The 982,876-nt window shown below is 43.1% G+C and overlaps 2 protein-coding genes, 1 long non-coding RNA gene, 1 other non-coding gene and 1 pseudogene across 20 annotated transcripts; 3 read left to right on the top strand and 2 right to left on the bottom strand.

Annotated features, from left to right (window-relative positions):
• The first annotated feature begins 28,754 nt into the window (after positions 1 to 28,754).
• Positions 28,755 to 549,956, top strand: ULK4 (unc-51 like kinase 4). Of its 12 annotated transcripts, XM_010817577.4 has the most exons (38): positions 28,755 to 28,809; positions 34,455 to 34,648; positions 38,300 to 38,399; positions 40,014 to 40,153; positions 43,447 to 43,609; positions 46,544 to 46,645; positions 47,209 to 47,292; positions 48,919 to 48,994; positions 59,120 to 59,212; positions 61,465 to 61,580; positions 61,733 to 61,802; positions 63,430 to 63,526; positions 70,593 to 70,697; positions 72,465 to 72,525; positions 73,867 to 74,048; positions 74,919 to 74,965; positions 75,315 to 75,362; positions 84,292 to 84,370; positions 122,265 to 122,372; positions 130,879 to 130,962; positions 142,483 to 142,644; positions 151,883 to 152,065; positions 163,841 to 163,968; positions 187,926 to 188,059; positions 189,444 to 189,565; positions 189,685 to 189,741; positions 195,142 to 195,193; positions 195,295 to 195,389; positions 205,186 to 205,237; positions 205,335 to 205,479; positions 225,047 to 225,139; positions 262,293 to 262,341; positions 318,079 to 318,184; positions 386,511 to 386,677; positions 397,324 to 397,422; positions 430,401 to 430,586; positions 548,324 to 548,409; positions 549,783 to 549,956. In XM_010817577.4, exons 2-38 carry the CDS (start codon positions 34,511 to 34,513, stop codon positions 549,844 to 549,846), a joined length of 3,873 nt encoding a protein of 1,290 aa, XP_010815879.1. In that variant the 5' UTR covers positions 28,755 to 28,809; positions 34,455 to 34,510; the 3' UTR covers positions 549,847 to 549,956. The 12 variants fall into 12 exon arrangements, 10 of the variants coding, with proteins under 10 accessions (XP_010815879.1, XP_005222653.1, XP_059735976.1 ...); XM_005222596.5 differs by lacking the exon at positions 75,315 to 75,362; XM_059879993.1 differs by lacking the exon at positions 430,401 to 430,586.
• Positions 549,957 to 553,237: 3,281 nt separating this feature from the next.
• Positions 553,238 to 601,996, bottom strand: CTNNB1 (catenin beta 1). 6 transcript variants are annotated; one of them, XM_005222525.5, is made up of 16 exons: positions 601,831 to 601,996; positions 568,666 to 568,726; positions 567,990 to 568,217; positions 567,543 to 567,796; positions 567,173 to 567,411; positions 566,882 to 567,083; positions 565,611 to 565,755; positions 562,549 to 562,652; positions 562,131 to 562,469; positions 561,715 to 561,873; positions 559,358 to 559,477; positions 558,611 to 558,761; positions 558,402 to 558,523; positions 557,378 to 557,438; positions 556,281 to 556,501; positions 553,238 to 554,694 (listed from the first exon to the last, which is right to left on the bottom strand). In XM_005222525.5, the coding sequence occupies exons 2-15, from the start codon at positions 568,676 to 568,678 to the stop codon at positions 556,293 to 556,295; spliced, it is 2,346 nt and encodes a 781-aa protein (XP_005222582.1). In that variant the 5' UTR covers positions 568,679 to 568,726; positions 601,831 to 601,996; the 3' UTR covers positions 553,238 to 554,694; positions 556,281 to 556,292. The 6 variants fall into 6 exon arrangements, with proteins under 6 accessions (XP_005222582.1, XP_005222581.1, NP_001069609.1 ...); XM_005222524.5 differs by lacking the exon at positions 553,238 to 554,694 and adding an exon at positions 555,217 to 555,819; NM_001076141.1 differs by lacking the exon at positions 553,238 to 554,694 and adding an exon at positions 555,217 to 555,978 and having other exon boundaries at positions 601,831 to 601,979.
• Positions 601,997 to 619,685: 17,689 nt separating this feature from the next.
• Positions 619,686 to 628,323, bottom strand: LOC132343484 (uncharacterized). Its single transcript, XR_009492336.1, has 3 exons — positions 628,095 to 628,323; positions 620,510 to 620,626; positions 619,686 to 620,339 (listed from the first exon to the last, which is right to left on the bottom strand). It is a non-coding gene; the product is annotated as an uncharacterized lncRNA (long non-coding RNA).
• Positions 628,324 to 652,902: 24,579 nt separating this feature from the next.
• Positions 652,903 to 653,009, top strand: LOC112443542 (U6 spliceosomal RNA). Its single transcript, XR_003031954.1, has one exon. It is a non-coding gene; the product is annotated as a U6 spliceosomal RNA (small nuclear RNA).
• A 109,623-nt stretch (positions 653,010 to 762,632) lies between these two features.
• LOC100299770 (60 kDa heat shock protein, mitochondrial pseudogene) lies at positions 762,633 to 765,764 on the top strand (annotated as a pseudogene).
• The last annotated feature ends 217,112 nt before the right edge of the window (positions 765,765 to 982,876 follow it).

The following is a 982,876-nucleotide window of genomic DNA, read 5'->3' as shown; positions in this document are numbered from 1 at the left end:
TTTATTGTGGGGCAGATATTTGCCTGGGTTAGTGTGTCTCTCCAATAGGTGGTTTAGGCTTATTAGTAGCAAGAGAAAAGTATTCAGTATACAAAGGAGCAGGGAGACAGCACCTTTACCAGGATCAAAACTGACATCACCGATGAAAGCAGACGGATAACATGTCTTCAGAACACATCACCTAGACAGTATTTCCAGGGAAAATTCAGAACCTAAATCTAATGATAATGAAACCCCAGACAAACCAAAATGAGGAATATCTATTTTAAAAGGAGGCAGGGACTGTATTCTTCAAACATGTCAATGTCGCAAAAGAAAGCTTGGGAAATGTTCTAGATTAAAGAGTGCTAAAAAGTCTTGACAACTAAATGTGATACCTGGTCCTAGACTGGATGTTTGGGGAGGGGAGATGCTATAAAGAACATTCCAATGGACAAAATTGGAATCCTGATAGTAAAGTATTGGCTCAATGTTAAATGTGCTGCTGTTGATACTTGTATTATGGTCGTGTACAAGGATATCCCTCTTCTTAGAAATACACTCTGAAGTATTTCGTAGGGAAGGCAATGGCACCCCACTCCAGTACTCTTGCCTGGAAAATCCCATGGATGGTGGAGCCTGGTGGGCTGCAGCCCATGGGGTTGCACAGAGTCTGACACGACTAAGCGACTTCACTTTCACTTTTCACTTTCATGCATTGGAGAAGGAAATGGCAACCCACTCCAGTGTTCTTGCCTGGAGAATCCCAGGGACGCGGAAGCCTGGTGGGCTGCTGTCTATGGGGTTGCACAGAGTCGGACACGACTGAAGTGACTTAGCAGCAGCAGCAGCAGTGGCCTTCAGAGAGTAACGAGTGATTCAAATGTTGTGCTCATGGAAGCATTGAGAACAATTTGTGCTGCTGTTGATTCTCACTTATTTTGCATTTTTCTTTAATAATGTGCAGTTAATCTGTATTTCTTATGACTGAATGTGAATCTACAATTATCTCATTAAAAATTTCAGTTACAAGGAGTTCCCTGTTGGCCTCATGCTTAGGATTCCAGGCTTTCATTGCCTGGAACTTGGTTCAGTCACTGGTTGGGGAACTGAGATCCCCACAAGCCACCCAGTGCAGTCGAAAAAAGAATTTTTTTCGGTTCCAAAAAAATAGAGATCATGTATGTGCCAGGTTATGGCTGCCTGGGAGTTCAAAGAGCAAACGTGCGGAGCTCCTAGTGGGTTTAGAGCCGACATGGAGCTGTTACCAATAGCGAGGGTTTTTTTTAAGGACAAAAAGACTATGTGAAGTATAACTGACAGATCAGGTTCCTTCCAGTTCTGTAATTTAAGAATCCAAGAGCTGGGGGATCTTTGAGATCATCTAGTCCAACCTTCTCATTTTCAGGAAACTGCGGGCAGAAAAGTGGTACATGACCAGAGGAGCATCAAATTAGTGGTAGACCCGTAACTACAACTCTTGTCTGCTGAAATATGTCCAGTGCTCTTTGCACCTTTACCAGCTGCCTGTCACTCTCCATATCCATGAGATAGAGTCAAGGTTGGTACAGAATTTTGAAGTCATTCATTCAGCCATTTTGAGCCCTTGCCTGTGGCCTTGTGGGAGCAGGGTCCTGACGGTTGGTTCCCAGCACCAGATGACAGACGTGTGGATTCCGCTCCTGAGGAGGAGGGGCCAGTCTCTCTCTTACACTCACAGCTTGGAGGAAGCAGGTGGCAGACGGAACCCCTGGAGAGAGTCAGCCCCTCCAACCCCAGCTAAGGGCCATGAGCTACTTGAAGCTGCTGGTAGCCTGCTGCTGCTACAAGTCAAGAGTGCAGGGCCCTGGGAAGGATGCAGAATGGATACATGGAAGAGAAAATAGTCATTGCCCTGGCAGGTCCCAGCCTCAATATCAGGCAGAGGTTCTGCACCAGAAGTGACTCTGGCCTCCCTTGGGTCATGGAAAGTCACTATTCTTTCCTTTTGTCAAATCAAATCAAAATCAACACATGGTTACAGATATTTGTCAGGCTCTGAATTAGTTACTGTAGGAAAATTCATACAAACAAACAAACAAACAAAAAATATCTGATCCTTGGCCTTCAAGAACCCAAAATATAGCAAGGGACCCAGGATGGAAATGTAGGAAATGACCCGACCAAAGAATTAAGATGCTAGCTTTGTTGGGTCAGGTTCCCCTCAAAAGCAGTGTTAGAGAAGGGCTTGAGGGGAGAGATCCCATGGAATAGAGGTGGGAAAAGCAATCAGGACCACACAGAAGAGGGAAGGAGAGAAAGCCCATCCAAGAGTGCTTGGTCTAGCTGGTAACCACTATGATCAACTGAGCTCAGTCCCACTGTGGTGGCCCTCTGAGGAACTGCAAAGAATGCAAGACAAAAGGAGGGCACATCTATCCACCAGTTCCTGCCTCCCATTGGTCAAGTGGATGCTGAGCAAAAAAGTAAACCAAGCAGGTATGACACAGGACATACATACGTAAAATGATGCCTGACGTACCAGCAAAAAAGCAGCCTGAGGGCAGGGATTTTTGTCTGCTTTTATCACAGTGTTGCTTTCCCAGCACCAAAACCAGTGCCTAATTCATAATAGATGTCTAATCAATAGATACAGAATGGATCTAGCTTAGGTTGAGGATAGAAAAATTATAGAAAATAGATGCATAGTCATTTTCCAGCAATTTGTATATGTATGTGCCTATTTGTGCCAGGTATTGGATGGATAGTCCAGGTATTGGATATGGTGACAGTATAGTGAATAAAACAGGTATCAGCTCAGTTCAGTTCAGTCACTCAATCTTGTCTGACTCTTTGCGACCCCATGAATCACAGCACGCCAGGCCTCCCCGTCCATCACCAACTCCCGGAGTTCACTCAGACTCACGTCCATCGAGTCGGTGATGCCATCCAGCCATCTCATCCTCTGTCGTCCCCTTCTCCTCCTGCCCCCAATCCCTCCCAGCATCAGAGTCTTTTCCAAAGAGTCAACTCTTCAGATGAGGTGGCCAAAGTATTGGAGTTTCAGCTTCAGCATCAGTCCTTCCAATGATCCTGGCCTTATTGGACATTGCAGTCTAGGAGATGAATCAGGTAATATGATAAGTGAACACATATTCAACTAGCCTGTGACAAATGCTTTGAAGAAAAGGATGCAGGCACTAGAAGTAGGTAATATGCATATTTATGATAGTTGGTCTGGGAGGGCCTGTCTAAGGAGGTGACCCTTGAGGTGACCCTTAAGGTGAGATCCAGAGGAAGAACAGGAGCCAACCAAGCAAAGGGGAAGGGGACAGCATGAGATAAACAGAGGCAACAAAGACCCTCTATGGCTGGAGTCGTGGGGAAGAGCCAGACCATGGGTTTGTGATGGTTTTGGTAAGAAGAAAAGAGTTTTAGGTAAGAGAGTGATGTCATCAAGTATAGATTTTTAAAAAGTTCCCCACCCCACCCCCGCCCAGCTGCTGTGTGGAAGATGGACTCAAGTAGACAGCCATGAAGATCTCATGGCTTTGGAAGGTATAAAGAGGACGAGACCACTTCAGGGCCAGCCAGGGAGGCATGGCTTCCATGGCATCTGTCTCCACCACTTCTACTGCCCACCAGTCATACTTCAGTGATGCACTGACACCCCACTGTAACATATGTGCCCCCCCACAAATTGAACCAGTAGAGTGTAGGTTTGCATAACTGAAGGTTCATTATGGAAGCAACCTAGATGTCCATCAGCAGATGAATGGATAAGAAAGCTATGGTACATATACACAATGGAGTATTACTCAGCCATTAAAAATAATACATTTGAATCAGTTCTAATGAGGTGGATGAAACTGGAGCCTATTATACAGACTGAAGTAAGCCAGAAAGAAAAACACCAATACAGTATACTAACGCATATATATGGAATTTAGAAAGATGGTAACAATAACCCTGTATATGAGACAGCAAAAGAGACACTGATGTATAGAACAGTCTTTTGGACTCCGTGGGGGAGGGAGAGGGTGGGATTATTTGGGAGAATGGCATTGAAATATGTATAACATCATATATGAAACGAGTCACCAGTCCAGGTTCGATGCACGATACTGGATGCTTGGGGCTGGTGCACTGGGACAACCCAGCGGGATGGTATAGGGAGGGAGGAGGGAGGAGGGTTCAGGATGGGGAATGCATGTATACCTGTGGCAGATTCATTTTGATATATGGCAAAAGCAATACAATATTGTAAAGTTAAATAAAATAAAGTTTAAAAAATAAATAAAATTTAAAAAAAAGAAATAACAAAGTTTTGTTCCAAAATAAATAAATAAATAAATAAATAAAACTGATCCTCCAGCAAAAAAAAAAAAAAAATCAGTATTTCTCAGACAATCTTACAGTTACTATTTTTTTTAAAAAAGGAAAAAATGTTTTCTATTCATTTTGTAGATATATAGGAAATAGGTCAATTATTACAAATAAAGCTTAAACTGACATGGAGCACCCTAAATGATTGTGGGGGTACTCGTCTATAACCACCTCCCACACATACATCTTCCAAGAAAAGAACTTGAACCTGCCACCATTCTAGACCAAGAGCAAAAGTCCAACTACATTATACCCACTCTCACGTTATCACTGAATGTCTTATCCTAGGGCTTTAATCTAACATTTATCGAGCACATATATGTGCCAAGCATAGTACTAAGCGCTTTAATTATAACAGCTCAGTGAATCCTCCCAGCAACTCTGTGGGATAGCTATTAACATCTATAGTTTATAGATAAGAAAACTGAGCCTCAGAGAAGTTAATTAACTTACCCAAAGTCACATACTATGGACAAGGTCAGAATCCAATCCAGGCTTCTAGCCTCATATGACTAACTAAATACATTGCTTTGGTTCTCCTGCAAATAAAGTAAAATCACTCAGTCTTGGAACATGGGAAGGATAGAGAGGTGAGGATTGGGGTGGGAAAGTAATCTTATAATTAAGACATGTAGCCTTTATAATGCTGACCCATTGCTCCCAGATTCCTCAGAAGGGAAAAAACATGGATTAATACCAATAATCTCTTTGTTGCATCTGATATTAATCTTGAGATTTTAAACACCATTTTTGCATGGATAACTTCCAAATTTATACTTTTGGTCTTGACTTTCCCTCCTGAACTCCAGACTCATCAACAAACTTCCTGCTTGATGCTGCCATTTGGGTGTCTAATAGATATTTCAACCTTCTATGTCCTAACCTGAACTGCTGGTCTTTCCCCAGTTTCTACTCTTCCAGGCACTCAGATTTCAGAGGCTCAGGCCAAAAACCTTATAATTGTTTTTATCTTTTCTCCATTTTTTGCAATGATGGTATTTATATTTTTAATTAATTTTTATCAGAGTACACTTGCTTTATAATGTTGTGTTAGTTTCTACCACACAGCAAAGTGAATCAGCTATATGTATACATATATCCCCTCATTTTGGGATTTCCTTCCCATTTAGGCTACCACAGAGCACTGAGTCGAGTCTCCTGTGCTATACACTAGGTTCTAGTTAGTTATCTATTTTATCCATAGGATCAATAACGTATATAGCCAATCCCAATCTCCCAGTTCAGCAACCCTCCCCTGTCCCCTTTGGTGTCCACATGTTTGCTCTCTTTGTCTGTGTCTTTATATCTGTTTTGCAAATAACATCATCTATACCACTTTTCTAAATGCCACATATGAACATTGATATATGACATTTATTTTTCTCTTTCTGATTTACTTCACTGTGTGAAAATCTATAGGTCCATCCATGCTTCTACAAATGTCCGCATGCGTTCCTTTTTATGACTGAGTAATATTCTATCATGGGCTTCCCACGTAGTTCAGTGGTAAAGAATCTGCCTACCAGTGCAGGAGATTCGGGTTCAGTCCCTGGGTCGGGAAAATTCCCTGGAGAAGGAAATGGCAATTGACTCCAATATTCTTGTCTGTGAAATCCCATGGACAGAGGATCCTGGTGGGCTACAGTCCATGGGATTTCAAAAGAGTTAGACACGACTTAGAGACTAAATAACAACAACAATATTCCATTATATATATGTACCATATCTTCTTTATTCCTTCTTCTGTTGATGGACATTTAGGTGTTTTCATGTCTTGGCTATTGTAAATAGTGCTGCAATGAACACTGGGGTGCATGTGTCTTTCTGAATTATGGTTTTCTCTGGGTATATGCCCAAGAGTGGAATTTTTTTCAACCCCACATACAATCTGTCAGCAAGTCTTTGCTTCTACCTTCAAAATATAAGCCAGAATCTACTTACCACTGTCACTATCTACAACTTACTCCAAACCACCATCATTTCTTCCAGATTCCTAAAGAACCTCCTAGTTTTCTGACGGCTCCCCTGGCCCCCACCTCCCCTATAGTCCATTGTCAAGTCCAGGAGCCAATGTTCTGGAAAATGTGAGTCATATCATGGCCTTCCTCTGTTAAAGCTCTCTAATGTCTCCCCAGTTCTCCCAGAATATAAGCAAAAGTCTTCCCAGTGGCCCATTAGACCTACACTATCTGCCCCCGACCTTATTTTCCTCTTTTCTCCAACTCCCTCACTCACCGCAGAGGCACTACGGTCTCCTCGCTGGTCCTTGAACATGCCAGGGACACTCACCTCAACACGTGTGCTCTGTTCCCTTTGCCTGGAATGCCCTTCCCCTCACCTTCTCAGTGAGACCTCCTTGAACCATCTCATTTAATAATGCCACTTCTTTCCCCCTGGCATCCCAATCTCCTTGCCTGCTCTATTTTTCCCTTATATAGCACATTTAAAAATATTACAAAGTGTATTTATTATTGTTGATTTTCATTTCCTCTTTCTGGACTTATGAGAGAGACATGCCCAGATGTATGTTCAGCACAATGTCCAGAACATAATAATTGCTTGATAAATATTTGTTGAATGATCAAGCCTTCAGAATCTAACCAATTATCAACATTTTATTGTTTAGGGTCTAAAAAAGGTAGTAATTATTGTTTTTTATAGCAAAGCTAAAAGATCTTGAGAATATGTCCTAAACATTCTAATCTGCCTTTTCACAGCCCATTGTGAAGTGAACATCTATCAAAAACCTGCTAGATCCTGTTTGTTTTCACAATCTTTATTATCCTTGGGGTAATGAAAGTCCCGTATTACTTTCTGAATATGGTATAAAAAGACTTCTTATCTCCAAGTTCTAGGACTTGGATGACTCTAAAGTGGACGCCAGCTAAACCTCAGGCATGGACTTTGAGCTCATCTAATCCTCTTTCTCGGAGAAGGTAATGGCACCTCACTCCAATACTCTTGCCTGGAAAAATCCCATGGATGGAGGAGCCTGGTGGGCTGCAGTCCATGGGGTCGATAAGAGTCAGACACGACTGAGCGACTTCACTTTCACGTTCATGCATTGGAGAAGGAAATGGCAACCCACTCCAGTGTTCTTGCCTGGAGAATCCCAGGGACAGGGGAGCCTGGTGGGCTGCCATCTCTGCGGTCGCACAGAGTTGGACATGAATGAAGCGACTTAGCAGCAGCTGCAGCAGCAATCCTCTTTCTAAGCTAAAGATTCCTTATTGCAGTTTAGCCTAATAGAGAACTACCTTTGCTATTTTAATTCTCTAGTTGCTCCTATCTAAATCTTTTCAAATTTATATGCCTTTCTGAGTTTCGGGTGCATATTTTAAGTGTGGTTAATACTATCCTGGGCTTCCCTGGTGGCTCAGAGGTTAAAGCGTCTGCCTGCAATGCAGGAGACCCGGGGTTCGAATCCTGGGTCGGGAAGATCCCCTGGAGAAGGAAATGGCAACCCGCTCCAGTATTCTTGCCTGGAGAATCCCATGGAGGGAGGAGCCTGGTGGGCTGCAGTCCATGGGGTCGCAAAGAGCCGGACACGACTGAGCGACTTCACAATATTATCCTGGAGAAGAAAATGACAACCCACTCCAGTACTCTTGCCTAGGAAATCCCATGGACAGAGGAACCTGGAGGGCTACAGTCCCTGGGTGGCAAGAGTCGGACACGACTGAGTGACTGTCACAATATCGTCCTAGCTGCCTGTTTCCTAGTGTTGTCTGTATATGTTTTTTGTTTTTTTTTTACTTTCCCCTGAGCAAGGGATTCTTCATCCAGGGTCCATGGGAATCCCAGGATAGGTGTTGGGGTTTATTAATGAGAGTGGACTAAAGTGATGTAAGGGCTACCCTGGTGGCTTACGTGGTAATGCAGGAGACCTGAGTTCGATCCCTGGGTCAGAAAGATCCCCTGGAGGAGGAAATGGAAATCTCACTCCAGTATTCTTGCCTGGAGAATCCCTTGGACAGAGGAGCCTGGCAGTCCATGAGGTCGCAAGAGTTGGACAGGACTTAATGACTAAACCACCACCAACAAAGTGATGTAATCAGCAACTCTAAGATATAATGGCTGAATACAATGGCTTATTGTTTGCTCAAGTAACAGCCTAGAGTAATTCCAAATTGTTTCACCCACTTACAAAAGAACTTCGGCTAATTTTGACTCTGCCATCTTAGGTCACTTTCATCAAGAGGCTTTTTAGTTCCTCTTCACTTTCTGCCATAAGGGTGGTGTCATCTGCATATCTGAGGTTATTGATATTTCTCCCGGCAATCTTGATTCCAGCTTGTGCTTCTTCCAGCCCAGCGCTTCTTATGATGTACTCTGCACATAAGTTGAATAAACAGGGTGACAATATACAGCCTTGATGTACTCCTTTTCCTATTTGGAACCAGTCTGTTGTTCCATGTCCAGTTCTAACTGTTGCTTCCTGACCTGCATACAGATTTCTCAAGAGGCAGATCCGGTGGTCTGGTATTCCCATCTCTTTCAGAATTTTCCACAGTTTATTGCGATCCACACAGTCAAAGGCTTTGGCATAGTCAATAAAGCAGAAATAGATGTTTTTCTGGAACTCTCTTGCTTTTTCCATGATCCAGCAGATGTTGGCAATTTGATCTCTGGTTCCTCTGCCTTTTCTAAAACCAGCTTGAACATCAGGAAGTTCACGGTTCACATATTGCTGAAGCCTGGCTTGGAGAATTTTGAGCATTACTTTACTAGCGTGTGAGATGAGTGCAATTGTGTGGTAGTTTGAGCATTCTTTGGCATTGCCTTTCTTTGGGATTGGAATAAAAAGCCTCTTGATGAAAGTGAAAGTGGAGAGTGAACAAGTTGGCTTAAAGCTCAACATTCAGAAAACGAAGATCATGGCATCCGGTCCCACCACTTCATGGGAAATAGATGGGGAAATGGTGGAAACAGTGTCAGACTTTATTTTTTTGGGCTCCAAAATCACTGCAGATGGTGACTGCAGCCATGAAATTAAAAGACCTTACTCCTTGGAAGGAAAGTTATGACTAACCTAGATAGCATATTCAAAAGCAGAGACATTACTTTGCCAAGAAAGGTTCGTCTAGTCAAGGCTGTGGTTTTTCCTGTGGTCATATATGGATGTGAGAGTTGGACTGTGAAGAAGGCTGAGTGCCGAAGAATTGATGCTTTTGAACTGTGGTGTTGGAGAAGACGCTTGAGAGTCCCTTGGACTGCAAGGAGATCCAACCAGTCCATTTTGAAGGAGATCAGCCCTGGGATTTCTTTGGAAGGAATGATGCTAAAGTTGAAACTCCAGTACTTTGGCCACCTCATGTGAAGAGTTGACTCATTAGAAAAGACTCTGATGCTGGGAGGGATTGGGGGCAGGAGGAGAAGGGGACGACAGAGGATGAGATGGCTGGATGGCATCACCGACTCGATGGACGTGAGTCTCAGTGAACTCCGGGAGTTGGTGATGGACAGGGAAGCCTGGCGTGCTTCGATTCATGGGGTCGCAGAGAGTCAGACACGACTGAGCGACTGATCTGATCTGATCTGATTTGATCTTAGGTCACACTGGGCCTGGCCATCTCAATTAGGGGCTGCGGTAAACAGCACGGAGGAGGTTTTATGAGTCAGGCCTGGCAGGGACACACGTATCACTTCCGCTCAAATTTTACTGACCAGAGGTCCTAGTGACATGGCCACACTTAACTGCAAGGGAGGCTGGGAAATATAGGCTAGCTGGACAACCAAGAACGGGAAAACAGATTTTCATGCTCAGGTAGCATTTTCTGCCTAAAGGGATCTGGGAAACAGACACATACAGACCATGCTCTTTTGCTCCATTTATTTTGTGTTATTTTGAAAATTATCAAGATAATGTGCTTTATCAGTAAAAACTATAAGCTTACAGCTTTACTATCTTTGCTTTATTGTTCGCCAGCATGTATGACGTTATATGATTGGCTCAGTTGGGTCACATGACTGTAAGGACTTAGGGTTACAGTCTATTACTAATGAAAGATACCAGTACATATGCTCTGGTAAGGTGCAAGCCATTATCATGCCATCATACCAGGTTCTGACATGTGTTAATAAGCATTGAGCAAAACCTATTGTGAGGGGTACTCCATCGACATCTCCCATGGCCCTGTAGTTGTGTGCAGCCGTGCCAGCTGCCAGCCCTGCATCTCTCTCACTGACAGCCTCTTCTGGTCACTGAAGGCTGCTCTGCTTAGTGCAGTGGCCTGAAATTTCTGGGGAATCGATGACTTTGTACCAGAAGTTCCTCTGTCCCTTAGGGCCATGTATGTTTTATGCTGGCTGCCAGACTCCCTTCATGTGATTGTGAAAGTGAAAGTCGTTCAGTTGTGTCCAACTCTTTGTGACTCCATGGATTATACAGTCCATGGAATTCTCTAGGCCAGAATACTAGAATGGGTAGCCTTTCCCTTCTCCCGGGTATCTTCCCAACCCAGGGATCAAACCCAGGTCTCCTGCATTGCAGGCAGATTCTTTACCAGCTGAGCCACAAGGGAAGACCTTGTGATTAAGTTCCAGTTATTTCTGCTTGATTAAACATTCTTCATTGGCCATCTTCCTTCCTGTCTCACTTCTCTGCTCTCCTGCCTGAGTTTCCTTGTTGTTGTTTAGTCACTAAGTCGTGTCCATCTCTTTGCGACCCCATGGACTATAGCCTGCCAAGCTCCTTTGTCCATAGGCTTTTCCCAGGTAAGAATACCAGAGTGGGTTGCCATTTCCCACTCCAGGGGATCTTCCTGCTCAGGGATCGAACCTGAGTCTTCTGCATTGCAGGTGGATTCTTTACCGCTGAGCCACCAGGGAAGCCCTCTGTTTCCTGGGATCACCAAATAAATTGCTTGCATAGTTATGGTCTTCTTTTGGAGGACTCCAAACAAAGACACCTATCCTACCATGAGTATTACACATATTAGTCAGTGTTTATGCTCAGTACAGACTCTACTGGAAGCCATCAAGGCAAAGAGCCTCAGAGAAAATTCTCTAGACATGCTGTGATTATGTCACAATAGAAGAGCGGCAAGGAGAGATAGGGTCAGCTGTTTCTGAACTACAAGGACTCTGAGAACAAAAGTAACTATCTGGCCCTGCTCAGCTCCAGCAAGTAGAACATTCTTCTCCTGGTGTTACTAAATTTATCGCCTTTAGCAGAATAAAGCAGTTGACCAGTATGAATAGATTCCTGTTTCTTTGACTGGGCCCCAGGGATAAAAAAACCAATAAGAAACAAACTCCATGTAGGGTATAATAACTTGGCAAACACGAAGCTGTTTTAGCTGATGGAATAAGGTGAGGAGGCAGAGCGTACGTATTCCTCCCAAGCCCACCCCACATGAACCAATTAAATGGAGGATGCACCAGTGGCCTCTCAAAGGGAGATGCTAGGCCTATCTGTTAGCTGAGTAGACAAAGAAGGACTTTCAGGAATGGGAACAAAGTGCTCATTCCTTTCCTTTTACTTGAATCACCCCATGGGACAGGACACAAAAGCCACCTCATCCCACGTGAGATGACCGTATTGCCAACAAAATCACAAAGCACAGGGCAACGTGCCAGAGCACCTATGTCTGACCATCTTGGGCATTCTGAAAAAAGGGTGGATCTTCTTCCTGGAAAGAATTCCAATGTGAGTCAGCTGCCACTCAGAAGCCTTATTTGAAGCAGCCTTCAAGGTCATACATTCCAGTGCCAAGCAGGAAAAAAAAGGACACACACGAAAAGAAATGTAAGACATTGTTTTCCTTTTCCCCTCCATTTCAAAAGCTTGTTGAGCAGAACACATCGTATTGATTCTTTTCCTCCCCATCTCAATTAATTTGAAAGATTGGCACACTGTTTCTGTTTCTTTAATATTTACCCTTAAATTTTTAACAAATTTCTATTTCTTTAAGGAAAAGATATTGATCTTACTTGAGGATGTACTCTAGGAAAACAAGAATAAACTCAAATAAAGAACACAGTCCTTCACATGCAAAACACAATGGTAAAATACAATACGTGCCTGGAGCATCTGGGAGTACTAGGCAGTAAGAAGTGCTCAAAACACAAAAGCAAACCCAACCCAGAATGATGGGTATGTCATAGGGCACAGGAAAGAGTTTCCAACTGCCAAAGCTGAGAGAGCTTCCAATGGCTAAAGAGGTTCCAATGATCGAAACTCAAATAATTTGAACAACAAAATAAAGCAGTAGTGGATTTTAACGCCAAATACAAAATAAATAGCCATGGATCCACACTGATATGAATAACTGATTGAATGAATAAATACATGGTGGACTTCCCTGATGGTCCAGTGGCTAAGACTCCACTGTCTCAATACAGGAGACCTCGGTTCAATCTCTGGAGAAGGCGATGGCACCCCACTCCAGTACTCTTGCCTGGAAAACCCCATGGACGGAGGAGCCTGGTAGGCTGCAGTCCATGGGGTCTCGAAGAGTCGGACACAACTGAGCGACTTCACTTTCACTTTTCACTTTCATGCATTGGAGAAGGAAATGGCAACCCACTCCAGTGTTCTTGCCTGGAGAATCCCAGGGACGGGGGAGCCTGGTGGGCTGCTGTCTGTGGGGCTGCACAGAGTCGGACATGACTGAAGCGACTTAGCAGCAGCAGCAGGGTTCAATCTCTGGTCGGGGAACTAGATTCCAAATACCACAACTAGAAGATCATGCAAGCAGCAACTAAGACCCAGTACAGCCAAAGAGATAAATAAAATACGGGCTTCCTTGGTGGTTCAGTGGCTAGGAATCCATCTGCCAATGCAGGGGACGTGGTTCGATCCTTGTTTGGCGAAGATCCCACATGCCACAGAGCATCTAAGCCCATGCACTGCAACTACTGAAGTCCATGCGCCTAGACCTCATGGTCCGCAACAAGAGAAGACTGCAGTGAGAAGCCCGCACACCGCAGCTTGGACCCCGCTTGCCACAACTAGAGAAAGCCCGTGCAGAGCAAAGAAGACCCAGTACTGTCAAAAATAAATAAAGAAATATAAAAGTCACAATTTAAATAAATGAATATATGGGGAGGCAGAGACAAATCTCTCACATAGAGGAATTTCAATTAAACTGTGTAGATCTCTACTCTCAAGTGGGTAGAGAATAACTCCGTATTCCACAAGTGTAGACTGCACATAGTAACTTTCTTCCAAACAGTATGGTATAGAAAGGGAGAAGAAATCACTTGACAGTGGAGAAATGTGATAAACACCAGTTCAGCAAGGCAATCAAGGCTTTCAGTAGGGATAAGTCAGGTTGATGGTATGTACTTTTGAAATTATATGATGAGGATAGCAGTTTGCCACTGTGGGCAACCTCTCCCAAACCCACGACTCCAGTCTCATCATGAGAAATAGATCAGGAAAATCTCAGTTGAGGGACATTCTAAAAATATCTGACCAGTACTCTTCAAAACTATCATGTTCATCAAAAACAAGGAAAATCTGAGAAACTATCACAGCCAAGAGGAGCCTTAAGGAGACACACTAAGTGTCATGTGGTATTTATTCTGGATGAGATTCTGGAACCAAAAAAGAGCATTCAGTAGAAACTTAGGATATCCGAATGAAATATGGACTTTAGTTAATAAGGTATCAATATTTTTTCATCATCAATATTTGCAACAAATGTACCACATTAATGTAAGATATTAATAATAGAGGAAATTGAGCGTAGGGCATATGAGAACTCTTCTACTATCTTTGCAATTTCTCAATAAATCTAAAACTATTCTAAAAAAGTTTATTTCAAAAATAGTGGTGAACATTGAAATTGGTATAATTTAAGGTCTAAATACGGAGAAGGCAATGGCAACCCACTCCAGTACTCTTGCCTGGAAAATCCCATGGATGGAGGAGCCTGGTAGGCTGCAGTCCATGGGGTCGCTAAGAGTCGGACACGACTGGGCGACTTCACTTTCACTTTTCACTTTCATGCATTGGAGGAGGAAATGGCAAGCCACTCCAGTGTTCTTGCCTGGAGAATCCCGGGGACAGTGGGGCCTGGTGGGCTGCCATCTATGGGGTCGTACAGAGTCGGACACGACTGAAGCGACTTAGCAGCAGCAGCAGCAAGGTATAAATAACTTTCAATAATATGATAAGAATGTTCAATGCATTGGTTATTAAAGAAAGTGAAAGTGTTAGTCAAGCTCCTCTGTCCATGAAATTCTCCAGGCAACAATACTGGGGTGGGTTGCCATTCCCTTCTCCAAGGGATCTTCCCAACCGAGGGATCAAACCCAGGTCTCCTGCATTTCAGGTAGCTTCTTTACCGTCTGAGCCACCAGGAAAGCCCTACTAAAGTAAAGTATTATTTAAATGTTAACAAAATGAATGACAAATTAAAGTATAATTTCTACTAAATCTGGACTGTTAAGGGAGAGGGAAGAAGATGGAGAAAGGAGATCAGTCTAATGGCTTCATCCTGTGTAGTGTATGGTGTTGATGAAGAAATATGTTTTTTGTGTTTTTTTTAGATATCAGGGGTTATTGCTAGAGAAACTGAATAAGCTGTTGAACATCCAAATCAATGGAGGGGAACACTGATAAAGTATAATAAAGTCAAAACAAAATATGGTAAGAATAAGGGTCAGAGGAAACACTGAGAGGTAAATTTTCCTTTAGAAAGAAAAGACTCTCAGAGTGAAAAAACAAAGTCTAGCTTTCTGGTGTTTGCAAAAGACAATGATTTCTTTTTAAAAGTTGGAAGTAATGGGAAGAGCAAGAATACAACAAAACAATGGACAATAAGTTCAAAGAAAAAATAAAAAGAAAGCATAATATGGGAGCAGTGTCCTCAACTTCTGTACACCTGCCTTGCCTCAGTCAGCTCACATACAGCCTGAGTCCATAACACGCAGAACTACAGGGAGTTCTGCCCTTTTCCCCAGTAAACCTGAGGATCTGAAGAAACATTTACATGTTACGAAAATTCCTCCTGTTATTCTTGTCACTTCTTGTGCTTGCCTCCAAATGAGTGTTGCAGACCCCTCACCTCTGCAGAGCTCATCAGCCAATACCACTCAGAGGTCCTCCAGCTGTCCGCCTGAGCACAGCTAATACAAGACTGTCATGTTTAATTAGATTTGGCTAAAACCTATGGATAGTAAGTACACGTTAGCACAGTTAATCAGATGGAAAGACTCGATGTTGTGATATGTCATTTATCCCCAAATGAATCTGTGAATTTTATGTAATTCCAATCAAATACCAAAGACATATATATGACAATATATCCTAAAGTTCACATGGGAGAAAAATACATAAGAAAATATAAGACAATTAAAAAAACAATCAAGGGGTATTAATTTTGACCACAGGCGACATATAACATAAAGTGACAGTAATTAAGGGGTTATTTCTGTCATAGGAATTGCACAGAACTGAGAGTTGAAAAGCAGAATTATGTATCTGTGAGATTTTAATTTCATGGCTAACAACCCACTATTTTCCCCTTGTTATAATAATCTAGATTCTTCCCTTGGGCTTCCCTTGTGGCTCAGCTGGTAAAGAATCGGCCTGCAATGCGGGAGACCTAGGTTCGATCCCTGGGTTGGGAAGTTCCCCTGGAGAAGGGAAAGGCTACCCACTCCAGTATTCTGGTCTGGAGAATTCCATGGACTACACAGTCCATGGGGTTGCAAAGAGTCGGACACAACTGAGCGACTTTCACATTTCAGATTCTTCATTGTTGTTCAGTCACTAAGCCACGTCCGACTTGGCAAGCCCGTGGACTGTAGTATGTCAGGCTTCCTTGTCCTTCACTGTCTCCTGAAGTTTGCTCAAACTCATGTCCATTGATTCAGTGATGCCACCCAACCATCTTATCCTCTCTTGGCCTCTTCTCTTCCTGTCTTCAATCTTTCCTAGCATCAGGGTCCTTTTCAGTGAGTCGGCTCTTCTCATCATGTGGCCACAGTATTGGATCCTCGGCTTCAGCATCAGTCTTTCCAATGGATATCCAGGGTTGATTTCCTTTGGGATTGACTGGTTTGATCTCCTTGCTGTTCAAGAGACTCTCAAGAGTCTTTTCCAGCACCACAGTTCGAAAGCTTCAGTTCTTCAGCACTCTGCTTTCTTTATGGTCCATCTCTCACATACATGTATGATTACTGAAAAAACCATAGGTTGACTACTGGAAAAACCATAGGTTTGACTATATAGACCTTTGTTAGCAAAGTGATGTCTCTGCTTTCAAATACGGTGTTTAAGTTTGTCGTAGCTTTCCTTCCAAGGAGCAAGTGTCTTTTAATTTCATGGCTGCAGTCACTATCTGCAGTGATTTTGGAGCCCAAGAAAATAAAATCTGCCACTGTTTCCACTTTTTCTCCATCTATTTGCCATGAAGTGATGGGACCAGATGCCATGATCTTAGTTTTTGAATGTTGAGTTTTAAGCCAGCTTTTCACTCTCCTCTTTTCATCCTGGATAATCAAATAGAAATTGGGTTAGTGGAAGAAAACTGTAATAAGTTTAATTAACTCTATGGTGCCCATTGTGACACGGGTTTTAGGCAAAATCCTGCGACAAATCAGAGAAAGCACTTTTCAAAAAAATCACTTTTCTCTGAGTGTTCCAGTCAGTCTTCTCTAATTTCTTTTTAGTTTTTCTCCATTTTAAAAGAGATGGTTCTGGTAATATCTCCCTATGGGCCTTCCCTCATCCTTAGAAATTTCAAAATTAACAGCTACCACCAAAACATTCAGCAGTTTTTTTTTTTAAGTTATGAAAAATCTAAAATGTAAAAATAGAATTGTATAGTGAGCTCTATGCATTCACTGCCAGCTTCAACAGTTATCAATGCAGAACCAATCCATCTCTAGCCTCACCCAATCCCCTCATCTCTTGAATTACTTTGAAGCAAATCCCAATGTCAGACATCACATGATTTCCCTCATAAACATCAGGGTTACAACTGGGGCTAAGATTAGAGTCAGGGCTAAGGTTAGGTCTAGGGTTGCAACAGAGTGAGTTTTAGGGTTATGGCTTGGGCTTGGTTCAGGGCATTTGTTAACCTTAGGACAGAGAGAGCCCTAGGGCAGAGGTAGGCTACATCCACATCCAGGGTTATAATTACGATTAGGGTTAAGGCCAGTGGAATCCTCATATGATGAATGTAGCACCTGTTCTTGATTTCACATTCAGGTTTTCTTTACCTGGCTGTGGCTCATCCTCCATTCACTTCCCTCTCCTGAAATTTACTCTTAACTGCTATAACCCTAGTGCTGGAAATCAGGCTGCCCATCTCTTGTAGCCTGCAGTCACAGTTTGACTGCTGTAGGCATTCTCAAGTGACACCTTGCCTCGAAGTGGGACCAAAATCTGTGTGCAAGTTACGGTTCCAGCTCCCAGCAGGTACAGGCCAAATATAGTCTCCACTGCCTTGCTCTTCCAGTGCCCTGTGCTGTTGCCTTCACTGCCCTTGCCTACGGGCACTTTCCCAGTAAATCACATGCACAGAAATCCCCTTCTCAGCTTCATTTTCTGGGCAACTCAACCTAAGACAGTGATCAACAACCCAAACATAGGAAGAAAGGAGATGAATGTTCTGAGCTGTCAAAAATTGACAATCGCCTGCTTATCTTAATAAAAGGAAACAAGATGCATAACTTCCATTGACTACATTTTCCTACTCCAGGGACAATCTTTTTTTCTCTCTTCTTCTAGTAAGCTCAAGAAGTCAGAATCCTATTTTTTTGTTCACTGCTTTAGCCTCAGGAGCTAATGTAGCGCCTGACATATGGGGGCTCTCAATATACATCTGTTGATGTACGGACAGATGATAAGCATGACTCTTGTGATCTTGCTCATAGATTACTGCCCACTCCAGACAGATGCCAGACTTTTTTCTCGTCATTTGAGGTTCTACAGTGCAGAGAGTTGGACACGACTTAGTGAACAACAGCAGCCACAAGCCGCAGCCAGACCATGAGAGAATTCAGTACCTTGACTCTGAGTGACTCTCAGTAACACACTGTCCTGTCTTAACCATTTCCCCTATCTTTTCATTGTCATCCCTGCCCCTTCATTCTTGGCCTATAATTTTTCTTTCTTCTGTATTAGAAAAATTTAATACCCAAATGATTAAGAACCATCTTTAACTTGTTCAAAACATGGAGAACTCAATGGAGCAACATTAATAAGCTAGCAACAAACCTCTATGTGCATATTAAAAAACTGGTCTGTATTGAAGGAGGCATCTCAAATTCATGAGGAAATGGAGAATTTTAGTGCTAGGATAATTGGTTAATTATTCTGAAGAGTAAGCAAATTATAACCTAGTTTATCAATATTCAGCAAAACAGATTACTGATGGACTAAGTAATCTGATACTGAAAACTGGGACAACTAGAAAGATAGGTAAATAGCTAATCTCTCTGTGGGAAAGGCTTAAGATTGAAAATAATTTTTTTTTAAATCACAAAGGAAGTGTTAAGCCTTTGACACTACCCTAAGAATAAAGGGAAAAAAATCAGAGATACTCATTGTTAACTGTATCAGGAAAGAGGAAAAGAAGGACTTCCCTGGTGGTCCAGTGGTTAAGACTCAGTTCTCCCAATGCAGGGGGCATGGGTTTGATACTGGGTCAGGGAACTAAGATCCAGCGTGGTGTAGTGGGAAAAAAAATAAGAGGAAAAGAAATTGACTTTTACTCTGGACAAGGACAGTTTTCCTCTCCTCTCCCCTGTCACAGACTCTTAGGGAGGCTGACCTAATAATCTGAGAAAATCTGAATAAGTGAAATATCTGAATTCAAATAATCTGAAGATTCTTTGCACTGCTAAAGGTAAAACTCAGGAGTGGGTGATATTTGTCTAGGCAAACTCCTCGATGAATTTTCTGATGATGAAAGGTTAGATAAGATCAGTTCTGTCTAGAGGGAGGTGAGTAATGGCTACAGAGTTCAGATGCTCCATCAGATCACATGCTAAGACTTACAGTTTTCCCCAGAGAACAAGGAAGAAAGGAGGGTAAAGAGGCAATAAGAGAAAACAGGCAGAGTCCAGGGAGGAGGGTGGTGCATGGTGTGTGGTTACTGGTGGGAGGACTTTCAGGCTATCACTGGGCCACATTCCATTTTGTCCACTTAAATTATAGACATATAAATAAAGTATACATGTATATAAAATATAAACGTATTCATTTAAATTACATGATGTACAGATAGAATACGTAGGACAGTTATGTGCTTCCACATTTGAACTGTACAAAATGCACCTCTCATACTCAGTCCTGCACCCACCTACCCACTTCCCCTCCACCCGGTCAGTACTTACCCGTTTCCTGTCCATCATTCAGCAGATGCTGAATCTATTTTTTTTTTTTTTAACATATGAGCAAATAGTGACATATATTCTTGCCCCTCTTTTTTCTCTCCACAAATGGTAGTCTACTACGCTCAGTGTTATGCACCTTGCTTTTTCCCTTTATTCATTAATCTTGGAGACATTTTCATATCCATACACAAAGAGCAGATTCATTTCTAATTTAATCAGTCTTCTGTTGATAGAAATTTGAGTTGATATCAATTTAAAAAAAATTACAAAGGAGGCTGTAACGAACACTTTTGTGCATATGTCATCTTGCAAATGTAAAGAATATATCTACTAGATAAATTTTTAGAATTAGAATTTCTGGGTCAATGGGGATGTGCATTTATTATTTTGACAGTTATTGACAAATTGCTCACCCATCATCAATGCGAAAGTGCCTGCTTTCTAACACTCTTACCAGCATTACATCTAACACTCACTTAAAATTTTTTTTATTAAAATTAGTTGTTTTACAATGTTAGTATTAATTTCAGGTGTACAGCAAAGTGATTCAGTGATTCACACATATATTGTTTTTTAGGTTCTTTTCCATTATAGTTTGTTTCAAGGTATTGAGTGTAGTTACCTGTGCTATTATAGTAGGTCCTTGTTGGTTTTCTCTTTTATTTATACTGCTGCTGCTGCTTCGTCGCCTCAGTCCTGTCCGACTCTGTGCGACCCCATAGTCTTACCAGGCTCCCCCGTCCCTGGGATTCTCCAGGCAAGAACACTGAAGTGGGTTGCCATTTCCTTCTCCAATGCATGAAAGTGAAAAGTGAAAGTGAAGTCTCTCAGTCCTGTCCGACTCTTAGTGACCCCTTGGACTGCAGCCCACCAGGCTCCTCCGTCCATGGGATTTCCCAGGCAAGAGCACTGGAGTGGGTGCCATCGCCTTCTCGGTTATTTATACTAGTGTACATCTCACACGCTAGTAAAGTCATGCTCAAAATTCTCCAAGCCAGGCTTCAGCAATATGTGAACTGTGAACTTCCTGATGTTCAAGCTGGTTTTAGAAAAGGCAGAGGAACCAGAGATCAAATTGCCAACATCCGCTGGATCATGGAAAAAGCAAGAGAGTTCCAGAAAAACATCTATTTCTGCTTTATTGACTATGCCAAAGCCTTTGACTGTGTGGATCACAATAAAATGCGGAAAATTCTGAAAGAGATGGGAATACCAGACCACCTGATCTGCCTCTTGAGAAATCTGTATGCAGGTCAGGAAGCAACAGTTAGAACTGGACATAGAACAACAGACTGGTTCCAAATAGGAAAAGGAGTACATCAAGGCTGTATATTGTCACCCTGTTTATTCAACTAATATGCAGAGTACATCATGAGAAACACTGGACTGGAAGAAACACAAGCTGGAATCAAGATTGCCGAGAGAAATATCAATAACCTCAGATATGCAGATGACACCACCCTTATGGCAGAAAGTGAAGAGGAACTCAAAAGCCTCTTGATGAAAGTGAAAGTGGAGAGTGAACAAGTTGGCTTAAAGCTCAACATTCAGAAAACGAAGATCATGGCATCCGGTCCCATCACTTCATGGGAAATAGATGGGGAAACAGTGGAAACAGTGTCAGACTTTAGTTTTCTGGGCTCCAAAATCACTGCAGATGGTGACTGCAGCCATGAAATTAAAAGACGCTTACTCCTTGGAAGGAAAGTTATGACCAACCTAGATAGCATATTCAAAAGCAGAGACATTACTTTGCCAACAAATGTTCGTCTAGTCAAGGCTATGGTTTTTCCTGTGGTCATGTATGGATGTGAGAGTTGGACTGTGAAGAAGGCTGAGTGCCGAAGAATTGATGCTTTTGAACTGTGGTGTTGGAGAAGACTCTTGAGAGTCCCTTGGACTGCAAGGAGATCCAACCAGTCCGTTCTGAAGGAGATCAGCCCTGGGATTTCTTTGGAAGGAATGATGCTAAAGCTGCAACTCCAGTACTTTGGCCACCTCATGTGAAGAGTTGACTCATTGGAAAAGACTCTGATGCTGGGAGGGATTGGGGCAGGAGAGAAGGGGACAACAGAGGATGAGATGGCTGGATGGCATCACTGACTCGATGGACGTGAGTCTGAGTGAACTCCGGGAGTTGGTGATGGACAGGGAGGCCTGGCATGCTGCGATTCATGGGGTCTCAAAGAGTCGGACATGACTGAGCAACTGATCTGCTCTGATCTGATATATATATTAATATCAAACTCCTAACTTATCCGTCTCACACTCTCCCCTTTGGTTATCAGAAGTTTGTTTTCTATATCTGTATCCATTTCTAACACTCAGTTTTCAGTTGTGTTGTAACCCTTCTCTGCTATTGCCACACCTTCAGTAAATTTTGTTTCACACAGTAATAGGAGCTTTGAGGAAGGAAGAAGAAGGAAGCAGCGTCAGGTAAAGGGGAGTCAGGGCCAGAAGTAAAGAGGATCTGGAAAGGGACCATTAAGAAATTTGTCACACGAAGTGGCCAAAAAATATACATATTTTCACTGGAAATCTAGTTCATCCTGGAGTTGCCACAGTACGTGTGATGCATGTTAGAATAAATAATTTTGTTATTAAAGGAGAAAGGGCATTTTACGGGCTATGAGTTATTAATAATATTATAAGGTGGGAAATCCCCCATCTAAGAGGGAGATGGTGTCCGGTTCTTCATTAAGAAGTTGATGCTGGAAGAACGATCATGCTTTCTCCCAGGCCTTCCAGAGTGACGAGGCGCAGCAATCCTGGACTCCAGCCTCCAGCTTGCGTCCCCAGCAGGGTCTGTTCCCTGAGCTGGCCACCTGAGAGCAAAGCGTGTCGCATCTTAGGGAGGGCTAGAGACCCCGTGACACCATGGCCAACCTCTTTGTCCAGTTCTCTGGGGAAATGACAACCCGGAAGAACGTCATGGAAACCATCTCCTGCCCTCTCAAGTTTACACCCCTGTTGAGTGGATTCCTACCCACTCTCCCTTCTGTTTCATTCATTTCTGTGTTTATCTTTACGGAGGCCTTTCGTTTCCATCAGCACAGTTTGTTGTTATTTTTCTAAGCTTGAACTAAATCTAATGACAAAGTATTGGCAAATCCATAACTGTAATGAGTAACTTCCAAAAATGGTTCTTAGGAACTGGCAGAGCAAGCAGGATAAAGCATCAGAAAAAGAGGATTTAAAAGATTTGAACATGTCAGTTACTAAGCTTGCAAGTAGGCATACGAAATTTTGAACCCAACAAATAAAAATATATCTTCTTTCCAAATGCCCGTGGAACATTTAACATTAATCACTTATTAGAGCACAGAGGAAATTTCAAAAAATCCCTCAAATCAAGTAGCATACAGGCCAACAACAACAGCAAAAATCTATCCAGTTGTTAATTAAAAATGAACAGAACCTAGTTCTTAAATATCTCTTAAAGCGAAAATAAAGTGGAAACTATGGATGCTATAAAACTTTTATAGAACTTTATAGCATTTATAAAGATACTAATTATAGTTTTGAAATTTCAGTTTTATGCAGTCTTTGTTTCCTTTGTTACTTTTATTCATTTGCTTATTTAAATCTTTGTCTTTAATGTTAGAGTCTTTTCTTATTTATCTTGATATTTCTATGTGTTCACATACAAGTGAAGTGAAAGTTGCTCAGCCGTGTCCAACTTTTTGTGACCCCATGGACTATACAGTCCATGGAATTCTCCAGGCCAGAATACTGGAGTGGGTAGCCTTTCCCTTCTCCAGGGGATCTTCCCAACCCAGGGATTGAACCCAGGTCTCCCACATTGCAGGCAGATTCTTTACCAGCTGAGCCACCAGGGAAGCCCTCACATGCACGAGTAAGACACTAAAAGGCTCATTCAGTGTTTATTGCATATTTTGAAGGTTTATTGATTAATAAACTTCATTTTGGGTCAAGGCACTGAGATAGGCTCTTTCACTGGGAGACCTTCACTAAGCTAGATGTCAATATTTTCTCTTGGGCAAATTCTTTCCCCAACAAGGAAACTTCCAATCTTTGCATCAAATATAAAAACACTAGCCATGCTATCTTTCTGGGCAGGAAGGGCCACAAGGTTCAGAAGGCATTCCCCATCCTCCGGTGCTCTAGGTCCTTTGCTCACGTCACTAACAAAGTGATTTGAAGTTTTCATCTTGAAAGCAAAAGCCAGGGCCGACAGATGCTGCCCAGAGTGTCAAGCCAGCTGGTAGGGGAGGTGGAGTTCCTTTCATCTATTACCAAGATGAGGATTATATGCCTGGAGACTCAAATGTTAGTGGCTGAGTTGGGGCTACTTCTGCTATAGATGCTCTGCTTTTCCAAGTGTTTTCTGTGTTCCAGATGGAAAGGCCTTAGATTTTCCATCTGATGATGATTTCCTTCCTTGTTCTTTTAAAATTAATTTTTATTGGAGTATAGCTGCTTTACAATGTTTTGTTACTTTCTGCTGTACACCAAAAACGGAATCAACCACACGTACACATATATCTTCTCTTTTTTGGGTTTCCTTCCCATTTAAATCACAGAGCATTGTGGAGAGTTTCCTGTGCTATGCAGTAGGTTATCACTAGTTATCTATTTTATATACAGTAGTGTATCTATGGAGAAGACAATGGCACCCCACTCCAGTACTCTTGCCTGGAAAATCCCATGGACGGAGGAGCCTGGTAGGCTACAGTCCATGGGGTCGTCAAGAGTCAGATGACTGAGAAGCAACTTCATTTTCGCTTTTCACTTTCATGCATTGGAAAAGGAAATGGCAACTCCCTCCAGTATTCTTGCCTGGAGAATCCCAGGGATAGAGGAGCCTGGTGGTCTGCCGTCTCTGGGGTCGCACAGAGTCAGACACGTCGAAACTTAGCAGTGGCAGCAGCAGTGTATCTATGTTAGTCCCAATCTCCCACTTCACATCACCCTCCCCTTTCCCTCTTGGTATCCTTAAGTTTGATCTTTATATCTGTGTCTTGATTTCTGTTTTGCAAATATTTTTTTGGGCTCCAAAATCACTGCAGATGGTGATTGCAGCCATGAAATTAAAAGACTCTTACTCCTTGGAAGGAAAGTTATGACCAACCTAGACAGCATATTCAAAAGCAGAGACATTACTTTGCCAACAAAGGTTTTGTCTAGTCAAGGCTATGGTTTTTCCTGTGGTCATGTATGGATGTGAGAGTTGGACTGTGAAGAAGGCTGAGCACCGAAGAATTGATGCTTTTGAACTGTGGTGTTGGAGAAGACTCTTGAGAGTCCCTTGGACTGCAAGGAGAGCCAACCAGTCCGTTCTGAAGGAGATAAGCCCTGGGATTTCTTTGGAAGGAATGATGCTAAAGCTGCAACTCCAGTACTTTGGCCACCTCATGTGAAAAGTTGACTCATTGGAAAAGACTCTGATGCTGGGAGGGATTGGGGGCAAGAGAAGGGGACGACAGAGGATGAGATGGCTGGATGGCATCACTGACTCGATGGACGTGAGTCTGGGTGAACTCTGGGAGTTGGTGATGGACAGGGAGGCCTGGGTGCTGCAATTCATGGGGTCACAAAGAGTCGGACACGACTGAGTGACTGAACTGAACTGTACTACTTTTTCAGGCTTCCCTGATAGCTCAGTTGGTAATGAATCCACCTGCAATGTAGGAGACTCCAGTTTGATTCCTGGTCGGGAAGATCTGCTGGAGAAGGGATAGGCTACCCACTCCAGAATTTTTGGGCTTCCCTTGTGGCTCAGATGGTAAAGACTCTGCCTTCAATGTGACAGACCTGAGTTTGATCCCTGGGTTGGGAAGATCCCCTGGAGAAGGGAAAGGCTACCCACTCCAGTATTCTGGCCTAGAGAATTCCATGGACTATATAGTCCATGGGGTCAGAAAGAGTTAGACATGACCCAGCGACTTTCACTTTTCACTATTTTTTCTAGATTCCACATATAAGAGATGTTATATGATATTTTCTCCTTCTGACTTCACTGTATATGACAATCTCTAGATCTATCCACATCTCAGCAAATGAACTATTTTCTTTCCTTTTATGACTAATAGTCCATTGTACATACGTACCACATCTTTATCCATTCCTCTGTTGACGGACATTTAGGTTGTTCCCCATATCCTGGCTATTGTAAATAGTGCTGCAATAAACACTGGGTTGCATGTATCTTTTAAAATTACTATGGTTTTCTCTGGCTATATTATGCCCAGGAGTGGGATTGCTAGGTCATATGGCATTTTTAGTTTTTTGAGGATTCTCCATACTGTTCTTCACAGTGGGTGTACCAATTTACATTCCCACCAACAGTGTAGGAGGGTTCCCTTTTCTGCATATATCCTAGCCAGGATTTATTGTTTGTAGATATTTTGATGATGGCCATTCTGACTGGTGTGAGGTGATAACTCACTGAAGGTTTGATTTACATTTCTCTATAAGTAGTGATGTTGAGTAGCTTTTCATGTGCTTTTTGGCCATCTTTATGTCTTCTTTGGAGAAATGTCTACTTAGATCTTTAGCTCATGTTTTGATTTGTTTGATAGTGAGCTGCATGAGCTGTTTATATATTTTGGAGATTAATCCCTTGTTGGTTGCTTCATTTGCAAATATTTTCTCCCATTCCGAGGGTTATCTTTTCATTTTGTTTATGGTTTACTTTGCTATGCAAAAGTTTTTAAGGTTAGTTGGGTCCCATTTATTTTTGTTTTTATTTTCATTACTCTAGGTCGTGGGTCAAAAAAGATCTTGCTGAGATTTATGTCAAAGAATGTTCTGCCTATGTTTTCCTCTCAGGGTTTTATAGTGTCTAGCTTTACATTTGGAGAAGGCGACGGCACCCCACTCCAGTACTCTTGCCTGGAAAATCCCATGGATGGAGGAGCCTGGTAGGCTGCAGTCCACGGGGTCGCTAAGGGTCAGACACGACTGAGCGACTTCACTTTCACTTTTCATGCATTGGAGAAGGAAATGGCAACCCACTCTAGTGTTCTTGCCTGGAGAATCCCAGGGGTGGTGGAGCCTGGTGGGCTGCCGTCTATGGGGTCGCACAGAGTCGGACATGACTGAAGCGACTTAGCAGCAGCAGCAGCTTTACATTTAGGTCTTCAATCCATTTTATTTTTTTGTGTATGGAATTAGGGTGGAGAAGGAAATGGCAACCTACTCCAGTATCCTTGCCTGGAGAATCCCCATGGACAGGGGAACCTTGGGGCTACAGTCCATGGGTTGCAAGAGAGTTGGACAGGACTGAGTGACTCAACAACAACAAATGGTATTAGGGAGTGCTCTAATTTCATTCTTCCTTCCTTGTTAAGTGCCATTAGGGTTTAAGTCTTAGAATTTGGGAGGCTTTGTGGTAAATTGATGTGTTCAGTTCCTCGAATCATGAATCCAAATTATTTTGTGAGGACAGTTATAGCCTTTCCCAAATGACCTGGTTTGGCTCCTAAGTAGAAGTGGAACATCTTTTTGAGCTTCCCTAGTTGTTTCAAGAATATGGGAACTTCTTCAACACAGGTGATGTGTATTTAACCAGTTTTAAGGAAGAACTATATTCCAGATACTTATTTCTAACACTAAGGACGAGGCTGTCAAAACTCAGAATAAACTAGCTGATATTTCATTGTATGTCTTGATTAATTAGGAAGTGAGTACTTTGGCCACCTCGTGCGAAGAGCTGACTCATTGGAAAAGACTCTGATGCTGGGAGGGATTGGGGGCAGGAGGAGAAGGGGACGACAGAGGATGAGATGGCTGGATGGCATCACTGACTCGATGGACTTGAGTCTGAGTGAACTCTGGGAGTTTGTGATGGACAGGGAGGCCTGGCGTGCTGCGATTCATGGGGTCACAAAGAGTCGGACACGACTGAGCGACTGAACTGAACTGAACTGATATATAAGGCAATTTTTTTCCACATCAAATCTCCTAAATACAAAAAAACTGACAATCAAGGCCAATTTAAAACTCTTGGGAAGGCAAGAAGGGTTAGAAGTCAAAGAACAGGAGACATGATTAAACCTGAGATGAGAGACAGACACAGTTCCTACCCGTAAAGGTTTGCAGAGCGTGGTCCGTTATCCGCAACATTCACATCACCTTAATAGATATGAGAACTTTGGGGGCTCATCAGATTTACAGAACCAGAAGTTCTGTGGGTGGGTGGGCCCTGTTTTAACCAGAGCTTCAGATAATTCTGATGCCAAAGGTGATTATCTGTGAGCTAAGTCCGTGTGGAAGAGAGGAGCTTGTGCTAACTTTTCTAGTAGTTGGAATTTGAGAGTTTGGAGCTTCGAAAGTCATAATCAACCAACTCGAGATCAGGTTTCTGGTCTTTTCTCATGTACAAGAAGGGAGATAATCCGTAACCTTCTCTTTTCTAAAGGAGTAGGAACCTGAGGAGCGATTGTTACAGACTAAGTTGCCCCTTCCACCTAAAAGGATGGAAGAAAACTGAAGACAGTGGAGAAAGGAAGAAATGATGAGGGCACAAGACTGCACTGCCACCAACTATGCAACTGCTACCCAGGAAGGGCCCCAACGACCAGCCCAAAGCCCCGATTCCCCCACCCACTGTCCGGATGGATCAACGCTGTAATACGGGCACCCCATTTCCAGACCCCAGCCAATAGCAACACAAACTTCTCAGCCAATCAGAGCCCTGCGCTTTTTCGGGCGTTCTGCGTGCTGCCCTGGAGACGGGTTGGACCGATCCAAACACGGAGCGGTGCGGAACGCGCAAGGCCGGTCACCGACGCTCTGAGCCTTGCCTTCCCAAGCACGTTCTACCCTGGTTTGGGGTCGATCGGTGGACTCGTCCTAATGGTAGGTGCGGGGCCATTGAAGTTGACGCGGGGCCATTGAAGTTGACCCTAGCAGCTCCATTTCCCGGCCCCAGCCAATGGGAACCGAAAGTGCTCAGCCAATCAGCGCTGGGCGCTCAAAGCGGCGTTCTGCGTGCTGCCTTGGAGACGGGCTGGCCGAATCCAAACCCGGAGGGGTGCTTCACCTACACGGTTTCACGGATTCCTTTTGCGTCCCGCCTTGCTCCATTGCTTCGCCCCTGGCCTTTGGCCAGTGGACTCGTCTTCAGGCGTGGGGGCCGAGACGCTAGCACTCACGCTAGGTATCCCATGGACCTGCGGATTCTCACCAGCGAGCGAGCAGGTGAGCGGCAGTGGCGGTTTTAGGGGCCACGAATTTGTGTCCCTGTCTGTCTCAGCGTTCGCCCGTCTGGAGGGGTTCCGCCCACCACTCTCTCTCCCTCCCTGGACCCTTTGCCCCCAGCGCCCCCTCTCTGTTCTGGCTCCGCTTTTTTTGTGCTTGTGTTGAACTCTACAAAACTTTCGATTTAGGGTACGCGGAACACGTCTTCTAGGACCTGGGTTCTGGAGATGCGCTTTATAGACACCTCATATTCGGAGTTTTATCTCTTAAAACTCTGGTTTAGCTTTTCCTGGGTTCTAAGCTGGCCTCGCTGACTGATGTCGTTGGACGTGGGGAGGCAGTGAAAGCCTCCAGTTTGAGGGGGCGGGTGCGGGAAGAGAGGGTGTTAACGTAGCGACCTAGAGCCTACGCTTTCGAGGTCAGTCGAAGCTCAAAGCCTACAATTGATTTGGTCCGAAAAGTACTGCGAGGAGGAGCACCAGTTTAGGGCTCAGTGTAGTGCCCGACTTCTCTTCTGCTCTCGGGAAAGGTTGACTTGGGTTTCTAAGGTAGCGTGCAACCGCAGGGCTAGTTAAAACGCAAATTGCTGGATCCCGCTTCCAGAGTTTTTGATTCAGTAAGGTCTGGGCCCCATGGTGGGGAATTTGCACTTCTCAGTTCCTGGGTGTTGCTAATGCTGCTAGAGAGCGAGTTTAAAGATTTGAAGGTGTGGATGATTAAGAGGAGGTTCTTGTCTTCACCTGCGTGCCCCTGCTGCCTGCTCTTGTTTCAGAGTTTGAGTATAGGCCCAGCCCGCTGAAATCATAAGTGCTTCAACTGCTCATAGGTGTGAGTTGCTCTGATGATACCTGGGTGAACTTGCAGATTAAAAGAGACTTAAAAGACGCACAATGCTTTTTAGAAAATGTGCAAGACTAAACTGAGGTGTCTGGGAATGCTCACTTGAATGAGGAAACTATAAAGAAACGCATGGAAGTCAGGAGAGTGATTACTTTTGGGGGGAGTATTGAGGAGTTGTGATTGTTGGAGGCTCAGGGAAGGACTTCTTGGCAAAGTGCTGTGGCTGGTCTGGGTGGTGATTACAAGGATGGCCTTCTTGTAATAATTCTTTATATGTTTATTTTGTGGGTTTTTCTGTATTTGTGTTTTGTTTTACAATTTAAGAAATTACAACATTTTTAAAATGTGCATTAGGAAGTCTGAGGTGAGGAACATCCTTGGACTGAGTAAAAAAAATCTTAGAGACAATGGTTTTCAAATCTGAAAGATAACTTATAAAATAGTCTGATTGAAAGGAAGTTGAGCCCATAGAGAGAGGAAATACTGCAGGTAATAAACCACCCTTGTCTAAACCTACTCTGTAATTGGTATGTTTTGTTAATTTCAGGCGGTGCCCTGCTCAGATGCCTCTATTCAGTGAAAGATTGAGGAAATGAACTTGGCCCGACTCAAATTCAAAATTTTAAGATTTTTTTTTCTTGTGGCCTAAAAACTTGTTCTGAAGGAATCACTCATCTTATATAAGAACTTATTTTAACATCTTGTGCTGATGTATCATAATATAACCAGTTTGTGAACATTTAAGATCTCAGGTTATTTTTCTTTGACACATAATTTCTCCTGTTAAGGCTGCATTTTGGTGGCTCAGGAACCAAAAGACTGCCAGATATTTCTCCAGGAAAAATGGCCTTATTTGGCATCAGCAGGGAATTCCAATTCGGCGTGTGTAACCATGACAAGACATGGTGCAGTTCCGCAGCTTGGCAGGGGAGGAAAAAGATTTTATAAAGGGGAAGAGTAAGTTGGGAAGGCTGTAGTAAACAAAGACTCCATTGACGGAGTCCTTGGTAGGAAAGAAGAGGATTCATTCTTCTTCCAGTTGAGCTCGGCTATCGTCACAGGGTATGAGAGCGCCCCACTTCTTGTCTCCCAACTTTATTTAATCGAGATTTTTGTTTAATATGTATATACATATTTTCCATTTCTCTCTTTTGATCAGGATCTTCCTCTGAAAGCATCGCTGATCAAGAGTCAGGTTTTGTAGTTGCAGAGGCTTTTTGTCCCTCTATGTCAGAAAGTATCTTTCCTGGGTGTAGTGTCTCAGGTGGAGGGGAAAGTGCAGAGTGGAAACCTATTAAGATAACAGTTACCAAGGAGGGGTAGGAGAGAGATCTACCAGGCTCTTTTAATCTAAAATCTATATGTTATCAAGATCACAGACATTGGTGATCATCTGAAGTCTTATTCCATAATCTAGGGTTTGGCGTTGGCGACCGAATGGTTAGCCCATTCAAGATGGCTGTTCTCTTGGTTTCTGTACATGCCTTGCTCAACCACACCCTACTTCACTCACAGGACTATCCAATCCTCTCCATTAGTCTCTGGTACCTGATGAGCCCACCTGGCATCAGTTGCCTTGTAAATGGTAGACTCCTCCTCCCTCAAGTAGTGAAGATTGCTGCCGTGTCCTGTTCTGCCTGCTGTCTGCCACACACAGTGGATTGTCTCTCCAGCACCTTGCTTCAGGCATTTAAGACCCCGTGTCCAATAAGTCATTTATGTCTGTTGCTGACTCCAGGCTCTCTGTCTGAGACTGAGCAGTTACAAGGCTCGTGGGCCTTCAGGGTGCAGCCCCGCAGTGACAAACTTCCGCAGGCCAGATCTGCATACCTTGGGAAAGCTGTCTCATTGGATGTTGTCTGCTTTAATTCCACAGAATCTTTACTTTCAGATCCAGTCAGAAGGTAAAGTCAGGTCCAGCAGAGTTCTGCACTTTCTTTAGATGTGTCACATGAATCCAAAAGTTGTGTTCCTTGGAGTTCGGTGGCACAAGGGTTGGTTAGTAATACTCAGTAGGGACCTTTCTAGTGATGCTGAAGATGGTTCTTCCAGAGTGTCTTTTCCAGTAAATGAACTCTCCAGGTTGCAAGGTGTGATGCTGGAGGTCTTTGTTTCCTGAGGGTGCCCTATAAAAAGACTGCCCTGCCAAAACATGGTTATTTTTCGTAGAAGCAATTAGGCCTTTCAGTGTTGGAGTAACTCTCCGTTTATTAGTTGTGGATTGTAAGAAGCAGGAGCCCAGTGCATTGGATGTCCTGTGACTGTCTCAAGAGGTTGAGAGTTTCTGAATTACAGAAGGGGTGGATCTGAGATTTAGAAGGACCAACAGCCATGCTTTTGGTCGAGATATTTGGAGGGCCTCTGTATTTTGCCAGTTGAGTCTTAAAAATGCTGGTCCTTTAGCCCCATAAGAGGCAGTAGACTGTCTGCAAGCAAAGGATTCAGTCCAGTGTGACAACACACAGATCATGACTAAATCATACTTTGTCTGTTAGATGATGCAGTATGTAATCCATTTGCCACTAGTTGATGTTTCCCCAGTGGTATTGATTCATGAAGGCCGTATTTTGTTAGTAGACTGACAAAATGCATGTACAGGGATAAGGAGTGGGGATTTTAGTCTCTCATAGGGCAGGGCTGTTCCTTAGTCCAAACCAAAGCTTTTTCTCTTACCAAACCAACAGTTGTTGAATTTCTAGTCTTGTTTTTCCTTTTCTGAGGCCAACTGTTGGCCCTTTGTGCCAGTTTTTCTAGATTACCATTTTGGGAAATATCTCTTTGGACCATGACAGAGGTTTGGTTGCTGTTGGTCCCTTTAAGGGCAGCATTTCTTGCAGCAATATTAATAGCAGCCAGGTGATTTTGTTCTGCTTCTGGAATGTCAAGCTTAGAATGCCTCAGAATCTTAATAATAGTTCACCTGGCAGGTGAAAGTACTGCTTTTAATCATTTCTGAACATAGGAGCACTTAAAATTTTATTTCTCCTGGAAGTAAGGAAACCATGTTACTTTTTAGCATTCCAAGATTTTGAGCTACTCTGAAAGCACATCATGAGAAACGCTGGGCTGGAGGAAGCACAAGCTGGAATCAAGATTGCCGGGAGAAATATCACTAACCTCAGATATGCAGATGTCACCACCCTTATGACAGAAAGTGAAGAAGAACTAAAGAGCCTCTTGAAAGTGAAAGAGAAGAGTGAAAAAGTTGACTTAAAGTTCAGCATTCAGAAAACTAAGACCATGGCATCCGCTCCTATTGCTTCATGGCAGATAGATGGGGAAACAGTGGAAACAGTGTCAGACTTTATTTTTTTGGGCTCCAAAATCACTGCAGATGGTGATTGCGGCCATGAAATTAAAAGACGCTTACTCCTTGGAAGGAAAGTTATGACCAACCTAGACAGCATATTCAAAAGCCGAAACATTACTTTGCCAACAAAGGTCCGTCTAGTCAAGGCTATGGTTTTTCCAGTGGTCATGTATGGATGTGAGAGTTGGACTGTAAAGAAAGGTGAGCACCGAAGAATTGATGCTTTTGAACTATGGTGTTGGAAAAGGGTCTTTGGAGTCCCTTGGACTGCAAGGAAATCCAACCAGTCCATCCTAAAGGAGATCAGTTCTGGGTGTTCATTGGAAGGACTGATGTTGAAGCTGAAACTCCAATACTTTGACCACCTGATGCAAAGACCTGAGTCATTGGAAAAGACCCTGATGCTGGGAAAGATTGAGGGCAGGAAGAGAAGGGACGACAGAGGATGAGATGGTTGGATCGAATCATCGACTTGATGGACATGGGTTTGGGTGGACTCCGGGAGTTGGTGATGGACAGGGAGGCCTGGTGTGCTGTGGTTCATGGGGTCGCAAAGAGTCGGACACGACTGAGCAACTGAACTGAAAGCATATCTACTATCAGTATAAGTATTGACACTTCTGTTCTTGGCTGAAGTATAAGCCCCTGTTGTTTAGTTGCTAAGTTATGTCTGACTCTTTGCAACTGCATGGCCTCGTAAAAGACTACATCAGATTGTTATTCACTCATGAATATAAGGTGATTTTGTTGGCCAAGAAAATGAAGTTGTTTTAGTGGGTGGTTTAAAAAAAAATAATTTGAAAGAGTTGGCAAACTTTCTTCAGTAAAGGGCCAGGTAGTAAATATTTTAGAGGGTGTGCAGGTCATAGGGTCACTCTTACTACTACTCAACATTGCTGCCCATATAAATGACTGGACATGGCTGTGTTCCACTTATTTACAAAGGACTCAGCAGGCTGGATATGGCCCAGGAACCAGTAGTTTGCTGACCACTGACTTCGAATAATATTTGAATTGACTCTTAAAATCTCTGTGGGTTAGATAGAAATACTATCATTTCATATTTATTTATATAGTGTTTTCACATGCATTGTCTCATTTCTCATAATTTATGGTTAGATGGAGCTTACTACCCCATTCATTACACAGTTACTGACACAAAGTGCTTTCCAGTGTAACAGAGTAAGAGCTGTATCAAGATACATTGACTGAAATCTCATTCATTCCCTGGTTTTGTTCCATGTGTTCAAAATAGCTGTCATTTTCATTATTTTTGTTACGGTCTTGTCACTAGGGAGTTGAATATTGGTTTTTGAATTTTTTTTTCTTAGTTTTTTTTCATTTTACAAAAACAAAGATACTTGTATCAACATTTGTAGGTGGATTTTTGAATTGATAGAATTACTAGATTTATTGATTACATATTAAATAGCTTAGGCTAATCAATCATGCAGCTAGTTTGGGTTTTGAAGTGTCATATTTGTTTACTTTTTAGGAGTTAGAGATGCTATTAGGCTGTCATTTTACCGAAGGTGAGAAGTCAACCCAGAGATGGAAAACTTCATCCTGTATGAGGAGATTGGCCGAGGAAGCAAGACTGTGGTCTACAAGGGACGACGGAAGGGGACCATCAATTTTGTAGCTATTCTTTGTACTGATAAGTGCAGGAGGCCTGAAATAACCAACTGGGTAAGTCAAGTATGTTTCTCTCCCTTTGGGAAGAGATGATCAGATGGAGTAAGTAGTATGTAAACAGAAGTCCCTGAACTCACTGTAGCAGACGGTCCATTTTCAGTCTGGAATGGGTGACCTTCTCTCTTTAGTGCCAGTAGTTCTGAATAATGGCTCCTAAACATACTCAAGTATCAATAATTAGCAACTTAGATTTCTGGTTTTTGTTTTTTTTATGAGTCAGGGAAAATACAGTCTGTATCAGATCACTTAAGAATAAATTTATTTGAATGTGACAGGACTTAGCTGTGGCAGTTGGGATCTAGTTCCTTGACCAGGGATCAAACCCTGGCTCCTTGCATTGGGAGCTAGGAGTCTTAGCTACTGGAACATCAGGGAAGTCCCTAGATCATTTACTTTTAAATTTAGTACATGATTATGAAGCTTTCCAAAGGAAGGACATTAGGTGAGAGTAACTTGGGTTTAAAATAGTTGTACCACTTTACATCCCAGACTCCTTGGACCAAACCTAGCTATTTTTTTTAATTGTGGAAAAAAACAATGGAGAAGGCAATGGCGCCCCACTTCAGTACTCTTGCCTGGAAAATCCCATGGACAGAGGAGCCTGGTGGGCTGCAGTCCATGGGGTCGCTAAGAGTCGGACACGACTGAGCAACTTCACTTTGACTTTTCATTTTCATGCATTGGAGAAGGAAATGGCAACCCACTCCAGTGTTCTTGCTTGGAGAATCCCAGGGACAGTGGAGCCTGGTTGGCTGCCATCTATGGGGTCGCACAGAGTGGGACAGGACTGAAGTAACTTAGCAGCAGCACACATAACGAAGTTTATCATCTTAACCATTTTCAGTATGTAGTTTAATATTGTCAGTAAGTATATGCCTGTTACTGTGCAGCCATCACCATCTTATATGAGGTACCTTTCAGAAACAAAGTACAATACAGTGGTGATTGCCAGGGAAAGGGGAAATGGGGAGTTATTATTTAATGTGTAGAAATTTTCATTTTTGCAAGATGAAAAGAGTTCTGAATGAATAAGTACCACACTCTTGGTACTTAGCCAAAAGAGTTGAAAACTTAGGTCCACACAAAAACCTGCACACAGATGTTTACAGCAGCTTTATTTGTAATCAATAAACAAACTGGAACATATATACACTGGAATACTGTTCATTAATAAAAGGAAATGGGCAGTCAAGCCACAAGTAGACACAGAGGAACCTTAAATGGACATGGTTTGGTAAGAGAAGCCAGTCTGGAAAGGCTGCATAGTGTATGATTCCAACCATGTGACATTCTGGAAAAGGCAAAACTATGGAAACAGTAAAATGATCAGTAGTTGCCAGAGTTTGGGGGGTCGGGGAGAGTGGGAGGGATGAATAGGCGGAGCACAGAGGATTTTAGGGCAGTGAAACTCTTCTATATGATAGATGCTATAATAATACAAGTCATTACCGATTTTTCCAAACCCATGAAATACTCGGTTTTCCCCAGAGGCCCTACCATTATACGTTCCCACAGCAGTGTGCGAGGGATCTCATTTCTCCACACTGTGGCCAACACTTGTTATTTTTGTCATTATTGTTATTTATTATTATTTTAAACAGCCATCCTCACCTGTGTGAGGAGGTGCTGGCTTTTGAAAGGCATGTGGACAGTTGAGGGAAGACAGCTGTATGGGACAAGATGCTCTCTAGTTGGTTGATTTGGAACAGGAGGAATTTCTCTTCTGATTACGTTTTCACTGAGGTGAGAATCTTAAGTCTTCACTTAGGGGAAACGGGCAGGCAGTGTTCCAGAGAAAAGGAAAGAAAAGATGTGAATAGGTTTACCTGGAGGGCAGACTGGCTGGGGCCCTTTAGAGTGGGGACCATCAGAGGAAGGCAGAGCAATCAGCATGGTTTGTGTCTGCTTCAGTGCCTTAGGTGTATGCAGACTGTGGGGAGGGTTGGATTGAACCAGAATTGCAGTCCTGGAGCGAGTGAGCTGGAAAGTGAGTGAGTGGTGGTCATGGATTAGGATGTGTGGAAGAGATTTTGGAGAGAATAATGTTACCAGTTAAAAAAAAAAATCTAGCAATGCTGTCCAATAGATATATAATGGGGGTTATAAATCTAACTGTAAAGTACATAGTATCTACATTGAAAAAGGATAATAAATAGGTGAAATTCATCTTATTAGTATATATTAATCTCATGAGATTAATAATACCATGTATTATTTTTTCAGCGTGTAACCATTGAGAGATTTTTCTAATTCTGATGTTGGTTGTTGGGTGTCTGGTGTGTATTTTACACTTGAAGCTCATCCCGGCTGCTGCTCCAGAGCACAGTGGCCCTCTGTGGCAAGTGCTGGCCACACTGCCTCCTGCACTGGCCAGTGGCGGCTGCACATGGGTGATCGAGGTCCGGGTGGAGGGTGAGATAGGCAGAGCGGTGTCTGGAAGAGTAGGTACTTGGCAAATATTGAGTGATGGGCAGGGTCAGGAGGAGTGTGCTGTGGCCTGAATTCTTTTGGGGTTTCTGTATCTCCTTTATTTTTTCGCTAGGACCTCCCCTTCCCGAGCCAGAATTAGCAAGGATCCCTTTAAACTTATTTACCCAGGGTTCTCCCCGTTCTCTAGTGGCCTTATATTGGGGATTTATTACAAGATGCTCCTCAAATTCTCCCTTGGTCACTCTGTTTGGTTTTCTCCTCATCTGTCTTCTAAGTCATGTAGATTAGTTTTCCTTTATTTTTGTTACAATATGAGCCCACCAAGTTGTTACTGGAGCATGCCAAATTCCATTTCTTAAACAGGGAGCTCTGTATTTCTACAAATTATGGGCTCATTAGCCTGTGTTGAGTGACAGTAGAATTTCTTTTTTTTTTTTTTTTTATTAAGAAAATCAGAAAGCAAGGATCCAGTGCACTTTGATAGTCATCAGCAATTGAGTCTTGATGTTCTATACACATTTTTGTAGTCTTAGTTCCTATATTTAATGGGATTTTTAAATGGGGAAAGCCAAAAATCCCCAAAGCTACTTAATATTTTTTTTAATTAATTTTATTTTATTTTTAAACCTTACATAATTGTATTAGTTTTGCCAAATATCAAAATGAATCCGCCACAGGTATACATGTGTTCCCCATCCTGAACCCTCCTCCCTCCTCCCTCAATGGACACGCTTTTGCATCTTTATTACTGAGTTTTTGAATTCACACTTTTTTTTGGTATACAATTATTCTTATAATCCATTGGAAATGTACATTTTAAGATCAGTATGTTCACATTAGGGCTTCCCTGAAGGCTCAGATGATAAAGAATCCACCTGCAATGCAGAAGATATGAGTTTGATCCCTGGGTCAGGAAGATCCCCTGGGGAAGGAAATGGCAACCCACTCTAGTATTCTTGTCTGGAGAATTCCATGGACAGAGAAGCCTGACAGGCTGTACAGTCCATGGGGTTGCAGAGTCAGACACGACTGAGCGAGTAAGCACATAACCATCATTCTTAATGTCTATATTTTAAATTATTTATTATTTTATTCCACTGAATAAGTTCCATTGTTTTCTTATGTATTTCCCAGGTGTGATATTTAGGTGTTTCTTAATAGATTCAAAGGTTTTAAGAATTTTTTTCTCAGTGTGAATGCTGTGTGTTTTTATAGGTCCGTCTCACCCATGAAATTAAACACAAGAACATTGTAACTTTTCATGAATGGTATGAAACCAGCAATCATCTCTGGCTAGTTGTGGAACTCTGCACAGGTAGGAGCCAAGAAGTGCTACGATTATAGTCACCGTGTATTGCTTTGAAAAAATATGTGATGTAGGTTTTGTTATTTTTCACTTTTCCTTCTATTATGAATAGAAGCATACTATTGACTACATTAACTTGAACATCTGTTGTTTGATATATTAGGGACAGGAAAAAAGCAAAGGTGTTTGGTAAGAGGAAGAGATGCAGTTTAGGGTTAACTTTATTTTGGTATAAAATAATACTAAATCATCTTCATAAAATTTAGACATAATTTTTAGTGATTGATCAAGTTTTTCCATTCAAGAAAAATAAAAGATTTGAAGTAAACTATCTATTGCCTAATTAGTTCTTATTTTTTTATTCTTATGCGAAGGATACTTGCATTAGTAAAACTTAAGCAATATAGAAAAATAAATGGATCAACAAATTCTACCACCTGGAAATAATTAGAGATAACATAGCTCTTGCTTGATAAAATTTTCCAAGACTGTATACAGAGAGAAAGGTGACTAAATACATAGGTATTGTCTGGACTTTTAGTTTCAGTGTGTTTAGGAAAAAATGTAAGAAGTACCACAGTTATACATTGAGTAATAATAAAGAATCATTAAATATTAAGATAAAATGTAATAACTTCTAGCTTTATGAGTCTCTTACCTATTGGCCCTTAGAATTTATAAAGCAATTATGAAAGAGCTTATCTGGAATTGTAAATTATTTGCATTTTGCATTTTATTTTTTGAATCAACGGGAGGAGACAGTGGTTTAATTTCTTTCATAAGATGTATACACTGTTGAGGTGATCAGGGGACTCCACCTGTGTTACTTTTTGTTTCAGCAGTTATTTCTGACCCCTGGCTGTTGTAACAACCTAACTCATTTATACCTGTGTTTGGAATGGTTCCTCACTCACCAAACAAAATGAACAGAACTCAGAATGCCTCCTACCTTCATCACAGGAATTCTGATTGAACTTTCAGCTGCCAGCTAAGACTTCCTTTTCTGTGAACTTGACTTCTGATTATAATCTTGATCCTAAAAAAAAAAAAAAAAGTTTGTTTCTGCCACTTAGGTGGTAGAGTTATGACAGGGACCTTGGAAGGATATAGACGTGGAATTCACAGTATGTCTGCCACTGACCTATTATTACATCAGAGTTTGTAATTTCCTAACACTTAAGGAAGAGCACTTTTTTGTGTCAGGCAGTACTTGCGGAATGTGACCTAGCTTTGCATGGGGGTAAACATGACTGTCCTTTGCACAGTGTGATTAAAGTGTACCGTTTACAGTAGCACTTAACACTAATTTCTGTAGCTGTTTCTTTCCCAAGGGGTCTGGAGTGAGAGATCACAGTGCCAGAGTGATTCTTCCTTCACTCCACTGGCATATTTATTGACTGTCCTTCCAGGCCAAGCAGCCACTCGCCCTTAGCTGGCTCTGGACTCTGGAGCTTCCTGTTAGGGTTCCTGGACCAGTGTTCATTCACGAGTATGTTTCCCCGTCAGATTGTCCAGATGGACTGATTTGATCATGTTTTAATGCTCAGGTCCCAGCATGGAACCTTTCTAGAGGCACTGTGTAATGCTGGTGGGTTAAAGTGGGTGATTTTAATCAACTTGCAGGTGGTTCTTTAGAAATGGTTATTGCTCAAGATGAAAACCTCCCAGAAGATGTAGTGAGAGAATTTGGGATTGACCTGCTGACTGGATTACACCATCTTCATCAACTTGGCATTCTCTTTTGTGACATTTCTCCCAGGAAGGTAATTCATAAACGTTTTGATTCCCTGACTGTTTGTGTCTCGATTTATAATGCTTCCTCAAAGATATTTTTATTTTTAGATACAACTTTGATCTATTTAGAGCATCTTGAAATTTTTTAGTCAACATTTTTTTTTTTTTAACAAAAGGAAGTACATAGTATTATATTTTAGGTTCCTATTTAGCTGCCTATTGAAGTACCTTTTAGAAAGTGAAATCTCCCCTCCTTTCAGGATTCTCGGAGTGAGTATCATTGCTCTTGAGGTATGTTGTGGTTGATGAGCTCAAGAGACCTATAGAATAAGACTCTTCGTTCTTATAGTTCACACTTATGAGCCATTATTTTAGTTTGATAATGACATTCTTGACAATGTGTGTTTGATTCCTGCTATTTTATATCAAACGTTTTTCTTTTCTGGTAGAAATAATTACCCATCGCTAGATGTGTTTCCGGAGAAGGCAATGGCACCCCACTCTAGTACTCTTGCCTGGAAAATCCCATGGATGGAGGAGCCTGGTAGGCAGCAGTCCATGGGGTCGCACAGAGTCGAACACGACTGAGCGACTGCACTTTCACTTTTCACTTTCATGCGTTGGAGAAGGACATGGCAACCCACTCCAGTGTTCTTGCCTGGAGAATCCCAGGGATGGGGGAGCCTGGTGGACTGCTGTCTATGGGGTCACACACAGTCGGACACGACTGAAGTGACTTAGCAGCAGCAGCAGATGTGTTTCAGTGTTGTAGAGTCACAGACCTCCTTAGTGTCTGAGTCACATCAACACTGACACTGAGATGCTGTGTGTCCTGGACCCGTTACCCTTTCTGTCTCTTTGTACCCTAGGTTTCTTGCCTGTGATGTGGCGGGGGTGGGGGGGGGTAGATATTTCAAGGAGATAGTGAGAATTACATATTATGTTTAGGTGAAATTCGCAGTCAGTGGCACCTGTTACCTTTACAAGTTCATACTCTGAGGGATTGTATGTGTTACTGGTCTTAATTGCTACTACTTTTCCTTTGTTAATGGAATGAAAAGTTGAGTATGTTCTTGTTAAATGTTACTTTAGGCCATCTGTAGAAGAATGTAATGAAATCTACAAAAGAAAAACTCCATAAAAACTCTGTGTTAACAGACATTCTTATTTGAAATATTCATTTACTTGTATGAAGACTATAACCACTTAATTGTGTTACAGCCCTGAAAGTAGCTGTGGACAATGTGTAAATGGATGGGTGCAACTTTGTTTCAAAAAAACCTCTATTTGTGGACATGGAAATGTCAGTTTCATGTAATTTTTACCTGTCAAGAAGTATTATTTTCATTTTTTTCAACCACTTAGAACCAGGCAATGGCACCCCACTCCAGTACTCTTGCCTGGAAAATCCCATGGACAGAGGAACCTGGTGGGCTGCAGTCCATGGGGTCGCTAAGAGTCTGACACAACTGAGCGACTTCACTTTGACTTTTCACTTTCATGCATTGGAGAAGGAAATGGCAACCCACTCCAGTGTTCTTGCCTGGAGAATCCCAGGGACAGGGGAGCCTGGTGGGCTGCCGTCTATGGGGTCGCACAGAGTTGGACACGACTGAAGTGACTTAGTAGTAGTTAGTAGAACCATAAAAACCATGTTTAGCTCATGCTTGTACGAACATAGGCAGTAGCAGTATATGGCCCAGAGGCTATAATGTGCCAGCTCCTACATGTGAGCTCTTTAATGAGGTCTCATATCAGCTGTTCATAATCTTGGAGCTTCAGGCTGATTTATAAGGTAACTTTTACTCTAGAACTAGGTTTGGAGGAGTTCCAGCAGGATGCTTATTTTTGTGAATGGAGTTCTGTTGGAACAGCCACGCCCTTTGATTTATGTATTGTCAGGGGTTGCAGACTTGAGAAGTCAGGGCAGAAACCGTATGGCTTGCAAAGTCCAAAATATTTACTAACTTAAAAAAAATTATCTGCCACTTACTGGTGGTTCTACAAGTGTGTTCCCTGGACCAGCAGCATCAACATTACCTGGAACTTGTTAGAAATGCAGGTTGTTGGGCCTCACCCCAGACCGGTTGAATCAGAAACTCAGGGTAGGGACTAGTTATTGTCAGTTATTGTCTTCACCTGAACAAGGCCTTCAGGTGCTCAAAAAAACCACAAAGTTTAAAAGTCATGGGGAGGGAGGAGGGTTCAGGATGGGGAACACATGTATACCTGTGGCGGATTCATTTTGATATTTGGCAAAACTAATACAATTATGTAAAGTTTTAAAATAAAATTAAAAAAAAAGAAAAAAAAAGTCACTGTGGTAGACTTAACTGACATCCTTAATATTTGTGACTAGAAGTAAAGAGTAAACTTTAAATTGCTTTTGAGATCAAAAAGCCCCTTGCAAGGAAGGGAAAAGGTAAAGGTAAGAGAACACTGGTTCCTGGTATAGTTTCAATAATCAACAGATAACTTCTCATCACAAATTATATTAGCAGACTTGAGCACTTTCCATATGCCAGTCACGGTCAGAAGCCCTTTGCATCATGTGTAACCTCAATCCTTTAAAACTATCTGAAGTATCACTTTCCCCATTTTATAGGTGAAGAGACTGAGATTTACAAAGGGTAAGTAATTTCTGCAGGTTAGACTGCCAGTAAGTGGTGAACCTAGGGGTCAAATCTAGGTCTGTAACTTCAGAACCCTTAGTCTGAACCCTAAATCACACTTCATCATTTAAATAAACAACGCCTAGGACTGGTGGGTTTCCAAATCCTCTTTCAGCTGTTACTGAGGGTTCGTGAGTAGATTGTTTCGTGTACATTCTTCATCTTTCCCAAAAGACTGCTGTTTCCCTCTGTGGTTTTATGACACATTTTTCATCTGCATCTGAGAAGGGAGAATTTAATATTTGATTCTGGTAGTGTTGGATTTAAATTTCCTAAGCTGCTTTTTGGGGCTTCCCTGGTGGCTCAGTGGTAAAGAATCCTGCAGTGCAGAAGACCCAGGTTCAATCCGTGAGTTGGGAAGATCCCTTGGAGGAGGGCATGGCAACCCACTCCAGTATTCTTGCCTGGAGAATCCCATGAACAGAGGAGCCTGGTGGGCTCCAGTCCATAGGATTGCAAAGAGTTGGACATGACTGAAGTGATTGAGCATAGCATCTTCTTTTAAAAAAAATTGTGTTTAATTTTCTGAGTTGTGATGAAGCAAGAAAGCCAATAGTCAGGGTTCTGTAGTGAGATTATAAGAGGTACGGATGGAAATGCAAATTACTTTGAATTTGTGTTTGAACACATTTGTTTCTTCACCTTTATAGATACTCTTGGAAGGGCCTGGAACACTGAAGTTTAGTAATTTTTCCTTGGCCAAAGTGGAAGGTGAAAATTTGGAAGAGTTCTTCACCTTGGTGGCAGCAGAAGAAGGAGGAGGTGACAGCGGGGAGAATGTAGTGAAGAAAAGCATGAAAAGTAGAGTGAAAGGTATGAGGCGAGCTTCAAGGTCCGAAGTCCAGTGGTGGGCCGCCCAAGTCCTGTGTTTTGGAGAAAGTGTCCACCTTTCATGTTGCCAGCCAAATGATGTATTGAAAATAAATAATAAGGACCAGGAGAAGCCTGGATTTATGGATGGCTTTGTCTAGGACCTAAGGGTTTCCATGTGGATCTAATGCCGTTTAAAGCACAGGGAACCTCTGACAAAGCCTTCTCATTCACTTCATCACTGACCGCTCGTTAGAACGTAAGGAAGGGGATTTTGTCTCCCTTCCTGCTGTATCCTCAGCACTTAACACTGGTGTCTGGCACACACCAGCAGCTCGGTACATATTCAGCATTGTTAAGGAGCTAATATTCTGCAAGTATGGAAGATTTTTAGGGGTGCATCCTTGGGAGGTGGTTTTGACAGATGGGGCCTAGGCTGTTACCTCGCTGTGCTTGAGGGGAGAGTGTGAAGTCAAATTTCTTTTTTTTTTTCCTACTTTTTTTTTCTTTTGACCATGCCATGTGACATGTGGGATCCTAGTTCCTTGACCAGGAAGTCATATTTCTTATATGAGAACTTTGGATAGAAGTGATAAAGATCTTTTTTCCTAAGTTCCTGGTGCAGTACTTGAGACTTTGGACCAGTGAGACTCACCAGGAAGCAAAAGGCACTGGGAGAGAGGGCGGCATCCCTGGGCCTGGTGGTCACATGGCCTTGATGACAAGAATGAGATAACGTGATAGGGAGCAGCAGGTTAACCAGAGGCCCATAAATATGAGGAAAGAAATGTAACTTTCAGGGTTAGTGTTGAAGTAAAATTTCATGCCTAGGAAGAAGGCTCTTTAAATCCCCAAGTATTGCATGGGTGAAAATGAGTATTGTAGACTATGCTTTTATTATAGAAAATGAGGGTGGTATGTTTCAGGAATGTACCTTTTGAAATAGTCCCTTCAAAAGGGGAAGAGGGCTGTGTTATAGAGAAATGTCAGTTTTTAGCAGTGATGCTTGGTCACTTCTGAGCTGAATCCAAGAACAGTCCCCATGATGGGGGCATGTTAACCTCTTTTCTAGTGACTGGTGATTACTCACTTCATGGGAAGGACATTCTCATTGGAAGATAGGAAACCCTGAGTTTTGGCAGATGTTCTGTAACTGCCCAACTCTGTGGCTTAGAGCATGTGAGGGTACTTTCCAGGCCTCAGCTGTTCATGTCAGTAAGCAGGGGTGCTTTCTAACTCTGGAATTTGGTATTTCTGGGTAATACTGAATTCTATCCAGTGTACGTGGTAAACACTAGTACTGTTAACCAATGGCTGCCTGTTCCTCTTCTGGATACATGGTAGGTTTGCATCGTCCCTGCCACAGCTCACCAGGTATGCACAGAAGTCTTTTCGAGTTGGGAGTTTTAAGAGCCCGTATTAAGTTAACCACATTCTTTGCCCCCACCTTGCTGACTTAGGAAGCATGTACTGAAATGTAGCCTGGGTCTTGGATGGACTGACTGTGAGGATCGAAGCCTGTTGGCTGACCTGTGGGCGATGTGTAGTTTCATGATGAAGAAACTTGTGCAGTTAAGCCAGTGAGAATTTGGAGTGCTGACTTCTATATAACTTAATCTGTCCTAATCAAGATATTGTTGATAACAATCAAAGGTTCTTTTCTTACAACTATTTGAATTGTTAATTTAAAAGAATGCACTTCAGTGTGCCACACCTCTTACTCAGGTGATTATTCAAAAGGTTTATATTTCAATACATTCTCACATATGCAGATAATACCACTTTAATGGTAGAAAGTGAAGAGAAACTAAAGAGCCTCTTAATGAGGTGAAAGAGGAGAGTGAAAAAGCTGGCATAAAACTCAGCATTCAAAAAACTAAGATCATGGCATCCAGTCCCATCAATTCATGGCAAATAGAAGAGGAAAGAATGGAAGCAGGGACAGATTTTATTTTCTTGGGCTCCAAAATCATGGCGGATGATGACTGCAGCCATGGAATTAAAGGATGCTTGCTTCTTGGAAGGAAGGCTATGATAAACCTAGACAACATATTAAAAAGCAGAGACATCACTTTGCCTATAAAGGTCTGTCTAGTCAAAGCTGTGGTTTTTCCAGTAGTTGTGTATGGATGTGAGAGTTGGACCATAAAGAAGGCTGAGCACCAAAGAATTGATGCTTTTGAACTGTAGTGCTGGAGAAGACTCTTGAGAGTCCCTTGGACAGCAAGGAGATCCAACCAGTCAATCCTAAAGGAAATCAGTTCTGAATATTCATTGGAAGGACTGTTGCTGAAGCTGAAACTCTAATACTTTGGACCCTGATGTAAAGAGCCGATTTGTTGGAAAAAACCCTAATGCTGGGAAAGATTGAAGGTGAAAGAAGAGGGCAGCAGAGGATGAGATGGTTGGGTAGTATCACTGACTCAGTGGACTTGAATTTGAGCAAACCCTGGGAGATGATGGAGGACAGTGGAGCCTGTTGGGCTGCAGTCTGAGGGGTTGCAGAATCTGACATGACTTCGGGACTGAAAGCAAGTGCTTTCTTAGCAAGTGCTGTACTTAGTCGCTCAGTTATGTCTGCCTTTTTGCAATCCTGTGGACTGCAGCCCACTAGGCTCCTCTGTCTATGGAGATTTTCCAGGCAAGAATACTGGGGTGGGTTGCCAAGATCTCCTCCAAGGGGTCTTCCCAACCCAGGGATGGAACCCAGGTCTCCTGTGTTGCAGGTGAATTCTTTACTGACTGAGCCAAGGGAAGCCCTCTTGGCAAGTGGGACCTTAAAATTAGAAAACATATAAAAATGTGAAATATGCATGAAGATCTATTCATGTGCATGTTCTCCGATCTTTTTTCACTTCACCTAGTCTTTCCGAGGTGTATTTGTGTTGGCAGCAGTATGAATGTCTAACAAAACTGTCCTTTCACCTTTATTTTTAGGATCTCTTATCTATACAGCTCCAGAAATTGTGAGGGGTACCGACTTCTCCATCACCAGTGACCTCTGGTCCTTGGGCTGCCTGCTCTATGAAATGTTTTCAGGTGATTACATTCTGGTTCAGTTTAAAATCAGAGCTGGACACACATACATAATGGTTACATATGTAGTTTGCAACGAGTTTACCTGTAAGAGGTGAAAAAGCGGATTTTTCTAAGTTTTTCTATATACTAGTTTTTGCTGACTTGCTTGGTTGTCTCAGCATGTGCAGGTTTTTAGGAACTTTTGACAAGGATATTTTTCATGGTAATCAGTTGGAATGTTGAAATATGCCTAACTGTTGAAAACTGATTATTCGTAGAACATCTTGTAAAGGTACCTTTGACTATGAATTTTCAGATGTGTCCAGTGGCCCATGCAACTCTTGGAGTATGGTTATCCATAAGTGAATTTTGTATTTTTAGGATGATAAATTTTCAATTGTAGAAATATAAAAATATATAGACAGTGTGCCTGGTATATACCCAGCGTTCAGTAATTAATTATGCTATATATGTATATATTTCCTATAAATTATGTAGTCTTGAACTGTCTGTAGTTGAGATTCATTAAGAATTATTGGTGGTAGCAAACTTGTTTAATTTTGCAAGCTTTCGTTTGATTTAAGGAAAGCCTCCATTCTTCTCAGAATGTGTCTCAGAACTAATTGAAAAGATTTGTTATGAAGATCCTTTGCCACCTATTCCAAAAGGTAGGATTTCTTTTTTATTATAAATGTAGTCGATTTACTACACGGACCAACGGTGCACTTTTATCCCAAAGTGTTTCTGTCAATTCATAACCCCTCAAATTTGTGTTTTCTGAATAGTCACACATTGATATTTTTAGAAATGTTAGTATTCCCTTTGCCATTTTTAAAAAGATGCTGAAACGGAAAGCAGAGTACTATTAAGTTCCCTCATTTAAAAATACAAATTATTTTGTCCTCCTATCAAAAGAAGTCTGGTTTAAAGATTTAAAACTCAAACTTTTATGTCATTTTGGTGTGTTCATATGTCTATACCATTTACTTAATATGTACTCATGTCCCATGTAGTGTTTGAATAGGAACAAATCAAGCATTTCTCAGTCTTGTATCTTGAGAAATCAGAATGCTACTCTGATAAGCTCAAGCGTTTAAGCTCGATTTGGTTGCAGTGTTTTAAAAGTATTGAAAATTTACAAATTGTAATTAATGTGTTTACCATTAACAATTTTAAGGAAAGAAAAAGAAGGTACTAACATAATAAAACACTTTGCTACATACCTCAAAAGATGTGGATCTTAAGACCACATATGTGACTTTATATTCATTTTGAATATTCATTTTGAATTTGAAAAATAAGGTTGTGAGTTTTAAAAGAAAAAGAATCCTCAATAATTGATGGAAGAAATAGGAATGCAGAATATTTTCAGTATTTTAAGACTCATCCTAGGTGAAAAAAAACAAAAAATCTTGATATTTTGAAAGGGGTCTGTATTTCTTAAAAAGTATTTCTTTCTTTCTTTTTTTTAACTTCCGTTTTCATACAAATCAGTCATTCCTATTTCTTATAATGATGACTTCTGATTTTTAACTTGTATAAGCACTCATAAGTATTGTATAAACACTCATTAAGTATTGTTTTCTTGTATAAGTTAAAGATGTTTATGCAGCGTAAAGAAATCTGAAAATGAAGGTATCAAAGGTCTGGTCAAGAAAACCACTGGCGGCCCAAGGGTGATTATTTCACAGGGATCTTGTTCAGACTGTGCCCACAGTGCCTAATAGCACCATCTGTTTTGATGGCTTTGGCCATCATTTTCTGGGCCACTTCTTTTAATTATAGACTGATAATTTGACCAGGGTATACATCTGTCCAGTATAAAAAGACAGAACACTTGGAGATGAATGGAATTTGACAGTATCATAATATTGTGATGTTTATTCTTTTCCTATTAAAAATCTTTGAAATAAAGTGGGATTACAAGTACTGTAGTCACAGTATATTATCAAGCAAAGCTGGTTAAGTTAAGAATGCCTCAGAAAATGAAACATAATTAATAGTTGAAGACAATGGTGTGAGCTCATGATCCTTACTGGGTTGTAAAGAGAAAGTTTAGAGGTTAGTCAGAACTTAGTGTTTGAGATACATGTTTTATTGTGGTCCAGGGACAAAGTTTAAAATTTTTGTTCCCTTCCTCCATTAAGTGGAGGCTTTATTGTTACTCATGTATTCTGTGTTCTCTTAAAAATAATTGATGTGCTTAAAATGCTGCTGTTATAATGTTGATGCAGGGTGTGTTTTCGTTACTTAACCACTTTCCTTTCTTTTCTGGGTTATTATTTTGTATCTAGATTCTTCTTGTCCTAAAGCTTCTTCAGATTTTATTAATCTGCTTGATGGTTTGCTTCAAAAAGACCCTCAGAAAAGGTATGTATGGGTAATATTTTAACATGAATGAGCAGTGGAATCTTTTTTTTTTCCTTTAGTGTACTTCTAAAATTGTACTGTTCTTATTTTAGAAAGAACTGTTCAAATGATCTCTCTTTTTTGGGGGGGAAAAAAAGAAATCTGAGTCTACATTGAGTGGCTGCTGTTTGCAGGTGTATTTAATCAGGAGACATTTTAAAAGTCAGTTTTTCTTCTAATGTAGCACGTAGTTGCCTCATAGGTTGACAGATTTCCTTGTAATTCCCCAAATCCAAGGAGTACACTTTTTTGTTTCCATTGTGGATTTCAGGCTAAAACTGTCTTAGACTACCCCACTGTGTATGTGCTGTCAAGATACTTAATGTAATAATGACTAACAGGGCCCTATTTTATTTTATTTTATTTTTTTCTAATTTTATTTTATTTTTAAACTTTACATAATTGTATTAGTTTTGCCAAATATCAAAATGAATCCGCCACAGGTATACATGTGTTCCCCATCCCGAACCCTCCTCCCTCCTCCCTCCCCATACCATCCCCCTGGGCCGTCCCAGTGCACCAGCCCAAAGCATCCAGCATCGTGCATCGAACCTGGACTGGCAACTCGTTTCCCACACGATATTTTACATGTTTCATTGCCATTCTTCCAAATCTTCCCACCCTCTCCCTCTCCCACAGAGTCCATAAGACTGTTCTATACATCACTGTCTCTTTTGCTGTCTTGTACACTGGGTTATTGTTACCATCTTTCTAAATTCCATATATATGCGTTAGTATACTGTATTTATGTTTTTCCTTCTGGCTTACTTCACTCTGTATAATAGGCTCCAGTTTCATCCACCTCATTAGAACTGATTCCAATGTATTCTTTTTAATGGCTGAGTAATACTCCATTGTGTATATGTACCACAGCTTTCTTATCCATTCATCTGCTGATGGACATCTAGGTTGCTTCCATGTCTTGGCTATTATAAACAGTGCTGCGATGAACATTGGGGTACACGTGTCTCTTTCCCTTCTGATTTCCTCAGTGTGTATGCCCAGCAGTGGGATTGCTGGATCATAAGGCAGTTCTATTTCCAGTTTTTTAAGGAATCTCCACACTGTTCTCCATAGTGGCTGTACTAGTTTGCATTCCCACCAACAGTGTAAGAGGGTTCCCTTTTCTCCACACCCTCTGCAGCATTTATTATTTGTAGACTTTTGGATCGCAGCCATTCTGACTGGTGTGAAATGGTACCTCATAGTGGTTTTGATTTGCATTTCTCTGATAATGAGTGATGTTGAGCATCTTTTCATGTGTTTGTTAGCCATCTGTATGTCTTCTTTGGAGAAATGTCTATTTAGTTCTTTGGCCCATTTTTTGATTGGGTCGTTTATTTTTCTGGAGTTGAGCTGGAGGAGTTGCTTGTATATTTTTGAGATGAGTTGTTTGTCAGTTGCTTCATTTGCTATTATTTTCTCCCATTCTGAAGGCTGTCTTTTCACCTTGCTAATAGTTTCCTTTGATGTGCAGAAGCTTTTAAGGTTAATTAGGTCCCATTTGTTTATTTTTGCTTTTATTTCCAATATTCTGGGAGGTGGGTCATAGAGGATCCTGCTGTGATGTATGTCGGAGAGTGTTTTGCCTATGTTCTCCTCTAGGAGTTTTATAGTTTCTGGTCTTACGTTGAGATCTTTAATCCATTTTGAGTTTATTTTTGTGTGTGGTGTTAGAAAGTGTTCTAGTTTCATTCTTTTACAAGTGGTTGACCAGATTTCCCAGCACCACTTGTTAAAGAGATTGTCTTTAATCCATTGTATATTCTTGCCTCCTTTGTCAAAGATAAGGTGTCCATATGTGCGTGGATTTATCTCTGGGCTTTCTATTTTATTCCATTGATCAATATTTCTGTCTTTGTGCCAGTACCATACTGTCTTGATAACTGTGGCTTTGTAGTAGAGCCTGAAGTCAGGTAGGTTGATTCCTCCAGTTCCATTCTTCTTTCTCAAGATCGCTTTGGCTATTCGAGGTTTTTTGTATTTCCATACAAATTGTGAAATTATTTGTTCTAGCTCTGTGAAGAATACTGTTGGTAGCTTGATAGGGATTGCGTTGAATCTATAAATTGCTTTGGGTAGTATACTCATTTTCACTATGTTGATTCTTCCAATCCATGAACATGGTATATTTCTCCATCTATTAGTGTCCTCTTTGATTTCTTTCACCAGTGTTTTATAGTTTTCTATATATAGGTCTTTAGTTTCTTTAGGTAGATATATTCCTAAGTATTTTATTCTTTCCGTTGCAATGGTGAATGGAATTGTTTCCTTAATTTCTCTTTCTGTTTTCTCATTATTAGTGTATAGGAATGCAAGGGATTTCTGTGTGTTGATTTTATATCCTGCAACTTTACTATAGTCATTGATTATTTCTAGTAATTTTCTGGTGGAATCTTTAGGGTTTTCTATGTAGAGGATCATGTCATCTGCAAATAGTGAGAGTTTTACTTCTTCTTTTCCAATTTGGATTCCTTTTATTTCTTTTTCTGCTCTGATTGCTGTGGCCAAAACTTCCAAAACTATGTTGAATAGTAATGGTGAAAGTGGGCACCCTTGTCTTGTTCCTGACTTGAGAGGAAATGCTTTCAATTTTTCACCATTGAGGATAATGTTTGCTGTGGGTTTGTCATATATAGCTTTTATTATGTTGAGGTATGTTCCTTCTTTTCCTGCTTTCTGGAGAGTTTTTATCATAAATGGATGTTGAATTTTGTCAAAGGCTTTCTCTGCATCTATTGAGATAATCATATGGTTTTTATTTTTCAATTTGTTAATGTGGTGTATTACATTGATTGATTTGCGGATATTGAAGAATCCTTGCATCCCTGGGATAAAGCCCACTTGATCATGGTGTATGATCTTTTTAATGTGTTGTTGGATTCTGATTGCTAGAATTTTGTTAAGGATTTTTGCATCTATGTTCATCAGTGATATTGGCCTGTAGTTTTCTTTTTTTGTGGCATCTTTGTCAGGTTTTGGTATTAGGGTGATGGTGGCCTCATAGAATGAGTTTGGAAGTTTACCTTCCTCTGCAATTTTCTGGAAGAGTTTGAGCAGGATAGGTGTTAGCTCTTCTCTAAATTTTTGGTAGAATTCAGCTGTGAAGCCGTCTGGACTGGGGCTTTTGTTTGCTGGAAGATTTTTGATTACAGTTTCAATTTCCATGCTTGTGATGGGTCTGTTAAGATTTTCTATTTCTTCCTGGTCCAGTTTTGGAAAGTTGTACTTTTCCAAGAATTTGTCCATTTCTTCCACGTTGTCCATTTTATTGGCATATAATTGTTGATAGTAGTCTCTTATGATTCTTTGTATTTCTGTGTTGTCTGTTGTGATCTCTCCATTTTCGTTTCTAATTTTGTTGATTTGATTTTTCTCCCTTTGTTTCTTGATGAGTCTGGCTAATGGTTTGTCAATTTTATTTATCCTTTCAAAGAACCAGCTTTTGGTTTTGTTGATTTTTGCTATGGTCTCTTTTGTTTCTTTTGCATTTATTTCTGCTCTAATTTTTAAGATTTCTTTCCTTCTACTAACCCTGGGGTTCTTCATTTCTTCCTTTTCTAGTTGCTTTAGGTGTAGATTTAGGTTATTTATTTGACTTTTTTCTTGTTTCTTGAGATGTGCCTGTATTGATATGAACTTTCCCCTTAGGACTGCTTTTACCGTGTCCCACAGGTTTTGGGTTGTTGTGTTTTCATTTTCATTCGTTTCTATGCAAATTTTGATTTCTTTTTTGATTTCTTCTGTGATTTGTTGGTTATTCAGCAGTGTGTTGTTCAGCCTCCATATGTTGGAATTTTTAATAGTTTTTCTCCTGTAATTGAGATCTAATCTTACTGCATTGTGGTCAGAAAAAATGCTTGGAATGATTTCTATTTTTTTGAACTTACCAAGGCTAGCTTTATGGCCCAGGGTGTGATCTATCCTGGAGAAGGTTCCATGTGTGCTTGAGAAAAAGGTGAAATTCATTGTTTTGGGATGAAATGTCCTATAGATATCAATTAGGTCTAACTGGTCTATTGTATTGTTTAACGTTTGTGTTTCCTTGTTAATTTTCTGTTTAGTTGATCTATCCATAGGTGTAAGTGGGGTATTAAAGTCTCCCACTATTATTGTGTTATTGTTAATTTCTCCTTTCATACTTGTTAGCATTTGTCTTAGGTACTGTGGTGCTCCCGTGTTGGGTGCATATATATTTATAATTGTTATATCTTCTTCTTGGATTGATCCTTTGATCATTATGTAGTGACCTTCTTTGTCTCTTTTCACAGCCTTTGTTTTAAAGTCTATTTCATCTGATATGAGTATTGCTACTCCTGCTTTCTTTTGGTCCCTATTTGCATGGAAAATCTTTTTCCAGCCCTTCACTTTCAGTCCGTATGTGTCCCCTGTTTTGAGGTGGGTCTCTTGTAGACAACATATGTAGGGGTCTTGTTTTTGTATCCATTCAGCCAGTCTTTGTCTTTTGGTTGGGGCATTCAACCCATTTACGTTTAAGGTAATTACTGATAAGTATGATCCCGTTGCCATTTACTTTATTGTTTTGGGTTCGAGTTTATACACCGTTTTTGTGTTTCCTGTCTAGAGAATATCCTTTAGTATTCGTTGGAGAGCTGGTTTGGTGGTGCAGAATTCTCTCAGCTTTTGCTTGTCTGAAAAGCTTTTGATTTCTCCTTCATACTTGAATGAGATCCTTGCTGGGTACAATAATCTGGGCTGTAGGTTATTTTCTTTCATCACTTTAAGTATGTCTTGCCATTCCTTCCTGGCTTGAAGAGTTTCTATTGAAAGATCAGCTGTTATCCTTATGGGAATTCCCTTGTGTGTTATTTGTTGTTTTTCCCTTGCTGCTTTTAATATTTGTTCTTTGTGTTTGATCTTTGTTAATTTGATTAATATGTGTCTTGGAGTGTTTCTCCTTGGGTTTATCCTGTTTGGGACTCTCTGGGTTTCTTGTACTTGGGTGATTATTTCCTTCCCCATTTTAGGGAAGTTTTCCACTATTATCTCCTCAAGTATTTTCTCATGGTCTTTCTTTTTGTCTTCTTCTTCTGGAACCCCTATGATTCGAATGTTGTAGCGTTTAATATTGTCCTGGAGGTCTCTGAGATTGTCCTCATTTCTTTTAATTTGTTTTTCTTTTATCCTCTCTGATTCATTTATTTCTACCATTCTATCTTCTAATTCACTAATCCTGTCTTCTGCCTCTGTTATCCTACTATTTGTTGCCTCCAGAGTGTTTTTAATATCACTTATTGCATTATTCATTATATATTGACTCTTTTTTATTTCTTCTAGGTCCTTGTTAAACCTTTCTTGCATCTTCTCAATCCTTGTCTCCAGGCTATTTATCTGTGATTCCATTTTGATTTCAAGATTTTGGATCAATTTCACTATCATTATTCGGAATTCTTTATCAGGTAGATTCCCTATCTCTTCCTCTTTTGTTTGGTTTGGTGGGCATTTATCCTGTTCCTTTATCTGCTGAGTATTCCTCTGTCTCTTCATCTTGTTTAAATTGCTGAGTTTGGGGTGTCCTTTCTGTATTCTGGCAGTTTGTGGAGTTCTCTTTATTGTGGCGTTTCCTCACTGTGTGTGGGTTTGTACAGGTGGCTTGTCAAGGTTTCCTGGTTAGGGAAGCTTGTGTCGGTGTTCTGGTGGGTGGAGCTGTATATCTTCTCTCTGGAGTGCAATGAAATGTCCAGTAATGAGTTATGAGATGTCTATAGTTTTGGGGTGACTTTGGGCAGCCTGTATCTTGAAGCTCAGGGCTGTGTTCCTTTGTTGCTGGAGAATTTGCTTGTTATGTCTTGCCCTGGAACTTATTGGCCCTTGTGTGGTGCTTGGTTTCAGTGTTGGTATGGAGGCGTTTGATGAGCTCCTGTCAATTAATGTTCCTTGGAGTCAGGAGTTCCCTGGAGTCAGGGTTTGGACTTAAGTCTCCTGCTTCCGGTTATCGGTCTTATTTTTACAGTAGTTTCAAAACTTCTCCTTCTATACAGCACCATTGATAAAACATCTACATTAAAGATGAAAAGTTTCTCTACAGTGAGGGTCACTCAGAGAGGTTCACAGGGTTACATGGAGAAGAGAAGAGGGAGGAGGGAGTTAGAGGTGACCCAAATGAGATGAGGTGAATCAATAGTGGAGAGAGTGGGCTAGCCAGTAGTCACTTCCTTATGTGCACTCCACAACTGGACCACTCAGAGATGTTCATGGGGTTATACAGAGAAGAGAAGAAGGAGGAAGGTAACAGAGGTGGCCAGAAGGATAAAAGGGGGGAATGAAAAGGAGGGAGACAGATCCAGCCAGTAATCAGTTCCCTAAGTGTTCTCCACCGTCTGGAACACACAGAAATTCACAGAGTTGGGTAGAGTAGAGAGGGGTTAGGGAGGAGACACAGGCGACCTGGTGGAGAAAAGGGAGAGTCCAAAGGGAGAGAGAGCAGTCAAGCCAGTAATCTCACTCCCTAGTGACAAATGGGTCCTGAAGATTGGGTCCTTAAAGGTACAAAATTGGTAACAAATACATAAAAGCAAAAATTAAAAATCTAGAGTAGAGTTTGGAATTTCAAAAATACGATGTTAAAGAAAAGAAGAAGGAAAAGAAAGAGAGAAAAAAACGAACAAACAAAAACAAACAAGGTCGCGAAAATTATAAAGAAAGTACAGGTACAAAATTGATAACTAATACCAGAGAGCAAAAATTAAAAATCTAGAGTAGAGTTTGGAATTACAAAAATACAATGTTAAAAAAAAAAAAAAAGAAAAATAGAGAGAAAACAAACAAATACGAACAATGTCACAAAAATTATAAAGAAAATAAAGGTACAAAATTGATATCAAATACCAAAAAGCATAAATTAAAAATCTAGAGTAAAGTTTGGAATTTCAGATATACAATGTTATATAAAAGAAGAGAAAGAAACAGAGAAGAAGAAAAAAAAAAAGTCACAGAAATTATATAAAAAAAAACTATAGGTACAAAATTGATAACATATACCAAAAAGCGAAAATTAAAAATCTAGAGTAGAGTTTGGAATTTCAGAAATACAATGTTAAAGAAAAGAAGAAAAAAACAAAAACAAAAACAAAAAAGGTCAAAAAATTATAAAATATATATATATGAAGTTTGCTGAAGAAGAAAAAAATAGGGTCTTTTTTTTTTTTGCAAAGTAATAGGTTATAAAAGTGAAAATTAAAGGAACAATAGAGGACTTAAAAATTTTTTTTTTAATTAAAAAAGAAAGAATGATCGTAAAAATAATAAAAATATATCTAGGACTTTTTTTTTTTTTTGTGGGTGTTGTGGGTTCAGTTCATTTTTGGCTAGTTCCTTGGTCAGATTTATATTTCTCAAGATCTATAGGCCCCTTCCTATGTAGTCCGTAGTAACCACAGGGTTTTGATCTATTGCCTGTAGCTTCCAAGGCGTTTCCCTCTGTTATATCTTCTTCTGTTTGCTAGTCTCTTCAGTATCTGGTTTCCGCCCTGACACAAAGGGCACGGTGGAGGACACTTTTTTTTTTTTTTTTAGGCTTACTTGTTCAGTCGCGCTGTGGGGAGGGAGGGAGGGATGCTGCAAACAAATAACACTGGCGTGGGCTCGCAGTGCCTCAGCCACCCTGGGTCTGCCCCCGCTCACGGCGCGTGTAGCCTCCCTGTCCACACTACTCGGACTCTAGGTTGTTCCGCCGGGAACAATCCGAGGCTGGCCCTGGGCTGCCTGCACCTCCCAGGTCCAAGCCGCTCAGGTTCAGGCACTCGGGTAGTCCTCAGAGGCGCAGACTCAGTTGGGCCTGAGTTTTGTGCTCTTCCCAGGTCCGAGCAGCTCAGGTGATGAGGTGTTTGGCGAGCGCCAATGCTGCGACTTATCGCCTCCCCGCCACTCGGTTATCTGGGTGTAAAACCGGCGCACCTTCTCAGGCAGATGTTGACCGTCCAGACCCCCAATAAGTTTTAGTTAGCAAAGAAGCCTGCTTACAGTTTTATAGATAATGTCTCTCTGGGGCTGCGATTGCCCCCTTCCGGCTCTGGCTGCCTGTCACCGGAGGGGGAAGATCTGCAGCCGGCTATCTCTGTTCAGTCCTTTGTTCCGTGCGCGGGCCTGGCGGTCTTAGGTTAGGGCTGGCTTTTCGCGTGGTAGATATCCCACAGTCTGGTTTGCTAGCCCACATTATTTCGCTCAGATAGCGCTCAGGGTATTCAGGCCAGATTCTTACTCTCAGTGATGCAGCCCACGCCGCGCCTCCCTGCCCAGTCAGGGCCCTATTTTAATGTGAAGTGATTTATCAATATGATATTCCTGTCATACTGGGAATGTCAAGTGACGATCACAGGCACAGTGTGAATGCTCTGTGTAGCAGGGATGGCAGAAAGTTAGAAATCCTTACGATACAGAGTAGGGGAGGGCAGAGGGGAGTAGGGAATGAAGGTGGGGGTCTCCCTGGCGTGAAGACAAGAGAAACTAGTTTCTGGTTCTCCCACTAGTTATCTTGAGATTTTCGACAAATGTTTGGGGTCTCTACTTCAGGGTGTAAAATGAATAAATTTAGTATAGCATGTAATGTTCAGCATTAAATATGAGAGAAACTATACAGAAGAAAATGTTTATACTTGAATAAATTGTAAGACACTGCTGTACTTGCAATAGCATGCTTTTAGGATAAGTGTTACTTTGGTGGATAATCTCCCAGATTTTTTTGGATAAGATATAAATATGCTTAATTTAGCTAATTTAGGACCTTATTTAGGGTATATTTTTATGTATTTATATTCCATATGAAATACTTTTTTGCATAAATGGGACCACCCCACAACCTAGTTTCTTTACTCTATATATCTGCTTGGTCATTTTATTTTTTCACTTGGTCATTTTAAGTGGCTGCTGAATGTACATGCAATAATGTATGATAACAGTATTCAGAGTGCTTTTTTTTTTTGAGAGTTCTTCTTGATTTAGAATATCGTATATACTGACTGCTATAGTAAATGTGTTTTTGTCTCTCTTTGTTTTTGTTCACTTAAGAAGTTATCTCCTTTGAATAAGTTTCTCAAGATGGGATTGCTGGCCAAAGATTAGTAAGAACATTAAAAATGTGGACACATTTGCTGATCCCAGGAACATGGGAAGGTTTATACTTCCAGCAATTTTAGAAAGCTCCTTCCCTCCAATTGTTAAATACAGTGGGCTTTGTTGATCTTATACATTTTTTGCTACTTTGGTAGATGAAAAAGAAATTCCATTTTATTGGCAATTTTAATTGTTAGTGAATTTAAGGAGCCATTTGTATAAAAGGGACATATACTTGTGGCTGCCAGATCTTTATCACTTGTATTTTAATTTCAACCAAGATAGTTTGAATTTCATTTCCTAAATTTTGAATAATTAGATATAAATTACTATCTTTTTTGAATTTTAGGGTTAATCATTTTGAATCTGAGTATACCTCAGGTATAATTGATAAGTAGTAAAACTTAATACTTTGAAAGTGAGTCTAGTTTTCAGATACGGCCTGAAGTCATCTTAATGTGGGTGATCTGATTAAATAATGTTTTGACTCCTAAACAGAGGTGTGACTGTGTATAGTCATGAGGTTGATAAGCTTGTTTATTTCTGAATGAACTTCTAAAAGTGAAGTTACAAAATTGGCAGGGCAGGAATAGAGATGCAGATACAGAGAACAGACTTTGGACCCAGCTAGGGAAGGAGAGGGTGGATGAATTGAGAGAGTAGCGCTGAAACATGTGCGTTACCATGTGTAAAATAGATAGCTAGTGGGAAGCTGCTGTATGACACAGGGAGTTCAGTGCTGTACTCTCTGACAACCCATAGGGGTGGGTTAGGGGATAAGGGATTTCAGGAGGGAGGGGACATGTGTACTTATGACTGATTCACATTGTTATATGGCAGAAGCCATCACAATATTATAAAGCAGTTATCCTCCAGTTAAGAAAAGAATTTAAAAAATAGATAATAAAAAGGAATATGTGAAACGGATCTGATATGTATAACTAGGACATGTCCTGGGAATTCTCCATGGTAAATCATATTAAAATAGATTTTAAACATTTCTGTTTTATAAAGACTGACTTGGGCAGACCTGCTGCAGCATTCATTTTGGAAGGATGCTTTTGCTAGAAATGATCAGGACTCAAGCACTGAGGATTCCAACGTCAGGTAGTACAAGCTGATCTTTGTGTGGGGGGCATGGTTATTAAGCACTTGGCCCATTGCTATGATTGCAGCCTCAGTGATGTGGATTTCTGTGCTTTTCATAATAGAAAATCGGGCATTTGTTTAATTAAGGGTTGCTTAAAGAGTTTAGTCACGACATTTTGTGTGCTTGACTTTGCTCATTCTCTGTTCAGTTGTTTATTCTCCAGGCAGGGTTTTAGTCCTGTGGTCATTAGTCCTGTTCACCTGGACTCCCGCCTTGTCAGCACATGGTAGGATCTCATTTCCCTCTTTGAAATTAGGTGCAGTCCTGTGACTTGCTGTGGCTGATGAAATGTGAGCAGAAGTGATGTGTTATTTCTGTGTAGAAACTCAAAGAGCCAGGGTGTGATTTGCTACCTTTCTTTCTCCCGATGAGGTGATCAGGAAGAAAATGTCCAGATGGAGTTGCCTTCAGGCTGGGTCTTTAGTGACCACGATGAGCACAGCATTCCTGCCTGCCTGTGGTGGCTGTGTGCACGAGTGAGACATAAAGCTAGGAGAGTCTAAGTCACTAGTATTTTTGGATCATGTTAGCACAGCATAACCTAGCTCATCCTGACTAATATACTTCATTTTATTATTAAGTCTTCTTAGCCTGGGACACTTACAAAAGTGATGGTGTTTTGAAAAGAACAAGGTGAAAAGTAGATGAGCCAAAGTCCAGATAATCGACTCCTCCTCTCTCCACTTCATTCAGTGATAATGGTTGTTTGATTCTTAATTTTAATCTTGTCAATTCAGTGTACTGGATAGAGAAATCTGAATTCTATATAAGGTCTCTCTCAAACTTTGGTTTCTGCGACCCACTGAGCTCAGCTGTTTCCACACTTCAGGCTCTATGAAGAGTACAGAAACTGGGCGTGGGTCCTTGTCTATCAGTGTCAGCAAGTCCTCGGCCACCTTGCACCTTAGTATGCCATCTTCCTTCTGATCTGTATGCCTTTTCTTTCTTACTGGCCTTGCAAGGACTTTTTTTTTAGCATGGTAATGAATGAGGTAATGAAGGAGTGGGGCACGACTGAGCAACTGAACTCAGTGTATGAGGGGTGATGACAATGAACACTATTGCCTGGTTTCTGATTTTAGGATGCATTCAGCCTTCCTGCATTAAGTACAATGGGCTTCCCTGATGGTGCTAGTGGTAAAGAACCTGCCTGCCAGTGCAGGAGATGCAAGAGCCATGGGTTCAATCTCTGGATCAGGAAGATCCCTTGGAGAAGGAAAATGGCAACCCTCTCCAGTATTCTTGGCTGGAGAATCCCCATGGACAGGGGAGCCTGGTGGGCTACAGACCTCAGGGTCTCAAGAGTTGGGTACAACAGAGCATGCTCACATGTGCGAGTGTGTGTGCACACACACACGTACACACGATGAGCTGGAGGGTTTTGTAACTTCCCTTTTTCAGTTGGAAACGAATGTTATTAATAAACGTCAAATGCCTTTTTGTATCAATAGATAGGATCATGTGGTTTCTCTCCTTTAGAGTCTCTTTATGGACTCTTACGTAAATTTGTTTTCAACCTTGCCTTCCCACTGTGAGCCACACTTCCTCATGGTGTATGCTTTTATGTCTTGATGGATGTCTTTGGGACCAAGTGACAGGAGGATGATGAGAGAGGAAAAGTAAGAGAACAGAGAGATTTGCCTCACCTTCTTGGGATCATAGCTCTCTGTTTAGAAAAGAGGATGTTTCTCCCACAGGATTTTAGGCGTGGGCCAGAAGTGTGTGCTGCAAGATTACCTGGAGGCTGGGGCAGGACAAAAGGGAATAAGAAAAACCAAAAACCAAACAAAAAACTAGGGTATTTCCCCTGCTCTGACCCTTAGGGTTTCCCTTTCCTGTTCCTTGGAACAGAAATAGAGGATTTCTTGTGGAGCTCCTTTGAGCCCAGGGCTGGTGACACTGGAAGGGCAAAAATGAAAGGGAAGCTCATTGCTGGCTCACTGATGCTTCGAGTACTGGTTTACTTCTCCTGTTGGCCCGCTGCTATTTATTTTTCAGTGATAAATTTTATAGGCGTCTTAGTACAGTGCCTCGCACACAGTGAGAGCTCATTTCAGTTACTCAATGAAAAATACTACCTTTCTAATTCCATAGTTTGGCCAAATGTCCTGTGCAACTTAAGTATCTTTGCCAGCCTCTTGTTCAACACAGAAAACTACAGAAAGCTCAGTAGTAAGCTTGATTGAGTTGAGTTTCTCTTGTTAAACAGCAGAAACATGGAATATTCTGGGTCCCAAGATGCCACGGAACTTCTGAAGAGCCCTCAAGGTGGACAAGCAAAGGGGGAGAAAAGTGGGCAGCGACTCAGTCACTCCTTCAGGCTGGGTGAGCTTGCGTTTGACCATGGTCCTGCTGCTCCGAACACTGTTTCTGACAGTCCCTAATCTGTGTTATCTGTCTCTTCACATCTCTGTCTACATCATGCCCTGCTCATATTTTTGTTCACTTATGGATATTGTTTTACCTTCCTGCCACAGAAAATCCATCTGACTTGCGGCCTAAGAGTACCCTTGGGGGTCAATTGAATGAGTCCATGTTTCTTCTCAGGTATGTAGAATAACAGAGTGGTAAGGAGTCTTTGGGGGATGAAAGCTAAATCTTCTTAAAGTGTCTTGTCCTGGTGGCGAACCATGTTGCACAGAAGTAAAGGCCAGGGATAAACACCACATTCCCATTTTGCTCTCCTAGTAAGTTACTGTTCGGTGCTGGCCAGTGGAATGTAGACTTCCCTTTGTATTTTTAAAATTTCTAACCAAGCCACCTTATCTTTTCTATTTATAAGGGTTAAAACTTCTTTATTTTGTACTTCTACTACAAGTAAAATTGAATTTAAAATTTCAGAAATCTGGCTCCTTTATTTGGATAAAGACTTATAGGAAAAAACAGGTTGTGTTTTTCTTTAAATGTAGTTTTATCTGGGAGGGAGGCTTAAACAATATTTGCAATCATTGAAATAATAAAATCAGAATGGTATTTAAAGTGATTAGGCCAGTGTATTTAAAATTTTGATAAAATGTAAATATTAAGTGTTATAGTTTATTTATAGGTTCAGCCTCATAGTTTAATTTCATGACATAGGAGTTATAATAATAAACTAAAATTTTCTGATTTGTTTTACCCATATTTAAATATAAAGGATATTAAATTTGTCTGTACATCTTAGGCATTTTAAGTTCAGTTAAAAAAAAATTTGTACAGTCTCTGGTAAATTTTGTGACCTAAGTAAGTACTTGTTTAATGAATGAATACAAAGGCAGGTAAGTGGAGGAGAGGTGGTATTTGGAAATTTGAAGGAATTCATCACCAAAAGACCATAATGATTTAAATGGAAGAATTTCTTAAAATGCCAAAAACTCAAACTCAGAGACCTGGACGAAGTGGAGTGGCCCCCAGAGTATGGCATCCATTGATACGGGTGGGAGAAATCATTAAAAACAGATGAGGTTTATAACTTGTTGCTTAAGTAGGTACCAAAGTAATTTACCAGTTCAAACATTTTATGAAATAAAGTTATAAACGTTTTCCATGCTTTGTAGAATATCTTGGAGAAGGCAATGGCACCCCACTCCAGTACTCTTGCCTGGAAAATGCCATGGGCAGAGGAACCTGGTAGGCTACAGTCCATGGGGTCGTGAAGAGTCGGACACGACTGAGCGACTTCACTTTCACTTCTCACTTTCATGCATTGGAGAAGGAAATGACAACCCACTCCAGTGTTCTTGCCTGGAGAATCCCGGGGACGGTGGAGCCTGGTGGGCTGCCATCCATGGGGTCACACAGAGTCGGACATGACTGAAGTGACTTAGCAGTAGAATATCTGAGCTATTTTATTAATGTAAATCCTGCCTAGATTAGCACACATTAAAAAAATAATATTTTTTAAGCTTCTAGTTAAAACAAAATACTGTATATAGCGTGCCATGCCCTGCCCAGTTGATCAGCTGTGTCCAGCTCTTTGTGTCCCCATGAACTATAGCCCACCAGGCTCCTCTGTCCTTGGGATTTCCCAGGCAAGAATACTGGAGCAGGTTGCCATTTCCTACTCCAGAGGATCTTCCCAACCCAGGGATCGAACCAGGGTCTCTTGTGTCTCCTGCATTGGCAGGCGGACTCTTTACTGCTAGTGCTTCCTGGGAAGCCCCTTGAGTAATGTTAACTGGTGTGCATTTTTCAGTTCTCGTCCTACTCCAAGAACCAGCACTGCAGTGGCATTAAGTCCTGGTGATGCTGTGACTCAGAGTTCACCACAGAAGACTTCTCCCTTGACCAAAGTAAGCAAAGATAGAATTTTTAATTTTTTTTCATATGCAAGATAACAGACTCACAAGAATAATTGCAAGTTAATCTGTGAACTATGTTTGTAATTGCAAGATTTACAATTAAGTCATCTTCCTTGATTATCACTGGTTTTTCTAGTAAGTATTCTTAAGAGAGAGGTGCTTCATAGGTGTTTTCTTGATAGCAGCTTTATTGAGATGTAATTGACACACCATGCAATTCACCCATTTAAAGTGTATAATTCAGAGGCTTTTAGCATACTCACAGAGTTATGCAGTCATCACCACAGTTAATCTCATCATCCCACAGAGAAGCCCTGTGTACCCATTAGCAGTCACTCCTGTTTTCTTCCAGTTTCTCTAACATTTTGCTGTAGGCAACCACTAATCTGCTTTCTGTCTTTATAAATATGCCTTTAAATGGATCATACAATATGGGATCCTTTGTGACTGTCTTTTTTTACTTAATGTAATGTTTTTTAAGATTCATCCAAGTTGCAGCATGTATCAATACTGCATTCCTTGTTATTGCCTGATAATATTCTGTTGTGTATACCACATTTTATGTTTCCATTCATCAGTCTGTGGACATTTGGGTGGTTTTCTTTTGGCTCTTGTGAGTGATGCTGCTATGAACGGTTGTGTACATTTCTGTGTGGGTACGTATTCTATGCTACATCATATGGTAACTCTTTTTAACCTTGAAGAACTGCCGAATCGTTTTCCAAAGCAGCTGCACCATTTTACATTCTCAGCACCAGTGTGTGAGGGTTCCAGTTTTCCCATACTTACCAAAACTTGTTACTGCCTGCCAGTCAGTAGATTTTAAAATTGTGGTAAAATATACATTACATAAAATTGACCATTTTAACCATTTTATAGTGTGAGTTCAGTGGCGTGTAGTGTTGATACAGTCACATTGTTTTGTAACCGTCAGTACTACGCATTCCCCATATTCCCCCAGACCCTGACAACAACTCTTATACTTTCTGCTTCTGTGAATTTGCCTAGTAAACTTACATAAGTGAATCACACAATATTTAGTGTCTGGACTCTTTCATTTAGCATAATGTCTTCCTGGTCCATGTATCTTCTAGCATGTATCAGAATTTCATTCCTTTTTCAGGCAGAGAAATATTCCATTGTGTGTTTGTACCAATTTATTCACTCATCTTTCGATAGACACTTGGGTTGCTTCAACCTTTTGGCTATTGTAAACAGTGCTACAGTTGTGTCTCTTATTATAGCCACTCTCAGTTCAGTTCAGTCGCTCAGTCGTGTCTGACTCTTTGCGACCCCATGAATCGCAGCACGCCAGGCCTCCCTGTCCATCACCAACTCCCAGAGTTCACTCAAACTCACGTGCATCCAGACGGTGATGCCATCCAGCCATCTCTTCCTCTGTTGTCCCCTTCTCCTCCTGCCCCCAATCCCTCCCAGCATCAGAGTCTTTTCCAGTGAGTCAACTCTTCACATGAGGTGGCCCAAGTACTGGAGTTGCAGCTTTAGCATCATTCCTTCCAAAGAAATCCCAGGGCTGATCTCCTTCAGAATGGACTGGCTGGATCTCCTTGCAGTCCAAGGGACTCTCAAGAGTCTTCTCCAACACTACAGTTCAAAAGCATCAATTCTTCGGCACTCAGCTTTCTTCACAGTCCAACTCTCACATCCATACAAGACCACTGGAAAAACCATAGCCTTGACTAGATGGACCTTTGTTGGCAAAGTAATGTCTCTGCTTTTGAATATGCTGTCTAGGTTGGTCATAACTTTCCTTCCAAGGAGTAAGCATCTTTTAATTTCATGGCTGCAGTCACCATTTGCAGTGATTTTGGAGCCCTCCAAAATAAAGTCCCTCACTGTTTCCATTGTTTCCCCATCTATTTGCCATGAGGTGATGGGACCGGATGCCATGATCTTCGTTTTCTGAATGTTGAGCTTTAAGCCAACTTTTTCACTCTCCTCTTTCACTTTCATCAAGAGGCTTTTGAGTTCCTTTTCACTTTCTGCCATAAGGGTGGTGTCATCTGCATATCTGAGGTTATTGATATTTCTCCGGGCAATCTTGATTCCAGCTTGTGTTTCTTCCAGTCCAGCGTTTCTCGTGATGTACTCTGCATAGAAGTTAAATAAGCAGGGTAACAATATACAGCCTTGACGTACTCTTTTTCCTATTTGGAACAAGTCTGTTGTTCCATGTCCAGTTCTAACTGTTGCTTCCTGACTTGCATACAGATTTCTCAAGAGGCAGGTCAGGTGGTCTGGTATTCCCATCTCTTTCAGAATTTTCCACAGTTTATTGTGATCCACAGAGTCAAAGGCATTGGCATAGTCAATAAAGCAGAAATAGATGTTTTTCTGGAACTCTCTTGCTTTTTCGATGATCCAGTGGCTGTTGGCGATTTGATCTCTGGTTTCTCTGCCTTTTCTAAAACCAGCTTGAACATCAGGAAGTTCACGGTTCACATATTACTGAAGCCTGGCTTGGAGAATTTTGAGCATTACTTTACTAGCATGTGAGATGAGTGCAATTGTGCGGTAATTTGAGCATTCTTTGGCATTGCCTTTCTTTGGGATTGGAATGAAAACTGACCTTTTCCAGTCCTGTGGCCACTGCTGAGTTTTCCAAATCTGCTGGCATGTTGAGTGCAGCACTTTCACAGCATCATCTTTCACGATTTGAAATAGCTCCACTGGAATTCCATCACCTCCACTAGCTTTGTTCGTAGTGATGCTTTCTAAGGCCCACTTGACTTCACATTCCAGGATGTCTGGCTCTAGGTCAGTGATCACACCATCGTGATTATCTGGGTCGTGAAGATCTTTTTTGTACAGTTCTTCTGTGTATTCTTGCCACCTCTTCTTAATATCTTGTGCTTCTGTTAGGTCCATACCATTTCTGTCCTTTATCGAGCCCATCTTTGCGTGAAATGTTCCCTTGGTGTCTCTGATTTTCTTGAAGAGATCTCTAGTCTTTCCCATTCTGTTGTTTTCCTCTATTTCTTTGCATTGATCGCTGAAGAAGGCTTTCTTATCTCTTCTTGCTATTCTTTGGAACTCTGCATTCAGATGCTTATATCTTTCCTTTGCTCCTTTGCTTTTCGCTTCTCTTCTTTCACAGCTATTTGTAAGGCCTCCCCAGACAGCCATTTTGCTTTTTTGCATTTCTTTTCCATGGGGATGGTCTTGATCCCTGTCTCCTGTACAGTGTCACGAACTTCATTCCATAGTTCATCAGGCACTCTATCTATCAGATCTAGTCCCTTAAATCTATTTCTCACTTCCACTGTATAATCATAAGGGATTTGATTTAGGTCATACCTGAATGGTCTAGTGGTTTTCCCTACTTTCTTCAATTTCAATCTGAGTTTGGCAATAAGGAGTTCATGATGTGAGCCACAGTCAGCTCCTAGTCTATAGCCACTCTGCTGCTGCTGCGTCGCTTCAGTCGTGTCCGACCCTTCGAGACCCCGTAGACGGCAGCCCACCAGGCTCCCCCGTCCCTGGGATTCTCCAGGCAAGAACACTGGAGTGGGTTGCCATTTCCTTCTCCAGTGCATGAAAGTGAAAAGTGAAAGTGAAGGCGCTCAGTCATGTCTGACTCTTCGCGACCCCGTGGACTGCAGCCCACCAAGCTCCTCCATCCATGGGATTTTCCAGGCAAGAGTACTGGAGTGGGGTGCCATTGCCTTCTCCGATAGCCACTCTAGTGGGTGTCAAATTAGATCTCACTGTAGTTTTGATTTCATTTCTTCGTTGGCTAATAATAGTGAGCATCTGTTTAAGTGCTGATTGGAAATTTATGTTTTCTTTGGAAGAATGTTTATGTAATCCTTTTGCCCATTATTGAGTTGTAGGAATTCTTTATATGTTTTAGATATATGATCATAAACGTTTTCTTCCATTCTGTGAACTGTTCTTTCCCTTTCTTGATGGTGTCCTTTGAACCACAAATGTTTTTAATTTTGCAGTAGACCAGACTATCTTTTTTGTGTTTGTTGTTGCCTGTACCCTTGGTGTCATAACTAAGAAACAGTTGCCAGCTCTCAGGTCGTGAAGGTTTATGTCTGTGTCAGTCTGCAATCCATTTTGAGTTAGTTTTTGTATATGGCATGAGGTAAGGAGGTCCATCCAAGTTCTTTGGTTTACATGTGGACATCCAGTTGCCTCAGCACCATTTGTTTAGAAGGCTTTTCCTTCCCCATTTAAATGTCTTGGAATTCTTGTTGAATATTGTGCTTAGTCACTCAGTCGTATCTGACTCTTTCCAACCCCATGGATTGCAGCCCACCCTGTTCTTCTGTCCATGGAAGTCTCCAGGCAAGAATACTGGAGTGGGTAGCCATTCCCTTCTCCAGGGGAACTTCCTAACCCAGAAATAGAACCAGGATCTTGTGAATTGCAGGCAGATTCTTTACCAGCTGAGCTAACAGGAAAGCCCAAGAATACTGGAGTGGGTAACCTATCCCTTCTCCAGGGGACCTTCCTGACCCAGGAATTGAACCGGAGTCTCCTGCATTGCAGGAGGATTTTTTCCCAGCTGACCTATCAGGGAAGCCCTGTTGAATATTAACTTTAATCAAAGGTTTGTTTCTGGACTCTCAGTTCTATTCCACTGACTGATTCTTTCCTCACGCTAGTAGCACCGGGTCTTGGGTGCTGTGACTTTTTAGTAAGTTTTGAAATTAGGAAGTATGATTCTTGACTTTGTTCTTTTTCAAGGTTTTTTTTTTTTTCTTGGTCTATTCTGGGTCTCTTAAATTTCCATTGGAATTTTAGGATCAGTTCACCAGGTTTTGAAAAGAAAAGAAGCCATCTGGGATTGTGAGAACAATTATGTTGAATATCTAGGTCAATTTGGGGAGTATTGCCATGTTAGCAGTATAAAGTTTGCTTCCACGGATATGGGATCTCTTTCTACCTATTTAGGGCTTCTTTAGTTTATTTCAATCATAGTTGTTTTGAATGCAGAAATATTTTGAATTAAATATTTTTCCATGTTATCTTTTATTGTACTTTTTGCTTGGTAGATATAATTGCTTTTAATTCTTACTGTAATTTTTATGTAATGGGAAATGCATTTGAACTATGTGAAACTTAATTTTGCATTGAAATGAAATGGTAAAAGGTTATAATAAAATCTTCCTGTGCTAATACATGTTTTGTTAAATGTGAGATATGGAATCAGTGTAAAAGTAAAAAGATGCATTCTGAAATGGGATAAATGTTGAATTTCTCTTGCCAGATGTTTATTGTAGAGGAGTGTATGTAATCTTCTTATTGAGAATAGTCAAGCACTAATTATAGAATTACTATAAGGGAGCTTAGATTTTATAATTCTTTAAATGATACCTGATGCTTTTTATTCAATTACAAAAATTTTAGAAAACTTGAAAAATGTAGAAGAGGACAAAGAGAATAAAAAACTGCTTGTTATTTAATTACCACCTAGAGTAACCACTTGGAGGAGGAAATGGCAACCCACTCCAGTGTTCTTGCCTGGAGAATCCCATGGACAGAGAAGCCTGGTGGGCTTCAGTCCATGGGGTCGCACAGAGTCGGACACGACTGAAGCGACTTAGCAGCAGCAGCAGCAGAGTAACCACTGATTACATTTTGCTATAACTACTTTTGGTTCTATACATGTATGTTCATTTTTAAACAAAGGGACATAATTTTATATAAGTTTTTTTCATGTAATAAGTAGACCTGATTGCACCTTTTGATTAATTTATTCCTGAGCATTTTATTTGAGTTTATTTTTTGCTACTGTCATTGATATATGGTATTTTTATAACCTGTTTTTGTGCATACGTTCACTGTATATGTATGAAATTAATTTTTACATATATAGTTTTCTAATTGGTCTACTTTACTAATTCTTAGATTATTTTAAAAGTTTTTCAGTTGACTTCATCTTGGCTTTTCTTTTGAGTTTTTCTGTTTTGAAAGTCTGTGTTCTTAAATTTTTTTTTAAACATTTTCTACAAAAGTTCCTCCTAATTCTTCATGAGTCTCTAATATTCTGTCTTCTAAGTTGCAAAGTGATTGTGGTTTCCAGGAACTTTATTAGCTAATTATTCTGTCCTTTACCTTAGTTTTGAATTGTTTATTTTTCTATATATTTTTCACTTTACTGATTTGATTTTCTGGTTATCAGTTTGTTGGTCAGAGTTTCAGTGGACATTCTTGATGCATAAATCCAATTTTTTTTTTTTTCTGATGTGAAATACTTGAGGCAACAGCACTAGGAATAAAAATTGAATTTAAGAAGAGCACAAAGAAGCATCTCGAATAACTGAAGGGGAACATCTAGTTATTTGTTTTCATTATGTATCAATTCCACTTTGGGATTTATAAAGATATAGGCGTTTAATACCTACTTCAGCCTGGAATTTTTTTATACTGTAATTTAAGCTTTATATTGACTATTTGGTAAGGCAGAAATAGATTAATTTTTGGTGAATGAAAGATAAAAAACGTGCTGATAATTGTAACATCTTCATAGTTCTTCATAGATAATTGCCTCTTCATAGTTGAGCACATCAGACTATCGAAGATCTGTTTCGTAGTCCTAACCAACCTTTGTGGTGAACACAAGCAAGTCAGCTACTTGCTCTGAGCTTTGTTTTTTTCACCTGTAAAAACAGGAATAATAATGCAGTAGATATAGGGTTTTTGTGAAGATCAGATGAGACTGTCTGTGGAAGTGTTTTGAAGAGCAGTGGAGGTCCATCAATACAAGTGACCTTTTTCAGTGGAGTCTATTTAGCATGTTACTGACTCCGCCTCTTAAAACATGGGCTTCCCAGGTGGCACTAGTGGGAAAGAATCTGCTTGCCAGTGCAGGAGATGCAAGAGAGGAGGGTTCAATCCTTGGGTTGGGAAGATTGCTTGGAGAGGAGGAAACAGCAACCCACTCCAGTTTTCTTGTCTGGGAAATCCCATGGACAGAGGAACCTGGCAGGCTACAGTGCAAGGGTTGCAAAGAGTCAGACACGGCTGAAGCGACTGAGCACATGCAGTCACAGAAACTGTCTAATTCTTGTTACTGTTCCAGATTGCAAGTGGCCACATGAGTCAGCAGGATCTGGAGTCCCGGATGAGAGAGCTTATCTACACAGACTCAGATCTCGTCATCACCCCAATCATTGACAATCCGAAGGTGCGGAAAGACCCCAAAGACACCCTGGGGCTGGAATCTGGGTGACGTTTTCATTCCCCAGTCTTATCTTCTCCCCCGATTCTTGTGGTTGTCTGCTTTTCTTTCTTTCCTGCCACGTGCCCATACTTACTTAGATGAATGATTGCAGACACGCTCCCTGATGGTGTGTGGTGAAGGCACATGTCAATGAGCAGCGCTCCTCGGCTGGGGTGAGGGGCTAATCACAGAGAGACCATAGCTCTCATAGGTGGTCAGGATTGCAGGGCAGGTGATGGCGAGAGACGGGGAGCTTGTGTGCAGCTTCTCTGAGTGTTAATATTGTACAGGACCACGGCATGGTTAGTAGAGCTAGGGGACTGGCATTGGTACAGTGCGAGTAACCGCTGAACTTACTCGAATTTTATCACTTGGGCCACCGGTGTCCCTTTTCTGTGCCAGGATCCCATGTTGCAGTTGGGATCTTTTGCCTCCAATTGGTCCTTGTACTCCATGGTCTTGTGGTAATTTCTTACTGTTTCCTTGTCTCTTATGAGCTTGGGCTTCTCCGGTGGCTCAGACGGTAAAGCGTGCCTGTAGTGTGGGAAATCTGGGTTTGATCCCTGGGTCAGGAAGATCCCCTGGAGGAGGAAATAGCAACCCACTCCAGTCCTCTTGCCTGGAAAATTCCATAGATGGAGGAGCCTGGTGGGCTACAGTCCATGGGGCCTCAAAGAGTTGGATACGACCGAGCGACTTCACTTATGATCTTGATACTTTGAAGAGTACAGTACTGGGTAGGTATTTTGTAGAATGTCCCTCCGTTTGGGTTTGCCTAAGCATTTCTCATGATTACAAATGATGTTATGCATTTTTTGGCGAGAATACTACCAGCAAAAGTTTTAAAAATGCTCCCTAGGGAGTTTTTGGAAACGTTAGATATAGAAATGAGGGTTGAATTTTTAAATTAAAAGTGTCACAATGAAGTCCCCCAGCTAACCCAAACTCATGGATCCAACTGCTACGTGTAGTCTTCATTTTGCTTGAGAAAACCATATGGGTCTTCTGTTCAAGACCTCAGCCCACCTTCCAGCTCTTCCGTAAATCCTGACCGCATCAAACCTAAAGTCCTTATTGATTCTCTAGTTTCTTAGAAACATTTCTCTGAAGTCTGTAATTATGTCCTGCCAGTTTTTCATCCTAATATAAATATTTCATGTTTTTTCTGCTGTTTAACAGATGTTTGTCGTATCTTTCCAACCAGATTGTCAGCTCTCTGGCAGTTGGATCATGTCTTTGATGTGTTTCTCTCCCCCTTCCCACTTAGCACAGTGCTTTGCCTTGACAGGCAGCCAGTAAAGATTTATTGAATAACTAAATTTCTAACCTAGAAGTAAATTAGCTTAAGAGTAAGCCAAGATAGGGTGGACTGACTCTTTTCCATGAAGTTTTATTTTTTTGCAGACGTGAATTGAAATGATTTTATTTTATGCCTTATCACTCATATTTGTGTATTAGTCTGAAAGGGTTCTGTTGAATGCTTGTTTTTTTTTGTGTTACATTTTATGTTGTTCTTCTCTGTCCTTATTGATTTGTAATGGCATCACTGACTCGATGGACATGAGTCTGAGTGAACTCCGGGAGTCGGTGATGGACAGGGAAGCCTGGCATGCTGCAGTCCCTGGGGTCGCAAAAGGGTGGACACCACCGAGCGACTGAATGGAACTGAATAGGAGATACATCGGGAGACAGATACCCATCTCAAAAGTTTTTTTTTTTTTTTAACCACAGATTATGAAACAACCACCAATTAAATATGATCCAAAAATATTGCATCTACCAGCACATTCAGGTAGGATCCTAAAGGGCTTATCAAATACATAGATTCATGGCAGCCGGATACAAATATAAAATTTAATTGTAAATGGAATATTTTATTTATGAATAGCTAAATTTTTATTTTCCTGCCAACTGGCTATTTTCCCGAGGCATTAAGAAACCAGCTATAATCCTCTTGTGCCAGCATTTGCCTTACTCAGCTGGGTCCAGGCTGCCATGGACTCTTCAGGGCAGGAAAGTTTCTGTGAAGCTGGGTGGGTTTTCCTGTTGTGTGTGTGGGCCCTTCTCCCGCCCTGGACCTTAAAAGCCAGTTGAATTTCCAACATTAATCGTGCTGTTGTGGGTACAGAGAGTTGGAAACCATAAGGAAGAATCGAGATTTCTACCTGAGGGAGTGGGGCAGTTGAGATTGGAGTCAGATGGCTCATTTTTGGGGGGATAATGTAGGCCTGGAGAGACTTGAAGCATGATTGTTACTTTTCTTTTTTTCCTAATGGAAAGTCTTATTTAGGGTGAGTGTAAGAATTTTTTTAATACCTTGAATTTTGATGTATTTTGTTTGATAAATTATGTTTTAAACTAGACCTGGAAAGATTCTTCATCATAGTTGGAGTAGAATCTAAAAATTGAAATCAAAGTAAATGTAAAATAAAACATGTTCATGTTTTAAGTATTCCAAGTAGAGGCACAATTTATGAAAACTTAGAGGGGTTTATCTCGAAATATTCCTTCCCTTTTCCACTTTAGTTTGAATTATTTTAAGAAATTATTGTTAAAGCTTATTTTGTTTAAATATAGAGATTAGGTGAAATTATGTTAATTTTAGCTGGCAGTTCATTTCCCAGTTTCTGCCTTTTGTTTGTAGGCATTTGGAGGTGGTACTCCCAGATGGTTTCAGCTCTGTATTAACCTAGTTATATTTACTAGTCATTTCAGTGGGACTTCATAATAACTATAAAAATTTTGGCTTTTCCAATATCTTAAGGCTAGGTTGCATTATTTATGCAAAGGCCATCTTGTTTTTTTCAGAGTACAGTTTTATTTAACTTTGTACTTTGTTATGCTCTTGGTTGCAAGAAAATTCTACTAAATTTAGGCATCTGCCATGTTTTTTAAGCATAGTTTTCCATTGACATAGTTTACAACATCTCCATGGGTAGAAAAGTAGAAGAATATAGAAGAGTGACTAAAAGTGGTGGCATCTTTGGAGTGTTTTGGTTTTGATGGTGTAAAGTTAGGGTTTTCTTTGCCCTCACTTTAGCTATTGAAATTCTGTGTTCTTCTTTCTCTTGCAACATTTGTAGCAATCTCTTTTCACATAATCCCCACTTTTACTATTTTCTTTCTTCTGCAGTGGATAAATTAGTATTTCTAGAAGACCAGGATTGGAATGATTTTCTGCAACAAGTGTGCTCGCAGATCGACTCCACTGAGAAGAGTACGGGGGCCTCGCGAGCCAAGCTGAATCTCCTCTGCTACCTGTGCGTGGTAGCTGGGCACAGGGAGGTGGCCACCAGGCTCCTCCACTCCCCCCTGGTGGGTTCCTAAATATTGGGAAGCAAATAACTCCTTTCACGTCCTTGCAGTCTGCCTTCTGCACTTAACTTTTTAATTTCTATAGAGAGAAAAGCAAGCACTAAAATACTAATTCAGTTTAATTAAAATGAAAAAAGTGATTTATCAGGATGACAGGTTTGCCAGTATTGTCCTGTGTTTAATGCTTGTATCTAAAAGCATTTGAATCGACATTGACTTTGAAGAGCTTCTTTTTATGTTATGTTACGCTTGCATTTTATGTTAACTTGTAGTAATTGTAAGATTTATTTCATCCATGAAATCATAAGAGAGCAATCTTTTCATCAGCTGCTGGAGTGAGCTGCCCATGTGGAATAGGGGCTCTTTTCCTGGGTCTTCCTGGTGAATTCCAAGGTTTCTCATGTGACACTGAATGGGGAATTGAGTCTCTAAGCATTTTTCCTTCTTCCTCTGATAATATTATTTCTTGGGCTGTCTTGGCTCATCAATGAAACCATGGGAATTTGGCAGAGCTTTTGAAGTCATCCTCAGAAAGGAGCATTTTCCTTTCTGGGCCTTCATTGGGGAACTACCTTGAAAAAATTTAAGTTCATTTTCTTGCAGAGTAGTGTTACAGTTCCTTATTTGGTACTTATGTTTGTGGGGTGAGGGGCAGTGGCATGTTTAGAGAATAGAATTGAGTTGGAGAAACTGGACGTACTTGTTTCTTAGTTTTTATCCAGTATATTCAGTGCTTTTGCATCTTTGTAAATAATTACTTCCTTGGTGCGGAATTTGCATTTCATTTGTATATAGGTTTGATTTGTTAATTTAGTGGTCAATTGCTGTCTCATTTCATGATTTAAATACATTTTAATTTTTATATTCTAGTTCCAGTTGCTAATCCAGCATTTGCGAATAGCTCCAAACTGGGATATGTAAGTAACATTTATATTTTAATAAATTATTCTTATTTTATTAAGTAGTTAAAACATGCATATTTATTAAAAGCACATACTCTTAAATACTTATTACGAACTATTCTAAAGTAATGATAACTCTGAATCATAGTCCTTTCTGTACCATTCCAATTGTCAATTTAAAAATGAAAGTGAAATTGAAAGTCGTTTGGTCATGTCTGACACTTTGAGACCCCATGGACTATGCAATCCATGGAATTCTCCAGGCCAGAATATTGGAGTGGGTAGCCTTTCCCTTCTCCAGGGGATCTTCCAAACCCAGGGATCTTCCAACCCAGGGATCAAACCCAGGTTTCCTGCATTACAGGCGGATGCTTTATCAGCTGAGCCACAAGGGAAGCCCAAGAATACTGGAGTGAGTAGCCTATCCCTTCTTCAGTGGATCTTCCCTGACCCAGGAATCGGACCAGGGTTTCCTGCATTACAGCTGGATTCTTTACCAACTGAGCTATCCTTATCCTAATATTATAAATTCAATTCTAAGGTTATATAAACTACTTTAAAACTTTATTCATGGTTACTCTTTAGAATATTCTTTTTAAAATAATTTTAATTGGTTTATTTATTTTTGGCTGTGCTGGATCTCAATTGTGGCAGGCGGGCTTCTCATTGCAGTGGCTTCTCTTGCTGCAGAGCCTGGGCTCCAGGCATGTGGGCTTCAGGAGTTGCCCACATGGGCTGAGGAGTTGAGGTTCTCAGGTTTTAGAGCACAGGCCCAACAGTTGTGGAGCACAGGCTTAGTTGCTCCAAAGTATGTGGGATCTTCCCTGATCAGGGATCAAACCTGTGTCTCCTGGATTCTTTACCACTGAGCCACCAGGGAAGCCCTTGAATATTCTGAGTCAAATACTTTACACTTATCCCTGTGTTTTAATTTAGTTACACTAAGGTGTTCTCCTTTGCCACTATATCTTGCCTTAAGGTGGTAGATAAGAGTGCCTGATGAACTATGGACTGAGGTTTGTGACATTGTACAGGAGACAGGGATCAAGACCATCCCCATGGAAAAGAAATGCAAAAAAGCAAAATGGCTGTCTGGGGAGGCCTTACAAATAGCTGTGAAAAGAAGAGAAGCGAAAAGCAAAGGAGCAAAGGAAAGATATAAGCATCTGAATGCAGAGTTCCAAAGAATAGCAAGAAGAGATAAGAAAGCCTTCTTCAGCGATCAACGCAAAGAAATAGAGGAAAACAACAGAATGGGAAAGACTAGAGATCTCTTCAAGAAAATTAGAGATACCAAGGGAACATTTCACGCAAAGATGGGCACAATAAAGGACAGAAATGGTATGGATCTAACAGAAGCACAAGATATTAAGAAGAGATGGCAAGAATACACAGAAGAACTGTACAAAAAAGATCTTCACGACCCAGATAATCATGATGGTGTGATCACTGACCTAGAGCCAGACATCCTGGAATGTGAAGTCAAGTGGGCCTTAGAAAACATCACTACGAACAAAGCTAGTGGAGGTGATGGAATTCCAGTTGAGCGATTCCAAATCCTGAAAGATGCTGCTGTGAAAGTGCTGCACTCAATATGCCAGCAAATTTGGAAAACTCAGCAGTGGCCACAGGACTGGAAAAGGTCAGTTTTCATTCCAATCCCAAAGAAAGGCAATGCCAAAGAATGCTCAAACTACCGCACAGTTGTACTCATCTCACACGCTAGTAAAGTAATACTCAAAATTCTCCAAGCCAGGCTTCAGCAACATGTGAACCGTGAACTTCCTGATGTTCAAGCTGGTTTTAGAAAAGGCAGAGGAACCAGAGATCAAATTGCCAACATCTGGATCATGGAAAAAGCAAGAGAGTTCCAGAAAAACATCTATTTCTGCTTTATTGACTATGCCAAAGCCTTTGACTGTGTGGATTACAATAAATTGTGGAAAATTCTGAAGGGAATACCAGACCACCTGATCTGCCTCTTGAGAAATTTGTATGCAGGTCAGGAAGCAACAGTTAGAACTGGACATGGAACAACGGACTGGTTCCAAATAGGAAAAGGAGTATGTCAAAGCTGTATATTGTCACCCTGCTTATTTAACTTATATGCAGAGCACATCATGAGAAATGCTGGACTGGAAGAAACACAAGCTGGAATCAAGATTGCCCGGAGAAATATCAATAACCTCAGATATGCAGATGACACCACCCTTATGGCAGAAAGTGAAGAGGAACTCAAAAGCCTCTTGATGAAAGTGAAAGTAGAGAGTGAAAAAGTGGGCTTAAAGCTCAACATTCAGAAAACGAAGATCATGGCATCTGGTCCCATCACTTCATGGGAAATGGGGAAACAGTGGAAACAGTGTCAGACTTTATTTTTCTGGGCTCCAAAATCACTGCAGATGGTGACTGCAGCCATGAAATTAAAAGACGCTTACTTCTTGGAAGGAAAGTTATGACCAACCTAGATAGCATATTCAAAAGCAGAGACATTACTTTGCCAAGAAAGGTTCGTCTAGTCAAGGCTATGGTTTTTCCTGTGGTCATGTATGGATGTGAGAGTTGGACTGTGAAGAAGGCTGAGTGCCGAAGAATTGATGCTTTTGAACTGTGGTGTTGGAGAAGACTCTTGAGAGTCCCTTGGACTGCAAGGAGATCCAACCAGTCCGTTCTGAAGGAGATCAGCCCTGGGATTTCTTTGGAAGGAATGATGCTGAAGTTGAAACTCCAGTACTTTGGTCACCTCATGCGAAGAGTTGACTCATTGGAAAAGACTCTGATGCTGGGAGGGATTGGGGGCAGGAGGAGAAGGGGACGACAGAGGATGAGATGGTTGGATGGCATCACTGACTCGATGGACGTGAGTCTGAGTGAACTCCGGGAATTGGTGATGGACAGGGAGGCCTGGCATGCTGCGATTCATGGGGTCGCAAAGAGTCGGACACAACTGAGTGACTGAACTGAACTGAAGGTGGTTCACAAAAAATAATGAGATTATGGTCTGTAAACTCGTGATGGAAGGATGTGTACCTGCTTATATGGAGGCAGCATACTTGGTGAAAAGCACATTAGATGAAGTGTTAGCAGGCTTTGTGCTCTGGTCACCAGTGAGCCTCGATCAGATGATTGATTATTTCTTTCAGAGACTCTCAGCTTCTGAGGGAATCTCTGTGGGGTGATGAAAGTACTTTGGATTCAGACAGATGTTGGAGTGGATCACAGGTCTGCCCCTTGGGAAATTATTACAACAGCTGAATGTCAGTTTCCTTATCTGTAAAATGAGGATAGTGTACCAAGCTCATAGATTTTTGGTAACAATTACAATAAAAAAAAAATTGAAATATAGTTGATTTGCAATGTTGTGTTAGTTTCAGCTGTACAGCAAAGTCATTCAGTTATACATGTATAAATTCTTTACATTAAATATTGAATGAAGTAGGTGTATGAAATACCTGTATGGTGCCTGGTTCTTAGTGGGTGCTTAGTATATTTTGGGGGTGTGGGAGCTGTAGTTGGTGCTGTCAAGCTTAGTTTACCGTTGAGAAGCACATGAAAACACAAAGGTGAAGGTGTTTTGTAAAATGGGCCAGTGGTAGGAGAGGAATTCTTCCCTGCTGGTGAAATATGGGGGAAGCAACAGGTGTCCACAGAATGCTTTCTTGAATAATTACTCTTACACATCTTCTAATATTACTCTCCCAAGGTAAATTCTGGCATTACAAAATAGGATTTTTACATCATTTTTGAGCCTAGTAAACTTTGAGAAGAGTTGTGGTATGCTCAGTGAAAAGAAAATGACATCTAACCCTTCGGTGAGCCTCAAATTACAGCTTTGAATGGGGTGCCCCCTGCTGACTTTTAAAAACAGACACTCTTAATCTTTTCCAGGTACTACTGTTACTTGTGAAACGGGCTTCCCTGATAGCTCAGTTGGTAAAGAATCTGCCTGCAATGTAGCAGACCCCAGTTTGATCTCTGGGTTGGGAAGATCTGCTGGAAAAGGGAAAGGCTACCCACTCCAGTATTCTTGGGCTTCCCCTGTGGCTCAGCTGGTAAAGCATCCACCTATAATGTGGGAGACCTGGGTTTGATCCGTTGGTTGGGAAGATCTCCTGGAGAAGGGAAAGGCTACCCACTCCAGTGTTCTGGCCTAGAGAATTCCATGGACTGTATAGTCCATGGGGTCGCTAAGAGCCGGACACAACTGAGCGACTTTCAGTTACTTGTAAAACAGTTTTAATTTGAGGAAAATGATGGCTAGTTGAGCCCTCTGCTCGGAGTCTTATTTTACTCTCATTGTCCATTCAAATACTACTTCTTCCAGTGAGGCTTTTTCTGATCCAGGTCTTATCACCTTGACAGCATATGATTAGGGTCTTTAACTCAGCTAGGGGATAATCACTGTGGAAGTAGGTATGCTCACTCCTTGGTGGTATTCTGTATATAGGAAAATGAAATGAAAAATAATGTGGTGTAATTTTGTAAGTTTCTCTTCCCTTTATATAACGTATTATATATTTTTCATGTCATTAATTTTTTTGCCCAGGATTTTTTTGTGTGGTATGCCTCTTTTTATAGGCTATGAATATTTGATCATTTTATTTACCCTGCCCCTATTTTTGGATAGTATTATAATATTGTAAATAATACACTGGTGAACATTTTTGTGCTTAAATCTTTGTGCCTATCTGTTTTTTCTTTTTCCTCTCAGGGCAGATTCGTAGAATTAGAATGAACAGGTAGAGAGCAATAGATAATTTTTGTGACTTCTGATAAATTGCTGAAATTCTCTGTAGAAACATATCAGCCTGCCTTCCCAGTCACTTTGTATAAAAATGCCCTTTTGTTAGAACTCGTAATAGTGAACATTTATAAAATCTTACTGTTTGTTGTTCAGTTGCTAAGTCATGTTCTACTCTTTATGACCAGATGAACTGCAGCATGCCAGGCTTCCTTGTCTCTCACTGTCTCCCTGGGTTTGTTCAGACTCTTTGTCTATTGAGTCGATAATGCCATCCAGTCATCGCATCCTCTCTTGCCCCCTTCTCCTCCTGCTCTCAGTCTTTCCCAGCATAACCTTTGTCAATCAACTTTACGGAGGTATACTTCACAGATAGTGCATAATATTGTAATTTAAGAAATTTTATTTATAAAATATACATAACAAAATTTATCATTTAGCCATTTAAAGTGTATAACTCAATGGCATTATGTATATTGTAGTACTGATGCTGTGCAACCATGATCATTGTCAATTTCCAGAACTTTTTCAGTTCTAAACAGAAGCTCTTATCCAGTAATCATTAAATCCTGATCCCTCCTCTTCCAAGACCCTGATAATCTCAGTTCTTTTGTTTCTATGAATTTCCATCTTCTTGGTACTTAATAGAAGTGAGCGTATACATTTGTGCTTTCGTGTCTGCATTATTTCACTTACCTTAATGCTTTCAAGGTTCATCTGTCTTGCAGCATGGATTAGAAAGTCTTCCTTTTTAAGGGCTGAATAATATTCCGCATATGTGTATGCCACAGTTTGTCTTTTCATCTGTTGATGGACACTGGGGTTGCTTCTAATTCTGACTATTGCAGATAGTGTGGTTGTGAGCACTGGTGTGCAAATACCTGTCTGAGTCCCTGCTTTCAGTTCTTTTGGGTAATATGCCTGGGAGTGGAATTGCTGGATTATTTGATAATGTTTTGTTCAGTTTCTTGAGAATACCGTCAAACTCTTTTACACAGCGTCTGCACTATTTTGCATTCCCACCACCAATGCGTGAGGGTTCTAGTTTGTCCTCATCCTCTTCAACCCTTAGTTTTTTCCATTTCTCTTTTCTTTTCGGTAGTAGCTCTTCTAATGGGTATGAAGTTATATACAGTGTGGTTTTGATTTGCATTTCACTAATGACTGGTAATGTCAAGCATCTTTTCATGTCCGTATTGGTCATTTGTTTGTCTTCTTTGGAGAGATGTCTTTTCAGGTCCTTTGCCCACTTTTGGTTGCCTTAGTTTATTTATAGGAGTTCTGTGTGTATTCTGGATATTAACCCTGTGTTGGGTACATGACTTATCTCCCATTCTGTGAGTTGCCTTTTTGTTCTGTTGATAGTCTTCTTTGATGCCTACGTTTAAAAATTTTGATGCAACCAGGTTTTTCATTTTTTTCTTTTGTTGTCTGTGATTTTAGTGTCATAGTCAAGAAATCATTGCCACATCCAATGCATAAAGCTTTTACATTCATGTTTTTTTCTACTCTGCACTCTTTACTGGAATGTTTGTAAGTCTGAACAGGACTACCAGCCTCCATGTTTGGTGGGAAACCCAATTTCAGATTCCTCTGACCTCGGGGGTCACCACTGCCCGAAGTCACCCCTTGTTTCAGAGACAAGCCCCAGGACTCTGGTCTTCTCCAGGACAGACTTCTGTTCTGCCTGTACAGTGTCCATCAGTAGTGTGAGTGTTTCTACACTTCCTTATATAAAAGATTTTTATATGAAAGGTCCGTACACAGACACAAACTCATTTGCAAATGTACCAGAACCTCTATTCCACTCCAGTCAAATTGTCTTCATTTGCTAAGAAAAATATGATGCCGGGCTTGAAAATCATGACCATAAAGATTGGGGGCAGGAGGAGAAGGGGGTGACAGAGGACGAGATGGTTGGATGGCATTGACCGACTGAATGGACTTGAGTTTGAGCGAACTCCGGGAGATGGTGAAGGACAGGGAAGCCTGGCGTGCTCTAGTCCATGGGGTCACAAAGAGTTGGACATGACTGAGTGACTGAACTGAATTACGTTTTATAGTTTTAGCTCTTACATTTAGGTGTTTGATCTATTTTGAGTTTTTTGTTTTTTAATATAGTATTAGGTAAGAGTCCAGGTTTCTTTTTTTTTTTTTAATTATTTATTTTTGGCTGTTGCCACCTGGGCTTTTCTCTGGTTGCAGCAAGCAGGGGCTCCTGTCTAGTTGCGCACAAGCTTCTCACTGCGGTGGCTTCTCTCGTAGCAGAGCATAGGCTCCAGGGGTTGAGGGCTTCCGTAGTTGCAGCTGGTGGGTTTGAGAGCTCAGGCTCGGTAGCTGTGGTGCACAGGCGTAGGTGCCCTGAGGCATGTGGGATCTTCCCGAAAGCAGGGATCAAACTCCTGTGATCTGCATTGGCAGGTGGGTTCTTTACCAGCGAGCCACCAGGAAAGCCCCAGGTTCGTTCTTTTGTGTATGTATCTCCAGTTTCCAGCACTGTTTTTTGAAAGGACTGTCCTCTCCCCATTAAATGCTGTTGGCAGCCTCGCTGATAGTCATGTTGACCACGTATGGTGAGGGTTTGTTTCCGGGCTCTCTGTTGTTTCATGGATCTATAAATCTGTCTTTCTGTGAGTACCGCAGCGTCTCAATCACCATAGTTTTGTAGTAAGTTTTGAAATCAGAAAATGTGACTTCAACTTTGTTCTCGTTTTTCAAGATTGTTTTCGGTTCCCTGGATGTTCTAGGAAGGAGTTTTCTAGTTTTTGGTACAGTTTGATACTTTAATAAAGTAAATGCTCATTGTCAGTTTTTTTTTTTAAATACAGTTTCTCCATTTGTGAGTTACTTCACTTCTTGATGGATTGGATTTCATTTGGTCGGTTTCTTTCAGAATTAAAAAAAAAAACTTCTTTTAAGAAGACTGTCTCTCAGAGGCTGTGCTTCTGGAGTTGCTCCTTCCTTTGAAACTTTCTGGCTGTGGTTCTGGGGCTCAGGCCCAGCGGGCTGAATGAGGCCTCCCAGGACCTTCAGACCACACCCATCCTTGAGCCCCGGCTTGTGCGTGCTCATTCGCTCGTGTGCTGACTGCAGTTTTGGAAGACTCAGGGCAGCCCACCTCTTTCTTCTTCCTCTTATATGTGACCAGCTTGATTCTGTTTTTCAGTGAAAAAAGAATTTTTCTTTATATTGCAGGCCTGCAACTTTTTACTAGGATGTATCTTTTTACAAATTTTCCTTGCCAGTTGGTCTCTTAAAGGCTTTAGCCTTTCTTTTACTTTTCTCTGTCCTTATGATTTCTTCATCTCTATTTCATCCTTTTTCTGCTCCTGAAACTCCTGTAGGATGGATGTGGGATTTTGTATCTCTTGACTGCATTTTCTTATGCTTTCTTACTTGCTTATTGAGATAAAATCCACCCTTTCTTGGTTTTTATTGAATTTATTTTTTAGAGCTGTCTTAGGCTTACTGCAAATTGAGGGCACGGTAAAGAGATTTCCCACGTGCCTCTCCTTCCCATGCGTGTTGCCTCTCCAGGTATCAGTATCTCCCACCTGAACGGCACATTTGTTACAAATGAGGCTCCTAAAGGGACATGTCAAAATCATCCGAACTCTGTACTTTACAGTACAGTTCATTCTTAGTGTGTACAGTCTGTGGGTTTGGACACTGTTGAATGATGTGTCGCCATCATTATGGTATCATGCAGTATTTATTGGATAAGAAGCAAATTTGGGTTCTGCCTGTTCATACCTCTGACTTCTTTTAGCCACTGAACTTTTTATTGCCTCCATAGTTTTGCCTTTTCCAGAGTGTCATGTAGTTGGGATCATAAAGTATGTAGTTTTTTCCGATTGGCTTTTTTTCCTTAGTAACACACATTTAAGGTTCTTCCATGTCTTTTCATGGCTTGATAGCTCATTCTTTTTATTCCATTGTCAGATATTCCAGATATTCCATTGTCTGTATGTACCACGGTTTATTTAACCATTCACATACTGAAAGGGGTAATTACTATTTCTTTCCTCTCTTTGGCAAAGACCTTTGAAGAATTTTTACTTTCCATTGCAGTTATAAAGCACAACTTCAGTTTTTGTCACCATTACAAATGGACTTTCCAGGTAGCTCAGTGGTAAAGAATCCACTTGCCAGTGCTGCTGCTGCTAAGCCACTTCAGTCGTGTCCGACTCTGTGCGACCCCATAGAGCAGGAGACGCCAGATATGCAGGTTTGATCTGTGCATCGGGAAGGTCCCCTGGAGGTGGAAACGGCAACCCACTCCAGTATTCTTGCCTGGAGAATCCCATGGACAGAGGAGCCTGGTGGGCTACAGTCCATGGGGTCACAAAGAGTCGGACACGGCTGAGCGACTGAGCACGCATGCACACAGATGGTGCTGCAGAGGGCGTTGTGTTCATGTCTCCCTGTGTACACAAGGGAACGTTCCTCTGGGCCATACATGTGGGGGAATGTATGCTCACCCCATCCCATCCCACTTTTCTCCCATGTTGATGCTTACAGTTGTATAATGTAACTAAATGGGGTTGATTTCCTTGGTCCTAACTCTCCACTTCAGAACCCATTTTCTCTCTGTTTACAGAAGGGCCAAGATCGCTCGGATGATTGGTTTACTGGCCTCACACACATCTGAGCTCCAGGAAAATGCACCTGTTATTGAGGTAATTTGTTTTATTACTGAAATGCTATGAATGGAGAGAATGTTCTCAATTTTAGAACATACAGCTCTCGTGGGTGTTCACTTAAGTGTTTTTCGTGGAATGTGGCAGCCGCTATAAAGTAACCTCAGTAGACCGTCACACTTCAGCGCTGCCTCTCATTTTCAACACTGGCAGTTATTGAGGGTGGTGTGGTGGAGTTACATGGCTTCAGGGCTCTATTCATCGTGATTTTAACAATTTTTGGATAAAGCTTGTTTCATTAACTAGATTTCTTGGATGTCTGCCGCTGTTAATTTTAAAAAGTAATAGTGTGTATTTAGCTATCTAGGAAACTTTTGAATTAACATATACTATATTGTGAATTGTTTCTGTTGGATAAGGAGGGATTTTCAAAGTAACTTGAAATTGTGTCAGGTACTCCTTTCTAATGCCATCTGTTTAAAAATTTGTTACTGCTTACAAAATTTTTGTGTTGTGTTGTTCAGTCACTGAGTTGTGTCTGACTCTTTGAAATCCCGTGGACTGCAGCTCGCCAAGCGCCTCTGCCTCTCACTATCTCCTGAAATTTGCCCAAGTTCATGTCTATTGAATCCAACAAATTTTTTAGTTCTGTAACAATCGAAACAACCACTAGATGGCACTCAAACACAGGAAACAAAGTTTACAAGGTAGCCACCATTAAGACCAATTGACTGTAGCAATTGAGACAACCACTAGGGGACGCTCAAACACTGGAAACAAAGTTTTTACAAGTTAGAACTTGAGGAAGAAATAAGCTTGGCAGGTATAGGTCACTTTGTTTGTCGTTTCCCTGTTTTTTTTGGTTTATGCTGCATGAGATGTGATTCCGGTCCCATTTTAGATTAAGGAAAGTCATGACAGCCTCTTGAGAACAGTGCAGTCATTTCAGGAGATGAGGATTCCTGTGAGGCCCATCTATGACCTTAGGTTCAGAACTCTTGAGACGAGGTTTCTGTAGCACAATTGTGTGTTCATATGTAGTTTTCTCCAGTATGTTTCAATAAAACTCGTGGTTGAAGATCCTGTAGGCATTTTAAAGGCATAGACCTCATTTTATTTTATTAATTTTTAAAATTTTATTTTTTTATTGAAGTATAATTGGTTTACAGTGCGTCACTTTCAGGTGTCCAGCAAAGTGATTCAGTTCTACGTGTATCTGTCTATATCTCTTCTTTTTTCAGATCCTTTCCCCTTATAAGTTACTACAAAATACTAAGTATGGTTTTCTGTGCTACACAAGTAGGCCCTTGTTTGTTATCTATTTTATATGTATTAGTGTGTGTATGTTAATCCCAAACTCTTAATTTATCCTCCTCCCCTTTCCCCTTTGGTAGCTATAAGTTTTTTTTCCCCTTTGTCTGTGGGTCTATTTCTGTTTTGTACATAGGTTGATGTGTATTATCTTTCTTTTGAAAAGATTCCATGTATAAGTGATATCATATGATACTTGTCTTTCTCTGTCTTAACCTCACTTAGTATCATAATCTCTGTCTACCCCTGTTGCTGCAAATGGCACTGTTTCATTCTCTTTTTATAGAACCTCATTATTCATCACTGTAATCCATGGTGCCTAGCCAGCCAAGTAACGTGTGTACATCTGGTATTCAGTCCCTGTTAAAAGATTTAATAAATGATTACAAGAATGGTAGGAAAGTGTGGCAGTATAATTTGTTATCAGGAGACAGAAGAGATGGATGGAGAAAAATCTATTTTACTTTTCTTATGATACAGTTTAAGTCCCTTCCATCTTATTCTGCCATCACTGGCTACAGAAAAGAGCTAGTTGTGGTCTCTTGTATATATTTAGAAGCATTTATTAACTTCTTCCTTATGTTTTCTACAGAAAAATATAGCCAGCTTCTTATACTTTTCCTCCTAGGCAACACATTTATCGCCCTGAGTTTGTTGTGGTTCTTATGTGTAATAATTTAAAATAAATATTATGATATTATGTTACGTATATTTAAATCTTAAACATGCAGTGGATATATTTTAGGAAATTAAATATAAAACCTTAAGATTCAGAACTGGAAAGAATATTAACAGATACTCTAGTCTGATCCCTTCATTAAACATTTTCATTATGGAAAATCTCAATATACATAAAAGTAGAGAGGCTGAAATACTGAGCTCACTTCCAGCAGTTACTGACATTTTACGAATATTGTCTGTCTGTCGTCTTACCCTCTCACTCCCCTCCCTGTCTCCTCCCTATGTCTCCCCTTCTCCCGTTACAGTTTTATTTTTGTTTGTTTTTTGGTGGTGCTGTGTGGCCTGCTTGTTGGATTTAGTTTCCTGATCAGGGATTGAACTCCAGCCCCCAGCAGAAAGTGTGGAATCCTAACCACTGGACTGCCAGGGAAATTCCCACCCCCCAACCCCTGGTATAGTATTAAAAAAAAAATCTTAGACCTCATACTGTGCTCATAAATGCTCTAGTATATATATCTAACAGAAAAGGCTTTAAAAAAATACAGCCACCACGCTGTTACCACGGCTAACGCCATCGCCAGTGGTTGCCTAATACTGAATACCAGTCAGTGTTCCGATTTCCCTGATGTCTCACACATGTCATTGTGTATTTTTTCATTGAACCAGGACTGAAACAAGGTCCGGTACTGCATTTAGAGAACATCGACTATTAAGTCCCTGAATTTCAAACATTTTCCTGTTTTTTTTTAGTGCCATTCATTTATCAAAGACAAATTGGCACTTGTTTTGACCGGAGCTGAATTCCATTAAGTTTTATTCTCTCCTTGGTGGTCTTCTCTCACCTGTGTTTCCCATGAACTGCTTAGATATGGAGACTTGCTTAGATTCAAGTTGTTTTATGGAGAAAGGGTAGGAATTCTTCCTAGTTGGTGCTCTGTGTTTCCTATTGACTCACAGGAAGATGCATATAATAGTGTCTGGCTAGTGATAGTGTGATTGGTCACTAGCTTCAAGTGTTGTCAACACTATGATTTTGAACTTTTCCATCACTCTTCAAAGTTCTAGCCTCTATCGATGATCAGTGCCTAGTGGCATTAGTCCTTCAGGGTTCCCAAAATGATAATTTTTTTCTTTCTATAATTCCTTTCTCATTTACAGCTGGTATTAGAACTTTCCCATCTCGGCTAATTGGTTATCCAAAAATACAGTGTGTTTAGCAAAGGCAGGATGAATGATTGTCTACCTTTGTAGACCAATATTCAGAATAATACGTTGTGCATTAGTAGTCTTAATTCTGTCCAGTCAGGTTTTTTTTTTTTTTGTATGAAATTATGGATTTACATATATATGTTTGTATATTCAGTCTGCTGTAGGCATTAGTCTTGTGGACTGAGTTCCGTCTCAGTCCAACAGGAGCCCGTTCGAGTTTGCTCCTTTCTCCTTTCTGCGTGAGCTGATCATTGTCTCTGATAACTTAGTTGCTTTCTGTCAAGAAGATTTCACTATTCTTGGGAATAGTCAGCCTTAGTTCCGAAGTCAGTTCTACAGGAAACCTTATTTAATTCTGGCTGACAGTGGTGCTTAGAGAACACAGTCTGGGTCTGGGTGTTACTGATGCTGGGATTGTCGTTTCTTCTAGCTAGGAAATGTTCCAAAAGAGAAAAATCACAAGTTCACTCGTACCCGTACTTTCAGTTCACAACTTTTCTATTTAAAAATTCAAGCGCTCTTGTTAGAGGCTGAAAACCTTCGTTGGTCATGATATCAATACACTTACCTTCTTTAACCGATAGTTAATAAGTGGTTTAAAAGTAATAACCATATTATTAGTAATAATAAAATTACAAAGTGCTGTTTAAGTTACTATTATTACTTTTTGGTCCTGGGGATACAATCTACTGTGTTTTCAGATCAATTCAAATAATCTTGTCACCAATTTGATATATAATTATATATATATTTCCTTTTGTGTTACATATTTTGGGATTATAGACTCAGGGATTGCTTTGTGTGTGCTTTTTGGATTAAAGATGGTAATACTCTTTTTACTGAAGTGTTACAAACATACAGAAATGTGCACTAAACATAAACTTCATGCTCAGTGAATTGTTGCAAAGTGGAAGCCCAGGAAACTGCTCCTGGTTCAAGAAACAGAGCATTGCCAGCTTGCCAGGACACCCTTCGGGCCTGATCATGATCACTGATCTCTCCCTCTGCCGTACCTTCTGATGCCACAATTACTTTGCCTGTCACTGAGTTATATTTAAATGGAATCACATGGCACGTGGTCTCTGGCTTCTTCTGTTGCATGTCATGTGTGTGAAATCCACGCTCATCTTAGGTGTCTCATTCCCTTTCGTTACACCATCACATTGCTGGTGATGGACATTCGGGTTGTTTGCCATGTTTGGCTATTACAGGTAAATCTTTTAAAAACAGTTTGATGCACTTATGTGAGCCTTCTATTGGATAGACCTAGGAGTTAGCGTTGCTAGGTCATAGGATATGTGTATGTTCAACTTCACAGGGTCATCTAATCTGTTTTCTGAAACAGTTGCATAGCCTTAAACTCCTTTCACCAATGAAAGAGAGTTTTCAGTGCTCTGTGTTTTCATTAATTCTTGGCCTTGGTATAAAATCATGTTAAATTAGCATTTACCAAGTTCTTTATTTTTAGCCTATTTTTTTTAACATGAATGAGTGTTGAATTTGATTCTGTGACATCTGTAGAGGTGATTGTATGGGTTTTATTCCTATCTCTATTAATAGGTAGGTTATATCAATGGCAGTCCTAAAATTAAACCACCCTTGCATTTTTAGAAGGCCTTCCACTTGTGATGTATTAACATCTTTATAATGCTCTGTTGGATTCTCTTTGCTCGTATTCTGGATTTCTCCCCCCTGGTTTCCCCCCGACACTAAGTTCTTGAAAAGCCCACGTGAGTTGCCTTGGGCGGTGTTGATAGTTGTCTGTTTGCTTTCTCTTGGTATCATTAAATTTGATTCTCTAGTCCCAACGTTTCCTATAAATTTTAAGTTAGGTCTAGAGACTTGATGGATTCAAGTTAAATTCTTTTTAGAAAAACTATCATAGATGATGCTGGGTCCTTCGTATTTCATCGTGTCAGGAAACATATGGAGTTGGAACGTACTTGGATCCTTCGATTAAAGAGGTGATGCCAGATATCTCCTTGGCAGTGTCACTGTCACTGCCAAGTTGGGGGTACAGTAAGAAAATAACTTGAAGAGTTACATGAATTGTAACTGTCCTGTTTTAACCTTTTAGTTCATGACACGCTAATCAATGTATTAACTGTCACTAATTCCCACTGTGTTTTCCTCTTATTTTCAGCAGACTGATTCACTTAGTCCATTGTGTATGCAACTGTTTTATTGCTGTTACTGTTTGAAAATTCATCTAGTTTTCACATTTATTTTCCTTTTTATGTCCTAATTTTTTTTGGTAGGATAATCAGTATCTTATGAAATCATAACTTACGGGTATTGACTCTCTGTTATTCAGCGTTCTACTGAATTGGTTTTAGACTTCTTTTTTAAAGCTTTTTGTTTTGTATTGGAGTATAGCTAATTAACAATGTTGTGATAGCTTGAGGTGGACAGCAGAGGGACTCAGCCAGACATATACATGTATCCATTCTCCCCCAAACTCCACTCCCATCCAGGCTGCCATATAACATAGAGCCGAATTCCCTATGGTTTTAGATTTGAATTTTATGTTAAGCGGTAGATACATGGTGTTTTGAAGCATTATTCAGCTTAGGTCTCTCTGAACATTGTGTGCCTGTGGAACTCTAAACGCAGGACATGATGAACTGTATTTACAGACAATTGACTGTTCTGGCATGTATTTGAAAGGTTGTGGTATAGCGTGTCCACTTTGGGCTCTTGTTCTCTGTTATGCTGCACACTTGCACCGCTCCCCCGGTGCCTTGCATGCTGCAGCTTTTCATTACTGAAACAGCTGCACACAGCGAGCTCTGCCATGGTCCTTATTTCCCACAATCCTCATTTCCAACATATCACTTTTTGGAAGAACAAATGATACTTGTTCCACTTTGTGGGATGTACATGTTTCATGTACATAAATGAAATTATTTTTACCTAGAGTTTTCCCCATGTACTGTCTATTATACTTTTTTTTCCCTACTTATAAAATAGCATATGTTTTTTGAACTATGACAACTTAGCTACTTAGATTACTTGGAAATCCTCCCGAAGCAGCAAAAACAAAAAAAATCTAGAAATACAGGATAAAATGTAACAAAGACTTTTAAAAGACTTAGTTGGATGTCCAGGAAAGTAAGGGAGATTCACACAAGTCAGAAACAGGGAGCTGAAATGTGAAATGGTAAGACTTTGAGGCTATCTGAGGCAGGGTAGGGTGGCGGTTATTGTCATTGAGTTTTGTGATCTGGTGGAACTTGAGAACAGAAGCTGAGGCCTTAGGTTGCCCAGCAGCAGTTAGTTGGAACTAAGGCTCTTGAAGAGCTACACCTTTAGTTAAGAACGGGAATTTGCAGGAAGCATAAGAAAAGGAGCAGTCCACTTATCTACACTGGGAGGTATCAAGGAAGCTTGTTGATTTTATCTTTAGCTCTAGAAAAGTTTAAAGTTTTTCATGGAAATTTGTAACCAGACTTTTTTGGGTTTTATTACTGTTTGGAGTGTGCGTTTACACTTCTTTCCAGGTGAGAAACTGACATAAAAATCAAACCTGGGTTGGAATTGTGGTTCTGGTAATGGATGAGAAGCTTCTGCCAATAATGATAAGGAATCTAGACAGAGTATAAAACAGAAGTAGGTAGAAGGTGGAGGGGATGCCCAACTTGGAAGAAAGGAAGCTGACTGTGTGAGCTGTGTTTTCAGCTGGCTTATCCTCCGGCTGTTGCTCCAAGTAGAACCCAGCAGTCTTCCCAGGTTAAGGGACTGAGTCCCATTTCCTAACTTGGTGGGACTTGACTTCCAAACTCTTAGATCCCCAGCTCTGGGCAATTGTTGAAATTTCTGCTCCTCTTTGACCTCTCACCCTACTGCTTTCTGCGGGGCTCCAGGGAGTGTCACTCAACACAAACACACAAACACACAGCCTCCAAGTTAGCCGGAGACTTCAGAACACTTTGGAAAATTTCCAACAATTATCTCATCAAACATTTTTTTCTAGCTCATTCTATAGTTTATGTGTATATTATGTTGTATGTACACATTGTATGTGTTTTTGCATTGTATGTGAAATAAGGTAATGCTGATGTAAGGTGAAATGTGATTGCTTAACAGATGGTATCATAATCTCAAGAGTGTCCAGTAAAAAAGTAAGCAAACAGCTATAGCTAATTTGGTCAGTAGAAGAAATGCAATGCAATTCTGAACTCAATCAAAAGTAAGTTGGGAAAGGAGGATTAAAGGGAGAAAGATCAAATGGGGCAAATAGAAAGTGAATAATAGCAAGATGATAGACTTAAACCACGTCACGTTAATAATTACATTAAAGTTCAGTGGCCTAGATACTTCATTTAAAAGGCACAGGTTGTCATACTGGATTAAAAAGAGAAACCTAGCTATATGAAGTTTACATAAGACATATTTAAATATGAAGATAGACTAAAAACACGGAGAAAGATATACCATAGCAACACTATTAATAAGAAAGCTGCATGGCTATGTTAATAAAAAGATAGATACTGAGGGAGTAACACTAGAGATAGAGATAGGTGTTTCATAATAGAAGTTTCTATGAATTTTGTTGTTTAGTCCAAAGTCATGTCCCACTCTTTTGAGACCCCATGGACTGTAGCCTGCCAGGCTCCTCTGTTCATGGCATTTTCCTGGCAAAAATACTGGAGTGGGTTGCCAGTTCCTTTTCCAGAGGGTCTTCCTGACTCAGGGATTGAACCTGTGTCTCCTGCATTGGCAGGCAGATTCTTTTTTAAAATAATTTTAAAAAATTTTGAATTGGAGGACAGTTACTTTACAATATTGTGATGGTTTCTGCCATACATCAGCATGAATCAGCCATAGGTATGCATATGTCCCCTCTCTCTTAAACCTCTTTCCCCATCCCACCCCTCTTGGTTGTCACAGAGCACTAACTTTGGGTTCCCTATGTCATACAGAAAATTCCCACTGTCTGTGTACTTTACATATGGTAATGTGGATGTTTCAGGGCTGCTCTCTCAAATCATCCCACCTTCTCTCTCCCTCACTGTGCCCATAAGTCTGTTCTCTTTGTCTGCATCTCCACTGCTGCCCTGTAGATGGGTTCATCAATACTATCTTTCTAGACTCCATATATAAGTGTTAATATACAATATTTGTTTTTCTGACTTACTGCACTTTGTATAATAGGCTCTAGGTTTGTCCACCTCATTAGAACCGACTCAAATGCATTCCTTTTTATACCTGAGTAATATTCCATTGTGTATATGTACTACAACTTCTTTATCCGTTCATCTGTTGATGGATGTCTAGGTTGCTTCTGTGTCCTAGCTTACCGGGGTCCAGCCCCGGTTGGATCAGGGATTCCCTCAGGAGGACGGCGCTGGCGAAAGAATAGATAAAGAGAAAAAGAGAGAATTTTGCAGTTAAGAAAATAGAGGAGAGAAAAGAGGCTGATATTCCTTGGTTTACGCAGAAAGCCAATAAAGCCCCAGCACAGGACTTGCTCTGTTCACGTAGGCCGCAGGCACCCTCTCGAATCGTGGAAGGTGCCCCACCTTAGGCACCTTCTCAAGTGGGTCTTAGAAGCCCAGGCAGGAAAGTGAATGCAGAGAGCCCCTGCGCTCCAGGGGGTCACCCTGAAAAGGAAAAGGAAGGAGAAAGAATGACATGGGGAGAACAAGCTTCTGTGAGCAAGGCCCGCACTTTATTTTCCAAAGTAGTTTTTATACCTTAAGTTGTGCATAGAGGATAATGGGGGAAGGGGTAGAGTCATGCAAGGACAGCAGTCCTTGATCCCTATTGAAGCCAGGCTTTCAAACTTATCATATGCAAAAGCTTTAGGTGATTTACATCATTTTCTGGCCAGGAAGCCTGTTAACATTTTATGACCCTTTTCCTCAGAAAACTTATTTTTCTCTAAAGGTGATTATTCTAAAGTCAGGCGCCACCCTCCAAAAGCATTAGATAAAGTTGCATACCTATAGGGCAAAAAGTGGTGGGATATAACAAGAAAAGAATTAACTCAGGGGTCCAAGGTTGCAAACATTAAAGCTACTACTTACATTTCTATACACCAACTATATCAATACACTCCCAGGGACACAGTAGGTAAGGGATATGGAAACTTGGCAGCAAGCATTAGCTCAACAAAGAAATCCTTTACTAGTTCTATTCTCTGAGAAGCTCTGCATTGTTAGAATATCTTAAGCTTCTCATGCCTCTTGTGGTTGGGAGGCTGTGAATCTGAACAAACTTGTCAGGCAAGCTAGAAAGTCATCAGAGGGGTTTGAATTGAAACATTCCTATTATGTCCAGGAGACTTATTAACTAGAGTTTTAAATTGATTTTCTTACCGGGGATAGCCCCCCGTTAATGTCAGAGGAGTTGGTGAAAGTCGTGAAATAGTAAAACAGACAGATTTTGGTTTGGGGGTAGACGCTCAGGCGGGTCCAGAGGGGCACCCCTCGAGTTCTGGCTCGCCTTGCCCACCAGAACTCTCCCACATGACCTTGTCATGGGTGGGGTCTCCCGTGCTGGCTCCTGGCACTAGCTATTGTAAATAGTGCTGCAGTGAACACTGGAGTACGTTTCTTTTTCAGTTATGATTTCCTCAGGGTGTATGCCTAGTAGTGGGATTGCTGAGTCATATGGTAAGTTTTCTTCCTAGTTTTTTAAGGAACCTCCATACTGTTCTCCATAATGGCTGTATCAATTTATATTCCCACCAACAGTGTAAGAGGGTTCCGTCTTCTCCACCTCCTCTCCAACATTTATTGTTTGTAGATTTTTTGATGATGGCCATTCTGACCCATGTGAGGTGATATCTCATTGTCATTTTGATTTGTACTTCTCTAATAACACGACAAAGTATGAGATGGCTGGATGGCATCACCGACTCGATGGACATGAGTCTGAACTCCGGCAGTTGGTGATGGACAGGGAGGCCTGGCATGCTGTGATTCATGGGGTCGCAAAGAGTCCGACATGACTGAGCAACTGAACTGAATAACAAGTGACGCTGGGCATCTTTTCATGTGTTTATTAGCCATCCATATGTCTGCTTTGGAGACATGTCTGTTTAGGTCTTCTGCCCATTTTCTGATTGGGTTGTTTTTTTTTCTGGTATTGAGCTTGTGTATTTTGGAGATTAGTTCTTTGTCAGTTGTTTCATTTGCTATTTTTGCCTCTCATTCTGAGAGTTGTCTTTTCACTTTGCTTATGGTTTCCTTAGTTGTGCAAAAGCTTTTAAGTTAAATTAGGTCCCATTTGTTTTTGTTTTTATTTCCATCACTCTAGGAGGTGGGTCACAGAGGATCTTGCTGTGGTTTATGACAGAGAGTGTTGTGCCTATGTTTTCTCCTAAGTTTGATAGTTTCTGGTCTTACCTTCAGGTCTTTAGTCCGTTTTGAGTTTACTGTTTTTGTGTGTGGTGTTAGGACGTGCTCTAATTTTATTCTTTTACACGTAGTTGCCCTGTTATCCCAGAATCACTCATTGAAGGATGGTCTTTTCTCTGCTGTGTATCTTTGCCTCCTTTGTCAAAGGTAAGGTGACCGTAAGTGCGAGGATTTATCTCCAGGCTTTCTCTCTTGTTCCATTGGTCTATATTTCTGATTTCGTGCAAGTACCATACTGTCTTAATAACTGTAGCTTTGTAGTAAAGTCTGAAGTCAGAAAGATTGATTCTTCCAGCTCCATTCTTTCTCAGAATTGCTTTGGCTATTTGGGGTCTTTTGTGTTTCTATACAAATTGTGAAATTATTTGTTCTAGTTCTGTGAAAAATACCATTGGTAGTTTGATGGGGATTGCATTGAATCTACTGATTGCTTTGGATAGTGTAGTCATTTTCATAGTATTCATTCTTCCAATCCAAGAACATGGTATATCTTTTCATGTATTTGTGTCATCTCTAATTTCTTTCATCAGTGTCTTATAAAAATCCTCAACAAAATCTAGCAAACAGAATCCAACAACACATTAAAAAGATCATACATCATGATCAAATGGGCTTTATCTCAGGGATGCAAGGATTCGTCAATATAGGCAAATCAGTCAGTGTAACATACCGTATCAACAAACTGAAAAATAAAAACCGTACGGTCACCTCAATAGATGCAGATAAAGATTTTGGCAAAATGTAACACCCATTTATAATAAAAAGTTTCTCCAGAAAGTAGGCATAGAAGGAACATGTGTCAACACAATAAAGGCCATATATGACAAACCCATTTCAAACATTATTCTTAATTGTGAAAAATTGAAAGCCTTTCCTCTAAAATCAGGACCAAGACAAGGGTGCCTACTTTCGCCACTGTTATTTAGCATAGTTTTCGAAGTTCTAGCCACAGCAATTGGATAAGAAAAAGAAGTAAAAGGAATCCAGTTTGGAAAAGAAGTAAAACTCTCACAGTTTGCAGATGACATGATTCTTTACATAGAAAACCCTAAAGATGCCACCAGAAGATTATTAGTGCTAATCAATGAATATAGTAAAATTGCAGGATATAAAATTTAATACACAGAAATCCCATGCATTCCTATACATTAGCAGTGAAAAGTCAGAGAAACCAAGGAAACAATTCCTTTCACCATTGCAACAAAATTAAATACTCAGGAATGAACTAACCTATGGAGACAAAGGACCTCTGTGGGAGGTGCATTCTTTACCATTGAGCCACCAGGGAGGCTCCTTCAGTGCATTAGGAAGTATTAACAACCCTGAATTTATATGTACCAACTATAAGCACTTTAAAATAAAGGGAAAATTGACAGAACTAAAAGAAGTAGACAAATATGTTACTAAATATGTTAAAAATTGAATATTTTTTAAACAGGCAAGAAAAAAAGAACATATTGATAGAAGATTTGAATGATATGAATGAAATTGAATTAATTGACATTTACAGAATACTAATTCAAACAACTGTAATTTACATTTATTTAAAATGCACACTGAATATTCACTAAGACCTTATTGTCAGCCATAAAACTTATCTTAACAAAGGATTAAAATCACTTAGGATATGTTCTCTTACGATGATGGGATGAAATTAGAAGTTAATAAGAGGAAACCTAGAAAATTTCTCAAATGTTTAGAAATTAAGCAAATTACTTTTAAGTACTTGATGTTTGTTTTCTTTATTCATCAGTTTCATGATTTATTTAATTGAAGTATAGTCGGCCTAAAACGCTGTGCTAGTTTCAGATGTACAGGGCGGTGATTTAATTACACATGATACAGATCTATTCTTTGTCACACTCTTTTCTCTTATACAAGATACTGAGTATAGCTTCCTGTGCTGTATACTAGGGCTTTGTTGCTTATCTGTTTTTATAGGAGTGTATATATGCTAGTCCCAGATTCCTAAATTATCCCCTGCTCCTTTCCCCTTTGGTAACCATAAGTTTGTTTTCTATTTCTATGGATCTGTTTCTATTTTGTAAGTAAGTTCATTTGTATCTTTTTTTTTTAAAAGTTCTACACAGAAGTGGTATCCTATTTGTCTTTGGCTTACTTCATGTAGTATGATATTCTCTAGGTTCATCCATGTTGCTGCAAATGTCATTATTTCATTCTTTTTTTTATGGCTGAGCAGATTCCATTGCGTATATATTTAATCTACTGCATCTTCTTTATCCATTCATCTGTCGATGGGCATTTAGGTTGTCTTCATGTCTTGACTATTGTAAATAGTGCTGCAGTGAACACTGTGTATGTCTTCTCAAATTAGACTTTTCTCCAGATACGTGCCCAGGAGTGGATCTTACTGGTAACTCTAATTTTAGTTTTTTAACGAACCTTCATACTGTTCTTCTTAGTGCCTGTACCAATTTACATTCCCACCAACAGTAACTCATGTGTTAATGAAGATCTCCCAAGAGGATTTATGTAACATTTAAACTTAATGATGAAGGACACCTGACATATCAAGGTTTTTGTGATTCTGTTAAAATGGTACTAAGAGGGGAATAATCCACAGCTTTAAGTGCTTGTATGGTGAACATTAGCTGTGAAAAGCCTCATGCACATCAGAATTACTGGGAAGGTTTGTTACAATGTGGATTGTTGGACCTCACTTCCAGCGTTTCTCATCGAGTAGGTCTGGAGGAGAGCATAAGTATTTGCATCTCAGTAAGTTCCCAGATGACTTTTTAATGTTGCTGGTTCCAGGACTATAGTTTGAAAACCACTATATTGTAAATCAAAAATGTTTTAAGTTCCATTTTAAGAAACTTAGAAAAAAGAGCAAATTCAACCCAACTCTATTAAAATAAAGGAAATAATAAAAAATAAGAGCTGATATCAACGAACTGGAAAAGTAACTATATAAAAACCCAATAAAACCAATTGTTCATATTTTGTTAACTTAAAATTATTAAAACTTATAGTCAAAAGAAAATAAAGAGAAAATGCAAATAAACAATATCAGGACTGGAAGGAAGACAGCAGGGAGAAAACCAAATGTTCAAGGGACTGAGTAGTTTCATGCCTACTGACTTGATGACTTAAATGGTCAAGTTGCCCAAATAACACAACTTTCTGGAACTGATGGAAGAAGACACAAATTTGGAGAACCCTGTGTCTGTGAATACCTTAGTAAAAAACCTTCCACCCAAAACAGCTCAGGGCTTGTATGAGTTCACTGGTATTCAACTCCCACCACCACCCCCCTCCATATAGTGTAATGTACACACACACATTTGTATATAAGAGTACATACATTGATACATGTTTATTTATATTTACACAACATCAGGTTTATTTAGCTTTATGAGAAGGTGCAGGGCAGGCAATATAGTGTGAATGATATCAGGCTGATTGCCTTAAAGCTGAGAATGGATACAATTCACTGTCACAGGAAGAAAGGATTAATCAATGTAGATGGAGTGGGGGTAAGATTTGGTGGTGGAGAATGAGGGATCTTGTATCTAATGGCTTCTGATGATGGAGTACATCAAGGTCACCACCACAGAAAGGCAGAGAAGATATGGAGCTGTCATCTCAGAATGTTAAGAAAAGAGGGCTCCATAGAAACCAAGTTTGATTTATTTCACCTTAAATTCTTCATCGCAGTCTGCTTAGTGGTTGTGTGATGTTCTGTGGAAGACAGTTGGGTTTTAATCAAGGGAAGGGTTGAGTCTATTGAGGGGAGGGAGTGGTCACTCCCAAGCCCTCTTGCCTGAGGCCTTACTGTTTTAAGTCTTTCTCCCCAGAACCCCATCTGTAAAGCATGTAAAGACAGTGAGAAGGTGGTGGGCTCATGGGCTTGGATGTTTAAAGAAATATTGCTGAAGGGCTTTGGATAAAGAAGCTTGAGAGAAGCTCTGAGTGGCGGTGAGGGAGTGTTTGAATTGGAGAAGTATTGGGGATACCGTGAGGGGTCCGGGTGTGAGGGTGGGTCAGCAGCTGATTCAGGATAGAGGAACAGGAAAGTGAGTGATGAGCTCAAGGGACTGTTGTGTGGTCAGGGTTCTTGTGTGTCCTTCACGGAGACGGCCACTTGGCTGAAGATGGGGGCAGGAGTACCTGTGGAGAGGACGGTGGTGAGCCAGGAGCCCGTGGCCTCAGTGGACAAGAAGTGTGAGCCGGGGGTCAGTAGCTGAGGGTGCTGAGCTCATGTCGTCATCATGACAGTGTGATGTCATGATGCAAGACTCAGAACCACAGGTCCTTGGTCAAGCTGGAGTGAGGAAGACACCAGCCTCACCTCGCCTCAAAGTACACACTTTGATTCCGGCTCAAGATGCTTGCTGCTCGGCAGGGCAACGTGAAGCACAGAGAGACATCGATTTTCCACCGAAATCTCAGGGAGAATGATCTCTGTCTCCTTTGGATAAAGTGCTATTGAAATCTGTCCCACGGTAAGGACTCCCTTAAGATCGGTGCTGTGTACATGAGGGTTTGTGTTGGAGCCCAGGATAGAGCCCTCAACAATGTATTGCTGGTGGGAAGAACTCTTGATACATTAACCATGTTTTTGTGAACTTTTTTCTAAAACCTGCCTTTGAGCAGGATTTTCTTGTTGATGGCAATCTGTAGAGATGGTGCTGTGTGTTTCCCTGAGAAACTACCCCTGCCTTGTGGAGTGTCTGTTCCCCTTCTTGTCAGAGTTATTCAGTGGCCCCGCAGGTGCTGTGTCCCTCACTTCAGCCTCCTCGGTAGTTCCTGTGTCGTAGGGCTGGAGGACACCATCTTTCACACCGGACACTGTGTGACCATTTCTGGCTTGTGCGAGGCCCCTAGCTGGGACTGGTATCATGTGTAGCCCTTCCCCATTGTTAGTTTCAGTGAATTTGCCCTTGTACCTCCCTGCTAAACAAACTTCTTCTCTTACCTTTCAGACATCATGAGAGATAAAATGTGTTGAAATTAACAAAGCAGGAGTTGAATCATGTTCATGCCTTTGTGTAGAATGATGTGAAATGTTCTGGGTTTGTTCTGTTAAGCCATGATGTTGAAGTTCCTATCATTTGGGGAATTGGCATATTTGAATCAACTTCTGCATACAAATTAAACATCTCACATCAAAGCATATTTAAAAGGTGTGTTTCCTAATTTCTTATAATGATAGAATTCATTTAATTTCTTACCTGACATCTTGTAGAATGATTTTTAGCTTCTATGTTTTCTGTCTGACTAATTTTTATGCTCATTTTACCTGGGCTTTATATTTTTAGAGCGGCCATTGTGAAGCTTATATATTTGAATATGATGTAATTTAGTAATCCTTGGGAACTAGCAAACCATCACATTTAATTTTCTGTTAGATGAAAGAAACATGGGAAGAGAATTGGTGATGGAAAGAATTGCCGAGAATACAACTCATCAGAGCTGATCCCTGAAGCAGAAAAATGCAATTTAAAAATGAGCTTCCGTTGTATTTCTATCTGAGGAGTGTTGAAAAGATGATATTAAGAATATAGTAACAAGTAAATAATACTGGTTATATATATATTTATATATATATATGTAGATGTGAACTTTATATATATATATATATATAGCCAGCTCCAAACTACAGTATTGGAGCTATGTCTCTGTGCCATAGCTTTTAAATTATTATATATCAAAAAGATTCAATTTTATTATCAGATAATGGTAACTTGAGTTCTTAGGAAAACATTTATATAGTGAGCATGCACAATGTGTTCTGCTGTTTCCCAGAAAAAAAAGCCATTTAACCCTCAACAAATGTATATCTGCCAGTTGCACCACAGGAGATGCTTGCATCAGATACAGAGGAGGGGACCTGCCACCGTGTGGCTGTGCCTGTGACAGACATCTGGCTTGGTTTCCTCTGCCTGGAGTGGCCTCTTCCCCCATCTGTGTCAGGATTAGTTTGTGGTCACCAGAGGAAAGTGAAGAGTGGAAAAGAAGGAGTATGCATCTTTTTCTGTTGTGGTTGCTAGGAGTCATGACAGTACCCCACGCTGGTAAAAAGATGTATTAGGACAGCACTCCTGTTCTCGTCATGGTGGGTAGATTCTTGGTGTTGACTTGGCCTTGCCCCCCTTAGCTGGTACCACATCGTTGCCATCCGTGTACATTGTTGCTTGACCGAGAAAGTGGGCTTCAGGGCCTCATTCTCTGATGCTGAGATGACATATGGATCCAGTGTCCCTGGTGACTCGAATAGTTTTTTCTTTTTTTTTTTAAAATGAGTAAAACTAACTGAAAACTATAAAACCAATAGTTTGTGAAGGCCTAAGAGGCTCAAAGTGAAACCTGACAATGTATTCATTGGTCTAAGTGTACAACATTGGTGTTCTGGTATTCTTTTCCAAGGAGGAGAGGATGAATCCAGCTATTGGGGTGGACCGGTCACTTTTTTTTTTTCTTTCTTTTCAGTCTTTACTTCATAATGACCGTTAATAGGAGAATAGATAAACTATGGTATATTCATACAATGGAGTAGTATTCAGCAATAAAAAAGAATGAGTTACTGATATACACAACTATATGGGTGAATCTCAAAAACATTATGTTAAGCAAAAGAAGTCAGACAGAAAAGAATACATATTGTATGAAGTCCAAGAACAGATACTACTGATGTATGTTGACAGAAATAAAGTAGTAGTTGCCTTGGAGGAGGGGCAGTGCAGTTCAGTTCAGTTGTTCAGTTGCATCCAACTCTTTGTGACCCCATGGACCGCACCATACCAGGCTTCAACGTCCATCACCAACTCCTAGAGTTTACTCAAACTCATGTCCATCGAGTTGGTGATGCCATCAAACCATCTCATCCTCTGTTGTCCTCTTCTGTTTCTGCCATCAGTCATTCACAGTATCAGGGTCTTTTCCAATGAATCAGTTCTTCACATCAGGGGGCCAAAGTATTAGAGTTTCAGCTTCAACATCAGTCCTTCCAATGAACACCCAGGACTGATCTCCTTTAGGATGGACTGGTTGGATCTCCTTGCAGTCCAAGGGACTCTCAAGAGTCTTCTCCAACATCACAGTTCAAAAGCATCAATTCTTTGGTGCTCAGCTTTCTTTATGGTCCAACTCTCACATCCGTACATGACTACTGGAAAAACCATAGTGTTGACTTAGATGGACCTTTGTTGGCAAAGTAATGTCTCTCCTTTTTAATATGCTGTCTAGGTTGGTTATAGCTTTTCTTCCAAGGAGCAAGCATCTTTTAATTTCATGGCTATAGTCACCATCTGCAGTGATTTTGAAGCCCCCCAATCATCTCACTCTCTAGCAAAGTAAGGCTCAAAATTCTCCAAGCCATGCTTCAACAGTGCATGAACCGTGAACTTCCAGATGTTCAAGCTGGATTTAGAAAAGGCAGAGGAAGCAGAGATCAAATTGCCAACATCCATTGGATCATCAAAAAAGCTACAGTGTTCCAGAAAACCACCTACTTCTGCTTATTGACTATGCCAAAGCCTTTGGCTGTGTGGATCACAATAAACTGTGGAAAATTCTTCAAGACATGGGGGTATACCAGACAACCTTACCTGCCTCCTGAGAAATCTGTATGCAGGTCAAGAAGCAACAATTAGAACTGGACATGGAACAACAGACTGGTTCCAAATCAGGAAAAGAGTACATCAAGGCTGTATAATGTCACCCTGCTTATTTAACTTATATGCAGAGCACATGATGCGAAATGCTGGGCTGGATGAAGCACAAACTGGAATCAAGATTGTTGGGAGAAATATCAATAACCTCAGATATGCAGATGACACCACCCTTATGGCAGTAAATGAAGAACAACTAAAGAGCCTCTTGATGAAAGTGAAAGAGGAGAGTGAAAAAGGTGGCTTAAAACTCAACATTTAGAAAACTAAGATCATAGCATCCGGTCCCATCACTTCATGGCAAATAGATGGTGAAACAATGGAAACAGTGAGAGACTTTATTTTGGGGACCTGTCACTTTTTAAAAAATTTTTTATCTGGCTTCACCGGGTCTTGGTTGTGGCCTGTGGGATCTACTTCCCTGACCAGAGCTCAAGCCCAGGGCCCCTGCTTCGGGAGCATGGAGTCTTGGCTGCTGGATACCAGGGAAGTGCCTGACGTTTCCTATATTAATTGGTTTCACAAAGCAGTATAAAAAACTAGAAAGCAAAGATTTTCAAAGGTAATTGTCACTCACTCTTTTAACTGGTGGCTCACTCAAATTGGAATAATTCAATCATGGTTTATTTACAAAAGGATGGTGAGTACAATGGATGACACCATTTCCAGGGTTGGTAATAGAATTGTTCTCAACTTTTGGCCCTGATGCTGGATTTAGAAAAGGCAGATGAACCAGAGATGAAATTGCCAACATCCATTGGATCATCAAAAAAGCAAGAGAGTTCCAGAAAAACATCAACTTCTGCTTTATTGACTATGCCAAAGCCTTTGACTGTGTGGATCACAATAAACTGTGGAAAATTCTTAAAGAGATGGGAATACCAGACCACCTGACCTGCCTCTTGAGAAACCTATATGCAGGTCAGGAAACAACAGTTAGAACTGGACATGGAACAACAGACTGGTTCCAAAAAGGAAAAGGAGTACGTCAAGGCTGTATATTGTCACCCTGTTTATTTAACTTATATGCAGAGTACATCATGTGAAATGCTGGGTTGGATGAAACACAAGCTGGAATCAAGATTGCCAGGAGAGATATCAATAACCTCAGATATGCAGATGACACCACCCTTATGGCAGAAAGTGAAGAACTAAAGAGCCTCTTGATGAAAGTGAAAGAGGAGAGTGAAAAAGTTGGCTTAAAGCTCAACATTCAGAAAACTAAGATCATGACATCTGATCCCATCACTTCATGGCAAATAGATGGAGAAACAGTGAAAACAGTGTCAGACTTTATTTTTTTGGGCTCCAGAATCACTGCAGATGGTGACTCCAGCCATGAAATTAAAAGACACTTGCTTCTTGGAAGAAAAGCTATGCCCAAACTGGACAGCATATTAAAAAGCAGAGATGTTACTTTGCCAACAAAGGTCTATCTAGTCAAGGCTATGGTTTTTCCAGTAGTCATGTATGGATGTGAGAGTTGGACCATAAAGGTAGCTGAGCGCTGAAGAATTGATGCTTTTGAACTGTGGTGTTGGAGAAGACTTGAGAGTGCCTTGGACTGCAAGGAGATCCAACCAGTCCATTCTAAAGGAAATCAGTCCTGAATATTCATTGGAAGGATTGATGCTGAAGCTGAAGCTGAAATTCCGATACTTTGGCCACCTGATACGAAGAACTGACTCACTGGGAAAGACCCTGATGCTGGGAAAGATCGAAAGGCGGGAGGAGAAGGGGACAACAGAGGATGAGATGGTTGGATGACATCACTGACTCAATGGACATGAGTTTGAGTAAGAGCTGGGAGCTGGTGCTGTACAGGGAAGCCTGGTGTGCTGCTGTCCATGGGTCGCAAAGACTCGGACACGACTGAGCAACTGAACTGAACTTTGGCCCCCAGAATAAAAAAAAAATGGAGTAAGTGGGTTGGGATGGATGTGGTTCCTGGAACCCAGAAGGAGGTGCGACTGGCAGACTGGTGGAAAGGGTCAAGACCATGGATAGTGGAGTGGGCGCAAGTGCTGGGGTGGGAAAGACTGACCCCTCCCTGCAAGGGCCTCTCTCCCAGGAGGGCACAGTGTGGTCCCCTCCATGATCAGAGGCTCCCAGCGTAATCAGTCTGCTGCTGGCTTGCAGGCTGGGCCCTCCAGGGACCACAGCTCTTTCCTGGCTCCGTGTTGGCCTCTGTTCATGGCAGGTGACCCCTCAACCGTGGCAGTAGTCAAGTTAGCCTTGGTGAGCAAAAGCCCATGTTGTTGAGCCCCTGTACTGCCTCCATCCTTGCCTTCGTGTTCTTTGTACACAGCCTTGTTGAGTGAGGACCCGTGCTGGCGAATGACGCTGCCTGGTGTCCCCAGGATGGGTCTGATCCTCCAGCTGTTGGGTAAGGCCCTCTTGCGGCCATTTATGTGAATGGGTCATGAATGTCTCCACTCTGTTCCCATTCCAGGAGCCTGTCTGTACCTGTTTCCTCCACACTTTTTTAAAAAATTTATTTTTAGTACAGTGGTTTTCTTTTCAAGTTTTTGACCCCCTGGCAAGCCTATTGAAAGTCACTCAGTTGTGCCCAACTCTTTGAGACCCCATAAACCATACAGTCCATGGAATTCTCCAGGCCAGAATACTGGAGTGGGTAGCCTTTCCCTTCTCCAGGGGATCTTCCCAACCCAGGGATCAAACCCAGGTCTCCCACATTGCGGGTGGATTCTTTACTTGCTGAGCCACAAGGGAAGCCCAAGAATACTGGAGTGGGTAGCCTGTCCCTTCTCCAGTGAATCTTTCTGACCCAGGGATCGAACCAGGGTCTCCTGCATTGCAGGTGAATTTGTTACCACCTGAGCTATCAGGTAAGTCCTGATAGCTCAGCTCCTTCTGGGTTGGTGTCGATCTGTGTCTGTCTGTCTCCAGGCCGTGCGTGTGCATTTACCATAAACAAAGCCCTGCCCACTGTGGATGGGGTTGCAGTGAAGTGGCCTTCTCTCTGCTGGTGCTGACGGGCTGTGGAGACCATGTGTGCACCAGGTCTGTCTATGCTTTTCCTCCTGGAAAGAAGGAAACATAAAACTTTATTGGAAGTCACGGGCGCGGGCTGAGGAAGGGAGAGGCGGCTGAGTGGTGACAGCAGATACCAGGGAGTCTGAGCCGCCTGCCTATCCAATGTGAGTAAGGGAATCTGTGTGGCTTGGACTCATGCACACCATTTCAATTTTAAAATGCTGTTGTGCATAACCAGTTTTATGGTGGCCTCTGATTCATGATGGCCAGATCAGGTACCATAGTCTTCTGGAGATGGGCGTTAAGTCTCAGCCAGGGCCCAGTAAGGAGCCAGGTGTTGCTTTTCAAATGGAGGTTGGCAGAGGGTAGGGTAAGACCTTATTCCAAAATCTGAGGGGTCTGGGTTCTGACTCTGCCACAGGCTTTTTGTAGTGTTCCTTTCTGCCACAGACTGTTCTGACAGCCTGTGCTGCATCTGGCAGACCAGCTTGGACCTGCTGCAGAATTCTTTCTTGGGCCCCTCTCAAAACTGGCAGCCTTGTCAGTGATCACTAAATGGATTGGCATCCCTAAATCCAGATAGGCCCACTAGTCGTGGGACCTCCTAATCTTGGTGGGTAGTGCCAGGGACAGCAGATTCCCTCTCACTCTAGAAGGAACGTGATCATATGCTCCAAGAGGGCTCCTGGGAACTTCAGCAGTATTAATAGACCGTGAACTTTTTGAAGGCTTTATCTCCTACCCTTTGGCATGCAAATTCAGAGTGCTGCTCACCAGATCCAGTTAGCATCACGTCCTCAGTGTAACAGGCAGCATGGCGTCCTGCAGGGTATCAAAATGGTCAGAGTCTGTTTTGTGACAGAATGGGTGACTTGACTTATACAGGGGCAATTCAGCAAGTAGAAACTACTTCAGGTTTTTTTTTTTTTTTTTTTTTACTGATTGGAATAAAAAAGAGAGCCGTACCAGGTGCCAGGAACTGTGTTGATTTGCTTCTGTTGTTAGAAATCCCTGCCTTGACTCCTTCCTTGTCTTCTGTGGCAGTGATCCCTAATCGTTGATCTCCATGGACATGATTTGCTTTGGGTTTACTGTGATTGAGTGGACAGGTGGCATAGGTATTTTTCCACTTTGGGCCTTCCTGCTCTAAATAGGGATCTGCTGTGAGCATTCTACTAATTACTTGGTATCTGTGGTCACTCTGTGTTCCCGGGCTGGGAAGGTAACCAGAGCTGGGTGCCTGGGATCACGGGACAGATGTAAGGTGGATTTGGCTAAGACTCCATGTTAGCCCCCAACCCTTGACTCCTGGACTGTAGTGGCAGCTTAGGTCTCCAGAGATCAGCCCTCATTCAGAAACAGTACCTAATATGGTCAGAGTCTGGGTGTTTTCCTTTCCCCAGTGCTCAGTCACATGGTCAATGGCTGTGGACCCTCTGGGGAACAGATTGACATCATTTACCTGTGGCCAGTTTGTAGGGGTCTCTTTCAAGGGGATCTTCAGCTTAGTCAAGGAGCTCTGGGTCTGTGACCCAGCTTGGCTGTGGGATCTGGATAAGAGGCTGTGAGTCCTTGATGCAGGGACTTCTGTTAGGTCTCCGCCCAATAGGCCTAGAAATGCTCTTATTCTAGGTCAAGCATCAGTTTTTGTTGTTCAGTTGCTAAGTTGTGCCTGACTCTTTTGCAGCCCCATGGACGGTAGCCCACCAGGGATTTCCCAGGCAAGAAAACTGGAGGAGGTTGCCATTGCCTCCTCAAGGGGATCTTGCTGACTCGGGGACTGAACCTGTGTCTCCTGCATTGACAGGCAGCTTTTTTTTTTTTTTTTAACTGCTGGGCCACCTGGGAAGCCCAAGCTTAGTAGGCTGATTTGATGGTCAGTTTACCATTGTCTTAGACTCTAGTGGGTCAGAATAGTCCGATCACCAAAATGCCCCATGACTCACTGGTATTTGTGTAGTTAAGAGCTGTCATTGGTCTTTGCTGTCCCTTAATTCCGTTGTTCCCTCTGTGATCAGAGAACTGAGCTCCATGGTCAGTGTTTCTCACTGTTGGCTCTGAGATGTCAAGAGTTCCACTGCAAGGCTGCTCAGGGGTGCTGGTGCCCGCCTCACAAGGCTTGTTTCCCAGATCCTCCCTGGAGGGGTGGTTTAGCGGGGTGGCTGGGCAGGTTAAGTTGCCCTTTGCAGAACCACTCCAGCATTTCCAGTTCCCTGAGCTTTTCCTGACTCTGTCCTCTGCAGCAGGGGTTCTCAACTTGGGTAGCACATTAGAATTCCAAGGGGCTTTAAAAATTCTGATGTCCAGGCCATACCCCAGACCAGTTAAACCAGAATCTCTGGAGTTGGATGCAGAAAGCTGTAGTTTTTAAAGCTTCACAGGTGATTTCAGTGTGCAGGCACTAGAGTTCCACAGTAGTAATTCTCAAAGCATGAAGCCATCAGCATCGCTTGGCAACTTGTTGGAGCTGCAAATTCTTAGGGCATGGCCCAACATTCTGTGTTTTTACAGATTCTTCAGTGATTCTGATGCATACTCAAATTTGAGAGCCACTACTCTGCTGTATGGGCTTCCCTGGTAGCTTAGCTGTTTAAGAAAACGCCTGTGTTGCAGGAGGCCTGGGTTTGATTCCTGGGTCAGGAAAATCCCCTGGAGAAGGGTTAGGCTACTCACTCCAGTATTCTTAGGCTTCCCTGATGATTCAGAAGGTAAAGAATCTACCTGCAGTGTGGGAGACCTGGGTTGGGAAGATCCCCTGGAGAAGGGCATGGCAACCCACTCCTGTCTTCTTGCCCGCAGAATTCCATGGACAGAGGAGCCTGGTGGGCTATAGTCCATGGGGTTGCAAAGGGTCAGACGCGACTGAGCAAATTTCACTTGCTGTATGCTGGCAAAATCCTAGTATTTTGACCTCATTAATTATAGGCCATCATTAAGGCCATGTTTTAATTGTCAGGCTAGCAAACTCCCAAGTGTTTGAATCTCTGGACTCCCTGGCAAGAAGCATTGTCAATGTGACCTGGATACCTGCTTTTGAGCCCTGGTTTGATTCTCAGGGAAGATTATTTTTTTCCTTTGCTTCATTCAGTGCAAGGTCTCAAGATTCCTTACTGCCTTCTCTTGCAGTTTGGTTCATTTCTTACTCATATATCACTGGGGTCCCAACTTAATGTGAATGATCTCCTAAGTGATACCGCACTCTGGGCAAGCCCTGGAGTTTGTCACTTGTTCCGTTTCAGAAGGTCATTTCAAGGTCATAAAGATTGATCACATGCCTGCCTGCAGGGTTAAAAGTATCTTGAATGCTTACCTATTTTCTTATTTTCCTGTGTTCTCTCTGCTGGCATATTTTCCAAGTTTCAGTCTTTGAGATTGCCGTAACTGCCAGTTCAGCTGTGCAGTTTATAAAGACATTAAAAAATATTTTATCTAGCATTTTAAAATTATTTTCAGTGGGAGGAATATTTAGGACATCTTGTCTGCCATCTGCCAGAGACGGGCAAAAGAATTTTAATGATTAATCTGGTTTCAAACTGCAGATTTATTACAGATTTATGGCAATTTGACACCCAATTTCCTAACCTGCAGAGCAGGATTTATCAGTATACTTCTCATTCACAGCTTTTCTGGCTATTGGTGCTTCACAACTCTGGTGTCAGATCCATGATACAAGTGTTGATGGCAGATCTTAGCTGCGACACAAATGATCTTCTTCTCCCCTAAGATATGGGTGCAGTCGTTTACTGACTGTCTTGTTTTGTCAGTAATTATTTTAAGGTACAAAAACTTTGTCATTACTATGTATGACTAAAGTGGTCTGTCTGAATTGGATGGTTAGAATTCTGTCTTAGTTGGGGTATGACTAGCTGATACTGTGGTAATGGCAACCATCAGAACCTCAGAGGCTTTAGAACTCTCTTGCTCTTGGCCTGGGTGCTCTGAGGGCAGCTGACGTCATCTCCATCCACCAGGTGTGCTCACGTTTCCTGGGACACGGGGATAGAGTAGAGAAAATTGCCTATGGATTCCTGGGTCGGAAAGATCCCCTGGAGGACGGCATGGCAACCCGCTCCAATAGTTTTGCCTAGAGAATTACATGGACAGAGAGGATCCTGGCAGGCTACAGTCTATAGGGTCGAAGAGAGTCGGACACAACTGAAAAGATTTAGCACGCACACATGTACACGCATCATTTCTACTTTCAGCCAGTTGGTTAGAGTTATTAGCATGGTCCCATTCAACTTCAGGGGAGCTGGGAAATATTTTCATGTGTCCAGGAAGGGAGAGGAACTGCACAGCACAAGTACTGTTCACCGCTTCTGCAGGTTGACTGCCTAACTTGATCATAGAGGGTGTTGATTAGGGGAAATGAGCAAGGTCAGAGACCCCAAGAGAAGGATGAGAGCAGTCAGGGCCTGGCGGCTCCAGAGGGCCTTTGGAGCAGGGCCCTCTTGGAGTCTGTCTTGGAGCCACTGCTAGTAAACTTCAGCTCTTTGTTGATTCTGTGCCACTCCACTCCAGGTTCAGGTTTCTGAGCAGGAGCCTTGCTGGATGTTTAGGTTGTGACCTCGTCTTTTTTTTTTTTTTTAATTTTGAATAAAACTCTGATTTATTATTTTATTTTTAAAGACCTCTGATTTTGAGGTAATTAACACAAAATTTTATTCTCTGATAAGATATAAAGAACAAAGAAAAATCCTCCAGTGATGTAGTTTATTTTTTAAACATTTTTATTGAAGTATAGTTGACTTACAACGTTGTGTTAGTTTTCAGGTGTATAGCAAAGTGAATCAGTTGTACACATACGTATATCTACTTTTTTAAAGGTTCTTTTTCTATACGGGTCATTACAGAGTATTGAGTAGAGTTTCTTGTGCTGTATAAGAGTTTCTTATTAGTTATCTGTTTTATATGTAGTAGTGTGTATATGTCAATCCCAGTCTCCCAATTTATAACTTTCCCTACCCCAGATCCCCTGGTAACCATAAGCTTGTTTTCTACATCTGTGTCTGTATTTCTGATTTAACTTTAATTGAACCAGACTAGGAGGGAAGATGGAGAAGGCAATGGCAACCCACTCCAGTACTCTTGCCTGGAAAATCCCATGGATGGAGGAGCCTGGTAGGCTGTAGCCCATGGGGTCGCTAAGAGTTGGACACGACTGAAGCAACTTAGCAGCAGCAGCAGGAGGGAAGATGTTTCTGGAGGGAAGATGTTTCTGAAGGGAGCCAGGACCCTTACAGTTTCCATGTTTGGAGGGCCTGCTTTGTCATCTCACAGACAAGCACGGTACAGGAGAGGTTTTTCTTCAAAAGGAACTTGAGTGGTGTTAGGAAGAGGGATTGGGTGATTGGTGGCCAAAAAGCGACACATTCTTTGGCAGTTTTGAAGTTTGTTGACATCTAATTAAAAAAAAAATCAGGGAACTTGATAAAATTTGTGTACCAAGCGCTTCTAAACTGTTTTGATGGCTGTTAAAAGAAATCTACTTATGCATTTATTTGCTTTTCCTGACAGTGCGTAATCTTTAAGAGAAAAAATTCCACCAGTTCCAGGTGGTTTGTTTACATTGAGGCCTCCGCAGGGTAGTGGCAACATAGCAGTACTGACTTTTTCTCCCTGATTATTTACTTTTAGGGGTTAGATGCCAATTTGAATGCAGTAACCCAGTTATCAATAATATGCAGAGCATTAGAGATGAAAGATTATATCCACTTTGATATCCAGAAGTCACTGAGGACAACTTCTTACAGCGTTGCAACATTGCAGTAATATTTCCAGTTATTAGATACAGCACAGATTTGTTTTCTCTTCAGATAAGTTTACCATCTTTCTGTTTCTGCCTTCTCTTATCTGTTTCTAGTGTGTTTTCTTTCTCTCACACTGTTTAAACCAACACTTTTGAAAATGAGAACTTGAAGTTTCAAGTCTACGGATCTGAAATGCAGTTCCCAGCGGAGTCTGAGATTTAATACAAATAAAATTAAAGCCAGGATTATGAAGTTCATGTTTTATGTGAGCAAGCTGTGTTTGGGACATTGAAAATGGTGTTCTAAGAAAGAAAAAGGTTGGGCTGAGTGGTATCCGTTGGAATTCTCTGTTCCTTTGAGATCGTGAAATGCTCCTGCTTGAGGGGTTGGGACTGCACAGGGAAGAATACTGAACAGTATCTAATTTAAAAGCTTATGTTGTTGTGATGTCTGCTGCTGTATTTCCCATTGGAAACAGTTATATGGGGCTTAAAAAATGTCCCTTTGGCCTAATAAAACACTCTAGTCTCTTTGGTCTGGAGTTTATTTCAATTTCTATTTGTAGCTGTTAATTGTATACCTGTTAACATGGACATTTAAAAACTATATTTTAGAGTCAGGAGCCAGCAAACTCTGTGCGAGTTCAGAATATGAGTTTTATAATTGCAGAACTTCTTCACCTTCTGTCTCTCTGCCTAAGAGACTCAGTTCGGGTATGTGAAATTGAAGCACATCCGACCTGATGTCAATCTGATAGTTTCAGATGAAGCTGAGAGAGGCCTGGCTTTCCCTTGTCACAGTTGTAAAAAGAGTTTAAGACCTCAGAGTAGTTTAAGATATAGGATTTTGTTGTTGTTCGGTCGCTCAGTTGTATCCTACTCTTTGCAACCCCATGGACCGCAGCATGCAAGGCTTCCCTGTCGTTCACCATCTCCTGGAGCTTGTCAAACTCATGTCCACTGAGTCAGTGATGCCATCCAACCCCCTCATCCTCTGTCTTCTCTTTCTCCTCCTGCTGTCAATCTTACCCAACATTTCCAATGAATTGGCTTTTCTCATCAGGTGGCCAAAGTATTGGAACTTCAGCTTCAGCATCGGTCCTTCCAATGAATATTCAGGACTGATTTCCTTTAGGATGGACTGGTTGGATCTCCTTGAAGTCCAAGGTACTCTCAAGAGTCTTCTCCAGCACCATAGTTCAACAATTCTTCGGCGCTTAGCCTTTTTATATTGTCCAGCTCTTACATTTATACAATTTCATCACCACATACATGACTACTGGAAAACCCATAGCTTTGACTATACGGGCCTAAGAAATAGGTTTACAATCCTATTATTGTATCTGGTTGTTATTATAATAATTATTATTATTTATAATTATAAATAATAATTGTTATTTGAAGTAATCAAGCAACCAGTCATGGCTATAGTTACAGAAGCATAGTTTCTTTTAGGGTAATAGAATCAGTGATTGTGTAGATATGCCTTAAAGCATAATAATCCTAGAAGTAAGACACCCTCCATTCTCCTCATTTTCCTTAGATTTTCCAAAAAATACATAAAATAGTAGCATAATACATGAATATCCATCCCATTAAAAAAATCTATTTTAGCTTCATTGTTAAAAGGCCAGATAAATTTTTATACACTATAGGAGAAACATGCCTAAGAACAATATCCACCTATTACTTGGATTTCTGAGTTGGAAGAACTAAACAATCTTGTTTACGGTTTTTGTTCTGTTTAGTATTGGCATATTTTAGTGTCATGCTTACATCAATAAAGTTATTTTTCCTGCTTGATGTTAGTCATTTATGTGTTTATTCTTATAGTTTTCCTTTTTAATATTAATGTTTCTTGAAATTTTTACGGAATGAGTTGAAAATCTATACAGTAATATCGCAGGGAAACTTATTTGTTGTGCATTGTAAAATGGTGTCCAAGGTTAAGTTTTGCAAGTGAGATGTTGGGCTGCTGTGACTTTTCTAGCATAGGTCATATGTTTGTCTGTCTATAAGGCACTCAGTTTCAAAGCAGTTTCTGTTATGCTGGAGGCAGTTCAGACAGTTTTATATCTTTAAGGGTCTGTAGCATTAAAATGTTTTAATTTCCTGTGATGTTTACTGATACCAAATGGCCAGTGGATGATAAAATGGAACAGAGCTATATGTCCCTGCTATGAATATTATGAAACACAAAGTTGGATCTGGGTTTTGAATTTAGAATGAGGTTAACTTGAAAAAATTAAAATTTTATTTTGGGGTAATTGTAGATTCACATTCAGTTGTAATAAATAGTGCAGAGAGATGCTGGGTATATATGATACTTGATCTAATTTTCCCTGATGGTGACATCTTGGAGAACTGTCAGGCAGTATCACAGTCAGAATGTCGATGTTGAGATAGTTAATGAACAGAACAGTGTCATCACCGCAAGGATCACCCTTATTGCCCTTTATAGCCATACCCACTTCCCTCTATCTCATGCTCTTCCTTCCCGCCCCTGGTGACTGACTAATCCGTTCTCCATTTCTGTACTTCTTTCATTTTGAAGATGTATATAACCTTTCAGAGCTGGCTTTTTCGTTTAACCTAATTCTCTGACTCTTCATTCTGGTTGTTGCCTGTGTTCACATTTTGTTACTTTTTATTGCTTATTAGTTCCAAAGAATAGCAAGAAGAGATAAGAAAGCCTTCTTCAGCGATCAATGCAAAGAAATAGAGGAAAACAACAGAATGGGAAAGACTAGGGATCTCTTCAAGAAAATCAGAGATACCAAAGGAACATTTCATGCAAAGATGGGCTCGATAAAGGACAGAAATGGTATGGTCCTAACAGAAGCAGAAGATATTAAGAAGAGATGGCAAGAATACACAGAAGAACTGTACAAAAAAGATCTTCACGACCCAGATAATCACGATGGTGTGATCACTGACCTAGAGCCAGACATCCTGGAATGTGAAGTCAAGTGGGCCTTAGAAAGCATCACTACAAACAAAGCTAGTGGAGGTGATGGAATTCCAGTTGAGCTATTCCAAATCCTAAAAGATGCTGCTGTGAAAGTGCTGCACTCAATATGCCAGCAAATTTGGAAAACTCAGCAGTGGCCACAGGACTGGAAAAGGTCAGTTTGCATTCCAATCCCAAAGAAAGGCAATGCTCAAACTACCACACAATTGCGCTCATCTCACACGCTAGTAAAGTAATGCTCAAAATTCTCCAAGCCAGGCTTCAGCAATATGTGAACCGTGAACTTCCTGATGTTCAAGCTGGTTTTAGAAAAGGCAGAGGAACCAGAAATCAAATTGCCAACATACGCTGGATCATGGAAAAAGCAAGAGAGTTCCGGAAAAGCATCTATTTCTGCTTTATTGACTATGCCAAAGCCTTTGACTGTGTGGATCACAATAAACTGTGGAAAATTCTGAAAGAGAAGGGAATACCAGACCACCTGACGTGCCTCTTGAGAAACTTGTATGCAGGTCAGGAAGCAACAATTAGAACTGGACATGGAACAACAGACTGGTTCCAAATAGGAAAAGGAGTATGTCAAGGCTGTATATTGTCATCCTGTTTATTTAACTTCTATGCAGAGTACATCATGAGAAACACTGGACTTGAAGAAGCACAAGCTGGAATCAAGATTGCTGGCAGAAATATCAATAACCTCAGATATGCAGATGACACCACCCTTATGGCAGAAAGTGAAGAGGAACTTAAAAGCCTCTTGATGAAAGTGAAAGTGGAGAGTGAAAAAGTTGGGTTAAAGCTCAACTTTCAGAAAACGAAGATCATGGCATCTGGTCCCATCACTTCATGGGAAATAGATGGGGAAACAGTGGAAACAGTGGCAGACTTTATTTTGGGGGGCTCCAAAGTCACTGCAGATGGTGACTGCAGCCATGAAATTAAAAGACGCTTACTTCTTGGAAGGAAAGTTATGACCAACCTAGATAGCATATTCAAAAGCAGAGACGTTACTTTGCCAACAAAGGTCCGTCTAGTCAAGGCTATGGTTTTTCCTGTGGTCATGTATGGATGTGAGAGTTGGACTGGGAAGAAAACTGAGCACCGAAGAATTGATGCTTTTGAACTGTGGTGTTGGAGAACTCTTGAGAGTGCCTTGGACTGCAAGGAGATCCAACCAGTCCATTCTGAAGGAGATCAGCCCTGGGATTTCTTTGGAGGGAATGATGCTGAAGCTGAAACTCCAGTACTTTGACTACCTCATGCGAAGAGTTGACTCATTGGAAAAGACTCTGATGCTGGGAGGGATAGGGGGCAAGAGGAGAAGGGGACGACAGAGGATGAGATGGCTGGATGGCATCACTGACTTGATGGACCTGAGTCTGAGTGAACTCCGGGAGTTGGTGATGGACAGGGAGGCCTGGCGTGCTGGGATTCATGGGGTCGCAAAGAGTCGGACACGACTGAGCGACTGATCTGATCTGATCTGAATAGTATTCTGTGTTCATTTACCTGTTGAAAGATAACCTGGATCATTTTCAGTTTTGACCGTTACAAATAAAGCTCCTATAAAATTGAACAACAGGTTTTGTGTGGATGGAAGTACTGATTTCTCTGGGATAAATGCTGATGAGTGCAGTTTCTAGGTCCTGTGGCAGCTGCATGTTTAGTGGTTCCTTTGTTGTGTTTTTATTGAGAAAGTGCCAAACTATTTTCCAGCATGGCTGTACCATTTTACATTCCCACTAGAGATGGTGTGAGCCATCCAGTTTCTCTCCATCCTTAGCAGCAATTGCTATTGTCACTCTGTTTTTGATGGCGGTGTAGTGATAGCTCATTGTGGTTTTAATTTGCATTTCCCTAACCATCAGTACTGTTGAACGTCTTTTCATATGCTTATTTTCGAGTTGTATGGCTTCTTTGGTACAATGTCTCTGTGCTTTTGGTATCAGATCTACTCTTTACCTAGTTTCTGAAGACTTTAATATATATCTGTATTTTGTTTTTTACTTCTATTTTTCTGTTTTACATTTAAGTCTGTGATCGATTTTGAGTTAATACTTCGTATAAAGTGTCAGACTTAGGCTGAGATTTACTTGTTTTTCCAGTGGAAAGCCTGTTGCTCCAGCAACATTTGTTGAAAGATGGACTTTCCTCCATTATACTGCCTTTGCACATTTGTCAAAAATCTACTAGTGTGGAGCTAGTTCTGAATTCTGTGTTCTGGTTCATTGATCTGAGAGCCTGTCTCTCTGACACTGCCTCACAGTCTTGATTACTGTAACTATATACTGTCTTGAAACCAGATAGAACAGTTTTCAACCACTTTATTCTCCTTTTTCAAAATTGTTTTGGCGATTCTGATACTTCTGTTTTTCTGCATAAATTGGATAATCTTGTCAGTATCTACAAAAAAATCTTGGTAGGATTTTGATAGGAATTTCGATAAACCAGGCTATCAATTTTGGGGAAATTGACATCTTTACTGTGAGTCTTACTATCTATGAACCTAGTATATCTCCTTTTTGTATTGATTTATGAGATGGTCAGTCAGGATTGGCCACACGAGGAGAAAGAGCAGAGGCTCAGGAAAATAGAGTTGATTATGCTTAGTGCTCCTCGAGACAGGTGGCATACAGAGCCATGTGGAAAAACACCAAGGTGGTCAGGAGGCAGAAGACAGAAGTGCTTAGGCTTTGGCCTTTGTTGGGGTTTCCACGGGAAAGGCAGCGCAGGATAAATAGCTTAGAATTGGTTGGTCTGAATACTTTCAGCAGCCTGTGGGAATAATGACAGTCTCTAGTTGCCTGGTACCTGGCCTAGGATGATGAAGACGGAAGAGTATTGCCTTCTGAGGTATAAGGACCAGATAGAGGAGATATGGTTCTGGATTTGCTGGTTAGCATATTGAAGACTTGCTTTCCTGGGACTTCCCTGGTGGCTCACACTATAAAGTATCTGCCTGCAATGTGGGAGACCCATGTTCGATCCCTGGGTCAAGAAGGTCCCCTGGAAAAGGGAATGGCTACCCACTCCAGTATTCTTGTCTGGAGAATTGCACAGACAGAGGAGCCTAGTGGACTATAATCCACGCGGTTGCAAAGAGTCGGACATGACAGAGTGACTAACACTCAGTTTTCCTGGGCCTTAGCTACCTCTAAGAATTGGCTGGCCCTAGGAAGGTCATTCTCTCCCCAGCCAGAATGGTTTGTTTAAGATGTCAAAACATCATATTGTATAGAAAATAGAATACACACACATACATAAAAATATACCTCTTCTTTTATTTAGATCATCTTTGGGTTTTTTTTAAACATTGTTTATATTTGTAGTATATATAATTTAATCACAGTCTAGTGGTATCATCATTTCACCCGTTCAAGTGAAGTATAGAAAACCTCCTTTTTCAACCATTTAACCTCCTTCAGTTTTATATAGTTAGCATATTATTGACCAGATATGTATTGATATGTCTTTTATTACCTTAATGTTATTGACCAGAGATGTTTCAGTGTTCACTTACATAGCACATTGCTGGCCATAGGAGTTAGTTTATGCAGAAATCCCCTGGTCAGTAATGAGTAAAATATATCCTCTAAATACATTTAGAACCAAATCAAGCATTTTTATAATGTTTGCTTCAAACATCAAAGATAATTTAGAAAGCTTAATAGGAGAAGGAAAGACTATTGAATTTACCTGTATTTTTGCCTATTATGTTCTTGTTTCTTTCCTCATATTCCTAGGTTTCTTTAAAAAAATCGTTTCCTTTCTTTTTAGAAAACTTGCCTTTATCCACTCTTTTATGGTAAGTTTGTGGTTTTCATAGGGTAAAAAATGGCTGAGCATTGTTAATTTCAGATGGTTCAATGTAATATTAATGAATGATCAGTGGATGATTAATCCAGGATAAAGGAAAAGACATGCTGTGTGTGGAAATGACCTGCAAAGGCTAATGTGTTGTATATGATGGCTTTTTCCCCCTCAACCATTTTATATAGGGAGGAAGGCAGTAAGTGGTGGGGTTACATAAGATGTTATGTCTATATGGAGGAAGAGTACTCAGCAATAAAAAAGAATGCATTATATATAAATAAAATAGCATGCTTTAATCTCAGATGCATTATGCTAAGTGAAAGAAGCCAGACAAATAAGGATACATGATATGTGATCCAACTGATATAAACTGTAGAAAATGCAAACTAACGACAGAAAGTAAACTGGTGGAAGAGAAAGGTAGTGGGATGGGGGTTACCAAGGGAACTTGGGGAAACACTTGAGGCTGTTGCTGTCTTGATTGTGGTGGTGGTTTCACATGGGATGTGTGTATGTCAAATGTATCTAATTATACACTGTAAACACGTACAACTGGGGGAATGCCATGGCGGTCCAGTGGTTACAGCTCGGAGCTTTCACTGCGGTGGCCCCAGGATCAATCCCTATTTGGATTGATCAACACGGCACGGCAGAAAAACAAGAAAATGTAGCTCATTGTAGGTCAGTTATAAATCAAAACTGTCCCCACCGCAAGTGTTCCTCCCGTGCATGACTATCGTGCAGCGGCTTGATGTCCAGCTCCAGCTTGTCCACACTCTTGTTTACAAAGTGGAACCAGTGATCATGTGCTGGGATGTTGTATTATAACACTGTGAAATTGTTCTGAATTTTAAATTGCTCACTTTCAGTTTTTAAACTTTTAAATGAGTAAAGCGAGATATAATTGACATACAACATTGTGTTAGTTTTAGGTGTGCAACATAGTGTTTTGATATATGTTCAGTTTAAAAACCTCGGTCTTAATCACCATGAGAAATAGTCTTGTTTGTACACCATGTTTTGAGTTGCACTGTTTCAGAGCAATGTTTCCATACTACTTACATACATTTCCCTCCCATTTCATTCTATATGTATCATTCTGAAACCATTCAACCCTAGTTTATGGTCCCAGTGTGATTTGATTAACCTTGTGTTTTGTGGTATAAATTCTGGCATGGAGCATGGGATTTTCTCTGCATGAGTCCCAGGAAATTAACTAGATCTGATAAAAATATGCTGCAGAATTTCAAAGTGAATTATACTGAAATGTTGTTATAATATTGCCCCTCTCATATTTTTGAAGGAATCACTTAAAAGTTTAATGCGGTATAAGAATTGCATGCAATATTTAATGCAGTATAAGCCTCCAAGTGGCATGGATGGTGTGTGGGGCAAGTTGTTTCCACTCTCTCAGCCTAGGTTTTCTGGCTTTAAAGACAGAGCCACAGTTGACTGGCAGATTATCGATATAGTGAAAGTGCTTGGTAACTGATAAATGCTGTAAGTGTTGTTTCTGTTCAGTCGCTTAGCTATGTCTGACTCTTTATAACCCCGTGGACTACAGCATGGCCAGGCTTCTCTGTCCTTCACCATCTCCTGGAGCTTGCTCAAACTAATGTCCATTGAATCAGTGATTCCATCCAACCATCTCGGCCTCTCTCATCCCCTTCTCTTCCTGCCTTCAGTCTTTCAAAGCATCAGGATCTATTCCAATGAGTCAGTTCTTTGCATCAGGTGGCCAAAGTATTAGAGCTTCAGCATTAGCATCAGTCCTTCCAATGAATGTTCAGGGTTGATTTCCATTAGGATTGACTGGTTTGATATCCTTGGTGTCCAAGGGACTGTCAAGGGTCTTCTCCACCACAGTTTGAAGGTATCAGTTCTTCCACACTCAGCCTTTTTTGTCCAGCTCTCACATCCATACATGACTACTGGAAAAATCAGACCTTTGACTGTATGGACCTTTGAAGACAAAGTAATATCTCTGCTTTTTAATACGCTGTCTAGGTTGGGCATAGCTTTTCTTTCAAGCAGCAAGCATCTTTTAATTTCATGGCTGCAGTCACCATCTGCAGTGATTTTAGAGCCTCCCAAAATAAAGTCTGTGACTGTTTCCATTGTTTCCCCATCTATTTCCCATGAAGTGATGGGACTGGATGCCATGATCTTTGTTTTTTGAATATTGAATTTTAAACCAGCTTTTTCACTCTCCTCTTTCATCTTCATCAAATGGTCCCTTAGTTTTTCTTCAGTTTCTGCCATAAGGGCAGTGTCATCTGCATACCTGAGGTTATTGATATTTCTCCTGGCAATCTTGATTCCAGCTTGTGCTTCATCCAGCCTGACATTTCGCATGATGTACTCTGCATATAAGTTAAACAAGCAGGGTGACAATATACAGCCCTGACGTACTCCTTTCCCAATTTGGGACCAGTCTGTTGTTTCATGTCCAGTTCTCACTGTTGCTTCTTGACCTGCAAACAGTTTTCTTAGGAAGCAGGTAAGGTGGTCTGGTATTCCCGTCTCTTTAAGAATTTTCCACAGTTTGTTGTGATCCACACAGTCAAAGGTTTTAGCATAGTCAGTGAAGCAGAAGTAGATGTTTTTCTGGAATTCTCCTGCTTTTGCTATGGTCCAACGGATGTTGGCAGTTTGATCTCTGGTTCCTCTGCCTTTTGTAAATCCAGCTTGTACATCTGGAAGTTCTCAGATAACATACTGCTGAAGCCTAGCTTGAAGGATTTTGAGCATTACTTTGCTAGCGTGTGAGATGAGGGCAATCGTGTGGTAGTTTGAACATTCTTTGGCATCGCCCATCTTTGGGATTGAAATGAAAACTGACCTTTTCCAGTCCTGTGGCCACCGCTGAGTTTTCCAAATTTGCTGACATATTGAATGTAGCACTTGCACAGCATCATCATTTAGGATTTGAAATAGCTCAGCTGAAATTCTATCACCTCCACTGGCTTTGTTCTTAGTGATGCTTTCTAAGGCCCACTTGATTTCACATTCCAGGATGTCTGGCTCTAGGTGAGTGATCACACTGTCATGGATATCTGGGTCGTTCAGATCTTTTTTTGTATAGTTCTTCTGTGTCTTCTTGCCAACTCTTCTTAATATTTTCTGCTTCTGTTAGGCCCATCCCATTTCTGTCCTTTATTCTGCCCATCTTTGCGTGAAATGTTGCCTTGATATCTCTAATTTTCTTGAAGACATCTCTAGTCTTTCCCATTCTATTTTTTTCCTCTATTTCTTTGCATTGATCACTGAGAAAGGCTTTCTTATCTCTCCTTGCTATTCTTTGGAACTCTGCATTCAAATGGATATATCTTTCCTTTTCTCCTTTGCCTTTCACTTCTCTTTTTCTCAGTGATTTATAAGCCTTCTCAGACAGCCATTTTGCCTTTTTGCATTTCTTTTTCTTGGGGATGGTCTTGATCCCTGCCTCCTGTACAGTGTCATAAACCTCTGTTCATAGTTCTTCAGGCACTCTGTCTATCAGATCTAATCCCTTGAAACTATTTGTTACTTCCACTGTATAATCATAAGAGATTTGATTCACGTCATACCTGAATGGCCTCCTAGTTTTCCCTATGTTCTTCAGTTTAAGTCTGAATTTGGCAATAAGGAGTTCATGATCTGAGCCACAGTTAGCTCCCAGTCTTGTTTTTGCTGACTGTGTAGAGCTTTTCCATCTTTGGCTGCAAAGAATATAATCAGTCTGATTTCGGTATTGACCAGCTGGTGACATCTGTGTTTAGGGTTGTCTCTTGTGTTGTTGGAAGAGGGTGTTTGCTGTGACTAGTGCATTCTCTTTGCAAAACTCTGTGAGCCTTTGCCCTGCTTCATTTTGTACACCAAGGCCAAACTTGGTGCTATAAGTAGGTAAGTTATGTCACTGGGTATGTTTGTATCTGCTTTGGCAAACTCCAGGAGATGGTGAGGGACAGGGAAGCTGGCATGCTACAGTCCATGGGGTTGTGAAGAGTCGAATGTGACTTGGTGCCTGAACAACAACAAATTTACATCATCGTCTAGGAGAGTTCCTATTTTTACTTCAGGAATAAGGTCCATATATTGACAATCATTTGTAGACCAGTTAAAAATATCAGATGGATTTTGTGGAATGTCTTTCGTGTTACATATAGGGTAAAGAACTGAGAGATATGCATGAAATAATATACATTTTTCCCCTTCTTTTCAGGCAATCACTCTTTTAACTGAATTAATCAGGGAAAATTTCAGGAACAGCAAATTAAAACAATGCCTTTTACCAACCCTGGGAGAGCTGATCTATCTTATAGCCACCGAGGTAAGACTGTCTGGTTAACTCTCTTGCTCTCTGATGTGTTCAGACATTTCCTGGCTGATAAGTGTTAATATCAGAGTGTTTTGATTTTGCCTCTTTGGGCATATGTAAGGAAACAGTGAAAATTTTGCCTGTGGAGGGGAGAGGCTCTTGGTGTCTTTCTGACTCTTCTCTCTCTCCTGGTCAGTCTTCCCTCTTTCCCAGTGCCTCTTTCTGTTTAAAGTGTAGGAGAGTCTCAAGCTGTATTTTAAAGCCAATGGACCAGATCCCCTCCCGCACCCCTCCCCACGACACTGTCCCCAGGTTGCTGCCATCTTTGACTCCTTTAGGCAAGAAGATTTCATTGGTTCTTCCAGTATAAAAACACCATTGATATTTAACACACTGTTTACACACAGTGGGGTGTGTGTATAGCATGCCAGGCTTCCCTGTCCCTCACCATCTCCTGAAGTTTGCCAAAGCAGATACAAACACACCCAGTGACATAAACTTACCTACTTATAGCACCAAGTTTGGCCGTGGAGTACAAAATGAAGCAGGGCAAAGGCTCACAGAGATTTGCAAAGAGAACACACTGGTCATAGCAAGCACTCTCTTCCAACAACACAAGAGACGACCTTTTAACATGTGAGTGTGTGCGTGCTAAGTTGCTTCAGTCGTGTCTGACTCTCTACCATCCTATGGACTGTAGTCCACCAGGGTCCTCTGTCCAGGGGATTCTCCAGGCAAGAATACTGGAGTGGGTTGCCATATTCCCCTCCAGGGAATCTTCCTGACCCAGAGATTAAACCTGAGCCTCTTACTTTCACCTGCATTGACAGGCGAGTTCTTTACCACTAGTGCCACCTGGAAGCCTCCTTTATGGCTCAGATGGTAAAGAATCTGAAATGCAGGAGACCCGGGTTCAGTCCTTGGGTCAGGAAGATCCCCTGGAGAAGGAAATGGCAAGCCACCCCAGACTTCTTGCCTGGAGGATACCATGGACAGAGGAGCCATGGAGTCGCAAAGAGTTGGACACGACTGAGTCACTAATACACATGCTGTTATTAATAACATGGTGGTGAGAGTTTGTGGCTGCAGATTTTGACCTCTTTTTGGGGGAATATCTTAAATAGATATAGATACATTATGAGTCATTCATTTCATGTGATGCTCTGTTTTAAATGAGTGCCAGTACGTTATAAATTAATCAAATGTTCTTTGTTTCCACTTGTTTTGGTTCTAGAACTTGCTTAAATGTTATATAATCTCAGTATCCTTAGTATCTAAGTTGACTCTCTGGATAATCATCATTTTAAGGCAATTAAAGTAATTGTTAGAAAACATCAGTATTTAAAATCACTTAGTTCCATATTTAGTATTGATAGCTGGTACAGCAAATCTCTCCTCCTTATTCTTCCTTTTCATAAATGTCTTGGCTCTTCTTGGTCATTTGCATGTCAGAAAAAATTTTAGAATCAGATTGTCCAATTATGAAATCATCTTTTGAAAACAGCATCGACTATGCAGAAGTCCTGATATCTTTATGATTTTGAGTCTTCTAATACATGTTTGGAATTGTGCTGAGTCTATTAGAGTATTAGTACATTTATGTACTATTACATAGTATTAGTACATTTAATGCACAAAAACTGATGTTTCTGTGTATTTATATTACAAGTTTTTTGTTCATGTAAGTGATTTAACTCATAAAGCTTTTTGTGTATTTCACTTAGTTGAGTTTATTCTCAGATAATTTTATATTTTGAAGAGACACATTCATGAAACTACAGACCTTGGAAGTATAGAAAGGTACGCAGCCTATGGTCCCTTTTCTTTTTCTGTCCCCGTCTGTGTAGTTTCCCAGTAAATAACCATCGCAGTTGCTTTCTTACTTATCCTTACAGAGTTATTTTTGCCTGTAATGAGAAATGAGAAAGTAGAAATGTAGATTCTCACTTTGTCTCATTTTATATAGCGGGTAGAACAACGTTTTTCACTTAATAGTTACACAGTATTAAAAAGTATATGGAGGTATATACACTGGAGCTAATTCTTAATAATTAATATGGATGTCTTCTTCAATTAGTATTTAGTGCTCCCTCCCTTCCTCCTCTTGCACTGGAACGTTCTCTTGTGTGCTAAGTTTTGTGAAAGACAGCTTTCCTTGTGGTTCCTTGAGGGTGCAGCTGGAGAGTTTGTATCAACTTTACTCTTGCCTTGGGCCCTTGAGGCCTTGACATCAAAGCTCAAAGTTACCAAGTTCTGCAGGCTCAGAGAATGAAAGCAAACTTCAGTGCTCTGTTTATCCCTTCATCTTGCAGCTGATTTTTGGCTTGATTATTCTTTGTTTTTTTTTTTGTCAGCTCTCTGAGGCATTTTAAGGATGTAGAGTAAAACTGCTTTCCTTAGAAGAGTGATCAGGTATCTTGTCTGCCATCTTATCAGGGATGGGAGTCTGTCTAGTCCAGTTCTTTTGGTGAGTGTGTCTTTTTTTTTTTTTTTAACCTTTTCTGTCAGCTTAATTGAGGTATAGTTGGCATACCATAAACTGCACATGTTAAAAAATTGCAATTTGGTCAGTACTAATGGAAGATATTAAGAAGAGGTGGCAAGAATACACAGAAGAACTGTACAAAAAAGATCTTCACAAAGCAGATAATCACGATGGTGTGACCACTCACACTCAACTAGAGCCAGACATCCTGGAATGTGAAGTCAAGTGGGCTTTAGGAAGCATCACTACGAACAAAGCTGGTGGAGGTGATGGAATTCCAGTTGAGCTATTTCAAATCCTGAAAGATGATGCTGTGAAAGTGTTGCACTCAATACATCAGCAAATTTGGAAAACTCAGCAGTGGCCACAGGACTGGAAAAGGTCAGTTTTCATTCCAATCCCAAAGAAAGGCAGTGCCAAAGAATGCTCAAACTACCGCACAGTTGCACTCATCTCACACGCTAGTAAGTAATGTTCAAAATTCTCCAAGCCAGGCTTCAGCAACACGTGAACCATGAACTTCCAAATGTTCAAGTTGGTTTTAGAAAAGGCAGAGGAACCAGAGATCAAATTGCAGACATCTGCTGGATCATGGAAAAAGCAAGAGGGTTCCAGAAAAGCATCTATTTCTGTTTTATTGACTATGCCAAAGCCTTTGACTGTGTGGATCACAATAAACTGTAGAAAATTCTGAAAGAGATGGGAATACCAGACCACCTGATCTGCCTCTTGAGAAACCTCTATGCAGATCAGGAAGCAACAGTTAGAACTGGATATGGAACAACAGACTGGTTCCAAATAGGAAAAGGAGTATGTCAAGGCTTTATATTGTCACCCTGCTTATTTAACTTATATTCAGAGTACATCATGAGAAATGCTGGGCTGGAGGAAGCACAAGCTGGAATCAAGATTGCCGGGAGAAATACCAGTAACCTCAGGTATGCAGATGACATCACCCTATGGCAGAAAGTGAAGAAGAACTAAAGAGTCTCTGATGAAAGTGAAAGAAGAGAGTAAAAAAGTTGGCTTAAAGCTCAACATGATCTTAGAAAACAAAGATCATGGCATCCGGTCCCATCACTTCATGGCAAACAGATGGGGAAACAGTGGCTGACTTTATTTTTCTGGGCTCCAAAATCACTGCAGATGGTTACTGCAGCCATGAAATTAAAAGACGCTTACTCCTTGGAAGGAAAGGTATGACCAACCTAGACAGCATATTCAAAAGCACAGACATTACTTTGCCAACAAAGGTCCGTCTAGTCAAGGCTATGGTTTTTCCTGTAGTCATGTATGGATGTGAGAGTTGGACTATAAAGAAAGCTGAGCACTGAAGAATTGATGCTTTTGAACTGTGGTGTTGGAGAAGACTCTTGAGAGTCCCTTGGACTGCAAGGAGATCCAACCAGTTCATCCTAGAGGAGATTAGTCCTAGGTGTTCATTGGAAGGACTGATGTTGAAGCTGAAACTCTAATACTTTGGCCACCTGATGCAAAGAGCTGATTCATTTGAAGAGACCCTGATATTGGGAAAGATTGAGGGCACGAGGGGAATGGATGACAGGATGAGATGGTTGGATGGCATCACCGACTCAATGGACATGGGTTTGGGTGGACTCTGGGAGTTGATGGACAGGGAGGCCTGGCGTGCTGCGGTTCATGGGGTCGCAAAGAATCGGACATGACTGACCAATTGAACTGAATATATGTATACATCTGTGTAACCATCACCACAGTCAAGATAATGAAAATCTCCATCACCTCCAAAAGGTTTCCTTAGCACCCTCGGTAATTCCTTCATCCTTCCTCTGTCCCTGTCCCCAGGCAACCACTTACTTGCCTTTTGTCACATAGACTAGTTTGCATTTTTTAGTCTTCTATAAAGGGAATGTTACAGAATCACATTTATTTCTGAAAGTAGATCTGAAGAATCATTTCTCTTGCTACTTACTTTAATTGGATATAAGCTAGGCTGTTTTAGTATAGGGATGATTCTGTGGCCATGACATTTGACCACATCTTAATGATATGGCAGAAAGTGAAGAAGAACTAAAGAGCCTCTTGATGAAAGTGAGAGAGGAGGGTCAAAAAGTTGGCTTAAAATTCAGCATTCAGAAAACTAAGATCATGGCATCCGGTCCCATCACTTCATGGCAAATAGATGGGGAAACAGTGAAAACAGTGACAGACTTTATTTTTTTGGGCTCTAAAATCACTGCAGATGGTGACTGCAGCCATGAAATTAAAAGACATTTGCTCCTTGGAAGCAAAGCTATGATCAACCAAGCAGAGACATTACTTTGCCAACAAAGTTCCATCTAGTCAAAGCTATGGTTTTTCCAGAAGTCATGTATGGATATGAGAGTTGGACCATAAAGAAAGCTGAGCACCGAAGAACTGATGCTTTTAAACTGTGGTATTGGAGAAGACTCTTGAGAGTGCCTTGGACTGCAAGGAGATTATACCAGTCCATCCTAAAAGAAATCAGTCTTGAATATTCATTGCAGGGACTGATGCTGAAGCTGAAACTCCAATACTTTGACCACCTGATGCGAAGAACTAACTCATTGGAAAAGACCCTGATGCTGGGAAATATTGAAGGTGGGAGGAGAAGGGGACAACAGAGGTTGAGTTGGTTGGATGGCATCACTGACTCAGTGGACATGAATTTGAGTAAGCTCCGGGAATTGGTGATGGACAGGGAAGCCTGGCAGCCCATGGGGTTGCAAAGAGTCGGATATGACTGAGCGACTGAACTGAACTAATGACAGGAAGTTATATCCACAAAAATCACTAATGTTTCATGCAATGAGGGTGTTTTGTGGCGTTGTAACTTTGAATGTAGGTAAACCTTAACATCTCAGGGCAGCGCTGAACTGGGACTGACCTGAAGTTATCCATACCTACACACACCCACACACACCCACACACACCCACACACCCACACCCCCACACCCCCACACACCCCCCCCCCCCACACACACACACCCGCCCCCCCAATGTATAACAAAGAGACTGACGTCCTGACCTTTTGGCTCTCTGGCAACACTCCAAGGTTACAAGCTTGAGGACTGCAGTCCGGACTGTGATTCTATAGAGGAATGTGTGAGACAGCACATTTTAGTTTATGTATCTTTTTCTTCCTTTTGTCAAGGATGCATAATGAGCTAGAGTCAGGTGTTCCCATGTGTTGTCTCTCTTGGTGCAGCACGTCACCGTCTGTCACCTGGCCTGCTGAAAGAACTCCCAGGTGGTCTCGTTGCGTCACTCTGTGTGCACTGCAGTTCCCAGACCTAAGCTGGAGAGAGCCTGTGGAGGCAAGGCCCCTCCACCGTTGTCACTCCTAGGGCTCCCCCTGCTCCCTGTCTTCCTTGTTGTCACCTCTGGGCCTTGGGGGCTGCTCCTCAGTTCCCATATGACCTTTGTCCTCTCTACCCTCTTAACCGCTTCCTCCTTCCAGCCTCGCTGGCCTCCCCATGGGACCTCGAAGCCCCCACACCCTGATCGTGCTGCCACACTTGTGCATTCGCTGTTCTTCCTGCTCACAGTGTTTACCTGCAGACATCTGCTGTTCATCTTCTCTTGCATGGATTTCTGCAGAGAGCCTCCTCCTGAGCCTGAGAACTGTGAGATGAAGCCCTTTGCATACAGACTTCCTCTAACCCCTTGGCCAGCTGTGCTTTTCTTTATAGCTTGCATGACTGTCTTGCCTTGTTTATTTTGTTTAAGTAAAAAAAAATTTTTTTGTGCCCACCACTCCCTCCCCACCACCGCCCCACTGAACACCATTAAGACAGAACATTTGTCTGTCTTGTTCATAGCTGCATGACTGTTGTTTAGAAGAGTTCTTGGCACACAGTAGGTGCTTGTTTTCAGTCATGAGCTGCAGCGTGGCCAGTGGGACAGGAGGGAAGTGAGCAAGAGGCAGGGCTGCAGGAGACAGGGATGCGATCGCGGAAGGCTCCTCAGCCAAGTCGGGGGCCTTGGTTTTGATCCTAAGAGCAAGAGGAAGCTGGTTAAGAGTTATAAGAAAGGTATGGATGTCATCTGACTTAAGTGCCGCAAGGGTGACTCTGGTTTCAATGTGGAGAATAGATGGGAGGATTGTAAGAGAAGCTTCTGGTCCGTAACTGCGAGTAAGTGAAGTAGGAGCAAAATCAGGAGAGGAGTGGGTATTTCAGAAAAGAGTTTACAGGGCTGAATGTGGAAGTTACGGTCCAAGAAAAAGGACTACAAAGAGTCTCCTGGGTTGAGTGGATACAAAAGTCAACCAGGAACCCAACAAGAGCTGTTTTATGTATGTATTTAACATGGAGTGGGAGGAAGAAGTCAGACTGCTGTGTGTTGAGGATTTAGAGGGACGTGGGATCCTGAGGAAGTCAGTATGAGGTGAGCATCACCATAGGAAGGAGCAGAGGGGTGTGGGGTGGAGGGCTGTTTTGAAAATGGGAGATGACAGTGAGTCTGGTGGAAATAGGAAGGATCCCACGGAGACACGATGTTGAACACTTAGGAGCAGTAAGGGATAGTCCAGAAGCTGGTGACCCTGAAGGAAGAAGGGTGGGAGGGGACTTGTGAGCCTGCATGGAAGGGGTGGAGGAACCTGTCTTACGATGACCCAGGGTATGAGCAGCAGCCAGCTGCAGGTGGAGGTGAGCGCGTGGTTCCTCTCTTGTGACTTTCATGATCTTTGTGAAGAATAAAAGCGAAGTTTTGGGAGGGCAGTGGGTTGAAATGCTGTAGTTTTTCAGGAGAGGGAATCTGTCAGAGAGAGAAGCAGGCCTGGTGAGTGACCTGGAAGGTCCCTGGGCTTCCCCATCCTACGTCACTCTGTAGTCTGTGTTTTTGGTGTCCCCCCTCCCAGAGCCCAGCTGTCTGACCACAGGCCTAGAGAGAGCAAGCCACTGCCTTTGGGTAAGGCTGAGTTTCCCCAGACCTGAGACAGTGGAACTCCAAAGAATGAGCTCCTTCAGGCCTTTGTCAGGAGTGATTAAATTATAGGCCAGGAATCTCAGTGGCAGCCAAGGTGGGTAGGGGATAGACGGGGGTAAAGAAAAAGGGCGAGGAACATGGGGAGTAGGGTCCAGGGATGTTAAGGAAAGCCTGTGGTGAATGTTGTGAATAAATGAGCTGGAAGGGAGGCACATTGTGTTTGAAAGTTAAATTGGGTGCTGAAATAGTGATTTTTGAGCTGGAGCAGCTCCGGTCGATAATGGCTAGATTATGACCATGTGTGGCAGTTCATGATTAAGGGTACAGTGTTAACGAGTCACAATTCCCATCATTGGTATTAAGTACTTTTGGATCAGTAAGGTACCACTTCTGACATTTGGACAGTCTTCTAACAGAAATATTCTGTCTAAGCAGAACCTACTTTCTTCTGCTATAACCAGAGTGTTTTATTTTTTTTTTCTCATCTTTCTCTGTGGCCCCTGATTGATTTTGTGACTTTATTTGTTAGATTCCAGGAGAGTTCTTGTGGTTATTTTTCTAACTTAGTTCTTTGTGAAAGAATTATTCCTGATATCCTTCCAAGCAGTTTACTCACTGATCCTAGGTACTTGCTTTTGTCGAGCTTCATCTTGCTAGGTAGCATACTGTGTTTTCCTTGTTCCTATGGATTATCCAGAGATGCTACTCCAAACTGCATGTTCTGTGCTTCCACGTCATTCCAGATAATGTCATACCTTTAGGTAGAAGTGTGTGTATCGTAATCTGTGGTTATCAGTGGCATGGTTTCTCTATCAGCCAGGTCATGCTGTCATCCCTTGGTTCTTTCCATCGAGCTATTGCTGAGGGGAGCTTATCAACATCGTATATGACATCCTGGGAGACAGAAGAAGTGCTTTGTATGTACACTGCAGTGAAGGACCCCTCATCAGGTCATGATTGGCAGGTTGTAAGCAGTACTTGCAGTAGAAAGTTAAGAAGTTCGACGTCATTTGTGTATGTGAAACTTAGCCTTTTTTCTTGAAAGGGTTAACACCTTCTGTGCCGTTAGCCTCACTGCCTTTCCTTCTACTTCATTTTTAGGAAGAAAAAAAAAAGCACCCCCGAGAATGCTGGGCTGTTCCCTTGGCTGCATACACGGTGCTAATGAGGTGCCTTCGGGAAGGGGTAAGGCTGCTTTGTTGTCCTCTGTAGACGCCTGCAATTGTAATAACCCTTCAGGCACTGTGTGAGGATTGTAGCCTGCAGCGGTGCTCGAGCCTGTCAGCCAAGTACTGTACCGCTCCTGAATTTAAATAATCCCGACAAGCCACTGTGAGCCCGTGGCCTACAGGGGAGCAAGTGAAAAAACCAACTCACATTCACTTGTTTAAACGTCTTGCTTTTTAAGAGACGATAGCAAATATAAACAACCTAAGTAGCTCTCAATGACATATCCTTAATCCCCCGCTTCCAGTTACCAGTAACTCAGTTTAGTAAGCCAGGTGTATGCAGGGAATTTTCTGCCAGCCTCGATAGCCCAGTGATTATCTTGTCATATTGCCATTTTGTGGTTCAGAAACAAGGAAGCTGCCACCAGCATCCATTGATTTTAAGTAGTCGTTATTATGTGATGTGGTTTCTTCAGTTTATGCACATCCCTTCTCTTGCTATTCATGGCTGAAAACCAGCCGGCTGGCCAACCAGTCAACTTGCATAAGTAGCTCCTGTGTGTGACCGTGAGGAGGATTTATAACTGACCTCAAAGGCTGGCATTTTTGTTTGCTTTAAACCTTGACATTGTCTCACCCAAGGCAAAGCCATAGGCTAAAAGCATTCCTTAAGGAATGAAAAAAAAATGTCAAAACAAACATCTTCCTTTTGAGTTCATTACTTCATGCATGTTATGGTAATGGCATGATGTTCCAAGTACAGAAAAATCTCTGCAGTTTTCCCCTAGTGATCCAGAAAGGCATCGAGAGCACGTCCCAGCCTGTAGGGTGAATGTGTAGTCAGTTGTCCCTGTGGGGTGTGCATGAAGCCAGTGAACTGCGCTGTATCAACAATATGAGAATTAAGCTATCTTTATCTGTAGTCAAAAGACATGTTGGGGTTTATCATTCAGGGCCTCAAGCTAGGCATGCCCAGGGGGCACACGGATGAAGAAGGTGGACTCTATGTTCGTGCACACATCTACCTGTTGTGGGAGATGAGATAAACTATAAAGTGGAATCTGTCAAGTGCATTCACGCCGAAGAACAAAATACAGGAGCTCAAAGGAGAAAGGAGTCTTCCAGGGATTTTTTAAATGGTGTAAAGAAAGTTTTAGAACTTTGTATCTTTAATTTATAAAACTTAGATTAATGCTGAGTAAAAGATGGTCAGTTCTAACCCATGAGGTTGTGTCCTTTATTAGATATGTCCTCCCCAACCGCTCCTGTAGTTGTCATCGAGTACATACTATGAAGAATGTTTGCTATGCATGTGCATTGTGAATTGTAACCTAATGATACAGCTAATGATAGAATGATAGAGTTAACTGTGAGTATACACACTTGTCTTTTATTCTCTCTTCGTATGTGTGTCAGGTCTTGTATATTTTTCATGAAGAGGGAAGACAGTCTAGAACTCTCTAATTTGTGAAAATTTTATACATTTGGAAGACGTTTTAGTGTATGCTTTGGCAGCATGTACACTAACACTGTCCCTACAAAATGACAAATTCAGAGGTGAACATTCCCCTGAAAAAAGGATTTGTCTTTTCAAAAATAATTTAATTGTAGCAGTTCTTGAGGCAATTTGTCTATTGTATTCAGGACATAGTTGAAGGTAAAATAATTTTTAAGTCACTTGTCTTCGATGATTTGATTTTTTTAATGTAGAAAACTGTTTTCCCAGCTCCTCCTGGTATTTCTGAATGTAGGTTCTTTCTTACAGAAGAGTATATGAATTGTATGGATATGGTTAAAAGCGCATACTCTGACTCACTCTGTTAAAAAGCAAAAGGCTGGTTGCTTAGAGAATTCTCTGTCTCTTTTGGATTGAAATTTGTACTTTCTTTCAAGGAGTAACCGCTATTCTGACTTTGGTGATAAACTTCACCAAGGTTTTCTTGTTTTTCTTAAATTTTTTTTTTCTTTTTACAAATGTTTTTTTATTTTATTTCCCTTTTTGAGTGTATTGCTAAATACTAGATTGATTGATTCTGAATGGATTGGCATCATGTTCTTTTGAGACTTAATTTTTTTTTCTTTTGCTTAAAGCTAGGTTGAGGTTGATACACGTTGATTGTGTAAAGTGCAGCTCATCGGTCCCACTGAATAGTGTGTTGGTGTGCCTCAATGCAGGAACACAGGCACACATGTGTATCAGTTTATATAGGAGTATCCATTAACCCACATCTTCTTGAACGTTTGATAGAGTCCCAGTTTAAATTTTTGACAATCTCATGACCATTAAATTGTTTCCTCAGTGTCGTTTTAATATGTATTTTCTTGAGTACTAATGAGGATGACCATCTTTTTCTGTTTATCTTGGTTTTTGGAATTTCCTGTTTTGAAAATGATTATCAAGTCTTAAGCCAGTTTCTTCTCTTGCTTTGTAGGAATTCTGCATACCATCATCCTCCACCAGCTATTGCTATAAAATGTTTCAAGTATTAGAAAAGGAAAGAAAACTAATGGCCTTTATTTCCGTCAGCTGTTAATATATTTGCCTTCTTTGCTTTGTTGTAATATGTGTGTATGTATATATATCCATATATGTGTATTTATTATTTATTCATTTGTTTATTTTCTGAGATGTTTGAAAAAATTCAGATGTCATGGTACTCTACCCACAGGAATTTCTTTTATGTATTCTGGATATTAATCTTTTCTTGTTTACACGGGTCCCAGATACTTTTCTATTTTGTGTTTGATCTTTTCGTTTCCTTTACAGTGTCTGTTGCTAAGCAGAAGTTCTTAATTTTAATAGATATTTATCAATCCATAAGATGTTTGGTCTTTTCATTTTCTTTATACTATCTGTGGCTAAGCAGAAGTTCTTAATTTTAATAGAAATTTATCAATCCATGAGATGTTAATCTAACACTAAGATGTGCTATTACATATTCCTTTTTGTGTGTATCAGTTCAGTTCAGTTGCTCATTCGTGTCCGACTCTTTGCAACCCCATGAACCTCCCTGTCCATCACCAACTCCCAGAGTCCACCCAAACCCATGTCCGTTGAGTCAGTGATGCTATCAGGGAAGCCCAAAACTAAATAAAAGTTTTTGTGTATACTTTTATTTATTTTTGGGCTTCTCTTACAGCTCAGTTGGTAAAGAATCTGCCTGCAATGCAGGAGACCCCGGTTTGATTCCTGGGTCAGGAAGATCTGCTGGAGAAGGGATAGGCTACCCGCTCTAGTATTCTTGGGCTTCCCTTGTGGCTCAGCTGGTGAAGAATCCGCCTGCAATGCGGGGGACCTGGGTTTGATCCCTGGGTTGGGAAGATCCGCTGGAGAAGGGGAAAGGCTAGCCACTGTAGTATTCTGGCCTGGAAAATTTGCAGAGTTGGACACGACTGAGTGACTTTCACTTTCACGTCATTTATTTTTGGCTGACTGGCTCCTCGCTGCTGCACAGGCTTTCTCTAGCTGTAGTGAGTGGGGCCTACTCTCTGGGTGCCGTGTGCAGGCTTCTCACTGTGGCGGCTTCTCTTGTGGAGCACGGGCTCTCGAGCGTGCGGGCTCGGTTGCTGCGGCTCTGGGGCTCTAGAGCGCAGGCTCGGTGGTTGTGGCACTTGGTCTCAGTTGCTCTGAGGCATGTGGGGTCTTCCCGGGTCCGGGATCCAACCTGTGTCTCCTGCACTGGCAGACGGATTCTTTACCATTCAGCCACGAGGGCTGCCCATGTTATTCTTCTAAAAGTTATTTTTTATTTTTTCCTTTTTTCTGTTTAGAAGTTTATTTGTAATTGTTTTGTGTGTCTGTGTGTGGCGATACGTGTGGGTCCAGTTCTGTTTTTAAAATAAATGTAATCAGTTATCCCAGCATCATCTAATGAAAAGTCTTCTCCCCACGACTCTGGTGTCACCTCGGTCATGTCTGTGTGCATGTCTCTTCCTGGGCTCTAATTAGTTCTGTTGGGCTGTTATCTGTGCCATGCTGTTTAAATTAATAGTCTTTACTTTTTAATAATTTTGAAAATATACACTGACATTTTTCGTTACCCTTGTAATCTTTTTCATGAGTTTCTGAGCTCCTTTTTAATTTTCTTTTTACTTGAAAAGTTGATTCTAAAAATTACATGTTCACCTGTTGGTACATTGATAGTATATGTCTATGAATAAATTTAAGGAGGACTGATAGTAGTGAAAATGGAAGGCATATTCAATGAGAAGACTAACAAGAGAATGTCATATTTGGCTTAAAAAACACTGAAATAAGATGATTGTAGTTCCTTTGAATTCTCCATGACATTCCGCTAATGTATTTAATTCACTGCTTAGATACAGCTCCCATTCTTTAATTCACTGCTTAGATACAGCTCCCATTCTTTAGAGGTAGCGTTTATGAAACATATTATGTACTGGCTGGATACAGGAGAGGCAAAGATGATTAAGATACTGCCCTATCTTCATTTATTAGGAAAGTGATTTTTTTTTTAGTCTCTGGTTTAGTGTGCCGTTTCTTGCTGTTTTGTAACTACCTTTGCATTTTCTTCCCTTCTCTTAGGTAGTGACTAAGACCCTTAAGACTATCAACTTTCGTCTCAACCTAGTGTTAGCTGTGTCCCATTATTTTGACATGTAGTGTTTCCATTATTGTTATTTTATAGATAATCCCTGCTGCTGCTGCTGCTGCTGCTAAGTCGCTTCAGTCGTGTCCGACTCTGTGCGACCCCACAGACGGCAGCCCACCAGGCTCCTCTGTCTCTGGGATTCTCCAGGCAAGAACACTGGAGTGGGTTGCCATTTCCTTCTCCAGTGCATGAAAGTGAAAAGTGAAAGTGAAGTCGCTCAGTCGTGCCCACTCTTAGCGACCCCATGGACTGCAGCCTAGCAGGCTCCTCTGTCCGTGGGATTTTCCAGGCAAGAGTACTGGAGTGGGTTGCAATTGCCTTCTCCACAGATAACCCCTAGTTAAATTTTTTTCCGGGTCCAGGCTTTTTTATGGGATGGTTTAAACTTTTTCAGGGGGGTGGAATTTTATTGCCTCTTTTTTCTTTTGTTACAATAACAAAGTTGTATTACTGTATAGATTAAGAATGTCTATTCTATTTCTCTTGTATGTTTTTAAATTGTAAAATATATATACTATTTGCCGTCTTAGCTATTAAGCATATAGTTCAGTAGCATTAAGAACATTTACATTGTTGTGCTGTTTCTGTTGTTCTTAAATATATTGATGTTTTCTGCCTAACTTATTGACCTTTTTATACTTTCAAAACTTAGTAATGTGCCTTATTGAACTTGGGCCATTGATTCTGATTTATACCCCTTATCCTTCTAATCTGTGCATTGAGAAAAATGTGGTATGGGAATTGTACTTTTTTGTTTTAATTCATATGTAAATTTCTTAGAAGACAATTTTAGTTTTAAATTATAAATTTTGTTCATGTTTCTGGTGCACAGATAACTAACTTTGCCAAGAGATTTTCCTATGTGTTCTATGATAAGGGTTTTCTAGTCAAATACCTTGGGACATATCGGGTTAAACAAAGTTGAATGGTTTTGTTTATATTTAGTACTTTTCAGAACTTTTAATTATGAATCCACATGGGAGCGTATTATATATGATGTTTTCAAATTTATTTGCCCACAGACATATCTTATCCTGTGGCACATTGTAGGATGCACTTTGGGAGAGAAAGGTGGTCTTATTCTGGGACTGTTATGAGTTTATTTAAATTGTGTTCGGGAAACTTTCTCTTTTTCAAAAGATTACCTAAGAGATTATGACCTTGTTTTCGAAACAGGTCAACCTGTTATGATTTCTGTAATTTTAACAATGATAGTAGGAATGTGAGTCAAGTGATTTTGATCTTGTTACAGATGTAAATGCTCAGGTGGAAAGAGGGAAATATTTAGAGTGAGAGACTTCGGGTGGAACATGCCAAAAAAAAAATCTGGTATAACATTTTATGTTTGAAAATTTTATTTGTTTTTATTTTGGCCGTGCTGGGCCTAGGTTGTGGCACTTGGACCTAGTTGCCCCATGGGATGTGAGATCGTAGTTCCATAGCCATGGATCGAATCCTTGTCCCCTGTATTGGAAGGCGGATTGTTTGTTAAGAATCCTGGACCACCAAGGAAGTCTCTGTGGTATAACTGTTTTAAAGAGAGTGTGGCAGTATAGAAGAAAAGGTGTAAGCAATAAATGCTGGAGAGGGTGTGGAGAAAAGGGAACCCTCTTACACTGTTGGTGGGAATGCAAACTAGTATAGCCACTATGGAGAATAGTGTGGAGATTCCTTAAAAAACTGGAAATAGAACTGCCTTATGATCCAGCAATCCCACTGCTGGGCATACACACTGAGGAAACCAGAAGGGAAAGAGACACATGTACCCTAGTGTTCATCGCAGCACTGTTTATAATAGCCAGGACATGGAAGCAACCTAGATGTCCATCATCAGATGAATGGGTAAGAAAGCTGTGGTACATATACACAATGGAGTATTACTCAGCCATTAAAAAGAATACATTTGAATCAGTTCTAATGAGATGGGTGAAACTGGAACCTATTATACAGAGTGAAGTAAGCCAGAAAGAAAAACACCAATACAGTATACTAACGCATATATATGGAATTTAGAAAGATGGTAACAATAACCCTGTGTACGAGACAGCAAAAGAGACACTGATGTATAGATCAGTCTTACGGACTCTGTGGGAGAGGGAGAGGGTGGGGAGATTTGGGAGAATAGCATTGAAACATGTATAATATCATGTATGAAACGAGTCGCCAGTCCAGGTTCTGGCACGATACTGGATGCTTGGGGCTGGTGCACTGGGACGACCCAGAGGGAGGGTATGGGGAGGGAGGAGGGAGGAGGGTTCAGGATGGGGAACACATGTATACCTGTGGCGGATTCATTTCAATATTTGGCAAAACTAATACAATATTGTAAAGTTTAAAAATAAAATAAAATTAAAAAAAAAAAAGAAAAGGTATCCATGATGACACTGAGTCATTGTTTCGACTTGGCGTTGGCATTTAGGAGACTTAGAGCTGGGAGTCAGAGGATGTGGATTTGAGTCCCAGGTGTGCCACCCTGGAGTAGTTTGATAGTTGGAGCCCCACCTGATGTTTTGTATGAAAAAAGGTACCTTGCTGGCTGATCTTCCACGTGCTTCTGACTTGGGCTCTCTTTGACAGCTTTCCATTCCATTGCTTTGACCCTCATGTTTGTTTTTCAGTCGCTAAGTTGTGTCCAACTCTTTGCAACCCCATGAACTGCAGCCTGCCAGGCTTCCCTATCCTTCACTATCTCCCTGAGTTTGCTCAAACTCATATCCATTGAATCCGTGATGCCATCCAACCATCTCATCCCCTTCTCCTCTTGCAGTCAGTCTTTCCCAGCATCAGGGTCTTTTCCAGTGAAGGCCACCAGCTCTTCATATCAGGTGGCCAAATATTGGAGCTTCAGCATCAGTCCTTCCAATGATTATACTAGCAAAGACAGATTATGTACTTGGTATCATCACTGTATTGATCCTGGGAACATTTGGCATTGAACTTACATGGCATATGTTCAGTATGTGCATGAAGTAGGGAGGCCGAGGAAGCTGACTTTCCTTGAAAGTAGTTATTTTCATCTGGGTAGGTAGCAACCTACTCTACAGTGCGCACAGAAGCTGAAAATAGCACCTAGAATGTTTCCACATGTTTAGAGGAGATTCATTGTATGCATTTCTAATCAACCTCATCTTTTTTAAATAACTTGCATAATAGTCTGTTTATAATTATGGGTGCTGAACTGACACCTGGCATATGTTAAAATGTGAGGCTCAAATAATAAATCGTTGGCCTAATTATTCATTTCTGAACAAAAGCTTATTAGACAATTTTGATGTAACAAATTTCTTTTAAGAGGAAATTGAATTTTCAGTTTTTAATTAGTGCTTTTAAAAAAGAAAGCTAGTGGTAAATTGCTTATGTATTTAATTAGAAAAAGACAGGACTTGAATTAGAAAGTATAGAGATATTAGTCATTATGTGTATTATCTTTGAAGTGTTTTTGGACACTAGTTATCTAAAATGAGGACGGAGAAGTTAAATTCTCTTGATATTGGATAAAAGTGAAAATGTACAGCTACATTTTCTGTTTTTGTTACTGTCACAGTTTTAAGTTTAATTTTCCTAATGAAGAACGTGTGTGCCATCAACTTCGGGTTCTCTATAGGTACGCACCTTTCTCCTTGCCTTTATATAGTGAAAGTGGGCAATGTGTATGGGGAATAGGAACGATGCAGGCTTTTTTGTGTGTGTGTTTTTCTCTTTAATATCACTATTCATAATATTTGGAATGCTAATATTAGTAGAATGCAGCAGGGCTTACCAAGTATGGAGTTGCCTAATGTGTCTTAAAGCAAACCTTTGAGAATGGCATAAAGAAGCAATCCTGAGTTTTTTTCTGAGTTCAGGGAGTAGATCAGTTTCCTGACTCTTGGTGAGGTCAGAGGCACAAAGTGTGGTGTGCTCGCTGCCAGAGTGAGGTCTGCACCTCCTCTTCTCCTGTGGCAGATAATCTTAGGGGGGAAGCTCCACAGGGCTGTACAGTTTACACTGGTTGGACTTCTGTGTAAATTTCCATGTTCCTTTAACTGTTTTATCCCATTGTATGCTTTGTAGACTTAACAAATTCTATAGCTCTTCTGCGTCTTTCTCATTTAATACCTATCTTTTTTTTTTTTTTTAAATCTTTTTATTATTATGTTTAACTTCATGGTATTGTGGATAGAGGGAATGGTGTATGTATGATTTTAAGTCTTTGGAATTTGTTGAGACTTCTCCCATGACTCAGTATGTATGTATAATTAGGGGAAAAAAGTTCAGTTCTGCCATTGTTGAGTGATGTACTTTTTTTCTCAAAGTAGGTCAAGCTTGTTAATCTGATCGATACATACGGATATAAATCTATGTTCATGCTGATTGTTTTTTGTCTCTTTTATCAGAGATAGATATTTAAATTGTTTTCAGTTTTATTGCGGTATAATTGACATGAAATTGTAAGATATTTAAAGTGTACAAAGTGATGATTTGATACATGCAATCATTGTGATAGATGCATACATTCCCCTATTGAGTCAACACATAAATCATCTCATATTTTATCCTGTTACCTTTTTTGGGTGGTAGGAGTGAGAACATTTAAATTCTCCTCTTTTAGCAAATTTCAATTATACAATATAGTGTTATCAACTAGAGTCACATCGTTTTACATTAGACCTCCAGACCTTATTCATCTTATAGGTGAAAATTTGTACCTTTTACCAACCTGTTTTGAAAGATGTTATTGTTGGGTATACATTTATAGGTTGACAGTTCTTTTTCTTTTGGTACTTCAATGATATTGTTCCTCTGTGTTCTGGTTTGCATTATTTCTCATGAGAAGTCTCCCATCATCCTTATCTTTGTTAGGTAATGTGTTAGATAGTCTCTATATGTCCTTTTACTGTCACTGTTTCTACAAGTTTCTCTTTATTATTGCCTTTTAGCAGTCCGGTTATGATGTTCAGTTCAGTCACTCAGTCGTATTGGACTCTCTGACCCTGTGGACTGCACACCAGGCTTCCCTGTCCATCACCAACTCCCAGAGCTTACTCAAACTCATGTCCATCGAGTTGGTGATGCCTTCCAACCATCTCATCCTCTGTTGTCCCCTTCTCCTCCTGCCTTCTGTCTTACCCAGCATCAGGGTCTTTTCCAGTGAGTCAGTTCTTCAGATCAGGTGGCCAAAGTATCAGAGCTTCAGCATCAGTCCTTCCAATGAATATTCAGGACTGATTTCCTTTAGGATTGACTGGTTTGATCTCCTTGCAGTCCAAGGGACTCTCAAATCTTCTCCAACACCACAGTTTAAAAGCATCAGTTCTTCGGCATACAGCTTTCTTATTATGATGTACCTTGATGTTATTTTTCTTTCTTCCTCTTGAGGTTCATTGAGTTTTTTAGATTGGGCTTCCTAGGTGGCACCAAGGGGTAAAGCACCCATTTGCCAGCCATAAGAGACGTGGTTTTGATCTTCGGGTTGGGAAGATAGGCTGGAGGCGGGCGTGGCAACCCGCTCCAGTATTCTAGCTTTTTGTTTGTTTTTGCTAATTGCTATGTCTTCACTAATCTTCTCTAGTCATTGAGTGTGCAGAGTCTGATGATATTCCAATTCAGCGTATTTTTCATATTAAACATTGTAGTCTTCTGACTTGGGTCATTTTTTAATCTATTTCTTTCATTCTTAACATGCTTCTTTCTTCTTCAGTATATGGACTGTATTTATAATAGCCATTTAAATGCTTTTTTCTTATTCTATCACTGAATTTTCTCTTATGAGTCATATTTTCCTGTTCTGTGTGTGTGAATTTAATCAGATGTCAAATATTGTGATTTTTGTGTTGTTGGGCATTTTGTTTTTAAGTCTTTTAAGAAGGCAGTGGCACCCCACTCTAGTACTCTTGCCTGGAAAACCCCATGGACAGAGGAGCCTGGTAGGCTGCAGTCCATGGGGTCGCTAAGAGTCTGACACGACTGAGCAACTTCACTTTCACTTTTCACTTTCATGCATTGGAGAAGGAAATGGCAACCCACTCCAGTGTTCTTGCCTGGAGAATCCAAGGGACGAGGGAACCTGGTGGGCTGCCATCTGTGGGATCACACAGAGTCGGACACGACTGAAGTGACTTAGCAGCAGCAGCAAGTACTTTTGTGCCTTTTTTTTTTAAAGTCTTTTAAGTGCTTTTGTGCTTTTTCTTGGACTCATTTAAGTTACCTGGAAATAGCTTGATCCTTTTTGAGACTTTTAAGCATTATCAGGACAATATAGTACAGCCTTTAGTTGAGGTTAATTTGGTCACACCACTGGAGCAGTTTCTTTCTTAGGACTTTCCTTGATGCCCTGTATTTAGGTGGTCTTTAGCTAATTATTTCCAGCCCAGAGTAACTTCTGATGATTTTTCTGCATACTCTTTATGGTTTTAAAATCATCGTCAAGTTTTTGTTATACTATAAGTTATGTGTATTTTCTAGATTATTTCAACCTTTTTATGGAAATATGTGGAAAATTAGGGGCTTCCCTAGTGGGTCAGCAGTAAAGAATCTACCTGCAATGTAGGAGGTGTGGGATCTATCCCTGGGTCAGGAATATCCCCTGGGGACGAAAATGGCAACCCACTCCAGTATTCTTGCCTGGCAAGCTACAGTCCGTGGGGTCACAAAAGAGTCAGACACAACTTAGCAACTAAATAACAGCAACAACAACAATATATGGAGAATTATGTTAAACTATGTTTAACGATCAACCAAATGTAATGGTTCTATAGAAGCCTGAGAAAATGGCCACACCTCCAGAAACACCCGATGCATCCAGGGGCAGGTGATGGTCTTGGTGTCACGTCTTTATTTATGAAGCAATGGTTGTGAAGAAATGACGTGTATATATTTGCCATCCTAAATATTAATAATACCTATTTAATTTTCTCCTTGTGTTCTTCTCTCTCTCTCTGTAGGAGGAACGTGTTGTGAATCACATGGCAGCAAAGATTATTGAAAATGTCTGCACTACGTTTTCTGCTCAGGCCCAGGGCTTTATAACTGGGGAAATTGGGCCTGTTTTATGGTACCTATTCAAACATTCCACAGTTGATTCTCTTAGGATAACAGCAATATCGGTAAGATGGAGCGTCTTTGGGGGATATATTTGCATGTATTTAAATACCGAGTTTGAAGAACTGTGCTAGACATAGAGTGAATTTCATTCAATAGGTGGAAATCTCAAGAGTAGCAGTTGGTGAGAACAGTAATTTGATTTTTCTCCTGAGGCAAGAGGACCGTCGAGACATTCCAAAAGGATCTTGTGTGACCCTGACATTAGGATTCCAAGAACTATTTGGAGGTGGTAGTGGAAAACTGCAGTAGTGGATAGGGTATAGCATTTGGTCGGGTATATTTTTAGTGCTCCTTGACTTTTCTTGTTAGCTCCGTCTTTCAGATTTTATGTTCATTGCGTTTGTCATATGGTTCAAATGAATTCATGTTAAAGTTCAGGCATCTATGATTTTGTAGTTTTTTTATCCCAGTTGTCTACTGCTTCACTTCCATGGTTATAATGACTTGGTGTAAAAGATAATTATGTATGCAGGTGTGTTAACCTGGTTGTATCAATATAAGCGTCAGTGAAAATGATTCAGGCCTTTCTTGTGATTTATTTAGATGCTCTTTTTGATCACCAGTCTTATTTGGGCTCTCAGTGTTATCTGGTAGCCTCTCTGTATTTCTCGAGCTGACTCATCCTTGTGCTTCTTGCTGTGCCAAGTTTCAGACTTATTTTTATTCCTTAAGCCTCCATTGCCACACTTTTCCCTTATTCATTCTCAGTAAGTGACTTCCTCCATCCTTCCCAGATAACAATGGAGACATCCAATGGGAGTTATCCCTGTGTATGTCTTCCGCATCTGTGGACCTGTTTGCCTCCATACCTGTCCTGCCTCAGTTCTTCCCTTCCTCCTACAACTGATGAGCTGCCCCTTCTCCTCTCAGAGAAACTTCTCCATTGTTCTTCTATCTGTTCTTGAGAATCTTCAGTCAAATGTTATTTTTGCTCTTTCCTAAATCTTTAACCTCTCCTTGTCTACTAAATCTTTCTAATTAGTGCTCATGTATTCTTTACTCCAATAAAAAAAAAATCTCATATAAAAACATATCCAAAGTTTTCTAGGGTGTACATCCATTTGTTCCCCCATTACCCCAGCCATACCTCTTGAAAGGGTTTTTGCCACAAATTCTCCTTTTTGGCCTGTTTTCAGTTATCTGTCCTAAACATGTGAATGAATCTAGTCTTGCTGAAATCGCTAATGACTTGCATATTGCTAAATTGGGTATTGATGGACATATATATTTTTATAGTGTTATTTATTGATTTTGGGCTGTTGTCCAGGCCTGCTTTCTCTCACTGCAGCGAGCAGGGCTCCTCTCTAGTTGTGGTGCACAGGCTTCTCATTGCCGCAGTTTCTCTTGTTGTGCGGCACGGGCTCTACGGCGTGGGCTTCAGTAGCTGCAGTTCCTGGGCTCAATAGCTGCGGCACACGGGCTTAGTTGCTCCATGGGATGTGGCATCGTCCTGGATCAGGGATCGTACCTGTGTCTCCTGCATGGGCAAGCGGACTCTTTACCACTGAGCCGTCAGCAGAGCCCCTGATGGATATTTTTGAGTTCTTTTATTTACCGTGTTATTTTGAAGATCAAGGGCTAACAATCCTGCTCACTGAATATCTTTAAACAAAGGACATCTGCTTCATGAGCTTCACATTGTTAGAATCCCTTCCCCAAGTTGTGATATTAGTAATTAGGAAGAAACTGTCAGAAAGAGTTACAGAGTATACCAGTGAACTTTCTCAAGGCATCTTTGAGTCATATCTTACTTAAGGCATTCATTTTAATCCTGGACTTAAAAAAAAAAAAACAAACCTGTCTTGCTTTAATTGGGTTTATGTTATCATTTTTATCTTTATGCTCAGTATGGTTTCTTTTCTTGGCAAAGTTCTTTCTAGTTGTTTCCACCAAAGTCTCACACCTTCTAGCACTTTCTTCGTCTGACATGGTAAGCTTCACTCTTTCATCTTGGGCTTCTTATATTTTGTTCTCAGCCTTCATCTACATTATTAATTTTTCACTGAAATTTTGCCAGTTACCCCCGAAATGTCTCTTTCTTCTTTTATGCCCCAGGATTATATTCAGTAATGTGTTAATATATTGTTTTCATATTTCTTTGGTCTCCTTCAGTTTGAGACATTTTCTCAGCCTTTCTGGGAACTTCATGTCATTTATGAGTTTAAAGGTTGTGGGGCTTGTAATTTTTAGGGTAAGGCTCAACCTGGGTCTGTCTAGTGTTTTCCCACTGAACCTCCTTAGCACCATCGAGGATCCTGCCTGGGCCAGATGCCTCTGTGATGGTTGCTGTATGATGGTTATCCAGTTGCTTCATCCCTTTTATATTAGAAGTTGGCGAATATTTTCTATAAAGGGCCAGATAGTATGTACCTTGGGTTTTGGTGGCCACATACAGTCTCTGTTCCATATTCTTTTTTTTTTTTAAAGCTGTATGTTGTTACTGGAGTATAATTGCTTTATAATGTTGTGTTAATTTCTGATGTATGACAAATTGAGCTGTATGTATACATATATCGTCTCCCTCCTGGGCTTCCTTTCTACCCTACCCGATCCCACCTCCCTAGGTCCCATATTCTTTTTGTTTTATTTTTCTTTTTGTTTCTATAACCCGTTAAACATGTAAAAACTGTTGCACATTGTACTTAAGAGCAGTGCAGAAATAGGCCTTTGGTATTGGTTGGAATTCTATCATAAGGATGCGCTGTCCCTTCTCTCTCATATGTGTGTGTATTTGTTTCATTATGATCAGGGATGCCCGTTTTATTTGATGAAGTGCAATGTCATATTACTGTTACCACTGTTGTTATGCATTGTTTGGATGCTCAGATCATACTAGAAGCCCTCCAAGCTGGCTTTTGTGTCCTGTTGATCTATTTCTGTCATTGTTTGATCACTTGATACCTTTCTGAAACCATGCAGTTTTTGGACTGCTTTTGTATTTTCACTCTGCCAACCCTGGAACCAATCATTTCTCCAAGGAAGCTTTGATGTTTAGAACCCACAGTCTGGGTGATGTGCTTACTGCTTTGGGGTTTTATTGTTTGCAGGCCTTCTAAGTATTCAGAGATAGAAAAAAAGTGTATGTACCCGTATATACATATGGAGCTTGCCAGGTGGCGCAGTAGTAAAGAATCTGCCTGCCAATGCAGGAGACGTGGGCTTGATCCCTGGGTCAGGAAGATCCCCTGGAGAAGGGTATGGCTACCCACTTCAGTATTCTAGCCTGGAAAATTCCATGGACAGAGGAGACTGGTGGACTACAATCCATGGGATCTCCAAGAGTCAGATACAACTGAGCGACTAAGCACACACGCATGCACATATTCACACATACATAGAATTATTCTTACATCTGTCATTGTAGGTATTTGGAACAAAACTCATGCATTCATACTGATACTTCCAATTTTAATCCAGTATATTAGAATTCTTTCTAGACCTCCCATTTTCTATATGTGTACATCCCTTCTCGGACAGAAACCTGGTTCCCACTATTCTCAGTACATTTATTGACCTGTTCAGCTCGTTTATTCAGCGTAGCAGACTCCGACCCCTCTGGCCTCCTCCTCTGTGTCATCATCCTCCTGTCTTGCCACCGCCGCTCTACTTCCTGGGCCCCGTGAGTGGAGGCCCGCATTCCCGTGTCTGCCCCCTTTTCCTCAGAATCTGATGTATTGTCTTTGGGAAGGGAAGGAAAGGGAAGATAGATGAAGGAAAACAAAGGCTAGATGTCATTTTGTTGCTTCATCTTCTGTATTTCCTTCCCCTTTACTGTTTGCATCCAGCTAATCAACCTGTCCTTTGACTGTGATTCACAAATACAGCCCAGGACTGTGTGCCTCTCTCTGCAGCTCTGTTACCCCTGAAATCCAGGCCACCACCACTTCTCACCCAGACTGGCCTAGTCATCTCTTGGCCCCATAGAGTCCCCTATACCAGTGTGGGCCTAAGATGAGCAGCATTAAATAACCTAGGAGTTTGTAAGAAACATGGGATTTTGGACCCTGACCCAGAGCTACTGTCTCAGAGCCTCTGAAGGGAGAGGCCCAGTAATCTGCATTCTAACAAGCACTTCTAATGCCTACTGAAGTTTGAGAACCACTGCCCTAGGCCTTGAAGCTCTTGGAAAACACTGCCCTGGGTGTAGAGGGAAAGATGGCTAATTGTCCTCCCCCCTCAGGAGTGGCATCCATTGCTTAGGATGGACCTGAAGGGAGTGGACCTGACTTGGGAAATGTGTTGAATGGATAAGAGGATTTCTGGATTTATTAGGTTTGAAGGGAATCTCTATATGAACCACAGTGGTATCCAGAGAAACCGTTAGAGTTAGATTGAACAGAATGGCTCCAGTGAGGGAGGTGACTGGGCGGGCCATTTATGATCTCTGGAGGGCCGTGAGGAAGAGTGTGACAAAGTGATGAGTGCTCCAGGGTGGTGGTTCACCCCGGCGTTGTAGGAGAGCTCTTCAACAACACTGACTACTTCTCCTCTCTCTCCACCCGCTGCCCCTTTCCCATGTAGCTTAAGGTCTCAAAGGTCAGATGAGAGTGTGTAGAGTTTGAAGAAGTCCCCAAGGTAATTTTGATATAACATAAATCATTCAAGAGACAGAAAAGAAATGGTTCTTAAACTTATTCCACGGTGATTCTGTTCATGTCTAATAGGTATGCGGCCTTCACTTCCGAATTAAGTCTCTTTCTTAGACATTGCTTTAATAAATAGATGGTTAAAAATTCTGGAAAACATGGGTAAATCTATGGCTGATTCATGTTGATGTTTGGTAGAAACCAATGCAATACTGTAAAGCAATTATCCTTAAAAAAAAGTTTATGAAAAAACTAGAGATAACACAGTGTCCTTTTTAGGTAAATTTTGTAGTGAATTTTGAACTGAAAATGTTCTTTCCAGCTATAAAATGTAATTTCAAACTCTGTTTCAATAAGCAAATATTTTAAACACCAGATCACTGAAAATCATTCTTGAGATTTGATTTTTTTAAATTTGGGGACTACAAGTACTCATATGCTCTTAAGCCTCTGTGAACTCTCAACTGTGTTTTATATCCAGAGTGACGAATTAAAGGTTATTTCTTCCATGACTTTTTCCAAATGGAAGGTAAGTTAGGCATTTGAACGCCTTTCTGAAGACTGGACCTTACAGTTGCCCTCATATTGCTTTGAATACACTTAGAAGTAATCTGGACAAATCTTGCATCAAGAAATAACCCATATGGTTGGGTAGATATTTTATATCAATAGCAAGTCAGTATTATTTTGAAAGCCTCTCCCAAGAATTGTTACAGTGCTGATGATAATTACTGTTCACTGTCTTTAAGTCACTTTAAGGGAGATCTCTAAATTTCCTTAAAAAATTCAAATTGTAGCATGATCTTTAGGGACTCCATTTAGAATGCTTTTTTTTTTTTTTAATCCAGAATTGAATAATATTTGAGATGATACTGAAATAGTGGAACAATTCTGTTTTCTTAATTGAAGTATATTACAATGTTTTATCAGTTTTAGGCATACAGCATAGTGGGGCTTCCCAAGTGGTGCTAGTGGTTAAGAATCTGCCTGTCAGTGCAGGAAGCGTAAGAGATACGAGTTCTATCCCTGGGTTGGGAAGGTTCCCTGGAGGAGGGCATGGCAACCCACTCCAGTATTCTTGCCTGGAGAATCACATGGACGAAAGAACCTGGCAAAGAGTTGGATACAACTGAAGCGACTTACCATGCAGACATGCACGTACAGCATAGTGATTCAGTATTTTTACACATTATACTTCATTAAATGCTATTGCAAGATAATGGCTATAATTTCCTGTGCTCTACAGTGTGTCTTTATTGCTTATCTGTTTTATACATGACTTTGTGTCTCTTAATGTCATACCCCTAACTTACCCCTCATTTCTCTCTCCTCTCTGGCAACCAGTAGTTTGTTTTCAATATCTGTGAGTCTGTTTCTATTTTCCTGTACACAGTTGTTTGTATTACTCTAAAAAATTCTACATATAAGTGATACTGTACAGTATTTGTCAAATATATTTCACTAGAAAATCCCATGGACGGAGGAGCCTGGCGGGCTGCAGTCGGACACGACTGAGCGACTTCACTTTCACTTTCCACTTTCATGCATTGGAGAAGGAAATGGCAACCCACTCCGGTGTTCTTGCCTGGAGAATCCCAGGGACGGGGGAGCCTGGTGGGCTGCCGTCTATGGGGTCGCACAGAGTTGGACACGACTGACGCGACTTAGCAGCAGCAGCAGCAGCAGCAGCAATATTCTCTAGATCCATCTACATTGCTGCAAATAGCAGAATTTCCTTCTTTTTTATGGCTGAGTAATACTCCATCGTGTGTGAGTGTGTGTGTGTGTGTGTGTACACTACATCTTCTTTATCCACTTATCTTTTTGGGGGGGTTGCTTGCATATCTTGGGTGTTTTAAATAGTGCTGTTACAAACACTGGGGCTCATCTGTCTTTTCAAATTAATGTACTCATTTTTTTCAGATATATACCCAGGAGTGGAATTGCAGGGCCAAATAGTAATTCTATTTTTAGAATTTTGAGGAACTTCCATACTGTTTTCCACAGTGAATGCCCCAATTTACGTTTCTACTACCAGTGTACAAGGGTTCCTTTTTCGCTGCATTTTCTCCAACATTTGTTATTTGCAGACTTTTTGATGATAGACATTCTGATAGGTGTGAGGTGATACCTCATTCTACAAGTCCACTTTAGCCTGATTCCAAAACCAGTCAAAAACACTACAGAAATAAAAATACCAGGCCAATACCTTTGATGAACCACTGATGCAGAAATTTTCAACAAAATATTTGCAAAACAAATCTAACAATATATAAAAAGGATCATACACCATAATCAAGTTAGATTTATTCTAGGGATCCAAGGATGGTTCAACATTTGCAAATCAGTCAGTCAGGTACATCATATTAACAAAAGGAATAATAAAAATCACATGATTATCTCAATAGATGCAGAAAAAGCACTTGACAAAATTCAGCAACCATTCATGCTAAAAGCTTTCATGAAAGTGGGTATAGGGCATACATATCTCAACATTATAAAGGCTATTTTTCACATATCCACACTAGCATCATCCTCAGTGGTGAAAAGCTGAAAGGTTTTCCTTTAAAAAACCTGGTTCCTTTCAGAAACCAGACAAGGATGCTCACTCTCATCACTTCTGTTTAACATTATATTGGCAGTCCTACTCTCAGCTGTCAGATAAGGAAAATAAAAGGCATCCAAATTGGAAAGGAAAAGGTAAATCGTCACTATTTGCAGATGACACGATGCTTCATATAGAAAAACCTAAAGTCTCCACAAAAAACACCATTAGAACTGATAAATGAATTCAGCAAAGATGCAGGATACAAGATTAATAGGCAGAACTTTGTTGCATTTCTATACACTAATGGCGAACTATCAGAAACAGAAATTTTAAAAAATCCTGTTTTAAATCACATCAAAAAGACTAAAATACCTTGGAATAAACTTAACTACAGAGGTGAAAAACCTCCACTCTGAAAACTATAAAACACTGATGAAGGAAATTGAAGAGGATTGGAAGACATGGAAAAGATATCCCATACTCTTGGATTAGAAGAATTAATATTATTCAAATGGCCATACTACTCAAAGCAATCCATAGATCTAATGTAATTCCTTTCAAAATACCCATGACATTTTTCAAAGAAGTTGAACAAATAATCCCAAAATTTGTGTGGAACTACAAAAGACTCCTCATTGCCAAAGCAATCTTGAGAAAAAAATAATGAAGCTGGAGGTATCACCCTCCTAGGCTTCAGACTATATTATAAAGCTACATTAATCAAAAAAGTGTGTTATTGGCAAAAAAACAAGACATACAAATCAGTGGAACACAGAGCCTGAAAGTAAACCTGTGCATCTGTGGTCAGTTAATCTTCAGCAAAGGAGGCAAGAATGGGAAAAGATAATCTCTTCAGCAGCTGAGTCATCATTTTCCCCTCTTTCCTACTCTCTCTGTCTCTTCTTTACCTGAGAGTTGCATCAGACAACCTGCCCTTCCTAGAACCTGCTCTGCATCTTCATGTCTCCACGTGAATACTTGTTCTCTTCTCTCTGGCTAGAATTTTCTTATCTACTTTCCCGCCTGTCCATTTCCCACTCACCTTCAAAAACTGACTCAGTTATCATTCTCCTTCTGTAGCTTCTGTTGACTTAACTTTTTGTGCTTTTCCAAGCATAATTGAGCCCACTTCCATTACAGTATTTATTAAATTCTACTAGTTTGTTAATTGTAAATTTCATCTTTAATAGTCTGTGAGAACTTGAGAACTAGCTCAGGGGTCTTGATTACTTTCGTTTGACTTCTATCTTTGCCACTTGCTAGCAAATTATGCCTTTGAGCAAATTACTTAAATATGCTGTCCCTTAGTTTTATGATCTATAAAATGGGGCTAATAATAATACCTTTCAAATGTTATTTGGGAGAATTAAGTGAGATAGGCTTTAGATATTCTCAGATCGTGTTCTTCACATACTAAACAATAAATATTAAATATTTACTTTTATGACAATTTCTTCAGCCTTTAACTTAGTGTCTACGTATAGAAGGCTTATCTTAATGTTTTCATTGCTTAAAATAATTGATGAGTCTATACAGAAAAACTTTTATCATTTCAGTTAACTCATAATGTACATAGGAGAAGGAAATGGCAACCCACTCCAGTATTCTTGCCTGGAGAATCCCAGGGACAGAGGAGCCTGGTGGGCTGCCGTCTGTGGGGTTGCACAGAGTCAGACACGACTGAAGTGACTTAGCAGCAGCAGCATAACGTACATGATACTTGTAGGATTTTCTAATGTTTTATGACTTAAATTTTTAAAATTTATTAATTTTCTATTTTAATTGAAGGATAAGTACCTTTCAATATTGTGATGGTTTTTGCCATGCATCGGTATGAATCAGCCATAGGTATACACATGTCCTCTCCATCCTAAACCCCCTTCCCACTTCCCTCTCTGCCCTGTGTTTCCCAACTTAAATTTTTATTGGAAGTTGGATTATTGTTTTAAATGTGTCTAAATTGTTCAAATTACTTATGCCAAGATAAGTGATGGAGGAGCAAGTTAAGCACCTTTTTCTCCTTTTCACAGAAGTATTTGCTCTCTTTCTGGGGGTTGGCTTGTGCCATTGCAGTCTTCTAACGTGTCTGTTTTCTTCTCGCTGCAGGCCTTGTGTAGAATCACCCGCCATTCACCTACTGCCTTCCAGAATGTTATTGAGAAGGTGGGACTGACCTCAGTAATAAACTCCCTGGCCTCTGCCATCTGCAAAGTCCAGCAGTACATGTTGACCTTATTCAGTGCAATGCTGTCCTGTGGGATTCATCTTCAGAGGCTAATCCAAGAAAAGGTTTGACCTATGATTCCACTTTAAAAATGGTTGTTTTCTCCTGCAATTTTAGTGGCTCCATAAGCAATATATCTCTGTGGAATTATTTATCATCTCAAGGGGACCCTTTTGAATTTTCCAAACCTCTGTACCACAGGCCATTCATCTGAAGATGTTATAAGAGTGTTTCAGTGATTAGAATAGAAATCCGGTAAATGGCTCTGCCGACTTGTCCCATTTTAGTAATGAAAAGTTAGAAAATTTATGAATCCTTCCCCCATGCTAATATTTCTCATGGCTCTTTGTCCTCAGCCCCCATCTCTCTTCCCATGTCCTTTGCCTGCCTTTTGGAGGGGTCCCTTTATAGTCTCTGCTCACTCTGACTCATTTTTATTCCTTTCCTTGTCTTAATACTCCGCCAGCACACTGAACCTTCAGAGCACCCTTTCTCTTGTTTTTAACTTCGTCTCCTTCTAATCCTTTGATATACCTGTATTTTATGTACTGTAGAGTCTGTAAGTGTTCAGTTCCTATCACCAAACCACACAGCTGCAAAGAACTCTCTGCTGTAACTGTCCTCAGTATCTTCTCTAGCCGCCTACTGAGGAGCGATTCCTGAGCCAGAAACGTGGGCATCACCTGTGAGCGTTTCGGAAGTGCAGACCCTCAGGCCGAATCACAGCCGAATCAGGACGAATCAGACCCTGACCTGCCGAATCAGAGCTGACATTTTAATGAGGTCTCTAGAGGATTGGTTGGAAGGTTATGGTTGGAGAAGTCCTGCCCTTGAACATTAGTGTCCAGTGAGGTGTTAGCAGATGAAAATAGTGGACCTTGGCTACATACACACATTTGGAAAGCAGTGAGGCAGAGAGAGATTTTCAGTTGTACAGCCTTCCCCAGTTTTTCAGTCGCTCATGTGTATTATGAATCTTCCTGAGGGTGATGTAGTATGCAGTGTTCTTTACACTTACTGGACCAATTATCTAACTTTTTCTGAGGGATAATAGCTGTCAAATTAGAGTGTTCTGAAACATTCTCAGCAGGTAACACTGCTAAGAAGCGTGGAATGGGGCCACTTAAATATAGTGCTTGTCGTGGTTCTTATCCATGAAATGCAGTGTGTTAAATTTGATTTTTTATAAAGCTGAAAATTTCTATGGTTAATAATTGTTATGTTTACATAGTAAACTTGATCTTAAAAATCAAAATAGAGAGTAAACCAGTTCTTGGCTTTTATTAGTCTGATTTCGATTCTGCTAAGAAATTTGAGCCTCACGGAACGTATAGTTTGTGTATCTAATTTTTGATATTTAATTTACCAAGTCACTGAAGGTTGTTATCATTGTATTAGAAAGAGTACCATTTGAGTAGTTTTGCTGTGTAAATTGTGGTAAGAGAGGCTGAGAGTTTCGCAGTTTATTTTTCTTCACACAGGTATGGATTGATTGAGTTTAAAACATGGTATTTCACAAAGGTAGTAAAATAATATGCATTAATTAAATGATTTTATATTTATTTTATGTTTAACTAATATTTCATATATCTTAATGATTGAATAATTACCTGTTAATTGAGAAATAATCTTTTGCATTTAATTAGTATTGTTAAAATTTTAAAATTGTGGTAAAAAACATAAAATTTATTCTTAACCATTCTTACGTGTAGTTAGTAGTGTTAAGTATATTTGCATTGTTGTGAAACAGAGCTCCAGAACTCTGTCATCTTGTTAAATGGAAGCTCTGTATCAACCGTATATTTTGGGTGTTATGTTTTAAGACTCTGGGTTTAATTGAAATCTCCCGTTTTGGCGGGTCTCCTCTGACACTGAACTGGCAGAGGAAGGATGGCGTTGCTTTGTTCCTCCCCTGTTGGTGTGGAAACCCAGATTGCCCTGTGGGCTTCTGCTGACACCCCAGGGACGCGGCAGAGCTCCTCCTTCCTGCTGGGCAGGGGTGGGAAGCCAGGCTTCCACCACCTTCTCTGATGCCTTCCTGGCTGGTGGGGGGAAGAGCTCCTCGTTGCTCTTCCACTGACACTGGTTGGGTACAGGTGGGTGCCCCATTCCTTGCAGAAGGTGGCAAAGGTGGAGGCCTCTCACTAGCCTCTCATGATGCCATCTCAGCAGGAATGGGGAGAGGAACATCACTGCTGCGAATATGGGTAGAGGTCTGGGCATCCCATCAGTATCTCTGCTGATACCATGGTTGGGGCCAGGGGGGCTTGTTGTTGCTGGGTTGGGATGAAAGTCGCAGCTCTCCTTGTGGTCCTTTCTGTCTCCCTGGCAGGGAGGGGTGTTGGATGCCTTGTTACAGTCATGTGAGGGTGGGAGTCTAGGCTCCCCTCTTGCCCTTTGCTGAAGGGGCCACGGTTTTTTCATGATGCTTGGCTGAAGTAAAGTAGCTATTGTCTGAATGTTTTTGGGCTTTCCAGGCTGTCCCTTTCCTGATCTTCTGGCTTGAGAGAGCCGATGTTTCCTTTGTATTTGTGTGTGTGTGTGTGTGTGTGTGTGTGTGTGTGTGTGTATCTGTCTGTCTGTCTGGTTGAGAGAGCTGATGTTTCCCCTGTATTTGTGTGTGTGTGGGGGTGTGTGTGTGTGTGCGTGCATGCGTGCGTGCACACCACATGCGCTATTGGTGTTTCTGGACTGCTGCATTATCCAGCACCCAGTACGGTATGTATGAGGTGGAGTAAAACCCCAGCAAACTCATTGACATACTGATCTTCAGGTGCCGAGGCCTCTAACCATTGTACATCTTTTCTGTCCTGTCCTGTAGTCTTTAAAATGTATCTCTGTCCATTTAAATATGGTGAATTGTCATTTAAAAGATAAGGTTCTATTTTTCATTAATTAAAACAATCTACCATCATATTGAACATTTATCATAGACTAGACACTTAATGACTTGTAACCCTGGGTTATTCTCAAATGAGACTTAGTGCCTTGAGTGATTTTGTCAAGGTTGATGGAGGTTATAAATGTTAAAAGCTGATGCTTAGGCCAGAGAGTAAACCAAGAAACAGAATAATTTCTGATAGTGTTAGTGCTCTTAAGAACATTGAACAGGATGATGTTGATAAGATGTCTTGCAGGGGGATGTGTGCAGGGGGTGGAGCCAGACACCATTTGCTGGGGGAGGGCAGGAGGAAGTCATGGAGAACCTCTCTGAGGAGGTGATGTTCCAGCTGAGCCCTCAATGACAAGAAAGAGTGCGCTGTGTGAACATGTGCAGGAAGGACTCTGTACTTAGTTCAGCGTCCCTGAAATGTGAGAATTCTTGGCGAGACCCTGGAAGAGAAGGAAGAACAGCAGTGCTATCCACAGTGAGCAGTGGGGAAGGGATGCAGAAAGAGGCAGGGAAGTAGGAAGAAGATCCAGCTCATGGTAGGGCTGTGATACTGGCTTTCCTTAGGGGTTTTGACACAGTGGCCATAGTTTTATTTTTACTTAAAGAAAAATACAAATATTTGCATGTAGGTGTGTGTTTTAGGGTTTATTATTGGTAATTGTATTTTTTCCAGGCGTTTGTTGTTAATAGGCTAGAATGAGTGGAAGAGGAAGAGGCCTAGGAACAGATACCAGGCTTACCACTTCCAGCTGGATATGGGAAGAAAGAACCACACCTGTCTATTTGGGGGACTGGTGCCTATGTATTGTGGTAGATTTTTGTGTTGAAATTCAGCCCCCAAAGAGGCCCCTGTCATTCCTTTTAAGTGAGAGAAATTACTGTTTACTGCAGAAAATTTAGAAGAACCTAAAGAAGAAAACAAAATAGACTATAATCTCACTGCCCAGAGCTAATTACTGTTGCCATGTAGGTTTATCTCTTTTAGTCTTTGGTTCATATGTCTGTGTATTTTATGCACACATTTATAAACTTATGATTGAAATGTGTTGATTTATTATAGTTAGGCATATGTCTTTAAATATACCCCTAAGAACATTTTAAAAATAAGTTTTCATTTTGTGGCGTATGGTAATTGAACCCTTCTCCCACTGTAGAGCTATTTGCCTCTGACTTTGTGGTTTGTACTCAGCCTGGTGCAGTGAGCATCCTATTTCCATGCGTCTTTGTGTCCACTGCTAATCAGTCACCACAGGTGTTATGCATACTTCGAAGCCTGTGCATAAATAATGCTAAATTATTCTCTAGAAAGGTAGACAATGAGAGTACTGTTTACTTGTAATTTAACCAGCAGTCATTAAGACACGTGCTATATTTATCATACAATAAAACCTAGAATTTAGGATTACTTGATTAGCAGCATACTTTATGATTTATAGTTACTTGCAGTTTGTAGGGATTCCCGGGTGGCTCAGTGGTAAAGAATCTGCCTGCCAATGCAGGAGATGCAGGTTTGATCCCTGGGTTGGGAAGATCCCCTGAAGGAGGAAATGGCTACCCACTCCAGTATTCTTGCCTGGAAAGAAGGAGGAGCCTGGCAGGCTACAGTCCATGGGGTTACAGAGTCGGACATGACCGAACACGCACGTGTGTGGTTTGTAATTAATCTCTCTGATTCTCCATTTGAAATATGTAATTGTAGCCATGTTTTCATGTTACAGTAGATTCATTAGGTCGTATTGTTATTACCTTCTGAATAATGTTTATGTTCTTGAATGGACATTGGTGTGTTCAAAGAATTTAACTTCACGTACCACCTGCATTAGCTACATGGATATCATTGTCCTTGCTGCTGCTGCTGCTGCTAAGTCGCTTCAGTCGTGTCCGACTCTGTTTGACCCCATTGACTGCAGCCTACCAGGCTTCTCCGTCCATGGATTCTCCAGGCAAGAACACTGGAGTGGGTTGCCATTAGACGATCGTTATTCAGCAGCCATGTACATCACAGTGCTTGATTTATTTTGTCATCATCTTCAAAAGGATCTGCTTGCCCATAATGTCTAAATGCAGAAGATTCCTTTATTGAAATGAGTGTTAGTTCTAGACTCTGTGATGTGAAAGTGAGTGTTCACAGCCATGGTACAAGGGGACTGTCTTTGTTACAAATCATGTATTCCACATATTCTAGTAATTAGAAAAATTGGGCAAAACAAAGAAAATGACAAACTGTTTTTCTACCCTGTTTTCAAAAAAGAAAAAGGACAACGAAACTCTTCATAGGATACTTTCAGAATCCTTGGTAGACAGTATTTTATATGTAATTCTTGCATCATCACTAGATGTAAGGAATTGATAACCTTTTCACAGTTCAGATGCTTGAGTGACTCTGGATGAGTAGCTTCCAGAAGGCATGACCAGGCATAAGAGAAAACCTTGTAAGTTATGTGTGAGCTTGTTTACCAGTCTTGTGCCATATAAACTGATTTTTAAAATACCTGGTATATTTTCTGGTTTTATTTTTCGGTCTCTTCCAAGCTCTTACGGCGTATAAATGTTTGATCTTAAAGATCTGGGGCTGGAGGAGTTTGAGGGTGCTGTAAACATGTTTCCTGATGTTTTACAAGGGAGAGAGATACTGGATGAGGGCATTGCAATTCTCCTTAATTATAGTATCTAGAAACTAAAAGTGGCTAATGTCACTTATATTTATTTGTATTAGGTTATGTTTATAACTCATGAATTTTAGGAGTTAGTATTGAAAATCCAGAATATATGGAACATAGAGTACAGAAGAGTAAAGTGCTTAATGTTTCCAAAATAATCTCCTCAAAATTTTTGTATATACTTTTCAAATGGATATTTATTGTGTGTTTGTATGTGTGTTAACACGTTGACATATTTCCTTTTTCCTGCTGCCACATGCACGTGCTATTTTAGAATCTTTTTACAGAAATTAGATCGATTGTTCATACTTTTCCTCTTTAGTGATGTTAGGAATGTGTGTGTAACTCAGTATAACTCTTCAGTATTGTTTCCAAAGGGTTATGGTGGTCCATGATGTGAAGGTACCCCAGTGCTTTCCAGCAGTTCACTGCTGCACATTTTAGAATCCCTCCCCCTTTTTTTTTGGCAAGAGAGAGCATTCTTATGGCTAAATTCTTTTGTGTGGACTTCTTTAATTATTCCTTTAGGAGAAACTCTTAAGTAAAATTATGCACTGTCTTAGCTGCTCCCCTGAGAGGCTGTCACTGTGGATTTTATATTCAGTATCTCGGGTGTTCTGTTACAGGGACCACAGGTAGAGGTATGAGCATGGATGAGGTCAATTTCCATGAGCTCTTCCTGAAGAATCTGTCAGAGAATGAGCTTCAGACAACTGAGCAATGTTTGAATCAGCTAAGAAGACCAAGAAATGTGAATCAGGATGATTGTTGGATACTAGATGTCATTGGGGTCGCACAGAGTTAGACACGACTGAAGCGACTTAGCAGCAGCAGCAGATGTCATTACGGGTTTAGAATGGCAGACTGCTTTCTTTCCCTTCTTTCTTCCTTCCTTCTTCTCTCCTTCCCCCTCTCCTTTCATGTACTTACCTATCTATATGCACACATATGCGTACATACATACATACGCATGCCTATAAATGCATACAGGGAGAAAGGGGAAAGCATATGAAAATTGTAGTAAACTGGTGTACTGTTTTGTAAAAAACAAAGTCACCCATGTGACTTAAAAAAATAAAAGCAGACATTAAAAATCTAGTGCCTCGTTCTTGATATTAGAAAACTGAAAGTATATAAAACTCTGGGAACCCTACTCTGCTCTATTTCAATTAATTGAGCTTAGTACACTCACATCAACTTGTTTACAAGTTACGCGGATTCAAACATCTGCCTCAGCGATGTATTTTTTCCCGTGAGGTGTGTGACCTTGAATGTGCCTCTTAGCTGCCCAATCAGTGATGCATACATTGGCACTTCATATGCTTTAGGGTCACTTAACAATTTAAACATTACTTTTTAAGAGTCATACCGTGTTTCAAGGTGCATTTGCTCATGCTCGTTGGTAAGATGATTTCCTTCTGGGTGTTACTGCCTATGGATACCTTTGTAATTTGTGCCTGATTTGTTAATTTTAGCAGGAGCTGCTGTCCATTTTTATTTCAGCAATCTAGTTTGACTGAAGCTGTTTCAGGTTTCATATTTTGATGAAGTAGCACAACAGTGATTAATAATAAACCAGAAGGTGCTTATGATGTTTGGATGTACTATGGAAGATCACTATGAAATTTCATGCATATAAAACTTTGAAAAATCTGAAAGCCAGTCAGCTCAGGGTTTGTTTGTTTGTTTGTTTCTCACAAAGACACTAAGCATTCTGACTTAAAGGTTGCTCATTTAAAATATGGTAATTAGTTAATGCATATTAATAACATGAGTTTGTAGTCACATTTTTCATCAGTCTACATTAATAAATGTGTTGTATAAGAGACATTTTACTTAGATACTTGGCTAAACTTCTTTAAGGAAAGTGTAATCCAAAAACAATTTTAGTACATTTTTCACTTCCATCAACATTAAATGGGAAAACTATGTCAGTGTAGTTATTCACACACATGATTTCTCTCTCTCTCTCTCTTTTTTTTTTTTTTTGAGGCTACTGTCATTTAATGGCCAGGCTGTACTAAATGATTTTTACCTACGACAGTTGATTGAAACAAATCGATTTTACCTTTGGAGATTTGCAGGAAATAAATAACTTTGACGTTCTCTACATCACTGTTTTTTTTAATTCATCTCATAATTTTGTCTTTATGATATGTACTGAAGGAATTTTTATCCTTTTGCTTAATTTCGATCAAGATACCACTTTGTGATGTAAGCTTCATATCTTTCAACCAATTCCTCACATGGTGAACATTTCATAACATCATCTTTATGTTATGTAGATATGTCTGTTCTGCAATCACTGCCAAGAACCATTTGACTGTTGGACAGAAGCTCTTCAATCTGTGGTTTGGGCTATAGATCTCAACAGCTTCTGCTTTTTTTCTTCCATGTGTAAAATTTAGTTGTGTTGAGCCAAATGGTGAGATGAATTTAAATCAAAGATGAATACATAGTGGATGGCAACCTACAGTGACCCGGGGTTATTTTGACTCTCTGAAGGTGGTTTTGATTATTCATCCTTGGCACTGGTCTTTGCCTGCAGCCTGTAATCTTGTTGTAAGATTAATACTGTTCTAGAAGTCTGGTGCACGTTGCTTAAGATTAACTATGGTGCCCTGGGCAGTTAGTTTTAGGGAGTCAGTCAGTACTGTTCATTTACTTTTTCTGAAATGACAAGATGAGAATTTATTTGGGGCATAAGGTGCTTTTAGGTGTAGATCCAAAATTAGAGTCTGTAATATATTGCATCTTGTAAGGGACTGGGAATTATGGTGTTACAAACAAATCTTGTATGCAGTTTTTTATCTTTGTTATTTGCCATAGTTTTTCTAGTTTGTTTCACTCAAAATCATAAGCATTATTTTAGTTTTTCAAGATTGTTAGTAATGGCTGCATAACAATATCAATAAGGCATAGAGTAGACCTCATCATGACTTCTTAGTGACATTTCTGTGTTTTAAAATTATAACTGTTGCTGTACAAAACTTTCATTGCACCTGGTAAAATTTCCTCTTTCACTGTATACTTAAGCTATATTTCACTTATCTCTTGCTGTGTAACTACTCAAAATGTAGTGGCTTAAACAAGACCAGTAATTTACTTATTTCACTAATTGGTAATTTAGGCAAAGCTGGGAAAGACTGAGAAGAAACTTTCCAGAAGGCTCACTCAGATGACTGGCAAGCTGGTGCTTGCCATTCCCTGGGAACCCAACTGGGCTGTGGCTTGGGATCCTCAGTCGCATTCCGTGTAGGGTCCCCGAGGGCTAGTAGGGCTTCCTCACAGCATAGCAGCTGGGTTCCAAGAGAGAGAGTGTCTCAATAGAACCAGACAGGAGCCGCATGGCCTTTGCAAACCTGGCTTTGGAAATCATGCAGTGTCACTTCTGTGATGTCTCTTTCCTACTCCACCTGCCCTCCTCACATGCATCATTACTGGATATAATGTTGCTGTTCAGTCGGTCAGTATGTTGCTGTTCAGTCGGTCAGTCGTGTCAGACTCTTTGTGACCCCATGGACGGCAGCACGCCAAGTTTCCGTATCCTTCACTATCTCCTGGAGTTTGTTCAAATTCATGTCCAGTGAGCTGGTGATGCTATCCATCCATCTCATCTTCTGCTGCCCTCTTCTCCTTTTGCCTTCCATCTTTCCCAGAATCTTATGATTTAACAAATTCCCTACTTTGGGATGTTAAGTTTGTTTACTGTTTTTGTCTATCTTGTGAACAGTACTGCCATGAGCATTCTTGTACTTAAAGCTCTTTTGATCATCACTTTGTTACACTAAAATTCTTGAGATACAACAACTGGGTCAGAAGAAAATAACATTTTTTTAAGGCTTTGGAGAAATGACAGCTCACTTTCCTACCAGTTAGAGGAAAGATTAAACACTTAAACTTTCATTTTTTTCTTGACTATGTATTAATTTGTCAGTCTGTCTAACTGTTCACCTGCCTGCCTGCCTGTGCCGGGTCTTACTTGTGGCATGTGGGATCTTCACTTGTGGCATGTGGACTTCTTAGCTGGGGCATGTGGAAGCTACTTCCCTGACCAGGGATTGAACCCAGACCCCCTGCATTGGGAGCATGCAGTCCTAGCCGCAGAACCACCAGGGAAGTCCCACAAAGCTGACATTTATTTAACATAGCTAATTTAGACCTTTTCAGATTTTGCAGTTGTCCCTGTAATGTTCTTTGATGTGAAACAGAACTTCCAGATACTGAATTGGCAGTCGGGTATCATGTCTCTCTAGTCTGCAGTAATCTGAAACCGTTTTTCAGTACATGGCTAGTGGATATTTTCATGCTTTTGCAGTTATGCACGCGTATGTGTGAGAGTGGTGTCAGTGTGGGAAACAGTTTGTTGTTTTGATCTATGGGCTTCACTGTATAAATTAGAACTGAGAGTTGACTGTGGGAAATGGGCTTTCTATTGTCAACTGGAAAGGTGAAAACAGGTCCATTACTCAAGGCCACCTTGGTGTTGATTCTGTTTTTCACGACCCAGTTGATGAATTAGTTTGATTATTCAGTTCAGGATCTAGGTGAGACTGGTGGATTTGTTCAGTCGCTCAGTTGCGTCTGACTATTTGCAGCCCCATGGCAGCATACCAGGTTTCCCTGTTCTTCACCATCTTGAGTTTGAGCAAGCTCAAACTCGTGTCTGTTGTCAGTGATGCCATCCAGTCATCTCACCCTCTGTCACCCCCTTTTCCTCCTGCCTTCAGTCTTTCCCAGAATGGGGGTCTTTTCCAATGAGTCAGCTCTTTGTGTCAGGTGGCCAAAGTATTGGAGCATCAGCATCAGTCCTCCTAATGAGTATTCAGGGTTGATTTCCTTTAGAATTGACTGGTGTGATCTCCTTGCGGTTCAAGGGACCGCCATGCCCTGTAGGCGTGCCATGTAGGGCCACGCAAGATGGATGGGTCTTGGTGGAGAGTTCTGACAAAATGTGGTCCACTGGAGAAGGGGATGGCAAACTGCTTCAGCATTCTTGCCTTCAGAACCCCATGAACAGTATGAAAAGGCAAAAAGACTGATGCATAGATATAGATATATCTCCACTTTAAAATAGAAGCCTGTACATGGCTGTGTAAGCGCTTCCTGCCCTCCAGTATAGCACCCAATGTAAAAGCACTTTGGCAAAAAATATAATAATAATAAAAAAATTTGAACTGCTTACATCTCCTTGGACACACAATGTCACTCCTAGGTGCTTGCCTCTGCCAAGGACTCTCAGGAACTTAAAGTCCTGCCCTCTGTAATCATCTTTATAATAATCCCATTCCATATTTCTGCCTACTTATATCTGTTAACCCTCTGTGTATGTATATTCCATTTTTTGCATATCCATAGGCTCCTGGAATGATGCAGTCTTTTTGTTACAAGAGAACATGACACTAACATTTGTCAACACTTATTCCTCTATGTCGTGTTAAACCTTTAAGTAAAGAATGTTATAGAAATAGTAGAGTAGGGAATGGCAACCCACTCCAGTATTCTTGCCTGGGAAATCCCATGGACAGAAGAGCCTGATGAACTACAGTCCATGGGGTTGCAGAGTCAGACGTGACTGAGCATGCGTACATCAGATCAGATGAGTCGTTCAGTCGTGTCTGACTCTTTGCGACCCCATGAATCGCAGCACACCAGGCCTCCCTGTCCATCACCAACTCCCGGAGTTCACTGAGACTCACGCCCATCGAGTCAGTGATGCCATCCAGCCATCTCATCCTCTGTCGTCCCCTTCTCCTCCTGCCCCCAATCCCTCCCAGCATAGAAATTGAGGTTTTTTCCCGTGTCCCGTATTGGCTGTTGTTTTTACTTTATGTCTCTAGGACTTTAGTTGTATGGACTAGAGGTGTGATCTTTGTGTGTGAAGGTTTGCTCAAAAGTTCATGCAGACATGCAGTCGTGACTTTGAGTTCTGGTTATTGCCACACTTCCAGTCATGTGATGGGTGGTTAAGAACCAGGCTTTATTGTCTGTCTGACCTGGATTTGAATCCAGTTTTGTGATTTGGGGCAAAGTGCTTAACTTTTCGAGATTTCCTTTTTTAAAACAGAGATAATATTGTTACCTTTTCCAGCTACTTTTCAGGTTTAAATGAGATCATACATTTTAATAACTTGGTATAGAGTATAGCACTACAAAAGAGTTTCAAAACTGACAGGTGATGTTATTTTATTTTCTATTTGGTTATTATAATCTATTGACCTTCAGAGTTGACTCTTCTATTTATTTGTTTCATGCTTTCTCAAAAAATATTCTCATGTCTCCCACAGGACTTTGTATCTACAATTATCCGTTTACTGGACAGCCCTTCCACTTCCATTAGAGCCAAAGCCTTTCTGGTTCTTTTATATATTTTGATTCATAACCACGAGATGCTGCTGCTCAGCTGCCAAGCAAGGTAAGATTTTCTCTGATTTTGCCAATGACTTCAGTTTGGTGCCTGTTTCATTAGTAGTGTTTCTTGGCCCCTATGTACCTGGTTATTGAAAATTATTTTCCTAGATTTTTCCAAGGGTTTAATTTTTCACTTGTCACCTCTGCTTGGAAACACTGATGTCGGCTGGTGATTAAGTATTAGGAATTTCCTAGGTCTGAGTACAGTGTGTTAAAGGTGTTAAAGGTGGTTCTGGTTTGCATCTTTGTAAGGCATTATTGACGGGTGGTTTGGTCATAGTTCTCATTAGTATGAGGTTCTGGACCGAGTGGCTGAAAGCCCAGGGGAACCAGTGTACTGCAGCAGAGGAGGAGGCAGGATGGGGATCTGGTGTATGTGGACTGGTCCTCGACTGGGCAGATCTCTCATGGTTACTGAGTCTCGCCTCTTCTCTCCAAAAAGAGAAGCGCCTGATGTACCTCAGGTTCCCTCCAGCCTCTGATGCTTCTCAGTTAATGTCTTTGAAACTGTCTGGCCAGTGGTTACATCCCAGAGGAACCTTGAGCACAGGGTTTACTGTCTATTTCTTGACCTGGTTTTTTACTTAAGGTAGAATACTGGGAAGATTCTAGAATTGCTGAGATGGATCTTGATTAGGGATTGGAAAATTTTATCCTGCAAACAGAGAGTTCATGTTTTAGGATTTACAAATCAAGAAGCAAAATTGTGAATATTATGTATGTACTTCTATTACAAGAGAGAAGACAAATTTTCACAAATTTTTTGTTGACGTAATTAAAAGTACATTACTCGCAATCTATCCCTGGGATGGATTGGCAGATGCAAACTATGATATATAGAACGGATAAACAAGGTCCTCCTCTATAGCACAGAGAACCATATTCAGTAACCTGTGATAAATTGCAATGGAAAGAATATGAAAAATAATGTATGAATCACTTTGCTGTACAGCACAAATTAACACAATATTGTAAATCAACTACTTCACTCAAGTTAAAGAAAAAATATATACTGCTAATAATTGAGTATATCCTATTTGTAACATAGGTCTAATAATGGGAAAGATAGAATTCTTTTGGGGAGAAGAGTTAACATTTTGCTTAATTAGGGGTCAAAGTGAGAGTCCTTATTATCAAATCTGATTGCAAATGTTCCTGTTGGTGTTGACCCCTAATGCAGTTTTATGTTTCTTATCTTTGAAAATGTCTTTTCACACAGATGGGTTCTACCACATGTCAATATCAGTTCATGGGCACATGACTTTCATTGAGCATGTTCATCACTTCGAAGGTATTTGTAGTTTTCTGTTTGATTCTTCCTTATATCTGTCTTTAGCCTGTCATCACATCGCAGGTGAACCACTTCTTGGTGTGGGTCATGTGCAGGATCCTAAGAAATTTCCATTGATTCTCATCTCTCAGGGATCAACCCTTTGTTGTCTTATGTCCAGTTGAGAACTGATATCTCATATGTTTTGTCTATTTGTTAGTGGTTATAGATGAGAGGGTGTGCCCTGATCCTGTGAGCCCATCATGGCTGGAAGCAGTAGTTGCTCTTACCTATCAGTAAAGACCTCATCACTGTCTTTGCTGCCTCTCATCTCTCCTTGTATCTACCATCATTTTCCTCCAGAACAAGTAATATAGTTTCTCAACAGGTGTTCTTCCATCATTTCTTAGACTCATAGTCTGGTCTGTTTAGCAGCAAGAGTGTCTCTTACACAGTGTGAATCAGCTTTTGTTTCTTGCCTGTTCGCATTCTCCTCATAGCATCCTGTTGGGCTGAAATAATACCCCCCACTCTGACTGTGGGCTGATTTCATCTCATGCCTGCCCGCCTCTCAGCCCTTGTGTTCCGCAGCTCCTCCTGCGCCCCCTCCAGCCAGCCAGCTGCACAGTTCTTGCTACTTCCTGCGCACGCTTGCTCATTACACTCCCCTCCGGTGTTCCCTGTGCCCACCGTGCTCTCCCCGCAGCCGCGTGCTTGGCTGATTTCCTCAGCTCATTCAGCTTTCTGTTCAGTCTAGTGGTTACTGCTTCTGAGAGCCACTCTAATCATCCTATCTCAAATTCCGCTCCTCACCCCAACTCAGAGACTCTCTAATAGGAAAGAACTGTGAGAGCCTGAGTGGGACAGGCTTGGTCCTCCTAGGAAGTGACTGTGATTTCTGTGTCCCTGAGTGAATATTTAGAAACTTTGGCCATGGTGGACAGATGGTGGCCTGAATGCACACCCTAACCCTGACCCCTACTCTGCCGTCTCTGGAGGGTGAGGCTTAGCCTTGTGGGAGAGGTAAGCGTGAGCCCCATTCTTCCTGTGCTGTGGGTAGAGATGTGAACACTCTGTGCTCTAAGCCTGGGGGAATAGCAGACCTCAGGTCTTCTGTTGGGTGCAGAATGCAGGTGCTTTTGGTGTGGTTTTTGGGCCAGTAGTCCTGTCCCCAGGGCATCCACAGTGGAGCTGCCTTGGGGGCCAGTCTGCCCCTGACTGAGGCTGCAGGGGGGTGATCTCATTTTCCAGCACTTGGAGAGAACACGTCCCCTCCCCACCTGTATCTTTGCCACAACCTGGTCTGATCAGGTGCCGAGCTGGGGGAGGAAGTCTTGAGCAAGCAGAGCTTGGTCACAGTCCACTGACAGAGATGCTGGAAGTAATTGAAGGAGGACGAACAAGGGCAGGCAGCCCTCACGGAGGCAGAACTAATGGAATAGACAGAAAATGTTAACAAACAAGGAATGAAAACTCCATGGAGAAGCAGTTTTCTGAAATTCAGCAGAAGAACCAAAAGCAAATGGCCTCTGCTGGGGACGGCATTAGTGCTTTGAAAGGACACATTGACCCACGCAGAGCCAATGACAAAGACGTGGAGATTCATGTGGAGACAGTAGGAAAGTCGGAGTGTTGGTCCAGGAGACCTCACATGCAGAGCATGGGGAATGCCAGGAAGAGGAAAGGAACAGATGGAGGAGGGTTTCTAATGGAAACAATCTCGTAGTCATCTTCTGCTCAAACATGCTCTCTCCTGGTGCCGTATTAAACTGAGGGTAAAGGAATCAAAAAGTCACAAAACCGCAAAGGGAAAGGTGACTGAGGCAGAGGAATGCTGTCACCTGTCCTGGTGTTTTGGAAGCTGGAAGGGTGAGAGATGAATGTTCACTGAGGTCCATTAATGTCTGCAGAGGGAGAAGCTGGGAGGAGACCTGGTCACCTCCTGGCAAAACTCAGGACAGGTTGAGAAAGGCAGGTGTAAAGGTACCTTTGAAGTCAGTGGTGAGAGGGAGGTGAGACTCAACATAGGAAGACTGATGGCAATTTGCATGCGGACTTGATTGCCAGGCCTGAGCATCTGGGACGCTCTGCCTCTTCTGCTGCACCGGGAGACTTGAGGTATATTCTGGATGGTTTGAACCGGTGAGGCTTCAGATGTGGGGTTTGAGACGTATCAGAGGGAGATGAGGTGCTTTGTGAGACCCTATAATGAGGATCGTAGAACAGCTGCTTAGTCTCGAGGGTGAGGACATCTGCCGTCTACCCCTCCTTGACTTGCAGTCTGTTGGCAGCCTGATTTCCATGCTCTTGACCAGAGTTTGGAGGTTAACCTCAGGGAAGCTGATCCTGTCTCCACAGGGGCTGGCCATTTGCCTGTCCCTCTACTGTAGCTCAAGAAACCTTGCCCCATGTTCCTGTATTGGAGCCCATCCATCGTGAGCCCCACTCCTGCATGCAGACCTTCCAACAACGCTTCAGTGCATCCTCTTAAAATATAAATGGACAACCAAGAATCACGAGATACGTAAGGAAACATGGAACTCAGATGTCAAGACTCGCCAAGAGATGCTCAGCAGAAACAGACTTAATTAGAAACAGTTCATGGAAAAAAGAGTGAGGATGACTCCTCAACCTGTGAGTAAATGCTGAATCTTCCTTATTATTAGAGGAGAGCACCTCATACTCCTCGTTACAAGAGAAACTACACTGAGTGTTCTTTCTCACTCAGCACACTGATAGCGTCTGAAACATGTTCTGTGGGTGAGGCTGTGGGGCAGCTGGCACTGTCCTCTGCTGCTGGTGGGAATGGCAGAATACTGTGACTACTGTGAAGAAGAATTTGTCTGTATCTAGAGAAATTCCATGTTTTTACCCTTTGTCCCAGCCATCTCACTTCTCGGATACACTGTCCAAAGATCTGTTATTGGCAAGGACGTGAGATGACACATGCATGAGGCATCATTTGTTAACGGTAAACTATATACAGCAGACTAGCTGGAGAATTGTGGTCACCCTTGTGTTAGTTTCTTCTTCCTGCCGTCACATTACAGAAAACTCAGTGGTTTAGGACAACACGCATGTATTCATCTGACAGTTCATGTGGGTCGGGAGGTCAGGCTCTTTGTAGCTGGACCCCCTGCTCATGTCTCACAGGGTCGAAGTACAGTTATTGGCTGGTGCTGCAGTCCTTGTCTGAGGCTGAGGTCTTCTCCAAGAGCACTGATTGTTGGTAGAGTTCATTTCCTTGCAGCTGTAAGACCGAGGTCCCCACTTTGTTGCTGGTTTATGGCTGGGGCTTGCTTTTGGCTTCTAGGGGCCGTCCTTCCTCTCCATTGGCATTTCACAGCAGAGCCATTTGCTTTTTTCCTGGACCCAGGTAGTTGCCCTTTTTATTTTTTTATTTTTTTTTTTTTAAGGAGTTTTTTTTATTTTATTTTATTTTTTTTAATTTTATTTTATTTTTAAACTTTACAAAATTGTATTAGTTTTGCCAAACATCAAAATGAATCCACCACAGGTATACATGTGTTCCCCATCCTGAACCCTCCTCCCTCCTCCCTCCCCATACCATCCCTCTGGGTCGTCCCAGTGGGAAGATTTGGGAAAATGACATTGTAACATGTAAAATATCATGTAAGAAACGAGTTGCCAGTCCAGGTTCGATGCACGATACTGGATGCTTGGGGCTAGTGCACTGGGTAGTTGCCCTTTTTAAACCTTGAATCCCCTCCACCGACTCAAATGTCTTTCCTCACTCTTCTGCCACCAGGAGTAGAAAGCCCCATTTTTAAAGGTTTCAGCTGATTGGGTTGGGCTCATGCAGATAACCTACGTAATTTGAGGATAATCAAATTGGGACTTTATTTTTAAAAATTTTTAATTGAAGTATAGTTGCTTTACAATCATTGTGTTGGTTTCTGCTGTACAGCAAAATGAATCAGCCATACGTATACATATATGCCTCCTTTTTGGATTTCCTTCCCATTTAGATCACCTTAGAGCACTGAGTAGAGTTCCCTGTGCTATACAGTAGGTTCTCATTAGTTACCTGTTTTACTCGTGGCGGCGGATATGTGTCAACCCCTGTCTCCCAATTTGTTCCCACTCCTTTCCCCCCTTAGTGTTTATATGTTTGTTCTCTACATCTGTGTCTCTTTCTGCTTTGCAAATAGGTTCACCTCTATTATCTTTCTAGATTTCACATATGCATGCTAATATATGATCCTTGTTTTTCTCTTTCTGACTTGCTTCATTCTGTCTTGCAGTCTCTAAGCTCATCCATGTCTCTGCAAATGAAATAATTTTGTTCCTTTTTATCTTTAAAATTCCTTCACTGTTGTACTCAGATTAGTGTTTTGAATAGTCAAGGGGTAGGAATCGTGGGAGAGACGTTTTTAGAATTCTTGTAGCCACAGTACCCATGATGGAGGACTCTGCAGCTGTGAGAATGGACAAGTAGGATCTCTATACACAGCCATGGACTGATCACCAGGACATATTATCCTGCTAGAAGCAAGGTGCAGAAGGGTACTTATTACATACTAACTTCTGTGTAAGAACGAGGGAGAAAACAGGAAAGACATATGCACTTATTAGTATTTCAAAAAGAACAGAAGGATAAATTAAGAATGAACAAAGTGGCATTTTATATGGAGTGAAAGACAGCCGGGGACAGGGGTAGGGGTGGCAGCTCTGCTTTGCATATAGCTGCTTTATGACTTGGATTTAAGTGTCAGGTGAATGTTTAATGAAAAATAAAATTAAATACAGCAGTCTCTAAAGCTTGAAAAATAATTTGGTAGTGTGTGATGTAACTCCAAAGAAGAGATATTGAGGTGTATAAAGAACACTAATCGTTTGGCAGCGCAGTTGATTCTTGAACAACACGGGATCGACCTTTGCAGGTTTACGTTCACGCAGGTATTTTCCCAATAAATCTAGACGGAACTACAGTCTATGGTCGGTTGAGTCCTCAGATGCGAAACTGTGCGAACATTGAGAGCAGACTTGAGCGTCCACGGATTTTGGCATCAGCAGTGGGTCCTGGAACCAAACTGGTAGCTGCATACGAGACATCTTTCATTTCAGTTGCTGTTCCTCCAGTAGCCATGGATCATTTTTCTCTGCTGTCTTAAAGGCATTTTCTTTGTCTTTAGGATTTAAAAAAGTTTAATTGTTATATATCTTTAGTGTGAGTTTCTTTGGGTTTCTCCTGTTTTGAGTTTGTTCCTTTAAGTCTTCTGCTAAATTTGGGTATTTTTCAGGCATTATTTCTTCAGATACTTTTTCAGTCCCATTGTTTCTCTCCTCCCTTTCTGGATCCCGATGATACAAATAGAAGGCATTTTGTTATTGTCTGGTAGGTCCCTGAGACGCTTTCTTTAATAAGCCTCTTTGTATCTACTTTTCAGATATTGTAAATTCAGCTAATCTGTCCTTAAGTTTACTGATCACGTTTTCTATTACCTGTGCTCTATTCTTGAACCGGTCCATTGACTTTTCAGTTTTGGTTAATGTAGTTTTCAAAAGTTCTGTAGCTTACATTGGTTATTTTAAAAACTTTTTTCTCCTGAAATTTTCAGTTCTTTCATTGGTCTTTCAGATCATTTGAAACATTTTTATGACGCCTGCTTAGAAATTGTTATTAGATCCTTCTAGCACCTGGTTCATATTGGTGTTAGCATGTGTTGATTGTGTTTTTTGATTCATGTTGTGATTTGCCTGGTTCTTGCTGTGGTTAGTGATTTTTAAGATTATATCCCTGACATTTTGCCTGTTACCTTGTGTAATAGGATGTGTCTTCATCTCGCTTGGTGTTAAGTCTTGTCACTGCTAGGGGAGGGGTGAAGGTCCGGCTTGTCACTGGGCCCCATTGATAACTAACCTGCCGGGGAAATCAGATTGCTGTTTGCTTCTCCTTGGCCGTAGAATGGAAGATCAGCTTCTTGCTCAGACATGCTGTCACTGCCCCTGCAGGGGGACTGGAGAGTGGCTTGCTTGGCTGGGCAGGGAATGGAGGGCCCACTGCCTGCTGTCTGTTGGGTATTATGCCTGACAGGAGAATCAGGTCACTGTTGCCTGCTTCCACCAGGCAGAGGATGGAAGGTTAGCACCCTATTTGGCCTTGCCCACACCTCCCAGCTGGGAGGTTGGTATGTGTTCCTTCTTGCTTTGATGCCCAGGTATTACACCAGTGTGCATATGAAATGCAACGTTGAATATAAATGTTTGCAAAAGGGAGGCAGACTTCAGGTTAGAGAGATGTTAAAATTCTCTGTGATGAGTTCATAGAGAAAATTGTTCTCTCTTCCATACCTGTGCCTTGGAACTCTGTTAGCAGCTGGATGTTTGAGCTAACGGCAATGCTACCCGTCTGCCTGAGAACTGAAACTTCACATCAAGAGCCCACGATAACCTTTGCTATTTTATGTAGATATTTTTTCCTGCTTACCATCATCACCATCAGCCTTTTATGGATTAAATTTCAGTACATTTTCTATGATGTCAAGCTCTCAAATCTATCTTGCATGACAGGCAGTGAAATTGAGCTGTCAGGATTAAATAAAAAGGATATGATAGCCCCCAAATGTCCACCTATTTCTCCAAATGGCTTCATACTCATATTGAAAATGACGGGAGATAAAATAGGGTCTTATGTTTCTCTAGAAATGATAACCCTTTTAGGGGATGAAGAGCCTTGTAAGTTCATTGTGTAGTTTGTTGTGAGCCTGAAATGTCAGTGCCTCCTGATGGATCAGGTTCTCCTAGACTTTTTTTTTCCCCTTCCCCATAGCATTGCTATTAATATGGTAATCAGCGGGGGGGGGGGGGGGCGGGGAAATCTGCTTTGATCTTAAAAGGAAGATTTAAAAAAATTTTACTCTGTATAATTGGTTAACTGTGTGGGAAAAATTATTTTCTGAGCTTACACCATACAAAAGTCAATTCCAGATGGATTAAAGAATTATATATGAGAAAGAAACTCTAAACAGTTGGAAGAAAATATGTTTAAATATGGGCAAGGAAAGCTTTTCTGAGCAGAAAAGCAATGAAATAAACCATAAAAGGAAATAATGATAGTTTGGCTATATATAGTTTAGAAACTTTTATATGCCCCACAAATCAGAAGTAAAATTTCATACTAAGAAATTCTGTAAAGTTTTGCATTGTATGTAATAGAGTTAATCTATGTAAAGAGATTCATAGTCAGTCTCAAGAGTAATCAGAGAAGTGCAAATTAAAATGATAATGTCAAATTAAGGAAAAAAACACCAACCACTATCTTATATCCTAAGTACAGTTAGAAGGGCAACATTTGACTAGTTGGTGAGATTACCTTTTGAGGGCATCTGAGCACGATGACAAATGTGTATCATGAATCCTGATGATTCAGAAGTTCCATCGTTATAAATAAACTTGAATCACAGAATTGTACTTTTGTCAAGTACTTGAAGGATATGACCCAGGTTTTTGTTGGTTGCTTAGCGTTTCCTTAACTTTAGCTATTAGATACAGAAAAGTATCTGTGCTTCCCAAGCAGTGCTAGTGGTAGACAATCTACCTGCCAATGCAGGAAGAGACAGAGATGTGAATTTGATCCTTGGGTTAGGAGGATCACCTGGAGAAGGAAATGGTGACCCACACCAGTATTCTTGCCTTGGGAAATCCCGTGGACAGAGGAGCTTGGGGGGCTATGGTCTGTGGAGGCTCAAAGAGTCGGACACGACTGAGCGACTGTGCATGTGGAAATCCTGCAGGCTCTTCAGAGACTCTCCAAGGTCCTTGTTGACCCTGTCCACACTGTTTGGCAGCAACGTAATATTTCTTTGGTGATTGTGATCACTCACTCTTCATCAGTAGAGTGATCCTCTCCATCCCCAGATGGAATTATTTTGTCCTCTGGTGGAAACCATTCTTGCTTGGAACCATTCCAGCAGAGCTCAGGGTCGTGGAAACTGTAGGTAAAAAAGCAGTGAGTGAGAGGTAGTCCTCCCACTTCTGCCTCTCAGTTACCACCAGACCTGTGTGTTTTGATGAATGGGAATGCTAAAGCCTATGTTTTGTTTGTTGATTCAAAACATTACACCTCATTGTTATAAGGCCCGGTGTTGTGTTGTTTCCCAGCTGGCAGCACCACTGAGCTTGCAGTTGGCCATTCTTCCTCTCAGTTACCCAGAAGTCTCTGGGTGATGGCTACTTGCTGAATAGTGAATTCAGTGGACCTGAGCATATTACCACACTTCTTTTGCTGTTAATAAGTTCCTTGATCAGATAGAGTGTTACTTTGATTATCATGGTGATAAAGAAGGCGTTTCTTTGTCTTTACTTAAAGGAGAGTTTACTGCCCCTTTCATGCACCAGTCTGTTGCTAGCTGACTGGCAGGTCTCCCCAGGTTATGGGCTAGACTGGGGGCACAGTGTTGGTTTCTCGTGTTGGCTGGATGGGCAGGATCTCGGTCATAATTGAAGAGGAGCGTTCTTTTTGCTGAGCACATACATATCCTCTAATACTGCCACCAAGGCCCCTCTGGATGAGGGCCCATGAGCAAGCCCTGGGGTGACTGGAGAAATTGTGTTGACTGACATTTGCAGAAAGTGTCATCTTCTCTACCTGAGTGTAGAGAGGCTTCTGTAAAGTAGTTGTCCTTTAGTGGGCATCCACGTGGTACACAAATGTCATCATGCTTTGTACCCACTCTGAGATGTCCACTCACATAGACTTTTCCCAGAACTTCTGGTCACCAGTTTTTAACTCTTTTTTTTTCATAGTCCCTGGCCATTAATAGAAGATTCAAGCTGATAGCCAGTGCCCACGAATCAGCAGGCATCAGTACCTTTAGCCATGTCTCAGTTTGAACATTAAGTAAAACAAAATGTGTTGGGTTTCCTTTTCAGGGACTCATTTGATTTCTTTTGTCATGCTGGCAGCAGTCTACTTTGATTTGCTGCCAGCGTATTGTAGTGAACCATTCACTAACCAGGCTCAGTGATTTTCTTGTTGGGTCAACTGCTTATAAATAATTCTTTATCAGGATCGAGAGAGGAGAGACAGTGCTAGAGGGACTGTGTCAAAGGACTCTGCACCACCTGCTCATTCAGCTTAGTAGTTCTTACTGGACCTGTTCAAGCTTCGCTCTTACACTTACCAGTGCACTTGATGATGGGTTACTGCTGTGTGTGCCCAGCCTGGTGGCTTGGTGTGGCAGGTTAATGATACAGTTACTGATGGGTTACTCATATCATGTGATCATTTGATGTCACTCGTCACGTTCATCCTCTGTCAGGGGCTGTTTCTCAAAAGAACAGTGATCTGCAGAATATGACTTAACTCTAAAACTTGGCAGCTAAAACTGTTAGCTGCTCTAACAAAATATCAAAGATTGGTGGCTTATAAAGGGGCTTCCTTTGTGGCTCAGGTGGGTGGCTTATAAATGACATGTATATTTCTCATAGTTCTGGAGGCTGGAAGTCTGAGATCAGGATGCCGTTGTGGATTGGATGAAGGCCCTCCTCTAGGTTGCAGGCTTATCCTTGTGTCCACACATGGAGGAAGGGACTAGGGCCCTCTGAGGGCTCTCTTTTATGAAGGCAATGATTCCTTCATGAGCGCTCTACCCCCATGACCTAATCACCTCCTAACATCATAACACTGGGTGTTAGGATTCTAGTTAAATTTGGGGATGAACACAAACCTTCAGACGACAGCAACCCAAAGACCTGTGTTGTGATTCATTTATTGGTGTTTTCCTGGGGACCCGTGTAAATATCACGTAAATATTCCCATAAGATAACCCACAAGATACTGAGAGTACCAGTAGATGTGCTGGGGTTATATGGCCCACGTGGAAGAACTGCTTACACTGCAGATGGGAATTACAACAGAGCCTTCATTCATTCCAGCTCCATTAAAAACTAGTAGGTGTATGGGTCTCTCAGAAAATGAGTCAGAGGGACACAGTCTAATGTGGTATATATTGCCGCCTAGGTTCACAAAGCCCACCTTTTGGTCATAATCAGTAGAAGATGCGATAACTTGTCTTTGCTCTGGAGGGATAGCTCAACGTGTTCTAGATTGTTGAGCCCTAGAAACTTCACTGGGGCCTAGTGGACAATGGATTTTTATGGAGTTTATCTGTCTCTTAAATGTCTTACTAAGCCAACTGAAGCTCCTCAGGTCCAATAGCCTAATGTCTCACGTCATCAAAGTGCTAGTGTACAAGTACAAGTGTGATGCTGGTGGGACGTCAAGACAATGCAGATCTTTGCTGACTGATAACCAAGAGCGGGTTTGTTGGCAGAGCTCAAAGGCAAGGCCCTGAACATTTGCTGTTTGCCGTGATGAGTAAAAAGCAAACATGTGCTGATGGTTCTTCCATATTTACATGTAGAAAAAAGCCTTTGCCAGGTCAATAACAACTATAAGATCCCGGGGCAGTGCTAATTTGCTGCAGTAGAGGTACCAAGCTGAAATCACAGCTGCAGTTGCAGTCACAACCTGTTTCTGTTTTGGGTAATCCACAAAGTCCATCACAGTCATTTTTCTGAAATTCTGCACAGACCAAATAGACAAATGGACATATAATAGATTTTTATCATCCCTATGCCTCTCAGTTTTTTTTTTTTTCCGATATTGCTATCAATTTCTGTGATTTGGTTTTCTATGAATATGAGTTAATATCTTTTTAGAGATGGGACATGTCAGGAACTGCTGTTTGTCCCTTTTTTTTTTTTCAAATCATAATGACCCTTGCTGCAGAGATGATGTAGCTAGTGTGTGGATTCTGCTGATTACTAAGTATGTCTATTCCTAAATATCTATTACATTTTGAAACTGAAGAAATAAACCCAGAATAGATCTGTACGTGTGGTGTGTCCATGTAATTTAAATTCAGATCAAAACTATCACCTGAGCATCATAACCCAAGAGAGAACCGCTTCAATTACAAAGAAAAGTATTGGATGATGAGCTTGCTGAAGATCCTTTATTCTTTTTAATATATATATTTTATTGAAGTATGGCTGACTTATTATAGTGTTTCAGGTGTGCAGCAATGTGATTCAGTTCTACATATAAATGTATATTATTTTTGCAATTATTTTCCATTATAGGCTATTACAAGACGTTGACTGTAGTTCCCTGTGCTGTTCCTTTGTTGCTTACTGCATATCTTTTTTAATAATTAGAAATCTAGCATTTTATTCATACTAAGTCAAACAAGTGGAATCAAAACGTCATAAATTTTTTAATTAGGCAAAAATTCATAAGTTTTCTAAAAGGATCCCTTATTTATGTATTGAAGTATAGCTGATTTACAATGTTTCAGGTGTACAACAAGTAATTCAGGGATATATATATATATATATATATCTATCTATCTATCTATCTATCTCCCTGATTGGGGATTGGAGGCAGGAGGAGAAGGGGACGACAGAGGATGAGATGGCTGGATGGCATCACTGACTCGATGGACGTGAGTCTGAGTGAACTCCGGAGTTGGTGATGGACAGGGAGGCCTGGCGTGCTGCGATTCATGGGGTCGCAAAGAGTCAGACAAGACTGAGCGACTGAACTGAACTGATATATACACACATACACATATATGTCTTTTTTTCAGACTCTTTTCCATTATAGGTTTTTATAAGATATTGAATATACTCATGTGCTATATAGTAGGTCCTTATTGTTTATTTTATACATAGTAATCTGTATCTATTAATTTTAAATTCCAAATTTTTCCTCCCCCCAAAATTCCGTATTTAAAATACACATTTTCTCTGAAGGCAGAAAAGTTAGTTATAAAAAATGTACAGTAGATAGATACCAGTGGGTTTAGATTGAAGTGAAGCAAGGAAAAGTGTGGTGTTTTGATTTTCTGGAATAGTATATGGTCTCAACAAGGACCCATTTGTGAGGTGGTCCAAGGCGAATCCAAATGGGATGGATTAGCCACAGTTTGCATCGTATGCAGCATCCAACGACACATGGTAAGGTCTGCAGCAGAAGTCGACAAGGGAGTGGTCCGTTGGTGGGCACAGTGAGTCCAGTAGGACCGGAACGGGAGGGAGGGGTTTCAGGGGGTAGGAATGGGGGTGGGGCAGGGGTGATGGCATCCTGGAGGATCCCGGACTAAGTTAAAGGAGCATGACTTCTCTGTTTAAAAAATCCGTATGATTGATTTCTCACAACGTGGATGTGCCCTTGTCTCTGAAAAAGACTACTGGAGTCTTATCTCCTATTCACACCATTTCCAGGCAGTTTATTCTTGTCTCTCAAGTTCCTTTCTGTTTCTCCTCTTTACCTGCACACTCATAACTGCTAATGGCCTATCTGGCTTCCTTCCTCTCTCATCATTTGTCTGTGCCATACCAGATTCATGTTCTTCAAATGCTACTTTCATCAAGTCATTCCTTTGCTTTAAAAGTTTTCCTTCCTGCAGTCTTCCTGGGATCCCTCTCCTTGTAGTCACCATGGTCTTTGTGCCGGATTTGCTGGTTCTAGTTTCTTCAAAAACTGTCCTTAGGTGTGAGGAACTCGCCTCTTCTTATCAGTTCCAGTGCCTAAATATGTCTCCCTGCTGTTTGGAGCTGAGGGTGCTGCTGGGGTTCTCCTTGCTTCCCTGGCAGGTTTCTCCTTCATGGGCGCTTGCCTCTCTCCCCTTCCATCTGCACCGTCATCTTGACAAAATTCTTGGAAGGTTCTAGCTGTGAATGGTACAGCTTCCTCTTTTTAGGGATAATGTGGATTTCCTAAGGGGATGTGGAAAAAAGAGAAGTAAAATGCTTGGGTTCAGCTGGCCAACTTGAACCAGAATCTTCCTTTGTAGTGAAAGGGCTCATGGTAAGAGTTAACATGCATTCCTTGCTTTCTTCCCACCTCAGTCTCTTCTTCATTGGTTCTCCCTCTTCTGCATCTTCCTGGGCCCTCTTTGTTTCTCTTTCACCACTGTCCTAGGGTGATTTCATCCAATCCAGTGGCTTCAAATAGGTTGGTATACATCTGTATGACCTCTCCAAACTCCAGGTTTGTATCATCTTTACATATTCAGTGGCATGCCCAAGAGGAATCTTCAAGTTGCCCCAAAGGAACCCAATCCACTCCCTATGTCTGTCTCAACTCCCAGGCTTCCCCATTTCAATAACACTTGGATTATTGTTCAGCATGTTGATCTTTTCAGCTTGATACCCTTGTAGACCACTAAGAAATAACATTTGCAGTTTGGTTGTAGAAAAATTGTAAAGTGTTTATGGATACTATACTCAAATGTCTCTACATTTTATTTCCTTCATAGAATGTGAGTTCTTTTAGTAGCTAATGTTCCCTTGTCCGTGAAGTCAGTTTATTCTCTGATAGCCTGTGTAAACACATCCTGTAATGGGAAGGCATTGGAGAGGGCATGAAGAAATGGAGCATCATTCTAGAGTGAGTTTTATATTGTTATGGATCCCATCAGTCTTTTATTTCTCCAGTGGAGGTAATGGATATTTTCTTATGTTTTAACAGTCTGTGCTAGTGGCTGAAAGTGAGTAGTTTTTGCTTTAAAGAAATGGTATGTCATACTACATTAATTAAGTAGCACAGTATTAAATTTTGTAATAGATAATTTAGATTTTAGAAAAAATTGACTCCTTAGGCACAAGTATAAATTTACTTTTTCTTTTTTTAATATAAATTTATTTATTTTAATTGGAGGTTAATTACTTTAAAATATTGTTTTGGTTTTGCCATACATCAACATGAATCCACCACAGGTTTGATGGAAGTTCTTTTGCATTCTTCTATGTCCAAAAGATAAACATTTCCATTTTCCCTGCTCTCTGTTTCTGTTATTTATCTGGAGGATTTATTTATTTGGATCCCTGTTACTTATTTGGAGGATTTCCTGGAACAGGGAAAGAAGCCCACTTTTGAATCATCATCATCTCTGGTTGGATTAAGGTGATCCAGGGTTACATGTAAATCCAGTCTGGAGGAGTTTAACCCTCGGTCTCAAAGTAATCCTTCCACTTCTCACAGACTGTATATATACAGAAAGCAATTGAGCCTGCAAGAGGATAAGATGATATGATAAAAAAAACAAGTGAGATAAATTACAATATCCACAGAGGTTACAGAGAATGGAATTAATCACAAAGCTACCTTAAAATAACTATGATCAGTGTATTCAGGAATTTGGAAAATGGAGAATTTCGGTAGAGAACTAGAACTGTAAGAACAGAGTGGGTATTCTATGACTGAGATGCAGAGCTCGGGGGATTGGGCTAACTGCATATTAGAGCTGAATAATTAATATACTGTTATATTAATACCAGTATTAATGATAATATTAATAATGACAGTATTAATAACAGAATTAATATACGGTTCTGAATTCATCTGGGACCATTGAGGAGAGACAGAAGGATGGAAAATATGGAGAAGAGCAGAAGAGACATAGGATAAAACAGTGAGGAAGTGATGGTTTTTACAGCAAGTGGAAAATGGGTCATTTTGATATCAGTACAAGGAAAAAAAGCTCTAAATTACTCTGTGCATAGAAGTTAATTCATGTCGATTTAATTCATGTAAAAAGAGAAAACAAGTTTGCAGTAGCTAACACCTGAAAATTTCTTTATTACCTTGGAATAGACCAGGATTTTTTTTTTTTTAAGCAGGATACAAGAGCACTGTCATAAAATATTGATAAATTGGGTTACCTTAAAACTAAGATCTTCGATTCACCACAAAGGATCACTGAGAAAGTAACAAGTCCATAGCGTAGTGGAAAGTATTTGCTACACATATAATTGATGTGGGCCCTTAGCTAAAATGTATAAAGCACTGAAGAGCAGACAATACAAGAGAAAAATGAGCATAGACTTGAACAGGAACTTTATAAAACTGGTTATCTTCAAATGGCCAATTAACACATGAAAAAAATTGTGGCAAGAATATAGAGCAAATGGAATTCTTACACCTACCTGTTGCAATGTAAATTGACTTCATCACTTTGGAAAACTGAATATCAGCAGTGCCTATTAATCTGAAGCCAGGCATACCTTATGATCCAGTGGTCTCACTTCCAAGTATATATCCAGCAGAAATGTTTCCATGGATCCAGCCTAAGTTATGCTTGGTAGTATGCATGAGTTGAAACAGCCTCAATGTCCATCAACACTGAAATAAATTGTGGTATATTTACACCCTCGAATACTACTCAACATGGGGCATTTTTGACATGAACTTTAGCATCAGTATCTCTAGGATGTTTCTCTTGAGCCAGTTAGTTTCACCAAAGAGCATTTTTGCTGTCAGCCTGGGACGCAGGGACCTGGCTGCCTGGGTGTGGGGAGCCCCCTGGGGAAGGGGGCTAGAAGTCCTGGTATTTGTTCAGAAATTCACCGAGACTCCCAGTTTTGTTTGTTGGCCCCTTCTTTGACTTGGTTTGCTTTCTCTTAGTCTACAACCTTTCTGCTTTACTTTCTATAGAGAATAAATCTTCAAACTTCTGCCTGTGTACAACTCTGATAGCCATCACTTAGATTCATTGGGTAGAAAAGCTAATTTACAAATGAAACTGCTTTTTAGTCAGACTTTGCCAAAAATTTGTGCTTTTGCTCCTTTTCTTCCACCCTTAGTTTTAGAAGTACCTTTTCAATGCATAGTACCAGGGTAAGTGTGTCTGCCTGGAAAAGCAATGGGATTAGATTCCTTTTAAAATCCTTATGATAAAGCAGTTTCCAGTGGATTGAAGACTTCATTGTGAAAGACAAAAGGAGAAGACAGAAGAAGAGGGACAGTTCTAGACCATATAAATAATGCCTTCAAATCAATAACAAAAGACTAGTAACCCATGGGTGAATCAGCAGAAGATCTGAACAGGTATTGCACAAATGAGAAAATACAAACAACAGAGAAATATCAGAATATGCCTACCATAATAATTACTAAAGTTTGCATTAACACCACAAGATCACTTCAGTTCAGTCATTCATGTCTGACTCTTTGTGACCCCATGAACCGCAGCTTTCCAGGCCTCCCTGTGCATCACCAACTCCTGGAGTTTACCCAAACTCATGTCCATTGAGTCGGTGATGCCATCCAACCATCTCATCCTCTGTCGTCCCCTTCTCCTCCTGCCTTCAATCTCTCCCAACATCAGGGTCTTTTCAAATGAGTCAGCTCTTTGCATCAGGTGGCCAAAATATTGGAGTTTCAGCTTCAACTTCAGTCCTTCCAATGAACACCCAGGACTGATTTCCTTTAGGATGGACTGGTTGGATCTCCTTGCAGTCCAAGGGACTCTCAAGAGTCTTCTCCAACACCACAGGTCAAAGGCATCAGTTCTTCTGTGCTCAGCTTTCTTTATAGTCCAACTCTCAGGTCCGTACATGACTACTAGAAAAACCACGGCCTTGATTAGGTGGATCTTTGTTGGTAAAGTAATGTCTCTGCTTTTGAATATGCTGTCTAGGTTGGTCAGAACTTGCCTTCCAAGGAGTAAGCGTCTTTTAATTTCATGGCTGCCATCACCATCTGCAGTGATTTTGGAGCCCAGAAAAATAAAGTCTGACACTGTTTCCACTGTTTCCCCATCTATTTGCCATGAAGTGATGGGACTGGATGCCATGATCTTAGTTTTATGAATGTTGAGTTTTAAGCCAGCTTTTTTACTGTCCTCTTTCACTTTCATCAAGAGGCTCTTTAGTTCCTCTTCACTTTCTGCAAGGGTGGTGTCATCTGCATATCTGAGGTTATTGATATTTCTCCCGGCAATCTTGATTCCAGCTTGTGCTTCCTCCAGCCCAGCATTTCTCATGATGTGCTTTGCATATAAGTTAAATAAGCAGGGTGACAATATATAGCCTTGACATACTCCTTTTCCTATTTGGAACCAGTCTGTTGTTCCATGTCCAGCTCTAACTATTGCTTCCTGACCTGCATACAGGTTTCTCAAGAGGCAGGTCAGGTGGTCTGGTATTCCCATCTCTTTCAGAATTTTCCACAGTTTATTGTGATCCACACAGTCAAGGCTTTGGCATAGTCAATAAAGCAGAAATAGATGTTTTTCTGGAAGTCTCTCGCTTTTTCGATGATCCAGTGAATGTGGCAATTTGATCTCTGGTTCCTCTGCCTTTTCTAAAACCAGCTTGAACATCTGGAAGTTCACAGTTCACGTGTTGCTGAAGCCTGGCTTGGAGAATTTTGAGCATTACTTTACTAGCATGTGAGATAAGTGCAATTGTGCAGTAGTTTGAGCATTCTTTGGCATTGCCTTTCTTTGGGATTGGAATGAAAACTGACCTTTCCATTCCTGTGGCCACTACTGAGTTTCCAAATTTGCTGACATATTGAGTGCAGCACTTTCATAGCATCATCTTTTAGGATTTGAAATAGCTCAACTGGAATTCCATCACTAGCTTTGTTCATAGTTATCCTTTCTAACGCCCACTTGGCTTCACATTCCAGATGTCTGGCTCTAGGTGAGTGATCACACCATCATGATTATCTGGAGATGTCTGACAGAATGTAGTCCACTGGAGAAGGGAATGGCAAACCACTTCAGTATTCTTGTCTTGAGAACCCCATGAACAGGATGAAAAGGCAAAAAGATAGGACACTGAAAGATGAACTCCCCAGGTCGGTAGGTGCCCAGTGTGCTACTGGAGATCAGTGGAGAAATAACTCTAGAAAGAATGAAGGGATGGAGCCAAAGCAAAAACACCACCCAGCTGTGGATGTGACTGGTGGTAGAAGCAAGGTCCGATGCTGTAAAGAGCAGTATTGCATAGGAACCTGGAATGTTAGGTCCATGAATCAAGGCAAATTGGAAGTGGTCAAACAGGAGATGGCAAGAGTGAATGTTGACATTCTAGGAATCAGCAAACTAAGATGGACTGGAATGGGTGAATTAAACTCTGATGACCATTATATCTACTACTATGGGCAGGAATCCCTTAGAAGAAATGGAGTAGCCATCATAGTCAACAAAAGCGTCCAAAATGCAGTACTTGGATGCAGTCTCAAAAACAACAGAATGATCTCTGTTCGTTTCCAAGGCAAACCATTCAGTATCACAGTAATCCAAGTCTATGCCCTGACCAGTAATGCTGAAGAAGCTGAAGTTGAACAGTTCTATGAAGATCTACAAGACCTTTTAGAACTAACACCCCAAAAAGATGTCCTTTTCATTATAGGGGACTGGAATGCAAAAGTAGGAAGTCAAGAAATACCTGGAGTAACAGGCAAATTTGGCCTTGGAGTACAGAATGAAGTAGGGCAAAGGCTAATAGGGTTTTGCCAAGAGAACACCACAAGATAGAAATGAGCAAAAATTTGATACTACTAAATACTGGTGAGGTGTAACTCAGGGGGAACTTGTATGCCACTGGGACAACCATTTTGGGAAACCATTTGGCAGTGCTGTGAAGTGAAACATTTGAGGTTCCATTTCTTTGTTTTATTTTTTAAAAACTGAACTATAGTTGATTTACAATATTATGTTTTCATGTGTACAGCAAAGTGACTTGATTATATATATAGGTATATATATCTATGTTTTCTAATTCTTTTCCATTATAGATTGTTGTAAGATACTGAGTTATGTTTCCTTCTTGTGCTATATGGTAAAATCCTTGTTGTCTATCTATTTTTTATATAGTAGTGTGTATACCCCACTCCAGTACTCTTGCCTGGAAAATCCCATGGATGGAGGAGCCTGGTAGGCTGCAGTCCATGGGGTCGTGAAGAGTCGGATATGACTGAGCGACTTCACTTTCACTTTTCACTTTCATGCATTGGAGAAGGAAATGGCGACCCACTCCAGTGTTCTTGCCTGGAAAATCCCAGGGACGGTGGAGCCTGATGGGCTGCTGTCTATGGGGTCACACAGAGTCGGACAGGACTGAAGCGACTTAGCAGCAGCAGCAGCAGTGTGTATCTGTTAATCCTTTACTCCCAGTTTATCCCTTCCTACCCTTCTGCCTTTGGTAACTGTAAGTTTATTTTGTAAATAAGTTCATGTGTGCTTTTTAGATTCCATATATAAGTGATACTGTATTTGTCTCTCTTTGTGTGACTCTGTGAGTTAGAGAATAGGATGAACAGCAGAGGTGGCCTTCCATGGGAGTGTTCTCTTAAGATCTGTTCACTCCAGAAAACAGTGTCTTCATTTTGGTGGTGGTCTAATAATTCATAGAAGCAACTATTATTAGTAATAAAAGCAGCTACCATTTCTTGAGTATGTACCTTGTGTTAGACCCCAGACGATTTTCTCATTCCGTCTTCACAGCAGTCCTGCAAGGTAGGAATTGTTATCCCATTTATAATGAGAAAACTGAAGGTATAAAGAGCTTCAGAAATTTGTCCAAGATCATGCTGTTAGAAGGTGGTAGGGCTCTGAGTTAGAGCCAAAGATTTATTGAAATCTTTGTCAGTATTGTCAAGTTGAAAAAGTGACCCTACTGAAAGAAAGGAGAAAAATAATTTAGAAATCATAATGGGCCACAGGTCGTAATAAAGTTTTGGGATACTCCTGTGATGTTGCCGTCGATTTACCGCTTGTTTAAAGTCACCGTGACTTGGCATAGTCAGAAATTGGAGGTCTACAGATCTTACGAAAAGGAGGTAATATTTTTGCGAAGACTCACCGTTTATCATCTGGTAGGGCATGTTGTATAATTGAGTGTTACATCACCTAAAGTTTTTTTTTTTTTTAATTGGCTGTGTAGAGCAATGATACTACTTCATGTTTTCAAAACACTTAAGTTTTGAATAGATGACTCCTACTCATGGTTCATAAACCAGAAAAATTCAAAAAGTAAGGAGGTTGTCATGTATGGATGTGATGGTTGGACCATAAAGAAGGCTGAGTGCCGGAAGACTGATGCTTTTGAACTGTGGTGTTGGGAAAGATTCTTGAGAGTCCCTTGGACTGCAAGGAGATCAAACCAGTCAATCCTAAAGGAAGTGAGTCCTGAATATTCATTGAAAGGACTGATGATGAAACTGAAGCTCCAGTACTTTGACCATCTGATGCAAAGAGCTGACTCATTACAAAAGTGATGGGAATGAGAGCAGATTGTGGTGGGTGGAAGAAGTTAAGAGGAACAAAGGAGATATTGGATATAGATTGATTTCTTAAGAGGTTTGACTGAGGAAGGGAGGAGAGAGGCAATGGGGCAGTTGCTAGAAGGACAGGAAAAGCATTTTGTTAAATGGGAGAGAGTGAGTATACAAAATGAAAAAGAAGGAATTGGCTGTTTCAAGATTCTGAGAAAAGGGAAGGGAATGTGATCTAGACAGAGTTGCAAGGAGAGAGAGGTCAGTGGTTGTGATGGGAGGAAAGGAGGCCAGGGTAGGATACACACTAAGTTTAGATTTAGGAAGAATTTCTTCATGATGCTTTATGTTTTCTCTGTATAGTAGGAGGCAGAATCACTGAGAATCTCATAAGAGGATGGAAATTTCAGGGTTTAAAGAGAAGAACGTTTTGGAGATAGGGTCGGTGCTGGTGCTGTTCTGTGCCCTTGAGTATTGGTGTCACCCTTTTACAGTGGGGCGACTCTGCTCCATGTTTGACTTCAGCAGCCTCTCTGCAGATGTACAGGAAGCGTATAGATCACTAGATTCATCTGGATCATTTGACTATGTGGATGTGGAAAAAAAAAGAGCACAAGGAAATGATAGATGGTGGGAAGCAATCGAAGCAGGAAGTAAGTGAGGAAAGTGAGTGAGTGAGTGAAGTTGCTCAGTCGTGTCCAACTCTTTGCGACCCCGTAGACTGTAGCCCCTCAGGCTCCTCTGTCCATGGGATTCTCCAGGCAGGAATACTGGAGTGGGTTGCCATTTCCTTCTCCAAGTGAGAAAAAGGGAGTGCTTTTTGGGAGATGTCATGGATTGGGAGACGGTGTCATGGATTTTGAAAGATGATGTCATGGGTTGGGAGGCAATGTCATAGATTCAATCAGTGGAAGTTCCTTGGAGGCTGAGGAACTGTCACAGTGGAAGAGTGTGCAAGCAGGAATAAGAGCAGATTATAGTCAGTATAGTCAGAGGGTATATTTGAAATACTTAGCTTGGAGGGGCTACAGTTAAATGCTGGAATCTTCAATGTTGGATAAAGCTTTTCAGCAGATGGTGAGACTGGGCAGGAGATACCAGACAATGCATCTTGGGGAACCAAAAACGAAGATGGTGTTTTCTGGTCCTGCTCCTTAGTTGGGCTGATGGAGTAGGTGTCAGCTGAGCAAGAGGTTCCTGGAGTGGCTGCTATTCGCTTGGAAGCTCCAGGCCACAGCGATAGTGTGTCCTGCTGTGGATTCCCTGGAGCTCCAGGCTGACTGGCTCCCCAGGCTGATCTCATTCATTTTATCACATCTTCTATCACACCCCATTTTATGGGAAGCTTTTGGATTCCACTTACCATGAAATAATTACTGTCTCATTTCTTTGGTTTACCTATCATCATGGGGCTCTGTGCTCTCTGTTTTTTAAGTCATAGTGATATATTTCTATGGATTCATCAGGATTTACTCTACATTTTGAGCAGTGTCTTGTATTTGTTAGAGTGTGACTAGGGCTGTAATCAGCAACTGAAACAGAGATGCCAGCTGGCTTATATGGATCTTGAACTTTTGATTTGGTTTCATTCCCAGGTCTTTACTAATAGAGCTACAAATAATGACCAGTAAGAAGGCAAAAGGATGCACAAATCTACTAAGAGAACCACATAAATGCTGAGTGTTAAGATTTCAGTGTATGTTATGTATGTGTATTGTGTCCAGAGCCACCCTTTTCTGGTTTACAGTGGGAGTTTTGGAAAGCAGAATTTGGGTGGAATGATGATTGCAACAGAGCTGGAGAGACGGTTGATGATGGCAAGGGGAGTCCAGCAAGGGGGATTGCAGTCAAGGGGCCTTTGAAGTCAGGGAACTCATTGCCCTTTAGAGTTGCAGGGACTGGGAACTTGGGTAGTGGGTCTAGCAAAGGGAAGGAAGTATGGGCCTAAGAGTTTTCAACAATACCCTTGGTACCCAGAGTGATGGTTCAACAAGTCCCCTGGTTCTGGGTTGGAGGCTATTGGTTCAGAGACGAATGATAACAAATGCCACTGGTTTGAAGAAGAAATAAGTTTATTAAGAGGCAGATATCATTAAACCAGAGGACAAAAGGGCATGTGAAATCCAGATGTTCAGATGGTATCTGCTCTCTGTATTATATCCAGTGCTGAAATGAATCATTTTTTTTGGATTTATATACACAGTTTAGTGAAAGAACTGGAATTTTTATGACTTGCCTGGGATTCAGAGCAAGTTTAAGACTAATGTCCAACGAAGGTGCAGACAACTGGTGGTTCTACTTTGACTCTTCAAAATGCCAAAGCCCTCTCCTTTCCAGAGGCTTTTGTTTGCCTTTCATCTGTCATCTGAAGAACGCAGGGTTTCTTTTAATGGGCCAAAGGCAAATGAAGTCAGGGCGTCGTTTTGTAATAACACTGGCAGAGATATTCAGAGTTGCCTTATTTTCTCTCTGCATAAATGTCTCCATTTTTCTAAGGCAGCAATAGCCTGTGCCCGACAAGTTGCTCCGTATCTAAATGTCAACATGATGGGGACGGTGCCCCCTGGAAACACTTGCCATGGTGGTGTTTTCGGGCAGATGCTATCAACTGTTTTATCATGAGAGGTAATCTTTGGCACTTCTCTGTGTGTAGGCTGGTGATGTACATCGAGAGAGACAGCAGAAAGACCACTCCAGGCAAGGAGCAGCAAAGTGGCAATGAATACCTGTCCCGATGCCTTGACCTACTCATCCGTCACATGGTGCAGGAGCTGCCACGTATCCTGGGTAAATTGGAGTCTCGTCCATCCTTAGGCCCCTTCCTGCTTATCTTTTTGTGACTTGGCTTTTGGGCATCTCTTTTTGTTCTTGATGGTCTGTTTTTTACAGGCGAGCACAGTGACACTTCTTGAATGTGTAGTTTCAAAATTTCAATGTTCCCTAACTGTTATCATAAATATTTCGTATCAGTGACATGATTGAGGCTAAAGGGCTAAATTAGGCTATATTGAGGTGTCATCTTGCAGTCCTGGAAAAGAAAAGGAAAGCATTTTAATTGGTTAAAATTGGACTTAGGCTATCATTTTAGGAACTTTTCTCAAAATTTCTCTTTGCATAATTCAGAAGAAAAACATTTTTCCTTCAGGTTGTAACCACAAATTTATTTTTTCTTACAATAATTTAAAAATACATAGGCACCAAAATTTAATATTAAAGAATTTTGATATTAAAGTTTGAAAATTTCATTGGTTTGAAAAATTTAAGATGAAAGTAATAATGATCTCAAAGGATGTTTATTACAGCTAACAAAATCTATTATTTCACTGTTATTTACAGATGCAAAAATTATCTAAGGAATGTGTATATTTAGTTTAAAATCGCATTCCATGCTTTCCCAGCAGATGTGGCTATAAACCAGAAATGTTTAAAATGTTAAATTTGATCCAGCCTGTTACTGTAAAAGATATTTAGACTCAGAAATTCAGAATATTAAAGTAATGAAAATATCTTCATGGCTGATTCACAGTAACCTTTTGCTCCTTACTAATAATGTGGGAGATTTTTGCCTGTTCATGACTGAAAATAGAGCTTTTCAAATTTATCTGGATTGTAACCCTTTTAAAATCTCCAGACCGAAGGCCACAATCTGGTCAATTGGTAGCTGACTTTCTTTTTACATGACCCATCTTGTCTTAGGAGATGATGATGAGATTCGTGTGTCTAGCAAGGCAAGGTTTATTTATTGTTGGACTTGGCTATCCAAGGAGAAGTTTTGGGAATTGATCTCTTACTTCTACCATCCTATTCCACTACCAGAGAAATCTAATCTATGACCTGTTAGCTTATAAATCTTAAAATAACTTTTTCCTGTTTACAAAAGTAATGGATACTCATGGTTGATATTTGTAAAGTACAAAAAAAGAAAAATCATTTTTATATTCTATTTTAAATTTCCAGATGAGAGATAAGTCTTATGTCCATCTTGTCCCCAGAGGCCACAGCTTCCTGTTGTAATGTCAAGAGTTGGGAATAAAACAATGCATCTACTACCCACTTCTTTTATTTGGAGATTATTTCCCTTAGCAATCCCATTAATATTCAGCCCACAGCTAGTGGTCCCTAAGCATTTGTGGTCTCTAACCTCACGTGTGCTCTGGGATGTGCTTTGCAGGTGACATTCTTAACGCCCTGGCTAACGTTTCTGGCCGTAAACACCCATCCACAGTTCAAGCAAAGCAGCTGAAGATGTGTCTCCCCCTCATGCCTGTAGTGCTTCACCTGGTAACGTCTCAGGTATCATCTTTTTTGGGGAAAAAAGTGGAGCTGAGAAATGTCAACTCAGACGAAACATTATCATTTCTTTCTTACGTATGGCTTTCAGGATTTAATCTATGCAAACTCTCATCACACAGGTATTTCGACCTCAAGTTGTAACAGAAGAGTTCCTTTTCAGTTATGGAACTATTCTTGTGAGTAATGCTGAATTTTTCATGTTCCTAATAAAAATGTGGTTGTCCCTACTGTTTGTGGGATTTGGTGTCAGAATGAAGTAATTTAAAAATCTTAGTGGTATTTATTTGTCTCTAGGGAAGTGACCTTTTTGTATTTTTATCTGTTGACTGTAATAAAATTTGACATTTGGGGAAAAATACATTCTCTCCTGATAATGCATTTTGTTTCGAGACAGACCAGGTAGGGTAAATAAGTCCATTGAAAAGATTTTCATAGTGTTTGGTATTAAACATCATGAAAAAATTTAAAATAATGAAATTGGTAAAAATGGAATTCTGGAAACACAGTATTATAATTTCCTTTGGCTAACATTGTCCAGCTATGTGCCGTCTCTTTCTGTGATGACATTTCTCTAAGTGGAGCTCAATTTAACCTTATCTTTAATTTTAATGAGATGAGTAGCAGTGAAAAACAAATCACTGTATTATCTTTCACTTCGATTTTTGCTCACACACACAAAATAGTCTTTTTGTTAAGGTTGTGGCTCGTGAATTATGTTATCTTCTCCCCTTGCCTGGAACACTTACAGTATATACTGTTGATAAAACAGCGAGGTGTATAAAGGGAAAACGAAAACATTTGTCACGCAGCCTATTCTGTCTTCCTTTGATGTTAATAATAAATGCTGAGCTGAGATTTAAAAAATGCCATATCAGATAGGTGTCTCGTTAAAATGAAGTAAATATCTCAATTTTATTGCTGGTTTGGAGTAAACAAAAAAAGAAAAAATGATTACCATCCACAAATGAGGATGTAGTTTTCTAGAATGTTGATCATACAGTAACATACGATGTTTTGAAGTATGACTGTTGAGTAGAGAGGTCACTGACTTTTATAAGCAGCGTGTTTAGTCAATGCAGTATAGGTTCTTTTGTACTTAACTTCAGATCATTATCATCCTCAAATCTTGAATTCTACAAAGCATATAATTTTTGTAGCACATTCATGAATTTGCAAATTGTGAGCATTTTGTCTGCCACCTTCCTTAATATGCTTTCTGATCTTTTTAAGGACAATATGGGTATCATTTTGAGCAGCACTGTAGTTCTGTGCTTATACCTCCACTGCGCTGACATGTTGAGCCTGATCATAGTAATTTTGCCCTTGCAGCCCTCCTTGGAATACTTTGGCCCAGTGTTTGTTTGTTGGGCTAGGTAGAATTGTCCTGTGTTCATTCTGTTTTTTCCTCATGTGTAGTACTTTGGTGTGCTTACATTAACTGAGTACAGTTTAGATTTTCAAGGAACTATTAAGCAACTCCAATATAAAAGTCTTTGTGGACTTCCATCTGTGTCTTTCAGGGAGACCTCCTCTGCTTCATGTAACCCATCTGCTCCCCCCGAGGAAGGGCCTCCTCACCTTCTCCCAGGAGGGAGTGCACCCTTTGAGGGGTGGGGGTGTTCAATAGGGCTCTCTATGGGTTTGCTTCACATAGGCACTTTCAGGGAATGGGAGATAACTTGCTTGGTTCAAAGGTAACTGTGATACTGAAAATTCTTTAGCAGTCTTTCCCTTGATAGTGTTGCTCAAGTAATAGGAGTTTACACACACAGTGGAAGAGGTCTCTTGGCTCTGTTTGGGCCATTTTCCTAGTTTGAGTTGCAACCAGTTCCAGAGTTTTTCTGTTACTTTTCTTACCACATCTGTTACTTGGCCTTAGCTGTGCGTCCATCTTTCTTGATTTAGTGTTGGCCGCACTGATGAAACACTAGTCCAGGGAGAGGAAGCGTTGACTGAAGTCATGGGCCTGGTTGTAGTTATCCACCCAATTCTGGTGTGTGTTTCTGTGAGCTGTTGCGAGTTGGCTGTTGCTTCTGCGAGTTGATCCACAGTCTGTCCAGAAGATGCCACGAATACCATTGTTAGTTACAGTGCCCTCCAGTGCCAGAGGCATGGTCTACTCCTCCCTTGGAAGGAGTAGAAGCCTCTGGGAAGTTCACGGTGCAGAATCTGCACGTTGAAGTCCTTGAGTTTTCTGCTTGAGAACAATTACTTTAAATTTTGTCTAGGCAAAGCTTCCCTGGAGTTAAGAGGGTTGGTTTGGTTATTTGTGGGGGTTGTTTTCTTTTGGGCAGAAGGTGGGGTATGGGCCCTTCTCCAGCAGATCTTCCTGACCTGGGAATCGAACTGGAGACTCCTGCATTGCAGGCGGATTCTTACCTACTGAGCTATCAGGGAAGCCCTTTATATTTTAAAAGTGCACACTGATTTGAGGTATTCAGACTTTGGGTCCACCATTAGTAGCTGTATCTAAGAACTTCTTGGGCTTCTGCTAAAGGAGCTCTCCAGGGGCTGCTGACTTGCCTCATGTGGGTGGAGACAACAGCCATACTTGGTGTGATCTTTGCTCATTAGAAGGGTCCTGAAGGCGCAGGCTGGAGGGGCTGTTGGAATTTTGCTTCCCATTGGTTTCTGTTTTCATACTGGTACCAGGCATGGTTTGCCTTTTGACCTATAGGTATCATTTTTTAAAAATTTATTTTGGTAGAAAAGTTCAGGATACTTTTTATATTTGGAGGCCTTGGCTTTAGCTTCCCGCCCAAGCAAAAGGAAGTTTTGGGGTCTTTATGATTTAAAGAGGCACATGTTTGGAAGCAATTTAGTAGGACACTTTTAAACCATTATTAATCTTTCGAAGGGCCCAGGCCAAAGAGGACTACACAGCTGTTGATTGCTGTTTTTACTTCTTATTGGCAGAAGCAATGTGTCATTGTACCTGCCTCCATCTCCAGTAAGAGGGGGAAAAAAGGTACCCAGGGACACTTACGCAGCAAGGCATCTGGGGGAAGTTCCAAGGTGAACTTCACCTTAGTTCCTTTGTACCTTCACTGAATTAGGCTGGGAAACAGGAAGCAATGATATTAAGGAAATCTGTTTGAAAACTCGTGATGTTCACTGTGATTCTTATGTCCTTCTGAAAATGCTCTTGACTAATGGGCTGAGGAAGAGGACTTAGTTGTGTTTATTCTCAAGTTCTGGCCTCATTAGTTTATGAAAGTTCAGTGATTATGTGGTGGTTATAGTTTTTTTACAAAAAGAAAAATTCAGATTTTCAAATGAAAGAAATGATGAAATGATTCTGGTTTTCACACAAGAATGTGATTATAATATCCACCAGCAATAAATCAATAAATCTTTGCTAATCCTGGGCTTTGAGATAGTCAGAAAAGACTCTCTCCAGATTTTTATTTTAAGTGAGTGTTGGTCTGTTGATAGATTTTGACTTCAGCTGTAGAAGATAAAGCAGAGAGAGGGTACTCTTATATTTTTATTTATTATTTTTTGGCTGTCACACAGCTTGTGGGATCTTAGCTTCTGGCAATGAAAGTGCCAATTCTTAACCACTGGACTGCCAAAGAATTCCCTTATATTTAAAAAATATGATATTATATATTTATTCATTGCCACATGAGTGTTCTTGTTAGGAAGATTTTTCCTTTTCTTAAAAATTGTTTGTTTAAAAAAAATTTAATACACCCTGAAGTAATATACCCACCCACCTTGCTTAGAGAATGTACTCTCAGCTTCTCAGAAGGACTGAACAGTAATGAGGGGCACTGGTCTACCCTGGAGTCGTAGCTTGCTTTGCTTTTTCCCCCTAGATGGGGCCGTACTTTTGCCCCACAGTCCTCCATCTAACGAGCCTAGTTGTGGAGTAGGTGCCCACCCTTTTTGCTCCCCTGCTGTACTCCCAGCTTGGAAGCTCACAGCCTCAGAAGATGCCCGGTGTAGTGTGGTCATCTACAGATTTTTCTGGGTCATTCCCCCTCACTCCCATGTTCTCTCAGCACCGGATTCGCGGTCATTGTTAGAGAATCAGGTATTTCTGCGGAGGTTCCTTCTAGCCCCTCATCCTCTCAGCTCCTCGACCACCTCTCTTCCCACGGGTGTGTCTTGCCCTCCCTCAGCTGCCTCCACCCATAGCCTTATTTTCAGCATCATACTATCTGGCTATGACACCTAATTTTCAGCTCACTACCCCTGCTCCTCATCTCCAACAGTCCTTTAATTCCTCTGGGACTTAAATTGGCCTCACCACTTTGCACTCACCACCCTGCCCTCCCTGGGCCCAGTGACTTGACGATTCTCTTTCTTGAGCTTTGAGTCCCTGGTTCAACCCCTATCCCTACCTAGCGTATACCCGTGATCCCTTTCCTGTCCCTTCCTCCATCGTCCTCCTCTGGCAAACCCAAGTGCTGGTTCACTTTAATTCTCTACCTCCCTCACCCCTGCTTTGAGTGACTAAGTGTGGCTCGAGAAAAACATGAGGAAAGCAGCTGGTCTCACTTTAAATTCATGACTGCTCACTTCAAGCGAGTCCTCTCTGCAGACTGGGGCATCAGGTTCCTCTTCCTAATTTATATACCTTCACGCTCACCTGGATGATTGTTCATACTTTCCCTCCTCTCCCTGAATCTCCAGGGTCTCCTGCTCTGTCCTCACTCTCACCTGATTAATTCCTGTTACACTGAGAATGAAGAGAAAGAAATCGACCCAGAGAGATTTAAATTGGCAAATCAATGAAACATTCAGTAGGGATTTTTAAAAAATTAAACAGGGGAAGCATAAGGAAGAAAATAAAAGAACCCTATAGTTTCACCATCTAGAAAACCCTTGTTGCTGTTAAACAAAGGAAAAAAAAAATTAATACATGTGTATAGTTAGAAAATTCTAACAGTGCAGAAAGTGAATAGTGAACGTCTACCTCCTGATCCAGTGTTCTTCCTCACAGGGAGCCTCTGTGAGTGGTTCCTGTGATTTCTCCCTCAAAAAGTTTTGTCTCCATCTATGTTCATGTGTTATCTACATATTCTTTAAAAGTTATACAGAAAAATTGTAGTATAAACACTGTTTTGTCTCTTCTTAAGCTGTAGACATTTAAGTAGATTTATTGAAATCAAAAGATACTTTCTTTGAATTTTTTTACATCAAATTGTGAAATTATTTCAGTCAAATTGTTGTTAAAATGCCTCTTTTTCTTATTTATTACGTATATAATTTGGCTGAAATAAATTCACCTGATTTCAAAATAGGGACATGATTTCTGCTGAATAAATAGAGATTTGATGTTGAAAAAAATTTCTAATGACTTGTGTGTGTTAACTCAATCAGAGACTTTCTAAGAATGTTATCTTTCGCCTTCTGGATAAAGAGATTAGTGCCTACTTATCACATGAAATTTAGAAAGTGTATAAAAATGTAAAAAGAATATAAAAATCACTTGATTCCTACCACTGGAAGTAAATCATGATGAACACATAGGATCATATGTTCAGTTTTTTTTTTTCCCCTCTGCATAGTGTTTACATCAGTTATTTTAAAATCTCCATTTATTAACATTTTTATATTTTTTTCAGAGTCATATTAAATCAATAGACTCAGGAGAAACTAACATAGATGGAGCTGTAGGTGAGTAGACCATGGGACATTTTACATCTTTGCTTGAAGATTTTGATCCTATGATTTTGGACATGTAAATAAACATCTATAATAATTAACTGTATTTCTAGGACTGATGGCATCAGAAGAATTTATCAAGATCACACTCTCGGCTTTTGAAGCAGTGATACAGTATCCTATTTTATTGAAAGACTATTGCTCTACGGTCAGTTCTGGCTGCTTTTGAAAAAGATATTTTTTGGCTTACGTGGTAACTCTGTCTATAAAGAGATTAGTTTACATATACTTGGTCATACATGTTCCTCACATGAAATAACTGTTAAGAAAAGCTGCCCCCCAGACAGGATGAACCTGAGAAATCTCTCCCTACCTTGTTGACTTGTTTTGGGGTTTTTCTTTGCTTATTATTTTCTTTCCCTTCTGGTCCACACCTAACTCACAGTGTGCCCCTTGTTATTCCTGGCCTAGAGTTTCTCAGCCTTGGCACTGGGCTTCCATGGTGGCTCAGATGGGAGAGTCTGCCTGTAATGCAGGAGACCCAGGTTTGATCCCTGGATTGGGAAGATCCCCTGGAGAAGTGAATGGCTACCCACTCCAGTATTCTTGCCTGGAGAACTCCATGGACAGAGGAGCCTGGTGGGCTACAGTCCATGGGGATCACAAACATGACCAAGCGACTAACAGTCTCACTTTCAACCCTGCCACTCTGGATGTTTGGAGATGGGCAGTTCCTTGTTGTGGAGGCTGTCCTGGGCATTGAGAGATGTTTAGCAGCATCACTGGCCTCTTCATAGTAGATTTGGAGGCTCCCCTCAGTTGCAGCAATCAAAAAGGTCTCTACATATTGCCAGATGCTTTCTGGGCATGGGTTTCCACTGTTGGTAGTAGTCCATCTGCCATTGACACATCTGCCGTATGTATCTGTTTGTAGGCTCTCTGTTCTGTTTCATGAATCTCTTTGTCTAGCCCTTTGCTTGTACCAGCTTATTTCTTCCTATCATAGTAAACCTGGAAACCTTGAGTGCTTCATGCTTTTTGACGTTTTTCCATTACTATTCTTTCCAAATACTTTATAGATCAGTGTGAGAAATTCACACAACCTCGTTGAAATATTTATGTGTTTTATATAGGAATTATAGATTAATTTTGCAATGAGGAGTTCATGATCTGAGCCACAGTTAGCTCCTGGTCTTGTTTTTGCTGACTGTATAGAGCTTCTCCATCTTCAGCTGCAAAGAATATAAACAGTCTGACTTCGGTATTGACCATCTGGTGATGTCCGTGTGTAGAGTCTTCTCTTGTGTTGTTGGAAGAGGGTGTTTGCTATGACCACTGTGTTATCTTGGCCAAACTCTGTTAGCCTTTGCCCTGCTTCATTCTGTACTCCAAGGCCAAATTTGCCTATTACTTCAGGTATCTCTTGACTTCCTACTTTTGCATTCCAGTCACCTGTGATGAAAAGGACATCTTTTTTGGCTGTTAGTTCTAGAAGGTCTTGTAGGTTCGTAGAACCGTTCAGCTTCTTCAGCATTACTGGTCAGGGCATAGACTTGAATTATTGTGATATTGAATGGTTTGCCTTGGAAACGAATAGAGATCATTCTGTCATTTTTGAGGCTGCATCCAAGTACTGCATTTCGGACTCTTGTTGACTATGATGGCTACTCCATTTTTTCTAAGGTATTCCTGCCCACAGTAGTAGGTATAATGGTCATTTGAGTTAAATTCACCCATTCCAGTCCATTTTAGTTCACTGATTCCTAAAATGTCAATGTTTACTCTTGCCATCTCCTGTTTGACCACTTCCAATTGCCCTGATTCGTGGTCCTAACATTCCAGGTTCCTATGCAGTATTGTTCTTTATAGCATTGGACTTCCATCACCAGTCACATCCACAACTGTGTGTTGTTCGGTGGCTCAGACGGTAAAGCGTCTGCCTACAATGCGGGAGACCTGGGTTCAATCCCTGGGTCAGGAAGATCTCCTGGAGAAGGAAATGGCAACCCACTCCAGTATTCTTGCCTGGAAAATCCCATGGATGGAGGAGCCTGGTGGGCTACAGTCCATGGGGTCGCAAAGAGTCGGACATGACTGATTGACTTCACTTTCATTTTCTTTGTTCTTTCTGGAGTTATTTCTCCACTGATCTCCAGTAGCATATTGGGCACCTACCTACCTGGGGAGTTCATCTTTCAGTGTCCTATCCTTTTGCCTTTTCATACTGCTCATGGGGTTCTCAAGGCAAGAATACTGAAGTGGTTTGCCATTCCCTTCTCCAGTGGACCACATTTTGTCAAAACTCTCCACCATGACCTGTCTGTCTTGGGTAGCCCAAAACGGCATGGCTCATAGTTTCATTGAGTTAGACAAGCTCTATACAGTCAGCAAAAACAAGACCGGGAGCTGACTGTGGCTCATATCCTGAACTCCTTATTGCAAAATTCAGGCTTAAATTGAAGAAAGAAAGGAAAAGCACTAGACCATTCAGGTATGATCTAAATGAAATCCCTTACAATTATACAGTGGAAGTGACACATAGATTCAAGGGATTAGATCTGATAGAGTGCCTGAAGAGCTATGGACAGAGGTTCGTGATATTGTACAGGAGGCATGGATCAAGACCATCTCCAAGAAAAAGAAATGCAAAAAGGCAAAGTGGTTGTCTGAGGAGGCCTTAGCTGAGAAAAGAAGAGATGCTGAAAGCAAAGGAGAAAAGGAAAAATATACCCATTTGAATGCAGAGTTCCAAAGAATAGCAAAGAGAGATAGGAAAACCCTCCTCAGTGATCAATGCAAAGAAATAGAGGAAAACAATAGAATGGGAAAGACTAGAGATCTCTTCAAGAAATTTAGAGATACCAAGGGAAGATTTCACGCAAAGATGGGCACAATAAATGACAGAAATGAGATGGACCTAACAGAAGCAGGAGATATTAAGAAGAGGTGGCAAGAATACACAGAAGAAATATACAGAAAAGATCTTCATGGCCCAGATAACCACAATGATGTGATCACCTAGAGCCAGACATCCTGGAATGAGAAGGCAAGTGGACCTTAGGAAGCATTACTATGAACAAAACTAGTGGAGGTGATGGAATTCCAGCTGAGCTATTTCAAATCCTAAAAGATGATGCTGTTAAAGTGCTATGCTCAATATGCTGCAAATTTGGAAAACTCAGCAGTGGCCACAGGACTGGAACAGGTCAGTTTTCATTCCAATCCCAAAGAAAGGCAATGCCAAAGAATGCTCAAACTACCACAAAATTGCACTCATCTCACACGGCAGCAGAGTAATGCTTAAAATTTTCCAAGCCAAGCTTTCAACAGTATGTGAACCGTGAACTTCCAGATATTCAAGCTGGATTTAGAAAAGACAGAGGAACCAGAAATCAAGTTGCCATTGGATCTGTTGGATCATAGAAAAAGCAAGAGAATTCCAGAAAAACATCTACTTCTGCTTTATTGACTACACCAAAGCCTTGGACTGTGTAGATCACAACAAACTGAAAAATTGTTCAAGAGATGGGAATACCAGATCATCTGACCTGCCTCCTGAGAAATCTGTTTGTGGGTCAAGAAGCAACAATTAGAACTGGACATGGAACAATAGACTGGTTCCAAATTGGGAAAGGAGTATGTCAGGGCTGTATATTGTCACTCAACTTGTTTAACTTATATGCATAGTACATCATTAGAAATGCCGTGCTGGATGAAGCACAAGCTGGAATCAAGATTGCCAGGAGAAATATCAATAACCTCCGATATGCAGATGACACCACCCTTGTGGCAGAAAGTGAAGAAGAACTAAAGAGCCTCTTGATGAAAATAGGAGAGTGAAAAAGCTGGCTTGAAACTCAACATTCAAAAAATGAAGATCATGGTATCTTGTCCCATCACTTCATGGCAAATAGTGGACAAACAATGGAAAGAGTGAGAGACTTTAGTTTTTTGGGCTCCAAAATCACTGCAGATGGTGACTGCAGCCATGAAATTAAAAGACAATTGTTCCTTGGAAGAAAAGCTATGACCAATGTATACAGCATATTAAAAAGCAGAGACATTACTTGGCCAACAAAGGTCCATCTAGTCAGAGCTATGGTTTTTCCAGTAGTCACGTATGGATGTGAGAGTTGGACCATAAAGAAAGCTGAGCACTGAAGAATTGATGCTTTTGAACTCTGGTGGTGGTGAAGACTCTCGAGAGTCCCTTGGACTGCAAAGAGATCTAACCAGTCATTCCTAAAGGAAATCAATCCTGAATGTTCATTGTAAGGACTGATGCTGAAGCTGAAACTCCAGTACTTTGGCTACCTGATGTGAAGAACTGACTCATTGGAAGAGACCCTGATGCTGGAAAAGGTTGAAGGTGGGAGGAGAAGGGGATGACGGAGGATGAGATGGTTGGATGGCATCACTGACTTGATGGACATGAGTTTGAGTAAGCTCCAGGAGTCGGTGATGGACAGGGAAGCCTGGTGTGCTACTGTCCATGGGGGCGCAAAGAATAGGACATGACTGAGCTACTGAACTGAACTGATAGATTAATTTGCACAGAGTTGACTGCTTTGAAGCTTCTCATCAATGACTATATTTTTATCTTCATTTATTTTTTTCCCTAACATATAGATCGGTGTCTGACCCATGTCATTTTCCTTTTTTCTAAGAAACTTGACATTTCTTACAAGGCAAGTCTACTGGCAAAACAATTCTTCAGTTATTGTTTGTGTGAGAAATTCTTTAGTTTTCCTTTTATTCCCGAGGGATAATTTCACTCAGAAGTCTAGGTTGGTGGTGTTTTTTCCTTCTCAACACTACAAATATTTCATTCCAGCATGATATATCAGGTAAAATGACCTGAGATCAATGAGCTAGCTAGCTATTATTATGAAGTTTTATGTTTCTTTGGCTAGGAACCGGGCTATGTTTACGTTTGCTGTAAACAGGTTTCAGAGGCTAAAATTACCTGTAATGTCCTTGTCTCGTTTATCCTGTCATCTTCGGGTTTCCCTAGCAGCGCCTCTGGAATAAAGCCTGTGCAGCTCTCTCGGTTGTAACCCCAGTTATTACACAGGAGCCCTGTTGGTGTGGTGAGGTGTGGTGGAGCGGGTAGAGATCCACAGCTGCTAGGTTTAGGGCACGCTCCTTTTCTGGGCCTGTGCGCCTGGGCTGTGACCCTCACACATACTTCTCAGCACCCCCACCCCCTGCCCCAGTTGGTGAGATGGGAAGGCTTACAGGGTGTTGGAATTGGATATTTTCCCCCCTAGCTCAGGTTTTGGTAAAACCCGAGTAGGTTCAGCTTTTGGTAGAATAGTGTCTCTTGAGTCCAGCCTATGTTAAGGAGAAAAGAATGCTCTAAACATATTTCAGAATGGTTAGTTTTTCCTTTCCTCTGCCAGAAACGTGAGACTTTTCTCTGATCTTCAGTCTGAGAATCTGGTGGGGCTCTGGGAGGTAAAACTTTTGGGAGGTGGGTAGCTGCACTAAGGCTGGGCCTCCAGGAGGTTTTATCATCTCAGACTCTAACTCTAGTCAAGTGCTGTTTAAGTTTTTGTGCCAGTTGCTGGCTCCACTGGCAGTTTCTGCTCCTGTTAAGCTGTGATTTTCTGTCTTGGCCTTTGTCTTCAGTTCTAGTGGACAGTTGGTTTTCTTTGTGACCTTAATTCTCTGATTTATCTGAGATGAGTTGATTTTCAGTTTGTTTAGCTGTTTTCTTCTTGTGAGCATGATTATGATAGCTTTCCAGCTTTTTTTTAACCAGTTATCAATGGTTATTATATTTATAAATATTTTATATATATGTGTGTATTTATATTTTGTAAAAGTCATGATATCATAGACCCTTAGAATTTTATCACTGTTGTAAACGGTGTCTTTTTAAAATTATGTTGTTTGATTGGTTGTTGTAGAAACATTGGGAAGAGTATTGATTTTTGGATATTCATCTTCTGATAGTCTTGCTTTTTGGACCATGCTTAATTGTCAAACTTATAGAGTTGGACATGTAGATAATTTTATTTTAGTCCCACTCCTCTCTTAATATGCTCTCTTAAACCTTCAAGATGGGTGTTGAGCATGTTGATAAGGGTTGATGGTGAGATGTATTTCTCTTGTTTGCATAGTTTTTGCTTTTGACATAACTGAGAGTTTAGAGTTTTCAAAATTCCTTTGTGAAATTTGAGGTCTATTAAGTGACGTGACATCACTCAATGAATGAGGGTGAAAAAAAAAAAACAACCTAGTCCTTGTATGGGTCTTGTACAACTGTCTAGATATATTGTCATGTGTAAATTTATTTTGTGAAGTTGCGCTAGAACAGGGTGATACTGATGGGCCACTCCCCATGTGTGGAGATCCTCACCTGTGCAGGGCATTCTTTCATTGGTTTGGACAACAGGAGGGTGATGTTGGGCTGTGGCCACTTCTGCCTTTTGTCTGTGGTGAGAACGAATACGTATCTTAGGATCAGGAATCAATGCAGGTATAAACAGTAGAGTTTTATTTATTGTCACCGAAATAGTTCACCAGCTGAGACAGTTGTTTTGAGAATTAGACAGTGGGAGTGATTTGTCCTTTCTTCATCACCCGTTTTCATCCTGGGGGTAAATTGTTACTGTGGAGTCGATTTCAATCCATATTTGATGGTGCTGTGTCTGATATAACAAGAAAATCATAGAGGTGGTATGTGTAATGGATTTAGATCTTTTGAATCTGCATCTCAAAACCACCAAGATCACTTGTCATAGCTCTTTGATGTATTTGTGAAAACATAAGGATTATGTATCTCCTTTTTCCCCAACATTTTGATGATTGTTTAAACTTGATTAATGATCACCAGCTTAAATGTATATTAATTTGACAGTTCAATGTCAATGCATGCCAGGCATATTTTGTATTACATACTAACGTTCCTTTCATCAACTCTGAAGGTTTTGATAAACTACTGCCTTGATGATCACAGTGTTATTTTGCCTGAAGACTTTTCCAGGTTGAAATGAGCTTGGTTGTTTATTAAATGTCATGCAGAGTTTAGATGCTGGGTAAATTTAGCTGTTGATGTTTTTCACCCCTCTGACTAGTGATTTGTCAGTGGAAAACGGTGTGGGTAGTGGTTGATATTGTAACAGGGGCGGGGCAGGTGTGACTGACACTTAGCATGTGAGCACGTGACCCTGGGGGGTGGGTGAGGACTGTGGCTAGAGCCCCACTTTGCCTATGGTCAGCGGGGCAGTGGTCCTCGTGGCAGAAAGTGCAGTGAGAGGTGGGTTGTGGCCTTCTTTCCCAGGACCTCCAGTCCCTTAGCCTAGTGGGTGAGGTGGGGGCCCGGGGACAGGCAGGGGACTGTGCCCTGCAGGCTCCACAGCTCTTTCCAGGCCCCCCACTGGCCAGGCCCAGGCTTTGAGGAGATGCAGGCTGCCGGGGTCCAGCCCCAGTGGATCCAGGGAATTCGAAGGGGAGACGGCTTCGGCGATCAGGATACGATAGAATTAAAGATATAAAGAGTGATCAAATAAGGATAGCTCAGTGAGAAAATTCAGAGGAGAAAAGAGGCTGAATCCACTATGGAGAACAGTGTGGAGACTGCTTAAAAAACTGGAAATAGAACTGCCTTATGATCCAGCAATCCCACTGCTGGGCATACACACTGAGGAAACCAGAAGGGAAAGAGACACCTGTACCCCAGTGTTCAGCGCAGCACTGTTTATAATAGCCAGGACATGGAAGCAACCTAGATGCCCATTGGCAGATGAATGGATAAGAAAGCTGTGGTACATATACACAATGGAGTATTACTCAGCCATTAAAAAGAATACATTTGAATCAGTTCTAATGAGATGGATGAAACTGGAACCTATTATACAGAGTGAAGTAAGCCAGAAAGAAAAACACCAATACAGTATACTAACGCATATATATGGAATTTAGAAAGATGGTAACAATAACCCTGTGTATGAGACAGCAAAAGAGACACTGATGTATAGATCAGTCTTATGGACTCTGTGGGAGAGGGAGAGGGTGGGAAGATTTGGGAGAATGGCATTGAAACATGTATAATATCATGTATGAAATGAGTCGCCAGTCCAGGTTCGATGCACGATACTGGATGCTTGGGGCTGGTGCACTGGGATGACCCAGAGGGAGGGTATGGGGAGGGAGGAGGGTTCAGGATGGAGAACACAGGTATACCTGTGGCAGATTCATTTCGATATTTGGCAAAACTAATACAATATTGTAAAGTTTAAAAATAAAATTAAAAAAAAAAAAAGGAAATTTGCATCACCTACATAGGCCGCAGGCATCCTCCCATTCTCCCGAAGGAGAGGAGACACTAAGGCCTCCCCGGTCAGATCTTAGAAGCCCCAGCATAGTAGGCTTGATGAGCCTCCACGCTCCAGATGGGAATTCAGCCAGAAGGTAAGAGAAAGAACGACATGGGGAGACCAAGTTTCAGTGAACAAGGCCCGCACTTTATTTTCCAAAGTAGTTTTTATACCTTAAGTCGTGCATAGAGTATAATGGGGGAAGGGGTAGAGTCAGCAGTAAGCCAGACTTTCTTCCTGCAAATTTATCATATGCAAAATTTAGGTGATTTACATCATCTTCTGGCCAAGAGGCCTGTTAACATTTTATGACCCTTTCTTCAGAAAACTTATTTTTCTCTAAAGGTGATTATTCTAAAGTCAGGCACCACCCTCTGAAAGCATTAGATAAAGTTGCATTCCTATAGGGCAAAGGTGTGGTGGGCTATAACAAGAAAAGAATTAACTCAAGGGTCCAAGGTTACAAACACTAAAGCTACTACTTACATTCCTATACACCAATTATATTAATCAATACACTCCCAGGGACACAGTAGGTAAGGGATATGGAAACTTAGCAGCAATCATTGGCCCAACAAGTGAAAAACCCTTCACCAATACAATTTCTAATCAATCTTTTAACTGCTCAAAGGAATCTGTATTTAGACAGTTTAGAACATCTCATGCTTCTCATGGTTGGGAGGCTCTGAACAATCACATGTGGCCGGAAGAACCTTCAGAGGAGTTTGTAGGTTGAAACACTCTTGTCACTCCCAGGATCTTTATTAACTGGAGCTGTAAGTTAACTCTTTTTCAGAGAGAGGTGGTGGGGGACAGCCCCCCGTAAAGTCAGAGGTGTAGCTGAGAGCACAAAGCAGTAAAGTAGGCAGACTCTGGTTTTGGGGGTAGATGCTCGAGAATTTCCAGGGGGACTCCTGAGGCTTGATCCCGCCTTTGCGTGTGTCGAGCCTCCTTCCTCATGACCTTTGCCACGGGCGGAGCTCCTCACGCTGGCTCCCGGCAGCAGGCCTCTCCCCCACCCCCACCTTCATGACCTAAAGGTGGCGGCGGTCATCCTGGATGTTGGTCCACAAAACTGCCCCTGTTAGGGCAGCCCGAGGGCCACGGCGTGCTGGGCGCCTGGCTCCCTCAGTGATGACAGCTGGGCGGAGTCGAGACCTGGCCCTGAGGATGCTGCCAGCTGAGATTCGCCTCCTCAGCTGGGCAGGGCACTGGTGGGAGGACCAGGCTGGGGGCTGTGCCAGCCTTCAGGGCAGGGGGACTGACCTGAATGGGGCCCCTTCCTCTTAGCCAGGCCTGGGCCTTGGAGGGTGAAAGGTGAGCCTGGTGACCTTGTCCCGTCTTATCAGAACAGAGAAGAACATTTGTTTGGTGAAGGTTTATGGGAACATTGTGACCAGCTACAAGAACACAGGATCTGACACCTAGAAGTCTGCAACAACTAACCACGCCCCTCCCTCACCTTTCCGATGAAAGGCTTGAGCTGAAAGCTTTCAGGGAGTTTGGGGTTTTTTGGGCATGAACCACTCATCCCCTTGCAGGGCACCGCACTAAACCATTCTCTGCTCCAAACTCCGACCTTTGAGTGTTGTTTGACCCCGCTGTGCATTGGGCCCACAGACAGTATTCGTTTTTTGTTTGTTGGGATTTGAATGGAGTCTTTTACGTCTTGTCTTTTAGGTGGTTGATTATATCCTGCCCCCCTTGGTGTCATTGGTTCAAAGCCAGAATGGTAAGTGTGACCTCGTCAACAAGCACCAGCAGGTACACGTTCTGTTTTCCTTCTGACTCCACGTGGTCACGTTCTTGGCATCTCTCTGTCTTTCCAGTGGAGTGGAGACTCTTTAGCTTGCGGCTACTCTCAGAAACCACATCTCTGCTTGTGAACCAGGAGCCTGACGACGGCAAGGAGGTGGTGAATGTCGACTCTGACAACAATCTTCTGGCTCTAATTAGAGATGTCTTACTTCCCCAGTAAGTCCCATATGCTGCACTCAGGCAGGGAAGGGTGGGGTGCCCAGGATGCCGCCATCAAATCAGGTCCAGTAGTGGGCTTGGGGTCTCAGGGAGGGTCCTTGTATTTTCGTGTGTGTGCTCACGCACTCACTGTAGGAGGTCTAGAAAGAGAGGCAGTAACTACTACACTGCTTGGGACCAAGGAGAATCTCAGTCCATCTTCAGAAACATCTATTCAGAGCTTTATCTGTTTTTCATAAGGCACACGACTGAACTTTTGCAGATTCAAAGGTGTTTGTGGCCAGAAGGATAAGGTTTTTTATTCAAGGTCAGCATGATGAGACTTCTGAACTTGAAACTGGGACTTTTCCTGGACCTACTCAGAAATAATAGAGAAGGAAGGACATCTTCCTTCACTCCTCCCCAAACTCTTAGAGTGGAAATTGCTTAATTAAAAATAATATATTTGGGGGAGCTGAGGTGGGGAATAGTACCAGAACAGTTAATGAGTACTAATTAACAGAAGGGGTGTATTTTTTTCTTTTACTCCATTGCTTATGTAGCAGACACACAATGGGATGACTGCTGAGAGTACCCAGTGCAAATATGTTAAGCTCTAAAATGGCATGTTATAATTCAAGCAACTCTGTAAATTTTATCAAACAAGAGAAATTGAAATTAAATAAGTGCATGCCATATATCACTATTAAATAATTTTTTTTTTCCAAAATTAAACAAATGTTGGAAGGTGTGTCAGGCATTGATATACATGCCTGGTCCTGCTTCCTCAGGGCCTAGGCTGCAGTCTGAGTCAGGCCAGCAAGTTTGCAAGGATGGCCACTGTACCAACTGCTCCCTGACATTTGTTAAACCTCTCAAGATCTTTCTCATTAAAAAAAATTTTTTCCCACAATATAGAAATGAGATATAATTATATTCTGAAGAGCCCAACCACTGCTTGTTGACTCAGGAAGATATATTTTACAAAATGTGTAGCCAGTGTGTGGCAACCCTACTCCCAGCTGAGAGAGCCTGTCTTGACTCATGGGAGCTTGACCCCTGACGGCTTGATGTATAAGGCCAGCCCCTTGGTTCTTTCTGCTCCCCATGCTTCTGCAGTTAGGTTCAGGGAGAGCCTTGGTAACATACAGTAAGAATACTTTTGATACCCCCATGTAAGAAAATGATAATCTATATGAAAAAAAAATTAAACCTTGTCATTGGTGCTTTTTCAGTGATAAACTATCAATGAATATATTTTTGGTTGCATTTGTTATGTATGCATATGTGCATATATGGTTTGTACTTAATGTGGATGAATATAAGATTCAAATCTTTTTTTAAAAAAAGGACGGATTGCTTGCCATGCACTGTGTGGCACATGGGATCTTAGTTCACTGCTGCTGCTGCTACTGCTAAGTCACTTCAGTCGTGTCCAACTCTGTGCCACCCCATAGATGGCAGCCCACCAGGCTCCCCCATCCCTGGGATTCTCCAGGCAAGAACACTGGTTCCCTGAGCAGGGATCAAATCCATGACCCCCTATGTTGGAAGCGTGGAGTCTTAACCACTGGACTGCCAGGGAAGTCCAAAGATTCAGATTTGTCTCATGGAACTGATCAATACTTTCACTGCCGTCCTACATTTCCTAACTACTTACATATAACCATATGTATCTTTCTGACAAGAAAATGCTTAAGTGCAAAATACGTGTTTTTAAAAAAATGTTATGTATTTATTCATTTTTGGTTGCTTTGGGTCTTTGTGGCTGTGCATGGGCTCTCTGTAGTTGCTCCTTGCAGGCTGTAGGGCACGTGGGGTTGGTATTGTGGCACATAGGCTTTGTTGCCCCGAGGCAGGTGGGATATTCCCAGATTAGGGATTGACCCTGTGTCTACTGCAGGGGCAAGCAGATCCTTAACCACCGGACCACCACGGCAGTCCCAAGGATTTCAAAAGATATACTTTGGATATCTGTTACCTGACAACTTGTACTGAAATTGTACTGAAGCATTTTCCAGGACCTGAGATGTCCCCCAAGTATTTCCCCCAATAAAACTTTTTGACTTAACGTTAGTTTGTTAACACCTATGCACGTTTATCTAATTTCGTTTCTAAAGTCTGCCCACTTTTGGAACAGTTTTTAGTGTATAAAGTATTGATTCTATAACTCAGTGCTCCTATTTTATTCATCTGAGCTGTAATGAATAATATGTATTTCCTTTCATGGGCATCTGTACCTTTTCCAGAGGTGAGGAATTAAAGAGGAAAACACACATGTAAATCACATGGCAATTCAAGAACAAATGTAATGTAGATGAGCTCAGATCTTTGTTCAGCAATTTGAAACATACTTTGCATAATGGTATGGGATTTACTGGGATGTAGTGTAGAAGGTTTTCAAAGCTTGTGGACTGATTCTGATGTGAAGCGCAGGCCTTGGCTCTGCATTTCATTCTCTAAGCCTCAGTTTCCTCATCTATAAAAGGAGGATGCTGCTGCTGCTGCTGCTGCTAAGTCGCTTCAGTCGTGTCCGACTCTGTGTGACCCCATAGACAGCAGCCCACCAGGCTCCCCCGTCCCTGGGATTCTCCAGGCAAGAACACTGGAGTGGGTTGCTATTTCCTTCTCCAATGCATGAAAGTGAAAAGTGAAAGTGAAGTTGCTGAGTCTTGTCCGAATCTTAGTGACCCCATGGACTGCGGCCTACCAGGCTCCTCTATCCATGGGATTTTCCAGGCAATAGTACTGGAGTGGGGTGCCATTACCTTCTCCATAAAAGGAGGATAACAGTATCTAATTCAGAAGATTAAAAAATGGGGATTACATGGGATGCTTCTCTTAGAGCACCTAGTGCAGTATGTAGGACATAATACGCTCTAGACAAACATGGAGCTCCACTACTCTTTTTATTAGGAACATTATCACACTCTCTCATACTAAACTCTAAAATGAAGATTGTGCTGGTACAGTGGTGTTAGTCACTCAGTTGTGTCTGACTCTTTGTGACCACATGGACTGTAGCCCATCAGGCTCCTCTGTTCAGGGAATTCTCCAGGCAAGAATACTGGAGTGGGTTGCCATTTCCCTCTCCAGTGGTACAATAATAGTATATATTTCATAGGAGTGGCCATTAAATAGTTAATAATAATTGTGCCCACTTGTCATATATAGTAAGGGCTCAATAAGTAATCTGTACAAATTTTAAAAAATGAAATATAAGTGATGCATTCATTTAACTTATATAATGGAAAACTAGAAACCTAGACAAGGAATTTGGTTTCTGAAGATAGCTCTTGGTAATTATAAGTTTAGAAATGCTCATAATGGTATGTACCTATAATGGCTTAAGAATAATGAAGTTTCTAGAATTTATAGGAGCTATATAGCACCTGCTTCAGTGTGCAAATAGACATATTAATGTTGATCCTTTTAATTTTGTTAAAGTTTTAATTATCTTTGAATGTAAACACTACTTTAGATACAGCCACCGTGACAATCTTTTCAGTCTTTTCACCTAAAAGTGTTGTATTAGTTAGGACAGTTTTATTTGCAAACAGTAATACTTAACTCAGACTAACTTGCTAAGTAATTATTTTCTTACATAACTAAGAAGTCAGACTTGTGCTGGTGTCAAATACAGCTGAATTCGGGGGTTTGAATTATGTCCACAGTACTGTGTGGACGTGTCCTCCTCACCGTCTCTACTCTGCCTGCATCTGTGTGGCTTTGTTCTCAGGGAGGCTCTTTCTGCTCAGTTAAGTGGCCCCTGGGTGATGATCCTAGGGGAAGAGTGGATGTCTCTTCTAAGAGCTGTTGTAAAATTTTCAGGGAGCACAGTAATTTAATCTTGTTAAGTACCATGTAATACCTGTGTTCCAGGTGGTTCTCAGAACTGTGGTGTGATTTGAATGAAAACTCAGTTGTAAGAATAAATGCCATATTAAAATAAATATTAGTTATGATTCTCAGAGAAATGGAAGGAATAAGATGTATATGAGTATGTGTGTGTGTGTATGTGTGTGTATATATATAGAGAGAGAGAGAGAGAGAGAGAGAGCGAGAGAGTGCGAGAGCAGAAGAGAGATTTGTTATAAGGAATTGGCTCACGTGATTATGGAGGCCAAGAAGTCCTAAGATTGGCAGTCTGTAAACGAGGACCCAGGTGAACCAATGGTATAGTTCCAGTTTGAGTGTGAAGGCCTGAGAACCAGGAGAGCAGGCTGGAGACTCAGGAAGAGTCAGTGTCTCCATTTCAGTTCAGAAGCAGTAGAAGACGCCATGTCCCAGCTCAGGGAAGCGGGGCAGGGGGAGTTCCTTCTGATTCAGTCTTTTTGTTCTCTTTTGGCCCTCAATTGATGAGACGAGGCCCACCCACGTTAGGGAGGGTAATCTGTGTTAGTCTATTGAGTAAATCTCACCTGGAAATACTCTCACTGATGCGCTGAGAATAATGGTGAGACATCGGTAATGAACCCTTCATGGCCTGTGGCCCCGTCAAGTTGGCACATAAAGTTAGCCATCGCCCCAGCTATCATAGATACCATGGGTAAACGACTTACTATATGAGCTGTAAATATCAAAATACCGTCAGCTCTAGTTACTGTCCATGCTGTGCTTTCTAAAGGGATGAACTTTGGTTTCACGTGTTTGTTTAGTGCCTTTCGTATATGGAAGATTATATAATACGACTTATACAGAGTTGGTATTTGAGTCAGACTTTGAAACCTGAGAATGATTAGATAGAAGAGGAATGGATACCCTAGGCTGGAATGGGGTAAGCACAGGCCTGGAAGAGGCAGAGCAGTGGGCAGTAAGCAGACCAGGGATTGAACTGAGTCTCCTGTGTCTCCTGCATTGGCAGGTAGGTTGTTTACCACTGTGCTGGGAAGCCCCTCACTTAAGTATACATTAAAGAAATATGGAAGCCACCTTTCTTAAACTGTGGGTCTGTACATGTTTATAAACGTGCTTTAGAACATGTGTTCTTCCTGAAATATTCTGTGTGCTTTTGATTTTTACCCATTTAACTTTTTTAAGCTTAGGATTTCTCGACATTATATGCCACACGACAGTACTTCCTACGGCTTACCTGTTAACATGGCCCAGAACACTGGATTTCTTTGATCACAGTCTAAATAGTATTCTGTTATGGACATTTCCATGTCAGGAGCAAGAAAGGGATGTTTCCATCACAACTTTAATTTTGTATAGAAGTATTAACTAACAATACAAGAAAATTAAACTCTAAACATTCTATTAGCTTTTCTATTGATACATAACACGTTAATGGCTTCCCTCGTAGCTCAGTTGGTAAAGAATGTGCTTGCAATGCAGGAGACCTGGGTTCAATTGCTGGGTTGGGAAGATCCCAACCACTAGAATTCAGGACTTCCCTGCTGGCTCAGACAAGTAAAGAATCTGCCTGCCAATGCAGGAAACTCAGGTTCGATCCCAGGGTTGGGAAGATCGCCTGGAGAAGGAAATGGCAACCTACTCCAGTGTTCTTGCCTGGGAAATTTCATGGACAGAGGAACCTGGCGGGCTATAGTCCATGGGGTCACAAAGAGTCAGACACAGCTGAGTAACTCACAAGCACAATACGATACTGGGCTTAGTCCTTGTCTGAAGACTCCAGGAAAATTCTGCTTCTGGGCTCATTCAGGCTACTGGCAGAATTGTTTCTCGTGGTTTGTATTAGTATTTCAGGGCTGCTGTAACAAATTACCATACAGAGACCGGCTTAAAACAACAGAACTGTTTTCTTTCATGATTTAGGAGGCCAGAGGTCTGCCATCAAAGTGTCAGCAGGGTTCTTTCTTTGAGGGAGACTCTGAGGGAGAATTGAGCTATAGGCATCGTGGGTTTATGGCAGTATCCCTCCAGTTCTGTCTGCATTCATGTGGCCTCCTTGCCTCCCAGCTTCTCAGTTTCCTCTGCCTCTCTTGTAAGGACATCAGTCATTATATTTAGGGCCTACCCTCCATTCAGGCCCATCTTACCTGGAAATACTCAACTATATCTGCAAAGACCCAAATAAGGTCACATTCCCAGGGCTAGGGGTCAGGACTTGAACATGTCTTCTGGGGGCCATTATCTATACAGCTGTACACAGTTGCAGGACCAAAGCACCTATTTCTGTGCCACCTCCTGGTATTTTAGTTGCCCAGAACTCCTTTCACAGGGCCCCTCCATCTTTGAATCAGCAGCAGTTTGTCAAATCCCCTTCATGCTTGCCATTTCCCTGACTTCCTCCTTGGCCACCAGCTGGAGAAAACTGTCTACTTATTGAGCTTGGTAATGTCAGTCATTGGCAGTCTGGATCTTGTGATTAGAATATATTTGTATTCAGATCTCCGTCCTGCCATTGACTTGGTGTGTGTACCCTTACTTCCTCCTCCCTCCCCACCTCTTCTCTCCATTTTTGCCCTTTCTTCAAGACAGTTGGAATGCCAACTGTTATCTGTATGATTAATGAGAAAAAGGTTTTTTTTTTTCCTGAGAAGAAAGATAAACCACATATACTCAGAAAATTGGCATGATTTTTTTCAGCAGAGACAAGATTTAATTTTGAAGGTTGCTGCAGAAGAAAAAGAGGCAATATTTAATGGAGCTTAAGCCCAGACTGACCTCATTAATTAAAATCATTACTGCTCAGAAGTTTTATATCAAAGTTATTATCAGTGAAATCTTAACACTGAAAAGTAGTCTTCTGACTGAAAATTTTTTTCTGTCGCTTGTTACATAAGGGGAAGGCATTGCTCTTTCAGTCTTTAGCTGTAAATGGGACTACATCATCCGTTCAGGGAACACATCATTACTCTTCTTAGGGAAGAGGAAATTCTAATATTCATACAAACATAAATAATGTAATTTGAACTCCCTTGTGTGATCATTCATAGGAGGTTTAAAACCCTTCCTTCGCTTCTCTCTCTCCTTTCTTTCTTTATTCATTCAATAAATGATGTCAAGTGACTTCTGTGTCAGCCACTTAGGATACTATGGTGAGAAAGACTGAATCCCTGCCTCTTGGTGCTCTTACAGTCTAGTGGGTGAGACTAAACAAATGAACACGTAAGGTGATTTCAGTTCATTGTGAGCGCTGTGAAGAAAAACCAGAATGGTGTAAGTAGATAGAGAATGACACCTGCCGTATCCACAAGGGGTGGTGTGGCCATCAAGCTGTCCGCTGCTGCAGCCTCCCCAGACTGTGTACCCTGGGGGGATTCAGGATGGAGGAAAGAATAGGTCCTTGATAGCTAAGGTGTGTATCAAAGGAATGATTTCAGCAATCCCAGACTCTTGCATCTTCCCATACAGAGAAAAGTGCTAGATTGATTAACTTGAGATGTCTGATTTTTCTTTAATTAACAGTAATCCTTTGTTCCAACTATCTACCTATTTTTTGTTATAAAAGTGCCTATATATCCTGGCTCCTCTCTTTCCTCTTTGTGCAGTCCCTCAGAGCTATCTGAGAGGTTGCCTCTCAGGTTTAAGCCCCCAGCAAGTCTGCCAAATAAAAGGTGTCTCAAGTTTTAGTTTATGCTTTTTTCACCTCAGTTGACGTGGGGAATGGAGGGAGAGCTTATTTTATTTAGGTAGCATATCAAGGAAGGCTTTATGCCCGGTAGAAAGCCATGGGGGAAACTGTGCTATGAAATTTGCCTTTGGTAGATTGGAACCACTTTGCCAACATGTTTTTGTTCTATTTTCATATTTTCTTTTGGCTTTGAGTGTTTTGTGTTGAAAAGAGATCATGCTGATGTAAACGTGTTTACAGTGTTTTTAGGACAGTAGAGCATTCAGCATTTCTCTCCTGGGTAAAGTGAGTACTGTCTTTTTTTTTCTTTTCCTTCTGTTTTCTAATTCTCTTGTGACCTGTACAATCATCAGGACTATAATGACTTCATAAATTATTAAGACTTTGTTTTTCAGAATTTTAGAAAGGACTGTATCCTTGACAACTTAGAATTGTATTTCCTTTTAGAAATATGAATTTATAAATGGGTTTTGTTGTGGCAACACACTGTAGAGCTTGTCTCTGAAATAACATCCAGCAAAGTCTTGAGTTTTACTACCAAATTTCTATGTTAGTGGCTCAAAAGACATCCAGATGGTTCTCTGTATTGCATCTTTATCTTCCTTAACTATGTATTCTGTGTTAAAATAGGCATGAACTTGACCAACTTTGATGGGAATCAGACTATGTAGGAGTATTTCATTTTCAGCCTTTCCTTAGATAAACTTTTTTTTTTTTGCAGAGAATATTTAAATATTTTTGTACCAAATGAAAGTTCCACTTTTTTCCTTCTACTTAAATCCTTTTATGTTTCTAAGTGTTTACCTAAGTCAGTGCATTTAGGTACAGTGATTTTTTTTCCCCCCTCCCTTGGGGGAACCACCTATGAGAATCTAAATTGGGATAATTTGAGAAGTAAGGATAAATACTCTTTCATTCCTCTGAATCAGAATAATTCTAGTGCTCCAGTTTTTTTGCATAGTATTTTGTAAACCTTGAGAATTACTTTATTGAAGTCATTTTTGTGTGTGTTTTTTTTTTTTTTGGAGCCTTTTGGGCCTTTATAATTAAAATTTGTTGTTGATTTTATCCAAGAAGCCAGACATTAGGGCTTACTATCTGAAATTATATTTAATACTTATTTTGAAGTCTTACCTTTCTCTCAATTAAAAAATGTAATATATATATAATATATATGTGTGTGTGTGTGTATATATATATATATATATTCCCACCATTTGTTTATTTCTCCATCCACTTATGTGTCCAGGTTACTGCTGATATACTTGAGTATCTATGCATTCATACAAGACAAGAGAGTATTGCATAGAACTCAGGTCACGTGAAAACACAAGACTGGAAAGTCTTAGGATATAAACTTCAGTTCATAAAAGTTTTTGACTCAGTTCATAAAATTTTGGAGTTGACTCAGGATACCACCTAGTACAAAGTTTGGAAGAGCCTGTACAGAAAATGCCAAGAAGAGTTGGTTATCTACCCCTTTCTCATAGCAATCCAGAGTAAGTTCTCAGCCTTCTCTCAGGGTAGATTTCACCTCCATGTTTTGATGTTTGACAGTCCTCTCTTTATCTAATCCTACACATCTCTTTCCTTTAAGCTGTTTAAGCCTGAAATTCACGCTGCATTGTTACAAATGCATTTTAACATACTGCCTTCCTCATAGCTTTCCCTTGCTCAGAGACCTTGCAACATTCAGAATGCAGAAAAGAATATTAACAGTTCTTACCCAGCCATTCAAGATTCTCAGTGTTTTGCCTCTTGCTTCCAATTTTATGTTAACATCTGCCTCCTCTACTAATGGTTTCTTCATTCCTAATGTGATTTACTTAGTACTTTCTGAAATTTCCTCCTTGCAGCCTGTCTCTTCCTCCAGACATGAGACTATGAATATCTAAGGAGAAGGAAATGGCAACCCACTCCAGTATTCTTCCCTGGAGAATCCCACAGACAGAGGAGCCTGGCAGGCTACAGTCCATGGGGTTGCAAGAGTTGGACACAGCTTAGTACACTGTCTCTGTGTCTCTTACTTTTACTAAGTCGCTTCAGTCGTGTCCGACTCTGTGCAGCCCCATAGACGGCCTCCCACCAGGCTCCCCAGTCCCTGGGATTCTCCAGGAAAGAACATTGGAGTGGGTTGCCATTTCCTTGTGAAAAGTGAAAGTGAAGTCGCTCAGTCGTGTGGACTCTTAGCGACCTCATGGACTGCAGCCTACCAGGTTCCTCCATCCATAGGATTTTCCAGGCAAGAGTTCTGGAGTGGGGTGCCATTGCCTTCTCTGGTGTCTCAAATTTATTTAACACTAATTTATTGAATGTCTACACCCACGTTTATAAATGTTTTAAAATCATTGAACAGTTTCTGGTTAGTAAGTATCTAGGAGTTCCCCAGTTAGTTCAGTTCAGTTGTTCAGTCGTGTCTGACTCTTTGCGACCCCATGAATCGCAGCAAACTAGGCCTCCCTGTCCATCACCAACTCCTGGAGTTCACTCAGACTCACATCCATCGAGTCAGTGATGCCATCCAGCCATCTCATCCTCTGTCGTCCCCTTCTCCTCCTGCCCCCAATCCCTCCCAGCATCAGAGTCTTTTCCAATGAGTCAGCTCTTCGCATGAGGTGGCCAAAATACTGGAGTTTCAGCTTCAGCATCATTCCTTCAAAGAAATCCCAGGGCTGATCTCCTTTAGAACAGACTGGTTGGATCTCCTTGCAGTCCAAGGGACTCTCAAGAGTCTTCCCCAACACCACAGTTCAAAAGCATCAGTTCTTCGATGCTCAGCCTTCTTCACAGTCCAACTTTCACATCCATACACGACCACTGGAAAAACCATAGCCTTGACTAGACAAACCTTTGTTGGCAAAGTAATGTCTCTGCTTTTGAATATGCTATCTAGGTTGGTCATAACTTTCCTTCCAAGGAGTAAGCGTCTTTTAATTTCATGGCTACAGTCACCATCTGTAGTGATTTTGGAGCCCAGAAAAATAAAGTCTGACACTGCTTCCACTGTTTCCCCATCTATTTCCCATGAAGTAATGGGACCGGATGCCATGATCTTCGTTTTCTGAATGTTGTTGAGCTTTAAGCCAACTTTTTCAATCTCCACTTTCCTTTCATCAAGAGGCTTTTTAGTTCCTCTTCACTTTCTGCCATAAGGGTGGTGTCATCTGCATATCTGAGGTTATTGATATTTCTCCCAGCAGTCTTGATTCCAGCTTGTGCTTCTTCCAGTCCAGTGTTTCTCATGATGTACTCTGCATATAAGTTAAATAAACAGGGTGACAATATACAGCCTTGACGTACCCCTTTTTCTATTTGGAACCAGTCTGTTGTTCCATGTCCAGTTCTAACTCTTGCTTCCTGACCTGCATACAAATTTCTCAAGAGGCAGGTCAGGTGGTCTGGTATTCCCATCTCTTTCAGAATTTTCCACAGTTGATTGTGATCCACACAGTCAAAGGCTTTGGCATAGTCAATAAAGCAGAAATAGATGTTTTTCTGGAACTCTCTTGCTTTTTCCATGATCCAGTGGATGTTGGCAATTTGATCTCTGGTTCCTCTGCCTTTTCTAAAACCAACTTGAACATCAGGAAGTTCACCGTTCACATATTGCTGAAGCCTGGCTTGGAGAATTTTGAGTATTTACTAGCATATGAGATGAGTGCAATTGTGCAGTAGTTTGAGCATTCTTTGGCATTGCCTTTCTTTGGGATTGGAATGAAAACTGACCTTTTCCAGTCCTGTGGCCACTGCTGAGTTTTCCAAATTTGCTGGCATATTGAGTGCAGCACTTTCACAGCAGCATCTTTCAGGATTTGAAATAGCTCAACTGGAATTCCATCACCTCCACTAGCTTTGTTCATAGTGATGCTTTCTAAGGCCCACTTGATTTCACATTCTAGGATGTCTGGCTCTAGGTGAGTGAGCACCCCATCGTGATTATCTGGGTCATGAAGATCTTTTTTGTACAGTTCTTCTGTGTATTCTTGCCATCTCTTCTTAATATCTTCTGCTTCTGTTAGGTCCATACCATTTTCTGTCCTTTATTGAGCCCATCTTTGCATGAAATGTTCCCTTGGTATCTCTAATTTTCCTGAAGAGATCTCTAGTCTTTCCCATTCTGTTGTTTTCCTCTGTTTCTTTACACTGATCGCTGAAGAAGGCTTTCTTATCTCTTCTTGCTATTCTTTGGAATTCTGCATTCAGATGCTTATATCTTTCCTTTTCTCCTTTGCTTTTTGCTTCTCTTTTTTTCTCAGCTATTTGTAAGGCCTCCCCAGACAGCCATTTTGGTTTTTTGCATTTCTTTTCCATGGGGATGGTCTTGATCCCTGTCTCCTGTACAGTGTCACGAACCTCCGTCCATAGTTCATCAGGCACTCTATATATCAGATCTAGGCCCTTAAATCTATTTCTCATTTCTACTATATAATCATAAGGGATTTGATTTAGGTCATACCTGAATGATCTAGTGGTTTTCCCTACTTTCTTCAATTTAAGTCTGAATTTGGTAATAAGGAGTTCATGATCTAAGCCACAGTCAGCTCCTGGTCTTGTTTTTGCTGACTGTATAGAGCTTCTCCATCTTTGGCTGCAAAGAATATAATCAATCTGATTTCGGTGTTGACCATCTGGTGATGTCCATGTATAGAGTCTTCTCTTGTATTGTTGGAAGAGGGTGTTTGTTATGACCAGTGCATTTTCTTGGCAAAACTCTATTAGTCTTTGCCCTGCTTCATTCTGTACTCCAAGACCAAATTTGCCTATTACTCCAGGTGTTTCTTGACTTCCTACTTTTGCATTCCAGTCCCCTATAATGAAAAGGACATCTTTTTGGGGTGTTAGTTCTAAAAGGTCTTGTAGGTCTTCATAGAACCATTCAACTTCAGCTTCTTCAGTGTTACTGGTTGGGGCATAGACTTGGATTACTGTGATATTGAATGGTTTGCCTTGGAAACGAACAGAGATCCATTCTGTCGTTTTTGAGATTGCATCCAAGTACTGCATTTCGGACTCTTTTGTTGACCATCGTGGCCACTCCATTTCTTCTGAGGGATTCCTGCCTGCAATAGTAGACATAATGGTCATCTGAGTTAAATTCACCCATTCCAGTCCATTTCAGTTCGCTGATTCCTAGAATGTCGACATTCACTCTTGCCATCTCTTGTTTGACCACTTCCAATTTGCCTTGATTCATGGACCTGACATTCCAGGTTCCTATGCAATATTGCTCTTTACAGCATCGGACCTTGCTTCTGTCACCAGTCACATCCACAGCTGGGTATTGTTTTTGCTTTGGCTCCATCCCTTCATTCTTTCTGGAGTTATTTCTCCATTGATCTCCAGTAGCATATTGGGCACCTACTGACCTGGGGAGTTCCTCTTTCAGTATCCTATCATTTTGCCTTTTCATACTGTTCATGGGGTTCTCAAGGCAAGAACACTGAAGTGGTTTGCCATTCCCTTCTCCAGCGGACCACATTCTGTCAAATCTCTCCACCATGACCCACCCGTCTTGGGTTGCCCCATGGGCATGGCTTAGTTTCATTGAGTTAGACAAGGCTGTGGTCCTAGTGTGATTAGATTGACTAGTTTTCTGTGATTATGGTTTCGGTGTGTCTGCCCTCTGATGCCCCCTTGCAACACCTACCATCTTACTTGGGTTTCTCTTACCTTGGGCGTGGGGTATCTCTTCACGGCTGCTCCAGCAAAGCTTAGCCGCTACTCCTTACCTTGGACGAGGGGTATCTCCTCACCGCCACCCTTCCTGGCCTTCAAAGTGGGATAGCAGTGTTTCACTATTATATTTACCTGCTAGGCCATTTTCAGGGCTATATCTTTGGGGGCATGCTGATTTCTTTTTGTTGAATCTCCAGAGGTGGAACCGCTGTGTTAAAAATTACATACATTCATCATGTTTGGGCAGTTTTTTCCAAAGATAGCAAACGGTGTATATGACCAGTTTCCCTTTATGAAATTGCCTATTTTTCTGTACTCTTACTAGCTTCAGCTTGCATTCCTTCTGATACTCATGATGTTGACCATCCCCCCATGTTTGCTGGCCATTTATATTCTTCTTAGGTGGATTTTTTCCTCCCTTCCACCACTGTGGGATTGTTATTGGTTTGCAAATAGCTCTTCATATATTAAGAATATATAAAATATACAAAAATTCTGTAAATAAATTTTCCCTAATTTGTTTATGGTGATTTTGTCATTGGGAAATACTTACTACTTTAAAACTTGAAAGCTGTGAGATTTTGGGGTTCATTTCTCATTTGTTGTCATGCTGTGGAGGCCTTCTCACTCATGAATATGTGAATGTTAACTCATTTTAGTACTTCAACAAAGTTAAAAAAAATTTTTACTTGAATTTTTAATTTATTGATGATATATTTTCATAAGATGTGGCCTGACTGTTCTGTCTTCCTTTCTGTGATGACTCTTTCTTGTCCAGTGTTGCATCACCTTTCTTTCCTTTTAATTTGTGTCTATTCTTGATTCCACCCTACTAGAACTTAAGAGTACTAGTGGCTTTGTAAAGTGCTTCAGCTTTTCGTTTAGCAGGCTCTTCCTTATTGTATCCCTTAAAGTCCTTTGGATTTTCTAGAATCACTCTTTTCTCCCAGATTCTCCACTGACACGTGAAATGTGAGTTCAGGGTTTAATTCCAGCATAGTGGACTTCGTTATGACATTGTGCCTCCCCTTTGCCTCAATCAAATAGGCCCTTCTTTCCATTTGGCCAGTTCTTTGGTCACACTCCCAGAACAACTTCTCACAATAATCCATAGTTATTTAGCTAGTCTGTTTAAATGTTCTGCCAGACTGTCTCATTGGACACTGGTTTCTGCAGACACTTCACAAGGTAGGGAAGCGTCTGTCCCTTAAATCCCCAAATGTGATTTTAAAAGCTTTCTCTCCTCTCAGAGAATTTAGTATGAATGGCTTTCCTCCCTTGATTTCTAACTGTTTCGGACCTAGCAAAGACTCCTTATCTGGAGAGGATCCTAGAAGTAAAAGAGTGGGCCTGGTCTTGGGTTCCTATATGGACAGCATGCTTTTATGCTAATAACAATCTCAGTCTCTGGCTCATGGCACTCAGAGTGCTCCTTCCAGCCCCCGGCCATCCAGATGGGCCACTCCTCACTGGTCACTCTCCTTTATAGCCATTTCAGGAGTCTGGATTATCATTGTTTCTTTTGTTTGTTTGTTTTTGTTTTTTTCCGACAAGTGCCATTCAAAAGAGTGCAAAATCCATTTACTATCAGCTCGGTGGCTTTATCTCTCTTGAGAAGACAAGCTTAATATATCTCAGCATTTTGGGGGCTAATTTTTGCTGGCTATTACAGACCTATCTTTGATTAAACTAAAATATATTCAGCATATCAATATTTCTATTCTGAACAGATCCCTTATTTATTTTGCCCTTCTTTTACAAGGGGAGAAAAACAGCAACGTTCTTGGGGAAAATTGTCACGCATAGGCTGGTGCAAGCTTCGTCCTTCTCTTCTGTTTCAAGGTTAGATAACCTCAGACAGCCTCAACACATTTGTATTGTATTTCAGACACTGAAAGTTTCATCGGTGTTTTGTTTTTAAATGTAGGCTCTACATGTTCAGTCCATTTAAAAATATTTCATATTTTTCAGTCCTCTTGAGATTGTTTTCTCTATTATATTTCTAACTATTTGTCTATTTATCCTCCTGTACGTTCTGTACAAGCACATGAGTTACATCACATGGGAAGCTTTTTAAAATTCATAAGTTTGTAGTCCTTTCCTCAGTGATTCCAATAAGTCTGGGAGTGGGGATGGGGAGGCTGTCCAGAGTAGGTGAGTGACTCATAAGAAGTTTGTTACCCCCTCGTCAGTTGAAAGTCTCTGGCCGACGATTTCCAAATACTAGTAACCAGTGGAAGAGCTCATTGTTCTCTTACCTCTGACTCTACTGCCGCTCCCTAAACTCAGCAGTGCCTCTATTTCCCTGTTAAGTATATGTGCTATGAAGGCTTTGCTTAGCAGGTGGGGCATGGTTCAGATCCTGCACACGATGAAGAAACTGGCACTTGACTGCCTTGTGGAAGAGTAGTTCTGAGGCTTTGGAATATTTTTGCCAGATAAGAGAGTCTCTGTATCCCTGGGGCCTTGAGCCATGCCACATATTTCTGGATAACAGTGTGAATTACAGTGGGACATTTTGACTCTGACTCCCAAAGGGGCTGGAGACAGAGGTCAGTCACTAAGGTACTCTATGCCTAAGGAACTGACCCCTAATAAAACCCTGCATCCTGTTCTTTCCTGGCTGGGAGTTCTTTACATATGCTACCACACATTGCTGCTGGGAGGACCGAGCCCTGTCCACACAGCTGCACTGGGAGAGGACAACGAGAAGCTTGTGCCTGGTCCCCCTGGGCTCTACCCTATGTCTTTCATCTTTGCTGATTTTAACCCATTATCCTTTTTCTGTAAGAAACCATACTTAGGAATACAACAACTTTTCTGAGTTCTGTGAGCCCACCTAGCAAATCACTGAACCTAAAGGTAGGCTTGGGGTGTCACCAATTTAGGATAAGAGCTTTTTATTTCATAAAACTATGAGAGAAAGGGATAATGCTGTGTTGTTCCTGTTTTGAAAAAATTCTGAATTGTAAGCTTCACAAATACATTTTTTTCACCTCCAAAAATGTTCCTTGATTTTTGTTTTTTTTCATATGATAGAATGTCTTACTCTCATCAATTTGATTTTTTCATTCTTAAAGTTACTTATGTGTGTTTTTGCTGTATTTTTTTTTAACATTCTCTTTATTACTGTTTTATTTATAATTTTATCATGAACAATTGGTGTTTTGTCTTCTGTCTTTATCATACACGGGCAAATCTCTAATTGCTACAATTTAAAAATATTTCATAAGAAAAATTACTAAAACATGGTAGTTTCTGACTCCTTAAACAGAGCAGTCTACCCAATTTAACATTTCCTTGATTCACTGCCCCCATGTTGAACACTATGGTGCATAATGGGCTCTCAGGTTCCACTGGGGACTGAGCGCCTGCTTCCCCTGTGTTAAATGCTCCCTGAACTGCTCTCTGCTAGGAGTTCTTGGGTTTGCTTTCTTTCGTGTTTCCTATGCTTTCAAGCTGCGCTTCTTTTAATTCTTGGGTTGCCTTTCTGTAATAGTCCCTTTCCTCCCTTTACTTGGCTCTTTTTTTTAAAATCATTGTGGGCTCAGAGGCTGCATAATTAAGCTTATTATGCAATGATTTCCAAAATGAGAGTAAATAGGCTCTGAGTAAGAGCCTGGGGCCCTGTTCTCTAGATGATAAAGCTTTCGCTCCACATCATGGAATTTTAAATACACATTTTGGATTTTTGGAGATGTTTTGCTTCCTTGTTAGTTGTTTCAGAGAGTTAAGTTGTAAAGTTGATGGGTTAGTCTGTCTGTTCATTCATTCGTTCAGTGCTTATTAATTGAGCATCTGCATGGGGCTGTTTACTGCATAGCTCAACCTAAGTAGGCCAGACACAGTGTTTAGTCCAACTCTTTTTCTATTAATAGCAAATAACATGAGAGCACAGCCTGGCTTTGTTGTGAAAACTTCTGATGATGGCATTTTGAGTTTTATGATCTGTGGTCATACTTTGCACTTCAGGCTCTAGGGTATAAATAAGCATGCAGTGCAGAAAACAGTTGACATGGCAGGCCTGAGACTGCTCTTCTGAGAAAGGTCTACTTGCAAGGGTGGCCCTTGGCTGCCATCCTGGAGCCAGGCTCCCAGAGAGCCGCCCGTCAGTGTTTAGCTAATGAGGGTATGTAGTCCACTGTGTCTAAACTGTCTGTGCAGATGACATGGTTTATGCCAGATGCCTGCTTCCATTTGGAAAGTCTAGGACTTTGATACATGTTACATTGCCTATGTAATCCAAGTCTATGTCCCAACCACTAATGCTGAAGAAGCTGAAGTTGAACGGTTTTATGATGACCTGCAAGACCTTCTAGAACTAACATCCAAAAAAGATGTCCTTTTCATCATGGGGGACTGGAATGCAAAAAGGAGGAAGTCAACAGATACCTGGAGTAACAGGAAATTTGGCCTTGGAGTACAAAATGAGGCAGGGCAAAGGCTGTCAGAGTTTTGCCAAGAGAATGCACTGGTCATAGCAAATACCCTCTTTCAGCAACACAAGAGAAGACTCTACACATGGACATCACAGATGGTCAATACTGAAATCAGATTGATTATATTCTTTGCAGCCAAAGATGGAGAAGCTCTATATAGTCAGCAAAAACAAGACTGGGAGCTGACTGTGGCTCAGATCATGAACTCCTTATTGCCAAATTCAGACTTAAATTGAAAAACATAGGGAAAACCACTAGGCTATTCAGGTATGACCTAAATAAAATGCCTTATGATTATACAGTGGAATGACAGACAGATTCAAGGGATTAGATCTGATAGAGTGCCTGAAGAACTATGGATGGAGGTTCGTGACACTGTACAGGAGGCAGTGATCAAGACCATCACTTGAAACAAGGGAAACAGTGAGAGACTTTATTTTCTTGGGCTCCAAAATCACTGCAGATGGTGACTGCAGCCATGAAACTAAAAGACAGTTGTTCCTCGGAAGAAAAGCAATGACCAATGTAGACAGCATATTAAAAAGCAGAAATATTACTTTGCCAACAAAGGTCCGTCTAGTCAAAGCTATGGTTTTTCCAGTAGTTGTGTATGGATGTGGGTTTTGGACCGTAAAGAAAGCTGAGCACCGAAGAATTGATTCTTTTGAACTGTGGTGTTGGAGAAAACTCTTGAGCATGCCTTGGACTGCAAGGAGATCAAACCAGTCATCCCTAAAGAAAATCAGTCCTGAATATTCATTGGAAGGACTGATGCTGGATCTCCAATACTTTGGCCACTGGATGTGAAGAACTGATTTACTGGAAAAGACCCTGCTGCTGGGAGAGATTGAAGGCAGGAGGAGAAGGGGACAACCAAGGTTGTGATGGTTGAAAGGCATCACCGACTCGATGGACATAAATTTGACTAAGCTTCAGGAGTCGGTGATGGACAGGGAAGCCTGATGTGCTACAGTCTATGGGATTACAAAGAGTCGGACATGACTAAGCAACTAAACTGAGGTTGCCTGTGTGACCAGCCCCACGCAATAATACCTTGAGTATTGAGTATTATCGAGGTCCCATGAGTCTGTAATGGACTTCCTTGGGTGGTAACATCACACATACATGCTGCAGTTTGATGGCTGGGAGAAAGAGCATGCTGTGTGACCCCTTGTGGAAGGGACAGAGGTTGAGGAAGCTTGCACAGGGCATCTTCCAGCTCCACCCGTGTCTGTCTCCCTTATGATTCAGCTCTGTGCCTTTGTTGTACTAAGTCTGTACTATGAGTACAACCATACATGGTTCTCATGAGTCCTCTAGAATCTCTGAATGTGAGGTAGTTTTGTGACACCCAACACAAATGCTAACATTTCTGAGTCTCTTCTTATGTGGGTAGACTGTACTGATCATTTTAGCTGAATTGTCTCATTGAATCTTTCCAGCACCCATGTCGGAGAAGGTGATGGCACCCCACTCCAGTACTCTTGCCTGGAAAATCCCATGGACGGAGGAGCCTGGTAGGCCACAGTCCATGGGGTCACTAAGAGTCGGACACGACTGAGCGACTTCACTTTCACTTTTCAGTTTCACGCATTGGAGAAGGAAATGGCAGCCCACTCCAGTGTTCTTGCCTGGGGAATCCCAGGGACGGGGGAGCCTGGTGGGCTGCCGTCTGTGGGGTCGCACGGAGTCGGACACGACTGAAGCGACTTAGCAGCAGCAGCACCCGCAGCAGCGCCCATGCTCTGAGTGGTAGGTGAGTGTCATCACTGACCACCACTGGCAAGTGCAGGTGTAGCTCATACATTTATTTCAGTATCTGCTTTTTTGGGAAACATGTTAGAAACTCTTGGAATATTGTTTCTGTTGATCAGAGGAAACCTACAATGAGAAAAGCACTGAGTGCTTTTTAATCATGTTGTCCTTTCAGATATGAACACATCCTCACGCAGCCGGACCCTGTACCAGCATATGCTCTGAAGCTGCTAGTTGCCATGACTGAGCACAACCCGACTTTTACCAGGTACTGTCACTGCAGACTTTCATTTTTTGTTTCTCATCTATAAAGTGAATTTTATGTGTTCTGAAAAATGTTCAAGATGATGAGATTATACAAGAATCAAGTTTGGTTACCAAAGTGATAAATTGTCATGTTTTATGGCTTGTAATATCTGTGATCTATGGTGTTTTGGATTCTCTTCTCATATTTTTATTCTTTGCTGGGGTTTGCATATTGTGGAATCCATAATGCTCTAAGATTATAAATTCTTTGAAGAGAAAATACGAGCACATGTACTTTTTAAAAAGTGAGTTGTTAACTCATTGTACTGAATGGTTATTTATTAAGTCCCTGTCATATTTATTGACTGTAACTTTTCAACTATTTTAAGTTGACATACTTTCATTGAGTAGTTGAAAGCTTTTTGCCTTTATGGAAGACACCACCTCTGATGACACCAAATTAGTTGCTAGAGCAGCGGCAACTGCTTCAGTCTTGCAAGCAAGGACTGGTCAAAGAGCACCCAGGTCTGCAGAAGGGCAGGAGAACAGTTGTCGCTTTCAAAGAGGAACAGCGATCTTGATTGTGTGGGTTGTGTGGGTGATGTCTGACCCTGTGGGTTTGGATCCTGTACCTGTAGGTACAGTGCACCTGAAGAGCTGTCCTTCAGTCTTTCTTAAAGAACTAAACCACACAGTTGCAGCCACCTGGATTTCAGCCAGTGTGCTGTTTACCCGTCCTGCATAGTGGTGGTGGTGTTTTTGTTCAGTCACTCAGTCTTGTCTGACTCTTTGTGACCCCATGGACTGTAGCACACCAGGCTTCCCTTTTCTTTACCATCTCCCCAAATTTGCTCAAACTCATGTCCATTGAGTCAGTGGTGCCATCCAACCATTTCATCCTCTGTTGCCCCCTTCTCCTGCCCTCATTCTTTCCCAGCATCAGGGTCTTTTCCGATGAGTCAGCTCTTCTCATCAGGTGGCCAGAGTGTTGGATTTTGAGCATCTATCCTTTCAATGAATATTCAGGGTTAATTTCCTTTAGGATTGACTTGTTTGATCTCATTGTTGTCCAAGGGACTCTCAAGAGTCTTCTCCAACACCACAGTTCAAAAGCATCAGTTCTTTGGTGCTCAGGCTTCTTTATGGTCCAACTCTCACATCTGTACATAGTGATGAACGACCATTAATGCTGGACAAGAAAGGCTCTTTGTAGAGTATCTGTATTGAGTGGCAGTCTGAACTAAGACAACCTTTGCAGGGGGTGTGCCATGCCTGGCATGTACCTTGACCCAGTCACAGGTCAGCCACAGTGCTGGCGCTATTGCAGAACTCAGGCCCGTGTCCTGTGGGTGGCCATGTTCATTTCCAGAGAGTGACATGTAAATGTGACCATGTAGTCTGGCTGTCACATTGCAAAAGAACTTGGAGAACACTTAAGTAACCCTTTTATGTCCTTGGCAGTTCTTAATCCTGTGTTTCTGTCCAGTGAGTCTTCCAAAATTTCTGATTTAGAAGGCACCATTTTCTCTTCCTACAGAAGAAATTTAAGTCTGAAGAGTGAATCTGTGTTAGAAATTAAAGCCAAATTCAGGTAGTTGTTTCTTTCCTGGACTCATTATGTACTAATTTTATCCCTTCATTAGATTGAATGGATTGTATTTCTTTTTTTTTAAGTTGACTCGTGCTCTTTCATGAGACATGTTTTCGAGACTACTTCCTCTTCTTGCCAATTCTTTATTAAATACATTGGACTTTTTCATATTGAGGGGAAAAAGTATAGTGAAGTAGAAACAGATAATTGATGACCTAAAATCTTTTTATTTTAAAATGATTAGACCCTAGGTTTAGAAGTCAGTTTATTCTTTTGAAAAAAGATTTACAAGCAGAATTCAGTGGATTAATTTTTATAAACTTTTTTGTTTGTTTTCCTTGCGTAATTAATATTTGAGTATCTTATCTTTATATTAAATTCCAATAATATAACCAAGTAGTACCCTGGGCTTCCTTATTCCCCACCACTGATACACAAATCTTTGCCAAAAATTATTATTTTGGTGGGTGTCCTTCTTGAACTTTTGAGGGGCTATTTAAATTCAATGTGAATATGCTGAAATAGCTTCTCTTTGTAGTGGTCATATTTTAAACAATCATAGATAGTATCATTGGGTATGTGTTGTACTGAAATTTGCATTTTCATATATCAAAATTATTTGAAGATCTTTATCAGTATTTATTCATACTTCGGCGATCTTTGCCAACTTACAGATGGAAATGGGATTTTGTTTTATTTTGCTTTTACTTATCTACTGGTAATCTGGAACCTCTTAATATTTATTCACTATAATTAAACTGTGAAAAGTGCATAGCTTTCAGCCTTCAGTTCTACTTCTAAGTATCTATTCTAGAGAAAAATGCATATATGTGCAAAGATTTCAGCCTAAGCAAGTAAGTTTTAAAATGAGAACAATGATTTTAAAATTAAATTATGTTACAGCTGTAATAAACACAGCTGTGTAACAGTTTGACAGGGCAAGATTCATTTTGAATGTTGTTCTACAAAAATATCCTAAAAATTTTGTAAACTGAAATTATTTATCACCCCCAAACCTCGTTTAATAATCACTTTTGCCTTTTGTAGAGTCTCTTTCTATATTCACTATTCTCTTCTGTTTGCCTTTTCTCTTGAAACAGGATATAAAAATAAGAGCTGTCCCATGTTGGTTTTGACTGAGGCTCCAGAGGTCAAGAGCAAAGCATTACAGGGCTATTACCACACACCTGCTCTCTCCCTCTCCCCTCATCTTTCTAAATGGAGGTCCTAGATCCTGTGGGTCCTACCAACCTGTGTGCATCTTGCAAAAATCCATGCATACAGCTTGAAGTGGGGGTGGGGGAAAGAAAGTTTTTATTTCCCTAACTAGATTTTCTTTCTTTTTTCTTTTTTTTCCAAAAAATGATTTTTCAGTCCAACATTTTGAAATGGATAATAAATTTCTATCTGGGGAAAAGATACAACATGCTGAGAAGAGCAGTTCCTTCCTCTGTCCACCACGTCCTTTCCTCATCTTCCTATTATATTGTGTGTGGTTGACTACTTTTACTCATTTTATGTCCGAAGGCAAACTAATAGCTCTGTGTATTTTCTCATTTCTCCCTCTCACACACAAATAGCGTATTATGTATGTTTTTCTACCGTATGACTTTTTCCCCCAATTTTGTTTCTTTATGGATACATAGAGGGCTTCCACATTGAGTTTCACAGTTATAAAACCTTCCATTGTATGGATGTAGCATGCTTCATCTCGTTGATGTCTAATAGAGAGATTTGGGTTGTTCCACATTGTTTGCTCTATCAAAGGATTGATAGAATAATAATGAACAGTGAATAATCTTATCCATGCATCATTTTTTAGTATGCATGTACATCTTACAGGATAAATCTGTAGCTATGGTATTTGTGTATCAAAAAATAAATGTACTTAAATTTTTTTTTTTCTTAAGATTTGGACACATTGCCCTGTATGTGTCCTCTGCATGTACACTTAGTCATATCCAACTCTTTGCTACTCCGTGGACTGTAGCCCACCAGGCTCCTCTGTCTGTGGGATTTTGCAGGCAAGAATACTGGAGTGGGTTGTCATTTCCTCCTCCAGTGGATCTTTCTGACCCAGAGATTGAACTCGTGTCTCTTGCATCTCCTGCATTGGCAGGCGGATTCTTTACCAGCTGAGCTCCGGGAATCCCTGCCTATGTGGAGATTTTACCATTTTACATCTTCAAAGGATGCCTGGTTCCTACAACCCTGCCATCAGAATTCGTTGTTAATTTGGAATGTGCCAGTGTGATGAGATAGATTATTCTCTTTTTTTTTTTTTTTTTTTTTTATTCTTCCATTTTATTTTATTTTTAAACTTTACATATTGTATTGTTTTGCAATATCAAATGAATCCACACAGTTACATGTGTTCCCCATCCCGACCCCCCCTCCTCCCCCCATACCATCCCTCTGGCCTCCCAGTGCCCCCCAAGCATCCAGCATCGTGCATCGAACCTGACTGCACTCGTTTCCTACATGATTTTACATGTTCATTGCATTCTCCAATGCTTACACTTAGTCAATCAACTCTTTGCTACTCCGTGGACTGTAGCCCACCAGGCTCCTCTGTCTGTGGGATTTTGCAGGGTTTCCTCCTCCAGTGGATCTTTCTGACCCAGAGATTGAACTCGTGTCTCTTGCATCTCCTGCATTGGCAGGCGGATTCTTTACCAGCTGAGCCTCCGGGGAATCCCCTACCCTATGTGGAGATTTTACCATTTTACATCTTCAAAGGATGCCTGGTTCCCTACAACCCTGCCATCAGAATTCGTTGTTAAATTTTGGAATGTGCCAGTGTGATGAGATAGATTATTCTCTTGTAATTTTTATTTGCATTTTCCTTTTCATGAGTGAAGTTGAATATTTCTTTATATGGTTAAGGGCCATTTGTATTTTGCTTTTTGCTCATGCTCTTTGCCATCAGTTCTTGGTCTTGGCAATGCCACTCTTTAAAGGGAAACTTCCTGCCTGGCTGTCCATTGCACAAATACACTACAGCGTGCTAATCCAGTTTTACTTGTAACAATGTCTGCACTGTTCCTGGTTTTTTTTTTTTTTTTTGCTGTTGTGAGTAGCATGACCATGAGTATTACTTTATGTTCTCCTTAGTGGATCTGTGTATGTGTCTCCATTGAGTATTCATTCTAGAGTGGAAGTACTGGCTCACAGAACTTGTGCTTGCCCTGATCCAGTAGATACTACCAAGCAGTTTTCTTTATTGGTTGTACCAATTTACATTCCCACTAGCATTGGTCAAGAGGTCTGGTTGTCACATAAGCTTTAAAAATTTTTTTAACATCAGGTTTTATTGAAGTATAAGTCTCTATACAGTAAAATATGTGCATTTTAGGTATGCAGGTCTCTGAGTTTTGAGAAACATACTCAATTGTGGAATTATCATCATGATCAAGATAGAGTATTTCCATCATTCCAGAATTTCCCTTTATGCCCCTTGGATTGTTAGCTGATGAAGATTCTGTTTGTGTGGAGAATAATATGACCAGACTGATTTTATGTTTCATTTTAACTTTTAAAATGTATTTCAAGAGGTAATACAGAATGCATTTCAAATTTTAGTATTTGAAAGAGTTTACACAGAAAAGCACGTTTTCACCCCAGGAGACAGCCGCTTTTGGACCGGTGTGTGTGCCTTTCACGTAGATGGTGGGTGCTGACTGCACCGTTCTTCACTTCTTCCAAAAATGAGTGTAACAGCTTTGTTGAGATATAATTCTCATACCATCTGTGCTTTTTTAAAAAAACAGATACATAATATTACATTTTATGCATATTGCATATTTTGTCGTCTTTTGGTGAACATTTATGTTTTTCTAATGTGTTGGTATTATAAAACAAAGCTGCGACTGATGAAGTAGGTTATTTATCGTATTTGTGAACATACATACATAAGACAAATACTGAAAATGTAATTTTTTCACTACAGGGTACATAGTATCATCTGGGGATGTTTTAAAAAGTCTAAACCCCAGGCCTTATTCCAAGCCAATTAAATCACCATCTCTAAAACTGGACACCAGCAACAGTAGCTTTGAAGCCCACCAGGTGATTACAGTGTGCAAACCAGGAACCCAAGTCTAAGCATTTGTAATTTTAGGGGTGTTGCCAAATTACCCCCAGTCTAGGCTATACCAAATATGTGTGAGAGTGCCTATTTCTGCTAAAATTTTATTGAATTAGTGTATATAAGTGTTTGATCTTTGCCTGTCTGATACGTGAAATTTGTCCATTATTTATTTCTAGTTTGCATTGTGACCAGATTGTATGAAGTGTTCTATTTCTAATTTTTATTATTTGATTTTATTTGTGATCTAATAGGAGATTAATTTTTGTGATTGTTCTATGTTTAATTGCTTACCGTCACCAAAACAAAGTTAGGGCTGGGCCTGAAACAAGTTCGCTCACCCATAATTTGGGCAAGTGCCTAAAACAGTAACTCATTAACCTAGAAAGTGAAAGTGAAAGTGAAGTCGCTCAGTCGTGCCCGACTCTGCGACCCTGTGGACTGTAACCCACCAGGCTCCTCCATCCATGGGATTCTCCAGGCAAGAGTATTGGAGTGGGTTGCCATTTCCTCTCCAGGGGATCTTCCCAACCCAGGGATTGAACCTAGGTCTCCCACATTGTAGGCAGACGCTTTACCCTCTGAGCCACCAGGGAAGTATTAACCTATAAAATCTTCCCCAATGACTTGGCAGTAGTGGTTTTTTTAGGCAAAATGTTTCGTTTTTCAGTGATATCAAGAGTAGATGCCTTAATTTTTTTTTAATATCTGTTTTTTAAATTTATTTATTTTAATTGGAGGCTAATTACAATATTATAGTGGTTTATGTGTAAGTAGGTTTCTAGTAATATAAAAATAAGTGTGAACCATTTTTTATAAATTTATTAGATCCATTAGCATCATGTTCTTAAAAAGATAGTCAATTTAGATTGTACATATTAAGAGTTTAGAGAACCAAGCAATAAGTATTGAAACATGAAATCATTTTATGTCAAGTGCAACATTTATTTTTTAATTGTTCTTATTTTATGGTATTCTTAGCAGATGAAGGCTTCTTCAAAAGCTTAGCTGTAGTACATATTACAATTGAGAATTTATTGTTCCCCTTCAAATAAGGGCCAAGAGCATGATCAAAAAAACAACAACAACAACAACAAAAACAAACCACAGGGCCCTGGTGAATCTAGCTTATTCCTGGGTTTATAGCAGAAAGGTAAATTGTTTGCATGAGTGTTGGTTTAGTTTTCCTGTCTGATGGAAGGTGTGAACTCCCCAGAGCTCTGTCCTCTTCTCTCACCTTAATTTTACAGTAGGGTGCACCAAGCCATTGCAAGCGTGTTTCCATTAAGAGCTAATCAGCTTTCAGCAAACCTTCCATAGCAGACAAATTAAATTTTAACTTCTTGAATTCTTTTGGAGCAACATTTAACTCTTTCCCTAAATTAGAAAAAATATGCTGTATAAGAATTATCATTTTAGTTTGCTGAAAAATTGTTAGAGCCCTTTGTGTTATGGCAAGATTTTTGAAAAATGCCCTTTAGAAGAAAGGAACTTCAGTGGTCTCTTGGAGGAAGTTCTTGGTGACTTCTTACCGTATGGCACCAGTCTTCTTCTCACTTCCCTCACTGGTTTTTGGTTCTTTTGTTCGTTCATTCACTCACTCATCAAATATCTACTCAGCAACCATTGAATGATGCTAGGACAAGTGATAATTAAGGTAAAGTTCTTACCACCCTCTAGGTGCTTAGAGTTTAGTGGAGAAAACAGATTTATCAATAGATTTTCTTTTTATTTTTTAATTAAAAAATATTTTTTTAAATTGAAGGATAATTGCTTTACAGAATTTTGTGATTTTCTGTCATATATCAACAAGAATCAGCCATAGGTACACCCATATTCTTTCTTTATTAAGATTTTTTCTTTTTTTGATGTGGACCATTTTTAAAGTCTTTATTGAATTTTTACGCTACTACTTCTGCTTTGTGTTTCGAGTTTTTGACGGTGAGTCATGTGGGATCTTAGCTTCCTGACCAGGGATCACTCACTCACCCCCTTCGTTGGAAGGCAAATTCTTAACCACTAGCTGCCAGGGCGGTCCCTAGCCATAGGCTTTCATAAGACGGTGTAACAATTTCAGGGTACAGTCATATCCAGGAGGTTATGGGAGCACCTAAAGGAATTTAACCTAACTAGCTGTATAATTTTGACACAGTTTCTTAACCTGACTGAACCTAAGTTCCCTCATCTGGAAAATGGGGGTGGTGTTAGTACCTGGTCAACAGAAAATGCAACGGAAGTGTCCTTCTTCCCCTCCCCTGTCTTTAATTTTTGCCATTTTAATTATGATATGTCTTCATTTGGGTCTGTTTGGGTTCCTCTTGCTTGGGACCCTCCTTGGTTCCTGTACTTGTGTATCTCTTTCTTCTTCAAGTTTTCAGGTATAATTCCTCAAATACCTTTTTGATCACCTTTTCTCTTTGTGAGACCTCTAAATGTGAATATCAGTGTGTTTAATGTTGTTCTACAAATCTCTTCAGCTGTTCGTTTTTGGTTTTTTTTGCCTTTCTGAGGGTGATTTCCATCATTTTGTATTCCAAATTACTTTTTGCCTTCTTTTGTATCGGACTGCTATTCACTCCTGGTGTTTTTTATTTCACTTATTTAATTCTTCATTTCTGGTTGCATCCTTCTTATATTTTCTAATTCTTTATTAAAATTCTCGTTGTGTTCATCTATTCTTTTCCTTAATCTGGTTGACAGTTTTGTTATTCGTTGAAAAAAACTCATTGCTTTGAATTTTTATCTGGTAAAGTATTTTTTTCAGGGGTGTCTTTTGATCTTTCATTTGAGACTTGTTCCTTTGCCTTTTCATTTTGCTTAACTTATTCTGCCTCTATAAATTTAGGCGCAACATTTGCAAATTGCCATCTTGAAGTGCTGTCCTTATGTGGGAGCCTCCCTAGGCAGACTGTGTGTGCCCAGGGCCTTTCGTGGGAGATCTGAATTTGACATGGACAGAAATTTTGCTGTGCTCACACCTCTGTCCTTGGCAGGGGTTGGGGCTGGAGATGGAGAGGCTAGAGCTGGAGCCAGGTGTGAGGTGGGACTTCCCCGCTGCTCAATGGCCATGGCCACCCTGACAGGGCCAGGGTCTGATCCCACGTTGTAGAGCTGAAGCCCTGATGGTCAGGCCAGAACTAGCTCTTTCCCTTTAAGTGTGTGCCTTCTGGGTTCCTGGCACTGGGACCCTTGTCCCAGAGAGGGGCAGTGCTTGAAGCTGGGGGTCCTGTGGGGGCTCTTGGCTCCTGTCAGCTACGGACAGAGGTCTGACCTTGAAGCACCACCTGTGGAGACTCCAGCAGTTGTTTCTCTTGCCTCTTCTCAGAAGCAGCCTCAAGTCCAGGTCCCCTCGGTCCTTTGTCTGCTCTCTTCATGCTGCTTCTGGGGCGGGCCAGCCCGTGCTTGTGCACGCTTGGAGGCCAGGCTTCCCACAGCCCTCCTGTTCATCCCAGTGATCCTCCAACTGGCCAGAGTATTGTCTCCCCTGGGTAGGACCCCAGGGTTGGGGCACTCAGTCAGCAGCTCAGAGCCCTTCTTCCCCAGGGTGGGTCTCCACCTGTGGATCCTCCTCTTTACTCTGCATCCTCTCCCTTGGCACAGGTCCTGCCCTGATCACTTTTCTTCCGTCCCTACCCAATTACGTGTGGATCTTTATTGCAGCCTTGGTTGTACAGGAATCTTTTTGCCAGCTTCCAATTACCCTCCAGTGAGAATTGTTCCCCATGTAGATGTATTTTTGATGTGTTTGTGAGGGAAGGCGAGCACCACACTCTCCTGCTCTGCCATCTTGAGTCCATCTCCCACTGCTGTTAGCTATTTTTTGAAAGTGAAACATACCTTCCATTCTTATGAAAGATTTTACACTTGCATGTGTTCATTTTATATTGTTTGGTTCTAGAGAAATCCACAGTGTATAAGTGTATTAGAATGTCTCTCTGCTTTCCTTGTAAACGATTTTTTTATTTTGTGACCCTGTGAAGTCTGTGACTCCTGGACTTTAGCCAGGATGGTTCTTTCAACACAGGAATCTTTTATTTCAATGCAAATGTGAATTCAGGGTTACATGACTACTATTTCATGATCAGAAGTGGATGGTTTCAGCTTACTTTTTTGGTGTGACATTTACAAGTCAACCTCTTCTAAGTGGTTCTAAACTCTAGTTTATTGTACACCTTTAAAGTGTGGTTCTCCGGTTGTGTACAATATAGAGTGGTGGTAAAACTGAGTAGGGGTTCAGTAAAACTTTTTGGGTTTCACAAGACATCCTTTTCCGCAGGCTTCCCCTTGTTGTCTAAAGCAGAGACTCACAAGCTATGGCCCATGGGGCCAGAACCTGCGAAGTAAGAGTGGTGATTACATTTTTAAAGATTCGTGCAACTTACCAACACAGAAGAATAAGAGGCCCAGAGACCTCGTGTCTGGCAAAGCCTAAAATATATACTTTCTCGCCCTTTAGAGAAAATGTTTCCTGACCCCTGAACTGAGTGAATAGAACTTTTTTGTCTATATTATGTGAACCCTAACCTCTAGAAAGAAATATTAGAACATTAGTGCTGTATGGGACTTTGGGGAGAGCATCTGAATGTTTTAAAACGTATATCACATTTTTTTTTAACCTGGGAGTTTTTTTTTTTATTATTCATGATATACTTTTTGAGGTGCCTAAAATTATTCTTGATTGGTGAGATCAGCAGACGAGATGACTGCCCTCAAAAAGTTAATGTTTTATGCTCACAGATTCCAGGAGGAGGGGGTACCCCATGCCACGGGCAGCCACGTGGGGAAGCAACAGAGGCAGTCAGGAGGCAGAGAGGGGAGAGGAAAACGTGGGCAAGAGCCTGTGTTGTAGTTCACGAGGGAAGGAGTGGGTGAGGTTTGGCTGCTTGACTAGCTTCACTGGGCTCTGAGGGGAGGGGTTTGTCTCTCCTTACCTGGTACCTGGCCCTGGGATGATAAGGGCAGGGAAGTAGTGGCCTGGAGTTTAAGAGCTTTGTATGAAGGGGGCCGGTGGGGGTTTGGTTGGTTTGCATTGGAAAGGCAAGCCCCTGGAGGGCCCTTCCCTCCAGAGTTAGCGAGATCTTGGGCTTCCCGGTGGCTCAGTCGGTAAAGAATCTGCCTGCTATGCGGGAAACCTGGGTTCAATCCCTGGGTCAGGAAGATTCCCTGGAGAAGGGACTGACAGTCCACTCCAGTATTCTTGCCTGGAGAATCCCATGGACAGAGGAGCCTGGAGAGCTACAGTCCATGGGTGGCAGAGTCTCGAAAATTCAGAATAAAAAGACATGATTAGCATCCTGATGTCTTCATTTTACATATGAGGGAAGTGAGGCCCTGAGAGGGAATTTGGATGCCCCAGACCCCATAGTCAATTCAGAGATCAGATTTTGGATCTAGACCTTCTGGTCCACTGTCCTTTGTACTATCCAGCAGAACCACTTTTTAAAAGATACCCAAGTGAATACAACAGTGTACTTTGAAGTCAGGTTGTTTTAAGCTTCTCTGTGTCACATTACTGGTAAGATTGGTCCCGTTCCTCAGCATGATTGTCTTTGGTGTTGTGCAGATCTTATCGTGGCACCTGCAGGCTTTTTCTTTGTTTGCCTCTGCCATCACCACTAGGTTCTGGTTCTCCTCTCGGTCTGTTTTTATCATTGAGGCAGCTCCTGGCACAATTCTGGTTAGTAATTTCCTGATTCCTGACCTCTTCCATTCCTCTGCCTCCTGGATTGTAAACTCTCTTCTGCTTGTGACTTAAAACCACTGCTACAGGGTTAGAATCCTTCCTCATGTTAATTATGAGATAGCTGATCATCCTGTCTCCTACAGGAACTGATGCAAGTCTTTATGTAAACCCTCATGGAGTATTAAATTCTCTCTGTCCATCCCAGTATTCTGATAGAATTATGGAAGGATGTGTAAGTGTGTGTATGAGTGATAGAATTATAGAAGAATTATGATAGACTTACGGAAGGATTGTGTGTGTGTGTGTGTGCTCAGTCATGTCCAACTCTTTGTGACCCCATGGACTGCAACCCACCAGCCTCCTCTATCCATGGAATTTTCCAGGATATTGGAGCAGGTTGCCACTCTCCAGGGGATCTTCCCTACCTGGGGATTGAACCTGCCTCTCTTGCATCTCCTGCATTGGCAGGTGGGTTCTTTACCAGCTGAGCCACCAAGGAAAGATACCAGCCTAAAACTTCAGGAGTTTGATCCAAGGCCATCTATTTTCTTTAGTGATTTGTGAGGAAGATCAATCGTAATTGAAATCTGTTTTGACCTTTTAAAAACATCTTTCCTTTTCCTAGTGTAGGTAGTGGTAACACTTCTTATGTTCTTCCACTGCTCCTCATCACAGAGATTTTCCCTGAGTTCCTGCTGACTTGGTGCACATTCCATTGCCTAACTTTATTGTATGGGGGTCAGCTCGGTCCACTGAGACTGTTCATCTCTGTCCTTAGAAACAGCTTAATCTTTTGACTCCGTATTCCCATAGCAGCCCTGTGTGCTGGAGACGTGTGTTTTGTGTGCCCTCTATCGCTCGGTGGTGTTTGACTCTTTTGCAACCCCATGGAGCCCGCCAGGCTTCTCTGTCCCAAGCAGTCATACTGAAGTGGGTAGCCATTTCCTCCTCCAGGGAATCTGCCTGACCCAGGAATCGAACCTGCGTCTCCAGCATTGGCAGATGATTTTTCACCACTTGCACCACCTGGGAATCCACACTGGAGGCACACTCACTCCAGTTATCCTCCTCTGGCTTGCATGGGTTCAGTGACAGTTTTCCTTACAGAGTGGCAACTGGGTCCTGACCAAGAACCCAACAGGCCGATGTGTCTGGTCACATGGTGTCTGACTTGAACCACACTTGTCATATTGGAAGCCAGCATTTAGTTGAAGTCTCTGATCAGGGCAATGCCTGAGGTTTTGTGGTCTGCAATCAACAATAACTCACAGTTCCTTCCTTCTTTATTTAAATAGATGTTCAGAGAGCTTTAACAAAAAGCTACTTAACATTTTCTCCTGAAGTAGTTCCTTACTTGCCCACAACAAAATTCATTTGTATCTTTTCTCTTCTTCACAAAGTGTCTTGAAGTTTTGCAGTTTATTTCCATTGTAGAATTATGGAACTTCGGGGCAGAATCTGCCCTGATATTTTTCTGTGTACAGGAACAGTTAATATTTTTCACTCACTGAGTCACCCTGCAAGTGCTTGTGTTCTCTGAGTTGGGTGGAACATACATGCTTCTGATTTTCATGGAGCTTATGAATGCCTGGAGGGTAACAGAATAAACAAGGAAATCAACTTAAAAACCTCATGTACAGAATAATAAAAAGCAGGATTAGAGAGTGAGAGTGATGGGTGGGGTCAGCTGTTTTTGAGAGGGTGGTCAGGGCTTCTTGGGAAGGTGACAGCATGTAAGAGTGAGGTGAGGGAGTTGAATAGCTGTGTTGATGCTAGCGTCCTAATGAAGGAAGTGAGCCTCTGTTTTTCTCGGACTTTCAGATGAAGGGAAAAACAACAGTGTCAGTGCTGCTGCAAGTGTCAATAAGATGAGGATGAGCTGGCAGCAGGAGTAATATTGTAGGGCTTATTTTTGGTGGCGTTCAGGGGCAAAAGCCTGGCAGGGGGCGATTCACTGAGGAGGGAATGATGGTGGAAACAGGGAGCATCAGTAATTCTAAAAAGAGTTTTGCTATGAAGCAGAGCTGAAAAATGGGGAGCTGGAAGGAAATTTGGTGTCAAAGCAGTTTTTGGCTTGTTCTGAATATTTTAGTGATGTTTCTCTGTTGATGAGGATGATCTAAGTGCAGGAGTTGATAAACTACAGTTTAGGGGCCAAATCCAGCCCACCTGCTTTTGTAAATAAAATATTATTAATAAAGACCCTGACGCTGCGAAAGATTGAGGGCAGGAGGATAAGGAGGCGACAGAGGATGAGATGGTTGGATGACATCACCGACTCAATGAACATGAGGTTGAGCAGACTCCCAGAGATGGTGAAGGACAGGGAGGCCTGGCGCGCTGCAGTCCATGGGGTCGCAAAGAGTCGGACATGACGGTTCGACTGAATGACAACAACAACAATAGCAGAACACAGGCCGCACTTATCCATTTGTTTATTGTTTGTGGCTGCTTTTGTGCTACAGTGGCAGAGTTGGGAAGTTTTGAAAGTATTTGCTTGTGTCCCTTTACTAGAATAGTTTCCCAACCCTCGATCTCGTAGTAAGGATGAAGAGGGTGAAGCAACAGAGTAAGCAATGCCTTGCTGGACTGATACTTGCCTCCTAGGGGGTAGCCCCTGGAGTGCCCCCTCAGGGACAGGGGTTAGAATCTCGTGCACAGGTTAATTGAGCTGGGGAGTTGGGCAGTGATGCTCTGTCTTTGGGATGCTTAAAATGAGACTTGAAGTGGTGTAGTTATCTGTCTAGAAACTGGGTACCTGATGTGGGGAGATTAGAAAAGAGTTTGGAAGTGTTGAGATCAGTGAATTGAGAGCTGAAGGTATTGACTTCTTATTTGGATAACTGGAAACTATGTTCTGTATTCCTATTTCTAGAGTATTTATAAAAACAATAGTAACACTGTACTAAACCTCCATGCTGTTTACATATTTCTCTTTGGGGCTGTTGTCATTTGTAACTATCCCTTTTCCCCCTGATTTAAGGTAGAGAGTAAAATGGTAAATATTACTGTGATTATTACAATTTTCATTTTTATGAGTTCCTCTTTTTATACTTGCTTGATTCCCAGGGATGCACTGATAAAGAATCCACCTACTAATTCAGGAAATGCGGGTTCAGTCCTTGGGTCGGGAAGATCCCCTGCAGAAGGAAAGAGCCCTCCACTCTAGTATTCTTGCCTGGAGAATCCTCATGGACAGAGGAGCCTGGCAGATTACAGCCCACGGGGTCACAGAGAGTTGGATATGACTGAACACACACACACAAACACACTTTTCACACTTGCCTTTGAAAAATTAAGACATTATTTTCCCTATGAAAAATGTGTTACGTTCCCCATAATAGACTGTTGAAGCGTGTTCAGAATTATTTATTCTTAGCTCCTTCAGATAGAACGGAGCTCAGTCCTCTCTCAAACCCTGCTGAGAGGTGTTTTTTAGCCTGGGCCTTCTGTCTAGAACAGACATCTTCTGTCTAGAAACATATTTTACCATAGAATGTTGGTTGAATCTCAGGTGTACTGTGCCCTTGGCTATGTTTTATCACCTGCTCGTGACTTGCTCAGACTTAAGCATTTGAGACCAGTTTGGACCTGTGATTCTCCATGTCTTTTCTGGTGCAGCTTGATGCAATCCTTTAGTGGTGAACGGTGCATGCAGCCCATGGGTCGCTGGTCATCTCCGCCTCAGCTCTGCACTGTCAAGAGCCCTAGGCTTCCTCGGCCCCTGCTGCTGCTGCTAAGTCGCTTCAGTCGTGTCCAACTCTGGGTGACGCCATAGACGGCAGCCCACCAGCCTCCGCCGTCCCTGGGATTCTCCAGGCAAGAACACTGGAGTGGGCTGCCATTTCCTTCTCCAATGCATGAAAGTGAAAAGTGAAAGTGAAGTTGTTCAGTCGTGTCCGACTCTTAGCAACCCCATGGACAGCAGCCTTCCAGGCTCCTCCGTCCATGGGAGTTTCCAGGCAAGAGTACTGGAGTGGGGTGCCATTGCCTTCTCTGCCTCGGCCCCTAGACACAGCCAAAGACTGTTCTGCAGACTCTGTGGCCATTGTGGAGATGACACGACACACTGTGAAGAGAGCTCTGCTCACATACTGCAGTTCTTTTAGCACAGGAATCTAGCCTGGGCTATCAGAGTATATGCGAATTCTGTGCATTCCCAGCCTCCCGAGCAGTTCAACCTTGGTTCAGTGGCAGCCTCCTCAGGTCCGCAGTCATTATTAGGGAGTGGCTCAGCTGCACAGAGAAGCTTTTCTGTGGGGTTTGTGCAGACCCTTTTGTATGTGCGTGTCCACAGTGACCTGTTCCAGCCCGCTTTGTGAGGAGGCGGAAGCTTGAAGTGGCCTGTGTGCCAGTGAAATGAGGCCTTCCCTGTGCGTGGTTCCAGGGTGAGTGTGTCAGTGCCCGTGACTAGACGGCAGTCGTGGGTGTGGGTACGACCTACATCTCCAGTAACTTTCATGAGCCGTTGCCATCTAAACATTGATGTTCTTTGGTGGAACACTTGATTTTTCATGTATATACAGGGTGTGCTGTCAAAGCAGTCTACTATATTCTTTACCATAATCAACATTTTTCCATTTCTTTATCCAGCCACCACAGGCTGGGAATATTCTTTAAATGATTTGTTTATTTAACATCTTCATTTTAACTGGTTTGTTCAGGAATGTGTCAACATGACAGTTAAATTAGTTGCGTCAGACCAGAGTATTAATGTGTGACACATTTATTTTGACTGATGCATTTATTTATCTTAGCTTGGCGGGAGTTTCCAACTCTTCTTATTGGCATCTTGGAGTTTTGACTCAATTTAATGCCTTTTTGTCATTTTGCACTTGTAGAGCAAATTTGTCTTGCTTTGCTGCTGCTGCTGCTAAGTCGCTTCAGTCGTGTCCGACTCTGTACAACCCCATAAACAGCAGCCCATTAGGCTCCTCTGTCCCTGGGATTCTCCAGGCAAGAAACTGGAGTGGGTTGCCATTTCCTTCTCCAATGCATGAAAGTAAAAAGTGAAAGTGAAGTCACTCAGTGTGTCCGACTCTTAGCGATCCCATGGACTGCAGCTACCAGACTCCTCCATCCATGGATTTTCCAGGCAAGAGTACTGGAGTGGGTGCCATTGCCTTCTCCGCGTCTTGCTTTAGATGGTGTTAAAATGTGGGCACAGAAAATAATGCCAGAAGGAGAAGATAATGTGGTCTGGCAATGAAGCACCCTATGGTGCCCTTATATTGATATTTCATATTTATACAGTTACTCATTGTCTTTACAAATCACAGTTCATTTAGAAACCTTTACCTGGTTATTACAGCCAGCCAACCTTCATGGCATCCTAACTGTAGAAATAACAGCTAAATAAAGTCTCTTGATATGATCAGTGTACCTTCTAAAGTCTGAGAGAATCAGTCCCTTGATAATTTGGGGCAAGATTTAGCCTCACATTTCTACTGTCGCGTTTGTACTCTCTTCTGATGATTTCCCTCGTCGATGGACCATTTTAGAATTAACAGCGAACTTAGGCTGCACGCTTCTGGTTGTTGTTAATCTACTCTGGACGAAGCCAGGCGTTGTCTCTGATTCCGTCGCATACACCTGTAGCTGTCAGTCAACTCTGTAGAACAAAGTGATGCCCCTCCAAATGGAATGTAACTTGAGGCACAAAACAGACTCCTAATTCAGTTCTCTTGTCTCCGCACCAAACTCTCTCTCATGTCAAGCCTTCTGATTTTATTTGATGACAGTTATTGGTCAGAATGTATTAGAGTGTTTGCTGTACAGACGGGGCCTTTGTCGTATAATTGAAGAGCACAAGAGCTGCCAGACTAAACAGTGGTCTGGGTTTCCAATAATGTTCTGTGACTTCCTTGGCATGTTTTTATCACCATCTCAAACATGTGTTATTACTTAGCAGTCTATGCCACAGTAGATTACAGAGGAAACAAACCCATGCAGTGAAGGGGACTAACACTGGTTCTTTAAGGAGATAAATGCCTTGTACCCTCAGAGCACAGTTTCTGTGTGTGCATCTCTCTCCTCTGCTTGGACTCATAAAACCTGCTTAAGCTAGCTGTTTACAGAGTCAACATAATGGTCAGCTTTTAGGGACAGATATCATCAGGTATCTCGAAATTCTAAAGAAGGGTGGGCCCAAAGGGCAAATGGACGAAGAACTTGAAAAGGCCATTTCTAACAATAAACGTCAAAAAGAGTTGCGCTCATTAGTAATCAAAGAAAATTCCACCACAATAATAAAAACATCACGTTGATAGAGTTTTTTAAAAATGTTAATAGCCCCTGTTCACAGACTAGTGAAACATGGACTGTCAAAAACTGGGTACATCTTTTGTGGCAGGCAAACTCCCAGTATGTGTTAAACCTTAAGTATAGCCTTTGATTCCACTCCTAGGAATTCCTCCTAACAGAAAATAGTAAGAGAGACACACAAATTCTTACATATAAGAATGTCCATTAAAGCATGATTTAAAACAGCAGCAACACTAATAGTAAAGACAGTTGGTATCTATTTTGACAGAGAGCTTTCCATGTACCAGACAGTGCTGGGTGCTTCACAGGCACAGCCTTATTTGCTTCTCAGCATCAGGAAGGGAAGCAGGCGGTGGTATCACTTGGGAGAAAAGTAATGTTTGCGGTTTCACACTTTCCTGGGAGCGCAGAGCTAGGAGGATTGAATGAGAAGTTGAACTCATTTGACACAATCCCTTAACCACATTTTCCCCCCTAATGAATACTACCAAAAAGTGGAAAACAGGGGTCCATCAATAGAGGAATTCTAACAAGTAGGTTAGAAGAATATACAATAGAATATTGCTCAGCTATTAAAAAGAATGAAATAATGCCATTTGCAGTAACATGGATGGACCTAGAGATCAATATGGGGCTTCCCCGGTGGCTCAGTGGTAAAGAATCCACCTGCCAATGCAGGAGATGCAGGTTTGCTCCCTGGGTCAGGAAGATCTGCTGGAGGAGGAAATGGCAACCCACTCCAGTATTCTTGCCTGGGAAATCCCGTGGACAGAGGAACCTGGCGGGCTACAGTACATGGGATTGCGAAGAGTTGGACATGACTGAGCAACTAAACAACAGCAACAGAGAAGATCATATGCCGGGGTCCAGCCCTGGTGGATCCAGGGAATTCAAAGCGGGGACGGCGTTGGCGAGATCAGGAAACAACTGCTTAATTAAACTAAGGATATAAAGAGTGGTGAAATAAGGATAGCTCAGTGAAGAAATTCAGTGAAGAAAAGAGGCTGAATAAAATTCCAAAGCAGGGAATTTACGTCACCTACGAAGGCTGCAGGCGTCCTCCCATTCTCCCGAAGGAGAGGAGACACTAAGGCCTCCCTGGTCAGATCTTAGAAGCCCAGGCAAAATTAGTAGGCTTGACGAGCTTCCCCGCCTCAGAGGAAAAATTCAGCCAGAAGGTGAAAGAAAGAACGACATGGGGAGACCACATTTCGGTGAACAAAAGGACGTACTTCCCAAAGTAGTTTTATACCTTAAGTTGTGCATAGAGGATCATGGGGGAAGAGGTAGAGTCATGCAAGGACAGCAGTTCCTGATCCTAATCGAAGCCAGGCTTTCAAACTTATCATATGCAAAAGTTTAGGTGATTTACATCATCTTCTGGCCAGGAGGCCTGTTAACATTTTAAGAAACTTAGTTTTTTCTAAAGGTGATTATTCTAAAGTCAGGCGCCAGTCTCCAAAAAGCATTGGATAAAGTTACATTCCTATAGGGCAAAGGTGAGGTGGGCTCAATAAAGAAAAAAATTAACTCAAGGGTCCAAGGTTATAAACATTGTACATTTCTATACACCAATTATATCAATCAATACACTGCCAGGGACACAGCAGGTAAGGGATATGGAGACTTAGCAGCAAACATTGGCCCAACAAGTGAAAAACCCTTCACCAATACAATTTCTAATCAATCTTTTAACTACTCAAAGGAATTTGTATTTAGACAGTTTAGAACATCTCCTGCCTCTCACAGTTGGGAGGCTCTGAACAATCACATGTGGCCGGAAAAACCTATTCAGGCAGGCTAGAGGATTTCCAAAGGAATTTGTAGGTTGAAACACTGTCACACCCAGGAATTATTAACTGGAGCTGTAAGCTAACTCTTTTTTCAGAGAGAGGTAGTGGGGGACAGCCCCCTGTAAAGTCAGAGGTGTAGGTGAAAGCACAAAGCAGAAAGTAGGCAGACTCTGGTTTTGAGGGTAGATGCTCGAGAATTTCCAGGGAGACTCCTGAGGCTCCGGGAGTTGGTGATGAACAGGGAGTCCTGGCGTGCTGTGAATCATGGGGTTGCAAAGAGTCAGACACGACTGAGCGACTGATCTGATCTGATCCTGAGGCTCGATCCCGCCTTTGTGTATGCCGAGCCTCCTCCCTCATGACCTTTGCCACAGGTGGAGTTCCTCAGGCCAGCTCCCGGCAATCATACTAAGTAAGCCAGACAGAGAAATATTGTATGATATCACTTACATGTGAAATCTAAAAAACTGATTCAGATTAACTTACTTACGAAACAGAAAGAAACCCACAGGCATAGAAAAAACTTACGGTTACCAAAGGGGAAAGGATGAAGGATAAATTAAGAGTTTGGGATTTATAAAAACACAATTTTATGTAAAATAGATAACCAGCAAGGACCTACTGTGTAGCATAGGGAACTGTCCTCAGTATTTTGTAATAACCTGTAAGGGAAAAGAGTCTAAAAAGAATATATGTATGTATATATATGTATGTATGTATGTATATATATATAACTGAGTCATTTTGCTATACACCGGAAATTAACACAACATTGTAAATCAACTGTCAGTTCAGCTCAGTCGCTCAATCGTGTCCGACTCTTTGCAACCCCATGAATTGCAGCACGCCAGGCCTCCCTGTCCATCACTGACTCCCGGAGTTCACTCAAACTCACGTCCATCGAGTCCGTGATGCGATCCAGCCATCTCACCCTCTGTCGTCCCCTTCTCCTCCTACCCACAACCCCTCCCAGCATCAGAGTCTTTTCCAATGAGTCAACTTTTCGAGTGAGGTGGCCAAAGCACTGGAGTTTCAGCTTTAGCATCATTCCTTCCAAAGAAATCCCAGGGCTGATCTCCTTCAGGATGGACTGGTTGGATCTCCTTGCAGTCCAAGGGACTCTCAAGAGTCTTCCCCAACACCACAGTTCAAAAGCATCAATTCTTCGATGCTCAGCTTTCTTCACAGTCCAACTCTCACATCCATACATGACTATTCATAGCCTTGACCTTTGTTGGCAAAGTAACGTCTTTGCTTTTGAATATGCTATCTAGGTTGGTCATAACTTTTCTTCCAAGGAGTAAGCATCTTTTAATTTCATGGCTGCAGTCACCATCTGCTGTGATTTTGGAGCCCCCCAAAATAAAGTCTGACACTGTTTCCACTGTTTCCCCATCTATTTCCCAGGAAGTGATGGGACCGGATGCCATGATCTTCGTTTTCTGAATGTTGAGCTTTAAGCCAACTTTTTCACTCTCCACTTTCACTTTCATCAAGAGGCTTTTAAGTTCCACTTCACTTTCTGCCATAAGGGTGGTGTCATCTGCATATCTGAGGTTATTGATATTTCTCCCGGCAATCTTGATTACAGCTTGTGCTTCTTCCAGCCCAGCGTTTCTCATGATGTACTCTGCATATAAGTTAAATAAGCAGAGTGACAATATACAGCCTTGACCATATACAGCCTTTTCCTATTTGGAACCGGTCTGTTGTTCCATGTCCAGTTCTAACTGTTGCTTCCTGACCTGCATACAGATTTCTTGAGAGGCAGGTCAGGTGGTCTAGTATTCCCATCTCTTTCAGAATTTTCCAAAGTTTATTGTGATCCACACAGTCAAAGGCTTTGGCATAGTCAATAAAGAAGAAATAGATGTTTTTCTGGAACTCTCTTTTTCAATGATCCAGCAGATGTTGGCAATTTCATCTCTGGTTCCTCTGCCTTTTCTAAAACCAGCTTGAACATCTGGAAGTTCACAGTTCACGTGTTGCTGAAGCCAGGCTTGGAGAATTTTGAGCATTACTTTACTAGCATGTGAGATGAGTGCAATTGTGCAGTAGTTTGAACATTCTTTGGCATTGCCTTTCTTTGGGATCGGAATGAAAACTGACCTTTTCCAGTCCTGTGGCCACTGCTGAGTTTTCCAAATTTGCTGGCATATTGAGTGCAGCACTTTTATAGCATCATCTTTCAGGATTTTGAAATAGCTCAACTGGAATTCCATCACCTCCACTAGCTTTGCTCGTAGTGATGCTTTCTAAGGGCCACTTGACTTCACATCCCTATGGACGTGAGTTTGAGTGAACTCCTGGAGTTGGTGATGGACAGGGAGGCCTGGCGTGCTGCAATTCATGGGGTCGCAAAGATTCAGACACGACTGACGACTGAACTGAACTGAACTGAACTGACTTCACATTCCAGGATGTCTGGCTCTAGGTAAGTGATCACTCCATTGTGATTATCTTGGTCGTGAAGCTCTTTTTGGTACAGTTCTTCTGTGTATTCTTGCCACCTCTTCTTAATATCTTCTGCTTTTATTAGGTCCATATCATTTCTGTTCTTTATCGAGCCCATCTTTGCATGAAATATTCCCTTGGTATCTCTAATTTTCTTGAAGAGATCTCTAGTCTTTCCCATTCTGTTGTTTTCCTGTTTCTTTGCATTGATCGCTGAGGAAGGCTTTCTTATCTCTTCTTGCTATTCTTTGGAACTCTGCATTCAGATGCTTATATCTTTCCTTTTCTCCTTTGTTTTTGCTTGTCTTCTTTTCACAGCTATTTGTAAGGCCTCCCCAGACAGCCATTTTGCTTTTTTGCATTTCTTTTCCACTGTACTTCAATTAAAAAGGAAAAAGTTGACTCTAATAACAAACAAAAAAGAAAGGTATGTATATATGAGAACTAATATTTAATTGAACATGTGATGACATGGGAAATGTTTTTAATACTTAAAAAAACCCAATGTATGTAGTATGACTTGACTTTTTCTCTTACCCTGTATTATGATGTAATACACCTAATGGTTTGTAAGAATAGGCAGATTCCATTTCTAATCCCAGATCCATCCTTGGCTTTGTGAATGACTGTGGGCAGACTGTTTCACTAGCTTAAGTGTCAATGTTTTCTTCTGTAAAATGGAGTCAGCTATGGTTATTAGATATCAAACCAGCCATGGCTGTCCAAGCAACACAAAGAACATGCACAAGAAATGGTAACTATTATTTTAAAGATGAAGTTGGTCCCATGTCTTATATGAATCCAAAAACAAGGAAATAATACATTAAAACTTATTAATGATTTTCTTATAGTGCTAACATTAGAATATTTTATTTGTAATGCTTTGCTATTCTCCCTAGTAGAACATTCAATGAATATGTTTTATGCCTCTGTATTTATATATTTTATGGAAATAATTTAATATGAATAGCTATAATTATTAAGGCTCTTGGTCATTTTGTATAATCAAGAAAAAGCATACAGTTCGTAAGTACATAGACACAGACTGGTGGTTCTATACAATATGAGTGACAATCTATAACCCATCTTACAGTTTTTGTGGTCTTACAGTTTTTGTGGTCAGCAGGATAGCCTTTGGTTCAGTGGTTTTAAATTCTCTCTATTTTCATCTGTTAGCACCGGTATCATGGATTGATCTTCAAAGTAGCTCCTGAAATGAGCTTGGGGATCCTAAAATTACTCAGTGTAATCAAAGTACAACTTATAGGAACTGAGACTGAACTGAAAATCTGAACACCAAGAAGATGAAGCTATTCTTTTTGACTCTTTTCCATTTCACTCCCTTTGACGTCCTTACTTCCTACATCTGGTGAACTTTCAAGACTTCCAGATTTTCTTTTTTTTTGCCAGCTCTTTACTTATTGACATATTGGTGTTCCCTGGGTGTCTGTCCTCACTCTTTCCAAATTTAACTCATCTTCTTGTCCAGACTAGCCTTTCCCTGAAACATCGTCTTAATATTATATCTTAGAGCAGCTGAAAATCATGAACTCTGAAATTAATTAGCTGTGTACCTTGCATAAGGTTCAATTCTAATGTCCTCCTCTGTACGGTTACTCATGCCCATCTCAAAGTGAGGATTAAGTAAGAAGTGAAGCCCTAAGCTCAGTGAGTTGTTGTATAGGAGCTTCTGCAGATGCGATTCCTTGCTGTGATGTTTGTTGTTCTTGTGGCGGTCATGGCGGTGGCCCCCAGGACAAATGAAGTACTGGAGTCATTCTGAACTTCTTTCTTCTTCTCTCTCTCTCTCCTGCATCAGATAGATTTTCTTTTCTTTTTTTAAAAAAATATTTATTTCTGAGTCTTTATTGTGACATGGGGAGTCTCGTTTCCCGATTAGGGATCAAACCTGAACCCCCTGCATTGGGAGCATGGAGTCTTAGCCCCTGGACCACCAGGGAATCCCCTGTATTTGACAGATTTTCAGGTCATGTTGATACAGCCTTGTTAATCTTCTCCTGTTTACTCCTGCTTTGGTTCTTATCACCTCTTGCGAGTCATCACTGGCAGCTAACTGCTCTTCCTGTTCCCAGTTCTTTTTGTGCTCCGCCCATCCTCTCGCTGTAGCCTGAATGATCATTGTAAAGATGTAAAGCTGGTGATGGCATCCTGTTGCCTAGTCCTTCTCTTAGTGGCACCCAGTCACCCAGAGCAGGGACATGAGCTGACTCATCAAACTTCTGCGAAAGGCCAGATAGTAAGCATTTTAGGCATCACCCACCATGTGGTCTCTGCTGCAGCCACTCAGCTGTCACTGTAGTGTAAAGGCTGCTGCAGACAGGGTATAAAGGGATGAGCACGGCTGTGTTCCAATAAAACGTTATGGGAGTTGAAATTTGAATTTCATGCAGTTGTCATATGTCATAAAATCTTCTTCTGATTTTTTTCCACCCATTTCAAAACCTGACAAGTAATCGTAGCTCGTGGGCCACACAGATACTGGCAGGTGGCAGGGTTTGGTCTGCAGGCTGAAGTTTACCAAATAAGTTAAGCTCACCAGCACAGATAACAAGATCTGCAGTCAGCCCTGGTTTAGACCTCCAGCCTGATCTTGCGCTGCCTTCTCTTTACTTCTTCCACTTATGCGGTAAACTTGCCTTTTCTGTGTCCTTAAGGAGCCATCCTGTTTTTGCTTTCTCTCATGCTATTCCCTTTGCCCAGGGCACAGCTCATTCTTGTCTGTCCTGTCTCCCCTTCTGCTCCATCCTTCATTCACTGTTGATCAATAACCTACTCCTCTTTCAGAGTTCAGCTGAAGCAGTCCTTACTCTGTGCAGTGCGGATACTGATCTAAGCTGCCGAGGTTTGTGTCTCAGCCCCACTTCTTGTCACTTGACCATTTCTTTGTGTCTTAGTTTCTCATTTTTTTAAAAAAAGGATTTAGTCAACACCATCATCCCTATGGTTTCTCTTTGTTAGAATCCACTGAGCTAGCACATGGGCAGCACTGGATATCATAGTTATTGAGCCGTGCACAATTACTCTGCACCTTAGATAGACGAGACGATTTCTCTGATCCCTTCTGTACCCTTTATAGCCATCTCTCATAGCACTTCTAACACTTGACGTAGCTCTTAGTGTGTTGTATTCAGTAATGATAGGCACTCAGTAATGTTTGTTGAGTGAGAGCAAGAAAAGGGAGAAATCTTAGCCTGACTTCAAGTAGATTCGAAAAAGATCTCTTGTTACTGAGTAACAGGACAAAAAGGAGCCATAGAAAATAAGCAGGTTTATGAAATTGAAAATAAAATTTAAAATATCTCATCTACAATTGGTGTTTTTAAAAAAATATTCATTTATTTGACTGCACCAGGTCTTAGTTTCCACACACGGAATCTTGCATGTGGCATGAGCGGTCTAATTTCCTGACCAGGGATCAAACCCAGGTCCCCTGCGTTGGGAGCACAGAGTCTTAGCTACTGGGCCACCAGGGAAGTCCCTGCAAGTGCTACTTTTAGTGTTGAGCTCATGTCCGTAAGAGGAAAGAAATGCTGTCCACATAACATACAGTCTAGTGATTCTGTTAGGAACTTGTGTCCCAGCCTGACCTCTTACTGACTGCGTTTCTTTCTGTTCATTGTATTTGCCAGTTTGGTGCAAGGATGAACATGCTTCTTAGCCGTAGCTTCAATATATGTGGAGCTGTGGGACCAATACAGAACTGTGTCTTGAGGAGAGTGCCAAGGATGCAGTGAATTATTAGATCAAGAAGGCCAGCTGCAGAGCCACGGAGTTCAGAAAGAAAGAGGGTGAGGGCTCAAGGACCCAGCACAGGAAGCGCGGGGCTGTGTGGGGAGGCGGGGCCGAAGCCCTTGGCTGGTTAACAAGAGCATCATCGCCTGTGTAGGGACGGTTCCTGTAAGGCCACAGACGAAACGGGACTATGGCTAGAATTAGGAGAAGTTAGAGATGTCTTGTCAGTCATTCCATACACTGCATGGAGAGCCTCTGGACTGCTTTTCCTTTTCACCTTTCGTACTATCTGTTATTGAAGCGTTCTGTGCCTAGATTCATTCAACAGGTGTGGATTTTCACAGGGCTGTATTGGGCATCTATTGAGATAATAGAAAAGCATTTTGCAAACTTGCTAATGTAGTGTTCTTCTTTTTCCACCTAAAATCTCCTTTCTGTTGGAAAACATTTGCTTTTTTACATAACCAAAGTGTCTCTTAACTGAACTTTGTGTCTTTCTCATGCTATTTTAGGCAATGGGAGATTTTGATACTTCAGAGGCACATTCTGGTATGGCTCGTGTGCTCGTTTAATTCTCACACTTTCTCAGCAAATGAAGCAGTCGGCTTTATAACTTGGATTAAATTGTTTTTATATTGTATATGTTTTGGGATTGCTGGGGTGCAGATTTCTTCTGGGAAGAAGTGTGATGCCTGTTCCATGGAGGATTGTGTAGATCTTTGTAAAATGACCAAGTCTGAAATTCTCTGTTGTAAAGCTGCTAAAATCTTAACCCTGCCTTTTTGGGTTGCTGGGGAAATAAGTCTTTATATGTGTCCTTTTATTGGGAAGGCTTCTGCAGTTCTCTGTAAGGCAATTAGCAAGCATTGCAAGCAAGGGCAAACATTTCAAGGAGAAACATCATAAATTTTCTTGCTTTCAAGATAGACATAATATTATGCCATAACTAAATATTATGAAACCATTTCCTTTTGAAGGTGATTCACTGAACTGATAATTTGAAATTCAGCTAATGTTAGAGACTTTTTATTTAAAATGACTGTTGTTGGCCTACTTAGCTGGTAAATTATGTAAGCCATAAGAAACAAAAAAAGCTTTGTTTGTAGTCTCGTGCTCAGTTGTGAACAAATATGAAATCTAAAACTCGTACCCAGTGTTGTTGGAAAGCTAACCAATGTCCAGCATCTATTTTGAGGTTTGTACACAAGTTGGTCAGAAGCAGCTTATTCAAAGAACCAAATCTGAATTATATTTTTTTAAAAAAAAAGGAGGTGGGGTAAGATGGAACTGAGGTGGAGGCAAGGTCAGGTCTGTAATGGGCAGAATTCTAAGATAAGCTTCAAGGCTCCAAGCCCATCTTCTCCCAGTTATTCAGTTAAAAGACTAATTTATTGCTGCTGTGAGGGGATATTGCAGATGTCATTAAGGTCCCAAACTAGTTGACCTTAAAATACGGAGATCATTTCTGGTGGACCTGACTAATCATATGAGCCATTTAAATCTGACCTAGAGGTCAGAGACATATCAGTTACAGAAATCTGAAGCTTGAGAAGGATTTTACATGGAGGAGATTCCCCATTGCTGGTTTTAGAGATGGAAGGGGCCACATGACAAGAAATGAGAATGGCCTCAGGAACCTGAGAGGGATCCCTGGCTGATGGCCAACAAGGAAATAGGGACTTGGGTCCTACAACTGCAAGGAACTGAATTCTGTCAGTAGTAAGATTGAAATTGGACCCCTTCTACCCTCCAATTGAGAACTTAACCCAGTTGGCATCTTGATTCTAGACCTTTGATACCCTGAGTAGATAACCCAGCCATGCTGAACTAGACTTCTGACCTACAGACCTTTGAGCTAGTCAGTAGGTGTGTTTTAAGCCATGAATTTTATGGTAATATGTTATGCACCAACTGACAGCTAATCCGAGGCCTCAGTCATGTCTCCGTTGCATCACTGCAGTAGCGTATTAACTGGTCTGTTTGGTTCTGCACTGGTGTTACTCAAATTATCTGGTGAAGAAACAGGTTTTGAAATTTCAGCATGCTGCAGCCCCACACCACACCCATGGCAGACTGTGTTTTATAAAGATGGCTGCACAAGCATCTCCTGCCCCGTGCTCTTCTGTTACATGACAGTGCCTCTCCTCCTCCAGATGGCTCTAGTTCCCTCCACCTGAATCTGGGCTGGACTTTTAACCTCTTACTGTTTTCAAGTGATGCTCTATGTTCCAAGGTTCAGCTACAAAAGGTCATGCAGTTTCAGCCTGGTTCTCTCGGAAGGCTCCTGCTTGGCACTCAGCTGCCACGCTGAGAGAGGCAATGCCACGTGGACAGGGCAGTACTGGGTGATCCAGTCAACAGAATTAACAGCCTTCCTTGAGTCATCCCAGCCCAGATACCAGACATGTGAATAGAGAAGCCTTCGGATAATTACAGTCTCTAAGCTGGTCTACTCAACCCCAGCCTTTGTGTCTCCCCAGCTGAGGCCTCAAACACTGGGGACAAAGATAGGTCATCCCCAGTGTGCCCTGTCCAGATTTCACCCCCCACAGAAGCCATGGACGTGACAAAGTAGTCATTGCTTTCTGATGCTGCATTTGGGGTTGGTTTGTTCAGCAGCAGCAGATAGCTGGAATAAACATTTTTCTAAAATGCCATGAAAGTGAAATTAAAAAAAAACCAACCCAGAATATGAGCAGAAATCAAATAGTGTCAGTTCTATGCTACTCTGTTGGTCTAAGCACTTTTCAAACCTGCCAAGATGCAAAAAGAGAGGACACAGACCCCACTTTTAAGAGAGAGGAGACTCGAAGACTTCAGGAGCCATTAAAAAAGAAAAGCCTTTACATTTTGAGATAAATTTAGCCTTGTGGAAAAGTTACAAAAATGTTGCAGAAGATGTCCATATATCCTTCACCCGGCCTCCCCTAGTGGTAACATCTTATGGAGCCATAGTACAACTTTCAAGACCAGGAAATGAGCATTGATAGTCTGTTGTTCAGTTGCTCAGGCATGTCCAACTCTTTGCAACCCCATGGACTGCAGCATGCCAGGCTTCTCTGTCCTTCACCATCTCTGGAGCTTGCTCATACTTAATGTCCATTGAGTCGGTGATTAAATTGTTTTAATTTAATCCAAACATCGTGTCCTCTGTCGTCCCCTTCTCCTTCTGCCTTCAGTCTTTCCCAGCAGCAGGGTCTTTTAAATGAGTTGGCTCTTCGCATCAGGGGCCAAGTTTTGGAGCCTCAGCTTCAGTCCTTCCAGTGAATATTCAGGGTTGATTTCTTTAGGATTGACTGGTTTGATCTCCTTGTAGTCCAAGGGACTCTCAAGAGTGTTCTCCAACACCACAGCTCAAAAACATCAGTTCTTCAGTACTCAACCTTCCTTGTTGTCCAACCCTCACATCCATACATGACTATTGGAAAAGCTACTGGAAAAACCAGTAGGTTTTTTTTTTTTTTTTTTTAACTATACTTTGACTATACGGACCTTTGTTGGCAAAGTGATGTCTCTGCTTTTTAATACACTGTCTAGGTTTGTCACAGCTTTTCTTCCAAGGAGAAACATCTTTCACTGTCAGCTAATCTGCAGATTTTACTCTGGTTTTGCCAGTTTTCCCAGTACTGTCCTTTCTGTGGTCCCAGGTCCAATCTAGGACCCCACACTGCATTTAGTTTTGACTTCTTCTTAGTCTGCTGCAATCTGGGGCAGTTCTCACCCTTCTGTTGTCTTTTTAAAAAAGATTTTTTTGTTTGTTTGTTTTAATTGTAGGATAATCACAACATTCTAATGGTTTTTACCATACATCAGTATGAATCGGCCATAGGTATGCTTTTGTCCTCTCCCTCCTGAACCCCCCTCCCATCTCCCTCCCCACCCTGTCACTTCTGGTTGTCCCAGAGCACTGCCCTCCGTTATACATCAGACGTGCACTGGTTATCTGTTTTACTGTGAAGAGGAACTAAAAAGCCTCTTGATGAAAGTGAAAGAGGAGAGTGAAAAAAAATGGCTTAAAGCTCAACATTCAGAAAACGAAGATCATGGCATCTGGTCTCATCACTTCATGGGAAATAGATGGGGAAACAGTGGAAACAGTGTCAGACTTTATTTTTTGGGGCTCCAAAATCACTGCAGATGGTGACTGCAGCCATGAAATTAAAAGACGCTTACTCCTTGGAAGGAAAGTTATGACCAACCTAGATAGCATATTGAAAAGCAGAGACATTACTTTGTCAACAAAGGTCCATCTAGTCAAGGCTATGGTTTTTCCACTGGTCATGTATGGATGTGAGAGTTGGACTGTGAAGAAAGCTGAGCAACGAAGAATTGATGCTTTTGAACTGTGGTGTTGGAGAAGACTCTTGAGAGTCCCTTGGACTGTAAGGAGATCCAACCAGTCCATCCTAAAGCAGATTAGTCCTGGGTGTTCTTTGGAAGGAATGATGCTAAAGCTGAAACTCCAGTACTTGGCCACCTCATGGGAAGAGTTGACTCATTGGAAAAGACTCTGATGCTGGGAGGGGTTGGGGGTAGGAGGATAAGGGGACGATAGAGGATGAGATGGCTGGATGGCATCATGGACTTGATGGACGTGAGTTTGAGTGAACTCCGGGAGTTGGTGATGGACAGGGAGGCCTGGCTTGCTGCGATTCATGGGGTTGCAAAGAGTCGGACATGACTGAGTAACTGAACTGAACTGAGTCCATTTCTTTCAATGCTATTCTCTCAAATCATCCCATTGTCTCCTTCACACAGATGCATAGAGCAGACCTTCTGTTGTCTTTCATGACTAACACTTTCGACATATATGAGTGGTTATTTTGTAAGATGCCTCTCACATTTGCTTGAATTTTTCATGGTTAGATTAGTGTTGTGCATTTTTCACAAGCATACCCCAGAAGTGAGGCTGTGCCTTCCTTGATGCATGATACCAGGGTGTATATGACGTTGGTATGTCTGACTCCTGGTGATGTGAATGTGCTCCCTGGGGAAGGTGGTTTCTGCCAGGATGCCCCACTGTAAGCGTCTCATGGACAGGTCCTGTGATGCAGATGTTGTTTGTCATCATGTGCTGGTGGGGCCATGTTTTGAAACTGCCATAAAGTTTAAATTTATCATCAGGTCTAACATAAAAATGTAATCTTTCCAGTTTCTGTCACTATATTGTCATAGATCTGTGGCTGTTGGCAGGCTGGCTCTGGCCTGCAGACCATTCTTTGAGGAGCGATGTTCTAGCTTGCACTCCTTCACCAGTTCCTTTTTCCTGTTACTGTCAGATTGGAGTTTTAATAACAAATCCAACTGTGTCCTTCAGCTTAAAATCCGTTGGAGGCTTCCCATCCTTTCAGGGTGAAAGCCACACTTGCAAGCATGACAGTTATGTTGTTTCTTTACTGATTAGCCTTCTCTGATTCTCTTCACCACCATCTCCAGGTAAGCACACCAGTCTCCACACACTGTAACTGGCCACTCCCCTGTCTTTCAAGGCTCATGATCACCTGCTTTCAGTCGTCTGGGCTCCTCACTAAGTTCTCCCCATGTCTAGTCACCTGTACCCTGTGCATGTATCTCTGATGGAAGTTGAGTTTTGTTTTCTTGTTTGGTTATGTATCTGTCAAGCTGTTTACAATGTTTTCATCGAGATATAGTTGATTTACGATGTTGTGTTGCAGGTGTACAGCAAAGTGACTCAGTTTTACATATAGTCAATTCTTTTAAGATTCTTTTCCCACATAGGTCAGTACAGAGTACTGAGTATAGTTCCCTGTGCCGTACAGTAGTTTCTTGTTATCTATTTTATATGTAGTTGTGTGTATATGTCGATCCCAATTCCCAATTTACCCTCCCATTCCCCCCGTTAACCATAAGATTGTTTTCTACATCTGTAACTCAATTTCTGTTTTGTAAATAAGTGCATTTGTACCATTCTTGCAGATTCCACATTTAAGTGCTATTATACGATATCTGTTTGTCAGATATTTGTCAAGCCATTTGACTTGACTGAGCTTGAAGGCCTTGATTTTGAGCTGTAAGATTAGCTCATGACAAGGGTTCAAAAGTGTTAATCATAACCTGACATAGTATCCAGGAAGAAGAAACGTCCCCAGTACTAAGAGCTTTATGACTAGACAGATTCCAGAACTGCAGAGACGGCGGAGAAGCCTTTGGGGAGGACATTGTTCCTGAAGGGTGGGATTGACTGGTGAGGACTGTGGCTGTAGGCTCATGGCCCTTCTTCACGTGTGCTGTCCCCACCCTGGGAGCAAATTAAAGCCTTCAAGTGAGGAAGCGAACTCAAGACAGTGTAACTCGATGGATAGACCCCCATGCTTCTGTAGACATGTTGTATCACTTTTGGAGGCCACTTTTCTCACCTGTATAACTGAGCAAAAAGCAGGTGGAGATCCTCTGCCTGCTTTTTTTCTTTAAAAAAGAAAAAAAAAAAAGAAAAGCTTTTTTTTTTTTTTTTTAACAAAAAGCTAATAATAGTTTGAAATTCAACCCAACCTACTGCTGTATCTCTCTGAACAGAACTAGAGTGATCTCCCTGTACCAGTTTTCCCTACCTAAGTTGCCCCTAGTCTTTTGTATCTAAATATTGCTAGTTTATATTTAGCCCTCTTTTCAAAGTATATGAAAAGTAATTGTGCCAGAAAATAGAGAAAACCAAGGCCACCTTGACTCCATAGGTCACTCAATAACTTTACCTCAAAAGCCATTGTTTTTTCTTACATCAAAAGTGTTGACCTATTATTTAAAGTATGAATCCTTTTGGTTATCATTTAGCTTGGTTTGTGATAAAATTTTCTTGTAAATTTGTGCTTATGGCTTCCATAGTTAGATCTCAACCAAGTATTTTTCAGAATTTAAATATATGGTATTTTAAATGAGTCACCAAACATCAGTAAATACTTTAAAATTTTTATTGATACATAATTTATCAATTAATAAAATAATTCATTAATTAAAAATTAAAACATTTTCCCAACACCAATGGCAACATTTGCTTTAAGAACAGGGGGGAGTTAGAATTCCAAATAATATAGCCTAAAGATTTTCACAAGTTCATTTAAAATTTTCTAATGCAAACAGTACCTGTTTTGTTAATAACATGAACCACAGATATACAAAAATCCCAGTGAATCTCCTGAAACAAACTTTGTAAGGAAAATTCTTTCATCATACACACTCTTATCATTAATTACACCATTAGGGGAAAAATATCCCCTCCCCTAACCTCCCCCCTCCCCCCCCACCAAAAAAAAACAAAAAACAAAAAACCCAGCGTAAAGTAGTCCCAGGAATGGAATTTAGAAATGGCAGTATATTCAACTTAATCATCTGGAATTACTTAAACACAGTGTGCTTAGATGGCTAACATAAAGAAAGAAAAGTTTACTACAGTTAATAACTTCACAATCCTTTGAAGATGTGGGATAATTTCAAAAATATCTCTACTTTGTTTTTGGTTTAGAAAATTCAGATAAATCTTGCCCTTCCTGTCCTCAGGCTGTCCATAAGCCATAGCATTTTCATTCTTTTCAATTTTAGGAAATAACAGACTCATGTAGTAAAATGATCCTGGTCATTTAAATCATGGGGGTCAACCACAACAGAGCCCCCAAATAAAGTCGCCTTTTGCATCATGATTTTCCAAAGTCTAGTATAATGATTTAAGACTTTCTGCCTGAATAATTCCCTGAGAATCAGCCACATCCGTATTGTTCAGAGGTAAGCCTCATCCTCCCTGGTCTACAGAGGCCCGAGCCCTGGGGCTGCTCCCCGGAATACCAAGTCAGAGGAGGAGCAGTCCATTATTCAGAGCACATAAAGGGTTTGGTCATTTGAGAACTGAGCTACTAATTGGACCAGTGGTGATATGAAAGGAGATGCGTTAAGTAAGCAGACCCAGTTTTTAAAATCGAAATTTAAGAACATATTAAAAACTAAGGTCTCTGAAGCAGCCTGGAATCTGTGGATTTCAGATGTTTTTTATACAACTCACAATAAAACAAACTGTATTTTAGGTCACTACCCAGCCCACATATAAGTGAAATAAAAATGCCACAGAAACAATAGTATGTGTGATACCTTTAGGTATCTGTTTTATTATTTTAAATGTAAGAAAATGCTAGTCAGTACTCATCGCCCACTTATCGGTCCCTTCCCACAGTCTGGAAAACTGATGCATTTTAGATAGTTGTAAGTGTTTGCAGCCATCCCTGTCCCGTACCTGTTTTAGCATTCTTTTGGGATTACATGTGAGGTTAGTTCATGGGTCATAGAAAATGTCATAGAAAAAAAATCTATTTTCACTAAAAGTGATTTTTTTTTAACCTTGAGTTCGCTTTTAATTTTCCAGATGTGGCTCTAAATGATGTGTTAGTCAGATCAAAGAACAAAATTGTTCTGGTTGATTGTGTTCAGAAGAATGTAAGGATCGAACTGTTAGAACTTTAAAAGAGTCTTAAGAGGTAGTGGAGATCAGCCTGCTTGTTATGCAGAGACTTGGAGATGAACTAGTTTCAATTTTTAAGATTGAATTAAGGTCATTTGTGTAGTCATAGGACAGTAGTGGCAAAGAACCTGCCTGCTAATGCAGGAGATACAAGAGACAGGAATTTGATTGCTGGGTCTGGAAGATCCCCTGGAGGAGAGCATGGAAACCCACTCCAGTATTCTTCCCTGGCGAATACCATGGACAGAGGAGCCTGGAGGGCTACATAGGGTCTCAAAGAGTCGGACACGACTGAAGCAACGCAGCATGCACACATGTTGGTAATAGAAGGTATTTTAAAATACCATCATAAAAAGTCTGGCATTGTGAGTGTCTGCTTCTGGATCTGAATGTTAGAGTAGGGCTGTGATGCAGGGAGCTGTCCCTCCTTGGTACCACTGAGGAAGCAGTGGTACCTGTGTCCCTGTGACATTTTTGGCTTTTGGTTGCTAGGGCAACCAAACTCAGAAATGTATGTGCCTGGCTCTTTTAGGCCTGGGCCTGATAAGAGTATATATCACGAAAATTTCAGAAGACCAATTTAGGAAATGGTGAGGTTAATATCTAGGAAACAAGGAAGAGGAATAAGGATGTGTTGACCTAAAGTTGCATTTGGTCCTGAGTTTGTGCATTTCCTGTCCTACCCACTCATGGTATAAGGAGGTCCATCTTCATTCCTGAGCCTGCAGTTGCCCAGAAAAGTGAGAGAATGTCAATGAATTTAATCAGATCAGATCAGATCAGATCAGTCGCTCAGTCGTGTCCCCATGAATTTTTGTGACCCCATGAATCGCAGCACGCCAGGCCTCCCTGTCCATCACCATCTCCCGGAGTTCACCCTGACTCAACGTCCATCGAGTCAGTGATGCCATCCAGCCATCTCATCCTCTGTCGTCCCCTTCTCCTCCTACCCCCAATCCCTCCCAGCATCAGAGTCTTTTCCAATGAGTCAACTCTTCGAGTGAGGTGGCCAAAGTACTGGAGTTTCAGCTTTAGCATCATTCCTTCCAAAGAAATCCCAGGGCTGATCTCCTTCAGAATGGACTGGTTGGATCTCCTTGCAGTCCAAGGGACTCTCAAGAGTCTTCTCCAACACCACACTTCAAAAGCATCAATTCTTCGGCGCTCAGCCTTCTTTACAGTCCAACTCTCACATCCATACATGACCACTGGAAAAACCATAGCCTTGACTAGACGAACCTTTGTTGGCAAAGTAATGTCTCTGCTTTTGAATATGCTATCTAGGTTGGTCATAACTTTCCTTCCGAGGAGTAAGCGTCTTTTAATTTCATGGCTGCAGTCACCATCTGCAGTGATTTTGGAGCCCAGAAAAATAAAGTCGGACACTGTTTCCACTGTTTCCCCATCTATTTCCCATGAAGTGATGGGACCAGATGCCATGATCTTCGTTTTCTGAATGTTGAGCTTTAAGCCAACTTTTTCATTCTCCTCTTTCACTTTCATCAAGAGGCTTTTGAGTTCCTCTTCACTTTCTGCCATAAGGGTGGTGTTATCTGCATATCTGAGGTTATTGATATTTCTCCCGGCAATCTTGATTCCAGCTTGTGCTTCTTCCAGCCCAGCATTTCTCATGATGTACTCTGCATATAAGTTAAATAAGCAGGGTGACAATATACAGCCTTGACGTACTCCTTTTCCTATTTGGAACCAGTCTGTTGTTCCATGTCCAGTTCTAACTGTTGCTTCCTGACCTGCATACAAATTCTCAAGAGGCAGGTCAGGTGGTCTGGTATTCCTATCTCTTTCAGAATTTTCCATAGTTTATTGTGATCCACACAGTCAAACTTTGCCCCTCTGATCTATCGAGACTATAGAAAATAATCACGTTTATTTTTGCTAGATACTGAGCTAGAGCTTTCTAAGTGTGTCTGTCTTTGGGGATTCACCCTGTAGCTCGCTTTTCCTTAACAGATATTTGTAAAACAGTGTGATTTTTTTTTTTTTTTTTTGCTAGTCTCATAGGCTTTTCTTTTATCAATGTAGTATTATAGACAAACAAGCTCCAGGGAGGCCAGATGATAAATTCCCTTTCTATCCACCTGACATCCTCTGTGAAATAGACAAACAGCCCATACCTACAGCGAAAGGAATATGCTTGTCTTAAGCTCTGTGGTTTATCCTACAAAGTAAATTCTAGTCAAGTTAAGGAATTTTATTTTCTTTGCAAACTGAAGGAGGATCAACAAATTATAGTTTATGGGCCTAATATGGGAAACTGCCCGTTTTTGTAAATAAAATTTTATTGGAACACAGCCATGCTTATTAATTTCTAGATTATTTATACCTACCTTTATACTATTGTGACAGAGGTAATTGTTGCTATAGAGACTGTGTGGCCTGCGAAGCCTAGAATATTTACTATTTGGCCCTTTACAGAGAAAGTTCTCTGACCCTTGGACTAAAGGAATATTTAGAGATTGAAGTATTGTTCTTAAAAAACTATCCCTTTTGAATAAAGGCTATTTTCCCTTAAATTGCTTGGAGAAAGTCTTCTGTTACAAATAGATAACAGCTTATAACTAGGTTTGATGAAAGTGCCTAGAAGCTATTGTGTGATTGGTGTCTACTGTTTTTAAAGTTAAAGATCATTAAACATCACTGTACATTAAATCATTAATGTTGAGAAAACAACTAATGAGGTATATAGGAAAGATTACAGTGTGGCAAACTTATAATTTAACTACATGAAGGATAGGTTACATTATTTCAGCTGGCATTGCCTATTTTGATAGTCTTTGTAATAATTGTGAATTTTTAATACATTTTTTTACATTTATATATATATCTGTTTGAGGTTTTGCCTGCTGCAGATCAGTGAGGCAAAGCTAATAGTCATTCGAAAAGAAGCCTCACATTTCTTGCGTTTAGAGGTAATTCAGTGTATTAAAATGAGTATTTAATCATACTATTCCTCAGTCACAGAATTTCAGCAGTAAAGCATGGGGCTGCAGTGCTCCATATCAGGGCAGCAGTTTAAATAATTTTAAAAATCATTATTAATAAATTATCTTTGCATTTTTTTTTAACAGACTTGTAGAAGACAGCAAACTGATCCCACGCATTTTTGAAGTAATTCTGGTAAGAGAAGAAATGTTTGTCTGAAATTCAAGTGACAAATTTAAACATTTTTAAAGTTTTGGGCACGTTGTTTGGTTGGGTGGCCTGCACAGCAGGATTGTATTTCCATGGTGTCACTTAACCTTATTGGGCCTCAGTTTCCTTGTCTGAGCTCTTGTCTAGCTCTGAGGATTGTACAGGGATATTGTTTAATGATCTGCCATCTTTCTGGAAATCCTTTACATTTTATTTCTATTAAGTTAAAAATTACATTATCTACTATAGAAAGATATATGTAGAAGTATGCTGGGAAGGATGAAGGCAGGAGGAGAAGGGGATGACAGAGGATGAGATGGTTGGATAGCATCACTGACTCAATGAACACGAGTTTGAGCAAGCTCCAGGCAATGGTGAAGAACAGGGGAGCCTGGTGTGCTGCAGTCCGTGGGGTTGCAAAGAGTCGGACATTAGTTAGAGACTGAACAACAACAAAATATACAAAGAATACTGTATCTGAGGTTGGTTTGTGGATGAAAGGGCAGAATGATAATCACTGTGCTTCAGTCTTCATGTTCTCATGTTCAGCTTGAAGCTCTCTGACTTTGTCATCACTGAATCAGGTCAACAGTTTGATGCCTATGGGCAGGAAGTTGTCCTCTTCAGAATGTAGAGTAGCTTAGCTTCTGTACACCATTCCCCGCCCTCCCCCCACCCCCCCCTATTCATAGAACGCAGCTTAGTTGAAAACCGCCAGTTAAAGAAAACCTTTCCTCTCTGGTTATTCTGTGTAGAGAATAAAACGGGATGTAGGGCTGGCTTTTCTCCTTCTGCTAAATCTCTGTTTATACTAAGCTTAAATCTGAGAATTACACTGAAAACCGAGTTGGTACTTACAGCAAGGGAGTGCCCTTAGACAAAGAAATGTTCTCTTGTATCTGGGTGGGTTGTCCCCCTTTACCAAAACCTTTCCCTCCGTGGCTAACTGTCAGTGCAAGCAACAAAGGAGGGGACCCATCCCTAGTTAGATCAGCGGAACCTGACTCGGTCATCCATAGAGCAATAGCTTGTATTGTCAGATAACCCTACACATGGAAAATTAGCTCTCTTTAATCATCTTAAAATATTAATCTGCATGTTACTTTTGCTCTGATAGGGCTGTATGGTGAAAACATTTTTCTTGGCCACAGATCGCCCTTGGAGGAGAGCTTTGGGCTTTGCTGAACTATTTGAGTTAGGTGGGGAATAGACGTGGGCAAGGGTAGTATTCCCAAAGCATGCTCAGGTGACATCAAGATGACCCAGAGCTGCCATCCTAAGAGGATTGAACCACTTCCAGTGGTCAAAGGGGATTTTAAAGTGTCAGGAGAAGATAATGGCAACCTCCTTCAAAAGGTCCCGTGCCCGCACTGCCGCACTCTGTGCCCCTGACCCTGTAGCAAGCCACCACTGACCCACACCTCTGCTGGAGATTCCTGGACACTCACAGGCAAGTCTAGGTCAGTCTCTTGTGGGTATGCAAATTAGATGCAAAGCAGCATGCAGATGAAGGCTGTGTTTTTTGGTACTCCACTTGGGTCCTAAGCCCAGCAGAGCCATGCTCCCAATCCTCTGGCCCTGCTTCATGACGGGGCCTGAGAGCTGCACCCAGAGGGGCAGATCTGGACCATGGGAGCTACAGTTATACAAGGCAGTTCGCCAGCTGGGTCAGGCACTTGGAGGGGCCAAGGGTTGCTGGGAAAGAAGGGGCAGTGAAGGTGGTCCAGGCCCAGGGCGTCCTCCACTCCACTTCATCCCCGCATGATACCAAAGGGCCTCTGTCCTCGTTATAGCCAGCAGGGAAGGGATCAGTGTGGTGGCTCCCCTACGTTCCCCGGTTTTGTCTGCAAGGGAAACATACTTGCTCGGTGGCTTTCCTCTCTCTCCTGGTCTCAACAGAGCCCAAGAACATAGCCAGAGGAACCGTGAGAATCTGCCCCCAGTCCGCAGGCGTTGCTCTAGTGCCCACTTGTTTCGCTTCTAGCAGAGCAACCTTTGGGCATTCAGGAGAAGAAATAGAGAAAATAGAGAAACAGATGTCTAGTGGGGATTGTTAAGCTTCGCCCGGCAGTATATGCATCTCCCACCTTCCGCAGGACATACATCACTTTCTAATTTGTTGTGGAGTTGGATTTGTGTTTGCAGGGCCATGGGTGCTGTAATGATGGGTTCAGCCACATGGTTGGGCAGGGGGCAGGAGCCAAAGCTGTCCACTCTCAGGCACATCTGGCTTGTGCTTGAAAAGAGACTTGGTGTTGCAGACACAGAGAGCTGGAGCTTGATCAGACCTGAAACTCTTGGTGTTACTCACCCCCTTGCTGTGCCCAGGGGACTTCTGACCTGCTAAGATCACTATAGCTCCTTATGACTGATAGAAAGTTCTCATCCCAGCCTTTGGCACTCATCTCAAGGTCTGAAATCCCACATGTGGAAAATTCTCCCTTGTGGCTTACCAACCCCTGCCCCCTTCCCCCCAATAACATGCTGAATCTTTGTATCACAGGCAACTAGCAAGTCTTCATATTGTGCAAGTGTCAAGTGTTTAATTGATCAGTGCCACCATTTAAGCCCTTGTCATTGGGTTGTAGCTGTCCCAGGGAGTGGGTGGAGTTTACACACACTCTCCAGGTCAGCATTCCAGCTGGTCACATGCTGTGTGACTTCAGAGGCATTTTTAGGTGAGACTGTTTCTCCAGATGGAACAGCTCCATACTCGCGTTTCTTGTAGGCTCTTATTTTTTTTTAAATGTATTTTAAATGTATTTAAAAGTGTATTTAAAAAAAATGTAAAGAAAAAACAGTTGGAAATCACTTTTTTGGGGACAGGACTTTTGATGTCCTTGAAGAATATTCTCGAATCCTTGTTCTGTTTTTGTCTTTCTTAAGTTGAATAATCTGAACTTTTTTCTCTGTATAAATACATTTTTAATCGATGCAGTGTCTTTTTTAGCAGTTATCCTATGAACTACTGCCTTGTCCTTTCTAAATTTTTGTCACTGAGCTAGACATAATAGAGCGTTTTATTGATTCTGTGCTGCACTTTTTTTTTTTTTTTTAATTTTAACATTTCTGAAACTGGACTGTACTTCCCAAACCAGTGACATTTAACAGTTGCCTTCAGCCAGGTGACCTGGTTGTCCTTGCCTTATCCGATACATTTCAGTTTTTCCTTTTCTTTTTATTAGTGCCCAAGAATAATATGTTATTAAAAATATGTCTAAGTTTAAAACAACTCTTTCAATAAAAATAAAATGAAAATTCTTTAGTAGTAAGAAATGATGCCATAGTTTATTTAATTGGCAGCAATTTTCTTCTGTAGTGCTTGATAAAATAATGGTGCATCTTAGAACTGACAGATTCCTAGATTCAAGGAAACACAGTGTATACTTTAATTGGTTTGGTTTCTAAGTTCAAGGGCCTAGGTGGTGTCTGGTGTATATATAACAGCTTCTCGTGGTGGTTTGATCAGAACAAAACATAATGAAAAGATTGTACTGAGACCCCTTGGCTACTGCTTGTGTCTTCTGGCCACTCATTAAAAAATAAAGCAGCATTTGACCTGTTCGGCTGGTGGTCCACCGTGATCTCTTGATGATTTTTTTCTTTACTCTCAGCCCATAACTGTTTTCCATCTTTGGTTTGAAGTACCTAAAGCCTGATAATGGAGTTTATAGCTTCCTTCTTGAGTTTCCCATATGATGTGCCCTTTTACCCATGATGTAAGACATCCTGTCTGAGATGTTTTCCTTTAAGAAAGCAAAACGGTCTCATCTGGTGGGCAGGGATTGTAGTCGGCGTCTGTGTCTTTCCTGCAGGCCTAGAGGAAGGTGAAGATGAAGGCAGCAGAATTCTGCATGTGTTGTACTGTTTGGTAGGAGCTTTACCGAGAGAGAAAGACAGTACTGTGATTTCCAGGGAAGGGAGTGATGGGCTCTGCTCCATGTAGGGAAAGGAGTCTCACAGAAGTAACCTTTTAACGGGGTTGTTGTGAGGAGAAGGGCCTTGCAGCTAGGGTATGGTGAGTACTGAAATGTGCCTACACCAGTGCTGTGGAGAGATGGCAGGGAGTGAGTACTTTGGGACCAGATCCTGCGGGTCTTTATACTGTGGTTCTTCCTTATTTGTTGGCTTTGCAAATAATTTATACTCTTCAAAATCAAGATCCTCTAAACAAAGTAGTGGTTACCAGTGCAGAGAGGGAAGGGAGGAAGGGGCAATACAGGAGTTAGAGGACTAAGAGTATAATTATGTATAAAGTAAGCTACAAGGCTATATTGTACATGGGGAATATAGCCAGCATTTTATAATAACCATTAATGTAGTGTAATCTTTAAAAGATGTGAGTCAATATATTCTGCACCTGTAACATATATTATTGTACATAAACTATACTTCCACTTAAAAATTAAAAAGTCAGGATCCTCTACTTAAACAAAATCTTTTTGAGCCCCTTTGCAGCCGGGCAGCATGCAGTGAGGACGCGGACTGCTTGGCCAGGGGGTTCTGTTGGGAGGAGAATCAGGCTTAGGGTCATGAACTTATATTGTAAACTTGAAACAGGTCGAAAGCTGAATTTTGGGAGCTGCCTGCAGTTTCCATCAGGGAGGCTTTTGAGATCAGCCAGAGGGACTCTGGGAAGGAAGCTTAAAAGACAGAACTGGTCTCAGAGGTCTGATCTAAGGGCCCAGAAGTTGTAGCATCACATTCAGGCCAGAGAGCAGGCAGGATATTTTTAATCCTGGGTTCCACCTGCAAGTGTCCCCAGTCTTGGCAGGCCAAGTGGTAGATAGAGCCAAGTAGCTGATGGCTTACAAAAAGGAGCTGCCACAGCAGCTGGGTGCTGCTTCCCTGGCAGGGCCCACCTGCGTGAGATGCTGCATTTCCCCTGACAGCACAAGGCCAGTGCTGGACAGAGCAGAGGCTCAGGCAGCCTGCCCTGAATTAAGCCAGACTCCCATACACAGGCTGCAGGGTCTGAGCCACTTAGGCAGTCTGGATCTGCTTAATAAATGGGGACTCCTGGGGAAAGTCAGTCACAGGAGAGCCTGATGGCTTGGATTTTGAGTGTCGAGTTGCTGGATGAGCAGGATGGAAAGCCTTTTCCCTTTCTCCTTCTTTCCTCGTTTTTCTTTCCTCATTGGAAAGTGTTCCAGAGAGTAAACGTTGTGTTTAAATGAGTCTTAAGTATGAATTTGGATGGATCAGCCTTTGGATTTTGTTATAACTCTGGTCTCTCCTCATTTTATTTCAGTGGTTTTTTCTTTTGGCCTACTTCCGTAAATCATTTTAATGCCAAGTAATATGAGCAACCTGTATTTTATTGGAAAAAATCTATATTCATAGCAATTTCCAATATGTGCCAAAATATCACTGTCATGATATTTTATGTCTATTCCAGAGCAAACAATTAAAGAGCAATTTCATTGGCAAATGTTAACAATAAAAATGGGATTAGCAATACACTAGTTTGACAATTATATTGTTTTAGCAGTTCTCAATGATAGCAGTTGAAGCAAGCTTGAATAAATCTTCCAAGTCAATGGTACCTTTAGGAAAGAATCTCTTTGTGGACTTTTGGTGCTGCATTGCTTTAGTCCTGTTTAACCCCCAGTGGATGCCTGAAAACACAGGGTGCTATCAAACCCTGCATGCGTGTGTGCTAAGTCTCTTCAGTCATGTCCAACTCTTTGCGACACTATGGACCGTAGCCCACCAGGCTCCTCTATCCATATCATTCCCCAGGCAAGAATACTGGCGTAGGTTGCCGTTCCCTTCTCCAGGGGGTCTTCCCAACCCAGGGATCGGACCACATCTCTTAAGTCTCCTGCATTGGCAGGCGGGTTCTTTACCACCAGAACCACCTGGAAAGCCCTGTGGACCTTTGGAGCATAAAGGATTTAATCACTGAGATACTAAGGTAGTACACACTGGTAGCCACATCACACTTAAGAAATGTTTCTAATCCCGAGTATTCATCAGACTTTTAAAGTTACTTTGATCTGTTCTAGTTGCAGCCCATCTAATGTGAGTTGGTTCTTAGGGTTAAATGACAAGTTCCTTATAAGCTAAGACTCTGTTTGTGTTCAATATGCCATTGATAAGCTTCTGCTATGCAGTTGAGCATGAATTTCTAAAACAGGAAACATGGTTTGATTCCAATTTCAAAATGCTTGACCTAGGAAAGTACTTTAAAAGTTACACAAAGAGTACTTACTGGATGCAGGGGGTGAATCTGATTCTTCAACCTACATGGATGCCAGTTGGGGATTGTGTGGATTGTAGGATGGACTGATAACCAATTCATGTTGTATATGAAGATGAGTTTATACACCGCTAACATACTGCTGTTAAAGTGTGTACTTTGAAGTGTTTTATTTGGTGGGGATTGGGAAGGAGGTGGGTTGGCACAGATCTGTTCTTAGTAGCTTGTGTCATAAATGTATATTTGCAGGATAACTCTTTCAGGCAGAGGTGCAATGTATTGATACTGGCTTGAATGAAGTGAATTTGTTCACATAGCAACTGAACCAGTGGCTTTGATCTGATCAATACCATGTTACCTAGTTAGCTGAATAAATGGGTTGAAACTTAGTAAAATAAACCTATCAATAACTTGGGTAAAGCATGATTGGTTTCTGCATAATCAGCCCACTTGGGCTTTGAAAGAATATGGACTTTATTAAGTTAAAAGCTACAAGCTATACTCATTGAAAAAAATGCTGAAATAAGGCTTAGGATACCTTTGGCCAATCTCAGGGCACATAGTGAGAGTGTCACGTAGGGCTTCTCCCAGGCCACTGGGATCTTGAGTTTTATCATCATCCTTCTTGTTTCTCGGGCTTCCCTGGTGTCTCAGACTGTAAAGAATCTGCCTGCAATGGAGGAGACCTGGGTTCGATCCCTGGGTTGGGAAGATCCCCTGGAAGGAGGGCATGGCCACCCACTCCAGTATTCTTGCCTGGAGAATCCCCAAGGACAGAGGAGTCTGGCGGGCCACAGTCCATGGGGTCCCAAAGAGTTGGACACAGCTGAGCGACCAAGCACAAACACATTCTTGTTTCTAGTTCTGCTCCAATTCCTGGGCTTCACACTGAGGAAACATACTAATTCTTCCTTCTTTCTTCTCTACAAGGAGGTGGCCTAGTTATAAAGCATAGAAGAAGAAGGTGATAAGTACTTACTTCCGTAGAGTGTAAGTTATTGTGTTTTGGTTTTTTTAAAAATTCTTAGTTGATAGTGGAATGAGGCTTGTGAAGTAAGGGTAAAATTAGGGCACAGCAAGCAAGTGAAACCTCAAAGAGAATAAGTCACAGACAAGTGAAGAAAGGTGTGGTCCAGTAAAGTGTCACGAGAGGGAATCGAGAGGAAAGAAACACTGGATTAAATTTTGAAAAGCAGAAGCGTTAGTATAATACTGGAGGAAGAGGCAGAACTCTTGGCTGAAGGTCCGTGAATCTTAGGTACTTATGTGCGCCTCTCCCCCTGCACTCATCTCATTGCCTGTGCTGTTGATTACATGTCTCGTGTAGACCTGCGCTTTCCAGCATGGTAGCCAGCAGCCACATAGAGCGCAGCAAGCATGCGAAACGTGGCTGGTCTGAATTGAGATGCAGTCCAAGTGTCAAATACATATCAAATTTCCAAGGGAAAAATGAATGTAAAGTAGTTGAGTGATTTCCTTGTATTGATTACATGTTTAAATGGCAGCATTTGGAGCATATTGGGCTAAATGGACTATTATTAAAATTAATTTTGTTTCTTTCCCTTTTTTTTTTTACTGCAACTTTTAGAATATTAAAAATATATTGCTTGCATTCTATTTCTGTTGGATTGTGCTGCAGTAGGTGATTTTCTATCTATTTTCTCCATTGCATTGTGAATTTCCCTTCAGGAGAAAGTCACTCTGAACACAGCCACGTTTGTCTCCAGCACATTGTCCTCCCTGCTTTTTGCTTTTCAGTACTTTTATGGGATGGTTAAATAGCATCACGGACTCAGTGGACACGAGTTTGAGCAAACTCTGGGAGATAGTGAAGGATAGGGAAGCCTGGGATGCTGCAGTCCATGAGGTCACAAAGAGTCAGACAGGATTTAGCGACTGAAGAACAACAGCAATGTTTTATTTTATTAGTGAAGAAGTGAGGGAGGCAAGGTATGGTTGTTCAGTTTAGACCCTTTCCTCCTAGAGTGCAATCACAGTTGACCTTTCTCCTTTGATGGTGGATTGGGAGATGAAACAGTAGGAAGGGCCACCATTCTTTAGTATAATACATTCACAAAAGGCAGTGTGGTTGGAGCTCCCCTGAATTTTGGCCTTGACTAGTGATATCACTCACTTTTACTTCTTTCCTAATGCTGCTTTATATGAGGATGCCCAGCCATTGGCCATTGGTCAACTTTGGGTTCAGGCTTGTGTTCAAATGCCCACTGTGTTCACGAGGCCTTGCCCATTCTCATAGCTCCAAAGTCCCATGTGTCTGGGGCTCTTTGATAGATGGATCCAAGTAAAATAGCTTGTGGTAAGTATAAAGAGTTACCTAAAGAGTCAAGTTTAAAAGCGATGATCATTCTTTCTCAATATATGGCCAGCGAATGGTACATTTTCTTGGAATTCTTCGGTAATGTAGGACCCCATGAGTTTATTCATGTGCTAAACTACTGAGAATGCCAATGTAGGAATGTGGGAATACCACTAAAAAGTCACTAGATTTGAAGAAAGCAGCAAGCATCTACTAGCATTTGCTTTTCATGCTCTTTGCATTTGTTTTCTTGGATGAGTAAGAGCAGAATTTATGTGCTTATGCAGCACTGCAAAGGGTTTTCAGGCTGAGCCAGGAAATCTGATGCACTAAAGTAGTTTACAAATTTATGGGAAAAGGAGAGCTTTTTAAATAGTTATAGCAAGTGAAATTGCATTTTGGATTTATTAGAGGTACCAAATTGGAGGAGGACTGTGATGAGCCAGTGAGGACAAGTTATTACAAAGGATTTTTTGGTTTATTTTTGCTGACAACAAAAACAGTACATGCTTGTAAAATGTTCAAACAGTACAGAAATGTCAAAGATAGAATGTGAAAGTCTTCCTAATAGTTTGACGCATATTTTCTTCACTATTTTCCATGTATGTATTATATCTCTCTTTTCTTTTAAAAAAAATGGGACCTCTCTTTTCTTTTAAAAATTTTAAAAAATAATATATTTTTATCTATCTTACATTGTAATGTTCATGGCAGCAGGGTGTGTGTGTATACACCCATATGCTGTGCTGTTGCTGTGCTTAATTGCTCAGTCATATCCAACTCTTTGCAGCCCCATGGACTGCACCCACCAGGCTCCTCTGTCCATGGGGATTCTCCAAGCAAGAATACTGGAGTGGGTTGCCATGTCCTCCTCCAGGGGATCGTCCCAATCCACAGATCAAACCCAGGTTGCATTGGAGGCAAATTCTTTACCGTCTGAGCCACCAGGGAAGCCCATGAATACTGGAGTGGGCAGCCTATCCCTTCGCCAGGGAATCTTCCCAACCCAGGAATCAAACCAAGGCTCCTGCATTGCAGGCGCATTCTTTTACCAGCCGAGCTACCAGGGAAGCCCCATGTACACCTGTAGGCATTATTTATTTCTATTATGTGTTAAATGTATAATTTGATGAGTTCTCACATATGTATTCAATCGAAATAATGAACACAACCGTCATCCTCCAAAGTTTCTTTGTGCTTATTTTTAATCTATTCCCCCGGCCCCACTCCTGTCCCAGGCAACTGTTAATTCACTTACAGTTTAGATTAGGTTGCATTTCCTAGAATTTTATATACATGAGTAGTAAAGGGGTGGACTCTTTTCTTTTTTAATGACTCCCTGGCTTCTTTTATTGAACATACTTTTTCCTAGGGAGAAAGCATTAGGTCTGATGTGACCCATGGGGTTTTGTTAGAAGCCTTGAGAAGGTTGAGAAGTTCCCTTTCATTCCTAGTTTGCTGAGAGATTTCACTGTAATGGACTGTTTCTCTTCATCTATTAAAATGATCATGTAATTCTTTATTTTTTAAAAAAACATGGTGAAATTATTGATTTGTGTGTGTGTGTGTTAAACCAGTCTGGCCACCTAGAGTTAAAACACGTCATGCTGTTTTTTTTTTAATATATAACATTTGATTTGATTTAGTAGAAGTTCTAAGTATTTTTGTGACTGTGTCCATGAAGGATGTTGTTCTATAGTTTTCTTGGAGTCTTTTTCTGATTTTTGTATCAGGGGAATATTGGCCCCAGGGAATGAGTTGGAATATGTTCCCTTCACTTTAGTTTTTTGGAAAAAATTTCTTTCACAGTTGGCATTTATCTTCTCCTTTAAATGTTTAGTAAAAATAACCAGTGAAGCCACTTGGGCTTGAAGTTATCTTTGTGGGAAAGTTTTAAAGTATAAATTTATTTTTATGAATGGATATACCGTTAATTCAGTTTATTTCTTCTTGATAACTTCAAGGAATTTGTATATTTCATTTAAGTTGTCAAATTTATTGGCATGAGGTTGTTATGATACCGCCTTATTATCCTTTTAGTGTTTGAGAATCTATAGTGATGCCTCCCTTTCATTTCTCATACCGCTTATTTGAATAGTAATGAGAAATTGACTATTTGCTCTCTCTCTTTTTTTCCTCCTCTGATTTAGTTAGCTAGAGGTTTACAGCCTTTATTTGCCTTCTGAAAGAAGAACTCACTTTTGGTTTTATTGATTTTCCCCCTGATTTGTTTTTTCATTAATTTCTGCTCTTTATTATACCATTTTCTCTATTTTCTTGGGGTTAGCTTTTTGCTTTTATTCTAATTTTTTAAGAAATACTGAGGTCATGAGTTTATGACTTCTGTCTTACTAATATGATCATTTAGTACTATAAATCTCCATCTAAGCACTGTCCTAGTTCCATCCTACAAAATTTAGATGTTTCGTTTTCATTCAGTTCAGCATAATTTGTAATTTCCATTGTGATTTCTTTTTTGATTCATGGATTATTTAGAAGTCTGTTATTTAGTTTTCCCATATTTGAGGCTCACAGGTACACTTTTGTTGATTTCGGTTTAATTACACTGAGGTTAGAGAGCATACTGTGTATGTTTTCCATCCCATACAGTTTCCTCAGGCTTGTTTTGTCACCCAGTCTGTGGTCTGCTTTGGTAAGTGGTGAGTGTCTCCCCTGTACTTGTGAAGCAAGTGTAACTGCTGCTGTTGGTTGGAATGCCCCCCGAATGTCAGTGAAGTCAAGGTGGCTGTTACAGCCTGTTCAGATCTGTGTCTTTACTGGTATTGTGTCAACTTGTCTGTCACTTTTGAGAGAGGGGTAATGGTGTCTCTGACTATACTTGTGTCTTTGGCTATTTCTGTTTTGGTTATACCATTGTTGTTTTCTGCTTTGTAACTCTCTTAGTCCATGTAAAAATTAAATTTGGGATTATGTGTTATCTTGAGGAGTGGAACTGTTGATCATAATGAGATTCTCCTCTTTCTCCCTGGCCATATTTTTTGTCCTAAAATCCACTTTATCTGATGTTAGTATCACCACTGCAGCTTTCTTTGATTAGTAGACACGTATTTTCCCATCACTTAAATTTTAGCCTATCTGTGTGTTTATATTTAAAAGTGTTTTCCTGGCAATAGATGTAGTTGAGTTTTACCTTTTTATTCAGCCTTACATAATTAGTCTTCTGTCTTAGGTGCTTAGAACATTTTCATTAAATGTAAATATTGATATTAACATATTTTAATCTGTTGTACCATCTCACTACTGGTTTTATATCACTTCTCCTGTTCTTTCTCCTTTATTTCTGTCTTTTCCAGCTGTCTTTTGTTCCAGTAGAGTACTTTGCCTTTTAGTGATTGGTGGAGGGTTTACAATATGCATCTTTAATTTACCTCAGTCTGCCCAGTGTCATGTAGGTAATTGCCCTGGTCTATGATCGCACAGAGTTGGACACAACTGAAGCAACTTAGCAGCAGCATGATCACCTCCAGATAAATTACCGGACAGAGCAGCCAAGGGCTCCCTGAGCACAAAGGATCACAGATCAAAAACAAAAACTCACATCACGTGTTTTAGAATCATTTACGTATGTACAATGAGAAGCAAGGTATAGGGTAGATTAACACATTTTAAATAGGGTGCAGGCAGGGTGACGTACACTCCATCTGAATCCTGGGTAACAGTATGTTAATATCCCCCCGCCCTCGTGAACCTTCCTCTGAGTTGAGTGTGAGGAGCACGGCCCACCAGTGGAAAGTGTCTCACACCAATAACACATACTTGGAGAGACATGTGTAGTTGGCCCTGTTTGTACTTGGTGGTGAACTGGCTCACCATCCTTGGGTTTTATTTGTGTTTCTTAACCAAAGAACACACCAGACCTGAATAGATGTCACTGATGTGTGAGTTAGTTAAAACTTCATGTATACTGAATGTTTTTGGTACTTGCTGTTGTAGTATTCAGTTTAATATTTAGTGCATCTTGAGTACTTAGGGTCCAGCTGTCTTATGTATGGTTAGTGACTCATGGACACTAGGTTTCTTCTGGTCCTTTCATTTGGTTCTGTTCACGTCTAGCACACTTACACTCTGTATGTCATGTAATATAGGCATCACGCGTTCCATTTTTTCTTCCATCTCAGAATTAAATCCTCCTTGTAATATGGAAGTGTAGTTTACACCACTTCCTATTTCATGCAAGAATCTTTCAGCAGCACACTTCTATTTTTAGTGACTTCTTATCACATACATCCTGAAATCGAATTCCTGCCAAACCCCATGTGAGCCGACTGTGGCTCCTGCCGCACGTCCTCCTCACTTTTCTTTCCCAGCTGTGCTGTCACCATGTTACCAGCTCAGTTTACTGAATAGACAATGCGTAGACCTGCCTTTCTTCTTCTCAGGACCTTTGCTTCTACCAGTCCCTCTCCCCAGAATATTCTTCTCCCATCTCCTTGCATGACTGAGTGCATCTCATCCTTCAGGTTTCAGAGAGACCTCTCTACCTCATCCAAACTATGAGCATGTGGGCCTGTGTCTCTCGCCTCACCTGCCGTCTGGCACAGAGTACCATTAAGTGGCCACCGTTACATATCGAACAGTTAAGGTGTCATGCATTATTACTTCTAATGTAGTGCTGGACTTAACATGCACGCTTTTGAAAGGACTTAGTTACAAACAAGTCCTTTTACTTTTTCAACAAATCATTGGCTACAGGCTTTAGTCTCTGCAAAAACCCCTCAGTCGGTAATGTGTTAACTGTAGTACATTATCAGAAGCAGAAAATCTACATTGGTATACCTTGTCTGCATCATTCAATCTATGTATATTTTTTGAGATTTGTTTTATAGCAAAGAACATGGCCTTTTGGTGTATGTTCTATGGACGCTTGAAAGGAATGTGTATTCTGCTGTTATTGGTTGAAGTGACTGTTGGATGGTGGTGCTGTTTAGTTCTATATTGCTGATTTTCTTTCTAATTATCTTATTAGTTGGGAAAGAGGGGTGTTTAAGCCTTTAATTATAATTATGAATTTGTTTCTGTCTCTTGTTTCCCAGTTTGTAGTTCCATGTGTTTGCATCTCTATTCTCGGTTCATAGATATTTAAGATTGTTGTGTCTTCTTAGTTATTTTAAGTCATTTTATCCTTATTTTGTCATTATGTAATATCTGTGTTCCTTTTAATTTTCTTTTCTCTAGAGTGTATGTTTTCTGGTACCAATATAACCACACTTGCTTTGTTTTGACTAATGTTTGATAAGTGTGTCTCTTTCTATCCTTTTAATGTTTGGCCTCCCTTTATCGTTATCGTTTATATGAGTTTCTTGTAGGCAGCATGTAGTTGGGTCATTTTTATTTCTTAATCCATTCTTCAAATCTGTCTTTTCAGTAGTTCATTTAGACCTTTTATATTTAATGTAATTATTGATATGTTAGATGTTAAATTTGCCATATTTTTTTTCCCTTCCCCCCCCAGTTCTCTGCTTTCTTTTTCCTGTTTTCCTGTGGATTACTTCAATATTTAGTTATCATGTCTCCTTAATCTCCTCTAGGCTGTGGCATTTCTTCAGACGTTACATGTTTTGAATGACCTTGGTAGTTTTGAATATTACTGGTGTTTTGAAGAATATTACATAATTTGAATATGTCCATTTTTTCTCTCATGATAAGCTCGTTACGGGTTTGGGGGAGGAATAGCACAGGCTGAAGTACTGTTTTCATCACATCGTATCAAAGATGTCTGCAGTCGACAAGACCTGTCACCGAGTGTGTCAAACCTCGATTAAGTGGCTGGCGGTTGTCAGTTTTCTAAAGGTTACTCCTCTCCAACCCCCTCCATTTCTGTACTTTACTTTAGGAAGCAAGTCATTAGGCAAGTCTGGCACTCAAAGGGTGAGGATTATGTTCTAGCTTCTTGAGGATAGAGTATCTACACCGATTGTTTGAAATTCTCTATACAGATTTCTCTCTTTTCCCCATTTAGTTACTCTGACAACTTTAAAACTTCTCCCCTAGTTACTGACTCTTCAAGGTTTCTTTTCTTCTTTAATTTACATTGGAAATTTGAATTTTTCTAGAATATCTACTTCACTATTAAAGTACATTATGTAAATATTTATTTTCATATATGGACATTTACCCTTCTTCCTAATTTGGGGTATCTGTGACTTCTCTCATTTTGTCTGCATTAAGATAACTAGTGTTTAATGGTTCCCCCCTCCCCCTCCCCAATCTCCAGTTCTTGGATATTTACCAGTCGAACTGATTGTATTCTATTACATTAATGTAAGAAATCATTAATCGTTGCTTTTTCTCTTTTCACTAGAATTGTTTTGTTCTTTTCTTGGTCTCTTGATGAAAGTGCTTTTATCCATTTATCAGTTTTCCTTCTGAGAAATAACAGGCATCAACCAGAACAACATCCATTTTCCCAGTATGTGTCAGAGAGACAAGTGGAGAGTATTACTGTGTGGGGGTGTGGACTGTGGCCTGTGGTGATGTGATTATGGTTGTTCAGCCCATTGGCTGTCAGGCGCTTCTGGGCATAGGAAAATGGAGCACAGGTCTGGGCCTCAGTGAGCTCACGGTTCACTGTGGAGGCAGGCAGAGCTCTATAGCTGTAACATGGAACAGTGTAAATTATGACAGAGACACAGTGGGCCAACTCCCTGCTGGGGGAGATCAGCGCCCCTTCCAGGAGGGAAGCACCCTTGTGCTGGGGAGCGCGATGGACCATGTTCACCAGCAGAAGCATGTGCTTGCTCTGCTCCGCTCCTCAGAGGGTGGCTGGCAGGCCTCTCCTTCCTGTGCTTAGGTGACTTTCTGCTCACCTGTCAACATCAGCTGCAAGTGGGTCCTCGTCTGTCTTCCCAGCTGTCTCTTTCAAGGGTTACCTGAAATGTCTCTGTCCCAGGTGCTCATAGCACCCTGTCCTCCTTAATAACACGTGTCAAAGTTTGCAGTTTTAGGGTTGTTTTGGGTGATTAGTTGATTAACAAAGTCTACTGCTAGATTTCTGACTTTGTGAAGTAGGGGCGATGTCATATTTGTTTGCCATTGTTTTCCCTGCTCTTGGATAGCTGACTGGCACATAGTAGGTGCTCAGAGAGTGAGTGAGTAAGGGGATGAGTGAGTGAGTAAGGGGATGAGTGGGTGTGTAAGGGGATGAGTGGGTGTGTAAGGGGTGGTGGTTGACGATAAGGGAAGGTATTTGGGGTCCACACTGTGAAGGGTTTTATGTCCCTGCTGGGGAGTTCAGACTCTGCTTCCTGTCCTCTGTGAACCTTGGAAGAATGTTAACCAAGGGTTTGACATGGTCAGCTTTACTTTAGAAAGATCTGCCTGGGAACCATTTGTGTGGAAAGCATATTTTCAAACTGTGAGTAAAACAAGCAATATTAAGTAGATACTTTTTATTTTTTTTTGTTGTTTTTTAAAAAAAATTTTTAACTTTATAATATTGTATTGGTTTTGCCATATATCAACATGAATCCGCCACAGGTATACACGTGTTCCCCATCCTGAACCCTCCTCCCTTCTCCCTCCCCATACCATCCCTCTGGGTCGTCCCAGTGCACCAGCCCCAAGCATCCAGTATCGTGCATCGAACCTGGACTGGTGACTAGTTTCATATATGATATTATACATATTTCAATGCCATTCTCCCAAATCATCCCACCCTCTCCCTCTCCCACAGAGTCCAAAAGACTGTTCTATACATCAGTATCTCTTTTGCTGTCTCATATACAGGGTTATTGTTACCATCTTTCTAAATTCCATATATATGCATTAGTATACTGTATTGGTGTTTTTCTTTCTGGCTTACTTCACTCTGTATAATAGGCTCCAGTTTCATCCACCTCATTAGAACTGATTCAAATGTATTCTTTTTAATGGCTGAGTAATACTCTATTGTGTGTATGTACCACAGCTTTCTTATCCATTCATCTGATGACGGACATCTAGGTTGCTTCCATGTCCTGGCTATTATAAACAGTGCTGCGATGAACATTGGGGTACACGTGTCTCTCTCCCTTCTGGTTTCCTCAGTGTGTATGCCCAGCAGTGGGATTGCTGGATCATAAGGCAGTTCTATTTTTTATTTCCAGTTTTTTTAAGGAATCTCCACACTGTTCTCCATAGTGGCTGTACTAGTTTGCATTCCCACCAACAGTGTAAGAGGGTTCCCTTTTCTCCACACCCTCTCCAGCATTTATTGCTTGTAGACTTTTGGATCGCAGCCATTCTGACTGGCGTGAAATGGTACCTCATAGTGGTTTTGATTTGCATTTCTCTGATAATGAGTGATGTTGAGCATCTTTTCATGTGTTTGTTAGCCATCTGTATGTCCTCTTTGGAGAAATGTCTATTTAATTCTTTGGGCCATTTTTTGATTGGGTCATTTATTTTTCTGGAGTTGAGCTGCAGGAGTTGCTTGTATATTTTTGAGATTAGTTGTTTGTCAGTTGCTTCATTTGCTATTATTTTCTGCCATTCTGAAGGTTGTCTTTTCACCTTGCTTATAGTTTCCTTTGTTGTGCAGAAGCATTTAAGTTTAATTAGGTCCCATTTGTTTATTTTTGCTTTTATTTCCAATATTCTGGGAGGTGGGTCATAGAGGATCCTGCTGTGATGTATGTCAGAGAGTGTTTTGCCTATGTTCTCCTCTAGGAGTTTTATAGTTTCTGGTCTTACGTTGAGATCTTTAATCCATTTTGAGTTTATTTTTGTGTATGGTGTTAGAAAGTGTTCTAGTTTCATTCTTCTACAAGTGGTTGACCAGTTTTCCCAGCACCACTTGTTAAAGAGATTGTCTTTAATCCATTGTATATTCTTGCCTCCTTTGTCAAAGATAAGGTGTCCGTATGTGCGTGGATTTATCTCTGGGCTTTCTATTTTGTTCCATTGATCTATGTTTCTGTCTTTGTGCCAGTACCATACTGTCTTGATGACTGTGGCTTTGTAGTAGAGCCTGAAGTCAGATAGGTTGATTCCTCCAGTTCCATTCTTCTTTCTCAAGATCGCTTTGGCTCTTTGAGGTTTTTTGTATTTCCATACAAATTGTGAAATTATTTGTTCTAGCTCTGTGAAGAATACTGTTGGTAGCTTGATAGGGATTGCATTGAATCTATAAATTGCTTTGGGTAGTACACTCATTTTCACTATATTGATTCTTCCAATCCATGAACATGGTATATTTCTCCATTTATTAGTGTCCTCTTTGATTTCTTCCACCAGTGTTTTATAGTTTTCTATATATAGGTCTTTAGTTTCTTTAGGTAGATATATTCCTAAGTATTTTATTCTTTCCATTGCAATGGTGAATGGAATTGTTTCCTTAATTTCTCTTTCTGTTTTCTCATTATTAGTGTATAGGAATGCAAGGGATTTCTGTGTGTTGATTTTATATCCTGCAACTTTACTATAATCATTGATTAGTTCTAGTAATTTTCTGGTGGAGTCTTTAGGGTTTTCTATGTAGAGGATCATGTCATCTGCAAATAGTGAGAGTTTTACTTCTTCTTTTCCAATTTGGATTCCTTTTCTTTCTTTTTCTGCTCTGATTGCTGTGGCCAAAACTTCCAAAACTATGTTGAATAGTAATGGTGAAAGTGGGCACCCTTGTCTTGTTCCTGACTTTAGAGGAAATGCTTTCAATTTTTCACCATTGAGGATAATGTTTGCTGTGGGTTTGTCATATATAGCTTTTATTAGGTTGAGGTATGTTCCTTCTATTCCAGTTTTCTGGAGAGTTTTTATCATAAATGGGTGTTGAATTTTGTCAAAGGCTTTCTCTGCATCTATTGAGATAATCATATGGTTTTTATTTTTCAATTTGTTAATGTGGTGTATTATATTGATTGATTTGCGGATATTGAGGAATCCTTGCATCCCTGGGATAAAGGCCACTTGGTCATGGTGTATGATCTTTTTAATGTGTTGTTGGATTCTGATTGTTAGAATTTTGTTAAGGATTTTTGCATCTATGTTCATCAGTGATATTGGCCTGTAGTTTTCTTTTTTTGTGGCATCTTTGTCAGGTTTTGGTATTAGGGTGATGATGGCCTCATAGAATGAGTTTGGAAGTTTACCTTCCTCTGCAATTTTCTGGAAGAGTTTGAGCAGGATAGGTGTCAGCTCTTCTCTAAATTTTTGGTAGAATTCAGCTGTGAAGCCGTCTGGACCTGGGCTTTTGTTTGCTGGAAGATTTTTGATTACAGTTTCAATTTCCATGCTTGTGATGGGTCTGTTAAGATTTTCTATTTCTTCCTGGTCCAGTTTTGGAAAGTTGTACTTTTCTAAGAATTTGTCTTTTTCTTCCACGTTGTCCATTTTATTGGCATATAATTGTTGATAGTAGTCTCTTATGATCCTTTGTATTTCTGTGTTGTCTGTTGTGATCTCTCCTTTTTCATTTCTAATTTTATTGATTTGATTTTTCTCCCTTTGTTTCTTGATGAGTCTGGCTAATGGTCTGTCAATTTTATTTATCCTTTCAAAGAACCAGCTTTTGGCTTTGTTGATTTTTGCTATGGTCTCTTTTGTTTCTTTTGCATTTATTTCTGCCCTAATTTTTAAGATTTCTTTCCTTCTACTAACCCTGGGGTTCTTCATTTCTTCCTTTTCTAGTTGCTTTAGGTGTAGAGTTAGGTTATTTATTTGACTTTTTTCTTGTTTCTTGAGGTGTGCCTGTTTTGCTATGAGCTTTCCCCTTAGGACTGCTTTTACAGTGTCCCACAGGTTTTGGGTTGTTGTGTTTTCATTTTCATTTGTTTCTATGCAAATTTTGATTTCTTTTTTGATTTCTTCTGTGATTTGTTGGTTATTCAGCAGCATGTTGTTCAGCCTCCATATGTTGGAATTTTTAATAGTTTTTCTCCTATAATTGAGATCTAATCTTACTGCATTGTGGTCAGAAAAGATGCTTGGAATGATTTGTATTTTTTTTAAATTACCAAGGCTAGATTTATGGCCCAGGATGTGATCTGTCCTGGAGAAGGTTCCATGTGCGCTTGAGAGAAAGGTGAAATTCATTGTTTTGGGATGAAATGTCCTATAGATATCAATTAGGTCTAACTGGTCTATTGTATCGTTTAAAGTTTGTGTTTCCTTGTTAATTTTCTGTTTAGTTGATCTATCCATAGGTGTGAGTGGGGTATTAAAGTCTCCGACTATTATTGTGTTATTGTTAATTTCTCCTTTCATACTTGTTAGCATTTGTCTTACATATTGCGGTGCTCCCGTGTTGGGTGCATATATATTTATAATTGTTATATCTTCTTCTTGGATTGATCCTTTGATCATTATGTAGTGACCATCTTTGTCTCTTTTCACAGCCTTTGTTTTAAAGTCAATTTTATCTGATATGAGTATTGCTACTCCTGCTTTCTTTTGGTCTCTATTTGCATGGAAAATCTTTTTCCAGCCCTTCACTTTCAGTCTGTATGTGTCCCCTGTTTTGAGGTGGGTCTCTTGTAGACAACATATGTAGGGGTCTTGTTTTTGTATCCATTCAGCCAGTCTTTGTCTTTTGGTTGGGGCATTCAACCCATTTACATTTAAGGTAATTACTGATAAGTATGATCCCGTTGCCATTTACTTTATTGTTTTGGGTTCGAATTTATACTCCCTTTTTGTGTTTCCTGTCTAGAGAATATCTTTTAGTATTTGTTGGAGAGCTGGTTTGGTGGTGCTGAATTCTCTCAGCTTTTGCTTGTCTGAAAAGCTTTTGATTTCTCCTTCATATTTGAATGAGATCCTTGCTGGGTACAGTAATCTGGGCTGTAGGTTATTTTCTTTCATCACTTTAAGTATGTCTTGCCATTCCTTCCTGGCTTGAAGAGTTTCTATTGAAAGATCAGCTGTTATCCTTATGGGAATTTCCTTGTGTGTTATTTGTTGTTTTTCCCTTGCTGCTTTTAATATTTGTTCTTTGTGTTTGATCTTTGTTAATTTGATTAATATGTGTCTTGGGGTGTTTCGCCTTGGGTTTATCCTGTTTGGGACTCGCTGGGTTTCTTGGACTTGGGTGATTATTTCCTTCCCCATTTTAGGGAAGTTTTCAACTATTATCTCCTCAAGTATTTTCTCATGGTCTTTCTTTTTGTCTTCTTCTTCTGGGACCCCTATGATTCGAATGTTGTAGCGTTTAATATTGCCCTGGAGGTCTCTGAGATTGTCCTCATTTCTTTTAATTCGTTTTTCTTTTTTCCTCTCTGATTCATTTATTTCTACCATTCTATCTTCTAATTCACTAATCCTATCTTTTGCCTCTGTTATTCTACTATTTGTTGCCTCCAGAGTGTTTTTAATTTCATTTATTGCATTATTCATTATATATTGACTCTTTTTTATTTCTTCTAGGTCCTTGTTAAACTTTCTTGCATCTTCTCAATCCTTGTCTCCAGGCTATTTATCTGTGATTCCACTTTGATTTCAAGACTTTGGATCATTTTCACTATCATTATTCGGAATTCTTTATCAGGTAGATTCCCTATCTCTTCCTCTTTTGTTTGGTTTGGTGGGAATTTATCCTATTCCTTTATCTGCTGGGTATCCCTCTGTCTCTTCATCTTGTTTAAATTGCTGATTTTGGAGTGTCCTTTCTGTATTCTGGCAGTTTGTGGAGTTCTCTTTATTGTGGCATTTCCTCGCTGTGTGTGGGTTTGTACAGGTGGCTTGTCAAGGTTTCCTGGTTAGGGAAGCTTGTGTCGGTGTTCTAGTGAGTGGAACTGGATTTCTTCTCTCTAGAGTGCAATGAACTGTCCAGTAATGAGTTATGAGATGTCTATGGTTTGGGGGTGACTTTGGGCAGCCTGTATCTTGAAGCTCAGGGCTGTGTTCCTTTGTTGCTGGAGAATTTGCTTGGTATGTCTTGCCCTGGAACTTGTTGGCCCTTGTGTGGTGCTTGGTTTCAGTGTAGGTATGGAGGCGTTTGATGAGCTCCTGTCAATTAATGTTCCTTGGAGTCAGGAGTTCCCTGGAGTCAGGGTTTGGACTTAAGCCTCCTGCTTCCAGTTATTGGTCTTATTTTTACAGTAGTTTCAAAACTTCTCCTTCTATACAGCACCATTGATAAAACATCTACGTTAAAGATGAAAAGTTTCTCCACAGTGAGGGACACCCAGAGAGGTTCACAGCATTACATGGAGAAGAGAAGAGAAGAGGGAGGAGGAAGTTAGAGGTGGCCCGAATGAGATAAGGTGGAGTCAATAGAGGAGAGAGTGGGCTAGCCAGTAATCACTTCCTTATGTGCACTCCACAGCTGGACCGCTCAGAGATGTTCACGGAATTATACAGAGAAGAGAAGGAGGAGGAAGGAGACAGAGGTGGCCAGGAGGATAAAGAGGGGAATGAAAAGGAGGGAGACAGATCCATCCAGTAATCAGTTCCCTAAGTGTTCTCCACTGTCTGGAAGACACAGAAATTCAGAGTTGGGTAGAGTAGAGAGGGGTTAGGGAGGAGACACAGGTGACCTGGTGGAAAAAAAGGAGAGTCCAAAGGGAGAGAGAGCAGTCAAGCCAGTAATCTCGCTCCCTAGTGAAAAATGGGTACTGAAGATTGGGTTCTTAGAGGTACAAAATTGGTAACAAATACATAAAAGCAAAAATTAAAAATCTAGAGTAGAGTTTGGAATTTCAAAAATACGATGTTAAAGAAAAGAAGAAGGAAAAGAAAGAGAGAAAGAACGAACAAACAAAAACAAACAAGGTCATGAAAATTATAAAGAAAATATAGGTACAAAATTGATAATTAATACCAAAAAGCAGTAGTTAAAAATCTAGAGTAGCGTTTGGAATTTCAAAAATAAAATGTTGAAAAAAAGAAGAAAAAGAAAGAGAGAAATAACAAACAAAAACAAACAAAGTCGCAAAAATTATAAAGAAAATACAGGTACAAAATTGATATCAAATACCAAAAAGCATAAATTTAAAATCTAGAGTAGAGTTTGGAATTTCAGGTATACAATGCTATATAAATGAAGAAGAGAAAGAAACAGAGAAAAAAAAAAGTCACAGAAATGATAAAAAAAAACGATAGGTACAAAATTGATAACAAATACCAAAAAGCTAAAATTAAAAATCTAGAGTAGAGTTTGGAATTTCAAAAATCCAATGTTAAAGAAAAGAAGAAAAAAAAAAAACAAGGTCAAAAAATTATAAAAAATATATATATGAAGTTTGCTGTAAAAAAAAAATAGGGTATTTTTTTTTGCAAAGTAATAGGTTATAAAAGTGAAAATTAAAGGAATAATAGAGAACTTAAAATTTTTTTAAAAAATTTAAAGAAAAAAAGAATGATCGTAAAAATAGTAAAAATATATCTAGGACTTTCTCTGGTTTTGTTGTGAGTATTGTGGGTTCAGTTCATTTTTGGCTAGTTCCTTGGTCTGACTTATATTTCTCAAGATCTGTAGGCCCCTTCCTATGTGGTTGGTAGTAACCACAGGGTTTTAATCTATTGCCTGTAGCTTCCAAGGCGGTTCCCTCTGTTATAGCTTCTTCTGTTTGCTGGTCTCTTCAGTGTCTGGTTTCCGCCCTGACACAAAGGGGACGGTGGAGGACACTTTTTTTTTTAAGACTCACTTGTTCAGTCGTGCTGTGGGGAGGGAGGGAGGGATGCTGCAAACAAATAACACTGGCGTGCGCTCGCAGTGCCTCAGCCACACTGGGTCTGCCCCACTCACGGCGCGTGTAGCCTCCCTGCCCACACTGCTCAGGCTCTAGGTTGCTCTGCCGGGAACCATCCGTGGCCAGCCCTGGGCTGCCTGCACCTCCCAGGTCCAAGCCGCTCAGGTTCAGGCACTCGGGTAGTCCTCAGAGGCGCAGACTCGGTTGGGCCTGCGTTTTGTGCCCTTCCCAGGTCCGTGCAGCTCAGGTGACGTGTTTGGGGAGCGCAGTCAATGCGACTTCCCGCCTCCCCCGTCCCTGCCGCTCAGTTTTCTGGGTGTACAACTGGCTTACCTTCTCAGGCGGATGTTGACCATCCAGAACCCCAAGAAGTCTCAGTTAGCAAAGAAGCCTGCTTGCAGTTTTGTAGATAATGTCTCTCTGGGGCTGTGATTGCCCCCTTCTGGCTCTGGCTGCCTGTCACCAGAGGGGGATGGTCTGCAGCCGGCTATCTCTGTTCAGTCCTTTGTTCTGTGCGCAGGCCTGGCAGTGTCTAGGGCTGGCTTTTCGTGTGGTAGTTATCTCACAGTCTGGTTTGCTAGCCCAAGTTAGTTTGCTCAGATAGCGCTTGGGGCCTTCAGGGCTGATCCTTACTCTAGGCAATGCAGCCCGGGCCTCCCTGCCCAGCCCCCGCTTGCTAGTGGCAGGTGCAGGCGTCTGTGCTGCTTCTCCGCTGGGGGAGTTACCGTTGGGCTCATAATCTGTGGGTTTTAATTATTTATTTATTTTTCCTCCCTGTTATGTTGCCCTCTGTGCTTCGAAGGCTCCGCACAGACTCAGCAGTGAGAGTGTTTTGTGGTGTTTGGAAACTTCTCTTTTTTTAAGACTCCCTTCCCGGAACGGGGCTCCGTCCCTCTCTCTTTTTTTTTTTTTTTTAAATTTAATTTAATTTTATTTTTAAACTTTACATAATTGTATTAGTTTTGCCTCTTTTTTTGTCTTTTATATTTTTTCTACCTCCTTTTGAAGACAATGGGCTGCTTTTCTGGGTGCCTGATGTCCTCTGCCGTCATTTAGAAGTTGTTTTGTGGAATTTACTCAGCGTTTAAATGTTCTTTTGATGAATTTTTGGGGGAGAAAGTGGTCTCCCCGTCGTATTCCTCCGCCATCTTAGCTCCTCCTCCAATACTTTTTATTTTTGTAGGTAGTAACCAGTAGTTATTATTCATTGACATTCCCATTTAAAGAATGCCTTCTTTGAGCAAGCTTTTTATGTGTTCATGTAGATTCTCTCTTATGCTGTGGGTAGGATGGTGTTGAGAGAGTTTGCACTCATGGTGGGAAAAATATTGCCTCCCCACTGAGATGTCCACATTCTAATTCCTAAAACCTGTGCACATGCAGTGGGAATCTAAGATTGTAGATGGAATTAAAGTTGACATTTTCTTGGCTTATCCAGGTGGGCCCTGTGTAATCACGGGATTCTTATCTGTTCAAGGAGGAGGCAGGAGGAGTTTTCAGAGTAACCTGATAAGATGTGTAGGCCCTGGGTAGCCCCTGCTGGCCCAGGGGCTCCAGGCCAAGGGATGCTGCAGCCTCCCAAAACTGGAAAATGGAAGGAGACGGCTTCCAGGAAGAAATGGAGCTCTGCTGACATCTTGACGTCATTTCAGGGAGATCTGCCTTGGAGTTCCGACCTCCAGAACTGCAAAATAACACTTCTGTGTTAACCTACTAAGTGTGTGGTCCTGCTAAGGGAATACTGTTCACCATAGTTTATAATAAGCCTGCCAGGTAAATGGTCATGAGGAACACCACAGAGCAGTCTTGGTAGAAGCAGCAGATGAGACTGACTTGGACATCTGCCTGGATCTTTCCGTGTTTATGTATTTGGTAGGTGATACAGATATCCACAGATATTTGATGTTTTCTTACATTAAAATTCACATGGTGATTCTTGATCTAAATCGGTTGAAGCAGAAACTATGGTCTTGTTATCCTGATGGCTGGCCCTCATGACTCACATGTTAGTACTTCCTGTCGTGCCGTCATTACTCTGGCCATTTCTAGGTTTCATAGTAAAGATGATTCATTTTGCTCTCCATGACAGGCTTCTGTTAGAAATACATTACTCATGTGCTCCGGGAGATTGATCACATACATCTCTCTCCCCCTGTCTGGTCTCCTCAGATGCTCTGTATCTGTTGAATCACTCGGATTTTCTTTTACTTCACTATAAAATGTGTTATAGTTTTCCATAGCTCCAGTTGAGCTACAATTAATATTTTAGAGGGTTTAGTGTAGAAAGTGTGCAGTGCTGTAAAACTGTTGAGATGGATGGTGGGGGTTGCAGCTGAAGTGAAGCCAGCCCTTTCTCCCTGTGATGGAGGCAGCTCAGGGTGGGAGTGAGGTCACCTGGGACCTGGGTGAATCTTGATTGGTTTTGTATATTGAGGATTCCTGTCATGTTCAGCGGGTCCACTCAGCCCTCAGAGGCCTTGGGACTCTTAAGGTTCATTAACTTGAGTTCTTTGGGGAGTCAGGGATTGCCAGTAATGAAAATCATGCTTAGAAATGAGGGGGTTTTTTTGTTTTTTTTTTTTAAGGAAGTTGTCATTATTTTTTTAATTTAGGAGTTTACATTTCAAGAAGCATGTTTTTTTTTGTTGTTTTAATTTAAATTTATTTATTTTAATTGGAGGCTAATTACTTTACAATATTGGTTTTGCCATACATCAACATGAATCCACCACGGGTGTATACGTGTTCCCCATCCTGAATCCCCCCCCACCTCCCTCCCCATACCATCCCTCTGGGTCATCCCAGTGCACCAGCCCCAAGCATCCTGTATCCTGCATCGAACCTGGACTGATGATTCATTTCTTATATTATACATGTTTCAATGCCATTCTCCCAAATCATCCCACCCTCTTCCTCTCCCACAGAGTCCAAAAGAGTGTTCTATACATCTGTGTCTCTTTTGCTGTCTTGCATACAGGGTTATCGTTACCATCTTTCTAAATTCCATATATATGCGTTAGTATACTGTATTGGTGTTTTTCTTTCTGGCTTACTTCACTCTGTATAATCGGCTCCAGTTTCATCCACCTCATTAGAACTGATTCAAATGTATTCTTTTTAATGGCTGAGTAATATTCCATTGTATATATGTACCACAGCTTTCTTATCCATTCATCTGCTGATGGACATCTAGGTTGCTTCCAAGTCCTGGCTTTTATTTTTCCCTTTTTGCCACTCATTACATTATGAATTGCAGCCTTTACCTCTGTGGAGATCTTCCGCTCCCCTCCCCACAGATCTCTTCAGTTTGTGTTTTGAGGAGTGTGTTTCTTTTTCTGGCCCCATTTCAGTGGTCTAGTGGTAAACTGGTGATCTAGGGAAGGTCACCAGAGTGGAATGTTTGCCTGTGGGTGGTGCTGTCTTCTTACCTGCCCAGAAACCTGCCCCTCCGAACCTCAGTGTCCGTGGCCTGGGCAGTGAAGGCAGAGGACGACACAAGTTGGCCGTGCATTGCGTTCATTGGTGGGTGTCACCAGGGCTTGTCTATACGGGAGACTGGACTGTCTGTCTAAAGAACCCAGCCTGGGGTATGCTATGGAAGGAAGGGCAGGGAAAGGGAATTAAGTCTAGAAAACTACATTTTTCTTAAGCTATAAAAGATAGATGTACAATTTGCCATGTTGACTGGTACAAAGCCCTGCAGGTTTTGATCCTAAGGAAGAAAAGCCCCCCTCTGTGGTCCACATGGAGAAAAGAAGCCTTGAACACTGTTCAGTTGTCCCCAAGAGTCCTTCAGGACGGTCCAGCTACAGAAGAAGAGTGAGGTCTTGGGTTGTCGATGGATGGTGCGGGGACGTTAGTCCCTTAAGGCTTTTCCATGGTGCCCTACCACCGGGTTGGGGGAGACAGCAGAACCTCTGTGTGGGACACCCCTTCCCAGTCACCTCTCTGATGCCTGAGAACAGGGGTGCTCAGTGGATTTCACTCCCAAATCCTAATGGAGCAGTCTGCCTTTCTTAAGTCTGGCCACCAACCTGAGGGGCTGTGAGGAGGACTCGGGTGTGCAGCAGCCTCTGTCTTGAGGTGGAGTTCAGGGATGCTACTAGTAAGACGCAGGACAGGCCCCACAACATGGGGCTCCTTGGCTGCAAATGTCAGCAGTGCCCATGCTGAGCAAGCTTGCCCCGGGGTCTAGCTCACTTGCTTTCTTCCTGTGGCTACCGCCGTCACCATTGTTGGTGACTTTTGTTTTCATGTGGCTAGCCACTCAGCACCTTGGCCGTCTTAGTTCTAACATTCTGTCCATCCCTTGTGCTCCCTCATGCGCCCAGCCTGTGGGCACCTGGACCCCTTGGCTTCAGGCTTCTTTTGGGTTCTGCCAGTAGTCGGTGCTGGCCTGATCAGGGTGAAGGGGACGGGAGGAGAACAAGGTCAGGCACTCCCTTTCCTCATTGCCTCCCGCCTTAGTGGCTGTCCTGGTAGTGGCTGAATTCCATTATAACTTCAGTTCCTGTCTGGGGTCCCCTCCTCTGTGACTCCAGCTCCTCCTGGGCTGTGGCAACATGGTCCTTGCAGCTTGCCTGCACACCTGTGACGACTCCCTTCACTCGGTGTTTTCTGCTGAGTCCTTTTGAGTGTGCCCCTGTCATCTGACCTGATCAGCGTATCACGCCTCATCTGATAGCACTCTCAGTATCCGCTGCAGACTTCCAGATCTTATGTCCAACTTTCATCTTTCCTTTGGAGTCAGAGTCTGGTGTTCAGCTGCACATTGGAAATCTCCACATAGGTGCCTTAGAAGTATGTCAGACTTGATGTAGCCAAAGAGGCCTTTGGATTCTGTGCCCACTGCCCTTCTTACCCATACCCAAACTCTTGCTTCTGTAGTTTTCTCCATCTCTGTACAGTTTACCTCTCTTCATCCATGTACGACGATCCCAGATTGTATTTTATTTTATTCTTCTCCCAAACATGTCTCCATCTGCCTACTTTTTCCATCTCTGTTACCACCACTGTATCCAGGTTACTGTCCTAGCTTACCTGGATGGCCAGTGTGTCCCGACTTATTTCTCTGCTTCAACGTTTCTTTTTCTTAGCATCTGTGCTCCAAATAGCAGCCGGCTTTTACCTTCCTAGATGAAAATGATATATATCCGTCTCTAGTTTAAAACATGCCAGGGCGTCACATCCAGCTGGAAATAAAACCAGACCTCTTTATTCAGACTCACCAAGGCCACATCATCTCTTCCTTGCACCTCTCGCCACCCACCCCATCATCTACTTCAGCCACGGTGGTTGTCTTGTTTCTACATTGTCAAGCTAATACCCACTTGGGACCATTTCCCTGAAATGCTTTCCCCTCACCTTGATATGGCTGGTAAACCCATGCATCATTCAAGTTTAAATCTAATTTCGTGGGAGGTTCTTCTTCCCACCAACCTGGTATTGACTTAGTCACTGTCTCTCAGATCACATGATTTTAGTTCTTAATATAGCCCTTAACACTTTTTGAAATATTTCTTGATTCTTTATCAGTTTTGTGTCTTCACTCAGAAACATTTAAGCTCCATAAGAGTAGGAACACTCTCTCATCTTCAGCACTGAAACCCCAGCACCTGGAAGAATGGGTGACATTACTAGAAATTTTAAATATTTTTTCTATTGATTGCCTATTCATAGCCTTTGCCCATTTTTGGATATACATACTTATAATTTTCTTAGTATAAGAGCTCTTTATATGTTAATTACATTAATTTTGTCACATATGACCTAAATATTTGCTTAGTTTGTCATTTGATTTTCAGTTGTATTTGTTGATTTTTAGACAGACTTTTAAAATAATTTTGAAGTCATTTCTATATATTTCAAGAGTTTGATTTTGATTTTAGACTTTAAAATACTTTCTCACTTCTAATTTGAAAAACATTTCTCTCTCTCTGTCTTATGGTCGTGATTTTATTTTTTAACATTAGACTTTTGAATCTACTTAAAATTCGCTTAGGAGTGTGATTTGAAATAAAGATCTAAAATTGTTTTTCTTGAATATTGAATGATTTAACACATACTTAGGGTGTTTGGTATATACAAGGTACTTTATGCCTGTTGACTTCTAATCCTCCTAACAACCTGACGAAGCAGCGTTCCTCATCCCCGCTCCCTGACTGTAGCAGTGAAGATCGAGGAGACACAGAGAGGTTAAGTACTTGTCCAGGATCACAGGCTAGTAAGACTTGGTTCCCTCTTGCTGCAGAGTCTGTATTGTTCACCATTAGTCTGCTGTCTCTGTTACTATTGAATATTCATTTCTGCCCTGTTTTGTAAGTAGCCCATCCATCTCCACGGTTTGGAAGAAGCCACTTTTAACATGATGTGAAGAGATATGCATATTCAGGTCTTGTCCCAAACTTTCTCGCCCACTTAAATTTATTTAACCTCTATTTTAGTTAGTGAAAGTTCCACACTTAAAAATTTAGACTTTCACTTCATCTTTTCCTCATTCTTCCTCTTCAGATGTTTTAGTACTGTTAATATATTTTTACTAAAACTCAACTTTATAGAAAAGTAAAAACCTGGACCTTCTCTATTAACGTTGTTTAAGTTCTGTAAATTCTGGCTTTCTTAGGAAGAACAATGAATAGACTTTTAGTGGCATATGAGGAATTACTTTCTCACACTATGATGACTCAGCTCTACAGCCACTGTAGGTCAGGGCTTCCCTGGACATGAGATTATAGAATGAATATGGTTAGCACAGGAATAGCGTCTGGTGACAGAGTAGATGCTCAGTAATTATGTTATGAATGTAGAAGTGAGGATAATGTGTCAGTCTCTGTATTCTTTTTCTAATTTTCATTTGTATCCTTTCTGTCAGCCTTACGTATTTAATGAGTAATAATGGTTTTGCTCAAATGAGATGAGGCATTGAAATCTACCCTGTTGTGCCAGTTTCTTTTGGGGAGAGAAGAATGCCACATTTCCAGGATTGCCCTTTCCTCCTCCGTGATGATTATTATCACCACTGGAGTAGATTAAGAGAGGCACCAAGATGTCTGATTTCTCTGCAGGGACTTTTCAGAGATTTCCTTTTCAGAAAACTTTGCTCATTAGAGCCTAGGCAGTTGGGGTCTACAAGAAAAAGTTCAGTAACACAAGCCTGTTGTTTCTTCTAAGGGATTGTTATGTGACTCATTGTTTCTGAGAGAAATGGAAGCCTCCATTATATGAGACACTAGTTCGTGGAAATGAGGATGGGTTGGGAGACAAAAAGCATATCATTGGGGAACCTTTTGTTCTACTGAGATTGGCATTGTAAGTGGCCCCTTTCCAAAATCTATCTGTAGATAAAATTCCTTACCTTTTATTATGCCAGCATACCTTTCTTTAAGTCAGCCTAGTTGCAGAATGGTTTATGACCTAGAGATGAATGATGTCTTCCCAGGAAGAATTTAATCTGCTCAGTATCTTCATAGAATGTTCCATATGTCAGTATTTGTAACGAATTCCTTATGATGAAGCCTTGGAATTGATGTGCTACCTAGAGGACCACGTTGTTCGCTAATAGATGAGACATTAAAATCCCACTTACATGGAGTCATTGTCAGTGCTAATGGTTAATTCTTGAGAAACACCCTCCCCCCCAAAAAAATTAAAAATGTCAACTGAGTCATGCAGTTTGGCTTGTATCTTGCATGCATGACTTGGGTTAAGTTGAAGAGCAAAAACAAATTTGGACTTTAGTGGCCTGTGGCAACATTCACGTTTTGCAGTGTGGATTTACGGTTCTGTATTACTCAGTGTCAACTGAATGTCCTTTTTTGTGTGTGGCTAGTTTGTCCATCATTAATGAAATTGGTGATATTAGTTGCTTAAGAAAAATACACTCACCAAAAAACTAGGGTGGGACTGTTAATGGGTCTACCAGAAAACAATTGTGTAAGTAGTCAACTTAATGGTAATATTATTTTGTACACTGTTATTTCTGCATGTATTTCCTCTTTTACATTTCAAATTGAGGGGCCATTCTAGAGTAAAACACTTGCCATGATCTGTGGATAGAGTTTGATAAACTCCTAAGCCAAGCCAAGGGTAGTACGAGTTTCTGTTTCTTTGTGTTGCTTTGTGCCTTGACCACGTGTGTACAAAGTACGTTGCTGTGCACACGTACAAAGTACGTGCATACTTGTTGACATGCACACATCCACAGTTTTCCTTTGATATTTTCTCGGGCAAACTCACTGCACTTGTATTATTGAGCAGAAATAATTTATGTCAGATAATTTTTATGATGTAAATATGTAGAGGAATGCAATGACTTCCTCCCCCCCTCATTAAACGTTACAGTATATTTATGAAACCCATCACTGCTTTAGGAGTCAAAGAACTTGAAAGAGGAAGTAAATGTGATTGTCTGTTCACTGGAAAAGGAAATAAACTAGAACATATTTACTGGCATTAGATCAATTAGTCACTGTGACATTTAATCAGTATTTACCTAAGGAAAATCATGAAAAAAATTGTCATGTTCTGATCTCTGCTGGTTTGTAGGAGTTTAAAACTCTTGGGAGAATGGCATTGAAACATGTATAATACCATATATGAAACGAGTCACCAGTCCAGGTTCGATGCACGATACTGGATGCTTGGGGCTGGTGCACTGGGACGACCCAGAGGGATGGTACGAGGAGGGAGGAGGGAGGAGGGTTCAGGATGGGGAACACGTGTATACCTGTGGCGGATTCATGTTGATATATGGCAAAACCAATACAATATTGTAAAGTTAAAAAATAAAATAAAGAAAAACACCTTATCATATCTGAAAAAAAATAAAATAAAACTCTATGTGTTTTATACCAGAAAACGATAACATCCTAGATCACCAGTTTAAAAAACTTACTGTGTGTGCTAAGTTGCTTCGGTCATGTTCTACTCTTTGCAGCCCCATGGACTGTAGCCTGCCAGGCTCCTCTGTCCATGAAATTTTCCAGGCAAGGATACTGGAGTGGATTGCTATTCCCTTCTCCAGGGGATCTTCTCCATGCAGGAATCGAACCTGTGTCTCTTATGTCATTGGCAGGCGGGTTCTTTACCACTAACACCACTTACTGTTGTCCTTTACATAAAATAATTGATTTTCCTTTTTGTACAAGTGTTACATTTAGGTCTTCATTGTATAAAAACTAAAATACACAGAAAAGCCCAAAGAATAGAAATTAGCTATAACCGTGTACCGAGAGATAATTGGACTTAACGTTTAGTGTATTCTGTGTTTGTTTCTGGGCTTCCCTGGTGGCTCAGATGATAAAGAATCCACCTGCAATGCGGGCGACCTGAGTTCAACCCCTGAGTTGGGAAGATCCCCTGGAGAAGGTCAGGGTGTGTGTCTCTCTGTATCATTTCTGATTTAGATATGAAGTAAATTTCTTTGCATGATTCCAGTATGCATGCATTTTAATTACCAAGGTTTAGTTAAGTAACTCCAGTTTCCTAGCAACAACTGAGATTTCACTTATGGTGGTATATAAACTGTGAGCAATTGCATTAAGTACACAATTCTCTGCTGGCTCTTTAATCAACACTTCACTAAGTGAATAACAGATGCTACGTGACGATGAGTGGCCTATCACAAAGTCTGTTGGTGGTTTGTCACTGTATGTCAGTTCAGGCTTAGACGGCAAAATGTGTAGTTGTGTATCCTCATCATCGCCCAGTGATAAACCCACGGGATGTTTTATTAATACAAAAGTGGATGATCAGAAAAGAGATTGAAAAAGTTCAGCAGGGAAACACAAAGTGATAATTGTGGAAATAAAATTTTAATCAAATGTAAATAGAGTTAGAGAATAAAAGTCTGTGACTCGGTGAGGAGCACGTCTTATCAGTGCCATTTTTCCAGTAGCATTTATTTTTTCTTTTTGCTGACTTCACTGTCTTTGTGTCACATTTTGGTCATTCTCACACTATTTCAAACTGTTTTTGTTATTTTACTTGTTACAGTGATCAGTGATCTTTGCTGTTGCTGTTGTAATTGTTTTGGGATATCACCAGCCATGCAATGGAAGATCGTAAACTTGATTGATAAAATGTTGTGAGTCTTCCGACTGCTCCAGTGACCAGTGGCTCCCCCATCTTTTTCCCTCTCTTCAAGCCTCTCTGTTCCCTGAGAAAACAATATTGAAGTTAGGTCAGTTAATAATCTTACAGTGGCCTCTAAGTGTTCAGGTGGAAGGACGAGTCACACATCTCTCAACTTTAAATCAAAAGCTAGACATGACTGAGCTTGTGAGGAAAGCGTGCTGAACCTTGTGATGGGTTGAAAGTTGGGCCTCTTGTCAAACAGGTAGCCAAGTTGTGAATGCAAAGGAAATGTTCTTGAAGAATATTAGAAGTGCTACTCCACTGAACACATGAATGCTAAGAAAGTAAGCTGCTTAATTGCTGATGTGGAGAATGTGTGAATGGTTTTGATGGAAGACAAAACTAACGACAACATTCCCTTAAGCCAGAGCCTAACCCAGAGTCATACCGAATGCTCTTGAGTTCAAGGAAGGCTGAGAGAGGTGAGAAAGCTGCAAAAGAAAAATTTGAAGCTAGCAGAGGTGGTTCATGGGGTTTAACATCTTTGTAACATAGAAGTGCAAGATGAAGCAGCAAGTGCTGGTGTAGAAGCTGCAGCAAGTTACCCAGAAGAATCAATAGATTTTCAACGTAGACAGAACAGCCTTCTCCTGGAAGAAGATGTCATCTAGGACTTTCATAACTAGAGAGAAGTCAGTGCCTGACTTGAAAGCTTCAAAGGACAGACGGACTGTCTTGTTAGGAGCTGATGAAGCTGGTGACTTTAAGGCAAAGTCAGTGTTCATTACCATTTCAAAAATCCTAGGGCCCTTAAGGATTAGGCTGAGTCTTTGGCCTATGCTCTATAAATGCAACAGGAAAGCCTGGATGACAGCACATCTGTTTCCAGTGTGGTTTGCTAAATTTTTTTATGCCTACTGTTGAGACCTCAGGAAAAAGTTTTCATTTCAAAATACGTTACTGCTCATTGACAATGCACCTAGTCACCCAAGAGCTTTGATGGAGATGTACAACCAGATTAACATTGTTTTCATGCCTGTTAACACAACGTCGATTCTGCAGCCCATGGATCAAGGAGTAATTTCAACTTTTAAGTCTTTATTTATTTACTTAACTTTTTAGAAGACTATCTTTTTTTTCATAGTCAAATACAAAGAAAGCACTTGCTTTCCTTTCCTTTATGACACTTGTAGAGGGGAGGGAATGAACCTGATGAGTGGTGGGGGAATATAGATAGAGGATGGCAAACTCTGATAGTTGCTGACCCATAGCTATTCCTCCCCTTCTCCTGTGGTTGGCAGTCATATTCCCCAGCCCCAAGGCATCCGCTTCCTAATCCTCAGGACCTGGGAATATATTACCCTTTATGACAAAAGTGGGGGCTTCCCAGGTGGCTCAGTGGTGAAGAATCTGCCTGCCAGTGTAGGAGACACAGGTTGGATCCCTGGGTGGGAAAGATCCACTGGAGGAGGAAATGGCAACCCACTCCAGTATTCTTGCCTGGGAAAGCCCATGGACAGAGGAGCCTGGCGGGCTAACGTCCATGGTGTCACAAAGAGTTGGACATGACTCAGTGACTGAGCATGCGTGCGTAATAAAAAGGGACTTTGCAGATGGGGTTAAGGCTCTTGAGATGGAGAGACTATTGTGGAGTATCTGGGTGGTCCAGTGTAATCACAAAGGTTTTATAAGGGAAGAAGGGAGGCAGTAGAGTCAGAAAAGGAGGTATGATTGTGAAAGAGGTTGAAGTGATGTGAAAAAGGGAATATAAACCAAGAAATGCAGGAGGCCTTTAGAACCTGGTTGGTACAAGGAAATTTTCCTCTTGAGCATCCAGAAGGAACTTGGCCCTCTCAACACCTTGACTGTAGCCCTGCTGAGACCCCTTGTGAACATCTGTTAAGTCTTATTCTTTGTAAAAGGCATTTCATAGGGCTGTAACTGCCATAGGTAGTGATCCTTCTGAAGGGTCTGGGCAAAAGTCATTTGAAAACCTGGAAAAGATTTACCACTCTGGATGCCATTAAGATCATTCATGATTCATGGGAAGAGGTCAAAATACCAATGTGAACAGGAGTTTGAAAGAAGTTGGTTCCAACCCTCATGGATGACTAAGTTCATGACTCAGTGGGAAAAGTAACTGCTGATGTAGCATAAACAGCAAGAGAAGTAGAAGTGGAGCTTGAAGATGTGATAGAATTGCTGCAGTCTCATAATTAAACTTCCATGGCTGAGAAGTTCCTTCTTGTGGGTGAGCAGAGAAAGTGGTTTCTTGAGATGGAATCTACTCCTGGTGAAGATGCTGAGAAGACTGTTAAATGACAACAGAGGACTTAGTTGATAAAGGAGTAGCAGGGTTTGAGAAGACTGACTCCAAGTTTGAAAGAACTTCTGTGGGTAAAATGCTCTCAAAACAGAATGGCAAGCCACAGAGAAATCGTTTGTGAATGGGAGAATCCAGTGATGCTGCAGAGCTTCATTGTCATTTTAAGAAATTGTCACAGCCACCCCGACCTTCAGCAACCACAGTCATGACCAGTCAGCAGCAATCAACATCAAGGCCACGCCCTCCACCAGCAAAATGATGATGACTTGCTGAAGGTTCAGATAGTGGTTAGCATTTTTTTGGTGATAAAGTATTTTAAAATTAAGGAAATGCATTGTTTTTTTTTTTGTTTTTAGACATAATGCTTTGTACAATAGACTGTAGCATGAATGATTTCCACATGCCCTCTTACACCAAAAAAAATTGTGTGACCTTATTTATTGTGGTATTTCTATTTTTTTGTGATACAAACTGAACTTGAAATAGCTCTGAGTTATGCCTATACCACTGACTGTGGGAAATTTTGCTCAGTCTTTACAGACTTTCTGCTCAGCTTACTAGCCTTGTGCAGTTTCAGAATCCATCAGATGTCTTCTGGGGATATTGCTTTTGCATTTGAGGTCTCCCAATTTTCCCATTTGTCATTCCAGCCCTGTCAGTTCAGTTCAGTTCAGTCGCTCAGTCGTGTCCGACTCTTTGCGACCCCATGAATCGCAGCACGCCAGGCCTCCTTGTCCATCACCAACTCCCGGAGTTCACTCAGACTCACGTCCATTGAGTCAGTGATGCCATCCAGCCATCTCATCCTCTGTCATCCCCTTGTTCTCCTGCCCCCAGTCCCTCCCAGCATCAGAGTCTTTTCCAATGAGTCAACTCTTTGCATGAGGTGGCCAAAGTACTGGAGTTTCAGCTTTAGCATCATTCCTTCCAAAGAAATCCCAGGGCTGATCTCCTTCAGAATGGATTGGTTGGATCTCCTTGCAGTCCAAGGGACTCTCAAGAGTCTTCTCCAACACCACAGTTCAAAAGCATCAATTCTTCGGCACTCAGCCTTCTTCACAGTCCAACTCTCACATCCATACATGACCACAGGAAAAACCATAGCCTTGACACAACCTTTAAAATTGTTGCTGGTTTCTAATGCCTTTAGTAGGTACTGAACTAACTTTCAGCCAGCATCCAGAACCAGCAAAGCCCCTGGGAGGAAAATATTTGGAAGCATCTGTTCATCCTGGAAAAGTTTTCTGCTTTCTTGAATTTTAGTTCACTTCTTGGTGCTCTTGTAGCTCTCTGTTATCTGTTCAGATTTGATTTTGTAATTTTTCTGGAGTTTTCTAGTTGTTTTAAGGTGATATTTTTGGTCTGTGTGATGTATTATATCCTACTCGAGACAGAAGTAAATTCATTACATTAAATTCATTCATTAAATTCTTTTATCTTTTTGAATTTCATCCTTTTGCTTTGTCTTGGTAACTTCATGTTTTCCTTAGCTTTTAAAATGGAGTATGTGTGTATTTTTTTTGTTGTAGGTATCTAATGCTGCATATTTCCCTCTGATAAATTGAGCAGTATTCCATAGATACTAATATTTTATGTTTTCTTTACCATTATTTTAATAAAACTTTGCAGTTTGGGTCTATATTTCCCTCAAGGGTTTAAAAATGGCATTTAAGAAAAACTTGTTTGGTTTTGAAATTAATTAGTAGTATTGAATAATTGCACTGAAGAATTTTTATTGGGGGCAAAATTTATCGACGTTTTCTTTCTGCCTGCTATGGTGAATTTTCATGAATTCTCTTTGTATGCTTGAAAATTGTTCTCTCATTCGCTATAGAGTTTAGAATTTGACATTCAGCTCTAAGATACAGTTCATGGAGCGTGCTGTTGAGCACAGCCACACCGGTGTCCTAGCTTAGATGCAAGGAGGTGGTCTGTAGTAACATGTTATTAGTGTGTTTCCATGTGTTTGTCTTCATTTATCCTGATTTCTGGGAATTGTGGCTGTGTTATTGGGTATTTACGTATTTTTGAAAATATTTATTTTTGTGTAGTTGTTTGGCTTTGCTGGGTTTTCGTTACGGCATGTAGGAACTTTAGTTGTGGCGTGTGGGATCTAGTTCCCTGACCAGGGATCGAACCCAGCCCCCTTGCACTGGGAGTGTGGCGTCGTAGCCACTGGACCACCAGGGAAGTCCCTTGGGTGTTTGCATATTAGTAATCATTATGAACTTATTGCGTTTTATGATCTCTAGTTAAAATTGTTTCCTTGTTATCTTGTCTTTTATGTTTTTTTGTTCTTTCTCTTCAGACCTTAATACAAAGTTAGAATAGAAAACTGGTATAAATTTATGTCTGGTGATCGTATACTGTTCCCCCAACCTCTTCTTCCATGGATACCATTCTTTCTAAATAAGAAATTTTCCTCCCAAATTCTTTATTTCTTGATAGTGTCCATCAGGATTTGGCCCCGAGACTCATTTAATTAGCAAGTTGTGATTCTAGTTAAGCTTTACATCTTTTTCATCATGACACATTGTGCAAGTAAACATGCTTTGGAAAGAATATTTGAAACCCCACCTGCCTATTTGGACAGGCACTTGTGTTCTCTGCAGATTCCAGAATGAACAGCCTCTCCCGTCTTCCTCTGCAGTGTCCCATGACAGGATGCATGATTGTTGATAGTCATTTGCGTGCCCCTCAACAGATCGTGTGATTGTTCACAACTCACGCACTCAAGGACTCACAACTAGATGGCTTGCAGGAGTGTTTCGCTGGAAGCAGACAGTCCTGCACGTCTGGTCATTAATAACACAAGACTCCAAACAGGATAGCAGCATATCACAGAGCAGGAGGGGGGCAGGCGTGGGGGCTGAAGGCCTGAGAGGGGGAAGTGGCCAGTAGCGTGGGAGCCACCAGCTCCTGATGGGGGATGACTGTGGCTCCCTTTCAAGTCTGGTCTAGGAGGAGCTGCCTGGCTGAATGTTGTCTAAGCAGGTAATACATTACTGTTGAATATGACTCTAATTAGAGTATAACATTTTCCTCCCAAATAAATATAAAACAAAATATTCATCTCTCTGAATGGTTACTTCCTGATTGCTAGAATGGGTAAAATTTTAGATGATCCATCTCATCTTATTAATCCCACTGGGTTTCAGAGTAGAAAATAAACGAGACTTGTTTATGCTTGCAAATCAAATTGCTGTAAAAGGTTGTTACAATAGACAGGCGAAATCATAATAAAATAATTTGGTAAAAATGGGAGCTAAGAGTATGCTTAATGGAACATGATTAGATTTAATTTTCTTACTGTTTCCATCATTAAAGCTCCATTATCTTTTCTGAGACCTCATTTAGGCTTCCGGCCACAGTGCAACTTTGAGGCATTTCTGGGGAGCACACAGAAGCGGGCAAGTTCCATTAAAAAACAAAAATAGCTAATAATATGTTCTTTCATTTCTGCTATTTGATATCAGCATCTCACATCCAGAATATATCCTCTTTCTAACCTCATCTCTTGAAAGCCGTATGTATCATTATCTGAGAGTTTTCAGACAGAAGTTTGGTGTTATAGTTGAAAACAAAAACTCAGACATACTGATGACTGTCCCTGAAGTGCAGAGGCTCTGAGAATTCATAAGAATCCTTCTGGTTATCCCTGTACCATCAACTGTATCCACGGCTAAATCATATTTGTAGATAGTAACAGAATCAGTAGTAGTGTTAGCCTTCTGCTCATGGTAGAAGGACAGTTAGGAATCTATTTGCCTTAAAAAACCTCCAGAAGGAATTGCCCCCTCTGTTTCCTGTAACTAAAGGGTGAGAGTTGACCTTTCCAGCCAGAGAGGTAGAATGTAGTGAATTTAGACTTGGTCTGAAGTCAGGGGTCCACAGGGTGGAGGCCAGGTGATGAAGGATGATCAGAGCTGAGCTGAGCTGAGCTGACCTGACCTGACCTGACCTGACCTGACCTGGAGTGAGCCCTGTGAGCTGCCCATGAGGGTGACATGTCACCACTCCTCCCCACTGTGTGCAGAGATGATGTAACTCATATCCATGAGTCATCGTGACAGTGTATTTCTAGTTTGCTTTTAACTCCAGTGAATCCTCAAGAAATCAGTATCCTGGGCACTTCGTATAAAGCAAGATTTAGTGTGCATTGCAAAAGTCTAGGGGCTTCCCAGGTGGCTCAGTGGTAAAGAATGCGCCTGCCAACGCAGGAGACATGGAACGCAGATTCAGTCCCTGAATCAGGAAGATCACCTGGAGGAGGAAATGGCAACCCACTCCAGTGTTCTTGCCTGGAAAACTCCATGGGCAGTGGAGCCTTGTGGGCTGCAGTCCAGGGGGTTACAAAGAATCAGGCAGGACTGAGCATGAGCCCGTGTTACATGTGGCAACACTCTTAGCTGAGTGTTTAGAGTGATCGACCTCAGTGTGTGCTTGTAATATCTGATGTCTCTCAACTGCATGTTCCTAAGTCACAGGTCTCTGCTCTTCCTCAGGTTCTAGACCTTCCCAAGGCTGCTGTTTCTTCCTGCCCAGCTCCATTCTCAAATCTCCTTCCTAGGCTGGTGCACTGGGATGACCCAGAGGGATGGTATGGGGAGGGAGGTGGGAGGGGGGTTCAGGATGGGGAACACGTGTACACCCGTGGCGGATGCATGTTGATGTATGGCAAAACCAATACAATATTGTAAAGTAAAAATAATAATAATAATAATAATAATAAAAATTAAATAAAATCTCCTTCCTAAAGTCTTCTCTCATCATCTCAGTGTTTCAAGGTCTCACTTCCTAGGATGCTAAGAGCGGGACTTGCCTTCAACATGGTACACTTCCCTTTAGCCTGTTCTGTCTGCCCTGCCCACCCACTTGATGTGCAGCTACCCATTGGCAGGTGTCTTGGGGCACATTTGGGGCGCTTCATCAGGATCCAGGGCGGGCCTTGTGTATACTGGTCTTCAGTACAGATTGTTGAAGGAGTGACATTCAGTTGTGTGTGGAGGAGATTTTCCATTTTTTACCTTCTTCAAAATAATATACTCTATTTCTGTAATACAGGAGGATATCAGTTGGGCAAACTACTTAAAATGATGAATAACCAACAAATTGTTCACATAGTACTTGGTAAACATAGTTTGTGTGTGTGTCTGTGTGAGTGTATGAATTTGTATGTTTTAAAATTTATGCAGTGTCACATTAAAACCTTTTTTTCTTCAGTGTGGTATCTTAGAATCATTTGTTTATTCTCTTCAAGTCAGTTTTGTTTTCTGTGTTATAAAACCCTGTGATTAAGAGGACAGTAATTCATAAACATACTCTTTTCTCCCTCCCTTCCAACATTTATGTGTCAAAGTTGGTCTTCATAGTAACTCAGCTGGATTCTGCTCTGTGGGATCCTTTTAGGGGTCTAAAGAAAAGCAAGATTCTGAGGATTTTTCTTTTCACCTTATATCACAACTTTATGTTGTTCTTGGGTTGATCCGTGAGCATTCTGGGAATGGGTGGATGGGCGATGCCAGTCTAGCGCTAAAACTGATTGAGTGTTCTTTGCCATTTGTTGTTCAGTCACTCAGTCATGTTGACTGTTTGCGACCCCATGAACTGCAGCACGCCAGGCCTCCCTGTCCTTCACCATCTCCCAGAGCTTGCTCAGACTCGTGTCCATTGAGTTGGTGATGCCATCCAACCATCTCGTCCTCTGTTGTCCCCTTCTCCTCCTGCCGTCAGTTTTTCCCAGCCTCAAGGTCTTTTCTAATGAGTCGACTCTTCGCATCAGGTGGCCAGAGTATTGGAGCTTCAGCATCAGTCCTTCCAATGAATATTCAGGGTTGATTTCCTTTAGGATTGACTGGTTTGATCTTTGCCATAAACCACTGAGAAATATTTGAGATGGTGCAGAACGGTTTTGGATTATAATCACAAAGCTTAGAAATTGTTATCACTTGACATTGTTTAACCTCTCATTCAAACTGTAAAGACATAGCATTGGGTTTAATGTCAGAGGATGTTAGGGACCAGAAAGACCTTAGCTCGAGTCTCCACGCAGATCATTTCTTCCCGGGAATCCATTTCTGCATCCGCAAAAGGCAGTGCTTGCCCGCCTTTCCCCAGCCCCTGCTGCTGCTGGCTTGCAGTGGCGCTCACAGCCCTGCACCTGATGAGGCAGCCGCTGGGCGCTCTGCCCCTCAGAGCCGCCCTAGGGGAAAGGCTCCCTGTCATCTGTATGGCTTTAGACAGCGTGTTTCCAGCTGCCTGAGGTTTTGCCTCTTTCTCTGCCCTTGTTGGATCTGGTGACAGTGACTTGGACGACGTGGCTCAGAGTCATTCCTCTCGGCCTCTCTGGTGGAAGGCAGAGCCCTGCTGGGAGCAGGGCCCACGTTTTGTTGAACTCCAGAGCGTAGTTAATGTGAAATGTTTGAGAACTGGAGCTCCGTGAATGATTTCTCCTGCCTCCTAAACAGTTGTGTTGGGTTGTTGGTTAGCTTAACCTGCTACTTGTGCTCTGAGAGATGAGATTCTGAGTTTAGCCAGTAAGCCTGGCAAATAATGAAATCCAGGCTTCCGAGAATGGGCTCCATGTGCCTCTGAAGCCCAGGGGCATCTCCCAAAGATAAGCACCCCTTCCTTGTTCACCCACACAAGTTCATGACATGCATCCCAACAGGAGTAAAGGGTTCTTGCAGGGACCAGAGCCCTGTCTCTGTGCTCCTCTCTCTGAAACGCTGGTCAGGGTTTACTGGGAGGCACCCAGAGGCTGGACTTGTGCTGGGCCTATGACTCACTTTTCATTCCAGGTGGAGGTGAGCAGCTGCCTGGTGATGCAGAGACTTCTCGATCTGACACTTGCAGACGAGGGCTTACACCCCCAGCTCAGCCCTCCTGGGTTCACTTTTCTTCTTGGGAAAATATTTTCTGACTCTCTTTTCTTCCTCCCCATCCTCTCTCCCTCCCTGGTCTGTCTCCCTTCTATCCGCCCTCCCTCCCATCCTTCTACCCTCCCCTTGTTCTTAGGACTCATTCTGCTTTCTGTTTTTTTTTCCCTCAGACTTGCATGAGAAAAATTTAATGATGCCAATTTGACATCTAAGCCCTTCAAGCTGAAGTTCATTTATTGAGCTATAAGAGTTAAAAATACGAAAACACTATAGCTTTCCCTTTCCCCTCCTCATTTCTGAGCTCCAGGGACTTCTCCTGGACTGGTGGGACTGTTGCATTCATGCAGAAACAATGCCATGACCAAATGGGCACTCCGTGGATGAGGCTGGGATGCCTAGCATAGAGCCAGGGCTGCCAAGGGTGTTGTCACAGAATAGATAATAAAGGGGAGGGTCGGCTGATGTCTCAAGGCTCTTAGACCTCCAGTCTGGCTTGGTGTATGGAATTAATTTAAGTTCTTATTCTCTTTTCGACTTCAGAAACGGACACTGACCCGTTTACCGTCACTTTCTCCCCTGTCAAGTTGGTCAATCTCCTGACACTTCCTGTTGCCCAGCCCATGCCCTGCTTATGCTCAGGGTCTGCTGGTTTATTGATCCTTTCTCTCAAACCTTTACCCAGCAAAAGACCCTTTGATCCCCCTATGGTGGTCCAGCATGACCCACATTAACATTGCCCAGTTTATGCTCGAATCTAGGGAATCTTCCAACTCCAGTTAATTTCTTAAAATGCCAATAAGGGCACAAAATCCCATCTAGGAGGTGAAAAATTCCTGAAATGATTTTATCCCATTTCATACTGCCAATTTATTCTCCAAGATGTTATAGTTTTTATCACTGTGTGGCCCAAAATGAGCTTATCGAATTTTTCAATGTGTTTATACAAGTATTGCTGTTATTAACTAGAGTCTAAGAAAAGGAAAACTGGTTGCCCTCCATTATGGAGATTGATAACAGAAGTGTGATCATGCATAAAATACCCAGTGCAGCAAATTCTAGGGTGAGTGACAGAGATCTGGACTGCCTTATGCTGCTGATTTTTAAACATCACATATATATGTTTGCACTTTCCCTGGTGTCTGATTTGTTACATGCTCAGAATAACTTTTTGGGAAAAGGTGCTCCTTGTTGAACATTTATGCTATGTGAAGTGGCTTGGTTCTTCCATCTTCTCTTTAGAGACGGCCCTCTGCAACAAAAACTGGTTGAAAAATCCCATCAGATCAGGAAGTATTTGCTTTGGGGGCCTCGGGGTCACTAGGCATTTTGTTAAGGTTTCTCATAGCTCAGTGGTAGCCCACCTACCACTTGCTGTTCAAGGATAAGAGCTGACCTGTCAAAGAAGGTGTTAAGGGCAACTGGGTCTACAGCCCCCGGCAGCAACGCTTCAAGTATTACTTGTGCAGTGTGGACACAAATTTTATCCGTTTTAAAAGCTACCTCCTTGATTCTGCATACCCTGATGTGATCTTTATTATTTTTATTAAAGTATAGTTGATTTACAATGTTGTGCCAATTTTTTGCTGTACGACAAAGTGATTCAATTATATATACATTCTTTTTTGTATTCTTTCCCATTATGATTTATCATAATGGGACATTGTATTGAATTCAATTCAAGGACATTGAATATAGTTCCCTGTGCTGTACCTACTGTATGGGCCTTGTTGTTTCTCTAGTCTATATAAATAGTTTGCATATGCTAACCCCAAACTCTCCCTCTGTGCCTTCCCAGCCCCTGGCAGCTACAAGTCTGTCATCTGTGTCTGAGAGTCTGTTTCATAGGTAGGCTCATTTGTGTCATATTTTAGATTCTATAATTAAGTGATATATTTGTCTTTCTCTGACTTCTTCATTTAGTATGATGATCTCTGGTTGCATCCATGTTGCTGCAAATGACATGATTTCATTCTTTTCTATGGCTGAGTAGTATATGTACCACATCTTCCTCACCCGTTCCCTGGTTTGATTTTTCAAGTGGTGAGGGCAAAATGAGGTAATGGGAAAGGAGGATGCACTTGTGAGTTTAAGTTCAGGCTCTGTTCCTCTGTTCTTTTCTCAGGGCTTCTCTTTCTTTATGTTTAAAATCAAATGATTGACCTAGAAGATTCTCTAAGATTCTTCCAAAGTCTGGTAGTATGATTCTTGCTTTGTTCCAGGTTTGCCAGCTGGTGAATAATGGGGCAGCCAAGAAGCTCTTTTTTTTTTTTTTTTTTTAAGCTCAGTTTTCTTTTTGCTTATTGCATTGTTCCTTTATGTGCCTCAAAACCGTAGGTTTAAATACGCTTCCAGTCAATTCCCACTAATTTCTTTTTCCTGTAGGACTTACTGGTACTACTTTGAGACAGGATCTATGAGTACCAACACATGGAAAACTCCCACAGTCAAGAGATCTATAGTTGAAAATTGTCTTTTGATAATTCTGTGTGCTGATCTTTTCATTCATTTTTGCCTTATGTAATATTTTCTTTCTTTCGAATGGGACACTTATTTGTATTGGTGAGCAGTTACCTTTAATGGAGGGTCCTATTAAAACTGTGTCAAGGTCTTTCAAAATTTCAGAGTGTACATTTTCCATGTGGATGTGAGTGTGAGAGATTCTTATGAATTTCATTTGAAGTCAAAAGATCTGAATGTTTCCCTTATTGCAAACATTATTCAAAAGTAAAAAGATACTGATTGAAAACATTTTGAGAGAGATCATTTTTTATCCTTGTATAGTTCTGTTTCACACCATTAAATAGCAAATTTTAGGTGCTCCATAAATATGTATTGATTGTTTGATTGAAGGCGGTTTCTAGTTGCTGACAAGTTCATTTCTCGAAGGAGCATCCCACAAGCTATATATCGCTTCCCCAGCTGTGTTCATCATATAAGCAACATGGAGCATTTCCGTAATTTACCAGAGGCCTCTGCATACTAGCCACCATACCTTGGCTCTGGAAACCTGGCTAAAAGTCCCAATTCTGCCCCCAGAGGGCTCAGCGTTGATCCAGGAATGGATGAACAACAGTTAAGGGGTTGTGGCAGGTGTTGTGATGAAGGCAGGCACAGGATGGTGGTGGAAATGTCATGTGACACAAGAAAGGTGGCCTCCCCTGCCACCCCCAGCCACAGCAGACGACATCTGGCCTGAATTTTTAAGAATAAACCTGTTTGCCAAACCTTTATTATTGTTTTTTATTACCATTATTGTTGTTTTCACTTTGGACTGTGGCAGGGATGCTAGAAGAAGGCAGGAAGGGTTTTGTGTCTGGACGCACACTTGTGTTTTTTCTTTCTCATCCGTCCCCCTGCTGCCAGCCTGTAGTTAGCTCAGCGAGCATGTTGTGGGTCAGGAGGGGCCTGTCTGTCAACACTGCAGGCAGACACACACAAAGGGGACACGATCCATCCCTGGGGGCATGGTCCTGGCCGCTTGCCTTTGGCTCCGTGGCCGGGGTTCTCCTGCCTGAACAGCATCGCCCCTGGCCCACTACATCTGCCTTGAGGCCTTGGGCCCTACCAGGAGCCCAGAGGACGGAATCTTCCTGCTGGAAGCCTAAATAACATGAGAGGGCACGGCCGTGGAAACTAAGTGACGTGTTCACCTGCTGGAAGGGTGTCCGCAGCGCACTGCCAGGGGTGTTACACAGACCAGGACCCTCGAGCTGTGTGGGCACACCGATTGACAGATGGCTTCAGTTGACCCAGACCCCGTCTGCACCGGCTGGAACGCATCGCTAATAATAACTTGTATTTGCTGCTAGAGGGCCTCCACCATACCTGTCAGTCACATTTAAAATCCATCTGAAGCTCTTCTCTGTCATGTCCCTAACCAGAAAGATGGAGGGAGAGCCAACTAAAAGAAGGGAGTTAATTTTATGCCACCAGGCTCTTAGGCCGAGAGCACCATATGGTTTTGTCTACAGATGAAATAAGACCCTTTCCAGGTCTCCTCCCCCGACCCCACCGAGTCTCCTCGGAGCCTGCTAAGTCCCACGAAACCCTGACCACAGGGCAGAGGAGCTGGGTGACTGCTTCACAGCTGGCAAAGCCGAGGCTCAGCACCAGCTCCCTCACACCCCAGACAGGCCCACTTTGGACCCCCAAATCCTGTCCTTTCTTCCCAGGAAATCCCATATATATATTTATGAGGGAAAATTCCATGGACAGAGGAGCCTGGCGCAGGCTACAGTTCATGGGGTCCCAAAGAGTCAGACACAACTGAGCTACTAACACTCACACATATTTATGAGGTACATGAGAGAGTTCATTTTAAATTACTCTGTGCCCAAGGCCTTGGATCTGCCTTGCTCTGTCATCTTCTGGTTCTTGTGGTTTTCTCCCACTCTCAGGCCTTGGGATCCCGCCGGGACTTTGAACAAACTGGACTGTGGGAATCACTGGCCCTCCCTCCATCCTGGACCTACTGTAACCTCCGGCGCACTCACTCCCCAGACCCCGCGGCCCCACATGTCAGCCCTGGGAGCGGAGACGAATCTCTGCCACTTTCGAAAGCAGCAGCTGTCAGCCGTCAGGACAGTGAGGCTAGGGATAGAGACACATTAAGAGATGGCAGTGGGGATGGAAAGCAGATTGAAGAAGGGCTTGGGGAAAACCAGGGGGCTGCTGTGGCTGGTTGGATGTGGGAGACAAGAGTAGAGGCAGTCGTCTCTGGTGATTCGAAGATGCATGGCTGGGTAGCCGGGCAGATTGGAGGGTTCATTAAAATGGAAAACAGAAAAGAGGAAGAGTTAGGGCAAAGGAGCCGAGCTCGGTTTAGATTCCATCGAGTTAGCACTGCTGGTGAAACAGCCTTGTGGAAAACTCAGTAATATGAAAGTGTCCTTCTCCCCACACATGACTCAATGTTGTTTGGGTGCTCTGCAGGCCCCTTTTTCCAAAAAAAGTTTTTAAAATTTTTAATTGGAGGGCAATTACGTTACAAATATTGTGTTGGTTTCTGCCATCCCACACCATGAATCAGCCACAGGTATACATATGTCCCCTCCCTCTTGAATCTCCCCCCACCCCACCCCTCCAGCTTGTCACAGAGCTCCGGGTTTCAGCTCCCTGAGTCATACAGCGAATTCCCTCTGGCTATCTATGTTATATATGGGAGTGTATACGGTTCCATGATGCAGGCTCCTTTCTGCCGGCTCCAGATCTCTAGGAGTCTGGCCATGCAGGAGAAGGTATGAAAAGGATCGCGGGTTGATGCCACCCTGTGTCCTGTGGCAAGTGCAAGCGCCTGCACAGTCCAGGGACAAGTGGTACAGCAACATAAGCCCGCCCCCCCCCCACCCTGAAATGTTATCTGAACATGTGCGCTGAACGGGGTATGCTGTGTATTCATTTCAGAGAGATGGTGGATGTCGCGTCCGTGTCATTTGCGTGTGCTTCTACTTCTCATTCTTTCAGTGGCTCCTTCCTAACCTCGCAGGATTGGTTCTTGTCTTCTGGTATGTTGTCTTTTGAGTTGCAGCCCACACCAAGGGCAGAAGAGAGTGACCATGGTTCACTGTTACTGTTGATCGTTAGAGGTATCTCCTACCTTGACTGTTGACACCCCAGCCCAACATTTTCATCTGAAGTCTTCCAGTGCCACTTCCACCTTCATATGTTGGAATGGAGTCTAATGCTGTGTTTACAAGTGAGAGCGCTTTGGGAAGGCTGATTGCTTTCCAGCGGCATTTCCTTGCTGTGCCCTTGGTGTTGCAGAGCTGTCCTCTTTAAGCACTGAAGCAATTAGTTTCAAGAAGGCTGATTCTTCAGGGTCCAGTGCTCTCCTGCCTTTCATTTGCTGAAGCTGTACATCTTAATGAAGTTGTTTCATCTATGTTGCCAAACACTAGAATTTTGCGGCTTCAATTCTAATTATCTCTACTGGCAAACGCTATGTTTTATTAGAACTCTCAAGTGCCCTGTTGATTAAATGTCCGTACACCATGGTGTTGGGCACACAAATTAGGTCAGCTCTCCTTACTGGGTTCTGGACTGAGGGGTTGATGATTTTCATCATAATCCTCAAGTGCCGTAGGATCGTCTTGGGTGTCTTTGTGGGAGGGCAGTGCAGGCTTCTCCTTCTCCCGTGAGCGCAGCTTCCATTCTTGCCCCTCAGCCAGTGCTGACGCTGAGTGTCTCAGTCCTGTGACTGTCGACTGTGGGGCCACTGTGTAACTTCATTCTTGGGTGTGGTACGCTCATTCTTTTCTGTCCTGTAGTTGCCAAATACCTACATCTTGCTTTCCGAGTTGCATATCTCATGATAGGCTGTCCATATAAAGGGATCTTTTGAAGCCAGGAGGTCCCAGTGGTGGTAACACAGGGCTGGGCATATTGTAGCCGGAGAAGTTAGAGGGCAGTGTTAGAACAGCAGCTTCAAATCAGTCTTTCTGTCCTCTTTCCGCCCCCTGCTCCAGAGTCCTTTGCGTCCCTGGCCCTCATGTCGTGTTGGTTAACCTGGGATGGGCTGACGAGTGACCCTGAGGTCCTGCGCTCCATCAGTGTTGTCACTAGGCAGCGTTGCTTGGTGATAAAAGGTCACCTTCCATCTCCTAGATTGAATCCCAGCCTCACAATCAAGAAGCTCTGTGATCTTTGGTGAGTGACACTTCACCTCCTTAACCTCAGAGCCCTTATCTATGAGAAGGGCTCACAGATAGCCACTTTGGAGTTTTGGTGAGGATTAAATGAGATGATACAGGTAGAGGGCTTGAGGTGCGGGCTATAGCATGTAGTCCCTTATCAGTATATTTTCACTTCTGCCTTGTCCATGCTTGGGCTCATGTGGCTGCTCTGCCGCCATCAGCACAGAAGCTGCTGGTGTCCCGGGCCCTGACCCTGTGCCAGAGGCCCTGTTGTGGGTCATTAAATGTTTCTCTCTCCTCACACTGCTTTTACTGCATGTGTTGGGGCATCAGTGGTGTGGACCCCTTGTTTTGCTAGTGAGCTATGGGACTCTTTTTAGGGAGAGGGGTTGTCTTAGAGGAACATCTAATGAAGACACAGCCTTTAATCAGCGTTATCCCTCCCCTCCATCTCTGGCCTGTGGTCTTTGACTCAAACTTGTGGTTTCTTTCCTCTTTACACTAATCTTCCAGGGTCCCCACATATTTACCCTGATGTCTTCTCCCTTCATATAATTCTCTACTCTGGCTTAGAAAGAAATACAATGTTTTTCATAGCGTAACTTATCCCCTGTGGGCTATGAATGTGGTTGTGAACTGTAGTAACAAATCTTATTAAAGTTGCTAAGAGAAGTGAAATAGCTCAACTTGATAGAAATTAATAGAAGTGTGCTTAGTTGACATTCACACCTTTTCATCTGCTCTTCTCATGTCTTGAGCATTGTTTTTTGGGGAAATTAAGTTCCAGGCCACAGCAGTTACTGTCTGATTTCCCCTAGAGAACCACATCGTTGCCTTGAGCAGGCACGGTCACTATGGTCTATGGTTTCTCTCTTTCAAACTGAGCAAGAAGCATTCTTGTAGGTACAAGAAGGAAGAAGTGAATATAGTTTTAACAAAGCCCCTGTTTTATATCGAACAAAGTTCATGGTCTGTGAATGGTTTAAAAATCAATAGCAAAGAAATTAAAACAAAGTGTTTTGAATAATGCCTGAAATGGAAAAGGAGCCACGTCTCCCAGTCTGGTTATGGGTCTTTGGTCTCTATTCTCTGCATTGGATATTGTGCCCTGAACGTTTCCAGTGATAAGGTCAGTGGGGTCTCTTGGTGGGCAGAGTGCACCTTTGTGCCCTTCTGCAGATGCAGCACTGTGGGGCTGGCAGAGCCCCTCCTTCTGCAGTGACTGCAAACTCCAGGCCGGGAGTCTCAGGACTTAATTGGCTGGGGTACGGTCCTGGGCTCTTAGTATCCAGGGGTAATGGAGGTTTGAAAAGTTGGCTTTTGTACTTAAAGAAAATGCCTTTATCAACAAGTGACTCTCACTTTTGAGCACCAGGAAAAACTGAAGCATTGACTTTACAAGGAGCCAAAAATACTTCCGAGAGCATAGAAAAGTCATGTATAGTCACAAAAATATGTTTATGAAAGGAACAGTGGATTTATCTCTAGTAAAACTGACCTATGTTTTCCAACAGACTGGCCTTTGAACAAGGACTGGTATAATTTTACCAAATGGAAACAAAAGAAAAGATTTATTACTGTCTTTATTCTTCACAAGAATAAGTTTCCTTTGTATCGTTAGCTACTTTATCATGAATAACTTGTCATGTCATCTTGGTGCTTATTAATCATCCTTTCCCTCCAACCAGTTGTAAGAATAATTAGATGAAATTGGTGGTAGCCCATTGCTTCCACATTAATATTCTTAAGCTGGTGTCAGTGAAACAGTCAAACATGAACATCCACTTTAATACCTGTGTTTCTAAAGAATAGAACTTTCCAGGCATTGATATTTGGAAAGCAGACCTTTTATAGATGATTAGGCTCAAGAAATAGAGTGACTACCATTGGTGGGATGTGTATGTCTGTTGACTGCAGTTTAGAGCCCGATGCTGTGTTGATTTTTTTTAAATTTATTTATTTTAATTGGAGGCTAATTACTTTACAATATTGTATTGGTTTTGCCATACATCAACATGAATCCACCATGGGAAGCAACCTAGATGTCCATCAGCAGATGAATGGATAAGAAAGCTGTGGTACATATACACAATGGAGTATTACTCAGCCATTAAAAAGAATGCATTTGAATCAGTTCTAATGAGGTGGATGAAACTGGAGCCGATTATACAGAGTGAAGTAAGCCAGAAAGAAAAACACCAATACAGTATACTAACGCATATATATGGAATTTAGAAAGATGGTAACGATAACCCTGTATGTGAGACAGCAAAAGAGACATAGATGTATAGAACAGTCTTTTGGATTCTGTGGGAGAGGGAGAGGGTGGGATGATTTGGGAGAATGGCATTGTAACATGTATAATATCATATAAGAAACAAATCGCCAGTCCAGGTTTGATGCAGCATACAGGATGCTTGGGGCTGGTGCACTGGGATGACCCAGAGGGATGGTATGGGGAGGGAAGTGGGAGGGGGGTTCAGGATGGGGAACACGTGTTGATTTTTTGTGTGTGTGTGTGAGCTTTTTGAAGCTGTGTGTTCATCAAGGGACTCCGAACAGTTCTGCTGAGTGTCCTCATTCTGAGGCCTGGGCTATTGGCGCATCTTCCCTCCAGACTGGTCACAAGGCAGAGGAAGGATAGGACAGTGAAGCCATCTCTAGCCTTTAAAACTTCTGCCCAAATGAGTTCAATTGGCCAAAGCCAGTCTTTGGGGCAATTCTAAGTATGAGTGGGCAGGAAAGGGCCATCCTCCTATATATCTAGGCGAGGGAAGTAGGAATTGTGTGCATTTGTAGTGACCAACTCAAAGTCACAAGTGTAGATTCTTGACAAATGGAAAGCTGGCTCCCTGAAAAGACCAGTAATATAGGCAAGGCTTTGGTGAGTCTGATCAAGAAGAGGGAGGAGATAGTGTAAAAGGTGATGTCAGTCAGCTCAGAGAATATAGGTGAAGATAGGAGAGAGAGTTCTGTATGATTCTGTTACAGTATGTTTGAAAACTTGGGACAGTTTAGATGATTTTCTTAGAAAATGGACATAAATTTGGATCAGTATAGATGCTAAGATGTTTTTGAAAAAAATATTTGAAGATTTACCAGTAAAATTACACTGATCCCAGTTGCTTTTATTAAATACTAGGGAGTTCTACCATCTCACCCAGAAGTAGATATTAGATGCACAATAAATGTGGAATAAAATGAAGGGACAAAGGGTATCATCAAACTGATACTAAATTCAGATGAGGATGTCACTCATAGGCCACTAACACTGGAGACACTGATGTCAATTCAATTCAGTCGCTCAGTTGTGTCCGACTTATTGTGACTCCATGGACTGCAGCACATCAGACTTCCCTGTCCATCACCAACTCCCAGAGCCTACTCAAACTCATGTCCATCGCGTCAGTGATGCCATCCAACCATCTCATCTCCTGACTTCAATCTTTCCCAGCATAAGGATCTTTTCCAATGAGTCGGTTCTTTGCATCATGTGGTCAAAGTACTAGAGTTTCAGCTTCAGCATCAGTCCTTCCAATGAATATTCAAGACTCATTTCCTTTAGGATGGACTGGTTTGATCTCCTTGCAGTCCAAGGGACTCTCAAGAGTCTTCTCCAACACCACAGTTTAAAAGCATCAATTCTTCGGTGCTCAGCTTTCTTTATGGTCCAACTCTCACATGCATACATGACTACTGGAAAAACCATAGCTTTGACTAAACAGACCTTTGTTGGTAAAGTAATGTCTCTGCTTTCTAATATACTGTCTAGATTGGTCATAGCTTTTCTTCCAAGGAGCAAGCGTCTTTTAATTTCATGGTTGCAGTCACCATCTGCAGTGATTTTGGAGCCCTAAAATAAAGTCTCTCACTGTTTCCATTGTTTCCTCATCCATTTGCCATGAAGTGTTGGGACTGGATGCCATGATCTTAGTTTTCTGAATGTTGAGTTTTAAGCCAACACGCTCCTCTTTCACTTTCATCAAGAGGCTCTTTAGTTCTTCTTCACTTTCTGCCATAAGGATGATATCATCTGTGTATCTGAGGTTATTGATGACCTGATGGTCAAAACTGAAATCAGATTGGTTATATTCTTTGCAGCCAAAGATGGAGAAGCTCTATATAGTCAGCAAAAGCAAGACTAAGAGCTGACTGTGGCTCAGATCATGAACGCTTTATTGTCAAATTCAGACTTAAATTGAAGAAAGTAGGGAAAACTACTAAATCAAATCCCTTACAATTATACAGTGGGAGTGACAAAGAGATTCAAGGGATTAGATCTGATAGATAGTGTGCCTCAAGAACTATGGACAGAGGTTTGTGGCATTGTACAGGAGGTAATGATCAAGACCATCCCCAAGAAAAAGAAATGCAAAAAGGCAAGATGGTTTGATGAGGCTTTACAAATAGCCAAGAAGAGAAGAGAAGTTAAAGGCAAAGGAGGAAAAGAAAGGTATACCCATTTGAATACCAAATTCCAAAGAATAGCAAGGAGAGATAAGAATGCTTTCCTCAGCAATCAATGCAAAGAAATGAGGAAAACAATAGAGTGGGAAAGACTAGAGATCTCAATAAAATTAAAGATACCAAGGGAACATTTCATGCAAATATGAGTACAATAAAGGACCAAAATGGTATGGACCTAACAGAAGCAGAAGATATTAAGAAGAGGTAGCAAGAATACACAGAGGAACTATACAGAAAAGATCTTCATGACCCAGATAATCACGGGGTGATCACTCACATAGAGCCAGACATCCTGGAATGCAAAGTCAACTGGGCTTTAGGAAGCATCACTACAAACAAAGCTAGTAAAGGTGGTGGAATTCCAGTTAAGCTATTTCAGATCCTAAAGATGATGCTGTGAAAGTGCTGTACTCAATATGCCAGCAAATTTGAAAAGCCCAGAAGTGGCCACAGGATTGGAAAAGGTCAGTTTTCATTCCAATCCCAAAGAAAGGCAATGCCAGAGAATATTCAAACTACCACACAATTGCACTCATGTCACACGCTAGCAAAGTAATGCTCAAAATTCTCCAAGCCAGACTTCAACAGTACATGAACCATGAACTTCCATGTATTCAAGCTGGATTCAAGAAAGGCAGAGAAACCAGAGATCAGCTTGCCAACATCTGCTAGATCATCAAAAAAGCAAGAGAGTTCCAGAAAAACATCTACTTCTGCTTTATTGACTATGCCAAAGCCTTTGACTGTGTGGATCATAACAAACCGTGGAAAATTCTGAAAGAGATGGGAATACCAGACCACCTGACCTCCCTCCTGAGAAATCTGTATGTAGGTCAAGAAGCTACAGTTAGAATTGGACATGGAACAACAGACTGGTTCCAGATCGGAAAAGGAATATGTCAAGGCTGTATATTGTCATCCTGCTTATTTAACTTATATGCAGAGTACATCATACAGAATGCCACGCTGCATGAACATTGATGTGACTATTCTAAAACAAGCAAATAGAACCTGGCAGTATAATAAAAGTACAGTCCAGATGTCATCTTCTGAAGGAGGTGTCCCTTACTTGCTTTGTTTAAAGTTGTAACCTTCCCCTACAGCACCCCCAAACTGCTGTCCCCTGTTCTGTCTCCTCCTGCAGTGTGTTTCATCCTTTAACATAGAATGTAATTATTGTCTTCCCCCACTGCTACATGTAAATTCCACAAGGGTGGGGCTGCTTTTTTGGAAATTTTTTTAAAATTTTGGTCTGTTTTTTTCACTGATATAAGCCAAGTGCCTAGAACAGTGGGCACTTTGTAAATAAAAGTTGTAAAAAAGACTTAATTCTCAGTGCAACATGGGATCCTGGACTGGATCCTGGAACAGAAAAGGATGTTAGCAGAAAATGTGACATTTGAATAGTCTTTAGTTTTGTTATTAGCACCATACCAGTGGTACCTTAGTTTCGATCAACGTGCATTGGTTGGATTATGCTAACGGGAAATTGGGTGAAGGGTGTATGGAGACTCTGTATGCTGTCTTTACAACTCTGCTGTGACTCTAAAAGTATTTCAAAAGAAAATCTTTGGGATCCCTTAAAAAGTTAGAAAGAAGTTATCTTTTGTGTCTTCTCAATGAGAAATTGGACCAAAGTTACGTCCTGCTATGAGCTGTGAAGCGTTAGGGAAAGCGGAGTTCACTCTTTCAGGCCCCTGTATAGTTCAGTGCACTGAAGCAGTGCGGCAGTAAGTCATATTCAACATCACCAGCCATGTGTAAGAGTGAGGAAGGAAAAAGCAGTCACGGTCGACTCTCAAAACTGCAGAAATGTTTCTGTAAGAAGTTTTTCTTTTGGATCTCAAAGTCACTTTCAGGTGTAGTTTCCTAAGTTCCACGTACTAGATCTCTAGTCAGAGAAGTTGCCCATCAGAAGCCCCGAGGGCAGAGTGGTTGTCCCTCAGCGCGTGGGCAGGGGACAGCATGCAACCATGCTGGTGCCCTGAGTGGTTCACGGTGCCTCCCAGCTCACCTGACTCATCGATGGGACCTTAACACAGAGAAATTTTGCCCCATCTGAGTGGAAAAAGATTATCACCCAACTTTGTGCAAAGAATGACGGGAGGTCGGTCATGTGACCATTTGTCTGTTTTATGATGTAATGATGTTACTCTGTTTCTGTACAGTTATGATGAAAATGGTACTCTGTTGCAGGAACATCAGGAGAACATTCTGGGTAACACCATGCAGAGTGTGGTTGCATTGCTCAACAATCTGGTTGCCTGCAAAGATTCGAATATGAAGCTACTTTACGAACAAGGTAAACGCTTCTTAGAATTCATCTTTGATTATGTTGAATTTTGCCTATTTATAAGTTTCCTCATCTCACATAGTAGACAGTTAACAAGTACTACTTAGAGTTGATCAATCAAAATAGATGCTTAAAGGTCTACAAATAATGATAATATTACCAGCACAAATGGGAAGTCTGGTTGGATTGTGATAGTATCTCAGAGTTAATTCATTCTCGTTCATGGCACAAAATCAATAGGCACTCCACAGATGATAGATCCAGAAATGGAAATGTAAGCATCCTATGTAGACTTTGCTGCCAATCAAAATATAAACATATATGGTCAAAATTACCTTGGAAGATGAGACTGGATGAGTTGAGGGTGGCTTTACTTTACATCTTATGCATATCTATAATACTGAAATGAAAAACTTTTAAAAGTTTTTAAAGAGCTCAATTGAAGAGTTCATTTTTTTTGTTTGTTTGTTTTAGGTTTTGAAACCAAATTGGAAGGGCAGTACAGAAATTTCCCATATAACCCTGACCCCACACATGCAGAGCACACCCCATTATCAATATGACTCATCAAAGTGGTATTTTTTTTTTTGCCAAAGATAAATGTACACTAATATCATCATCACCCAGAGTTCATAGTTTAGATTCAGGCTCACTCTTGATATTGTACTGTCTCTGTGTTTGGACAAATGTATAATGACATTTGGGGCTTCCCCAGTGACTCAATACTAAGGTACTCACCTCTGCAGTGCAGGGGCGCAGGAGACACAGGTTCAGTCCCTTGGTCAGGAACATCTCCTGGAGGGGGCAGAGCAACCCACTCTAGTATTCTTGCCGGGAAAACCCCATGGACACAGGAGCCTAGCAGGCTACTGTCCATGGGGTCGCAAAGAATCAGATGCAGCTGAAGTGCCTGAGCATGCATGCCTAATGACATATGTCCATCGTTATTATATTGTACAGCATATTTTCATTGCCTTAACAGTCCTCTATGCTCTACCTGTTCATCCCCACTGCCTTCTACAACCACTGATCTTTTCACTGTCTACATAGTTTTGCCCCTTCCAGAACGTCATAAAGGTAGAATCATACAGTATGTCACCTTTTCAGATTGGCTTCTTTCACTTAGTAATATTTATTTAAGGTTCTTCCATGTGTTTTCATGGTTTGATGGCTCGTTTCATTTTTGTAGTGAATAAAATTCTCTATTGTCTCGAAGTACTGCAGCTTTGTTAATCCATTTACCTAATGAAGGACATCTTGGTTGCTCCCGGATTTTGGCAATTATGAATAAAGCTGCTATAAATATATGTATTATGATTTTTGTGTGGACATAAATTGTGAACTCCTTTAGGTAAATACCAAAGAGTGCACTTGCTAACAGTATGCTAACTGTTTCATTTTTTAAGGGATGCCAAACCATCTTCCAGTGTGGCTGTACCGCTGTGCATTCCCAACGTGAATGAGAGTTTCTGTTCCTCAGAACCCTTGCCAGCACTGGGTGTAGTCAGTGTTCTGGATTCTGGATGTTCTGTTAAATGTGTCATGGTAGCTCCTTGTTTTAATGTCCCTTTCCCTGATGGTATATACAATATGAAGCATTTTCTTATATTCTTGTTTCCCATTTGTGTATCTTCTCTCGTGGAGGTCTCTGCTAAGATCTTTAACTTAATTTTTAATTGGATTATTTTTTCTTCTTGCTCTTGGGTTTCAAGGGTTCTTTGCATATATTGGATAAAATTCTTTATCAGATGTGTCTTTTTCAAGTCTTTTCTCCAAATCTGTGGCTTGTGTTTTAATTCTTTTGGAAAGCCACAGTTTTAATTTTAGTTAAGTCCAGTTTGTGAATTTTTTTTGTATGAATCGTGTCCATGGTGTTATTATCTCAAAAGTCTTCACCATACCCAATGTCATCTAGGTTTTTTCCTGCATTATCCTCTAAGAGTTTTGTAGTTCTGAATTTTTACAATTAGGCCTGTGACCCATTGTGAATTAACTTTTGTGAATGGTATAAGGTAGATTTTTTTTTTTTTTTTGGTATGTTGCTGTTCCAGCACTGTTGGGGAGACTGTCTTTGCTTCATTGTGTTGCCTTTGCTCTTTTGTCAAAGGTCATTTAACTGTATTTATCCAAGTCTGTTACTGGGCTCTCTCTTCTCTTCCATTGACCTATTTGCTTTATACTTTCACCAGTACCCACTGTCTTGAAGACTGTAGCTTTAAGGTAAGTCTTGAAGTCAGGTGGCGTCAGTCCTTCACCTTGGTTCTTCTCCTGCATGTAAACTTTAGAGTCAGCTTGTTGATACTCATAAAATAACTTGCTTGGATGTTGATTGGGATTGGACACAGCAATGGCACCCCACTCCAGTACTCCTGCCTGGAAAATCCCATGGACGGAGGAGCCTGGTAGGCTGCAGTCCATGGGGTCGCTAAGAGTCGGACACGACTAAGCGACTTCACTTTCACTTTTCACTTTCATGCATTGGAGAAGGAAATGGCAAGCCTCTCCAGGAGATTCACCCCTGGAGAATCCCAGGGACGGGGGAGCCTGGTGGGCTGCTGTCTATGGGGTCGCACAGAGTCGGACATGACTGAAGCGACTTAGCGGCATTCAATCTATAGGTCAAGTTGGTAATATTTTTACATCTTAAACACAGTGTTTACTACTTTTGTATAATTAAAATGTCTCATTTGAATGTTCATGAAAATAAAATTTGAATAGGATCAGTGAATAAAAAAATGCAAGATCAGTGGATAAAATCTTTAAGGATCAGTGAATAAAAAAAAAAAATCCGAAGATCAGTGGATAAAATCTTTAAGTCTCAGTTCTGATTCCCCCCCCCCCAACATTTAGAGTTGTGTTTCTATTGGTCACTATACCTAAATGTTGGAAATGTTTTTTTTCTACCTTAAGAGGAATGTGCATTTTCAACGATAATAAATATTGCCAAGAGTTGAGGGATTTTAGTACATTGAAACATTTATCCTTTTATATAGCAGCATCCTATTCTGTTTTATGGGTTCAGTTCAGTCGCTCAGTTGTGTCTGACTCTTTGTGACACCTTGAACTGCAGTGTGCCAGGCCTCCCTGTCCATCAGCAACTCCTGGAGTTTACTCAAACTCATGTCCGTTGAGTCGGTGATGCCATCCAGCCATCTCATCCTCTGTCGTCCCCTTCTCCTCCCGCCTTCAATCTTTCCCAGCACAAGGTCTTTTCCATTGAGTAAGTTCTTCGCATCAGGTGGCCAAAGTATTGGAGTTTCAGCTTCAGCATCTGTCCTTCCAATGAACACTCAGGACTGATCTCCTTTAGGATGGACTGGTTGGATCTCCTTCCAGTCCAAGGGACTCTCAAGAGTCTTCAACACCACAGTTCAAAAGCATCAATTCTTCGGTGCTGAGCTTTCTTTATAGTTCAACTCTCACATCCATACATGACTACTGGAAAAACCATAGCCTTGACTAGACGGATCTTTGTTGACAAAGTAATGTCTCTGCTTTTTAATACGCTGTTTAGGTTGGTCATAACTTTGCTTCCAAGGAGTAAGTGTCTTTTAATTTAATGGCTGCAGTCACCATCTGCAGTGATTTTGGAGCCCAGAAAAATAAAGGCAGCCACTGTTTCCACTGTTTCTAAACCAGTAATCTAATGGATATGAGTAATTTCCAATCTTTTGCTTTTGCAGACAGTTCTGCAATGAATAACCTTAAGCACACATACCTTCGCATGGGAGCAGGACTATCTACAGAGTAAATTCCTGGGGTTAGAATAACCAGATCAAGGGGTATCTGCTGCTGCTAAGTCACTTCAGCTGTGTCTGACTCTGTGCAACCCCATAGACGACCGCCCATCAGGTGCCCCCATTCCCAGGATTCTCCAGGCAAGAACACTGGAGTGGGTTGCCATTTCCTTCTCAAAGGGTATATGCGTTTGTAATTTCCATGGGTAGTGACAGGTTGTTGTAAGCAGCCTGACAGTGTATACTTCCATCAGGGCACATGAGATTACTTGTTTCTAGATCTAAGAGCATATTATGTTTTCCCATTTGTTTGACTTACTTTCTTTATAGTTTTCTTTATTTAGGCCATATGTATTTCTTCCTGTTTATCTCTCCCCATGTATTTTATCCTTTTTTACTTGCTATTGGAAATAAGGAATTTTCTACCAGTATAGTTCTCAATTATTTTTTTAAGTATGTGTTTGAAAGTTTTTTTTATTTCTGTTTATTAACTTTGTCCCTAGGTTTATTCTCTTATTACTTTCCATAGTGATGGCTTAGATGATTCTCTTTATTTTCTGGTTATATAATAATAACGAATGCAAATAGAAGCAGTCTTTAATTTTTATAGTTCTACTTTTTCTCTCTAGTCCAATTGCAAGATTCAATGAGAATGATATAGAGGATATCTTGGTATTGCCTCAGAATCTTTTTTTCTGGTTAAGGAAGTGTTTACATTTTATCTTTTGCAATCAAGAATTAATAATAATAAATAAATAATGATGACTTTTGACCCCTCTGGAAATGATCAACTGATTTTTCCTTGGATCTATTCATGTCATGGATTATATTTAATAGAGTATCTAATATGCAACCACCCTAGTGTTTGGATCAGTAAGCAAAGTTAATTGTGATATAATATTCTTTAATTATGCTGCTTCAGGTTTTTGTTAATCTTTTATTCAGGATTTTCCATTGCTGTTCATAAGTGTGATTGATCTATAGTTTTGTTTCTTGTTTCTTTCTTTTTTGCTGGATTTTGGTGTTATTGCTGTATTGCTTCTTTTTGTAAGGAAGTTTTCTTTCTTCCTTGGGCTTTGGTACAGTTTAGATATCTTAGGTACTATCTTTTAAAAGTTTGATAGAATTCCCTTGTGAAGCCATATGGCTGGTTCTCTTTCCTGAAGGTACGGTAGCTGTGATAGCTCTTTGACACCATTCTCTATTTCTACAGTGATAATAAATCTTTTTTCATTTCCCATCTTTTATAGAGTCAGTTATAGGATATTATATTTTCCTAGAAGGTCTTCATTTCACACACACTTTCAAATCTATAGACTTGGACAGAATAGCTTCTCATAATTCTTTTATTTTCTTAGGTTTCAGAAGTTAACTTCCTGCTTCCATTTTTCATATATATTTTATATGTGTATTTAAATATATATATATATATTTACATATACATATATATATTATATATAATACATATACTCCAAAAATATATTATGTATGTATTTGCACTTTTGTAATTTTATTGATTAGTTAAGATAATGGTTTTAACTATTATGTGTGCATTTGTGTACATATAAAAATGTGCATATAATTTTTAGGCCAGTTTGGAAATTTGCATATTAGTCCTAGTTGAAAAAAAATTTTTTTTCTTTTATGTACTGATTCATTCCTTGTGAATGAAGTTGTTTTTTCATTCTTTTTCTGTCTTTTTGAATAAAATGCTTAACTCATTTATCTCCTTTTTGCTTAATCACTAAAATATTTAAAGCTATGAATCTTCTTCCAGTATTGGATTCTGATCTGTAGTGCATCCATCCTTTTTGTTTTCTACATATATTTCAGTTTTGGCTTACGTTCCTTCATTGAGCCAATAATTGTTTAACAGTGAGGGCGTATTTTGTTTTATTAATTTTGTTCTTTCTAGTTTTATTGCATTATGGTCAGCAAGTTTCAGCAGTACTATTTTATCTTTTTAGAATTTATTAAGGTTTTCTTGTAGCTAATATATGGTCAGTTTTCATGATTTAATAGGTATACTTGGGAGAGTGCATATAGGATTTCTGTCTTGACAGTAACTGATACTAACATGGCCTCCCACCCAAACAACAGGAAAGTTCAACAAAACGTGTGTTGTTTCAGTCATTGGAAAATAGGCAACATTGGGCTCTGAGCCTTGAGAAGGGAAACACGAGGTGAACCTCATAACACTCTTTGTTTTTTGTCTGTTTATGGAAGCAAGGTCCAAGAAGAATACCAAGGTCTTGCCCAGTTAGGGAGAAAGAGTTCAGTGTTCAGGGATGAGAACCAGTGAAGGTTCACAAGGCAGAGTATAAGAGAAAGATGCAGAGAGGGCTCGGGCCCAGAAGTCTACATGGAGGTTTCACACAGGTCCTTTGTGAGGGCTGGGCTGCAGTAGACATGCGCAGAACAGGATTCTGTTAGGCCTACAAAGAGGACAGAGCCGATGCCATAAGGTTGAGAGCTGGATTGATATAGCAGAGATTATGCTCATGGGGGATGTAAGAATAGCTACTGGGTGGTACCCTACTGTGGACCTAAGTAAAGTTACATCAGCCTGAAACCAGATGCTAGTCTAGACCTTCCATAGCATTTCAACCATGTCCTGTGCATGCTGTGCTAAGTCACCTCAGTTGTGTCCAGATCTTTGCAACCCCATGAACTGTGGTCTGCCATACTCCTCTGTCTATGGGATTTTTTTCAGGAGTGGGTTGCCATTTCCTGCTCCAGGGGATCTTCCTGACCCAGAGATTGAACCCATGTCTCTTATGTCTCCTGCATTGGCAGGCAGGTTCTTTGCCACTAGCACCACCTGGGAAGCTCTGGACTAATTCCTTGGGCTGTGAATTAAAAACTATAGACCTTTCCTACCAAAGAATAAGACTAAGCCCTTCAAGGTCAAAAGATTCACGAGGAAGTTTACTGCATGCTAGAACAAAATCATCAGGAGCCCAGGTGGTCTTAAGAAAGGTGGTTAGGCTGCAAGTGTGGTGGGGCGAGGAAGCAGATAAGTGTGGGATTCCAGGGGTACACTGAGGCTGGGATCACTTTGCTGGCCCTTACTAGTGGTTAGTGGGAAGGAGAGGCATGTGACTGTGAAAGTCTGTTTCCATTCTCCAGAGATACACCAGGTCTGTCTTTTCATTATACTCTGTTGCTCTACAGACTTCTTGGCTACTCAGTGTGTGGCTGCTTTTTCCAAAGCTGGGTAAGAGATCTGTTGAGTGTTTGCAAGCCCAGAGTGTGTTAAGATTCAGTGGGGTGTGGCCACATGAGGAGTCACTAATGATCTGTCACTGTATGGGCTTGAATGTTTGTGGTTGGTTTGAATAAAGTCTTCTTGTTAGTTTTTATTTTGGATCAATTCTGGCTCAGTCATCGATGTATGTATTCATTACATTTCATACAGAATTAAATTCCCTATTCCAAACATTACAGTTACTTGTAACATTAATACTTCGAAAATCATCCTGTTATAAGTGAGCTGTAGTGCAGATGAAGTGGAAATGATTATTCCTGCCTTTAAGTGCTTCAGTATGGTGCTGTGTTAGGCGAGCGTCTGACTGAATTTCATTGTCGGACCACATACTAACAGTTAGTGGAGGGATGAATTCTAAAGCGTACGTTTTCCTGCCTCACCTTTTAGTATCTCTGCAATAAGTACATCAACACTGCTATCCTGATGGCAGTCCCAGGGTAGTTTCTGCTGCTGGCATGTGTGTGTTGAGCCTTGTGGAATGAGTATGAGTGTCCTGTAAATGAACCCAGACACCTCGGAAGTGATGCGTCATAGTACTGTCCTATATCTATGTTCTGATGGAGCAAAACTTAAACAGTACTGATGTTGGACGATTCCAGGTTGACAAATAAGAGGAGTCAGTCTCCAAATGGGAAGAACTTTTAAGAAAAACTCAACCAATTAAATGTACTTAGACATCCCTTTTTGTGTGTCATAAAGGCAATGTATGAGAAAGTCCATATCACAGTATGTCTCAGAGCACTCGCATTGAGTGCAAGACGCAGTTCTAAGTGATAACGTGTGTGCCATGTAAGTGGCACCATTTTTTCTTTGTTAGTGGTACGTAAAATGATGTGGTTCCGTATGATCTCTGGCATCTTAGACTCCATGAGGTGTGGTGGGCAGTACAGGTGAGAACCCCAGCACAGCATCTGCGCACCCCACAGCACACAGACTCTGAGAGGTAGGGTCATCAACACATCACCAGTGTGCAGCTGCGTTGTATCATCCAGGTTTTTTGCTTTAACATTTTCATTTTTAAATAAAGTGTTTAGGGAAATAATTAAAAAACAAAGTAAGACCTTTTGTTTATATTTGAAAAAATGTTACTGTTATTAACATTGAAAATTGGATGCCGGCTCATTCCTGTGCAGTGACCTTTTGATAATGGATATTAATTCCAGCTTCAGTCTTACTAGCAGAGCTGTCAGCCTAATGGATTTACATGACACACTGCAGCAGCCAAAAAACTGTAGCACCTCCAAAGGACCGTGGAGGGAAATTACGTTTGTCCTCATGGGTTCATGGTGTGTCAGAAATCAAAACACTCATTTCTTGCTAGGTATATTATAAAACTGCCTAAGTTGGTGTTTCCTCAAGAGACCAGAAAATTACTGTGAGAGTTGTTTGGGCTTTGACAGTGTGCTTAATAGCTCTCTTCGATTCTTTTACGTTTAAGGATAATGTTCAGAATGATGTTAAAGAGGTGAAGTTGGCAAACTTCTTGTGTAAAGGACCAGATAGTAAATATTTTAGGCTTGTAAGGCCATGTGATCTTTGCCACTACTGCTCAATACTGCCAGTATAGCAGGCAGCAGGACAGAGAATCCAGATGGTTATGGCCCTGTGTCCATAAGTTTTCTTTACAAAATAAGGTGGCCAACCCCCTGGCCATGGTTTTCCAGCCCCTCTTGTACAGTACCTAACTCAAATTCTCCCAAAACTGCTCTCAAATCTTCACATCAACATATTTGTAAAATTTAGTTGTTAAATTATGATTCAACTCAAGAAAAACTGAAAATTAAATTTAAATGAATATATTCAGAAGAGATTACTGCCTTCATAGTAGCGTGAAGATGCATGAAGAAAAAATGGAATATTTGCCCTAAGGGCTTAATCTAAAAATCATAATAAATACATACATCTTACTTAATTCTGCTCCTATAAGCACAAAAATTGCCATAGAGAATAAATACATAAAGGGATGAGCATGACTGTGTCTCTAAGATTTTATTTGCAAAACAGATGATTTCCCACTCTTATCTAGTTCATTCAGTCTGTCAACAAATATTTATATACCAGGCCTTGTCCTTGGTGTGAGGAATGAACAATGAACAAAATGAACAAAACCAGCAAGATTTCTGCCTGCATGGTGCTTCCATTCTGATGGAAAAAAATAAACCACAAACAAAACAATGAACAAGAAAGTTTATGTTAGATAATGTTAAATGTCACATGATGATAAACACTAATTTTAAAGAAATAAGAAAAAGGGGGCTGGAGGTGTCTGCATGGAGGTGGGGTTGAAATCCTACCCTGGGGAGCCAAGGAAGGCATCACTGTGAAGGTGATGGTTAAAAGCTGGAAGGAAGTGAGGAAGCAGCCGTGCAGATACCTGGGTGAAGGTGGGTGGAGAGAACAGTAGGTGTGAATCCAGGGTGGGAGCCTGCCTGGTGGGAGAGGAGCAGCAGGGAGGCCAGTGCAGCCGCAGCAGAGGAGACACTGAGCGAGGAGAGAGGAAAAACCAGTAGAGCTGGCTGTGCATTCGGGGAGCACAGGGTCAGTGTTGTCCAGAGCGATTTGGAAACATGGCCAGACTGCAGTTCAGTTTGAACCGAAGATGAGGAGACTGGTTGGTAATTACTGACTACCTACTTACTCTGGGTCAGGAAGATGCCCCGGAGGAGGGCATGGCAACCCACTCCAGTATTCTTGTCTGGAGAATTCCATGGGCCGAGGAGCCAGGCGGGCTGCAGCCTATCGGGTCTCAAGAGTTGGACACGACTGAGTGACTAACACTTTCACTTTTTCATCACATGTTTGAACTTTTCTTATTTCTCACTACCTTGGTATCACTAAAACTTTGCACTAACAAACTGCCCCTATTAGCTTCATATCTGTGTGAAGTTTTGAATCTAAAGTAAATTCTTATGCGATGAGTAGGTTTAACCCAGCTATTACTTTTAGAAATTGTTCTCATTTTAAATGAATATAGTGGGAATATATAAGATACGAATGCCGTCAAAAATATTGAACTTTAATTGAACAGAGAATGGGCATTGCTTGAATTTGACAAGACACTGTTCAGTAAGGTGGTGATGTTCATTCGCTAAGTCCTGTCCAACTCTTTGTGACCCCAGGGACCGCAATATGCCAGGCTCCTCTGTCCTCCACTATTCTTCCAAAGTTTGCTGAAATTCTTGTCCATTGGGTCAGTGATGCCATCCAACCATCTCATCCTCTGTTGCCCCCTTCTCCTCTTGCCCTCAATCTTTCCCAGCATCAGGGTCTTTTCCAGTGAGTGGGCTCTTGGCATCAGGTGACCAAGGTATTGGAGCTTCAGTATCAGTCTTTCCAATAAATATTCAGAGTTGATTGCCTTTAGGATTGACTGATTTGATCTCCTTGCTGTCCAAAGGACTCTCAAGAGTCTTCTCCAGCACCCCAATTGGAAAGCATCAATTTTTTGGCACGAGGCCTTCTTTATGGTCCAACTCTCCTATTTGTACATGACTGCTAGAAAAACCATAGCTTTGACTGTATAGACATTTGTCAGCAAAGTGATGCCTCTGCTTTTTAATAGGCTGTCTAGGATTATCAACCCACTCCAGTGTTCTTGCCTGGAGAATCCCAGGGACCGGGGAGCCTTGTGGGCTGCCGTCTGTGGGGTCACACAGATTCGGACACGACTGAAGCGACTTAGCAGCAGCAGCAGGATTGTCAGTTTTCCTTCCAAGGAGTCTTCTAATGTCATGGCTATTGTCACTGTCTGGAGTAAATTTGCAGCCAGCCCAGGAAAATAAAATCTGTCACTACTTTCACCTTTTCCCTTTCCATTTTCCCCATCACACTGTTTTCCAGAGTGGCTACACCATTGAAAATTTCCACCAACAATGTTATGAGGATTCCAGTTTCTCCATACCCTTTCCACTCTTTTGTTATCTTGAGTCCTTTTTCATTATGGCTATCCTAATGGTGTGAAGTGATGTCTCACATGGTGTTGATTTGCAATTCCCCAAAAGTTAAGGACATTGAGCATAGGTTCATGATTTGTGTAGGACTGACCTTGGGAACAGGAGAATCTTGGAGAAGATGACAACCCTCTGATCTATTTTTCATGTAGTGACTGCCAGAATGATCATTTGAGGGGGCAAATCTTACCACATTACTCGCTCTGCTAGCTTTCTGCTGCTCCTGGGAGCAAGACTGGAATCATTACCATAACAAACAGCTCTTATTTCACCAGCTGCCTCTCGTGCCACCGCCTCCTCTTCTGTCTGCGCTGTGGCCACAGCCAACTTGTCTCTGGTTCCGTCAGGCGCCATGCTGCTCTCTGCTCTGTGCGGCCCCACCCACCGTTCCCCATCCTTCTTACTTTCTTCCTTCCATCAGTGCTCAGTTCAAACACCATTTCCTCCAGAAAACCTTGCGTGATACCCCGTATTCTCCTTTGTTGCACACATTTCACTTTTAATGAAAACATGAGCTATAGAATTAGTTGGTTAATGTCCATGCCATCTGGTAGGATGAAAGCCGCCCAGAGACCGGAACCCGCCTTTCCCACTCACAACGGTAACTCCGGCGCAGTTGCTGAGGCATGGTAGCTGTTTAGTAGATGTGCACCGACACCCAGAGAGGTGCTCATGTTCCGTGTCTGGAGAAGTGCTCTGCGTCTCTGCACCTGCTCCCGGTCTCACCCAGGAGAAGCGGGGCCGCATGTGTTGCCTGCGCTCCTCTGCAGTGCGGTTTCACAGGTCTCTTCCCTCCATGTGTGTGTGTTGAGAACCTGATATCCACAAGGAAGTATTCGCTGGATTCTTCTTAGGCCGCCAAAGTGTGTGTAATTTGAGCTGCTCACTGATTTTTTTCATCAATTCTTCTCCAGTTCTTCTCCACTTTTGGAATCCAGCTAAGTCATCTGCAAGGAGCAGATCCTGTTGCTTTGAAGCATGATAAAAGCCATTGGCAGAGACTGAGAACGTAATCTGGGCTTCTGCAGAGCCATTTTGGGAAGCTACAGACTTACAAGCAATGATTCTTTACTCATTTCTTTTTATTTTATCTTACCTTAATCTTGAAATATGAAGAATTATGTGTTGGATAGATCGAACTGTCCACTTTTCCTTCTTTAGTATTCCATTAAGACTGACTGGCCTGCATGTCTTCACTCCCCTTCGTAAGAGTCTACTGACCAGCGCTCACTTAGGCTTCTTAATCTGAAATACTTTGAGATATCCAAGCCATATGATCACTTATCAGAAAAGTTTTTCAAGGAAAGAAAAGAAAAAGACATTTAACAAGCTTTTTGCAAGGTCAGATTAAAAACATGTTAAAAATAGGAAGGAGGGACACATTATAGCGGGTGCGAATAGATAATAGTGTCGGGAAATAGCATACAATGCGTTGAGCCTCCTATGAATTCTTAGAGGGCTACTGAAAGACTTTTAAAGTTATCTTCCAAGAAAAAAGGAAGGTTATGAATCCATCATTTAGGGAGAAAGTTAAGAAGTTAGCATGTGAGTGGAAGAAAGTAACATTGTGTGGTCATTGAAGTAGCTGGGTTTGAATCCTAGGTCTACAGTTTATTTGGTGAGATCTCTTTAGGATAATGGCACCCATTTCATAGCTTTGATTTATTAAATGATAATATATGCAAGTTTGTCATGTATAATTAGTAAACTTAGCATAAGTATTTGAAAATAAGTACTAAAAATAGCTGAGCAGCCCTCTCATGGGGCCATATAAGCAGATCATTAGAGAAAGAAAAGTGAAGCCCAAGATAAGTTACTAGATTCTAAGGCAGCATCAGACATTTTAAATCATAACTTTCCCACTCCAGTAGGTTATAATACAGTGTACTGAAAAATTCACAAATATGATCTTAGAGCCCCCTTTTTAAAAAATGAAAGTATAGTTAATTTACAATGTTGTGTTAATTTCAGGTGTACAGCAAAGTGATTGTTATACACGTTGGGTTGACCAGAATGTTCATTTGGATTTTCCCATACAGCATATGGAAAGCCTGAGTGAACCTAATGGCCAATCCAATACATACACACACATGTACCTTTTCATATTCTTTTCCATTATAGTTTATTATAAGATATTGACTGTGTTCCTTGTGCCATGCAGTAGGACCTTGTTATTTGTTTTATACACAATAGCTTGCATCTTCCAATCCCAGACTCCTAATTCATCCCCTTACCCCTTTCTCCTCTGGTAACCATAAGTTTGTTTTCTATGTCTGTGAATGTTTCTATTTTGAACTTTGTTCATTTGTATCATACTTAGTTCATTTGTATACATACTTGTATACAAACTTAGTTCATTTGTATCATATTTCATATTCCACAGATAAGTGATGTGATATATTTATCTTTTGCCTGACTTAGTTTACTTAGTATGACAGTCTCTAGGTCATGTTGCTGCAAATGGCATTATTTCATTCTTTTTTTAATGACTGAGTAGTATTCGTGTGTGTGTGTGTGTACGTGTGTGTGCTGTATGTGTGTAACATACCGCTTCTTCTTTATTCATTTACATGTGGATGGTGTTTAGGTTGCTTCCACGTCTTGGCTGTTGTGAATAGTGTTGCTGTGAACTCTGGGGTGCATGTATCTGTTAAAATTAGAGTTTCCTCTGAATGTATGACTGGGCTTCTCAGATGGTGCAGTGGTGAAGAATCTGCCTGCCAGTGCGGGAGATGCTAGAAACATGGGTTCAGTCCCTGGGTCGGGAAGATCCCCTGGAGGAGGAAATGGCAACCCAGTCTAGTAATCTTGCCTGGAAAATTCTATGAACAGAGGGGCCGGTGGACTACAGTCTATGGGGTCACAGAAGAGTCAGACACGACTGAGCGACCAAGCGCACACACATGGGATACATGCCTAAGAGGGGGATTGCTGGATGATATGGCAATCCTATTTTTAGTTTTTTTAAAGAACCTCCATAATGCTTTCCATAGTAGCTGTACCAGTCTACATTGTCACCAACAGTTTAGCAGGGTTCCCTTATCTCCACACACTTTCTCTTCTTTATTATTTTATAGACTTTTTAATAATGGCCATTCTGAATGGCCATTGTTCTTTTTATTTATAAATGGATATTTATTTGTAGAATCCTTTTTTCCTTCTTTCTGTGCTCCCTCCATCCCACTCTTTCCTTTCTCTTTCTTTTTTATTGAGATATAGTTTACATATATACTATGTTGATTTGATACACAATTATATCACATGACATAATTACCATTTCCTTTTTGTGGCGAGAACATTTGACAGCAAAAAAACAAGCAGCCTAATTCAAAAGGAGGCAAAGGACTCATATAGATATTTCTAAAAACAAACAAAAAAAAACCAACCACATAGCCAATAAACACATGAAAGGATGCACAACATTATTTGTCACTGCTGCTGCTGCTGCTAAGTCGCGTCAGTCGTGTCCAACTCTGTGGGACCCCATAGACGGACCCCATAGACAGCAGCCCACCAGGCTCCCCTGTCCCTGGGATTCTCCAGGCAGGAACACTGGAGTGGGTTGCCATTGCCTTCTCCATTATGGATATACAAATCAAAACTATAGTGAGATACTTCTTCACATTTATTAGGATCACAACTTTTTTTTTTATTAAGAAAAGAAAATAATGAGTGTTGGTGAGTTGTGGAGAAATTGGAACCCTCACACATTGCTGGTGGCCACGTGAAATAGTATGACTGCTATGGAAGACAATAGTGATTCCTCAGAAGTTAAGCATAGAATTACCATATGATCTGGCAATCCCCCTCCTAGGTATATGCCCAAAAGAAGTGGAATAGAGCCTTAAACAGATAAATTACACATGAATGTTCATTGCAGCGTTACTCACAATAGCTGAAAGGCAAGCCCATCTCCAGATGAATGGATAGCAAATGTGAGATAGATGTATAGCAGAGTACTATTCAGTCATAAAAAGAAATAAAATTCTGATTCATGCTGCAATGTAGATGAACCTTGAAAATATTACACTAAATGTTAGAAGCCAGACACAAAAAGGACACATTGTGTATGATTTTACTTATGTGTGGTACCTGGAATAGACAAATTCATAGGAGCAGAGAGTGAAATAGCGGTTAGCACAGGCTGGGAGAAGCGGAAGTGAGGACTTTTATTTAATGGGTACAGGGATTCTGTTTGTGATGGTGAAGGTGGTCTGGCAATTGTGGCATTGGTTACACAACGCTATGAATGTATTTAGTGTCACTGAATTGTATGGTTATAATAGTTTTATGTTAGATATTATTTTTACCAAAATTAACAAAAAAACCCAGCTGAAAATGACACATGTCCCTCTTGCTCACATTGATCAGTGACATCTGGTTTCTGGGCTATGTGAGGATGGAGTTTTGGGCATTGGAAAGTCTGACTGGGCAGCCACTTTTCAATAAAGATGCCACAGTTTTCAACAAAGAGCATGAATATTTTGAGAGTAGCAATTATTTTGGCAGCAAAGACTAAATTTAAAAAGAGGTTTTTTTTTTTTAATGTATGTATTTCACGAGATAGCAAGTTCACTTTGGAAGTAACTTCCTTGAAGCTGTAGAATCAGAAGATCCTGAAAATTTCCTATCAAACACAAGCCAGGGAAAAGAAATTCATATTAACGTTCCCACTTTACTCATTTTAAATGTATGGAGTGTTGAAAATGAGTAGAATGTTCTCTATATTTGTGTTTGTCCTGTATCTTACTGTTGAGGTTTCCATGAATTTAGTCTGATTTTCTTGTCTCTGTTTTCCCTCTATGTTCATATGCACTTCCAAGTTCTCGACCACAGTGCTTTCCAGAGGCAGGCTACTCTCTGATGGGCCAACTCTGGGGCATTGATGTCTCCTCTGTGTAAGGAGGGATGAGTTTACTTCTGGGGGAAATTTTAAAGAAATGTTGCAGATAAAACCAGAAGCTCCTTCGCTTAAGGCATCTGAGATGGAGAGGCCGATGGAAACCCTTCCTGCTAAGGAGCCACAGAGGATGCTGGTAAGTGCGGCTTGTAAGCTAGATGGCCAAGGAGAGCTTCCAGCGCCGTCTTTGGGTGTGTCATGGGAAACAGGAGGAGATTCATGCTGTGAGCTGTTCCAGTAGGCAGGACCTTGGATCTTAGGGAAAGTTCCACGGCAGTCACTTCTTGTTCAGCATAGGACAGTTCTTTCCAACAGTTTGAAGACTTAAGTAGGGAGAGGTCAACTTCAGGACAAACTGAGTGCCATCAGTCTCCAAGGGAGACCAAACAGAGAAGTGATTCCAGTGCGGATGGGAGGTTGGCTTATGGCCTCTAGAGATCCTGACAGCCCTAGAAATTCTGTGATTCTCGTTATACTTGCCAATAGTTTGCAAATATTCCTGCAACCTCTAAGATGAACAGCAGAGGAGGAGTCGATGTAATGAAAGAAAGCTATTAAGATGTAAATTGTTTTCTCTGTTAAGTGCTTTCCCAATGTGCTGAACACACATTCACTTTTATTCCCTTCTGTCTAGGCTGCTGACACTCAGGAACTAAAGATGGAAATGTGGAATCAAGCAGGTTAGAGCCATACAAAGAGAGACAACTAACATCTGGCTCTTTCTGTTTTCTTTTAAATGATATAATCAGTGTTGCATAGTGTGTCTAACGCCTTCTCTTTTATATCCTTAGTTTTAGAGGAAAAATCTAATGCCAGGCAGCCATTATTGCAGCCCGCTGCTGGCATATTCCGCAAACAGTAGGACATTTAAAGTGAGGACAGTTATTAATGGGTTTAGAACAGTAATAAAACTTTATAGAGGAGTTTAATAAGTCATTTACAGACCATGAAACAAAGCTAATAGTCACCCTTCATGGGTGAAGTATTCTATTTGTCCTGTGGTCCACTGCTTTGACTTTTAGTCAAATGTCAAGAGATCGCTTAGATTTCAAATGTCTTTATATGCATTTTATTGTTAAAGCCTGTAGAATTTAGCACGCTTAAAAAAATGAGTCCCCAAAGAGCAATGATATGCTGTTATCATTTTCAGTAAAATGTAAACAATCAGCTCTTTCTGTCTTTCCATTTACAGATACATAAATCCACTAGTGATTGGCAGACAATATGATCTTCTGTCTATATAAACACTGAATTTTGGACTTAATCCAGTCTTTTTTTTCTAGATGTCTCTTGGATGTTAGCTGTACCTAGCTGAATAAATAACAGGGCTTTTATTTTTCATTCTGATAACATTTTCCACCACAGTTGAGTCTTTCTGGGCATTATAGTTTGCCCTTTCCTCAGAGCTCTCCTAAGAGCTCTTCCCCTGCACCATGCCCAGAAGACTTCCTTTCCTGTTGGAGACAGTTGTTCTGATTTAGGTTTAGTTTCTTTCCATGTCATTCAGTAACTTCTATATGAATCACAGAGGATTTAGAGTTGGACTGTTCCTAAAAATCATTTATTCAAACCTCTTCTATGTATGATGAAAGCAAGGCCAACAGGTGCAGAAACTTCACCTGGGCTCCCCCAGCTGGAAAACAACTGAGTGACCCTGAGATGTGAGGTTGCTAGCTGAGGCTCTCTGCTCTCTGTTCTGGCTCACTCTTGACTTCAGAGCTGCAAGTGTTTGGTCAGAGCGCTTTTGGGTGGTCTCTTCCACATCTCATTTGGAGCCAAGCTTTTGCTTAAGTTTCATTTGCTATTGATGAAATTGACTGGAACACTGTCTCTTTCTCTGAGGGTAATATTACTTACTGATGGCTCACGGTCCTCTTTTGTAAACATCAGTCAGTATCTTCTCCTTTGATGTCCTTGGTAAACAGCGGCAGGGTATTTTATTTTTGAGACATCTGGCCAGTGTTGAGGCAGAGTGTCTCTCTGCCCAGAGAATAAAGCCGTGGAGTCTTTTCTTTTTTAAAGATATAAAAAAATTTATGGCAGTGGTGAGTCTTCATTGCTACATGTGGGCATTCTCTAGTTGCAGCAGGTGTGGTGCATGGGCTTCTTATCGTGGTGGCTTCTTTCTTATTTTGGAGCACAGGCTCTATGCACACAGGCTTCAGTATAGTTGCAGCTTGCAGGCTCTAGAGCACGAACTCGGTAGTTGTGACACATGGGCTTAGTTCCTCCGCATCACGTGGGATCTTCCCAGATCAGGGATCAAACCCATGTCCCCTGCGTTGCAAGGTGGATTCTTAACTACTGGACCACCAGCCCACCCATGCATTCTTTAATCCTGGGCTTCCACCAACTGAGCCCTCCGCCTGGGGATGGCATTCACCCTAGTGCTCCGATACATAAGTGATACGGAAAACCTGATACTTACTGTAAAGATGTTTCAAATAATAAAAAGATGAGGAGTTATTTTATTTGAAATGAAGAGTAATTTGGGATAGGTCCCTGTTGCAAAATTAAAGCAGTAATCAGATTGGTGGAGTGACCATACTATGCTTAGTTGTCGTAGTCATGTCAAGGTTGACAGCATGGTCCATCCAAAAGGTTTTTACTCAGCTTGATCAGGTATTTGTTACTGAATAAAAGGATATTCATTCAGATTTTTCTAGCATGTCATCTTTACTCAATAAATATTTATTAAATGAATCAGTAAAAGAATGAATGAGCAAATGCTCTTGAAAGTTACATTAAAGATAATTGCATGTGGTGTGTGCTCGTGAGAAGATGAGGTGAGAAGAGAGAGAGTAGGTCTGAGAAATTGAGTATTTCCTGTCATATCAGTGAACAAGGAGGTCACAGTTATCAGCACTTCCAGCCCTCCACTGTGAGCTCCTGAGCCGTAATGGCACTCAGGAAGGAAAAGAATACCTGGGATCTCACAGCATCAGACTGCAGCCACTCCCTAGGGTGAGCCTCGAGGAAGCACAGGATGTGAAAAACTCAGGATACTGGCTCCAGATAGCTGAGATGCATATGAAAGGAATAATTTCAGTGAGCCCAGACTCTTGCATCTTCCCATACATAGAAAGCGCTAAATTCCTTAACTTGAAATATCTGGCTTCGTCTAATTAAGAATAATCTCTTGATATTCAGACTACTTGCCCTTTGTTGCAAAACTTCTGTATAACCTGGTTCCTCCCCTCAGGTCCTGGGAGCAGTTGTCTCAGGGTTACTTGAGATGCTGTCTCCAGGCTTGAAGTCCTGAAAATTCCCACCACATAAAACATAACCCTCAAGTTTTAAGTTGTAATTTTTTTTTCAGTCGACAGTTTCAGTAATGAAAATAATGGCATTAATTACAATAATAAGATGTGAGACCCCAAGTGGCATATTTTCTGAGAACCATGCTGTCTAGCCTTGAACAACTCTGAACCAGGGTCTCTGCCTGAAAACATGAATGTCCCTTGAGGAAAATGAGTCATCCGCATCCAGAGAGCCCATAGAGAGAGCTTTCAGAATGGCAACATGGAAGTGGAACTTGTTTTTGTTTTTTTAATTTGTTTTTTAATTGGAGTATAATTGCCTTTCAGTGCTGTGTTGGTTTCTACTGTACAACAATGTGAATCATATTTAAGTATACATATTATCCCCTCTCTCTTGAGCCTTTCTTCCCCCCACCCTCATCCCACCGCTCTAGGTCATCAGTTCAGTTCAGTCACTCAGTCATGTGCAACCCCACGGACTGCAGCACACCAGGCCTCCCTGTCTATCACCAACTGCTGGAGTTTACTGAAACTCATGTCCATCATGTTGGTGATGCCATCCAACCATCTCATCCTCTCTTGTCCCTTTCTCCTCTCACCTTCAACCTTTCCCAGCATCAGGGTCTTTTCCAATGAGTCAGTTCTTCGCATCAAGTGGCCAAAGTATTGGAGTTTCAGCTTTAGCATCAGTCCTTCCAAAGGATATTCAGAACTGATTTCCTTTAGGATGGACTGGTTGGATCTTCGTGCAGTCCAAGAGACTCTCAAGAGTCTTCTCCAAACCCACAGTTCAAAAGCATCATTTCTTCGGTCATCAGAGAGCACCAAGCTGAGCTCCCTGTGCTATACTGAAACTTCCCACTGGCTATCTATCTTACGCATGGTAGTGTATATGTGGTCAATGCTTTCCCCATTCGTCCCACCCTCTTCTCCCCCCCCCCCACCCGCCACACAAGTCCATTCTATACATCTGTCTCTATTCCTGCTCTGCAAATAGGTTCATCAGTACCATTTTTCTAGATTCTGTATACATGTGTTAATATATGGTGTTTGTTTTTCTGACTTCACTCTGTATGACAGACTGTAGGCCTGCCCACATCACTGCAAATGACCTAATTCCGTTCCCTTAAATCTTTATCCATTCATCTCTCAGTGGACATCTAGGTTGCTTCTGTGTCCCAGCTATTGTAAATAGTGCTGCAGTGAACACTGGGGTGCGTGTACCTTTTCCAATTATGGTTTTCTTAGGGTGTATGCCAAATAGTGGGATTACTGGGCCATGTGGTAGTTTTACTCCTAGTTTCTTAAGGAACCCCCATATTGTTCTCCACATTGGTAGTATTATTTACACTCACACCAACAGTGAGAGAGGGTTTCCTTTTCTCCACACTCTCCCCAGCAGTTATTGTTGTAGATTTTTTGATGATGGTCATTCTGACTGGTGTGAGGTGATACCTCTTTATAGTTTGGGTTCACATTTCTCTAATAATGAGCATTGTTGAGCGTCTTTTAATGTATTTATTAGCCATCTGTATGTCTTCTTGGAGAAATGTCTGTTTAGGTCTTCCACCCATTTTTTGATGGAATTTTTTTTTTTTTTTATACTGAGCTACATGAGCTGCTTATGTATTCTGGAGATTAATCTTTTGTCAGTTGCTTTCTTTGCAAATGTTTTCCCGCATTCTAAGGGCTGTCTTTCATTTTACATTTACATGATGCTGCCTGTCTTCCTCTGAGAGTTTTACAGTGTCTGGCCTTGCATTCAGGTCTGTCCTCCATTTTGAGTTTATTTTTGTGTATGGTGCTGGCAAGTGTTCTCATCTGCCAACTGTTCAAAGTCTAGCTCCTTTAGAGGTAGTCTCTCCCCTCACGCTTCTCCCCAAAACAGTATGGATCTACAGGGGGTGCTTGTGTGTCCTCAGGTGGGGATTGGAGAGCCTCTCCTTACAATGAGCTTCAAATGAAATAGACATTATTTTAAACTCATATTATTCATTTTAATGGTATGAAATACCTTTTAGATTTTAATCAAATGTGCTTTATTATTCTTGAAAATGTGATTTAGCCTTTTACAGTAGAGCAGTTTACAGATTGTATTGTACAATCTTATGTACTTAGTATTATACAGTTTTATGGGTTTTGCCAGGTATGTGTCACCATATGTCTACTATTACAGTGTCCTACAGAATAGTTTCACTGCTCTGAAAATCATTTGCTCCACCTGTTCATCTCCCCATCACTCCCACCCCAAGCTCTGACTTTGTAATATCTTCCAACTTTTACCTTTTCCAGAAAGAATGTCATCTATTTGGAAGAATCCAAATGCAGCCTTTATCATACTGATTTGTTTTACCTAATGATACACATTTTAAGGTTCCTCCATGTCTTTTTTTAGCTTGATATAGCTCATTCCTTTTTATTGCTGAATAACATTCCATTGTGTTTACCATATATTGCCTTTTAGTATTACACTGGACTACCACAGTTTGTTTATGCACTTAGTTATTGAAAAATATCTTTGTTTCTTCTCAGTTTTGGTTATTATGAATGAGTCTGCTACAAATATCCAGGTGCAGGTTTTTGTGTGGCCCTACGTCTTCAGTTCATTCTAGTAAATACTAAGGAGAAAAATTGGGTCATCTGGGAAGCTTGTGTTTAATTTTGTAAGAAAGTGTCAAACTGTCTTCCCCAGTGGGTGTACTACTTTACATTCCTACCAGCCACGCAGGAGAATTGGTGCTCCGTGTTCTCACCAGCGGTTGGTGTCAGTGTTTTGAATTTTCACTATTCCAGTAAGTTTTTGGTGGTGTCTTGCTGTTTTAATTTGCAGTTCCCTAATGACACATGATGTGGAGCCTCTTTTCATATGCTTATTTGGCATCTGTGTGTATTTTCTTTGATGAAGTATGCGTTCAGATCTTTTGCCTGTTTTTTAATTGGGTTGTTTGTTGTCTTATTGTTGAGCTCTAAGGAGTCTTTCTGTATTTTGGATACAAGTCTTTTCTCAGATATGTGTTTTGCAAATATTTTCTCCCGGTCTGTGGCTTATCTTTTTTTTTTTTCTGCTTCTGGTTTGATTAGTTTTGATACTTGGTTTTAATGGCTGTTACAGCTGAAAAGTAAACCTCATCACAGTGCACAGATCTGCCTGGAGAAAATGCACCATTGACTCTGCTTCCTAAATTATACTTATTTTCAGAACCATATGCCAGTTATGCAAATATTTAAAACAATAATTTGTCTAGTAAAGTTTCATTTTTCCAGACCATTGCCTATTCTTACAAACTAATTGGGACCCATCACATTATTCTATAAATTCAAGACCTGTTGAGGTTTATGTGGAAAACATTTAAGTAGGTGTGAAAATAGTCTCCATTTGGGGGTCATATTTCATTTACCTTTTACTGAGCTTTACCAGGTAGTAATAAACTATACTAATTTTTAAACATACCACTTAATGAATTTTTACATATGTATAAAGATGTAAAACCAACACAAGATCCAGATACAGAGCATTTTTACTACATCAGCAAATTCCTTCACATCCCTTCCCAGCCCGTGCCCATCCATATGCAGGGCTCATCAGCATTTTTATTCCTATCACCATTGATTAGTTTAGTCTGTAGTCTCATCAGCATTCTTATTCCTGTCACCATTGATTAGTTTAGTCTGCTCATGAACTTCATATAAAAGAAATACAGAGTATGTGCACTTCTGTGTCTGGCTACTTTCATGGCCAGATTTCAAACCAGTCAATCTTAAGGGAAATCCACCCTGAATACTCACTGGAAGGACCAATGCTGAAGCTGAAGCTCCAGTATTCTGGTCATCCAATGCGAAAAGCTGACTCATTGAAAAGTCCCTGATGCTGGGAAAGATTGAAGGCAGGAGGATAAGGGGACGACAGAGGATGAGATGGTTGGATGGCATCACTGACTCGATGGACATGAGTTTGAGCAAGCTCAGGGAGATGGACAAGGACAGGGAAGCCTGGCGTGCTGCAGTCAATGGGGTTGCAAAGAGTCGGACACGACTGGGTGACTAAACAAAAACAACTTTCATGGTATAATTTCGATGAGACTCATCTGCATTGTTTCTTTCATAAGCTTTTTTTTTTTAACTTAAAAAATTTCTACTTAGTATCCCATTGTACTAATGCATTACAGTCTTTCTGTTCCTACTGATGAACATTAGGCTTACTTTCAGTTATGTCTGTTACGAATAAAGCTGCTGTGAACATTCTTGTATGTATCTTTTTGTGGACATATCTTTTTAAAAAAATTTTTTTAATTTGATTTTATTTTTTAACTTTACAATATTGTATTGGCTGTGGACGTATCTTCTCATTTGTTTTGGATGCATACAGAGCCATGCTTGCCCACACACAGGCACACAGACATACATCCATGCGTCTAGAATCATTTTCTCAAGCGTTATGCTAATTTGTATGTTAACTGGCCATGTAAGAGAATTCCAGTTGCTCCATGTATTTGGTCTCTGTCTTTTAATTTTAGTCTTTCTGTTGGTGCGTAGTAGTATGTGTTTGATTTTGTAGTAGTGTTTGATTCTGTAATATTTTTATGTACCAATTGGCTGTTTGCATATCCACTCTTCTGTCTTGCATTGTCTTTCACTTGGTTCTAATGTTGATTTGTGTTTTTCTTATTGAATTAGAGGTTTCTTTATATATTGTAAGTAAGAGTCCTTTGTTGGATGTGTGCATTGCAAATAGTTTCTTCAGTTTTGTAGTGTACCTTTATACCCCTAGGTGATGAACTTAATGAGCAAATGTTCTTTTTTTTTTTCTAATTTATTTATTTTTTATTGAAGGATAATTGCTTTACAGAATTTTGCTGTTTTCTGTCAAACCTCAGCATGAATCAGCCATAGGTATACATATATCCCCTCCCTTTTGAAATCCCCTCCCTTTTAAAACCCCCTCCCATCTCCCTGCCCACCCCACACCTCTAGGTTGATACAGAGCCCCTGTTTGAGTTTCCTGAGCCATTCAGCAGAATACAGCTATCTATTTTACATATGGTAATGTAAGTTTCCATGTTACTCTTTCCATGCATCTCACCCTCTCCTCCCCTCTCCCCATGTCCATAAGTCTGTTCTCCATGTCTGTTTCTCCACTGTTGTCCTGTAAATAAATTCTTCAGTACCGTTTTTCTAGATTCCGTATATATGCATTAGAATATAGTATTTATCTTTCTTTTTCTGACTCACTTCACTCTGTATAATAGATTCTAGGTTCATCCACCTCATTAGAACTGACTCAAGTGTGTTCCTTTTTATGGCTGAGTAATAGTCCATTGTGTATGTGTGCCACAACTTCTTTATCCATTCATCTGTCAGTGGGCATCTGGGTTGCTTCCATGTTCTAGCTATTGTAAATAGTGCTGCCAGTGAACAATGGGATACACATGTCTCCTTCAATTTTGGTTTCCTCAGGGTATATGCCTAGGCGTGGGATTGCTGGGTCATATGGTGGTTTTATTCCTAGTTTTTTAAGAAATCTCCATACCATCTTCCTTAGTGGCTGTATCAATGTACATTCCCACCAACAGTGCAAGAGCGTTCCCTTTTCTCCACACCCTCTCTTTGTAGAATTTCTGACGATGGCCATTCTGACCAGTGTGACGTGACCTCTCATTGTAGTTTTGATTTGCATTTCTCTAATAATGAGTGATGTTGAGCATCTTTTCATGTGTTTCTGAGCCATCTGTATGTCTTCTTTGGAGAAATGTCTATTTAGGTTTTTTCCCTACTTTTTTTATGGGGTTGTTTGTTTTTCTGGCATTGAGTTGTATGAGCTGCTTGTATATTTTGGAAATTAATCCTTTGTCAGTTGTTTAATTTGCTAGTATTTTCTCCCATTCTGAGGGTAGTCTTTGCACCTTGCTCATAGTTTCTTTTGCTGTGCAAAAGCTTTTAAGTTTAACCAGGCCCCACTTGTTTTTCTTTCCCTTACTCTAGGATGTGGGCATAGAGGATCTTGCTTTGATTTATGTCATTGAGTGTTCTGTCTATGTTTTCCTCTAAGAGTTTTATAGTAAATGTTCTTAATTTAATGAAATATAGTTCATATTTTTATAGTTACTGCTTTTTGTTGAAGTTAATGCTCTTTTTTGTATAGTTAATGCCTTGTTGAAAACATTTTCACCTGTGCCATAGTCAGGAAGACTTTTTTCTGTGCTTTCTTCCAAGTTTTATTATTTTCCCTCTATATGTAGATCTCAAGTATTTATTTGTGTATAGTGTGATAAAACGGTCATGGCTTATATTTTATATTCTGCATTTTTCATTTAAAGACCTTCTTTCTTCATGTAATTTTTCTTCTGGCATAGATTTGAGCTTTTCCAGCAAATATTAGGACAAATTATGGTATAGAAAAACTCCATCAGATGATGCTGGAGACTTTCTCAAACATCCTTTTTCAAAATGCTGTCTTTATAGTAGTTAATTTTTGTGCTCAGTTTTATACCTTCTCCTTGGGGAGTTTAGGATCAACCTGTACACACTGCTGTATTTAAAACAGATAGCAAACAAGGACCATCTGTATAGCAGAAGGAACTCTGCTCAATGTTATGTGGCAGCATGGATGGGAGGGTAGTTCATGGGAGAATGGATACCTATATATGTGTGGCTGAGTCCATTGCTCTCCACCTGAAATTATCGCAACATTGTTAATCAGCTAATGTTGTTGTTCAGTCACCAAGTTGTAGCACGCCAGGCTTCCCTGTCCCTTACCATCTCCCAGAGTTTGCCCAAGTTCATGTCCATTGCATCAGTGATGCCATCCAACCATCTCATCCTCTGTTGCCCTCTTCTACTGCCTTCAATCTTTCCCAGTGTCGGGGTCTTTTCCAATGAGTCAGCTCTTCCCATGAGGTGGCCAAAGTATTGGAGCTTTAGTATCAGTCTTTCCAATGAGTATTGAGGGTTGATTTCCTTTAAGATTGACTGGTTTGATTTCCTTGCTGTCCAAGGGACTCTCGAGAGCCTTCTCCAGCACCATTGTTCGAAAGCATCAATTCTTCAGCACTCAGCCTTCCTTATGGTCCAGCTCTCACATCCGTACATGACTACTGGAAAGACCACAGTCTTGACTATATGGACCTCTGTTGGCAAAGTGGTGTCTTTGCATTTCAATACACTGTCTAGGTTTGTCATAACTTTGCTTCCTAGGAGCCATCATCTTCCAGTTTCATGGCTGTAGTTACTGTCTGCAGTGATTTTAGAGCCCAAGAAGAGGAACTGTCACTGCTGCTACCTTTTCCCTTTCTATTTGCCATGAAGTGATGGAGCTGGATGCCTAATCTTAGTTTTTTTTAGATTGAGTTTTTTTTTTTTTTATAATTTTATTTTATTTTTAAACTTTACATAATTGTATTAGTTTTGCCAAACATCAAAATGAATCTGCCACAGGTATAAGTTTTAAATCGACTTTATCACTCTCCTCTTTCATCCTCATCTTTAGTTCCTCTTCACTTTAGCTCCTCTTTACTAAAAGCTCCACTTTTAGGCTCTTTAGTTCCTCTTCAGTTTCTGCCATTAAAGTGATATTTTCTGCATATCTGAGGTTGTTGATATTTCTCCTACCAATCCTGATTCCAGCTTGTAACTCATCCATTCCAGCATTTCGCGTGATGTGCTCTGTGTATAAATTAAGTAAACAGGGTGACAATAGACAGCCTTGCCGTATTTTCTCAATTTTGAAACCAGTCATTTGTTCCATAAGGTTCTAACTGTTGCTTCTTGACCTGCATACAGGTTTCTCAGGAGAGAGGTGAGATGGTCTGGTATTCCCATCTCTTTAAGAGTTTTCCACAGTTTGTTATGATCTGCATTGTCAAAGACTTTAGCATAGTCAATGAAACAGAGGCAGTAGTTTTTCTGTAATTCCCTTGCTTTCTCTATGATCTGTGGAATGTTGGCAATTTAATCTCTGGCTCCTCTGTCTTTTCTAAACCTAGCTTGAACATCTGGAAGTTCTCAGTTCACATAATGCTGAAGCCTAGCTTGAAGGATTTTGAGCAAAAGCTTACTAGCATGGGAGATGGGTGCAATTGCCCGGTAGTTTGAACATTCTTTAGTACTGCCCTTCTTGGAAATTAGGATTAAGATTGAACTTTTCTAGTCCTGTGGCCACTGCTGACATAATTGAGTACAAATTTGCGGACATATTGGGTGCATCACTTTAATAGCATCATCTTTTAGGATTTTAAATACCTCTGCTGAAATTCCATCACCTTCACTATCTTTCATGGCAGCAGAGCTTCCTAAGGCCCACTTGATTTCACACTCCAGAATGTCTGGCTCTAGGTGAGTGATCATACCATCATGGTTATCTCGATCATTAAGGTCTCTTTTGTACAGTTCCTCTGTGTATTCTTGCCATCTCTTCTTCCCCTGTCTTCTGCTTCTATTAGGTCCATACCATTTCTATCCTTCACTGTGCCCGTCTGAATGAAATGTTCCTCTGATTTTTTCAGTTTTCTTAAAGAGATCTTTAGTCTTTCACTTTCTCTTGTTTTCCTCTATTTCTTTGCATTGTTCATTGAAGAAGGCCTTATCTTTCCTTGCTATTCTTTGGAACTCTGCATTTAGTTGGGTGTACCTTTCTCTATCTCCCTTGCTTTTTGCTTCTCTTCTTTTCTCAGCTATTGGTAAGGCCTCCTCAGACAATCACTGTGCCTTCTTGGGTTTCTTCTGCTTTGGGATGGCCTTGTTTGCTGCCTCCTGTGCAGTATTATTAACCTCTGTCCATAGTTCTTCAGGCACTCTGTTTACTAGATCTAATCCCTTGAATCTGTTTGTCTCCTCCACTGTGTATTCAGAGGGGATTTGGTTTAAGTCTTACCTTACTGGCCTAGTGGTTTTCCCTGCTTTCTTTAGTTTAAGCCTGAATTTTGCCATAAGGATCTGATGGTCTGAGCCTCAGTCAGCTCCAGGTCTTGTTTTTGCTGACTTATACAGCTTTTCCATCTTCGGCTACAAAGAATGTAATCAAAAACGTGATCCACAGGAGGAGGGAATGGCAAACCACTCCAGTATACTTGCCGTGAGAACCCCATGGACTATATGAGTAGGCAAAAAGTTCACATAACTAGGAATAAATTTAATGGATAGACTGTCTACACTGAAAGCTCTTAAGACATGACTGAGAGGCATGTACAAAGATGTTCATAGTACAATATTCATAACAAAAATGAAAAGCTACTCAAGTGCTCATCAGCTTTAGAATGCTTACATATACTTTGGCATATTCACACATTGTGATGCTGTGCAGCAGTGAGAATAATGAACTACAGCTACTATCAGTGCAGTATGAATGGGTCTCGTGTGATTCTAATTCTCTAGACTGCAAAACCAGGCAGGTAATCCTTGATTTTGGAAGTCAGCGCAGTAATGGCTTTTTGGGAGGAGGACGATGTCTGGAGGGCGAACAAGAGGATTCTGGGTGATGGTGATTCCCCATTCTCAAGCTGTTTACATGGGTATTTTCAGATTGGGAAAATTTATCTAGGTGTGCACTTATGATATTTATACACTTTTTTGTCTAAAGCAATAAAAAGGTTTTCTAAAAAACTGTTTTTGTATATGCAGATGGTAGGTTAACATTGAGTATTGAGTGCCTTAGATTCAGTAAATCAGATTGGTTTGTCATTTGATGGTACTACATATTAGCAGTGTGACCTTGAGCACTCAGCTGGGGCACATGTGTGAACTGCTCCCTTATTTGTAAAATGTGGATAATATTATCATTTAGTTGTATCAAGAATTATTATGGCACATAAGCGTCACTGAGAAAATGCTCATTTGCCTCCCGTTAAGGGCTGTGTATGTGAATGTGTGTAAAAACTATATGTGTGTATATACATATATAAATATATATATATATAAATAGGTGTACATGTACACATATATTTATAATAGCAACAACTCAGTGGATTTTATATTACAACTTGTGATTAGATTATCTTTCTACAAATGAAACAATCTCTAAATATATGTTTATAGTTTACATTTTGAGAGGAAAGTATAACTATATATTTAGCTATGTTAAAACACAGCAGAGTTCATTCAAAATTTTTACAGTAAGATTGTGGCCATATATTTTTTTCCCTCTAAAAGCTTTTATGTATAATAAAATGAATCATTAGTTACATTTAGATTGTTATAGATGATAGGTTTGGGTCTAATAATGATTTTTCTCTCTTTGTAGCTTGTCAGATTTAATCAGTGGGTAATCAGACATTGATGGAAAATGAAATTCAGGGTTATACTTTACATTTTCATATTTGCATACATCAGTCTGAAGACCCGAGCCATTTTATAGTCCAAAGTAACAGAAATGTCTTTGATATCCATCCACATAGTCATTTACACATTCATTTATTTAAATATTGTTGAGAGTGGCTATTTCCCACTATTATTTTAGGCACTGGTCACATCATTGGTTCGGAGAAGGCAATGGCACCCCACTCCAGTACTCTTGCCTGGAAAATCCCATGGACGGAGGAGCCTGGTGGGCTGCTGTCTACGGGGTCGCGAAGAGTTGGACACGACTTCACTTTCACTTTCACTTTTCACTTTCATGCATTGAAGAAGGAAATGGCAACCCACTCTAGTGTTCTTGCCTGGAGAATCCGAGGGACAGGGAGCCTGGTGGGCTGTCGTCTATGGGGTCGCACAGAGTCAGACACGACTGAAGCAACTTAGCATATCACTGGTTAAAACAAAGGCTTCTGGCTTAACAGAAGCCTTTCTAGAGGAGAGAGACAGTAAATAATTTATGTATCAAGTATATGTCAGATCATGACAGAATAAGGGGATAGTACATGGGAGATGGGGGTTCCCTACAAGATGATTGAGGAATGCTCCCCTTTTAAGATGATATTTGAGCAGAGATATTAGGGAAGGAAGAGGAGATCATATCATTGTGAAAGGGGTGAGCATTCTCTGCCTGACCAGCAGGATACCTGCTCAAATGACCCAAAATAAGAATTTTGAAAACATATCTCTACTTCAGTGGAGTGTTCTTCTTTTGTTTTGTTTGCCTTATTTTTGTCTAGTTTGACTCACCCCAAATGGCCTTTCATATTGCTGAAACCATAGCAATGATTCAAATGACTAGTTCTGAGTGTTGCGGTTCTGGATTCAGTATATCTAGTTCTAGCTCATGTTTTTGGAATCCTTGCTTTTAAAATGTATTTATATCATGAGCAAACTTCAGGTTTTTTTGCCCCAGAAGAACATAGAGCTATTGTATGTCATTTTTAGAACTTTTCAGATGTCAGCTGTTAATCATTAAGTTTCTTCTTTTCTTAACAGACCGAAAACCCCAGATGATTCATAAAGCATGTGTACTAATTACATTTATATTATATTTTTAAGGTAAATATAATGTGAAAAAGAGACATCATTATTTAGGTTAATTGTTCAGCAATTCAGAACTCAGTGTCTTTAATCTTTTTCAACATTCTAACCTAAATAGATAATTTCTTAAAAAAAAGTTATCCTGTGAGATTACCAGGAATTTTTGGAGAGAATTTTAGGGTGGACAGGACCTTTAGAGCTCTTCTAGACTGCTTCCTAAATGTTGGTGAGGACGTCTTGAGAAAGGTGGGGTGCCTTGCAAAACTAGATTGGACAACCATGAACTGCAGGTTCTGAAACCAATGCCATCTTCCCTGTTCCTCAGGCCAGCTTTAGATCATGGTGTTCCCACAGTGTAAAGAAGAGCTGAAGTCATGATTATTTGTGCAAGTAATCTCTGAAATGTTTTATACATATGGAGTTTGTTCAAACAGCTAACCAGATTTATTGAGATATAATTTGCATGGGATAAAATGTACTAATTAAGCATGCAATGTGATGAGTGTACAGTTGTGAAACTGCCACCATAATCAAGATGTGGACCATTTTCATCACCCCAGTTTTGTTGTACTCCTTTGCAGTGAATTTGCACACTCACCCTTAGCTCCAGGCAATTGCTAATTTTTTATGTGTCTGTAGTTTTCTCTTTTAAAAAATATGCTGGATCGAGGGTTCTGGGCTATCACGAGCACTTCTGGGAATTTCTCAGTTGGCCTGATCCTGGAAATTGGCTGCAGGATGCATGCAGGCTCTCGCTCTGTCTCCCTGATTTCTGAAGAAATGTTTTCTACCTTTGCTCAGCTTGCTCTCTCCTTGCCCTCTATACCCACCTCAGCCCTCCTATCACCAGAAATAGATGATAGGAACTCAAATATGGAAGCTGATACCCTGGCCCCACCTTAGACTAATGAAATTAGAGTTTTTGTATATTGGGACCCTGGCATTGATATTTTCTAGATATCAGGGTGTCAGCCAGGATTGAGAACCACTATTTTAAATGGTTTCAGTAGAGAAAAAGAGATAAGAGGAAAATTAATAAGCTAGGGTCCAACTCAAGTTATAAAAAGGAAAGAAAAAAATAACCCCAAGGGAAGGAGGTAATTAAAAGCAGCAGTTAATGAAGCCGGAAAGTTCAATAATACAGTAGAGAACATCAGCCAAACCAACACATGGATCCTTGAAACGACTGATAAGATTGATCAAACTCAGGAAAGCCTCATCAGGGAAAAGGATAGAATGTATAAATAAATAGTATTAAGAATAAAAGAGAGCAGCCACTGAAGAAACAATAAAACAATATTATGGAAATGTTATGCCAATAAGTTTGAAAACAGATGAACTCTCAGAAAAAGATAACTTACCAAACTTAATTCAAGATATGGAAAGTCTGAATTGTATTATAACTAGCCTAAATATATAATTTATCATCTAAATCTAGTACTTTTGAAAAATTTACTCAATATATGTAAATCAGTGGTGCTCCCTGTCTATAACTGTTTAAGAAATTAAAAAACCTTCCTAGAAGGGATAGGTCAAGCTCAGATGGTTTTAAATGGGAGTTCTACAGAAGTTCAAGGCCAGATAATTTCAGTCTTACACTTTTCACCATTGATAACAGTTAATTACCCCAACTCATTCTGTGAGGTCAGTATAACTTCATACTGAAACTAGCCTAGGACAGTACATTAACAAAAAAAATTACAGATCAATCTCATGTACGAATATAAATGGCAAACAGGATACAGTTCAGTTCAGTTCAGTCGCTCAGTCATGTCTGACTCTTTGCGACCCCATGAATCGCAGCACGCCAGGCCTCCCTGTCCATCACCAACTCCCAGAGTTCACTCAGACTCATGTCCATCGAGTCAGTGATGCCATCCAGCCATCTCATCCTCTGTCGTCCCCTTCTCCTCCTGCCCCCAATCCCTCCCAGCATCAGAGTCTTTTCCAATGAGTCAACTCTTCCCATGAGGTGGCCAAAGTACTGGAGTTTCAGCTTTAGCATCATTCCTTCCAAAGAAATCCCAGGGCTGATCTCCTTTAGAATGGACTGGTTGGATCTCCTTGCAGTCCAAGGGACTCTCAAGAGTCTTCTCCAACACCACAGTTCAAAAGCATCAATTCTTCGGTGCTCAGCTTTCTTCACAGTCCAACTCTCACATCCATACATGACCACAGGAAAAACCATAGCCTTGACTAGACGGACCCTTGTTGGCAAAGTAATGTCTCTGCTTTTGAATATGCTATCTAGGTCGGTCATAACTTTCCTTCCAAGGAGTAAACGTCTTTTAATTTCATGGCTGCAGTCACCATCTGCAGTGATTTTGGAGCCCCAAAAAATAAAGTCTGACACTGTTTCCACTGTTTCCCCATCTATTTCCCATGAAATGATGGGACCAGATGCCATGATCTTCATTTTCTGAATGTTGAGCTTTAAGCCCACTTTTTCACTCTCCACTTTCACTTTCATCAAGAGGCTTTTGAGTTCCTCTTCACTTTCTGCCATGAGGGTGGTGTCATCTGCGTATCTGAGGTTATTGATATTTCTCCTGGAAATCTTGATTCCAGCTTGTGTTTCTTCCAGTCCAGCGTTTCTCATGATGTACTGTGCATATAAGTTAAATAAGCAGGGTGACAATGTACAGCCTTGACGTACTCCTTTTCCTATTTGGAACCAGTCTGTTGTTCCATGTCCAGTTCTAACTGTTGCTTCCTGACCTGCATACAAATTTCTCAAGAGGCAGATCAGATGGTCTGGTATTCCCATGTCTTTCAGAATTTTCCACAGTTTATTGTGATCCACACAGTCAAAGGCTTTGGCATAGTCAGTAAAGCAGAAATAGATGTTTTTCTGGAACTCTTGCTTTTTTGATGATCCAGCAGATGTTGGCAATTTGATCTCTGGTTCCTCTGCCTTTTCTAAAACCAGCTTGAACATCAGACAGTTCACAGTTCACATATTGCTGAATCGTGGCTTGGAGAATTTTGAGTATTACTTTACTAGCGTGTGAGATGAGTGCAATTGTGCAGTAGTTTGAGTATTCTTTAGTTCAGATATGGTCAAATAAACCCATGGAACAGACAGATTGCTCAGAAATAGAGCCCTGCTTGTTCTGTGATAGAAGTGGCATTCTAAATCTTTGGAGAAATGATGTAAATATTCAATAAATGGTCGTATAATAATAGCTTTTTAAGATGAGGGATAAAAAGAAATTGGGTCTCTACTTCATACCATTCACAAAAATCAGGTCCATATGTTTTATATATTTAAATACAAAAGAGTAAACTTTAAAACTTCCAGAAGAAATGTTGAGTGCCATAAAGTTTTACAAATTTGTCCTTTGTAAGACACCATGTACGAAGTGAAAAGACAAAGCATAAACCGAGGGGAGCTGTTTCTGACACATGTAATTGACATAGGGTTAGTTTCCTGTGTATTTGAAGAACTCCCTCAGTTCAGTGGGAATCAAGAAAGACAAACAGCATACTAGGAAATTAAACAAAAGAAATGAATAAGTGTTTATTGAAGAGATAAATGGCAAATAAATGTGAAAATAGCAGTTTTTTTTTTTTAGTAATCGTTGTTGTTCAGTTGCTAAGTGATATCCAACTCTTTGCGACTCCATGGACATGCCAGTCTCCTCTGTCCTTTACTGTCTCCTAGAGTTTGCTCTAATTCATGTCCATTGAGTCGATGATGCTATCTAACCATCTCCTCCTCCTCTGTTGCCTTCTTCTCCTGCCCTCAGTCTGAAACCGTCAGTTTGAAAGCATCAGTTCTTTCGCAGTCAGCCTTCTTTAGGGTCCAGCTCTCAAATAGGTACGTGACGACTGACAAAATCATAGCTTTGACTGTATAGGGGCTTCCCAGGTGGCTCAGCTGGTAGAGAATCCGCATGCAATGCAGATGTGGGTTCGATTCCTGGGTTGGGAAGATCAGCTGGAGAAGAAAGTGGCTACCCACTTCAGTATTCTGGCCTGGAGAATTCCATGGACTGTATAGTCCATGGCATCGCAAAGAGTCGGACGTGACCGAGCAACTTTCACTCACTTGACTATATGGACCTTTGTCGACAAAGTAATGTCTCTGCTTTTTAATACGCTGTCTAGGTTTGTCATAGCTTTCCTTCTAAGGAGTGAGCAGCTTTAATTTCACCATCTGCAGTGATTTTGGAGACCAAGAAAATAAAATCTGTCACGGCTTCTACTTTTTCCTCATCTATTTGCCAAACAGTGATGGGATTGGAGGCCATGACCTTAGTTTTTTGAATGTTGAATTTTAAGCCAGCTTTTTCACTCTCCTCTTTAACCCTCATTTACTTCCTGTTCACTTTCTGCCATTAGGTCTAGTATCATCTGCATATCTGAGGTTGCTGATATTTCTCCCAGAAATCTTGATTCCAGCTTATTTAATAATAGGGAAATACAAGTTAAATTCTCAATGAGATACCATTTTTATGCTATTAGATTGACTCTAGGTTACTGCTAAAGTTATGGATCAGAATGAACACTGTGGATGACTATACACTCATAATTCCACTGTGGACAGTAGTTATACTATCTTATAAAATTGAACACTTGTATATCCTTTGAGCAGTTTCTCTTCTGCAAATATATCTTAGAGAAGTTCTTGCATATTTGAGTCAAAGGAAATGTACAGAAATATTCATAGCATGGAACAACCCAAATGAATCTCAATAGGTGAATGTGGTAAAACCATATACTGGAATATTTTCGAGCAATGAAATGAATGTCTCATAGCTATATGCACCAGCCCATATTAAATGAGAAAAAAGCAGGCTGCACAATTCTATCTGTCATATAATAACCAATTTTATAAAGCTCAAAAACAAAAATAATACATTTAGGGATATGTATGTGTAATAGGACTGTGAAAGCAGAGCCAAAGGAATAAACCATTCAAAATCCAAAATACTGGGTATATCTAGTGAGGCTTATCGAGGCAGATTAAATCGAGTTAGTAATATCCTAATTTTTTAAGTTCAATATTACATTTATGTGTATATTTTATTGTAGTATTATGCTTCATAATTTACTTATATGCCAACAATCTTTTGATTACATCAAAATACAGCAAAATTTAATAATAAAATGTTTTAACTACAGTGGCAGAGTATTTAGAAAATAATGGCTCAGGGAAAACTATATATTCACACCTTATTTTTCAGTTACTCTCTTCTCAGATTGAAGATAAGGGATTTGAACTCTTCTATTAATAAATAAGAAAAAGGAAGGTACATGGACTATGTATTCAACTCAGGGAGTTCAAATGAAAGCAGCATGGAATGGAAGAATTAATGTGTTCATAAAATTAGATGGCAGAACAAATTTCAGAGCTTAAACATTTTTGCAGAGGCAGATGGAGCTATGCAACAAGATCAGGCAACTACAAAATGTCCAGAGGATCTATGTCTGGAGGTATACTCCTGTGGGGAGCTGAATCCCCATGTAGGAAACTTCTAGGCAGAGAGATGGGTGAAACCTCTGAGACTCCGGGCCATGGCCTGTGGTCCACTGTGGTTACAGGGACTGGAGGGCTTGGTCCTTCAGCCTGAGTGTAGGTGGGTAGGATTCGGGTGGTGGGTTCCTAGGCAGGGAGTCTCTGGTCACAAACAACCTTATTCTTCATCCTTCAGTGCCGTGCACGTGTTATTTTATTCTCCCCCATGAATGTGCCTTTGTCTTCAACATAAAGCTGGCAAGATTTTGTTGAATTAGACCATTAATTAAAATGTCGGTACATTCTCTTTTATATGTGAAACTGGACAACTGAAAAGCTCAAGTTTTAACTACTTTACATAGAGGTTTAAATCTGAACTCCTACCCTTTGCGTCTTACAGTTTGTTGTATCCAGGCTATGAGCCCACTGCAAGAAAGTGAAAAGTGAAAGTGTTAGTCGCTCAGTCGTGCCTGACTCTTTGCGACCCCATGGACTGCAGCCCACCAGGCTCCTCTGTCCTTGTGATTTTCCAGGCAGGATTCTGGCGTGGGTTGCCATTTTCTTCTCCAGGGGAATCTTCCCGACCCAGGGATTGAACCCAGGTCTCCTGCACTGCAGGCAGATTCTTTACTGACTGAGCTACAAGGGAAGCACACTGCATATTCTGTTCAAATGAAGAAAAAATTGCCCAAGATGTCGTGCCTCAGCACTCTACAGACAGGAGAAAAGCTGCCGCTTGCCAGGAAATATTAGCATTCTGTTGTGATGCTTCAAAGGTTTTGCAGATATTTATTTTCTTTGGTCTTTGGTGTAGTCATCTTATGATTACCCAGACTACTGTAAGGGGAAGGTGCGTGGTTGGAAGAGGGAATTTAAGGGTAGATCATAAGCAAGACAGCTTTCTTTCTCTTCTTTCCATGGAGCACCTCTGTTCTTATCTGTTTTGTATATTGAGGTTCCTTGTGATACTTCCCAACAAAAGAGTTTTTATCAATTAAAAAAAAAATTTGAGGGAATTTCCTGGTGGCCCAGTGGTTAGGACTTTATGCTTTTATTGCCAAGGTCATGGGTTTGATCCCTGGTCAGGGAACTAAGATTCTGCAAATCATGTGGCATGGCCAAAAATCTTTTTAAAAAACCACAAAAAAACAATGTTCAATTGCACTTTACTCATATTTATTGAGTTCTAACTTAATAAAGGGCTTTCTTGGTGGCTCAGATGGTAAAGAGTCTGCCTGCAGTGTGTGACCCAGGTTCGATCCCTGGGTCAGGAAGATCCCCTGGAGAAGGAAATGGCAATCCATCCCAGTCCATGGGGTCGCAAAGAGTCAGACACGACTGAGAGACTTCATGCAAGAACACAAACTTAATAAAAGTATTGGCAAGAGAATATCAGAATGAATGAGTGAAGTGATCCCATGGTAAGAACATGTAATAGAGTCAGTTTTAATTAAGCTTGATATTTAAATTGTCATTAAATTTGATAATACAATATAATACAGAGATGTGAAATTTACGGCAAATTTTTGTTGGGCTATATTTCCCATTTGAGCTTTTGGTTTCTAGAGATTTGTTTTTTGTTTTTTTTAACATTTCACATAAATGATACCATCCAAGATAGTATAAAGTTAGTATAGAGTTCCCTAGTGGCTCCGATGGTAAAGAATCTGCAGGAGTCACAGGTTCAATCCCTAGGTCGGGAAGATCCCCGGAGAAGAGAATGACTACCCACTCCAGTATTCTTGCCTGCTGCTGCTGCTAAGTCGCTTCAGTCGTGTCCGACTCTGTGCAACCCCATAGACGGCAGCCCACCAGGCTCCCCCGTCCCTGGGATTCTCCAGACAAGAACACTGGAGTGGGTTGCCATTTCCTTCTGGACAGAAGAGCCTAGCAGGCTACAGTTCGTAGGATCACACAAAGTCAGACACAACCTGAAGCAACTTAGCACGCTCTCATACATGCCAAGATAGTATAGTTTTTTGCATCTGGCTGTTTTTTTAACTGAACACTTTTTGAGGTTTATCAGTGTTGCGTTGTATGTCAATATTGTGTTACTTCTCATTAAAGAATAGTGTTCCGTTGTGGTTTTAATTTGTGTTTTTTCTTTTCCTTCAATTTTGTTGGGTTTTTAATCAATTAACTAGTCTTTAAGAGAAGAAACTCTCTAATGTTTGTCTTTTGTTTCATTCATTTCGGCTTAATTGATGTTCCCCCCCCAAGATTCCTAAGATGGGAATTTATAGAATTGATTTTTAAAGCTTTCTTCTTTACTTGCATTTAGAGTACAGATCTTTTCTAAACACTGTTGTGTTCCTTGAATCATTTTGACATATTTTCTAATTTCCCTCATTCCCTCTTTAATCCATGGGTATTTTAGAAGTATATTGTTTAATTTCCATATATTTGGGAGTTTTCTGAATACATTATTATTACTGATTTCTAGTTTATTTCCAATTGTGTTGAAAGAACACTGTAAGATTTCAGCTTTTTGAAATTTTTGAAGATTATTATTTTGAACTGGCACATGGTCTGTCTTGAAGATTTCATGTGTATGTACTGTTAAGGAATGCATTTTCTGTGGTTGTTCAATATAGTAGTCTGTAAAAATCATTGACCTTAAGTTTAATTTTGTTTTTTTTCTTTTTTTTCAAATTGGATAATTTCTGTAGATCTGTCTTATTGCTTACTGGTTTTTTTTTGCTGCTGTTTCTGGTTTGCTTTTATGAAAGAATAGATTTATTTATTTTTGACCTTGCTATGTTTTTGTTGCTTCACGGGCTTTTCTCTGGTTGCAGTGCACAGGCTTCTCATTGTAGTGGCTTCTCCTTTTTCAGAGCATGAACGCCAGAGCACGCAGGCTTTAGTAGCTGCAGCTCCCGGGCTCTGGAGCACAGGCTCAAGAGTTGTGGTGCCTGACTTTAGTTGCTCTGCAGTATGTGGGATCTTCCTGGACCAGAGATCTTCTTGAACCCGTGTCTCCTGTTTTTGGCAGGTGGATTTGTGACCTCTGAGCCACCAGGGAAGCCCTCTAGTCTACTTTTGGTTGCACCTGATGAGTGTTTCATTTCCAATAATGTACTTTTTAATTTTAGAATTTCCATTTTGTTTTTAGGTTTTATTTCTTGAAGAATTGTGATTCTTAATTCATTATGATCATATGAATGATCTTATATGTCTTTCAATATATTTTCATTTGCTGCTTTAAAACCCTGTGTACTCTTGGTATTTCTTTTCTTGGTTATTGCTTACATTTCCATGATTTTTTGCATATATGATCATATATGCAAAAACAGCTATCATTGCCTGGTAGCTGTTCTGGAGGCTGTATCGTGAATCTGAATTTTGTTGTCTTCCTTTAGAGAATGTTGACTTCTTTATTGGCTATCATTGTATTTACTGCTGGTTCTGGTTGATTGTTTCAAGGCTTGTTTTAAATTTTTGTTACCAGAAGTTATCAGTAAGGTGTGGCTTTTCTGAGGTCTCAGTTGAATATTCACTCAGTCTGTTTGACAAGGCCTGTCTTCTCTGAATTGTCAGAATTCATGTTCTCCCAGCTCCATGCAATCTTCATACTCTCTATCAACCCCCAGCTTCCAGGGTGCTGTTCTCTATCACATTTCCTGGAATCTCGTCCAGTGAACATGTCAGTATTTGGCCAAAAACTTCAGGGTACCACGATGCAGATTCCTGAAGCTTCTTTTCTGGGCAGCTCCACCCTCTTCAGTACTCTGCCAGGCAAGCTCTGGTTGCCTCAGCAAACCCTAGCTTTATTCTCCTGCTCCTCAGCAAAGTGAGTCTGCCATGCTCTCCTGGGGCCCTACCACCCTGTGCTTAGTTTGGAAAGTTTCTCTAGGTAGAATGCCAGGTTGACTACAGAACTCATTTCATGCATTTTCCCTCTCTTCAGGAACCAGAGTCCTGTACTCCTTGTCGCACATCTGAAAAACAATTGTGTCATTCATTTTGTCTAGGCTTAACATTATTTATGGTAGAAGGACTAATTTGATACCAGTTACAGCATCATGACTGGATGTCAGAGTCCTCTCTGTTTAAATTTAGGAGTTTACTTATTACAAGTACCTCTTCCTTTATTCAAGAGTCATTTGTGTTTCTGTTTGAAAAGTGTATCTGTTTATTTCCTTTGACCGCTTTTCTTCTATGATTTTAGCATTTTCTTATTGGCTTGTCAGTGTTCTTTACAAATAAATGAAGATTGACCCAGTGATGTGTTATGCACGTATTTGCTACTTTGTTGTTTGACTTTTCTTTTAAATTTATTTATTTTAATTGGAGGTAGTTACTTTACAATATTGTATTGGTTTTGCCATGCATCAATATGAATCCGCCACGGGTGTACATGTGTTGCCCATCCTGAACCCCGCTCCCACCTCCCTCCCCATACCATCCCTCTGGGTCATCCCAGTGCACCAGCCCCGAGCATCCTGTATCATGCATCGAACCTGAACTGGTGATTTGTTTCTTATATGATATTATACATGTTTGACTTTTAATGTTGTTTGTTAATGTTATATTTTACTATGGAAATAAGAGATTTTTATATAGTTTATAGGCTTCCAAGTTTTGTGTTAAATTAAATACTTTCTCAACTCTAAACTTACAAGTTCTGTTTTATTCTGTTATTTTTATGGATTTAGTTTTGGTTATTAAGTCATTGATTCACCTGGAATTTATTTGATTTTTAAAGTTCACTTTTAGGAGAGGAGCCAAGATGGCGGAGGAGTAGGATGGGGAGAACACTTTCTCCCCCACAAATTCATCAAAAGAGCATTTAAACGTCGAGTAAATTCCACAAAACAACTTCTGAATGCCGGCAGAGGACATCAGGCACCCAGAAAAGCAATCCAACTCTTCGAAAGGAGCGCGACTGAACAAAGAGAAGAAATACAGCTCCACCCATCAGAACACCGACACAAGCTTCCCTAACCGGGAAACCTTGACAAGCCACCTGTACAAACCCACACACAGCGAGGAAAAGCCACGATAAAGAGAACTCCACAAACTGCCAGAATACAGAAAGGACACCCCAAACTCAGCAATTTAAACAAGATGAAGAGACAGAGGAATAGCCAGCAGATAAAGGAACAGGATAAATGCCCACCAAACCAAACAAAAGAGGAAGAGATAGGGAATCTACCTGATAAAGAATTCCAAATAATGATAGTGAAATTGATCCAAAATCTTGAAATTAAAATGGAATCACAGATAAATAGCTTGGAGACAAGGATTGAGAAGATGCAAGAAAGGTTTAACAAGGACCTAGAAGAAATAAAAAAGAGTCAATATATAATGAATAATGCAATAAATGAAATTAAAAACACTCTGGAGGCAACAAATAGTAGAATAACAGAGGCAGAAGATAGGATTAGTGAATTAGAAGATAGAACGGTAGAAATAAATGAATCAGAGAGAATAAAAGAAAAACGAATTAAAAGAAATGAGGACAATCTCAGAGACCTCCAGGACAATATTAAACGCTACAACATTCGAATCATAGGGGTTCCAGAAGAAGAAGACAAAAAGAAAGACCATGAGAAAATACTTGAGGAGATAATAGTTGAAAACTTCCCTAAAATGGGGAAGGAAATAATCACCCAAGTCCAAGAAACCCAGCGAGTCCCAAACAGGATAAACCCAAGGCGAAACACCCCAAGACACATATTAATCAAATTAACAAAGATCAAACACAAAGAACAAATATTAAAAGCAGCAAGGGAAAAACAACAAATAACACACAAGGGAATTCCCATAAGGATAACAGCTGATCTTTCAATAGCAACTCTTCAAGCCAGGAGGGAATGGCAAGACATACTTAAAATGATGAAAGAAAATAACCTACAGCCCAGATTATTGTACCCAGCAAGGATTTCATTCAAGTATGAAGGAGAAATCAAAAGCTTCTCAGACAAGCAAAAGCTGAGAGAATTCTGCACCACCAAACCAGCTCTCCAACAAATACTAAAGGATATTCTCTAGACAGGAAACACAAAAATGGTGTATAAATTTGAACCCCAAACAATAAAGTAAATGGCAACGGGATCATACTTATCAGTAATTACCTTAAACGTAAATGGGTTGAATGCCCCAACCAAAAGACAAAGACTGGCTGAATGGATACAAAAACAAGACCCCTACATATGTTGTCTACAGGAGACCCACCTCAAAACAGGGGACACATACAGACTGAAAGTGAAGGGCTGGAAAAAGATTTTCCATGCAAATAGGGACCAAAAGAAAGCAGGAGTAGCAATACTCATATCAGATGAAATAGACTTCAAAACAAAGGCTGTGAAAAGAGACAAAGAAGGTCACTACATAATGATCAAAGGATCAATCCAAGAAGAAGATATAACAATTATAAATATATATGCACCCAACACGGGAGCACTGCAGTATGTAAGACAAATGCTAACAAGTATGAAAGGAGAAATTAACAATAACACAATAATAGTGGGAGACTTTAATACCCCACTCACACCTATGGATAGATCAACTAAACAGAAAATTAACAAGGAAACACAAACTTTAAACGATACAATAGACCAGTTAGACCTAATTGATATCTATAGGACATTTCATCCCAAAACAGTGAATTTCACCTTTTTCTCAAGCGCACATGGAACCTTCTCCAGGATAGATCACATCCTGGGCCATAAAGCTAGCCTTGGTAAATTCAAAAAAATACAAATCATTCCAAGCATCTTTTCTGACCACAATGCAGTAAGAGTAGATCTCAATTACAGGAGAAAAACTATTAAAAATTCCAACATATGGAGGCTGAACAACACGCTGCTGAATAACCAACAAATCACAGAAGAAATCAAAATAGAAATCAAAATTTGCATAGAAACGAATGAAAATGAAAACACAACAACCCAAAACCTGTGGGACAATGTAAAAGCAGTCCTAAGGGGAAAGTTCATAGCAAAACAGGCACACCTCAAGAAACAAGAAAAAAGTCAAATAAATAACCTAACTCTACACCTAAAGCAACTAGAAAAGGAAGAAATGAAGAACCCCAGGGTTAGTAGAAGGAAAGAAATCGTAAAAATTAGAGCAGAAATAAATGCAAAAGAAACAAAAGAGACCATAGCAGAAATCAACAAAGCCAAAAGCTGATTCTTTGAAAGGATAAATAAAATTGACAAACCATTAGCCAGACTCATCAAGAAACAAAGGGAGAAAAATCAAATCAATAAAATTAGAAACGAAAATGGAGAGATCACAACAGACAACACAGAAATACAAAGGATCATAAGAGACTATTATCAACAATTATATGCCAATAAAATGGACAACGAGGAAGAAATGGACAAATTCTTAGAAAAGTACAACTTTCCAAAACTCGACCAGGAAGAAATAGAAAACCTTAACAGACCCATCACAAGCATGGAAATTGAAACTGTAATCAAAAATCTTCCAGCAAACAAAAGCCCAGGTCCAGATGGCTTCACAGCTGAATTCTACCAAAAATTTAGAGAAGAGCTAACACCTATCCTGCTCAAACTCTTCCAGAAAATTGCAGAGGAAGGTAAACTTCCAAACTCATTCTATGAGGCCACCATCACCCTAATACCAAAACCTGACAAAGATGCCACAAAAAAAGAAAACTACAGGCCAATATCACTGATGAACATAGATGCAAAAATCCTAAACAAAATTCTAGCAATCAGAATCCAACAGCACATTAAAAAGATCATACACCATGACCAAGTGGGCTTTATCCCAGGGATGCAAGGATTCTTCAATATCCGCAAATCAATCAATGTAATACACCACATTAACAAATTGAAAAACAAAAACCATATGATTATCTCAATAGATGCAGAGAAAGCCTTTGACAAAATTCAACACCCATTTATGATAAAAACTCTCCAGAAAGCAGGAATAGAAGGAACATACCTCAACCTAATAAAAGCTATATATGACAAACCCACAGCAAACATTATCCTCAATGGTGAAAAATTGAAAGCATTTCCTCTAAAGTCAGGAACAAGACAAGGGTGCCCACTTTCACCATTACTATTCAACATAGTTTTGGAAGTTTTGGCCACAGCAATCAGAGCAGAAAAAGAAAGAAAAGGAATCCAAATTGGAAAAGAAGAAGTAAAACTCTCACTATTTGCAGATGACATGATCCTCTACATAGAAAACCCTAAAGACTCCACCAGAAAATTACTAGGACTAATCAATGACTATAGTAAAGTTGCAGGATATAAAATCAACACACAGAAATCCCTTGCATTCCTATACACTAATAATGAGAAAACAGAAAGAGAAATTAAGGAAACAATTCCATTCACTATTGCAATGAAAAGAATAAAATACTTAGGCATATATCTACCTAAAGAAACTAAAGACCTATATATAGAAAACTATAAAACACTGGTGAAAGAAATCAAAGAGGACACTAATAGATGGAGAAATATACCATGTTCATGGATTGGAAGAATCAACAAAGTGAAAACGAGTATACTACCCAAAGCAATTTATAGATTCAATGCAATCCCTATCAAGCTACCAACAGTATTCTTCACAGAGCTAGAACAAATAATTTCACAATTTGTATGGAAATACAAAAAACCTCGAATAGCCAAAGCGATCTTGAGAAAGAAAAATGGAACTGGGGGAATCAACCTACCTGACTTCAGGCTCTACTACAAAGCCACAGTTATCAAGACAGTATGGTACTGGCACAAAGACAGAAATATAGATCAGTGGAGCAAAATAGAAAGCCCAGAGATAAATCCACGCACATATGGACACCTTATCTTTGACAAAGGAGGCAAGAATATACAATGGATTAAAGACAATCTCTTTAACAATGGTGCTGGGAAAACTGGTCAACCACTTGTAAAAGAATGAAACTAGAACACTTTCTAACACCATATGCAAAAATAAACTCAAAATGGATTAAAGATCTGAACGTAAGAGCAGAACCTATAAAACTCCTAGAGGAGAACATAGGCAAAACACTCTCTGACATACATCACAGCAGGATCCTCTATGACCCACCTCCCAGAATATTGGAAATAAAAGCAAAAATAAACAAATGTGACCTAATTAAACTTAAAAGCTTCTGCACATCAAAGGAAACTATTAGCAAGGTGAAAAGACAGCCTTCAGAATGGGAGAAAATAATCGCAAATGAAGCAACCGACAAACAACTAATCTCAAAAATATACACGCAACTCCTACAGCTCAACTCCAGAAAAATAAATGACCCAATCAAAAAATGGGCCAAAGATCTAAATAGACATTTCTCCAAAGAAGACATACAGATGGCTAACAAACACATGAAAAGATGCTGAACATCACTCATTATCAGAGAAATGCAAATCAAAACCACTATGAGCTACCATTTCACACCAGTCAGAATGGCTGCGATCCAAAAGTCTACAAATAATAAATGCTGGAGAGGGTGTGGAGAAAAGGGAACCCTCTTCCACTGTTGGTGGGAATGCAAACTAGTACAGCCACCATGGAGAACAGTGTGGAGATTCCTTAAAAAACTGGAAATAGAACTGCCTTATGATCCAGCAATCCCACTGCTGGGCATACACACTGAGGAAACCAGAAGGGAAAGAGACACATGTACCCCAATGTTCATCGCAGCACTGTTTATAATAGCCAGGACATGGAAGCAACCTAGCTGTCCATCATCAGATGAATGGATAAGAAAGCTGTGGTACATATACACAATGGAGTATTACTCAGCCATTAAAAAGAATACATTTGAATCAGTTCTAATGAGGTGGATGAAACTGGAGCCTATTATACAGAGTGAAGTAAGCCAGAAGGAAAAACACCAATACAGTATACTAACGCATATATATGGAATTTAGAAAGATGGTAACGATAACCCTGTATACGAGACAGCCAAAGAGACACTGATGTATAGAACAGTCTTATGGACTCTGTGGGAGAGGGAGAGGGTGGGAAGATTTGGGAAAAAAAAAAAAAAACAACACATATAACTTCCAAGCTAATGGAGAGAGATGATAAAGTAATAGAAAATAATCCAAGAAGAAGGAAAGAAGCAAATAAATAACTAAAAAAATAAAAAAATAAAGTTCACTTTTATTCTGTTACATTTATGGATTTAGATTCGATTATTAAGTCATTGATCCACCTGGAATTTATTTGATTTTTAAATGGTGAAAGTAGGATTTATGACTACTCAGTAATGCCAGTACTATTAAGTGAATATTCCATCTTTTCTCCATTGATCTGAATTGATCTGAAATGAAGTCATATTGAATTTCTGTGTATTTTTGTGTTGATTTCAGACCTCTTCATTTTTGCTTTTAGGTTTATTTACTCAAATACCAATGCCAAACTTTTAATTTTTGTAGTATTTTTATGTATTTAAATATTTGATTGGGATAATTCTTGCTTCTAGTTATTTTACCTTTTTTAAAAGGTTCCTTGCTATTTTGTTTTTTTTTTTCCCTCCATAATAACTTTGTAATTAGCCTGTCTAGTTTCAAAAAACACATTGATTGCTTATTCTTATTGCAGTTACTTTGAATTTATAGGTGAATTTAGGAAAAATCAACATTTTTATGATTTTGAGCTTTTCTGTCTAGAAACATGTTAGGACTCAGTTTGTCCATCTGTCAGATTCTGTGTCCTTTGATAGTGTATTATGAGTTTGTTCATGTAGACCTTGCAAAGTCCTTGTTATCTTTATTCCTAAGTATCTCATCTTCTTTTGTTGCTGTTGTAAGCAGAATCATGTCTTCAATTCCATCTTCTAAGTGGCTATTAGTCTCTTACACTGAACGTTTTTCTTTTCTCAACAAATTCTAATCTGTTGATTTTCGTAACCTTCACCCAAGTCTCGTTTCTTGCCTCTGTTTACTTACTTTTCTTACTGTCATTCACACAGATGTTTATTAAATGCTGGTAGGTGTTAGCCACTGAAGTGGCCTCTGGGTAAAGTGATGCAGAAGATGTAGTCCATACCCTCAAGTGCCAGTGATTTTATTGTCCTCTTATCTAAATTAATTTACATATTCATTTATCTATGCAGTTTCTGAACAAGTAAGTATTTCCTGAAAACCTGTATTTCCAATGCCCTGATAGACATTATGGGACTCACAGAAAGCACTCTGTTCTATTCGACTATATACATTCCAATATTTTAAATGTACTTTTCATTCCATTGTAAGTTCTTTCTTTGAGGAATGTGCTGTCTAGTTGGGGAGAAGCACCTTATGCAAATAGATAAGTAGTACTGCAAGATGATATTGGAAGGGTGGTTGACATAATTGGAACTCCCAAAGGAGAAGGAAGTGTGAGTGCAAATGTGCCTGCTGAGTGAAGTGGAGGCTTTAGGTAGATGAGGATGGACCACCTTGGCTTGAAAGAGCAGTAGGAACAGTGCTGAGGCAGGAGTGAAGGATGAGGGTGCCTCTGCAGTCATGGGTGGCCACGGAGGACTGGGGAAGATGTGTGTAAAGTGTATAAAATAGCACTGTGCTGAAAAATATGAAGTGTTCAAGAAAAAATTACTCTTAAATGCCTATAGTATATATACTGTTATTCTGAATTATTTATTAACTGGGTGTTCCATATAATATGCCATAGACATATTTCTATGTCAGTATACAGAATTCTACTTAATGGTTTTAAATCTCATTAGTCTCTTCCCTATGCAGGCTTTTAAAGAAGCCTGTTAACTACCAAAGTAGTTAACTATTATTATTGTTACCTTGGCTAGATTATCCAATAGAATTTTTGTTTTTTAAATTGAAGTATAGTTTGTATACAATTACACACACACACACACACACACACACACACACACAGAGAACTGAATCATTTTGCTCACACAAAATTGTATACAAACGTGAACGAACAATTTTGTGTTAGTTTCAGGTATAGAGCAAAATGATTCAGTTCTGTGTATGTGTGTGTATATTGTGTATATACATATGTATTTATTCTTTTAAAGATTCTTTTCCATTATAAGTTGTTGTAAGATATTAAATATAGTTCCCTGTGCTATACAGTAGGTCCTTGTTGTTTCCCAACAGAATTTTTAATGAAAATTGTGAGTGTAGGCATCCTCTTGTTCCTGACCTGAATCCACATATCTCTACTGCTGACTGGGCAGTGATCAGATCCTATCTGAACATAGACTTCTGACTCACAACCTCTGCACCGTCCAGTCTCAAATGCCGAACCACCACCTCCATATCCCAAATCAGTCAGGATTTAACTTCCTTAATTTTCCTCCCTGCTTCCATCTCAGGAGTAGTCATAGAAAGCCAAATATCCTCCCCCAAACAATAACAAGGGACCTTGCCACCCCCAGCCTCCCCATGCCAACAACGTCCAATCAGTGCACTCGCAAAGCCTTCCTGTCTTTTCATTATAAAGCTTTCCCTGACAAAGAGTTCATCTCAAAAATATACAAGCAGCTCCTACAGCTCAGTTCCAGAAAAATAAGCGACCCGATCAAAAAATGGGCCAAAGAACTAAGCAGACATTTCTCCAAAGAAGACATACAAATGGCTAACAAAGACATGAAAAGATGCTCAGCATCACTTATTATCAGAGAAATGCAAATTAAAACCACAATGAGGTACCATCTCACGCCAGTCAGAATGGCTGCTATCAAAAAGCCTACAAACAATAAATGCTGGAGAGGGTGTGGAAGAATTGGAACCTTCTTACACGGTGGGAATGCAGACTAGTACAGCCACTATGGAGAACCATGTAGAGATTCCTTAAAAAGCTGGAAATAGAACTGCCATACGACCCAGTAATCCCACTGCTGGATATCATATCTGGGAAACCAGAATTGAAAGAGACACGTGTACCCCAGTGTTCATCACAGCACTGTTTATAACAGCCAGGACATGGAAGCAACCTAGATGTCCATCAGCAGACGAATGGATAAGAAAGCTGTGGTACATATACACAGTGGAATATTACTCAGCCATTAAAAAGAATACATTTGAATCAGTTCTAATGAGGTGGATGAATTGGAGCCTATTATACAGAGTGAAGTAAGTCAGAAAAACATCAATACAGTATATTAATGCATATATATGGAATTTAGAAAGATGGTAACGACAACCCTATATGTGAGATAGCAAAAGAGACGTAGATGTAAAGAACAGACTGTTGGACTCTGTGGGAGAAGGTGAGGGTAGGATGATTTGAGAGAATAGCATTGAAACATGCATATTAACATATGTGAAATAGATCGCCAGTCCAGGTTTGATGCATGAGACACAGGACTCAGGGCTGGTGCACTGGCATGACCCTGAGAGATGAGATAGGGAGGGAGGTAGGAGGGAGGGTCAGGATGGGGAACACATGTACACCCATGGCTTATTCATGTGAATGTATGGCAAAACCACCACAATATTGTAAAGTAATTAGCCTCCAATTAAAATTTAAAAAAAAAAAGAAACTTTAAAAAAAAATAAGCTTTTCCTCTCCCCTGCCTGTCTTTGCGTCTTTGCCAAATGCAACTGATGGTTGCTGACTCCTTTGCTTTAGCGGGTTCTGAATAGCCTCTGCTTGTTCTCATTGGGGTGGTATTTGTTTATTCCCACACACTGCTAAGTACATCTTTTATTAATGGGTTTTCTAATGATTAATCAGCTCTGAATTTCTAGAATGAATCCTTCATCACTCGATTTTATTGTAATGTCAGTTACTCAACACATGTTTGTTGAGTGCCAAGTATGAACCAGGGACTGTGTGAGGCTTAAGTGAGAGGGGAATAGCCCAAATGGATGTCTCCTGCTCCTGGAGAATATATGGGCTAGTAGGGAAGACAGACTCCTCATCAGATAGGTACACGCCTTGATTGTGGGGAGAAGGAGAAAAACGCTTCAGGAAACTGAAAAGGAGTGGGTGGGGAGGAAACCCAGAAGAGTGGGGTGTCCTATAAACCAAGAAGAAAGCAGCTTTTTCAAAAGATCATTTGTGTCAAGAGCCATGAAGAGGTCAAGTGCAAGGGGGTAAAGAATGAGTAGTGTGTTCTATTTCTAACCAGTCTTTCTCATATATTTTTTTCCTATGGTTATTTCTTCCAGCCTCATCTTTTACATTCGTATTTGAGTCTTTACAAGTTCTCTTATATCTTGAATTGATTTCCAACATGACTTCAGATTTTTCAGAAATGTGATATATAAAAGCTGCATATCAGATTCTTCCCTAATGTTTATTTTCTCCACCAGAAAATGGAAAATGAAATGCATTCCCTACTGATTATTGTCGTTTACTTGACAGCACTGGTGCTGAATGCATAATATTGCTCTGCATCTCTGCACCGTCAGCTAGAATGGGCTGGCTCTGTGAGTGGCACCTGTTAATTAACTAATGCGGAAAGATGTCACTGATGTGGAAGACTGTCATGGGATAATAGACCTGCTATATACAGATGCTGAAATAACTTTCACAAAATAAGATTTTAATGAAGCAAATTGATTTTCAAGGCAGAGTGTCTTGGTGCCATGGCGATTTTCTCTCCCTTCTTTTTGTTTACTTATGCTATAGCCCTTTCTGTTTCTCTGTGGGAGAGATTCAACTTGGTATGTAAAACCCTCCCCATTAACTTTATCTTATATCTGTTCCTTTTGAAATAAATCTGGGTGTGTTTTTTTTTTTTGCATTCATCTATTAGACTGAATAGTTGTATTTTCCTCTTTTTCCCTTTCCAGTCATTTCAGTTATGGAATAGCATTCTTTCATAGTAGTAGTGCAGACCATGCGACCAGATGGCCTTGGCAGAGGCACCTCATCTTTCTCATCCTCAGCTTCATCATCTGTGAAATGGGGCTGTTAAGGAGCTTTTTGGTTAGATAACGTTTAAAGCACTAAGAACAGTACCTGGCACATGACTAAGAGCCATATAGGTTTTTGCTGTTTTTACTGTTTCTCTGGCTAGTTCTAATATCTAAATGTTAGTGTAGAGTTTTGATGTATTGATTTACTTACTGTACTAATAGTCACAGTTTGTTATCACGAGTCTTTACTGTAATGTATGAAAATAATTTTTCATGTAGAGTTTTAATAGGTTTAGAGAAAAACAATATTCATTTGCTACATTTGTGACTAATGATTACAAAGTATCAGAGCTAACAGAAACTTCACATGTCACCTAGTGCTCCTTCGTCATCATTTTCTAATAAGGAAATTAAGGCCCGGTGAGAAGGAGTGGGTTGAGCACAGTCACTCTGTTAAATTCTGGAGGGCTGAGACCGGGATGCACGTCTCCAGGCTTCCAGTCAGTTGTGCTTTTTCTGCTATTACTTGAATGATAAGAGTTTTGCTCTCCATTTTTGACCAACCACAAATGAACCAGTTCATGAGCTTTCCCCCACGGAACGATGTACAGAATATAGAATATCTCTAATGTTCTCAAATTGGGTTCTCTGACATTTTGGTCTGTTGATGTGAGCTCAAAAGGGCATCTCATTGGTAGGCACAGTGGCTGAGGGCCTCTTGGTAAAGATGACAGACTAGCCAAGAGAAAGGAACTTTTGTTCCCTCTGGGTATTGGTTTCTTGTTGCCATAGTAACAAAGCTGCGGATTTTATGTCCTACAACAAGACAAAAACGTATTCTCTTACAGTTCTGGAGGCCAGAAGTCTAAAGTCATCTCTTGGCAGGGCTTTCCTCCTTCTGGAGGCTTCTGTTTCCCTCCCTTGAAAACCCAAGCTGAAGAGCTGCTGGAAGCTGCTGCATTCCTTGGCTTGTGGCCGCTCCCTCGTATCACTCCAGCCTCTCACTGCTGTTGTCACGTATCCTACTACTAGCTCCCATCTCCCTCCTGCCTCTTATGAAAACCGTTATGATTATGTTGGACCTGCTTGGATAATCCAGGATAATCTCCCCATCATGAGATCCTTAACTTAATCATGTCTACATAGTCCCTTTTGCCATTATAAGGTAACATTCACAGTTTGCAGGATTAGGGCATGGGTGTCTTTGGGGAGGGGGGGTATTGTTTCTCCTACCACATTTTCAGAATACCATCAAAATAAGAGTCAAATCTGTTAATTTATTAACTCCAGGGGAAATCAGAAGTTTCCCAGAAAAGGAAAAATAATCATAGTTTTCTTTATGATTTATTTAGGAATAATGTTTACAGTCATAGCAGTGTAATCACAGAACATAATTTGATTAAAAGTAAGAGATAGGGACTTTTCTGGTGGTCCAGTGGCTAAGGCTCTGCACTCCCAATGCAGGCGGCCCAGGTTCAATCCCTGGTCAGGGAACTAGATGCCACATGCTTCAACTAAGAGATACCACATGTTGATAAATAAATAAATAATTTTTTATAAAAAAGTAAGAGATAATCATAGGGGGAATTTTGTGCCTGTGAGGTGGGGGTGGGGAAAGACAGCTGCATTTATTTCATCACTGCATGGCAGGAAGTCATCAGATAATGTCTAAATTTTAAAAAATGCAAGTGTGTTATTTAGTAAGACAGAGATAAATAATAAAATGATCAAGTAAAAACAAAGCTAGTTGCCTCTGGGGAGAGAAGGATGACCTGGGAGTACAATGAGACTCTGATGAAAATAAAACTAAATAAATTGAAAGAAAGGGAAGCAGGACAGTGATAATGCATGGAGTCAAGAAAAGATGTTTTTGAACATCAAAAACCAGAGATCAAATTGCCAACATTCATTGGTTCATAGAAAAAGCAAGAGAGTTCCAGGAAAAACATCTACTTCTGCTTTGTTGACTATGCTAAAGCCTTTGTGTGGGTCACAGTAAACTGTGGAAAATTCTGAAAGAGATGGGAATACCAGTCCACCTTACCTGCCTCCTGAGAAATCTGTATGCAGGGCAAGAAACAACAGTTAGAAATGGACATGGAACAACGGACTGTTTCCAGATTGGGAAAGGAGTATGTAAAGGCTGTATATTGTCACCCTGTTTATTTAACTCACATGCAGAGTACATCATGTGAAATGCCAGGCTGGATATAGCGCAAACTGGAATCAAGATTCCCAAGAGAAATATCAATAACCTCAGATATGCAGATGAGACCACCCTTATGGCAGAAAGTGAAGAAGAACTGAAGAGCCTCTTGATGAAAGTGAAAGAGGAGAGTGAAAAAGTTGGCTTGAAACTCAACATTCAAACAATGAAGATAATGGCATCTGGTCCTATCACTTCATGGCAAATAGGTGGAGAAACAATGGAAACAGTGACAGATTTTATTTCCTGTCTCCAGGATAAGTGCAGGTGATGACTGTAGCCATGAAATTAAAAGACGCTTGATCCTTGAAAGAAAAGCTTTGACAAACCTACAGAGCATATGAAAAAGCAGAGACATTACTTTACAGAGAAAGGTCTGTCCAGTCAAAGCTGTGGTTTTTCCCGTAGTCGTGTATGGATGTGAGAGTTGAACTACAAAGACAGCTAAGCCCTGAAGAACTGATGCTTTTGGAGTGTGATGTTGGAGGAGACTCTTGAGAGTCCCTTGGACTGCAAGAAGATCCAACCAGTCCACCCTAATGGAAATCAGTCCTGAATGTTCATTGGGAAGACTGATGCTGAAGCTGAAACTCCAATACTTTGGCCACCTGATGCGAAGAACTGACTCAGGAAAAGATCCTGATCCTGGGAAGCATTGAAGGCAGGAGGAGAAGGCGACAACAGAGGATGAGATAGTTGGATGGCATCACAGACTCGATGGACATGAGTTTTAGCAAGCTCCAGGAGTTGGTAATGGACAGGGAAGCCTGGCATGCTGCAGTTCACGGGGTCGCAAAGAGTTGGACACGACTGAGCAACTGAACTGAGTAATGTGAAGGTTGACAATTGCAAGACTTCTAATGTATCCCATTAAAAGAAGACTTAAAAAGTCCCAGTCACTGTATTGGTTAGGACTCTTAACAGAGTATCAGAAACAACTCAAACTAGCCACAGGAAGAGTGAGAGGTCTGCAGGTGCGAGGGTGAGTGATGGAACTCAAGGCAAATCGTTCCTGGGCCCCAGAAACAGCTGGAGGAACCAGGGGCCCACAGGTGGCCCCGGAAGCCGTTCTCCTCCCAGTTTCTCTTTTCTGCCCATCGTTTTCCTTTCCTTTCTTGCTGTGGCCCTGCATCCTCGGTCCCTGAGATGATCCATCACCACTGCTATTCTCCTGTTTCAGATGTTAAAGTGTGTTCCCCCGAGAGATGAAGGTCTCTCCTTCCTTGCCCTGCCTCTAGAGCTCCAGGGGAAGAACACAGCGCCGGGACACAGTCACCTTGTGCAGAGTGCACAGCAGCCAGGCGATAGCCAAACTTCTCAGCTTCTCCTGCTTGGGATTGACTTTATTATGGAATTTTATTTTAAAAATGAGATGCTGTCTGCATATTCTATTTAATAGAACAGGTTAGCACTTTGTATAATGTGGGGAGATGTCTCTGGTAGATTCTTCAGTGAAAAGCAACAGAATCTATTCCATGCATGTATGTATGTGTGTGTTTATAATTTCACATGCCTAGAAAGACTCTATAACAAGCTGTTAAGGAACATGAGTTTTGAGGAAATGGAATGTTTGGGAAGTTTTAATCATCTATGTCATACATTTTATGTACAAATACATATAGTTGTATTATTTGAATACTTACAGAGTATAAGAAAAACAAGAAAAATGTTAATTTGTCCGTAATGAGTATATATTGCTTTTATAATAACAAAACCAATGGCAGAAACCTGTGCCACTTTGGATGCCTATAGGATAAAATCTAGGGTCTCCTGCCTTGGAAATCTGACTACAGCTTCTTTTTCACAGGCTCTATATTCTAGCCTCACATAATCTCTTGACTATGGCATGTTCAAATCGCAACTGGAAATCTTTCTTGTCTTTCTTGGCTAAAACTAGTGAGGTCCTCCTCCTCCCTCCTGCCTGTCCAAACCCTGCTGTCTTCCCAAGGTCACTTCCCATCCCTCCTTCCCTATAAATGCTTGCCCCATCCTTCCATTGATCCTTGCTCTCTAACTGGTAGCTACAAGCTAGTGTTTTATTCTCTCATGTGTTTCACATGTGGTTATCTTTTTTTCCCCTGTTATAAAATGATTTTATTAAATTGAATTGGACATACTGTAGATCAAATAATATTTTCCAAAGATAACAATTATGAACTTTAAATCTCGACATAAAATTAGTAGCTTCAAAACTGTTAGTCATATTTTCCAGAAACAGCGTGATAAAATAATTCTACTCTGTAGAAATACAAAAGTCTTGGACTAGCTGTAAACTTGAAAATCACATATGGATGTCTTTTTAATGGGCCTTGAAGGGAAGGAACTTTTTTTTTTTTTTGAGTTTTTTCCCCTCATTGTCTGGCACAATGAAATTTACATCACAAGTGCTCCAAGTACTGCAAATGACCCAGTGTTTGATTGACTGATGCATGTCACTCTTACCAGCTCGGAGATGGATGGCAGGGGAAGGAATCTTCTGGGCCCTCAAGAGCATATCTCTGGCTTAGGGTCCCACTCATAAAAGCCCCTCCATAATTCTGCAAATGCTGTGTTGTTATTGGAGCCAAATTAGACAAAGCTCTCAGGCTTTGCAGGAGGACCTTAGATCTCCCCACTCCCTCCCTGCTCCTCCATCCCACTCTCTTCCAACGCTTTCCTGGGTCTTGGAGCTGAATGATCCATTGTTCTTTTCCCATTAATTTCCTGATAAAACTTGGAAACTTTCTGCCCCTCTGAGTTAATAAAAGTTACTATTAGTATTAGTCATAAATGATATTGTATGATACGTTTCAGGGATGAAGTTGGCATCCACTTCTGTATATTCTCACATTCCGAAATTGCTCCAGGTGTACTTGCTTAAATTAATCTAAGCTCTTTTAGCTGTCTCTGAGTAATCAAAATTCTCATGTGCCTCAGTGCATAAATCCCTTAAGTGTGTTAAACTTCTCCTTTCAGTAGTTTTTATAATTGAGTTCGTTCTGCCCAAAACTTTTACCTCTCAAGTATGCAACTAGACCCTCATTTTTGGCCACACAGAAAAATAGGTTTACCTGTTGCTGAAATTCAGCATCTCTGTTTAAATCAGAAAAGCACATTGTAGCCCATGAGACAGGTGGCCAGAATAAATCAGAAACTTCAGTTCAGTTCAGTCACTCAGTTGTGTCCGACTCTTTGCGACCCCATGAATTGCGTACGCCAGGCCTCCCTGTCCATCAGCATCTCCCGGAGTTCACTCAGACTCACGTCCATCGAGTCAGTGATGCCATCCCACCATCTCATCCTTTGTCATCCCCTTTTCCTCCTGCCCCCAATCCCTCCCAGCATCAGAGTCTTTTCCAAAGAGTCAACTCTTCGCATGAGGTGGCCAAAGTATTGGAGTTTCAGCTTTAACATCATTCCTTCCAAAGAACACCCAGGGCTGATCTCCTTTAGAATGGACTGGTTGGATCTCTTTGCAGTCCAAGGGACTCTCAAGAGTCTTCTCCAACACCACAGTTCAAAAGCATCAATTCTTTGGCGCTCAGCTTTCTTCACAGTCCAACTCTCGCATCCATACGTGACCACTGGAAAAACAATAGCCTTGACTAAATGGACCTTTGTTGGCAAAGTAATGTCTCTGCTTTTGAATATGCTATCTAGGTTGGTCATAACTTTCCTTCCAAGGAGTAAGCATCTTTTAATTTCATGGTTGCAGTCACCATTTGCAGTGATTTTGGAGCCCCCCAAAATAAATTCTGACACTGTTTCCACTGTTTCCCCATCTATTTCCCATGAAGTGATGAGACCACATGCCATGATCTTCGAATCAGAAACTTGGAACAGTTCAACTCAGTCTTGTTTATCTGGGGAACTAAGTGATTCTATTGCTAATCACAGGAGGATCTAGGGATCACTGTGGACTCAGGGGAACTGGAGTGAGTTTTGTTTTTAAGATAGACTCTATAATATATAGAGTTTTCATAGGAAAGTAGTTCAAAATGAATGCCCTGACTAGAGTCCCTTCAGGTTTTCAGAAGAAAAAATGTCGTTTAAACATTAGTGTCCATCACGTTTGAGAGGTCCCAGCCTGTGAGGTACTTTGCATTTCAAGTTCAGTGAGGTAGTAATTTCAGAGCACAGGATTATGAATTGGCTAGTTGTCCTCATGAAGCAAGATGTTTCAGTATCCCTTTCCTGACTGGAGAAAGCCAGACTCCCAGGGGCCTTCAGTGTTTGGAGTGACTGGTGTGGGGTGAGGGCTTAAGGTGAGAGTGGACTCCAAAGGTGAACGTGGACCAAAGCTCCTGGATGGAGGAGTCAGAATTGAGAGGGCCAACGCAGGGGGAGGATGGAGGCCGGGACCAGGCGTTGGACTGGCCCTGGGCCCAGTGTGGACCCCCAGGGCCTCTTAGGAAGCCCCTCTGCCAGCCTGTGTAGGCACATTGGACAAAGATTCACAGACTGGAATAACAGAGGCAAAGGCCAACTCTGAGATGGCTCAGCCATTCTTAACCTCAGAAAAGTTTGGACATATTTTCCTCTGGGGCTATTTCTGTGTGTGGGTGGCAGCTCCTTCACTTTGGCCTAGAACCTGCCGTTCACAGACATCTCCGTTTATCCTTCATTGTGTTCAGAACGACATCACCACTTTCACCCTCAATGTTTAAAAGAAGACTTTTAACTCAGCTGACGTGGTGTGACTCTGGTGGTTTTGGTGGTTAAGCATTGGTCAACTTGGGAAAAACGCAACCCTTTCCCCACATTGAATTGCACAGATGTTTTTATACTCCTCTTCCAGATTGTCTATTCAGGTTGACTCTGATGGACCCTAGTGGAAATGACCTCATGTTTGTTTGATGTAAATGTGGGATTATCTGCAAGGAAGCCTCTATCTGGGGAGGTTACCCTTGGATTTAGAGTGTTGTTTTCAAATCATTAATGATAGAAAGGAAAAGTACTTTCAAAAGCTTGGAATTTCAAAGTGTACTCTCACATTTGTTCTCTGCTCCAACAGATTTTGAGAAAGTAATAGTATAATAAGGACAAAATGACCTTGGCTGGAGTGACCAAAGTTGGAAGCAGCTCATGCATGTTAATATCTCTGGAACATTAAATACTTGGAAAGAACTTATGGGGATGGCTCCTTTAGAGATCTGCTTATAATTCAGTTCAGTTGCTCAGTCGTGTCCAACTCTATGACCCCATGGACTGCAGCACGCCAGGCTTTCCTGTCCATCACCAACTCCCAGAGCCTGCTCAAACTCATATCTATCGAGTTGGTGATGCCGTCCAACCATCTCATCCTCTGTCATCCCCTTCTCCTCCCACCTTCAGTCTTTCCCAGCATCAGGGTCTTTTCCAGTGAGTCAGTTCTTCGCATCAGGTGGCCAAAGTATTGGAGCTTCAGGACTGATTTCCTTTAGGATTGACTGGTTGGATCTCCTTGCAGTCCAAGGGACTCTCGAGTCTTCTCCAAAACCACAGTTTAGAAGCATCAGTTCTCCAGCACTCAGCTTTCTTTATAGTCCAGCTCTCACATCCATATATGACTACTAGAAAAACCATAGCTTTGACTAGATGGACCTTTGTTGGCAAAGTAGTGTCTCTGCTTTTTAATATGCTGTCTAGGTTGGTCATAGCTTTTCTTCCAAGGAGCAATTGTCTTTTAATTTCATGGCTGCGGTCACCATCTGCAGTGATTTTGGAGCCCAGAAAAATAAAGTCTGTCACTGTTTCCATTGTTTCCCCATCTATTTGCCATGAAGTGATGGGACCAGATGCCTTAATGCAGAATAATTCTTGGATTCTTTTTTTAAAGAGTTGGTTATGATCCATGTGAAATAGTTCTTGCATTTTTTATCTTAATTTTTATTTCTTTCAGAGATGTTGGGATGGAATATTAAGATGTCATCTGGCCAGAGGACTGGGAAATGATAGAACGCTATCCTCAGTGTCTTTGTACAGGATCTCCAAGGGAGATGATAGGCGGGCAAGGCACAGAAACCTTGCTGTTAGCCCTGCCTACACTAGGTCTACCTGCTGCTCGAGAAACAGAGCTGACTGCAAGAAACAGAGTTGTCTGTGAGAAACAGTTGACTATGGCTTTCCCTGTATATTTGCCTCTGTGTTGAAATTTCACTCTTGGATCTTAACCCCTTCATGCAGGAGTACCTTCTCTTCCTTGCACGGAGATGGAAGCCATCTAGCCTGAGGGGGATGGCAGGGGATACAGCAGGGGCCTGTGCATTTGCCCCAGGAGGTCTGAAGCAGAGCTGACCTAAGCCAGAGGTGGTGGTGGTTCTTGTTTAGTCACTAGGTCGTGTCCAACTCTTTGCAACCCCATGGACTGCAGTATGCCAGGCTTCCCTGTCCTTCTGTCTGCCAGAGTTTGTTCAGACTCATGTCCATTGAGTTAATGATGCCATCCAACCATCTCATCGTCTGCTGCCCCTTCATCCTCTTGCCCTGTCTTTCCCAGCATCAGGGTCTTTTCCAATGGGTCAGTTCTTTGCACCAGTTGGCCAGAGTGCTGAAGCTGAAGCTTCAGCATCAGTCCTTCCAATGAATTTTCAGGGTTGATTTCTTTTAGGATTGATTGGTTTAATCTTGCAGTCCAAGGGACTCTCAAGAGTTTTCTCCAGAACCACAGTTGGAAGGCATCAATTCATTGGTGCTCAGCCTTCTTTATGGTCCAACTCTCACATCCTTATATGACTACTGGAAAAATCATAGCTTTGACTATATGGACCTTTGTCAACAAAGTGATGTCTCTCATATGCTGTTTAGGTTTGTCATAAGTGTATCTCTGTCTGGGGCCTGAGTGAAAAGGAGAGGAAACCCCCTCCCAAGACAACAACAAAAGGCATGGCTAGGCCACTCCCAGGGGCTCAGGCCTCCGCCTCCACTGTATTGTCCTCAGCCTTCTTGGGAGGGAGGTAGACGAGAGAGTCAAACCCATGTGCCTGCTGATGGTGGTTCCCACCTCATTCTGGAGAACACAACTCTGGCAGTGTCCTGGGACTTCCATCTCTTTGGAGGCAGGGGATCTTTCTCTTGACTGGGGAGAAGGAAAGTGGAGACATAGGGAATGTCACTTTCCTTTCCTTTCCTTCCCTTCACCACCTCCTTAGATGTATTCCTTCACTTTAGGAACATGTGTCCTGTGTGAGGTCGTTCACAGCGCTCTGCTAACAGTCTTATCCTTGGGTCCCGTGGGTCAGGCTTGGGGACTCAGGGGCTCCCTCCTCGGCCCTCACAGTGGTTGGGCAACTGGCGTGGTCAGCTTCATGCAAATCTAAGTCTACACTCCCCTTCCTTCCAAGAAACTCTATTTCCTAACTCCCTCTATGGGGAAATTCTGGATAGAATGGAAGCAAATATGTCAAAACCTATGTGGTATGTGGGGAGATGTAACACGAAAGCTTTGGCAACTTGAAGTCTGACTTCAGGGCATGGGACCCTACGGACTTTACCAACAAGTCATCAGGGACCTGGAAATGAGCCAATCGGTGAACTTTTCTCAGGCTTCGATCTGTGTCAACTCTACAGCCTTGACACCGTTTTCCTGATTGACTCTCCTCATTCATTGATACCTGTGGCCTTACGTTATCGTGGTTCTTTTTCTGTTATGCTGGCACCTTTGCCTCATTTCTCCTATGAATCCCTTTCCTGTCTAGGGTCTTCTCACCCTTGGAAACTTCCCACCCTCTCCGGTCATCTTCCACCTCTCTTTTTCCAGTCTGACTTCTACCCAGTTTCTGTGCCCTCATTTCAACTACCTTTGGACTCTGGCATCTGGACGTTATCTCAAAATTCGAAAACTAACTTATTGTTCCTAGAAAACTCACTTGCTCACTTCTGGTGAGTCTGGTTTTTCTCTTTCCGGAGCCTTTTGGCCACACTTCACTGTTGCCACAAAGTCACAAATCACACTTGTTAACTCACGTTTCTTCCTCCTCCTTGTTTCCCAGCACACCAGCACGTGGTCATGGCCAAATTGCAAAGGCCTCCTCTTTGACTTTCTGGTCTCAGTTCCCCACTGGCTGCTCCCGGAGGCTCCGTGGTATTTATAAAAGTCCGTGGACCTCAAGAGTTAAAATATATGCAGGTCCAGATCACTTGATGACTTCTGCTTACTTGGTGACCTTGAACTGCTTACTTAAATGCCGTGAGATTTTGCTTTCCCTTATACAAAGTGGAGATAACAGCATCTGGATAAAAAGCTCTCCTGAAGCTCTTAGAGAATTCAGATGAAATGTGACATGTAAAAAGCCCGGTAAAGGCCCAGTGCCAGGCAGAGAGCTGGTGCTCAGTTAAACACTGCTCTCATCCCGGTGGGGCCACACCCGCTGCTTCCCTTGACTTCCTCCACCCTGCCCAGTTTATCCCAATCACTTTTATTTTTAGCTGTGTTAACTAGAGCCTGTTACACAGAGTGAAGCAAGTCAAAAAGAGAAAAACAGATATTGTGTATCAATGAACATATACATGTGCTTTGTCGCTCAGTCGTGTCTGACTCTTTGCAACCTAGTAGTCTGTAGCCCACCAGGCTTCCCTGTCCATGGGGATCCTTCATGCAGGAGTACTGGAGTGGGGTGCCAGGCCCTTCTCCAGGGGATCTTCCCAACCCAGGGATCAAACCCAGGTCTCCCGCATTGCAGGTGGCTTCTTTACCATCTGAGCCACCAGGGAGGGAAGCCCATGCACATATATGGATCTAGGAAAGTGGTATATTGATGAATCTTCCGTGGGATAGGAATAGAAACACAGATGCGCAGAATGGACTTGTGGACATAGCAGGGGAAAGAGAGGGTAAGAGAGTAGCTTTGATGTATACACACACCACCATGTGTAAAGGGGACAGTGAAGGGGAGCTGCTGTAGAACACAGGGAGCTCAGAACAGTGCTCTGTGATGGCCCAGAGGGGTGGGATGTGGGTGGGTAGAGGGAGGCTTAAGACAGAAGGGACACATGTATACTTAAAGCTGACTCACGTTGTTGTACAGCAGAAGCCAATACAGGCAGTTATCCTCCAATTCAAAATAGATGTTAAAAACCTTCAGGTATGGTTTATATACAGTGAAACAAACATTTATACCATATATATTATATATATCATATATATGCATTTCTAGAAATGCATACATTTCTGTAGCCAACACCTCATTAAAGTACAGAACATTACTGTCACCTTAGAAAGTTCTGTCCTGCCCCTCCCTCAGAAGCACCTGCTATTCTCTTTTCAATCAATATAGATGAGTTTTCCTTGAAACGTATTCTTACAACTGAATTTATACACCTCACTTGTTTCTGGTGTCTGTCTCTTGGCCCCATTTGTTTTTTGAGATTCAGCCATGTTGTGGGATTCAGTGGCCCATTCCTTTTTATTGCTGAGGAGTACTCCATTGTATGAATGGATCTGTTTGTTTATCTGTTCTCCTGTTGGTGGACAGCTGGGCTATTTCCATCGTGGGGCTATTTTGACTACAGGTCTAATGAGTCTTTTTGTGAATATATGTTTTCATTTTACTTGGATAAACCCCTAAGAGTAGAATTGCTAGATAATATGGTAAAAAAATAAAAAATTTGTTTTTTTAAAAAAACTGTTAACTGTTTCCCATTAGCCATGCCTGTGAGTTCTGGTCATTCTGCACTCACACCACCATTTAGTGTTGTCGGGTTTTGTTTTGTTTTGTTTTTCATTCTAATTATTTCTGTTTGTGTGGTGGTATCTCACTGTGACTTTCATTTTCATTTTCCAGATGACTAACGGTGTTGAACACTTTTCATGTGCCTTTTGACATTATCTTTTGTAAACTAAGTGTTCGAGGCTATTACCCATTTTAAAAATTGGATATTTCAGTTTTTTATTATTGAGTTTAGGAATTGTTTATATGTTCTGAATATAAGTTCTTAGATATGTAATTTATAAATTTTTCTCCTAGTCTTTGGCTTGTCTTTTTCTTAACTCTAGTGGTAAAGAATCGCCCTCCCAATTCAGAAGACAGAAAATGCAGGTTTCATCCCTGAGTTGGGAAGATCCCCTGGAGGAGGGCATGGCAACTCACTCCAGTAGTCCTGTGTAGAGGATCTCGTGGACAGAGGAGCCTGGTGGGCTAAGGTCCATAGCATTGCAAAGAGTTGGACACAACTGAAGTGACTTAGCATGCATTTCTTAATAGTGTCTCTTAATTTGCACAAGTTTTAATTTTTTATGCAGTGTAATTTATCCACTTTCAAATGATGAAAGGACTTTTTGAGTCCTAAAAAATCTTGCCTACCTCTTAGTTATGAAGATCTTCTATTTTCTTCTGAAACTTTAAAAATTTTAGCTTTTATGTTTAGATTTGAGGTTTGCCTGAGATTAATTTTTGAATGTGAAATAGTGATCAAGCACCTTTTTTTCTCTCAAACAGATCTATTCTCTTTGATTGAAAATATTTCATTTTTCTAAAGAATTCCCTTATTGAAAATCATTTAACCTCATAGATGAGGGTCCATTTCTGGAATCTGAAATTGGAAATATCTGCATGAACTCATTATTTTTTTCTCTGTCTAAAAGGTGTATATTTATCTTTGTCCACTTAATCAGTGGCCCAGTAGCAATGAGTGTTTCTCTCAGACCATGGTCTCTGAATACCCTTCTCATTAAAAGAAACCAGGATTCCTTGGAGAAGTAGCTAATGCCCAGTCTTAGGCAGTAATTCATAAGTTGAACTTGGGACATATTATCTTAGCAGAAGGTAGGACACTTTAAAGGGCTCTCAGTGACCAAAGATGGAACAAGTTTACCATAAAAGAATGATGATTGAAATCAATTAATATTCATAAGATATGTTATTTAAAAATCTATTACATTCACAGTGATGCTCCATAGTGAACTGATTAGTAACTTCAGTAATCTCTAGCCACTTTGCTCACATTTGGGACCTCCAAACACCCCAAAATAACTTCTGGAAACAGGCTGTGCTTAGTCGCTCAGTTGTGTCCGACTCTTTGCAGTCCCATGGACTGCAGCCCACCAAGTTCCTCTGTCCTTGGGGATTCTCCAGGCAAGAATACTGGAGTGGGTTGCCATTGCCTAAACAGACAGATGATAACAAAGAAACATTTATCAAACATCTACCTTGCTCTTCCTTTACAAACCACATTTTATGATATCCAAATCAGTTAATGAAGGTTCTTTACAGAAGAAAACCAGCTAAAAAAATAAAGAAGGACTGATCAGTTCAGTTCAGTTCAGTCGCTCAGTCATGTCCGACTCTTTGCGACCCCATGAATCGCAGCACGCCAGGCCTTCCTGTCCATCACCAACTCCCGGAGTTCACTCAGACTCACGTCCATCGAGTCAGTGATGCCATCCAGCCATCTCATCCTCTGTCATCCCCTTCTCCTCCTGCCCCCAATCCCTCCCAGCATCAGAGTCTTTTCCAATGAGTCAACTCTTCACATGAGGTGGCCAAAGTACTGGAGTTTCAGCTTCAGCATCATTCTGTCCAGAGAAATCCCAGGGCTGATTGCCTTCAGAATGGACTGGTTGGCTCTCCTTGCAGTCCAAGGGACTCTCAAGAGTCTTCTCCAACACCACAGTTCAAAAGCATCAATTCTTCGGCGCTCAGCCTTCTTCACAGTCCAATTCTCACATCCATACGTGACCACAGGAAAAACCATAGCCTTGACTAGACAGACCTTTGTTGGCAAACTAATGTCTCTGCTTTTGAATATGCTATTTAGGTTGGTCATAACTTTCCTTCCAAGGAGTAAGCGTCTTTTAATTTCATGGCTGTAGTCACCATCTGCAGTGATTTTGGAGCCCAGAAAAATAAAGTCTGACACTGTTTCCACTGTTTCCCCATCTATTTCCCATGAAGTGATGGGACCAGATGCCATGATCTTCGTTTTCTGAATGTTGAGCTTTAAGCCAACTTTTTCACTCTCCACTTTCACTTTCATCAAGAGGCTTTTGAGTTCCTCTTCACTTTCTGCCATAAGGGTGGTGTCATCTGCATATCTGAGGTTATTGATATTTCTCCCGGCAATCTTGATTCCAGCTTGTGTTTCTTCCAGTCCAGCATTTCTCATGATGTACTGTGCATATAAGTTAAATAAACAGGGTGACAATGTACAGCCTTGACGTACTCCTTTTCCTGTTTGGAACCAGTCTGTTCCATGTCCAGTTCTAACTGTTGCTTCCTGACCTGCATACAGATTTCTCAAGAGGCAGATCAGGTGGTCTGGTATTCCCATCTCTTTCAGAATTTTCCACAGTTTATTGTGATCCACACAGTCAAAGGTTTTGGCATAGTCAATAAAGCAGAAATAGATGTTTTTCTGGAACTCTCTTGCTTTTTTGATGATCCAGTGGATGTTGGCAATTTGATCTCTGGTTCCTCTGCCTTTTCTAAAACCAGCTTGAACATCAGGAAGTTCACGGTTCACGTATTGCTGAATCCTGGCTTGGAGAATTTTGAGCGTTACTTTACTAGTGTGTGAGATGAGTGCAATTGTGCGGTAGTTTGAGCATTCTTTGGCATTGCCTTTCTTTGGGATTGGAATGAAAACTGACCTTTTCCAGTCCTGTGGCCACTGTTGAGTTTTCCAAATTTGCTGGAATATTGAGTGCAGCACTTGAACAGCATCATCTTTCAGGACTGATAGAATTTGAAAATTCTGTATTGCCATGTCTAATGAAATAATGGGACTGGATATTGGACATTAGTAGATAATATTTGATGGGGAAGTTTATACTGCATGGCTTGGGCTAACAATCCCAGAACACCTAGGTCAATTTTAACATTATTAAGGGTGGAACAGACAGACAGTGTATCCCTCCAGATAGAATGCTACAGGGAATACAGAATGCCCAGCTCCAAGTATTATTGCCTAAATAATCAAACCTGAAGTAAGTCTAGTCTCTGGGTCTAATTACCAGTTTACAGGAAATGCACGGTTACAGGAGCAGCATTACAAGAACATCTATAGGAAAAATATCCTCATTTCTCCAACAAATAAATGGCATGAAAAATTGAAGGTGGGGAAAGGACTGTTAGAGGTTGAAGGAGACTTAAGACAATGGCAAACTGTTGATAATTATTGAAGAGCGTAATAAGCATTCATTTTTCTAAAATTTCTCATGGCTTTCTTTGTTTCCATAGTTCAAACAAGAAAAATGTGAGTTTTCATCTTCAGTGAAAGTTCTGTGAAGAGCACTGACTGAGATAGGCCTCTTACATCATATCAATGGGCTTTGCTGGCATTATCACGGTTGTGAAGAAATATTTAGGTCATACTTCATTTCTAATCTCATATGAGCACCTTCCATGACAGGAGGTGACTTCTGTGTTTGTAGTCAGAGCTTGGTGTTGTCTTTTTTCCTTCACACAATAAGCTGGAGAGTGCAGCCCAGTAGGGATTTGATTGCATTCATTGTTTGCACTCCTTCCTTGAAGATGGAATGAAACTCAGGGAGAGCACAGTTGTTCATCATCTGTTTCGTCTGAGTCAGGCAGCACGCTGATGGGTATCCGGCAGTCAGTGCCTCCTTCTGACGGGCTGTGTCCTTCTCTGCTGTTCACATCGCCGGGTTCCCTGCTCCTCTGACCATCAGCATGCTGTGTCATGGAGATTGGGAACTCCACAAAGGAAGACATCTTCTCCTGCAGCGTGTGTTTACTGAATACTGAACTGAACTCTCTTAAAAAACCTTTGTACTTTGTATTTGAGTAGTCCCGATTAACAGACAATGGTGTGATAGTTTCTGGTGAACAATGAAGGGACTCAGGCATACATATACATGTATCCATTCTCCCCCAAAACCCCGCTCCCATCCGGGCTGCCACATTACATTGAGCAGAGCTCCCTGTGCTACACTGTAGGTCCTCCTTGGTTATCCATTTTAAATATAGGAGCATGTACATATCCATCCCAAACTCCCAAACTATCCCTTCCCCCAGTCTTTCTCCTCACCCCATCCCAGCAACCTCTTTGTAAAGCCCTTCTACTCTCCCTGCAGCTCACAAACGCCAAGAGCTGATTCATAGCCTGCCCTTGAGCAATGCCTTGTAACTCACTGGAGAATGCCTGCCAGTGTGATGCACATGTCTTAACGATTGCTCTTCTTTACCATGTGTCTTTGATGAGTTGTACTATCAAACCTTGTCTTTCAGTAGAGAAATTTTGCTATTAATTCATTAGCAGATTCCTTTCCCTTCAAATATATTTATTTTCAACTTTGTGACTGTGCCAGTTTTCACCACAAGGAGTACAACCTTGATTGATGCCCTGTAATTTTGGTTTCTCTCTGCCTTTAGTGACAGAATTAATTGCTTTGTAGTCTAATTACTTTGCACTTGTCTAGGAAAACCAGCTTGGCTTACTGGAAATGACAGTGTGCAGTGTTTGCTAAAGATAGCAGAGCTTGGACGGCTATGCTTGGCAGAGCTTCCGTCCAGTTGATCATCTGAGAAGTAGGGACAAATGGATTGCAGGTCCAATAAATGATTGCACGTCCAATAAATAAATGGATTGCAGGTCCAGCTTACAACACATGTCATATTTCCTTACCCAGTTTTCTTCCCAGTTTGCTTGTATAGAATAGCTATATTTGAAGATTCACTTTTTCTAGAACGTTCAGACGATGACAATCTCTTCAGACGGAAGGACCCCCTCACCATTTCAATTTATGACATTTCATGTTGTCTTTTCATCACTTTTGCATCTGAATCATTTGGGGAATTCAAAGTGTAATTTTACATAACAAAAATAATACAGAACACCAGCTTAAATGTATTTGTTGTAACAAGTACATCAAACTAAAAGTTGATGAAGACGAACCACACGGTAAATACGAAGTTTGCAGAGACAAAATGATAGAACCTGGCAATTTCTCAATTTCACATGGCTTGAAATCATTATGTTACATTTCATAATTTTTAGAATGCATGTGGAAAAAAGCACTTCATTGCTTTATCTTCTTGAGGTGACCCAGTTATTTGTCAATCCTGATAGATCCTCAGCCTCACCTGTGTCACCGAGCCATCCCATGAAGAACTGTGCCTTTAAACAGAACCTGGGGACAGGATGTTCACACCCAACACGTTTTCTTCCAGTGTCAGCGACTCTTCTGTCCCTGTAGGATAGTGTTTTTCAAAGTGTAATTCGGGGGACCCTCCCATCAGAATCACCTGGGGTGCTTTTTAGCAAGTATATTCCTAGGCCTCAGGCTCCTAGGCAGTCTCTCTGGGAGTGGGGGCTGGGGACCTGCATTTTCAAAACCTTTCCCAGGTGTGTCTACAACAGATATAGTTGAGGGACTGTTCAGAGTTTATGGAATACATGTGCCTGTTCTGTTGGCTTCATGTGGCACGTTATTCTTATGTTCTATGATGACAGTTTTGCCCTTCTCCTGTTTTACTCTCAGGACTGGTCCGTCACATCTGCAGCCTGTTCACTGAGACTGCCACACTGTGTTTGGATGCGGACAACAAAAGCAACAACGAAACTGCAGCCGCTTTGCTCTTCTCCCTGCTGGACATTCTGCACGGCATGCTGACCTACACCTCCGGGGTCGTGCGGCTGGCTCTGCAGGTAGAGGACCCCTTCCCCTGCCTTTCCAACAGCCCTGCCCCACGTCCCACATGCTCATCATTCTCTTTTCTCTCATCGTCCTCTAATGCGTCTTTCGGTTTGAAAAAGAGCATATGATTTGACAGTCATCTTTGGGTGATCAATGTCAGACAGCTAATTTGAATATGAAAAGACGCAGGAGGGGCCAAAGACAAGACTTATTGAGCACTTACTAGGGAACTGCCAGCAACTCAAGAGGTCATTCTCACTGTGGGGTTGGCCATGCACTATGCAGTCTTCGCTGTCCGGAGATGGTGCTCCCACCACCTCCAGCAGTACGAGTTAGCTAGTGAGGAGTAGTGGATTGAGTTATCAGGCATGCACACACATGCACATACGTGTAATATGAATATATGTGCACACACACACACACATGTGCATACATGTACCTCGCACTTACTTTCTCTTATGACCAATAATGTGAAATTGCAAGATGCTTTTGAGGACTAGAGGTGTGTATTTAGTGGCCATGGAAAAGTCAAGTTGCCCCAGACTGTAACCTGGCATTGTGGTCTGAGACAGGAAGGGTGTATGAGTTCATCAGGTACTTTCTTGGCCAAGTGTTAGCTCTCACCACATGCCTGTCTCCTTTCATGCTTTCTCTAACCAGCTGAGTCAGCTGATACTTAGGCCACATGTTAGGACACGGCCAATAGGAATTCATTGTTGTATTTGGAGTCCCAGTTAAGTCGCAAGTGCTGTGTGTCACGGTAGCATACCAGCCTGGATAGATGCAGAAGCTAAGGTTGGAAGCAGACCATTCTGATACCTTGCCAAGAGTCATAGTAGCAAGAGCCAAGAATGAGTCCCTCAACCCTGGTTTAGTCTCTCTTATTCATCATTATGGTAAATGGCGTGTTGTGTCCACAGTGAAGCTGGTGAAGTATTTAACTTGTTTCATGTGGCTTAATGAATAATTCCAAGAGCCCCTCAGCAAAGATGATAGTAAGTTTTAACCCAAACTTGTAAAGCCAGTAGATGAAATTGGCCTTTGAACTACCTGCTTGTTTTTATTTGCTCATCTGTAATTGCTCTAAATGAACAGTAAAGCATGGCTAAGTACTCACGGAATCCTGAATTATGGATTTCTCTTAGTTTTCCCTCTTTTTTCTAATAAGTGTCTCATCAGAGAGCATCATTTCTTGTTTCAGTTTCCACAATGGTAGCTTTATGTAATTCTTCAAGGTGTAGATGTCTCTCAGAGGATACTCTGATGGTATCAATCTGTAAGAGATTGTGGATAAAAAGGATCAGACATTTAAAAAAATTTTTTGAATTCTAGAACAATAGAAATCATTTATTTCAAGTCATCAGGTAGACATTCAAGGGTGTTTAAAACTCCTTAATGCAAATTATTTTCTAATTTTCTTTTTTCAATTTGCTAGTATACCAATACATCACTGTTTCTTTTTCTTTTTTTTTTTTTAGCACCAGTCTATGTTTTATTGCTGTCATTGTTCTAAGTCTTTCCCTGTAATAGCTGCCATGTATTGCTTTTGACCTTGACGACCGACTTTGATCTCCATGGTACCTGGTGTCTGTCTGAAAGTGGTAGACTCCTTGAAATTGAATTAGGGAAAGAATTGGGTAAAGAAATGGAATTGGCATCAAAGACAGACACATCCTTCTATAATACTGAGCTGTAGGTTCTTTCGAAGCCTAAGTCACCTCTTCCATCTGTAAACATGCTCCACACATGGGATTCTTCTGCATTCAAAACCCGTTTCTACTCTTAACACTAACCTCTTAAAACTAGAACTTGACTGTTGTCAGTGTTTAAAATGATAATGCTACTGCTAAGTCACTTCAGTCGTGTCCGACTCTGTGCGACCCCATAGATGGCAGCCCACCAGGCTCCCCCGTCCCTTGGATTCTCCAGGCAAGAATACTGGAGTGGGTTGCCATTTCCTTCTCCAATGCATGAAAGTGAAAAGTGAAAGTGAAGTCGCTCAGTCATGTCCGACTCTTAGCGACCCCGTGGACTGCAGCCTACCAGGCTCCTCCATCCATGGGATTTTCCAGGCAAGAGTACTGGAGTGGGGTGCCATTGCCTTCTCCGATTTTGAGGCACCTATCTCCTTTTCAGGGAGGAGAAGGATATGACATAGGCATGTGTACCAGGGAGGTGAGGAGTTGGGAGGGAGGTGTCAGAATGTCTCTTAGGAGCCCAGACTCTGCCCCCAGCTTGCCTTGAGGAGTACTATGCCAAAGATACAGAAGCAGAGACAAATATGTGTGCCCAGCTCACCGGGGTGGGGTGGGGTGGGGTGGGGTTGGGGGGCGTCCCATGGGCTTTGCAGGTGAGAATACCTTGGATTCAGATCCCAGCCACACCACTTTCACCTGTGAGATGCTGGGCATATTATTTCACCTGAGTGTCAGTTTCCTCATCTGTAAAGCATACATGGTGCCAACTACTCAGCAAGGGACTTAAATGAGAGAACACAAGATATGTAAATATAAAGGACATATTTATTGCCAGGAGAAATATCAATAACCTCAGATACACAGACAACACCACCCTTAAGGCAGAAAGTGAAGAACTAAAGAGCCTCTTGATGAAAGTGAAAGAGGAGAGTAAAAAAGTTGGCTTAAAACTCAACATTCAGAAAACTAAGATCATGGTATCTAGTCCCCTCACTTCATGGCAAATAGGCAGGGAAACAATGGTGATAGTGAGAGACTTTTTTTTCTTGGGCTCCAAATTCACTGCAGATGGTGACTGCAGCCATGAAATTAAAAGATGCTTGCTCCTTGGAAGAAAAGCTATGACCAACCTAGACAGCATATTAAAAAACAGAGATGTTACTTTGCAGACAAAGGTCCATCTAGTCAAAGCTATGGTTTTTCCAGTAGTCATGTATGGATGTGAGAGTTGGACTATAAAGAAGTTGAGCGCGGATTCATTTTGATATTTGGCAAAACTAATACAATTATGTAAAGTTAAAAAAAAAAAAAAGTTGAGCGCTGAAGATTGATGCTTTTGAAGTGTGGTGTCAGAGAAGACACTTGAGAGTCCCTTGGACTGCAAGGAGATGCAACCAGTCCATCCTAAAGGAAATCAGTCCTGAATATTCATTGGAAGGACTGATGCTGAAGCTGAAACTCCAATACTTTGGCCACCTGATGTGAAGAACTGATTCATTGGAAAAGACCCTGATCCTGGGAAAAACTGAAGACAGGAGGAGAAGGGGACAACAGAGGATGAGATGGTTGAATGGCATCACCAACTCGATGGACATGAGTTTGAACAGTCTCTGAGAGTTGATGATGGACAGGGAAGCCTGGTATGCTGCAGTTCACGCGGTCACAGAGTCGGACACGACTGAGCGACTGAACTGAACTGAACTGAAAGTACATATACTTGGCCCAGGGAAAGTAAGCCATGATTGGTCGCTATGTTATTAATAGCAACAAGAGGGAAGACACTCACCTCCCCTTCCTGTTTACAGAGGGTTCGTGGGGGCTGTGATATTCTCATGTCTGTGTCCTAACATTAGGGAAGGACTCAGTTTGTATTTATGGAGTAAACCAACTCCTAGCAGGCTTATGAGGTATTAATGTATGGTTTTATTTTGCATTTGTGAGCCTAGCCCAGGGCTTGGCCCCTGTGATCTTGGCACAGGCATCAAGAGAGGAAGGTTGTTGAGTGTCAGGGAGGTTCATTTTGGTAAGACCATCAGCATGCAGATAGTGGAGCAAATCATCACCTTGAACCGTGTCCAGGGTCCTGCAGAGGGAAAGGGGGTGCAGGGAACTCACCAAGTTTGGGGGTTAAGGAAGGAAAATATTCAGTACCAAAATCCAGGTCACCTGACTTCCCAATCTGGCTCTTGTCTGTCATTTCTGGAGTGATGGGAGAAACTTCACGCATTACTTGAGAGGAGGGTGATTAAACTGGTTTCCATTAGTAGATGTGTCAGTGTTGCCCTAAGACTGAAATGTGGCCCCTGAGTCCTCCTTCATCTCACACTCAAGTGAAGGCTGTTGGGATGGGGGCTTTACCCTATTTTAGTATCTCACTCTCTGTAAGAAAGTCATTTTTATTTATTTTTGTTCATTCTGTGCCGCTTGTGGGATCTTAGCTTCCAGACCAGGAATCAAACCCATGCCCTCTGCATGGAAGCATGGAGTCTTAACCGCTGGATCACCAGGGAAGTCCCTCTATTTCAGTATCTCTTGAAGTTGCTGGTTCGACTCCTCCACGGCTTTCTCCCTGCTGTTTTCCGCATGAGCTTGCCCCTGTCTGGTTGTCCAGTCACCAACTGAAGTCGTGTCTAGCTCTTTGCAACCACATCAACGGCAGCACACCAGGTTTCTCTGTCCTTCATTATCTCCTGGAGTTTGGTCAAACTCATGTCTATTGAGTCAGTGATGCCATCCAACCGTCTCATCCTCTGTCACCCCCTTCTCTTCCTGTCCTCATTCTTTCCCAGTATCAGGGTCGTTTCCAGTGAGTCAGCTCTTTGCATTAGGTGGCCAAAGTGTTGGAGCTTCAGCTTCAGCATCAGTCCTTCCAATGAATATTTAAGGTTGATTTCCTTTAGGATTAACTGGTTTGATATCTTTGCTGTCCAAGGGCGTCTCAAGAGTCTTCTCCAGCACCACAATTCAAAAGCTTCAATTCTTCAGTGCTCTGCCTTCTTTATGGTTCAACTCTCACATTCACACATGACTACTGGAAAAACCCATTGCTTTGACTATATGAATTTTTGTTGGCAAAGTGATGTCTCTTCTTTTTAATATGCTGTCTAGGTTTGTCATAGCTTTTCTTCCAAGGACCAAGCATCTTTTAATTCTGTGGCTGCAGTCACTGTCTGCGGTGATTTTGAAAACTCAAGAAAATAAGATTTGTCACTGCTTCTACTTACCCCCATCTATTTGTCAAGAAATGATGGGACTGGATGCCATGATCTTAGCTTTTTTAGTGTTGAGTTTTAAGCCAGCTTTTCACTCTCCTCTTTCACCCTCATCAAGAGGCTCTTTAGTTCCTCTTTTCTTTCTGCCATTAGAGTGGTGTCTTCATATCTGAGGTTGTTAATATTTCTCCCAGCATTCTTGATTCCAGCTTAGGATTCGTCCAGCCCGACATTTTGCATAATGTATTCTACATAAAAGTTAAATACGCAGAGTGACTATATTATATAGCCTTGATGTACTTCTTTCCCAATTTTGAACCAGTCCATTGTTCCATGTCCAGTTCTAATTGTTACTTCTTGTGCTGCATACATTTGTGTCCTGGAGCTAGGTAAGGTGGTCTGGTAAATTCCCATCTCTAAAAATTTTCCACAGATTGTTATGATCCACCCTGTCAAAGGCTTTAGTATAGTCAATGAACGGGAGGTAGATGTCTTTTTTTAAAAAATCCCTTGCTTTTTCTTCTTTGAAGAAATGTCTGTTTAGTTCTATGGCCCATTTTTGACTGGATCATTTATTTTTCTGGAATTGTATATTTTTGAGTTTTCCTATGATCTAGCATATGTTGGCAATTTGATCTCTGGTTCCTCTGCCTTTTCTAAATCTAACTTGTACATATGGAAGTTCTTGGTTCACATACTGTTGAAGCCTAGGTTGAAGAATTTTGAGCATTACCTTGCTAGCATGTGAAATGAGTGCAATTATACAGTAGTTTGAACAGTCTTTGGTGTTGCCTTTCTTTGGGATTGGAGTGAAAACTGACCCTTTCCAGTCCTGTGGTGGCCACTGCTGAGTTTTCCAAAATTTCTGGCATATTGAGTATAGCACTTTCACAGCATCATCTTTTAGGATTTGAAATAGCTCAGCTGAATTCTATCATGTCCACTAGCTTTGTTCAGAGTAATGCTTCCTATGGCTCACTTGACTTCACGTTCCAGAATGTCTGGCTCTAGGTGAGTGACCACCCCATCGTGGTTATCTGGGTCATTAAAACCTTTTTTGTACAGTTCTTCGTATTCTTGCGACCTCTTCTGTCTCATGGTTGAATACAAGTGAGATTTGTCTGTTGTAGCCCATGGTCCTCAGCATGCGTCTCCCTCCCTTTGAAAACTGATGATATCTCTTCATCTCATCACAAGATCATTTGCTTGGCAAGACACTCCAGGCCTTGAATGATCAGCCCCAGGGTGATTTTCCAGCCTCGCCTGTCATTCATTTGTGCTTCCTGTACCTACACCAAACAGTCACCTTGGCCTTTTCCATGGGGCTCCTGCACCTCACCACTCTTTCCGCAGCAGATGCCAGCACCTGAAGCACGGGCTGTGCATGTCCTTCCCTGTAGACCTCACCCCACCGTCCAACGATGAAGTCTTGTCACCGTTCCCCAATCCCACCTCAGCTGTATTTCCACGTCCACTGTAGCAGTTTCCACGTTCTGCCTTTAGTGCAGTGGAAAGCTTACCATTGGTTTTTTTTTTTTAAGTATAGTTAATTTATAATACTGTGTTAATTTCTGCTATATAGCAGTGACTCAGTTATATATATTCCTTTACATTACAGTTTATCACTAGATGCTGAATATAGTTCCCTGTGCTATACACTAGGACCTTGCTATTTATCCATTCTGTACGTAATAGTTTGCATCTGCTAATCCCACACTCCCGATCCATAACCACTCCCATCCTCCCCCATGGCAACCACCAGTCTGTTCTGTGTCCGTGATTCTATTTCTGTTTCATAGATAGGTTCACCCGTGTTGTAGTTTATATTTCAAATATAAACAATATCATGTATTTTGTATTTATCTTTCTTTTGGTGACTTCACTCAGTATGGTAATCTCTAGATCTATTCGTGTTGCTGCAAATGGCAATTTTTATTGCTGAATTGTATTCCATCGTGTATATGTACCACATCTTCTTTAACCATTCATCTGTTGGTGGTCACTTAGATTGCTTCCATGTCTTGGCTGTTGTAAACAGTGCTGCTGTGAACATAGGGATGCATGTGTCTGTAGTTTCGTCTGGGTATATGTCTAGGAGTGGGATTGCTGGATTATGTGGCGACACTAGTTTTTTGAAGAACCTCCATACTGTTTACCATAGTAAAGCCTGCCATTCTTTTAATGAAATTGTGAGGTTCTACAGCCTGGGACTGAGTTGTATCATCTGTGCATGGCAAGCATGTGAGTGATGGTTTTTGGGAAGCACACTGAGGTCTGACTTGGATTGGTCTGGCCACACCACTGCTGGTTATGCTTAAATTAAACCTGCTTAGGACATCAGACAGCAATTGCCTGAAGAACTGACTGTCTCTTGTTCTCTACAAATGCCTTGTTGTGTCTCAAATGCTCAGTTGTGTCTGACTCTTTGCAACACCATGGACTGTAGCTCACCAAGCTCCTCTGTACATGAAACTCTCCAGGCAAGAATACTGGAGTGGGTTGCCATTTTTTCTTCCTGGGGATCTTCCCGACCCGGGGGTCAAACCCATGTCTCTTACATCCCCTGCATTGGCAGGGGGGTTCTTACCTGCCCTCTGTGTGCTAGACTCATATAATGTTAGATGTAATAGGTTTATATCCTCCCTAGCCTTTTTTAATGCCAATAAGTTAGCTGAATCCCTTCATCTCATTTTAGGTAATGCTATTAATATATTCCCATTTAATATTACATATGGCTCACAAGTTGTCATTCCCACATTTTACATGTCTACAACCTAGGGATCTCATCTGAGATCTATTCTTAATATATCCAGTAGTTTCCTAAACAGGACCACTAGAATGTCCCATGGTCCCCTCAAATTCAGCATGTCCAAAGCAGAGCTCAGGATCCACCTCCCACACCATCCTCCTGCTTGAAAGCCCCACCACTCTCATCCTGCCATACTAGAAACCTGGGAGTTATTCTTAAAATTTCCCTTTTTCATATTCCTCCTCCAATCCTTCACCAAATCCAGTAGATTTTACTGGTAGCACCTGGCTCAGTCTGCCATCTCCTCTTGTTCAGGCTGTGACAGCTGGGGGGACCAAGAACCCAGGATGGCCAGGAGTGGGGTCAGTTGCCACCCAGCAGTGCCTGGAGCAGTGAGTTGTGGGCAGGGGTCGGGGGACCACAGGCAAAGGCAGAGCACTGCACAGCGACGTCGCAGCAGAGGCGGGGTGCTTCTTGCTGTTAAAAGAGCCCTCTGGGCATCCCTGGTAGCTCAGTTGGTAAAGAATGCACCTGCAGTGCAGGAGACCCTGGTTTGATTCCTAGGCCGAGAAGGCCCACTGGAGAGGGGAGAGGCTACCCACTCCAGTATTCTTGAACTGCCCTTGTGGCTCAGCAGGTGAAGAATCCGCCTGCAGTGCAGGAGACCTGGGTTCGATCCCTGGGTTGGGAAGATCTCCTGGAGAAGGGAAAGGCTACCACTGCAGTATTCTGGCCTGGAGAATTCCATGGACTATGGAGAATTCTATAGTCCATGGCGTCACAAAGAGTCGGACATGACTGAGTGACTTAGACTTCTGGGGACTTCCCTGGTAGTCCGATGGCTAAGTGCCATTGCACTCCCAACGAAAAGGGCCTGGGTTCGATCCCTGGTCAGGGAAGTAGATCCCACATGCCGCAACCAAGCGTTCACATGCTGCAACTAAAGGTCCCACATGCCACAACTAAGACCCAGCATAGCCAAATATATAAATAAATGTTAAAAATAGATCCCTCTGTAACATGCACACAGAAGGCATCTGCGAATCGAAAGGCTGACCGAGAATGTGTGCTGTTGGGGAGCTAGGGAGACCCTGAGAGAGGCTAGCTGGGCCTCGGGTTTGTTGCTCAGCTCCCCGCATGTGATGCACTTAGCACACAAAGCTTCTGCTGTGAACCTGTACCTTGGGGGGAGCGTTGAATTTCAGGTGCGTCCCTGATGTGCACCTCCCTCTGTGTAGAGCTGTAGCAATCCCTTTCTGGAACCCTCGGCATCTCTGCAGGGAGTTGGTACCCAAATACTGGCAGGCAGGGTTGGGATGTTTCTTGGTGACAATAAGAAATGACTGTAGATTGTGGAGGGTCTGGAGGGCCACTGGCCATTCGGGTGGGAAGAGTCCCACAGTGTGTGCTCGTGTTTGTGGACGTGTCTCCTTGCTTACATGTGTTTGGAAAGGAAGCAGTGGCACGGTGCCCTTCGCTGTCTAGGTGCTGGCTCGCAGGACTACCTTATCTTTTCCAAGAGGCAGTCATCTTCTCTAAAGGCTAATGTGCTAATGTGAAAAGATCAGTATTCTGCCTTACATCATGCTTCAGAAGGCAAGATCAACAGCCGAGCCTCACAAAGGTTCAGACCTAGGGTAGTGCTACAAATCTGTTTTCTGGGAGAAAGTCCCACCTTTCTGGTAGAGGCCAGGGGTTGAGATAGAGCTAGGGGAGAGGTGGGACGAAACTCCGAGCTACTGATTACTGTCATCCCCCTTGGCTGTAGAGCAGTGCAAGCTGTTAAAAGGCAGATGTCTGATTTTCCATAATGTCCTTTTGAACCAAGGAAAGCAGGCAACCCAGATTCCATCCATAGGCCTGGAGGCAGAAGGAGCCTTGACATTTATGAGAGGGGCCCTAGGGTCCAGAGTAAGGACCTGAGGTGGGGCAGCCTACTCAAAGGCTCTGGCAAAGGTCCTTACCTAGTAGTTTTGTTCTGAGTGAAATTAAAAACAGAGCGTATACGCAAATGAAATGTGTATATACTATAGCAAACACAATAATCAGTGACTTCTCTCAGTTTAAAATTACTCATCTCTCATAGAAATCTCCTCTAGAATGAGACAGTTTATAAAAAGCTCCTGGAAAAAAGACATCCTTAAAGCCACTCCTTTCTCAATTCTTGTTTCATTGCATTCTTCCTAGGCACTGTAGACCCGTATCTGAGCCTCTTCATGCAGTAGTCCAAAGTCTTGTTGATGTTGTTAATCACTCAGTTGTGTCCAACTCTGCAATCCCATGGACTGTAGCCCACCAGGTTCCTCTTTCCAGGCCAGAATGTTGGAGTGGGTTGCCATTTCCTTCTGCAGGGGATCTTCCCGGCCCAGGGATCAAACCAGTGGCTCCTGCCACATCTCCTGCATTGCAGGTGGATTCTTTCCTACTGAGTCACCAGGGAAGCCCCAGTCCAAAGCCTATTCATTCGATAAATATTTTAGATGTTATTCAAGCAGATGTGTGCATATAGAGATGGAGAACACAGTAGAATGGATTTGGTTTGCATCATAAAAGGTGCATAGAAGTGCCCAGAAGAAGCAAGCTTGGGTTATCTGGAGTCATTTAGCCTGGATTCATACTCCAGCTAAGTCATTCATTATCTGTGGGACTTCAGACATACTACTCAACCTCTCTGAACTTCAGTTTTCTCCCCTGAAAAATGGGGATAACCTCACCATGTCTCAGGATGGTTCAGAAGAAAAAGTGCTTGCCCCCCAGGGTCTGTCAACATCAACATCATCCTGCCAGTGGCCGTCCTTGCTGTTGGTTTATCACCCACACCCCTCTGTGGCCTGAGCTGGTGGCAGCATGTGCTCTCTCTGCCACGTGGTGACCGCGCGAAACTTCTCCTGGGGGCCTGCGGTTAGAGGCCTCCCCGGCCGCCATCAGGTGTTGCACTGGTCTCCCGTAGCCAAGCTGACTAATCTCCAAGACCCTTCCCCTCTCCTCTACCTGTTCAGGCACAGAAATCCGGCTCAGGAGGGAGCACTCAGGCCGCGGAAGACCTGCTGCTACTCGGCAAGCCTCTCATAGACCTCGTCAGCCTGCTCATCCCGCTGGTAAGAGCTCACGCACCTGCTCGTGCGTCTCTTGGGCCGTTGCTGAGGGTGATGTGATGTTAGTCTCATGATGTCTTGAGTTTCTCTGATATTTTGATTCCTTTCAAAACTGGAACCAAAAGAAATGTCAGAACAATGTTTAGCCTAGAAATACTAAATTTCTGCTTTAACTCTCAGTGACTTATGATCCGTTTAAGTGGATATCTAAGTAAGACTGAGTCTCAAATTCTTCTTCATGGGTATGAGGTTAAAAAAAAAATCAATGAATTCCAAGAAGGAAGAAGAAATCCATTGTGGGGATCAGTTCTCTTTCAGAAAGATATATTAGAGTTACTTGGCATGCAGGATTCCCCTAAAATGCAGAAGCACAGGCAGACTGCTGTCTCCATAGAAATAGAAGGAAATAAGTGAAATTACACAGGAGACTGCACAAGACTACAAAGTATGTGAAGAGAACCTAATGGAGACTTGGAGTTTGGAGCAAATGAATCTCATTATCTGTTTGACTTGCATTTCCCTGATAATTAGCAATGTTGAGCATCTTTTCTTGTGCCTGTCAGCCATCTGTATGTCTTTGGAGAAATGTGTATTTAGGTCTTCTGCCCATTTTTTGCTTGGGTTGTTTTTTGTTATTGAGTTGTGTGAGCTCTTTATATATTTTGGAAATACAAATGGGGCTCCAGTGAACAGAGGGAAGGCTAACCCAAATCATGCTCTCTTTATGGACGTATAAAAGATTCGGAACATCCTCGTTAAATATGACTGATGCAATATGTGATCTGTAGGATAATACTTACATCAATAGCATATAAGATTTAAACAATAAAAATAGTTCAAAGCAGATGAAGAATCTATTTCAGGTAAACTTCTAGGATTCTCTTTTTCACATATGTCTCTTATGGATGGATCTTGGTGTTTGCCACATTCTGAGATTTGCTTTCTTTTAACAGTTGAATTTATTCCAACTAGATTTATTCTTAAGCTTATCTTTAGTCTTAATTTTATTGTCTTATTGTGTATTTTCTTTCTAAATGTTTTCCTAAATTAGATGTAGGGTTTAATGCAAAGCAAAGGAAGCTTTATCAAGACAAAGAGAAGCACTCTACAATGGTAAAGAATAAAATGCACAGGAAGATATAATTATGAACTTTTTGTGTCAAATACAGAGCATAGAACTCTAAAAAGGGAGAAGAACCAGAACATACAGGGAAAAATATTTTTAAAACACAGTAGTGAGAGACTAACCTATCTCTTGGAGAAGGCAATGGCAACCCACTCCAGTACTCTTGCCTGGAAAATCCCATGGATGGAGGAGCCTGGTAGGCTGCAGTCCATGGGGTCGTGAAGAGGCGGACTCGAGTGGGCGACTTCGCTTTCACTTTTCACTTTCATGCATTGGAGGAGGAAATGACAACCCACTCCAGTGTTCTTGCCTGGAGAATCCCAGGGACAGGGGAGCCTGGTGGGCTGCTGCCTATGGGGTCCTGCAGAGTCAGACACGACTGAAGTGACTTAGCAGCAGCAGCAGCAACCTATCTCTCTCATTGCTTGATGAATCAAGTAGATAAAAATGATAATGTAGATCAGGGGTTGACAGATGAGGCAATGTGGGCTAACTCCACCCTCTTTTTGTAAGTCAAGTTCTATTGAATACAGCCACACAAACAGTTCATTTACGCATTGTCTGCAGCTGCTTTTGCATCTCAATGGTAGAGTTGAGGAGTTACAACCTGGACTCTGTAGCTCATAAGCCTGTGATGTTTACTGTCTGACTCTTTACAGAAAAAGTTAATTGACCCCTCACTCTTGCCTGGAAAATCCCATGGACGGAGGAGCCTGGTGGCTGCAGTCCATGGGGTCGCTAAGAGTCGGATACGACTGAGCGTCTTCACTTTCACTTTTCACTTTCCTGCATTGGAGAAGGAAATGGCAACCCACTCCAGTGTTCTTGCCTAGAGAATCCCAGGGACGGGGGAGCCTGGTGGGCTGCCATCTATGGGGTCGCACAGAGTCGGACACGACTGAAGTGACTAAGCAGCAGCAGCATAGAGGATATGAAAACTTTAATAAGATTAATAGAAACATATCTGTCTCTCTACCCTGAAAATTGAGACTGTACCTCCTTTTTGAATTTCTGGAAACACTTTACCATGCATTAGGTTAAAAGAATATCAGTAAATATCAGAAGAATATCAATAAGGAGGAATTGTATAGACAACATATTTTAACCATAATACAGTTACACTAGAAGGAAAAATGAAAACAATTAAAAATACACTGTTAACAAATATTCTCAATGAGCACAAAGATCTTCTGATTGTATCTCTCTGGATCCCACCAAAAGACAAAAAACACATAGTGATTTAAACAGGAGAATTTCAATATAAAGACTTATTAAACAGTAATTGAGAGTAAATGTTAAGTTTTACAAAGAACCCTATAAGTTATTCAAAAGCTGAGGGAGAATAACCAAGGAAGGACAGACTTGAAGGGTCAAGAAGCAACAGTTAGAACTGGACATGGAACAATAGACTGGTTCCAAATTGGGAAAGGAGTACTTCAAGGCTATATATTGTCACCCTGCTTATTTAACTGATGTGCAGAGTACATCATGCAAAATGCCAGGCTGGATGAAGCACAAGCTGGAATCAAGATTGCCAGGAGAAATATCAATAACCTCAGATATGCAGATGACACCACCCTTATGGCAGAAAGCGAAGAAGAACTAAAGAGCCTCTTCATGACCGTTAAAGACAAGAGTGAAAAATTTGGCTTTAAACTCAACATTCAGAAAACTAAGATCATGGCATCCGGTCCCATCATTTCATGGCAAATAGCTGGGAAAACAATGGAAACAGTGGCAGACTTTATATTTTTGGGCTCCAAAATCACTGCAGATGGTGACTGCAGCTATGTAATTAAAATACTCTTGCTCCTTAGACAGTATATTAAAAAGTAATATAAAAGTAAAAAAAAAAAGTAATCCCAACAAAGGTCTGTCTGGTCGTTTCCATGTCCTGGCTATTGTAAATAGTGCTGCAATGACCATTGGGGTACATGTGTCTTTTTCAGTTATGGTTTCCTTACGGCATATGCCTAATAGTGGGATTGCTGGGTTATATGGTAGTTTTATTCCTACTTTTTGAGAGATCTCCATACTGCTCAATATCAGAAAAACAAACAACTATATCAAAAAATGGACAAAGACCAGAACAGACATTTCTTCAAAGAAGACATACCAGATGGCCAACAAACACATGAAAATATACTCAACATCTCTCATTATTAGAGAACTGCAAGTCAAAACTATAATCAGGTATCACCTCATACCAGTCTGAATGGCCATTATCTGAAAATCTATAAACAATAAATGCTAGAGAGGATGAAGAGGAAAGGGAACCCTCTTGTACTGTTGGTTGGAATGTAAATTGGTACCATCCCTTCTTGCTGCAGTGTGTCCTCTGAGATATTTTCACCGGCCTTTGGAACTCTGAACTCTTATTACCAGTAACTTAATCACACTTAGGCTCTAGTACGTTGGCCAAACATTTACGCAAGGTATGTGAACTCTGTTGTATACATACATATTTATCACTGAAGTCATTAGCTTGAAAAATAGCCTGCAGCAAACATTCAATTTATCTTCTCTGGAAAAGATAATACACATTTATATCTCTGTATAAAGTAAAGAAAAACAGACATAAAGCTATTGAGGGCCTCAACCGGAGCACGTACAGACCAAAGATAAATTTTACAATGGTTGTTAAAAAATGTAATAAGTTACAAAATGAGGTGTTGGAATTGCTTTCCCACAGGGAAAAATAAGCAGACTTTTAGTTTTCATTGGACTTGGGTAATTGTAGAGGTATTTTGCCTAAAGGAAGGAGAATGAACTTGTTAGCTTTTGAGGTTCTTTTCAGATAGGGTCCTATGAACGTAAGCATACTTATCCTTCAGGGAATATGAAACCTGCCAAACCATACTTACACTATACCCTATGGAATCATAATGAACTATGAGAATAAGACAGTGATTTTAAGTCTGGTTAGAGAATATGATGATTCTAGACTCTCTTCCCAGAAAAATGCATAGGCTTACCTATATTCTAAGTTTTCTACATAATGCATAATTTCAAGGGGATCTTTGAACCCTCAGTTGGTAACTATAGTATAAGATATGGCCAATCAGAGACGTAACAATTTGACTGTATCTCCTGAAGAAAAGATAAATCAAAGTAATTGCTTGACCTGAATTTTTTTTTTTTTAAATAGAAAGCCAGGTTGTACTTCCAGGATGAATTTTGTAAATAGGTAATTAATTGCTATTTAAAAATATATGCTACAGATTCCTTTTCCCTATATTAACATAGGTATTTTCAAATTTATAAGAGATAACTGGTCTTAAATTTTTCTTTATTATATGCCAAAGTTGCCAGTCTTTAGCCTGGCTTATACTTTTCATATTAGCCATGCCTTTCTCATCCACTGCAACACTGACTCTGCCGCTTGGGTAGGATTGCAGTCCTCATCTAATATCTCCACTATTGAGCTCCTAAAATATTTGCTGGATTTTTTTTTTTTTAGTGACATGTCTGGCAGTTCTTTTTGTAAACTTGTAGCCTCCTGACAAAAAATTTTTTAATTACAGAGATCCAGCATATACTCTGCAGTTGATAATATACAAGATGCTCAACATCCCTTCATAAGCATCCTGCATAAGATCAAGGAGCGGCCATTGCATACACAAACACGCCAGCTTATCACACAGTGTTGTTGTTGCTGTGCAGTTGCTGAGTCGTACCCAACTCTTTGCGACCCTGTGGACTGCAGCGTGCCAGGCTTTCCTGTCCTTCACTATCTCCTGGGATTTGCTCAAACTCATGTCCGTTGAATCAGTGATGCCCTCCAACCATCTCATCCTCTGTCATCCTCTTTCCTTGCCCTCAGTCTTTCCCAGATCGGAGTCTTTTCCTATGAGATGGCCAAAGCATTGGAGCTTCAGCTTCAACATCAGCCCTTCCAATGAATATTTAGGGTTGATTTCCTTTAGGATTGATTAGTTTGATCTCCTTGCTGTCCAGGGGACTTTCAGGAGTCTTCTCCAATACCACAATTCGAAAGCATCAGTTCTTTGGCACTGAGCTTTCTTTATAGTCCAACTCTCACATCCATACATGATTACTGGAAAAATCATAGCTTTGACTAGAAAGACCTTTGTCTGCAAAGTGATGTCTCTGCTTCTTAGTATGCAGAGGTTTGTCATAGCTTTTCTTCCAAAGAGCAAGTATCTTTTAATTTCATGGCTACAGTCATCGTCTGCAATGATTTTGGAGCCCAAGAAAATAAAATCTGTCACTGTCCCCACTTTTTCCTTATCTTTCATTAAGTGATGGGACTGCATGCCATGATACAATTTTTTGAATGTTGAGTCAGTGCAATGTGGAAAATTTTGTGCTATACTTCTACGTTCCATGGGGCCTGTGGAGGGAATAACTAACTACATTATTTGGGGCAAGGAAGAAGGGCAAAATTTACCCTCTTAATCATTTTTAGTGCATAGTTCACTGGTATTAAATACATTCATAATGTTGTGCAGTCATCACCACCTCTGTAATTCTTCTCATCTTTTAAACTTAAATTCTACCTACTAAAGAGTAACTGTCCAATCCCCACTCCTCACAGCCCTTATCAACCACCATTCTATTTTCCGTCTCTGTGATTTTGACTGTTCTAATCACCTCATATAAGTAGAGTCATATAACATTTGTCAGTTTGTGAATGGTTTATTTCTTTTGTCATAATACCCTCGAGGTTCATCTGTATTAGCATACGTCAGAATTTCCTCCCTTTTTAAGGCTGAATAATATTCTGTTGTATGTCTAGGCCAAATTTTGCTTATTCATTCATCTGTTGCTGGACACATGTGGGTGGCTTTCCAGTTTTAGCTATTGTGAATAACGCTACTGCGAACATGGATGTACAAATATTTTTTGGAGACTCTGCACCAACTTTTTTGACTATAGCCAGAAATGAAATTATTAGATCATATGGTTATTCTAATCAAGTTATTTGCCCAGTTTTTAATTATGTTGTTTGTTTTTTGTCGTTGAGTATTAGAAACTCCCTGTATATTCTGAATGTTAATCCATTATCAAATATGTTATGAAAATATTTTATGACATTCTGTGGGTTGCTTTTTTACTCTGCTGATAATGTCTTTTGATGGAGAGTTTTAAAAACTTGTCATAAATTTTCATGATTTGCCTAATTTCTCATTTGTTGCCTGTACATTTTGTGTCATATCCAAGAAATCATTGCCAAATCTGGTATCATGGTTTTTTCCCTATGTTTCTTCCCAGAATTTTACAGTTTTAGGTCTTACATTTAGGTGTTTCATTAACTTTGAGTTTATTTTTGTGTGTGGTGTTAGATAAGGGTCCAACTTCATTCTTTTTGAATGTGCATATCCAGTTTTTTCAGAACTGTTTGTTGAAAAGATTGTTTTTTCCCATTAAATGGTCTTCATACCCTTGTTAAAAATTATTTAACTATGTATGTGGGGGTTTATTTCTGGAATCTCTCTTTTGTTGGTCTGTATGTCAGTCTTCATGCTGTTACCACATGTGTTTGATCATTATAGAGTAAATTTCAAAATCTACAAGTCCAGCTATGTTCTCCATTTTCAAGATTGTTTTGGCTATTTTGGGTCATTTGAAGTTACATATGGATTTTTGGATGGGGTTTTCTATTTCTGCAAAAAACTTTGTTGGGATTTTGAGAAGGATTGCATCGAATCTGTAGATTGCTTTGGGTAATATTGCTGTGTATTATTTTGATTGATTTTCATATACCGACCTATCCTTTCTTTCCAGGAGTAAAGCCCATTTGTTCGTGGCATTTGATACTTTTAATATGCTGATAAGCTTGGTTTTCCAGAATTTTGTTGAAGAGTTTTGCATCAGGGGTCATTAGGGTTATTCATCTGTAGTTCTGTTTTTTATAATGTCTTTTTCTGGATTTAGAATCAGGATAATGTTGGACTCATGGAATATGTTAGATGTTCCCTTCTCTTCAAATTTTGGGGAAAGTTTGAGAAGAATTAGTATTAGTTCTTTTTAAAATGTTTGACATAATTCATTAGTGAAACTCTGAAGTGTTTGGGACACTAAGATCCTGCAAGCTGCAAGGTGTGGCCAAAAATATAAATAAATAAAAGGAAAAATAGACTTTTTAAAAATCACATTATCTCAGTTGGCATCTGGCATGGGCAGCTGAATTGGTGTTTGAGGTGTAGCTGAGGACCCTGGTGGCTCAGGCAGTAATGAGTCTGCCTGCAATGTGGGCAAGCCGGGTTTAATCCCTGAGTCAGGAAGATCCCCTGGAGGAGAGAATGGCAACCTACTCCATTATTCTTGCCTGGAAAATCCCATGGACAGAGGAGCCTGGTGGGCTACGTTTCATGGGTCGCAGAGTCAGACATGATTGAGCAACTAACACTTTGACTTTGTGTGGCCAAGGATCCGGCCTTGTTTGTACGCCTTCACTTCCTCCTGTAGTGTCTCAGCTCTGTTGTGGTCTGCAGAGACTTAATACTGATTCAGTCTCCTTGTTTGTTACAGTTCTGTTCAATTTTCTGCTTCTTCATGATTCAGTCTTGGAAGATTTTGTGTTTCTGGGAATTTTTTCAGGAGAATTGTTTTTGTAGAAATTGTTTAATTTGTTCTAAAATGTTCATGGAATACAAAGAATCTTAGTATAGCCAAGGCAACTATGGAAGAAAATTAAGTTGAAGGGTTTAACACTACCTCAAGTCAAGATGTACGTGAAGTTATTATAATCAAAATGGCGATGCATTGGTGGAAAGGTACTTTTGAGGTTTGTGGATATGTTTCTTATCTTGATTGCTATATGTTATAAATATGTACAGTTTTTTGGCCTGCTAATTATGCTTGAAGGAAACTTAAAAAAATAAAGTCCCTTTGAAGTTACTCTATTATTATCATTTCTTCCAGAGTGAATTCTGGTAGTCTTTGTGTTCAGTGGTCTTCATTTTAGGCTTCCTTCCTAGTCAGACTCATTAAGAGTAGAAGTTATTTGTACTGTATGAGGCTGCTGTTTCTTTTCTCTGTGCGAATGGTTTGCTGTGCTTACCTTGACTGCTCCGGGTCCCCAAATTCCCATATTATGGTGATACTGGATGTATCACAGATCTAGACACCAGGCCTGTCAAGGGTTTGGCACAGGTTCTGTTGCTGCTGTTTTCAGTAGAGCAGCTTCATTTGTTCATGGAAGCCCCAAGGCTGGCACAGCTATTTCAGCTTCCTTTGGTGGACAGGGAACGCCAGCCTCCACTTCACATTCTGGGCCTGACTTTTGTCCTAGCCCCACATGGGCTCTGGCCCCAGTTACATTGGTGCTCCTAGTTGCTGCTTCTAACAGCTTTGAACCTCGAGCTTCTGTGCGTTTGTTTCATTTGTGGTCCACAAAGATATTTCTCTGTATCTTAATTTTTTTTTTCTTCTTTCAGTGGTTATGCAGTTTTTGGTGCAAAATTTGAAGTCATACACTGTTTTGACTAGAAGTCACTTGTCCACTTCCCAGCTTTATTACCAGCACGTTCAAAATTCTTGGCCACCACACGCTCTCAATAAATAACTGTGGAGTACATGGATAAGATATAACAAGTGCCAAAACTAGTTAGGAAACAAAATTGTAATAAGAGCTGATTTAAGTCATGCTGTATGCATGTGTATATAAAGGACACCAAAAGAAGGGAGGGTGGGGTGATTTATACCAAAGATTTAACGGGGTATTTCTTGAAAGTTTTTTTAATTAAAATTTTGGTTTAGGATGTGAGTCATAAAACAGGAAGGTTTAGTGTAGTGAAGAGGGACAAGGGTCCTCCCGAGGGGGCACAGGACAGCAGACGTTCAGCCTCGGCCTCGGAAGCATTCTCCACTCAGGAGTGTCCAGAAGGTGGCCTTGGAGGGAGCTGTCACACTGCACCAGCGGGGACCAAAGGGTCTTCTTGCTCTGCCCAGAGTGTAGGCTGTGAGGCATGGAAGCTCAGCAAGGGAGCTGCTTGGTCTGGCTCTTTCCACTCTCGAGATAGCTGACATTCTCTCCATCAGATGGAGAATTGTACCTGGAGTGTAATTTTAGCTTCAGAATCTTGAGCGTTTTTCCTAACACACTGTATCATTTTTAGTAAACAGTGAGGTGTTTTTTACCCCCCTAAATTTAGGATTTGAAATCCGAGTCAGATCTGACAGGTAACTCCACCTTGAAGCAGGTATCTCTCCATCCTCTCTGCCAGCGGCCCGCTCAGTAGGAAAACTTCATAAATATTCACCAGCTCTGCAACTCCTAAGTTTCTCACAGTAGCTGCTACAACAGAATTCACTCTAATTCTGCCAGTAAAGGCCAACATACTGTTCTGTTCTGTGGAGGCGATGAGCAATTTTGTTGGATTTCCTGTGGCAATAAATTGACCCTGTACTGCTATAATAAACTGTATTTCAGTCCTCCAAAATAAGCAGCTAGGTATGTCTCAACAGAGCATAAAAGTTCATTTTGAATTTAAAAATACTGTTCTTCTACTTTGAGACTCAGTAAGTTACATGTCTTGGCGCCTGTGTTGCATCCATGAATGATAAGAATCGTGATTTATTTTAGGAAGAAAACAGGTGAAGATTTTTTTTTTTTTTTGATGTACAGAAAGGTATTTTTGGGAAGGGGGGCATGATTTGCTAATCAATTAATTCTTTTTAAAGATATTGTTCCTTTTTTATTGCAGTACAGTTGATTTACAGCATTGCATCACTTTCAGGTGTACGACACAGTGATTCATATATACATACACATATATTCCTTTTTCAGATTCTTTTCATCTATAGGTTGTTACAAAGTATTGAGTATAGTTCCCTGTGCTATACAGTAGATGCTTATTGTTTGCCTATTTAGTACTATGTACATGTTAATTCCAGATTCCTAATTTATCCCTCCCCTTGCCCTCTTTTCCCTTTGCTAACTGTAACTTTACTTTCTATGTCTGTGGATCTATTTCTGGTTTGTAAATAAGGTCATTTGTATCTTTTTCTTAGATTCCACATATAAGCAACAGCATGTGATATTTGTCTTTCTCTGTCTGACTTACTTTTCACCTAATAAGATAAGCTCTGGGTCTATCCAGTTTGCTACAAATGGCAATATTTCATTCTTTTTTTAGAGTTGAGTAATAATCCATTCTTGATGCCCTTTTGAGTAGACATGTCACAGGCAGCAGCCCCTGGGCCTGCTCTCTAATTACTGTCAAAGAGCATGACTCCCTGGTCCCCCTTCCCAAGCAGGACATTTTGGGCAGACAGGCTCTAACATGTCCTTATACAATGGCCCAGCACAGCCATTTGACACAATATGCAAAGGCACCTTTTTCATCCCGTTTATTTGAAAGATTCACCAGGGAGTTGAAATGACCATTTGTCACCTGCTGCTGCTGCTGCTAAGTCGCTTCAGTCGTGTCCCACTCTGTGCGACCCCATAGACGGCAGCCCACCAGGCTCCCCCGTCCCTCGGATTCTCCAGGCAAGAACACTGGAGTGGGTGGCCATTTCCTTCTCCAATGCATGAAAGTGAAAAGTGAAAGTGAAGTCGCTCAGTCGTGTCTGACTCTTCTCGACCCCATGGACTGCAGCCTACCAGGCTCCTCCATCCATGGGATTCTCCAGGCAAGAGTACTGGAGTGGGGTGCCATTGCCAAGTCAGTAATTGGACCAGAGAAGTTCTTCTGGCCCTTTCTATCATTCTAAAATTCACTCAAGAGAGAATGAAAAATACCTAGTATCAGTAGCAGAAAAGGTGTAATATTTTTCCAAAAATATTTTCAAAGAATCTTTGTTGCATGCAGTTCCATGTTCCTACTTGTAAGGTATCACTTGGGCCAGGAAGTAATTGTATTGGTATTTAGTTCAAAGTTAGGATTTATTCTCACTTGAATCCTAACCATTTTAGACTTATTTTTGGGCCATGTCTACATGATCTGGTAAAATAGATTGAGACTCATCAGCCTTGACTGATTTGAACTTGTTAGCATATTTCTTAGCAATGTGTTCTGTTGTGGATTGTGTGCCTGTGTGCGTACCTTCTGTTCGTTATTTTTATTTTCATTTTGATTGGATTCCCTAGGGTCATTAGTAGTCAGGTTTCCATAATGTCTGTCTATCCTTGGAACTGAACCATCTTCAGGAACAATAGTGGGACATCACTAAAGACTTGCCATATAGAATGCACTTCCTGTCATCATTCTGCCATCACGAGCATGCCTGTTGGACTATAGACTTTCAAGTGCAGTAGACAAACACTCATTTTACAGAGAAGTAAATGTGAGGATAAGCTGTTTCGTTGAGCTTTTCCTGTCTTTCTTTTCTGTTAGTGTGAACTGAAGGGTTAAGTTTTCAGCTTATAACTTTTTTTTTTAAATAAGCGTGGTTTTGCACATAATTAAAGATACACTTGAGGCAAAAATAGGAAACTCACATTTCATGTAAATGAAACCTCAAAGCTGTTTGGAATGTGGAGACCAAGATAATTACAAAATCCATCATGCAGAAACACTGCAAATACAGACAATTCAATGTGTTACCCAGTTATCAGTTTCTCTTAATTTATCACTGAGAGAAAAACAAATTGAATATTTGATAGCTAACCTCATTTTTCCTGTACTAGTAATTGTTTAAAAATCAAGTTCAAAACACTTTGAGCATTAACACTGGGAAAATATAAAGTACCAAAATGTAAAATAATAATAAAATAATATGTTTTTTATGCTGGAGCCTCACATACATGATGCCAAAAAGTATGAATGAAAAATTAAAAAAAAAATTATTTGATAATCTTGATTTATGGGCAGAAGGTGAAACATTGTTTCTGCTGTGCCTTTGAGGGTGTTTCTGGAAGAGATTAGCATTTGAACAGTAGATTCAGTAAAGCAGATTGTCCTTACTGATGCAAATAGGCATCACTCAACTGTTTGATGGCCTGCAAAGAACAAAAAGGCAGAGGAAGGCACACGTGCTGTGCATTTGAGCTGGATGTTCACCTGCTGCCTTCATGCATTGGAACTCCTGGATCCTGGGTCTTCAGGCTCAGACTAGGGTTTGCACCGTTTGCTCCCCTGGTTTTCAGGGCCTTTGGATTTGGATAAGAATTATACCATCAGCTTTCCTGGGCTTCGAGCTCTTGGATGGCAAATCCATGGAACTTTTCAGCCTCTATAATTATGGGAGCCAGTCCTTCATAATAAATCTCTTTCTGCATAATTATATATCTCTTGTTGGCTCTTTTTCTGGAGAATCCTGTCTAATATACTAGTTGAAAAGGCTGTAAATTTAAAATTTTAATATGTGTTGCCACATTGCCATCCTTAAAAGGTAGACTTTTTCATTCTCACTAAAAGAAAGGCTACCCATTTCCCCACAGCCTTGCTGATACTGAGTTTTATGAACTTACATCATTTTGCTTTTCTTGTAGATGACGTTTTGTATGTCTTTGGTGTTTTGTATTTATTTAATTCTTAATGTAATTTAACATCTTTGGTGGGTTTGTTAGCCACTGGTGTATCTTTTTCTATAAATTCCTTTAGTGTATTCTTTGCTGATTTATTTTCTGTTTAGTTTACTCTTTTCTGTTGATTTTTAAGAATTCTTTGTCTAGTAAGATGTTTATTATTTTGTCATAACAAATATACCTTTTATTTTCTTTCTGTATTTCTAATTTTTTTGGTACTTTAGCTCTAAAGGTAGTTTTCATTTAGTAGTCACTTTTATGAGTTTTTCTTTATGACTTTTGGATTTTATGTCATCTTTTAAAAGGTCTTCCCATTCCAAGAATATAAATATATTCATCTGTATTTTCTTCTGGTACTGTCATGATTGATTGCTTTCTACCTTTCGGTATTTGGTTTAGTCAGGATTATTGGAGAAGGCAGTGGCACCCCACTTCAGTACTCTTGCCTGGAAAATCCCATGGATGGAGGAGCCTGGTAGGCTGCAGTCCATGGGGTCGTGAAGAGTCGGACACGACTGAGCGACTTCACTTTCACGCATTGGAGAAGGAAATGGCAACCCACTCCAGTGTTCTTGCCTGGAGAATCCGAGGGATGGGGGAGCCTCGTGGGCTGCTGTCTGTGGGGTCGCACAGAGTCGGACACGACTGAAGCGACTTAGCAGCAGCAGCAGGATTATTATTTTGTTGTTAGGAGTAGGGTGGACATCTATGTGATAGTATATTTGTAAAAGATTTCAAACATCACATACTATTAAGATTTTGTTTTTTATCCTTTGGCATATAATTGTTAGGTTAGTGGGGGTAGCACCTACATATATCTTATGAAAATACATTTCTTTGAATATAGTTGGTTCTATTTGTTCTTTGCACCACAATCATTACATAATTGGAAGTAGTTTGTGTTCTAAGAGACAATAGGAAAACACGTCCTGTGAAAATAGCATCTCTTTGACCTAATTGGATATCTTCCTAATAAAACTAAAGGGGATGAAACCATAGTGATTCTTCTATAGCACAGGAAAGAAGGTGAGTAGTAGCCGCCAAGCAGGAGAGCTGTTCTGATATGACCCACCGCCCCTCCCAACCCCGCCCAGGGATTACCAGAAGAGCCTTCCTTTTACATTGTGTGATCCTCCAGAGAAACTAGCATTTTCAGTGTGGAAAGACAGCTTTTCTCCACTGATTCATCAAGTAGAAATAGTCATGATCAAGACATTTGGGGTGATGATGAAAACTCCATTTAAAGTCAAGAGGTGTTGTGGATAACATAGCTTGACGTGTGTGTGTGTGTGTGTGTGTGTATGTACTTTATATCTACTTCAGTGTCATACTGGTTGCATTTTACTTTGCCAATGTTGGTGTTTAATGTCTACACCTCCTACAGTGTATGCTAGATTTTTAAACTGTGGAAACCGCTATTGCTTTGTCTTCCAAGGGGCTAATAGCCTAGTGATACTGAACTCTGTATTTATAGGTGATAGCAATGGCACCCCACCCCAGTACTCTTGCCTGGAAAAGCCCATGGACGGAGGACCCTGGTGGGCCGCAGTCCATGGGGTCGCTAAGAGTCGGACACGACTGAGCAACTTCATTTTGACTTTTCATTTTCATGCATTGGAGAAGGAAATGGCAACCCACTCCAGTGTTCTTGCCTGGAGAATCTGAGGGACGGGGGAGCCTGGTGGGCTGCCGTCTATGGGGTTGTACAGAGTCGGACACGACTGAAGTGACTTAGCAGCAGCAGCAGCAACAAAAAGGGAAATGGTTACATCTCTTAAAGGGAGAAACAAAACTATATTAGCTGGTTGATTCGACAGTCCGTGTGAGGCTGTCTGGGGTGGCACAGTGGAAAAGAATGTGCCTGCCAATGCAGGAGAAGCAGGAGATCCGGGTTAGGTCCCTGAGTCAGGAAGATCTTCTGGAGGAGGAAATGGCAACCAACTCCGGGATTCTTGCCTGGAAAAATTCTGTGGACAAAGGAGCCTGATGGAGTACAGTCCATAGTGTCCCAAAAGAGTCGGACACAGCTGAACACACATGCGCACGAGGCTGTTTGGCAAGATGCCTGGTATTTCCGTGATGCAGATGGGTCATCTCTGAACACCCATTCATTTAGTTGTGGTTGAGTTGGCTTCATCAGTTACCAGATGAAAGGCTTTGGGCAAGTTAGTAAGTCTCCATTTCCATGTCAAAAAAAGGAGGAAATTTTAACACCTCATGCGGTTTTAGGAAAGCTAAAGGAACAATGTGTGAAGAACTCTTGTCACAGCACTTGGCACATAGTAACTGCCACCATCACTGTGTTCTTCTCTCCTCTCGTTGTGTCCGTTCTGATGGTGGTCTTGTCTTTATTACTAGTAATATATTAACATGCGGTGAAAAACCCTCATGGCTACCACCTCCAAATGTAATTCCCAGGTGCCTTTAGAAATGAACTGTATTTAAAAGATGAGCAGTAAACACTCTGAGTTTGTTTTATTTTTGCCACCCTGAAAAAAAAAAAAGTTTGATTTTATACAAATTCAGAAAGCCTGTCTGCACATCATTTTTGAAGCAGAAAAATAATGTTGATATTTAGTAGTATGGATATTTAGCCGTGACTGTGATGCAGTGAAGTTAACAGTTTTGATAACGATGTTTGGCTTTTTTGTTTTGTTTAATGCCTGCAAAATTATCCTGCCTACGGCTCCCAGAGGCCCTTCCCATACAGCGTGTTCTGTAATCGTATCACTGATCTAATAAACATCTATCTCTTACTGTAATAAACTCTCTTTGTGAACAGCCTCATTAATGTGCTGAAATAATGGACCCCAGGGTACTTCCAGCAATTTCCCTGTAGCTCCAAAGTGAGCTGGCCTGACGGCCCTGTTGGTGGGAAGCATACCACTTCAGCTCCGATGAGTGAGTCTCCTGCAGTGTCACAGGTCACAGGCGTGCAAGGGGCAGAGCCTCCCAGCAAAGCTGCTTTAGGGGCAACAGAATCCTACAGCGTGATACTTCAGACCAACGGTCTCATTTTAATTCTGGATCAGTCTCTTTGAATAAATGAACCATTAGTTTGTGAAGCTGAGACTTTGCCGTGTGGAATTTATGCACATTGTCTGGATAATAAAGCCATAACTATGATTAACCAGTTTTATGCAGAGAATGTTCTTCTTCCAGTTGTAAAAATTGCCTGGTTTGGTAAGGTTTTACTGTTAGGAAGTGGTTTTTTTAATTTTATTAGCTTGGTAATTTTACTATAAAATATCCGTTCATTTATTGAAAATAAAATCCATTTTTAGAGATGAATGTATTATCGCCTATGTGTTTTCCTTTGGAGTATATTCTCTACCTCAAACCTCTACTATTTCAATACGAGCTTTGCAGAAAGGGATTATTTTAGCATAAAGAGGACTCCAGGTATTTTTCAATATCCTGGATTCAGCAGTCATTTTTGCAGAATTCTAAACTATAATTCTATAATACATTTTTTAAAATTCAGGTCTCTTTCGGCATTATTTGATGGTCATAATAAATTATGACTGTCTGTTGCAGAAACTATTATATGCTACCTTAGTCCTTCTTACCTTCTCCAGCCATTGTCATTTGTTATAATGAGTCTTGTATTTGCCTTTTGTGAGTTAGTGAGGGTCATTACAGAGGGTACCCAGGAAATTGCCCCTCTTTAAAATTTTAGGGATATTTATCTTTCTCTTTCTGACTTCACTTTATATAAACAGTGTCTAGGTTCATCCATGTCTGTACAAATGACCAGTTCGTTCATTTTTATGGCTGAGTAATGTGTACCACATCTTCTTTATCCATTCCTTGGTTGATGGACATTTAGGTTGCTTCCATGTCTTGACTATTATAAACAGTGCTACTATGAACACTGAGGTGCTTGTATGTTTTTTGAAGTATGGTTTCTCTCAGTATATGATCAGGATTAATGCATATATGTGAAATCTAGAAAAATGCATAGATGATCTTATTTGTAGAGCAGATATAGAGACACGGATGTAGAGAGCAGGTACTTGGATACTGAGAGGGAACGGGGCGGTGGATTGGCAGACTGGAGTTGACACATATGCACTATTGATACTATGTATAAAATAAAATCCTGAGAATATACTGTATTGCACAGGGAGTTCTGCAACAAGTGCCTTGTGTGTGTCCTAACACATCACTCTACTATCGCCCCAAATTAGATGTAATTATTTCATATTGTTAGGTTAATTATGTTCCTCTTATGGCTTGCAGTTGTAATTATCTTTTATTTCTTGTCTGGCTATTCATTGTGAAAACTAATAAACATCTTTTACTATTGTGATTATGTAACTGTTATTCATTTTAATACCATTGCATCATGATCGGTCAACCAGAATATAATAGAATTCTGTAACATGAAACTACAATTTAATAGAACCTGTGATCACTTTTTAAAATTCAAATGCATATTAGAATTATCTTGTAACATTTCTGAAAAATATAAAATGCCCAGGTATTGTTTTTTGTTTCCTCCAAATCTCCAGATGTGATTTAGTTTATGTTTTCCAACTTCGTTCTGTTTTCAGTTTTTCTTTCTCAAGCCTTTATCAAGTGTAGTAAGCAGAAAAGCTTTTGTGTACATATATATAAATAATATGTATAATATACTTATTTTAGAAAACTTAGAATTTTTGCTCAGCTAAAAAATTTATGACATTTTGGTTCCACTTGTTTAACTAAGTATGACTAGAATGCTAGATTTCTAATTTGTATTCACTCAAAATTTTGATATAATTCCGTTTATTCTGGCCTCTAGTGTTACTACTAAAGTCTAGAAGGCTTATTATTTTAGGGATTAAAAAAAAATTTCAACAAAGCTTGAAACTTCTAATCTAATTCTGAAAATACAAGAAATATGTTGTAAAACAACAACAACAACAAAATTAACATGTGATACAGTACTAACTGAAGTACAGATTTTTCTTCAAATTTCACAAAATTTTATGCTAGTGTCCATTATTTGTTTTCATACCTTATTTAAGATTCCACATTGTATTTGGTTACATTGAGCAACTTTCAGTTCAGTTCAGTCGCTCAGTCGTGTCTGACTCTTTGTGACCCCATGAATTGCAGCACACCAGGCCTCCCGGTCCATCACCAACTCCTGGAGTTCATTCAAACTCATGTCCATCGAGTCGGTGATGCCATCCAGCCATCTCATCCTCTGCCGTCCCCTTCTCCTCCTGCCCCCAATCCCTCCCAGCATCAGAGTCTTTTCCAATGAGTCAACTCTTCGCATGAGGTGGCCAAAGTACTGGAGTTTCAGCTTTAGCATCATTCCTTCCAAAGAACACCCAGGGCTGATCAGAATGGACTGGTTGGATCTCCTTGCAGTCCAGGGGGACTCTCAAGAGTCTTCTCCAACACCACAGTTCCAAAGCATCAATTCTTCAGCACTCAGCCTTCTTGACAGTCCAACTCTCGCATCCATACATGACCACTGGAAAAACCATAGCCTTGAGCAACTTTCAGTTCAGTTCAGTTCAGTCGCTCAGTCGTGTCTGACTCTTTGCGACCCCATGAATCGCAGCACACCAGGCCTCCCTGTCTATCACCAGCTCCCGGAGTTCACCCAGACTCACGTCCATCGAGTTAGTGATGCCATCCAACCATCTCATCCTCTGTCATCCCCTTCTCCTCCTGCCCCCAATCCCTCCCAGCATCAGAGTCTTTTCCAGTGAGTCAACTCTTCGCATGAGGTGGCCAAAGTACTAGAGTTTCAGCTTTAGCATCATTCCTTCCAAAGAAATCCCAGGGCTGATCTCCTTCAGAATGGACTGGTTGGCTCTCCTTGCAGTCCAAGGGACTCTCAAGAGTCTTCTCCAACACCACAGTTCAAAAGCATCAGTTCTTTGGTGCTCAGCCTTCTTCAGCATTCAACAAATTCTGATAAATTCTCTTTTCATTTTTATTCTGTTACACATTATTTTCTACTTTTCCTTGTTATGGTTTCTTAGATACTCCCATCATTTAAAAGTAGACATTTGATTTCCAAATACATGGGGTTAAGTATCTTTGATATTAATTGCTCATTTCAAAGCTTTCTTCTCTGTAGTTACCCTCTGTGTTTTTTCGGTTTTCTAACTTTATTGAGGCTTTTAATGGCTAAGTCAAGGATCTCTCTTGGTAAACGTCACATTGCACTTGAAAATATGTGGGTTATTTTCAAATATTGTTTGATATTGATTTCTACATAATTCCACTGTGATAAGAGAGCAGACTGTATAATTTCAATACCTTTAGACTGTGAAATTTTTGCACCTTGTTTTATGTCCCTGGTTGTATTCCAGTGTCTCCTGGTTTATAATCTATGAGAGTTTGAATAAAATTTGTATCCTCCTGGGTGTGTAAACATTGCATGCTGTGCTGTGCTTAGTTGCTCAGCTGTGTCTGACTCTTTGCAACCCCATGGACTGTAACCTGCCAGGCTCCTCTGTCTGTGGGGATTCTCCAGGCAAGAATACTGGAGTGGGTTGCCATGCCTGCCTCCAGGGGATCTTCCCAACCCAGGGATCAAACCCAGGTCTCCAGCATTGCATGGGGATTCTTTACCATCTGAGCCACAGGCAAGCCTGTGAAAATTGTATAAGTCTTAATAATGTTGAATTGGTTCATTGCTCTTTAGGTCTACTGTGTCCTTCTACTTTTCTGTCCATTCTATTAAGTTTTGAGAGTTTGATACTGAAACTTCAAATAAAAATCTGAATTTATCTACTTAAAAAATAATTGTAATATATAGTGGAACTATGTGTAACTTTGTTCTATGTTTACCAAGTCTCCCACAAATGTGTTATAATAATCTTTCAATAATTTAAAAAATCAAAAAGAAATATAATTTAGAAAAACAAAAATTCAGTCAAGGGTCAAGGATTGTAAAAATGCTCTAGGAGACATTCAAAGAACAAAAGTTCAAAAGGAAAAACACCAATACAGTATAATAACGCATATATATGGAATTTAGAAAGATGGTAACAATAACCCTATGTACGAGACAGCAAAAGAGACACTGATGTATAAAACAGTCTTATGGACTCTATGGGAGAGGGAGAGGGTGGGAAGATTTGGGAGAATGGCATTGAAACATGTAAAATATCATGTATGAAACGAGATGCCAGTCCAGGTTTGATGCACGATACTGGATGCTTGGGGCTAGTGCACTGGGACGACCCAGAGGGATGGTATGGGGAGGGAGGAGGGTGGAGGGTTCAGGATGGGGAACACATGTATACCTGTGGTGGATTCATTCTGATATTTGGCAAAACTAATACAATTATGTAAAGTTTAAAAATAAAATAAAATTAAAAAATAAAAATTAAAAAAAAAAGAAAACCATAATTATAGAATATAAAAATCCAATAAAAAGACAAAATAGCATATTGAGCAAAGCTAAATGGATAATGAAGACGACGAAGTCAAGGAAACTTTTTTTTACAAGGGTCAAAGAGAAAAGGCAGATTGTCAATCAACATTCCAGTCATTCTGACAGGGGATCATTCAGGAGTATTAATAGAAACCAGAAGATGATGGAGTACTTTATAAAAGGTCTGAGAAATAATGATGAACTTTGAAGTATCTGTTAAACTAAATAATCATATTCACACACACACACACACACACGACATTGTTACCAATAGACCTGCAACTTAAAAAACAGTTACTGATAAAGTCAGTATACTGGATAAATAAGGATTTGGAGGAGAGTTAAGGGTATGCAGAGGAGCTTAAAACTGCATTTGTTGGATCATCAGTAATTATCTTGCAATACTCCATAGATCTTTATGTTTGACAGACTTCATCGCAATTTAAAAAGTGATTATAGTATGAGAAAATAGATAATAAAAACACCACAGTGTTATTAATGACAATTTACGAATACTGTCTAAGAATTTAAAGGAAGAACAAAAGGAAAAGAAAAGTAGATCAGGGGACTTCCCTGGTGGTCCCGTGACTAAGACTCGGCACTCCCAATGCAGGGTGCCCTGGTTCCATCCCTGCTTAGGGAACTAGACCCCCATGCTGCAGCTGAGGAGTCTGCATGCTGCAACTAGAGTGAAAGTGTTAGTCGCTCAGCTGTGTCCAACTCTTTGTGAGTCCACGGACCCCTGCTAGGCTTCTCTGTCCATGGCATTTCCCAGGCAAGCATACTGGAGTAGGTTGTCATTTCCTTATCCAGGGGATCGTCCCAACCCAGGGATCGAACCTGGGTCTCTTGCGCTGAAGGCAGATTCTTTACCATCTGAGACACCAGGGAAGCCCACAACTAAAATATCCCAAAACTAAAAAGATCCCACATGCCACAACTCAGGCCCAGCACAGCCAAAGTAATTAATTATTTTTTTGATTAAGAAGGGAAGACTAGAGCATTTACAAGGAGAGCGAGCTTGCACATCTTAAGTGGGGAAAGTGTTTCAGTGGTTGGAGAGTATTAAGAGCCATAAAGGGAAGACAAAACAAGAATGAAGAGAACGTTCCAACTGATATATATGTATATAATATAAAAACTTAGAATTAACTTATTGATTTCTGCCAAAACAAACAAACAGAAAACCCTATTGGGATTTCGACTGGGATTACGTTTAGTCTTAATTTGGAGAGAATGACATTTTAACAAAATTGCCTTCCCACTCATGAATGTGGTGTATCCCTTCACTTATTTGGGTCCTCTTTAATTTATCTCAACAATATTTTGTATTTTTAAGTGTATAGGTCTTTCATCTTTTTCAGACTTATCCCTGAATATTTCACTTTTTTGGATGTTATGGTACATGATATTATTTGTTTTTTTGTGAGTACCTATTTATCAGACACGACTGAGCGACTGATCTGATCTGATTATATTTATTGATGGACATTTAGGTGGTTTATAGTTTTTTCAGTTACAGCAATGCAGTGAATAACTTTGTACATGCAAATATACTCACATCTGATTATTTCCCTTAAATTGTTTTAAATTTTTTATTGTAGTTGCTATGCAGTATTATATTGATCTCATAGTATAGGTATACAGTATAGTGATTCATAATTTTTAAAGGTTGTACTCCATTTATATTTATTATAAAATATTGGTTATATTCCCCACATTGTACAATATATCCTTGTAACTTATTTCATACAGAATACTTTGTACCTCTGAATTTCCCACTCATACATTGGCTCTCATCCCTACCCTTTCGCCACTGGTAAACACTAGTTTTTTCACTAGTTTTTCTCCATGTTTGTGAGTCTACTTCTTTTTTGTTGTATTGACTAGTCTGTTGTATTTTTAAGATTCCACATAAAAGTGATGTCATACTATGTTTCCTTTCTCTGACTTATTTCACTGAGCATAATGCCCTCCAAGTCCATCCAGGTTGCTGCAAATGGCAAATGTCATTCTTTGTGTGGCCAAGTAGTATTCCATTGGCATATGTATGTGTATATATCTGTGTGTGTGTATATGTGTGTGTGTGTGTGTGTCTATCTATATAGTGCATCTTCTTTATCCATTCATCTGTTGATGGACACACAGGTTTCTTTTGTATCTTGGCAATAGCAAATATTGCTGCTATGAGCTTTGGGTTGCATTTATCTTTTCCATTTCATGTTTTTGCTTGTAACCTTTAAACTCATTTTTGGACTCTAGTGGGTTGTTTGTGAATTCCGCTGAATTTTCTACATCAAGAATCATGTCTTCTGCAAATAAGCAGTTAAGTCTTTTCCAATCTGAGTTTCTTATATTTGTTTGTTTGTTTGTTTATTCATTTTGGCCCGGCTGCACTGGCCAGAAACTTCCCTGTTGATTGGAAGTGGTGAGAGCCGATGTTCCTCTCTGTCTTCCTGATCAGAGTGAGGCATTCAGTCTCTGACATGTTTTTATCACCTTCTACTCCTTGTTTGCCGAGTTTTTGTTAGAAACAGGTGTTGCATATTGAATACTTTTTCTATTGAGATGATTGTGGTTTTTATTTTTAAATTATTAATATGATATTATGGATTGACTGTATCCCTTAACAAAGATGTATTAAAACCCTCACCCCCCAGTACCTCAGAATATGACCTTAGTTGGAAGTAGGATCATGTACATAATTGGTTAAGATGAGGTCATCCTGGAATGGTGAGGGCTCCCTGACCCACTATTACTGGTGTCCTTGTAAGACAGCCGTAAGAAGCCAGAGACACAAGGGAGAATACTGTGTGACAACGGAAGCAGAGACTGGATCTCCGCTGCCACAGGCGAGGCACATCTGGGGCTCTCAGAGGCTGGGGGAGGCAGGAAGGATTCAGAAGGGAAGCCTCCAGGCATGTCCCCTCCTTGATATGAGACTTCTAGTCTCCAGAACTACAAGAAGATCAGTTTTTGTTTTTTTAGCCTTCTCAGTTTGTGGTCCTTCGTTATGATGGCAACCCTTGGAAATCAATACATATGATATGTTACATTGACTGATTTTTTTGAACGTTAAACTGACCTGTATTCCAGGGATACACCCCATTTTGTCAAGAGATATTATTTTATCATTATCTTTGTCATATTTTGTTGGCTTGGAGTTGCTATAATTTTATTTAGAATTTGTGCATCTGTCTTCATGAGGGATGTTGTTTTGTAGTTTACTTTTTTATATGATTTTTGTCTTGTTTTGGTATCGGGGTAATGTTGATCTTAGCAGATGAATTGGGAAGTAAGTGTTCCCTGCTCTTTGATATTCTTGAAGACTGTGCAGAGTTGTTACTGGTTTTTTGAAAAAGGTGTATCAAGAAAGAACTCATAACTTAACCCCTCTAAAGTGTACAATTCACTGCTGGGTAGTGTATTTCAGAGTTGTGCATCATCACTGTTATCTGATCATAGAACACCTTTGTCATCCCAGCAAGGAATTTCATACTCATGAAAAGTCACTCCCCATACTCTCCCCTCCAAACCCTTGTCACTCACTGATTTGCTTTCTGTTCTTGTATTCTGTTCTGGTTATTTCTTATACATGGAACTATATAATATGTGGCCTTTCTCTGAGTATGGTGTTTTTTGAGGTCCACTCATGTTTCTAGCTTGCAGTATAAGTACTTCTTTCTTTGTTGTGGTGAATAGTCTTCCACTGTATAGATATACAGTATTTGTCTATCCATTTATTGATGGACATTTGGGTTGTTTCCACTTTTTGGCAATTTTGAATTAAGGCTGCTTTTAGCAATTGTGTACAAGCTTTTGTGTAAATATATGCTTTCTTTCTCTTGAGTGTGTATCTAGGAGTGGAAGTGCTCAGTCCTAAGGCCAGCCTATGTTTAACCTTTTGAGAAAATACAGTGCTTTCCAAAGCTGCCATTAGCACCAGCAGTGTGTGAAGGTTCTAGTTTCCCCACACCCTCGCCGACACTTGTCATTATCTGTATTTTTAATTATAGCCATCATAGTGGGTGTGAAGTGGTATCTCAAGGTGGTTTTGATTTGCTTTTCCCTGATGGCTAATGATGTTGAATATCTTTTCCTGTGCTTATTGCCCATTTGTATACCTTTTGGGGAAAAACTGTCCTTTTTTCTTTGCCCTTTAAAAAATTAAGTTATTCGTCTTTTTATTACTGAGTTGTAAGATATTTTATATTTTGTGTGTATCAGTTCAGTTCAGTCACTCAGTCATGTCCGACTGTTTGTGATCCCATGAATCGCAGCATGCCAGGCCTCCCTGTCCATCACCAACTTCCGGAGTTCACTCAGACTCACGTCCATCGAGTCAGTGATGCCATACAGCCATCTCATCCTCTGTCGTCCCCTTCTCCTCCTGCCCCCAGTCCCTCCTAGCATCAGAGTCTTTTCCAATGAGTCAACTCTTCTCATGAGGTGGCCAAAGTACTGGAGTTTCAGCTTTAGCATCATTCTGTCCAGAGAAATCCCAGGGCTGATCTCCTTCAGAATGGACTGGTTGGATCTCCTTGCAGTCCAAGGGACTCTCAAGAGTCTTCTCCAACACCACAGTTCAAAAGCATCAATTCTTCGGCGCTCAGCTTTCTTCACAGTCCAACTCTCACATCCACACATGACCACAGGAAAAACCATAGCCTTGACTAGACAGACCTTTGTTGGCAAAGTAATGTCTCTGCTTTTGAATATGCTATCTAGGTTGGTCATAACTTTCCTTCCAAGGAGTAAGCGTCTTTTAATTTCATACACGTCCCGTATTATGTGTTAGATTTACAGTAATTTTCCCTTGTTCTGTGGGTGATCTTTTCACTTTCCTCATATATGGAGATGAAGTCATTTATCAGTTTTGTTGTTCTTGTGCTTCTGGTGTCATATACAAGAAACATTGCCTAACCCAAAGTCACAAAGGTGTAATTACTCTTTGCAACCCCATGGACTGCAGCCCGCCAGGATTCCCTGTCCATCACCAACTCCCAGAGCTTGCTCAAATTCATGTCCATCAAGTTGGTGATGCCATATGTTTGTATGTTTAGCTCTTATATTTAGATATTTGATCCATTTGGAGTCAGTTTTTGGATGAGGTGTGAGGTATGGGTCTAACTGCATTCTTCTGTGTGTGGAGACCTACTTGTCTCAACACAGTTTGTTTAAAAAGGCCATTTTCCCCCCCATTAAATTGTCTTGGTATGTTTGTCAAAAATCAGTTTACCATAAATGTAAGTGTAGAATTTGGGACTCTAAATTCTATCCCACTAATCTTTTGTATATCCTTATGCCAGTACTACATTGACTGGATTATGGTAGCTTTGCAGCAGAATTTAAAATTGGGAAATGTGAGCCTTCCAAATTTATTCTTCTTTTTAAAGATCATTTTGGCTATTAGTCTCTTGCATTTCTAATGAATTTTAAGATCAGCTTATCAAATTTCTGCAAAAATAATCCAGCTGCAGCTCTGAATGCTTTTTATCAGCAGATCAGTTTGGGGCATATTGACAACCTAATAATATTAACTCTTCTGACCCTTGAACATGACGTGTTTCGCTGTTTATGTACCTTCTTTAATGTTTCCTAGAATGTTTCAGCTTTCAAGTCATGTACTTCTTTTAACTTCAATTTTAAATATTCTTTTTGATGCTATTGTAATGCAGTTGTTTTCTCTGTTGCCTTTTTACATTCTTCATTGCTAGTGTGCAGGCATACCATTGATTTTTGAATATTGATCTTGTATTCTGCCCCTTTGCTGAATTTGTTTATTTTTCATAGTTCTTTAGTGGATTCACTAGTATTTTCTGTGTGTAAGAGTATGTCATCTGCAAACAGAGTTTTCCTTTCTGGGTGATTTCTACTTCTTTCCTTGCTTAATTGCCATAACCAAAACTTCCAATAAAATGATGAATATAAATGGCAAGAATGTACATCTGTCTTGTTCTTAATCTTAAACCATGTAAGTATGGTGTCAGCTGTAAATTTTGCCCCAGATACCCTTTATCAATTTGAGAAAGTTCTCTTCTATTTTATAATTTGTTGAGTGTTTTTTTAATACTAAAAGGGTTTTTAATTTTGTCAAATGCTTATTCTGTGACCATTGAAAGGCTCATATAATTTTGTCCTTTATTCTATTTGTGTTGCACATAACATCGATTGATTTTTAGATGCTAAACTAGCCTTTCATTCCTGTGATAAATTCCACTTGGTCATGATGTGTAATCCTTTAATATGTTGCTGAATTTGGTTTGTGAACACTTTGTTGAAGTTCTTGCATCTATATTCATAAGGGCTATTGATCAGAAATTGTCTTTTCTTGGAATGTGTTTGTCTGAATTTGGCATCAGGGTAATACTGGCCACTAGACCATTCCAGTATGACCTAAATCAAATCCCTTACTATTATACAGTGGAAGTGACAAATAAATTCAGGGGATTAGATCTGATAGACAGAGTGCCTGAAGAACTATGGACAGAGGTTCGTGACATTGTACAAGAGGCAGTGGTCAAGATCATCCCCCAAAGAAAGAAATGCAAAAAGGCAAAATGGTTGCCTGAGGAGGCCTTACAGATAGTTGAGAAAAGAAAAGAAATGAAAGGCAAAGGAGAAAAGGAAAGATATAACCATTTGAATACAGAGTTCCAAAGAATAGCAAGGAGAGATAAGAAAGCCTTCCTCAGTTACCGGTGCAACATTTCATACAAAGATGAGCACAATAAAGGACAGAAATGGTATGGACCTAAAAGAAGATACTAAAAAGAGGTGGCAAGAATAATGATGGTGGTGTGATCATCCACCTAGAGCCAGACATCCTGGAGTGCAAAATCAAGTGGGCCTTAGGAAGCATCACACAAACAAAGCTAGTAGAGGTGATGGAATTACAGTTGAGCTATTTCAAATCCTAAAAGATGATGCTATGAAAATGCTGCACTCAATATGCCAGCAAATTTGGAAAACTCAGCAGTGGCCACAGGACTGGAAAGGGTCAGTTTTCATTCCAATCCAAAAGAAAGAAATGCCGAAAAATGTTCAAACTACCACACAATTGCACTCATCTCACACACTAGTAAAGTACTACTCAAAATTCTCCAAGCCAGGCTTCAACAGTATGTGAACCGTGAACTTCCATATGTTCAAGCTGGATTTAGAAAAGGCAGAGGAACCAGAAATCAAATTGCCAACATCCACTGGATAATCAAAACAGCAAGAGAGTTCCAGAAAAACATCTACTTCTGCTTTATTAACTATGCCAAAGCCTTTGATTGTGTGGATCAAAACAAACTGTGGAAAATTCATAAAGAGATGGGAATACCAGACTACCTTACCTGTCTCCTGAGAACTCTATATGCAGGTCAAGAAGCAACAGTTAGATCTGGACATGGAACAACAGACTGGTTCCAAATCAAGAAAGGAGTACATCAAGGCTGTATATTGTCACCCTGCTTATTTAACTTATATTCAGGGTACATCATGTGAAACGCCGGGCTCAATGAAGCACAAGCTGGAAACAAAATTACCTAGAGAAATATCAGTAGTAACCTCAGATATGCATATGACACTACCATTATGGCTGAAAGAAAATAAGAACTAAAGAGCCTCTTGATGAAAGTGAAAGAGGAGAGTGAAAAAGTTGACTTAAAACTAAACATTCAAAAGACTAAGATCATGGCATCCAGTTCCATCACTTCATGGAAAATACATGGGGAAACAATGGGAACAGTGAGAGACTTTATTTTGGGTGGCTCCAAAATCACTGCAGATGGTTACTGCAGCCATGAAATTAAAAGACACTTGCTTCCTTGGAAGAAAAGCTATGCCAACATAGATAGCATATTAAAAAAGCAGAGACATTTCTTTGCCGACAAAGGTCTGTCTACTCAAAGCTATGATTTTTCCAGTGGTCATGTATGGATGTGAGAGTTGGGCTACAAAGAAAGCTGAAGAAATGTTGCTTTTGAAGTGTGGTGTTGGAGAAGACTCTTGAGAGTCCCTTGGACTGCAAGGAGATCCAACCAGTCCATCCTAAGGGAAGTCAGTCCTGAATATTCCATTGGAAGGACTGATGTTGAAGCTGAAACTCCAATACTTTGGCCACCTGATGTGAAGAAATGACTCCTTGGAAAAGACCCTGCTGCTGGGAAGGATTGAATGCGGGAGGAGAAAGGGATGACAGAGGATGAGATGGTTGGATGGTATCACTGACTCGATGGATATGAGCCTGAGAAAGCTCCAGGAGTTGGTGAAGGACCCGGAAGCCTAGCATGCTGCAGTCCATGGGTTGCAAAGAGTAGGCCACGACTGAGCAACTGAACTGAAATACTGGCCACACAGAATGAGTTTGGAACTGTCCATTTTCTTTAGCTTTCTGAAAAAATGTGTATAGACTTGGTATTACATCTTCCTTGAATCTTTGGTAGAATTTGCCATCAATGCCATCTAAGCCTATAGTTGTCTTGGTAGAAAGGTTTTTAAGCAGAAATTCATTTTCTCTAATAGATAAAATACCTTCCAGGCTACCAGTTTCTTCAGTGTGAGCTTTCCCTTGCTCTCTTCTCTCTAGTACTTTGGCCTATGGACTCTAGCTTTGGTTTTCTGAGACTTTTCACTGTGTCTCCTCAGCTTAAAAAATCTGCTTGTCCCACCTCAGTTGCTGTCTCTCTTAGGCCTCGAGACCTCATAAGCCTCTAACCTGGGAGAGGAGTGGAGCTCACCTCTGTTATTTGGCATCACTTTCCTACGTTGCCTCATGTCTGGTATCTTAAAAACCATTGTTTCATGTATTTTTCTACCAGTTTGTTTCTTCAGATAATTGGGTATATCCTTATTCTGTTATTCCAGGGAGATTTTATACCATCACCATCTTTTCTGTAGTGGTGGGGCAGGGCTCACACATATACAACACAAATGTCAAAACGTCAGTTTTACAAGAATCCAACAAATAAGCCATCTTTGGAGTTACTACTTATGATAAGCATCCTCCCATCATTTCAACAATGAAGCTAAACTAACTCATAAATGAAGAGATGTTACAGTAGATTGAAGTAGAAGCATAAATACCTGTCTCACTGGCTACCCAAAAGCTATGAAAATAGAGAAAGCCTCAAATATCTTATAATCATGGGAGAGCGGAAGAAGAAGCTGTTAATGGAAAAGAAATCTCATGCAATTACTCAATGATAGAAAGCAGATGGAACTGAATCAAAATCTAGTGAAGAAACCTATTACCCAGAACATACAGAGGAGAAAACTCACCAGAAGGTGGGAACAGATGCTGTTGATCTGTAAACTTCAAGTGGAAAACTGCTGGAGGCCCTAGACTCCTACCAGGCTATTGGAAGACGAGCTTTTAGAACTGGCAGGCCAGTCAAGCCCCTTGCTTCAGTCATTGTGCTCAGCTTTCTTCCAGCTTAATATCTCAGGGTCTGCACTGTGAAGAGGATGAGCCAGCTATCTGATGTGATTTCTAAGATGGGGTCATTACTTACAAAAGAAGCATTTCAGAGTTTGAAGAAATCACAGAGAAGATTTGAAGAAGTCACAGGGAAAGCAGCATGAAGAAACAGATATACACAAATGCAAAGGAAGTTGGAGCCATCTGCCTGTACTAATCTGCCCACTCTTTCATTCATAAAATAGGATGCCAGGGACCACCAGACATTTGGGGAAGCCTGATAGCCTGAAGCAGAGAAACCAAGGTGAACAAACAGCTGAGCCCGAAAGAGACAAAGTTGATAGGCAGTGTAACAGGTTGAATTGTGTCCCCCCCAAAAAATGAGATGCTGAAGTCCTAACTCCCAGCACCTCAGAATATTAAACCTTATCTGAAAACACTGACATTCCAGATGAGGCCAGACTCGAGTAAGAGTGCATCGTTACTCCAGTATGACTAGCGTTTTCATTAGAAGACAACCATGTGAAGACAAGAGACTCGGGAGAATCCCATGGGATGACGCGGGCAGAGATAGGAGTTATGCAGCCACAAGCTAAGCAATGCCTGGGTTTCCAGAAAATCATCAGATGCCAGAAAGAAGCAAGGGAATATTCTTCTTTGGGTTTCAGAGGCAGCAAGGTCCTGCTCTTTGATTTTTAAGCTTCTGGCTTCCAGAGCTGTGAGGTAATACATTTCTGTTGTTTATGCCACCCAGTTGGTGGTACTTTTTATGTCAGCCCTAAGGAACGAACACTGAGAGTAAAAGAGAATTTAATAATTCTTATCAAAAACAAAATGTTCAGATAACCCACAGGAAGGTTTAAAAAAAAAAGGGATCAGAAAAGTAAATGGGGAATAAATAGAAGACAAGCAATAAAATTGCATGTTAGACTTAAACCCTAGCATTTTTCTGTTATCTTAAAAATTAAATGATCTAAAGGCACCAATTAAAAGATAGAGATGACTAGAGGGGATAACAAAACACGATCCAACAGTATGTTGTCTACAAAAATCTCACTTCAAATATAATGATACAGGCAGGTTGAAAGTAAAAGGTTGCAAAGTATATATGGTGAAAATATTAATTTTTAAAAAGCAGGAGTGGCTGTCTTAATGTGCAGGTTAATTTCCTGGTTGTGATCTTGTACTATAGTTATGCAAGATGTTTCCATTGGGGGAGGTCAGATGGAGTGTGTATGGTCTCTCTCTGTATTATTTCTTTTTTTTTTTTTTTATAGTCAGGAGGATGGCACGCATGTCCGAGAGCAAGCCCGTGTTGCACTCCAGGGTCTCTCATTCCAGACGAGGAACCAAGGCCCTCCCCCAGCAGGAGAGATTCTTGACAGACCACAGCAGAAATCAACCTAATTTTACACTCTAGGGAGAGCAGGAGAAAAGAACCACAGGCTGGCTGCGGGGGTCAAGGGGAGGGAGAGAAAGGTCAGCAAGGCCCAGAGACCTCCTCCTAAGTAGTGACCCAGTGAATCCCCCAGAGAGGAGAGCGGGAGAGCAAGGGTATCTTTGTGTCCCCTTTTGTGGCACAAAAAGGCAGGAGTCCTTATGCTTTGCCTCCAAAGGGTCTGGAAAACAACCAGGATCTGGGGCTTAGGGTTCCCAGCATCTTTGGATCCTTCTGAAGCCTGTTATGACAGGATGAGTCGGGGACCACCAGGCCCAAGGGAGTGCTCCTAAAGGCTGGAACGAGGTGTGAGAGAGCAGGGAGGTGGGTCAGGAGACCCTCAGGAGCGGGGTCTGGGGGTCACCACGTGTATTATTTCTTATAATGGCATATGAACCTGCCAGTGTCTCAAAATAAGATTCATTCACACGCAAAAGAATGAAGTCGGTTCTCTACTTATATGCAAAGATGAAAACGGAAAGACTTAAATGGAAAAGCTAAACTATAAAGTTCTTAGAAGGAAACATGTAAGCGCTAACACAATAAAAATTCTTAGAAGTGTAAATCTCAGGACCTTGAAATAGGCAATGGTTTCTTAGGTTTGACACCAAAATCACAAGCAATAAAATGAATAGGTATTGGACTTTATCAAAATAAAAAATATTTTGTGCTTCAAAGGACACTGTCAAGAAAGTGAAAAGACAATCCACAGAATGGGAAAACAGTTTTGAAATGTGTATCTGCTGAGGGAATTATATCTAAAATATATAAAGGGAATTGTATTTAAAATATATAAAGAATACTTAAACTTAATTGTGATAAGACAAATGACCTAGTTTTAAAAATGAGAAAAGATCTGAGTAAACATTTCTCCAAAGAAGATTCGCAAATGACCAAAATGCACGTGAAAAGATGCTCAGCATCACTAACCATCAGGGAAGTACAGATGAAAGACCGCATGGGTGGCCGCTCCACACACACTAGGGTGTCTGTGATTGAGAAGATAGGTAATGACGAGTGTTGGTGAGGATGTGGGCAACCTGAAACTCGCATGCTTGGCTGGTGCTAATGGCGGCTTTGAAAAACAGTCTGGCGATTCCTCAGAAAGTGAAACATAGAGTTACTTATTGTGTGACTCAGCAATTTCACTTCCAAGTATATACCTGAGAAACAAAACATGTGTGCACAAAAATGTATACACACATGTTCACAGCAGTACTACTCATACTGGTCAAAAGTGAAAACAACTCAAACGTCCATCAGCTGATGAATGGATAAACAAAATGTGGCATATCCATTGCATGATAAAAAGAAATGAAATGCTGATACGTGCTACAGCATGGATGAATCCTGAAAACATGCTAAGAGAAAGAAGCCAGTCACAAAGGATCGTATTTTGTATGATTTCAAGTATCTGAAATGTCTAGAACAGGCAAATCCAAAGAAAGCAGGTTAGTACTGACTGGGTAGGGAGAAGGAGATGATACAGGGTTTCTTTTTCAGTTAAAATGAAAAAATTCTAAAATTGGTTCTGGTGGTGTTTGCACAACTCTGAATATACTAAAAAATCGTTGAATGATGTATACACATGAAATCACTAAGTTGTATGACCTAGGAATTGTATCTCAACAAAGGTATTAGAAATAAAACTTTAAAAATTAAAAGATCAAAATGCTATGGTATGATTATTATTTCATAATATACCTTGTAATATAGAAACAGTACTTTCTCTACCACCTGTTTAGTCAATAATGATTTGGAAACAGTTCAAACCATTTCTTAATATCTTCTAGGAAGTGGATTTTCCTAAACAAGCTATGTCAACAAGAATGTAAGAGTTGTGCCTCGGAAAAATCAGTGTTTCCACACCCATAGACACACACGCTCCTGTATGAACATATGCATGTGTAAATATGCATGTAATATATAATTGGTCCTTTGCTTGTCACAGGCCATTCATCACTATGGATTAAAGGAAAGACTGTAGAATTTCCTTCTGGTTTTGTGCTGTTAGTCTTGTTTGAGTTACTCTTTACATTTTGAAAAAGATCCATTCACAAGAATATTCAATTAATTAAAGTTTGTACTCAGACTGACATTCTATCTTTTAAGCTGTAATTCTTGAGGAATACCAACATCATCGTCAGTGAAGCTGATGAAGTCCTATTTGTTAATTTTCAGCTTCCTAACGAGGATCCTGAAATTTTTGAAGTTTCATCCAAGTGTCTGTCTATACTGGTTCAGTTGTATGGAGGGGAAAACCCAGAGAGCCTGTCTCCTGAAAATGCAGAGACTTTCGCTGATTTGCTGACATCCAAAGAGGACCTGAAGGACCAGAAGCTTCTGTTGAGGATTCTCAGAAGAATGGTGAGTCCACACAGAAACTGGGCAGGTAGCCTTAGTGGTAGCCAGAAGACGGGGAGTAGTCAGGTTTTTTGACCTCCTTTTAAGAACTCATGATTACCTTTCCCTGTAGTCACCTACTGTTAACATTTATCATATTCCACATATCTATCTGTATGTACACAGAATTTTTGCTGAACTATGAGAGAGTTAGACATATTATTTGTGCTTATCCCTTAATATGTGAGTGTGTATTTCCTAATGAAATGAATGTTCTCTTAACTATGGGTTATCAAAGTCAGGAAATTTAACATTGATACAAATCTTTTACTAATCTGCCATCCATATTCCAACTTTGTCAACTGTCCCCGTAATGTCCTGTATAGCTTGTTTTCCAGTATAGATTCCAGTCTAGCATCATGCATTGTAGTAGACAGATGTGCTTCATTCGGGATAGTTCTGTAGCCATTCTTTGTCTTTCATGAGGTTTCTGAAGAATGGGCCAGGTATTTTGAAGCATTTCCCCTCCATTTAGGTCTCTCTGCTGTGTTCTGGACAACTCGATTCAGGTAAGTCCCAGAAGAAATCCATCAGATCCAGAAGCTCATGATGGTCTATTTGCCGTTTACTGGTGATGTTAGTTTCGATCATTTTGTTAAATCAATGTGTGGTTATTATTTTTTAAATTTTTTAGCAGCTGCAAAGTGGAGATTTTCAAACTCACAGTATTTCTAACTTCCAGTATTGTACTTTAGGGAAAAAATTCCCTTCTGCACCTTTTATGTTTTGTTTTTAAAAATGTGTACAGCTGATGTTTACCTGAAGGTCCTTTTGAAGACTTTTTACAACAAATCTTGTTCTGCCGGTTTTGAAGGCCACTGTTTACAGTGGCTGTTGGTGAAGTTAGCTGAGGAGTAGGCTCATTAGGTTGTGTCATGTTTTGGCTTGTCTGTGTGTGGTCACTTCTAGATCCAGTTGTTGTGAGGGAGCCTTTGGCAGCACAGGCTGTGGATGCTCCAGAGAGTTGTCCGCAAGACAGGTTTCGTGTTAATTTGATAAACAGCTGCAGTACAGGATGGAGCAGAATCTCCATGGCAGGTTATGGGTGACAGAACTAAAGGAGAGAGAGAGAGTTACCCTTCTTGCTGCGACCTTTTACCTTTATGTAATAGGCAAGACCTCCCATGCCGGGGTCCTGCCCCGGCTGATCCAGGGTATTCGAAGCGGGGACGGCGTCGGCGACCTATTTATTTAAATATTTTATCAAAGATATAAAGAGTAATAGGATGAGGATAGCTCAGTAGGAAAATTCAGTGGAGAAAAGAGGCTGAGTAGCTTGGTTTACGCGGGGGACCAATAAAACTTCAAGACAAGAAGCTTGCACCACTTACGTAGGCCGCAGGCGTCCTTCCGTTCTCCCGAAGGAGAGGAGACACTGAGGCCTCCCCGGTCGGATCTTAGAAGCCCAGGCATAATTAGTAAGCATGGTGGGTTCCGTGCTCCAGATGGAGACTCAGCCAGAGTGAGAGAGAGAGCGACATGGGGAGACCAGTATTTCGAGAAACTGATCCCAATTCTTTATTTTCCATGGTCTACTTTTATACACTGAGATGTTATGCAAAAGTCACGCGGGGTCAGCAGTCCTGACTTTTATCAAAGTCAGGTGCTTCATACAAATGTATACAGAGGTCTTAGGGGTGTTACATCATCTTCTGGCCAGGGGGGTCTGCTGACAATTTACGACCCTCTCCTTGTGACAGCGGTCAGTCAGTCAGGACACTTATTTCTCCAGGGCCGATTAGTCTCAAAACAGACGCCACCCAAGTAAAGTTACACTCCTACAGGGTGAGGGTGTAGTGGGTTTTAGTTAAGGAAAGAATTTACTTAGCCTAAGGTCTAACGTGATTAATATCAAAGGTTAATTCTATATATTCATTAATGTGTATAAGGGCAGGGGATATGGAGACTTAGCAACAAACATTGGCTCAACAAATGAAAAACCCTTCACCAACACAATTTCTAATTAGCCCATTATACTTATACTAATAGTTTTCTAACTTTTCTAAGGAACCTGTTTTTAGAAGGTTTAAAGCATCTCGTGCCTCTCACGGTTGGTAGGCTGTGAGCAATCACATGTGGCCGGACGAGCCTGTCAGGCAGGCCAGAGAACCTTCAGAGGAGTTTGTAGGTTAAAACACTCTTATCACGCCCAGGAATTATTATAAACTGGAGCTCTAAGTTAACTCCTTCTCCAAAAGAGGTGGTGGGGGACAGCCCCCCGTAAAGTCAGAGGTGTAGGTGAGCACAAAGTAGTAAAGTAGGCAGGCTCTGGTTATGGGGGTAGATGCTCGAGGATTTCCAGGGGGACTCCTGAGGCTCGATCCCGCCTTTGCGTATGTCGAGCCTCCTTCCTCATGACCTTTGCCATGGGCGGAGTACCTCACTCTGGCCCCCAACACTCCCAACCCCGGCAGTGCTTCCTGTCTAGTGAAGTGGCTCCCTGCATAACACAGTTTAGGTAAGATTCCCAGCGTGTAGGATAAATATTTCTGGGCACAGTAGATCTTGGCATGGTAATCCAGCCCAGCACTAGATGACACTGAATTACATAATAAGGCAGTTATTTCCTCTTCCATTTCATTTTGCTCTTTCTGATAATTTAAAGGTGAAACTCTTACTTTGGTGCGACTGTATCTTTAACACCTCTTGAATCTTCCTTTTTTAATAGAGAGTAAGCCTCTCAGATGACCAGCTTTTTCAGTAGAGAGACTTCTTTTTTAAAATAGTTTTATTCAGTTAAAAGGCACGTCAATGTGAAATCAAGTACTAGAAAATGTAGTAACATGAGTGATCTGTAGATGTGGCAAAATCGTGTATTTAGTGTTGAATTACAAAAGCTTGGGGAATATTGACCTCCTGTCTGATACGATTAATTTTATAGAGATCCACCATCTCTTATTTGAAAACCTTAGGATGAGGTTTAGCTTGGAATTTATAATTTTCAGATCTTCTTGGCATGGTTTCTTAGGCTATATATGACATGATCCTATAGGGGTCACCAGGGCAGCACTGTTGTCAAGCATGGTAATATTTCTGTCCCCAAATTTATGAACATTCCCACTAAGTGGGCAAATAAAAATTATACGTGACTCCATGGAAGTCAGGTTTTGCCACCAAATATGTTTTTAAACGAAACTTACAAAAAAATTGATTTTCAGAGCTTTCTAGATTTGCAGACAAGAGATTATGGACTTGTCTCTGAAATAAATTACATCATTTTCTAAAACCAGATTAATTTAATCATGTAGAAAACAATTAGATACCGACTTAGTCAAAGTAACCAGACTACACCATCTTTTAGTTAATTTCACAGTCTGAAATGATTTCCTTATAGTTTCTGACCTGCCCCCTATAGGATCAGGTAGGTTTTGTTTGTGGGAGAAAAGTTGAATCCTGGTGACTTTATCTGTGTATGTGAAACTAAAAGTAATTTCTGGTGCTGCTTATCCTTTTTTTTATTTTTTATTTTTATTTATTTATTTTTGTTTGTCTTGTTTTGTTTTTTTTAATTTAATTTAATTTTTTTCCCCATTGGTAAATCTTTTATTTATTTTATTTTATTTTTAAACTTTACATAATTGTATTAGTTTTGCCAAATATCAAAATGAATCCGCCACAGGTATACATGTGTTCCCCATCCTGAACCCTCCTCCCTCCTCCCTCCCCATACCATCCCTCTGAGTTGTCCCAGTGCACTAGCCCCAAGCATCCAGTATCGTGCATCGAACCTGGACTGGCATCTCGTTTCATACATGATATTTTACATGTTTCAATGCCATTCTCCCAAATCTTCCCACCCTCTCCCTCTCCCATAGAGTCCATAAGACTGTTCTATACATCAGTGTCTCTTTTGCTGTCTCGTACACAGGGTTATTGTTACCATCTTTCTAAATTCCATATATATGAGTTAGTATACTGTATTGGTGTTTTTCCTTCTGGCTTACTTCACTCTGTATAATAGGCTCCAGTTTCATCCACCTCATTAGAACTGATTCAAATGTATTCTTTTTAATGGTTGAGTAATACTCCATTGTGTATATGTACCATAGCTTTCTTATCCATTCATCTGCTGATGGACATCTAGGTTGCTTCCATGTCCTGGCTATTATAAACAGTGCTGCAATGAACATTGGGGTACACGTGTCTCTTTCCCTTCTGGTTTCCTTGGTGTGTATGCCCAGCAGTGGGATTGCTGGATCATAAGGCAGTTCTATTTCCAGTTTTTTAAGGAATCTCCACACTGTTCTCCATAGTGGCTGTACTAGTTTGCATTCCCACCAACAGTGGAAGAGGGTTCCCTTTTCTCCACACCCTCTCCAGCATTTATTATTTGTAGACTTTTGGATCGCAGCCATTCTGACTGGTGTGAAATGGTAGCTCATAGTGGTTTTGATTTGCATTTCTCTGATAATGAGTGATGTTGAGCATCTTTTCATGTGTTTGTTAGCCCTCTGTATGTCTTCTTTGGAGAAATGTCTATTTAGTTCTTTGGGCCATTTTTTGATTGGGTCATTTATTTTTCTGGAATTGAGCTGCAGGAGTTGCTTGTATATTTTTGAGATTAGTTGTTTGTCAGTTGCTTCATTTGCTATTATTTTCTCCCATTCTGAAGGCTATTGTATTGGTTTTGCCATATATCAAAATTAATCCGCCACAGGTATACATGTATTCCCCATCCTGAACCCTCCTCCCTCCTCCCTCCCCATACCATCCCTCTGGGTTGTCCCAGTGCACCAGCCCCAAGTATCCAGTATCATGCATCGAACCTGGACTGGCATCTCGTTTCATATATGATATTATACATGTTTCAGTGCCATTCTCCCAAATCTTCCCACCCTCTCCCTCTCCCACAGAGTCCAAAAGACTGTTCTATACATCAGTGTCTCTTTTGCTGTCTCGTATACAGGGTTATTGTTACCATCTATCTAAATTCCATATATATGCTTTAGTATACTGTATTGATGTTTTTCTTTCTGGCTTACTTCACTCTGTATAATAGGCTCCAGTTTCATCCACCTCATTAGAACTGACTCAAATGATTGTAGTAAACATAATATAAAGTTTGCCAGCCGTCTGTGATAAGTGCTTTATCATCTTCTGAAAACTTTCTAAATTATCCCTCAATCAATCAGTGTTGGATTCAGGTGATGCAAAATCAGGGATTCTGGGTCTTGAGCTTGCCTATCCTGAGGCTCAATTCTGCTTTACTTGGTACTGAGTTCAGTATGTTTGGAGAGAAACAGCAGCAGATGATGCAAAGAGGCGTATGGTGCCAGCGCCCACTCCCCAGCTGATGTGAGCCTTCCTGCCCTCTCTCTCTCACTGCTTCCCGTCTTCACCTCTGTGGCTGCCGTGGATCTGTACTGTCAACTCACAGTTTATTCTCACCTTCACACCTTACCCTTGTTCAGGGTAGTGGTGCGGTCTTGTTCATTTTTGTATCTTCAGTGTGTTGCAGTGGTCAGCCGATTATGTTTCTAACTGTGATAAGAACTTTTGATGCATCACCTCATTTAATCTTCACAGCACTCTTAGAGACCAGCTCCAGTGATTGTTCCCATTTGTAGGTTAAAAACTAAGGCTCAGAGAACTTATATAACACTCCCTAGGCCACCAACTGGGAATCGGCAGGGCTGGCATCAACAGAGTTCAACTGAGCCTCACCTGTACCCTTGCCAAGTAGCTGACTGCTTTGCCACTGCCCTGCCCAGTACTGGTCTGGACTCTGAGGGCATTCAGTAAGCTGAGTCTGACTGAGTTTCTATCAGGAAGGCACCTAAGAGATTCATTCTTCATTGTGGGAAAATAAGAGTTACTACTCTGTGCCTGCACTACACTGGGGATACTAAGAGAGTAAAGAATGATCTTCCTGCTCCCTGTCCTCAAGGATCGCTAACTGGAGTGAGACAGAAACACAAGCTTCCTTATGAAGCAGAATCTGATTGGCGCTGTGTAGAGGAGCCAGCAGAGTCCCACAGAAACAGCCCCTTGCGGGAGGAAGTTGAGCAGGACATGGTGTTTGAACTGAGTGTGGACGATGTGTTGGTCATCCATGCATGGACCAGGAGGAAGCACATCCTGAATAATGGCCCCGAAACCCACAGGGCTAGACAGACAGACATGAGAAAGGACCAAGATGGGCCAGAGGGGACCAGGCATTCGGAGTTTAGACAAGTTGTTAGAATTAGGAAGTTCTAGTCTCTGAAACCAAAGGATAGTGGTAGCACCTCAATTGAGTTCAAATTACGTTTACTGTGAAATAAGGCTTTCTCATAGCACCTGGCCTGCGATTGGAATTTAATAAGCAGCCACTGAACTGGGAGTAAGAAATGTCTATAAGATAATCTCTACTTTTGTTGTGGGCGAGTATTCATTTTTGCTCTTCATTGTATAGTGTCTGCTCGTTTGAGTGCTTTATAGATGCACAGGTGAGACTGAGCGGTACTTTGATAGGCATTCAGTTGGTCCCCAGCCTGACACTTCAGTCCCCTCCACTCTGTTGCCTCCAGGTTTCTGAGGAATGGATGAGACTGGATAGGCAGACGCATGGAAGATGGGAACCCGGGAGAAAGAAAGACTGTGACAGATTTCCTGTACTTAAATCCTTAAATCTTAAGGGGGCCGGCTTCTCAGGCTCTCCTACTTGGACTGGAGGAACCAGATTTGATAGAGAGACAGGGATCAGTCAAGATTTGTTACCTGATTCAGTAACTGGATTAAGGAGGCCTGTTAATTGCAGCCTTCTGTTTGTAAGAAGTTAAAAAGGAAAAGAAAAGCTCCTTAAGGACCTACCTTAAAGGACATTAAATGCACATTCCTTCCAAGAGCACTTCTCTTTTTGTTTTTCTTAATTGAGGCAAAACTGACATATAACATTAGATTAGTTTTAGGTATGTAAGATAGTGATTTGATATTTGTATATATCACAAAAGGATCACCATAATAAGTAGAGTTAACATGTGTCACACACATAGTTACACATTTTTCTTGTGATTAGAACTTTTAATGTTTACTATCTTAGCAATTTTCAAATATACAGTATAATATCATGAACTATAGTCACTGTGCTATATACATTACATCCCCATGACTGACTTATTTCCTAACTGGAAATTTGTACCTTTTAATCTCCTCACCAGTTTTGACCCACTCCCCAGCCCTCACCACTTATCTCTTCTCTGATTCTATGAGTTTGGCCTTTTCTTTCTTTTTTTCTTTTAAGATTCCACATATAAGTGAGAGTGTGTGGAACTGGTCTTTCTATGCTTGACTTATTTAGCGTAATTCCCTCAAGGTCAGTCCATCCATGTGGTCACGAATGGCAAGATTTCATTCTTTTTTATGGCAATAATATTCCACTGTATATGTGTATGTATCACATCTTCTTCTATTCTTGGACATTTAGATTGTTTCCGTATCTTGGCTGTTGTAAATAATGCTGCTGTGAACACTGGGGTGTATATATCTTTTTGAACTAATGTTTTTGTTTTCTTTGGATGAATACCCAGAGGTAGAATTTCTGGATCTTAAGGAAGTTGTATTTTTAAATTTTTGAGGAACCTCCTCACTGTCTGCCAGGGTGGTTGCACCAAATTATATTCCCACCAACAGTGCACTAGTGTTCCACGTTTTCCATGTCTTTGCCAATACTTGTTGTTTTTCTTTTTGATAATACCCATTCTGACATGTGTGAGTTGATATCTCATTGTAGTTTTGATTTGCATTTCCCTGATTTTTAATAATGGTGAGTATATTTTCATGTACCTGTTGGTTATCTGTATGTCTTCTGTGGAAAACTGTCTATGCAGATCTTCTGCCCATTTTTTAATTGTTTACTTTTTAATTGGATTGGTAAGGTTTTTTATTATTCACTGGTATGAATTCTTTCTATATTTTGGATATTAATCCCTTGTCAGACATATGATTTGCAGGTATTCTTTTCCCGTGAGGTAGGTTGCTCTTTCATTCTGTTGATGGTTCCCTTCATCGTGCGGAAGCTTTTTGGTTTGTCTTAGTCTCGCTTGTTTGTTTTTGCTTTTGTTGCCTTCACTTTCCATGTCAGATCCGAAACATCATCTCTAAGACCAGAGTCAAGGAGCTTACTGCTTATGTTTTCTCCCCAGAGTTTGATGGTTTTAGCTCTTATGTTCAAGTCTTTAATCCGTTTTGAGTTAGTTTTTGTGTATGGTGTAAGATAGTGGTTCAGTTTCATTCTTTTTCATGTGTCCAGTTTTCCCAGCACCATTTATTGAAGAGACTGATCTTTCTCTGCCTTATATTCTTGGCTCCTATTTCAAAAACTGGTTCACCGTATAGGCATGGGTTTATTTCTGGGCTCTCTATTCTATTCCATTAATCTGTGTGTTTTTCTGCTAGTACCATACTGTCTTGATTGCTATATACTTGTAATATAGTTTGAAACCAGGGAGTGTGATGCCTCTAGCTTTGTTGCTCTTCTTCAAGATTTCTGTGGCTGCTTGGGGTCTTTTGTGGTTCCATACAAATTTTAGAGTTGTTTATATCTGTGAAAAATGCCATGGGAATTTTCATAGAGATTGCACTAAATCTGTAAAACACTTACAGAAAGTTCTACTCTGTGAGACCGTCTCCTTTTAAGCCCTGATTGAGGAGTGCCCACTTTTCCCCAAGCCCAAGTGAGCCTGGAGGATTTCAGAAAGGGTGACTCCAAATACACTTGGCCCTGCCATTTCTAGGGCCCAGTAATGAGTGTGTCTCAGAGAAGGCAATGGCAACCCACCCCAGTACTCTCGCCTGGGAAATCCCATGGACCGAGAAGCCTCGTAGGCTACAGTCCATGGGGTTGTGAAGAGTCGGACATGACTGAGTGAATTCACTTTCACTTTTCACTTTCATGCATTGAAGAAGGAAATGGCAACCCACTCCAGTATTCTTGCCTGGAGAATCCCAGGGATGGCAGAGCCTGGTGGGCTGCCATCTATGGGGTCACACAAAGTCAGACACGACTGACATGACTTAGCGGCAGCAGCAGCAATGAGTGTGTCTGTAACAGGTACAATGTGGTTACTAGAGAGCTGTCTTGGGAATATTATGGCAGTTTCTTCCCTATGAGTTACACAAAAGGCCCTTTCTTGAAATATCTGTTTAAACTCCCAGTCTTGTGACTAGTAACTTTGTAAAAGCAGAATTTTCACTAACAGATGAAAGAAATAGGATGTTTAATTTGTACTGATGGCATTGGGATATGTTTTGCCCCCAGGGTGCTCTTCCTTATTTAGTCTGTATTTAGAACATTGAAAAAAAGTTGAGGAAACCTAAGGATTTAATTATGTAACTGTCATTTACCAGGAAGTTTGGTGGTTTTATAATTATACTTTGCACTCCAGCTTTACTGTGATAGAAACCCTTCAGATCTCTTCCAAGTTTCAGTCAGTTCAGTTCAGTTCAGTTGCTCAGTCGTGTCTGACTCTTTGCGACCCCATGAATCGCAGCATGCCAGGCCTCCCTGTCCATCACCAACTCCCAAAGTTCACTCAAACTCATGTCCATCGAGTCAGTGATACCATCCAGCCATCTCATCCTCTGTTGTCCCCTTCTCCTTCCCCGAATCCCTCCCAGCATCAGAGTCTTTTCCAATGAGTCAACTCTTCGTATGAGGTGGCCAAAGTATTGGAGTTTCAGCTTCAGCATCAGTCCTTCCAATGAACACACTGATCTCCTTTAGAATGGACTGATTGGATCTCCTTGCAGTCCAAGGGACTCTCAAGAGTCTTCTCCAGCACCACAGTTCAAAAGCATCAATTTTTTGGCGCTCAGCTTTCTTCACAGTCCAACTCTCACATCCATACATGACCACTGGAAAAACCATGGCCTTGACTAGACGGACCTTTGTTGGCAAAGTAATGTCTCTGCTTTTCAATATGCTGTCTAGGTTGGTCATAACTTTCCTTCCAAGGAGTAAGCGTCTTTTAATTTCATGGCTGCAAGTTTACCTGTCCCCTAAACTTGATAATCAGTGGGAGTTTTTTCAGTGTAATGATTGCAAATTAAATACCTGTCTCTTAATTAAAGCTAGCTTACTCTAATGCTCAAAATGTTGACTACATACAAACTACCACAAGCTCGTTCTATAAAACTGGCTTAAATGTGTGCTGTTGACTACTCTGTGAAAGAAGAGGATGGTCCACAACAGGGTGATGGTGACATGCTGGGGCCACATTCACCTGCCCACCCACCCGTCTGCCTGGTGCAGCAGAGGTGGGACGAGTGGGACTTGGGACCACCCTCTGAAGATGATTAGTATTCAGTTCAGTTCAGTTGCTCAGTCGTGTCCAACTCTTTGTGACTCCATGGACTGCAGCATGCTAGGCCTCCCTGTCCATCACCATCTGCCGGCGTTTACTCAAACTCAAGTCCATTGAGTTGATGATGCCATCCAACCTTCTCATCCTCTGTCATCCCCTTCTCCTCCCACCTTCAATCTTTCCCAGCATCAGGGTCTTTTCAAATGAGTCAGCTCTTTGCATCAAGTGGCCAAAATATTGGAGTTTCAGCTTCAGCATCCGTCCTTCGAATGAATATTCAGGACTGATTTCCTTTAAGATGGACTGGTTGGATCTCCTTGCAGTCCAAGGGACTCTCAAGAGTCTTCTCCAACACCACAGTTCAAAAGCATCAATTCTTTGGCACGCAGCCTTCTTTATGGTCCAGCTCTCACATCCGTACATGACTACTGGAAATGACTAATTCATTCGTTCTAATCCAGTCTTGTAGTCATGAATGGATTAGTATTAAAGATTATTACAAATATCCACTCCTTGGGGACCCTTTTCCCTGTGCCTTTCAGAAAATCTTTCTGTATGCTCACCATCATTTCTCTTCCAAATTCTCATGTGGGCCCCCTCGCCCTTTCATTTTCACCATAAGAACAGAGATGTTGTGTTGCTGAAAATCGGTGTAACAGTAGTATCTTCAAGTACAGAGTTTTCAAAGCTCTGAGGATACCAAATAAGAAAAGGAGGAATTCTGAAGCCGTTCGTTTTCTATTTCAGTAGCAGGATAAGTTGTAGATGTCGAATCAGAAGGGACCTAATTGCTATTAGAAAAGTAAAGAACTATTCCTTCAGGTGGAGCAAAAGGCAAAATGATACCTCTCTCTCTTCGCCCTCGCCTAGCTAATTTTTCTCATGGTAAATCCTTCTTTTCTTGGCTTATTTCCTAAAGGAGAAAAACGTGGGGAGATTGTTGTGAAAATTTTTAGAGAAACACTATGTACCCAAAGGCATAAAAAGCCACTGTAATCCATTCTTGTGAAATCTCATCCCTTAGAACATTTTCCTGAGACTCTGAGAGGATTCTCTCAGGAGTTTCCAAGAGGGATCTTTCCCTGAATCCATACACACCATTCATGGTTGAGCATCTCTGCCCATGATTGCCATAGGACTCACAAGTTATTGAGAACTCTTTAATTTAGCTGTGTCTTTCCAACAAAGAAACATCTTGCCTAAAAAGTTTTTCCTTAGTTTCCTGAGATTTTGAGCAACACAGAATCAGGAAGCTTACGGCCAGTGGAATAAGGTCACCATTTACTGCCAGTCGTTCTTAGGACCGAAACTTCTGTGTTTCTGAGAGTGAAACCACATCCACCTCAAAGAGCCCAAGGAAGTGTGTGGATCTTTGCTGTAGGTTTCCTGAGGATGTACAAGTAGCAGAGAAGGCATCTGTGAAACCCACTTGGAGCAGGTCTCATTCTCCTCCTGATTCCTACGCTCATCTCGCCCCCTACCCACTGCCCCCTTCCACTTGGAGGCTCCTCATGACCAGGCTGGGGACCTTCCTGTCTTCTTTCTCCATCTGATGTCTGTGGGCCCTGGGCAGCATCACTTCCTTTCTTTTTTGACTTTTTTTATATCAGAAGATTCAGCTCTCTACTCACCAGCTGAAATTCTTCTGTCAAAATTCTTTCTCCAAGGGCCCTCTCCTCTTTCAAGTTCCCATTGCCATGGATATTTTTACTCACCTTTCTGTTATAAAAACCACACCAAAGTTGGGCGAGTAATATGATGAACACCTGCATGATCAAGAATTATCAGAATTGTCATTTTACCATATTTTTCAAGTTTCTGTGTATACTCTATTCACACAAAGGGGTGTCACACTGATATTTCTGTGTGTGCCTTCCTCTGACTTTAATAAATGAACTCTGTCCACTGGAAGAATGGTTAATGTCTGTGTTGGATTCATAGGAATACCTTCCTTTATTCTGAAGGGTTGTTTTCAAGTTGTTAAGCTGTACATAACAGCTTAACAGAATCAGAATTGGGTTTTGGGTTTTCAGTTTTTATTTATTTATTTTTAATTTTATTTTATTTTTAAACTTTACATAATTGTATTAGTTTTGCCAAATATCAAAATGAATCCGCCACAGGTATACATGTGTTCCCCATCCTGAACCCTCCTCCCTCCTCCCTCCCCATACCATCCCTCTGGGTCGTCCCAGTGCACTAGCCCCAAGCATCCAGTATCGTGCATCGAACCTAGACTGGCAACTCGTTTCTTACATAATATTTTACATGTTTCAATGCCATTCTCCCAAATCTTCCCACCCTCTCCCTCTCCCACAGAGTCCATAAGACTGTTCTATACATCAGTGTCTCTTTTGCTGTCTCGTACACCGGGTTATTGTTACCATCTTTCTAAATTCCATATATATGTGTTAGTATACTGTATTGGTGTTTTTCCTTCTGGCTTACTTCACTCTGTATAATAGGCTCCAGTTTCATCCACCTCATTAGAACTGATTCAAATGTATTCTTTTTAATGGTTGAGTAATACTCCATTGTGTATATGTACCATAGCTTTCTTATCCATTCATCTGCTGATGGACATCTAGGTTGCTTCCATGTCCTGGCTATTATAAACAGTGCTGCGTATCTCAATAGATGCAGAGAAAGCCTTTGACAAAATTCAACATCCATTTATGATAAAAACTCTCCAGAAAGCAGGAATAGAAGAAACATACCTCAACATAATAAAAGCTATGTATGACAAACCCACAGCAAACATTATCCTCAATGGTGAAAAATTGAAAGCATTTCCTCTAAAGTCAGGAACAAGACAAGGGTGCCCACTTTCACCATTACTATTCAACATAGTTTTGGAAGTTTTGGCCACAGCAATCAGAGCAGAAAAAGAAATAAAAGGAATCCAAATTGGAAAAGAAGAAGTAAAACTCTGACTATTTGCAGATGACATGATCCTCTACATAGAAAACCCTAAAGACTCCACCAGAAAATTACTAGAAATAATCAATGACTATAGTAAAGTTGCAGGATATAAAATCAACACACAGAAATCCCTTGCATTCCTATACACTAATAATGAGAAAACAGAAAGAGAAATTAAGGAAACAATTCCATTCACTATTGCAATGGAAAGAATAAAATACTTAGGCATATATCTACCTAAAGAAACTAAAGACCTATATATAGAAAACTATAAAACACTGGTTAAAGAAATCAAAGAGGACACTAATAAATGGAGAAATATACCATGTTCATGGATTGGAAGAATCAACATAGTGAAAATGAGTATACTACCCAAAGCAATTTATAGATTCAATGCAATCCCTATCAAGCTACCAACAGTATTCTTCACAGAGCTAGAACAAATAATTTCACAATTTGTATGGAAATACAAAAAACCTCGAATAGCCAAAGCAATCTTGAGAAAGAAGAATGGAACTGGAGGAATCAACCTACCTGACTTCAGGCTCTACTACAAAGCCACAGTTATCAAGACAGTATGGTACTGGCACAAAGACAGAAATATAGATCAATGGAACAAAATAGAAAGCCCAGAGATAAATCCACGCACATATGGACACCTTATCTTTGACAAAGGAGGCAAGAATATACAATGGATTAAAGACAATCTCTTTAACAAGTGGTGCTGGGAAATCTGGTCAACCACTTGTAAAAGAATGAAACTAGAACACTTTCTAACACCATACACAAAAATAAACTCAAAATGGATTAAAGATCTCAACGTAAGAGCAGAACCTATAAAACTCCTAGAGGAGAACATAGGCAAAACACTCTCTGACATACATCACAGCAGGATCCTCTATGACCCACCTCCCAGAATATTGGAAAGAAAAGCAAAAATAAACAAATGGGACCTAATTAACCTTAAAAGCTTCTGCACATCAAAGGAAACTCTAAGCAAGGTGAAAAGACAGCCTTCAGAATGGGAGAAAATAATAGCAAATAAAGCAACTGACAAACAACTAATCTCAAAAATATACAAGCAACTCCTACAGCTCAACTCCAGAAAAATAAATGACCCAATCAAAAAATGGGCCAAAGAACTAAATAGACATTTCTCCAAAGAAGACATACAGAGGGCTAACAAACACATGAAAAGATGCTCAACATCACTCATTATCAGAGAAATGCAAATCAAAACCACTATGAGCTACCATTTCACACCAGTCAGAATGGCTGCGATCCAAAAGTCTACAACTAATAAATGCTGGAGAGGGTGTGGAGAAAAGGGAACCCTCTTCCACTGTTGGTGGGAATGCAAACTAGTACAGCCACTGTGGAGAACAGTGTGGAGATTCCTTAAAAAACTGGAAATAGAACTGCCTTATGATCCAGCAATCCCACTGCTGGGCATACACACCAAGGAAACCAGAAGGGAAAGAGACACATGTACCCCAATGTTCATCGGGTTTTCAGTTTTTAAATAATTATAGAAAAAACTGAAGATAAATTAATTTCAGTTGCTATTTAAAATATTTGTCTGAGAGAGTATCGTATTTTTTTAAACTTCTTATTTTGTGTTGGGGTACAACTGATTAGCAATGTTGTGATAGTTTCAGGTGGACGGCAAAGGGACTCAGCCATACACATCCATGTATCCATTCTCCCCCGAACTCCCCTCCCATCCAGACTGCCACATAACACTGAGCAGAGTTCCCTGTGCTGTTGGTTATCCATTTGAAATACAGCAATGTGTACATGTCCATTTCCCTAACTACCCCTTCCGCCTGGCAACCATAAGTTCATTTTATAAGCCTGTGAGTCTCTTTCTATTTTGTAAATAAGTCCATTTTTGTATTGTTTCTTTGTGGATTCCTCATATAAGAGATGCCATGCGATATTTCTCCTTCCCTGACTTATATCACTCAGTATGACACTCTCTAGGTCCATCCATGTTGCTGCAAATGACATTATTTCATTCTTTTTAATGGCTGAGTAATATTCCGTTGTATATATGTACCCCGTCTTCGTTATCCATTTCTCTGCTGATGGACATTTAGGTTGCTTCTGTGTCTTGGTTATTGTAAACAATGCTGCAGTGAACACTGGGGTGCATGCATCCTTTCAGGTCATGTTTTTCTTCAGATATATGCCCCAGGAGTGGGATTACAGGGTCATACAGTAGTTCTGTTTTTATTTTTTTAAGGAACCTCCGTACTGTTCTTCATAGCGGCTGTACCAATTTACATTCCCAACAGTAGTGTAGGAGGGTTCCTTTGAGAGAGTATTTTAAATTCAGGCTGTTAGAAAGAAGTTGAATTTAAAGGTGACTTATGAACTCTTATTGTTGTTTTGTATAAGCAGGTGTTTTTAAATTGATCACCAGAAATATTTGACCATGTTTAAGATAAATGATTTGCAACACAGGAGTTCCTTTTTGTTCTGGAGTAAGTAATTCTGGAAAACTAACCACTTCATGTAGCTTCATTTAAACTAGCCACCTGACAACTTTGGTAAATAATGACAAAGTGTTTGGGGCTTGATCTCAATAAATGAAACTGAAATTTATTTAAGTTAATTGATTTTGTCTTTTAACTACATTTTGAGGGCATTCTTATAAGGAGTTACATAGCCTTTTGTAATACTATACAGGAAGAGTCTTCACTAAGAGTGACCACTGAGTCAGCAACAAGTTATGAAGTGCCTGCTCAGTCCTGGGGATAGAACTGTGACCAGCACAGACTAGGAACACTGCCCTGCTGGAGCCTACTGGGGAGAGTGAGAGGATAACTGCAATCGCAAAATAAACTGTTCATACTTTAGATAATAAAAGCACTAAGGAGAAGATCATTGAAGGAAAGGAAGAAAGTGCAGTGGGACACCTGCTACTCTAGTCGGTGTGACCAGGGAAGGTCTCAGTGAGATGACACCGCAGTAATGACCTGAAGGAAGTCAGGGGGCTAGTGGAGCAGGACACACTAGACAGGGGCCAGCATTTACTAAGTTTGCAGGACAAGTGCCTCCCCAGTGTGTGCTGGGAGCCCCAAAGTGGGCTGTGTGTCCAAAGCAAAATGAGCAAGGAATAGATTTATCAGGCAGGAGGGAGGTGATGGGAAGGGCTTAGTGGAGGGGGGAAGTTATCCTTGCAAAGATCATGACATATGCCCAGGAGTGGGATTACAGGGTCATACAGTAGATGTGTTCTCACTCAGGACTTTATCCTGAGTAGGCAGGGACCTGCGGAGCGTTTGGGGCTGAGGGGGGCCACACCCGAGAGTAGTCATTGAAGCAAGTGAGGGGTGAGAGATGCTAGCGGGTTAGTGGCACCCAGGGAGTCCTGGTCAGGGCCGGGGCAGTTAGATTTTGGATAAAACTTGAAAGTAGAACCAATAGAATTTGCAGAAGATTGGATATGAGCTGTGAGGCAAAGAGAAAAGTCAAAGGTGATTTCAGTTTTAGCTTTAACTTAAAACCTCAATGGGCAAAACCCAAGAGGAGCTTATCTGGGGGATGGAGGGAAGTCGAGAGCAGAGTGTGGGACATGTTATGGTTGAGAACCCTACCAGACATCCAAGTGGGAATGTCCAGTTGGCTGTGGGGGCTCCAGGACTGGAATTCCAAGTGAGAGATGTTCGGACTGGGAGGAGAAATGGTGAAAGGTGGTGATCAGAGCACGAGCTGCTTGTGTGTGGATTCTGGAGGGCTGCCAGGTAACTGCAAAGGTCAGGTCTCAGGTAAAACCACACGAGCAAGTGTCTGAGACGTGAAGGAAACAAGGTCATGAGAGGGAAAGCCAGAGACCTGAGTGGTACTAGAAGAACCCTCTTTACAAACAAAATGTTGCCAAGCACTGTGACACGCGTGGTGCTGGGGACAAGGACAGAGAGCTGGGGACGGAGTGATCCCCAGAGAGCTGCAACAGGGGAGAGTAGCAGGTGCCATGCTCTGGTGACATTAGATTTAAAGCTGGGGAATTCTGAAAGGAGGGTGGAAAATGGTCAGGAAGCAGCAGGGAGGACCACGGAGCCACCTCCAGGCTGGGGGTCAAGAGATGCCTGCAAGGGAGGTATGTCTTGGGGAAGAAGCTTGGTGTTTTCATTAGAGCCAGCAAGTGAAGGGAACATCCTGGAAGAGGTTGAGATGGTGCTGTTGACTGTCCAGAGGGCACGGTGGACAGAGGTCAAGAGGAGGGGTGAGCAGGGAGCCGGAGCAGGGGCTGCAGAGAGCCTTGTGAGTGTGCGTCCAGGGCAAGAGGGGTGACCAAGGCTCTGCTTAGTGGTCAGCGTAAACTAGGATGAAATGTGGGTGGTGAGATGGTGTGGACAGAGTGGGTGAGACTGAGCAAGAGGCAGGGACCTTGCTGGCACCTTCAGAGTTCTGGGTCTTCTCCTGACTCCAGCCGGGACACAGAGGGGACCCCTCAACCCCCTGCCCATGGGAGTCAGCAGAGGGTTGGTCTTTTTCTGAGTGTTCAGCTACCCCCCAGAATCTGTAGAATCACTCCATCACATTGAGCTGTACCAGCATTTCTAGGCATTTTCGTGTGTCATCTCACATTATTGACATTGCATGATGGTATAACAGCCTTCATATCTTTAACCTTCTCAGCATCATCATAAAATGGTGTCTTTTTTTAATATATATACAGCTGGTTAAGGTCTTCATTTATTTTCCATTGCTACTCAAATTAGTATTTCCCTTTGAAGCTCCTGCCCTTTTTTCTCTTCTTTGGCTGGTGACCATCCAGTCTTGTTGATCTGTCAGACCTTCCCTCGTCCAAGGCTTTAGATGTGGTTCTTCCACCATTGCCAGCAATGATTTAATGAAGTCCCATATATTTTTGCAAGATTTGAATTTTCACTTTGCAGTTGACTTGTATATCACAGATATGCTAATAAAAATTTGTGCCTAAGCCTGGATGAAGCATGTGTGTGTGTATACACACACATGAGAGAGAACCACCAATCCAGTCTATCAGTAAAGATACCCGTGCTCCAAGATCCTGGGGGCTGGGTTTTGAAAACGAAAATTTGGGTCATAAGAACCCTAAGCCACTCTGTAACCGCCAGTTTAACTTAGCAAATCTGATGATTTCACGTGCTGGCATAGTTTCTGCTTAAGAATTTGCCTTTAAAATCAACCATCACAATAAATGACCCTTCTGATCTATGTCAGTACTTTGATCTTCCTGTGTTTTGATTTGTGGGATGGATAAGACTGACCAAACCACACAATCCCTTTCCACTATATATTTTTACTTAGAACTTCAGGAGATGGATGAGGAGGCTAGGTGGCCCCCCACGTGGGGTACAGAGACCAATTCTCATGAGCATCTTAGCGAGCTGAGCCGCAAATCCTAGACCAGCATCCCAGTGACCACACGTGGGACTGAGACCTGTCACAACTTTTCCTGTTTCAGGGATTGGCTTTTTCCGACACCATTGCTGAAGGAAATGTATGAAAAGTGTTCCTGAGAATTATTTCCTGTAGCATCTTACATTCCTATTTCAGTTGCAAACATGCCACTGTCATGACCCTGCTTGAAGCAGATAATGATTGGGACTCTCATTTCCTATTAACCTTGCCTCCCTTCCTGATTTATACCCAGAACATATTTATCCATTCTTCAAAGAAAGTCGCTAAGTTCTATACAGTACAATGTTTTCAGGATATGAACTACTTCATTCATTCTAAACTGATAGTACTTTATTTCTGTGAACCCCCAAGAAACAATGTAGGTTTCATTAATTGGGCCTCCAAAATATTTGGTTTTTAAGTCCCAGAAAAGTTTGATGCCATTTGCATTTTTTTATTTCTTCATTATTATGTTAAGAAACTATGTCTGTTTATAAACTCCACATGGACTTTCTGTATAATGGTTATGAGATTTTAATGAAATTTGAGAGTGTCTCTAGAGATCACAGATACTGGGGCCTTTAACATCGCAGTGTTGCCTAGCAACCTGGATGTCATTACATTTCCAGGCTCTGTAATAACATGATATACTTTTCTTTGCCAGTCCCTGATGAAAATGTAATGGAAATAATCCCTTTCTAAAGGTTGCAGTCCACGAGTGGGCGGCAAAATAGATTTTTTTCCCCTTTTTTTCATGGTTTGGGTAGGTTTTAATTCAGCACACAAATATTGTTTTCTGGATCTTGTACGTGACAGAATGAAATATATTCTAAGATGATATTCTTAAAAGGAAGACCTACTTTTCTGATCTCATGAAATACCATAGAAGTTGTTAACTTCTATGCTAACAACTATGGTAAGAGATACCATAGAAGTTGTTCGCATACATCAGTGTACTCTTACCATGTTGAAATGAAGGTTAAATGTATTAGTTGACTACCAGTTAATGCAAGAATGTATGCTTACTTCTAGAAAATTTATTAAACCTAAGTATTTGCAGGTATTAGAAAGGTTTTAAATGTATGTGTGCAGGCTAAGTCACTTCAGTAGTCTCCAGCTCTCTGTGACCCTACGGACTGTAGCCTGCCAGTCTCCTCTGTCCAAGGGATTCTCTATAGTAAAATCAAATACTTTTGAGTAATAGGAGCAAAGCCAGTCTACATTAGTAAAAGGTTTGACTTACTGACTATTTTTGAAAAGATACTTTGTAATTTTTCTAAAGTAGTATTTTTTAAATTATAAAAGTAATACACAGTTTGCACATGAAGTTCATAGCCGCATTGTTTGTAGTAGCCAAAAAGTGGAAACAATCTATCAGCTGATGAATGGATAAATAAATGTGATATAGCCATGCAATGAAATATTACTCACCCGTGAAAAGGAAATACTGATACACACGACCACAGAGATGAACCCGGAAAACATTTTGCCAAGTAAGAGACGTTAGGTGAAAAATGCCACACACTGTATGATTTCCATTTTTGAGAAATACTAGAATAGACTAATCTAAAGAGACAGAAATGTTGGTGTTTGCCGGGGGCAGGAGAGAACAGGGAATGGAGAGTGACTGCTAACGTATATGGGTTTTGAAGGGAATGATGAAGGTGTTCTAAAATCAGTCGTGGTGGTGGTGGTGATACTCCTTTGTGACTGTACTAGAAACCACCGAGTAGTAGACTTTAAAATGGTGACTTTTATGATATGTGAAATTGTTATAAAAAACTACAGTATCAAAGAAAGGGACTATGACTTGGGAAGTATATAACAGTATAAAGAAGAAAATAAGGGCGTCCTTAAACTTATCCATGCATTACTGTAGTTGATGTTAAACGTATATGTGTCTATGTGTATACACATAGACACATAAACATACATGTATATTGACATACATTTTCTAAACAAGCTGAGATTTTAAATTACAACAGTGAGAAAATTCATGTGTTTACCTCGATTGCCTCTGCAAATCATTGAAATGATCAAAATAAGTATAAAATTAAGTGAAAACACAATCAATCTCACTGGAAACAAGGTAAGGTCTCAGTAATAGATGCCTAATTTGGGAAGTTTCTAGAAGACACAGTTAATTAACAGAAAAAGTATTCAGAATTTAGGAGACCAAAGCCCACCATGGGGAAAGAAGCGGGAATACTGAGATGCTCTGGAAGAATTCCAGGCTCAGAGGAAGGGCAGGGCCCAGACCCAACCCACACCTCGGAGCTGCTCATCACAGGATCTTCCCCAGGCTGCCTGTGTGGTGTGCGCACCAGTAACGGACTTCCAGGCCGACTGCCCTGGTCTCTCTCTTTGGCTGCTCTCCACCAGAGTGGATGCTCCTCTCAAGTTAGGTCTTCATTCCTGTCTCTCTCACCCACCCCAGGGCAAGGCTGCCCACAGCTTTCCACAGCATCCTTCAGGAGCAGATCTCCCAAGGAACTCAAAGTGAGCTCCTAAAAATTCCTGAGGGCCCAGTACTCACTCATGAGGTCTTCATTTATGAAGACAGACAGACAAAGAAGAATCGCTGGACATTTGAGGGGAGTCTTTGGCCCAAGAATGGCCCCAGGTGAACCTGATGAGCCGGTGGCCACAGGGGGGAAAATATATATAAGAAAGAAGACTTAAAAAAAAATTCTAATTGGTATTCTCACAAAGACTTCAAAGACTATTGCATCCATAAAACAAAAACATGACTTTCACATTTTAAAACCCAGTAGAGGGATTGAATAACAGAATAAACTCTAACAAAAAGCCAAGTGAATTATTTATGAAACCAACTTGAAGAATTCTTTGTGCACACAGAGTGAGGGAAATGTTCAGAATTGTGGACAGGTCCAGGAAGCCCGACAGCTCTTCATGGGAGTGGTGTTTAGTAGGTCTGAGGATCCACCCACCTCAGTACCCTCCTGGCACAGAGGACAGGATGGGACGCTCAGCTGTAGTGTGGGGATGGGTTCCCCACACCCTTCAAGGACAGCAGTTTGCTTCTAGGGCCTCTGCATAAGTGTAAATTTATTTCCTTCTTTTCTCTCTTAAATGAGGCAAGTGTTACTGTTTGCTGTGAAGTGAAGATGTGTTCACTTGTGACAGGCCCTGATATAGGACAAACAGATTTTCCAGAACAGACACTGAGATGACTCAGCAGAGGGCACTTTAAAAAAAATTTTTTTTTTCACTTTTTAAAAATTGAAGTGTAGTTGGTAAACAGTGTTATGTAAGTATTGTACAGGTGTACAGTATAGTGATTCATCATTTTAAAGGTTATGCTCCATTTACAGTTATTTTAAAGTATTGGCTTTATTCCCTGTAGTTGTACAGTACATCCCCGTAGCTTGTTTTATACATCATGGTATGTAGCCCTTACTCCCCTGCCCCTCCCCTCTTCCCACTGGCAATGGCTACTTCTTTCTCTATATCTGTGAGTCTGTTTCTTTTTTGCTTCATTCACTAGGTCGTTATATTTTTTAGATTCCACATATAAGTGGTATCATACAGTATTTGATTTATTTCACATAGTGTAGTACCCTACGTATCCATCCATGTTGTTGCAAATGGCAAAATTTCATTCTTTTTTTTACGGCTGAGTGATATTCCATTGTGTGTGTGTATGTGTGTGTATCACATCTTCTTTATCCATTTTTCTGTTGATGGACACTTAGATTGCTTCCATACCTTGGCAAGTGTAAATAATGCTGCTATGAACATTGGGGTGCATGTGTCTTTCCCAATTAAGTGTCTTGGATTTTTTTTAATATATACCCCAGAGTGGAATTGCTGGATCCTGTGGTAGTTCTACTTTTAGTTCTTTTTTCCACAGTGTTTTCCACAGTGACTGCACCAATTTACATTCTCACCAACAGTGTATGAGGGTTTCCTTTTCTCTGCATCCTCAGCAACATTTGTTATTTGTGGGCTTTTTGATCTCCTTTTTTGGTTTGCATTTCCCTGATAATTGGAGGTTTTGAGCTGCTTTTCATGTGCCTCTTAGCCATCTGCATGTCCTCTTTGGAAAAATGTCTATTCAGGTCTTCTGCCCATTTTTAAAACCAGGTTGCTTGTGTTTCAGATGTTGAGATGTATGAACTGTTTATGTATTTTTGAGAATTAACACCTTATTGGTCATGCGTGTGTATGTGTTCACTCGCCGAGTCATGTCTGACTCTTTGTGACCTCATGGACTGCGGCACGCCAGGCCTGCCTGCCCCTCACCATCTCCCGGAGTCTGCCCGTGTTTGTATACATTGAATCAGTGATGCCATCCAACAACCATCTCATCCTCTGTTGCCTTCCTCCTTCTGCCCTCAATCTTTCCCAACATCAGGTTCTTTTCCAGTGAGTTCGCTGTTCAAATCAGGTGGCCAAAGTATTGAAGCTTCAGTGTCAGTCCTTTTAATGAGTTGATTTCCTTTAGGATTGACTGGTTTGATCTCCTTGCTGTTCAAGGGACTCTCAAGAGTCTTCTCCAGCACCACAGTTCAAAAACATCCGTTATTCTAGGCTCTCTGCCTTCTTTATGGTCATGTCATCTGCGGGTATTTTCTCCTGTACAGTAGATTATCTTTTCATTTCTTCAGTGGTTTTCTTTGCTGTGCAAAAAGCTTTTAAGTTTAATTGGGTCCCATTTGTTTATTTTGAAAAAGCACTTTAGGAATCAGAATTGTGTCTAGTGAAAACACTCAAGAAGTGCTGTCTTGGGGATAGCTTGCTGCTGTGTGGTGTTGACAGGACCTCCAGCCCATTGCTACTCAGAACATGATCCCAGACCTTCAGCAGTTTCATTACCTGGAAGTTTATTTGAAGTGCAGAATCTCAGACCCCACCCTGTGCCTGTTAAATTCAAGTTTGCACTTTGACGTGGTCCCCAGGGAGTTTTAGAGGTGATACTTACATGGTCTAGACGTGACTTCTAAAAATCCAGAATGGGTAGTTAACAGAACACAATTTGAGTCTGAGAGACTCCCTTTTCAGAACCTAGCCTGTCTTTGCCAATTCCAAACTTTGGGTTATGCTTGCTGAGAAGGGGTTGGAACTCTTAATTCCTGTCTGTCTCTTTGTTTCTGGAAGACCTGCTGACAGATCTTTTTTAATTTTTCTTATATTTGAAGGTGATAATGACATTCAAAACTGACTCAACTGTTTAGGGTTTCTGTCTCTAAACGCTGTTTTATCTAGTAAAGAATTCACAAGAGAAGAGACTCTGAGCAGCACTAGAAGGGAAATATCAGGAAGAGAATACTGGTTAAAGAACACTGTGAAACAGGCTAGTAGAAAGTAGGATAGTTGTTTTATTTGCTAACATGGTCATATCTGCCTGCTCACGCATTAGTAATGCAGTACAAGGACGGAGGGCCCAGCTTGGGGTTTGGCGGAGGTCAGGGGCTCAGCAGGCTTGCTGCGCCATCAGTTCAGGCACAGAGGCTGGCCTGTGGGGATGGGGGAGTGTCGAGTGAGCCCTTTTAGACAGTCACAGCCCAGTGGCTGGCCTAAGGGAAGACACTGGAGCGTAGCTAGCAGCTTCATACCTTCCTCTGTCACTTACCTGCTGTGTGTCCTTGGACAAGTCAAGTAACACCTCAAAGCCAAGTGCTGACTTACCTGTTACGGTCCTTAAATGAGGATTACCGGGGATAGTTTTGCATGAGGTTTATCGTAGTGCACTGCATCCCTTGTCACAGCCCAGAGAAAGCCGTGGATAAAAGACATACCTACAGGCGCACACACACACGGATATATATTTTGGAAACAGCAAGTGTCTATGTAAATATCCAGCACCCAGACGTACGTGCCTACCATATTCTACACTTACATCCTTCTTCTTTGCTCAGTCAAGGCTGTGTCTGTCTGAGAACGCACATCCTTCTTGTCAGGGACCCACACCTTCTGCCGAGGTCTCCAGTGGCAGCCAAATCCGAACATACTCTGCAGGATGCCCGTGTTTTTATTGCCTGCCTCTGCAAGAGCCTGGGGCTCTGAAGTCAGTGTTCCTGCAGCCACAGTCAGATACTAGGAGGCAGCCCAGGCCCCAGCAGACTCCCAGCCCTGGGTGGGGTGGGGGGAGTCTCTGCTGCCTGCTTCCCCACGTCAGGGCCCGGCCTCTCTGTGTCTACCCCAGAGTGCATGGAGCAGTCAGCGGGGCCGCTCATGACTTATGCATGAAGCTGCTCCCATCTGGCCTCTCTCAAGGTCTTGACCCTTCCTGGGCCCCTCCCTGCCGCTGACGCATAATCCCCGGCCCCTGGGGAAGCCGAGGCCCACGGCCAATTACTGTGAGCACCTCCGTGTGCCCCCCGAGGAGCTCCTTGTGCCTTGTTAGGCTTAATTGCCAGGCCACTGAGAGCTGGAGCCTCTGGTATCATCTCATCGGTGGCCCCAGGGCATCCTGAGGCCCGATCCTGAGGATGGGCAACGAGGCTCCCAGAGTCCACTGCGAGGTGGCGCGCAGGCTGGCCGCCTCCATCACCGTGACAAAGGCCTGAGGGTGGCGACTAGTGTCAGGGCCACAGCTGCAGCACCCTACACAGGAGACCCATCACCGCCCAGAAACTTCCCAGGGACAGTGCAGCCAGAGTCAGGCTTCGTTTTCCTGAGCTCCTGAGCCCTAGTGAAGCTGGAGTGCTCACTGCTGCTAAGTGTGGGGCCTTCTGGTGACTCCAAAGACTAGGAGACAGTTTTCTTCAAAGTTATTGTCTTGAAAACAGTGAAAGTGAAAGCCACTCAGTCGTGCCCAACTCTTTGCAACCCCATGGACCTGCCAGGCTCCTCTGTCCATGGAATTCTCCAGGCAAGAATATGGGAGTAGGTAACCATTCCTTTCTCCAGGGGATCTTCTCGACCCAGGGATTGAACCCAGGTCTCCTGCATCACAGGCAGATTCTTTACCATCTGAGCCACCAGGGAAGTTCTTGTTACTGTCTTGACCACCCTCTGAATAATGACACAGAAGCCAACAGTGTATTGGGTGTTTTCTCAGCTGACCACTAAGCTGAGTCGTTGACCTGGCCAAAGTTAGAGCCACCCTTGGAGGGGAGGTAGGAATACTGTATTTTCCCCAGGTGAGAAAACAGAGGCACAGGAAGCCAGGTGAGTACATGGGACATCCAGGATTTGAATCCAGATTTAACTTAACATCTTAACTGTTGTGAGTAGTGTCTATGGTATCACACTTATTCCAAATAAGGAAGACATTGTACACCTTAAATGATTAAGGTGGTAAATTGTGTCTTATGTGTATTTTAATCACCATTTTTAAAAAGTAAAAAGGAAGATTTGGCAAAATCCTCCAGGGACCTGTTTTATAAATCTGTTGCTGATGTGAGTGTCTAACTGATCTCGCTGTTTTATCAGTAGCCTGAATATGTCAGTCTCTAATTCAATCACAAATTCTAACTCTATCTTTTCTCTTAAAATTGCCTTTTCTCAAAACAAACAAAAAATGCCCATCTCAGAGGAAAACCCCAGCCTTTCCCTTACCTGCAAGGCCCCCAAAATTTGGTCTGCTCCACTCCTGGCACATCTCAGCGATTCCTGCCACTTTTCTTCTTGCTCGTTCCAATCCCGACGCACCTGCTAGTCCTCAAACACAACCCAATCCCACATGGCCTTCTGCCTCCTTTAGGTCTTGACTCAGGAATCACCTGGTCAGAGGGGCCTCCCCTGGGTAGCCTCAGTGAACAAGATGCCCCTGTGCCCTCTGACGCCTGACCCAGCTCACTTTCTCGCCATTACACTCATCGTCTTCATGTGCCTTGTCTATATGCTTGTTTATTTTCTATCGAGTATCTCCCCCACTAACATATATGAACTATAAGGTCTGCTTTTCACACCTTTTCTGTGTCCCTAGGTGCATTAGGTGCGTGCATGATCAGTCGTGTCTGACTCTTTTTGACCCCGTGGACTGTAGCCCACCAGGCTCTGCTGTCCATGGGACTCTCCAGGCAAGAATACTGGGTTACCATTTTCTACCCCAGGGGATCTTCCCGACCCAGGGATGGAACCCACATCTCTTGTATCTCCTGCATTGGCAGGCGGATTCTTCACTACTGCGCCACTACCGTAGCACCCAGAATTACACTGGACCTGTGGTTTGTCTGGGTAAATGAATGGTTTTTGTAAACTTTGCACCTGTTCCTCCCTAGACGGACTCAAGCCACAAGCTGTCCTGCAGAGCCCACTCCTTCGTGGTAGATTTGGCCCTGTGGCTAGAGATTGTGTAAGAGGCAGTGTGATGTAATGACAAGCATCATGGGCTGCAGAGCCAAAATAGCTCATTTGCAAACTGGCTCCACTTACTAACCCTGTGACCTCAGGTGGCTTAACCAGCAGTGTCCTGGTGCCTTCATCTGTGATATGGGGGTCTAATAATGCTCTCTCCTTGTGTAGAGTTACTGTGAAGATCAGGTGAGTTACTGCTGCAAAAGCAGTCAGAACAGTGCCCAGCACGTGGGAGGTACTCGCTACCTGTCAGCTCTATGGTTTTTATTGATATTTATCTTTGGATCTGCCGTGACACCTGCTACAGCAGCCTCAACTAAGTCGGCATTAATTAGATTGACATATCCCCTGTTGGGGGGACAGCCTAAGTGAGAGTGGATAGAACATTGGATTGGCAGGCAGCAGACTGATTCCCAAGCCACCCCTATTTCCTGACCACATTCAGCAAACGTGCTGAGCCCTGCTTTGTGCCACTGTCTATGCTGGGCATTGGGCAAAGCCATTAGGAAGCATTCTACCTTGTACCCTACTTCCCAGCCTGCCCCCTTCTTTTTAGCTTCTGCTCCCCCTGGCTTGTCCCTTACTTAGGACTTGTACTAGCCACTTGAAGCTGCTCCCAAGCTCTTGGTTCTCATGGGTTTTGCCTGGTTTCACCTTCTACCCTGACCCTGTCTTCCTTGTGGACCACCTAGACCAGAGGAACATTCTTTTTTCATAGCTAGCAAAATTAAATCTTTATTTTCCAATTGTACAAATAACATCTGACCTTTAGTCATAATCATTCAAACATTGCAAAAATGCCTATGAAAGTTAAAAATCCCAGAAAGGGGAGTCCAGCTAAACATACTATCCTATAACTGCCCTTTTGCACTGCTGGTGTGGCATGGAGGTTTCAATCTGGTTCATCGACAATTAATAAATAAGAAGCATATGGTTTCCACTGCTGTGATCTGGAATACCACTGCATTCTCGGACTTCTGTTGAGTGATTGTATCAGAAAAGAAAGGCCAGAATCACTAAGAATTCAAAAGAGAGTATCAAGATAATAGGGCAAACCTGACAATAACAGGTCAGATGCATTCCTGCCAGACAGCTTCAGGTCTGGTCTGTATGTCAGACACACCCCAGTGCCTGTCACAGCCTCATCTCCCATTAACAAGGCCTGACATGTTTAGAGTGATCCTCTTTCCTTTAGCATAGAAATTGTGTAAAGTCACAGTAGAACTCATAAACAGTTCAGCACAGAGAACACCAGGGGACAGGACCCCTCCATGGTGGCCTTCAGTAAGGACACAAATCTAATTCTGAGAGCCAGGTTAAGAGTGATTTTAAAATATTACCTGTATGGAAAAATGACTAGATAGTTAAATGCAGTATCCAGGTGTTTATCTAAAAGAGGCTGTGAGAGCTCCTCCAGGCTTGAAATCTGCCTTACCGAGACTATTTTGTTCATCATAAGTTTTCTGTTTTGAATTTGATGACATTTTTGTTTTTAAGCTAGTAGTTTCATTTTAGCATACCCAGTAATGAAATAAACAAAGTGTGAAATGTGAGACACTGCTAGTTAAACATTTATACCAGCCCTATCCTGTCATTTCTGGAAACTATTAAAATGTAATGTTTTTATATGAAATCATTATAAATTTATAACAAGTCTAATCTGTGGCAACGCACTGTTCCATGGTCTGTGAGTTACTGCTCTAAATTTTGGGTGGCAGATGCTTTCCCTAAGAGAGACAGGGCTGGGATGACTAGGTCCTCTGATGTAGTGTAAGAATATGTATTCTAATTTGCATAAAACATGAGTGCTGATTATGCAGTTTGATTTGAGACCTTCTAAAATATTTTTCCCAAACAACAGTCTTGACAATCAGCTCTCTTACAACAAGGAAGTGCTGATTGATTGTGACTATTTCCCTGAAGACTTTCTACCCCCAGTATCTCTATTAAGGATGTATCTGTAGAGATGATAACACACACACACAAATCCCTGAATCTTCAAGATGGGTACAATAATTGGGCTGTTCGCAGATGTCAGGTTCTGCAGGACTTTTACTAAGCCCGAGGGCATTCTTGGGTTTGAAGATGGGGATTCAACTCAGGACTGGACTGCATCTGTCTTCCAGGGGTAGTGTAGATGTGGGTGGTCCAAAAGCTACCCTGTTTGGGGGTGTTTGAAGCATATTGAGAATGCCTTTTCACCTCACAATATCTCTGCCCTTCAGGGCCTCCCTGAAACTCATCATCATTTCCTAAAATTCCACTATGGGTTTCACTAGAGGTTTCTTTGGGAAATGAGCTCTCATTAATAGGCATGCAGTCTTGGAAACGTGATATCTTTACCCTTATCACAGTTAGTTCCTTGGGAAAATAGTTTTCTAGCATCTTTCCAAGATGACAGGGAGCTGAGAGCAACTCCTTGAAGAATGTGGAATGTAATAGCATGGCAGAGCCTTGGTGCCATGGGGGTAAGGAATGATGGTGACCCAGATCACCAGGGGTGAAGGATTCACGAGGGAGGGGTGGGGTCAGCGAGCTACTGTGGATTTATTTCTCCAATATAATGGACAGCAAGTGTTTACCTGTGCAAGAGAGCACAGTAGTCCTCGCCTGCAATTCCATATATCTGTGATTAATACGTGATACTGTAGTAAACACAGTTTCTTTGGTGAGCTGGCCTGAACCTGGCAGAGCTTTACTTCTCTGTCTCAAAGTGAGGCCCTTGTTTCCTGAGCTTCTAGGGCCTTTTTACAGGTTGGCCTCTGTTATGCTCCTTTCTGGTTCCCTCCTTTTAAAAGCAGATAAAGTTACAATAAAAGAGCATTCTATTGTGTCTTGACCTCAAAGAGCTCCCAGTCAGGAGGCCTATTACCACACATTGTTTGTAATTAGAAAGTAAAATTAAGAAGAAACTTGAACAGAAATGAGAATTACAGACAAACATGACCCATAAATGGGAGAGCTGGTTGAAAACCATTTTCCATGCACATGCCTCAGATGGCCAGAGAGGCTGGTTTGTGATGGAGGCAGTCTATGAAGATGGCTGACGGTAAAGCTTGAGAAAGGAGAAGCCCTGCCAAGTCCCTCAGGCCTTCAGTGAAAGGGGATTGGTCCTCATGGTTTCAGAAGGCCTCTGCCCATGAGATTGTGACCCCAGCACAGGCTGTGCTCACTCACAGTGGACTGATGGGAGGAGGAGGGTTATGGGGGTGCCTGTGAGGCGCTGACCACAGACCTCCTCTCACGTGCCTCATGGGTGGACTACATATCCCAGTGTGCCTTGTGCTCAGGTTCTAGCCAGTGGGGTGTAGGTAGCACATGTTTGTGGTCTGTGGGTTGGGGCTGCTTAGGAGACAGAGGCGTCTTTTCCACGCCCTCTTTGTTAGTTGGATACACAGGGCTGTGAGGCAGTTGAGCCACAAGATGGAAGGTGCATGTGCCTTGGAGGCATCAGGCCACCTTTGAAGCTGGCACTGAGCTGTCGGTTACAGAAGATGATTATAAACTTCCAGGGTGCTAAGCTCCCGAGATTTAGGTGGAGCCATGGTGGGGACTATCTGATAGTTCGTCTGGCATTATTTTCATTCATGTAATAGGTGTTACTCTATAGAAGTAAGATGGAAAGTTGTTTTACTCTAGTTATGATTGGCTTCATATTAACACTCTCTTACACCAGATTGTTAACCAAATACATCAGTACAGACGCATGCCTATTTCATTGGCTCTCTGAGAGCCTTATCTGGTTTGTACTCAGTGAAGCAGGTTAGTGCTTAGTGAAGACAGACCCTGCTTGTTCTAGCCAGTGGGAACCAGATGTCCAAAGAGGCTTCTGAGGTGGGGCGGTCCAGGAGCAACGGGTGCCACACTTAGAACTTCCCAGAGTAAGCGGGAGACAGGAGGCTTGGGGGAGGTTGAAGTCAGATGGTGTCTGAGATTCTTTAAGCCCAGAGAAGGCTGCTGGATACTATTAGCTTGGAAGGCAAGTCGGTTGAAGAAACGCATTGGAAGGAAAGAGCAGAAGGCAGATTTCGAGGCCCATGGGCACCATTCTGACTCATTGGGTGGAAGATGCTACAGATCTGTTTTGCTTGAGATTTGAAAACCGTATGCCCGCTCTTTCTGGTTCCCTCCGTTAAAAGCAGATAAAGTACAATAAAAGACCACTTTATTGCATCTTGACCTCAAAGAGCTCCCAGTCTAACAGGCAGGCCTTGTTAAGTGAGTGGGCCTTGTCTGACCTCAGGAGCTTTCTCATTCCCTGTCAAGTCACCTGCCTTCCTCCATGCCACACAGCTTCCTGTTTGGCTTTGGGGCTCTGCAGAGGCTGGGAACCTAGTCTAAAGGAGGAAGTTAAGCAAAGAGGAGCCAAGTTGCTCTGCTGGGCACATCAAAAGTGTGCTTTTCTGGGAGGGGAGGTTACCATGGTGTTAAGTGCTTTTGGCTTCCTCTTTGTGTCTGAAGAGTCCTGAGCCTGGAATCAGAGCCTGGGGAGAGCGAACTGCTACCTAAAAGAGGTCAGCAGGGGGTGGGGATGGGGGTGGTGGTTGGGGCTTGTCCCAGCAATGTGATGGGGGATGGGAAAGCGCTAGTTAGCAGGGACCAGCTAAAAGCCCTAGAGGGCCACCAGAACTTGATACAGACTTCTGAGTTGTCTTTTTTGAATGGCCAATTCCTTCTCATACTCTGAGTAAATACTGTTATAAATATTATTCAAGAAAGCATGAAGGGAGTGGGACCAGTGTGTGCCCTCACAGGGGCGGCGTAGGTGTGGCCTCACCATCCTCTGTGGCTACACTGACAATTGGAACACTCAACGGGGAGGGAGTCAGTGGGCTCCGAGTCCAGGTGGTAGCCCAGAGCCGAGCTGGAGGATGCCTGTAGCTGAGTAAGAGTACGGGGCCACAGCTAGATATGGGAGCAGTCTGGAGACATCTCAGCACTCTCAAATACACTGCAGCAGTGTTTGTCCTTTTATTCTTATTTTGTACCCAAGGAAATGTAAGATGTTTTTCCTAGTTGCTTCTCCATATAAAATTTAAATGCCATAGATAATATATATATATATATATATATATATAATTGTGTATATTATAAGGGCTTCCCTGGTGGCTCAGATGGTAAAGAATCTGCCTGCAATGCAGAAGACCCAGGCTTGCTCCCTGGGCTGGGAGGATCCCCTGGAGAAGGGAATGGCTACCACTCCACTATTCTTGCCTGGGAAATCCCATGGACAGAGGATCTGGCGGGCTATAGTCCATGGGGTCACGAAGAGTCACACACGACTGAGCAATACAATAATGTACATATGTCTGACTGTGTCCTTTATCAGTATATATGTAGCAGTCCTTGGGGGTGGACGGCAGACAGGAGATATCTACACCTTGTAACTGGAATAAGAAGAGAAAGAATGAAGCAGTGACTTGCCAAACACCTGAAATTTCAAATTATTTCAGAATACCTCTTTGCGAAATTGGCGGTTATCCCATTTTTCATCAGTTGCAACCGGGTGAAATCCCTGGTGTATTTCTGGAAGACCAGTCCATGGCTTTTGTCCATCAGAGGTGTGTGGTTTCTACCAGAGAGCCCCTCGTTTGACTGCTTTTGTGCAGCAGGAAGGACCCTTGGTCTCTGCCTCCATGTCCTCTGGTTCCCAGCCTTCTGCCAGCAGTCCCACCGAAGTACTTCCCACAAGGCTAAGTTGTCACTTCGGAGAGCAGAGGCCTTGACTTACGAGCTTCTAAAGGGGGTGTCAGGTGGTGATGCAGGCTGTGAAGTTCCTCTCCAACTCAGAGGCTTGCTGGCTGTCCAGAAGATGACTCTCGGGAGGCTTAGCCAAAAGGGGTGGCCACTCTGAGAGCCAGCTGGGAGGGAAAAGTTTATCATGTGATGTCCTTAGAGGTTTTGTTTTTATTTTTGCCGGATGAATGAGGGAAATTTTTCATTATGAGATCCTACACTTGCCATGGAGTCACAAAGAGTGGTACGTGACTGAGCACATGAGTGTGCACACGTGCGCACGCACACGCACACACACACGCACACACACACACACACACACACACACACACACACACGCCGCCACTGATGCTCCTGAGAAACCCTGAGTTCTCATGACTAGGCTTTCATCCTGGAAGAGCATGATGGAGGCAAATATCTAGTGAACCTCCCTGCTCTGGAGGAAGAGGCCCTGCAGCTCAGTCTCCATGAGGACAAAGTCTCATTAACTTCTCTGCAGAAAGAAATCACACACAGCTGGCAACAGTACCCAACACCTTTGAGACTTGGAAATTCGAACTTCTGGATCTTTTCTGTGATGACAGAGGCACCTCCATTGATGCAGACCTTGCCAAACACAAAGATACTTCTTGAAAGCCATAGTAAAGAGTGAGCCATGAATTTGTTGAAAAAGAATACTCCACAGTTCTGGAGTTGCTTGATGCAGGCTTAACTTTCATTACTGTTAAAACCTAACTACACACACACACACACACACACACACACAAGCTATTTATAACAGTAAACCTTCAAACTGGAATTTATTCTGAAACAGGATTACTTTTTGGTTTATATGCACAGTAAACATGTAAAAAATAAAGTGGGTTGACCAAAAAGTTTGTTTTTATTTTTTCTAAAGTGTCTGTCTACAATGTGGGAGAACTGGGTTCGATCCCTGGGTTGGGAAGTTTCCTGGAGAAGGAAATGGCAACCCACTCCAGTATTCTTGCCTAGAGAATCCCATGGACGGAGGAGCCTGGTGTCCATGGGGTCGCAAAGAGTCGGACATGACTGAGCAACTTCACTTACTTACTTACTTACCATCTTACAGAAAAACCCAAATGAGTATCTTGGCCAACCTAATATATAATTCTTTATACCAATTATTTCTACATTATATTCATCTTAAAGAAACAAAATTGCAGTGAAGTATCACTAGTTACATGAAAACTCTGGTGTTTTTCTGGAGGATGGATCCATAACTTTTAGTCTTAAAAAGGCCCATGACTTGAAAAAGAAAAGAAAAAACAGAAGGTCAGGGACAGGCTGCCCCTCTGTAGGGGGAGAGAAATAGCTATGTTAGAATTTTATAAAATGAATCCTTCAGCTTACACTTTCATTATCTTTTTAGATTAAATATGAGGGCACTAAATATGATGAATAGTAAGTCTGCATAAAATATGGACAAGATCTGTGTTTGTGAAGGAATGACTCTTACCAATCACATTTATCATGATGTAATATGAAATTATAAAATATATATCATGTGCCTGGAAATATACCCATGAAATAGCATAGAGAATTTATGTCCATATTAATAATGGCATGATGGTCAAAATAATCGAGGACTTATTTTTCAGAAGGGTATCGTGACCTTGACAGGGGCGCCATGGTGATACTTCCTTTATTTCATGGAGGAAAACCTACATAAAGAAAAATTATTCTGTGTCATTGACAGTAGGAATGAGGTACCCTGGGCTCTACATTCCATAGAAGGCCCCATCTGAGGGAAAACTTACGTGCCCAGCGCTCCAAGGGGAAATTGGCTTTATGTTTGTATTTGATAAATGGGGTGAGGGTAGAAAAGGCCCCATTCCTGTTTGCCTGTTCTGAAGCCTGCTTTTGCCTTTCCTAGGCTTCAGTTCTACCTGAGGGACAGGACTTTGAAGCTGATTCTTATTATTACAGCTACTAGTAATACTACTACAGTACTATTATAGGTCCCTCTCAGCTGTCTGCTCAAGAAATGTTGGTTGTTGGCGAATGGGGAAGTTCCATGCTGACCTCTGAAGAAGACTCAGAGTTTGGCTTAGATCATCCCAAGCTGAATGGACTTAGAGGCTGGCTCCCAGGAACCAACCTGCATAGCCAAGGCTTCTTTGAGGATGACCCCAGAGACCTGCAGTTTCTGAGCATGCATTGTCTTCTGCCCCGGTCAAGTCACAAGAGCCTGTGACTGCCTTCCAGGAGCTGTATTAGGTATGGACAGAGAGACGGAAGGATGTTGTGGTGAGAAGACGAGGCTCTATAAATGATACAGTTGGGGTGGGGGGCGGTGTATGTGGTCCATTCAGGAGGAGTTCAGCCTTCCATCTTCTGTTGCCCTTGGCATGGCCTGACCCCCAGGGATCCTCTGGTCTCCCAGATATGCCCCATCTTTTTCTTCTTTTCACCTCCTTTTGATCCATTTAGTTAATTGAATCAGCAAATCTGCCTGTTCATAACTTTCCAATACCGTACTTGCTCATGTAGGGAACAGATTCTAATGCCTGTTATAAATCAAGCTCTACACTAGGGATTACCTTGTATTTATGTTGCCCTCAGTGAGCCCAGAGTAGATGGCAGGAGCAGGGCAACATGTATGCACTGGGATGATTCCTTTGGAAGAAGGGCCTCCTTTTTTTTCCTGGAGATACTAGGACTGCTTAGAGAACGTGGTATCAGAGATGAGTCTGATATATATGTGTATGGTATAGACATGCAGATATGGAAGGAGGAGCCCTCCAGAGACAGGAAGAGCATGAGCAAGAATGTGGAGGCAGAGAAGGGAGATCCATGTATACGGAAGAGAAGGAAGTTTTAGATGGAGGTTTTCTTAATGTTTTTATTGAAGTATAGTTGATTTAGTGTTTCAAGTGTATAGCAAAGTGACTCAATTATATATACACACACACACACACACACACACACACACTTTTTCAGATTCTTTTCCATTATATGTTATCACAAGATATTGAATAAGGTTCCCTATGCTATACAGTAGGCCCTTGTTTATCTGTTTATATATATAAGTATTAGTATGTATCTGTTAATCCCAAATCCCTAGTTTATCCCCCCTGCTCTCCCAGTCCCCTTTGGTAACCATAAGTTTGTTTTCTATGTCTGGGAGTCTATTTCTGTTTTGCAAATAAGTTCAAATCATATCATTTGTATAAGTTGGTTTGTATCACTTGCACATGGTGTTGTTAGATTCTGTGTATAAGTGATATCTTATGCTATTTGTCTTTCTGTCTAAATTACTGCACTTGGCATGATGATCTCTGGGTCCATCCGTGTTGCTGCAGATGGCATTAGTTCATTGTTTTTTTCTGTTGTGTGTGTGTATACATGTCCAGGTGTGGGACTGCAGGATCATGTGGTTTTTAAGGAACCTCCATACTGTTGGGCATAGTAGCTACACCAGTTTACATTTCCACCAACCATGTAGGAGAGTTTCCCTTTCTAGATGAGTGTTGAATGCATGAAAGAGAAGAGGAAGAATGAAGTTGGCCAGATGAATCAGAGCCTCAGTTGGCAGCGGCTTGGCTGCCTCTTGACGTTTTGAGAGCCAGGGAAACTATCTGTGTTGTTTCCTGCAACGTTGTAGGCTGTCAAAGGATGTACGTTAGTCACTCAGTCATGTCCAACTCTTTGCGACCCCATGGACTGTAGCCCGCCAAGCCTGCCAGGCTCCTCCATCCATGGGATTTTCCAGGCAAGAATACTGGAGCGGGTTGCCGTTTCCTTCTGTAGGGGATCTTCCCTACAGATCTTCTCCTGCATTACAGGCAGACTTTTTACCATCTGAGCCACCAGGGAAGCCAATATAGGCTGTTAGGGTCTCCCTTTTTCTTAGACCATGAACTCTAAACTAGAAATATGCACAGTTAGAAATATTTTTATTTTATGATTTGTCCAAAACTGAAGAAGCATTTAGTATGCTAAGGACTTGAAAGCAACAGACACGCAGCAAGTCTAGTTAGAACAAGTGTAACTTTGCGTCCATTCCTGGGATAAACTTTAAAGCTGGTACAGTGTGCCTTTGAACTCAGCTAGAGCTGCAGGGAATGGGACTTTTATTTAGCGCCTGTTCTATTCAAAAAAAAAGAAAGGTATAAATCTTGACTTGTGAATCCTATGATTTTTTATTTTTTTGCCTAGATACTTGTTCCTATGTCTAAAAAGGGGGAGATTCCAGTGACTAAATTCTGTAATTGGAATTCTTTGAAGATAATCCCGAGTAATGACTCATGTATTATAGGTTATTTTTAAGCCATGAGAATAGTTGGAAGCTCATCAGAAAAGGCGATGAGTATACGTGACAGAGCCCCCAATTCACACAACTGACTCACGCTCTTGTCATGTTCACTGCTGTGTACTCCAAAATCCTGGGGAAATGGCTTTTAAAGTGAATGATTTTAGAAGAGGAGAACTCAGGGATATAGCATCGCTGCTTGCTGTATTTTACCTGAGATTTATTTGCCACAGCATACATGAAAATGTTCTTATTCCTTATTCATTTTGCAGTTATTATGAAAAGTCATCCACGATGAAAATGAACATCAGCTTGAAAATACTAATCTAAGCTGGAAATCATTCAGTGGCAAGATTCAGGCTTAGTTTAATCCCATTTCAGACACCCTTGCTCCCTCCCCACGTCTGGTATAGAGGCGCCTCCTGCCCCGATGCTGGGAAGGATTGAGGGCAGGAGGAGAAGGGGACGATAGAGGAAGAGATGGTTGGATAGCATCACCGACTCAATAGACATGGGTTTGAGCAAACCCCGGGAGATGGTGAAGGTGGGAAGCCTGGCGTGCTGCAGTCGATGGGGTCACAAAGAGTTGGACACAACTGAGCGACTGAGGAACGGCTTGTTCTTCCCAGCCCCGTGTTCTGAGCACTCGTAGAAGCTCTGAGTGGGTGCTTGCAGAGCTCACCTCTTGGAGAGTAGGAGGACCAAGGACTTCAGTAGCCAGAAAGGATGGGATTAATGCTGTGAAAGAGGAAATGTAGTGTTAATTGTGTGACAAGTACAAGAAAGAGACAATAGGAACTTTGAAGAGGCCGGTAAAATTAAATCCTGATGTCATAATGCATTCAGACTTGAGTGGCGTGTCATGTTGAAGGTGACAAGGACCATCCCAGTGAAAGCATGTCCTTGGTGAATCAGATGACCCACTTGGTAAGCACTGGTTGATCATCTCATGAAAACACCTTCCTCCCCTGCTGAAAGCCCATAAGCAGGTCCCCAGTGTGTCAGGATAAACTCTGGAGTCTTGAGCTTGGCTTGAGAAGTCCCTCTGACTTCTGCCCTAACCCTCCTCGTACTCTCACTGCGGCTCTTCTGGACACAGATAGAGTGGCCAGACTCCTCGTTGGCCAGACTCTTGCTCACCCTTGAGGCGTTCCCTATCCCTGGAGCTGTGTCCCCTCCCAGCCCCCGCTCCCATGCTCACCTTTTTCCCCTGGCAAATCTCTCCTGTCTCTGCAGGCTCAGGAAACATCTTGGTCTTCCCCAGTGTAACATTTCATGGCATGATTGTGCTTTGTTTTGGCACATAGACTGGATGGTCTTTGATGAACTGTGCTATTCGCATCCACCAGCAGTTATCAGAGTGCGTGGACTGTACATAGCAGACACTCAGAGATCAAGAGGGAGGGAGGGCGGAAGCATGGAGGAAAGAATGAAGTGGGGAGGGAGAAGGAGAATTGAAAGTCTGTAAGAGAGTGAGCCAGGTACTAGGAATAAAACATCAGTTAAAAAAAAAAATCCCCTCACCCCCAAGGAGCTCACAGCCTGGTGGGGAAGAGAGCTTTGAACTGAGTTACGAAAACTACAGCATGAGAAAACATGACAGCGGTGCAAGTCACATGCAACCAAGTGTGCAAAACCCGCTCAGGGCAGCTCCTGAGCACAGATCGCAGGGTCAACGGGGAGCAGGGGCCTCCAGCAGGTGGGTCCAGGCGGTGGAGCGAGGAGGCTGCCCTGGGTCACACGCGCCCTGGCTGAAGGGTTACCATCTGCAGACACAGGTGCCCACTGGACCCTCCTTGCTTCCTCTCGAGATGGTTGGATCAGGCCTGTGCTTTGTGTAGGGACACTGAGGGTCTTTGGGCTTCCCCAAATCACCAGAAAGCCCCAGGGCTGCCCTCCTGCGATTCCTGCAGGTTCTTCCCCCACCCCCACTCCCATCTCTCTCTTGCATGAACAGGAAGAGGGATACTTTCAGCATTAATATTGTTCTGATGAGCTGCTTGAAGTCAGGTTTACCCTCTACCCGAGCTTGCCCAACAACCTCAACAGTTGCTGTAGTGCTGTTATAATAAAGAATACACGTGGCAAAGTATATAGAAGCTTATCAGACTTGGACATTAACCAATATTATTTTGTTTAAAGTGTAAAATATATATATATATATATATGTTTACATTCATATACATATATAAGCTAACCTAAAGATGCCCAAAGTGCAGTCTGAGTCACTGCTGCTGCTGCTGCTGCTGCTAAGTCGCTTCAGTCGTGTCCGACTCTGTGCGACCCCATGCACTGCAGCCCACCAGGCTCCCCCGTCCCTGGGATTCTCCAGGCAAGAACACTGGAGTGGGTTGCCATTTCCTTCTCCAATGCATGAAAGTGAAAAGTGAAAGTGAAGTCGCTCAGTCGTGTCCGACTCTTCGAGACCCCATGGACTGCAGCCCACCAGGCTCCTCCATCCATGGGATTCTCCAGGCAAGAACACTGGAGTGGGTTGCCATTTCCTTCTCCAATGTCTGAGTCACTGTTTATCCCGTAAACTGTGTAAAAGTGAAGAGAAGGGTGCGTGAGCCCTGCTGCGGCTCCTCGCTTCCCTTTTCCGTCCCATCAGTAATCTTCTCCTGGGGTTCCCAGTGGGAAAGAAAAAGATAATTAGCTCCTGGCTGTGGGAGAGGCTGCAAGGTGGCAGAAGCATATTCATTGTTATAGATGACTGCAGTGCGACTGAAACTCGTAGGATGCAAATTGAAACAAGACCACAGCTTGTCGGTGGTTTGCTTTTTGTTCCTCTGCCTCTTTATTAGGCTGCTTGCGTATTTCTTATATGGCTTTAGCTCTAATCACAGTAGCAACATTCTAATTATCAGGGGCCTCTGAATCAGCTTTGATGGCAACACAGACAAGGAAGGTCTGTTAGAAGCCTCAGCTTGGCAGCAAGTCGAAATGGAAGCTTTAGATTGCCGTGCAGGCGTGCCAGTGTCCCAGGCGACCTTCTCCTCTCCATGCCCATCCCTCACTCCTGGATGGGAGTGCCCTGTGGCTGTTTCTGATACGACTGGGTGCACTGGCCTGTCCCCATGCACAAAAGTGCACATGGAAACTTGACTGTGAACTTTCACCTCGTTAACATCCACTCCTCCTACGGTCCTGTACTCAGCAGTGACCAAGAACCTAAATGGAGGCAGAGAAACATATTAAACCATTCTGGCAGTTTCTTCTATTTCATCCACCATTTTAAAAAACCGGTTTGCATTTTTCCTCCAAAAATTACTTGATTTAACACATCTGCTCAATTTTTGTGCTTTCTTGGCTCTTAAGATAGTGAAACTTGTTTCTGAATGGCTTAGGGAATGTTCTTCTTTCAGATGATCTTATAGGTGCTTTAGGTCTTGGCCTTTTCCCGTTAGCCTCCACCTGAAGATGTAGCCCACTTCCTCCCATGACCCTCAGGAAGAGTAGCCTTGAGTCCAAGGGCAGAGATGAGAGGGGTGCCTGCCCCACTGGGAGCGGATCATGGAATGCAGGGCCAGTGAGGAGGGTGACTCGTGTCTGCCACTCATGCATTTCTGTTCTCCTGGGTGCAAAGTCTCACACGACTTTGCACTTGTGATGCAATCCCTAGAATGTCTGATGGTAACATTGGTACAAGAGAAAAGAGGAAATGGGGATTTGAGGGATGAGGTTGTCTTCGAAGTTTCCTGCACCCTCTCAGGTATAAAGAATCCACGGTAGAGGCACGGAGTGTGCTCAGTGAGGATGACCTAGGCACTTGTGTTTGTGCAGTCGTGAAATCAGAGTCATGATATAGCACTGTGATGGTTCCAGCATCAGGGTTTCTCTCTGTAGAGTGCTGTTCTACAGGTTTGGGCAGGTTTCCATGGTGGAGGTAAACTTGTGGTTATCCACATTTCCCCCCTCTGTTTTCATCAGGGGTGCTGCTAGGCCAGCTTCTCCAAAGATTGCAGTTTGGAAACAAAGTCACAGTACTTTCTCTGTAGTACTTTTTCTGAACCAGGCCTAGCCCTCTGGTCACCATCTGTAATGGCCACCTATTAAGACAGTAACGCACAGGGCAATAATGCAACAAACCACTGCAGAACTCTGTAGCATTGCATCAAATAAGCATTTGTTTCTTGACCACGTGATTGCAAGTCATCTGGGTTTCTCTGATCTAGTTGAGACTCAGCTAGGTCTGGCCCAGCCCACAGTTTGGATCAGCCCCGCTCCATTCCTCACGGCCTGTGGACCAGTCTGAACAAGGCCTCCTCCTGGCAGTGGCAGAATCACGAAAGACCAAACACAACCATCTGAGTACATTCCCGGCCTCTGCCTCTGTCGTGTTCACCAACATCCCATCGGCCAAGTCAAGTCACGTGGCCAAGGCCCAGTGAACAGTTGTTGAACATAATGTAAACTGTCACACCATCGCAGGGCCTGGCCACAGAAGACAATCACATATCAGTCTCCTCGTTCCTCTTTTGCTGCTTATTCTGAAACACAGCTGCCGATGCTGAAGGATCCTAACATCTTCATGGTATAACCATGGCACTCACGGCAGAATTAAGGGCTCACATGCTGGAGAACAGATAGGCTCTTAATCCAAAGGGAATGCCACACCAGTCTGGGATGTTCCCACATAGGATGACTCAACAGCCAGACTTCCATCTGGAAATTTGAGGAGACTGGTCCTGTCCTCAGCTTAAGAACCACCCTCTTACCCCCATTTGCCGGATACTGTTTGTGCCCGTGTGTGTCTCCTCTCCTGGCTCTGATGTCCTTCAAGGGAAGCTTGTCCCTCTGTCTCCTATTTCCCCCTCAACCCACCCAGTTCTATAAAAGACTCCAGTGAACACCGAGAAAACAGCAGAAGCTCCAGTCTTGCATCACAAATGGTTATCACTATGAACTTGGGCTTATTTTCCCATCATTTTAATCAGAGAACATTTGAGATAAAAAGACATTGGTCTTGTAGTTCAGCAGCATCAAGTAGAATAACCTGCAATTGGAAAAGCTCTATATTATACTGCCCAATTGGAGAAGGAAATGGCAACCCACTCCAGTACCCTTGCCTGGAAAATCCCCTGGACGGAGGAGTGGGGTAAACTGCAGTCCATGGGGCCACAGAGTCGGACACGACTGAGCGACTTCACTTCACATACTGCCCAATACAGTAGCCACTAGTCACATGTAGCTCTGAGCACCTCAAGTGTGTCTAGTGGAACTGAGTTTTAGGTGTTATTTAATTTACTTAATTTAGATTTATACTTAAATAGCCACATGTGGCTAGTCACTATTGTATTACAATATAGATCTAGTCAAACACATCAGTAGATTTTTTTTTTTATTTTTGGCTGTGATGGGTGTTCGTTGCTGTGCACGGGCTTCCTCTAGTCGCAGTAAGCAGGGTTGCTCTGTAGTTGCGGTGGTCAGGCTTCTTGTGGTGGCTTCTCTTGTCTCAGAGCACGGGCTCCAGGGCACACAGACTTCAGTAGTTGCTGTGCTCAGACTTAGGTTGTCCCATGGCATGTGGGATCTTCCTGGACCAGGGATTGAACCAGTGTCCCCTGCGTTGCAAGGTGGATTCTCAACCACTAGACCACCAGGGAAGTCCCCCGTAGATATTTCTTGAATGGATGCATGAATGAATGAGAAAGAGAGAAATGACTCCTACTCCAAGGTCACACAGCTGACGCATGGCAAAACTGAAATAAGAGCCTGGGGAGTGGGCAGGCGGACCCAGGCACTGCCCCCACCCCCAACACACACACTCTATCACCTTGAGGCCTGTTTGCCTTACTTTGGCCTTACTTCCGTACTTGCAAGCTTCTAGCAGTATCTGAATACCTCATGGTCAAATAGGTTAGGGAAAGAAAAAAGAACAGAAGAACAAAACTATTTTTCTGCCTTTAGTAATTTGAAGAGTGAGCATTAAAAACTCACCGAAACATCAAATAATTTTTACACAGTAGAAATAATATATACTTTCCATCCAAATTAAAACACATGCTCCCAGCAATTTAATTATGCAAATATGATACAAGCAGCAGTGAAACAGTGTTAAAGGGGAGGAATGAAGATTGATAAGCTGAAATTTCTGGTGACATTTTCTTTTTTAATTTCCTCTTTTGGTTAATATTATGCTGATTTTCATGCACTGCTTAGGTGGAGACTTTGTGATAAGTGCCTCTACAAATTTATGCAAATAATATTAATCACCTTTGAGACAACAGCAGCCATTCCCAGCCCCATTGCCCACAAGAGTTAAGCAACCGCACTAGATGGATCTTGAGCTCTGAATGTGATTAAATTCGCTGGTAAGCAAAGCTGCTGTGTCGACAAAGCTGTTTTCCTTTAGCTGCTTGGAGAATTCTAAATTCAAAATATAATTCCCACCTTTATTCTAAAGGCGCTAGAGGTAAAGGACCTGCCTGCCAATCCAGGAGATGTAAGAGATGTGGGTTGGATCCCTGGGTTGGGAAGATCCCCTGCAGGAGGGGATGGCAACCCACTCCAGTATTCTTGCCTGGAGAAGAGGAGCCTGGCAGGCTACCGTCCATGGGGTCACAAAGAGTCAGACACGACTGAGCAGCTGAGCACGTTTGCTCTCAGGGGCAACTGAACTGGTGCCCAATCAAAAATTGAAGAGTGGGATTGGTTGTGTTGCCCTGTTCCACTAGTCCTTTGCAGTCAGGAACTCTGTCTTAGGGTGGGTCCTTCACAAGCTAGCTTTGAGGTGGGGATGCTGGTACAAGGAGTTCATTGAAAGTGCTCCCTGGAGAAACCTGTAAGGGGTTGGGAGGCCCGGGATGGGGAAGGGGAGAAAGGTGGACAACAGTGGGATCTCAGGCAGAGCTCTGATGGTAGGTAGGGTGGTCCATCCTCATTTCACAGGGACACCGAATGTTATTTATGCACCTGAATTTGTCCCCATCTGAGACTGGGGCACTGGGCTCTCATCCGTGGCCCTCCAGTCAGTCACTGGCAAGAGCCATCCTGTGGGACATGACTCCTAGGCACTCACCACCCTCTGGGAGTGCGGGCTGGGAGGGGCTCTGCAGAGCTGGGAAAAGAGCCCCCGGGGATTGGGTAGAGCACTGGCAGTGTCCCTTGGAGATACGCCAGCTGACTGCAGGCACCCCCAGCTTCTCCAGAGCACATGGTCTCTCTGCCCTGGAGTCCCCCTGGGCACTGCAGGGCTTCCTAATGTCCAGGCAACCAGGATTTCATTCATAATGGCTATTTATTATTCCATCAGGTCGCATTGGTATTTTAACAGCAGTCTTCAAGTTTTAAACAGAGAGGTGAGCTGTAGAGGGAATATGTAGCCAAGCTCATGAGGAACGTGTTCAGATCAAGACAGCTAGCCCTTCATGGGCAAGGCCAATCCTGAGGAGCCCATGTAATCCAGGAATTAAGATCTGGTGTTTTTTTGTTTTTTGGTTTTTTTTTCAATGTATTTATTTTTAATTGAAGGATAATTGCTCTGCAGTATTGTGTTGGTTCTGCCAGACAAGATCTGGTGCTTTTCTTCAAGCATCTGGGAATTTCCATATACATTCTGGGGGTGCTATAATGGTTCTTTCCCCATCATGGCTAGAATGTTCAAAGCTCGATATCTGAGCAGCAGAATGTGTTCTGGTGCCCTCCTGCCACTTCTGCAGCCCTGGATGTAGTCAGGGGCAAGACACTGAAATTCCAGGGGCAGATACCCCTGATTCAAGGCACTCAGATACTATTGGAGCAAAACCGGGGCCCCAGACACTGTCTCTCTTTTTGTTTACTTCCTCCCTTTCAAAGAAGGTGCTCCTCTGATGGGCTGTTTCTGGAGAAGCAGAAATGCTCTTTCGAAGGTGAACATAAAAGCTCTCTTGGCAAAGAAATTTCTTTGTTCCATTTGAGAAACCTCTCTGCCTCTGAGAGGAGGGAGGGTGGGGGACCGTGAATCCTCATCAGCTTTCCCCCAGGTTTTCAGAGATTCCCCTGTTCTCCCTGTGGCTCTCCATAACCCCTAGTAATCAGGCTCTCAGAGCTGCTAGAGATCCTAGGGTTTCTTTTAGGATGGCAAACTCGGGGGGCTGGGCCCGGAGCCCAGACAGCAGGAGAGGAACCAGATTTGGGTTGGCTCTCTGGGTTGAGACAGACTAGTGGCTTCGATACTTCCACCTTTATGAAATGAGGACATCATGTGAAGGGGGACTTGTCAACTGTAAAGTGCGGTGCAGTTTTCACTGTCGGTGCTGATAATGGTGGTGAATTCTGGGTCTCAAGACCTCACAGTTCCATGCGTGTACACAATGTGTTTGCATCTGTGCACGTGTATGTGTGTGTACTTTTTCCTGTCCTGGAAAGGGTGGTTGGTGTTGCTCTGCCCTCAGATATCAGCCCTTCTCCCATCCCCACCCCCTGGAACAGGGAAAGTGAGGAGCCCCCTTCTTCACCCAGGCCCTACCAGCAGCAGAGCGGGGTGAACGCCACGCTTATTCCTGATCCCCTCCCCCGCCTCCAGCCTCTACAGAGAGTCTGTCAAAACAATGTCAGTTTTATTTTTTATTATGGACATAACATGCCTGAAAACCAGAAATTTAGAGATGAGGAAAAAAATCACAATACAACAGAGGATGAGATGGTTGGATGGCATCATCCACGCAATGAACATGGGTTTGAGCAAACTCCAGGAAATGGTGAAGGATAGGGAAGCCTGGCGTGCTTCAGTCCACGGGGTTGCAAAGAGTCAGACACGACCTAGCGACTGAACAGCAGCAGCAATTCGGTTTGAAGGCTCCTTTAGCAAGGGTCATTATTCTCCAACCAACATGTTTCCTCCTCGTTTCAAATTCTGTAATGTTGATAATAATGTGAGAGACTGTATCCAGTCATCATTGTTCGGTACATATCAGGGTATAATTAATGCAGGACAACTTTTCATATGTAATAAAATGAGTAAGATCTTTAGAAAAAGCCCTCTAGTGGTCTGCCTGGAGACCCCACCCTGCCTGGCCCCACCCATCGCCAGGCTCTGTAAGTGCAAACGCTAGAAACCTACCTGGGGGAGTTAGCAGCCTGGCCAAAGAAGGGGGAGACCACAGGCATCTGTAGAGTGGCTTTGGGGTGCAACAGTTTCGCCTCCAGCCCCACACCTGACTGTACCAGCAAGCTGACTTCTGAAACCTTCAGTGCATTGACTCCTTCTTGAGAGCTGGTAGAAGTGGCTTCTTGCTTGTTCAGAAGCAACAGGGGACCCACATCCATAGGACACTCCCCTGACAGCTCCATCAGCTGAACCCTAGGAACAGTGGAGAATGTTCCAGAGAGTTGAAGTTCTCTCACCTTCATTTTCTGGTATGTTTTCTTACCAGCTTTAAACTTCAGGAGGACCCCTTACTGCATGTTATTTTCCCAGAGCTCTTTTTCTTTTGGACAGAAAGTATCTTCCTCCAGAGGCAGTTTCCTTATTGTGGGGGTTTTCCTGGTACTGGGGTCCTGCTGGGAGTGCCTGAGGCTGGTACTCTGCGGGTTGCCGGGGAGGGAGCTGAGCCCTGATTCTCCCACTCGCCTTCCCTGCCTGGCCTCCCTGGAGAGCTGAGGGAGTCTGGGTGGAGGACAGGCTCACCTTTTTTGTGGCAAATGCTCTGCAGTCAGCTGGCAGAAGTGGTTCCCTCTTGTCTCCTTATAGCATCTCTTTCTCTCCTCAGCCTCTCTACCTCTCTCTCTCGCTTCCTCTCTCTCTCTCTGCCTTCCTGTCTCTTTCTCTTTCTCTGTCTGCCTTGTTCTAGAACAGGCTTACAGGGTGTTCCCCCCCCCTATTTTCTGGTGAAATATTTCTTTACAAGAATTAGACCATTTTTTATATGGGTCCCTTTTTTCCCCCATATTGCTTGAGAAGCTTTGAATGGACATTTAAAAAATATCTAAAATAAATAATTTCAGACAAGAAAGTTGTGTGCTATTCAAAGACCAAATCATCCTTTCTGTCCTTACATGTACGCCGTGCAGTTCTGCAGCTCAGCTGGTAAAGAATCCACCTGCAGTGCAGGAGACCTCAGTTTGATTCCTGGATTGGGAAGTTCCACTGGAGAAGGGATAGGCTACCCACTCCAGTACTCTTAGACTTCTGTGGTGGCTCACACGGTAAAGAATCTTCCTACAATGTGGGAGACCTGGGTTTGATCCCTGAGTTGGGAAGATCCCGTGGAGAAGGGAATGGCTACCCATTCCAGTATTCTGGCCTGGAAAATTCCATGGAGTGACTTTCACTTCCCTTCTGTCCTCACATGTGTGACATACAGCAGTCTTAGATCCCTTGCGCCTCCAGGACACGCCTAACTTCTGTGGTGTAGGTCAGCATTATGCACAGTACTCCTTAACAAAACAGTCCTTTGCTTATATACCTTACAGGCTGTAATTTTCTTACATTTTGTGTCATTAGTGGTTGTAACTTCTTTGCAGAAGGGAAAAAGTATTTCAGTTTACGATACTGTTTCTTGTATTTTTTAGTCTGTCCCCAAGAAACATCAGCTAACACTAAGAAATATTTTTGTAATTTCCAATCCCATTAAACTTAGTGATAATATGAAGATGAAGGTATTCTCATCTAACTACTTATTTATATAATAAATAAAAGAAATTTATTAACTTTCTTAATTTATTTATTAAATAAAATAGAGATTGATAAGTATTCAGAGTCACTGAAGGCATCAGTCCTACTGTGTCCCTGGTCATGAAATGTGACTCTTTACACGCAGATCATCTTACTGTGAAGGCAACCAGCATTATATGCCCCAAGCCTTGGTTCCTAACTCAAATTCAGCTAATTTAGAACTCCCTCATACTTTATTTTCTTTGCTGTCTTTTAAAAAATTATTTTTTTTACAAAGACATACATAATAATTGACCATATTCTCCTCATTGTACATATCATACCCCTGACTCGTTTATCTTGCAACTGAAAGTTTGTACCTCTTAATTCCTAACCACCCTCCCCGCTAAGCCCCCCTCCCCTCTGGAAACTAGCTTTTTGTTCTCTGTACCTATAAGTCTGTTTCTATTTTGTTAAGTCATTTTTTCCTTAGATTTTACATACAGGTGAAATCATAGAGTATTTTCCTTTCTCTGCCTGACTTACTTCGGTTGGAATGATACCTTCTCAGTTCATACGTATTGTCACAAATGGCAGGATTTCATTCTTCTTACAGCTGAGTAATATCCCACTGTATGTCTGTGTGTGAGCACATGTGGGTGTGTGTATACGTATCACATCTTCTTTATTCATTTATCAGTGGGCATTTAGGGAGCCTGTGTATCTTGACTATTGTAAATAATGCTGTGGTGAACATAGGGATGCATATGTCTTTTGAAATTAGTGTTTTGGTTTTCTCTGGATAAAGACCCAGTAGTGAAATTGCTGGATTATATTGTATTTCTGTTTTTAGTTTTATTGAGGAATCTCCATTATGTTTTTCATAGTGGATGCACCAATTTACATTCCCACCAACAATGCATGAGGGTTCTCTTTTCTCCACATCCTTGCCAACACTTGTTATTGCCTGTCTTTTTGATAATAACCATTCTGACAGGTGTGAGATAGTATCTCATAGTTTTTATTTTCATTTCCCTGATGATGTTGATCTTTTCATGTACCTGCTGGCCATCTGTATGTCTTTTTTGGAAAAATGTCTATTCAGATCTAAAATTCAGATCTACCCATTTTTTATTGGAAGTTTTTTGGAGTGTTGAATTGTATGAGTTCTTTCTTTATTTTGGATATTAGCTCCTTATCAGATATATTCTTCACAAATATCTTCCTCCATTCAGTAGGCTGCCTTTTCACTTGTTGATAGTTTCCTTTGCTCTGCAAAAGCTTTTTAGTTTGACATAATCCTATTTATCTATTTTTGCTTTTGTTTCCTTTGCCCAAGGAGACATTTCTAAAAAATATTGCTAAGACCAATGTCAGAGAGCATACTGCCTGTGTTTTTTTCTAAAAGTTTTATGGTTTCAGGTCTTATGTTTAAGTTTTTAATCCATTTTGAGTTTATTTTTGTATATAGTAAAGAAAAAATAGTCGAATTTGCTTCTTTTCATGTAGCTGTCCAGTTTTCTCAGCACTGTTTATTGAAGAGATTATGTTTTCCCCATTGTATATTCTTGCCTCCTTTGTTGTAGGCTAATTGCCCATGTAAGTGCAGGTTTATTTCTGAGCTATTATATTCCAATCATCTGTATATCTGTTTTTGTGCCAGTGCCACACTGATTTGATGACTGTAGCTTTGTAGTGTAGTTTGAAATCAGGGAGCATGATGCCTCCAGCTTTATTCTTTCTCAAGATTGTTTTGGCTCTTCTGAGTCTTTTGTGTTTCCATATGTATTTCAGAATTATGTGTTCTAGTCCTGTGAAAAATGTCATTGGTATTTTGATGGGGATTCCACTGAATCTGTAAGTTACCTTGTGTAGTACTAGCATTTCAACAATATTCTTCCAGTCAGTGATTGCGGCATACCTTTTCTTCTGTTTGTCTTTTTCAATCTCTTTCAGTAATGTCTGTTTTCAGAGTATAGGTCTTTAACCTCTTTAGTTAGATTTATTCATGGGTATTTTATTCTATTTGACGTGATTGTAAATGGGGTTTTTTTGTTAATTTGTGTTTCTGATAGCTCCTCCTTAATGTAGAAATGCCACAGATTTATGTGTATTAATTTTGTACCCTGAAACTTTGCTGAATTCACTGATGACTTCTAGTATTTTTCTGGTAGGATCTTTAGGATTGTCTATATATACCCTCATATCATCTACAAGTAGGGACAGTTATACTTCTTCTTTTCTAATTTGGATTCTTTTTACTTGTCTGATTCTTAAGGCTTCCAGTTCTGTTGAATAAAAGTGACAAGAGTGGGAATCCTTGTCTTGTTCCTGATCTTAGAGGAAATGCTTTCAGTTTTTCACAGTTGAGTATGATGTTAGCTATGGGCTTATCATTCATAGCCTTTATTAATTTGACATATGTTTCTTCTATACCCACTTTATAGAGAGTCTTTATCATAAATGGATATTGAGTTTTGTCAAATGCTTTTTCTGCATCTGTTGAGATGACCATATGGTTTTATTCTTTGATTTGTTAATGTGTATTCACATTGATCAGTTTGCAGATTTTGAACTAGTATTGCATCCCTGGAATAAATCCCACTTGGTTGTGGTGTGTTATCCTTTTAATGTATTGTTGAGTTTGTTTTTCTCAAATTTGTTTGAGAATTTTTGCATCTGTGTTCATCAGTGATTTTGGCCTGTAATTTTATTTTTTGCGATATCTTTGTCTGGTTTTGGTGTCTGGGTGATGATGGCCTCATAGGGTGAGCTCAGAAGCATTCCTTCTTCCCAAATATTACTCAGTAGTTTGAGGAGGAGACATGTTAACTCTTCTCTAAATGTTGTTAGAATGCACCTGTGAAGCCATCTGGTCCTGAACTTCTGTTAGCTGGGAGTAAAACTCCACTCTTAATAAGTATACTAACTACTATTTTTTTGTAACTTACTTGTACCACTTGCCTTGCAAAGAACACAATTATAAAGAATCTTGTGCCATTGTTAAAAGCATCTTTAAAGAAATCAGTTTAGAATTTATCAAAGTTTTGTTTCGCTCACGTGTATAACCATCAGTTTCATGTAAATAACAATTTACCTTTGTAGACCTTTCTCTGCTTCACTATCAACTTTATAAATTTTTGTCCTGCTTTAAAATCTCTGTCCTTAGGAAATGAGCTGTTGTTTTGACTCTCCCTTTCACCTACAGCTGTGACATTCCAGAGTCCCATTCAGTTTTTTCTTCCCCCTTTATTCAAATCTTCTTTCCTCATTCAAGGGTGAATCAAAACATAAGTTAAGCATGAAACTTTAAAGAAACTATTTGTGGTTATTTCTTTTCCACAAAATTCAAATCCATTCTGATACTAATATATCCATCTCACATATCTTTCTTCAAAGACCCAGGACTCTTCCTTTGTTTAAATGGCATGTAGCCACACAAGGGGACTCCCTGCCACCTATTTGGAGAGCGTGTGGAAGTTGAGCAAAAGAGTAGCAGAGAAGCACTCTCGGAGCCCGCATTAGTGTTGCTCTCCGTAGTTCACGCTTACATACATTTATAGATAAGCATGAAGCCTCCAAAGAGGCTTAAAGCAGGTGTACCAGGTAAAAAAGAATGTTTGTCTTTATTTATTTGTGCTTATATAAATATACAGTCCAAACAGAAAAACAGCCCATTAAAAAAAAAAACAAAACCCAGTCACCTTGGATGTCCAAGAATTTAGAACTGAAGGAAGCTAGGATATCAAATAGGACACCGTTTCCTTGTAGCCAAGGCTTTGGGCCCCTCCACTGTGCTGGGGGGAATAAAACACAGTGGCTAATAGAGTGTTTAGTGGCTTGATAGACCTCCAAATGAGAGGAGAGCCTCTCAACCCAGTTCAGAGGGATCATTTCAACAAAGGTTTCTGTAGGTTAAGCCCTCTCCAATTTGCAACCCCTTTCACAAACCTCTAGTTCTGCCCTCTTCCCATCACCATGGCAACACTTCTAATAACGACTAGAGGGGAAGAAGCAATTTTGCAAATGTGACCATGTCCTACTCTCAGTTTTGCCACTTTGTGGTTATTTTCTTCAGTTAGCCTGTCCTGTGGACTTCTGCTCTCCTCTCAGGGTCTTATTATGTTATAATGAATGGCACCTGGCCATTAAAATGGAAAGCCAGGCCTGAAAGCTTTGATAACTTGGCACTAAAGTATTTCACTTGGATCAGTGGTTCCCAAGGGCCAGCCCATGGCCCAGCAGCTTTAGAGTCAAGAGACCCCAGTCCAGACCAGGCGAATCCCAAGCTCTAGTCATGGTGCCCAGCAGCCTGCATTCTTAGTGCTCTCCACTGAGGTGCTACCAGATGTGCCGCTTACGATCAAAGAAAGGGTGTCCTGTCTGATATCCTTGGTTCCTTCAGCTCTAAATTATTATACCTCCGTAATGACTTTGGGGGATTTTTTATGGGCTGTTTTTCTCTTTGGACCATATATTTATATAAGCACAAATAAATATAGACAAACACATATTTTTTACTTGGTACGCCTGTCCTGAATAACCAGCATCCTGACTCTGTCTATATATCCTATATAGCAAATATATGAAGAATAGATGTAGTTCAGTTCAGACTGCAAGGATGATAAAAGGAAACTATAGGATCTGTTTTAGACAAAAAAAAGAAAAGGAAAATTTAATCGCAAGATGGCCCCACCCTTAGTTATCATTAGGTAAGATACGAAAGATTTCAGAATTTCAATCCCACTCCTAGGCATACCCGAAGAAAAACATAATTCAAAAATGCACGTGCACCCCAATGTTCTCTGCAGCACTGTTTACAATAGCCAGGATATGGAAGCCACCTAAATGTCCATCAACAGGTAAGTGGATAAAGAAGATGTAATGTATATATATACAGTGGAATACTCAGCCATAAGAAGGAACAAAATTGGGTCATTTGTAGAGACATGGCTGGACCTAGAGACTGTCACACACAGTGAAGTAAGTCAGAAAGAGAAAAACAAATATCGTATATTAATGTACATATGTGGAATCTGAAAAAATCGGCATAGATCATCTTATTTACCAAGCAGCAGTAGAGACACAGCCATAGAGAAGGGACGCATAGATACCAAGGGGGAACAGAGGAGTGAATTTGAGAGACTGAGATTTTTATACTATGTGTAAAATGCTAATGAGATCTTACTAGAAAGCACAGGGAACTCTACTCAAAGCTCTGTGGTGACCTAAATGGGAAGGAAACCCAAAAGCTGGGGTGGGGGGAATATGTGTGTATATATAGCTGATTGACTTTGCCATACAATAGAAGTTAACACAACATTATAAGGCAACTATAATTTTTTTTAAAAGTCAGAATTTTAAAAATACTAGAACGAAAAGAAAGTGAAGTTGCTCAGTCGTGTCTGACTCTTTGCGACCCCATGGACTGTAGTTTACCAGCTTCTCTGTCCATGGGATTTTCCAGGCAAGAATACTGGAGTGGGTTGCTGTTTCCTTCTCCCAGGGATCGAACCCAGGTCTCCCACATTGCGGGCAGACGCTTTACCATCTGAGCCACCAGGGAAGCCCTAAAAAGAGAGTAATGCAGGCCAAGGTGGGTATGAAACATCTGCCGTTTTCAACTCTCTTTCCCTAGAGGCCCAGTATAGACCCCCCAGTGCTGATTGGCTGTCCAGCTTCTCAGCACTAATTTTTCCGTGACTTATACTGCGTCTCCACTGAAAAGGACATAAAAGCTGTCACAGTCACAAATAGAAATGAATGGTGACTGTATATCACCAGTTCCCATCTCTGAACGCAGGCCTGTTGCTGTGCCATGTGCACCATCGGGTTTTACTCTTGTAACAGTAATTTCCATAGATGCCACTGGCAGCCAGTCTGCAGTTTGAAATTTTCCGGGTCACGCTTGTCTGCTTGTTTGTTTAGTGACTTGATCCGAAACGTTTCCAGGTGATATCCCCACCATTTATTCTGACTCTGATACAGTCTGCAATGGGACTTTCAGGAAAGATTCTCTGTCGTGTTGTCTAGATTCATCACAGTCATGTGAAACTCATCCAGAAGTGTGTTATTTGCCTGCCCTCTGGGTTTCAGTGCTTCAGTGCTTTGCTGAAGGAAAAAAAAAAAAAAGACTTGTTTCAGAAATTTCAGCTGAGATGACTAGCAAATGGTTTTGAAGATTGATTAAAGTTGGTTTAAAGGTTGGTACCAACCTCCTTAAAGAAAGGATCTTAAACTGTTCTTATCTTGCTTGCTACACCATCTGGCCTTCTAAGCAGCGCAGTGTACGCTTGGTCTGTTGAGCAGCCGAGAGTTCTGGCTTCTGACCAGTACTGACATTGAAAAGGCACGAAGTTCTTCATACAGTCCTTTTATATCAGTGTCATTAATCATGATGAAATCAAGTGGATTCTTGCTTGGACTTGACTATTTTCCAGAATTTTTCCTAAAATCACTTGAATATTTGATTGGAATAATTCATAAACGTTGATGTGGCCCCCCCCCCCATCGTCTTTGTCATTGATGCTTCTGGAAATGATCAACTTTGAAATGGAAACGTTGGCTTGCTGGTTTGCATTTTATTTTTTCCCTCTTTGCCAGAAAAACTCTGCTTCCTAGAGGAATTGTCCCCATCCTCCAGGCCATACAGTGGTCCAGCTCAGATTTCCAGTAGGTGAGAAAGAAAGCCTCATGAGCTTTTAAGATCCAGCATCTCAAGATCTAAACCTGGACAGCATATTAAAAAGAGGAAGCTTCACTTTGCTGACAAAGGTCCATATAGTCAAAGCTATGGTTTTTCTAGTAGTCAGTGTACGGATGTGAGAGTTTGACTGTACAGAAGGCCGAAGAATTGATGCTTTCAAACCGTGGTGCTGGAAAAGACTCTTGAGAGGACAGCAGGGAGGTCAAACTAGTCAATCCTAAAGGAAATCAACCTTGAATATTCATTGGAAGGGCTGATGCTGAAGCTGAAGCTCCAATACTTTGGCCACCTGATGCAAAAAGCTGCCTCATTGGGAAAGATGCTGATGCTGGGAAAGATTGAGGGCAAGAGGAGAAGGGGCAACAGAGGTTGAGATGGTTGGATGGTATCACTGACTCGATGGACATGGGTTTTGAACAAATTCTGGGAGACAGGGAAGGCCAGGGAAGCCTGGCATGCTGCAGTCCATGAAGTCACAGAGTCAGACAAGACTGAGCGACTAAACAACAACAAAAATGATCTTGTATTGCTGCAGCATATATATTTTTACATTTCATTTTATCTTTAAAAGCTATTTTAGCTTATAGAAAACTTGGAAAGATGCTTAAGAGGAAAGAGAAATTATAGCATAGTCCCAGATAAATTGTTGGTTATAACTATGATGTGTTTCCTTCTAATCATATATCTACCCATTCCATATTAACAAATCCTCACCCATCACTTGCTCTTCATAAGGTACTAAAGAAGGCTCTGAAGTTATTGACAGTTAACCAGAGACCAGTTACATTATTAGGGAACTCTCATTAAATCCAAGGGGATAAAACAAAATGCTAAGAAAGTTGTCTCAAATAACTTTAGAGATTCTCTGGTTTTGGCAAAGGTATTAATGATAAGGGAAGTGGCTTGCAGAGAAAAAGGTCATTTTCACCTTGATTCTATAAACTACATAAAGTGCATAAGTTAATATAGAAAAAGGAGGAACAGAGGTACCCTAAATGATGTAGTGACACTTTTGTTAACCTTGGGTTAGAAATATGGAGAGCAAAGAAGAGCATGGGAATAACCTCAGGTAGACATTCTTTCTCAAGTTTTTACCTTCTCCTCTGGATCTAAAGGCAAGGAACTAATATTAAACAGTCGAGTTTTATTCTATAATGGCACCCATTATTATCCCAAGAACACTCCATTTTCTTCGGGTAATTGGAGTAGGTTAGCTGTCAGGAACCCTGGAGTAGATGCCCAGTTTGAATTGACTCACCCAAATGTTTCTGCTCCCTTGGTGAGTCCCTTACATGCATCACTGCTGTGCCATTTTCTCAACTATTGGCCCAGAGGAGCTCCCTGCCACCCTGGCACACAGTGTGGCCTAACACAGTCCAGACTGGCTAGATATCTTACCCTAATGAATGGTTGCAGGCTGGACCTGCAGAAGTAACAGCTACCTAAGTCAGACTGGCGGCAACTCCCTTCTTTCACACAAATGGCTGCTGTGCCTGAAAGAGTTCATTAGCGAGTTTAGTAATAGCCCGTGTGTGTGTGTGTGTGTGTGTGTGTAGGACAGAGAAAATGAGCAGACTCCTTAGGCTTTGGGTAACTGCAGTGTGTGTGTGAGAGAGAGACAGAGACGGTCCACTCCTTCTGGCCTCCTCCTCATCTCTCTATGACCTTTGTGAGCATAACAGCGTGGCTTAATAAAAGCCCAGGAGCCCAGACTACTTCCATGGCTGTGGCTGAACTGCTTTCATAGGCTTAGCTCTACTGAGACTATAGAGACTATAATGCCTTGAGATTGTAATGGAGCCCAAGTGAAGCTGTGGGCATGAAAGTCCTTTGAAGCCACACAGTGCTGGGGGTGGAGGGTTCTTGGGGGTTTCTAGATGACTTGAGGGTGAATTGGATCTCCCAGCCTGTGACTTGGCTCTGAGCCTGTAACTCTCCAGTCACCCCTCACCTTGATGATCCACTACTTGTAGGACCAAGTAGGCAAATAGTTAGACCTCACCTTACTGGTTGTGCCTATAAAAACTGCCTAGGTAAGCCTTCCCTGGGTAATTGGGGTTCTGTGTGAGCAGTGGCTAGCCTTGGGAAAGGTCCAGATGTGTTCAATTGTCCGATAATTCATAAAACTCATTTTTAAAAAGTCAGTATAGGATCGATTTCCTTGGGAAGGCAAAATTAGTCCCAGGAGGCATGTGGGGAGAAGACAGAAGTTGACTGAATGGAACAAGGAGGAAATAGGCACGCAGGCCTTCGAGAGATGCTGAGCATCCTTGGGCTGGCAAAGTCTAACCTCTGGCATCGACTCTAATGCACCGAGTCCAGAAAGCTCAGTGACAGCAGGATTGTAAAATCGGTGGCAGGAAGCAGCTCTTAGCTTCAGGGGAGAAGCGCATTTAACTGTCTAAAGAGGAACCTCTGGGTCTGTGGCGAGGAGGCCAATTAAGGTGATATTAATCTGAAACATCTTCGTGCTCATACAAGTAGAGAACTTTAATTCTGGTGCTTATGTTTTAATAATCTCCTGTTTCTGTATTTTATTCCTTAATGAAATGCCATTTTTCAAATCTAATGTGTTCTTCCAGTAAATACCCTTATGAAGAGCTTTATTTTTTCATTCAAACAGTTTTAAATCCTAAGATATATAAACAAAGGTGTTTATTGTTACATTGCATTAGTGAAAACTTCAAAATAATCTAATGTTCATCAATAGGGCATCTATTATGTAAATGGTTGGCCCATCTGTATAATAGAATACCATGCAGTACATAAAAATAATGAGATGGAACTACTTATAGTTAGGAAAAGATGTTTGTGGTATTGAATTATACAACTGTATTTTTAGTAAGATCCCATTTTTATAAATATCGAATATATATGACCAAATAAACTTAGAAATGCTCTATAAAGAATAGTCATCAAACTGTTAATGGTGTGTTCCTCTAAAGGCGAAAGTTGTAGAGGAAAAATTTCATTTCCTTATCCATGTATATATGTACTGATCTGTAGCATATGGGTTTTTTACAGTTTTTTATTTTTCTAGAATTCAGTTTCCTTTAAAATTGAACACCAGCAGAAAGAAAAAAAGATTTCAGAAAGAAAAGATCACTAGAGGCACCAGGTACTATAATTTTCTTAAACCGGATTCACTGCGTCCCAGATTAAGGCAAGAAATTTGAAAAACCTGAAAAAAGCAGAAATTTCAAAATAGGCAATGGATGTTCCCCAACATCGTCTGCTTAAGAATTTGAACTGGAGATATACAGAGCCTCTCACTTGGATGCAACTCAGAGGCATTGTCCTGAGTGAGCGAAGCCAATGTGTCTAAAGGTTCCGTAGAGTAGGACTCCGTTTATCTGACACTGTCAATATGGCAAAGCTATGGGGAAGCGATCAGTGGTTACCAGGGTTTGGGAAAAGGGATGGCAAAAGGAAATTGCCTTTGGTGAGGGCTTCACTCTGTATCTTGATTGTGGTGATGGTAAACATGCCACTTACACGCCAGAATTCATAGAACTAGTCACAGGAAAGTGCGTTTTACTCTATGCTAATTTTTAAACAGTAAAGCAATCAAATAAAGAACAGGGAACCAAGGAAGACTGCGTCTGACCCGCACACAGAAGCATGGCTGTGGTTTTCCAGTTGTTCAGCGCCATCTAGCCATCCACTCTGCAGGCCTCACTCTCCTTGACTGAACCCCAGAGGCAGCCTTACCCTCACCTCTGCCCACAATCAGTTCCTCCACCCACAAACCATAAGGGATTGTTCAGTTTCCGTCTGAGTAAATCCCGTGTTCGGAAGCCTAGCATCTTTCAAGACTTTATGTTGGATTTGCATATATACCTTCTATGCAACTTCCTCTCTGTAACTTCCACCAGTGGAATCTTGTCTAACTGGTAATAAGATAAACTACGTCCAGCCTCTTAAAACAGCAGACACTTCTGTATACTGCAGTAACATCTCCGCTCTCTCAGCATCTCACGTCTCCTCTGAGCTGCCTCTTTGCTCATCCGGCCGCATGCTGGTTTCCAGACGCTCCACCTCTCCGGGCTCTTGTCTGCCTCCTCATTTACCAGCATCCCTCTGGAAACATGAGCTAGAGTGAATGTGCTTCTCTTTCTGTCTATGGTCTGACAGTAGAGCTGGCCCGGCTCTGTTGCTGATGCTAATGGTTTGTCATTTGCTGACACTGATAGTCGCTTTTCCATCTCCAGAAACCATATCGCTCTGTGGACCTGAAGTGTGCATACACTTCCTGTTTACACATGCTGCTGTGAAACCTCAGCTCTCATCTCATTCTGCAGGAACAGGAGCTTTGTCTTTTACTGCAGAATGCCATGTGTATCCTGTTCAGTGGTGTCTTCCTGGAGTGACCATCCCAAACTATCCAGACCACTGTGCCTCCTGCAGGGTTCTGGCGTCTGGCATATCTACCTTTCCCTCCGGCCTCAGGCTCAGACATGCCACGTCTTCATCTCTGCCGTCTTTGTCTCCTAAAAGACTGGAAGAAGCGAGAGGTCTGAATTTTATATCTGCCCCATCACTGCTGACTCACCAGGGGAGCCTTCTCCCCAGGAAAAGAAATGCCAGCCTGTCCCCGAGCTTTCCTCTGCCTGTGTTCCTTTCTGAAAAGATGGCTCTTGTGTTCTGAATGTTGTCACTCTTTATAGGTGACTGTTAATTGTACGTAATTGAACACTGGTTTGGGTGGCTGGGGCAGAATGGCGCCGCCTAAATGCAAGTTATCACACTAATTAGCATCACTGCATACTCAAGCAGGTTGGAACCCTCCCGGCCTCCTCCAGTATGCCATAGGTGCCCAGTTACTATGAAATTACCACACATCTGCGTGATTATTTCCATAATTGCTGCACTTGAAAGGTGACTGCCGGTCTCTTCCACAATGAAAAGGTGTTAATTATGTTAATGATCAGGAACTCTGAAGCAGCTTCTCTTAGTGGGTCCTGGAGGGGAGATGTGCTGGAGTAGACAGAGAAGGCAGGTGGCTGGGGACCTGGTGCCAACATGAGGGCAAATGGGCATGAAAGAAAGTAGAGTTTTTACAGAGAAAAGTGAGAAAAGTATCTAAAGGAAGAGCAAATTAGAAACGGTCATTGAAGCAATTTGTTGGTGTGATTAGAAAGTGCCCTTGCTATAATGAGGTAAATAGGCCAGAGATTTGGTGCAGTTTGTTTCTGAACAATGTCCCCTATGGTCATCATCTTTTAGCAGGTTGCTCAGGATGTAAGGATAAAGATGGAAGGTGTAGCTTGCCCTTTTTCTTCCTTTTCTAGAAACCAGGCATTTAATTCTAAAGTTCTTTTTTTAATTTTCATTTCACCAAATATAAATAAACTCTCCCAAAAGCAGAACTTCGGTGCTGGTCCACCTTATCAAACGCTTGAAAACACCAAGAGAGCCTAATATATAAATGCAGTGTTAACAAACACTGAGCTGTTTTGTATAGTTATTCCTAAATCAGTTGATCAAGAGCCTGCATTCATTTCAGAGCCCTTACCTAAAACATCGGGCTTTCATGACGGCTCAGCAGGTAAAGAGTCTGCCTGCCAATGCAGGAGACACAGGAGATGCAGGTTCGATCCCTGGGCTGGGAAGATCCCCTAGCATAGGAAATAGCAACCCACTTCAGTATTCTTGCCTGGAAAATCCCACAGACAGAGGAGCCTGGTGGGCTACAGTCCATGGGCTTGCAGAGGGACAAACAGGACTAAGTGACTAGACAACAATAGCAACAACAGTCCAATATATAAAGGACTCATACAACTCCTCAGCAAACAGAAACAACCCTGTTAACAAATGAGTAAAGCGTCAAAAGATTCAATTAGATATTTTCCCAAGGAAGATGTGCAGATGGCCAAAGATAGTAGAAAGATGCTCAGCATCACTAATCATCAGGGAGAGACAAATCAAAACCACAGCATCACCTCATGCGTTTTAGGAGAGCTGTTATCCAGATGACATCAAATGCTGGCAAGGATGTGGACTAAGGGAGCCCTTGTGCATGTTTCTGGGAGTGTAGATTGGTGCTGCCATCCTGGGACATGTGCCCTGGGCTCTAAAGGCCTGGCTCTTGATGGGTGAGCAGGGCGGGGTGGGGACCTGGCCTCTGGGTTGGTGGTCCCTCTGGGTACTAGTCCGGCTCACAGTTCCCCTGTCCGTGGCCTTCCCTGTGTCCCTCCCAAAGCATCAGGCGCTGTCACCGTGTCTAGTGACCTTGAAATAAAGCCTACCAGTCAGGGTGAAGCGACTTAGGGAGAAAGGAAAGAAGAGATGTCATTAAAAACAACCTAAAACTTCTGTCAAATGGATTTTGCACGTGACCACCAAAATGCAGATTGCCGGTGAGCTTTTCTTTTATTCCAGAGTCCCCAAACTCGTACCCTGTTGACTGTGAGCTTCTTTTGCCTGAAGAAGCCTAATATGTTTCTTTTTACCTTTGTTTCCAACAGAGGAGGAAGGATATAGTAATCTACTATATGCGTGTTCTTGTGTATATACAAGCACACAAATGGAACTTCCTTTAACTTAAGGTTAATACATTTTCTAACAAATGCAGGGTAATCTAGTAGAAGAGGAGAATTGGGAATTGTAGCCGGCAGGCGTTTCAATCACAGATTCTAAATTGCACTTCAGTTAATAATGAAATTCTTGCAGGAATTAGCTTCAAACTTGTATTCAAGGATCGAATTTGAGGAGTTGTCCATATTAATTTGTGAGGTGTAATGGTACCTCCCGTGATCCGAATGCTGTGAATTTGCTGCCTGCAGAGAGAAGGAGAGCACAAATCAGAGCAGTCTGTTACTGGGGAGCCCCAGCTGTGCTAAAGCAAACAGCCCCAACTAGTAAGGGGGATCCGGGAGCCTAGTCATTGTGTACAGTGATTTTTATTGCAGCATGAGAAAGACTCAGCTTTATTTTATTACACACATAAAAGCATTATTTTATATGTCTATATAAGCTTGTGCGTGCATGCCAAAGTTGCTTCAGTGGTTTCTGATTCTTTGCAACCTATGGACTGTAGCCCTCCAGGCTCCTCTGTCCATGAGATTCTCCAGACAAGAATACAGGATTGGGTTGCCGTGCCCTCCTCCACGGTAATCTTCCCAACCCAGGGGTAGAGCCCACATCTCTTATGTCTCCTGCACTGGCAGGTTCTTTATCACTGGCACCACCTGGAAAGCCCCTATGTAAAGATGTTGGACGTGAATTTGAGCAAACTTCAGGAGATGGTGAAGGACAGGAAAACCTGGCGTGCTGCAGCCCATGGGGTCAGAGTCGGACACAAGTGGGCGACTGAACAACAAATATAAACATATACATTTATCTGTATAGATACGTACTGACGTATATGCATGTATACAAGGCAATTATATGTATACACTCTGTGTAAAATAAAATGTATCATTTCATTAAAAACACCTCCTTCAGTGCCAGGAACCACTCCTCACATGCAGTTTGTGTCTCTCAAAATCATTTGTAACCAAGACTGTGACATAAATTCTAGAATTTGCTGAATGGATGAGTATTTGTATTGAAAGTGTCTGCTTTACATAACATAACATAAAATCTGATTTGTTTTTTATATTTAATTGGAGTTTAACTCTTAACCTTTCTTTTAAGAAACCAATGAATAATTTATATTTAAGTGTAAATATTTTTTGAAAAGTTTCTGCCTCTAACCCACATATAGTCCATCTTAATTCTTGCAACTTCCCGGGACATCCTGACCTCCTGAGCTTCTTCTAGATGTTCTCATTTTTCTGAGTGAACAAATTGACACTCACTTTTTGGAAAGAGGGTTCTACCTTGGGCATTCTTGGGAAAATCCTGCCATGATGCACATCTTACAGTCACCAGGGTCCAGCGGAGTACAGTGTCAAACTGTATTTTAATGAAAAACATATCATTTAAACCATCAGAAGATTGTAGTTTATGCTGTAAAGAAAGGAGGGACATTCTTGCAACTGTAACAAACCCTTCTGGTCGTTCCCTTTCTTCCTGCTAGTTAGGTGATCTCATTTGGCTGATTACCCCCTTTGGAAGGATGATGGTTTGTTTTTATTCTCGTGGTGCTAATGTTTTCCCAATCTATAGTTTTAGTACAAGGTTTCCTTCACACAAAAGGGAAACACGCAGTTTAACATGAGATGCTGGTTGGAAAACAGGAAACCCAAAGGTGACTCCTCTAAGATCATGGTGCACGGGGTAAAGGAGGAAGAGGCCCTTTTATTACTTTTGAGAAAGTGAAGAGAAAAATGCTACCCAGAGAGGGAGGGTACCTTTCACTTCACTCCTTTGCTTATAGATATTTCCTTATTTTTATTCATTTGGCTGCACTGAGTCCTGGTTGCAGTATACAGGACCTTCAGTCTTCCTTGTAGCACGTGGCATGTGGGAGTCTAGTTCCCTGACTAGTGATCAAACCCAGGCCCCTTGCTTTGGGAACACAGAGTTTTAGCCACTGGACCACCAGGGAAGTCCCTCACACCTTTGCTTTTGCTCACAGTGTTCCCCCGTTGTTCTTTTCACTGGTCCGGTCTCATCCATCCTTCACAACCCATGGCCCTTTCTGCTCTCTCACGAACCATCAGCAGCCCTCTGCTGTCTTCACACTGCGTGGTTGGTCCCCTAAATGACACTTAACCCTCTGTACCTGATGGTAGTTCTTTGTGCCCTGTTGCCTCCCGCTATTGAGTTCCTATTAAACCTTTCGTATCCACCCTCCTACATCTCATGCCTTTGCGTAACTCTGTGTGTGTGGAGTGGGCTTTCCTGGTGGCTCAGTGGTAGAGAATCTGCCTGCAGTGCAGGAGACCCAGGTTTGATCCCTGGGTTGGGAAGATCCCCTGGAGGAGGAAATGGCAACCCACACCAGTATTCTTGTCTAGAGAATTCCATGGACAGAGGAGCCTGGCGGGATACAGTCCATGGGGTCACAAAGTGCATGGAGTAGATACTCCATAAATGCACTAAATTTGGTGAAGGATCTCATAAGATGTTCTGTGGCGCCCCTGTTGCTCAGCTTAGCTTTCTGATCTGCAGAGAATTGATGAGTGTTGAGTAATAAGAGTTACAGTGGCGCTAACTAGATGCCGCCTCCCCAGCAGCCATGCCCCCATCTCTTTGTGTCCCCTTGCATCTCGAGCACAGGCCACAGCGCCAGAGGTTCTCAGAACCCGCTCACTGAATTGAAAGAAAGAAAAAGGGCTGCCTTCCCGATGCTGTGGCCCCAGATGAAATAGCTGCAGTCTCAGAACCCAGGTCTCTGGTTGACCTGGCTTCCTGTGGGGCCAAACCCACACTGATAGCTATCGTTCCTGGAAGCAAAAGACCCGAAATGCTGCCGGATCGTGGAACAGCTTGAGAGAAGCAGGCGCAGGCTTTGCTGTATTCCCCTCCTCAGGGACCCAGGAAGCAACTAACCTGCACCACCCACCAGAAAGGGGAAACCTTTCAAATCTTCTTTTTTGTCCCTCTATTTTTCTGTGTTTTAAATTCTGAAGTCTGTCCATTTTCTCTTGGAATTGCAGTTATTTTTCTTGTGACTTTTTTGGTGACTGAGTAAAAATAATCCTAACACAAAGCCCCTACATCATCATACCTGCCTTCTACATCTTTGAGTGCTCATGGGAGTGAAATTGGGGAAGGGGTATCAGGGGATTCTTAGCACACCCGCACCCAGCCCTGCCTGGTGGGTGGTGAGGAGGCAGGGCACGGGCTGCAGGATTCCAGCCAGCATCAGCCCCCCGCCAGGTGATGAAGGATTAACTTCCTGTAGTTCAGGAGTGCTGAGCCCACAAGAGTATTTAGTCAGTACTGTAAATCCTGATTAACAGCAATGTTCATTTTTGTCTTGGAGCTGAATTTAAAGTTTCTCTCTTTATTTTTTTTAAAAATTTAAATTTATTTATTTCAGTTGGAAGCTAATTACTTTACAATGTTGTATTGGTTTTGCCATACATCAGCATGAATCGCCACGGGTGTACACGTGTTCCGCATCCTGAACCCCCCTCCCACCTACCTCTCCGTACCATCCCTCTGGGTCGTCCCAGTGCACCAGCCCCAAGCATCCTGTATCTTGGATCGAACCTGGACTGGCGCTTTAAATAGACTTACCTGGCCCATGTTTTGTTGTAGTTTGTTGTTATTCAGCCAGAAGTCAGGATTTAGTTTTTTCTTCTCCAATTTCCACTCACGTACAGAGAGCTCTTTTGGGTATATTTTTAACTTACACAGATGACACTGTGCTGTTGATAGTACTCTTTTTTTATGCTTTTTTCCCCAACATTATAAAATGTTATTCATGTTACTATATGTCCATGTAGTTCTTTGCCTCTGGAATATATTAACAGATCTCAGATGGACTTGCAGGACCACACATAGGGCACAGGCAGGCTGTCTTTCAAGACGTTCTGAAAGACAGCTTGACTTGATTTGACAGACTGGCTGCACCAGGTTCAACTCCCTCCAACAGTGTATTTTAGGACCCTTGGCTTCTGCACATCCTTGCAGGATTTGGTTTTACCCAACTTTCTGTTTGCCAGGCATTTATATCCATTTTAATGGGTGTCAAGTAATGACTTGTAAATGTAATGTGTGTTTCTCTGAAAATAAGTGCTTTTGTGAAATTTCTATTCCTGTCCTTTGCTCACTGTTCTGTTGGCACACTTGGCCTTTTCTGGTTGATTTGCAGGGACCACTTATGTGTTCTAGATATTTAGATCTAAAGATGGCAAATATGATCTCTATACCCGTCATGCTTGTCAACTCTTCCTATGATGCACTGCATTAACCAGAAAAGTATCTGTTGTTTGTTTTTGGTGTGTACCTTTGGAACCTTGCTTAAGAATTCTTCCCCTTATCCCAGTATATAGATAGCCATCTACCATGTGTCCTTCCCACCTTAATTTTCAAAATGTCATCCTGTAAGTCTTTGGTATACATTGATTTCTGTTTCTTTTTGAGTGAAGTGAAAAATCTCCACTCTGGTTTTCATATGGTTGCGATGTAGTCCAGCAGGTATGCTGAACCCTGGGTAATATGGCCAGAAGGAAGCATCTGCCATGTCTTTCTCTGGTGGTTCCCAGACTTCAGTGTTTGTGGGGATCACCTGGGAGCCTTGAAGAAATGCACATTCTTGATCCCTACCAGAGATTCTGGCTTATTAGGTCTGTGATCAGGCTCTGCTTTTTATCCAATTCAGAGCGGTTCTGATGCAGGTGGTCTGTAGCCAGTGCCTTGAGAGACACTGCCTTACAGTAGTAGCAGGTACCTCACTTTAAGAAACACTGTCCACAAAGATTCAAACAAGGGACTTAGAGCAAAGGGAATGCCATGGAAAACTTACCTGCAACACCCCCAACTCAGCTTTTAAAGTGGCGGGGGGGGCGGGTCTCACTGGCTGTGAGGGAGCCAGGCTTCTGTATTCAAGAGTTGTTAAATGTTTTATATCCAGCTCTCTGTACACGGATGCTGAATTTGTAAAAGATACAGGAGACTAGAAAAGGGTTTTTCAGTGGCTGTTGTTGGTTTAGTCGCTAAGTCATGTCCGACTCTTGCAACCCCCATGGACTGTAACCCATCAGGCTCCTCCATCTGTGGGATTTTCCAGGCAAGAATACTGGAGTGGGTTGCCATTTCCTTCTCCAGAAGGCTGTTACCACCCTGTTAATACCTCTGTTATTACCTGTTGCTTAATACCTGTAGCAGTAATACTGCTGTTAATACCTCTCATCTTATTGTATAGGAACCCCCTGAAGTAGTCATGGAAATGTGAAATCTTGGGAGGAAGAACCTTCTCAGGGTCCAAATTTGCTGTCTTTTAAAGGGAAGAAGTGAGACCTGGCAGTTAAAGTTCATGGACTGTTTCCAGACTTAAAAAAAAAAAAAATGGCAGTAAGATATAATTGCAGATATAAATTACTGAATCTCCAAATGTGTTTTGCCTCGATGCCTTATTTGAAGGACAGGCTTCTTAGGACCAATTCAGTAGCCTTTTCAAAACTGAGAAGCATTTTGGTCCAGGATCATGGCAGGTGACAGCTATTTGTAGTGCCTGGGTTGTGAGGCTGGGCAAGGTTAGTGGGGATCCCTTTGGTTCTACAGATGCAGAGGAATTTATGCTAGATGCATGAGGCTCCTGGGCACCCAACCACTCCTTGTTACTGAAAAATAAAAATGCGCTGTGATTCCAAAAGTTGATGTGTATTATCACATTCATCGTCATCATCAGGGTAATAATAGTGATACCCTCTGGATTCATACAGCATGGTTTACATAGGACTTTGCACTAGATTATCTCATAGTCATCATGGCTACCTTTTGTTGAGCATCCACAATGAGATGGAGGTTTTATGTATATTGCCCTTAAACCTCCCAAGAAATCTGTACTTTTATAGCTGGGGAAACAGAGGCTCAAAACCACTAGTAGAATCTCCTTTAAGTCTCATAACCAGTAAGCTGCAGAGCAGGAATCAGAATTCAAACAGCAGATTTTCTAATCACTTGTGGCCCATTCTACAATATAAAGGAAATTCAAGTTTATTTTTGTTTAAACTCTGAAACATTTGAAATTTAACATATTTATATCACTACTGAATTTAATTAACAGTAAGTTATGAGAAAGTTTTGTGAGAACTGGACTGTAAAGAATGCAGAACGCCTTCAAACTGTGGTGCTAGAGAAGACTCCTGAAAGTCCCTTGGACAGCAAGGAGATCGAACCAGTCAATCTCAAGAGGGAGATCAACCCTGAATATTCACTGGAAGGGCTGAAGCTGAAGCTCTAGTATTCTGGTCATCTGATGTGAACAGATGACTCATTGGAAAAGTCCCTCATGCTGGGAAAGATTGCAGGCAGAAGGAGAAGAGAGTATCAGAGGATGAGATGGCCAGACAGTATCACCGATGCAATGAACATGAACTTAGACAAACTCTGGGAGATGCTGAGGGACAGGGAGGCCTGGCATGCTGCAGTCCATGGAGTTGAAAAGAATTGGACATGACTGCATGACTGAACAGCAATATGAGAAAGTTTTGTATCTATATACATGAAGAAACCATTATGGAATCCACAGGTAAAAGCTTGAGATCTCCATTTATTCAGTGACTTAGGCTCCACCTCTTATCAATTCAGTGATTTAAGGAAACTTATTTGACCTCTCTGACCTCAGTTTCCAGATCTGTTACTTGGTTAATAGCAGTACCTATTTCATATAGCTCTTAGGAGGTTTGCATGACCTAATACATAGAAAGTATTTAGAAAAGCATCAGGTACCTGCTAGACAATAGATGTTTGAAAAATGAATTTGGTGATATGTTGGCATTTGTCTTGGCAGGTAGATGTATGTGCTTTGACCACATATCAGAATATATTTAGTCTAGTAAAAGGATGTATCATGGGTTTCTTCTTGTTTAACAGAACCTGGATTTTGAGACAGCCACAGACCAGCAGCTTCTCCCTTTTGATCTGGGCTCTCCCCAGGTTGATAGCATTTAAACACCTAACTTGACTTAGCAACTGAACAACAGCAACAAAACACCTACCTCATTCCTGCTAAGTTACGATATGACCACGCATATATGCCGTGAAAAGCACTTTTAAATCCTTTGAGCCATTGAGACCTCAGCAGAAACAAGATGTCCTATAGCTCTTATGATGGAAATCGTCTGGTTTACAGTACAAATTGCAATCATGAGCACCCCCTTGTACTAGTCCACAGAGCCCCCCCCCCCCCCCCCCGCCAAAGAGATGCCTGTGACACCTGAGAAAGAAACATAATGTGCAGCTCCATTCCAAAGGCTGCCTCAGTCTCCAGATGGCCACTTAAACGTCTCTGGGGCCATCCTGAACTAGTTTTAACATCGTGTTCAAGTTAAAAAGGGACCTATTTCTAGAAATCACACAATGAATATCTAAACTCATTTTCATAGAACTGTTTCAGCTACACATACCTTTTCAGACACAATCCTTTATTCCTCAGAATCCATCTTAATAGATCCAGTGGTACTGACCCCTCTATCGTTCTTTTTAGAACAAAATTAACGCACTTGGAATTAAGTTTTCTAAATGAATCAGTCATCTGCCAGTTATGGGGACATCACTGATTAAGGCCTCTTCATTCCAAATGCTGCCTGTTTTTTTTGAAAGCTGTAATTGGACACAGTGTCAATCAACAATGTCCAAGTTGTTTTTCTAGATTTCTTCTGACCTCACAGACCACACTGCCAATTGCCTTCCGCCATCTCTCCGAGATGGCTCAGATGGCTGGCTGACCCTGTTCATCAAGATTTCCCTCAGGGCCTATCACAAACCCTCCCCAACTTTTCTTTCTACCAACATCGAGCACAATATCCTAACTAGTGTTAGGCAGCTACAAACAAATCTTCATTTGTGGCATTTCTCCCAGTACTATTTATAATATAAAGTTTTGAACTAAAAGCTAGATAAAACTATGCATACTTACTGCATACAAAACCAAACCCAAGTATTCATTTTTATGAAAATGTGCAAACAACCATTAAAAAAAAATAACCTAACAATCCAGTTCAAACAGATGTGGACTTCTTAAATTATAGCATCAAACTTACACTACAAACTGAAATTATGTTTTGAGACCCACATTTTAAAAATACCCTCTCAAGTCTCTGCTCCAGGAAAGCAAAACCCCGTCTACTACCACTTAGCATTTACCCACTCATGGAATGGAAGAACAGAGAACAGGAGGTTGTTTTTTCCTGTCTTATTTTTTTCCACCTGTATTTTCCTTCATTAGAATTTTCTCAAGAGAGAAGATAAAGAGTTGTGAGCCATTTTTGCCTTAAAACACATTAATAATTTACCTCCGTCCCTGGGACATCAGCACAGGATATAGCCATTAGTTAAAGGGTCAATAAAGCTGCATCCACAGGAGAAGGGAGGGCCAGTGACTCATTCCCTGCAGCATGTGTGAGCTAACAGGAAACAGGTATCAGAGGAAAGGAGTTGGCAGCAACTTTCGCAACCGCAGGACCAGAAAGTAAGTCCTTGTCCGTCATCACGGGAAGTTATTCTAGTTGGGTGGCAGAGCCGCAGTCTATGGTTTAGATGGCAGTGGGTGATAAATCAGAACAGCCTCTGGAGTATTTTGGTACATTTCTTCATCAGAATTCCAGTCCAGTTGAGCGTCAGCCATTTATCCTGAGGTTCCTACTATGATAAAATCAGTAATTTTTTGTTTAGAAGAATGTGTGTTTGACCAGGGAAAAAAATGGTGGTGGTGTCTTTGTCAGTGGCGAGGTGGGGGGACATTGGGCTGGAACTGGGCTGTGTCACCTTCTCTTCTGTCACAGAAGTTTAACAAGCCCTTTTGTGAGATTATTTACCTGTATAAATAACTAACTGGGCTTCCCTGGTGGCTCAGCTGGTAAAGAATCCGCCTGCAATGTGGGAGGCCTGGGTTCAATCCCTGGGTTGGGAAGATCCCCTGGAGAAGGAAAAGGCTACCCACTGCAGTACCCTGCCCTGGAGAATTCCATGGACTGTATAGTCCATGGGGTTGTAAAAAGTTGGACATAGCTGAGCAACTTTCACTAGCTCTAGGGCGACGGCTAAAAAGTGAAATGATAGTGTTTCAAAATCAGAAGTGAGTTTGGATTGCTGAGAGAGTAGATGTAATTGCCTACTTTACATTAAAATATTCAGCCATATAAACATGTAAATGTTTAAAGGGAGTATTAATTTTTTAGAAAATGTTTTTTAAATTTCATAGAAAAATATATGGGCCAAAGAGCAAAAGAAAAGAGAAATATCGCAAGATGTTAACTTACTCACTTAACAAAGATTTGAGTTGCCTGTTTATGTACAAGATTCTGTTGTAAATGCTGGCATCTGGTGATGAACCAAAAAAAGAAAGGTTCCTGCCTTCATGGAGCTTGTACATCCGTTGTGGGGAAAAGGAACACAATTCTAGTTTTGTTTTGTTTTATTGAAGTGTAGCTGGTTTACAATATTATGTTAGTTTTAGGTGTAGAAGTTTATGTTATTAGAAGGTAGTGACTGTCATTTGCGGAGCTGTTCAGTGTGTGCTTCTTGTTCATCTATTTTATATATAGTTTGTATCTCATCCCTACATTCATAATTTGTCCCTCCCATTTCCCTCTCCCTTTTGGTAACCACGAGTTTGTTTTCTGTATCTGTGAGTCTGATTCTGGGTTTTTTTTCCTTAATTGAAGTGTAGTTGATATACGATATTATGTTTCAGGGGCACAACATAGTGATTCACAATTGTTAAAGGTTATGCTCCGTTTATAGTTATTGTGAAAATATTGGCTGTATTCCTTGTGCTGTCCTGTATATCCCGTAGCATATTGCTTTTATACATAGTAGTTTATATCTCTTGATCCCCTCCCACCTGTTTTACCCCTCACCCCTTCCCTGTCTCCAGTGATACCCACTAGTTTGTTCGCTGTATCTGAGTCTCTTTCTTTTTTGTCATATTCGCTAGTTTGTTTTATTGTTTAGATCCCACATGTAAGTGATACCATATAGTATTTGTCTTTGTCTAACTTATTTCGCTTAGCTTAATACCCTCCAAGTTCATCCACGTTGCTGCATTGCTGCAAATGACAAGATTTAGTTATTTTTTGTGGCTGAGTAGTATTCCAGTGTGTGTGTGTGTGTACCACATCTTCTTTATTCATTTATCTGTTGGTAGATACTTAGGTTTCTTGATTTTTGTAAATAATGGATATCGGGATGCACATAGCCTTTCAAATCAGTGTTCACGTTCTTTGGATATATAGCCAGGAGTAGAATTGCTGGGTCATATGGTAGTTCTACTTTTAATGTTTCAGAAACCTCCATACTGTTTATACAGTGGCTACACTAATTTACATTCCCACCAGCAGTGTGTAAGGGTTCCCTTATCTCCTCATCCTTACCAGTATTTGTGTTATTTGTGGTCTTTTTGATGGTAGTCGTTCATCATAGTGGTTTTGATTTGCATTTCTCTGATGATTAGTGATGTTGAGCATCTTCTCATATGCCTGTGGGCCATCTGGATGTCTTCTTTGGAAAAATGTCTTTTCAAATTTTCTGCCCATTTTTAATTGGGTTGGTTTTTTTATATTAACTTGTATGAGCTGTTTATATATTTTAGATATTAATCTCTTATAGGTCTTCAGTTCAGTTCAGTTGCTCAGTCGTGTCCGACTCTGCGACCCCATGAATTGCAGCATGCCAGGCCTCCCTGTCCATCACCAACTCCTGGAGTTCACTCAGACTCACATCCATCGAGTCAGTAATGCCATCCAGCCATCTCATCCTCTGTCGTCCCCTTCTCCTCCTGCCCCCAATCCCTCCCAGCATCAGAGTCTTTTCCAATGAGTCAGCTCTTCACATGAGGTGGCCAAAGTACTGGAGTTTCAGCTTCAGCATCATTCTGTCCAGAGAAATCCCAGGGCTGATTGCCTTCAGAATGGACTGGTTGGATCTCCTTGCAATCCAAGGGACTCTCAAGAATCTTCTCCAACACCACAGTTCAAAAGCATCAATTCTTCGGCGCTCAGCCTTCACAGTCCAGCTCTCACATCCATACATGACCACAGGAAAAACCATAGCCTTGACTAGACAGGCCTTTATTGGCAAAGTAATGTCTCTGCTTTTGAATATGCTATTTAGGTTGGTCATAACTTTCCTTCCAAGGAGTAAGCGTCTTTTAGCTTCATGGCTGCAATCACCATCTGCAGTGATTTTGGAGCCCAGAAAAATAAAGTCTGCCACTGTTTCCACTGTTTCCCCATCTATTTCCCATGAAGTGATGGGACCAGATGCCATGATCTTCGTTTTCTGAATGTTGAGCTTTAAGCCAACTTTTTCACTCTCCTCTTTCACTTTCATCAAGAGGCTTTTGAGTTCCTCTTCACTTTCTGCTATAAGGGTGGTGTCATCTGCATATCTGAGGTTATTGATATTTCTCCCGGCAATCTTGATTCCAGCTTGTGTTTCTTCCAGTCCAGCGTTTCTCATGACGTACTCTGCATAGAAGTTAAATAAGCAGGGTGACAATATACAGCCTTGACGTACTCCTTTTCCTATTTGGAACCAGTCTGTTGTTCCATGTCCAGTTCTAACTGTTGCTTCCTGACCTGCATACAGATTTCTCAAGAGGCAGGTCAGGTGGTCTGGTATTCCCATCTCTTTCAGAATTTTCCAGTTTATTGTGATCCACACAGTCAAAGGCTTTGGCATAGTCAATAAAGCAGAAATAGATGTTTTTTCTGGAACTCTCCTGCTTTTTCCATGAACCAGCAGATGTTGGCAATTTGATCTCTGGTTCCTCTGCCTTTTCTAAAACCAGCTTGAACATCAGGAAGTTCACGGTTCACGTATTGCTGAAGCCTGGCTTGGAGAATTTTGAGCATTACTTTACTAGCATGTGAGATGAGTGCCATTTGCAAATATTTTCTCCCATGTATTAGGTTGTCTTTTCCCTTTGCTCATGGTATCCTATGCTGTGCAAAATCTTTTAAGTTTAATTAGGTCCCAGTTATTTATTTTTGCTTGTTTCCTTTGCCTTAGGAGACAGATTAAAAAAAAAATGTTGCTATGATTTGTGTCAGTGTTCTGCCTATGTTTTCTTCTAGGAGTTTTATGGGTTTGGGACTTATATTTAGGTGTTTAATCCATTTTGAGTTTATTTTTGTGTTGGTATTAGAAAATACTATAATTTCATTTTTATATATGGCTGTCTAGTTTTCCCAGTGCCACTTATTGAAGAGACTGTCTTTTTTCCATTGTGTATTCTTGCCTCCTTTGCCATAGAGTAATTATAAGTGTATGGATTTATTTCTGAGCTCCCTGTTCTGTTTCACTGATCTACGTGTCTATTTTTGTGCCCATACTATACTGTTTTGATTACTGTAGCTTTGTAGTATAATCTGAAGTCAGGGGGTGGGAAACCTCCAGCTCTGTTATTTCTCAAGCTCATTTCAGCTATTCAGGGTCATTTGAGCTTTCATAGAAATTTTAACAGTATTTGTTCTAATTTTGTGGGAAATGTTCTGTGGAGCTGGGTTCGAGTCTCTGGCTGCAGGGCTCTGGGGGTCCTGGGTCCAGTGCCTTGACTGGTTTGTGGGGTCCAGTCCTGGATCCTCTCATTGGGCTGGCTACGGGCTTAGGGTGTCTCCAGGCAGGCTGCCTCCTGATGAGCTGGGGCCCTGTCTCCACCCAGTTAGTTGTTTGGTCTGAGAGATACTAGTTCTGGTGCCTGCGTACTGGGTGGAAGTAGCGCTGGGTCCTGCAGCTACTAAGCTAAAGGGAGGATTCCAAAATGCCGCTTGTCAGCACCAGTGCCCGTGTGGTAGCATGAGCTCGCTAAGAACAGTGTGGAGATTCCTTAAAAAACTGGAAATAGAACTGTCTTATGATCCAGCAATCCCACTGCTAGGCATACACACTGAGGAAACCAGAAAGGAAAGAGACACGTGTACCCCAATGTTCATCGCAGCACTGTTTATAACAGCCAAGACATGGAAGCAACCTAGATGTGCACCAGCAGATGAATGGATAAGAAAGCTGTGGTACATATACACAATGGAGTATTACTCAGCCATTAAAAAGAATACATTGGAATCAGTTCTAATGAGGTGGATGAAACTGGAGCCTATTATACAGAGTGAAGTAAGCCAGAAGGAAAAACATAAATACAGTATACTAACGCATATATATGGAATTTAGAAAGATGGTAACAATAACCCGGTGTACGAGACAGCAAAAGAGACACTGATGTATAGAACAGTCTTATGGACTCTGTTGGAGAGGGAGAGGGTGGGAAGATTTGGGAGAATGGCATTGAAACATGTAAAATATCATGTAAGAAACGAGTTGCCAGTCCAGGTTCGATGCACGATACTGGATGCTTGGGGCTAGTGCACTGGGATGACCCAGAGGGATGGTATGGGGAGGGAGGAGGGAGGAGGCTTCAGGATGGGGAACACATGTATACCTGTGGCGGATTCATTTTGATATTTGGCAAAACTAATACAATTATGTAAAGTTTAAAAATAAAATTAAAAAAAATAAAGTAAATATAAAATACACAGAAAATAATGTCATTAGCAAAAAAGAAACCATAAAGTGAGAAATGCATATTAAAATAATGTATAACATAACCACATTTATTTAAGAATGTATTCCAGTATTAGATGGCAGATTTCAACAGTGAAAAAACCACAGTACTTTTGTACCAATCAGAAAAACATCCATTTCTGTTTTATTGACTATGCCAAAGCCTTTGACAGTATGGATCACAATAAACTGTGGAAAATTCCGAAAAAGATGGAAATACCAGACCACCTGACCTGCCTCTTGAGAAATCTGTACACAGGTCAGGAAGCAACAGTTAGAACTGGACAACTGGAGCAACAGGGAAAGAAGTACATTCCAAATCAGGAAAGAAGTATGTCGAGACTCTATATTGTCACCCTGCTTATTTAACTCGTCTGCAGAGTACATCATGAGAAACACTGGGCTGAATGAAGCACAAGCTGAAATCAAGATTGCTGGAAGAAATATCAATAATCTCATATATACAGATAACATCACCCTTATGGCAGAAAGTGAAGAAGAACTAAAGAGCCTCTTGATGAAAGTGAAAGAGGAGAGTGAAAAAGTTGGCTTAAAACTCAACATTCAGAAAACGAAGATCATGACATCCAGTCCCATCACTTCATGCAAATATATGGAGAAACAGTGGCTGACTTTATTTTTTTGGGCTCCAAAATCAGTGCAGATGGTGATTGCAGCCATGAAATTAAAAGATGCTTACTCCTTGGAAGGAAAGTTATGACCAACCTAGATAGCATATTCAAAAGCAGAGATATTACTTTGCCAACAAAGGTCCATCTAGTCAAGGGTATGGTTTTTCCAGTAGTCATGTATGGATGTGAGAGTTGGACTATAAAGAAAGCTGAGCACTGAAGAACTGATGCCTTTGACCTGTGGTGTTGGAGAAGACTCTTGAGAGTCCCTTGGAATGCAAGGAGATCCAACCAGTCCATCCTAAAGGAGATCAGTTCTGGGTGTTCATTGGAAGGACTGATGCTGAGGCTGAAACTCCAGTACTTTGGCCACCTCATGCGAAGAGCTGACTTATTGGAAAAGACCCTGATGCTGGGAAAGATTGAGGGCAGGAGGAGAAGAGGACAACAGAGGATGAGATGGTTGGATGGCATCACCGACTCAGTGGACATGAGTTTGTGTAAACTCCAGGAGTTAGTGATGGGCCGGGAGGCCTGGCGTGCTGCAGTCCATGGGGTCGCAGAGTTGGACACGACTGAGCAACTGAACTGAACTGTGTATTTATGTACTTTTGGCTGTACTGGGTCTTTGGTGTTGCGTAGACTTTCTCTAGTTGTGGTGTGCATGCTTCTCACTTCAGTGGCTTCTCTTATTGTGGAGCATGGAGTCTAGGGTGCATGGGATTCAGTAGTTGGGGTGCACGGACTTAGTTGCTCCATGGCATGCGGGATCTTCCTGGACCAGGGATTGTACCCATGTCCCCCGTCCTCTGCTTTGGCAGGTGGATTCTTAACCACTGAACCATCAGGGAAGTCCCATGTCTGTCACTTCTGAAAAGATCATTGACATATTTATTGTCACAGAGTGAGTTTTCAAGAAAAATTAGAATTTTAGAAATGAGTCATCACCATTGAAGAGTTTGATAGCTTCTCAATATTTGAAGACTTTTTTGATGAGATCAGTTGTGGTATTCATGGATAAGACTTTTTCTTGGTATTAAATGATGAAATGTGTCAACACTTGGATACATCTTTTCAACTCAGTAGAACAATGTCTTCAAGATGACGAACACATGTTATTACAAAACTTTATGTAGTAAAAGACATATTTAAAGTATGTGGTAAGCCAAACAGTTTCAATGTAATAGAATATGAGAAGTTTACTGATATGATTTCCACTTCTTGTCACGGTTATCCTTAAGAAACTACCACCTGTTGTCTTTTGGTATGGTGTTAAAAAAGAATATTGACAGTTCCTTGGAAAGACAACTATGATACTTCTCCATTTTCCAGTTTTGTATCTCTGTGAGGCTAAATTTTCTTCATGTTCTTCGACCAAAATAATATACCCAGCAGATTGAATGCAGAAGCAGATATCAAAGTCCAACTGTCTTTTTATACACCAGACATTAAAGCATTTTCAAAAGTGCAGATCAATGCCACTCTTGTTGCTAAACTTTCTTGTTTTGAAAAATGCGTTTTTTAAAAGTAAAACGTTTGCTAATATGCATGGTTTTATCATGATAATTTTTAATGAATTTACAAATGTTTTAAATGTCTCAGCTTTAATTTACAGTATCATAAATATTAACAAATATTTTTTATTACAAAACATGGTCCACTGGAGAAGGGAATGGCAGACCACTTCAATATTCCTGCCTTGAGAAGCCCTTGAACAGTATGAAAAGGCAAAAAAGATACGACACCAGAAGATGAGCCCCCCATGTCGGTAGTAATATGTTGCTGGGGAAGAAAGGAGAAATACCTGCTCCAGAAAGAATGAAGAGGCTGGACCAAAGCAGAAATGGCACCCAGCTGCGAATGGGTCCAGTGGTGAAAGTAAAGTCTGATGCTGTAAAGAACAGTGTTTCCTAGGCACCTGAAATATTAGGTTCATGAATCAGGGTAAATTGGATGTGATCAAGCAGGAGGTGGCAAGTGGGAAAACGGACATTTTAGAAGTCAGTGAACTAAAATGGCCAAGAATGGGCAAATTTAATTCAGATGACTATTATATCTACTACTGTGGGGAAAGATCCCTGACAAGAAATGGAGTTGCCCTCATAGTCAACAAGAGTCCAAAATGGCAGTACTTGGGTGCAGGCTCAAAAGTAACAGCATGATCTTGGTTTGTTTCCAAGGCAAACCATTCAACATCACAGTAATCCAAGTCTATGCCCCAGCCACTGATGCCAAAGAAACAGATGTTGAACAGTTCTCTGAAGATCTCCAAGACCTTCTAGAACTAACACCAAAAAAAGATGTCCTTTCATCATAGAGGATTGGAATGCAAAAGTAGAAAGTTAAGAGATACTTGGAGTAACAGGCAAATTTGGGAGTATAAAATGAAGCAGGGCAAAGGCTAACAGAGTTTTGTCAAGAGAACACACTGATCATTAATAAATATACCCCACATAAACAAAGTCTCCATTTTTAAAAATATTGTAAGGGGTCATGAGAACAAAAAGTTTGAAAACCACTTATCTAATGTTGACTTATATATAATTTCCATTAAATCTGTGTTTTCATATATATGTGTGTGTGTATTTGTACATATGTGTGTGATATATACATACATATTCATAATATATATGCACAAATACACATATTTATGAAAGCTTGCACTGACCAAAGATGTATTCTTTACAAGGACACATGGAACAATTAGGCTTACAGATTATTACAAAATTTCTTAACAAATTTAAATTATATACTCAGACCACATTTCTAACCACAGTCAAATTAAATTAGAAATGAATAATAAAGTAAACCATCCTGTCACCACCGCCACCACCCCCATGCTTTGTTTGGAAACTATGGAATACATATTCTTAAATAATTCATGGCTGTAAAATAATTTCATAATGTTAAAATTTTATTTTATTTTATTTTTTTCTTTCTTTTTTTTTTTTTTAAATTTTACATAATGTTAAAATTTTAAATGGAACAGTTCTGGTTGTCTGTTGCCACAAAACAAACCACCCTGAAACTTGGTGGCCTAAAAATATAACATTTATTTTGTTGACCGGTCTATAGTTTGGCTTGGACTCTGTAGAGTCAACGTGTCTCTGCCCCGTGTCCACGGGTCATCAGCTGGCATGTCTCCCAGGCTGGGATTGGAATCATCTGAAGGCCTGCTGTTGTGTCTGGCACTGGATAGTCACTGTCAGCAGCTGGAACACTGGGGCACAGCCTCTTCACATAGCTTGGGCTTCCCCAGTAGATGGCGGCTGATTCTAACAATGGTCGTCTCAGTAGAGCTTTGCAGTAACTGCACACCTGTTATGACCGAGCTTTAGGAGTCACTCACCATAACTTCTTTCCACATAAGTTCAGTCAGTGAGGCTAAAGGAAGCAGGAAATTAGACACCACCTTTTGATAGGAGGATCATCAGAGAACTCCTGGGCTTGTTTTAAAACCACTATAGAACTGAAGTAATAAAATTATATAGCTTAACCTAAGCAGCACTTTGGTACCTTAACTAGAAGCACATTTTTAGCATTAAGAACAAATTTTGAAAGCAAAAAGCACTGGAAACAAATGTGTTAAATGTTCAGTTAAAGAAGTTTGTAAAAATAACAGATTAAGCCTGAAGAAAGCAGAAGGAGGGAAATGCTAGATATAAGAGTAGAAGTTAATGAAATAGGAAATAGTGCAGTTAAATAAGATCTACAGAATCAAAAGATGTTCCTAGAAAATACTAAGAAAATAGTCCAACTGGCTAAGGGAAAATAACAAATAAGTGCCCCCAGTGGGAGCAACAGCTAACACGTGGGGAGCACTGGATGTGCTAGTTAATATCACATTTGTTGCCAAGGACTGAGCTAAGCGTTTTACATATGGTAACCAGTTTAATTTTCACAACAGTCATGTGCGATTGGTACTTTAGATAAGGCTAATTTACAGATGATGAAACCAAAGCATTGTAGAGGTTGAATAATTTGCCCATGGGACACACAGCCACTGAGCGCCTTACTGCTTTTCATCTTTGCTGTGTCTGTAATTATGGACCTCTTTTGATTCCTAATGGTGTTTTTTGTCTTCTCTCATTTTCTCCTGAGGTTTGTCTACTCAGTTGGTCTTTAAGAACTGTCTCTTGACTTTGTGGATGTGTGTGTTTTTTCCCACACATCTTTGCTCCTACAGTTCTATTTTCTTTAGATTTATTATTTTTATTATTTATGTATTTGACTGTGTCAGGTCTTAGTTGCGGCGTGCACCGTCTTTAGCAGCGGCATGGGAACCCTTAGCTGCCGCATGTGGGGTCTAGTTCCCTAACCAGGAATCGAACTTGGGCCCCCTGCATTGGAAGTGCTGAGTCTTAGCCATGGACCACCAAAATTTCAATCGATTTCTCTATTACTTTACTGGGAGGTCTTTTCCCACATTTTCCCTGCAGCCTTTCCATATCCATGTTTGAGAAATGTCTCTTATAAAGAGCATGAAGCTGGATTTTGTTTGCTATTATTTGTGTAACTGTTGCACTTTTAACTCAAATGTTTTCTTAGTTTAGCTCCTTTATTGTAAAATATCTTTTATACAGAAGGGAATATGAATAACTGCATGGTTTAAAGAGTAATAATACAAAACAGATGGGTAACTGTGATGCAGTGTAGGAAACCAACATTGTCAATCCCTCGTATAGCCTTCCCAATACATTCTGCTCTCTTCCTAAATGTAACCTCTCTCCTCACTTAAAAAACAATTGTTTATTTGGCTTCACCAGGCCTTAGTTGTGACATACAGGTTCTTCGTTGCACCATATGGCGTCTTTCGTTGTGGGGTATGGACTCTCTAGTTGTGCTGGGTGTGCAGGCTCAGCAGTTGTGGCGTGTGGGTTTCAGAACACACGGGCTTCAGTAGTTGCAGAATGTGGGCTTAGCTGCTCCATGGTATGTGGGGTCCTAGTTCCCTGACCAGGGATCAAACCCGTGTACCCTGTACTGCAAGCAGGATCCTTAACCACTGGGGAAGTCCCACTCTCCTCACCTTTGTGATAATCTTCCCCTTGCTTTTCTTTATGATTTCATCTTTCACATTAATTTAAAAATTTATTTTCTAATAAAAGCACTGTGCTGGTTTAGTCACTAAGTCATGTCCCACTCTTGCAACCCTGTGGACTGTAGCCTCCTAGGCGCCTCTGTCCATGGGATTCTCCAGGCAAGAATACTGGAGTGAGTTGCCATTTCCTTCTCCAGGGGATCTTCCCAACCCAGGAATCTAACCCAGGTCTCCTGCATTGCAGGCAGATTCCTTACCAACTGAGCTACAGGGGAAGCCAATAACAGCACTAAAAACTTTAAACTATCCTTTCAGTAGTCTTTAGTTAAAAACTGTGAATTCCAAATGTTGTCTTTCTATCCTTTTTTGAATCTAAATAAGTTCTGTGTTCCATTAAATACACTCTGTGTTCTCTGTGGTCACCCTTGTGGCATTTAGCAGTATGTTTTCAATATTCCAAATTTATGCATTTTAAAAGTATCTTTAAATTTTTTTTCTATTTTAATTGTTTCATAGGTCAGAAAATACCATGTAGCTGATAATAGTCATTAGCTATTCATTGAGACTATTTTTGTAGCCAGTATGTGGTCCATTTTTTTAAGTTTTTTTCCACATGTTTGAAAACCAACTGTACATTTTTACCTATAGGGTACAGAATTTTATGGGCTTCCCTTGTGATTCAGCTGGTAAAGAATCCACCCACAATGAGAGAGACCTGGGTTTGATCCCTCGGTTGGGAAGCTTCCCTGGAGAAGGGAAAGGTTACCCACTCCAGTATCCTGGCCTAGAGAATTCCATGGACTGTATAGTCCATGGGGTCGCAAAGAGTCAGACACGACTGAGTGACTTTCACTTTCACTTTTCACAGAATTTTATAGAAATCTGTATGTAGGTCAAGAAGCAACAGTTAGAACTGGACATGGAACAACAGACTGGTTCCAAACTGGGAAAGGAGTCCGTCAAGGCTGTATATTGTCACCCTGCTTATTTAACTTATATGCAGAGTACATCATGAAAAACGCTGGACTGGATGAAGCACAAGCTGGAATCAAGATTGCCAGGATAAATATCAATAACCTCAGATACACAGATGACACCACCCTTATGGCAGAAAGTGAAGAGGAACTGAAGAGCCTCTTGATGAAAGTGAAAGAGGAGAGTAGAATACCTGGCTTAGAACTCAACATTCAAGAAACAAAGATCTTGGCATCTGGTCCCATCACTTCATGGCAAATAGATGGGGAAATAAGGGAAACAGTGACAAACTTTATTTTTCTGGGCTCCAAAATCACTGCAGATGGTGACTGCAGCCATGAAATTAAAAGACACTTGTTCCTTGAAAGAAAAGCTATGACCAACCTAGATAGCATATTAAAAAGCAGAGACATAACTTTGCCAACAAAAGTCCATCTAGTCAAAGCTATGGTTTTTCCAGTAGTCTTGTATGGATGTGAGAGTTGGGCTATATAGAAAGCTGAGCGCTGAAGAATTGATGCTTTTGAACTGTGGTGTTGGAGAAGACTCTTGAGAGTCCCTTGGACTGCAAGGAGATCCAACCAGTCCATCCTAAAGGAAATCAGTTCTGAATATTCATTGGAAGGACTGAGGTTGAAACTCCAATACTTTGGCCACCTGATGTGAAGAACTGACTCACTGGAAAAGACCCTGATGCTGGAAAAGATTGAAGGTGGGAGAAGAAGGGGACAACAAAGGATGATGGATGGCATCACCAACTCAATGGACATGAGTTTGAGCAAGCTCTGGGAGTTGGTGATGGACAGGGAAGCCTGGTGTGCTGCAGTCCATGGAGTCACAAATTGTCGGACACGACTGAGCGACTGTTTATCTTGTTCATCCTGTTACTTTCCTATCTTTATCATCTTACAATGTTTTTGGGTTCCCAGTAGGCATTTCTCACTGTGATTATAGATTTCAGTATCTTCTTACAGTTTAATCATTTCTACTTTGTATATTTAAGGTTGTAGTGTTCATGAGTATGCATATCCCAGTTGTTAAATTCCTGGCAGATTTCCTAGAGAACTGGTCTTTTATCAGTATGTTTAGGCCTTCCTCATCTTCACGGCTTTTTTAAAAAAAGTTGTAGTTGCTATACAATACTACCCTGGTGACTCAGATGGTAAAGAGTCCACCTGCAATGCGGGAGACCTGGGTTTCATCCCTGGGTTGGGAAGATCCCCTGGAGGAGGGCTGGCAACCCACTCCAGTATTCTTGCCTGGAGAATCCCCATGGACAGAGGAGCCTAGTGGGCTACAGTCCATAGGGTCGCAAAGAGCTGGACACTGAGCGACTAACCACAGCACCCACAGCATAGGTGTATAATATAGTGATTCACAATTTTAAAGGTTATAATCAATTTATAGTTATTATAAATTATCAGCTAGATTCCCCATGTTGTACAATGTAGCCTCATAGCTTACTTTATACCTAATAGTTTGTCCCTCTACTCCCCTACCCTTATGTTGACCTTATGCTTTTTACCTTGAGGTCTGTTTTACCCTTCTTTTGCTCATTGTATTCGTCAGGGTTCTCCAGAGATATAGAACCAACAGTATGTGTATAGAGAGAGGTTTATTTTAAGTAATTGGCTTATGCAGTTTTGGAGATGTGGTGAGCCCCGTATGCAAGGAGGCTGGAGACCCAGGGAAGTTGCGTTTTGAGTCCAGAGGCAGTCTGCTGGCAGAATCCTCTCTTCTTCTGGGGAATTCAGCCTTTTTCTTCTAAGGACTTCAGCTGGGGAGATGTGTCCTTCCCTCCTTCTGGAAGGTAATCTGCTTTACCCACAGTCTACTAATTTAAATATTAACCTCATCTAAAGAATGCCGTCACAGAAACATTGTGAGTAGTGTTTGACAAAATATCTGGGTTTCTGTGGCCTAGCCCGGTGGAAACATAATGTTGGCCATCTCACTTGTCATTCCATTTTTCCCTTTACTCTCAGCCTTATTCTGCTTTCTCTGGTCTTAGGTGAGTTTCATGTAAATAATTTAAAGTTAGATTTTGTTGTTATTTTTATCTGATCTGACAATATCTGTCTTATCCATTTATTCTATTTGCATTTATTGCAATCATGTTTAGAGTTAATTTTTTCTACCATTTTATTGAGTTGGCCAAAAACTTCGTTCAGGTATTTCATATACGATCTTACAGAAATACCTGAATGAACTTTTTGGCCAACCCAGTATTTTGTGTTTTTCTGATTCTCCCCCACCCCTTTTTTCCTAGCTTCTAATAAATTGAAAAGTAAGTGTGTGTGACACACACACCTTTTTCTTCTGCTAGTTTGAAAGATAAATACATTCCGTTTGTTTTATTTAGTAATTATCTTTAAAAAGTTGGCAGGTATAATTGATTTAATGAAATCTAAATGCAGTGCTCCTCAAAGCATGAACTACAGATTGGTGCCAATCCAAGAACTTTTTTGTACAGTGAGATTTAGTTCACGATGAGGTTAAAATAAGGTTGAGTTTCCTCAGCACATGAGGACGGAAAGTGGGACCTTGGCCTAGTATGACAAGGGAAGTGGAAACTCAAGCCTTTGGGTACCAAGATGAGCATGTCTGAAGCAGCTGCCACAGCTTCAGGTTCTAATTCCTTCCTTGTGTTTTCCCACTGGGAATTTCCCTAACTTCTTTGCTAGTTCTGCTATTCAGTTAAGAAAATGTGGATTATATTACCAGCACATCTAGGCTGTTACAGTGTGAGAATTTTCAGCATAGGCTTTCACATTAGAAATGGAAGTCTCTCCCAAGGCACCTTTATCATCAGGAAAAATATTAATATATTTAAAAGAAACAAAGGAACCCGCCTTTACAGAGGGCTGGCATTTCCCTCCCAAGGTGGAAATCTTCCCTCTCTGGGCCCAGCCCTGTGGTTTTGCTGTCCCAGCCTGTGTACCGCTCTCCATATTAGAGAATGTTGGACTTCCCGGGTGGCTCTAGTGGTAAAGAATCCACCTGCCAATGCCGGAGATGTAAGAGACACAGGTTCAATCCCTGGGTCGGGAAGATCCCCTGGAGGAGGGCATGGCAACCCACTCCAGTATTCTTGCCTGGACAGTGCCATGGACAGAGGAGCCTGGCAGGCTGCAGTCCATGGGGTCACAGATTGAAACACAACTGAGCACGCACACCTCACCTTGTAACTCTTGGCAGGAAGCTGCCAAGACTGCCCGAGTGGTGATAGGTTATTCTTCCGTTCTGGTGTCCCTTGCAACTGGGCTGCAGGCAGGGGTTTCAGCTCTACGTCTCAGATTCCCTCATGGCACAGTGACGTGGGGGCTAGTGACATGAGAAGCAAGGGGTGGCGAGTGTGCTCTCAGTGGAGAAGTGACGGGCTCCCAGTTGGTGGGACTGACTCCCTGGCTCTGCCGAACAGAAGCAGGGCTGCTGCCAGTCATGGCTGTGGGCTAGCGACCTTCCCAGTCAGCGGTGGCCCTGGTGCAGGCTGGGGTCCCTTGTAGCAGTGGTGGTAATTGTATGGACTTTGTCCCTGAAAGCTTAGCCTCACAGCTTTCAACTCCCTGCAAAACTGTGAGTTCCTAGTATCTTTCTCTGCTCACGTCAGTCAGGGTTGATCTTGGCGGCTTGCTGCTAAACACTAAGAATCCAAGTGTCACGTTTGTCCATGTTAAAAGTTCCTGTTTCTACTGAGCAAGCAAGTCCGTGTTCTCTCTCTCTTTTTAAGATATTTATTTATGTGTTTGGCTACACCTGATCTTAGCTGCGACATGTGGAATCTTCAGTCTTCATTGTTGGGTCTTTAATTGCAGCATGCGAACTCAGTTAAGGCATGTAGGACCTAGTTCCCGGACCAGGGATTGAACCTGGGCCCCCTGCATTGGGAGCGCAGTGTCTTAGCCTCTGGAGAAGTCCAGAGGACCACCAGAGAAGTCCCCAAGTCAGTGTTCTTTTGAAGAGGAAAACCCCGGGCAGATTGTTTACAATTTTATACATCATACTGGGTAACCCTACTCACATGTTCCAGGCCTCAAAGGTGTCCCTCTCTTCAGTGACAAATACGAGCAGTGCATCCACTGGACATGCCTGCAGGATGTCCATCCCCCTTCCCAGTTCAGGGACGAGGTGGGTTCTTGGGGATTTTGAACACCTCTCTGCCGCCACCTCTCACTGTATCCTCTGCCGTGCACTGTATCCTCTGCCATCCACTGTATCCTCTACCAGATTCAGTCCCAGGTACTTCAGTAGGCTGCCTCCTCCCCAGCTTGACATATCTGGGAGCACGGGTGTAGCCACAGAGTTTGCTATTCAAGGTGACCCCGAGTTACAGACTTGAGCACATCAAAGAAACTGCACTGCAGGAAAGACGCTCTGGCAGCCGTGGTCATGAAGGCCATCGCTGCTCCCTGCCCAGAGAGCCCCGCATCTCCCAGGACACCGCTAGACACGCAGGCAGAGACTCACTTCTGTTCGTGAATTGTTGGAAGTTGGTTGTCTGGATTTTACTGTGAAGAAATAAGTTAGGGAGAAATCAAGCTTGACACCTCCCTAACTTCACTGCCTCGCATTTGCATGTTACTCCAAATGTGCTCTAATATAAAGTGGGGTGGCATAATTCCACCATCACAGGATCTTAATTTGAATGACTACCACTTCTCTCGTTCTCTTTGGGAAGTGGAATTAACACTCCAGCATGAACTAGAAATGCTAAATTTTTAATAGCCTCCCTAGAGTTTTACTTCTTGGTATGCCATCTTCAATGATTTAATCTTGATTTAGGCAGAATGAAATATCACAGTTGTAGGCTCCTGAACTGGAAGTTCTTTAAATGTTTTTCAAGAATAGGAAAATCTTTTCTCTCAAACCCTGAAGAGAAGACAGTGTCAAAACCAGTTATGAGCCAAACAATGATTATCAGAGCCGATGCTATCATTTTTAAAGATTATGACTTAAGAACAATAATAACACTTGCTCGTTTGTATTTGAATGTTTGCTGTTTTTGCAGATTATGAGCATGATATTGATTTTGGTCTTCTGACATAAATGCTTAATTCTGTCTTCTAATCTTTTGCTATAGACTGTTCTAGTATATTTCATTTCAAGAAAATGAATTCTTTAATATGAAATTCTCATGTCTATATAAAACCAGGTATAAATGATTTACATTTTTAATATTTAAATAAACGTGCTTATCTAAAATTTGACATAGAGAGAGCCAAAGATAGCTGCTTTGTTAACAAAAATCACTGGAGTGTTTCAGATTATCCACACTCTCCAACAGACATTCATCATGAATTTTTTTATTTGGAGTCATAGCTTTTTATTATTTGTCTTCATTTTAAATTTCTCTGTTCAGTTTAAATAAGGACTTTATTTTGGCAATTTGGAATCTGAACTTTTAGGAGAATAATTAGGAAGAAAATAACTCTATGTTAACAGCAAAGCAATATTCTAAGTATTTCAAGTACTTTGGAAATAGTTAAAGTAAGTGGCTTATCACAACATGGTAAGTTTTCATAAAACAACCTCTTTCAACCACAGGCTTGGTTATCAGAGAACAGCCTCACTGCATCATCCCCGCCAGCCCTCTGGCCTTTCATATTTGTTGTTTAGAGGCCCACCAGACATTTATAAGCCACAATGGCAGCATGGCTTCCACCGGCCTCCCTGTTCCCTCTCTTATTATGGATTCGAGACACATGAAAAGCCCTGTCTACTAGCTTGCTGAAACAACTGAGCCCTGATTCAAATACCATTTTGTTTCCACTCAACCATGAACTGGAGAAAACTCTGTTTATCTCTGAGAGAAAAGCTAAACATATTTTAAACTGATAGTCAAACTCTTAAAATACATCTGTTCACTTCTCCACTAGCCAAGCATTCTTCATAACACTTCTGTTCATAAAAGTAGCTTCTTGTGAGAACACGTGAAATGCCTACTTTCTTCATCCAAGTATTCGAATGATTATAAATTTCTCCTGTTCTTGCTGTGACTCTGACATCCTCTGCTCGACCATTCATTATGGTTAAGCCTGGGCTTCAGTGTGGATCTTAAATAGAAAATGTTAATGTGTTAATATTATAAAACTACTTGTTAATCAAGAAGCCAAGATTGTTTTCGATTATTAAACTGAGATTCCCTGTAGGTAGTCAGCATCAAGTAGCTCTTAGAAACAGAATGCCCTAGTCAGGTGGTGTTCCATTCCTCGTGAATTCAAGCTTAGTTTTCACAGACATGCTTTGTACTTGTATATATTTTGATTGTGAGATCACTCAGTGATAACATACCTGACAGTGTCTACTAAGTGGCAGCCCATCTCTTGATTTTATGTTTTTTCACATTTCTTCATTTGTGTTATTAGATAGGTAAAGATGCATTTACCCAGATGCATTCCTTTGCAAGTACTCTGAACAGAGGACCCCTGTTTCTGCAGATCATGATCAACTGTTCTAGCCAGAGCTTGAGCTGTTGTCTGGCTAAAACGTAAATAAGTTAGGGTTGGTGTCAACTCTTTTCAGCTGTCTCTGTGCCATTAATCAGTTAGTGATCACATGTTACACCAGTTCCTGATGGATAACTCAGAGCTAATTAGGAGGTATCTTGGGTTTGGGGGAAAGATGCACTCCACTCTGTTCTGTCATTATGTTGAAATGCACATCTCCCCTCATCTTAAGAGACTGAATAGCGTTTCACTTGAGAATGAAATAAAATGCCAGTCGGTTAAGAGAGAAAAAAATCTACTTAATATAACATTCTGCACATCAGCGGCACCATCCCTGTGGGTACTGATTTCTCCCCATTTCACTCAGCTCAGTCTCAACTATCAAAGGTAGCCAGCAGTGCAGATGATCCCTGATCAATCAATGATTCCGAAATCACGCCTTTTTATTTTGGAGTGAAATACAGCCGCCTTCTCGGACCCTTCCTGGGTCCTGTTCCATCCATGTGGTGGTGTGACCTTAGACAAGTCCCTGAGTCCATCACACCAAACACTTCTATGACCCTCCTTTTCAGTCTGGATTCAGTTACTTCCTCATTGTGACTTCAGATCCCTGCCATCCTAGGTCAGACAGAAGCCCCCAAAAATCCGGGAAATGGTCAAAATTTGATTACATTCAGTCCAGGAAGTGTTCAGTCAGTCTTGTGAGATCTGAACGCCAGAACCTTGCTGGGACTGATGTTCAGTTAGAGCATTCTGGTGCTTCCAGCTTTTCTGTTGTCCAGCCAAGGGCAGGAACACTGCTGCACACCCAGCCCTGGGTTGTGGTGCTGTTAACACCACCTTTAATTGCTTTGCAGCTGCAAATCGACATGACCTTTTTTGAAGTTGAGGGTTTCATAATTCCTCTCTTTCTTAGCCCTGATCCCAGGGTCTAAAATTAAAGGGTAGAAAAATAAGTCAATTCAACAAATACTTTTATCTACTATGTATTTGACTTTGTTCCAAGACCTGGAAATGCATCAGTGAAACAGAACGGACATAAATTCCCACTCTTGTAGACTTTACATTGTAGCAGAGGGAAGCTGACAGTCAGCAGCAAGTCCAGGGCATGGTATTCTACAGTGTACTGTGAATTCTGCAGTGTGGCAGAAACTACTCCGTGCTTGGGGAAAGTAAGAAAGAGGGATGGGAGTATAAGGTACGAAGCGGGTTGGCTGCAGTTGGAAAGGTGACATTTGTGTAAAGAATTGAAGGAGGTGGGGGAGTGATCCGTGTTGGTGTCTGGGAGAAGAACTCTGGGCAGAGGAAATGGCAGGTGCAGAGACCCTGAGATGAGAGTGTACTGGACTCACTCAAAAACCAGGAGGTTCAAGGAACAGCAGGGCCAGTGTGGGCAAAGGAGAGATGATGAGGAGAACCCTGGAGGTGAGGTCAGGTCACTTATTACAGTCTTGAGGACAGACACCTGTGGCGTGGCCCAGGGTGCTGACAACGGGGCGGTGCCGTGTGGCCAGATTTTCAGTATGTTTTGGAGACAGAAATGGATTTCCTAACAGATTGGACTTGGGGTGTGAGAAAAAGAAAGGAGTCAAAAATGACTGCAAGTAGAGTAGATTTGGAGGGCAACATGAGGTGTTCACTTGCTCAATATGTTAAAGCTGAGACGTCTATTAGATACACAAGTAGGTGTCCACCTGCATATTTTTAAATTTTATTTTTAATTAGAGGATAATTATCTTACACTATTGTGATGGTTTTTGCCATATGTCAGCATGAATCTCACACCCTTCCCCATCCCGCCCCTCTAGGTTGTCACACAACACCGGCTTTGGGTTCCCTGAGTCATACAGCAAAGCCCCGCTAGCTGTCTGCTTTCCATAAGGAAATGTGTATGTTTCAATGCTGTTCTCCCAAATCATCCCACCCTCTCCTTCCCCCACTGAGTCCAAAAGTCTGTTCTTTATGTCCGTGTCTCCTTTGCTGCCCTGCACAGAGGATCATCAGTACCATCTTTTGAGATTCCATATATGTGTGTTAATATATGATATTTGTCTTTCTCTTTCTGACTTACTTCACTCTATATAATAGCCTTTAGGTTCATGCACCTCATTAGAACTGACTCGGATGTGTTCCTTCTTACAGCTGAGTATTATTCTGGTGTGTACATGTACCAACACTTCCTTATGCATTCATCTGTCAGTGGGCATCTAGGTTGCTTCCATGCCCTCGCTATTGTAACCACCTCTGTATTTGACTTTTTCTTCCAGTCTTGATTTAGACTTGGTCTTGGTGTGGCATGTACACAGGCTCAGAATCTTCTGGGATTTCCTTGTTCTTGTGTGGATGTGATCAGCTGAAAGTTACACTGAGTTCCTGGAGCATTAGCTATAACCCACCCCTTAATTTGCCACGCACAGGAGCCTGCCAGCATGCAAGAAAGTGAACACAATGTTTCTTGGTGGTAACCTTGGATCTCAAATTTGTTTTCTAAGAAGAGAAGATTAATTATTTTTATAAATGTCAGTGTTTTACGTACTGTTAGCCACGAATCACTTGTATCATGCCTGGGAAGATGTCACTGTAGCATTCTCCTAGCTGAGACCTACATGCGGCTTTCATGTCCCCCTCTGCGTGTGCTGTGGAAGTGATGTGGCCTCACCATGCTGTCTGGTGGCTGCATGTGGACATGCTTAGTTTAAGACAAAGCTTCTCCCAGCTGTGCTCCTGTTATCTGGGGAGTGTTCTGCAATCACTAGTTAACTTTAATACAGAAATCAGTGAAAATTTATTGTAGATTCTATATGATTATGTTAAGTAATGCCCATTGAAAACATACATTGACACATAGAGAGTGACACATACACAGGCAAATATTACATCTGTGATGAAGATCGCTCCTCTAAGAATTCATTTAGAAAAGCCAGTACCCACCAGTTTTCACAATTTAGAGCTGCTGTAAATGTCCGAGAAATAAATATCTGAGTAACACTTACCTCTTCCTTAATTCTCTGCATTTTCAAAGTTTTATGCCAACCTTGTTTATCCAATGATATATAAATCAGACACCTCCATGGTTGCCCCAGGCTTTCATCCAGTCAAGGAAATGTAATCAAAGCTCCCATTTTTTCAGTTTTTCTTCTACTAAATTTGCACCTCCTAAAAATAAATCCAGTGGTGGCAAGTGTGTGATGACACTGGTGCTCAAACCCTGCTGCCGTCACTGAAAATTGGTTCAGTCCGCATGGAAAGTACCTGATGGCATGTTTCAAGGGCCACATTATTGTTAATAACCTTGACTTGATAATTCTGTTTCTAAGAATCTACCCTAAAGAAATCATTTGGAACATGGGAAATGTTCTATGTATAAAATCATTTCTAATTATCAGAAATTATAAGCAATCTCAAAGCCTATCAACATGGGCACAATTAGGTAAATGATATACTCCTTCAGTGGAATATTTTATAGTCAGAAATTATTATAATAAATACAGATTAGCAGTGTGGGGAAAGTTGCAGGCTATGATGGTTGGAAGTAAAGCAGCACAAAAATAATACATTCACCGTGATTATAAACCATTCTTCCTGAGCAAAGAATCACAGAAGGTAAGAGCCTCCCCAACTAGGAGACCCTCCCAGTTGCATCAGTTAAATATGGCTGCATTAACCAGTCACCCCGAAACCTGACTTAAGAGCCACAGCCATAGCTCATGATTCTGCAAGTCAGCCCTTTAGGCTGGGAGGTGCGGGTGATTTCTTCGCTGGCCTTGCTTGGGTGTCTCGTGCACCTCTGCTCTGCTGCCCGTCAGGATGGTGGCACTGCAGGACCGCTGAATGGACTCATACATCTGGGGCCTTGGCTGGGACAGCGGGGCCTGTTCTGCCCCATGCAGCCTCTTCTCCAGGAGGCTCACCTGGGCTTATTCTCTCAGAGGGCCAAGGGATGTGTGCAAAACCCCTCCAAGCCATCGCTTGGAACTGGTACAGTATGGGTTCCTTCACATCCCGTTGGCCAAAGCGAGTCACAGGGCCAGTCTGGAGTCACGAATGGAAAACAGACTCCACCTCTTGAGAGGAGCCGCAGCACCACATAATCGGGGTGTAGATACAGAAGGGAGAACCACGGTAGCCATTTTTGTAAATGTTGGACCCCACCCACTCATCGAATTGTTGAGGTTCCTTGTACCCCACGGTGATTCTCTGAAGAGCTGGACTGATCCAAACCTGATGTTTCACCCCAGGCTGAGATCAAATCCAAACACCCAGACAAGCACCACTTGGCAGGGGCCATGGTGTGCATTCTGGCTCCCATGCCATGCCAGTTCTGAGATAGTTTGAATATTTTTTCCATCAGACCCTCTCTGATTAGAGGACTCCCATATGCCTGAAAATTTCCCTCCTCTAATGTACAGTTTGGAGAAGAAGAATCTGGTTGTTAAATGATTGAATCTTCAGTGACAGAGGGTGTAACTATGGAAGATGGGACCTTTATTTCTTATGTCTAGACCAAAATCTTATTTTTTTTAATTTAAGAGGAGAAAATGAGAATAGGAAGATCCAAATATTTCTAAACAGCACTAATTCTGGAGAATTTATTTATGTTAAAGACAAGAAAATATGAGTGGACCAGGCATAACATTGAAGTTATCTCTCACTTCTGGAGACTGACCAATGTGGGCATGAATTGTTGTTCAGTTGCCAAGTTGTGTCTGACTCGCAGCCTCTTGGAGTGCAGCACACCAGGCTTCCCTATCCTTCACTATCTCCCAGAATTTGCTCAAGCTCGTGTCCATTAAGTCAGTGATGCCATCTAACCATCTCATCCTCTGTCTCCCTCTTCTCCTCCTGCCCAGTCTTTCCAAGCATCAGGGTCTTTTTCAGTGAGTCAGCTCTTTGCATCAGGTGGCCCAAGTATTGGAGATTCAGCTTCAGAATCAGTCTTCCAATAAATATTCAGAGTTGATTTCCTTTAGGATCGACTGGTTTGATCTCCCTGCAGTCCAAGGGACTCTCAAGCGTCTTCTCCAGCATCACAGTTCAAAAGCATCAGTTCTTCAGCACGCAGCCTTCTTTATGGTCCAACTCTCACGTTCGTACCTGACTACTGGAAAAACCATAGCTTTGACTGTCCGGACCTTTGTCGGCAAAGTGACAGCTTTTTAATACACTGTCTAGGTTTGTCATAGGTTTCTTCCAAGGAGCAAGCTTGTTTTAATTTTCTGGCTGCAGCAAAAACTACTACTTTTGTCCTTTGGGTCCCATTGTTCTCGCCCCTTACTGACAGAAAAACTGAAATAGTTCATCCATCAGAAACCCAAAAGCTAAATTTTGAAAGTATCCCAGTAGCTTTCTGGTTTGAGTTTATATATTAGCCTTCTAAACCAAATATTATTTTTAATCTCTTGCATTTTAAGCTGATTGTCAGCTGCTGTGTAAAGTCTGTGATACTCTTTGGGTGTCTGTTAGCAGAATCCAGTGTTAGATGTGATATCCTAAGTAGAGATGGGCAGATTTTTGCCTGCTGTAAACCCAGAAGGCAAAGTGCTGCCGAGTCAGTTGTTGACTGAGAGCCTATTGATTTGTCTTAGACCCTTGGCCCATGTCTGCTATAGGCGCGGGCATTACATTGCCAGGAGAGCATCTTTCTTGTCCTTCACATCTGGGATAATGAGCTGAAGTTCATGCTCTTTTTCAGTATGATCATGCACTATGCCATCCAAAAACTTCTCATGGCCTGTCTGTCCTCAGCCTCTTGCAGTGAGAGGCCGTGCTTGGCAGGGCAGTTTGCTTTGGAAAGCAGCAGTGAACGGTCCATCAGAAAGCACCTCAGATGTTGGAGAAAGCACATCAGTTCCTAGTACGGGTTCATGCTTCAGCATCAGTCCTTCCAGTGAGTATTCATGGTTGATTTCTTCTAGGATTGACTGGTTTGAGCTCCTTGCAGTCCAAGGGACTCTCAAGAGTCTTCTCCAACACCACAATTCAAAAGCATCAATTCTTCAGCACTCAGCCTTCTTTATGGTCCAGCTCTCACATCCATATATGACTCCTGGAAAAACCATAGTTTAACTATATGGACCTTTGTCAGTGAAGTAATGTCTTTGCTTTTTAATACGCAGTCTTACTTGTGTACTGCCCCGCATTTCAGTGCATTTTCACAAAAGGAGGGACTTCTGCCATCGCTGCTGCTGATCCTATTAACCTGAAGTCACTTCCTTTCCCGTAATTCTCGTGATTCTCTGCTGCTCACAAAGTCAGGTGCACACTCCTTTGCATGGTGCACGAGGTCTGTCAGAGGTGGTCCCACGCAGTCTCCCCCTAGGCCTCTCAGCACCCGCTCTGTAGACCCCACCATCCATACCCTGACCTGTGCTGGGTCCTGGACTCACCACACCATTCATGCCACCGTGCCTTGGTTCTGCTGTCCTCTCTATAGGGAGCCACTTTGCTTCCTCTCCAGCTCACAGAGTCTATCTCACCCTTCAAGCTACAGTCAGGCGTCACCTCCACCATGAAGCCTTCTCCACCCACCTCACACCTGCCAAATGCTAATCCCCAGGCATTTGCCTGAGCTGTTCGCAGTGTATCACGGCTTCTTTCTACCTGACTGATCTCACCAGCAAGATCGAATGCACCACCAGCTGGAAAGGGAGTCTGGGAATTGTAGTTCCTGGGTTCCTGCTGACAAGCAAGAGCTTAGAAGGGTATTGATAGTCCAGAGTATGAAGAAATAGCTTGAGTGTGCCACAGCCCTTCCCCACAGGAGCCGTGACCTCGAGGAGGTCGTCTAGTCCTGGGCGGCACCCGCTTTGTATCATGTTGCCTCCCGGGCGCTCGGCACCTCAGCCGTAGCACGTGGTCCAATTACTGGGGCCGCCCCCAGCCCTTCCCAGCGCAAGCCCATCCGTCACTGATACCACTGCCACGAATACCACCAGAAGGGCTTGTTGAGTGAGAGCCAGGGGAAGACGCGGAGCCTAGGAGAGAGGCAGTGTCACCGGAAACCACGCTGTGAGGGCACGCCCCAGGGCCTCCACTTCCCAGCAGGGCGGAAGTACTGGACTTCTGCCTCGGTTTCCCCGTCTGCTACATGGAGGTGATAATCACGCCCTGCGTTAGGCTGTGGCCTGATGCAGTGAGTACACACGTATAACGCGCCTGGTACAGAGTACATGTGCAGTGAGCACGGCAGTCACTGTGGTGACCACCACCGCCATCTTCATCGCCGCCGTCATCCCTGTGTTAACACGCAGCAGGCACTGTACCAGGGCTGGGGCCGCAGGGAGGTTGCGCTAATGGAGAAGGCGAGAGTCAGGGACCCGTCCCGAGCGTTAGACCCACCCGCTGCCCTCCTCGGGCTTCTGCCTGCCCCGAGCTCTGTTTCCTCTGTACAAGGGGGAGAGGTGGTTAAACATGCCCCCAGATTCCTCCTCTGTCGACTGTGGGGCCTGCCACCCCCTCAGCCTGAGGCTCTGAGAGAAGCGGCAGAGGTCCCACTCAGGCTCTCGTGCTTGCGATGTTAACCCCAGCCTTGGCCTCTTGTCAGTGTTGAGTCACCAGGTCGAATTAAAGTCACTTTGTACTTTGTAGACATTTTCAATAAGCTAAATTTCTCAGGGAATTCTGTGGCAGTATTTATGATTATTGCTATGGGTGTTGGGTACAGATGATTATAAAAGCTAATTAAGAATTCCTTGGGGATTTAATGATTGATTCCAGTCATTTCACTGTGTCTTCCCCTCACATACCTGAAACAGTATACTCAGTAAGCAGTAGCCATGATTTTTCAGTGGTCCTTGCACTCAGGTAACGGGTGTTATTACAAAATTAAGACCAGTTTAAGTATGTAGTTTATAATCGCCGTAACAGCAGCAGTAAGGAAGGAAAGCAATTTAAATAGGTTAACTAAAAGCGTGTGTAAATGCGTGGGTGATCACCTAGAACAGCACAAGGTCAGAAGCCTCACAAGTGGCCCGGCTGCTGATGCCCCTGCCCTCGCAGCAGTGCTCCCTGACGCGGAGCCCCCTCCACGCCCAGGGTGCTTGGTGCTGTGGGTCCCTGGCAGTCAGATGGGGGCCCAGCTTGGGAGACCCTGCTCTCCCATGAACCAGAACGAAGGGGGACCCAAAGGTTCGTCAGGTCTGACCATCACATTTCAAGACTAGGTTGGCAGTGGTGGCCATTCAGACAATTACTCTGACGAGGCTTCTTAACCGGGTAAACACAGCCACAAGCAGTTCAAGGAGCAGGGCTAGCACTTCTCTGGCTGCGGTCACACGGGGGCATGACAAGTTGAGGTCCTCAAAGCATGCTCAGCGTCATATGCTAGGCACTAGTAGCTATGTTACCAGCAAATCACAAAAACCAGGAGCACACTGTGTAAGCGGGGAGGGAGGGTGCTGAGCCTCCTGGAAGGGAGCTCAGAGGTGCACGGGGTCCTGAGGCTCTGCGTGCTGCTTGGGCAGCTGCCCTCCTTCTGTGAGCTGCTTTCTTGGGCTGTAGACAGTGTGTTAAAAAGCAAAGACATCATTTTGCCAATTAACGTTCAGATAGTCAAAGTTATGATATTTCCGGTAGTCATGTACAGATGTGGGAGTTAGACCATAAAGAAGGCAGGGCTCAGAATTGATGCTTTCAAACTCTGGTGCTGGAGAAGGCTCTTGAGAGTCCCTTGGACTGCAAGGAAATCAAACCAGGCAATCCTAAAGGAAATCTAACCTGAATATTCACTGGAAGGACCGATGCTGAAGCTCCAATACTCTGGTCACCTGACGTGAAGAGCCGACACGTTGGCAAAGACCCTGATGCTGGGAAAGATTGAGGGCAGGAAGAGAAGGGGACGACAGAGGATGAGATGGTTGGATGGCATCACCAAGGCAAAGAACATGAGTTTGAGATGGTGAGGGAGAGGGAGGCCTGACGTGTTGCAGTCCATGAGGTCTCGAAGAGTCAGACACAGCTTAGCGACTGAACAACAACAACGAATCAGGGCATTCGCTGCAGTGCCGACCCTCCACGGTGTCTCCAAGTCCTGCCCAGGGACCTTTCCAAGAAGCTCCCAGCAGACGCACCCTGAAGTCTCAGTGAGCAGACTCAAGCCACTGGCTCAGACATGCAGAAACCACCTCCTGTTCTCCAAGGGCTCAGTTAGGAAGGAAGAAAAAACAAAAGATGGGCTGTTTATGATCACACACGCTGCGTTTCATTTTTTTTTTTTCCTTTCCTTTCATGAAATCACTTGAAGTTGAGTTTTCCCACAAAACTAGGTGCAAAGAATAACCAGACGGGTTCAGGATGGGGAACACATGTATACTTGTGGCAGATTCATTTTGATATATGGCAAAACCAATACAATATTGTAAAGTTAAATAAAATAAAATTAAAAAAAAAAGAATAACCAGACTCAGACTGGATTTTAGTATGATTCTTATCTTTGTCGAGGAATTCGCTGTGTTCTTATGGGTCTTTCCACACCCACTTCAGACTCAAGCACCCTGAAGGCAAAGGACCCTCAACTCAGTCACCTTATGTTACACAGGCTTATAGGACCAAGAACCAAAAGAAGGTTCAGTTCAGTTTAAGAAAACAAGGCCCGCACTCTCTGCCCTCAAGTGCTCCCACGTGTAGCCCTAATAAATATAAGACTCACTGGACCAAACTTTATGAGCAAACATGACTTTGGCTCCAGTGCAGGACTTGCTGATGACTCTCCTTGTTCCTATGTTTGGACTCCAGCAAATGTCAGTATCATCCTACGAAGGTTTGAGGCTCTTCCTGGGATGATTTGGTTAAGAGAAAAACTCTGATTTCATGAGACCCAGATCTCTAGCCAGAAGACCAGCTCTCTATCTGGAGATGCTCAGACCCCCAGAGAGCTCTGGCATCTGAAGGGTGAACCGAGACTCTAAAATGTGCCCCCATCAGTCACAGCTCTGTGCCCTGTTCTCTGCAGAGTGAAACTGCACAAGCAGCTGTCACCCCCAAGCGACCCCAGCTGATCTTATTTTGTTTCTGAATTTTGAACGGAGAAAAATCAGTAGGAAGATAAGCATCATATACACAGCCAGTCACACCGCAGGGCAGAGCAATGGAGGAGGCCGTGTCGTCTTTTCTCTTCACATCGTTTTGATTCTTGAGCCAGCAGGAAGTCATAGCCCTCTCCTCACCATTTAGTCCCTCTTTCCTTCCTTCCATCAAGTGAAACAGGAACCATTGCTTCCTACTTGATGGTCCCTAACCCCTTTCCTTAGCCTTTCTCAGCCCCTGGCCTTGCCTGGGCAGTGACCCTCCCCAGCCCCCGTCCCTGCTCCCCTCCCCGCGCTCCTCCCCACTCCCCTCCCTGCCCCCCTCCTAAGCTCCCCTCTTCACTCCCCTCCAGTGCAGCCCCCACCCTAACCTTTTGGTATCCCCTGGAGATTTTGACGAGGCTCCACTGTGAGCTCCTCGGATGTGCAGGGAGCGCCTGGCACCTCAGCCTCTGCCAGCTTCTGTGGATGGTTGGCACCAACAGTGAATAGGGGCATTACAGGACGGAATCGCGGCACCCTTCCCCCAAGACATACAGTCCAGGCCTTGCTGTCTTGGGCCCTAGAGAGACGCAGCTGGATAAAGATGCTGAACATCCCCGGGGAGCAGTGTGAACTGTGCCTCCCGGAAACCTGACCCTCCTAGAGTAAAGGTCTTCAGAGGGGCTGAAGGCACGAGGCAGGGAGAGCTGGGGTGGAGAGAGACAGTGGCCCCAAAGGTGAGAGAGCCTCAGTGTGGAGTAGAAGGAAGATGCCCTGTGGTTTGGGTGGGAAGCCGTGCCCCACACCTGTGTTCCTGCCCTGCTGTGAGTGGGCACTCAGGACCTGGCCCCAGCCGCCCTGCCTCCTTAACCATGGCTGAGGCCACAGCCTCAGGTGCTGCCGAGGCCCTGCCCCCTCTGCTGAAGGTCTGGACAGGCCTTGGAGCTGCACGCGAGTGGGGCCCTCCACTGCTCATCACAGCTCAACCTGCCAGCCGCCCCTGCTCACTGTCCCGTCCGCTTCCCCCACAACTTAGGGCAGGCTCACATGTAGAAATGCAACTTCCCCGAGGCTCGCACATGAATTTCCGGCCACATCCAGGCTCGGGAACTTCGCTCTCTGAGCTGCACTCACTGCCTCCAAAAAGCCAAGATGAAAACAGTGCCCACCTCAGAGGGTTATTCAAGGATTCAGGAAGATAGCGTATGAAAGACCTTCACAAATGCACCGATCTGTTGTCTCTCTAAAGGAAATTGTTCCACACCGACCTCTGAAGACAATCTCTGGTTCAGTGTGGCATGTCAGTTCATCCGTCAAAACAAGGTCCCAGAAAAGCCCTTCTTTCCCTAGTCATTGGCAAAACGAGTTCAGCCTTGAGGCCATTTCAGGTTCAAATTTCAGTTGATGAAAAGAATATGGAGTGAACATTCTCTTCCAGTCCTGGTTTCCAGTCTCCAAATTCTCCACTCTGGAGGCAGCCAGCGCAGTCACTGTTCTGGCCATCCCTGCAGAGATGCTCTGGAGGGATGTGTTGGCTGTCCACCTTCTCCACTTACTCCGCACACCCCGCCTTTCTTTTCTGCTCCCCCTCGGTTGTTTCATCTTTGCCAGAGGGGGTGGAAACGATATTTTGCCATAGTTTTCATTTGTATTCTGCTTCCTGTAAGTGAGACTAAGCACAGCTTCCTGTCTAGAAGCCATGTAAGTTTGCTTTCTTATGACCTGTGTTTTCATATGCTTTGCCCGTTGTTTAGAAGTTGACCCTATTACTGATTTCTTGGAGCTCTTTATTAGGGAAGGGAGCCCTTTGTGAAAGGTGTCGCAACTATTCTCCCAGTTTATCGGTTTTTACCTTTTGATTCTGTTCATATCAGCGGCTTCCGTGCAGAATTTGATTTTATGTAGTCAAGTTTGTGTCAAGATTGGATAAAAAAGGAGGACAAAGTGCTCTTCAGCTCTGACCTTCCAGGGAGTTTGTCTCGAGCCTTTATTCTTTCTCTGCCCCCTGATCTCCCCTGTCAGCCAAGGGAAGGTGCAGGGATGGGGCTTTGACCTGGGCTGGCCCACAGAAGCAAGGGAAGAGTCCAAAGCTTCGAGCCTTGCCTCAGTCCAGGTGGATAGTGCGGATGAGAACCTGAAGTGAAGGGCTGGCTCGCGGTCAGGTCCTTGGAACATAGGGATTCCCTGGGGTTGTAGGAAGGGCTTCTTGGGTTCTCTTGGGGTTGGTTAAGCATTCCAAGCCTGCTCCACGTTTATCATCACCAGACATCTGTAGGAATATGAGAGGATGCAGCTAGTCAGTGAGCTGGAATCCACACAGTGTGGTCAGCCACTGGGGGAGGGTCTGCTGTTCACAGATAGCTTTTCTGTCTCACTTTCTCCCCCAGATGCTAAGCCAGGCCCTTGTTACATGTTCTGTCATTGTGGAATCCTGGACTCGGGGGCTGGGAAAGGGGCTGGTTCTAAGTCCTTTCTGCATTGGTGTTGCTTCCTGAATACAGCCGTGGCAAAGCCCGCGGCCAACAAGGACAGCTCACTACCCACTTGCTCTGCTCGTAGGCTGGTGACAGAGCGACTGGGTCAATCTTGGTCCGAGGACACCGCAGAGCCTCTTGTTTCCTGGGCAGATGGCGTCTCCACGGACCCCACCAATGTTACGAACAGTTCTGAGCAGGTCTGCCAGCACTGGGCTCTCTCTGGAGCTTTCCGGCATCTGCTGGATGCGCCAACTTGTCCAAACTAGCAGCCGGAAGCTTTGCTTTCAGTGCCATTCTTGCTTCTTCCCCACCCTTCCTCTCTCCACCCCTTGGCCTTCCCCTTAAAGCCAGTTTCTAATCTTTCTTTGAAAAGAGTATTTCTCCAAAGAAACATCTTTTCCCTCCACTAGACACTCCTGCAGCAAGAGACAATGAACAGGAGGCTTTGATCTTGTAGGCATTCTTTTTAAGTTTGATCTTTTGATCTCATGTTTTGTTTCTGTGTACTTAATGGTTTGCTTCAAAATCGCCTAAATATCAGGTCAAAGACGACAAATGCTTTTCAAAGGCAGAAACCATGCCCGTGCTTTACTGTCACCCCAGACAAAGTGCTATTAAATTGTCCTTTGCAACCGGTACATTGTCTCTGCCCTGGCAGGAGGTGAAGGGAGGAGAGTCACCAACCTCGTGACTCCAAAGGCCAGATAGCAGATACAGGGCAGGAGGTCTTCTCTGTCACACACTGTCCTAGCAGCCTTCATAGGAAGCAGTAGATGAGTTCTTCTTGCAGGCGTTCACCGAGCACCGCATGCTGTGCCGTGGGCCCGTGTCTTTCTCGTGAGGGTCATGGGATGACCTACTTCACCCTACTTAGGCCCATTGGATGTGGGTATGGCCTCCAAGCCAGTTTAGTGGGCAGCGCAGGGCACAGATGTCTCAGGCAGTTCCACACAGAACTATTAGGAGCTTCCCATAAAGAATCTGCCTGCCAATGCAAGTTCGATCCCTAGATTGGGAAGATCCCCTGGAGGAGAGCACGGCAACCCACTCCAGTATTCTTGCCTGGAGAATCCCATGGACAGAGGAGCTGGCAGGCTACAGTCCGTGGGGTCACAAAGAATCAGTCACGACTGGGCAACTAACACTTTCACATACATATGTACAGTTTAGCAAATTGTACAACTTCTGTCTGTGTAGTTTATCATGTCAATCAAGCCTCAGTAAAGCTGTTAAAATTTAATATGTGCAGACAGAATGAAAGTGATAAAGATATAGAAAAAGGATGTAGAAAAGGACTTTAAAAAACAGTTGTAAAAGTCCTATATCAACTAGGTAAAAGTTGCATGTGATAAGATGGTTAAAAAATTAGAAAGATGGTTATTCTACAAACTAAGAATTATTACAATAATTTTTGCAGTTGTCTTAATAATATAAAATGAGTAAATAGGAGACAAAAATGCACTCTCTTCTCAAAGTTTTGTCATTTTTATGGACTTGAATTTCAGTTCTCTAAGGTTTTTAATGACTTCCTCAGAAATATAAACTTTATGTGCCATCTCTTGGTGTATTAAATGGGAACTTGAATAGCCTTTCATTCATAAAATGAGCGAATTTGTTTCTAAGCTCTGAGAACAGCAGGACTGGGCATGGAGTAAATGCACAGTATGTGTTCGCTCCTGCCATGACCAGCTTCAGAGCATTGATTCCTCCACCTCTGTATACTCAGAGACAACAAAAGCTAGAAAAGAGATGATGGAGGGAAGGGAAAGGGTTCAAGATCTGTATTTGCACTTCCTGACTCCCAGGACTCAAGAGCTGACACAAGTGTGGAGCGATTCTTTGGGTTCAGTGGGAAGAGGAGTGGACAGCTTGGGTTGTGGAGCCCTCATGGGCTTGCTCCAAGGTCATGGGCCCTCGGCTGGGTGCAATATGATGAGGACAGTGAGTACCTCACCTGAATGTCCAGCCCCGGCCCTCAAACCCTCTCCTGGTTGGGCTTTGTATCCTCCCGCATCGGACTGCCTCATCCTCACCTCTTTCTCTGACCGCTGCCCCCCGCCCCCCCACACACACTCACATCTTTGCGGAGGTAGTTTTTTGTGTATTGCAGATCAGTTTTTCTCTGAATGACCTTCTGGCCTCTGCGTTTGCTAAGAACCTGGTCTCTGATTATTCTGGGCTGCTTACAGTGATGCATGTATGTGTGTTTATTCTAATGTTTATTATATTCCCATGAGTTCAGAAAAGTCTATAGTTTTCACACACAACAGTTCAAACTAGAGGTAGTGTCATCAGGTTAGAAAAACGATGGGCCCCTGAAGAGTCAAGGGATTTCTCTGACACCCTTTCAACTAGAGTTATGTTGAAGAACTTGACTCCACACTTTTATTTATTAAGTCATTTAATGTTACAGGAAACCGTAACAGCTAATGCTTCCCATCTGAATAACTTTAAGAGGCATGGAGATTGTACTATTTAAAGGAATCCTATGAAGATCCAGTAGATAGGTATTCTGTGAAAGAATTTGTCAGAAACTTGCATTTCCTTAAAACAGTCCCAGAATCCCCATCATCTTAACTCATGTTTCATGATCATGAACCAGAGCATCTCATCAAGGTAACAGTGGATCATGCTGCCATTTTTGTCATGGAGTGAAACGGACTGTGGCTTCATAATGGCCTTAAAGTAAGGGAGCTTACATCCTCCTAAAGCTGTCTCATCCAGATATTAGAAGACCACATTTGCAGAGGACCATCAGTTCCTAGGATTTTCTGCAGAAGGACATGTTGAGTGACATGTAAATTTCCTACAGCCCATGGTCTTTATTCATGAATTTGCATTGAAATTATTAGTTAAGTTAATGGAGGAGGATGGACTTATCCATTTCTAAGTGACACCTTGGAATGATGATCAAGTGATGATACTCTAAATACAGAATAAGAACATCATGCCCATCATAGATTTTTTTTCCGGAATCTCAAACTTTTCCAAAAATCATACAAAACGAATTTCAGAGGAATGTGATCAAGTTTGCTTAACTTAAATTCTCACTCATGTTGGTCTTATGGGTAAAAAAGAACTACCTATGACAGTTGAGGGCCAGCCTGGTCTGATATAAAACCTCTCCCCTGGCTGGATGAGTCAGTGTAACTGGTGAGCAATTTGGTCCAGAGAGCTGCTGAGGGGCTGGCCACTGTGAGCTGCATACGAGGTCTTGCTCCTGGGCTGGCAGCAGCTACAGGGAAACGCTTTACTTCCTGGAGCCACATTCAGGGATGGTGGCATGTGGGGCATCGAGGATGCTCCCCCGGGGCTGCCTTGCATTAGGAAGCCTTGCAGGGAGGGGCCTGCAGTACAAGTGCATCCTGGGTGGGATGCATCCCAGTGATGTCCACAGACCCGGGTACCACAGAAGGAAGGGCATCATGTACTGTGACAAAGGCCCGTCCAGGACTCAGTTTCGTATGTTTTTTTAAAAAGTGCAGTAACCTCCTGAATTTCCTCAAGCATCCTAGTATAGCATGAGAAGGCAGCATGATCTACCTCAGCCAGGATCCAGAAGCCGGGGTTTCTCAGCCCCAGTGCCGTTGACATTTGAGTCAGATGATTCTTTATGGCAGGGCAGTCCTGTGCACTGCATTCTGGCCTCTACCCATCAGATGCCCCGCAGCCCCCCACCCCCATGGGTAACACAAAAATGTCTCCCAGCGTTGCCAGATGGCCTCTGGGGGACAGATCACCCCCCACGTAGACACACTGATGTGAAGGAAGGGACGGCGCCAGGGAGCCGGTGAGCCAGTCGCAGCAGCAGCTGTGGGACTCCTGCTGTCCAGCCTTTGGTGATCTTGTAGACAACTCGGCTCACAGCCCCGACCTGGCCCCTTCTTTCTCCCGCAGCGTCTCTTGATGATTGAGGTCAGGGGCTCTGAGTCAGGTAGACAGAGGCTAGCCACCTGGCCTCTTGGACGGGCAGTTTCCTCCTCTGTGGAATGAGAGGCGCCAAAGGACCCCTGTTGCTCTGAGTCCGTCATGGCCGTGCAGGTAAAGGACTTCTCACACCGACTGCTGTCAAGACCTAAAAGTCACGCGGAAGCGGCTGTGTGAAGTACGCGGACTCTCTGCCATTTTGCCACCCGTCGTGTTCACCATTTCAGGATAAGGGACTCTAAGATTAATTTGTTTGGTTTTGTCTTTTTTAAAAAAGCCTTTTATTATAGTTTTAATTTGTATTGGAGCATGGTTGCTTTATGACATTCTGTTGTTTTCTGCTGTATAGCAGAGTGAATCAGCATACATATATCCCCTCTTTTGGGGGTTTCGAGTTCCCTGTGGTATACAGTAGGTTCTCACTAGTGAAGATTCGTTTTTAAAACCTTAGCTGCCCTGCCCCCCACACACACATGAGCACATGCATTCACTCAACACGCCTGGCACACCCTCTTCTCAGAAGGTGCCGAGGCAGCGCCACCCTGCTGCGGGCATCACCATGGCTCTGGGAGAGCGGGCTCTGGAGAGAGTGGTGCAGGGGACCGGGGCACGGGGGCACGTCTGGGGACAGGTGGGGCAGCACTTCATTTACGGGGCAGGAGCACCTTGCCTCCTCTCCACGGCAAGTTTCCCCTTTCCCCACATCAGTTTATTTTCCTGCCTCTGCCCAGTGAAAACCTCCTTAGGATACTTCTCCCTCTGAACCAGGGTCCATGAAGCACTTTAAGTCATGAATACCCCTCATCTGAGAGCTCCAAAACGGTTCCTCTTGGGTGATGCTCTTCGGCTCCCAAGAGGCGTGACCTTGTCCTCGGTGCCCTTAAGCAAAATGGGGACAAACGGGTCCAGCCTGTGTCCAACTGCCTGCTCCTGAGAACTGCCCCGTGGTCGCTCGCCTGGGTTGGGGGTGGAGTGGTCTCTCGGTCTCAGAGCTCGAGGACCCGACTCCACAAGGCCCTTTCTGTGTCCCCCGTCTGCTCTGCAGAGAAGCGTGGGAGAGTCGGAGGCTTTTCTTGTCCCCCTCCCCCCACTGGAGACTCACGGGGGCACAGGCTCTGACTCCCTGTGAAAGTGCCCAGGGCAGCCCAGAAGGAGGCCACGTGATGAGTGGTCACCCCTCCCTTGAGTCCAGGACCCCAACCCTGTCCTGTCACCAGCCCCAGCTCCCCCACCTCCACCGGGGGCCCACGAGGATGAGGGCGGCGCCGGCCAGAGGTCATCCTGCCAAAGCCTTTTGTAGCAGAACATCCCGGCTCTTTGATGTTGGCCCAGAAGCCTCTGAGACCCGGCTTCAGTTAATTTTATCGCAAGGCAAGTTGGACGCTTGTCCTGGAAGTTGTTCCTGCACGTACCACCTCCGCCTGGCTCTGTGTGGTCCCTCGGGGTCGCCCAGAGTCGGGAGTGTTTGGGTCAGTGGACTTGTCCTGGGAGCTTTCCAAGCTTTCCCCTCCCACCACGCACACGCACACGCACACTCCGTCTCACACACGCACACACACACCCTCCCTTCCTATCACCACTCCGCTGTGTAGAATGGATGCTTTGGGCTCAGCCGACAGCTGGCCTCTCTCTCTAAGGTGGAAATCTAGGAACTTCACCAGTTCTCCCTGCCACCCCCCACTTTGTGGGGCCAGCCTTTCTCAGAAGGCCTCACAGAGAACCACGGTGGTCTGGCCTGCCGGAGGGGAGGGCGAGATCTCAGCGGAGCGGTCATTAGTGGAATGCGTCCAGAGGGACTGTTTGATCACAGCCGTCCGCGAACGTAACAGCCACAGGGGAGTTTTCAGCTGTCCCCCAGTCAGTGTCTGGCCTAAATTTGGACTAATTGGTGCCTGATGGTTTTAATCATATCAGCCAAATGTGCTTTAATTTTCCTTCCCGTTTCATTTTCCTCCCAGTTTTCTCCACCTGAGGAAGTTTCAGCTGCCCCTAATGTGTCCTTAGAGAGTCCCAGAGCAGAAGGGAACATTTGGAGGGCAAGGACACAGGAGAGGAAGTGAAGTGGACTCTTGCTTTGCTCAGGTGTCTCCACAGCTCAGCCTGACTGCATCTGCCTTGTTCTGACGCCTGTCGAGGATGCTGCCGGGGTGACGGAGTCCCCCACAAAGCAGGGTGCTCCCCGAGGCCACACTCTTGCTGACTGCAGCTGCTGCTCTGCCCCCAGCCCGAGCGCCGCCCCCCACCTGCCTTCCTGGCTGCCTTGCCCCTCGAGCCCTGAGGCCGTCTGTCCACTTCCACACAAACCCCAACTTGATGCCTCTGGAACTGTTACTCATGGCTGTCCCCAGGGCCTGGGGGGACAAGGTACTCGGCCCAACCCCATGACACTCCCAAGTCTCCTTTTATCCTTGTGAATGCGGTGGGTTCATGGGAGCCAAGAGGTTCCTGCTCAGCACAGCCTGTAACTGTGAGCAGAGCTTACAGCCAGCGTGACCACTGGCCCTCCCCCGTTTGTGACGTGTGTTTTAGGAAAAGGTCAAAGACGTCACGCATTTAGGTGACAGTTTCATCCTGTGTTTAAAAAGTGCTCACTTACCAAAAAAATAAAACACTCATCTACTAAGTCTGTTCACAAGCTGGCTAGTGATAGTAGTTTACTGATAAACTCAGCGCTCTGAGAATTACTGTGTAGTAATCCATGTTCCCCGTTTTCAGATCTAGCTCTCCAGGCCTGCCCTGTCCTCCTCCTCTTGGAAAAGTCTCTGAATTGCTTTCTTTTTTAAAAAAAGTTTATTCTTTATTTTTACTATTTTTTGGCTGCACTGGGTCTTTGTTGCGACGCGTGGGCTTTCTCTAGCTGCAGCGAGCAGCGGGGGTTACCCTCTAGTTGCGTTGCGTGAGCTTCTCATCACGACGGCTTCTCGTTGTGGAGCGTGGGCTCTGGGGCACGTGGGCTTGGCTGCCTCAGTGCACGTGTGATCTTCCTGGACCAGGAACTGAACCCACGTCCTCTGCATTGGCAGGTGCATTCTTAACCACTGGACCACCAGGGAAGTCCCAAGAATGAATTCTTTTTTCTAAATATTTATTTATGACCGTAGCCTGCCAGGTTCCTCTGGCCATGGGATTCCCTAGGCAAGAATACTGGAGTGGGGTGCCATTTCTTTCTCCAGGGGATCTTCCCAACCCAGGGATTGAACCCAAGTCTCCCACATTGCAGGCAGATTCTTTACCATCTGAACCACCAGGGAAGCCATGAATTGCATTATTTCTGATAGAAATCTCAAGGGCTCTGTTTCTATAGCTTGAAGTCCAAGGTACAGCCTTCCCTCTCATTTCCCTCAAAAAGGTCCGTGGGTCGCTGGTCCCCACCGCCTTCACCTGGACCGCTGTTGCAGCCCCTGCTCAGTAGCTCCCTGCTTCCTGAGGGTCCCTGTTTCTAGCAGGTCCCTATTTCTTCTGCCTCCAGGTCCCCACCAGGGTCCTTCCCACCCCGGGACCCGTGTGACTGGTCTTCTTACCCCTTGGCAGAATACGAGCCCCCAGATTCTTGTGTCTGGTTCTTTCTTATTGCTGCGTCCTCAGGCGTTATCTCCTGTATCCTGCCCACCCCGCCACCCCCTGCCTCACTTTCTCCTTTCCCCTTTCCCCTTCTTGATTCTCCTTAACACCCACCACTGTCTCAGAGTATCCTGTCTGCTTTTTTCATTGAAGCGTATTTGATTTACAGTGTTTCAGGTGTACAGCAAAGTGATTCAGTTATATATGTATGTGTGTGTGTATGTGTATATACACCCCGATATGCGAAAAGTCAAAGTGTTGGTCGCTCAGTCGTGTCCAACTCTTTGCGACCCTATGGACTGGAGCCCGCCAGGCTTCTCTGTCCCTGGATTCTCCAGGCAAGAATACTTCTCCAGGGGATCTTTCTGACCCAGGAATCGAACCTGGATCTTCCACACTGCAGGCAGATTTTTTTTTATCATCCGAGCCAGCAGCAAAGCCCATGTATATACATACATATGTATTCTTTTCCAGTCTTTTCCGTCACTGGTCGTCACATAGCAGTGAACATAGTTCCCTGTGCTGTGCAGGCCCTTGCTGTTTGTCCGTTATGTGCAACAGTGTGACTCTCTGTTAAATTCCCCATTAACCCCTTCCTGCTCTTTCCCCTTTGGGAAGCATGCGTTTGTATTCTGTGTTTGTGAATCTATTTCTGTTTTATGAGTAAGTTCGTTTGTATCACTTTTTTAGATTCCACACAAGTGATACCATATGATATTTGCTTACTTCACTCAGTGTGATCAACGAGAGGTCCATCCGTGTTGCGGCAGACAGCGTTGTCTCCTTCCTTTTTACGACGAATGTTCCACTACGTGCACCACAGCTTCTTTGCCCATTCGTCTGCTGATGGACATTGAGGTTGCTTCCGTGTCTTGGCTGCTGTGAATAGGGCTGCTGCGAACACTGGGGTGGATATAGGCCCGGGGTGGGATCGCAGGATCAAATGGTAACTCAGTCTTTAGTTTCTGAAGGATTTTCTGTTGAGTCTTTCGCTGTGTCTCTCACAGTGGCAGCTCTGCCTTGACGCACACCCAGCTGCATCCCCAGAATCTCACCAGGGCTTTGGCATGTGGCAGGCGTTCAGGACACTGTCCGCCGAGCACAGTCACGCTCATGCTCATTGGACCCGTCACTGCTGCGGGGGCTCCCTGTGTCCTCAGCTCAGGTCGGACTGTGCTTTCTGTTCTGCCCACCTCTCAGCAGACTTGAGGACCTTGGGAGTCAGGTTTATAACACTGGAGGCTTCATGCTTACTGTGGCCCCGTGCTCATTTTGTAGAATCGCAGTCATGTTCCACTGTTTTTTATATTTTCTGCTTTTTACCCAACATTCCAGCGTGCACATTTTCCTGACTGTTCTTATTTATGATGGCTGGATCACAACAGAGCAGTTTAGGGGCTGACTGGGTCCTCACGTGGTGGAGTGAGGATTGGGGGAAGAAGCAAATTGGGGGGCCTATTAAGTCTTATTGATTTGCTATCATTCACTTTGCAACCCGCCCCCGCCTCCCATCTTCCCTGCCATCCTATGGGAAATTCAGAGAAAGGGCTGGAAACAGGCCCTCATTAAGTCACTCTGCCTACTCCTTCCCCACCTTAAAGCCCTGCCGTTAGCGCACACACACACACACACACACACACACACACACACACCACCCCACACTGTACACTCAGGGATTGCATCGTCAAAAGGACTCCCTCAGTGTGACCCCATGGAACATTCCTAAGGATCAGCTGCGATTCATTTGGGTCAAGTACAAACAGTGTCCACTCAAACGGTCACTCGCTTCTTACGACCCTCGTTCTCACTCCTCGTAACCCAGTCACGGCACGGTTCCTACCTGGTGAGTTTTCTCTCGTGAGGAACTGACTCCCGCCACGTCCCGTGACATCCCAGCGCCCCTGCCTCTGGTACCTGTTCTCCCGGGGTCGTGTGGGCAAAATGGTGTGTCCCGATCCTGTGTCTCACCAGAACTTTCTTTGGGCCAGTCTGTTAATGCCTTTACCCACGAGAAGCCCACAGTCCGGCCTATTTGCCAATTAAACCTGGCTTTTCCTCACTTATTTTGGACCTAGGCTGTTGTAGTTAGTTGAATCGGGTCTAAAAGTTTTCCCAAACCAGCTATATTGCATTCAGCATTTTAAAGTTACTGGATTTAATGGCCAGAAACTGATGTAATTATGACCAGTTTCCCAGCAATAAGGGCATTTTTACTGCCCTGGAGAGAGCTGAGAGAATTGGCTAGCCCACAACAAAGGGGGGTAGGTATGGATAATTTTCTTCGAGAAAACAGCCATGTCTTAAGGGGTGAAAAAGAAAAACATTCACGTCCTCAGCCTACCATCCTCACGGACTCTGGGCTTAGCAGGAGCCCACAGGTCCAGAGAGGAGCCTGGAGGGGAGAATGGAGGTGTCGGGCCAGGTTGGGGAGCCTACGGATCCCAGAGGAGGGTGCCCTCGACTTCCCTGAGATCATCCCGATGACTAAGCGCCATTCAGAAGGAGCCTCGCTTGCTTGTGTTGAGGAACATGACGTCACATTTCTGAGCAAACTCCAGAAAAGACACAGAGGCCACGAGGCAGCCGGAGGCCGCGTGTGAGAATCACTCCCTTGCGCTCCAGGTGCCCTCAGCGTCTCATGGAAGACACGGGGCACACAGGGGCCCGGGAACGGAGCAGCGAGTGTTCCCGTAGTCTCGCTTTAAACGTGGATGTGCAGGGCAGGTCAAGAAACTTCTGGAGCGATCCAGAATGAGCGTGCAACAGCAGGTGGAAAGCGGGGAGGGACTGCCAGACCGCACCACACTGACCAGGGGCTCCTCACAGATTCCGTCCCAGCGTCTGAAGGCCAGCGGGTAGCATGTCTCGATGTGCAAGGGGTGGACAGACATAGCTTTAAAGTAACTTAAAAACCTTCGCACTCCAAGAGGAGACAAAGTGTATGTTAAAAGTGCAAAATAAAGGGGCCGATGAAGAGGTTTATGTTTGAAACGGAAGCCCTCTGAAGTAGAGTTGTCAGTTTCCTACTTGTTTGGGCCCGTGCCTGTGAGATCTGAAGGCCGCGGAATTAGAATAACCCTCCCGTGTGTGCAGAGCACCTGGGCCGCGCGCGCTCCTCGGCGCCGTCTGCTGGGTTTTTTCTGGTCTGTCTGGGTTGCCTGGGCCTGTCTAGAGGAACTCACGAATAAGAAAATAAGGTTAACTTGGCTTCCCTTTGCCACACACATTCAGTCCCAGTGGAGAGACAGACATGCATTATTTCCCACTGGTAACAGAGGCCCACGGCCTGCCCGTACCTGCGTCCTGGCGGCCACGGAGCTGCACACCTGAAACCACATCCAGGCAGGGAAGCCGCGCCCGAGCTTTTATGAGCTGCACGAGGGCGATGCTGTGAGTCAGGTCCACGAGCGTCAGTTCACACTGTATCACCAGGATGCAGCATGAAGTATGTTCTGACTTCCACGTTTTAAGGAAGGTTGTCAGCAGGCCGGGCTTTGTCACCTGGTGGCCACTCGGCCCGGATGAGCCACTGTCCCCTCAGCTCCCCCCGCACACTGAGGAGGTTACCACTTCAGGCTCCTGCTGTTACCCAGGGCCAGAGATGGCTTCTTGTGTTGGTTTGCATTTGGGAAGCTGAAATCCAGAAAGGAAGCCAACACAAACTTTGTCCTGGAGGGTGAGTGTGCTAAGAAAAGAAGGGGAAAAAAAGCCCCTACCTTACAATTTGTGAGCCTGGTGGGGAACATGAGGGATGATTCTGTGGGATACAAGCCTCTCCTTTTGGTGTTTTGGTTACACCAAGTGATTCCTGAATGCTCTCTGACACAACTCATGTTCCAGGGACTGTAGCAGAAGGTTGAATAAAGTAGGGTGTTTACCCAGAGTCCATCATCTGCTTGTTTATATACTCTCAATTAAACTGATGTGGGGAATTGTCTTTCCAAGTTGATCTTCATTCTAAACTCAGATTCACAACTTTTTTATGATCTTTCCCTTTAAGACCCTATGTTTTGAATGGATGCCTGTCTGCCAGGTGAACTGCACATATTTAGTACATTCATGTCTCCACTTTGATGGATTTTAGCCGTCCAGCTACCAGTCAGACATCTTAGCAGCAGGAGAAATGTGAGGCAGGCATCCTTTGTTTGCAGGAAATGAACACCAGCCATTTGATGTTTCCAAATAAAATCTACTCTCTGCCATAGACAATTATTGCAAAATAAAATTGTTTCCTTGTCTTGACTAATGGGCATTAACTGACTTCTAATGAAAATACTAACTGCAGGAGGAAGGCACTGTGTTGACACTCTTTGCAGTGTCTTCTTGCATTACTCATTTCTTAGAGTCACTGCATTGCTCGCTCCTGACTGCAGTGATCAGACCCACGAGAAGTTGTCTAGCAGCTGCTCGGCCATGAATTCAGCATCTCTGTGGACAAGTATCACTTTCCCACCTGCCTTACTGAGTATGGGTCTCAGTGTGCCCAGAACGTCCCCTGCTAAGGTGGCTCGGAAGAGAACGAGGTGGGATGACCTCTAAGCAGACTCACAATTCACTTTTAACAAAGTTTAAGTACTGAGAACATACAAGGTTAAAGGCAGTGGAATGTTTTAAAAGAAAGTTGGTGCCCATCATAATGGGCCTTCCCTGATAGGTCATCATAATTTATAATCTGTGGTGGCCAAAGAGAAAACCAAGCTCTTGGAGAAAGGAATCACTCATTTCTAGGCCACTTAAAATCCTAATATTTATTACAAATTAATTTAGCAAGGCAAATTAAAATTATCTTTTCAAAAAGTATCCAGACTTATCTTTACTATCATCTCATTCTAAGAATCCAATCAGACCTGGTACCTAGTAAGGCATGAAGGCTTGCCTAGTTGTTTTTCCATTTTTCTATTGAAGGTCATCTTGGTTCCTTTTTCTTTTTAGTGATTTTGAATAAAGCTGCCACAGACTTTGCACACGGGTTTTCCTGTGGAAACACGTTTTCATTGCTCTTGAGTGAATACCTAAGAGTGCAGCTGCTGGATTGTATGGTAAAACTATGTTCAGTTTTATACACATCACCAAACTCTCTTCCATGACGGTTGTACCGTTTTGCAATCCTGCAGCAATGAATGAGAGTTTTTGTTACTCTACATCCTGGCTAGCATTGATTATTGTCAGTTTTTATGAATCTAGGTGTGTAGTGGTATACACTGCGGTTTGAATGTGCATTTCCCTAGTGACAACTGATGCCGAGTATCCCTTCACATGTTCATTTGTCATCTATAATACCTTCTGTGATGGAGTGTCTATTCAGATTTTCTGCCCGTTTATAAAGTTCTCTTGTTGAACTTTAAGAATTCCTTTTACATGCTCTGGATAAAAGTCCTTTATCAGATATGTAATTTGCAAATATTTTCTCCTAGTCTTATGGCTTCCCTGGTGGCTCAGAGGGTAAAGCGTCTGCCTGCAATGCAGGAGACCTGGATTCGATCCCTGGGTTGGGAAGATCCCCAGAGAAGGAAATGGCAGCCCACTCCGGTGGTACTCTTGCCTGGAGAATCCCATGGACGGAGGAGCCTGGTGGGCTACAGTCCATGAGGTCGCAAAGAGTCGGACACGACTGAGCGACTTCACTTTCACTTTGCTTTCTTTGCTTTGTCTTAGGGGCTTCCCAAGCATCCGCCAGCAGCGCAGGAGACACAGGAGCCATGGGTTCAATCCCTGAGTTGGGAAGATCCCCTGGAGGAGGGCACGGCATCCCACTCCAGTATTCTTGCCTGGAGAATCCCATGGACAGAGGAGCCTGGAGGGCTACAGTCCATGGGGTCGCAAAGAGTCAGACACGACTGAAGCAATTGAGCAAAACACAGCACGTGTACTCTCTCATCAATCTTCTGCAAAGAGCAAAGGCTTTAAAAAAATTTTTTTTTAATTGAAGTTGATTTACCATATTGTGTTGGTTTCAGATATATAGCAAAGTGACTCAGTTATACGTGCATAAATCTGTATTTATTCTTTTCCATTATAGTGTATTTCAAGGTACTGAGTATATAGTTCCCTGTGCTATATAGTAGGACCTAGTTGGTTATCCATTCTCTATATACCAATTTGTATCTGCAAATCCCAAACTCCTAATTTATCCCACCGCACCCCTCCCATCCCCTTTGCTAACCATGTAAGTTTGTTTTCTTTCATTTGTATCTTTTAGATTCTACATAGAAGCAACATCATACGATAGTCTTTCTCTGTCTGGCTTACTTCACTTAGTATGACCATCTCTAGGTCCATTCATTTTGTTGCAAATGGCAGTATTTCATTCTTTTTATGGCTAAATAAAATTCCATTGTAAATATATAAAGGGCAAAGTTGTAAACACTGATAAAGTCCAATTTGTCAGTGTTTTTCTTTCTGGGACTGTGATTCTGTGTTGTGAAAACTCATCAGCAAACCTAAGGTCATATATGTATTCTCCTATATGTTCTTCAAGAAGTTTTTTGTTTGTTTTACATTTTACATTCAGATCCATGATCCATTTTGAATCATTTCTGTTTTGGGCCATGCCACACAAGCTTATGGAATTGTAGCTCCGACCAGAGATTGAACCCAGACCTCAGCAGTGAGAGTTTGGAGTCCTAACCACTGGACCACCAGGGAAGTCCCTTGAATGACGTTTTATTTGAGGTGTAAGATAAATGCTTAGGGGCAGGTTTTTACATAGAGGTGTCCGTTTGTTCCAGCATTGTTTGTTAAAAATGTTCCCCTATTCAGGTTACCTTTGCACGCTTGTCAAAACTTTGATATTATTTGTGTGGGTCTGTAAAAATCCTGTTGGGATTATGATAGGAATTGCATTAAACCTGTATTTTGGGGAAATAAATATATGTACTATATTGTCTTCTAATTCATGAACATAGTAAATATATCCATTTATTTCATTTAAAAAATTTTTATCAGCATTTTGTAGGTTTTAACGTACAGATCCTGACATTTTGCTAGTTATACCTTTGAAATTTGTCAGAACTTGCTTTATGACAGTAAATATATTTTGAAGACTTTACATGTACATTTGAAAAGAACATACATTCTGCAGTTGTTAAATGAATTTTTCTTTATAGGTCTATAAGGTCAGGTTTGTTAATCTCGTTGTGTAAAACACCCACATCCCTTCTGATTTTCATGTACATGTTGGGAGAGATTGAGAATGTGCCACCATAATTATGGATTTGCCTCATTCTCACTTTGGTTCTGTCCTTTATTTAAACATATTCTGAGGCTGTTATTAGGTACATTTAGAATTTGGACTTGGTATATCTTCCTGATCAGTTGATCTTTTTATAAATATATGTCTCTCTTTATTCTTAGTTATAATTATTGTCTTAAAGCTGACTTCGATATTATTATAACTACACCAGCTTTCTTTTGTTACAATTTGTGTGACATATCTTTTTTCATTCTTAAGACTTCAGTTGTTCTTTGCCCTTGTATTTAAGGTATATTGGTATGCATCACATGGTCGCGTTTTATTTTGGTTATATCCAGTCTAAAAATGTTAGTCTTTTATTTGTAGCACTTCGTAAATTACACTTAATATAGATGTTGATATATTTGGGCCTACATTTACGACATTAGTCTTGATTTCTGCTCTTTTTTTCCTTCCGTCTTTGGGTTTGTTTGCTCTTTTTCTAGCTTCTTAACATGAATGCCTGGATTATTGACTTGGACCTTTCTCTTTTATGTTAAGTATTTAGTACCATAAAGTTCTCTTTAAGCACTGCTTTAGCTGCACCCGCCCCCCGACTTTGATATATTGTATAGACATCTTTCAGCTCAGAATACTTTCTAATTTTCCTTGGGATGTCTTCTTTGATCCTTGGATTATTTAAGGGTGTGTTGTTTAATTTCCAAGTGACTGGAAATACTTTAGTTATCTTTGTTATTTACCCTAACTCGAACCCCTAACCCTCTGTCACCCTAACCCTAATAAACTCATGTCCATTGAGTCGATGATGCCATCCAACCCTCTCATCCTCTGTCACCCCCTTCTCCTCCTACCCTGAATCTTTCCCAGCATCAGGGTCTTTTCCAACAAGTCGGCTCTTGCATCAGGTGGCCAAAGTATTGGCGCTTCAGCTTTCTCAAGCTCTTCTTTGTCACCTCCCTAATACTTTCTGGTTCCCCGGGTCTCTCATTTTCTGTCTGGCCACTGACTACCCATGTCCACACTTGTCATGTCTGGGCCAAACACTGGGAGAACAGAGGGGAGTTTTGGCTGATGGCTCCTGTTGCTGCCCCCACGGAACTGCCCGCTGCCTGGGGCGGAGGAGAACCAAGGGAAAGGAAAGGGGCTTTCATCTGCACTCTTGCAGCTTTTGGACGCTTCCTTTCCCCTTCCTGAAGCCTGGCTTCTCCCGGAGCCCTCCCGTCTGCCCCTCAGTGCTCAGTCCGGGGCTTGGGTGTGCTGAGGTCGTGCTGAGGTCGAGGTGGGCTGCGCCAGAGGGAAAGCAGCAGTGGTGCTCTGGCCTCCGTCCCCACTGCTGGTGCTGCTAACTTTTCTGTAATCTCAAAGAGCTGCTCTGTGTATTCTGTTCCGGTTTTAAATGGATAAGAAGAGTGGCATGTGTTTTCTCTGTCTTTCCCAGAATTAGAACCTCTGACTGATATTATTTAAAATTTTATTTTCTAATTAACTCATCTTTATAGGTGGGATAAGAGTTGATGTGCTAGTAAGAGTTTAGGCAGCCAGATTGCATAGCTTTCAATTCGTTTGGCTTTATTTATGCTTGGCCTTTATGTCAGCTGCACATGATGCTATTTTGGCCTCTTCCTTTGATCATGTAGTTTCCACCGTAGGTTTCTATTTGCACTTTCCAAGTAGCCTCATGAGTAAACGTACCCATGCTATTTCTTTGCGAGTGGGGCTCAGCCTCTTACACATGACGCGTGGCAGGGTTAGTAGAGTAGCGGGTTTGGATATAGCTCACCTGAACCGTATGAGGCACAGTTTTGAGAAAAATTAGATGGGAATCCTTGCTGAAGATCCTTTCCGACTAAGTTTGTGCTTGCTTCAGACCTACTGAACCACAGCAGCCTTCTGAACTCATCAAGCTGGGTGTAATTTCAGAACGGATTCGCACGCAGCTCTTTTAAGATGCGAATCTTGGCAGAAATTACACCTGATGCAGTTGAGCTGGCAGCTGGTGTCTACACACTCAGGAAGTGGGATAGGATCTCCACGGAGGCTCAGATTCATTCACATGCAACTCAGAGTCCACGTAAAGGTCTAATTACCCCCATGACCTTCCTGTCTGCATCTGTGATTGGTTAAGAAATGGAGAGATGATACTCCAGCCCTGGTTGCTATGATCAGGTAGGAAGACAAAAGAACAGTGGGAGCAGCCAAGGTCAGCCTGGTTCCAGCCTCAGGTGGGATTAGGGGCCAGCTCCCTGTGTGCTGCCATCATGGCCCCTCGTCTCACTAAGCCTCTGTTACCTCATCTATAAAGCACAGTACGCGCTTACCTTGTGAGGTCAGGCTACTGAGAGGGAGGCATGAGAAAATGTACAGGAAACTGCAGTCTGCTGAATGTGAAGTGCCACCAAAGTGTTTATTAGAAAATATTTGAAGAATAACAGATAAAAATGGGACATGGATGATGAATCAAGAGAAACAACTCTAATACTAGAGCCAGGGTTCATTCCTAAAGCCTTCTCTTCTCTGTCCGCAGGGCATGGACTCCAGGGTCTGGATCAGGAAGTCTCTGGGAGCAGGGCTGGGGCGGCCCCTCTCTGAGTCCCTTCCAGCCCTGAGGGTTTAGGATTCTGCCCGTGGTGCCGCAGGCTCAAGGGTGCCTGAGTGTGTCTCCTGTTTCTCCTAGGAAGTTGGCAAGGGCACATCTCCCAGGGTACCTGGGCAGGGGTGTTGCCCCGGTTCAGCTTGTTAGTGCCTCTTCCTTCTCCCAGCAACCCGCCCCCGCCCCCCGCCCCCTGCCCCAAGATCACTGGGAACCCAGAATCACACTTCTGGCTGTAGGAAAGAGGCTGTGTTGGGCTTGGGACATAAGGGCCAGCAGGGTCGTGGAACTGAGAGTTGGCAAGTTTGTTCACCCATGATTTGCTTTCCCTGAAGTGTTCAGGCTCCCAGAACACACAGCCTCCTGAGGGGCCAACAGGAAGCACCCCATCCTGACCTGGCATTTGTCCAACTGCAGTGGACTCCCTCTTGCTCACCCCCAAGGGTGCCTCTGTGATCAGCAGCACCTCGGGGCTCACTGCCCAGTAACATGGGCAGCCAGAGACTCAGGATACCCAGCGAACAGTCGTGGGTCAGGATGGAGCTGCTGACTGCTCTTCTCTCCTCCCTTGCAGATCACCTCCAACGAGAAGCACCTGGAGAGTCTCAAGAGCGCAGGGAACCTTCTGCGGGTTCTGGAGGGGCTGGCCCCAGCCGGGGGGTGAGTAGGCTTGGCAAACACTCTCCCATTTCTTTTTCCTCTCCTCCTCGTTTCCCCTACACACCAGGGACCATCACCCTCCCACCTGACACTGCCCACTGTGCGCCCTCCCTCCTGGTGGATGGGCCACCCAGGCCCCACCTGCTAAGGGGCGCCCAGCCTTTGCTGGTAGCTTTTCTTCAGAATCACGAGGTTGTATGGAACCTGCTTCCTGGTGTTTTGAGTATTGCATTCATTGGAGAACACGTGGTTGAGGTACTGGGGAGATGGTGATTCTATGGAGGAGGCTCGGCTCCAACCAGCACTGCTGCATTAATCCTGGGTGGGGCAGCACCTCCTGGCCTCCCCCACCTTTCTTGTGCTTTCTGTGAGCTGAGGGGAGGGACAGACTGACCTTGATGGGAGTGGCCCTTCTTGCCTGGCGGCCCCTGTGGTGTAAGGTGTGGACAGTGGCTCCTGGGCCAGGTGGGTCCATCCCCAGGGACGGCAGCGTCCTCAGCCCTGATGGGGTCCTGACGGTGGGTGCGTCTCCCTTGCTGGTCACTGGCACTCAGTGCCGCTCTGGTGGGTGGGATGGGCTCATGGCTCCACTGGAGTAGCCTGGCCTGAGCCAAGAGCAGTTCAAGTGCATTCCTTCCTTTCAGAGAGACCCCTGATGTGCAGAGCAGGAACACGTGGCCCCATTCCCCTGCACCCCACCTCTTCTTTGCAGCCCCCAGTGCCACTGCTAGGCAGCAGCTCGCCTACCATGTAGTCAGGAGTGTGCCACCAGCTAATTTTACACTTCTGGGGGTACTGCCAAGCGCCATTCTCTGCTTTGGTGACAGTTGTTAAGGCACAAGTGTGTGTGTCAGACAATCTGCTCCAGTAACAAAGATTCCACGTTAAGGTCTTAATTGCACATCCACACCTATGAGAATGAGAAATCCAGAGTTGCTGGCTGATTGGCCAGGAAGGAGCACCATGGAGCATCTGGGATCTCTGCTGGTTGACACAAGTCAGCTGCAGGCTGGCGCCAGGCAGGCTCTTTGTGGGCTCTGGGCTGACAGGCTCTGGCTGCCGTCTGCCTGACTCGCTCTCGCAGCTCGGCATCGGTGCAATCTGTCCAAAGCAGCTCAACGCCAAGTGGTGGCAGGGCCACTAGCTCAGGCATAGCTTAGGGGGCTTGCTATGGTGGGACTGGGGGCTTTGGGGTTCTCACCTCCCACCCCTAGAGCCTGGGGATCCTGTCTGTGTTTTTCAAAATGATGCTCAGGGCAGCTTTGGGAAGCAGCTGGTTCATCAGGTACTCAGGTGAAAAGGCCAGCCCCTTTGGAAGAGGGGGGCATTTAACCTTGGAAATGCCTAAATGTTTACTTCTGTTTTTCTCACAGGTCATCAGCCAACAGCTCAGTGGCGTCCTTGGCCCTGGAGATCCTCCAAGCTGCTGGACACTAGGCAAGAAGGCACTCGGCACAGTACTCTGCGGCTGCCACCCCCCGGCTACACACACTCCACAGGTCACCCACAGCTCTGTGTGGATCCAATAAAGTCAGCTGAATCCAGAACCTCTGGCTGAGATGCTCTGACTCCAGCCCTAGAAAACCCACTCAGAACGAGCCCTCTCGGTGCCTGTCGGCTGCATCTGGGAACCCAGGTTTGCTCGACGTTCTCAGAATGCTCTTCCCGTGTGTGGGCCACGTAGGCCTCTGCTCAAGCCGGCGCTACCTGCGCTCATCAAAGTGGAGGGAAGCTGCGGGCATCTCCCAGCCTGTCTCCTCCAGAGATTTACCAGGCGGGATGAGACAGGAATGCTCTTCCAGCTGCAGATCTAGAGCAAGCCTTTGGAAGCTTGTTTGATTTCACCTGCCTGGCTTTTCATTTCAGGGATGAACTGATTCTGAGAATCCTGGGGAGAAATGGGCAAGACTCCACTCACAGAAGCAGGTAGTTGACACTTTGCCTAAAGGAATGCAGCATGCTCAAGGAATGCTGGCTTCCTTGCAGGTCTGTCTGCTCACCTAAGTGGGATGAAGGCATCAAGGTTGACTCCTTCCCCCCACCTTCTACCAGTGACCACCACCTCCCAGCCTCAACACCTTTCCAGCTTCTTCCTCACACATACACCCTTAAGGCCCCTGGTACTGCGGAGGGGTGCTAGGACCGTGGCACTGGGGGGCGGGGGTCCTGGGTGGCTGGAACCAGGTGAGCAAATTGAGAACATTCCTTGGCCTCCTCTCTGGGATCTGTTTCCTCAAACTGCAGAATGAAAGGGCTAGACTGGATCAGCAGCGGCAGTGCTCCAGACTTCTCAGACAGAGGAGCCCCGTCCCCTGACGGGCTTCTGTCCCCGGCCACAGCCCCTACGCAGGCAGGATGGGCGGGGCAGGCAGGGGTAGGAGCTACACGGGCATGGGATTCTCCAGGCAAGAATACCGGAGTGGGTAGCCATTCCCTTCTCCAAGGGATCTTGGTGACCCAGGTCTCCTGCATTGCAGGAGGAGTCTTAACCATCAGAGCCACCAGGGAGGCCCCATCTACTGTGTCATGGGCAGCTGGCCACACTGTCACCACCAGCCTCATCTGCCACTGTGATACGGGCAGTGTGCCAGCTTCCATGTGGCTTTGCAGTGAACAGCTGCTCTGCGCCCCCCTCCACAAAGGCATGGATGTAACTCACCGTATTTAAACCCCACCACCACCTGCCAAGCACACCACCTTATCTCCATCTCATAGCAGAGGAAACCGAAGCTCAGAGCCAGTCCACCTGCCCAAGGCCCCGCTGTCAGGTTGAACTTAGGACTCTGACTCCAGAGCCTGTTTGTCCAGCAGTGGGATATCCAGAGCCGAGCTGTGAGTAGCTGGGGTGTAAGGGGGACCTGCACCGGAGCAGGCAGTTTCTTTTGCTTCAGCCTCCCTAGTGCCCACATGAGGAGGCCCCACAGGAAGTCTTGCTGGGCAGCATACCCATCACCCGGCTGTGCACCCCAGGGGCCCTGGCCTGCCTGGATGTGCCTGTGCTCCAAGGGTGAGGGAGTCGATGGAGGCCTGGCCTTCAGCTCCTGTTGCTTTGCCCCTCTGCTGCAGGGAACAGGCACAGTTCTGTTTGCCCAGGCAATCTGTTCTCTCATTTCACTCAGATCTTGAGGGAACCACCCTGGAGTTCTGGGCCGAGTCCTCCCAGAAGGTATTTCAGAGCAATGGAATCTTCTTAACGCTTCTGCGTTGAGCAGGGACTCTCTGCTGCTTAAGGTGAAACAGGAGAGCTTTAACATTCCAAAACCATGCTAAGTGGACCATGCGTGGCTGCAAGTCCCCAGCCTTGCTTCTCTGAGGAAAGGCATATCAGAAAGGCACAGGGGGAGAAGACAGTCCCTAGCAGGGCTTCTGTCCACCAAGAGTTAGAGGATCCTTTATGTCCCTTCTCACAAGGGCACTTATGCAAAGCCAGAGCCCCGATACTGCTGAGCTGAGGTAGGGGACATGAACTGTCTGGGTGGGCAAGGATGTCGAGGGCGGTAACCCTTCCTGCCCCGCATGGGAGGCCCACACCCCTTTGTGGCTTCCCAGGCTCTGAGAACTGGCTGCTGGCCACCCATCAGGGCCCTTAGGATTCTGGCAACATCCCAGGTGCCTCTGGTCCTCCCCTTCCTATCCCCTCCGAGCTTCAGCTATTTGCTAACTGACTACAGTCCATTGGCTGAGCGCCCCAGGGAGAAAAGGCATGACAGAGCTAACTGCAAAGGCATCAGCAGCACGCCGTGCGTGGAGCGGACTTGCGAGGCCACAGGCTGCCTTCTCTCCGCTCACGGCAGGCCCGAGCTTTGAGACCTCGCCTCAGCTTACAGCCTGAGCACACACCCAAGGAGGTGGCCCTCTGGGAACATCTGGGGTGACTTTGGCCTGGGAGGTCTCCTGGGCAGAATCTGGCAGCTAAGCAGCAGCAGTAGGATTTACTTCTTATGGTTCTTGGTACTTGTCTAGCTGTTCATGTCTCCCGTATTACTGTGAGGTCACCATGTCACCTCATGAGGTTCTCAAGTCAGTTCTGGGATTGCAGGGCAGGTGTCAGCCCTGTGGCACAGGTCAGAAAGTGGGGGCTCTGCTGGCCAAGGCTCTTGTCAAAGGTCTGGGTCTCTTCTGCCCCCACTTGAAGCAAAATGCCGTTTTCTCCTTACTCAAACCACAGAAAACTATGTAGCAGTCAGTGTCTCTGATACGGGGACTTAGGCTGAGTGAGGTAGGAGCCTCAGGAAGGAACTGGAGGGAGGGGGAGGCTTGGTCCCTGGGGAGAGCTCTGGAGCTGGGGGACAAGACTCACCAAACGTGAGGAGGCTTTGGCCCCAACAGCCTCAAGCTTGGATAAGCAGAGGGAGGGAAGTGGCAACCACAGCAGCCTCGGCCCAGAATCAGGACATGGGCAGGGTGAGGGTCTTGATGTGACCTGGAAGAAGGCTGGCCTTTTTCACCCGACCTCCACCTCTCAGAGGCATGATGTTGAGGTGGCAGAGGAGGCCTGTCACCCCTCCCTCTAGCTTCCTCACCAGATGGGGCGGTGGCATGGACACCACATCTGACGCTAAGAAAAAGGACACACTACCTTTAGTGCCCTGCACCCCCGCCGCCATTGTTTTCTAACCGCATTTGCCAGGTGTTCACTCAAGCAAGGGAGTAGGTTCTCACCTACCAGGACAGAACACCTGCAGTGCGCGACTCCGCTTTCTGTTGGCGGAGTCAACAGCACGGGGCAGATCTTCTGCTTTTACTGCACTAATCAAGACAAAATTGCAAGAGCATATTTACCTCAAGATCTTTCACTATCAAGGATTCAAATAACCAGATCAAAGCCTCAGGTCTCAAACACCTCCTCCAACATGGAAAAAGCTTTATTTTTCAGCTCAGTGGCGGTCACTACAATGGGATCAAACGTCCCATGCACCTCCATCTCCAGGTAATAAATCACTATTCTGATTTTTTTGGTAATTATTTTTTTGCTTTTTCATTTTACCATCTGTGGATGGTTTGCTTAAGATAGTTGACCCTTTTTTGTACCTATACGCTTCTACAACAAGCCTTGGTGACCTGCTTTTGCTTAGTATCAATCTGAGATATACCCATACTGTTAATGTTGTATTTTACTGCATTGTGGCTGTTCTCTTGCAATTACCAGACACATGGGCATCTGGTGTGGGCTTTTATACTTTGTTGATTATGGATTTTCTTCCTGCATTAACTTCAATTTTATCCAAATGGCTGCATACCTGTTCCACACTTTACTGAAAAGTCCCTTTTTCACATGACCTCCAGTGCTACCTTTCAAGTGTATTGTCTTCATCTTATTCTGCTCCCTTAGTGTACACTTCTATTCATGTGCCAATAACAGTAGTAACTCATTACTGACCACGTGATTTTTTTTCAGAAACTCAAAGCCACTCATGGCTGGCAATTTTTCTTTTGACTGGCTAAAAATTCTGTTGTTGCACTAACATTTTGTAGGTTATTACATTCAGTAGTTACACCTGACACATCTTTGGTCTTCTGATTTTTGTGAAATGTTGTCTTCAAACCATTTTTCTGCAGAAGCAAAGAAGCATTCTCCAGAATCTTGACTTTTCTTTTTTCTTTCTGTATTAACCTTCATATTAAGTTTCTACATGGAACTTCAAAACTATGATGATTTTAGGCAGAGCTCTGAAATATCTTCTGGTTTTAAAAAGTTCTTTAAATAAAACAGCCTGCTGTGGTTCTTGATGTTAGAGGCTGAGCTCACTACGGAGATCTTCACTCTGACCTGCAAACAGCTCGTGCGGTGCTGCCTTTGTTCTCTGTGTCACGCACTGGAAGCAGAACTGCCCCGTCACCAAATACACACACGTTTTCCCTCTCATCCCAATTAGACCACAGGGAAGAATTTATAAAGCTTTTATACAGGGTCCTCATCCAACAACAAGGAACTAAGTACATGTTTAAATACATAGTCAATTAGAAACGGCTCTCTCGGTACAAACACTTTCACTCTTTTTAAAGCCCCAAAACACAAGTTCTAACAGGTATACTGACTCTGCCCTCAGGGATGAACTAAAAACTTGTCAGACCTACCACCAGGATGACAGGCTCACCTGGCAGAGAGCAATGGAAGAAGGCCCATTCTAGTTCGCTCTGATTATGTTCAGATAAACATCGACAGGTAAAGCATCTTAATTATCAGTTCAAAGTGGAGTTGAAGGAATTCCCCGCTCCAAATGAGTCACACTTCTGTGAAGGTGCTTGAAGTCCAAATCCATGTGGGTAATTCTTCATTATTACCTTAAAGGAATGAGACCACGTGATGGAGTTTGGGGTTGGGGGTGGGAAGCTTATTTGGAGTTCAGAACCCCATGGACAGAGGAGCCTGGTGGGCTACAGTCCACAGGGTTGCAGAGAGTCAGACACAACTGACTAACACACTTTGTTCTATGTCGCGAAGAACGAGATGCCTTTGAACCATGAGGCCTCTAGTCACTCGGACAGAATTATATATATACCTGCAGCCAGGCTGAAGGAGTCTTGGCCATAGGCTGTAAGCCCAGAGTCCTTCAGTTAAAGATGGTGGACACTCTCCTCCTACACAGCTAAATGTGCAAAGCTAAAACATTTTGGTGCACTTTAAAAACCCAGGACCAGTGTAAAGAAATTTGACAGAACAATTCCATCTATTAGCAGTAAGGTTCTTCCACCATTACAACTTAAATTACGTCACTATCTGTTTACTCAGTTCAACTTCATCCTGAGGAAAACTTATTACCCTCACAGACCGCTTAATGACAAGGAAAAAAAGGTGACACAATCGAATGAATTAAAAGTTTAATTCTGAACCATTTTTATAACCGCATTTTCTCTTGAAGCATTGTATCACAGCAGGTTACAACAACTTTGGGATAAAAGGCAACTGGTAAACTGTCCAAAACAAGGTTCCAAATAACACCTCTTACTGACTTACCTACCCATACATATCCCAAATAAAGTTTTTGATCAAAAACGTGAAATAGATCCACCTGCTTATTTTAAGCATATTAAAAAGGAAACTAATTGGACCATTTCTATTTGTCTATTTTATACAAAAAGGCTACACAATGTTACACTTTATCAGATTACAATTAGAGTGATTATGAATTAGTGTTTCTACACCATTACTCGATTCTTAAAAATTAGAAATTGCTGTAGCAGTATTCACTATAACTTAACACTACGAGAGACTTAAAAAACTAACAGTTACTGCAAAAAAAAAAAAAAAAAGCTACTTCAAAGCAAGCAAAGTCAGTACCATTACAGATATTAAAAAAAAAAAATTTAACAAGCAAGGCTAGAGTTTGATAAATTCCATCTTGTGATCCATTCTTGTGCATTCTTCACTTCTTGAGTCACTCCCAAAATCCATTTGTATTGTAACTCCTCGACCAAAAAGGACCAGAACAAAAAGTTTACTTCAATTGTTCCCATAGGAAACTCAGCTTGGTTAGTGTGTCAGGCACTTTCTGAGATACCAGCCCACCCCTCGAGCCCTCTCAGCAACTCTACAGGCCAATCACAATGCAAGTTCAGACAATACAGCTGTATAAAGAGAGAAAGGCTGCTATTAATGTTTAAAACAGCAAATGTTACTCATCTGAGTATTAAGTTGCAAAAGCTGTGGCAAAAAACATTAAAGTTAATAACTTCCACACATGACCACCTAACAACCAGAAATCTGAGAACATTCAAATGTTCCAAGACATCTTTCAAAGTACGTATCTTTTTTTGTGGCAGATTTACAAATAGGCCTAAACCACTCCCACCCTACCAACCAAGTCTTTCTGAAGTTCTGTAGGCAGAGTAAAAGTATTTTACCCAAACTGGCTTGTTTAACTTCTTACCTAAAGGATGATTTACAGGTCAGTATCAAACCAGGCCAGCTGATTGCTGTCGCCCGGGGGCAGCCCATCCATGAGGTCCTGGGCATGCCCCAGATCTGGCAGCCCGTCAACTGGATAGTCAGCACCAGGGTGGTGGCCGCCCATCTCATGTTCCATCATGGGGTCCATCCCCAAGGCGTCCTGGCCGTACCCACCAGAGTGAAAAGAACGATAGCTGGGATCTGGGAGTTGGGGCAGTGACATGGTGGGTGAGGGGGGAGAGAGAGAGAGAGAAGACATGACGTGAGCACAGAGTTAGGGGGATCCCAGGATAGCAAATGTGTCAGAAAGCATTCCTTCTAGCCTCTCCACCTTCTTGCTTTCTTAAGCTGAGAAACTACCCAGTGTCAGGCCACACAAGGAGGCACACGGTCTGTTTCCACCAAAGGCAGATCAGCAGGTTCCAGTCCTGGACGTCTGGCCTTTTCCTGGGCAGAGACCGGTTGCTGAGCAGTGGCAACAGCTATGTATTTGTTATATAAAGTCTAGGTGATACCCACAGAAGTACTAAGAAAGCGTGCCACTTTCCTATGAAACCTTTGTATGTTTTTATCCAAAGGCTTAATATTTATATACCTGTCAAAGTAAGAAGCTTATGAGCTTTAAGTGTATTAACTAGGGAAAAACAGGTAAGATTGTAAGATAAACAGTATATACCCAAATTTGAATTACTTAGATTTTCAGAGTTTTCTGAAAAGCTATGTAAATACACATCCCAGATCTGAGTCTAGAATTATAGACACAGGTATTATATAAGGGTTCTCTGAACGAAAAATTGAATAGAAAGCCAGGCAACGTGTAACACACGTACTGCAGAGGTCTGGCAGCAGTGACACACATTTACTGGTATGATCCAGTGCTTGCTTGGTGTGTGGCTGAGAATTCCCTGTGCACAAATAAAGAAATTACTGCTGACTCTAGAATTTAAGAACTGCCTTTAATTGCTACCACTACTTTCCTGCCAACAGGTCCTCCCAAGACAAGCAAAACAGCTCTTCTGACAAAGCTCTGGACCTTTAGCTTGATCTGGAGATAATCAAGAAATATGAGATACATACCATCCTGGCGATATCCAAGAGGTTCTCCCTGGGCACCAATATCAAGTCCAAGATCAGCAGTCTAGATGAACAGGTACAGGCAAGGAAGCAAAATGGAAATTCTCAACTCAAAGGATACTCTGATATTTTGAAAACATACTTATTCTCAGATTACAAAAGGAATAAAGAACTCAAAACACTGTAGAACTACTTACAAAGTGCAGAATTACTTCAAAATACAGATGTACACAATCACAGAAATGCTTTGTAATTTATTCTTTCTGCAAATATATTACCAAGTACTTATTAAGTGCTAGAAATATAACAGGAAACAAAATAGGTGTTTTGTTTCTACCCTCAATAGGAGTTGCTGACAGGGTGTGTTATGAAAAGATCCCTAGAGCCTGCACAGCTAGAAGAACTAAGTTGCCATTAACTGTGTGGAACAGGTCTGGAGAAAGGGCTGGGTGAGGATGTTCAGAGCTCAAGTTGGAATGGTTGAGATTATCTATTCAACAGCCAATTAATATATTACTATTACTGTTTAGCAGTTTGCTTCTCTTTTCCTAACAGTATATAGCCTCTCTCTTTATAATCCACCTTATGATTATGTACAATGACTGTATCAACTTTCAGGGTGGTTTTGACTATTTCAATTTGTATCAAGGACAAATACTGAACAAATTAATAGAAATTCAAGTAGAAAAGTAGGTGAAAAACAGTATTTTTTAAAAGTACTGATAAACTGACCTCCAACTAACAACGTTTAATCGACTGCCCCTTTCCTAACAACTTTCAAAAGTGTTTTTTAATCTGTTAACTTTTTCATCTATCTCCCTTACAAATTCTAACTTGTTTGTTCTAAACAGGCTGTATAAAGCTGTAGTTTTTCCTTACAGCAGTTGCTAAGCTAGTGTAAAGAATGAATATTCAAGCCAAGGACATAGTCAATGCAAATGAATGTGCACCAAGTCGTTCGAGAGGAAACCATAAACTGCCTTGGTGCTCTAGCGAACCATCAAATAAACGTGCTCACACTGCCTACCTCATTCCAAGCCATTGGCTCCGTTCTGAAGAGAGAACTGGTCAGCTCAACCGAAAGCCGTTTCTTATAATCCTGTGGCTTGTCCTCAGACATTCGGAACAAAACAGCAGCTGCATATGTTGCTGGGAGAGGAAGGAAAAATGGTCTTTGAGGAAAAGCTGAGGCTTCAGTGTACACAAGCTAAAGGCTCTGATTCCTTTCCTACTTACCCACACCTTCATTCCTAGAATGAAGTAATTCTGTCAGAGGAGCTGTGGCTCCCTCGGCTTCAATAGCTTCTGCAGCTTCCTTGTCCTGAGCAAGTTCACAGAGGACCCCTGCAGCTACTCTTTGGATATTTTCAATAGGAGAATAAAGCAGCTGAGGAGAAAACACACATGAAACCTAATCAAATCCAAAGGTAAAACATGGCGAGCACCCCACTGTGGTATCTGCACCACTTGTATTAAATAGGAAGCCTGCATTAAATCATACACTCTTGAGTTTATGTTCGTGAGTGTTTGATGCTTAGCAGCAATGGTTTTCTGGAGCATTTTTAGCTCAAGCCTCTTCTCCTGAGTATTATTCAAATTAAGATTTGGAAAACCCAGAGGTGACGAGGGGTTTGTGCTGCAGTAGCCCAGGCAGCTTCCATCCCTTCTAACCGAGCACACCTGAAAGCAGAGTGGAACCCTCCTCCTCCTGAGGCTCTAGTCCCAGTGCTTCTCCCTCTCTACTTCCCAAGAAAAATGAAGGGTGTTTTCATAAATGGATTCAACTAAAAGGACATGACACACTTTCTATTTTTTGTACTTGAAAAATAGCATGAGCAGCACAGCCATTTTATAAACGGTGATAGTAGATGAAATAATATCTACTATTTTGGCCCCTAATTTCCTTATACTTTGCTTATCTTTAAAATCCTGAAATTTTACTGACATACAGATTCTAGAACACCTCACTTAAAACAAACATACCTGCACAAACAATGGAATGGTATTTAGTCCTCTGATAACGATTCGGTTGTGAACATCCCGAGCTAGGATGTGAAGGGCTCCAGTACAACCTTCAACTATTTCTTCCATGCGGACTCCCTCCTACCAAAAGAAACATCGTTAATAGGGGATTGTGCTCTCTAAAGTTTATATGCTTGAAAGGCTTTCCTGTTCTGAGTAGTAATCACTAGTTATTCACCAGAATTTGCGAGTAAGTTCAGGAATGAAGATGGATCCACTAATTGAGGGTCACTTTGTGAAAGTGGCCTCTTGTCAGCACTAATTCCAAGCAGCACCTCCAAAACTGTGCACGGCAAAGCACAGCTTCAATGTACCTCTGACTCCCAAAGATCACTCTCTTCCCAACAAGGCACCCAGCACTCTGGGTAAAGGGAAGAAAGCAGACACCAAGATGGGAAAGTGATGTGCACACACTGTCAGTGTTTTCCTTCAGGTACTCCCTAGATCTTTGTATACCTATGTGTATTTGGTGAAAATTTAGCAAAGTTTTACCACCTACTGCTAAAAGTCTACCAAGTTGGCAGGAGAAAATCCACTCACCTCCTCCAAGACTACTCAACTGATAGCCTATAATATGGGATAAGGAAATTAGCTTTTGCAAAACATAGCTACAGTCTGCTTTCCCTCTTTCTGAGTTTTAAGAAAGGTTATAACTTTGCTACAACTTTTATATCCAACTTTACTTTTATTATAACACAAAAGCTCCTTTCTTCCCAGAGAAGAGATTAAAAGGTACCCTTTGCATTCTGTTAAGCCACCTCATGGAGACTGGCCGATATCCAAAGTACTGAGTGGAGAAAGCCCAAGCGCCCTATGAGTGCATCCTAATCGTAACTAGCGACGTCTCAAGATCTATCGTGTAAAGTCTTGTTCTCTAACCTGATTAAGTAAGAGACTCTGAGTCTTAAAACACATGCTGGGGAATCATAAGTATCTTTACTTAATAATGAAGCTACTTTTAAGACTGAAAACTTGACATCAAAGTTTCAGACTATTAAAAATTTCAGGCTAAGATTACAAGTAAAGATCCCAGAAATACTACCACGTATTCTTGTTGATATTCTTGTAAGTCCATGGAAACAGTTTAAACCACTCTTGGAAGAGACAGTAAAAGATGTGTTAAATATTTATAGGTATCTACAAACAATAAATGCTGGAGAGGATATGGAGAAAAGGGAATCTTCCTGCACGGTTTGTGGAAACATAAATTGATACAACCATTGTGGAAAAGAGTATGGAGATTCATTTTTTTTATTTATTTATTTAATTTTTTTTTGGAGATTCATTTTAAAAATATGAGTATTACTACCATATGACCCAGCAATCCCACTACTGGGCATATACCCCGAAAAAACCATAATTCAAAAGGACACTTGTATCCCAATGTTCATAGAAGCACTATTTACAACAGCCAGGACATGCAAGCAACCTAGATGTCCATCAATAGATGAATGGATAAAACAGCTGTGGTAGACATATACGGTGAAATAGTAGCCTTAAAAGGAATGAAACTGAATCAGTTGTAGTGAGGTGGATGAACCTAGAGTCTGTCATACAGAGTGAAAGAAGTCAGAAAGAGAAAAACATCGTATATTAATGCATATATAGAATCTAGAAAAGTGGTACTGATGAACGTATCTGCAGGGCAAGAACAGAGGTAGAGAAGAACTGGTGGACCTAACGGGAAGGAGCAGGTGGGATGAACTGAGAAAGTAGCACTGAAGTATATACGCTACCACATGTAAAACAGCTAACTAGTGGGAAGATGCCTGAATACCATAGGGAGCTCAGCCTGAGGGCTGGGGATGAGGGGGCTCAAGAGGGAGGGGATGTGGGTATACTCATAGCTGATCCATGCTACTGGACAACAGAAATCACCACAACATTGTACAGAAATTATACTCCCATTAAAAATAAATTTTTAACAATGTATGTTTATAGGTAGAACTGCAGTGGGGGATAACAGGCTCTGAAATCAGACAGACTTGGATTCAAATTAATGCCTCTGCTACTTCGGACAGGTGAACCTTTTGTATGGACAAGATGAGACCCCATAGCAGTAAATCACACCCTACACTCCCTTTGTAAGATTGAGGAGGCAGCGATGTGAAGGATATGTCAAGGGAGGTATCACCAGGGGCCATGTTACTCCTTTCATTCTCCGCAGCCACAGAGACATGGTGGTTCTTTAAGCCAGTAGCAAGCAGCCCTTCAGGAAGCTAGAGAATGGAGGAAGCCAATGACTGAAGTAGTTCAGGAGCCTATGGATTTATGCATTCCTTTTAAAAGGCCAGGGGTCACTACTAAGATTTACCTACCACAAACTGCTGCTGTGTTCCACCCATAGATGTACGACGCTGGGTATCCTGATGTGCACGAACCAGCAACTGAACTAGTCGTGGAATGGCACCCTGCTCACGCAAAGGTGCATGATTTGCTGGACAAAGGGCAAGATTTCGAATCAATCCAACAGTAGCCTGCAGATAAGAAGAAAGAATAAAGAACTGGCATACAACAAAATCATGTTCTTAGTCTAAAATGCCTACCACACTGCATCTGTCACCATCACCTGGAAGTAAACTGACGACACAACACTTCACCCCCACCCTCATCCCACCCATACTTCCTATTTACAGCTCCTTGTCAGCCAGTCCCCAGTGCAGAGACGGGCTGCTAGTCATAGTCGGAAGTAGTCTGTTTTCAATTCTGCAACCTTCAACGTTTGACAGTTTACCTTGATCAGAGGCCAGTGGGATGGTGGATGTAGGAGTTTAACCACCACAGGTAGCCCGTAGTGAAGGCGAACAGCGTTCTGGGCCATCTCAGCCTCCTGGTGCCGGCTGGTCAGATGACGAAGGGCACAGATGGCAGGCTCAGTGATGTCTTCCCTGTCCCCAGCACGGAGGACCGTGCGCACAAGGGCCTCTATGCCACCCACTTGGCACACCATCATCTTGTTCTTATAATTATTGCAAGTGAGATTAGAAAGAATTCCAGCTGCACAGGTGACCACATTGATATCATCTGAGCCCAGAAGCTGAACAAGAGTCCCAAGAAGACCTTCCATCCCTTCCTGTGGAGATGAAAACAGACACTCAGTACATATTCAGCTTGACACTTACCAGTAAGGCACCAATTTACTCTGAATGTACCTGTTTAGTTGCAGCATCTGAAAGATTCCTTAGAGTCCAAAGGCAGTTCTGAACAAGGCGCTGACTTGGATCTGTCAGGTGAAGTCCTAAAGCTTGCATTCCACCTAAAAAGATTAAAAAGCATCTAAGGTGATGGCCATTAGCTCACAATTTCTATCAGTACTAAGTGTCTTCTTTAGTCTCAGAGGGTATCCTTCTTTGTTGCCAAAGCGTATCCCCTCCATCTAAGTCCTTTATTTTCTTTCATTTTCTAGAATGCTGCTCAGTTTCCCTCTTTTCTAGTTCACCTCAGCTAGTGACAACTTGTGTTATGCATCTATTGTTTCTTCCCTGTGTGGAAAAGCCATCATTATCTCCACAGTCTCCCTGTAAGTAATAGTCCTATTACTTATTTCCTTTCATCCAGTCATTTCAAGATTATTTAATACCAGGCCCTGTTTTGCACTGGAGCTGTATCAGTGAGGCAAACAGTCTAAAAATCATACTTTCATAGAGCTTGTGGTCTAGTTGCAAGCACAAAATAAACAAATATACTATTAGAAAGCTAAAACTATATGTCAAATGGTGTTAGTGTACAAACAACAAAGACAAAAGAGGGGGCTACAATTTAAAGTAGGGTAACCAGGACACCTGACTGTGAAGGTGCCATCCGAGCAAATCCCTGAAGGAGCTAATGTAAACTCACAGGGTGGAAACAGTCTAAAAAGGCAGCACCAGAATGCTTACTCTGGGGACTGTATTAAAGGCAAAAGATGCTCTTCAAAGATTCACAACCTCCTATTGTTTAGGACCCTAATGAAGGACGTTTACACTGTAGAGGAGTCTAAATGGAAGCTCGATTCCCCACACACTGGCTAGCTTAACTTCACCATCTCTCTCCCATTGAAATCACTTCTAAATGCAGTGGGATATGCTTTCCCTTGTCTCCTTGTTTATCTTTTCAGATCTGTTTTATTTCCTCAATTAGGTTAGGTCAGCCATGCAATGCTATGCATGCTAAGTCACTTGAGTTGTGTCCAACTCTTTGCAACTCTATGAACTGTAGCCCACCAGGCTCCTCCATCCATGGAATTCCCCAGGCAAGAATACTGGAGTAGGCTGCCATTTCCTTCTTCAGGGGATCTTCCCCACTCAGGAATCGAACCTGTGTCTCATGTCTCCTGCACTGGCGGGCAGGTTCTTTACCCAAATGCAGTGGGATGTAGTTCCCTTGTCTCCTTGTTTATCTTTTCAGGTCTGTTTTATTTCCTCAATTAGACTGGGTCAACTTGCTGCTATTCTCACACACTTTGTACTTTTCCTTCACAGCATTTTCCACAGCTATAATGGAGCCCACCACTCAGACCAGACCCTCCCTATCTGGTGCCTTCCTCATAGTAGCTCCAGCTGCTAACAGAGTGCACAAGGCTGATGCTCAGTAGTTTCAAAACGACTTGGTTCCTGTCTCCCTTCTCTCCCTCTACTAGAACCATCAACTCTAAGAGAGTGGATCTTAATTCCAGATGCCTCTCAGAACTGCCTGCAGAGACTTAAACACACACATATTCTGATTGAGCAAGCCCAGGGTGAAGATGGCTTTGAGGCAGCCCCCTGACTTCCCTACAGCCCTTACCCGCATCCACTAAGAAAGGAACTCCCTAATCTCTGTCCCCACCCAGTCTTCCCTAGCATTCCAGAAGCAAACATTTCCAGCTACCTACTGACCTTTTAGTCACTTCACAGATATCAACTCCCTAAATAACATTCATCCTTTGCTACATATTTTTAATATCAAATGATTTCATTCCTAAAAGTGTGTAACACATCCCAGAAGCCTGGTCTGCTTGCCTTTGGTCAAACTGTCACATGATGCTAATATTAATATTCCAAACACCTCACTGTGATGCTGTAGCCAACAACAGCTTCTCATTATAAGATAAAGACTGAATTCTTTAGCATAACCTTCAGGAACCCTTTAGGATTTGCACTTCATCTCAAATGGACCTAAGCATTCAACACCTGTGTTTCCAAAGCTGCAATAAAGCACGAATAAACATCATCCAGGGACCTAGAAAGTCTGGCACAACACAGGCCTGCCTGGCTCTGGCCCATCACCGTCATCCTGAGCTATTCATCCCACTACTCACTAGGTTCTAGTTACACAGACTTCCTCTTCAGCACCTAGAACGCAGCGATTTCTTTCCTACCTTTAGGACCATCTGGATTGCACTTACTCCTTACTTCTCATACACATGAAGCCTTCTCATTCTGTGATTTCATTTAACGTCCGCCTCTTACAGAAGGACATTCCTGCCCCATTAACTCTGTATCACTATTTGCTGTTCATTTCTCTCGTAACACATTCCAGTTTGTAATCACCCCATCTTTTTGCATATTTCTGTCTCCTTCACCAGCCTGATTTTATTATACAAGAATAAATACGGGGACCATACCTATTTTGTTGCCCACTGCATACCAGCTTGAAACACAGGGGCTGAATATTTTCAGAATAAATGAGCATCAGAATAACCTGGGAAATTTTTTTTAATTTAATTTGAGGCTAATTAACTTTACAATATTATAGTGGTTTTCACCATATACTGACATGAATCAGCCATGGGTGCACATGTGTTCCCCATCCTGAAACCCCTCCCACCTCCCTCCCCAATGGGAAACTTCTTATAATCGAGATTCCTAGGCCTCCAGTCCCATGCATTTCCAGCTATTATTGACTCTCTTGTCACTTCAATACTCCAGGAATTCTGATTAAGTAAGCCTAAAAATCTGTATTTTTTTTTAAACAAATACATTTCAGGTATTTCTGGAATAGCTGTTATCAAGCCTATTATCAGCCATTGTTTTTGGTAATATGATCTCTGCCTGAACTAGGCTTGAACAGCACCAAAGAAGGTGTCAAGCAGAACACGTCCTTTGTCTGAATGCAACTTTGGCTTCAAGCTGAATACAACCATTACTTTCAGCCTGTGAAGGTCAGTTTGATCACCCTTTTCCTAAGAAAGGCAATCTAATGAGAACTACATATGCTGCACGCATGAGAACTCAGAATAGCCAAGTACACTTACCAGCTTCTACAATAGCCGGCTTGTTACTGGAGCAGACAGACAGCACCTTCAGCACTCTGCTTGTGGTCCACAGTAGCTTCTCATAAGTGTAGGTCCTCATTATATTCACTAGAGCTTGAGGTCCACCACTAGCCAGGATGATGAGCTAGAAAGATGTGTATATATTGTTAATCATGGAATCTTGATCAAATGCCCGAGAAAAGCCTTTATTACCAACTGACTTTATTATACAAGAATCTCAGCAGCGTAGTGACATAAATGTACACCTGGTCGTCATTAACTAGACCCCCAGACTGGGGTCATATTTAAGCCCTGCTGCTACAAAATTTCACTCACATTCGTGTACCTCAGTTCTCCCAAAAATATATAAACTGGCCCAGTATTATTCTTCCCACACTGATCATAGTAAAAGGAAAAAAAAACAAAATCCATGTTGTTGTGAACAGTAATGCCCAGATATGAAAGTTATGTCACGGCTGATTTGTTGCATGGAAATCTGAACCAGAATGGGCACTTATTAATAAACATTCCTAATATATGCTTTGTCTCTTTGCCTTTCCTCATCATATCCACCTCAAAAAGAGACAGCATTAAATATTTATCCCCACCTTTCCTTCCCTGCATACCCCACCTCCTGACTCTACCCCGATTTCCAAAGACAAATCTTTTCACTGTGTGCTTCTGCTAAGAACTGTTTCCCATTATTCTTTTAACATGTTCCACTAAGCCCTGCAGGATCTGCCCTATCTCAACAGTCTTATCTCACACCCCTTCTCTTCCTTACTCTCTGTATTTCCTGAATTTCCAAACCTCATCTGGTCCTCCCTCCCTCAGGAGAACTGTCACAGATGCCATTTCCTCTCCCTAACCTTCATTCACCTTAGTCAATCCCTTTTCATCCATGAGCTGAACTCATCCATCACTTTCTCCAAGAAATCTGCATAAACCCTCAAAAAAGGGTCTGGTTCATTTACATGCTCTCATATAGCCCTTCTACTTCCTCCTAAAACTTGAACTAAATAAAGCAGCTTATTATTTCAATGTCTCTCTTCCACCCGACAATGAAAGCTTTAAGAACAGCCTGCATGCTATGTCCCTATCACCTAGTACAGTGTACACACCAACTCAAACAGTAAAACAGAGATGTCCAACTTCTCTGAGATACATACAGAGTATAAGGCATACAATAAATCTGCAAAAATCTGTAGAAGGACATGACACTGGGGGTCTCCAAGGCTCCGTGACAACCACATTCAGAATAATTCTTTTACCTTGCTTTCTTGATTGCCATAAGCTAGAATCTGAAGACAATCTGTTGTAATAGCCAAGAATTTAACATTCGTTTTGTTGAGCAAGGCAACCATTTTCTGCAGCCCGCCAGCTAAACGCACGGCCATTTTAGCTCCTTCCTGATGCAATAAAAGGTTGTGGAGAGTTGTAATGGCATAAAACAATACAGAATCCACTGGTGAACTGGGAAGAAGGAAAAAAGTCTCATCAGAAATGGTGTGATTGCACTCTCCTCCTCCTGAGCTTGGAGCATTCTGACCATGTTTTCTTACCCGAGCATCTTCACCAGGGCAGGAATGCCCCCAGATTTAAAGATGGCCAGCAAGCCCTCACGATGGTGGGAAAGATTGTGCAAGGTCCCAGCAGTGCAGCGAGCTGTCTCCACGTCATTTGTGTTCTGCATGGTGCGTACGATAGCAGACACCATCTGAGGAGAACGCATGATGGCGTGTCTCGAAGCTTCCTTTTTAGAAAGCTGATGGACCATAACTGCAGCCTTATTAACCACCACCTATAATATACAAGAATTAAGAAACATTAGTTTTCAGTTTTCAAATACTGAAGTAAGGTACACATTTTAAGACTATTTCCTTGGGAGTTTCCTTCAAAGCAGATTAAAAAGTTGGCCATGTCTCTACTTACCTGGTCCTCATCATTCAGCAGTTTTGTCAATTCAGGGATTGCACGTGTGGCAAGTTCTGCATCATCTTGATAGTTAATTAAGTTTACAACTGCATGTTTCAGCATCTGTGATGGTTCAGCCAGACGCTGGACGTTAGTGGGATGAGCGGCATCAAACTGTGTAGATGGGATCTGCATGCCCTCATCTAGCGTCTCAGGGAACATAGCAGCTCTCACCCTCTGAGCTCGAGTCATTGCATACTGTCCATCAATATCTGGAAAAGGTGAATTCAACAGTCAGATCTCCATAGCTCAGCATTAACCCCAACAGTCAAGCTGATGCTGCAATCACTCCCTTTTCTTTACCACGCTGTTTTATTTAAGCTGTTGCATGCTAACTTTTATAAGAGTAACTATGCAGTTCTCAAAACTGCACTCTAACTTTGAGTAAGGTAATAATATTCTTACCAGCTACTTGTTCTTGAGTGAAGGACTGAGAAAACCCCTGTTCCCACTCATACAGGACTTGGGTGGTATCCACATCCTCTTCCTCAGGATTGCCTTTACCGCTCAGAGAAGGAGCTGTGGTGGTGGCACCAGAATGGATTCCAGAGTCCAGGTAAGACTGCTGCTGCCAGTGACTGACGGCTGCTTTTCTGTCTGGCTCCATGGCCATGTCCAGCTCCATCAAATCAGCTATAAAAAAAAAAAAAAATCAAACAGCATCAATATTACTACCAGGAAAATATTATCTCAATTTGAAAATAAAAATCTGTGATATGACCCACTGAAATCTTTTCAGAAATAAAGTCTGAAAGACAGCGAAGGATAACAGAATGATGGCCATCAGATCAGCTCAGGGATGAAAAATCTATACTCTTAGGAGACCACCTAACAGTTACTCACTGAATCAGTGAAGAATGGTACTGCATCCAGGCTCCAGAAGCAGTCATCCAGACTAGATTCCTGCTGGTGGCTTGTTTGCTATTTCACCAAGCCATTAGGAGAAGTGGGCAGAAAATGGAGCAAAAGGTAGCCTGACAAGTAAGCAGGGAGAGAGGAAAGCAGGGGAATCTGAGCCAGACTGGGTTAATGGCAACGAAGCAGAGCCCCAGTTTCAGTAACTGAAGACTACAATACAAACCTTGGGTAGCCATTGTCCACGCAAGATTTTCAAAAAGGTAGTATGGTGTACTTCAGAGACCCTAAAAGAGTTAATCAAAGTCATTAGTATTTAAAATTGTTTACTTTAATACTTATAAGTCACTAGGATAGTCTGTCAAACATCACGGACTACATCCACAAAAAGCCCCAAATCCTCTTTTACCATGTGATATAGTGAAACACAGACATTATGATCTCCTCTACATACTTCAACCACAGCTCTATCACTGCCAAACTTTTAAGTTTTCACTTAAACTGTAATAAGCACCTCTTTTTCAGTATAAATACAAAGAAAGTATAAGCACTCTAGTAATGAAAGCCAGGGGGGAAAGGCTATTCAAAATCAACCCTTCCTTGGGTTTCAAAAGTCCTCTCCTCTCCCTTTTTAACTTCTTTCACAAAAAAAAAAATCATAGGTCATCTTTGGACAACAGAGGTCCAATGGGATTTTTAAAACACCAAATTTCACTGAACAAGTCAACTGTTACTGTCTCCTGATATAATACAATGTCATCTAAAATAGCATCATAAAGCAGACTGCGGTGACTGGATCAGAACACATTTCAGATGGTTTACTAAGAAGTAACATTACTTTTCAAATTAGTCTGTAACACAAAATTAGAAGCACCATTTTCTAAACTTTTCTAAGTTCAAATTTATAGCAACAATTTATTATAAACACAAGTATTACTGTCTGGAATACTTTCATCAATATAAAAATCATTCACATATATATTAAAAATCTTAGCATCTAATTTTATGTTTGCATTTTGGCTTTTTTGTGTAATATTCAGGAAAATGCTGAATTACGCAGCTATTTGCAAATGAGACCAGTTTAAGAGCTCATGGTCTCCAGATATTCCTAACAAAATTTCCTTCATTACAAAGTCTGTCCCTTAACAAGTTCACTTTGTACTACAAATTAAATATTAGATGTAAATTACCAATGTGGACTAGATATTTAAATGTGAACTGTGTTTTTTATCAATGTACAAAAAGTTTAAATGTGTTTAATGCAGTTGGAAACTTACTTTAAAGTCCTATTTTCTGTCTTAGGTAAAGGAAGTATGTGTTGATTATCCTGGAATTGCTCTTCCAAAACTGGATTTTTATAACCACAAAGATCACTTGACACCTAAAGGTGACAAGAGCTGTGGATACAATTATTTTTATCATCCACAGTAGAAACAATCGACAGTTTACTTAGAAGGCAAAATGAAGGTCAGAAATTAACAAAGTTATTCCTGTCAATAAGAAACCTATATTTTAAAATCAAGTACTAAGCAGGATTATGTGTTCCATGTTTCCATTCAATAGGATGGGACTGGGGTGTAGAAACTTGCATTTTTAATGAACATTCTAGTATGCAGAAAGCAATCTGTAAACCACATGGTAAGAAATACAATGATGGAAGAAACCTAGGTTCTTTGTCCACTTCTGGCTGTATTTTAGCTCCTTATCTTTTGCCTATCTGAGACTGGTTATTTAACCATTTCTTTCCCACCCCTTGGAAAAAATGGGTTCCCCATTCTAGCTCCCAATATATTACTAGGGAAGGGGACTTATATGTTCCACACTGAGCTCCTCCTCTGGCCAATGCCACAGGGCTCAGAAACCAACTACTCAAATCTACAGTTGCCACAGTTTAAGAAGTGCTTTGATATATCTGGCATTAAGAAAAAACATTTTATAGTGTTTTTTTTCTTGATACAAAAGCAAAACATATTAGCCGTGTTACTGGGTAAAATGTATGTGGGCTGACCTAGTAACCTGACCATGATTTCCAATGTCATTATGGAAAAGACATTTTCATGTCTTTGTTCCAAACTTACAATATATGAGTTTGTATGTTGGAGACTTCTTAGTACAATTTTATTCTAGCACTTTCAAACTTACACAGTATGCAACACACATAAACATTATTTTTACTCTTTATGGCAGCCCTCTGAAGTGTGGGAGGCCAAGTGTCAATCAGAAAGTAGAGAAGTAAAAAGTAGAAGTAGGAATGAAAACAAGTATATACATAAGCAGCAGTATATACTAATTCACCCTCACACTATTCTTCAGACAAATCTAGACTTACCTAAAACCTGAGAATCTTTACTAAACAACTGAATATACTGACCAGAAAACTAGGGCAGAATCTTGCCTCAACAAAAAGCTTTCCTTATTCTTCCTCTAGGCAGAGCTTTCAGCCAAGGGTTGGCTTGCCTCCACTACACCCTGCCAATCATTAAGGGCCTAGAGTGCCTAATCAACTAAGGCTTAGCAAAGACTTCCTGAAAAAAAGACTCCAGAGAAACAGAACTTCAGAACTTTAAAACTGGCGTAAAGTGGGGAGGGAAACAATGTTTCACTTTATTACCCTCATAAAGATGGCAGAGAATAAATAAGAATGAAAAGTTCAGGGAGAGCGGATACATGTACATGCAATGGCTGAGTCCCTTTGCTGTCCACATGAAACTATCACGACATTGTTAATTGGCTATATTCAAATATAAAATTAAAAAAAAAATTTAAGTTCAGTAAAAAACTGAAATTGTGAAAAACTATAGAGCATAAAGGAAAAACACAGAATATAAGGAAAGAAGCAAGAGAATCAACTTGGGATCAAGGCTTCAACTGACATGCACTTCAAAAAGAAATATGAGAAAGAAAAATGGGGAAAAGCCCACTGTGTACCGATCAAGATAAAGGGAGTATGATGCTTTTCAAAAAGAAAAAAATGAAGTACTAAATGTTCCTAGATGCAAGTGACCTCTAACTATAGCCTACATTTAGAATGCTTCATTTCCTGCCAGCTTTATCACCACCAAGAGTGCTCTGACAAAGAAAGAGGGTGCCAGGGGATCACCAACTTACCCAGTCTAATGGCGTAGTGGACACACGCATTCTTTTTTTTATTTTTCTCTTTTTGCTTAATATATGTTCTTTTTCTAACGATACATTTTATAAAGAACATCTCAAAATTCATCTTATATCTAATACATATAATTTCAATCTAAGGATAAAGTTCATTCTGAACCATACCTTATTCAAAGTATTACTATTGAATACTTAGCAATCTGATAAGTACTGAATTACTTATTGATTCAATACTTCAACTGAATTTTTTCTTCAGTTTTTCTAACAAGGGCACCTAAGCATGCTAGGTTTTTCTTTTTTTTATTATCAAGATTTTCAAATATGCACTAAGGCAGACCCAACTTTCTACTGCACAAAATACCTATACTTAACAACTGTTCGTATCAGGCCATATTGGTGTCTTCCTACAGGATGATTTTAAAGCAAATTACATACATCAGTACGTTATGAAGCTATAAAAAACAAGGATATTTTCTTATATATCACAGTCTAAATACGAAAGATTAGCCTTAAAGCTTAACTTCAAAATGATGGTTGGAGGCTCCACTTCACCTTCTGTACTAAAAGTGGTCCTCGGTCAAAACCCAGACCAAGGAAATTGTAACACAATACAGATTTCATCTATCAATACAAAATTATCTTGATTACCTTGGATTTCAAAAAGTTTGAGTACTACTTATTTAAAGTAACTTGGCTATGTAAAAATAAAACATCTATTATAAAATCAGTATACTAAATTACTGGCAGTTCATGCTAACAATTCGCTTCTCCAATAATCTAGTAAGAAAGTTGATAAACTTTTCATATATTTTCGGGGATTTAAAAAATATAGTTTGTAGTAAAATCTATTTTGTAAATCTAAAAGCACATACATATGCATTTTTATTAACTGTCACCAATACCTTGCCATTTAAAAATTTATACAGTCTCCTCAAATCTTCCTGTTTAAGCACTTTTTATTCAACACTAAAATGTTTAAATCACAACTTACTCTAGTTTCCTTTCTGCTTTTACTCCCAGAAGTGGGGGGTGGTGGTGGTGTGTGTTCGTCCATCCATCCATCCTGGGAGGGAGGGAGGGAGGGGGTGTGTGTGCGTGTGTGTGTCTGTGTGTGTGTGTGTGTGTCTGTGTGTGTGTGTGTCTGTGTGTGTCTGTGTGTGTGTGTGTATCTCTGTGTGTGTGTGTACTGGGAGGGGCCTTTTCAAAATGGGCAATAAAAAACTTAACATTTAATGAGACTTTCGCTCCTTCCTCTGAAACACCTACATTAATGTCATGGTACAAAAATCGCTATTATAAATCTGAACTGTGGCAAGGGGAAATCAGGATTTTCCTGATTATTTTCCTGTCTTCCCTATCTCATCCATAAAATAATACATGTGTGTGCAAAGTCACTTTCAGTTCAGTTCAGTCACTCAGTCGTGTCTGACTCTTTGCGACCCCATGAATTGCAGCACGCCAGGCCTCCCTGTCCATCACCAACTCCCAGAGTTCACTCAGACTCACATCCCTCGAGTCGGTGATGCCATCCAGCCATCTCATCCTCTATCGTCCCTTTCTCCTCTTGCCCCCATTCCCTCCCAACATCAGAGTCTTTTCCAATGAGTCAACTCTTCGCATGAGGTGGCCAAAGTACTGGAGTTTCAGCTTTAGCATCAGTCCTTCCAAAGAAATCCCAGGGCTGATCTCCTTCAGAACGGACTGGTTGGATCTCCTTGCAGTCCAAGGGACTCTCAAGAGTCTTCTCCAACACCACAGTTCAAAAGCATCAATTCTTTGGTGCTCAGCTTTCTTCACAGTCCAACTCTCACATCCATACATGACCACTGGATAAACCATAGCCTTGACTAGATGGATCTTTGTTAAGTAATGTCTCTGCTTTTCAATATGCTACCTAGGTTGGTCGTAACTTTTCTTCCAAGGAGTAAGCTTGACTACTTAACTTGACTAAAGTCACTTTAGTCATGTCCAACCCTTTGTGACCCCATGGACTGCAGCCCACCAGGTTCCTATGTCCATGGGATTCTCCAGGCAAGAATACTGGAGTGGGCTGCCATTTCCTTCTCCAGGGGATGTTCCCGACCCAAGGATCAAACCCATGGCTTGTGCGGCTCCTGCACTGCACGCGCGATCTTTACCACTGAGCCACCAAGGAAGCCAAACAGTATTTTTCTTTGGTGTTCCTATAATAATGACATTTTGTTATATTTGGTTTTCTATTAAATTTACTATTAGGTGTTTTTAACAAAAATAGAAAAGTCAGTTCCTTTTGTTGTAGACTCTTTACTAAATATTATCTGTACTTTATCATAAGTCTATATTATAACCACACCTCCAGATTCCTGAATATCTAGTTTGTGTTTCCTATTTACCTTGCTATTCAAACAAAGTTGAAAAAATGTCTTTGCATATAAATTCATTCTCTTATTTTCATTTCCCTTCCACCTAAGGATTGCTTCAACTACTGGGTTAAATAAGAACTTTTAAGTTTTAAAGTTTTGATACATAGCTTGAAAATATTGATGCAGCATAAACTGATAGTCACCAAAGAAGGCACTGTACTAGTGACCAGCTTACCCCAAGGGCCTACCAAGCACCGGCTGCTTTCTCAGACAACTTTTAAGCTACATCCACCTATCTCATGTATACCCCACCCCCCTCCCTACAAGTTCTAAGTTCTGAGATTAAAATTAAATGCTTCATTTCCCTCCCTACATGTAGCCATTTGTCTTGCTAGACTTTTATGTAGTTTTTGCATTTTTATGCACTACATGTGTATGTTATGTGTAAGGAGTCACTGGGATAATCACTGATATAGCAAGTTAAACCAACTATGTGTGTCTGAGAATATGAATTTACTACTTGAAACAATTCAATTTTGGCTTTTATCCTTTACATGTATATGTTGTTAGTCTCAATGATGACTAACTTCACACAGAATCTTTGGTCAGTAACACAATCCTAGTACAGTCCTGATCCTCTAGGGGAGAAAAAAATGTTTTTCAAGACAAATTTTCACTTTATCTACTCTAAGAACAAACTACTACATAAAGTAGAAACTTTTTCTCCAGCTTATGCTAAAATATAAGCTACCAAAGAGACTGATTTTTTCAATTTTGTTTTTATTTTCATTTTTATTAATTTTATCTCAATTTTATTTGTTTTTGAATTTAAAAACTTTATTATTATACTTGATTTAAAATATGTTCATTTCAGGCATACAGTTTCAGATTCTTTTCCATTATAGGTTATAAGATACTGAATATAGTTGTACTATATAGTAAATTCTTATTGTTTACCTATTTTATATACAGCAGTGTATATATGTTAATCCCATTATTTCTAACTATTCCCTCCCTCTCCCCTTTCCCCTTTGGTAACCAGTTTTCTTTTCTATGCCTTTGAGTCTGCTTCTGTTTTATAAATAAGTTGATTTGTATCAAATCATTTTTCTTTAACTTACTTAGTATGATAATCTCTAAATCCATCCATGTTTCAGCAAATGACATTATTTCATTCTTTTTTATGGTTAAGTAGTCCATGGGGTTGCTAGGAGTTGGACACGACTGAGCGACTTCACTTTCACTTTTCACTTTCATGCACTGGAGAAGGAAATGGCAACCCACTCCAGTGTTCTTGCCTGGAGAATCCCAGGGACGGCGGAGCCTGGTGGGCTGCCAGCTATGGGGTCGCACAGAGTCGGACAGGACTGAAGCAACTTAGCAGCAGCAGCAGCCCGCTGTGTGTGTGTGTGTCTCTGTCAGTGGACACTTCCGTGTCTTGACTGTTGTGCACAGTGCTGCTGTAAACACTGGTGTGCATTCAAGATTGATATTTTAAAATACAGCTATTTCAAAATGCATACAGAATAGCTTTATCTACAATAGTACATTTTATAATTTCCAAGTATAATCTTGTGCAAGTTAAAATAACTGTTTATGTAGTAAAAGTATAAAGAATATACACGAGTCCAGGTTCGATGCACGGTACTGGATGCTTGGGGCTGGTGCACTGGGACGACCCAGAGGGAGGGTAGGGGAGGGAGGAGGGTTCAGGATGGGGAACGCGGGTATACCTGTGGTGGATTCATTTTGATATTTGGCAAAACTAATACAATATTGTAAAGTTTAAAAATAAAATAAAATTAAAAAAAAAAAAAAAGAATATACACCAGTTTCTTAATACCCAGGGGTAAAAGGAATAGGAAAGGAAAGGATATTAAAAATGGCTTCAACTCATTAGCAGTGTGTGTGTGTTTAATCAAACACAGCAAAATTACATCTGTTAATCTGGGTAGTGAGTTCATGGTATTTACTATATTACTCTCCACACTTTACATAGCAAAAATAACTAAATAAAACAAGAACAAGCTATACATCAGCATTTCAGATGATATGATTTAAACTCCAAATATGATTTTAAAATAAGACTACCTCTGTTTATAAACAGAATCTCACAGACATAGAGAATGAACTTATGGTTACCAGAGGGAAGGATTCCCGGGGGAAGGGATAGGGAGTCTGGGATGGATATGTACATACTGCTGTATTTAAAATGGATAACTAAGGAGGACCTAGTGCTTAGCACAGGGAACTCTGCTCAATGTTATGTAGCAGCCCGGATGGGAGGGGACTTTAGGGGAGAATGGATACTTTTATGAATGGCTGAGTCCTTTTGCTGTTCACCTGAGATACCACAACATTGTTAATCAGCTGTACTCCAATATAAATCAAAACATTTTTTTTTTTTAAAAAAGAATAACTTTGTATGTTAACCTTTTAAAATTCATTAAAATGGAATTACCAAAGATAGGCACAATAAAGGACAAAAACGGTGAGGACCTAACAGAAGTAGAAGAGATTAAGAAGAGGTGGCAAGAATACACAGAAGACCTGTAAAAAGCTCTTAATGACCCAGATAACCACGATGGTGCAGTCACTCACCTAGAGCCAGACATCTTGCAGCATGAAATCAAGTGGGCCTTATGAAGCATTGCTATGAAGAAAGCTAGTGGAGGTGATGGAATTCCAGTAAGCTATTTCAAATCCTAAAAGATGATGCTGTTAAAGTGTTGCACTCAATATGCCAGCAAATTTGGAAAACTCAGCAGTAGTCACAGGACTGGGAAAGGTCTGCTTTCCTTTGGAAATTGGAATGAAAACTATGTCAAAGAATGTTCAAACTACTGGATAATTGCACTCATTTCACATGCTAGCAAGATTATGCTCAAAATCTTTCAGGCTAGGCTTCAGCAGTATATGAACTAAGAACTTCCAGATGTTCAAGCTGGATTTAGAAAAGGCAGAGAACCAGAGATCAAATTGCCAACATCCAATGGATCAGAGAAAAAGCAAGGGAATACCAAAAAATAAAATCTGCTTCATTGACTACGCTAAAGCCTTTGACAGTGTAGATCAAAACAAACTGGAATATTCTTCAAGAGATGGGAATACCAGACCACCTCACCTGCCTCCTGAGAAAGCTGTATGCAGGTCAAGAAGCAACATTTAGAACTGGACATGGAACAAAAACTGGGAAAGGAGTATGTCAAGGCTGTATATTGTCAGTCTGTTTATTTAACTTATATGCAGAATACATCATACGAAATGCTGGGTTGGGTGACTCACAAGCTGGAATCAAGATTGCTGGGAGAAATGTCAACAACCTTAGATATCCAGATGATAATCACCACTTTGAAGGCAGGAAGTGAAGAGGAACTAAAGAGCCTCTTGATGAGGGTGAAAGAGGAGAGTGAAAAAGCCTGCTTGAAACTCAAGATTCAAAAAACTAAGGTAACAGCATCTGGACCTATCACTTTATGGCAAATAGATGGGGAAAAAGGGGAAACAGTGTCAGACCTCATTTTCTTGGGCTCCGATATCACTGTGGGTGGTAACTGCAGCCATGAAATTAAAAGACACTCACTCCTTGGAGGAAAAGCTATGACAAACATAGTGCATTAAAAAGCAGAGACATCACTTTGCCAACAAAGATCCATAGTCAAAGCTATTTCCAGTAGTCGTGTATGGACGTGAGAGCTGGACCATAAAGAAGGCTGAGTGCCAAAGAACTAATGCTTTTGAACTGTGGTGCTGGAAAAGACTCTTGAAGAGTCCCTTGGACTGCAAGGAGATCAATCAATCCTAAAGTAAATCAACCCTGAATACTCATTGGAAGGACTGGTGCTGAAGCTGAACCTCTAATATTTTGGCCATCTGATGTGGAAAGCCAACTTACCTGAGAAAGACCCTGATGCTGGGAAAGACTGAGGGCCAAGAGAAGAAGAGGGCAACAGAGGATGAGATGGTTGGATGGCATCTCTGACTCAATAGACATGAGTTTGAGCAAACTCAGGAAGATAGTGAAGGTCAGGGAAGCCTGGCCTTGCAGTTCATGGGGTTGCAAAGAGTCAGACACGACTTAGTGACTGAAAAACACCCAAAAAAGATACAAGTATTTTACAGAAACTCTTGTTAAATCAGCTGAGCTTTACAAACTCAAGTCTCAAATATAAGGATAAGATAACCATGTCCATCTACCTGCAACGGTAGCTGTCACAAAAGCTAAACAAGGCTATAAATCATTTTAAAAGGCTAGAGACTGTACGTATGTGGGAAATCTGTGGGAAAATGTTTGCATTACATCCTGAAACTGAAAATTCTGTTTCTCAAAGTTCACAAAATGACTGCCTAATACTTTTATACTAAGGACACTCTTTGCTAACATTCTAGAGACACTTTTATACCCATTTTAAGTGAATTTCAGAGTCTGATAAAGCTGCACAGAAAACATTATTCAATTAAATTTTTAGTGAAAGTTACTAAATTATATGCAAACTATATTTCTATATACATTTAGGATAGTCAGAAAAACATATCACAGAAAGAATTCACTCATAAGTGCAACAATAAAAAACATAAAAAAGTACATAAAAATCAAATGGAAAGCTGCCTTATTCCTAACTAGAATTTTTTGTACTGTATAAACAGGCCAGTTTTCTCGTAGTTCATAAAGTCAGCGTATTTCCAACAAAACAATGATTTCTTTAGGAGTGAAAATGATTCCTAAATTCATTTGAAATGGAAGTATGAAGGTAATTAAAAAAAAAAAAGACTGAAATAATGATAAAAAAGAACCAATTCTATCAGATACTAAAACTCAATATAAATCAACAGCCACAGCAATTAAACAATGTATATTATTGGCAGCAGGAATGGTTAAGAGACTACAGTAATCAGAAAACATCCAGACATAATGTGGTAATTTAATAAATGTAAAAGGCAATATTTCAACTGTGGGAGACAGCTGGACTATTTGATTAATAATACTAGGAGAAAAGGACATTTTTTCCTTGTAAAAAAAATACTACTTTTAAATCCTTACTTGGCTATATTAAATCTACACAAGACAAATATTTACATTCAAAAAAAAAAATCATTGAGACAAAATATGGTATACATGAAGGGTGGTATACATGGAAATAAAACTATGGTAAGAAGCCCAATATGGTAAGAAGCATGACTCTGAACTCTGAAATCAAAAAGTAAAGACAGGATTGTATGTGTCTGTTTGTGTGAAAAACTTTAAAAATTCCAACCCCCCCCCCCCCCCCAAAAATAAACAACCATGCATGAAGTACTTTTAAAAATGATATATTGAACACCATAAGTGAAACATGATTATAGGCTAATACCCATAGCACACAAAGAACTGAGGAGAAATCAATAAATATAGCAGAGGAAGGGCAGGAACCACCACTGAAGGAAAAATAAACAGCAAAAAATATACACAAAAGAGCTTAAATTCATTTTTTTTCTGCTTATCAGATTGTTAAGAGCAAAAAGATTAATAATACTGATGATATGGATATATTTAAACTGGCAGAAGGTTTTTGGACAGTAAGTTGGCACTATTCATTAAATATAAGTGTAAACACTCTTTCACATAAAAATACCACTTTATAATAGAAATGTATTCTGCAGAATATTCACAGAAGCATGCCAAAAGGTCTGCACAGTGAAGCATTCATAAAGCTGGAAATTAACCAAATGCTCACTAACAAGGGAGTGAATAATGTATCCATTGGATAGAATGTATATTCATCTACTGAACAAATATTTAAGTACCTTTTATGTTACTAGCATTGCATAACAGTGAATAAGAGTCAGAGTCAAGGTTATAGTCTAGGAAAGCCTGCATTCTATTAGAGAGTTAAGCAACAAAAACAAAACAATTTAAAGACTGAGAACTGCTGTGAAGACAATAAACAAGGTAAGACTAGAGTAACTAGCGAGTGGCTGGTGACTAGTTAAGAAAGAGTGCTGAGAGAGGAAGTGACAGGAATACAGGAGGAGCTAGCCAGGTGAAGATGGGGCAGAACACTCCTATGCAGAAAGCCAGTGCAAAAAAAGGAAAGACCTGTAAAGAAACAGCACTGAAAGGTCCCCTGTGGAATCCTGACAAGAGGTAGGGGCCAGGTCGATAAAAGGTATACTGGGAAGCCAATAGAGTAACTAACACCTATGATTCCAGATTTTTTTTTAAGTTCACTCTAGTGTCTATATTGGAGAAGGCACTGGCGACCCACTCCAGTACTCTTGCCCGGAAAATCCCATGGACGGAGGAGCCTGGTGGGCTGCAGTCCATGGGGCTGCTAAGAGTCGGACACGACTTCACTTTCACGCACTGGAAAAGGAAATGGCAACCCACTCCAGTGTTCTTGCCTGGAGAATTCCAGGGACGGCGGAGCCTGGTGGGTTGCCATCTATGGGGTCACACAGAGTTGGACACGACTGACGTGACTTAGCAGTAGCAGCAGCAGCGTCTATATGGAAAAGAAAAGATCATGAGGGGCAAAAGAAAAGCTGGAAGAAGAGTTAGGAGACTACCGTAAATCGTCCAGGTGAGAGGGATAGAGGATTACTACGAAGCCATTAAAAAAACATAGAAAAAATACAACATGTATCTAATACACAAGCTATTTACATACTTTTAGATAGACTTCTCACACACACTCGCAAAAGAAAATGTTTAGAAATAATATATTGGTATTAGAAATGATACTTTGTCCAAGAAAACAGCTATCATTTAGCACACTATGTTAGCCAAACACTAAGTATATGTTTCTAAACATAAAAACTAAGGGATCTATAAAATGGGCTTTCTGAAAAAGAAATGTGGAAACTACTCAGCCGATCATTAGCACCTCAAGACACAAACTGCTTTTTAAAGAAGACATTATTGAGGTGGATAAACCTAGAACCTATTATAGTGAAGTGAGTCATAAAGAGAAAGATAAATATTGTAGTCTAGCACACATATATAGAATCTAGAAAAATGGTGCTGAAGAATTTATTTACAGGGCAGCAATGGAGAAACAGACATAGAGAATAGACTTCCGGACATGGGAAGAGGGGAGGAGAGAGTGAGATGTATGGAAACTTATATTATCATATGTAAGATAGACAGCTGACAGGAATTTGCTTTATGGCTCAAGAAACTCAAATAGGGGCTCTGTATCAACCTAGAGGGGTGGGATGAGGGAGAGATGGGAGAGAGGTTCAAAACGAAGGGGATATATGTGTACCTATGGCTGATTCATGTTAAGGTTGATAGAAAACAACAAAATTCTGTAAAGCAATTGTCCGTCAACAAAAATATAAATTTAATTTTTTTAAAAGACATTATTTTTTTATCTTAGGAAAAATAAACATTTTCTAAAAGAAAGGAAATCAAACACAGCAATTTTAAAAATTATTTAGCCAAATGTCATTTTTATTGTATCAATAAATTTCTATTTTTAGTAAATTAATCTGAGTTTTTTCAATTATTCTACTAAAGTGGAGATACTCTAAAAATCAACTTCATCACAAAATAATGTCAGATACTTGATTAAATTATTTACATTACCTTTAAAAGTATCTTTTACAGCTTTAGTGTGTTTCCTTATAGTATCATGTAAACATCTAACTCTGCCCTAGAAATATTTAATAAGGTAGCATAATTAAATGACTAGCAACTTCAGTTCTCAGACAAGTTGTCATCTCACGAACTCTTCCCAGCAATCGCATAAAGTAGGTAACATTCCCCCAACCATCAGATGAAAAAAAATGACTAGCAGCAGTTAATAAGAGTATAGCTAGTAAACTGCTCAGTTAAAACTCAAATCCAGGGGGCTTCCCTAGCAGTCCAGTGGTTAAGAATCCACCACACAAGGCAGGGGACATGGGTCCGATCCCCTGTTGGGGCACTAAGATCCCACATGCCGTGGAGCTACTAAGCCAGTGAGACCATGAGTCTCAACTACTGAGCCCGAGTTCTGGAGCCTGCACACTTCGACTAAGACGCAAGGAAGACCAATAAAGAAATAAAACTATTAAGAAAAAAAAAACACCTCAAATTCAAGTTTGTTTAGCTCAGTCACATCCCTTTTCAATCAAATCATGCATCCCATCCCCACCCCAAAAGTTGTAAAAGTAAGTATTTAACAATTACTGCTGCAGTTAAGAGCAAGGGTTAACAATTTTTAAATAAAAGTATCATAAGTAAGACTAAAGAACTACAATCTTTGCACAGTAACCACAGCATCACTGCATACTCCATACTTTGTGCCTAGAACAAATGCTGACAAGAAAAATGCAGGATCATCAAATATGACTATATTATACTAAGAAAATGGAAGATTTTACTTCAAGAAAATTTCCAGATGTTAATCTCTAAATTCAGGCTACCAGCAGAGTAAATGGCAAGTACTCAATGGTTTCCATAGGCAATTTGATGCATTGCTTTATATCCCGTAACCTTCCTCTTCTCCAACTTGTTACAAGAGTTTCCCTTCCCCACCATACCAGCACACTGATCTTTAAAAATAAATAAATGAAATTAAAAAAAAAAAAAAGCAAGCTCAGGAAGTGAACTTTGAGAGGGCCTGGGACTCTTCCATGAGTTTCTCACTGTTTCTAAAATGCTTAGCACAGATCAAGCTCTTACTTAATGGACTGAATATGCTAAAAATAAGAAAAATGTTCTAAAAGTAGGCAGGATAACAACTAAAATGTAAAACAGAGGCTCTAAGCCAACAACAATTATATATAATCTAAGAGACTTAATGCTTTTAGGAACATGAAGGATTCACTTGTGAACAATCTATCTTACCTAGAACAGAAGTCAGCAAACTTTTTCTGTTAAAGGCCAGACAGTGAATACTTTAGGGTTCTGTAGGCCAGAAGCTCTCTGTAGCAACTATTAAACTCTGTTACTGCAGTAAGAAAGCAACCACAGACAATATGCACACTAACAAGCAAGGCTGCTGCTGCTGCTAAGTCGCTTCAGTCGTGTCCGACTCTGTGTGACCCCATGGACTGCAGCCCACCAGGCTTCTCCGTCCATGGGATTCTCCAGGCAAGAACACTGGAGTGGGTTGCCATTTCCTTCTCCATTGCATGAAAGTTGAAAGTGAAAGTGAAGTCGCTCAGTCCTGTCTGACTCTTAGCGACCCCATGGACTGCAGCCCACCAGGCTCCTCTGTCCATGGGATTTTCCAGGCAACAGTACTGGAGTGGGGTGCCAATGCCTTCTCCCAACAAACAAGGCTGGGTTCCAATAAAACTTTATTCATGGAAAGTGCAAATTTGAATTTTGTAAATTTCATGTGTCATGAGATATTATCACCTGAGATATTATCTTTAGGCATTAAAAAGTGTAAAAATCATTCTTAGTTCGCAGGCCCTGAAAGCCAGGTGAGGTGGCAGGCAATAACTGACCAACCCCATTTATTACTTACTTTCACTGAGAACAAACCAGGAGGCAAGTGAGTTTACTTCTGAATTAAACCTAAATGTGAAGAACAGCAACAGAAAGGGTTTCTAAAAAGTATCTTCAAAAATAAGTATTACTTTAAAAAATGAAACTGGACCAAATGACATGAAAGCCACATCAAGACCATCTGTTTTAGAAAAACCACTTCAGGCCATTAAGAGCAGGAACATGCTAAAACCGAAATACAGTTCAACATATGCATGCATTTTTCTTCAATGTTAGCCACTGTTATTAATTAATGATGGTCATTATTAATATATCACTTAGACCCACATGTTTGGCCAATGGTGACAGTGTCTGAAGAGGATGTGATGATAATACATAAATTATGTGTTACCTAGAATTATTTTTTAGAATTATTTTTTAACTCTCTAGAAACAATTTCTAGTGCTATCAACATAGACAGAATGATTTATTTTTTCATTTACTTTTCCCCCAATAGTGTGTATTTATTTCTCACTATAAGTTAATAAACATCTTTATACAGAGGAATGTTAAGAATATTACTGTCTTAATAATTCCAACTTTCTATGCCATTTAGTTTAATTTTTCAACAGTTACGCACCTGGTACTTTCAGAAAATGTTCAATGAACATTTTTGAAAACATTAAGAGGTGGGGGTTAGGGAACCAATCTCCACATGGTGGAAAATATGAATATTGTTATCTCTACACCTCAGAAACACAGGAATTGATAAGTGACTCATCCAAAGATGAGACAGAATCAAGGTTCAAACACTAGTCTTTTTTTTTTAATTCCACATATTGTGATCTCTAATCTGACAGAAACTTTTCCTCACATTTTATTCAAAAATCTGTAAAATCAAAATATAGGCACTATATTTACTGGCGGAAAAAAGTTTTTAAGTTGATGCATGTGATTCAAACCCGTGTTCTTCAAAGTCACCTGTATTATGTATGTTCATACCAAATGTGTTTCCTAAAGCATTTTTAAACAATGTACCACAGAGATAAAAATGTAGACGTAAGCATACAGATCAAATAAATTCCTTATAGCAAGCTGACTTTGATACAAATACTGTAACTTTTGTTTTTTATTATTTTTATTATTGTTTGATATATATTTCTGCTAATTCTTTTACCTTTTGACTCTTTTAATTAATTGCCTCATATATTGAATATTCACTGGAAGGACTGATGCTAAAGATGAAGCTCTAATACTTTGGGGCAAGAACCAAGCCATCAGAGGGGACCCTGATTCTGAGACAGATTGAGGGCAAGAGGAGAAGGGGGTGACAGAGAATGAGATGGTGGGATGGCATCACTGACTTAATGGGCATGACTTTGAGCAAACTCAGGGAGAAAAGTGAAGGACAGGGAAGCCTTCACTATGAACTGTGCTGCAGTTCATGGGGTCACAAAGAGTCAGGCACGACTTGGCGACTGAACAACAACATACACCGAATGCAACCTTTTTAAAAACATTTTATTTCATTTATAGCTTTTACAAATTGTATGTTGGTCTTATCCCTCATCTTATTTTTGTCTGCAAATTCTAACATCTGGTTTATTTCAGCATTCTTTTTTCCTCTTGATCTTTAGTGATTTTTTTCCCCCTTAATTTTTCACATGTCTAGTAACTACAGATTGTATATTATATATCTGATATTGTGTATTGGATATATTGTGGAAACTCTGGTTTCTGGAGTCTTCTTTTAAACATTCTTTAAGGCAGTCAAATCATCTTAATTTTATAGAGCTTGGTTTCACACATTATTAGAAGTGATCTATCTCAGATTTTACCCTTAGACTTAGGGTGAATTACCTTAATCCTGGGAAACATCTTTAGTCCTCAAGTGTGATTGTTCTCTGGTTTCAAATGAAAAGCATGAAGTATTTACCAAGACCCCCTAATTTGGCAGGATTCAAACTCCAAACTCTTCTTCACAGTGAGGGTGGAAGCTGAAATCTCTGCTCATACTTCTCAGTGTTCCATGTACTGCTTTAAAATGAGCTCCTTGGAATCGCCCCCACTCCACACACACACAAGTTTACACACAGATTCTGAAGCTTCCCTTTGGGACTGCCTTCACTCTCAATCTACCTATCCCTACCCTCAATTTCCAGCCATCCTGGCAACCCTGAGCGCCATCGTCTGATACCACATGAGCCCTAGACCTCACTAGAAACGCTGGTCGTAGCTCTCACCAGGGAAGCCTTAGAAACACGGATGGCACCGAGTGAGCGTGTCCTTCTTTCATGGTCACGTCTCCTCAAAATTCCGTCTTCTTTTGACCATTCTCCGGTACCTTCAAACAGCTATTTTTATATTTTCTCCCAAAGTTTCTAATTTTTTTCTTCTAGTTTTATTGATATAACTGATACATACTGTGTAAGATACACAGTATGATTTCATTTACACACATCATGAAAGGATTATTACAGTATATTTAGCAAACATCCATCACCTCATATATAGATACAGAATTAATAGAAAAAAATTTCTTCTGGTGATGAGAACCTAGGATTTACTCTCTTAACAACTTCCATATATAACATACAGCAGAGTTAATCATGTCGTACATTACATCCCCAGCACTTATTTATAACTGCAAGTCAGTACCTTTTTTAACTGCCTTCATCCAATTTCCCTCTTTAAAATTGTTTTTTTAACCAAAAAGATCTCCAATCTTGCTTGCAGAACTGTTTAAACTGGTCCTCCCAAAGGTTCTAACCTGGAACTTTAAAAAACACAGATTACCTGGCTCCAGCCCCATGGTTTTCTATCAGTTGGGCTGGAAAGGACGCTGCGCTGTATCACTTTTTAAGTGCCATATATGTTGCCAATGCTGCTACTCCCAGAGCAAAAGAGCTACAGATAGAGACAAACTATGATTCAACTCCATGTGTAACAGTAACCCAAGCTAAAAAAAAAACCCGCAAAAACAAAACATAAACCTGACTCCACAGAGTAACCCTAGCAGCAGTTCCTTGAGAACCATCTATTCATTAAGACAGCACATACTCTGACTTAATCTTTAGCCAACTTTTGCCCCCCACCATGCACAGCAACAGCATGGCACTCTTCCAAGCAGAAGGACCTCCTGCTGCCTTCGACAGCCTTACCATAATATTAGGTCGCCTAATTATGAGGTTTTCATACATTTAGGAAGAAGAGAATATTATATAGAAGAATAAGCTAGGAAGCATTTACTTTCAATATGTTACTCTGATACCTCAATACAAAGAACTTCAAGGAACTCTAAACTGCTGTTCTATTGTGAGTCCAAAAATATACTGGTGAGTGAGTCAAAACCTGGAGCTATATACAAATGCCCAATCGGTATAGTATGTTCTTTGTCTTCTCAATTTACCAAATTGTGAGGTTAAGAGATTTTCTGTCCCACAAGAAATCTTTTCCATAATTCTTTCATTTACTCAATAGTTCTAGCATACAGCAATACCAATAGCATAAATGCAATGAATGGAGAGATTTCATATATTCAACACATTTGTTATGCAACTGCTATACGCCAAGAAGAATAACAGATTCTGAGGATACAGCAGCGATATAAAACAGACATCGTCCTTACATTCTTGACAGACACACAGACAACTGAATAAACAATTACAAGAAGTGTAACAAGTGTGTAACAAGTGTAACAAGTATGTAACCTGTAACAATCACAAGTGTGTAGCTGAGTGACAAATGGGAGAAGGCAATGGAAACCACACTGGGACAAGCGAAGGCCCTGCATGAGGAGCAGCCACAGGCTTCTGTGGTGGCCTTCAAGGGAGCCTTCAAGCTGAGACCTAAAGATGCACAGGAGCCAGCACATAAGGAGCAGAGCAGGAACATTCCAGAAATCAGAAATAACGTGCACAATTCCAGAATTGTTAGGACTATCTTTTAAGACCACAGTAGTTTGATAACACTGGGAAAGAGTAATTACAATGAGATGAGGTTGAAAGTAGCCAGACCATGTAGAACTTTTCAGCCCTTAAAAAAAAAAAAAAGGATTTCTTATTCTAAATGCCATTGGAAATCCATGAAGGGTTATAAAGCAAGTGAATAACAAGATCCTATTTGAGTTTTTCAAAACTGACCTTGGCTATAATGAAAAAAACTGAAAGGTTAACAGAAAAAAGGTAAACCAGTAAAGCAATGCCCAGTGACAGATGGTGGCTTAGGCTAGGCTACCACTGGGCACAAACAGTAGCTAGATTAGTGAAATACTTTGGAGACAGAAAAAAGAGGCTCTACTGATGGACTGACTGCAGTAGATGAGAGGAATTAAAGATGACTCCTAATAAACAAGATGAAAAGACAATCCTCAGAAAGAAAGAAAATATTTGCAAACAAAGCCAACTGACAAAGGATTAATCTCCAAAGTACACAAACAGGTCATGTAGCTCAATAAAAAAAAAAAAACAAAAAACAAAAAAAAACAGGGCTTCCTTGGTGGCTCAGTGGTAAATAATCTCCCTGTCAATGCAAGAGACATGTGTCTGATCCCTAGTCCAGGAATATCTCATATGCCATGAAGCAACTAAGCCCATGTGTTACAACTACTGAGCCTGTTCTCAAGAGCCTGAGAGACACAACTATTAAAGCTTATGTGCCCTAAAGCCCACGCTCCACAACAAGAGAAACCCCAGCAATGAGAAGTCCACACGCAGCAACAAAGACCCAGCACAAGCAAAAACAAGCAAAAAGGTTAAATTTAAAATTATATATATATATATATAAACAATCAGAAAGTGAGCAAAATACCTAAATAGACATTTCTCCAAAGAAGACATACAGATGGCCAAGAAGTGAATGGAAAGATGCTTGACATCACGAATGATTCGAGAAATGCAAATAAAAACTACAAGGAGGTATTCACCTCACACCAGTCAGAATGGCCATCATCAAAAAGGCTACCAACACTGAAGAGGGTGTGGAGACAAGGGAACCATGCTGCACTGTTGGTGGGAATGGAAACTGACATAGGCACCATGGAGAACAGTATGGTGGTCCCTTTAAAAACTAAAAAACACAACCAACATACGACTCCAACAATCCCACTCCTGGGCATATACCCTGAAAAAATATTTACACTAGTCAGGACATGCAAACAACCCAAATGGCCAATGACAGATTAATGGAGAAAGAAGATGTGTTACATATATGCAGTGGAATATGACTCAGCCACTGAAAGGAATGCAATAGTCATTTGTAGAGATGTAGATGAACCTAGAGTCTGTCATACAGAGGGAAGTCAGAAAACCAATACTGTACATTAACACATAAATGTGTAATCTACAAAAAAGGTACAGATGAACCTATTTCCAAGGCAGGAATAGAGGTGCAGACATAAGAGAACGAAGTGTGAACACAGGGACGAAAGGGGAGAGTGAGACGAATTGGGAGACTAGGACTGACATATATACATAGCACCATGTGTAAAACAGATGTTGCTGTTTAGTCGCTAAGCCATGTCTCTTTGTGACCCCCACGGACTGTAGCTCACCATGCTCCTCTGTCCAAGGCATTTCCCAGGCAAAAATACTGAACTGGGTTGCTATTTTCTTCTCCAGGGCATCTTTCCAAACTGGGAATTGAACTCAGGTCTCCTACATTGGCAAGCAGATTCTTTACCACTAAGTCACCAGGGAAGCCCGTAAAATAGCAAGCTAGTGGGAATCTGCTATAAAGCACAAAAAGCTTGGCTTGGTGCTAGCTCTGTGATGACCTAGAAGGAAGAGATGAGGGGTTTGAAGGAAGTTGGGGGAGAGGAGATATATTCATACATATAGCTGATCCACTTCACTGTACAGGAGACACTAACACAACATTGTAAAGCAATTACATTCCAATAAAAAAAGACAAATGTACCCCAACGTTCGCTGCAGCACTATTTACAATAGCCAGGACATGGAAACAACCAAAATGTCCATCGACAGATGAATGGATAAAGAAGTTGTGGTACATTTATACAGTAGAATATTACTTAGCCATAAAAATGAAAAAAATTGGGAAATTTGTAGAGAAGAGGATGGACCTAGGAGTCTAACATACAGAGTGAAGCAAGTCAGGAAGAAAAAAACAAATGCTATATTTTAATGCATATATGTGGCACCTAGAAAAATGGTACAGACTGCAGAGCAGGAATAGACACACCCATGTAGATAATGAACATGTAGACACAGGGGGTTGGGGGTGGGATGAAAAAAAAATTACTCCTAGGTATGTGGATTGCGCAATTAGGCTGTGATACTTCCTGAGCTTGGAGTATGTGAGAAAAAATAGCCATTAGTCACACACGGCTATTTAAATTTTTATTAAAATTTAGCTCAGTCACATTACCACATTTCAAGTGCTCAAGAGTCACATGTAGCTGGTGGCTACCATATCAACCTCACAGATGCAGAACATTTCCATTATCACAGAAAGTTCTACTGGACACTCCTGTTCCAAAGGCAAGTTCAAAAACAAAAATGCACCAAATGCTAAAGTGACCCAGCAAGACTAAAGGTAAGAAGTATCTCTTTCATTGGTCAACATGGAGGTCCAATAATGAGTTCAGCAAAAGGAGGTTCACTGATAATAAAAGCCAAACACAAACTGAAATAGGAGATGAAAGATGAAGACCATATCCACAGGATATGTCTTTCAGAGTGTGAAAGGGAGCAGAGAAATTAAAGGGGCATTAGCTGCAAAGAAACAAAAGTCATCCAATTCCAGAATATTCACCTATTCAACCAATATTTATTAGCATCTAGAACTTCCACACACTGTTCTGAGTACCAGGCATACAAACCAGAACAAGATTGTGAAAGGAGAAAAGAAGCAAGTAAACACAGGTTACTTCAGAATATGATGAAGTGCAACAAACCAAGTAAAAGAAGATGGTAAAGTGAAAATGCGTGAACTGGGAAGAACTCAATCTAATGGGAGCCATAAATGACAGGAAGGAACCACCTCTGCAAAGATGGAATATACTTATGTGCTACTGGGAAAGATCCAAAGTGAGGTGAAAAGATTTAAAAGTCATTCACTCAACACATATTCACTAATCAACTAGTGTACATTATGATTCTAGGCACTGGGAAGAAAGCAAAAAGTGAGGAAATAGACAATAATCCCTGTCTTTCTAGAGCTTATGTTCTAGGAGGTAAAAAAAAAAAAAAAAAGGAGGAAAAAATGGTAAAATATCTATGATGTTAGATAGTGTTGAAGGCTAAAGTAAAACAAGCAAGAAAGGAGGTAGGAAATTAATGAAGAACTGGGTTTACAGAGCCGGCACCTCCAAAGCATTCCTCCAACCTAGCTCTTCTGTGCCCAGTGCTACCTGACCTAAGTCACCACCACCTGTGTCACCGGCATGACTGCTGTAGTTATTTTCCTGGTTTCCACTCCTTTCTTAAATCCTTTCAGTTTTATTTCTTTGATGAGTGACAGGAGGAAATAAGTAGGTGATAGAGAGAATAGTCTAAACACACAGGAGAGTGTGCTTTTACAGAATGAGACCATAAGCCCCTGGAGGTTTTTGAACAGAAAAGTTCTATGATCATTGCTTTAAAAGGATTATTCTGGTCACTGTGTTGAGATTACATTTAAAGGGAACAAATGTAAGCAGGAAGACCAGTTAGAAGACCTCTTCAGTAACCCTAGGATGGCATGGCTATGAAATGGCATAGTAAGAAATGGCTGAATTTTGCATCTATATTAGAAGAACAGACAATTTTCAGACAGGGTACAGTGACAGAAAGACAGTCAAGACCGGCAAGGTTTTTGGTGTAACTAAAAAGGTGCACTTTAGGACATACTAAGACAAGCAGCCTTAGGGGAAATTGGGAGCTCAGTTTTAGATATATTACATTTGAGATGCTTCTTAAGACATCCAAAATGTTGGGGGAAACGTTGGCTATCATGACCTATAGTTCAGGGCAGAAACTCAGGCTAAGGATATTAAATCTGGAAACCGTCAGCAAACAGGTTAAATACTATGTTTAAAGCTATGAGACTCGAGTGTATTTCAACAATGAAAAACGAGAGATCCAAGTGCTAAAGTTTCAGCCATTCCAATGTACAGATGAGACATAACATAAAAAGTAAAGAGTAAGGAGGAACCACCAGTAAGGCAGGGAAAAAACCTGCTATCAGATGTGGTGGCCTTGAAGCCAAGCGAAATGTGTCTCAAGCAACTGTGCCAAGTGCTACTGAGACGTCAAGTGCGATGAGGATTAGAGATTTATACTGTGGTGGTCACTGGTAGAAGTTGAAAAGGGGTGACAGTGTATCCAAGCAATTGTTTCAAGGTGTCTTATTCAAAAGAGAAGCAGACTGGGTGCATGAAAGGGGAAACAAGAAGAAAAGATTTTTTTAAAACGGGGACAAAGATCATGCAAACTCACAGAAGGAAAAATCAAGGATGCAAGAGAAGGTAGAAAGAGTTAAATTCTTGAGAGCAAGAAGGCATGGGATCTAGTATAGAAGTGAGCTGGTTGTCCTCATCTCTGAACACTACAGTTTGTCCATAAATGACAGAGAAGGTGAATGGCACAGTCATAGATGTGAGAGCATACAGGAAATCTTCCAATTATTCGACATGCTTTGTGAAACAGAAAGCAAGGGAGACATATGGGGGAGGAAGTATTGGGAGGTTTGAGAAGGAAAAGACACAGTCATAAGGAAAGATGAACTCAGAGACCAAAGACCACTGGGCATGAAGTCAGGGAGGGACAAGGTTGTTGAGAGTTGAGTAGAAGTGAGGGTGAGGGATACCGAAAAGCTTTGACAGAGTGAAGTTATCTGTCACTGAAGAGCTGTTGGAATTAGGGTGGCTGAATCAGACAGAAAAATAAGGCTCCTGGAGGAGAGGAAACCAAGGAACTAAGAGGTCAGAATATTGGAGGCATCCTCTATATCAATGTTACTCAAAGTACCAGACCACAACACCCTATGGAGCTTGTGTCAGATTATAGAAACCAACACACTGCTTCTTTCATCAAAAAAATTTTGGTACCAAAAAAAAAGTCAGGTGAACTAAACACTGAACTTAGTGACATAGTCGAGTTACTTTCTGGCACAAACTACTTACTGCAATTCATACTGTAACAGTTCTCAGAGCGTGGGACATTTTGAGTAGCACTTGTCTACACAAACGTTGGTATCACCAAGAATTATAACAGAAATAAAGATGACAGTGAGCCAGGAGACAAGTGTTCAAGGAAGTAGGGGAATGAACCAGGAAAGTTGGTAATGACTAAGATAACGAAAGTAGCAGGTGGTAATAATTTGATGGCATGAGAGTCAAAGCTGAAAGTTTTGGAAAAGAATGGTCAAGAAGTGACAATGAGGAACAAAGAGGACACTTCCTCCACCTTCTGGTTCACCAATAAAAGGTGCACAGGAAGAGCAAACACTCACCACCTGAGAGAGCTGCAAGGTCAGTAGCAATATGGGGAGAAGCTAGGCTATAGCTGGAGCAAGAAAAAGTAAACATTCTCAGAAAAGACTGACAATAAAAAGGATGTGCTGAAGACTATGAGTTCTAGACAATGAATGGATTCCAAGAGATGATAAAATGTGGGAAATGGAGAGCCAAAACAGCAATGGGATCCAAACCTGGGAAGATAAGGGTAATACATACAGAACAGAAGCATAACTAAAGGAACCAAGTCCTAAAAAAGTCATGTGTCAGGACTGGCCTCTGACTAGAATATAACGCTTCAATATAACGATGGACCCTCCATGCAGACTGATAATAGAAGGCGAAGCAATTCCTGCTTGCTTAGTTTCTCATGGGGGAATGGGGGTTAGTTTGAGGAGCAAAGAAAAGGTTAAACAGTCTTCCTATCTTCGCACTTTGAAGAGAAATGTAATATGATCTGGTGTATAATGGCAATAAGGAGAAGCCTAAGGCCCTTCAGCATACAGTCAGGGCATTCTTCAAGCATGATTCAAGAATGTAAGTATTCTTACAAAAGAAAATATCTATTTCAGTATTTTAATTATCATTACTCTGCCTTATGAATGACTCCCAGATTTCTCATCTCCTAATCTAGCCTCTTTTCATTCTATGGGGAATAGACTGGCTGGCACTCTGATTTAGGACCTATGAAAAAATGACAGCAGAATTAAGGCAGAAAATAGTGACCTAGGGACAACTATTATATATAACATGAATTTTACCTTGTAAATGGATCACAGAGGACATTTATAACTAAAAGTCAGAACAATATAAACCTCATTTCATATCATGTGGCTTTTCCAACTAAACGAACTCTAAATGAAACAACTTTAAAATAAAGTGAAGTACCAGAAAGACTAAATTTATGAATGTATCTAGAGAGTAGTACATCAACTTACTATGTTCCCTATGTAACATTTATTGTCTACTTTCCCTTGTGGCTCAGTTGGTAAAGAATCCACCTGCAATGTGGGAAATCTGGGTTCAATTCCTAGGTTGGGAAGATCCCCTGGAGAAGAGAAAGGCTACCCACCCAGTACTGGGGCCTGGAGAATTCCATGGATTATATACGCAAAAAGTAGGACAAGACTGAGCGACTTCCACTTTGTATCTAAATGAACTGTTGAATATAAAGTAAAGTTTGACATTGCTACATTCTTTCAGTGGCTCAGAAAGATTCTAAGTGTCTACCTCAGCACTTCTACACAACAGAAAGGATACCACTTAGAAACATCCAGAGTTAACTGGATTGAGAAATGTTTCCAAGAAACCCGTGTTCCTCAGGTACACCCGTCATTCATCTAATACACAGATAACTCCAAAGACATACTCACTCACTACACCCTTCTCTGCAAACCACTGAATTATACTTCAGGGTTGGGGGTAGGGGGGAGGCTTTTACAACAGCCACCCCTCCATGAAGCAAATGAAAATCATTAAGATCACCGTCAAATTGCATTTAAGAAAGTTTGCAGTAAATCTACCTTCTCACATTTTTATACAGATAATGTACAATAAAGTATGAAAAAATACATGTCAAGTATTTCAGTCATCATAAACCTGTTCAGAGCAACTTAGCAGGCACCCTGTAGCACGTGCACATCTTTTACTTCCAAGTCAGATCAGCTGCCAGCATGAAAGACAAGATTTACCACAGCTATCACCTGTGTGCCATGTGGACTGATGAACTTCAAATTAAACAGGTTAAAAATATCTCCCCAACCCCCAGATTTTTTAACTAACACACCTGTTAAATCAGTTAACAGGAAAATCAGTCCAGCAACAGGAGAGTTATGAAATTACAAGCAAAACAATGGGAATATTAACGAAGAAATAGATGGAAGTAAATAGGGGAGCAAATTGGCATTGCTATGAAGCAGCTTCACCTTAACAGCATCCATCCATATATCACACTTTTCAAACTATCTGGGGGTTGGGGACTCTTCAACAAGTTCAAAAGAAATCAGAGGCCGGAATTTTCTGGACTGTTACAAGAGAAACTTTACAGTGGCTCTGTAAAGTTATATGGGGATTGTGGAACAGGCCAAGGGGTGAGCACCTGGGACAAACGTGTTCTGAAAAGTCCACTGCTCAGTTTGGCTTGCATTCTATACCATATCATATAAACACAACTGCAGTCAGCAGCACTATTTTCAGATGATACTTTTTAAAACCAATGTTGGCTTATGGTTTGTATTTTCAGTACCAAGATAGTAGGCCACTTAAACATGTAATCTAAAGACTAAATATACAACTTTTCAAACTGTGGAAATGAAGAATCTTGCCCTAGCAGCAAAAGACTTTACCAATATCTATTTGACTGCCTGCCTAAATTTATTCTGACCAGGGGATGGAATGGATTGGGAGATTGGGACTGCACTGCTGCTGCTGCTGCTAAGTCGCTTCAGTCGTGTCTGAATCTGTGCGATCCCATAGACGGCAGCCCACCAGGCTCCCCCGTCCCTGGGATTCTCCAGGCAAGAACACTGGAGTGGGTTGCCATTTCCTTCTCCAATGCATGAAAGTGGAAAGTGAAAGTGAAGTCTCTCAGTCATGTCTGACTCTTAGCGACCCCATGGACTGCAGCCTACCAGGCTCCTCCATCCATGGGATTTTCCAGGCAAGAGTACTGGAGTGGGGTGCCATTGCCTTCTCCTACTATGTACAAAATAGATAATACTACTATGTATAGAATGGATAACTAATGAAAACAGACTATACAGCTCAGGGAGCTCTACTTAATGCTCTGTGGTGACCTAAATGGGAAAGAAATCCAAAAACAGAGGGGATATACGTGTACGTACGGCTGATTCACTCCACGGTACACAACACGGTATAGCAACTATACTCATAAAAAATTTTAAAATATATTCTGATCAAATAGGAGTAAGCTATTACTTAAAAAAAAAAACTAACATTCAATTAATTTTTCATTATCTAAACTTTGTTTTTCAGTTTTAAATCTAGTCTGAAAAATAGATTATCACAGAAACGCAGACTTTAGCTGAAAACCAAGATGTGATTTAAAGACATCAATAAAACTTCAGGCTGATATGACTATTTACAGACAGCCAGAATTTGTCCAGCATTTTAAGCACCTTCAATGTTAAGTTTTAAGACCAAGAAAACACTTTAAAAACTATACTTAAGATGACCAAGTGATGAACAAGTTTGTTCTTTCTCCTCTTTTTCCTTGATCCAATCCATCTTAATTCTTAAGCTTTTTAAGTGCAGGTTTCACAGAGTTAATGATATGAACCTGCTTTAAGTTCCTAATCTGTTTATATAGTCAATTGATACAAGGCATTCTTAAAATGCCAAATATGAACCTAATGGTTTATCAAATCTTTATTTACTAAGTTATGAAAGTAAAAATGGTATTCAGTTGTGTCAATATGTATATATAGAGACAAAGATACAGAATTGTACTACTTCAGTCACTTAATAGAATCATCATTAAAAAAAACAAACACTGTACTCCAAATGGTTCACTGCAGATGTCACAAACTGGCAGATCCTGCCAATAGGTGTATTTAATTTGTGTTAAAATGTCTTAAAACATGAATTTCACCTACCAACATGTGCAAATCATGTGTGTGCTACATTGCTTCAGTAGTGTCAGACTCTTTGTGACCCTATGGACTTTAGCCAACCAGTCTCCTCTGTCCATGGGATTCTCCAGGCAAGAATAACGGAGTGGGTTACCATTTCCTCCTCCAGGAGATCTTCCCAACTCAGGGATCAAACCCACAGCTTGTGCAACTCCTGCATCCCAGGCAGATTCTTTACTGCTGAGCCACCAAGCCCCATTGGTGCAAATCATGAGATGCACATTAATCCATATTTCCTGCTTCTCTTAGAAGAAAGAAAAAATTCAGATGATGTGGAAACCTAAACGGCTTTCCACACAATGGCTGCAGCTGAAGATTGGCTTAGATGGGACATATGTTCTCTTAATTTGTTGTAGTTCACAGGGGCCCAGTGAGCCCATACCTGCTTGGAGATACTGAGTAGCTACTCCCACTGGGATGCAAGATCAATCCTATATGGTTTGTGACAGAGATCTTAGTCACTTATATTGTTTGTCAAATTGTTGCATGAAGATAAGTGGCCGATTTCAAGAGATAAATTAGGTCCCTAACAGGCAGAACTTTTTTAAAGATGTACACAGTTTTCAAGAGAACTTTCAAATCTACTCTGTTCTCATAAAAATCTTTGAAACTGGAACACAAGCTATTTGACCTTGATTTAGTAAATGATGAAAATAATAGTTACGGACTTGGACATTACTTATTCCATACATGATCCTTTATGAAGGATCACAACCCATTCTGAAATATAAAACAGCTGAGGCATTCTTGCCTTATGTTTTTAAAAAGATACAACAATAATACATTATTTAAATAGTCAAAAATCATTATCAATGTTTCCACAAAATTATACTAAATTTCAGAGCAAAATGGAGCAGTAAGTGATATGGTCATTTTCCCTCCCTACTCAATTAACTTTTAAACTTCATTTCAACCACCTATTTATGGAAAACATACAAAGGTAAAAACATTTTTTCTAAGCTGAGTATTTTCCATAAAAATGACCATTTGACTTCTAAAAGCTATTTTTAAATGGGTTTTATTCCTGTTATTAATCAGAATCTGATTTGAAATAAGCATTTTCATAAAATAATGCTACTAACAGAAATAGCAAGAACTGTACACAGGAGTGTGGAGGAGTTTTTATTGGAGAATTTAAAGGTCAAAATATGGGAACAGTGCATCAAAGCACTATACAAATGTATACTCTACACAAATGCCTGCAGTCACTAGGCATTATACTCTGGAGTTCACATAAGTTGACTCAACCAGCTTTGTTGATAACCAATTCTTAACAGACATAATATTCTTTGTTGATAACCAATTCTTAACAGACATAATATTGAAAATGTAACCAAGTTGAAGACTTACTTCAGTTTTATTGTATAAGAAATTTTAGACAAATTGATAATTCACTTTTTTGTTAACTTTATCTGAGAATCTTAGTTTCTAAAATTCATTAATATGGCTGTTTTAGGATCTAGGTGTAAGTGTGGTCACTCAGCCATGTCTGACTCTTTTTGACCCTATGGGTTGCAGCGCGCCAGGCTCCTCTGTCCATGGGATTCTCCAGGCGAGAGCACTGGAGTGGATAGCCATTCTCTTCTACAGGGTATCTTTTCCAACCCAAGCACTGAACCTGGGTCTCCTGCATCGCAGGTGGATTCTTTACCATCTGAGCCATCAGGGAAGCCCAGACACTAGGATGTTTAGATTAAGTTTTTGGTTTATAATTATATTTAAGCAGAACTTCCTACAAAAAGTGACAGAATTTAACTCCTGATTTAACTCTTGACCTTTCTCCTGCAAATAATGGCTGAGATGACATGTTCTAAAGCCAATCTTTTAACTAACAATAATAATATGAACATCCTATTCTAGAATTGAAGTTTTCTTGACTGATGCTTTCTCACCAAAACTATTCATAAATATATTTCACACAAATTTTATGAGGGGGAAAAAAATCACCAGCATTACATTATATCCACTGGAGGGCACTCAATGTGACCAAAGCATGCAATGAAAACATGCCCTGACGCTATCGTCACTCAGCTGCATCAGGTTTGAGGAGACTTTGAGGCTGGAGAATAGTATCTTTTAAAAGAAAAGATGCTCACAATTAGCAAGATAGTTAATCTCTAAAAAGGGTTGCTAACATGACTGATTCTTTTATAAGAGCTTCTTTTTCCTTAGGGAGCAGATTTAAATACATGCTTCAGGGATACAGGGTTCAGGCCTCAACAGAAGTATCTAGATTTCAAACCTGGTCAAGCTCAGACTTGCATACAACACAAAAGCAGCATTCTTAAGTAAACAGAGGAAATAAAGAACTTTCTCCAGAGTTTAAGTGATTAAGAACTACACAAGGTAACTCCTACTCATTTTCAAGCAATACAACAAATCACATATTTTCCTTTCCTGGAACTTACAAAATATATATTTATTTTAGCCCATTAGCCTGGTTATCTATCAAGACACAATTAGAACAGTATTACATAAACAATAATCTGTTAAAAGAATGAAGACTGATTTTGCAAATCAGTCTTCTCTCAATGAGGGTCCAAGAGGCAAAAGATACAAGCTCTGGACTAACATAAGTAGCTACTAGTCTATGTTTTACTACTTACTTTTAAGATACAAAAATGCTTTTACTCAAACTGTTTCAACAAAAGATATCATATTCCCAACAAAAAGAGAGCTACAAGAACACAGCTAAGTTAATACAACTAGTGTTTTCACAACCAAAGTCACAAGTCAACATGCACCACAAAAGAGTTGTTAATACTTTTTATTACAAGTTTGTCCTGCTCTAAAAGCATTCATCCTTTCTGCCCTGGGCTGGCAATCAAGCATGCTTCCAACCAAGCTCAAAGTACATACTTAAAATTTACCACCTACTCCTCTGCAGTTATTATCAGCAACTAGTAAACCATAAAAGAGAAACAAAATCTCATTATAACTGGATGCTATATTGTTTCATTTCAATAACACAAAAGTTTCATTTGGCTGAAGATACTACAAACAACCTATCTCTGGGATTTTAATTTCACTGCTACTTACAAGAATAAAAGAGTGAGATTCAAATTTTTGAATTCTCCATGTCCCTAGTTTCAACAATACTTACACTCTTCTTTCCACTCCTCCCAACAATGAAACAGGCTGTCTGCATATAGCTTTCGCAAGAACCAAATCTCAAAACACTCTTACAGAAATTAGCCTACTTCAAGTTTTCTCTTCCTATTTGGGGAGTGGAGGAGGGAAGTGTATATGAAAAGAAAAATATACAACTTCATTTATATGGATAATTTTATTCCATTTATCACTAGTAACAGTAAGAAGCTCAATCTGGTTTCAGTTTTAATATTGGAATCTACATAATTATCTTGGTAAAGAATATGTTTAAAAAGAAAACTTCTGGACACTTACTGTCACTTGAACACTACTAAATGTTTTACTTTTTTTAAGTCACCTTTTAAAATTTGGTTTTTCTTGAAAGCAATTTTAAATGACTGCTCTAGCTTCTGGGAAAATCAGCCCAGAACTCCGCAAGGACTCTAAGTTACATGCTATACTAACTAAACTTTGCAGCACAGTTTTTTAATTTCCCCCTCAAGGACTTCAGACTTGAATAGTCTCAGCATTCCTTTAATCCTATAGAATAGTCTCCTGGAAGTTTTTCAAGTTACTGTTGCAATCACTTTAGGGCCTTGTACATGGCCTTCAGAACAAAGACTAGGTCAAAGTAATGAATATTGGACGCAAATTAATCAAATTTCATGAAAAGATATTAGCAAACATTATGGCACCTTTTTTTTTAAACCCAGAGTTTTGTGCGCTTAAATGTAAAAATAAAATAAATGAAGCAGCCGCCTTAGTTCAGACCGAAAAAAATGCCTCCCAAACAAAAGTTTGTCACTAATCTAAGCAGATATTAAACAGAAACATTAACAAACAAACAAAAAAAGGTCAAGCTATGTCCAGTATCTCTTAAGACAACACGTTAACAGGAAGATAGCCGAAGGTACTGAATGTACACCAAGAGACAGAATGAAACGGCTTCCCAAGTTCCAGACAAAATACTTACAACTTAGCCATCTGAAAAACAGCAGCCCAGACTTTATCAAAGGCGAGCCGTCTCTTCAAGCTGCTGTCTAGTCTAAGCCACCACTATTCACGACACAAAGCTCTCGTTTCACTAAAACCACTCCTCGATTTCCTTTTGCCGACCTCTGCATACCAGCAGACCAGTCTCCCTTCATTCACCACTCACAAACCCGGGGTGGGGGTGGGGGGAGACCACAGATGTCTGGAAGATACAAAGTAGGAGACAATGTTCCCTCCAACACCGAAAAGAAAACGAAGCAAACAGCTACACCCGACTGGCAAAGCTTTCAAGTTTAGTGGACTCAGGAAAAGGCTGTGAAAAGCGAACTTTGAAAGTCTCAGTTCCAAGTCCTCTCTCCAGACAAAACACGGAACGAAGTTGCAACGCTTGAATTTCCTGCGGGCCATTTCGTAGCGAAGGGAAAATTCACCCCGCTGGAAAGTGCTCTCAAAATCAAGCTTAGTTGCTGTGAAACTATTTGAATAAAGAATCTCCAGGAACACAATTCTCGAAGCAGTCGCAGGCTGAGTCCTGTGGGTCACTTGATAAGAGACAGTAAGCCAGCCGCCCTCGCCCTTATTTTTCCCAGGACCTCCCTAGCACGCCCGCTTTCACTCACCTGCACCGTACAAGAAAATGTAGGTGCAAGATATGTATTTTTATCTGTGCAAATCCTCCTGGCGCATCGCACCTTCTGCACTAACAGTTTGGATCCTCTAAGGTTTAAAGTTGCTCCGATTTAAACGAGCGCACTCACACCGGCAGGCCATTAAAAATCACTAACCTCTTATTAACCCTCGAAAAAATTTGTCCTTAAGCACGAAAGAAGGAACCTGGAGATAGGACCTCACGTGGCGTCCCAGGCCCAGCGCCCGCACCCCAACTCCCCGCGGAGGCCGGGAAGGCGGAGTCCCCCGTCCCCACCCCGCCCCCCACCCCGGCCCCGGCGCATCCCGAGGCGCAGGGTCCCTCCCCCAAACTCAGCCGCGGCCTGAGCCCGGGACGGAAACCACAGCCCCCTCCACCCACCCGCCCACCCCGCTGGCCACCCGACCTCTCGGACGCGCCCTCGCGGCGCCCCCTCCCCGAAAGCGGCACCCCCACGGCCCCCGAAGGAGCCGCGCGACCGGAACCGGGCCCGGCCGCCGCCCTCCGCCCCCCGGGCGCGGTCCGCCTCTGCCGGCGACCCCAGCCCACACGCCCCTCCCCGCTCCCCACCCCGGGGCCTCGGGCTGCGCCGGGTCCGGCTCCCAGCCGCCGCCGGGACCGTGCTCCCGCGACGAAGTTTGGTTCCGAAGCGGGAACGGGAGCAGCCCCAGACGGGTAAGGAAAGGAGCGCCCAAGCACCTCAGGGGAACAGGTTCCTCCCGCGGCGGGAGTCCGACCGTCCTCGGCCTGCGTTGGCGGCTTGACGGGGACCGGAGCTGCTCCTCGGACCTTGCTCCGTCTCCGCCTCCCCTCGCTCTTCGCTCTCGGGGCCGGGCTAGCGCGGCTGCCACAGACCGAGAGGCTTAAAATGGCGCCGCACAAGGAGCTCTTATAAGTCGCGCAGGATTCAGTGTATCCTGCCGCCAGCGGCGCAGCGCGGAGCGTTCCGCCGCGCGGGGACAAGGGGCGGGGCGCGGGCGCGCGGCGGAAAGTAGTCCCCGCGCCGCGGAGCCGCCCGCCGCCGCCGCCGTCCGCCAGCCCGGGGCAGGGGCGGGGCGCCCGCGCTCTGCGGGCGCTCTCCCAGGTTGAGGCTGGCGCTGCCCCGCCGCGCGGTACTGGAGGGCGGCCCGCCAGGGCGCGGTAGTCCGAGTCAGGGAGGCGCGGGTCTCCGCGAGCCGGGGTGGGCTGGAGGGAGGGCGACACCGGTATTCTCCACTGTCCCAAGCCCGACGCCCCGGCCTCGCGCACTCCCCGGGCCATGAGAACAGATGCGGGGCTGGCAGCGCGCTGCCGGCTACCCGCGGGAGGCGGCATCGGGACCCCGGCCCTGCAGGGCAGGCGGCACACGTCCCGGGAGGGTGAAAGTTCAGGGCCAGGGTGGCGGCGGCGATGCCGGAGCTGAGGTCTGGGCCCACCCGCTCTGGACTCTGCCGGGCGCCGCCGCCGCCGTGCTCCCGGTCAGGGGACCCCGGCGCGTTCGTGCTTCCGCTGCCGTTGCAGTCTGGGCCCCACGCTCTCTGCAGGACTTGGCTCGCAGCCGAGCCGCACATCACCTCAGAGCCCCCCACGGTCCGGATCGTGGATCTCGCATCCCTACCGGCTGTTCATCTTGAATCTGGGAATGAAGCACCCGGCCGAGCCGCCGGCTTTCCCCGCTCGTGAAGGCTGCGAACTCTCGTTAGAATAGGCGCCTAGCCCGCAATTCAACAAGTCCTTAGGAGTCCCTAACTGAACAAATGACTGATAGGCATGGACGAGCTTCACAACCCTGCCAACTAGGATAATTCTTAGTTTACATTTTTAACTGGTTCCACTTTGCTACTAAGTATCAGTATTTTGGGGGGGGGGTGGATTTTTCTTTCATTCTAAGTTCATTTCTAGGGTATTACTTATTTGAGAAATCCAAGTTCGTTGTTTATGTAAAGAGCTATCCATTAGGCAGCTTCTAATTTTTAAAAACTCATTTTCTATCCTTCAAAAAATTTTCTCATTCGTTTGAATAGGCTGGAGTTGGGTCTTCTTTTCCCTTGGAAATGTCTCCATTGTAATCAGCAGGTTTGGTGTTTGTCAAAGCTGAAACAATTATGATCGATTCACTTTCTCTAGTCTATTGTTAGATGCTTATTTTTCCTCCAAAACAATGGAGAGAGTACAAAAAGCAACAGTGGAAGTTATCTTGAGGCTTTTATCCTTGTAATTAATGCAGGCAAACAATAGGTCTTTATACATAGGTACAGCAGGAAACCCTCTCATTCAATTGTGGAGTAGCTTGTGCAGTTTTAGGTATAGCTAATGCTTCAGGGCCAACATGTTCTTTAAAAATTCAATTTTCCCCCTATCTTAATGATATTTTCTTATATACCAGTGATAATGTTAACTGCTGTCTAGCTGTAGTGGGCCCCTGCAGTGGAAAAAGTCCGCAGACTCAAATGATGTACAATGAGATCCATTGTCTACAATGACTTTCTCATTTGTGTCTTTGCTAGTAGTTCTGTAGAATTAAGAGTAGAGGATGGTTGTTAATCATCTGGTCACAATTTGAACTGATTGAGCAGAAAAAGATACTTTATCAAAGCAGTGTTTCTAATATAAACTTAAAAGTATCAATGGCATTTTTCAGGTACTGATCCCCAATGTTAATCTTCATATATGGAGTTAAAGAATATGCAGTTGATTAAAGTCATATATGTACAATCAGATGACTAATAAATACTAATTTTTTAACAGAGGTTTCCCTTTTCTGTGTTCAGTTTTTGCTTTTTGTTTTGCTGAACAAGGCACACCATTAAAACTGATTAAGAAATATTTACACCATTAGAACATCTAAAAGATAAAAACTCTCCTATATTCGTATTTCTCTTTTTAGATGACAAAATAATTGAAGCATTTCTCTATAATTTAGATATCTTAATCTAAATTTATAATTAATATTTAAAATCCCTAGTAATACTTCAAGCAAACACATGTTAGTAAAGGAAATGTAAAATTTTGCAACAATGCAACAAGCTATTTTTCACATCACATTTAAGTCTACTGAAGAACTACTGGGTAACTAGCACTCAGACAAATTAGTTGAATTTAACAAATTGCTCTGAATTTTTATTTGCTTCCCCCCCCCAAATAAAAATTGTTCCAATTGTCTCACCAAAAATATGAGATGAATAGCTTCTCTGAAATGAAGACAAATATTATCATTAAACCAAGAAGAAATACAAGCATCAAAATAGCTGAGGAGTTGGTGAAATGATTTTGTAAAAATGATGTTTAACAGCTGAACTTGGGTCATACATTCATAAAAAATACTTGGTTATCTTCTTACACATTTTCCTTCCAAAGCCAGCCACTTGAGTTTGACGTAAGTTAATCCATTTTGTGAAACTGCAGAGGACAAATGGTCCTAAATTTCAGGCTGTGTTCCTAGAAACCAAAAGGGTCTCCAGCTGGTTTAACAGAGAAAGTATTGCTTGTCATGATATCAGACCGTTGGCACACCCAGCAGTGGCTCCATGGAAGCTGAAGGAAGGCACAGCGTCCCTTCACTAAAATGTATGCCTTTGAATCACCTTTTAGGCAAAGAAATAAATGCCCAGATTGTTTTTGCACTTCGGACAGAAACGCTGATCAAGGCGACATTGTCAAGAAGGCCCGTTTACTTTTCAAGATGGTTAAATCTATCAGATCCACTAATTAAACATTTATTGAACGCTAAAACAATGAGCTTCCTTTAGAGAGAAAGAAATGGATGCTTGGCTCCTTTTGATGAGGACCCCTAAATGAATGTATAACTGTGATTGTTAATAAGCCCTCCTTGAAAAGAAACAGAAACAGTAGAAAACAGTGAAATGAGGGTGTGGTCTCTTCTGGACAATCTGAATCTCCTTGGGAAGAATCCTCTCCCCGCAGAAAGGTAAGACGAAATAATATTGATATGCTTATAAACAATGAACGCCAACTCTCTAAGAAGGCTGGCTCAAAAATTTTGCTTTTCAGACAACCTGCAAAGACTGGACAGAAATTAGAATCAGCCTTTTCATTTAGCAATTCATCAAGTGGGCTCTTTATGGATTGGGGCTTTTGATTTGCAATCCATCATCTCAGGGTTCAGTGTTATCTTTTGATTTCTTTCCAGCTGAACAGGCTAAGTAGTTGTAAATACCTCATGTCAGACTACATGGTTGGCTATTCTCGCACACAGAAGTCATCTAGGAACCCACTGGGCAAATTCGGCAGAAAGTCACTGTGGAAAGCTTGTGTCTGGTGTGCACTGCGGAACGAGGGAGGGGCAGTGAAGGTGGTGGGAGGCGATGGCCATGGTGGTGGCGTGGCAGCAGCCGTGGTAGTTATGTTCATGGCCGCTTCAGATGTGCCAGGCACACTTTTCGTGCTTGGAGTTATGTGTTCTGCAGGCCTTCACTAGTTTGACACAACAGTCTTTGCCATACTAAGGAAGTACTTTCTAATGCTACCATAGATAGAAAGTGTAAGGAGAAGTAATGGAGACATCATCCATGATATTCAAAGAGCACAAAGGTATGTTTCTCAATGTTTCTAAGAACTAAGACAAATACCGCTGCATTGCTATAAAATCATGCTTTGGAGACATAAACCGCCCCCCTCCCCACAAACACACACATATACACACACCCTCCTCTATTAAAAATTTCAAAATGGTTGCAGATATTTCATTCACGAGAAGGTTAAAGGCGTTTCCCATCGAAAGAAGGATTAACTTACCGGAGGATTCTGGGACTGCAGATGTATACTGCGGCAAAATCCTAAATTCATCGAAAAAAATCATTTCTGGACTCCAGCTGCTAAAAATAATGGAATTATAGTAAATCATGGATAAGATTATAACATGCCATTTGCACATTCCAAACTGTTCAGGAAAAAGAAAACAATTCTTTTCTTTTAACTCATTTCTTAAACAATGCAAATTTTAAAGTAGCTTTTCCTTTCCAGAGCACGCAGCGCCATGAAATCGATAATTTTTGATCTTTCGGTTAGTAGGCAACATGGTGAGCTATTGCAGAGGCTGCAGGCAGCAGACATGTTCTTGTCAGCTAAAAAAATTTTCATATTGTTTTTGAATCCATTGAGATTTGTAGATGTGATACCACCGGGTTTTTTGTTTTAGCTTGCACTTAGGCTATAGGGACGCAAACCCTCAGTTTATCGACATATCCAGGTCTATCGCTTTATATATATTAAAAACAGGGAGTCTTACTGGATCTTAAACAAAAAATTATGTAAAAGGAGTGGCTGGTGTGATTATAATCCCATCATGCAGGGTCCACGGTTCCCATTTAGTGAAATTTCGCAGAGGGCAACTTCTTAAGAACATCCCTGCTGTGCAGAGTGAAAAGCATGAACAAACCAAAGACAGAATTCATCTGTGTTTATATTTTACAAACAATGAAAAACCTACTCTTTGTATGCCTTTTTTTCCCCCACCTTATTATTTCATGAAAACTGCAGCATTTTCCCCGCCCCCATCCAAACACTCACCACCCCAGCACTGCAGTATTCCGCCCCTCTGTTGCTTCTCCTTCGTCTTCTTTTTCGCTTTCACAAATTCTGCACGCGCCATCTTTGTGTGGGGTGATCCTTTGCTAATTTCAGTTACCCATTCTCTCACAAATCGGTTCAGAAATAGAAAATTATAGTGTGCTGTGGGGCTTAATTTGCCTAAATTTCTTCCAGCCTTCCCTTCTGACACAGAAACAGGGAAACAACGGGGGGGGGAGGTGGTGGCAAAAAAAAATAGAGATTTCTATTATTGCCATAACCTGTTGTATACAGTGGTGATAAAAAATATTATGAACATAATAGCAACAGCTGCAGCCTAAATAGAAGCTATGAGATAATTAATGTGCTACAACAAATTAATTTGCTGCAGGTGCCTCTGCTGTGAACTGAGTAACCCATGCCATAGAAAGTCTAAATAAAATGATTCCCCCCCAGATAAAAAGAAATACAGAGCCAAATGTCTTGTTCAGTAAATATTATGTGTGCCTATTGTAAAAAAAAAAAAAAATGCTCCCCAGCCTCTTTCCCCCATCCCCTACCAACATATCTCAAATGGTTTAGTCATCTGTGGGTAAGGGTGCAGTTGGATCTGTGTGTATATTTATAAGTGTGTATGTATACAGGTATACATGGCTTTCTTAAACATGTGGAGGTTTGATGCTATGTCTTATTTGGAAAATGTATGGACCAGCTATAGATTTCTTTTTAAAAATCAGCAATAGTTCATAATAGTTAAGAACTCCATTGGTTTTAAAACAAAAATTAGTGTATTCATGTGTATAGCCAGAAGGAAAATAACAGGGATGAGCTGTACCCCATCTTTTAAAAATAATTAATCTATTTTTAAAATCATCTTACAAAAAAAAAGAAATGTGTTTGTAGTGTGGCACTCTTCATTGATGAGAGACTTTTTTTTTTTTTTTTAACTCTCATTTGCTGTCAAGTTGAGTGTTTATGGAGAACGGTTGCTGGTTATATCACAAGTGTGTTCCAGAAATACACTGAATCAGAGAGGGCAGTGTGGACAGGGCCTGGAGAAGGTCACAGTGCCAGAAGCAAATGTCCATTTTCCCTTTTGCACCACTCAGCAAAAAATAACTTTAAGCCTAGAAAAGTGGGAAAACATATAGATTGATTTTTTTAACCACTTGACAAAAAAAAAAAATTCTCTTTGAGTAAGGATACAGTCATTTCTGAGTTTTCTCCCAATAATGCTACCGAAAGAAATGACATTTCTGTTTTCACTGCAGGCTTAGTTTGTTGTTTGTTTAAAAGTCAAAAAAAAAATATAAATGTTATCACTGATATAAATTTTCAAGGTTGTTATTCAAATTTATTTTATTGGATGATCTTAAATTTTAATTCTAAATCTTACAATAAAGTAGATTAGTTTCTTAAACAAGGCATAGATCTTTTAAATAGCATTTTGATTTAGCTTCGCAGAAATTTTATTTCTAGGAGAGGATATAAAATTATTGGAACAGAACAGTGTTCCAGGTATATCCAGAAGGGACACAGCATTTGCATGGGTTTTTGTTTAAATATAATTTTACTTTACACATTCTTTCAGGTGGACCACGATACTCTGAGTCACCACCATTCTCTAGACAAAAGTACTGTGTATTTGTCACACCATTTCTCATGCAGCGACGGACATGCGTTTTACTCCATCTTCCTTTTGTTTATGCGAAAGCATTTTCTTCATAATCCATTTTCAAATCTGCCCATATTTTACATTTACATTTATAGAATTTGAATTGGAAGGGGGGTAGAAATAGAAACAAAGACTGTATTGTTTCTCTCATAAAAAGAGGAGAAAGAAATAGCCAATTCTCATAAAAATAAGAAAAGTTGATAAGTATGAAATAAATCCATCTCCTCTGGGATTTTCCAGTAATTCTTCTGTTAGCCGACTGTGTCATTCCACACAAATGGACCTCTCTGAAATCATATAGTTCTGTATTTGTAAAATCAACTAGAGAAAGAAAAAAACATGCTTTAATTTCTGTTGCTTCAAGGGATCATCCATTCAAAATATTTTTCCTTCCACTATAAACTGTATTAGAATCTAAGCTATAAGAAATCAAGATTGTAAGTGTCTCACACACATATTCCTCTTTCCTGTGAAAGTTCTCTTTGCGTAGCATCACAACCCCGATTCTTTCAACCTTTGCTCATACGACTTAGCTTTCAGAACCCGTATTCTTACATTAGAATGAGGAACATTGTGCAGGTTCTAAAATTTAAAAAAAAAAAAAAATGGTTGTTGTAAACCAACTCATTTGGGGGTGGTTTGTTAAGGAGAAAAGCTAATACAGCTAAGATGATTCCATATTTGTCTTATTTTTAATAATCACATCATATTGCAGGTTAGCCTGAGCTTGTCTTCTAAAATAAAAATGTCTAAATATTTTAAATTATGCCATCTGATTAGGAAAATAATTTGGGGGCATAAGCTCTCTAGATGTTTATTTATTTAAAATATATAATGTACTGCTGTCAATACATATATTAAATATCAATGAAGCTTGGTTTCTTTTTTAGGATAAAAAGTCAATATAGTATATGCAGTCAATGCAGTTATTTTATTTCCTCATCCCAGTAGATCCTCACAGGCACCATTTGGGTTATATTCACACTATTGAGGGCCACTCTTCTAAAACTCTGAAATCTTTTTCAGAATCTGCCTGAAAGCTTTGCTTTACCTATTCTGAATGTGTGTGATTTGTTTTTAAAACTAAACTCAGCTTTATTACTCATAGTTGCTGATTGTTACAGAATCTTTTCAGGAATTATACATTGATCTTTTCTATTAACTGAGTTTAAATAAACCCCATTTGGTCAAAACCACCATTCATGTGGTTTTTTTCCTAGCAAATGTACCTGGAATATATACTGATTTATGAGGTCTCTTGCATCACTGTTTTCTCTAGATACTAGATTCTTTTGTGGGTATGTATCCCATGTCTTTCTTTTCTTTATGTTTTAAGAAGCAGGTGCTAATGACATTTTCAACAAAGAGGATGAGGATGGCTTTTCAATGTCAAAGAATTCTAAGATACCTCACGTGAGAGTAGCTGTACTTTTAGTATCTGTTGATTAAGAATCTACATAATAATAAAAAGCTACTATAATATCAGTAATGTTTTTAAACAAATGTATGTTTTATTAACCACTTTGGAATCTATGTGAATGTGAATACTAGTCACAAACATTTGCAGAGGACTCATTTCTCAATGGACAGATGATTCTTCCTGCCCTTCTGGGGTATTCAGGCCCTTGCTTAACTTGGTAATAAGAAAGGCCCCGCGGGAAGGAAAATAGGAGACGCAGATCCCACTCCGTGGTGCACCAGTGCGGCAACCTGGACAGACCCTGCAGTCTCTCTGAGTCCTGGCATCCTCTTAACAGTGGCAGTAAAAACAGTGGTGGTGAGAGTCAGTCATCCAAATGGTAACTTCATTGACTCAGTGTATAAGCTAGATCAACAGAGCTGGAATTTGAACTCTGTACTGTCCACTGCAGTAGCCATTCACTGTGGGTGGCTATTTAGATTTAAGTGAATTAAAGTTAAAGTAAAATTAAATTTTAATTCCTCAGTCTCGTTAGCACATTACAAGCACTCAGTAGCCATATGCAGCTACCATATTGTGCAGCACAGATCAAGAGCCATCACCAGTTCCATTGGTCAGTGCTGAACCAGACTGACAACTGCAAAGGCTGTACTTTTGCCACAGTTTGGATTTCATTCTTCCTTCCCCATCCATTCCTTTACTCATCCATCCATTTAGCAAATGTTTATCAAATACCTACTACATGCCAGCCACCACGGTGAAGACTGGGGAGTTTTCTCACAGTGCCGTTGTCAACGGCAAATGTAATAGACATAAAAGAGCTTTTTAAGCGATTAAGTTTTAGATGAAAGGTACTTTTAGGCTGTAGGTGCTATAATAGTAGGGCTCTACTTCACTGAGGGCAGGGTCTATGTTACTCTTCTTGGAATCCTCTCTTCTCACCCCCACTCAGCAGAGTCTAGTACCCATCAGAAGTGAATGCAGAGCCTCCAATCATAGTATATATGTGTCCATTTTTGTCCATCACTTTCTGAACCCTTTTCCTCAATCAGGGGCATTCATCAGGTAGTGTATTGTGGGCAACGTGGGCCATGGCAGCCCGATCATGTGCATGATGCCAGCGCTCGGCCAATCAGATTCTCTGCTTGGGAATTTGAAACTAGAGCAAATGACGTGAAGAAACAGGTTAAAATATTTTAGGGACTGCAGCAGTAAAGTCCACTTTCTACTCAACTCAGCTTAACTGGGTCTCCAGTGGTGAAGCTTAAAAGCAAACTTTTTTGTCCACCCCTACCCGACACCCCCTTAAGCCTCCTTCATGGGGTTGGTTCCACTGTTACCACTGGATTCCGCATGAAGTGAGTACCCATGACCTTCCTGGTCTTTGTCATCTTAACAAAGTCTTCTTGTCACTAAGTTGCAAAACACGGTCTCAATTTCTTCTATCTTCAGTCAAAGGCCAAAATGTCCCAGCTGGGGCTGCAAGGAGGGTGGCTTGATTCCTTCCTCGCACCGAGGAGCGTAAGGGGAATGTGGTATTTCTTAACAGATTGGTTACTGTCATCACCTGGCTTTTGCTCTCCAGGTCCTGTCAGTGATTAAAGGTGGCCCTGTTGTGGACATTTCTGAGGAGTTTTGTAGCAACTTACCTGCCAGAGCACTCCACCTAGGGTATAGAGCGACTCCAGCCCCTCTGGCCTCCTCTCCAAGGATCTGCCTCCAGTCTCAAGCTCTCATCCCTTTCATGTTCTCACCTGGCCCAGTTCTGGGTCATCAGCTTTGACATTTCTGCCTGGTGACCTGCCCCATATCTTACGATAACATCTAAACACTGTCCTATCTTTGTGGTTCAACTGAACTTTCTGGCCTGACTTCCGGCTCCCCCAGGGACAGCAGAGGAAACCAGGTCCAGTGGGGGCCATGGCAAGTGTCCTCATCAGATGCGTCTGTAAGTAATGGTTCCCCACCTCCTTGGGCTTCAGCTTTTATTTTGAACCTGTTGCTTCTGCCTTCTCAGTGATATTGAGAACTATCCAATAGCCTTCAAATAAGTTATTTTTCTAGAGATGGAACACATGAACTTACTTACAAAACAGAAAGAGACTATCAGACTTAGAGAATGAATTTATGGTTGCTGGGGGAAAGGATGGGAGAAAGGGATAGTTAGGGAGTGGATAATGGACAAGGGCCTACTGTGTAGCACAGGGAACTCTGCTCCATGTTATGTGGCAGCCTGGGTGGGAGGGGACTTTGGGGGAGAATAGATACATGTATATGTATGGCTGAGACCCTTTGCTGGCCACCTGAAACTCTCACAACATTGTGAATCGTTTATACCCAAGTACAAAATTAAAAGGTTTTAAAAAAAATATGTTCTTTCTCTGCTTTAGCCAGCCAGTCATTTTCTATTCCTTTTAGTTCAACACCTGCTCTGATCAGTGTTGCCACTGCAGTGCATCTTTGGCTGTTATCTGTCTCCCTAGTTTGCACCGAGTCATTGTACCGCTACTGCCTTTCACATGGCAAAGCAACGCATGCACCATGCAAAACATTCAGACAAATCAGAAATCCGCAACATAATTATGCAAAAGTGCCACATAGTTCCATGCCTCTCAGATATCCGTGTTCATCAGCATTGCTAAATTTAACTTTTGAATAATAGATTCACGTGTTTGAAATATATTTCACCCTGTCCACCAGTCACCATCACCACAACCCTCACCTTCACTCTCTTTTTAAAAATGTATTTATTTTTGGTCACACCAGGCAGTATGTGGGATCTTAGTTCCCTGACCAGGGATCGAACCCATGCCCCCTGCAGCAGAAGCACAGAGTCTTAACCAGGGTACCACCAGGGAAGTCCCTTAACTCTCTCATTAATCTCTGCTGTATCCTGCCAGTTTCTCTGCGCATATAAAAACAGATACAAGTTGGTGTTATTTGTCTTCTACCTCCCTTTTTACACAAAAGGTATATCATCTTCTTGTACTTTCCCTTTGTCACTTAACAATCCATCTTGGAAATGTCACCACATCCACTACTCAGAGAACTGCCTCAATTGGTTTTAAAGCTACAGAAAGACACATACTGTAGGATATCACTTATATGTGGAATCTGAAAAGAGACAAGAAACTAGTGAATGTAACAAAAAAGAATCAGGTTCACAAATATAGAGAACAAACTAGTGGTGACTAGAAGGGCAAGGGAAGAGGGGAGGGGCAACACAGAGTTGGGGGAGTAAGAGGTTCAACTGAAATTAGCTACAAGGATGCACCGTACAACACAGGGAGTATAGTCAGTATTTTATAATTACTATAAGTGGAGTATAACCTTTAAAAAATTGTGAATCACTCTATTGTACACTTGTAGCTTATATAATATTGTACAGCAACTGTACTTTGAAAAAAAAGCTGCATTTTAACTCTCCCCTTCCCAGTGATAGAAATTAGATTGTGTCTAAATACACAAATTAGATTGTGTATTTGTCATTACAAATAGCGCTGCAGAAATCATCTTACACATGTGTCTTTCATGACAGCTGCAAACCTAAACTGTCAGCTAAGTTCCTGGAAGTGGGGCTGCTGAGTCAAAGGGTAAATGCACCAGGAGAGCAGTGTATGCATGCACGCTCAGTCGTGTCTGATTCTTGCGACCCCAAGGACTATAGCCAGCAGGCCGCCCCTGTCCATGGGGTTCTCCAGGCTAGAATACTGGAGTGGGGTGCCATTTCCTTCTCCAGGGGATCTTCCCGACTCAGGGATTGAACCCGCATCTCCCGCATCTCCTGCATCAGCAGGCGGATTCTTTTATCACTGTGCCACCTAGGAAGCCTAAATATTGTGAGGTTTCCAATAACTAACTGGCACTCCCAGTGTTGGAACAGTGTCCAGTCTGTTCTCACCAGCAATGGGAATGCCTGTAACCTGGCAGCTTCACTGATGGATGGTCTGGGAAAGATGCTGCTGTGCCCTACCCACGCCCTCTGGGAGGTCTTCTCTAGACCTGCAGCTGCAACTCTGCCTCGGGGCTTTTTTCTGGCCCCAGGAAAGAGGCTTGACCTGTGTGCAAGCCTCGGGGGTGGACAGGGCAGAAATTCCTGAGAGTTCCTTCTCCACGAGCAGTCATCAAACAGTGACAGGGAGTTGATGTATAAACACCCCAGCTTCTCATTCTTAGGGCTTCCCTGATAGCTCAGTTGATAAAGAATCCGCCTGCAATGCAGGAGACCCTAGTTCGATTCCTGGGTTAGACCCCAGTTCAATTCCTGGGTTGGGAAGATCTGCTGGAGAAGGGAGAGGCTGCCCACTCCAGTGTTCTTGGGCTTCCCTTGTGGCTCAGCTGGTAAAGAATCCGCCTGCAATGTGGGAGACCAGGGTTCAATCCCTGGGTTGGGAAGATCTCCTGGAGAAGGGAAAGGCTACCTACTCCAATATTGTGGCCTGGAGAATTCCATGGACTGTACAGCCCATGGGGTCGCAAAGAGTCGGACATGACTGAGCGACTTTCACTTCACTTCACTTCTCATTCAGAGGGGACAAGCCTGGAGGGTGTTCTGCACCATCTCCATGGCTCTCCAACTGAGTTCCGGGCTTGCCTTCAGGACACACCATTCATAACATCCTTCTCTTTCCTCCTTACCTCCCTACAGGTGTTTTCTGCCCTCGCCTCCCAAATGAACTACCTACATTACAATATTTGTCTTAGGGTCTGCTTCTGGGAGAAACCAGTTGGACAGTCTGTCATCAGAATTTTGGAAATGTATAAACGATATCTCAATATCTTTTGGATTTGCATTTCACTTGTGAGTGAAGTCGAACATACATTCATACATTTGAGCTATTTTATTTATATTTCTGTGAATTGACGGTCATATCTTTTGCCTATTAGTCTCAATTTCTATAAAAATCACTCTGTAATAGGAAGATTAGCTCTTTGTGATATGAATATTTTTCCAGTCATCTTTTTTTCCCTGTTTTTGTGTTTTCTTCTTTCCATGTCTTCCTACTCCTTTTTTTTGGGGGGGGGGGGCACCATTCAGAAGTTTTAATTTTTATATAGACAAATTCATCAATCTTCTCTTTTGTCCTGTCTGAATTTTGAGTCATGGTGAGAAATGCTTGTCTCCATTCCAAGATATAGAAGAAGAATTACATGTTTTCTGATAATTCTTTTAAAAAATCTTGGGGCTTCCCTGGTGGTCCAGTGGTTAAGAATCCACCTGCCAAAGCAGGGGACATGGGTTCCATCCCTGACCAGGAAGATCCCACAAGTCTCAGAGCAACTAGACCCACGTGCCACAACTACTGTGCTCAGACGCTGCAACTGCTGAGCCCAAGCACCTAGAGCCTGTGTTCTGCAACGAGAAGCCACCAAAATGAGAAGCCACTGCAAAAAAAGTAGCCAGCCCCCACTTGCTGCAACTAGAGAAAGCCCTCTTGCAGCAACAAAGACCCAGGGCAGCCGTAAATAAACAAATCTTTAAAAAAAAAAAAAATCATTAGTTTGCATCTTTAACCCACTAGAATTTATCCTAGTGGATATACTTTTTTTGTAAAAAAAAATTATTTATCTGGTTGCACCAGGTCTCAGTTGTAGTGCATGGGATCTTTAGTTAGGTTATTTAGTCACAGCATATGGGATCTAGTTCCCTGACCAGGGACTGAACACAGGCTCTCTGCCTCGGGAGTGCAGTCTTAGTCACTGGACCACCAGGGAAGTCCCTACCCTAGTGGCTATTCATCAACTTTTACCTTTTACCTTCATCGTGCTTTTCCTACACTGTGACCTCTCCCAGAATCACCCTGACACTGAAACTGCCCTCAGGTTACTCTGAGTGAGGTGTTGTGTTTCACTGACCCAACCTGTTTCCTCTTGGGAGACTACCACGGGTCTCTTGGCTTCCCTCTTAACTCAGCCTTTACCTCCCTTATGAGCAGAAGAGTTTCCTGCTGCAGCATCTATCTGCAACAGCCTCCTGTATCTTTTTTCCTTACTTAGCCCATAGTTTATCTCAGCTCAGAGTGTCTATGTTCTTCCTTTCTCACAGCTCTTCATGTTTTCCCTTTTGTTCTGTTCCAAATGGCAGAGGAACTTGTGTGCCGTTTTCTTGTGGACTTTGACCCAATCTCTCAAGAGTGCGGTGAGTTTTTCATTGCAGCCTCGAGTAATGAAAAAGATCGAGAGAGCCACAAACAATTTCATAAATCTGTGGGGTCCTTCTGCAACTCAGCACATTGCAGTGTGCATTTTCAGTTTGTTTTTGTCTTGATAGTGCTCACTCTTAGGGAGAAAAATACAAAGATAGATAGGTGGATATATAGATAGGTGGAGAGACAGTTATAAATATAGGTAGATAGATGGATAGAAACCTGATATACATAGATAGTTGGATAGATAGAAATAGATATAAATATAGATAGACATGATCTATAGTCATCCATAGAGTGCTAAATATGTCACAAAATTCACATCTGCACATGAACTTGATTCAATTCTGTTGTCTTGGCCAAAGTAGATAAACTAGAAGAATTCGACCTTTTTTGATTTGTTGCTGTATTTCTGTATGGCATCCCTCAGATTTGTTTCTAAAAATATTGCTCTTGCACTTCTGTCCTTTTCTATGATATTCTAGGCCCATTCTGTCCCCTAAATGTGGGTGAAGCATACTCCACGATCTTTAACCTTCTTTTAATTAACTAACAGCCACAGAGGGCCAGCCTCTTCTTGGCATGAAAGACACTCATCATGTTCCATCGGCCTGGTTAACTGTCCTACCATTGAATCAGAGACTGTTCAGTGAGAGAAAAGGAAACCAGCTATCATTCTTTCCTCCCAGGGGCCTTTTGGGCTCCTTCTGCCCACATATGTCACAAGGAAAAGGCATCACCTCTGTTTACTCATCTGCCTCTGTGTACTCCAAACTCTGACGCTTCTACCTGAGAGGCAAATATTCCTGCCTGCTGCCACTAAAACCAGGCAGGGGCCGCTTTCATGGATCCTGTCCGTGGCCTTGCTCTCTTTTTTCTTGCCCGAGACCAGGGGAGGGCAATCGGGTGGTGAGACACTCATCTCCCCCACGAGTCCTTCCTTCTTCCTGCCTGTCTGCCGAGTCGTCTCTGTGGAAGCTTCCATCACAGACGGCTCCTCTGGGCACCCCCACCCTCCTCATCAGAATACTCCTCCCCTGGGTGTCACCAGCCGTGGGATTGTAAGACTCCATTATAATAAAGGTGACGATGAGAGATCTCAAGGAAGTCGAGCTCCAAAGTGAGGGAGGGAGGCACATCAGAGGGAATGGGTTCCCGGAGCCTGGTAATGAGATGGAGACGACTTTTTCTGCTTATGGGTGAAAAAGACCGGGAAGTCTCTGAAGACAAAGCACATAATAATGTGATCACAGGGGCCTCCTAATGGGGCCGATGTGATGTGCGGAATACGTCTTCTTTTCGCTGCCTGACTCTCAGGTTCCAGTGGAAAGGGCTCCACATGGGTGTTTACTCAGAGGACCTCGTTTGGTCACACCACACTCCAGCTGAGATCTTTATTCCACCACAGTTACATGCAGGTGTATGATTAATTGACTTAATAACCTTGAGTCTCATAGGTAATTTTTTCTAAATTCTTTGTCTCAGAAGAATAAAAAAAAATGTTTGATCAGACGCACATTCCTTAGTAATGCTGTTTATTTCTTAAAGATTTGGTAACATGCTTAGCTGGATGCTCCTTTGCCCCTTTGCTTCTCCTAAAAGGTGGCTTTTTTCCCCCCTTTTCTTCTTTCTTTTAAATAGAAGTGTATAAATTGGTTCAGCCAGCACGGCCAGCTGCCTATGTAAGGAGTGCCTGGTTTTGTCCAAGCTGGAATTTGGAGATGCAGGACCTCGTTAGGAATGACCTGAGGTCCCCTTGGTGATGAGGAAGGAAACTGGCCACACCTTTGCCCCGTGTGCTCTGGAGATAGCCGGGGATGCAAATGCTCACGTTTCTCTTGGACTGTGACCGGCACCTGACTTACTGCCATGGCCTGACTGGGTTAATAGAGTCTTTCCCTTTTTTTTTTTTTCCTGTTGATGTGCCTGTCACTGAGTCTGATGATCAGAAAGGCAATTAAGTGCACCTCCCTAGTAGCCCAGTGGCTAAGACTCCACACTCCCAATGCAGAGGGACCAGGTTCAATCCCTGGTCAGGGAACTAGCTCCCACATTCCCCAACTAGGAGTTCACATGCCACAACTGAAGATCCCATGTGCAGCAACTAAGACCTGGCACAGCAAATAAATAAATATTAAAAAAAGAAAGGCACTCCAAGTCATAATTCTCCCAACCGCATTTAAATAATGGGGGACTTTCTAGAGCTATTCTTTCCCAGAGGGTTTTCTGGATGTTTCCTGAAATTAGGAACTAGAGGGATGGTCCACCAGTCCTAAACATTTTTTGCTTAGGACTAAGGATTTTCAAATCCCTAACTGGGCATAAAGAATACTAATGGGTCTGGGGTTTCTTTTTTGACAGAAGTTTTATCTTTTTGATGAAAACTTTTCTAAAGTTGACTGTGGCAGTCATTGCCCAATTTTACTAAATAGACTAAAAGTGACTGAATTCTACCTTTTAAATAGGGAAAGTGTATGGTATGTGAATTGTACTTCAACAAGTCTGTTATTAAAATGCATTCATAAATTTCCTTGTTAATAATTAATCCTATTCTTCTAGGACCCTGTCCTTAATAAATCTAATGATATGCACCTCTCAAGACCCATCCATAGTCACCTATGACGAAGTGCAGTTGTCAGAAGAGATGAGCAGAGTCTGTACAAAGATTTTTCCAGTGACAGACTCAGAAGCTCACAGAGTTCTTACAAAACACTGTTATGCAATTCATTCATTTCAAAAGAGGGAATCTGAGTTTTGCATTACTTAGGTAGGCTAAGATTAATTTTTTAAATGTCAGGGTAATATGCATAATCTTCTAGTCCCCACTGTCCCATCACCTGGTATTTCCTGACTCCCCGGCATGAACATTCCCAGTGGAAATGTGGGGTCTCTCACATCAGCATTTTCTCAGGGCCACTTCAGGTAGGGCCAGGACTCTGCAATGTCCTTAAATCCAGGGCTCTAGACTTCCTGTACCACTCCAGGACCCCTCCCCTCACTTCAGTGTTGACCTCCAGGAGTACACCCCTGCGTGTCTTTTACAGAAGCTGTTCCTTAGTCTAGGGGACCCACGACGTCCACGTGCACAGAAAGTCTGGGAAGACATGTGCCCGCCCACACGGGGCATGGCCCTTCATCAGCGCCTGCGGGGCGCACACAGGGAGTGTTAAAGAGCCAGCCTCCCTGTTCCAGGTGCAGGCAGCTCCGAGGTATCACTCATGCTCTGGAGCCCCTCCGAGGGCCTCTGTGAGGGATCCCACCTTTGCTTCATTTCCTCCCCTCCCCTGCTTCCCCACAGGTCTCCCCTGGGAGCACGTCCTCTAGAAATCCCCCGCACACCCATCCTCCCCGCGGAGGCTGGGAGCCCGAGCTAAGACCACAGTCCGCATACCCGGCCCATCAGTGCAATGGTGGTAAGCGTGCCTGGGCATGCTGCAGATGCAACTGGGCTCTGAGCCTTAACTGTGAGAATCCAGCCGTCCCCTCTGGAACTCTGGAGTGCGTGGGCGGGCAACGGGTCAGATGGGACTTGACAGAACCAAGAAGGAGGATGAGAAAGACACAGGCGTCCTGGAGCAGAGCCAGCATTGTGGGCATGCTGTCTGTGCCGTCACAAAGAGCTCTGCACTTAGAAGGACCCTGTACCTGGCTTCATGCTCTTACACTGTCATCTTGAAATTCTCAGCACTCTTTGGAAAAGAGTCTTGAATTTTGATTTTGTGCTGGGCCTTGCAAATTTCCTAGGCTTCCCTGGTGGCTACAGTAAAGAAGTCACCTGCCAGTGCAGGAGATGTGAGAGGTGTGGGTTCAATCCCTGGGTCAAGAAGATCGCTTAGAGTAGGAAATGGCAACCCACTCCAGTATTCTTGCCTGGAGAATTCCATGGACAGAGGAGCCTGGCAGGCTACCGTCCGTGGGGTCACAGTCGGACACAAATGAGCAACTGGCAGTTTTATTTTCTTTTGCAAATTATGCAGCTAGTCCTAGTCCCTGTCTGACCATATCTGAGACTACAGACTCCTGGGGGTTTTAGGTTTCACAAACCAACAAATGCCCTTTGGGCGTCTGACGTTTGCAGTGTATAGAGCTATGAGTACATGGGTTCCCAGATGCAAATGCCAGAAACCCATTTGAGCCAGTTTCAGCAGAAAATGCATTTGTTCGGGTGTATCAACAACCCAGAGATTCTGAGAGGCCCAGAGGAACAAACCTGAATGCCCAGTAGCAAAGAAGAGTGGCCAGATGCTATCACAGATAGAAGACATCCCTGGACACAAACATCACGTTCACGTACCTGAGTGCGGGGCTCGGAGGCGCCTTGGAACCTTGGTCACTGGGAGCTAGCTGGCTACTTGGCTGCTATGCTCAGCAGAATGGGTTCCATGTCTTTATGACATTAGCTTCCCAATCAAAGTCTCCAGTGGGTGTCACATTGGTGAAGGCTGTCTCTTACCTGCACCTGAGAAGCAAGAGGCATTCTAAATAGCTTCTCTCTTAAGGAGGCCTTGGTGGGGGCGGGAGGGGAGGGATGGGATTGTGCAATCATGAGCCAGGGGATTTCCCCAAACACAGGAAGGGAATTTAAAGATGTTAGGAGGCATCCAGGTGTATCCACCACCCACTACTTACATACACTGGAATTCTGCTGCTGGCTGTGCACATAGGAAGTGCTGGTGGCTCAGGCGGTAAAGAATCCACCTACAACGTGGGAAGATCCAGAATCGATCCCTGAGTCAGGAAGAGCCCCTGCAGAAGGAAATGGCAACCCACTCTAGTATTCTTGCCTGGAGAATTCCACAGAGGGGCCTGGTAGGCTACAGTCCATAGGATCTTAAAGTGTCAGACACGACTGAGCAAATAACACTCTCTCATAAACGTGGAATGAATTGCACACACTCAGTGATTTGGTGGTTTCCCAGTGTGCTCCCCCTCACCTAGCTCTTAGGACATCCTATACCTTATCGCCTTCTTGGGGCTGCCCCAGGCCCGGTTTTCAACCCCATGTCCCTGGTACTCTACTATTTCCCACCCACCTGGAACCCCAAACCAGGACAACATGGGTACATTTCTGCAAAGCAAAACAGAACCCTTAGGTTATAACCCTTAGGTTATAAGATGTTTCTTTACCTGGAGGCAGGCGGAAAGGTGCTTGCTGAATGCTACCACAAAGCCAATCTCACACACTCACTGCAGGTGGCAGGTAATAAACCTATTTCTATGCAAAAAAGGATCTCTTTGTTGCTAATAATTTTTATGCCGGTTCAGAGGGAGTATTTTTCAGAATCAGGTGTTAACAAAGTAATGAACCAAATAAAATGTACAGTGAGCAATTATCAGTTTCCTTTGATGCGCCCGCCCTAGAGTTTGTTATTGCCGATGCAATGTAAAAATTAAACAGGAGAACAAAAGAGTGCCTTTGGGAGGGGCATGAAATCAGCATTTAAAAACAACTGTTTCATCCATTTTGTACCTTCAGATGGAATACATTTATTTCAAAGGAGAGACTGGGGTAGACAAAGTGGAAATGGGAGGAGGGCCTGCGGTGGACACCAAGCTCCTCAAGGCGGGGCTTTTCAGCTGTTCTGGAGGAGGTTCCGGGTGGCCTGGGGGCTTCCCTGGTGGCTCAGACAGTAAAGAATCTGACTGCAGTGTAGGAGACCTGGGTTCGATCCCCGGGTCGGAAGATGACCCAGAGAAAGGAATGGCAGCCTGCTCTAGTGTTCTTGCCATGGGCAGAGGAGCCTGGCGGGCTACCGTCCATGGGGTTGCAAGGACTGAGTGACTAACACTTTCATTTTCCAGGTGGCCTACGGGGAGAACACCTTGGTGTCAGAGGGATGAAGTCGGGCAGCCATCAGCAGAGTCAGAAACATGTCTTACCCTTGAGGACACACGGGGGTTAGACAAGATAGAATAAAAGGGCAGTGCCTGGTCTCTCCCCACCCTGCGTTAGCTCACGGGCTGGTTTTTCTGAAGCTTTACTACTGGTCGGGGAGGGGTTGGCACGAACTGGGGCTCCTCTGAGACGTTACCCTCTGCCCCCCAGTTGGAAGGACTGCCAACGTTCATCGTCCCAGGGAGGGCAGGCATTGCTAGAGCTTTCAGGGTCCTTTAAGGGGGTGTGGCTCTGACCTCTGCCTCCCTGGGAATAAGCGAGGAGGGCAAGAGCTTCCCAGGTGGTGCTGGTGGTAAAGAACCCACCTGCCAATGCAGAAGCCATAAGAACCACGGGTTTGACCCTTGGTCATGAAGATCCCTTGGAGGAGAGCATGGAAACCCACTCCAGTATTCTTTCCTGGAGAATCCCACAGACAGAGGAGCCTGGAGGGTTGTAGTTCATAGGGTCGCAAAGAGTCAGACATGACTGAAGCAACTTAGCGCACATAGCATACATGGTAGGTGCTCAGTAGACACTCGCTCATCAAGGTGTTCTTCCCGTTAAACCTTCATCTGGGCTGTTTCCACTAGCGCTTTCTGCCCCTCTCTGTGCTACCCACCCGTCACTATGAATTTTGACAGAAAGCATTAAAACAAAATGAAGTCATAAATCTTGAGGAAGAGGCGTTCTCTGGAATGTCAGGAATACATAGTCACCACGCACGGACTGCCCGGCAGTCGGGATCCACTCCTGCACATCCCCAGTCCTCAATCCTGCTCCTCTGGGCTGCCCAGGATGGGAGAAGAACGCAGGTCAGATTCCATGTGTCCACCGTGAAGGAAGCAGCCGCGTCCATACAGGTAGTTTCTGAATAACCTGTGCTGTGTGTTTCCACTGACATTAAATCTGAAGCTAGACAGACAAAGAGGAGCCACAGGGTTGAGATAGGCAGCTGGAGAGGTTCACTTTTTAAGGCATCACTTGCGTCTAGGAACTCTCATCTCTGGTCCCATGTGCTGGTCTTCACGTCTAACACAGCGCTTCCTACTCACCCCTTCCCACAACTCTCCTTGTGCAGCATCCTTTGGGCTCTGGTCTCACCTCCTATTGTCCTGAGGAGATGACGAGGCTTTCTTCACATTGAAGGGGAGACACAGGATCCCACATCTCAGCTGCCATCCCTGAGATGTGGAACACACTCTTTCCCGCCCCTGGTGGAACCCTGGAAGTGGCCGTAAATTCACAGTGGAATTCTGGGCATGTGGGAGGTGATTTTCTGAACTGAGATTCCTTGCCTGCAGCCTCTGAGATCAGAGTGACCAAACAGAGCAATCCTAAAGAGAAATCAACACTGAATGTTCACTGGAAGGACTGATGCTGAAGCTGAAGCTCCAATACTTTGGCCACCTGATGAGCCAATTCTTTAGAAAAGACCCTGATGCTGGGAAAGATTCAGGATAGGAGGAGAAGAGGGTGACAGAGGATGAGAGGGTTGGATGACATCACCGACTCAATGGACATGAGTTTGAGCAAGCTCCAGGAGTTGGTGATGGACAGGGAAGCCTGGTGTGCTGCAGTCCATGGGGTCACAAAGAGTCAGACATGACTGAGTGACTGAACAACAGCAATAAGTTGAGCTTCCTTTTTTTCTCCCCAGATTTGGTCAAGACAGGTTCTTCTAGTGGGCCAAGCTGCAACTCACCACCAAAATATTTCTGAATCTTTTCTCTTCAGTAGGATGCCTACATCCTCAAAGTGGGCAGAGGGGATGCAAATCAGCTGCTCCTTACACGTGCTAGAAGTACACACGGAAGAACAAAAGCCACACTGTGGAGAGCCCTCCTCACGCTGCACTTGGAAGGGCTTTGGCCTCTGAAACCTAAGAAATATCACTGGCCCAGTGGTGTAGGGCACACCCACGGTTCCATATCCCAGCTCTGCCCCTCTCCGTCTGTGTGACTTTGAGCAAGCAACTTGACTTCTGAGACTCCAGCAGGTGCATTGTAAAATGAGGGTAATGATTGCACTGCCTTATAGGGGCGCTGCGAAGATCAAATGGGACAGGGCATAGCCTGGTACCTGGATCACACAGTAGGAGCTTAGTGAACATCATTCATTACTCCATTACTCAGATTGGGCGGAGGAGAGAGAGAGGACCTTCCCGTGAGCCTGGAATCCTGAAAGGTGCTCTCCTGAGGGGTGTATGAACAGGGGCTTGGGGCATACGCTGTTGCCCTTCACAGCAGCAGCAAGGAGCCTTCCATTTTGACTGGCCTCCCTGACACGGATGGCAGCATCTGCCTGGATGATCTTTAAAACAGCTGTGGGCCCAGAAGTTATTGCTCTCCCTGTGACTGTTCTGCCTAACTGCCCTTCTCCCTGGGATTTGACTGACCAGAGGTGAGCTCGAGAGAAAAGGCGGGACCAGATTTCAATAAGACCTTCTGCCCAGCACAGGGGAACTTGTGGAGTTTTCGGAGAACTTGGGCAAACCTTCCAAAGACTTTGAGCAGGAGGGTGATAGAAAACTACGTTTCTGGAAAATCACCAGGGAAAATGTTGCACACCGACAGGTAGACATCTGGTCATAGCGTAAGGTAGGAGCTAGCGGGTGGGGGAGACCAGTAGCGGACTCCCTAGCCAGATAAGAGGTGACCCACCTAGACCAAAGCGGGCAATGGGGATGGAGGGAGGGGGGAGTGAGGTGAGGATGGGTCTGAGTGGGTCAAGAGGTAGCACCACAATGTTACGTGGCAGCCTGGACGGGAGGGGGTTTTGCAGAGAATGGATATAGATGTATACGTGTGGCTGAGTCCCTTCGCCACTCACCTGAAACTCACACCATTGATAATCAGCTATACCCCAATACAAAATAAAAAGTGTAAAGTTTGTTGGGGGTGGGAGGAAAGCATCAGCTGTGCTTTGTGAATGGCTGGGTGCAGCAGTGGGCTGCGAGGAGGGTGGCCATCACGGTTCCGGCTGGAACACAACACTGCCCGAGGGAGCATGAAGACCAGGGGTGGGGGAAGATGAGCTTTGGGACAGGCTGAGTTTGGGGTGCTTGTGCGAGGCCCCTGGGACAGCTCCTCCCTGAAGATGTAGGCTCGGAGCGAGGTAAGATCTGCACTGGGGATGAGCTGCCCAGGGAGAGAAAACAGGTGAGCCACAACCATGCCTCTGATATCAACCCAGCGGAGTTGCAAATCAGCACGGCCTCAACATGGCTGGGCACTGCCTACCCTGCGGTCCTGGGGGAGGGGGAGGGGACCGCTGCTTCTACAGAACTTGGAGGAGAAGCAAATCGGATATTCCGTGCAGGGCTGGGGAGCAGCACAGTCTCAGGGGAGCCCTCCTCTGGGCTAACACTGGCACATGGCATCCCACCCTCTCCCCATCCCCTGCTCAGAGCCACCATCAAGTGGGAGGGAAGCCAGCCCAGAGACGATCCTCTGCCTGCCCTGGATCCCCAGGGATGCCTGCCAGGGAGCAGGGGGCCTCTGAGGAGCTTTGCTTTCTCGCCTCTGGGGCTCTGCAGAGCCCTGGCTGTTACCAGGAGACAGGAGGGCAGCGTTCCCCAAGGCTCGGCACTACTACGGGGGCAGCATGCCAGCTCCAGGAGCCTCTGCTCTGGCAGAGGAGGGGGAAGGAGTGGTGATCATGCCTGGTGGCAGCTCACAGGTGCGCACTGGGGTTGTGGTCCATGGCTGCTGAGGGAAGAGTCAGGGCCCCGTACAACCAAGTCAAGCAGAGATGGACAAAGTGACTCAGGCTCCTTGAGAACCTAGCTGAGGCTCAAGATTGACCATGGGGTCCTCTGTAGTCAGGGACGTTATTTTCTCACTTATCATCATTTACTCACTTATTGTAAGTCTAATGGAAATGCCACATCAAAATGGCCTGAATCACTAGCACATCCTTAGGCTCTCATACTCGTGAATCACCTACCCTCTCAACATCAAGAGGAATTTCATCATCCATCTGTCCATCCTTCCATCCATCCATCCATCCATCCCAGAGACCGCCACTGTGCCACACCCTCAGATGCATGTAGAGAACACAGAGGTGATTCAGACACAAACCTAAGAAACCCACAGCCTGGAAGGAAGGGAGAGATTAACAAACATGGCCCCCATTACCCCCACCATGACAGTCTTCCTGTTATGACTGGTGGACTTCAGAACAATGGTAGGGAACATAAGTGGACGTGATCAGTTCCACTTAGGTTGGAATGGGTGGCTGGTCAGAGAGAACACGGCTTTTGAGATCCGTCTTGCAAAAGCAAGGGGGAAGTTTAGAAATATGCTATTCTGTACATCTCTAAAGTTCCTGAAGTTCTAGTAGTTAATCTTTGCTACCTTGAACGAACTCGAGGAGGAAATGGCAATCCACTCCAGTAATCTTGCCTGGAAAATCTCATGGACAGAGGAGGCTGGCTGGCTGAAGTCTGTGGGGTCATAAAGATTCTGACATGACTGAGGGACAGCATACACACACCTTGAACTAAAGACCAAACCAGAGGTCTCTGGGGGGTATGGGATGGATTGAGGAGCAATCGATTCTTTTTAATGTCCTGGTTAGATATTGGAATATGACTTAAATTTAAAATTTCCAAATATTTTAAAATATGAATAACTGCAAAATTTCACTGAAAAAGAGAATTCGTCTTTTCTAAGAGCCCTGGCTATTGTCAAAAGAAAGAACAAGGAAAAAGGCAAGAGGGTTTTTTTGTTTTTTAACAAATGGGCCTTTATAACTTTTAGGGAAGAGGAAGCTAAAATATGGACATTTCTATCACTAGTTTTTATTTTGTTTCATAATCACCTGATTCTGTTAAAAGGGGCTTTTAAAACTCTCATAAGATTTAAACTACCTTTTAAAAGTAAGTGGAGGGCTTCTCTGGTGGCACAGTGAATAACAACCCACCTTACAATGCAAGGGACACTGGTTCAATCCCCAGCCCCGGAAGGGCCCACATGCTGTGGAGCAGCTAAGCCCAAGCGCCACAGCGCCTGAGCCCACGCGCTGCAACTACTGAAGCCCTCAGGTCAAGAGCCTATGCTTCACAACAAGAGAAGCCAGTGCAGTGAGAAGCCCGCACACCGCAAGGAAGGATAGCCCCTGCTTGCCACAAAGAGAAAGCCCAAGCACAGCAATGAACACCCAGCACAGCCAAAAGTGAGTAAGGAAATAAAGCTGAAGTTCCAATCCTTGGGCCACCTGATGCAGAGTCGACTCACTGGGAAAGACCCTGATGCTGGGAAAGATTGAGGGCAGGAGGAGAAGGGGGTGACGGAGGATGAGATGGTTGGATGGCATCACCGACTCAATGGACATGAGTCTGAGCAAACTCCGAGAGATAGTGAAGGACAGGGAAGCCTGGCATGCTGCAGTCCATGGCGTCGCAAAGAGTCGGACATGACTGAGTGACTGGACAACAGCAATAACAAGAAAATAAATCTAAAAGTAAGTGGAGAGGAATTCCAAGACATCAGAAGAGTGGAAGCGGTGCTTACTGCAGATGCCCCTTGGCATCACGTGAGCCCTCTACAGTACTTTGTTTCCGGCATGCCCCAGCCTTACTCTGGGGACTTGCACATCCCCAACTCCAAACACATGACCTGGGAGGGGGTACGACAGTCACGAGACTCTGACCCCTTACTGGGGGACCATGTGACCCAAACAAGACCAATCAGGGTCCGTCTCTGAGATTTTTTGGTTGGAGCTGGAGAAGGACCCTGTCCCAGGGGTTATGGATCAGAAAAGAGTTGAAGTTGAAGAAGAAGGTGGCCTAATTCTCAGCCACCCAGAGAAAGCCTGTCTGCTGTAGGAGAGGATGAGCCAAGGAGATACAGGCAAAGCGGTGAGAGAAACTGAGAGCTCTGGTTTTGTTACTTGTCAGTAAAAGGATACAGAAAAATTAGCTTTGAATGGCTCAAAAGGATTAGGGAAAATAGGTCACCTAAGAGAATCCAAATGTAAGTGGTTCATTGGGAGCACTCAGTGTGGTAGAGACAGAAAGACGAGACAGTTTTTTCGTTACTCATTGCTGTGCCATTACTCATTGCTTTTCTTGATCTTTAACTGATCTTAGCAGAGTCCATAACTTTCTGGCCAGTTTCAAGGATTAAACACAGCTGGGCCCTGATAGAAACACCAGCCTTCTATCCAATGTGGTGATTTCTCCTCTGCCACTGCTGCCTAGACTTGTGGCTCAAAGGACCTGAATGGACAGAAAAGATGGTCTTCCTTTGCCTGACTCCCCCCGCCCCGCCTTGTGTTTCCAACCGGTCTACACCGGGGCAGTCAGGGAGGGATGGGAAGAAGGGATCAACTTACCTGAGTCTCATATGGTGAGGCGGCCTTGATTTCTCCTCTCTGGTTCAGGACAGTCTGCCGGGTGGCGCAAGTTCTAATGGCTCCCAATGTGCTTTGCTTAGATAAGTGACCGGTGGACTCTTCTGTCTCATCTGGTAGGCTGAGAGGAAATTGAGCTGCCAAGCCCTGTGAAGCCCTGGCTAGAGATTTGAAGGAAGATGAATGGTGCTTAAGTAACAAGAAGACCGTGAAATCAAACCATTAAAAAACAATTTCAAGACCAGTCAACTTCCCTCGCCTTCTTTTCAGTGTGATGAAGCCCCTCAAAGTCATCTGAGGGCTCTTTTGATCTTGCGCAAGTTGCTGTGTTGACTGTCTCACCACATTCCACCAGGGCAGAGGGGTGCTCCCTGCTTTGGGGAGAGGCCGCCTCTAGGAGAAGATGGAGGAAGGCGAGACTCCCACCTCCTTCCCTCACTTCTGCCCAGCCGAAGTCACTAAGATTGCCTGTAGGCGCACCTCAGAGAGAGAGTCTGAGAGAGACTCACTAGGGTCACCTTCCTCTTATTTTTAAAAACTTCTTGCATCCAATCTGAGCTCTCAGTCCCTCTGCACTCCCTCAAATGAGTTCAGTATTGAGATCTAGGGCTTCCCCGATGGTTTAGCAAAAAAGGATACCCTTGCAATGCAGGAGACTCAGGAGATTCAGGTTCAATCCCTGGGTCAGGAAGATCTCCTGGAGGAGGAAATGGCAATCCACTCCACTATTCTTGCCTGAAAAATCCCACAGACAGAGGAGCCTGGAGGGCTACAGTCCAGAGGGTCGCAAGGAGTTGGACACGACTTAGTGACTGAGCACACATCAAGGTCTAGAGAAGACTGGTGTGGGGTTTTTGGCTCATGGAGCAAAATGCTTTAAATCTACTAGTGATGGAGGTGTGGGTGTCACCAAGGAGGACATATATTTCTTCTTCTGTCTCAAAAACCCACCTTCCCTTTTTTTTTTTTAATTTAAAAGTTAATGGTACAAATTATAGAGACATGCATTCTCCTTTGAAACGTTAAATCAAAACACTTTGGATGAGATTAAAGTTCATTTTGACACACTGTTCCCCCTTCCCGCCGAAGAAGTAAAGAGTTGTTGCAGGAAGATGTGTGCCCTCCCCAGTCTTTTTTCTACTCATTAACGTGCTCAGTATGTATGTATGTCCTCATAGAAAATATAAAGAATGTGTGTTCAAATTTATCACAGGCATTCTCTTCGGCACACTATTCTACAACTTGTTTTTCCATTTGATGTGGTCGTTCAGGTTGGAAAGACTGAACTCAGAGCCATCTCTTTGGTTTCACAGCCTAGAAGGCATGAGGGAGGCTGAAACTCAGTCCATCTCTGCTGACTTAGCACAAAGGAAGGGCTCCCTTTCTCTGACTGGTCTACCCAAGGGGGACTATCTTTTTCTAATTCATTCAAAGATGGGGTGTGTCTGCTATATTTAAAATGGATAACCAACAAGGACCTACTGTACAGCGCATGGAACTCTGCTCAGTGTTACGTGGCAGCCTGGATGGGAGGGGGGCTTGTGGGAGAATGGATACCTGTATATATGATGGCTGAGTCCCTTCGCTGTCCACCTGAAGCTATCGCAATATTATTAATCAGCTATATCCCAATACGAAATAAAAAGGTTTTAAAAAAACAAAGATATGGTGTGTGATGTGGTGGCCCTGAATGGATCCTCTATGCTCTACTTAATTGCTTTGTAGTATTCCCTAATGTAGATATATTGCTTTTTTTCTCTTTTTGATTTTTTTATTGAAGGATAGTTGCTTTATAGAACTTTGTTTTCTGTCAAACCTCAACATGAATCAGCCATAGGTACACATATATCCCCTCCCTTTTGAACCTCCCTCCCATCTCCCTCCCAGTCCCACCCCTCTAGATTGTTACAGAGCCCCCTTTTGAGTTTCCTGAGCTAAACAGCAAATTCCCGTTGGCTATCTATTTTACATATGGTAATGTAAGTTTCCGTGTTACTCTTTCGATACATCTCACCCTCTCCTCCCCTCTCCCTGTGTCCATAAGTCTATTCTCTATGTCTGTTTTTCCACTGCTGCCTTGTAAATAAATTCTTCAGCACCATTTTTCTAGATTCCATATATGTGCATTAGAATACGATATTTACCTTTCTCTTTCTGACTCACTTCACTCTGTATAATGGGGTCCAGGTTCGTCCACCTCATCAGAACTGACTCAAATGTGTTCCTTTTTATAGCTGAGTAATACTGCTTCTTTACCTATCATCTGTTGATAGACATCTAGGTTGCTTACATGTTCCAGCTATTGTAAATAGTGCTTCAGTGAACAGTGGGATACATGTGTCTTCTTCAATTTTGGTTTCCTCAAGGCATGTATCTAGGAGTGGGGTTGCTGGGTCATATGGTGGTTTTATTCCTAGTTTGATATACTGCTTTTGATGGATCTATCTCTGTGGTTGGACATTTACATTTTTGCTAGTTTCTCATGATCGTAGGAAATACTGCCATGAAGTTTTGTATGTGTCTCTGTGCACACGTGCAGATAGTTCTCTAGAGAAGTAGTGAGATTTCTGAGTCATGAGGATGCTTATTTTAAATTCTACTGCTAAGTTGCTTCAGTCGTGTCTGAGTCTTTGAGACTCCAGGGACTGTAACCTGCCAGGTTCTTGTGTCCATGGGATTCTCCAGGCAAGAATACTGGAGTGGGTTGCCATTTCCTTCTCCAGGGGAATCTTCCTGACCCAGGGATCAAACACACATCTCTTACATCTCCAGCACTGGCTAGTGGGTTCTTTACCACCAGCACCACTAGACAATGTTAAAGTGTCCTCTGACCAATATGCAGTCTCATCAGCAGTGTGCAAGAGTGACTGTTCCCATTATCCTCTCCAACAGGGGAGGCTGCAGACTTGGCTCTTCCTTCCAATTGCCATCCCCTTCTTAACGTGCACTGGTCGACCCTCCCGCTCTGGGGTTGTCCCCAACTGACTGTCTTATTTTGTCCTTGGTTTCTTCATCTACTTGATCTCAACCTTGGCTCTTGAGCCACCTGAGCTTCTTGCTCCTTGGTCCTGACAGGGAGTGTCTGCTCTCATGCTGGCCTAAATTCCAGGTGGCAAGTGGGCAGGAGAATAGCTTTGCCTCTGCCTAGCTGTGTGACCACAGACCAAGCCCCAGTTTCCCCATCAGCACCATAAAGGAACTGAGTTCCAGGAACTCCAGGATCCTAGCTCTCACTTTAACAGGTGCTTTTGCCTGCATCAGAGCTAAGCACTCTTTGGTCCAGTTGAAATCCTTTATTGCAAGTGCACATGGGCAGACATGAGTCATTGGAAGCAGTGATGGGTAGGTATGGACTTTATTGCTCCAATAAACTATATCACCATTCATTTCTGTGTTTTCATGGGTGGGGATGGGTGATGAAGGAAGGACCTTTCGGTCTGCCCAAGCTCTCCATCATGTAGTGAACGTTTCTTGATTAAACCAGGCTTACTTTCACTACTGCAGTCACTTCCTTCTTGCTCCTTGGACCAGATCCTCATCATTTATTTCAGAAATATTTATTGAGCACCTGCCACGTCCTCTACTCCATGGCCACTTTTGGAAGGGATGAGAGGAGAAGATGCAGGGGGTGGCAAAGTGCTTTTATGAGCGGCCTGCTGCTCACTGCTTAGTTCACTGCTGTTTAATAGGGCTGTCTGAGATGATGGACGCGTCCTCTAAAACCTGTGCTGTCCAGTATGGGGAAACAGAAGTGCCTCGGACCACGTGCTACAGAAGGCATGCTTGGGAGCCCTGTGCTAATGTTTAATGAATGCAAGGAAGCAAAGCGGTGCTGGGGGCCTCACGGCGGACACTTCAGAACTCAGTCCTCTCCACCCTCTCTTTAAAGCTTCGGTCTCTTAATCTGTAAAGAACTGTATTGAAGATCAAAGAACACTGCGTGTGTAGGCCTTGGCATAGGGCCTGGCCCGCTGTAGATGGTCAACAAGTGGAGTGTTTCTGTCCCCTCTGCTGGGCCGTCTGGGTTCTCAGGGCTACTGCAGGCTTCCACCAAGTAAAAGCTTCGCCGTGAGGAGGCGGGACTCAGGGAGCAGAGCCTCCGCTTCAGGGAGGGGCGGGCTGGAGAGGCCACCTCCCCCTTCTAAGGCTCCAGATCCTCCAGTTCTGAGTCACCCAGGTGAGTTGCACAACTTTATGGACGCCACCAGTCAGACAGCACTCCCACTGTGGGGATTGTCAAGGGTGGGAATTTGCCTCTCCCACTGCTGCCTACCAAGACAGGTGCCGGAGCATAATAGATGCTTAGTGAATGGGGGTGCGTGGGTGGGTCACCCAAAGTCATGTGGTTTGAGCGGCAGCCAGGAGCTAGGAGTTCTAGATACCTTTCTGCCCCACCTCCAGCTGTGTTCCAGGAAAATGCAGACTTCAAGTTAGGATTCGAGTCTCTGACCTTGTCACAGGGCTCTGTGATCTCATCAAGTGCTGACTCTGCTTGGGGTCTTAGTTTCCGCATCTGGCCTCCGGTATCCTTCAATGCTAGGACCTGAATACGTACGGGCAGCTTTTGCTGGGCAAGTCCTGAAGCTGGTCTAGTTGTGGAGGGCACACTCTCCCCAGGCTGGGGTTTGTTCTCCCACCCCTCGCATCCCCACCCCCTCTCACCAAGCGGAGCTCGCAGCTGGCTTCCTGCGGCTCCGACAACAGGCGGGCGGTGTTCTCCTTCCCTTCCCTGACCTCACTGGGCAAACACTCCAGAGGCGGTCAAAGCAAACAGGACTTGTGAGACCCGGCCAGGAAGTCCAGAACAAAGGAGGGCTTCTTTTATCAGCTGCTTCCTTTTGTCAGATGATAAATTGTGAGAGTAATTACCTTTAAAAAAAAAAAAAACTAGAACAGAAGAGAAATAAAATCGGTTATACGCTACTTTGACAAATTTGAGCAATCCATTTATTTTTCATTCAATGAGGATGTGATTATTATGTGTCAGGTACGTGGAGCCGTGGCTGTTTCACGGTGTACAAGACATGGAAGCATTCGGGCTCTGGTAGAGGAGATGAGCAAGAAGAAACCGACAGGACTGTACTATGACTAAGGGTCACTGACTTTGTCATTACCGTGTCCCTACTGCCTGGCATTCGGTGGGCATGTAATTGGTGCTTAATAATGATTTGTTGAGCGACTGAATGAGTGAATGAGGATAGATGCTTGGGAAGCTCAGAGGAGGGGTGCTTAATTCAGAATCCAAAGCTTCTTGGAAGAAACGACAGACTGGAAGACTTGAAGAAAGGGCAGTTATTTAGTAAGGCAGAAGGGGTGAGTCGAGGCAGGGAAAGATGGGAGTAGACAGCGGATGGGTTTTGCAGGCCAAGGGGGCAGCATCTGGTTGAGGATGAGGGTCCTGGGTGAACTCAAGCACATAAAGTTGCCCATAACGGACCATCTTCAACTAAGAAAAACTGCACCGTCATATGATTCAACCAAACATTTAAAATGTCCCTAACTCGTCAGGGACAAGATCACATGGGGCCTTATGAACTGCGAAGAGAAACTGAATTTTTCTCCTGAGGGCAGGGAGAAGCAACAAGGTTTTATCTTCTCTTCCCCTCTCTAAAATAAAGCTAACTGTTAAATATATAATTTTAAAAATTCATGTTCTAAGAGTGTAAAGAAAAAAGATAGCACAGTGGCCAGTTTGAACCAACCTAGTCACACAGCGTGGTGATTGTTGTTCCAGACTTTTCTCTCGAGTCCTATCTGCGAAGAGGAGCAGAGCACGAAGCTGCTAGCTATTTAAGAGTTGCCAGTGTGGCCTCTGCGTCTAACTGAGGAGGCTGGAGGTTACCATGGAAAAATTCATTTTTGTTTTGTGAGCAGTCAGAGTGGGAGAAAGACACAGCAGGACTTTTTCAGACTCAGCGGCTGTGCCTCCTCACACATGGTTGACATGAGGTTGCTTGGGACAAGGTGGGTATGTTTGTACAAGGTCAAGGAACCCCCCCCTGGGAGACAGGGCATTGAGATCTAACATCTTCTCTAAGAAAACTGAAACAAAACCCAGGACATTGGAAGTTTGAGAAATTCACAAAAAGAAAAGGATTCCCTGTAGTCCAACCTTGCAGAATCCCATTAATGACATTTTGGGTATAATTGCTCCCAGTCCTTTTTCTCTATATACTGTGTTCACATATATAGTGATAAATCAAACTGAATCAATGTTCAGCAAATATTCACTCTTTTGTATTTGCATATGCATGCATTCATACGTGTACAGCCATACCCCCGTATATACCCACAGAAAAGAAGTAGGAATGTTGTGGGTCCCTCTCCCTTTTGCCATTTCATTTTAGAACTCTAGCTTGGAAGTTCATGAAGGCATTTTGTTAGCCTGAGCTAATCCCTCACAACTCTTTGATGATATGCCCTTAACCCCAAGAAGGTCTCTTATTCCCTAAAATGGGCGGGTTGAAGCCACTTTTGGTATCTCTTCAGCCCCAGAGCCTCTGCCTTCTTTGGCGTTCTGTTAATCACCGAATTTTACCAAGGGTGGGCATAACTGACATTTATAGAGCAGCAAGTCAAGTCCTGCAGCTTCGAAAACTGGTATGAATAAGTGGGCCACAGATACTTCTCTGCCTCTGTGGTTGGTTCCCATGGAGTGTGGGTGGAGGGCAAGGCTGTCCACACCGAGCCCAGAGCTGCCGCCCCAAGTGGAGAGGCACTCCTGAGACTGATCAAGCGGATGCTTGTTCATTACACAACCCCTGAACCCTTCCTGCTTCAGACCCACCACCAGCGCCTCCCTCTTCCTTGAGTCCCCTCAGCAGGGTTCCAGCCTGACTGTCTCTCCATGATGGGGGGAAGCTTCAGACCACAGGCCCTGGCCCTCCCATCCCCAACCCTGGATGGGCTGGCCATGGAGAGGCAAAAATTATAGAGACTGCGACATCTCACTGACGCACTCCATCTTTGCTTCTGCTTTTCTCTTGGGGAAAGTGCTAAGACCACTCCAGGGCAAGAGGCAGATGCCTCAGGTCTCTGTTCCCTTTTAACACCTTTCAGTCTTCTGACTTTTTCTAAGTGCCTTTAAGTTTTGCAGTTTTAAATAAAAATTCTCTTTCCAAACTTTTTCTTTCTGCATATGCTCTTCCCCTCTTAATGACTTGCCCTAAGCCACCAGCATGTCCCTGGGTCAGGGGTTTTGCATCTGCAGGTTAAGGGCTCACTGCCCAGCCCTCCAGAGTCCTGGGGGAGGGTTTCCTTGCAGTCCCCAGAGTTGCCGTGTATCTTGGGACTCAGCCTCTTTCTCTGCATCATCTCATATTCATTTTATTAACCAGAAGAAAGGAGAGATTCTGTGTGGTCTGGCAATCAGAATTCCAGCCTTGACCCCTTCTTTGTTTCTTGTTCTCTCCTCTACTGCTTTCCCTAGTGAGCTTTCGGGCTCCTGATCAAAGACATGTTTATTCTTCATCTAGTATAATATTAATAACCATTCAAAGTAATAATAAAACAACAACTGCAGCAGCTTGCATTTACTGAGTCCGTGCTACACAGTCGGCACTGTTTCTTGGACCTTACCCATATGATCTCTTTGACCCTAATAACCATCTCCACTCTACAGATGAGAAAAGTATGGGAAATTTAAATAGCTTTACCGAAGTGCTAGAACCAAAGTACGAACCCAGGTAGGACCCCCAGATTAAGAGCCATGAAAATATGCTGTTTTTAGAAATACCTGCACATCCTGTTGGTTCACTTCTCAAAGCCAGCTCCCGTGGTCTGGGGAGATCAGATACTGTTTGTCCTGAGGACATGGATGATTGCATATGTCTTCTGGAAGGCTCTGCATCAAGACTGTTTGTTGTTGCTGTTGCTGTCTACACTGGTGGCAGCTGCATGTTCTCAGGGATGTGCTTTATCAGGATTCAGATGGCCCTTCCCCAGGCCCAGGAGGCGCCTCTGGGACGCAGCCCCGATGGCAGCCCCTGCACTTGTGTTCCGATACCTCAGCCTAGCCTGCAGTGATTCCATGATGGGCTCAGGACTTGGCGGAGGTGGGAATCGGCGTGCATCAGCCCGGAGCTGTTTCTCAGCTTCGAAGGTATATGAGTGAGGCAGGCAAAGCCATTTGCTCTGAAACGCCCACGGCAACAGTGACAATCCCTGGTCCTGGAGATCTTGTTCCTGCTGGTATCTCTTGTTCCCAGGACTCCCCACCCCCCAGGGACTCCCTGGAGTCAGTCTCCTGGGTTTCCTATAGCCTTCTTGACCCCAGGGATACCAGGTGCTGGGATCAATCTCCCTAAATGGCTCTGTCAGCTTCCCTGGTGGCTCAGCTGGTAAAGAATCCATCTGCAATGTGGGAGACCTGGGTTTGATCCCTGGGTTGGGAAGATACCCGGGAGGAGGGCATGGCAACCCACTCCAGTATTCTTGCCTGGAGAATCCCATGGACAGAGAAGCCTGGTGGGCTACAGTACATGGGGTCGCAAAGAGTCGGACACAACCGAGTGACTAAGCACACACGGCTCTATGTACAATTCCACGGTCATTTTGACTGGTGTAAATGACAGTGGTGAGAATATAACCCCATGGGCAGAATGACTCTGGTAAGGAGGGTTGGCCTCAGTGGCAGAGGTGTGGGTTATGATCAGAGTGAGGCTTCACTAGAATCTACAGGGGCCCAGCAACCCCATCAGAGACCCAGGCCTCATGGAAACGAGGGATTTTCCTGGAGTAACCCTGGTGTTACCAGGGGTCCCATTTCTCTGCCGTAGGATCACTCCTCCAACTGATGACTGGATGAGTTAGCTGAGAATGGTGTCCCTTCTTGCCTGCAGGAAGTAATACCCAGAGACCAGGAAGGAGGCTGAGGGTGAAAAAATTCCCATAAAGGCAGAGGAAGTGCTGATGTGGGGCATTTGGGCCAGTAGTCCCTGAGAGGGTGTGGAGAGGTGTCAGCAGCACGGATAAACACGGGAAAATGATGCATAATCCAAACCTAGAAGCAGCCCTGGTTAGTGCGTATGTCCTCTTCCAAGTTTCACTACGCAAATAAGATGCTTAAATTTGCCTTAAAATAATATATCATGCACTTCTTTCCAAGTCACTAAACAAACATTATATACATATTTTTAAAATTATTCTATTTATTTGTCTTAGTTGTGGCCTGCGGGATCTTTTGTTGCAGGGCATGGACTCTCTAGCTGTGGCTCTCAGACTTAGTTGCTCTGCCCCATGTGGGGTCTTTTCCCTGATCAGGGATAGAACCTGTGTCCCTGCGTTGCATGGCAGATTCCTAACCACTGCAGCACCGTGTGTGTGTGTGCTAATTTGCTTCAGTTCAGTTCAGTTCAGTTCAGTCGCTCAGTCGTGTCCGACTCTGCGACCCCATGAATCACAGCACACCAGGCCTCCCTGTCCATCACCAGCTCCCAGAGTTTACCCAAACTCATGTCCATCGAGTCAGTGATGCCATCCAACCATCTTATCCTCTGTTGTCCCCTTCTCCTCCTGCCCCTAAGCCCTCCCAGCATCAGGGTCCTTTCCAATGAATCAACTCTTTGCATGAGGTGGCCAAAGTATTGGAGTTTGAGCCTCAGCGTCAGTCCTTCCAATGAACACCCAGAACTGATCTCCTTTAGGAGGGACTGGTTGGATCTCCTTGAAGTCCAAGGGACTCTCAAGAGTCTTCTCCAACACCACAGTTCAAAAGCATCAATTCTTCGGTGCTCAGCTTTCTTAACAGTCCAACTCTCACATCCATATATGACCACTGGAAAAACCACAGCCTTGACTAGACGGACTTTTGTTGGCAAAGTAATGTCTCTGCTTTTTAATATGTTATCTAGGTTGGTCATAACTTTCCTTCCAAGGAGTAAGCATCTTTTAATTTCATGGCTGCAATCACCATCTGCAGTGATTTTGGAGCCCAAAAAATTTGCTTCAGTTGCGTCCAACTCTTTGTGTCCCTATGGACTGTAGACCACCAGGCTCCTCTGTCCATGGGATTCTCCAGGAAGGAATGTTGGAGTGGGTTGCCATGCCCTCCTCTAGGGGATCTCCCCAACCCAGGGATTTAGCCCATGTCTCTCAGGTCTCCTGCGTTGGCAGGCAGGTTCTTTATCACTGGTGCCACCTGGGAATTTCGCACCACCAAGGAAGTCCCTCAAACACTGTATTTTTAAGGTGCAGAGGTCCAAGGCCTCACCAAGGGGTGCTGCTGGAGCCAATGTACTCAGAACTACAGACAGCAGCTTACAGGCTAAGTGAAAGTGAAAGAAAGTGAAGTTGCTCAGTCGTGTCCACCTCTTTTCGATCCCATGGACTGCTGTCTACCAGGCTTCTCTGTCCATGGGATTTTCCAGGCAAGAGTACTGGAGTCGGTTGCCATTTCCTTCTCCAGGGGATCTTCCTGACCCAGGGATCAAACACAGGTCTCCTGCATTGCAGGCAGACGCTTTACCCTCTGAGCTACCAGGGAAGCCCACAGGCTAAGTGAGGAGGCATCCAAATGGCCAGATCACTTGGAAGAAGTGCCCCACCTCGTTTCTGTTTGTTAAAAATCAGGCTGGCAAAGATGAAAACAACTTGTAAAATTGAGTATTGGTGAGCACATGAAGAAAACAGCACTGCCAGGGGAGCATAAATTAACATCGGTCCATAATCCATTACCAGAAACCCTTGGGGACAGGAATGTGTTGGAATTTAGAATTTTCCAGATTTTTGAAAGGCAACACGATGTATAAATTGTACATCATATAACACTCTCTGTAGGAACCAGGGCAATACACACATTTATGTGCCTGCATGAAATGTATAAATACTCATACGATGTGGGATAAATGAAAGGCTTTAAATGGCCTTGTGTCCATGCAGGTCAGGGTCTGCCACCAAATGAGTTTAGTTGTTAAACTTAGTAAAGCATTTTCAGTTTTCAGAGTTTTGTGGATAAGGGATTATAGACCTTGCGACCTTTCTGGAGGGTGATTTTACCATAAGCGTTAAGAACCTTAAAATACACCTACCCTTTAACCCAATAATTTTACTTCTAGGAATTAGTTCTGAGGACATAACTGTGATTATGCGCAATGACCTAGTATTAAGTAGGCTCATTACTGCATTGTTTTTGTTTGAAAGAGAAAGAAAGAAAGAAATTAGAAGCAACCTAAATGCCTACTAATAAGAAATTGTTTAAATAGGCAGTGATTTAGAAGGCGGTCCTTAAAAACGCAATGTTTGCTTATTGACTTGGAAAGTAATGCATATTATTTTAAGGCAAATTTAAGCTATGAAGACAATCTTATTTGTGTAGTGAAACCTGGAAGAGGACCTGTATACTCAATAGGGTTATTTCTAGGTTTGTATTATACACAGTTTTTCTTTATTTATTGCTAATGTGGGTTTTCTCATTTTCTTTATTTTGAGTAGAAAACTAAGACTTCCAAAGAATTCAGACGTACATAAGTTAAAACAAAGGCCTCCACTTCTCTCACCCTTCCCTAGCTCCTCCTTGGGGTAATACATATCCATTGAGTGGGTTTCTTTCCAGACTCTTTTTCTCTGTAAATGCATGAAACTTTAAGCAGCTTTTCCGTGCCATGTATATTGTCCTATGTCTGACTCTAGCACTAAGTTGTTCTCCATGCCACAAAAGTGAACCTTTGTTTACGCAACCCTTTCCACATTGCTGGACATTTAAGTAGCTTCTGTTTGCTTGCTACTCAAACGATGTTGCAGAGAACATTCTTGGGCATGTGCCTTTGTGGACCTGTGTGTCATTTATGTGCAAGAGTTATTTTTCATCTTCTTACCATGAACATGTGTTCCTTAGATTACTAAAAATCTTATTAAACACATTAAAAGATTCCATTAGATTGTTTCAAATTGCCTGAAGCCACTCAGTTGGCCCACTTTTTTCTCAGGATAAATGAGCTATTCAATAGCACCGCCTTGTAAAGAAATAACCACATATTTTTGAGCCACATATATTTTTACAGATTCATCCTCCCCAAGGAGGTCCAGGGCCACAGATGGGAATCTTGGTTGCAGTTGCCAAATCCTCGGTTGGGGTGGGGGGGCGTGGAATGGAAGTGAGGATTGTCCTTGGATGCCTGTCAACTTTTCACCATCAGGTGACCTGGGGGCCTTTCCTTGGCAGTTGCTGGTTGCTGATCACTCCTGGGAAGGCATCATTGCTGATTCCAGAGGGTAATGGTCTCCCAGGGTGTGGGCTGGCTCCTCTGGAGCTGGGGCCTGAAGGGTTTTCTGGGGGGTACACAGGGTTCCTGGATACAGAGAGGGGCTCCTGGGGTTGTGAGCCAGGCGGAATGGGTCGTCGTCCTGGGCCCAAGCTCTGGGTTTCCAAGCCCCCTAGCCTTTCTCTTCCTCGTGCGTGCAAAGTAGATTTGCACGCACACTTCCTTAGCTTTCAGATGACCACTTCTCTTCTGTGCAGCAATGCACCCATGATGGGAAGTGGACACTGATTGTGGGGATGATCTTCCCCTGGCTCTTCCTGAAGCTGTTCTTAAAAAGGGGATGCTTCGGACAGTTGGTGGGTCCTAGGGTCAGGAACATAGATGTTCTTTCTCTTCACCTCCAGCCCAGGTGGCGCTAGTGGTAAAGATCACGCCTTGCAATGCAGGAAACTTAAAAGATGCAGGTTCAATCCCTAGGTTGGGAAGATCTCCTGGAGAAGGGAATAACAACCCACTCCAGTATTCTTGTCTGGAGAATCCCATGGACAGAGGAACCTGGCAGGCCACAGTCCATGGGGTCACAAAGAGTGGGACACAACTGAAGTGATTGAACACCAGCCCCACCACACAAGCAGTTCAGCTGGCCCACCAGACCAGGGGCTGGACAATCCCATCTCTTGCAGGTAGAGGATGGGGGAAAGTCTTTTCTGGAATTCAGACTGGACTCGAGTGTGAGGCAAAAGCCGAACTCATCATTCCTTTCTCTGGCTGCTCAGTTGCCCATCCCTTCCTATAATGCTGCCAGAACCCTCCTGTGTAATTACTAGGTGCATAATTAATACATGAGAGGCGTCTTCCTAACATATCTGAGCCAGTGCACTGTCTTAAAATGGGATGGGAAGCAGTCCTACAGGCTTCTACATGTCAACCGAAAACGTCCAGTCAGACATTCGCATTGTCAGCCCTGGCCATGCACATTTATATGCTTCTTGGACGCACTGGTCCCATGGAGGGAAGCCAAGAGGTGAGGGAGGGTTCTGAGCTAAGGATGGGAGAGGGTGGGCTTACAGAGGCGGGAAAACCATGAGCTGGGTTCCAGTAAGAGCATCTTCAGAAGGCAGAGGTAGAGTGGGTAGGGAGGCAGACTGGGGATGTCACAAAGAAGCAAATGTTTGTGACGCACCTACTGCATGCCAGGCATTGAGATGCTGTCCCATTTCACACCTGAGATAAATGTCAAGATCTCCCCTCTTACAGGTAGCAACGGGGAGTCCTGCGGTGGTGATGTGACCTGCTGAAGGCCACAGTTAGGGACTCAGTTTCTTCTGATGCCCAAGGCTTAAAGGAAAATCACTCTTGCCGCCATCTTTCTTCTGTGGTTTTCCCATCAGTCCAACAAGCACACCGTTGCTAGGATGAGCGTTCCAGAATCTTGGTTCAGCTCATTCCCTCCAGAGCCTGGCTGGTCCCTACCTCTGCAACCTCACTACCTGTGGCTGGAAACATGTGCCAGTGAAGATACTGGCTGAGACGCTCTCTGAAGTCTCTTCCAGGCCTATGGGTCAGGATTTATGGTTGCAACATATTTACAAATTTCATAAATATTTGTTAATTTATTCTACAGGTTTCTGACTGCCAGTCGGCACAAGTGGCACCCTTGCCCCCAACTGTGACTTCCCACCACTTGGCTGACCAAGCAGGGCCTTCGTGCTCCTTTCCCCGCTCATCGGCCTTAATCAGTCGAGCACTAATCATTAACGAAGCCTAAATAGACTCTAACCCACCCCTATCTTTCCATTTCCCTTACCTCCAGACCTTTCCACCTGCTCGTCTTTCAGCCTTGAATCCTCTCTCTTCCTCTCTTGGTTGGTGGATTCCCACTCATCTTTCAGGATCTCAATTTGGAAGCCCCTCTTTCAAGATGCCTTGGAGCCATTTTCATCCCCAGGTTGGGGTTGGGAGCCCCTCCGATGTCTTCCTATGGCTGGATGACCTGGCCTACCATTCTCCCGTGGTGTGCTGCTGCTGCTGCTAAGTTGCTTCAGTCCTGTCCGACTCTGTGCGACCCCATAGACGGCAACCCACCAGGCTCCCCCATCCCTGGGATTCTCTAGGCAAGAACACTGGAGTAGGTTGCCATTTCCTTCTCCAATGCCTGAAAGTGAAAAGTGAAAGTGAAGTCGTTCAGTCGGGTCTGACTCTTAGCGACCCCATGGACTGCAGCCTACCAGGCTCCTCCATCCATGGGATTTTCCAGGCAAGAGTACTGGAGCGGGGTGCCATTGCCCGTGGCGTGCACCAGTGAACATATGTGAAGGTGACTTTAAACTATAAAGTGCCATTCAAGCGTTCCTTCTTCTTGTCCTCTTTTCTCTCTTCTTCTTGTTCCTTCTTACTTCCACCCATCTTCCTCTTCCTTGTTTAGCAGAGGTGCTTCGTCTGAGGGCTTGTGGAAGGGTGGGTGGCACTCCCCACGTTTGGGTAAATGTGTATGTTTCTGGGGATGAGGTCCAGAGCTTTCCTCAGCACCTCAGGTGTCCTTGACCCAAAAAAGGTTAAGCATCACCATAAATTTTCTTGATACAAATGGGGAGCGAGATGAAGCAGGCTTATTCTTTAGTTCATTACCATTCTCTCTGTCCTGCTTTGTCTTTCTAGAACATGGACACGGACTTCAAACTTTTAAATCTGGATTGAAGCAATACTGGAAGCACTAAAGTTCAACCTCAAAGCAACTTCTTGCTTCAGTGCTGTTTGTCCCCAGGAAGGCAGTTCCAAGAAACAGTGCTTCCTTTAGAGGCCAGGGAGGGACTTCCCTGGTGGGCCAGGGGCTAAGATTCCTCACTCCCAATGCAGGGGACACAGGTTCAATCCCTGGCCAGGGAGCTAGATCCTGCATGCTGCAACTCAGATCCCACATAGTTGTTGGTGTTAAGTTGTGTTCAGTCACTACGTCGTGTCTCTTTGCAACCCCAGGGACTGTAGCCCACCAGGCTCCTCTGTCCATGGGATTTCCCAGGCAAGAATACTGGAGTGGGTTGCCATTTCCTTCTCCAGGGGATCTTCCTGACTCAGGGATCGAACCTGAGTCTCCTGCATTGGCAGGATTCTTTACCACTGAGCCACCAGGGAAGCCCCAAGGCCCCACACACTGCAGTGAAGCTCAAAGACCCGGTGTGCCACAACTAAGACCCAGAGCAGCCAAATAAATAAACAATAAATAAAAGAAATATTTTAAAAAAATAAATAAATGCTGGGTAGAGTGAGGCCTGAAAGGCCAGGTTCCCTGTGTGGCTTGATTTTCCAAGGGCTCAGTCGAGACAAGCAGGTGATGAGCAGGACTGGCCCCAAGGAAGGACCAGAGTTACAGCCCCTAGTGCCCCTGGGGAGAGCTGCCTTCCTGCCTCATGGGCCCAGCATTACCAACTGCTTCCTCCCAACGAGACCTGAGGCTCTTGTGAGAAGCGATCACTATCACTCAGTTTAATGCCCGTTTAATATATATTTCAAGATAAAGACTGAGGATTCATGGGTTCGGCCTGTGAAGGTGCAGCATAAATGTGTGAAAATAAAATATCTCCTGACCTCGCCATCAGAGACATAGATTTTATTTATTTTCTTAGGAGTGTCTGGTGAGGTTTCTTTCTTTCTTCCTTTCCCTTTTTTCTCTTTTCTTGGTGGTGGTGGTTGTTGTCATAGCTCAGCAGGGCATTAAATTTAGGGAGCAGTCTGATCTGTCATAGCCAGAGCCGGCAGGAGAGGGGAAGATGTGACCTGGAGATACAGGCCTCTGTGTTTCGTAATAAATCCCTTGATCTGCAGCTGGAGCCCTGTGGGAAGGCTCAGGCATTAGCCTGCCCTGAACAGAAGCGTGGAGTCATAGAAACAGCGTCATTGTAACACTCTCAGGGAGCTCACAGAGGCTCCCTTAGTGTAGGGTCCCCCAAAGCAGATTGAGCTAGGAGAGGTTTGGGGAAGTGGGACAGGGGAGGGAAGGAAGCTCATCTAGGGTGAGTTCACTTGAGCAGGTTGCCTCTGTGGGCAAGGGGGACGCCACCCACTTGAGGAGGAAGTCGGGGCATTTATTCATGGACTCCTGTTCCCACTGGTGAAGGACCACGCTCCAGGGTGTTTTTGGCTTCTGGGACACAACGCCCTGCTACCTCCAATGGTTTTCCGTCTACTTTTGGGGATCCTCTTGTGTTGCTGTTCAGTCCCTCAGTCGAGTCCTACTCTTTGTGACCCCATGGACTGCAGCACACCAGGCTTCCCTGTCTATCACCAACTCCCAGAGTTTGCACAAATTGAGTGAGTGATGCCATCCAATCACCTCTTCCTCTGTCACCCCCTTCTCCTTTTGCCTTGAATCTTTCCCAGCATCAAGGTCTTTTCCGATGAGTCAGCTCTTTGCATCGGGTGGCCGAAGTATTGGAGCTTCAGCTCCAGCACCAGTTCTTCCAATGTATATTCAGGACCGATTTCCTTTAGGATTGATTGGTTTCACCTCCTTGTAGTCCAAGGGACTCTCAAGAGTCTTCTCCAACACCACAATTCAAAAGCATCAATTTCGGCGCTCAGCCTTCTTTATGGTCCAACTCTCGCATCCATCATTAAATGTAGAAGTACCCGAGGACTCGGTCGCATCCCTGTTTCTTTGGTTGTCTACACAATCATCTTACACTATTTAATTCATCTGCTCCCTTGGCTTTAGTTCACCTATGTACTCCTGACTCTGTCATTGCCAGCTTGCACAGACTCCGAGTTGTGCCCCCAAATGTCACCTGCATCCCTAGATATTTGTCAAACACCACCCCCGGCTCTGGAGCCTGAGGAAGGGGGAGGGATCGCATCAGAGGATGAGCTCAGGGAAGGGTCTGCTTAAAATAGAGAAGACTGACAGCAAAGGAACCCGTGGCTCATCCTTTTCAGTTACTTCCTTGTAAACAGCGATGAGCACCTTGCCTTTTTCTTGGCAGTCTAATCACTACGAACTCCCCTCTGGTGGGTACTTTTTTTAGAGCATAATAGAAGGTGTGATATCTTGTGAGAGGCGCCAGAAACACTCAGAGCATGGCAGCTCTGGGACTGAAGGAGGAGGTGACAAGTTCCTGGGAATATTAAAGATTAACACCAAATACTTTGTTGCTATTTAACTCTCTGACGATTCATGTTGCTGGCGTGGAAAGAGAACATTTCTTTCCCTCCCTTTTGTTTATGCCTTCCCTTCTCTGTTCTGGGGATCCAGAAGCTGTGGATGTCAGATGCCAACTCCTTAAGGGCTGAAATGGTTTTATATAATACCAGAGAGGGGGAGCCTACAAAATGAAGAAAGAATCTAATTCAGCGCTTGGCCTGCGATGGAACTGGAAGGGAGGGTGGGGGGAAGAGCGGTCTTAAAAATAGCTCATTCGGAGAGAAGAATGCGGCTTGTCTCCCAGCGGCAGGCAGGCGCAACCCTTGGGTGAATTATAGGAACCTACTGTAGGGCTGAGCGATCGCTTTTGAAATGTTGATCATGGCTAAAAGGAGATGCGTGAAGGGAAGGCTGCCGGTGTCTGAGTGCCTGACGCGGGGAGTGACCTTTGGCAACGGATGGGGCTCTCAGGCCCAGTTCCACTGCCTCCACAGGCAGCATGCCACTTGGATATGTACGCCCGGAGCCCTGAGGCCAGTTCTTTATGCAGCTCCCTGCACGGAAACTCCAAGCCTTCCCGCAGGGGTACCCAGGTCTCCTAAGGAGATGAGGGAGAGGTGAAGACAGAGAAGGAAGAGAGAAGGTGGAGACAGGAGGTGATGGTGAGCATCTCAGACACACACAGAATCAAGGGACAGAAGTCCACAGGGAGAAGCAGAGAGAAACCAGACAGACACAGAGACAGAGGGAAGAAGGACGATCGGCAGTGGCTCTGCTGCCCAGTGATGAGAAGGCACGTGACGCAGCCCTGTTCCCCCTCTCCCCCCGCCCCAAGTCTGCAAGGATGCCGTCTTCCTTCTCATGCTCCGGCGCCTCACTGAGCTTGCAAGAGAAGCCACAGCTGATTGTGCCTCATGGTCATCTCCGCTTCTAGTGGCCCACTCCCATGAAGAGACTGCAGTCCCTAGGATCACTGCAGGCGTTCATTGCAGACCTCTCCCTCTGTGGGCGGGCCACCAAGGTCTTAGCTTCTGTGCCTAGTGCATTGAGGCATCTCTGGGTCAGTCCCCTTTGTTTTCCCTTCAACTGATGACGACCCCAAGGGCCTCATCTATACCTCCCTCAGGCTTCCCCAAACTGGGAAGTGACCCCTGATTCCTTCTTCCCTGGCCCAAGAAGGCATGTATGCAAACAGACCAGGTGACCAAGAGCTCCTCTGATAGCATCGTGCCCATCTAAACCCATAAGGAAGAGGAGGGGGAGAGGCCAAGCGCCCTGGGCTGCATCCTGGGTGTCTGGCATGGAACCACTATGGTGGCCCCCTGCCCACACTCCCTCAGCACTCATCAGTCAACAGATGCAGGTTCTGATCCCAGGCATGCCTGGCTCTGCCTGAGGACTTTGACCCCAAGTGCATTTGGCTTCGGGAGCAGACCTGAGCCAACGGCTGCAGATAAATCCTCCATCCACCTCATCTCCTGGATGGCACAACTCTGAGGTCTGTCGACACAGCTTCCCAGAGCACCCCAAGTGCCCACGTCAGTGCCCTGCCCGTCAACACCCCTGTGTCGTTTTACCTATCCCGTCCCACTTCTCCCACTGCTCGCCTGTAGCTTTCTAGGGGTGGCCTTCCAGTGACCCAGGTGGTCTCCGATTCCAATCCTTAGGGCAACACCCACCCCCAAGAAAGGGTCTGTACAGTTACAGCCGTTTTCTCCCAGGGCTGTGAACAGGCTGGACTCCGTCACTGCCATGGAAGGCGTCACACCTCATTCTCGTCTGGGTTGCCCAGAGACCACCCAGGGACCTTACTGGAGTCAAAATGTGTCTCTACGAGTGCCGAGCAGGAGCTGCCGTAATCGATAAATAGAAGCCCCCATCCTTCTCATTTGGGGCATCATGGGACACCGAACTGAGTTCCCTGCACTGGGGCAGAGGGCTCCTGCAAGTTATTATTTTCATCAACAGATGAATGGATCAAAGAGATGTGGTACATATATACAATGGGATATTATTCAGACAGAAAAAGGAACAAAATTGGATCATTTGTGGAGACGTGGATGGACCTAGCATCTGTCATACAGAGTGAAGTGAGCCAGAAATAGAAAAACAAATACCATGTATTAATGCATTTATGTGGAATCCGGGAAAACAGTACTGATGAACCCGTCTGCAGGAATAGAGACTCAAATGTAGAGCATGGACTTGTGGACACAGCAAGGGAAGGAGAAGGGGTGATGAACGGGGAGATTAGAACTGACATGTACACACTATTTTCTTTCTTTTTTTTCTTGCTGAAAGAGCAAATAAATATAAGCTTTGGAGTCAGACCAAAGAAACAAATAATAATACAGTAGAGAAATAAGAAAATCGCGGGAAAAGAGTAATCACGGTTATTTCTGTAGTTTGACAGACATACCATGAGAACTAACAACTCAAATTAAGACAAACGCCCTTGAAGCAAACCCTGAACTTGGAGTGAGCAGACCTGGCCTATCTCGGTTCTTCTCAAACTCTGGATGCCAGTGGTCATGTGCGAGGCGGGTGCAGGCAGTAGAAATGTGGGGAGTGACGGCCGCCACCTCCACATTTAAGGAGGCAGATTCTGGAAAGAGCGATCCTCCTAAGAGACGTGGCCGTGTCTGGGCAGAGCCTGGTTGCTGAGGGAGACGGGCTGGAGTTGAGTCTCTGCTCCACCATGCCCTGGCTGTGCTGCTCCGCACCAGAGATGTAACCTCTCTGAGCCTCAGTTTCCCCACCTGTAAAATGGGGGCCATAGCAGCTCAGGAAATTGTCATGAAGTTAAAAATAACTTCATGCAAAGTTCAGCAGCTGATATCAAGTATAGCCCACCGCCCCCCACTTTCGTCTTCTTTGTCCTCCTCCTCCGAGGGAACCACCCCCTGACGGAGGGCAGGTTGAGGGTAAAAGGAAGTGTGTCCAGCCACACAGCCAGGGCTCAGGACCGCCGGACACCATGGCTCCCACACACAGCCCGTCTGCATCCGTGGGTGTGGGAAAGAGACATAAACGCAGACGGGCATCAAACACGAGTTAGACATGCCATTCCGCGCCACCGACACATTTCAAAAGTGCACATCACAAGGCTCTTGTGGAAGTCCTGGCGGGCAGCCAGGGTCAGACCACAAAAGGAAGCTGGTTCCCCGCCGGGAGCAGCCGGGTGGCCAGGCGTGGCCAGGGCTCCACGTCACCGCAGAGTGCGGGGCTCAGCTGGGCTTTCCTGCCCTCCCTTCCGCCCTTTCTCCGGTGGGCCCTGCCACCAACAGCTTGGGTGCTGGTGCTCTGGCCAGCAAGGAAAGCCAGCTTTCCCCGGACCCTTCCCCATGCCCCCGGGGTGGGGGTTGCCAAGCCCGGGCGGTGTACACAGGGCTCTCCACGAGGCCCTGCAGCCCTCGGGACACCAGCCTGGCGCCTCCTCCCCTCATGGTACCAAGGAGAGGCTTCTTCTGTCCACAGTTGGTAGAAGTCACATCCTGTCTGTGGCCTCAAGGTCTGAGAGGCAGCCACAGGCCGAGAGGTGGCAGGAGGTCTCTTGAGGCGGATGGCCTACGTCAAACCTCATTCCCGGCAGACAATCTGCAAATATTTACTGAGGGGCTGCTCTGTAGCTGCTCTGTGCCCCCGTCTGCAGGGCAGACAGAGATGCCCTGTAACAGACAAGGGGCTTGTGTTCCAGCTGGGGAGGCCAGACTGACTCTCGGAAACCAGGGGTCCTGTTGATCCCGAGCTATGCTTGTAACACTCCAGTGTGTGGGGAGGTGCAGACCAAACTCAGAGATGCTGGGCTTACTCTTGGGGCCCCAAGGAGGCTGGAGAAGAGTCCTGGTTTGGCCCGAGGACTGTCCTCCACGCAGCACTAAACGCATGGAGTTCGCAGATGGGTCCCCTGTGGTCTCTGGCTTCCTGCCTTACTCTCACTGGACATTTTACCCCATTTCTTCATCCCCACATAAGTTTGATCCTTTCCAACTAAGCACAAAAATATCCTTGCAAGTGAGGTCCTGCTATTCTGGTTTTGCCAAGGAGAAAGCTGAGGCTTATGCAGTCAGGATGCAAACAGGATGCGTGCGTGTGTGTTAGTCACTCAGTCGCGTCTGCCTCTTTGCGACCCCATGAACTGTAGCCTGCCACGTTCCTCTGTCCCTGGGATTCTCCAGGCAAGTGGGTTGCCATGCCCTCCCCTCCAGGGGATCTTCCCCACCCAAGGGTTGAACCCGCATCTCCTACGTCTCCTGCATTGGCAGGCATGTTCTTTACCACTAGCGCCACCTGGGAAGCCCCATCAAACAGGATACCTTCCACCGATAGCACTGTGCTTCTGTGGAGCCCCTCAGCTCCATTTTCTTATGCGTCCAGTGACAGCTTGTCTCCCACCTAACTCTCCCTCATCCAGGGGCCCTGAACATGGTTGGCCACACAGTAGCTTCTGGGTGAATTAATTTCACCAGTGAGTTTCCTCCTGACTCAGAGCTGAGCTCCCTGTACTGAGGGATCGAGTATTTGTGCCAGGGAAACAGAAGGGGGCGGTCACTGCGAGGCTGAGGTGCAGATGTGGGGGTGGGGAGAACCTGGGGCCTTGGAGGCTGGAAAGGGGGTCCTAGGAGGTCGGAGATGGACATAGAAAAGGAGAGGGAGGCAGGCAGAGACAGGCTTCTGCTGGGCCTCCTCTGTGCAGAGGGAACTCCTAAGATCTAGGGGAAGGCAAACCCTGACCATGTTGTGATGTTCTTTTTGACAAAACTGCCTTTTAGGTAAATACGTTTTGGGGCCAGTCTCACTGAATTAACTATCTAGGTCATTTGAATTTCTTCTCCAGGAAATAATTACGGCCTTTGGGAAATGTAAAGTGTACGGCAGCCCTGTGAGCGGACAGGAAGCGCCAGCCTCTCTCTCTCTGCCTGCGCCACCGCCTTCCCTTTCTGTGTGACCCAGGGAACTGAATTAGCAGTGGCTCCCGTCTCCGGGGTCCAGCGTGGCTTTGGATCCCTCTGTGGGGGGAAGTCCCTGGGGCGTTCGAGGTAGCTTTCTGCTCATGAGGGAAAGGAGATGCATGTTCTTTTCCGTCTATGAGGGCAGTGACTACCTTCCAGGCAGCAAATTTTTTATTTTTTGGGGAAAATAACATTCTGTAGATACCCTCTCCAATTCTAGAAGGTGAAACAAAGCAGCGAGGAGTGTCGTTACCCTGCTACGGCATTAGGGGGACTCACGCTGCGGCTTCATGGCGCAAGACAAGACAAAAGCTCTCAGGCCAGAGTTGGGGAGTGGGATGCTGGTGGGGGCAGCTGCGTAGCTTTGATTACAGAAATGAAATGTTGTAGGCGAGCAGCTGCCAGCCCCTTTTCTGGCTGGGGGATGTGGGAAGCCACTGAGAACATGAGAATGGTTCCTCTTCATCACGAAGTGTCAGATGAGGAGGCGGTGTTGTCCGAGGGGAAAAGCAACCACCTTTTGCATCAGAACAAGGCTGGCCTTTCCCCAAACCCCTGGGGAGGCAGAGAGGGGAGATGGTGGCAAAGTTCGCAAGGGGCTTTCTGTTCCTCTGCTAGGACAGCCCTAACAAAGCACTGCAGGGTGGGTGGCCTGAACAACAGAAATTAATTAATTTCACAGTTTTCCTCACCATTCTGGAGGCCAGAAGTCCAAGAGAAAGGTGTCAGCTGGGTTGCCTTCTCTCTCTCCGCGTTTGTAGTTGGCCACCCTCTGCCTCTGTTCTCACACGGCTTTTCCTTGTTCAGGTCTATGGTCTAACCACTTCCTGTTATAGGACGCCACCAGTCAAGCTAAAGTAGGGCCCACTATGTGCCTTACTTTCACCTTCATTACATCTTTCAAGGGCCGATCTCCATAAAAGGTCGCAGCTGGGGCTTCCCTGGGGGTCCCGTAGCTAAAACTCTGAGCTCCCAATGCAGGGGGCCTGGGTGTGATCCCTGGTCAGGGGAGAGATCCCACATGTCACAAGTAAGTGTTTGCATGCCAGCAATTAAAGATCCCACGTGCTGCAAAGAAGATCAAAGATCTTCTAAGATCTCTACTAAGACCAGGCACAGGCAAATAGACAAATATTTTAGAAACAAACAAAATCCCTCAAAAAGGTCAAAGTGTGGGGAACTAGAGATTACAATTTCAACATACAAATTCTGAGGAAGACAAAATTCAGTCTCAGGTTTCCTGAGTGCCGAAGAATTGATGCTTTTGAACTGACTGTGGTGTTGGAAAAGATTCTCAAGAGTCCCTTGCACTGCAAGGAGATGAAACCAGTCAACCCTAAAGGAAACCAGTCCTGAATATTCATTGAAAGGACTGATGCTGAAGCTGAAGCTCCAATACGACATGAAGAACCGACTCATTGGAAAAGACCCTGATGCTGGGAAAAACTGAAGGCAAAAGGAGGAGAAGGGGAAGACAGAGGATGAGAAGGTTGGATGGCATCACCGACTTCATAGACATGAGTTTGAGCAAGCTCCGGGAGATGGTGAAGGACAGGGAAGCCTGACATGCTGCAGCCAATGGGGTCGCAAAGAGTCGGACATGACTGAGTGACTGAACGACAGGCTTCCTAGGTGGGAAGGTGGAAGCCAAGTGACTGGGGAGTCGAGGGGAGATGACTGCTGATGCTCAGAGAGGTTAGGACCTCCTGGGGGACTGGGTCATCCTGACTGAGCTCCTTGACCACAGGACACCCAGGGGCCCAAGGGTGAGCTCACCACGAGGAAGGGAGGCCTGAGCTGGTGAGCCTGGCTCACCAGCATTGGAGTCTAGAGGCTGGTGAGTGTGGGGGGAGAGGAGCAGGGCGGGTAGGAAGGCAGGGTGGGAGCTGCGGTTGGATGTTCCTCTCACTGCACACACAGAGCAGGCTAAACATATGTGAATGTGCATCAAAGAACTGCCACCCTGGAGCCCAAGCTGAGGCATCCCAGCTGTGGGGAGGTTTGTGTGAGCCAGGCTGCTGTGCACAGCTGAACCAGCTGCAGACGGCATGTTTGTATTCTAGGGCCACATGGCTGTGTGTGAGCACTGCATTTCTGGAGCCGGGGGGCAGCCTGCACAGTAGGGCAGTGTGGATCTGACCCCGAGTCTGCCCACCCCTTCAGGACCAGTCTTCCGTGATGATACCATGTGGCAGCCGCAGACGCAATTACCAGGAACAAGACTGGGCAGACTCTCGCTCTCTTTCCACCAGGCATTTCAAGGCAAGACTGAACTCTTAAGTCTGTAAGGCCGAAGGATACTGGGAGATGGGGATAGAGAATGTCCAGGGAAGGAATTTTCTTCCAGATGATGTGGAAAGGCGGGAGATGGGTGATCAAAGAAAAGAAGAGAGATGACTGGTTTGTATCCCAAGTTGGGTGAGTGGGACGTACCAGTTGTGTTAAGATCCCTCTGGGAAGAGGGGACACCTTTTATGGGTGAGGTTTTAAAAATGTGCACTTTTGTGCTTGCTTTCGCAGCACATATACTAAAATTGGAGCAATACAGAGAAGATTAGCATGGGCCCTGTGCAACAATGACACGCAGATTCGTGAAGTCTTCCATATTTTTTGATATATGGCAGAAATCAACACAATATTGTAAAGCAATTATCCTCCAATTAAAAATAAATGAATTTATTTTGAAAAATCTGCACTTCTGACACCATAAAACTCCTAGAAGAGCTCATAGGCAAAACATTCTCTGACATAAAACATACCAATGTTTTCTTAGGTCAGTCTCCCAAGGCAATAGAAATAAAAACACAAATAAACAAATGGGACCTAAGCAAACTTACAAGCTTTTGCACAGCAAAGGAAACCATAAACAAAACAAAAAGACAACCTAAGGAATGAGAGAAAATATTTGCAAAGATGTGACCAACAAGGGCTTAGTTTCCAAAATAAATAAGCAGCTCATACAACTGAACAACAACAAAAACTCAATTGAAAAATGAGCAGAAGACCTGAATAGATATTTCTTCAAAGAAAACATACAGATGGCCAAAAGCACATGAAAAGATGTTCAATGTTGCTAATTATTACAGAAATGCAGATAAAAACTAGAATGAGGAGCTACCTCACAGTGGTCAGAATGGCCATCATTAAGAAGTCTCCAAACAATGAAAAAAGATGGAGAGCATATGGAGAAAAGGGAACTCTCTTACACTGTTGGCTGGAGTATACCTTGGTATAGCCACTATGGAAAACAGTATGGAGTTTCCTCAAAAAACTAAAAGTAGAATTACCATATGATCCAGCAATCCCACTCCTGTGCATATATCCAGACAAAAGCAAAATTCCAAAAAGATACATGTACCTTTGTGTTCACTGCAGTACTATTTACAACAGCCAAGACATGGCAACAACTAAGCGTCCACCGACAGAGGAATGAATAAAGAAGATGCTGTACATACATACAATAGAATATTACTGAGCCATAAAAAGAATGAAATAATGGCCTGGATGGAACTAGAGATTATCATACTAAGTAAAGTTAAGTCAGAAAGAGAAAGACAAATGCCAGATGCTATTACTTGTATGTACAATCTGAAATATCACACAAATGAACTTCTCTACAAAACAGACTCACAGACATAGAGAGTAGACTTATTGTTGCCAAGGGATGGACTGGGAATTTGAGATCACCAGATGCAAATTAGGATCGATAAACAACAAGATCCTACTGTATAGCACAGGGAACCATAATGGAGAAGAATGTGAAAAAGAATGTGTGCGCTGTGCTCAGTCACTTCAGTCGTGTCTGACTCTTTGCGATGCTGTGGACTGTAACCCCCCAGGCTCCTCTGTCCATGGGATTCTCCAGGCAATGATACTGGAGTGGGTTGCCATGCCCTCCTCCAGGGGATCTTCCTGACTCAGGGACTGAACCCACGTGTCCTGCATCTCCTGCATTGCAGGTGGAGTCTTTATCCACTGAGCCACCTGGGAAGCTCATATATATGTATAACTGAGTCACTTTGCTGTACAGCAGAAATTAACACATTATAAATCACCTATGCTTCAATAAAAGAGAAAAAAATCTGCATTTATGGATCTTGGTTCAAATTATGACTCATCATACATCCAAAGGCACATGTTTTTACCAGTGTGCACTCATCAACAGGCAAAGATTCTTGTGCAGGCACTGTGGTGGGCACAGAGAAGTCCTGGCCCCCAGTGACTTATTAATGAAGGAAGAGAGACCTGAATCATTCTGTCAACTCTGCCCCAGATCCGAGTCGGCTGTCTTCAGGGAGAAAACCCTCTGACTTAGGGTGAGTTTCTCAGAAGCAGGCTCAGAGACAGGGATCGTGGGAAATGGATTTATTTGGGTGGTGCTCCCAGAGGGAGAGGGCTGAGGGAGCAGGGCTGTGAACCCAGGCACAGCTCTGCAAGATCACACCTCAGAGTTTATGGGCTTTCCTCGTTCCCAGTCAGTCAGTCCTTGGCTAAGGGACTCCTGGGAGGTCAGAAACTTCCAGGCACGCAGAGCTTTTTGCTCTTGTGGGCAGAGGGCTGTGGCAGCCCGTAGACTGTCCTCCCAAGTGAGTGGTGGGTGTGGACCTGGAGGAACCCACTGCTGGGGGAGGCATGCACAGAAAGGGTCGAAGGACCGCCTCTGGGGGTGGGCAGAGCTCTGTCTACCGTCCCTCTTCAGGCTGAACAGCTCCCATACCTCACGTTGACTCTTCCCCCAGAACTGTTTTAAGATCTGATTCAGTGGAGGGGGGTGACACGGGTCAGAACCACCCAGGCTGAGGGTGACTCCTTAATCCCCCAGCTTTGTGACCTTGAGCAAATGACTTTGACCTTCACTTTCCTCCTTGGCAAGAGGGGAACAGTAATTCCTGCCTCCCAGGGTGGCTGTAGAGATAAACGAGGCAGAGCCTGCTAGGCACCTGCCCCCTGCTTGGCGGGCAGCAGGAACCTGGGAGATGCCAACTTCCTGCCGTTCCTTCCCCTCCCTCCTTTGGTGAAGAACCTATTTCGCGGTGAGTGCCAGGTCTGTTGAAAAGTCCCGGCGACCTGCTCGTTTTGTTTATGTACCGCTCTGTGGAAGGTAACAATTTAGATGGCAAATTGCACTGCCAGACTCAGGGAGTTGGTGTATTAATTCCTGACTATTTACTGTGACAGGTTTAAAGCGCAATATGTCAGGGAGCGCTGGGGCTCCCGCTCCACGGCACATGGAATTGCAAAGCCAGACAAACTTCCTGCTTCCCGGGAGCATCAAGCATCTCAGAGTGCTGCAAGTCTCCTCTGCTCAGGGGGCTGGGAGCGCCCAAGCGGGCAGATTTCATCCCGGTTCCTCTCCCAGCCACTCCCAGGCTTATGGGTGCAGCGGTGCGAGAAACCATACTTTCTTCCTTGGAGGAGCACAGACAAGCCCCTCCCCAAGCTGGGCAGCTCTGTAGAGTTTGGGTGTGGAGTGAAAGTGCCACCTAGGTAGCTCTGTTTGGTGCCTGTCTCAGTCAGGCCATGGAGGCACTGGTGGCCTGGGAGAAGGCGCTAATGGAGTTCCCCTCTCTCCCTCCGTGCTGACCTCAAGCAAACATCTGTGTTAGCTGGCGCTGGCCCCATTCTGCAGGTCAGAACACTGAAGCTTAAGCAACCTCTCACAGCCCACGAGAGGCAGAATCCAGCACTGAGCTGCTATCTTCCTGGCTTCCTTTCTGGGAGACCCCAGGTCACCCTGCAAGTCCTGCCTCCCTGCACTGCTGCCCCCAGGCCTATACGTGAGGGTCCTTCCTACATCACATAGGTTTCCTAAAGAGATAGAGGAGGGACTTCCCTGGTGGTCCAGTGGTTAAGAACTCGCCTTGCAATGCAGGGGACATGGGTTCGATCCCTGGTTAGAGAAGTAAGATCCCACACGCCACAGGGTGACTATGTTCACACACTTCAGTGAAGATCCCATGTGCCTCAACTAAGACCTGATGTAGCCAAAAACATAAATAAATGTTAAAATAAAATAAAGAGATTGAGGAGCTCCATGTGTGCCTCCTGCTTCCACCCTCCTGATGCTGCCTTTTTCTGTCCTCTGCCCGCTCCCCCACAGGGGGAAAAAAAATCGTTATAGAGTAATTTGATGAATGCCTTTTATTCCTTGGGCATGAGCTTGGAGTGTCAGCCTTTACCTTGAGCAGCGTATTAAAGCATTTCTTCCCAACACATTACTTAATAATGAAGGGGAGAACATTCTCGTCACCAGAATTTCTCATTATGCTTAAAAGCACGCCCACACCTTGGAGTCATGGGGAAGTGACTGTGTAGGAGAGTACCGGGCACCTAGTCAATCCACAGTTGCTGTTCATGACTATCGACTCTGTAGGGAGAGAGGGGTGCTATTTGGTGTCTTCGCTGACTTGGAGGATGTACTTCATGATAAACTGGGACTCACTTGTGGAAATGTAACAGCACACAAAGGTTCTCTCTGTCCAAAGAGGAGTAGTTTGGGAAACACCCACAAGAACTTTCTGCCATTATAGGAGATTTCTCTAACATGCACTATCTGACACAGCAGCCACCGGACACATGTGGCTGCTGAGCCCTTGATGCGTGATGAGTACAGACAAGAATCTGCATTTGTAACCCTAGTTTAGATAAGGACCTTAAGTTTAGATAGGCACGCGTGGCAGGTGGCTACTGATTCACAGAGTACAGAGGTAGTCTCCTTTTGTTGTGACTTATGGGTGGGCTTCCCTGGTGGCTCAGACGGCAAAGAATCTGCCTGCAATGTGGCAGATGGGAATGGAGAGAGGAATGGCTATTCACTCCATGCCTGGAGAATCCCATGGACAGAGGAGCCCGGTGGGCTACAGTCACTGGGGTTGAAAGAGTCAGGCACGACTGAATGACTTCCACAGCACACATGGGTAGTGCATGTGAATAACCATGAAGAGCACACATGAATGCTCTGCAGTGAGTTACTGCTAGAACATACATCTTAGTGAAGTTAAGAAACACAGCGGGGAGAGGGGGTTCGTAAAGATATTGTGGATCATTCCTTGGAGGTGACGTGCCTAAGACATAAATACTCCTAAGTGGCTTCTGCCTTCCAAATTAAGGAAGGATTTCTGCCTGAAGGACCATGATGATCACCTCTGTTTAAGTGAAGCTGGTGATCTCAGCCTCAAACCGAAACAGGAAATGAAGGCATTTTGGCCCCATGGAATCCAAATGGGCAAGTCTCCACTGATGTTCCTGGCTGCTTTCCAGGGATGAATTATTTCAAGAGAGGCAAGTATCCTGGGGTAGATGGAATAGGCCAACTCCTATCTCTTTTCTTGAAGCTTCTGTGTCAAACCCTATTAAAATATGAAGAGGACCTTTCTGCCAGAAGGCCAGATGTCTACCCTAAAATAAACCTGCAAGGGGAGCCTTTCAGAAATGTGAATAGCCAGTGACACTTTTAGACGCAAGCTCTCAGAATGCGGTGTGTTTGATAACACAGGGACAGATGACTCAGAAGAGTGACCTGCATCGTCGAAACTGCAGGTGCTGTGAACACTGTCCTTTATCATGTGGTCAGAGAGGGTGGACCAACTGGCCCAGGGAGTGATCCCGCAGAAGAGAGTTAGGAGGTGCAGGGAGGGGAGGGGGTGGAGTACGACGGGAAGCAGGGACTGAGCGCTGCACAAGGACAGCAGAGACCAGTCAAGGCCAGGGGACCCGAGGGCGACCCAACCCAGCCAGTTATATTTTCCAATTCTCCCAGTCTCTTGAATGAACAACTACCCTCTATGCTAAGAGGAGGTTGCCCCTGTGGATCATTTAGGGAAATTGTGACAGTTACAGTCTCCTTGGGAAGGGATTACAAGTACAAACTCAACCTTGTATGTAGGAAACAAGAATCAGGGCCAATGGAAGGCTTGATTTCAGAGCAGTCAGAGACAGTCCGCTGCATTCCAGGTACCATCACTCCAGACCATTTCCTGATCACTTCTCCTTGAGTCACTTAGCACACAGCATTCTGTGCCTCACCTTCCAAAAATATCTACTGTCATCTAGATTTCTAAAAACTTCCTCTTATTCATTACATTACCTACAGATTTAAGAATCCTCCCCATATGGTCACAGGACTTGACTCAAGAGCCTCGAGGAAAGGAGGTAGGAAGGGGTGTGAGAGATAAGGACGAGAGAGGCGTGGCTGTCTTCCGGTTGCTCCTGCTAGAGTAAGGGAGATGGGATGGCAACCAACAATTATAACATCATGCAGTGAAGGTTTAAACAAAACTAACACGGTGTATCCTGGAGCTCAAAGGAAAGGATGACTAACTGGGGAGCAGGAAGCAGAAGGTGAGATAAGAGAAGAGAGCTACAGAGGTGTAGCAGCTTAGTAGGTCTTGAAAATAAGTAGTAGGCCAGAGAAAGGCAAGGCGGCCTTTCTGGTGAGGGTGCAGAGGGTGCGGAGGGCGCAGGCACAGAGATGGTGGCTAAACGGAGTACTGTGGCCTGCAGTGGGGGGTGCAGTCCTCATGAGCCGAGGCTGGGGAAGGAGACGCAGTGGACCAGACAGGGCTCTGGGTGTGAAGTGGGGGGACCACAGCCTGATCTCCCAGTTACTGGGAAACAGCAGAGGTCTTTGAACAGGAAATTTTATGGTTTTGTTTTTGGGGACTGGAACTGGGTATTCTTCCTTCTTTACCTGCCCGTGGTTATAAGTGTAAGTTACAGTAAAAGTAAGACCCGTGTATCACTCCCATAATTTCATATCCCCCTTCCACCTGCTGAAGGGAAAGACCCCACCCCAAATGTAAGTTGGTACAGCCTCTAGGGAAAACAGTTCCTCATAAAACTAAAAACAAAGTAACCATATGATCCAGCTATCCCACCCCTGGGCACATACCCAGGCAAAACTATAATTCAAAAAGATACAGGCACTCCTATGTTCATGGCAGCACTGTCCACAAAGCCAAGATGTGGAAGCCATCTAAATGTCCAGCGGCAAATTAATGGATAAAGAGGATGTGGTACATACATACTTTGGAAAACTACTCAGCTGTAGAAAAGAATGAAATAATGCCATTTGCAGCAACATGGATGCAACTAGAGATGATCGCAGTAAGTGCAGTAAGTCAGAGAGAGAAAGACAAATAAATACCAAATGCTATCACTTTTATGGGGAATGTAAAATATAACACAAATGGCCTGTCTATGAAACAGAAAGAGATTCACATACATAGAGAACAGACTTGCGGGTGCCAAGGGGGAGGAGTTGGGGGAGGGATGGAGTGGGAGGTTGGGGGTGGCAGATGTTAAGTTTTTATACATAGAATGGATAAACAACAAAGTCCTACTATACTATATGTAATATCCTTTGATATAACAGAACATTGTAAAGTAATTATATTCCAATAAGAAATACCCTATGATAAACCATAGTGGAAGAGAATATTTTTTTAAAAATGTACGTGTACGTATAACTGAATCACTTTCCTATAGAGTAGAAATTAACACAACATTGTAAATCAGCTATACTCCAATAAAAATATTAAAACTGAAGGTCTTAATTTTTTAAAAGAAGTTTAAGGACTTCCCTGGTGGTCCAGTCGCTAAGACTCCATGCTCCCAATGCAGCGGGCCTGGGTTCGATCCCTGGCCAGGGAACTAGATCCCACCTGCTGCAACCAAGATCTGATGCAAGCAAATAAATGAATATTAAAAAAGAAAGAAGTTTAATGTTCACAGCCAAACTTCTCTTTCAGTTTCAGAGCCCCTCCCCCCCCCCCGCCCCCGCTTTCTTCTCAGAGCATGGGACTAGATTTGAGACTATTAACCAAAAACTTTGCTGGGCTGAAACACTGCGGGAAGCTTGTTTCGCCTCCCCTGAAGCAGGCAGATCATCAGTGGGACTTAATGGTTGTGCTTAAGTGAATTCTCCACAACTCAGAAATACTTTAGAAGGCAAACTGAATTCTGGAGGCTTGTCTATCCCGAAAGCTGTGCTCTTCCTCTGGAGTGTCAGTAATTCTGTGGAGGAAGGCAGGGAAGTAGTGATGTGGGCAGTTCCCCGAAGGGAACCCAAGTAGTGCAAAGCCCAGTTCTGCCAGTTGCAGCGGGACCTTGGCCCAGTTACTCAGTTGGCTCTGCCTCAGTTTTCTCATCTGTTAAATGGGGATCATAGCAGTATCTCCTACATAGAACTGTTGTGAAGATTAAATGGGTGGGTGGACTTTAAGGCTCAGGCAATGGTGATACATGATTACTTTCTGCTTCGGTTAACAGGTAGAATGGAAGGTTGGATGGTAAAACAGCAGTGTTGTAGAAAACCATTAAACTAGTAGGAATTTCAGGTGGCTCAAGCTGTGGGACACCACTTTGCTTTTCAGATGAGCATGATTGCAGGAGGTCAGAGAGTATTTTTCTGTGGAGAAGATTCGGACAAATGCTGACAGCTATTTGTATGGCTGCTGCTGCTGCTGAGAAAGTCACTCAATCGTGTCCGACTCTTTGTGACCCCATGGACGATACAGTCCACGGAATTCTCCAGGCCAGAATACTGGAGTGGGTAGCCTTTTCCTTCTCCAGGGGATCTTTGACCAGGGATCAAATCCAGGTCTCTTGCATTGCAGGCAGATTCTTTACCAGTTGAGCCACCAGGGAAGTCAATGTAGCTTTGCCCACAGTCAAGGCAACAGATGATCTGACCTGGATGAGTGTTGTCTCTGTGAGACAATGTGGCTCTCATTGCGGGCTGTGGAGGAGTCTGGAAAAGTGAGCTATTAAAGGAGACAAGTTGTAAAAGGCAGACAGGACGCCCCTTTGGCTCTTACACTATGGTCGAACTGAGAGCAAGGTGCCCGCGGGCTCGGAGACTAATTAAATGACTGCTAGAAGCCCCCAGCTCTCCTCTGGTGGCAGAAGGTTACTCAGCTGCTAACTCAGGAAGGCTGGGTCTTTCCCACCCTGGCCTTCAAGCCTGGGGCTGCTGCTCAGTGTTTAGCCAGGAAGGCAGGAAGCATCCTCGTGAAGTCCATGTCTCCAGCAGGTCTCCTTGGTCACAGGCAGGAAATGCAGAACAACCACAGGAACCCCAAGCGGGCATCCACACTAAGCATCCCAATGGTTCTCTGCCCTAGACCCAGTAGGTAAGACTGGCCAAGCGCTCACTGTGGCCGGGCTGGACGGTGCTCTAGACAGAAGACTGCCTCTCCAAGTTCTTCAGTGACGCCTGGCTCTAGTGGATTCCACGGGACAGGAGTAGTTGGCTGGCCACCAAGAGAAGTGTCTTCCCTCCACTTATATGTAAAAGTGATTTCCTTTCATCAAAAGCTTATTAGTATCAAATTATAGTAATTAAAGTCAGCTTTAGGGAAAGAATAAAATCCTCTTTCCATCAACACAATTATTTTTGCATATTCTCCTTCAGTCTTAGCCATGCTGTTCATATAGTTTCAAAGATCTGCAACCAGTAGTCTGCAACTTGTAGTTTGGTTTTTACTTGACATTGTCATGAGCGTCATTAGTGTGGCTCTATGATTTCATAATTAATTTTTAGAGCTTTATGACAGATATTCCACCGAGTTACTAGACCATCATTTATTTAGTCATTCCCTCTTAATGAGCACTTGGATCATTTTCAGTGTTTGGCTATGATGGTGACTGCTGTGTGAATGTCTTTGTATTTATAGTTAGTTTCTTCTATTAAATTCTTCTTTAGATAAAATACAGGAGATGCATCTACTGGAATGAAAGGTATACACTTTTTTTTTCTTCTTATACATATCATCTTCCAAAAGGATTGAACTAATTTATGTCACCAGCCGTATGTGATGGTACCACTTCCTTTCCGATTTCTCTCACACTGGCGACTGCAATACAAATTTGTGTTATTCATTTTTACAGCACCCTAAATCTGCTTCAGTTACATTTCTTGAGTTGTTATTGTCTTCTTCTCTGCGACCCTTCAGTCCAAGAAGATCTAGCAATCCACCATGCCCTGTTGGCCTTAACCTTCTAAGACATCCCTACAGCCCCCAACTTAACCCTGAATCTGTTGTCACTGATTCTCTCCTTTTTTTATTTAATATTTTATTTATTTATTTTTGGCTGTGCTGGCTCTTTGGTGCTGTGAGGGCTTTTCTCTAGTTGCATGAAGAGGGCCTCCTCTCTAGCAGTAGTGCGTGGGCTTCTCATCGCGGTGGCTTCTCTTGTTGCGGAGTGCAGGCTCTGGGCATGAGGGCTCAGTAGCTGCCGTTCCCTCGCCCTAGGGCTCGGGCTCAATAGTTGTGGCACATGGGCTTAGTTGCTCTGCAGCATGTGGGGTCTTCCCCAATCAGGGATCAAACCCTTGTCTCCTGCATTGACAGGCAGATTCTTTACCCCTGAGCCACCAGGGAAGCCCTTGTTTTCACTGATTTTTACAGCTGGGTAGAATCTCCTTGCCTGCCCCTGGCACCTGCCAGATTTGATTCTCTTCCAGAACCTCCTAGCATGGCACGTTTTCTGTCTCGTCAACCCCTCCAATTGTTTCAATTAAGGAGTTACTGTTCCATGCTGTCTGGACAGCATCCCACCCTCTCCTGATAGTAAGCACTGATGTAGACAATTAGTGCAAGTGGTAAGGAACATTTACCCATACGCTTGATTATGATGTGCTTTTTCTTGTGGGAGTTGTCTACATCCTTTGCCATTTCATTTATCCACCCATTCATTCACATTCATTCATACCTTAGTGAGTGCTTAAGGTATTCTGGATGGTAGAGATATGACAGTGAAAATGTGCACCCTCATCTCACTCACAGTTTACTGGGGCACACACACTATTAACAAGCAAGCAAGTAACAAGTAATATATCAGGTAGTTATAAGAGCTAAAGAAACAAAAACTAAAGTACAGTAAAAAAAAGAAAAGAAAAGAAAGTGAAATTGCTCAGTCGTGTCCGATTCTTTGTGACCCCATGGACTGTAGCATACCAGGCTCCTCAGTCCATGGGATTCTCCAGGCAAGAATACTGGAGTGGGTTGCCATTTCCTTCTCCAGGGGATCTTCCCACCCCAGGGATCGAACCCGGGTCTCCAGCATTGCAGGCAGACGCTTTACCCTATGAGCCACCAGGGAAGTAAAGGTAAAGCCACAGTAAAGGGCTAAACTTTTCTCAGCACAAAACTGGATATGGTGTTGCCATTCTGTGTGGGTTAGTAAGGGGAAAATCTCACTGAGAAGGTGACATTGGTCCTGCAGGAGGTGAGGGAGGAGCCCAGTGTATCCCTGGGGGAAAGGCAACCAGGCAGAGGGAAGAGCCGAGTGCAAAGCCCAGACACAAGGTGTGGTCGGCATGTCTTAGAAACAGCAAGGAAGCCAGTGAAGCTGAAACAGACCTGGAGGGTCTGGGCAGCAGCAGAAGGGTGGGGCAGACTGGTGAGAGATAAGATCAGATGTTGGCCTTGTAGGTCACTATAAATATTTTGGCTTTTACTCCTGATTCGAGATGGGAGTCACTGGATAATTTTGAGCTGAGATGTGACCTGTTCTGATTTGTTTCAAAAGGACCACTCTGGCTGCTATGTTGAGTGTATAAATGCAGAATTCCAATCATTAGTAGGCTCTATATATCATCCAGGAGAGAGTTGATGGTTGGACTGGTAGTGGAGGTGAAGGAAGGTGTATTATATTCCAAACACACAGTCCAGGAAGAATCCACAGTATCTGCTGATGGTTCAGGTCTGCTGTAGGTGAGAAGGAAGCCAAGCATGGTCTCTTTCTATGAAGGTCATGTCCTATGTTAACTTTAAGGAAAGTGTTTCAGTTTAGGAAGATTTGAGGCATGTTGGCAGAGACCACCACTCAGCTCTTTGGTTTTTACTTCTTTCTTCTTCATGTGTCTTATTCCAAGGAAATGTTTTGTTTCAACCATGTTTGATTGGGGCAACCACGCATAGATGTAGGGGAGAGCGCCGGAGACACACAAGCGTTCACTGTCCCCCATTCTCACACACAGTAGCAGAATTCACAGCAGGTGTGGGGCAGCTTGATGCATCTCTGGGATGAGTATGGGCAGAGGGGAGGTGAGTGGAAGTATCTCCTTCAGGTGAGGGCCAGTCACAAGAGACGACATCTTCCCTCTTCTCCTAGCCCACAAGCTCAAACATTGATGTCAGATATGCCGATGACCTGGCTGTTCCCGTGAGCCAAGAACTGTGAAGGGAATGACAGAGGACGCTGAGGTTCTGAGATGACCGGGGGAGCAGATCTGCCCCCTGCCACTTCCCCAGGACTGTTATTTGAGACAGAAAACAATCTTTTTTTAAGCCACAGTTTCTTGGGAGTCTTTTTGGTACAACAGCTTAACCTTTACCCTAATATAAGAGCCAATTCCAGGGACTGCCCTGGTGGTCCAGTGGTTAAGAAACCACCTTCCAATGCAGGGAATATGGGTTTGATCCCTGGTTGGGGAACTAAGATCCCACAGGCCCTAGGGCAACTAAGCCTACATGTCACAACTACTGAGTCCACAAACCACATCTAAGACCTGACGGACAAATAAATAAAATAACAACAATAAAAAGAGCTAATTCCAAACAAATCAATGAACCAGTGGAAAATGAGAAGGCAGAAAGTGACATATTCCAACCGAGGGAGGAAGCCTGAAGGATCTGATCCTTTGGACAAGTACAGAAAGGAGGAAGACCAAGGCTGAAGCGTCATCCAGTAGCTGGGCACACCAAAAGAAAAGAAAGCTAGCCACGATTTTCGGTGAGCATGGTGGCAACAGGTTGGCAGTGGTTAACAGAGGGTGGAAAGACATTGGGTGGAGGAGACAAAGAATTCTGGAGTTTTAAGGCAGAGAGATTTTCCCAGCATGAGGCCAATAGGTATTGGGAAGTGCGGCTTGAGGTCAAAAGACTGGAGGGTAAGTCACTTCACTGTGAAGAAGGCAAAACATGAGAAACCATCCTGGGAGAACACATTCTTGCAGTCACTGGGGAGGTGGGTAGAAAGGACCCAGTAGGTCTCTTGAAAAAATATGTCTTTTATTAGCCACACACTAACCTTGATCTATGCTAAGGGAGGGGGGAGAAGACATCTAACAACCTTTCCCATTAAAGTTAATGGGGAATCTCCTATAAAGTCTAAGGGCAGAGTATGGCATGATGAATCTGTATGATTATTTCATGAAGCTTCCCAAAGATAAATAAGGCTCTTAAGAGACATGTTTATTGGTGAACAATTTATATCGCTGTATATACCATCAGCTAGAATATAATACACAATTGCTGAGGAAACGATGACCAAGTTTGGCTCCAGCTGGCGCTGCACCCGTGGGAATGCGGTAAATAACTCCTGAATCTCAATGAAGATAAATGGGCATGCTGGGTGAACACTGCCAGGGAGCCAACGCGCACCTCCTTACTCTCTTTCAGTGTGTTAGTCACTCAGTCATGTCTGACTCTTTGTGACCCTATGGACTGTAGCCCGCCAGGCTCCTCTGTCCATGGGATCCTCTAGGCAAGAATACTGGAGTGGGTTGCCATGCCCTCCTTCAGGGGATCTTTCCAACCCAGGGATCAAAGCTGTACCTCCTGCATTGCAGGCAGATTCTTTACTGCCTGAACCATCATTGAAGCTCATATATATATACACATATATATACATAAGAGTATATGTATGTACATACACACATATGTTGGACAAAGAAATGGCAACCCACTCCAGTATTCTTGCCTGGAGAAACGCATGGACAGAGGAGCCTGGTGGGCTACAGTCCATGGGGTTACATGACTTAGTGACTAAACCACCACCACTATACATATGCATTTCAGATTATTTTCCATTATAGATTATTATAAGATTTTAAATATACTTCCCTGTGTTATATAGTAAATCCTCATTGCTTATTTATTTTATGTAAAATAAATAAAAATACTATATTTTGTGTCTGTTAATCCATAACATCTTATGGAAAAACCTGAATGAACTTTTTGGCCAACCCAATAGATTGGGATCCAACTGAGGTCAGGTCCTTCAAAGCAGAGGCAATGGGTTTTCTGACCCTAATCAGTTGGGTGTGTATGTAGAGGGCTAAAGTTTCTGGAAGAATTGAAGCAGCCAATTAGATACAGGGTGCAGAAAATGGGATGAGGACTGGCTGTCATCATCTCCCTGGTCAGGCTGTGTATGGCAACCTGAGTTGGACGGGGAGGGCAGTGGTGAGAACCGTCTTGGGGAAGCATGACATGGATACTAACTGGGCTGGTGTTAAGCTGGCTGTGCTATATTATTTGCCATAACAATCTTCTCTCACTATAACCATATACCTCTTTGCAGTGATCCTGTAGCTCTTGCCTTCAGGAGATGAAGCCTTTCCCCTACCTCCTGTATCTGGGTTGACCTCATGATCTGTTTTAGCCAACAGAAAGTGGCAGACATGGCATCGTCCCAGGTCTGAGCCTAGGACTCAAGAGGCTGTGTAGATTTTTCTCTCTTGGAAACCAGTCCAGTCCTATGAACACGCCCAGGCTAGGCTTCCGGATGATAAGAGACTAAGTGGACCGGAGCAGAGTCAGACCAGTGGTCCAGGGCAGGCCTCAGAAATGCGAGAGCACAGTGACCATCAGCAAAGCCACTAGACAAATACCGCTGTAGCCAGGAGCAGGGGGAAATTTCTGCCTGATGTGTAGGTCAGTGGCACAGCTGATAAACTGGATGGTCAGTCTAGATCCTGTCTCAGAAGGATGACTTCCAGAGCCCCACTCACCTGCAGTCATCATCCCCCAGGAGAACCAGCAGCAATGGCTACACCGCCCACCACACCACCATCTGAGCTGCTTCTGCGAGGTGTGTGCCATGATGGGGGAGCATGGGAAGCTAAGGACCATGGCACAGGCAAGTCTAGATCTGACACCTGACATGGGCTCACTGAGGGACTTAGCCTCCTCGGGCCTCAGTTTCTTCGTCAGTAAAATGGGGCTCCAGGGCTGCATTCAGATTATTTTACAGCCATCAGAGGACGCCTGAGGCAGGTGGGGCTTTCCCTCTGTCTCGGAAATCCTGTGCCTGGTCCTGTTCTTAACTACTCAGCTGCCGTCCGGGTCAGGACAGGGCTGGGCTCTTGGCAAACCTTCTCCGCTCCTTGTGCTGGTGATGTCGTGTTTAGTGAATTTCTTCCTCTTTTGGAGCCCAGAAAGGATTGTCCTGGTGGCCTGAGCCATGCGTTTTTCCTCATAGAAGAGCGAGCGGGTGGGGAATGGTTTGCTTGTTTGCAGCCAGGTTGCCCCTCCCCCCCACCAGTCTGCACCCCCACCACCCACAACATTGTTCCAATTCCTGTGGGCCAGGAGGCCGTGCCCAGGGGTGTGGACTGACGTCCATCAGAAGTCTGATTGAGGGTTAGGAAAAATCATTTGGGACGTGATGACAATAGCAGGCACAGACCCTACACTTGTGGCTGCTGTTTCTTTTCATAGACTATTCCCAGGGGACCTCTGTCCTAAGCAGTTGCCAATCTCTGTTAAAAAGCTCCACATTTCCCCATAGCTCTAGAAAATCTTAAAGGGGAAAATCCTTAAGCTTTGAGTCATCTACTCCTTTTGCTACCCTCCATCTCATTCCATACTCTTCCAGAAGTTTTGCACATGCACACATATATATTATATGTATATAATATGCGAAAGTACCTCTCTCCATATATGTGTAGAGATAACACATGTATATGTGTGTGTACACACACATACATGTATGTGTCTGTGTAAAATGAAATCATACTAATTAGCAGTCTTTTGTTGTCACTTAGTATATCATAAACAGCTTTTCTGATCACTGAGATTTTTATTAAAAGGCCACAGTCTCAAGACCAAAAGCCAAATTCAATGCCTAAAAGGTCTTATTTGATGGTGTCTCTTAAAGAGTGGGACTTCCCTATAGCTCAGATGGTAAAGAATCTGCCTGCAATGCAGGAGACCCAGGTTTGATCCCTGGGTCAGGAAGATCCCCTGGAGAAGGAAATAGCAACCCATTCCAGTATTCTTGCCTGGAGAATTCCATGGACAGAGGAGCCTGGTGGGCTCTAATCCATGAGGTTGCAAAGAGTTGGACACAACTAAGTGACTGACACACACACACAGGAAGGGGCATAAATCCTTCAATCCTTTACTGGCCCTGGAGTCATCTGAGATTGTCACCCTGAGTTTTCTATTATAATTTAAAATTATTATTATCCCACCATCAGTTCAGTTCAATCGCTCAGTCACGTCCAACTCTTTGCGACCCCATGGACTGCAGCATGCCAAGCTTCCCTGTCCATCACCAACTCTCAGAGCTTGCTCAAACTCATGCCTATAGAGTCAGTGATGCCATTCAACCATCTCATCCTCTGTCATCCCCTTCTCCACCGCCTTCAGTCTTCCCCAGCATCAGGGTCTCTTCCAGTCAGTCAGTTCTTTGCATCAGGTGGCCAAAGTATTGGAGCTTCAGCTTCAGCATCAGTCCTTCCAGTGAATATTCAGGGCTGATTTCCTTTAGGATTGACTGCTTTGATCCCACCATATCAATCAATATTTCTCAGTAGTAATTGGCATTTGGGACCAGATACTTTCTGTTTTCTGAGACTCTTTTGTACATTGGAGGCAGAGTATCTCTGGTCCCACTCACTCAATGCCAGGATGCCCTAGGTCCACGTGACAACCAAAACCAACATGCATGGCCAACCTGGGCCATCTGTGAAGGGTGAATGACGAGAACATCGCAGACTCTCTTCATTGATACGTCTCAGTAAGATGCCCTAGTTCACCTGGGGCAGTCCCAGGAACTCCAGGGTCCAGATGTATTTATTAACAGCACCCACTCTCACTCTCCGAAGTAACCTTGATTGGATGATAAATGGCTACCCCCAAGTGCAAGGCTCTACTTCAGAACTGGTTGGACTTGACAGACTTCTGCCTGGGAGAGACTAGATGCTAAAGGCACTCAGCGTGTCTTCCCGGAGTTAACCTGTCTGTCTGACGGTGGACACTTCTGCTGGGCACTGCCGTGGACAGATCCCATTCCCAACTTCAAGGCTAAAGTCATGGCATTCAGTGACCTGGGCACATTTTTCTTTTTTTAAGTGAGCAGAGGAATGGCTTAAGGATAAGGCTTGGCAGAAAAGTCTGAATGTCTGGTGACCTCTTAGATTAAAGAAGACCTGGGGCTTTACAAAGAGGGAGAACCTCTTTTATCCACCCTCTGAGGGACCCCAAGCAACAAAACAGGCTGCATGTGTAGTATTAACATTTATTCTATGTATTGCATATCTATTTCCATGCTGCGTGTAGAAATGTGCTTTGTGTGTGTGCTTGGTCGCTTCAGTAATGTCTGACTCTGCAACCCCATGGACTGTAGCCCCCAGGCTCCTCTGTCCATGGGATTCTCCAGGCAAGAATACTAGAGTGGGTTGCCATTTCCTCCTCCAGGGGATCTTCCTGACCCAGGGATGGAGCCTGTGTCTCTTAAGTCAGCCGGGTTCTTTAGCGCCACCTGGGAAGCCATCTGTGCTTTATATCTAAAGATTAAGAATTTTTTTAAGACCCTCTTCATTTTTTGCCCGCTTAGGGGTAACAGCTCTCCTGTTGAGACTGTGTGACCAGGAGAGGTCTGCTGGGCTCCACATTTAACAGATGGAGCCCAGGGGAGAGAAGGGAAGCAGAAGCTTAGGGTATGAAGGGCTTCTGGGTTATCTCACCCTCCCTAGCTTGGAAACTTGCATTCCCCCTGAGCATACCCACAGGCGGAGGGTCAGCTTGGCTTCGGAAACCCTAGCCCTAAGCTTCACCCTGACTGGCTGGTGGATGGTGGGTCATGGATATCACTATGGCAAGAGGCAGAACCAGGACTTGGGCCTCCCAGTCTTGGGTCAGAATTCTTTCTTGGGTCCTTAACGTCTCCCTTTGGATTTCCTCCTAAGATGTTTAAACCTTCACTCTCCCATTTACATCTAAAAGATGCAATAGGTTAGGAGGGACCAGATGTCTCAGAGAGAAGGCTCCCCGAGGCTACAGGGATGCAAGCTCAATAGTCACTTAGAAACCAAGCCCAATGGACTGAGACTCTTCTCTTCTGTGGGCTGGTTGGAGAAGTGGGTTCCGTCAAGAACCTTCTAGGTAACCTTTCACGTGTGGACATTTCATTCACTCAGGGCTGGGGAGAGATTCTCCCCCAGGAACTAGGCCCAGGTAGCAGCTGGTTATCTGGGCCATGGAAGAAGATTCATCCCAAACTTCTCACTGCAAAGGGGCTGGGCTGAGGGTAACTTTGCTGCTGCTGCTGCTGCTAAGTTGCTTCAGTCCTGTCCGACTCTGTGTGACCCCATGGACTGCAGCCTTCCAGGCTCCTCCATCCATGGGATTTTCCAGGCAAAAGTACTGGAGTGGGTTGACATTTCCTTCTCCGAGGGTAACTTTAGCCTAACGCTATCTTCACGTGAACCCTAAGTGTTTACAGCAGGCCTGTGCAGGACATGTGTCCTCTGTTGAAAGCCAAGGTTCTTGCTACAATTCATTCTCAATTTATGGCCTTTTATGGATTGGCGCTCCTTTAAAGAGACCTCTCAACTATTCTTGTGGGCATCTCTGTGTATTGACACACGATTCACTCTGTTTCAGTTATGCGTGAATCACAGGCATTGCTACCATCTGGAAGACCACAGAAATGTTTCACAAGGTGCTACCTTTCCTGCCATCAGACTTCTGCAATGTCCTTCCTGATCTTGCTCATCTGACCTCAGCTCCGATTCATACTTTCCACTAGGAATGATGTATTGCTGCTGCTGCTAAGTCATGTCAGTCGTGTCCGACTCTGTGTGACCCCATAGATGGCAGCCCACCAGGCTCCCCCGTCCCTGGGATTCTCCAGGCAAGAACACTGGAGTGGGCTGCCATTTCCTTCTGCAATGCATGAAAGTGAAAGCAAAAGGGAAGTCACTCAGTCATGTCTGACTCTTCGCAACCCCATGGACTGTAGCCCACCAGGCTCCTCCGTCCATGGGATTTTCCAGCCAAGAGTACTGGAGTGGGTTGCCATTGCCTTCTACAATGTATTGCTACTAGATTTTAAAAATTAAAAATATTCAGACCTATGTAGCAAGAAGCACTTTGTGGGAATCAGTATGTACTAATATCAATATTAATTTAAATAATAATATTATTTACTGGGTTCTGTGTACCAGGTCTGTGCTGAGCCCTTCAATGGACTAACTCATGTAATTCTCATGAATACATTGTGATATGTATGTTAGTCACTCAATCCTGTTTGACTCTCTGCGACCCCATGGTCTGTAGCCAGCCAGTTTCCTCTGTCCCTGGAATTCTCCAGGCAAGAATACTGGAGTGGGAGTTATTCCCTTCTCCAGGAGATTTTTCTGACCCGGGGATCGAACCCGGGTCGCAACTTGATGTCACCATTCAGAATAGCCATCATCAAAAAGTCTACAAATAATAAGTGGTAGGGAAGGGATGGTGAAAAAGGAACCCTCGACACACTGTTGGTGGGAATGTAAACTGGTGTGCCACTACGGAAAACAATATGGAGGTTCCTCACAAAACTAAAAATGGAACTACTATGTGACCAGCAATGCCATTCCTGGGCGTATATCTGGAGAAAACCATAATTTGAGAAGGCACATGCACTTCAGTGTTCCCAGAACTATTTACAATAACCAGGACATGGAAGCAACCTAAACGTCCATTGACAGATGAATGGATGAAGAAGACGTGGTCCATATAGACAATGGATTAGTACTCAGCTATAAAATGGAATGAAATAACGCCATTTGGAGCAACACGGATGGATCCAGAGATGATCATACAAAGTGAAGTCAGACAGAGAAAGACAAATAAGAATCACTTATACGTGCAATGTAAAATGTGACTGAGATTTCCCTTGTGGTCCAGTGGTTGAGAATCTGCCTGTTGACGCAGAGGATACAGGTTTGATCCCTGGTCTGGGAAGATCGCACATGCCGCGGGGTAACTCAGCGAAGGTCGCATGCTCTAGAGCCCATGCTCCACAATAAAAGGAGCCACGATGGAGACGGCTGAGCATTGCAACCAGAAAGTAGCTCCTGCTCGCTGCCACTAGAGAAAGCCTGTGCACAGCAACAAGACCCTGCACAGCCAAAAATAAGTATTTTTTTAAAAGGATAAAAAATGACACAATGAACTTATCTACAAAACAGACTCTCAGACATAAGAAAAAACTTGTGGTTACCAAAGGGAAGGGGGCACAGAGGGATAAACTAGGCGTTTGGGATCAGCATATACATGGTGAAAGTGAAGTTGCTCAGTCGTGTCCGACTCTTTGAGACCCCATGGACCCCAGGCTCCTTTGTCCATGGGACTTTCTAGGCAAGAGTACTGGAGTGGGTTGTCATTGCCTTCTCCAGGGAGTCTTCCTGACCCAGGGATTGAACCCAGGTCTCCTGCATTGTAGACAGACGCTTTACCGTCTGAGCCACCTGGGAAGTGCATATACATGGTGCTATATATAAAACAGGCAAAAAACAAGGACAGGCATAGCCCAGGGAACTACAGTCACCCTCTTATAATAACCTATAAAGGGAAAGAATCTGAAAGGCATATTGTATGTACATAACTGAATCACTTTCCTGTACACCTGAATCTATCACAACACTGTAAATTAACCATAGTTCAAGTTAAAAAATAAGAGTACACAGCCACTGAACAGCCGAGCTGAGATGCAAATTCGGATCGATCTGATGCAGAGCCTGAGTTCTTAACCACAGGGATATATGGGCTCAGAGAACTTGTGGGAAGAGAACCCCACTTACCTGTTCTCTGACAGGCACAACACTCCCAGTGCCTCTGCTTACCAGGCACGCAGGTGAGGTCACAGAGACATCACCGCCCCAATGTCAGAAGGCCAGGATGTGAGTAGCTACAACGGCCCACCTGTATTCAGTTCATCATAAAGACTGAATGCTACAATGTGCATGACCAAGGTTTATATAATTGTAGGTTGTGAAGGTTTTCATAAGAGGGCTGTTACGCGTATGCACGCACCTGTCTCTACACGCTTATACACGACACACACATAGACACGCATACAAGAGTAACCAGAAGGGGCCTGAGATCGTCTGTACTTTACCAGTGAGGACGGTGAGGTTTGGTAAGAGACTTCTTTGTACTTTTCTTGGGGCTGGCAAAATGACGCCCAGGCTTAGGGAACAAATGACTGGAGGGTAGGCAGGGGCCACAGAATTGTAACACTGAAAGGGAACACTGGAAAGCCTGGCTCCCTGGGGGGTAGGAACCCCAGTCCAAACTGGGAGGGGAGCCGACTGGAACCAGAGAGACCATCAAGATGATGGGGTGATGATGGAGTGGGCAAAGGGGAGGTTCCAGGTTGCAGGACAATGCTATCTGCTTTTAGGGGAGAGTCTTCAGAAAAGCTTTACCCTGAGGTGACCTGATACTGTTTCTTCCTTACGTGTCCTCATACTGTTCATTGCAAATTGGGAGTTTGGGTTTAACAGAGACACACTATTATGTACAAAAGATCAACAAAGACCTACCTACTATATAGCACAGGGAAAAGTATTCAATGTCTTGCAATAGTCTATAATGAAAAGAATCTGAAATATACATATATACATATGAATATATACGTAAAATGGAATCACTTTGCTGTACACCTGAAATATTGTAAATCAACTATATTTCAATAATAAAAAGTAGGATAATTTGAGACAGCGGTGGGCGTCAGGAAGAATCAAGCAGGAGAGAGGGGAGAGGAGAAAGTGCGGTGGGGGGAGGCCAGGGGGGCAGCATACAGTCTCCAGAAGATGGTGCCTGAGGATGCAGCGATAAGAAAGAACCAGAGGAGTTTGTGAACCCGTATTCTGCCACTTTCCTCAGAGGTCCAGCTGACCCCACACTCATCGAGAGCAGTAGGGAACAGTGTTCCACAGCTGCCCACCGAGGGGTAACCGGGCTTCACTATGCTCAGGGAGGCTGGTCTGAGAGTTTATACTTGACATCTGACCAGGAGGCTGGACTTGGCAGTGTCCTGAGGGCGGCCTGGCAGTCGAGTCAGCTCCCAAGACTAGGAAGTGGTTGAGGAGGGAGCCGGAACTGAGTCCACCGGTCTCAGGTTGGAAAGACCAAGGTGAGGGGTTTGATTACTAAAAGGGTTGGGAGCCATCTGGTCCTTACAGAAGTGACTCCTTGGCCACATTCCATGCAAGTCTTATCCACGATGCCCCCAGGCTCCACATCTGCCCATTCCTTCTTCAGAGGTCCAGTGGACCCCACACTCATCTTACCCTACCTTCCTGCCAATGCCTGGTCCCAGACCAAGCAAGATGAGAAGCACCGACAAGCAATCCAAGTCCACAGCTGGCAAAACAACCCACGGCACATGTCCTGTGCCCAGATGGATGGGGACCGGGGGTCAACTGTGTCATCTGTCCCCACGAAGAGAGCATGTTATTACACTAATTACAGGGTCCTAGGCTTTACTGGGAACCAAAAATAGACATGTGTGGCTTCTGGGGACAGGCACCAACATTCCTTTGGCTTCCTTTGCTATGTGATTTTTTTCTTTTTTTTTGGACAAATCATTGCCATGATTAGTGAAAAAAAGTGTGTGTGTTGGGGGGTGGGGGGGCAGGCTGCCAAAGGCTGTGCTGCCTCAGGGCGTTTCTGGAAGGGTGTGTGCATTGACCTGAGCTACTGTTACACACGTCCTGTTCATGGTGCTGTTCTCCATGGTCACGTGTGACTGCAAAGGACTCGGAAGAGGCAGCCCTGCTGTGTCCTCTGTGCCAGCTTTTTTGATTTCCAGGCTCTCTGCATCTCCTAATGAGGCACTGCACATGCCAGCCCAGCCTGGTGGGCCCACGAGGCCTTTTCCCTGGAGGAGAAATTGGTGAGAGGTTCAGGCTGACTCGGCACCAGGAGGAGAGCAGGAATTAGCATTTACTGAGCTCCTGCGGTGTGCTCCCCTGAGCCAGATGCTTTTGCTGACACGTGGCGAAATCTGTGGAAGGCAAATGAAGAACCGAAGGCTCTGCAGAAAGAAGTCAAGTGGGGAGCTGGAATCTGGGCTCATCTTTTCATTCCAAGCCCATGTTCTTCCAGCATCATCTCAGGATAGAATTAATCCAAGGCCAATCAAAGGATGAGTAGCACTTTGTGTCTGGCAGGTGCCTTGAGATACAAGTGGTGGGACATGGTGTGTCTGGGGGGACATGGTGTGCCTGGGGCGACATGGTGTGTCTGGTGGGACGTGGTGGGACATGGGGCATTGTGTCTGTCTGGGCATGGAGAGAGGGTGAGTGGTGGGAGCAGATGGAACAGGGAAGTGGTCAGAACAGTACTGGGTGCCGTCAGTACTTGGAAGATTCAGAGGAGCCGGTGAGGAAGGGGTGGTGGGTCCAGATCTGTGTCCTACAAGCACTGCTCTGATGGTAGTGTGGGGGCTGGGCTGAGGGGAGAACTGTCTCAGTAACACAGGCAAGAAGTCACCAGGGCTTCGTGAGTTATGGCTTGTGTTGGCTTCGGGTTTAGAAATACGGGACTGCCAGTGACTCAGCGAGGCACGGATAGGGACAGGCGCTGTGAGCCCGGGCTGGGGCAATGGTGCTGAGTCACGTGCATCAGAGGCCAGCCTTCATCAATGGGAGCAGAAGAGAGTTTGATGGAAAGAATCCTGAGCAGCTAGAAAATCGGTTGGAGGGCAGATGCCTGAGCTGGGGGATAAGCAGCCTGGAGCAACACCCAGAATCACGTGGCAGGAGGAGGCTGGGGGAACTCCTGCTGCCCCCACTGAACCCTGGGTGGCATCGCTGCCACCTCCATGGCACAAACTTCAACCTGCAGCAGAGAGGGAGAGGAGGAACCAAACCGTTCCTGCTTCCAACACCGGGGTCAAGGCCCAGCGCGGGCACAGCACTGGGGGCTCCTGCAGGTGGCTTGTGCCCCGGCTGCAAAGGCTGCTGGAAGCTCCAGTTTTTGTTATCCTCTACAATGGGCGCCAGGGATCCAGGACAATGAGAGCTCAAAGTAGCGGACTCAAATTAAAAAGGCGGTTGAGATGCTGGATGGCCAGATACCATGATTGAAATTCACTAGCATAGCTTTAGTCCAGAATTGAGAAAAGGGGATAAAATGGAGAAATTGGGTGCCGATGATAAAATATTCTCTAACAGGTATTGAGTGATTGCTCTGTGTGCTAAGTGCTCTAAATGCAGAATCTCACTTAATCATGACAAATCCCCTGGCAATCATGAATATTATATGAATTTTACAAAAGAGCCAAATGTATTACAGAAACGTCCCTGCACATGCCTAGCAGGTGGCCAGACTGAGATTCTAGCTCGGGCCGCCCATCTTCAGAAACTGTACTCATACTCCCGTCAGAGGGCAGCGTGAGGAACTCAAGGTGTGTTTCCTTAAGTCAGAGCATTGTAACCAGCTTGTCCCTAAGTCTCATTATTCACGGGGGAAATTATGCCACATAAATTGCTCACCAGAATTCCAGTCTTTTGCAAGCCCTATCTCAAGGTTCTCCTGGGAGTTAAGAAGAGTTCAGTGGGCTTATGAGTCAGACCAGGATATTGGTGGTGACTGGGTTGTCAGCATCCTTTGCCAAGCTCGGACCTGCTGTGGGCACTGCTGGCCACATGTAGAAATTCCAGTGCTCCCATCCAGGCCTATGATGAGTGGACACTCTCTGGAAGCCTCTCATTTAAAAAAAAATTGAAGTGTACTCGCTTTACAATTTGTGTTACTTTCAGGTGTACAGCAAAGTGATTCAGTTATACACATATTGTTGTTTAATCACTAAGTCTTATCTGACTCTTTGTGATCCCATCGACTGCAGCACACCAGGCTTCCCTGTCCATCACCAACTCCCAGAGTTTGCTCAAACTCATGTCCATCGAGTCGGTGATGCCATCCAGCCATCTCATCCTCTGTCGTCCCCTTCTCCTCCTGCCTTCAATCTTTCCCAGCATCAGGGTCTTTTCCAGTAAGTCAGCTCTTGGCATCATGTGGCCAAAGTATTGGCGCTTCAGCTTTAGCCTCAGTCCTCCCAATAAAATAATCCAGGTTGATTTCCTTTAGGATGGACTGATTTGATCTCCTTGCTGTCCAAGGGACTCTCACACATATATGTGTGTATCTATTCTTTTTCAGATTCTTTTCCATTACAGGTTATTATAAGATATCGAATGTAGCTCCCAGTGCTCTACAGCAGCCCAGGAAAGGACTTCAGAAGCAGATGTCTGCAGCTCACTCTGGCCCTTGCAGCCCCAGCCTGTGTGAAGAGAGAAGAGGATCAGCTCCCTGGGCTGTCCTCTGTGATAGGGGACATGGGGATGTGCAGCAAGGCTACTTCCTCTAATTTTAGTGGTGGTGGTGGTAGGTGGGGGTGGCAAGTTTAGTGACTCCTCTGTCACAGCCACCTCAAGTCATTCTCCTCCCCTCCCAACCTCACGTTCATTCATTCAATCAGTCAGCAACAAATATTCATTGTGGACTGATTATCTATAAAATAATCATATCTATGGAATCTCTTTATCTTGGTTTGGGTCTCCCTGCAAGCAGGGTTGAGACAGGGACTTAGATGTGGGTCGTTAATTTGCAAAGTGACCCCAGGAAGTCACTTTTGGCCACCTGATGCCAAGAGCTGATTCATTGGAAAAGACCCTGACGCTGGGAAATACTGAAGACAGGAGGAGAAGGGGGCAACAGAGGATGAGATGGTTGGATGGCATCATCAACTCAATGGACATGAGTTTGAGCAACCCCATCCCCCCTTATTGGAGAGCTTCCCGTGGTGAAGGACAGGGAAGCCTGGCACGCTGCAGTCCATGGGGTCGCAAAGAGTCAGACACAACTGACCAACGGAACAACCAAAGCAATCCAGGAGGCAGGGGCGGAGGGGCAGGAAGATGAGCTGGGAAGGAGGGAAGGCCCAACACGAGGGTATGTTATCAGGGTCTGAGAAGTGTGCAGAACACACCACCACCCCGCCGGAACTGTCTTCCTGAAGGGGCAGGGGCAGGAGCATTTATCCACAGCTGCAAGCCTGCCCCGCCCCTCTTATTGGAGAGCTGTCCAGAGCGGGAGCCAGGTACTAGGGGCCACCTGCCCTGCCCTGCCCTGCCCTGCCCTGCCCTTCAGAAGGCTGAGTTGGCGTCTGCAGCTTCAGTGGGTCTCAGGGACAGAGAGGGTCAAATCTGGGCACACAGCTGAAGGGTCTCATCCAAGAAGAAAATCCCCCACTACAGTGGACTAAAATCTGGGGTGAGACAAGGGGCCTTGATGTGGCACCCAAAACATATGCTACACTTCCCTATGAGGTTGTTACTGGTTAACTTGAGTTGACTTACGTATGATGCCTAGAACAATACCTGGTCCCAGGAAGGCTGTGTATGGGATTATTCTTTTGTGTGATAATTGCAACATGCTTGCCACTTCTCTTGCCTCTGTGGATAAGCCTTATGGGACTTACCTTCAAGTCACAAAACATGCCTTGTTTATGTATCAGAACTCTGGCATTGTTCAAATTCCTTTACCAGGAGGTTCTTAGCCCCCAGGTAAACGGGTCACTTGAGGATGGTGGGATGACAAGGCCCCACCTGCCTGTTTGTCTTAGGTATCTATGTTCTATCTCCCCCCACCACCTGCCCTGGCTTTACAGAGGCCTGTGCTTCACGCCCTGCTCTTCATGCTCAGGATTTGAACAAGGATTTGAGAGCTAAAAGTTTGAATCCTGGATGTAAAATAATCAAACCCAAGTTGTCCACCTTCTGAATTATATCCTGATGGGAAGAGAAGACAGCTGGAGATGAAAGTCACTTAGCTTTTTAATAATTGATGGATAAGAGATTGCAGTGTGTGTAAAAACATACTAAGAGCGGTTCAGGCAGGAGACACCACTTCCTGACCCCTGAGGCCGGCCTGCCCTTAGCTAATCCGATGACCTAATCCTTCTACTAAGGGCTTCCCAGGAGGCGCCAGTGGTAAATAACCCACCTGCCAACACAGGAGACATAAGAGATGGGGGTTTGATCCCTGGGTCGGGAAGATCCTCTGGAGGAGGGTATTGTGACCCACTCCAGTATTCTTGCCTAGAGAATCCCATGGACAGAGGAGCCTGGCGGGCTATAGTCCATAGGGTCGTGAAGAGTCAGACCCGACTGAAGTGACTTAGCACACACGTGCAATCCTTTCACACGGGGGAGGACCAGAGACTGTGCTACCAGGCCAACAAATGCACCATTTCCCTGGAGCCTTCTGAAGGCCAATCCGGTTTAGCCAGTGCTCACCCACCCAAGCGAGCTGACCTGCCTCCAGACCCAAATAGGAACGTCCAGTCCTCCTCCTCCTGCTTGTTTCCCACCTGAAAAGTTAAAGTGAAGTCACTCAGTCATGTCCGACTCCTTGTGACCCCATGGGCTGGAGCCTACCAGGCTCCTCAGTCCATGGGATTTTCCAGGCAAGAGTACTGGAGTGGGGTGCCATCGCCTTCTCCAGGGGATACTCCCGACCCAGGGATCAAACCCGGGTCTCCCGCATTGTAGGCAGATGCTTTTACCGTCTGAGCCACCCCATACGAGTCCCTAAGATACAACCCTCAATATGGCTCCTTGAGGACTGTCTTGGCCACCTTCCTGCTGGCTGCCTCCTCGGGTTGCTGCAGTTTCTGGCTTTGAAGGGCTCCCCCTTCCCCTGAGCCCTGTAACAACACAGCCAGTCATGATTCCTGCAGTCCTGGCTGCAGCCTTCTCTAGCTCCATCTCAGCTCTCACACGGAGGAGCTGGTGAGGGCTCGCCCATGGCAAGAGCCAGAATTCACTTACCTTCCCAATGTTAATATATGGCTATGAAAACTTGCTTCTATCAGTCTATAATTTTCTAGTCACAATCTCAAGATCCAGAAAGCTCTGTAAAGCAAAAGCTGAGTATAATCCCTGGATGAGGGGATGCATGTTTTCAAGGGTAAGGCCCCAGCTACGTACTGATAAGAAAGTGCCCAAGTCTCCTAGTTCACTTCCAGGCTGTTTATAATGTCCTTCTCCAGACACGGTCAAACTCAATGGGCTGGGCTCTAGGAATTAACTATACCTCCAGGGTACTTCTCTAGTGGTCCAGTGGGTAAAACTCTGTGCTCCCAACGCACAGGGCCCAGCTTCGATTCCTGGTCAGGGAACTAGATCTCACATGCCTCAACTAAAGACCCCACAAGCCGCAATGAAGAGCAAGGAGCCCTCGAGCCTCAAATAAGACCTGTCAGCCAAATAGATAAATAAATATTTAAGAAAAATAACAAGTAACTTCCATTCAGTGGTGAACTAGTAAATGTTTAACACATGGCTCTCAGGGGGAAAAAAAAAAGTCTTGATATGTAGCATTTGCCAAGGGCCACAGCAACGGACTGACTTCAAGCTAGCAGCGGGCAGAGCTATGCACAGAGGTCCTCCTGACCACCGTGGGGTCTCCTGAACTCTGTGCCATCATGCCACACCCTGCCTCTCCGAGACTACGTCCAGATGTCCTGATGGGAGCTGTGGGCTGTTCTCAGACTTCTTAGTAGCACATTTACCAGGTTAGTCACTGCCATCGAACATGAACTTTTTCACTTAAATTCTTGGGGAAAGGTCTCATTTTTTGATTTCTTAAAGAACACTTCATTTTTACCCCCAGCCACCACCAACGAGGGGCTTCCAGACGGTACTAGTGGTAAAGAACCTGCCTGCCAGTGCAGGCAAACCTAAGAGATGTGGGTTGGATCCCTGGGTCGGGAAGATCCCCTAGAGGAGGGCATGGCAACCCACTCCATTATTCTTGCCTGGAGAACCCCCATGGACAGAGGAGCCTGCGGTCACAAAGAGTAGGACATAACTGAGTGACTTAGCAGGCACGTAGCACCACCAACTAACACAGTGGTCAAGTGCCCATTATAGCAACTAGGAACCTGATGGGCTCAAGAAACCAAAAATGAATTTTCTTTTCATAGTGTCTTAAGTCTGGAGTTTTGTGCGGAAAAAAAAAAATTATAGAGTGAGTTATAGGGTCTGCGGTGGACTGAGAAACACCATGGAGAGCAACCAATATATTAGTACGGAAGAATCTTCTGGAACACCCTCCTCCCCTGCCCCTGCGTCGATTTGCTGTCTTGCCCAATATAAAATGACAGGGGAAAGGAAAAAAAAAAAATCTGTGTTGCTTAGTTGTTACTAGGCATTCCCCCCAGGGGGAGATAGGTCAATACAACTCTGAATTAGGGCAACAACAACCCACGGAAACTCCATCTTGAGGATTTATAGGAAAACCGAAGCACACTTGTAGTCACACTGGCTGGTGGGGGAGTCCCATTAGTTCCCAGCACTGGGCTATTTAAGATGAAATGTCTGGGATATGGATGTTGTTTTCTGGGAAGAATAATCTACTCTGAGGTCGTCAAAATCAATAGGGCACTTTGAAGGCTGGCTCGAGCCATTATTGGTAATGCTTTGGTTGTGTTTGCGAATCAACCATTCAACAGAAATAGGACCATTTAGCAGTTCCCATGGAGGGCCCTGTCAGTCCCGCAGTGAAGCCTCTCCATTCACTGAAAGTACTGGCGTCTCCCAGGGGCTTGGGGAGCCTGAGGGAGCCTTGCAGGCGAAACCAGCACAAAAGATGGAGCCTGAAGCTTCCAGGGTGCCCAGTGTTCTGAGTTTGCCTGGGATTGAGGGGTTTCCTGGGATGCTGAACTTGTAATGCTAAAACCAGGACGAGGAGAAGATGGGACAGATGGAGAGAGTAGCATAGAAACATATACATGAAATAGGCAGTGGGGACTTGTATGTAAAATAGACAGTCAGTGGAAATCTGCAGTGTGACACAGGGAGCTCAATCCAGTACTCTGCGACATCCTAGAGGAGTAGGATGGGGTGGGAGACGGGAGGGAGGCTCAGGAGGGAGGGGGCATGTGTATACCTGTGGCTGATTCATGCTGATGTATGACAACAGAAACCAACACAATATTGTAAAGCAAGTATCCTCTAATTAAAAAAAAAAAAAAAAAAAGACAGTCCTAGTCAAACCAAGTCCCGTTGGTTACCCTAAGCAGTAGTTCTCAACTGGAGCTGATGCTGCCCCCCACATAGGGTTCCCAGATAAAACCCAGGATTCCCTATTACATCTGGACTTCACATAAGCAACGAATACTTTTGTAAAGACACATGTATCCCAGCGTTCACTGCAGCACTATTTACAATAGCCAGGACACGGAAGCAACTTAAAAGTCCATCGACAGATGAATGGATAAAGATGTGGTACATATATACAATGGAATGTTACTCAGCCATAAAAAGGAAAGAAATTGGGTCATTTGCAGTGATGTGGATGAACCCAGAGTCTGTCACACAGAGTGAAGAAAGTCAGAAAAAGACAAACAATATCGTATATTAACACATGCATGGGGAATCTAGGAAAATGGTACTGATGAATCTATTTGCAGGGCAGGAACAGAGAACAGACTTGTGGAGCCAGTGGGGGAAGGAGTGGGTGGGATGAATAGAGAGAGTAGCCTGGACATATATTCATCACCCTGTGCAAAACAGATAGCTAGTGGGAAGCCGCTGTGCAGCACAGGGCGCTCAGCTTGGACGGAGCTCTGTGATGACCAGAGGGGTGGGGTCGGGTGAGTGGTAAGGAGGCTCAAAAGGGAGGGCTGCTGCTGCTGCTGCTAAGTCGCTTCAGTCATGTCCAACTCTGTGTGACCCCATAGATGGCAGCCCACCAGGGTCCCCCGTCCCTGGGATTCTCCAGGCAAGAACCCTGGAGTGGGTTGCCATTTCCTTCTCCAGTGCATGAAAGTGAAAAGTGAAAGTGAAGTCACTCAGTCAGGTCCGACTCTTAGGGACCCCATGGACTGCAGCCCACCAGGCTCCTCCGTCCATGGGATTTTCCAGGCGAGAGTACTGGAGTGGGTTGCCACTGCCTTCTCCAAAAGGGAGGGCATATGTGCATATTTATAGCCGATTCACTTCATTGTACAGCAGAAGCTAACTCAACGTTGTAAAGCAACTACATTCCAATTTTTAAAAAATTTTACTGAATACCTTTTTAGTATAAGTATGTCCCAAATATTAAAATAAAATTAGTCCTTGCTTAGCTGAAATTCACATATAACTAGGCATCCTTTTTGTTTCTTTCCTTCTCCTGTCCTTTCCTCCCTCCTTCCTCCCTTCTTCCCATCCTCTTTCCTAAAGCCGGCAAGCCCACTCACAGGGCACACGTGGCAACCACTGGAGATGTTTTTGGTTGTGATAAGCACAAGTTGTGGGTGGGGGCACTGCCACCAGTATCGAGTAGTGAGGGGTGCTGCTAACCTTTCTACAGGGCAGGCGGCAGCTCCTGGTTACAAGGAATTATCCGGCTCCAAGTGTGAGGAGTGCAGAAACTGAGAAAGGCAACCTCACTTCAGCTGAGCACCCACGTCTTCTCGGGAGAATACTGAAGGAATGATACAGGCGCCTCTGCTTCACACACACAGACAAACGGAATAAAAGTTCCTGACTTTGAATGCTTTCAGCCCAACAGTCACGCAGCCATTGACGGCTAAGAAGTGACCAGAAAAAGGCTCTTCCCTTGCAAGGGACCCCCCCCTTCCATAAGGATAGCCAGGCAGGGTGCTCGTGACACAACAGCACCGATAAAAGCTCTATCGGTGTGGTCTCCAGGACGCTTCCATCTCCTCGGACTTTTATGGTGACATTTCCTGGCACTCCTGAAGCTTGTTCTTGGCTTTGAAAACAAGGCTTCAGAATGTCTTCATTGTTTTACCTACACCGGTACTGGCAGCGCCTGGAGTTTTCCTGAAGGAAACTGTAGCAGCAGGAATTTTCTGTAACACTGTAATAAGGGGGCTTTATCCTTTCAAAAATACATCCTTTCTCCTTGTTGCCAGCTCTCCCACAGCCCTGTGAAAAATGTAGCTGAGGAGTTACTGAGGCGTTTTTATGTTTCTCCTGTCTCCCTGTAGTTCATAGCAAGCAACAGAAGGCAATTATTCTGGAGTTCGCGCTTAGGCTCGCTGGCTGGAAGGAATGAATGAATGAACCAAAATGGCACCTCTGTGCTCATTTCCCTATTGTGAGACGTGAAATGTAAACAGGGATATCTGCTAAAGAGGAACTGGTGAATCTGACCACCCCCGGGGACCTCAAGTTAGAGGAATTACTGTTTTATGGGTACAGAACTTGGGGAAGATGAAGAGGTTCTGAAGATGGATGGTTGTACAACAGTATGATTGTACTTAATGCCACAAAACTGTATGCTCCCAAGTGGTGAAGATGCTGAACTCTGTGTTATATATGGTGATGGTGGTGGTTTAGTGGTTCAGTCATGTCCAACTCTTTTGTGACCCCATGACTATAGCCTGCCAGGCTCCTCTGTCCATGGGATTTCCCAGGCAAGCATACTGGAGTAGGTTGCCATTCCCTTCTCCAGGGGATCTTCCTGACCCTGCTTCTCCTGCATTGCAGGTGGATTCTTTACCACTGAGCCACCCAGGAAGCCCTGTGTTATATACATCCAACCACAATTTTATAAAAGGAATTGTTGGTATGGTATTCAGCTAAGCATAGAGTAAGTCTTCAGTAACGCCTGCTGACTGACTATTAGTCTAAGGTTGATCTGGGTGTAACCTAACTGCATATTTTCTCCCAATAAGCTTGTCAGGTGCCTCGTCATCCAGCATCATTATCCTTAAAGGAAAGTGGATGTGGCCTACTCTTCACTCCAGCAATCATATGAAGATAAGTCTCTACCCTCTTGGAGGAGCGTGCTAAGTCAATTCAGTCACGTCTGACTCTTTGCAACCCTATGGACTGTAGATCACCAGGCTCCTCTGTCCATGGGATTCTCCAAGGCAAGGATACTAGAGTTACCACACCCTCCTCCAGGGGATCTTCCTAACCCAGGGATCGAACCTGCATCTCTTATGTTTCCCTTCATTGGCAGGTGGGTTCTTTACCACTAGCGCCACCTGGGAAGCCCACTGGAGGAGCAGCAACCACGTTTAAGGCCTTGATTTGACTCCAGGGGCAGACTAGATTGGACTAGAAGGAATCCCAGTGGCCTCGCCTGTGATCCGCTTTGGACTGGTGAGTGATCTATTCTAGACCAGTGATACCCAAGGAGAAGGTGGCTGCAGGTTCTGTGAAAGTTCCTAGAGGAGGCGGACAGCCATGTGGCTCCTGACAGCCACCTCCAGAACAGAGGGGGTCCAAGCATAGAACAGAGCTGATTTGTAGGGGGCAGACAGCAAAGGCACATGAGCCTGGGCCAGCTCCTCCCCGACATGCACTGCTGTTTCCACTCCTCCAGCCACCCGCCTCTGACTTCCAGTCTGTACGCAGGGGAGGTTTCTTGTATTTTGTAGCCAATTGGAGCTGCATTCTGTCACATGCAGCTGGAAGCAGGGCTGATCCCCGTGAAGCTAAATAAACATAAGCTTATATTTCTCTGCTTACACGGGCCCTTCCAATGTCCCCAGAGGGCCCAACAAAGCATCCCCTTGCTTCTGTAAAATTTGCAAAGGTCAGATATTTTAAGAAAGAAAGTGTAAGAAAGTGTTAGTTGTTCAGTCATGTCTGACTCTTTGCGACCCCGTGGACTGTAGCCCGCCAGACTCCCCTGTCCATGGGGATTCTCCAGGCAAGAATACTGGAGTGGGTTGCTATGCTTTCTTCTTCCAGGGGATCTTCCCAACTCAGGGATCAAATCCAGGTCTCCCGCATTGTGGGCAGATTCTTTACCAACTGAGCCACAAGGGAAGCCCAAGAACACTCGAGTGGGTTGCCATTCCCTTCTCCAGGCCATCTTCCTGACCCAGGGATCCAACCCAGGTCTCCTGCATGACAGGCAGATTCTTTACCAACTGAGCCACCAGGAAAGTCCTTTTATAATTTACCTGCAATGCTTTAGACCACGGCCTCTCTGCCTGGATGCCCCTGAGTCAGGTTGCTTGGGACGGTTGGTGCTATTGAGGCAGCCTGGGGAGTTCAGGGATCTGAGAAGGGGGGATGGAAGGCCTTGGTTCAGGGTTACTTTGTGGTTTAGCCAAGAATTCTCTTACCTTCCCAGGAGCTGACTCACCTGGTTTAACACCTTGCAACCCTCTATGTGCACCTATGTGAAGCTAAGCCTACAGCCAAGGGGTCTTCCGGATGCACCTTTATGTCCTGGCTCTGAGGTCTGTGTGGTTTGGGGCCACAGATACACCCCTTTTCTCATCCATAAAACAGGACTCACTTCACAGAACCATGGTAAGGATAAAATCATCCAAAGGATAATTTTATCGTCATGCAAAGACCTTGGCATAAACCAAGTGCTCACATAGTGAGAGACATTAAGGTACTGGATCTGGCCCTTAAAAGGATGACTCAGTGTATTCAAAACCTCATTCCATGGATTACAGCGTCAAAGTCTTTCTCAAATACCCTAGTGTCCTCTGTTTTTTTTCCAGGTATCAGTTAAGGAGAGGCCAGGAAGATAATGGTTGAGGCCAAACAAGGACATGTGTGGGTGAAGCGTGACCAGAGGGGAGGGTGTGGTCTGTGACAAAGCAGTGAGGGGAGGCCCTGCCAGGGAGCAGCCATCTCTGCTCCAGCCAAGTGTTGCCAGGCAGTGGGAGTTGCAGGATGCCAGTATTTTTAAGAAAAGTCAGAAAATCAGATTTTTTTTTTTCCCCTGAAATTCTCCAGATTTTTTAAACTCTTCAAGTAATTAAAAAAATAAAGTTAAACCCTGTCCAGCCCAAACGAAATAGAAGTCAGGGCTGAATTTGGCACAGCTCCCCAGGTGTTACACTTGCTTTGAAGTCTGGAGGTCAGTCTGTGAGTTCCAAATGCCAAGGCCACCTGGCCTCTGTCCCTGCTCTCTGTCCCTGCATGTCTCCATCCAGCCTCTTGACCCTCAAAAGGCAGGGGAAAATACTTTTATGTGTGGACAGCTGAAGATTCGATGTGAAAACCATCAGAGGGAAGAAATGGACATTTCTGCAACTCCCTCCCCACCGTGCAGACATTCTGTTTCCTTGGAGGCCAAAAGTCAACCTGCTTCAGCTGAATTCATTTCAACCAAATTTCCTAAATACCGCAGGCCAAGCACTAAGCTAGGCCTTGGGTATGTCTTTTTTTTTTTTTTTTGCATGCCTACTGTGTGCTTGGCATGGAGTTAGAAGTTTTAACTACTTCATCTCACAACAACCTTGTGAGGTAGAAAGGATTGTTGCAGTCAAAATCTTGGCTGTCTCTGCTCACCGAAGTTGAATAAAAAAATACAGAGACAGAGTTTGGAGGAAATGGAAAGGTGGCTTTAACTCTCAGCGGGTGGAAGCGGGGAACACAGTACTCTCATGCCTCAAGGGGCTTCCCAGCTGGTGCTAGTGGGAAAGAACTGATCTGCCAATGCAGGAAACATGCAAGACACGGGTTCGATCCCTGGGTAGGGAAGATCCGCTGCAGGAGGGCATGGTAACCCACTCTGATATTCTTGCCTCAAGAACTGTGCCCCCACCCCTTTTTCACGAGGAATCTGGTGGATTATACAGATGAGGGCTCACAGTCAGGGGTCGATGATGAGGAACAAAAAGTCTAAGGACCTTGTATTCTTTTTCCTCTTCAGTTCAGTTCAGCTGCTCAGTTGTGTCTGACTCTTCGTGACCCCATGGACTGTAGCATGCCAGGCTTCCCTGTCCATCACTCCTGGAGCTTGCTCAAACTCATGTGCATCGAGTCAGTGATGCCATCCACCATCTCATCTTCTGTCGTCCCCTTCTCCTCCTGCCTTCAATTTTTCCCAGCATCAGGGTCTTTTCCAATGAGTCAGTTCTTCCCATCAGGTGGCCAAAGTATTGGAGTTTCAGCTTCAGCATCAGTCCTTCCAATGAATATTCAGGACATATTTCCTTTAGGTTGGACTGGCTGGATCTCCTTGCAGTCCAGGGGACTCTCAAGAGCCTTCTCCAACACCACAGTTCAAAAGCATCAATTCTTCAGCACTCAGCTTTCTTTATAGTCCAACTCTCACATCCATACATGACTACCAGAAAAACGATAGCTTGGACTAGACAGACCTTCATTTCCTCTTGAATTGTTTCAAAAACAGTTATAGGCTGGTGTCAGGTACCCTATTTGAATTTGTACTGTGATCTCCTTTCTGTGATGCAAAAAGGAGAACTTCAAGATGTGGTCTGCAAAGACAGTGCTGTAATTTCGAGCACCAAACATGGGATGTGATTATCATAGAGTTAAAAGATAATAGGTGCAGAAGTAGCTCATGCTACTTTGAGGGTGATAGGTACAGGATGTAATTTACATATCAGGTTAGTCTTGATTACCGACTAGTGAGCAGGAACGGCTGAAGTAAGAAAGAACTCTGGAAAGGGCAAGAGAAAAAAGACAACTTTTCCCTCTTTTTCACTGCAACAGGATCCTTTACATTACGGAAAAATAAAGACTCAAGAGAAGTGAAGCTCAGACATAAAGAGCAGACCTGCGGTTGCCAAGGGGGAGGCGGCTAAAGGAGAGTTGGAGTGGGAGGCTGGGGTTAGCAGACGTAAGCTTTTCTACATAGACCAGAAAAACAAGGCCCTAAGTAGAGCACAGGGCACTACAGCCAATATCCCGTAATAAACCGTAATGGAAAAGAAGATGAAAAAGAATGTATATATTATGTATAATTGAATCACTTTGCTGTACAGTGAAAATTAATACAACATTGTAAATCAACTAAACTTCAAAAAAAAAAAAAAAGAGCAGTGAAGCTACTTGCCTAAGGTCCCCTCACTAGTCAGCGACACAGCTGGGCTCGAGCCCAATCTGTGATCTGGGCACCTCCAGGTCCCTTGCAGGCTTCAGGCTGCCATTCTTTTCTTTTGTTAGATGCAAACAAGTGAAGTGTAAAACTTGCTGCAAATGTGCTAAGCATTCCAATGTGCTAAAGCATTCCAGAGAACGTGCTGGGGAAGACAGGAAGGGGAAGGGCCTCCCCCAGCGATTTTCCTGCACAGGGATCGCCTGGAGCTTTTCAGACCCGGAGGTTCTGAGTCAGAGGTCAGGGGCGGGGCTCCAGAGTCTGCAATCCTAAGAAGTGCCCAGGTGAAGTCCTGGCTGCTGTTCTGTCTGCCACACCTTGAGAAGCAAGGCTCTATCCCATTGATAGGGACAGAATGAAGGGGCAAAATAGGTGATTAAACAGTTAATCCCACTAGGGGATTGTAAGTAGAAAAATTTGGGAGACCCCTGTAAGTTAATGATTACTCGAGAAAGCAGGTTTGCTTAACCACACCAAGCAGGCTGGCTTAGCAACAGAGCCACATAACAGAAGCACAAGACAGGCCCCCAAACAATAAGACAGCGGTGCCATGAGCCCCACACCCTGCCCAATGGGCCCAGTGAGTTAACAACCCTCAAAACGTCTTCTTTGGCCCCTGAGACCTGTTCTTTGCACAACGCCCCCCGAATAATAAAACGATAGAAGAAAATAAGGCCTACACCCTGCCCAGTGGTATCATCAAGTTAATAAACCCCCAAACAAGCTCTGGGTACAGAAAAAAACCAATAATTTATGTAAGGGTGATTCAAAATGAAAGACCCTCACTGTACTTAGACCTGAAAATATTTTTCCAAAGTGCTATGACGATCCTTATGTAGAGTCGTCTCTTGTGCTGTTGAAAGAGGGTGTTTGCTATAACCAGTGTGTTCTCTTGGCAAAACTCTATTAGCCTTTGCCCTGCTTCATTTTGTACTCCAAGGCCAAACTTGCCTCTTACTCCAGAGATCTCTTGGCTCTACAACATGGATATCACCAGGCGGTCAATACCGAAATCAGTTGATTATATTCTTTGCAGCCGAAGATGGAGAAGCTCTATACAGTCAGCAAAAACAAGACCTGGAGCTGACTGGGGCTCAGATCATAAGCTCCTTATTGCAAAATTCAGACTTAAGTTGAAGAAATTAGGGAAAGCCACTAGGCCATTCAGGTATGACCTAAATCAAATCCTTTATGATTATACAGTGGAGGTGACAAATAGATTCAAGGAATTAGATCTGGTAGACACAGTGCCTGAAGTACTATGGATGGAGGCTTCATAACACTGTACAGGAGGCAGTGACCAAAACCATCCCCAAGAAAAAGAAATGCAAGAAGGAAAAGTAGTTGTCTGAGGAGGCTTTACAAATAGCTGAGAAGAGAAGTGAGCGGCAAGGGAGATATCCAAAGATATACCCAACTGAATGCACAGTTGCAGAGAATAGCAAGGAGAGATTAATAAAAAAAAGAAAAAGAAACCCTTCTTAAGTAACCAATGCAAAGAAATAGAGGAAAACAATAGAATGGGAAACACTAGAGACCTCTTCAAGAAAATTGGGAATATCAAGGGAGTATTTCATGCAAGGATGGGCATGATAAAGGACAGAAATGGTAAGGACCTAACAGAAGCAGAAGAGATTAAGAAGAGGTGGCAAGAATACAAAGAGGAACATACAAAAGAACGTCTTAATGACCTGGATAACCACAATAGTGTGATCACTCACCTAGAGCCAGGCATCCTGGAGTGTGAAGTTGAGGCGGCCTTAGGAAGCAAAACTACAAACGAAGCTAGTGAAAGTGATGGAATTCCAGCTGAGCTATTTCAAATCCTTAAAGATGATGCTGTTAAAGTGCTGCACACAAAATGCTAGCCAATTCGGAAAATTCAGCAGTGGCCATAGGACTAGAAAAGGTCAGTTTTCATTCCAATCCCAAAGATTTTCATTCCAGTGCCAAAGAATTCACATGCTAGCAAGGTAATGCTCAAAATTCTCCAAGCAAGTCTTCAGCAGTACATGAACCGAGACCTTCCAGATGTTCAAGCTGGGTTTAAAAAAGGCAAAGGAACCAGAGATCAAATTTCCAACATTCATTTGATCATAAAGAAAGCAAGAGAATTCCAGAAAAACATCTATTTCTGGTTCATTGACTACACAAAAGCCTCTGACCGTGTGGATCACAACAAACTGTGGAAAATTCTTAAAGAGATGGGAATACCAGACCACCTTACCTGTCTCCTGAGAAACCTATATGTGGGTCAAAAAGCAACAGTTAGAATCGGACATGGAACAATGGATTGGTTCAAAATTGGGAAAGGAGTATGTCAAGCTTGCATACTGTCACCCTGCTTATTTAACTTATATGCAGAGTATATCATACAAAATTCTGGGCTGGATGAATCACAAGCTGGAACCAAGATTGCCGAGAGAAATAGCAACAACCTCAGACATGCAGATGATACCACTCTAATGGCAGAAAGTGAAGAGGAAATAAAGAACCTCTTGAGGAGGGTGAAAGAGAAGAGTGAAAAAGCTGACTTGAAACTCAACATTCAAAAAATTAAGAGCATAGCAACTGGTCCCATCAAAGAAAATTAGAGATACCAAGGGAACATTTCATGCAAAGATGGGCTCGATAAAGGACAGAAATGGTATGGACCTAACAGAAGCAGAAGATATTAAGAAGAGATGGCAAGAATACACAGAAGAACTGTACAAAAAAGATCTTCACGACCCAGATAATCACGATGGTATGATCACTGACCTAGAGCCAGACATCCTGGAATGTGAAATCAAGTGGGCCTTAGAAAGCATCACTATGAACAAAGCTAGTGGAGCTGATGGAATTCCAGTTGAGCTATTCCAAATCCTAAAAGATGCTGCTGTGAAAGTGCTGCACTCAATATGCCAGCAAATTTGGAAAACTCAGCAGTGGCCACAGGACTGGAAAAGGTCAGTTTTTATTCCAATCCCAAAGAAAGGCAATGCCAAAGAATGCTCAAACTACCGCACAATTGCACTCACCTCACACGCTAGTAAACTAATGCTCAAAATTCTCCAAGCCAGGCTTCAGCAATACGTAAACCGTGAACTTCCAGATGTTCAAGCTGATTTTAGAAAAGGCAGAGGAACCAGAGATCAAATTGCCAACATCTGCTGGATCATTGAAAAAGCAAGAGAGTGCCAGAAAAACATCTATTTCTGCTTTATTGACTATGCCAAAGCCTTTGACTGTGTAGATCACAATAAACTGTGGGAAATTCTGAAAGAGATGGGAATACCAGACCATCTGACCTGCCTCTTGAGAAACCTATATGCAGGTCAGGAAGCAACAGTTAGAACTGGACATGGAACAACTGACTGGTTCCAAACAGGAAAAGGAGTACATCAAGGCTGTATATTGTCACCCTGTTTAATTAACTTACATGCAGAGTTGCTGCTGCTAAGTCACTTCAGTCGTGTCTGACTCTGTGCGACCCCATAGACAGCAGCCCACCAGGCTCCGCCGTCCCTGGGATTCTCCAGGCAAGAACACTGGAGTGGGTTGCCATTTCCTTCTCCAATGCATGAAAGTGAAAAGTGAAAGTGAAGTTGCTCAGTCATGTCCGACTCTTGGTGACCCCATGGACTGCAGCCTACCAGGCTTCTCCGTCCATGGGATTTTCCAGGCAAGAGTACTGGAGTGGGTTTCAGAGTACATCATGAGAAATGCTGGGCTGGAAGAAGCACAAGCTGGAATCAAGATTGCTGGGAGAAATATCAATAACCTCAGATATGCAGATGACACCACCCTTACAGCAGAAAGTGAAGAGGAACTAAAAAGCCTCTCGATGAAAGTGAAAGAGGAGAGTAAAAAAGTTGGCTTAAAGCTCAACATTCAGAAAACGAAGATCATGGCATCTGGTCCCATCACTTCATGGGAAATAGATGGGTAAACAGTGGAAACAGTGTCAGACTTTATTTTTTGGGCTCCATAATCACTGCAGATGGTGACTGCAGCCATGAAACTAAAAGATGCTTACTCCTTGGAAGGAAAGTTATGACTGACCTAGATAGCATATTGAACGGCAGAGACATTACTTTGCCAACAAAGGTCCGTCTAGTCAAGTCTATGGTTTTTCCAGTGGTCATGTATGGATGTGAGAGTTGGACTGTGAAGAAAGCTGAGCACCGAAGAATTGATGCTTTTGAACCGTGGTGTTGGAGAAGACTCTCGAGAGTCCCTTGGACTGCAAGGAGATCCAACCAGTCAATTCTAAAGGAGATCAGCCCTGGGTGTTCTTTGGAAGGAATGATGCTAAAGCTGAAACTCCAATACTTTGGCCACCTCATGCGAAGAGTTGACTCATTGGAAAAGACCCTGATGCTGGGAGGGATTGGGGGCAGGAGGAGAAGGGGACAACAGAGGATGAGATGGCTGGATGGCATCACCAACTTGATGGACGTGAGTCTGAGTGAACTCCGGGAGATGGTGATGGACAGGGAGGCCTGGCGTGCTGCAATTCATGGGGTCGCAAAGAGTCGGACATGACTGAGCAACTGAACTGAACTGAACTGAGAAAGGGAAAAAGTGGAAATAGTGACAGGTTTTATTTTCTTGGACTCCAAAATTTCTGCAGACGGTACCTGCAGCCATGAAATTAAAAGACATTTGGTTCTTGGCAGGAAAGCTATGACAAACTTTGACAGCATATTAAAAAGGAGAGACATTACTTTGCTAATAAAGGTCAGTATAGTCAAACCTATAGGTTTTCCAGTAGTCATGTGAGAGTTGGACCGTAAAGAAGGCAGAGCACCAGAGAATTGATGCTCTTGAATTGGAGTGCTAGAGAAGACTGTTGAGAGTCCCTGGGAAAGCAAGGAGATCAAACCATTCAACCCTGAAGGAAATCAACCCTGAAAACTCATTGGAAGGACCGATGCTGAAACTGAAGCTCCAATACTTTGTTCACCTGATGCAAAGGGTCGAATCACTGGAAAAGACCTTGATGCTGGGAAAGACTGAGGGTAGGAGGAGAAAGGAGCGACAGAGGACCAGATGGCTGGATAGCTTCTCAAATCACTCACCATGTCCACCCGCTCAAGTGGACTCAATTTGAGCAGACTCTGGGAGACAGCGAAGGACAGAGAAGCCCGGTGTGGTGCAGTCCGTGGGGCTGCAAAGAGTCGGACACAACTTAGAGGCTGAATAACAACAATGAGTCCTGGACTGACCATACGGGGAGAGACAAGTAAACTTCCCTGCCCTACCTGGGGGAGGAGCTGATGACAGAAACACGATGCCTACTCAAGAAAGACAAAGAAGGTCTTCTCCCCCTCCCTACTTGTTCTTTGATTGTAAAACTGTAGCCCACTAAGTTCTCAGGGCATGGCATTTCTCACCCACCCGCTTATAAACCTCACAAGCGTCCTGTTCTAATAAATCACTTCTTATCGACCACATCACTCTTGCTGAAATCTTCTCTGCGCTGAGACATAAAGGACTATGGTGCCAGCGCTCTCTGGAGCGCCCCATGAAACAGCATGAGTCGGTTTCACCACGATCTCAGACCCTTTGAGGAGAACAACTTTCATGGCATGATGGCACGGCAAGGACATAGGTGATCAGTATGGACTCATCAGTGGGTCTTTTGACATGTAGCTGTCCGGCTTGCCAAGGACTTTGAGGCTACTGTCCAATTTAATCCTCAGTTATCCCTGTACACATGTTACAGATGGGGCTCAGGTCTCTGAACAGTTCTAACAAATCCAGTCTTCCTGATTTCAGGCAGGGGAAATGAGCTTGGACTCCAGCAGGAAGGATTCAGCACAGTAAATAATGGGGCAAACCCACCTACCCCCAGAACCCATGTGAAAGGGACTAAGACCTAACGAAGCCCAGAGGGACTGGTGGAGGGGTGAGACATGGTGAGTGACTTGAGAAGCCTGGGCACTGGTGGCAGGCTGCCAAAAGTGGTGTCTCAGCAGGGCTGTGCTTGTTTCCTGGGGCAGATAAAGTTCCATGCCAGGAACCACCCTCTTAACTTAAAGGAACTGAGTCTGAGCTTTCTTGAGAGGCCCAGCCTTGTGGCCACCATCTTTATGGTTGCTAATGCTCACCTGCCCTGTGACATCCCACCCCACATAGTGGTTTTTCTCAGATGCCAGTGATGTGCATGGCAATCCTAAGAGTTGTCTGCCAGTCTTCCATTTTTATGACTTACCAGTGAAGACACATTGACAGATTTCAAGGACAAGACACGCAGGCATTGGGATGAGAAAGAGGGCATTAGGAACTTGGGGGATTACGTTCCGAGGTCCCTCATCATGAGAGGTGCACTGGGCTGTCACCTTGGAGCCCCAACAGTAGATCTCTTAGGACAGCAGATGCCCACAGCTCAAGTTTTCTGGGCCACCGTATAATCTTGGTCTTCAGCCATCTCTGCGCCTCTCTGTGGAAACTGGAGGAAGGAGGGCTACTGCTTGCTAGTCAGGCCTTGTGATGGACAGAAGATCTGGTCAGCTCTGTGACGCCAGGTTTGAAAAAACTCAAGTCACACAGGAAATCCTGGATAAGTACAGCCCTCTCAGAGCAATAAACATGTGCTGCTTCTTCAAACCCTCCTGAGTTACCAGAAATGTGCTCTCATGCCCTAATGAGAACCCCAATGGTTTCTAAATTTCCCCTGGCCTAGCTGGAACTGATTCTCTGAGGCAGAAGAGGTTAAAAATGTGTTTTGAGCTCCAGGCAATTAGTGCAACCTTGCAGAACCCCTGACACCATAAGGACTTATATTGGATTTTGTCTAGTATTAATAGTGATCGAATGCAGTTTCATCGTAGCCCTTAAGATTCTACGGGAGAACATCTTCTGGTTTGAGACTCGAGGGAAGACAAAGTGATGCTTCGGGCACAGACCTTGCCAGGAAAATATTATCAGCAAATGAAAGACCTCCCAAACTAGAGCCTTCTGCTCCTATTTTTAAAATATGCCATGAATGTAAATTGGTGCAGGCGCTATGGAAAACAGGATGGAGGTTCCTCAAAACCTGAAAAATGGAGTTGTCATGTAACCCAACAACCCCACTCCTGGGCATATACCCAGAGAAAACCATAATCCAAAAAGATACATGCACTCCTGTGTTCATAGCAGCTCTGTTCACATTAGCCAAGACATGGAAATAACCTGAATGTTTATCAACAGATAAATGGATAAAGAAGATATAGTATATATACACAATGGACTATTCAGTTCAGTTCAGTTCAGTCGCTCAGTCGTGTCCAACTCTTTGTGACCCCATGAACCGCAGCACGCCAGGCCTCCCTGTCTGTCACCAACTCCCGGAGTCCACTCAGACTCACGTGCATCGAGTCAGTGATGCCATCCAGCCATCTCATCCTCTGTCGTCCCCTTCTCCTCCTGCCCCCGATCCCTCCCAGCGTCTGTCTTTTCCAATGAGTCAGCTCTTCGCATGAGGTGGCCAAATGAAATACGGCCATTTGCAGCAACATAGCCGGACCTAGAGATGACCACACTAAGCGAAACAAGTCAGAAATAGAAAGACAAACGCTATGGGATACCACTTATATGCGGAATCTAAGGTAAGACACAAATGAATGTATCTACAAAACAGAAACACACTCACAGACATAAAGGACAGACTCGCGGTTGGGGGAGGGGCAGGAAGTGGGGATGGGAAGGGTTGTTATTTTTAGTTGCTAAGTTGTATCCGACTCTTGCGATCCCAGGAACTGTAGCCCACAGACTCCTCTGTTCATGGGATTTCCCAGGCAAGAATACTGGATTGGGTTGCCATTTCCTTCTGCATGGGGATCTTCCTGACCTAAGGGTCAAACCCGAGTCTTCTGCTTGGCAGGCAGATTCTTTACCACTGAGCCACCAGGGAAACCCATGGGAAGGATTAGGAGTTCGGAATTAGCAGATACAAACTATTATTATATATAGGATGGAAAAACAAGGTTCTAGTATAGCACAGGGAACTATATTCAGTATCCTGCGATAAACCACAATGAAAAAGAATATATATATGTGTGTGTATATATATATGTATGTGTGTATATATATATTTGTATAACTGAGTTACTTCGCATTACAGAGGAAATCAACATACTATAAATCAGCTATACTTCAACAAAATTTAAAAAATAAAGTAAACTAAAATAAAAACACACCCTGAAGACAGGCCCATTCTGCAACCCTGGTTACTAACAACAGCAGCGGATCTCACAGTGTGGTCCCAGGACCAGGCACATCAGCATTTCATGGAATCTTGTTAGAAAAGCAACTTTCAGGCTCTGGTCCAGAACTGCTGACTCAGAGAGTCTGGTGCTGGAGCCCAGCGAGCTCTGTGTTTCACCACGTGCTGTGACAGACTGTAATGCTTACTTAAGCTGGAGAACCACTGTTTTGCATCAGACAACAGGAGTGGATCCACCAGCAGATATATTTGTAATTGACCAGTATGGTGTTTGAAATTTTCTGATTTCCAGTGTTTCAAAACAGGCATTTCTATATGAAAATTTATGTTTCTGGCTTTTCTTGGGAAAAAAATCAGAAGGTCTAGCCACAGGGGACTCTCACAACTGCTTGGCAATAATTGGCTGGTGCTGAGAAGAGGCGGCTGCTCTTAGAAAGGGCGTGAGCCCTCCTGGGAGTGGCGGCCCCTCATTACCCGCCTCACCGGCTGGCTGCTCTCACTTCCACTGGGGGCCTCTGAGCCACTGGCTCGTGGCCTGTGTAATGGCCAGTGTCACCTTGAATTGAAGTTTATTCATAAATGCCTGTTTGCTGAACACGTGCGAGAGAGGATGGGCTTTCTGCTGCTCTCGCAGGTTTCTTTTCTCCCTGACCCATATTATTCCTATCCTCAACTCCTTCCACTTTTGGCTGAGATGGGAAAAAAAGGACAATCTTGGTTAGGGCAATACCCAGAGTTCAGGCATGGAAGTCGCTCAATAACCAGAAGAAAGAGGTTCATTTGTTTTGCCTGGGTTCCCCTCTGACCTCTCAGTCTTGAGAAAGTGAATCTTTATCACATTCAGAGGGAAGGGTCACTACCCTTCTTTCGCGCTTGGGCAGGCTTTTATCTGTGGTTTGAGGGTGCTCAGGGTAGACAAGTTCGTTCACCAGCTCATGCCCCCCGAGCCTGGGATGGTCTGGGACAGTCACTCCGCTCTGTGTGACACTGGGCTGGGCTGCAAGGACATAGAAGGTGATAGAGATCCTTCTTCTCTTCCTTTTGGGGATGGTTGGCAGGGTCAGCAGGTAAAAGTCACTTTGCACTGTTAATGCTAACTACACAGTCCTAAACATTCCCTTGCTGGTGGCAGACACTCTACCCTTTACAACATTCCATGAGTCCCTTTCTGTGTCCCTTTTTACAGAAGTAAAATCCCTCTTTATAGAGGCAGGGTCTCCCATGGTGCTTTCATCCATTAGGTCAACTGGTCAGCAAGCGAGGGGTAGATTCTGGGGAAGGAATGCAAATAAAAGCTGGGGAATGAGAGGGAAGAGAGGATGGCTGTGTGTGGAAAGGGAGGGGATGCTGACAAAGATACACTTGGCTTTTCTAGAGCACCTGTGACCTGACACCCCAAGGCACCCTCTACTGAAGATAAACTTTCTCCTTTCTGAACATACATCCATGGAGGCAGCTGGTGTGCCCGCTGGGGCCTCACTCTCCACCGGGACCCAGTGGCTCTGGGTGGGAATCAGCCAACAAAATAGCGTTTCTCTGATGGGTGGGTACACACAGATGCTGACTACTTCCTGGGGCCTGCTGGCTCAGGGACGTAGGGCCGAAAGAGGGGATGTGGGTCCTGGGGATCAAGTTAGCAACAGGGGATGGTGAGTGTTAACGGGAGGCTCAGTGAGGATTTTTTGGTGGGAGGCTGAAGTAAGAGCCGAGGTCAGGCAGCAGAGGGACGGAGGCGGGAATAGATGGATAAGTTTGTTCAAGAGAAGTCAAGCGGAGTGAGGACTGGGGAATGAGGCAGAGCAACGGGAGGCTCACTCCTGTGGCCACCATGGTAAACCTGGAGCTCATCTTGACTTCATTGGCTCGGGGCAGGTCTTGAATAATGCTTACTATCAGTAGGACCCATCTCCGAAAAGAATGGGAGGTGGGAGAGAGGGAAGGGGGCAGTTAGACTCAGGAAATGTAGTCGTTAAACATAAGCCTCACCATAACCCTGCCAAGGATGGAGTTTTGTTCCCATGGAGCACAGCTATCAGCTGTCCTGTTTATCCTTTGACATCTAAACAGAGACGGTTCTGCCCCCGAGACAGGCCACAGCCCACACTGAGATGTCCATGATGCTCCCTCATGTGACTTCTCAACCCCTGTTTTCACCCCCATTTGCCTTCCAGGGCCACATCCCCTCTGCTCTGGCCTCACCTTCCTCCTTGTCCCACGCCTGGCCTCTCTCCTTAAACCACCTTTCGTGTGAGTGGCAGACCTTATCCAAGTTTGGAAGCGGCAGAAAGTTTTTCATTACAAACAACATAAGATGATACTAGATTTTCTTGACCTTAAAACCTTGTCTTCACCAGCCCAGCCCTGAGATTGCTCTCTCCCCCTCCAGATCCCATCTCCATTGCTTACGTGGTTGTCTCCCATCCCCATACATCTCTGATACCGTTTCAGTCCAGGGTGTGTTAGCTGCCACCTTGCTTCACTGTCTCCATGCAGACCACTTTCTGGGGTTCTCTCCCTCCCTACCGAGGGTGACCCATCACAGTGTTTCCTGAAAAAATACGTAATAGAGATGCTGTGCGTGCTAAGTCACTTATGTCCTACTCTTTGCAACCCCATGGACTGTAACCCCCCCGGCTCCTCTGTCCCTGGGATTCTCCAGGCAAGAATACTGGAGTGGGCTGTCATGCCCTTCTTTGGAGGATCTTCCTGACCCAGGGCTTGAACCCATGTCTCTTACATCTCCTGTATTAGCAGCCAGGTTCTTTACTACCAACTGCCACTTCAGAAGCCCAAAAGGGATGCTACAACAGTCAAAATAACGTTTTTTCACACTGCTACAACCGTTTTACAGTTGAAGACTCTGAGGCTCCAAGAAATTAAGCAGCCTGGCCAGGACACATGGCTTCTGGGCCACCTGGGGAGATATCTGAAGGCGCTTCCTGCCCCACCACCCCCAAGCTGCTGGACACTCAGAGGGCTTCAGCTGTTGGGAGTTTTGTCCTGCTGTTTCCTCTGTGTCACGAGTCCTGTGCTCCCAGGGCACCGTCTCTTACAGCAAGGCCGTGGAGAGAAGGCTGTGATGGGGCCAACAGTCCATCATTCCCCTCTCTAAGGGGGAAGAACCGTGGATGCTGGGTCAGGCCAGAGTGCTGTGCTGTCAGCAAGTTCCATCCTTCAGCTGTAGCCAGCCCAGCACACTTGTCTCAGTTTAACACACCGCCAGGTACATTGTACCTCGTAGCTCAGAATCAATAAAGTTAAGGCAATTTCCTTAACATGCCATCAATAAGAGATTATGGGAGGGGGAGGGTTTTCTTTAGAAGCTAATGCCTTACTAAAGTTCAAATGAGGCAATATATAGTAAAATAAATTCAATCTCTATTTTCACTCCTTGCAATTTTAGTGGAGACTAAATGAAATGGAACTGTGTTGATCCCAACCCGTTCAATATATCTTCACTTCCTAAGAACCAAGGTCATTTTTACCTTCACGGGAAGGGAGGCAAAATATAAAATACTCACCCATACCGAACAGAAATGCATTTGCAGGGTTTTGAAAGCTAGGTAGATGGCTGATATATTATGTAATTCATTTCAAGGCATAGCTGAATGTGTTTTATAGATAGTGTTTAACCTTGCCAATTCTGCTCTGAGATAATCCCCCTTCTGAGGATAAAAATCATATATTTAACATAAAAGGAAAGGCTGGCAGGGAAAAGTAACATAATGTGTTCTGTACAACAGATAACCAGAAGTTGCTTACACAGAAAGATGATCAGAGCAAGTTCATTGCTATTTTGCCTTATTAGCTAATCAGTATGTTAATATTAATCAGAAGTGAGGTGACAACCACTTGAGTGGCACTGTGCTACTGAATGACAAAATATATCCAGCAGGGTGGCGTGGGATATGGGCCACGACACAGACCCTACATGGATCCTCTGTTCTATCACGTAACTGTTCTGTGACCTTGCGTAATTTATTTAACTCTGTTGAGGTTCAGTTTTTTTGTTTTTGTTTTTTTTTGTCTGTGAGTGGCCATTGCTACAATCACTGACAAAATATATCCAGCAGGGTGGCGTGGTCTGTGGGCCACGACACAGACCCTACATGGATCCTCTGTTCTATCACGTAACTGTTCTGTGACCTTGCGTAATTTATTTAACTCTGTTGAGGTTCAGTTTTTTTGTTTTTGTTTTTTTTTGTCTGTGAGTGGCCATTGCTACAATCACTGTAGTAGCTAATACTAATTATTTATTCATCATTCATTCCTCTTCTTCCTCCTTTTGAACAAATCCCCAATTTTGCTCAAGTTTTCCCAACCCCTAATTCCATAGAGGAATCTTGATTCATCTCAAGCAGTACATACAGCCTCTGGCATCTATTATTGATCCAGGGAAGGGCACATGGCCCCAGTTGGTCTAATGAGATTAGAAGAAGTATTTTATTGTCAAAATGACTATACTACCCAAGGTCATCAACAGATTCAAATGAAATTTATCAAATTACCATTGGTATTTTTCACAGAACTAGAACAAAAAAAAATTTTTTTTAATTTGTATGGAAACACAAAAGACCCCTACCAGCCAAAGCAATCTTGAGAAAGAAAAAGGAAGGTGGAGGAATTGGGTTCCCTGACTTCAGACTATACTACAAAGCAACGGTAATCAAAACAGTATGGTTCTGGCACAAAACCAGAAATATAGATCAGTGGAATAGGATAAAAAGGCCAGAAATAAATCCACACACACCTATGGTCAGTTAATCTATGACAAAGGATGCGAGACTATACAATGGAGGACAGTCTCTTCAGCAAGTGGTGCTGGGAAAGTTACATGTAAAAAATGAAATTAGAACATTTTCTAACACCATACACAAAAATAAACTCAAAATACATTAAAGACCTAAATATAAGACCTGATACTATAAAACTCCTAGAGGAAAACATAGGCAGGACACTTTGATATAAATCGCAGCAGTATCTTCCTGGATCTGTCACCTGCAGCAATGGAAACAAGAACAAAAATAAACCAAATGGGATCTATCTAAACTTACAGGTTTTTGCACAGCAAAGCAAACCTAAACAAAATGAAAAGACAACCCACAGAATGGAAGAAAATATTTGCAAATGATGCAACGGATAAGGAATTAATCCCCAACATATACAGCTTAGGAGAAGGAAATGGCAACCCACTCCAGTATTCCTGCCTCCAGTATTCCATGGGCAGAGGAGCCTGGTGGGCTGCTGTCCATGGGGTTGCACAGAGTCGGACATGACTGAAGTGACTTAGCAGCAGCAGCAGCAGCAGCATATACAGCTTATACAACTCAATACCAAAAAAACAAACAACCCAATTAAAAAAAAAAAAATGGACAGAAGACCTAAATAGACATTTCTCCAAAGAAGATACACAGATGACCAAACACATGAAAAGATACGTGGCATCACTAACTATTAAAGAAATGCAAATCAAAACTACAATGAAGTATCATCTCTTACTAGTCAGAACAGCCATCATCAAAAAGTCTATAAATAATAAATATTGGAGAGGGTGTGGAGAAAAAGGAACCCACACTATTGGTGGTATTGCAAGTCGGTACAGCCACAATGGAGAACAGTATGGAGGTTCGTCAGAAAACTAAAACTAGAGCCACCGTATGATCTGGAAATCTCATTCCTGGGCATATATCTGGAGAAAATCATACTGTGAAAAAATACACGCACCACTGTTTACAACAGATAAGACACAGAAGCAGCCTAAATGTCCATCAACAGATAAATGGGTCGGGAAGACGTGTAACATTACTCAGCCATAGAAAGAATGAAATAATGCCATTTGCAGCAACATGGATGAACCTAGAGATTATCATATTAAGTAAGCCAGACAGAAAAAGACAAATGTCATTTGATATAGTTTGTATATGGAATCTAAAAAAAATTATACAAATGAATTTATTTACAGAACAGAAAGAGACTCACAGAGATAAAAAATAAACCTATGGTTTCCAAAGGGGAAAGGTGTTAGAGGGATAAATTAGGAGGTTGGGATTAACATACACATACTACTATATATAAAATACATAACCAATAAGGACTTACTGCATAGTACAGGGAACCATCCTCAATATTTTGTAATAAGGTATAAGGGAAAATAATCTGAAAAATATATATATATATAAAACACATGCAGCTCTTATACAACATTCAACTTCCGTGATACAGTGATATCCACACCCTTGGTATGAAGGAAGATTTAATTGGTTAGTGCACTTAAATAATGTCAATATTTATAACCAATCAGGTTGGTGATACATGTCATTTCAACAAGATTTTGATAAGTTACAACCTTGCATTTAAGGAAATTTCCATAAGCACATGAAGTGATTTATCCCAGTTTTGGATGGCATCATTTATAGCTGTAAAATCAATAAATTCACCCTAATTTTACTATATTTGTGTGTGTATATATATATGAGTCACTGTGCTGTATACCTGAAACTAACACAGTTCTATAAATCAACTATACTTCAATTAAAAAGTTATAAAAATAAATAAATAAATTGTGAAGCCAAAAAGAAACACCAGATATTTTCGCCCTCTCCTGGTGGGTATGAACAAGGAAGCAGATCGCCTCAAAGGGCAGCAGTCGTCATCCTGCAGCCACGTGGGGAGCTAGACTTGATGTGAAGGCAGCAGTGAGCATGACAAAGCACACGACCCAGAAAATTATCTACCGGCTCTACAGAGTAGTTCCAAAGAAGCCAGGGAATTTGATAAAGATAAAAGGAGAAATTAAAGGCTAGAAAATGAAAGAACGAATAGCCAATAAAGCTTAAACTTCTTCTTTGAAAAGACCAACAAAAAGATAAACCTCCGGCAAATCTGATCAAGAAAAAAAAAAAATGGACAAGATAAAAATCTGAAATACACAATTACAAACTTTGTCCTGCCCTCTTATTTTAGTTTTATATTTTAACATCGTATGTGTTCTCTTTTCCCCTGATTCTGGTTTTTAGTGGACTGACTGCATTTCCTTTGATCCTTTTCCAATTTAATGATTTGAGAACTTATATATTACTTCTCATCTTCTAGTGGTTACCTTTACTTTTCAAGTAAAAATATTCAATCATATTTTTTTCTATCCATATTTAAAGTTAAAAAATGTTTATATCCTCTTTCAAATAAGAACATAACTTGGGCATGTTTTTATTTCTCTAGTCTCTGTGCTATCTCCCTTCCATCCCACTGCAGTAACCTCCCATGCTGAGATCATTTCGCATTTTATCTTGAATTTTGATTGTTTCTATTAAGTCCATGCCTTTTCAGACAGCTGTGAATTTTGTTGATTTCTTTGTCACTAAACCTCAGCCACCCAACTCACAGGGTCTTTTTCTAGTCTGGAATTTGTATTCCATAACAAAAGAATCGTGACCGAATTCTCCACGGTGATTACCCAACTATCTGATCAGCATCACCTTCCCTTCTGTCTCATTGCTCTGGTTCTCTCGCGGCAGAAAATATCTGACTTTCCTGAAACTTCTAAGTAAGTCTTTGCCTTTACCTTCTGTCACCATCCTTTGCTCCTGACCCACTTAGGTGACAGGGACAGCACAGTATGATCACCCCCTGTAAACTCTTTGTCCCTCTCTCCCTTCATAATGACTCCTGGAAAACAATCTGGTGAAGCCCAGTTTTCTGCTTAAGCTATGTTTGCACCCAAGAAGCTCAATATTACTGGAGAAAATTATATCACTTTAAATTTACGACCTTAGACCTCACAACGGCACGCCACCCTTCCAGACACTTCTACTACTCTTCCCCAGTAAATGTACCTTTCCACCCTCACAAACAGAAACTTTACTTCTCGAGACTCCAGAAGCTACTCACCCCTAAGCCTCAGGCAGAACCTCAATTCCGACTTCATGGACGAAAACTTTAGCGCTAAAGGACCTTGTCTTTCCACCTTTTGGTCTGCCACGTTGTATTGTTTGTACCTCATTGTGATATCGGAAAGCTTGTGTCCTTTTCTAAGTCCTGAATTTAACCTTGCATCCCATCCCCCTCTGGGGCTTTCCTGATAGCTCAGTTGGTAAAGAATCCACCTGCAATGCAGGGGACTCCGGTTCGATTCTTGGGTTGGGAAGATCCACTGGAGAAGGATAGGCTACCCACTCCAGTATTCTGGCCTGGAGAATTCCATGGACTGCATAGTTTCCACGGGGTTGCAAAGAGTTGGATGCGGCTGAGCAACTTTCACTTTCACTTCCCCATCTCTCTCTAAACTCAAGGATTTGCATACTGGGATTATCCCCATTCTGTCCTGTGCTGACACTCTCTCCCTTTCAATTAGGCATCGCATGTATTCTATCTTAAAATCTCCCCCCTTGAATAAACCCCTCTTGATCTGGCATGTTTTTTCAGCTTTCCTATTTCTCTGTTCCCAGTCACAGCTAAAGTCCCTGAAATATCTGAGTATAAACAAATCTTTCAAATTCCTCCCTTCCATTTTCACCTCAGTCACACCAGCCACATTTTAGTCTCATCTGCCCTCACCAACAGCACTTTTACTAAGGCTGCTTTTGACCTACATCTTGCCAAAGCTGAAGGTCAATTTTCTGTCCTCACCCAACCTCTTGGTAGCACCTGATCCAACTCACTGCTCCCCTCCCCGACAGAGGACTTCTGATACTGAGATAACATGCTCTTCTTCTTTTCTTATTCTACCACCCACACTTTCCCAGTCTCCTTAATTGGCTGCCTGCTTCTTTCCTGATCTCTAAAAGTTGGAGTGACCAAGGCTCTTTCTTTGATCCCTCTCTATTGGTGGTCTCCTCCAGCTTCAAGTGTGTAAATAAAATGCATGTGTTGACAACATGCACATTTTAATCAATAGACCTGATATTTCCTCTGAGTTTTAGACTCATATATTCAACCATCTTAATACCTCCACATCCTTGTCTATTAGACATCTCAAACTTCACATGTTCAAAGACAACCAGAGGTGACCCCCCCATCCTACTCACAACTATCCCTTCTAAGTCATAGCCATGGTGAGACCATTTACCTCAGATTGAGACTTGAACCCACATGCTGGGACTCAAACCCAGCCACAACCCAGTTTGGGACTCAAACCCACGTGGCTGGGACTCAAACCCGGCCAAAACCCTGCTTGGGACTTGAACCCACAATCTTTAATTAGAATCACGCACCTGATGTCCGGACTTACTGAGGCTCAGGTTCTTTGTGTCTCAGAGCAGAAGGAATTCAGCGAGACGCAAGGTGATAGGCAAGAAGTAGATTTATTAATATAGGACGCTTGTAAGAGATGCAAATAGGCAGGCAAGGCAGCTCTGCCTTGAAGATTGAGTGGGCTACAATTTATGATGGAAAACAGGGGAGGGGAAAAGACCGCCTTCTTCAGGTAGGTGTAGACCCAGACCTTAAGACACACATCGTTAACACCTCCTTCACTAGCTCCTCCTTTATACTAGGTAGGAAATAGACCTGGGTTCGACCCCTGGTCGGGAAGATCCCCTGGAGAAGGAAATGGCAACCCACTCCAGTATTCTTGCCTGGAAAATCCCATGGACGGAGGAGCCTGGTGGGCTACAGTCCACGGGGTCGCAAAGGGTCAGACACAACTGAGCGACTTCACTTTTCACTTTCATGAGGTCAAACTAGGATTTTCATATTAGTAGAAGGGTGGTGACTTTTCCCCCATCTAGTGGCATATCTTGTGGTTTTGTTTATGGTTTTATAATTCAGCAAGACTGCTTCATTGAATAATGTTCCAATAGCTTTCTTGCGCTATCATTGACTTACAAAGGCCTCCCAAAGTTTCCTAGGTTTCCTTCTCTACCTATAGTCCCCTACTGGGACTTCTACAACTGTGTGTATAATTATCCTATTCTATCCCTATCAATGGTACTCCATGTCACCACCCTCCATGGGGTTTATGATGCCAAGAACGTGGTTAATTTCAGTTCTTCTTTTTCCCTCATACGCAACACACAATTCATTGGCAGGTCTCACTGGCTTTCCCTCAAATTCATAACTCAAATCTGTCCACTTCCTTTATAACAACACCATCTTCAATTTAGTTCAATTTTCCTTTGACCTCAGATATCTGGATCCAAATTCATGCAATTTGCATAGGGTCTATCAACTGCACTGGACCTTTGGACTCTCACTGTGTGCACTGATCCACTTGCTGGTACTTCTGATTTCTCCCTTTGTCTCACTGACATTATTTGAAATTGTGTATATATTTATGGAAGTTGCTGCAAAACATTTTCTTATAACTGGGCAAGGCTCAGGTCAATAAATAAATGTGTGAATTTGACACCTCCTAAAAGAAAGAGGAGAGTTTGATATAGATCCTTGCATGGCTGTGACGGTAAGCCCTTTTAAAAAAAAATTATTTATTTTTATGCATTCAGGATTCTGTGCTACAACTGACCAGGTCACCTTGTACTGTCCCAGAGGCTAATCTGATGTTTTAATAACATTTTAGGATTAGCCGCATTATTCAAAACTGTACTGTAAAGGACCATGAACTACAAGCCAGCTGCTCAGACACCTAACCACACAATGTCATCATAACGATATCCCACGTCTCCATTTGCATTGGAGTGTAGCGGTGGAATAAGGACATAGGAAGTCCTCTCCGAATTCATATTTATGATATAATATATTTAAGATCACCTCCATTAAACTGTCTACTTTTTGAGACAATTCTAGCATTGAGTTTCAAGGAGAGGCTGGTACCGTGGTAGGTTATTGTGTCTTTAGAAGAAAGTAAGTCTAGAATAACAGAGAACACAGCAGTTGCCATCAGACATGAAAAAGGTGACCAGAGGGCTGGGGTTTTCCTGTGTAGCCCCAAGAGTTAGAACCAGGTCAAAGGGTTTAGTTCAGTAACAGAAAGAAACTTTCTCAGGGTCGAAGCTGGCAGAAGATGGAGTAGTTTAAGCTGGCTGTTATTATTTTAGGTATCGAGACGAGTGAAAAATGAGAAGAGTGGATAAGGTCAGCTGTGTCCTCTGGTTGATAAAAGTGAAGTCTCCGTTAGCTGTGACACAAAACGACACTGCTCATTCCTAAAAAGTTTACAGATATTCCTATGACACAACCATGAATTGAAGATGATGAATTCTAAGTGTTTAAGAATGTCACCCAAAATGTGGGCGTTTGAGGGAAGGGCTGTGACTTCTCTATGGGAGTTTCATTTACTCTGTATAGACGTTTCCCAAGGTGATGGTGAGAGAGGATCCTTAACCCAATGAGGAGGGCTAGGAGCTGAGAAAGCTGGAGGACTTGCAGAACTCTGCTGGGGCTCACTTCGGCTATTAGCCCCGTACCCCGAGCGATCAGTTAAAAGAATGAGAAAGGGACTTCCCTGGTGGTCCAATGGTTGGGAATCTGCTTGCCAATACAGGGGACACATGGATTCCTGGTTGGGGAAGATTCCACATGCTGCCGAGTAGCTGAGCCTATGGACTGAGACTACTGAGCCTATGCTCTAGAGTCTCCGCTCCTCAATAACGAGAAGCCTGCACACCACAGCTGGAGAGTAGCCCCCACTCGCAACTGGAGAAGGCCTGCACGCAGCAAATAAGACCCAGCACAGCCAAAATAAAGAAAAAACTAGCAGCTCCAGGGCATTCGAATAGTTTTTTAAAAAATAAGACAGAAAAAAAAGAATAAAAAGGGATTGCTCTGTCTTGGCATGTGAAGTGTTAACCCTGGGCAGTGTGCCCAGCAAGTGAGCAGCAGTGAGTAGACAGATATGTGAGATACTGAGTGAGTCAGGGCTGAAATTGTCCATTTTTATTTTCTTGTGTATTGTTAACATGCGTACGCTGTCTTTCCATAGTCTGGAATTCTGGCAGTCCTATTTGAAAAGCAGTATTTCACAACAAGCATTAATGCTTGTGCATTTGAATTCCATATTCTAAGCTGCCTTTCACCCTATGCACAAGGCCTCTGCATCGGTCAGTGATGGTCAGAAACGCTGGGGCACCTCACCAGCAGGACAGCAATGGGGTCCATCCCACCTGCCTGTCCTGGGTCAGCTGCTCTGCTGCCCACAGCCAGGAGTACAGGGAGTGAGCCTCCCACGGTGAAACCCTTGACCACTAGGGACAGACGCTGGCATCCTTCCCTTTTCCCAGCACTCCACTCCTGTTCCTTAGGACCAATCTCCCAAATCATGCAGTTGCCAAGCAAGCCCAGGTCCCAGGCTCTGCTTCAGGGAGTAAACTTGGCTGAGACACACACCAATTTGTTTTACTTTGTGCACGTTCCTTTCTCTCCCCGGGCTTCTGTTTCCTCTTCCTCGAAATGAAAGAAGCAAGCGTGTTCATTCCTCCCAGAACTAACACTCTATACAATAGAGGAAAATTGTCAAGAATTCCAGGAAATCCCATCTTTCTCACTAGTTCCTTTATCAACATTCAAGTGAGTTAACTACAGTTCAGATAAGGCTTCCATAGCTTGAAACACTTCCATTCCCCCTTGCTGGGCTTCCCCAGTGGCTGAAGAGTAAAGAATCTGCCTGCAGAGCGGGAGACAAGGGTTGAATTCCTGGGTTGGGAAGATCACCTGGAGGAGGAACCCATTCCAGTATTCTTGCCTGGGAAATCCCACGGACAGAGGAGCTTAGAGGGCTATGGTCCGTGTGGTCGCAAAGTGTCTTACATGACTGAGTGACCAAACAACAACAAAAACTCCCCCTTGTGTGGGTGCCACAATTCTGTTTTAGAGTTTCTGTTATTTCCCTGGCCCTTTAGAATTCATCCTGAAGTAGCAGAGAATGTAGTAATCAAGTGGTCACAGGCCCACTCCCTTACAACTTACATTCATGATGAATGCCTCACCCAGGGAAACCTGGAATGGGGTTTGGTCTCTGTAAATGACAGTGGCATCGCTGAGCCCAGTGGTCACAAAGGGCAGGGACACAGATGACGTGCTGTCGGCAAACACTGGTGCAATAAAGGAATAAAGGAATAAAGACAGTCAAGCAGCTCTCCACTCAGAAACTTCACCTTGAGGGTCCAGACCTGGAAACACTGGACTGAATACATTTTGGGAAGTAGCAGGCTCCCATTCAGCTCCAAACTTTAAGGCAGTTGAAGATGGAGACAAAATATTTAGTGAAAATAAAGTGTGAAAGTGAAAGTGTTAGTTGCTCAGTTGTGTCCGACTCTGCAACCCCACGGACTGAAGCCCACCAGGCTCCTCAGTCCATGGAATTCTCCAGCCAAGAATACTGGAATGGGTAGCCATTCCCTTCTCCAGGGGATCTCTGACCCAGGGGCTGAACCTGCATCTCCTGCATTGCAGGCGGATTCTTTACTGTCTGAGTTACCAGGGAAGTCCAGCAAACAAAGCACATCGAGGCTTATTTATTGGTTGTTCCTGATCTGAGTAGCAGAAGTCAGTAGAAAGGTGCCTTGTGGCCAGAGGTTGGAATTTTTGCACTCAGATGGTGGGGGACAGTCTCATGGAGCCAGAGTGCTAGGAGAAGCTTCCAGCTTCTAGGGAGCCTGGGTCTAGGGCTGATAACTTCCTGCACTTGGGCATCTTTGCAGAGTTTGTAGGGGGTAGGGTGGTAAAGCTGCCACCCAGTGGAGGTTCCATTGAGGTTCTTTGTCCACATTTCTAACTCCAGCCACTTCCCTTTCTTCAAGCTGCCATCAGATCTCCCGTGAATGGCCCTCTGATTGGTTTTTGTGCCCCGCCATCTCTGTTCTTCCTGCATAAGGCAGCCAGTGTGTTCTTTAAAACATTAAGTCCCATCATGTTTCCCCCAACCTAAATACCCCTGGGGATTCTCACTGCATTAGAGAAGACCACAAGGTCCTACTTGATGCGTTGTTCCTGGCTCTTCAGACCCACCTCCCTCACTCCCACGCTCCAACCCTGCTGCTCTTCTCTCTCATCCTTGAGGATTCAAAGTGTCTTCCCACCTCTTCCTTCCCTTGGTTGGTGACACGCTCTGTTTTGCATCCAGGGGTCTGCGTGGCTGGCTCCTCACTGTTTGGGTACTGATTCAAACGTCACCTCTTCATGAAGGGGTCCCCTGGCCCCCTAAAGTCCCTGTGTTGCATCTCCTTGTTTGTCTCTGCAGCTTTGTTACCATCTGAAAATATCTTGATTATTTATTGACTTGTTTGTTTCCTTTCCTGGCCAGGAGAACATCTGCTCTAGGAGAGCTGGGGCGTCTGTGTTTTGTGCACCACCGTAGCCTCAGCAGTATGGCTGTCCTTGGGATTTGTGTTGTTGCTTTTCAGTCGCTAAGTTGTGTCCAACTATTTGTGGACTGTAGCCCGTCAGGCTTCCCCTGTCTTTCACTATCTCCCATAGCCCAAATTCATGTCCACTGAGTCGTGGTGCTGTCTAACCATCTAATCCTCTGCCACCCGCTTCTCCTTTCCCCTTCAATCTTTCCCAGCATCAGGGTCTTTTCTAATGAGTTACTAGGTGCTCAATAAATATGAGTTGAATTGCTGACTCCAAATGTCCTCAGGAATTCTCAGTTGTGTTCAGAGGGCACCAAAGTCCTCCAGAAAGAGAACACTCCCCATACCCAGGAGAATGCAGCAGAGGGAACTTGGAAGGTGAAACTCTGGCCAATGCTAGAGATGAGGAGGTATCCTCAGCCTCAGCAGTTCCTTCTGATGAAGGCTCTTGTGTAGAGAGAAGCCATGGAAACAGGAGGCCAAGCCTTTAATTCATGTCTGATTCAACTCCACCAGCTTCCCTGGTAGCTCAGCTGGTAAAGAATCTGTCTGCAATGGAGAAAACCCCAGTTCAATTTCTGGGTCGGGAAGATCCCCTGGAGAAGGGATAGGCTATCCTCTCCAGTATTCTTGCCTGAAGAATTCCATGGACAGAGGGGCCTGGCAGGCTACAGTCCATGGGGTCGCAAAGATTAGGACATGACTGTCTAAGCACAGCACAGCATGACTCCACAGGTAACATATCCCATCACCAGGGACTGGGAACAGAACGTGTGCCAGGAGGCCACCCTGAGACTGACCACCTGGCAGGCAGTGGGCTGCCCAGCACACCTGAGGATGCACGGGGTCCTCCCCCTCCCATTCCCAGACACTCCCCGTGCAGCGCCAGGGGTCTCAGGAAGGGAATGACAGTCGCCTAGACACTGAGTGGCCCCCAGAGGGAAGAAGTGACCACTGGGCTGGTCCTACCACCTTTCCTCGGGACAGCAGAGCTGGCCATGGGGTCAGCTATGAACCAGAATTTTTTGCAGTGAGAGCTGGGTTTGAAAGCCTGGCTTTTAACCTGGATCAATGAAAGGGTGGGAGTGATTGATGTTGAGGAAGTGGAGCTGGAGGAGTGGGGTGTCACCCAGGTGTGCCGGTCCTTTCATCTTCACATCAAATGCTACCTGGTGAGTTATGGGACACAGGCTGGGGGTGGGGGGAGCCAGGGGCAGGCCACTGCTGCCCAGAAGCAGAGATGGGACCACGTGGCTGAAGACACCGATCCGGGCTTCCGGTCGGACAGCTGGCTGTAAGTAACAGATGGCAATTTCCTGGGAGGGGCAGACAGGTAAGAGGCTCCTAGTAGATGAAAGACCTGGGGCTGATGATGGACACAACAGAAATCCGATAAATCATGCTCATCATGTATTCTTTCATTAATTTAACAAGGATCTGTAGCCTTGATCAGCAAAGTGGGGGCCATGACCCAGCAGTCTCATCAGTCTCTGGGGAGCTTGTCAGAAATGCCCGATCTCAGGCCCTGCCCCAACCCTCTGAACCAGGATCTGCCTTTCGATAAAACTGCTAGGGAACTCTTACTCATGGCCAAGTTAGGAGGCCTGATGTGCAGGGTAATGTAATGGCCTGCTACTGAGGGTGGCGGGCAGCTACTGCAGAGATGCTGAGGGGGTACATCTGGCAAACATCACACCCCCGACAGTGGGGTGCTTAGAGGAGGGGCCCAGTGTGCCTCTTGCAGGGTTACTTCTGAGAAGACACATTTCACACATGGGTGTGTACATGTTCAGTTGCTTCAGTCATGTCCAATTCTTTGCAACCAAGTAGACTGCAGCCCTCCAGGCTCCTCTGACCACAGAATTCTCCAGGCAAGAAGACTGGAGTGGGTTGCCACATCCTACTCCAGGGGATCTTTCCGACCCAGGGATCAAACCCACGTCTCTTGAGTCTCCTGCATTGCAGGCAGATTCTTTACCCATTCAGCCACCTAGTGTATTCCTCTCCAAAGTTCAGGCAACACCTGCCCACTTCAAGGAGGCAGGAACACAAATGACAGTCACCTGCAGCAGTGACAGTCAACAAAGGAGGCACGAGTGTCCTTTCTGATGGGTCTGACACAAAGCCACTGAAGGCCCCAGTCCCCTTTCTGTGTCCTCTCTCTACCCCACTGAAAACCCCAGTGTCCTCCCACCAAAGAAAGCCTGTTCTCTTTGTAGGAACGGAGGGTGTCCTGAATCACTTACCCCTCTGCATGCATTTAAATCTATGACCATTTGCACTTTGACACTCTTGATGATGGTTACCGCTATGCTAGAGCCGACAAACAGATGGGAGAGGCATTCAAGGACAGAGAATTTATACCATTCAGGTTAGCTGTGTCATCTGAGAATGAAAGTCCTGAAAATGACCCTCCCAACAAAGAAACCTGAAAAAGCACTTGACAGTTAATAAAAGTATGTCTTTCCTCAGCCACCTATTCTGTAGATAAAGAGACCAAAGTCCAAAGAAGCTGTGACTCGTCCATGGTTGCATAAATAGTGCTAAGTGGTGAAACTGAGATTTTAACCTAGCTCTCAACTGGAGAATGTGTTCTTCATATACACTGTTCATCTGCTTCTACAGTAGGAGTGTGTGTGCTAAGCTGCTAAGTTGTAGCCTGCAACCCCATGGACCATAGCCCTCCAGGCTCCTCTGTCCATGGGATTTCCCAGGCAAGAATACTGGAGTGGGTTGTCCTGCCCTCCTTTGGGGATCTTCCCAACCCAGGGATCAAACCTGCGTCTTCTGCATTGCCAGGCAGATTCTTTACCACTAGCGCCACCTGCGAAGAGCTCTGGGTTATCCAAAATATCCCAAGTCCCTCATCTTTTTCAATTTTCCATTAATTCATGCACAGAGAAATGTATTGAGTATCTTCTTCATGCTGAGAATTGAGAAAATAGAGGGCAGTTACAAGGATAACTGATCTATCTGCCCATCCATCTTTCCATCTATCCACCATCCAACCATCCATCCATCCACTGATCTATACAGCCAGTTGCTGCCTTCAACCTCAAGAAACTGATAGAACAATAAAGGAGAAAAGACCCACTGAGACAACTGCATTATGCCCAGGCCCCAGTGGTAGGAACTAAACTTGCTTCAACACCCACTTTCGTGGCCGCATACAGTCGGCGTCCTCCCAGAGACGAACGCTCAATCTAGAATTCACTCTCGGATCTCTTTACTGCCAGCTCCTGAACCATGTGTACTTTCCACATTTCATCGTGTCAGTAGACACCTGGAACTAAGCCACTTTACCACAGCCCCAAAAAATACCTGCCCCTGCACCCTCCAGCTCAGACAATGCATTGAGAGCTGCGAGTTGCTGGGTAGCAGTGACATCGTGGGGTTAGAGCTGCTCCCCAGCCAGCCTTCCACCTCTCCTCCCCACCACGCCCTCTCCACTCAAGGAAGCACCAGCACGTCTCTTCCTTTTTCAAGGCAAACCAGTGACCCATCTCCTAACCCCAAAGTTGTACAACGAAATGTACCCCAGTTCCTGGCAGAAAAAAGACTTTCCCTTTGCCAGAAGGACTTTGGACTTTTGATATTTTATCTTTAAACACACTCTCTTGTTGACATGCAGCATACAGGCAGACAGTGTACACGCTGGACGCCTACTGTAAGCTTCACAAAGTGAACACAGGTGAGGAGCCAGTACCCAGACCAAGAAACAAAGGCAGAGCAGCCCCCCAAAGCCTCTGTCTAACATAGCTGGTAACTGAGTGAGCAGATACTTCTTCCTGTTACAAATGTGAGAGGGACACGGAAAGGGTCATGAAGGAGGAAGAGTATCCTATACAGAAAAATGGAGGAGACTTTAGTGCAGCAAGAAGGACAAAGGAGGCTTCAGAACAGAGCCCTGCAGGATGGCTGGTGTTTGGTCAAACAGGGAAGGGAGTGGTGCACCAAGCTGGCGGGGATGGCTTTAGCTTTTGCAAGGACAAAAAGGATTTCAGTCTGTGACTGGGGGCTGGAGAGAACGCTGGAGAACCTAAAACTGCATTGTGAAAGATCTGCAATGTTCACTGGCTGTTGTAGGACTTTAGCTCTATCTATTAGACTCAGTGTTGCAACGGACGCACACGCAAAATTAGATTTGTTTAAGCAAAACATAAAACATAAAACTACACATCGCCTCAGGCACTGCTTGATGGAGAGTTCAAATGATGATGAAGAATAAGTTTTCCCCCACTTCTGTCATTGTATGTCTATTTTTGGAGGTGTCACCTTTTAATTTGGGTTCTCCCAAAGCAGACCGCAAGGCAGGGATCTGAATGTCATTTGGGAAATGCAGGAAGTACCAGTAGGGGTGTGAGGAAGCGAGCAGAGAAGGGAAGACAGCAAGACAATGGTGCGGCTCGGAACCGCTCTCCCTGAAGGCATCAGTCTGGAACCGTGGGGGGCACACACTCCAGTGCTACCTTGCTCGAGGGGCGAGGGCACAATTCCACTGGTCTTTGGAGGAAGGCTGCTCATAGGGAGCATTAATTCTCTGGCACTCAGGGAACGTAGCCTGCTGAGATTTTTGAGAAAGCCCCTAGGCAGAGATGCAGTGGTGAGTGGCTGGTGCCCAAGAAGAGGTGACACCCACACCTATAACAGTGGGGCCCTAATGGCATCAGCCATTCTTAGCGGGACCCGCCTTTACATCCACAAAAGGCAGCCAGCATTTCTTGCAGCTGGAAAGGAGAGAGCTTTCTCCCCCAATACATGAGTAAAAGGCCTGATTCTGGTTTTCATTTTATCCAAACTGGGTCACTGGAGTTAAGCTCTCAGGAGGAGGTGACAGTCTAGAAAAAACCCTCCATGCCATTATTTGACTTGTCAGATGCAGGCGGAGAAGTTCGTTCCTACAGTAAGATGTGGAGTCTGGTCGGGGTGTGATGGGGTGTTGTGGGGGTACCTGGTGTGTGGAACGGAAGCATGAGAGAGGGCCTGGACTGAAAATGTTGACGCAGGTGTCTGTCATCATTTGGGTCTCCCCAGATCAGATCCCAAGGCAAAAACCTGGGTGCTGGTGGCTTATGTGGGCGAGGGTCCCCGGAAGCAGGAAAGAGGGATGGGGGAAGTGAGACAGAGAAGGAAAAGAAGACAATTCAGGAGGTGTTGACTGCATGTCGCCTCTGTGAGTGAGTGGGACTCAATCACGTTGGGACCTCTGGGAACCAGTACAGAACACACCTCAGAATTTCTCACTGAGGCAGAGAACACTGAAGTTTCTGTTCACTAGCTCCTATCCTTCTTGGGCTGAGAGACTTTCTCAGGTATTTTCTACTCCCCAATTCCTTCCTGCCTGACCTCTCTGTGGAGTCAGCCTGTGCCTGTGGACAGAGGGTGCCCTCAGGCCGAGAGGCACTGGAAGCCATCAGCAGCATGGCCATCCACTGGCTGCAGGAATCCTCCGGGGCAGACAGATGAGCCATGACTGGAACACCATCACCATCTGCTGCGGGTCCTTCTGTCCTCTCGTCACTGCGGCAGAGCCTCTCCCCAACCCAGTTCACACCTTTTCCAGTCTTTAAATGCTTCCCTTTCTGTCCCCGAGTGACCCCAGAGCCCCCCGTCTCCTCTTATCCCACCATCTATACCCCCACTGGCCCTGGATGCTGGTGTACTAGATGAAAAGTGTAGTTCTTTGATAAAATTCCACATTAAAAGGAATCAAGGAATAAAAGTTTGCAGAGGGGAGGGTCCGGTGTTAATCCAAAATTGTCCCTGGGAAGGGAAATGGCAGTTATGTAGGTAGAAATTATGCCACCCTGGCTACTGGCTTAACTGAATCAGTGCTTCTCAAGTGGCTTGGAGGACAGTTGAGAATTTCTGGGGAGCTTCAACGAGGCATGCATCCCCTCCTAAATCTGACAGGTGGGCCTCCCTGCAGAGGGGTGCAGAGGTGGGGACACGGCCCCCTCTCAGCCTCTCGGGTGAGGAATCCTCATGTGAAATCTGGGGAGTTACTGATGGGCTAGCCTTGGAATGCAGACAATGCGGCAGCACGGGGAAGGCTGAGAACTGCCACTCTGAAAAGTAACTCTGCAGTCCGCGTGCGCAGTAGAATGGGAGGAACTTGTGGAAGGAGGATGTGAATCTGAATTCAAAACTTAGCCTCTGAGCTTCTCTGCACCCCAGTTTCATCATCTGTAAAATGGAGGCAATAATACAAACTTCAGAGGGCTGCTGTGGAATTTACAGAGTTTCTGCACGGCGTTAGGATCTCACACTTATGTATTATTGTTAACTTTTATAATCTTTAATGCAGAGCCCTACCCAGCCTGGTCATGAAACAGCCGTCTCCTGGGCCCCTCCCTTCCACCCATATCACTGACTCCCCTGCAGAGCTCCTGATCGGTGTCTGTCTCACAGCTCAGGCTCCCTCCACTGATGCCAGAGGGGTCCTGGAAGCAAGGGGTCACGGCGACGTCCCTTTACCTCATGGTCACCTCTCTCTGTCTTGTAGGCTTGGAGAGTGGGGGCTCTGTGATGGGTTCAGATGTTCCAAGGGCTATGGCAGAGTGAAGATGAGGTCTGCTTGGCAGTCTTGCAACAAAGGGTGATGTTTACCAGGAAAGGGTTTGCTCAGGCAGGAAATGGAGGGTGAGCATCCTTCCTGGCAGGGACAGAGGAAGTGAGAACCATGACCAGGTCACCTCTCCAGAGCCCCCTTCCTGACTTCACCCCTCTCCTCCTGATGTGAATTGGAAGATGTTTGCTCCCTCCCCCTTGAGGCCCGACAGGACACATTTTCACGGAAGCACAACCAGTCTCATCAATTACACGCATTTGTCTGCAAGACTATTTCTCCCTTCCTTATATATTTGCAGTTAGTACTGAGTCATGGCCCTCAAATCTTCAACACGGTTATTTTTTTTTTAAATACAACAACAATAAAACAGCACACACACACACACAGACCACATACAAGGAAATTTAACTTGCATTCCTAAAAAGATGCTGATGGCTGTGGATTCTCCAAGAAGCCTGGGTAAGTTAACAAGGTGTCCCAAACCCAAATGCAAACACAGATGCCGTCAGAGTGAAAAGCCTCTTGCAGCCATTTGGAGGAGAGGAAGTGGGTGGAAATTCCCAGGAATTCCCTGGGTGAATCCTGCAGAGGCATTGCCTCCAGGAGACTGACCCCAAATACAGCAGGTGCAGCTGGCCCCGGGGCAGGAAGGCATTCCCGGGCTGTTCTCTGCCCTTGGTTGGGAGGGGCTCTGCCTCACTCTGCTCTTTTTCTTTTCTGCCTCCTGGATCCTGTGACATGCTCTGAGCTTTTTTCCCTTCTTAAAGCCCCATGTGGCAAAATGAAAAGGAAACTGCTGAGCCTCTCTCCTCCCCCTACTGGCTTCACCCAATGACAGTCAAGGACATATTTTCGCTCCTTTCCTGTGACTGCTTCCATGCTCTCACTGCATACACCAGGAAGCCAAGCAGAGAGCCCTGCAACGAGGGCCTGTCCAGGTCAAGTCCCCCCAAGGCAGGACCTGACACACAAGAGCTCGGTTGAGGGACAGAGGTGATGCAAACTAAGCCCAGCTAGCACTCTACTGCACTGGCTACTTCTAAGGCAAACCCTGCACACAATCCTTTCTGGAACAAGGTGGGAAACAGGTGAAGAAATAACTACATAATGTTTGTTACATATCAATATATTTAGCTTTGTATAGGGAGTGCATTTTCAGAATAGTCTGCAAGGGACTATAGTCTACATTCAGGGACTCACTGTGTGCAGTGTCTACTCGTATTTGAATCTTTCTGTGATAACATTTGCTAAAAAGTGGAGAAGAGACTGGACCATTCAATAAAGGTGTTGGAAAGAAACAATATTACACTCCTACACCACACCATGCACAGAGATACAACTGAAGAGGATTAAGAACTTAAATCTTAGCAACAAAAAAGTAATGGTATTAGAATAAGGCACAGGTCCGTTCATCTTCAGAAGAAATCATTGGATGAAGGCCTCATAAGCAAGAAACAAACTCCAAAGGGCCACAGTGATGGGAGATTAAGAAAATTCATCTGATAAAAATGAAAACTTTCTGAACAATAAAAAAATACCAAAAACAAAGTTAGATGGCAAAAATTACAGGCAGAAGAAATATTTGCAATATATTGAACACAAAAGGGATTATTAGCCAGAGTAGACATGTGTGTGTATGTGTGTTTTAGATCAATAAGAAATAGTTGTTGTTATAGAAAAGTGGACAAGATACCTAAATGGGCATGTAAGATTTTGCGTTAATCTGGGGGGAATCAAATTAAGACAACTGGGTCCTGCCGGAAGGAAGGAATTGGTGGCATCACCCTTGAATGACTTCCTGATCAGTGAGCATCAACAAAGGGACCAGACAAGAGGAAAGGACAACCATCCCAGAGCATATGTATGACCCCTGCAGTTCGGAGGAGCAGGGTGTGGACATAGTTTTGGCTTCCCAGATGGCACTAGTGGTAAAGAACCCACGTTGGAGTAAAGAACTTCAACGCAGGAGACCTAAGAGACGTGGGTTCAATCCCTGGGTCAGAAAGATCCCCTGGAGGAGGGTATGGCAATCCACTCCAGTATTTTTGCCTGGAGAATCCCATGACAGAGGAGCCTGGCGGGCTACAGTCCATGGGGTCACAAAGAGTCGGACACGACTGCGCGCCTGAGCATGCATGCACGCAGGCTTGTGCTGCTGAAATGTAATTGCTGGTGTTGGGATCCCTACTTTGCTTACATTGCCATCAGGGGGACAAAACACATGCCATGTGAGAATTTCTCACAGACCCTGCTGTAAATAAGACAGGGACAGCTGGACTTGTGGGATTACCGAAGGTGCACTTTTCCCAGCACCAGCAGTCGCTGCTCAGAGATTTAAATTTCACACATGGAATCTGTAGCCTGTGAACGGCTGCTCCTTAAGTTGGACATTAATAATTTGTGCTCCTTCTAAGACCAAGAAAAAGTTTTGAGAAATTACTGCTTATGTCATGAATTTTAGAACATCCTGAGTCAATTCATCTTCGAAAGTTAACTGGTTGAAACAGCTACTGTTCACAATTATCAAAGATTAAATTTTCACAATCCACTGTGGGCTGGCTCCAATGACTAGGCAAAAGTGTCCAGCTTCCCTGGGGATGTTCGGTTTGAGTCTTTTTCTTCCACACACAGCAATCATTGTTGAATCAGTTCAAGCCAACTGGATTTATAAAGATCATCCTTTCTGGAAGGTGATATAAAGTCAAGATAGCCCTCAAAGGTACTTCTGAGTCTCTGCAAGTGCGTCGTGCTGAGGGTGCTGTTCAGCAGCTAAGTCAGCTCCAACTCTTTGAAACGCCATGGAATGCAGTACGCCAGGCTTCCCTGTCCTTCACAATCTCCCTGCGTTTGCTCAGACTCATGTCCATTAAGTCAATGATGTTATCCCACCATCTCATCCTCTGCCACCCCCTTCTCCTGCCCTCAATCTTTTCCAGCATCAGGGTCTTTTCCAATGAGTCAGTTTGCATCAGATGACCAAAGTATTGGAGCTTCAGCTTCAGCATCAGTCCTTCCAATGAATATTCAGGGTTGATTTCTTTTCGGATTGACTGGTTTGATCTCCCTACTGTTCAAGGGACTGTCAAGAGTCTCTGTAGCACCCGTTGCGTTGTTACTACTGGCTATATCAGAGTGGAAGGCATAGTAGAGGTCAACGAACTCATGCCAGCTCAGATGTGCCTGAGCCACCTGCCATCCTGCTCTCACATTACACTGGGCTTAGCTTCTCCGAGATATAGCCTACGGAATGATCAATTAATACCACTAACTGTGTGGCTTGACAGTGTAGACTGTGCTGGTTGACAGGTGCCTGTATAGGTACAGGTGAGTGGCAATAACAAACATTTCAGCAATTCAGTTTATTCATAAGCCATAGAAATACCCTGTCTTCTTAAAAATGACATGTAAGAGAAAACTCTGTATTACTATAGAAGATAATTTTTGTGATATGTTGACCCTATAACTCATTCAGGTATTGCTCATTTGATAAAATGCCAGGTGGTTTGGAAAAGAGTTTAACATTTAGCATGACTGGTCAAAAGATTTTGATGCTAAATCCATATAGATTTTGGCAAAATGAGTACAAAGGAAAAATTTCTTGACATAAATCTATCTTGATGGAAATCAATAGCTATTTATCCATCTATTTAGTCTGAGTAAAAATGTGCTTGTCAACAGTAGTCTCAAGCAAATATTGGAGTTATAAAATTTCAAGGTTAGGGTTATGTTTATGAATTACATAAACCAAACTTTCAGAAAGACCCAGACCTTTAAGAAAGGTCTCATTCAGCAGCTGGGTCTCCTGGGACAGAGGGAGGCACATAACTGCCCAATCTTAGTAACATGTCTTTGAAAAAATAACCTTGTGTTTCCATCTAATTACAAGTTTCTTTGCTTATAAAAGATCTGGATGTGATTTTGTTCCCTTTTATCACCCAGCCTGGATGCACAGCAGGGTGAGGGGTGGGCTGTAAAAATGCAGACGGGCTTGGAGTGGGACACAATGAGACCTCAGAAACACAGGCTTATGGGAGACAGAGAAGGCATGGGAAGAATGGGAGAATGAGGGCTGTGGTGAAGGACAGGACTGTAGATCAGAGGACTGCCGGGACGACCCAGACTCTGGTAGACCTTAGAAGAGTCCAGAGCAGCAGAGGCCGTAGGTGGTGCTCTAAGCTGGAGAGGGCTGAGCCCACGGGGAGATGAGTCCACTAACCAGGCTACCTAGCCCTGCTGCAGCCACAGTGAGCAGGATCATATGGGCCCGCAAGGGTGTGGTGGGCCCTGAGCAGTTTCAGGGCTCAGGCCAAGAAGCCCGAAGCTCAGCATGAGGCTATGGACAACAGAAGGTGGGCGCCTGGCCCAACACAATGCTATGAGTGAAAGGCTGACACGGGGGGCAGGGAGCCCTTTGGTAGCCAGAGGATTTATCACAGGCTTGTAGCTCAGCAGGAGTAATTCCAACCCCACACGCTGGGGCTGGGCTGCTGCTGCTGCTGCTAAGTCGTTTCAGTCGTGTCCAACTCTGTGCGACCCCATAGATGGCCTCCTACCAGGCTCCTCTGTCCCTGGGATTCTCCAGGCAAGACTAAGATGCTATTTCCTAGAAGGCATGTTGGAAGGACTGATGCTGAAGCTCCAATACTTTGGCCACCTGATAAGAAGAGCTGACCCACTGGAGAAGACCCTGATGCTGGGAAAGACTGAGGGCAGAAGGAGAAGGGGATGACAAAGGATGAGACGGTTGGATGACATCATCGACTCAATGGACATGAGTTTGAACAAATTTCAGGAGATGGTGAAGGACAGGGAAGCCTGGTGTGCTGCAGTCCATGGGACTGCAAAGAGTCAGACACAACTGAGCGACTAAACAACAACAAATGTCCCTGATTGGTCAAGAGCTATGCCTTGCATCTTGAAGGATGCAGCTGTCTCATGAGAAGCCCAAGGATGGTCCAGATGCATGCAGGACTGTCTAATAAGCAAGTACCATGTAGCACGCTGACCGCACCACTCGTCCCTGCCCTGCTGTGTTCCCACACGCAGTCTCGGCCACACTGGTCTCCTTGTTTTCCTTTAGGAGCTCCATGGCTTTCCTGCCTCAGGGCCTTTGCACCTGTTGTCTCCTCCACCTGGACCACTCCTCCCCCAGACATCCTCTGGACTCGCTTCCTCACTTTATTCCAGTTGCTGCTCAAGGTCTTTCCAGATCATCCTCACTAAAACAGTACTTTTTCTTTTTCAAGATGTTTACGCTTGGATTTCTTTTTTCATAGTATTTATAATTCTTTGCTATTTTATTGTTTTATTTATATTTTCATATAGTCATATAAATTAATAAACAATATATTAGAATGCTATAATTTATTTTATATTTTATTATTTTATTTATTAATTTTATTTTTTATTATTATTTTAGAATTTATTTATTTTATTTATAAATACATATAATTTATATTTTATTAATATATAGTTAATATATTATAAAAATATACATTATATATTTATATTTATTTATATATACTTATAGTTAACTGTTAGTGTTAGTCACTCAGTCATGTCCAACTCTTTGTGAGCCCATGGACTGTAGCCTGCTAGGCTCCTCTGTCCATGTGGATTCTCCAGGCAAGACTACTGGAGCAGGTTGCCCTGGAGCAGGGCAGAAGATGCCCTTCTCCAGGGGATCTTCCCAACCCAGGGATCAAACTCAGGTCTTCTGCATTGCAGGCAGATTTGTTACTGTCTGAGTCACTAAGAAATAGAAATATATATTATATATCTTTATGTATAAATATATACATACATGTATGTATAAATATATATTTATACATACTTATATATAAATATATATTATACTATGATATTTCTTGTACAGTCTATCACCCCACTCTAATAAAAGCACTGTGGGCAGAGAACCAACTTTGCCATCATAATACTTTCAGTGTGTAGAACCAGACTTGGTACAAAGAGGTGCTCAGTGAGTATTTACTGAATGAATGAATGACTGAGCAAACCACCAGTGCTCACCACCTGGAGCGAGTGGCTGTGGGGTGCGCCACCCGCCCTCGTGTGCTTTGATCGGCACAGTTAAGCAAACAGGATTGTGTAGGTTGTCAGTGATCCTAAGAGGAGACTGGAGGACTCTGGGAAACTTGGGGTTGCTGGGTGTTGTGAAGAGAAGATTTCCACTCACAGTGAACTTCCCACCTCATCCGTCTCTCCCCAGTTGGCCTTCCCCATTTCCTGGGCACAATGGCAGCCACGACTTACACAAGCATCTCCAGACCTCCTGCAGGGGCTGGAGGCGCACAGACGTGCAGACAAATCACAGCCCGAGCACAGCATCTCCCGGAGACAAAACCCTCTAATTTGTACGCTCAGTAAGAGTCAAGAGGACACTGCGCTGTGCAAAGCTGGGAAACCTGAAATCAGGATAGATTACTTTCTGACAAAAAACACGCATTCCTTAGAAAACCATCCCAGACAGCATGAATAGCACAGTGGATAAGGCAGAAAAGAGACTCACTGATTCTGAAAGATGGTTTGATAAATTATCTGATTACTCAGAAAGGTAAAAAGATTTCCTGTAGAAAGATTGAGATGGTGAGCAAAAAGATAAATGTCATGAAAAATTGATTCAGGATATATAATAAAAGCTTTTTTCCTGAGCTGGAAAGACTAGAATCTTCAGAATAAAAGAGCTTACCAAGTGTCAGAGAAATTAATATAAAGAAACAAAACACATAGAAATACCTTAGAACATTTTTTTTTAAATTTAAGAGTAAGAAAAATAATCTTACAAGGAACCATGTAGAAAAAAACAAAACGATCACATTGACAACTCACTTCTTTTCACTTTTTTGATCAGAAGCAAATGAAGTAATGTGACAGATGGCAGTTAAACAATTCTGGGGGCAAGGCAAAGGGAAGAGGAATTCCCACACAGACAAGGTCTCAGGAAGAATGCAACTCACTTCTCTTTCTTCGTTCTGTTTTCTCAAAAAAGTAGTCCAGTGATTTTAGAAACAAATCACAATACAGAACTCAAGCACGAGGAACACAAACCCGAAAGACATGGGGTGAGCACTGACAGAGTTAAAAGATGTGGTAGTTGTTGTTCAGTCGCTAAGTCATGTCCAAATATTTTATATATAATTATTCAACCATAAAAAAAGAATGAAATGATGCCATTTGCAGCAACATGGATGGATCTAGAGATGATCACACTAAGTGAAGTAAGTCAAAGACAAGTGTCATATGATATCGCTTATATGTGGCATCTAAAACAAAATGATTCAAATGAATTTATTTATAATACAGAAATAGACGTACACACAAAGAAAAGAAACTTATGGATACCAAAGGGGAACACGGATAAATTAGGAGTTTGGGATTAGCAGATACACATTACTCTATAGAAAATAGATAAGCAATGCAGTAGAGCATAGGGAACTACATTCAATATCTTGTAATAACCTATAATGGAAAAAAAAAAGCTTGTGGGGTTTCCTTGGTAGTCCAGTGGTTAAGAATCCGCCTACCAATGCGGGGAACATGAGTTCAGTCCCAGGTCTGGAATGATCCCTTATGCTACAGAGCAACTAAGCCCGTGCACCACAAGAGAAGCCACTGCAGTGAGAAACCCACACATCACAGTGAGCCCCTGCTCACTGCAACTAGAGAGAGCCCGCATGCAGCAACAAAGACCCAGGGCAGCCAAAAATAAACACACATTTTAAAAAGAAGCTTGCTTAATAGAAGAAAGTTAAATTATTGTTTAAATAATTATTTAAATACAATATTAAATACAATTAAATCAATATTTAATTTTGCAAGGAAGCTATGCAAATATGAAAATAATTGTAAAAAGAAAAAGATTGATAATTAAATGGTATCCTTAGCTTAGATTTGAAAGCCAAAATTGTATCAAAAAAATCTTGGGAATTGGGAGGTGGACATGAGTGGGAAGGATCAGTTCAGTTCAGTTCAGTCGCTCAGTCGTGTCCGACTCTTTGCGACCCCATGAACAGCAGCACGCCAGGCCTCCCTGTCCATCACCAACTCCCGGAGTTCACCCAGACTCACGTCCATCGAGTCAGTGATGCCATCCAGCCATCTCATCCTCTGTCGTCCCCTTCTCCTCCTGCCCCCAATCCCTCCCAGCATCAGGGTTTTTTCAATGAGTCAACTCTTCACATAGGCAAGAGTATTAGGTCTGTCACTTTCCCTGGAGAGGGTCATCAGGGCTGGTGGCATTCTTGACACTGATGTAAGGACACAGGAGTGATCACTTTTTGAAATATAACGATAACCATTAACCCAGTAAAAACAGAATTCACAGCTTTTCAAATCACTTGGGTAAAAAGAACAAATACACAAAACATTTGGCCAAAGGTTGGAAGAAAAAAAGGGCTTCCCAATGCAAGAGACCTAAGAGATGCGGGTTTGATCCCTGGGTCGGGAAGATCCCCTGGAGAAGGGCAGGGCAACCCACTCCAGTATCCTTGCCTGGAGAATCCCATGGACAGAGGAGCCTGGAAGGCTACAGTCCATGGGGTTGCACAGAGTCTAACACAACTGAAGTGACTTAGCGTGCATGCACACAGCAAGAAAGACAGCCAAGAGGCCTAAAAATGCCAACTGGATTGCATAAACCAAGATGAAAGAAATAAGACCCACAATGTCCATCTTCATAACAAATACAATAACAAATACAAGCAAAGAACCCACGCTGATTCCAAACATAAGTGATTTATAAGAGACACATCCAGAACAACGACAGAGAAATAAAAATATGTTAGTAAGTAAATAAACACATTCATATATAATGTTGATGGGGCAAGAATCTACAGGTAAGATACACAATGGAGATCAAACCAGTCAATCCTAAGGGAAATCGACCCTGAATATTCATTGCAAGGATTGATGCTGAAGCTGAAGATCCAATACTTTGGCCACCTTGATGCGAAGAGCCGACTCATTGGAAAAAACCCTGTTGCCGGGAAAGATTGAAGGCAAAAGGAGAAAGGGGCAACAGAGGATGAGATGGTTGGATGGCATCACTGACTCAGCAGACATGAGTTTGAGCAAATTCAGGGAGATAGTGAAGGACAGGGAAGCCTGGCGTGCTGCAGTTCATGGGGTTGCAAAGAGTCAGAGACGACTGAGTGACTGAACAACAAAGACACACGGAGGAGAAAAAAGGAATCTGTTTAAAAAGCAGGCTTGTGAAGGGAGCTTGATATTCCCCATAATTCTCCTAGCAGGAGCATCATATTTATGTGGAAGAGCTATCCTGATGGGCCACTGGAGTGGTGCTGAGAGCCCAGGGGCAAGCTTAAGCCTCAGGATATGCGGTGCAAGGCCCAGGAGAGGACTGAACCGTGATCCCCAGAGGGAAGTAGAGAAAGAAGAAAAGGAAGTGGCCAGATGCTAATGGGCTGCGCTCTGCACCATGGCATCAGCTAGGTCGGCTGAACCCCAGCTGAGCCCTGAGTATCAGTGGGCTCTTTGTGGAAATGGGCAAAGGAGCTGGGCTCGCCGTCCGAGCTGGTGAAGGCGGAAATATTTCAAGCAGACTCCAGAGGCAGTAGGACCCTAAGGAGGTCCTCAGCGGTGGCAGCAACACAGAGGAGGCCTGCTGAGCTTTTCTGGGGCTGCGGGTTTAGGGTCTGATGCTGATTTGCTGACAGTGAGATCACACCTGTAAACACACTCTGATGAAGATTCGGGGAACACACAAACCAGAGCAGAGGCTGAGTGCTGGAATGTAACAGAGGCAGGCGCTGAGCTTGCTGACAACATCCACACCAGGCCTGGGGGAAAGAGCCCAAGGTGAGGAGCTTGTGTCCCCAGCATCTGTGCTTGGTCAGGGGAGGCCGTCTGTAAGTCTGAGCCTGTGTCCTCTGCTGAAATAAGTGCACATGGACCACGTCAATGCTCGGTCCACAAACCCTGAGACTCCCGTCTCCCACCCTCGTGTGCTCCCTGTCCGCCTCGTATTGGCATGGCCAACAGCCAGTGCCTCCAGTGTTCTTCTGGAGGGCTCCTTGGGCTGCTAGAACCCTCGAGGCCTGACATAAAGAAAGGCTGGGAGTTCCTGGGAGTTCACTTCTCCACCATAGCCCTTTGCTGATGATTAGTGAAACGAGTGGGTAGATTCAAGCCTATTTCCTTTTCTGAGGCCTTCCTTCCACTCTGGGCTTCCCAGGTGGTACCTTGGTAAACAATCCACCTGCCAATGCAGGAGACATAAGATACTTGGGTTTGGTCCCTGGGTCAGGAAGATCCCCTGGAGAAGGAAATGGCAACCCATTCCAGGATTCTTGCCTGGAGAATCCTACGGACAGAGGAGCCTGGTCGACTACAGTCCACAGGGTCACAAACAGTTGGACATGACTGAGTACACACACACAGACAGACACACGCACACACACACACGCACGCACACACAAGCCCCCTACGCCCATGTCAGATTCTCATCTCTTGGGGAATCCAACTACAAGAAATGTGCCAGCCTCATGCGGTTCTATTTCTACCATCTACTCTCTTCCCTTTGCTCTGGCCTGCTGCCAGAAGCAGTCTCATGACTTGTTTCTCTTTCACAAGGAATGAGTGAGTTGAACTCCAAACACCAGCCTCGGGGCGTGCTCTCACTTTACACCTTGCTCTCGGAGGGCCTGTTAAAGAATATCCCCATCTAGATTTTGGAAAACCTGTAAAGTGGCCGTGGAAACTTTGAGTTGTTGGAGTCCCTCTCTGTTTATACCAGGTTTCTTCTCTCTGAGACATCAGGTCTGGGATGCCGGGAAAACAAAGACACGTGGAAGATGGTCTGTATGGCAACGCTAACTTAAGTAGGGAGTGTAGAGAGTCAAGTTCTACCTAGAAAAGAAATCAGGATTGGATATAACACATCAATGCAGGATATCACCTGCAATGTAGGTGATAAGGGTTCAATCCCTGGGTCAGGAAGATCCCCCTGAAAAAGGAAATGGCAACCCACCCCTGTATTTTTGCCTGGGAAATCCCACGGACAGAGGAGCCTGGCGGGCTACAGCCCATGGGGTCACAAAAGTCAGACGTGACTTAGCAACTAAACTACCACCACCCCCACCACCACCACAACAGATCATGGGTGGAGTCAAATCAAATACCCGGAGATGGACAGTGACTAAGGAGGGGTTAAGAGAGGAAAGACAAGAGCTAAAGTGAGCATCCAGGGCTGAAAAAGAGCTAGAGACGTCTGAGCAGGAAGAAAATCTGCTCTCACAACTTTTACTCAACACTGTACTAGAGGTCTCAGTCAATGTAAAAATGCAGAAAGGAGGAATAAAACAGATACAAATTGAAATGGAAAAAATAAATTATCTTTACTTATAATGACATGATTGTTTCCATAGGTTACCCAAAACAATGCAAGAAAAAGCTACTTGAACTAATAAATGGATTTAGCAAATTTACACTGTATAATATCAAAGTAAAAAATCAACTGTAAATCTATATACTAGCAACAAATAATTGGAAACTGAAGCAAAAATGCCACGTACAACAGCACCAGAAAGTATGAAATACTTAGGGACAACTCTGACAAAAGATATGAAGGTCTGCATGCTGAAAACTATAAATAACATTGCTAAAAAAATTAAAGAATTTCAAAATAAATGGAGAGCTGAACTTTATTCTTGGGTTGGAAGACTCTACATTGTCAAGATTAATACTATTCCTAGACTGATCTACAGATTTAACATAATCTCTATTAATATGCTGGCAGACTTTTTATAGAAAATGACATCCTGATTCAAAATTCTCGTGGAAATGCAGAAAACCTAGAATAGCCAAAAAAACTTTGGAAAAGAACAAAATAGATGTGCTTTTCTGGAGGCTCAATGGTAAAGAACCTGCCTGCCAGTGCAGGAAATGTAGGTTTGATCCCTGGGCTGGGAAAATCCCCTGAAGAAGAAAATGGCAACCCACTTCCATATTCTTGCCTGGGAAATCCCATGGACAGAGGAGCCTGGCGGGCTACAGCCCATGGGATTGCAAAAGAGTTGGACGTGACTTAGCAACTAAACAACAGCAAGAAAGGTGGTAAGCACTATCAGACTTCAAGAGTTAATAGAGCTAGTTATCAAGATAATGTGGCACTGGTCTCAAATTAGACAAATAAATCAATGAAACAGAAGAGAGAGCCCAGAAACTGACCCAAACATAGGTGGATCACTGATTTCTAACTAGAGATACATGCAGTGTGGAGAAAGATTAGTCTTTTCAATGGAAGTTACTTAACAATTAGAAAACACACACACATACACACAAATGATGAACCTGAATCCATACCTTCTATCATATACAAATATGAACTCAAAAGGGATGATAGATATAAATGCAAAACTTAAAAATATTAAAGTTCTAGAAGAAAACATAAACCATTTTTTGATCATGAGATAGATATGTCTTAGATATGACACTAAAAAATAAAAGTTAATAAAATTAACATCTAAATCAAAAATTTCTTCTCTTAGAAGGACACTATTGGAAGAATAAAAATACAACCCAAAGACTGATATAAAGTACTTGCAAAACATTTTTTCTAATAAGTAACTTATATGCCGTATATATATGTATAAGTCTCATAATTTAATAAGAAGACAAAGTGGGTAAAAGATTTTAAAGTGGGTAACAGATCTGAATTGGGCTTCCCTGGTGGCTTAGACAGTAAAGAATCTGCCTGCAATGCAGGAGACCCAGGTTGATCTAAACAGGGACTTCATGAAAGACAGATACATCGATCTCAAATGAGCACCTCAGAGGATTCTCAACATCATTAGTCACTATGGAAATTCAAATGAAACCATGATGACATATAGCTACACATCTATTAAAACGCATCCAATTAAAAAAACCTACCCTATGAGGTGTTGGTGAGGGTGTGAAGGAACTCGGATCCTGCTGTTGGATATGTTAATTGGTCCAATCGCTTTTGAAAACAGTTGGGCTACTCCATTTCTAAGCATTTATCCAAGACAAAAGAAGTGTATATTCATACAAAAACTTGTACATGAATGTGTACTTTATTTGTAATAGTCAAATATTGGAAAAAACTCAAAAGTCTATTAACTGGTAGATGGATAAACAAGTTGTGGCATATCCACCCAATGGAACACTATTCAGCAATCAAAAGGAATGAACTATTTATACAGCAACAAGAAATTCTAGAATAATTATGCTGAGAGAAACAAGTCAAAGAAAATATATATATATATATTCCATTTGTATAAAACTCTTGAAAATGCAACCTTATCTTCAGTGAGAGCTTGCTCAGGGAGGGAGTGTAGAGATGTGAGAAAAGAGCTTATGAAGGTCAGCAGGGAACCTTCAGGAGTGGTTGCCATGTTCATTGTCTTGATTGTGGGATGGTTTCACTGCAGGATCTAGATATCAGAATGTATCAACCTGCCTTTTTGATACATGCTGTTTACTGTGCCTCAATCATACTTTAATAAAGGAACATCACTTTCCGTTTTCTTTTCACTGGGGGAAGGAGCTGGATAAAATCTGAGTGAGCCCACTGGCCTCACATTCAGCCTCCGGCTCTCCATTGCAAATCCAGAGGTGGCCTGCCCATTGCTCCTCTCAGTGATCGGGCTTGATGGGTAGCATTGCAAAGCACATCTGGGGCTCTGCTGGAAGATGAGCACCATTTTCAGGGGAGAGGAATTTAATCTCATTACCACCAGCAGTCCGGTTAGGGAGGATGGCCTTAAGACTGCAGACCCGATCAACAAGATAAGGTGCATCCATTCTGGGAGATGTAGGGTTGTCACTGCAAGATTATTTTTAGGAAGCCGCTTTTCTGTCCAGAACATCCACCTGAAAATAGCTCTGAGCGCTGGGGAGGCAGCACTCTGCAGCATCCTGAGCTGAAAGCTGAAACCTAAAGATTTATGGAGCGGATTTTACCTCTAATTCCAGATTTTGTAACGATACAGAACGTATTGATAATAAATAGCTGCTCTAAGAAGCTTGAGAATATGATCCAAATTCAATTTACTCCTTGCCTTTTAGCCAGGAATAACTGAACTGTTATGTTTCTAGAGGCAGGGGGAAACAATTAATATTTCACTCTCTTCCAGATAATAGAGGGTTGTAGTTGTTGTGATTTAGCTGCTCATTGTTTCCGACTCTTTGCGAACACATGGACCGTAGCCTGCCAGGCTCTGTCCATGGGACTCTCCAGGCAAGAAAACTAAAGTGGGTTGCCATTTCCTTCTACAGGTGATCTTCCTGACCCAGGGACAGAACCTGTGTCTCCTGCATTGGCAGGCAGATTCTTTACCACTGAGCTACCTGGAAAGCCCCAATAGTGGGTTGATCGAATGCATTTCCACTCACAACTCATTTCCTTTTTCTTCCCTGCTATCAGGCCCTAATTTTGTTCAGATAGCAAGTCATGTGAGCCAATCACGGCAACCCTGTTTCATTTTGCTGGTGACTAATCTAGAGGTGGGCATGAAAACCAGGACTGGCAAAGGAGATGGAAGGGGAAGCTTCTAGGAACTTCTGGAGAAATACTAGATTGTCCCCCAAAGTTCCTTCAGGTTTTTTCATAACATCTTATGGGATGAACTTTTTGGCCAACCCAATACAAGAACTCCACCACAGGAAGGAAGCCCTCTCCACCAGCTCTTCCCTCCTAGATTTGGGGCTGGGTATAAAGGATCTGCAGCAGCCAACTTGTCACCAGAACAAGTCCAGAGGTGGTCTGCCCGCTGCTCTTCTCAGTTATTGGGCCCAGTGGGTAGTAAAACCAGGGGAAGTAAAGCCAGCACACTGCAGAGGCAGAGCCTCACTTCGTGGGTGCTTCGTGACATGGTGAACTATTGGGGCAAACCTTAAACCAGCTACCTCTGGATTTCTTGATAATTAAAGGATAAAAGTCTTGGCAGCTTCAACCACTGAAGACTGGGCTTTGGCTATTTATAGCTAAAGCTATCCTAAGGGACTCACATCCACTTGTTTTCCTCCAGTATCTGTTCTCTCCATTCTCCTTAGTAAAAAGAACCCCTCAATTTTCATCTGGGCATATAGCCACATGGATTAATGCTCCACTTCCCAGCCTCCCTTACAACTAAGCATGCCTGTGTGACCAACCAGAGCAACTGTGTCCAGTGGCAGCTGCTGGGAACTGTCCTTAAAAAGAATGGTTGCACACGCTTTGCTCCTTTATCTTTATCCTGTTCTTTTTCCAGCTACTTGGAATGAGAATGTGATGGCTGGAACTTTGGCCACCATCTTGGACTGTGAGAAGGAAGATCTCCTTGTAGGGAAAGTGGCAAGATAAGAGAGCCCAGGTCCCTGAGTCTTTTGAATCTAGGTTCGAACAGCCCTGGATTGCCTATCTTCAGACTTTTATATGAGAGATAAATCAGCTTCTACCATGTTTAAGCCATTATAATTTTTTTTAATGTAGCAGAATTTAATCCCAACTGATACATTAAATAACCAGCTGCTGGTGGTACCCCATAACCATCATGGCTATAATGCCCTGGGTCTACAACAGCCCTCTAGCTTCTAGATGAAAACAAAGGAATTGATAGGAAGGTGCAGCCACTGAACTCTGCTGCTATGGCATGAAAGCAGCCAACAGAGAATATGTAAATGCATGGGTGTATCTGTGTCCTAATAAAACTTTATTTATAAAAACAGGTAGGACCTCCCTAGTGGAGTAGTGGGTAAGAATCTACCTGCCAATGCAGGGGTCATGCGTTGGATCCCTTGGCTGGGAAGGCTCCACATGTCGTGGAGCAACTAAGCCCGTGTACCACAACTACTGAGCTTGTGCTCTAGAGTTTGCAAGCCACAACTATTGAGCCTGCGTGCCGCAACTACTGAAGCCCGAGCGCCTAGAGCCCATGCTCCGCAACAAGAGAAGCCAGCGCAATGAGAAGCCTGTGCACCCCAACCAGACAGGAGCCCCCACTTGCTGCAACCAGAGAAAGCCCTCAAGCAACAAAGACCCAGCACAGACAAAAATAAACACATAAAAATTAATTTAAAAAAAGGAGGTGGTGGGCTAGACTGGACCTGTGGGCTAGGTGTTTCCAATGCTAAGCGCTATGTTAGATGCTCATTTATCAAGCATTTTCAACATGACTGACCTCTGAAATCCATGCCCATTTGAATATACCACTCATGCTATTTTCTGCAAATGAAATTTATCTTCTAACAACTGTGTGAGCTGTGCCTGTAACATGGTCAACAGGCACACCTGACCACATTTCCAACACTCCCCAAGGACCAGAAGAGAAGAGCATGCTGGTAAAGCCCTGGAATGAGGCGTGAACACAAACATTGTCTCATTTAACACACTTCCTGCAGACAGAACAGTCAGCTTCAAACCGTGGGTGGGAAAGGAAGGGAGAGACAATGGAAGGAAAAAAGAGAGGCACGAGGCGCTGAGGAATTCCACAGCAGAATAGCCTAATTATAGTGTCTCCTCTCCGGGGCCTGAGAACCCAGTGGGCAGGATGTTAGAAATACCAAACCTCCCGACAGGGATCTACCACGTGCTGACCCTTGAATGAGGGGCTTTCTTTCTGTGATTTTATTTAATCTCCACAAAATCCCCATGAAGTGGATACCAGGACCCCTGTTCTTAGTGGCACCAGAGACTCAGAGAGTTGGGTAGATTGTACAAGGCCACCCCTCATAAGGGGCAGAGCTGGGAATTAAAGGACACCTTTCTCATTTAGAAGCCCAAATCCTCTCTCCATCCCCTGGCTTTCCAGGGTCACTTTTTTTTTTTTTTTAACTTTTTATTTTATACTGGAATTTAGCTGATCAGGTGGCACTAGCCATCTGCCAATGCAGGAGACATAAGAGACATGGGTTCAATCCCTGGGTTGGGAAGATCCCCTGCAGGAGGGCATGGTAACCCACTCCAGCATTCTTGCCTGGAGAATGCCATGGACAGAGGGGCCTGGTGGGGTACAGTTCGTGGGGTCGCACAGAGTCAGACATGACAAAGCAATTTAGTTGATCAACAATGTTGAGACAGTTTCAGGTAGACAGCAAAGGGACTCAGCCATACATATATATGTATCCATTGTCCCCCAAACTCCCCTCCAAGCTGCCACATAAGGAGCAGAGCGACCTGTGCTGTACAGTAGGTCCTTGTTGGTTCTCTATTTTAAATATAGCAGTGTGTACATGTCCATCCCGAACTCCCTAACTATCCCTTCCCCTCCAGGGTCACTCTTGAGATAAAGCAGCCATGAAGGCTTCTTTGGGAATGGTTTATCCCAAAGGCAACACCACTGATCAGACTGTTTGCCTGTCCAATCCTGGTCTTCCCTACTCACTTCCCTGTGGCTGAGGCAACAAAATACGCAGTGACAGAGGGCACTCGGCTCCGGGTCGTTCCAGCTGCTCTGTGACAACAGAGCACTAAGTGTAAGGCGTCGATGATCCAAGTGGGAGCTAGGACCACGGACGTGGACTTGGAGGTGGAAAGAAATAAATAGATTTGGGAGCGCAATAGGACAAGGTCATGGACTCAATGCGGGAGCCAGGAGGAAAGAGAAACCCAGGGATAATGTTCCGAGTCTGGTCTGAGTCAGCAATTTGAGACAAATGGGTTACAGTTCCATTCTAAATCAATTAAGTTTGAGATTTCTATGACATATCTAAGTGCATGATGTCACCTAGTAAGTCTAAACTAGGAAGTGAGGTCTGGGCTGAAAATAAGACATTTGAGAGTCATTGGCACTCGCCTGTGTGGAGCCAGGGTCCTGCTCAGTGTCCCAGGCTCTAACAGACACCTCAGACTTATGCTCTTCCCTGTGCTGACCGGCCCAGCATCTTGGGAGAGCCCTGCTGACCCCAGCACACCTTCACACTGCCTCTGCAGTGGCCTTGGAGCACATGGGGCCTCCTCTTCTCTGAACAATCCTGTGTGAGCAGGGGCGGCCCCACCTGGGGCACTGGGTCCTGAGCACTCTGTCCTCCTTCAATGCCCCATGGTACCCACACTCTCCAGGACTGGGAGGCCAGGCGCCGGGTACCCAGTGCAGCACATGGAGCTTTTTGTTAAGATGTCTTCGGGCTTCCTTGTTCCTGGATCCTTGCATCTTTGGTCCTGGTCTCTTCCTAGCTTGGAAAGAGCCCCCATCTCCATTGTTAAGCTGTCTTCTCCCAATTTTAGCACTATGTGCTCCATGAAATTTAAGAAATACTCATACACTCCAAAGTTCTTTCTAGAGTCTTTTATATATTCACCTAAAATGTTCACTCTCTTTGCTCTAGATGTTAACAGAATTATCAGAACCAGGCTCTCTTAGTGGCTGCAAGGGGTGTTTCTCCATGTTTCATATTACCTGCTATCATCATGGATGTGCTGGGATTCAGGTATAAATACCACGGCTCAGGAGGCAGAGGTGAGGCAAGGGAGGCTATCGCAGGTAAAGGGCACCCCAGGTGACGCTAGTGGTAAAGAATCCACCTGCCAATATAGGAGATGTAAGAGATGAGGGTTCGATTCCTGGGTCAGGAAGATCCCCTGAGGCGGGCATGGCAACCCACTCCAGTATTCTTGCCTGGGAAATCCCATGGACAGAGGGAGCCTGGTGGGCTACAGTCCATAGGGTAGCTGGTGGGAATCTGCTGTATGGTCCAGAGAACAGTTCTTGTGATGGACCTAGACAACCTGAGTTCAATGCCAGGATCCACCTGGTGACAGCTGTGTGAATGAGGGCATGTCACTTAACCTCTCTGTGTCTCAGTTTCTGCGTCTTAAACAATAATAACAACTGCAGGCTTGTTAGATTATGAGGTATGTGGGGAAATTGCTTTGTACGCTTTGTACAGAATCACAAAGGTGATGTGTTACTTCCTGTGCACAGCATTCAGCAATCTGTGTCATCCAGAGTCCCTTAATGTTTCTGCTCTCCCACTTGCTTTAGACAGTATACATCTGAGGGCCACAGGTCACCCGAGCCCAGACGGCTGCGGGGGCCCAGTGAGCAGGGGACCAGGCTTATGGCAGCTTCTTCTGTTCAAAGTTGCCTCTGTCTTTGAGCCCTTGCACTTTGGCCGACTTTTTCTTTCTCTCCATTCACACAGTGATGTCAACCGGTTCATATTCGGCAAATATCAGGATTGCCATGAGAAAGGACGCAGGGCACGTGAGTAGGAGGGAGAATCCAGAGATTATGAAGCTATCAGGGCTCATGTCTTGTTTTTTCTCTTTACCTGGACAAATAAATGGGAAGCAGCCCACCGAAAGTGGCCATAACCCCAGGACCTTTATAACCCGTCCTCCTGGGCAGCTACCTGAGGGGAACCTTCCAGCTGAAGGGGTCTCAGCCACACCTCCTTGTCCGTGAGTGTCTAGGGGTTCCCTGTGTGCCCTCCAGCCCGGGAGAGCTGCGGGAAGCCTCCTCGACGTCTGTCTTGACTCTGCTTCTCTGGCTTTTCTCGGCCTGTTTCCTGTTCACCTCTGTCCTCTACTGTCGGGTAAGTCTGACTCATAAGAAACCACAGCCAAGTCACCTGGAGGTCTGAGTCACTGGCTCTTGGAGTATCTCTTTCTCAAAAAAATAATAGAGGCAAAATCAAGTGCCTAAGTCAGGACTGTATTTTGCAATAGATTTCAGCCAAGTATTGCTTTAAATGGTTAGTTCTGGGAATTCCCCGCATGGGTCAGATGACTTAACTCTGGCAACTGGGACACAAGTGAATCATTTCATTTCGTCTCCTAGCAACGGACTTCCCTCCTCCTCCCCACCCGCTGTCTCTCCTTTGCCTCCACAAGGGTTTGCAAAGAACCCCTGTGTCCTGAGCATGACACTAGGTCTTAGGTGCGGAAACGAGACACATGGTGATGACGCGGAGACACACGGGACAAGTTCGCCAGTCGGGGCAGCACAGGGCACTGAGCTCAGCCTGCGAGTGTCCTAACCCAGGGTCGGGTCTGGCCCAGCCTGGGCAGGGGAGCAGTGGAGCCATCCTAGGATGGTCGCCGGAAATGCTCTCTTACACAGCAGCTCTCTTCTATGCCCGGGGCCAGGCGAGCTTGACCACTCACCTCCATCACGTGGGAGCGCTCTGCAGGAGGGGGGATATGACAAAGACCGAGGCCAGAAGGGAGATGGAAGAGGGTGGTCCTTTTCTCAAGGAGCCCCAAGAAAGGCAGTACCTTCCAAGCCAGTGTCCTTTGGGCTAGAGCCATTAATCAATCTTCTGCAGCGAGCCTGCAGGGGAATGGCAGACGCAGAGCAACACGGTGGTAGTCGATGCCCGTGGTACCCCACGACACATCCTCTCGGCCCACCTACATTTCCAGCCACAGCTCTGATGGAAACTCGAGTGGCGATGTCCACCTCAAACTAGAGACGAATCTTCCTGCTTCCCCGCCACAGAGCTAGCTACCTCTGAAGCAGGGAGCCTCACACAAGCACAGCCTGGAAGTGAGAAGAGGAAACAGCCCAGGAGCCACCACCAGCCCACAGAGCATGAAAGCCAGTCAACAGAGTCTCATCCTCTGGGCGGGTTGTTCCTTGGGTGTGTTTACAGTCCAACAAGAATCCAGAGGAGTGAAGGTGTGAGTGCAGGTCCACTCCGTCACTGTGACTGCCAACAACTTCTCCAGGTGGCCACGGGCGTGGCTTTCTACCCTCTGGCCACATCCCACCTCCTGCTCTGGGGAACCGTCTCATAGGTACAGCTTGTTCCAGGCACTAGCGCACCACGTTTCTCCCTCGGCCCTGGGGAGCCACACCCTCTCATCTGGGAGATCTGCGGCCTTGGCTGACTAATCAGTTGGTCAAGCCACGTTGGTTAAAGGGTACTCTATGATTGAAGACCTTTGACTGGAAAGGAGAAGAGGTTGAGATTCTTGGAGCTAGTGCTCTTAACGGGCTTCCCTGATGTCTCAGCGGAAAAGGACCTGCCTGCAATGCAGGAGACATGGGTTCAATCTCTGGGTCGGGAAAATCCCCCTGGAGGAGGAAATGACAACCCCCTCCAGTATTTTTGCCTGGAGAATCCCATGGACGGAGAAGTCTAGCGGGCTACAGTCCACGGGGTCGCAAAGAGTCAGACAGGACTGAGCACACATGCCCGGATGGTGCTCTTGATATCTAAGATATTCTCCTCCCTTCAGCCCCACGCCAGCGGGCCCTGTGCTGGGCACGGGGGTTACAGCGGCAAAGCACAAGCTGTCCCTGCCTTCATGGAGCTTGAGGGGAAACAGACATGGAACAAATCAGCGCTGAACTCCCTGCCGAGAGACCGGGGGCCGGAAAACCAAGCCGGGAAGTCCCAAGGAGATCAGGACAAGCTCCTCTGTGGTGTCCCTTCAGCTGAGTGAGGCGGGCTGGGGGCAGGAGGCTGGCAGGGTGCTCCAGGAGGAGAAGCAAAGAATGCAAAACAAGGGGCCCAGAGTCGCTTGAAGCGGTTCAAAATTGGAAGGGGGCTGGTCCAGCTGCAGAGTGGGCTGCCGACAGGCTGTGGTGAGATCCAGCCACGGCCAGCAATGAACAACGACGGCACAGCTTCCGCTCCTTCCAGCGGTCGGCCTGGGAAGACCCCAGGGGCTGAGGTGCACTTTGTGGGGTGCAGAATAATGTCTGGGCCCTGCCCTTAAGGGATTTCCAAGCCACAAATGAAAAGAGACGTGTACTTCAAGGAGATGTGTTGTTTTTCCGTCTACGAAAGGGTGAGCTGGCATTGGCAGCCTGAAAATATCACCAAAAGGTCTGACCAGCCTCTGCAGCTGTTATACATTACTGGGGTCCAAAGGTCTGGCCTTGAATGTCTGATTTTTTCTCTCCCAATATGCTTGCTTTAAAATAGGAAAAAAAAAAAAAACCCAACCAACTTAAAAACAGTCTTGTTTACTTTATCCAAGATTAAAGAGCTTGAACCGACTTGGATGGTCTAAATGGATTTTTAAGTGCTTTATGGACAAGTACCCCTAATTGCTGAAATGCTAGACTGGGCTTCCGTGACTCTCTGCAGTGCTTGTTTTGTCTGGGTTTGCTTATTTACTCTCCTTGTTAGAGGTCAAAAGCTAAGTCTCAGATTAGAAGATTTTAATTTTTGAAGCTGAGGACTGAGACAAGTTCGGTGGAGCCATGTCACACAGTGGGCAGTGGCCTTCAATTGTCTTCCCTGGGTAGGACTGTCCAAGGTCTAACAGCGCCTCTAATCCAATGGTCTGCACAGGAGAACCCAGTGAAGTGGTGAAGCGCCCGAGGGGTATGTGTCGCAATCTGTGTGTTTTGGAAATTCAGAACCACCACAGAGAAGGGTAGGGAGGGCAGAACTAGAGTCTCTGGCTTCTCCTCTCCTCTTCTTTTCACTCGTCAGGGAAGCAGCCTGGGATGGTAGAAAAGAGCCCAGAATATGGAGCCCCAGGTTCTGAGCGTCAACCCTCAGTCCCTGGGAGGTGACACCTGCCCTCTCTGAGTCTCCGGTTCTTTGTTTGTTAAGTGGGGATGGTAATACCTGCCTCGGGGATTGGTTACTGGATCCAAATCATGAAGCACAATCTCAGGCAACCCCAAAGTCATGAGACTCCACAGAGTTCTTCTGCGAGAGTGCCTCCCCAAGAGAGACAAGTCCTAAAAGTTTTCCAGAACCGGTCCTCCTGGCATCAAATGAGATTATATACTTAAGAGATTTTTCCAGGGACTGGGGACATTTCTTAGATACTTTGTAAAGCTCTATTGCAATATTCATGGGAGAGGCCAAGGTGGGGCAGGGCAGTGTTTATATAATTTTTTTGGAATTGATTATCTAACTGAGTTTATTATTAGTCAAAGGTGTGGCCCTTCTCTTTCTGCTGCGTCACCTCAGCCCTTGCTTTTCTCATGATCTCAGAGGGACGGTGGGCAGGAGGTGAGCTCTGCAGTGTGGACTCACCGAGCTGGTAGAGGAGACCCAGTCAGTCTGGTTTTTACAGGCCAATAAGATGAGTCTGTGGGTCTCCAGACCCCTAAGGTCTGAGACCTGGGGGCCCCTGGCTCTGTGGGGTGCTGGAGTGCCCCGCAGGGTGGGGCGGCATTCCTGAGCAGTTTTCACGGACAGATGACTGAATATCCCTTGTGTCCCTTATGCTCTGGAGAACAGGGCCAAGCCCCATACTAGAAACCTGCTCAGGAAACAAAGGGAGATAAAGGCCAACCTATGAAGCAAGCCTGGCTTTGTCAGGGACCAGCCAGCGGGTGTGCGTTTCGGCCGGGCGGTGCTACCTGCCCGGAGGAGACACTCCCAGTCCAACACTAATCACAGCGTGGCGTGCAGCGAGGGGAGGGGGACCGGCAAGAGGCTGATCCCAATCAGGGGAAGAGAGAGGGGGCTCGCTGAAGGTATAGTCTGAGCCAGGCCTTTAAGGAGAAGATTAGAAGAGGGGTGGCGAGGAGGTGTGAGCCGAGGCAGCTGCAGTTTCAGACGTACAGAGGTGTGACACAGGTATGGTGTCTGGAGCTGCGACTTCAGTGTACAACAGCTGAGCAGGGGGCTCACCAGCCTGGATTCTCAGCTGAGGCTCTGGCTGGATGTTTGCTGTCATGCAGGTAACTCAGATAAGTTGACAAGTTGCATGTTAGTATGAGTCTCTTTTCAATCATCTACCATGTGGTGTGGGAAGCTCTTTAAGTATCCTATCTAAGAAGAATTCATGATTATACAGAGTGAAGTAAGCCAGAAAGAAAAACACCAATACAGTATACTAACGCATATACATGGAATTTAGAAAGATGGTAACGATAACCCTGTATGCGAGACAGCAAAAGAGACACAGATGTATAGAACAGTCTGTTGGACTCTATGGGAGAGGGCAAGGGCGGGATTATTTGGGAGAATGGCATTGAAACATGTATAATATCATATGTGAAACGAATCGCCAGTCCAGGTTCGATGCATGATACAGGATGCTCGGGGCTGGTGCACTGGGACGACCCAGAGGGATGGTACGGGGAGGGAGGTGGGAGGGGGGTTCAGGATGGGGAACACATGTACACCTGTGGCAGATTCATGTTGATGTATGGCAAAACCAATACAATATTGTAAAGTAATTAGCCTCCAATTAAAATAAATAAATTTATATTAAAAAAACAAGAATTCATGGTGGAAGAAGTAAACCATTAAAGAAAGTCAAATGATTGGAATCTTAAAAAATGGTACAAATGAACCTATTCACAAAACAGAAATAAAGTCACAGATGTAGAAAACAAACTTACGGTTACTACGGGAGAAGCAGGGGGATAACCTGGTAGATTGGACTGACATATACACACCAGTATATATAAAATAGATAACTAATAAGGACCTACTGTCTAGCACAGGGAATTCTACTCAATACTCTCTAATGACCTATATGGAAAAGAACCTAAAAAAGGGTGGATACATGTTTGTGTATCACTGATGCACTTTGCCGTACACCTGAAACTAACATAACATTGTAAATCAACTATGCTCCAATAAAGATTAATTTTTAAAAAGAGAAGGGAAATGAGATCAATGATCTGAAGAGAGAGTTACAAAGAAGAGTGAATGAATTTTAAAAAGGAAAAAAACCCACAAGGTCAAAGGAACAGGGGAGGAAACAGCAACTGATGAAAAGTCTGCAATAGAGGCTTGGAAACCAAAATGTGGGTGAAGCATGGTGGAGCCAATTCATTCTACAGAACCTGGACTCAAAAGACAGGGACCTCCCTGGTGTTCCAGTGGCTAAGACTCCGCGGCCCCAATGCAAGCGGCCTGGGTTCGATTCCTGATTGGGGAACTAGAGCCCACATGCTGCAACTAAAGACTCCACATGCCACAGAGAAGCTCCCACATGCTAAAATACATTTTTGTTTCTTCAGAGCACCAAGGACAGCAAAGGGTGGCCCTAGAGGGGGCCAGGGAGCCAGTTAAAGATGGCTGCACCTTCGCTATACTTTTCTGCAGGCCAGTGCCAGGGAACCTCCCCCCTCAGAGGGAATCTGTCTCCTCCTGTGTAGGTTGACTGAGAAGGACTCAGAATGCCGAGGACACAAGACACCGTCAGGGATGGTATGGAATTCAGGGAACGTGTGTGTGCTGAGCAGGGGAAGCACTCCACGATGTTCCTCTCCCAACCCTCCCCAGGAGGCTGACAGCCAAGCGTGGACAGCAGCCAGGGAAGACTGAAGCAATAACCTCTGGAGAGGATAGATATCTCTGGACTAAAAACCTGATGTGAAAGTGACCAGGACAGAATACATTGTCTATTGAATCCCATTACTCACTCTGCTATCATATTGGTTATTATTGATTCATTTACCGTACCAATAAAGAATACAGAAATTGTGCATACACTGAAGTTAGAAGGTATTGTTTGACCCTTGGTCAGGGGATAAGGAAAGTCCAATGACCTCCTAAAAAGTGACTTTCTAAAGATGGCTCGAGATCACTCAAACGTCATTTTAGATATATGGAAGAAGAGTGTGACCTGGAGAATTAGGTAATAAGAGCTATAACGATGCTGCTTGTGTTTTGAAGCCCACGATATAAATGTTTTCATTAAGTTGAACTAATATCCAAACATCTTTGACACCTTGCCAATCGCACATGGTTCAAACCAGTAAAGAGGGATTCAATATGACAGGTGGAGAGGGATTGCTCTGGGTTTTGTGGCTCTGGGTATCATGTCCTAGCAAAAAATCTCTAGTAAGAAATCTCTAATAAGAAATTACCTGGAGCAGAATTTAACTTCTTTAACAGGTAGGCATCTTTAAACCACAGTAAGATTTAGAATTAAGGATACAAAGGTATAAGAAATAAAAATCATTCTACTGATTTTTTTGTTGTTGTTAACAGGGAATCATTTTTGGTATTTTATTGGAATTATATTTTATTTGGAATTATATTTGGTATTTTAGGTATGTATAAGAATTTGGCTAATTATAATTGAAAACCCTGAATTCAAATTTAAAATGTGGATTAATATTTTCTGTTTATATATATATCCATGTATGTATCTCTATCTCTATTTATCTGTCTGTCTATCTATCTGGTCCACTACTTGTTTTTATAAATAAAGTTTTATTGGAACTCAACAATAAAGATAAAATAAAATGTGCGTTAAATATTTCTTTCAAATTTGTGATTTTAGGTTAAATTAGAACATTTAAGATAACATTAGGTTCAGCATAATTATGAATATAATATTTCATATTACACATAATAATAAACATAAAATTATTGAAAAATGTAAAATTATTTACATTCTTAGGAAAATTCTGTTTGTTAGTTCATAAAAATGAAGTATTTAAGAAGAAAGTTGAAAATACATAGAACAAAAATGCCTAGAAATATAGGTAGAACTTAACAAAATCACAATGAGAGTAAATTTCATTACATCTCTGTCATTATTTGGTATATCAAAGACCTAGAAATAAGCAATGTAAAAAGGATTTAAATATCACAACCAACAATTTAATAGCTCTATATGATTTTTTTTAAATCATATGTTTAAAACCTAGCATTTACTTGACCATGAAGAAAATATCAATCCTCTTCAATAAGAGACTTTTCTAGGACTTCCCTGGTCGTCCGGTGGCTAAGACTCTGTGTTGCCAAAGCAGGGGGCCCGGGTTCAATTCCTGGTTAGGGGACTAGACCTCACATGCTGCAACTAAGTGTTTGTATGCCTCGACTAAAGACCCTGCATGCCCCAACTAAGACCTGGAGCAGCCAAATAAATAAATACATAAATACTGAAAAAAAAACAAGGGATTTTTCATGTCTCGTTTTCAGAACACACACATCACAGAAGCAGGCTATTTTGGCGTTCCCTTTCCACAGTCCACTCCAAGGGAGATTAAATCAAGCTTCCTCGGGTTAGTAATGAGGGGGGCAGAGAGTGGGGGATGGGGCAGAGGGAACTGGGGCTGTCAGTGCCTGCTGTATGCCTATGCGTCTGTGTACCATGTGTCTTGGCTGTATTTTCTCAGTTTCCAACATAGTCCTGTCGAGGCAGCACCCCCCGTTTCACAGGTGATGGAGAGTTATTCTCACTGTTCACTGTTTGGACCATCAGATCCCCATCATCTCCATCCAACAAAGTTCCTGCCTTTAACTGGCAGAAAGAGCTTTCCCCTCGGCCCCCAGATTCAAGTCCTCTTTCCCGTCTCTGGGTGGCTCCCCTCCACCTCTGCCGTGAAACGGTGACTGTCACACTGACCCACTTCCCAGCAGGAGTGTGAAATGTAACAACTAATTACGAAGGCTAATAAAATATTTACAGAGCCTATAGCACACTCTGGAAGTGCAAGGGCTAACTTAATAAAAACACAATGACAGCACTGGATAAACAGCACACGGAGCCTAGTGCCGCTCTGGAGAAGGGTAAACAACTTGCCGGGGTAATTTCAGGCTCTATTAGATGCTTGCAGCAAATATCACTGTTATCCAAAGGAGAGAAAAGCTGCCGCACAGGAAATCCTGACCGAAGGCCACAGCCTAGCCATGCAGATCAACGCGCACTGATTAAAATGAGCAGTGACCTTTCACGCGAGTGCTGGTGTCTCTGGGCTTTTTCAGAATTCAGGAAGGTAGATGTCAGCTGGCTCCCTGTAACCTTGGGCTCAAGCCCCAGGGCCTTGCCTGCTTGGGAAAGAAAGCCCTCTCCAGGAATCTGAAGCAGAGGCAGCTCTGGGCTGGCCAGGCTTGAGAAAGGAGGGATGGTCTTGATGAAACGTGGAGTGAATTTGGATCTTTGCAGGAGACAACAGAAGGAGCAAGGAGCATGGCCATTCAAGAAATAAAAAGAAGGCCAGTGTGTCAGAAGGGTCCAGCCAGGAAGACAGGTCCTGTGCCAGGAGTTTGGTGCAGCGACTAGAGCGAAGGGAAAAGCTGAGAGGTCACGAGGCAGACACTGAGGCCATCCATGGACCACGGACAGAGGGAAGCCGCTCTCACCCCAGGGGCTGGAGGAACAAGGGTTGGGGAGGTGTGGCCAGAGCAAAGATGTGAGTGGAGCCCATGGAGAAGATGTAGTTGATGCAGAGACATGCCTCAAGGCAGAGCAAAGAGGGGACAAATCCTATGTACCCATCGATTGCACGGTGGGTTCTTGTGACACTGAGCAGGGCAGGGGAGGGCTGGCAGGGCCAAGGTCAGATGTTCAGCTCACAGCAAGACAGTGGAAGGCAGGGCTGAGCCAGTTCGGCTAAGAGACAGGATGTAAGGCTCCCACTGAAGCACAATGGGAAATAGCCTTTGGTTTTCTTTTTTTTTTGGGGGGGGGGTGGGGCGTTAATACTCAGCTCTTAATTTCTCTCTTCTACTCCCCCAACACCCCTAACCATCCCCTTTGGAAACTATCATTTGTCTTCTATGTCTGTGAATCTATTTCTGTTTTGTAAATAAGTACCATTTCTTTAGAGTCCACATGTAAGTGATACCATATGATGTTTGAACACATACAGGTTTTTAAACCAGGGGTGACCCTCCCACCCCATGTGCTAGATCAAGAGAAGGTCGGGAGCAGTGCTCTGGACACCTAGTTCAGCTCCTGAGCCACCTCCTGGGCAGCCTGTTACCTGCTGCACACACTGCCCATCAGAACAAGCCTTTGGGTGAAGGAAGATGATTTTGGTCACTTAACACGAGTTTTGAGAACCGCGAGGTTGGCAGTCCCCTGGAGTGTGTGAGCTGTCTCTCTCTGAATCTGAGTTCCAGTCTTTCACTGCTTCAAAGACGCAGTGCAAGGGGCAACCTCATTCTAACTGGGTCACCAAATTCTCATACCAAGTGGGCGTGGAATTCCAGTTATAGAAAGTCACCTTCACTCTCACCACGAGTTACTAAGCCTGACAACAGGGTCAGTGAACGGAGCAATGTGTGAGAGACATCAGAGTATGTGCACTAGCCAGGTGACCCCAGAAAGCAATCTAGAAAGTTCCAGACAAGCCCTGCTTTAGTTTCCCTCCCCAAGAATGGTGTTCAAAATTGTAAACTGTCTCATGAATCAAGTGAAGAGTGTAAGTTCATGGGGTGTTAATTTAATGGCTCACCTGGGCGTTAACTAATTTTGTTCTTGTGACAGTGTGATAATTTTGGAAACTCTACGCTGGGAGGTGACACTAATTCATTTCCACTCACTCTGTGTTCACAGAACTCAACTGCTGGGAATGGAATTGTTGCGTTCCTGTAGGTGGGCAAGGAGATGAGGGGCATCTCATAAAGTCACAGAGTCAGGGAAATAATTGGCTGAAAGTTGTCTAATTTGTTAGGGGCAGAACTGGAGCCTAGAATTCAGGACTCCAGGCCAGGGGCTGTGTCAGTGACATGAGGACAGCCATTTGGTTAATACCATCCCCCCACATCTCGTATTCTGTTCAGAGGCACATTTATCTTTCAAACAGCAGCACAAGAATACGTACTACCACCTCCCATGGACATGGGGCCTCCCTGGTGGCTCAGTGTTAAGAATTCACCTGCAATGCAGGAGCCACAGGCAACGGTGGGTTCGATCCCTGGGTGGGGAGGATCGCATGGAGGAGGGCATGGCAACCCACTCCAGTGTTCTTGCCTGGAGAATCCCATAGACAGAGGAACCAGGTGGGCTGCAGTCTATGGAATTGCAAAGAATCAGACACAACTGAAGTGACTTAGCACACACAAGTACAACCATGGACATAACACTTTGTTCTGGAGCTCCAAGACTTATAAGAGTTGATTCTTACCCATGAGCTGTGAGGAGAACCCCACGGGACTCAACCACTGGATCAGAGAATAAAATGAGGGAATGCATTTTCTGGTGCCTCGCACAGAGCCTGGCATGCTGCAAGAACTCCAGCAAGGCGAGTGTCTTCCGTGATGGCACTGTTTATCAGCGAGTGTGTCTCGCTGCCTTTGCCAGCAGCCCAAGCCTGAGCGCAGGATTTCCATCACCCCATCTTCTGTTCAGTGTTGTGTGGGAGGCACTGGAGGATGAAGGAGGGTACATTCAAGGACTGCGCTCCTCTTCCAAAGGCTCTCATGCAGGTCTTCGCCCTTCCCTGCCCCACCTCAGGACTAGGGATGCAAAGGCCCGCATGGGTGCTAGCCTCAACCAGCCCTTGCTGGCTTCCTAATCCTGTGCACATCCTCAAAATTCATCCTTCCTTACACTCTTCTCCTTTGTGTGTGCCCTCCTTTTCTTTTCTAGATTCTGTTTAATCTTGCAGTTGTCGTCACTCCGTTGCTAAGTCATGTCCGACTCTTTGCAACCCCATGGACTGCAACACACCAGGATCCCTTGTCCTTCACCATCTCTTGGAGTTTGCGCAAATCCATGTCCATTAAGGTGGTGATGTCCATTAATGATGGTGATAATTCTCTGCTGCCCCCTTCTTTTGCCTTCAATCTTTCCCAGCACCAGGGTCTTTTCCAATGAGTTGACTCTTCACATCAGGTGGCCAAAGTACTGGAGCTTCAGCATCAGTCCTTCCAATGAATAGTCAAGGTTGATTTCCTTTAGGATTGATTGGTTTGATCTCCTTGCAGTCCAAGGGGCTCTCAAGAGTCTTCTCCAGCACTCCAATTAGAAAGCATCACTTCTCCAGCGCTCAGCCTTCTTTATGGTCCAAATCTCACATCTGTACATGACTATTGGAAAAACCATAGCTTTGATGATACAAACTTTTGTCAGCAAAGTGATGTCTCTGCTTTTTAATATGCTGTCTAGGTTTGTCATGGCTTTCTTTCCAAGGAGCAAGTGTCTTTTAATTTCATGGCTGCAGGCACCATCCACAGTGATTTTGGAGCCCAAGAAAAAAAAATCTGTCACTGTTTCCATTTTCCCCCATCTATTTGCCATGAAGTGATGGGTCCAGATGCCATGATCTTAGTTTTTTGAATGTTGGGTTTTAAGTCAGCTTTTTCACTCTCTTCTTTCACCCTCAAGAGGCTCTTTAGTTCCTCTTCACTTTCTGCCATTAGAGTGGTATCATCTATGTATCTGAGGTTGTTGATATTTCTCCTGACAATCTTGGTTCCAGCTTGTGACTCATCCAGCCTGGATTTTGCATGATGTACTCTGTACAGAAGTTAAATAAGCAGGATGACAACATACAGCCTTGTCATACTACTTTCCCAATTTGGAACCAGTCCACTGTTCCATGTAAAATTCTAATTGTTGCTTCTTGACCTGCATATAGGTTTCTCAGGAGACAGGTAAGGTGATCTTATTCCCATCTATTTAAGAATTTTCCAGTTTCTTGTGATCCATACAGTCATAGGCTTTCTCATAGTCAATGAAGCTGAAATAGATGTTTCTCTGGAATTCCCTTGCTTTCTCTATGATCCAACAAATGTTGGCAATTTGACCTCTGGTTCCTCTGCCTTTTAATCTAGTAGTTCAGTAAACTATATTTCACAGTAAAAAACAAACAAACAAACAATCAGTTTGAAAACTCTCAGGGCCTGTTGTAGGCTCTTTGCCCAGCTGTGATCTGGGTACACCTGTGTCTTTGTTACTTCATCCTTTCAAAACTCCTCACTGGGCAGGTTATGGGAGAGGAAATTAGGGGAACTTGGACCTAAGAGGTTGATCGGACATTTGACGTATGGCCTATGCATACAGATTTCTGAATAGTGGCGATCGAAAGTATTCTGCCCCACTGTAACCACAAGTGGGACTGGGTACCAGTGCCAAGCTCATGAGTCCTATACACCTTTCTTCTGTATGGGCTAGAGATTCTTTATTTTTAGCTGATTTTTAAATTGTAGGGTAACTGCTTTACAAAGTTGTGTCACTTTCTGCCATACGACAACCCAAATCAGCCACAGTTCTAAAAAACACACGTACCCCAAGGTTCACTGCAGTGCTATTTACAACAGCCAGGACATGGAACAGACAGTCTTAAAAGAAGGATGATATCTAGACCATTTAGTGTGATTCAGGTAACACTGAGTGTCAAATTCTAGCACCTAGAGAAGTTTTAGGCACACCACAGGGGACTCAATACCTGTTTATGGACTAACGATTGAATTCTGAGATCTACCGCATCCTACCACGGTTGGCATATGGGGTAAAGCCATAGAAGTGTGACTTCTTGAGTGGTATTATGCCCCTGTGTCTCCATGCCTACATGTTCAGGCAATATCTGTAGAATGCAATGGAAGGAGCATTGCTAGGTCCCAGCAGAAGCCTGCAATAGGGTCCCTGATTTTCAGCTGTCTTTTCTAAGGGAATATACCTTGCTTCTTGAGGCTGGCATTTCATTGCAAGCCACTGATTTTAGCTTCTTAATGGACTAAAAGAAAAAAGGAGGAAAGTGATGCTGGGAGATAACCAACAGCAAAGATTGTCTATGTGAACATTTCTAAAAACAAGAGCATCAGCTCCCAGAATGCAATTGCCAGAAACTGCAGGTATGAGTCCCTAACCCTTTGCGTTGCAGATTGCCAGTGTCTGCTAAGAACAACACAAGGGGGAAAATGCAACCTGTCCCATAAATAGAGCATGAATAAATGCTATGGAGGAGAAAATAATGGGAAAAAAGAACAAAGGATGAGAAGACTAAATCTCTGCAGCTATCTCTACCAACTCAAGGTTGCAGAACCTGGAGCACATGTTGCCAACAGGAAGCGTGAGGGCTTAGTCATTCAGTTGTGTCTGCCCACCAGGCTCCTCTGTCCCTGGGATTCTCCAGGCAAGAATACTGGAGTGGGTTGCCGTGCCCTCCTCCAGGGAATCTTCCCGACCCAGGGATCAAACCCGAGTCTCCTCCATTGGCAGGTGGGTTCTCCATTGCTGAGCCACCTGGTAAAGACTCAGACTAAAATACTGCTTGTACGCCACAGGTACTTCTCTCTTTGCGGTTTGGTAGTATTTTTCTGCCCCTGAGTCAGTGCCTCTTTTCTTCACTAACCCTGGGGCTCCAGGGAAATCCTGATAGAGAATCGGATTTGTTTGGCCTCCTAGCCCTCAGGCCTCAGTGGCTAAGCCTATACTTGTTTATTAGTTGCTTTTCTGAATGGTCACACTTCACAGAAAAAGGTCCTGTTAGAATGTGTACTTCCTGGAATATGAAAGACATGGATGGGAGAGTTTTTGTGGGTGAGGGGGTGGGAATATAGAAATACTTAAATTTGACTAGAACATATTTAAATACGAAGAGAAAAAAGAAACTCACATTACAGCACCTGTCTACACAGAAAGAAAGAAAATAGAGCTGAGAGGTCAGGAAGTGGGCTAAGAGCCCAGGCCCTAAAGCAGTGTGCTTGATCTGAACTTCCTACTGGTCAAATTTTCTTCTTTAGAGAGAGGCACTCTCTCTAAAACCCTAGAGAGCCTTCTGCTTTAAGACCTGGTAGTGTGGGCAGGAACTCAGCCTTTGCCACATGTTGGCTATTGGAAGTGCAGGAAAATGCTTAGGAACTATGAGCTTCAGATTCTTCATAGAGAAATTAGTTAAAGACACTCGTCTTTAAAAGTTGGTCTGAGGATGAAATTAGATAACGTGAGTAAGGATTTCAGATTAGCTAAGGGATGGCATATGATCAATGCTAAACAAATACATGATTACTCTGCCTTCTTTTTTATTAATAATATGTATTATGTATTCTGCTGCTCCAGGGCTTAGTTGCAGCATGTGGGATCTAGTTCCCTGACAAGGGATCAAATCTGGGCCCCCTGCATTGGAAGTGCTGAATCTTAGCTACTGGCCCCCCAGGAAAGTCTCTACCCTGTCTTCTGAACTTAATTAATTTAATTTCATGTTTCTGAAAACAAGGCAATATAATCACTCATTCATACATCCATTCATTCAACCAACAGTTATGGCAGTGACTTGGGTCTTGGGTACATAACCCAAGCATAACCTAAGTGATGAACAAATCTAACAGGTTCTTACTCTGAGGGAGTCCCACAGGAGAAAATGAGCATTAATGAAGCTCCACACGAAGAAAGGCTTAGCTACATGTGCTTTAGAAAGAGAAAGAATATGGCCCACGAGACACTATTTTAGACAGATATAAGTTTGTATGTGGAGGAGGTCAGAAAACGCCTCTCTGAAGACGATACATTTACATTGAAACTAAAGGAATTGTTAAGAGTTTGTTCAGCAAAATCAGAAGGGTGGGTGTAGAAGGAAGAAGAAAACTCTGCAGTAGATCAAGATGTATGAAGACCCTAAGGCAGGAAGATGGATGGTGTGCTCAAGAAACTGTAAAGAGGGCGTCATGGTGGGAGAGCTTTGAGGGACCTAGAGAAGGGGGTCCGGTGACAAGGAGAAGAGCAGCCACTGATCGCGCAAGGTATGCTGGTGGCCTCAAACGCAGCCGGAAAGGCAGACCAGAGGATTCGTGGCCCTGTGTGCCCCACATTGAGAGATGGCCAGCTCCCACCGAAGATCATGCTTCCAGAGCACAGACTTGTTCCTAGGAAAAGTCTGTCCAGTCCAGACACCACTGGATTCCCAAGTCCCTTATTTTTAGATGTGGCCATGTAACTATAAGGGCTTCCCTGGTGGCTCAATGGTAAAGAATCTGCCTGCAAAGCAGGAGACATAAGTTTGATCTGGGCTGGGAAGACCCCCTGGGGGAGGGCATGGCACCCCACTCCCATATTCCTGCCTGAAGAATCCCCACGGACAGAGGAGCCTGGAGGGCTACAGTCTATGGCGACTCAGAGTAGGACACAACTTAGTGCCTAAACAAGAACAACGTGACTATAAATCAGAACGACACATGTTAACTCTAGGCCGAGACTTTGAAGAAGCAGGCCCACCTTCTCCATATGCCCTCCTTTCCATCCTTCCAGCTAGAAGTAGATGTCTATGACAGGAAGATGCTGGAGGGCAAAACAGAAGAAACTCTGGTCCCTAAACCCTGGCGGGGATAGCTGCTGGCTGACTAGGGCCATTCTCATGGACTGTTCTGGTGCTGTGAAGTACATTTCTCTTGTGTTTCAACTGTTACATAATCTTTTGTTCCATTTATTATGGCACTTAAGCATTACTCTAACTTAGACATTGTACTAAGGAGTTTTTATTTTATCCTCAAAATGTTATCTTGAGTTCTAAGTGTAATGGGAAGTCACTGAAGGATTCTCAGCAAGGAGCAGGCATGACCTGCTTCCACCATAAAATGATTACTCTGGTTGAACAAGTGGGGAGGGGGTTGGGAGGTTAGAACTGTATAATGAACAAGGCAAGAGATGATGATGGCTAAAATAGTGGCAGCAGCTGAGAGACAGAAGTTCTGGTGTGCAGGGCTACTCGGACTCAGTGATGGGGAGTAGGTGGGCGAATATAACCATCATGTTCTGATGGAAGCATCTGGCTTCCATGATAGACGGTGGACTCAGGGAAAGAGTCCTGGCTGGGGGGGGGGAATGCAGTGAGGGCATTCAGAGGGAATGCAGAATGAGCAGGGCAGAAGCAGGGCACTTGTGCATCACACTTCTCTGCCAGTCTTTGCGATGGAGCTCACCTCCGTGGGATCCTGCAGTCATGTGACCAGACAGCCTTTGGTCTGGTTAGCATGGGATGCCTTTGCCATACTAAGCAGAAAACCCATTTTCCATTCATTCATTTGCTCGTTCGTTCACTCAACCAGGCACTGGCCTAGGGACTGGTAGTCGGGGTGGGGGTGGTCAGCACACAGTCCGGCTCTTGAGGAGCTCACAGTCCTCATCCTCTCCTCCTTGAACTGTTCACGTCAATCTATCCCAGAGGGATCAGTAACCAGAAACACGTGGCCAGAGGAATCGACAATTCATGAAAATGGTTTCCGACACAGAGAGAGTGTTATGAGGGGCAAGGGTGGAAAGGGAGGAGGTTGAGAAATAGAAAGGGCAAAGAAGGACTGTTTTCTCTAAAAATTTACAGTGTTTCCTCCCACACAACTTTCTAGGACACTTAACATGTGCAAGAAAAAAATCAGGCCCCAGATGCTATGGGACCTCCCCGAGGTGTGACAACCAGAACAGTCTCGGACTCAAGGTCCGCACCTCCGTCACCGCACACCATGGGATGCCTCCCTGGAGGGGGAAAGTGCTGTTTGTAAATGAGTCTGGAGGAAAACAGGTGCATGCGTGGCCTAAGGAAAGGCTGCACTGCAGAGGGGCAGAGTGATGGCCTCACCTGGCCAGGTGCCCAGGGCTGCCTGGCCATCCACCCGGGCTGAGGTCCCAGGGCTTGGAACTGGTCTGATTGGATTTCCAGTACGGAGGCAGAGGGAAACTACAGGCTGTGACCTGCGGAGCCTAGGGGAATTCTGTCTCCTGGTTGGGTAGGAGGGTGCTGGGCTGGAAAGGAGGACACGCTGACATGGTCAGTGTGGGCAGGCACTGGACCATAGGGTCTAGACCTCAGGGCCCCGATGGATGTATTACTGGGGGTGCTGTTGAAATCTAATCAGAAACAGTGTCATTTCCTTAGAGCCAGGAGAGTTTGGAAGGATAACCCTGGCATACGTGTGTGTGTGTGTGCACACCCACAAGTACACGTGCATGCTCACATACTTCTACACATATGTGCTCAGGGCGTGCTCCATGCTGGTGTGGAGCTGGATATGGGTAGAGTGCGGCTTCCCAGGTGGCGCTCGTGGTAAAGAACCTGCCTGCCAATGCGGGAGATATAATGAGACACAGATTTGATCCCTGGGTCAGGAAGATCACTTGGAGGAGGGCATGGCAACCCGCTCAAGTGTTCTTGCCTGGAGAATCCCATGGACAGAGGAGCCTGGAGGGTTACAGTCCATGGGGTCGCAAAGTGAAGGACAGGACTGAAGCAGAAGTGTACAGTCTAGAGTTGGACGCAGGGGAACTTTAGGACAGGAAGCTGGCTACCTGGAAGCTGAGAAAGTCAGCCTGGAAGGGCACTGGTTTCCGCCCATGTGGATTCTCTCTGCAACACTGAGTCTCCCAGTTTTATTCCCAAGAATCACCACACACAGTTCTTTCTTACACGATTCTTACTTATAACTAGGGATGTATGCTGCAGATCCGCAGGTGCTTCTAGCTCTCCCGAAGACGGAAGAGTCTTTGCTAGAAAGAATCAAGGGCAAAACAGACGCTGTGCTATTATTAAACACTTGGATTCCATCTGTGAAAGGTGATCTGTCAAATACAAATACACTTTAACGCTTCCACCTTCTGTAGGACTTTTCGAGAATATATGCTTATAAATAGTGAAAGCTCTGCCTTGATTTTCAGCTTGGAAAAAGTGGTTTCTGTCTCAGCCTATAATGACCATGGATTCCCTGAGGATTATAGCCAAGTTAACACCAAAGTGCTTACGTGATGTGCCAAACACTCTAAAAATACTCTTTTAATCCTCTAACATCCCCACGAGGTAGGTACTCTTATTGTCTTCAGCTTACAGATGCAAGCCACTGAGGCTCTGTGAGGTCAGATAAGTTGTCCAAGGTCACACGACTAGGCAGGATTTGGATCCAGGCTGTCAGGCTTCAGAGGCCATGCTCCCTTTTTGTTTCTTAATTTATTTATTTTTAATTGAAGGATAATTGCAATATTGTGTTGATTTCTGCCATACATCAACATGGATCAGCCATAGGTATGCATATGTCCCCTCGCTCTTGAGTCTCCCTCCACTTCCCACCCCATGTCACCCCTCTGTTGTCACAGAGCCCCAGTTTGAGGTCCCCGAATCACACAGCAAATTCCCGCTGGCTGTCTATCTGATATATGTTAGTGCATATGCGTCCACGCTACTTTCTCCATTTGTCTCACCCTCTCCTTCTTTCCCCTCCACCCCACGTCCGTAAGTCTGTTCTCTATGTCTGTGGTCTCCATTGCTGCCCGGCAAACAGGATCATCAGTACCATCTTTCTAGATTCCACAGATGTGCATTAATATATGATATTTGCTTTTCTCTTTCTGACTGACTTGCCTCTGTGTAACAGGCTTTAGGTTCATCCAGAGAAGCCCTGCTCTTGACCATGCGCTTCTGCTTCCGTGGACAAGAGCAGCCTCTGCTCTGCCGTGCTGCACTGGACGGTTACCAGGCTGTGTCCTGTGCTAAACAGAACCTTCCAGGAGGTGCTGTTTCCAGTTTCTCGTCACTCCTCCAGCTGGAGGCCCAGGAGCTGGCATGCGGGAGAGCCCACGAGGGCTTGCTACATGTCTGCTGTTGGGACTGGTGAGGCCGGCCAAGGTGACCCGTCCCTTCCCCTGCCCCAGCAGCAGCACTTGGGACTCTGCGCACAGCGACCTTATCCACAGCGCCTCGCCCCGTGACGGCTTTCCCTCCACAGGCTAATCCCTTCTCGACAAGCTCCGCTGGCAGACCAAATCCTGGTGCACCACCGTGGGCATCTGTCACCGCTCTGCCAGGCCAACAGGAAATGTGCCTGTGGCCCCGAACAGTAAACACATCATCCGGGCTGGGCACCAGAGCCGGCTGTGGGCGCTCGTTACCTCCACCACAAAACGAGGGGTTTAGCCAGCGAGCCTGCGGCCAGTTTCACTGTGTTCCTTTCGTTCCAGGAGCACAAGAGGTAAAACCCATCGGTGTGGCAGATACCAGATTCAATTTAGAGATTCAGATGCAGACACTTTCCTGAGTGGGGAAGAAAGAGTCCACGTGGCTTGGATTAGCTCCAGAATGTTGCCCTGAGGCCAAATAGGAATGAGAGGAATAGACGGGCCTTTTCCATTTTGCTGGTAGACTTGGAAGAGAAGGGAATTCAATTTTAGAGATTTTAAAGTCCTAACCACATTTTCAAAATGGTGGATCTTTCCCTTCAATTTTAATTTTTTTAATTGAAGCTTAGTTCATTTACAATGCTGTGCTAGCTTCAAGTGTAAGGCAAAGTGATTCATGATACATATATATTCAGTGACACACATAGATACATATTCTTTTTCAGATGCTTTTCCATTAGAGGTTGTTATAAGATACTGAGTAGAGTTCCCTGTGCCATACAGTACGTCCCCATTGTTCACCTATTGTATATATAGTCATGTGTATCCGCTGGGCTTCCCAGGTGGCGCTAATGGTAAAGAACCCACCTGTCGATGCAGGAGATGTAAGAGCCATGGGTTTGATCCCTGGGTCGGGAAGATCCCCTGGAGGAGGGCATGCCAACCCACTTCAGTATTCTTGCCTACAAATTCCCATGGACAGAGGAGCCTTGCGGGCTACAGTCCACGGTCGCAAAGAGTCAGACATGACTCAAGTGACTCAGCATGCACCCAGGCATGAGTGTATCTGTTAGTCCCAAACTCCTACAGAAATGGTGGCTCCTGATGCAACAAGAAAGCTAAAAGAGGCAGAAGGGTGAGTTACATCTGCTGGTCTCCTGCTCTGTATCAGGTTTTTTCACAGGTTCCTTTAAAAGTCCCAATCCGTTTACAAAGTGACTATTTTGAGGTGCACAGAGATGAGCAGGAGATTCAGAGGTTACGTGACCCACCCGGTGCTGCACGACCAGTGGGTCACAGAACAGGAATATGAACCAAAGTGCGTGTGACCCCAAAGCTCACAGTGTTCCCAGCACACAGCACAGCCACGGACCTTTTCTTCACTGAGCTGCCTACAAAGAATGACTGAAATTAGTTTCAAAAAACATTTTTTTCTATATCGCTGCAAGAGATGTCTCTAACCTTTCAAAACCCCACAAGCATATAAAGAAAAGTCTTCTATTTTGAACACATAACACCTGTTCTGAGATTTATATGGTAAACAGCGTAGTGGTATGTTATATTTTTGGAAATAGCATCGTTTTGAAAAGCTCTCCTGAACTAATTTAACAGAAATAAACTGTACCAAGTAAAAGTGAAGGAAGTTACAGCTGTTCCATTTGGTGTTTCAAAATTTTTCTTTCTGACCGAAGCTAACAAGCCACAGAGTCAAACAAGGAGACGTTAACTATTAACTTCGGGGTGAAGAGTCAATGGTTAGCACATTCTCGGTACTACCCTGCCCACACTCCAGCAAATATTAACATACACGGGCAAGGACACTTCCCTGTAACTGGCCAAGGGGGCAGTATACATTTGAAAAACACCAGCAGTGAAGGCTAGGCGCTGGTGTCACGGAGGCCCAGCAAAGGGGCCTGCTTCAAGTTAGGTGGCCAGTTAGAGCTGGGATCCCCAAGGAAAGCCATCCCTGGCACCCCGCTTTTGTGTGATGGTTGGATGGTTTTGTCCTGCTTGGACAGAACTACAGCGCCTGGCATGACTGCTTCCATGTACAAAACAATGATGAGCTCATTATCCTCTTAGAACGAATATCCCATCTGAAAGGAAAAACAAATTCACAGCCCCACTCTGACCTTTTACCTCAGTCGTACCTACGGTCTGGGGCTAACGTGACTATTGATATCATAACTTTCTCGCTTGAGTTTGTGGACTGATCTTCTAGAAGGAGATTGCTACTTAGTAGAGAATGCAAGGAATGGTATCAGACTGAGCTGAGTCCACAACTTAGCACTGCCCGTGGGCGGCTGAGTGCCAGGGCAAGTAGTGTATCTCCTTTCGGATCTCAGCTTTCCTGCTGATGAAAAAAATGATGATGTGTAATAACCCCCACGTGTAGAGGGTTGAACACTGTCCCTCCCTAATTCATGTCCACTGGGACCCTCAGGATGTAACTAACCTCAACTTGGAAAAAGGACCTTCGCAGAAGCAATTAGCTAACAAGATGAAACAGACGGGATTCATGTGGACCCTAAATCCAATGACAGATAGGCTTACGAGAAGAGGACAGGATGCAGAGAGGCAAGACCGTGTGAAGACAGAGGCAGTGACTGGAATTATACTGCCACGAGCAAAGGAACGCCAAGAACCATCGGAAGCTGGAAGAATCAAGGGAGGATCCTCCCCAGAGCCTTCAGAGGGAGCATGCCCCACCAACACCCTCATCTTGGACCTCTGGCCTCCTCAATTGTGAGAGGAGAAAATTCTGTTGTTGAAACCACCACTTTGTGATAATTTGTTCTGGATCCCAAGGAGACTCAGATACTATGCAAAGGGCTCAGTAGGGTGCCCATCATGGGGAGAGTAACAGATAAATAATGGATAAATGCCTGTGCTAAGTTGGAAGATAGAAGATGTTGCAGGTGAAGTTTGGGGCAAGCCCAAAAGGATCTCTAAGCAGAATGTTGAAAGTGTCCGCTGGCTCTTAGTGCTATACATGGTTAAGTTACCACAAGAAAGAAACGGACTCAAAAGAGAACTGGCCGGTCTGCAGGTCAATTTTAGACGGAATATAAAAAGGCTTGACTTGAAAAATTAAAATTCTCTGGCCTCTTGAGTAAGGAAAAGATGATCAAATTAACACACCACCTCAAGGTAAGATCAAATCAAGGATGTGATTATGAAACATTGAAAGAATTAAGGTATTCCTGGTAAGTCCACTCAGCCAGACAGAAGGGCTTTCAGAAATTTTAAGGACGATGTCCCACAGTGGATCACGTATTCAAAACGGCAGTGATTAAGTCTGTTGAGAGAGACTTGTTTTACAAAGGATCGTGGATTTGACCCTGTCTGATCAGAATGGGGTCTGGAACACAATCTACATTTGTTCAGTGAATGGGTGTATTAATGTATGGGCTAGAAGGAAAACAAATCTAGAATAAAGTGATATATCTGGAGCTTGCATTCTAAATGGGGGACACAGACATATACAAGTAAATAGAAAAAACAAAACCAAAAAAGATTTCTTATAGTTGCAGATGCTACGAAGAAAACAGATAAAGGGACAGAAAGTGGCCAGATCTGGGGGGCTGATGAGAGGCTGTATTAGACTGGCTAGTCAGGAAAGGCTTCTCTGAGGAGCTGACACTTTGTGACCTGAATAACGAGAAGGAACAAGGCTCTCCGAGGGGAGAATCTCCCAGGTAGAGGGACTGACAGGTATAAATGTCTGAGGTGGGATGAAGGGTGGGTTTTACAGTTTATGTTGTCAGCGGAGGAAAACTCAATTCTAGATGATGATATTTCTTGGAATTCGATGGGAACCGGCTTGTTATCTGAATACCCTTGGAGACATTTTTTTGGTGGCCTCTGACAGTAGAGGCGGCGGTGCTGGGATAAGGAGGGAATTTAGGGGGACAGAGGAACAGAGAAAGGCAGTGTATGCATTTGAATTCGCAATTCCAATATGAATAGCTGAGTTGTTGTTAGATTATCCAATTGGTTTTTAGATTAACGAGCTTCAAGCCCTCCCACTACAGCAGACATTTGAGAGTGGCTGGTTCACGTCTTCAAGAATCTGTTCTTCCCTGTTAGGCTGAGCAGCCTCCCTGTGGACCTATTCTCTCTCTACCCAGGCTCCTCCTCCTCTGAGCTGTGCGGTCAGGGTTGACCTCTGCTGGCCAGGGAGCTTCGGCAGTGTGGAAGAGAGAGAGAGCGAGAGAGAGAGAGTGTGTGTGTGTGTGTGTGTCTCCTGGGCACCTGCCCTCCTCAGTACAAGCGGGTAGCTATGTGACCCATTGCTGTTCCTTCTACTTTGGCAGAAATCTCTGGGGCTCAGAATGGTGACCAGCTTTGTCAAGGTCACAGGGCATGACCAATGGTAGCCGCTTGGATCTCAACGCCTCCCTGTTGTGTCTGCAGTGACCCAAGAGCACTGGGTCTCTTCCTTCCCTGGGAGGCGCCTCTCCACCCAGAACCAAGCCCCACCCCCTAAACCCTGCCCTAAAGCTGCTCCAGGTGCTTCTGCTGCAGATTCTCCAGCCCTTGAACCCACCACCACTGGCCTTCCTGGAGCTGGGACCCCCCCACTCCGGAACTTCATCTTGGGGTGTGTGGCCATGTCAGTCAGGCAAATGGCTGTAACTCAGAGTCTGTTTGAGGGTCCCTCATGAGGCCCACCTGGCTTTAGCCACAGGTGGGAACAAAGGTGGAGGGGCGGGGTCTCCCCTCCTTCCACCAGAGCCGGAGCCTCAGCTGGAGGCATAGAAAGCCCTGCCTTTGGTAGATTGATACAATTCCTCTGTAATCACTGTGGCGACAGCCGTGGTTCTATTTTTACAGTCCTTGTTTTGGATCTCTTCGGGGCAAGGCTTCCCTGGGAGCCTGCTAAGACAGACAGCCCCCAAGGGAATCCGGGGGAAGCCTGCCAGGCAGAGCCACCAGGATGGGACCTTCCCAGTGAGCCCTGCAACACCCACTCCTCCTCCTCCACACCTCTCAGAGTCCTGGGGAGTGCAGCTGTGGGACCCAGCAGTGCCATGGTCAAAAAACTCTGACCCTCCAGTGACCATGGATTTGGCTAAATCTACATGTCGAAGGGCTTCCCAGGTGGCTCAGCGGTAAAGAACCCACCTGCCAATGCAGGAGACATAAGAGACACAGGTTTGATCCCTAGGTCAGGAAGATCCCCTGGAGGAAGGCATGGCCACACACTCTGGTACTCTTGCCTGGAGAATCCCAGTGACAGAGGAGCCTGCCGGGCTACAGTCCATGGGGTTGAAGAGTCGAACATGACTAACATGACTTAGCACGCCGGCACGCACATGTTAAAGCCTGGAGCATCTCCTGTGGGCCAGGACTTTGAGGAGCTGGTACAAGCCCTGCGGTGACAGGTGAGGACACTGACCTGGACAGAGGCCAGCTCTCTGCTGGAAGAGCTTTCCTTCCTGCCTCACAGCATCCCTGCATGAGGCCCATGGTTCTTCCTGAACCAGCTCCTTCCTCTCTTCCTCCGTTTCAACCTCCCTTTGTTGTTTTTTGGTAAAGAGATGATGTGGCCCCAAACTCCACTGGCCTCGTTTAATCTGTGATCTGTTCATGTGAAAAGGTGCCATGGCTGTGCAACCTAGAGAAGCATTCTGGCCCTGGTCCTTCTCAGGACCCACTCCTGTTAGCAGCTGCTTTCTGCCCGAGAAGCAGGGAGCTACCGCACCAGGCGTGCTGGGGTGAGTGGGCCTCGGGTGTGGACTGAATTCTCTGAGGCTCAAGGGTCTGTGGACTAAACCAAGGACAGGTTTTGGGGATGGTCTCAGAACAGGGAGACACCACTCCCAGGTCACCAGGCACCCATCCCATCCCATCCTATAGGGCGTAATTGCTGCTGCCTGGCGCAGAGTGTTAGATGCTCAGTCATTCTGACGCCATGGACTCTTTGTTAGATGCTCAACTCTTTGTGACCCCATTGACTGTAGCCCACCAGGCTCCTCTGTTCATGGGATTCTCCAGGCAAGAACACTGGAGTGGGTTGCTTTGCCCTCCTCCAGAGGATCTTTCCGATCAGTGATTGAACCCAATCTCCTACACTGCAGGCAGATTCTTTACTGTCCAAGCCTTTGCCCTGGTGCAAAGAGCAGTGTTAACTGAAGCAAACCATCAGGTTGGTGTGAACAGCTCACAAACTACAACAGGAAGTGCCTCACACCACTGGGAACAAACTGTGGGAATTTCCTTGAAAAAAGGAAGGGACCCTCACTCGCCGCCGACGGCCTGTCTCGTCACCCGCACGTCACGCCGCTGCCCCGCAGGTACGCGCCCGCTCCGCGCCGCCTCACCCGTGCGTTTCGGACTCCGGAGCCGTCCTTCCCCTCTCCGTTGAGCCGGTCCGCCGGCGAGAGGCAGAGCTTCCCCCGGCGCCGCAGGCCCGGGCCCGCTGAGCCAGGCCTCGTGGGTGCACGCAGGGGCCCGTCACGTGCGGCGTGGATCGCTCGCCCAGCCGGGCACAGCAGGGAAGGCTTGCCCACGAGTGTGCGCGGAGTCGGGCGATTGTATTCACATCGATCCTCCGGTGAAGGCTTTTGTGCTTGTGGTCGAGTGTAGGGTGCCAGGGAGGGTGGTCGCAGCGTGTGGGAGCGGCTTTTGGCCTGGGGGACTGCTGGGATATGGCATCTCCACCTTTGACCTTGCTTGGCTGTCCTGATGGAAAGACACGTGGGGCCACTGGGAGTGGGCCCGGCCGCCGCCCCCAGCATCGTGGCCTTGCCCGCTGCTCTGATACAGTAGCCCCGAGTGGATACATGAAGACACATTTTAGTAAACGGATTTTTGCAGCGTCAGGAGTATTTTCCTTCCCTTGGTCACTTGGGTTTATAACTTGCCCCTTTTTTGTAGACTTGGTTTTCCAGGGGACATGTGCAGCTGATTTGCTCTCAAGGCCATTTTAGCGGTGAAATATTAACTCATTTTTAGCGTAGGAAGTAATAGCCGTGGGGAAGAAGAAGAGCGTACATTTTTTCTGTAGGTCAGGCATGGGGCGACCTCTTAAAGATTGCACTAGTAGCCGGTGTTGTGGGGGCGGTGGCGGGTTCCGAGGCCCAGGTATCGTGGATGCCAGAAGTCAGCCCAGTTCATTTCTGATATTTCTCGTTCTGTTGCATGGGTGTCATGTTTGTGTTGTAACCCCACGGGTAGTGGTAGTATTGTCCTGATGATCTGTCTGTTTTTCCTTCAGAAATGCTTCGATTACCCGCAGTCCTTCGTCAAATGAGGCCAGTGTCCAGGGCACTGGCTCTTCATCTCACTCGGGCTTATGCCAAAGATGTAAAATTCGGTGCAGATGCTCGAGCCTTAATGCTTCAAGGTGTAGACCTTTTAGCCGATGCTGTAGCCGTTACTATGGGGCCAAAGGGAAGGACAGTGATTATTGAACAGAGTTGGGGAAGTCCCAGAGTGACAAAAGATGGTGTGACTGTTGCAAAGTCTATTGATTTAAAAGATAAATATAAAAATATTGGCGCTAAACTTGTTCAAGATGTTGCCAATAACACAAATGAAGAGGCGGGGGATGGCACCACTACTGCTACTGTACTGGCACGCTCTATTGCCAAGGAAGGCTTCGAGAAGATTAGCAAAGGTGCTAATCCAGTGGAAATCAGGAGAGGTGTGATGTTAGCTGTTGATGCTGTAATTGTTGAACTTAAGAAGCAGTCTAAACCTGTGACAACCCCCGAAGAGATTGCTCAGGTTGCTACAATTTCTGCAAATGGAGACAAAGAAATTGGCAACATCATTTCTGATGCCATGAAAAAAGTTGGAAGAAAGGGTGTTATCACAGTAAAGGATGGAAAAACACTGAATGATGAATTAGAAATTATTGAAGGCATGAAGTTTGACAGAGGATATATTTCTCCATACTTTATTAATACATCAAAAGGTCAGAAATGTGAATTCCAAGATGCATATGTTCTATTGAGTGAAAAGAAAATTTCTAGTGTCCAATCCATTGTTCCTGCTCTTGAAATTGCCAATGCTCACCGGAAGCCCTTGGTCATAATTGCTGAAGATGTGGATGGAGAAGCTCTAAGTACCCTTGTTTTGAATAGGTTGAAAGTTGGTCTTCAAGTTGTGGCAGTCAAAGCTCCAGGTTTTGGTGACAATAGAAAGAACCAGCTTAAAGACATGGCTATTGCTACTGGTGGTGCAGTATTTGGAGAAGAAGGACTAAATCTAAATCTTGAAGATGTTCAGCCTCATGACTTAGGAAAAGTTGGAGAGGTCATTGTGACCAAAGATGATGCCATGCTCTTGAAAGGAAAAGGTGACAAGGCTCAAATTGAGAAGCGTATCCAAGAGATCATTGAGCAGTTAGATATCACAACTAGTGAATATGAAAAGGAAAAACTGAATGAACGTCTGGCAAAACTCTCAGATGGTGTTGCTGTGTTGAAGGTTGGTGGGACAAGTGATGTTGAAGTGAATGAAAAGAAAGACAGAGTTACAGATGCTCTTAATGCCACACGAGCTGCTGTTGAAGAAGGCATTGTTCTGGGAGGGGACTGTGCCCTGCTTCGGTGCATTCCAGCCTTGGAGTCAATAACTCCAGCTAATGAAGATCAAAAAACAGGTATAGAAATAATTAAAAAAACACTCAAAATTCCTGCAATGACCATTGCTAAGAATGCAGGTGTTGAAGGATCATTGATAGTTGAGAAAATTATGCAGAGTTCTTCAGAAGTCGGTTATGATGCTATGCTTGGAGATTTTGTGAATATGGTGGAAAAAGGAATCATTGATCCAACTAAGGTTGTAAGAACTGCATTACTGGATGCTGCCGGAGTGGCCTCTCTCTTAACAACAGCAGAAGTTGTCGTCACAGAAATTCCTAAAGAAGAGAAGGATCCTGGAATGGGTGGCATGGGTGGAATGGGAGGTGGCATGGGAGGTGGCATGTTCTAACTCCTAGAATAGTGCTTTGCCATTATTAATAAACTGTGAGAGGAAGCTCAAGGCAGTGTTCCTCACCAATAACTTCAGGAGAGGTCAGTTGAAGGAGCTGACTGAAGAAAAGGCTGGCTGATGTTTAAGAAAATAACTATAACCATCAGTTACTGGTTTCAGTTGACAACATAGAATGGTTTACTGCTGTCATTGTCCATGCCTACAGATAATTTATTTTGTATTTTTAAATAAAGACATTTGTACATTCCTGATAAATGAGCTTAAGAGCCATGTACCAATGTACTGCTTTCAACTTAAATCACTGAGGCATTTTTACTACTATTCTGTTAAAATCAGGATTTTAGTGCTTGCTATCACCAGATGAGAAGTTAAGAAACAGCCTTTCTGTGGAGAGTAAGAACAATTGTGTACAGAGTAGAGAAATATCCGATTATGTGACAACCTTTGTGTAATAAAAATTGTTTAAAGTTAAAAAAAAAAAAAAGAAAAAAAGGAAGGGAGAATGTTAACATTGTACCAGACATTTGTACCAAACGGCTAGATGTAAAAATCATAAGCAAAGTTATTTCTTTCTAGTTTGTTTCCCATTTATTCTGATGCAATTCTCCTTAGTATAACGGTGCGGCGCGCACATACACACGTGTCCTCAGGCCTGCAGTTGAGGAGGAGACCCACCCTCAGCGGTTTTCGTTTGGTTGTGCACCCGGCAGGCAGCACTGTACCCACCATCCCTTGTGACTATCTGGCCTCACTCCAGGATCTCATCAGGCCCCTCACTGCTGAAAGAGCGTGAACCCAGCGCCTGGCATAGGGACCTGCTTGGACAATCTCGATGCCATTTTCACAGCCAAGCACATTGAATTTACATTTCTTTTTTTTGTTTGTTTGTTTGCATAAGGCTGTTTCATTTAGCATATTCTAAAATCGGGGTTAAAAAGCCCAGGTTGGTGTGGGTGGCGGGTGGGGGATGGGGGTGGTGGTGGGGATGGTAAATTTCTTTATCTCTGAGTTTGGGTTCTCCGAAAAATGAAGAACAAAGTCTGACACAAAGTGTTACATGCTAGCAGCTTTCAAAAGGTGGTTTCAGGAAGTAGAAAGCAATGGGGAGGCTGAGACATGAGGAAGAAAAAGGTAAGGGACTCCGGCTTCCCTGCCAGCTCAGTGGAAAGGAATCTGCCTCCCAGTGCGGGAGACATGGGTTTGATCCCAGGTCCGGGAAGATTCCACACACAGTGGAAGAACTAAGCCTGTGCTCCAGAGCCCAGGAGCCACAACTACTGAGCCCACATGTCACAAATACTGAAGCCCACACACCTTACAGGTCATGCTCTACAACAGGAGAAGCCACTTAAATGAGAAGCCTGAGCACCACAACTAGAGAAAAGCCCAAGCAGCAACTAAGACCCAGCACAGCCAAAAATAAATAAATATATATTTTTTAAAGATGAGGGACTGAAGCAAATGAAAACTGGTGATTTCATGGGTACCTGGAGCAGTCTTTCTGGGGACCATCTATAGAATCGTGTAGAATGCACCTTAGAACTGGCCACTTGACCAACAGGGCGTTGGGACATTTTTGTACCAATTCCCACCCTCCTTTGATTAAAGGTTTCTCCTGGGAATGTCTACCCGTGCCCCCCACCCCAACTGGGTTGTGCTTGTGTGGACTGCGTAAACTCTGGTGGCTCTTGGAGAAACTCCGAGATAGAAAAACCAAGAGAAGCTCAGGAGGTTGGGATGTTCTTGCCTGCAAAGAACAGTCCACTACAGCCTCAAGATGAAGCTGGAGAGTACAAATGCATCAACTTTTCTCATTCAAAAGAAAAATGAAGGAAAATAAACAACAGATTTGCTGTGGCATACACAAATACCTACAGTACACGGCATCAAAGATGTGAAGAAACTGGGCACTGAAGGGGGGGAAAAAAAACAGAACAAAATTTCCCTCTGGTCTTCCTAGCAACCAGTGCAAGGAGAATGTGACTCTATTTGGAGATGGGGTCTTTAAAGAGGTAATTAAATTACAGTGGGGATCATTAGTTTAGTTCAGTCGCTCAGTCGTGTCCGACTCTTTGCGACCCCATGAATTGCAGCACGCCAGGCCTCCCTGTCCATCACTTAACTCCCGGAGTTCACTCAAACTCATGTCCATCCAGTCGATGATGTCTGTCGTCCCCTTCTCCTCCTGCCCCCAATCCCTCCCAGCATCAGAGTCTTTTCCAATGAGTCAGCTCTTCGCATCAGGTGGCCAAAGTATTGGAGTTTCAACTTTAGCATCAGTCCTTCCAAAGAACACCCAGGACTGATCTCCTTCAGAATGGACTGGTTGGATCTCCTTGCAGTCCAGGGGACTCTCAAGAGTCTTCTCCAACACCACAGTTCAAAAGCATCAATTCTTCAGTGCTCAGCTTTCTTCACAGTCCAACTCTCACATCCATATATGACCACTAGAAAAACCATAGCCTTGACTAGACGGACCTTTGTTGGCAAAGTAATGTCTCTGCTTTTTAGTATGCTATCTAAGTTGGTCATAACTTTCCTTCCAAGGAGTAAGTGTCTTTTAATTTCATGGCTGCAATCACCATCTGCAGTGATTTTGGAGCCCCCAAAAATAAAGTCTGACACTGTTTCCACTGTTTCCCCATCTATTTCCCTTGAAGTGATGGGACCAGATGCCATGATCTTCGTTTCCTGAATGTTGAGCTTTAAGCCAACTTTTTCACTCTCCTCTTTCACTTTCATCAAGAGGCTTTTTAGTTCCTCTTCACTTTATGCCATAAGGGTGGTGTCATCTGTACATCTGAGGTTATTAATATTTCTCCCAGCAATCTTGATTCCAGCTTGTGCTTCTTCCAGCCCAGCGTTTCTCATGATGTACTCTGCATAGAAGTTAAATAAGCAGGGTGACAATATATAGCCTTGACGGACTCCTTTTCCTATTTGGAACCAGTCTGTTGTTCCATGTCCAGTTCTAACTGTTGCTTCCTGACCTGCATATAGGTTTCTCAAGAGGCAGGTCAGGTGGTCTGGTATTCCCATCTCTTTCAGAATTTCCCACAGTTTATTGTGATCCACACAGTCAAAGGCTTTGGCATAGGCAATAAAGCAGAAATAGATGTTTTTCTGGAACTCTCTTGCTTTTTCCATGATCCAGCGGATGTTGGCAATTTGATCTCTGGTTCCTCTGCCTTTTCTAAAACCAGCCCTAATCCAATATAACTGGTGTCCTCACAGGAAGAAGAGACTGGGACAGAGACAGAGGCATGACCACAAGAACACGGTGAGAAGGCAGCCAAGTGCAGGCCAAGGAGAGAGGCTTCAGGAGAAACAAACCTGCAGGCCTGGATGTCTAGTCTCCAAAGCTGTAAGAAACCAGATTTTAGATGTTCAAGCCACTGAGTCTATGTGAGGTTGTTATGTGTCACTGAGCTGACTCAGACATAGTATGTGCTGTGGAGTGCGCTGGGTCATGGGATCTTAACCTCCCTGATTGAGCTGTTTGCTGGAGGCCACCGAGGGCACCTGACCCTACTGAGGCCTGACTGCAGGTTCACCATCGACCCACAGAGCTGAGTCATCAAAGCCTCTACTCTGGGGATGTGGACCAAAAGATATGGAGAGGTGAACACTGTTCATGCGTGCTGGTACTAGGAGTTCCAACAGACTTGGGACTAGAGGGGACATTTGGGGGCCACGAGAAAGTTAATCCGTTGGTAAAAGAAGCTGAGGTGCAGAGAGAAGAGGGAGAAGATGGGTAGAAGGAAGCAGAGATGAAACACAGTCCCTAAGATATGGAGAGAGATAAGACAGAAGATATCCCTGACTCCTTCAGTGGGGAGAGGTTGGGAGGGGGGACGGACTGGGAGTTTGGGATTCGCAGATGCAAACTATTATATACAGAATAACAAGGTCCCACTGTATAGCACACGGAACTATATTCAATATTTTGTGATAAACCATAATGGAAAAGAATATGAAAAAGAATGCATATATATGTATAATGGACTCACTTTGCTATACAGCAGAAATTAACACAACACTGTAAATCAACTAAATGTCAATAAACTGACTTTTTAAAAAAGATATTCATGACTCCTAAAGATTTCACTTCCCACATGCCTAAATTAGTTTCCTGTTCCTGGAATACCACTGATGTACAGATTTTTGTTTGCAATGTTTAAAGTCCATTTTATTATAAGCTTTCGAACTCTTAATTCCATCATGGCTGGTTAATTTTGTGGAGAAATTAGAAGCTACAACCATACACATGTTTGTTTGTTTGTTTTTTAATTTTATTTTATTTAACTTTACAATATTGTATTGGTTTTGCCATATATCAAAGTGTATCTGCCACAGGTATACATGTGTTCCCCATCCTGAACCCTCCTCCCTCCTCCCTCCCCATACCATCCCTCTGGGTCATCCCAGTGCACCAGCCCCAAGCATCCAATATCATGCATCGAACCTGGAACTGGTGACTCGTTTCATATATGATATTATACATATTTCAATGCCATTCTCCCAAATCATCCCACCCTCTCCCTCTCCCACAGAGTCCAAAAGACTGTTCTATACATCAGTGTCTCTTTTGCTGTCTCGTATACAGGGTTATTGTTACCATCTTTCTAAATTCCATATATATGCGTTAGTATACTGTATTGGTGTTTTTCTTTCTGGCTCACTTCACTCTGTATAATAGGCTCCAGTTTCATCCATCTCATTAGAACTGATTCAAATGTATTCTTTTTAATGGCTGAGTAATACTCCATTGTGTATATGTACCACAGCTTTCTTATCCATTCATCTGCTGATGGACATCTAGGTTGCTTCCATGTCCTGGCTATTATAAACAGTGCTGCAATGAACATTGGGATACACGTGTCTCTTTCCCTTCTGGTTTCCTCAGTGTGTATGCCCAGCAGTGGGATTGCTGGATCATAAGGCAGTTCTATTTCCAGTTTTTTAAGGAATCTCCACACTGTTCTCCATAGTGGCTGTTTTTAATGCATTATACAATGTGACACAAGTCTATCTTCTGTTTTTCATATAAAACTTTCAATAAAATATTTTAGGGCAAATTAAAAAAAAAAAGAACTCTCTGTAACTTTATAGTAAACCGCCCGGGATGGAGCATCTAATCCTTAAGCTGACTGAGAAGGATATGCAGGAAAAGGATGATTTAGCAAGAAAATGGAGAAATCAAAGACCTAAAGTTCACAATGAGGTTGGGAAGGGGAGGAGTGGGAGTAGCTGAGTGACACATTTTCCCTATCAACCCAACCGGCTCTGTACATCTAGGCATGATAATGTTCCATTAGCCCGTAATCAATCCAACATGCTAATAACCCTTACAAAGGTATTATTGTCTTACAGGACAAGTCTTTTACTTCAAAAAAGACAAATCAGAAAGATATTTTGGAATGAAGTGTTTATTCAGTCTCAGAATCAGGCCACTGATACTGCCCTTTCTTCTAACCGTGGCATTCATCTTGTCTACACTTCCTGGAGCCAGTAAGCCCCCATCTAGTTGGTCTATATGGGTCCCTCCAATGTCCACTGAGCCATATCTTCCATCCTGCATGGCTGTTAATTACCTGGAAGGGGCTGAAGTTTTCCCAGCATTGTGCGTGCATGTGTGTGAAGTCACTTCAGTCATGTCCGACTCTATGTGACCCCATGGACTGTAGCCCCCCAGGCTCCTCTGTCCATGGGATTCTCCAGGCAAGAATACTGGAGTGGGGTGCATTTCCTTCTCCACACCAGCATTGTGGCACAAGTCAAATGTAGGGGTACAGTGGTTGCTTCCCACCCTCCAGTCTGGACGTCAGGGTGGGGTGCCATCCTCAGCACTCTTCTACTGCATGTATCATTTGCCATCATGGCATTAACACCTTCCTTAGGCTTTGTATTTTATAGCTTGCCGAACAGGACTTGCTCTATGACTAGCCTGCAAGCTCAGTGAGGGCAGGACTTGGCCTGAAGTCTGTGCTCCCTAAACATTTGTTGACTTAACACAGAGAGCTCTGTCCCCAGCTGTGAGCCAGAAGATAAGGGTGTCTGATTCCTCACTGGGAATACCACAGTTGTCAGAATGTCATTTCTGGGGCTTCCCTGGTGGCTCAGTGGTAAAGAATCTGCCTGCCAATGCAGGAGACACAGGTTCAATCCCCGATCTGGGAAGATCCCACTTGCTGTGGAGCAACTAAGCCCATGCTCCATGCCCATGTGCCACAACTACAGAAGCCCGGGCACCCTAGAGCCCTCTGCAGCAAGAGAAGCCATCACAGGGAGAAACCCTCACACGGCAACTGGAGAGTAGTCCCCGCTCATGGCAACTAGAGAAAAACCCACACAGCAATGAAGACCCAGCACTGCCCCAGATAAATACATAAAATTTGAAAAGAATGCCACGTCAGTACCCCTGCATTGCGTCCTCTCCTCCATTCAATGCATTTGCCTCAAGTCTTAAAGAATCCACACAGAGAGACAGCAGCAACCACAGTTCGTTTATCCGCTCTGAAACATGAAGGTACTTTGCGGTTATGAGGCAGTAACTCTGCCATCGTTCTGATTGGAAATGGTGACAAGAAGGCAGTGATTAGTTCTCCTTGCTGCCCCAGGATTTCCTTCATGATCAGTGATGTGGCCACTTTCCCTGTCAGCACCGAATGTTGTGTGGCCCTTTTGCTGTGGGAGTTATTCCAGTAGGAAGTGGAGGAGGGGCATATTTGAGCCCACCTGGATTTATCAACCTGGATTTCCAGTAGAAAACAGGTCAGGTTTCGTGCCATTGAGAGACTGTTTTCCCTGTAGCCCCTGCTGCGTTCAGGTGGCTTCTTGCAGCCTGTCCTTGACCTGGGCGGGCACGGTGAGCCACCAGGGCAGGCCATAATGAAAGCGGTCTGACTGGTGGTACTGAACATCCACTTGGGGATAAAGATTGACTACAGAAAATGTAATCATCTTTAAATTCCCCAGTTCTGTAATTATGTATAAAATCCCACAGGACTGGGCTGGTTTGTCTTCATGAGAGCTATGGAGGAAAGGTTTGCTAACAAAACAGATTAAACAAAAATGCAGGCGGCATGTTCAGACATCTGAGGGAAACCTTTTTTAGGCCTTTTAGAAAAGGCTGTATGTAAGTCAACAATGAGTTAGAATATTTACCTACTGAACTTTGTTTTGTTAGACGAGGAAAAAAAAATCTTTTTTGGTCTTAGTCGTAGCGGAAGAAAAGGGAGTTCTTTTAGGTGAAGGTGGGCTGTGGGACTCTGCAAGCTCAAATGTCCTCTTACCTTCTACTCTCTCCAGGGCCAGTGTTGGCCCCTCAAGCATGTCTGCAGAGACCTAGGAGACCAGGGAGACCAGTTTGAAAGCCACCAGTCTGACAGGTGTGAGCTCTATTTGGAGCGATTTCATGAGAAGGCAGAGGTACTGTGCATGCTTTGTAGAACAAGATTGTTTCTGAATGAAACATATTTCTAACCAAGGCTTTTCTTTCACCAGAGACTTATCCTCATTCAAATATCCTTTGCAATTAGACCAAACAATCGCTTGGAGCGCTTCAAATAAACCAATTACAGAGAACGTGTCATAGAGACAATGCTAAGCTGGGCTGCAAGTGATCGCAAGTTCTTGGAAGCGCAGCAAATGGAAGGATGGAGTTTACCCAGGTCTGTGCCCTAGTCAGGAAGGGAGGCCAGAGTTAGGAGGTTTGAAATGGTTATTCCCGGGAGCCACCGTGAATCCATTTTCAAAGGCACTCTGCCAACCAGAAGTATGAAGCAGCGTCACAGGGACAGCTGCTGCCAGCACGCCTGTGCCGTGGGCCCCCTGGAGGTTTTTCCAGATGACACAGTCCCCGGACTGGAGGCTGAATCCAGCAAAGTAGTGCATCTAGCCAAGAAGCTCACGCACACCCATTCCTGGCTCAGCCACCCAAGCTGGAGCGCCCGGCAGCACAGACCACGGACCCAGGTCTGGTTGCTCTGATCCTGGCTTAAGGGTCAGAAGCAGCACTGAGAGGGAGAGCCTGGCCAGCATTCCCAAGCAGCTGCTGTGGTCAAGGAGCCTTCCATCCTCCCGTCTCCATGTGACCACCAATAACGAATTCTCCCATTCTCTGTGTATTAGGATGTCTGCTCCTTAAAAGCAGGGCATGTGCCTTCTTCCTTCTGTTCCCCCAGGAAACACTGTGTTGGGTGTTCAGTGTATGTTTGAGGATAAGTGGAAGGGTGGGTGAGAAGTAGGGCAGGAATGTGGGCAGGGACACCAATGACTCTAGATTTGTGATTTCAGTCCTTCAGCAGAGATCAGCCTTTCAGGCCACCTTCGGAAGCAGATGGCCCGGTGTCTCAGGAGCCAGCAGCCCTCATCTGCCTTGGTCTTCGTGCTCACTCTGCTGCTTTGAACACCCACTGCTCCCATCACAAAGAAAGGCAGCAGCAAGCCTTCCAGATTCCCTTGCTGGTGAGCTGCAACTCCTGCAGCCCTCTCTTTCTGTCTATAGATAAGGCCATCTGTGTCATGTTTTAGATCTCACCCATAATTGATATCATATGACATTTGTCTTTCTCTGTCTGATTTATCTCACTTAGCAATAACCTCTAGCTCTATCCATGTTGCTGCAAATGCCACTATTTCGTTCTTTCTTTTATGACTAATATTCCATGGACCACTTTTTTATCCATTCCTCTGTCGATGGACATGTAGGTTTTCTCCATGTCTTGGCTATTGTGAATAGTGCTGTTATGAACACTGAGGTGCATGAGTCTTTTCTAATTAGAGTTTTCTCCAGATATACACCCAGAAGCAGAATTGCTGGATCATAAATATGTTTCTTAAGTTTCTATTAAGCCATTGAAGTTTCTCATCTCTCATGTTCTGAATCTCATTTATAGGTTGGAAAAATCCACTCCTTTGTCCCATAGAATTTCCCATTTTTTTTAAAAAAATGGGCTTCTTTCTTCTTTATTAATGTTGTTTCATTCATTTGTGCTCGGTTCCTCAGTTGTGTTGGACTCATTGTGACCCCATGGACTGTAGCCCACTAGGCGTCTTTGTCCATGGGATTTTCCAGGCAAGAATATTGGAATGGGTTGCCATTTCCTCCTCTAGAGGATCTTCCCAAGCCAGGGATTGACTCCACGTCTTCTGCATCAGTAGGCAGGCTCTTTACCTCTGAGTCACCTGGGAAGTCCCTAATGTTGTTCAGTATGTTCATCTATCTCTTGAATTTCCTGTAAGCTGGTAGTTATGTCCAGATGCTTGATTAAATCCAGGTTTAATTATTTCTGACAGTAATACTTCTACAGGAATGTTCTTGTATATTTCCAACTGCATTACATGAGGAAATACATCATGCCATGGCAACTTCTTAGCTCACATCCTTACTAAGTACAAAAAGTTTCTTCAACTTTATATACTTTTCTTGAATCAGCATCTGGCCCTACTTGTAGGTTCTTACCATTGACTTTTAAGTTTTTACCCCAGACCCATGATAAACCACTGGGGACTCCCAGCAGTTGAACCACCTTGAGATCAGCAGGTATAACACAGGACTTGTCCTTAAGTTTCATTTATTGTCCATGTTGCTATTCAGTCACCCACTCGTGTCCAACTCTTTGCAACCCCATGGACTGCAACACACCAGGCCTCCCTGTCCCTCACCATCTCCTGAGGTTTGCCCAAGCTCATGTCCATTGCATTAGTGATGCCATCCAGCCTTCTCATCCTCTAATGCTCTCTTCTCCTTCTTCCCTCAATCTTTCCCAGCATCAGGGACTTTTCCAATGAGTCCAGTGAAGCTCCAGAATACTGGAGCTTCAGCTTCAGCATCAGTCCTTCCAATGAATATTCAGGGTTGATTTCCTTTAGGATTGACTGGTTTGATCTCCTTGCTGTCCAAGGGACTCTCAAGAGTCTTCTCCAGCACCACAGTTTAAGGGCATCAATTCTTTGGCTCTCTGCTTTCTTTAAGGTCCAGCTCTCACAACCATACAAATCCACGGCCTTGACTATATGCACTCTTGTTGGCAGAGTGATTTCTCTGCTTTTCAACACACCATCTAGAGTCCATATTTATCACTATAACCATGCTTTGATTTTTAACCTCTGGAGCCACGACAAAGTTCTGCTTGGAATGAAATAGTGCATGGCATTGAACCAGGTGCTTATGTTACACACTCATCTTCAGAGCAGTAAGGAGCCAGCCACATTCTTATAAACAAAGCAAAGCAACCGCATTCACAAATGTAAGTTACTGATACCAATAAATGACTTGTAAGCCTGCATGCTTTGCTTAAAAATTCCCTGCTATATCTAAACAAGTGTGCTTAACTTGATTAACAGAATTCCTAGTTGCACTTGTTGTTGTTCAGTTGTTCAGTGGTGTCTGACTCTTTGTGACCCCACGAACTGTAACACACCAGGCTTCCTGGTTCCTCACCATCTCCAGGAGTTTGCTCAAATTCATGTCCATTGAATCAGTGATGCCATCCACCCATCTCATCCTCTGTCTTCCCCTTCTCCTCTTGCCCTCAATCCTTCCCAGCATCAGGGTATTTTCCAATGAGTTGGCTCTTCACATTGGGTGGCCAAAATATTGGAGTTTCAGCTTCAGCATCAGTCCTTCCAATGAATATTCAGGGTTGATTTCCTTTAGGATTGACTAGTTTGATCTCTTCGCTGTCCATGGGACTCTGAATAATCTTCTCTAACACAGTTGCACTAATAAATACTTACTTACTGTCCTGGAACTCACAACTATAGTTTTGGGAACTAGATCCAAAAATGTCGTTCATCCTGCTAAGACTTTGGTTGGAGTCTCCAGATATTCAGGCAGATTCTTAAGGACTTGGGCTTCCCTTGTAGATCAGCTGGTAAAGAATCTGCCTGCAATGAAGGAGCAGAGAAGGCAATGGCACCCCACTCCAGTACTCTTGCCTGGAAAATCCCATGGACAGAGGAGCCTGGTGGGCTGCAGTCCATGGGGTCGCTAGGAGTCAGACACGACTGAGCAACTTCACTTTCACTTTTCACTTTCATGCATTGGAGAAGGAAACGGCAACCCACTCCAGTGTTCTTGCCTGGAGAATCCCAGGGACGGGGGAGCCTGGTGGGCTGCCGTCTATGGGGTTGCACGGGGTCGGACACAACTGAAGTGACGTAGCAGCAGCAGCAGCAGCAGCAATGAAGGAGACCCTGATTCGATTCCTGGGTTGGGAAGATCCCCTGGAGAAGGGAATGGCTACCCACTCCAGTATTCTGGTTCTGGAGAATTCCATAGCCTGTATATCCACGGGGTCACAAAGAGTCAGACACGACTGAGCAACTAACACTTTAACTCTCAAGGACTCCATTGGGAATCTGGAGCCCCTAAGGGAATGGGCTATCAGGCACTGGAAGGGAATGCTTGCCAATAACTCCCAAGTCAGATCACTTTTGCAGAAGAAACTGGTGCTGTTTATCATACTGAGATTGGCACTGCTAGAGTCATCCCTGATCTGGGCCCTGGACTTGGCTCCAGGGGCTAAGTGGGAGGTTGAATCCAGAGCAAACTTCTGGAGCAGGGCCACGCTGTCCCAATCCACTGATGAGTCCACCAGCAGGTTTCCAGGGCCCTGCCCCAGGTCCTGGGGCAAGTAATCTCCACGTCTCAGTTTTTCCATTATCACGGGGATACAGCAGTCCACACTGGAGAAGAAAAGGATTTTTAGAGCAACACCAGAGTGTTTACCAACACAGTACTCAAAATTCCCTGAGCCCAGATGCTCCCGTCCACCATGGAGAAGTCTTATCTCCTGATCTCAGGTCAGGAAAACACTCACTCCTCAATGGCTTCATCGGCTCCCCTAGCTTCCAGACTGAGAGAAACGGAGTCGATGGGAAACTGCTGGGGAGGCCAGCTGTGCAACAGTGAGCAACTGTCTTTGTGAGAGAGGAAGGCTGTGCAGGGCAGTGGCTGATGGGCCTGTGCGGTGGAATTCTTCTCTTTTGAACCAGACTGAGCCTTGCTCCTTTCTGGCAGGCGGATGGCCCCCCTCTTCCAAGTACGCAGGAAAGTTCTGTTTGGACAAGCACACACATGCTTTTTTCAAAAGCCACAGAGGCAAACGCCTTTGTTGCAGACAGACCAACTCCCTTCCAGCCTGGGAGGTGAAAACCCTTTCATGAGCCACACAATGGGAGCAGCCCTGAGCTGGCTGATGCAGGCCCCCGAAAAGTACATAACTTCCATTCTGTGGCTTCCACATACAGAATGTCCTTCCCCTCCCCAGTCCAAAGACTGGAGGGGCTGTTTGTCCAGCACTGGGCCTGGAGGGAGCAGGGGGTTGGCAGGAGTCATGAGGCATTTTTCTGTGGGCTTTGGTTTCCTGGCCAGTTGAACTCGGTCCAGTGACTGTCCCGAGGTTCTGCCAGATAAAACAAGGAGAGAGCTTTTCTAGATGCTGGTGACTGGGGCAGGCAGGGGGAGGGGAGGGAAGACACAAGCAGAACGGGGGAAGGGGTGGCCAAGTCCCTGCCAGGGCCAGGGCTCAGGAGACCCCTCACTGAGCAAGGGCTCTGGCTCTGCCCCCTGGAATGGCCTCCAGAGACCTTGCCCTCCAGACGAATGCCTGGCACTCAGGCCATACTTCACCCTGGCACAGGGCCCTGATCTTAGCACCCCTTGTGACTGAAAGTCAAACTAGCCTTTTCAGTGAACTAATCCTGCTTGCGATACTCAGTACTCTGAGAGGTCGGCCCTACGCAGGAGCAGTCTGGAAGGCTGCTGCTTCCCTGAGGGGTATTAGGGATGGTCTAAGACACTACCCACTTCCAGAGTATCTGTCTGAACTGCCCATCCACTGTGCTTGAACTTCCTATACATGGAACCACTGATCAGAAGCCACTGAAGCATCATCGTGGGGTAAGGAGGAGAGGGTGGGATGAATGGAGAGAGTAGCATGGAAACATATACACTAACATATATAAAATAGATAGCCAGTGGGAATTTGCTGTATGATTCAGGGAACTCAAACCAGGGCTCTGTGACAACCTAGAGGGGTGAGATGGGGTGGGAGGTGGGAGAGAGGCTCAAGAGGGAGGGGACATATGTATACCTATGGCTGATTCATGTTGATGCATGGCAGAAAAACCAACACAATACTGCAATTATCCTTCAATTAAAAATGAATGAATTTAAAAAATCATCTTCAAAAATTCTATTTAATATTTGCAAACAATGCAACTGACAAGGGCTTAATCTCCAAAATATACAAACAGCTCGAGCAATTCAATAACAAAGAAACAAACAACCCAATCAAAAAATAGGCAGAAGATCTCTGAGGTAGACATATACATAGCCAACAGGCACATGAAAAGATGTTCAACACTGCTAATTTCAGAGGAATGCAAATCAAAACTAGAATGAGGTATTTGCCTCACACTGGTCAGACTTGCCATCATCAAGAAGTCTACAAATAAATGCCGGAGAATGTGTAGAGAAAAGGGAACTCTCCTACACTGTTGGTGGGGATGTAAATCAATACAGCCACCTTGAGGAAACAATATGGAGGTTCCTTAAAAAACTAAAATGGAGTTACTATTTGATCCTACAATCTCACCCCTGGGCATATATCTGGAGAAAATTATAACTTGAAATGATACATGCACTCCAATGCTCATTGTAGCAGTATTTACAATAGCCAAGATATGGAAGTAACCTAAATGTCCATTGACAGATGAATAAAGAATATGTGATACTCTCGCGTGCACACACACACACACATATATATATATATATATCTACAATGGAATATTACTTAGCCAGCAAAAAGAATGAAATAATGCCATTTGCAGCGACATAGATCAACCTGGAGATTATTATAGTAAGTGAAGTAAGACAGACAAAGACAAATATGATGTGGTATCACTTATATATAGAATCTGGGCATTCCTAATAGCTCAAGAGGTGAAGAATCCACCTGCAGTGCAAGAGATACAATTTCAATCCCTGAATCAGGTAGAGCCCCTGGAGAAGGAAATGATAACCTACTCCAGTATTCTTGCCTGGGAAATCCCACAGACAGAGGAGCCTGGCAGGCTACAGTCCTTGGGGTTGCAAAGTGTCAGACATGACTGAGCACGCAAGTTCATTATACAAATGAACTTATTTACAAGACAGAGACTCATAGAAACAGAAAACAAACTTATAGATACCAAAGGGGAAAGGAGAGGTGGGGTGGGATAAATTAAGAGGTTGAGATTACTATATATACACTATAATATATAAAACAGACAATCATCAAGGTCCCACTGTACAGCACAGGGAACTATATTCACTGTCTTGTAATAACCTATTATATAAAGGAAAGGACTGTGAAAAAGAATAGACATATAATGTATAACTGGATCACTTTGCTCTACACCTGAAACTAACAGCACATTGTAAATCAACTCTATTTCAATGTTTTTTAAAGTTCTATTTGAGAGGCACGTATAAAGTTCACTATTATGCTGTAATTAAAATATATAAATAGGGATTTCCCTGGTTCAGTGGTTAAGAATTCACCTGCCGGCGCAATTCACCTGCCAGAGATGTGGGTTTGATCCCTGATCCAGGAAGATCCCACCTGTAATGGGGCAACTGAGCCCCTGCACCACCACTACAGAAGCCCTCTCAGACTAGAGACCATGCTCTGCAACAGAGAAGCCACCGCCATGAAGAGTACACCCCTGCTCACCACAACTAGAGAAAGCCCAGGTACAGCAATGAAGACCCAGGGCAGCCAAAACGAAATGATTTAATTAAGTACTTTCTAAAAAGTACTTATAAAAAATACATAAATAGATGCAGGCAAATTACAAAATATATGTAGACGAACTCCCCTGGGAGTTAAGTGGCTCCTAAACTAGTGGCTAGTTAAGTGGTTCCTCCTCTTAACCGAGTGGCTCCTCCTCACCCCTTTTCTTAAGGAGAAGCTGCATCTGTTTGAGAGGGAAGCCAAGGTCTGCTCTGGGACCTCCTCCTCCTCTACTGCCCTGGTTCTGTGTTCCTCTCACTTCCTCAAAGTGAAGACCCTGCTTCCACATCTGTCTCAACACACCCACACTGGATTGACCATTTCCTCGTATCTGAGCTGAGGAATTACAGGCAGAAGTTGTTCAGTGTCCAGTATTTAAAGCATGGAGACTTTCTGTCTTGGTTACAATTCAGCACTTCTATTTCCATTGCTCTGTTATTTTGGTACCTAAGTGTGATTGCATAGATCTGTGAAATGTTGACAAACCAGGAGGAACTCTTTTCTCCTGAAATATAAGGGCTCTGTGTTACTTCTTTTTTTTGCAAAAATGTCTTTGAGGTCTTCCTGGGCCTGTGTTCAGCCCTGCAGAGGTGAGCAGGGCAAGGGTTCCTGCTGGGCAGGAAGAGGATTGTTATGAAGGCTCTTGGCTGCCAAACGGATTCTGATCACTCGCGCCCTTTCCCCTGTGGTCACTGGAGGTCTCCCACTATCAAATGCCCTTTGGGCTCTTAGAGTTTTTCTCTGACCACAAAATGTGGCTTTGCCAATGCTCTCTGTTTCATTACTTCAATTTCATTAAGTCTAAGTCACGCAGATTGTCCTCTTGTCTTCCAGGTTTTTCAAGCCCACACTGCAGAGGATTTGAGATCCAGGGCGTAGGATCAATGGAGAGAGGAAGATCCAGGCTTCTAAGCCGTTCCTATCTCTAAGTAAATGCATAAAATGAATGAAACAAACCAACCTATATAGTAGGAAGCTTAAGGTTTCCCACTGATTTTTACTTTCCTTTTTTTTTTTAATGAAGGAAGGGTAAGGAGGGAAGAAGTGTGAGGTGCACCAGAGGAAACAGACAGAAGGCAGGGTGGTACCACTTTGGGCCAGAACCACTGGTGCAGATGGCCTGGCAGGAGCAGTGATGGACGAGAACCACACTGGCCAGAGTGCAGCCCGAGCCTCCGGACACTTGGTAAACCACGCCGGCAGCCCCAGCCAGCTTCACCCGTGAGACCAGGCCAAAGGTGACCTCAGGGCGTGATCAAGTTCAAGGTGAGGCTTCTTAGTGTGGGCACAAGTCCCAGAGACAGGAAGAGAGAGCCAAAATCACAGATAGAGGCAAGGGCTACGAGCCTAGAAGCTGGAGCCAAAACCAGGCAAGAAGGACCCTGGTTACATGGGCATTCTCAGTGGAACTTTCTCCTTAACAGACAGCCCAGACTGTGGATGGGGAGAGCTGGATTCAAGGAAGGGAGAGAGAAAGCATATTCTAGTAGATAGGGTTGGGCACAAGGAGGGTTTCAGGTCATGCTTTATGAATGATTTAACGTTCAAAGCCTAAAATTTTTAGCCTCTTGTGGCTTTCCAGGAGCATGTGCCCTGTATTCTGTAGCTGTACCATGACTACTTGGCCCAGACCCATCCTTGAGTTGGATAAAGACAGTGACTGTCAGTGTGACAGCACATGAACTAGAGGCAAGCATCCTGCCTCCCAAGTGCCCACGCAGGACCAGGGCGCTATTCCCCTAACTAAGGTCTGTCTTGCTCTTCCTCCACCATGTTTCCAAACCTCATTTATTTATTCAGTAAATAATTATTAAGCAAATCATGCTTCCAAGGTGAGGCAGTGGTAAAGAATCCACCTGCCAATGCAGGAGATGCAAGAGATGCCAGTTCACCTCTTACACTGTTGGTGGGAATGCAAACTAGTACAGCCACTATGGAGAACAGTGTGGAGATTCCTTAAAAAACTGGAAATAGAACTGCCATATGACCCAGCAATCCCACTGCTGGGCATACACACCAAGGAAACCAGAATTGAAAGAGACACGTGTACCCCAACGTTCACTGCAGACTGTTTACAATAGCCAGGATATGGAAGTAACCTAGATGGCCATCAGCAGACGAATGGATAAGAAAGTTGTGGCATATATACACAACGGAATATTACTCAGTTATAAAAAAGAACACATTTGAGTCAGTTCTAATGAAGTGGATGAAAGTGGAGCCTATTATACAGAGTGAAGTAAGTCAGAATGAAAAACACCAATACAGCATATTAATGCATATATATGGAATTCAGAAAGACGGTAACGACAACCCTATATGCAAGACAGTAAAAGAGACACAGATATAAAGAAAAGATTTTTGGATTCTGTGGGAAAAGGCGAGGGTGGGATGATTTGAGAGAATAGCATTGAAACATGTATATTACCATATGTGAAATAGATGACCAGTCCAAGTTTGATGCATGAAGCAGGGCACTCAAAGCCGGTGCACTGGGACAACCCCGAGGGAAGGGATAGGGGACATTCAGGATGAGAGCATATGTACACCTGTGGCTGATTCATGTCAATGTATGGCAAAAACCACCAAAATATTGTAAAGTAATTACCTTCCAATTAAAATAAATAAATATTTTTTTTAAAAAAGAGAGAGATGCCAGTTCGATCTCTGGGCTGGGAACATCCCCTGGAGTAGGAAGGGCACCCCACTCCAGTATTCTTGCCTGGAGAATGCCATGCAGAGGAGCCTGGTGGGCTACAGTCAATGGGGTTGCAAAGAGTCAGACACGACGGAGAACACACACAAACGCCTACGGTATGCCTTGCGCCAGGCTAGAGAGGATTGGTTCCTTAGAGTCTGGTGGGGATTTCAGAAGTAGGGAGGCAAAAAATAATTACACGTTATTACCAATTACCATCATGGCTTTGAAGATTAAAAACAACAGATGCCATAAGAAGAAAAAGTGGGGTTATCCACTTCGGAATGAGAAATCCATGAAGATTTCCCTGGAGGAGTGGCATTGAAGCTGTGCCCTGAATGAAGAACAGGAGTGGGAGAGAACTCATGTGGGCAGAAGGAAGAGCATATATGGAGGTGGTGAGTCAGGAAGGAGCTGGAGGCATCACAGAACCCAAGCAGGCTAGCCTGGGCACGTTGTCACGGTGGTGACAAAAGGCAGGAGCAGAAATGCAAATGGAAACTCGTAGGTGCTCTGTCAGGCGTCCGTTAGTCACCTCTGCTAACATCCCATTGGATAAAGCAAGTCCCATGGCTGGGTGCAGACAAAGTGGGAGGTCATCAGAGGCCATGGCAAAGTGTGTGACTACAGCAAAGAGTGAGGAACTCAAGCCATGCAATTCGCCCCACAGATGGGCCCGCTTTACCACACCTGCCTTCTTCTTTTTTTGCTTTTTGGTAAAGGAGGAGAGCTCATCTCATTAGGAATTTAGTCTCATCTAATGTTTGAGGATCACTGATGATTTTTCCCTTATGTATTTTAAATTTACACACCAGAATTTCACTTTTGCAGTACAGTTCTATGATCTTTAACACGTGCACGGACTTGTGTAACCACTACCACAAAAAATATACAGAATGGTTCCATCACCCTTGAAAATTTCCTGAAATCACTGCTCTTTGGAGAGCTCAGCTCTGGATGCTACATCCCAAAGAAAACTGGTGGTTTTGGATGAAGAAAGTTAAAGCTTTGACAGTACCTCTGGAGTGTTCTGGAGATTCTCTGCTAGTTCGGATAGTAAAGAATTTGCCTGTAATGCAAGAGACCCGGGTTTGATCCGTGGGTTGGGAAGATCCCCTGAAGAAGGGAATGGCAATCCACTCCATATTCTTGCCTGGAGAATGCCCATGGACAGAGGAGCCTGAAAGACTACAGTCAAAGGGGTTGCAAAGAGTCAGACATGACTGAGTGACTAACACTTAATGGAGTATTTTGTAGTAAAAAATGGAGATTTAGCAGAGAAAATGCCCTGGTTGAAAGGGTAAGCCAAGTCAGAGGGATCTCGGCTGGAAGAGCTCTCCATTCCACCAATTTACAAAAGATACTAAATCCCTGATGGGTTTGAGTGCATTTTCAAAGGGAGAGAAAGAGAGAGCAAGCTGGGACAAGAACCCAAGTCTCTTGCTCAGTTCAGTATTCTTTCTGTTGCTCTACGTTTCTTTGGCCATTGGCCACTCACCTCCTTTATCGTGTTCATCTCTACCTTTTGTGTTTATTCTCTTATCATCTGGCCCAGTGGGAATGGGCTGGTCTCTCATTGCTTTGTTTCCTTAATTTCTAAGGGCATTGTTTTTCTCCAAGGAACCCTGTTTGGTGCTGAGTGACTTGAGGTGCCTCCCCTAGGTTTTGCAGAGGGAACAGGGTTTTAGTTCCTGGAAAATGTAATGCACAATGTGATCTTTGCTACTCTACTGAACTCCTACTGAGTTTGCATTTCCTTATCGCCTAGCTCTCCCAGCTGCCAGGTAATTTGATCTGGATTTGTCTTATCAGGCTGAGGCCAGCAAGCAGGTGATGAATGAGGGGCCAGGGATGCAGCTGTCTCTTCTTTGAAGCCATGGCATTTTTGGAAGGGACTGTATGTGTGTATTCGTGCATGTGCGCACGCGCTTGTGTGTGTGTAGCAGTTGCTAGAAATGGAGGTGAAACTCACTCCTACCCTTCTTAGCCCAGGGACTGTAGTGTTCTTTGTCTGCCTTCCTTCCAACTCACTTAGGGTGACGCTTTCATCCTGAGGGTTCTTGGTGTTCGTGGGCTTCTGTGGTAGCCTGGTCATTGTGGCTGTCTTCCCAGAGGACAGAATTTCCCTGGCCTGACTTTGCTTGATGTTAAAACAATCACTCACACTTCATAAACTGTGGTCAGATGCTCAAACCGAGTGTGGAATGGCACAGCAGGTGGATTATTCAACCTCCCTGAAGACAAGCCCTGCTGCTACCATAGGGGTGCTGCCCCAGGTAAGCTGGCTAGGTCTTGGGCTTCAGATGTGAGATTAAAGGATCAAGGAGAAGCTGTTGAGTCATGGCATCTGACCCACTTAAACCTGTTATACTCTCTTCATGAATCTGATATGGCCTTTGAGAGGCATCGCCTCTGCATTCTATCTCTCCCACATGATGGCAGGGAGAAAGCCCTCTATTTCTGCTGGAATAAAAAACTAAGCAGTCGATGCGTGATACTGGATGCTTGGGGCTGGTGCAATGCGACGACTCAGAGGGATGGTATGGGGAGGGAGGAGGGAGGAGGGTTCAGGATGGGGAACACATGTATACCTGTGGCAGATTCATTTCGATATATGGCAAAACCAATACAGTATTGTAAAGTTAAAAAATAAAATTAAAAAAAAAAAAAAAAACTAAGCCATGAAAATGGTATCTAGACTAATGGATATCCAGACCCAGCTACACAAAGCCCAGTGATGATGAAGCCACCAGGGCAACTCTACAATGCTATTGCTCCCCCAGACCACCTAGCAAGGTACCCAGTCCACCTACTTGACACCTCAGCATCCGTGTGCCTTGGGGGTGTGATGCCATAAAACAAGTCAACCGTCATTTAGGGGAGTCATTTCAAGGTTTCCCATCCCTGATCTCTGGCTCACTTTCCTTCAGCTGCTGTCACCAGGATGTCAGCACCCAAATTAATGCAAGGGCCCAAACCCAAGCCAGCATCAACTGGACTGTCAGCCCAGCAAGTGACCTACCCTGGGGGACCTGCTGTTAGAGCCCTGCCTCAGCTGTCACCTTCCTGTGGCCATCTACTTTCCCCAGACATGCAGAGCTGCCGAAAACAGCAGTCAGCTTCTCCCTGAGGAAGGAAAAGCAGAGGGCAAGGTCAGGTAAACACAGTGCCTGGAAAAGCTCTCCACTCCCCAACTCACATACATTGCTGTTATCTTATCCTGGCTTCAAGCTAAGGACCTCTAAATCCAGCCACAACAGTAATACTGGGATGGCAGGGGAGAAATGTTCAGCCTGGAAGCCACATCCTCTGCAGTGCCTCAGCCAGCAACCGGGTGAAGGACACGGCATTAAACGGAAAAGAAATCTGAATGACGAAGTGACACGATGTCCGTCTCAGCTAATGATGGGCCAAGCAGGTTTTCCATCACCGGCAAGGCAAAACTGCCAGGCCCAGGTCTGTATTTAAAAGCTATTTCACATGGCTTTAAGTCACCATCTCAGCTCAATATCTAAAACAAAGAGAATGAATTATGGAACAGGATGGAGGGAGCTTGTTAATTTTCTCACTGATGCACTGTGAAATGAAACCTTTATTCTAAGAATGGGATATCCTCAGGGCTCTCTCTGGAGAGACGCTGACAAATCCAAACGTCCTTACTGTTTCCTTTATTGCCCAACCCCCCGCCCCCACCCCACCTCTTTATGGCTTTTTCAATACACATTTATAAAATATGTATATTTCATGGTATGTCTGTATCTATAGGGCTCGGGGAATTCAAGTTTGTGATTCTCTTTAGGGCTTCCTCGCCCATAAACTGTGCTTAGGTGATATTACTGATGAACACACATATACTGGATGTGTACAGCCTGTGTGTATCACCGAGACATTTGCACAGGCTGCTTGCTATTGTCCATGCTGGGGAGCTCCAGCCCATCTCCAATTGGAACCCAGTGAAATAATCATGATAATTTTGCCTTCATGTATCACCTTTCATCAGGAAGGATGAAAGGACTTCACAAACTCTGGGTTCCTCTTTGATCCAGGCTCGTATCTGGTGCACCAGTCTCTATTGTGCATTCTGCCCCCACCCCCCCAGATAGGCCTCCGGGACCATAACTGAACTTCCATGTGCACAGCACCGAGAGGCTGGCCTGGCCTGAGAGCCTCCTGCAGGCTCCCAGGAAGGAGAGTGCAGCTTCCAGAGGGGCTGGGTGGCTGTTCTGCATTTGCAATGGGGCAGGGACTACAAACATGGGGAAACGGGGGAAGGAATTCTCAACTGCAACTTTAGTGCTGAGACAGGGATGCTTAATGGCAGGTGGAAGAACATTCTAGGCAGCGGTAAAGCGAATCTCCAGAAGGTAGGTGTTGCCTAAGGCTCTGCTCTAAGCTGTCTTCTCATCCACACCCAGGACTTTAGCTATTAGCTTTATGAGAAGGACTTCGAAATATATATCCCAGGCTCAAACTCTCCCCTGGGTCTAGCCAGGCATCTCCAGCTGTCTCCTGGGCATTTCCATCCACATATTTCACTGGAACTTCAAACTCAACTTCTACCAAATATAATGCATGATTTCTTCCTACTTTGCTCTCATAATAAATAGCTCCCTTCCCTGACTTTCCTATATGAGTTGCTGGAGTTAAGAGTGAGCCGTGCATGAGTAAGTTAGTCAAGATCTTTGTTCCCATGGAGCTTGCATTTTGGAGAGAGAATGGGGAGGGGAGAAAGCAACAAACAAATGATATATATGATAATAAATGAAGATAAGAAACGCTAGGAAGTGGTGGGTCAGGTGATGACAGGTTACGGGTATGGACCACCTTGGACAGCGATCAACAATGGCCTGTCTGGGGAAAGGATCACGGAGAAAAGCATTCCACGTGGAGGGAAGAGCAAGCACTGAGACCCCGAGGCAGTGATGAGATTTGCCACTTTGTGGAACAGACAAGATGCTGGGCTGCTGGGGCGTGATTGCAGATAAACTGGAGGAGATGAGATGGGAGAAGTGGGCAGAGAGCAGAAGAGGCAGGGTTGGCCATGTGGAGTTTGGATTTTGATCTGAGTGCCATTCCAAGCCAGAGGAGGGTTTCAGCACAGGCGCTGGGAGCTGACGCCCGTTTGCTGCTGGCATCTCTCAGCTGAGCCTGTAAGTCACTTTGACTTTTCTCTGCATCGCACGCCTCTTGCTTTCCACATGGGCCGTGTCTGGCCGGGAAGGAGGATAAGGTTTTGGTAATCCTCCAGCTCCCCGCATCTCCCCTCTGGGGCTTGAACAGAGTCCTCTGTGTTCAAAAGGACTGGCAGCCAAACGGAAAACAAAGCATCCCTTTTGTGATCACTGGGAAAGCACCAGATACCCCTCCGGCTGTGAATGCGGCTTAGCCTAGCGGACCAAAGCATAGTTTTCTCATATTCTGATAATTCAAACCTTGGGACCCACCTGCTCGGGCATGCCCACTGGAGGAGGGGGTGAGTGAGCGTGGGGTGGTAGGATGGAGACTGGCTGGTGCACCACCTCCCAGTGGCCGTCAGTGTTGGCTGCTAAAGAATCGCAGCTGTTTCCTCTGGCCAAAGGATTCCCTCAGGAGGTTACACCTCCCCATGGGGGCAGTGGGCAAGCCCGTTACCTGCTGGCACGGGGTACAAAAAGCTGGTCCCTTATCTCGAGGTGAGACAGGTCTGTCGTGCCGTTCATGTTCTAGAGCTTCCCCAGGGATCTGAGTACAGCAGCCTGCAGCAGCCCACCCACTTGCTCTGTCCGGCTCCCTCTCCCCCTTCCCCTGGCAGAATCCTCTCAGCAAGCCACATGCCCTCGATCACTTTTTTATGCTCTGCTTCCCAGGAAGATAACTCAAGACAAGTGGTGATACAAGCCAGACCTTTTAGGAATCCAGGACTTAAGCTCTCTGCCAGATTCTTCATTCACCTATCTGCTTTAAATCCAGCAGATGATCGCAAAGAGTTGGACACAACTGAAGCGACTTAGCACGCACATACGCACAACAAACGCTGAATCAGATTGAGACAGGTTCATATACTCAGGAACGTGAGAAACTCAACGGGCACACCCCATGCCCTAGTGGAGCGTACTAATGGGGAAAGGTTGATGTTAGACACACAAATGCATGCATGGGGTACATGGCAGCCAGGCAGGTCTTCCTAGTAGTAATGAGACTGTTTGCCTCCAAGATCATATTTCCAGGATGACGGAGGAGTGGGAGGAACATTGCCAACAGCCACCAGCATTTCTTTCGCTTTAGAAGCTGCTGGGATGTAACTGGGACTAGTGGCCGAAATGGCATTATTTAAGGCTCACCATCTCCCTTGAGCTGACTCTTTTCAGTGAATCCACATGGGGAGGCGTGGTTAAAGGTGAGAGGACACTGCAGGAGGCCCACTGAGTCACTCACATCTTGTTTTCCTAGTTCTTTTACATTCTTAAAAGACTTGCTCTTTCCGGCCTCTCAGGAGTGTCGTTGACCCATAGCAGATATGGCTGCGTCCCAAAACAATCTGGCCAGGATTTGAACCACCAGTCCACAAAATGCCAAACAGTTTATGCCCAGCAGCTCATGCTGTGAGCGGAGATTCATGCTGCAGTTCCCATGATCGAAGGAGAACATTCCAGCCATCCCTGGGCTCTTCTACGGCGGCTGTACCCTGCCAATGAATTCTCTTTGCCCTGGGATCCATGGCCACGTTGCTGGGTTGAGACTTTCCCGTGTCCATAGGGTCCTCCTGCTCCCAGTGGGTCTAGTCATCTCCTGGACCTCAGTTTACCACCTGGAGGAGGTAGAGGTGAGCTGTCAGCTGATGCTTACTCAGGTCACTGAGAGGTGCAGCCTAGGGAAGATCTCCATGAATGGCAGTCTGATCCCAGGATTCTGTTAGTACTTGCTAATAGGAGAGATCCCTTAAGGCCAGTGCCAGCATCATCCTGTGTGCTCTGGGCTCCCACTCAGAAGGGTCTCGTGCTTGGCTTCATGCTCTTGGTTTAACAGTCAGCAGTGGGAGAGGAGGGGAGTAGGGGCAGAGGAAATCCTGCTTGCTTGCCAACAGGACCAGCTCTATCTTCTCTGCTCTGGCAGATGCTTGGAGCTGATCATTTTTCTCAGAGAGCTCTTGCGGGCTCCTTGGAGGTTCCCTACTGGCCCTTCACTGGGAGTTGCCTTCCTCCAAACAGATGTTTCTCTCTTCCAAAAGTCAGCTGAGGCTCTTTCTACAGCCCTGAGAGATACAGCCCTCCATCCTCAAGCACACCTCACTCTTCCTGTCATGCAGGGTCCTCCTCCACCCGACTCTGTCTCCTCAGTCTTGCCGCCCTGGACCACTTTGTCTCTGCCAGCTCTGTAGTAAGACACTGATCTTTCCTTTCACATTTCCCAACACAGGCCACACATGTCACAGCCTTCTGAGTGGCCCCATGGAAAACCCTCTCACTAAATCTGAGGTGAAGGTAGTACTTCCTACCATTTCTCCCTTAAGTGGAGTGAGACATCTCATGTCACGGCAACAGCTTTCTCCAAAAATAAACACACACACACCTTCAAAATTCTCTCTCCTTACTCTCTACTATTTTCTGTATTATCTATACAAAATATAGTTGAATGGTGATGGTGGGTGAAAGAGGACTCAGGAGTTATCAAGAAACCAGTTCTTGACAAATCATCTCTTAATAATTTTTTTTTGACCACACCGAATGTCATGCAGGATCTTAGTTCCCTGACCTGGAATTGAATTTGAGCCCTCAGCAGTGAAAGCGCAGAATCCTAACCACTGGAGCACCAGGGAATTCCCTTCTTGGCAATTTTTATATGAGGGATCTGGCTTTGAAATTCCACACTATCGTGTTTCATTGTCTCTGGAGAGATTCAATATTAAGACCTTGCTACATGCAAGGCCCTGGATTAAGCACCATCAGTGAAATAACAGATTATTTACTCAGCCCTCTGAAGTTTATGAAGCATCTCACATACCCTATCGCAACTGATTCTTCCAACAGCTCTGTGATAGACATTATTACATCCCTGCTTTACAGGTAAATCAGTTGGCTGTTTGGCTGGCCCTTGTCACTTAGCTAATACACAGGATGGCTGGGGTGGAGACCTCCTCCCAGGTTTTCTTACTCCCAACTGCCAGCTCTACCTTGGCATCTCTGCCTAGGAAACAAGTGTGGATGGTGGTGACCATGACAACAGCTTCCAGGGAGCACTCTACGGGGTATGGAAGTAATGGATATGAACATGCTCTGCAAACCGTACAACAAAGGGCCAATAGCATGTGTCACCATTTTTATGATGACTACTTTTAGCTTCTGGGTCAGCTGGGTTGACTCTTTAGGACGCCAAAGTTCATAGTCACCTGGACAGTCATCCTACTGCTGGACTCTGGACGGATCTGAACACAGTCTACACTTGTCTTTGCCTCATGTGCCCTATTTTGTGTATTTGGGGGGGGTCCCTGTCCACAAGTGAAGTTTACTTTTCCTGCCGCTCAGTACTTCAGGTCTCTACTTAATCTCTCACCTAATTATCTTGCTTTCAGAAAGGTGAGAAAGTTGAGACAAAACTTCAAATCCCAACTGGGATATCAGTTTTCATCCCTTCACTGGCCTTTCAGAGACCATAGCTTCTGACCTGATCAAATCCCACCCTAGTCATGCCATCCCAAAGAGTGTCTGATGGGTGGGTAATGAATCAGGCTTCTGGGAGGAGTTTACATGTGGGCAAGATCTTATACCTTCAGACTTTATACCAGTTGGTCATCTACAGAGGAGTACCCTGGCCTTGAGTGGAAGCAGCTTTGTATTCACTGAGAACATTGTAAATGATCTAAGGAAACACTGGATAAAAACAAGAAACAAAAGATAATCATATTTAGTACATTAAGTATTTAATACCTGCTAAGCACTTTCAGGGGCTTCCCAGGTGGCAGTGGCCGACAGTAATGAATCTGCCTATCAATGCAGGAGATGTTAGAGATGCAGGTTCGATTCCTGGGTCAGGAAGTTCCCCTGGAGGAGGGCACAGCAACCCACTCCAGTATTCTTGCCTGGAGAATCCCATGGACAGAGGAGCCTGGCAGGCTACAGTCCATAGGATCACAGAGTCAGACATGACTGAAGCGACTTAGCACGCACACAAGCTCATCAGCCTATGGGGTAGGTATAATTATTTCCACTCTTCAAATCAGGAAGCTGGGGTATAGAGAGGTTAAGCAACTAGTCCAAGGTCACGTAAAAGTGATATAGACTCAGGATTCAAACCTGGGTCTTTCTGAGTTTGACGCTCATGCTGTAAATCATCACATGTGTGATCTGACTCCTTAGGGACACTGGAGAGGAAAACGGTAGATGTGCCAAATGTGGGGGAAACCATAAGAGTTATTTTAAATAAAGAATCAAGCACATTTGTTCCACTAGTGAATATGCTAGGAAAATGTGTACGAATTCTTCTAGATTCCTCTCTCTCAAAGTTTCCCAAATTCTCTGCCTTGGCTCATAATGTAAATAATGGCTCAACAGTGGAACTTTGGCAAGCTAAAGCATCTTTAAAAGGACTCTGGATGTGTTACAGAAAAGTGACTTTCCAAAAACATACATTCCTTTAAAATTTCTTTCTGAGGGGCAGACATGAGGCCTCCTGCCCCTGTGGCCAAATCCACCACATTAAAGTAAATGAAAACATAACTCACATGGTTAATATGAATTAGCCTTTCCATAACCCTTCATACCATCAAAGTACTCTGCCCTGCTGTTGCTGGTTTATATAAACTAAGTGATTCAGTCAGCCAAGCACTAGGAAGAAAGATTTCACCAGGCTTTGATTGAATTAAATGCTCCATCATTCTCTGGCCAATGCTAAAGGTTTTATATGAAATTGAAACGAGAGAAAATGCCTGGCCTAAGACAGTCTGATGACCAAGAAAACATCTTGAATAATATCCTCACTACAGCCAACCAGGAAAATATTCAAGGCCTACCCTTCAGGTAGTTCTGAAGAAAATAATTGGCAGGTCTTTGTTCTTCCCCTCTCTGTGGAGTGAAAGAACCATCCCTTTGCATTTTGTGGCAAGGCTGGTATGTTAGTGAGTTTTGTCCCCGAGTACAAGCTACCCTGAAGAGCAGTGTCTCAATTTGGGTTCTCTCATCAGCAGACCCTGAGACAAAAATTTGAGTGTGAATGGCTTATTGGGGAGCACATGCCAGGAAGCTCTGGTAAGACAGTAAAGAATTAAAATAGGGAAGACAAGCAACCAATAAAAGGCCCATATTCAAACAGGCAGCCACTGTGGAGACCAGAGCTTAATCCTGCTTAGGTCGTCAGTGCCTCTGAGTTTCCAGCCTGATGGGTAAAGAGCTGGGGTATCTACATACCACCTCCCATTATTTACTGGTTAAGTAAGTGAAAGTATCAGTCACTCCGGCGTGTCTGACTCTATGTGATCCCTCCATCGTGTCTGACTCTATGTGATCCCATGGACTCTAATCCACCAGGCTCCTCTGTCTATTGGGGATTCTCCAGGCAAGAATACTGGAGTGGGTTATCATTCCCTTCTCCAGGGGATCTTCCCGACCCAGGGATCGAACCCAGGTCTCCTGCATTGCAGGCAGATTCTTTACCATCTGAGCCACCAGCTTATTGGTTAAGAGCTGCTGCATAAGGATGTCAAATCCCCAGCAATTTTAGCCTTTCTTCTTGCAGTCAGAGAGAATCCTGGGACAAAGTGCCCCAGGTGCTTGGATCAACCTGCACAGAAATGGTAAATGCAACACAAGCTTCATCTTGGGGAAGAGTGGTGAGGAAGAAGAGGAGAAAAGGGCAGCGGCAGAGCTGACTCATATACTATGCCACTGTCTGGGGCCTATGAAAATGTTTTAAGATTAGAAAAAGGGATGAACATAATCATTAAAAAGATATAATAAAAATCCAGCTTGTATTATATTTGTCTTTATACCAGTACTGTCACAAAATATAATTTTTAATATTTTTTAATGGGGGAAGGGGTCCATGGAGACTCACAAAAGTCATAGACTGTCCTTGGGCAGAGGAAAAGCTTCAGTTATTTTTCTTGATTTTTGACATATTCTGCCATTTCAAATGGCTCACACTGGTCCAAACCACCCACCTCTCCTGCTCCACTTCTTTCCTCTTTTCTTTCTTTCTCGTCTGCTTCCAGGCTCCTGTGTCCCTCCTGCTGTATTTCCCTTTGTGTATCTGTAGTAGACATCAGTTATTTTTGTCTTCCCAGCATCTATTCCCAAATCTTTTGATAAAAACTTCTGAAATTACTTTTGAGAAGCCAGTATGCCCTACCTGCTCCTGGCCAAGAGATAGATAGACACTTGGCATAAATGAGATACTGCTCCTTGGAATTCAACTTCTGAACAGAGTAATGCAAAAATGGAGATATTACTTCCTGCTCCCCAGGCCCCTGGAGTGTCCTAGCGCCTGTCCTCTCTGAAATGTCATTCTACAGCTCTTCCTTCCATTCTGTAATGTATAGGATAGACAATGTATATGAGAGGCATATATATATTAATATATATAGGCATATGCAATATACACATATGTATAAGGCAGGCATACCATGTTCATAGATTAGAAGACTCAGGATCATAAAAGCCATAAATTCTTTTTGAGTTCATATACCAAAAAAAATATGAATGGCTTTTCTTTCCATGAAAATCAACAAGTTCTTTCTAGAATTTCTATTGAAATGCAAAGAGCAGAGAAGAACCAAGCCACTCTTGAAGAAAAAAATAAATAAATCAGGATGATTTGCTCTGCCAGATAACAAGAATTATTATAAAGCTTTAATTATTGAGGTATAGACAGCTAAGGTAAAGAGCTAGACAAAACCACCAGTTCAGTTCAGTCGCTCAGTTGTGTCCGACTCTTTGCGATTCCATGGACTGCAGCATGTCAGGCCTCCCTGTCCATTGCCAACTCCTGGAGACAAAAACACCAATGATACAGAAAAGAGAAGCAGGAAAAAAGCCTATATGTGTATGCATACTTGATTTATGACAAAGATGGCACTGCAGGGAATTCGTAAAACGACTTTTTAGTAAATGGCACTGGGACAATGAGATGTGTGCCGTGCTTAGTTGCTCAGTCATGCCTGACTCTTTGAGACCCTGTGGACTGTAGCCCTCCAGGCTCCTCTGTCCACGTGGATTCTCCAGGCAAGAATACTGGAGTGGGTTGCCATTCCCTCCTCCAAGGGATCTTCACAACCCACAGATTGAACCCAGGTCTCCGGCATTGCAGGCGGGTTCTTTACCATCTGAGCTACCAGGGAAGCCCACAGGGACAATAAAACAATGAAGTGGATCCCTACTTCATACTCTACATAAAAATCAATTCCAGATGGATTTAAACCTAAATGTGAAAAGCAAAGCAATACGTTCTTTAGAAGTTAACATAGGAAAATATCTTTATTATTGTGGAGAAGGGAAATAATAAACACACAGTAATTAATGAAATAGAAATTTGTTAAGGTAGATCTTCTGTTAAATGTTCTTATCACAAAAAGTAGTAGGAAATTTTTAGAGGTGAAGGTTACATTTTTGGTAGTGGTTATGGTGACATTTTCACAGATGTATACTTATCTTCAAACCTAAGTTTCAAAACTCAAAACCAAGTTGTGGGAAAGTCTGTGCCTCTTTGGTCTTTCCACTCACCCTTTTCTTGTGAACTTTTTGCATTTCTTGGGTTAAACAAGGCATTAAAAAAAAAAAAAACCACTGACAATAAAAGAAAAGATGACTAAACAGGACTCAAAATTAAGAACTTCTGTTTATAAAAATCACCTTTAAAAGCATGAAATTATCTTGAAAGATATGGAAATGTAAGCCACTAAGTGGGAGAAAACCCATTTGGAACACATAGACTGACAGAGGACTTGTATCTGGAATATAAAGTCCTATAAATGAATAAGAAAAAGACAAAAAAGCAATAAAAAGCTGGCAAGGGACTTGAGCAAGTCATTTAGAGAAGAGGATGGCCAAATGGCCAAAAATATATGAAGAAGTGATTAATTTCACTGCAATGAGGGCAGTGGAAATTGCAACCACAATGAGATGCCAATGGATGTCTCTGATGAGGAAGATCCAGTGCCTTCAGGTCAAGAGAAATTTACTCTTTATTGTATACTTTTTTGCATTAAGTATATTTTACATCACCCTTTTATTTCTTCAGGTTTAAAGAAGGAAATAAAATTACACTGAAATTTGAAAACTGGAATAGAGCAAGAAAACAAGGAAGCCAAGAATAGACGTAACAAAGACAAATCCTATTTCCTTGCTGTGGAACAGTGACAGGCACCAGCTGATTTATGTTCTTGAGCTCTGACAACCACACAAAGACAAACTAATGGCTGACAGGTCAATTGATCGGGTTTCCAACAGGTAATTCAGGCTCCCAGACCACTTTTCCTTTTCTAAAAGAAGACTGGTTTAGTGGGAAAATCTGGTTCCCCTTAGCTCACAGAGGGTCCTGTTGCCTGGGATGATACCTCACTGACTTGAAATAAACCACTCTGAAATACACGTATGTTTTAACTCTAGTATTTATGGAGGGGCTAAATTTTTCTATCCTGATGGACCATTCATTCACCGAAAATTGACTATGTTTGCCATGTGCCAGGTATGGAGGGGTGAACAAAGCAAATTCTCTGCCCTCTTGAAGCTAACCTCCTAGAAGGAGAAACACAAAATAAACAAGTATCCAGAATAACACCAGAAATAATGTAGGCTATGAAGAGAATGCAAGTAGAGTTAGAAACAACTGAGAGGGGTCCTGCAAGACCTCTTTCAGGAGCTGAGATTTCAGTAGACAGAGGAATGCAATGAGAGCAGGAATCATACACGCTTCATAAAGGGAGCAGCAAGTGCAACGGGCCTGAGGTGCTCTGTGTACTGACAGGCTCAATGCGGTGGTGGTTGTTTCATGGGATTCGATGCTTTTTTGCTGTGCTGCTTCCTTTAAAGAGGTAAAGTTACAAGTGGGTTTCATGTCTGTTGTTTGTGTGATGCATTCCTCTAGACAAGCCTCTGTTGAAAGCGGATGTCATCAGCAAACTGCTATGAAAGAACACACTGTCTCCCCTGGTGTCATAGTCATGTCATTCATATCCTGGAATGGCTAACGAGGTGTCTTCTCGTATAAAACTAGTGTCTGGGGATTGTCAGACTAATTCTGGAATGTCTCCAAAGTAAAGAGGTCATCACTAACCACCATCACAAACTGAGGGTCTTCAGCTCCCTTCCATCTCTCCTCTGGGTGTTCAGAGGGTGTATCTTGAAGCTTCAAGACCCCATCCAGGATTACCTGCTGCTCCTATTCCCACAGCGTTCCTCTGGGTTCTGACCTACGCTCTTGTTGCTTCCATACAAAAGCCCTATTTTCTTTTCTTTCACAATGAAACGTTGGCTCATTAAAATCTGGAGCTCAAACATTTAGCAACCAAAAAACTGGTTCCCCTTTCCTTCAGGGCAGGGAGGGCTTGCTCTTCAAACTCTGCCAGCAAGTGCTGAGACACTTGCTTTCCATCCTGGAGGTGGGAAGTGTCCTCCCCTCTCAGAGCAGATTGTGTACCACTAATGGGACAAAGGAAAGGGAGGAGAAATAGTTGTCAACATGTAAAAGCAGGTGGAATGATCAGCTCCTGCTACCTATTCTGCTCATGGTCTGTGTGTGTCTCCAGTATCCTGAGGACAGAATTCCTTTCAGTAGGTAGACACACCCCCACCACTGGGGGAGGGACTCCCTGACTCCTTGGGTGTGTGCATTAGCCTAGGCCCCAGGTGAATTGCTCACCCTCTTTGTACTTTGCTTCCCAGGGTGTGATTTCCTTATTATTCTGTCACTTGTTCACCTCTAGGCCATCCTGTGTGTGTTGTGAGGCTCCAACATCACCACACAGGTGTTAACTCAGAATGTGGGAAAATCTTTTCCTCCCAAGCTCCCCAACCCACCCATCTCGTAGCTGCTTCTGTCTTCCTTCAGATCATATTTGACTTTCTTGCTATCATCCCTGGGGAGTTCATCATCAGACCCACCTTCTCGGAAAACCATTCCCATCCCCCACCCCTCCCAAGCCAAATGAGCCCGTCTACATGGGCCTTGAACTATGCCCATGTGGAGACAGGATTCCCATCATCCTCCCTAAGAGAAGTAACCAGGTTATTTTGAACCTGAACCACCTTGGTGTTCCCTCTTCCATTTCTTCTCCATATTTTGTTGAAGGGTTAGGACTTACACGGGAGACTTTCAGTAATGACCATTTTCCTCTTGCCATACTGTCCTCAGGCTTCCCCAGTAGCTCAGCAGTAAAGAATTCGCTACAGTCCATGGGGTCGCAAAGAGTCGGATATGACTGACTGAATTGAATTGAAAGAATTTGCCTGCAATGCAGGAGATGCAAGAGACACGGGTTCAATCCCTAGGTTGGGAAGATCCCCTGAAGGAGGGCATGGTAACCCACTCCAGTATTCTTGCCTGAGGAACCTGGTGGGCTACAGTCCATAGGGTCACAAAGAGTCAGACGTGACTGAAGCAACTGAGCACGCATGCACATACAGTCCTCATATTTGTACCTCAATCAGTCCCCTTCTTGCAGCTCCAGGCACCGTACTATGGCAACAGGATTTAGTCAGAACCCTGCTGTACTAAACAGCAGTGGTGATTAACTGCTACTCTTCCTGGAGCTTGGGTCTAAGGCCACTTGTGCCCTTGATCCAGTAGCTCACCTTTGCTTTGCTTATTTATCCTCAAGAACAGATGGCTGGTAACCAAGGTTCCCCATCAAACCTAATGGCATCTCTCCTGGTGGCATTAAGCAAACAGTAAAAGCATCACACTGAGTCTCTTGCTACTTCTACTCACGGGAAGGTGTTTCTGCCTGTTGTACATGGTAAGAGGAGAGTGGGGCAGGCAATGGAAAGGATGACCCTCCTTCCTGAAGGCAGAATATGTGATCTCCTATGAAGTTCCTGATTCAGTGTGACTAGGGTAGTGAGTCTCAAGAAAGAATATGCATTAGAACTTCTTGGTGGTGGTGTTTTAGTCACTAAGTCGTGTCCGACTTTTTGTGACCCCATGGACTATAGCCTGCCAGGCTTCTCTGTCCATGGGATTGCCCAGGCAAGAATATTAGAGTGGGTTGACATTTCCTTCTCCAGGGGATCTTACCGACCAGAGATCAAACCCGTGTTTCCTGCTTGACAGGCAGACTCTGTTCCACTGAGTCGCGTGGGAAGCCAGAACTCTTTGGAATCTGGTAAAAACGCAGATTTCAGGGATCTACCGACAGATTATGAAACTCAAGCATAGAGATTAAATAATTTCCCCACACTTTACAGTGACTGTGGTTTTCATTCTGTCTGCCCTCTGTCTGATGTGAAGACCTGACTCATTGGAAAAGACCCTGATGCTGGGAAAGATTGAAGGCAGGAGGAGAAGAGGATGACAGAAGATGAGATGGTTGGATGGCATCACCGACTCAATGGACATGAGTTTGAGCAAGTTCTGGGAGTTGGTGATGGACAGGGAAGCCTGGCGTGCTGCAGTTGGACAAAACTGAGCAATTGAACTGAACTGAAACTTTACAGTAAGTTAACAGTATAATACTACTATCTCATCATCGACTTGATGGACATGGGTTTGGGTGGACTCCGGGAGTTGGTGATGGACAGGGAGGCCTGGCATGCTGCAATTCATGGGGTCACAAAGAGTCAGACACGACTGAGCAACTGAACTGAACTGAATACTATCTCTATTTAATTATTTTAAACATATTTATTTTATATTCTAAATTTGATGCTTTCATTGTCTGAAGTTTTTAAGAGACCATATCTGCTGTTGGTTGATTCTCCTGACTATGGCTCATGGAGATTTTTTTGAGCACTTGTTTTATAATTTGAAATTATGAGTTCATACTGTGTGGGCTACATCTGTGGGTGTACTGTAAGGCTTTAAGTTGGGGTATGAGGAATCATCTTCAAAAGGGTTTTAGTTTTGCTTCTTTCCAGATGTCTCAGAGATGTTTCCTACCAAGGATCACTTTTTATTAATTTCTTGATTGGAGTCTCCTGGGATAAATTTTAACCTGGGACCTTTTATGTAGAAACCCCAGGGATGCAAATTCCCCAAGGAGACTATTTTCCATTCAGAGGAGAGTTGAGAGAGATTTAAGCTTATTGGTAGGCTTCCCTCGTGGCTCAGCTGGTAAAGAATCCTCCTGCAATGTGGGATACCCGGGTTCGATCCCTGGGTTAGGAAGATGCCCTGTAGAAGGGAACAGCTATCTGCTCCAGTATTCTGGCCTGGAGAATTCCATACAGTTCATGGGGTCACAAAGGGTCGGACATGACTAAGCAACTTTCACTTTCACTTTTAAGCTTGTTGGTCACTTTCCTTTGGTGCTAAATAGACTTTCTATTTCACTGTTTGTATTAGGGTTCTCCAAAGAAGCAGAACCAACAGAATGTGTATATATGTAGAGAGAGATTTATTTTAAGGAGTTGGTTCATGTGATTTTGGAAGCTTGGGAAGCCCAGAATCTGCAGGGTAGGCTGGCAGACCCAGGGACCCAGAGACAGGTTGCAGTTCAAGTCCAAAGGTGACCTGCTGGCAGAATTCCTTCTTGCTTACTGAGATCAACCTTTGTCCTTAAATTAAGGTCATCAACTGATTGGACAAGGCTCACTCATATTATTCTTTACTCAATATCCACTGCTTTAAATGTTGATCTCATCCAAAAAGCATCTGCACAGACTCATCCAGAATCATATTTGACTGCATATCTTGGCACTGTGACCCAGCCAAGCTGACACATAAAATTAACCATCAAATCATTTCAGTAAGTGTGGGATATCTCAGGATCCTGACTTTATGCAAGGGTCTCACTTCTAACTTTCTGTCTCACACAGGCCCCAAAACTTCATCTCTTACCCCGCAGAGAATTAGTCTATTTTTAGGCCCAGGTTTCTGAGTTCCATTTAGGATGACCTAATTCTCAAAACTTGAATTTTCATCTGGAAGCCTATTATTGCTCTCATTAACTTACTCTTCTCACTTGATGTTCTTGAGAAAACCAGTTCTTTAATGATGTGTGGGGATTGTGGTAGTGTATTCCCTTGGCCCACAGATCTCAGACCGAGTGATTTGGTAATGGATTTTAGCACCTGCAATTCACACAGTCTTCACTTGATATACTAAAAGAAATTCAGGCTAAAATGTTGTCAGCTCAGAGAGCAATATGATCTGAGCCCACTTGATTTGGGTATCATGCGAGCTCTAGCTTTATGAAACCATGACCACAGATTAATCCAGAACTCACTGCAGAGTGTGTATACCATAGTCATTTGAAATGACCCAATGGGTAAATCTTGTATTAGTGCTACTGATGCTGATAAAGCCACCATTTATGAAGCATGTACTGTTGGGCACTGTGCTAGGCACTGTGCTTACCATTTTTACAAAAGTTACTTCCTTTGAAACTCATGGATCTAGGAGCTCCAAGGAACCAGCATCTGTTAGAAATAGGTACTGCTGTTACCACCTTACAGATGGAAAATAACCAAAGCTTGGAGAGGTGGCCTTAATAGTTAACCTTATATTGCAAATTTGCTATGTAACAAACAATTCCACAATCTCAGTGGATTTCAACAACAAGCACAGGTTGTTATAGATATGTTTTCTGTTTAGTAAACTATACTTACTTCAACCTACCGTGTGGATTCAGTTCTCATGAATTAACCCCTTTGAAACCCCAGGTGTCTTAATTCCAGTTCCCTAGAAGCAGAGCCTGAGATGGGGATTCTTGCACAAGTTACTAACTGGGGGAAAGCCTTCAAGAAAAGGAGAGTGAAGGAAGAAGGCGGAGAACTAATCTGAGATGGGGTCTCAGTTGGAGTTCACTCTAATCTGATCCCCTGATCTTTGATCTGGAAAGTGAACTGAAACACAGAATTTGCCTCACCTGGCAATAAGGGGGCTGGGGTTTTGTAACTCTCTGGTCAGCCAATGGCTGTAAACTGCCCAAGAGTTGTGGTGGTAGGGATCTATAACTTCCACTGGCCTGTAGAACCCTATCAAAATGATCTGCAGTCCTCCTGCAGCCACACTGTATCCAAGAGAAAGTTAACGTGCTTCCACTATGCAGGGAGAGCATCAGAACATCTGAAACCTGTGGCTGTGAGACACTGAAGCCCTCTAGAGAGGTGAGAGAACATCAAGGATAAAAAGTTGTGTCTGAGATAACTTGAGTGAAGCCTTGCTTGAAGGTGGAGGAGATTTTATACCAAAAGGTTTCTTTCTGAAGATTTGAAATGTTTTAATAAAGTATATTACTATGATAAATCCCCTTCCTTATTACCCAATCAAAAGCCATGTGCTACGTGCTATTTCTGAGATTTCTGCTTCCACCTCTCTCTCTCAACTCCTTGTAAGAAAACCTTAGTTCTCTGACAATAAAAGGTAAGAAAGAGAAATTAAGAAAACAATTTCATTCACCATCACATCAAAAAGAATAAAATACCCAAGAATAAACCTACCTAAGGAGGAAAAAGATCTGTATTCCAAACTATAAGATGCTGATGAGAGAAACTGAAGAAGACACAAACAGATGGCAAGGTATACTGTGTTCTTGGATTAGAAGAATCAATATTGCCCAAATGACTCTCCTACCCCAGGCTATCTACAGATTCAATGCAATCCCTATCAAATTACCAATGATATGTTTCACAGAAGTAGAACAAACATTTTTTAAAAATTTGTATGGAAACACGAAAGACCCCACACAGCCAAAGCAATCTTAAGAAAGAAAAATGAAGTTGGAGGAATCAGGCTCCCTGACTCCAGACTACACTACAAAGCTATAGTAATCAAAACTGTATGGTACTGACACAAACATAGAAATAAAGATCAGAACAGGATAGAAAGCCCAGAAACGAACCCGCAGACCTGAGATCAATTAATCTAAAACAAAGGAGGCATGACTATACAATGGAGAAAAGACAGTCTCTTCAATAGGTGGTGCTGTGAAAACTGGATAGCTACATGGAAAAAAAAATGAAATTAGAGCATTCTTTCACATCATACCAAAAATAAACTCAAAATGGACTAAAGACCTAAATCTAAGATCAGATACTATAAAACTCCTAGAGGAAAAGATAGGCATGACACTCTTTGACATAAATTACAGCAATATCATTTTGGATCTGTCTCCTAGAGTAATGTAAATAAAGACAAAGTCAACAAATGTGACCTAATTAAGCTTAAACACTTTTCCACAGCAAAGGAAACCATAAACAAAATGAAAAGACAATCCACAGAATGGGAAAAAATATTTGCAAATGATGCAACTGACAAGGGATTAATCTCTAAGATATACAAACAGTTTATATCAAAAAAAAAAAAAAACAATTCAAATCAAATCAAACAAATAAAAAAAAATGGGCAGAAGATCTAAATAGACATTTCTCCAAAGAAGACACACAGATGGTCAACAGGCACATGAAATGTTCATCACTGCTAATTTTTAGAGAAATGCAAGATTGAGGGCAGGAAGAGAAGGGGACGACAGAGGATGAGATGGTTGGATGACATCATCGACTTGATGGAGATGGGTTTGGGTGGACTCCGCGAGCTGGTGATGGACAGGGAGGCATGGCATGCTGCGGTTCATGGGGTTGCAAAGAGTCAGACATGACTGAGTGACTGAACTGAACTGAACATCAAAACTACAATGAGATATCACCTCACACTAGTCTGAATGGCCATCAACAAAAAGTCTACAAACGATGCTGGAGAGAGTGTGGAGAAAAGGGAATCCTCCTGCACTGTTGGGAATGTAAACTGATGCAGACACTATGGAGAACAGAATGGAGGTTCCTTTAAAAACTAAAAATAGAGCCACCATGTGATCTAGAAATTCTACTTCTGGGCATATATCTGGAAAAAAAAAAAACATAACTTGGAAAGATACATGGATCCCAGTTTTCACTGCAGCACTATTTACAATAGCCAAGACATGGAAGCAACCTGTATGTCCATCAACTGATGAATGGATGAAGTAGGCGGTGTATACATACACAATGGAATACTTCTCAGCCATAAAAAAGAATGAATAATGCCATTTGCAACAACATGAGTGGACCTAGAGATTATCCTACTAAGTGAAGTTAGCCAGACAGAGAAAAATAAGTATCATTCGATATAACTTATATGTGGAATCTAACAAAGTGGTACAAATGAACTTATTTCCAAAACAAAAAGAGACTCACAGACATAGAAAACAAACTTATGGTTACCAAAGGGGAAGGATGAGGGGAGGGATAAATTAGGAGGTTGAGATTAACATATACAAACTACTATACATAAAACAGACAACTAACAAGGACTGTATATATGACAAGTATAGTATAGGAAACTATATTCAATATTTTGTAATAACTATAAGGGAAGAGAATCTGAAGAATAAGTGTGTGTGTGTGTGTGTGTGTGTATGTGTTCAGTCGTGTCTGACTCTGAAATCCCATGGACTGTAGCCCCCAAGGTTCCTCTGTCCATGGAATTCTCCAGACAAGAATACTGGAGTGGGTAGCCATTCCTTTTCCAGGGAATCTTCCTGACACAGGAATCGAACCCAGGTCTCCTACATTGCAAGCAAATTCTTTACTGTCTGAGCCACAAGGGAAGCCATACACACACACACACACACACACACATATACATATATATTCACACACACACTATATATATATATTCACACACACATGTACATATATATATGAACCACTGTGCTATACATTTGAAACTACCATGATATTATAAATCAACTATACTTCAATTAAAATTTTAAAAAAGAACAGCACTCAGATTCCAGCAGTGCAAAGAATTATTCTTGAATTATTCCTTCTATCACACCAAGTTAGCTGCACAGACAAAGGAAGGAGGCTACCTATCATGTGGGAGTTGTTGGCTATGAATCCAAGAGATCTGGTGACACTGTTTAAATAAAATCAGCTGGAATCCACAAACTGGTGTGAGCTGGGTGGAGTCGAAGGTATCTGGATTAATTTAAAGCAAAACAGAAAACCTTAGTTCTGACCCACACGGTGGCATTCTTGGGTTGCTATGTACCTTGCTTCATCATTCTCACACTTCCAATCTCTTCTCGCTTCCAGCCCAATCATGAAATACTAACACCATCACATCTTTAATAAAATCCTCCTGCTGAATATCTAAATCCCCTATCTGGCCTTTCTCGCGGTCTGTGGTTTGACCCAAGCTGCTCTCACCACTCTCTTTCCCTTTGAATCCCATCCCTTCCTCCTCTGCTTCACTGGTTCCTGATCACACTCACTGGTGTCTTCTCAGCCCAACTTAACGGCAGGCAGGAAGCCAGGGTATCTAGAAGCAGGCCAGTAAGTCCCAGGAGATACTGCTGCCCCCAGGGGAGACGTCCTATTTGTTGGGAGGGGACAGAAGGGTCACCCTGAAATGCGAGACAATACAGGGAAAGGGAAGAAGCAGTCCTCAAGGCAACCACACTAGGCTACTTTTGAGGGTATGGAAAGGTGTGGGCTTTGGGAGATGAGCTCAGAGCCCGGCTAGGCTGGAGACAGAACAGAGCTGAATCCCAAGTGTTTCAACACTGCAGAGCCGAGCCAGGCAGGGAGACAAGCAGCAAGGTGAGTTCCCCTCAAGGGCCTGGAAGCAGGCAGCTCCCAGTCCAGTCCAGTTGGGCCAGTTATGCCAGCTGTTTGCACGAGGCGCATGCTGCTTTGCACTGACAGGTAGCTGCTCACTCTCCAAGTTGAAGCAGCATTCGTGATCTGGGCAGGCCAAGGCTGCCAGGTGTGTGCTGTCTCCGAGAGTAAGGTAGGGTCCTGTAAACCCTTCTGGTTGGCAACTCCAGCCTGAGCTCCAAGCCATTGAGGCTGAGGGACACTGAGCTCCAACAGTCTTTTCCTGCTCTAAGTTATTATTAATAGTTTCCATTTCTTGGGAATAACATTACTGAGTTCATAGATGGGATGTCTAACTGAGAAACCATATATGCTACATGCCTAGCACAACATTTAGCTCACAGTGGTGCTCAATTAGAGTTTAATCTTTTTGTATCTCTGTCACATTTTCTTCCATAAGAAGCACTTCTCCCCTTCCTCGGGGAGTGAACTTCTGTACTAGTTACACCTCCCCAGGACCTCCTGGGCTGCCCCCACACCAACGATATTTTCTTAGCACCCACCCTACATGCCTAGTCTTATCACAAAATAACAAGTAGCACCGATTCCAATAATTTCTTAACTGTAGTTTACATCTGCAACTTCTCCCTACCCTGTGGTGTTATGCTATTTATCAGTGATACAGAAATACTTCTTACATGATTTTTAAAAATATTTATTTATTAATTTATTTTTGGTTATGTGGGGTCTTAGTTGCCATGCCAGATCTTTTATTGCAGCAAATGGACTCTCTAGCTGTGGCGCATAAGCTCTCTGGTTGTGGGTCACAGGCTTAATTGTTCCACTACATGTGGGATCCCACTTCCCCGACCACGGATTGAACATGTGTCCCCTGCATTGCAAGGCAGACTCAACCACTGACCGCCAGGGCAGCCCATTCTTGTCCAATTTGACCCCCTTAAATGTTAGAACTGATTCTTGGGCTGAACTAAACCAGCCCATCTTGATGTCTTGAGCTTGGAGAGTGGTTAATAACATCATTATTCTCTCAATAAAAGGAAATAATTTGCACCCTCCTCTGAATTTTTGCAAATTGGAAATTTCAGACTATGCTGACTGAATACAGATTTGAAAAGTTTTTCTCTTTTATCTGAAGTCCAACTGTCAGAGCATGGTTGAAAGTTTCAGCCAACATGGTTTGTTTTTCCTAACGAAAGTGTGTCTTATGAGATGTTTGCCTGTTGGGAAGAAAAGTCATGAAAGCCCAAGAGTTAAACTCTGCCAGTGTGGCCACAGCTCCACGCAATATGCCTATGTTGCGTCTTCTTCTGTCCTTGAACAGTTGATAATATGAGTGGTGGGGGAAGAAAGGAAGATAACACAGTCACATTTTAAAAGTAAGCCTTGCTTTGGCAGTGAGAACTGAAAACTATGAAGATCAGAGCAAGTCCATATTCCAAGTCTTCAATGGATCATGTCCTTTGAACATGAAAGCCCCAACTTGGGCTCCCCAAGGCGTGGAATCACTTAAGCGATGGTCACCCTAGACCCAAGTCCAGCTGTGAATAAAGTCAAAGATTTCAAGGCTCAGATCTTTATGAGAATGGGACATTTGACTACACTGTGTATTTCCAAAAATACGATGAGGACTGGAAGTGGGAGGAGACCCAGTGGCTTGGTTTTCCTCCTTTGCCATCCAGGGCTGTGTCCCCTCCTTGCTGTCCACTGTAGGACTATCTGTGCAATGTCACTCCAATTTAAAAAAAAAAGACCCCAGCCATTAGATCTTTTGCCTCTACTTCTCAATTTTTTTTTTTTTAAAAGAATGTGTTTTGGAAACAAGAGTTTTAGCAATACTTATGCATGGACTCATCTGCCTTTTGTCTCATTTCCTCACCTCTGGATGAAATAGGTTTGGGGTACAATTCACAGAAGAATGAGATCCATTTGCCTTCTCACTTTCTGCAGGCTTCTAGATTCCATGATTGGAGCTACTCCCTGGTGGCTCAGACAGTAAAGAATCTGCCTGCAGTGCAGGAGACCTAGGTTCGATTCCTGGGCCAGGAAGATCCCCTGGAGAAAGGAATGGCTACCCACCCCAGTATTACTGCCTGGAGAATCCCATGGACAGAGGAGCCTGGCCGACTATAGTCCATGGGGTCGCCAAGGGTCAAACATAACTGAGCAACCAATACTTTCTTTTTTTTTTTTCACTATCACCTCCAGACTCAGAGACCGGTCTTTTCCATATCCTAAGATATTTAAAAGGGTTCTAGGCCAGGTGTTCTGCTCTACCCACATGAGACTTATGCTGGCCTTATACTCCATTCCTTGTCCTGGAGGCATCCCTTTGAGTTTTTGGGTTTTCTTTTTTTTTTTTAACCAGGCTGATTTTTTATACTCTACTTCTGGCTTTGGTTTTCTTTCTTCCCCAGCCTGCCTTAGTTCCTCGGGAACTTTCTTATTCTTATTCATCCTGTGCCACCTTTGTGACACCCTCCTGTCTTCCCACATTTCTCCCATTCAATCTCCTGCCAAGACACTTGATACTCATTCATTCTCTGCCTGGATATCCTGTCCTTCTACCTCCTGTCTGAGCTATATGCTGCATGCTTTGGGGCCTTTCTAGCTCTCTGCCAGCCTTGTGATATATTTCCTGCCTACAGTGTCTCACTAGTCTGTCCTTCCAGACCCTGGGATCCAGCTGGATAAAGGCTATGACTGAGCCTCAGTGAATCAGCCATAGCTTGTTGTTCTGGATCAGGAACTATAACTATGGGTCTGGAACTCTAGTCATGTTTTGACAAATTACAGTCCTGCATTTACTGAAAATACAATGGTTATGAAGGACCTGGGTTTGTATCTTAGATCCACCTTTCATCTTCCAGGGCCTTCTGGCCAAATCCCTTCCTCTTATTTTCCTTATCTATGAAATGGGACCCCAAAGGCTCTTCCAACTCTGAAGTGCCTTGATTCCTGTATACTTTCATCTGAGGTGGTTCTGTTTTCAAAGGTGAATGAGCTCCTCATGAGACTCATTAGTTTGGGTGAACAGAACTGATGTCCTATACTAGGTCTTACCTAAGCTTGATTTAAAACTTAACTATCTTCTTTTCCCAATGGCATTTTATTGTGTTGTTTTGCTTAGAGTCTCATCAAATAATTCGACAAGTACCTATTATATACTGGCATAGAGGAAAAATGACTTTGAGAATGAGATGAGACACTTGTACATGAGTGTCTTCCTCCTGAATGGAGATAAAGTGACCAAAACTGCATCTGGGGACCACCCTAAAGCAGCCAGGGCTTTCAGATGTTCCCGCCCCTGCTGTGCCTCTCTCAGACCTAGGGCGGGAATTTTGAGAGCCTTCCTAGGGATGCATTTTCTCTCCTTACAGAAGAAGAAAATAAAATCAACCTATCCCTTGGGAAAGATCATAAACACCAGGGTCTTTAAAAGAGTAACTCTGAGCTGACCCAATCAAGACAGGCTCTTCTCCATGTTTATCCTGAGAATTCAGCATCTCATTTCTCTAGCAATTCAAAACCCATATATTGCTCTTATCTACCTTATTTGAACCTGAAAATAACAACTTCGTGAGATAGGCAAGGCAAATATATATATGTGTATATATATATATATTCCTGTTCCCATTTTTCATACAAGAAATCTGAAGCTCAGAAAGATTGTGTGACTTGTTCAAGTCACTTTCCCAACGCTTGACCCTATGTCGTCTCTCTTCCCTTCATTATCTTTTTAAACCTGAGAATGTGTGCCTGCCTGCTCAGCTGTAGCCTGAGCCTTGCTTTGCAGTGATGACCAAAGAACCTCTTCAGACAGTTCCATAGATCATTTTCAGGCAGCTGTGGAGAGGACAATAAACACGCTCTAACAGCTCAGGGTGCAGAGCAGCAAGCAAGATACGGTATTATATATGGCCATGGAGCCGGAAGCCCCAGATCCAATCCTCCTGGTGGTATGACAGATGACTTCATAGCTCCAAAAATATTTTCAGGCAGTTTCTCATAAGCTCCAGTTGTCTACAGCTTCCAGAAACATTTATGAGGTAGGGAGAGGGGCACCAATGGAGTGCTTATTGCTGCTCTGCTTTCAACAAAATTACAAAACGAGACTTTCAATTTGCTATTTCTCTAAGCAGCTTGACCAGAACATGTGGGTGGGTTGATAAGGTCTTCCTTTCCTTTCCTCTACTTTTTAACAGGAGAGTGATTCTGGGCAAGAACTAAATGCTGCAATTACCTGGCAAGAAAGAGGGGGCCAGCCATGTATCTAATGATTAAGCCTCACATGTATGCCTTCTTACTTTCTGACGTGTAAACAGCAAGAGAGTCCTGTGTATGGGAACAAAGTTCAGGTAAGCTCACAGACACGCCCATGCACTGCTCCTCTCAGGAGGACCCTGTGGTTGGCTCCCCAGATGAACACGGCAGGGCTGAGCCTTTAAGAGCTGGAGGGGGAGATGGTCCTCCACATCGTGGGAATCTGCTGATGGGAAAAAGACTCTCTGCTCTTGGCATGTCAGAGGAGAGATGGCCCCTCAGGAGATCTGCTGCAGCCTCCTGGTCGTAGCGAGAGCAAACCAGAGAGAGGTGTGCGGAGCGCCAGGGTCAGACACAGCCTTTGGGTGGCTGGTCTTGCTTTTCCTCCCAAGGCAAGGCCACCAAGGCAGCACAGGTCTCCAGAACCTCCACACCTGCCGGGTGTCTGAGTAAGGGGGAGCATTCCATGGATGCCTGAGTCCCTCGAGTGCCGAGTGCCGAGTGCCGAGATCTCAGGCAGGAGGAAAAGGAATGCAGGCACAGACAGGGCAGACTGTGCAGAACACAAACAACACTCAGCTGATCCCCACAGCCCCTATTCTGAGAGAGACAGAGAGAGAGAGAGAGAGAGAAACAGAGAGAGCACTAGCTGGCTATCCCAGCTGACTCCTAAGTAACTAGGAAACCCAAAAGAATTAGGACAGTATTTGGCTTGCTGACAGGGGTAGCATGCTGTGAGCCCTGTCAGGTGAGAAAGAGAGGGAGGGAGAGGGAGAGAAAGAGAGAGAAAGAGGGAGGGAGGGAGAGAGAGAGAGAGAACCTTCACAAAAGCAGACAAAGTCCCAAGATGTGGTGACAACCTTCCTTTAAGTGGGCAGAAACTCCAGGTGATTCCACAGGGCCATGGATGCTCTGGGGGACACTGGAATCTTTGCGACTATACTTTGAAGGGGCCATAAGGGTATGGGGAAAATTTCAGAGGTGGTTTTGACTTCATGAAGCATTTAAAAGTTCCTTAGAAACCCACCACAGCAATAAGCTGCTGCCGCTGCTGCTAAGTCATTTCAGTCGTGTCCGACTCTGTGCGACCCCAGAGACGGCAGCCCACCAGGCTCCCCCGTCCCTGGGATTCTCCAGGCAAGAACACTGGAGTGCGTTGCCATTTCCTTCTCCAATGCATGAAAGTGAAAGTGAAAGTGAAGTTGCTCAATCGTGTCCAACTCCTAGCGACCCCATAGACTGCAGCCTACCAGGCTCCTCCGTCCATGGGATTTTCCAGGCAACAGCAATGAGCAGTCTCTGCTAAAGATGTTTTTGAAAAATGGAGTATTTCCTGCCATATCAACAAATGAGGAGGTCACAGTCATCAGCGATTCCAGCCCCCCAGGGCAAGCAGGAAGAACAATACCTGCCATCCAGAAGCCACTGGGCTGCAGCCACTCCCTAAGGCGAGCACTGAGGGGAAATGCAGGATGCTGGCCCAGGATAGCTGAGACGCACAGGAAAGGAATGATTTCCGTGAGCCCAGGCTCTTGCACCTTATACATAGAAAAGTGCTAAATTCCTTAACTTGAGATACCTGGTTTTAATTCACAAAAATACTTTTGATATTCAGACTACCTGCCCTTTGTTACAAACTACTATATAACCTGACTCCTCACCCCACCCCCAGCCCCCGCCGCCTCAGAGCAATTCCCTCAGGGTCACCTGAGATGCTGTTTCCAGGCTTGAAGTCCTAAAAGTTCCCACCGAATAACACGTAACTCTCAACTTCCAGGTTGGACTGTGTTTCAAGTTGACATTCTGTAGAGAGAAATGTGTGCACCCAAGTCCTCGGACCTCACTGCCACATCTGTCCAGCTGTCTAGCGTCAGCCCCAGCTCAGCACTCCTGAGCTGTACTTGGTTATCTTGGGAGGCTGCACCAAGAGGTTTTTCTGTTTTGTTTTGCTTTCCTGAATGTGTTGGTATTTCGATTAATTCTCATTTGTCTCTCTTTGAAATGCACCATTGCTTTTCCTCTGTTTTTACCCTCTGAGTTGACTTCTGGCTTTGGCAAAAGCAAGACACTGAAAAATAAATCATAAAAGCTGGAAAATCTCTCAGCTCCAACATTAAAAATCTTAAAGTTGTACATACGGGATAAGCCTGGGTCTTTAGTTTTAATTAGATCAGAAAGCCTGCAGACTCTGGAGCTGGACAGATGTGCAGGCAAATCCTGTGTTTGATATTTATATCCAGGTTCCTTTGGGCAGGTTCCCTCGCCTCTCTGCCCCTCAGTTTTCTCATCTGTAGAGCAGAGATCGCTGTGCCATCCTTATTAGGTTGCCTGAGGATTAGATCAGGCAGTCATGTACAGCAGGCAGCACATGGTAGCTATTTAACAAATGCCACTTCCTCCTCCAGCTGCCCTCTTGTCCTCCGCGTCCCTGTCAGCAGCTGCCACCCCAGACACGGTTCACATGGCTGCCATCCATCTTCATAAAAAGCCCGACGATGGGGGTTCTTTTAGGGAAACATGAAGGGAAGCGGGAGTCAGGAGCTATGAGCATCTGTTAATCCAAGCATTTTAACAGATTTCCTTTGAACAGAGAACACCCCTATCATATACCACATACACGGGACTTTTCATTTTCCGTGGAGAGGCATTTCGGTTAAATGTGAGCCTCTGGAATCAAGCAAGCCTGAGATCCTGTGCCAGCTCAGTCATTTACTAGCTGTGTGACATGGGGAGGTTACGTAACTCTCAAAACCTCAGTCCCCTCATTTGTGAAAGAGAGTAAGCAAACCGTACCTCACAAGACTGGTTATTATATTGATTACATGAAATAATACTTACTGGGCACTGTTTCCATCATCTGCTACTACACAGCACACCTTCCCAAAACTGAGTGACTTAAAAAAAAACAGTTTATGATGCCTCATGATTCTGCAACCTAAGCTGGGCTCAGTTGGGTGGCTCTTCTGTTCCAGGTCACGTCCATGGGGCTGAAACATCCAAAATGGCTCCTTCACACCCACGTCTCACACCCCACGGTGGCTACAACAGCTGCGGGCGATCCAGCAGCCCGCTAGCTAGCGAGTACTCTTTCTCTCTCTCTTTCTCTCTCTCTCTGCCCCTCCCCCTGCCATTTGGAAACCTGGGCTTTCTTTCCACATAGCAGTCTTGGAGCAGATGGACTTCCCATTTGGCAGCTGGCTCCCGAGAGAGAAGCAAAAACTGCCAGACGTCCTAAAAGTTAGGTCTATCACTGGCACAGGGTCATTTCCATTACATTGTGTTGGTCACAGCAACTCAAAGGGCCAGTACAGATTCAGTGGGAGGGGGAATGAGCCCCATCTCATCCAGGGAACAACATGTGCCTACAGGATGGAGAGGACTTGATGGTCGCCATATTTGGGGACCAGCTGCAACAAGCCTGTAGTCCAGTGCCTGGAACAGAATTCAGTTTTAAAAATGCTCTCTTGAGATCTCTGCACATATCAGAAAATGAAACATAGTCTCCACATCTAAAATTTCAGGAGATCTTGGGTCCTTCAGATGGATGAACAAGAAATAATTCCAAGCAGGCACTCCCATCTGAAGCCTCAAGAATGCCAGATTCCTCTTCACTCGTCACATGTATGCCTTGGGCTTTATGTAAATAGGCTTCTCAGAGTGCTGTAAGCAGTGCAGAGGTCCTATTAATGGGGATTAACACAAATTAATGCAACCAATCCTAGGGAAAAGGTGGTTCTTGCAACACAGAGCAGAAGGTGAAAACCCATTTTAAAGGAGACTTATGGCCAGAGATGTTTCATAGTAACTATTAAAAAAAAAAAAAAACCACTTGAGAGAGACTTCTACTATAATAAGGAATAGTTTCATGTCTTCGTGATCCTATGAACCATCAGACAGTGATGGATATGGAAGAGAATACTGTTGCACCAAGGTGGAGGTGAGGAGAATACGGATATTTTCATTAATCGGACTTCATAGCAAAGGCAAAAAGGCATGAAGGCAGAGCCTTCACAAATGCCAGGTCAAGTATTTCTCATGAAAGATTAGGTTTTCTCCACCACCATCCCCTACCTAACACAAGTTAGCAAAATTATATGATACTCTTCTTAAATAAGAATGGAATAGAGGACAAAGCAAGGAAAGAAACGGTTGGTGTGGATGTTCAGGCCCAAAGATGGAGACTAAGAAAAATTTCACTAATTCTGGAGAAATTCAGAAAACTGACATACCTACCAGATGAAATTACCAGGTTTTTCTCCCATAGCTTGAAAGTGTTACTCACTCAGTTGTGTCCGATTCTTTGTGACCCTGTGGACTGTAGCCCACCAGGCTCCTCTGTCCATGGAATTCTCCACGCAAGAATACTGAAGTGGGTTGCCATTTCCTACTCCAGGGGATCTTCCCAACCCAGGGATCAAACCTGGGTCTCCCGCATTGCAGACAGATTCTTTACCATCTGAGCCACCAGGGAAGCCATAAAGCTTATACCAGTATATTTAATTACAGGAGGAAATAAGGCATCAAAACACTATAAAATCCTGCCTTTTGAAGTTAGGCTAAGTTTGCAGTTTGTAGAGTCAGGGAGGAGATTATATCTGTGTTATATGTTCTGTGTTTGGACTCTGGGCAGATTTAAATGCATCTGGTCACATAGACTGTGTTCAGGGTGCAACTGAAGTAGGCAAACTTTGCTTAGATTCTTTTTGCTCCTTTTAATCACCCATCATGCTTCTGAGTTGCCCGTTTATCTCCCTATTCCCGAATGCCGTCACGGTGCAGGGTCTCTTCTCTCATATCACAACAATTTATACCAGAAGAGGAAAAAATATTTATTTTTTTTAATCTGCTGGGAAAAGAATTTCTTTTAGGGAGGAAACTGTCTTTATGCAGGAAATACCTTGACAGGCTGTTGAAGGATGGAAGGGCATACCCTGAGGACATGGTCTGGGAGGGGGTACCGAAACAAGAAAAGAAGGCTGAAGTGACCCATGCTGGAAACCCACAGGAACTAGAAATAGGGACGGAGCCCAGAACAGAGTGTGGCCAGCAGCTGGCACTTACGATGGCAGAAATGGCCCGGTGACATTTTTCAAGTGTTAACTACTACAACATCAGTTCTCAAACTTTCTTGGCTCACAGTACTTACTCTCCCTATAATTTTTTCTGGTGCCCCTCCCCACCCCCACCAAGGGACAAAAGAAATGTAATCACTGTTTTATTAAGCAGTAAACCCAGACAGCTTAATATATCCAAACATAGTGTCTCCTGTTCCATGTTGATTTCCACAAGGCACTTGCTTTTTTATCTCATCAACCCTGAACATCCAAGATTCACAAAGATAAGATATCATTGAAAGGAATGCAGCACAATCTACTGTTGAAACAGGGAACTACTTTGAGCTCGTAGCTTGTGCAGGGCCCAACAGATTTTGAATATTGCTTTGTTTCTTTTGAAAATGTAGACGAGCCTACAGCACAAATGTGAGTTTGCTGCAGCCCCTGGGGGTGCTTGGTATTACTGTGTTGGGAAGCATGGACTACAGAAGTCACTTCTCCATTGCCAGCACTGACTGCCATATTGTCCTGCGGTCTCTCCCACTTGCAGCAAGTTCTAATACACCTGAAGAGGCCTTGTGTCAGTGTCTAAATGGATGAGTACTGAAGACAGTTCACTGAGGTAAGCTGGGGACAGCAGACACAGCTCAGAAGAAGAGCAGAAAGCAGAGCTAGTTCAGTAGAGGCAGGAAGTCAATGTGAGAAGTGCACCCTCGGATGTGACCTCTGGGTCTCTTAGAAACACCAGAGTGGCATTTCACTTTCTGTAAGATTTGGAATGGAATTTGAGTCAATCTTTGGACAGAACGACTCTAGTTGGCATTTCTTAAGAATTGAACATGCATCGAACCTGGACTGGCGATTTAACCTCCAACTAAAATAAATAAATTTATATTAAATAAATAAATAATAAAAAAGAAAAAAAAAGAGTTGAACATCTATTATCTATTGGCAAGGTTTGTAGAATATTTAATATAAATTACCTTGATTGCTTAACCTAAAATTGGAAAAGTGTGTTACAGGGACAAAAAAAAAAGTCCTCCCATGGAATATATTTTTTGACAACAAAAATGTGAAGGTGGAGGCCAGCCTTAAAGACTGTCATTTTACATCAATCACCCAATAGTGTCATGCCTAACTGGTAATCTGCACTTTCATTTAAATGCAGAACATAAGATTTAACACTGCAACTATTTCTAAGTATACAATTCAGTAAAGTATATCTAATGTATTGTGCATCCAAACTCCACAACTTTTTCATTGCAAAACTAAAACTCTGTACCCTTTAAACCACTTCCCTCCTTCCCCCAGCCTCTGGTAAGCACCGTTTTATTTCTGTTTCTACAAATTTGACTATTTTAGATACAGCATATGAGTGCAATCATACAGTATTTGTCCTTCTGTGTCTGACTTATTTCATTTAACATAATGTCCTTAAGGGTCATCCTTATGGATGATACATGACATCCATGGCTTTTCCCTGATAGCTCAGTTGGTAAAGAATCCGCCTGCAATGCAGGAGACCCCAGTTTGATCCTGTGTCAGGAAGATCCCCTGGAGATGGGATAGGCTCCCCACTCCAGTATTCTTGGGCTTCCCTTGTGGCTCAGCTGGTAAAGAATCTGCCTGTAATGCGGGAGACCAGGGTTCGATCTCTGGGTTACGAAGATCCTCTGGAGAATTCTGGAAAGGCTACCCACACCAGTATTCTGGCCTGGAGAATTACATGGAGTGTATAATCCATGGGGTTGAAAAGAGTCTGATACGACTGAGTGGCTATCACTTTCACTTTTCATGACATCCACACTGTAGCAGGTGTCAGAACGTCCTTACCTTTTCAGTCTGAACGATATTTCATTGTCTGTATCTACCACATCTTGTTTATCTAGTCATTTATCAATGACACTCGGGTTGTTTCCACCTCTTGACTACTGTGACTAGTGCTGATATGAACATGAGTGTGGACTCTCCTCTATTTTTTCCATTGTACTTCCCACTTTATACCATATTATACAATTTGCATATTTAATGCTTATTGTTACTGTCTCCCCCCTCTAGCATGGAAGTTCCATAAGAGTAGGGATTTTTGTCTGGTTTCTTCCCTGATGTACCCCAAGCAAAACAGGGTCTGACATATAATAGAAACTCACTAAATAGTGCTTGTTAATAAAATTAGTATCAAACACTGACCACACACCAGGCTCTGTGCTAGGCTGGAGGAAGCACCCGCAAATAAGACACGGAACTTACAGTTCAGTGGGGGAGTGAAGTAAAATTAACTGGTGGGTTCAAATTTGATAAAACAAGCTTCCTCACGAGAAAGTTGTTAGTTCTGCAGCTGACCTTTTCCTTCACGTGGCTCCTCTTGCTTGAGTATCACTACCTCTGTTACTTACGTGTCCTAATGACGAGAGTAAGTTATTTCTATCTATGCACTTAAATTCCACTTGATGTGAAGACATTTGAATAATTTAAATTGTGATTGAAAGACGATTCTATTTTTATATTATCTCTGCTGGAACATTTCCACCCACCGATCTGGCTTAATTGGAGAGTATATTGCAGGATTCTCCTAAACATTTTTCATTTAAGATTAATATCCACGTGAAGAAAAGCTTTAAATGTTTTTCTCATCATACCCCCATAGAATTACTTAGAATATCTCTAAAAAGGAATTATCTGATTTCCAAAACCCAGGTGATAGCTAGTTTTTTTAATCAGTATTTTTACTTGAACAAAATTCCAGTGTTTCTTAAAATAGCTAAGCATCCTCTTGGGTTGGTGTCCCAGGAGTTTATCTACGAAGAGCTCGGAAATTCTGTTCTGTTCTCTGGGTGTACGTGGTTAGCGTGCTTCATTCTCTCTCCTGCTTCTACCTGAGCTCATATTAAAATTATTCTTTGTACCCCCTTCTCTCAGTAAATAGAACACTTTGTGTTTTTCTTCCTATGAAATAAAAAGGAATATATGATTATTCCAGAAAGCACAATCACAGAAAGAACATACAGGACACCAACTCTTTCAACTGCTATTCAAACCTGGTGAATAGGATTCAAATTTGTGTATTCAGATTTGGTAGCCAAAGGGCCCAGGTGGCGACTGAGTGCTTGGCGTGTGGCCAGACTGAACTGACATGTGTTTACGGTGAAAACACACATCAGATTTACAGATTTCACACACACACAAGGAGATGTAAAATGTCTTCATAATTTTTATATTGATTACATGTCGAAATCACAGTGTTGTTGATATACTGGTTAAACAAAATATATTATCAGTTATATGAGTTTCTTTTCACCTTCTTCTTTAATGCGACTACTAGAAAACGTAGAATTATAGGGCTTGCATTGTATTTCTACTGGACAGTGCTGCTCAGATAATCATTTTCTGTGTGTCTGTACATATACACATATTGTAAGAGCAAAATCATGATACTTTCCATCTCATAACCCACATTCTTCACTTATTAATATATTATTGGCATATTTCCATGTCTACAGATACAGTTCTCCAAAATTATTTGTAATAGCCACAATGTTCTAATGTAAAATTACACTGTAATTTCTTGAACCAATACCCTGTTATTAAACAGTGGAATGTTCCCATTCTCCACTGTTTAAAAAAAGCATTCTAAATAGATAACTAATGAGAACCTACTGCAAAGCACAGGGAACTCTACTCGGTGCTCTGTCGTGACCTACATGGAAGTTAATCTAAAAAAGAGGGCATATGTGTATACATATAACTGATTCGCTTTGCTGTACAGCAGAAACTAACACAACATTCTAAAGCAACAATGAAAATTCAATGAAAATTCTAAAAAACAAACAAAAACCAAATATTCCTGGACTCACAACTGTGCTTATGTGAATGATTATTTCATTAGACTAATTTTCCAAAAGTGAAATTGCTAAATCAAAAAACATACATTTTTAGGATTTTTGTTACTAACTGAAAACCATCACAGTAATCCAAGTCTATGCCCCAACCAGTAACACTGAAGAAGCTGAAGTTGAACGGTTCTATAAAGACCTCCAAGACCTTTTAGAACTAACACCCAAAAAAGATGTCCTTTTCATTATAGGGGACTGGAATGCAAAAGTAGGAAGTCAAGAAACACCTGGAGTAACAGGCAAATTTGGCCTTGGAATATGGAATGAAGCAGGGCAAAGACTGATAGAGTTTTGCCAAGAAAATGCACTGGTCATAACAAACACCCTCTTCCAACAACACAAGAGAAGACTCTACACATGGACATCTTCAGATGGTCAACACTGAAATCAGATTGATTGATTATATTCTTTGCAGCCAAAGATGGAGAAGCTCTATACAGTCAACAAAAACAAGACTGGGAGCTGACTGTGGCTCAGATCATGAACCTTATTGCCAAATTCAGACTTAAATTGAAGAAAGTACAGAAAACCACCAGACCATTCAGGTATGACCTAAATCAAATCCCTTATGATTATACAGTGGAAGTGACAAATAGATTTAAGGGACTAGATCTGATAGAGTGCCTGATGAACTATGGATGGAGGTTTGTGACACTGTACAGGAGACAAGGATCAAGACCATCCCCATTGAAAAGAAATGCAAAAAAGCAAAATGGCTGTCTGAGGAGGCCTTACAAATAGCTGTGAAAAGAAGAGAAGTGAAAAGCAAAGGAGAAAAGGAAAGATACAAGCATCTGAATGCAGAGTTCCAAAGAATAGCAAGAAGAGATAAGAAAGCCTTTCTCAGCGATCAATGCAAAGAAACAGGAAGACAACAGAATGGGAAAGACTAGAGATCTCTTCCAGAGAAGGCGATGGCACCCACTCCAGTACTCTTGCCTGGAAAATCCCATGGACGGAAGAGCCTGGTAGGCTGCAGCCCATGGGGTCACTAAGAGTTGGACACGACTCAGCGACTTCACTTTCACTTTTCACTTTCATGCATAGGAGAAGGAAATGGCAACCCACTCCAGTGTTCTTACCTGGAGAATCCCAGGGATGGGGGAGCCTGGTGGGCTACTGTCTATGGGGTCACACAGAGTTGGACACGACTGAAGCGACTTAGCAGCAGCAGCAGCAGCAGAGATCTCTTCAAGAAAATTAGAGATACCAAGGGAACATTTCATGCAAAGATGGGCTCGATAAAGGACAGAGATGGTATAGACCTAACAGAAGCAGAAGGTATTAAGAAGAGGTGGCAAGAATACACAGAAGAACTGTACAAAAAAGATCTTGATGACCCAGATAATCATGATAGTATGATCACCCACCTAGAGCCAGACATCCTGGAATGTGAAGTCAAGTGGGCCTTAGAAAGCATCACTATGAACAAAGCTAGTGGAAGTGATGGAATTCCAGTTGAGCTATTTCAAATCCTGAAAGATGATGCTGTGAAAGTGCTGCACTCAATATGCCAGCAAATTTGGAAAACTCAGCAGTGGCCACAGGACTGGAAAAGGTCAGTTTTCATTCCAATCCCAAAGAAAGGCAATGCCAAAGAATGCTCAAACTACCGCACAATTGCACTCATCTCACATGCTAGTAAAGTAATGCTCAAAATTCTCCAAGCCAGGCTTCAGCAGTATGTGAACCGTGAACTTCCAGATGTTCAAGCTGGTTTTAGAAAAGGCAGAGGAACCAGAGATCAAATTGCCAACATCTGCTGGATCATGGAAAAAGCAAGAGAGTTTCAGAAAAACATCTATTTCTGCTTTATTGACTATGCCAAAGCCTTTGACTGTGTGGATCACAATAAACTATGAATTCTGAAAGAGATGGGAATACCAGACCACCTGACCTGCCTGTTTAGAAACCTGTATGCAGGTCAGGAAGTAACAGTTAGAACTGGACATGGAACAACAGACTGGTTCCAAATAGGAAAAGGAGCCCGTAAAGACTGTATATTGTCACCCTGCTTATTTAACTTATATGCAGAGTACATCATGAGAAACGCTGGACTGGAAGAAACACAAGCTGGAATCAAGATTGCCGGGAGAAATATCAATAACCTCAGATATGCAAATGACACCACCCTTATGGCAGAAAGTGAAGAGGAATTAAAAAGCCTCTTGATGAAAGTGAAAGTGGAGAGTGAAAAAGTTGGCTTAAAGCTCAACATTCAGAAAACGAAGATCATGGCATCTGGTCCCATCACTTCATGGCAAATAGATGGGGAAACAGTGGAAACAGTGGCAGACTTTATTTTGGGGGGCTAAAATCACTGCAGATGGTGACTGCAGCCATGAAATTAAAAGACGCTTACTCCTTGGAAGGAAAGTTATGACCAACCTAGGTAGCATATTCAAAAGCAGAGACATTACTTTGCCAACAAAGGTCCATCTAGTCAAGGTTATGCTTTTTCCAGTGGTCATGTATGGATGTGAGAGTTGGACTGTGAAGAAAGCTGAGTGCTGAAGAATTGATGCTTTTGAACTGTGGTGTTGGAGAAGACTCTTGAGAGTCCCTTGGACTGCAAGGAGATCCAACCTGTCCATTCTAAAGGAGATCAGCCCTGGGATTTCTTTGGAAGGAATGATGCTAAAGCTGAAACTCCAATACTTTGGCCACCTCATACGAAGAGTTGACTCATTAGAAAAGACCCTGATGCTGGGAGGGATTGGGGGCAGGAGGAGAAGGGGATGACAGAGGATGACATGGCTGGATGGCATCACCAACTCGATGGACATGAGTTTGAGTGAACTCCGGGAGTTGGTGATAGACAGGGAGGTCTGGCGTGCTGCAATTCATGGGGTCGCAAAGAGTCGGACACGACTGAGCGACTGAACTGAAATGAACTGAAAAACAATCAAGTCCCCTCTCTAAAAATGTGGTACTAGTTTAAGCACATCAGCAGGTATTTTTGGGTTCATTTCTTTATAGCGTTCCCTTACTGATTGTTAGGGTTTTAAGAAAAATCTCATTGTCTTCATTTTACTTCTTCTATCATAAGTAAAATGGAAGTGTTCCCCATTTTTATTAGCACTTTGTGATTCATCTTTTGTTAAACTAACTTCATGTCTGTAGCCCATTTGTTTTTTGGAGAATTCCTCTTTTGTCATTGACTTACAAGGCTTTTTAATATAGATTAATTATATTACTCCTTGGTCACACATGTTTCATGTGTTTTTATTAGTTTATTTGCCCTTTAATCTTCTGTTATTTTTTGATGTCCAGAGATTTTAATCCTTACATAAGTTTTTAAGATAACTGTCCTTGAGCTGGTATTTAGGAATTCCTTTCATATTTTAAAATGATGTCATTATTCAAGTATAACATCTTCTAGTATATTCTTGCTGACATATTTTACATTTATTCCCTTACACCATATGGAATCTATTTTTTTGTGGAGAAATTATGAGGGCTATCTTTTCAAAATGTTTAGCTAGATATCCCAATTCTATTTATTAACCAGCTGTCCTTCTCTTCATTTGTTTAAAAAATAAGCTAATGTGGAAGAATTCGGTCCATACAAGGTCAAGTCCACGGAACGTCATAGAAGTAGGCTGGAAAAGACATGCATTTGAGTCCAGGATACATGTGGGCAGGGATCAGGGTAAATCAGAGTGGAAGATCAGGAAGAAAGGCACAGGCTACCAGTCTTCTGCACTGATCCTAGTCATGAGTGACCTTAGTTGATTTATGGTTTTAACTCACTCAGAATCATGTGCCACTTACAAAATCTGAGTAAATTTAAACTGTATTGCCCCAGAAATATGTGCATACACATCTTTGTACATAATTGCATTAGGTTTACAGATCCTCTGAAGTCTGTGCAGGAGACTTACTGGGATACACAGATCTCAAGAGGGCTGTTTTCCTCGTGGAAGAGATCAAAGACCTAGAGGTAAGTCATACTCCAGGTAAAGGCAGGTACAGGGTTCTCCTCCTTTATGCAGTCATATTGAATACTCACTCGCCACTCCCCAAACTAAGACTATACTTCTCAGCCTCAGGCCTCTGTTCCTACTGACATCTTGTTTAAAATGGCATTTTCTGCTACAGTGGCTATTCCTGGTTGCCACCCCAGCATCCATTCTCCACCCTGAAATTTCTATCAGAATCCTAAATTTTCTTCTGTTATATTTTCACTCTAGGAATGAGTGAAATCCACCCACTAAGCACCAGGGGTGGATCCTGGCTGACTCAGATCAGCCAGGACACTATGTTCTTTGACCACAGTCACTGGTCCAGGAGTGGACATGTGACCTAAGCCATCCACGTGATGGAAATGGAGGCCTCTTGCTTGGGAAAAAGCTGGAGCAGAAGCACTCTCTCTGCCACTAGACCCAAAAGAGGAAGCAAAGGCACGCCCTGCTGCTGTCAGCCATCCAATCAACCAGCTTTAGAACAAAGACAGCACCTTGGAAGGCCATGTGAGGAGTAGAGGATATTCCTTAATGAGATACTGAGCCACCAGATCCATCAACCTTGAGGGCTGCCCCAACTCAGACTTCTGTTACTTGAATCAATAACTTACCCTGCTGTTGATGTTGAGTATGTTTTTCATTTCATGTAATGTAAGCTTCCTAACTGACACATGCTGGCCTAGGGAAACCCAGTCGAGACACTACCTTCTCTGCACCTTCCACAGTTAAGCCAGCTAGAAGGGATGCCTCCCTCCAGTGCATTTCTCCAGCCCTTTGTTCCTGCCTGCCATATTCATGAATACCCCTTACTACACTGGACACAAATTCTAGGTGAGGAACCACAGCTTGGGACATTTCATATCTTCACAACACCTAGCTGGTGTTCAATGATTTTTTTTTTTTTTAATTACACTAGGAATGCCTTACTCCATGACTGGGTCTGGGTCTTCCATTATCACCAAGATAAACGAACAGGGACTTCCCTGATGGTCCAGTAGGTAAGTACGCTCCCAATGTAGGGGGCCTGGGTTTGATTCCTGGTTGGGGCACTAGATCTCACATGCTGCAACTAAGACCCAGTGTAGCCAATAAATAAATATTAATTAATAAATAAATGATAGCCACTTTAAAAAATGAACAATATGCTTGGATGTCTGATGAAAGTGCTGCATCTTAGACCTTGATTCTTTCTGTCTTAACATTGAGGAACACTGAGTGTGTGGCTTGATAACGTAGAGAGGAGATAAAAGAGAACTAGACCTGCATCTTCTGAAGTAAGAGGATGATAAACACCAAAAAGGTGAGAAGCATGTGTGTGTGTATTATATGTAACTTAGTATATGGAGGTAACTACCAAAAGAATCAGCTAAAAGAATTGAAAGCAGTTGACCCCAAGGAGAGCAAAATGAGAAGGGGGCTTCTGTTGTTTGTAATTAATTTTTTTGAACAATTCATTGTCTACCTATAAAACCATAATCATTTTTTTAATTGTTGAATTAACAATAAAAAGTTATATACCACCAGGTGAAAACAAATAGCTAAAAGTAGTCACCCCTGGAGAAGAGGATAATGATGGAGGGGGCTAAATGAAGCACAGAAATATTTTCATACCTTTAAATACCATTTGAGCTTTTATCTCCATGTGTGTTCAATAACCATCTCTCTCTCTTTCTTTCTCTTTGGCAAATAGATGGGTTACAAAAATGGTCACAGTAGTTATTCTCCTGGTATCCACGCCCCTGTGTAGCGCCTTCTGGGTTAGTCTCTGGCTTTGGCCACTTGACTTACAATGGCCAGCGGGACAGCAGAAATGGGACACAAATGTGACAGAAGCTTGAAGAGTGCTTGTGCCTTGGGTCTGTCCTCTCCTGCTGCTCTTAGGACTCTTGACACTGTAGCCCAGCAAGACCAGCAGAAGAGCCACCCAGCAGAGGCCAGTCCAAATTCCCCACTCACTGGATCATGAGCTACTGAACACTTACATGTATACGAATGGAATGAGAACATCCTCTAAAAAGGTCCAGCATTATACATGGAATTTCTTCCCCTACCTCCTCTAGCAAACCTGAATGGATCCTTACAGAGGAAGCCAATTCAGTGTATAATTCTGGAAAGCCTGTGGGTGGTTTGGCTATGATATTGGATTCTTATTGTCCTTTCTATCTTTAACAAAGCACAGGACAGAGAGAGGTTGATGGAAAACCACCCTCAGAAGGGTTTTGTTTCCCTCATTTGTCAGGGTAACTTTAAGGAAAATGTTATAGTGTGAAATAAGAAACTTTCATGATAGAATGGAAGAGACCATAAGGGGAAAACAGGGCTGTTATCAGATTCATGATTTTGAACGAATGATTTGGAAAATCTCAAACGCAGGACAAGAGGTTTCCAATGAGGGAACAAGAAATCTTAGATGCAGGGCAAATAGCATGACAGCAACTTCAGAAGGTCAAATTGCCTCCACTTTGTTTTGAGTCTATAGATGAAAGTGAAAGAAGAGAGTGAAAAAGTTGGCTTAAAGCTCAACATTCACAAAACTAAGATCATGGCATCTGGTCCCATCACTTCATGGCAAATAGATGGGGAAACAGTGGAGACAGTGTCAGACTTTATTTTTGGGGGCTCCAAAAATCACTGCAGATGGTGACTGCAGTCATGAAATTAAAAGACGCTTACTCCTTGGAAGGAAAGTTATGACCAACCTAGATAGTATATTCAAAAGCAGAGACATTACTTTGCCAACAAAGGTCCATCTAGTCAAGGCTATGGTTTTTCCAGTGGCCATGTATGGATGTGAGAGTTGGACTGTGAAGAAAGCTGAGTGCCGGAGAATTGATGCTTTTGAACTGTGGTGTTGGAGAAGACTCTTGAGAGTCCCTTGGACTGCAAGGAGATCCAACCAGTCCATCCTAAAGGAGATGAGTCGGGGTGTTCATTGGAAGGACTGATGCTGAAGCTGAAACTCCAGTACTTTGGCCACCTCATGCGAAGAGTTGACTCACTGGAAAAGACCCTGATTCTGGGAGGGATTGGGGTCAGGAGAAGGGGACGACAGAGGATGAAATGGCTGGGTAGCATCACTGACTCAATGGACATGAGTTTGGGTAAACTCTGGGAGTTGGTGATGGACAGGGAGGCCTGGCGTGCTGTGATTCATGGGGTCGCAGAGAGTCGGACACGACTGAGCGACTGAACTGAACTGAACTGAGAGCAACTGGGCTTCCAGGTGGCGCCAGTGGTAAAGAACCCGCCTGCCAATGCACGAGACTTAAGAGACACTGGTTTGATCCTTGGGTCAGAAAGTTCCCCTCAAGGAGGAAATGGCAACCCACTCCAGAATTTTTGCCTGAGAAACCCATGGACAGAGGAGCATGGTGGTCTAAGGTTCATAGGGTTGCAAAGAGTCAGACATGACTGAAGTGACTATGGGCTTAGAAAGCAAATTAGATTGACTGGGAGCAAGCTTTGTAGAAGTTTGGAAGTCATAAGCCTCAGTTTTCCCATTTGTAAAATAACAGACTTGAATTAATTGCTCTCTGAGGTCCCTCTGAACACTGACATGCTACTAATTTACAGCCAGAAAGTTTCTCCTCCTTGTCTAATTGACCTGTGCTTTCAACTATCCATTTTGAAAAGAAACTGGGCAACCATTTCTTAAACATTTATTAAAAAAATAAACAACGGTTTCTCTAGGTGTTGACCTGATGCCTAATTTTGATTCATTTTCATCCAAAGAGAAAGATACGCACATTTGTGGCCAATTATCTATGTCTGTGCTTTTTACCTTTTTTTTTTTTTTTTTTTTCATTTTGGAGCACTGCCCTATCCAAGAAGACCTCTATGCATTGCCTCAGTTTCCCCCAGCTCACCAACATTTGTAAGGAGAAAAATAAAATGGCTTGGTGACATTAAAAACAAACAAAGGAACAAACAGAATGACTGGCCACCCTTGTTCATAAATGCCTGATTTGCTCCCATATTGGCCAAAAAATCAGCACAAACTCAGAACAGTCATTTTACTGTATACAAACTGCACCCACGTGGCTCAGTAGGTAAAGAATCCACCTACAGTGCAGGAGTCAGAGAGAATGAGGGTTTGATCCCTGGGTTGGCAGGATCCCCTGGAGAAGGCAATGGCAACCCACTCCAGGATTCTTGCCTGGAGAATGCCATGGACAGAGGAGCCTGGCGGGCTACAGTCCATGAGGTTGCAAACAGTTAGACACGACAGAAGCAACAAGCACAGCAAAAACCATACCATTAGTTTCTGTTGGAAAGAGAACACATACTCTGTGTGGGCTACTAGTGACCAGAGTCCCAGGCTTTCTGTTACCCTAGCATCTGTCCCTGAGCCTGGGAGCCCTGCCTGAGACAGTCTTAAGCGCAGTCCCTGTAGGGAAAGAAGTTATTAACACCAGAAAATTGGAACTGAATACAATCAGACAAGTTTTACCCATTCTGGACTCAAAACCCATCTATCTAGTCAAAGCAATCTGTTCTCATAATACATGAAATATAAAACTAAAACCTTTAAAAAATCCTATCAAAGAGATTGACGGCATTTTTCACAAAGTGAAAGTTTTAATATTACCATTTGGTGATCTTTCCTGATGTGATCACAAAACCATGCTCGTAATACACAGACATGGCCGCAGACACTTTCACTGGCTTCATATTCCAAACAAAAGGCATAGCGCGGGGCTTTCTACCCTTAGAAGAACCAGGACATTATCAGCAGGCCAGTGATAGTCCCGCTTAGCAGAAAAAAGGGAGTGAATGCTATCCCACATCATTATTAGACACTGGCTGCTCTCAGTATATTCTGTGGCGCAGTGGCAGCAGCATCCCCAGAGATCTTATTAGAAGGATGAAAACTCAGGCCCCCACACCAGGGAGAAGTATTGACAACCTCAGATATGCAGATGATACCACCCTAATGGCAGAAAGCAAAGAGGAACTAAAGAGCCTCTTGATGAAGGTGAAAGAGGAGAGTCAAAAAGCTGGCTTAAAACTCAACGTTCAAAAAACTAAGATCATGGCATGTGGTGCCATCACTATGTGGCAAATAGAAGGGGGAAAAGTGGAAGCAGTGACAGGTTTTATTTTCATGGACTCCAAGATCACTCTGGACAGTGATTGCAGCCAAGAAATTAAAAGGTGCTTGCTACTTGGAAGGAAAGCTATGACAAACCTAGATAGCATATTAAAAAAGCAAAGATACCACTTTGCCAACAAAGGTTCATATGGTCGAAGCTATGGTTTTCCCAGTAGTCATGTACAGATGTGAGAGTTGGACCATAAAGAAGGCTGAGCACCAAGGAATTGATGCTTTCAAACTGTGGTTCTAGAGAAGACTCTTGAGAGTCCCTTGGACTGCAAGCAGAGCAAACCAGTCAGTCCTAAAGGAAATCAACCTTAAATATTCATTGGAAGGACTGGGGCTGAAGCTGAAGCTCCAATACTTTGGCTCTCTGATGCAAAGAACCAACTCACTGGAAAAGACCCTGAGGCTGGGAAAGACTGACGACAAGGAGAAGTGGGCAACAGAGGACGAGATGGTTGGATGGCATCATCGATTCAACGTACATGAATTTGGGCAAACTCTGGGAGACAGTGAAGGGCAGGGAAGCCTGGTATGCTGCAGTCCATGGGGTCACAAAGAGTTGGACACGACTTAGCAACTGAACAACAAAAAGCTGCCACACCAGACCCAGTAAGTCAGAATTTACATGTTAAAAGACCCCCAGGGGATTCATGTACCTGTCCAAGTTTGCCGAGCACTGGAGAAGAACATCCTCCTTATCCAGGTGGGGTTATTTGCTCACTGGGAGAGATTGTAAAAACTGGCCGTAGATTTCTCCCACTTCTGTTAGCCTGCCCCTATGCTCCCCATCAAGAGACGGAGTCTTTTTCTCTGCCTCTTTGAATCTGGGTACTTTGTATCTTGCTTTAACAGTAGACTGCAGTACAAGTGATGATGTTGGAGGTCCAAGCGTGGGTCTCAAGTGGCCTTGCCGCTACCGATTTCACCGTCTTGAAACCCTGAGAGCATAAATGAAGACGCTCAAGCAAGCTGGCTGGAGGGTGAAAAACCTGCGGTGAGTGAGGCCCAGTCAAGAGCCACAACCATTCATCTGACACGTGAGGGAGTTGCGTTGGATCATCCTGCCCCATTGAGCTGCCCCATTGAGTAGCTGCCTGGATAGTGTCCTCTGGAAGACCAGCAGAACAACAAACGAGTCCAAATCCACCTTGGTGGAAAAATCATTTTGCTGATATAAAACTAAGGGTTGCCTAAGTTTATTCCTGGGGAAGCCCCTTTGGTGACAGGTTCACAAATGATGGAATGATGGAACTGTTTATGCTGGGTGGTTAAAACAAGCTCTTCAACCAGTGTTACCCTCTCCACAGCTCCCTGGATGGATGCTATGAAGAAACAATACATAGAATAAAAACCATGATCAAAATCTGATATCTGGCTCACAGATTTATGCAGATACCTCTGGCCTGTCTGGCTGCTCCGTCCCCCATGCCTTAACTCAGGCTCCTGATAGTTTCTGCTCAAATCCAGCTACCAGCCAAGGCAGTGAACTGAATCTTTAGTAAACAGTGCTGAACTGGAAAGACTAAGCTTTGGGCTCACCAGAACTGAGCTTCAATCCTGGCCCTGCCACTTGCTAGCTAGGTGACTGGGGAAATCACCTAACTTCTCTGAGGTTCAGCTTTTCCATCTGTCAGCTGAGATTAAGAATCCCTGTCCATCGAGATTGTTGAGATTATGTGTAAGAAAGATGGCATATTATGAATGCTCTTTAAGTATAATCTACATAAATGAGGCTAGAGGTGTGAAAGCCATAAAATCCCTGACACGTGTAATTTTGAAAAGACAAACCCACCAGCCCCCACCCCACGCCCAGCCTTTGAGAACACCAGACTTTTAAATGCCTGGACACTCTGACTGCAGTCTGGCTGTTTATCTGCTGACTGCTTGGCAGTGATTCCATTAAGGAGGGGGAATGGGTGATCAGCATTCGTCCCTGGGTCACCAGGTCAAGTGGGTACTAATCAGGAAAAATGTTTGGCTATCAAATGCTCCATTGAGTGCTTTAAATATCACTTGATGTGTCATAAATTTGGATTAGCTGTAGAAAATCAATCTTTACCATATGCAAATTAAAGATGAAATGAGATTGTCCTTGTGAGCCACTGCGCTCCCTCAGCACACTGGTTCTTCAGTTGTACTTAACTGATTTGAATTTTCTTACATTTTGCTTCAGTTTGTGACTTGAAATTCATTATCCCTTAGACAGCTTATGGTCAGAGAGCTCTGATCCCAAAGACAGCCTTGAGAGGGATTCTTTAAGCGGCTACTGGCTTTGTTTCCTCATCTCCCCGAGACAGACTCAGCCGCCACGAGGAGTGAACTTGGCTGTGCTGGCCGTGGCCGCCGTAACCATCTCCTGAAAACTGGATGGTAATCTTGATTGTGATGCACATGGAGCAGACGTGTGTGTGCCTGCGGGGGTAGACATATATTCCAGGAGTATTTTCAGGAAGTTAGATTTTTCCCTTAAAAATAAGAACCCATCTTTGTTAGTCACTCTTCCTGATTCCACAGAGAAGTAAAACCTTGGGATCAGACTTCTCAGAGCTGGACTGAATCGCTGGGCTTGGAAAGTCAGAAAATAGGCGAGCTTTTGACCACTCCCTCAGATGGCTCTGTTTCAGCCCATACAAATCTCTGTAGCAAAAACCTCAGGTAGGGAAATGGAGCAAAAGCAGTGATGACCTCCCAGGGGAATGAGATGCTAGTTTTAAGTCCCAGGAGCTGCCAGCTACCCAGGAACTTATTAAAGTTCTTTCTTTGTATTCAGCAAGCTTGGAATAGGATCAGCTAATTAGCCTGCCTGGGAACCAACTGGCGCGGACTGGAACGGGGTGGAATGGAAAGATGATAGTACTATAGGACAGTACTCTGTGTACTGCTGCATAGTTTGCTAAAATCTCGCAATAAATTATCTTACTTAATCCTCTCAACAGTCATGCAAGGTTGGTCTTATTACTATTTCAAGTTATAATATGGACACTGAGACACAAAGAGTAAGTTAACTTATGAAAAATCTTAAAAACATGCATGCCTTCTGGCTAATAACTCCATTTCTAGGAATTTACATAGGGAAAATAATAAGAAATCCAAAAAAAAGAGATTTATTGGTAGGTATCTATAAGGAAGGTACTTATAATAGTGAAAAACTGAAAGCAAACTACATGTCCAAAAATTAAAAATCAACTGAATAAATTACAAATATTCAATATAGGAGATGCTTGATAGTCTCTAAAAATTAGGTTTCTGAACATGATTTAAGGAATTAAGTAGACTATAACTTAAGGAAATAATATGACTTAAGGAAATAAGTTGACTGTTGTTAAAATAAGGAAAATTTTAAAAGGAGAATTACCTCCTTAAACATAGAGTATAATCCCAATTTTGCAGTATATCTGTGTATATGAATCAAAAAGGTGAAAGAAATATCCTAAAACTTAGTAATAGTTGTGTGTGTTCCAAGGGTGCATTAACATTTTCCCCTCTTTTTATGTTTATTTTCATGATTCTCTAAATTATACAAATATAATTAAAAGCAAATGACAATAAATAAATAATATACAAAAAGAAATGTGTCAGTGTTGGCTTACTCATGAGGAACTAGTGAAAATCAGGAAACTAAAAGATACGAGATATTCCAAGTGCTTTTGAAGGTCACAGTAAACATATGCCGAATACAGTTATTATATCAAAACCCTTTTGCCCATTTCTAACTCATTTATCTTTAACAAGATAAACAAGATTTCACAAGGGTCTGGTAATGATCCATCTGTGAAATCACGGGATGTTTGGTTCATTCCTGCAATTTTCTATACTTATCTTCCTTATGCTTCACAAAGTACTGTCAGTGTTTGGGAAAATGGTTTTGTGAAACTTGGTAAATTGCTAGGTAAAATAGTTCCTTGGATAATGGTGTGTCTGACACTTTAAACATCTGAAAACTCTCCAAGTTATTAGATGTGGGGTAGAGGAGGTCAGATAATGTCTCTAGAGATGGCTCCTATTAGGGGAGCTTTGGGTGATATAAAGTATGAGGCAGGGGTGGAGGGAAATGGCAGGCTGCAACTGCAGAATTCTAAACAGACATTTAGGAGGAATTTCCAAACAAGAGGCACGGGACCTGCTGCTATCAGAGTGGAGGAAAGCAAATTGATTCTGCAAGGGAAAAATCTGGCCTTCGTGAGAAGACTTCTAATGATGCCCATATTCCACTTCTTAACATTTATTTTTTGGTTAAATTGCTTTGAAAGCTATAATTTTAGCAATTTTTGATTTGGGGACACTGAACTATCAATGTATAGATTTTACAAAATTATTAAATTCATTTGGATTGCAGTGACAGTTTTTTACATGTAATTCTTTAATTCACCTGGAATACAGGTACTTTCTCTTTTTTACATAAAATCTTTAACCACCAAGAACGAGTATTAGTAATTTTACTAATAGTAATAATCCCCCTGCCCCGCACCGAGTACCACTGATCAGCACCTGTTTTCTGCTCTGAATTGTACCAAGTCCTTTGACACACAGCAGACATCACTTGCTTTGAAATTCACAACACTCTGCAGATCTGGGAACTGAGCCTCAGAGAGGTTGATGTCATTTGCATCACAGACCAAAGCGTTACATCAGGCATGGTCCCTTTCCGAAGTTTTTGTTTGGCTCCATTACTCTGTCCGCCCAGTCTTGTACCTTATCATTTAAATAGCTGTGAAGTTTACCCTGCTAAGTCTATACAATCAAAATTAATCTATGGCTATTCTTACCCATACATCCTCCCAAAAGATTTTTAAAATAATGTTTATACTTTAATTATCCAAGTAATACATACTCATTATTGAATGCTTAGGGAGTACACATAAAAAGGAATAACAAAAAGGAAAGTCACTTATGAACTTGCCCATCCAGTGATGATCACTGTGACAGGATTTCCATGTTCATCCTGTGTGTTTATGATCTGTCTACCTCCATTAGAATACAATTCCATGAAGCAGGGGTTTTTCTCGTGATCGCTGTTGGACCTCTGGGGTCTATATAACAAGTTACACAGTCTGCTGCCCAGACCATAAGTTCAGGATCAAGGTGCTCACAACTCAGTCTTCTCAGAGAGTTGGCTTACAGATCAGCCCTTCTCTAGGGATAGCCTTCAGCCAAGGGGAACGCCTCTTTCAAGGTTACATCTCCTCCACAGAGGTAGCCCACATCAATGACCTGTAGGTTTGAGGGTATAAAGGCCCAGCCCTCTTGTCCCAACCTGGAATAACTCCAAAGGGACATTTCATTGCAGAGCTCCCTGCAAACTGCTGGGACCTATGAGTGACTGGATCACTGTTCACCTCCCTCTGCCCAGTCTTGCTTCCATAACTCCCCTACTGATGTTACTTCTGAGAATACTCCCAGTTACCTTCCTGAAGGTGAACTTTTGCTACACAGCCTGTTTCCAGTAACCATGAGCCAAGTTAATAGGCAACTATGCCAGACGTAGGGCCGGCTTTATAGTATTTGTTGAATGAGTCTATGCAAAACTTTTTAGGGGTACCTCCTTCATTCCTGGTGATTCTCACTCCTCAGCAATGAAGCAGAAGCTCCATCATGCCCCATGGAGTCAGAAGAAGCCAGCCATTCCTGTGCAGCCATCAACACGACTGCAGCTTCTTCCCATTACTGCCACCTCGACTTCTCATGATGTCCCAGGGGCCCCATTCTCTGCTTGTTAATGACAGTGACTAGGACAAGATCCCAACTTGGCTGCCAGTCCTGGGTAGCTCTGGAGCCAGCCGCCACTGTTCTCCCCAAATCCCGAGGCTTACTGTCACTGCTTGCTGAAGCCAGGGAATCTGCAGAGACCCCTATTCTGAGCCTGCATCCCTGGGCTCCACCCAGGTGCCAGTGGTCCAGGAGGGTGAGAAGGATGCTTCCACTTCAGTGTCTTACTCAGATAAGGGCACTCCATGATGGAAGCGGCCTGGGCTTTAAACATTCAGATCTTGGGTCCATTAACATTTCCACTTCTCCAGAGTATGACCCAACCAAGATGACTGTGTTGGGACAAACTGGACAAATCTGGAAACCAACACGTGCCCCAACTCTTGGTCCAGTTGTCACATACTCTTTGGATGAAATCTCCCTCTGGGTCTATCTGTGGTCAGGATACTGAGACACAGAACCTGAACCTGGGTATTCTTGACCAATTAATTTATTGAGGAATAGACACTAGTGGTAAAGAACCCACCTGCCAATGCAGGAGACACAAGAGATGTGAGTTCAATCCCTGGGTTGGGAGGATCCCCTGGAGAAGAAAATGGCAACCCACTCTAGTATTCTTCCCTGGAGAATCCCACGGACAGGAGCCTGGGGGGCTATAGTCCACAGGGTCACAAAGAATCGGACACAACTGAGTGACTGAGCGAGAGCACCCAGGACAAGGGAAGAAAGCACCACAGGGAAGGGGCAGGAGCTAAAAACATGGGGTCTCAGCTGAGTCAGCTTCAGCCTGATCCCACAGGGAGCTTTGGAACACAAGTTGTACCACACATTTCTGAAGAGCTGGAAGCTAATTTCTGTAAGTCGTTGTCATCGTTCTTTTTTGCAATAAGATACATCATTTGATACACTATAGAAAGTATGTCAATAGGATCTGACAGAATCCACATTATAGTGTAAGGGGCCAATATATCTGTTATCGAAATTTCCCCTTTTGTTCCCCCACAGAACATTTTCACTGCAACCTCTGAATCAAGAAATGAAGCTCCATTCAATTTCACAGACAATTAAGTGGGAAAAAAATTGATGGTTCAATATCCACAAAGCAATCAATGTGATAAACCACATTAACAAAATGAAGAATGAATATCAAATGATAATCTCAATAGATGCAGAAAAAGCTTTTGATAAAATTCAATGTTGATTTATGATAAAAAATCTTTTTAAAAAGTTGGTATATTGGGAACATTTCAACATAATAAAGGCCATTTATGACAAACCCAGCTAACATCATCCTTAAAGGTGAAAAAAAATGAAAGCTTTTCCTCTAAAAGCAGCAATAAGACAAACATGTCCACTCTCACCACTTATATTTAACATAGGGCTTCCCTGTTGGCTCAGTGGTAAAGAATTCAGGAGACACAGGTTCCATTTCTGGTCCAGGAAGATCCCAAATGCCACGGGACGACCGAGCCTGTGTACCACAACTGCTAAGCCTGTGCACCTAGAGGCCGTGCTCGGCAACAAGAGAAGTCACTGCAGTGAGAAGCCTGCACACCTCGACCAGAAAGTAGCCCCCACTTGACACAACTAGAAAAAAAGCTGGAGTAGCACAGTCAAAAATAAATATAATTATATTTAACATAGTATTGGAAGTCCTAACCATAGAAATCAGACAAAAAAAAATCATTCAAATTGGATGGGAAGAAATAAAGCTGTCACCATTTGCAGATGACATGATACCATATTTAGAAGTCTCTAAAATCTCCCCTCCCAGGTGAAATGAAATCTACACACAAGGGAAATGAAAACATGTGTCCACAGAAAATTCTGTACACAAATAGCAGCATTCACAACAGCATTACTAATAATGGCCAAAAAGTAGAAATGACACTAATCAACATCAACTAATGAGTGGCTAAATAAAATGTGATATATCCATAGAATGGAACATTATTCAGTATAAAAAGGACTGACGTATTGATAAATGCTAGAAAATGAACGAACTTTGGAAATATTATGCAAAATCAAAGAAGGAAATCACAAAAGACCACACATTGTTTATGATTCAATTTAAAGAAATGTCCAGAAGAGACAAATCTATAGACAGAAGTGGATTAGTGGTTGCCTAGAGTACATAAGAAGGCAATGCCACCCCACTCCAGTACTCTTGCCTGGAAAATCCCACGGACGGAGGAGCCTGGTAGGCTGCAGTCCATGGGGTCGCTGAGGGTCAGACACGACTGAGCGACTTCACTTTCACTTTTCACTTTCATGTATTGGAGAAGGAAATGGCAACCCACTCCAGTGTTCTTGCCTGGAGAATCCCAGGGACGGGGGAGCCTGGTGGGCTGCCGTCTATGGGGTTGCACAGAGTTGGACACAACTGAAGCGACTTAGCAGCAGCAGCAGAGTACATGAGTTTGTTTGGGGTTTGGGGTGGGAAAGTGACTCTAATGAGTAAGGGTTGATAATAAGTTTTCAAAACTAGACTGTGCTGATGGATGCCCAACTATGAACACACCAAAATGCACCAATTGTACGTGCATGCACAGGTCAATTCAATGGTGTGAATTATTACTCTCCACAAAGCTGTTTAAATAAAACCAGCACTATCTCCATACACACCCCAAGAGATAATCCACAAACAAATTAAAGACAAACTGTTAACACCCACAATTACAATGCCCAAACATTACACAAAGTCCCACCATCTAGAGGGTTGCAATAATATATTTTACGTCACTATGGATTCAGCAATCATGGCTGCCAACACAAGCATGTAGGGAGAAAAATAGCAACAGCAAATTCAGAAATATGTATCCATTTGACACTAAGACACCACCCTTATGGCAGAAAGTGAAGAGGAACTAAAAGGCCTCTTAATGAAAGTGAAGAGGAGAGTGAAAAAGTTGGCTTAAAGCTCAACATTCAGAAAACGAAGATCATGGCATCTGGTCCCATCACTTCATGGGAAATAGATGGGGAAACAGTGGAAACAGTGTCAGACTTTATTTTTGGGGGCTCCAAAATCACTGCAGATGGTGACTGCAGCCATGAAATTAAAAGACGTTTACTCCTTGGAAGGAAAGTTATGACCAACCTAGATAGCATTTTCAAAAGCAGAGACATTACTTTGCCAACAAAGGTCCGTCTAGTCAAGGCTATGGTTTTCCCACTGGTCATGTATGGACATGAGAGTTGGATTGTGAAGAAGGCCTGAGCACCGAAGAATTGATGCTTTTGAACTGTGGTGTTGGAGAAGACTCTTGAGAGTCCCTTGGACTGCAAGGAGATCCAACCAGTCCATTCTGAAGGAGATCAGCCCTGGGATTTCTTTGGAAGGAATGATGCTAAAGCTGAAACTCCAGTACTTGGGCCACCTCATGCGAAGAGTTGACTCATTGGAAAAGACTCTGATGCTGGGAGGGATTGGGGGCAGGAGGAGAAGGGGACGACAGAGGATGAGATGGCTGGATGGCATCACTGACTCGATGGACGTGAGTCTGAGTGAACTTCGGGAGTTGGTGATGGACAGGGAGGCCTGGTGTGCTGCGATTCACGGGGTCGCAAAGAGTCGGACACGACTGAGCAACTGAACTGAACTGAGTGTTGGTTTCAGTCCCTATTTTGGGTGTTGCCACATAGTTTTTGCATTTTTTTCCTCCAACCTTTACATCCATTGCCAAAATCAGGACATTTGACGTCTTCAGGAGGGGTTTATTGATAAATGAGAAGAGTCTCAGACACACTAGGACAGTTGATTTTTCATGCACAAGAGAGGAGGAAAAGGGTCCTTCCTTTCCTGTGTCATGTTCCATGTGAGGACATCAGACTGGACTATTTGAACCCCAGTGTCTTGCAGAGGTTTTATTCCTAACACATTAATATTTCATCTTTGTTGCCCTTATGAATGAAACATATTCTTTTATATTACATCTACTGTTTGTGTAAAGAAAGCCTGTTGACTTTATATATTAAATTTCTAACTACTTTACTGAATCTTCTTATTGTCTCTAATAGTTTTTCAGTTGATTTTTCTGGGTTATTCAAGGTTTATAATCATGGTATCAGGACATAACTATAATATTGCTTCCCTCCACCCATCCATTATTTTAATCCCTTACTTTTAAACCACTTTATTTGTAAAGGCTAAAACTTCCAGAAAATCCAAATGCTCAGTTCAGAAGGCACATTTTGTCACTTGTTTTAATGGCAATACTGCTGTTAAATACTTCATTATTAACCTGACGTTTTGATAGAGATGAGCATTTGGAGCAGATATCTATATATTTCTATTTTATCTTTTTTCAAATGAGTTTTTTAATCCATGAAATGAACATACAGCTTTTCTCCTTTGGGGTGAACTGTACTGAGGATTTCATAATTTTGAACGAGGATTTCATAATTTTGAACCACCTTTGACTTTATTGAACCTGGATTTTGCTGAGCCATGGTTCAAAATTTTGCTAACACAATGCTCAGTTCTAGTTACTGATTTTTCTTACAGTTTTTACATCAATATTCACGAATGAGCCTGGAGGTCTTCTCTGCGCTCTGATTTGAAAGCTGCTATTACTTTTGGCTTCGTTTTTTACCACGTGCTTGGAGACAGCTTATGTGTTGGATTTCTCTGTTCCTTGAACGTTTGAAATTATTTACCTGAGAAACCATCTGGGCCTGGTGATTAGAGAATGATGCATTTTCAACTTCTTCTCTGATTATTGGCCTGTTTAGAATTCTTGTCTCTTCTAAAGTAAATTTTGGTGATTTCTATATTTTCTAAACAATTAATCACTTCATCCATGTTTCAGTCTAATTTGCACCTAGGGTTGCCAGTCATTTTTTGAAACTCCTTTTAATTTCATCTATTTGTATGTTAGTTTCTCAGTTGTGTCTGACTCTTTGCTACCCCATAGACTGTAGCCTGCCAGGCTCCTCTGTTCATGGGATTTTCCAGGCAACAATACTGGAGGGGGCTGCCATGTCCTTCCCCAGAAGATCCTCTCGACCCAGGGAGACCTAGGTTTGATTCCCCCAACACTGCAAGTCTTTACCATTTGAGCCATCAGGGAAGCCCCAAGAACACTGTATAATTCTCCATTCTAATTTTTAATTGTATTTGTAATATAAGTGGTTTTGTCAAAGAAATTAAAACCAGATTTTTAATTTACTGATTCCTCTTTTTCTGCTTTGTAATTTATTAATTCCAGGTCTCCATTTATTACCCTTGATGGTTTTTCCTAACCTCCTGAATGCATTTTAAAATTTTTTATTTTATAGTTTCTAATATATATGTTTATGGCTTTATTTCCCAGGGAACCCAGCTTTGACTACCTTCCATTAATTTTGATACTCTGTATTTTATTATTGTTTATTTCTACCATCTGTGATTTCAAATTCAATTTTCTCATTGACCCAAAAACTGTCTAAAAAGAAAATTAAGAGCTTCCCCCCGTTATTGCACTACCAAATAACGTAATTACACTAATAAATATGATGCTGCTTATAGGTTTACAATAAATATTATTCATCATGCTAAATTAGTCAAGACCTGGCAGGAAGCAGATGGCACACTGAAAGGAATTTAACTAAACAGACGTGGACGAGGACACTAAGTATAGAAGCGTGAGCAGGGCTGAGGGAACAGACAAAAGATGCTGGAGGCACCCAGGACCTAGCAACGGTGGAAATCCATTACCACCCCTGGGCCTGAAGAGACAAGGGCAGGGGAAATATCGCTGCAGCCACAAAGGAACACCACCACCCCTGAGACTCCAGGAGCTGGGGAGGGATGCAGAGAATAATTATCCGACCCCTCTCTCTTCCAGGCTTCTGCCCACAGCCAACAGCCAAACACAGATGACCCAGCGGATACAGTCTGTAGAAGTCAACCTCAGAACAACAGCCTCAGGTGGGGTAGAAAAGGGAAGAGAAAAGAATAAAAAAAAAAAAAACTCTGAGAACAAAAACTGGGAATAACCAGCACCTCGAATAAATATCATTCTCCTCCTAGTCAAACACCAGAAACAGATATAAATTTCATTAACTCTGTGATCCGCTGGTGAATTCTATTTATTGTTTATCTGATTTCAAAGCATCCTTGAATTCCGAGAACCCTTGACATATTCTTTTCACTATATTTTTCAGTTGCTGTAATCATTTATTAAGAATTTTTACATCTATGCTCATAAATGAGATTGGCCTGTGATTTTCTTTTTTGAATGGTAATCAGGGTTATGGTTCTCTTGCGAAATGAATCGGAGGCTCTTTTCCCACTTTTTAGTTCTGCAATAATTTATATAACAAAAGAATAATGCATTTCTTACAAGTTAAAAAAGTTATTCAATCGTATTCCTGCTAGGAACTGGTGGTTTTCTTTCAGGTAATTCTTGGATAAGTTTTAGAGTTTTCCAAAACTATTAGTTTGTATAGATTTTATGCTTTTTGAGTCCATTTGGGCCATTTACACTTTTCTTAACAATGGCTGCCTTCCTGGAGGTTTCTACTGCTCAGTCATTTCAGTCGTGTCCTACTCTGTGCAACCCCATAGATTGTACTCCACCAGGTTCCTCTGTTCATGGGATTTCCCAGGCAAGAATACTGGAGTGGGTTGTCATTTCCTTCTCCAGGGGATCTTCCCAACCCAGGGATCAAACTCAGGTCTCCGGCATTGCAGACAGGTTCTTTACCACTGAGCCACCGGGGAATGGTTTGCTCCAAATAAGCCCATTTTTCCCCAAACTTGGAGTTAAGTAGTCCCAGTAAAGGGCTTCTGCATCTCCCAGGGCAGCCCACGGCGTTGTCATGGCTGCAGCACAGCAAGATTGCCAAAGGTAAGTTAAATAAAAACAAGTTAAAACTCACAGGAGGGGTTTTAATCTTGAGACAGGATCAGTCAGGTTTCTCCACAGCTGTTGACAAAGGCCGCACCCCGTGGAGCTGACCACAGGAGGACGAGCTTAAGGTGACCTTCCATCCAGATGATTCACTGCGCGGCTGGGTGACCTCAGCACCGGCCCACTCTGGAATGTGACCTCTCAGAACCATGGCTCTGATTTAGCCTCCTGCTTAGCAAAGGCGACAAGCAAGTGGGTGAGAGGAAAAAGAAGGGGAGGGAGGGAGCCCAGCTCTAATGACAACGTGCCTTCCCTACGGTGCTTTCCTCCTGGTCCTGACTCGGCCACTGTGGATGTCTCATTGTGACGAACCCTGCTGGGGTTCAGTTGCCTGATCAGTGAATTGAGAAGCTCTGAGGCCTTCACAGATTTATGATTCTACTAACAGATCCCCCCAGGAGTAAGCATAATACAAACAGTTTCATGCCTCACTTCCAGCTCTCTCTAATAAAAAAAGGATGCTTCTCCCTAAGGAACGGTGTCTGAGATCTGCTTCAAGAAGGACCAGAGGGTGCTGCTGCTCCCCCTATACCTCTCCCCTCCAGCCTAACCTTCTTGGGCTCAAAGTTCTCCCATGTTGGGTTCTAGGCATCAACAGCCTGAGTGACAACACTGTCCTGGACAAATAACCTTTGGAGTAACTGACACCTTCGGATGCACTGAGGCATCCAGTTGGCAAGGTTCCTGGGCAGCAGCAGAAGAGCTGATGGGGATGGTGAGGGCCAATGCTGGGATGCTGCTGGGGCGGCGGGGGCGGGGGCAGCCTGGAATGACAACCACAATCGCACGAGATGGATGGGAAGGGGCGCTACTGGCAGACAGGGGACAACTTGGTGGCTTCGGGGCCACTAAAGGTGGAAGGGGACTGCAGCACATATTAGCCTACAAGGGTCTGAGGAAGAAAGGGCCTCAAAGACTCTGGCAATTTAGTATCTTCGGAAGCCAACCCAGCTGGGTGTCCACCCCAGTACTGTCACTCAGTACTGAGCTACTAAACCTCTCACTCTCTTTCTCCATCTACAAAATGAGAATAATGATGCCTATCTTTATGGCTGATAGGAGTTAGATGAGATGATACATAAAAAGTACTTAAGCGTGGTGACTGATGGGAGTCACAATTCAACCCAAATATTATTATAATAACTCTCAGTTTTGCCACCATCATTCTCCAGAGGCCAACTTTAATTTATTACAAGCACCTTTGTGCTCCTGCTAAGAACCACGCTGGTCACTGCTGGATTACAAGGCAGACTGTGGTGTATTCTCTGCCCTCTGATAGCTTCCAATCCAGTGGATTGGAGAGATTTGTGCTCAATCAAGTAAAGGACAGAGCAAAACAAGCATGAGAACCACACAGAGGTGCCCCAGCACACTGTGGGGCATGTAGGAAGAAGCCATGGGCTTTAGGGTGGCAGTGGAGAGTGTGCTGAGGAAGGATCCTTGCATATGAGTTAGGCAGTAGAATCTGACAAGGTCCTCTAGCCCAACACCCTCGCTATGCAGTTAAGGACCCAGGCAGGTCAAAAACTCCAGGCTTGGGGACTTCCCTGATGGTCCAGTGATCAAGACTTCTCACTCTCACTGCCAAGGGCTTGGATTCAATATCTGGTTGGGGAACTAAGCTCCCAAAAGCTGCATGGTGTGACCAAAAAAAATTAAATACAAACTCCAGGGTTAGAAATCACTTAGACACTGAGCCCAGACCATGTGCCAGTCATTGTCAAGACTGATTTTTCAAACCTCTCAACAACCCTGGGAGATGGGCATTTTTGCATCACTCTTGTACAGAAGAAACTGAGGCATGGAGAAGTGAAGCAACCTGTCCAATGTCACAAAGACTGCAGGTGGTAGGAAAAGATTTGATCCATGCTAAATGAACCATGTGTTGGAGAACTCTTGAGAGTCCCTTGGACTACAAGGAGATCCAACCAGTCCATCCTAAAGCCGATCAGTCCTGAATATTCATCGGAAGGACTGATGCTGAAGTTGAAGCTCCAATACTTTGGCCACTTGAGAAAAAGAGCTGACTTATTTGAAAAGACGCTGATGCTAGGAGAGATTGAGAGCAGGAGGAGAAGGGGATGGCAGAGGATGAGATGGTTGGATGGCATCACCGACTTGAGGGACATGAGTTTGAGTAAACTCCAGGAGTTGGTGATGGACAGGGAGGCCTGGCGTGCTACGGTTCATGGGGTCGCAAAGAGTCAGACATGACTGAGTGACTGAACTGATATGTGGAATCTCTTTTTGTAAAAGGGTACAGATGAACTTATCTACAAAACAGAAATAGAGTTTCAGATATAGAAAGTACACTTGTGGTTGCCATGAGATATGGGGGGGGGCAGATAAATTGAGAATTCGGGATTGACATATACACACTACTATATATTTATAAAATAGATAACTAATAACAACCTAATGCATAGCACAGGGAATTCCACTTGATGCTCTGTAACGGCCTATGTGGGAAAATTAAAAGAGTGGCTATATGTATATTTATAACTGGTTCATTTAGTTACATACCTGAAAGCAACATATTATAAATCAACTATACGCCAATAAAATTTTTTTAAAAAGAAAATATACGTGCACCCCAATGTTCACTGCAGCACTGTTCACAATAGCCAAGACCTAAATGTCCATCAGCAGAATGAATAAAGATGTGGTAAATGTATTAGTGGAATATTGCTCAGCCTTAAAGAAAGAATGCCATTTGTAGCAACATGGGTGGACCTAGAGATTATCCTGCTGCTGCTAAGTCGCTTCAGTCGTGTCCGACTCTGTGGGACCCCATAGACGGCAGCCCACCAGGCTCCCCCGTCCCTGGGATTCTCCAGGCAAGAACACTGGAGCGGGTTGCCATTTCCTTCTCCAATGCATGAAAGTGAAAAGTGAAAGTGAAGTCACTCAGTCGTGTCCGACTCCTAGCGACCCCATGGACTGCAGCCCACCAGGCTCCTCCATCCATGGGATTTTCCAGGCAAGAGTACTGGAGTGGGGTGCCACTGCCTTCTCCATAAGTGAAGCAAAAGACAGATAAGTATCAAATGACCGGGTCCACTCATATGGAAGCTAATTTTTTCTGAATGATACAAATGACCTTATTTGCAAAATAGAAACAAACCTACAGATATCAAAAACAAACTTACTTGGTTACCAAAGGGGAAATATGGAGGGATAAATCAGGAGTTTGGGATTAACATACACACACTATTCTATATAATAAGATAGATAACTAACAAGGACCTACTGTACAGCACAGGGAACTCTAGTCAATATTCTGATGACATATATGAGAAAAGAATCTGGAAATGAATGAATATATGTGCATGTATAACAATCACTTTGCTGTACACTTGAAACTAGCACAGCATTGTAAATCAACTCTACTCTCAATAAATTTTTTTTTTTAATAAATAAATCTCAACTCTAAACCCACTCCTCATTTTAGGTTCTCTAGCTCTGCCAGTGCTTCCTCCACTGCTGGTCAGAAGACCAGGAGGCATCAAAAACTCATCTTTCTCCCTTGTTCCTTTGTCAAGTCTATTTTTTAGATATCTAACATTTTTAAAAATTTGACATTGTCTCCTGTGTTAGTCCAGGTTCTCCAAGAAGCAGACGCCAAGCATGTGTAAACATGCAAAGATTCTGATTAGGGAAATGCCTATAAGAAAGCATGTGGAGGATGCCAGCAAGGCAGGAAGATCCATCAGCTCACGATGCAGTGTGACCCTGGGCAAGCAGGAGGGGAGGAAGGCTGGGCAGACGTGTCCTTACTGCTGTGTAGTGTAAGGAAGTTTGCACAAAGCCATCCGGGAGCTCTGGAGCCAAAACCAGCCATCAGAGGAGTCCATGGTCTCCTGGGAATATTCCTGAATCGGTATTACTGGCACCCTCCATAACTGGCGGAGAGCAGCCCACGGGAAGCATGGCTTTGACAGAGCATGCTGCTGGATTGCCCAGCACGAGCGCAGAGCCCGTGGTCAATTATGGTCCCCATCACAGGAGATCTGTGAGGCTGGACGCATGATCACCACCGTGTGAGGCTAGACTTCTGGCTCCTCACCAACCTTACCACGCCTGGTCCAGTTCAGACCCTTCTAGAGGACTGCAGCAGAACCCCCAACTGGTCTTCCTGCTGCTGATCTTTATCCCCTTAAATGTTTTTGCACACCACAGTGAGAAAGACCTTTCTAAAACAAATCTAACATGTCAGTCCTCTGATTAGAGCCTTCAATAATGATTTTACCAATTCCCTTGAAATCTATAAATGGAGCTCTTGTTTTGCATAAGAGATTGATTGAATGTTTAATCAAACAAGATATCCTTGAACTAGTCACCCATGCATTATTTCAGCACTCAGCCTCTGGGTGAGGTAAGACCCTATGGAGACTAAAAATACAATTTAGCCGAGACACTTAAGCATTATCTCTACTGAAAGTCAATAAATCTGTTGATCTTGTTGGGGAATTAAAACTTTTGTAAAATGTGACTTTGCTAAGCTTATCAACAGAAGATTATCACAGGAAAACACAAACTCAAGAAATGATACTCTGAGTTCTTCATTTGGAATTTCCTGGATGTTGGGATTTTTCCAATACTTAATGGACACCCTGCCATCTAGGACTCAGGGGTGGTACTATCTTTTGGAAACTGTATTAACTAACTATGAGGTAAACCAATCATCAGCTGTGGAAAGACTGGAAGAAGTTATTGCCACAAAACAGGAGAATCACAGTGTGGCTTCCTAGGAATACAATGTAAACATTGGCTTTCATCTCAGTAATTAAAAATGTCTGTAACTCCTGGGACAACTGGACCATTACAGGCAGCCTTGATCACTAGCTTTTATCTAAGGATGAGACCACAATTTTTATTTTTACTCGCACCAATGTAATGCTAAAAAGCTTTGATGTAGCAATATACCTAGAGGAGAAATACCTAATAGGAAAATCGAAATACCACTGAACACTGTCAGGGTGATCAGTTAATTGTGTGAAACCTGAAATTGGTTCATAATGTAAACTGAATATTACTTCTAATACAAAGCAGTCTGAATCATTCCTGAGAATCAGGACCTGTTCATATCTGCCTGAGAAGCACCACTGTTTTTCCAAAGACACTCATCGGTTGCATTTAGTTATTATGTGAGCAGGCCTTCTAGGAATTAACCTCATGAGAGTTTGAAAAACTCCTAGGCTTGATGGCTAAGTATTAATACCAGTATTGCCAGCATGCACAAAAAAATCATACACTAGCAAACTATGATACTGGCTTCTAATGTCTTCCATGATCAAGAACTCATAACAATCATTGCATGTAAATGGTTCCTTGATTGTGGTAGCCTCTTTTTCTAAATGCCTCCAAGCAGCTGAAGAGTGAGGGTGAGAGGACCAACACTCAAAATCCTCCAATCTTTGACCACGTGCCTGCACCTCTGGCAGGTTCCTGGGAAAGAGACAGGAAGAAGCCAGGGCCAGGGGAACACTATGCTCTTGCTTTAGCCCCAGAACTGCACAGGAAGAGCCCAGCCTTGGTTGTTCCACGGCACCACAGGAGGTGACAGATGACCTTGTGACTCTGGTCAACAACTACACTAAAAAATGTAATGGCTATATGCCCTAACTTGGCTGGGCCATGGTACCCAGATGGTTGGTCAAGCATTATTCTGGATGTTTCTGTGAGGGTGTTTTTGGATGACAGTAACATTTTTATTGGTTGGTTGAGTAAAGCAGATTGACCTCCAAAATGTGGGTGGGCCTCATCCAATTAGCTGAAGATCTGAGTAGAACAAAAGACTGACCTCCCCTGAGCAATAAGGAATTCTGTATGTGTATCTACATATATATGTTTTATATATATATATGAAAATTGGAATGCCACTGATCATTGTTTTATATATATATATTATTTTATATATAAATCATTGTTTTATACATATATATATTTATGTATAAAACAATCATTGGAAAAGACCCTGATGCTGGGAAAGATTGAAGGCAGGAGGAGAAGGGGACAACAGAGGATGAGATGGTTGGATGGTATACCAACTCAATGGACATGAGTTTGAGCAAGCTCCAGGAGATGGTGATGGACAGAGAAGCCTGGCACGCTCCAGTCCATGGGGTTGCAAAGAGTCAGGCACGATTGAGCAACTGAACAACAAATCTAAAACAATCATATAGACAGATATAGATCCTGTTGGTTCTGTTTCTTTGGAGAACCCCAATACACAGGCCAGGAGGGTTCCTTGAACTTTCTCTTACTTGCCGTTGGGAAGGAGAAAGAAAGACAAACCCAGGAAAAACTGACCACAGAGTGGGTGTCTGCCTCTCACTAGGGACGGCAGTCCATCTGCCCAAGCTCACACACTGACAGTCTCCCAGGGCAGAAGGAACCCCCCAGAGAGGCCTGCGACAGTGAAGTATGAGCTCCCAGTGTCAGAGCCTGTTGCACAGTAGACCCACATCGCATGAATGCCCGGAGTCACCAAGATGCCCTCTGCTGGATGTTTGCCACTTGAGCCTTTCCGTCTCATCTCTGCCTGTCCACACTAGCCCCAGAAAGCTGATTTGTGAGCCACATCAACAGACTCTCTCACCTCCAGGCCTCCAGTTGGGTTCAGCCTCTCCCCCAAACATCACTGCTCTCATTTGCATCCCTCCCCTGAGGCCTCCTTTAGCATTGCCAGATATAACAAAATAAAACTACAGATGCTCAGGTTAAGTTGAATTTCAGAGAAATAACAATTTTTTTTAGTATAAGTAGGTGTCATTCTGGAGAAGGAAATGGCAACCCACTCCAGTACTCTTGCCTGGAAAATCCCATGGACAGAGAAGCCTGGTAGGCTACAGTCCATGGGGTCACAAAGAGTCGGACATGACTGAGGTGTCATTAGTCATTGCTTATTAAAAAAATTCAAATTTAACTGGGCATCCTCTATTTTAATATTTTAACTGGCAACTCTAGCCTTCACCATCAACTAGGAAAATATCTTAGGAATTTTAGTGAACTTCAGCTGATCCCTGAAATAAACAAGGTTAATGACAGACTCTGAATCTTAACACTCATGATGTAGATATGGTCCTAATTTGCAGGATTGTTCTCTAAATTGTATACATGTGTGTGTGTGTGTGTGTGTGTGTGTGTGTGTAGATATGTGCATATACATTGAGAGAGAAAAGGGAAGAATGTGAATAAACATGACAGAAGGAGAAAATAGTGGGACATAAGCGTGGAAAGGAAGGACAGAGCTGGTTATTCAAGAACTTAAATCCAGTAATGACAACCTGGGCCTATCCACTCTCTATGACTTTCTCAAACTGTGGGATACACAGTAAGAGTTCTGACCCTCCTCTGCATTATCCAGATTTTCTTACTTATCTTTTATGATTGATTCCAATGAAGTTGGCTCTCCAAGTTTGCTTTGTCTTAAAAAAAAAAAAAAAAATCTCCTGAGAGTTATATCAAAGGATAAAATTGGACTCTAGGAACCCTGCTGGTCCTACTAACTTCAAGCCGCCTTTGGATATCATTTCATGTTCAATTTGTAGAACAGAATCTTGATAATAAGATGAGATGAAAAGACTCAATTTAATTCCCCTTTTCTTGTATTTTTCTTGCAAAGACAGAAAGAAAGAAAGAATAAGAAAGTGAGGATAAGGAGCTTTGATAGCTCAAATTAAGTGTGCTGGAAAAAGCTGAAAAGTTGTGGCTCTAGTAATCTATAGTGAAAAAATAGAAACATTATGTGATCACCAAAAAAGTTATTATTTTTCACAGCCTCCAGCGATTATAATTCACTGGATACTTAATAAGCTTTTATTGTTCTGGGAGATACTCCAAGGCTTGCTCTAGGATTTCAAAAAGAAAAGTTTGCCACAGGTCTAGAAAGTGTTTGATGAAGTATAATTTGCAAGTGCCTTTTCAGCAACATGGTGGGGTGAAGCAGGAAGGGGGGGCTTCTTTCTTAAGATGATAGAAATTGAGATCATTTTTTTTTTTTTTTGAAGGATGAGAAGTGATACAGAGCTCCTTTGAGAAGATATACACATTGTAATGACTCTAGGAGCTGAAACTTTTGAGATAAGTATCAGAGCAAGAAAGTAACAGTAAATGTGAAGGCGAGAAGGAAAAAAGAGGAGGAGGAGGAGGAGGATGAAATGGGACATGAGCTAAAAGGAAAACAATAAAGGAAAAGTCTAGGATAGAAATTCCTATACCATAGTCTTTAAGCAATTTCTATTCATTTGTGTGTTAGGGAAGCAATTCAAAATAACACAAATACATTCTTTTTTTTTCTCCCTAATTCAATTGTTACAGTACAAATATTTATCAGTGGATAGCAAATTAAAATCTTCCTTAAAACCCCCCCTCCAAAAATCTTTCTGCCCCCCAAAAAATCTTTCTGCTCTAAATGAATTTATCCAGTACAGTAGTGGTTCCATTATTCCTTAAGAGTCTTAATAAATTCACCATATTGGATCCGCCTTGTTAGGATGAAAGATCCCAAAGTCATGAAAGAAACAGATATGAATAGGTGGGCCCCACAAAATTTCTAAGATGCAAGTGTTAATCAGCAAAATGTCATTTAGGTGTGATCTCTAGATGCAGAACCTGAAACAGAAATGCAAAAGGCAGATGATTTACTGAAGGCAGGTCTTGGGAGAAGGATGATGGAGGGAGCAGGAGGAAGCAAGGAGGAAGCTAAGCTTGGGTGTGGTCCCCGCTGGAGACAAGCCTCAGCCTGATCTCCTGGGCTGTTCCTGAGGCTAAACTGCAGCATAACTTTAGTCCCAGTTTAAAGCCCGGAGCTGACCTTCTGTCCCCGTGTATCAGTTACAGGCTGCCTCTCAAGATAAGATGTGTAACCTCAGGCTCAGACAAGGGCAATCCTCTGGAGGAGGAAAAAGACAGTGAGCCATCAACAGCCCACACTCACAGCAGCTGGGAGCTGGGTGCACCTGCAGGTAAAGGGCATCGGGGGTGGGGGGGTGCCTAACTCCAGCTGTGGGCAGGATTTGAGTCTTCTTCCCTGGGAGTTCCCCAGCCCCAAGCAAAATCAGACGGTCGAGATGGGGTCACACAACTCTGTATGCCAGAAGCATCCAGGTAGCCAACCCAGCCAGGATGCTAAGTGACACGTTCTCAGCTCGACTTTTTGGCTGTCCATCCCTTCCTAGAGTCACAATTGACATAGTCCCGGCCACTGACTCTTGTGATTTACCGTCAACTCCCAGCCCTCTCTACCATCTCAATACTGGCTTAGTGGCTCTTGGCTACCAGTTTACCCCAAGGTGGGCACTCTGTCTCGGTGAATCTTCATCCCTGCTGAGATTTGATCTGAGAGACTACAGGAGGCTCTAGGCTTAGGAAAGACATGGGGCACTGGAGCCTGAAGGACTTCAGAGACTCATGTAGTCCTCATGCAGGCCACAGGGTCCATGTTGGGGAAGGACCTGGCCACATGACTGATCTAGTCTCTCACCATAGAGCCCTAAAGTTTTTTTAATACAAGCACTAACCAGCTTAGATGTTCACTCCCGGTCCAAGTACCTCTGGTCAGAGTTTTAAAGTACATAGGTCACTCTCTTAGAGGCAGGGACTGCAGATAGAGCATGCAATGAGCATCCATTCGTCTGGTCCAAAGACAGCTTATCAACTGGCTGGCCAAGAACCAATCAGATTTTCCCCCTCAAAAATGTAAAATGGGATGCTGCTGCTGCTGTTCAGTCGTGTCTAACTTTTTGCGACCCCAGGGACCATAGCCCTCCAGGCTCCTCTGTCCATGGGATTTCCCAGGCAAGAATACTGGAGTGAGTTGCCATTTCCTTCTCCAGGGGATCTTCCTGACTCAGGGATTGAACCTGCGTCTCCTGCCCTGGCAGGTGGATTCTGTGCTACTGAGCCACTGAGTCCTTGCCAAGACTGGCATTTTGGTAAGGTTTTTTGTTTTTGCCACATTCCACAGCTTGCAGGATCTTAGATCCCCAAGCAGGGATCAAACTCGGGCCCAAGGCAGTGGAAGCACGGAGTCCCAAACCACCGGACCATCAGGAAATTCCCTTAGTAAGGTACTTGAAATTCTGCTGCGTCCAAATGACAATTAACTAGCTTCTCAGTTTCAAAAATCTAGCCTGCCTGTGAACTGGGTGAGAAATGGTAGAATTTGTCTAAGGAGCTCGACAATTTAATGCATTTTGCCATGGAGATTACAGCGTGGGGACAGGGGCTGGCTTAGGGGGGAAATGAGTGCTCATTGAGCATTCTGCTCAGGTCACTGCCCATTATCCAGGGGGTGGATGATCCAGTTTGGGGATTTTCCATGCCTCTGGCTTCTCCTCCCTTCTACTGTCTGCCCTTTGGCCACATTACAGATCAAATTAGAATGTCTTTGAGAGGATAGAAGGGGAAGGGACAGGTAGAATTCAAATTGGTCAATTTTGCAGCTTGTTCGCAGTTTTAATGCATGAGATCAAAACCAGAGGCTAACGTGGGGTTTTGGATTATCAGTGGATTATATTGAATCTATAACAGACCTCCCCTCCATTCCTAGAGAAAATTGGAGTCTGATGAGGATTCACTGTATTTCACATGGATGCCAGGGCTCAGCACCCAGAGGCTTGTGCAGAATCCCAAACACGAGTGTGTTAGAAGTTTTGAGCTGGAAGGGGCCTGAGAGATGATCCAGCCTTGGAAAATTGAGGCCCTGAGATCTGAAGCGAAGTGTCCAAAGTCAAAACTACGAGATGACTGCCGGTGGCTAGTGGACAGCTTGAGAGGGGAGTTGAAACTGGTTAATTCAAAAATTACATATCTGTGGCAGGTTGATACGTGACATATTAATTAAATGTGCCCTTTTTTGATCCCCTGTGGCTTCTTGTTGGGACTCTCCACCAACTGGGAACTAAAATCAAAATCATCCATTGAGGCACAGATGCCTCCAGCACTGGCAATAGAACCCCAGACCCCAAAGGACACAGCTCTAAGGATGTGGGGGCCATCTGGCTGGTTGGGGGGTGTCCCCTTCCTCCCTCACTGCTCCATGTACCTCCCTCCTGAAGCTGTGTGCTTGGTCAAAGAGGACAACCTTCCCAAGAGAAGAGAATCGGTCTCCAGTCAAGGGTGTATGAGCAGCGGCGCTCCCTGGCTAGAAGCTACAAACTAGAACACGGCTCTGAGACGGAGACTGGACAGATGGGTGCAAACGGGTGTCAGGGGGCAAAGATCAGATTTTCCTTCTGCCTGACTGGAGGAGAGCAGAGCTTAAAGATGAGAATGAGAATCCACGTGTTTCACTGCACACACACACATCATCAGCATTATCCTCATCATCACCTTCTCCACCATCACCCTTCACCACCATCATCTTCGGAGAGAAGAGAAATAGAAACAGGCTCTTCGGGAGGTCTGGGGAGAGCTGAGAGAGAGAAGAAAGACCTTTTGCTTTCCTTCTGGGGATTCCCCAAGGTGGCGATTTCACCCAGGTACCTCGCTGGAGCCAGCAGGGTGTAAGGGGAGCTGGTACAGAGGAAAGGGGAGAGGTGGACAGCATTCTCCACGGCCACGGCATCGTGAGGAGGCTCCAATGTTTCCAACAACCCACCACCATGGAAAGAGCCACACACTGCCTTGGGAACTGCCAGGTGAAGGAGGTAATTCAAGGTGACACACCTAATGGGAGCAAACAGTTTATGTATTGAGGGTCAAAGGGAGGCATGACTGATTTGGTTCCAGGGGAGCCTTTTGGAGATCAGACCACCCACAGGCCACCCCCAGCGTATGAATGACATGAGCAACATGCCTCAGCTAGGCTGTCAGCATCCTGTCTCCTTGTATGGGGGAAGCCACCCTCGCCCCCCAGGCAGCAGCCAAAGCAGTGGGTGCTCCCTCCTCACCCACGCGGGTCCCTGCAGATCATCACTCACTCATGGACTGCTCCCAAAGCCCAGCAGTTTAGGAGAACCAGGAGGAGAGGCACAAAGTCCCACCCTGGCACTCTGGGCTGCACCCGGCGCACTGTAAGCTGTACATCCTGAACTGACCCCAGGAATGCCTGGAATCACGATGCTGACCTGGATGCAGCTTCCTGCCATCCAGGGGGGCTGGAGTTTATCATTCCATGGAGGAAAAGAAAAGGTTCCTTTGCTGTACTTGGGGTCTAGAGGGCTGTCTGGACTGTGAAGTCCACTATCCGAAACATTCGCCGTTGAAGGGGTGGCTGTCCTTCGTCTCCTGAAAGCAAAGGGAGCGCATGTGGCCTCAGACTGTGGCTGAAGAGACCGCTGAAACCACCCAGCAGGCCTCCAAGGACAAACTGGCGAAAGGAATGGGCACCCAGTGAGCAGCCGTGATGCCCACCTCAGCGGTCAGTGCCTGCACCATCCTCAGCACCCCTCCTTGGAAGGTCGCCACGAGGAGGAAGTGCTAGAAAAACAGCTGGCATGTACCAGCATGGGCACTTCCATTAGATCTCTGAGACGCCAAAGCCCTTTCCTCCTAAGCCAGGGGCCTCCCAGAGACGGTTAATTAGAGAAGCTGAGAACCATGCTCAACCCCTGGCCTCACCCCCACCCCCATAACTGCCCTCCCACCAGGCACCGAAAGAGCAGGACCGTCAGCAGCTGCACACACTAACACAGCCCTGCCTAGGAACAGGGAACCCGAGGGACACAGTGACGGCCTCTGGAGGGGTGACAACTGAGTTATCATGGGAGTCCCTTGTCCCCTCAAATGCCCACCCTCCCCTTGAACCATGCACGAGCCCCCCAGAGGGGCTGGATTGTGTCTTCTCCTTGACACATCACATCAGCCCCTTGGGAGGACAACGTGCTGAGCGTGGCAGTGTTGACACAGCAGTCGCTGGACACGTCCCAGGGAAAGCAGGCCCCAGCACGTGAGAGGAATTTTCTCCCAACCGCGCGGTTTCCAATGTGTCAGAAAAACAAACGTGGAGAAGTCGGTCTGGCTTGTGTGCCTATGCACACCCCTCTTCCGGAGCTGAAAATGCAAGCTGGCCGGAGCCCCCTCTTGCTTTTAAAACAAATAAACAGAATCAGACCTTGCCTCCTTGAGTCTGGTTCTTTGAAACCTGAAGCGTGGACAATGGGGGCTCTTTCAAGCGGCAGCCCCCGGGGCCATGTGACCGGGCCTGGAGGAGGCTGGTGGGGGCTGCCTCTGCTCTGAGCTGCCAGCCCTCCCCTCGGCCGGCCTGCCTCCAGGCCCTTGGCTTGTCCTCTACCACCCAAACGTCTGAGTTCTTGTTCCCAAAATAGCTGTGCGGAGGAAACCGCTGAGACTCAGGGCTTGGGCAGTGAGCGATCCTCCGGCCGGCAGGAGTGCCAGGAACAGGCAGGGCCTTGGGGGAGGGCACAGGGGGCAGCGAGGGCCCATCACTCCTGCAATTCACTAGTCAGGGTTGCAGTTCACCAGCTGGGGGGACGCCAGGAGGGCCCTGAGCACCCGTTCCCCGAGCTCTGCCCACCAGGACTTCTGTTTTCCCCATAGGAGCAAGGCGAGGCAACAGCCAAGCCTAAAGCCCTTCTCTGCTTTCCCATCCTGCAGGAAGGAAATCCTCCTTTCTCTCTGTGGCAAAGGCAAGCATCCTACTGCTCCCCACCTCCCACCTTTCCAGAAAATGATGCCATAGAGGCCCCCTTTGTCTGTGGCAAAAGAGAAGGTTGTCTGCGCCTTCTGGGCTGGGAGTGAGGAGGAGGAGGAGGAGATGGGCTTAAGTCAGAGTCCTGCAAGGGGTGCAGTCTTGGCGCCCCTGTGCTAGAACTCAGGCAAGGGGACTACTCCTCTCATTTCCATTCACGGAATGAGGAGCGGGTATCACCCAGTTCTCTAAGGCAGGGGTTCCCAGCCCCAGGGGCACACTGAGATGCCCTGAGGACCTCTTAATAACGCCTTACCTGAACCACCTCCTGACCAAGGAAAGGAGCAGCTCTGGGAAGTGGGACCAGTAAGTGGGTATTTTGGGAAATTCCCCTGGTGTGCAGCCAAGTTTGAAAACCACCAGTTTTGCAGTCCTTCTCAAACTCTAATATCCTGGGATCTTGTTAAAAATCTAAGTCCGAAGTTCAGCAGTTGAGGGCTGGGCCTGAATTTCTGGAGGTCAAACAAGGAATGCTGACACCACTGGTCCGTGGAACACACTTTGCACACTTTGAGTGGCCAAGCTCCAGGAGACCTTAAGAGTCTCTAATAACACCCTGTACTTCTTCCTGATTTGATGGGAGCAATAAAGAGAGGAGATGAGAGATCAGATTTCTATGTCTGGAAGGGACTGCTAGGCTAGAAGCCATGTCCATGCATCTGGAAATTCTCTTCAACGGAGGAGAGATTTGACAGAGGAACCAGTACTGACTTCAGGGTGGAGTGCAACAGGAAGGCCAACCTCAGCCTACAAAGCCTGGATGAGAAGGACCACTGCCCACAAGCCAGCTCCACACCTGGGGCTCACGGTGGCGGCACCTATCTTAATGCTGGCAGAACTGAGCGACACAAAGCCCCATTTGGGATTGTCAGAAGCCATCCAGCTCGACAGGGTGACGGGATCCCAGTTTGGTTAAGCAAAGAGAAGGATGAACATTTACTTGTCTCCGGTGGGCGGCGGGGTGCGGCGGGTAGGGGGTGGTCCGAGCATCTGAAGTAGAGCTGACATGCTCTGCCTACAATAGGGAAAGCCTTTTTGCTGCCTCTTCTTTTTCTGTTTCAGAGTCAGTCATTGTCTTAGAGAATAAGAGTAGCATCAGCATCTCATCATTACAGGTTTCTCAAGGTTATACAGATACAGCACACACAGTCTTTGAGCCACGATAGCCAAGCATTCCCTACTTCAACACGCAGGTCAGACGACATGAGCAAGACAAGGTCAAGTGTTGATACAGTGGGATTTGCACCCATTACTCTCCCCAAAGCTTTCTCATTGATAAGATGGGAGGAACGAAGCAACCTACCTCACTGGATTATTGTGAAAATTAAATGTTTACGCAGTATGTGTAGGGCTCGTAGCACAATACTTGGTGCATAGTAAATGCTCAATAAGTGCTAGTTGCTATTATAATTATCATAATAGTACACAAGACTGCTGGGAGAAACATCAATAACCTCAGATATGCAGATGACACCACCCCGTGGCAGAAAGTGAAGAGGAACTAAAGAGCCTCTTGATGAAAGTGAAAGAGGAGGGTGAAAAAGTTGGCTTAAAACTCAACATTCAGAAAACTAAGATCATGGCATCCAGTCCCATCACTTCATGGCAAATAGATGGGGAAACGATGAGAGACTTTATTTTTGGGGGCTCCAAGTCACTGCAGATGGTGACTGCAGCCATGAAATTAAAAGACACTTGCTCCTTGGAAGGAAAGTTATGACCAACCTAGACAGCATATTAAAAAGCAGAGACATTACTTTGCCAACAAAGGTCCATCTAGTCAAAGCTATGGTTTTTCCAGTGGTCATGTATGGATGTGAGAGTTGGACTATAAAGAAAGCTGAGTGCTGAAGAATTGATGGTTTTGAACTGTGGTGTTGGAGAAGACTCTTGAGAGTCCCCTGGACTGCAAGGAGATCAAACCAGTCAATCCTAAAGGACATGAGTCCTGAATATTCATTGGAAGGACTGATGTTGAAGCTGAAACTTCAATATTTTGGCCACCTGATGCGAAGAGCTGACTCATTGGAAAAGACCCTGATGCTGGGAAAGATTGAAGATGGGAGGAGAAGGGGACAACAGAAGATGAGATGGTTAGATGGTATCACTGACTCAATGGACATGAGTTTGAGTAAACTCTGGGAGTTGGTGATGGACACAGAGGCCTGGCATGCTGCAGTCCATGGGGTTACAAAGAGTCGGACACAACTGAGCAACTGAACTGAACACATGATTACTATTAAAATAATAATATTCATCTCACAGGATATCAAAACACCTACCTTAATGCTTAATCAGCCTTTAGCTGCCTTCTATCTACCCCTCAGCCCAATCTCTTGACCTCAGCCCTAAACATGCTCCCGAGCCCCATTCAAAAGCACAGAGGTTTAGAATGCAAGTTCCACTGGGAGAAGCCAGCCAGACTTGACTACTTTTCTGAGAAGAGATCTTCCTGGTGGAAAGGAAAAGGAGAAGGTCAGGCTTGGGGGAAGAATGCTATTGAGAGACCCCAGAAGTGAAGGGCTTAGGACCCTGTGCCATGCAGGTGCTCCTCAGCCATGGCCAGCATCCCTGCCCCCTGGAAGAAGAGGAGTCCCCCACACCTAAGAGACAAAACATGTGCCTGTGCACCAGGGCACCCTTTGCACACATCTGCATGCTAGGAGAATGGCTTCAGAAATCATTTCTACATCACTGGAGGAGAGGGCACTAGGAAGGGACATGGGAAGGGGTGTGCTGTGAAGAATTTGAGGCTTGGGGGAGAGAGAGCAGCCCAGTTCCGCCTCTCCTCTGCCTCCTGTGAGCCAGAGTGGAGAGATGCCTTCCTCTCCTCCACAGAGTACTTGGTTACACACTGGGCTCGAGCATTTTCATTGGTCAAGCCAGCAGCTCCTGGTGTGGGTAACCACAACCTGGCAGAAGAAGCACCGTGAGTAGGCATGGCAGTGCCCAGGACAGGCCACAGTGCCCAGTGAGACGGAAGGATGGAGGGAGGTGCCCATATTCCCCAGGCCAAGCTCTTAATGCCTGCCACACAACAGGCCAACCTGCCTAGAGAGTGTTGGGGCGGGGCAAGGAATAGCCTCTGTATTTGGAAAGCCAGCAGACCAAGGAGATGGTGGACTAGTGTCCCAAACAACCATCTTGCATGGGTTGGAAGCGAATTTTTTTTTAATAGAACAGAGGGGGAGGTGAGGAAGTAAAGTAAACAGCAATAAGTCATTGCAAATATTTCCTGGTTCCGGCCCAACAGAGGCAACAATCTAGGCCAAGGGGCAGCGAAAGAGGTGGGAGAGCTGGGGACACGATGTGGTTGCTGAGTGGACTTGGGTTTGAGCTTCCAGAGGGCTCCCAGGAAACCTGTACAGGAGGTTTTGCCAGGAACCACTGGCTGGCGATGGGTCCAGTGATTACTGTCCATATCATCTGAGTTTTCACCCAAGCCTGGGAGGGCCCGAGGAACCCTGGGCCATTTGTCAATATGTCAGCGCCACTGGGGTGAAGCCCGCTCTTTGCATGTTGGCCTGGAGCATGCACCCCCTCCTCTCTCTTCTCTTTGCCTCTCTGGGTTTCTGTCTGCTTCTGCCCTCCCTCCTCCTCTCCATCTCCACATCTGTCTTTGTTTTGTTCACTGTCTCTCTCATTCCCCACACAATGCCTGACCCAGGACAAGCATTCAACGAATACTTTTTTAACTTCATACTATGGAAAAAGTCAAACACACAGAAGTAGCAGAATCAGGAACCTCTGTGTTCCCATCACCCATCATCAACAATACATACACCTGCGGCTGATTCATGTTGATATATGGCAGAAACCAATACAATACTGTAAAGCAATTATCCTCAAATTATAAATAAAGTTTAAAAAACAACCTATGGAAACAACCGTGGACATCCTCTCCCACCCGCTCCCCCCACACGATCTTGAAGCAGGCTCAGACACTGAATCACTTGACTCATAAATATTTCAGATGTCTCCAAACGACAAGCACTCTGTGAAAACCACAATTCTGATCCCATTAACACACTCAAAAATGATCAAACGTCAAGTTAATATCATCAAACACTAAGTTATTGTTCAAATGTCTCCAATTGTCTGATTAATTTTTAACAGTTTCTTAATTCAAATTGCCTACATACAATCCACTAATGGTTCTGCTAACAAGTGTCTGAACTCTTCCAAGTCCCTTTTAAGCTGTATTCAACAAATGTTTCAACTGATCCCATCACTTTCGTTTCTCTGTGACTTCCTATTTTTCTATCTCCCCTGTACCCACATCTATCTTCCTGTTCCCCACTTTGGCTTCTGTCTTTGTGTGTTTGTTTCTATGTAACTGTATCTCTCTATGGACATTTTTCTCTCTGGACCTTTATCTATACTTTGGTCTCTCTCTGCCTCCTTCCCAAGCCCTGTCTCTCTCTCTTTCTCTCTCTCTCTCTCTCTCTCTCACATACACACACACAGGAAAGTCACTAGGGGAACCCTGAACCCACCTTTGACTGAAAGTGTATGAAGAGTTGGGTCCCTGCCTGAACTGTTGGTGCACCTTTACGGAGGCACCTTCTGCTTTTTTGCATTAAGCTGATTCCTCTGGCTCTCTCCGCTTATTGAGCGCCCCTGGATGATCTACATGCAGGAGACAGCTGGGAACGAAACAGAATAACCAGCGTGAAGGCTAAGAGTGCTGCACAGATGTCCGTGGCGTTTGTTACTTTATCTGTTGCTCCAAATAAAATTTCTGAAAGCTCACCTGTCAGTGAAATCCTAAAAGGAAGACTCTTAAAAAAAAAAGCTGTAGAAAGCTTGTCAACCAAGTGCTATTTTGTATCAATCATAGGGATGGGGCTTGCTTTTGAAAGCAATTTTTTACGTCTTAAATTATTTGCTAGAGCTGGAGGCAACCAACCCAGTGTTCTTCCATTCTTTTCAGCAGTGGAATTTGTTTCGGAATAAAATCTTACATAAAACCCAAATACATAAAGGGAATAAACCCAGAACATGGTATGTGCTAGGTGGAGAGGTGGAAGGACAAGGCTGCAGAAAATAACTTAGAACACTTACCAGACCAAACTTATTTTGCAAAAGGGTAAACTCCCTGGCGGAATGGGGAAGGGGACCCACAGGGGCCCTTGTCTGCCTTCATCATGGAATCAAGGGCAGACCCCAGCTCCCCACTCTGTGCCTCCTACCTGACGAGGCAAGCGCAGAGTCTCAGGGAGGGGCCTGGGGCTTTCTGCAGCTAGTCATTTCGGCAAATACGCTGAGCTGAGTATTGACTGTGGAGGTTTTAAGTCCCAGACATGGCTGGAGCTGTGGCTGACTCCTTTGTGCTCAGGACAAATGACTCTCTGGCAAATGACTAATGGCAGGATGACTTTAGTATCTGGTCCCCAAGGTCAGGGTTGGAGAAAGTGGGCCCGGCCTCTGATGGGAGTGGCCCAGCATTCACGGGAAGGTGAGTGCAGAGTGACTGGCTAACAGAACTGGAGAGGATCCCACCTTGATGAAGAGTAGGTGCATGAACAAGTCTGGGGGGGAAGGACTGAGTGATGGGAAGGTGCGTGCTGGAGGAGGGGTAACCTAGATGCCTGGCCCACAGTTGCTCACCTGGGCATGCAGGGAAGCCACAAACAGTAGAGCTGAGCATCTGGAAGAGACTCCTGGTTCTCACTGCCTGGCTGCACCCGCAGTGGGGCCTGCTGGGGAAAGCTGCTAGGGGCCACAGGGAGCAGAATTTTGGTTCAAAATGAAGGTCAACAATATATAAGCCCAGCAGAGAATTATGTTCCTCTGTCTACCTCAGAGAACTATGAAACACCTGAGCTTCAGGACCAGAAACACTGTGCATAGACTCCAGCCTCACCCCTTTCTAGGTAAACTTCCCTTTCCTCACCTCTGAGTCAGGATGATGCCACCTACTAAGTTCTCAGTGTATTTTCACATCAGTTATCTCTCAGCAATTTTGCAAAGCTATTATAATGCTAGCTTTATTGATGAAGAAGCTAAGCCCCAAGAGGACTCACCCACCCCTCGCACATAATGGGGGAGTGTCCCAGCTGAGCTGATCTTCTCGTGGCTCCTGGTCCACACCTTTTCCATCGTCCCGTGATCATGCTACCTCTTGTCGAGTTTCCAGTTGGGCAAATGAGAACACAGGAGCTGAGAAATATTGCGTCTTAAAATGGCCAAGGTTCAAATTTATAGAGAAAGAAAGTAAGACTACTTGTTGCCTGGGGCTGGGGTGGGGATGGAGATTAACAGAAAGTTGGCACAAGAGATCTTATTGGGGGATGAAAATGCTATAAAACTGATTAATGGCGACAGTTGCACAAGTCTGTAAATTTCCTAAAAAGCATTAAATTGTACCCTTGAAATGGGTGAGTTTCAAGATACATAAAATATACCTCAAACAAGCGGTTAAAAAAAAGCCAAGATTATAAAATATGTATTTTCTTAGAAAGAACTGTTTTACTGATCATATTTGGAAGCAATTAGTATTAGTTTATTTCCTTTAAAATGTGTTCCTTGTCATTATTGATTTGAGAAAACAGAAATATCTACTTGGATCTACAGTAACCATTAACAATGAGGTTAATATCTGCTTCACTGTTCTCACTGTGAGAACAGGCTGGCAACCATGAGATTGGTCAATATTAGACATGATATAGATACATGCTGGAGAAGACTCTTGAGAGTCCCTTGAACTGCAAGGAGATCAAACCAGTCAATCCTAAAGGAAACCAACCCTGAATATTCACTGGAAGGACTGATGCTAAAGCAGAAGCTCCAATAATTTGGCCACCTGATGCAAAGAGCTGACTCACTGGAAAAAAACCCTGTTGCTGGGAAAGACTGAGGGCAGGAGGAAAAGGGGGGCGACAGAGCATGAGATGGTTGGATGGGATCACTGACTCAATGGACATGAGTTTGAGCAAGCTCCATGAGACGGTGAAGGACAGGGATGCCTGGTGTGCTGCAGTCCAGGGGATCATAAAGAGTCAGACATGACTTAGTGACTGAAAAACAACAACACATAAACAGCTGGCATGGAGTGGAGGCAGGGGTGGCAAATGGTGGTGGTGGTTTAGTCACTAAGTCATGTCTGACACTTGTGACCCCAGACTATAGCCCACCAGGCTCCTCTGTCCACTGTATTTCCCAGGCAAGAATACTGCAGCCATTTTCTCTTCAAGGGATCTTCCTGACCCAGGGATCAAACCTGGGTCTCCTGCATTGCAGGCAATCTCTTGCATTGCCACCAGATTCTTTACCACTGATGGGCTTCCCTGGTGGCTCAGACGGTAGAGTCTGCCGGCAGTGCGGGAAACCCGGGTTCGATCCCTGGGTCGGGAAGATCCCCTGGAGAAGGAAACGGCAACCCATTCCAGTATTCTCGCCTGGAAAATATCATGGATGGAGGAGCCTGGCAGGCTACAGTCCATGGGGTCACAAAGGGTCAAGCACAACTGAGCGACTTCATTTCACTTCTTTACCACTGAGTCACCAGGGAAGCAAATGGTGAGCTTTTACAAATGGCAGGGTTAGAGCCTGGAAAACCTTGATACCCAACCATCATAGGGTGAGTCACTGGCGCCATGCAAGGCTGTTGTGACAATTAGCAATACCACGGGAAAGCATCTCCTCCCTACTGGTACTCAATAAATCAAGGCAGTAAGCATCTTATTTCTACCCAGGCCCACCAAGCCCCAGGACCTCAGCTGTGCAGCAGAAACTCTCCTCCTCAGGAGACCCCACCCAGGCCCCCTGCCCCCGGTCCAGCTAGACACATCCTGGCCTTTTAGAGGCTCCACTCCTGCCCACCGTGCTGTCAGGTACATGGGAGGGTGTACCTGATTCACGAAGGACCAGGAGCGGGTAATTCCAGCAAGGCTTTGTTTTAAGAACAGCACCTGCAGGGCTGCCAGCGTGCAGCTTACAGTCAGTGTTTCGTGATGGCTGACTCTGCTCCTCCACTGGATTAGAGCTGCAAAGCTGAAAATGCAGCTCTTAGTCGCTCTTTTACAAAGGAAGTGATTCCCGAGGTTGGATGACGTGTACATTTTTCAGAGTGCTGGGGCTGCACGTTGGTGCTGATTGGCCCCTGGGTAGGAAGCACCAGCTTCCCTGTTGGCAGATGGACAGGACTTATCGCAAGCTTTGCATCACCTCACATTGTGTCCAGAACCAACTGTGATTGTAAGAAAGAGAAAAGGAACCTCAGGGGTGTTTGCAGCCCTTTGTACCACCTGTTTTAACTGGATCCCCCTGGAAGCAAGGGAACAGGGATTCAAGTGCAAGTACTTTCTTTGAGAGATGATCTCGGAAAGCATCGGCAGTGGCGTGGGGAGTGGGCAGAGAAGCAAAGAGAGACCAAGCGGGGTGCAATAATGAGCAGGTTACCCCAGAGCAACCAGGGCTCTGGGGAAGGACTCTAAGAAGCTGTGTAGAAGAGATTCTCAAACTTAAGCATTACCAGAATCACCTAGAAGGCCTATGAGAACAGTCAGGTGGGCCCACCTTCAGGGTTTCTGATTCAGTAGGTCTGAAGTGGGTGGGGCTGAGAGTTTACATTTCTATCAAGTTCCCAGGTGATGCTGAGGCCGCTAGTTCTGGGAGCACTTTTTGAGAAAAGGAGTGAAGAAGTGGTTGGTCCAAAGGGTAAAGAGATGAGGTATGTATACAGCGATCCCCACCTCTCATTGGCCGAAGGCTGCCCTGGGGTGGTTAACTCCCTGGTGCCCTGTGTACTGGTCTTGCATGTCCCTGCAGCCAAAGTCCTTAGGTTGAGAGTAACAAGCGCCTGCTGTAAGGAGCCATAGGGCTAACTGGACCGGAGTGCTGGGCCTCCCAGAGGCGGGCCACACCAGCTTCAGTAACAGCGCATCTCTCCATAAAACGCCACCCCTGAGTTAATGAAAAGAGCACTAAAACAACAGTGGCCCCACAAAGGGTAAGTGCCCCCGCTGCTCTTCACTCACAGCTGCGTGCCTTCACACACATCTCTCACCCTCTCTGGACCCCTAGCTGGGAGAGTTCCAAGGCCCCAACTGTCTCAAGATTCCCTGATTCTGTGGCATCTAGATCCAAAATACCATGCTCAACCCCCGCCTATGCAAAGGTCCAGCTGAGCAGAGCTCCAAGAAAGCACAGACGCTTACATGTGCTGCCCTGCCCAGTCCTTCCCCCAGGATGTGACCAGGTAAATGCCACCCAAGAGTGCCAGGCAGTGCTCTCAAAACCCTCAGGCTCCCTGGGGGTGGGCATCAGTTGCCAAGGGGTCCTCAGGCCCTAGTCCCCAAGTGTCAGGCTCACCACCTCCCCTTCACAGCCTTGACAGGTGTGTCAAGCATCAATGAAGCACTCAGTCTCAATCAAAGAGGACATAAGACTATGCATTTGCTTTTAATGGGTTATGCAGTTAAAGCAATAAGCTGCTTAAATCTTTCCATTTGGGGTAAAATGATGTACTACAGGAGAGTCGATTGTTCTGGGGCTTCCCAAGTGGTACTAGTGGTAAAGAACCTGCCTGCCAATGTAGGAGACATAAAAGACCTGGGTTCCATCCCTGGGTTGGGAAGATCCCCTGGAGGAGGGCATGGCAACCCACTCCCATGGACAGAGGAGCCTGGTGGGCTACAGTCCATGGGGTCACAAAGATTCGGACACAACTGAAGTGACTTAGCATGTCTGTACAATTGTTCCGCCACCACTTCCTGCCCTTTCCCTAGGCAGCCTGACAACGACCACTGCGTGTTGGCTGAGCTTTCTGGGCCCCTGTGTGTAAAGGCAAGCCCGGAGGTCTCCAGGGCACTAGAAAGGGCAGTGTGGCCTTCCCAGCGTCAGGGAAGCTCACAGCTCCTGCAGCCGGTGTAAAGAAACATGTGGGACTTCACACGGACCGATAGAGTGGGCATCTATGAGTTTTATCTTTCAAACAGACAGATGCCCTTTTGTCAGAAACTGTTGCCTAAATCCCACACTTCCCCAGTCTTAATCCCAGTGGTTTGGGATGACAAAAGCCACCTGGCCCCAGATGAGACTCACCAGCCTATTTCATAATATTGATCAAGTGAGGATCAGTCCGGTGATAGCTAGTGAGGACGCCAGTCCACTAAGGGAGTTTCTGCTCTAAGACTCAGAAAATCCCAGGACCAAGCCTCTGGGTTTGCTTACGATTTCCTGAGTTAGATGGAAAGAGCACCAAAATATAGTGCCCCTTCCCAGGTATTCCTGCTTGCACAGCTCTGTGACCTCAAACAAATCTCTCACCCTCTCTGGGCCCCCAGCTGGGAGACTTCCAAGACCCCACCTATCTTGAAAATTCCCTAATTCCTTTTTCCCAAAGGTCCTGCAGTCTGACAAGTAGATCCGAGTTACCACACTCAGTGATAGCTTGGGAAACGTGACGGTTTATAAAGCATGCTGTAAGTCCAAGGGTGGTAGCTTTGGCAGAAGCGTGAGTACAGGGAAGGCAAATCTGTATCTAGAGTAAGAGTCAAGACCAGGAAGGACAAAACGCAGCTCCTTCCCTGACAGAAGCAGCCCAGTGCGGTCAAACATCCTTTCACACAGGGCTCTAGCCCAGTTACCCTGGGGTTGGGAGGAGTGTCCACCAGCCGAGGTCAGTAAGCAGGGTTAGCCAATGCACAAGTCTACACATGCATGCTCAGCCATGTCTGACTCTTTGCAATCCCAGGGACTGTAGCCTGCCAGGCTCCTCTGTCCATGGGATTCTCCAGGCAAGAATACTGGAGTGGGTTGCCATGCCCTCCTCCAGGGTATCTTCCCGACCCAGGGGTCAAATCCAGGTCTCCTATATTGCAGGTGGATTCTTTACTGCTGAGTCACCTGGGAAGCCAGTGTAGAAGCCCAGGACTCTCCTGATCTCTAAGCTTCACTTTCCCAGAGACCCAGCAAGTATTCAGTTAATCTGATCCAAGGAGATAGATAGATTTGATAATGCAACCCAAGAGTCACCCAGATCTGGGTTTGGAACCCCTCCAAGGGCAATAAACTGCCTGTGATTTTTAGAGACATTTCTGGAGGAGCCCGAGGATAAGCAGGGGAATGAGAAGAATCCTGGGCTGTGAACATTATTGCTTCCTCAGAAGAAAAGTCAAAAGATACTCCCTCCATCCACTCTACTTTCCACTTAGTTATTCCAACTGCTTTGGAGATCTTCAGCAGGAAATCAAATGCCTAAGCACTTACGTGTGTCATGCCTACTTGCTACAATGGACTCGAAAGAATGTACAATAAAAACACACGTGGTAGTTAGGGAAAACTGCAATGAAGATGAGAAAGAGATGGCAAACTACATAGAGAAAAAAGAAAATTGCTGTTTCACTTCCCAAGAAAGAGAGTTCATTTAACAGAAGTGAGCTCTGAGCATCCTGGGATGGAGGAGCTGTCCCTGTCCATGCATGTGAAGGAAGAGGCAACAGCCTTTCTCCAGGCAGAGGCAGGACAGGAAGGTGTCCCCTTCCTGTGAACAGAGTTCCTCGAGTTGTCTTGGTACAGGTATCCGGGCTTCTCTGACCTGGTGACCTTGGGGGGCGAGGGGGATGAGGTCAGATCAGGGATCGAGGGAATCCCCTCCCAGAGCACCACAGTGTATGGTTTATGCACCCTCAGGCAGCTACCAAGTTAAACAGCCACAGTGGCCTGTCCTCCGAGCCTGGCCAGATGTCCTGTCTCAACCCTACGCCTGGGTTTCCTTGCCTTCCAAACGGAGGAGTTTTAGCTCTAAAGTCCCTCCCAAACTCAGCAGTCTGAGCTCAGAGCAGGAGTGGAATCTCTCGGGGGATGTCTTAGGTGAGTCTCCCTGGAAGCAGAGCCTGAGGCAGTGATTCTGTGCAGAGAAGAGAGGGAAGCAGGGCAAGGATAGGGAGGAGCTGAAGTATCTGGTCTCTCTTGAGTTTATCCTGAGCCCGGTGGGGTGAGGAGGCCGGAAGTGCGCTCTGAAGCAGAAGTTCTACTCCAGAGTCACCCCCTAAAGCAATTAAGGGCTTTGTACCCCTTGTCAGTCAGTCTTCATGGACTGCCTTGGATGGGGTGTTCGTACCTTCTGGGCAAGGTGGGCTCTCAAGGCAATTCTCCAGAGAAGGATGGCTTCTGTGAGCCATAGCAGCCTTTATAGCAGCTAGGGGAGGGGTGAACCACAGCCACCAATGCCTGGGACATGCAAATAAATGTTCCTTCTTAGACCTCTACAGAGAAGAGACTTGCTGGGCATGGAAAAGACATCCAGCGTTCTGTAAAGCGCTCCCCTTTCATTCAACTAATGTGACTGAGCCACCTGCCAGGCACCATTGTAGGTGATGGAATTATGAGGCCTGGCTTCCCAAAAATTATAACAAAGATTCTGTTTACCATAAACAAAGATTCCCCCTCTCAAGAAGGGCTGGACCCCTGCTCCAGGGAAAACCAGGGGAGAGTTGGTCACCAGCTGCCACCAGGCACCTGCTGGGCAGGGAGGATGGGAGGCACATGTTAGATTCTGAAACACCTGTGGCGCATTCAAGCAGAGATATGGTAGCTGCGCCGGTCCCATCTGGAAGTGAGCCTGGCTCCACTCTCCAGCAGTTTCTGGCCAGGAAGCTGGCTGTGCAGCGAACTGTAGCCTCCATATGTTCGAAAAAATTTCACTTGGCAGCTGGACAGGGAGCATTTGCTGGGCAGTCCTTTGCCTTCACAGCCTTATGCACTACTCTCTCACCTTTTAACTTGTGTCTGTGCTCAGCTCTGCAGCCCACCTTCCATGGGATCCCCTCCCGAGGGCCTGGGCACTCACCCTTGGCCAGCCCAGGATCCGCTCTCACACCCCCAGAGATCCACAGTGGGGGCTGGGGGGATGTGCGGTGAGGAATGTGAACCTAAGAAGCATGACCAGATCTGGGCTTGGCTGGGTGGTCCACGGCAGGCAGGCAGTGAGGGAGGAGCCACGTAGAAGCCAAGGGAAATTACAATAGGTTGTTTAATATCCCTTCTTCAAGCTCAAAGTCCTTCCTGTTCATGGAATTACAAGAGGGACGTTTGAGGCGTAGGAGAAAGGGGCCTAAAGCCAGCATCGAGCTAATGAGAGGGAGCAGGCTTGGGAATGCTGGAGAGAGGTCCCTCACAGAGCACCCATTAACACACTGGGAAAGCCGGGCAGTGTCTGGGGCCTCATGCACGGCCACAGCACCAACTGCAGCCTCAATCTGTTGATGACTCCAAGCCAAAGCATCAATCACAGGCAACCACTGTGGGGCTCACATTACTGTCTCTCCTTCTGTCTCTCTCTCTTTCTGAATCTATCTATATATACACACATATATATCATGCTGCTGCTAAGTCGCTTCAGTCATGTCCGACTCTGTGCAACCCCATAGACGGCAGCCCATCAGGCTCCCCCGTCCCTGGGATTCTCCAGGCAAGAGTACTGGAGTGGGTTGCCATTTCCTTCTCCAATGCATGACAGTGGAAAGTGAAAGTGAAGTCGCTCAGTCATGTCCGACTTTTAGCGACCCCATGGACTGCAGCCTACCAGGCTCCTCCATCCATGGGATTTTCCAGGCAAGAGTACTGGAGTGGGGTGCCATTGCCTTCTCCGATATATATATCATATATATGCCTATATGCTTATATATGAGATGGTTGGATGGCATCACCAATTCTATGGACTTGAGTTTGAGCACTGTATCAGTTTGCCTCACTCTGGGAGACACTGAAGGACAGGGAAGCCTGGCGTGCTGCAGTCCATACAGTTGCAAAGAGATGGACACAACTGAGCAACTAACACTTTCATACACACACACACACACACACACACACACACACACACACACACACATTTCTCTAAAATATGGACCAGACCACTTTCTGTCTTTCAGAGAAAAGTCCAACAGCAAGCCATTTGGTGGCCACTAGTCTGTAATTTACATGGTCGTAACTGAGGACTGCTGTGTCATTCCAGAGAAAAATAAAAGATGTGACAGGAACAAAAAAGAGTATTGACCACAATGCTAAGATTCATTGGGCACTTCATGCGTGCCAAGCTCTGTGCAAGCCCTTTCCCTGCGTGATCGCTATTCCCCACAGCAAGCCCTGGTGTGAGAGTCGTTAGCACCCACGGTCTGCAGATGAGGAGCCTGGACTTGGAGTAGAGAAGAGAACCAGCTAGTCCAAGCGCACAGAGCCAATGGGGGGGCTGCCCCCGGCCCAGCCCCTCACCACCTGACTGCAGACCCACACAGACTCCAGCACAGCCTGACCGCTTGCAAAAAGGCTATGAAAGCTGTGTCCAAAATCAACTTCCACAAATGAAGTCCAGTAATAAATAGAAGAGAAGGACTGGTGAAGAGAAGGGGCAAGGATGGGGAAGGAGGAGAGGGAAAGTCACCACACGGAAGAACGAAGCCAGGGTGAGGGATTGCACTAGGGCCCGACAACCGAGCCTGAGGCATCCTGGTAAGTCAGGCCAAGGACACAAGAGGGTGGCAAGGTCTCACCCGGGACAGCTCAATCCACTTTGTCAGAAAAGACACCTTCCCAGCCCTAAGTCCTGAAACGGATTTGTCCCAGAGTTTTTCTTTTTTTCAAGAACAAAATTCAGGGACTTCCCTGAAGGTCCAGTGGCTAAGACTCTGTGCTCCCAATGCAGGAGGCCTAGGTTCAATGCCTGGTCAGGGAACTGGATCCCGTATGCCGCAAGGAAGACCTGGTGCAGCCAAATAAACAAATATCTTTTAAAAAGACAGACAGACTTTCCTGGTGGTTTAGCAGTTAGGACTTCGCCTTCCAATGCAGGGCATGTGGGGTAGGGTGGGTGCTGCTTCCATCCCTGGTTCTGGTCAGGGGAACTAAGATCCCACATTGGCCTGGTGGCCAAAAAAACAAAACATAAAGTAGAAACAACCCTGTAACAAATTTAGTAGAGACTTTTACAAAATGGTCCACATCTCTCCCTCTGGAAAAAAAAAAAAAAAAACTAAATAAAAAAGAACAAAATTCACAGACTTATTTCTGAGAAGGATAAGGATCTTTGACATTTGGTTGGTACTCATTGAGAAAAATTCTCTGAAAGGAACCCCTTCTACCCTGTTGGTAAGATTGTAAACTGACACAGCCACTATAGAGAACAGTGAAGAAGTTCCTTTAAAAGTTAAAACTAGAGTTTCCATATGATCAAGCAATCCCACTCTTAGGCATATATTCAATCAAAACTCTAATTTGAGAAGACATATGTATTCTATGGGGGCTTCCCTTGTGGCTCAGCTGGTAAAGAATCCTCCTGCAATGCGGGAGACCTGGGTTCAATCCGTGGGTTGAGAAGATCCCCTGGAGAAGGGAAAGGATACCCACTCCAGTATTTTGGCCTAGAGAATTCCATGGACTGTATAGGCCATCAGGTCACAAAGCGTCAGACACGACTGAACGACTTTCACTTTCACTATGTACGCTATGTTCCTAGCAGCGCTATTTATAATAGACAAGACATGCAAGCAACCTAAATGTCCACTGACAGATGAATGATACAGACGATGTGGCATACACACGATGAAATATTAGTCAGCCATAAAAAAGAATGAATCGAGACTATCATACTAAGGGAAGTCAGAAAGAGAAAGCCAAACACCTTATGGTATCACGTACATGTGGAGCCTAAAATGACACAGACGAACTTCTCTATGAGACAGTAACAGACTCACAGACACAGAGAACTGACTTGTGGTTGCCAGGGGTCGGGAGGGAGGTAGACGGATGGACTGGGAGTTTGGGGTTAGGAGCTGCAAACTATTATACACAGGGTGGATGAACAACAAGGTCCTACTGTGTAGCTTAGGGAATTATATTCAGTATCCTGTGATAAACCATGATGAAAAAGAATATGAAAAAGAGCACATATCTGTATAACTGAGTTGCTTTGCTACACAGAAGAACCTAACACAAGGCTGAAAATTAACTATACTTCAATTTTAAAAAAAGAAAACCTCCTCTGCCTCTGGTGCCTCTGTGAAGGGCTGGGCAGTGGGAAGTGGCCACGACCAAGGCTGAACTCCTGAGTTCTGAAAAACAGAACATCAGGCCCACGTGCATCCCCTGCCTGATGCTCTCCATCCCCTCTCATCTCTCCCTGCTCTGCACCCCCCAACGCCCTGCAACGCTGAGAGGGCCTGACACTCCAGTCCTGCAACTGATGGCCATGTACTTCAAGCTGTTACTCACTGAGGTGATAATTAACTGGACTCGGTTATGTGTTCGCTCTTATTGCCCCTAGTTCTCATTCCCTCTCCCCTTCTAAAAGGGACTGTGTGCAGCATGTGTGTGCGATGGCACAGGCGCTATCTTATTCAGATGAAGGACACACAGGTGGACATGGACGTTCTTTTATTAGAACTCATGAGTTCGGGCTTGGCCCATGGCCGCTCCCCACTCCCAACCCCTCACAAGGCACCCGAGGCAGAGCAGGCTTTCTCAACCGCTACCAACCATAACTCCTCCTCAACAATGACCACCTCTGAGGACCCCTTTTTTTCCTATTCACATTTAAATAACTTTGAAAGACACACAATTTCAGGTAGGAAGATTCCTTGCATGCTCTGCAGACATCACACCATCATCTCCCAACCTCCCACGAGGAAGTGGAGAAGCTGGACTCTCTTGTAGGGGTCTGCCTTCTGTCTCTGGACGCTTTCCTCGGGCTCTGATGTATTTATTAGATGGCTGGACGGCATTACTGACTCCAGTGGACGTGACTTTGAGCAAACTCTGGGAGACAGTGAAGGACAGGGCAGGCTGGCGTGCTGCAGTCCGTGGGGCTACAAAGAGACACTCCTTTACGACTGAACAACAATTGTGTGTGTGTGTTTGTGTGTGTGTGTGTAGTATGTGTGTGTGAACCTATCCTGTTTGGTATTCCAGGCATCCATCAAATCAGAGGGTTTAATGATCTCATAAAATCTTCAGTCATTAGTTCTTCAAACATTTATTTTCTCTCCTCCATTTACTCACTCCCTCTTTGTGAGCTTTATGGATTAAAAAAAACAGCAACCCTTCTAATTCTAGCCTCCACATCGTTTTCCGTCATTCTTTCCACCTCTTTACCTCTCTGATACCTCCTGGAAGAAGGAGGACCCAAACATCCCTCTCCACACGTGCTCTCAAGCTGACTCTTCTGAGTTCTTCAACCCACACACTGGGTGCTCTATTTTAATTCTACTTTTCGTACCTATTATCTCTAATTAGTTTTCTTCATAAACATTTATTCCTGCTTCCTGGTCTCCCCAAGGATATTTATTCTGCCTATTTAAACTTCTTGATCTATTTGTTCCATCGGTTCTGCTCCTCCCACCCAGGTTGCTCCATTTGTTGGCCTTCTTAAGAGCACACGCACTCCTTGGATGTCTTAGAATTGTTCTCCCTGAGAGCTCTCACCCTGCTCCCACCCTCCCCAGTCTCCTCGGCATTCAACTGACAGAGCCAGACCTGTCCACTTGCTTGGGGATGGCAAGCTCCTCCTAGGGCAGAGCCCCTGGGGAGCGCTCTGGGCTCACCCCGAGGCAAGCCTGCCCCTCAGGGTGGGACTGGGGAGGAAGACTGCCAGCCCACCTGCAGGAGTTGCCTCCTCTGTCCGTCGGCACTGGGGGACTTCTCTCCAGCCATACTGCGTCCTGCCCCGTGGAAGACCAACCCAGAAGGCAATCAACCAGCCAAGGCAACATGGGAGAGAAGACGCCCATGTGGAAGCCCCCAGCCCTGTCACTGTTCCCCAAGGGGGACTCCACCACCTTCTCTGTTCCAGGGTTCTCTCCCAGCTTCTGTGTTGGTTCTGGAGACCCAGCCACCATTCTTGTTTCAGAGGCATTTCGATGTTTGAAAACAAGCACGCAGCAGCCCATGTGGGTGGCCACCTTGCTCAGAAACCTGCCCACCAGGCCCTTCTCAGGGAGCAGGGCCTCCAAGTGCCCCCTGCTGCCTGACCCAGGGCGCTCCAGAGCAAGAGACAAACGTTTACGGAGGCCAGCCAGGATGTGTTCAGGGCTTCTGGCATCTGTGAGTGAAGCCGGGCCACCAGAGGCTGGTCTTGCCCTCACCTCCCATTTGCCTCCAAAGAATGCTCTGAGAAGCTACTGTCCACCCAGGAGTACAGGGCCCCTCTGGAATCTTGCACCCGAGGCATTTCTTAGAGTTGAGTACTAAAACCTTTACTTCTCCTGAGGAACAGATAGGTGTTTTCTCTGCTGATGAGGAATATATTCACTGAATCCTTTCCCCTTCTTTTTTTTTTAAACTGTTAATTTTATATTGAAGTACAGGCGGTTAACAATGTTGTGGCAGTTCCAGGCGGACAGCAAAGGCACTCAGTCCTACATATACATGCATCCATTCTCCCCAGAACTCCCCTCTCATCGAGGCTGCCAGATAACATTGAACAGAGTTCCCTGTGCTGCACAGCGCATCCTTGTTGCTTATCCATTTTAAATATACAGCAGTGTGCACATGTCCGTCCCGAACGCCCTAACTATCCCTTCCCCCAACACCCTTACCCCTGGCGACTACGACTTTGTTCTCTAAGTCTGTGAGTCTTTTTCTGTTTTGTAAGTAAGTTCATTTGTATCACTTCTTTTTAGATTCCATGTGTAAGTGATAGCATATGATATGTGTCTTTGTCTGACTGACTTCACTCACTCTGACCATCTCTAGTTGCTGCAAACAGCATTATTTCATTCTTTTTAATGACTCCTTTCCCTTTTCGTTCAGAGCCAAGACTGAGCTGCAATCCCAGCACATACCTAGAGAGACTTGTAGCCTGCATATCCTGATTTACTATTAGGAATTATTTACCTTTTTACCTGCCTATTTTTCTAGGTCCTGATTAGCTGATTGTTAAAAAAAAAAAAAAAAGGCAAGCCTCTTTTGGAGATCCATGAAATAGGAAAGGAAAAGAAGAATAAACAAAAGAATTCACTGTCTGTATTTCTCTGGACCTGCATTCTAATTTTAAGCTATATTTTACCATTTTATTTTATCTTCTTCTGTTGTATGTCAACTCAGTTCCACTGTGGAATGAGGTTGGCTATATAGAAACGTACAAAAAATAAAACACATAATAAAGTCTGTGAACTGTAACTTTAGGAGTAATTCTATAAAACACCAGGACATATACTTATGGCTGATTCATACTATATGGAAGAAACCAACACAACATTGTAAAGCAATTATCCTCCAATTAAAAAAAAATTAAATCTATTCATTTTGAACGATCTATTCATAGTTCAAAAAACACCAAGACATTCTACACATGACCATTCATTACATTCAGCCTTAATGAAAGTCAAGGTCCATCAGTCAATGGAAGCATCCTGATTTGCTGATCTAGAAGCTGATCATGTATGGATGTGAGAGTTGGACCATACAGAAGGCTGAGCACCGAAGAATTGATGCTTTTGAACTGTGGTGCTGGAGAAGACTCTTGAGAGTCCCTTGGACTGCAAGGAGATAAACCAGTCAGTCCTAAAGGAAATCAACCTTGAATATTCATTGGAAGCACTGATGATGAAGCTGAAGCTCCAATACTTTGGCCACCTGATGCAAAGAGCAGACTCACTGAAACAGATTCTAATGCTGGGAAAGACTGAAGGCAAAAGGAGAGGATGAGATGGTTAGGTAGCATCACCGACTCAATGAACGTGAGTTTGAGCAAACTCAGGAAGAGAGTGAAGGACAGGGAAGCCTGGTGTGCTGCAGTCCATGGGGCTGCAAAGAGTCAGTCATGACTGAGAAACTGAACAACAAGAAGGTTTTGTTAGAATAACGACAGCACCCACCATAACCCGGGCTGGTGCCTGAGCATATTCATTTCACAGGAGGGAAGGTGCCCCACCCCAATCTACTTTCTTATTCAGCGAGGATGCCACCAAGCCTTCATGAATGAGGGACATACACACTTGTAAGCAGATGAATTCACACCGAGCCTTCATGCTGTTGGCAGCAATGGCTTCCCAGTATGTTAACTGGCCCTGGAAGGGGCCCGTGAGCACATGGGCATTGATGGGGAAGCACTCTCAAAGCTTCGGGAGAATTCCAAGCACCAGGTAGAGCTCTGCGATTTTCCAGGCCATGGGTGGACATGTTGAGAAGCCTGGCTGACTCACAACTGGCACCTAAAAGCTCACTTTCTCCTGCAGCAGGCATGGAAAATACTGAGGGGCCGCCTGAAAGCATGCTGTATTCTCGCCTCTATCAAGGCTCCGTGGCAATGCAAGTAGGTGAAAGGCTGTGTGGAAATGGGTAAGAAACAAATGCCCTTGGGCACTAGAAAAATCACTTTTCAGGGAGCTTAACAGGACCAGGCAGCTGCTGCACATTTACTGTGCAGACTCTCCAGGAACTTTTTCAAATGAAGAGTCTTCCTCCACAAGCAAGGCGTAGGTTTCTGAAGGCACCACAGAGCACTCACGGATGCTTGGGCAGGAGTGCGGGGTCTGTGTTCAGGAGTGCAGGCCCAGATCGGTCGCCATTCAGCACCCTTGGTCTGATCCTTCCCTTCCCCTGCGCCTTTCTTCCTCCCATCAGTGAGATACGAATTGTAACCCTTGCATAGAAGGCTTTAGGATCTGGGGAGAAATGGTGAAGGATTCTACACTTCTCAGAAAGGATCCATAAATATAAACCATCCTACTGCTTTGAATGAGTAATGGTGTTGTTGTTATTTAGCCGCTCAGTCATGTCCAACTCTTTTGTGACCCCATGGATTGTAGCACACCAGGCTCCTCTGCCCATGGGATTTCCCAGGCAAGAATACTGGAGTGGGTTGCCATTTCCTTCTCCAGTGGATCTTCCTGACCCAGGGACCCAAACCTGTGTCTCCTGCATCATAGGCAGATTCTTTACTGCTGAACCACCAGGGAAGCCCCAAATGAGTAACAGGGTGGTATAAATACAACGCCAAGGAAACAGACAGCACATCGAATTCTGAACTAACTTAGTACCCAAGGAGAGCTCCTGCTGTGGGAATTACTCCATGAACGGATGAATCCGTTCAAAATACAATCATTCCCTCTTATATTGGCTCTGTTACACTGGCTTATAATTTGGCACTCTGCTTATCCTTGAAGAGAGGCAGATGGGTTGCACATTGTATGACGACTTGAATTTGCAGAGTATTGCAGGAACACAGCATGCTGTAGGTCCATGCACTTTGGTGGTTAAATGCCCAGAATCTGACATCAAATAGATCCAGGCTCAAACTTCAGTTCTATCTTGCTCTAGATGAGCTTCAGTTCTCATGGGTGTAAAATGCAAATAATATCTACCATATAGGGCTGTTACGAGGATTATAATGCAAGAAAAGCACTTCAGAGAGTGTCCAGCCCACAGTAAATGCCCTGCAAATGACAGGAGTAGGTATCATTGACAGATTGTGAAGGGACCACCATCACTCTCTGTTTCTCTCTTATGTACATACACACACGTGTGCACACACACACACACACACACACATATCAAGCAAGAAAACTGATGCCTAAAGGGATTTCAGGAACCTGAATCTCATAACGTCTGCTGGGGATTTCAAGCTAGAGCTTCCTGCTCCCTTTTGTCATGCTCCATCCTCTAGGTCTGAGTGGAGATACTCAGAAAGAGGGCAACAACCCCAAGTAAACTGGGCAACATCCTGTGTCCAGAAAACGCTTTAACCCACCTGAAGTCTTTTCCCACTGCTCATGAATGATGCTGACCTAGCTTTGAAAACTGAACCATCTGATCTGAGCAGGACTGGGGCCTCGTAGAAGAGCCTTAAGAAGGGCTGTGCTGATCTCTCAGTGCCTGCGTCTGACTGGTTGTAAAATATTGCAATATTAACCTGTGTAAAAAGAGGTTTCCAGAGTCCGCAGAGGAATGACTTGCTCTTAATAAGGTCACAAAGTCCAACTCAACAGGTAAAGTTGTCTCACCATCTTTACAGCCCCTTAGATCCTCTGTTATTGACTCAAACCCACAATCCTACTCTCTTGCTCCTTCCCACTTCCCATCCTAGAAAACTTATCTGTTTAGCTACAGCCCTTTGGAGAAGCTAGGGTCCAAGGGTGCTTGGTGCCAGTATCTCCAGCTCTGTTTGACAACAGGCCAGGGGGTCTCACCGCCAGCTACAGGTGAGCCCTCACCAAGGTGGGGCATATGAGAAACTCAGACCACAGCTGGCAGCATCAGGAATTAGTCTTGTTCCCCAAGGTCTACAAACCCCAACCCTCCTCTAACCAAAACCTTGACTGCCAGGCCCTAGCTAGCTTTCTGCCTTTTTCCTGAGAATACTTCCATCACAAGGTTAGGACTGAGTTCAGTTCTGAGCAGCCTTTCCCCAGAGGGCCCTTCCTCCTCCCCACCAGGCACATAGAGGGCCCTGGCTCTTGTCAATTCCCTTTCCTCAACACTAGACTTTGATTTCAGACTCCGGCTGGCTCTACTCAAAGTCAATGTCTTGCTTTCCCTTCTGCCGAAAGCTGACCCTGGCAGGAATACCTGGGGGAAGATTGTTTGTTCGGGGAATATCTAAAGAAACACAGTGAGAGAGTAAGAAAAGGTGGCAATAAGAGAAGGGATTAACTTCCAGATAAACTTCCATTAAAACAAGTTCTGCTACTTAAAAAGAGGTTTAATTGGACCTTACCTGGTGGTCCAGCGGTTAGGAATCCACCTTCCAATGCAGGGGATGCTGGTTTGATCCTTGGGCGGGGAACTAAGATCCCACATGCCACGGCGCAAGAAGCCCTCGTGCCACGACTGCTAAGCCCATACCCTCTAGAGCCTGCATGTCATGGTGAAAGATGCTGCACACCCCAACTAAGATCCCACACAGCCAAAAATAAAAGAAATCAACAAGGAAATAAAATAAAAGAGATTTAATAACCTGGACTAGAGGATCTCTTGAGAGGTTTTTTTTTTAATTTGGCTTTTATTTACCTCCCAGCTCTGAAAGTCTACAGCTCTTCAACACAGCTGCAGAGCACAAGATTTAGGAGACTGGGTGCTAAATTATCCCATTAGGATTGGAAATAGTTCCTAAAGCACACCCTAAGACTGCCTGAAGCAAAGGCCCAAACATAGCTGGCACCAGCGATTTTCAGCTCAGAAAAATCTAGTCACAAAAATATAAGACTTACTGAATCCTACCCATCAGAGATGACACAGCAAAGAGGGCATTCAGCTCTCCCCCACCCGCTTCCCGGTCCCTCTCCTTCTCCTCTGAAGGTTTTGGCTAATGATAGAAATCGGCCCGGTGCTGATTCTCAAGTTGCAAATTTTTCTCCATTGATAATATATAATTTTACTTCATTTCTATTCAGTAATTCTTTGGAATACATTTTAGGATATGCAAAATGAGAAAGGAAGATGAAATTGTGAGATGTTAAAACTATCTTGGAAAAGATATTTCTCACCCTTTCTCACTCTGAGCATGACTTTGACGTTGGGGAAATTTTCTTGATTCTTAAAAAAATTAATTATAAAAGAATGTGTGAGGGAGTTCTCTAAACTATCAAAATATTTACCTTAAAATTTAAAATATTCAGTGTATTCACCTTCTCAAACATGTTTATACCTACAATACTGTTATATCCCGTGACACAGCCATATTTCCTGAGAAAAAAAGCAGCTTCAGAGACTATGTGGGAAATATGTTTTTCATTCTTTGGAAATATTTCACCACTGGCAAATAAAATGATGTTAGAGGAGTTTGTTCATTTTGATTGTGCATAAGAAGATAAACCTGTTCTTTCTTAATTGTCAACAAGAGAAAATACATAAAACTTCTAATGGGATATCTAAACAAATTAAATTCTTGCAACAGCCTGTAAATACTTTGTGTAAGCAACAGCTTATACAGCTTGAGAGATCAAAGGAACATTTCCTGCAAAGACAGGCACAATAAAGGACAGAAATGGTATGGACCCAAGAGAAGCAGAAGATATTAAGAAGAGGTGGCAAGAATACACAGAAGAATATACAAAAAATGTCTTAATGACCTGGATAACCATGATGTGGTCACTCACCTAGAGCTGGACATCCTGGAGTGTGAAGTCAAGTGGGCCTCAGGAAGCATCACTATGAACAAAGCTAGTGGAGGTAACAGAATATCAGCTGAGCTATTTCAAATCCTAAAAGATGATGATGTGAAAGTGCTGCACTCAATATGTCAGCAAATTTGGAAAACTCAACAACAGCCACGGGACTGGAAAAGGAGTTTTCATTCCAATCCTGAAAGAGGGCAATGCCAAAGAGTGTTCTAACTACCATATAGTTGTACTCATTTTGCATGCTAGTAAGGTTATGCTCAAAATCCTTCAAGCTAGGCTTCAACAATATGTGAACCAAGAACTGTCAGATGTACAAGCCAGATTTAGAAAAGGCAGAGGAACCGGAGATCAAATTGCCAACATTCGTTGGATCATAGAGAAAGCAAGGGAATTCCACGAAAACATGCACTTCTGCTCCATTGACTATGCAAAAGCCTTTTGACTATGTGGATCACAACAAACTGTGGAAAATTCTTAAAGAGATAAGAATACCAGAGCATCTTACCTGTCTCCTGAGAAACCTACATGTGGGTCAAGAAGCAATAGTTAGAACCTTAGATGGAGCAAATGACTGGTTCAAAATTGGGAAAGGAGTAAGACAAGGCTGTATATACTGCTATCCTGTTTAACTTATATGCAGAGTATATCATGCAAAATATCAGGCTGGATGAGTCACAAGCTGGAATCAAGACCGCCAGGAGAAATATCAACAACCTCAGCTATGTAGATGATAGCACTCTAATGGCAGAAAGTGAAGAGGTATTATAAAGTCTCTAAATGAGGGTGAAAGAAGAGAGTGGAAAAGCTGTTTTAAAGCCTAACATTCAAAACACTAAGATCATGGCATCTCATCATTTCATGGCAAATAGATGGGGTAACAATGGAAATAGTGGCAGATTTTCTTTTTGCGGGCTCCAAAATCACTGGAGATGGTGACTGCAGCCATGAAATTAAAAGACACTTGCTCCTTGGGAAGAAAGCTATGACAAACCTAGGCAGTATATTAAAAAGCAGAGACATCACTTTGCCAACAAAGGTCTGTCTAGTCAAAGCTATGGTTTTTCCAGTAGTCATATACACATGTGAGAGTTGGACCATAAACAAGGTTGAGCACCAAAGAATTGATGCATTTGAATTGTGGTGCTGGAGAAAATTCTTGAAAGTCCCTCGACAGAATGATAGAGTGAACATCGCTCAGTAGCATCTAACTTTGCGAACCCATGGGCTGTAGCTGCCAGACTCCTTTGTCCATGGAATTCTCCAGGCCAGGATACTGAAATGGGTAGCTGTTCCCTTCTCCAGGGGATCTTCCCAACCCAGGGATCAAACTCAGGTCTCTGGCATTGCAGGCGGATTCTTTACCATCTGAGCTACTAGGGAAGCCTTGGACAGCACGGAGATCAAACCAGTCAATCCTAAAGGAAATCGACCCTGAATATTCATTGGAAGGATAGTTGCTGGAGCTGGAGCTCCAATACGTTGGCAACCTGATGCGAAGAGCTGAATCACTGGGAAAGACACTGATGCCGGGAAAGATTGAGGGCAAGAGGAGAAAGGGGCAATAGAAAATGAGATGGTTGGAGAGCATCACCAGTTCAAGAGACATAAATCTGAGCAAATTTTGAGAGACAGTGAAGGACATGGAAGCCGGCTGTGCTGAAGTACATGGGGTTGCAAAGAGTCGGACAGAACTTAGCGACTGAACAACAAAACAGCAGTCAAAACTCGTGAAGAGTGAGATCTGGGCAATATTAATTCCAGTCATCTACTCAACAATACCAAGGGTCTTCTATGCACCAGCATTGCTGGGGACATGATAGTGAATGAATCTCCAAGATGCCTCCAAATGTTGAAATATTAGTCCCATCTTTTTTGAACTTGGCATATGTATTGGAAAGATGCTTCCATTTAAAAATCCCTGTCTGCTGCTCTGATAAATAATGTTCTCCCAAGTTCCCAGAAGGAGAATTAATCTGGTGAGACAAATCAGTTGTTGTTCCACTCATTGTTATGGTAATAGAGAAATTAGGTTTTTAATTAAGGCTGAGGGAAGATGGAAGAGCAGTCGGCAAACAAACACCCACACAGTTTGATGCAGAAGGGTCATGACGGACAATTCTCCTTTTTTTCTATGGGGTCGAAAATGCTCCTTGTTAGAGCAGAAGGCATTTTATCTATGAGGCCCCAGCTACGTGCATTTTCTGTCTTGTGAATATGTCAGCACCCACTAACTTGGCATGAGGATTTAGTATGAGCCACTTTAGGGAAATACACTGCAGATATCAGGTTTGAAAATGAGTTAGCTAAAGCTTCAAGGAGGTAAGCAACACACTCTAGGTCACGCAAATGTGGGATGGTGAGAGGATTCAAATTCAGGCAGTTTGATTTCAGGATACTCTGACCTTTTAAGCTGTATTGACTGTTTTAAATTTTACTTTTATCTTTGTTCCCTAACAAGGAATTGAACCCATACCACTTGCATTGGAACCATGAAGTCTTAACCACTGGACCACCAGAGAAGCCTCTGTATTGACTTTTAATACATAAAGAAGAGGTCTTGAAGTATCTAGTACGTTTATCACCCATATTTATTTTTTGTAACCACTATGCACTTTCATTTTTCACTTTCATGCATTGGATAAGGAAATGGCAACCCACTCCAGTGTTCTTGCCTGGAGAATCCCAGGGACGGGGGAGCCTGGTGGGCTGCCGTCTCTGGGGTTGCACAGAGTCGGACACGACTGAAGCAACTTAGCAGCAGCAGCAGCAGCATGCTATTTTAAATTACAGAAGGAATGCATGCTAATCGGAAGAAGGAAACGAAGGAGAAGAGCAAGAAATAAGGTGGGAAGTACAAGAAAATGCAAAAGAAACGCAAACAGATATCTGCTATATTTCTACTATTTGTAGACTGGGCACACTCAATGGGGATGGTATGGCCCTTAAGGGGTCAAAAGTTGGTCCTAGTGGGGAGAAAAACTTACTCTTTACATATATAAAGTACAGATAGTTGTACAATGTATAACCAGCTAGACATAAACTATATCTGTGATAATAAAATCTCATTTGAGGGCAAAATTTGGGGGGAAAAGTCTTGGAGGAGGTGTGATAATTTCTTTAAAAGTTAAGCACACTGACATAGATATCAGTTTTAACATATTAGTAGCCATCTGTACAGATTTTTCTATCTATACTGTTTTGTTTTTACAAAAATGGGATCATGTGTACATACTATGCCTTTCCATGTCAATAAAAAATCCTTCATAATAATATATCATTAACAAAGCACTTCAATTATATATTATTTGATCCTTACAATAACTTGTGAAGATAGATATTTTTATTTTTATGTCCATTTTACAATTGAAGACACTGAAGTTTAAGGAGGTGAATTCACTCTCCTCAAAGTCTCTTAGCCAGTATGAAGAGCAGAGCCAAGATTTGAATCCTATTTCTTAAGAACTTTGGGTTTATCTTGCTATTTTTTCCCAGCCCCTTGAATAGAAAGCTTAGTTCCTTTCTTTTTAATCTTTTTTAGCTTTCTGATAAAAGGTATAAATTTTCCTGTAATGTCACTTAGGCTTTATCACAAGGTTTATACCGTTTCTCCATCAAACAGATACAAGAAGATCTTCCCTATCCTTGTAAACATGTTTTCAATGAAATAACTGTCGAGGGAAAAAGACTTTGTGAAACTTGAAAAGCTTTCCTTATCATGCAATCTTGTATCTTCTTAGAGGATGCTATCTGTCCCTAAACAGGGCTTAAATAGATTTCTGGCATCGGGGGCCTATAATAGGCATGCTCTCTCGAGTGAACTCCCCACCTTCACCTTATTCTAGACCTCATGCCCAGTCCCCACACTTGGGGTTCTGTTCACAGAATGACTGCAGTGGGAGCTGAGGAACTACTGGTTTAAATCAACAGCAGGCAACTGGCAGCAAACAGGCCAATAAGAAGTACTGGTTGACATTTAACCATGAATTTTTTAGGAGTTTTTTTGTTTTGATTTCTTGAGAAAGAGAAGAGATGGAACTTTCTGTCCAGCTCAAATCCTGCTAGTCATAAGGCAGAAAGAGAGTATGGGTTTGCAGGCAGGCTCTTGGGCACCAGCAGATGAGCCTCTTTATAAAGACGTCCTTACCTCCTGGGACCCAGAATCCTACAGAGAAGATCCCATGTGTAATCTGACCCTTTGCTGGTAAGTCACCCCAAATACATGGGCAGTCTTCCTCCACTATGTCTCCACCTAGAATTGGTGTGGTGTATGTATTTTCAGGGTCTTTTCCACTGTCCTCATCTCAGGCCACTCTGAGCCAGCTAAGCCCAATTCAGACTCTGCTCTTCCAGTGAGAGCAGTGCAGGAAAATATTCTGGTGTCTTGTGAAACTTGTTCAGCTGGAAACTTGGCTACAAGGGTTTCTATGGCAACCTGAGCAGAAGATGATTAGGGGGAAAGCTGTGCTTCCTACTGGGATGTGGGATGTATGTTTGTGTGTGCACACGAGCATGTGGAGTATGGAGGAAAGGAATGATGATGAAGGAAATGACCTTCTTCCTAGTCAAACGGATACTGGACTCAATTGCTATTGTAATTTCAAGACAGCATAAAACTAATTCTTTTCAAATTGGTTAGATTAGTTCTTTCTGTGCTTATGGAAATCTTCCCCCTCAAAGTGTGTTTCTAGCTATTGAGGAATAGTTTCTTTACAATGGGCAAGTATCCACAGATGGATGGATACCATGCTTATCAACTTGAAAATGTTGTTTACTAGCAGATGACAGGTATGCCAAGACTGCTTATAAGAATCGTATGCATCTCTGAATGCTAATTTACTTAATCTTTTTGAAATTATATCTAGAATTTCTGCAAGGTATATCATCAAACATGACTTGCAGATTCTGAATCTCATGTAGTACACTCAATGTGTGTGAAAAAGTTCTGCATCCTCGATACCTATTTATGTAATTAAAGAGTTTTATACACTTTGCATATTTATTTCATAAAATATTTTAAATTCTCAAGTGTAAAACATCTGAGTCACATGTAACTGAAAAAAGGTGGAAGATATGCTATAATTGAAGCTTTCAAAAATTAAAGATAAAAGGAAACTATATTGCTCCCTCTCCTCTCAGATACGGGTAACAACAAGACTTACGGGGTGCTTATCATGTACCAGGTGCTTATCATATACCGTGTATAAAAACTGTATATGCTTCTATTCATTAAAGCCCAACAATAACAATACACAGTAGATATTATTATTATTTCTGTCTTAAAGAAAAGGAAATTCAGACACAGAGAGAAGCTGCCCAAATCAGAAGGCAGAAAACGGCAAGACTGGGATGTGAACTGGGTGACCTGGCTCCACCACCCTTCTGATAACCATCTCCAGACCAGGATCCGCCCGAGCGTGTGGGAGACAATGGAGAGCCCTGCTCAAAAGCCCACCCTGGCACTTTTCTATAATTTTCCCTCTCCAGCTCTCTGACTCTTGAGCTGGAGTCAGATCCAGTAAGATCCAGCCTACAGATCTTATTTCCTTTTGGGTAGGAAAACAAGTTCTTTCATCATCATACTCTTCTTCAGAAACTTTTGTTAAGAGCATAAACGTTGGGCTTCTGATATCCCAGGGGTCTAAAATTTTAAAAGTCTTTTATCTCTCAAAGTTACTGCCTCTGTCATGAGCTTTAAAACCCAAAGTTGAGCACTGGCTCATTTCTATCGCCCATTTCAGTCCACTCCTGAGGAGATAAACCTCAGCCTCATTGTCCAGTTTTAGCTGAAGAAGGGCTGTAGATCAAAATGAATTAGTAAGAATGAAGATACTTCTACTGAAATTTTTAGCTATTAATCCTCTACTTGTTGTATCTAGGAATAATAAAACTATTTTAATTGCATCTGTGAAAAGCATTATGAATCAATAAAAAATGTTAATATTTTAACTGTTCAGAGGGGCTGCAATGCGTTATGTTATTGAAAGTAAAGCTGGTAGATTTACAAGGACTCTGAGTCAGAGTGTCTGTTGCTCAATATTCATTAAACCTTTTGGAACAAAATCACCCCAAACTTTAGCCACCTAGAGATGAAATTTCCCAGGCCTCCCTTGAGCTAGGTGTGGCCATGTGACCAAATTCAGGTTTAGGACCCTTCTGCTTGCTGGCCTTGTGAGTGTGAATAAGCCACAGAGTCTCCATCACAGAACTTAACCCCAGAAAGAAGCATGGAGATAAACCACCTACAAGCAGGGCAGGGATGAAAGACCAGCGCTGGGAAGTGCGGCTCTCAGCCTCCCCATGAGCCAGTGGGAGGGCTGCGTCTTGAGCCCACTTGTTTGCTGGCTGCGGAGAAGTCTTTACACGACCCCACACTCCCTCTCTTTCTCTTCCCTAAAATTTAGTTTCCTGATCTGCAATGTGAGGGCAATAATAGCACATAGGCAGTAGACACAGTGGCTGACCACCCAAATTCCATCCCACTCCTGGCCCATTGAGTAGTGGCAATGAGGTTTGAAAAGCTGACCCCTCACTCCAGAGGGAGACCTTGATTAGTCTCAGCCGATTATAATTTGCCCTACTTCCCCTGCCAGTGATTGATTCACAGGCCTCAGCTAATCAGCATTTAACCTTCCCGTGGCAGTGTTATTGGATAAGGCAGGCAGATACGACCTAAGTTGGTCCAATCTAAATTAAGGAAAGATTTTTACTTACTGGCAAGAAAGAAGTGCCCTCTCCTCCTTCCTTTCCCTCCCCTTCTCTTTAGTTGCTTTGGTCAGTAAGGTTTGGGGAAAGTGACAGCGTGCCAGTGCTGAGTGAATGCTTTTCTCTTCCTCTGAGCACCCTGCCTACCTACCATGAAAATAAGCCTGTGCTAAGCTGCTGGAAGATGAGAGATCATGTGGAGGAGAGACAAGCCACCCAGTGACTGCAGATGCATGAGTGAGCCCAGGTGATAGGAACAGAGTTGGGCAAGATCCGCAGACCTGCCCAGCCAAACCATACATTCATGACCTGAAATATTTATTGATGTGTGCCACCGAGGTTTTTCTGGTTGGTTTTTTCATAAAGCGACTGTTCAGTTCAGTTCAGTTCAGTCACAGTTCGAATCCGACTCTTTGTGACCCCATGAATTGCAGCATGCCAGGCCTCCCTGTCCATCACCAACTCCCAGAGTTCACTCAAACTCATGTCCATCGAGTCAGTGATGCCATCCAGCCATCTCATCCTCTGTCGTCCCCTCCTCCTCCTGCCCCAATCTCTCCCAGCAGCAGAGTCTTTTCCAATGAGTCAGCTCTTCGCATCAGGTGGCCAAAGGATTGGAGTTTCAGCTTCAGCATCAGTCCTTCCAAAGAACACCCAGGACTGATCTTTAGAATGGACTGGTTGGATCTCCTTGCAGTCCAAGGGACTCTCAAGAGTCTTCTCCAACATCACAGTTCAAAACCATCAATTCTTCGGTGCTCAGCTTTCTTCACAGTCCAACTCTCACATCCATACATGACTACTGGAAAAACCATAGCCTTGACTAGACAGACCTTTGTTGACAAAGTAATGTCTCTGCTTTTGAATATGCTATCTAGGTTGGTCATAACTTTCCTTTCAAGGAGTAAGCGTCTTTTAATTTCATGGCTGCAGTCACCATCTGCAGTGGTTTTGGAGCCCAGAAAAATAAAGTCTGACACTGTTTCCCCATCTATTACCCATGAAATGATGGGACCAGAAGCCATGATCTTAGTTTTCTGAATGTTAAGCTTTAAACCAACTTTTTCACTCTCCTCTTTCACGTTCATCAAGAGGCTTTTTAGTTCCTCTTCACTTTCTGCCTAGCTAACTAATGTGTTGTTTATTATTACTGCTGCTGCTGCTGCTGCTAAGTCGCTTCAGTCCTGCCCGACTCTTAGCGACCCCATGGACTGCAGCCTACCAGGCTCCTCTGTCCATGGGATTTTTGTTTATTACTACTACTTTTATTATTATTACTTTCAACTAGCAGTTGGCTGGAAAGAGCAATTCTGTGGGCAGGTTAGCCTAAAGTTACTCAGGCAGATGGATCCCATGGTCAAGTTGGCCATGGACTGGGAAGGTACACGGGGCAGAACCAAGAAGGGGAAGACAGGACGGCCTGTTTCTTTGCAGCAGTGACCTTCCTACAATTCCATGGTCATCACTTTTTTGCTTACATGCATGTCTCAAAAAGAATTTTGAAAAACTATGTACCCCACTGCATATTTTTAAGTTCACATCTAAAAGTTTCATCCTAAGTTTAGTGACTGCAAGGGATATCATTTTCTCTCACAGGAAAGATTGACATTTAAACATAAAACTATCAGTTTTTGAAAATATTAAAGGGAACCTGGGCTCATGATCATTTCATGCTCACTACCACCCAATTTAAAATATATGAATGATCTCTGCTTCACTGTTGAGAAATTTTACATCTTTCATTTTTCTGCTGGAATTCATATTTTTTGCTATTCCTTCACAAACCTTTAATATAATTTAATATACTTTTAAAATCTGAGAATTTTTTATTGATCACCCTATTAAGTGAAGTCACTTAGTCGTGTCCAACTCTTTGTGACCCCATCGACTGTAGCCTGCCAGGCTTCTCTGTCGATGGGATTTTCCAGGCGAGAATACTGGAGTGGGTTGCCATTCTTTTCTCCAGAGGATCTTCCCAACCCAGGGATCGAACCTGGGTATCCCGCATTTGCACGCAGACTCTTTACTGTTTGAGCTACCAGGGAATTGCCATTATACATTAAAGGTACATTATATATTGTAATACATTAAAATGTATTTTTATTCTTATGAATATAAGGCTCTTCATGTCTTAAAAAATACTTCTGGGTTGAAGTGTCACACAACAGACCAAAACTGCAAAAAATATATACACATTACAAATTTTGATAATTTTTAAACATAAAAAGTTAAATATAATTGGAAAGCCATCTTCTAATGAGTTGAAATATGACCTAGCTTTTCATATGCATTTAATGAAAGACAAAGGTACATTCTGCTGAAAATTAATAAGTCCAGAAGCTAGAATAACATTATTCTTGTTAATAGGAGGTGGAAAAGATTAAATATTTTATATGGTAAAATAAAATGAGCATTAACTATCTTTGGATTATTTCATGATATGATTTCATAAAAAGAATTTTAAAATACCTCACTGAATAGCATATACTACATCCAAAACAAGTGGCCTAAAGTTTTTAATCTGTGGGTGTATCTGATGTATCTTGAATGTCTTAGCAAGCCTTTCAGCTATATTTAAATGAATCAGTGTCACTAAGTTACATGCTTGGGCTGTGGTGTGGTGCTATTTCCTTCAGCTGAAGACCTGACCTGGGTTTAGTACTGAGTGTAGTTGGAAAGTATTGCTTGCATTTAAATACATTTTAAAAATCTTTACAAACCCTTTCTTCCTTAGAATTCAGTGTTTCTGACTGATGCTCTTTTCGCTTTGCTGTCACTGGACTCCCCTTCAAGAAGCAAAATTATCTTGACTCCCCGTACGGAGGCTATTTAGAACATCCTAACATGGCCAAAACACTGTTTCTTAGACCATTTGTCCTCTACACACAAAATGTATAAGATAGGGAGATAAGAGAGCTCAGGAGTTAATGGAATCTTGGGCAATAAAGCAGGGGTCCCCAACCTCCAGGTCGCAGACCGGTACCTCCTGTCAGATCAGTGGCGGCATAAGATTGGAAGTGAAGCACACAGCAAATGCAATGTGTTTGAATCATCCCGAAAACCACTCCCTCCCTGGTCTGTGGAAAAGCTGTCTTCCACGAACCTGGTCCCTGGCACCGAAAGTTTGGGGACCACTGCGTAAAGGCTCCTTCTCTTATTTTTCTCCATTCTCCCTGAGGTTTTTCACACCTGGCAGCAACATATTAATATCTTAGTCAGATTAGGGTTAAGTGAGGGGTATGCCCTTTTTTAATATAAAAATTCAAATGTATTCTCATTCAAATCAAACTGGAGTTTTTCTTTCTGGCTTACTTCACTCTGTATAATAGGCTCCAGTTTCATCCACCTCATTAGAACTAACTCAAATGCATTCTTTTTAATGGCTAAAACACCAATACAGTATACTAACGCATATATATGGAATTTAGAAAGATGGTAACAATAACCCTATATACGAGACAGCAAAAGAGACACTGATGTATAGATCAGTCTTATGGACTCTGTGGGAGAGGGAGAGGGTGGGATGATTTGGGAGAATGGCATTGAAACATGTATAATAACATATATGAAACGAGTCACCAGTCCAGGTTCGATGCACGATACTGGATGCTTGGAGCTGGTGCACTGGGACGACCCAGAGGGATGGTAGGAGGAGGGAGGGGGGAGGAGGGTTCAGGATGGGGAACACATGTATACCTGTGGTGGATTCATTTTGATATATGGCAAAACCAATACAATATTGTAAAGTTAAAAAATAAAATTAAATTTAAAAAAATCAAATCAAACTGGAAAAATGTGTGTACGGGGATTAAGGATTTAGACAATGATTCCCTTAAAACAGCCCACGCTCAGGACCCCTTGGAACTTTTTCACAGGCCTCTAACTGCCTTTGCTGTCTAGGTGCTTTTTTATTTATTTTTAATTGACTGATGATTGCTTTACAATATTGGTTTGATTTCTGTCATACATCAACATGAATTAACCATAGGTACATATGTCCCCTCCCTCTTGAGTCTCCCTCCCACCTCCTGCCCATTCACGCCCCTCTAGGTTATTACACAGCCCTAGTTTGAGTTCCCTGAGTCAAACAGCAAATTCCCATTTATGTAAGTTACATAATAAATACAATCTATTTACATAACTTATTTACATATTTACAATCTGTAAGTTATTTACAAATCTATTTACATAAGTTAGTGTATATGTTTCCAATGTACTCTCTCCATTCATCTCACCCTCTCCCTCCCCTCCCCAATCCCTGTCCAGAAGTCTGTTCTCTATGTCTACGTCTATTGCTGCTCTGTGAACAGGTTCCTATTTGTACAAAAGGCTCTTATATCCACTGTCTCATCTGAGCCTGCAGGACTCGGTATCCACCTGACAGATGGACAGACAGAAGCTCGGGAACATGAGGCGATCATCCCCAGCCACATGTGCAGTCAGGGATGGTGTCAGCATCCCCAACCCAGTGCCCAGACCTCTCAGCCTTTAGAGGAGGACCTGGACGCTTCTTCTACTGGCTAAATGCCCACTGTGTGTCAGGCACTGGGCCAGGCTGGAGGAGGCATCCGTGGCCCTCCAACAGCGGTTGAAATAGTTTTGATAAACTATTCATAAAGAAATATATCTATGTCAATCAATCAATCCACAAAGAGATGGATAGATAAGGACAGAGAGAGGATGAGTAGTTATGTAATTCTTGTTAAGATAAACGATTTTCAGCAAAAGAAAAAAGAGACAACTATGAAATTTTTAAACTGAATCATAAACCATATAAACTTAAATTTAAATTGGAAATGACAATATACACAGATGATTTCTCTTTCTAAAAAAATGTCTGCTTCCCACATATATTGCCATATATAAAACAGGTAGCCAGTGGGAATTTGCCGTATGATGCAGGGAGCTCAAACCGGGGCCCTGTGACCACCTAGAGTGGTGGGATGGGGTGGGACCTGGGAGGGAGGTTCACAAGGGAGGAGACATATGTATACCTATGGCTGATTCATAGTAATGGCTGGCAGAACCAACACAATATTGTAAAGCAATTATCTTCCAATTAAAAATAAGTTATTTTTCTAAATGTCTGCTTCCTACCACGGTCCACTAGAAAAGCCTAGAGGTAACAATAACTCAGTAGCAGCGGGCACCCCAAATGCCCCTCATTTGCCAGTTTACTGGAAGACCATAGGACAGAGGAACATGCTAAACAGCACAGCGGAGACGTGATGCTCAGACCAGAATGTGGACATCCTCCCAGCCAGATGCCCCGACTTGCCCAACAAATAAAAGGCATAAGAAAGAGGAGAGAAGGGTACTAGAGATGGACGGTCACCCAAATATGACGTGGGGTCCTTGTCTGAATGCTGCTTTAGACAAAAACATCTAAAAAGATATATCTGAGACATTTGGCGGATCTAAACACAGACTGGGTATAAAATAATATGAAGAAAATACTGTTCTATTAGGTGTCATGTTATTACGATTATGAAAAGTACTTTCAAATATTCAAGCTATACATATTAGTATTTATGGACAAAACGATGTTTGGGATCCCCTTTGAAATACCACATTGGTCTGGGTGGGAGGCAAATAAGGAGAGGATAGAAGAAAGAGTAATTAAGTAAACATCATCTTAAAGTGCTCAGAAAAGAGTGTTCTCCTAAAGATACCTACCCAAAGCAATACTGGACACTGTGGCTGTCCTGCCCAGGCTCCCACCTGTCTCCCTACCTCTGCAAGTGATGCCCGGGGGCCCTTCTCTGCAAAACCGTCCCTGACCAACGGAATGGCAGCAGTCTTGCCAACTGAACGGAGGTAAAGCACGACCAGGCCCCATAAGCCATCAGTCAAAGACTCATCATACTTCCTTCCCTTCCTTTGTCCTGAGAAAGTGAAAGTATTAGTGCTCAGTCGTGTCTGATTCTTTGCAACCCCATGGACGGTAAGCCCGCCGGGCTCCTTGGCTGATGGAATTCTCTAGGCAAAAATGCTGGAGTGAGTAGACACTCCCTTCTCCAAGGGATCTTGCCAACCCAGGGATCGAATCCAGGTCTCCCGATTTGCAGGCAGATTGTTCACCATCTGAGCCACAGAGGAGGCCCTTGTCCTGAGAACTCTCTCCCAATCAAACATGTGAAAACAAACAAACAAATCCATCTCACGTTCTGCTTTTGACAGGCTCGCTGTGAAGAAGAGGGCAAGACTGTCCTCAATGGGAAAGTAGAGGATGAGGGCAAGGACCCACCAAGGTAGACTGAAAGGATTACGGAGAAGTTGCTAAGTGTGTGTGGTTGAGCCACACAGTAGGATTGATTATACCAGTAAAACAGAAGGACTGGGGATAAGGATGTCCACAGCAGGAGACTCCTTATACCTCCAAATATCCCTTTAGAGAGCTCCCCCATCCAAGCCAAAAAGGAGCTTCTGGAGGGCCGGGCAGGTGAGGGGTGGGGAGAGCAGTGGGCTAGCCTGGCAGCACTGGGACCAGACCTCACCTGGGGCTCCAGAGACCCTCGGGGCCCAGAGAGTCCTCAGCTCTGGGGTTCCCTGTGCTCTGGCTAGAAGCAACACTGTACTTACATCTGCTCAGAACAGCACTTCTCTTCTGGGAAACGTTCCTCCAACCTCATTCTAGTGAAGGTTGCCAAAAACAGGACCTCACCCTAGACATAATGACTGGGCCAGAGACAGGCATATTACCCGGCCAAGACAAACAGGAGTAGATTTTTCAACTTAAAAAAAAAAATCACAGCATTTCATATCCTAACTAGGCAATACATTTATATAGTTCAAAAATCAGAAAGCCTAGAAAGGAATAAAGGGTAGCCTTTTCCTCCTACAACTGGATACTTTGGATACAAATACTGAATACAAACAAATGCAAATCATCCCCTTTTTTGTTACCAAAGTGCAGCATGAAGTACACATTTTCTGCTCCCGGATTTTTCCCCTAATGTTGCATTTTGGTAGTGATCTTTCCATATCACTATGAGAAGTACTTCCTCACCTGTATTTTTCTAATCACAGTGCCACAAAGTATTCTGTTGAATATATGCACCATGCTTTATTTAATTGGGCTTCCCTTGTGGCTCAGCTGGGAAAGAATCTGCCTGCAATGCAGGAGTCCCCAGTTTGATTCCTGGGTCAGGAAGATCCACTAGAGAAGGGATAGTCTACCCACTCCAGTACTCTTGGGCTTCCCTGGTGGCTCAGCTGGTAAAGAATCCACCTGCAGTGTGGGAGACCTGGGTTCAATCCCTGGGTTGGGAAGATCCCCTGGAGAAGGGAAAGGCCACTCACTCTAGTATTCTGGCCTGGAGAATTCTATGGACTGTATAGTCCATGGGGTCTCAAAGAGTTGGACATGACTGAGCCACTTTCACTTTCACACTTACTTAATCAGTGCCTTCTCAAGGGATATTTATAATAGGTTATTTCCTATCATAGAGCTTCCCAGGTAGTGTAGTGGTAAAGAATCCGCCTGCCAATGCAGGTGACTCAAGAGACTCAGGTTCAATTCCTGGGTCAGGAAGATCCCCTGGAGGAGGAAATGGCAACCCATTCCAGTATTCTTGCTGGAAAATTCCATGGACAGAGAAGCCTGGGTGTGATCCATGGGGGTCACAAAGAGTTGGACATGACTGAGCACACACACAATGTTAAATATTCAACTTCCTATCACAGCTGTTTCAAACAACACAGGAATGACTACCTTTATACATATATCATTTTACACGTCTAAGAATACGTATGACAAATTCTTAGAAGTGAAGTTGCTCGACTTGCTATACATGGGCTAATACAGGAGTTGCACCGATTTTTCACTCTCATCTTTAATGTACAGAAATGTCCATTTCCCCACAACCATTGCAGGTGGTGCTAGTGGTAAAGAATCTGCCTGCCAATGCAGGAGACGCAAGAGACGCGGGTTTGATCCTTGGGTCGGGAAGATCCCCTGGAGGAGGAAATGACAATCCACTCCAGTGTTCTTACCTGGAGAAGCCCGTGGACAGAGGAGCCTGGTGGGTTACAGTCCATGGGGTCGCAAAGAGACAGACACGACTGGACTGAAGCACACACACACACGTCAATAGAGAACCATGGAACTTTTACGGGAAGTTATTTTAAGGATTATTTTATAAAAATATTAATATTCCCAACAAGATTTGGAAGGGATAGCCAGCAACTATCTAGTTTAGTTGGTTTAATTTAATACAACCTGTTTTGATGGTTTAACTGGTTTGAGCCACTCCACAAATGCATGTCGAATCTCTTTACTTTCCCTAATTACCTACTTGAGTACACAGAAGCCTCATTAACAGTTGGCTGAGTATATCCCTCTTGAGGCTTGCCATCCACCCAAAGTGCATTACCCAAAACTCCCAGGAGGTTACTTAGTCACAAAGGAAGCAGCCTCGTCTTGTTCAGTAATTCAGAAGAGAACCAGGATCCTGGTATCCTGGGACAAACACAGCCCCTCACACCAGACTGTGGCTGCTGGACCCACAATTTCCCTTGCATGTTCGTGCCCAGGGATAGATCCTGTGCGAGCACCAAGGGTCACAAGCTCAGGCACCAAGGTGGTAGCTCTGCTAGTCCGCATTCACACCCGTAATCTCTTCCACAGGGTGGAAAGGGGCTAACTGGCCTAAAAAGTGCCCAGGGAGTTTCTCTTTCTAGCACCTGCCACGTTACAGATGATCAGGGAGAAAGAAAACTTTTTCTCTACCCTCTTATGCTTAGTCCTTGGGGATGTGCAAGTTAAAGTCCTTGGGGATGTACAGATTAGCAAGAAAAAAGACAGGTATTTATTCATGGCTGTACACAGGAGTTCACAGGGGGAAAAAACGTGACTCACAGGGGGATAAAACGTGACTCACGGTTAGAATTGGGTCTTATGTAACATCTTAACAGGGGATGAGGAGGGCAGAAGGGCACTAATGGAAAAACAAATGACTTTTTAGAAAGATAAATGGACCCTTAGGAGAACAGATAGGAATATGATAATTTTGTGACAAGGAAGGTCTGATGGAGCATGGTACCAACTTCTTGTCTCTTGAGATTAGAGTTGTTCCTGGGGAGGGTATGGCTGACCACTGAGTTTGTGGGGGAGGTTCTGCTTTTAGACAGATAGAGGGTTTTAGGTAATCAAATGCCTTGAACTCAAAATAATTTTTATGCCAAAGGAGTATATTTAGGGTGGCATATCCCGATCCCCTTGACAACTCAGAACCACTACCTACCCATCCAACTCCCCATGGGTAATGCCTATTTCTTTTCAAGCCTTTAAAAAGCAACACATTTTGAAAAACGCTTTTCCCTTGACAGTGGAGGCCACTCTCCTTATACCAGCCTTTTTGAGAAAGTTGCCCTGAAAGGTACCAAGATAACTCTCTCAGCAGCTACAACGTGACATAGAGGATGACTCCTCTAAGAAGACAGAGAGAGCAAAGTACACTTGGCAGCAAGGTGCTCTGACGCTGAGCCATCTTCCCACGGAGCTGCTTGACACAGTTCTGACATAGTGACATGACGGGGGCCCTCATATTTGGGGACTACAGGGACAGAAGGCTCAAAAAGTAAGAGTGGCAGACTTCAGTTTGATACTGGGAAGAAATTTACAATGATGAAAGCTGGTCTAAGAAAACTAGGTCCAGAGTTATCAGGACCTGTGCAAATAAATGCACAGCTGTGCACAGATCATGGGGCTCATAAACTAAGAAGGAGACATGGATTATTGAGCAAATGGTACTGGGGAGAATGGCCATTTCTGAAGGGGGGCAGATAGTTAGATTTCATTCAGACTTCACAATAAACAAAAAATTCATCTGTGTTAAATATGGGCTAAGTATTTTTTAAAAAATGTAAAAATATAGACTAAAATGTAAGTGATAGCTTTTTCTAGAATGAAGGTGTTTCTATGGATAAAAGATTTCAGAGAGAAAGATACAAGTCCATAAAATTAAAAATATCTTTCCATCAGGCTCTGTATCAACCTAGGTGGGTAGGGTGGGGAGGGAGGTGGGAGGGAAGTTCAAGAGGGAGGGGATACATGTATACCTATGGCTGATTCATGTTGAGGTCTGACAGAAAACAACTCTGTAAAACAATTACCCTTCAATTAAACAATAAATTTAAAAAAATATCTTTCCATCAAAATCAACAATAGCAAAAAGGCAAATTATAACTTAGGAAAGAAATATTAAAAATAACTATGAAAATATAAAGGCTACTGTTTTAAGTCAGAGAGTTCTTTGAAGTTAATTTTTAAAACAATATCATCCAGCAATCCCACTCTTTTCCATCAATGGAAACAACCTAAATCTCCACTGGTAAATGAATGGATAAAAAAGATGTGGTTTCACATATACACACACACACACACACACGCAATGGAAATGGCCATAAAAAAGAACAAAATAATGCCATTTGCAGCAGCATGGACAGAGCTAGAGATGATCCAACTAAGTGAAGTTAAGTGAGAGAAAGACAAATATCATATGATATCACTTATATGTGGAATATTAAAAAAAATGAACTTTGTATTTACAAAACAGAGACTCACAGACATAGAAAACAAACCTATGGTTACCAAAAAGAAAGGGGGGAGGGATAAATTTATGAGACTGAGATTAACAGATACACACTGTTAAGTGTTAGCTGCTCGGTTGTGTCCGACTCTTTGCAGCCCCATGGACTGTAGCCCACCAGGCTCCTCTGTCCATGGAATTCTCTAGGCATCAATACTGGAGTGGGTTGCCATTTCCTTGTCCAGGGGATCTTCCCCACCCAGGGACTGAACCCACATCTCCTGCACTGCAGGCAGACTCTTTACAATCTGAGCCACCAAGGAATACACACTGCTATATATAAAATAGAAAACCAACAAGGACCTACCGTAGAGCACAGGGAACTGTATTCAATATCTCGTAATAATCTATAATGGAAAAGAGTCTAAAAAAGAATATATATATAACTGAGTCACTTTGCTATACACCTGAAACTAAGGTAACATTGTAAATCAACCATATTTCAATTAAAAAAAAATAACTAAAAACAATATCACATCAATAGAAAAAATGAGCAGAGGAAAGATAGAATTACAACACAGCACCATAAGTATCTATTGTAAGCGTATGAAAAGAGCCATTCACTATCTCTAGATCCAAGAAACACGAAATAAAACACTGGCGGGTGTCATTTTTTTTTTTTTTTTTACTATAAAATTGACAGGGCTTTAAAATGATAAAGCAGGCAAACTTTTATTGCACTTGAAAAAAAATAAATAAGAGGGGCAGGGCTGGTTTTACAGTGGGAAGCTCCCCACCCTTGAAGAGACTAAAGAGAAACTGGCTACTAACCCATAGCGACTTCCCTGGTGGTTCAGACGGTAAAGCGTCTGCCTACAATGCGGGAGACCCCGGTTCGATCCCTGGGTCGGGAAGATCCCCTGGAGAAGGCAATGGCACCCCACTCCAGTACTCTTGCCTGGAAAATCCCATGGACGGAGGAGCCTGGTTGGCCACTGTTCATGGCGTCGCAAAGAGTCGGACACGACTGAGCGACTTCACTATCGATCTATCTAACCCATAGCGAAGAGGACACTGAGGACCCTGGGCTGCAGGGAGAGGCGGGGGCTGACAACTGACAAGCACCCGCTCTGCTTCTGTGGGCTTTCAGTGCCGTCCCAGGGTTGGATTGCCACACCACAGACTTTCACAGCAGAGACCTTCCAGAAAAACAGGTTCTCCACGACCTTATTGTCTACATTTCTAAGCTAATGTATCCAGTGCTTATATCCTCCAAGAAGTGGCTTGCGGCGGGGGGCCAAGATAAGCAGTCAAATTAAGGACAAGCTCAGTTTGTCCAAGGTAATGTGATACAGTATGTATCAAAAAAAAAAAAAAGTCTGCCTACATCTGTCTGGCAGCTCTTTTGTCAGTGATGAGTTATTGAATGCCGCCCAGCACAAGGGCACTCCAGAGGCCCAGTTGAGCTGGCACGGCGTGACAGCTTCCTGCGTTCCCCTGGGGAAGCAGCCTCAATAAGTAGCAGCTACTGCTGCAAACCAGAAGCCTGTGACCAGCAGGTTCACTGCACAAAGTATTGATTCTTAATTATTGATCCTCTCTTGAAGACGAGTCTTCCTCTCTCTGGCCTGCTTCCTCTCCCTCTCTCCCTCTGTCTCTCTTTCTCCATTAATACACCTACGCAAGGAGGTATGTCAGGGCGAAAATATTCAAAATGGGTGCTCTCTAATAATTCCCGTTGAGGCCATCACTGAACCGTGGGGGCTGGCTGACGCACTGTTAGGCTCATCCCCAATAATGTTTAACCTTGCCTCCTCCAGCTCAAGGTCAACTTTGCTCTTCAACTGCAGCTAAAAATATTATCGTTTTGAATGTCCTAGAAATTAGCTGCCACCTTGGCTACTGTGTTAGTGCCAGTCCCTGTAGGATTCTGCACCTCCTGAGAGGCAGGGCACACTTTTCTTTGAGCTACAGGACAATCCAAACCCTTATGAGTACTGCAGATCTCAGTAGGGTAGGTGGATGCTCTGTATCCCCTGTGAGGGGGCTGGGCCTACAGGGACAGGAGACCTGGGACCAGCCCTCTTTCTCTGTCTTACAGGCTCAGCCCCCAGGCTTATCTCTGCTCTTAAACATGTCAGCCAACAGACACACACCAGGAGCCCCATACAACAGGGCCAGTCTGCAGTGCTACCCAACTCCTTGCTGCAAACAAGCCCTGCTTAAGTCCCCGGTGGCCCAGATGGTAAAGAATCTGCCTGCAATGCAGGAGACCTGGGTTCGATCCCTGGGTTGGGAAGATCCCCTGGAGGAGGGCATGGCACCCCACTCCAGCATTCTTGCCTGGAGAATCCCCATGGACAGAGGAGCCTGGTGGGCTGCTGTCCATGGGGTCACAGAGAGTCAGACTCGACTAAGAGACTAAGCACACAAGCACCAAAACTATTATCAAAAATAGTAAACAATACAATAAACATTAAAAGATTTAATGAGGTTCTGATTTTTTCCATGTAACTTCTTCAGGTTTTTTTTTTTTTGAGGTACAGTTGACTAAAATATATTAGTTTCAGGTGTACAACATTATCGTTCAGTATTTGTATCTATCACAAAATGACCACCACAATAAGTCTAGTTAGTTAACTTCCATCCCCACACAGTTACAAAGAAATTTCTTCTTGTGATGGGAACACTTTTGTGTGTGATGAGAACTTTTCAGTATCTACTCCCTCAGCAAACTTTCAAATATGCAGTGCAGTATTAGTCACTGTAGTCACCATGCTGTACGTTTTACGCCCAGGATTTATCTTATAACTGGGTGGTTGCACCTCTTGCCTTCCTTCACCCATTTCGCCTACCCACACTCCCACCTCAGGCAGCCAACAATCTGTTCTCCGCCTCTGTGCACTTGTTTGTTTTTAAGATTTCACAGATAAGTGGTATCAAACAGCCTTTGTCTTTCTCTGCCTGATTTATTTCACACAGCAATATGCCCTCCAGATCCATCCATGTTGTTGTAAATAGAAAGATTTCCTTCTTTTTTATAACTGAGTAATATTCCATTGTATATATATTCCACATCTTCTTTAACCATTGATCAACTGATAGACACTTAGGTTTTGAGGGTTTTTTAAAACATAAATATATTTTTCAGGTTTTTTTCCTTATGGAAAAGTTAGTCGCTCAGTCGTGTCCATCTCTTTGTGACCCCATGGACTGTAGCCCACCAGGCTCCTCTGTCCACACACTTTTCCAGGCAAGAATACTGGAGTAGGTTGCCATTCCCTTCTCCAGGGGATCTTCCTGACCCAGGGATAAGTTATTACAAAACACTGAGACTAGTTCCCTGTGCTGTACAGAGAGGCCAGGTCGTCTGCCCAAGTCATGTAGCTAGTATGTAATGGAGATGGTGTCTAGACATCTTCTCTGAACTGCCTGGAAGCCACGGCCACTGGCAAAATGGAGGAGGGACCTCACCATCTGGCTCTGATTTTCAAATGAGAGCCTGTGGCTGGAGGTCTCTCTGCCCTCTCTGATCTGCAGGATGTCCTTCCTGGTCCCTGGAGGGCAGCCTCTCTCTGCAGGAGCAACAGGCTCCACGAGGGCTGGGGGAAGTGAAAGAAGAGGAAGAGGCACCTCCCAAATGGACTCATCTTTCCCGACCTTTCTAGGACATCTGGTTCCTGAGCAATAGGAACTCATCATCCAGCTGATTCTGCACACTCAGGTGTTCACCCAGGTGGCATCCACGTGGTCAACAACCGCTTGTTCCTCCAAGGCAACAGCTGGCTCTCGGGGGCTGGAGAACCTCTGGCCGGGCAGCCGCCCTCATTCCTACTGCCCACAGCCGTCCAGCCTCCTCCTGTGCCTTCCAGCCCTGAGTGCCTGTTTCTTCCTTTCCCAGGCATCACCAGCGGCAGGCTGGCATGGGAAGAGGACAACGTTTGCTTCCAACCATCAGTGGTTGGTCCCGGGGCCCGCCCCAAGCTGTGGATTCTGGGCCCAGCCCTCTCTTCTGAAAGGTGGTGGTTTGACTTGGATGGAGATGTGCAGGCACCTGCCAAGTTCAACACACAGTGGAGACAAACACGGCTCTATCCCTGAGAGCCTCCACCTAAGACCAGGCACAGACAGGGCAGTTCATCTGGGGAACAAGGCGAGGGGTGGAGGCGGGGGGGATCTTGGGGGGTGCCAGGCTCCAGGGCAGCCAGATGGAGGGGGGAGAGGGTGGCTGGAGGGCTGCACCCCCGAGGCTCTGGCGGAGGAGCGGCGGGTTGATCTTTCCACCGCTGCCCACCTCCTTCTTCCATCTAGACACTTTCCCTTTGGCTGCAAGAGCACCCCATAAGGTTTGATTGATGTCTCTGGTGGTTGTTTTAACCGGTCCTCCTCAGAGATGGTTTTCAGCCTGTCCAGGAGCTGGCGCAGCCTCAGAGCAAAGCAGGCTCTCCCACACCCACTCCCTTCTTCCCCGAGCATTGGGGCCCCCCACCCCACCCCCGGGGTGACAAACCTCCTCCCCCGCACCCAGCTCCAGCCCCTTCTCTGTCACCATTGCACCCAGGGAGAAAATGCACCACGTGTAAAACAGATTCAGACCAAACAGCCCTGGAATGTAGAAGAAAGCCTTGCTAGGATGCCCAACAGCTCTGTGTTATGTGTCCTGGGCAGAGAGGAAGGACAGGGCAGACCACAGAATTACCACTTCCGGATGGTTCCCACCTCCTTCCTATAATCAATTGCTTTGGCCTCCTTGAAGAGCTCTTTAAGAGTCTCCACATTAGCTGATTTGAGTTTTAGTCGTTGTTCTCCAATGGAAATGAATTTTTTTAAAAAAGGTAACCGCCCACCCTGATAACCAGGGTGTAACCAGATAACAGACAGAGTCTGTAAGTTTCTAGATAGAGCTGACCCTGATCTGACACACTAAGTGACTTCATAGCTACAGCTGAACTTCACTCATTACTACAAAATTACTAGTTATACCAGTCCTCCCACTTTTAATAGCAACTTAATGGCTGTTTATTAAACTCTCCCCAGTCATGCCACAGCACTGGAAAAGGTCAGTTTTCATTCCAATCCCAAAGAAAGGCAATGCCAAAGAATGCTCAACCTACCACACAATTGCACTCGTCTCACACGCTAGTAAAGTAATGCTCAAAATTATCCAAGCCAGGCTTCAGCAATATGTGAACCGGGAACTTCCAGATGGTCAAGCTGGTTTTAGAAAAGGCAGAGGAACCAGAGATCAAATTGCCAACATCCGCTGGATCATGGAAAAAGCAAGAGAGTTCCAGAAAAACATCTATTTCTGCTTTATTGACTATGCCAAAGCCTTTGGCTGTGTGGATCACAATAAACTGTGGAAAATTCTGAAAGAGATGGGAATACCAGACCACCTGACCTGCCTCTTGAGAAACCTATATGCAGCTCAGGAAGCAACACTGAGAACTGGACATGGAACAACAGACTGGTTCCAAATAGGAAAAGGAGTACATCAAGGCTGTATATTGTCACCCTGCTTATTTAACTTATATGCAGAGTATATCATGAGAAACGCTGGGCTGGAAGAAACACAAGCTGGAATCAAGATTGCCGGGAGAAATATCAATAACCTCAGATATGCAGATGACATCACCCTTATGGCAGAAAGTGAAGAAGAACTAAAGAGCCTCTTGATGAAAGTGAAAGAGGAGAGTGAAAAAGTTGGCTTAAAGCTCAACATTCAGAAAACTAAGATCATGGCATCTGGTCCCACCACTTCATGGGAAATAGATGGGGAAACAGTAGAAACAGTGGCTGACTTATTTTTGGGGGGGCTCCAAAATCACTGCAGATGGTGACTGCAGCCATGAAATTAAAAGACGCTTACTCCTTGGAAGAAAAGTTATGACCAACCTAGACAGCATATTAAAAGCAGAGACATTACTTTGTCAACAAAGGTCCGTCTAGTCAAGGCTATGGTTTTTCCAGTAGTCAGGTATGGATGTGAGAGTTGGACTATAAAGAAAGCTGAGCGCTGAAGAATTGATGCTTTGGAACTGTGGTGTTGGAGAAGACTCTTGAGAGTCCCTTGGACTGCAAGGAGATCCAACGAGTCCATCTTAAAGGGGATCAGTCCTGGGTGTTCAATGGAAGGACTGATGTTGAAGCTGAAACTCCAATACTTTGGCCACCTGATGCGAAGAGTTGACTCATTGGAAAAGACCCTGATGCTGGGAAAGATTGAGGGCAGGAGGAGAAGGAGACGACAGAGGATGAGATGGTTGGATGGCATTACTGACTCAATAGACGTGAGTTTGGGTAGACTCTGGGAGTTGGTGATGGACAGGGAGGCCTGGCGTGCTTCGGTTCATGGGGTCACAAAGAGTTGGACATGACTGAGTGACTGAACTGAACTGAACTGAACTGAACTGAATTACGGCTGCTTAGCATATCAAAGGGCTTGGGGAAATACCCGCCAGATAACCTTGGGAAGAAAGACTGACCCAAGTATAATGGCTTAACATGGACCTCAGGAAAACAGCAAGAAAGAAGGTCAAAGTCATCCTTAAAAAAAAACAAACCATGAATTGAAAAGTGATAATACACATACATAGGAGCCTGATGTACAATATTCAACAACTCCCTCCCGCTTTTAAGTAATTTAAAATACAGTGACATGCTTTACACTTGGACTCAGCATGATACAATTCCCATTGTGATGACAAATACAGCTCTCATATGTACATACTGTATATAAACACAAACCCTGGTACCCCCTGGGCAGGTTAAGTGATTCTAATCCCTCATGTTCACCAAGCTTGATTTCTACCTTGTGCTGTCTCTAGACTTTAACAGCTGAGTGGGATGCCCCTGTGGTACCAGCAACACCTACATTGAGATTTTTCTGCACATCAGGCACTTCCCATATTCATTTAATTTAACCCTTAGGACAGCTCTTAGGTTTTGCTATCATTCCCATTTTACAGATGAGGCACTGAGGTTCAGAATGACTTATATTAAAACTAAAAAGTGCCCAAAGCCAAGATATAATCAATGATTAGCAAATTCCAGAACCCCTAGCTTAATCACTATGCCATACTTCCCTAGCTTGATACTACTTCATTAACTGTTACCTTAACATCTTATTAAAGGGAGTAGGTGTCACTGGGGTACCCCTTCTCCCTTGTTCAATAAACCTTTGCCTTTGTATTAGTTTCCTATTGCTTCTGTAACAAATTGCCACAGACTTAGTGACCTAAGACATCATATACTGGGCTTCCCTGATGGCTCAGTGGTAAAGAATCCGCCTGCCAATGCAGAAGACACGGGTTTGATCCTTGGTCTGGGAAGATTCCCACATGCCACAGAACAACTAAGCCCGTGTGCCACAACTATTGAACCTGTGCTCTAGAGCCTGGGAGCCACAACCACCGAAGCCGGAGCACCCAGGAGCCCACCTCCACAATAAGAGAAACCACCTCAATGAGCAGCCCAAGCACGCAACCAGAGAATAGTCCCCACTCTCTGCATCTAGAGAAATCCCACACAGAAACAAAGACCCAGCACACCCAAAAATAAATAAGACAAAAACATCATATACTTATCTTGCAGTTCTAGAAATGAGAAATACAAAATAGGTCTCATGGGGCTAAAATCAGCATCACATGGTTATAGTCCTTTGGGAGATGCTAGAAGAGAATCCATCTGCCTTTCCAACTTCCAGAGGCTGATTGCATTCCTTGGCTTGCGGCTCTACCTGCAAAGCCAGCAACGGCATCGTTCTGATCTCACTTCTGTCATCACATCTCCTCCGACTCTCCTGCCTCCCTCTTCCACTTCCAAGGATCCTGGCGGTTATACTGGGCTCACTTGGATAATCCAGCATAATCTCTCCAGCTCAAGATCCTTAATTTAATCACATCTGCGAAGTCCCTTCTGTCATCTAAGATAAAGTAGCCACAGGTTCTGGGGATTAGGATGTGGACACCTTGCGGGGAGGGGCATCATTCTGCCCACCCTGCCTCTAATGACTGTGACTCTTCCAAGGACCTCCTTTGGGTTACTGGAGTCACTCTTCCTGCAAGCAGAGAGAGCTGGAAGCGTCTGTTAGTGCTGCCAACTATCCTCATTCCTGGGAATGAGACTTTTCATGCTAACACCAGGATAGTCCTGAATCAACTAGGGTGGTTGGTTGCCTCATCCCAGGACAGACCTTAGCCCGTTGGGTTATAAAAACCCAGCTCTCTTGCCTCAAGTTTGGACAAACTCTGAGGAACATTAACCTTCCAGGGTTCGCCTAAAGGAATGCGCAGAGGCTGTTATTAATTAATTTTGCCTAAAATTATATTCTTGCCTCATTTCTCTCCCCTTCCTGTCCCGCTTTTCCCTCTAGTGAATTCTACTAGGAGCAGTTCTTTAACAAACCATACTTTGAGGTGACAAGCCTAAGAAAGAAAGGTTACAGTCGCTTTGTTTACATCTATTCAACAAACGTTGAGTTCCTCAAATGTTTCAGGATGAAAAGCTAATAGAAGCCCGTCCCCGTCCTCAGGAAGCTCCGTGAAAAGAGTAGACAACTGAGTGGAACCCATGCAGTGTCATCAGCATTGAGAGAGGCACTCAAAGCACCTCACGGAGGGAGTTTCTCTGGTGGTCAAGGGATTAAGAACCTGCCTCGCAAGATAGAGGATGTGGATTCGATCCTCCGTCCAGGAACTAAGATCCCGCAGGCTGTGGAGCAAATAAGCTCAAGCCCACAGGCCACAGTTAGAGTCTGCGTTCTGCAGTGAAAGATCCCGCAGGCTGCAACTAAGACCCGACACAGCCAAATAAAGAAATATTTTTGAAAAAAGCAAAAACAAACACATCATGGAAAAGCAAAGGAAGGGTGCAGACCTTGAGGGAAAAGCTACAGGCAGAGTTGATCATTAAAGAAGCTCAGAGTATATTCTGAAAGCCACACAGTGCCATTAAAGAAGACACACATTTCAAGCAATTTGTGCGGGTCAAGGTCAAATCTCTCTGGAGGTACAGCAACAGGGAAATGTCCTCACCAACACTTGTTAGTTGTCGTTTTGATAATAGCCATTCTAACAGGTGTGACAGGCTATCTCACTGTGGTTTTGATTCAAAGCTTTTTTGATTAAAAAAAATGCAGAATAGTAAGTGTAGACTTGTATTTCATATTTTCAACTAAACATATATATATAGTACTTGGATAAACAATCAAAATCATTTTTTAAAAGATCACTCTGGCAGAATGGGAGGAGACCTGATGAACGAGAGCACACCAGGGGAAAAGACTGCAATAAGAGACTGATGAAAAGCTTAATGCCATAGTGAAGTGACCAGATTTAAGGACCTGGAGTGAGGCAGCAATGATGAGAGAGAAAGAGATGAATTCGAGAGATACTGTCAATGTATCAAATGAGAGAGCTAAGCTCAAGTTCTTGCTTTGAGAAACTGAGTGGGTGGAGGTGCCATTAACAGAATGAAGAACACCAAAGGGAAGGACGTTTGAAGGGCAAAGAGACAGGGAGAACTGGGCCTGTGGGATTTTCTTTGGGAGATGTTTAAGAGGCATTTGAAAACATTTGGTTAATATCGATTTTTACATACCCAGTGACAAGGCCCCTAGTGGGAGGGGACAGGGGGGCAAAATAGGGACAGGATTTAAGCAGCCAGCCCTCCCCCTATTTTTTGCCTCTTCTAAATGAAGTTTCGTCCTGGAGGAGGCGGAGCCGGGTGGTGACCAAGTACCTCAGATGGTACACTGAGCTCCCATCCCCCAAACCTGGGAGGCAGCTAATACAGCTGCAGATGCCCCTGGGCGTTCTCTTGTAAGAAAAGGAAATCGCCTCCCGGAAAAGCCAATTCTAGGTTCCGTTAATAGCTAAAGTGTTCACAGACGACTCCCTTTGATAAGAGAAGCTGAAAATAATTCACTTTCTCCTATCTACACAGATCAAACTGGGGAAATTGTCAGAAACTACTCCACAAAAAAAGTGACAGTTTTAAACTGTTTCAGGAATAAGTTATTTCAAAATCAAACCTCATATGCTATTTGGAGTGGGGCGGGGTGGGGAGACCTTCCCCGATGGCTCAGTGGGTAAAGAATCCACCTGCAGTACAGGAGACACAAAACACCCAGATTCGATCCCTGGGTTGGGATGATCCCCTGGAGAAGGAAATGGCAACCCACCCCAGTACTCTTGCCTGGAGAATTCCATCGATGGAGGAGCCTGGCGGGCTGCAGTCCACGGGGTCACAAAGAGTCAGACACCACTGAGCGACTGAGCTCACACAGAGCACATGCTATCTAGGACACACCAGAGAAAAAGGAAAGGAAGAAAGTGTCTTCACTCTGTTAAAGACATTGACATAGTGCTGACATCAGAATTCGTCCATGATATTTAAAAAAAAAAAATCACTCCAATATTTATAAATATATATATGAAAAGTCAGAACATAATAGCAATAGACTCTTAGGATATTTTAGAAAATAATTCAAGTGGGATTTATTCCAGGAAGGTAAGCACAATACAAAATAGGAAATTTAATATTGTATCTCTTCATATGAATGAATCAGAGGAAATCATGTGATAATCATGAGAGGTTTCCAAAAAGCACAACATCCAGATTTTTTTAGAAATTCAATAAAATTAATGAAATATACATACACAAAGCCAATAACTTATAACACAAGAAAATCAATTGAAAAACTTTTGGAAATAATAAGCAAATTCAATAAACCGATTGATTATAAAATAAGTGCAGAAAATCAGTAGGCTTCTTTTTCACCAAGAAAAAAATTCACTTAGAAATCACAATATAAAAACAGATCCCATCACATTAATGTAAGGTACATATGAGTAAATCCAAAAAACCAGTACATGACCTATCAGGTTAAAACTATAAAATTGTACTAAAGGATCTTAAAAAAAAAACCATAGGAATATGGAGAGGGATGTTATGTTCTTCTACAGGAAGATTAAAAAATTTTAAATGTCACTTCTCTACATCTATAATTGAACTACTGCTCAATCAAAATCCCTAACTTTTCTAGAAACTTGATAAAAATGATTATAAAGTTCATCTGGAAAAACAAAGGTGTAAGCATAGCCAGAATATTCCCAAAATGACAATAACGAAGGGGATTAATTCCATCATATTAAATGTGCTATATAAATCTACAGTTATTAAAACAATGATGAATGGAAACAAAATAAAGGGTTAGTTATATATTTAAAGGATGGAATTTCAAATCAGTGAGGCACTGAGGAAAATAAATATCTATAACTGCCTCTCTTCTTACATAAAAACAATCTTTTTCCTAAGTCTCCTCCCTAATAAATCATTTCACATGAATCCTCAACCCAGTCTGCTACTGGAGAATTCAATTGAACCTGCATCCCCTTATTTAATTCTCAAATACAAACTTATGAAGCAGGTTTTATTCTATGTTACAAATAAAGAAAACTGAAACTTAGAATATTAAGAAACATGGCCAAGTTAAGTAGAGACCTAGGAATAAAACCCAGGTCGGGGAAGTTTCGAAGCTTATTTCTTCGGCCACTTTTAAGGCCTATTCCCCTCCCAGTCTCTCACCAGCCCCACCAGGTCGAGGTCTGGAATACCCCTTCTGAGGTTGACCCCAGTGAGTAAGGCTGCTGTGTCATGGACAAAGCTAAGTCCTTGCCTAACCATTGCTCCAAGAGTCACAAAATAAAAACTGCAGATAAAAATACCTGAAATATTTACAAGTTCTGCTCACTATAAAGCAGTCTACCACCACATCACACCATTTTCAAAGAGCACCACCTATAAAATTCTCTCTCTGGTTACACATTCTACACCTGAGAAGATCAGGAGTATTCAACTGAAAATATTTCTATTTGTCCTCTCTGCCTACACCCATTCACCCAGTGACTCGCCACTGAGCAAACGGGACAAGCTCAGAGTTCTTGATTCCACCCAAGAGCTCCAGCAGATCAGTTACCTTCCAAGAAATCTTCAAAGATTTTAACACCAAGGCCTCTCGTACGTACACACCCCTAACAGTGTACTAGTCACCCTAGTTTCTAAGGCTCTTTCTCCCTGTTTACGTATGGACTTTCTGAAAACAGAAACTCATTCATATCCTTAAAACCTACAAAGGTGCCTGACATTTAGTACATATTTAATGTTCATGAATGAATGATGGATGGACAAATGATCATTGACAAGTGGATAAAGGCATTCCTCTTCAGACTAGATCAGAACAAATCTCAGAGAGGACACTGATGGTCTGACTGTGTGTGTGGCCACTTGTCCAAGGTACTTTTTTGTTCATAGAGGAGTTCTGGGAATCTTGGTTAAACTGATTGAAAAGGGGGCTGCCATGGCAGACCTGGCCCAGGTAACATGTTGTTTAGTCACTAAGTCGCATTTGACTCTTTGCAACCCCATGGACTCTGTCAAACCCCTCTATCCACGGGATTTCCCAAGCAAGAATACTGGAGTGGGTTGCCATTTCTTTCTCCAGGGGATCTTCCCAACCCAGGAATCAAACCTGCGTCTCCTGCATTAGTAGGTGGATTCTTTACTCAGAACATACTCAAAATATTATTTGTGTCCCATTGGTCATTCAGGATTGCAGCCAACAAAGGAAATAATGCTGTGCTGAAAGGAAAAACAAATTAAAAGGAAACAAAGCTTAAGCATGCAACCTAGCTGCAAGCCAAGAATACTTCCTTCTTAAACAGGACGCTGGAGTAATAGGCATGACCCCAAACTTCAGAGGCTGCAGATGCTATATCAGAGTGGCCATCTGGAAGGAGAGTTCTCCATTTCAAACTCAGCTGTCAGTCAGAGGAGGCCAGAGAGTTCAACCAGAAGCTGGGAGACAATTATTATTGAGCCTCTAGGAGAAATTCAACATTATAATTATAGTAACTATTGCTATTATTTAATCTTAAGAGGTCTAACACTGTCCTAGGTCATTTTTAGTCCTTTGAGAAACACAGTCTTCCTTTGTTAATAATAACCTAAGACATCTGTGGAATTTATATGTAGTTATATTCTGTTCACATTTTTCTTTATCTGCATAAAATTCCCCAAGAAATTCATTAACCAGAATTTTTTATTATAACAAACTAACCCATATTTAAAAAAAAATAAACCCAAGGAAAGGTTACCCCTAGACTTTTCTCTGTAACCTGGCAAGCAGGTAACAACTTAAGACAGTCTCAAGAAATCCTTGTTTATAACTAATTTATATCCCTTGTATCAGATGGAAAGTCCTTTGGAACAGATTCAACCTCAAACTACCAGAGTCCACTCACTCATCTGCAGTAGTAATGAAGATGAGTCTACACCCAAATCAATGTCAACATGACTCGATATGTATAAGGCTATTTGTGTGTATAAACACACACACACACTTTTTCTATCACCATAATATTATCAATTTGTTCTAAAGGTTTTTTTCTTCTAATATCTGCTACTACTGGATCTTTTTACATTTTAGCATTTTATAGGTATTTTCCAACTCATTGATCAGCATGCTGCTGCTTCAGTCGTGTCCGACTCTGTGCGACCCCATAGATGTCAGCCCACCAGGCTCCCCTGTCCCTGGGATTCTCCAGGCAAGAACACTGGAGTGGGTTGCCATTTCCTTCTCCAATGCATGAAAGTGAAAAGTGAAAGTGAAGTCGCTCAGTCGTGCCCGACTCTTAGCGACCCCATGGACTGCAGTTTACCAGGCTCCTCCGTCCATGGGGGTTTTCCAGGCAAGAGTACTGGAGTGGGGTGCCATTGCCTTCTCCTATTAATCTCCCCTAAACCAATAACAAGTTCTCCTTAAACCTGTAACTACAAAACCTGACCCTGAAGAATAACCAAACCATTTGCTATGGCAACAAATACAAAGGGAGAGGCAAGATCACTGGATATTTACCGACTCAGGACTTTTATCAATACTTTGAAAACATGTAAAATGTTTACTCACACCGACCATCAGCTCTAAGTGTCTCCTCCTCAAGGCATGAGATATCACTATAAATGAAATCTTGTCTTAATTTTTTGTCTAATATGAGCCCTGACTCTTTTTTTCTACTAGGACTTTCACTGAACAATTTTGGATCCATCCTTCTTCGCCAAGATACATAAAAATGAGCAAGATGGTGACTTTGCACTCCAGAAGTCAAAGGGGGAGAAGTGAAGTGAAGTGAAAGTCGCTCAGTTGTGTCTGACTCATTGCAACCCCATGGACTATACAATCCGTGGAATTCTCCAGGCCAGTACACTAGAGTGGGTAGCCTTTCCCTTCTCCAGGGGATCTTCCCAAACCAGGGATCGAACCCAGGTCTCCCACATTGCAGGCGGATTCTTTACCAGCTGAACCACAGGGGAATCCCCAAAGGAGGGGGAGAATAGACATGCAAATAAAAAGATTAAACGCTGTAGTATGAGAAGCAATAATTACCATTAGTATTTACCATATGCTGATCATGAAGCTAAACGTATCTCCTACAGCCTTCCACCACAATCCTACAATGCAGACCCTAGAATTATTCCCATCTCACAGATGAGGGCCTTAGAGAGACCAGTCACATACTCAGAGTCCTATAACTACACAGTGGGAAGACGAGACAGCTCAGGCTTCGTAATGCACAAAAGACTTCAAGGAGCAGGAAGTCCCCAGGCTGAGTCTTGAAGAATGAGTGGAAGGAAGGAAGGATGAGAGGGAGGAAGGAAGAGAAAAAGAAAGGGAAAGAAGGAAAGAGAAAAAGGAAGGAATATATATATATATATATATATAATTCACTCTGCTGTACACCTAAAACAAACACAACATTGTAAATCAACTATGGTGGTGGTTTAGTGGCTCAGTTGTGTCCAACTCTTGCAACCCCATGGACTGTAGTCCACCAGGCTCCTTTGTTCATGGAATTCTCCAGGCAAGAACACTGGAGTGGGTTGCCATTTCCTTCTCCAGGGGATCTTCCCAATCCAGGGATTGAACCTGGGTCTTCTGCACTGCAGGCAGATTCTTTACCAACTGAGCTACCAGGGAAATTTGCCTTGTAGCAAAGCAACTATATTTATATTTTTTAAAAAGATGAGGAGGAGGCTTCTGGGTCAACAATTGCCTGGCTAGGGATTTAAAATAGACAATGTAAGGAGGTCAAATTTCTAAAAGGGCTTATAGAGTCACCAACTGAAATTTCTTTTTGGTTTCTTTTCTCATTTAACCAAAGTAACAAGATCACTAAAAAATTGAGTGCTGTGAAATGGGGTATACACAGAAGATCCTCTTCTAATTTTCCCCACCCAGCTTGATCTTCCTCTCTTCCTAAAGACATTAAGATCAGAAGTTCCTTCTTTTGGGTTAAGGTGTCTTGTCTGTTCTCTAGCAGTTCCCTATTAAATGCACAGATTAGACACATGCTACTTATTACCCATTAACACTCCAGCATGAACCAGTATATCAGATCAATGCTAGCCCTGGGATGTGATTGCCAGTTACTGACTGCCTAGGTAACCTGGAGCAACTCTCTGAAATATAAGATGAGGATGATTTATCTACCAAATAGGGTTGTTGCAAGGATAGGAGATGATACACGCAAAGCGCTTAATACAGTGCCTAGCATACTGTAAGCACTCAATAAATGTTAGCTCACCTAATAATTAACAAGACCTCGATGAAGGGTGAATTAGAGGGGTTAGTCTCTAGATGAGGGGAACACCACCAGTTAGGGCAGATTTGGAAGAGAACATAACGGTGTCCAGAGGGTTAGCTCCAGAGAGATACAGAGGAACAAGAAGTCAGAGAATGGGCAAGGGGAGTCAGAGACTCGAGGGTCCCCTCCACAGTAAGGAACTGGTTAAGTCTCATACGGTTACACTTTGGTTTCCCCATGAAACTTATCAGTCTTATTCATCACTGTATCCTCAGTACCCGGTACCTCCCAAGTGCTCAATGGAATGACTAAATGACTGAATGAGGAATTACCTTTTGTATTTAAAAAGACACAGTCATGCCTAGAACAAAGGTAGGAGGCACACACTGTAAAATGTTCATTGTAGTTAAGTTCACAAGATTACAGATGACTATCTTTTCCTTTGTATTTCTCTGTTTTGTTTCAAATTTTCTGCATCCATCTTTAGTTTTATAATTTGGAGGGGGGCAGAAATTCCCACCGTCCTCAGTTTTCTGGACTATTAGAACTTGATGAAACAGAGCTTCTCAAGCTCTCATGTGTGTGTTAGTTGCTCAGTCATGTCCGACTCTTTCAACCCCATGGACTGTAGTCACCACTGCCGCCCCCCCCCCCCCACCCCCAGGCTCCTCTGTCCATGGGAATCTCCAGGCAAGAATACTGGAGCAGGTGGCCATTTCCTCCTCCAGGGGATCTTCCCCACCCTGGCATTGAACCTGGGTCTCCCACATTGCAGGCAGATTCTTTACCGTCTGAGCCACCAGGAAAGCCCTCTCAAGCTCTAATGTGCTTACAAATTGTCCGGAATCTGGTTAAAATGTAGATTCAAATTCAGCAGGTGTTGGGCTGCGCCTGAGAGTCTGCATTCCTAACAGCTCTCAGGGGATGCTGCTAATGTTGGCCTGTGGACCACACAGTGACAAGGCAGGTTACAGTCTCGTGTAAAACAAACCCCTCCCCAAGCATATACACAAAGAAAACAAACGCGGAAGAGAAGATGCGGCCACAACAGACGGCATCTCCTCCTGAAACCATGGCGACTTCAGGACGGTTTTCTCCTAGATCGTTCCTTCTTCAGGATTCTGTTTTGCTCACTCGGTCTGTTTGGAGGCCGTATTGTTTAAAAGAAGGGATTAGAGTCTATGAAAGCCCTGGGGATAGTCATATTTTCTCAACAAAAGGAAGTGCTGTGGCAGGCCTGGCTCATTTGTTCACTCTGTCTTCCATTAAACACCACCACTGTTGCTGTCAGTCGAGTTCTCTTTAGATTAATGTCTCAGAAATTAATTTTGTGTTCAATAAACCTCCATAAATATGTTTGTTCAGCAGACCAAATTGGACCCTTCGATTTAACTAAGACTGAGAGCGCAGCCACACAACACTCGTCCCCGTTCCTTCATTACTCACCGTCACCAGTGGTATTCACTGGTCCCTGCTAAGCTCCTCCATATAATCAAATATTGCTTCTATTGAAATATAATCCTCCCCGAGCACAGAGAGGCATTTCCTAAATTGGCTGAAGAGGATTACAAAGCACTGGAGAAGAAAATAAGGAAAAGTGGAGGCAACCCTTAATTTACAATTCCCTGACAGCAGTGAATCTTCACTTTCCTTCTAATCCTCATTTTCTCATAGAAATCTTAATATACTCCCCTCCAACCCACCTTGTCCCACTGCATTCCCACAGTCTGCTCCCACCCTTCTAAATCCTAATATGATAGACTCTGGAGTTGGTTCAAACTCCTCAGTGTACAGATGAGGAGTCTGAAGCCCAGGGAGGCTCGACAACTTTCCCAAACTCTCCAGTTTTTACCCCAGACACCAGGGCTTCCGCCAGGACATCCACTGTGGTCCTGACTTTAATTGTTTGAGACCATAGACTCGGGAGTGAACAAGCCAGGTTTGTTGTTGTTTTGCCAGCAGGGTACTCCTGGTAAACAGCTTCAAAAATCAAGTGGTGGGACTTCCCTGGTGGTCCAGTGGCTGAGACTCTGTGCTCCCAATGCCGGAGGCCAGGTTCAACTCCTAGTCAGAGAACTAGATCTCATATGCCACAGCTTTTAAAATAAACAAACAAACAAACCTGAATGCTGCAACTAAAGATTCCATATGCTTAAGATTCCACATGCCTAAGACTCAGTGCAAACAAACAAATAAACATATATATGTAGGTATGTATGAGCGCTCAGTCACTTCAGTAACGTCCAATTCTTTGTGACCCCACAGACCATTCCACCAGGCTCCTCTGTCCATGGGATTTTCCAGGCAAGAATACTGGAGTGGGTTGCCATGTCCTGACCTCCAGGGTATCTTGCCAACCCAGATGCAAACCTACGTCTCCCGCATGGGAGGAAAGTTCTTTACCCGCTAGGCCACTGGGGAAGCCACATGTATCTATGTATCAGATCAGATCAGATCAGATCAGTCGCTCAGTCGTGTCCGACTCTTTGCGACCCATGAATCGCAGCACGCCAGGCCTCCCTGTCCATCACCAACTGAGACTCACGTCCATCGAGTCAGTGATGCCATCCAGCCATCTCATCCTCTGTCATCCCTTTCTCCTCCTGCCCCCAATCCCTCCCAGCATCAGAGTCTTTTCCAATGAGTCAACTCTTCGCATGAGGTGGCCAAAGTACTGGAGTTTCAGCTTTAGCATCATTCCTTCCAAAGAAAGCCCAGAGCTGATCTCCTTCAGAATGGACTGGTTGGATCTCCTGGCAGTCCAAGGGACTCTCAAGAGTCTTCTCCAACACCACAGTTCAAAACCATCAATTCTTTGGCGCTCAGCCATCTTCACAGTCCAACTCTCACATCCATACATGACCACAGGAAAAACCATAGCCTTGACTAGACGAACCTTTGTTGGCAAAGTAATGTCTCTGCTTTTGAATATGCTACCTAGGTTGGTCATAACTTTCCTTCCAAGAAGTAAGCGTCTTTTAATTTCATGGCTGCAGTCACCATCTGCAGTGATTTTGGAGCCCCCCAAAATAAAGTCTGACACTGTTTCCACTGTTTCCCCATCTATTTCCTATGAAATGGTGGGACCGGATGCCATGATCTTCGTTTTCTGAATGTTGAGCTTTAAGCCAACTTTTTCACTCTCCACTTTCACTTTCATCAAGAGGCTTTTTAATTCCTTTTCACTTTCTGCCATAAGGGTGGTGTCATCTGCATATCTGAGGTTATTGATATTTCTCCCGGCAATCTTGATTCCAGCTTGTGTTTCTCCCAGTCCAGCATTTCTCATGATGTACTCTACATATAAGGTAAATAAACAGGGTGACAATATACAGCCTTGACGAACTCCTTTTCCTATTTGGAACCAGTCTGTTGTTCCATGTCCAGTTCTAACTCTTGCTTCCTGACCTGCATACAGATTTCTCAAGAGGCAGGTCAGGTGGTCTGGTATTCCCATCTCTTTCAGAATTTTCCACAGTTTATTGTGATCCACACAGTCAAAGGCTTTGGCATAGTCAATAAAGCAGAAATAGATGTTTTTCTGGAACTCTTGCTTTTTCAATGATCCAGCAGATGTTGGCAATTTGATCTCTGGTTCCTCTGCCTTTTCTAAAACCAGCTTGAACATCTGGAAGTTCACGGTTCACATATTGCTGAAGCCTGGCTTGGAGAATTTTGAGCATTACTTTACTAGTGTGTGAGATGAGTGCAACTGTGCAGTAGTTTGAGCATTCTTTGGCATTGCCTTTCTTTGGGATTGGAATGAAAACTGACCTTTTCCAGTCCTGTGGCCACTGCTGAGTTTTCCAAATTTGCTGGCATATTGAGTGCAGCACTTTCACAGCATCATCTTTCAGGATTTGAAATAGCTCAACTGGAATTCCTTCACCTCCACTAGCCTTGTTCGTAGTGATGCTTTCTAAGGCCCACTTGACTTCACATTCCAGGATGTCTGGCTCTAGGTCAGTGATCACACCATCGTGATTATCTGGGTCGTGAAGATCTTTTTTGTACAGTTCTTCTGTGTATTCTTGCCATCTCTTCTTAATATCTTCTGCTTCTGTTAGGTCCATACCATTTCTGTCCTTTATCAAGCTCATCTTTGCATGAAATGTTCCTTTGGTATCTCTGATTTTCTTGAAGAGATCCCTAGTCTTTCCCATTCTGTTGTTTTCCTCTATTTCTTTGCATTGATCGCTGAAGAAGACTTTCTTATCTCTTCTTGCTATTCTTTGGAACTCTGCATTCAGATGTTTATATCTTTCCTTTTCTCCTTTGCTTTTCACTTCTCTTCTTTTCACAGCTATTTGTAATGCCTCCCCAGTCAGCCAATTTGCTTTTTTTGCATTTCTTTTCCATGGAAATGGTCTTGATCCCTGTCTCCTGTACAATGTCACGAACCTCATTCCATAGTTCATCAGGCACTCTATCTATCAGATCTAGGCCCTTGAATCTATTTCTCACTTCCACTGTATAATCATAAGGGATTTGATTTAGGTCATACCTGAATGGTCTAGTGGTTTTCCCTACTTTCTTCAATTTAAGTCTGAATTTGGCAATAAGGAGTTGATGGTCTGAGCCACAGTCAGCTCCTGGTCTTGTTTTTGCTGACTGTATAGAGCTTCTCCATTTTTGGCTGCAAAGAATATAATCAATCTGATTTCAGTGTTGACCATCTGGTGATGTCCATGTATAGAGTCTTCTCTTGTGTTGTTGGAAGAGGGTGTTTGTTATGACCAGTGCATTTTCTTGGCAAAACTCATTTCATCTTTGCCCTGCTTCATTCTGTATTCCAAGGCCAAATTTGCCTGTTACTCCAGGTGTTTCTTGACTTTCTACTTTTGCATTCCAGTCCCCTATAATGAAAAGGACATCTTTTTGGGGTGTTAGTTCTAAAAGGTCTTGTAGGTCTTCATAGAACCGTTCAACTTCAGCTTCTTCAGCGTTACTGGTTGAGGCATAGACTTGGATTACTGTGATACTGAATGGTTTGCCTTGGAAACGAACAGAGATCATTCTGTCGTTTTTGAGATTGCATCCAAGTACTGCATTTCGGACTCTCTTGTTGACCATGATGGCCACTCCATTTCTTCTGAGGGATTCCTGCCCACAGTAGTAGATATAATGGTCATCTGAGTTAAATTCACCCATTCCAGTCCATTTCAGTTCGCTGATTCCTAGAATGTCGACATTCACTCTTGCCATCTGATCACTTCCAATTTGCCTTGATTCATGGACCTGACATTCCAGGTTCCTATGCAAAATTGCTCTTTACAGCATCGGACCTTGCTTCTATCACCAGTCACATCCACAGCTGGGTATTGTTTTTGCTTTGGCTCCATCCCTTCATTCTTTCTGGAGTTATTTCTCCACTGATCTCCAGTAGCATATTGGGCACCTACTGACCTGGGGAGTTTCTCTTTCAGTATCCTATCATTTTGCCTTTTCATACTGTTCATGGGGTTCTCAAGGCAAGAATACTGAAGTGGTTTGCCATTCCCTTCTCCAGTGGACCACATTCTGTCAGACCTCTCCACTATGACCCGCCCGTCTTATGTATATATGTATATAAAATTCAAGTGGTGCTTCCCTCTGTGTTTTTTCAATCTTCTAACTTTATTGAGGCTTTCAATGGCTAAGTCAAAGATTTCTCTTGGTAAATGTCACATTGCACTTGAAAATATGTGTGTTATTTTCAAATATCTTTGATATTAATTTCTAACATAATTATACTGAAGGAGGAAACAGAACAGGCTCCATCTTGAAAGCAGGACTCCATCTTGGGCTGGACTATGGACTTTTGAGCTATATGCCCAGTATCTGTGGAAACGACATGCCAACTGGAAAACCAGGACCCTGGAAGGAAGAGCTCCAGGGCTCTCCATCGCCTAAAAGAATACTCTAATTATCTGTGTAACCGAATAGAATCATACATTCTATTATGCTTATTGGAGTATGACCACACGCCTATTGATAATTGTTCACTGTTAACTACCTAGGCTTAAGGCATATGATCATGGATTAACTTTGATTGTATCTTTCTTTTTCCTTTGTTCAGACTAGTTTCAGGGAAACTTATACACTTAGAGTATATAAGGTTTTCACAAAAACTGGTCGGGGTCCTTGGCTAAGAGGAGACTCTGCCTTGACTCTGCAGGTGTAATAAACTGCACTCCGCTATCTGCATTGTCCTTCTGAGTGAGTTTGTTTCCCGGAATGTGTGGCTACAACAATACAATAAGAGAACAGATTTTGTAAGATTTCAATTCCTTTAGACAATGAAATTTTTGCACCTTGCTTTATGCCCTGGATATGTTCCAGTGTCTCCTAGTTTATAGTCTAAAGGAACTTGAATAGAATTTGTATCCTACTGTTTTGGGAAAACTGTATAAATCTTAATTATGCTGAATTGGTTCATAGTGGTTTTCAGGTCTACTATATCCTTTTACTTTTCTGTATACTCATTCTATTACTTTTTGAGAGTTTGATATTGAAATTTCAACTAAAAATCTTAATTTATCAACATAAAAATAATTGTAATATATAACTATATGTAACTTTGTTCTATATTTTCCAAGTCTCCTGTAACTGTGTTATCATACTTTCATAATTTAAAAAATAAAAAGAAAAATAGTCAAGTGGTGCTTTAATAATAATGATTAAAAGTGGCCCTTGGTTTTATAATTTTTAATTAGAGAAATTTTCAAACATACACAAAATAGAGAGAATGGTACGATGAATCTCCAAGTACTTGTTACACAGTTTCAATGATTATTGACATTTGCCCATTCTTATTTCATCTATCTCCCATTTTATCATTTATATATTTATTTCTGTTTGCTGCTACTAAGTCACTTCAGTTGTGTCTGACTCTGTGTGACCCATAGACGGCAGCCCACCAGGCTCCCCTGTCCCTGGGATTCTCCAGGCAAGAACACTGGAGTAGGTTGCCATTTCCTTCTCCAATGCATGAAAGTGAAAAGTGAAAGTGAAGTTGCTCAGTCGTGTTCAACTCCTCGCGACCCCATGGACTGCAGCCTACCAGGCTCCTCCATCCATGGGATTTTCCAGGCAAGAGTACTGGAGTGGGGTGCCATTGCCTTCTCCATTATTTCTGTTTAAGCAATCATTTTTAACATCTTGGGTTATTTTTTACTGCTATGCCTCCAAATGATACACATTTGCTGTTCTCTCTAGATTTATCAATTTTACATATCACCTACTGAATTCCTGTTAAGGCAAATCAAGACACAGCTGTCTTTTCCAGCCCTGCATCTTATCCCCTCTGATTCAGTTTCTCTGAAGATTAAATTCTAGGTCCCTTGCAGAAATGGGATGAGAATCAAATACCTAAGTGCTTCTTACATCAGCTTTCAAATAAGCACTGTCTTCAGTGTCCCACCTCACCCAGCATTTTGGGGGGATGGGGTGACCACACGACACTGCTTGGGGGATCCCTGTTCAATCAGGAATTGATCATAAGCAGTGGAAACCCAGAGTCTGAACTACTGGACAACCAGGGAAGTCCCCTCATCGAGCATTTTGAGGCTCCTATGCTATCCATATGTGAGTCTTTCCTGTATTCTGCATGACAAAAGCAAGAAGCAGAGCTATGTGCAGACTCAAATGCACACTCACCCAAATGCTCACACACACCTTGCAGCCACTCAGTTTTGAGCTTCATCCTCTCGGCAAAGCCATGAATCATTTTTCTGGGTTCCAAATGCGTCATAATTCCCTATTTCTTGTTCTCTCTGTTGATAATAATTGGAGAAATTGGATAATATACGGAGAAAAGTACTAGGAAACACCTTCACTCCATCATCCTGCAGAATATTTTACTGACCAATATTTGAAGCTGGCTCCACCACTTATTAGCTATTGCATTTTGAGAGCTTTCTTGAATCTCAGTTTTCTCAGCTTTCCTAATAATCTTCTCTTCCTGGGATGTAGGGACTGAATGAGCATGATGCCTGGGACACACAAGAGTCTTGTTACATCAAGGGATGGATAATGGGAAATTCCTTGTGTTCGTCCACTGGTTAAGACTCCAGGCTGCCACTGCAGAGGGCATGATTCAATCCCTGGTCACAGAACTAAGATCTCTCAAGGTGCATAGCGTGGCCAAAAGAGAGAGAGAGATGGATAGTGGCTGGTACAAAAAGTGCTAGAACTTCAATGGGGCTGGAGAGGAGAGCAGGTCCCATCCCCATGGTGGAGCATCCCGCTACCCTGAGGAAGAACCCAGAGGCCAAAATTCACGGTCGTCCCCCCAGAATTGAAATTCTGCTTTCCACTTCAGTGTTCAATCTGTGCATCTATAAAAATTATGATTTGGCCCAGCAACTGCACTTCTACAAATTTATTCCAGAGACACACTGGCAAAAATAAGGAATGATATGTTCATATGACTATTTGCTGCCATGTTATCTGTAACCGTAGAGAACTAGAAAAAATTTAAATGCCCATGAGCAGAAAATGATTGAATAAAGAATGGTATATCTACACATTGGAGTGCTGTACATCTGTCAAAGTAAGTATTGTGTCAGGAACTAGCCGCCAGGAAAAATAGCTAAGTAAAGATTTCGATGTGGTGGAGTTTGTATACAACTCTTAAAAGGGGTAGATATGAAGATATGCATGTATATGCAAATACATATTTTCAAACAGAAGAATGAACCATACAATTTTTTAGTGGTTTCCTATAAAAAGAGGGAAGTAGGATAAAATCCAGGCTTCTCTGAATATACCCAGTTTTGATGACTTTACCTGAAATGATGCACATAATTTACATAAGTTCAAAATGAAATTAAATTTTAAAAATGCAATTCCTAAAATCAAAAACAAAGTTAAGCAAGTGAACATAGATATATATATCCTTTGACAGCCTAGTCCCAAGGCAAAGTATTCTAAGAGATTCTAAAATAATTATCTGTACATCCCTAGAAAGACACACCTTGAAGATGGAAATTCAAAATCCTTGTTTTCAGTAATCACATTGACGGGAGTGTTGGTATTATTATCCAAGAGTTTGTTATATGTGTACTATTTTTTAAAAATGTGTACTTGTGATGGTGTCATTGAGAATAAGGCTACTCAGTGTGAGGAAAAAGAGACACAGATGTCAGATCATTGAGGTTTGCTTTGTAATCCTAAATTTGAATCAATTGCATCAATACAAACATATAAGGTTTTTTAGCTTCTTTTGGTTTTTATCATTCTTTTAACTTTTTATTTTGAAATAATTAAAAATTCACAGGAACTTGCAGAAATAGAAAGATCTTGTGAATCCTTCCAGTTTCCCCCAATAGTTACTTGCTATTTGTAACTATAGCACAATGTCAAAGCCAGGAAGCTGACATTGGAGCGTGTGTATATAGCTCTATGTCATTTTACCACATGTATGAATGTTTGTAACCACCACTACACTCAAACTACAAAATTATTGTCATCACAAAAATCTCCCTCATGCTAATCCTTCATGATTGTACTGACCTCCTCCCACTCATCCCTAACTCCTGGCAAACACTAATCCATTTTCCATTATCTATAATTTGGGCATGCCAAAAATGTTATATAAATGGAATCATGCAGTATGTGACCTTTTGAGATTGGCTTTTTTCATTCAGCACAATGCCTCTGAGATCCACCCAGTTCAGTTCAGTTCAGTTCAGTCGCTCAGTCGTGTCTGACTCTTTGCGACCCCATGAATCGCAGCACGCCGGGCCTCCCTGTCCATCACCAACTCCCAGAGTTCACTCAGACTCACGTCCATCGAGTCAGTGATGCCATCCAGCCATCTCATCCTCTGTCATCCCCTTCTCCTCCTGCCCCCAATCCCTCCCAGCATCAGAGTCTTTTCCAATGAGTCAACTCTTCACATGAGGTGGCCAAAGTACTGGAGTTTCAGCTTTAGCATCATTCCTTCCAAAGAAATCCCAGGGCTGATCTCCTTCAGAATGGACTGGTTGGATCTCCTGGCAGTCCAAGGGACTCTCAAGACCACCCAAGTTATATCAATTGTTTGTTCCTTTCTACTTATGGGTAGTAATGCAGGAGACCCAGGTTGGATCCCCGGGTCTGAAAGATCCCCTGGAGAAGGCAATGGCTACCCACTCCAGTATTCTCGCCTGGAGAATCCCATGGACGGAGGAACCTGGCAGGCTACAATCCATGGGGTCACAAAGAGTCAGACACAGCTGAGTGACTAAACACTCATTCCATGATATGGATGTACCCCAGTTTGTTTAGCCATTCACCCACTTGAAAAATATTTTGGCTCCTATTTTGGGCTATTAACAAAAAAGCTGCCCTAAACATTCACATTATGGTATTTGTATGGACATAAGATTCAGTTCTCAGGGGTAAATGGTCAGGAGTATGGCTGCTGCGTTGTTATATAAGTGTATGTTTCCTTTGTAAGAAACTGCCAAACCACTTTCCAGAGTGGGAATTTTAAATTCCCAGCAGTCATTTATGAAAGAACCAGATTCTCTGCATCCCTGTCAGTGTTTGGTATAGTCACTATTTTTTATTTTGGCTATTCAACAATAAGACAGTGATATCTCTTCGTGGTCTTAATTTGCATTTCCCTAGCAGCCCGTGATATTGAATATCTTTTCAGGTGTCTATTTTCCATCTGTAATACCTTTTAGTAAAATATCTCTTCATGGTTTTGCCCATTTTCTAATTGGATTGTGATTTTGCCATTGAGTGTTGAGACTTCTTTAATATACTTGATTCATATCCTTTGTCATATATATTATTTGCAAAACTTTTCTCCAAGTATACAACTTGTCTTTTCATCCTCTTAACAGGGTCTTCTGCAGAGCAAAAGCTTAAATTTTGATGAAGTCTAATTTATCAGCTTTTTTCTTTTGTGAATCACATATTGGGTATTTTGTCTAAGAACTTTTCACCCAGCTACAGCTCCCAAATATTTTCTCCTATGTTGTTCAGTCTCCAAATCATGTCTGACACTTTGCAACCCCAAGGACTGCAGGGTGCCAGGCTTCCCTGTCCCTCACCATCTCTCGGAGTTTGCCTACGTTCATGTCCACTGAATCAGTGATGCCATCCAACCATCTCATCTTCTATCACCCTCTTCTCCTTCTGCCTTCACTATCTCCCAGCATCAGGGTTTTTTTCCAATGAGTTAGCTGTTCACAACACATGGCCAAAGTATTGGAGCTCCAGCTTCAGCTTCGGTCCTTCCAAAGAGTACTCAGGGTTGATTTCCTTTAAGATTGACTGGTTTGATCTCCTTGCTTTCCAAGAGACTCTCAAGAGTGTTCTCCCATACCACAGTTCAAAAGCATCCATTTTTCAGTGCTCTGCCTTCTTTATTGTCCAGTTCTTACATCAGTACATGACTACTGGAAAGACCACAGCCTTGACTACAGGGACCTTTGTCAGTGAAGTGATGTCTTTGCTTTTTAACACACTGTCTAGGTTTGTCATAGCTTCCCACTTGCTGCTTAGAGCCCTCAGGACTCACCACCCTTCACCGGGTCAGTGAAAAAATTATCAGAGTAGCGGTATTTCAGTGGTGGCCTGCAAGGCCAGGGGACCCCACCGCACCCCCTCACAGTGGGCAGGGGGGCATTGGGAGACCGCCGAGGTTTCTCTTTTATCTTTTTCTAAAAATGTTATAGTTTAGCCATATTGTATCTTAAAATCAGGTGGATTGATTCCTCTCACTTTTTTTTAAAGATTTCTTTAGCTATTCTTATTTCATTATCTTTCCATAAAAATTTTAGAATAAATTTTTCTATTTCTACAAAAAATCTTGCTGGGATTTAAATAGGAATAATGTTGACTTATACATAGATAAATTTGGGGAGAAATTAATTTTCTGTTTAGTCTTTCAATCCATGAACATGGTATATATATCTCTCCACTTACTTAGATTTTCAATTTCTTTCATTAAAATTTTGCAGTTTTCAGCATACACTTTCTGTATGAGTTCTGCTGGATTTATAACTATTTTTAAGTGATCATAAATGGTATGTTTATTATTTCAGTTTCCATGCATACATTGCTAGTGTATAGAAATACAATTTTCTTTTTCATGTTGATCTTTTATCCTGCAAATTTATTCAGCTCATGTATTGGAAGTTTTTTGGTAGATTTATGGGGATTTTCTATATGGGTTATCATGTCCTCTATGAATACTTTTATTCTTTTCTAATCTGTATACCTGTTATTTCCTTTTCTTGCCTACTGCACTATAACCTTCAACTGCTATGCTGAATAACAGTGATGAGAGTACTAGGTCAGTTACTTCGAGTGGGGTCTCAGCTCCCCACTCAGCCATTGCTATGGGGATAAGGAAAATGTATGTCTAGTTTAACTAGATGAGATAATAATCTGTAATAATCATCAAATCATTTTTCTATCCTTCCAAGCTGTAACTTTCATGGTCCTTTGGCTAAAGAGAGGTTTTTCTTGCCCTATTTTTGCCTTTACCCATCAACATTTCTGGATTGCCAGCTTCTGGAAAGGTGGACTGGGTTGTATCCAGTCTGGGATATAAGGAGGCAAAAAGAAAGACCAGAGAACTAACAACTGTGCAGTCCCTCAAGCTCTGAAGTTTCTGGCTGATTCACTTCTTCATATCTTCCAGAATCTTCTGTTTATAACATCCAGTTTTTCTATTAAGGAGGAAGAGTAAGAAGAAATGCATCTACTCCATCTCATTTGGAACTGGAAGTACAAGATATTTGCTTTTCAAGTAGATACAAATATTTCCAATTTTCCTTCTTTGGAAAACTCATAGAAAGGTTTTCTGAATACGTTCCTTCATTGATATGTCAATTGGTAGTCTTCAGCTGCAGTCCATGGGGTCGCAAAGAGTTGGACATGACTGAATGACTGAACTGAACTGAGTCTTCAGCTGAAAACAAAGAGAGGAAAAGTCTCAGACCTACAAACAGGTGCTCCATCAAATAGAATTCTTCACCCTGACAGAAAGAGGGCTCTGGCATATCTTCATAGGCTTTCAGAAATTCAATATCGCTCTTTAGAGAGTCACTAACACAAAGGAAACACTTATACCAGAGACATCTAATATAGGCAGCTGGTGAGTAAGTGCTGGAGCACACTATTCTCCTTCAGGTCTTTGGAATTCCCTCAATCTAATCCATGGCCATTGAATCACTGGGATTTTATGCTGAAATCCTCAATAAGATCCAGAAAGATGGCCTGTAAGCTTAAAATGTAAACCCCAATCTTCATTCTAACCCCTTCCCACATAATCGTTTTATTCTCTTCTATATACAGATCTCAGAAGTCTCTCAGTCCTCAGAGAACTACAAAGACAGAAAGAAGGAGAGGAAAATCAAAAGTCAATCTCTTGGGACCTAGGCTTTAACTCCTTTACCTAACTGATGTCTCCTGATGTATCCTGAAGATTCATGGCAATTGTCTCCTCTATTGGAAGAAGAATGATAAAACAGAGGAGCCCAACTGCACAAAAGAAATAAAAATGGACTCAAAGCTCACTAAGTTTCTCCAGAAAAAGGAGATGGGTGTCCATCATCTCACGCACACTGCTGCCTCAGGCAATGGGCACTGAGATGCGTGATGTATTCTGCACACATTCCAGGATGGGTGCTGTATTCCAGAGTCCTACAGATGTGCACTGTATTCTAGAAGGGGATGGAGCAGTCACAAAGGGGCTCCCACCCCTACCACTCAGCTGAAGAGGCTCACCACTCCTGGGCCTCTAGATCCCTCTCTCCTCTGGGACTTTCTATGTCAGCCCAGTCCTCATATCACATCTATACCTCGGTGTGATTTTCTACTTATTCTACCTATAATCCAGATAAGCTGGAAAGCTCTTTACCCCTTGGAGATCTGGCTTGGACACTGCCAATTCCATAGCCTTTGAAAGTCTGGAGTTTTCCCAGGAATTTTGCTAATTTCTAGGTACTAATAAAAAGAAGACACCCATTCTGAGGGTGTGACATAGATGGAGAAAATGCACACAGCTTCAGCACACAGCTCCATAAGCTTCCGCAATCTGAACATGTCTATAAAATCAGCACCCAGGTCATGAAATAAGTTATTCCCACTGCTACTGATTAGCAGAGCTGAGATTCAGCACAGCTATCTGGCTCCAAAGCCCCAGTCCAGAACCACTAAACTGTGCTGCCCAAAACACGAAGATTGGAAAAAGAGTCTAAATCAAAGTTCTGAAGAATCACTTCCACGTGGCTCTTTGTATGTAATTTCCATGTGCTCTTCTGTTCACGTCTTCCTGCTTGCTGCTCAGAGCCCAGAGAGAGGGTGTGAGGCATAGAGCCAGCGGAGCTGGGCTCAAGGGCCACAGCTGGAAGGGCAGAGTGGGGTTCGAGTCCAGACTAAATCGATGTCTTCTCACTTCACATGGGGGAAATTGAGGCCTGGAGAGGTTGAGTTACCTCGCCCCTTCCTTCAGTAAACCTGGCACAGGATTTTGCTCACGGGTGGGGCTGATTTGTCTTTAGAGTCCATGTCTAGATTGAATGATAAGGTCACCTGACCCTTTAGACTCCCTGGTAGAGCCTGGAGCCTTGGCTGCACTTGTGCTAGTGACAGGAGATCACTAGATACTTAGGCAAATGGCACCCCACTCCAGTACTCTTGCCTGGAGAATCCCATGGAGGGAGGGGCCTGGTGGGCTACAGTCCATGCGGTCGCAAAGAGTCGGACACGACTGAGCGACTTCACGACGTCACTACGACGATGTAGGTGGAAGGGAGGAAGATAAGAGGACTTGTGCAACAGAGGGTGAGCAGGGCAGAGGCCTCTGGACATTAGGGGCCCGGCAGGGATGACTTGTAGGCTTGACAAACAGGGACAGCCCGTAACAGCCTTGGCACTTCCTGTACTTTCCCATCGTAATATTTATCACACATCATTGTGGGTGCAAAAAGCTCCTTGAACAAAGACACGGTGATGGCCATCATCTGTTCTTCCCCTGAGCCTTCAGTGCAGCCTTTCGCAGCAGTAGGTAAACTATGTCCTTCCAAGTGGTAACTGGCTGAGTGTCCCAGAGGCAATTCCTTACTAGATCTACCATAAGAGGCACCATGAGCACTGAATTCCCTCAGGAACAAAGACACAGTCACTAGGACTTGAGCAGAGAGATTTTTCTCCAAATGAAATATGATTTTAATTTGCACAATATGCACATTTATAATAATAATAGCTTCATGAGAAGTGCAATAATAAGTCCCTAATGCTAACCTGGGGCAAAAATCTAATACACACTAAATTGGCTCTGTTCCTAGGAATTTTAGTATATTGCATGGTGATGTTTTAGCCAAAATTGTGTAGAGTGTAGCTGATTAATACTCTAATTAAGATCGGAATGGGACAATAGCAAATTGTTGGTATTCCCCCAGTAATGAATAAACAAATGCCTTCCCAATAAAAGTAGGCTTCCAACAGACATCTGAATGAACGATGCTCTATCTTCTGTGGAACCAGGGAGTAGGCCTACCCAAAAGGCTGTGAAGCCTTAAAATGCCAATGTCTCCAAAATCTACCCCATGAATGCCCTTTTGACTACAGAAGCATTTTTGGCCTTTGAAGGAAACCTAGGTAAGTGTAATCATTTTCTTCTCTATTGTACCACAACATGGAGAAACTCTCCCACTCACAGTCCTGAACAGGCAGTCAACTATAAGATTGTGCCTTTGGTCACAGACGGTCAAAACAGATGTGGATATTTGTACCAAAATGGGTCAATCCCAAGGGGACACGAACCTAGGGAGCTGAGCTAGGAGGACAAGTGGTCCCTGGGTCTGAGGGAACCCCTTGAGGGCAGCCATGATGCTCACTGAACCTTGGTGAATGGGCAGAATCCCAAGCCTGCAGGGCCAGCAACTGTAACAGGCACCACGGCAGAAGTCAGAAACCAGAGGACCCAAATGGCAGAGAGAAATCAAAGCACATACCATCTCCCACAGTGCCAAAATAAACCCTTCTTTTCATGATCTAGCTCGAGCCATTTTCTGTTCTTTGCTGTCCAACAACTCCAAGAGAAAAGGAGGTGGTCATGTGATTTCTCACCGAGACCCTTGCCTTCACTCCCAGTTAAGAACTGAACCGATGCCTTGGATGAGGACAGAGGTGAGGGACAGCCTGAGGAAGGCTGTGGAGACTGTGAGGGTGACAGGATCAACAAGGATAAAGTAGAAGAATCAGCAGCCAAATAACTGGAAACACAATAAGTCACAGGAAAACGATCAATAGGGGTGAAGGTAAAGACCCATGCTTGGACTGCAGAAAAGGAAAAGAATTAAGCGGACAGTTCAGAATGAGTAGTAGAAGGAGATAACGATGTAAGAGTAATGCACTTTGAAATAACTGAGGGGGCTTAGTCGAAAAACATATCTAACACGTTCAGGCTCATGAATTCAGCAACCACTATCCACACCTACTGTATTAGGTGCTATACAGCCATACATCAAAATTTTACTATGGCCTTCCCATATCTAATCAACAGAGAAGCCCTCCTGTTCAGCCAGATGCTCCACAACTGTGCTCTTTGGGCTTGGTATAAGGATCAAAAGAGGGGCTGATTCTTTCATAGCAAGCAGAAGATGGCAGAATCTGGAGTCTAAAGAAAAGGAAGAGGATAGCTAGTGTACTGTACAAAGTTCTTGCCACCATGTGGCAGGAGAAACATGTCTGGCAGAATCCTAAGGTATATCTATTCACGAAACGTGCACAAGGGGATTTCCCTGGCGGTCCAGCGGCTAAGACTCCACACATTCCCAATGCAGGGTGCCCAAGTTTGATCCCTGACCAGGGAACTAGATCCCACAACCCACAACTAAGAGTTTGCCTGCCCCAGCTAAAGATCCCATGTGCCACAACTATGACCCAGAGCAGAAAAATCAATACTTTTTAAGTAAAATAAAGCATGCACATGAGTGTCCCAGTGTCTGACCATCTAAAACTCCCTTCACAGCAGCAAATTCTAAGGAGACCGTTCATTTTCTAATGTGACCCAGTTAGTCAACAGGGCCCTGAGATGCTGAAAAAGTTGGATGAAAGTGAAATTCTTTCTTTCTTCATAAAGCCCTCGACTTCGTTCTCTTTCACAGTTGAAAACAGAGAATTATGACAAACTCATTCACAATAAGGAAAGTATATGGTTTCACAGGAGAGGCATGGGGCTTCCCAGGAGGATCAGTGGTAAAGAATCCTTCTGCCAATGTAGAAGCCACAGGAGGCGCAGGTTCAACCCCTGGGGCGGGAAGATTCCCCTGGGAAAGGAAATGGCAACTCCCTCCAGCATTCTTGCCTGGGAAATCCCATGAAGACAGGAGCCTGGAGGCCACAGTAGTCCATGGGGGTCACAAGAGTCAGACGCAACTGAGCATGTGTACGTAAGACCTAACAAGAAGCTCAGAACCAGATGGAAAATCAGAGATGAACTAGTGCACCCCCTTTATTTGGCCCTAAGCTGTCCAGACTCAAAGTACTTAACACAGCTTAGAATTGTTGAGCTGGCTCCAGAACACTCTAGAACACGTCTCCTGCCTCATCACCCTTCATCCCCCAACCCCCTACCTTCTCCACCACGACCACCCCATACAACATACCTTCCATTACTCACAGAGAAACCTAGAACAAGGGTATGAAACGCTTAATGGCCGAGGGGCCAGGCAGAGGATATCCATGCATAAAGAGCGCCAAACGGGGGCTTGGGGTTCCAGGGAAGGGTCCCCCTACATGGGAGAAGTTGCCACTCAGGCAGTTCTACCACGCAGGTGTGCGGTCTGCTGTGGCCAGATGTTCTTCAAGAGACACCCTTTTTATGTGAAATGTCCTGGCTTGTAAATGAAGCAAATTAACTTGGATTCTTTTTAAGCACCATATACAAAGCAAAGCCAGATCTGGCCCACAGGCTGAGTCTCTGCATTGGGTGACAGACCCCGTGAAGGAATGATAAGACCCCCTATCACTCACCACTGGGTGGTCTATGATGAGTCGGTGTCTCTGAGCCTTGGGTTCTTCATTTATAAAAAGGCTCTTGTAAGAACTAAGTTTATATTGAGTACACAGCACGGTGGCTGGCCCAGGCAATGCTCTGAGAGACAGCTGCTCACTGCCCTGCACCGTGGGGACACGTGCATGTGGGTGTTGGGAGAATTCTGTAGCGCCTTCCACCTGCCCCTTTCCCTACTGTTACGAAAAAGTGCCCGCTGCTCAAGGCAATGGGCGGGGGCAGGGGGGTGTCTTTAACTGAACATCTTTACCCTAAATCAGGATTTCTGTAAATAAACCATGTTGGTTTTACATGTTTCTTGGCCTAAGGACAATAAGAATAAACAAATACATAATAAAAATAAACAAATAAAACTCTATTCTTACAAGTAGCATTTAAACAGAAAACATCATAGCTTTGGACAATGAAGGCAGGGTGCTCACTTCAGGCCACAGCTGCGAAGGTCATGCTAGAACACACAGGCTCAGATCCAATTTACCACATCCTGCTGGGTGGCCGAGGGCAGAAAGCAGCTGGAAACTGAGAACACACTCATGTCTCCTATGCAAAGGTGAGTGGGTCACTGCCTTCAAAAGGACTGAGCGGGGCTGCATTTAGCTGCTGACAACGTAATAGCAGGAAGTGGGGCTAGGGCTTAGGGGGAGGTCAGAGGCCACTAGAACTGGGAGAGTTCTTGGAGCATCAGGCTTGTTCACAGGTGCCCTGCTTGTCCCCTCCCCAGTCGTTATGTGGGGTGCTTGACAGCAGTGGGATGCTTGAGGTCAGATTCAGGCCCCGCTTATTATTGCTCAAATTTTGTGTTTCATTCTCATTTATATTTGGTGACGATTTTCATACCTCAATCATAATAGGCAGAAGATACTCAAAGCTACATTTTCCAAAGTTAGTAAGAAATCGGGTGCAAAGTCATTAGAGTCAAATAACTGGGGACATGTCAATTCATGCCAGGTGAAAACACTGTCTAATTTAAACTTTAATAAATGACACAGAGAATTGATGACCCTTATAGGCCCAAAAGCCCCAAGCATTGGGTCTTCACACAGCAAGCTCTCTCTCCATAGTGGTTACTGAATAAAATTCTTGACCAGAGAAAATAGTGATCCATGAAATATTAATAGAATGAAAACTGAAACTCTTCAAAAGCATGAATTTACTCCTGTATTCTATTTCTTATTCATCAACGGTCTTTCTCCATTGGCTCATTCACTCATTCATTTATTCAGTAAATGTTTATTGAATACTATCCTTCAAGCACACTGCTAAAGCCTTAGTGTAAAAAAACATCTTCTACCTGCACCCCAACATTCACTGCCAAACAACTCACAGTTGCCAAGACATGGAAGTCACCAAAATGTCCAGATGAATGGATAAAGAAGATGCAGTATATACACACAATGGAATATTACTCAGCCATAAAAAAAAGAATGAAATAATGCCATTTAAAGCAACATGGATGGAACCTAGGGATGATCATACTAAGTAAGTCAGACAGAGAAAGATAAATATCATATGATATCATATATACGTGGAACCTAAAAAGATGATACAAATAAACTTATTTACAAAACAGAAACAGATTCACAGACAGAGAGAACAAACTTACGGTTACCCAAGAGAACAGTGGGTTTGGGGGAGGTAAATTAGGAGTTTGAGATTAACAGATAGATACTACTATATATAAAACAGATGAATGACAAGGATCTAATGTATAGCCCAGGGAACCATATTTAGTATACTGTAATAACCTATAATGGAAAAGAATCTGAAAAACAATACGTAGAGAGATACATACATATGTATAACTGAATCACTCTGCTGTACACCTGAAACTAACAAAACACTGTAAATTAGCTATACTTCAATTTTCAAAATAGTTTGAAAAATGTTGATTGGGAGAAAGAAAAGATGATCTTCAATTACATCATTATAGCTCCTATGTGAAAATGACGTGGCAGCCGGATCATCCACTGTGGACGTCAATCCATAAAGTCCATCTGTTTAAAGCAGCAGGTGTGCGAGAAACTATCTTGCTCTAAGGTTTCCTCTGCACTGACACAGCATAAACATCACTTGGCCAAACTGAAAAAAGCTTAAAAGAGGGAGGGAGCATTTGCTTATGAATTTATCCTCCTTTTGGATTCTGAGTTTATTTCACATCTGAGCTGATAACTCTTGAACCAAAAGCCTTCACGTGAAACACACCAATATTGTCCCAGATCAGTCTGTCACCATGAAGAATGAATCAGAGGAGTAAATGTGACAAACACCAGGAACTTTCAGGTGTACCATAAATACCATTGAACCACAGCTTGCATAAAGAGAGTTACAATTAGAAGAACCAATAACGTTTGCTGACTCATGCAGATCAATGAACACTCCCATTTACCTGGAGTACTTCGTGCCATTCACTGTGATAAATGTTCATTTATATTATCTTTTATATTCCCCGTAACAACTTTTTCATTACCTCTCCCTTCTTATAGCTGAGGAAACTAAGATCTTTCCAAGGGACTAAACACCTGCCCAGGGTCACAAAGTTAAGAAAAGATGAAGCCAGAAATCCAAGCCCAAATGGTCTGAGTCTAGAGCCCCAGTTCTGAAGCACACAGTTTCTGAGGCTCTGCCATATACATCACTTCCCTTGAGAGTCACTACCCATCTGTGTCAGTCAGAAAGCCTCTATTCCCACGGGGAATGACAACTCAGATCTCACAGCTCTCAGGCATACTGTATTACAAGAGAACAGAGCAGAGACACACCACGTTTGGCTGCAGAGACTTGAGGAATCTGGAAAGACCAGCGCTCCTCCCTTGAGGTGTTCTAAGATACTGCAACCAAGACTGAGCTCTGCTCACAGGCTTCTGTTTAACTGAGTGTTTTGCCTGGTGGTGGCAACCTCTGGAAAAATGATATACCGAGAACTAGCTTGAATGTGTGCTGGACCTTCCCAGGAACCAGATTCAAATAGCTGCAGGAGCAGATATCCATGAAAATTATAAATGCATTTTACATCCTGACCAAATCATCCCATGTTTAGACATGTGTCCTACTGATATTCCTGCACTCAAGATTACTCTTTGTTCACTGTCTGTAACAACAAGGGTGGAAACAATTCAAGCATCCATCAAGAAAGAACAGGTTAAATTAATTATGACAGTCATTTGATGGAATACTACATAGCTCTGAAAAAATGAAGAAGTCATGTATTGATATGAAAAGGTGTCTTAGGCTTATTGTTAAACAAAGAATATAAAATGAAGCAATCTGCATATACATGCTTATACTTATATACTAAATATGCTTATTCATATAAACATAAATAAAATTTATGTTTATATAAACTCTAGAAGAATACAAAAGAAGCTAACAAAAATAGTGACCCCTTTGTGTGTTAAACGAGGCACAGATATAGGATAGATAGGGCAAAGTTGAGATGCAGCACTGTCTGTCTTTTCATAACATTTTACTTTTTGAACCATGACTGGATCACCTACTCAAAAAGGATGACCACATTGAGCCCAACTAAAGATTATTTGGATGTTTTTGGAGATTCAGTTGCTGAGTCTGGTCGTGAACAAGAGTGTGCCAGAATCTATGTACACAGATTCGGGGACCATCTTTGACCATCTTCTCTGCCCTGCACTCCTCTGGCTCAGACTGGGAGTATTCTGTTTCTCGGTGTAAACCCAGAGGCTGTGATAAAGAGATCCATACGTGTAATGTTCTGACACAGTAAAAGTGTGTTCTTCTGCTCTCGTACCCAGAAGGGCGTTCGAGCCTGCCGGTGGCTCCCCTCTCCGTGGTCATTCAGACACCAGGAACTTTTCCACCTGCCGCGTTCCCTGAGGCCTCAGCATCACACATCCAACTGGCAGAAGGGGAACGAGTGTGGAGGGGGCACTGTGCACCCATGCTTCTTTTATTAAAAGCCTTGGCCCAGCAGCAACACATATCACTTCCTCGCATATTCTATTGGTGAGAGCAAGTGACATGACTACAAATGAGTACAAGGTGGGCTGGGAAATACTCTTTATCTGGGCAACCTCTTTCCAACTCAGCATCTTCCTATGGAAGTGGAGAGCAGACCGTAATGCATCTTGGACGCTATCTCTTTCTCCATTACTGAAGGGATTCTGAGAGTTCCTAGATGTCATTCACCCTTCAAAACTTTCCCAGGAACCCCTGTTTCAGTCCTGCTGATAAAAAGATAACTTTGATGGGGCTTGTGGAGATGAAGAAGCTTATCTCCAGTCAGAATGGTAAAGACAGCCACAAGAACTAGTTGGAGACCCCGCTTACCCTGAGCCTCTACATGGCACAGTATAGAAACCAGAGTCACTGTCTTTCCCCATCCTGAATCCCTGATTCTCTCATCAATGTCTTCTTGCTCTCCTCTGATTTCTTCTGCTTAGTTTTTCAGCTCCTCAACGGCAGGAGGACCCTTCAATGACCCACTGTGTGTTATTCTTCTTGATCCACCTGACTCCAGTTTCAGCCCTCATTTTCAGCAGAGTGGCTTCTTTGTTTTCCTGGAGATGCCCCTCCCAGCCCTGTCTGCCCAGTGCCTGACACATGCCTACAAGCATGGGCACACAGGTGCATGCATTGAGGTTGGGAGACAGCTGTTACTGTGCCCAGCCCCAAGGAAGCATAAGCAAGACGGCCCAGGGGATAACGCTACCCACAGCCTGTAGAAAGGAAGAGAGAAACATACAGACAGGTATCTGATGGATTTTGAGCTGAAATCCCTCTGCCAAGAACCTAAAGTAACACAGATGTGATCCAGTCCGTGGAATTCAGCAGGTGGGAGCAACAGATGCAGACTGCGAAGGCTGCTGCGTTAAAACCAGAGCGAATGAAAGCAAAATTCAACCAGATCGTGCATCTCTAGGAGTTACTCACTTTTTCACCACCAAGGGCCCATTTAATTATTTCTCTACATCACATGAGCTCATGTTTGCAAAGATTTTTCCTCCCAGAGAAATTACATTTATTAGAGAAAGATGTCTTCCTTTCCCCTGTGTCTTATTAAGCAAAGACATATGCAACTACTGAGCAGAGTTTCTGATCATTCATTTGTTCATTCAACAAATATTTACTAAAACTTCACCGGATGCCAGGCACTGGGGATACAGTGGAGAACATAGCAGACAAGGTCCCTGCCTTCCAATTCTTACTGCAGGGGCAAATGTTCATCAAATAATCACACACAAGTAAGCACAAATTAGAAAGGAGAATAAAGGAGATAGCGTGAGGTGAGATTTGCATGAAGTGGGGCTTCAGAGAAGACATCTTTGCCTAAGGGACACGGGAGTTGGGACCAAGAGGTGTGATGGCCCTAAATTCAGTAATTCCCTCTAAAAGAGATGAAAACACAACATCAGAAGGAATCCGATACTACACATCCACACATGGTCTGTGTATCTCCGCTGTGCCAGGTACTGGGCCGGGCCATTTCTCAGCACCATTTCATCTCCTCCTCTGCCCAGTATGTCCAGGTAGGTGAACTGCTCCCTAATTTTTACAGATTAAGAACCAAGGCTCCAAAATGTCAGTATCCTGACTGCATCTCCTGGTTAGTAGGAGGTGAATCAGAGAGTCCAATCTGGATCCAAGGTTCTGAGGAAGCAGTGAGGAGGGATGTTTAAGGGGACTCCGCTCCAGTGCTGGAAGGAAAGACACGAAGAGGCACCTGCGTCTGCTATGAAGGAAGGGTGGACGCTCCCAGGTGACACTCAGGTGCTTAAACCCCTAGAGGGGGCGTGTCAAGAAACCATCACCACACAGCTTCTTGGCACCACCACATCTCATCCCCAGGCTGTGCAAACAGGTCCCCCATGAGAACAGCCCTGCCAATAAGACAGGGTCATCCTTTTGTACAGATTTCTACAAATGAAATCTGTGATTTGACAGAATTTGACCTCTCAAGCTGAGTCTTTTACAGGGTCCCATCACCATTCCTGGCAGGACTCCCAATCTCCCATAAAAAGGAACGTGTGACCTATTTTAAAATTCCTCCAGGGAAAGAGTCAGCATGTTGCCTTGGCAACTGAGGCACCCTCTAGGAGTCCTGCGTGGTTCTTCCTTCAGTCTAACCTACTTCCACCCTGATGTAATTCAAAGCCCACTCACCCTGTGCTGGACTCCCGGAGGTGGAGGAGCAGACAAAAGGATTCCCACCAAAACACCCTCCCCACCTCTGCCCTGCTCTGTGAGAGTCTGGGGGCGGACAGAGAAAAAAGGAGTGTGAAAACGAGGGGGGACTGGAGGCCCACAGGAGGGCCCTCTCACCCAGAAATGGAGGCTCTCTGAGTTTTGCTCACCCTGTCCTTCTGCCTTCCCCTCCACTGACCACTCTCAGCCCTGGACCCAACAGCGTTAAGAAGCCTGCCTCTCTACCAGCTGCTCTACCCTTCATGAGCTCCTACAACCCTGAGTGTCTATGTCTCCCCGCAGGGCCTGTTTTCAGCTTTACCTGCACGTGCATCTGTCACCCTTTTCCAAAACCAAAGTTCCTGGAAGGGAGGTTCAAGAGGGAGGGGACATACATACACCTATGGCTAATTCATGTTGCTATATGGCAGAAATAAAACCAATAAAGCAAATATCCTTCCATTAAAAATAAATAATTTAAAAAAAAAAAAAAACAAAGTTCCTGGAGTCAACAGCCCATATCTGAGGTCTCTCTGCAGCCACCACATCCTGGCATGTATTATTAACACACATTTCTACTGACTTCAAAGACAGTTTCAAGGCTTCTTTCCCCTGGTCCAGGCTCCCGAGCACATAGCCAACTCCCCTTCACCCACTGTCCACATGGAGAAGAAATTACAGAACCTATTGGTATCAGGACCTTAGTGGGACTCCCCATAAGGCAAAGTCTTCTGTCCTGGCTCTGTTTAGACGGTAGGAAGCAGATCTTTGGTGGACAGAGTAAGGAACTGGCGCAATTGCTTTCCAGGACTATTTTGGCTGCCGATGACAAAAGCCCAAGTCAAAGTGGGTAAAGCAAAAACAGAGGAGGAGAGGAGAAACAGATTCACTTCATTGAAAAGGCTGGATCCAGGAGCTCCAATAACGTGATCTCCATCTCTTAACGTCATCCTCTCTATTTTCGCTGCATTCCCAGTGGGTCTTCCCCACATGACGACCACGAGGACCACAAAGAGAACCGCTTGTCTACCCTACCAGGCTTGTGATTTCAGCACGAAGAAAATGCCACCTTGCCAGATTTTCATCCGAGTCCCAGGACTGATGCTCCCAGGGTCCTGTTGAGTACTGAACTATCCCCCCAGGCCAAGCCTGAGTCCTGTGTCTGCCCCTGGCAGCTGGGTGGAATCACCCTCACGAGCCTTGTCACCTTGAGCAGGGGAGTGGTGGTATCCCAATGCAAAATCAAAGTGGTGTTAGCAGAAGAAGGGGACATGGAGGCAGGGCTGACAAGCACAGCAGAAGGCCACGGCCATTTGCACGTTCTTTTTTCTTCTTTTGTCATGTTCAGAATAGTAAGACCTGGACTTGAAGTATCTACCCCTAAAGTAACATCTTTATTTCTGAAGGAATGGGCAGAGCCAGAGAAGAACCGAGCTGAGGAAAAAAAAAAAAGTGAGTCTCCTAAAATTGGCACTCACCCTTAGTTTACAGAGAGAGGAGTGAATGGGCATCTCATTGAAATCCCCAGTTCTGCTCCACCTGGAGGCCCGTCTTGCTGGCTGTTCACTGCCAGCCGGACTTCGCAGCCATCAGAATGTTTTTCTTAATTACATGTCTGTATTTAAAGAACAAATCATGGTGCTTATCATGCTGCCTGCACACAGGGACCTGGATGAGCCTGCTGACACAAAGCAGTTTCTAAGCAACTTGTGGAGCTGGTGCCTAATGCAACAGCCACAAGACTTGGAGGAAAAAGAAAATAAAGCCCAAGGAAACTCAGTGTGGAACCAACTGTGACTGGTTCTTCAAGGCTGCACAGGACCTAGGGGAGGTTAATTCCATCTCAGGCTGATGGAAAGGGGTTTGTTTCCAGAGACCCAGGACCTCTCTGGTGTGGGATGCTTGATAAGCAGGCTTCTGGAAAATTCCAATAAGCACTCTGTCTCAGTGAGACCTGATGCTGATAATATGTGATAACAGAAATGCTGATGTTCGGAACTATGAGAAGCTCTGGGCATTGTAGGCAACTCCAGGGAAGAGGCGAGGAAAGAGGGGCAGGTCAGGTCAAGGCTTCCAGCGCCTCTTCTGCCCTTATCCTCGTGTGGCATCACTGCCCCAAAGAGGGGATGCGCATCCCGACTGAAAGAAGTAAAGGTTCCCACCTACTGGACTGACCTGACGGCATACAAAGAGAGTAGACAATCGCAAGCAAACTGGCGTCTTGAAAAAGATCATGGACTTTCACATCAATGAGGTCAACATCTGCAAATGCAAAACTCACCATCTGTATGACTCTGGAAGCGTCATTTAACTCCTCTTTGTCTAGCCTGTCTCGCTTTTCTAATGGGAATCCTAAGAGGATCACCATGAGCATTAAACAAAATGATGATGACAAAGCTCCCTGTTCCCTGGAGGCGCTTAGCAGACACCTATTTGTTCCCTTTAGGTCTTTCCCAGTACAGACTCACTCCATGTGTCCTCCACCTGCCTCTTGTCTATAGAAAACTTTAACCTCCTAGGCCTTCCTTGAGTTCCAAAGAGTAAATTTAATCAGAAGTGAGACAATGCACCATGCAAGGAAAACAGTCAAGCACGACAAAATAATAATAGTTAAGCCATTAAATAAAGTCAAGGACCTTTAGGTCCTCCTCAAGGACTATAGATAATATTCTGAGCCCTGTCCTTTGAGCTGTTTTGCAGACACTGAAACCCCCACCATGTGGAAGACGTGAACTGTATGCTGCCCACACACACATAGATCCTGACTGGCTGGAACCAGAAAGTTAATGATGGGTGACTCCCAATTACCTCACCACCAACCAATCAGAAAAACATCCATGAACTGATCACACACCCTGCAACCCTCCTCCCTCGCCCTGTCTTTAAAAGCCTTTCCCTGAAAGCCTTCAGGGAGTTTGGTCTTTTGAACACTAGCTGCCTGGACTCCTTGCTTGGCACCCTGCAATAAACGCTGCACTTTCCTTCAATGCAACTCAGTATCAGTAGATTGGCTTTAGTGCATGTTAGCAAGCAGACTCAAGTATGGTTTGGTAAGAGTAGATGCTTAGCAAATACCTATTTCTTCCCTTTCCCTCAAAATCTTCTTACCTGCTCTTGATGCTTTTCTTTCCATCATTTAAATCTGTGTGTCCATTCTATAGGCAGCACTTGAGGGCCAGTAGCACACCAGCTGCCAGGACTGTGCATAGAGAAGCCATATGGGCCTTCCTGGCCCTAGAGGTGCTCACAGCAGCTGGAGTGACCCAGAGACCAGACGAAGTAGTCAGAGAATCACAGGTTGACGGATGAGTACCCGACAGCCCAGTGCAACAGGAAACAATGTCAGGCAGGTAAGGGCAGTGAAGGGGCGAATGGGGCCACAGGAGCATCAGGTTTGAAACTTTCAGGGCTAGGGGGCACTTGTGAGCCACCAGCCTGGAGAGCTGGAGCACCCCGGAGCTTGTGAGCCTTGCTAAGTGGTTGGTGCTTTATCTTACGTATAGAAAAGCGAATGGATCAGATTTTCATTTTACAAAGGTCACTCTGGCTGTTGGGAGGAATATGACTTAGAGGAATGGGGTGGGTCCGACTGGACACGAGGCTACAGTAGAAATAGATATCAGTGCCCTCACCCCAAAACCTGGAGTACCCCCTGGCCTTTCTCTCCACTGCCAAGGCTGGCATCTCTTTGCTAGAGGACCTTCCTTGCCCTGGTTTTGCCCTTACTTTGCAAACTCCACAGTAGGTCAAAAGTGATGACTGGTTGGAGTTAGGTTATGGACAATTTGGCTTTCTCACCCTGTGGGTAGGATAAGCTCTGAGATGTGTCTACTGCGGCTTCTTCAGTGGGGTGAAGAGCCAGTTTCCCACAGCAGTCGCTGGAGTGTGGCACACTCTACGTTGGCCTCCTCCCTTCTTTGACTCACTTTCCTTCTTGCCCATCTCACTTTCCAAATAAATAGGTTATATATGAATCCTTGTCTCAGAGTCAGCTGCTGGAGAAACCCAAACCAAGGTTACCAACAGCAAAACCTTTCCTAAGAAGTGATTTTGACATCAGGGAAGAGAAAAAAGGCACTGGCATTCACAGGAGAACAGGCTTGGGGGATAAAGTTTGCCTGTACCTCCTGTTTCACTCCATTCTGCTACAGTAATATGAGGGATCAAGTGGGAATTGAGAGGTTACATCTTGGACACATCATCATTTAGCTCTACATGGAATCCCAAAGCCCTGGATTGTGGGGAGGGTCTTTGGCTCTTCCTTAAGCATCCCCTGGCATTCTCCTCCAGCTGATGTAACAGAAGAATACTTAATGCCTATTTTACACACCCAAGACCCTGCCATGGAACCATCTGCAGAAGCAGAAACCAAGTTCTGGAAGGAATTCAGTGTCAGAGAAACAAAACAAGCTCCAGCATTTGGCAATCATTCATTTGTTAATTAGAAATTCAGTAAATATTTATTAAGCACTTCTTGTGTGCCAGCCCTGATGGTAGGTTCTATGGATTTGACCTTGAACAAAGATAGAGTTTCCTTTGTTCTCCTTGTGACCAGACGGATTGTCAATGGTCACTTTCCTGTTTGAGCGCTCTGAGTTATATGCTTAGTTGAGGGCACTAAAGACAGATTCCCTCTTCTTCTCAACATGAATGTAATCTATTCCAACAACTCAAAGTAATGGAAAAACACTAATGACCCAATAGCATATAAAAATGCACAAATGTCAGAGACAGTTCACCAAAACAAAATCAGTAACTCTTAAGCACATGAAAAGATTCGCAATGTACTCACAGTAGGAAAGTTTTCAGCTCATCAAAGATCAAAACACTGATTAGCATACTGTATTGGAAACGATGTAGAAAAATAGGCATTTCATATATTGCTGATAGAGGCATAAACTATAAAATCTCTGTGAAGGAAATTTGGAAACCTCCTGCAATAGTACAAATGCATAATGCTATTTCATTCCAATTCATTTTTCTTTAAGGTAAACTCACACTTTTGTGAGCAATGGCATATGTATAAGGACGGGGTCATTGCAGCATTTGACAAAATGGTAATCAACTTAAATTAATTATAATATGTCCATCTATGTTGGGGAAAAAAGAAGCTATTTGTGTACTATAAGGAAAGTTCTCCAAAATTGTGTTAAATTTTTTTAAGTAAGGAAACAACAATATGCAAAATATGCTACCATTTGCAAAATACATATGTATATATGTATGTACTAGACATTTGGAATATATATATTCACTTATTTGCCCATGCACAAAATAGTTCTGGACGAAACACAGGAACTATCTAACACTGCCTTGAAAGAAAAGATTCAATGGCTAGAGAATAGATGAAAAGATTGTTTTTTCATTCCAAACCTTATTACATCTTTTTAATTTTGAAGCACGTGGATGTAGTACCTAATTTGAATTTATATTGTAGTATTTACAATAATAATATAATTAATCTCTTGAAAATAAATTTCGTCAGAGCACTAAAGCATTAACTGTGCCTTGTCTCTGACTAGGTATTAGTCAGGGTAAACAATGCCAGTTGCTGTAACAAACAATTCCAAATCTCAGTAGCTTCAAAAAACATAAAATGACTTACATCAAAGCTGGATACCGCTGAGGCATCCTGTTCAAAGCAGTCTGATTCCATCTCATGGTCTTTGATGTCACCCTGGTTTCATCCAGCTGGCAAATGAAGTAAAGAAAGACTCTGAGGAAAGTGCACTGAACATTCAATGACTCCAGTGCAGAAAGGAAACTCATTACTTCTGCTCACATTACATTTGGAAGGAGACTGGGAGATTTAGTACTCCTGTATGGCCAGGAGGAAAATGAAATGCCTTACAGAGCACAAAGCATTCTCTCTGCCACAAAGGGTCATACTGAACCTCCATGGCAACTACACTGGATTCTGGAGATTCTATTGGGCATTTCTCTAATCAACTCTTTATATCTGTTAATTAAAAAAAAAAAAAAGATCTTTCTTTTAGGGTGGTTATACGTTTACACCAAAACTGAGAGGAAGGTACAGCGATTTCCCATATACTCCCTGCCCCTATGAATGCAGAGACTCTCCCATTATTAACATCCTCCACCAAAGTGATATTGTCATTGCAACTGGTGAACCTACAGCAACAAGTCACAATCACCCAAAGTGCATATTTTCCAGCAGTATTTACTCCTGGCTTTGTACAGTCTACAGATTTTATCTGTTAACTTTTTCTATGTAACGAATCATCAGAAATGTAACAACTTAAAACACCCATGATTCTTTAACGATTTGAACTGGTCTCAGATGATGGTTCTTCTGGTCTCACCTCATTCATGCCTCTGCAGACAGCTGCCAGGTCAGCTGGGAACTGACTGACTGAGAACAGCCTCAGCCAAGATGGCTTGTCTCCATTCAACATGACTGTCATTCTCTAGCTTGCTAGCCTGGGATGTCACATGATGGCTGATCATGCACAGAACAGGCACTGTGTCACTGCCACCACTTTGTAGTGGTCAAATTAAGTTACAGAGCCATCTCAGACTGAGAGTGTACGTAAATGAACTCCATGTCGTGATGAGAAGAGCTGCAAAGTCACATTGTAAATACGGGAAGGACAGTAATCACGCCCATGTTTGCCATCTACCACGGTTCTGTTCAGAGCTTCCCTGGTGGCTCAGATGATAAAGAATCTGCCCACAATGTGGGAAAGCCAGGTTCGTTCAATCCCTGGGTCAAGAAGATCCCCTGGTGAAGGGAAGGGCAACCCACTCCAGTATTCTTGCCTGGAAAATTCCATGGATAGAGAAGACTCTCAGGCTACAGTCCAAGAGGTTGCAAAAAGTCGGACACGACTGAGCGACTAACACTTTCCCCTTCACTTTTATAGTTCTATACAAAGACCTCTGAGGGGAAAAAAAAAAATTGGTTCACATCCATGCCAAGGCATTCCTGGGAATAGTTCTTGCTGAAGTTGTCAACCAAGGTCAGTCTTCTGCTAGAAAAGGCCATGGAACTGCCTTTACATAACCCCTGACATCAAAACCTACACAGGTATCAACAGAGTTAGGTGCTAAAGTAAATCAAGGAGAACTCCAAGATGACAAAAACACAGGATAATTTATGGAGAAATTTGTTAATAATACAAATCATTCACTCAGAGTTAGAACTGGCCTTAGAGATCATTTATCCTACTGTTTTTTAAATGTATGACATGAAACCAAGGGAGTTCCAGAAAGGTTATTCATAAGTTCACTAAGGAGAAAATCATATACCAAATACGATTGGAAAGGAACTCTGGGTCTTTGCACCCCTGCTTTTACAAAGGTTACCACAATTTTTATAATGAAGAAGCCATTAGCATCCTTATTGCAAAGATCCTTCTATTCACTATACAGATGTTCGCCTAGAATTGCCCTGAGGTTATCTGGATTCATTTGATTTTTACTATGCAACATCTTTTGATGTTGAAGGAGCCAATATATGTTGAAGGCCTACTACACAGAAAGCATTGTGTTAAATCCTTCAGTATAGAGTCTGTTTCTCTCTGCCTTAAGACTTAAGAGTCTTTCAAATGTCTTCTCTATGTCTGTTTTTATTCTAGACAGATGCCTGTCAATTCACCTTCCAAGTCAAGCCTTTATTCCAAGCCAAGTTTCCAGTCTCCCTCACTGTCCCATTCAAGGGTCCTTTCCTGCTGCAGTGAACATCAACCTGATTTTTTATATATACAAATGTTATTATTTTTTTGGCTGTGCTGGGTCTTTGTTGCTACAAGTGGGCTTTCTCCAGTTACAGTGAAGGGGGCTCCTCTCCAGTTGCAGTGTGTGGGCTTCTCAATGCGGGGGCTCCTCTTGCTGCAGAGCCCGGGCTCTAGAACGTACAGGCTCAGTAACTGCAGCACACAGGCTCAGGTGCTCCATGGCACAAGGGATCTTCCTAGACCAGGGATCAAACCCATGACCCCTGCATTGGCAGGCAGATTCCTAACCACTGGACCACCAGGGAAGTCGTCAACCCGCTTTTTACATCCACCAGTTTTATGCTGCCTCTCGTCAGCTCTAGCCCACCCAGGTCTCCAATTGCTCTCTCAGTCTGAGTAGCAGGAGGTCCTCACTAGCCCCCTACACTCCCACTTTCCATCTATAGCCATGGCCCTTCTTTGAAAACACCTGCTTCATGTCCATCTGGTATTAAAATTATACAGCAAACCAGGAATCATTTTTCCACTTCTCTTCAAGCCTGGTCCTCTTTGACTCTCATGATATCATCTCATTTCTGGAAACTCCATTGCTACATGATAAATAATAAAAAGATTAATAGGAAATGACTGAAATCTTTATTTTGAAATAAGAATCCCACATGGCAACAAGAGGTCAGTTGCTATGAGACAAATCTCTGACATCTGATCACGTAAAAATTCTATTCTTGGCTCTGCCATCTATTCTTGGCCCAGCCAGGAGAGTTAATTGAGTCACTCTATCTCTCTGGGCCTTTTTTTCCTCCTCTCCCTCCTGTTGGTAAGAGGGCCACTGACTGCCTACCATCTCCCTAAATTTCCAGCTCCCAGAAGAGCTGGTTGGAAGTGCTGGTGAACAAGGATGCTAAGAGTTAATGGGAATGTCCCCATCTCCCCATCCCAAGAGAATTCTGGGACGGCTTGGCTAACTCCATCTGTTGAGGTTCCAGAAATGTCAGAAGTTAGCAGGGAAGTTGTGTCTAGCTGGTCAATGAATTGGAATTTCCTGTGTGCATTAGGAGCATACCATTTAGGAGGTAGATTAAGAATATCTACCTCCGGGCTTCCCTGATGGCTCAGCTGGTAAAGAATCTGCCTGCAATGTGGGAGACCTGGGTTCAATCCCTGGGTTGGGAAGATCCCCTGGAGAAAGGAACAGCAGATGACCCCATCTGGCCATCATCCCTGAGGGAGCCAGGCACCCAGCACCCAGCAGACCTCAGGCTCCTCACGCTGAGCAAATTGGTCATAGCAGTGCTGACCGCTGGTGAAGTAGTACCGGCCAGGTGTTAATGGGCCCGTGCCCACCCCACCCCTATTACAAAAGCTCCTCAAAAAACTTAGAACTACCACATATAATCCAGCAATCCCTCTTCTATGTATTTATCCAAGAGAACTGAAATCAGGATCTCAAAAAGATATTTGGACTCCTATGTTTATTGCAGCCCTATTCACAAGAACCAAACGATGGGAACTACCTAAACAGTCCACCAGTAGAATAAATGAAGAAAATGTGGCATCTGCACACAGTGGAAAATTATTCAACCAGTCACGGAAGGACAAACGCATGAATCCAATCATAGGAGGTATTTAAAGCAGTCAAACTCACAGAAACACAAAGTAGAATGTGCTTGACTGACTGCGGGGAGAGGGACATGGGGAGCTGCTCAATGGGTACAGAGTGGAAAGTTCTAGAGAAATTCTACACAGCACTGTGTCCACAGCTGACAATATTGCACTGTGTACTTAAAACTCTGTGAAGAGGATATACTTATGTTATATGGTCTTTACCACAATACAAAAATGATAATAGTAATATCTATCCCCCACCTTCCTATTGGTCTATGATAGAAAAATTAAAAATGGTCAGAAGTGGGTAAGAGCTATACAAATGTAAGAGATCATTACTTTGGTTATTACCCCATCTTGTTTTTTATCTATTTCAGAAAGCAAGATTATTCTCTAATTAAGTCTAAATTGGTGGGGGGGAGGCTATGTTTTACCCCCGATCCACCAGGACTCCTCTGGTGCCAAAGAGCAGACAGGGCAGCAACACAAATGAGCCGAAGCCAGTAAGACTCCTTAACCACAGACAGAGAGGAGCTGATAGTGTGAAGCTGAGAAAACACTGCCTTACAGAGCTTTCCTCAGCTCATGTGTACATCCAAAGGCAGAGCTATGCTCTTCAGCCAGGAAAGCAAGGGTATTTTTCATACCCTGGTCAGAGATGTTTCAGAGTCCTGGAGAGTCAGAGGCAGGAGCATACAAATTAAAATGCCACTGCATGCCCAGCTTAGAAGGAAAAAAGTACCAATTGATCTCCAGAAGCTAGCCCAGAGCATAGTACTCATCAGTCTAAATACACAGAAAATATTGGTTGTATGGGGGATGGATGGATGGATGGATGGATGGATAGAAGAGGGGAGTGGGAATGAATGAACAAGCAAAAAAATGTTTCCAAGTTGGGCTTCTATCTTTAGGAAGAGATGTCTCTCTGCCAAAATGATCGTAAACTGCTATTTCAACAAGTACCCAGTCAGACTTTGCTCATGAAAAGTTTTTCATGACACTATGTTCACCCCAATGCCCCTGCAGACTTAAAGGATGACTTTTTACAAAATTATAAAAAGTATTCCTTCTTATCATACAGCACTACCAAGGGGATGTATTCCAGAGACGCAAGGATGGTTCATATTCTGCAAATCGGTGTGAACAAAAGGAAGGATAAAAATCATATGATCATCTCAATAGAGGCACAAAAGTACAAAACGCAGCTGACAAAGTTCAACATCCATTTATGATTTAAAACTTTCAATAGAGTAGTAGAGAGGAAACATACAGCACCACAGAGGAGGCCACATATGACAAACCAATCGCTGAAATCATTCTCCATGCGGAAAAGCTGAAAGCTTCTCCTCTCGGGTCAAAAACCAAACGAGGATGCCACTCTCGCCATCCTCATTCCACACAGTATTGGAAGTCCTGAGACAGGAGACAGACGGGCTCCAGGGCGAACAGCGGGAGTCTGTTCCCTGCGGACCCACACTCCGAGATGAAGATTATAGAATAACAGGAGAGGCTGAGCCTTCCCATACAGGAGATAAAAGACCACATAGTCCCCATTCCCAAAGTCAAGAAGACCTTCCTGACTAATAAGACCCTTGGAGGTCAAAAGTGGAATGATATCAACCTTCCCATAGGCCTCTTCACTAGAATCCAACTTGGCTGAGAGATGTGCACACACATATTGGAGGACCCCAAGATATACCAAATACAGATTCATAACCAGCTAAATCAAAATGATTGGCCAAAGGACACCCACAAGAAACACTGTTAAACTGCTTAATATCACAAAGGTGCAAGTCTCCGAGTCCACGCCTGTGTCTATCCACATACTGTATTCTTTTCCTTCTAAGAAACACTTTGTTTCACTACTTGCTGTCTTTGTGGGAATTCTTTTCTGCAAAGCCAAAGGGCCAGGGCCTTGTCACTGACCAATGGTCTAGAAGCTAGGATTCAGCGCTCTCTGCTGTGGCCCAACCTTAATCTCTGGCCAGGAACCGAAACCCTGCTTCAGGCTGAGGCTACCCGAGATCAGTCCCAACCACGATAATTAGGCAAGAAAATGAAATATTAATACAAGGCACCCAAATTGAAAAAGAAGAAGTAAACCTATTACTATGGTTTGCTCTATGATGCTCTGTAGGGAAAACCCTGACTAGACCAAGAAATTAAGAACTAATCATTGAATTCAGTCAAGTTACAGGACACAAAATCATATAGTATGTTCTCCTTTTTGTCTGGCTTCTTTAACATAATGTGTTTGAAATTAGTCGGTTATTGTGAACAGCAGAAGCTCATTCCTTTGCGCGCTGAGGAAGATATTCCAATGGCCAGATCACATATGGAGAAGTGTTCAAAGTCACTGATCGCCGAGGGAAGGAAAATCAGGACCACAATGCAAGACGTCTACAGACTCACTAGAACAGCTACAAACAAATGCGGACAACACCAGTGCCAGTGAGGATAAGTGGGAACTGGAACTCCTGGACACCACGGCGAAGGAGTGTAAGCTAGGAAAGTCACTGTGGAAGACTGCTCGGCTTTCTAGTGAAACTGAAACATTCACCTCTTCCATGAACTAGCGATCTCACCCCTTGATATTTATTTACTCAAGAGAAATGAAAACATAAATCCACAAGACCTGTACAAGAATATTCATAGCAGCTTTATTTATAAAAGTCCCAAGTGGAAACAGCTTTGTGTGTGAGTTGCTCAGTGGTGCTTGACTCTTTGAGACCTCATGAACTGTCACCCTCCAGGCTCCTCTGTCCAAGGGATTCTCCAGGCAAGAATACCAGAGTGGGCTGCCATTCCCTTCTCCAAGGGATCTTCCTGACCCAGGGATTGAACCTGGGTCTCCCACATTGTGGGCAGATTCTCTGCCATCCAGGGGAACAGCTTTAACGTCCACCAATAAGACAGTGGATAAATAAATTGCAGTGTATCTATACAATGGGCATAATGCTCTGGGGCTTCAGTTTATGGAAAGAATAAAGTTTATCCCTCTAACAATTTTGTGTATGGCATAATGTGGGCACTGGCTTACAAATATGAGATTTTTGTTTTTGCTGTTACATAAATAAGAAACAAAGAAAAGTAGGTGAAAAAAGACATAAATCAACATGCTGACTGCCAACTCCTCAGTCAGTTCAGTTCAGTTCAGTCGCTCAGTCGTGTCCCTAAGCCTACTTAAATTTCTCATCCCCCTGGATCTAGCTGCCATTACTCTGACTTACTACAAGTGGGAAGTAGTCAGGAAATAAAACCATTTTTGCAACAACAAAAAAAGTAACCATAAAGCTTTGTTTTAGAGCCTTAACTTTCATAAAAGAGCCAAATTTCCTGCACGTTTAATCTGTTCAACTCAGACATCTTAAAGTACCTACTTCTGCATCCTTTGCATAATCTTTATTCCATTTTATTAGCAAATGATTCATTTCCTAGTCTGTTTTCATCTTCAAACCACCTCAAAACTCTTTGGAAAGAATCAGGAAAATAATCACATGCACTCATACAGAAACATAGATGTTTATACACACACACGCATTCAAATACGGACACGCACACATGTTGCCTTCACCTACGGACATAGGGAAGTCTTCATGTTTTCTACATGGATGTACGGTAAGCATCATATCAAACAATGAGCCACTTGATAGCAAATATGCCAGATGATACATCCAAGTGAGGTTCCCTGAAGGGCAGACTCTCTATCCTGATGCTGACAAAGCTATTCTTGCTCAAAACATTTTTGCATTTTTGGAAGCTACATAACATAGCGAAGAAATGCAAAAATATTATAGCAGAGCCTGGAGGAGAAAACCTACCCTAAAATATTTGAAGAGCCATTGTTCAAAAGAAGAATTACATTTATCATCTCCAATTTATAGATGAGGAAACTGAAGCTACACCACTTGTCCAAGGTCACTTGCCAATAAGGAGTGATGGCCAGTCCGTCCATGATCTGTTTTATCACTGATCCCCTTAGAACAGAATGGGACAGACTAGTGATGAAGAATGATAAAGATGGAAGCAGATGTTTCCCACTCTGGTGGGAGAGTACTGGTGTACAGTGGGTGCTTCAAGGGGAAAATGTTCAATCAAGCCCGGGGTGGGGGATGGGGGAGTGGTAGGTATCAGTGGTAGGACTTCACGGAAGAGCTACCACTCACAGGAAGGGGCTTTAAAAAGCTGATTCAGCTCTTTGCATATGATGGGTTTTTATTTGCTCACCTTTTTCCAAGGTCATTTCAGAAAAAAGCCAGGAGGGACTTGGAACATCCTTAATACAATTGTCTGGTCCTCAAAAGGTGTCTAACCCCTCTAGTGTGGATAGGACAAGGAGACAGCCTTGGAAAATGGAACCATTGTGGGCATTTAGGGCTTCCCTGGCAGCTCAGAGGGTAAAGAATCTCCTTGAAACGCAGGAGACTTGGGTTCAATCACTGGGTCAGGAAGATCTCCTGGAAGAGGTCATGGCAATCCACTCCAGTATTCATGTCTGGAGAATTCCATGGACAGAGGAGTCTGGCAGGCTACAGTCCATGAGGTCGCAAAGACTTGGACACGATTGAGCAACTAGCACTTTCACACTTTCATGGGGATTTAAGTGGGCTCCCAATGCCTTCTCCCCTCTGCCTCTCAGACTCCAGAAATCCACGCTCAGATCTTCTTTAGCAGTCATGTTGTAATCCAAGAAGTGTAGGTGCACGCGCACACGTGTGCGTGTGCATGTGCATGTGTGTGTGCTGGGCGGGCAGAGAAAAGGGCCCAAGGCCTGGGGCCGTCTCTCCCTCAGCTCAGAGCATCCAGCTCTCGCACACAGAAAGCTGAAGCTGCCTGGCCCTTTGATCGGGACCCCATGCTGTGCCTGGTTCAGGGAATTTTTAAATTCTCTTTCATTTTATTGAGCGGCTTCCCATCCCACCTCCCATCCCCGAGCCAGGTCTCAAGATTATTGGGTCCTTCTTCTCATTGATTTGTTTTTCTGACCTTCGTAGTAGATGCAGAAATATATGGATGGAAGAAAGAGAAGGGGAGGAAGCCGGGGCAGCCTCGGAAGGGAGGGCGCATGGCGAGGGCCTTGCATCTGCCCACATTTCACAGAAAAGAGGCAAGCAGGATGGCAGTGCCTGGTGCCCGGGAAGAGGAAGCCCCTGGCTCGTGGGGGCAGCCACTGAAGACCAGGCCAGGCCACCACTCCGTGTCCCCCACAGCACCAGAGACTGACACCGCCCTCTGTTTCTCTGTATACCTGCTTCCTGAGCCTGCTCCGTGAGCACACACTCCCTGCCAAACTGCACTGGGAGCAGGAATGCGCCCGTTCTTTTCTTTCCCTCCCTCCATGAGTCCCGTTTTTGCATTAAACCCATGTCCTCTGGCCAACCACACTGGTGCATGTCCCATCCTTGACATGGAGGAGGAGGAAAGTGAGGATTTGTGGAGGATGCGTTGCATCGGCACTGAGAAAGGGGTTTTATTATATGACCGAGCGCTGGGCAAGACTGTTCCTCCAGAAACAGAAGCTGGGGCCCAAGGTGCAGCCAACTGGAAGGCCACGCTGGATATGAGTGTGATTCTTGTCCCTGACCTCTCCTCAAAGCCAAGGAAGAAGGCTTCAAGATGAGGATCTGGGATTCCTACAAGAGGGTTCCTACAAGTCTGGCCCCTCAAGTCCCAGGCATGAGCTGTGCCTACGTTAGCAGGGACATGCCTAGAGAGGTGGGGCATGGCAGAAGAGGAGCACATGGGACAGCCTGTCCGCTGAGGATGGTGCTGTTAAGTCCCCCACAGGTCAAGCAGACATCACAGACTGGACTGGACTCGTCTTTCTGGGCTGCATGCCAGGCAGGGGAGGGCAGGCAGCAGGAGGCTGAGAGGCTCCACGGTGAAAGCTGAGTGGGGTGTGGGAGCGGTCAGTCTCCATCAGGGAGTGACCGCAGGGCCCTTCCAGACCTAAACCCCTCACAAGCAAGCCTGGCCTTTGGACTCGGGTCACAGAGAGCATCAATAATCGGTCAGAGTCGGCCCAAGAAACACCATCACTGGGACTTACCTGGTGGTCCAGTGGCTAAGACTTTGCGCTCCCAATGCTGGGGGCCTGGGTTCTATCCCTGGTTGAGGAACTAGATCCCATATGCTGCAATTAAGACCTGGCACAACAAAATAAGTAAATAAAAATAATTTTTTATTTTTTTAAAAAGAAACACCAACGCCCATCAAAGGGAGCACCCAAGAAAGGACTATCATAGAAAGAGATGCTTGACTTCTCTCCCCTTTACCAGGGACAACATCCTGCAGGAACCAGGCTCTAAAAAGAAAGTAGGGGCTCCAAGCTTGCCTGGGGGAATGGAAGTAATAGACGTGAGATTCCAATTGAGTTTGAGAGTTAGCGGGCTCTGGGAAGCCCCCCAACTCCTACCTCCTCACCGCACACACAGGCTTGACTTCCAACTGCCAGAACCTGCATCTCTATACCTGCAGGCTCCCTCTGCAGTAAACACCTCTCCGCACTCAGGCGGGTGAATCAACACCCCTGGGAAGCAGCCCACATCCACTGACACATGGGCATCTCTCATTTGGGCAGAATAGACCCTGAGTCACTTGTTCTACACTGTATTCATTATCTTTGAGTGCATAAGAACTCACTCCCAAAACCTAGCAGCTTGAGATTGGCTGGTCTGGCTCCAGGTCACCCATGAGCTTGTAACCAAGATGTCGGCTGGGGCTGCGGTCAGTCCCAGGCTTGACTGGGCCTGCATGATCTGCTTCCAAGGTGGCTCATCCACATATCTGGCCACTGGCAGGAGGCCTCAGTCCATCATCACACACGCTTGCCTTCTTGAGTGTCCTCACAACCTGCGGCTAGCTTTCCCCAGGGCTATAATCCAAGAGAGACCAAAGTATAAAGGGGAAAGTCTGTTGTGACCCTGCCTCAAAAATCAGATCCTGTGTTAATTATCTACAGCTGCGTAACTAATGACCCCAAGATTTATCAGCTTAAAAATGTATTAAGTCACAGTTTCTATGGAATCTGGGAACAGCTTAGTTGGGGGAAGGGGGTACCTTTTGGTGTCTCTGACTGGGAGTCTCTCTCAAGGCTGCAGCCAGGGCTAAAGTCATCGCAAGGCTCGACTGGGGAAGGATCCCCTTCCAGGTTCCCTTGCGTGGCTAGTGGCAGATCACAGGGCCTTGGGGGCTGTTTTCTGGAGACACTAGTCCTCACCACGTGGGTCCCTCCATAGGGTAGCTCACAGCACAGGGGCTGGTTTGTTCTCAGAGCCAGTGGAGAAAAGAGCAAGAGGGCATAACCAAGGCAAAAGCCAGAGTCTTTCTGGGACCTAATCTTGGAAGTGAGAACTACCATCTTTGTTATATTCCTTTGGTTAGAACAGAGTTACTTCTTACTGGTTACAAGTTCTACTCCTCCAGGAAAGGGACTTCCACAGGGCATGGACTCAGGAGGTGGAGATAACTGAGGCCATCTCAGAGGTTGCCCATCATGGATGGCATCACTCCTTTCTGCCATGTCTTTCTGGACACATGGGCCATATGCATAGCTCACTGTGGGAGGGAGTTACACAGGGGACATGAACTTGGGGGGCCAGGATCACTGGGGGCCAACTTGAAGATGGCTCCCACAAAAACTGTTGCCAGAGAGCCTGAATGAGGTTAAGCACCTCTTGATAATACATTCTCAAACGTCCCTCCTCCTTTCCCTAGCCACTTCCCCACTCGCCTGCTGGTCTTTCCTGGCATCACCTCCCACATAAACCACCTGCACATGAGCCCTTATCTTGAGGTCTACTTTTGGGGGGACCCAGGTGAAGACAAAGAGTGAAACTTTAAACTAAACTCATACAAAAGCCGTGTGTGTGTGTTAGGAACTGATGCAAAATTGATTTCTTACTATTTAGACTTAACATTTTGAAAGCCATTGCAGTAAGTGTAAGATTTCCGAGCATGAGAGGCTTCATTTAACCCTGATGAAATCTAGAGGACTAGGCCTTAGAGAAGATTCAAAGCTGATAGAAAGAAGCCGAAGAAATATGAAAAGTCGGAAAGTACACTGAATATCCAGAAACAATAACATGCGAAACGGGACTATTCCCTTGAGCTCATCTCCCCTTGTGTTTTGGAGTTATGCCCTCATGCCTGCCTGCTTATCACCTTCCTTCAATAGGGGCCTTGTGTCAAGGCGTCCGTATTCTGCTTGGGCTCCAGTCAAGCCTTGTGCCCAGCAAATATTTCATACATTCATGAGGGAGACTTGCTCGGTAACCAAAATGTAAAGATGAAATGCAAAACACTTCAGAGCATGTTGGGGGATGGGGGTGGCGGTGGGGAGTTTCCCAGGAGGAAGCTAAGTCACTTGAAACAACTGTACGTTTTCATACATTTTTCAAAACTCACTTTGAGACTGACTGTAGATAGACAGGTATCAAATGACTCTTGACCTCTAAGTACCCAAAAAATGCCCAGGAGAAATCAAGGCCTTCCAATGCACTCAGTTGTGGTTCTATCAAGGGCTGGCTGGAGGAGCTTAAATCCAAATTAATTACCCAGACGTCTCTAGTTCAGAAGTTGGGCCACAGACAAACTCATCAGCATGCAACGGCAGTACCATTCCCACGGTGAGAAGAAAAGGGAGCAGGATAATGAGGGCAGCAGATAAAAGGGAGGCCACGGAGGAGTATCTTAATTGTATCTTAATTGAGTCACACACTTTCTCCTTCAGGCAGATCTCAGCCCTCAAGTCAAAAAAGAGAGTGGCCTTTCTGCTGGGGTGCTTCCTGTGTCCCAGCCACATCCGGTGTCCAAGGTCAATATACTGTGGCATTCGATTAGGAAACAAGCAAATCCGTGAACTGCTGCCACAATAATGCTAGACAGCAAACCACCTCAGGTCTTAGCAATAATCACGCATTTCCACTCATGCTTCAGTGGGTCCCCAGGTCATCTGGGGTTGTCAGATCCAGGCTGGGCTTGGCTGAGTGTTTCTGCCCCAAGCTTTGGCCCTCCCTGAGGTTTGGCCCATCTCTGCTTCACATGTGTTCATTCCAGCGCCCAGACTCAATGGGATGCAGATACCGAGAAGGTCTTCACTGAGCATAAGAGAAAGATTTGATGCATCTGAGACCTCTCCAGGCCTGGGCTTAGAAGTGGTACCCACTCATTTCTGTCCATAGACCACCAGCCCAAAGAAGTCATATGGCCAAGCCCAAAGTTAAGAGGTGGAGACAATACCGCACCCACAATGGATGAGGATGAGGATGAGGGTGTCAGGCAGTTTAAGGATGCAGACTGGTAATGCCATCTGCCAAAGCCTGAGTCTCCCTCCACAATGGAATTCCAATCATTTTGTGTTGTTTCTGGTAATCAGGAAGTATAAAGGTGGGCATGGCATGTGCACACCCCTGGCCCCCACGAATCCTGGAAGACACCCCCTACTTCACTTGCACTGCAGGGCTGGTTAGGGTGGACCTCAGCACTCGGGAGACTGTACTGTCAGAACCGGTTATCACTGTGTTATCCAGAGAGTGTGACGTGGCCTCTGGCTTTGGAATGTGAGGGTAATTGTGGGTTATGCGGTCATTCCCAGGGAAAGAAGAAGAAGGCCTTTCTTCAAAGACAGATGGGCTACTCTACAATTACGAATGTTCTACAACCATATTGTCCCTTTTACACTGGGTTTGGCCTATGTGGTTGGCTGGCAAGGCTATTTCTGGGAAAGAAAAGGCTTCATTTATTTTCTGAAGGTAGGGTCAAAAAAGGGGGGAAAAAAACCACACATTTTTGGGCTTGGGTTGACAACTACAGAAAACCACCCCCAGACTGCACCAATGTGCATAGCTTGAACTCAGTTGTGACAAAAGTACTTCCTCAGGTCCTGTGAGTTACCCCCTGGCTATGCCCAGGGTCACAAGGCACAGACCCACCTGCAGGCTGACCTGGCTCCAGGGTGCCTGCCCAAGGAGTGAGTGGCGACTGGATTCCAGCCCATCCTCCACTTGGCAAGCCAACCCCCCAGACTAGGGCTGTATCATCCCATAGGAAGGAGTACCTTTGATTGTCCATCTGCCCACAAGGGGCAGCTTTTGGTAATTCACAGAAAGACAACTCGCCACCAAAGGGGCATGAATCTCCTTGGAAGTCAGATGCTCAGCTCTAGCAGATGGCCAAGGGCTGCCTGGCACAAGGTGGCACACTGGACTGCTGTTTCCTACTCCTCAGCACCCACATCCTTTGCCACATGACTCTGCAGGGCCCCCCACTAGACAAGGAGGGCCGCACACCTCCATCTACTCACAGGGGTCTTGGCTGCACGACTTGCTTTGCTTGGTGGAATGTCAGTGGAGCTGTGGTGAGCAGTGGCTTTCAAATGCACTTACTTCATCAAACCTGGCCCCCTGAGCCTCTGCCACCTGCCATGGGAAGGGCATGCTCCCAACAGCCACTGGTACTAGGTGAAGGAGCCCCATGGAGACCCACATCCACCTTCAAGGTCCCACAGATCAATAAGCAAAAGTAATAAATGTGTGCTCTTTGTTATGCTGCACTATTGCAACAAAAACTGACTAATACACACGGTGATTCACAGAGTGAGATAAACTCCCTCAGAGCAAGAAGCCTGGGTAGTGCAGCTAAGACAAAGCAGCCGGGGGTGAAAGAAAACAGAAAAACCAAGCTGATATTCTGCCAAAGGACTGAGCAGGGAGGCCGACTCCAGCTGGAATGGAACCTGAGGACATCAGGTGAAAGCTAATGAATTCAAAAGAGGAGCTGGAAGTGACGCCCTGCCAGATTCAGGAACTGAACTCCTGGGACTTCACAGAAGCACGCCTGAGGCTTCCACTGTGGCTGAGGAGGGGCTACCAAGAGTTCTGAGTGTGCCCAGATATTTATGATGTTAATCAAGGTGGCCCCAAAGTGAGTGCCACTCAAGGGAGCAAAGGCTCACCATGCTGGGCATCATGGGGGATGGGGGGACAAGGATGCCCAGAACACCCTGCTTTCAGCACAAGGGCCACAACGCACTCCCAGGGCAGCCCTTCTGAGGACGGCAGACATTCTGTCTGCAAGAGTCTTTCCACGGAGTCAGCCAGTTTTTAACGAGGGCTGTACACCAGGAAGTGCAGCCACCTCACTGCCCATTTTTCCCGCCTTGACCACAGTCCATCCAGCTGCAGTCGCTTTGGCTTTTGCTAATCCAGACGCACGTCTCACCACTTGCAGCAGTGAACTACAGAACGTTCAGGTCTTACTGGCTTGTGGGGAGAGATGCTGGAAAGGAGAAAGGAAGGGAATTCCTCTGCCACCCGGCTTCCAAGCCAAAACCAAATACCCAAGTCAAATGCTTAATACCCAAAGGTCACCCGGGAAAACAAGCCCAAGCGTAACATGCATCTAACTTGGACAGAAAGGACACAGTGGCCACTCTCCAAGTGTCCTGCTTCCCTGGTGTGACTGTGCCAGACTCCAGGGCCATGAGGACAATGACCCCGGGGTTCACTCCTTTAAACTGTTTACAACAGTACCCAGAAAGAATCGCTTTGCTAAGAACTTTTTCAATAACAAGAAGATTCTAGGAGAAAAACAGCAGGTAAAGGAGATTTAATAAAAAGTAAAACTGTAAACTACTTTCATGTAAAACTGAGCTTCAGTAAAATGATACCAATTGAAAACCAATCACTGGGGCTTTCACATGAGCCACTGCTAATCCCCTCAAAACCTGCTGGTTTGACACACGCAGGAGTGAAGGTTAGAACCGTAACATGACCAACTGACAGTTAGCCAGCCACTAAGTGACAGAACCTGGATTCGAATCCACTGCTGATTTAACTCTGAAATTTATTTTCTTTCCATGATACTAGACTGACATTAACCCTATATTTCATATAAAAGCAGATATAAAATCTCAATGTCTAACAGATGTAATTTTCTTGAGTTTTCTAGGACCCAACTTAATGTCTCTCTCCAGTTCAGTCCACCAGGGCAATGGTAACCCAAACTCAGGCAACTGCTGGGCCCTGTCCTCCCCAGGCTGCACAGCGGGCACTCGAGATGCTCCGCAGCACGTCTCCCCAGACACGTGGTTCTAGCCCAGTGGCAGGTGACATGTCCACAATGATCCCCATATGCTGCCAGCACCCAAGTCGAGCAGGAGCCGCCACACCTCTCTGTTCTGCTGCTTCAGTGGGGGGGCGCCCTGGCCTCCAAGTCATTTAGGAAGACAATTTTGAGACCCAACCATCCCAGGGTCCCCAGAGAAACTGAGCCCCAGCTCCTGTGGGGCTAACCTGCTCATCACTGCCCCTTCCATTGGCTTCTCCTCCTTCCCTGACTCACTCCTCCCATCCCCTCACTTCTACTTCCTGGAATCTCCTCCCAAATAAACTACTTATACTCCCTGATGGCTCCGGCAGTAAAGAATCCACCTGCAATGCAGGAGCCACAAAAGACTCAAGTTCCACCCCTGGGTCGGGAAGATCCCCTAGAAGAGGTCATGGCAACCCACTCCAGTATTCTTGCCCAGATAATCCCAAGGACAGAGGAGCCTGGCGGGCTACAGTCCACGGGGTCGCACAGAGTCAGACATGACTGAAGCGACTCAGCATGCATGCACAGGTGAATCCTTGTCTCGGGATCTGTTTCCAGAGAAACTCACACTAACGTGGTTTAGGTCCAGGTTCTTGGGGACTTCTGCAGGGTGAAGGCATAGCAAGGACAGATGGATGGATACGGTTTAACCAATGGGCCCGTCACTTGCCCCCTGAGGTGTCAGCAGGGACATCCCCACCCCAACATCCCGGCCACCAGGCTACGGAGCTGTGGCTGAGTTGCCCTGTGTTCTGTCCTCTGGCTCACTCAGGCCCTCTTTTCTGTTTCTGCGCCAGACCACACGGGGGTTACAGAATCCCCTGAAACACTCCATATAGCCATTCCCACCTCCCTAGGGCTCCACCCAGGGAAGAACACAGAGGCCTCCTCTCAGGTCTCATCAACTGGTGTTGGCTTTGGCTGCTTCCCCGATGCTACACCGAGAAACCAGAGCTGGGGTCCCTCTCTCTAGGACCACCAGAGTCCATCCTTTCATCACTTTGCTTCTGGTTCCCTTTATCCCCACCCAGAGAGAAGCCGTCTCCCCTGAAACATCCCCCTCCCTCATGCTATGTCCCCTCAGCGTTTCGTCTATGCCCGAGTCCCCGCCATCCCCCGAGGGCCCCGGTTTGCGGAGCCCAAAGTCAGGAAGAAACCAGCAGGCTACGTTCTGCTTTCTGCTTGTCACTTCTGTCCCTGAAACAATTATTTCAGGCTGGTCCCCTAAAATCCTTGGAAGGTTTGGGGGTAGAGGGGGGACCACTGTGGTAAAAATGAGGGGACTAAAAATACAAATATCCATTTCCATTGTTTTAATATCATCCTTCCACCTTTACGGGCTTCCCAGGTAGCTCAGATGGTAAAGAATCCACCTGCAACTCAGGAGACCCGAGTTCGATCCCTGGGTCAGGAAGATCTCCTGGAGAAGGGAATGGCAAACCACTCCAGTATTTTTGCCTGGAGAATCCCATGGACAGAGGAGCCTGGTGGGCATGGGGTCACAATGAATCGGACACAACTGAGTGACTAACACTTTCTTCACTTCTATTCTTTTCCACCTTCATGAGACACATTAAAAATAATCCCTCGCACAATGCAGTCCTAATGTAAAATCCCACTGTTTCTTCCCCAAGTGACTGGAGTAGAGTCCTTCGTTTCCTCCAGATCTTTCCTGTGCCCTCGCCTTCCGGACTGGCTTCCTCATTTCCTGACACCAGGGTTTCTGCACTTTGAGAAGGGCTGCCCAGCCCCTCTGCTCACACTCTGAGTTCAGGTTTGACTACGATTCGGGAGACGCTGGCTTTCCTTCTCATCAGCCTTTCTGTACAATGACTGCTGTGACTGGCAGTTGCCCAAGAAGCACTGCTCCTGCTTTTCTGTCCCCACCCCCACGGTGGCGCTGTGCTGGGAAAGGCACTTTCTGCTCCTGTGGCATCTGACTGCACACCCACCAAGGCCCCGCCTCATCCAGGTCCCGTGAGGGCATGGCTGGCCCAGGTTTGTGTCCAAACCCAGGAGACAACCATGCCATCAGCTCTCAGGAGAAAATGAGGTCCTGATAGAGATGGCTTCTGACACTCACAGAATCACCGCGAGGCCCACGTTTTTAACTGTCTCAGAAAGGAGAATCCCCTGGTCAAAAGGAAACAGCCCTCTGCCGCTTCCCCGGGTGCCCTGACCTTACCGCCCAGTGTGGGGCTCAGTGGGTGGCTTGTGGCTGCCACTTTTAAATATCAGCTCAAACTCTCTTTAAGAACCATTTCTAACTCTGGTTTTGAGACAAGAAATAGCACCAAAACCCATAAAACATCCCATACAAAATGTACCGTACCACCATTTTTTTTTAATGAGGAAGATCTCAATATGTTGATATGAAACCATAACCAAGATACATCGCATGGGGAAGCAAGCAAATGACAGAACAATGTATTACGGATTTTTAAGCAGTTTATATAAATATTTACTGCTTCCCTGCTGGATCAGTGGTAAAGAATCCTCCTAGCAATGCAGGGGACATGGGTTCAATCCCTGGGTTGGGATGATCCCCTGGAGGAGGGCATGGTAACCACTCCAGTATTTTCGCCTGGGAAATCCCACGGACAGAGGAGCCTGGTGGGTACAGTCCGTGAGGTCGCAGAGAGTCGGACACGACCTATCAATTAAACAACAACAACAATATAACAGTATGTAAAGAATGTCTCTTAAAAGAAGTATTTTTAAAAACCGAAAATGTCAGGAGTTCCTGAGGAGGGAGCCTGGCAACTCAGGATTATTTCTCCTTTTCACTGAACCAGCTTCACCATCTCCCTATATTACTTTTAAAAGGAGGCAAAGAAAAAGGAAGCACACTGTTAAATTGAACAGAGGCTCATAAAAAACAATCTATGGGCATCATATTTACTCAAGGAACTTGTTGAAAATGGCAATTCCAGTTGGTCAGGGAACTCTAGGATCTGCATTTCTAATCAGACCCCGGGTGATCCTCACGTCAGTGGACTGTGCTCTGAAAAAAACCTACCACAAAATGCTAGCCTCGCAGGGCTGCAGGGCAGGCTGCTGAAGGCTCTGGAAGAACTGGTGGACTGGAGACAGGCAGTGTTGAGGGCACCTGGGCATCCCGAGGGCCGTCCCTGGGAGGGCAGCAACTCTGCTCACCATGACACCGAGTAAAGTAAGGGACAAGCCGCTTCCTTTCTGCACTCACCTCTAAGATCCGTGACAACCATCTCACTGCATGGTGTACTTGGCAGCAGCTTACTTTGTTCGCTTGCTCCTTTTCCTTTGTAGAAAATGCTCCCCTAACCTAAATGGTGAGCAAAATTAAAAACAGCATAATTATAAAAGAAAAGGGAAGCTGAGATTCACAAGTAGCATGAAATCTAAACTCGAACCCAACAGACCTTTGTAACAATCTACCAAAAAAAAAAAAAAACAGACAGAGAAAGCAAAGGCAAACAATTCCAAAATGATTTAAAATTAACTGACATCTGGTTATAAAGGAAAGAGTCATCAGGCACCCAAACTTGAGGTGATGGTGGACTTCTAATGAATCTTAAAAATTTACAAAATTGCAGTGACCACTGGGAAGTAAAGATGTCCCCACTAAATGGTGGCAGTGATACAAAAAGCACTAGCTGGTCCTTTAGGTTGATTTCCTGGGGCTGTGAAGGCAAGAGAAACAGGTGCAGAAGAAAAGCAGAGCAATCAGCTGTTTGCAGGCCAATCTGAAATTTTAATTCACGCAGGCTCCAGGTGCCTGGGCCAACACAGTTCTCAGCCGCTCTTAAGTGCTTCACAAACTCTAGCAGGCACTGGTGATAGGACGAGCCCTAGCCAGAGGTTCCAGGAGCCCTGTCTAGTCCCGGCATCCTGCATATGTCCCCGAGAAGAGCAGGCAAGAAGGACAGGGTAATCAAACAAAAGATGCATGCTGGGACTCCGTGGTCCAGCATAGAGCTGAACCTGGACCCCCTTGGACCCCAGCCCCCCGCCCCACCCCACCCCCAGCAAAAAGGAGAGAAAAGCCTATTTTGCCTCAACCTGATAATGAGGCAGCTTCATTATAAGATTAGCTGCTGGGATGAACAACACTCTCTTAATAATGCACACATCGCTATGACAACCATCCGCTTCGGCACCTAAAGATAACTTCACGGTATGGCCATGCTTCTGAGACAGGAAGGAAGGAGGCAGGGCACAACCATTAAAAGTATGACACAACCATTAAAGACCAGATACAACCGAAACTGGTTAGGACCTACTAGGCCCAAGACGGCAGACAACTTGACTTCCGGGAGACTTTGAGCCTTATTATGTGCTCACTGTATTATATTAGCAAACACTAAATGGCACATCCCTGGGCGCCATGACAGATCCAAGGCCAACCATAAAAGGCCCGAAAGTGGGCTGTGGCCCACCTCTTAGAATCCCCTCTGCTTCTCCAAGACAGCTAGAACTTCCTCCCGTTCCTTAGCCTATGAAATTATCCAGCCCCTAAAAATTAACCACCCCCACACCTCAGGGCCTGTTCTCACCTTTGTGAGCTCTGTCTGTGGAGCGTGTATCTCCCGGGGCCGCTCCTGCCTTCTGAGAGGATCCCCACTCTGCCAGTGTCTCTCTCTAAATAAACCTCTTTTACTTTACTACCACTTGCTCTTGAACGCTTTCCTGCCCAAAGCCGAGGACCCTGCCTTGGCGACTGTCTAGGCACTGAAGGAAACCCGAGACTTGACCATCCTCTTGTGCCCCATTTTTTCCTACAATATGGCCTACTTTGAGAAGAAACGCGGTTTCCCGTGGGCTCCAACATTCTGCTCCTCACTAGTGGCTCCCGCTCAGTGCAGAGCCTGTGCATGGAAGTGCCGTACAAGCCGGCGCGCGTTCACGTGTGTGCTTGCACGTGTGTGCGCGCACCAAGGGGTAAGCAAGGAGTTCAGGCCTTCTCTGCAGTCCTGGGCGCAGGGATACCGTCCAGTGCTCAAAGTTGGTCGCATTTCTGTTTGGCCCAGACACCGGAGCGCGTTGACACAATTATTCAGGAAGACAAGCTTGGCCAGGATTAATACTGTGATTAATTACGGCGGGAGCCCCAACAAGCGAGGGCGTGCAAGGGAGGGACGTGACAGCCCCCGGCGAGCTGGCCAGCTCGCCGGCAGGACGGCCGAGGGGAGTGTTGAGTGCGGAGCCGCATGGGCCTGACTGTAATGAGAAATGAGAAAAGTGCTGAAAAATTGATGGCGCCTGCAGATCGCACAGGCTGGCGCGCAGCAGGGTCCCTGCAGCCCGCGCCGGGCTCCGTATGCTAATGCGGGCGCCCGGGCCGCAGACGGGGAGGAAGAAAAGCCGCACAAAAGAGAGAAATGCAAATGACAGACGCGGAGATCAGTGCCGAGAATCCGGGATTAACTGCGTGGAGCTGGTGCTCGCCTGAGTTTAACCCTTTCTGGACTATATTGGGGCTTCAGAGGGTGGGGTGGTGCTGCTGGGAGCTCGGATGTGGACCTGGGTCCAGGCCGAAGCGGAGATTCAGGAAAATGGAGATGGGAAGAACTAAGAAGCTAGCTGGTTCTTCAAGGGCGGTGACTTCTTTGGAGAAGGTCGGGGGTGAGGGTCGGGGTGGTGAGGAAGTGACCCCTGGGGTAAGAAATGCACTGGCCCAGATATGCGCTTCCTGGTACTGTTGGCCCCACAGGCAGCCAGAAGAGATTCTCCCATGTAGGCAGTGGTAAAAGAGGCCAGGAGGAGATAGCACCCAGGAGGCTGCTATGACTAGCGCCTCCACCTGGGCAGTGGATATACCGATGGTTCCAATACGATTTATGGGTTATTGTAAATATCAGGTGTGTGCACTTTCCTGCATCTCTGTTATACTCCAATCAAAAATGAAACGAGGAAGAAAAAAAACGAAGTCTGAGCAGAAGAGCAGAGATCTGGTTTAAAGCTTTGCAGACTTGCCTTCTCTGGGAGTGGACAGCAGAGGAAATATTTCATGGATAGTGGCAGGCTCAAAACACAAGTCAGGGTTGTAACGATGTGGGTGCCCTCCTAACTGGGGGTATGGCAACCCACTCCAGTATTCTTGCCTGGAAAATCCTGTCGACAGAGGAGCCTGGAGGGCTACAGCCCAGGGGGTTGCAGAGTCAGACACGACTTAGCAAGTAAACAAACAATACCTGTTTCACTGCGGTCAGTACTCATGGAGAGGAAAGCATGTGACCACAGAGACAGACTCATTCCAGCCCTCCTTCCTGGGAAAACTTGTCAGGATGAGAAGCTGGCAAGAATGCCCCAGGCAGTCCGAAGGTGTGTGGCGTCAGGGCCTTAGACCAGCTAGGAGGGAAAAGGGGGTCCAGAATTCCAGACAGCATAATTCCATGTAAATACAGGCCAACCTGGGAAGAGGCTGGTGACACAGGGTCACACAGACATAAATATATACATTTCAAGAGAGAACAGAATCAGAGATTACATATATGTAATAGAACTTCAGTTACATTTCTATATCCAGCTATTAATAGTATTTCCCTCCATGGGATAGAAGGACTTGGACTTTCTCTGTAGTGTTTGAATTTTTCATACTCTTTTACTATTAGGGGGAAATGCATAAATGTAGCTTCATTTTGAAAGGAAAAAATGGCACAGCCAGTGGGAAACATGGGAGTAATAAGCTCCGCCGTTCCGGTGGCCTCATTCCCTGAGCTAGGCTTCTGGGTGAAGTCTTCCCCAGATTCTTCCCATTCATGAGCAGCAGCTGAAGTCCCTGCCTGTGAGTCTAGGGAATTCCCATCTGCTTCCCCAGGAAGCACTGCTCTTGATCCCTGCCATTTTACAGATGGAGGCACAGAACTGCAGGTCCAGAGGAGATTGGGGGATTGCCATTGTGGGAGACAGGGTGAGTTTATCGACCGCCTGTTGGATGCCCACACTGTGAGGACACTGCCACACGGGACTTCTGCCAAGCTGCACCCTGTCGTTTCCCCGATGAGAAAACCCTTTGTGAGCAATTTGCCTTGCCTAAAGAAAGTCTCTCGGGGGAGAGTATGGAAATCACTGTCCACCCCGAGATGTGGCCACACTCTTTGTGTCTAGCCCAGGGTCGGAACAGCAGAGGGCCCACAGCTGTGTTGAGAGAGAAATGAAATCTACAGCCAAGGAGAGGCAGGCGAATGTATACACACACCAAGAAAGGAGTCCAGTTTGGGTGGTGGTTATATTTTTTCCCCTGGGACAATCAAAATAAGGCAGATTGTCTATGCCAGAGTTCCTTTGAACCAGAAATTACAATCTTTGCTTGAAGAGACAAGAGGATTCCAAAACAGTTTAAATGTCCTCCTTTTCTCCTTTTACTGCAAAGCTCCAGTGAACTCCAAGCCCAGGGGTATTCACTGCAACACAACAAATTAACCAAATAGGACTGGAGAATCATTAGGGATCTTTCTTTCCCTTTAATTCAAGCCCCCATGTGAGGACAGGGCTGGGGAGGGGAGGGGAGTTCAGGGAGGAGGACACCTTTGCTAAGGTAGACATGGCTTTGCTGGGCAGAGCAATTATCCTAAAAACATCTGGAGCATGAAATTTTAAAATGCCCAAATGACAGTGAGTCGAGCTGGTGCTAAGGGTATTCTTTGTGAGATGCCACAGGATGGGGCGGGAAGCTTTCCCAGGAGGTGAGGTCTGTTCCCTTTCTCTACCTGTCCTGAAGCAGAGGCTTAGGATTTGAATGTCAGTGCAGGACTCTCCGTGTCCTTCTGATCCTCAGACAGGAAGGAATCCGGACATCACAGCGGATTGCTTCTGCATCAGCCACATGGAAGGGTAGCCAGGTGTTTTTCTGCTTTATATTTCTTTTGTGGTGGCTCTGATGGTAAAGAATCTGCCTGCAATGCAGGAGACATGGGTTCACGCCCTGGGTCAGGCAGGTCCCTGGAGAAGAGAATAGCTACCCACTCCAGTATGCTTGCCTGGAGAATCCCATGGACAGAGGAGCCTGGTAAGCTACAGTCCATGGGGTCGCAAAAGAGTAGGACATGAGTGAGTAACACTTTCACTTTCACAAATATAATGCATTCAACTGACATTTAAAAACAAAACAGCTGAAAAAAAAGACCTGACCTGTGATTCTTTCACCAACTCCTTATTCTGAAAGTTGTTAAAAGAGAAGAAATAAGCAACCCTCTGCTTTTCAGGAGTAGCAGTTTACACCTAATGATGATTAAAAAAAAAATCTTTACAGAAGAATGCCAGCTAAAAGACGTAGAAGGAGTGAAAAGATTTAAAAATAGCCAGTTTGCAGCCCTGAATGAAATGATTCAGACAATGATTAATCAATGAGAGTTAAAGCCATTAGGAATTAGAATGAAGAGTCATTTTTCAGTTATGTGAAAGTGAGAAAATTTACTTCCCATCTGTTAGGAATTCACTAAGATGTTAACCCCCCAAATAAGGGAGTGGACATGGCTCCCACAAAACAGAGCAGAAAGGGTAAGGGGAAGTCAGAGAGATGGGCAAGCAGCTCAGACAGCAACAGAGGTTGGAAGGCTGGAGTCTGGAGATGAGATTTAAGAGAGCGTATACCGCCCAGAATTTGGACCAAAGGCAAGTAATTTAAAAACAAAAGAAAAGATCTTTTTAACTCCAGGAAAATATAAAAGCAGCCTGTTCAAAGAAGGTGCTGTGATCACAACACACTAGTCGTCTCTGTAAGGAACAGTGTTTACGTAGTCACAACAGTGCTACGTAAACAATTTTCCACTTAAAACATTTACCTAGAGTCAAGCAAGAAGACTCAGGGTGAAGGAATACAACACACGCATCTTCCACCTTGACGATGTGGACATTTAAGTACAGATAATGGAGTGGAAACGGGATAGGAGATCTGTAGGGATGTTAACACCTTCATCTCACCAAATGAGGAGGCAGAAGAAACAGTTTGGGGAGTTCCCTGGTGGTCTAGTGGTTAGTCCTTTCGATGCTGATTGTCCCAGATCCAATCCATGGTCAGGGAACTGAGATCCCACCACTGAGTGATGCAGCCAAAAAAAAAGTGTAAGCGTATTTCCGAAAGTGATCAATGTAACCCATAGAAACCATAAAGAGTGATATAATTATATCAGGCCACTGGAGAGAGATGGAGAGGTAGTGGAAGGGAGCTAGGTCCCCATGTGTCAGGAGGTCAACAATGAATGTCCAAAACTGATCAGTATCTATTTTAAAATATGAAGTAACTTTCAAAAGAAATAGCTAAACGTATGAATAAGATTCATCTCAGAAGAGTGGGGGTTGGTGGGAAGGATGAAGTAAGAAACAGTTTATAAACCTTTCTGTACAATTTGATTTTTTAATCAAGAACACATATTAACTCTCTTGAAAGATCTATATTAAAAATATAGGGAATCCCCTGGTGGTCCAGTGGTTAGGACTCAGCACTTTGACTGCCATGGGCCTGGGTTCAATCCCTGGTCAGGGAAATAAGATCCCACAAGGTACACAGTGTGGCCAACGGGGAAAATACATACATATATATATATATTTAAAAGAGGTGTATGAAACCATTGATTTGGAAATTACTGTCATCCCATGCATAAGTATTATATCAATTACAATAACATACTGACATAGAATTAACAGAATTGCAACTCAGCAATTATTATGGGAATTACTGACATCCATAATTATTGGGTCTTCCCGCTCTTAAGTTGGCATGCCTCTTAAATTATTCATGCTTTTATGTCTCTGAGTAAAACTTTTGTCCTCTGTTTATATATTGTTTCTGTGTTTTTCTTGGTTGAGTTTATCCCTAAGATTTTTATATTTGTATTCCTATTTTGAATGGGATTTTTAAAGTAAAATCTACAAGTGATTATTGCTAACATAGAAAAATAATCAATTCTGATATTTTAAAATATGACCCTCATACTATAATCTTATATTATCCTAAATGGTTTTTCAATTGAGTCTGTTGGGTTTTTCTTTTAATAGGTGATAATAATATCATCTGTAATGATGAGCTCAGCTTTAATTCTGTTTATTCCTTTGCTCTCTTTCCTCTGTTTTGTAAGTTGTTAACAGTAGCAATGTTGAGCATCCTTGTTTCCTCCCTGATGGTAACGGGAGCCCATCTAATCGTTCTACCCAAGCAAGTTTATAGTAGTCAAGGGGATGGGATTTCAGATCAGACTACCTGGGTCCTGGGTCAGATTGGATCCACTGTTTACTTAGCATCGGTTCAGTTCTGTCGCTCAGCCGTGTCTGACTCTTTGCGACCCCATGAACTGCAGCACGCCAGGCCTCCCTGTCCATCACCAACTCCCGGAGTTCACCCAAACTCATGTCCATTGAGTCGGTGATGCCATCCAACCATCTCACCCTCTATCGTCCCCTTCTCCTCCTGCCTTCAATCCTTCCCAGCATCAGAGTCTTTTCAAATGAGTCAGCTCTTCTTAGTAGTGTGACCTTAATCAATTACTTACCCTCTCCACACCTGGGTTGTTTTTGGTTTTTTGACTATAAATGGTATAACAGTGTCTACTTCATTGGATGTGTGCATGCATGCTCAGTCATTAAGTCATGTCCAACTTTTTGCGACCCCATGGATTGCAGCCTGCCAGGCTCCTCTGTCCATGGGATTTTCCAGGCAAGAACACTGGAGTGGGTTGCCATTTCCTCCACCAGAGGATCTTCCCAACCCAGGGATCTAACCCGAGTCTCCAGCATTGGGAGGCAGATTCTTTACCACTGAACCACCTTGGAAGCCCCTCATTGGGTAGCAGTGCTCATTAAATGAGATTTTATGTGTACAGTGCCTATACAATGCATCAGCTGGTCTAGTCCATGGTACTTTCAAGAATCTAATATATAACACTTGTGCTATATCATCCTGTTAGATCTGGCCTTTTATTAGTACTTTGAGGTTATTTGGGGCCCAACTCTGCCCTTAGTTTTCATGGTTTCCATTGGTTCAGCAGTTTGAATCTTGCTTATTATCCCCTGGGAATAGAGTAGAACTTTGAGGTGCTGTATCCATTTTACACAAGGAATCCTCACTGACGCTCTAGTTGCCTGTGGATCTTGTCCTCTCTTCTTTGCATCTGATTGAGAAAAGAGCATGGGCTTTAATATCAGACAGCCCTGCGGGGAGATCACAGCTCTGGACTTACGATGGAGTCCTAGACAGGGTCTTAGCATCTGTTGCTTTCCAGATCCTCGTCTCTAAGTGGAATGAAAGTCTCCCTCATGGGGCTATTTTGAACATTAAAGATGAGCAAAAGCTCACACCTAGCCTGGCGCCTGGACCAACACACCCTCTTCGTGGCTTTCTGTCCCTCTATCCAGGACCTCTTTGTCCACAATCCGAAGCAGTGAGTGGCCTGGGGAGGTGGGAGCAAACGGAGCTCCCAGGGATGATGCCCAGCTCCACCTCAGGTGCATGCATCAACAGTTGGGTCTTTCCCGGCTCAGCTCTGGCGGGAGTCAGAGGCGCTGGCCCCTACCCCTGGTACAGCAGCCAGGCGTCTTGGGAGATGCCCCACCTCTGGAAGAACCATGAGAGGCCTCTCGCTTCACCAGCAGCAGCTCTAAAACCCTCCGCCGAGGGGCTTGGTGTGCAGCACAGAGACACAGCTTCTTCCCCGGGAGAGATCAAGTCTCCCTCAGCCGGAGCCCGCTCAAAGCCCTTAGACCTTCCAGGAAGGCTCCCAGCAGCTTGATGCAAAATATTTATTAATATTTGGACAAGACAAAGGAATGCATTACCATGCAGCCGCATCGGCAAGCAGCAAAGAGACATTCGAATCGCTCTGAGTCACCCCAAGCAAATGCCACAAAACACAAAGGCCCTCCTGCCGCCTGTCTCAGTTGACAGAATACCAATTACCGCATCTGTGGGCTCGTCCACTTGGCACCCGTGTGAGCCTCTGCTGTGCCCTGTTTGCCGAGCCGTCTTCACCAAGGACGCAGAGAGGAGCACAGAGATTCTGAGCAACGGTGACGCTTCAGCCTCGAATCCAGATTTTCATGAAAGCCATCCTTGGGAGGTTTTCCTGAGTGTCATCTGGATCCATCAGACCCCTGTTGTGTGTTCAGCATCATAGAGTTGGTTCTTCCTCCTCCCTTTCCTGTCTCTCTGGCTCCAGGCACTAACCCAAACCAGAGACCTGGTGACACCCTGGGGTCCCTCTCCATCACCCCACTATCCAGTTGGTCACCAAGCCCTGTGGATTTGATTTCCCAAATCAAACCCAAATATCTCCATCTCTCTTCCCCCTCCTCATGACTGTTGGCTGAATTACTGCACAACCTTCTCCTTGGTCTCAGGGCTCCAGTCTCTCCCTCTTCAATCCATTTCCACAAAGCAGCAGAGTCGATTGTAGGCTTCCATGCCGCCACTAAGGGCTTGCTGTTGGGTAAGTCCCCAGTCCTTAGCATGGCATACAAGGCCCTGTGGGGCCTGCCACCACCCACCTCTCCCTGCCCTCCAGGGCGCCCAGTGCCACACCCCAGCCAGGAGGAACATGGTCCGGTTCTGTGATGCTCATCGTTGTCTCCCTGACTGTCCCCACTGCCTCTGCCCACCTCCTCCTGGTTAGCTCCCTTTCCCCCTCAGACTCAGCTCCAATGTCCTGACCTCGGGACACCTTTCTTGGTCCCACTCACACTGACTTTGCTGCCCTCCACCAAGCTCCACAGAGTGCTGGGCTGGCATATCTAATAACACTTATTGCACATCCTTGGTCACATCCATTGTCCCTAGTTAGACTGTGAACTCCACACTGACCTCTAACCCTGGGTTCTGCAATAGTGGATGCTCAGTGAACATTTCCTGAAAATATTAATTCATTCTTCAAAGCAAGGCTCTGATGAAACACCCAGCTACTACCACCCATTTGAAGAACACGTTACTGTTGACAGACCACATCCGCTGCCTTTTTACACATGAGACACAAAATAACCAACAAGGGGCAAGAAGAGAGAAGATGGTACATTTCCCTTTTGTAGGTAAGATCAGTCATACTCTTTGATTCCAAAATTGAAACTCAAGGAAATTGTCCAAGACCACTGATAAACACACCAGTGTGGAAGTCATGATGGTGCTCATGGTGCCAATGGTGGACACTGTTTATTCAGCAACAACTACATGCCAGGCTCTGGCTAAGTCCCTCACAGGTAGAATTCTGTTTATTCTTTGGGACTCTAGTCCAGGGTTCTTACTATGAACCTACTGAGTTTGTTTCAGTCATCCAGAAACATTTTTTGGAATGACAAACATCATAAGGATCTTTTTCTGAATAGAATTCACCCACTGCCACAGTATCAAGTGTCTACCCATAGTTCCATTTCAAGTTAAAAATACAGAATTTCCATGTTAAGGTAGAATAGTAGCTCACAGATCCATTTCTCCCACTGTAGCGAAGCACACACCAGGCCAGCTACTTAGTTAGCTCTAGTTGGTAGCCTGTTAGGCCCCAAAAGACAAGGACAAAGGAGTTGGTGGTGAGCCATGGCAGTGCTGCTAGGGTAAGGAGAGAGGCCCCGTCTGGAGACATAATGGTCATGACAGAGTCTATCACCCTTAAGGTCAACTGAGCCCATAAAAAAGAGGTGAGAGGACACCAGAAACTGTGCACATCACAGCCTTCCTCACTCTAAAGAGTAGTTTGTTCCTTCTCCTCCTCTGGAATACAGAAGGAAAGCCTGGAGCAGCTGCAACTATATTAGCACCATGAGGGAAGCCCATCTGAGGATGAAGCCCACATAGAGAAAGATCTAGCCAGAGTTATCTCAGAGACACAGTACCAGAGCCACCATGATGACACCTACCTTCCTCTCTGATACCCACCTCCTCTGGACTATTGTCCAAGAGTGTGAGGCAACATATTTCCTGATGACTTAAGTTAGATGGAGACCTGACTAAGGTATTTGCTGCAGAAAGCATTCTAACAGATATAATCCCTTTACCAAGTCAAGGATTGGGAATGTCATGGGGCCCCAAACATGAGAGAAACATAATGAAACCTTCACATCTTGGTTAAAGATATTGACTCAAACTGTATTCAAATCCGGCTATGATATTCACCAGCTCTGCTGCTGGACACATTGCTTAACCTTTTGAAATTTCAACTGTTTCATTTGAGAAATAGGGATAATAAGTCTTACCTTGTTGCATGGTTTGGAAGATTAAGTGAGATAATGCACAAAAGAGAAGTTTGTACTGTGCCTGGTGCATAGCAACAGTAGTAAGAGCAGTAGAAGGTGAGCGGTAGAGATGGTGGAGAGTAGGAATAATCATTCCATGCAGGTAAAGTGCCCCATGAGACCTTCAAATCATCCCCAGCATGGCTCTGCCCCAGAGGTGCTGATGAAATTTAGAGTGTCTGTGACTCAGAGTTGGAGCTCATTGCACCTAACTGTTGAAAATTCAGCTCTTTGCAAATAGATATTAATCTCCAATGAAATATTGGAGAGCTTTAATTAAGGTGATCGAGCTGATTAATGATTCCCTCCAGGCAAACGCTGAGGCACCCAGAAGTGGAGCAAAGGCTTTCTGAATCACAGGCAGAGCAAATCCATCCACCAATTTACAATGTACTCTTCTCAGGCTGCGGGCTCTCAAGGCTGTGCCCCAATCCAGGATTCCCGCGGCTGCTTTCTCAGGGGTAAACACTGCTGCCCATCAAAAGGAAAGACTGGGTCACCAAGCCTGGGTTAGGCTCTTTTAAATTCTACTCTTAATACTTCTCTGCAAGAATTGAGTGCACCAAGATGAGCAGTGGCTGTGGAGCTTGGGGTGAGAAACTCCAGATGCTTGCTCCATTCCACTGCTAACTTGGATTAGATAAAGGCCCAAGACATACATCGTGCTTCTACTGCAGGGGCACAGGTTTGATCCCTTGGTGAGGATCTAAAGGTAGGCGACGGTTCAGATGGTAAAGAATCTACCTGCAATGCAGGGGACCCAGGTTTGATCCCTGGGTTGGGAAGATCCCCTGGAGGAGAAAATGGCAACCCACTCCAGTATTCTCATCTGGGAAATCCCTCAAACAGAGGAGCCTCGAGGGCTATGGTCCATGGGGTTGAAAAGAGTTGGACACAACTGAGCAACTAACACTTTCACTACTTCCGCTTTTGGGGATCTAAAATCCCACAAGCTGCACGTGGCCAAATAAATAAAAATGTTTTAAAGCCGTGGGAATATTTATTTCATATTCTGTATGGATCTAATAATTCTGATCTCTGAAATTTTACTGCATCTTTTTCTAAAGTATAGTATGATGACATTGTGATTTATAAGAAATACATTTAGCTTTTATCCCTTCCTAGCGCAGAATTCCTAAAACCCTTTGAATGTCCTCAGTGATAAGAATTAGCTTCTAGTATCTTGTGTTGTTGTTTAACAAGTCCCTTTCAACCACACCCAAGTTTATGTTAATGGAATGACTTTTAGAAAGCCTGGAGGATGGGAGCAGGGTGCCAGAGGAACCACGAGACCAAAAGGTTGGCATTTTCATTTATATCCCCTCTCCTCCCCTCCTGACCTCCAACCTCCAGGGAGGGGAGAAGAATTGAATTAGTCGCCAACGGCCATGACTTAGTCAATGGTGACTACGCGATGAGGCCTCAATAGAAAACCCTCAGGAGGGCTTCCCTGGTGGCTCAGTGGTAAAGAATCTGTCTGCCAAGGCAGGAGATCCAGGTCTGATCCCTGGTCTGGGAAGTTCCTACGTGTCACGGAGCAGCTAAGCCCCTGGGCCACAGCTGTCCAGCCTGCGTTCCAGAGCCTACGCGCCACAACTGCTGAAGCCCATGCACCCTAGAGCCTGCGCTCCGCAGGAAGAGAAGCCACCACAGTGAGGTGCTCACGCGGCGCAACAAAGAGCAGCCCCTGCTCACCGCAACTAAAGAAAAGCACACAGCAACAAAGACCCAGCACAGCCAAAGATAAATAAATGATTTAAAAAGAAGGAAAACCCTCACCAAAGGAGCAAGAGAGCTTCTGGGATGGTGAACACGTGGAGGTTCTGCAAGGTGGCGGCCCTGGAGAGGGCAGGATATGCCACTCCCCTCTCCATACGCCTGACCCTACACATCCCTTCCATCTTGCTGTTGCTGAGTCCTATTCTTTGGTAATAAACCAGTGATGGCGTGAGTAGCCTGTTCTCCTGAGTTCTGTTCTCCTGAGTTCTCCTGAGCCACTCTAACACTTTATTGAAGCCAAGGAAGGGGTTGTGGGAACCTCCAATTCATAGTCCGACTGTCGGAAGCACAGGGGACAGCCTGCACTTCCGTTTGGCAGCTGAAGTGGGGCCAGTCTTGTGGGACTGAGCCCTTCACTTGTGGGATCTGATGCTGTCTCCAAGTAATAGGGTTAGAATTGAGTTAAACTGTAGGACACCCAGGTGGTGTCAGAGAATTGCTAAGTAGAGGTGGGGAAACTCACATTTGATGACAAGAAGTGAAATACTGGGAGCACTAACAGTACAGAGAAAAAGAAGAGGTTTTCCTGGACAGTGGCGTCTACTGACTCTCTCAAGCTGCCTTGTTTCCTGCTAAGTTTTATAATATATGTGTGTGTGAGCCCTTAATCATTAGAATTCCATTAGAGGGACTTCTCTGAGTTTAGAAAGGATCTCCATTTGCTTCTTCAATGTATTGGGAGGGATAGCCATCCTGGGCCCACATTAAATTAAAATTCTCAGCTCATTTATTTCAAATCTTACAAATAACCTACCCTTCCCAAGGGCCAGCCTGGGTCCATAGATTCCCAGGGGGTAATTTTCCCCTCTTACTCAGAATAAAGACGATGCTGAGACAGCTGTGTTTCCTTGCATTTTTCCTTGGCAAGGAGGGTTTTTCCCGGTTTACTTTTTTACTAAAAGTGTAGCCCTGGTACTTCCCTGGTGGTCCGGTGGCTAAGACTCCACACTCCCAATGCAGGGGGCCCGGGTTCGATCCCTGGTTGGGGAACTAGATCCCATGTGCCACAACTAAGAATTTGCATGCCACAACTAAAGGTCCCATGAGCTTCAACTCAAGCTAAGACTCGATGCAGACAAATAATTTTATTTTAAAGTGTAGCCCTTTGTGAATCCTAGCTCTGTATTGAGTGGAGAGAAGACCCTCTGACTCTTTCCAGGCCTGAAGTCTCATCCACCTCCTGTCTGTGGCTGCAGGGGCCTCTGGGCAGCCAGCAATGTCAACTGTCACTCAACACCCCTGCCCTCCCTCCCACATCCACTTCGTCCCTGGTCTCTGACGACTCCCTTCATTTTCTTCCAAGGTCATCCCTGCATGTAAAATCGTGTTTCTTACATAAGCATTTTTATCTAGTATTTTCAGTTGTTTCACAAGAGAAGGGTTTTAGAATTTCTAATCTTCCATTTTGCCAGAAACAGAAATCTCATCTTTTCCTGAACTCACATTGCTTAGTAAAGATGATAAAGCATCACGTACAGCCCACAGCAAGCAAACTAGCAAGATTGTTTACCTCTTAAAAGGGAATAAGAGGTTGGATATTATCCACATTACAGTGTCTTGGGAATAATATTGCTCTGGAGGGCTTCGCCAATAAACACCTGCAGGAAAACCGCCTCATTAGGGAAAGATTCCATAAACTACATTCCTGGGAGAATTTTCTCCTTGGAACAGTGACAAGAACTTGCATCCAACTGTCAGGGGGAGATTTCTCTATATACTCTATTGGAGATGAATAAAGATGCTCAAAGAGCAATGTAATGATAGTCATTCTTACAACAGCTAGAAGTTTCTTAAAGGGCATTGTTTAACAAAGTCCTTCTGTGATACTTCTTACGTGCTCTTCTTGACAGATGTTCCAAAAAGGCCCGCGGGTTAAAGAGCTATAGGTGGGAGCACTAGGGCACCTCCTCTGGGGTCAGAAACCCCTCACCAACAGTAAATGAAGCCTTTTTGAGGAAGGCTTTGACAAGCCACCTGGAATCCAAAAAGCTCCACCTTCTCCCTTCTCTAGGATTAGCTGCATCAAGTACACTGAGCTCTATATATGGGGATATTGGGACCCTTTCGAGGTCACTGATATCTGCTAACCTCAGAGTCCCCATGGTCCTGACCACCCAGTGTATCGGCAGAAGTCCATCAGAGTTCAGGTTCAGCACCCTCCCACTCCCAATAACAGCGCATCCCCCAGGCTCTTACAGCAGAAGCGGGTGGTCAGCAGACATCACCCAACAGGGAATGCTGTGAACCTCCCCCGACCCCACCATAATCCCACCCACCAGTGGAGGACTCCTCAAATTGCAGGCTCTCCACAGCCTCCATGCCTCTGGTGCAGGGACGATGGCCTTGCTGGATGAAATTCTAGCTGAAGGCAGAGTGAGGTACTTGGCCACCACTGGCCTCCACTGTCGCTCTTTCTGAGGAGGGCAAAAGCAGAGGAACAAGTTTGGGTTGAATTAAGATTTGCAAGATTGCTGAGAATGATCTATGATGCTGCATGCTCAATATGGCATGGGATCTTTTTTTTTTTAATTTAACTATGCCTGTATGCTAAGTCACTTCAGTCATGTCTGACTCTCTGCAGCTCTGTGGACTGTAGGCCGCCAGGCTCCTCTGTCCATGGGATTCTCCAGGCAAGAATACTGGAGTCGGTTGCCATGCCCTCCTCCAAGGGATCTTCCCGACCCAGAGATCAAATCCGCATCTCTTATGTATCCTGCATTGGCAGGTGGGTTCTTTCTCACTAGCGCCACCTGGGAAGCTCAAATCGAAATATAGTTGATTTACATAATGTGTTAGCTGCTGGTGTACATCAGAGTGATTCAGTCACGCATATTCTTCTCCATTATGGATTATCACAGGATAGTGACTATAGTTCCCTGCGCTATAGAGCAGGACCTTGTTGTTTATCCATTCCATATACAATAGTTTGCATATGCTAATCCCAAAGTCCCAACCCATCCCTCCCCCAGCACACTCGCCCTGGGCAACCACAACTCTGTTCTCTACGTCTGCGAGTGTTTCTGCTTTGTAGATAGGTTCATTTTGTGTCATATTTTGGATTCCACATATAAGTGACATCATATGGTAGCTGTCTTTCTTTTTCTGACTCACTTTGCTTGATCTGATCATCTCTAGGTCCATCCGTGTTGCTGTAAATGGCATTATGTCATTCTTTTTTATGGCTGAGTAGTATTCCATTCTTTATCCATTCATCTGTTGATGGACATGTAGGTTGCTTCCATGTCTTGGCTATTGTGAATAATGCTGCTATGAACAATGAGGTACATGTATCTTTTTGAATTAAAGTTTTCTCCAAATATATGCTCAGGAGTAATTAGGATTGGTGGGTCACATGGTAACTATTTCTAGCTTTTTAGGATCTTTATTCCTTCAGTGCTCTGCTTCTTGACATCAAAAATGAGACATTCATTTATCTTGTTTTCTTCAAAATCTTCACTTCTTCTCAATCCTGCCCAGTATAATAAAACCTTGGGGAATTTTTGCCCTTTTTCCTGATACCCTGACATGATCCAGAGGGGGATATACTCCAAGGCATGATTATAAATGATCATTTAAAATTTGATGTTCAGTTCTTATTTACTTTCTAAAATCACAACTCCAGTTTTGAACAGAACACAAATATTGCAAAAAGCGAGGCATATACAAAAAGTAAGCAAACCAACAGATACACACAACTATATATAAAACAGAAAAGTAAAAAAGATTACTGTATAGCACAGGGAACTATATTCAGTATCTTATAATAACCTGTAATGGAAAGGAATCTGAAAACATGTATACACAAACACGCATCAGTTCAGTTCAGTCACTCAGTCGTGTCCAACTCTTTGTGACCCCATGGACTGCAGCACACCCTTCCCTGTCCATCACCAACTCCTGGAGTTTACTCAGACTCATGTCCATTAAGTCAGTGATGCCATCCAACCGTCTCATCCTCTGTCATCCCCTTCTATCCTGCCTTCAATCTTTCCCAGCATCAGGGTCTTTTTCAATGAGTCAACTCTTCGCATGAGGTGGCCAAAGTACTGGAGTTTCAGCTTTAGCATCAGGCCTTCCAATGAATATTCAGGAATGATTTTCTTTAGGATGGACTGGTTTGATCTCCTCCAGTCCAAGAGACTCTCAAGAGTCTTCACCAATACCACAGTTCAAAAGCATCAATTCTTCAGCGCTCAGCTTTCTTTATAGTCCAACTCTCACATCCATATATGACTACTGGAAAAACCATAGCTTTGATTAGATGGACCTTTGTTGGCAAAGTAATGTCTCTGCTTTTTAATAAGCTGTCTACGTTGGTCATAACTTTTCTTCCAAGGAGCAAGCATCTTTTAATTTCATGGCTACAGTCACCATCTGCAGTGATTTTGGAGCCCCAAAAAACAAAGTCTGTCACTGTTTCCACTGTTTCCCCATCTGTTTCCCATGAAGTGATGGGACTGGATGCCATGATCTTAGTTTTCTGAATGTTGAGTTTTAAGCCAACTTTTTCACTCTCATCTTTCACTTTCATCAAGAGGCTCGTTAGTTCTTCTTTGCTTTCTGCCATAAGGGTGGTGTCATCTATATATCTGAGGTTATTGATATTTCTCCCAGCAATCTTGATTCCAGCTTGTGCTTCATCCAGTCCAGCTTTTCTCCTGATGTACTCTGCATATAAGTTAAATAATCAAGGTGACAATATACAGCCTTGATGTACTCCTTTCCCAATTTGCAATCAGTCTGTTGTTCTATGTCCAGTTCTAACTGTTGCTTCCTGACCTGCATACAGATTTCTCAAGAGGCAGGTCAGGTGGTCTGGTATTCCCATCTCTTTCATAATTTTCCAGTTTGTTGTGATCCACACAGTCAAAGGTTTTGGCATAGTCAATAAAACATAAGTAGATGTTTTTCTGGAACTCTCTTGCTTTTTCAATGATCCAATGGATGTTGGCAATTTGATCTCTGGTTCCTCTGCCTTTTCTAAATCCAGCTTGAACATCTGGAAGTTCATGGTTCATGTGCAGCTGACGCCTGGCTTGGAGAATTTTGAGCATTACTTTGCTAGCGTGTGAGATGAGTGCAGTTGTGTGGTAGTTTGAACATTCTTTGGCATTGCCTTTCTTTGGGGTTGGAATGCAAACTGACCTTTTCCAGTCCCGTGGCCACTGCTGAGTTTTCCAAATTTGCTGGCATATTGAGTGCAGCACTTTCACAGCATCATCTTTCAGGATTTGAAATAGCTCCACTGGAATTCCATCACCTCCACTAGCTTTTTTCACAGTGATGCTTTCTAAGGCCCACTTGACTTCACATTCCAGGATGTCTGGCTCTAAGTGAGTGATCACACCATCGTGATTGTCTGGGTCATGAAGACCTTTTTTGTACAGGTCTGTGTATTCTTGCCCCCTCTTCCTAATATCTTCTGCTTCTGTTAGGTCCACACCATTTCTGTCCTTTATTGTGCCCATCTTTTATATATATCTGAATCACTTTGCTATACACTTGAAACTAACAGAATGTTGTAAATCAACTATACTTCAGTTCAAAAAGACAGGAATAAAGTGAAACCAACCTAAATGTCCACCGACTCATGAATGACTAAATAAAATATGGTATATCCATACAATGGAATGCTACCCAGCAATGAAAAGGAATAAAGTACTGATACACACTACAGCATGGACGAAACCTGAAAACTTTATGCTAAATGAAAAGACCACATATTCTATGATTCTGTTTATATGGCATGTCCAGAATAGATAATGAGACAGAAAATGGTTGTGGCTCTAGTGGTTGCCTAGGGCCAGGGGATGGGGGAGGGTAGGAATGGGGAGTGACTGTTAACCAGTCTTTTCTTTGAGGGATGGTGGAAATGTTCTAAAATTATAATATTATGATGATTGTACAGCTCTTAAATATACTTAAAACCACTGAATTGTGCACATTAAATAGATGAACTTTATGGTATGTAAATTATATCTCAAGAAAGCTGTTTAAAAATAAAAAAAGTTTTTTTTTTTAAAGTAAGCCAACCGAGATCTTTTATACATATGAGGAAACTAGGGCTCGAGGCAGGTGAATAATTTACTCCAGGTCACAAGGTCACACAGCCCCAGAGTAACGGGTCAGGACACAAGCTCAGGCCAACTGTACTCAAAGCCCCTACTTTGCCAGTACCATGCTGCTATCTCACCTTGGGTAACCCAGTTCTTTCATATAACTTCACCCTTCGAGGAAAAATGACCCTGATCTAACCTTCATGGATAGTATGGAAAGGCCAAAGTTTTACCATGATGCAACAGCTGGGGTTAACATCGAGTTTATCAAAAGAAAGAAGAGATGGGTGGGGGCAGAGGAGAGGTCTCTTTGTGGAGTGATTGTTTGATTCATTTTTCTTTTGGAGTTTTTCACCTTGCAGACCTCCTATTAATCTATATTAAGACACACACACACTCCTGAATAATGTAAGAGAAATGTGTCCTATGGAGGCCAGAGAAGTTGCTCTAAGCAGAGCCACAGCCTCTCAGGGGTCAGTGCCAGTTCTGTGGAGTATGTGGGAGAGGCACAGGAAGCCCCGCTGAGGACTCTGTCCAGAGAAACTCACAGCCCAGATAAGTAGAGGCAAAGAGCCAATTCATTAGAGAAGACCCTGATGCTGGGAAAGATTGAAGGCAGGAGGAGAAGGGGCAACAGAGGATGAGATGGTTGGATGGCATCACTGACTCAACAGACATGAGTTTGAGCAAGCTCTGGGAGTTGGTGAAGGACAGGGAAGCCTGGCGTGCTGCAGTCCATGGGGTTGCAAAGAGTCAACATGACTGAGCAACTGAACAACAGGATAAACCAGGATATTCCCTGTGCTCAGCTGCCTCCCCCAGGCAAGGTGGCCATGGGTCAGAGAACAAAACCCACACCTGTCCCCAGGGCTCATCTGGTTCCTCCAACCATACAGGCAATGGCTTATCAAGAATCAGGCCCTTTAATTAGACTGAGCCTCCTTGATAGCTCACTTGGTAAAGAATCTGCCTGCAATGCAGGAGACCCTGGTTCAATTCCTGGGTTGGGAAGATCCATTGGAGAAGGGATAGGCTACCCACTACAACATTCTTGGGCTTCCCTTGTGACTCAGCTGGTAAAGAATAAGCCTGCGGGAGTATTCTAGCCTGGAGAATTCCATGGACTGTATAGGACTTGCAAAGAGTCAGACATGACTGAGCGACTTTCACTTCACTTCACTTCCTCCACCAGGAGCCAAGAATTTCACTCTCCACTGTCCACTGACCCATCACAGGGACTCCTCCCTCTGTCTCCCTTCTCCACAGCCCTCCCAGAAGGTAGAGATGTGCCCGGGGGCCTTCCTCACAGGGCGACAATCAGGCATGTGATAAAAATAAAAGAAACAGCTGACGTTTATGAAGACCTACTGTGTGCCGTGTTTTTCACAATCACGATCTTCAGTTCAGTTCAGTTCAGTTCAATCACTCAGTCGTGTCCGACTCTTTGCAACCCCATGAATTGCAGCACACCAGGCCTCCCTGTCCATCACCAACTCCCGGAGTTCACTCAAACTCATGTCCATCGAGTCGGTGATGCCATCCAGCCATCTCATCCTCTGTCGTCCCCTTCTCCTGCCCCCAATCCCTCCCAGCATCAGAGTCTTTTCCAATGAGTCAACTCTTCACATGAGGTGGCCAAAGTACTGGAGTTTCAGCTTTAGCATCAGTCTCCAATGAACACCCAGGACTGATCTCCTTTAGAATGGACTGGTTAGATCTCCTTGCAGTCCAAGAGACTCTCAGGAGTCTTCTCCAACACCACAGCTCAAAAGCATCAATTCTTTGGTGTTCAGCTTTCTTCACAGTCCAACTCTCACATCCATACATGACCACAGGAAAAACCATAGCCTTGACTAGACAAACCTTTGTTGGCAAAGTAATGTCTCTGCTTTTGAATATGCTATCTAGGTTGGTCATAACTTTCCTTCCAAGGAGTAAGTGTCTTTTAATTTCATGGCTGCAGTCACCATCTGCAGTGATTTTGGAGCCCCCTGCAGTGATTTTTAAAGCCTGACACTGTTTCCACTGTTTCCCCATCTATTTCCCTTGAAGTGATGGGACTGGATGCCATGATCTTAGTTTTCTGAATGTTGAGCTTTAAGCCAACTTTTTCACTCTCCTCTTTCACTTTCATCAAGAGGCTTTTTAGTTCCTCTTCACTTTCTGCCATAAGGGTGGTGTCATCTGCATATCTGAGGTTATTGATATTTCTCCTGGCAATCTTGATTCCAGCTTGTGCTTCTTACAGCCCAGCATTTCTCATGATGTACTCTGCATATAAGTTAAATAAGCAGGGTGACAATATACAGCCTTGACGTACTCCTTTTCCTATTTGGAACCAGTCTGTTGTTCCATGTCCAGTTCTAACTGTTGCTTCCTGACCTGCATATAGGTTTCTCAAGAGGCAGGTCAGGTGGTCTGGTATTCCCATCTCTTTCAGAATTTTCCACAGTTTATTGTGATCCACACAGTCAAAGGCTTTGGCATAGTCAATAAAGCAGAAATAGATGTTTTTCTGGAACTCTCTTGCTTTTTCCATGATCCAGCAGATGTTGGCAATTTGATCTCTGGTTCCTCTGCCTTTTCTAAAACCAGCTTGACCATCTGGAAGTTCCCGGTTCACGTATTGCTGAAGCCTGGCTTGGATAATTTTGAGCATTACTTTACTTGTGTGAGAGACGAGTGCAATTGTGTGGTAGGTTGAGCATTCTTTGGCATTGCCTTCCCTGGTGGCTCAGATGGTAAAGCATTTGCCTACAATGCAGGAGACCAAGGTTCGATCCCTGGGTCAGAAAGATCATGATCTTAGCCTGCCAATAAGTCTCCAAGGTAGTAAGCTATTACAGTCTTTATATGAGTAAGGAAGCTAAGGCTCAGGGTGACTTGCCTCTGGTAACACAGATGGCAAGCAGTAAGGCTTGAATTTGAACCCAGGTATGCTTGACTCAAAAACTTCTATGCTGTGGTGGCTCTTATTCCCACCTTCCTCACATCAGTCTCTTTCCCCAGAGAAGAGCTGGTGCTCTGCTGGTGACTGGCTTTCTCTTTTTTCTCTCCTTCTGCTCACCCCTCCACTCTTCCCCCAACTAGTGGGCTTTAATGTTGGAATCCAGGGTTGAGACCCAAATGAGAGAGTCAAGCCCATCAGTCCTTCGTTCATCCCACTCTGGGTATGGGAGATCATGTGATTATTTATTTTTCAGATGACGCCTGTGTTCTCTGCAGAGGCACAGATTGAAAAGAATTCATAAGAGGGTTTTCAGAGCGTGTGTTTGTGATGTGTTTGGTTGTATGCACAGCGTGCAGAATTTATGAGCATTTAAGAAATCAGCCCCCACTGGAAAGCACCTTCAGTGCTTCTCCCGGATGCCAGTTCCCCGTGATGCCAAGGTGCCTCTGCCAAATCAAAGGACGTTTAGAACAAACACTCCATGGAATATCTGCAGAATAATGTGATAGGAAGAGGAGCAGCCCAGCCTCTGCCGCTGAACACAGAGTCTAGATTGCCTGCTGTGCCCTCTCTTCCTCTCCTTTTCTGAGTCTGGCTACTGAAATCTTTCTCGTGTGCGCTCAGGGATCCTGGAGGATGAGTCCGGCCCATGTGTCAGTGGTGCCATTTGTACAAAACTCAGAATATCCAAGACACACAGAGCCTCCCAATTTTGAGACTCAGAGACTTGAGTATAAATTCTGGTAAATTCGTGGGGACTTCCTTGGTGGTCCAGTGGTTAAGACTCCAGGTTTCCAATGCACAGGGGGGTGGATTCAATCCCTGAAAGGGAACTAAGATCCTACGTGCTTCACAGCCAAAACTAAATAGCTTAATTCTAGTAGGTTCAATGAGACAAAATGGCTCAATGTATTCTTATGGCTGCACCATTCCTTTTATTGGGTTTGGCCTGAATGGAACCTGCCTTGGAACCCAGGACAGTTTCTGAAAATAAATAGTGCTTAGGGAAGGTCTAAATCTTTGAGGGGTATAACTACAAAGAGCCTCTAAAGGTTTGTGGCAGGGTGAAAAGACTTCTTTTACATCAGTCCTACTCTCTCACCAGGAGAAACCCTGGGAGTTACAGAGCACTGTGCTGAGACCCCACATTGTCAGTTAATTCCAGATATCTCCAGAGTGCAACACGGAACGGGAAGGGATGGAATCCTAAGAATAGAATTGTAATAGACAAGAAATGAAGGCAGCTTTTTGTTTATGTGAGGAATAGTCATCTGTTCATATAAAGCTGAAGGAAAAGAAGTCTCACAGTGGGGAAGTATATTTGTTCT

This window comes from Bos taurus, chromosome 22, assembly GCF_002263795.3.
Source record: "Bos taurus isolate L1 Dominette 01449 registration number 42190680 breed Hereford chromosome 22, ARS-UCD2.0, whole genome shotgun sequence".
NCBI classification, from domain to species: Eukaryota; Metazoa; Chordata; class Mammalia; order Artiodactyla; family Bovidae; genus Bos; species Bos taurus.
The sequence above is the reverse complement of the archived record's forward strand: the minus strand, read 5'-3'. Positions and strand labels throughout refer to the sequence as shown.

Bases quoted from the DNA above. Each gene is read 5' to 3' on its own strand.
- CTNNB1 (XM_005222525.5), bottom strand. The intron at 562,653-565,610 runs GTAAGTGTACTT...TAATCTTTTTAG, and splicing joins GCCGGCTATTGTAGAAGCTG to GTGGAATGCAAGCTTTAGGA. The intron at 562,470-562,548 runs GTACATTCAGAG...TCATCTCCACAG, and splicing joins CAGATGCTGCAACTAAACAG to GAAGGGATGGAAGGTCTTCT.
- ULK4 (XM_059879988.1), top strand. From the start codon at position 34,511: ATGGAAAACTTCATCCTGTATGAGGAGATTGGCCGAGGAAGCAAGACT. The intron at 40,154-43,446 runs GTAATTCATAAA...TCACCTTTATAG, and splicing joins GTGACATTTCTCCCAGGAAG to ATACTCTTGGAAGGGCCTGG. The intron at 72,526-73,866 runs GTAGGATCCTAA...TTTCTTCTGCAG, and splicing joins GCATCTACCAGCACATTCAG to TGGATAAATTAGTATTTCTA.